General features: G+C 39.6%; 7 protein-coding genes, 2 long non-coding RNA genes, 1 other non-coding gene and 2 pseudogenes across 11 annotated transcripts; 4 read left to right on the top strand and 8 right to left on the bottom strand.

The window, feature by feature from the left end:
* The first annotated feature begins 56,375 nt into the window (after positions 1-56,375).
* FAM9C (family with sequence similarity 9 member C) lies at positions 56,376-64,129 on the top strand. Its single transcript, XM_077988484.1, has 6 exons — positions 56,376-56,604; positions 57,031-57,151; positions 57,329-57,360; positions 59,370-59,484; positions 60,600-60,708; positions 62,016-64,129. The coding sequence occupies exons 1-6, from the start codon at positions 56,514-56,516 to the stop codon at positions 62,076-62,078; spliced, it is 531 nt and encodes a 176-aa protein (XP_077844610.1). The 5' UTR covers positions 56,376-56,513; the 3' UTR covers positions 62,079-64,129.
* Positions 64,130-73,424: 9,295 nt separating this feature from the next.
* LOC144338559 (uncharacterized) lies at positions 73,425-116,848 on the bottom strand. The gene is made up of 5 exons (XR_013412752.1): positions 115,587-116,848; positions 105,181-105,382; positions 99,949-100,041; positions 78,613-78,736; positions 73,425-76,012 (listed from the first exon to the last, which is right to left on the bottom strand). It is a non-coding gene; the product is annotated as an uncharacterized LOC144338559 (long non-coding RNA).
* A 7,849-nt stretch (positions 116,849-124,697) lies between these two features.
* On the bottom strand, positions 124,698-126,826 carry TMSB4X (thymosin beta 4 X-linked). Its single transcript, NM_001260557.2, has 3 exons — positions 126,768-126,826; positions 125,562-125,677; positions 124,698-125,144 (listed from the first exon to the last, which is right to left on the bottom strand). The coding sequence occupies exons 2-3, from the start codon at positions 125,659-125,661 to the stop codon at positions 125,110-125,112; spliced, it is 135 nt and encodes a 44-aa protein (NP_001247486.1). The 5' UTR covers positions 125,662-125,677; positions 126,768-126,826; the 3' UTR covers positions 124,698-125,109.
* A 43,417-nt stretch (positions 126,827-170,243) lies between these two features.
* On the bottom strand, positions 170,244-173,364 carry TLR8 (toll like receptor 8; the record flags this gene model as incomplete). Its single annotated transcript, NM_001130427.1, is given in 1 exon segment — positions 170,244-173,364. A coding segment is annotated over 1 exon segment (3,121 nt), but the record flags the coding sequence as incomplete, so codon positions are not given.
* A 15,370-nt stretch (positions 173,365-188,734) lies between these two features.
* On the top strand, positions 188,735-221,928 carry LOC144338558 (uncharacterized). Its single transcript, XR_013412751.1, has 6 exons — positions 188,735-189,587; positions 191,323-191,449; positions 192,030-192,152; positions 212,553-212,720; positions 212,825-212,955; positions 218,374-221,928. It is a non-coding gene; the product is annotated as an uncharacterized LOC144338558 (long non-coding RNA).
* TLR7 (toll like receptor 7) lies at positions 202,457-225,595 on the bottom strand. Its single transcript, NM_001130426.2, is given in 3 exon segments — positions 202,457-207,323; positions 225,099-225,199; positions 225,556-225,595. Coding segments are annotated over 2 exon segments (3,150 nt in total). The 5' UTR covers positions 225,102-225,199; positions 225,556-225,595; the 3' UTR covers positions 202,457-204,176.
* Positions 225,596-239,619: 14,024 nt separating this feature from the next.
* Positions 239,620-240,125, top strand: LOC100423960 (large ribosomal subunit protein bL35m pseudogene; annotated as a pseudogene).
* Positions 240,126-256,089: 15,964 nt separating this feature from the next.
* LOC144338820 (proteasome subunit alpha type-6 pseudogene) lies at positions 256,090-256,844 on the bottom strand (annotated as a pseudogene).
* Positions 256,845-258,452: 1,608 nt separating this feature from the next.
* Positions 258,453-292,388, bottom strand: PRPS2 (phosphoribosyl pyrophosphate synthetase 2). 2 transcript variants are annotated; one of them, XM_015126939.3, is made up of 7 exons: positions 292,135-292,388; positions 284,356-284,548; positions 273,973-274,071; positions 273,142-273,266; positions 263,286-263,459; positions 262,167-262,326; positions 258,453-259,959 (listed from the first exon to the last, which is right to left on the bottom strand). In XM_015126939.3, the coding sequence occupies exons 1-7, from the start codon at positions 292,254-292,256 to the stop codon at positions 259,867-259,869; spliced, it is 966 nt and encodes a 321-aa protein (XP_014982425.1). In that variant the 5' UTR covers positions 292,257-292,388; the 3' UTR covers positions 258,453-259,866. The 2 variants fall into 2 exon arrangements, with proteins under 2 accessions (XP_014982425.1, XP_014982427.1); XM_015126941.3 differs by having other exon boundaries at positions 284,365-284,548.
* A 20,441-nt stretch (positions 292,389-312,829) lies between these two features.
* LOC100423866 (cytochrome c oxidase subunit 7C, mitochondrial-like) lies at positions 312,830-313,102 on the bottom strand. The gene has a single exon (XM_002806140.4). The coding sequence runs from the start codon at positions 313,019-313,021 to the stop codon at positions 312,830-312,832; it is 192 nt and encodes a 63-aa protein (XP_002806186.3). The 5' UTR covers positions 313,022-313,102.
* A 48,263-nt stretch (positions 313,103-361,365) lies between these two features.
* On the bottom strand, positions 361,366-951,277 carry FRMPD4 (FERM and PDZ domain containing 4). The gene is made up of 17 exons (XM_015126938.3): positions 950,734-951,277; positions 574,403-574,519; positions 471,652-471,812; positions 466,668-466,770; positions 408,599-408,644; positions 399,972-400,076; positions 397,426-397,533; positions 393,308-393,439; positions 389,222-389,341; positions 381,600-381,736; positions 379,111-379,237; positions 376,653-376,742; positions 375,906-376,088; positions 372,917-373,055; positions 366,383-367,447; positions 364,714-366,003; positions 361,366-363,085 (listed from the first exon to the last, which is right to left on the bottom strand). The coding sequence occupies exons 1-17, from the start codon at positions 950,772-950,774 to the stop codon at positions 361,761-361,763; spliced, it is 5,289 nt and encodes a 1,762-aa protein (XP_014982424.3). The 5' UTR covers positions 950,775-951,277; the 3' UTR covers positions 361,366-361,760.
* A 122,620-nt stretch (positions 951,278-1,073,897) lies between these two features.
* LOC114675304 (U6 spliceosomal RNA) lies at positions 1,073,898-1,074,004 on the top strand. Its single transcript, XR_003726368.1, has one exon. It is a non-coding gene; the product is annotated as a U6 spliceosomal RNA (small nuclear RNA).
* Positions 1,074,005-1,149,900: the final 75,896 nt, after the last annotated feature.

Genomic DNA, 1,149,900 nt, shown 5'->3' with positions numbered 1-1,149,900 from the left:
GAAAATCATTTACTACACCTCAAAATTGCCTACATTCCTCTATTTCTCTCCCTTCTATGAAGAATGTACTATTTAAGCTTTACCCATCTGGCCCTTCTCTTAGTATCATATTTTGTATGACTCCCATATACACTTACACATTAATAAACTTGTATGCCCTTTCTCCTCTTTGTCAGTTTATTTCAGCAGACTCAAACCTTCAGAGGGGAAGGGAAAAATTCCCTTTGCCCCTACATAGAAGTTGGGTGTTTTGTTGCTACTGTTTGTGTTTCCTTTTCTCTGAAAAACAATAATGATGCATACTCCAACATCCTTCATGAATTTGTTTGAAAATAAGCAGGACAAGTTCTACTTTTGTCTAGAAAAGTATTATTGTAAGACCAAAGACCTTCCACACATCCCTGTTGAAAAAGGTCATGATGACTTCCTGTAAGAACAGTGGACCTAAAAATATGAACCAGAATCCATCACAGCACCATAGCTGGCAGCCCAGTAATGTATGACATAAAGAGACAATCTTCTTATTCAGGATCAAGGTTAAGAATTAATTTTTTTTTTAATAGAGATGAGGTCTTGCTATGTTACCCAGGCTGGTCTTGAACTTTTGGCCTCAAGCGATCCTCCCACCTTGGCCTCCCAAAGTTCTTGGATTATAGGCATGAGCCTCCACACCAGCCTGATTGATATTTTTTAATGTGCCATAATTTATTTATTTGTCAACAACCTTTCCCCTCCAGTTTATATTCAAATAAAATATCACACACGAAAGCTATGATAGCAAAGTGATGGATAAGGGAATAGGCTGAATGTTGAGTAAAAATGTCCTAAAATTCCTGCATTCTTGGTGATTCTTCTCTTTTTGTCTAATTGTGTGGCAACATCCCCTGCGCTGACTTATACCTCACCATCTTGTTTAGGCCTGGACATAGACTTTGCATCTTTACCACACCACACATGAAGCATTATGAGTGGCTTTAGATATTCAGGATTTCTCAAAGTCTCATCCCAGAGTCACCTGTATCAGGATAATCTGGCTGCTTATTAAATATTGCAACAATCTAGGTCTCACTTCACAGGTACTGAATAAACATCTCTGGAAGTGGAGCTTGGAAATCTGCATACTAACCAAACTTTCCCAATTATTCTGTGTACTCTACAGTTACAGAAGTGAAGAATCCAGTGTTTAGGTCAATATTCTTCTCTCAGGAGATTGACCTTGTCTTAGTCAGTATGAGCTGCTATAACAAAGTACCATAGGCTTGAACAGTAAACATTTATTTCTCATGGTTCTGGAGGCTGGGAAGTCCAAGATCAAGGTGCTGGCAAATCCAGTGTCTGGTGAGGGCCTACCTCTTGGTTTACAGATGTCTAGATTCTCATTGTGTCCTCACATAATGGAGAGCAGAGAGCAAGAACAAGCTCTCATGACCTAATTATGTCCTGAAGGCCCCATCTCTTAATACCATCTCATTGGGGATTAGATTTCATCATGTAAATTTGGGGTAAACACAAAACATTCAACCTATAATAGACCTTAAGCTACAGCCAGAGTGTTATGCATTGGATGAGAAGCCAATGGCACCACCTATCTCCTTACCCTGCTGTCCAAGATGACAGGGGTGAAGGCAAGAAACAACCCCAATTCACTACAAATGACAGTGTATAATAGGACACTGGTAAGAGAATAAAAATGCTAGTCAAGAGTTTGGAGAAAATATTTGCAAATCATGTATCTGATTTTAAAAATTAATATCGAGAAGTATCTAAATAACTGTCACATTCCAATAATGAAACAAAACTAACAACTCAATTAAAAAATGATCAAAAGATTTGATTACACACTTTACTAAGGAAGAGAAACAGACGGCAAATGCGCTCATGAAGCTCATGAATGTTCAATATCATTAGTCAATGTTCAATATCATTAGTCATTAGGGCAATACAAACTAAAAGCACAATGCAATACCACTGAAAACCCAAGAGAATGTCTACAGTTTTTACTTAATTATTTTAAAATATTTTCTAGATATGGAGTTTCACTCTGCTGCCCATGCTGGAGTACAGTGGTGTGATCTAGCTCACTGCAACCTCAAACTCCTGGGTTCAAGTGAGCCTCCTACCTCAGCGTCCCAAGTAACTGCGGCTATGCCTGGCTTATAATAAAAAACAAACAAACAACAACAACAACAAAAACTGACAATACTGCCAAGGATGCAAAGCAATTGGAAATCTTATAAATTACTAGTGGAAATACAAAATGATACTGCCACTTTGGAAAACTGTGTGTGGGAGTTTCTTTTAACATAGCATACAACTCAGCATTTCTACTTCTAGGTAATTTACTCATAGAATGGAAATGCTTGTCTACTGAAGTACTTCTAAGAGAAAGTTCATAGCAGCACTGTTCATAATTGCCCCAAACTAGAAACAATCCAAATGCTCTATTAATAGGTAAATGTATAAACAAACTTTGGTATATCCATGTAATGGAATACTGCTCAGATATAAAAAGAAACAAGTACTGATATGCACAACATAAATGAATCTCAAAAGCGTCATGCTGTGAAAACAGTGAGAGACAAAAGGCCATGTTTTATATGATTCCATTAATACAACATTCTGGAAAAAACAAAACTATAGGTACACAAAACAGATCAGTAGTTTCCAGGAACTGGGGATTGGTGGGAGGAGACTGACTTCAAAGAAGCAAAGTGGAACTTTATGGGGTGATATAAATACTCAATATCTTGTTGTGGTGGTAGTTACATCTCTACATTTGTTTCACAAAACTCATAGAATCGTATTCATAAAAGGGTTAAATTACACCATAGGTAAATTTTATATCATTAAATCGGACATTAACAAAAACAACAACAACAAAAAGTCTATGATAGAGTCTGTGGGCCCACAAAAACATTTGTGGTAATATATTCACCATTTCCCAAATTGAAACTTACTTGTGCTAGTGGAACTAAAATAAGAAATAAGTGATTCCATAAAAAATATGTGGAGGAGGACGGGCGTGGTGGCTCACGCCTGTAATCCCAACACTTTGGGAGGCTGAGGCAGGTGGATCACAAGGTCAGGAGTTCAAGATCAGCCTGGCCAAGATGGTGAAACCCCGTCTCTACTAAACACACACACACACACACACACACACACACACACACACACACACACAAAAAAGCCGGGCGTGGTAGTGGATTCCTGTAATCCCAGCTACTCGGAAGGCGGAGGCAGAGAATTGCTTATATCTGGGAGGCGGAGGATGCAGTGAGCCGAGATTGCACCACTGCACTCCAGCCTGGGAGACAGAGTGAAACTCCATCTCAAAAAAAAAAATATGCGGAGGAGAGAACTAAATCCTCCACTATGATGGAGGCTTCTGAGGTTCATGATACGGGGTTTCAGTGGCAGATACATTGACTTCCTAATAAGGAAGCCTCTGCCAGTCCTTGGTCATTTCTCCCTAAGCAATCCAGTGTGCTCTTTAGAATAAGAGAGAAATTAACTCCAAATCATGACAGATCTAGTAAGTTACATATTAAAACAACTCATATGGAAGTTGAACTGCAGGAAAGCAATGTGGAAAATGTAGGGCTAATTCCCATTGCATTGTTTACCAGCCCCACTGAGAAAGCCAAATTCTGCTCTGAAAACAGTTTCAGGACAAGTACATGTGATAGTCTCTCAAAAAATGGCAAAGAAGATCAAGTAGAAAGTGTTTTGTTTTTGTTCAGAAAATGACTATCAACACAACAGGAGAGCAGTGGAAAAAATATAAATGTTTAAAAACAAACCAAAAAAAAAAAGAAAAGAAAGGGAAAGATATTGAATCACCCCATTGTTTTGATTTCCTTGTGCCAACGACAAAACCTGAGTGATTGACATTTCTTATTTGCTGACTTGATCAGACTATTTGATATCACACAGACATGGCAATTTTTCCCATGGCAATCCCAGGGTGTCATCTCAGATTCTGTAAGAAAGGACCAAGGAATGTATAATTGTACCAAGCTGCCATTTAATTAGACTCTAGATGCACCTCACAGACAGTGGTCAAAGTTTGAGATAGCAGAAGGGTTGGGACTTTAGGTAACCTGAAAATAAGCACTGTGTATCATTAGAAAAATTGTATGAAATGCCTATTTTGGTGAAAGGAATTTTATTTGTGATGAGTAATGGCTGTTGTAAAATATACCTTGTAGAGAAACAAGCTTGGACATTTCTGTTCTTCCCTTTAGCATACCAGCCTTCAGTGTTGTGACACCATAGGGTCTTAAAATACTTGTCCCGGTTTATTCGCTTTTGCAATGCTGGTCAGGATTTTGTAGAATTCAGTGGCACTCCAGTGGGGAGCAGCTGGGACTCGGGAATTCATTCTGGAAGGGAGCTGGCAGCTGGGAAGACCGGGCAGTTCTCTTTGTGCCCAGGCCTTAGGAGAGCTGTGCATTTGGCAGGGGAATGAGACTTCCTTGGATACTCAGAAAGGACACCACAGAAAGATCTGATTTTGCTCATTCTACATATTCCACACGCTTTTCACTGCTTGCAATTGTCATTTCAATCAGGATTTCATTATAGGGGAAATTTTCCTCTTAAAATATTTGCTTTCATAGGAATTCTGTCTGTGTCAGCACTGTGGTCAACCCCCATGTCAGGAAAGTCCAGTTTTAAAGATACAGGTTGGTGTGAATGCATATAAAATGATATGAGAGTGTATTTATGCAGATGTGAGTTTGCTGGATTCTTCGTACCTCGTGACCCTCTAACTTTCTGTACTGCTGATTCAATTAACCATGCCTGTGGCACAGGAAAGAGACACTCTACTCTTTAAAAAGTTAATACAATGAACGGATTTGGGAAAATAAGTGAAGAAACATTGTAACTGCTTCATTTCTTTCTTTAAAAAAACCTTTTTTTTCTCATATCCAAATCAAAAATAGTGATACTAACTTCTATTAAGTTAAACAGATGCCTTCTCCACGGCCCAGCAATTTTACAAAAGTACATAGCCAGGAGGAGTGAAAGTGCAGGTCCATAAAATACACCAGTATTCATAGCAGCTTTATTCACAGTATGCCTAATCTGGAAATGATCCAAATGTCCATCAATAGAAGAAAGGATAAACAAATTATGGCATATTCTTACAATGGAATAATACACAGCAAATTTAAAAAAGAAAGAATAAACTGATACTCACAATTACCTGGATAAATCTCAGAAACATTATGTTAAGAGAAAGAAGCCAGACGCAAGAGTACATTCTGTACAATTTTGTTTATATGAAGTTCACAAACAAGCAAACCTAGTTTATGGGAGTAGAAGCAGAATAGTGGTTCACTGGAGTGTGAGGGGCATGGGGGTTAATTGACTGGGAAAAGGGAACAAGGGAGCTTTCTGGAGTGATGGAAAGAGATAGATGTTTGTGTGGTCAGTGGTTTCCAGGAGGTATATTTAGGTAAAAATTCATTAAGCTATACACTTAAGATGTGTGCATGTTACTGTATGTAAATTATACCTCCATTGAAAAACAAAACACGGATAATGATAGTTGTTGCAGGGCTTACAGCATGCATGCGATTACTGTTAATAAGCATCAGATTTGGCTTTGTGCTTTTTGGCCACCCGTCAATAAAGAGACCTAAGTAATATTTCTCATAGTCAGGATGGAGGAAGCACACATTAATCATTGATTGTTTCCTGTGTGCCTGATACTGTGTGCTGGAGGCCTTGGGAGACTTCATAATAAATCAGATCAGGCTCCTGCTCCCCTGCTCTAATGTACATGCAGTACCTTCTATACTAGGCTGTGACAAACACTAGACTGTGTTTGAGTGTGATTGTGAATGTTTGAGTCATAGTTTAGTACAGAAGTTACTGCATGTACATTGGTGACAAAAATTCAAGGTAGAAAGTGACAGGTGACTCAAACAGGTTTGAACCAAGCACTAGTGATGTCATATGCTTTGCCCGACATTCAGTTGAAATTGTTGACTGATAGAGGCCGATGAGGGGGCAGGTGCCATGTTTTCACAGGAAAGGGTGCTTAAAGGGTGGGGTGGGAAAGGTAAGTGTATCAAGGAAAGTGCAAAGGAAATTTCCATTCCCCTTTTTCTGGCTTTGCCTGCATGGAAGAGTTTGCCCCTCAGCCTCAGAAGATCCATCTGGGGGCACCAGGAGTATCAGGGTAGATTAGTCTCCTATGGTTGCAGTAACAAATGACCACCAACTTGGTGGCTTAAGACAACAGTTTATTCTCTCACAGTTCTGGAGGCCAAATTTTGAAATCGGTCTCGCTAGGCCCAAATAAAGGTGTGGGCAGGGCCATGTTCCCCCAGGAAGCTCTAGGGGAGCATCTGATTCTTCCCTTTTCCAGCTTCTAGTGGCCATCCATATTCCTTGGCTTATGGCCTCATCACCCCAATTTCTGCTGTTGTTACATCGCCTTTTCCATGTGCATGTAGATCTCCCTCTGCCTCCTTCTCTCAAGAATACGTGTGATTACATTTAGGACCCACTCAGATGATATGGGATAATCTCCCCATCTCAAGATTCTTCACTTAATCACATCTGCAAAGACCACCTTTTTTCATAGAAGGCTACCAGGATCAGGATCTGCTATCTTTAGAAGCCATTATTCAGCCTGCTACACAGAGCCAGTGCCGCCCCCACCGCCCTGCCACTGCCCACCGCCCACCTTGGTCCTGATACCTGCAAATTGAGGCAAACACTGACCTCTCTCTGTCAGAAAGAAACATGCAGTAATTAAAACCCGTGCTCATAGTCCCGCCTTCTCTCTTTCACCTTCTGCATAGTTGTATGGGTTGCCAGCTTCCTGGTTGCAGAATGACTCTTTGAAGAAGCCCCAGATGGAGCTTCCTCAGAGCTGTGGGTGGAATGTGCCCAACCAAGACTTGAGGGCAGGGTTTCTCACCGCAGCACTTTGTGGCAGGAGCTGTGCTGTATGTTGTAGGATATTTAACAGCATCCCTGGCCTCTACCCACTAGATGCCAGTAGCACCCTCGCCTCCCCAACCCAGCTGTGGCAACTTAAAATTTCTCCACACATTGCCAAACACCTCCTGGAGGGCCAAATGGCCCCCAGATGAATCCCACTGCTCTACAGAGTGAAGTGGGGCCTCTCTGGCCCCTGGCAGTGGGGGGTGGCGGGGGGGGGCAGGTGCTGGGCTGCCTTGTCACCCTTCTCTTTCCTAGGTCTCTTGAGTTTTGAGAACATGGGAGGACCATGTTGCTGGGTCTCTAGTCTAGCCCCTTTGTCCTCAGTCTTGCTCGGGAGGGGCTTCTAGAGCTGGGTTTCCCAAGACTAGGAATAACTGGGGCCCTGAATGAAGGGCTCAACTGGTGGATCCCAGGATCCCCTCTGACCAGACAGTTCTGGACCTGAGACAAGCTGAATGACCTCTCAGTTTTCTTTCCTTAGGGTCCTGAGAGGCAGTGGAAGTTGGTGTCTTGGACTCTGGGGTCCCTGGGGGCATTCTACACTACTTACAGCCTCTGTTCTTGGTAGTAAACCTAAGAAAACATTTCAGTGAAGTAGAGCAAAGAGGCTAAGAGTGAGGGGCTTTGGCAGCTGACTGTTCAGAATGGATTCTTAGTTCTACTCCTTATAAGCTCGGGCATCTGGGGAAGTTACATGATCTGCCTCAGTTTCTTCACTGTAAAATGTGGATGGAATTGAATCTCCTTCATAGGATTGTGGTGAGAATGAAATGGATGATACATATCAAGTGGTCAATAGTCACTTAAAATGAGAATAAGTTCTATCATATTTGTGTCTTATCTCTCTGTAAGACTTGATCATCCTCTTCAAGCAACCCCTAAGAAAATACTTTAAAGGGTGCATTTAGTTCTTGGCATCTCTGAGAAATGGATCTCTCCTACACATACATTACAGATAAAATACAATCATCCATATGACATTCTGTGTTCTTCAATATCCCCGTAATCTCATAAGCCTCTCCTGGTCAGTACTGCACAGGCCGAAACTAGACTTGGTTTTCTACATACTTTCCTGTAAGTGGTATAAAGCCAGAAGCTACAATTAAAGCTTGTTTTAAAAAAATAAAAGTAAAAACGAAGTTTTCTACACTGGCTCCTTTCTTTGCTTTGAAGCTAGACTGTAAGTTCACAGGTAGCCTCAAACGCTTAAAGATAAGGCTTCCTTTATAACAAGGAAAGAGAGAGACAAATCCCAAAGGCTTGCTTTTCACACACATATATTATAAATTTAGTTGGATGAAGCAAGATTACAGCCAAATATGGGCAGAACATGCAGAGAAACCTTAACTGTTATTGGCTCTTAACTTTGCCCCAAAAGAAGAACATTGTGGTTTAAACATCGCCGTCCCAGGAAGTCTTGAAATCAACTGAAGGGTTTTTCAAATTTGCTCTTCATCATTTAAACCAGACCCAAGCCCACTCTCATTGGTTGCTGGAGGAGCCGAGCCTGAAGTCTGTGCTGACATTTTCAACCCTCGTTTGACAGGATAATTAGAGGAGAAGCCGCACCCTGGTGTCGGTGACATTTGAGTCTCAAGAGCTTCCAATCCCAGTGTTGGATTGAATTTCAGTTTTCTTTCTTGCCACGCTGCCAATTTGTACTGCTGTAAACTGACCAGCTTACACACTGAAAAGCAAACCACAGTTCAGCTGGTTTTAAAAGACCCATTGAAAGCCCAGTGCTTGTAAAATGATGTGTACGGGTAGCTTCAGCTGGCCCCTCTGAGAGATGGCCTGAGATGATAAAATGCTTTGCAACTTAAATTTCCACCAAGTGTTTTAAAACATTGGGGTTTGTTTCAGGCCTTGTGTAATTCTTTGTTATCTGCAACACAGGCGTTCTTTTTGCTCTTGTGATCAGATCATGAATCTCTTGCACAATCAGCCCAGGAGCTCTGTAAAGATGGAGACTATTAACTCTAGCTTCCTTACATTAGAGGCAACCCAAGGCCTCATTTGATAGCCATCTGAGAGAGACAATATGGGCTTCCAAGGCCACAGCTGTACTTTTCTATCAATCATTTGCACAGGCTATCAGAGGGCCTCTCTTCCAACCCTTTGATAAACAGGAATTCAACCCCAACTACCCTTTGGAAGCCAACGGATATTATTATCATCAGTGGAAAAACAGACAATGACAGAGTCAGCTCTGGCCAGAAGCAGAAAAGAATCAAGGTTGGTTCACCTCTCGTTGCCTACTGCACGTTGTGCACAAAATGACCTCAAAGATCAACTTCTATGCTTTCCTTTTTGCAAGAACTAACCTCATGCATATGAGCCCTCTCCTTATGGAAACCTCAAACCCTGTTAGGCTACCCTGTCACAAACCCTGACTTGAATAGAGAAGTGTGGGTCTGGGGGATAGAAGGGAAATTCTGGATGAAGTATATGTTTTTTTCATGCTCAAGCAGAATAAGCATTCAACTCATTCTGGTATCTTTGTTAAAAAGGTCAGTGGCTCTGCCAAAATGGCCATTTCCTTCTAGAACAACCCTGGGAAGCACCCTTAGTTCCACATCTGATCAGTTTTTCTCTTGGATCTTTAAATTCCATATATGAAGCTGGTCTATGCTCTTCATTGTCACTTAAGACACTGCACTGTCACTATTAGTCCTTGGTACCAAGGATCATCTGATAATACAAATTTTAAAGACCTGATGTGAGTATAAATTGATGTAGTCATTTTCAAGGTCAGGCTGACAATATGCATCAACAACCATAAAAATATTTAGCTCTGTTGACGTTGAAAAATTTAATTCAAGGATCACATGTTTGGTCAGTATTCAGAGATATAGTCTAAAAATCTATGGACAGATATATTCATTGTGATGTTGTTTACCATGGAGAAAAATTCTACACCTCATATCCCTCAACAACAATTAGAAAAAAATATGGCATATTCTTAAAATGAACATAGCCATTAATAATCATGTTATAAGAGAATGGGGAAATGAGGCTAAAATGCTACATAACATGAAAAAAGATAGGGTATGCAGTTGAATATCCAGAATGATCTAGGTTTGTAAAAAGAGGGACACGTGTTTACCAACATATGTAGAAGCAGAGAAAAAAAATACTGGAGGGGAATACATCAAAATATTAACAGCAATTTTGGCTGAGAATGAAGTCCATAAGGGTTTTGCGGGGTTTGTTTTTTATCATTGTGCTTTCCTATATTGTTCAAATTTTTTACAGTTGTTAAATATTGTTTTTGAAAATTAAATATTATTTTATGAAAAAATATTGTTTTACGAAAAATTCAATAAATTTTTCATAATGAAAAATTCACTTATGAAAATAATATTTCATCTAAGCTTGCTGATCCTTTTTTGTGTGTTTTGAGAAGGAGTGTTGCTCTGTTGCCCAGGCTGGAGTATAGTGGTGCGATCACAGCTCACTGCAACCTTGACCTCCCAGGCTCAAGCAATCCTCCCACCTCAGCCTCCCAAGTAGCTGGGACCACAAGCACATACCACCACGCCTAATTTATTTTTTATTTTTTATGGAAACACTGGCATCTAGCTATGTTGCCCTGGCTGTCTTGAACTCCTGCGCTCAAGTGATCCTCCTGCCTTGGTCTCTCAAAATGTTGGGATTACAGATGTGAGCCACCCCGCCCAGCCTGATCCCTAATTAAATAATTAATAACATGAAATGGAGACACAGCAACATGCTGATAGTCTAGTCCACATGATGGAAGCGAGAATGTCAGTTCTAAGTTCCTCCTGTATTTTGTCCACTCTTCTGCTTATAAAAAGGTCATCATGATTACATATAACATATGCCATACAAAAAGCTACTACTGTTACTCTCAGGTATGATGAATAAAAAGCTTGCCCAGGCAAGTTGAGCAGGAGATGGCTGCTCTTGCTGTCTAATTAAGGGACAATGTGCCACCCCTATTCTCCTAACCCACTGAGAGAACATAGGAAACCTCAGCTGCCGGAGCAGAGTCAGAGAAGAGATGAGGTGGCAGCGGCTGGTGTCTAGCTGAGACGTCCTTCTGTTTTCTTGGGTTAACAAAGAGGAAGAGAAAAACCTTTACAAATGCATCCAGCTCAGAGCACATTTAAGCAAACTCTGTGGAGTGTGAGGAGGGTGTCTGGTGGCTCCAGAGAGTGGCTATGTTGGGACCCATGTCTGTGGCCATAGTGCTCTTCTATTTTCAGGAAACTGCTCACCTTGTGATCAGAACTTTGACGTTATTGGCCACTGGATGACCAGATGCTGTCTTAATGGCATTGGATATGTGTCTATTGTCATTTACAACAAAAGAAGCTTCAGCCATTCCTTAGGCGATATACAGAGTTAACTTGTGAGGTATGATGTGAAATTCACATGAGTTCATGTTGTCCTCCATGCTCTCTAATTATTCTTTGGTTGGTATTGGTCTCAGCAGGAGAGATTGCAAGTCTTCTGGTCTCACAAACTACCCCACCCACGCCAATCCCATCTGTTCCATTGTGGGGCATCATCTCGCCATTGGTCAGCCATGTTCTATCTCATACTGATGCTTCCTTGGAAGTCCCCGTACCAAACCACATTACTTTAGCCCTGGAGATGCCCCAACTCCTCCCCAAGGCCTAGGCGGAACGGCTCAACCATATGTACACAGTATCCTCAGATGTACACAGTATCCTCTCCATGGTAGTGAATCTGCATACTAATTTATATATAATCGATTTATGGGTGTAAAGACTTCTAAATACCTGAACATACAAAATATGAATTATCCTTCTTTCTCCTAGCTTGAGATTAGCTCAAAGACAATGAGAGCTGTACTGTGCTGTGCAATCTTCTCACGACTCACACGAAACAGGAAGCTCCTGGGGGTTTCTCACAAGCATGTGATAGATAGTTGTGGTTTCAGCGCAACAGTCAGGTAGATTTTGCAGCCGGAAACATTCACACAAAACATCCTTTATGGCTTCTGTCCAACTCCAGTGTTAGTCAGACGCAGTCCCTTTTACACTTTGACAAAAACCATTTGATTTCTCACACTGTATTTATTTTTTCTTATTGCAATGTCTGAAGATACCAGACAAAGAATGACAAACTGGAGCCAGCTGAAGTGCAGGGCCCCTTTCTCAGCTGCTCTTAAGAATCCCTCCCAACACTTTGGGAGGCTGAGGAGGGCAGATCACCTGAGGTCAGGAGTTCGAGACCAGCCTAACAACATGGAGAAACCTCATCTCTACTAAAAATACAAAAGTAGCTGGGTGTGTTGTTGCACACCTGTAATCCCAGCTACTCGGGAGACTGAGACAGGAGAATCGCTTGAACCCGGGAGGCAAAGGTTGCGGTGAGCCAAAATTGCACCACTGCACACCAGCCTGAGCAACAAGAGCAAAACTCCGTCTCAATAAAAAAGAATCCCTCAGATTGAGCCATTTTCCCCTGAGCAATAATCCCTCAAGCTTCTAAAGACACCACTTAGAGAAGGAAGAGCCTCACCCCGCTAAGGTAGCTGAGTGATGCCCTTTGGGAAATTAGGCTAAGAGGGAATATCTTTTAGCTGCCTTCTGTTATTAATCTGGTCTCAATACCAATCGATGTTATTTATCACTACTGAACAAGCATTAATGCAGAGTCTGAAAGGGGCCTTAAATCTCGTCTAGTATGCTCAGAATCCTAGGGACCACACTTTTAGATTCCAATGGTATTGGGTCAAGGTTTTCCCTTCCACGGCAGATGAAGTTCACAATTTAGGATGCATGCTCACAAGCTTTGCAAGGAGATTACACTTCCGTTATGAAGAAAAAAGCAAACAAAAAAGAAAACCTCTTGCACCATTAATTTCAACTGCAATCAAATTGCAAGACTTTAAGATGATGTATCTTGCACAAAGGTATTGTAGATAGAAGGGAAGCCTTGGTAAATATTTATATATTTCTCCATTGAGGGTTTTTAAGTTTTTGTTTTGTTTTGTTTTTTGTTTTTGTTTTTGTTTTTTAACTTCAGACAGAGAGCAAAGGAAACAGAGCTGGGTCACAAGATCTCAAATGGAGGATGGTTTCTCTTACTCGTCTTCCATTTCCTCTATTCCTCATTCTCAAAGTTACGCACCTTAATAAACAACCCAAGAAACATTTCTAAGTAGACAACACACAATTTTTAGTAATTGACTTATACAGCAAATGCTTATGTAGCTACAGCTGCCATGGTGGCCTGTCTTCTTAAAACTCACGAAGGGTCTTCCAGACCCGTATTTTTGTCATCATATTAACCTTCTTTCTCACTAAACTATTGCTGAGATAAAAATAAATCAACAAATGAGGCCGGGCGCGGTGGCTCAAGCCTGTAATCCCAGCACTTTGGGAGGCCGAGACGGGCGGATCACGAGGTCAGGAGATCGAGACCATCCTGGCTAACACGGTGAAACCCTGTCTCTACTAAAAAAAATACAAAAAACTAGCCAGGCGAGGTGGCGGCGCCTGTAGTCCCAGCTACTCGGGGAGGCTGAGGCAGGAGAATGGCGTAAACCCGGGAGGCGGAGCTTGCAGTGAGCTGAGATCTGGCCACTGCACTCCAGCCTGGGCGACAGAGCCAGACTCCGTCTCAAAAAAAAAAAAAAAAAAAACAAATGAATGAAAAAATAAACTGGGTTTGGGATTCGTTGCTCTTTCCTGTTATGGCCCATCTAAACTCAAGCCCAAGAAGAGGAGAAAAGGCAAGACAAAGTCTTGGGAAAAACAAAGACTAAAACCCTTCCTGAAAAAATTGCACACAGCTGCAGAAGGAATAACTTTTCTGGGTGGGAGGGTGTGGGCAGGGCAGTAAAACAACCTGAGAAACAATCAAACCCTGCCTTCCCCAGAGCCCGCTTCGGACATAGTGTGGGTTGCATCCTTCTCCGCAAACTGCCTGTGTGCTCTGTGGCACGGCTTCCGGCAAGAGACTTCCTGTAAAGGAGGAAACATGTAGTGATGCTGTTTGCCCATGTTCTGTGCTCCTGCCCTGTGTTTTCTCCTGTTTTCAGCTTACAAGAGCCTCTCAGAGAGAGTACACTAGATGTTGATATACCATGCTGCCAGGTAATTTCTGTTGCACACAGATATGCCTGGAAAATTCTAAATTAACATTAACATTCTTGGGAGGCTGAGGTGGGTGGATCACCTGAGGTTGGGAGTTCAAGACCAGCCTGACCAACATGGAGAAACCCCCATCTCTACTAAAAATACAAAATTAGCCAAGTGTGGTGGTGCATGCCTGTAATTCCAGCTACTCGGGAGGCTGAGGCAGGAGAATCGCTTGAACCCAGGAGGTGGAGGTTGCAGTGAGCTGAGGTTGCGACATTGCACTCCAGCCTAGGCAACAAGAGTGAAACTCCATCTCAGGGAAAAAAAAAAAATTAATATTCGCACTAATATTAAGATAGAAGTACTATTGTCTTAGGGGGTTCCGCAAGGCTAAATTGACATAGAATGGCCTAAAAGGATCTAAATACTCAACTCCAGATATCCCAGAAAAATAAATAGATTTGTATGTGGGAGAAAAAATCATTTCTCTATCACAGAGGACCTGGATTCATTTATTCTGATGAAGGAAAGAGGGTTGGTCTTAACTATTTGCAATCCTTCTAAAGCAGATACTAATAAATATTCTTTTCTCTACTGGTTAAAGAACACATTCACGGCTTCGTGAGCTATCATTTTACTTCCAAACCAGTAAAAATTACTAGAGACATTTGATGGCTTGGTAGAAATCTCAAGGTCTGCCTGTATTTGACTATTTTTGAACCATTGTTTCTTTAGTTGAAAGTGACTTTGGAAGTCATAGCTTTTGTTTTGCGGGTAAGGAAACTGAAGGCCAAGGCCACACAGATAAGTGGTGACACCAATTGTCCTAAAATCCCAAACCTCCTGAGTACCCCAATTAATGCTATTAGCACAAAAATTTTCAAGCTATGGGCAGGACTCTCTGTATTAACATTCTCTAAGGATCTTGGGCTTCATATTAGGTTTTCATGTTAAGTTTCCCAACTAGGAAGAGTAACTGAAGCTGTTTCCTTTCTGGCCAATAAATTAAAAGAGATACAAGCTCAGGAGTATTGAAACAGGCATTGTTTTCTTGGGCTTGAATTTTTATGTAAGTCACTTATTGTCCTGCATCTAAAGATCTAAACTGTGTCCAGGTTTTTCTGTTTGTTTTTTGTTTTTTTTTTTTGAGACAAAGTCTTGTGGTAGGAGTTACTAAAAAATTATTTTAGGCAGATAGAGAGGAAAAGGGGTCCTTGGAAAGTTTTCATTTTTTTTAAAGCAGCTCCAGAAACGTTTCTTGTCTAGCAGAAAAGCCCTGGCTCTTAGACCCAGGCCGGCAACCTTTGATATGCAAATGCAGGCCATTAGAAACTGGGTCCACCCAACATGGCGATTCCCACCATTGTCCTCTTGCCCTTACCCCCCGACATGTGCCTGGCAACATGGCCACCCCCACATATCCCCACATGTGTAGAATGTCATGGTGCCCTGCAATTGCATATTAAAAGCTAGGGTGAGGGGGCAATTTTTTCGCAGGCTACATGAATGATATGCCTGGTCAAACCAATCCCCTAAGCCCTGTGCAAATCAGACACTGTCTCCTCCAGCCTCCTCATAAAACTGGCTGGTATCCTTGGCACATGGGGCCTCCTCTCTTGGATTTGGAGATCCCCTCCCTCTGTCTCTGTACAGGGGAACTTCTTCCTTCTTTCTTCTCCCTTCTTTCTTGCCTATTAAACTCTGTGCTCCTTAAAACCACTCCATGTGTGTCCATGTTGTTTTATCTAAACCAACATGAGGACCAAGAACCCTGGTGTTTCTCCACTCATCAGAGCCATATCAGTCTCACTGTTGTCCGGGCTGGAGAGCAATGGGGTGATCTCGGCCCACTGCAACCTCCACCTCTAGAATTCAAGCAATTCTCCCACCTCAGCCTCCCAAGTAGCTGGGACTACAGGTGTCTGCCACCATGCCTGGCTAATATTTTTTGTATTTTTAGTAGAGACTGGGTTTCACCATGTTGTCCAGGCTGGTCTGGAACTCCTGATCTCAAGTCATCCACCTGCCTTGGCCTCCCAAAGTGCTGGGATTACAGGCGTGAGCCACCGTGCCGGAAATTCTAGCCTTTTTTCTCAAACTGGTGCAGCAATCAAATAAGCTATGTTTTTTTAAAGGATTTTTGTGTTTTACCCTCATCTGCTATTTCAACTTAGCCAAAAGACACTAATATGGCTATAAATTTTTACTGTTACAGTGATTTCAATAATTGTACTGGGCATATAATAACCTCTAGAGAATGGCAGAAATTGAAGTGAAACATATTTAAGGAGATTGCTTACAGAATTGTTTTCTTAAAAATATCCTGCTTGCATTTATTCAACGATTTTCTGTGAAATGGGAAAGAAGAAGGAGGAAATATTACTTACCATGTTGCTTGTTTTTTGTTTTATCAGACTATCGTTCTGGTTAATTTCACCAACTGGGGAATGTTTCAAATGGGTTTATTGTTTAGGGGGTGTGTTAGGATGAGGATGTCTCAGCCTCGGCACTAGTGACATTTTTGGTTGGACAACTCTGTATTAGGGGAGTTGTCCTGTGCATGGTGGCATGGTTAGCAGCCGCCCTGGCATCTACCCACTCCACGACAAGAGCAGCCTTTCCACTGCCCCTTTCCCGCCTCCAATCATGATAACCAAAAATGTACCCCCCGCCAATTTGTGTTCTGATTCAGAACCACTGGAGTCTCCTAGGCAGGTTTCACACTACATCATGAGAGCTCTAAGAGGAATTGGCTTTTTTGGATATCTTTAGCTTGGTTTATGTCCCAAGGACACGTGAAAAATCCTAAACGACAATGATGCCTGTCTCACCTCACCACCGATCCACCTTCCAACTCTTCACAAAAACACAAATGCACCTATCATTTGAGGGAGCTTAAGTTAATCAAGGGAAACATTCACATGCACTTGCTTTACACCAGATTAAGAAAAGGAATTTTTCTTCCAACATCAGGCAAAATTTTGCTATTACAAGACAAGGGGAGGCATGTGGGTTTTAACTCTAGTGTCTTTGCTGGTTCCTGAACTAGCCAGTTCTGCCTCAGAATCGCAGCGGTTTCCCCTGTGGCTATGAACAGGACATTCTACAGCACAACAGTCACCATTAGTGGGTCACGCTAGTTTTGCATTCTGTGAAATTGCAGCAGTCAGAAAAAAATCCCACCACCCCTCTGCTTCTTGAGCTTTGCTTTCCTCAAATGGAATCCACATGAGTCCAAGTCCATGCCAGAAAAATGAAATGTGTATTATTCGGGAAACAGTTCCCTAAGCAAAATGACACAGAGAAATTCTTCCTTGTCCAAAGCTGAAACTCTGTGCTCAAGAGCTCTCTTATCAGAATTCTGCACTCAATCTTAGATAGCTGATACATTCTGCTACTATGATATACAACTTCCTTATGCTTCGGATAAACAGAGGCACATTTTCAGCTTTAATGCCAATATTAAGAGAAGGGTTACAGCATTTTTTTTTTTTTTTTTGGCTTTTACATTCTTTGCTTTTCCGTCAGACAGCAGGATCTCTAGCCACAGTATAGATCCAAATTAATAGAGGCACCCATCTGCAAAATGTAATCACTTTCAGCTCATGATGCTATTTTCTAATCCTAGAGCTCCTTGTGCAATGTCTGTGTGCAACAGTCTGTGGCCTGGCTTTCTGAAAGCAACTTCCTGTTCGTGTACAAAAATATTTCAGGCGGCTATCTATTTCTAAATTCTTGCCCTTTCTTTTCTCTCTGTTCCCCCTTTCTTTTTTTTTTTTTTTTAGACTTTCACTCCCCTTGTGATAGATTCCGTTGCCTCACTTTACACATGAATATAGTATCTGGGTTCTTTATGCTTCCCGTGATCAACAAGGCCTTGCACAAATTTGATAAACAAATGCAGCAGCAGAAAAAGACTTTTATATTCTTCCCTGCCCCACCCTCAATAAAGTTGTAGCAACCCAAATAAGCCGACCTTCTCCCAGTAGAAGACATTTTATAGTTCAACCATTTTCTATAATGAATAACTTTCAACCCAGAGTGCCTCCTCCGGGTTCAAAACTCAAGCTACTTGTGATAAAAGAAAGATGTTTTAACTTCAGCCTGAATGATTTTATGCATCCAGGAAATATAAACATTGGCAGAGAATAAAAAGCCATGAAGATGCTTTACTATGGGATTTGAGACTTCGTTTTCTACAGATATTTCTTTCAGAATCCACTTAATTGAATCTGTTTGAATGTGTAATTCTTTGTTATTTGATTTTGTAGACATTTTAAAAAAATCAATACAAATTGAGCCTAGAATGCAGAACATATTAAAATTTTTTTTGGTGGTGGAGCTACATTCCAATGGTTAGAGGGAGGAGAAGGAGAAAGAGAATAAACAGAATAAATAAGTAAAAAGCCATAGTTCGTTAGAAGGAAATAAGTCAAGTAGAGCAGAATAAAGGGAATGATACTTGGGGACTGGTGTGATTGGAAATAGAGTGGTGAGGACAGGCCTCCTTGGGCATTGCCATAAAAGACTAAAGGAGCCATGTGGGCACTGGAGAGAAGTGTCTTTCAGGCAGACAGGATAGCCAGTGCAAAGGGGGTTTGGGAGTGGGAGCATGCCTGGCATTAGGAGGAACTGATGGAGGTCAAGGTACTCAGTGAGACAGTTGTGGGAGGAGGAGAGGACGAGGCCAGGAGGTAACAGGGCCATCTCCTGTAGGACTTGGCAGGCCTCTGTAAGGATTTGGCTTATATTCTTGGAGAAATAGGGAACCATTCCAGATCTTACTTAATTATTATTATTTTTTACTGAGGTGAAATTCACACATCATAAAATTAACCATTTTAAAGTGAACAATTCAGTGGCATTTTTAGTGTATTCACAGTGTTGTGCAGCCGACACCTCTATTTAGTTCCAGAACATTTTCATCACCTCAAAGGGATATTCCCATACCCATTGGTAGTGATTCCCCATCATCCCCTCCCCATGGCCCCTGCCAACCACAGTCTGCTTTCTGTCTCTATGGGTTTGTCTCTTCTGGACACTTCATATAAATGGAATCATATCATATGTGACTTTTGTGACTGACTACTTTCACTTAGTATCATATTTTGGAGGTTCATTCAAATATGCATTTGTACCTTACTTCTTTTGATGGCTGAGCAATATTCTGTTGAATGCATATGTCATAATTTGTTTATTCATTCACCATTTAATGGTCATTTGGGTTGTTTTCACTTTTAGCTATTGTGAATAGGGCTACTTTCATCATCGCAGGCTTTTAAATAGAAAAGGGACATTATCTCACTTCTATTTTATACAACACATACAGGGCTATTTTATGAGTCATCTACTAACCCAAATTAGTAAATTCATTTTAAAACGGCAAAAATCAGTAAATAAATAAATGCTTCTCCCATCAGTGCCACCCCTTTGCCACATGCTACCACTTGCTTTGACTGCTTAAAAGATCTTCTTCCAACACAACCATTTTTAAAAATTCTATAATTTTCCCCCTTCCATTGGTAATTAAAGGCCAAGCAACTGTTAAATATAAGGATGTCCCCATTATCCAAAGAATTAGTGTTTTCCAAAATTGACACAGGAATTTTTGAGAAAGATAGGCAGTAACGATTAAGAATGAAAATTCTCCAACTGAAAGGGGAAATTGTTTTTGCTTAAAAATACAGATGCAGGCACAGCGTGGTGGCTCACTCCTGTAATGCCAATACTTTGGGAGGCCAAGGTGGGTGGATCATGAGGTCAGGAGTTCAAGACAAGCCTGGCCAAGATGGTGAAACCCCGTCTCAACTAAAAATACAAAAAAAAAAAAAAAAATTAGCCGGGCGTGGCGTGGTGGCAGGCACCCGTAATCCCAGCCACCTGGGAGGCTGAGGTAGAGAATTGCTTGAACCCAGGAGGTGGAGATTGCGGTGAGCCGAGATCGTGCCACTGCACTCCAGCCTGGGTGACAGAGCAAGACTCCATCTCAAAAAAAAAAAAAAAAAAAAAAATACAGATGCATTAAATGCACCGTGGTATACTGGACTAAATCCTGAAAGAGGATAACGAGAGCACCCAGGCCCTGAGCTTCTTTGACCACATTTTCCCTTTTCTACCAAATCATCCAGGGGTCTCAACCTGCCAGGCAGTGCTTGCTGGCAGGGAGCAAGTAATCATGGTATTAATACATTCTCCCCTCCACCAGAAGGCAGCTATGAAAACAAAATAGGGCCCCAGAGACGAGCACTTGGTGCCCAGGAAAGTCAGTTCCCATGCATAGAAAGTCTTTCCACCAGTTCGAAAGGAGCTCCCAGCTCCCTGGCTTTGCATCAGCCAATGAGTTCTGAGTCACATAAATCATTCGGATAAGGAAAATTAGAAGTGTTCTGGGTGACGCCATCTCCCCACTCTGCATGTGCCTGGTCTGTTTGGAAAGGCTGCGGGAGGCCCTGCTGAACTCCAGATGAAAACGCCGAAACTGAAAGCACTTCCCTTCTTTAGCAGAAAGCCTCCCTCAGAGTTCCTCCCAGGCAATTGCTCTTAAAAAAACCAGAGGCTGGAGCAAAAGTAATCTGTGAGATTTCTGGCCTCAGCAGCCTCTGCATGAGCTCCGGAGAAGCAAGGCATGTCTTTAAGACTCCTGAAACAGGTCAGGCCCAGGGTAGGATCAGGAGGGGGCAGTGGGAGGCTGAGAGGAGAAAGGTAAGAAAGAGAAGCACCTCCCAGAATCTTAACCCAGGAGCAGTTGGATTAAAGTCAGCCAGCCTCAAAGAGGAAAGTATACCCCCAAACATGGCCTCAGTCTCCAGCCTCCGTCTCCAGCCTCCATGCCCTCTTGGCTGGAAGAAGGAAAGTGGAGAAAGAGGTGCAAGGTGAGGAATGAAGCCACAGGCCGATGTGGAGTTTAGGACATCCTGGGCTGATGACTATATACGTAACCTCTGACGAAAAGTAATTCTCAGAGGGATTCAAAAGAAGCCAGGACTTGCTCCAGGGATCTCTCCCCCAATTCCCCCAATTTGGAGGAAGAAAAGCTGCTTAAGAAAGGATCCTTTTCTAAGCATAGGTTGAAAGTTTGCAAACTACAGCTGTTTGCACCATCCCATAATTGGAGCCGTCTACACTACCCCTACACTCGCTGCGTGAAACGTGGCTCTGAGAAGTCCAAATGCATCGACCACACTGACTACAAATAATTCAGCTTCCTTATGCCTCTCAGCCTGGGCCTATCCTTGGCCCATGTTGTGTCCTGTGTTCCCTTCCCACGCTCTATCTCCACTCCCACCAGTCTGGTCAACATTGTCCCGCAAGTCTCAACTTTTATATTAACTCCTTGGGGAATTTTCCCTGCTTTCTCCTCCCCCTCCTCGCCACACAAAACACACCCAACTTGATTAGGTGCCCATTTTGAGCACCCTGTACTTGCCCTTCTCAGAGCCTCTATCACACTGCATTCTAATCTTATACCTCCACTATTCACATAGTACTTGACAAGAAGTGGGCAGGCATTCAATAAATGCTTTATGAATGAATGAATAGATGGATGGATGGATGGATGGATAGATAAATGGATGAATGAGGTTATAAACAACAAATAACATACCTGTGTGTATAATACATATCACCTTATAAAACATAAAGATAGATAGATGATACATAGATAGATAGATAACTTGTTTGAAGTTTTATGATTCCCCACAGAACAAATATTATTTATTTTCATTTTGCCAGGGTGAAAACAGCTTCACATCTATTAAATGACTTGCCCAAGTCACAGATAATAAAATCAGGTTCCAGTCCACAGAAATATTTCTATGGGTTTTTTTTCAAATTTCCAGGATCATTTTACTCAGAAAAAAATATTCTGGTGCTAGTCTTGGAATCGATAGTGCTAATTCTGTGGAGAATATATATTGGATATAAAAGTACAGAACTTTAAAGTCAGAAGAAGCTTGCATGCTCATCTGGTCCACCTCTGTTATTTTATAAATGAGGAAACTGAAGCCCAAAGAGGTTAAGTCTTGTCCAAGGTCACACAGCTACTAAATGCAAGTCAGTATTGGAGTCTAGATTTTTCAGATGATGTATCCAATACCTTTTCTATGATATAAGAAAGATGATTGGTTTATAAACAAATTCTTGGAACACAGCATATTTATATTTGAGGCCTGCCTGTGATTGTAAAACCACTCACGCTCAGACTTCCTGAGATTATGCCTGTTGCAAATATTCTGTGCCAGTGTCAGAGCATGGGGCCCAGTGTGTGACAGAATTAACAGTTAGCGCTGAGGAAGGCCGGGCATGGTGACTCATGCCTGTAATCACAGCATTTTGGGAGGCCAAGGCAGGCAGATCACTTGAACTCAGGAGTTTGAGACCAGCCTGGCCAATGTGGTGAAACCCTGTCTCTAATAAAAATACAAAAATAAGTTAGCCAGGTATGGCGGCAGGTGCCTGTAGTCCCAGCTACTCGGGAGGCTAAGGCAAGAGAATCGCTTGAACCCGGGAGGTGGAGGTTGCAGTGAGCCAAGATTGCACCACTGCATTCCAGTCTGGGCGACAAGAGCAAAACTCCATCTCCAAACTAAACTAAACTAAACTAAACTAAAATAAAATAAAATAAAATAAAATAAAATAAAGCTCTGAGGTCAAATTACCTGGGTTCAAATTCTAGATTTGTGACCTGTGGCAAGTCACTTAGTTTCTCCTGTGCTTCAATTTATCACCTGCAAGATGAGTGTAATAATTCCTACCTCAGACAGTTGCTGTGAGAATTAAAATATTTACTACACATAAAGTCATTAGGAGGGTTGCCTGACTCATACTAGGTACTGAACAATGTCAGCTTCAATGATCTCAGTTTAGAAAACAGCTCATTACATACATATGAGGTCATTGTTAGTCCACATGAGTTGGGGAGAGTAGTGACTGCAAAGGGTCGTGAAGAGGCCTTCTGGGCACTAGCAATTTTATCTTTCTTGAACTGATCACCTATTACACAGTTATATGCAGTTTGCAAAGATCCATCAAATCAATCCTATATAATTATCAAGAACTGTGAAGGTTCTCAGATTTGACCCTACTTGTAAGCTGACAAGTTATCCTGCCCTAGTTTCATGGATGTTGGCAGAAGACATGAGACTCCTGGGTCAGAGGCAAAGGACTTTCTTATTCAGAGAACAGCATACAACATGAGCTTCATATTTGTATCAGTTTCTCTTGCCCTCTAAGTCCCATGGGGGCAATGTAGAGGAGCCCAGTTGAATACTGCACATGCAGTGGGTTTATGCCATAGTTTAAGAACACAAAGTGAAGGGAATCCAAATATTTTTAAAGAGGCAGTAAGCCTGCCTGACCTTTGACCTGGAGAGAACCACTATTGTGTTGGAATGGCTTTATTATACTGGACTGATTTTTGTTCTGGAGGTAAACCCTATCTCTGTCTTCCAAGGCTGTTCACTATACAAACATCCTTGAGAAGAGAGTTCAGAACAAATGGAGTGAGAGCCTCTGGTTACAAGGCATGCAGAAAGGTGAGAGACCCATGGAGAATGGTTACCCAACAATATATGCACTATTCTGATATATGTCATGCTCCAATAAAAGGCTTTTTAAAAGTGCTACCCTAAAAAAAATGTTGCCCTATGTTCAAATACATTTGAGATTATCTGGGATAAACCATTTTCTTTACCATTGTACTTAATAGAAGCTTTCATATGCTAATGTGTATAATGCATCTGCAGGAAAAGGAACAAAATTTGCAGTTATTTCTCAACATTCAATGCTTCTTAAACCCTTCCTACACAAACATAAAAATCACCTGGGAGTCTAGTTAAATGAAGATCCAGATTCAATAGGTCTTCAGTGGGACCAGAGATTTTGTGTTTCTACCAAGCTCTCAGGAGACGCCAATGTTCTGGTTCATACATCCCCACATGTTGAGTACTAAGGAGTTAGAAAACTCTCTTTTCAAGGAACTTCTCACAAGACTGGGATTCTAACAAACATGCTGTGAGATTACAGTTTCCACCAACCCTAGATCTACTATTATGTCCAATCTGACATAGGAAGATAAAACAATATAAAATTCTTAAATGCAAAATATCAATGATTTGTGATGCAGGTCAAAGCTGGTTAAATGTAAAATGTAAGTTAAATGTAAAAATGCTAAAATGCTTAGGAAAGTTCTAATACTTAGGACGTATCTCCTATGGTATAAGCAAAAACCACAAATGGGGGCTGAGTAACAATGAAATTCTAATTTTGCCATAAATGATAACTTAAAACACTAAAATCAATGGAATGATATTTTGCAAAGTAGTTGAAACCTAAGCTAATGAAGGTCTGAAATGACAGAGGCTGGAGACTATTAAAGTGGCTGGTGAATGTTTTCCTGAGCTTCATATAACATGGAGGTACTTGAGCCACCCTAATCCCAATAGGGCATTCCCCATCAGTGAGTGCCGTGGGCAGAAGGCTGTTCTCCTGTGGCTTTCACACCACCCCTGGGCAAGAGGACATCCAGTAGAAATGACTCAGCTGTACCTAGTTCCATGCTTATCTTTCTTAAAACTTCAGTTCTCAACCCTGGCTACACATTAGAATCACCCAAGCAGCTTTGGAAACAATTCTGATTCCCAGGCCTCTTTCAGACCAGTAAGCTATGAATCTCTTGGGACAGATCTTATGCATCAGTAGTTACAAAAATCCCCCCAGTGATTGTGATGGAAACTGTTACCCTCAAGCCTCTGACAAACTTCAGTGAAGGAAGTAAAATCCATAACCCAGTGTAAATGGAGCATAAATCACCAAGGTACACCTGCTTTCCTCTCTTCCGCATCTCTGATTCTGCCACTATACTAAGAACCACCATGCTCTGAGAAGAGACATCAACAACAGCACGGTTCATTTCCTTCTAGACCTCACCACATGCCTCATCTCTCTCTAGTTCATGTTTGGTATAAGTGATGGGTCTCAATTCTAGGGAACAAAAGCACAGAAATCTCCTTATGTAGGACTTTGTGGAAATTTTGACCAGGGTGAAATTAATTTCATCCCATACTTACCATAGTTTGAGCATTGTATTATCTCAAATATTACCATGGATAAAGGGATTCTGCAGTGTCATGCTATGTAGTTAAGATTTCTGGGTTTGGGTCACAACCTCCCTTACTTACTAGCTGTGTGACCGAGTTGGGTAAGTTACTTCATCCCATTAATCATAGTTTGTTCATACATAAAATAGGAGAATTCATAAAGTTCAGAGTTGGGATGATCATCACTAGAAGGTAATTCATGTGAATGACTGGACACTGTCCTGGGCATAATAAAACCTCCATAAATACCAGCTATTTTTATAAGTTGATTTGGTATCATTTAAATAGATGATCTGTAGATGGCCACTCTTCAGTGAACTGTTTATTATCCAGCCTCAGGGAGACGTGTAAATTGAGAATAAATATTTAAATACTTTTACACTAATTTGACAGAGTAACTCTCTATCAAATCTAATAAAACTCTTAGGCTTGCATTTTGTATGTCTTTATTAAATTTTTGTAAGAACTCATTTTTTTAAATGTTATGAGTATTGGTTCATGGACTTGTATTTTGTATACCTTTTAAATTTAGTTTTTTCTAATAATTCATTTTATGGAAGTATTTTTCCATGATAGATTGGAGATTAAAATATTGATTTTTCATAGAGAGAGTTTGAGAATAACTAGTTTAAAGATAAATTTATGAATACTGTGTCATAGACATGAATGAATAACCCAATGTATCTGTTTTCTGTGCTATATAACAAACTACCGCAAGTTTAGTGGCTCAAAATAACAGCCATTTATTTTTTTTAATTTTTATTTATTTATTTTTTTGAAACAAAGTTTCATTCCCATTGCCCAGGTTGGAGTGCAATGGCGCAATCTTGGCTTACTGCAACCACCACCTCCTGGGTTCAAGAGATTCTCGTGCCTTAGCCTCCCAAGTAACTGGAACTACAGGTGCACACCACTGTACCCAGCTAATTTTTGTATTTTTTTGTAGAGACAGGGTTTTGCCATGTTAGCCAGGCTGGTCTCAAACTCCTGAGCTCAAGTGATACTCCTGCCTTGGCCTCCCAAATTGCTGGGATTACAGGTGTCAGCTGTGCCTGGCCACACCCATTTATTATCTCACAGTTTCCATGGGCCAGGAGTCTAGGTATGGCATGGCTGGATTCTCAGCTCTGGCCTCAAGAGGCTGAAATCAAGTGGTCAGCTGGGCTGCATAAGTTTCAAATAATACACAAAAAGGAAATGTTGCTTTTGAGTTCCACCTTTTGTGTTGCTGATGCCTCTGAAAAAATGGTGTGTATGGCACATTTTTCTGCAATTATTTTCTGATAAATGTGAAATCCAACATAATTGCCCTTGAAATGAGATATTTAATGATGTGAAAGCTAATGACCATGTTAATGGTGATTCTCAATAAAGATCTGCTTATCCTTATAAACTCCTTGAAATCTAATGCAGTGGCTGTGGAAATCGCTTAATAAACCTCTTTTAGACATGGCTAATTTTTATATACTATGGATTGATTTACAGGACTTTTTTAAGAAGCCCAGTTCTCCACCTGGGTCTGAGTGTAAAATTCCCAAAGGGCTTGGCCTGGTGTCTGTTTGAACAGGATTGGTGTGCTTGTGGAATTATTTTCCTTCTTCACTAGAGGCCCCCAGTTTGACAGCACAACAGTGGAAGCACAGGTTTGCATGCGTATGAAGGGTACCGAAGAGCTTCAAGAACTTTTAGAAAGTGCATGGTATATAAATATTAAATGAATGAATGAATGAACAAGTGAGTGACTGAGTGAATAAAAAACATGTTAGTTACTTCAAAGGAGAGAAAGTAATGTATAATGGAGGACAGCTAGAAACATCTCAGCCGATAGTTTTACAACAGAAGTGATTTGGTCGATAATGGAACCTTCTGATTTATAGACTTTTAATTAGGGAGGAGGATATGAGGACAGGGGCAAAAGGGGCTTCTATGGAAGCTGGTAGAGATTATTTTAGGGAAAATTAATAAGATCACATGGTTTTGATCATATGACCCATAACTATGCCTTTAGAGGGAAAAGGTTAATATATTTACAGAATAGGTGTGTGCTAACAATGTTTGGTTTAAACACATTACCCCAAAATACTGCCCTCTCAACTGCTGGAAATGCATCTTTCTACTGGAACACCTGGCCAGAAATTGTCCCATTGGAGAGCCTTTCAACCTTACCTTTAACAGGCTAATACAAAGGCTTATCTTTCATACCCTTGTGAGAAATTTTTTCAAGTCCATATTTCATATAACAGCTATGTGAGATTCCTACACTGAGAGGTTTGTTAGTTTTGGGGGAGATGAAAAAGAAAAAGAATACAATGCTCACTCTGGAGCTCAGGAAGATGTTTCAGGAAGCGCTTGCTGGGTAGGTTTTCTTGGTGGGCCACTTAGGGAGCACTAGGTGGTAGAGAGGACACTAAGAGTCAAGAAGGAGACAAAAAAAAAAAAAAAGGAAGCATCCAGGGCAGACACATCCTGATTCTTCTATTTGCTTTCCCTGGTTTTTGGGAATACTGAGAAGTAATAAGCTAGCACTTTAAGGCCACTTGTCCCTGTTGGTTGGGGGCCCAGAGAAACTCACAAAAAGTTGGATTCAGCTCCATAGAGTACTGCTGTCAACTGGAAACATAATGCAAGCCATAAAAGTGAGCCATATATGTAATTTAAAATCTTCCAGTAACCACATTTTTTAAACTATTATTTCAACATGTAGTCAATGTAGAAATTATTAGATATTTTCTTTTCCTTTTTTTTTTTTTTTTTGTACTAAGTCATCAAAATTAAGTGTGTATGTTACACTTACAGAACACCTGAATTTGGATTTAATCCACTATAGCTGCTCAGTAGCCACATGTGGCTAGTGGCTCTTGTATGGAAAAGGGCAGCTATAGAGAATGGTAATCCAACAGATCCTTAGCCATGTGCAGAACGTTCAAGGCCACATGTTGGCAAGGTTGCTATACATTCAAAACACTGGAGAGCAAATCTGGAAATCTGGAATATTCTTCATGATGGTTCATGAAAAAATACAACCATCGGCCGGGCGCGGTGGCTCAAGCCTGTAATCCCAGCACTTTGGGAGGCCGAGACGGGCAGATCACGAGGTCAGGAGATCGAGACCATCCTGGGTAACACAGTGAAACCCCGTCTCTACTAAAAATACAAAAACTTAGCCGGGCGAGGTGGCAGGCGCCTGTAGTCCCAGCTACTCGGGAGGCTGAGGCAGGAGAATGGCGTGAACCCGGGAGGCGGAGCTTGCAGTGAGCTGAGATCCGGCCACTGCACTCCAGCCTGGGTGACAGAGCGAGACTCCGTCTCAAAAAAAAAAAAAAAAAAAAAAAAAAGAAAAAATACAACCATCAAGTAATTTATTCAAGAAGAAAATTGCCTACATGGAAATGAAATATTATCAAACTGTAAAGGTACATTTGTGCATACTTATATACAATAGTTTCTGGGCTCTTAGCCCAGAAATACAGCATTAATTATACTGTATATACACACACAACATTCAGATGTCCTTAATTTCAAAAGCTGTGATTAAATTTGAAAAACTGAAGAAATGATTTTAATCATAGACTGAGTGGAATGAGGTGGCAATTATTAATGTCCCATTTTGCAAGTGGAGAATTTGGCACTGTTATCTGAGGAGCACACATGGTTTTTGGCCTCCATTCCTTTTTGAATGAGAATTCAGCATCCAAAGTGGACTATAATGGTGGGAAGCTATAGAAAAAATGCACATCTATCACCAGAATTACTTGGCACAAGCAGCCTGTTAACTGCTCATTTTCAAGTTGTAGAGCTGAGTCACTATCAGGAAACTGAAGACCACAGAGGCAACTTCATGCTGCAAAAAAGAAGGTTTTCCTGCCTCTCCAACATGACATTCCTTCCTGCTCTTCTTTTGAAACTATTGGCCTTATTCAGTAAGTATTTGATTGCAGGGAACAAAAGTCTCTCAAAGTGGTTTGAAAGGAAATGAAGAATTTATTGGAAAAAAATACTCAAGTATTTCATGGAATACAGGAGGCCTTATCTAGTGGCCTCTCCACATCACAGCTTGGGCTTCCTCACACCATGGTGTCTCTGCATAGTCAGACTTCTTACATCTCAGTTATCACTTCTTACATGGCAGCTGGGAAAAAAGCTATTCAAGTATTTCATACAACACAAGGGCTAGAACTAGAAAATCAGTAGAACTCAAGGACACACTGTGGGCCGTATTGTCTCTATTTTTCATTTTCTCTCTTCCTTCTAAGCCCAGTTCTTTTTTCTTTTCACTTCTTTATTTTATTTTATATTTTTTGAGACAGGGTCTTACTCAGTCACCCAGGCTGGACTACAGTGGCACAATGTTGGCTCACTGCAACCTCCACCTCTTAGGCTCCAGCAATCCTCCCACCTCAGCTTCCTCAGTAGCTGGGATGACAGGTGCACACCACCATGCCAGGCTAATTTTTTTATTTTTTGTAGAGATGGGGTTTTGCCATGTTGCCCAGGCTGGTCTCAAACTCCTGAGCTCAAGTGATCTGCCCACCTCGGCCTCCCAAACTGCTGGAATTACAGGCGTGAGCCACCACGCCCAGCCTCTATGCCCACATCTTTCTTCTTTCTGTCTATGACTGATTTTCTAGTTCTGATTTTCTAGTTCTGCTTGCACAATGTCCAAATGTGGCCACCTCAGTCACAAAGGTTGACCAGAATCACTTTGTCCCAATTCTACCTTCCTGGCAGACAGAATTTGATTGGCCCAGATGATAATATATCCCTACAATTGAACAGTGTGTAGTCACTAAAAATATTCCTTCCACTTTTGATAAAATGAGAAGAGACAAGTCCTGAAATGTATTGTGAAAAGTGCTAAAAACCAATTGTATTTATTGTATAAGTGTGACTGCTAAAAAAGCTGTGAAAAAAGATACTAAGAAAATATTCTAAAATAGAACAAGGCGTCTCAGTTATTACTTGCTGCTGAATAACAAACTTGGTAAAACTTAGTGTCATCAGACAATAACTATCATTTCTCATGATTCTTTGGGTAGACTAGTCTGAGCTGGTGGTTTTCTGTTCCAGGTGGCATCGGCTGAGTTCACTAATTCTACTGTACTGAACTGGGGGCTGGGCTAGGCTGGAAGGACTGAGAAGGCTTTCTTCACATGTCAGACACCTTGGTTCTCTTCTGGTGGCCTCTCCACATCACAGCTTGGGCTTCCTCACAGCATGGTGTCTTTGACAATGCAGAGACTTCTTATGTGGCAGTAGGTTTTCAGAGGGAAAGTGAAAGTTGCCAGACGTCTTAAAGTCCAGGCCTAGAATTGGCACAGCATCATTTATGCAGACTTCTAGTAGTGGCCAATCCAATTCAGGATGTCAGGCCAGATTCCAGGGGAGGTAGAATGACTTCTTGCTGGGTGGAACAGCATGTGCATACAAAGGAAAAAAAAATTGATGGCAGCCATCTGGGGAGACTACCACACAGGGATGGGAATCTTAGTGTTTGGAATTAGAAGAGAAGGGAGATTTTTCCTGCTAGTTTTTGTTGTTGTTGTTGTTTGTTTTTTTGTTTTTGAGACAGGGTCTTACTCTGTCACCCAGGCTGGAATGCAGTGGTGCACTCTCAGCTCTCTGCAGCCTCTGCCTCCCAAGCTCAAGTAATCCTCCCACCTCAGCCTCCCAAGTAGCTAGGACCACAGGCATGCACCACCACAGCCAGCTAATCTTTGTAATTTTTTTGTAGAGACGAGGTTTCACCATGTTGGCCAGGCTGGTCTCAAACTCCTGAGCTCAAGCAATCTGTCTGCCTCAGCCTCTCAAAGTGCTGGGATTACAGGTGTGAGCCACCACACCTGGCCTGCTACTTTTTGTTTGTTTTTCTGTACTTTCAAATTCTTCAATGAGCACCATTTTAATAGTCATACTTTTTAAGTGGCGCTGTTTGTAATCATAATTTATTAAATGCTGCCAAGTTGAATGTCTGGAATAAATCAATTAAGGGGAAGATGTCAGTATGCATTCTAAAATGCGACATTTGCTGGGAAATAATGTCTACAAGAAATTCTTGGCTTTGCCTCTCCTGAGAGTAATAAAAACTAGCCAGAATGCTAGCTGAAGAATAAGAGGAAAATATATATTTCTTGCTGTTAACTAAAAACAAATCTCTGCCTCCTTAAGTACTCTAATTCCTAGTCACGTAGCTTGGTGTGTGATTGCTTTCTGTCATATTTGTATGAAGGCTAGAGCCTTCATCCTTGAGAATAAATAGACTTACCAGCCTAGTGGCTGTGAGCATTTTTCTGCTTAAGACCTTGCTCCTGGCCAGGCACGGTGGCTCACAATTGTAATCTCAGCACTTTGGGAGGCCGAGGCAGGAGGATCACTTGAGGTCAGGGAGTTCGTGACCAGCCTGGCCAACATGGTGAAATCTCATCTTTACTAAAAATACAAAAATTAGCCAGGTGTGGTGGCGAGCACCTGTAATCTCAGCTACTCAGGAGGTTGAAGCAGGAGAAGTGCTTGAACCTGGAAGGCAGAGGTTGCAGTGAGCTGAGATTGTGCCACTGCGCTCCAGCCTTGGCGACAGAGCAAGACTCTGTCTCAAAAATAAAAAATAAAAAAAGGCCAGGCATGGTGGCTCACGCCTGTAATCCCAGCACTTTGGGAGGCCGGGGCGGGTGGATCACGAGGTCAGGAGATCGAGACTATCCTGGTTAACATGGTGAAACCCCATCTCTACTAAAAATACAAAATATTAGCCAGGTGTGGTGGCGGGCGCCTGTAGTCCCAGCTATTCGGGCGGCTGAAGCCGGAGAATGGCGTGAACCCGGGAGGCGGAGCTTGCAATGAGCCAAGATCGAGCCACTGCACTCCAGCCTGGGCGACAGAGTGAGACTCCACCTCAAAAAAAAAAAAACAACAAAAACCCATGCTTGTTCAGAATTCAATCCAGCTAATAGTCATTCTGGGGACCAGGAGTCTCCTAAAATGTGAGGTCTGTTGACTGCTGCTCAGTAAAAGTACTTTAATCTCAGCGGAAAGGGCCTGAATATTCATTTCCTGCACTGAGCCAGGCATCAACGTCACCTACAGTCCAATTGCTCTGAAACGCACACAGATTGAGATCAGAAGAGCTCCTTTCATCCAAGTGACTTCTGTATGCAGTGACTATGTGTCTTTTCTGATCTTCCCAGCTTTGTCTCCCACTGACTTCTCTGCCTTGGACCCTCCAACCACTTCTACCAACTCTGTCTTCCCCTGGAAGATGCCCCTGCCCCAGGGTCAAACTGTTCCGAATGACAGGATTGCCCTTTCCTTCCCTCTGCCCCTGGCGAGGCCCAATCCCCTTCCTCCAGGAAGTTTCCCTTGATCTACAGGTCAAATTTGTCTCCTCCACCCCCATGTTCGCCAGCACTTTGCTCTGCCATTCTGCCCTCAACACTGGAAATGCAAAGAGGGCTAAATCCTAAATCCCAGACCTCAGGGAGCACTCAGCCTGGGGTAGAGAGACTCATGTAGTGTGGTGATGGCTGCCATGGAGGTCTATTTGGGGTACTATGAGAGCCTAGAGGAGGGGGATATTCAGTACAGCCTGGGCCTCCAGGAAACCACCTGAAGGAGGACAGCATGCCAGACAGAGGGTTCAGCAAAAGCAGAGGCACAGAGGCAGGAAACCACATGCAGTTTGAGGGCATAGGACACACGTTGGTTTCATAAGTCCACAGCCACATCACAGGACGCCCTAGGTTAGAGTAGGCTGCATCACTCACCTCTGTAGCATTAAGGTCCCTTGAAAGGCCAACTCTCTTGCTTTGTGATACCATTCCACTCTGGGGAGCATGCAGAGAGGGAGTTATATATTGTCCAAGCTATACCCTGGGGGCACCCTTGGGGAGTGCCAAAACCCAAGATGTTATTTGCCCTTTTCTCTCTCACACACAAGTGTACAGTGGAGTTTCCCAGAAGCTACAGGACATATGTCAAGAGACTGAATACACAGCAGATAAGGGAATCCAGCTGTCTTCCATTCAGTCAGACATTAAAGAAATGTGCAACAATGTAAAACATTGCCACTCAGGACTGAGGCAGTGGCTCACGCTTCTAATCCCAGCACTTTGGGAGGCTGAGGCAGGAGAATTGCTTGAGCCCAGAGGTTTGAGACCAGCCTGGGCAACATAGCAAGACCCTGTCTCTACAAAAAATTTTAAAATTAGCAGGGCATGATAATACACAGCTGTGATCCCAGCTACTTGGGAGGCTAAGGCAGCAGGAACACTTGAGCCCAAGAGGTGGAGGCTGCAGTGAGTCACGATCATGCCACTGGACTCTAGCCTGGGCAACAGGGTGAAACCATCTCAAAACAAAACAAAACAAACGACAACAACAAAAAACATTGCCACTCTTTTCACTACATTTTTAAAGAAAAGTATAGTTTTTTCAAATAAAACTATGTCACATTAACATTCAATGGACTTATTATTGTTATATTTAAATTAATTCATCAACAAACATTTGTCAATTTCCTCAGTTTAATTTCTACTATTATAAGTTTTGAGAGATTTAGCGCCTTGAGGTGCTAAATAAAGACAGGCTCTTTGAGACACTCAGTTAATTCTAAGAGCGCAAAGGATGGCCAAGAACAAAGTGTTGAGAATCACTGGTATGGTCGGCTCTGAAGCCAAATTCCCTTGGTTCAAATCCCAGCTCCTCTAATTACTAGCTGTGTGGTTTTGTATTCGGTTCCAAGCTTCTCTGTGCCTGTTTCCTCTTCCATAAAACTGGAATAATGATAAGAATGTAGGGGGCCGGGCACGGTGGCTCACGCTTGTAATCCCAACACTTTGGGAGGCTGAGGCGGGCAGATCACTTGAGGTCAGGAGTTCAAGACCAGCCTGGCCAACACGATGAAACTCTGTCTCTACTAAAAATACAAAAAATCAGTCAGATGTGGTGGTTCATGCCTGTAGTCCCAGCTACTCAGGAGGGTGAGGAATGAGAATTGCTTCAACCCAGGAGGCAGAGGTTGCAGTGAGCCAAGATTGCGCCACTGCACTCCAGCCTGGGTGACAGAGTGAGACTCTGTCTCAAATAAATAAATAAATATTTTTAAAAATAATGATGAGAATGCTGTCGTGAGAATCAAAGGAGTTCCTTGGGTACAGTCCTCTGAAAAGGTGGCTGGCACAGGGGTTAGCATTCAACAACTGTTAATTAACATTAATTTCTTCAACAAACTCTCACAGAACCACGATTGTGCAGCAGACACTGTGCTTGTCTGCAGTGATGTAAAGATGACTAATTCGCTTTCACGATCCTCAAGGGACCCACAGCAGGGAGAAAGAGACCCAGATAAATAGACCACGTCTGTGCAGACTTGGCCAAGACCTGGGGGACCACACAACCAGGACCCTTGGCAAAGGAATTGAAACATCTCCAGTGAGATGCTGCTGAGAAAAATCCCTCAGTGAGTCCAGAATGTTCTGAACTAACATATTTGTCAAGAATGTTTACAGAGCTGAGACTTAATGAAAAGAGGGCTGGCTAGGAGTCCAGTTACCAGAGAGACTCCTTTTCTGACTGCCTTTAGCAACTTATTTAACAAATAGCAAACATCTGCTGTGTTCCTGGCACTCCGCTAGGATTGAGTGACATCAAGATGATTAAGATATGTCTCCTGCCTTGAAGGAGCTCCCAGAGCTGAGGAGACACACTGAGGTTGTGTACCACAAAAATGCATAAAAAGAGATGCTGAAGCCACTTAACCTCTCTGATTCCATTCTGTCCCCTACCAGATGAGTATAATGCCATACAACTAGACAAATTTCTCCCAGATCCTAGTACTCCATTCAAATGTTAGAGGTCCTCTCAGAAATCCTGTTTGGAATTTGAGTGTCATCCTGGCCACCATTAACCTTGGGGTAGTTGTGCCATGGTAAGCAATACTGTTCCCACTTTATAAATGGAGAAACTAAGACCCAAGAAGGTTAGAGATTTGCCTCTAGTGATTCCTGGATCAAGAAATAGAAGAACTCAAGAGCAGAAAGGGCTTTAGGCCTCTTCAGAGTTCATAAGAAAGATGTTTTTCAGCATGAGATGAATGTTGCAAATTCCCATTTGAGATTTAAAATTTAAGCATGGTAGCTCACACCTGTAATCCCAGAATTTAGGAGGCCTAGGCCAGTGGATCATTTGAGCCTAGAAGTTGGAGACCAGCGTGGGCAACATGGCGAAACCTTGCATCTACAAAAAATGCAAAAATTAGCCAGGCATGGTGGCACATACCTGTAGTCCCAGCTACTCGGGAGGCTGAGGCGGGAGGATTGCTTGAGCCCAGGAGGCAGATGTTGCAGTGAGTCAAAATTGTGCTACCACATTCCAGCCTGGGCAACAGAGCAAGACTCTGTCTTAAATAAATAAGTAAATAAATAAAATTTAAGCTTGTGCCAGGTGTGGTGTCTCACACCTGTAAACTCAGCACTTTGAGAGGCCAAGGCAGAAGGATTGCTTGAGGCCAGGAATTCGAGACTATCCCAGGCAACATAGCAAGACCCTGTCTCTACAATTTAAAAGAGAAAAAAAATTAGCTAAGTATGGTGGTACACACCTGTAGTCCCAGCTACTTGGTAAGCTGAGGCAGGAGGATTGCTTGAGCCTAGAAGTTTGAGACCAGTCTGGGCAACACAGTTAGACCCTGTATCTATTTAAAAAAAAAAAATGGAAAAGAAATAAAAATAAAAATAAAATTGAAGGTCACCCAGATGGTTGTTGCTAACAATTTCCCTAGCCCTTATTCCCACATTTTCTCCCTTGTATATTGATATGGTTTAGCTGTGTCCCCTCCCAAATCTCATCTTGAATTTCCACATGTTGTGGGAGGGATCCAGTGGGAAGTCATTGAATCAGGGGGCAAGTCTTTCCTGAGCTGTTCTCATGATAGTGAATAAGTCTCACAAGAGCTGATGGTTTTATAAAGAGGAGTTCCCCTGCAAAAGTTATCTCTCTCTTTGCCTGCTGCCATCCATGTAAGATGTGACTTGCTCCTGCTTACTTTCTGCCATGATTGTGAGGCCATGTAGAACTGTAAGTCCATTAAACCTCTTTCTTTTGCAAATTTCCCAGTCTTGGGTATGTCTTTATCAGCATCGTGAAAACAGACTAATACAGTAAATTGGTACCAGTAGAGTGGGGTGCTGCTGAAAAGATACCTGAAATGTGGAAGGGATTTTGGAACTGGGTTACAGGCAGAGATTGGAACGGTTTGGAGGGCTCAGAAGAAGACAAGAAAATGTGGGAAAGTTTGGAACTCCCTAGAGACTTGTTGAATGGCTTTGACCAAAATGGTGATAATATTATGGAAAATGAAATCCAGGCTGAGGTGGTCTCAGATGGAGATGAGGAACTTGTTGGGAACTGGAGCAAAGGTGACTCTTGTTATGTTTTAGCAAAGAGACTGGCAGCATTTTGCCCCTGCCCTAGAGATTTGTGGAACTTCGAACTTGAAAGAGATACGATTTAGGGTATCTGGTGGAAGAAATTTCTAAGCAGCAAAGCATTCAAGATGTGACTTGGGTGCTGTTAAAGGCATTCAGTTTTTTAAAGGAAGCAGAGCATAAAAGTTCAGAAAATTTGCAGCCTGACAATTTGATAGAAAAGAAAATACCATTTTCTGAGGAGAAATTTAAGCTGACTGCATAAATTTGCATAAGTAACAAGGAGTCAAATATTAATCCCCAAGACAATGGGAAAATGTCTGCAGGGCATGTCAGAGGTCTTCATGGCAGCCCCTACCATCACAAGTCCAGAGGCCTAGGAGGAAAAAATGGTTTTGTGGGCTGTGCCCAGGGTTCCCATGCTGTGCACAGCCTAGGGACTTTGTGCCCTGCATGCCAACTGCTTCAGCCATGACTGAAAGGGGCCAATGTAGAGGTTGGGCCATGGCTTCAGAGGGTGCAAGCCCCAAGCCTTGGCAGCTTCCATGTGGTATTGAGCCTGCCAGTGCACAGAAGTCAAGAATTGGGGTTTGGGAACCTCCACCTAAATTTTTGAATATGTATGAAAATGCCTGGATGACAAGGCAGAAGTTTGCTGCAGGGGCTGGGCCCTCATGGAGAACCTCTGCTAGGGCAGTTTGGAAGGGAAATGTGGAGTCAGAGCTCCCACACAGAGTCCCTCTTGGGGCACTGCCTTGTGGAGCTGTGAGAAGAAGGCCACCGTCCTCCAGACCCCAGAATGGTAGATCCACCAACAACCTGCACTGTGTGCCCAGAAAAGCCACAGACACTCAATGCCAGGTTATGAAAGTAGCCAGGAGGGAGGGGCTGTACCCTGCAAAGCCACAGGGGTGGAGTTGCCCAATACCATGGGAACCTACCTCTTGCATCAGCATGAACTGGATGTGAGACATGGAGTCAAAGGAGATCGTTTTGGAGCTTTAAGATTTGACTGCCTCGCTGGATTTCAGACTTGGATGAGGCCTGTAGCCCCTTTGCTTTGGCCAATTTCTCCCATTTGGAATGGCTGTATTTACCCAATGCCTGTACCCCCATTGTCTCTAGGAAGTAACTAACTTGCTTTTGATTTTACAGGCTCATAGGCGGAAGGGACTTGCCTTGTCTCAGATGAGACTTTGGACTGTGGACTTTTGAGTTAATGCTGAAATGAGTTAAGACTTTGGGGGACTGTTGGGACATATTTCACTGTTTTGAAATGTAAGGACATGAGATTTGGGAGGGGCCAGGGTGGAATGATATGGTTTGGCTGTGTTCCCACCCAAATCTCATCTTGCATTCCCATGTGTTGTGGGAGGGAACTGGTGGGAGGTAATTGAATCATGGTATTAGGTCTTTCCCATGCTATTCTCATAATAGTGAATAAGTCTCACGAGATCTGATGGTTTTATAAAGAGGAGTTCCCCTGCACAAGTTCTCTCTCTTTGCCTGCTGCCATCCATGTAAGATGTGACTTGCTCCTCCTTGCCTTCCACCATGATTGTGAGGCCTCCCAGCCACATGGAACTGTAAGTCCATTAAATCTCTTTCTTTTGTAAATTTCCCAGTCTTGGGTATGTCTTTATCAGCAGCATGAAAGCAGACTAATGCATATATTTTCCCTCTTAACAGAAAATCACATAGGCACACTGTACTATCAAACACAAGTTATTGCCTTAATTATTTAGTTAATATCCTCAGATAACAATAAACACTAAGTTTATTCTCTTAGCATAACCTTAAGGGTCACACAATTAGGCATAATATTATTCAATTTTATTTTAGAATTTGGACTTCAACACCCTGTACATTATAATGGTATTGTTGGAATTGTCTGAAATTAGCTGATGTTTACAGAATTCTGCCAGAACTTGATTTTATTTCTCCCCTATATGCAGAGAAACATCTGAGCTATCACTTATACTTGTATAGGAAACATTGATTCTAATTACTTGAGTATTGTATTTCCAGCTTAAATGTCCATATAGTAGTGGCAAACATTTTGCTAGTGTAATGCTTTGGTAATCAGCCAAAAGAAATTTAGGTCAATCAAATGGAAGAGAAGCTCAACAGAGGTTTCTAGGCTGTCATTTCCTTTTATGAAACCAAATGTATAAATTCGGAGAGACCTATTTGGGATTTAGTTCCAGCCCCCTAGATCATTACTGACTCAATTCCATGACTTGTGTAAAGCCTTTTTCACCCTTCATCATCTCTACTTCTCCATCCCAAAGTAGTCAATGTTATATTTGATCAACAATGGCCTACTTTTTTTTAAGTACTAGAGGATTCTTAAGGTCAAGTCTTGAAGTTGGAAGTGCTCGATTTTTACAGCTATCTTTACGTTCTCACCTATCCATTTTTCATCATCAAGGAATGATAAGTTCCACATAAGCAAATTTTCCAGAAATTTCTGTCAATTTTTGCCTCTTTCACTGTGCCTGTATTTGCATATTTCTCTTGCTCTTGCAAATTGCTTCTAATCAGGTGCTTCCCGTTTGCAGTGGCCTGAGTAATCAGATAATCAATCTTTTTGGAATTATTCATAGAATAAGAGCAATCAAGGTCAGAGTCAAGGCCAAGTCCCAGTCAGATTGTAGGGTGCCCAAGTTATTTTATACACACACACACACACACACGTATAAATTTACAGACTGAATCTTGCTATGTTGCTCAGGCTGGTCTCAAACTCCTGGGCTCAAGCAATCCTCCCACTTCAACGTCCCAAAGTGCTGAAATTACAGGTGTGAGCCACTATGCCTGGCCACTATTTTACTATAATGTATAAAGTCTCAAAGTTAGACATTGTACTTGGGGAGATCATCCAAGTGGCCTGGCCATTTCAATATCAGTAAATCATCTGTTTCATTCTGCAAGTATTTATTGACCCAAGATCATGGTTTAACTTAGTCAGACTCACAAGACTGTCTCGCTCTATCAGCTCAGGCTAGCCGACCTCTTGACCCTTTCCTTGGGTGACTCATCCTAAGTTTTCTGTCTGAGGCTCAAGATGTAACTTTTCAGCCTCAGATAAAAACTGCTTTCTCCCCTCACCACAAAGCACATGTCAAGATTTTATCTTCATCCCTCCCTAGGAAAGCAAATGCAATGACACCATGCAGGATGCGTATTTGGGAAGGGAGTCTCCTGGGTGGGTAAGACAGAAGGTAAGGATGCTGAAGGATTTGCAATGGAGAACGTGGGTTTAGGGTACGAGGTCACAGTTCCATACTTCAGTGTGCATCAGATCCCTTGGGATAGTTAATAAAAATTCAGTTTCCTGGGCCCCACTCTTAGAAATTCAGATTCAGAAGGTCTAGGGTTGAAACAGAAAACTGCCATTTTAATTCATAGTCTGGGGAATGCTGATACAAGAGTTCCAAGGACTGCTCTGGGAATCGGGTTTCAAGTGGCAGTGCTGCTCACAGAAGGCACAGAGTACACAAATCAAAAGCAGACAGTGATTGGGCCACCCTTGCAAGGGGGTAAGAAGCCCTTGCTCTGATTCTGAGCAGTATTTGTAAGAAAGCCAGAATAATATGCTTGCTAAAAAGAAAAACATCAAAGATGAAATTAAGGAGCCTGTAAATATGAAGTATTGTAACCTCATTTAATGAGAAAATTCTGACAACAAAGAGAGCTATCAGATTCAGTTCCAGATTTGAAATGACACTAGAGAGGGTTTGTGTGTCATCTGGGAGATGGGGTTGAAAACAAAGTACCCAACAAGGGCAAAGGGTTTGGGAGTCTTTAACACATTAATAGTAAAAAAGACAAATTTGAACGGAGAATGGGAACCCTTTGATACGGGGCACATTCAGTTTAACACGGTTACTTTATGTCAAGAGATTCTTAGCTCAGAAATAATTCTCAAATGGCATATCTTTTTTGGGGATCCCTCACCCATCTCCCAGCATCAGTGGCCACTGTCTTCTGAGGGTTTAAAGTCCCTCCAGGACCCACACAGCCACCATTTCAAAGGCAGAGACCCCATAATCCAGATGTCCCCTGCTCCTCCCACCTTCACCCCATTCAAATTCCTGTCTTTTAAGAATGGCTCTATCAGAGAAACAGCACTTGATAAATGTCCCCATGCTACATGCCAACTCCCAAAAATATGAAAAGCAAGTAACTTACTAATCCAAAGAAATGGCCTTTGATGATCATTTTAAATTTTATGGAAGCGGCTTCTTCTCCCCGACCCTCAAATTGTCCTGCCTACATAATGTTTACACTGTCTTGCAAGATAAAGAAGGTTAGTTCTAGCTAACAATCACCAACATCCATTGTTTACTCTGCACTAGGCCCTATTCTAAACCCATTAGTATACTAACTCATTTAATCCTCATATAACCCTAGGAGAGGCATATGATTATTGTCCTGGATTTACAGATAGGAAACTGAGGTGAGGAAAGTTTCCATAACTTGCCTTACAAAGGTTAGCGTGGGATGCGCATAAGGAGTGGAATTGGAATCTAAGTCCAGGTGGTGTGGCTGGAGTTCCAGCTCTTAGTCACACCATCTACTATCTTTAAGATTGAAAGTAGCTGTGGATTTTTCTAAATCAATTGTATCTACATTTTTTCTATGCCGAAGAGAATTATGATTTGCCAATTTTTCTAGACAGCTTTGATTACTCCTCTTAAACTTAGAAAAGAATCACTTTGATGTTCTACTGCCAGTTTGCACAACCTCTTTGCTACCACCAGCCCAACATCATCTCCAAAGTGATCCTTACATATTCCTGCTCCATTCTGGATGGTCCAACCCAATACTCAGCCTCAAAATAAAGGTTCTACGAGTTACTCTGCCCAGTCTCAAGCTAAGTTCCAGTTATGTTTCTCAGGCTAAAGAAAGGTCAGGCCCACTGGTAATTATGTATTGTTAATTGGATCCCTGCTGGTGTTCCTCTAGTTCCAGCCAGGCTCAGCCTTCCCCTAGGCCCTTTCTCACTGTGTACATTGGTGACCATGAGACTGTAATAAGGGAAACCTGCCCTTAAGCATCAGCCCTGAAAGCAGCAAGGCTGGGATATAGTTGCACTCAAGCAAATGGCCTAAACAAGGGGCTGTTGGCCATGGGGAGGATGGAAGGCTTCCTCAGATAATGCAGCCTCAACCTTCAATTTGGCTAATGCTCATCCAGATGACCAGGAAGAAAAAAATAATGGTGGCATGTGCAGAATGGCTTGACACTAGTAAGGCTGATTAAGAGTTCAGTTTAACCACTCAAAACTTAGTATGTCCCCAGAATGGTCAAAAACAGTTAGTCAAGAGCATGAATAATATTCTACTTCCCCTATCCTCAGCTCCTAATCTTTCCAGGGTAAGATGCTCTACAGGCTCAACCTTGAGAACAGATTTAAAATCAATACCACTGATGTGTTAAAACAATGTTTTTTGCACTTTTAATTTTAGATACTTGAATATACACAAAAGTGGTCAAGATAATATGAGGCCCCAGTACTTATCACCCAATCCAACAGCTGTCAGTCCTTGGCCAATCCTGCCTTATCCACACCCATATCCTCAACCACTCCCTACCAGATATCTTATTATTTCGTTGGAAAATATGTTAGTATGTATCTCTAAAACAGTGGTTCTTAACTGGTGGTGAAGTTGCTCCTCTGGGGACATTTGGCAATGTCTGGGGACATGTTTGATTGTCACGACTGTGGAAGGGGTGCTTTGGCATCTAGTGGGTAGAAGTCAGGGATGCTGCTCCATATTTTATAATGCACAGACACCCTCAGCCCCAACAAAGAACTGTCTCCAAATGTCAGTAGCACTGAGATTGAGAAATCCTGCTCTAAATGATAGACACTTTCTAAAAACACAACCACAATGCCATTATCACACATGAAAATAACAAATACTATTATATTTTAATAAAGCATGAAGTGCCCAGGACAGGAATTAGGCATTTCATGCTTATGGTTTTTATTTGAAAGCTAAAAAGATCTCCATGGGCATGTATATTAAGACCTCAAAGGAGCATTCAACAGTTAACTCACATGGTGTCAATGAACTCGAGTCCTCAAGCTACTTTGAGAATATCAGTTATGATTCTCATTTTCAGATAAAGCCAGTGAAAGAAGGAGTTCCCCCCTTTAATGTTGCTTTGAGTACCCTCCTCTATCAATCCCACTTCTGTTCATGGAATTTTTTAAATATATAGAAGGTTACAGTGGAGGAAGAAATCAGAAATCACCCGGCTCCACATTCAGCTTTCAGGTAAGTAATCTAGGTCCAGAAGGCTTCCCTACTTTTCCAAAGAACATACAGCTGGTTTTAAAAATAAAAATAATACTAATAAAGGCATTTTTTTTTTCATTCAAAATACAGGATCTTATTTCCATTGAGGCCAATGGGTAATGCATGTGGTAAGACCCAGGACTGAGCAGGAGGGACCCGGCTGGCTGGATGAATGATTTGTGGTGGTAAGCAGTGGTTTGATGGACAGGACAATATGGGAGAAGGAGGGTCCTGAAATCCAAGAACAGTTAAGTCTTCATTCCGATGATTAATATGGTGCTCTCCAATGTTGCTGAGAAAGCAGTGGGAATGGCCAGGTTAGGGTTTGGAGAGAGAAGGGTTAGAAAAAAAAAGTCACGTCCAAAAACGAACAAGACACGGAGGAATTATCCCCACTACACAGTGGGCGATTGAGCACATGCTGTCCTACGTGGAAAAGCATCTAGCAACCTGCAAACGCTAGGTGATCACGAAGCATTCTTGTTATTGCTGAGAATCTTTTTTTTTTTTTTTTTTTTTTTTTTTTTTTGAGACGGAGTCTCGCTCTGTCGCCCAGGCTGGAGTGCAGTGGCGCGATCTCGGCTCACTGCAAGCTCCGCCTCCCGGGTTCACGCCATTCTCCTGCCTCAGCCTCCCGAGTAGCTGGGACTACAGGCGCCCACAACCGCGCCCGGCTAATTTTTTGTATTTTTAGTAGAGACGGGGTTTCACCGTGGTCTCGATCTCCTGACCTTGTGATCCGCCCGCCTCGGCCTCCCAAAGTGCTGGGATTACAGGCGTGAGCCACCGCGCCCGGCGCTGAGAATCTTTAAAAACAATAATGCTGGGAGCCAACGCAGAGAGGTTAGATCAGGTTACAAACAGCTAATCTGCTGCTTTTAAGGAGGTGCCAATAAAGAAAGTCAGAAATAAATTATAACATCATTCCAGAAACAGAAGTGGAGACCTCAGAGTGGTGATCAGTTCTCGTTTCTCCTCTTTATTGTTTTTGACTTGTTTTGGCTATGAGGCATTGAACTCTCTATTTGGAGACAATTCACCATTGTGCAGGTGTTGTTAGATTTTCCAAAGGGGAAGTTAAAGGACCTCAGACAATTCCCTCTCCCAAAGTTTTCTGTGGCTGGGGCTTGAGCACATGACCTAGGCTCATCCAATGAGAAAGTTGCACCTAGGACTTTGTGTGTTGAGGGAGACAGGTGTGAGACTCTTCTAGGTGGCAGTAGTGGGGTCAGGAGCCCAGAGGTGTGGGGAGGCCCAGGAGTGGTGGTGTCAGCAGTGTGGCCTTAACCAAAGCACAGTGTGAATTGTTTACCCTTGGTCATCAGGCCTGCCCCTGGTTCCTGTTTGTTTTCTGTGTCTGACCTTTCACTTTTCTAATGATTATATGAACTACCTATGTCCTTTCAATCAACTCCTTTTTTTGATTGGGTTATCCAGAGTTGGACTCTATGTTCTATAAATTATTCTGACAGCCGGTGTCATTGCAGAAAGATGATCCTATGGACATGTAAAATGGCTTGAGTTCTGAAAAACAATAATATAGGGCAAAGACTTGCATGGTATCTGTAATACCAGTAACAAGGTTTATTATTCTACATCCACATGCCAAATCAGCAAATTCACAACAGTTTTCTAAATAGCGATCTTAAGAATTTATCTTGTCTTCTCTGTTTTCCTGAAATCATCAAGCCCATCTTCACAAATTAAAGTTCAGTGTCTATGTGAACAACGTCACACAATCAAGGATAAGGATGAAATCTGGTATAATCATCACATGCAGTTTGCCACTGAGTGCTATAAATACAAAATGTCTGCTAATCTGCTCACAGAGTCTATAAAAGAAAAAGGGAGAGAGAAAGAGAGAGAGAGAGTGCATGCACGTAAAGGCTCTATTCTAGACTATAAGAGTAACACCTCTGTTAACACAAGTGCCTTCCCTTATAAACACTAGAATTGGCTTTCATGCCCTATGAGTGAAAATATATACTGGGACAATTTTGGAGAGGGCAATAATTGAGAAACAGATCACAAGATTTTTAAATAACTGGATCTAGTTGATTCAATTATTTTATTTCTAGGCATTTTCACAACTGCACAATGATATAAAAATACAATGTTTATACCAGCCAAGGGGAAAAAAAGCTAGAATCAACATAAATAGCCATCAAGAAGGAACTGGTTAAAATATATCTCCATACAGTGGAATACTGTGTAACCATGAAATGAAGAAGATGTATGTCTAATAATACACAGGGATGTCCAAAGTACATCATTAGGTTAGGAAAGAAGGCAAGTGCAGATGTATATTATGATCCTATTTTTTGAAAACAGATTTATTAGTTAAAATGCTTCCACTCACAGGGTTGCTGAGGAGCAAATCAACCGATTTCAGTTATATTTTTATAAGTACAGTATAGTAAACAATGTTCTGAAAGCTTACATAAGGTAATGTTAACATCCTTCTGAAGAATGAAACTGAGAAGGGGTAAACTGTCATTTATTTATCCTAAGCCCATATAATTTTTAGAATTATAAAAAAAAATTTTTAATGCTGTGATTGTACTAAGTAGAAAACATTGATTTGAGCCTGCAGGCTACTCAGGAAGCTCTTTCAAATGGGTAATTGTTACTTATAGTGTGATGAACGGATTATACTGATTTAGAGTGATATTTATTTGAAATACATTATGATTCTGATTTTATGGGACTAAACTATAACTTCTTGATTTTTATGATGTTTTAAGATTATCTTGGTAATTTCCATGGTGAATACTAATGGCCAAAGATTATCTCTGTGTCTCTGTTCCTTTTGTGTTGAGGAACCAATATGGATTCGAAGTTCGAATGTGTATGTGAATCCCGACCCACTTGAAATCTGAACAGAATAAACTGGTGATTCAGAGATGGTTCAATATTAAACACTGATAGTGTCTAACTAGTAATCAATTATTTTAAACTATAAAGAGGACAGCAAACTTCTATGAATAAAGCACCTTTAAAGAAAACATTTCTGGCATGGCCTTACGTAAATACAGAAAATCTCCTTAACTAAAATATTATTAGGGGCCGGGCACAGTGGGTGACTCATGCCTATAATCTCAGCACTTTGGTAGGCTGAGGTGGGCAGATCTCTTGAGATCAGGAGTTCAAGAACAGCCTGGCCAATATGGCAAACCTCATCTATACTAAAAATACAAAAAATTAGCCGGGTGTGGTGGCATGCGCCTGTTGTCCTAGCTACTCAGGAGGTTGAGGCACGAGAATCGCTGAACTCGGGAGGCAGAGGTTGCAGTAAGCTGAGACGGTGCCGCTACACTCGAGCCTGGACCACAGAGTGAGATTCCGTCTCAAAAATGAAATACAATTCAATAAAATAAAATCTCATTAGGGACCTGTTAATGACTACCTATATCACTAAACTGTTGAGGGATATTTAGCAAGACATGAAGGGTGTGATCACCATAATGACTGCAGGTGCTCCATTTCAACTCAAGGACTTTCAGGTGATATCACCAGGTTTCAGAGTGAGCTGACCCTGTCATTGTAGTACCGGGGTTACACACCTTTTACCTTAAGTTACAACAACTAGAGAGCTCTGTCTTCCCCTTCAGGCCACCTGTGTGACATCACACCTCAGATCTGTTCTTAGAGGTGTACAGCTCTTGATAGTCAACCTAGACAGGAATGACCAGGTCTAAGAAAATGCTTCTCTTACAGGAGATTCAGGAGTGACAGATTACAGAAATGCCATTACCCTAAATAACGCATCTTGGCTCGAAGGCAGTAGCACTTCAGATACTCTATGGATGCCTTCTGAATTTAAAATCAGACAATGTGGTCACTACATCCAAACGTTTTTTAAAGAAAACCTTTAAGGTACTCCAGGTCTAAAGCCCTCACATTCTAAGGAGGCTTCAGAGACTCCTGCCTTCTTCAAGGGTCTAATTTTCAATTGTTGTGACTGAAGGCCAAAACCATTCATGTCTAGAATGGCTGCATGGGTCTTGACCCAAAGTTCAGATCAGTGAGCTAATTTCATAGTTTCTATAGCAGTCGAATTCACACAAAGTGATCTTGGCAGCCCCTCTAGTCAGCGAGTTTTCTAATCCTTCCATAGATGCACCCGCCCCCACCCCACCCCCGACATTCTGCACTGAAAGATGTAATCACAATCTACTGTAATCCTCTGAGTTGGCTTAGCAAGCTCACCCCAGAAAAAAGCTATCCCTCTTGGGCATTACTTGGAAGAATTTTCAACCATGCCAGAACCAAAGTTGTGAGCAGGTGACACTGACATGCTGAGTATTCTGGGAGTTGGCTTTGGCCTTGAAGGAAGATTACAGGGGCCACGTGGGTCCTATGCCACAATTTAAAAAGGAGTGTGGGGGATGTGTCAGGATGAACAGGGAAGAGTAAGGTGGGGAAAGTCAATTATAGCACCAGTAAGAGGGACCTTTTTATGTTCAAACAAGGTTAATGGGAGGAAGTTTGATGCCAAGGTATTTTTAAATATTCATTGAAAAATCAGTACGAATCTCTTTTTTTCCCCAAAAACTATTGTTCCACCAACTTTGTGGGTAGCCAATTACAATCTTAAAAAAATGCCCAAGTATTGAGAATTTTTTCTGGTTTCTCTACAATTAGTTGCTAGGATCAACAAAGAAGAACTTAGGAAGCTTAATTTAATTTTCAGCAGGAATCTTAATAGAATAACAACCAAAAAAAAAAAAAATAACAGAGGTGGGGAGCAGAGACAACACAATAGAGAGAGTGCTTTGACCCCACAGCATCAAACAATAAAGCAAACAAAGGCGCTTGGAGCTGGTCTGGCCCTGGCAGACAGCCATTTTTGTCTTTGAAGCTCTCAGTGATCTTGTTGAAATACATCTTCAAAAACAGGAAATTGTGTGATTTTGATTTTCTGGCAACCTCGCCCTTTCTTGTGAACTGCCAACCAGACCATGAGCTATTAACTTTGATTTACACTAAAATAGGTTGGAGGCAGAAACAAAAGTATTTCCTTCTCACTTAAATCTCAAGATTTTCAGAAGCAGTTATAAAGCTAAGTCATTTCTGCTCATTAATGTGCCCAACAAACATTCCTGAAATGAGGCCTGTATAAAGGATGGAAGTGCATTTAGCTTTAGTTTTGGTTTGCAGCTAGAATGGGGAGGAAAATTCACCTTGATGAGAGTAGAAAGTGGTGACGCTTTGCATGAAAGTTGTATACATAGCTCTTAAAATTCAGTGGGTGATGACGCATATACTACGTAATTAATAATTCTGGTAGACACTTCTGCTTTGTCAGAACACGAAAGCAAATGAACATAGAAATGGAATGGAATGTCTGTTTCTCCATCTTTATATCAGGGGAGTTGACCTAGAACAGTGGTTGACAAACCTTCTCAAAAGGACTGGATAGTAAATATTTTTTACTTTGCTGGGCAGGTGGTTTCTGCTGCAACTACTCAACACTGCCACTATAGTGTAAAAGCAGCCATAGACAATAGAGAAAAAAATGGGCATGGCTGTGTTTCAATAAAACTTTATTTACAAGCATAGGCAGCAATGTAGATTTGGCCCAGGGGTCGTAGTTTGTTGATCCTGGTCTAGATTATTACACTTCATTCTCTCTGTGAAAGTATAATTTTGAGAGACAGAAGAGAAGAAAAAACACCAGCTTGTTCTTTCTCTCTCTGTGACCACTGATTCCTTTTCCTCAACTTACATTCTAAAATGTCCTGGCCCTGGAGGGAGGAACCCTCTTTCTCCCTGTCTGCCTTTATATCGTTTGTTTGTTTGTTTGTTTTTGTTTTTTGAGACAGAGTTTTGTTCTTGTTGCCCAGTCTGGAGTGCAATGGAGCGATCTTGGCTCACTGCAACCTCTGCCTCCTAGGTTCATGCCATTCTCCTGCCTCAGCCTCCTGAGTAGCTGGGATTACAGGTGCATGCCACCATGACCGGCTAATTTTGTATTTTTAGTAGAGATGGGGTTTCTCCATGTCGATCTCCTGACCTCGTGATCCACCCGCCTCGGCCTCCCAAAGTGCTGGGATTACAGGCATGAGCCACCGAGCCCGGCCTCTGCCTTCATATCTTTTATCCACTGCAATCTGGTTTCTCCCTACATCATACTTGAGAAACTACCAAAGACCTTGGGTACCCTCGCGATGGTCAAAGCTTGTGGTGGCCATCCAAGCCTCAACCTTCTTCATCCCTCTGAGGTCTTTGAATTTACTGAACTCTCCACAACTCTAAAATCTCTGTCCTCTTCTGTCCCTGGACTCAGCTCTCCAGCATGTCCTCCTATCTATTCAGTCTGTTGTGCTGGCTCCTTTTCCTTTATCTCTGCCAGGTTTAGCCCTTTCCAGTCCCAATCTCCGTGAGACCCATTGACCATCTCCTCTCTCATGGTATTTACTTGAGATTGCTAGCCTAACTGCACCTTCATCTGCCCATGTCCCTGAGGTGAGAGTCTTGGAGTTATCTTTAACCCCTCATTTTTGACCTGCAAACTGGTATGTTCCCACATCACCAATTTCCTCTCCCCTCTTCCACACCTTGAGTCAGTCCCTTGTCATCAGTTGGTTGTAAAATGTCCTCAGTTGCCAGTCTCCCTCCACTGAAGGACCCAGATAGTCACTTAGATGATGAAACAAAGTTCTCTTAAAAAATTGAAATCGGGCCGGGCGCAGTGGCTCACGCCTGTAATCCCAGCACTTTGGGAGGCCAAGGCAGGCAGATCACGAGGTCAGGAGATCGCGACCACCCTGGCTAACACAGTGAAATCCCATCTCTACTAAAAACACAAAAAATTAGCCAGGCATGGTGGCGGGCGCCTGTAGTCCCAGCTACTCAGGAGGCTGAGGCAGTAGAATTGCTTGAACCCAGGAGGTGGAGGTTGCAGTGAGCTGAGATCGCGCCACTGCACTCCAGCCTGGGGACAGAGTGAGACTCCATCTCAAAAAAAAAAAAAAAAATTAGAATTGGAAGCTAATTAATGGCCATGTGTGGTGGCTCATGCCTGTAACCCCAATACTTTGGGAGGCTGAGGTGGGGAGATCACTTGAGGTTAGGAGTTCGAGACCAGCCTGGCCAATGTGGTGAAACCCTGTTTCTAATAAAAATACAAAAATTAGCCGGGTGTGGTGGCACATGCCTGTAATCCCAGCTACTCGGGAGAGTGAGATATGAGAATTGCTTCAACCCAGGAGGCAGAGATTGCAGTGAGCTAAGATCGTGCCACTGCACTACAGCCTGGGCGACAGAATGACATTCTGCCTCAAAAAAGAAAAAGAAAAAAAACCCCAAAAAACTAATAAATAAAAAAGCTATTTGAAAAGAGTAGGGCAGTGGAATATAGAGAGGTGACATCCAGGGCCACTGCATGACATTGATAAGCTATAGACACATTTTCCTTCGTGAAGCCCTTTCTCCATCAAAAAAAAAAAATTATATATATAAAATAATACATGAAATAAAAATTATATTTTATGACTCTGGTAGTATAAAGATAATATAATCCATACTGAATTATATTAATATTTTCCCTTGCTATTTTTAAGAGAAATTGAAGTAATTTTGTGGTCCCTCAACTCTGTGCCTAAAGGAGAAGTCAGTCCTGTAGATATTGGTCAGAGGCTGATAAAAGCACAAAAATTCTTTTTAAGAAATCTAATAATGTCAAATATTTCCCATGTTAAGCTGTTTATCCTTCTTTTAAAGAAAAATATAATGTCTACCAACAAGATTAGAAATGTTGATGTATCGGAACTATAGTTATCCATATAATATAATATTTGGTGACACTATTAGATACCAAAATAAGAATGAGAAAATAAAAATTGATATGCTCTATTTTTGCTTTAATAATAAAGTGAAAGTCAGCTATTACTCTTTTGGTTACCACTAGAGAACATATCAATCTGAAATAAAAGCACTCTAGATCTTCCATTCTATAAATCTCTTGAATATGTTACCTCTTATTCCGACTCATTTGATTACTTCATTGGTTCATCCAGCAAGCATTTATTAAGCACAAACCTTATGCCAGAAATTGTGCTAGGTCTGGCAATACTCTGTGTAAGCATGGTACCTTCTATTATAACTGTGACATTTACTGCTATATTAATAGGCCTATTGTTAGATCATTCATAAGTTGCCATTCCCACACAGTTGTCTCAATTATCCATGACAACAAAGATAAGCCATAAGCCATGGTTACAATAATGTGAAAGTGATTAGAACTTCACCTTAAAAGGTATTTTGTGGATCCTTAGTGGGGTTGAGGAAGTTAGGATTACAAGGAAAGGGTACTGGTATGTCTTGTTAATGATTAGGCTTGAATGGCACATCAATTCCATTCAATAAGAGCAGGAAAGATGAACAATGTATTAGGCTTGAGTTTCTCAAACAAGGGGTTTTGAGAAACATAGGGCATTATTAATTTTATATATATATATATATTTTTTTTTTTTTTTTGAGATGGAGTCTCGCTCTGGCACCCAGGCTGGAGTGCAGTGGCTGGATCTCAGCTCACTGCAAGCTCCGCCTCCCGGGTTCACGCCATTCTCCTGCCTCAGCCTCCGGAGTAGCTGGGACTACAGGCGCCCGCCACCTCGCCCGGCTAGTTTTTTGTATTTTTTTAGTAGAGACGGGGTTTCACCATGTTAGCTAGGATGGTCTTGATCTTGTGACCTCGTGATCCGCCCGTCTCGGCCTCCCAAAGTGCTGGGATTACAGGCTTGAGCCACCGCGCCCGGCCTATTAATTTTATATTAAGGCAACCTATTAAGGATCTGAGGCAACTTCTTGTCTTGAGCTTGTTGTTAAAGGTTCAAACTCTTAATTCAATGTATGACCTTGTATAATGAGTTTAGTTTTCAAATTTAGAATCTCTCCCTCTCTTTCTCAAGATTGCTGGGAGGAACATATGGCCATGTATATAATGTGCCTGGCACAAAGGGAACACTCATTGAATGTCAGCTCTTCATTTGCTGGAGCCAATCCAACATGTAACATCAACAGTTGACTCAGATGTACTCTGGGATAAATTGTTGTGCAATTGTCTGTCTTATACAGGCCATGGGCACACAGTGCACAAAGGAGATTACTTTGGTTAAGAAAGCCCTAGCTAATCAAACAGTTACAATAGACCACGGTGTGTCAATCTCAACACTGTTGGCATTGGGAGCCAGATAATACTTTGTGGTGGGGCTGTCCTGTGCATTGCAGGATGTTTAGCAGCATCCCTGGCTTCTACCCACAAGATGCCAGTAGCACCTCCATCCCTAGCTATAAAAACCAAAAATACCTCCAGACATTGCCAACTGTCTCCTGGTAGGGGGTGGGGGGGTGGAATTACCTCCAGTTGAGAACATCAACTTAGATGATAACCTTCAGTCCTGGAGACCTGGTAGCTTGTCCTGAGAATCAAAGGAAAGAAGGTGAGTGAAAATGAAATTACCTGGTGGCTTGTAAAGTCCAAACCCTGGAATTCTCAGTGCTGCATGCACTTTTCTATCATCTGGGGAGATTTCACCATCCTGAGACCCAGGCCAAACTCCAACACAGTTAATCAGAAACTCAGTGGGTAGGATGGAGGCAGCAGTGTGTTTTGAAATTTCCTGAGTGATTCCAGGAGACGCCAGGGTGAGGCCCCTCTGCTCTAAGCTGAGATGTAATTCTCAGGACTGGGTGGTAGACTTTGCCATTTGATGAGAGGGTCTGAGCCTATGTCTCTACATGTATGCACAGCATTAATTCACATATAGCAAACACAGCATTTGCTGACGGCACACCATGTGCCAGTCATGGTGCTGAGTGCTGGAGAAGCAAAGTTGACAAAGAACTGCCCTTGAAGGAATTATAATCTGATTGGAGAGAGTCTTGAAAAGCCCATTGAGAACGGCCCTGATAGAGTCTGCACAGAGAAGATCATAGGTGAGCGTATTTGTGCAGAGTACATCAGATAAGCCTTTCTGAAAGACATGAATGTTTCATTTATTCTTAAACAGCTGGAGCCTAGAATTTGCTGCTTCATTTGAGTATAAACTTTTGCTAACAGTCTAAGAATTGGAGAAAAGACTGAAATGTAAATGAACATGAAGCCCTCAAACATCTGGAGGATTATCAGTAGAGAAACTTCCATCTCCTGTGCTACCAGCCCTGTCTGATAAATGAGCAATTTGATTGGCTATTAGAGCGTAAATCACTAATTCAGGCTACAGAGTATGGATGTATATAGTCTTTAACCCAGTGATCACATCTTAGATTTCTAGATGTTTTCAAAATGAACAATTGTTTTCCAACATTTTATTATTAGAAATTTCAAATACACAGAAAAGTTGAAAGAATTTCATGGAAAACATTCATGTTCCCACCACCTAGATTCCATCATTGACATTTGGCCATACTGTTGTTGCTTATCACATATCCAGCCATCTGTTTGTCCCTCTGTCTGTCTATGAATCCAAGGGGTGCATTTCTTTCAGTTAGTTCTCAATGACAGCAATAAAAGAGCAAGGGCTGCTTTGAAAATTGGTGTTATTTCTACATTTGTTATGAAGCATTATCCTTACTTGTCATTCGATTCACATAGGGTGGAGTAGGGTGTTGGGGGTAAGAGGGGGTTATGCCTCCAGTTATTAGAAACCAATTCTCTAAATTACTGTACTTATTCTAATAACTCTTGAGAAATCGCCTTTAAATTTGCTTAAACATTTCCTGTGGTCTTTGTAGATAACCTCCAGTGGGGGAAAAAAAAAAAAATTGAAGTGACCATGTTTGCCCTAAAGGCTTTGGTTAGTTCACAAAACCTGTTTCCTCAGCGGAGAGTTGCTTCAAATAGACTTCCTCCCTTTACAAAGGCTTAATGATTTGTGTATTGAGTTGTTTCTTTCTGAGAGACACCTCACAAATACTCCAGCTGGGAAAAAGAGATAAATTGCTCCATCCGAAAGTTTAAAAGAAGAATTTTTTCAGGGTTTTGTAACTTGGACACTTGGTGTTCTGAAAAGAATGTCTTTGTGCCTATTTAAAATTGCAGAATCCTTTTCAGTTTGTTTCTAGGCAGTTATGCCAAAGAAGTAGCTCTGTAATCCCCATTTGTCTTCACCTGACATCAACTTCCGCTTTGCGATGGAGAATTGTTCCTTGATTTGACATTCTTTTAAAGAAAAATGAGCCGGCATTGAATTCTTAGCTGAATACCAGTAGTTGGTGTATGTGTGTATGTGTTTCCAATTATAGACAGAACCTGGTATAGTACTTTCAGCTGAAATCTTTGATGAAGCATATGAAAATTACATTGATCCAGATGGGATAGAAAGCTGTAAGACTGGTTGCACAAAGCCCTCTGCAAGATTTGTCTTCTTTCTTAATGTTACACATCTTAAGCTCGAAAGAGAGGGAAACCTGAGGCAATCATGGCTTAAAATTGCCCAAGATGTCTCATTGGCTAATTTGGGTACCAAGTAGATTGTGGGGAAATGGGGACAGCTGGTAGTATTTAGTTTCAGTAATTAGGGATTCTCTTTAGGTTATAGAGAACTCTTAGAAATAAAGGTGAGCTGCCTTGTCAGGGGAAGATGGCTTCCAACCCAGCCGTGGAAATAATCGGGCTGGGCACGATGGCTCACGCCTGTAACCCCAGCACTTTGGGAGGCTGAGGCGGGTGGATCGCTTAGCCCAGGAGTTCCAGACCAGCCTGGGCAACATAGTGAGACCTCATCTCTGCAAAAAATAAACAAAATTGGCTGGGAGCAGTGGCTCATGCCTGTAATGCTAGCACTTTGGGAGGCCGAGGCGGGCAGACTGCCTGAGCTCAGGAGTTTGAGACCAGCCTGGGCAACATGGTGAAACCCTGTCTCTACTAAAATACAAAAAAAAAAAAAAAAAAAAAAAATCAGCCAGGCATGGTGGCGTGTGCCTGTAGTCCCAGCTACTCGGGAGGCTGAGGCAGGAGAATTGCTTGAACCCAGGAGGCAGAGATTGCAGTAAGCCGAGATCGCGCCACTGCACTCCAGCCTGGGCGACAGAGTGAGACTCTGTCTGTAAAAATAAATAAATAAAATAAAATAAAATAAAATTAGCCGGGCATGATGGGACACGCCTGTAGTCCCAGCTACTTGGGAGGCTGAGGTGGGAGGATCATTTGAGCGTGGGAATTTGAGGCTACAGTGAGCAGTGATTGCACCATTGCAGCCCAGCCTGGGTGACAGAGCAAGACCCCATCTCAAAAAAAAAAAAAAAAAGAAAGAAAGAAAGAAAGAAAGAAAGAAAGAAAGAAAAGAAATGATCACATCATGAGAAATCTAGACAAAGTCTTTAACTTTGTATATCCACTACAGAATCATGCAATACCCAGTGTGAGAGAATGAAGTAGGATAGGAGAAAATTACCTGCCGCTGCTGGGAGTCAACAATTTTCTTAGATAAAACATAAAAGCACAATGCATTGATAAAAAGGATGCAGCTGGGCGTGTTGGAAGCACACAGGGCATGGGAGGGAGCCTGGGCCCCACCCGCAGGGGTGATGGCCATTCCACCCGAAGGGGCAGGAGTGGCTGGAACGAGCCTGGGGGAAGGTCCTAAGCCCCGTTCACTTGGCCTCCATTCCTTAGGGCAGGGTCCTCTGGCACTCCCCACTCCCGGGTCCTTGCTTCCTTCACCAGGATGAGGAGCTGGAAAATCGTGGGGACAGAGGCCTCAGAGAGCCACCCAATCAGTCCACAGCAGCCATGGACAGTCCCTGAGCGGGAGGGTGTGCCGGCAGGGGGCGTGGCCCCATGCCGCACGCCACCTGCATGCGCACTGAGCTGACCAATCAGCGAGGAGCGCGGGCAGCCAGGCCGGCTGCTCTCGCGAGAACCCAGGAACCAGGCAGTGAGCTTTCGTGGTGCCAGCCTCTTCAGGTCCTCTGAGGGAGCAAGATCAGGGATCCCTCAGGCGAGGTGCCTTCGGTGGATATGCGGGGAAGGCGGGCATGAGGCTCTTTGGGGAAGAGGGTGTGAAGGGCGGGGCAGCCAGGTTGACCTGCGAGGAAATGGGCAGGGCAGGGAGCTGGAGCTGCCTGAGTGGTCCCCAGGGCCCAGGAGGGTCCCGGAGGCCTGTACATGTGTGCAGCGTTTGTGGGAGGGAGGCTGGGGGGGTCGACATGGGTCTGTCTTGTCTGGCCGCCCATCAAGACGGGATACTTGGGGTGACCAGGGGTTCCCTGGGCGTTCAGGCTGGCTAGTGGGCAGTCCCTGTCCCTGACTGTCAGAAACAGGTGCACACCGGCTCAATCCATGGAGATGGTTGGGGAGATCCTGTGTCACCCCGCGGCCCTCCTGACTACATGGGGTCGCTGGGGAACCCAGGGGCAGGGCCAAGCTCTGTCCCAAGGGTACTGCAGGAATCCCGCAGAGGCCGCGGAATTCTGCGAGCTCTGCAGCCAGCCCCAGGGAAGCGCTGGACGGGCCAGGACAGGAAAGGATGATGGCATCTTCTCCGCGTCCCCTCCTGCTCCCACAGGGGACTCGGGGCGCCCTTGAACCCGCGATCCTGATGGCTTTCATTTAACACGCCTCGTTTCCTTAGTTTCCTTAGTGTGTCTTTGTACTCACCAGGTTCAGAGGCTGCCTCTAGCTTCCCAGGACAGCCAGCCATGCAGCCCGTGGGCAGGAAGCGCAGCAGGATGGCTGCCAAGGACCAGTTGGAGGCTCAAGTTACGGTCGCCCAGGAAATGGAGCTTGCGGGTAAACACAGTCCAAGGGGATATGGAAGAAGGTGCACGCCTGACAGTCTGCCTGCTTTCTGCGCTGGGGGCACACGGGCAGCCCGAGGCCCCCGACCCCTTCGTGGCTTTGGAGTCCACCGTGCGTGTGCTAAGATGCCCCAGGTTTTCAACGCAGGCTCAAGGGCCTTAGGCTTCCCGTGGGAGGCTCCCCCTCATAGCAGGGTTACAAATGCTCTCAAAGCAGCTCTTCTCCATGGGTGCTGTCCTGACATCCAAGGGGTCTGACCTGTGAACGTTGTTTACTAGGACTTGAGCCCGAAGGGCTTCCAAATCTACAAAGTCTACAAATAGTACGTTTCTCTACAAAAAAAAAAAAAAAAAAAAAAAAAAATGTCCACAACAGCGTCTTCCTCTAAAAAAGTTTGTCTTTTTTATTTTAATGCAGGAAAGGCTCCAGTAAGTTATGAGCATGAGGAAAGAAAACCTGTTACAGAGACAAAGAAGGGAGATGTGACTGATGAGCATCAGGAAAGAGAACCTTTTGCTGAAACAGATGAACACGTGGGGTAAAGTGTTTAAGTCACTTTTGCCTGTCGGATAAGGTCTTTAGGAAAAGTCAGCTTTGGATCATGTCATCACTGTTCTGTTCTATGCAGAACATTTCACATAAAACATTTCTTCCCAACAAACATGGCATTTTGTGTAGCATTATGTTAAAATTTTGTTGCAACTTTTTTTTACAGGGTTGATACCAAGGAGCTAGAAGATATTGCAGGTATATTTTACGAGCTATTTGTGGTTTATGAAAATTGTTTTTAACCATACAACTGTTACAGTAGGTTATATGAATTAGTGGATGACAAGATGGTCTTAAATGCCTTCTTCTCATATATAGCATTTAATGTAATCTGATAATTTTTCTTACTTACCTTTTTAATTGTTCATGCAGAATGTGAGGATGCTTCTAATAATGGCAAGAGGGATGGCTTTTCTTTCATACACGTGGAAATTTAATTGTTTGGGGGATATTAGAGGACATTGGAGGAGAAACAGCTCTATTCATTCCTTTCAGTGTACACACATTAAGTCATATATCAGGTTTTTTTTAGCTTTTACCTTAGGTTTGGTGGTACATATGCAGGTTTGTTACATAGATAAATTGCGTGTCACAGGGGTTTGGTATACAGATTATTTTGTCACCCAGATTATAAGCATAGTACCTGATGGGTGGTTTTCAATCCTCACCCTCCTCCTACCCTCCACCCTCAAGTAGGCCCAGGTGTGTGTTGTTCCCCTCTTCCTGTCTGTATGTACTCAAAGTTTTTAACATGAGCTTTTCATGTTCATAATTTAGCTATTGTCACAACTTTCTGATTTTGTTTTCTTTAAAGTACCAGGGAAAATTGAATTATCTAAAATGATGATTTTCTATTATTATTCCAGTAATAAATTGTGTAGTAGAAAAGGAAAGACAACCTTTCTACCCAGTGAGAAACATGTAATTGGATCCAAAAACTCATAAACTTTATATTGCCATGTGAAATATTAGTTGCACTGTTATAGGACCATATCTTCAAAAAAGTTTGAGAAAATTTCTGTAGAGACGATGGAGACAATACTCTTATTTTTAAAAAGCTTACTTTAATTTTCAGCTCTTCTATAGTGATAATTCATACAAGCAGTATATTTGGAAAACTTTGCTCTGCTTGGTGGTGACAAAGTGCTGGTTTTGTGAGCTTCCTAATACATTGAGCATTATAGATGGATACCATATGTAAAAAATATTTGTATTATGGTGCAGCTCTTCTATGATTGCCGAAAACTATTCTTAGCAATTGATGGTAGATCTCTGATGTGAAACCATGTTTGGGAAAGCATTCCTTGCAGTATTACAGTTTTCTGAAACACCACACTATGGGTAAAAATGTCAGATAAAAAGCTCTCAGAAAATATTTCAAACGTGTTTTTGAATGTATTTCTTTATCTGTTTAAACCTAAATGTTTATACCCATGGACATTGCTTCTTTTATTAAAATACAGTTAATAGCATCAACCACGAGATTGATTAAAAATACTTTGCTTATTGTGTATTATTTCTACCCTTTTGATGGTCTTATTAAATAAGATACTTTTTTGTGCTTTACGTAATGAGTTGTGACAGTATTTCACAAAAATATGTCCTTTGAATTGTAGGACATTTTATAAATGTAGAAATTAAAGTCTGTGGCTGGGCGCGGTGGCTCACGCCTGTAATCCCAGCACTTTGGGAGGCCGAGGCGGGCGGATCACGAGGTCAGGAGATGGAGACCATCCTGGCTAACACGGTGAAACCATCTCTACTAAAAATACAAAAAAATTAGCCGGGCGTGGTGGCGGACGCCTGTAGTCCCAGCTACTAGGAAGACTGAGGCAGGAGAATGGCATGAACCCGGGAGGTGGAGCTTGCAGTGAGCCAAGATCGCGCCACTGCACTCCAGCCTGGGCGACAGAGGGATACTCCGTCCCAGAAAAAAGAAAAGGAACTGTTTTAATTATTTGCTTTTTATCATCATCCGTCAATTAAGTGATTTGCTGTTATACCAATTGAAATTGGAATACTAATATTAATACCTGAAAGGTTTTACATAAAGTGAGTAAATCTTGCTTTGTAAAATGATCTTTGCATTTTACATTTTAAATGTCCTTCTGATATTGCTGAACCATCAAGTCACATATTGATTTCAATATATGCAAAGAAACTAGTTTTCAACATGAACTTTTAATGCATATTCATTTACTATCTAGCTGACATTAAAGAGGATCTTGCTGCAAAGAGAAAAAGGAGTGAAAAGATTGCAAAAGCTTGCAGTGAAATAAAGAATAGAGTTAAAAACGTTTTGAGAACAATGCAACTAAAAAGGTATGATTGTTGGCTTTTTTGCATCATGATATTTATATCATTGGCATCTACATATTGGCATCTCTAGTGAAGAACATATTTTACTTGATTGTTCCCTAAGCAGGTAAGTTTCTTTAGTTTTATAACCTCAGTTTAACAGAATTGAGAGATATTACCTAGAAGCCAATGAAGATGACCTCTTTTTGCCTTCCAGATAAAAATAGCCTTCCTGGGGCCGGGCGCGGTGGCTCAAGCCTGTAATCCTAGCACTTTGGGAGGCCGAAACGGGTGGATCACGAGGTCAGGAGATCGAGACCATCCTGGCTAACACGGTGAAACCCCGTCTCTACTAAAAAATACAAAAAACTAGCCAGGCGAGGTGGCGGGCGCCTGTAGTCCCAGCTACTCGGGAGGCTGAGGCAGGAGAATGGCGTGAACCCGGGAGGCGGAGCTTGCAGTGAGCTGAGATCCGGCCACTGCACTCCAGCCTGGGCCACAGAGCGAGACTCTGTCTCAAAAAAAATAAATAAATAAAATAGTCTTCCTGTAAATTAATGTTTAGCCATTTCTAGAAATATGGTGGCTGAATATAAGATAAATGTCTTCAATGTTTAGTCTGTAGATTCTTAACAATATTCAATTATGTAGAAAGGGATAACCTTATGTTGTAAATAAGTTATTAGTTAAACTGTTTTCACTATTCCTTTTACGAAATCATTGTTGTGCCAAAGTGGAGAAATAGTTAAGTGAAGTATTTCTTTTGGGAAATCTTACGGGATGAATGGCTACAATATTCTCGAACCTACTTATGAGAACCCATATGTTATTTAGTAAGAAGAAATGAAAAGTAAACTGCTCTTGGAGAAAATGATTGTTTCTGGGAAATTTATAGTGCAGTAAACCCTCCTTAGTCTTCAACACGTAAAGAATATAAGATAGCTGCTCTAGTAGTCAGTTAGGAAAGGATCCTTTCAGAATGAGAGTAACTCATTTCACCTTTTCCCAAAAAGATTTCAGCTGCTATTACTCCCTTGCTACTTTATAGTATAAACTATGTCAAGTCAGTTTTGGTTTGAATAGGATTAGTTTTTCATCTCTCTATGATGTATGATCTTGTTACTTATTATGTGTTATAGGCAGAAACGTGACTACAGAATTTCTCTGAAGTTGCCGAATGTCCTTGAAGAGTTCACCACAGATGAGCAGAAAGATGAGGAAGGAGAAGGAGAAAAGGAAGAACAAATTGTTGGTATCAGGCTTAGCTTTATGATCTACCTATTGTATCAATGTCTCAGGGAGTAATAGTTCATGCAGAAATCCAGCGAAGAAGGAAGAGAGCATGAGCCCAAAGAGGGGGCCCGTTAGTGGACTCATGTACCAGGGGAATATAATTGCCATGCAGCTTTAGGGGTCCAACTGAGGTCAGCATCATAGCGATTAAGAAGTTAAAGTGAGCCCAGTTGGCATATTTGTACAAGAACAGCTGTAGGGTTGGAATTTCCTGGGTTGGGGTGTAGCCGAGCATGTTGATAGAGGGAGAGTTGGGCAGGGCATAGACACAGGGATGGGGTTATGATGACTAGCTGTGGAATTTCAGCTGGGACTGAGTTACCTGAGCACATGGGGGTGGGACATTGGGCAGTGAAAAGTGCTCCATTCAATAGGCATCAGGTCCTGACAGACTCCTGAGCTGTAGTACTGAAGTGAGTGACCTACAGTGGCAGGAAGGTAGTGGCTGTATGTTGGGAAGATGGAGAAACAGCTGATTGCAGTGGTCAAGGGCTGGGACTCTGGAGCCCCACTGCTTTTGATCCAATTCCAGTTTGACCATTGCTAGCTCAGGAACCATGGGCATATTATTTATCTCTGTGCTAAAGTTTCTTTATATACGAAAGGAGACATGGTAAGAGTGCCTACTTCAGAGTTGTTTGGAGGATTAAAGGGTTCCTATGTAACGGGTTTATTTAAATTTTTCAGGATGCGATCTGGCTCATGGTTGCTGTTTATCAATGCTATTATTAGTATTATGTAGGTATTATGGTCATTGGGAGCGACAAAATTTAGGGGATGACTGTGTGTGCCACGTAGTGGAGACAAGAACACTGTTGTTGGAGATTAGGTCAAGGTGCAGAAAAACAGTCATTAATGGAAGGTTCATCTATGTACATATTGAAATGACCAAGATTTAATACGTGTTTAAAATCTTAATAAGAAAGAATGTTTCTTAGTTAATTTCTGTATAGATCTTACCTATCTGTGGTCAACAAATTATAGGGAAGGTCATCAAATACTCTTCATTTGAAATCAAGAATTGGGACGTGCATGTTGAATATGTACAAGAAAGAAAATTCTTTACTCCATTACTGATTAAAAAGGTTATCGTTTTAGCACATGAGTGGTGAACACAATTGTTTCAAATTTGGTCATAAACGTTGTCTAAAATAAAGTGTTCACAGGTATTGATTTAAAGAGTATTTCTTTAATGCAGAATTATGTTTTGTAAGTATTAAAATTTACCCAATTTTAATCACTTTTTTGTTTTGTGCTTCTAGAAGATATTTCAAGAGCAACAAAAGAGGTGGCAACAAGATAAGAAAGGAACTGAAAGAGATTGAGCCATCACACGAGCAATTCACAAAGGTCTGTTCTATTTGGTAACACAATATATTCTTATAAAATACAACACATGCATAAAAATAGAAGACAGTCTGCTTGTTTCTGAATGTATGGAAAGATATTTTGGTTATACATTTTGAATTACCATTTTCACTTTGAATGTATTGTTCCAGATTTAACATAATTGGTAAATGCAGTAACATAAAACAGTATTTTTAGGATTCGTGAATAGTTTTGTGGGAGTTATTTAGAACAGGAAAAGGTAAATTGGAAATTTTATCTAGAAATATACCTCTTGTGTATAAAAATTGATACTTTATGAACACATTAATGAAGACTTTATTTTCAGTTTTTAGGAGATCAGCGACAAATCTTTGGAAGGCAGAAAGTCCATAAGTCCTTTCTAGATGTCTTTTTCACTTGTGTTGTTTCAAGAGTTTTAGTTAAATAGGAAGTAGGCAAATGTAACTACTGAGTATCTCTTTTATTTTCTGCTGTAATGTAGGAGTGTTTTATGGCATATTCACTTTCAAAATTATTAGTGACTAGTAATGGTTTTACATGACAATTTGTAATAATAAGGGATGGTTCAGATGTACAACAGAATGGGAAAGCCAGCAGATTATTAACATGTTGTGAATTGTGAATTATCTGCTGTCGTACAGCACATTAGCAAATTGTCATCGGACAATGACCTCTTCTTCATGTAGATGTATATTATTTAGGAAACAATGGAATTCCTTTCTGTGAGGTAAGGTATTCTTTTTAACAATCTTGTGAAAAGACATGTTCATATGTCACTCCTCTACACTAACTGAGATGTGTTAAATAAACTGGGAAAGAGTTTGAAAATAAAATTTTTGAGCAACTTGAGGATTATCTATACACAACACAGTTATTTATATAGAAGTCACAAGTGGAGAACATGTTACTATAATGTTCCCCAGAAACCATTTATTAATTGGTATGAACTTGAGACTAGAAAAGTTTTCCTATCAATGTTAATGCTACATGTTACCACTTAGGGTAGGAACTTCGGTATCATCTTGGACTCTTCTGAGTCCATTATCTTTCCCATGCGGTTATCATGAGGCAAGTTTTACCTCTGCAATGGTCCTTAAATTTCTTTTTTTAAATTGCCACTGAGGCTACCCTAGTTCAAGACCTCATTCTTCCTTGCTTATACTATTAAACTCTTTTCTGAGTTCTCTCTTCTCTTCTGAGCCACCTTTCATTGATCAGAAATACTATCTTCCTAAAACCCTTCCCTTCCAAAAATGCTTCTAGCCCTTCCCTCTTCCCAGCCTGTCAGTGGCACCCACATGTCAGTTCTTAGATATTCAGAGACTCTCCCCTTTACATGACCCCCTCTTAAGCTTGTTTTGCCGCCTTCTGTCTTTCTTCTTGCCTCTCCGGGTTGACAGCCTTCTCTGAACGTCCTCTCCATTAATCTCATGCTTTGTTCATGCTCTTCCCTCACAATGCTTTTAAATCTCTTTTTTTCTTGTTTTTGACCGATTGAAATCTTTTGCCAACTAAGTTGACATCAGTCTCCATTTTTGGCTACATGTCCGAGTGAGTTGCCCTTCCATAGCAGTTACATAAGTTTTGTTATCAATTTTTTTTTATTCGTGCATTTCCTCATGTCACAGGAATATGAAAGAGATTGTGTGTTCATTTTTTACATCTTCCTCAGCATTAACATACCACATTTTAGGGAGTAGGAACTGTTGAACTGTTTGCTGAGGGAATAGTATATATTTCAAACATAGTTATATTTTCTCTAACTTGATGAGGTCATATCACAGACCATTCTATCCCTTCAGTGGAAACCATGTTATATGGACTATTAGTGATAACAAATGGGTCACTACCTGGTGAAAAAATACGGTATTTCATGATGTAAGACTACCAGTCTTTTTCTGTTTTTGCTCCATCTTGACCATAACATGTTTATCAAACCATTTTCTTCAAGCAAAGTACATGACTGTTGGACGTGCTATAATAATATTTCACTGAAATCTGGTATTAAAATATTTAAGTATTTGGAGCTCCATGTATTGATTACAGTTTTTAAATTTGAAATAAGGGGAAGGGGCACAGAGGCTCACACCTGTAATTCCAGCACTTTAGGAGGCCGAGGCGGGCAGATCACGAGGTCAGATCGAGACCATCCTGGCTAACACGGTGAAACCCCATCTCTACTAAAAACACAAAAAATTAGCCAGGCATGGTGGTGGGCGCCTGTAGTCCCAGTTACTCGGGAGGCTGAGGCAGAAGAATGGCGTGAACCCGGGAGGCGGAGCTTGCAGTGAGCCGAGATCGTGCCACTGCACTCCATCCAGCTTGGGCAACAGAGCGAGACTCTGTCTCAAAAAAAAAATAATAATAATAAGTAACCAGCATCCTTTGAATACTAAAAGCTGTTTCCTTTTGACATTTAATTTACTCTGTTTAAAACGTGAGATGTAAAGTGATAGTTTGTCAGTGAACTAGACTTTTTGTTTTAAGAGTATCAAGGACTTGGAAGAATATGATGAAAGCCCTCTTTTTGGTGAAGAGAGTCAACTTAAAAAATAAATCACCCTGGCTGGGTGCAGTGGCTCACGCCTGTATTCCCAGCACTTTGGGAGGCCAATGCGGGTGGATCACGAGGTCAGGCGATGGAGACCATCCTGGCTAACGTGGTGAAACCCCGTCTCTACTAAAAATACAAAAAAAAAAAAAAAAAAAAAAAAAAAAAAAGCCGGGCATGGTGGTGGGCGCCTGTAGTCCCAGCTACTCGGGAGGCTGAGGCAGGAGAATGGCGTGAACCTGGGAGGCGGAGCTTGCAGTGAGCCGAGATCGCGCCACTGCACTCCGCGCTGGGCGACAGAGAGAGACTCTGTCTCAAAAAATAAAAATAAATAATAAATAATAAATAAATCGCCCTGTTCCAAAATAATATTGTGGTAATTGTAAGTAGTGCATATTTAATCTTAAAAACTCAGGATTGATGTAAGCACTGGAATATTTTATTTGTAGAAATGTGTATCACAATTACTTAAATTTATTTTTTTGAAACAGCTGCAGCAATAATTGCCACTTATTCATATGTATCTTCAACCTCTGTTATTCTGATGACTGACAAAAGAACTTGAACCTATGTTATATGATACAAGCATAACTTGAGCTACACTAAACCACATGACAGTGTTTACTTAATTCTTGTATAAATTAGTATATCTCCTCTATCATTAGCCTGTTTGTTAAATGCTGGACCACGTTTCTATGATCTGTTGAAAGAACCCTAGACAGTTCTGTGAGAAAGCAGCAATTGCACAGTTACATACACAGTCAATTAAATTTTAACGTTAAAGATAATTTAGTTTTAGGTTTGGCCTCTGTGGTTCTGTATCAGTTCCAAAAATGTGGAAAGCATGGGCATGGAAAAGCACATTTTTCTCTAATAAAAGAAGACAAAACCTTATTTTATCTGTGTATTCTTTATATTTAATCATTAGGTTAAAGAAGCAATTCCAATGAAAGCTTGACTTCAAAAAATAGATATACTCTATGGCCTTTCAAAATTATTAAAAGTACCTTAACGTCTGTGTTCTTGAAAAAATTAAACTACTATAAATGATTGAGACAACTGAGCAAGATATATTAATATCAGTGCTGAGCCACTGGTTTGTGGGTATGTCATTTCCAAAGACATCAAATTGCCATGTAGTTTGTTTTGGTCCACCATTCAATGATACCTCCCCTTAGCATTGAATGAAAGTATTTTGTTAACATTTATGTATGCTTACAATTATTTCACATCTGTGGCAAGGTAAATTATGTAGGGTGCTTTGTTTTTCAAGTTTAGTATTTGTGGAGTATGCGGAAGTTTAAGTATATATGCATGTAAAAGCTTAAGTGATGAATTCTCCTACCTTTCGTTTTGTAATATGCGGTTTTTACATGTAACAACATACAAAATGTTCATTTGAAACACTTTATTTAGTAAATATGAAATTCAGAATATATTTGGAGTAAGTCAGTTAAATGTATTCTTTTGCTGAGTTTCTGAAATTCCATTCATGAATCCTTCAGAACACAATACTCCCATTGGGAGGAGAGGAGCGACTTCCTCTCATTTTCCCTTGTGCTTTTTATTTTAATTGGCCCCTATATACCACTCTTGTCTTTTCTAGGTTTTCCAAGTTTAAGGAAAAAAAAAAGTTCATTCAGATTCTGGTTTTCTGCCTGCAATCACTTATACAGGAATAAGTGAGTCCCTATGGGGAGCATTTAATTCCTAAAGCTTGCATTTTCATAAAGGATTTTCCTTTTACCCAAAGCGTGTGTTGGTGTATAAGTCTAAGTACTACTTCAGGTTTCTAAGAAAATCCTTATTTGAGATCTGCAGAGGTCCATATGAGAGTTCTATTATACATACTGGGCTATGTAACCATTTATTCTATAGTGGAAGGATGAGAATTAGGACGAAATGTACTTAGTGATGAAACAGTTGATATTTATGCCACCCCTTACTACCTCAAATGAGTAATGGTGTACTTTAAGTCACTTTGGCAGATATTCTGAAGGGAAGAAAGTTTTTGTCCTTAAAAGTTATTAGGGGTGTGTGTTTGTGTGTGCGTATAAATGTGTGTGTGTGTGTATATATATATATGTGTGTGTGTGTGTGTGTGTTTATATGTATATATGCATATACATGTATCTATACATAAATAATATGCATATAAGTATATGTGAATATGTGTACACACACACACATATATATGACTTTATTTTTTAGAATTGTTTTTAGTTCACAACAAATTGATCTGAAGGTCTAGAGATTTCTCATTTACCCCCTGCTCTCCCACCATAGCATTCCCCACTATCCATATCCCCCACCAGAGTGGTGCCTTTCTTATAACCCATGAACTTACATTGACACATCATTATCACCCCAAGTCCATAGATTACTTCAGAGTTCACTCTTGGTTCCTTTTTTTTAGTGACTATTTTTTTCACATCACCTGTGCTATAGTCCCTGTTTTATTTCTCATAAAGAGAACATTTAATTTGTACTTTTTTGTGACCATGAAATTTTAGGTTAGAATATCAGGAACAAGTTACACTAAAACAAATGTAAAGATTCACTTTTCTCCCGAAAATGGTAAGACAGATAACATTTATTTATATATGCTTGAAACGTTGCAGTTAGTGCTTTCAAATTCTAGATTGAAGCACATATTTTCTTTTGTTCCATAATAAACACCCTGTTTGAAGAATGGCTGATATCTAGAGCATCATGTCTTGTAATATTGTCTCACTCAATAGCTGAATGTTGAAATGTACAGTCACAAAGCACTAAATATATCCTTAGAACAATGATGTACTGAACAAAATTCAGAGTTCAAATGCAAAGACAGCTCCCAAGAAAGTTTTCCCACAGACCAGAGGCAAGTCCTTTCCTTCAGCAACTGAAACCCAGGAGAAACAGAGTCTCTTGCCTCTGCCTCTTGGAGAGGGGTTCTCCTGATACCAGAGGGAAAGGGCCATCTCATCTCCCTGACGTTAGTTAAAATTTCATCTTGGATTGATAAGTTAATATCTTTGTAAAGATATCTAAATTAAGGTGATTCAGTCAAATCAAAAATACTTGACTCACTCCTTAGGAGGAGCTTAACTCTGCCCTGAATTTCTGTGCACACACCTGATTTTATTGCACTCACAGTACAAAAGCTCTGAGATGTAAAATTGAACCAGAACTGGACAGCGCATTGCATTCTTATTCAGGTGAATCAGGGCTCTCTCAGCGCTGCTCACCCAAAACACATTGAAATCAATTCTTTTTATTCTTATTTATTTGTAAAACTGACAGTGATGTATCTATGTCAGAGGGTTGCTATGAGTGTCAGAGGAAACGATGGTGAGAAGGTTAGACACATGGTACATGTTGAATAAACGTTAGCTATTAGTTACCAATATCTTCATGATTTTTATTGATATGTAATAGTTGTAAATATATATGGGGTAAATGTGATATTTTGATTCATGAATATGTAAAGATCAAATCAGGGTAGTTGGAATTTTCATCATCTCAAACTTTGATCACTTTTTGTGTCAAGAACTTTGCAAATTTTGTCTAGGTATTTTGAAATACAGGATAACTGTAGTTACTCGAGTGTGCCATTGAACACTAGAACTTATTTCTTCTCTCTAACCGTATGTTTATACCCATTGTCCAGCATTTCTTTTTCCCTGACATCCCTCCTACCATTTCCAGCCTCTGGTAACCACCATGCTACTCACTACCTCCCTGAGATCAATTGTGTCCAGGAATGAATAGCAAGTAAGTGGTAAAGATGGACTAGTTGATAGTTAATAACCATGACTGGTCTATTCTTTGTCTGCTACACTTTCTTTCATCTATGTGTGGCAAGTGCCTACTTACTCTTTTAAGATCTGTGTCAAAGACCACCTAATTCTTCACCTTTTCTGGAATCCGTTAGTTCTTAAACAAAATTGTGCCCCTTTTCCTCTCTTTTAGTGGTTTTGTACCTCTCAAATCCCGTATTGTGGCTGTTATTTACTTCACTGTTACCCTTCAGAGTAAAAATTTTATCATAGTCCCAGTTTTATTTTTGGAACCTGGTGTGTTCCCAGCCATACAAGAGGGGCACAATAGACATGTACTAAATAAATGAATGACTGGTTATTTGAAAGAACACTGAATACATAGCAATTCTCCAATCTCTGTGTCTATGTAAACACAAGAATTAATTTTATTTGCCTAATTCAAACATTATCTTTAAATTTATTCAAACTTCCCATTTTCCATGAATTAACCAGACATCCTTTGTTGCTAGATTTTCACTAATTAACCAGTTAAATATATTTTGCCTTATATCATCTAAAAGAGCACGTCAAACAAAATCAGACAGCTGGCCGGGCGTGGTGGCTCACACCTGTAAACCCAGCACTTTGGGAGGCCGAGGCGGGCGGATCACGAGGTCAGGAGATCGAGACCATCCTGGCTAACATGGTGAAACCCTGTCTCTACTAAAAATACGAAAAAAAAGTTAGCCGGGCGTGGTGGCGGGCGCCTGTAGTCCCAGCTACTCGGGAGGCTGAGGCAGGAGAATGGCGTGAACCTGGGAGGCGGAGCTTGCAGTGAGCCGAGATCGCGCCACTGCACTCCAGCCTGGGCAACAGAGCGAGACTCCGTCTCAAAAAAAAAAAAAAAAAAGTCAGACAGCTTCGGTAGTTCATGTCTCTTGAGCTCACGATTTTAAGGAGTGAAGTTCACCCCGCCACTTGCCTACCTGTCTCAGTACTCACACACTTTCATTGATGTCCTGCTAATGTACATGAAATCAAATATCCATACCTGCTTTTAAGTGTGCCCTAGTCAACAAACAGGTCACTTGGTTATCATTGTCTTCCATCCAGGATCAAGACAAAATAAGTGCCAGAGAAAGATGTCCTATAGAGAGTCTCACAATGTACTAGTCACACATAAACAAATTAATTACTGGAGCACACATTCCTATCTTTTAGAAAGAGAAGACCTGTTAATAGGAGTTGAGAGTGAAGAAAATCAATTCTCATTGAACCGATAAATGTCCCTTCTGGATAGTTTACATTGCCATTAAAGCAAAAAGTTGCCATTTTATCTGTCAGCTACTTATTTCTTGCATGAGCTCTTCTGGCTTTTTAAAGCGTATCTTTTGGCTGGGCATAGTGGTTTATGCCTCTAATCCCAGTACTTTGGGAGGCTGAGGCGGGCGAATCACTTGAGGTCAGGAGTTTGAGACTAGCCTGGCCAACACGGTGAAACCCTGTCTCTACCCAAAATATAAAAAATTAGCTGGGTGTGGTGTCACACGCCTATAATCCCTGGGGTGGCTGAGGCAGAAGAATCGCTTGAACCCAGGAGGCGGAGGTCACAGTGAGCCGAGATCGTGCCACTGCACTCCAGCCTGGGCGACAGAGTGACACTCCGTCTCAAAAAAATAAATAAAAATAAATAAATCATATTTTTGGTCATTTGCCAAGTGCTTGGCTGTTGGGTACACACGGAATAAATTATCCAGTAAAAAACATCTCGAATCTTTCCAGCTATTTTTGATCAGGTACACCTGTAAATCTTAAAAAGCCTGTAAAGAAATACCTAACTAGTACATTGGATACAAGACATAAGACAATAGTAACTGAAGTTCTGAAAGTTAACTTAGGAAATTGCAATCGTTAGGGGGTAAAATCCTTAAAGCCTTAAAATTCTACTAGGTGGCAACCGCTGTTTATACACACATGCATTTCCCTCTTCATATTTGGGAAACTGATGGTCGTGTTTCCTTTTTAGGGTGGAGGAAAAAATTCTCCATTGAGAGAAGGGAAGGAAAATACAGGAAAAAGAACCATTCTTTGAAGGCACCTATTGTCCAATTCATGAGGAAGAGCTTGTAGTTCTGAGTTGCACAAGCATGCTTTAGTTGTTTTTCTGTAGGATACTAGAGGACGTTAAATGTTTCACGATAGCTGTGTCCTCAGACCCAGTGTAGGAGATGGGTATAAAAATGTTGATTGGATAAATGTGTTACTTTGCTAGTTCATACCTCTCTGAACCTATCTTGAAGCTGCTGTGGGGAAAATTTCTCCATCTTTTCTTTGTTCTGTCACCATTCAATCTATTCATCTATTGCTTGAGAATGTTTTTGCAATAACAAATCTTTGAGGTTTGGAAACCAGCTGTGATTAGTTTAAGAACTCTTGGTCCTACCCAATTTCAGCCTGTGCTGGGGTGTCTATTTCCTTTGTAAATTAAGGCTGCCTCCCCCTCTGCTGATTACTGGGGCTGATTGGTTGTGCCCTGCATTTCACTGGAGCCCCTGTCTGTTCTTTGGCTCACCTTCCCCCGCCCTTCCTTATTTGTAAAGCCCTGAAGGAGGCAAGTTTCCTTTGAATGTCATTAACACTTTGTAATTAGCTAGGAAGCCAAGGAGAATACCAAATGTCCCTTTCCCACCACGGGGCAGACTGTTTTGTTTTCTCTTCTGAACCCCAAGCAGGAACTGGCTAAGATATGATGGCCCCTCCACACGAAGAGTGACTGATTTCATTGGGAAGTGAAATTTGCATGACACCATCAGAAGCTCTTGACCCGTCAGACTCAGAACTCAGCAAGCTTTTCTTTCCCATTAATCCATGGTTAATGCCTTTGTGCTGCATAGTTTATTCAGTCCACAGCTCCCTCCTCAAACGTAAACCACTAAAGGACCATGGATTCACAGGAATTACAATAAGACTACTGAGAGGCAGAGAGTGGAAAGCCCTGGGCTTTGGTGTCAAGCAGACGCAGGTTCAGGAGGAAGCAGGGATAACATATACTTTTTTTTTTAAGTCAGGTTGTGAGGTATAATTTACATATAGTAAATTTCCCCCTAAGGCGTGGCATTTGGAATTGCACTTTTCTATAATCTGTGAAGGAAATTGCACTGAGTTCAGAGCCAGGAAACATGGGTCTTGCTCCCATCCCCCCAGCCATTGTCAATGAATAGCTCTGAACTCTGCATCATCTGTAAAATGTGTGAGTTGAACTAGGTGACAGTGAGGTCCCCTCTGCATTGTAAGAAGTCTGTTGTTTTATATTTTAAATGAATGAAACAAACAAAATAACTTGTCTTCCCAAAATATATTCAAGAATCTCATGATTGAAGTTCACTGTTGAAATAACTAAGCTTCTTCTACAGTTCAAACTTATTTTTACAGTTGCTGCTGGAAGAATTTCTAAGCATATTGGGATAAACAGTTCCCACTTGCTGATCCTAAACTAACCAGTGTCCCTTGCTCCCCCCACCCCAGGTCACCCTAGTCCTCCAGTCGGCTGAGGCAGTGGGAACAGGAAATCAAGTCTCTCAGAAAGTTCAGGCTGCCTTGAATGGCTGCCAGATTACCCTGGAGGAGAAGCTCCGGAGGCAGGCGGGAAAGGCTCCCCTCCTCTAGTTACAGAAACTCTCTCCTTACACTCCTCTCTTAAAACTACCTAAACTTAAATGCAAAAACATTTCTGCAGGGAGGAAAGTGCCCAACATTCTCTGGTTATGGATTGGGGGCCCTGTTTCATCAGTTTTTGATCAAGGCATTTTGGCTTGATTGAACTTTCAGATTGCTCTAGCCTTGTCTCTCCTCCCCCAAACCAAACAAATGAGTGCTTGGAATGAGTGAAGCACACACATTCCTGGATCCAGATTGATATCTGGAACTGGAATGTGACATTTACCAGTGTAATGTGCTGAGATTTAAGTTTGTGGAGAGTATTCTTCCCAGGTAAACCTCTGTGGCCTCACTCCTGCAGTTGGGGGAGAAAAATGTGGCAGCCACTTTCTGGCCTTTCTCCTGCAGGTGAGCACAAAAGCTTAAGACATACATACCTGCAGGGGATGTAGGAGAGTGTCCAGTGGAAGGATGACCTCATTCCCTAATACCTGACCATTCATGGCAGCCTCTGTTTCTCTGAAGTCCTGTTGGAAGTTGATTTCCATGGGGCCTTTGTAAGTGTGACTGAGAAAACCATGCTAAAGTCTACATTCAGTCCAGTTTTCAGGAGCTGTTTGGAATCCGGGCTGCATTGTTAGGATGATGCCTGTTGGCTCTTTAGCCTGTTCTATTATTTCTAAATCACACGTGTTGACTTCTAACATACTAATAATTTTTGTTTTTATTGTGTTTGCCACCTGTCTCCTCTCATTAGAATGTAAGAGATGCATGTCTCTTTTCTTCATTATTGTATCCCCAGTGCCTAGCACTGTGCCTGGGACCTAGTAAGAGCTTAATTAATATTTGCTGAATGACTTAATGAACAAGTGAATGAATGATCCGTAGTAGAATCCCCTCGAAGAGATTTTCATTTTTGAACCAAATCCTTGAATAAATTCATATAAATATTTACTGAGTCTATGATGTGAGTTAAACAAAAAGTACAGAATAAAGAAATAGTATAAGAATGTGTCAACTGGCTAATGTCTCCAGGGAAGTAATAACTGAGCACCAAAAAATAAGCTACATGAAGCACTACTCAGGAATAAAAATAAATGAAATATTGACGCTTAAGACAACATGATGACTCTTAAAATTATTATGTTGCATGAAAGAGGCTAGACTCAAAAGATCTACTGGGTTATTTCGTTTATATAAAATTGAGTCTATAAAATATAATCTATAGTCACAGAAAGTAGATCAGTAGTTGCCCGGGTACTGGGAGTGGAGAGAGAGGGATTACCAACAGGCATGAGGAAAGTTTTAGGGATGATAGATAAGTTGATCATCTTGATTGTGGCGACAGTTTTACAGATGTGTGTGTACATCAAAACTCACCGCATTGCACATTTTAAACAGATGCAGTTTATTGTATGTCAATAATGCCTCAATAAAGCTGAAGACTGCAAAAAGAGTACATTTTAATGCATCAATCAAGAACTACCCTTTGAGTGCCCAACAGACAGTCAAACTATTTATTTTGATTCTTGCTTTCCTTTCTGTACCTCATCAGTATCTCAGCAGAATTAATTAAGTAGGCACTCAATGAACTGGTGTTATGAAGTACATTTATGCTTGTTGTGATACATCTTAGGGTTTTATTTCAGAAGCAAAAGTACCATCACCATGATCCATAGACCTTTTACTTTGTAACGAGCTTCTCCATCTCTATTTTCCCCAGGATAATTGTTTTTGCATTGTTTTATTATTTATTCAACAAGCATTTATTGTACTTTTTGTTTATGAATTCTTTTTCAATTTCCTCTGATCTCTTTAAAATTCTGATCCTGTCTTGCGAGATGCTAAGTGCTCAACTCCCACCCTTCCAACTCCAATCCTCTTCTCTTAATAAGCTTATCTTAATATCTAGCAAGCAGGTTTTCTCTCCCAACATTAAGTCACTGGTAAAATGACGAAGAACACCAGACCCATGAAGGAAGATGAGGGGGAACTTCCCAGGCTGTTTACTAAGAAAGCAAACCTCTGTCATTGAGATCCTGTAGGTTTGCCCCAAGTAGGGGTTACAATCTAAAAAGAGTGTCAGTTTTCACTGGCTTTCCTCTTGTTTTCCACCTAGCTAATGAACTTGCTTCAGCTCAGGGTGAAGGGATATGCCAGAAGCAGGAAGAAGTGCTTAAAGTGAGAAGATACATGAAATGTTGATCTTTGCTTCACATAAACCCATGTCATTTTTCTGTTTGGCATTCTTTCTGTGTAGGCTTCACCTTTTCTCCAGATGGTGCAGTCAGTTGTGTTTGGGCCATTCTCACATGCATTGTGGTTTCCTAGTTCACGCTCATGGTTGTTTCATGACCTGATATGCCAGTGAACTATCTTCCTTTTTAGATATACTTGGGCCACATTTTCATCACCCCTACATCCTTACTTTTTCAATATTATATGTGAAATCATCTCTCTCCAGTGAGCCTAGCGAAGTCATCAGTATTTAAGGAGACAGCGTAAGCTCTACACTCTAGAGTCCCAGGTTGTAGGTTTGAGTCCTGGCCTTGAAATCTTCTAGACATCAGGATTGCTGATGACTCTCAGAGCCACAGTTTTTCTATCTGCAAAACAGGGCTGATAATACCAACCTGCATTTCTTAAAACATAGAATTTTATTGATGCCAACTCATATTTTTTATTTTATTTTAAAATGAATGTATTTCCTGCAGACCAACCCATATTTTATCCAAACCTCAAGAATAACCTGTGTCCAATGCTGAGGAATGGCTGAGCAGAGGTTTCCACTCAGTCTCACTGGTAGAATGAGTTCAGTTGCTTGGCTTTGGGAAGATCCTAACTTCTTAATTTCAGCAGTAGTTTTATTTGTGCTTTTGGTTTTGGGGTTTTCTTTCTTTCTTTCCTCTTCCACTTGGATGTGTTACCAAACCTAAATGGTCTTGTTGGAGAGAGAGATAAATCTCAGGTGTTGTACTGCTGTTGATCTAATTACACAGAAGACCTCCGGGGCCTGTTAGGCAGTTTGTTAATTGTCTTTAATCTAAGACAATGGGGAAGTCTGGTGGTTTCCTTGGAAATACCCAAGTTCAGATATTTAGGTCATTGATTTTCTGCAGCTTTCTTACAGGAAATTAAACCTGTATCCAAGTGATTGAAGTCATGTATTCAAGTCAGCTTTTGCATCCCTCCAATCACTAACTAATAACCGAACTAGTACTTTATGGTTGTCAACCACTAACTAATAACCTAACTAGTACTTTATGATTGTGAGTACTGCAGTCCAGGTTGAATTGGCTTTGTAGATAAAATGGCTTTCTATGTTTATTCCTACAAAGATCTCTCTCTCTCTCTCTCTCTCTCATATTTTTATAGAATGGTATACAACTATGATCCACTGAAGATAGCAAGAGTGACTCTTATGATCTCCTGTACTATGATCTGTGCATCTTTTCATTGTTGAAAAGAAAATTCTTAAGCCACATTGAGAGGATGGAGCAAGCTCCATTTCCTGACAATCCAGACTCTCTCCTAATTGTGGCCAGACAAGGGACAGAGAAGACTACTCTTTATCCTGGTTACCAGACCCGCTCCCAGCACCCATGATGTCATGCCAATCAACTTTTATTTTTACACATACATACATACACATATGAACACACAGAGTTCTAAATTATTTTCAAACACCAATCAACCTTCATAAATGACCACCCACATAGGAGTTCAGAAAGTCCTCTTTTGCAACAGAAAGATCACCCACTAGTGGACGTGACAGCAGATTGAGATCAGAAGGAATGGAAAACTCATTAGCTGCCTATTGAATTCAAAGGAAAACAGGTACTTCCCTCTGATGTACAGGCGTAGGAGATCAGTTAGTTCCCTTTCATGTGTAAACACCAACTGGTCTTGTGCTCATGGTAAGACTGGAAACAGGCACAGGGCATCCTCCTGTTCTCCCCTAGGGGCGAGGAAGAGAGAACAATTTGGATGAAATGTGGAAAGAGTGAAGGGAGGAGAAAAAAGGAAAGACTGACAATGAGTGTACTGGAAGGGACATGATGGGTCACTTAAGAGAATGCCCTATATTGAGGATATGGAATGTGAAACAGGAAAACTGCTAGCATGGTAAACAGCTGGCTAAGCCCCCTGAACTGGGTGGATATGACATTTGCTTTTGTCTAGTTGTCCAGCACTGCTCAGTGAATCATAGGGACCTCCAAGGCATTGTAAATTGCTTCCAGTCATGCAGGGTGTTCACACCTTCCCTTCATATGGAACCCGTAGGCCCATTCTTTTTTTTTTTTTTGAGACGGAGTCTCCCACTGTCGCCCATGCTGGAGTGCAGTGGCCGGATCTCAGCTCACTGCAAGCTCCGCCTTCCGGGTTCACACCATTCTCCTGCCTCAGCCTCCCGAGTAGCTGGGACTACAGGTGCCCACCACCACGCCCGGCTAGTTTTTTGTATTTTTAGTAGAGACGGGGTTTCACCGTGTTAGCCAGGATGGTCTCAATCTCCTGACCTCGTGATCCGCCCGTCTCGGCCTCCCAAAGTGCTGGGATTACAGGTGTGAGCCACTGCGCCCGGCCATGTAGGCCCATTCTTTATCAGCTATGGGGAAAGGAAGTTGTTTGTCATGACTTCAGATATACTCCAGACTTCTCTTTCCTCTGAAATTCTGTAATTCCAAGATTCCAGATAGGTTGTGGCATGGAAATCAGCATGAAGAAGCCCACAGAGCTACCAGGAAGGAGAATAGGGAGGAGTCGTTGGGAAGAGACAAATGGTACCAGGGCTACTTGAGGCTGTGTTTACACAACAAAACAATTGGCTAAAAAGGGAAAGACTCATTCAGTTAAAAGCCTATTACTGTGTTTACTTGACATCAGATCCCTGCTTTGATTGACTTCCCTTCCCTTCTGCTGAGCAGTTGTTGGACTGAATTGATCCACTGTGGCTTCAGCATAGAGAAAGCTTCAAAGCAGAATTTGTGTAGGGAGTCAAGTCATGGAAATGTGATGCCCAAAATACTATGAAATCAGGAGATGAGTGAGAATTGGAACAGTTTGTGGAAGGTCGAAAGCAAAACTGAAAATAGGAGTCTTAACTCCAGGGCTGGTTCTCCCGTCTCATTTTAGTACATCCTGATCATGTCCAGGTTAAAGTGCAGATTGGCCTCATAATTTTTTTTTTTTTTTTTTTTTTTTTGAGACTGAGTCTGGCTCTGTCGCCCAGGCTGGAGTGCAGTGGCCGGATCTCAGCTCACTGCAAGCTCCGCCTCCCGGGTTTACGCCATTCTCCTGCCTCAGCCTCCGGAGTAGCTGGGACCACAGGCGCCCGCCACCTCGCCCGGCTAGTTTTTTGTATTTTTTAGTAGAGACGGGGTTTCACCGTGTTAGCCAGGATGGTCTCGATCTCCTGACCTTGTGATCCGCCCGTCTCAGCCTCCCAAAGTGCTGGGATTACAGGCTTGAGCCACCGTGCCCGGCTTGGCCTCATAATTTTAGAATCCTTGAAAGCTGGCAAATCCTGTTCCAGGGAATTATCCATTTCAGGTAAACAAGCTGTTATTCTCCCAGGGGTATTTCCTTTCAAATTACTCTTATCTTTTCCCTTGGCCAAAGGGCAGAACAGCAGTAACACTAAAGCAAAGTGACACAGGAGCATGGAATCAGCAGCCCAGGCCTTCTCTCAGTGCCCTTGGTGCACTCAGTACCCAAGGTTCTTCAGTCCCTGCCCTCCCTTGCTAATCCATCTTCTCCACCTGTTCCTGGACTGGGTCTCCCTGTCTATGTTTCTGGTCTAGGGCTTCTTTCCTAATCCTGCTAGAAGAGTGATAGTTCAAAAATGACCATAATAGTCACACTATGCTATTATTATTATGAATCATCAGAGCCCTTCATTCCCTTGCTCTAAACCTTCCATTAGCTGCACATTGCATGAGAAAAAGATCCCAGTGATATAAGGCCAATGGGTGGGGCCTCACCAGCCTTCTTTATTGCTCACATGCCATGACCGCCCATCAGTCAATGTAGGTCTCCTCTCCTTCCCTGCGACACAGTGAGCAGTCTCCCACTCCACCAGGGCCTTTGCACTTTGCCTCTCAGCCTGAGACTTTTTGTCTTGGGCATGGTGGTGCACGCCTGTGGTCCCAGCTACTCGGAGGGTGAGGCGGGAAGATCCTTTGAGCCCAAGAGTTTGAGGCTGCAGTGAGCCATGATCACACCACTGCACTCCAGCCTGGGTAACAGAGGGAGACCCTGTCTCTAAAAAGAAAATAAATACATAAAGAAAATTAAGATCAACAAGAAAGAAAGTTTAAAATGCAAGATCAAACATTTTTCTTTGCTATTAGGAGATGTGGAACATCCAACTGATTTGAAAGAAAGAAAAAAACTTTCCAACATACCACAGATTTGAAGAGCATCTCTTGCCTGGCACAAAGTATGAAAATGTCCTGAGCTGCCTGTGTCTGAAAGTCTGGGGTGGGGAGGTGGGGCATTGAGGGAAAGGTGGCTGCCAAGATCTGTTGAGAGCCTACCCTGCACACTTAGTCTCACCTGGTTTGAAAAATTCCCCTTCAGTCTCCTCGGTGAGCACCCTTCATTAGCAAGAAAAGGGAACTAGCCCAGATTTCTCCATGGGCCACAAGAATCTGTCTGGTGAGAGCGTATTCATCTTCATCTGCAAGAGACCGTAACTCAATTTGACCTTAAAGAGACTTCCCTCCCACTCACCCCCCCACCCCAGGATTCTTTTTTGCCTTTGTTTCAGTACTATCAAGCACATATCCTAGAAAAATTTAAAAACATAAAAATCAAAACAAATCATAAACAGACTCTAAAAGCATAAGGCGTAAAGAAGCTAACCGCATTTGGATGTGTACATTCAATTGAACATAATTTTAGAATCTTCTCCCTTGGATCACGGAAATAAACATTGTCTATCTAAGCTATGGGATGCGATGTCAAAATTTTTGTAGGATTCACCTTGAGATTTGCTTCCATCTGTTAACAATAGGGAAGAAAGGGAGGAAAACAGAAAGAATGTGGCTCTGTTGTCCCAGCCCCCGGGGTTGCAGTTTTGCTCCTCTGCCACCCCTGCCTTGCTCTGTGGTCTCAGAAAAGTTACTGACCTTTCCGTGCCTTAGTTTCCTCTCTGTAAGATGGGCACAATGATACTGAGACCTCAGAGTGCTTTTGTGAGGACTAAACACAACCTATGACAAAAGATGTCATTCTGGCTGGGTGCAGTGCTCACACCTGTAATCCCAGCACTTTGGGAGGCCGAGGTGGGAGGGTCACTTGAGTCCAGGAATTCAAGACCAGCCTGGGCAACATACTGGGATCCTGTGTCTACAAAAAGTAAAAAATTAGCCAGGCGTAGCGGCGCACCCAGGGTCCCAGCTACTCGGGAGGCTGAGACAGGAGAATCACTTAAGCCCAGGAGGTCGAGTCTGCAGTGAATTAGGATCTTATAATTGCTCTCCAACCTGGGTGACAGAGTGAGACCCTGTCTCTAATTTTTTTTTTTTTAAAGTCATTCTTAGGAGAGAGAAGGAAGTTCTCTTGATTACTACAATCAATTGATAAGAGGGATTGTAAAATCATGGAGTCATTACATCTGAAATGGACCTTAGATTCCAACTCCTCATTTTAAGAATAAGGAAACAGAGGCTGGAACATATGAGTGACACATAGCATTTAGACACAAAGTTGGGTTGTTTCTATACAGACTGAAGCTTTTAGGATGTTGAGAAAACATGTTTTCAACAGTATATTTTTATAACACGTGTCCTTTCTACTGATTAATTTAGTAACATAAAAGAAATGCTTTATAGAATGATTTTTATATATAGTTCACTACACATTTTTTCAGAAAAAGATACATATTTGAGTGAAAAGACAAATTGGTGTTTTAGAGTTTCTTTTAGAGCATTCCAGCTTGTTGCCAGACTAAACTGGATGGATTAAAAATGGTCTTTAAAAAAAAAAAAACTCATCCAATCAGTTACTGCTTTGTGATTATAAGTTTGTACAATCTTTTTGAAGTTTTTCTCACCAATATATTTAAAATGAAAAATAGTTAAACTTTCTGAGTGAGTAATTCCATTCCTGGAAATATATCCTACAGAATTTCTTGCATCGGTGTACGTGATTCAGAACAAGGATGTTCACTGTAGCATTACAAATGTTCCATAACGTAAAATACCCTTCAAACATCTCTCTTTTCTTTTTTTTCTTTTTCTTTTTTTTTTTTGAGACAGAGTCTCGCTGTGTTGCCCAGGCTGGAGTGTAAGTGCTGCGGTCTCAGCTCACTGCAACCTCTACCTCCTGGGTCAAGTGATTCTTGTGCCTCAGCTTCCCGAGTAGCTGGAATTACAGTCATGTGCCACCATGCCCAGCTAATTTTTTTTTTTTTTTTGTATTTTTAGTAGATATGTAGAGATGGGGTTTTGTCATGTTGGCCAGGCTGGTCTCAAACTCCTGGCCTCAAGTGATCTGCCCACCTTGACCTCCCAAAGTGCTAGGATTATAGGCATGAGCCACTGCACCCAGTCAAACATCTCATTTTAAAAATCTTTTTGTGAGTACGTAGTAGCAAACATCTCATTTTAATCGATGTTTAGCATTCCATTTTGTTTACCATAACTTATCTGACCAATGTCCTTTCATATTTCAAACTTTCTCTTACTACAGTTGAATACTATGAAAATTCTTACAGGGAGCCCTCGTGCAGAACAGATTATCTGAACAGGGAAAAATAATGAAGAGTTGTATATCTTATATTAGAACACATACAGTGTCACCCCAAGAGTGAAAGAAATGGCACAATTAGTGAGTTAATAAAAAATCGCTGCACACTGCATGGTATCCTCAAATAACAGAGAGAGTAGCCCCAAGGCATTGAAAACCACTAATGAATAAAGGAATCATCCTAGGATTGGCCAAGAGTCATTCTAGCTGCAGATCTGTCAGAAGCTGATTCTGTGGTGATTTGTGGAGAGAAACGTGTACCCTACAGCACTGGTTTTTAAACTACCCCAGTGACAAGCACATATAGAGAATTTACTGTGTATGAAAATTCTGATGTTCTTTGCCCAGGATACAGAAAAAGGAAATATAATGTCAGGTGGGGGGGGCATTGTTGGATTCTATTTTCTTTCTTCCTTTCTTTCTTTCTTCCTTTCTTCCTTCCTTCCTTCCTTCTTCTTTCCTTCTTTTCTTTCTTTCTTTCTTTCTTTCTCTTTCTTTCTTTTTCTTTCTCTTTTTCTTTCTCTTTCTCTTTCTTTCTCCCTTCCTTCCTTCCTTCCTTCCTTCCTTCCTTCCTTCCTTCCTTCCTTCCTTCCTTTCTTTCTTTCTTTCTCTCTCTCTCTCTCTTTCTTTCTTTCCTCCTTCTTTCTTTTCTTTCTTTCTTTGTCTTGCTCTATTGCCTAGGCTGGAATGTAGTGGTGTGATCATAGCTCACTGCAATCTCAAACTCCTGGGTTAAAGTGATCCTCTCTCTTCAGCCTCCAGAGTTGTTGGGAGAACAGGCCACCATGCCACCATGCCTAGCTAATTATTATTATTATTATTACTGTTATTATTATTTGTAGAGACAGAGTCTCACTATGTTGTCCAGGCTGGTCTCAAACTCCAGGCCTCAGGCAATCCTGCCACCTTGGCCTTACAAAGTGCTGGGATTAGAGGTTTGAGCCACTGTGCCCAGCAAGGTTCTAATAAGACAAATGGAACTGAGGATGACAAGTAATAGTAAACCTTTCTTTTCATCATAGACCTTTGTTTATGTCCCCAGAATTGAATCCATAGTATACCCTGGTGATAGTGTTTCTAGGTCCTGAACCTGAGTAGCAAAATAAGTGTAAAGCTGTATTTTAGAATGGAATTCTTGGGTATAATCAGTGATATTGTAAATTAAGGGAGAAAACAGAAATAGATGGGTCATTTGGCCTATACTGTGTCAACTGCTCCCTCACTGTGCCGTAGAAAAACATGCCAGCATAGAGAATCTCAATGGGGGGAAAGGATGCAGATCGTTGGAAGCCCAAAGTGTGTGGAAATACTCAAAATGATTTTTGACATATACACGCTAAGTCAAACTTATCAAGTCAATTAATCAATTCATCCATTGGAGAGATATTTTATACCAATATCTCTGTACCAGTTTAGATATAACATAGAGTAGTAGAAAGTACTTTTAAACAAAGGATCATTTTTTACATCAGTCATAAAAATAAAAATTTAAGCAGAATCTATACTGTCCTACAGTTTTTAGAAGAAAGGATTTACAGCTGATGGCTTTAAGAGAGTGTTTCTCCTTCCTTGTCTCTCTTTGTTTGGTTGTCATGGGAGTCTGTGTTTATGGGGAAATTCTGAATGTATTTGCTATAAGGAGCTATTTCTGATTTCTCTCTCTCTCTCTCTTTTATTTTTATTTTTATGGTTTTTTTTTTTTTTAGAGAGATAGCTCTGTGGCCCAGGCTGGAGTGCAATCGTGTGATTGTGGCTCACTGCAGCCTCGAACTCCTGGGCTCAATTCATCCTCCCACCTCAGCCTCCCAAGTAGCTGGGACTATAAGCATGTGTCACCACAAGCAGATGGGGGTCTCACTATGTGGCTCAGGCTGGTCTCAAACTCCTGGCCTCAAGCGATCCCTCTGCCTTGGCTTCCCAAAATGCTGGGATTACACGGGTAAGCCACTGAGCCCGGCCCCAGTGATTTTCAGAAGTAAAAATGTCTGAGACGGGGTGGGCTTACTGAATGTAAGTTAAGCAAAAGCACATTTTAAGAAATTAGATGCAGTCAGATACTTTTTAGAGATGTATTCAAAGCACTGTCTGTATAAGGCTTCGGGTGGAACATTTTAATTCTGTTCAAATGACTCTTACAATTTGAAAGTCTACCTGAAGCCCTTACCATTTTGGAAAACACGCAAAGAATAACTTCCTAACCTACTCAGGGAGGCTAGGGAAAGGTGAAAGTGTGTGAAAATAGTTGTCTGATGGTCCAAGAAGTGGGTTATTCAGAGAACTAAGCCTACTTCCTAAGTACAGGTAAAGACAAAGGAAGCAATTCTTAAATCCCACTTTGCTAAATCCAGACAATACTGCAGAGAAGCACATGGCTGTGAAGTTGAAAGTCCTTACTCCACTCTGAGAAACTTACTTAATCTCTCTGGCTGTCAGTTTCCTCATTTGTAAAACGGAAGACAAAAATCTCTATTTCAGAGATGACTGAAAGGATTATGAGATGCAGTGTGTGGCCAGTGTTAGTCTGAAGTAGCTGGTCAATAAGAGGGACCAAGGCTGGGCGCAGTGGCTCACGCCTGTGGTCCCAGCACTTTGGGAGGTCAAGGCCGGTGGATCACTTGAGCTCAGGAGTTCGAGACCAGCCTAGTCAAATGGTGAAACCCCGTCTCTACCAAGAATGCAAAAATTAGCCGGGTGTGGTGGCACATGCTTGTAATCCCAGCTACTTGGGAGGCTGAGGCATGAGAGTCGCTTGAACCCTGGAGGTGGAGGTTGCAGTGAGCTGAGATCACGCCACTGCACTCCAGCCTGAGTGACAGAGTGAAGGACCTATTTATTTATGCCCAACTTCTGTGCATCATCCGGGTCCAATTCCCACCAGCCCCTAAATAGCTTTGCTCCTTAGCATGGCCAATGAAAAACTTGGATGTCGCTGAATGTGTGGTTGTACACAATTCCAGTCCATCTCTGCTTTATCAAATCACTCTGAGCACTGGTCAGAATGGTGGAAATTCATGATTATTTGCCATGATAGACTGGCCAGTTAGGAAACAGATGACCAATTCAATATCTTAGATGTTTTGTAATATACTACCATGCATACTGCACTTTGTCAGATGCTCTGGAATACATGCAAAAGTTAAATATAGTAGAAAGCAGACCAAAAAGAAAATAGTCATACAACAACAATAAGATGTGATTTGGGCCCTGAAATGAAGGAGAAAGACTGGCATTTATTATTTCCTAGTGTTTTGTTTTTTGTCTGTTTATTTTATTTTGAGACAAGGTCTCACTCTGTCACCCAGGTTGAGTGCAGTAGCATGATCACGACTCACTGCAGCCTTGGCCCCCTTAGGCTTGAGCAGTCCTCCCACCTCAGCCTCCCAAGTAGCTGGCACCGCAGGTGTACATCACCACACCAGGCATATATTTTTTTTTTTTTTAGTGGAGATGAGGCTTTGCTATGTTGACCAGGCTGGTCTTGAACTCTTGGGCTGAAAAGATCCTCCCACCTCGGCTCCCAAAGTGCTGGGATTACAGGCATGTGCCACCACATCTGGCCTGGTCCCTAGAGTTTTAACATAACATGTGAGGATTCACCTGACCAGTTCTTTTTTTGTTTTGTTTTTTAGTCCCATCAAAGATACTAATGTTATTTACACAGTTCTATTAATAATAATAATAGCTAAATGCATTCAGTGCTTACTGTGGGCCAGGCATTGTACTAGATGCTTTGCAAGCAGGACCTCAGTAGTGCTCCCAACAGCACTTTGAGACTAGTATCATTATTCCCATTTTAGAGATGAGAAAATTGAGCCTTGAAGAAGTGGACTCACATAACTCTATACAGCCAGGAAGCAGGAATACTGCCATTGGAATCCAGATTTGACTCCAACTCCCACTTTCTTTTCCCTATATCACTTCACACCAAGAGAAAGGAAATGCTTAGGATGTTGGGACTGGAAGGTACTTGCCATCTCATCTAGCCTCCTCTCTCTAAGGTTGGGGAGGAAATACTTTTTCTAGGCTGAGACAGAAAGTGGTACCTGACTTAGTCCATGAAAGGCAATGAATGGTAGGAGATAGGTGTTCCAAGGAGGCCTGCCAATGGTGATAAAAGAAAAACTTTAGCCAAATTAAATGTAAAGGAGTTTAATTGAGCAATGAACAATTCCCGAATCCGGTGGCCCCCAGAATCATAGCAGATTCACAGAGACTCCAGTACAGCCACATGATGGAAGAAGATTTATAGACCAAAAAAAGGGGGAAATTACATACAGAAATGGGAAATGAGGTACAGAATGGCTGGGCTGGTTACAGCTCGGTGTATGCCTTACTTGGACATGGTTTGAACACTCAGCGGTGTATGAATAGTTGAAGTATGGCCACTGGGATTGGCCAAGACTTAGCTATTGTTACAGGTGCATACTACTAAGTTAGGTTTTCAATTTTGTCTACCTATTAAGCTAGGCTATAGTTCGTCCACAAGGACTCAAATATAGAAGTATAGAGTTCTTCTCAGGCCATATTTAGTTTGTTTTAACCATGGTTTTCCCCCTTTAAAATGCTGAGAACTGCAGAGCAGTATTTCCAGAGTATCCGGAGTATGTCAAAGACTAGTCAATATGAATGGCCTGACGAGAGTGATATTCTATCCTACCATGAGCTTGCATTAGAGAGAAGGCCTCAGAGTTTAATCGAGGCTGTGAAAGGCCAGGATAATATACAACTAAGTGAGGCAATGGAATACCTTCCCCTTAATGAATGGATTTCCTAAGAAGTCTTCAGCATGAACTTCATCCAGAAGAAATGAAGACGCAAGAAGATAATGTGCTAGTTGCCACCACAAGTCCCTGCAGTGTCCCCTGCCTGGGCCGTGTACTCCATCATAACAGGTAAAGATCCTGCCTTTCTTACATTTCCCAGGTAAGATGATCAAAGTTTAAACTTTGAAACTGTCTTCCATCCCCCTGCAAAAGGAACTCAGTAGCCACAAAGGAGGAAATGTCATGTCATTTACCAGCCTCTAAAGCCTGCCCCAAATCAGTAATTCACCAAACCTGAGATTAAGGGGAACAAAGTAGGTCTGTTCTCTTTTTCCTTTTTTTTTTTTTTTTTTTTTTTTACTTCCTTGTACACTGTGTCCCACCATGAGAAATAAGTGTGTAGTTTCACTTCCAGTGTGGTCCACGAGCAGAATGCTAAGATCATGGCATTGAGAGAGAACCCATGCCTGGGGGAAGAGCCCAGAATGCCACCTACTGTGATGAAAACAGCCAGCACTCACAATAGTGAGGGGCCATTCGATATGGGTGCACCTATCCACAGTGCCTTCAGTAGGAGGGAAGCAATCTGCCTTTTATAGCCATTTAATCACTGAAGCAATGCAAAAGTCAATAGATATTTACTGAAGATTCTCACCAGTGTCAAAGACTTGAGATTTGAACTTGAGATACCTTTGAGAATACAAAGCTTACATTTGATCCCTGCCCTGGAATGCTTAGAATCTAACAGAGAGATAAGAAACCAAACCTGGAAGCTTAAGCAATGACAGGGAATGAATGGAGTAGCACAGATTTGCACTGCTAGAAGAGTAGAATCCCCAATATTTAGTATGGCACAGTGGTAAGGAAATTGAAAACATGGGATTTAGTCTATATTTCCCAAGTGCAAAATGGAATAAGTTTGTAAAACTATGCAACGTTTCTGGTCCAGATTTTTTAAAGTTATAACACAAGCAAGATATCTAAAGTCGCTTCCAATAATTTTTTTTTTAAAAAAACAAAAACCTTGTGAATGTGTGAGACTGAGGGGAAGAAGATAGGAAAGCCCTGGAGCCCTGTGTGGCTGGTGCAGACACTACCAGCAGGATTGTCATGGGGAACTAGGCAAGGAGAGAAGAAGGCAGGAAGAGAAGCTTCTTCATTCAGGAGAACCCTGAATGCCGGGTGCAAATGATAGCATACATGCGGGTGGGCAGTGTTTCCTGGGCTTTCAAGCATTCCTTCCCTTTGATGAGTCACCTGTTTCTGTACCTTCTATTCCTCGATCACGAATTTACATCCATTCTGTCTAATCAAAATAGTTAACATTGATGGAGTATTTTATAGTATCAGGCACTGTTCTGTGGGCTTCATATGTTGCCTTACTTAATTCTCACACCAAGAATATGGCATATGTAGTACTACTCTCTCTGTTAAAGTTGAGAACACTGAGGCACAGAGACGTTAATTAACTTAGTCAAAGCCACACAGTTTGTAAATAGCCCAATCTGAATTTGAACTCTCACGGTGTGATAAGGAAACCCAACCTCTGTCTGCTAACCTGAAAGACCTTTTTGCCAAAAAAATCTAGATTTTTGAGTATTTATCCATTGAGACATCCAAGAAGTCTCTTCAATTTTTCACTGTATCTCACATGTGTGACCCTAGCCACAGTATGATTTATCTGTAGAAGGATAAGGGCAAGTTAGCGTGCCTCCTGTCAAGGTAAAAATGTTGTTTCCCAATTCCCTGGCCAACCTTCCAGGCAAATTTGCTGCAAAAAGTTTTCGTGGTGTTTGTAGAAAAGTTGTATGATAAGAAAGACACGAACGGAATTCCTTTTTTAAAGGACTATGCTGGCTTTTGTAGCCCCTGGCTGTGTAGTGACAACAAATGCATGCTAAGGGGCAGTCCCTGGTGAGTACTTATCTCTTTAAGCTGTTTTAATCTCCAGACAAGTCAAGAACCTACAGAGGGGTAAAGGACATGTGACATATTCAATCACATTATCTATGAAAAGATATTCCTGCAATTTTTTTTAAAAAAGCTTTATCGTGTTTACAGGGGCAAGCGTCCCATTCTTCTCCCTATACCAATTTCACTGTGCAGTAGAGGTCACTCATTTGTGTAATATGGAGGAACCAAGAACGCTGCTTCCTCATTACAGCACAAGAGACAGCAGCCCCCAGTTGTTATGAAACGGTGCTGAGCTTCACAACAGGAAGTACGATCCGTGGCCAGTAAATAACGCTGCCTTCCTTTCCCTTTCAGTAAGCCTCGAAACTTCCTTATCCTCAGTTCCAAATCCTTTTACAGATGTTTTCCTGGGAATTTGGATTTTTCTCCCCTTCTCTTAGCTCTTTTAAGGAGCCAGACAGTGTCATTGACCTCTCGCTTCATGTTAATAGTAAGCTAAAGGGAAAGTCACGATATGTCTGTTGTTCTCAGGAAAACCTTGAAAACACAGGGAAGAAAGCCCACTGTCTGACTATACCCATCTTTTTCTCTAAATATTTTGAGTTGGACTCTATCAACATCACTTTGCCCTTGAGTCGGAATTTCCCTTTGAATGTACCTTGACACACCCTGTTCAAAACCAAACCAGGCAGCCTGAATCAGGCAACAGTATTTTGTATGTAAGTTTCTGCAAACATAGTCAGAGGTGTAAGAAGAGCACTGTAAATATCTGCTTTAGTTCAGAAACTACAATCCATGCCAGATAAATGGGGGGAAAAATACTAATTCATCTGTGACTATACATTCATGAGAAGAGGAGTAAAGGAGTTTCTGAAAAACTATGCAGCTAATAACATTTCATTCCTACATCCAAGAATGTGCCATTACTCCAGAATTTCTGTTGACAGGTATGTCTGTTTTCTATTGCTGCTGTAACCAATTATCACAAACGAAGTGGCTTAAAACAACACACACATTTTTTAAACTTTTATTTTAGGTTCAGGGATACACGTGCAGGTTTGTCCTATAGATAAACCACATGTTGCAGGGGTTTGGTATGCAGATTATTTTGTCACTCACGTAATCACCTTAGTAGCCATAGGTAGTTTTTCAATCCTCACTCCCCGCTACCCTCCACTCTCAAGTAGGCCCCACTGTCTATTGTTCCCTTGTTTGTGTCCATGACCACACATGTTTTTTTTGTTGTTGTTTTTTGTTGTTGTTGTTGTTTTGTTTTCTTTTGAGATGGAGTTTCGCTCTTGTTGCCCAGGCTGGAGTACAGTGGCGTGATCTCGGCTCACTGCAACCTCTGCCTTCCAGGTTCAAGCAATTCTCCTGCCTCAGCCTCCCAAGAAGCTGGGATTACAAGCATGCGCCACCATGCCTGGCTAATTTGCATTTTTAGTAGAGACAGGGTTTCACCCTGTTGGTCAGGCTGGTCTTGAACTCCCGACCTCTGGTGATACGCCCACCTTGGCCTCCCAAAGTGCTGAGATTACAGGCATGAGCCACCACGCCCGGCCCACACATGTTTTTTATCTTACAGTTTTGTAGATCACAAGTCTGACATGAATCTCACTGGACTAAGAACAAGGTGTCGGTGGGACTGCATTCCTGTCTGCGGGCTGTTGGTGAGAATCCATTTCCTCACCTTCTCCAGCTTCTAGAGGTTTCTACGTTCCTTGGCTTAGGACTCCCTCCCTTTATCTTCAAAGCCAGCAGTGCCCGGCCAAGTCCTTCTCAGGCTGCCATCCCGCTGGTCCTCCCTTGCATAGTCCCATCTTCCTTTTTCACTTTTAACGACTCTTGTGATTACATTAGGTCCACCCTAAAACTTCAGGACAGTCACCCTATTTTAAAGTAATCTGCTTAGCAACCTTAATTCCATCTGCCACCTAAATTCCCCTTTCCCATGTGATGTACAGGACATGGACCCCATCCTGAATTGGAGAGTGATAATTCTCACCACCACAGTAGGCAAATAGCCACATATTTTTTCTAGTAGCATAAAGTTTGTTCTCTTCTTTACTGCAAGGAGACTCTCATATTTACTAGGAATTCAATTGCAAGAAAGAACTTTTTTAGGATACATGAAGTAATATGAACGATAGCTGTCCTTTATTAAGTATTATTATACCAGGCAATTTATTCTGCATTCATTTGTTTTTCGAATTCTTACTAGAACCTTGCAAGATAGGCAGGGCAGGTGATAAGATTCTCATCTATAGATGGAAAATCTGAGGCTCAGAAAGATGAAGGCTCACTTGAGTTATTATTATTATCATCATTATTTTTTGTAAAGACGAAGTCTCACTACATTGCCCAGGCTGGTTTTGAATTCCTGGGCTCAAATGATCCTCATGCCTTGGCCTCCCAAAGGGTTGGGGTTACAGGCGTGAGCCACCGCACCCGGCCTCATTCAGCTATTGAAGTCACACTGGATCCCCATCAGTCATGAAAGTGACACTTTCTCCTGCCTTCTCAACTGCCAGCCCTCACCTGTGGGGCGCTACCCCCAGGACTCTTGTCCTCTTCTTTTGTCTTTAAGTGAAACCCACCTGCCTTGTGAGCCCTTGAGCTAAACAGCTGGAATATGGAATCATAAGTCTGGGATTGCTGGGGAGTGTGGGCCCATTGAGAATTTTGTAGAAGACCACATTAGAAAAGCATGGATCCTACATTTTGGCCTTCTTTGTGTTGAGAAAGCAAATCCTTGTGGGGGGACTGAAGTTAAGCTTTGAGTATGGAAGATGGACCCTGAGAGTACATTTTTGGAACCCTACCTGGAAGCCTATAGGTCAACATTGTCATTTCTTCAGACATCAAGGGACACCCTGCTTTTAGAGAGCACTGCTTTGAGCTTTGTGTTCAGTCTCCGTCCCCAGGCCACATCACGATCTTCTCCTAGGACAGAGCTGTGACTGGTGTCAAACTGCTCCATTTCCCTGCAGCTGTTTGGCTTGGGTGGGGGAAATGGGTCCTCGCTCTACAAGTCAAGCCTCTCCTACAATGAGGGTCATTACCCCTAGGGTGAGGAAAGAGCATAGATGATCGCCACCAACAAAATTAATAACCGGCAAATGATATGAATGATTTTCTACCTGGATACTGGCATGATTCAAGTTTTGGGTATTTTCTTGTGTTTTCAATCTGGGAACAAAGGCACTCTTTTTGTGAGTTCTTTGCTGTAAAATCGAATAGTTCAACTAGCTGCCACATAGTGAAAGAAAGATCGGTGGGGTTTCTTCCTAATGAGCCCCAGTTGAAAAGCCCCCCAACTAACACGCTCACACAATTTCTCCAGTATTAGAGTACTTCTCTTCATTGTTTTTAGAAACCAGGACATTTCCTAATTCTAAGCATCCACATCTTAAATAGTCAGCTCACTACCCTGCAGTACTTTCCCTTTCCTATCAAAGTCAAATTGGGTGGAACTCTGTATCACTTTCCCAGATTTCCCTCTCCAGCCCACTTCCCTACCTAGAAATGCACTTCTGATTCTCCTGGACTCATAGTAACTGTGGCCCCAGTGAGGCCCCAGGTGGAGAGAACTATGCCTGTCCTCCACAATCTTGGGGCACTGTTTGTAAACCACTCTGATTATATGCATCTCACAGTGGTATTTATGCATCAGCCTTTCCAAGTAGATAACGTACTATGTCAGGACTTATTTATCCCTCCCGCTTGGTTTAGCCAGGGCCCTGTATAGAATGGGTGCTCAATAAGGTTGGTTAAAAGATCAGCGAGATTAGCTCAAGCAGAGATTTGTTAGAAAAGAGCATGTTATTCAATGCAATATGGTCCCCTGGATTGTCTCTTGGAATAGAAAAAGCACATTAAATAGAAAACTGGCAAAACTGAAATTAAGTCTGGAGTTTAGGTAATAGTATTGCACCCGTGTCAGTTTCTTAGTTTTGACAAATGTACGGTGGAAATGTAAGATGTTACCATTGGCAGAAGCTGGGTGTATGGCAATTCTTTGTACTATCTTTACAACTTTTCTGCGAATTTAAAATTATCCCAAAGTAAAATGTTTACTCAAACAAAAAAGGCTTGCTATTTTGCTTCAAAGAAATTGCAGTGTTTTAAGATGAGTCGTACAATAAGAAAAATGAACTAAGCTTTTCTCTGCCCCTCCCTGCTCCTCCTATATCCTGGGGTTGGCTCACTCCGGAGAGCTACAGAGTGGCCCCATCAGTGGGCATCCACTTATATACTCCACATCTGGAAGTGGAGGCCACTAAAAAGTACAAATGTCGCCGGCTGGGCTCGGTGGCTCACGCCCGTAATCTCAACACTTTGGGAGACTGAGGCAGGTGGGTCACGAGGTCAGGAGATCGAGACCATCCTGGCTAACATGGTAAAACCCCATCTCTACAAAAAATACAAAAAAATTAGCCGGGCGTGGTGGCAGGCACCTGTAGTCTCAGCTGCTGGGGAGCCTGAGGCAGGAGAATGACATGAACGGAGTTTGCAGTGAGCTGAGTTTGCAGTGAGCCAAGAACGCACCACTGCACTCCAGCCTGGGCGACAGAGTGAGACACCGTCTCAAGAAAAAAAAAAAAGGTACAAATGTCTTAGCCATTCAAAGTGGCAGCAATAAGGGCCATTTGAATTAAAAGTGAAAAGGATTTTTTTTTCTTTGTTTTCCTGGAATCTCCCTTGGTGTTTGCCAAGCCAAGATCACCACCGCATACAGAAACCCTGGGCCAGCCGGTGACAGCTGGGTTGCCCCAGGCAGTCCCCAAAACCCTCGACTCTGCTGAGACACACACAGGTTGCCCAGCAGCTCTTGGGTCATAGGAGCCTTATCCTTGAGACACTACAGTAAGCTCTGAGACTTGTTGAAGAAGAGGGCGTTTGCCTTCCCTATTCCCATCTCCAAGACCAGGAGGTTATTATCTGGCTAGAGCTGATATTGGCTGATCTTTCTTTCCCTTAGATGGTTGATGGCTTATCTGGGTGGTGGGAAATCTTTCTAGTAACTGATGAGAGTGTTCCACCTCTGAACAAAAGAGACCAGCAACAATTCCCAGTGTGATATACAACCTTCTGGGCCATTGGTTGGTAATCCAGAACATTCCATTTGCCTTTGCTGAGCGCATTTAGGAAGATCACAACTGTTAGAAGGTGACTGACCATTTTTCCCGATGGCAACAAGTCTTGACTGGAGAAGGAATATTTTGGCAAATGCCTAGAAATCTAAAATCAGATATCTACCTCCCATTCACCATCCCGTCCTCACATCTTCCACCTGGTGCTACTGAATACAAACCAAATGGTCTAAAGTCTTCAGTTGTAAAGAAGCCCTGCATAGCTGCAGAGCCCTAGGCCCACTGGAACTGGTTTTGCCTCCAGAAGAGTAATGGTAACTGTTATAGCCTTTGTCCACTTTAGAGATACGGTTTTATTTTTTTCTTATTATCACTGTTACCATTTTCCTCTGAGAAGAAACTGAGTTTGCAAAAAGATCTGGGGAGCCCAGTTCTCCTAAGCTCAGTCAGATCACAGTGTGAGGTCTTTGCCTTTTCCTCCTGAGCTATCTTCTGAGTCCCCAGGAGATACATTCACATGACGCAGTGTCAGTCAAGGTTGTTGACACCAAGAAGTTCTGGCAAGCTGGTAAGTATGTGCAAATGTAAACAGCAAGCGAAGGGAGGTTTTCCCTGGAGTATCTCTGCTGTCTCTGAACTGGCTCTGCAATCTGCCCCCACAAATTCACAGCCCTCCTTCCTTGAAGACGGCTGGAGCAGAGGCTTTAAACAGTGGACAGTGACAGCTCCTTATAGAGGAAAAGCCCCTGCATGCCACATGCTATTTGCTATTTTTATTTCACAGCCAAGGATGAAAGCTTTCATTTGCAGACACAGACCGAGTCACCCCTGTGGCCAAGATTAACAAGCAGACATCTCAGTTTGCAATCTGGTGGGGAAGGAGAAGCTTCCTCAGTTATTTATGCGGCAGTAACCCTTGTCCACTTCTCACCTCCCAGAGTTTCAGGCACAGGTACACCTTTTCTCTTGCATATGTCAGGTAGTCTCGACTGTCTCTTCAATCTAGGAACTTTACCCAGCCCTGGCACAAGCTGTACTAACCCCTAGTCTGAGACATCTGGCTTTTGCCCAGATAATTACATGCCTAACGTTGTAATTCAGGTTTGGCACTACTATTTCATAATGTTTTCTTTTTCTAAGCTGGAGCCTTCCAAGGGAGGGGAGTAGGACAATGGAGAAATGAAGAAAGAAAAATGCAAGCGTTAACCCTGAGGTTTCTTTCTCAGTTGCATTCAGCAAACTAGCAGAGGTACATAGACTTTCGATACCCAAAATGTGGTCTGTGAACTGGCAACCTCAGCATCACCTGGGAGCTTATTAGAGCCTCAGTTCCCACCTAGACCTCTTGAATCAGAATCCGCACTTTAACGAGATTTCCAAGTGACTCAGGTACATATTAAAGTCGGAGATGCATCCTGAATTTGTCACATCAGTGTGAAAAGTGCTGAGCATAGGGCAGATGCTCATGAACTGACCACACAGCGGGGAGTCAACTCTAGGCGACTTCCATGCCACCCCTTTCTAAATGTTAGTGACTATTACTGCTGCCACAAGCTGATATGTGAATGGTGTTGGACAATTCATTTTGTACTCATAAGAAAATCAGTATCAATTGATTGCAAAGGGAAAAAATGCTAGACTTCAAATTCCTACTGCAGCAACCCATTTCCAAGTGTGAGTGTCGAGATGGGAGAAAAGAGGGCTTGTCTTGGGTCAGGAGAGCTGGGTTTCATTCCCAGTGGTCCCCTAGCCAGCTGGGGGACCCTGAGCAGTCATCTCCTTCTTTAGTGCCTCAGTTTCTTCATCTGCACAGAGGGAGAATGGAGACTAGACTTAATGATCTTTACAATCATGACCTACAACATAGCATGGACCCTCCACCCTCCTATTTCTTCTCTACTCCTTTTATCCTATTTCACTTTTCTCTAAAATGCTTACCAATACACTTGCCATATTATATATTTGTTTTTTGTTTTTTTTTTTTTTTGCACTAAAATGCAAGCTTCATGAGCCACTGCATCCAGCCTGAAAATATTTTTAAATGTGCTGTATGCATCACATCCCCTTTCCTTGTTTATCATTCTCTGAGAAATAAATGTTCTCCAGGGGTTCCATATTTTAAAAGGAAACTAATTTTTCCTCATCCCCCCAAAAATTTGAGGAAAGCTGGGTGAAGGCATTCATAGGCAGATAAGTAACAACTTATTTCCAAAAGCTAGATACAAAGGCTGCAGGCCTACAAAATGTTGTCTTTTATAGACTCCTCACTTTTATAAGATGCAAAAAAAAGAAAAAAAAATCAGAGGAATAGCTTGAAACAAGTGGTTACAACTGTGGAAACACAGGAATGGCCAAAAAAGGCAAAATTCCACTGTAATAGTGTCATATGCTTTTCCTCATTGGTTCCTCCTACTTAAACCCTTAGCATGTCTCTCCATCTTCTCTTACCTTCTCAAGCTACATTTCAGATGGCCGCAACTCCCTGATTTGTTTTCACGTATCATTTAGGGGCTAGCAGCACAAAACCTTCTGAAAAGTCATTCAGATGATCATTTGCCTGGCACGCTTTTTTTTAGTCAGGACTCAAATGAATTGAAAAGTTGCAAACATATTATTTGCAGGCAATGTGCTCAGACCCCCTTGCCTCGATAGTGGGCTGTATGAAACAGTGGTGGTGCGCCATCATCCACCATTTCTGGCGCCAAGTTGTCTCATGTCCAGCTGAAATGTTAGTCATCTTATAGAGCTGCTTCCAAGATGCTATTACATGTAAGTCCCAGCAGGTTTTTCCTCTCAGTACTAGCTTTTTGTGAACGTCTTGAGACCAGGAGAAAATCTCTGTGCCAACAAGGGCTCAGTAAAAACCTCCATCCCAGAAATTACCCTGATATATGCAAATGTGGCAGCATGAGAGGCAAGTGGGTTGGCAAAGGGCCACGTGGATTCACATGCCCCTACCTTCTATTTCCCTTTGTTCAACTGTGCTGCTCGCACAGGGTGGTGGGTTCTCTCTCTTTTTCTTTTTTCTTTTCTCCTTACCCTTAGTCTGTCTGTCTTTTCTTTCTTTCTTTCTTTCTTTCTTTCTTTCTTTCTTTCTTTCTTTCTTTCTTTCTTTCTTTCTTTCTTTCTTTCGGCAGTTGAACTTAGAGCGGTGAGACATTTTGTTTCAAAAGAGAGTTGCCAACAGAAAGGGATTGCTCATTGCTCATCTAACTTCAGGGCTCTCTTTTTGTAGAATGCTTCTGCCCACTCACTGTTTCATATGAGAAAGCATTTAAATTCAAAACTCACAAAGTCAGAACTGAAAGTATGTGGCTTTCAGTTCTCCTTAACCATTTTCCCTTCTTTAAAAACTAAGGAACCCTATTTGGAGATGTGCGTGCCTGCCAGGAATGAGGACTGGGGCTCTAGGGTGCTGTGCTGGAACCCATGATGACATGGCTGGCCTATTCATCATAGACCTTTAGAAATGGAAAGAACCAGAAAAGGGCCTGGAAAGAACCTAATTCAATTATTAGGAAGAACCGAATTCATTACTTTTAATGGCAAAAACTGCAATTACTTTTGCCTGAATTTAATACATCATTTTACAAATAAGAAAATCAAAGCCAGAGAGAATGACCTGTCCAAAGTCACATGGCTAACTAGACCCTGTATCACATGTAGACCCTTGTATCTTGACTGCATTTGGGTGTAGTTACCAATGCATGTTTGAACTTGGATCTACAACTCCTAGCAAAGTCAGAGAATCATGCAATGAAAGAAAAAGAAAGAAAGAAAGAAAGAAAGAAAGAAAGAAAGAAAGAAAGAAAGAAAGAAAGAAAGAAAGAAAGAAAGAAAGGAAAGAAAGAAAGAGAAAGAGAGAAAGAGAAAGAGAGAAAGAGAGAGGAGCTAACAGTAAGTCCCTGCATCTTCACTTAGTTTTCAAGAAGGCAGCATAAACCAGGATCTAGACCCAAAGCAGAGTTCTTGATCGTTTTTACATGAAGAAACTCATGTGATTCCCCACCAATTCTATGCAACCACAGTTAAAGTGATTTATCTTCAACATCTGACAACCTAAAGAACTGAAGTAGAGATGAGGTAGGGAAGCTGAGTTACCAGGAAAATTTTTGTCATGGGGGTAAGGTTCCTGGGTCATCATGAATTAGATGAAAAAGCTCCTTGTAACTGGCCATGAAGAAGGCATCAGTGACTTTACTAGGTGAAAATGTGGACTAGTGTTAGGATTTTCAAAACAAGCTGATATCAGCCACATGTAAGACCAAAGCAATAGTCACAAAGAAATCCAAAGGACAGCCTCTGTGCTGAGAATTAATAGATCCTTTTCAGCAATTTTTATGATAAATTGTTGACAAGATAAAGACTATGATGAAAAGACATGAGAAAAAAACAATTTGTAAGTAAGACTGAAGTACAGGTGGAAAAGGTGATTAATGGGGTCATCTTTTTGCCCCTGGCCTTTCTAGCAGCCAATGGGTCAGGGCTGGACCCTTTATCCATCCAGTCAAGAGGCCATAATGTTCCTTTCTGGAGCAGCAGAGAACTCAAGGATGCTACAAAGGAGTGAAAAGAGAAAGCAAAGCAAGCTTCAAAGGACAAAGTCGGCAAAGTCTGCAAAGATTGAAACGGTCTACGAATATGTGGCCAGATTCTTACTAGATGGACATCAGAGGCCCTTCAATTTATACTAAAATATATTTAAAATATTGCCACATCCTGCGGCCGGGCGCAGTGGCTCATGCCTGTAATCCCAGCATTTTGGGAGGCCAAGGCAGGTGGATCACAAGGTCAGGAGTTCAAGACCAGCCTGGCCAGCATGGTGAAACCCCGACTCTACTAATAATACAAAAAATTAGTCGGGCATAGTGGCGTACGCCTGTAGTCCCAGCTACTCGGGAGGCCGAGGCAGGAGAATTGCTTGAACCCGGCAGGCGGAGATTGTGGTGAGCCGAGATCGCGCCACTGCACTCCAGCCTGGGCAATAGAGCGAGACTCTGTCTCAAAAAAAAAAAAAAATTCCAACACCCAAATATTTGGTTGAAAGGTCAATGCAGTGTCTCCTCCCAGGCAAAAGAAAATCAAGAGAATGGACCAAGCAATAAATGAGCAACTAGTTTCTGAAGCACTACTGTGTGGCCAGTCCTATAAGAGATGAAAAAAATGGCCTAATTTCTATCCTCTCAAACTAAATGTTGAGAAGCATTTAGAAAACAAAGCAAATAAGCCCCCAAATGGCTGACTGAAATCAGCCAGAGATTTTTGCTTGTGCATCTCAGACTCCCCGGGGCTTACAGAGTTATAACAGGGACTAAGATATTCAGTATCAAAAATGTATTTTTCCCAGCCAGGCATGATGGCTCATGCCTGTAATCCCAGCACTTTGGGAGGCCGAGGCGGGTGGATCACTTAAGATCAAGAGTTTGAGGCTATCCTGGCCAACATGGTGAAACCCTGTATCTAATAAAAATACAAAAATCAGTTGGGCGTGGTGGCAGGTGCCTATAATCCCAGATACTCAGGAGGCTGAGGCAGGAGAACCACTTGAATTCGGGGGACAGAGATTGCAGTGAGCTGAGATCGCAACACTGTACTCCAGCCTGGGCAACAGAGCAAGACTCTGCCTCAAAAGAAAAGGAAAAAAAAAATTACATGAATGCCGTTCCTTAGCTTTCCTATTCAATACATTTTTAATTTATAAAAAGTAATTATGATACCTTTTTGGAGGACATAAAAATTCAGAGTGTAAGAAGAGGGGTCACGTTTTAAAAATTAAGAACCATTGATATAAGCAATATAAATGGAAAATTCAGAGGAGGAGAGATTAAGGGATTTTCATAGAGGAGAAAGATCACAAAAGGCTTAATCCCTGACCAGGAGGATTTTCAATTCTTTAGCTAATTTATTTATGGCATCCTCTGATCACAGTTTCAGTTGGTTTCATAATGGTGGCTTAGTTTGCAGAACATATGAATAAAGCTAAGGTTTGGAGGAAGTAAGAATCATCAAAATCTGTACAAAGGGTTTTTGTTTCCAGTTCAAAGGGGAAAAAGATATGATTTTTCCCAACTCTATTGAATTATTTATTCATATTATATATATATATAGATATACAGAATTTGGAATGAGAAATACCTTTACAACTTCTGGGCCTTAATTTTCCAGTTCTGAGATGAGCAAAACATTGTCATATTCATCCCAGAGACCAGAAGTATAGTTTAATTGAATCAATCCTCACGTTTATGAGGTTCTTTGAAATGTTTTGTTATAATAGGCCATAGAAATGCAAATGATTAACAGGAAGTAAGAGAGAACTACCGCCACCTCACCACTATAGCAGCTGAAGGCAGATTTTTTCAATACATCTTCCAACTCATAAAAAAAGAGAAAGGAAGACCTTAGTGAGGTACAATCTTCTAAACTTCTCCCAAATGTAATCCCAATAGTATAAGTATAGTCACACATCACTTAACAACGGGGCTATGTTCTGAGCAATGCATCGTTAGGTGATTTCATCATTGTTCGATTATAGAGGTACTTACACACACCTAGTTGGTATAGCCTCCTGCACTCCTAGGCTAGATAGTATAACCTATTGCTCCTAGGCTACAAACCTGTACAGCATGTTCCTGTACTGAATACTGTAGGCAATTGTAATACAATGGTGAGTATTTGTATATCTAAACATAGAAAAAGTGTAGTAAATATATGGTATAAAAGATAAAAAAATGGTTCACCTCTACAGGGCACTTACCACAAATGGAGCTTGCAAAACTGGAAGTTGCTTTGGGTGAGTCAGTGAGTGGTGAGTGAATGTGAAGGCACAGGGCATGACTGTGTACTACAGTAGCATTTATAAACACTGTACACTTAGGCTACATTAAATTTATATTAAAATATTTTTCTTTCTTCAATAATAAGTTAACCTTAGCTTACTGTAATGCTTTTACTTTACACACCTTTGAATTTTTTTTGGCTTTTTGACTCTTGTAATAACAGCTTAAAATACACATTGTACAGCAGTACAGAAATGTTTTGTTTCTTTATATCCTTATTCTGTAAACATTTTTCTATTTTCAAACTTTTTATTTTATTTTTGTGTGTGTTTTTAGACAAACACAGACATTAGCCTAGGCCTACACAGGGTCAGGATTGTCAGTTTCACTGTCTTCCACCTCCACAGCTTGTCCTACTGAAAGCTTTTCAGGGGAAGTAACAGGCATGGAGCTGTCATCTCCTATGATAACAATGCCTTCTTCTGGGTACCTCCTGAAGGACCTGCGTGAGGTTGTTTTACACTTAGCTATATATATATATATGTAGGAGTATACTCTAAAATAACTATAATGGTGGGGTGCAGTGGCTCATACCTGTAATCCCAGGGCTTTGGGAGGCTGAGGTGAGAGGGTCACTTGAAGCCAGGAGTTCCAGATCAGTCTGAGCAACGTAGTGAGACCTCTTCTCTACAAAAAATGTGAAAATTAGCCGAGCATGATGGTGCACATGTGTAGTCCCAGCTACCTGGGAGGCTGAGGTAGGAGGATCACTTGAGCCTGGGATGTCAAGGCTGCAGTGAGCCATGATTGTACCACTGCACTGCAGCCTGGGCGACAGACTTAGGATCTTGTAAAATTCAAATCTAACATTATCCTAAGTAGAAGATGCATCCCTTCAGGATAAGTCAGGAGAAGACTCATTCCACAAATACTACCGCTACCATTCCTGGTTGTCTGAGATACAAAGGTAAATAAAATGCAGCTTCGATCTCTCTCAGAGCCCACACCTGGCTTAAATTTAAACATCTTTAAAGTAGGGAAGTAAAGGAAAAAGGAAAAAAAAAACCCTTCAAAATCAGGGAAAGGAAAGCCAAAAGCACTTTATGTTTTCTCATTCTAGATGAGATTTTAAAAAATCATTGTATTTTATTTTTCTTTTAAAAAGAATCACATTTGGGAATTAGTACAGGGAGAACTCTAATAACAAGTTTGTGGATTTAACCTCACATTCTATAAAAGAGCTGGAACAAATGCACTTAAATCAGTGATATTTGAGTTGATGTCTTGAAATTTATTATCAGTCTTTCTGGAAATGATTTTCTTACTCTTTAGGGTTCTCGATTTTTATTTGCATGTTTCTGTTCAGCTTGTAACTGCTACAAAGATCAGGAAGAGGAAACAGGACTGCATGGCCCAGCCCTCTTCATATTTGAGAAATGGCTGAGTCTGCTCCTGAGACGCGCACATGCTTCTAGAATATTATGGGCTTGTTAAGCCAGTCCCAAAGCAACAATGGCACTGCAGTTTCAAATGCCAAATTCAATGTCATTTTTGGGTTTTACTTCATAGCCAAACCAAAGAACAGACACTCAAACAGATAACATTTCTTGCCTGCTATTTTCCACCCTTTCTTAGCCAGTCCTTAGAGGGATATACAGGCAGGCATTTCTGCTCTGTCTGGAAAAAATCAACAGTGCAGAATATGACAAAAAGTTTCACTTCCTTTTTAGCCTTTATTGAGCAGAAAAGAGCAATTTGAAAATGCTGTCGCTGGGGAGTAGAGAGTCACTTCCTGGCCGCTTTTGTCAAGAGGGCCCCTGCTGCTTGGCACATCTTCAAATAGAATCAAGAGGCACACTTGATTATACCTTTCATGAAAACATTTAAATAATGTGAGGGTTTTGATTTAACATCCTTTCCCGCACATCCCAGGGACTTTCATAGCCGAAATGATGATGCAGCCTTACTTAAAATGTACCTCTCTAAGGTATTCAGAGCTGTTTTAAGGATTCCCCCCATGGGCAAACTACTTAAATGGCTCCAACAACTCAGAAATATAAGACTAAAATTGCACCAGAACATGCATATAGTGTCTTCTTAGCAATAATATTGTACCTGGCACAAATAATATATATTAGGTTGGCTGTTGCTTAAAAAAAAAATGCCACAAATGTTTAGAAGGAAAATAAAAGGCACTTATGAAATAGTGGTAATCAAATATGAGAAGTTGATATCACAAGACATTTGCTCTCAGATCTTCTTAATGTAATTCACAATATCCACTGGCAGTATGAGCCCCCAGTGGCATCCACTACTCCTTTCCTTTTGATAAATGCAATGGTCTCTTGGCTTTTAAAAAGATAAATCTTGGGTATAACGCTGAGCATAAGATAGTAATAAAGGTATTTTATACTGTTTTGCCACTGATGACCAAAAAGAAAGTGAGATTAATTGAATTGGGAAAGATACAGCTGTTGAACGTTGAATGAGCAAAGCACCCGGCAGGAAGTGTGTAGGTGAAACCAAACAGTTGGTTCAGAGGTGAAATCTGCATCTGACTGACGGGTTGCAGTTTTCCTTCCTAAGAGCAGTTGGGCTGGTTGTTTTTTCCTCCAATAGGCACAGAAAAGATCAGAGTCGGTCAGAGAGCTGACTTACTCCTTTTCGAAGCCTTTGGTTTGGCTGTTGGTAAACTGGAAATTGAGTTAACGAAATCTATTGAATTACCAACGAATTCTATCTCACTCTTGTTCTCTTCGAGAATTGGGTAACTCATTGAGTATTTCTGACCCACTTTTCCAGAAGCTGAGTGATGCTGATGGATGTCAATATGGCTTTGAACGATGCTTCTTCCAACCTTTATAGTCTCTGGGATAGGATTGCAAATAAAGCCAGAGGCCCTCTGTGTTTCATTTTTGTGACATTCACAGTATCCTACACACAATAGATGCTTCATAAATGAGTGTTGAATGAATTAAGTCGGTTCATGGTCCACCTATCCCACCCTCTCAATGTAAATACATATAAATAAACAAATAAATAAAAATTAGGATAGATAACAAGCCCATGTAAAACCCAGAAAGTCTGTATCTATATTATTTCCATAATGTCAAATACCTGGATGTTTGGAAACTTCTGGATGGTTGCCTCTACAATTCTATTTTCTATTATTATTTAATGATAAAAATAGATTATATACAGGGATCCTAAGGCAAGGCCAGATATGATCTACCCACCCTGTAGTCTCTTGGTTCCTACTGCCCTCTAAAAAAATTTCTATGAGAAATTGAGCCACATCTGGATCTGTCACTTAGGATAGTTTGCCAATACTTGACAATGAGACTCAGAATGTTGCTGTATGTTGATGCAGTTCTCTCTCTCACCCTTTCTCCCCCCTCTTTATCTTGCCTTTTCCATAAAGCTTTAGAATAACTAGCTCTTTTATTCACTCTGACAGAAATAGAAGAGAGCCCAAAGCCCCAGCCTTTTCAGGAATTCCAGGGCAACTGAGTTACTGCAGCTACTGTACAGCCCCTGTTCCCAGGAATTTTCCTTTCCCAGTGTCCCCAAACGCCACCCACAGCCACACACCAGTCCCTCTGAAGAGAGTTTCTCAGCAATCAGGCCCTCTGCCCATCACCAGGCAAGAAGCCATTCTGGGGAATAAGATGACAATAACCAAGAGGACAAAAGCCTGCTCTGTGTGCATTCTGTCTGCCCCATTGTTGTGAGCACGAGGCAACTTGGGGTTGTACATTCTCTGCATATCAGGAAATCTGTAATCAGGGGAAATTGTTTCTTTTTACTTCCAAGGACATGAGCAAATTTAGAGTGGTGTTTTGGGGAGGGATTCTTGTTTGGGGGGTTTGTGTTTGTTGTTTCCTCCTCCCTTTCATAGAAAAACAGCTTACTGCAGGCTTTTAACTTGAAACTAGGAGGTGGATCAGAACTCCTTTTTAGTACAGAAACTGCAGGTCCTGGATATGTTATTCATATTTGTCCATTTGCTACACAGCACTTTATCAAGATCTTTGGCAAGTGTCCTTCCACGTTGACTTTATTGGTTTCATATTAACAGACTTTATCTTAGAGTGGGGAAGAAGGGAGGGGCCACCTGGCCAAACTAATGTTTGTTGTGTGAAAATACTTCTGTGGGTAACACTAAAGGGAAAGGAATAATTTGGTTAAGCAAATGAATTGAGCCTAGGAAAATAATCAAGTCAATGAATCCACTAACAATTTAGAAGCAAGTACTTCTGTCCAGATTTAAATTCAACTGAGAGTTATTGAATACACATGCTTTTACAGTATCTCACTTTGTGTTAAAGTTTCATTTATTGAACTAGCTTGTTCTCACCACAAAAGTAATGTGAAATCAGACAATTTGCATTCTAATTTCGCCTTTTTTGTCTTGCTTTCTTGGAGACACAGTGACATGTATTCCTGTTCATACTATTTTTCTGTTTTATGAGTAAAATATATGTATGCATGAAAATGAATATCTAATGAAATATCTAATGCCTATTGACCACTTGCTATTTGTCTGTCACAGTGTTGACCTCTTGTAAGTATAATCTTAATTTCAAAGCCAGCCCAATCTGGTAGGTGTTAGAATGCTAGCATGTCGCTAGAATGATCTCTAGTTTACAGTTGAAAGTACTGAGGCATGGAGAGGTTAAGTCACTTATGCAATCACATGGCTAGAAAGTGGGAGAGCTAAGATCTAAAGTTGGATTTCTCTGACTCTTGTCTGGCTAAGCAGGTGCCTATAATCTCAGCCCTGTGGTGTTACACCATGATTCTTAGGTTATGTTATTTGACAAAGGTGATCGATGTCACTCCCTGATTATGTTACATTTTATGGAAAAATTGAAGGAGTTTTGCAAATGTGATTAAGGTCCCAAATCAGTCAACTTTAAGGAATCAAATGGAAAATTATCCAGGGTGGGCCTGACTTAATCAGTTGGACATTCTTTGAAAGAGGGCTTAGGCCTTCTCTGAATCGTAGAGACTCTCTCCTGCTGACCATGAAGATTCAAGTCATCATGAGTTGTACAACTTCAAGAAAAATAATTCTGCCAACAACCACTTGAGCTTGGAAGATGACCCCAAGCTTCCAGATAAGAATCCAGCCCAGGCTGACACCTTGATTTCAGCCATGTGCGACCCTGAGCTAAGGATCCAGCTAAGCCATTTCCAGACTTCTAATGAAAGAAACAATGAAATAACAAATGTGTTTTTTGAATCCCCTAAATGTGTGATAATTTGTTATGCAGGAATAGAAAATTAAGCCAAGACACATGTAAACTGTTTGATAACACAAATAGAAGTATCCATAAAAAGTGTGAATACACAAATATATACCAACATGTATTATGTATTTATAAATTATACACATGAACTACCATACCAAGAGAATATCCCAAAATAAAACATGAGACACACACAACATACACACACACTCTGGAAATGATAAATGATGACCGTTGTTCTTAGCCACATCCCTCCTCTGCTACTGACAATCTCTTCCCTGATGGAGGCGTCACAACAAGTATTGAAACTTAAATCTTAGTTATCCCCTTCCAAATGGACGAAAGTATCTATAAAATAAAAGGTGGATGTAGGCTTTTTGAAAGCCTGACCGTAGTATTTCTAAGGGGTCATTGATGTAGGAATACATACTCAGCCTTCTCACGGGACCCCTAATGTATGTTTGCTTTCAGATACTAGACATTCAAAGGCCATTCTCATCACTTCCTACTCAGACCAGAATCACAGTTATATGTCCATCATACATCAGTCAATCAGCACAGGCTTAGTCTTTACCTCCGGACTGCCCAGCTCCACTTTAAGAAGGAAAGTGTGCTATGGCAGAAAGGGCGCATCTTGGCAATATGTACAATATGCCTTCGGTCTTCATGCTCTACTCTCCAAACGTTCACAAAGTTCAGGTTTTCCATCTTTGTTTTTTTTCCTCCAGATTTTTGTTTTTTCTGCTCATGTAAGGTGTTCCACTAGGAATTACATCCTGTGAGAAGTTAGGTTCGTAAATCCATGTCAGTCCATTGTGGTAATTTTTACGTATCTACACATTCCATGCTATGCCTCAGGGTTCCTTCCGAAAACCACTTTGTTGATACCAGGCAGGCAGCAAACTTTCTGAAGTGGGCTATATAGTAAATCTTTTCTGTTTAGAGGCAGCTACTCAACTCTGCCATTTTAAGAGGGAAGCAGCCGTAGATAAACTGTAAATGAATGAGTACAGCTGTGGGCCAAGAAAGCTTTACTTATGGATGCTAAAATGAGAACTTCATATGCTTTTTAGTTTTTAACTTTTAAGTTCAGGGCTACATGGGCAGGATATAGATGAACTTGTGTCTCGGGGGTTTGTCTTAGAGATTATTTTGTCACCCAGGTATTAATCTAGTACCCAATAATGATTTTTCCAGATCCTCTCCCTCCTCCCATTCTCCACCCTTCCATAGGCCCCAGTGTGTGTTGCTCCCCTCTATGTGTCCATGTGTTCTCATCATTTAGCTCCCACTTATAAGTGAGAACACATGGTACTTGGTTTTTTGTTACTGCATTAGTTTGCTAAGGATAATGGCTTCCAGCTCCATCTATGTCCCTACAAAGGCCATGATCTCATTCTTTTCTATGGCTGCATAGTATTCCATGGTGTATATGTACCAAGTTTTCTTTATCCAGTCTACCATTGACGGACATTTAGGTTATTCCACATTTTTGCTATTGTGAATAGTGCTGCAGTGAACATATGCATGAATGTGTCTTTATAATAGAATGATTTATATTCCTTTGGGCATATACCAAATAATGGGATTGCTGGGTCAAATGGTAGGAGAATGTTATATAATTTCTACATGCCAAGAAATAGTATTCTTCTTTTCATTTGTTTTCCAGTCATTTAAAAATGTAAATACTATTCTCAGCTCTCAGGTTGTAGAAAAACAGGTAGCTAACCGTTTTGTGCTCTTGTGCCAGAGACTGCTGACTACTGGTTTATAATGAGATGCTATCAGAGTTAATCACTTAATCATTGTAGAAGGTATTTCTCTTTATAGAATAAAAAATGTTATGGATACAAAAGTAGCAGTAGGTATATAGATATGTATTAAATTAGTAAAAGATGCCCTTATAATGATCAAGTCCACAAACCATGCTACATCTTCAAAGAGGAGACTGATTTGACTTTTGCTAATGGAACTGGTTTTACATGTGCATTTCTCTTTTTTTTTTTTTTGAGAGGGAGTCTCGCTCTGTCACCCAGGCTGGAGTGCAGTGGCGTGATCTTGGCTCACTGCAAGCTCCGCCTCCCGGGTTCACCCCATTCTCCTGCCTCAGCCTCCTGAATAGCTGGGACTACAGGCGCCCGCCACCGTGCCCGGCTAATTTTTTGTACTTTTAGTAGAGACGGGGTTTCACCTTGGTCTCCATCTGCTGACCTCGCGATCCGCCCGCATCGGCCTCCCAAAGTGCTGGGATTACAGGCGTGAGCCACCGCTCCCAGCCTATGTGCATTTCATTCTGCACAATAAACTCAAGAAACTGAAATATGCCTTGTGGTTCTTACAACTGAAGATCCGGGTAGTCTATTGAAATTACCAGAGTCCTTTATACTATTTTTTAATAATTTAATTAATTAATTTTGTTTTAGAGACAGGGCTTCAATATGTTACCTAGGCTGGTCTCAATCTCCTGGACTCAAGCAATCCTCCTACCTCAGCCTCCCAAGCAGCTAAGACTACAGGCATGCACTATCAGGCCTGGCTCCTTTATACTCTTTAATATACACAAGTCAGTATTACGAAAAATGACCCATGTGATGGCAGAATCCTTAAATATGTTTGGTGGCAATCAACCAAGATAATCAAGTGACCCAGCCATATTCAGATCACTGCCAACTTAAGATAATCATGGACAAACTCATATGTCTGGTTTTTCCATGTCCTCATCTATTGCTTTGAGTGCAAATGTACAATTTAATCTCTGATATGGCTGACCTTAACATCCTGCTGGCATTATGTTGTAAAACAAACAAGCGTAGCTTTAAAAGACTTAAAGGATTGGATTACTAGTGTTTGCATATTCTTAGAAAAGGTATTTCCTTAGCCAATGGGAAACATGGCAGGTGTCAGTCCCATTTCTCAGAGTCCAAATTCTTAGTTGTTAAATTACTATATGTATAATATTGCCTTTTACAAACATCAAAAGGAAGAGAAAGGAAAGAAAGAGAGAAAGATGTGGACCATTTTTCTAGAACTAAACAGAAAAATGTTCTCATAATTTTGTGTTGTCCTAGTGGACTGTCAAGGCTTTGCTTGGTGCTTGGCTACACAATTTATATGCCATTGTATCCATTATGGTGTAATATGTTGATGGATAATGAAAAATCAGGAGTATCCACTTGGGTGGTCTGGCAAGAATTCAGTTTAAAGTAAATATAAGCTCTCTGGAGATATCTACCAAGAGAAGTGTTCTTTTTAAAGCTCATTGTTTGTTTTAATCCAATGGAGAAAAAAAAGAGCGATAAAAACTAAGGAGTAAGATCTATAAAGAGAAAGTACAAATATTAAGACTGTCAAATGGAAAAAGACAGGGAATGCACTCAAGGCCAAGTCAGAGTTTCAGATTGTCCTGGCAAAATTCTCATTAAAGTGAAGGATAAGGCCCATCAGACCACAATACCCTAGTTTAACTTAGTAAGACTTAATAAGAAATCTATTGGTATATGTCCTTATTGTAGTTTCAAATACAATTTTTTATTTTATTTTTCATCATATTAAAGTGAAATGACTATATATGTGTGTATGTGTTCACATGTATGTGTATGTGTATATATATATATACACACACACATACACACACACACGCACATTTATATTTAGATATACACACATGCATTTGGAAAGGTAAAGTGCAGGGAAGAATATACAAACTATTACTAACCAAATCCACTGCCCAAGGTTAACTAATGCCTTCTGTTTTTAAGGAGAAGTGGTGTTAGGAAGTATTATTTTCATTATTACAATAAAAACTTCAACTCTTTTGAACTGGAAGAGCCAAAGAAGGTTAATAGTCCAACATCTAACTAGACAAATTTGGAAACTCTAATCTACAGGGGTCATGACATAACCTAGGCCACCCAGATCCTCACATATTCAATCAGGATAAGAAATCAGTCTTCTAATTCATAGCCCAGTTCATAAAGGGCAAAAAATTTCAGGCAACAGCTATAAGCAAGAATCAAAATTTGTCCTCAGCCCTAGAAGAGCTGCAATTTACAAAATACCAGCTTCCTGGCAAAATGAGACCTTGACGCCGAAAAGAATTAGTGTTCCTTAAGTTTTGTAGTTCTCTAATTACAGAGAGGCTTTTTAGACTTACCCCCAGAGGTTTTAATATTGCTACCTTAATTTATAGCTGTTCCTTACTTTTAATAGTCAAATGAAAGTTTTAATTATAATCAAGCAGTCTTCATACAAAAAGATAGCACTGTTGGCTCTCCTTCAAGAGAACATGTGCTTTCAGTTATTTTCTGGGAGGCTGGGGAGGAGAGGACAGAGAGCATTTACCCACTCTGATTCAAACAGTATACATTTGTACAAGGTCTCTCTAGACAAAGCTAGGACTGAGACTATGAATATGGAATCAAACAGAATTAACAAGCCCTTGTCAAACCTGTAGTCTTGATTTTAGCTGCATTATACACTAAACAGCCTGTCATGTCCTGTTACAAATAGAAAACAGGTCTTTACCACGTTAATGGTTGGTCTGCACAAGAACAGTACATGAGGAGTATTGAATTATAAAAATCAAATTTATGTTGAATACTTGATATCCAATAAAAAGATGTTATCTTTTTGTTGTTTAGCTTTATTAAATAAACTTTATTTTGGAATAATATTATATTTACAGAAAATTTGTAAATAGAACAGAGTTGCCATTTATTCCTCATTCATTTTCTCCATTGTTAAACTCTTACAGCATGATATACTTGTCACAACTAAGAAATTAACAATGGTACAAAATTGTTGGCTGGGCTCATTGGCTCATGCCTGTAATCCCAACACTTTGGGAGGTCGAGGAAGGTGGATCGTTTCAGGTCAGGAGTTCAAGACCAGCCTGGCCAACATGGTGAAACCCTGTCTCTACTAAAAGTACAAACATTAGCTGCGCATGGTGGTGCATGCCTGCAGTCCCAGTTACTCGGGAGGCTGAGGCAGGAGAATCGCTTAAGCCTGGGAGGCGGAGGTTATGGCAAGCCAAGATTGTGCCACTGTACTACAGTCTGGGCAACAGAGTAAGACCCTGTCTCAAAAAAAAAAAAAAAAAAAAAGTACGAAATTGTTAACAAAACTGAAGACTTCATTCCAATTTCATCAGTTTTTCTGTTAAATATCATCTTTAAATACTTCTTTCTTCTCTCTGTTCTGTTCTTGCTGTTCATAGAATAGCACATTGCATTTAGTTGTCATGTCTCCTTGGTCTTCTCTCCTCTGTGAGATTCTTTTTGTCTTTTCATGACCTTGACAATTTTCAGTAGTACCAGTAAGCTATATTGTAGAATGTCCCTCAATTTGGGTTCGCCTGATGTTTTCCCCATTAGACTGATGCCAGAGCTCAGAACACAATACCCCAAAATATGGTGCCTTGTCACGATGAATACTTTGAACTGAAGGAGATTGACAGGGCCTCAGAAACAAGATCTCTGTCTGACCTTCTCCCACCCTTCTTTCTCCTGTTCCTCTTTCTACCCAAAGGAAGCCGTAGAAACTAGAACTCCTGTTCCTCAAATCAAGCCATAGAGCCTAGAAGTATTCAATATCTTCCCCTTTCTGTGTAGGAGCTGACCATAAAGAAATTCTCTGACCTACCTTGTCTGACTGTAGGTCATAAGACCCTCACTCCAGAGGGGTCCTGCTCTATACTCAGGAGGAAGGAAAGCTTCACAGAGAGACCAAGAATAATTGGAATAGACAGGCCTTGCTGGGTTTCCCACCTTAGTCTGTTACCATTAGATCATACCCTTTTGTCCAATCACATTGCTACGTGGCTGTCCATTCTTCGTTGAACCTAAGCATGAAATGGAAAATTTTCCCTGGGTCTTTGGCTCTTCATTTCTGAAGGCTCTTGTGTCACGTAAAACTTTGATTAAGTAAATGCGTATGCTTTTTCCTGTTAATCTGTCTTTATCAGTTTTATTTCAGACCTAGCCATGAACCCTAGGAGCATTGAGGAAACTTTTCCTCTTGTACACTGCGGATATGGGTTTTTGGAGTCGGTGAAGTGCCCTTCTCATCATAACATATTGGAGGGTACATGATGTCCACATGATATCACTTGTGATACTAGTCTTCATCAGTTAGTTAAAGGGGTGTTTGCCAAGTTTCTTTACTATAATATTACTGTTTTTCCCTTCTGGTTCCATACAAAGATTTTTGTCAGTAAGTCACTAAATCTAGCCCGCCCTCAAGTGTGAATGTTGGGGAGATTAATCTCTCCCTACTAGAGGAGAGAGCATCTACATAGAATATTTGTCAAATGAAAGAGGAGGTTTTCCAGGATGAGGGAAGACAGGTCTTATCTACTTGGGTATTTGAATAAAAAAGGAAAAGGGCATTTGTACATCCATGAGAGTTAGCCAGGCTTTTTCCTGACTAAGCAATGCCATTTACTGTAATGCTAATTTTCTTTAAATTTAAAAGTATTGTGTTGGCATTTTAGTTGCACCTTTACATTTATTATTTTTGAGTCATTTTGGGGGGTTATATTTTATATTTTATGGCAATTGTCTTAGCCCATTTTCTGTGACTTATGACAGAATACTTGAAACTGGATAATTTATAGAGAAAAGGATTTTTTTTTCTATTTATTTGCTATTATTATTCCTTAGATACAGGGTCCCTCTCTGTCACTCAGGCTGGAATGCAGTGGTGCATGATAGCTCACTGCATCCTCAAACTCCTAGGCTCAGCCTCCTGAGTAGCTAGGACCACTGGTGCATGCCACCATGCCCAGCTAATTAAAAAAATTATTTTATTTTATTTTATTTTTTTTAGAAATGGGATCTTGCTGTATTGCTTACACTGCTCTCCAACTCCTAGCCTCAAGTAATCCTCCCACCTTTTCCTCCCAAAGCACTGGGATTACAGGCATGAGCCACCATGCCCAGCCAGAATTTATTTCTTACAGTTATGGAGGCTGGTCCTTGGTCAAAGGGCTACATCTGGGGTGAGGGCCTTCTTGTCAGTGGGGACTCTGCAGAGTCCCAAGGTGGTACAGGGCATCACATGGCAAGGGGGCTTAGCAAGCTAGCTGAGGTCTCTCTTCCTCTTCTTATAAAGCCACCAGTCCGCTCCCATCACAAGCCATTAATGAATTAGTCCATTCTTGAGGGTAGGGCCCTCATGACTCAATTAATTCTTAATGGCCCCTCCTCTCAATTCTGCCACACTGGGGATTAAGTTTCAACATGAATTTTAGAGGGGACAAACATTCAAACCATAGCATCAGTAGAGGTGTAAAGTCCTTAAGAGGAGTTGGGAAGAGATGCCTGCAGCCAGCATTTTATAGTATTTCCACCATACAGATATAGCAGATGTAAATAACCCTAAGAGCACAGTAATAGTAAAATGTGTAAAATAATTAGGCAGTGATGCATTTTAAGCATTTATTACCTTTACTTTTCATATAATTTATTTTATTGTAAGTTTATATCATTTAATAGTGACTTCGTTTAACAACCGGCTCTCAATTTTCCAAAAACTTTCACAAGCAGCTCTTACCACTAACACTATTATTAGAAAACATCTGGAATGATTCACATAAAACTGTTCACAGTGGCTATCTCTGGAAAATGAGTTGAAAGTTAGAGGAACTTTCCCTTTCTCTTTCAGTCCATTCTATACTGTTTGATTTATTTGAAATAAATAAATATGCATTATTCATAATAATGTTAAGTTTAAGAATATTATATTAGGAAGATTATTTATAATACCAACCGTGTAAGAGGAGGGGACATTAAAACTATACTATATATTTGTTTTTCCATATATATCGGAGGTTAAACAAGAAACTAATAAAAAGCATTATCCCAAGACAGTGGGGGCGATCAGTCGAATGGGAATGTATTTTTCATATTCTTTTGATATTTGAACCACATAACTGGATGTGTTCCAAAAAGTTTAATAATTAAAAACACTTTTAAAAGATCATCTGCTACTCCACCCTAAAAAAACACAAGAGAAAGTTTCTATTAATTGTTATTACATATTGAGGACTCTGCCTCTTTGGAGGACAAGTCTCACTAAAATCATAAACTTTTTCTTTATTTCCATAACAAACTCATGGTCAGGGTGTCTTGAAAATGACTTTAGGGGTGAGTCATTGTTCAGGTATGCAGCTGTGTTAGCACTGGCCTTGAGACTCAGATAATACAGGGCACAATTGTTATAAGCAAACAGCAGTACGTGGATGAAGATATTTTTTCCAGGTAGAAAATGGAAGAGGGCCAGACACCCTTGAAGTGCTCTACCTTTTCACTCCTCTCACGCTAGTGTTAGGAAGGTGTGTTTGACCAGTAGAATGGGCGATATTTGTTTAAGGTGATGTTTGTTTAAGGCTTACGGAAACGTAGGCACCTGACCAAAGTCAATCCCGCAATTTTTTTTTTTGAGACGGAGTTTCACTCTTTTTGCCTAGGCTGGAGTGCAATGCTGCAGCCTCAGCTCACTGTAACCTCTGCCTCCCGGGTTCAAGCAATTCTCCTGCCTCAGCCTCCCGAGTAGTTGGGATTACAGGTATGCGCCACCATGCCCGGCTAATTTTGTATTTTTAGTAGAGACAAGGTTTCTCCATGTTGGTCAGGCGGTCTCGAACTCCTGACCTCAGGTGATCTGTCCACCTCAGCCTCCTAAAGCGCTGGGATTACAAGTGTGAGCCACCACGCTTGGCCAAGCTCGCAATTCTGAGGCCACCTCTTGATTCTCAGAGAAAGAGCAGAGGCCTTCTTCCTATGGTGCAGTTGCAGAAATGACAGTTCTGAATGCTGTGCCCAATTATTCCAGTTGTGTTTAGTTTTCCTTTATAATGCAAACATCTGTTATCTAGCAGGAACCTGAAAAGGATCTGCCTCTACCTGATTCCTCGACACCTTAAGCCTTTGTTGTAGCTCCACAGAACTAATGACAGAAATTTCTCTGCCAGATTATGAGAACTGAATAATATTTGTGGTCAATCAAAATTAATGTTAAAGATTTAGTATGAACTGAACATGAATGTGGTTTACATACATGCATCTCTATTCTCTTTTAAAATCACAGTCGTAACACATGAGAATGTCAGTTGCAAACAAGCCCTAAGCTGACTCTTAAAGACTGAAATGACAGCACAAGCTTGCATCAGCCACATTTTCAAAGTCTTTGAAAATATTCCTTGCAACATTGCACCTCTATAATGTTGTGTCTAGTCAGGCAGGATAAGCCCATAGGCCTACATATAGAAGCTACTGTTATTTTTATTATTGTTAGCATATAAATTTTGAAATGACATTTTTGTTGGTTTATACATACAGGTTAGAACATAAGAAAATGGTAAGTCACATTAGGAGAAATGATAGGGGCCAGGCACAGTAGTTCATGCCTATAATCCCAGCATTTTGGGAAGCCAATGCAGGCGGATCACCTGAGGCCAGGAGTTCAAGACCAGCCTGGCCAACATGGTGAAACCCCATCTCTACTAAAACTACAAAAATTAGCAGGGTGTGGTGGCATACAACTGTAGTCCCAGCTATCCGGGAGGCTGAGGCAGGAGAATTGCTTGAACCTGAGGGGCGGAGGTTGCAGTGAGCCAAGATCACGCCATTGCACTCCAGCGTGGGTGACAAAGTGAAACTCTGTCTCGAAAAAAAAGAAAGAAATGATAGTGTCATAAATTCACCGTTTTTGCTGACATCATAGAAATAATCAATTCAGGCAGGAATCATCAATAAGTGCCAAAACTACTTGGTGGAAGTCTGAGGAAGAACAGGAGACTTGAGCCTGAGCCTCCAACTATCTTCCCCCAGGTTACTTACTAATTACGAAGGGAAAAATGATAGCCTTACAATGCAGAAACCTGGTGGCAACCATCTAGACAAGTGATCCATGTTATCAATGAATGGGACAAGTCAGCAGCACGTGCATCCTGATGTGAGGCACCAAGAAGGACACAACATCCTTTAAAAGTTTTCCTACCCCAAATTATCTGACTCTAATCACGAAAAAAACAACAGGCAAACCCAAAATGATAGAAATTCTACAAACCACTTGGTTCATATTCTTCAAAAATGTGACTGTCTTGAAAGACAAAGAGCAGCTGAGGAATTGTTCCAGGTTAAAGAGACATGACAGCTCAATGTGATGCATGATCCTGGATTGGATCCCAGATGAGGAGGAAGAAAAGGGCTGTAAAGGACAATGGAACAACTGGCAACATTTAAATATGGACTTTATATTAGATAACAATATCACAGCACTGATGTTAAAATTCCTGAATTTGATCATTGCACTGTGGTTATATAAGACAATATTCTTGTTCTTAGGAAATATAAGCTGAGGTACCTTCAAAGGGTTCAGAAAATGGTTCAGAAAAAAAAGAGGTGAGAGATAAAGTAAATATGGTAAAATGCTAACAATTAGTGAATCTAAGTAAAGGGTATAGAGAATTCTTTTAACTATTCTTGCAACTCTTCTGTAAATTTGAAATTACGATTTTTTTTTAAAGTTAACACAGTGAGTCACATGACTTCTTGGGAGAGGAAGAAAGTAGCACCATGTTCTAAGTCTATGCTGAGACATTGGGCCCTGAAACAGAAGCAAGAGTTGGAGCAGGAATGAGCAGCTATCTAGGGTTTCTGTGTTGCAGAGACAAGACGAGGTGAAGCTCAGAACTCCAAAAAAATCTAGAAACTAAAGACCTAACCTCTAGTCTGAAGGGTGAAATCAGACACCAAAAGAGGTAAGCAAAAGATCCAAACCAGTGAGCAGCAACACTTATGGGGTAAGAGAGAAAAGGCAATCAGAGACATTGGTGGAATAGAGAAGTCAGAGACTAAAAATGGTGAGAGAGGAGAGGGTTTCAGAAAGTAGACTGTGGTCAACACTGTCAAAAGCTACTGTATTAGTCAGGGTTCTCTAGAGGGACAGAAATGAGTTTATTAAGTATTAACTCACACAATCACAATGTCCCACAGTAGGCCATCTGCAAGCTGAGGAGCAAGGAAAGCCAGTCCAAGTCCCAAAACTGAAGAACTTGGAGTCTGATGTTCGAGGGCAGGAAGCATCCAGCATGGGAGAAAGATGCAGGCTGAGAGGCCAGGCCAGTCTAGTCTTTTCATTTTTTTCTACCTGCTTTATATTCTAGCCATGCTGGTAGCTGATTAAAGGTGCCCACCCAGATTAAGGGTGGGTCTGCCTTTCCCAGTCCACTGACTCAAATGTTAATCTTTTTTGACAACACCCTCACAGACACACCCAGGATCAATACTTTGCATCCTTCAATCCAATCAAGTTGACACTCAGTAATAACCATCACAGCTACCCAGAGAAAAAATTAGCTAGGCATTGTGGCATGCGCCTGTAGTCCCAGCTACTCGGGAGTCTGAGGCAGGAGGATCACCTGAGCCCGGGAGTTGGAGAGGCTGCAATGAACCAAAATTGCACCACTGTACTCCAGCCTGAGTGACAGAGTGAGACCCTGTCACACACACACACACAGGCTACAAAGAGGTCAAGTAAGAAGTATTTCATGTAATAATAGTGCATTGATTTGTGAACTAAGGCTGTTGCAATAATAAAGGAGACCATATATTGAGCACCTACAATATACATATTTCCTTCAACTCTCACAGCAACCCCATATGTCATGGCCATCCCCTTCTGCATTGGGCAGGTGAGAAGAGTGAAGCTCATAGAAGTTATGAAGTTTCTGCAGGGTGGCACAGCTAATAGGAAGCTGACCAGGAACAAGTGACAAATTTTGAGGTGACAGCATGGCAAAGTGTATCATTTTATCTGTTAGTACTAGCCTGGGTGAAAAGATGGCAAACAGGTTCTTGGAGTGGATTCAGGACTGGGACATGAAGGAAGATTTCAGCCGGACATGGGGAGGAGAGGGCTTAAAATCAATCTGAAGTGAGTGATTAGGAGTCAAACCTAGACAGAGAAGAAAGGAATTGAGGCCATAAGCAGGCAGGTTGGGGGATGGAAGTCTTGACAAGTGTGAGTCTGACTCACACTGAGAGAAACATTGTACATCACAGATCAGTCATTTCTCTCGCTCATAAATAACTCAAACAGAAGTTTGATAAACAATAGTTACCCTTACCATGCTGAGGAGTTCTGGTAATTCTTGCTTGATTTATTTTTAGTGATTTATTTTGTCTTGTTGTTGTTGTTGTTGTTGTTTTTAATTTTTGTTTCCAATGCTGGCAAGAATCAATAAATTGATTCCCTACGACACAGCCTGTGGTTTGAAAACCACACTCTGGATAGGGTGTGGCCTGAAGTGTGGTAGCGCTGGGGTGGGGATAGAGGTTAGAATGGTAGCCATCTGTCTGGTTTGGATCTTTCTCAGCCTTCTTTTCTTGGCTAAGCCTGGCCCCTTACAGTTTTCCCTCAGCTGCTCCTGTGGTCTAAAGCCCTAACTCACCCTCCCAACTCGAATGAGATCCTACTTGGAAACACCTGTGGTACAAAGAATGGTGGCAGGGGGCCAAGTCACAACCAGCCTTGGCCAAACCAAATGCCTTAGGCATTCTAGACATACATAAATGTCAACATCATACATAGGTATCTGTCAGCTTCCAGGAGAGGAGAGAGAACATGAATCCTCCCTGTTTCAAAGGAATATGGTCAAAAGTGTGGAGTAGCTTCTTTGGGGCAGATAGTTCTTAATGTCTATGTTAGATTTAATTGACCTCACCTCCTTCTAATCTGAAGGATTTATTATTTGAATGGGTTGAGGACCTAAATGGATTGCCTTTTTGGTATCCATCTCTCCTGTTGGGAAATTTCATAATTTATTTCAGAAAAGAAGCCCTGATAGGCGGACGGTTCCAAACATCAGAAGCCAATATGTTTGTTCTCGATGCATGTTGCGTGTATATTTATACATCTGTTATAACACGGAGCTTATACAGAGAAAGTCAGTGGAACCTTAGAGGAATGCCTTAGGAATGCACGTATGGCTTTGAGAATTTACGTTTGCATATATGAACTCACGGTGCTCTCACCTTCCTAGCTCAAGTTACCAATAATGTTTGAAATGACAAGTTCAGGGTTATATAATTACTATCCTTTCTTCAAAAAAACCCATTCAGATTATATTCTTTTTTACTCTCTTTTCTTTTAAATTTTGCGACTGGCCTCTCTAATTACTTAGGGTAGTATATATACTTCTTTTCCCACATGGTATTTTTCACTGCTCTTGAGGAAGCACCAACTGTTTTCTGCTATGACCACCTGTGTTATTCATCCCTGTAATCACAGGAAACATATAACCAATTACAAACCTTTCATTTTCCTTCCTTCCATACCCCTTTCTCTTCACCCACTTACGGGTCCTATAAGTTTTTCCATATTGGTCCTTAAATCACTGGATAATGTTCTGATTAATGTCGAAAAACTTCAGTTGTCCTCTCTCCTTCCACAAACCCACTCATTCGGTAAAATGTCCCTGCCCACAGTGCTGACCGCCTGATCACTTCAACCTTCGCACTACAGTGCCTCTACTAGACAACCCACTAATGACAATTTATAGTGGGTTAAATAGCAGCCCTCCCCCCACCAAAGATCTGTCCATATCAAATCCCTGGAACCTGTGAACGCTAACTTACTTGGGAAAGAGTTTTTTGCAGCTGTAATTAAGGATCTTGAGATTAGATCATCCTGGATGACACAGATGGGCCCTAAATCCAATGAGAAGTGCTCGTATAAGAGAAAGACGAGGAGAAGACACAGACGCAGAAAAGGCCACATGAAAATGGAAGTGGACATTGAAGTGACGCAGTCAAAAACCAAGGAATACCTGGAGCCACTAGAAGCTGAAAGTTGCAAGGAAGGAGCCTCTCCCAGAGTCTTTGGAGGGAATCTGGCTCTGCTGACACCTTGATATCAGGCTGCTGGCTTCCAAAACATGAGAGCATACATTTCTGTTGTTTTCAGCCCCCAAGTTTGTAGGAATTGGTTACAGCTGCCCCAGGAACCTAATACATGATTGAAGACCAGCTTTTAATGTATAAACCTTAGAGGCACTGCAAACCTCAGAGATCTCCACACAAAAATGTAATTTTAACCATTTCAAATTGATTAAACTTCTTTCCACTCCAGTATAAAAGTTGGTACCAAATGACCATGAAGTGTTCATAATATAGAGGTGTTACAAGCCCATCTTTTCGAAATGTGGACCAAGAAATACCAATAAAAGTAAGATTTAGCACCTTCTTGTATGAGGTTGCTGCAACACTGATGATGTCAATATGCTTTTTCAGTGACAAGTATGGACAGTCTCTTCTGCACCCTCCTTCCCTATAGCTACATTTCTAAACAACAAGGGTCTACAGACTGCCTCATGTGGATGAAATGATTTTACTTCTAATATCTCCCAATTACCTAAGGGTAATTTTCCAACTCCTTAGCCTGGCTCAGGGGCCCTTCACAATCTGGTTCCAGTTTATCTCCTGGCTCAGTGTCTTACCTGGCAAAAATGGAAGCTGGGTGAATCATAGTTGAATAAATGAATGGATATCTGGCTCAGGTCGGATACAGCTGTTCATTTGCACAGGTTTGCCTCTCCCATAGACCAAGAGTAGGCCCGGGCCTTATTCAACTTCCTATTCCAGCAACTTGGAAAGAGCCAGGCAAACACTAGGTGCTCAGTAAATGTTTGTTGAGTAAAGAATGACTCTTTCTAATTAGCCAGGCATGGTGGTACACACCTGTGGTCCCAGCTACTCAGGAGGCTGAGGTGGGAAGATTGCTTGAGCCTGGGGGGTCGAGGCTGCAATGAGCCATGATCGTGCCACTGCACTTGCACTACAGCCTGGGTGACAGAGTGAGACCCTGCCTCAAAAAAAAAAAAAAAAAAAAGAATGACTCTACCCTCCAAGCAAGCCATCATCATTTTAAGTAGAAATAACCATGTGGCATTCCATATATATTTTTTAATCTTATGAAATATTTTTGTTTCTAGATTAAAAAAACGCTATCACAAAGTCTCTGTGTGGCCAAAGGTATCAGCCACTTACAGCACTCAATGTGGTAATGAGGAAAGGCATAATTCCTGTGGTTTGACAATAACGTGACAGGAATAGCTCCAACTGCTTTGAATAGATTATTGTCCCCCTCCATTGAAGTTCCAGACTGTGGAATCCTACTAAACAAATGCGACCAGCCCTCAGCCAGCCAGGTGCTGTGCTTATGGATACAAGTGGTCATCATTTTGCTTGGTTCTCTGAGGGATTTCAAAATTTGAGCAACCATTTCAGCCCCCAACAATCATACGGTTGAATGGAAAGAGAAGGCAAACAGAGGAAGGGGAAGGATTTAGCAATAAGAAGTATTTCTTTGGAGATTCAACTTCTAAGCCACAAAATCCTAGCAAAAGATAGATTTTAAAATGCTATCTATCCAGGTTGGGTGTGGTGGCTCACACCTGTAATCCCAGCAGTTTGGGAGGTGGAGGCAGGGGGATCACTTGAGGCCATGAACTTGAGATCAGCCTGAACAACATAACAAAACTCTGTCTCTACTAAAAAAAAAAAAAAAAAACTTAAATTAGCCAAGCCTGGTGGCACATGCCTGTAGTCCTAGCTACTCAGGAGGCTGAGGTGGGAGGATCACTTGAGCCCAGGAGTTTGAGGCTATAGTGTAGCTATCATAGAGCCACTGCACTCCAGCCTGGGCAAGACCCTGCCTAGAAAAAACAACAACAACAACAACAAAATGCTATTCATGCAGTCCATTTTTAGATCTTTGGGCATTCCTCAGAAAGTATTCTCAAAAAATAACAGGCAAGAGTTATCATGCCCAATCTTTCTATGCTAATAGAATATTTGATTGCAAGGTGAAGAATCAGTCAGTTTCCTTCAAACTTCACTCACCATTGAACTTTTGGAGGGATTTGAATTAATCATTCTAGATGTATTTGGAAACATGGTCACTGTAAAGCAAAGAATAGGTATTAAACCTCATTTAGAAATCCAAAGCCCTTAGACTCATCATGTACCCTAAAAATGGAAAAGAATAATTTTAGTATTTTCCACTTGGAGTCAGATGAAAAATGCATCTCGTAACTAATGGAGGGCACAGAAGGGCAGGGACTACATCTTCTTATTCACAACCATGTCTCTGTGGCAAATGAAATACCTGGCATGAACTGGTGGAGTGAACTAATGATCCAGTGCTCTGGCTTCATAATATGGAGTTGGCTATAAGTATTGATTCAAATCAGCACAACTGGCCGGGCGCGGTGGCTCAAGCCTGTAATCCTAGCACTTTGGGAGGCCGAGGTGAGTGGATTGCCTGAGCTCAGGAGTTTGAGACCAGCCTGGGCAACATGGTGAAACCCTGTCTCTACTAAAAAAAAAAAAAAAAAAAAAAAAAAAATTAGCCCTGCATGGCAGCGTGCGCCTGTAGTCCCAGCTACTCGGGAGGCTGAGGCAGGAGAATTGCTTGAACCTGGGAGGCAGAGGCAGGAGAATTGCTTGAACCTGGGAGGCGGAGGTTGCAATGAGCCGAGATCGTGCCACTGTACTCCAGCCTGGCAACAGAGCGAGACTCCATCTCAGGAAAAAAAAAAAAAAATTCAGCACAACCAAGGTCAGTGGCAAATTACTGTTCAAAGCTCTTTAAATATATTTTTAAAAACATATTTAAAATTGTGATGTCTAACATGACATTCACATGTTCAAAGGGACCCCAAAACCAGCATGTTAAATGAAGTCTTGACTGGGCGTGGTGGCTCGCACCTGTAATCCCAGCTCTTTGGGAGGCCGAGGCAGGTGGATTGCTTGAGCTCGGGAGTTTGAGACAAGCCTGGGCAACATGGCAGAAAAAAAAAAAAGAAAATTGGCTGGGCATGCTGGCGCATGCCTGTGGTCTCAGATACTCGGAAGGTTGAGGTAGGAAGATCTTGAGCCTGAGAGATGGAGGTTGCAGTGAGCTGAGATTGCGCCACTGCCCTCCTGCCTGGGTGACAGAGTGAGACCCCATCTCAAAAATAAAATAAAATAAAATAAATAAATAAAGTGAAGTCTCCATCAAGTAAGGGGAGAAGTGTATATTAAAGCCCTAATATGTGTCTAATACTATACAAGGCGCTTTGGGGCACAGAAGGAAGAGTACATGGTGTATGCACACAATGAATGTAGCATGCACCAGACCTGCCTACAAAAGTTTCAGAAGCCAGGAGCAAAGATGGTACTAGAACGACAATGTGATTAGAGAAATAAAATGCTATGCAAGTGTCCAAGGAAAATATAAACTAGGTAAATACAGGTCTTAGAAACATATTTTCTTCCTAGCTTGCTTTGTTGTACATCTCTGCCTTACATTTGTAATTTCACCCCTTCTCATTACATACAGAGAAAACCTAGTTGAGTCCCAAATTGGTGTGTTTGATTCTCTTAGATTGCAGTGTAAGCCACTCTTGAAAGCGTAATCTAAAAGAAAGAATTTGGGGAGTGTGGAGTGGGGAGGGTATTTTTTCTTATTTTCTTGCTAGGCTAGTGAAGGCTACTAGGGTAAATGAAGCATTGAGTGCTTTCAACGTTCTTAAACAATGTTTTAAGTTTACATTCTTGAACAAAGAAAGACTCAAGATTTTTTATTTTGACTTTTTGTCTGTAATGTTGTCTCTAAAATGCACTGTTCTTTCTAGTAAGCACAAAATTGACCCCATATGTTTAGAAAAAAATGCAAAAATATTTTCTTTTTGTCTCTTGAGGAATTAGATGCTTCTTTAGGGGGAAAATAAACAGACCTTCCTTGTGCATTTAAAAGAGACAATACCTGATTCTGACTATAATGGGTCTCTTACACAGCCGAGAGACTCAAGGTTTGTTAAGATTTTGAATCCCCCCTCCCCCCCATACACACTCAATCTTTGCATACACAGCCCAAAAGCTGTGTTGTTCTCCCAAAAGAATAAAAATAGCTTTAAAATTCCAACCACTGGAAGGCTGTAAATGTGGCTGTGAAGGTTGACAAATTTGCGAGATTTCAAAATGAAGCCAGCTCAATCTCAAAGGTCCTTTAGTTAGTCTCTTTTTATTTCCTTTATTTTTGCTTTGTCTTGATCAATTCAAAATTTGCAGAAATCCCAGACTAAACTGCGTGACCTTCAGGGCTTACTTAAGCTACCTTGGCCTGTTTTCTCCTGTGGGGAAGAGAAACAGTCATAGGGTCTCCTTCAATCCCAACATTCTCTCATTCTAAGGGTAAACCTAATGTCCCCTTTGTATCTGTGAAAAATACTGTCGACTCCCAAGTCCTACATAGCAGGAACATATATCCCCACACTGATTCATAAATACCCCCAGCCCTTCTGGGAAGAATCTCTCTTGGGAAAAACAAAGAATCCCCCGTGAAAATTTAGAAAATAAATAAATGGAGTCTCTCCCATCCCCAGGTGCAGCAGTTAAGTGTATAGAGTGTGATATGGGCAGAAGAAGCTTCTGAATTTCCCCATTCCACACGTCAAGCAGCCTGAATTCAACCTTTACCAGATTTTTTATCTTATTTTTATTTTTTGCTATGTTTTAGCTTTGTCCCTTTAGGAGAGAAAGGCCTTCTATTCCATGAATCATCCCTTTTCGTAAATGTTCCTTCTTCAACAGGAACTCTGGAGCTGTGTTAATTTCTTAAAATCTTCTTTCGTCTTTGCATTGTTTGAAAAAGGCACACAGCAAAAACCTACGTGGGAATGGTTTCTCTTTGTGCCTTGGGCATTTGCACTGTGCCCACACCCTTCCTTATAGGCAAGAAAAGAAAACTGCAGGGCTCCAGGCCCATCTCCATCTTGAGATGGCTCCAGAGCCTTTGTGCTTACTCCTCTCTTCACCCAGCTGAGCGGGCTGTGGCGCTTCAGGTTTTGCAGCAGCCTCTGCAGCAGCGGGTACGCACCCCTTCCCTTGCAACGCAGAGCAAGGCTTCTAGCCTGATGGTCTACTTGATTGTCTAAACCACAGGTAAATGGTTTCCTGTGCATTTCTCAAAATAAGTGTTGAGCAAAGGAAATGAAAGCAACCAGTTTAATAGTGATCAACAATTTTCCCTACCCCTCCGCTTCAAAGAGGGTATTTTCATAAGTCGGTTTTGAGAGAAAAATGTTTAACTTCTTGGACATTTGCATTGTAAAATTTAGCTTTGCAGAGCATTCAGTCAACTAAAAGCCTTCTTAAATGCTGTTTCGGCTTAATAAAATTGGTGCTTATTTAAAAAAAAATTCTCCACCCTTCCCTACAGAACCGAGGAATCCATTAAGGACCTTATAGAATGACAAATCTTTTTTAACTCTTAAAAAATTGATGTTGTTCCCGTCTTTCCGCACCAAGGACTTTGCTTTTACCCATCAGCGAAAATAACTTCCGATGATTGAGAAGTTATCAAGGACTTAAAGACCTAAATGTGAGTCAATTAATTCCTGCTGGATTTAAACTTAGTACAAATCTCACCTGTGTCCTGCTAGTGTCCTTTAAACCCAAAAGATCGAATAAGTATCTTTTAAATCCAAAGATTATTCAAACTAAGAGGACTCAATAAATTTAAAATCATGTTCACTAATGGTTAACTGTATTCATTAAAGCAATTGTAAATATTGAACTGTAATATAGAAACCGGCCATTAGAAAATGAGTAAGCAAAAGTCCTAAATTCCTTAACGCAGCTGCTAAAAATGTAATTTTTACTCGTCTGTTAATACTAGCACTTGGTTAAATAACCAAGTTCAATTTGATGCCTGAAATAAGATACTGTGCTGTAAATTATCACCTTCATTTTCTTGAGCACGTGCAATAAATGCAATGTCAGCTTATCAAAACCCGTAAGAACTGCAAATATATTTTTATTAAAGTTCTCATACAACTCATACTAGGAATTCAATCAGCCTGAGAAAATGATCACCTAGTATAGACAAGGTATTTTGCATACCTGGGTGAAACCCATTTCTACACCATAAGGGAATTTATCCAGTCACCAGATGCTTGTCCCTCCCCAGTGGACCAAGAGGTTAGGCCTCTTTGCAAAGGTTTCATCCGCGATCCTTCCAGAGACCAGACACACCAGCTAAGTTTTTAAACTTTTTATTTGCATATTAAAAAAATTGTGCATTCCGATAATTAAAATCATTTGAACAAAAAAAAAATGGCACTCTGATTAAACTGCATTACAGCCTGCAGGACACCTTGGGCCAGCTTGGTTTTACTCTAGATTTCACTGTCGTCCCACCCCCACTTCTTCCACCCCACTTCTTCCTTCACCAACATGCAAGTTCTTTCCTTCCCTGCCAGCCAGATAGACAGATGGGAAAGGCAGGCGCGGCCTTCGTTGTCAGTAGTTCTTTGATGTGAAAGGGGCAGCACAGTCATTTAAACTTGATCCAACCTCTTTGCATCTTACAAAGTTAAACAGCTAAAAGAAGTAAAATAAGAAGGCAATGCTTGTGGAATGTACAGTGCATATTGGCGGCGCACGCCTCATTACGATTCGCCTGCTTGCTTCTCCTGTTCAATCGCTGTGACCAGAAAAAGAAAAAAAAAGATGGAGGGAGATGATTAAAGGATTCAGTACAGACTACTATAAAGGGCTTTCATTTAAAGCATCTTTTCAAATCAAACATTCTGCAAGGTATTCCATAATGGAATAAAATATGTATATTGAATATACTAAATAGAAGTATATTTTAACGGACAAATGTGTTTTTATATTAATATGGCATATTAAATATTCCATAACTAAATTACTAAAGCCCTGTGTTTGTTGGCTGCAAAACCATTTTTAATTAACCTTTGCAAGCCACATTCATCAGCTGTCGGCTCTTCCCCCGCACTCCCCCCTCCCGAATTCTTCCCGCGGCCCCTCCCAGCCTCCCGCCCTCCCACCGGCCGCTCCCACCCAGCCTTTCTAAAGATGGGGGTGGGTCGGAGCTTACTTTCTTTGGAAGGCAGTGGATTTTTCTCTTGCGTCTCTGTCTTCTTCAGTTTCGACTTATCGAATTTCTCGATCTCAGCCATATCGGGTTTGTCAGACATGGTTGCGGAGGAAAAGCTGCAGGGAGCAAGCCAAGAGCGAGCGTGAGGAAGAGCCACCCACCCCCAGTGTCTCTGGGCTGGGAACTGCGCTTCTGCCCTGCGACCCGCAGCCTGAAAACCCTTCTCGCCCTCCTTCCGCTGCCGTTCCACACTCACGAGCTTCCTCTTTCTACAGAAAAAGGGGCGACACTCCCCGCGCCCCTCCTCCCCATATTTCAAAACGCTGGGGACCAAAGAGGGCGGATGCCTCTCAAAGCCGAATCTTGCAGAATAAAGGAAATTGACCAATGCGAATTGTTCATTACAGCGTTTAAAATTAAAGGCTGGCTAGGACAAGGAAATAGGAAACCCACTTCCGAATTCAAGTGGGAAAAATCGGCAAGAATTCTTAAAATGGAACCCAGGCAGCAAAAGCGTTTCCTTTTTCTAGCCGCGGCCTCTCCGCAAAGGATGCGGGCCGGATCTGGCTTTCTCGTCCTCTCACAAAGGCGGCGGCCGCGGCTGGAGCTTCCGACCACCGCCCTACCCGCTTCCTCGCCCGCGCCACAATGCAGCCCCGCACACAAAGCGACTGCCGCGCGCCCCGAAGCCGGTCTTGCCTGCTTTCCCGGCAATTCGGCATCCCTGGCACACATGTCTCTGCAAGAAGGGCTGTGAAAATGTCATGGCACAGCCCCACCGCCGCCAGGCTGCACAGATGCAGCCCGCGCAGCCGTCCGAGACTGGGAGGAGGCTCGGGGCTCGGGAGATGAACCTCAGAACAAAGGACCTGTCTGTTCTCCCCCATCTCAGCCTCCCAGGCAACGCACAATACCTTTGCGGGCAAACACTAAGAAATTTTTTAAGGTCCCCTCCGAGCAGCACGGCAAAACGCCAGTTTTTCGGTTTTGTTCTTAAATCATCGATTTTCCCACCCCATTACCCAGCATCTAGGGTGTTTCGCACCCCCCCAGCTCCCCAAAGCAGCCTGCCCCGGGAGAACCACTCAGGCTCGGCTTTAGGAAATGCCTTCACAGGGAAGCGGATGATGAAAGGGCGAGCACCGTGGGAAGGGGACTGAGGCAGGAAGGCAGGAGGAGGAAGGAGGAAGGGGCCCTGGGGCTCACCGGAGCGAGGCGCACGAAAACGAGCGAAGTCTGGTCTGAGCAGTGGCCACCACCGAGTTGTCGGGCGGGGTGCGGCGGGCGCCGCTTTATGGGCGCTCCTATGTAAATGAGGTGATGTCACCCGCCGGCCCGCTTAACTCCTTCGCGCCGCGTCTCGGAACGGCATCCGGAGGCCTGCCAGGCTTTTGGGGAGCCCCACCCCCACCCGGGGTCCACTAGTGCACCCTAACCACAACATGGCGAAAAAAATAAATGAGCAAAGCACGCTCCAACACTTCCTTCATAACACATTTTCCCCTTTTACGTTTATTTCATTACGATGAATTTTTGCAACAGCAGCGCAAAAATTGCTCTTGGGGACCAGTGCATAATAACTAAGGGTCGGGGTGGCACCTAGGGTGACAGGCATTCTTTTATTGCGAAACTGCCTTTGTCTACTGTGGACATCTCCACACAAGGGCGCGGTGTCTCTCGCTGGAGAGCCTGGCCGGCTGCAGGGGTACGATTCCTGTGACTCAGCTTTCAGACCAGTGGAGGGCATGCGCCCCACCCCGGGCCTCTTTGTCTTCCTCGCTGGCGTTCCTCTTGCCTTGGGTGGGACGTAAAGCACCCTTAAGTGATTTTAAAAGAGAAAGTTTCATCACTGTAACATCCATATTGTTTCAGCAGCATAATTTTTGTGACCACTCAACAGTAATATTTGCTGGGTGTAGGGTAATTTGTCTGGAGTTTATAGGGTAAAACACCTCCCTCTTAGCAAAATAAGTCAAGCTCAAGCTCTGCCATTGACTTTACTGCCTGGCAATGAGGAAGTTCTTTACCTTCCTCTTCCTTATTTTCATAAATTATAAAAGTGATGGCTAAGGAGGCCTGCGTTGAATTCCGAAGACGACAGTTACATGATCTCTAACATCTTAAGGTGAAATTCAAAAATCAAATTATATTTTCAAGGGAGCGTTTCCAGCACTAGAACATCTCTGAAGTGCATCTGCATCTGGAAATATAAGAAATTCGGGTAGAGGGAAGCAGTTTTCAAAATGGCACCTGACTCTGTGAATACCAGTGACCCACTTGCTACTGAAAATTAGTTACAAATACCATGGCACGCGCCTGCAAATGGCGTGTGAAAGGAAAAAGACTCCCCGGTTATAAAGAGGCCTAGCTGTGATTATTTCTAAGAAACAAGGCAGTGTGCAAAATATTCCTTCTCCTTTTCCGTGGCCTGGGGAAATGTTTCTAGAAACCCCTTGCTAATCATTTTTATGGCACAGGCTTTTGTCTCGCTGGGGATTAGAGTCAACCTTATATATAGACCCTTGAATGCCACTGCCAGCAGCTCGGACTTCCCCGTTTCTTCATCTACTTCGACTTCCTTTTTCCTGGGGAGGAAAGAGGTGGGGGTGAGCAGGGGCAGGTGACCGTCTGGTTCCCTAGTTAATGCTCTGCTGGGTGGCTGCCTTCCTGGCCTCCAAATGGGGCACTGGACCTGTTCGTGCATGCACCGAATGTCACCTGTCTGGTATCAGTCGCCCGCCTCTGTTCCATGTTGGGAGTCCACTTCATCGTTGAAACACAGAAAAGATCTTGCAGGGTGCCTTTAGAGCTGGCAGCTGCTGTTGTACCGACACCGTTTCCGCAGGTTCTGTGATTCCATTTCCCCTCGCCCAGCTGCTGTCGAAAATCATTTCTTTCCTCCCAATGTCTCCTGATGACAAAGGAGTGCCACTACCTTCTCCTGGCTTCTTCTCCCAAGGGCCTTTCCTCAGAAAGAGTTAGGCCTCACTGAAGCAATTCTCCAAAGGAGATGGACGAATGCAAACTTGGAAATGTCTGGAGAAGTTTTCCAGTGCAGTAGCAAGCAGCCTTCCACTGTGCTGGAACACTGATAGAGGCCAGGTGGGAACAGAGAGGAAGAGAAAGAGATGACTGCTTAAAGGAAAAGAGTTCCCATGATTGGGATTGACCTGCAAACGGGTCAGGAGACAGAGAGAGACACGAAAGGGAAGGGTGGTGCAGATACAAGGACATGCAAACCAAAGGAATATTCTTAAAAGTTGCATGAGTGGCCATGTGAATGAATCTTTCTGTGCTGGAGTTTTCTCATCTGTAAAATGGGTTCATTGCAACACGGACCTCACAGGGTTGTTGGGAGGATTAAATGCTTCAGACAGTGCATGACAATTAGTAAGCTCTTTCTATTGTTATTATTCATATTATTTAGGATGGAAGGTTGAGGAAAAATAATAAAATAATTGTCTGTGTTTAGAATTAAAATTTTTAGGTGTCTTGATATTATTTCTCCTATACATTTATATATTATTATATATTATTTCTATATAATTAATATATATGAATATATATTATTATTTTCGCTTACAAAATGTTGATAGAAGATCTTTTGGTAGTTCTACAGCAAATACAAAATGATGACTCCTGTCAGTTGATACTTTCTAAGAGTCAGGCATTGTAACAGAAGTTTTATATTTGTTTTTTCCTTTCTTCCCCACCGCCTTTCCATAAGAAGTTTCCAGATGGGGAAACTGAGGCTTAGAAAGCCATCATTGGGTTACATCAGCTGGTAGCCACTCTGTTGTATATGCCAAGAGCATACAAAAGTCCTCCCCGCATCCTCTTAGTCTGTGCCCGAGAATCACCAGGAAGAGTGTGAGGAGCTAAGCTGTTGTGCTTTCCACAGTGTCTGGTGGATAGTAGTTGCTCAATAACAGTTCTCCCACTGCACTGAATTGATTTTCTTTTCTTTTCTTTTTTTGAGACAGAGTCTCCCTCTGTCACCCAGGCTGGAGTGCAGTGGTGCGATCTCGGCTCACTGCAACCTCCACCTCCCGGATTCAAGCCATTCTCTGCCTCAGCCTTCCATGAATTGATTTTCTTACATGAGGGAGGTACTTGAACTCAGGTGTTGAACCTGTGACTCCAATTGCCTCGCTTTCTTCTCCTCAGATAATTAAATCCATTTAGTCTTAATGTTCTAGATGTCAGAATGTTCCAGGATCATTCCTGCCCCAGGCAGTTACATTTATAAGTCTGTTAGTCTGTGCCGGGCACAACTACCATTGAGGTAGGAGTTTTCGATACCAATTAAAAAGACAGAGGCATACAGGGGCAAAGGAACTGCCTACAACAGGTGCAGATGTTGTTCCCAGTGAGACCCACCCGTTCCCCCCCCCCAAAAAAAGGCCTTGGGTGACTCTGGGTTGTATGGTGCACTCTGGCCCTGGGGCTCTCTGGTGAAAGATAAGTAGAGTCCACTTTGCCCCTGTCCTGTCTTCCTCATCTCACGGGCCACAGCGCCCCATGAAAAATGTGCCAACATTGCCTACATTGAAAGGCGGTTGCCCTCCAACCCTGTGCCTGGTGGAACCCAGAAAAGGTGTCAGGGGATGCAGTTTTATTTTGCTTTCCAAGGCGGTCCTACGATAGAGTCGTAGCTATTTCTAACCGTGGAGAAGTTGGCTAGAAGTCTGAATTCATGAAAATGAGTTATATTAGTTTGAACCTATTTAATTTTGTGCCAAGAACTTACCAGAAGAAGAGAAGAAGGAAGAGGAGGGAGGAACAGAAGAACACGAACAAAGCTGAGCTCCCAACTCTTGCTTTCTCAAGCCCAGATCCCTTTGTCTGAGTTTCAGGGCCTCCTATCATTTGCCCCACCTGCCTGCACCCCACGTTCCCCTGTGGCCCCTGCAGTCTCCATCTCGTCTCCCTCACAGCGGAGCCCTCCTTCCACTGATTGGAATCTAAATCCCCTTAAAGACACAGCCTAAGTACCCCCGTGAATAACAGGAAAAGGAAAAGAGAAAGGATATTTAGTAGAGTAGCTATATCTTGTACCCTCAGTTATAAGCCCTTTTAAACAATATCTGATTTCATTCTCACCCTATGGAGTGAGTAGTAATATCCCCATTTTACTACTAAAGAAATTGAGGCTCCGAGAATTTAAGCAATTTGCTCTTAATCAAAAGCCCAGGTCTGTCTACCAAGTCTTTCCACTGAGGCCTATCTCTGCCTTATCTTTAGTTGAAGTATATTTCTCCAGGACTCCCACCCAGAACGGCCCCACATGGTGCAAAGAGAAGGGCGAGCAGGGGGTAGCAGGAAAGCAAAGAGGAGTGAAAGAACACCCTCGCCTGTGCTCAGTGCAGAGTGCCGTGCTGCTAATTGTCCTTTTTGCTTTATTGATCCAATGGAAACTTTACAGCCAAAAGAAATGTAAAAGGGGATCTCATTCAACCCAGTTTCCCTTCTGTGGCTTGAATTTTCCTCTACAACATCCCCTCCAAGTGGTTACTCAGCCTCCACACAGCCAGGGAACAATACAGAAGCAAAGAATTTTCAAGTTAACGCAGGGGGCAATGAGTAGCTTAGCTTGGCAGGCACTTGCGTAAAATGAGAGAAAGTGACAGGAAATAACGCTGGGAGCCAGGCAGGGGCCAGGTTGTAGAATAATGATAGTAACAATCATGGCTGTAACCATAGCAGTAATAACAGCAAGTGCTTTCTGAGTGCTTTCCATATACTGGGGAGCTTTCCATGTAGTATTTCTTGAATCCTCACACAATCCTATGACAGTGGCACCGTTATTTTCCTCATTTTGCAGATGAGGGAATCCTAGAGGGATTAAATAACTTCCCCAAGAAAACACAACGCAAGCCAAAGATAGGATTTGAACTCAGACTGGCTGGCTCAGAAGCCGCCTCATTTAAACACTACTCTTCTCTAGAATCCTAAGGCCTTTTAAAGACTTTTTTCCATATGCCAGATAAGGGTAAAGTTATATTCTGTCTTAATCAACTGTCTAGCTTTTTCATCATGTAGACGTTTTTTCTCTTTTTCTTTTTCTTTTTTTTTTTAAGAAACAGGTTCTCTCTATGTTGCCTAGGCTGGTCTCAAGTTCCTGGGCTCAAGCAATCCTTCCACCTTGGCCTCCCAAAGTGCTGGGATTACAGGCGCGAGCCACTGCACCCAGCCTACATCATGAAGACATTTAAACACAGATATCGTAATAATGTTATATACGGTGAAATTTTCCCTGCCCCAATTTTCAAATTATTTCATTACAGAAATTCAATCTGCTCTTTTTCCTCCTCCTGCATGGCCAAGGCACTGGCAATAAAGATAATTTGTATCCTGAACCGTTGGTAGTTCTCCTCAGCTTTTCACTACTTCAATGTTTTTCTTTCTTTCTTTCTTTCTTTTTTTTTTTTTTTTTTGAGACGGAGTCTTGCTCTGTCACCAGGCTGGAGTGCAGTGGCGCAATCTCGGCTTACTGCAACCTCCGCTTCCCGGGTTCAAGCGATTCCCTTGCCTCAGCCTCCTGAGTAGCTGGGATTACAGGTGCGCACCACCACTCCTGGGTAATTTTTTTGTATTTTAGTAGAGACAGGGTTTCACCATGTTGGCCAGGATGGTCTTGATCTCCTGACCTCGTGATCCACCCGCCTCAGACTCCCAAAGTGCTGGGATTACAGGCGTGAGCTACCACGCCCAGCCTTACTTCAATATTTTTCTAAGAAGTCATTCATATTACAATGGCTAAAAAAAATTAGTAGGTTCAATAGCATGTTGAAAGGGGAGGCATTACACACTCCCAATGGCTTTCTGTGTTAAAAATTACAAACCTTTGATTCCATTGTGAAGCAGAATTAGCCTTAGCAAATAACAAGTGTTTGTATATTTTAATGTGTTTTTTTCTGTGGGTGTCAAAGTTTTATATAAAATATAGTTCCCAGATCATCAGCAGAAGGTGGTTAATAGCTTTATGGTGAGGAAAATGGAGTGTAGGTAATGGAGCACTGGCTCAGATCTGAGGGGAAAACTCACTTAGGCCAAGATCCACTTACTTGGCTGACCCTGACGATTTGGCCTCTCCAGGACTGGCTTCACAGGTGCACAGCTGTGCAGCTGCACTGGGCGTCACGCTCAGAAGTCCCTGGTGCTTGGCTTAATGTACTGCTGCTGCCATTTTGAAATTCTTACCCCACATTTCCATTTTGTACTGTGTCCCCCAAGTCCTGAGGCCAGTCCTGCCCTTTTTAGATTCTCATTCTCTGAGTGCCTCTAGTGCCACTGTCTTTTCCTAGACCCTTACACACGTGGCTCTTTCTGTGCCTATAATGCCCTCTCAGGTCATGCCCACTAATAATACTTCTCAGGTGTGGAAACTCCCTGTTCTTCTTGAGTTGAGAAAGTGGTGGCAATTTAGAAAAAAAAAATAACTTTTTATTAGGAAACTAGAGGAAAACAAATTTTAAACAGCAAAACAATGGGCTTCTTAACAATACTATAAAGCTTAATCATAGGTTGATTTGACTGGCAGAGCTTAAGGGCCACAGCATCTTAGTTCCCTTATCCATTCCCAGCGCACCTGGGAGGAGGTGTGGATACCAGACCAAGGTTCTCGGACTGCTGGCACCAGTAGGGCTGGGGGCACCAATGCCAGAATTGGAATTCTTCATCCCTCCCTCAATTTTCTCTCCAGTCGAGGGACATTCTTGTTGACCCAGGGCCGGGCCACACTTGTGCACAGCAGACAATCCCAAGAAATCTTTGACCTTTATGAGAGAGAGGAAGTCTCCAACATCACCTCCAGCAGTTTCTTGTTGGGGTTCCTGGACTGTTTTATCCTGACTTTGCAGCTAAGTTTGTCGGCTGTCCTGGAAGTTTTCCATGCTCCTCCTCTTTAACCCCTTCCTTTCGCTGGTGGATCAGTCTGAGTGTGTACACAGGATGCTCTGCCCTCTTTGCCACCTGCAATGCTTCGATCTGAGCCTTGGTGCCCTTGGAGCTGGTGTTTTGGAGCAGCCACCACCGTTATCTAGGCCTCTGTGAGGTGCACACACCAGTTCTGTTCTCTTCCTTTCTGCCGGGTTATTTTTTCCTGTCTGAGGGATGGCTGCAACTTTCAGCTTACTTGTGCCTCAGAATTGACTTGCACGTACCAAGGTCAATGAAGGAGAATTGAAACTGACCCAGAAGTCCCATAGATCAGTGGTCCCTAACCTTTTTGGCACCAGAGACCGGTTTCGTGGAAGACAATCTTTCCATGGACAGGGTCGGGAGGGTGCTGGTTTCAGGATGAAACTGTTCCACCTGAGATCATTAGGCATTAGCTTCTCATAAGGAGCGCACATCCTGGATCCCTCATATGTGCAGTTTGAAATAGGGTTGGCGATCCTATGAAAATCTAATGCCACCCTGATCTCACAGGAGGCATACCTCAGGCGGTCATGCGGTAATGCTCGATCGCTGGCTTCTCACTTCCTGCTGTGTGGCCTGGTTCCTAACTGCACAGCAGGGTGTTGGGGACCACCCCACCCCCTCATAGATCCTTTCTCAGAATTATGTCAATGCTTAAAATAAAAAACCTGGGATCACAAATGACAATTATATTTACATACAGTTACCAAAAGTTTTTAATAATTGTGATGTGGTAATATATGTGCTTCTTTATATATTAAAGAACACAGTCTAGCAGTATAAATTCAGAATAGTGATCAGTGTTTGATATCTACACAACGTTAACAGATATAAAAAATCTGTAATTTCTTTTGTTGATACAAGCACAGGAACTGCTAAGATTTCAGAGGTTTCTTGACTACATGCGTATTTGAAGAAACTGCTAACATTCAGTTAGAGGTTAAAGAAAATAAAGATGGGTTTTTTCCTTCTAAGTTCCCTAAATTCTCTCCAAAAATCTCTTGGGTGTCCGTGGACCCCAAACTAAAGGAACAGTTTCTTAAACTAGAGAAAGTCACCAACAGCGTTTTTGAGAAAAAAATGGAAGTGATGGCTTGGCTACCAATGAATGTGATAAACCACTAACTAACTCTGCTTTTGAAATTTAATTTACCATTTACCTCTCCTGCTTGATCCAAATCTCACCATCTATACCAGCAGCTTACCCGAAAGGGTTTGGGCACCAGCTCAGAGAAAGCAACAAATTGGACAACAGCTAGGGGGAAAAAAAAAAAGACCAGCTTATAGGTGTCACCTTACATTTTGGTGTTTAGTAATTCCTTATGTAATGCAACTCATTTATCTAGTGTTTGTGAACTTCATCAAAATATTCTCTCACCTTTTGTGTCATTTTATCCCTAAAGTACTTGTATGCAGATAAAGGGACTAGATATTGGTATCAATATAGAGGATGGAATTCAGCACAGAGAAGTTAAGCCACCTGTTCAAGGGTATTCAGTTGGTTTGCAGAGTCAAGACCATAAACCAAAACTCCTTGTGTTCAACTGTGGGCTCATAATCCTTTAGGCATAATATTAGGTGCTAGATTTCATAGAATCCATACTTTAGGAGGAAGATTGTATATCTAAGATGAGAAGGAGCCAAATTCAGATTCAGTCATATATGAAACTCAGTCATCTCAGAGTGTGTATTTCACCTAAATATAGGATGGTTCACCAATACTGGAATTGTTCCCAGTGCTAACCAAATAATAATAGACCTGATTTTGTTTTGGTAGTGGCAGTGGTGGTGATGGTGGTGTATATTGTTAGTTTTTGTCATACAAGCATCCATTTCTCAGATTTGAAATTATACATGTGGCTTCCAAAGACCTAAATTTACTCATTCATGAAAATGGCTTCCTAATCTTTTTTTTTGTTTGTTTTTGTTTTTACTACTTAAGGTCCTTGGCACAAAGAGTGAGCATACATTTGCACTTAAATTTTTCTATTTTTTCTATGTATACAAAGACAGGGACACAATTTTAGTTTGTGTCCAGGAGGAGGTATTTTAATGTCTGAATTTTATATTTTGTACTCTATGGTTATGTTTGCAAACATGCCTTACTTTTTAGCTAGACCACTGTGTTTGGTTTTGTGTAATGAAGAATTTGGCTGGCCATTATCTCTAGTTCCCGAGATGTAGCTTCTAAACCCTAAGAATTTCCTGAGTGATTGGAGTGTCTTTGTTATTCATGGTGGACCCCTTGGACCAGGCCTGATTGTTTATGATAATGAGGTAGCTCACACTGGACAGTTTATGCTAATGAGATGATTCAGAATGGGGCTGGCCAGGCCAGAAAGATCAAATATGTGATTAGAGGGTTGGGGCTTTGAGCCATGAGATATAAGCCCAACCTTTGGAGGGGAAAAGGGGAGCTGGAGAATGAACCATGTGACCAGTGATTCCATCAATCATGTCTGTATGAGGCCTCATTAGACCTCAATAAAAATCTCAGTATACCAAAGCTCAAGTGAGCCTCCTTGACTGACATTACTCCTTGAGTATTGTCACACTTTCAGGCTGGGAGGATAACAGATCCTTAAGGATGACAGAAGCATTGCACTTGGAACCCTGACAGACGTTGCCCTGTGCATTTCTCCTTTGGGCTGGTTCTGCTCTGTATCCTTTCACCATAATAAAACTGTAAGTATAGCACTTCCCTGAGTTCTGTGAATTGTTCTAGCAAATTATTGAGCCTGAGGGTGGTCACGGGAATCCCTAAATTTTTAGCCAGTTGGTTGGAAGAGTGAGTGACCCTGGGGACCTTTTAACTGCAGACTAGTGGAGAATTTAACTATGAAGTTTGGCTTAACTCTGGGTAGATTTACAGAAGGACAAAATGAGAAAAAGCTTGTACTCTCATTTATTAAACCAGTGCCAGGTGTATCATCTAATTTAATCCTCAGTTAAAACGCTTCAAGCCAAGTCCTTCTATTTTTGGTTTTGCTGGAAGGAAACTGAAGCTCAGGAATCACAAAACTAAATTGAGATTTGAATGCAAACTCCAAAACCCAGAATAAACACCTTTGTTGAAAGACACAATTTAAAAATTTTGTTAAAAGATCTCGACTGGGCCGGGTGCAGTGGCTCACACCTGTAATCCCAGCACTTTGGGAGGCCAAGGCAGTGGATCACCTCAGGTCAGGAGTTCAAGACCAGCCTGGCCAATATGGCGAAACCCTGTCTCTACTAAAAATACAAAAAGTAGCTGGGCGTGGTGGCAGGCGCCTGTAATCCCAGCTACTGGGAGGCTGAGGGAGGAGAGAATCGCTTGAACCTGGGAGGCAGAGGTTGCAGTGAGCCGAGATTGTACCATTGCACTCTAGCCTGGGAGACAAGAGTGAAGCTCCATCTCAAAAAAAACAAAAAAAGATCTTGACTGATCATGCTTATTTTTATAGAAATCATTTTAATATGCAACTACATTGATCTCCCATGCTTAATTTTTGCAATAGTCTTTATTTGTTCAACCAATTTTTATTGCATTACTACTGTGTGGCAGGCATTGTTGTAGGAGCCAAGGATATCTCAATAAACAAAACTTCTGCCCTTAAGGAGTTTACTTTCTAGCGGGCCAGAAAGAGAGAATACATATTTTTTAAAATAAGTAGTGTGCATAGTATACTAGAAGATGACCATGGAAAGTGAGAGTAGGGTAAGGGAAATGAACAGGGAGTGTGTAGGAGGGGTGGGTCCAGGTAAGCCATCAGAGGCAAGACTTCAAGGGAAAGAGGAAGTGAGCCATGCAGATGCCTGGGGGAGGTGCTCCAGGGAGAGGTCACAGCCAACTCCAAGGCCCTGAACAGGGACCATGACCACACACAAAAGCCAGCATGGCTGAAGCAGGAGAGCAGCAGTGTTCCCTGGAGTTGTATAACATGAGGCCAAATAAGTCAAATCACCTTATGGGAGTGTGGGATGGGTGGTGCCAAACATGAGGAACTTCCCAGGCCATTTTAAGAATTTTGACCTTCCTTTTTTGCATGAGTTAGGAAGCCACTGGCAGTTTGCCGTCAGAAGTCCCATGACCTGATTCAGATTTGAAAGGGACCATGGCCACTCTGGCTGCTGGGTTGAGACTAGACTAGGAGCAGGGAGGCTGCTTTACAGGCCATTGCAACAATTCAGGTGGAGGACAGACCAGGATGGGACAGTGGAGTGGTGATGAGTGGACAGATGCTGGATGTGTTTTGAAGGTAGAGCCAATAGGATTTGCTGATCAACAGGGTGTGGAGGGGGAGAGAAAGCGAGGAGTCCAGGCTGATGCAAAGATTTTGGTCTGAGCAACTGGAAGGATGGAGTGGCCATCCACTGAAGTGGAGAGACCTAACTGGGCAGGGGATGGGGAGGCGTGGTGTGCTCAGGTTTTAGGATAGATGATCAGGAGCTGGGATGGGATGTAGGACATTTTATTTGCCTAGTAGAGTCCAAGTGGACATGTCAGGAGGCATTTTAAGAAATATGTTTTTACTTTCTTCCTTCCTCCCAGTATTCCTGCCTTCTCTACTGAAGGCAGAGAGGATACATACATATAGATTATGGCCTTCACTTCCAATGAGAACAAGAGCCACTGGGAATTGGCTTTGCTGTGAGTCATTGCTTGGCACCTACTGGGTACTTTGTGCAAGCATGTTAAATGAAAGAGATTTAAGTTTTGTACTAAGAGAAACTTGAAAAACAAAACAAAACAAAATAAATGATCATTCTGTGTACAAGAATGCTAAAACTGCCAGCAGAGGGAGAGGGTTTTGTCATTTGTTTTTGGTTTTACATTTCTGCAACGTTAATGTTTCGCTTCCTTTATTAATTAGGACTTATTTACTATTTAGTTTGTAACATGCACCATGGTTGCAGTTACTAGAATGTTTAAAATTTTTCATTTTAGAATAATTTCAAACTTACAAAAAAGCTGCAAAAAGACAGTAAAGAACTCTGGTATACCCTTAACCCAGATTCACCAGTTGTTAATAATTGGCCATACTTGCTTTATCAATATTCACCTATCTATCTATCTATCTATCTATCTATCTATCTATCTATCTATCTTTCTATCTACCTATCTTTCTTTCTATCTACCTACTTATTTTTTTCTAGACCATGTGAGAATAAGTTGTGAATATGACACCTTTTTACCCACAAATACTAGGTATGCATTTTCTAAGAATAAGGTCATTCTCCAACATAGCCACAGTACAATTGTCAGTACCAGGAAATGTCACATTGCTGTAAGACTATTATCTGATCTGCAGACCTTATTCAAATTTTGTCTTTTAGCCCAATAACATTCTTATAACAGTTTTTTCCAGTCCATGTTCCAATCCAGGATCATGCATGGCATGTAATTGACATGCCCCACTAGTGTCTTTTAATTTAGAACTTTCTCAGCCTGTCTGTATTCCATGACACTATTTTTGGAGAAGACTGGCCGTTCATTTTGTGGAATTTCCCTTGATTTAGGTTTGACTGATGTTTCCTCAGGAGTAGATTTGGGCTTGCCTTTTTGGCAGGAATGCTACTTGAGGGACACTGTGAGCTTCTCGGTGTCTCACAGCAGGGGGCCCATGAAGTTAGTATGTTCTGTTATTGGGATGTTAACTTGGATCAATTGATTAATGTTACCACCCAGTTACCACCCAGGTTTCTCCACTGCAAAACTAGTATTTTTTGAGATGTGTTGCTTAATGTGTCTCGGTTCCCTGCATGGTGTGGATATTTCAGCTGTCTTCACAAAAGCCTTAACTCAGTTATGGCGGGATGAATCATAGCCTTGATGAGGGTGAATTACTCTCCTCACCATGCACAACCCCAAGGGAGATTCTGTGTGATATTGAAGGACCCAGAAACAATGTCAGCACTTATGCCTACTCACAGGTAACTTACCTGTCATCTGAGCAACATGACAGTATACACAGTGCACCCTGCTTCCAAAGGAGAAAATTTTTAAAAAATAAAACATGGCAAAAATCATTCAGAAAATGGCATTTGTTTCTCACAAAGGAGATTCACAATAACTTCCCGCTCCCCAAGAGGATCTTTTCTTGTTGAACACTAGTGAATGGGGTTGTTGATGACCTCTACAAAGGAGATTAAAAAACAGTGGGGGAGGGGGTTGGGCAAGGTTGTTCACACCTGTAATCCCAGCACTTTGGGAGGCTGAGGCAGGAGGATCACTTGAGCTCAGGAGTTCAAGACCAGCCTGGGCAACATGGAAAAACCCTGTCTCTACAAAAAATACAAAAATTAGCTGGGCATTTTAGTACATGCCTGTAGTCCCAGCTACTTGGGAGGCTGAGATGGAAGGATGGCTTGAGCACGTGAGGTCAAGGCTGCAGTGAGCTGTAGCCTTGGCACCACTGCACTCCAGCCTGGGTGACAGAGCAGGACCCTGTTGAAAGAAAGAAAGAAAGAAAGAAAGAAAGAAAGAAAGAAAGAAAGAAAGAAAGAAAGAAAGAAAGAAAGAGAGAGAAAGAGAGAAAGAAAGAGAGAAAGAGAGAAAGAGAGAGAAAGAGAGAGAAAGAGAAAGAAAGAAGAAAGAAAAAAGCAAGCAAGCAAGCAAGCAAGCAAACAGGGTCTGATGGCTCAACCTGCTTGCCGAGCATGGCAGGATCTAATTGTGTCTCAGAGAGTTGGAGATGCCCTTCCACCACACCCTACAGCAGTGTTTATAGGCCCAAAGGGTCTTCAACTAGCCTGGCACCCAGTAGGTGTTTGATAGATTACCCTCTGTTAGTTGAGGTGACTACTTTCCTCCTATCCCACTGGGGAAAGTGGCCTGAGCACTTTAGGGGATCCCTGGACAAGTAGAACAACCACAAGGATCATTTATCTAGTGCTTGCCAGAGCCAGGCACTGCCCTAAGCGCCTCTTCATTCTCCCAGTGACATTGTGGGGTAGGTAGAGTGAACACCCCATTTTACAGAGAAAGAAACTGGAGCTCAGAGAAGTACCATGGCCAAGGTTGCTCAGCTAGTAAGACCAATCATTGAATATGACAGTTTTAAGTTTTATTTTTCAGCATTTTATTTACATTTTCTACCCTCAAGCAGGAGGCAGCAGTGAGGAGATGGTGAGATCTCAGATGCTGCAGAAACGGTTAAATTGGCCGTTGACTAGGTCAATCAAAAAGTATATATATATCCGTGTGTATGTATATATACATATATATGTACACACAAACACACATATATATACACAATATACATATACAGTATAAGACTATATATATATACACACATCTATATACATACACAGTATAAGACTATGTGTGTATGTGCATATATATGTGTGTATACACACACACACACACATACACATAGTCATGTACTGCATAATGACATATCAGTGATCCCATAAAACAATACTGTATTTTTTGCTGTACCTTTTCTAATTTTAGATACACAAATACTTAGCATTGTGTTACAGTTGCCTACAGTATTTAGTGCAGTCACATGCTGTACAGGTTTGGCACCTAGGAACAATGGGCTGTACCATATAACCTAGGTATGTAGTAGGCTGTACCATCTAGGTTTGTGTAAGTACACTCTGTGACCTTTGCACAATGAGGAAATCGCCTAGAACATATCCCCATTGTTAAGCGATGCATGACTATATATATATATTTATTTATTTTGTTTGTTTGTTTGGATGAGAAACACACTAACATTTGTAGTGATAAACATTTTTTATTGCTTTATTGCACCCTCTCAGTAAACCCCATGAATTTAGTCTAAGGATGCTCATTTTACAGATGGATAAACTGAGGCTCCAGAGATCACAGTTGGCAAGTGGCTGAGCTGGGACGGTATCCAGCTCTATCTAGTTCCAAAGTCTGGTCTCTAAGGCCCTCCTCACTGAGCCAAGAACAACATGAGAAGATGCCCCTGTATGGTAGGCTTTCAAATGCAAATCAAACAATGAGGACCTCTCTGCTCCTTTCAGACTGACAAAAATGAAAAGGTTGAGTAATGGCTCCGGTTGGCCAGAATGCAGGGAAAGGAAAGTGAAAGCTGTTATATGCTCTTGTTGGAAGGGTCAATTCGTAGGGACTTTTCAGAGGCACCGGTGGCTGTCACAATTAAAACAGTATTTCCAATTGAACCCAGCATTTCTAGTTTAAGTCCAGTGACAGGACTCTTATTCTACAGCCATACTAACACACTTAACATATACATATACATACACATGCACAAACATCTAGATCTTTCCCCCATAGCACTGTAGATAAGAGCAAAAGCTACAATCAATCTAAGCGTATATTAATTGGGAGATTAATTAAATACATGATAGAGTACCCAAACAATGGAAAACTATGCAGCTGTTAGAAAAAGATTGAGGCAGATTTGTTCATGATATGCTGTGGAAGGATGTCCAAACAATGCTCTTATTTTTTCCTTGCTCTGTCACCCAGGCTGCAGTGCAGTGGCGTGATCTCGGCTCACTACAACCTCCGCCTCCCGGGTTCAAACAATTCTCCTGCCTCAGCCTCCCGAGTAGCTGGGATTACAGGCACCCACCACCACATCAGGCTACCTTTTGTATTTAGTAGAGGTGGGGTTTCACCATGTTGGCCAGGCTGGTCTCCAACTCCTGACCTCGTGATCCACCCACCTCGGCCTCCCAAAGTGCTGGGATTACAGGCGTGAGCCACGGCGCCCAGCCAGAATACTCTTAAGTGGAAAATAAAGAGCCTCATAAATAGTGTCTGATCCCTTCTGTGTAAAAAAAAAAAGTGAGGTGTAGAGAGACCATTTCCAGAAGGGAATTTTAAGAGCTTACCTCTGGGGAAAGGAAATGGAGAATCCTTTACCATTTACATTTTTACCAGAAGCATGCATTACTTTTATATTTTAAATATTTAAAATATTATTGATGTTTTACTTTCATCTTTTATACATTTAACATTTTTGTGTGTGTATTTTCTTGTTCAAGAAACTTGTCACAGAATCAACAACAGGCAGTTGAGTATGCCTTTGAAAGAAACAGAATGTGACCCTGGGCTTGGGGTTTCTTTAGTAAGAAAACACCTTTGAAAGGAAGTGAAACGCACCACCAAGCACCAAGACAGAGGGAGGGGGACTTCCTGCTTATCTGCAAGGGAAGGAACTCATGTTCTTAAAGGGGCAGGAGGAAAGTTATTTTCAAGTCGACTGCTGTCATAACCCTAGATCAAGCTAACTGCAGACCAATCTGCAGTAGGCCCCGTTCTAGAATGCAAGTGTAGTCAGCCAGCCCACCATAGGCCCAGTTGAGAATTATCCTCACTTACAGTGGCTGTGCTTTGGATGTTTTCCTTGTAGAATGTGACCACAACATTACATTTTGGTGAAGTGAATCATATTTTCAGTGAGGTAGGGAAGTTGCTCGTAGGATCATATAATGATATGTATGTGCACTGAAAATTCAGGTATGGTGTTTCTCTAAGTAGAAGCACGTGTGGCCAGATTGAACCACTATAAAAATGTACATTTGTACAGGTACTTGGTTTCTTAATTTTGCCATTATTTTGCATCTACTAGCTCACCCTTGCCTCCCAAAAGCCGTGTGAGGGTATGAGAGAGCAGCTGGCATCCCATCCATAAGTGAAGACATGAAACACACAGTAAGGGACTTCCCCAGGGTCTCTGAGCCCCTAGCAAGACCAGAAAGGGTCCTCAAGCCTAGCAGGTTGGCTTCTGGCCTGGTGCCCCGGCAGGGGAGGAGCTGTGGTTTCCTGTGGTTTCATCATCCGTCTGTCTGACCGTTTATGTGGAAGTAACTTTCCACTAGCTTCTCCTAGGCCTCCCTCAAGAGTGAAGTGCCAATGGGGCCCTGAAAGGGGGCTCTGCGAGGGAGGATCCACATGGGTAGTGGTTGGGGGATGCTTGGGAAAATAGGCGACACTGGTGAGGGCAGGGGTGACATCCTACCTCCCCTCTCAGCCTCTCATCTGTGCCCACACTCACCTGCCTTATAGCATGGGAGGCGTCTGCCAACTGCCCAATTCCTACTAGTTATTGGATAATCACTTCCACAGAAGCAGAGCAGAAAAGCCTCACATACCTGCTCTACTTTCACCGAGGTGACTGCCACTAGTGGCATGGCTTCTGCTGCCCCTGGTGCAGGAGGATTGGATGGGCTTGGCCCTGGCTTGTGGTTCCCTGAGAGGGCCACGCGGGGCTCAGGGAGATAACAGGGGACATCTGTGTTCTCTCCCGCTTCCTGCCATCACACCCTGAGGGAGGGTTGCCAGATTTAGCCAATAAAAATGGAAGATGCCCTCAAATTTAAATGGGAATTTCAGATAAATAACAAATAGCTTTTTACTATGAATATGTGCCATGCAATATTTGAGACCATATAAATTATTTTATTTCTGTGAAATTCCAATTTAACTGGGCATCCTGTATTTTATCTGACAAGACTACCCTGAGGGGTCAAACTTAGGCCCTCTCACAGGCACATTACTACTTTAGCTGTCTCTCTCTCTCTCTTTTTTTTTTTTTTTTTTGAGACGGAGTCTCACTCTGTTGCCCAGGCTGGAGTACAGTGGCGTGATCTCAGCACACTGCAACTGCCGTCTCCCAGGTTCAAGCAATTCTCGTGCCTCACCCTCCCGAGTAGCTGGGATTACAGGTGCACGCCACCACGCCCAGCCAATTTTTGTATTTTTAGTAGAGATGGAGTTTCACCATTTGGCATGGTTGATTTCGAACTCCTGACCTCAAGTCATCAGCCCACCTCAGCTTCCCAAAGTGCTGGGATTACAGGCGGGAGCCACTGCGACCGGCCTCTTTATCCAAATTCTCCCAAACAGAGACACACACACACACACACACACACCCTCAGCAGGTCTCAGGCCTCTAAGTTCTCCTCTTAGGGGCTCCTGTCAGCCCTGCCCCAGCTGGGTCCTCCGCCCTAGGGGAGAGAGAATGGGAGGGGTGAGGAGGGGGTGAGAGGAAGTAGGGGAGACAGAGGAAGAAGAAAGTTTCAGAAGAGAGTAGCCTAGGCAGAGGTGGCTGAGAGCTCAACCCAGTGGAGATGTGGACTCTAAGAACAGATGGGAGCCACCAACATGATAAAGTGGCCTGCAAGGCTCGGAGCTGGCCCGCCCAGCAAGAAGCCCATGTTTAGTCAAGGTGGGGCCTGTGTTCACTCAAGGTGGGCGTGTGTTCAGACAAGCAAGCAAAAGCAAGCCTCCGTCTGAACTCCCTGAGGCCCCGCGGGGCCTTGCTAGGGCACCCTCCCCTGTGGAGGCTGGCTTCAGCCCTGTCTTCTCCCCATGGCCACCCAAAAGCAGGATTCAGAGCCAGGAGCAATGTGGAGCCAGCTCCTGGGGATGCAGAAAGTGCCAGTACTCCCACCCTCCGTACTCCTCGAGGTCTCATTCTGCAGAGAATTCCCGAGAGCTCACTAAGTGCTAACACGACATTTCGGACTCTTTATGATCAACCTGACTGAGGTTTAATTGACATAAAATTCATCTTGAATGTACCTCTATGAGTGTTAGACAACCATGTGCACGCGCATAACCACCCTCCCCATCATGATTCAGATCACCAACACCCTGGAAAGTTTCCTGTCATTGTAGAGACTTCAATGGTGGCCCACTGTGTGAAGCTTCTTTGCCACCCTGAGGCAAAATGCAGTCCTCACCCCGCCAACCCTGCCTTGGAAGGTCTTCTGCAGTGACATTTGTCCCACTTGCTGCCACTTGTGTGTTCTCTTTTTATTTTTATTTATTTAGAGATGGAGTCTCTCTCTGTTGCCCAGCCTGGAGTGCAGTGGCACAATCCCAGCTCACTGCAACCCCTCCCTCCTAGGTTCAAGTGATTCTCTACCTCAGCCTCCCGAGTAGCTGGGACTACAGGACCACACCCAGCTAATTTTTGTAGTTTTAGTGGTGACAGGGTTTCACCATGTTGGCCATGCTGGTCTCGAACTCCTGATCTCTGGTGATCCACCCGCCTCGGCCTCCCAAAGTGCTGGGATTACAGGTGTGAGCCACTGTGTCTAGCCCCACTTGTGTGTTCTCTGTCTTCTCTCCCCATCAGGCTGGATCTCCTCAGTGGTTGGCCCGTGTCCTACTTCTCTCTCTATCTCCAGAACATAGCAACGACGGCCCTCCGTAAATGATACTTGTTCAGTGGTGAGAACCATATGGGGCAGCAGGATTCAATGCCTGAATCATGAAAATTGGGGAGATTGTTATTAATCTGGAGAGTTCCTCTTCATTTTTTTTTTTAAAAGACAGGGTCTTGCTCTGTTGCCCAGGCTGGAGCACAGTGGTGTGATCATAGCTCACTGTAGCCTCGACCTCCTAGGCTCAAGCAATCTTCCCACCTCAGCCTCCTGAGTAGCTGGGATCACAGGCACACACCATCATGCCTGGCTAATTTTTTAAGTTTTTCTAGGGACAAGGTCTCACTATGTTGCCCAGGCTAGACCTGAACTCTTGGGCTCAAGCAGTTCTCCCACTTCAGTCTCCCAAAATACTGGGATTACAGGCGTGAGCCACGGCTCCGGGCCAAGACAGCTCCTCTTCAAAAACAAGTGCTGATGTGGGCGTCAGCTTCCCCTCCCTCATGAACTTGTTCAACTCAGGTTTCCGCTATTCTGTTAGAGACCCTGTTTATTACTAGCCCATAGGAGAGGAAGGGCCTTTGAACCCTTCTGTCTAGGCCTCTAGGGTGGTCATAAGGCTTGACCCAACCTCGTGACTGTGGTGTCAGTGGATGGTACCTTCATTCTTCATTGGGAAAGAAAGAATACATAACAATGATAGTAATATGAGAATTACATAGATGTTTCTGATCTTAAATGTCATTCAAGAATCATTGTAGAAAATCTGGAGATTATGATAATATCTGACATTTATGGCCTGCTTTGCTGCATGCCGAAGACTACTCTAAGCATTTCTCATTTAAACTTCAGAACAAGGTAATGCAGTATGATTGAGGTAAGTGCTAGAATAGTTCCCTCACGTTACAGAAGAGAATCAGGTTACCTGACTTGCCGAAAGTCACATTGTTGGGAAGTGGGAGCTAGGATTTGAATCCAGTGTAGGGGCCAAGGGAAAACCTCCCCTTCGCCCTCTGAAGGTTTACTGAAAAATCAACTCAAAAAAGGCAGATTAATAGACTGGGCACACTGGGTATAATCTGAGCACTTTGGGAGGCTGAGGCTGGAGGATCACTTGAGGCCAGAGGATCACATGGGTCCAGGAGTTCGAGACCAGCCTGGGCAACATAATGAGACCACCGTCTCTAGGAAAACAGTTTTTTAAAAATACTAGGTGTGATGGCACACGCCTAATTTTTAGTTGTGGTGGTATACGCCTAAAAGATTTTTTTAAAAATTCAGGTGTGATGGTACATGCCTGTCATCTCAGCTACTCAGGAGGCTGAGGTGGGAGGGTTGCTTGAGCCCAGGAGTTCAAGGTTACAGTGAGCTATGATCGTGCCACTGCACTCCAGCCTAAACAACAGTTAAGACCCTGTCAAAAAAAAAAACCCTGCCACTGAATTCCAGTCTAAGTGATAGAGTGAGACTTTGGCTCTAAAACAAAATAAAATAAAGAACCACATATGCAACAGCCTAGTAGTCATTTCTTCTTAGATATCGCACAGGCCCCATATATTCAGTATGTCCAACACACTGATAGCTAACCTCTTGACTCTGCTGAGAGAGAACATTAAAAAATATATAATAGGCCAGGCATGGTGGCTCATGCCTGCAATCCCAGTACTTTGGGAGGCTGAGGCAGGCAGATCACAAGGTCAGGAGTTCGAGACCAGCCTGGCCAACATGGTGAAACCCTGTCTCTACTAAAAATACAAAAATTAGTGGGGCGTGGTGGCATGCACCTGTAATCCCAGCTTCTCGGGAGGCTGAGGCAGGAGAATTGCTTGAATCCGGGAGGCAGAGGTTGCAGTGAGCCGAGATCACACCACTGCACTCCAGCCTGGGCAACACAGCAAGACTCTGCCTCGAAAAAATTAATAATAATAATAAATTAAAAGGCATATTAATTGGAGAAAAGGCATACAAATTTATTGTGCACATGGAGGAGAACCATACAGTGATTACCAGTTCCCACAGTGGGGTACAGAGGCCTTGAGGTTACAGAAAGACTGAGGACTTGGATCTTGGCAAAAAGATTATGGCACGGGGAGAAGAGGACGCCTGGCTGGCAAAGGCGTTCATGTTACATAGGAGAAATCTCAGAGGTAGCAGCTTTCAGACAGAATAGATGGTAAATGTTTCTTTCAGACCTTTAAATGTATCGGACTCTCAGTCAGTTTTTCCTAGATATGGACAAGAGAGAGCCTCAGAGAAAGCCTGGCTGCATCAATGTAGTTTTTCTCTGCAGATGCAAATCTTCGCCACATGAGACAGCTTTGCAGGGCTGCTTCTGTTTGCAGGCCCTCTGAACAGCCATCTCAAAATATGTCAAAGAAATATATTTTGGGGTAAAATATGTTGATTCCTTCACTGGGCTTGAGGTGCCCCACTCCCAAGTTTGAGAGAAGAATCTGGGAGAGGTTTGGGAGACTTTTCTTTCTGGTTTTAATTGCACTGTTTCCTCCAGAGTTTATAGTTATTATTATTACTGTGTGATCTAATTATGTGCAAGCAACATAATCACAGAACTGATTATGCCTCTGAAAATTGGAAGGGAATATTTTGGGGGGAAAACCCAAATTGAGAAAATGACTGAGTTTATAGCCAGTAACAGCTGTTGTTTTTAGGAAGTTAAATCGATTTCTTTTGCTTAAAGAGTTTCTACTTCCTGAAGAGATGTACCCTGTTTTCTATGTGTGCAAAGGCAGTCTGTGTACGTGATGACACCCCATATGGGCCTGATGGCGCCCAAACAAAAGGCCAGGTCAGCAGGCATCAGAAGCTTTTCCTTTTCCCCAGTTTCCTGTTTCCAGATCGTATTCCAAAGTTATAATTTCTACTTACCTTGAAGTCCTTCACTTTTTCCTGTTTCCTTTCTCTAATTCCTGAGCCTCTCACTATGAGATCCCTCGAGTATGATCGTAATGGCCTCCTCTAGCGGGTGCTGAGGCCCCGGTCTGCTCTGCTCCACACTTCCCTCTAGGGGCAGTTCTCTGCCTGTGTCCATGCCACCCCCTGCTTCTAAACCTTCCAGCGCTCCTCAACACCAGCTGCCTATAAAGTACAAGGGCCTTGCACTTTATAGTTGACCTTCAGGGAGGGCACAGTTTGCAACCAGTACTGCCTACCAGCACACTTCTGTTTCCTTCAGCTCACCAAAACTTTAGCCATGAGAGTTTATCATTCCTTCCTCATCTTCCTGTCCACGCCTGTATTTCCAGATGGTCATTCGCACTGTGCCCTCTGCCAGGAATGCCTTAGTCTCACTTCCAACCTCACGGCCACCTTAGGAGACAGCCCTTGTGGCATAGATGTTAAGAGGGAATGTTCTGGAGTCAGGCTGCAGGACTTGTATACTAATTCTGCCCAGGGTGTGCAGCCTATGCAGTCACATAGGAGCCACACTAAGGAGGGCTCGGGGTTTGGTTTATTGCTCTGCTGCCACCATCTTGAAGTTCTTCATCATTTTTGAACCAGGGCACTGGACTTGCAAACTATGTAGCCAGTTCTGCTTCTGACACTGACAAGCTGTCTAACTATAAAATCAGGATGACAATGAAGGCTTAGAACAGGGTCAGGCACTTTGGAAGTGGTCAGTGAATAGAAGCTATCATCATCCCCATCTTACACACCAGGAAATAGGCTCAGTGAGTTGCTCCACAGCCCACAGCTGTCACATGACAGAAATGGTGACGTGGCTCACTTTCACTTCCCACGCCGATGTGAACTTTCTTACGTAGCCCTGACTCTTTGTAGCACGTGGTCATGTCTGCTCTCAGTGTATTATGTGGCAGTATTTAAAGGCTGCTCATACTGCCTTTGTTCCTTTAGAAGTAAACAAAGCACAGTTAGTATTTCTCACACTTGAAAAATGAGAACAGTAAATCAGTGACTGCCTTAAACACCCAAATCCAATTATGACCTTTGCTGAGACAAAGATGCTGGCATCAGAGTCTGGAGTCTGGTGCTCTGTGAACCCACACACCATGCCTGTCCCTCTTCAGTCTGGAGCCAGAATCCTCCCTTTCCCGCAAAAGACAAAAGATGCTGACAGACGCACGCTGGTTTCCGGAGGAAAAGGCCACTTCTGTGAGCCAGTGGGAAGACAGGAAGTCTTGGTCTTTCCTGCAGGAAGCGGGTAGGGAGCTCAAGATACTACCAGGAGATGCTTTTAATTGTTCTGCAACAGTGACAGCTCAGCATCATGATTCCTGGTGGTGCTGCGGTGCAGTACTATTGCTAATGTCAGCTCCCATTCATTCATCCATCTATTTTCACACTCACACATTCTGAATGCAGTTATGATGCTGTGGTCTTGGGGAAGGAACTGAGGTAGTGGAAAGTGATGCAAATTGAAAAGAATATTCTTGCCACTTGGGGATTACGGAGAAGACCAGCAGGTATGCAAAGATTCACAACCATCTGGTGAGTGCCTAAAGCCAGGTATTATGAGAACTCAGGCAAAACCAGAGGCCTAGAAAGGGCAGGAAAAACATGGCTCCCTCAGGAGGTGAAATATGAGCTAAGATTTGAGGGATGAGGAGACCTGATTGCCAATCCCATTGGATTCGTTTCCTATCTCTGTGGTAGCAAAGGACCACAGATCTAGCAGCTTAAACAACACAAATTCATCATCTTAAAGTTCTGGAGGTCAGAAGTCTCACTGGGCCAAAATCAAGGTACCTGGCAGGCTACGTCTTTTCCTGGAGGTTCTGCGGGAGAAGCTGCTTCCCTGCCTTTCCAGCTTCTAGAGGCCGTCTAGACTCCTTGCTTCCTCCATCTTCAAAGCCGACAATGTCACATCTCTCTGACCAGTCCTGCATAGTCACATTTCCCCCGACTCTCCTCTTGAGCTGCCCTCTTTCACTTTAAGGGCCCTTGTCATTACACTAGGCCCACCCGGATAATTCAGGATGATCTCCCTACTTGGAGGGCAGCTGACTCGCAGTATTAATTCCATCTGCAGTCAAAATTCCCTTTTGCCATGTAACCAAATATTCATAGGTTCCAGGGATTAGGATGCAGACATGTTTTGGGGGCTGCTACTCTGCCTACCATGCCCATTTTGTAGATTACTTGCTGTGTGCCCCTGAGCAATTTTGTCCAATCTCTGTGAGCCTGAGGCTTCTCGTCTGTAAAACACAGAAATAAGACCCACCCTGCCCATCTCACCTGAGAATGTAATGAGATAGTGTTTGTAAAAATTCTTTACTAATGGCAACAGTCTCTGTCAGCATAGATGTTCCTTTAAGGGGGAAGGGCAGGGGATAACATCCTAAGTGTCTGCTGCATTCTAGGTAGGTACTAGGAGATGGTTTGTCCCAGATGGCGCATACCTCTTCCCAATTCCACATTCAGAGCTGTCACATTGGTGTCTTGAGATCCACCATGGTGAGAGTATTTACACTATGGAAATACTCCAAATCAGGGCTGCCCCCACCACCTTGAGAACCAGTTGTTAAACATTTGCCAGCACATGACAGGTTTATTCCATTTATTTAAGAAAAGCCACCCGAAGTGGCTTTTATTCCTTTATAGCATAGATAGGCAAGTCAAGCTCACAGCCAGTGATAAACCCACCTAAGATCTCACAGCTAGTAAGAGTGACTGAGTGTTGAGGCTGGCTTGTCATACTCCGAAGCTGATTTTTCCACTGTACCCTCAAAACCATTCTGCACTCCTCCGATTCTGCCTACCCTTGACAGGTTCAATTACTCTAACTAACCAAGAGAATTGCGGGACTTAATAGCAGGTTCAAAACTGTAACTGTCATGCCTAAGGTGGTGGATGGTCACCTTTTGGCTGTGGAAGTGCAGTTTCCTGGGGGCTCACCTAGGTCACTGCCAACTTGACCTAAATCAAGTTTAAAGCCTTCCACCCTAGAGCTTAGGCAGCATATGAAAACACTGAATTCTCCACTGTCAACTGCAGAGGGTTAAAAGGGATTTGATGTAAACAAATTGCCAGGTCACACAAAAGTCAAAGTGCCACATGGCTTCCTCTTAGACAACCTGGAAGTGTTTGAAGGTCAGCAAACAAGTACTTCATTCAAAAGTGAACAAAGCAAATAGCAGGCTAGCACTATGGCAGTTGGAGATTTAAAACAAAACCAAACTGACTTGACTCTATGTTCCATTTTCATCAGGTTCCTATTTCTCTGTGTACTAACTTTGTTTTATTAAGTTTTGGGTTTTGTTTTAAATGTGCTCAAAACATAAGAAATCTGTAGTTAGTGGGCGTGAGGAATTAATTGACCCGGGAGCAAAGACTGCACATCTGACAATGGTGCTCAGTCTTGGCTGTACATGGGAACCACCTGGGGGCCTTTCAGAACTCCAGCTGCCCTGGTTGCATGCAGACCAGTTAATCCAAATCTTGGGGGCAGGGGAGGGGGGCGTCCCTGGCATTGGTCCTTGAGGATTGAAACTCCCAGGTGATTTCCATGTGCAGCCAAGGTCAAGAACCACTGACCTGTAGTTTATTTCCCTTATTCCCACTTAGCGTTTCTAGTTTTTGAGTTTTCTGTTGTGTATAGTCTGTTTGGGAAAAGCATTGTATCCAGTTACATGAGAGGTCCTGGCACCACAGAAGGTGAAAAGGCCTCAGGGCGTTTCCTAGTGGGTGTTTCAGAGAATAAAGAATCCCCACACCTAGAAAACCAGTTCTCCCACACTCACCAGGAGTGACATCACCAGGAGCCAATAAAAAATTTCCACTTGAGTTTATAGGTTAAGGCCTCAATTGATTGAACCTAGAAATTGCTAGACAAACTGTGAAGGATTAGTTTCCTCCAAACTGCTCCTTTTATGAGAGCCTATTATCTGATTTACAGTAGATCTAGCCTCTCACCAGTTCTCTTAGTTTCAATGCATTTGTTCTGTGGCTGTTGTAGTATTGGCAGGAGGTGGATTTGAGTCTGCAGGCAGATGAGAAGCCAGGTTTCAGAGAAAAAACAATGGAGATTCCACACCGTGAGCTCCTTGAGTCTAAAACCAAAGCCTAAAAACTGTAGGCAAATTGTTGCTGCCCCCTATTGGCAGTGATTGGTGTTGACGCATGAGAAAGAATCCAAGCCCCCTGGTGGTAAATCCAAGCTGGGCCCATCACTTGCTGTGGCTCCACATTCCACTAACAATGTAGGCACAAAAGAATTCCCCCTTACATATATCAGATGGGCGTTGTGATAGGACAATAAATCTTGGGACCCCAAAATCACTAAGCTAAAGGGAAGTCAAGCTGGGAACTGCGTCAAGCAAACCTGCCTCCCATTTTATTCCTAAATAAGACAGCTACAAAGATTAAAAAGAAAAGAAAAGAAAAAAAAAAGGACGTACCTCCCCCACAATTTGCCCACAAGGAAATTTCTTGTGGACAAAGGACAGACAGAGCTCAAAGTCATCCCTCTGAGGCTCATGTGAGAGAAATGCATATCTGATTGCTTTCTCTGCCCTGTCGTTTCACCAAGCCAGCCCAGGCATAACTGACTATTCCTCTACCCTCCTCTCCCATGTGAATTGTATATTCAATGAAAGGCTGATCAGAGACCCGAAAGAATGCAACAAATGTTTCTTATCTACCTGTGACCTGGAAGCCCCCTTCCCTGCTTCGAGTTGTTCTGCCTCTCTGGACGGAACCAATGTACACCTTACGCATATTGATTGATGTCTCACGTTTCCCTAAAATGTATAGAACCAAGCTGTGCCCAGACCACCTTGGGCCCATGTAGCCACGACCTCTTGAGGCTGTGTCATGGGTGCATCCTTAACCTTGGCAAAATAAACTTTCTAAATTGACTGAGGCCTATCTCAGATATTTTGGATTCACAAATTGGTAACCATGAAGGGATTCTGAGTGGAGGCAGCCCTGACCTTTGACAAATCTCCTATTGGTGCTTGGTACCAGCTTGAGCTATCTTTATGGCTCAAGCCAGTAGGACAATTGGCTGAGGCCTGGGAGACAACCCCACCCCAACCAAGAGGATCCCTCATCTCCCCAAATTTGGTTGAGATCTGAAGTTTACTTTGCTGTATAACTCCTTTTCTGGAGTTTCACTTGCTTCCAACAAGGAAGGCAAGTTTTCCTGCTTCCAGGATGAAGAGTGCAGGTAAATCCTTTCTGGAATTTCAGCTCACTTCCAACAGGGAAGGTGAGTTTGAGTTTTTTCCTGCTTCAAAGATGGTAGAGAGCAGTCTTCAGCCTGAGCCCCATTCCTAGGTAAGTAGCTGAATTGGGATTTTGTCTTGGCTAAAGTTAAGATTAACAATCAGCTGGTTTTAATTTATCCTTACCATTAGAGCGCTTGGTAATCATATATTAGATTGGTGCAAAAGTAATTGCGGTTTTGCATTACTTTTAATGGCAAAAAGCACAATTACTTTTGCACTAACCTAAAAATTGTGGGATTGTTTGCTTTGCTTAGCTGTTTTTTCTTGTTCTTTATTTGTTTGTTTCTGTTTGGGTTGTTGTTTTGGCCTTTTTTTCATTGGGTTTGACCAAGTCTATCCAACTTGATCAAATCCGAAGGAAAGTTCCAAATTATGGGGAACAAGACCTCTGAATTGGCTAAATTCCACAACTGAAAAAAAAAAAAAAAAGCAGGGAGAAAGAAAAACAGTCCAGCAGAAGGGGAAATAAGAGAAAGGTTCTTGATTTCGACTACCCTGAGGGCTTTATTTACATAATAAGACCAGTTTTTGTTAGCCAAGGCAAACTGAAAGAGCAATGGCTGTCGCCCCATGTAGCAGTTCCATAGCTGAGATTCTGCCCCCACTTTTTTTTTCAGCAAGACAGTCTGGGTTTGGTTTCTAAAGCCCTTTCTGGTTTGATATTTGTGTTGCTTTTGAAATATCAGCAATTTATCCTAGTTAAAATATGGTAATGAGATTTAAAAGGTTTTTGTTTTTTTATTAATGGAGTTCAGTGGTTAAAAGTCAGCTTAATTAAAAGCTAATATCCAAGATGATGATGATGATGATGATGATGTGTGTGTGTGTGTGTGTGTGTGTGTGTGTGTGTGTATTTAAAAAGGTTGTTATGGGTTTTTTTTTTCTCTCCTAGGACCTTGTGTTTTTTGAGAAAAAGTTTTTTTCTCTTCTCAGTAGACTGAATTCTGTTTTCGCTATTTACTTCTGCTGTCTCTACTTTCTTTTGCCACCCTCTGATGCACGAGGGAACTAATATAGTTTCTAATAGCATGGGATTCCTTAAAGAAAACAGACAGCGCCAGACTCCGTTTTGGAGAGAAATCTCTGTTTATCCTTATGGAACACCAAGAGCGTAAAGAAACAAGTTCATCTCAGATCTTAAACTGCTTGTTTTTTTATTGTATTACCTGATTTCTCTCTCTCTTTCTTTTTTTTTTTTTGCTAAAATAGTTATTATAACAGAGGTTTCTCTTGGGTGTTTAAAGTAAGGAAGAGTATAGTTTAGACACTTAGAGAAATGTCTTTGTTTTTTTTTTTTTTTTTTTTAAAAGTGTGCTGTAAAAGCATCATGTGGTCTAGCCCCATAATAATTCTCTCATTTTGGAGACCCAGGATTCAATGTACGCTCTGCCCAGAGCTCAGAGATCCAGTTAAAAGATAGATACTAAATTTATTTAATAGAACTACCTATCTAAATAAAATTTGTTTCCTTATACAATCCTGATAGATTTCTATAAATTTATGTTTGATTTGGCATTTGTTTTTAATCTCCTAGCACCACCAGATCCTCTCTCTGTACCTTGAGATATAAATTTCAATATCTGATTTTTCACCTAAGAGCTGTTCCTTTGATATGCAAATTTAGGGCTATCTAGCTGACAACTACCTACGATAATAAAATGGGTCATCAAGAAATTGGAAGTCTAAAATAGGAGGAAAAGGAAGAGGTCTTATGAATCTATAAGGTCTATCTGCGTGTCTAATATATCTGTGTATTTATGTGTCGTATATATAATGTTTCACTACTAAAAATACATAAACAAGCTCTAATTAATTGGCTTAAAGGGAAAAAAAAGCACTTAAATCAAATAATTTTTTTTTTCTTTGAGACAGAGTCTTGCTCTGTTGCCCAGCCTGGAGTGCAATGGCATAATCTCAGCTCACTGCAACCTCTACCTCCTAGGTTCAAGTGATTCTCATGCCTCAGCCTCCCAAGTAGCTGGGATTACAGGAGTGTGCCACCATGGCTAATTTTTGTATTCTTAGTAGAGATGGGGTTTCACCATGTTGGCCAGGCTGGTCTCGAACTCCTGACCTCAAGTGATCTGCCCACCTTGGCCTCCCAAAGTGCTGGGATTACAGATGTGAGCCACTGCACCCAGCCAAAATCAAATTATCAGAAAAAAATACTTTAAGCCAAATGCTTTTTCAAGTGCATGTGACTTAAGTAAATTTTTAATAAATAAGCTGGTTTTGAAAGTATTCATGAAATAGAATTAGAAATGGCTTCAGAATTGTCAACATACATTATTGTTTAGATTTATTGGTAAAGTGGTTTTATATTTTATCTCTGCTACATGTCAAAATTTGGTCTGAGGGTTATAAAGCTATGAATGCAGCCCAAAGGAAAATTATATTTATGTAAAATTTGATAAATAAAGCACTTAATATTGTTCAATTAATGAAAACAGCTAAATCCTGAGTTATTGGCAACAAAACAAAACACCAAAAAAACTATTTATCTAACCTTAAGGTTCTTACTTAGGAAAACCTGAAATTCACAGGTTACAAAATGGTTAACAGGGAAATAACTTTAAATAATAACTATTACAGTTTTTATAAGTAATCTGGGTAAACTATTTTAAAAATTAATTAGGTAAATGTAATGAGATAAATGCTTATAAATAAACTTATAAAATTTAAAATCTAAAGTTAAATTAAATAATAGATATTCATTGAATGTCTGGGTCATTTCCAATTTTTTTAAATGATAAGAAAACATTTTTTCTAAAAAAAGAAATGTGTTCTTATTTAAAGGAAAATAATTTTTGTCTAATTTGAAGTTTATTTAAAAGTTGTTTATAAAACAAAGTAATGGTAACCAGTAAATAAAAGCAATGTAACAAAAGTTATAAATATAAAGAGGTATTTTTGGCAAGAAAGGTTAAAAACAAAATAATTTTATATGAGAAAAAATATCATATGGTAAATTTTTGTCCTAGAATAAAATGACTGGTTGTTTAAGAAAGAGATATTCAGGACGATCCAAAAAGTCCAAGCATGTCATGAATATCATGAATGGCCTGTGTAAGTTGTAATAAGGTTTGCAAAAAGAGAATTTATGGAAAAAAAGGGTCTTTATGATCAAGTTGCTGAAAATTAAAGGGAAATTATTTATGATGGACTTTCTAGAGATTGGGCTTTAATATTTAAAGAGCACTTATACACTAAAGAATTGAGTAGAACAATGGAATTTTCTTTTTTTGTTGTTTTTGTTTGTTTGTTTGTTTTTGTTTTTGTTTTTTTGAAATGGAGTTTCACTCTTGTTGCCCAGGCTGGAGTGCAGTGGCACTATCTTGACTCACTGCAATCTCCGCCTCCCAGGTTCAAGTGATTCTCCTGCCTCAGCCTCCCAAGTAGCTGGGATTACAGGCATGTGCCACCATGCCTGGTTAATTTTGCATTTTTAGTAGAGACAGGGTTTCACCATATTGGCCAGGCTAGTCTCGAAATCCTGACCTCAGGTGATCCACCCACCTGGGCTTCCCAAAGTGCTAGGATTACAGGCGTGAACCACCACGCCCGGCCTGGGATTTTCTTAAGGTATTAGTTTAGTCTTTTTTTTTTTTTGAAACGGAGTCTCGCTCTGTCGCCCAGGCTGAAGTGCAGTGGCCGGATCTCAGCTCACTGCAAGCTCCGCCTCCCGGGTTTATGCCATTCTCCTGCCTCAGCCTCCCGAGTAGCTGGGACTACAGGCGCCCGCCACCTCGCCCGGCTAGTTTTTTGTATTTTTTAGTAGAGACAGGGTTTCACCGTGTTAGGCAGGATGGTCTCGATCTCCTGACCTCGTGATCCACCCATCTCGGCCTCCCAAAGTGCTGGGATTACAGGCTTGAGCCACTGCGCCCGGCCTAGTTTAGTCTTAATAAAATTACCAGATATTTTAATTTTTTTGAACCCAAAGTTCAACTTTTTTGTGTCTTGCTATTTTCAGCTTTCTCTCCCTTTTCAAAAGGTCTGAAATAATAACTCTATCCTTCAACTCATTTTCAGCTCCTGTAAGATTTTTTTCCCTTAGGTTCTAACTGTTGAAGTCTGATGCTAAAATTTTTTATCTTAAAGGTCTAAAGGAAATATTTTATTCCAACATAACATTCTGTGCTCTTGGCTTTAAATTGTTCTATGAATACAAAAATTTTCACTTATTACCCAAGAAACACTCCTCCTATGTCTAATTAATCAACATACCCTTTTCATTAGTTTGACTTGCAGGTTATCTAAATGGACACCCATAGGGAACAACAATTGCACTGCAGAAGGCCTTTTCTTTTGCCTTTTGGTGATTGGTCTAACAAACAAATTTTACATTTTATCGAAATAATTCCTATGTCATTGTTACTAACTTTTGATTTGCTTAGAAAAAACTGAGATTTTTAAAATGGTTTTAAATTAAGGTTATCACATCCATGTAACTTTCTGTATTTTGCTCTTAAAGTCCTTGTGCCATTAAGGTACAAGGCTTTGACTCCTGGGTCTTAAAAGGACACCAAGTCCTGCTAAATCTTAAACACTGACACCAGTTAAAGCCTCATCTTCAGACCTGGTAGAAGATGCCAATCAAAATAAGCTGTGTTTGTGAGGCACTGGGCCAGAAATTAAAACTGTTCAACTCCTCAAGGCCCAGGGATTACCATGGAAGAGGATGGTGTAAGAGATTGTAAGGGCCAATTTTGAGAGATAAAATTAGTTCAGTTTCTCTATAAATTAACCATTAATATCAAAGGTACACTGATGCAAGACCAGCACATTGCCCCCGTGTCAGATTAACAAGTTTTCTTGGAATGTTAACCCACTCCTTAATAAAAGGTTATAAAAGGGTTTATGGAAATTATATTTTACAGTCAAAATGATTGCTACATATATATATATATATTTTTCGAGATAGAGTCTTGCTGTGTTGCCCAGGCTAGAGTGTAGTGGCACGATCCCAGCTCACTGCAACCTCTGCCTCCCAGGTTCAAGCAATTCTACTGCCTCAGCCTTCCGAGTAGCTGGTATTACAGGCACCCACCACTACACCCTAATTTTTGTATTTCAGTGGAGATGGAGTTTTGCTGTGTTCGCCAGGCTGATCTCGAACTCCTCTCCTGTGTGAATTGTATATTCAGTTAAAGGCTGATCAGAGACCCAAAATAATGCAACCTTTTGTGTCTTACCTACCTATGACCTGGAAGCCCCCTCCCCTGCTTCAAGTTGTCCAGCCTTTCTGGACTGAACCAACGTACATCTTACACACATTGATTGATGTCTCACGTCTCCCTAAAATGTATAGAACCAAGCTGTACCCAAACCACCTTGGGCACATGTTGTCAGGCCCTCTTGAGGCTGTGTCATAGGTGTATCCTTAACCTCGGCAAAATAAACTTTCTAAATTGACTGAGACCTGTCTCAGATATTTTGGGTTCACAGAATAATGCAGATAGGGAGCCACTCCCATCTGGTGTGGCTCCCTATGTGCATTTGGGTTCACAGAGTAATGCGAATAAGGAGCCACACCTTATCTTTGGACTGTGTACATGTGAAAATTAAATGAGCCTTCCTTTTGTAATGTTTCGTGTTTTGTGATCAGAACATGATGATCGTGTGTTCAGATTAGTGGCTAACTTGAAACCTCTGGCTGTTGGAGGCTCGGGAGGTATGCAAAGCTCTCCTGATAAGTCAGAGGAGCAGGAAAGCCAGAAAAAAACAGCCTTTGTGGCTTAAGAACCAGTCAACACGTCTTTGCCAAAACTATATCCCCTCAACAGATCTGGTGCATTGCTTAAATGGACATTATTAGAAATTCATTTGTTTGGTTTTAAGATATTGCCATTAGTGAACAAACCATGTAAATCTCTGGAGAGTTAATGTATGCATCAGTTACATAATACACATATTTATTAGATCACTTTCTAGAATTTTATTCCACAAACATTGATTAAACAACTGCTAACGAATACGTACTGTACTTTGTGCTCTGAAGGATACAGGCATGAGTAAACTGTGGTCTCTGCCTTCCAGGAATTTACAGTCTTCAGTCCCCTACGTCCCCTACGTCCCCTACAGAATTTACAGAGGAGGGAGATCAAGCTACTAACTATGACCAAGATAAAACAAAGAAGTGCCATGATACAGGAGCAAAGTGCTGTCTAAGGTGGAGGTGGAAATTGTTGATTTTGAGCGGCGCACTTGGGGGATGCTTAGACCAGTGGTTCTCAAAGTGTGTTCCCCAGTCAGCAGCATCAGCACCACCTGGTAACTCACTTGAGATGCACACTTGTCAGGCATGCCCCAGACTGTGTTTTAATAAGCCCTTTAGGTGATATAGGCCGAATTTGAAAATCACTGCCTCAAAGAAAAGCTGATGTGAGATAGACGCCTCAAAAGATAAATCCCTTCCCTTGACTGACTCCTACCTGCATCTTTCCCCACTCACAAGGCCTTGTTTCTTCTCTCTCCTTCCCAATTCTTTCTTCTCTTCTCTTTCCCACCACCAGACATTGAACCACAGCTCACAGATCTGCTCACTCTTGGCCTCTTTTAAGCCTATGTGCTGAGCCAGGAAAAGAAATGCCTCTCAGGGAATGATGCAGGTTTTGTCTTTCTTGTTTTCAAGGGGAATGCTTCCAGATTTTGCCCATTCGATATGGTGTTGGCTATGGGTTTGTCATATATGGCTCATTATTTCGAGGTATGTTCCTTCAATACCTAGTTTATTGAGAGTTTTTAACATGAAGGAATGTTGAATTTTATCAAAGGCTTTTTCTGTACCTATTGAGACAATCATGTAGTTTTTGTCTTTAGATCTATTTGTGTGATGAATTACATCTATTGATTTGAGTATGTTGAACCAACCTTGCAACCCAGGGATGAGGCCTACTTGATTGTGGTGGATTAGCTTTTTTTTTTTTTTTTTTTTTTTTGAGACGGAGTCTCGCTCTGTCGCCCAGGCTGGAGTGTAGTGGCCAGATCTCAGCTCACTGCAAGCTCGGCCTCCCGGGTTTACGCCATTCTCCTGCCTCAGCCTCCTGAGTAGCTGGGACTACAGGCGCCCGCCACCTCGCCCGGCTAGTTTTTTGTATTTTTAGTAGAGACGGAGTTTCACTGGATTAGCCAGGATGGTCTCGATCTCCTGACCTCGTGATCCGCCCATCTCGGCCTCCCAAAGTGCTGGGATTACAGGCTTGAGCCACCGTGCCCGGCCGTGGATTAGCTTTTTGATGTGCTGCTGGATTCAGTTTGCCAGTATTTTGTTGAGGCCTTTTTTTTTTTTTTTTTTTTTTTGAGACAAAGTCTTGCTCTGTCGCCCAGGCTGGAGTGCAATGGTGCAATCATGGCTCACTGCAGGCTCCATCTCCTGGGTTTAAGTGATTCTCATGCCTCAGTCATCCAAGTAGCTGAGATTACAAGGCATGCGTCACCACACCCGACTGATTTCTGTATTTTTAGTAGAGGGGGGGTTTTGCCATGTTGGCCATGCTGGTCCCAAACTGCTGCTCTTAAGTGATCCGCCCACCTCGGCCTCCCAAAGTGCTGGGATTACAGGCATGAGCCACCACACCCAGCCTGTTGAGGATTTTTGCATCAATGTTCATCAAGGATATTGGCCTGAAGTTTTCTTTTTTTGTTGTATCTCTGCCAGGTTTTGGTATCAGGATGATGCTGGCCTCATAGAATGAGTTAGGGAGGAGTCCCTCCTTTTCAATTTTTTGTAATAGTTTCAGTAGAAGGAGTCCCAGCTCTTTTCTTCTTTGCACCTCTGATAGAATTCAGCTGTGAATCCGTCTGGTCCTAGGCTTTTTTTTGCTGGTAGGTTATATCTTTTGTGTGTGTATGTGTGTGTGTGTGTGTGTGTGTGTTTTGATGAGGTGATGTTTTTAGTGACTCCACAACAAACTGGATGTTAGGAAAAAACATTTAAATAGAAATAGAAAAATTACTACATCATGCTCTCATTTTCCTTATTTCCTTATTTTAAATTTTATTCTCTTAGCTTCTTTATATCTACTAAGCAGTCAATAATGAACATCTCTATCTATATATGAATACTCCTCTACATGTGTCTATATGCATACATTATACATACATGCACACATTTCATATTGGTTTCCAGTATAAACAATATCATCTCTAGAGTACTCAACCTCGGTTGGATAGGGTTTGCTGATTCAAAGGTGGAAATTCTCTCAAGATCAGAGACTAATTGCTTCAGTCATTTCCACTGGATTTAACATCTTTGAAAGTACTATATTCCCTAATAAGTCCCTAGAGAGCCCATTCAGCCACAGCCAAGGTTAACCCACTCAATGGGAGGATTATGTGTGTTTTCAGTTTATGTCAAGTGCTAAAATTATCCTTTATATGGCTAATGATGCTTTAGAAATGAGTATTAACCTCTCCACCCTATACCAAAGAAGAATCTATCATTTTTACAGTTTTATTATTCACTGCTTCTGAATCATATTCTGCCTTGTTGTCACATCTCTGTTCAGAAGCAATAATGTCCTCTCTGGAGACCTAATAGGACCAGTTCAAGAAGCTAATCATCTTGATATAAAGGCCTCAAGGGACATGGCCTAGATTATTGTGTTATTTTGTTTGTTTGTTTGTTTTTCTGTTTTTAAAACAGAACAATTCATGTCAATATGGTGACTATCATCATATACCTGGGAACATTTTCAGGGGCTCGTTAGGCTGGGTAAATCTCTCTCAGGCCTTCAAATCTGCATTTCCAGAGAGAGAGAGAGTGAGAGAAAGAGAGAGACAGAGAGAGAACATTAGCTCTAGGAGATGCCCTGCCAAAATAAAAAAAAGGAATTGTGGTCAAATAAGTTTGGGACACAGTGTAGTATAGTTCTCTTTTGGAGATCACAAGGCATATGAGAAATACTGTAGTAACTAAGATGTTTCCAAACCTGTTTGAACTCAGGAGCATTTTTAATGGAGTACTTACATGTGGAATTGACTTGGGGAAATTCTGCTTTGAATGGTGCCGTAGAACTAGTGAACTACACATGCTGACAGAGCCACACCAGCCTTCCATGAGCCTGAATTCAGATTCGTTGTTATGCCCATATTTGTTTATGGACCATCACATGACTTCTACATAGTTGCACTCAATTTACACACTTCTTCCATTTCATGATAATGTCCTTTGCCTTCTTCTTGGTCTATGCTGTGCTTGCTCTGAAAAATAGCCCAACACTCAATAAGAATGTAAATGATTCTTGCCTAGGCTCAGAGCCTCATGGAATCAGCATCATGGCATCCGAGATTGTTGATGCTGTGTAGTACTCAAGAGACAATCAGCATGCTTGCCACCATGAGTGGGCAAAGGAAATATGGAAGGTGCAGAAGGCCTGCCCTTATGCATGACTGCTACAGTGGGACATTTGACAATGTGACCTGCCCTTACTGTATCTGTCCTAGGGTATAGCTGGAGAAGCCAATCTGAACCTTTGTTCATTCATTCACTTGAAAAGTATTTATTGAAAGTCTTTGTTGTATATCAGGCATGCTGATGAATACTGGGGACAGAGTGATGGACTAAAATTCACCTTCCCTGATCTTTGGAGCCTACAGTCTAATGGAAGACACATATTGCAGCCACACTATTCATTTCTCTATCATTTACCCAACAAAACTTGTGGTAAATGCTAAGAAGATAGTATAAGGGGGGTGTTTGAGTGGGATTTGGAGGTTAGAAGAAAGTTGCTCTCAGTGACATTTAACTCTCCCTATAGAGTGAGCAGGAATTAGCTAAGTGAAGTCTGGAGTCAGAGGTGACTTGGGGCAGTCGTATGTGTGTAGGTGCTGAGACGGGAGTTTGGTGTGTTCTTAGCACGAACCAAAGACAAGTGGTGGGGGTGCTTAGAGTGGAGACTGGAGGCGTGCACAAATGGAAGGTCACAAAGGGATTGTGGGTCTTGTCCAGGAGTTGAGATTGTCAACCTAATTCAGAAGAAGCCACACTTTTGACAAGAATCACTCTAGCTTCTGGAACTGAATTGGAGGGAACAGAGTGGATACCAGGAAGCTAGTGAGCAATGCAGGTATCTTGGACAAGGGATGTTGATGATGGACACTGAGATGGAGGATGGATGGGAGAAGAATTTAGGAGGTCAAATGGAGAGTCCTTGATGAGTGGTTGGATGTCGGGGTGAGAGGGAAGAGTCAACAGCGAGGCTCTGGTTTCTGGCTTGAACAACTGCATTTGGGCTTTTCTCACGAACCCAGACATGGCTCTTAATTTTCTCTGAACTTCTGGGGTCATCATTACTGAGATAGCCAGGGAGCTATCCCTAAAATAGTTTAGGGGTAATCTCAAAGGAGGGAAAGACTGAGTACATAAAACAGGGGAGCCTTTTCTCTCTACTCCTGGAAATATGTTTCTCACACACAAAAAAAAGAAATTTTAAAAAGGCTCAAATAATAAACAACTTCCCAATGGCAATGTTCTATGATCATAAGTAGATTTTTTGTTTGCATTGGTTTTTCTTATTAATATCTGATGAATTTTAAATTCTAGTCTCTACCCTTTGCACACTGGAGGGACATTCATAAAGACCATTTTCCATTTTGAGTCATTGGCACAGGAAGCCCTGAATTATGTCCTTCAGGTTCAAAACACTGCTACATCTTGCCCCGATTGCTGAGTAAGGCCTGGGACTTTATCTATTCCCCCTTTCCCTGAAAGCATTTAAGGGCAGAAATGAAGAGAACACAGTTATGTGACCTTCCCTTGTACTCATTGGAAATAATGGATACTATTATGACTTTAAGTTCAAGGATAATGACAGTAGAAACCTGGCCATATTGCTATAATAGCTTTATTAATAGCCAACAGGAAAATTGCCTTTTTCTTCCAATAGTCGTAAATGACTCTCCCATTCACAAGGGCATTTTCAACTTTCATGGAGTTCTCAGTAATTTCTAAGGAAGAAAAGCCATGGTTGTTGTTATGAGTTGAACTGCATCCCCACAAAATTACATGTGGAAGTCTTAACCCCCAGGACCTCGGAAGCTGACCTCATTTGGAAATTAGGTTGTTGCAGACGTGATTAGTCAAGATGAGGTCATAGTAGGAGTAGGGTGGGTCCTTAATCGAGTATGACTTCTGTTCTTAAGAAGAGGAGAGAGACATAGAGGGAAGATGGCCATGTGACAACAGAGGCAGAGACTGGAGTCCTGCATCTTCAAGGTAAGGAATACTGTGGATTGCTGGCAAACACCAGACGCCAAAAGAGACAAGAAGGATCTTTCTCTGTAGGTTTCAGAGGAAGCGTGGCCCTGCAGACACCTTTATTTCAGACTTTTAACTTCCAGAACTATGAGACAATAAACGTTTGTTTTTTAAGCCATGCAGTTTGTGGCAGCCCAAGGAAACTAGAGTAGTTGTCAAATTTGAAAGTAACTTGGAGATCATTTAATCCACTCCATAGATGAAGAATCGTGCTCAGCGAGGTGGAGTGATTTGTCCAGAATCAACCGGATCCTCTCCTTTGACCAGACCAGGCATTCCAGTTCCTGTAGTTTGGGGTTCTTTACAGAAACCAACAATCAGAGGTCAGTGCCAAACAAGATCTGGCAAATCTTGATCAATTCCAAGAAAAAAGCAGAGGGTCTGGGAAAGCTGGTAGAGAAGACTTCAATAGTGTAAGTGCCAGGAGCTTCAGACATGGTGGAGCAAATGCTAGAAAAACCACCCACAAAAAGGGCCAGGAATAGAAATATTGCTGTCAGTATATTCACAGAGTTGTGCAATCATCACTCCAATCAAGTTTAGAACATTTACATAACTTCAATAAGAAACCCCAAACTCCTGAATAGCCATGCCCATCTTCTCCCAATCCCTCAACCCTCTACTACCTCAGGCAACTACTTACCTATTCTCTGTCTCTATGCATTTGCCTATTCTGAACATTTCATATCAGTGGAATCATACAACATATGGTCTTTTTTGTCTGGCTTCTTTCACTTAGCATGACATTTTCAAGGTTCATCCATGTTGCATCATAGTATCAGTGATTCATTACATTTTATGGCTGAATAATATTCCATTGTATGGATAGATCACATTTTATTTATCCATTGATTAGTTGATGGATCCTGGCGATTTCTGAACCCACCTTAAGACTTAGCACATATTAGTTGTTCAAAAAGTCTTTGTCCACTAAGTATACATTTTGGATCAAAGAAGATAGTTGAGGTAACCCAGGCCTGATGGTTTTATATTCTTACCTAAATCAGTAATAGGAGAGGCTAGAACCTTGAGAAAGGTAAAAGAGATTTGCAACGTTTGCGACCTATTCTTTCTCAACAGAAGGGGTCTGAGGATCTAATTTTAACCAAATCACAGGTTCAGTTGTTCACCCCTTGCAGAGTCCAATTAACAAGGGTGAGATGTGGTATAAAGAAAGTGACTTTTTAAACAAAATTTTATTTTTAGTTTTTGTGGGCACATAGTAGGTTTATATATTTAGGGGATACACGCGATGTTTTCATACATGCAAGGGGTAATCACATCATGGAGAATGGGATATCCATCCCCTCAAACATTTATCCTTTGAGTTACAAACAGTTCAATTACACTATTTTAGTTATTTTTTAAAAGTACAATTACTATTGACTATAGTCACTCTGTTGTGCTATCAAATAGTAGATCTAATTCATTCTTTCTATTTTTTTGTATCCATTAACCATCCCCACCTCCCCTAGCTTCCACTTCCCCTCCCAGCCTCTGGTAACCATCCTTCTACTCTCTATGTCCATGAGTTGAATTGTTTTGATTTTTAGATCCCGCAAATAAATGAGAACATTTGATACTTGTCTTTCTGTGCCTGCCTTATTTCACTTAACATAATGACCTCCAGTTCCATCTATGTTGTTGCAAATGACAGGATATCATTCTTTTTATGGCTGACTAGTACTCCATTTTGTATGTGTACCACATTTCCTCTATCCATTCATCTGTTGATGGACACTTAGGTTGCTCCAAATCTCAGCTATTGTAAACAGTGCTGCAACAAACATGGAAGTGCAGATATCTCTTCAATATAATTACTTCCTTTCTTTTGGATATATACCCAGCAGTGGGATTGCTAGGTCACATGGTAATTTGATTTTTAGTTTTTTGAGGAACCTCCAAACTGTTCTCCATCATGGTTTACTAATTTACATTCCCACCAACAATGTATGGAGATTCTCAATAAAATGACTTTTATTCCAAAAGTTAGCTTAGGGGGAAGTATAGGCTCTTGACTTTAAGGGTACCACTTTGCTTTTGGGGCAGAAAGCAGGGGCTTTTAAAGGGGGAGTTGGCATGAATGGCATGCAGGGAAGGGAGTGAGCAGGTGAGGTCTATGCAACTTGCTTTTGTGTCTTATGTACCAGGTGGTTGAGCTGGTGCCATCTCGGGCAGAACTAAGTTGTAAAGTGACCATTGTCTCAAGATATCCTCCAGGTGGGAGAGAGTTTTGTTGTGGGCATGCTTTAGGTTGTAAATTGACTCCTCTCTCTTGAGGCAGTCCCCTAGTGGGAGAGATTTCTGGCTCTGGAGCTTTTAAGTAAGCACATAGATAAGCTTGCCCTGTAGGGAGTGTATGGTGAAGGGAAGATAAAGGTTATAATTGCATTTTTAAAGAGCTAACTAGGGAGTGGGGAAAAGGGGAAAAGGAGGAAAGAGAAAAGAAGAAAATAATAATTTAAAAAATAACTCATTCTCTTTCTCTTAGAAAAATAGGGATACTCAGCTATATAGTGATAACTAAAGTGTTGATGACTTAATTATCAGCTCCATTAGCACATAGAAATGAAGAATGTATGGATGGTTTCAAGAACTGTGGCAATCCCAGGAGGAGCATGGAGGCTTGGGGGACCTCTGGAAAGTCCTTCGCATACACAGAGGCTGACTGCTATGACAGAGCTGCCACTTTCCAAAGCCCACTCTTCCTTCCCTTCTTTCACTCCATGAAAACATGTTACCCTGAGGCCTGGTCTTGAGAAAAATGCAGAGGAGAAGACCTGTCACCAATGATCCAAGGACTCCCCACAAGTACATTTTGACACAGTGCCAACTGGTGCACATAATAGGTGCTCATTCAATTTTTATTGCTTGAACAGTGCAGAATATCTGAGTATGAATGACCTGCATCAAAAGAATGGAGATATCCTCTGAGTGAGCATCTCCACTTGGCAGGAAAAGGTCCAGGGAGTGTGGAGGAGAATCTATCGGGGTCTGACTCCCAGGTAGCTCATAAAACTCAATCCTCACAGATTCCTCCTCCAAAGAAAGACTCTATCTTTCCTCTAACTAAGGTGCCCTTTGCTGAGGACAGTGGGAAGCATGTGGTTCAACTGGTAGTCCTACAATTGAGGTAGATTTTAATGCAAGGATTATAGGTGTGAGATACCACACCATTCTGATCTTGCTTTTAGATATTTGTCCCTATACCTCAACAACCACAAGCATAAACATCTTTGTATAAACTCATCATGGTCACAAAACAGGATGCAATGTGACAAAATTAAATTGTCCTTGGCAAATTTGCACTGTTTTCCATTTTGTCCATATTAAATAACACTATGACACATTATTTTGGTCAGTTTATTAGAAGCATGTATTAAAAGGTAACTCATGCTGTAAGATTTAACTAAAAAGGTAAGATGGTACCTTGGAGGTTTCTCTTCTTTTCATTCTGAAGGGACTTCCTTTTCTTTCTTTTCTTTTCTTTTTTTTGAGACGGAGTCTCGCTCTGTCGCCCAGGCTGGAGTGTAGTGGTGCAATCTCGGCTCGCTGCAAGCTCCGCCTCCCGGTTCACCCCATTCTCCTGCCTCAGCCTCCCGAGTAGCTGGGACTACAGGCACCCACCACCATGCCCGGCTAAGTTTTTGTATTTTTGGTAGAGATGGGGTTTCACCGTGTTAGCCAGAATTGTCTCGATCTCCTGACCTCATGATCCACCCGCCTCAGCCTCCCAAAGTGCTGGGATTACAGGCGCGAGCCACCACACCCAGCCAAGGGACTTCCTTTTCTTATGCTCGGATAATTTCTAGTTATTCTTGGGTAAATTTCATTAGATATCTCAAGATTCATACTGGATAGAGGATGCTATGGACTGATGCAGAGGAACCAAGGGATCAGTAGAAGTGGAAAGGGTTGCCAAAGTTGTTTCATTTGGGGGAATTGCACAAAGGCTACCAACAGCCAGGCATTCTGACTTTATGTCTTCTGAGTAGGGAATCAAGATAGAATTTATGTCTTCTGAGTAGGGAATCAAGATAGAATTTCTCTATTAATAAGTATCTTAATGTAAAAGCTTCATGAAAACTTCTTCCCCTTTGATTTCTACCAAATAGTTTTTTAAAAAGAGTTCTCAAAAAATTCAGTGTATACGGCAATTTCTTTTAATATTAAAGACCAATTTCTCTATCATATATTTATTATACACTCCTCTTATAAAATGAAACATTTTTATTCATTCATTTTAAGATTTACAGCAATGGCAATTAACAATATAGACCAAAAGCTTCGAATTTAGCTGCATACTTTTAAAAAATGGTTAAGAAGTAAAAGATGCTTTAAAAGCTATCCATCTCAGTTCTTAAATGGCATCTAAACCTTAGAAGTCAAATGTTATAGCAAATATTTTTAAAAGCAACTGTAAATAAAACCGAATGCAACCGCAGCATAATATAACCATGTAGCCATAGATATACGATAAATCTAAACAGCAGCTTAATATTAGGACCATTAGTCACAGTGGCAAAAGTTCTTAGATATTGAAAAGAAGGTGTATTAGGTCAACTGCTAAGATGGTTCACAGTGATCCCTGCCTCCTGATATTCACAATCTATGATCAAGATAGCAGGCCATCCCAGGACAGCAGTCAAGGGAAAATAGTTGATGACCAACTGAGGCAATCAGAGCTCACCGTCTTGGTCTTCAGTTGTTTTCCCTGGACTGAGGTGGTCACTCCCATGGAGCTGGCAGGACCTGTGGTTTACTTCTAACAAATAGAATATGGCCGAAGTGATGGGATATCGCTTTTTTGATTCAATTACAAGATTGTTACTTCATCTTGCTAGCAACCTCTCTTTTTTGCTAGCTCTGATGAAGTAAGCTGCCTTGTGGGAGAGGTTCACATGGCTCACATGAGTATAGCCTTTGGCCAATAGCCCAGGAGGAATTGAATCCAGAAAGCAACCACATGAGATGCCTATGTCTCTGGTAAACACCTACATTGCAACCTCTGAGACACCCTGAGCAGAGGACCCAGTTACACTGTGCCTGGACTCCTGACCCTCAAAAACTGTGGGCTAGCAAATGTGTTGTTTTAAACCACTAAGTTTTGGGGTAATTTGGTACATAGCCATATAGACAGAAATGTCATTCCTTTGCATCTTTATTATGGCGCAAAACCATGACTTAATGTCATTATTGCTTAATGGAATCAACATACATATTGTTATACCGTGAATCATTTTCAGTTAAGACCACATTTCTCAGAGTTTGCCAAAACAAGCCTTCTGCCTTCGGATTGTCAGGCCACTGGAGGATGGAGCTCTTACAGATCCGCTGTCGTAGCCTCAAATACTGAGAATGCTGTAACACAGGCTCCAGCAGGATAAATATAATCACATCCATGTTCTCATCCATTAGCCTCTGCAAAGCCAAGTAAAAAGCTGTTTTAAAGTTCCAGCTTTTTGCATATTTTTTGGTTAAAACAAATACTGTTTTCTTGCTTTGGTTGATGCTCTGCATGAGGTTGTCGATGATGGCCAATCCCGGGTCCCAATCCCTCTCCTCTAGACAAAGGAGAACGTTTTTGTCTTGGCTCTCTTCAAGGTGGTAGCGCAGCTCATTTATCACCCAGTCAGTAACAGAGGCATCTTTGGTGTCATAAGAAATGTAAGCATCATAGAAAGTTTGGGATGTGGAAAGAGACCTGTAGCCTTTTACCTTAGCTAAACACACATTATATATAAACCAAACATCCCAGTAAAACAAATGGTGAGCCAGGGCAGTCAACATAACCATGGTGGTGATAAAGAAGGTGAAGAAAAATAATATCACTGCAGTGACATCTGAAACACAAGTTGTTAGCTCCAGACTCACAATACTCTTCCCTCTTTGATCCCCAGGACTGGCACAAATGACATCTACCAGTCTGGGAATTGTGACGTTCAGATGTTCATCCATCCATCTTCGGAAATCTCCAATGTCACAGGTGCATTCGAAGGGGTTTCCGTGTAGTTCCAAAATACATAAATTGGTGGTGGTCTTAGTTTCAAGTGCGGATTTGTTGATCGTTTTTAGCAGGTTGGAACTTAAATCGAGGTGCTTCAGACTACTGACTTCAGAAAGAAAGCCAGAGGGTAGGTGGGAAATCCTGTTATGACTCAGCAGCAGTGTCTGAAGGGAAGATGTAAAGTCAGATAGGCTATCAGTTAAAAAGAATAGTTTGTTTCCACGTAAGTCAAGCAACTGGAGATGAGGAAACTGCTGGAGTAATGTCCAGTTAAAAAACTTTAACATATTATCATTTATATGTAGTTCAGTGAGACTCGCTGGCAAATTAAGGAATGCTTCATTTGGGATATGCTTGAGCTTATTAAGGGATAAATCCAGCTTTGTCAGATTCGTGAGACCTTTGAAAATGGAGATATACCTGTTATCATCATCATTCCACAAAATGTCAAGGCGATTGCCACTGAAAACTAATTCTACCAGGGACTTGCTTTCCAGATTATACTTATCTGTTAAAGTATAAATGTTGTTGTGGCTCAAGTTTAAAACTTTTAGATTTGTAAAATTTTGAATAAATTCTAGATGATGTGTTACCCCTGCTATTCTGAAATAGTGTGAATTATAGCTGAGATCTAGAACTTCCAAGTCGGACAATTCAGTAAGAGCACTAGCATTATCGAAATCTAGTCTATTGTTTGTCAAATCCAAATATTTGACATGAGGAATGGCTGAAAATTCAGTTCCACTTAACACTTGAGCATTGCTATTTGCAGACAGATTTAAACAGGCAATGTCAGGAAGATTTTCAAATTGGTTTGGCCCAATGAAGAAAATATTGTTGAGGCTTAAATCTAAGGCTTTTCCATAAGCAGCACATTGTGGCTTTATTAAAGGACGGGTGAAATGATAAAAGTTCGAATGTGGGTCAAACTCAAAATCTGTTGAGCGACGTTTCAGGATATGACGTTGAAAAGAGGAACTATTTGCATAACTCTGCCTGGTATCTTTTACCAACGGTGATATTCTGTTTTCTGACAAGTAAATGATTTCCAGGTTGGGGAAATTTTGGAAAAGGTTGAAATCGATTTGCTTAATAAAATTAATACCCAAGTTGATAGTTGATAAGTTTGGAAGCTGCATCAGGGGCTGGAAATCGTCTTTTCTGAGTTCCTGGAACACATAACCTCTTAAATGCAATGCCCGTAGAGACAAAAGTTTAGAGAAGTTTTTGGAAATATTAATATGCTGTGGATAACTCCCCTTTATATAGTTAAAAGACAAGTCAAGTATTTCTAAGCGGGGCAGCATCGTTAAAAATTCCCCAGAGGCGATTTCTCCCACTAAATAGTTGAATTCAAGATCCAGCACCTTCAGATGAGGCATATTTTTAAACCAGGCAGCATTAATCTTCCTGAGGGAAGTGCTAGAGAGGTTTAGGTATTGAAGTTGGGTCAAGTTTTGAAAAGCAAAACGATCTATATTAATTGAAGCACCCCCATCACAAGGCACGCATGGAAATGGGGCATTGAAGCACCTCGGACAATTCCCGCTTAAATCTAGTAATGTTAAATTTATCAAACCCTTGAAATCTTCTTCACCAATGTATTTGATCTGGGTGTTGCTCAGAAAAAGTTTGCGTAGGGAACTTGGCAGTTTGGGTGGCACATGTGAAAGAGAATTGAAAGATAGTGATAGCAACTCCAAATTTGTCAGTGTTTCAAATACCCCATCTTCTATGTTAGTTTTCTCACAAACTTTGTTAAAATAGCAGTTCCAGGCCAAATAGAGATATTTCAAGTTTATAAGTCTTGAAATGCCCTCTTTAGTTATGTTGTATATATTGTTTTGAATTAGACTCAGTTCTGTCAAAGACTCTGGCAAACCAGAGGGTATTTGGGGTAACTGGTTGTCTTCAAGCAGTAACTCCCTTAGGTTTTTTAGGTTGAGGAATGCTCCGTCTGTGATATTCAAGCCATTTGATTGCATGCCAGGATTTCCGTTCTGGCGCTGTACATTGGGGTTGTGGTTTAGATTTATTTTAGTGAGATTTTGCAGCCCTTGAAATGATTCATTCGTTATGTGTGTGATGAAATTATCAGACAAGTCTAGTTCTGTCACATATTTGCCCACCGTTTGGGGAACTTCCCGTAGTCGACGATTGCTGCACTCTGCAATAACACAGTGATTTTGCCTTTTCTCTTCACAAGGATAGCTTCTAGAAAAATTTTCTTCAGGGCATAACTCACAGGAACCAGGTATTAGCAGGAAAAGGCAGGTCAGCATTGACGACTGAAGGAACATGTTTTCCTAAGGAAAATCAAAAGCAGAAGCACAGTATTAGAGTAACGGTATTTGCCAGATGTTTTGTAAATAAATTAGCAGTGCTACACCATACTTATATGAGTTTTGATGTGTGCATTCACTTAACAATTAAATAAATTGCATCAGATTAGGTCGAGAATGATTTTACTTTTTACTATGTTCAGCTTCATGGTGCTAAAAGAAGTTGAAGATGGGCTGGGTGTGGTGGCTCACACCTGTAATCCCAACATTTTGGGAGGCCGAGGTGGAAAGATGATTTGAGCCCAGGAGTTTGAGACCAGACTGGGCAACATAGGGAGACCCTGTCTCTACAAAAATTTTAAAAATTAGCCGGGCATAGTGGTGCATGCCTGTAGTCCCAACTACTCAGGAGGCTGAAGTGGGAGGATGGCTTGAGTCCCTGAGGTTGAGGCTGCAGTGAGTCATGATTATGCCACTGCACTCCATCCTGGATGACAGAGTGAGACCCTGTCTCAAAAACAACAAAAAAAGGAAGTTGAAGATGAAGCTCTCTGAGATTATGATGATAAGAAGACCTGGGAAGCTTCTGCAGAGGCCATTAATCAAGATACTCCACCACCATAATGTGTCTAAGCTGGACCACAGCTATGGTTTATAGTAAGTCTATAGCTTAGCAAGCTATATATTGATAGCATCAACCTACTGACATGACACTTGATGAAACTTTGGCCAGCCCCCATGGAGAGTTCAGATGCACTTCTAATACGGTATCATCCTAGATTTTCAAGGCAGTCATCTTTACCTTATTTATACAACTGTATCTCTCTTACTGGTATTTCCCACAATTATTCTATACTTCTATGGTGACATATATTATGTTTTCTTCTTGCATGACTGGAAAGTGGGCACCTTATGTTGATAATAATAACAAGCAAAATGTCAGGTATTGTGCTAAGTGCTTCATAAACATTTGATCACCCGCATTAATGCTCACAGGAACACAGTGCAGTAGGTCCTATTATTATTTATATTTTGCAGATGAAAAAACAAACAGACTTAAGTACCTTTCTGAAGGATGGTATGTTGTAGCACGGGGACTTGAGCCAATCTGATTCCAAAATCATAGTTTTAACAACTAAGCCATCATGCTACACAATCTCCTTTTGAAATCCTTGTGCCTGAACAGTGCCTCAAATGTAAACAGCACTCAAAAAATTGTTTGTGGAATAACTACTACTCATATGTTCCTTATCACACAAACATTAGCATTAATAGCTATTTGCTTGCTAATTTGGAAACTTCTCTAGGGAAGACACATGGTGCTTTATATTTTTATGCACCCTCAGTAACACAGGAGAGTGCCTCACTTTCTGTTACTGTTTCTTAATAAACAGAGGGCTGAATATGTCACTTTTGGTAACCATACAATGCAATAAACAGATTAATGTGATTGGTTTGATTAAGGGTAGTAATTAACAGAACTCTCAAAAATCTTATTTCACTGAACACAGAAACCAGCCTAGATTTTTTGCTAAAGCCCAACTCATGTCTTTATTACGGGTTAAACCAGATAAGTGCCTTTTTTTTTTTTTTTTTTTTTTTTGCGACGGAGTCTCGCTCTGTCACCCAGGCTGGAGTACAGTGGCACGATCTCGGCTCACTGCAACCTCCGTCCCTCCAGGTTTAAGCAATTCTCTGCCTCAGCCTCCGGAGTAGCTGGAATTACAGGTGCATGCCACCACACCTGGCTAATTTTTTGTATTTTTTTTTTTAGTAGAGATGGGGTTTCACCATCTTGGCCAGGCTGGTCTTGAACTCCTGACCTCGTGATCCACCCACCTCAGCTTCCCAAAGTACTGGGATTACAGGCTTGAGCCACTGCACCCAGCCATAAGTGCCTTTTTAAAAATACTCCTAAAATTTAGGGCCGGTGAGCTAACACCTTTATATGTCACACCTTCATTATGTTATAAAAGATTTTTATGTGGACACTGATTATTCTGAGGGTCAATAATTATTTCCCTTTGTAACAGCCAAGGAAAAGCCAGCTCCTTTTGAGATGGAAATTAAAGTGGAGCAGAACTCCCAGACATGTTCAGTTGCTAGTAGTTATTTTCAAATGCAACACTATTGTGTTGTTGCTGCTTAATGTTTAACTTGCTCTAAAACAAGGCTCTACTATACCTGGTGTGGTAGGCAGAATTTTAAGATGGCCCCCATGAATTTTGTCCTGGGTGTTACTGCTGTGATGACATTATATTATATGGCACATGGGAATTTATCTGGATGGGCTTAATCTAATCATACGAGCGTTTGAAGATGGAACGTTTTTTCTGGTTAGCGGCAGAAGGAAAAGTCAGAGGGGTAAGACGCATGAGAAGAATTGGATGCAGTATTTCTGGCTTGAGGATGCAGGAGCCCCACAACAAGGAATGCCGGCAGCCTGCGGAAGCTGAGAGTGGCTCTCTGCAGGCAGCTAGCAAGGAAATGAGGTTTTCGGGGTGGTGGTGGGGTGGTGAGTCGAACAACAACTGCAAGGAACTGAAATCACCTGACAATCTGGATGAACCTGGAAACAATTTTTTACTCAGAGCCTCCAGATGAGAGCCCAGCTTGGCTTTGTGAGGCTTGGAGTGGAGAACTCAGGCAAACCTGCCCAGATTCTAACTCACAGAAATTTAGGCCAATGAATGGGTATTCTTTGAAGCCTCTACATTTGGGAGCGATTTGTTCTGCAATAATAGAAAACTAATATATCTAGATGCTATGGATTCTAAGATGATTTATGGCTTGAAAACATGGAGCTCCTGCAGAGGCAGCCATGGGTCTCCAGGCTTCACATCTGTACTGGAAGACACAGGCACATCAAAAGGAGGGCAACGGGGCTCAGACATGCGAGGCACTTTGTGGGAGACACCGCAGGCAATGCTATATTTGCTCAGGCACCTGAGCAGATCTCAGCCTGTGTGATTTCCAAGTCCCAACATTGCTAGATTTCAAAGTCACTTCCGGACTCATCCCTGCCTTGATTAGCTAGTGGGTGACCTGGGGAGTCTATTTGATTACACTCACAATATATGAATTGGCTCCTAGTCTCATGGGTACAACAGATATGACTTAAACACATTACAAGGTTTCCACTGTGATAAAAAAGAAGTGCATGACACTGTAAGAGCCTAACAAGAGGGGACTTTGGCCTAGTCATGGCAACTGGGGAAGATTTCCATAAAGAAGTGAAACCTAGGCCGAGGTGGGCTGATCACCTGAGGTCGGGAGTTCGAGACCAGCCTGGCCAACATGGAGAAACACTGTCTCTACTAAAAATACAAAATTAGCTGGGCGTGGTGGCGCATGCCTGTAATCCCAGCTACTCAGGAGGCTGAGGCAGGAGAATCGCTTGAACCCAGGAGGCAGAGGTTGTGGTGAGCCAAGATCGCACCATTGCACTCCAGCCTGGGCAACAAGAGTGAAACTCCGTCTCAAAAAAAAAAAAAGAAAAAGAAAAAAAAGAAGTGAAACCTGAACTGCAATCCTAAGGTTGAGTAGGCATGTGTAAGGCACAACGAAGGTGTCAATGGAATTTTTCAGGAAAAGGGAGCAGCATGTGCAAAGGCCCTGTGTCTATTCCCGTGAGTTTCCCAGGCTGTACCTCCAGAGAAGCCCTGGGACAGGAATCCAGAGAGACGTGGTGTGGGTCTGAGACAAGGCATATCAGCTTTCATGTTTGCCATGGTACGACTGCTTGCCACAGTAGGGCCCAGAGGACTGGAATGGCACAGAGGAAGTGGCTAATGGAGATGTCGTTGAGATTCTCAGTATCTCCATGTCACCAAGTTCAGTGGACATTTTTCAGTCCTCATCTTACTGAGAACATAAGTTTAAGAGACTGAGAGAAAGCCAGGGACTTGTGTAAAAACCAGAGTGGGCCAGGCACAGTGGCTCACGCCTGTAATCCCAGCAGTTTGGAAAGCTGAGGCGGGTGGATCACTGGAGCTCAGGAGTTAGAGACCAGACTGGGTCATGTGGCAAGGTCCCATCTCTACAAAAAATACAAAAACAAATAGTGGGGCATGGTGGTGCATGCTTGTGGTCCCAGCTACTTGGGAGGCTGAGGCTGGAGGATCGCCTGAGCCTGGGAGGTGGAGGCTGCAGTGAGCCATGATCGTGCACTGCACTCTAGCATGGGGGACAGAGACCACCCATCTCCAAAAAAGGAAAAAAAAGACCAGAGTGGGTTTTAAAAATATTAATTAAATTGACAACTAAAAAGTGTATGCATTTATGATGTACAACATGATGTTTTGAAATATGTATACATGTGGAATGGCTCAGTCAAGCTAATTCACATATGCATTACCTCATATATTTATCATTTTTTGGTGGTGAAAACACTTAAAATGGACTCTCTTAGTGATTTTCAAGTGTATAATATGTTGTTATTAACTATAGTCACCATATTGCACAATAGAGCTCTTCAATAGAACTTTTTCCTCCTGCCTAACTGAAATTTTGTGTCCTATGACCAACATCTCTCCAATTCCCCTATCCCCAAGAATGGATTTTGATCTTCATCTGAGAAGTGATGCGAGCCTTTGAAGGTTTTTAAGCAGGATGGCACCATGCTTATATTGATTCCGTAGTGGTCACTGGCAAGAGGGCACAGAACTTCAGTCATAAGATGATGGGAGTTTGAACTAGGGTAGTGGCAATAGAGATAGAAAAAAATGCATTCAAGAGATATTTAGGAGGTACATTTGAGAGACATAGCAATGGATGAATTAAGGGAGGTAGAGGTTGTGAGGGAGAGGGTGACTTCAGAGTGACTTCTAGGTTCCTGGTCTGTGCACCTGGATGGATGAGTGTCATTCACTGAGAAGGAACATTGTTTGGGGGAGGGCTACTATTAATTAAGTTTAACAGGTTGCTTTTGAGTTGAGTTTGTAATATTCAAGTAGAGATGTCCAGTAGGCAGCTGAGCATGTGGGTCTGAAGCTCAGAGGAGAGTTCTGACAGAGGAATGAATTTGGAAGTCATGACAATTGAAGCCATGGGTGTGAATGAGATCACTCAGGGCAGTGTAAGGCATAAAGGATCTTCCACACTTCAGTTTTAGGAACAATTTTCTCATCTTTTTCCTAGTAATTTTTTATGATTTCATTTTCTTATCCCACTGGAATTGTTTAGGTATGAAATGTGAGGTGAAGACCCACATTATTTTTTTCTAAATGGAGACCCATTTACCCTAACGTTATTAATTGGATGATCTTTTGCTCACTGATTTGATAAGCTTCCTGTATCACATACTAACTCTTCTGCTATTTGGATCTATTTCTAGGCTTTCTGCTCTGTTTCATCAATGTGTTAGTATTTAATACATACTTGGTATAAATATGTAATAGGTATATGCATTAATGAAAAGACAAATAACCCAATAGAAAAATTGAAAAAATATATTAACAGACAGTTCACATAAAAAGGAAACATAAATTGCTCTTAAAGCATACGAAAAGACACTCAACCTCACTCAAAAATTACACCGTCATACCATTTTTCACTTATTCTGTTATGCAGTTGAGGATATGGGGAAACAAATACTCTTAAATTTTGCTGGTAGGAGTCTAAATTAACACCACCTCTAAGATGTAGGGTAATGTGTAATATCTATCACAATTGGAAACATATACTTGGAGTCAGCAATTTCAATTCTAAAAGTAGATCCTAAAGACACACCCTCATATATGCAAATGTTTATATACAACGATGTTCACTGCAAGGGCTGTTAGCAATAGCAAAAGACTGGAAATAATCTAAATGCCTATGAGTAGTAGTCTGGGTAAATAAATGATGTTATGTTCACACAATGGAATACCATGTGGCAATTAAATGGATAAGGCAGTTCTATATTCATTCATTCATTAAATATTTATTAGGCAGGTATTTTATTTCAAGAACTGTATTTGAGTTGCAGATAAAACGATGAACAAACCAGATTAAAATACTTGCCCATTTTGAAAGATAGAGTATTAGACAGTGGAAAGTACTGTGGAGAAAAATATAACTGGGAAGGGAAATGGTTACGTAGAATGTTTCTCAACGGGGACTTGTCTGATGCTTTTGTCATGATGATACCGAGCCGATGGGTCTAGGGGAGGAAGATCACGGAAGTCCAGGGCCATTCTAGCCATATCATATGAAGGGTGCATGCTATCAACATGACTTTCACTGTTTATGTGTACCTTGATCATCTGACTGAGGTAGTGTTTGTCAGGTCCTTATTACAATTTTTAACTACAGATTAACACAAATTATTTTTTTAAAAAGGTCCAAGGAGAATACGTCAGGGCAAGGCCAGATTCCAGACCATTCCCTTTACGTGCTAAACAAAACATTGTTGTTAGGTAACTCATGTTTAGGTGGACACTTGGGCGGGTCCAGAGGGCAGGATCCATCTTGTGTGGCCTCACTAGCCTGGAGGTAAGGCCTCAACATCCTGTTTCAAATCCAACTCTATTTCATACGGGGCAGAGAGCAATTGAGGGGAAAATCCTCTAGAGGCTGCTAGAGACCAAAAACTGGAGTCTTTTGAGCTCTGCTCTGTTCTTTCTGGATGAAAATAGCCTCCGGGAGTCTAAAGCAGCTTAAAAGCAAATTATGGGCCATGGAAATGGCCAGAAGATTCCAAAAGACATTTTTTAGTTAAGAGCTTGAAGTTTCTAATGCTGTCCTCCCAAAAAAGTACTAAAGTAAGAAACATGAGTTGACAAATTCCAAATAATCTGATTTTGAAAAGTACATCAATGGGAAGGGCAAGAAATGGTGAACAGGTTGCTTGCAGAGAAGTTGGGGAGAACTTCATTGCTCCACCTTCTATATTCCGTGTGGGACTGCACAGAGTTTGAATGGAATACTAATGCTCACCTTACAGGGTGCTCTGCTCAAGTCCATAGGAGTGCTGTGTAACCATACCTGGCATGGGGGAACCCCAGGTCCTAGCAGCCACTGATCTCAGAAGACAGAGCAGAGACCAAAGGCCCAGCAAGAGCTGTACCTTCTGAGCCAAGTTCTTCCTTTCAGCCACACCCATGCCTGTGACTACCAAAAGTTGTGGCTCCAAAAAGATATCAAAGGGCATCTGGTCCCAGATGAAGTGAGAAAGGTACTAAGGAGAAGTCACCCTCATTACAGCAGAACCAATCAATAGAAACAATCCAGCTTGGTAGAAGAGAAATATGCAAATAGAATAGAGAAACAGCAACTCTACAATAACTTAGAGAAATGGCAACTCTGCAAATAAAATAGAGAAAAAAAAATACCACTATGCAAATAGAGAGAAAGAGAGAGACAGAAAGAAAGAGAGAGCGAGAGAGCACAACCAACTTCTGTGGGTTGAACCTAACAGTTGGGTGCTCCCATGAAAGCAATAGTAAAATAATAGAATCCTATAAGATCAAAGAAAGTGTAGGAGAAGACAACAGTTGACAAGAATTGTCTACAAAGTTTAGGAAAATGGAAAGCAGGTGGATGAACAGTAGATGGGGCAGAGAAAAGCAGAGAAGGCTGAAGCCTACAGCCCTGTGCCTTCTGTGCTGAAAGAGAAGTCCACCCTTGATGTCAACAGCTGATGGTATAATGGGGCTCAGGCCAGGCCCCAGGGACCAGTTAAGATAAGGAAGAGGGTGCTTACTAGAAATAAGATAAGTATTAGATTGGGAGCTGATAAAGTGAAGAACCTGGATTGAGCAGAAGTGGAAGAATAGAGAATCAAAAAAGGGGAGTGTTTAGGTTGAATTGTGCCCGTAATAGATAATTTGAAGTTCTAACCCCTGGTACCTGTGAATACAACCTTATTTGAACTTTGCCGATGTCATCAAGGTAAAATGGAATCCTACTGAATTAAGGTGGGCCCTGATCCAATAACTGGTCTCTTTATAAGAAAAGGGGAATTTGGAAATAGACACACGGGAAAGAAGGCCACCCGCATGAGGAGAGAGGTGAAGGCTAGAGAGATGCAGCAGCAAGCCAGAGAACATCATGGGTTGCTGGCTACCACCAGAAGTTGGGAGAGGGGCATGAAACAGATTTTCCCTCTAACCCCTTAAGAAGGAACCAACTCTGCCAACAACACATTGGTTTCTGACTTGTGGTTTCCAGAACTGTGAGAGAATATATTTCTGCTGTTTTGATCCACCAAGTTTGTGGTACTTTGTTTCAGCAGTCCTGGGAAACGAATCAAGTAAGAGCAGAAAACAGGTAAATGACAGTCGTTCTGTGAAACCCTCTGCTGAGACAAGTTCATGCTGCCAGAAAAAAGCCCTTTGCCTGGCATGCCCTTGAGCTTGCTGCAATGAACACCCTGATGATGAGGATGGCTGGGTCTTTGTGGTCCAGATCTTTCACTGGGGTTGTCTTGGAGCACCCAGAGAAAAGCAAAACCCACTTCTTTAAAGAAAACATATGAATCATGAAAAAGAAAAAAAGAAAAAAAAGTCTGCCCAACTTCTCCTCTCCCTGCCAAATACAGCTATTGCTACTGAGGAAGCAATTTCACAACAGTTTTTCTGCTTTCTGTACATCATCTGTTCTTTGGTTAGGTCCACAGTACATGACCTGCCAATTTTCTTCTGCAGATTCTGAAGGAAACAGACAGCACAACAACAACTCTCTCAGTCCTCACCCAAATCTTTCTTCTGAAATTGGATGCTGATGGCCACCAAACACATTTTTAAAAGACCAGCGCAGTTTGAAGAACAGCTCAGAAAGTCTGCCTTCACGGAAAACTCATTCCCTGGGAATTGCAATGAGCAGACAGGCCACACCCAGAATTTGCCTGAAGGGGAGGGCTGCAGCCAGGGCGGAGACCAGATGTATGGGCACAAAGGTAGGGACGCTGCCATGTGAGGCTAGAATAAATCCCACGTAGTGTGCAGTGCAGGTGGTCTGGGAGGGGCCTAAAGCTGCCTTCCTGGAATTAACAGCTTTTTACCTTTTTAGACTCCTTTCCCAGGCTGCAGGAGCTATTTTGCAAAGATGACTCCTTCATTCTCCCTTTCAAAGGCTTCCTTCAAGGTCTCCTGGGATGGGTCCTGCTGATGTTCCCTAACACTGAAGTGTCAAGAGAACCTATTGATTATAACGTGTAATTAATCTCCTCAACTGAATTACTTAGCTGCTTCAGCACAGTGTTTGGATTCAACCAGAGTTGAATTTTTGCCAGATTGGAAATAATTCTAATTTTTAATGGATTCTGATTCATTTGCAGTTAACAATGTTGACCACTGATACATGATGAAAGGAAATTAAGAAATGGTTATGCAGGTAGGATTTGTCACTTTAGATGAAATTTACAATTAATAATAGATACTTTATTTTACCCATGCCAAATTCAATGGATTCACTAACAACTTTGGAAGACAAAAGAAAACATGACCACATTAAGTACACTTATCAGTAATGAGATGGGTCCTGACTTAACATACACAAAAATATGAAAAATCGTGTTATTGGATGCTGGGAAATAGCGTAGGGAACATTTGTTTAATCCTCAAAAATAAATAAATAAATAAATGAAGTCCATGAGGCCCCTGCTTTACAGACATGGGACCTGAGGCTCAGAGAGATGAATGTCTTCAAGGTCACTCAGATGGTAGGTGGTAGAGTTGAAAGTGACCCTAGATTTACCTGAGTAGTTAATGAATTAGGAGGGCTGAAGCCAAGGGGCTAGTTGGCCATGATCTGGTTTCAATGATCAGCAGAGACCTGACAGCCCTATGTGGAACCTCCAAGACTCAAATGCTAGTGGCAGATTTTCCATGTTCCCTTTCTGCACTGAGCAGGCTACCACAGAGAACTTCCAGATTCTCTGTCATTCCTTAGAACCACAGGAAATCTACTGATTTTAGACATACACACCAACTAGCAGCTCTTTGTAACTGTCTGCAAAATCAACACAGCCTGTATCTGCTAATGCCAATCCAGAACCACAGGTTATGCATTTAAATTACTATGTCTTTTTTTTTTTTTTTTTTTTTTTTTTTTTTGAGACGGAGTCTCACGCTGTTGCCCAGGCTGGAGTGCAGTGGCGCGATCTCGGCTCACTGCAAGCTCCGCCTCCTGGGTTCCCGCCATTCTCCTGCCTCAGCCTCCTGAGTAGCTGGGACTACAGGCGCCCGCCACCGCGCCCGGCTAATTTTTTGTATTTTTAGTAGAGACGGGGTTTCACTGTGGTCTCGATCTCCTGACCTTGTGATCCGCCCGCCTCGGCCTCCCAAAGTGCTGGGATTACAGGCTTGAGCCACCGCACCCGGCCTAAATTACTATGTCTTATAGCAGGGTGTCCAATCTTTCGGCTTCCCTGGGCCACACTGGAAGAAGAAGAATTGTCTTGGGCCACACATAAAACACACTAACACTAACAATAGCTGATGGGCTAAAAAACAATCGCATAATATTTTAAGAAAGTTTATGAATTTGTCTTGGGCTGCATTCAAAGCTGTCCTTGGCCATATGCAGCCTGTGGGCTGAGGGTTGGGCAGGCTTGTCCTATGGTCTTGAATAGTCATAAATTGGGGCTACTAATTTAAAAATAACAAATCCTTCAACTCTATTTAATAACCCAGTTGAACTCAGAGATGTTCCATTGGAATGACGTTCCCCTCAATGGATCCTGGAGGTGACACTAAGATGCACTTACAAATGATGTCCAACATTAATGTTCAACAATGTCCATGGTTAGTTTCAAAGACTAAGCTTGGGAAATGACATCCTTCCCTGTGAAACACGCCCTAATATTCTGTAAGTCTGGGGTCTTCCATAAGACTGCTCTCTCTTTCATAAACTCTGAGGTTCTTAGGTTATTATAATGAAAAGATGAGAAGCAGTGACTGAAAGAGGAGAATGAACTCCATCAACTGCCTTCACCCTTATCTAAAGTCTCAGTTTCTCAGAGAAAGCATACTTAGAACTTCTATTTTGCTTTCTAAAATCAAACCAAATCAAAATACATTTCAGCTTTTACTGGAGCATTTCTAGCCACCTAAAAAAAGGGACTGTGCTTTTTAAGAAAGACCAAACAACTGTTGATGCTCTAAGGCACTGATTCTTAACTTTGGCTGCACAGTAGAGATACTTAGGAATTCTAAAAGCTACAGATGCCAAGCCCCATATCCAGAGATTTGGGTTTCATTGATCTGGGGTTCAGTCTGGGCAGCAGGAGTTTTGAAAGCTCCCCCTCTGATTTGAGTCCATTGCCAAGGCTAACAACCTCTGCCTTTAGGCAGGTCAGCCAGGTCCTTGACCTCCATTGGCCAACAGTGGGAGCAAAGTGGCCATTTTTGCAAGTTTAATTTGATTTTATTATTACTCTATTTACCAGGTTTGTGTTTTTGTTTTTTTGGTTTTGTTGTTGTTGTTGTTGTTGTTTTGAAACAGAGTCTCACTCTGTTGCCCAGGCTGGAGTGCAGTGGCACAATCTTTGCTCACTGCAACCTCCACCTCCTGGGTTCAAGCAATTCTCCTGCCTCAGCCTCCTGAGTCCCTGAGACTACAGGTGCGCACCACCACACATGGCTAATTTTTGTATTTTTTAGTAGAGACAAGGTTTTGCCATGTTGACCGGGCTGGTCTCTACCTAAGTGATCCGCCCACCTCGGTCTCCCAAAGTGCTGGGATTATAGCAGTGAGCCACCGGGCCCTGACTATTTACCACTTTCTTATAATACAATTATACTGGCTATCGCAGTAGCTTACAAATATCAAGTAGAAATTGGATAATTTCAACTGCAATCCCATATGTGTCATTGGCCCAGTTGACCCAATTGCATATGGGCCACCTACAGTCATTTTGTAAAGCATCATAAAATTTTAGTGCAGAATTAATTTACCTTCAAGATCCATAATGAACATTAGGTGGGTATAAAAATTAACTTCAGGCTGGGCACGGTGGCTCATGCCTGTAATCCCAACACTTTGGGAGGCCGAGGCAGGTGGATCACCTGAGGTCAAGAGTTCGAGACCATCCTGGCCTACATGGCGAAACCTGGTCTCTACTAAAAATACAAAAATTAGCTGGACTTGGTGACACACACCTGTAATCCCAGCTACTTGGGAGACTGAGGCATGAGAATCACCTGAACCTGGGAGGTGGAGATTGCAGTGAGCCGAGATCGCGCCACTGCACTCCAGTCTGGGTGACAGAGCGAGACTCCATCTCAAAACAAAACAAAACAAAACATTAACGTCAAAAGACTTAAGTGTACATTAAATTGTCAAAATTAACTCCAAGGACTTTGGGGGAAAATATATGGTAATTTTGGATGAGACTCTTGAAATCAGACTTTTCAATTACTCTTAAACCTCATTGAATTTTCTAGAAAACGTATCATTTAAAAACAAGTGTAAAGTTTGTTTTTAGTCTGACAGTTCTTGACAATAACAAAAACGGACCACCTGCTATATCTAGACAGTGTAAAATAATAACTACAGAAATTGTAGCATGTTATTAAGTTGGTGCAAAAGTAATCACGGTTTTTTGCACCAACCTAATTCTTTAAAACTCTGACCAAGAAAAGTAGCAATTAATGTTGAATTGTAAGCCTTCAACAGTAGATTAAGCTCAGGCTTCACTAGGCTTTAGCAATTGACCTATGTATGTGAAGGAAGAGAGTTTGTCCTTTCCTACAGAAATAGCAAAGGAAAAATATTTCCCTCACCTTCTCCTCCAACCTGTTGTTCTGGAAGAGGATATTGTCTCTGGTGGGGCGGGTAAGTAATATTTCCAGTTCAATTTCTAACTTGGAATTTTCTTATTTTCCTGTTCACATTAGTAAGATCATCACTGCATTTGATTTTCAAAATTTACTCTCTAGTTCTTTTATACTAACATATGCACAAATTAAAGATCACAGCAAAAGCCGCTTTACCTGCATTTACAGTTGTTTTGATCTTTAATTTTTATCCTTATTTGCCCATTTATTACTTTCTTGGCTCACACTATTTGCCACCAACCCAGATTTCTGGGTCAGAAATCCCATGTTCTATTGGAAAGCTTTGCTAAAGAAATAGAAGTGGCTTACCGTGTTTCTGTTGTTCTAATTTTTCATTCCGTAACTTGCAGCAGTGCAGGATGGTACCCTCTATGCAGGAGGTGGCCGAGAAGAGAAAATGGCTAACTTCCTGATGTGGGTCTATTTACCATCAGCAGAACCTAGCGCATGTGTTTTACAGAAGTTTACATGAAAAGAAGGGAACTTGTGATTGCTTAGCTGTTGCCAAATCATTAATTGACTGTGCTTTAAAACTTTGAAGCTGAAGTTGCAGGAAAAAGTTGTTTATAAAATGATGTAAATACAACCCAAATGAGACACATACAGTGTATTTTTTTAGTTTTTGTGTATTTGTGTGTACAGGGGAGAAAAAGGGAACATTATTCCATTCACTAAGAAAACTTCAGTGTATTCTTTTTTTAAAAAAGTTACCATAAATTTGTACTGAACTTAGGATTTCTCAAGCTCATCTTCCTTGTATAATTCACAGATGTAGGCGAATAACATGAACACTGCTTCATCTTTGTTCCACATGTTTCTGAGATAGCACCAGTAGGTGTGGGTCTCCCTCCCACCAGGCTGTGGCCGCAAAGCGAGCATCTTTCTCCTGGGTGCCCCATGCCTCCCCCAGCACCTGGTGTATAGTATAAGCTAAATGAGTGTTCATTGTATGAACGAGTGAGTCAATGGCTGAGCATTCATGAGGCTGGAAAATTTAATCTTCCCGATTTAGTCTGATAAATGGATTCAATTTTATGCTCACAGAGCAAGGGCCTCAAAAGGTTTAACCTAGAGCAGAGGTCAGCAAACTGCAGCCTTTGAACCAAATCCGGCCCAGAAGTGAAAATATTTTTAGATGAACATTGGCAATGGATTTGATGATAAAGAACACTAACTTTAAATTCCAACTAAGCAGAATGTTATCACCTCCAAAAATGATTCCATTCTTCTCATTATTAAACCTATGCTACAAAAAAACCTGCCTTCGATTATTATTATTACATTTTGAGTTTCATCAATTAAATAATTGTGGAAATTTTTATTTTACTCTATAAGTACCTACATAATATTCCAAATTTGCTTCTTGGCCTGTAAAGCCTAAGATATTTGTGATATGGCCCTTTACTGAAAAAGTTTGCTGACCCCTGGCCACAAGAATAAAGTTTAGAATGGGATGTGATATGTTTCATCTTGCCTTACACCCCAGGAGTGGGAGAAAACCAAATTGGCAGCAGAGTGGGCAGAGATGACATCCATATATAAATGGACTGTGGAACACCTTGTTATGAAGGAAGGCCTGTCAGCAGTCAAAGAATGGCTTGGGTGGGTATGCCTAGATGGAACTCTAAAGATCACACCCTAAGGGAATTCAAGACCTGGTGCACGGTTTGAGAAGTGATTCCTATGACATCAGAGTGTGCAGCCTGGGCCTTTGTGGGCAAACCAAAAACGTTTGTGATTGTGAACCCAAAGACCTCGGCTGGCCGCATCCCAGTCTTTTGGTTTCCCTCCAAACATTTGCTCGGAAATAAAGTAAAGAAAGTAAGTAAGAATGGACCGAGTGCAGTGGCTCACACCTGTAATTCCAGCACTTTGTGGAGGCCGAGGCAGGAGGATGACTTGTGCTCAGGGGTTTGAGACCAACCTGGGCAACATGGCAAAACCTTGTCTCTAAAAAAATACAAAAATTAGTCAAGCATGGTGGTGTGCACCTGTAGTCCCAGTTACTCAGGTGGCTGAGGGAGGAGGATCGCCTGAGCCTGGGAGGCAGAGATTGCAGTGGGCCATGATAGTGCCACTGCACTCTAGCCTGGGTGACAGAATGAGACTTTGTCTCAAAAAAAAAAAAAAAAAAAAAGAATTAAAAATGACTTCCAGCGGTTGACTGAGCAAGGATCCTCAGAACTGGAGAGTTTGTCAGCTTTCTAGAAAAGGGGGACTCACATACTCTGGCTTCTAGGCCACCAAGTGTCAGCCAATTGTAGACCAGTCAATTGACCTTATAAAGCATGCATATATATATATATATATGTGTGTGTGTGTGTATATAAAATGTATATATGACATATTTTTTATGTACATATGCATGTTTATATGTATATATACACACATACAGTCTAGTATCTACATCAAGCAAACTCATAAAAATGAGTAACTTACTTATACCAAATAAGCCTTCAGTTTTCTCCATACAGCCAGTACCTTAAAAGATGAAAATGAAAATGGAATTGACACCAGGGCAGGAAGGTTACTGAGAAGCAGAAGTTCCATCTGCTTGTAAAGTAGCCAGATGATTGGCTTCTGCCGAAGCCCAGAAACTGGTCCTTGGTGGCCAGGTCTGCTCTCCCCACCTTACACTGTGCGGCTGAAAGCTCCTGGGCATCTCCTAGACCAGTCTTTCCTTGTTCTTCCCCTTGCCATCCATGCTGACACAGATCTTGATTCCAAAATGGAGAAGACCTGTCATGAACCGCTTCTGCCAGGCAAGCCTGTCAGACAACGTGCACTTCCCAGACACACAAATCACCAGCAGATAAGCCTCTCTGAGCCTTAGTTTTCTCGTCTGTCAAATTGGGATAAGAATACTAGTATCTTTTTCAGATGCTGGCTTCGAGGATTAAATTGCTCATATTGTGGAACTCTTAGAAAAGTAGCTGGCACAAAGTCAGTGTTCAACTAGTAGAGCTAGAATTATTATTACTACGCTTGTTGTTACAGACTTCACACATTCCTGGACTGTTGGCAACAGCAGGCCTGAAGAACCACTCTTGGGGCCTTCCCCAGCCCTGGACACAGCCCTTTCCTCTCAAGTCAGTGATGACCAGACAATTCATAAGGCGGCAAATGGCTTTCCCACACTGGGGCCGCTTCGAAGTACCACATATGAAAATAACGTGCAACCCGGGAAAAAGCTCAAGGTCTGGGAAAACACCAAGTGCCTGGAATCAGTTGTTTGTTGTGAAATCGATGCTAAATATATAAAAAGCTAAAGTGAAAGGACTTATGTGGAAGAAACTTTTAAGTCAACGATTTGGATGAAGAAATGCACAAGAGGCTTCCTTTACACAAATCTCATGTGATCCTGGTTTTAAATGGGGGTGCAGAGTTCCTGAGAGGACAGCTACTGTGCGTCCGCGTTTGGGAGCCACACTGTGGCTTCCTTTGGCCCCTTTAAGCGGCTGCCATTCCCTGGCCAGGGAAGACACAGGTGAGATAGGCCACAGGTGCTTCCTGAAACTGTCTGCTCCTGCTTCCGCTTGACCTTAGCTTTGCAAATCCTGAGCGCTTTGTGGGCACCTCTGGGATGCAACTTGTTGGTGTCATGCCCACTTTGCCAGGTCCTGCTGGCGGATATGGGCTGCTTGTCTTCTTTGTCCTCAGGTCCCCATGTCCCTCCTGATGGTGTGTGGCCCAGATGGGATGGAGTCCTCTGCACCAGCACTTACTTAAGGCTCTACCCACCCACCACTCCCATTCTCTCTGCTTGTTACTATAATCCCCATTTTCAGAGGAGGAAACAGGCTCATGAAGGCTCAGTCATTTACCCAAATTCAGCAGCAAAGCTTGGATCTGAACGGAAAGCTCTGTCGTACTTGCCACTTCCTCTGCTGGATGACATTTTGGTGGCTCCGTGTTACATTCTCTACCAGGCTGTACACCTTTTGAGCCCAAGGGCTGTTCTATCCATCCAGCCTGGTCTCACACATGGATGTTGGTGAAAATGGATGGGGATGGATGGATGGATGGATGTTGGGAAAATTAAAGGGAAACACAGAGGACGAATGGATAGAATTAAGGGAAGTTTCTTTTGTATATAAATTTTTTCTGATTATAATATTATTACATGGTCCTAAACATCCAAATAAAGGAACGTAGAACACATCAGATGAACGCTCTCCAAATTCCACTCCTCAGAGTTAACCATTATTAATGGTTTGGTATATGTTCTTCAAAATTTTTCCTACGTATATACTGATATATAATGGCATACAGAATTCTTTTTGAAAACTTAGTTCACACGATACATGCTATTCTGCATCTTTTTTTTCCAGCTAGCATTCTGGTTTGAATATGCAGATCTGTCTTGTTCTTTTTTTTTTAAATGGCTATGCTCTATAGATGGTTATGCATGTAGCATTTTACTTAACGAATCCCCTATTGATTGGCATTTATGCTTGTCCTAATGTTTTGAAATAACAAACAATGCTGCAACAAACATCTTTGGAGGGAAGATAATTTTAAAAGGAGTGTGTTCAGGTGAGGAGGAAAAACCAGCAGGATGGAGAAGAGTGGTCACGTGTGCAACGGACAGAGTCAACCTCCTGGAGCCACTTTCCCAAGTAGGGAAAGTGAATGAACCAGGGACAGTAGTGAGTGGGCTTGCAATTTAGGAAGGGAAGGGTCACCTCTCCTTGGAATGAGAACGAATGCAGATAGGCTCTGTGAGGAAAGAATCTGGGTTTTGTGAGATGATGATGAGGTCGGTGACATAAAACATGTTTGATGTAGAGAGGACAGAATTTGAGGACACATCCATTGGTGGACAGATATAGGAGGCAAGGCTGTTTGCTGGGGACAGAGCATCTGGTAGAGGGATCAATACCAAATGCTGAAAATATGTGGGAAGGTTTTGGGGACACTTGATTCAAATATATGAGGGCTGTTTGAAAAGCACAAGAACAACCTGCTAGATTTGAGGCCCAAGGCTTGGCGTGGAGAAGATTTGAGAAGGGCCATTCCTGTTATATAGGCTACTTCTCCACGGGATCGTCATTTGATTCCTCACAGTCTCAGGACCCCTCTGCCCTTCCCCCCCAATATGTTTTATTTCCTCTTTTTTTCTAGTTCTCTTTTGCAAGTCTTCGTATCACCAGAATCAGTGCTTTTAGCACTCGAGAAAGGCATTTTCGTTTCTTCCTTTCTGCACCTGCACCTTTTTTCAGGGACTTCAGAAACGCCTTCACGAGTCAGCAATGACTTGAAGATCCGGCCAATGGCTAAGATGTTAATAACCATGCTGCCACAAGATGGCGCCCACCACCCAATATCTCGGACTTCCTGATCAAACAGGTAGGTACTAATTTTTGTGTGGCAACGTACAGTATAAAATTGTATTATTTTATTTTATTTTGTCATTTTATTTTATTTTATTTTATATTTTAAACAGGGTGTCGCTCTTTCACCCGGGCTGGAGTGCAGTGGTGCAGTCACGACTCACTGCAGCCTCAAACTTCTTAGCTCAAGTGACCTTCCTGCCTCAGCTTCCCAAATAGCTGAGACTACTGGCACACGCCACCATGCCCAGCTAAGTTTTTATTTTTTGTAGAGACGGGGTCTTGCTATGTTGCCCAGGCTGATCTCAAACTCCTGGGCTCAAGCGATTCTCCTGCCTCAGCCTCCCAAAGTGCTGGGATTAAGTTTATGAAATGTGCATATGTCTAAAAGGTTTGCTTCAGGTTTTTTGTTTGTTTTTTGGTTTTTTTTTTTGAGACAGAGTGTGCAGTGGCGCAATCTCGGCTCACCGCAAGCTCCGCCTCCCGGGTTTACGCCATTCTCCTGCCCCAGCCTCCCGAGTAGCTGGGGACTACAGGCGCCTGCCACCGTGGCCGGCTAATTTTCTTTTTTTTTTTTTTTTTTTTTGTATTTTTAGTAGGGACGGGTTTCACCGTGCTCTGGATTTCCTGACCTCGTGATCCGCCCGCCTTGGCCCCCTCAAAGTGCTGGGATTACAGGCGTGTGCCACGGCGCCCGGCAGGCTTTTGAGCATCTTCAGGTAAGGAAATCCAAGTTTCTAAATAAAAACAACTTTGATGCATAGTTTGCCCTATAGGCACCAAAGTGCTTAAGATGTAAGAAAAGGAAACACCATGAAACGATCTTTTGCTCGTCCCATTTTGGGACAGAGGATTTTAACTATGTTCTATGCTAGGGAGGGATCAATTTTATAATTGATGAATCGTATAAAATCAAGCTCAGGATTCCCAATGTATCTTCTAAATCTACTTACTGAGTTAAATTTTGAAAACAAAACAAATACAATTATGCAAGAAATATACCCAGGTGAAAAATGTTCAAATAGTTAAACATATGTCTGATGTATCTGCTGTGACTTAGTCCACCCACTGAAATGTGCAGAGATGTTTGTTTTTTATGACTCCATGCTGTGTCTGTCTCTGAGCTTTCATCCTGCCTGACTCTCCAGAAGATCAACTCAGACCCTCAGAGGAGTGGGGAGTGTGAACCCCGAAAATTTGAGACAGGTCTCAGTTAACTTAGAAAGTTTAATTTGACAAAGTTAAGGATGCGTGCTTGTGACACAGCTCAAGAAGTTCTGACAACTTGTGCCCAGGGTGATTGGGGCACAGCGTGGTTTTACACATTTTTGGGAGACATGAGACATCAGTCAATATATGTAAGAAGTACATTGGTTCTTCCAGAAAGGGGGGGGACGACTCGAAGCAGGGAGGGGGCTTCCAGGTCACAGGTAGGTGAAAAACAAACGGTTGCATTCTTTGAGTTTCTGATTAGCCTTTCCAAAGGAGGCAATCAGAATATGCATCTATCTCAGTGAGCAGAGGGATAACTTTGAATAGAATGAGAGCTAGGTTTGGCCTGAGCAGTTTCCAGCTTGACTTTTTAGCTTAGTGATGTTGGGGGCCCAAGATATTTTCCTTTCACAGGAATCCTTGACTCCCAGGATTGGGTACAGCTTCTGAGTCTGATGTAGTGGCAAACCAGAGTGGGGTGTGTGGAAGCAGAGTACACAATTGATTTTTTTAATTCAATTCCTTCATCCCAACTCTGTGGAAGATTGATCATTTCTCACATAGAGTTGGCAGGGTCCCACTTTTCTCAGGTCTGACAGACCTCCCCTGATCTATTAATATTACCTTCCTCCCCTTCCCTTTTCACGTCTTTCTCCAGAAGGGGCAGAGAAGCAGCCCTGTTCCTTCCCTTCCTGGACACCTGGTTGATGCCTTAGAGTTGCTTTGTTCCATGGGCTCTTCTGTGATCCCCTAAGGCCTTTAGGCCTTCCTGTAGAAGACAAAAGCCAACTAGCTTGCTTCCCCTGCACATGCCCCCCTGAGGCAATGCGTACAGCGTTTAGGATCAGCTTGAATGGGGATGAAGGAAAAGAGAAGAGATGGCATTCCCAGTGTCATCTCAGTGCTTAAGGTTATAAATATAAATTGTGTCTAGAGCAGGGTTTTGCAAAAGTTCATCTTTAGGTCATCTACATCAGGATCATCTGGGTGGGTTTTTATTTAATACATAGATCTCAGGACTTTGCCTTCAGATCTGTTAATCCAGGGGCTCTAGCATAAGGCCCAGGCACCCATATGTGACTCTATTAGTCAGTCAAGTTTGACAACCGCTCAGTAGAGCAAGACCAGCATCACTTGGGCCCAGCTTGTAAGAGATGCAAAATCTCGCGTTCCAGCTCCATACCTACTGAATCAGAAGCTCAGAAGTAGGGCCCAGCAATCTGGTTTAACAAGCCCCTCAGGTGATTTTGATGCCTGCTAATGCTTGAGGATCTGTTGCAATCAAGCAATGATTCTGAAGCAATGGTTCTTAACTTTGCCAGTATGTTGGAATCGCCCTCCAGCTTTAAAATCCCAAAGCTCAGTCTGTAGCCCAAACCAATTAAATCACAATCTTTATGGTAGAACCCAGACATAGTCTTTTTTAAAAGCCGCCCAGGTAATTGGAAGGTGCAGGCAAAGTTAAGGGCCACTGTAACAGGTGGAGGAGTTGATACCTAAATGACTAGGACTGGCCAGGTGTGGAGGCTCACACCTGTAATCCTAACACTTTGGGAAGCCAAGATGAAAAAGGATTGCTTGAGCCCAGGAGTTTGAGGCCAGCCTGGACCTTGTCTCTACGAAAAAAGTAAAACAACTAGCCAAGTGTAGGGGCACACGGCTGTAGTTCCAGCTACTCAAGAGGCTGAGGTGGAGGATTGCTTGTCCTCAGGAGGCAAAGGCTGCAGTGAGCCGAGACCTCACAACTGCAGTCCAACCTAGGCGACAGAGTGAGACACCGTCTTCAAAAAATAAATAAATAAATCACTGAGACTGTCTCAGAATAAATATATACTCACTGCTGGGATAACGTGGTGTTATCCTCACCCTGAAAATCTCTGTGGTTGTAAACCTTGTCATTGATGGGACAGGGTCATCTTCTGCCTGAGTGCCTGATTTAGCAGGTCTGAGGTGGAGCCTGAGAGTCTGCATGTCTAATGAACTCCCAGGGGATGTCCATGTTGCTGGTCCAGGGACCATGGTTTGAGTAGCAAGACCCTGCCCAAGGTGTCCATTTGTCCCATTGCCACAAGAGCGTTCAACTGCATCTTTCCAGCTCAGCTCTATTATTTGAGCTCCGTAGACTATGGACACCTACTGACTCAGCATCTCTATCCACTTGGTGATTCGAAGGCTCCCAAATGCCATATGACTAAGACACACTCTTTGTCTCCTGCCCCCAAATATGGTCATCTTTCAGTGTTGCCTGGTTCAATTAACTCATTTTTCACATCTCACCTTGGGTGGCCTTCCTCAGGGCAGCCTGCCCCTCCTGCTCCCTGGTTTCGCTCCCTTTTCCAAGTCATCACATGAGAATTATACACTCTTATAGAAACCTCTTCCTTTCCTTCATCACACTTGAATCTCCTTCAGCGCAATAATCTGATTAATGGATTTCTGAATAAGCTCCAGGAGAACAGGGACTATTTCTATTTTGGCTCACCAGTATCTTCTCACCCTAAGCATCATGCCAGGCCCATGGTGGGCACACCATAAATATTTATTGACTGACTGAATTAATGGATGGATGGATGGATGGATGAATGCAATCAACAGTTTCTGAATATTACATCTATGTGATGCAGAATACAAATTTCATAGCTATATTCTATACCATTTCAGAAATGCCTAGGGGAAATTGTAGAACCCAATCAATAATAATGAGTCTTGGAAATTCTTTTTTTTTTTTTTTGAGATGAAGTCTTGCTCTGTCGCCCAGGCTGGAGTGCAGTGGCACAATCTCGGCTCACTGCAACCTCCATCTCCCGGGTTCAAGTGATTCTCGTGCCTCAGCCTCCCGAGTAGCTGGGACTACAGGCATGAGCCACCATGTCTGGCTAATGTTTTGTATTTTTGGGGGGGGGTTTCACCATATTGGCCAGGCTGGCCTCGAACTCGTGACCTTAGGTGATCCACCTGCCTCAGCCTCCCAAAGTGCTGGGATTACAGGCGTGAGCCACCGCACCCAGCCAAGTCTTGGAAATTTTATCTTTAGCCCCATGAAGGTAGGGACTTTGTCTATCTTCTGTACAGTAGATTCATAATGAGGGGAAACCTGTAAGCTTTGGTCTCTGTCCTGCAGGAAAGAGTCTTTTTCATGTCATGAGTCCAAGCACAGCACCATGTTTTACAGACTTGGCATCTCAGTGTAGACAACCTGGTTGAGAATTTATTCATTTATTGTTGCTTCAGGATGGTACTTTAGAGGAACTTTTCTCTTCTCCCTACATTTTGAAATCAACCCCTGAAATACGGAAGGGTGGGGACTTGTCCCTCTTCCTCTTTACTCCTTGCTATGCTTCTCACGAGAGACAGAGTGACTTGTGGGATTGGTGACAGTGGGGAAACTGTCCCTGCTGCTGCTGCCTCAAGTCTCCTGGCTCTTGTTCTGTCAGGACAGCCTGCCTATAGGCGGAGTGCACCCTCTCTTTGTTTCTGCTGCCCTAAGGTGAGCTCTCTGTGACAGGAATCCTTTGTTCTGGATTGATGGCTTGCTTCTCCTTTGCTACCTGTGATTGAGTGTAGGCACTGGAGAGTTGCAAGATTGCAAGTCCAAGCTATGGCCTATGGAATTCATGCACCTGCTCACTCTCAGCCACACTGTCTGCAGTGTGAATTGCTCAGCTGGAGAGGGTGTGAGTAACTAGCTACCTCAAGCCTCAACAATTCTGAACACTTAGGTTTATAACTAATCTATACAAAACATGGCTATGAGCTTATCAGTAATTCTAACACACACACACAAATATATACACACTTGCATGTATATGCATGCATATACACACAAACATATATGGACAGGTATATATGTGGGTATACAGAATATATATGTGGATGTGTACGTGCGTATATATATCTCAGCAAGTAAGCACCCCAATGTCTTTGACTTAACTAACAGGCGTGAAACACCCAAGCATCAAGCATTCCAAGTGGAATTCTAAATTCCCAGGTGAATTTCACAAAGGTTAGACTTGGCACAACTTTGGAGACCAGTGCCGCTTATAGGCAGGTAAGCCCTGCCGGGCCCATTCTCAGAAGAAACCACTTCATACCTTTGTGTACAAACTCTGCTATTGTCTCCTTCAACATGGCTTTTAAAATGAAGTTTTATGAAAACATCTGGAAGAATTTAAACTCACATGTGACCATGGAGAACACCAGTTATACCCAGAGTCGGGGGAAATCAGGAGTAGGGGGTGGGTAGGAAGAGGAAGAACTCAATGCTGATGCTTGCAAGTACATTCGCAGGGTTTTATGTAAGTTAACATTTGGCGCTACTTCATACTTGTGGAGCTTCTTGTGGGATCACAGGAAAAAGCAGAATTGGGGAAATCTGGGAACTTGGATCAACTAAAAGGGACTTTCCTCGGATAAGCTACAAGCAGGAAGTGGTCAGCGTTCTTATGGTAGAGAGAAGGTTATGGAAAATGAAAACTTGTATTTAAAAAAGCCTACAGAGATGACCTCTGGGAATCTGGGACATTTCTGGAAACTTTGATGAATTTAAATCTAGAGAAAACAGGAGTTTTGATTGAGAATATGTAACAAATGGAAGAGCAATAACTTGAGTGTCACCCTTTAAATTAAAAAATTGTTAAATAATGTATGAATGTAGTACATGAAATGTTGAACATAAACTTTATGTACAGGATAAGTGATAAGTAGCAACAAATTTCACAGATACTGTATACTAAAAGAAAAATGTTAAAGATTTTCACTGTATTAGCCTCTTGAGATTATGTAATTGATTAGCCAGGCGCGGTGGCTCACGCCTGTAATCCCAGCACTTTGGGAGGCTGAGGCAGGCGGATCACCTGAGGTCGGGAGTTCGAGAACAGCCTGGCCAATGTGGCAAAACCCCATCTCTACTAAAAATACAAAAATTAGCCAGGTGTGGTGGTGCATGCCTGTAGTCCCAGCTACTGGGGAGGCTGAGGCAGGAGAATCTCTTGGACTCGGAGGTGGAGGCTGTAGTGAGCTGAGATTGTGCCACTGCACTCAAAAAAAAAAAAAAAAAAAAAAAAAAAGAGAGAGAGAGAGAGAGAGATTATATGATTGATTAGATATCCAAAGTAATAAAAAGAATTTAAAAAGTTATTGTTTATGGAGTGTTTGATAGATGTCAGACCCTGTGCTGAGTACTTTCTATGGCTTATCTTAGGTTTACAATTAATCTATGCAAAACATGGCCATCAGTAATTCAGTAATTCTAATTATCAGTAATTCTAATACACACAAATGTATACATGTTTGCATATATATATGGACAGCTATATATGTGTGTATACAGAATATATTGGTAGGTATGTACGTGTATATATATCTTAGCAAGTAAGCACTCCATCATCTTTGACTTAATTAATGGGCATGAAACACCCAACCATCATGCCCGTTCAGCAACTGTCTTCATGAACTGACAGTCAAGTAGGCAAATAGGATGAAAATGACCTAAACCCTCAAACTGTCAAGTTACTGCAGGCTTCAAAATGCCGTTTATAGGGTGGGGGGTGGTGACAGAAGGGAATGGTTAGCGTTTGGATTGCTTGGAAATATGAGAGAGAGAGAATGTTCAGCTAGAATGTGCAAGAAAGATACTGATACTCAAATACAGTTTTAAAATGGGGGCCATAGTCTATAAAAAATGGAAATGTAGCAAAAGGGGATCGGTCACCCAGTTAACTCAAGGCTATACATCTACATGTGCACCGGCAAAAGGAAATTCATGACTGGCCCCATTTTGAGACTTAAAGCAAAAGCAATGGAAATAAATGACAGAAACAAATATTCACTAGTCTGTGGCCTTCAACTTATTTTTCATTTTCATTTTTATTTTTTATTTTTGGCCTTCAACTTATTTTTAAACTGCCCTCACATCAGTAAACATTTAACACACAGTCCTACATATTTCTATATTAATACACTGGGTATATGATAAAAATAGCCACAGACATACTTTTAAAAACATGACTATATCTGTTCTTACATTTTCTTCCTACATCCCCCTTTGGAAGCCCATGTAAGGGTCTCAGAAGCAGAATATCAGCATCCAGGAGGGATTTCCTACCCCACTAGGTGGCGCTTGGCACCATATAAGTAAAACCACAGCGTCTATCTGTAAGATGTTAGGGAAATTACGGTAAAGACATCCTTTTACCCACAAATGTAATCAGCAACTCTATCAGGACTTACGGGACTTCAATTCCTTTAACCACTTGCTCCTGTCTATCTAATTCTGCCCTAGTGTTCTTGTTCAAATTGTCTTCACCTTTGGGCCCTAAACAGAACTGCCAGTCCTATATAGTTAAATTACATCTGTCCAAAAACAGTGCCCAGTGGGAAGCAATTTGAGTTTAAGTGCAGCTCCACTCCCGGGAAGTAGGCTGAGAGCACCAAAGTTTATACACAAAAGGAGGGAAACTGAGCACAGCTGGGGGCTCTGGGCTTTCCTTGCTAAAGTGATCCCTGTAATAACAGTCCCTGGTGTCCCAAAGGAAGATGTGGTGCTTCCCAAACTGCTCTGCAAGCCAGTTGCTTCAAAAGTATTGCAGGGATGCGGACTTCTGGGTCCCAGAGATTGAGCAGTTGACTTTACCTCTCTGATCTTACCTTTATCTCTGAGTTAACCCATCATCTTTAAGACGGAGCTGCTAATACTAGCCTCACAGAGGTGATATGAACATTCAAGGGAATAAATGAAGCATTTAATTTGCATTTTCTGCTTAATAGATGTGACCTCCCTTCCTCCTTCCCTTCCACCCCTTACTCAATGACATTGTCGGGATACCAGTGACTTCATCTTGAACCCTTCTTCCTAAGATCCTCCTCACTCCCTCCTTGCCTGTCATTCCCTTTGTGGGCCTGCCCTCATGAGTAGGAGCCAAAGTTGTGATTACTTTAAAATGCATCTTCTCCATTCAGAACATGCTTCTTGTGTTCTGTTTTCTTCGGTGGCCTGTTCTGGAGAGTTGATCATCTCACAGATTAATCCATCACGATGTGTTAATGGACAGGAGTGATGTGTTAAAGGGCAGGAATAATGTGTTAAAACAACCCTTGAAAGTTTGTAAATTAACTGGGAATTTTAGTTATGATGCCTCAATCCAAAGGCAAAGAAATCAATCATGAGAAATGTAGGCCCAGAAGAGAGATGGGAGTTATAAACTGTTTTATTTAATGCATGTCACCTGTTACTAAGTTCTGTTTGGTGGGCCTCCATCTGGACCTGGTGCAGGGATGTTACCACCATCCCGGGGTGATAGCAGGACAACAACCTAGTTCTGGCTCCCAAAACAGCCCAAACAATCTTCTCAGCAGTGTGGTCCACCTGGACAATGGGCCTCAGATATGGGTTCATGGATATGTTACTACAAACTTCTTCTGCTCAAGTCAACTCATGCAATTCACTGTTATGAAATCCCCTGGAATCTATGCCTCACGGTGTTGTCTTGGCCAGTGAGAAGTAAAGCAGCCATGTGTCATACAAGAGCAATATGGCTTCCTAGTTAGCCGTCTCTGTCTAGTCTTAGCCTCAGTAGTTGCCACTGGCCAGAAGAATATTGAGAGCCATTTTCTGTCTGTGGGAGCCGCTGTCTGGCTCATCTTTGCTCTAGGGATGTCTGAAAACTATCATGAGGTCCCCAGGACTTCCCATTTCCTTCTGGATTTTACCAGACTATTTTTAGTGAGTGTTCAGTGTGAGACACTGTAACGAGAACCCTCTCAGTCATTTTAAGTCTGAGCTTTTCCAAAACGTTTAATTAATATAAATCCCCAAGAGGGGGCAGTGATAAACATATGAAGACATGCAACCACTGACGTCATGACAAACATGTTAGAAATGAATTACAACCTGAGATTAGGGGAATCTTAAAGACTGAATTAGTGCTTGAAAGTTGAGATAAGTAGAAAGAGTGAATTTGAATGTGGCAGAGAGTCCAGCCAGTGTCACCTAGGGAAGATTCCACGGAGCCAATTTTAGAAGATCATGCTCACTGAAGCAGGTGGGGGACATGTGTGTGAGAGAGACATAGGTTTCCAACCAAAAGTGCACACAAAACCACACCTTCCAAACAGAAGCATCCACCTGCAACAACGGCTGTCTTCTTTTCATTCTTGTACATTGCTTGACACTTGCCGTGGGTGTCTAGAGCCAAAAAGGAAACTGAGAGGGAGGGGGAGGCAAAAGAAGAAAGGAGGGAAAGAAGAAGAAGAAAAAGAAAAACCTGAAACAGTGTGAAACTGCCCTATTGTGATTTCATTCTCACTGGCGTGGGTGGCCCCTATGTTACCAGGGCCCTTTCCACACCATCTTATGAGTCTGGGACTTATTTTCTTTTTAACCCTCCTTCTTCATAGCGTTGGTTGGCAGGTGGGTTGTTCTCTTGTTTGCCTTCAGTATATTGTTAACTTGGTGAAATGGATTAATCTTTGTCTTGGTGTTGTCTGAAGCACATCTCTGTTTGAGTCCCCTCAATCACGTTCTTTGATCGTTTCCCTCCCACATAGCTATTGGACTTTGGAGGGTACAAATCATTCCCAGTGTTTCTTAGGGTCAAGGGCTTCACCTTCCAGTAGATGCCAGGAGCAGCATGTGCTATAACTAACTGCTTCTAGAGCACAGCGACCGGAAGCTCCAAGGAGGGATGTGCTCCCACTATCTGTGACTAAGCCTTTCCCATGAATAGTGTTCCTGCTTACTGAGCATGTGCAGCAGAGGCGGAGGAACAATTCCAACCTCAACTCCACCCCCATGTTAAAATTGGGCCATAAATAACTAGCAGGATGTACAACCTGGTCCTCTTGTTCACCCGAGTTAGGATGAGAAGCAGGAAGTAAATAAAAAGCATATCTTATGGGAGGTGGAAAGGCATTATAAATAAGAAGAGTGTGTGTCCTTGCTATCCCCATCACAGCTTCCTTGGAGATGGGCACAAGTTACCCACACTCTCAGGTCGCCACATCCCCTTGCATACTCTATATTCCTTGGTCACATGTAAGAGATGATCTGGACCTAAAAGAGTGTCCAGACAGATGGAGCTGGAAGTAGACCTGCAAATGGGGCCGAGAGATCCTGACTCAGGGTCGGGGCTACAATCAGACTCATCCTCTCTCTCCTCTACAAACTGCAGATACATGTTTTGCCTTTTTCTCATCCATAACATTTGCCCTGCCAAGTGCCTCTCTTGGCTTGGATTCTAAAAATACCAAGTCTTGCTAAGGTGTAGTATCTATCTGAAGAGAAAGGACACTCCCTGGCCAAGTCAAGGTTGAAAGGGGCTTGAACCAACACTTGATGGTGGAAGCAGAATTCATGGAAAATCTGAGAGTCCCTTCTGGGGTGGAGCCAACCAGAGGCCAGTCAGCAGAGAAGCCCCACATTCAGAGCTTTGTGGGGACCATCTATGAACAGCTCCAGTCCTACAAAGCTGCACTGAGGGCCCTCAGAAAGTTAAAAGTATGACATGTCAAGATTACCAAAGAATTCCGATAAAAACCATCTGTTAGTGTGCTGTTATTTTCCTATAACAAACCACCGTACTTAACCTCATGTCAAAATACTCTGTGGTTTCTGAGTTGCATTATTTTCATTTTCCCTTCCTCTTGATCCATTTCAGAAAGTGTTTAAGTTGTCTTCAAGTGATTTTATGTATTTATGTGTTTCAATAGAAGACAATTTATAATGGCGAAAAGCTGATTTTTTAATGCCATTATCCTTGTTCTCACGGAAGAAGAACAGAAACTATGAAACACAATAAAGCTTACAGAAGTTGTGAAACAGTTGACTCCAGCAATTCAATTACCTCTCCATTTATTCCAGAGATTAATTTGGGAATTTGTGACCCTTACTGATTAAATGTCCTTTGGAAATAATTCATTTAGTGTGTACTCACAGGTAAAGTAAAGCCTTTGGCACTGCCACATATGAGGAAAATATGTCTTCAATCACAGGCTTGAACACATGCACGCTGTTTTCCAAATGGCACAAACACCATTGTAGATCACTTCTTCCATGAAATAAAGCAAATTGGTCAGGTTTCAATCTTTGAACTCATGAATTTATACCCAGTTGAAAGTACATGTGTCTTAAGAATGTCTTGGTTCTTTCTGTTGTTTTCTGTTGTTTTTGAATCTGATAGTTGAAGTTCAAAACTGAAGCTTTCTCAATGTGAAGGTCTATAAACTTTGGTTTCTTCTCCCATCCCCCAGCAAAAAATGAAAGGAATCCATATAATTGGCATTCAAATAATTGTCATCTCTGATAAAAGTATAGATAAATACACACTCTCGGAGTCCTCCTTTAGGGCTTACCGTCAAAACCATCTAACATTGCTGTATCAAGCGTGCAGGTATTTACAAATATATGGCATTAGTTAACAAAACAGTTTGAAAGATATTGGATGAGGAAATTTTACTTTGGATACAGTACTTTGCAGTACAGATAAAAACATTTAAGCAGGTAAATTATCAAAGGTAGAGAATATCACTTTGTATAAAGGCAGATCATTTAAATATTTTTCCATTTGTAGGTGGACCATATCCGTTTATGGTAAGGATGTGTCTTTCTTTCTCGCTGTTTCCCTATGGAAGGAGCAGGCCCAAGGGAAAAGAGCAGGAAGCACTGAAGCGGCAACCACCTGTGTGGTGCCCACACTCGATCTGCACAGAACGGGGCCCTGGATGTCACAGAAGCAATTGGTTAAGAAGTTGACTGGGTTTTGTTTGTTTGTTTGTTTTTTGAGACAGAGTCTAGCTCTGTTGCCCAGGCTGGAGTGCAGTGGCACAATCTTGGCTCACTGCCACCTCCGCCTCCCAGGTTCAAGCAATTCTCCTGCCTCAGCCTCCCAAGTAGCTGGGATTATAGGCACCTGCCACCACGCGCAGCTAATTTTTGTATTTTTAGCAGAGACAGGGTTTCACCGTGTTGGCCAGACTGGTCTTGAACTCCTGATCTCGTGATCCACCCGCCTCGGCCTCCCAAAGTGCTGGGATTACAAGCATGAGCCACCGTGCCCAGCCAGTTGACTGGGTTTTTATTTCACTAAACTAACTCTAGTACATTTTGGTCTCATATAGACAGAGCTTGAGCTTTTTTTAAACCCTATTTCTGTATATACCAGTACTTTTTAAGGGTAGAAATGCAGTTCTCCTCAATGTCATGATTGTGTGTATATTTAATCATCACAATTACAGGAGCATCAGAGCCCTGTGTTTTTTACTTGGCACTCCTTTCCCAACAGTATTTTATACAAGAGCTGAGGGGAGAGACTCAAGTGCAAATAGAGACACAGAGACATAGGAAAGAAGACTCAATGCATTATATAAATTCCATCTTTCCAACTCCTGTGACAGATGTTGGTGACTCCCCCGAAATATGGGCAATCTCATTTCTTGAAGAATTTCAAAACACGCTTTTGGTGTGACATACATGAAAACAATTTAAACCACCAGGCATCTCCTTGGTAAGCTAGGCAGTCGTGTTTTGCAAAGAAGGGCTAGACCGTTTCCTTGAACACCTGACTATAGGCCACGTGATTGTCTGTGGCCAGGGCGTTCTTTAGACACTGCCAGAAGTATGGGTGAGCCTGCGGGTTTGTTGGCCACTCAAGGACAGAACTCCCACAGAGTCTTTTCCGGAGCTGGAGGAACTTGGACTTCTGAAAGGGCTTCTCAAGAAATATCAAGATAATCACATCAACTTTTTCATCCATGAGCCTCTGATGGGACAAGTAAAATGCTATCTTAAAATTTTCGGTCTTTGCATACTTGTCTGTCATCACAAACACTGTCTTTTTGCTAAGCTGTATGCTCTGGGAAAGGTTTTCCAGAACTGGCTGCCCTGGTAACCAGTCCCTTTCCTCGAGACATAAATTAAAATGTTTCTCTCTTGGGTCTTCCAGTTTGGCCACCAGCTCAGCCAAAACCCACTCTGTCACAGCTGGGTCTTTAGTGTCATACACAATGAAAGCATCATAGCAACAGTCTGGTGATATTAGACGCTGATACCCCTTTATCTTGGCCTTACAGAAATGGTAAATATACCACACATCCCAGAAATAGAGGTGACTTGCTGTCATCATCACCATGAGAAAGAGAGATACAGATATGGAAAGTGAGAACAGAATCAGGTTAGTCAGATCTAACTCACAGGTATACAGATCCAGGGAGATCACACTCTGGCCCTTGTGTGCTCCTGGCCCCACGCAAGTCACGTCTGTGGCCAAGTAAGGAATAGTCACCTCCGTATGGTTAACCCACCAGACAAACCACACAGCATCACAGGTGCACAAAAACCGATTATGATGCAAAAGCAACATCTTCAGATTGTTGAGGACATTTTCTGGGAAGCTGGTCTTTTGGATCATCTGGATTTTATTTGAGCTGAGATCCAGATATCGCAACTGGAAGGCATCTTGTAGAAAATACTTCGTCAGACTCCTGATTTGATTATTCTTAAGAATCAGATTCTTGAGGCTTCTGGAACAGTTGGATAATCTCTCAGGGACAGTCGTCAGTTGGTTGTGGCTGAGGTCCAAAGTTTCCAGGTTCTTTAGATAACGGAGTTTTTCCCAAATGAAAGATTTGAGCCCATTTTTGGCCAAAGAGAGATTCTTTAGATTTGGAGGCATACCATCAAAAACTCCAGAAGGCAAGAAACTTAGGGAATTTTTAGAGATGTCTAATTCCTCTAATTTTAGCAGATTCTTGAATAATTGTAAGTATCTGTTATCACCATCTCTCCATAAAACATCTAAGTGATTTCCTCTGAATTCCAGAGTTCTAAGAGACTCACTCTCCATGGTCCTGCTGGTGGAGGAAGAGATGTCATTGTCGTTCATCATCAGTTTCTGCAGAACCTTTAGGTTCTTGGTAAAGTTTAGCATATGAGTAATTCCTTCTGATTGAAAATAATGGCTATTACTGCTTATATCCAGAACTTCCAATTTGCGAAGCTCTTCAAATGCTGTTGAATGGAGTAAATCAAGCCGGTTGTTGGAGAAGTCCAAATATCTCAGCTCTGCTAAAGGTTGGAATTCACTGCCATTAAGAGTTTGGCTAATGAGATTTCCTGACAAATTCAGGCATTTGAGGAAAGAAAGATGCTGAAAATCAGAGGACTTGATAAAAAATATACTATTTTTACTTAGATCCAAGGTCTGCCCATACTTGTAGCAGCTTTCATTAACAGACGTGAAAGAAGCCTCTTTGTTTTTGAACCTGCAACTCCTTGCATACTTATCATATCTGAAATAATATAATTGTTCCAGGACCTGGGGTTCATAACTTTCTACAGAAGTTCTGGCATTTGAGCAGAAGCCAACTTCACTTGAATCTCCTGAAGGTGATATTTTATTCACTGAAAGATCTATGACTTTCAATCTTTTAAATTGTTTAAACATGCTGAGGTTAGCAATTTTTATAAAGTTAGTACCAAGATCAAGAACTTCAAGATTTTGAAGATTATGTAATGGAGAGAGGTTAAAGCTTTTCAGCTCTTTGAAGACATATCCTCTGATCCGCAGAATTTTCAGGCTTTTCAGTGAAGAAAATGCTTGTGATAGATTCATAGATGCACGATAGACCTGAAGTTCAAAATTGAAAGACAGATCCAATTGGATGAGGTTGGGGAGAAAATGCAGAAATTTGGCATCCCCAATTTCTTTGGCCAAGAAGTTTTGGGACAGATCTAGTTCCTGGAGATTGTTGATGTTCTTAAACCATCTTGGGGGCACATGCTGAAGAGAGTTACTGTGTAGACGTAAAACTTTTAATTCTGTCAGCGCATCAAAAGCATTTACAGGGATCTGTAGGGGAGAATTATTTTTACATGGCGTACAAGGAAATGGGGCATTATAACAACGAGGGCAATTTCCACTTAGGTCAAGAATTTGTAATTGGTTGAGGTTATTAAAATCATCTTCTTGGATTTCTGCAATCATGTTGTTGTAGAGATATAGTTCTGTTAAAGTAGATGGCAAAACAGTAGGGACGGTTGTGACATTGTTATCTTTCAGGGAGAGCACTTTTAACTTTGTCAAGTTTAGGAAGGCATCTTTTTCTATTGAATATGAAACATAACAAGGATTTCGATAATAACAGTTTTGGCCCAGGTAGAGTATTTCTATGTTGGCCAGTTCTGTTAGATTCTCTTTTCTGATGGAAAAGATGTTGTTGGCCTCAAGGCTGAGAAGCTGTAAGCTGGGTGGAAGGCCCTGCGGTATCTCTAGAAGCTGGTTTCCATCCAGGTAAAGGGATTTTAAATAAGTGAGTCCACTAAAGCTTCTGGGTTTAATCTGCAGCCTCCTGGGGCACATGTTGCTTTTTGACCCCAATCGAATAGGTACACAGTTGCATCTGAAATCGATCTCTACCAGATGGACCAGTCTGTGAAAGGACGCTGGGGAGATGTCTGGTATGTGGTTAATGGTGAGGGTGAGGTTTGTAGTGTTGGTGGGAATACCTCCAGGAATTTCTGTCAAATGCTTGTCTGTGCAGTCCACGATCACATGGTTCTTTGAAACATCCAGAGTGACATCACAGGGCAGAGTTTTAGGAAACCATCTAGCCCCAAGGAGTTTGGAAATTAGGATTATGTTAAAAAGGATAAGAATTTGTCTCTTCAGTGTCCACATTGGAAACATCTGAAAGTATAAGAAAGAACAAATCATTGCTCTAAAACATACGAAGAATCAGAATTAAAATTTCCCATTTGCTGCCTCTCTTTTGCAACATTTTAAAAACAAATAATTCAGGCCTTGTTTCCAACTGTCTAAACAGTAGCCCCAACCCCATGACTGTATTTGTCAATTACTGAGATTTGCAATTATTTAGTTACATAGTTAGCTTTTAGCATCTTAGCTTTTTAGCAAAATAGCTTTCAAGATGGTAGAAGCAGCATTTTCCTATTCGTTGTTACATGGAACACTAAAATGACAGAGCCATCGATTCACTGCCAAAGTCTGAAATTTGGAAGGTGAAGAAATGTTAGAATATGGATACACCCAGGAAAAATAACACATGAAGACTTCAGTGCAATTGATGTTGACCCGCTAAACCTGCCCGGGTACACATTACTTGAGTCTTTCAAAATATTTGAGTCTCAGAATATTCTAAGATTCCCATTTTACAAATGAAGACATCACTCAGCAATATTAACTGATTGGCCCAAGGTTACCCAACTAGTAAGTGGCATTTGATTATAAAACATAGATTCATGCCATTCTGGCACTGACATTCTATAATCTGGCTCTCATCTTGGATTGTTTTTGGAAATAATCTTGCAAATTATCCCCTCCAAGGGGATTTTAGGATGAGCATTTTCCCTACACATTGAGTTTACATTACATAAATTTGGAGAGGAGACAGTAATAGAGTCAGGGCACTGACTGGGTGATGCATAATCAGAGGAACCATATAATTGATCCATTAGTATACTTACAAGAGTGAAGTGGGGCTGTTAATAATTACACCAAGACTATAGGCATAAACCAAGTCTGTCAGGCAAACTGCGACATATGGGAACCTACCCATAAAGGTGGTTCTTGTGCATCCAGGTTTAGCATGACAGACACTGGGACCCTAGGGAGAAAGGCCCTAAAAGGGAATATGGGAAGTGCAGAAGAACTTTAATAATCACCTTATTACCTTCAACTGACTCTGCCTTACAGAATACTTTAACCGTGGACTTGCTCTCAAGTTTCAGGATTTCTAGCAACGTCTACTCCAGAACACTGGTTTTAGTTTAGTACTTACACATGGAGTGGTCCAGCCTGTGTCTCTACCATAGGGATCTAGCTCAGTTAATGCTTTTATCTTCCCAAGTGACTGAATCAACCAATCATGTTGATATCTAAGAAACCAAATGCCTACTTCCACCAGATGTGGTGGCTCATGCCTCTAATACCAACGCTTTGGGAGGACAAAGCAGGTGGATCGCTTGAAGCCAGAGTTCAAGACTAGCCTGGGCAACAAAGCGTGAGACCCTCTCTCTACAGAAAAAAAAAAAATTAGCTGGGCATGGTGGCACACACCTGTAGTTCAGCTACTCAGGAGGCTGAGTTGGGAGGACCTCTTAAGCCCAAGAGTTTGAGGTTGCAGTGAGCCGTGATCACACCACTGTACCCCAGCCAGGGTGACAGAGCAAGACTCTGTCTCAAAAGAAAAACAAAAAAAGCCTACTTCCCTTAATTCCTCTAATTGGAGGTAAATAAGCAACTTTTTTCCTCCAGTGCAAGATGGCTCAGAAGGGCTTTTTCATGTCTAAAGTTTGTTGGAGTTAGATGTACAAAATTGTCTCTTCTTCTTCTCACCACCCTATCTTTTCCTCCCCATCATTAAAACCATTGAGAGTCCAGTTGACCTCCTTCATTGTTCTTAACATCCTCCTTGGTGTGTGGTTTTAGCTGACATAATATCAACTGAGATCCCTCTACCCTTGGTCTACTCCAAAGCCTCCTCTCTCACTTTCCCAGTCCACCCTATCTATCAAGCTTCCCAAACCTTAATCAATCAGTTTCTTGCTCTGAACTCCTTGAAGTTGTTTCCCAGGCTCAAGTGATCCTCCCACCTCAGCCTCCCAAAGTGCTGAAATTACAGTCATGAGGCACTGCACCCGAACTTCTTATTTTATTTTACTTTTTACAGTATGAGCTGAAGCTTTTTATCATGGCATCCAAAGTCTTCCATAATTTGTCCCCTGTCTACTTGTCTGGCTTACCTGATTGAACTCCTCTACTAGCCTCACTAGTCGATACACCCAAGTTCCCTGACTTGCAAGTCCCTCTGTTTGAAGTCCTCTTCCTTACCATTTTCACCCACCAGAATTCTAATTATCCTTTAAGGCTATGTTTCTCAAAAGGAGCACTCAGATACCTCAGAATATATGGCAATATGCCAGTGGGTACAGGAAGCCCTTAAATAAATATGGTACATCTTTCTAGAGCACCAGTCTTTCTCAGAGATTTAGGAAAAATGTTCACTACTCAGGGAGGAGGGGTTGAGTCAAGATAGGGGGATGGCTATCGTCCCTCATAATAGGATTTTATAGTCCCTGATAATAATATTTGTATAGTTATAGGATCCCAGGCCCTGGACCCAACCCCTGCTATGCTTTTGTCCAAAGACATAATGGGTTCATAGATCCCACTATTAGGAGGCAATTGGTAATGCTGCCCAGAGTGATACTGTAAAGCAGAGAGGGGAGTTGTACTTCAGAGGGGGCCAACATGGATAAGTGACAATCATGAACCAGGTCCCTCTTCCCATCCCATTCTCATGTACCTAAATGAGACCCTGGGAAGAAGTGGGAGGATCGCTGAGTTGAGTTGAAAACATGAAGTGATTGAGACAACAGTCCTCATACCACATTTCCCAGGATGTGCCTAGTTTGAGTGTTTTTGTGATCAGGGAAAATGGAGGCTGTAAAATGAAGGAAGTTTAGTTGTAGAAAAATAAAGTCACCTTCACCAGTGGTGTGATGATAAATGTTTAACAATCAGCTTTCCCTGATTTGTTGTCTTGATTTGTAGCATTTGTCAGTTTCTATAGTGGTAAATATTCCCTCCATGGCCAATTTCAAGTAGGGTCCAGCACACCACTGGCCTTAACACACCTGAGATAATGACTGTGAAATTTTTAGTCTCTACACACTGACATATTATAAATTAGAATGCAAATTAATCAGAAAACCTTCCCCCCCCACCACCACTTATTTCTAAACTTTTTTCTCGCACCTGTCCACTTTTCTCTTTGACTATTACCACCTCCCAACTCCAATTAGTCATTAGGTCTCATCTGGACCACTATGCTAGACTCCAAATTGTTCTCTCTGCTCCCCCTTCTCCTCTACAATTCATTCATCAAACAGCATCAGAGTGTTCTTTATAAACCTGAATCAGATCTACTACAATGTCTTCCTATTACACTTTAAATGAAATCCAAAGTCTTTACCACTGCTTATATCAAGGGTGTTCTGACTTCAGCCTACCTCTCTGACCTTGAGTCATCCTTCCCCTCCTTTACCACATATCAGCCATCTGGTCTGTTTTCTGTTCTGCATTCAAGCCAGCCTTGTAACCACCACAGTCTTGGCACTTGCTGTTTCCTCTTCCTGAAATCATCTTTCTCCTCCTTTTCCCACAGCCCGGTCATTACCACCCCTTAGTTGCCTATTCAAGTGACACATCCTCAGAGAGGCTTTCCCTGACCAACTTATCTAAATACCTTCCCATGTAAGAATAGTGATAATAATAGTAATAGTAGTTAACTTAGGTAGCACTTACCATATGCCAGGCATCATTTTAAGTGTTTTCCATATATTAATTCATTTAATCCTCACAGTAATGGATACCACAGGTCTTCAATCCCTTATCCAAAAACTTTGGTGCTACATGTGTTTTGGAATTCAGAATTTTTCAAATTTTAGAAGGTAATATGCTACATGTACCCTAGATTATGTAATACCTATTGAGTCCTGGGGCAGCATTCCATAATGAAACACACAAAATTTCCACAGTGACACATAAGATTGTCCACTCTAAGTGGAATTATTTAAAAAAAAAACTCAGTTATTTATTCTTTGTTAAAAAGAATAAAGAAAAAATTCAGTTCAGGTCAAGATCTACCCTCAAATGCATTCAGATCATATTATGTTTGCAATCAACTGAGTTAGGACAAAGCTTTTGGTTTAGAGTTTTGGAATTATAGACTATTATCATTATTATTATTATTATTATTATTATTATTAGAGACTGAGTTTCACTCTTATTGCCCAGGCTGGAGTGCAATGGCATGATCATGGTTCATTGCAACCTCCACCTCCCGAGTTCAAGCGATTCTCCTGTCTCAGCCTCCCAAGTAGCTGGGATTGCAGGTACGTGCCACCACGTCTGGCTAATTTTTGTATTTTTAGTAGAGACGGGGTTTCACCATGTTGGTTAGGCTGGTCTGGAACACCTGACCTCAAGTGAACCACCCACCTCGGCCTCCAAAGTGCTGGGATTACAGGCATGAGCCACCGCACCTAGCCTAGACCTCTATTATTATCTCCATTTTACAGATGAGTCAACTGAGGCACAGAGAGGTATATGCACTCTGTAATTGACTACCCTGTTTGATTTCAGTCATAGCCCTTACGGCAGTCAGAAATTATCTTGATGATTTATGTTGCTTATTCGTATGATGTATATTCTGTACAAGAATGTAAGCTGCAAGAGGGTAGAGCCTTTTGTGGTCTCATGTAAAACAATGCCTGGCACTTAATTAGGACTTTGTTATGTTTGTTAGATACATGAATGAAAGAATGAATGCCTGCATAAATGAATCGTGAAGTAAAGAAAAATGAAAAAAAAATTCTCCTTGGAGTAGTTTCCTTCAGTCTATACCCCCAGACCAAGCACAGGTCAGATTTCTGTCTCTTCTATCTGCCCAGGGATTTCTTGGGGGAAAAGGTTTAAGAAGCTCTGTTTTTATAATGTCTCATTCAAAAACACTTTCTTCAAAAAACCTTCTGGGATCAAACCAGACAGAAGTAATCACTCCCTCCTCTCACCCCTACTGCACTTATTACATGTGAGGTTGTGAAAAGCACTCTGGATGGAGGGTTGGAAGAACTGGGTTCTAGTCCTCTCTTGGTAGTTCATTACCCATATGCCCCTCTGAGGCAGGTTCTGTGCCCAGTAGAAGATTCCCTGCAAAAGAATGATGGACACAGAAACAACAATATGGGACACACTTAGGACCTAGCCAGTGGATCTGGACCAGACAGTGCCCCAACAATTCCTTAGCTAGTAATTGTTCCAACTATCTTGTGAAAAAAGTTTATAATACATGTTAGAATTCTACTGACTCATATTCATTCTTTCATTTGACAGATACATATTGGATACCTACTAGGAACAGGAGATGCAAAGTCTCTGCCCTTAAGGAGCTCAAAATCCTGTGGAAGGGAGAAAAAAAAATACACGTCTAAAATACAATGCAGAAAGACCATTAGTTCCTTCCAGACAAGATGCTGCCACTTGTATATGTGTAGCTGAACTGTATGTTGTTCTTATTCCAGGTGATAGTTATTGATATTTTTTGGTCCTTAATTTTGGTTTTGAGCCTGAATTCTGATACTCTCAATTCTTTTTTCTCTCCATAGAGTCCAAAGATTGCTACACATATCTCAACATGTTTTCTGCCTTTCTCTCATCTCATAATGACAGAACCTCCATTTGTAGTTGGGCATATATCACTCTGAAAAATAATTATATCTCCCAGACACACTTGCAGGTAAGTGTGGCTATATGACTAAGTGACACCCAATGAAATTTGGGTGGAAGTGAGGTGTACAATTTCTGGGACATGTCCTTAAATGGTGGGGCTGTTCCCCTTTCTCCTGTCTACTTCGACCTGGCTTCTTGTAATATGGATGTTGTAGCCAGCCATCTTGGGCAATGCACATGAGAAAAATGAGCTAGGGATGGTACAGCAACCAGGTAGATGACCCAGAGCATCCAGATCCTTCCTTATATGACCTCAGAGAGCAGAGCAGAAATAATGGCTTGGAACTGCTGACTGCCAAGAGTTTATGAGAAATAAAAATATTGTTATGCTAAGCCAATGTCAATTGGATTTTCTATTGCACAAATGCAAACCTAATTTTAACCAGTATAGAATTTGGAAATAAGTTACTGTCCATGAGTGAACCTAAAATATGGGATGCGGATGTCATCAGGCTATTAGCAAGACTCAGATATCAGAGGCTGGAAAGCTGGGTGGCCCATGTTATGCCATCGCAAGGTATCTGATAAAACTGTCACCTATGCTATCTTGGAGGGCAGAACACATGCCAACTGTGACTTTACTCTTAGGGGAAATGATTTGGCAATATGCATAATGATGATGTGTGTTGGTGGCTTCTTACTGTTTTTAGCAGTCTTACAAAAGAAATGAAATAGGACTGAAGTTAGCCAGTCCGCAAGCACGGCTAGAAGGAAATACAGTTTTGCCCTGGCTGCAACTCTACACTTTAAGTTGAGTAAGATATCCTGAATTTTAAGGCTTTGCAGGGTGGAAAAAGCCAACTTCTACTGTAGTTTACCCCAAAATAAAGCAGATTTAATGGATACAGACAAAGTAGCAACTTAGATGAATTAAGTGTGTGCCCATGGGCATTTTCTAAGCACTTCCCATTAAGCATTTTCTAGTAGACAGTGAAAGCCAGTCCAGGGCAAAAAATTTGATTGAAGAGTGTGGCCTTCCCCTTGACTCATGCAGCCTCAGGGTAGTTGATTCAATTGAGAGAGGGGAGCACTGACAAAGCATAGAGTCTTTAGACTTCAGACTGTCTAGAACTACTCTAATGTCATAGTCACATGTGGATCCTTAAATTTAAATGAATTAAAATTCAATCTCTTAGTCACATAACTATATTTCAAAGGCTCAAAAAGCCACATTAGGCTAGTGGCTGCTGTATTCAAGGGTACAGATAGAGAACATTTTCATCATTGCAAGAAGTTTTATTAGATAGCATTGGTCCAGACCAATAAGTCAGCAAACTTATTCTGTAAAGGGCCAGATGGTAAATATTTTAGGCAAAATTGAGGATATTATAGAGGTACTTAAATAACCATTTAGAATGTAACTAATTAGAATAGTAAAACCTGTTCTTAGCTCACAGGTCATTAAACAACAACAACAACAACAACAACAACAACAACAGGTAGTGGAACAGATTTAGCCCATGGGTCATACTTGGCAGACCCCTGGTCTAGACCAAACCTTAGGCTGTGATAAACTTGTGCATGGAATTAATTCTAAGCAAATTCATTCCAAGTCTATATTATTTAATGCTTATCCCAATTCTAAGAGATATGCTCATTTACAATGAGGAAAGTGAAATGAATGCTGAGGTGAGACCTAGGTGATTGAGACAGAGCTGGCACTCTTAGCCACTCTGCTATTCTACTTCTCAAGATGTCAACTCAGTCATTGTCCCTATAGATGGAGAACACTTTGAGGTCCAGAAGCCTTGTTTGTCTTTACATATACTCCATCATTAGGATGCCCGCCACATAGTGAGTGCAAGCTAAATATTTGCTGAGTAAACCAAGGCTTTGAACTTTCTTAAAATCCCATAGAAGACTCACATTATACTAGTATAAATAGTAAGGCTTTTTCCCTGAAGATCAGATTTTCACTAGGTGACAAGGAGAGACCAGGAGGGTTTGGGGCCTCTGAAGGAAGGATTGAAGTGGGGAGCATCCCACAGAAGAAACGAGGATGGTATCATTGGAAGGGCACGGAAAGTGGAGCTGCAGATGGACTCTTTCATAATCCTTTTTCTCAGACGCTCTGTCCCTTTGAACCTGAAACCCCAGTGAAAGCACAGAGCTCATTTGTCTCTCGTAGGAAGAGACACAGTCAGGATGGGGCTGCCCTTGTCCTATGCTCAATAGTTGAGCCCAAGCTCACTGACCCTTGGAATGCTTTATGCCAAACAAAACATCTTTTGGCTCTCCACACCGGCTGCACAGGAAATCTGGAACTCGGAGATACCAGCAAGTTTGCATTCCAAGATCCATGCCAGAAGGAAGATTAACTGCAATGAGAAAGTTGGGCTCTGATTAAGCAGGTGAGGGAAAAAAATGAACTCACTATTTATTAGAGTAGTAAAACCCATTCTTAGATCACAGGTTGAAAAAAAAAAAACAGGTGATGGGACAGATTTAGCCCACAGGTCATAGCTGGCAAACCTCTGGTCTAGACCAACCCTTAGGCTGTGTTAAACTTGTGAACGGAGTTAATTCTAAACAAATGAACAAAGCATTTCTAGATTTATTTAAAGAGAAAGTATACCTAAAAGATCATCTAGAGAAGATGACTTAAAAGTGTGAAATATTCCTTTATTCCAATGGAAATTTCCTTCAGTGTAGAAATTTCTCCTTTCAAGCCATTGGAAAGGACCTGCTTCAGACTTAAGCTGGAACCTTAGCTTCAACTATCGTTATTTTGAGATTTAAGGGTTCAGCAACAAGCCAAGTCTGTTTTTCCATCTGATACAAGTAATCTATCTTATTTTATTTTGCTTTGGGGTTTTTTTTTTCTTTGTAATGATTGCCTAAAGACACACATCTTTTAGTAATTTGATTTGTAAAATAGCATAGTGTACCATGATATAGGCCTGACTTTGGTAATGAATCATAGCTAATTACACATGCAAATACACTGGGTAAATTTGGATGCTCAATTAGCAAGCTAATTATTATAAAAATGGGAATGGGTGATTTTATACACACAGGTGTTTCTATTTTCTCAATATATCATCTCTTTAGTTAAAATGGAAAATATAGAATTTATATTGAACAGCCATCAGACCATGATTTGTGTGTTTTTTAAAATAATGGCTGCCTTTTATTACTTATGGTGTGCCAGGTTCTAAGGCAGACTTGTTTATATTACATCATTGATCCCTCATACTGAAGTTGAAAGGCCATACAAATATTCTCATTTTATTGATGTGGAAGCAGAGATCAGACAGGCAATTTCAAACCAAGATTCAGACTCATTGTTGACCAATTCTATTCAAGTTGCCTCACACAGTTACAGCAAATGCACTTGGTATAATGTGTGTCTGCATTTTGATTAATTTCCTTTTCAGTTCAAGGATTCTTGGTACTCTAATGCTTCTATTTTGTGCCACTTAGGGGTTTTGGGAGATAGATAAATTGGTTTGTTTTTATAAGAAAAATTTGCAAGTATTAAAAAATGGTGGCTGGGCACACTGGCTCACACGTGAAATCCCAGCACTTTGGGAGGCCAAGGCAGGAGGATCACCTGAGGTCAGGAGTTTGAGACCAGCATGGCCAACATTGTGAAACCCCATTTCTACTAAAAATACAAAATTAGCCGGGCATGGTGGCGTGCACCTGTAATCCCAGCTACCCGGGAGGCTGACGCAGGAGAATTGCTTGAACTCGGGAGGCAGAGGTTGCAGTGAGCTGAGATCACACCACTGCACTCCAGCCTGGGTGACAGAGCAAGACTCTGTCTCCCCCGCCCAAAAAAGGCGTATTTATGTTTTGAGTGGGACCAACTTGAGGGAGAAAAAAGAAAGATATTTTTAAGATTTTTCTTAATGAATTGCATCCAATGTCCATTGTATTAGTTTGTTCTCATGCTACTAATAAAGACATATCCGAGTTTGGGTAATTTATAAAGAAAAAGAGATGTAATGGACTCACAGTTCCACATGACTGAGGAGGCCTCACAATCATGGTGGAAGGTAAAGGAGGAGCAAAGGTACGTCTTACATGGCGTCAGGCAAGAGAGCGTGGGCAGGGGAACTGCCCTTTATTAAACCATCAGATCTCATGAGATTTATCCACTATCATGAGAACAGCATGGGAAAAACCTGCCCCCATGATTCAATTACCTCCCACCAGGTCCCTCCCATGACATGTGGGGATTATGGGAGCTACAATTCAAGGTGAGATTTGGGTGGGGACACAGCCAAACCATATTATCCAGCAATGTTACGTTAGGGCAGTTTGTAAATTTAGAAATTTAAAGGCACATTGAGCTTTACCTCCATAATGAATTATATGCTCACACAGTCATTCAACAAACATTATTGAGAATCTACTCTGTGCAAGGTACTGTGCTAGATAAAGTAGGGAAATCATGATGAGTCAAACACCATTGCTGCTCAATTAGGAACCAAATACATCTGCTGCTCTATCATCAGAAGTTGTGTGTATCTCTTGAGCACAGAACTCTCTCTCTGCTGTCAGGGAAATCTATGGTGAGAAAAAACAATATATTGTGGGGCAAGGGCTAAATCAAGCCTAAAGGTGACACTGCTTTCCCACTCTTCAAACAAAAGTTTGAATAAACAACTCTTCAAGGTGGCAAAACCTATCCACCTGGATGCACTATTTTGATGGCAAGACTGAAGACCATATTCAAGATTGAATTTTACTGATTTTAGATCTGTATTAGATTCCTACCATAATGTTTACAGTTGTAGAGATCTGATTACTAACAGGAAAAAAATTTATCAAGCTGTTTTTAACTTCACGCTTTCCAAATAGCATTTTTATCTTCAAAACTTTGTAAACTTGCAAGAGATGTCTGGTTGCAATCAGAGGAGTGAGAAGGACATGTGTATAACTGGGAACTATTAGATAGCAAAAATGAGGAAGTGAAGGTAAGCGGTTTGTGTCTTGCGACAAGTTAGAAGACTGGGATTAGTCTGATTTCTCCTCGTGTTTATTTATTTTCGGGGTTAGTACCATATGAACTGAAAGTCAGATTTGTTTTCAGTCTCTCTGTCTGCTACAGGGCTACCAACTGAATTATCCTGAACCTTGACTTTCTCATCTACAAACACTGGAATTTAGCTAACTGACCTTAATGGTCCTTTTCTATTGTGCTTATTCTATGGCTCTAATGGTTGGTGTAGAGCCCCCTGAAACTTATCTGCCAGGGTCTGTCCTCAGCTGGGAGTCTTCATAACCCCCGGAACCTCAGGCTGCTACTGTTTCAAAATGGTCCATGCAAAACTTCAAACCACCATAAACCTTCTAAGAATTCCACAGAGGGAGGAAAAAAACAACTAGTACATGTTTTGTTTTTCTTTAAAGTAAGCATTATATGTCTTATTTATTTATTTATTTATTTATTTATTTATTTATTTATTTTGGACAGAGTCTCACTCTGTTGCCCAGACTGGAGTACACTGGCCGGATCTTGGATCACTGCAATCTCTGCCTACCTGGTTCAAGTGATTCTCCTGCCTCAGCCTTCTGAATATCTGGGATTACAGACACCCGCCACCACTCCCAGCTAATTTTTGTATTTTTAGCAGAGACGGGGTTTCACCATGTTGGCCAGGCTGGTCTCGAACTCCTGACTTCAGGTGGTCTGCTTGCCTCGGCCTCCCAAAGTGCTGGGATTACAGGCAAGAGCCACTATGCCTGGCCTTATATGTCTTTATATAAAACTATTGTATTAGTTTGATTCAGCTCTCTGAAATAGTAAGAATGGGAAGAATTACATGACAATCCATTGATTTGAGAGAATGGTTAAAAATGGGACGTTACCAATAGTAAAATATCAAATGTCCCTTAAAAAGAATGTGGTAGAGCTGTGGGTATTGACATAAAAAGCTATGCATGATCTACTATTAAGTTACAAAAACTAAAGGGGATTTTAAAAGCAGCATTGAAATAACATATAGCATATAATGCCTTTATTATAAATATATATGCATATATTTGTATTTGGAGAGAAAAGTAGGAAAGAATACACAAGAAACCTTTAACAGCAATTTCTTCTGGGCAGTGGTATGAAGGGACCTTCCCTGGGGACACAGGGACTTCTATTTTTATGTTATACCCTTCTCTACTCTTTGACTTTTTAACATAAAGAATATATTTTTTAATTAAAACTTTTAAAATCAAATTACAGAGGAAATAAAACCTCATCATAACAATGTAGAAGGAAATTGTGAAAAAGGAAAAATTCAACAAGTACTTATTGATGTCTGCAACATGCCAGGTACTCTTCTAGGTGTTTGGGACATCAGCAGACAAAATAGAAAAGATTTCCACTCATCTGTAGCTTATGTTCTCTAAATAATAAGCACAACAATATATAACTGTCAGAAGTGATATTGCATGTCAAGTGATAAGTGTTACTGAAAAAGAAAACAGGGCAGAGTGAAAAGGATCAGGAATGTGGAGTAGGAATGTGATGATAAATAGGGCGGCTTGGATAGGCATCATTAAGAAGTTGATATCTAAACAAAGACCTCAAGGAAAGGAGAAAGTCATCCATATAGACATCTAGGGGAAATGCATTCCAGACAGATGAATTAGCCTAGAGCAAAGGCCCCAAGGTGAAAACATGCTGGAATATTCACAAAAATGGCAACGAGGCCAATATTGCTGAAGCTGGGGGAGTAGGAGAACAATAGGAGATGAAGTCAGAGAGGGAGTGTCCCCAAGCATGTTGGGCTTTCTCTACCATTCCATGGAAGGTGGTCTCTGCTCTGGGTAGAATGCAGATGCATTGCAAATTTTTGAGCTGATAGTTGGTCTGACTTACATTTGAGAAGCATGCTGCTGGCTGCTGTGTTGAGAATAGACAGTGAGGGGCAAGGGTGAAAGCAGGGAGACTAGTCGAGAGGCTATTACAGTCATTCAAGCAGAAGTCCCAGGTGGCAGTGCTGGAGGGGCAAGAACCGGCCGAACACCAGATATGTTTTGAAGGAGTAGCTAAATAAAATATGACTTCAAAGTTCTTGGAAGAATGTAAAGAGAGGGATTAGAGACAGCAAACATTTCTAGGAGGTTTCCTGTCAAGAGGACCAAAGACATGGTGGGTAGTTCACAGGCAATACAGATTTCACCTTGCGCGTACTGGCACACACACACTCTCTCTCTCTCTCTCTGTTTCTCCCTCTCTCCCTTCCTCTCCCCCACTTGCTTTGGAGTCCTGAGTCATCACCCTTGTAAGACGCCTGGCTATACAACAACCACCATATCAGGGAGACCACATGGAGACAGAGACACCTGAGGAGCTGCAGCTGCTCCGGCACCTAGCTGTTGCGTCTCCCAGCCCAGGCATCAGATCTGGAGAGTGAGTCTTCAGGTGACTCCAGTCGCAGTCACCGCCTGACTGCCACCTCAAGAGAGACCCTGTGGGAGAGCTGCCTAGTGAGTCCAGTCAACTCCTGGACCCATGACAGAAAGCAGTATATGATTGTTGTTGTTTGAAACCATTGCATTTTGAGGTGATCTCTTATGCAGTGATAGGTAACTGGAGCAGGAGTCAGGCAGGACATATGGGAGCAGATGGTCTAGGTAGGTACATAAGGGGGAGAAAGAGTAGAAAATAGAGAGTCCCCCAAGAGGGTTGGAGAGTTTTCTGGATGGAGAAGTAGAGTATGATTGCAATAAGGAATTCCCCCACCCACCACACCCCAGCAAAAGAAACCCTCAGCTTTCTGTATGAATCGGCATACATGCCCCTAACAGTCTATTATATATTCTTTGCATAGCTGTTATCTGGCTACGATGGATTATTTTCAGCAGAATTCTTGGCAAAAGGAAATTTATCTTCATATGAGACTATTTGAGGCCTGGGGAACACTTGCATTTTTATAGTAAGTTAAGAAGGATTTGCTGCTCTCCTGACTTCACTCTTTTACCCAACTAACCAACCAGTCAGAAAGGTCCCTGGGCACCCCCTGGGCTACAACATGCCAGCCCTGAGAGGACCACAGCCCCATACACTCAGCTGTTCCTCCAAGCAACTTTCAAGATCACAGGGCAGGAAAAAGCCAAGTTGCCTGAGTTTAAAAGGAAATGTTGGGATCTGCATTTCTAAGAGAAAGAGTTGCTTGAGCCAAAATGTGTGAGCGAGGGGCTTTCTGTGATGGCTGGGAGCCTGCAGCCGGGGTCTGGGAGAAACCAGAGGGGATGGCTGCCTGGCTGAAGAAAACTGAGAAAGGGCATGGAAGAAGTAAGCAGTGGGGGGGCGATTGCTGGAAACCCTTGCCCTCAAATTCATTGACTTTTTGCCATGTTTATATCACACTGAACTGTTTGGTAACTAGAGATGTGTTGTGTATGTCTCCCTAGAGAATAACCAAGCACTGTGAATAAGAGAAGCTGCTGAAACGCTATTCATTTTATAGACAGAGCCTCTGCTAGGAATTTCCCAAATAGATTTATTAACAAATATCCCCTATTTGTGAATTTTGAAATATTGTTAATTTTAGTTTAATCTCTGTAAAGTACAAATGCCATGAATATCAGTTTCATTATGTCACCAAAACATTTAAGTACTAAGATGTAAACCACTTGCTTTTTTTTAAAAAAGGAGAGAATTATCATTTGCTTCCTATCATTTTAGCCCAACAGACTTAGTTTTCAAATTAAAAGAATAAAAGGATATAAAGTTGTCTTACATAAATTAGGAACTCAACAGCTATTATGCATCACAACAGTCACCAAAGACCATAGGACCCTCCAACTTATTTGACCTTATACCTTATCCTCTTGTTTTCTGTAAGCCACAGACTGACATACTTTTTCTGTAAAGGGCCAGTTAGCAAATGGTTTAAGCTTTGCAGGCCATCGGGGTCTCTGTCACACTACTCAACTCCTTGAATAGTTTCCCATCGTAGTGCAAAAGCACTTATCAACAATACGTAAACAAATATTCAAACAATAAAGCTATTTGTAAACACTGAAACTTGAATTGAATATAACTTTTACATGTCACAAAATAGTAACTTTGCTTTGATATTTTTCAGTCTTTTAAAAACAATTTAAAAAAAAAAACAATCTTAGCTCATGAGCTGTACAGCAGGTAGGATATAGCCCATGGGCTATAGTTTGCCAACCCCAGCCCTAAACTTTGGTGAGTTTCGGGGATATACATTATTTATTCTTGGAGTGCAAAGGTACTGGCTGGTTAATCTGTAATTATGATTTTTAATTTTAGTACAGCATTCCAAATTTTTAAATAATCAGATTGTATTAATTTAATAAATAGATTACTTAATAACTGTTTTTTTAGCCATAAAGAAATTTCCTATAGGTTAAGAGCAGAATAATGTTTTTACTTTTAAATTTGCTGAACTACTATTGACATTTTGGGAGATGTTCCCTTCTGATAGTAATTTCCCATCCCTGCATCTATTTCATATGGTGAGAAGCATTGTAGTAATATCCAAGGCTTTGTCAATACAAAAATTTGGTTTTAAATCCTTGTTCTGTCATGTAAGAGCTCTCTGACTTTCATAAATCACTTGGCCTCATGAACCTCTGATTTGCTAACTGTAAAATGGTTATAAAGTAGGGATGTTGAGTGAAATTAGAATATGCAACACATGTGTTTATGTAAACCATCATCACAGATTATCCAACATTTAGTAAGCATCTAGTATTTGTCTAGCAGGTAAGTAAAAACATCAGGAATACATGGCACTTATCAATTTGTAGTTTGCTTTTTTCATTTAACATTATACCATGAGTGCTTTCTTAGGTCATTCAGTATTATTTTTAAAAACATGATTTGATGATTACATAATATTCCATTTAATGAGTGTACTACAATTAATTCACCCCTTCCCAACATGGGACATGAGATTTTTTTTTTTTTTTTTTGCCTGGTTGCACAGACTATCTTCGTAAATAGTTTCCCATGTACATGATCACTTCTTTTTTTTTTTTTTTAATTATTTTATTGTTTGTTTGTTTTAAGTTCTGGGGTACATGTGTAGGATGTGCTGGTTTGTTACATAGGTAAACGTGTGTCATGGTGGTTTGCTGCACAGATCAACCCATCACCTAGGTATTAAGCCCAGCATGCATTAGCTTTTTTCCCTAATGCTCTCTCCTGCCCCACCCTCCCCCAACAGGCCTCAGTGAGTGTTACTCCCCTCCCTGTGTCCATGTATTCTCATTGTTTGGCTACCACTTATAAGTGAGAACATGCAATGTTTGGTTTTCTGTTTCTGTGTTAGTTTGCTGAGGATAATGGTTTCCAGCTTCATCAATGTCCCTGCAAAGGACAGGATCTCATTCCTTTTTATGGCTGCATAGTATTCCATGGTATATGTGTACCACATTTTCTTTATCCAGTCTCATGGTCGCTTCTTTAAGAAGAGTTCCTAAAAGTGTACTCTTTAGATCAAAGGATCTGACATATGACTCAATACAGTTGAATATTTTTCCTGTGCTTTTTTGCCTTTTGAATTTCTTATATTGAAAATTATTTTCATGTCTTTTCTTAGAAGAGATATACTATTTCCCCTTTGTACTTGAGTAGGAAGCCATCATATCCAGCCTCACCTTTATTGTGTGTGTGCTGGGCTTGGTCTAGGAAGAACAGAAGAGTCTTCAGCACAGCTTTCAGAGCCACCCAAGCTCCTTAACCTCTCAAAGCCCCAGTTTCTTTATTTCTACCTCATAGGGCTACTTTGAGACCAAAATAGAATCATGTGTATCTAGCCCTCAGCATGATACTTGAGTGATCAAGAAATGTGGGCTCTCTGTATTACTATCATTCCCATTATGCCACCCCTCAAGGGGCAAAGACAGATGTGGGCATAGGTTTACATTAAAATAGACATCTGGGTTTCTAGGAAATGAAACCATAAGCAGTTGTTTCCTTTGTAACAGTAGCCCCATGGTTAATGCTTCATTAGAACTTTGACACAAAATGAGCCTAGGAGCCAACATTCAGATCTACAATGTGTCTGATTTAAGTGACAAAATAATTTCAGAAAAAGGCCATTGACATCTTTTTCCGAGTAAGTTTTGGCATACCTAATAACTCACACTTGCATCATACCACTTGCAAATGACTTGAAAAATAGTCTATTATTTGAGCCTCACAGTGGCCCTGGAAGGCAACTGGGGAGGGATTCTAATGCCTATTTTGTAGTCAGAGAAATTGAGTTTCAGAGGACTTTGATGACAGGCACAAGACCCCTCAACTAGTGACTGGAAGAGCCAGCGCTGACAGACTCTCCTTAGTTCAACTTAATCAGGCTCCACTACACCCCTAAGCTTCAGCCTTTGGGCTTCATGTCCATCTTTGCATTGCCCAGTTTAAGCAGAAATCCTGCTAAGTCATTTTATTGATAATCCACTCCTCTTGGTATGTGATCACCCTCAATATCTGATCAAATTCCTCATCCCCCACCATCCCCAGGTGAGGTCTGATCACCCTGGCCTGTCTTCAGCAAGAATCCTGTCAGGTCAGTTTAGCCAGAATCCCTTTTACCCTTGATGTTTCCTCTTAGTAATTTTCCATCCACTGACCCACACTCTACTCCTTGGCCAGAAATCTTTACTGGTCTTTGGCTGTATTCAGAATTGAGCCCCTTTCTATACTGAGGTCTCTTTCCACCGATTGCAATAGTCCTGAGAGTATCTTTATCTACTGTCCAAATTTAGTTTTCTTTGACAGCACTCAAGCCCGGGGATTTCCCGTATTTTATTGCTATGAGCCTGCCTACACACTTTCATCCACACAGTCATTCAGACAACACCATATGCTGGAAAAAGCACAAAGTAACTTCAGTAATTCAGTGATTTGTTATGGCTTTAAAGCCAAAAATGTAAGCTGAAGAAATGAGATCCATAGAAACCATGCCCCCAATTCAAACATCTGCTGCTCCTCCCCACAGCACATATTTAATTCTTGTAGGAAGTTGGACAGAGCAAGCATTGATTAATCTGAAATTGTGAAATGCCCCCTTCATTAATGCCAATTATGAAATATCAGGAAGCACTTTCCCCCAGCAAATAACCTAAGTACAGATTCTTCAACATTGCTCTTGCCAGCTGGTTTCAGTTGTTTCCACAAAGATTACAGATAACACTTTTTAAGGTTCTCTGAGCTGTTCTTACCATTTTTAGTCTTCTTCCAAAATGGAATGTAGAGGTCTGGTTGAAGAGAGCAGAGCATGAGAGGTGCCAAGATCAGCTTGAGATGGACCCAATAGCATCAACTAAGAGAAAGAGAAGATATCAAACTTTACATTTCAAAGACAGCAAAATACTGTAGCTTAAAGACATGCTGCGATCATTGCTTTAAAATGCACTTGAAACATCTATTTACAGTATTTACTTCCTCGAAGTTAGGTAGACTGGAGACATATTCCAGAAAACCATTTCTAACGTTACTGAAAGTCTAACTTTATCTTTGAAGAATTGACATTTTAGACTACCACATTTTTTATTTATATTCTAAAAAAAATTTTGTGCATATGATTTCAGTTCCCTCTCCTCTCCTCCCCACTTCCTTATAACAGCACATACATCTACCTACTTAAATTATCTATATGTGTTCCAATGTTTAAAATACCTTTCTTGATGGTATGGAGTGATCCTAATCTCGAGTCTTCTGAGATGAAGTGATGGGTGGCAGGAAGTGTAGAGTCACAAAGACTCCAGGCAGCCAGCCCTGGAGTTTCCAACTACAAAGATCAGGTCGGGGGGCGGGGAGAGGAGAGATTATTTAAGCCACCCCAGATATGGGCTTTGCAAAAGCACCGGGTTCCTCTTATTTCTACCACCACTACTGGGGCAATGTCTTGTCTAAATCCAAACAACCCTATAGACCAAACTTCTTTCATTTTTATAGCAGGGTTTCTCGCCCTCAGCACTATTTACATTTTTGACCAGATAATTCTCTGTTGCACCGTAGGATGTTTGGTAGCATCCTTGCTCTATACCCACTAGATGCCAATAGCACTGCCCCCTTCCAGTTGTGAGAATCACAGATGTCTCTAGACATTGCAAACTATCCCCTAAGGGGCAAAAACACCTCAGATTGAGAACCACTGTTCTATAGATATATTGCAGACATATCTAAATTTACCTTATCCTGTCTTAGACCCAGCTGGAGACGATGCTGGTTTTTAAGCACTGGCAAAGCTACCAGTTGGTTCATTCATTTTCCTTTAAAAAAGTTCAGCTGCATTCGCTTCTCACAGTGTGGGCCCCAAGAGAATTGTTCCCTTCTTAACTGATTATTGGACATTTTGTAGGTAGAGCCAAAATACGGTAGTTATGTTTAAAGTTCTTTAATCTACATAGTCCACATGGAGAGAATTTGGATGATGTAGAGTGTGGCATGGGGACATCTGAGGATAATGATCAGGGTTAACATATACTGGGCTGAAAAGTCAATGGTGCGATAGAGCAGCTCAAAAACCAGATACAGTAATAAATGACATTTATTGAGGGTTTGTTATGAGCCAGACACTGTTATGACTTTATATGTATTATCTCATTAAATACTAAAACTATATAAAATAGAGATCTTATTACCCATTTTTTACAAATACTGGAATTCATAACAGAAGAAATATTGGATTTGCCTCAAGTCACATAGCAAGTTATACCCACGCAGGCAGTAAAAACCAAATGTCTCCTTATTAAACCACTCTGCTATGCAAATGATCTGTAAAAATCAATAGTTTTCTCATACATAAATAATTACTGATCCAAATTGGTAATAGAAGAAGAGATTCCATTCAAATCAGTGAAATCTGAAATGCTTTGGAAGAAAACTGATGGGAAATGCACAAGAACTAAGGTGGTGGGGGGAGGATGGGGACTATAATGCTTCACCTGGCAGATGCAAGCTTTCTCTTTGCCCCACCAGACCCACTGTCCCAGCCTTTTATCCTGTTCTGTGTCCCTGGAGGCTGAGCTATATGTGCTTCATCAGTAGCCCCTTGCTCACTGACTTCTGGTTGGGTTTGGCCAATGGGAGGCGGTGGTTGGAAACTGAAGGGCAGGAGGAGGGAGAGCAGAGCTGCCTCCCTCTGGCTCCCTCCGCCTGGCCCTGTGTTGGCTGCAATCCTCTAATGAAGCTCTTGTTCGGTGATGCTCTCCTCCCTGAATTCCAGTAATTGTTCCTTCTCCTTCAGCTTGAGGTCGGAAAGACTCCCCTCTGAAGTGCTGCATCATCCGTTCTTACTTCCTTAAATCCTGTCCAAATATATAAATAGTCACTTTGCTGAACTCATCAATTTCTCACTTTAACACACCGTCTGTTTCCTGGCAGGACCCTGCCCAGACACAAAGACATAAATAAATGAAGACAAATAATTGTTGTTGGGGCTACAGGCCACAACATTGTAAAAATAGAAATGTTGCTTAAATTGATTTGCAAATGATGTGTGATCCCAATCAAATACCAATAGGATTTCATGCGATACTTGCCAGACTGATTCTAAACTGGGGTGCATTTTGGAAATCAGCTGGGCCTTTTTGTTTATCACAAAGATTGGGGTTACATTATCAACAAATATCATCTCCTTTCATATAACAAAGGGCACATTACCAAATATTTGTTATAAAAGTGAGGTGTTGGGTCTGACTGGGGTAAGACCACATGTGAGGATAGCCAGATAATTTCTGAATGAAAATAAAAGGGGAGGATTTCTCTTCCATATCTGTAAATGCATTATAATGCTGTATTGCCTCCAATGGCATAATACCAGTGCATCAATGAAACAGAGAAGAGAGCAGAAATAAGTAAAAGCACATATGGGTGTTTATAAAGTCACATCAATGGCAAAACGGATTATTGGGCAACTGGCTTGGAGTTTTAAAAAAATCAAGCTATTGTCCAACCTCATTTGTCTGTTTATTTATTTATTTATTTATTTATTTATTTACTGAGACACAGTCTCACTCTGTCACCCAGGCTGGAGTGCAGTGGCGCAGTCTCTGCTCACTGCAACTTCCGCCTGCCAGGTTCAAGCGATTCTCCTGCCTCAGCCTCCTGATTAGCTGGGATTACAGGCACCTGCCACCAAGCCCAGCTAATTTTTTTGTGTTTTCAGTAGAGACGGGATTTCACTACATTGGCCAGGCTGGTTTTGAACTCCTGACCTCGTGATCCACCCATCTCAGCCTCCCAAAGTGCTGGAATTACAGGCATGAGCCACCGCGCTGGCCAAACCTCATTTCTTGTATCAAAATAAATTTCGTGTAGTTCAAAAATTTAAATGTAAGACATTGAACTTAAAAGTATTGAAAGAAACTATAGGTCAATATTTTCTCTAATCTTGAAGTAGAAAAGTAGTGCTAAGTATGACGATAACAGCAAACAAGCAAGGAACCAACAGCAACAACCCCAGAGTCTTAAAGAAAACGTTGAAAATTTGACTACATAAAAATATACCATTTATCTTTAAAGTGAGGGATGAGGCTGTATGATCAATAAAGACACATCCAGGTTTTATATGGTAAGATCCCAAGAGATTATGATATTATGAATTTAGCATATATAGTTTGCTTTCTTGCATGGTTATTTATGGTTGTTTGTTTGTTTGTTTGGGGACGGAGTCTCGCTCTGTCCCCAGGCTGGAGTGTAGTGGTGTAATCTCAGCTCATTGCAGCCTCCACCTCCCGGGTTCAAGCAATTCTCATGCCTCAGCCTCCTGAGTAACTGGGACTACAGGTGCACACCACCACACTTAGCTGAGTTTTGTATTTTTAGTAGAGATGGGGTTTCACCATGTTGGCTAGGCTGTTCTCGAACTCCTGACCCCAGGTTATCCACCCACCTAGGCCTCCCAAAGTGCTGGGATTACAGACACAAGCCCCACCACACCCGGCCTGATTATTTATGTTTCGTTCATATCTCCTAGTTCCCCCAATAATATCACAGACTCCTTAAGAATGTGTTGTCCTCAGCATCCATTCTAGGTACTTAAGAGATCACTCTTTATGATGATGAAAATGAAAGTGATCATGAAAATAAGAACAATTCAATTAATTAGGCCAATTTTCAGAGGTAGATCATTAGGCAGATTAATTGATTGAAGCGACCAGTCATCTAATTATAGTCACTAGCTGGTTGAATTTACTAGGAGTTTAATCAAGTACAACTTGTCTAGTAGTCAAGCATCAATAAAGCCTATGTTTTCTTATTCAAAAGATACCAAGTTCTTCTTAACTCAGTATGGTGGATTCAATAGCTGAGTGGTAATTGGTTTTCTAATAACTGATATTATATCATTCTACTTGAATTCATTTACATTAATATACTAGTTTTTAAAAGAAAATCTTTTTTCTTCCCAACTTTTTTACTTAAAAAAATTTCAGATATATCGAAAAGTTGAAAGAATTGCACAATGCAGCCTGTATAGCTGCCTGAATTCAACAATTGTTGATAGTGAGCTACATTGGTTTTACTTTTTTGTATGTGTATATAATGTATTTATTTCCTTAATCATTAAAATGTTGCAGACAACATGACATTTTAGCCTAAACACTTAAGCCTGTATCTCCTGAGATAAAGATGACACCTAAGAGGATTAATAATTTGTAATATTGGCCAATCTGGCAAGGTGGCTGAATAGGAACAGCTCCGGTCTCTGGTTCCCAGTGAGACCAACAGAGAAAGCAGGTGATTTCTGCATTTCCAACTGAGGTACCAAGTTCATCTCATTGGGACTGGTTAGGCAGTGGGTACAGCCCACGGAGGGTGAGCAGAAGCAAGGTGGAGCATCACCTCACCTGGAAAGTACAAGGAGCCAAGAGATCTCCCTCCCCTAGCCAAGGGAAGCCATGAGGGACTGCGCGACCCAGCCTGGCTACTACGTTTTCCCCATGGTTTTTGCAATCACAGATCAGGGCCCTGGGTTTCAAGCACAAAACTGGGTGGCTGTTCGGGCAGACACCGAGCTAGCTGCAGGAGTTACTTTTTGTACCCGAGTGGCACCTGGAACTCCAGCAAGACAGAACCTTTCACTCTCCTGGAAGCCAGGGAGCCAAGCAGTTTGGCTCAGTGGGTCCCACTCCTACAGAGCCCAGCAGGCAAAGAGCCACTGGCTTGAAATTCTCACTGCCCACACAGCACTCTGAAGTGAACCTGGGACAATCGAGCTTGGTTGGGGGAGGGGCATCTGCCATTACTGAGGCTTTGATAGGTGGTTTTCCCCTGACAGCGCTAAGGAGGACGGGAGGTTCAGACTGGTCAGAATTCACCACAGCACAGCAAAGCGGCTGTGGTCAGACTGCTTCTCTAGATTCCTCCTCACTGGGCAGAACATCTCTGAAAGAAAGGCAGCAGCCCCAGTCAGGGGCTTACAGATAAAATTCCCATCTCCCTGGGACAGGGCACCTGGGGGAAAAGGCAGCTGTGGGTGCAGCTTCAGCAGACTTAAACTTTCCTGCCTGCCTGCTCTGAAAAGAGAGCTGATCCTGACATGGAGGATTCTCCCCCAGCACAGCACTTGAGCTCTGCTAAGGGACAGACTGCCTCCTCAAGTGGGTCTCTGACTCCCGTGACTCCTGATTGGGAGAGATCTCCCAACAGAGGTCAACAGACACCTCATACAGGAGAGCCTCCAGTTGGCATCAGGCCAGTGCCCCTCTGGGACAAAGCTTCCAGAGGAAGGAGCAGGCATCAATCTTTGCTGTTCTGCAGCCTCCACTGGTGATACCCAGGCAAACAGGGTCTGGAGTAGACCTCCAGCAAACTGCAGCAGACCTGCAGAAGAGGGACCTATTAGAAGAAAAACTAACAGAAAGCAGTAACATCAACATCAACATAAAGTACCCCCACACAAAAACCCCATCCAAAGGTCATCAGTCACAAAAATCAAAGGTAGATAAACCACAAAGATGAGAAAAAAACAAGTGCAAAAATGCTGAAATTCCAAAAACCAGAATGCTTTTTCTCCTCCAAATGATCACAACTCCTCTCCAGCAAGGACACAAAACTGGACGGAGAATGAGTTTGACAAATTGACAGAAGTAGGTTTCAAAAGGTGGGTGATAACAAACTCCTCTGAGCTAAAGGAGCATGTTCTAACCCAATGAAAAGAAGCTAAGAAACTTGATAAAAGGTTACAGGAACTGCTGACTAGAATAACTAGTTTAGAGAGGAACATAAATGACCTGATGGAGCTGAAAAACACAGCACGAGAATGTCGTGAAGCATACACAAGTATCAATAGCTAAATCAATCAAGAAGAGGAAAGGATATCAGAGATTGAAGATCAACTTACAAATATAAGGCATGGAGACAAGATTGTAGAAAAAAGGATGAAAAAGAAGGATCAAAGCCTCCAAGAAATACGGGACTATGTGAAAAGACCAAATCTACGATTGATTGTTGTAGCTGAAAGTGACAGGGATAATGGAAACAAGTTGGAAAACACTCTTCAGGATATTATCCAGCAGAACTTCCCCAACCTAGCAAGACAGGCCAACTTTCAAATTAAGGAAAAACAGAGAACATCACTAAGATACTCCTCGAGAAGAGCAACCCCAAGACACATGATCATCATATTCTCCAAGGTTGAAAAGAAAGAAAAAATGTTAAGGGCAGCCAGAGAGAAAGGTCAGGTTACCTACAAAGGGAAGCCCATCAGACTAACAGTGGATCTCTCTGCAGAAACCCTACAAGCCAGAAGAGAGTGGGGGCCAATATTCAACATTCATAAAGAAAAGAATTTCCAACCCAGAATTTCATATCCAGCCAAACTAAGCTTCATAAGCAAAAGAGAAATAAAATCCTTTCCAGAAAAGCAAATGCTGAGGTGTTTTGCCACCACCAGACCTGCCTTACAAGAGCTCCTGAAGGAAGCACTAAATATGGTAAGGAAAAACCAGTACCAGCCACTGCAAAACACACCAAAATATGAAGACCAATGACACTATGAAGAAACTGAATCAACTAACGTGCAAAATAACTAGTTAGCATCATGATGACAGGATCAGATTCACACATAATATTAACCTTAAATGTAAATGGGCTAAATGCCCCAATTAAAAGACATGGACAGGCAAATTGAATAGAGTCAAGACCCATCAGTATGCTGTATTCAGGAGACCCATCTCATGTGCAAAAACACACATAGGCTCAAAAGAAAGGGATGGAGGAATATTTACCAAGTATGGAAAGAAAAAAAAGGGGGTTGCAATCCTAGCCTCTGATAAAACAGACTTTAAACCAACAAAGATCAAAAAAGACAAAGAAGGGCATTACATAATGGTAAAGGGATCAATACAACAAGAAGAGCTAACTGCCCTAAACATATATGCACCCAATACAGGAGCACACATATTCATAAAATAAGTTCTTAGAGACCTACGAAGAGACTTAGACTCCCCACACAATAACAGTGAGAGACTTTAACATCCCACTGTCAATATTAGACAGATCAACAAGAAAGAAAATTAACAAGGATATTCAGGACTTGAATTCAGCTCTGGACCAAGCAAACCTAATAGACCTCTACAGAACTCTCCACCCCAAATCAACAGAATATGCATTCTTCTCAGGAACACATTGCAGTTATTCTAAAATTGACCACATAATTGGACGTAAAACACTCCTCAGCAAATGCAAAAGAATGGAAATCATAACAAACAGTCTCTCAGACCACAGTGCAATCAAATTAGAACTCAGGATTAAGGAACTCACTAAACACCACACAACTACATGGAAACTGAACAACCTGCTCCTGAATGACTACTGGGTAAATAAAGAAATTAAGGCAGAAATAAATAAGTTCTTTGAAAGCAAGGAGAACAAAGATACAACGTACCAGAATCCCTGGGACACAGTTAAAGCAGTATTAAGAGGGAAATTTATAGCACTAAATTCCCATATCAGAAAGCTAAAAAGTTCTGATATCGACACCCTAACATCACAGTTAAAAGAACTAGAGAAGCAAGAGCAAACAAATTCAAAAACTAGCAGAAGACAAGAAATAAGATCAGAGCAGAACTGAAGGAGATAGAGACACAAAAAACCCTTCAAAAAATCAGTGAATCCAGGAGCTGGATTTTTGAAAAGATTAACAAAATAGGCCACTACTTAGACTAATAAAGAAGAAAAGAGAGAAGAATCTAATAGACACAATAAAAAATGATAAAAGGGATATCACCACTGATCCCTCAGAAATACAAACTACCATCAGAGACTACAATCAACACCTCTAAGAAATAAACTGGAAAATCTAGAAAAAATGGAAAAATGCATGGACAGACAAACTCTCCCAAGACAAACCAGGAAGAAGTTGAATCCTTGAATAGACGAATAACAAGTTCTGAAATTGAGGCAGTAATTAATAGCCTACCAACCAGAAAAAGCACAGGACCAGATGGATTCGCAGCCGAATTCTACCACAGGCACAAAGAGGAGCTGGTACCATTCCTTCTGAAACTATTCCAAATAATAGGAAAAGAGGGACTCCTCCCTAACCCATTTTATGAGGCCACCATCGTCCTGATACGAAAACCTGGCAGAGACACAACAAAAAAAGAAAATTTCAGGCCAATATCCCCGATGAACATCGATGCAAAAATCCTCAATAAAATACTGGCAAACTGAATCCAGCAGCACATCAAAAAGCTTATCCACCACGATCAAGTCAGCTTCATCCTTGGGCTGCAAGTCTGGTTCAACAAATGCAAATCAATAAACGTAATTCATCACCTAAACAAAACCAATGACAAAAACTACATGATTATCTCAATACATGCAGAAAAGGCCTTCAATAAAATTCAACATCCCTTCATGCTAAAAACTCTCAATAAACTAGGTAATGATGGAACATGTCTCAAAATAATAAGAGCTATTTATGACAAACCCATAGCCAATATCATATTGAATGGGCAAAAGCTGGAAGCATTCCCTTTGAAAACCGGAACAAGACAAGGATGCCCTCTCTCACCACTCCTATTCAACATAGTATTGGAAGTTCTGGCCAGGGCAATCAGGCAAGAGGAAGAAATAGAGGGTATTCAAATAGGAAGAGAGGAAGTCAAATTGTATGCAGATGACATGACTGTATATTTAGAAAACCCTATCATCTCAACCCAAAAACTCCTTAAGCTGATAAGCAACTTCAGCAAAGTCTCAGGATACAAAATCAATGTGCAAAAATCACAAGCATTCCTATACACCAATAACAGACAAACAGAGAGCCAAATCATGAGTGAACTCCCATTCACAATTGCTTCAAAGAGAATAAAATACCTAGGAATCCAACTTACAAGGGATGTGAAGGACCTCTTCAAGGAGAACTACAAACCACTGCTCAAGGAAATGAGAGAGGACACAAACAAATGGAAAAACATTCCATGCTCATGGATAGGAAGAATCAATGTCATGAAAATGGCCATACTGTCAAAAGCAATTTATAGATTCAGTGCTATCCCCATCAAGCTACCATTAACTTTCCTCTCAGAATTAGTAAAAAACTACTTTAAATTTCATATGGAACCAAAAATGAGCCCGTATAGCCAAGTCAATCCTAAACAAAAAGAACAAAGCTGGAGGCACCACACTACCCGACTTCAAACAATACTACCAGGCTGCAGTAACCAAAACAGCATGATACTGGTACCAAAACAGAGATATAGACCAAGGGAACAGAACAGAAGCCTCAGAAATAACATCACACATCTACAACCATCTGATCTTTAACAAACCTGACAAAAACAAGCAATGGGGAAAGGATTCCCTATTTAATAAGTGGTGCTGGGAAAACTGGCTAGCCATATGCAGAAAACTGAAACTGGACCCCTTCCTTACACCTTATATAAAAATTAACTGAAGATAGATTAAAAACTTAAATATAAAACCTAAAACCATAAAAACCCTAGAAGAAAACTTAAGCAATACCATTCCGGACATAGGCGTGGGCAAAGACTTCATGACTAAAACACCAAAGCAATGGCAACAAAGGCCAAAATTGACAAACGGGATCTAATTAAACTAAAGAGCTCCTGCACAACAAAAGAAACTATCATCAGAGTGAACAGGAAACCTATAGAATAGGAGAAAATTCTTGCAATCTATCCATCTGACAAAGGTCTAATATCCAGAATCTACAAGGAACTTAAACAAATTTACAAGAAAAAAACTAACAACCCCATCAAAAAGTGAGTGAAAGATATGAACAGGCACTTCTCAAAAGAAGACATTTATGCAACCAAGAAACATATGAAAAAAAAGCTCATCGTCACTGGTCATTAGAGAAATGCAAATCAAAACCACAACGAGATACCATTTCACGCCATTTAGAATGGCAAACATTAAAAAGTCAGGAAACAACAGATGCTGGAAAGGATGTGGAGAAATAGGAAAGCTTTTACACTATTGGTGGACGTGTAAATTAGTTCAACCATTGAGGAAAACAGCGTGGCAATTCCTCAAGGATCTAGAACCGAAATACCATTTGATCCAGCAATCCCATTACTGGACATATACCCAAAGGATTATAAATCATTCTACTATAGAGACACATGCACACGTATGTTTATTGCAGCACTATTCACAATAGCAAAGACTTGGAACCAACCCAAATGCCCATCAATAATAGACTGGATAAAGAAAACGTGGCACATATACACCATGGAATACTATGCAGCCATAAAAAAGAATGAGTTCATGTCCTTTGCAGGGACTTGGATTAAGCTGGAAACCATCATTCTCAGCAAACTAACACAGGAACAGAAAACCAAACACTGCATGTTCTCACTCATAAGTAGGAGTTTAACAATCGGAACACATGGACACAGGGAGGGGAAAAGCACACACTGGGGCCTATCAGGGGGTGGAGGGCAAGGGGAGGGAGAGCATCAGGACAAATACCTAATTCATGTGGAGCTTAAAATCTAGATTTCTGGTTGACGAGTGCAGCAAATCACCATGGCACATGTATACCTATGTAACAAACCTGCACATTCTGCACATGTACCCCAGAACTTAAAGTAGAATTAAAAAACTAATAATTTGTAATATCTCATATAGTTCTGTATTCACATTTTTTCAATTTGTCCCCAAAATATCTTTTACAGCTTTATTTTCTTTCTGATTCAAGAACTACTCAGTGTTTACATAGTGAGTTCGGTTGTGTCTCTGTAATTTCTCTACAATCTTTGCATATATAATAACTTCTTAAAAATGTATATCACCGCCAAAGATAACTTTAAGTTTTGTCACAAAAGTGTTACCATGACTGGCAGACCTGTATTTCTAGTTATATGCTGGATTGTTTTATATGTTCAAACAGGAACATTTTCTTCTAGGACAAAGCCTTAAGATTTTGAAACACTACTGTGTTAAAGCTGAACAACAGAAAAACACACCAAACCTGACACTGTTGTTTAAGATCTATGAGAATTTTCTGTCTCCTCAAAAGAGAATGAGACAGTGACGTTTGTTATATTCTTTGTTTCTTTTGCTTTTCTTTTCTTTCCCCTCGAGACATTTTGAATGGGGCTGTTAGTTGGCAAATATAAGACAATAGCTTTTTAACTTTTTCTTCAATTTTGCTGGAAAATACATAGTCATATGGTAAGAACTTCTATGTAGTAAATGGAAAAATAGAGACAGAGAAAACAAGGAAGAAAGGGAGAGAGCGAAGGAAAGAAAGAGAAAGAAAGAGAGTTGGGGGGAGGGAGGGAGAGAAGGCAGGCAGGCAGGAAGGAAGAAAAGGAAAGAATGAAGGACAGGAGAAAAGAAAGAAGGAAGGAAAGAAAAGCAGATTGAATGGAGCTTTTGGTTAGGCAAATATTAAACAAAGGCCTTTTTTATTTTTTATTTCATTTTAATACATATTTGTGTGGTACAGAATAATTATACAGAGATGGAGTGTGTGTGGAAGGGAGGGGGAGAGAGAGAGAGAGAGAGAGAGAGAGAGAGAGAGAAAGGGACTGTGTAGCGTGTCGGAGGTCCCCAAGACTCTCCCGCCCCGGGCTTGGTGATCCACTAGGAGTCGCAGGACTCAATAGAGTATGGTCACAGCTATGATTTATTGCAGTGAAAAGACACAAACCAAAAGCAGCAAAGGACAATGGTGCATGAGGCGATGCCCAGAAGAAACCAGGCCCAACCTTCCAAGCATCCCCTCCCACTTTAGTCACACGAATGTACTTGATTCCTTCCGCAACAAATTGAGAAAACACATGCCAACTGCTCTCTACCAGGGAGGCTCGTTAGAGATTCAGTGCCCATGGTGTTTACTGGGGGCTGGTCATGTAGGCACACTCTGCCCAGCACGTACCAAAATTCCAGCCTCCCAATAGGAAAGCAGGTGTGCAGCAAAAACCATATTGTTTGTACAAATGGTGTAAGAGCAGTGAGCCACTCTTCTCAGTTCTGGGAATGGTGGGAACCACCCTGAAATTCAAGTTCCCAGACATGAGCCAAGGGCCAACCTTACAAGCAGGGCTTTCTAAGGAGAGCAGTCTCAGGCCTGCCATGTGTGTTGGTTTTTTGTTTTTGAGATCGAGTTTCGTTCTTGTTGCCCAGGCTGGAGTGCAATGGCGCGATCTTGGCTCATTGTAACCTCTGCTTCCGGGGTTCAAGCGATTCTCCTGCCTCAGCCTCCCGAGTAGCTGGGATTACAAGTGTCCACCACCACTCCTGGCTAATTTTTTGTATTTTTAGTAGAGACAGGGTTTCACAATGTTGTCCAGGCTGGTCTCGAACTCCTGACCTCAGGAGATCCACCCGCCTTGGCCTCTCAAAGTGCTGGGATTACAGGCATGAGCCATGGCACCCGGCCACCATGTTAACTCTTTTCTGTACAGATAAATGTGTCTATACATACATCCATGCATATACATACATACATAAATACATAGATACAGAGTAAAAACTTTTCTGCTCTTCTTATAGACCATCCACCCAATCCCACACTCATCCCCACAAGAAACCATTCTTATTGGTTCCTTGCTTATCTTTCCAGAGTTTCTTTAGGCATACTAGCAAGTAAAAACATATTCTTCTGGCCCTGCCTTTGTCATAATTTGTTAGCATATACTCTCTTCCTCTCTCCTTTTTTTTTTTTTTTCATTTGCATTTCCTTCTGTACCTTTATCTCAGGGGCATCTGTATTTTTTCTTCTCATAGCTGGAAAACATCCCATTTTCTGGATGTTTCACAATTTACTTAACCATTTCCCTAACGGACATTTGGGTTGTTTCTGATCTTTGGTATGGCAAGCACTAGTGCAATAAATACCCTTGGGCCTCCGAAAGACCTTCTTCTGAAGAGTTAGCTGTGGCTCCAGTGAACTACCCCAGTCTGAGTGATGACGTAGAAGATCCTACCTTATTGATCTAGTCCCCCATCTGTAAGTTAGCTCAAGAGAGATCACTGGATGGAGAGGATACAGTTCTTCTCTTTATCTTGTGAGGATGGCCTCTCACTGGCTGGGGCACCTCATACTTTGTTTTCTAGGTCTCGTTGTATTTCTTCTTTCCTTTTAGGTGGAAATGAGGAGGAGTGGGAACAGCCCTTGGTGGGTAGGTAAGGTTTAGTGTAGGGTTGCCAAATTTAGCAAATCGGGACATGCTTCTACTAAAAAATTATTTTTTATCTGAAATTCAAATTTAATTGGGTGTCCTGTATTTTATCTGGCCACCCAGTTTAGTGCCATATTTTATTCTATTTTATTTATTTATTTTTAGAAACAGGGTCTCACTATGTTTTCCACATTGGCCTTGATCTCCTGGTCTCAAGCAATCCTCCCACTTCAGCCTCCCAATATTTTTAGATTATAGGCATGAGCCACCATACCCAGCAGTACCATATTTTAATCTAGAGATTTAAACATTGAAGGACTCCTGGGGTGAATGCTCTGAAATGAAAAGGAAGATCAGACTTGATCAGCATCCAGAGTGGCGATTAAACAAAGATATGGTCATGGACAGAAGCCCTAGGTTTGAGTCCCAGCTCTGCCAATTGACTCAGGCATAGACATCAAAGTGGTTCAATAGAAACTTGGCGGGCCGGGCGCGGTGGCTCAAGCCTGTAATCCCAGCACTTTGGGAGGCCGAGACGGGCGGATCACGAGGTCAGCAGATCGAGACCATCCTGGCTAACACGGTGAAACCCCGTCTCTACTAAAAAATACAAAAAACTAGCCGGGCGCAGTGGCGGGCGCCTGTAGTCCCAACTACTCGGGAGGCTGAGGCAGGAGAATGGCGTGAACCCGGGAGGCGGAGTTTGCAGTGAGCTGAGATCCGGCCACTGCACTCCAGCCTGGGCGGCAGAGCGAGACTCCGTCTCAAAAAAAAAAAAAAAAAAAAAAGAAACTTGGCATTGGCCAGGCATGGTGGCTCATGCCTGTAATCCCAGCACTTTGGGAGGTCAAGGCGGGTGGATCACCTAAGGTCAGGAGTTTGAGACCATCCTGGCTAACACGGTGAAACCCCATCTCTACTAAAAATACAAAAATTAGCTGGGCATGGTGGCAGGCACCTGTAATCACAGCTACTCGGGAGGCTGAGGCAGGAGAATTACTTGAACAAGGGAGGCGGAGGTTGCAGTGAGCCGAGATTGTGCCATTGCACTCCAGCCTGGGGACAAGAGTGAGACTTCAGCTCAAAGAAAAAAAAAAAAAAAAGAAACTTGGCAACATAGCAGGATGGCAAGATGGCTGCCTCTGCTTTTGCTGGTGCGATGAGAGCAGCTTCAGGAATCTATGGCTCCTGAATATTTTTGCATCTCCAGCCCACCGAAACTGTGCCAGGAATGCCTCTCTTATTTCTGCATTGTCTACTGGACGTTTTAGTCATATTCAGACACCATTCATTTCCTCCACTCCCAGGCTTATCACATCTGTCAGAAACTTGACATGTGGGCATACTTCAGTGATCCCCAACAGAGTGGCCCCCTTGCTTCCAAGTGTCCTGAAGCTGCCGGTCAGAACTGTAATATACATCAGTACACAAAAAGACAAGAGAAAGACTGTGAAAACTGTCATCTATAGGTTTCTTCAACTTCATTCTGGCCTTTGGGTGAGGAGAAAAGCTGGTTATAAGAAAAAATTCTGGAAAAAGATCCCTGCAAGAAAAAAGTGATTGAGGGAATTTGTGTTCTGCAATAAATCCCAGAGTAAACTCTTAGATAAAATGACAACGTCCTTCTGGAAGAGGTGAAACTGGTATGCTGAGGATCCTTATCAGAACTATCATATCAGAAACAAACCTGAAAGTATAGATCAGAAGTTTCACTTGTTTCTCAGTTATTGAATATGTATCTTTGTGTACATGACATCTTTGCAAACATAGGTAAATATAAAACTGATGTAAATTGTACCAGTTACTATGTAAACAGCCAATGCCAACATGAAACTTATAAAAGTTTTTGAACTTAAAAAAACAAACAAACTTGGCATCATACATCTTCTCCCAAAACTGGAAAAACACCTCTTTACTGATAGGAACTTAAATAAACCCCTTAAACAAGTTGCCCAAGTCTAGTTAATGCTGTGTTGCCAGCATGTGGAAGTACAAAGTCTCAGGTTTCTTTATGCAAGTTGCTTGGTTTGGATGAGCGTGTGAGTGAGAGGTAGGTATGAATCCCACTTCCTTACAGTTCATGCTAGTTTTTTCCACTCTCAGATGTTGTAAGTCAGGGTCTGCTTGATGCAAAGGAGGGAGGACTTTCATGACAAATATCGTGGTATTTGTATAACAAGTCTAAAAGTTTTAACCCCTTCAGCTAGATACAACCATGGACATTTTTCAAGTAATAATATTTTTATTAGAAATTTGCAGATACCTTGAGCCTGTTCTTTGTAATGACATGGAAAAAGAACACAGCCTACATATCCCTTTGTATATAGGATAATTTTAGCATTGTAAAGCCCCGGTGTCATAATTAACCTTGTCTTTTGTTTCTCATTCCCCTTTTAAACTAAAGTATGAAGCACTTCACTGCTTAGTTCTTCTGTAAGTTTCATTTTACTATGAAATGAAAGTGTTCTGAAGATATCCTTAACAGGATATGCAAACGAATGTAACAAAAACCTTCCTTTGTGTTGAAGGCTGGTCCTCAGTACATACTAGATTTTTCCAGATGAGTCCAAAAGGTCAGATGCCTTGAAAAAAGGCCCCCGATGCAAATAATCAAGTAGTTGACCTGGTAAAAAAGAGGAAAGACTATTCCTGCATGCATTGGTCTTTGAGCGGTTCCACCTGCTGTCTTGTAAACCCAGAAGCAGTTTTCCTGAGGTGGGTGTTACTGACAATCTAGCTCACCATCTGAGACCCATAAGTAGATTCATGAGTGGTGAGGTATAGTGAAGACCTTCACTTGTTTGGGATTCAACATACATGGCCAGCCAATGAAAATGTTAACTCACACCTGCATATGCCTTCATCTTGTTATGGAACTCGAGGCACCATCATTCATAATGCTTGAAAATAAAACACCTGCAAGGCAGCTATTGTTAAAACCTAACTTGCCCACAAGAAAGCTGATGCTCAACGAAGTCAAATCTCTAGTAATAAAACCGGGTTACTATTCATATCTTGACTCTACTGCCCAAGTTCTTTCCGTAAGTCATCTAAACAGCCAGGACCTCAGCAATCTGACTAGATAAAAACAAAAAATTCTTCTTGAGTTTATGATCCTAAGGGTTTCTTTTTCATATTTAAAGCAGGTATTCCTATTAGATGCTGTCACATTTTGCTTATCTCTTGCTGTGTAACAAACCATCCCAAAACGTACCTGCTTAAAACAGCAACCATTTTATTTGTTCATGATTCTGTGGTTGACTGGGGCTCTGCTGGGCTGTTCTTTGGTTGGTTTCAGTTGGGGTCTCCTGTGAGGTTGCAATCAGATGGCTTTGTTCACATGTCTAGTTCCCCAGTGGGGAAGGTTGAGAGGGCGTGGTCTTTTCCTCTTTTCTTCCCCATGTGGCTAGCTTGGGTTTCTTTTCACAGTGGTTTGATCCTGAGAGTAAGCATTTCAAGAGAGATAAGCTCCAATGTGCCAGCACTTATCAAGTGTTTGCTTACATCATTCTTGCTAATGTCCTATTTATTGGCCGAGCCCGAAGTTCATATGGAAGGATACTCCACAGGAGTGTGAATACCGGGAGTTATGGTTCATCGGGAACCACCAAAGTAGCAATCCACCACTTGTAGTATATACAACAGAAATGTTAAAAATTTCATATTCAAGCCAAGATCTGTTGTTTCAGATTTTTTTGAAGAATATTGGATTTAAAATATATTACTTTAGAATACTATGCAGCCTCCAAAAGTCACATATTAGAATATTACATGACATGGAAAAAGGTACTATGCTAAGAGTAAACCAAAAAAAGTTTTAAAACAAGTATTTGTTTGTATGTATACTCCACTTTTAGCCATTGTTATTGCTGATTATTTTCATTACTTGTCTTTGCATTTATCAAAATTTTGTCAGTGCATATATACTATTTTTAATCAGTAATAAAGTATTTTTGCTATTGAAGAAAAAATCTGAAAATAGTATTGCAATAATAGGTGATAGGTTAACGAGGTTTGAGTATGTTTATACAATATTATTTATATTGCTATATTGCTTTATAGATCCTGGAAAGTAAAATATTTGTAGTCAATAAAATAAAGTTCTTACAGAAATGCAAATAAAACAATACCCCAGTACTGTTAAATTATCAGATTGGAAAAAAGGAAAAAGATGATCAATTCACAGTGTTTGCCAGGATTTAGGGACTTTGGGTGAGAGTGCAAATGGACACAACCTTTCTGGCAAGCAATTGAAATAGATCAGGATTTTAAATGGGCATTACTTTGTAGGAATTCTTACTAAAGAGGAAAACGTTTTAAATTCTCCAAACTGTAGCTACTAACTTGTACTGATTTGTAGAATTAATGGTGGTGCTTTGTTCCTTTATATACTTTCTGCCATTCTTCATACCATCTACACATAGTTGCCCAAAGCTGATACACATAAATGTTGAGAACAGGCGGCAGAACTTGAAAGCTTCATGGTCCATGACCTTACACTGGAGCTTCTCAGTCTCAGCTGCACATTGGAATGGGATCATTACAAAGTTCCTGACTACTGTATTGACACCAAAGGTTCTGATTTAACTACTCTTGGGTGTTGCCTGAGTATTTGGAATTTTCAAGGATGCCCATGTGATTCCAATTGATAACCAACTTTGAGACCAACAGGCGTAGTCCAAACTCTCTTGACTAACTGACCTGAAATTCTGACTGGTTAACCTGCATTCTCCTTACCTTCTGTTGAAAAAAAAAAGTTGGTCGATTTCTTATTAATGTCTCAAGTTGATAGGCTATCAGTACATATGTCTTATTGCTCTCAACAGTTGAGTTGTTTTCCTAGAGTCGGTTGTGTCTGTTTCTAAACTTTTTATTCTCTATTTGTTTTGTTTGTTTGTTTGCGACAAGGTCTCACTCTGTCACCCAGGCTGAAGTGCAGTGGTGTGATCATGGCTCACTGCAGCCTTGATCTTCCAGGCTCAAGCAATCCTCCAATCTCAGCCTCCCGAGGAGCTAAGACCACAGGCATGCACCACCATGCCCAGCTAATTTTTAAATTTTTTGTAGAGACAGGGTCTCGCCACGTTGCCTAGGCAGGTCTTGAACTCTTAGACTCAAGCGATCCTCCTGCCTCTGACTCCCAAAGTGCTGGAATTACAGGTGTGAGTCACTGCACTTGGCCCTAAAACATTACTTTTTAAAGGCAATTCTCATATTACTGAAATCATTGGAAATTGCTTAGATATTGGGTGTTTGTTGAATCCCTTATTACAAATGACTTAAGTACTTTTAATTTCAATGTTTTTTGATAATAACTGCATTTTTGCCAATGGAATATGAATAATATAGGAACATTACCTTATGCTTTGTGCTGCTAGAAGACCAGCATTGTCTTTGTCTTTCCACAAAACCAAAGCGTTAGTAACAACTGAAATATCCCAAGCAACCACAACAGTGCCCGGCAATTATAGTTGTTGGTTAAGTGAGTACAAATATCAGAAACTTTTGTTCTAGGTACATTCAAACCTTGAGGTAAGTCAGAAGCTTGTATTCTCTGCCAATGTCCACCAAGTTGGCATAACTTTTCAGCTGATTTACAAGATTTGCCATGAAATATAATTAAATTCGAGTATAACTTACCAGAACCAGAGCCATTTTTATCAGAGAAGGAAGTGATCTTTCCTTACGCAACAGACAGGGACCATTACATTAGCACCTAGCGTGGACTTACCTATTAGGGTGGTTTTCAATTTTCTCCTAAGGTTTTTGGTGATGCAGATGCTGCTAGTCCAGGGCCTCACTTTGAGAACCACTGCCTTATAGATCACCATTATTTAAAAAATCTCCAGTATACAGTGTTGTTATTTTGGTTCTCATGTTAGCATAATGACCTGAAAAAGGACTAGGCAAATGCAGTGAGTGAAATGAAGACCTTGTTTTTGGAGAAAGGCAAAGGACAACCAAATCAGTGGAAGCAAGTATTCAGGTTCTGATAGAAGTTACCATACCGTATTTTTGGCTTTTCCTCACTACCCTGAGGTTTAATGATAAGCTTCTTCACTGTTATGCACTAGTGATTAGAATCATTGAAGTTGCCTGGGTTAATGCAAACATCTCTGCTTAAAGAACAGAAAAGCTCCATTTTCTTTTTGTTGTTGTTGTTGATTTGTTTGTTTGTTTTGAGACAGGGTCTCTCTCTCTGTCTCTCACCCAGGCTAGAGTGCAGTGGCTCAATCTCAGCACACTGCAATCTCTACCTCTCCGGTTCAAGTGATTCTCCTTCCTCAGCCTCCCGAGTAGCTGGAATTACAGGTGTTTGCCACTGTGCCCAGCTAATTTTTGTATTTTTAGTAGAAACAGCGTTTTACCATGTTGACCAGGCTGGTCTCGAACTCCTGACCTCAAGTGATCTACCCACCTCAACTTCCCAAAGTGCCGGGATTACAGTCGGGAGCCACCATGCCTGGCTGAAAAGCCCCATTTTCTAACCCCAGCTTTTCCTCTAGGGAACTGTGTAACCTTACTAAGCCGGTTACTTAGTCTCTTTGAGCCTTAGTTTCCTCATCTATAAAATAAGATGGGAATCATTCAGTCATGAATGTTCCATCTAACTCCAAAATCTTATCAATTCCATGACCTTTGACAGATGTAATGGGCTCTGATTTGACCACAGATGACTTTTGCCGTTTTGGCCCATAAGAGTTAAATTACCAGGTGACTGGGAAGATGGCCAAATAGGAACAGCTCTGGTCTGCAGCTCCCAGAAAGATCAACACAGAAGGCGGGGGATTTCTGCATTTCCAACTGAGGTACCCGTCTCATTTCATTGGGACTGGTTAGACAGTAGATGCAGCCCACGGAGGGTGAGCAGAAGCAGGGTGGGGTGTCATCTCACCTGGGAAGTGCAAGGGGTCGGAGAACCCCCTCTCCTAGCCAAGGGAAGCCGTGAGGGACTGTGCCATGAGGAACAGTGCATTCCAGCCCAGGTACTATGCTTTTCCCACAGTCTTTGCAACCCACAGACCAGGAGATTCTCTCGTCGGGTGCCTACATGACCAGGGCCCTGGGTTTCAAGCACAAAACTGGTCGGCCATTTGGGCAGACACCGAGCTAACTGCAGTTTTTTTTTTTTTCATACCCCAGTGGCACCTAGAACACCAGCGAGACGGAACCATTCACTCCCCCGGAAAGGGGGCTGAAGCCAGGGAGTCAAGTGGTCTAGCTCAGTAGATCCCAACCCCACAGAGCCCAGCAAGCTAAGATCCACTGGCTTGAAATTCTTGCTGCCAGCACAGCAGTCTGAAGTCAACCTGGGATGCTCAGGCTTGGTAGGGGGAGAGGTGTCTGTCATTACTGAGGCTCGAGTAGGTGGTTTTCCCCTCACAGTGTAAACAAACCTGCCGGGAGGTTTGAACTGGGCAGAGCCCACTGCAGCTTGGCAAAGCCACTGTAGCCAGAATGCCTCTCCAGATTCCTCCTCTGTGGGAAGGGCACATCTAAAAGAAAAGCAGCAGCCCCAGTCAGGAGCTTACTGATCAAACTTCCATCTCCCTGGGATAGAGCACCTGGGGGAAGCGGTGGCTGTGGGCACAGCTTCAGCAGACTTTAATGTTCCTGCCTGCCAACTCTGAAGAGAGCAGTGTATCTCCCAGCACAGTGCTTGAGCTTTGCTAAGGGACAGACTGCCAACTCAACTGGGTCCCTGACCCTCGTGCCTCCTGACTAGGAGACACCTCCCAGCAGGGGTCAACAGACACCTCATACAGGAGAGCTCCAACTGGCATCTAGTGGGTGCCCCTCTGGGATGAAGCTTCCAGAGGAAGGAAAAGGCAGTAATCTTTGCTATTCTGCAGCCTTCGCTGGTAATACCCAGGCAAACAGGGTCTAGAGTCACCTCCAGCAAACTCCAGCAACCTGCTCCTCAATGACTAGTGGATAAATAACAAAATTAAGGCAGAAATAAATAAGTTATTTGAAACCAATGAGAACAAAGACAGCATACCAGAATCTCTGGGATACAGCTAAACTAGTGTTTAGAGGGAAAGTTATAGCACTAAATGTCTTTGTTCTCAAAAGAAAGCAGGGAAATACCTGAAATCGACACCCTAACATCACAATTAAAAGAACTAGAGAAGCAAGAGCAAACAAATTCAAAAGCTAGCAGAAGACAAGAAATAACTAAAAACAGAGCCGAACTAAAGAAGATAGAGGCACAAAAAACCCTTCAAAAAATCGGTGAATCCAGGAGGTGGTTTTTTGAAAAGATTAACAAAATAGATAGACCACTAGCCAGACTAACAAAGAAGAAAAGAGAGAAGAATCAAATAGACACAATACAAAATGATAAAGGGGATATTACCACTGATCCCACAGAAATACAAAGTACTATCAGAGAATACTAAAAACAGCTCTGCGCAAATAAACTAGAAAATCTACAAGAAATGGATAAATTCCTGGACACATACACCCTCCCAAGACTAAACCAGGAAAAAGTCAAATCCTTGAGTAGATCAATAACAAGTTCTGAAATTGAGGCAGTAATTAATAGCCTACCAACCAAAAAAAGCACAGGACCAGACGTGTTCACAGCTGAATTCTACCAGAGGTACAAAGAGGAGCTGGTACCATTCCTTCTGAAAGTATTCCAAACAATAAAAAAAGAGGAACTTCTTCCTAACTCATTTTATGAGACCAGCATCGTCCTGATACCAAAACCTGGCAGAAACACAACAAAGAAAGAAAATTTGGGGCCAATATCCCTGATGAACATCAATGAGAAAATCCTTAATAAAATATTGGCAAACCAAATCCAGCAGCACATCAAAAAGCTTATCCACCACAATCAAGTCAGCTTCATCTCTGGGCTGCAAGGCTGGCTCAACAAATGCAAATCAATAAACGTAATCCATCACATAAACAGAACCAAAATGACAAATACCACATGATTATCTAAAAACTCTCAATAAACTAGGTACTGATGGAACGTATCTCAAAATAATAAGAGCTATTTATGACAAACCCATAGCCAATATCATACTGAATGGGCAAAAGCTGGAAGCACTCCCTTTGAAAACCGGCATAAGACAAGGATGCCCTCTCTCACCACTCCTGTTCAACATAGTATTGGAAGTTCTGGCCAGGGCAATCAGGCAAGAGAAAGAAATACAGGGTATTCAAATAGGAAGAGAGGAAGTCAAATTGTCTGTTTGCAGATGACGTGATTGTATATTTAGAAAACCCCATTGTCTCAGTCCACAATCTCCTTAAGCTGATAAGCAACTTCAGCAAAATCTCAGGATACAAAATCAATGTGCAAAAATCACAAGCATTCCTATACACCAATAATAGACAAACAGAGAGCCAAATCATGAGTGAACTCCCATTCACAATTGCTACAAAGAGAATAAAATACCTAGGAATCCAACTTACAAGGGATGTGAAGGACCTCTTCAAGGAGAACTATGAACCACTGCTCAAGGAAATAGGACACAAACAAATGGAAAAAGATTCCATGCTCATGGATGGGAAAAAATGATATCCTGAAAATCGTCATATTTCCCAAAGTAATTTATAGATTCAATACATCCCCATCAAGCTACCATTTACTTTCTTCTCAGAATTAGAAAAAAACTACTTAAATTTCATATGGAACCAAAAAATATACCATATAGCCAAGTAAATCCTAAGCAAAAAGAACAAAGCTGGAGGCATCACGCTACCTGACTTCAAACTATATTACAAGGCTACAGTAACCAAAACAGCATGGTACTGGTACCAAAACAGATATATAGACCAATGGAACAGAACAGAGGTCTCAGAAATAATGCCACACATCTACAACCATCCGATCTTTGACGAACCTGACAAAAACAAGCAATGCAGAAAGGATTCTCTATGTAATAAATGGTGTTGGGAAAACTGGCTAGCTGCATGCAGAAAACTGAAACTGGAACCCTTCCTTACAACTTACACAAAAATGAACTCGAGATGGATTAAAGACTTAACTGTAAGACCTAAAACCACAAAAATCTTAGAAGAAAACCTAGGCAATACCATTCAGTGCCAAGACCAGCTTGGTTGGGGAGACCCTAACCCAGCGGTGCTAGAGGAATTAAAGACACACACACAGAAATACAGAGGTGTGAAGTGGGGAATCAGGGGTCTCACAGCCTTCAGAGCTTAGAGCCCCAAACAGAGATTTACCCACATATTTACTAATAGCAAACCAGTCATTAGCATTGTTTCTATAGATATTAAATTAACTAAAAGTATCCCTTATGGGAAACGAAGAGATGGGCCAAATTAATTGCAGCAAGAACACACCCTTAAGACACAGATCGCTCATGCTTTTGTTTGTGGCTTAAAAATGCCTTTAAGTGGTTTTCTGCCCTGAGCAGGCCAGATGTTCCTTGCCCTCATTCCCATAAACCCACAACCTTCCAGCTTGGGCATTAGGGCCATTATGGACATGTTACAGTGCTGCAGAGATTTTATTTATGGCAAGTTTGGGGGCCAGTATATGGCCAGATTTTGGGGGGCTTGCTCCCAACAATTCAGGACACAGGCATGGGCAAAGACTTCATGACCACATCACCAAAAGCAATGGCAACAAAAGCCAAAATTGACAAATACCATTCGGGACATAGGCATGGGCAAAGACTTCATGACTAAAACACCAAAAGCAATGGCAACAAAAGCCAAAATTGACAAATGATCTAATTAAACTAAAGAGATTCTGCACAACAAAAGAAACTATCATCAGAGTGAAAAGGCAACCTACAGAATGGGAGAAAATTTTTGCAATCTATCCGTCTGACAAAGGGCTATTATCCAGAATCTACAACAAACTTAAACAAATTTACAAGAAAAAAAAAAAACCCATCAAAAAGTGGGCAAAGTATATGAACAGAGACTTCTCAAAAGAAGATATTTATGCGGCCAACAAACATGTGAAAAAAAGCCTATCATCACTGGACATTAGAGAAATGCAAATCAAAACCACAATGAGATACCATTTCACACCAGTTAGAATGGCAATCATTAAAAAATCAGGAAACAACCGATGCTGGAGAGGATGTGGAGAAATAGGAATGCTTTTACACTGTTGGTGGGAGTGTAAATTAGTTCAACCATTGAGGAAGACAGCGTGGCAATTCCTCAAGGATCTAGAACCAGAAATACCATTTGATCCAGCAATCCCATTACTGGGTTTATACCCAAAGGATTATAAATCAGTCTACTATACATACACATGCACACATATGTTTATTGCAGCACTATTCACAATAGCAAAGACTTGGAACCAACCCAAATGACCATCAATGATAGACTGGATAAAGAAAATGTGGCATATATATACCATAGAATACTATGCAGCCATAAAAAAGGATGAGTTCATGTCCTTTGCAGGGACATGGATGAAGCTGGAAACCATCATTCTCAGCGAACTAACACAGGAACAGAAAGCCGAACACCACATGTTCTCACTCATAAGTGGGAGCTGAACAATGAGAACACATGGACACAGGGAGAGGAACATCACACACTGGGGCCTGTCGGGGTGTGAGGGGCTAGGGGAGGGATAGCATTAGGAGAAATACCTAATGTAGGTGACAGGGTGATGGGTGCAGCAAACCACCATGGCAGGTGTATACCTATGTAACAAACTTGCATGTTCTGCACATGTGTCCCAGAACTTAAAGTATATATATATATATATATGAGTTAAATGTTAAATTACCTTGGATATATTGATTCCTCTTCATTCTGGCTTCTCACAGCAGGATGAAAAATAACTGAAGGGCCAGGTAACCCAAAAACCTGAATGGCTCATCAAAAGATCTGCTCTCTTGACTGGGCGAGGTGGCTCACATCCGTAATCCCAGCACTTTGGGAGGCCAAGACAGCAGATTATCTGTGGTCAGGAGTTCGACACCAACCTGGACAATATGGTGAAACCCCATCTCTACAAAAGTACAAAAAAAAAAATTAGCTGAGCGTGGTGGTGGGCACCTGTAATCCCAGCTACTCTGGAGGCTGAGACAGGAGAATCACTTGAACCCGGGAAACAGAGGTTGCAGTGAGCCAGATTGTGCTACTGCACTCCTGCCTGGGTGACAAGAGTGAGACTGCATCTCAAAAAAAAAAAAAAAGGTGCTCTCTTGAGGTCACTGTTAAAATTAGGCTAAACTTCAATCATCTCCTTCAAGGTTACTGTTAGTATATTAATTTCTTCCTTTTTTTTTTTTTTTTAATTAGAGACAGGGTCTTACTCTGTCATCCAGGCTGGAGCACGGTGGCGCGATCTTGGCTCACTGCAACATCCACCTCCTGGGCTCAAGCGATGCTACCCCCAAACCCCCCAAGTAGCTGGGACCAGAGGCCTGCGCCACCATGCCTGGCTAATTTTTGTATTTTTTGTAGAGACAGGGTTTCACCATGTTAGTCAGGCTGGTCTCAAACTCCCGAGTTCAAGCAATCCTCCTGCCTCGGCCTCGCAAAGTGCTGGGATTACAGGTATGAGCCTTCATACCAGGCCTAGTATATTAATCTCTTGATTTAAAAAAACCAAAATCCTTGTGACTTATTCTAAGGCTGAATTGTTCTTAGAGGAACTTGAGGGAATAATTTAGTGACGGATTCAAAATCTTGTGCCCAGGTCATGGCAGATGTAGAAATCAGTGCTTGTAGCCCTGCATCAAAAGGATAATGTGGCTGGGTGCCATGCCTCACACTTGTAATCCCAAGTGCTTTGGGAGACTAAGGCAGGAGGATCACTTGAGGCCAGGAGTTCAAGACCAACCTAGTCAACATAGCGAGACTCTGTCTTTACAAAAATATTTAAAAATTAGCCAAGCATGGTGCCGCACACACCACTGCACTCAAGCCTGGGCAACAGAGCGAGACCTTGTCTCTGGAAAAAAAAAAAAAAAAAGAAATGAAACAAAACAAACGACAACAAAAAAACCAAAAAACAAAAAAGCAAGGATAATGGGATTATTTTGGTGTAAACCTCATTTTGTACCAAAACGCTAGCATTGAATTTTTAAAAGTGAGGTATGATTGCCGTTGTCTTATCCACTTTGTGCTAAAATGCTTTTTTAGTTGTGATTGGGCCAGGGGCCAGGATGAATCTCCTCTGTAACTCTGACCTGAGTCTTCAGGAAAGAAGATAGAGGAAGAAAGTCTTGGTTAAAATAAATCAGGTTGTCAAGCAGGGGGGATTCTGCCCCCAAGGAACATTGGCAAGGTCTGGACACATCTTTTGGTTGTCACAAATGTGGGATGGGGGCTGCTATTGGCATTTAGTGGGTGGAGGTCAGAGATGTTGCTCACCATCCTACGATGCACAGGACAGCTCCCCCAGGAAAGAATGAGCCAGCCCCAAATGGCAAGAGGGCTGAGGCTGAACAACCTTGAAACATGCTGGGAGGTGAAAGCAGGGAATCTCTCCCTGGGGAGTGTCTGGCCCCTGGGAAAGGCTGGTGCTTGGGCTAGTTTGTCCAACCTCCCTCCCATCTCTCCACCCCCAACACCCTCCTCCAGTTCTTCACATCTCTCTTACCTTCCCCCTCCCCTGTCCCCATTCTGAAATGCCTCCATCAAGGACTTCGGGAAGTTTATTGTGGATAAAATTGGCTCTCGGGAAAATACAAGAGAAACATGAGAAACTAATAAATGTAGGAAAAAATCCTCAACAGTAGAAGTATACCAGAATTGGCTTTGCAGACAATGGAGTATCTAGCAGGAAGTTTTTAATCTGGAAGAGATGGGGTCACATACTTTTTAAACAAGTGCACCTTTGTTCTTTTTGCATTTTAATGCTGAATATAGCTGTCTTTGTAGGCTTAAAATATAAATGATTCCGATTTCCAATTTTTTTAAATACCAAAAGAGTAGGAACACACCAACACAAATACTAAAAGAACAAAGCCTGATATACCAGAAAATCTGGGGAGGGGGAAAAAGTGTTGGAATCACTGCTGAGAACTGAACCCAGCAGGCCACATTCCTAGCCTTTTCCTGGTCACCCCACTGTTTCACACACTCCAAATAAATTATCCTGCCTACAGCATGGTGCCATCATACTTCTGTGTTGTTGACATCAAATGATTGTGCATAAAGCTACCTGTGTCACCTGGCGTGGTGGCTCATGCCTGTAATCCCAGCACTTTGGGAGGCTGAGGCATGTGGATCACCTGAGGTTGGGAGTTCCAGACCAGCCTGACCAACATGGAGAAACCCCATCTCTACTAAAAATACAAAATTAGCCTGGCGTGGTGGCACATGCCTGTAATCCCAGCTACTCGGGAGGCTGAGGCAGGAGACTTGCTTGAACCCGGGAGGCAGAGGTTGCCGTGAGCCAAGATTGTGCCGTTGCACTCCAGCCTGGGCAACAAGAGCAAAACTCCGTCTCAAAAACAAACAAAAAAAACAAACAAAAAAACGACCTGTGTCAACTCTGAAGGCTAGATTCACGTAAGCCTTATTCATGTCTTTTATTTATCTAGTACTTATATGACAGCCACATCCTAACACTATGGTATACTAATAGAGGCTTCATAAGGAACTGTTGAGTGAATGAATGAATGAATGAATGAAAGAAACAAGATCAACTCCTTCATTTTGTCTGTGGAAGGACTAAAAATATGAATTTTCCGTTTGACATATGTCTAAGCCAAGATGTTCACATGAGTCAAAATACAGAGAAGCAAGTGGTATTTCTCCAATGTATTAAAATTCCTAATTTATGTACATGTAATGAAACTTCTCCAAAATGCAAGGGTTGAAAGTGTGTTTATGGCTGCACCAGTGCACATCAGTGGAGGATTATTGACTGTTCCAAAATCACTCTTGTGCCAACTGGTTTTCCCCAGAGTGCTTTTTAATTCAAGGACTTTTTCTATGAATTTTGTATTGTTAAAAAAAAAAGTTATTCATCACATTCATTGAAGACACTAAGGAAGACTTCATTCAAGGGGGTCTTTGTGATAGGTTTAGGGACCACGGACTGCAATGGGGTCTTACAGTGGGGGAGAGAGATTAATCTCAGCTCTGACTCCTACAAGGACAAGTGGAGATTTGTAAGCAATGAACAGGGTTGGGGGCAGTGGATGGAAAATCACTAAGGAAACATCAGGGGTAGGAGGGATTCTTGCTAGATCAACTCAAACAGAATTCTTGCTAAAGGCAAGCCTGGGTGATAAGATATTGACGGTGGTCAGATACAAAGGGCAGGAGTTTGTTCGATAAACTGACTTCACAGGATTCTTGCTCAAACTAAATTCCACAATGACAGAGAGGGAAGCCCAAGATAGGCCTGGTCAAGGAGAGGATTCAGAGGAGCCTGACTATTGTAGGACAAAGAATGAGCCTTGGTCAGTGTTCAAGAAAGAATTGCCCTTTGAATGCTATGAATGCATTCAGGTGCAGAAATTAATGCAAGGTCAGACCACCATTGCTGTGGAGAGGGATCTCTGCCTATCTTTCTTTTGATTCTTGAGAAGATTGTTCCATAGCCTTGGTCCTAAATACAGAGTTTTCTGAGGCTTAAAGGAATTTAGGGTTGCACCAGACATGGTCGTGCACACCTGTAGTTCCAGCTATTTGGAGGCTGAGGCAGGAGGATTGCTTGATGCTATGAGTTCAAAACCAGCCTGAGCAATATAGTGAGACCCTCTGTCTCAAAAAAAAAAAAAAAAAAGGAAAGAGAGAGAAAGAGAGAGAGAGAGAGGAAGGAAGGAAGGAAAGAAAAGAAGGGAAGAAAGGAAGAAAAAGAAAAGAAATTTAGGGTCGCTCCTTGGTTCCTTTGGTGAGTAAAGGTCAATGGCACATACTGAGCTCATCCTATGGTAAATATACATTAAAATATGCCCAGAAATAATCATTAGGATGACTTTAAAGAGTGACGTGTTCAGTTTTAGTTCTTAAAATGTGTCCATAATTCATGGTCAGTCTTAGTTTCCATGCAAGAAAATACTAGATTTAGCACTCCTTATAGAGGGAAAATCAGAGAATCACAGGTCCTCAGACACAGATGGCCATGCCCTCACAAATGTTAAGAATCTCTTAATGTGCGGAAGGACAACGTACATCAGGTACCCTTCAGAGCACTCTGCCTTCTGTCTGGACTGTTCCCTGGGGTCTCTGAAGACCACTTAAGGTGTTAAAGGTAGCTGTGCCAAAGGACTGGTAATCAAGCCAGACTTGAAGGTATTTTCTAAAGGTGCCCCTGCTTTTTCTCTCTGATTTTGTGACTACAGCTCTTGAGCTTCTATGGTTAATTGAACAGATTTTAAAAGACCTGTAATGCCACAGGTCCCCTGTACATTGTTGGGCTCATCATATAGCCTGCTTTTTTGTTTTTGCAACCAGCACAAGATCAAAGCCATGCTCGTTGGATTCCTTACCACGGTGGTGCTGGGGATGCAGAACTATCCACCTTAGAAGAGGGAACAGGAGACCAAATGTCCTGGTTTGCCCAGGACTGAGGGGTTTCCTAAGATATAGGTCTTTCAGGGCTAAATTGAGAAAAGTCCCAGGCAAACCAAAACAAGTTGGTTACCCGATGGAGAGCAACCGTCTGTGCCTTCAGTTAGCACTATTCCAACTACATCTAGAATAAATGGCATCGCCTATTAAAACTGCTGGGGACTTCTGCAACCATCTTTCCTCTAATTTTTGCAGAAAGATGCTCATACTCAGAGTGGCGTACACATTTTTCCCAAGGTCACCCAGCTTGCTAGCAGCATATCAGGAACCAGAATCTAGATCGCCACACTCCCAATTTAGGGCATTTTCTACTGCATTATGTTTTTCACTTTCTTATTCTCTTTTTTTATCACTCTCTTAAAATGTAAAATTCATTTAGCCGGCTTTTCTTTTGGCCACAGAACTCATCTGTTAGGATACTGAAGACTGTTCTTCCCATTTATATTGGGCACCACTTTTGGTTGTATTTATGATGGGATGGATGGTGAATGAGGGCTACAACGAAATCAGGTTGTTGTAAATGACCTCAATTGATTACTATCTCTATAATCACATGGCATTCATTCCTATCTATTGTTGCTACTGCCCACTGGAAGTATTGCTGTTGTTTTTAAGAGATGGGGTTTCTCTATGTTGCCCAGGCCAGTCTCAAATTCCTGGGCTCAAGCAATTCTACTGCCTCAGCCTTCTGTGTAGCTGGGATTACAAGAATGCGCCACAGCATCCAGCTGAAAGTTGTTGTTGTTGTTGTTGTTTGAGACAGTCTCACTCTGTTGCCCAGACTGGAGTGCAGTGGCACAATCATGGCTCACCGCAACCTCTGCCTCCCGAGTTGAAGTGATTCTCGTGCCTTAGCCTCCCAAGTGGCTGGGATTACAGGCATGCGCCATTATGCCTGGCTAATTTTTGGATTTTTAGTAGACTGGGGTTTCACTATGTTGGCCAGGCTGGTCTCAAACTCCTGACCTCAGCTGATGCACCTGCCTTGGCCTCCCAAAATGCTGAGATTCCAAAAGCATTGTTTTTATTTATAGAGTCCTAACCACTTCAGTAGTAGGAGGAGTGGGAGAGGCTCCTTTTTCAGTCCAGGGACGTCCATAATGGTTTGATGTTACCAAACACACAGGTAAGTGGCATCATGGATTTGGTAAACTAACAACAATGTGAGCGCATCAATCTCTGCTTCTGTATGAATCCCGAATTTAGGATTTTCAACCGTCACTACTCCAACTTCTATTTCTGAAGGTTTGAAATCAATTGATAAAACAGTAGACAGGCATGTAATTGCAGTTTCCACTGTCTGTTCAAATGTCCAATCAAATTTCTTTTTCACTTTTTTTTTTCAAGGAAGCTGGTTAACTCAGTTTGTTTAACTCCTGCTGCAGTGGCTTTAAATCACAGCCGTAACCTGGAGGATCACACTTTCACACTGAGGGCCTTGTTCTTCATCTATACCAGTGAAAATCATACAACAACCAGGAGACCTCACTGTAGCATTCTGAGTAGTATCAGCAATTCTTCTACACAGAATGTCCACAGGAATCTCAGCCATACTTGTATTTCCAGTTAGCTGCCCCATAGCGTGCCCTCTGTACCTGGGATCTGCTGTTAGCTGTCATTCCGGTCATCACAGTGACAGCCAGTGTTTTCAGTTAGAGTAAGTGAGTCACTGTGCTGGAATCCGATAATTTGTCAGGTATTTCTTCTGTATGATAATTACAGCAGTCTTTTCCTCTGGCAGTTACTGATATAAGGCCACCCTGGTTAACAGCTTTAAAAGCATATGCATATTCTACTTGGTAGTGCTGGCCCTGGGGCAAAAAAAATTTTAATGTGGTGGGCAAAACCAGCGCTGCCACGGGACATGCTGGTAGAACCACTACTTTAAGCATAATCAAGTTTTTTTGTTTTTAACATGCAACTATTTGTCACCTAAATGCTACCCTTCACTGAGGCAGTCACATGCCAAGACAATGTAGCCCTTCTAAAATGGCAGGAGGGCATTCTGTTCCCTTCTAGGCTTAACACCTAGAAAACGCATGAAAATCTTGCCTCTTCATACCTTACATTCTTTCTAGGGGTAGTTCAGGAGATGCTCTCTAAAAACTGAAGTTAATGTACAAACCGAGCAATTCTAAACACTTCACACTCATTTATTATCCCCATCTCACATGTAAGGACGCTGAGGCATAGGGGTTAAGTAACCAACCCAAGGTCCTTGTTGCTGTTGGTTTTAAAACTCTGGTAAGTGGTGAAGTCTGTGTTCCTGGGCATTATGCTTTCAGAATAGGAAATAGAGCTCAAAGACTGCAATAAAGGAAACCACCCAGGATGTGATCTTGGAAAGCAGGGTCAGAAAAAAGGTGGAGGGATGTGTTCCTGGGGCATAGGGAGATAAATCAGGAAGATAAATATTGGTAGTGAGAAGGAGGAACCTTGTTGATTTCACACAATTTAGATACAGGATAGCTGAGTATGTTTCAGCCTCTAACTCCCTTCTTCCCTGGGACATCCTTGCTGAAACACATCATGTACCAAACACCCTCTGCTGTCCTGCGTCAGTCCACATTGGAACACACCATAGGGCTCTGGAAAATTCTGACATGAACCATCTAATGGTGATCACTGAGCCCTTCCTGGTCTCCCCAGCGTGATTCCAACCTCTGCATGCCTTAGTACTCCATCTTTCCCTTTACCACTTCCCTGTCCCCTGTAGTTCAGCCAGCGGATTAGACAGGACTTGCCATAGGAAATGAAACATCTCTGAAGAGGTGTGACATCATTATTAAGTGCAATTGTAAAGCTGATGAAGTGTCTTTGGCTTTCACTTCTCCTTCACTTCCTTCCTCCTTTCTAATACATTCTATCTTGTTCTCTCATACACACTGTGATCACCCTTTTTCTCAGATGGACCTAGCTGTAATTCTTCACATTTCACTGTGACTTTAAGACAACATGTTGCCATTCTTAGTGTTACACATACTTTACAGCTGAGCCTCACCAGGAGCACGTAATTATGACTTTACTTTGCACTCACGAGAGTAGTTTGAAGTACCACTGAACAGGCTGTTCTATGGAGACAGGAATCCTTCTCGGTGCTTCTGAAATCAATGAATAAGAACAAGTTTTATGCAGCCTACATTTAAGCTTGGTTTGCTCCAATAGATGGATATTGAACATCACTACTCTGATGTGTGAACACACTGTACCATCTTTAATTTTATAGGAAACATGTGGAATTAACAACTTGGACACCTTATGTGGCACAGCTGTTATGCTTTGGGGGAAAGGAGATTGCTAGTAAGTTCTTCAGGAAGAAACACCTTCAAAATGGAAAACAGCTGACATCAATTAACTTCTGGCTCTTCTGTAATTTTGTATGCTGGACTATAATCGTAAAGTAGCAAACATTTTCAGGTACTGCAACACATCACTCCATCAAAAAATATTACTCCACAATGATAATACAAACTATGAAAGCAGTCAGAATGATTTTATTGAAGTTTTTTAGTACAATGTTAGAGGAGCTTAAAATCTTATATTTTAAACCAATACAAGCACTGCAAATGATATATTCCTGAATCTAGTTGATGTAGTATCTAAAAAGAAAAGTGATCATATGAATATATATAAGTTGACTAACGTAATTTAAGATGGAGGCTAAACAACTTTGGTATATTCATATTTCTCTGGCTCCTGTTTTTGGCCAGGTAAGTGCCAAGTCCACCCCCATTCAGTAGAATTGGACAGGACCAATGTATTTGGTGGTCTCACTTAAGTTTCCACGCCAGGAGCTGCAAGAAATGTACAACTTCTGGGATTAAGTTGCTCCCAAGACAGTCTTCATCACCTTTGTGAACTGGAAAAACCAAATAGTCAAGGTCTGAATTTCCATTGTGTGTGGCTAAGTCCAGTCTCATTGGTTCATAAAAGTATTCTGAAGGACACTAAAATACAAAGGTGGGGCTAAATAATGATAGAAACCATCAGTTCTGAATTCAGAGAATGACAATGCAGGTTCCTATATCCTTTTTAAAAATCTGAGATCATTATTTTAAAACTAGCTCTATACATTCTTAGGCTTTAAATTTAATGTTAGCTGAAATGATTACCTTTAAAGGTCAATTGGCTTTAGGCCTTGGCGATTGCTCAATATAATTTTGGAATTTTAGGATGCAGCATTTCAGGTAAGTGACAGTTATGTTTTAGAAGAGGTAATTTAAAAAATGATCCAGAACTACACTGTTCTGATATGTCTGATGTATACCCCCCAAAATGTGTCAGTGTCCATATTAAGCTAAATAAAATTTGGTCCAAATTAAGCACAATAACCAAGATGGTTTATATGAAACTGAGTTATCAAAAAAAAAAAACATTCAAAATCCATGGTATGATAATTATAAATTTTCCAAGGTTCACTCCAAAGTAAAAGGCTAATTAATTCTATACAGGGTTTTACCCAAATGTCCATAGGCATTATCATATATATTTACACAGAAGGTTTTAATCTGAAGTCACCTTTGGCAACCTCGAAATATATAAACTATGACTTCCACAATGAAATTATATACTTGAAAGTTGTCGCCTCAAAGTATTGAAAGAACAAAGGAAGAGATCACCTGTACCCGTTAAAAGTCAAAATGACAAAAACGTTTCTCATTTAAGACAGTTCACTTAAAGACCAAATAACCACCACCATTTCCCCAAAAACTGGAAAGAAATGATCTTGCGCTTTAGAAGGGGAAACAATAAATCTTAGCATATACAAAGATCGGATGCTTTTGCCAGTGATTAACCTATCATTGCTGAGTACCTACAGCTAAACATCCAGAAAACAAAAACAAGTCAGAAGTCAGAGTAGGCTTGCTGGGCACTTCCCATTCTGGATTTATAGCGGAACATGGCTGAACAGGTAGGACACGGATTCCCCATTGTGTGTCCTTCGGATTGCTTCGGCCAAGATCATAGAAATGTCAATGACCTAAATGCCAACGAGAAAAACAAAGGGAGAAGGGAAGCAGGACATCTTAGTTAGAGTTCTTTAAAAACTGAACAGCTGGAAAGCTGAGAAACAATTTCTGTAGCATACGTGATGTGTTGCTATCGAAACCTCCCACACTTTTGAGAGGACAGACAGCTTTGGGGTATGTCTTCAAATTACAACCCATTGAACCAGACCCGTATGGGATCCTGGAAGGGAGATTTTCAGTGCAGAGACAGAAGGCTTTTCAGGGATACTGTTAACCAGAGACACCCTTTTCCAGGGGCATTTGTTATTTTAAATTAACTTTAATCGTCATCTGGAAGGTTTTTCTTTCTGTTTCTGAAAAGGCGCTGACTGCGTCATTTAAAAGCACAACTGTGATCTTCTAACTCAGGGATTAGCAAACTATAGAGGACCAAATAGTTAACATTTTTGGCTTTGGAAGCCAGAGGGTCTCTGTCACAAATATTCAACTTCCCCATTGTAGCGTGAAAGCAGCCACGGGCAATACATATATGAATGGGCATGGTTGTGCTCTGACAAAAATTTGCAGAAACAGATGACAGGCTGGATTTCACTTGTGAGCCATAGTGTGCCAACTCCCATCCTAAACTACTACTAATCAGGCATGAAAATATATGACATCGCTATTCTGACCATTTTCAGACTTACTGCTTTGTGTCAAGCAAACTGCTTTTCTCTCTGAGGAATCAGAAATCATGAAGCAGATCACTGTGATGCACTTTCACGCTCTGCTGATGGGAGATGAGGCTTTGGAGCAATGAAATGACTTGCCATGGCCGGGCTCGGTGGCTCAAGCCTGTAATCCCAGCACTTTGGGAGGCCGAGATGGGCGGATCACGAGGTCAGGAGATCGAGACCATCCTGGCTAACACGGTGAAACCCCATCTCTACTAAAAAATACAAAAAACTAGCCGGGCGAGGTGGTGGGCGCCTGTAGTCCCAGCTACTCGGGAGGCTGAGGCAGGAGAATGGCGTAAACCCTGGAGGCGGAGCTTGCAGTGAGCTGAGATTCAGCCACTGCACTCCAGCCTGGGCGACAGAGCGAGACTCCGTCTCAAAAAAAAAAAAAAAAAAAAAAATGACTTGCCAAGGTTCACAGAGACATAGAGGCAAAATGGAGCTCAAACCCTTTGACTTATTTCAGGCCAATTGCTATCTATATGATTATCAGCTCTCTGTTGGCCCATGGGCATCCAATCAGCAGGGAAAGGAAGGAGCAAAGCTCTGAAGATCCTCCGCTCAGCCTGCTGCTCCCACCCCCATTTTTTTTATTGTGTGAATGTCTATCTATCTATCTATCTATCTATCTATCTATCTATCTATCTCACTAAGATCAAGTATAGTGTCTGTTCTTATCAGTTTAAAATTTACATATATAACATCAAATTTGCCATTTAAGTATATAATTTATTGGCATTAATTACATTCCTAATGTGTGTAACTATCACCATTATTTATTTCCAAACTGTTTTTATCGTCCCAAACAAAAACTATATAGTCATTAAACAATAGATAACTCCCCACCGCTCCCCTTATCCCCAGACCCTGGTAGCCACCATTCTACTTTGTCTCTATGTATTTTCCAATCTCAGGTACCTCCTAGAAGCAGAAACACAATATTCCTCCTTTTGCATCCGGCTTTTTTCACTTAGCATGATGTTTTCAAGGTTCATCCATGCTGTAGCATGCGTCAGGATTTCTTTCCCTTTAAAGGCTGAATAATATTCCATCGTAGCGATAGACCACACTTTGGCCGTCTGTTTGTCTGTTGATGGCCATTGGGTGGTTCTACCTTTTGGTTATTGTGAATAGTGCTGCTATGAACATGTCTGTACAAGTTTCTGTTTGAATATGTTTCCAAATTTGGGGGGCATATATCTAGGGGTGGAATTATTGGGTCATATGATAATTCTAAGTTTAGCTTTAGCACAGCCTGTTTCTGACCATTTTTCTATTGTGATTTTATTCACTCTCTATTTCTAAATAGCGAACGTTGACCTCTGTTGGTCCCGGCCTTTTTCAGGGATCTAATATGATTTATATCCTGCCATCATGAGAAGCTGCTGCCTCTGCCAAGCATGTGCCTTAGCAAGGAGCCACACACACAGAAGACATGATGCTATTTTTAGGGATCTAAAGTAGGTGCCTGGCTGCTTGGCTGCCTGCGGCGTAGACACTACCTGAATCTTGGTGCAGTGTTTCATTTTGTCCTCTTGCGGAATTGTGTTTGTGACGACAACAGCCTCAAAGGCGGCATTATTTATTCTGGAAATAGCTGGTCCAGAGAAGATCCCATGGGTAAGGATAGCATACACTTTGGTGGCTCCAGCTGACAGCAGCCTGTAGAACAGCAGAAGATAAAAATTAAGGGTATGCAAATATTCTTGGCATACTCTCCCCTAGTATGAATGGTAAAAGCAAAGAGTGTGCTCCGTAAAAGAAAAATGCAACACATTTTACTCACATTTATTAACCTAAGATAGGATCATTCAAGCATGAGCAAAACACTTTGTATTCCATTAAATCGGGGACTATCAACCTTGGCACTTGAGCCAGGATAATTCTTTGTCATGGGGGCTGTCCTATGCATTATGGGAAAATTCAACAGCACCCCTGGCCTCTACCCACTAACAACACCCTACCCCTCAGCCATGACAACAAAAAGTGTCTCTAGACATTGCCATATGTCTCCGAGGGGGCAAAATCACTCCTGCTTGAGAGCCACCCGTTTAAACCAATATAGCCAAAACGTCATTGTTTTGATGTGTAATCAATATAAAAACATATATGTAAATGAGATATTTATATTCATTGATTCATATTAAGTCTCCAAACCTAGTGGCCTTTTTACACTCTCAGCACATCTCATCAGACTGGCCATATTCCAAGAGCTCCACAGCCATGTGTGGCTGGGGGTTTCCATAGTGGACAGCAGGTCTACAAATCCTTCAGACACCCATGTGGCTGAGAAGGCTGGCACGAAAGCCAAATGGAAGGAAGCAAGGGACTGAAGAAGCCCGAAAAACCATCTTTCTTTTTGTGCTCAGGGCAAAGGGAAGCACCTTCTTTGACCCTTTTTCAAGTACACTACAAGGTCACCCTGGAAAACGAAAAGGCCCATGCTTTCTTTTCTACCCGAGAAAGAGGTATAAAGATGAAAGGGCCTAGAATCTCCTTTGGTCTAAAACTCCACTGCCAAGACCAGCAATAATCAGGAGAATAGAGCCCAGTTTCTAAAAGCTGATGTGCTTCCCTTTCCTAGTGAGAAGTCCTAACGCTTTCCCCACCGCCCTGCGTACTTGTCCGCAGCATGGCAGATGGTGCCGCATGTGTCAGCCATGTCATCCACGAGGATGGCCACGCGGTCCTTCACGTCACCCACCAGGACCATCCGGTCCACTTCATTCGCCTTCTTCCTCTCTTTGTGGATCAAAGCAAATTCCACATTCAACCTGTCTGCAATTGACGTGACCCTGGCAAAGGCACAAATGAACATGTTCATACAGAGTCAACTAGAGCTCTCTTCTTTAAAGTAGTATTTTAGGAACGTAGCAGGCAACTACACTCGAGACGATGCAAGAATCAGGCCTCTCTTGATCAGCCCAGGCATGGTCTGGGGCAGGCACTTACCAATCCACAGGGAGAAATGTGCTAACGGCAGACCTTGCAATTGGGGTGGCTGGGAATGACTGTCCGGGCACCCTGGCCACTGGATCAAACTACTGGATAAGAATTTGATATTCAATTTGTTAGTATTTGTGGGTAGCATTTTAACCATGACAGGCACAACTTAAAGCAAGTTATTTAGGAACTATTTGCCCAGTTTGTGGCACAGATAGTGGGGACAAAAGTCCTGGTTAATGCAGCCATCTAATATGTAAGCTAGTCAGGATGGGCTTCATTGCATTCAAGGTTTAAGGAGACTCTAAACTGTGAGTCCAGCTCCTCTGCTCATCTAAGGCAAATGCTCAGACATCAGTGGTGCCAGGCATGGCATTGTGCCTGTAGGCCCAGCTACTCAGGAATCTCAGGTGGAAGGATGGCTTGAGCCTGAGTTCAAATCCAGCCTGGACAACATAGCAAGATCCCATATCTTTAAAAAAAAAATCACTGGCTCAGGAGGAGTTGAGCTGCCAACAGGAAGAGAAAGTGGGCAGGCCTCGCTTGTTGGTGAGCCTGAGGCATTTCAGATTTTCCTGTAAAGAGTGGACTTAAATGGTAAAACTGATTTTAAGACAATGCCACAGGCATAATGTAACATTAAGATTTTTCCTATTCCAGTTTTTAAAATAACAGTCATTATGCAATTTAGCTGAAAAAATGCTCTGGGGACCAATACACACATAGCCCAACTTAAGACGCAGTACATGGAGGATAAAACCTCTATACACTAGTTTTAAAGTCCTAGTCCTACTCATTGTGTCATCCTCAGATGGCGACCAGGAATGGAGCTCCTGGCGTGCTCTGATGAAGGACAGAAGGGGCAGTCTCTGGGGCTGAGAGGGCAGTGGGAGGGAGGGGAGGTGCTCCAGGCTCCCCTCCCCATTTCTGAGGACTTTCGCAACACAACCAGTGTTTCTTTTCTTTCTTCTTCTTCTTCTTTTTTTTTTTTTTTTTGAGATGGAGTTTCACTCTTGTTGCCCAGGCTGGAGTGCAATGGCACAATCTCAGGTCACCGCAACCTCTGCCTCCTGGGTTCAAGCAATTCTCCTGCCTCAGCCTCCCGAGTAGCTGGGATTGCAGGCATACACCACCACACCCGGCTAATTTTGTATTTTTAGTAGAGATGGGGTTTCTCCACGTTGGTCAGGCTGGTCTTGAACTCCCGACCTCAGGTGATCCGCCCACCTCAGCTTCCCAAAGTGCTGGGATTACAGGTGTGAGCCACTGCACCCAGCCAGTGTTTCTTTTCAACTGTGGTAAAATATACATAACACGGAATTTATCCTTGGAACCATTTTAAAGTGTATTAATTCAATGGCATCAAGCACATTCACAATATTGCACAACTATTACCTCTATCTAGTTTCAGAACATTTCATGACACCAAAAGGAAACCCCACATCCCTTAAGCAGGCACTCCCTATCCTCCCCTCCCCCCAGGCCCTGCCAAGCAGGAATCTATTTTTTGTCTCTATGGATTTACCTATTCTGAGCTTTTTGTATAAATGGAATCATAAAATACGTGCACTTTTGTGTCTGGCCTCTTTCAATTAGCATAAACTGTTCACAGTTCACCCACATTGCTGCATAGATCAGTACTTCATCCCTCTTTAAGTCTGAATAACATTCCACTGGGTGGATACAGCGCATTGTGTTCATCCATTCATCTGTTGGTGGCCACTCAGGTTGGTTCCACCTTTTGGCTATACTGAATACTGCCACTATGAACACTGCTGTATAAATATCTGTTTGAGTCCCTGTCTTCAAGTCTTTGGGGAATATACCTCAGAGTGGAATTGCTGGGTCATATGGTAACTCTGTATAACTTATTCGGCTAATATTTCCTCTTTTTTTTTTTTTTTCTTTTTTGAGTCAGAGTCTCACTCAGTCGCCCAGGCTGGAGTGCAGTGGCGCGATCTCGGCTCACTGCAAGTTCCGCCTTCCGGGTTCACGCCATTCTCCTGCCTCAGCCTCCCAAGTAGCTGGGACTATGGGTGCCCGCTGCCACGCCCGGCTAATTTTTTGCATTTTTAGTAGAGACGGGGTTTCACCGTGTTAGCCAGGATGGTCTGGATCTCCTGACCTCGTGATCCGCCCATCTCGGCCTCCCAAAGTGCTGGGATTACAGGCGTGAGCCACCGCGCCTGGCCTTCCTTTTTTTTTTTTTAATGAGAAATATCTTTCATTTCGTCTAAAGAGGTGAAAATAAGATGTTTTTATATTTCTCACTCAAAAGATTTTTAAACTCTTAAAAATGCAATATCCTCTTTTCAAAGCACATGCCATCTTAAAAAAAATCTTAGCAATGTACATTTGCACTCAAAGAAAAACATGCAGCACCACTGTCTTCTGACAAAATTCTGCATAAAAAAACCCTATGCAACTTTTTGCAAATATGTTCCTTCTTTATCATTCAGGGACTTCAAACCACAAATATTCAGTGCAATATTTATTGTTTCTTATTTCTGTAGGAAACACAGGACCAATGATGTCTTCTGACAACTGTTTCCTGATGATTTGTTGGGTTTATAGGATCTGAGGATCCTCAGATCCTATAAACCCAACAAATAAATTCCCAAACAATCTTAACAAAACTATAGAAGACCAAGAAAGCTTAAAAGAGACAAAGAATAAAGACGAGTCACCTAGAAAGGATGGCCAAGTCCTCAACTTCCCCAATGGAAGCCAGAAGTTATGGAGTCATATCTTCAATGTGATATGAGAAAATAGCTGTCAGGCTAGGACTCTACACTCAGCAAAACTGCCTTTCCAGAAGGAGGGCAAAATAAAGATAGTTCCAGCCAAACTATACAACCTGAGAATTTATTTCTAACATATAACCACCTAAAGAATGCAACTTAAGCAAAAGGAAAATGACCACAGATACATTGAGATGTGGTGGGGGGCAGGGGCGGAGAAAGGTGAGCAAAGATATTGATCAATCTGTGGACAAATCTAAACAAACGTTGATTGTACAAAACCAAAATAATAATAATGTCTACTTTGTGAAGAAGGAAAAACTAAAGCATATAATAGCTAAGCATGGTGGCTCACACCTATAATCCCAGCACTTTGGGAGGCTGAGGCAGGCAGATCGCTTGAGCCCAGGAGTTGGAGACCAGTCTGGGCAACATAGTAAAACCCCGCCTCTACAAAAAATACAAAAATTAGCCAGGCATGGTGGCATGTGCCTTTAGTTCCAGTTGTTTGGGAGGCTAAGGTGAGAGGATTACTTGAGCCTGGGAGATTGGGGCTGCAGCGAGCTGTGATGGCGCCACTGCACTCCAGCCTGGGTGACAGAGCAAGACTCTGTCTCCAAAACAAAAAAAGCACATAGTAAGGTGGTGGTCATAAATCCAAATATGTCAATTATCATAAAAGAAAAGGGACCAAACTTTCCAGTTAAACACAGAGACTGTGAGATAAGAGAATAAGACATCAACGTCCTTGAAGCAAAGGGAAGCATTACTACGTTGAGGTCCATGCTTCTCCTACCCTTAAAACACTCATCCTACCCTTAAAACACTCATCCTTCAGGATGCAACCCAAACCATAGTAGCCCTAGCAGATACCCTTTGTTTGTAAACTTGTCTAGCTGCCAACAGTTTCCTTACTTAAATATTTAATTTAAAAAAATTAATTTAAAGGCTAACAAAAATTTTGCTCCATAATCACCTTAAAACACATACAGTTCAGCCGGGCACGGTTGCTCACGGCTGTAATCCCAGCACTTTGGGAGGCCGAGGTGGGCAGATCATCTGAGGTTAGGAGTTTAAGATGAGCCTGGCCAACATGGTGAAACTTCATCTCTACAAAAATACAAAAAGTAGCCAGGCATGATGGTGGGTGCCTGTAACCCCAGCTACTCGGGAGGCTGAGGCGGGAGAATCGCTTGATCCCCGGAGGTGGAGGATGCAGTGAGCCAAGATCGCGCCACTGCACTCCAGCTTGGGCGACTGAGCGAGACTCCATCTCAAAAAACAAACAAACAAAAAAGCACGCACAGTTCTACTATCTACATGCCAATGTCATAAAAGTCACTTAAACTTCAGGTAAGGAAAGCTACTTTCTGGGAACATGAGACAGGTTTTCCCAAGACACATGAACACCTTGCACAAAATGTCCACATATATTACCGCCTGCTTATTTGGTAAAGACTAGGCAGATTTGGGCATGACAGGACACCAATCCACAGCCCAGCACTGGGAAGCACTGCCCTTTGTGGCAGAAGTTCTATACCGGAGAAGTTGAAGCAGAACCTGTTTTCATCCCTCTGCCAGGTGATGCCTGTTCTCATGAGCCTGCTTAGAAGCAAACAGCAGGGTAGGCATGGAAGTCGGACTGGGAAGGAAGGTGAGCTCTGTGGTTCTTGGCAGTGGGGGACACAGACATCTTACTTGAGTGGGGAGGCCTAGCCACTTAAAGGTATCCAATGGTAATGTCAGAAGAAGATGATAAGGGAAAATACATACCCCTGCAGATAGCTTCCTGGGTTGTTAGAACACTATGATTTCCTGAAAAAGCTATAGATAACTCTTCTTTTCCTTGTATATCTTGGAGACCTAATACATACTCCTAACAAATGATGTTGACACAACGTACCACACTGAAATCTTAGGCAGAAAAAGGCAGAATGAAAATTATATTCATACAGTTTTGGATTTCTTCTGGGCACATATTTACAATCTTTTCTCTGTGGGTGCGTGGGCCATATCAGCTCCCCCAGGAGAGACAGATACATAGTACACCAAATTATTCATAGTGGTACTACTGGTCGAGATATAAAGTCGTTAAGATTTTCTTCTTTCTACTTTCCAAATTTCCTATAGAGCATCTCCAAAAATTATATAATCAGAAAAAAAAGTTAAACCTGAGTTATCCAGTTTTACCCTCTTCCCATACCACTTTTAGGTTGACACTTGCTATCTCAGCAGTGGTAGGTAGGTTTCTTAGGTTTAATTTGTTTTCCATGGGTAACCCAACCAAGCTACAAAGCCTACCCAAGAGTGACCTCCTGTGGCAACATTCAGTTTTATCTGTAACGAGTCAACCTTCAAAGCTTTTTCTAAAGCAACAAACTGCAATTGGTCAGACAGAAATGTACAGTATTTTCCTTTGCTAAATGTGACTTTTTGCAACAAGAAAAGAAGCCACAGATAATGTCAACCGCATGTGTCATGTATTACCTGCAAGGCTGTTCTGAGGAGACTGTCAGTTGGGGGCTAGAACATGAGGATGACAATGATGTGTTGTGGAAACACTTGGAAAAGAGAAAGGAGGTGACAAAAAATCTGAAACGTATGTCCCTAAAAAGCTTGATTTTCCTGACAGAGGGAGCAGGGGTGGTTGAGTGCATATTGCTTGAAAGGAGGTCTGAACAAAACAAAACAGCATCTGAACCCCAGCCATTTACTCTGTTTACTTTATTCTGCATTTTTTAAAAGTAGGAGTTGGCAAATAGCTATCTATTTGAAATGGGGAAGTCTGTATATGATGAAAGATGCCATTTCAAATCAACAGAGGTGGATTATTTAATAAATAGTTTTGGAAAAACTAGACAGTAGGGTGGGGGGGGGCTGGATTCTTATTTCATTCTTTATTCCAAAATAAATTTCAGATGGAAGTAAACTTGGGACATTAAAAAAGAAAAAAATATACAAAATCATGGGAGAACACAAATTTTAAGAGAAGGATGACTCCTACATAAACTCAGAAGCCATAATGCGAAGAAAAAATAAACATGACTACATAAGAAGGTTTTTAAAGTCCTGCAGAGAATAAAAGTACAAAAAAGGAGAAGAAATGAAAAAACTTGGAGAAATATTTGCAACACACATGAGAAACAGCTGTGATCTCTTGTCTATGCAGAACTATAGACAATCCACAAGAAAGGTCCCAGCCAAGAGAACAATAGGCAAAAGATCTGAATAGAGACCCCTTTCATGGCAAATCAACATGCCCTGGTAAGGGCACTACCCTCACCCACAGCAACCTGAGCTCACAGGAAGAGGAGGCCATAGATCACCTACCTGATCTGGAAGTAAACTGCCTGATAACCCACTGTGTGAGCAAGGTTGTGTAGAAAGTCACCGGCATCCATTCCTGATGGAACGTCGACTGGTATATCTCTTGGAAAAGACCATATTTTGGCACTGCCCATCAAACCTAAAATGGCTCATGCCTTTTGACTCGGCAATTCCACTTCTAGGAATGTATCCTACTTGCACATGTGTACAACATGTCAAAGCAACGATATTGCTTCAGAACTGCATTTAAGAGTGCAAACAACGGCACCTACAAATGGGTAAGAGGGGGCCTGACTCATAGGAGCTGTGGTACAAGCACACAAGGGAATATTGCACAGCTGTACAACACAGCTATGGAATCATTGTTAAGATACAGCAAGTGAGTTTTTTAGAAAAGCACAATGAAGAACTGTGTACATCACATTGCCATTTGTGTGAAATAAATAGGCAGATATATGCTTAAATAACACAATTCTGACACTGGAAATAACAGTGGCATTTAAAGAACGGGGATGGGACTGTACTGTCTGAATTTCTGCTAAGAGCATGTATTATATTCTTACACTATGTATATAAAAACAAGGTTGGGGGAGGAAAGAAAGATGGTCAAACAAATTTGTGGAATCTACTATTCTTTGGGCTGAGTAGCTGCCAAAATAATATTTTCTGGTTTACAAAGATATCTGCCAGACAGAAAGGCCATGTCCTATACTACCAATTGATATACAAAGCCTCCAAAAGATAACCCCAGAAAGATAGAAAGTAGATTCCTGGCTGCCAGGAATAAGGTTGGGGGAAGTAAATGAAGAGTGACTGCTAATGGGTATAGGGTTTCTTTTTGGGGTGATAAAAATGTTCTGGAATTAGACAGTGACTGTTGCACAGATCTTTGAATATGCAAAACACTGCTGAACTGGACACTTTAAATGGGCAAATTGTACATATTTGGAGTTTTTTGTTTTTTTCTTTTTCTTTTTTGAAATGAACTCTCGCCCTGTCACCCAGGCTGGAGTGCAGTGGCATGATCTCAGCTCACTGCAACCTCCACCTCCCAGGTTCAAGTGATTCTCCTGCCTCAGCCTCCTGAATAGCTGGAATTACAGGCGTGCACCACCAAGCCCAGCTAAGTTTTGCATTTTCAGCAGAGACGGGGTTTCACCCTGTTGGCCAGGATGGTCTTGAACTCCTGACCTCAAGTGATCCACCTGCCTTGGCCTCCCAAAGTGCTGGGGTTACAGGTGTGAGTCACCACGTCCGGCCAATTGTACGTATTTGAATTACACTGTAACAAAGCTGTTATTATAACCCAGTTACATCTGAGGCTAGCTCCTGTACCCCTTTGGCTGGCTTCTTTGCCTCTAACCTTCTATCAGGCCAGTGCATTTGCCTCATTGAACGCAGATTCCATGTGACTTGCAGAACTTTCCAAGTCAACTGCAAGTAGATACGACTCCAAAATGTTGCTCACAATCTTTTGCAGAGGACACTCAGCGTAATTCAACCTTGATTCTTGGCCAAGGGCAATTTTGTGAACATTACACACCGTACAGTAATAGGCTAAGTGACACAGCGCTGCTCTCCACCCCATGACTGCCCATCTAGGGTCTTTGCAAGTTAACTTTCTGCTCCCGTTTCTTATATATTTGTGTCTCCTCCCTGGCCACAGCCACTTCCTGCTGCTGACAGAGGCTGATCTCCAGCTGTATGGTCTGTTCCTTCTCTTCTGTGCTGGGAACCCAAGCAGCCGTTGGAAGGCAGCTTTGAGCAGAATGAACAAGGCTCTTCTAAGAATCAGGGCCTGGGTTTCCCTGCAAGAGTGTTAAGACAACTTTCTGGGCTACTTCTAAGCTTTTGCGTTTGATCCTAGGTCCTCAGCTGGGTTGCAGGCAGATGAGGGTGCCGAATGAGGGACAGGCTTTTGATGTCAGACATGCCGAAGGCTGATCACTTGTCACTTTCATCACACCTCTATTAGTGCACATCTAGAGCTTCCTTGCTTCCTCACTGGACTGGGGGGTGGGTAGAAGTCTCTCCTACCTCTCCCTTATAGAGGTCTCTACCTACACAATAAAACTCCCCTCCCAGCCTTTTTTCTTCCCAGACAGCATCTGCAAAGCTCTACAAGGCCATTGGGTCACCAAGCCTCAGTTTGCAGCATTCTCTTATTGTGCTCATCCTTGATTGTGAACACCCTGTACCCTGATTGCTTGTTAACACCTGGAGTATCTCTGCCAAGCCCTTGAGATGTGCTACTCAGTACCACGTTCTCACACCACTAGGTGCGTCATCACTGCCATACTCTTACTACCAGGTTGTTAACTCTCCTTCACCTCAGTTTCCTTTTAAACTTACTTATTTGATAGTCCAGTAATTGTTCTCTTATCCCCAAGTATTGGCTGCCTGCTGCCCTGTTGTCTGCACGTGCTGGGTGTGCGTGGACTGTGTTCTCTTGGTTTTCTAACTTTGGATCAAGCATCGGGTCAGGTTGAGCAGGGAGCACTCACCGAGCAGCTAGGCTTGTGAAATTCTCCCTCTGCAGGGGCTCTGCAGCCTGGAGCACATTTCCGTGTGTATTCCACTCCACATCTGAATGTGGCACAGGCTCACAGGCTCGTGGTTTGACTTCTCATAGGTGACTATTTCCTCCCCTAATCCAAAGGCCGAGGTAAAGACGGGCTTTCCCCTGGCTTTTGGCTAGAAATCTGGCTTTCAGCCCTCTTCTCTTCTTCTTCTTCTTCTTTTTTTTTTTTTTTTTTTAGAGTCAGGGTCTCACTCTGTTACCCAGGCTGGAGTGCAGTGGTGTGATCATAGCTCACTGCAGCCTGGAGCACCTGGGCTCGAGTGATTCTCCCGCCTCGGCCTTTCAAGGTGCTAGGATTACAGGCATACATCACCGTGCCTGGCTTTAGCTCCCTTCTTTATGGGGGTTTCCACGTGAGCATTAAAACCCAAGCCACCAGACTCTTCCTGGATCTGATGCCCATCCCCCAAGCCACCTGGCCATGGCTTTCAGCCTCTGCTTTATTTCTTGGTCTCAGATATTTCCCTTTCTTGGTATTCTATGTACAGAGATTTCTTTTAAAAAAATTTGTTCTATTTTGGCTACCATGTCCAAGTGCTGTTAATTAAAAGACTTATTTTCCAATTAGGCTCATTACTTTTATAATCAGAAAACAATAACTTAAAAAAACCTCAAACGCATCTACCCTTTGCTGAAAACAAAGAAACCAACATATACCTATTGTGTATGTGTGTCTCTGTGTATATTTTCTTCTTTCCTGAATGATGAAATATTAACAAAGATGATGGGTTTCTGCTCTGAAAGTGAAGCCTGTGGTCTACCTACTTGCTCATTAGCAAAATAAAGTTTTAAGTAATTTACAGCATGCTTCCTTATCTAATACATGGCAAAAGGAAAAACCAATCAGCAGATGGAGAAATCTGCAAGGTGTAGCCTGCATGATACCTTTTGGCTCCCCCTGCGTCAGGTGAAACAATGATACAGTTCTTCCACTCGGCAATGTTTTCCCGAATCCACTGCAGGACTGCGGGCTCCGCATACAAATTATCCACAGGAATATCAAAGAATCCCTAAAGGGAGAAGTGAGTGTCATGTTGCAGGGTTTTGTTTTGTTTTGTTTTTTCCTTTTTTTTTTAAAACAATAATTGCTTTCATTAAATAACATTTGCATTTTTTGTTCAAAAGAAGCTTTTGTAACAGACGCCCTTTTGTTAATTTTAAACAGAATTAAATCAAAAGACGGATATGTTATAGGGGCATATTTCAGTCCAATCTGTCTTTTGGGACATATTCTATTGTCTTATGATGGCCTATATTCTGAGGAATAGAATGGCTATGCAGGACAGTGAGGGAAAAGGTTTGTTGTCTCTTAGGTATTTATTATAAATCAAATACTTCACGTTCATTATATAACACAAAGTGGCACAGTATAATTTGGCCTGTTTTAGAGACAAAGAACATAAGTTATGAAGAAGTTAAAAAATGTATATTATGATATTATGACTCCGCCATTCTAATTATTTTCCATAAGCTGAGATGGAACTACATAGAGTTTACTACCAAAAAGCCATCCCCACTCCCCCAAAAGTGATTGGGGGGCAAGGTGCTGATAGAGACTGGAAGTATTAATATCAAATTATATTTCCAAGTTTAGTAAAGACAAAAATCCAAGAGAGTAGCCATATATAAACTCAAACACAAGTAATGTTACCTCTTCTAAGATTATTTAATTTAACAGACTTGATTTAACCATTTGCAAAAGGAAAACACGGATACCTGTATCTGAGAGGCATGCAGGTCCATGGTGATGATGTGATCCGCCCCGGCCACCGACAGCATATTGGCCACAAGTTTTGCAGAAATTGGGGCACGACTCTAAAAATAAGAACATTAATTTTATAACAGGAAAAGATGGATACTGTTAGATTCCTCCCATTAGGACGTACATGAGAAAGATAAATCATAGATGCAATCAACGAAGCATCAAAAAGAAAATTATACATGTTGTAACAGCAAAAGATATATTCGTTCCATCTTATTCAGCAAACATTTACTATTTACATATACCACTGCAAAACTAAGTGCTTGACGCTGGGTATAGAGAACAAGTATAAAAGAAGCAAACAGTTCAACACATGTACATGTAATGTCACAATATGTATAACTGAAATCATGATAAGTGTGTAGAAATAAAAGGTACCGAGAGAGTGAGATGATAGTAGTAGGAAGGACATAAAGTTTAAACAAGATCATTATTAGCGGTCCCTCTGAGGAAATCGTTTCTAAGGCAAGTTTAGCAAAGGTTAGGAGAATAGTGTTCTAGAAGGACCGAGTGGCACATGTGAGATCACTGAGGCCAAGAGACCCTCACACAGCCAGAGGCTAAAGAAGTCCAGCTATTAAAGAGGAATTCATGTGCCAACAGTTGGATGCTAACACTATTACAATGGAAAAAAACAAGGTCAAAGAATGAATACTGTAAGGGGATTGATAATAGTTACTATTTAATTTCATACTTAGTGTCATTTACTGACATTACATTCTTTGTAAAATTACCTAACTTCTCTATAGCTTTGGTTTCCACATCACAAATTATGGACAATACAACTGCCCACATCGAAGAAATTCAAGCGATTATACAGACACATGATTAGACCTAGGTGGCGTTCAGCATTTTGTTGTAAACAACAGTATTTCTATATATCAGCCACAAAAAAGAAAAGCTTAAAAAAAGATTTCATTCAAATGATCTTTGTTACACACACACACACACACACACACACACACACACACACAATACATTCATGTAAAAACACATGCAGGAAGGAATTACATAAAAAATGTTAACAGATTATTTGTGTTTTCCCGAATATAGCACTTTTTAAAAAGAAATATATATTTTATCATTAAAAATAGGTATATATGGGGTACGGTGGCTCACGCCTGTAATCCCAGCACTTTGGGAGGCCGAGGCAGGTGGGTCACAAGGTCAGAAGATCCAGACCATCCTGGCCAACACGGTGAAACCCCGTCTCCACTAAAAACACAAAAAATTAGCCAGGTGTGGTGATGCATGCCTGTAGTCCCAGCTACTTGGGAGGCTGAGGCAGGAGAATCACTTGAACCTGGGAGGCAGAGGTTGCAGTGACCGAGATTGCGCCACTGCACTCCAGGCTGGGCGACAAAGTGAGACTCCGTCTCAAAAAAAAAAAAAAAAAAGTATATAAGTATGTTCAAAACACAAAGAAAAGAATAAGAGGAAAACACTCTAAAAAGTTAACAGATGTTTCTAGAACGTGAGATTATAGGAAAATATATTTTTCTTGTTTTTTATTTTTTCAATCTTCTCCACTAATTAGAGATCATAACTCACGTTTTCATCATTTAACTCCCCTGTACTACATTCCACGTTGCCTTTGGGATAAAATCGAATTTTCTCAGCTTTATTCTCTCAGGTTCTCCGGCTAGTCTGGCTGCAGCCTCCTAGGAACAGCTCCTTTCCTACACCTCTGCTTCAGGAAGCCTCCCTGAAGTCGGCCTTGGGATTGCTCTTCCTCCTCTAGAAAACACTTGAAGTCTGGCCATTATATCCACATGCCTGCCTTGTCCCTATTCCACTGCCTCTGCCGAGCCAATGTGTTTGATCCTCCAGGTCTGGTTCAAATCTCCCAATTTTAAGGCAGAACTCCAGGAATCATCTCTCCTTTCTAAGGGGGCACAGAATTGGTAAGCATTTGGCCCTACCATTTGGGACTGCCTTGTGATACCTGCTGAAAGATAGACGTTCCGATATATTATATGTACAAATGTCATAGTTCACAATTAGAATACATCCCTCAAGGGCAAACAATTGGTTTTGGAGATTTTCACATCATCCGCAGAACACAGTTCCACACTCTGCATTTGATAGTTCTTCAATAAATATTTACTAACAGATTAACACTAAATGTCCAAGGCTTACTCATTAGCCTCACTAATTATGAGAATTATTTAGTGTAACAAAGTTCCAGGACAATAAAAAAAGCAAATCAGTTGCTACAACTGCTTTGTAATAGAGCCTGATTTGCAACGCTAATCAATTTTGTGCTTTTCCTACAATTGTCGAATCAGTTACTACGGGTTGAATGGTCCCCTCTAAAATTCAGGTGTTGCCAATGTGATAGGATTAAGAGGTGGGGCCTTTAAAAGGTGATTCGGCCCTGAGGGCTGCTCCCTTGAGAGCGGGATTAAGGTCCTTCTAAGGGAGGCTTCAGGCAGCGTTTTGCAAACTTGCCCTTCCGTCTTCTGTCATGTAAGGACACAGCATTCTTCCCTCTGGAGGATGCAGCCCGTAACAGACACCAAATGCCGGTGCTTGGTCTTGGTCTTCCAGTCTCCAGGACTATGAGAAAATACATTTTTGTCCTTTTTCCCCCCATCCCACGACACACGTTCGAAGAATATTTCTTTCTTTTTTTTTTTTTTTTTTGAGACGGAGTTTCACTCTTCTCGCCCAGGCTGGAGTGCAATGGCATGATCTCAGCTCACTGCAACCTCCACCTCCCAGGTTCAAGCAATTCTCCTGCCTCAGCCTCCCGAGTGGCTGGGATTACAGGCATGCGCCACCACGCCCGGCTAATTTTGTACTTTTAGTACAGATGGGGTTTCTCCACATTGGTCAGGCTGGTCTCCAACTCCCGACCTCAGGTGATCCGCCCGCCTCGGCCTCCCAAAGTGCTGAGATTACAGGCGTGAGCCACCACGCCCGGCACCAAAGAATATTTCTGTTCTTTATAAATTACCCAGTGTGTGGTATTTTGTTACAGCAGCACAGACTAAGGCGCCAGCAAAAAGAATCCTCCCTTCTCATCTCTCCTCAGTGGCATCCAGTGTTTCTTAACTTCTGGGATCCAAACCACAGGGTAATTTCTAAATTCACACTTTCTGATTTTCTTCTTCACACCTTGTTTACAAGTTTGGTTTTTGTTCTGTGTCTCAGAGTTCGGCTCATACCCAACTGAATCTTGCAGGAAAAATGATTTACTAGTTAACTGACTTGCTAGCCTAAACAAAGAAAAGTACAGCATTGAAACAAAGGTAGAGTCAAGGTACAGTAGCCAAAAGTAAAACACTCAGCTCCCCTAGTGAAAAATGCATAAAAGTCAAATGTTTTGCAAGTCAGCCCAATCATGACAGAGTCCCAGGCTATTCCAGATGTTATTCAATGCATCAAATATCGCCTTTCGAAAAGTGTAAATTTGACGGGCTTTTAAAAAAATTACAAGACTGTAGAAATTCACATCAGGAAAAACTGTTCTCAATTTCTCTGGTACAAAAAAGGAAACAAAAGAAAATTTTATTGAAAAGAGAACATGATCTTGAAAATGATTTTGAAAAAAGAAATCCCCAAACTACAAGTCCTTTACCCGCCTCAGAAGTCATTATTCCCAGCCTTGCCCACAATCTACTATTTTTTTTTTCCTTTTGAGATGGAGTCTTGCTCTGTCACCCAGGCTGGAGTGCAGTGGTGAGATCTCAGCTCACTGCACTACAACCTCTGCCTCCTGGGTTCAAGCAATTCTCCTGCCCCAGCCTCCTGAGTAGCTGGGATTACAGGTACATGCCACCATGCCTGGCTAATTTTTGCATTTTTAGTAGAAATGGGGTTTCACCATGTTGACCAGGCTGTTCTCGAACTCCTGACCTCAGGTGATCTGCCCACCTCGGCCTCCCAAAGTGCTCGGATTACAGGTGTGAGCCACCATGCCCAGCCCAACCTCCTGTTTTTACCAGGGAAGGGAACCAGCAGTTATTGAGTGTGTTCTATAGCAGGGACCGGCAAATTAGAATCCATGGGCCAAACTTAGCCCACAGCCTGTTTTTGCATAACCAGTGAGTTAAGAATGGTTTTTACGTCTTTAAATGGTTGAAAAACAATCAAAAGCAGAACAATATTTTGTGACATCTGAAGATTATATGAGGTTCAGATTTCAGTGCACATAAAGTTTTACTGGAACACAGCCATACCCATTCATGTACACATTGACTAACGGCTGCTTTCACACTAAAATGGCAGAGTGGAGCTGCTGCAATAGACCCAGTGGCCCACTGACATTGACATCCAAAATGGCATCCAAAATGACATTCAGCTCTTTTCAGAAAAAGCCTGCTCACTCATGTATTATGATATGGTAGGTACTTCATAAATAGTAGCTAGTGCTGTACTTAATTTACAGATAAGGAAACTAAAGACACAGACAGTTTAAGTAGCTTTTACAAAGGACAAACTGAGTAAATAATGGTGCTGGAATTCAAATCTGAGCCTACTTGATTCTCAATGCCAGAGCTCAGACCACTTGGCACCATGTCTTTTACAATTAATATTACATCATCATCATTTTTCTATGTTAATATTATATTGTATGGATGTGTCCTAATTTATGAAACCATTCCTTCGCCATCAGAATCTGTCCCTGGTGTCTTGTACATACAAAGAAAACCCCAAATAAAATGTTACGTATGTGCAGGGCTTGCTTAAAAAGCAGCAACAAGGTTTACAGAAAAAAACAAAACCAGCTTTGAATCTGGTTAAGAGCTTCTAGATTTTTTTTTTCTGGGCTTCTTTGCAAGGAATTCCAAGTAGAGCAATTACACAGAATTTCATTGTCATTAGACGTCATAGGTAATACAGTCCTAAGGGAAGGAAAAAGCACAACAGAAAGTCTCGGAGGGCTGCCCAGAGCTCCTCCTGTGGCTGCGCAGGAGAATTTTCTTTCTGGGATGAGAGATCAAGTGTAGCCACAGCTTCTCATCACAATCTAACACCACATGGCTTTATGCCTTCCTAAATGAAGCAAAAAGGTAGAAGTGCATTTCCCCTACCCCTCACCCCCACCCCAATCATGCTTGGTCTCCTCATCATTAACCTGTACCGGTAAACAGTAGCACTTGTCTAAGAGATTCTAAGAGATGAAGTATGCTAACAGGCTGCGGCCATCTCTCTTAGGTGCTTACTAAATACCTGTTCCCCTCACCGAAGTACAGTTTCTCAGTACAAAGCCAAGCCATGTGATCCAAGGTAAGGAAGGAATAGTTGGGAAAAGTATTATCAGTCATTTAAAAAATGCAAAGGTGGGCCAGGCGCGGTGGCTCACACCTGTAATACCAGCACTTTGGGAGGCCGAGGTGTGCAGATCATTTGAAGTCAGGAGTTTGAGACCAGCCTGGCCAACATAGCGAAACCCCATTTCTACTAAAAATACTAAAATTAGCCAGGTGTGGTGGCGCATGCCTATAATCCTAGTTACTTGGGAGGCTGAGGCAGGAGAATTGCTTGAACCCTGGAGGCAGAGGTTGCAGTGAGCCAAGACTGTGCCACTGTACTCCAGCATGAGTGACAGAGCGAGATTCCATTTCAAAAAAATAAAGCAAAGGCATACCTCAAATAATAGATAAAATTAAGAATTAAGAATTCCTCTTTCAGAAGTTTGGGGAGAGAACAAAATTGTCTCCTCACTACAATATGAGTCACACTGACTACACAGACACGTAAGAAATAATGGTGTCAGGACAGCTTATGTGTCTTGGCCACCTCCAAGGTCAGTCCAGAGGCTATAGAGAGGGTGGCCCTATGTCACTTGCCCAGGACAGTCTAGGCAGACACCTGTTTCCCAGCACAGTTATCCATAGAGCTCCCTTTCAATCTTGAAAGCATCCTGGCCTAGATGATAAATGATATGTACTAGCTCAAAGCCCAAAGTGTCCTTAAACTATTTGTCTCTTAACACATCAGTGACTTCCTTTAAGACCTCCTGGAGTGAGCCGAATGGTGGCCCCCAAAATATCAGAGCCCAATCCCTGGAACCTGTAAATGTTACCTTTATTTGGAAAGAGGGTTTTTGCAGATGTGATGACATTGAGGATCCTGAGATGGCGAGATTATCCTGGATTATTCAGGTGAGCCCTAGATGCTACCTCATGTATCCTTTAAAGAGAGATGCCAGGTGTGGTGGTCATGCTTTTAATCCTAACACTTTGGAAGGTCAAGGCAGGAGGATCTCTTGAGCCCAGGAATTCGAGACCAGCCTGGGCAACATAGTGAGACACGCCTTTACAAAAAGCAAAAAATATTAGCCAGGTGTGGTGGTGTGCACCTGTAGTCCCAGCTACTTGGGAGGCTGCGGTGGGAGGATCACTTGAGCCCAGAAGTTTGAGGCTGCAGTGAGCTAAGATTGTGCCACCGCACTTCAGCCTGGGTGACGAAGTGAGACTCTGTCTCTAAAAAGAAAATTGAAAATGAGAGAGTGAGCGAGAGATCTGATGGAGACAAAAGACGAGGCCATGCGCAGATTCCAGCAGAGATTAGAGTGATGTGGCCTCAAGGCTGGCAGTCACCAGGAGCTGAAACAGGCAAGGAAGGAGGAGCCTCCCCTGAAGCCTCCAAAAGGAATATTCCTCTGCCAACACCTTGATGTTGGACTTCTGGCCTCTAGCACTTAAGAGAACATATTTCTGTTGTTTTAAGTCACCCAGTTTGTGGTAATTTGTTATAACAGTGCTAGGAAACTAATACACCCCACTGTGATTACTTCTTTCCTAGCTGTGTTCTCTAACGAGAAACCACACGACTTCCTAAGCCACTACACGCACTGTCTCTCAAATGTTACCAGTGGCCCTGCTTATGTGTGGTTGATGATGAAAGCCCTCTCTTCCATCAGCAGTTAAGCTCAGAAAGTCATGGAATTGTCTGACTGGGATAAAAAATTAAAAGCAGCTACAATGTTATTACCAAGAAACACACTTACAGCAAAGTGATTAAAGAAAGGGTAGAAGAAAGAAAAGAAACATGTTTTCACAACGGGGCAAAATGGAAAACACATTTAACTGTCTAACATCGGGAAAACTGCTACTAGCTAGTTAGACAACACAGTTCCACAAAACGGTTAAAGCCGGCTAGGTGCGGGGCCTCATGCCTGTAATCCCAGCACTTTGGGAGGCTGAGGTGGGCAGATCACTTGAGGCCAGGAGTTCGAGACCAGCCTGGCCCACATGGTGAAACCCGTCTCTACTAAAAATACAAAAAATTAGCCAGGCGTCATGGTGCATGCTTCCCAGCTACTTGAGAGGCTGAGGCAGGAGAATCCTTAAACCTGGGAGGCAGAAGTTGCAGTGAGCCAAGACGGCGCCACTGCACTCCAGCCTGGGCAACAAGAGCGAAACTCCATCTCAAACAAAACAAAAAAACAACAGTTATAGCCACTGCAGTTCCAGAAATCCATAGGACTCTTCTTGTTAGCGGTGGCTGGGAGCACTACGCGCAACTAGGGGATGGAGGCTGGACTGCATCACACCTCCTACAATAGAAGGAGTGGTGAAAAAACAGTGCTAGTTTTTCCAACTCAAATAAGAAAACATTTTGAAAATACAACTTTGTAAGAAGAGGTCACCACAAATCAGATATGTGCTAACAAAATTGTAGAGCTTCCAATATTTTATCACTTAAAGAGGAACATGGGGTTACAAATCACCTAACAGTGGAGGAGGGCATGTATAATGATAAAAGGAGTAATTTTCTAAAGAAGTTACAATATATTCAATATCTTAGGGCCAAATACAAAATATGAAATCATTGAGAGTGAAAGAGCTTGATTAAAAATACAGCTACAGGCTAGGTGGTGGCTCACGCCTGTAATCCCAGCACTTTGGGAGGCCAAGGCGGGCAGATCACTTGAGGTCAGGAGTTCAAGATTAGCCTGGCCAGCATGGTGAAACCCTGTCTCTACCAAAAATACAAAAATTAGTCAGGCGTGGTGGTGCACACCTGTAGTCCCAGCTACTCAGGAGGCTGAGGCAGGAGGATCGCTTGAGCCTGGGAGGCGGAGGTTGCAGTGAGCTGAGATTGTGCTACTGCACTTCAGCCTGGGCAACAGAGTGAGATTCCGTCTCAAAAACAAACAAACAAACAAACAACAAAAAACCAGCTACAATGTGAGAATTTACTAAACCACAAGGAAGGAAGAAATAATGGCAGAAGAAATAATGGCAGAAAACTAGCTCTTCTATGACATGGACAAGGAGAAAGATGCTAAACAATCCTGTGGAAACATACAGATGGGAAGAATAGCTAGGACAACAGATTATACCAATGGGACAAAATTAGAAAATTGAAACTTAACAGCTAAAAATACACACAAAACTCTAGAATCAAGTTTAAAATAAAAGGAGCTATATGAATAGCTAGTGGGAGGATACAGCTTCATAGCAGTGCATGTGACCTAAGGTTTTGGCTGCCCAAGGTCAAGTTTAGATCATAAACACACACACACACACACACACGCACACACACGCACACACACACACACAAAATCTATCAGTGGTCTAATACAGTGGTTGGCAAACTGTGGCCTATAAGCCAAATCCAGCTAGCCACCAGCCACCAGTCACTTGTTTTGGTACTGCTTGTGAGTTAATAATGGCTTTCACATGTTTAAATGGTTGAAAAAAATTCAAAATAATATTTCAAGGCACGTGAAAATAATATGAAATTCACATTTCAGTGTCCATAAATAAAGTTTTATTGGAACACAACCATACCCATTCATTTACATATTGTCTATTGCTCTTTTTGAAGTACAACCAGAGTTGAGTAGTTGCAACAGAGACCATATAGCCATTTACAGATAAAAGATGTGGACCCTTCTAATTAGATTTTAGGTGAGAAATTAACTCATTGGCCATCTTCAAGACAGGGAATGGAAACCATGACTTGAGGAGGGCTGGGATTAAAATTCAGGGGGACTTTGGTATATGAATTCAAATTTATAAAGGGATTTTTTTCAAATATGAGGGGATCTTGTGTGCTACTTCAGAAATCTGTGTTGTTTCAGAAGTGAATTATGGAGATAAAAAGCAGCATATTGGGGAAAACTTCTCTTGCACTGAGTTACCAAATCAGAGAACAGCCGTGTGTCTTGCAAACTGGCAGGATTCTCTGAGCCCAGCTGAACATCTATCTATCCATAAATTATGGAACGTACAACAGCTGGGAATTGACCACTGTAGTAGGTCAAACAATATCCCCCTAAAACTCATGTCCACCCGCAACTTCAGCATGTGCCCTCATTTTGGAAATAGGGTCTCTGCAAATATAACCAATGTAAAGATGAAGTTGAGTTCATTCTGGATTAGGTTAGGCCTGAAATCCAATGACAGTGTCCTTATAAGAAACAGAGAAGAGACACAGGGAAGAGGCCAGGTGAAGAGAGAGGCAGAGACCAGAGTGATGTAGCCACAGCCAAGGAATGCAAGGAGACACCAGAAGTTAGAAGAAGTGAGGAAGCATCCTCCCTTACAGACTTCAGAGGGAGCGTGCCCCTGTCCATTCCTTGATTTCACACTTCTGGGCCTCTGAAACTGTGAGGGAAAAATGTCTGCTCTTTTAAGCCATGCAGTTTGTGTAATTTCTTATGACAGCCCTAGAAAACTAATACAATCTCCTTCAAAGTTCTTCTCAACCTCCGATTTCTCTGTTGCTCTCAAAGGCAAAGGCCAATCAAATTTTCTTCAATTTTTTTCTAAAGACTCACAGAGCCTCCTCTGACGCTAATGTTGTGGAAAACATAATTCAATGATACTATTTCTACTCTTTTTAAAAGGTTAAAAAGAGATCATGGTTTTTTTTTTTTAATTAAACTTTTTATTTTGGGGGAATTGTAGATTGACATGCAGTTGTATAAAACAACGCAGAGATCCTGTGAACCTTTTACCCAGTTCCCTGTGGTAACCTCTTGTAAAACTATAACACAGTATCACAGCCAGGACCCTGAAATTGATACAATCCAGTGATCTGATTCAGATATGCTCCAGTTTGACTTGTACTCTTATGCATGTGTGTGTGTGTATTTAGTTCTATCCACCACCACAAAGACATACAACAATTTCATTATAACAAGGACAATAATGGTATTTTAATACCTGCAAAAATATGCATTATCTGTTTATTTGAATATTAACGTCAGGGTAGGTTCAAAGCCAAACCTTCAACAAACGAAATGAGGAAGCATATTTACTTGATCATCAAAGGAAAAAGCCAACATTTTCCAGATAATTCTAATCAAATGGATAAATGAGGAAAAACAACATTGACAGTGGCCCAGAGCAGGTTTCTAGGGCAGGACACACCTCTCCTACCTTGTCCTTTTTATCTTGTCGGGCATATGGGAAACACGGGATCACAGCAGTCACCCTGGATGATGACGCGATCTTGCAGGCATTGATCATGATAAGGAGCTCCATCAGGTTATCGTTAATTTCCCCGCAGCCACTCTGGATGATGTAGACATCTTCCCCTCTCACACTTTCACCAATCTCCACGCTAGGAAAAGAAAACTGCCATCGGTTAATATTGAAGCATATTTGCATCTTGGGCATCCCTGAGACCACCCCCAGGTTTGGTGATCACCAGGATGACTCATAGGACTCAGCCTAATAGTTGCACTCATGGCTGTGATTTATTGCAGGGAAAGGACACAGAGCAAACTCAGCAAAGGGAAAAGGTGCATGGGGTGAAGATGGGGGAAAGAGGGTGCAAGCTTCCAAGACTCCTCCCCAAGGGGAGTCAGAGGTAGAGCTTAATGCCCCAGTAGTGAGCTGTGACAACACGTGTGAAGGGCTCTCCACCAGGGAAGCTGCTTAGAGACTCAAGTCCCAGGGTTTGTATTGTGGGCTGGTCATATAAGCACCCTCTGCCTAGCACATACCAAAATGTCAGACTCACAGGCATTCAGCATGAACCACATTGTTTATCAATTGTTTCAGAGTTTATGCAGTGAGCCATTCTTACTGGGAAACGGTGGGTACCCTTGCAAAATCTAAGCTCCCAGAGGCCAGCCAAGGGCCAACCTTGCAAACAGGCCTAAGTCTCAGGCCTGCTATGTTAACTCTTTTCTGCAAAATACTATATTTAGTTTTAGTTTTTTATTAAAGTTATACAGTCATATTGCTTAAAAAATTCAAACCATTCTGTAAGACTTATAACAGAGAAAGTGCCCAGAGGCCACCAATTTCAACTCTTGATAGGGTTTTTAGATATTTTCCTTCAAGTCTAGCTAATATGTGTGTATTGCTGTGTCTTGATTTTTCATTTTAGGCAAAGTGTATTGACTTCTCACTATGGAAGATGAGGATTGAACTCTATTTCCATTCAGTTCCATCACTTGCAATGCAAACTTCCCATCTCGCCATCGTCCCAATATAGATCAATATACACATTAAAGATTGACTCTACGTTTTTAACTGCACAAATGCTGCTCAGAGCTCTGCCATGCAATAAACTTAAACGAATGTTTATATTTTCTTTTCATGCACATCTTTTCTTTCTATTTTCCCTGGAGGTCATTCTCTTACCTTTTTATCTGCTAAGTTTTCTGAATCCTGAATCCAGATTCCACCCTAAACCCTTCACTAACAATCAAAATCTCCCAAGGTCAGAGGCCTCAAGTCCCATTTGCATTTCATCATCTTGCAGGCATCCCTCCCAGGGGTGGCAGGCCTGGGTTATCTCTCTGCCTGTGCACAGCTGCCATCCGGGGATCCCCTGCCCCCTCTCCTGCACTCCATTTGCCATTTTCTGTATCCTCTTTCTTGGTATACTTCCTTGTTTTGCTGGTTGGCATCCTCACATAGCTTCTGGAGAAAGAGTAAATAGCAGCTAAGTTTTTGAAAATTGCATGTCTGGAAGTTTCTGTATTTCCAGGTACAGAATTCTGGATGTCCAACATGAGAGGGAGAGCCAGCTCATCCCTGGTATATTCCTTTGATGGGAAGAAACAGAAAATAGTGCTGTGTGCTCAGGCACGTCCTTCGCAGAGCTCTGCATCCAAACCAAGACGATGGTCAGCTCTGCTATGTTTTGAAAGGGGAAATTTCTTTCAATGATTGATATTATTTGGAACAACTTGAGCATAGCATGAATTTCGTGTCTTCTTATGCACAACCTCTTATCCCGAGACTGCAGAAAACTGCACTGCACCCAGCTGAATGAAGCCACTTAGAAATACACAAACATACCCGTGTACACACCTCAAGGACAACGAGCCACACTCATTCACATTTGGTGTCACAACTTTTCACGTCATTTCAGAGAACCCTAAACCTCAGGCATTTTTCAATGGAAAATCCCATCTCTGTCGTAGTATTTATGTAATTTTTTTTTTCTCACTTTGTTGCCCAGGCTGGAGTGCAGTGGTGACATCTCAGCTCACTGTAACCTCTGCCTCCCGGATTTAAGTGATTCTCCTGCCTCAGCCTCCCGAGTAGCTGGGATTACAGGTACACACCACCACACCTGGCTAATTTTTGTATTTTTAGTAGAGACAGGTTTTGCCATGTTGGCCAGACTGGTTTCGAACTCCTGACCTCAAGTAATCCGCCCACGTCAGCCTCCCAAAGTGCTGGGATTACAGACGTGAGCCAATGCACCCAACCAATATTTTTTGAACATGTAATACATGTCAGTGTTTTATCATTTTGATAGGATCCCTAATCCGAAATTCTGAAATCTGAAACTTTGAGTGTCGACATCATGCTCAAAGGAAATGGTCATTGGAGCATTTTGTATTTTGGATTTTTGGAGATTTGGAATGCCCAACCAGTGAGTACAATAGAAATATTCCAAAATGCAAAAAATAAAAAATAAAAATTTAAAAATCTGAAATACTTGTTGTCCCAGGCATTTCTGATAAGGGATACTCAACCTGTATAACATTCCTATGATTTTTTAATGGGTCACTGAGGAAGTTTTTAAACGTTATGTCCCTAACCCCATTTTTCTCATAAGCCCTGTGGTTTTGGATTGCCTGATTTTGCATAGCGTGGTAATTTTTAGGAATACATATGTCACGTTACAGCAGAATTGTCTGTAAATGTATTCATCCCAAAATGAAATATTTTAAAATTACAAATGAGGAACATGAATAATTATCCTTTTCCCTTCTCCTGCTATCAGATACTCAATACAATTGTTTTCTTAAAAGAGTCAAATAAGGTCGGGTGCAGTGGTTCACATCTGTAATCCCAGCACTTTGAGAGGCTGAGGTGGGCGGATTACCTGAGGTCTGGAGTTCTAGACCAGCCTGACTAACATGGAGAAACCCCATCTCTACTAAAAAATACAAAATTAGCCAGTGTGGTGGTGCATGCCTGTAATCCCACCTACTCAGGAGGCTGAGGCAGGAGAATCACTTGAACTCAGGAGGCGGAGGTTGCAGTGAGCCGGGATGGCACCATTGCACTCCAGCCTGGGCAACAAAAGTGAAACTCCGTCTGGAAAAAAAAAAAAAAAAGAGCCAATTATACCTAATGAAAATTTAAAAACAGGCTGGGCATGGTGGCTCATGCCCATAGTCTCAGCTACTTGAGAGACTGAGGCAAAGGGGATTGTTTGAGCCCAGGAGTTCTAGTCCAGCCTGGGCAATGTAAGCAAGACCCCGTCTCTAAAAAAAATTTTAAAGGAAAATAAAAATAAAGTTTTTCAAGTTGACATGTTGTGAAAATTGTTTTGATAACATTCACACATCTTCTTGCATGCCTTCTACTATGGATGAAAATATGCCAACCTCACAGGATGAGAGGGACAGAAAGAGTTCTATGTGCTTCCTCCTATTTCAAGATCTAAGGAGCTAAATCTAACTGCTTTGTGAACATTACATAAACTATGAGATGAACTTAATTTGGAAATTGCTGTGGTTTAAATGTGTTCCCTAAAGTTCATGTATTGAAAGCTTAATCCCCAGTATAGGAATATTGACAGGTGAGACCTTTAAGAGGTGATCAGGTCATGAGGGCTCTGTCCTCACAAATGGATTAACGTCATCATTGCTATAGTGTGCTCACTATCTTGAGAATGGGTTTATTATATTAGCAAGTTTGGCCCTCTTGCTGTCTCTCAAATGTGCTCTCTTGCCCTTCCACCCTTCTGCCATGGGATGATGCAGCAAGAATGCCCTTGCCAGATGCCAGCCCCTCAATATTGGACTTCCCAGCCTCCAGACCTATGAGAAATAAATTTCTTTTGTTTATAAATTAGCCAGTCTCCGGTATTCTGTTATAGCAGCACAAAATGAACTACAGCAGAAATCAAGTACAGTATTATATAGCTGAGAGGTCGACAAAACACAGCACATAGGCCGTTTTTCTATGGCCTGTGAGTTAAGAATGGCGTGGTGGGCAGAATAATGGCCCCCTAAAGATGTCTACATCCTAATCCTTTGAATATGTGAGTTTATATGGCAAAGGGGAAATAAGTTTGCAGATGGCATTCAGGTTGCTCACCAGCTGACCTTAACATGGGGAAATTATCCTGGATTATTTAAATTGGCCCATTGTAATCACAGGGCCCTTAAAAATGCAAGAGGGAAACAGCAGAAGCAGGGTCAGAGCAACATTTTGTTGCTGAAATTGAAGGTGGAAGAGGCCAATAGTGAAGGAATGTGGGCTGCCTCTACAAACTGGAAAAGGCACGGGAACAGATTCTCCCCTAGAGCTTCAGAAGAGAATGCAGCCCTGCTAACCTGTGACAGACATTACTGAGGCAAGGGGATTTACAGAACTGTAAGACACAGCAGCAACAGAGACTACGCGTGCTAGCACTGCCTAAAATATTTACGATTTGGCCCTTTACAGAAAAACTTTGCCAACTCCTGGTCTTATGACGTTTATCCCACAAGATTAGATTCTTTGGCCTGTTTTTCCTCAGGAACCTCAATTCTCATATGACTAGCAGTCCAGGGGAGGACAGAGAATATCATCACCATGGCAACTTTTCCCCTAAAGCTAGTCCTGCTTCTACTCAAAAAGATGATCATGACTACCTTTATTCTAGGTCTTTAAAAAATTGTGGCCAGAAGGCAGCATCCATTTGCCGTTCCGCCAGAGGATCTTTATTGACCCCCAAATAAAAAGGCTGAAAAGCATCACTGACTCAACAATAAACTGGCATGGTAACTAAAAGATAGCCACAGACTCTTAACACTTTTCCCATCAAGGAGCAGGGTCTAGTCTCCCGCCCTTGAATCTGGGAGGGCTCTGTACTTGCCCAACAGCTTATGACAGAAATTATGATACACCAACTTTCAAGTCCAGTCCTTAATGGACTGGTGGCTTCAATGTCCTGTCTTTTGGAACATGTGCTCTTAGAACCCAGCTTCCATGCTATAAGGAAGCTCAAGCAGCCCCATGGAGAGGTCTACAGGAAGAGGAGCTGAGGTTCCTAACCAAGCTCCTGGGCAAAAGCTAGTAACAACTTTTGCTACCAGTTTTTACCAGGCATGTGAGCCATCTTCAAGAACCCTCCAGCCCCAGTTAGCCACCTCAGCTGTGACCATATGGGACAAAAACAAGTTTTCTTTCCTGAGCCCTTCCCAAATTGCAGATTTGTAAGCCAAATCAACAATTACTGTTTTAAGCCATTAAGCTCTTTACTTATTACATGGTAACCGATAACCTCGTATAACTTTGTATAACCTTGTCTCACAGTATAGCTTAAGATTCTGCCAGCAGGTTAACTGACCAGGGTAAAATGTTACAACAGAGACATCTAGACACCTGCTGTCCTAAGATGTCACCATGGAATTTCCATGGTCTATAGTGAAGCTGGAGCGGACCTCTCCCTGCATATCTGAAATGATTTAGGGATGAGAAGGTAAAATTAGAAGGCTCTATGTTCAGTTAAGTAGCGTATAAAAAATGTAAAATGGGAGGATTGATGGCCAGGAGACAGCAAACCAGATTTCTGATTCTAGTTCAGTGACAGATTCAAGAAGGGGCCCTTACATGAACTGAATGAATTTTGTCTTCCTTTTGCCCTTCAGTTTCTCCTCTCTACAATCACACAGTTAAAAGCTGGATTCCCAGCACAGTACCCAGTCCAGAGAGGGCTGTTTATAAAAATTAAGCTCTGTACTTGTACAGTTCATGGAAAAGAGAAAAATCAGGCAGTGAACCTTTTATATTCTATATATGAAAAACATAAAATGTAGCTATATAGGCAATTCCCAAACTTCATGCTGAGTGGTTTTTGAGGCCCCACAATTTCTAATTATCAAGTGATGGTTATAAAACACCAAAAACGAAATAAAAGTGAGTCTGCTTTATATTTGAACCAAATGTATAAACAATCATACCTCAATGTCTGAGTGAGTTTTGCCCAACGGCACATGCGGTATTTTTAGGAGAAACTCAACACTGACTTAGCAGTGAACTGATCTAGATTAACCATGCTCCTTAGCAAAAGATCATGCAGCACTGAGTACATGGAAGGGCAACATACTTGCTTTCAAAATTTACTTCACCACGAAATTTCTCCTTTACTCATATGACAACACCTTCTGAACAAAAACTATTCTTCTCATGTTCCTAAAGCGACTGAAAGTTGAACAGGACTGGCAAAATATTGCAACACTCAAACCTAGCTCTATCCTTCTCCAGAGCCCTAGACCATCCTCTCAGACTTCTGCATTAAACACCGCAGAGCGGAATTCTTTAGCCAAAGTCCACCTGCCACTCATTCACAATGTTTCTTCACTTATATTATCATCGGAGCCATAACTGGAATTTGCCACCTGGAGGAAGTCACATAAGATTCACATATCCTAAAAAGCCGACTTGCCAAAAAATAGTACCTTTCCCATCAGTATTAACATAACTCCTCATTAAGAAATTTTTGCCTGACCCCAAGTCATCAAGATTTTCTCCTAGAAATTTTATAGTTCTAGATTTTACACTTAGGTCTATGATCCACTTCAAAGTTAATTTTTACAAATGGTGAAAAGTATGGATGGAATTTCATATTTTTGGGGCATATGGGTGTCCAACTGTTCTGGCACCATTTCTAGAAAATGCTGGTTAAATTGGATCTTTGCCAAAGATAGAAAAATTATCAGTAACTGTGGACAGTTAACGGTACTAGATATTGGAGGAAGAAGGGGGAAAAATGAGACCAATTTGAAATGAGTCAAGGAGCTGTGTGGACTCAGGCAGGTGGACAAAGGAGCCCCCCAGGTCAGCTTCCGAGGATGGCCACCACCTGACCCACAGGCAGAGGCGACCACTTCTCCTGGGCTTGAGAAATGGGTGTAAGTTACAGTCGAATCACGGCATTGTTGCTGTACACAGCAGAGTCCCAGAACAAGAAGGAAGCTGAAAGTCCATCATCTTTGAAGCAGCAAGAGTAGTGGGAGCAGAGGGGAGCCCAGCACGTGCGCTCTGGGGTTCTCAACAGTCTTTCAAACCTTGGCACAACTCCACGCTCTGGATAACGCAGTGGTCTGCGCCCTGGCTGCTCAGGAGAATCAACTGGGAAGCTGTAAAATCGCTGATCCTCCGCCCGTTGGATCAAACCCTTGGGGGCAGGTGGGGGAAGCAGCGTTCAGACCGTCCCCAGGTAAACCCACTGTGCAACCGGAGTTGGGGACGGGAGAAACCTTTAGTCGCACGCACTGGTCTGAGGTTCAGCTTTGCAGGGACGCGGAAACTGGGACCAGCCAACCCTGGACGTCCCTCCACCGCGCGCTGACCCGATGCGGTTCCCGCCCGCTTCGCCCACTCTCTCCCCGACGGTCTGTGACCGCCCAGACGTCTCCCTTCCGGGATGGGGACGCCAGGCCCGGCAGCGCCGCTGGGAGGCCGGGAGCGGCTTGGGACCGCGGAGTCGCCGCGGTCCCAGGACCGAAGGCCCTGCCGCCGGGGGTACAGCCGGGGCGCGCACCGGGACGCGCGGCGCCCGGCCTCGGCTTCTTCGCAGGCGATGGCGCGGGGGCGCGGAGGCCGCATTGCCACCGTCCCGCCCCGGAAGGGGGAGCGCGGCGGCCGCGGAGGTGGCCCGGGCAGGCGCCGGCCCCCAACCCGGCCCCGCAGCCGCGTGCCCAGCGCTCTCCCTAGCCCGGCCGCCGGCGTGGCCCCCACCTGGTCTCCTGGTTGCTGAACTTCTTGGTGACCACCTTGCCCAGCTCCAGGCCCAGACGGTCGGCCACGCGCTGGGACAGGTCCTGATGCGAGCTGCCGCTGAACAGCACGATGTTGGGCATGGTGGGGCGCGGGACTCCGAGGGGCGCGCGGCGGAGGAGGTGGCGGAGGCGACAGCGACAGCGACGCGGGGGGCTGCTGCTGCGGGAGCGGGAAAGCGCGGCGGCTAGATGTAGGGAAGGGGAGGAGCGGAGGGGGAGGAGCCAGAGGAGGAGCTGGAGGGGGCCGAGAGGGAGGAAGACCGGCAGTGGAGGGGGAGCTGGAAAGTGCCAGGGGCGGGGGCACAGCCCTGGCAGCAGTTTTAGACGCCCTGGGTGGTCCTGAAGCCCGAAGGTGTCCTTGCTCCGCGAGAGAGCTCCGAGCCTCATTCTTGACCTTCCAGACCTGCCTCGCGGGTAGAGCCAATGAACCGCGGTTAGCTGGGCTCAGAGGGAGAGTTCGGGACGGGGCGGGGGGCTGGGGGGATCCCTCGAGGTGCTTCGCAGCCCGGAGCGACTTCCCACCCCGGAACATCGCAAATCCAGTGTGGGCGACTGGTGTTCAACTATGGCAAGGGTCTGCAAACTACAGTCTATGGGCCAGATCGCGAGAGCTCCCTGTGTTTGTACCAGAGAGCTAAGCATCGTTTTCATACATGAACATTTGCACTTTATGTGATGATAGCAGACACCGCCTTTGAACTCCAATGAAGAGAAATATCCCCCCGACAAAAGAATTCCTTTTCTCTTATTAATAGATGTGGGTTGCAAATAATTGTACTCAAATATTATTGTATGTTGGATTATATCAATAAAAACATTGTGACAATTTTTTTTTCTCTTGTTATGTAAGTTCCTACGTAATATCTTCCCTTTTGTTGCTTGGTCTGCAAAACGTAAATATTGGCCATGTGGTCCTTCATAGTTCAAACTTGATGACCCCTGAACTACAGTTGCCCCCGCGCCATGTGTCCTTAAAAAAATCCAGCCACTATGTGAGTCCTCATCACAGGCTGAGGGGAAGTGTTGCTCTTGATGGCTCACTGGATCAGACCAAGTCCCCCAGATTCACCATTTTTCGGTAGATGTGATGGTCCTTGGGCCACTTCACAACCTTCCGCCTGTCGGATGCTCAAGGGCCTGATCCCAGGAACACAGATCTCCCTAGACAGTCCAGCTCAGTCCCTCCACATCCCTGGAGTCAGGGCCTCCTTCCCCTCTTTCCTGCTAGAAACCAGCAAAAAGGTTTTCTCAAGATGCCAAATGCAGTACCAGAGCCAACTTCAGGGCGCAAACCAAGTGTAAGAGAAAGGAAACCAGTCCCTGTCTATAGAGGGCTGGTTGGTGATGCTGGTCACAGTTTCACACTCCTCAACAAAGGCTGATTCAACCGGGTAGATAAATGGCTTGGTTTTACTAATGTTTGCCAAGAACTGGCTCTCCATCAACAGCAAAGCCCACTTGCAATTGGGTTGTAGCCTACACTAATCAGACTTCATAATGGGATTTGGGAGATTGCTGGGGTGATTCGTATCATTGGGATTTTTCATCTGGGTCCTTGTACTTTGCAAGGAAATTACTTTGCATATCGAGTGTTTCTTGTAAACTTTTGTATCTGCCAACCTATCAAAAAGTTATCTAAACTAACAATTTTAGCAACATTTCTGGCCCTTTTTCATTCCGTCTAGAGATGTGTATGTGCCCTATTATATGAGAAAACAAACAAAAACCCCTGTCTGCAATGGTTTATTATCTATGTATTTCACAGTTAATTACCATAGCAATGAGATTTATACTTGACCACTATGTTTAAAATTTTTATTGAGTGAGTCTGCTAATGTAGTTATATTTAAACTCTTCTAATAAAATTTACTATCAGCAAATTACTATAATTTTTATATACTTAAAATTTCTCTCATAGATAAAATTGACTAATAATGGATTCCTCTAAATATATACATGCTCTTCTCAAAGGGAAAGTGGCATCCTCTTAGCATGATGGGGCTGTGGTTCTTTGGTAACACAGAACCAAAGCTGATGGACTATAAAACAGTAAAAGTTAAAGCCCCTGGCCTTTGGGTGGGTAAATGGCTGCAGATTTGGAAGCTTGGATTGAATTGTGACAAACCATGGCCTTGATAGTACCAAGGAGAAACAATATCTCAGTTGGGGCATCTAATACAATGATTGTTGGTTCAATAGTTTGATGAGTTACTCTGCTTAAATGCTGAATGTAAACAAGGTGAAATGTGCCATTGGGGTTGATGAGAATACTAATGGGAATCATTGAAAAATCATCATGAGTCACAGACTGTTCAGAAAGCTGTCACTTGTAAATGAGTAGCTACAGATGATTTTATTTAAGTGTGAACACTTTCTCTCCCAAGTGCCTTTATACTTGGTCAATAGGAGCCAGGTTGTGGGAAACGTTGGTCTAGAGCAGGTTTCTGAACCTCAGCACAACTGATATTTAGGCTGGGTAATTCTTTGTTGTGGGACTGTCCTGTGCATTGCAGGATGTTTAGCAACCTCCCTCGCCTCTACCCACTAGATGCCAGTAGCACCTATCCACCACTGTGACAACCAAAAGTGTCCCCAGACATTGTCAAATGTCCTACAAGGGGCAAAATCACCACAGGTTGAGAATCACTAGTCTGAATGAACCCCTGGCACTTCTCTCCTCCATGTGGGCCTTTCCTCGTGGTTGCTTGGGCTTCCTTACAGCATGGCTGCAAGGTTCCAAGGAGTGTTCTAAGAAGGTAAGTCTCAATGAGCAAGTGCTTATCAAGCCTCTGCTTTTATCTTGCTTGCTAATGTCTCATTGACCAAAGCAAGTTACATGGCCAAGACCAGCCGTCAACATGGTATGGGACAACAAAAGGACAAGAGTACTGTCCACCAACTGTCTACCACAGTGCACTTCTTGAACAACATTTGAAGTTGGGGAGCCTCTGGAAAAGAGGAACACTTGTTCAAAGACCCAAGACTTAGAAGAGAAAAAGAACATATACTCTGTGCATATGTGATCCAGGTCTCAGACTGTTTATAAAATATACATTATCTTAAGATGAAATGTTAGTTTAAAAAATAAAAATGATGAGATATTTTCCATTGTTGATTTCTATCTTCATTGACTCATGGATAGAGATTAATGGTAAAACAATGATTTGAATTTATGAACAGTTTCACGTCTTCTATTTCCTACATCATCTGGCCAAGTTCTTTGTATGTAGTAAGAAGTCTAAGTATTTGCTGAGTGAATTTATCCCTGACTATTTTAGGGCTAAGAAATGGAAGAAATGGCCCAAAGACACATGGCTAGTTGAAAGCAGCAAAGAAATTAGAATGTGGATCTTCTAGCCCAGTCCTTTTCTCTCTAGAATGGTACTGTCCAAAAGAAATGTAATGATTGTTTCCTATATGATGCTATGAAAAAATTTTAAACTTTTTTTAAAGAAATATAATGCAAGCCACATATGTAATTTATATTTTAGTAGCTGTATTTTAAAAGAATATAAAAAACAAGTGAAGGTAATTTTAATAATACCTTTAACCCAATATCCAAAATATTATCATTCCAACATGTAATCAACATAAAACATATTAATGAGCTATTTTGCATTTTTTGTATCAAGTCTTCAAAATCCAATGTAGATTTTACACTTAGAGCACATCTTAATTTGGACTTGCCATATCTGAAGTGCTCATCAGTCACATGTGGCTGATAGTTGCTGTATTAGAACAAGAAGTTCTAGAACACTAGTTCCTAAGAGCAATGCCAAGACACTCTGACATAACCTTTTTCTTGTATGTTTTTATTAGGGGTGTGGCAAATAATTTATAACTTATTATGAAACACTAACATTTACAAACAATTTATTTTAAAAATAAGTCAAAATAGATTCAACTTTAATTCAGTATTAATAACATTTTCACTCATAATCAAGTATTTTTTCTAATTTTTATTTCTAAAACTTTACCTTTTACTTCTATTGTTTAAAGAAAAATTCAAAAACAGAGATGAAAATATAATGAACACCCATGTACCCACCACCTAGATTTTGTAGCTGTCAAAAATTTCCCATGTTTGCTTTATCTATTTTTATCTAAAGTATTTTAAAGTAAATTACAGATGTTATATATTCACATCTAAATTATTTAGCCTGCATATATCTGTAAAAAGATAAAGACATATCACCATATGCAAACATTAATTTAAAATTGATCAAAGACCTAAATGCAAGAGCTAAAACTATAAAACTCTTTTTCTTTTTCTTTCTTTTTTTTTCTTTCTTTTTTTTTTTTTTTAGCAGAATCTCACTCGATTGCCCAGGCTGGAGTGCAGTGGTGTGATCACGGCTCACTGCAGTCTCGACCTCCTGGGCTCAAGTGATCCTCTTGCCTCAGCCTCCCGAGTAGCTGGGACTACAGGTGCACTCCATCATACCAAGCTAATTTTTGTATTTTTTGTAGAAATGGGATCTTTATAAAAAATACAAAAATGTTGCCCAGGCTGGTCTCAAACTCTCATGCTCAAGTAATCCACCCTCCTTGGCCTCCCAAAGTGCTGGGATTATAGGCGTGAGCCACCGCACCCAGCCTAAAACTATGGAATCCTTAAAAGAAAACATAGGTATGAATTTTCATGACTTTGGATTAGGCAAATATTTCTTTAATATGACATCAAAAGCACAAGCACCACCAACAAAAATATATAAACTGGACATCAAAATGAAAAACTTATGCTTCAAAGGATACCATCAAGAAAGTGAAAGAAGTCCAGGCATGGTGGCTCACGCCTGTAATCCCAGCACTTTGGGAAGCTGAGGTGGGCAGATCACGAGATCAGGAGTTCGAGACCAGCCTGACCAACATGGTGAAACCCCGTCTCTATTAAAAATACAAAAGAAATTAGCCGGGCGTGGTAGCACGCACCTGTAATCCCAGCTACTCAGGAGGCTGAAGCAGGGGAATCACTTGAACCCAGGAGGCGGAGGTTGCAATGAGCCGAGATTGCACCACTGCACTCCAGCCTGGGCGACAGAGCAAGACTCCTTCTCAAACAAAACAAAACAAAACAAAACAAAACAAAAAAAAAAAAAAAAAAAAAGAAAGAAAGAAAGAAAGAGAAAAACAACCCAAAGAATGGGAGAAAATGTTTGCAAATCATGTATCTGATGAGGGTCTTGTATCTAGGATATATAAAAAATGACCACAACTCAATAATAAAAAGACAACCAAATTTTAAAATGATCAAAGGAGACTGCACATGAATGTTTATAGCAGCTTTATTCATAATTGTTAAAACTTCAGAGCAACCAAGATGTCCTTCAGTAGGTGAATAGACAAACTGTGACACATCCAGACAATGGAAAGCTATTCAGCACTATAAATAAATGAGCTATTATGTCGTAAGAAGACATGGAGGAAACCTAAATGCATATTATTAAGTGAAATAAACCAATCTGAAAAAGCTACAGACTGTAGTATTCCACCTGTATGACATTCTGGTAAAAGCAAAACTGCAGAGATGGTGAAAAGATCAGTGGTTGTCATTGGCAAGAGGGGAAGGACGGATGAATTGGTGGGGCACAGAGAATTTTTAGGGCAGTGAAACTACTCTATGATACTACTATGGTGGATGCATGTCATTACATATCTGTTGAAACTCATAGAGTGTACAATATCAAGAGTGGACCTTGATGTAAATTATGGACTTTAGATGATAATGACGTGTCAATGTACGTACATTGATTTTAGTTAGTAGGAGAGGCTGTGCGTGTGTGTGGGCCGAGAATATATGGGAGGTCTCTGTACTTTTCACTTAATTTACTGTGAACCTAAAACTGCTCTAAAAATTTAATCTCTTAAAAAATGAAAAATATGTGGGCAAAAGATCCGGTAGACATTTCTCCAAAAAAGATATCCAGATGGCTAATAGACACTTGAAAAGAGGCCAGCGCCATGGCTCACGCCTGTAAATCCCAACACTTTGGGAGGCCAAGGTGAGTGGATCACCCGAGGTCAGTAGTTTGAGACAAGCCTGGTCAACATGGAGAAACCCTGTCTCTACTAAAAATACAAAAATTAGCCGGGTGTGGTGGCAGGCATCTGTAATCTCAGCTACTTGGGAGGCTGAGGCAGGACAATTGCTTGAACCCATGAGGCGGAGTTTGCAGTGAGCCAGGATTGTGCCACTGCACTCCAGCCTAGAAGACAGAGTGAGACTCTGCCTCCAGAAAAAGAAGAAGAAGAAAAAAAGATAGTCATCATAATTAGCCATCAGAGAAATGCCAGTGAAAACCACGAGGAGATGCCACTTCATACCCACTATGTTGGCTGTGATACAAAAGAGATAATGATGACAAATGTTGGTGAAAATGTGGAGAAATTGGAATCCTCAGACACTGTTGATGGGAATTCCAAATGTTGCAGCTGCTTTGGAAAAGTCTGGCAGTTCCTCAAATGGTCAGAGTGACCATATGAGCTGGGAATTCCACTCTTAGGTATATACTCAAGAGAGTTGGAAACAGGCATTCAAATGAATAGTTTACATGAATGTTATCAGCAGCGCTATTTGCAATAGCCGAAAGATGAAATCAACCCAGATGTCCATCAGCTGATGAGTGGATAAACAAAATGTGGTCATCTGTACAATGAAATATTATTTAGCTTTTAAAAAGAATGAAATTCTGATATGTACTACAGAAGCTTTGAAAACATTATGCTAAGTGAAGAATACAGACACAAAAGACCACTTAGTGCATGATTCCATTTACATGAAATGTTCAGAATAGGAAAGTCTATATACAGAAAGTAAATCAGGGTTTGCCTAGGGTTAGTTAGAGGGATGGGAAGATGGAGGGATGGCAGGGCTAAAAGCAAAAGGGTATGGGATTTCTTTGGGGTGGTAATAAAAATGTTTTAAAATTGTTATGATGAATGCACAACTCTGTGAACATACTAAAAGTCATTGAATTTTACACTTTAAGTGGGTGAATTGTATGATATATAAATTGAATCTCAATAAAGCTCTTAAAAGGAGAGATAAAGACATTTTTCTTTATGATTCCAAGACCATGATCACATCTAACATACTAACATGTCAGGTTGTCTTGATATAATATTGAGATAGATCACTGGTTTAAGGTGCTGACAGCCTTGTAAGCCTCCATTATAAGCCTGCATTTTAGCCTTGTAAAATGCAAACTTTCTAATTCTATTAATCTTTGCTGTGTACAATATTAGCCGGAATTCTTCAGTACAAAAGAGCTTCCCTTCGTCTTCTGGGCTACTTGATTACCCTAAAATAAGGTTTGTACTAGAGAAACAAGAGAAAAGTTAAATTTTCTTCCCTTTCATTACCACTTTCCAGAATCAGAAGTTTGGTTTTTGAACACTGTTTTCCATGGAAAGGAATCAAGTATTCTTGCGATTTGACCAATTCAAGGTCTGGATCAGGAACGGACGAAGTGAACCAGAACATCTTGTCTCAGATATAGCAAAGATGATGGGGAATACGTCAGAAGGATAAAGGTGCCAGTTTAAAATGATTACTATTGCCAGACATGGTAGCATATCTATAAACATGGTGACTCGGAGGCTAACACAGAAGGATCACTTGAGCCCAGGAGTTTGAGGTCAGCCTGGGCAACATAGTGAGACCCCCATCTCTCAAAAGCAAAATTAATTAATTAAAAAGTGGCTACTATTGATTAAAGGTAGGACAGTGTGAACATCAAAAATTAATGCAACTTTAGTTGCTTGAAATGTACCAAATATGTAAAAATCAGTGAGTCCATAGTGATACTCAACAGAATGAAAACCTGAACAAAAACAAAACTCGCTTGAATTCAGTGAAGATGAATATTAAACTAGCTTCTTTCTGTGAAAATTGGTCATTAAAGCTTTCTTCAGAGGCAAGGTGAAGATGTAATTACACTGATTTCTCTTGGTAATTCCATGTAATCTGATGCTGCCAAGGGGAATGTCCTTTTCATGCAGGTTGTATCAGTCACTTCTAGAAATAAGATCAAAGATCTGGTGCCTTCAGTCAGCTTAAGATAGCTGGATACTGCATATGTAATTCAAGCAGAAGAGGGGTCAAGGCCAGATAAGGAGCACAGGAATCCACACCCAGGATGCAGATGGAAGAGGAAGGAAATTTTGTAATAGTGGACACGGAAGATTCTTAAAGGGGGTAAAGGATTTGCATTGCGGGGGAGGAGGCGGGATAATATTCTGATGTACATGAAGTAATTGAAATTAGGCTGAGCTTAACTTTGGTGTGAGTGTCTAAATTAAGCAAGGGTCAATAAAAGCGAGTTGTCTCAAATCCTTTCTGGAATAAGGTAGCAATTAAGAGAAGAAATAACAATATTGTGTATATATATAGCACTTACTATGGCAGGGCTTTGCAACAACCCTATGAGTTCAGTTTTATTACTCTCATCCCCATTTCACAGGTAGAGAAACTGAGAAACAGAGAAGTTAGATAACTTGCCCAAGGCCACACAGCTACATAGTGGAGCCAAGCAGCTCTTTACCACTACTCTCTCCTGCTCCCCACTTCACTCTCCCATGTAAGTGTGAGCAGTTGAAGAAGGCTTTCAATTAGAGATAAACGTAGTGTATAAAGAGTCCTTCTCCTTCCTTGTGATAATGTTTTCTACTTCTAAACAATCCCGGTAACACAGTCTTGATAAGGATTATCCCACCTCGCCAAGAAATGTTGGGATGCCTCCAAGCGTGACCCTGGGCTTTCTTGTCTTTATTCTTTCTACAAACTCTCCTTGATGTCATCCAGGCCCATGACTTAATCTTGATGACTTTCATGTTTGTATCTTCAGCTCAGACCTCACACTTGAGGTCCAACTTGAACATACCACTCTACAACAGGGGTTGGCAAGTTATGGCCCATGGGCCAAATCCTGTCTATAACCCATTCTTGTAAATCAAGTTTTACATATTTACACATTCATTCATCTACATATTGTCTGTGGCTGCTCTTGTGCGACTAGGACAGAGTTGAGGGGTTGTGGTAGAGACTCCATGGCCTTCAAAGCCTAAATATTGACTATTTGAACCTTTAGAGAAAACACTGGTCTTCTCCAATGGGAAGTCTTCATGCTCTTGGTCCAGCCTGCTCTTCCCTGAGTACGTGGCACCTCCAACCACTCAGTTAATCAGAGGCAAAATGTGTGAATCACCCTCGATTCTGTCTTTCCTGTCACCCTCCCATCCTAAGACTGTTGATTCTGTTTGCCAAATCTGGACTTCTCTCCATCGCCATGGCCACCAGGCAGCCCCTGCATCAGCCTCCTTGAACCCTCAAGGAGGGCTCTCTTCTAAAGATCTTTGTCTCCCTCTAATCCCTTTCTATACCACAATCAGAATGATTTTTTACATTTTTTATTATTTTATTTTATTTATTTATTTTCTTGGAGATGGAGTCTCACTCTGTCACCCAGGCTGGAGTGCAGTGGTGCGATCTCGGCTCACTGCAACCTCTGCCTCCTGGAATGAAGCCATTCTCCTGCCTCAGCCTCCCAAGTAGCTGGAATTACAGGTGCCTGCCACCATGTCCAGCTAATTTTTGTATCTTTAGTAGACACGGGGTTTTGCCATGTTATCCAGGCTTGTCTCAAACTCCTGACCTCAGGTGATCCACCCACCTCAGCCTCCCAAAGTGCTGGGATTACAAGCATGAGCCACCGTGCCCAGTGTGACTTTTTTTTTTTTTTTTAATCAAAGCTAATGAATTACTCTTCTCCTTAAAACCTGTAGATGGCCTCCCATAATACTCGTTAATTGGCCCTGCTTAACCCTCCGAGTTCATATCACCTTCCCCCACTGACCTTCAGCTTCTCTCCTCTCTTTTCTAAGATGCACAGAACCTGTCTGGCCATGGGAACTTTGCACATGCACCTTGCTCTCTCAGAAAACTCAAGATGGCTCCTCTATCACAGGCTTGGTTCATTTAATCTTTTAGTCTCAGTTTACAAAGATCACTTCTTTAACTTCCCTCTACACAACAATTCTCTGTCCTCCCCCAACCCCCAGCTCAGTTTTCTTGATCTCATTACTCTGTCTGTTGATTGCCCTCATAGTATTTATCTTCATCTGTAATGATCAATTTGCTGCCTTTAGTTGCATGTTGAATATCTTTGCCATTGGTGACTAGAACATAAATAACGTTAGGTCAGGGATTGGATCAGTCCTGGTCATAGCTTTATCCTCAGAGTCTAGCACAGAGCTAGCCAGACAACAAATACATGCAGCTTTGTGGGTCAGCTATAGGGTCTTTGTTACAACTACACAAGTCTTCAATGGTAGCACAAGTAAATGATTGGGTGCGGTGTGTTCCAATAAAACTTTGTTTATAGACATGAAATTTAAATTTCATTTAATCTTAATGTGCCATGAAATATTCTTTTGGTTTTTTTCCCCCAGCCATTCAAAAATGTAAAAACCATTATTCGCTTGAAAGTTGTATAGAAACAAAGCTTCTGTGATTTGGCCTTAAGTAGTTTGTCAATCCCTCATCTAGCATATTGCTTGGCAGAGTCTCATAATTTTTTCAAATAAAGAAGGCATGCAAGCAAGAACTTCAAAATTAGAAATATTCTCCAACCGATTCTCCTTATATTAGAAATCAACGTGATCCATGCAGATAGCAACCAAGAGTTCATTAATATCTGGCATCTTCCTAAACACCCACTTCTCTTTACGTTGTGCAGACAAAGTCACTCTCATAAATAACCCAGATATGGAAAGGAATTAGTATTCAGTGACTCTCAGAAACTTTTTAGAGTAATAAGGAATAACTCTAACAAAGCATGCCTTTCTGTTCATTGTATAATAAGGTACACACACACACACACACACACACACACACAGAGCTAACTTTTTCAATTCTACCATTGGTTTTTTTGTTCTCTGGATTCTGAATTATCTCAACCTTTTTCTTCTCTTCCCTGAGAATACTGAGGCACTTTTCCTTCAAGAAACTGGTAGTAAACCAGAGAATAGTGTTTGCATGTATGTGTTCTTAGTTTTCTTATTCTTGACTTAGATCTTTACCACCATTTTCTGTTCCCACCATCATCAAGTCTTTAGGACTGTGATGGTAACACTGTTTCTCTTTATTCTCCTACCTTCAGTATCTTTTGCTCCCCACGGATCAGAGGTGTCAGCTAAAAAAATACAAATTGCTTATTCTACCTAATTAATTTAGCCAAGGTAGTAGAGAAACGTTGAAATCAATATTTTATTGGTGTTTATTTTTTTTAAAAAACTGTTTATTTCAAAAGCTAGTGTTTTTTTTTTTTTTTTAAAAAGAGAAAACAAATAATTTTTGAAAACATTTTTTTTTTTCTTTGAAAACAGACCTCTAAAGGAGGTGAAAGAGTTTGGCATGTACTTTCTGATGGCTTATCATATATAAGAATCTGATTGATGACCATAGATTTTTAACCAAAAAAAGTTCTTTTCCATGAATGCCAACTTACCATAACAACTATCTACATATCAGTTCTCAAAAGCATGACGTAATTTTCTCGATCTTTTAAAAGAAGAATTATGTGACCTTATTCAGGCTTGAAAAAGCCTCAGCTCAAGTGTCTTTGGGGAAAAAGCCACACTTAGTAAATGATTAACTTGCTTGGCATTCCTTCAAGGTCACTCCGTCATAGATAAGAGGACTGTGCCAGCCACCATCAGGAATTTAAGATCAAGCACATTTCTCTCTACTATTTAGACCCTCATTTCCAGATACCTTAAAGGAAGCCAATGAGATACATTTAATAAACATTCATATTGTGTGAAATACAAATAAATATAAATTGTATCAGTTTAATATAGAAAAAGGTTGCTTGTTTATTCAATAATTGATGGGATCCCAAGAAGGGAACATGAGTTCCTACTGTGTGCCAAGCTCCTTGTCATAGATTCACCTTTCATTCCCACAATAACCCTGTCGGATAGTATTTCACTAGTACAGATAAGGAAACTGAGGCTCCTGGATAGTGATGCATCCAAGGTTACCTAGCAAGTAAGAAGTGTGCAAGGATCCAAACTCTCTGTTTTCTGTTTATAAGTTTGATTTTTCATATTGAAACACAGAAGATAATTGCTCACTCTTCTCTATTGGATAGGGCGAACTGTCCCTAGGGAACCAGTGGGTTTCTAGACATCTGATGATAGACCACGGGTGACAATAAATATACTTACAACTGGAATGGGAGTAAAATTAACATAAAAATCAATACACATATAAAATTATAAACATCCTCCCTCTTATTCTCTAAACTGAGCTATACCAATCCAAAACTGCTTACCAAGTAATCTAAGTTGTAACATATTGCTCATTGAATATTCTAATAATTTCTAAATCATTTCTTGATTTTTAGAAATTGTTGCTGCTCTGTTTTGTTTGACACAGCTATGACCAGATGAATGATGCCTCTGTCTGAGCTATGATTTGATGCAAGGTGCCAAATCCAACTCATCCAATGATGTCCCCCTTAAATGGAGTGTCATTAGGGCCCCAATGCCAGCTCTTGGATTTGTTGCTGCTCAGGGGCCACCAGGATGAGTACCGAGGTCTCAGCTGGCTAAGCCTTTGTATATGAGAACTTTCTACATGGCATGGACTCCAGAACTATGGCTCTGCAAACCGTGGGGCCACCAATGTCCCCTGATCCAGCCTGCTCTGTTCCCCCCTTCCGAACACCAGCGCTAGGCTCCCTACATTGGCACCACCCCCATGTCCCATGACCCACCTTTGAAGCTGTTAGAGGGTCATGTCCCATGACCTGTGCCATGTCCCACGGCCCGCCTTTGAAGCAGTCAGAGGTAACATCTTATCTAATCAGCAGAGAATATATGTTAAGAGTAACAATACTATTTTTCAGTGCTGAATTTACTTTCAGTTTCTGATGAACCAACAGCAAATTAATAAAAAACATTTTCCTGCCAATTTTCCTAGCTGGTATGTTAATATATTTAATATTTTTATAATTTTCTGAGTCACACAGCTACCAGAAGATCATATATCATCATTGGTCATCATGACATTCAGTGACATGGCAATTACCTTAAACTAACAAGTTCATATTATAATGCAAATTATAAGGTGTTTTTACCACTAGTAACAATTGCTATTTTACTATTTACTGATTCATATAGAAATACATACTTTTCAGGTTGAAACTTATAAAATCACTGATGTTCAATCATTTTTAACCTACAAAAACAGTAGTTTCATATGGTCCCACCAGATAGTTCTAACAACTTGAGTGGCAGTACTGGGTTATACCTGTGGAATATACTCTGATTTAGACAATTATACTTTTCTCTTCTTGGCCAGTGGTTCCCAGCCAAGGGGCAATTTTGCCTGCCAAGGGACATGTGACAATGTCTGGAGACATTTCTGTTTTTCACAGCTTGGGAATGTTACTGGCATCTAGTGGGAAGAGGTCAGGGTGCTGCTAAGACATCCTACAATGGATAGAACAGTTCCCACAACAAAGGATGATTCAGCCCCAAATGCCAATAGCACCAAGGTTGGGAAGCCCTGCTATAGGCAAATTGTACAGACTAAATGGCCACATGTGTATATGTGTCATTGTGGTTTAGAGTTCTCTCCCTTTCATTTTCATCTAGACCTTTATTTGTGCTTAACTTTTGCTTGTAAATACCTTGTATTTTGTTAACTGTGATCCTCAGCTGACGGGAGGCTAATTTAAAATTAGCAGCTGGGAAAATAGTACACCATAGATGAGTAAAGAAACCTTACTGTGATTGATTTTACAACAACATTTAAGTAAAGAGAAAATAAATGAGCAATGTCATAGTCTACTCTCTCTACATGAAATTCAGGTTTGTAACAGTTTGCTCTCCTTTTCTTTCAGATTTTCACCTAAATCCTCCCCTCCCATACCCTCTGACTTGCTCACATTGGTTTACCGATTGCCTTAAGGTATCTCATTCTTTCTGGCATTTTTACTCCCCGCTCCTCTGTCCCCAATTCCATGCCTGGACCTAGTTGTGCATTCTTCTTTAGTTACTGTAAACTTACTATACTTACTATGGTGATGTTCACAGAGAACTTGCTTAATGTGTGTTTTATGATTTAATTGATGGGCCATATTTCACACATATAGTTCTATATAGTTTATTTTAACCTTAACTTTTTATTTTGGAATCCTTTTAGATCTGTAGAAAGGCTGCATAGATGGTGTAGTTTCTACATGTCTTTCACTTAGTCTCTCCCAATGTTAACCTCTTACACAACCACAACACATTTGTTGAAAGTATGAAACGAACATTGGTTCAATACTATTAATGGAACTCTAGACTTTGTTTAGATTTTACTACTTAACCACTGTAGTCTTTTTTTCTGTTCCAGGATCCAATCCAGGATCCTACATTGCATGTAGCATAGAGGTTTATTTCTTTGATATTTCCTTTAAAGAAGAGTGTTTGAAAGAATGACATTGGTCTCAATTTCTATTTTGGGGAGAAATGCAACCCTGAAGAAAACATCATACTCTATGCCACACCCCAGCCTGTAGTGCGTCCCCCAGGCTGGAGTGCAGTGGCGCAATCTCGACTCACTGCAACCTCTGCCTCCCAGGTTCAAGCAATTCTCCTGCCTCAGCCTCCTGAGTAGCTAGGATTACAGGCATACACCACCACACGCGACCAATTTTTTTTTTTTTTTTTTTTTTTTGTATTTTTAGGAGAGACAGGATTTAACCACGTTGGCCAGGCTAGTTTCAAACTCTTGACCTCAAGTGATCCGCCCATCTTGGCCTTCCAAAGTGCAGGGATTACAGGCATGAGCCACTGTGCCTGGCCAGGTTATTAACTTTTAAAATATAGAAAACTCCATATAAACACCAAATCTTTGACATCTCTTGAAAAACCAGAAGATCTGGGAACATAGATCCTGCCTGCACATGTAGCCATAGTTGTCTGCCTCTGGGTAGAGGCTGCCCCCTTTTCCCGGGGCAACATTCTCCTCTCTGCCATCTGCCCCAGTGGTCTCTATTTTATGCCCATGGAAACCAAATGTCGATTGTCCTATCCTCAAGACGGTGCTTGGGTTTGCTGTTAGACCATGCCCTAAGCACACCTTTCCATTTGTTCTGTTGGCTCTTCTAGGTGTCTGATTTTGCTTGTATGCCTCTCAGCCTTAGGACTCATTTAAATTAGAGGGCATATAGCTGCCTGTCTCCAATTAACCTGGGCCTACAATGCAGATCAGGGCGTGCATGGGGCTGGAGAAATTTAATTATCCTCCTGGAGAGGGAGTGTGCTTTTACTGTTGAAGAGAAAAAACCAAAGAGCATATCAAGTAGGTCTGTACAAATGTTGCCTTAAGATGGAGGCTATTCTGAAGCTCTTGATCCTGAACTAGGCTCAACAGAGCATGGCCGGCAGCATTGAGATCAGGGATAGAGACCCACGTAGTCAAAGGACTTGCACTCTTCCACATGGCAAAGTATCTGCTTCTTGCCTTGTATTTTAGAGAATTAAAGAAATTTACAATTTTAAAATGAATAATGCAGCCCTAAGAAAACAAGTAACAGTGGAATTGTCTAACTCTAGATTTATGTTTCAGATGCTGTTGGTTGGAAATTTTCTTTTTCATATAAATTGTAACCACATGTGGCTTGAGATTTGCTGGTTTAGCTTAACCTCCCAAATAATACTTATTTTAGAAATATGTTTATATTTCCATTTTCTTCTGGAGAAAGGTTTTTATTGTATCATCATTGTTTTGGTATTATTCTAATTTTTATTGTGCATTAAAAAAAACACATCTTATTTTATTTTTGAGACAGGGTCTCACTCTGTTACCCAGGCTAGAGTATGGTGGTACGACCTCAGCTCACTGCAGCCTCTGTCTTCCAGGTTCAAGTGATTCTCCAGCCTTAGACTCCCGAGTAGCTGGAATCACAGGCACACATCACCACACCTGGCTAATTTTAGTATTTTTTTTGTAGAGATGGGATTTCACCATGTTGCCCAGGCTGGTCTCAAACTCATGAGCTCAAAGCCATTCACCCACCTTGGCCTTCCGAAGTGCTGGGATTACAGGTGTGTGCCACAGCGTCCAACCTATTGTGCATTTTTCCTATATTTTGGAAAAATTAAAGTATGGGAAGTGTATCAGTCTCATGGCAAAGCATCTGGAATGGAAAGAACTAGAACTTACTATTTTAACCTTTGGAAATAGAGCAACTTCCAGAGAACTTGTCTTTCTAAAAATGAAGGAAATTTAAGAATATATCTCTTCTTGATCAGTTTATTGAGTGTGTGCTGAGAATCTGTATTGGTAATTTTTATTTTTGGAAAAAAAAACTTCCAAAACAATTTGGCAGTTTTGAATGAAAGATGACTGTATGCAAATCAAATGTTCAACTATTAATAAGTTAGTGTTTGAGGGCAATTACATTTCAAAGATGTAAAAATCAAAAGAAAAAATTGGGAAAAAGTTTGAAGAGAGAAATAAGGTGTTTTCTACAATATTTTCTTTCCATAACCCCAAACCTTTTAATAAAAGAGAGCAATTTGAATTGTGCCTGTTATTTAGAAAGATGATAAAATAGCCATTCTCATATATATGTGTGTATATATATATATTATTTTATTTTATTTTATGTTCCGAGATACATGTGCAGAATGTGCAGGTTTGTTATATAAGTAAACGTGTGCCAAGGTGGTTTGCTGCACCTATCAACCCATCACCTAGGTATTAAGCCCTGTATGCATTAGCTATCAATCCTGATGCTCTCTCTCCCACTGGCCAGTCATATATTATGATCCAGCTTTCTTCTGGGAAAAAAATTATAAAACTATACTTATCATATTTGGCTCTAATATGTTTTGCACCCATATTGTTCATTCCCCAAGCACTGTGCTAAGTATTCACATTTATTAATTCAATTAATCCTTATAAAAGCTGAAAAAGTATGAATTACTATCCCCATGTTACAGATGAATAAACTGAAGGGCAGAGAGAATAAGCAAGTTGATCGATAGCTGCTAAGTGGCAGAGCTGGGATTTAAACTTAGGTGTGTATGATCTTTCAAGCCTGTCAACTGAACTACTGCACACACTGCCCCTGCTGATTGCTATGGCGTTATGTCCTGTGATTCCTATGTGATAAGAAATAGGAGAGCAAAACTGTCTCTCTGGCTTCAGCCACCCCTGTTGTTGCCGTGAGCAGGAAGCAGGATTCAGGGGTCTCCTGGCCTCTGGTTTCTCTAGCACCCATGTCCTGACCAGATTTCAAAGGCTTGGAGTTGCAACTACATATTTTCCAATTTGTGTGTTTTTTATTTCCCTTCCTAAAGGGATTTGGACCAGCTTGAAGATAAAAAACACAGAAACAAGCAAACTGGACATACTAACACAAGATTAAAAAGACCAGGTGGATTTAAAATAATTACATTAGAAAATCAAGTTAGGGCCAGGCACAGTGGCTCACGCCTGTAATCTCAGCACTTTAGGAGGCTGAAGCGGGTGGATCACTTGAGGTCAGGAGTTTACGATCAGCCAGACCAACACGGAGAAACCCCATGTCTACTAAAAATACAAAATTAGCCGGGCGTGGTGGTGCACACCTGTAATCCCAGCTACTTGGGAGGTTGAGGCAGGAGAATCGCTTGAACCCAGGAGGCGGATGTTGCAGTGAATTGAGATCACGCCATTGCACTCCAGCCTGGGTAACAAGAGCGAAACTCTGTCTCAAAAAAGAAACAAACGCCAAGTTAGAAGTGAACATTTGAAACCCCAAAGAGTGCCGATGTTCTAGGCGGCCAAGAGAAGCAGAGAAGGAAAAAGTAATCTATGTGATACCCGGTGGTGGTGGTGGTGTTGGGGGATACTGACAGACTCAGGATTTTTTTTGTTAGTTTTATTTTTGTTATTATTATTTGGTATTTTTAGCAGAGACAGAGTTTCACCATATTGGTCAGGTTGGTTTTGAACTGCTGGTCTCAGCCTCCCAAAGTGCTGGGGTTACAGGTATGAGCCACTGCACCTGGCCAGACTCGGGATTTTGAAAGATGGCTTTTAGCATTTGCTGAAGAGCTAGTTGCAGTAGGAAATGTAAGGACTACCCGCCATGATGAGTTTAGCACCTCTCTTCCTCACGGATCCATTTTTATGAGTTCTCTATTCTGTATGAAGGTAAGCAATCCAATTGGACCAAGACCCCCTTCTCTCCCAAGGAGCTGCGTGTGATCCCCAGCTGAGGAGAGGCTTGCACTCACAAGTAAATACACTTCGAAGGTGATTTGAAACACAATACTGATCAGATATTTCAGAAGAGGTCAAACATGAATGTGAATACAAGCGGAATCAGCATTTGCTCAGAAGAATAAAGGCAAGTATGATACTGAAGGTTCATAAAGGGTCAGGGAGTAAACACAAACATTACGTTCTTTCTGTTAGCTGAGTTTTTCAAGTTTAGGGTACAAGACATGAAGGTCTCTTGAGTACGGATGAGTTTTTAAAAAAACAAATCTTTTTAAAAAGTGTTCTCAGAGAAAGTATTTTTAAAAACAAAAGAAAGATATGAATTTTATATGACTTGAAAAATGACCTAGAACCAGCACAAAGCTATCCCAGGAGAAACAGCACTGGCTTTGAAGTGATAAATGTTAGGTTTGGCTGTGGGGTGTTTCACGACAGAGCTGATGGGTCACCAGCACTCATGTTAGAAACACAAGTGAAGGCAGACATCTCTATTTCTTCTGCCACACCTAGCACCAGAGCAGTCCCACCTTGTTGCATAAATGAAGGGCTATGATTCACATTACTGTCCACATGGTGTGTGTCTCCTGAAGTTGTACAGTGCACAACCTGTGTACCCGTACACAGCAACCCTGAGAGAGGGGCATCTCTTTGGGTTTTGAAAAGTTTCTCTTTCTGTTTTATTGTCTGCTGGATGGGCAAGTATAAAAATGTAAAACCAATGGCTTGGATAAGTATTTCAGTGTGCTTAGCTTCGACCCAAAAACGATTGCTGAAGAAGATGAATATAGAATTGAATTTTTAAATGGAATAATGTAAAATATAGAAAATGGGTTGGTTATCTTCAGAAATTCTGTGGTGATTCTTTTCTTAGAGAAAGGAAGCTTTGCTGGACGCAGTGGCTAACGCCTGTAATCCCCACACTTTGGGAGGCCAAGGCAAGTGGATCGCTTGAGCCCAGGAGCTCGAGACCAGCCTGGGTAACATGGGACCTAAGAAAATAGTAGATATGGGGTCTCTACAAAAAATCAATAAATGAAGCGGGAGGATCTCTTGAGCCTACGGAAAGAGGCTGCAATGAGCCGTAATTGCGCGACTGCACTTTCACCTGGGTGACAGAGTGAGCCCTTGCCTCAAAAAAAAAAAAAGGCTTCTACGAAGTAAATAATCGTTTTATATAGAAATATATTAGAAAAATTCGGATATGTCTACATTCAATTTGCATGAAGGGCATTGCAGTGCATGGATCCCAGGTCTGTGAGTGGAAAGCACACGCGGAGGGCGCTGCTGTTGCCACTGCGTACCCAAGAGCCCACTCAGACCCTCCAGCAGAGGGCGCAGTGCGGCCTCTGTTGTGGACAGCTGTGCCGCTTTAAGGAAATGAGAGCCTCTGTCTCTGTCTTTAGAAAGCAGAGGTAATTAATCAGTGGGGGCACTGTGTGGGGAATGGGGCTTTAGTCCCCCATACTCTTGGTCAGCTTCCCCACCCCAGTCACCTCAAGCAACCATATAATATAGGGAAGAGGGCAGGCTTGCTATGCCAATGTAGCTCCCAGATGACTTCCCAACCTTTCTGGAAATTTAGGAGCCACCAGGGAAATTATTTTATTTATCGCACAGGGATTATTCTTACTTATAATCCTAATGCACAAGGATTAGATGAGTTAATCTAGGCCAAAATGCTCTTGTAAACTGCTCATGTAAGATACCATTGCACGGATGTAAATGCTAGATACTCATAGTCCCATGATCCCCATACATGACTGTGTATTTGAATCTGGGAGCTTCAAAAATACTGATGCCTGGGCCACTCCCAGGGATTGTGATTTAACTGGCATGCAATGTGGTCTGGGCTTTGGAATCTAAATGATCTCCAGGTGATTATAAATATGCAGACAAATTTGGGAAACTCTGCAGTAGTCCATTTCTCCCCTTCTCTCAAGGTAAGCCTATTGTTGGCCCCTTTTGTCTGTGTAATGATAATGATGATGACCACGATGATGACGATCATGAGTGTACATAGAATAATTTACCATACTTGGCCCTTCTGAGATTTCTCTTTGAAGAGATCCCTACTGGATTATAACACACTGACAATAGAGCTTAGCCATAAATATCATAGGATGTCTGCTTTCTTTCATTTCTTTGTATGTCATATACCATATCTTGAAACTGTTGGTTGAACTACATTTCACTTTTGCATTAAATATTTCTGAGTATTGGCTCTACATTAGGCATTGTTCACTTTTTAATTTTTTTCTTCATGTCATAAGTTTATTGACAAACATATCTAGTATGCCATATGAGTTCGAGTTTGATCCATTTCCAGAGGCTGCACCTCTTAAAATGCTCTTCATATCTGTTAAATGGATGAACTGAAACATCCTTATGTTTTAAGCAGTTGGTGTCTTGCTATAAGGAAGGGTGTAGCAAATGCAGATACAAAGTACAAACACATCTTAGCTAGTAACCACCGCTTGTTTTCCACTGAAAATGGCAAATTCTTCCCAGGGCCCTCCTCATAGTGGCTCCTATGGACCAGAGAGGTGGTGAACCTCCAGATGCTCAGGCCCAACATAGTGCTGCTGGAAGCTCTGCGAAGGCGCAGAGACCGAGGACGGATGAAATGGCAGCACCTCACCAAGACCTTGTTTTCACCTACATTAGGCATTGTTAAAAAAACATTTCAAGGATCCGATATTTGAGTCCTGGGCAAATATTGGCGTGTTCAGAGATGTGTTATTAATTTGGCCACTAGATGGCAGGACTTTGTAAATCATAATGAATACAAAACAAAGCCCATAATAAAATTCTTAATATAAAAACAAATAAATGGCTCCTAGGTGAAGATGGAGCAGGCTTAGGTAGTATTCTAAGGGAAGTGCAGTTTATCTTTGATGGCCTCGAAAGTCCCCTTTATCCAGTCTGTTTGGGTAGCTCCAGGGCTATCAGGACCACCTGCCCCCACATTGGTACATGTGCTCTCTGCTTCACTCCTGAGCTCTCGGTCTCTCCTGGTGATCAGGAAGGGCTGGACAGCAAACCAAATGGTAGACCATATGGATTATGCTAATTTCAGGCCAACTGATGCAAGACTGGGGAGAGTGAATTTTTGCTTTTCCCCATCCATAGTTTCTTCCAGGCAATAGTGCAAATAGAAGAACCAGGAAGGAAAGGTGGGTATGCTGCTGCAGGATTTATAACTCATGCTGACCCCATCAGGGGAGGAAGCCACAGGCCTGTGGGACTCTAGATGATCAGGTGCACTGGCTTGGGTGTACAAACCGCACCAGCTGGGATTCAGGTTGTCTTCAGATTTAAACTATTACAGGTATGCAAGATAAAGGTATTTAGAGTCATCCCAGACTATTACCTGTTAGTGCTTGCAGGTGACTATGTATTTTTCTACAACTATTTGTTAAAAAATGTTTAGCTTCAGGTCAGGTAAGCCCTCTTCCTAAGCCTGAGTCCTTGGGGACACTATGCCCAGTTTATGCCACAACTAAAATACCCACACCCTAATTTTCAGCCCACTGTTATAGATCAAAACTGCTCTTCAATAGTAATGACTGCAAGTGTTTTTGATATAGTTAGGTGGATAAAAGACCTCTGTAGGACACCTGTCTGTCTCATTCCCACTTTCCAATGGAGAAAAGATGTCAGTGATAACAATGGAATGTTGCTTTGCAAGCGTTTTTGGCTGTAAACCTCAGTCTTTAGCAATAAAGATGGTGAAGATCACGAACATTCATCTACCCCTTCCCCAGGCCCATGGCCACACATGTGAAAATGTGTTTGGAAGCTGAAGAAAATATACTGAGCTTGTTACTTGAAGATGTACAGAAAATATTGTTTTAAAATAGTTCATCAAGCCAGGCATGGTGGTTTGTGCCTGTAATCCCAGCTACACGGGAGGCTGGGGCAGGAGGATCACTTGAGCCCAGGAGTTCAAATCTAGCCTGGCCAATATAGTGAGACTTCCATTTCTAAAAAATAAAAATAAACAAATATAAAGTTCATTATATGTTTCCTGATTTTTCAAATCGCTGTAAATTTCCCAGTTGCCTTCACAGTTAGGTGCCAGTGTGTGGCTGAGTTCTAGCCAGTAGAATTCGAACAGATGTGGCATTAAACCTCACATACTCCTCCATAACTTTCCCCTCTTCCTGGTGGCTGGTAGGATAATGACTAGAGTATTCTGGGAAGCCCAATTTTGAAGATGGCAGAGCCACCATCAGCCTGGGCCTCTGAATGACCATGTGAAACAGAGCCCTTCTCTTCCCTCCCCCTTACTTTATACACCAACTCCCTTCCCCAACTTCTATCCCTTCGAAGTGTTATGTGAATCAGAAACTTCTCTGTGTGTGAGCCATTACATTTTTGGTTCTACTTGTCACAGTGCTTTAGGTTGTAACAAAGGACGTGCATGATTCACATTGGAACTCTCCATCTTAGGCACCTTAAACCCTGCTTTAGGAAGATGATAGACCCCCCTGATTGGCAAATACATACTTGGTTTGATGAAATAACTGACAACAAGCTAGCGTAACACTTTACAATTGAAAGCAATTGAAAATCACATTCAAGGCAACGTTGACTGTGTACTCCAGTGTTCTTGAAAAGTTTAGGAATTTCAGCTGCATGCAGGTTTTATGGTTCACAGATTTCATTGTAGAATGCTGAATTAGAACTCTCGGTGAACCCTAGTCACATGCCCGTTTTAAGTCATGAATACCTTACTTTACTAAACTAAGTAATGTTTTATAACCTGCCTGGATGGAAAGCCATTTAAATACAGTGATAGATTAATAAGAGATAACCGTGTGGAAATGGGGGAAATCAGTGACCTGGGTCATACTCCTAGATTTCCCACTACCTTCAGGCCATGGACAAGTTATTAGATTGGTATAAAAGTAACTGCGGTTTTTGCCATTACTTTCAATTCATACTTCACCTCCCTGAACTTGAGTCTTCTCTCCTAAAACAATGCAGTTGGAGGTGATTTCTTTCAGCTCTAACATTTTATCATTCTATAGTCATTATTTTTTTCCTTTTTGCTCTTTTAGAATTTAGTTTTTATTTCTAACAGTTAAACACGGATGGTTTAAAACAGGGATTAGCAAACCTTTTCTGTAAAAGGCCAGATAGTAAATATTGTAGGCTTTGCGGGTCACAGAGACTCTGTGGCAACTATCCAACTCTGCCATTCTCATGGGAAAGCAGTCATAGACAACACCTAAATAAATGGACGTGGCTGTGTTCCAGTAAAAGTTGATTTGCAAAGATAGGCAGCTGGCTCCCTGGCCATAATTTGCTGACCCCTGTTATACAGGGCCAGGTGTCTTCCTGCTAGGACCTACTGCAGCCATTAGCAATAATTTCCTGCACTGTACCTCCCCACCCCCACCCTCTGTGGCTCCAGTTTTTCCTCCCTGGATATAACCACTTTTTTTTCTAATTAACCTCCATATCTCTCAATAACATGTATACAGAACAATTTCTGCCCAGAAAGCTTGCTCAGGTTTAGCAAGCCCTCCAAACGATTCACATTAAAATTTTAAAGACATGCTCCAGAGAATTTTTTCACATTATTGTAAATATATATATATATTTAAGTTTGCTTTTTTCTTAAGCCCAGTACTTCTGTTACTAGCCCTACCTTTATCACCAGTTCCAAAGTTTGGCTGGCACCATATCTTCCTCTTTATTTTGGACTCCTTAATTTGGAGGCAGGGGTTGGGGGGAAGCCTGTCATCCAGTAGCCTCCTGAGGAATGGTAGTTGGGAAATACATTTTTGAGGTTCTGCAAGTCTGAAAATGTTTCAAGCATAGTTTCACACTTAACTCAAAACTTGGCTGACGGTAGAGTTCTTGATTGGAGACAGTTTTGCTTCACAATGTTAAAGTCTTTATTCTATATACTTGTAGTTTCCATTGTTTCTGTTGAGAGATTCAAAGCATTTCAAATCCTGTAATAAGATTGTTTCTTCCTCAGTTTTCCTCTCAGGAAGCTTCTCTGAGCTTCTCTTTGACCCTAGCATGTGTCTCAGTGTGGTTCGATTTTCATCCATTGTATTAGTCACTCGGGGACCCTTCCAATTATGCCTTCAATTCTGGGATAGTTTCTTGATTTATTTCTGCGACAGTTTCCTTCCCTGCATTTTTTCCTGCCTTCTTTTTCTGGGACTTCTCCCACTTAGTCGTTGGCCCGCCCGCCTGGAGTGATACTTTTTTTTTCTATTTTTCATTTCTTTATCTTTGTGCTCTAGTCTCTGAGAGAATCCTCAACTTTTTGTTCTATTGAGTTTTTCATTTCTGTGTTCATTAATGTGAAACCGTATGAAATTGCCAATATTTGATGATTTTTAATCTTACAAAATGGCAATCTCGTAATTTCCAAAAGCATGCTCTTAATTCCTGATTTTTCTTTTACAATATTTTGATAGCATCCAGTTCTCATTTTATGGATGTAATATCTTCTCTTATCTCTCTGAGAATAAATTAATGGTAGATTTTTTGAATGGTTTCATCTTCCTGTGTAGCCTTTTTTCCCAGTTCCTTTTTTCTGTCTAATTGTTTTGTTCTGTGCCTTTCGCATTAGAAATTTTTCTCAGATGATGATAATATCAAATTGTAAAAGCAAACGTTTCAATAGCACTTACTCTCTGGCAGAAACACTTTTAAATGTTTCATGCATGTGGACTCATTTCATCTTAGCTACAATCCCAAGTGGGCTTTTAGAGATGAGAAAACTGAGCCTCAGATGTTGAAGCTGTCTGCCAATATTTTAAGATGTGGCACCAAAGAGGACCGAAAGCTCTGTGCCAGTGAATGGAGCTTGTCAACTGTGGGTTTCACTGAGAGCAATGGAGCCCCCTGTGGTGGGCAGAATAATGGCTCCAAAAGTATCCACACCCTAATCTCTGGGACCGGTGAATATGTTACCTTACATGGCAAAAGGGGACTTTGCACATGTGATGAAGCTAAGGACTTTGAGATAGGGAGCATAGCCTGGATTACCCAGGTGGGCCTTAAGTAATCACAAGGGTCCTTATAAATGAAAGAGATGGGCAGAAGAGTCCAAATCAGAGAAGGGGATGTGAGGATGAAAGCAGAGGTTAGGATGGGCCAAGAAATGCAGGCCACTTCTGGAAACCAGAAAAGGTGAGAAAATGTATTCTTCCCTGGAGCCTCCAGAATGAATATAGCCCTACTGACATCTTGATTTTATCCTTTTAAAAATTCCATTTTTAAAATTTTTTTTAAAAATTATTATTATTATTATACTTTAAGTTCTGGGGTACATATGCAGAGGGTGCAGATTTGTTACATACGTATACACATGCCATGGTGGTTTGCTGCACCCATCAACCCATCGCCTACATTAGGTATTCCTCCTAATGCTATCCCTCCCCTAGCCTGCCATCCCCGACAGGCCCTGGTGTGTAATGTTCCTCTCCCTGTGTCCATGTGTTCTTATTGATCGACTCCCACTTATGAGTGAGAACATGTGGTGTTTGGTTTTCTGTTTCTGTGTTAGTTTGCTGAGAATGATGGTTTCCAGCATCATCCATGTCCCTGCAAAGGACATTAACTTATCCTTTTTTATGGCTGCATAGTATTCCATAATGTGTATGTGCCACATTTTCTTTACCCAGTCTATCATTGATGGGCATTTCAGTTGGTTCCAAGTCTTTGCTATTGTGAACAGTGCCACAATAAACATATGTGTGCATGTGTCTTTATAGTAGAATGATTTATAATCCTCTGGGTATATACCCAGTAATGGGATTGCTGGGTCAAATGGTATTTCTAGTTCTAGATCCTTGAGGAATCACCACACTGTCTTCCACAATGGTTGAACTAATTTACACTCCCATCAACGGTGTAAAAGTGTTCCTTTTTCTCCACATCCTCTCCAGCATGTGTTGTTTCCTGACTTTTTAATGATCACCATTCTAACTGGCATGAGATGGTATCTCATTGTGGTTTTGATTTGCATTTCTCTAATGACCAGTGATGATTAGCTTTTTTTCATATGTTTGTTGGCTACATAAATGTCTTCTTTTGAGAAGCGTTTGTTCATATCCTTTGCCCACTTTTTGATGGGGTTGTTTTTGTCTTGTAAATTTGTTTAAGGTCTTTGTAGATTCTGGGTATTAGCCCTTTGTCAGATGGATAGATTGCAAAAATTTTCTCCCATTCTGTAAACTGCCTGTTCACTCTGATGATAGTTTCTTTTGCTGTGCAGAAGCTCTTTAATTTAATCAGATCCCATTTATCAAATGTGGCTTTTGTTGCCATTGCTTTTGGTGTTTTAGTCATGAAGTCTTTGCCCATGCCTATGTCCTGAATGGTATTGCCTAGGTTTTCTTCTAGGGTTTTTATGGTTTTAGGTCTTACATTTAAGTCTTTAATCCATCTTGAGTTCATTTTTGTATAAGGTGTAAGGAAGGGATCCAGTCTGAGCTTTCCACATATGGCTAGCAAGTTTTCCCAACACCATTTATTAAATAGGGATTCCTTTCCCTATTGCTTGTTTTCATCAGGTTTGTCAAAGATCAGATGGTTGTAGATGTGTGGTGTTATTTCTGAGGCCTCTGTTCTGTTCCATTGGTCTATGTATCTGTTTTGGTAACAGTAGCATGCTGTTTTTGTTACTGTAGCCTTTAGTATAGTTTGAAGTCAGGTAGCCTGATGCCTCCAGCTTTGTTCTTTTTGCTTAGCATTGTCTTGGCTCTGCAGGCTCTTTTTTGGTTCCATATGAACTCTAAAGGAGTTTTTTCCAATTCTGTGAATAAAGTCAATGGTAGCTTGATGGGGATAGCATTGAATATATAAATTACTTTGGGCAATATGACCACTTTCACGATATTGATTCTTCCCACCCTTGAGCATGGAATGTTTTTCCATTTGTGTCTTCTGTTATTTCCTTGAGCAGTGGTTTGTAGTTCTCCTTGAGGAGGTCCTTCACATCCCTTATAAGTTGTATTCCCAGGTATTTTATTCTCTTTGTAGCAATTGTGAATGGGAGTTCATTCATGATTTGGCTCTCTGTTTGTCTGTTATTGGTGTATAGGACTGCTTGTGATTTTTGCACATTGATTTTGTATCCTGGGACTTTGTTGAAGTTGCTTATCAGCTTAAAGAGATTGTGGACTGAAACGATGGGGTTTTCTAAATATACAGTCATGTCATCTGCAAACAGAGATAATTTGACTTCTTCTTTTCCTGACTGAATACCATTTATTTCTTTTTCTTGCCTGATTGCCCTGGCCAGAACTTCTAATACTATGTTGAACAGGAGTGGTGAGAGAGGGCATCCTTGTCTTGTGCCAGTTTTCAAGGGGAATGCTTCCAGCTTTTGCCCATTCAGTATGATATTGGCTGTGGGTTTGTCATAAATGGCTCTTATTATTTTGAGATACGATCCATCAGTGCCTGGTTTATTGAGAGTTTTTAGCACAAATGGCTGTTGAATTTTGTCGAAGGCCTTTTCTGCATCTATTGAGATAGTCATATGGTTTTTGTCACTGGTTCTGTTTATGTGATGGATTACGTTTATTGATTTGCCTATGTTGAACCAGCCTTGCATCCCAGAAATGAAGCAAATTTGATCGTGGTGGATAAGCTTTTTGATGTGCTGCTGGATTCGGTTTGCCAGTATTTTATTGAGGATTTTCGCATTGATGTTCATCAGAGATATTGGCCTGAAATTTTTGTTTTGTTTTTTCAGAGACAAGGTCTCCCTCGGTTACCTAGGCTGTAGTGCAGTGGTGCTATCATAGCTCACTACAGCCTTGAACTCCTGGGCTCAAGTCATCCTCCCACCTCAAGTCTCTCGAGTAGCTGGACTACAGGCATGCATCGTCATGCCTGGCTAATCTTTTTCTTTTTTCTTTTGTAGAGATGGGCTCTCACTATGTTGCCCAGGAGGCTGGTCTCAAACTCCTGACCTCAAGTAATCTTCCCATCTTGGCCTCCAAAGTGTTGGGATTACAGGCATGAACCACTGTGCCTGGCCGACATCTTGATTTTATTCCAGTGAGACCTGTTTTGAACCTTTGACCTCCTAAGCTGTAAGACAATAAATGTTTGTCATTTTGAACCACTCAGGTTGTGGTAATTTGTTACAGAAATAATCGGAAATGAACACACCACCTATTCTGTTGCAAAAACCTCAATGTCATTTCACTCAGGCAGGTGGAATTTGCTAGGAATTTTCTTATCTCCTGCCTGGAGGGTATGTGTGCATGTACTTGTAGATTTAACCTAATTCTCCTGTTGTCATTACAGTACCTGCTATGGTTTGAATGTGTCCTCCAAAGTTTATGTGTTGAAAAATCAATCCTCAGTGCAACACTGTTGAGAAGTGGGACCTTTAAGAGGTGATTAGGTCAAGAGGGCTCTGTGCTCATGAATGGATTAATGTCCTTATTGCGCGGCCAGGCAGGGTGGCTTACACCTGCAATCCTAACACTTTGGGAGGACGAGATGGGTGGATCACCTGAGGTCAGGAGTTCAAGACCAGCCTGGGCAACATGGTGAAACCCCATCTCTACTAAAAATACAAAAATTAGCTGGGCACAGTGGCGCGTGCCTGTAGTCCCTGCTACTCAGGAGGCTGAAGTAGTAGAATCACTTGAACCTGGGAGGCAGAGGTTGCAGTGAACCAAGATTGCACCACTGCACTCCAGCCTGGGTGACAGAGTGAGTCTCCATCTCTGAGTTCATTGTAGAACGAATGGGTTTTTTATAAAAGTGAGCTTGGCGCTCTCTCTCACTCACTTTACCTCTGTTTCACCATATGACTCCTTCCACCATGTTATGATACAACGAGAAGGCCCTCATCAGATTCGCCCCCTGAGGGCTCAACTGCTTCAACCAATTCTCCTATTTTTAAATCCCATCTTATATTAATTTGCTAGGGCTACTGTAATAAAGTACTATTACTTTATTTATAAAGTACTGTAATAAAGACTTGGTGGCATACACAACATAAATTTATTGTGTCACAGTTCTGGAGGCTAGAAGTTTGAGTTCAAGGTGTTGGCAGAGTTGAATCCTTCTGAAGGCCATGAGGGAAGACTCTGTTCCAGGCTTCTCTCTGTTCAGTTTGTAGATGGATATTTTCTCTCTGTATCTTTACATCATCTTCCCTCTGTCCACATGTGTCCAAATTTTCTCTTTGTGTAAGGACACCAGTTATACAGAATTAGGGCCCACCCTAATGTCCTCATCTTAAGTCAATTATCTCTTGAAAGACCCTGTCTCTAAATATGGTCACATTTTGAGATACTGGGAATGAGGTCTTCAACATATGAATTTTTTTTTTGCTGGGAGGGGTTGCAATTCAGCTGCAACGCATTTTATCTCCACTTCTAGTGGTAAATGGGGCCACCCATTCCTGAGCCTTCTGGGGGACCTACAGGATAATTCCCATTGCTTCTTGGTTTCTTCCCCTACAGGGTTAGGCTTTGGCTGTCTCCAGCTACCAAGTCAGTTACCACATGTCTTTCTGTTTTCTCACTTCCAAAATTGTGTTATTACTCTATATTCTCTTCTCTTAATTCCTTTTGCTAAATTTATGCCTTAAAAATGCATCCCAATGCTTTGCTTGAGGGTGATTTTACATGGAACAGAAATAAGTGCTTAATTTTAATGGACAATTTTAACTGGAAGTCCTGGTAAAGTAAATTGCATAGTTTGACAGAGACCAAAATAAATTGAACATTTGAAAATCTGATTTTTCATAATTTACATGGAGTCAGTTGAATATGAGTCAAATTAGCTATAGTATTCTGTTTTTAAAAAATGTTTTAATAAATATACTAGAAGGTTTTTGAATTATCGCCAAATCTCTGTATTTGACTGACTTTGGTTGAAATCTACACAGCAAATGATGAAAGAAATTAGTGATAATTATCTAGGGAATATGTGGCAAGAAAGCATTGAGATGTTTTAACCTTCATTGAAACAACAATCATTTAGTCTATGAGAAGCATAGTTTGCACTTAATTCTTTTTTTTTTTTTGAGACAGAGTCTTGCTCTGTCACCCAGGCTGGAGTGCAGTGGCATGATCTCAGCTCACTGCAGCCTTCATCGCAAGGGTTCAAGTGATTCTCCTGCCTCAGCCTCCCCAGTAGCTGCGATTATAGGCACGCACCCAGCTACTTTTTTTGTATTTTTAGTAGAGATGGGGTTTTGCTATGTTGGCCAGGCTGGTCTCAAATTCCTGACCTCAAGTGATCCACCCACCTCGGCCTCCAAAAGTGCTGAGATTACAGGCGTGAGCCACTGCACCTGGCCTTAATTCTTTCTTACAAGTCCACCGAGATAATGATCTTCATAAAGCTGGAATATTCTTAGAGGTAACACTAGGGTTCTTTTATGGGTTAAGCTATGAGAAGAAAACAGGTGTTTCACAATTCTCAGCCAAAATATCATCTCTTCTATGCCGATTGGCAATAACCTTGGGCCTTAAACATTCTTCAAAAAAATCCAAAGTTGTTGGCTGAGAAAAAAAAATACTACTCTTTCTATAATGGGCCCCATTACCCCATTATTTCTCACACTTTTCATGAAGTGAATTGGTATTCCCTCTAGCTGGAAATAGACCGAATTATTATTATTACTATTTTTTTGGTCTTGCTCTGATGTCCAGACTGGAATGCAGTGCCATGATCATAGCTTCCTGCAGCCTTGAACTCCTGGGCTCAAGTGATCCCCTCACCTCAGTCTCCTGAGTAGCTGGGACTACAAGCATGCACCACCATGCCTGGCTAATTAAAAAAAAAATTTTTTTTTTAGAGATGGGGTCTCACTGTGTTGCCCAGTCTGGTCATGAACTCCTGGGCTCAAGCAATCCTCCTGCCTCAGCCCCTGCAGGTGACTTTTAGAGCAGTGGTTCTCAAAGTGTAGTGCCTGGACCAGCAGCATCAGCATCACTTGAGAACTTGTTAGAAATACAAATTCTCAAACTCTACCTCTAGTGAATCAGAAACTCCAGGGATGGGGCCCAGAGTTTTAACAAGCCCTCCAGGGGTTTGTATTGCACACTCAAGTCTGAGAGGTACTGTCTTAGAGGACTCAGGGATAAATTGACTGCTATTTTAGCACCTGGCATAGTGTCTGACATATTGAAGATAGTCAATAAATTTTTCACAGAAAGTACCTAAGAAAGACTCACTTAAGACACGCGATATTGGAAGAGACAGCCTAATGGGCATAGTATATCTTTCATCTTTATAAAAGATCAATAGAAGAATCCATCATGCAGACAGCTGATGACTCTTGCATAACTGTAGTTAAAGGTGTTGTGTAGACTTTGTGACCAAGTGTCCTTTATTCAGTGCCCTGTTGTAATAAATGAGCTTACTTTGAGAGAAAGTTTCCCTCTGAAGAGAAATGAAAAAAATGTAAAACCCAAGATTTGCCTTTTGGCTTCACTCTCAGGAAATTTAGACCTGCACAATAATTCTCTGCTCCCTTTGTCCTCTTCACATGGGTCTCTTCGTTCTCTAATTACCCCACTGTGCCTTTTGCTTGATCATGAGTAGTCTCGATGCCTTTGGAAATAGACAAGGTAAGGGTTTTAGATAACGAGGTGCGTGAAAGACCACGGGCAGCCTGGATGCCACGGACAGCTAGCAGAAGCTATGGCTGGAAATGTGACCTTTGATCATTCAGGTTTGCTGCATACACAGAGGAAGATGCAATGCGCAGGGGTTATCAGTGGCTTGCTCCTGAGAGCAGATCTGCTTGGGCAGGACTCCAGAATATTTGGTGAGATAGGGATACTCCCTAGAGGGTAGAAAAAACCCTAAGGGCATGGCAAACATGAGCTTCTGGAAAGATCTGATGAGTTACTGTCTTTGATCAGCTGGGAAACCTGGGGGGCTATAAAGCTTAGTGAAGCTTGTCTCTCCAGTTGGGGGTGCGACTGGGTGCTTTCTGTGAGTAGATCACACATGGATCATTTATACCCGATAGCTACATTAAAGAAATGTCTGTCCTTAACCTGGGGCTGTTAGCACCTTTCTAGCAATTATATCCCTGTCCTGTTGTGACAACCAAGCAGTAGGTTAAAATGAAAATTACCAAGATGTAGTGATTTCAAAAAATGTCTGGAAACTTTTTGTCTTGGCTCCCATCAAGAGCCATTGAATATAGATGGGCTTTCATCACTCACTTTTAATGAGAATGTGGCAGGAGGTGATGATTGGGGGCTTCGAAGCTAGGTCATCAAAAGCAACACATCTGCCCTGGTTCTCTCCTTGGATCACACACCTATGGAAAGATAAGAGGTGGCTACCCTGAAGCAGTCACAGGGAAGAGATCATGTAGACAGACCACAGAGAGATAGAGAGTGATGCTTAAGGATGCTCAGCTGATCCAGGCTCCAGCCGTTTGACGCTTCCCAGCCCAAGCACCAGATGTGGAAATGAGGAAGCCTTTGAGCAGCCATCATCTGACTGCAGTCACATGAGGAACCCTGAGCAAGAACCAGCCAGCTGAGCCAGTCAGTCTTCCAAACCTTGAGAGCATAACAATCAATGGATGTTGTTTTAAGGCACAATGTTGGGATTGGTTTGTTACGCAGCAATAGGTAACTGCCACAGGAACTGAACATTTTTTGTCCCTTGGCTTCTGCGATATCACTCCCTGGGCTTTTTTTCTGATTGGTGGCTCCTTTTCCAGGCTCCTTCATGGGCTAGTCCCTCCAATAGCTTATTTCCTCAAGTTCCCATCCTCTTCTCTTTCCATTCTTTTCTCTTTCCTTGGATCACATAATTCCCATTATTTCCATGATCTCAATCAGGGCAAAGGATGGTGGCATGTACTGATGAAAGCCAACCCACAAGCCATCACCACTGCTGACAGAACACTGACTTGTTCCAGTGGCAACCCTTGATGCCAAGGAGGGTGGGCTCTTGCCCTGACTCCAGGAACTGAATTGTGATGAGTTGAAATCACAGTCAACCAACCCTTTGGTCATTCATTGGTTTGGGGGTGGGCATTTCCTCCAGGTCTGGCTAACAAGATAAAAGGGGAAATTTGCTTGGGAGTTTCCCTTCCCTATAAAGAGTTTTTAAGAATGTAAAAGTCTTGGCAGGTAAGACCTCTTGGCTGTCGCCCTTTTTCATTTGCTCCTTTTGAAACATGGATGTTCTTCCTGGAGGTTGAGCAGCATGTAAACCCCTAGACAAAAAGCCAACATGCTAAGGATGGAGGAGCTGCATCCATCTTTTGCTTCTTGATAGCATTATCATCCCTCTGATCCAACTCTTCCAACTGTTTCCCTCTGGTTTTTGTTATGGGAGAAAAGTGAACCCCATATGGACACTGCAGTGTCTTGCCCAAATTTTCTCAAATGTGCTTTATGGATTGTAAGGGCTATTTCTCTAGTTTTGGTGCACATTGTTTCTAACTGTTTATAGCTGTGATGTCATCTTGTGGTCTGCTGAAAGGCTACTGGAGCCACAACAGCCAGACAAGATACATCAAAGTATCCACCTTCCCTGGGTGGCTGCAGCTACTGACTAATGGGGCCAGGAGCAGGAAATCCCAGCTCTTTTCCCTCAAAGTGGACCACACTCTATGGTGAAATTAACACCCCAGAACTCCCCAAGATTACACAGCTACTGAACAACTAGAATGAGAACTGGAACCCAGGCAGTCTATCTGCAAGTCAGAACTATTCTTTTTGAACCCTTGATAACAGACATTATCTTGAAATAACAGAAATCCGAGAATAAAATCTGAGAATAAAATTGCTTGCAAATTTACCAAGATTAAATCCATGTTTTTGTATGTCCTATCACTTTCGAGTTCTTCAATTTTTACATATTTTCAATGAAATACAGCATTTTATGTTTGATATGTACTACAGACATTACACCATGCATTTTCTTCCATCTGCTGGGCTTCTTCCCCCAGCTCCCCTCCCCCTACCTCTGTAAACCATACATTTCCTGACCTATCTTCACTTCTCACCAAGACAACTAATTTTAGGAATGGTAGAATGGTGTGAGAATGTGAACACCAGAATTTGAAGTTTGGCTCTGCCACTTCTGAGCCATGTAATTACTTAATTTGTTAAGCAACTTAATTTCTCTGTGTCTCACTTTCCTCATCTATAATACTGGGATCATAATAAAAGTATTCACCTCATGGGATTGTTGTGAGACTGAAATGAATATTACTTATACTGCCTATGGCAGAGTATCTGAAACAAGTGAGTGCTCAATAGGCTTACCGTGGGGATTATATTTTACCCTGAAAGGTCATTGCCATCTTGGCTGAATACTGGGTTCTTCATCTGTAATTCTTTTATCTTAGTGGTTTATGGATGTTATCTCACTTCCGTCTACCCTTTAGTACCCTTTAGTGTGGTTTATGAGATGTCTGATGCTTGTCTGATTTTTCTGCCTTTGTAATTTATGTATTATTTCGATCTGCATAATGTTTGTAAGATGTTCTCTGCACTTCTGGAGTTCAGGAATATTATCAAGGTACTACTAGGCAAGTGCCTTTGATTTTTGTTAGTCCCATCTGGACCCCAGTGAGCCCCTTGAATCTGCGGACTTGTGTTTCTTCAGACCAGGAAAATCAGCCTTCTATTAGTTCTTTAATTGTTCACTTTTTTTTAGTGCTTTTCCTCCTTTCTCTAGAACTCATGTTACTGACATGTTAGGTCTTCACAATCTCTTGTCTTTGTGTATCTTATCTTGTTCCTCATAAATTCTGTTTTGGCCTCTTTTCTCCAGAACTTTTTCATCTTCCCAAACTGAAACTCTGCACCCCTTCCCTCAACCTCTGGAAACCACCATTCTACTTTCTGTTTCTGTGAATTTTACTGCTCTAGGTACCTCATATAAGTGGACTCATACAATTTTTGTCTTTTTGTGTCTGGCTTATTTCACTTTGAATAATGTCTTCCATGTTCATTCAGATAGAAGCACATGTGAAATATTTATCTGTTGATGGATATTGTTTCTACTTTTTGATTATTATTTAAAAAAAAAATGGTGCTGTGAACATTGGTATACATGTATCTGTTCAACTCCCTGCCTTCAATTCTTTTGGGGATATACATAGCAGTGGAATTGCTGGATCATATGGTAGTCTATGTTTACTCTTTTTTTTTTTTTTTTGAGATGGGGTTTCGCTCTTGTCGCCCAGGCTGGAGTGCAATGGTGCGATCTTGGCTCACCGCAACCTCTGTCCCCCGGGTTCAAGCAATTCTCCTGCCTCAGTCTCCTGAGTAGCTGGGATTACAGGCACCGGCCACCATGCCCAGCTAATTTTTGTATTTGTAGTAGAGATGGGGTTTCACCACGTTGAGCAGGCTGGTCTGGAACTCCTGACCTCAGGTGATACACCCGCCTCTGCCTCCCAAAGTGCTGGGATTACAGGTGTGAGCCAGCGTGCCCCGTCTCTATATTTAACTTTTTGAGGAGCTGGCATTATGTTTTCCACAGTGGTTGTACCATTTTACATTCCCACCAACAAAGCACAAGGATTACAATTTCTCCACATCCTCACCAACACTTGTTCTTTTCTGGGATTTTTGTTGTTGTTGTTGTTTGTCTCCCCCCCTTTTTTTTTTTTTTGGATAACAGCTATCCTAGTGGGTGTGAGGCGGTATCTCATTGTGGTTTTGATATGCACTTCCTTAATTGTTTGGCATCTTTAGTCCACTTACTTTGAGGCCACTAATTCTGTTCTCATTGGTTCCTTTTGCCTCTTCTATTTTGTCTACTAAATTTTATTAATTTAGTCATTCAGTATTTGTGTACTTCCTATGTTTAATGAACAGATATACAGAGCAGCGAACAAAACCCACAGATCCCCTCTTAAAACATAGAAATCAGCTGGACACAGTGGCTCACGCCTGTAATCCCAGTACTTTGGGAGGCCGAGGCAGGTGGATCATGAGGTCAGGAGTTCAAGACCAGCCTGGCCAAGATGGCAAAACCCCATCTCTATTAAAAAGACAAAAATTAGTTGGGTGCGGTGGCAGATGCCTATAATCCCAGCTACTTGGGAGGCTGAGGCAGGAGAATTGCTTGAACCTGGGAGGCGGAGGTTGCAGTGAGCTGAGATTATGTCACTGCACTCCAACCTGGGCGACAGAGAGAAGTCTCAAAAAAAAAAGGAGAAATCATTTGTTTTGTTTCTAGTCCCATAAAGTCTTCTTGTAATGCTAAAATGGAATTTCTTTAAGTCTTCCCTTTCATTTTCTGTTCTGGCTGTTGGTGGTATGTCTCCTCTATTTATTACTGTTCTGTTTGGTCTCCCTCTCCCAGGTTACTGGGCTTCATTTGCTGAGAGTTCACCTTCCACAGTCAGGTGAGCTATTGCAGTCCCTCTAGGGGTGGCAAAACTCAGTCTCCCTTCCTACGGGGTAAGGTTGACCCTCAGGTAGGATGTTGGGAGAGAAAGCCTTTCTGCTCTCGGCTCTTCCTAGTTGCAGCTTTTAAGGTATTTTTGCATATTGTTTCTTTAGTTCTTTCATCTCAGGAATAGAAATAACAAGTCTCACCTGAGCAGGTAGGACTCACTAGTTCTTTGGGAGAAGAAAGAGCCAGTGGCCTTTCTAGGTTAAGACACATAGCTGGGCACGGAGGCTCATGCCTGAAATCCCAGCACTTCGGGAATCCGAGGTGAGTAGATCACCAGAGATCAGGAGTTTGAGACCTGGCCAACATGGCGAAACCCCGTCTCTACTAAAAATACAACAAATTAGCCAGGATTGTTGGCAGTTGCCTGTAATCCCAGCTACTCGGGAGGCTGAGGCAGAATTGCTTGAACCTGGGAGGCAGAGGTGGCAGTGAGCTGAGATCACACCACTACATTCCAGCCTGGGCAACAGGAGCAAAACTCCGTCTCATAAAAAGACACACAGAGGTAGATAACACACTTCCCAGGGGCGATTCGTTTATCAGGAACTCTAGATTTAGTTCCTTTTATTGCTTCTATGGGTCTCTATTTGAATGTATTGTGTGCACTCTGCTCCTGATAAAGAAAATTTGTGTGAAATGTTTGCAAAGCTTGCTGTAAAATGGAAATCTTTGGTGATTTGAAAACTTAAGCCATTGTTTATGTATCGTTCTCCCTAGTCTCACTTTTCAGGGAAAGGGGTAGGACTTAGACCATGACCATGTGTGGGAAAATTTAGTCATTAAAAGGAGGAGAACTAACAATGGCAGGGGAAGTGTTAATTGGTGCCTGGAATGGATGTGGTGTCACCATAAATGGCGCAGTTGAAAGAGACTCCACTGGAAGGGCTCAGTCCATACCTGCAACACCCTAGGATAGTTCATTTTATGTGTCAACTTGACTGGGCCACACAATGCCCAGAAATTTAGTCGAACATTACTTTGGGTGTGTCTGTGAGGGGATTTTTGATGAGATTAACTTTTAAATTGGTAGACTGAGTAAAGCAGATTACCATCCATAGGACCTCAGCCAATCAATTGAAGGCCTGAAGAGAACAAAAAGGCTGACTCCCAATAGAGAATTCTACTGTCTGTCAGCCTTTAAACTGCAACATCAGTTCTTCCTTGTTCTGCAGCACCCTGCTGGCCTTCAGACTCAAACTGGCGTATCGATTCTGCAGATTTTTGACTTGCCAGCCTCCATAATCATGTAAGCCACTTCCTTATAATAAACCTCTCTCTCCCTCTCTCTCTCTCTCTATATATATATACACACACACATATATGTATATATGTGTGTGTGTATATATGTATATCTTTCTACATATGTATGTATGTGTGTGTGTATATATGCATGTATATATGATGTATGTATGTATACACACACATACACACACACACATCCTGTTGGTTCTGTTTTTCTGGAAAACTCTGACAAATACATACCCTCTCCAGAGATACCTAAGTCTGGTCTTCAGCCAGGTGGCTCCATCTTTGGTCTCTTGGTTCACTGGAGAAGAAAGTCCTATGTCCATTATTTTCTCTAGGATATCAGACTCCACCTCCCTTTGTAAAAAAAGGTTGAACATCACCCCGAAATAAATAGATAAATGCATTTACTTATAAATTGTATACATGTACCACTCCATTACTAAATCAAATGTACTACATATATTTACCTATAAATTAAATAGGTACCACTTCATTAATACAGCAAATGCATTATAAAAAGATGAAAAAAATATAACTACAGTTTTCTTCTCCACTCCAGTGAATCATCTTGTATGACCCCTTGGATGCTTGCACTCCACTTTGCTGGCCACTAGCTTAGAGTTCCCTGCCCACTCTGAGGCTTTGGATGCTCTCCAGGCTCCGTCAGCATGCCAGCTGGCTTGAGAGAGGAAATTAAATAGGAATTGGGAGAGAAAGGAATTCAGGGTCTCTGGTTGATACTGCCATCTTATCTCTTCGTATTTGATTGACTAGATTAAACCAGTGGGTCCCAAACCTAGCTGAAGTGAAAAGCTTAGGCCTGTGGATTTTTTTTTTTTTGGTTTTGTTTTTAGAAATAATTTTCCAGGTGTTTATGATCTTAGCCACTTTGGAAAACAGCTGGCTGTTTTCTAGACTAGGCTGTTTTCTGTTGACTTTTTTGAACAGTGCCGGCTTAATAGGAAGAAAAATTAAAACTTTTTTTTTTCCCAGGGAGATTAAAAATAAAGCCAGGAACAAATGCTAGTCTGTGTCCAAAAAAGGTCTGAGAAGAAATACTTTTATGACAGGTACAGGGTATGTTTCTCCTTTATTGATTTTGTTTTTTTTTTTCTTCTGATTCAATGCTACAAATTACTTAAATTTTACTGAATTGCACTTTTTATACTTTTCCAGCTGTTCAGGCAAGAGATGAACATGGATTAAATTTCACTGTCACACTTGAGCATAACAGTGTATGAGTGTGTATATGTATCTTTCAACTTTAAACATCCAAGCATTACCACAAAAAAGTAAGCAACATTACTATCTATGATTTACAAGGTAGATGGAATTAATTTGTATATTTATTATGATAATTACTTAGCAGACAATAATGAATCATCTTGGTCTAAAAAATAATTCAGTATACTTCACCAATTTTCCAACACAGGAAGTAAAGTGTCTTTAGGCAGAGGCACCTTTTTCTAACTTGCCTAAAGACGTCATCTATCTGGACTAATGGCAACCTTAGTGGCGACAGGGTTAATGAAGTGGTTGTATTCTAGCTACTTCTGCTATCAACTTCCATGCTTTTGCTTCTGAAACATTCCCCAGATACAATATTTCCTCAAATGAGTGTGGCAAGTCCCATCCATTTATTTGACAGCTATTATATTGAGGCTCTCCCATGGGGAAGGCCCACTGTTCTATTGGGTTGGTCTTGTGGTGATCTGGAAGGCAAAGCTGCATAGCTCCTGCAGGGCGCTATAGAATAGAAAGTGCACTGAGACCCACCTTGGGCTGAGCTGAGAATCCCACTGGATGTCATCCTTTTCTTTCTTCTCTGCAGTCATTTGATTTCAAGGAAATAACCATGAGGCCAAATAACAGTGACACCAGGCATGATGAATGGCCCTCACCTATGATTCCTGCATTTTTGTTATGAAGATCCAGTCACATAGTCATTTTAATTTCCATTTTAATTTCCATTTTAAACAGAAGGAAGTTGAGACTCAGAGTGGTTAAGTGGCTTCTTGAAGATGGTGTAACTAGGATTTGATCCCAGGTCTCTCTGGCTCCCAAGACCACAGTTCCAAAGTTCACTGGTCTCTGACAAAGAATGACTCTCTCTCTCTCTAATGCCTCTGCCAGCTGAGGTGTTTGGCTTCTTCTCAGAGCTGATTAAAGGGCAGAACTGGTTTTAGGCCACTGAAGGGTTGTTTTATCTGTTAATCACTATTCATATACAGCCTATGAAAACATTTCAGAACTGGGAGAAAATTACTGGCTCCTAAATGCAAAATAAAACTTCCAAGTCAAACTTAATGTGTTCAATTAAATGGCTGCCAGATGTAGCATTCTAGCTCTATGCATTGTTAAATTTGGTAAACATAAATTTAGTGTTCAAAAATTCATAAATGTTATAGACATTTCTGTATATTTGAATACAATTTATAAATTGGATTTTGTTCTTCATGAAATTCCTGAGTGTCCATGAGAAGAACCAAGAAATTATAGCCAAAGGCTAATTGAATGATTACTCATAACTTAATAGTTTCAAAAGCAAATTACAAAAAAAATTTTATTTTAAAATATAAATGTATGTTTAACGTGGGATATGGGTGTTTTAAAAACATTTTTACTTTCCAATTTTTGCTATGAAAATTTTCAAACTTGTAGAATAGCTAAAAAATAGTGCAGTGATTACCCATATACCCATCAACTAGATTCAACAATTGACAGCATTTTGCCATATTTGCTTTACCTATTTATCAAGCTACCTATATTTATTTCTTGCTGAATCTCTTGAAAGTTGCAGACATTATGACATATCACCCCTATATCTCCTAAAAAGGACATATTTTTACATAATGATGGTAACATCACACTTAAGGAAATTAATTATAGCTTGGTATAATATAATATTGAATCTATATTTGAATTACCATCATTGATCCCTGAATCAGCTACTTATTGTGGTATAACAAACACTCAAAATGATAGTACCTTAATACAACAATCATTTACTTAGCTTGAGATTCTCTGGGTCTTCAATATAGGCTGAGCATGGCTGGGCAGGTCTGGTTCTCACCGGCTTCCATCATGCAGCTATGGCCAGCTGCAGGTCAGCTGGGCCATTCTGTTTCCGGGGATTGTCTGGCTATGAGCTGGGATATCAGGAACAACTGGGCCATAAGTATCTCCTCACCTAACAGGCTTGTCTGAGATTTCCCACGTCCTAGCTGTTTTACCTGTGGGCCAGCCTTCTTGATGGTCACAGTTCCCTGCTGGGCCTCCACTGCTGTTTTTCCGTTAACTCCATTGTTTTTTTCTCCGTTGCCTCAATTACCCACATGGCAACCCCCTGAATCTAGACAACAGACCTGACTTGCTGGATAAAGCATCTTCAGGTAATCTATGCTTCTAGCTGGTTTTTCTTCCTTTGTCTGCCTTTGTACTTTTTGGCAACTGCTCCTGGCTTTAAGCCATGCAAACAGAAAGAGGCTGTGTCCATGCAATACAAGCCATGTATGCATACAAGTGCATAGATATGTAGATTTTCATCTATGTATACAAGTGTAGCCAAAGCCCCAACCTGCTGGCTATCAAGGATACCTGTTCCCCCTTAATTCGGGGGTGGGGGGGCGGTGCTCAGATTGACTAGGAGGTAATGGAAATCACCCCTGTTAGTCTTCATTCTGATCTGCCCAGATGCCAAACCAGGCCTATTCTGTCCCCATGCAGTGAACCAATCAATGGGACAATGGGTTTTGCAAAAGAGGAAGGGTTTTTTCACGATGTAGCCAAGTGATGAAGTGGGAGAATAGGTCTCAAATCAGCATCCCTGAAGATAGGGTTTAGGGATATTTATGGGGTAAAAAAGCAGGGTGGTCTAAGGCATGGGGAAGGGTGATTGGTAAGTGGGGAAAAATGATGGATTGATGGTCTGCGCAAGTGTAGTCAGGGTTCATGGCTCTTCATAGGATGCATGCTCAGAAAATGGCAGTGTTAGCATGATCTGAGGAAGATGTTTTTGGCCCTGTGACATCAGAAGGTCACCTCTTGAGCATTTGCACAGGCCCAGTTGAAGGGTCGGTGGTCTCAACTGGTTCAAACGGCATAAAAGCTGCCCCCTAGTTCCTGAAAAACAACTTCAAACAACCATTACCACAGTGCCATATATATCAGAGGTGTTCTTTATAAGTAAGCTAGTGAAAGTTTAGTTGTATATTGTTTGGCTATGTGACTTTTAGTTATTTAGAATCTTTTTTTTTTTTAAACGGAGTCTTGCTCTGTCACCCAGGATGGAGCACAGTGGCACAATCAGAGTTTACTGCAGCCTCAACCTCCTTTGCTCAATTAATCCTCCTGCTTCAGCCTCCCTAGTAGCTGGGACTACAGGCACACTACTATGCATGGCTAATTTTATTTTTTCTAGAGATGAGGTCTTGCTATGTTGTCCAGGTTGGTCTTGAACTCCTGGACTCAAGCAATCCTCCTGCCTCATCTTCCCAAAGTCTTGGGATTACAGGCATGAGCCGTTGCCCCGGTCTATATAGTGTTTAAAATCAATGGGAAGTAAGTGATTAAAAGCAAGCAAGTCAGGGTAAGTTTGGCAAGCTTAAACAGGTTAGCCCTCAGTTTAACCTTCTCTACCTTGGAGATAGTCCCTGTGGCTGGTGGCCTCTACTGTGGAGTGAACAAAGAGGAACACAGGAATTTTTGGTGGATTCAAATAAGAGACATTAGTGAATAGTTGAGTTTTTCAGTTCCGTTCTTCTCACGTTCATATGTTATGACTTGCAACATGATATGGGATGGTTTCAGGGTGAGAGCCCTGGGCTTCTAGTCAAAGACCAGAGCCACATTTCTGCCTCCAACATTTCTTTTTCAGAGGCCCCTGAGCAGGTCTGCCAACCTCTTTGATGCTTTAGAGGTCATTTCCTCAGATGTGAAGTGGGGATAGCCACAGAATTGTTTGGAGGATTTAAGGAGGATAATTGTGAATGCCTTTTGTAAGTGAAAACGCTGTATAAGCCTTATGAATCATTATTAAGACAGGTAGAGTTAGGAGAAAAAACAAGACCTGGAGAAGCACTTTGTCCTCTCTTAAGCCATGAACAAAATGAGTGACCCACCCCGTGAATTAGGCAGGGGGTGCCCGTCTTTGTATGTGCTGGTGAGAACTACCCAAAGGCGGCCCTTGCCTGTCTCAGGCTCTGCCTGGGTACAAACGTCGCCTCTGGTTGTGGTAAAAAAGCCTGTACCTTCCTACAAATGTATTCATTTATACTCGAGCTAAAAATAATAATTTACTTTTGTTTGTTAGGGCTTATTATAGGTCAAACACCCTTCTGAAGACATCTATTAACTCATGTAGGTCATACAAAATCTGTAAGGGAGAAACTGTTCTATCCCTATCTTACAGATAAAGAAATTGAGGCATTTAAGCACTAGGCATCTCATCCGAAGTCACAGCTGGGATGTTGTAGAGCTGGGGAAAACAGAAATATGGATTTATTATTCTATTAACCAGTAAAGTGATTCTAACTAAAAAAGAGCTCTTAAAATCTAAAAAACAAACACCTAAGTACAAAAAAGTTTCTTTTATTAATGAAAACTTTTACAATAATAAAAAACCCCATTCATTTACAAAAGCAAAGCCCTATAGGATCTCTTTCCTTCATAAAGCTGTGATAAAGAGCAGCAGTAAAAATCCTTACTTGCAAAAATAATTCCATGTATCATTAAATCTGAAAATTAAAAAAAATCATCTATAGCTCAGCAGTCTAACCATGTATTCTTCTCTTGAGAGTCATATTAAGCATTGAATTATGTATCCTTCATTCCCAGCACTACTTGGTGGGACGTTGTATTCTAATGATACTTCAAAGCAGCTAAAATTAGCAAATTAGCATAAAGCCAGGTCCTGGAGGGCTATTTGGAGTCCTGGGTTTATTACTTTTATTCATTCAACAGTAAACATTTAATGAGTACCTGCTATTTGCCAGGCATATCACTGCTTGTTTGAGAACTGATATAATTAAAACTCATCTCTGCCCTCAGGGAATGCAGTGCCTAGTTGCCAAGCTACAATGAGTTGCTCATGGGGTCCAGTGAGGTGCGAGGTGAGAATTGCGGGGGTTGGAGACCTGCTCTGGTGGGTCAGCCGAGCAAGGTCTGCTTCAGCTAAGTCTTGAAGTACAGATATATTGTAGATGGAGAAATTGAGGCTTGGGAGGTTCAGTGATTGCCCAAGGGATGTAAATCACAGGTTCAAGATCCAGGATTGGAAGCCGGCTCTGTGCTTCTGATTCAGTGCTCTTTTCTGTATACCAATGTGGAGAGGCATCTCTTAATATAATGGGCCACCAACTCACTCTCATGAGGCAGATGGTTCCCAGGTGCACCAATCTGTTTGTCTAATATCACCTGTGCACATTGTTGGAGTCTGACAATCATGGATAAATTGTTCATTGATTACAGTGGTTTCAGGGTGACTATCAGAGAATTGGTTCCCAAGGTGTGGTCCCTGGGTCAGCAGCATCAGTCAGCTTGGAGCTTGCTAGAAATGCAGATTCTCTGGTCCCACCTCAGGAATGCGGAGTCAGGAACACCTGGCATGGATCCCATGAACTGTGCTTCCACAAGTCCTCCAGGCAATTCTGATGGAGCTAAAGTTTGAGAACCACTGTCTTAGAGAAGTTCCGAAAAGCTCACTTTCACATTTGTTTGCTTGTTGACCAGTTGTCCAAATATTGTAACTAGAATTCATGTTTTTGATTGGCAGGGGGAACAAGGCTCTTGCTACTCCATGTATATGGTTAGTCAACCAAAAGCACCACATTACCTGGGAGCTTATTAGAAGTGCAGAATCTCAGGCTTGTCTCAGACTTCCTGGATCAGAACTTGCATTTAACAAATGCCCAGATGATTTATATGCACGCTAAAGTTGGAGAGACGATGGGCTAATAGCATTCAATTCTAAAGTCCAGGTTGTATAATTCTGTGAGTTTTAATGTGGTCACATGTCAGAGTTTTTTGTTTTTTGTTTTTGTTTTTTTTTTGAGAGAGAGAGAGAGTCTCACTCTGTCACTCAGGCTGGAGTGCAGTGGCATGAGCTCAGCTCACTGCAACCTCCGCCTCCTGGGTTCAAGCAATTCTCCTGCATCAGCCTCCCGAGTAGCTGGTATTACAGGTGCATGCCACCATGCCCAGCTAATTTTTTGAATTTTTAGTAGAGATAGGGTTTCGCCACGTTGACCAGGCTAGTCTTGAACTCCTGGCCTCAAGTGTTCTGCCCACCTTGGCCTCCCAAAATACTGGGATTACAGGTGTGAGCCACTGTGCCCAACCTCAAGGTGTTTTAAGTTTTAAAAAATATAACCCCACCCTCAATGGGTGTTTCATCACTATGTGAATACATAAAGAAAGCCCTCGGTATTTCAGTACAATTTTTTAAAAGACATTATTTTGGCATTTGCTCTGTGCCGGGTACTGTTCGAAGCACCAAGAATATAAATGTGAATAAAATGGAGGTACTCTACTAAGTAGAACAGATTTTAAAAAGAAAAGAAAACAAACAAAAACTAATACCGTAACAGAAATATTCAGTCGGGGTAGGAGTAGGTATTGCTCTTGAGTGGGGTTGGAGGGACAATCATGAAGGACTACCTGGAGAAGTGACCTCTGAGATACGATTTGAAAAATGAACAGGACTTCATTAGCAGAAAGTGAAAGACATTCCAGACAGAGGGAGTCTTTTGACCAAAGGTACAGAGACATGAAACAGTTTGGGGTGTTCAGGGAAGCTGGATAAGAGTTTTAAGCAGGGGAAATTTGCATTTCTGAAAGATCACTTTGATGCAGTGGCATCACCAGCAAAATCTGGGGCCCCTTGCAAAGGATAATTGAGTCCTTGCTGCCAACAGAAGGGGCACCTATCTTTTCTCTGCAGGTAGGAGTTTTAGGCCTGGCAGGAGGTATGGACCCTGAATATCTGAGACGCTCTCAGTTAATTTAGAAAGTTTATTTTGCCAATGTTGAGGACGCATGCGCCTGTGACACAGCCTCAGGAGATCCTGACAACATGTGCCCAAGGTGGTCAGAGCACAGTTTGGTTTTACACATTTTAGGGAGACATGAGACATCAATCAATATATGTAAGATGTACATTGGTATTTTCCTTTCACAGAAGGAAGAAGGAAGAGAGGAGGGGATTGTTTTTGTCTTTGTATATTTGAAAACTTATGTTTCCACAAAAACCTGTAAGTGGATTTTTTTTTTAAAAAAAAAAACAGCTTTATTGAGATATAATTCACATGCCATATAATTCACCCAATTAAAGTGTATAGTTCAATGGTATATTTGTAGGAGTTGTGCAGCCACCACCTCAATCCATTTAAAAATATTTCATTACTCCAGAAAGAAGCCCCAAACTACTCAGCTCTCATTCACCACTTCCCCCATTACCCCCAGCGCCAGGCAAGCACTAATCTATTAATACTTTCTGTCTCCATGGATTTCCCTGTTCTGAACATTTCATATAAATGGAATCACACAATATGTGGCCTTTTGTGTCTGGCTTCTTTCACTTAGCATATTTTCTAGGTTCGTCCATGTTGTAGCACGTATCAGAATTTCACCTTGTTTTATGGTTGAATAATTGTCCATTGGATGACTAGACCACATTTTGCTTATCTATTCATCAGATGATAGACATTTGGGTTGTTTTCTTCTTCTTCTTCTTCTTCTTATTTTTTTGGCTACTGTGAATAATGCCTCTATGAACACTTGTGTACAAGTTTTTGTATTGATGTGTATTTTTATGTCATATGGTAACTGTATGTTTAATCATTTGAGGAACTGCTAATTGAATATGATCTCTGTGTTTAAAGGTACATGAAACTATTGAGCGGATAAAATGTCAAATTCGGCCGGGCGTGGTGGCTCAAGCCTGTAATCCCAGCACTTTGGGAGGCCGAGACGGGCGGATCACGAGGTCAGGAGTTCGAGACCATCCTGGCTAACACGGTGAAACCCCGTCTCTACTAAAAAATACAAAAAACTAGCCGGGCGAGGTGGCGGGCGCCTGTAGTCCCGGCTACTCGGGAGGCTGAGGCAGGAGAATGGCGTAAAAACCCGGGAGGCAGAGCTTGCAGTGAGCTGAGATCCGGCCACTGCACTCCAGCCTGGGCGACACAGCGAGACTCCGTCTCAAAAAAAAAAAAAAAAAAAAAAAAAAAAAAAAAAAAATGTCAAATTCATTCCTGGCTTTTATAGCTGGTTTAGCCAAAGCATTCTTCTACCACCTCTTTGCCTATCCATTCTGCCATTTTCAACACTGGTTTCAGCCTTCTTAAACATCTGAGTATTGCTGACTCTGCCTGAATTTCTTCTTTCTTGAGGTGTGAGGACCAAGAGAGAACTTCCTCTTCACCCTCTAAAGGTTCATTGAAAAAGTGATTGAGAAAAAGCAGATTAATAGGGAAAAAAAGCATGTAAATTTATTAACGTGCACAGAGTCTTACAAACTACAAGATCACAAAGAAAAAGAAGATGGTTGACACTGACACCCTCTTGAGGTTACAGAAAGAATAGGGACTTGGATCCTGGTAAAACAGGTTAGGGTACGGAGAGAAGGGGCCTGGCTAGTAAAGGTGTTCTTGTTATGCAGATAAAACCTCACAGGTAGCAGCCCTCAGAAAGACTAGATGGTGAGTATTTCTTTCAGACCTTTAGGTGCCAGACTCCCAGTTAATCTTTCCTAAATTTGGACAAGAGAAGGCTTTAGAGAAAGCTTGGCTGTATCAATGCATATTTTCTCTAAAGATGCAAATCTCCCCCACAGAAGACAGCTTTTTAGCTATTCTTGTATTTCCAGCCCTTCTGAATAGCCATCTTGAAATATGTCAAAGAAGTATATTTTGGGGAGAAACATTTTGGTTTCCTTCAGAGGGATGACAAGAAAGATCTGTCCATAAGCTATAGGCAAGGTCATTGGACACAGTAAGGCAACTGGTTTTATTATCTTGCCCAGGTAAAAAATGATCAGCAATGGATATCCAGCCATAACTGTTACCTCACTTATAGCACATTCATGGGGGAAGTCTCCATCGAATTCTGAATTGCAGCATTAAAACAGTATGCAAGTGCAATTTCTAGAGAGATTTCTCACAGAATATGTGATACTTGCAAAACATGTATGAATCAATTACAAAATATCTGTAATATGTATACATTGTCTTCTAGAAAAGATGTCTACAGATCTTGGCATGACTTAAGTTCATTAGAGAGTTTCAGTTTGCTAATCTCATTTGTTTGCATAAAAAAAGGAAATTAATTATATGTTGAGTGTTAAGTGGAGGGGGGTTCAGGCCTATAAAGAAATTTGGCTAAGGGGCTTCTCAACCTGAGCATTACTGACATTTTGGGCTAGATAATTTTTTATTGCAGGGGATCGGGGGGGGTGTCCTATATGTTGGAAGATTTTTAGCAGCATCCCTAGCCTCTACCCACTAGATGACTTTTTGTTTGTTTGTTTGAGATGGAGTTTCGCTCTTGTCACCCAGGGTGGAGTGCAATGGCACAGTCTTGGCTCACTGCAGCCTCTACCTCCTGGGTTCAAGCGATTCTCCTGCCTCAGCCTCCCAAGTAGCTGGGATTACAGGCACCCACCACCATGCCAGGCTAATTTTTTTTTTGTATTTTTAGTAGAGACGGGATTTTGCCATGTCAGCCAGGCTGATCTTGAACTCCTGACCTCAGGTGATCCGCCTGCCTCGGCCTCCCAAAGTGCTGGGATTACAGGCGTGAGCCACCATGCCCGGCCTAGATGACATTTTTTATTGTCACTGGCCCACTAGATGCCACTGACAATAAAAAAATGTCTCCAGATATTGCCAATGTTTTGGAACTGTCTTCACAGAATTGACCAGAATTGCATGCCGGGTTCTGGGCAGAAATACAGTTAAAATTAACCATTAATCAAGCTGCACTTTGGCCCACTTATTGCTAAAAGTCATGTAGCACTAGATACTGACCATTTGCATCCCCATTGTTCCTATAGGTAGGATTTCTGATATTAGGACCATAAGACTGTTTAAGAATTGATTTGTATCCCCACTATTCCTATAGACAGAATCTCTGACATGAGAATCATTAGGCATTTAAGGATTGCTTAATATGTTTTTCGGATCCCCAATTTTAGTGAAACAGCTGATGCCAACCAGTTTGAAGACCTCCACAGGAAAGGAATTGGCATGAGAACACAGCTTCATCTCCCTGTTCCATGACTTTCCCCTGCACTATTTATTTTTATTTTTTTTTGAGATGGAGTCTTGCTCTGTTGCCCAGGCCAGAGTGTAGTGGTGCAATCTTGGCTCACTGCAACCTGTGCCCCCCGGGTTCAAGTGATTCTGTTGCCTCAGCCTCCCAAGTACCTGGGATTACAGGCGCCTGCCACCGCGCCCAGCTAATTCTTGTATTTTTAGTAGAGACGGAATTTCGCCAAGTTGGCCAGGCTGGTGCACTCTTTGAGCAATCAATAGTCTCCATACTTTGGTCCACTACAAAACCCTAAAATTCCAAGCCCTGCAAACTCCTTGAGGAGATGGATTTGAGGTTTCCTCCTGTCTCCTTTATCAGTAGCCCTATGATTAAACCTCTTGCTCTGCTGCAACCTGGTGTCCGAGCATATTGACTTGCTGTGTGCACCAGGCAATGGACCTATTATGGTTATAGTTTCTCCTGGTGGGCAAAGTGGTTTCCAGTTGAGAACCACTGGGCTAAGGGTTTCCTAATCTGAAGTGACAATTTTTACAGTGTTTTTCTACCTAAGCCAGAGGGGAAGACTGCCTCTGGGATGACCAGAGTCTGAACGGGAATAATCTACAGCAGTGGATTGATGACAAGGGGAGAGAAGTAGACAGGCCCAGTGGGTTTGATAGAACCAAGTGAATCAGGGGGCCAAGTCAGTTTTCCTATTTGTCTAACTCTCTCAGCTTAATGTCAAATATAAGTCATATGCCAGAGGATTCAAGGATGACATAGTAAATAACACTGACATGTCCCATCTTTATTCTCCTTTCTCTTGGCGGGTTAATCATGTGTGTCTAAATCCGAGCCTTTTGTGGCTGAATCCTTGAGCAGAGTTCTTGGGCAGAATCTTTCCTTAAGGCTGAAGTGGCTGGCTGTGTGCACTGTCACGTGAGAAAGTACATGTAAGAGTGGGCGTGCAGGTGTGGGTGTGGAACGAAGCTTGTCTGGAAGCCTCTGGGACCAGAGGAACTTTTAGTTGACTCACTGAAGTGAGCTGCAGAGAGGTTGTGACACCCAAAGTTGCACAGCTGGCATGCCTCAGAAACAGGATGCAAAACCGGGTAGGCTGTTTTTAGAGTACAAGCTCTTCACTGCCAGACTGTACTGCTTACCTGGATGCTCCCTCACTGGTCTTCATGGAAATATACTAATAGGGTTATCATTTTGTGAAACAATGCAATCCTCTTTTCCCAGACTGCACCACTGGCACATTCTGGCTGTCATTCCTAAGCGTGGCTCTGTCAGGCTGGTGACCTCCCATTGTGTGATTTTACCACTCTCTTCTTATTGATATACTCAGGTTGCCCAAAAGGAACCCTTAGCAGCCATTATGAAACATTTCAAAAGCTACTCTCCTTCATCTGTCAGCTGTAGAAGATTCTTTCAGGGATCGAGAGCAGGAAGGTTCAACTTGGGAACTGCCTCATTCCCAATCCAGTTCTCCTATTGGCTAGCCCTTTCCCAACATACGTATTTTTAACTTTCAGATTTTAAATTGTGACATATAACACACATACATAAAGGTCCCTAAAACATAAATGTACAATTTGATGACTCTTTAAAAAGCAAACCCTGTATAATCACCAATCAGGTTAAGAAATAAGATGTTGTCATAGCCACAGAACCCCTTCCATCTACTTTCCAATCACATGACCTCCTTTCCTTTTAAAAGTAACCACTCACCTGGCCTTTATGGCTACCATGTCTTTGCTTTGCTTTATAGTTTTACCATAAATACATGCATCACTACCCAACATTGTTTAGTTTTGCCTGTTTTTGAATTTTATTTTAAAAAGGATCTATTGTATGGTCTTTTTTTTTTTTTTTTTTTTTTTTTTTTTTCTTCTTGAGATGGAGTTTCACTCTTGCTGCCCAGGCTGGAGTGCAATGGTGCAATCTTGGCTCACTGCAACCTCCGCCTCTTGGGTTCAAGCGATTCTCCTGCCTCAGCCTCCTGAGTAGCTGGGATTGCAGGCATGTGCCACCACTCCCGGCTAATTTTGTATTTTTAGTAGAGACGGGGTTTCACCATGTTGGTCAGGATGGTCTCGAATTCCTGACCTCAGGTGACCTGCCCGCCTCGGCCTCCCAAGGTACTGGGATTACAGGCATGAGTCACAGTGCCTGGCCTTATTGTATGGTCTTTTGTGTTTTGCTTCTTGTTTATTAGACAATCCACCCTTAAGATAATTGGCTTCAGGAAAATTAATTTTGCATATGTCAATCTATGATAACAATAGCAAACAAAATAGCACTCAAAATTCCATGATGCACAGAGGTGAGGAAGCTAGTTCAAGATCAACCTGTGTAGTACACAGCTTCCAAGATGGACCCTGATGATCCTTGCCTCCTAAAATTCATGTATCTGTATAGGTCCCTTTCACACTATATCAGAGTTGGTTCTTGTAACCCATAGAATTTGGTGGGAGTGATGGCGTGTGCTTCCAAGATTAGATCATGGATGTCACTGACTTTTCCTCTGTGAAGCTAAGGAGGCTTAAGCTTCAGAGGCCCTCACTTGCATGAATCTCTTCCAAATCCTGCAGTAATGCATTCAAATGGTCATCAATTTTGTAAGAAAATCGCAGCAGGAAGATATTTTAACTGGAGTTGGTTAACGTGATGGCTATTTCTTTTCACTCTAACTTCCCCTCTGTTACTTTTCCTCTCATTTTAGGTAGTGTTGTGGCAACTGTGGGCATTTTCGGGCAATGGTTAAGTGGAAGTTAAATCATGAATACATTTAGCCTGGGCATAGTGGGGTATATTTATGTGATTTAGAGTCACTTTTGTGTGCAGCTAAGTGATTGCTTGTCATTCTGGTGTAGGACTAGCTTCTCAGAATATTCCTATCACCTATTGAGTCAACCTACCTGGTGGTGTGACAAGAAATTGTCATGGTAAAAGTTCTATCTCAATACAAACTTGTGTACTGCACCCGAAATCAAAAGTATGTGAGTAGCAAAGAGAAAATAAAGCATGGAATGTATGAAGCCCAAAGCTAGTGTGTAGCAAAATCCTTCCAATTACTTAAATGTGTCAGACTGTAAGCAGGAGGTTTGCTTTACATTTTCAACTACTCAAAACGGAAATTCTCTCCCATCAGAAACAAATTATACACTTTACAATTTTATTTCTCAGTGATTTCATACCAATTATTGAATAAGAAACCATAAAATTCATAATATGCTACTACAATGAAGACATTGACAACTAACTGGTTAATGAGAGCTGTCAATTCAAGAACATTTGTGATTAGTCATTGCACAAGAACCCTTGAAATGCCCCCAAATATTATAGCATACATATCAAGAAACTTGATAGAAGTCTTCCCAAATTTGAAAATTGTAAAAAGCTTATATGACCCTACTGGTAATGAATTGCACAACTGAGATTTTTCTAAGTCATGGAGAGGCAATTAAAGAGTATAAAGCCAAAGGACTGTGGGCAAAAAAAAAAAAAGGTGTTAGAGCAATTCGTCAGGCAGTTAATTCATAAAAGCCATCTGTTATTTTATAGATTTTTGTGATGCTTGCACTACATACGAACTTCTTAACTGAGTTTCATTGCCATTTATTTCCTGTTCTACATAAATATACATGTTGGCCGGGTGTGGTGGCTCACGCCTGTAATCCCTGCACTTTGGGAGGCTATGGCGGGCAGGTCACTTGAGGTCAGGAGTTCGAGACCAGCCTGGCCAATATGGTGAAACCCTGTCTCTACTAAAAATACAAAAATTAGCCAGGCATGGTGGTGGCTGCTTGTAGTCCCAGCTACTCGGGAGGCTGAGGCAGGAGAATCTCCTGAACCCAGGAGGCAGAGGTTGCAGTGAGCTGAGATAGCACCACTGCACTCCAGCCTGGGTGACCAAGCAAGACTCCATCTAAAAAAAATAAAACAAACAAACAAACAAACAAACAAACATGTTTGCACTTACTTTTGTATTTTCAATTTGTTATTATTCTTTTTCATGATGAGGATCAATCACTTGTATAAGCTTCAGGCCCTGCCAAACTGGATCTGCCACTGACCAGACCCCTGCAGTTTTTGCCAGCCCTGCCACTGAGGAAGAATATCAGACAATGAGTTTCCTTAGCTCTAGCCTGGTGAAGAGCACAGACCCAAACCTTTTGCAGCGTTACTATAGATGGAAGCTGCAGCTCTTCCATTATCCCTTGCTGCCCTTACCCTACCTCCTCTCTGTCCCAGCTCATCTGACCTTCCTGTACTGTCAACTTTAAAGAAAATGGCTGAAACAGTTTATCAGTCTGATGGGGATGCCCCACTGGAAGTAGCAAGAAAGATATCTAGAAAGGTCACTTGGGCCATGTGCTGGAAAACATTGCAGACTTTGGCCTGCATCCTGAAATTAATAAGGAGCCACTGCAAGGTTTCAAGTAGAAATGATCCAAAAGAGATATGAAATATTTCAGAAGTGTTTTGTTCATGCTAAATTGTTAATAGCATTTACTACCTAGGGTAGTGGGATTATACATTAATTTCCCCGACAGTATAACTTTTTGAACTTTCTGGATCATTTATCATATATCTGTATTTAGTTCTATAAGATTAAAAAAAATTAAAAGATGTTTACTCCCTGAATCTCCTGTAGATTTATAAGATTTTAAATTAAGTAATTTTGACCCAGGGTAGTAGGGGAAATAGTTTTATTAACTGTACTGCTGATCTCTAATAGTTTTCATATTCAGTTGATCAGATTAATAAAATGACCCAAAGGATTGTGAAATCATCTGAAATGTACACCTACATCAAATTAAATCTGAAAAATTAAGTTTCGTGAGACTGAACTCTGATGTATTTTGAGGGAAATGTGTGCTACACACAATGAGTGATGTAAAAATCTTTCTAAGGAATTTAGCAGTCTTACTAGAAAATGGTCACTTAAAACTGTAATTAGATTTTCCAGAAGTATTAAACATGAATTATTATGATACCTTTCATCCTTACTGATTCCTATGTTGCCTCAGGCACTTGTGAACTCCACTGTACCTTCTGCTCTGTACTCTCAAAGACAGACTAAAAATATCCTCTGGGATTTAGTTATTTTTTCCACCATGGTATTTTATTTAAGATACTTTCAAGTGTGGTTTAGTCATATTTTTACATGATTAAATGTTATAATTATAATGTCTTATTTCATATCCATTTGCCTTTAGCAATATAAATACTATATAATAGAAAAATAATTCTAAAATATAGAGCAATCCTTTATAACAACATGAATGGGTGACATATTCCAAAAATAAAAATTTTTTGTTTTCAAACTGCGATTTAGTCACAGAAATGTAATTCTTATTTAATGAATCTGAAAATAAAATGGTATTTTCACTCTGTCACACATTACAGAATGCAATTGACATATATTGTTCTATTTCCCTTGATCCTGTCGGCTTTGTGGTTATCAAAGGAATCAACTTAATGGTAATTAACTATAGCTTAGCTGCCCTTGTGCCCAGCTAGTAATGTAGGAGTTTTTTTTTTTCTTTTCTCATTAATGTTTCCCTTAGTTTTCCCTGGGAGTTCCTTTTTTATTTTTATTTTTTAAATGTTTTTATCAGGGCCTTGCTCTGTTTCCCAGGCTGGTCTTGAACTCCTGGCTTCAAGCAATCCTCTCGGCTTGGCCTCCCAGAGTGCTGAGATTACAGGTGTCAACCACTGCACCCAGCCCTTCTCTGCGAGTTCTTGCTAGTGTCTCACATGAATTCGTCAACAGTTTTGTGCAGAACATGTGACATCCTCCATGTTCTGCCTCAGTTCATCCTTGTGACCTGCTCCCTATAATAAGTTGGTGGAGAGCACCTCAGCCTTTCCCCAATAGCATCTGTGTCATGACCAAGAGCACTCGTTCCAGAGAGTTCTGAGTGGACCAGAGACAAAATGTGTAGAACTTAGAAATCACCATCTCCAGTATGTGCCACCATTTGTCATTGAAACCTCAATGTGTACTGCTTGTCCTGCAGGATCTGACCAGAGTTGTGATGTGAAGAATTGTCTACAACTATGAAGAAAAATAAAAGTGAATTCTTAACTAACTTCATATAAAAAAGTATATTTCAGATAGATTAAAGACCTAAATATGAATGGTCAAACTATAAAGTAAATAGAAAAGAATATGAGGGAATCCATTTGTCATAAAGAACTGAGGAAGGATTTTTTTTTTTTTTTTGCGACAGAGTCTTGCTCTGTCGCCAGGCTGGAGTGCAGTGGCACAATCTCGGCTCACTGCAACCTCTAACTCCCTGGTTCAAGTGATTCTCCTGCCTCCTGAATAGCTGGGATTACAGGCACGTGCCACTGCGCCCAGCTAATTTTTGTATTTTTAGTAGAGACAGGGTTTCACCGTGTTGTCCAGGATGGTCTCCATCTCTTGACCTGGTGATCCGCCCACTTCGGCCTCCCAAAAGGTTGGGGTTACAGGTGTGAGCCACTGTGCCCGGCCTGAGGAAGGACTTTTAAATAAAACCTTAGTATGAAAATAATCAGGCCAGGCATGGTGGCACATGCCTGTAATCCCAGCACTTTGGGAGGCTGAGGTAGGTGGATCACTTAAGGTCAGGAGTTCAAGACCAGCCTGACCAATATGGTGAAACCCCATCTGTACTAAAAATACAAAAATTAGCCGGGTGTGGTGGTAAATGCCTGTAATCCCAGCTACTTGGGAGGCTGAGGCATGAGAATCACTTGAACCCAGGAGGTGGAGGTTGCAGTGAATCAAGATCCTGCCACTGCACTCCAGCCTGGGAGACAGTAAGACTGTCTCAAAAAAAAAAAAAAAAAACCTACCAATCATTAACCTCATGGTTTATTATTGCTATTGTTTCCATACTAAGGCTTTGTGTTTTACGAGGGAAACGGTGGACAAAGTTTACCGATGATGCACTGGGACACTTAGATCATGAGCAGAGCACTTGCACGTATTCCATCGGCCCCATAATAAATCATAAAAATGTCAAACCAGTGCTCCCTGTGCACTAAAGAGGATTTTATGAAAACAATGTAGCTAATATCTCTGAACAAATACCTGTGAATACCTGTGAAAATGTGACTAGTGGTTTGCTCCATTCAGTGCACACTAGATAATGGGTACAGAGAAAACGGAGAGGAAAAAAACAATAGAAGGAAAACATTCTAGATTGAAGAAAGACATAAGCTCTCAGAAGAAAAAGATCCACTAAATTCCAAGCAGAATGAATGAAAGAAAATTCCAGACTTAGATACAACCTTGTGAAATTGAGACTGCAAGTAAGTGAAAGAAATATGTCTCCTAGGTAAAAAGAAATAGCCCTTTAAAGGAACAAGAAAAACAGCAAATCAGCCGGGCGAGGTTGCTCATGCCTGTAATCCCAGCACTTTGGGAGGCCAAGGCAGGTGGATCATTTGAGGTCAGGAGTTCGAGACCAGCCAAGCCAACATGGTGAAACCCCCCTCTCTACTAAAAAATAAAAAAAATTAGCCAGGTGTGGTGGCAGGCGCCTGTAATCCCAGCTACTCAGGAGGCTGAGGCAGGAGAATTGCTTGAATCCAGAAGGCAGGGGTTGCAGTGAGCCAAGAACACGCCATTGCACTCCAGCCTGGGTGACAGAGAGAGATTCTGTCTCAAACAAACAAACAAACAAACTTAGCAAATTAATGCAAAAAGGTAAGGGAGCAATGACATCTTGGTTTTCAAGGCATACAGTTTTGAACCTGGAATCCCATATGCAGCCAAATTATCAATTAAGCATATGAGCAAAGTAAAGGTATTTTCAGACATGCAAGAGTTTAACAAAGTTACATTCTACATAATCTTTTTGAGAAAATTTCCCTAGGCGATATTGGATACAGGAAACTATGGGGTCTGTCCTAAGAAAGCTGGAGAGGGAAGTCCTAGGATGGACTTCTCATGCAGATAGAAACAGGTTCATGATGAAAAAGGAAGTCAAAAGACTCTGGCAGGGAGGGACTCCTCTAAGAAGAGCTGATTTCGTGAAATAGATAATACAATTGAGATGCTGGATCAAGTTGAGGCTTTCGTGGAAGCACCTGTGACCAGTTAAAGATGGTTGCAGCTTTTTTAAATCAGTCTTCCAATCGGGAGGTGAAATCAAGTTCTCCTGTTCTTGAGTCTGGTCTGGTGACTCAGCTGACTAATAGAAAGTCACTGGGTGACTTTCTAGTCTACGTCATGAGAAGCCTTGCAGCTTCTGCCTGGTTTTCTTTCTGTCTTAGAAGCCGGTCACCATATAAGAAGTGCTGCTTTTTTGAGAACACGGTGCAATGGAGAAGCCCAGGCCTCATCTTTAGGGTAAGAGCATCCTTTTTTTTTTTTTCTTTTTCTTTTTCTTCTTCTTTTTTTTTTTTTTTTTTTTTTTTGAGATGGAGTTTTGCTCTTGTTGCTTAGGCTGGAGTGCAGTGGAGCGATCTCGGCTCACTGCAATCTCTGCCTCCCGGGTTCAAGGAATTCTCCTGCCTCAGCCTCCCGAGTAGCTGAAACTACAAGCATAAGCCACCACGCCCGGCTAATTTTTTTGTATTTTTAGTAGAGACAGGGTTTCTCTGTGTTGGTCAGGCTGGTCTTGAACTTCTGACCTCAGGTGATCCACCCGCCTCGGCCTCCCAAAGTGCTGGGATTACAGGAGTGAGCCACTGTGCCCTGCCAGAGATCAATTTTATTTTGCTTTTGTGAACACTTTTAAGTGACATGGCGGCCATGACATAAGGTGTATAGAAAAGGAATAATCTTAGCACAATAATAATTATAATACAAACGATGATTATTGAATTGACAATTGTAGATCCAATTAGCCGGGCGCGGTGGCGGGCGCCTGTAGGCCCAGCTACTGGGGAGGCTGAGGCAGGAGAATGGCGTGAACCCGGGAGGCGGAGCTTGCAGTGAACCGAAATCGCGCCACTGCACTCCAGCCTGGGCGACAAAGCGAGACTCCGTCTCAAAAAAAAAAAAAAAAATTGATTGTAGATCCAACCTAAATCAACGCCTAAAAGACTTTATTTTGGCTAGAGAAATGAAAATGTACCTAACTTGACAAGGAAGAAACAGTAAAACAAACCTGCCCTTTAAGGAGGAATCATCATTAAAGGGTCTCTGTGAGGCAATCACATTGAACTTTTGTTAGGCAAATATGGGGTAGAAAATTGCCTTGCTCTGGCATATAAAGAACTTCTCCAGGTTAAATGCAATTCAAATTGCGCTCAGTCTACTTTCTTTTGTCTTATGAAACCTCTTTCCTTTATGTTTCATGATACGGAAAGTTCAGTCTGGTGAGATCTCTCTTAAAAATGAATGCAACCTATAGTCATCTCTTTTGGAAATATCAATCACCATCTCAGTGCAGATTTCAATTTTTACAAGGTTTTAAATGCATGTGCATGTTTTAAGTAGTTTCCTTTACAAGATAAGATTTAGTGCAGCAAAGAGTCATTGTTAAATTGTACCTTACATTTGTTAACAATAATTAACAAACAGTTGTTAATTATTTAACACAGTGATGCTCAAACTTGAGTGTGCATTAGAATCACCTGGAAGACTTGTTAAATCACAGGTTGCTGTACTGTACCCCCAGAGTGTCTGATTCAGTAGGTCGGGTGGAGCCCAGGAATTTGCATTTCTAGTAAGTTTCTAGGTGATGCTGATGCGGTTGGTTCAGGAGCTACACTTTATGGACCACTGACTTAAGATAGAATGAATTCCCAGTAAACCCTATCTTTCTTCTTTCCTTCCATGCATAGGGTTTTTTGTTTCATGCTCTAGAAGAGCTCTGAATAACTTTATGGTTTTGAGAAACCAGTTCACCATGCTGTTTCTCCAGTCTGCAGTGCTTTACAAAGGTTTAATCTCTAAACACCATGGAGAACATTATTTTAAATAACAATGTAAATGATGTAAATGCAAAGGTACTGAAGGCCTAAGATTGAAGGTGGAAATGAAGAAGTTGGGGAGGTGTAGAGAGGAATCAAGACTGGGGGTGCAAAGAGCTTCATTTCACATAGTTGGGGAGTCAAGGAGACTGTCTAAGGATTATTGAACAAGAAGCAGAAATGTAATTATAACATTTAAAGCTAAATAAGTAACCATGAATAGAACTTAATAATACCCCTGTCAAACATAGGTTAGGGGAGGAGAAGGTAAGGTGAGGGTGACATAAGTAAGTAAATTCTTTATCTTTCAAGGGGATAGTCCATAATATCATCCAAATTTGGTAAGTCAAGAATTTAGATTATCTAGAACTAACGAGAAAACCAGTAGAAAATCTAAACCCAGAAACTGATGAAACAGGTTGTCCCTCGGAACTGGAACTGAGGGTGGAAGTTTGGGATAGAAGATGGTTACTTTTTGTTGTAAGTTCTTTGGTGGAAATTAATTAAAAAATATGCTAGCATTTCTCTGACTAGAAACAGTCATACTAGCTACGTGGCTAAGAACTATTGAATAAAATTGCAATTCATGTGTTTGAATCTTGATTCTGACTAGCATCCATGATTTTGGGCAAGTTCTTTGGAGTCTTTAACCTCGGTTTCCTTTCTTAAAAATTGGGAAGATAGTAGTAATTTCACATCAGTTGTTCTAAGAAATAGATGCAATAATTGTGCATGAAGATGATTTAGCACAATACCTGGCACATTATGCCTAAATAAACATTAGCTATTATTATTATTAATGTCATTATAATCATACTGACAACAAACTGGAGACTGGATTCGTAGGAGTTGTAGGCAAAGGTAGCCTGGAGGCAGGAAAGCCACATCTGGTCCCTGTATGTATTTCTGGGTGATGTGATATGCTACATTTATTTACGTTATATGCACCTGTATGTGTGTGTTTGCCTTGTTGCACCTTTCTCAGAAATCCAGGGAGTACTAAAGAAGGAGTATTTCAGTAAGTCTGATTCAACAATATAGCTTTTAAAAATGTTTTTATTTTTTAATTTCTATGGGTACATAGTAGGTGTATATATTCATGGGGTACATGAGATGTTATGATACAGGCATGCAATGCAGAATAATCACATCATGGAGAATGGGGTATCCAGCCCCTCAAGCATTTATCCTTTGAGTTACAAACAATCCAATTATCTCTTTTAGTTATTTTTAAAAGTACAATAAAATTGTTATTGACTATAGTCGTCCTGTTGTGCTATCAAATAGTAGGTCTTGTTCATTCTTTCTATTCTTTTGTACCCATTTACCACTCCCACATCCCTCTCAGGCCCCCCCACTACCCTTCCCAGCCTCTGGTAATCATCCTTCTACTCTCTATCTCCATGAGTTAAATCGTTTTGATTTTTAGATTCCACAAAAAAGTGAGAATATGTGATGTTTGTCTTTCTGTGCCTGACTTATTTCACTTAACATAACGATCTTCAGTTCTGTTCGTGTTGTTGCAAATGACAGGATCTCATTCTTTTTTATGGCTGAATAGTACACCATTGTGTATAAGCATCACATTTTTTTTTTATCCTTTCATCTGTTGATGAACACTTGCGTTACTTCCAAATCTTGGCTAATGTGAACAGAGCTGCAACAAACATGAGAGTGCGGATCTCTTGGGTATATAACCAGCAATGGGATTGCTGGATTATATGGTAGCTCTATTTTTAGTTTTTTGGAGAACCTCCAAACTGTTCTCCATAGTGATTGTACTGATTTACATTCCCACCAACAATGTACAAGGGTTTGCTTTTCTCCACATCTTTGCCAGCACTTGTTCAACAATATAACTTTATACAGCTTTGGAAAATAAAGAGAATAAAGGGTCATGGAATCTAGAAAGAAATGAGTCCTGTTCCATATTTATCTTTGCTGGAGCCCACATGGAGGGAATAGCATCCTTTCAGGGTACTCTGGCGAGGAGTTCCAAATGGGGCATGCTGGGGAGTTGAACTTGAATGCATGGGCTCTGCTTCCAGATGAATAACTTAGGAGCAAGTGACTTGAGCCGACCTCATTTTCCTGCCCCATAAATACTTGAGAAAGGTGTGGTTATGCTGGTTAAAGTTCAGCATATTTAATAATTCATCTGCTAGTTGAATTATTCTATATAACCTGATCCTGAAGTCATAACTTGACTAAAATGAGTGCAATGAAAAAAAGTCTCATTGTCACAAGAAGCTCACCTATGGACTTAGCACTAATAAAATCCTGACCTGCACAGGTCAGTACATCATAATTATTGGAGTTTCCATCCCCGGAGCAACTTGGCATGTTAATACAGAAATATATCTAGAGAAGGGACCTGGGCCAGGGCAGAGAAGGCTGAAGATTTCCCATATGGCCTTTAATGACTCACATTAGGGCTGTGGGTCCTGAAAACCTTTCAAGTCGGTATTTCAAATTATACTGTTTCATCTATCCAGAGGAATATGTGATATGTGATCTGTTGGGTCTGTAGCTCAGGGAAGAGCCTTGGTGGGCATGGGGACAGACCCTAAGGTGGCTCCCATGATTCCTGCCCCTTGGTGTTCATGCCCTGTACAATCCTCTCCCCTGGTGTGTGGGCAGGAAGCTATTGCTTCTAGCCAATAGCATATGGCAAAGGTGAAGCAATTTTGGAAATGGCATTTAAGGTCCCAATAGGTTAATTTTTAGGTAATCAAGAGGGAGATTATTCTAAGCACACCTGACTTGATCAGGTGACAATCCTTAAAGGAGGGATTGAGCCCTCCCTGAGGTCATGGATTTTCCTCATAGGCTTGATAAAATAAGCAGCCATGTTAAAGGTGCCCCTGTGGCAAGGAATTGTCAGCATCTTCCATGACCTGAGGGTAGCCTCTAGTCTCCAGCTGGTAAAACACTAGGACTTCAGTCATACACCCTTAAGAAAATGGGTTACTCCAACAATCTGAATGAGCTTGGAAGCAGACTTGCACCCAGTGAAGCCTTCAGATGAGAATGCAGGCCAGCTGAAACCTTGACTGCACCCTTTCTAAGCCAGTTAGGCTGTGCCCAGACTTCTGACCCATGGAAACTATGAGATAATAAATGCTTGTTGTTGTAAGTCACTACATTTGTGTTAATTTGTCATGAAGCAATAGGAAACTAATACAGAGAGGTGGCGTCGGGGGAGTGTCAGGGAAGACAAAGAGGGAAAGAAGACAGAGGGAAGAAATAATGAATAGTGCGTACTAAATTTAAATTGGCTTTCCTAAAACTGTGAGCCTCACCTCTTCTTTTATTCCTTTCTACCCTATACAGTATTTATATTTTAGGCTGCAGAACATGTTGGGCCACATCTGAAAGGACTTGGGAATAGCCTTGAAACCCAACCAAGAAGGAAATTGGGACCAAGAATAGGTAGAAAGATGGGAGAAAAAGCAGAGGAAAGCTTAGGCTCTGAGCTGAGGGCTGGTGTGAGCTCAGACTGTTGGAAAGGACATGTTTTAGGGAACAACCGCTATGTTGGCTGTTAGGTCAGTATTTGCCACCACACTTCACACTCTCCAATGTCTTTGTCAACAATTCACAAACTAATGTGTAGCCAACATTTTACAGCAGATTTTCAAATCGTAGGGAAGAAATAATTATCCATGCAAATCACATATCATCATGTAAGACATCCAAAGGCTAAGAACAAGTGAGTGTATTTGAGTCTATATATGTGTGTGTATGTTTTAATTTTTAAAGAGGTGCTCAGTTGTCTTTCCACCTAGGACTTGGGGCCAAAAAAATGGATTTGGCTAAGTCAAGCTTACGGTCTAATGAAGGAAGGTCTTTATCTGCAACTGTCTCTATTGCACATATCATTTAAATTTCTTCAGCAGCGTCTATATGAAATGAGTGTCATGTGTACTAACTGATCAGAGTTGGTTCCTTTCTCCAAATTCTAGGCAAATGCCTGACTTATATGTGATTTCTTCCTCAGAAGCCTATAATGTTCCCTCCCAGAACTTACTGCAATCTGTCATTATTCTGTTTATTTTTCACTCTTTTTTGTCTGCTTGCCCACTAGAACTGCACTGTACAATGTAGTAGGCAATAGCCACATGTGAATGTTTAAATTCAATTAATTAAATTACATAAAGTTTAAAATTTGATTCCTTAGTCATACTGGCCACATTGGGAATACTCAGCAGCCACATATGACTATTTGCTATCATACTGAGTATCACAGATTTAGACACTTTCCGTTATTGCAGAGAGTTCTATTGAACAGTGCTGAATGCTATACATTTAGTCCTCATTATTCATGGTCCTGATATGGATACATTTCAGTTACCATGATTTTGCTAATCTACCAGGCCCCAACAACATTGTTTAAATTTCAGTTACCATGATATGTTAACTGAATTGTATAAAGCACAAATTTTGCCATTAACTGTTCAATCCAAAAATCACTACACAAATAAAAGGTGTGCATGATGATCAGCAATCAATTGCATTAGTTCTTTCCAAGTCTGCCACTGATTGGTCTGTTATTCAGCTCATGCACACACAGCAAAGCAAGTAGCTGTGCTGCCTCCTTTTGCTTTCCCTCATGTGATAAGGCCATGTAACGTTTAATAAAATTGGAGCATTGATAGAGAGAACTGGTCAACAAGGATGAAAGTGCAGCAAAGAAACAAAAGTGATAACACTGGAAGTGAAATTAAAATAAGACATCAATGGAGTCATCAAAGAAGTAGCTGACAGCGGGAATGACGTTGCCCTCATTTGAGACTGTAGATGTGCCACCAGAGAGATGCAGTGAAGGTACATGTATCAACATAAATAAGGGGAGAAGTTTTGAGGAAAAGGATGAAGGTGTCTCAGGGAAAGTGACACTGGAAAAAAAAGCACTTTGCATGAAAAGAACTCTTGGAGATATTTCACAATAATAAAAACACAAATGATAAAATATTGGAAGCTTTGACAATTTGCCAAAGGCATAGAAGAAGATGCTTACCTATATCATTAAGCTATACGATGAATAAAAGAAGGCAAGCACTGTTCAAACTCCTCTTGATGCATTTTTACAAAAAAGATCCAGTTTAATTCTCAAGGTTTCTAATAGTTTAAATTACTGTATACTAAATAAATATCAATTGTACTGCACTTTTTCATGTCCCTATACATTAATAACTGACAATAAGAGAGTATTTAAGTTTTGACAAAAATAGTTGTAGGTCAAGGAGCAGGTATAATTTTTCTCATTGATTATTGATTGCTTTGCAGAGTTTCAGCTTGCATGGTCACTTTCCCAGTCCTGTACTACCATGCAAAGGAAGGCTGCTTGTAATGCTAACTCACTCTGAATCTCTACTTTCTTGAGGAATGAAAAAGGTTTGCCAATTCTAAACGGGCGCTCCATCTTTGGCAGGGACAATGTCAGTCATATTCACCATCGTACCTACCTGTAGCACTTAGGACGATGTCTGCCTAGATTAGGAAGTTAATAATAGCTGGTGAATGATGAGTGAAAAAATGGATCCATCTTCCTTTAAGTGGCAGGTGGGAAGAAATTATGAATCATTAATGAAAAAGCAAGATAGGAAATGGGAATTAATCAAAATGAAAACAGCAGAAATATTACATGGCTGGAGGTTACCAAGAAAGCTAAATTCCACCAATCCCACATATATCCACTACCAAAGTGAATTCTGCCTATAGTGATGAATGATGATGCCACAAATGGCACAGAATTTTGGTCCAGACTTTAGAGTAGAAAATGTGAATTAACGCGAAGAATGAAAAAATTGAAAACCCCAAACAAACAACCCCAAAACCCAGTGCTCTGAAATTAATGTGTAACAGAAAATTAAGATGCAATGATAAATATAGACAGTTTCAGGGAAGGTAGCTGGTTAATTTGAGGTTGAATGGTGCAGTAAGTTACTTTGGATATTTGATTATCTATCTCTTTCAGTGATGCAGGATTTAAGCCATTCCATTATTTTGTGTAGCAACAAACATTTGATAGAGATACAGATTGTTCTTCTGTGGATTTTCTGTATATAGGCTTTGGAATTAAAAAGTGAGATGGGTAGGCCAAGGTATAGGTGGAATAAATAAAAAATATCTAATTTAATGATATTCAAATTGTTATGAATAAAAATTCAGTTCAAAAGGCAAGATTCTTAATCTTTGATCTGTCAAAGCTGAAAAGCTATTGCTGCAACCTGACTTTAAAAGAAGATTTGAGATGTTACAATAAATTTATTTTTCATAGTTTTTGCATTGGTAGAGGGGGAGCTAATATGAAAATCTATAAAACCAAACTGATAGCTAGTTTTACAGACCCATAGTCGCGCGCACGCGCACACACACACACACACCCCCCACTATCTACACAAATCAAAATTGACCACTTTCAAAGCAAAGACAAAATTAGGTTAGAGACAATGTAATATTGATGCAACTTTTTCCTTCCTTTTTTAGTCTTTTTTTTTTGAAACGAGGTCTCTCTATGTTGCCTCACAAGTAGCTGGGATTACAGGCAAACACTACTGTTCCTGGCAATATTAATGTATTTTGATCCCCATGAAGGTTTCTAAATGTTTGGAAGAGATAAGGAATTACCTGAACATAGGTGATTTGTTTTCCATTTCAAAAATCGCACAATTTTGCAGGGTGATAACCAGTCAAAAGGAAAAAACAGCCCGGCCCCCACTGCCAAATCAAGGATAATCCAGGCAGGATAAATTAGAGTACTGTCCTGGGTCACTCAGAAGTAACATTCAGAGAATTAATAACTGGCATTTAGAACTATACGAAAGCAGAACATAAACAAATGAGGATTGTCTTTCCTAAGAGAAATCATAATGAAAGATAAAATTTATAGCAAAAGGAATTGAGCCATTGTGGTATTGCTATAGCTAGTGATTTCAGGCTTTCTTTTCTGGAAAATAATTTTGTTTGTGATTAGACTAATTTCTGCTGAGTTTAAGGTTAGTGAGATCTGTGTTAATTTTAATGTCTGAGCAATTGCATTCATTTTTTGATTTTTTTTTTTTCTTGAAGCTAATGCTGTGTGGTTGTTGATCTGAGCACTCTGTCTTTCCACATCAATCACATCCCTTCTGATGAACCCACTTATGTGAAATATGCTGGGACGGACACTCAAGTACAAGGGCAACTCTGGTCAGAACAACTCTCTGAGCCAAAAGCAAAGCTCATAAACAAATAAAATACAAATAACTTTACTATGTAATACAGTAAAAGATGGAATGAAGAGGCCCTAAATTGTGGGCAATGGTTATCTTTGGAGGTTGGGTTTATAGGGGACTTTTACTTTCTCCATCATTTATTTCTGTAATGTTTGTTTGATACTATTAAGGAATTTCCAATTTTTAAAATGCAAAAATGTCATTGTGGTTATGTTTAAAAGTTCTCACAGGATATTCTTACTGAAATATTCATGGGCTAAGCACTATGATGTCTGGGACTTGCTTCTAAATCATACAGTGGGAGAGGAGGTGGGTAAAAATACGGAAAATAAGATTAGACATGAATTGGTACGTAATGAGTCCACATGAATTCATATGATTGTGTCTACTTTTGTTTGAAAGATTTGTGATCAAAGATTAATAAAAATGGTAGGAGATAAACTTGGCAAAGTAGACTGGGGACTAAATGTAAAGAACTGTGAGTATAAGGAAGGTTTATTCTCTAGTTCAGTGCTCTCCAGATTTCAGTGAATGCAACCCTACCTGCGACAATATTGTTACATGCATGCACCAGTCATATGCTTATTTATTCATTCATTCATTTATTTATTTAAAATTATATACATGTACCATTGTACTATTATGCCATTATAAAACATACACAAACATAAAAAAGCTAGATAAAAATAAGCACAATTATTGTTCTAATATGTTCTTCCTACACTCTATGGACCTGGACCCCAGTTAGGAGCCCCATGCTTTGTGAATGTGGGGGCCCCTTGAAGTTTTCTGAATAGCAAAGAGTTTATTTATAAGAAACAGAAACTTACTGGCGCAGTAATGGGAGGTTGATTAGAAGGACCCAGAGCTACTTCCCTGAGGCTTCTCAAAGAACTCGAATGGACTGGGAAGTTGTTCTAACTAGATATGTGACTTGAACAAGGATGGTCACTTCCTTGTACCCTTCTTTTACATATATGCAATACACATAATGTGTTCTGCACACAGTCAGGATACAATATGCATATAAAACAAACAAACATTCCCCCACATATTATCTTGGGCAGTAGTATATTTAACACAATGATTATGATGATAATAATAGCTAACATTAATTGAATACTTACTCTCTGCCAGGTATTGTGGTAAGAACTTTACATACACATTTTTACTCAAAAATCATGACAACCCTATGGAAATCAATCTTATAATTGACTTTATTTTATTATGAGGAAATTGAGACTAGAAAAAGTAGCTTTCCCAACACGAAAGGGCTAGAAAATGGCAGAGTCAAAATTTAAATAAGATGTTTCTGACCCCAAACCCCATATCCGTAACAACTCATCCATATTGCCTCCAGAGAGAATAGTGTCCAAACCAGCAGATTGTTGTGATGATTAAATGAGATAATATAGTTAATATGCTTAGCACACTGTCTGACATAGGGCACACATCCTATTAATAAGTTAGGATTTTAGTACACAGAATGATATTTACTAAGATTTTCCACAGTAAACACCACTAATATCTCTCAATATCAAAACACCAATATTTATAATTATAATTGTAATGAAATAATGTTTTATTATTTAGTTAAACATTATTTATAATAACACACGCCTAAACTCCTTTCCTTCGCTGCCATCCATAACCACGCGTGGCTTTTGTTGTTGAGTCCCTGTGGAATGGCTGACTAGAGAGAGATTGCAATTGTGGACTGTGTTATGCCTCCTTCTCAGTAGGCTACAAAAGTAGAAATATTTGCACCTGGTGTACTCCTGTCGTATTCTTAAGGAGCCACCTGTCTAAGTAGGAGTGCATGTAACTTGAGCACTGAATGACCCAGGAAATATATATATATAATATCGATTTTATTTTATGACTGCAGGGTACTTTTAGAGATGTGACAGTCCTGGAAAGTTCTTTGCATTCCATTGGTTTCACTTGAACTGGTCAAATATACCACTTCCATTTCTTTCTTTTTTTTTTTTTTTTTTCAGATTTCATATTTTTATCAGCCAATCCAGATTAAGTATTTATTTAATAAATACTTAACTATTTACTCATGGTTCCCATGGTTACAGTAGCCATTTCTCCCTGATTTTCTGGAACACCCAAGATTTGAGATTTTGTCCCAGTACTACGCTGTAATTCCAAATTTGATTGGCAGCCTTAGCCTCTGTAGAGGCGGTGATGCATGAAGCCCTATGTTGAGAGCTGTGATCTGAGATGAGACTCACAGGTGCTGGTGTGTGGTCTGGTCTACATCACTGAATCAATACTTAATTTTGATGATCATTAAATGTTCCCTTTTGTAAGTTTGCAAATACTTTACTAAATGTCCCATCATTCTAAAGGGAATTTTAAGTTTCATAGTTGAGTTGCGGTGAGGGGAAGATAATGTCTTTGGTTTGTAGATTTTTGACATTTAGTCAAAGCAGATCTTTCCATCAAATAATTAATTTTGGCATTATTAATTCCATACATTTTATGTAATGAGATATTCTATAACTCTAGGTATTACCTAGGAAACTGCCCATCATCCCCTCTGTTCTTCTCCCTGGGAAGTTTTTTAAATGCTAGAAACACTGTGAAGAGCATTTGTGCTGACACAGTAGAATCCACCCCCACCAATTTGTAGCCCAAATAGCAAAAACCCAAATTAAATATGTGGGATTCTTGGAAGAAAGCATCCAGTAACCAAATACTATGAGCAAAAAATTAATTTATTACAGATATAGTCTCTAGTAATTCATAATAGCTTCTTGAATTTTAAATGTCTTTTTGCTATTTCCAATGCTTAAAAATCATAATTTTAAAACATTAGTACTGTTTTATATACATTGTGATTTCTTTTCTTTTCTCTCTCTTTTTTTGTTTTTTTTGTTTTACTTCTAAATATGAATGATGTGATCTCCAAGTATCTACTTGGAAAGAAAGGGGATAGGATTCATTGTTTTGCTCTAACATGGTAGAATTTAAAATTTCACATCATATACCTGGAGTTTTAACTATATGAAAAATAGCCAAATGTCATCACTTTCTTGGATATTTCTTTTACGTGTATATATATGTATAATATAAACAGAATACACCTGATTAGTACATTTCAACATTTCATCAATGTGACTTTTATCTCCTATTTTATATAAAATAACAAAATATACAGAGAGAAGAAAGGAGACATCTGTTCATCATACACACAAAGTAAATAAAAGTTCATGTATGGCTTCGTAAAGGTAGATTATGACGTGACTTCCATATTTATTTGTTTAAAAGCCTCTTGAGAGAACGTGTCAGTGTGCTTACGAGAGCGGCCATGGTGGTTGAGTGTCGCACCGAGAATCCAACATTAGGGTCCCCAGGGTTCTTTCCAGTGGCTGCTTCGGCAGCTTTCAGTAGACAAATGTAATTTATGACCACTTCATCGATCTTCCCTACAATTTCCTGCCGCTGTGTTTCTGAGTTCACGACTTTAACTAATCGCATGCAAGCTTCTGTTAGGCAACAGAGCACTTGAAAGCTGGAAGTCATAGCTAGGAGCATCTCCTCCGGGCTTTTCTCAGCCATCGCCATTTTCCTACAGGCACTTCCCAACTGTCTGGACTCAATGGACAACAGTTGCTTGTACTGAGAAAGTGTAAGGTCGTATGCTTCAGGGCGTGACTCCTCTTTCTTCTCCTTTGTTGCCCTGACGAGACAGAGCAGCTCATTGGCATCATTTTGGGCTGCAAGGAACCCATCAGGCATTGCATATGTGCTCTCCTTTAGGGCATTTATTCTTGCAATCCGGGCATCAAAAGCCAGGTTGCTGAAGTCCAAGTCATCTGGGCCTCGCAGGTCTTCTGCCCAGACCTTCAGCACTGACCCTCTGGATAGCTCCCCTCCTTGCTTCTGAATTGCCACAGCCAGACATGGGCTGCTTGGTTCTGGCGTGGCTTGAGTCATCTGTGGTCTATAGAGGCAAGCGACCTGGACGGTGGCCTCTCCCCTCTCCTCCTCTTCCTCACCATCTTCATCCTGCCCTCGGTTCAGGAAGCAATAGCTGAAGGGTCCCCGGCATCTCCAATTGCTGCCCTCCAGCTTCCGCAAGGGTAATGTCCTATACAGCTTTGAGTCTTTATGAGCCACTGGGGACCTTTTGTGAAACCTCCCCTCGGAGCTCAAGTGCATCGAGCTTTGGGAAAAACTTTTGGTGAGCTTCCTCCCCAGGGGGAGTTCTGCTCGCCTTTCAGAACTGGCCTCCTGTGCTTCTGTGATGCCTGGACACTTTAAGCTGACTGCACCCTTGGTTCTCTCTCGGAAGGTCTCCAAATCGACAGATCCGGAGAGGACACTGCTGCTATGTCTCAGAGCCTTCTGGCTGGGGGGTGTCCTGAGGCTTCCCCCTCTCAGATCCGGTGGCCGCCAGCTCACAGCCTCTCCGTATGCCTGATTTGCTTGGGAGAAATCATTAGGGTCTTGATTTGGAATTGGCACCTTTGATTCCGAGTGAATGTTTGATGGTAGCAGGATGGGATCAGCTTCAGGATGTTGAGACCAAGCTGAAGGCATGCCTCCTCGTCTCTCCTTCCCAGGCTCTGTCAAAGCTACACTAGGGGTAGTAGAAAAACAGAGAGAATCATTAAGCATCTCCTGGGAGGCCATTTTTACTACATCGCTACATGATGTCTGTCATTTCTCAAGGATGTAGTCTGGAAGGGCTGCCGTATGCTAAGGTCACCCTGCTTTCCAAAGGCTGCATCTTGATATCTCATAACAAATTTCCATTTTAATGAATATCAAGAAAATACTGGAATCTGTTATTTCTGGAACTGCTGATTCATTTGAAATTGTCTAGAAATCCCAAACATTTTCAGGGATTTCATGAATTGCCTTGCTACCAATATCTATCTATCAAGCTTAGACACAGAAAATAACTATGTATAGATTATTCAAATATATTGAAGATACTAAGTTTCATTTCAAGGGAATTAAGTTAAACCTGGCATCAGTTTCTTTCTTTCTTTTCTTTTCCTTACTTTCTTTCTTTTTCTTTCTTTCCTTTCTTTCTTTTAAAGAAGTGGCCTAATTTAATTAATGCAAATTAAATAAGTGAATCTGTTTAAGAGGACAGCATGAGGTTTGCCTGGTACAAAGTCTGAAGTTGAGACCTTGGGCCAGTTGCTCAACATTTTTTTTTTGTTTGTTTAAGAAAAGCTGTCATGTGAAGCAAATAATCCCCATCTCACAGAATATTTGTGAGAAGCAAGAGGTAACTCAGGTGAAAGTTCTTTATAAATCATGAAAGATTAAACAGTGTGACTTAGTTAGTTTAGAGGTAAATATGCAGTTGGGTGATGAGTTAGGTAATATTCACAGATAACTTTTCCAAGGCAGGTAAAGCCAGTGGTGGGTTTTGAGAAAGTAGAAAATCTTAAAAGAACAGGAATAGAAAATGACCAATATAAGATCTCACTAACTTCTATTGACCTGTATGAAAAAGACACTATTGATGACATAATTTGAAATATGAAAATATGAGAGAGTATCTGCTTTTGCCATATAATGACCAGCCAAGTGGATCAGTGAGGGGAATGCATACCATTGAGTGGTGGAGTAGTGAAGGTGGGATACAGAAGGTGGATGTGTTCTTGTTTCTATGTGTGTTTACACTTTATTATTTTGGGGAAAATAAAGCAGCTCATCAGACATAACCTCAAAATCTTCCTGACACTGGGGTATGTCAGAGTAGGGAGGAGTCAGTAAGATTGCTGAAAGGCAAATAATCTCTCCAAACCCCTCCAATCTCCCTGATACCCTGCTCTCTTATTCTTCTTTGTCCCTCAATAATGAAATGGCAGAATTAGAAATCAGATGTCTTGGGAAGAAAATCAAACTGTTATGTGACTCTAAGCAATACTATCATATAACTTAAAGTCACACTGGGCATTGCTAAACATCTGCATTTAGAATTTAGGAAAAAAACATATTGCTCCATCAAATTCTGAAAGCAAACACAGAGCAAGATTATAAAGCGCAAATGCCATTTTCACCTTTGTAATCTTTAGTATTTATTAAATACTAGGGGATCAATGATTGGTACTTTACTGTTCTGTGGCCTTTTAAATTCTACCTTTTACTTTTCTTCCAGACTTTACGTTTGTAAGTTTGTTGTAAATATGGTTTACATGCTCCTGGCATGTCATACAAAGTGCTAAATCCATCATTGCTGTACCTGTGGTTTCCTTAATCTTGGGGAGCCGATGGCATCCATCTCTCAATGTGCCAAACAGGGGTTCGGTGTTAATGGCTGTGTGCAGAGCAGGCACTGTCATTCGTGGACACATCCCTTCTGTCTGTGGGTGCAGTTCCTTAAAGGTGGCTCCGTGGTTGGGAAGCCCAGGGGCTCTCTCCTCTGAAGGAATGTAATTCACGCCTTTCCCAGAAGCGTCAGGAATCAAGTGCTTCCCTAGGGAGGGGCAGAGCGGCGACTCCACGGGTGTGGCGCAGGCACTGCCACTGCTGCCCGTGCCACAGCCTGCATCCACTGAAGAGCCTTGGGAGCTCTGCAGAGAAAAATGGCCCTCGCTTTGCAGCGATGACATCCGCTTGGCCAAGTGGTAGTCACAAAGGTGGGCCACACTCTCATCAGCCTCAGGAAGCTTGGAAGGATGGTCGCAGGTGGACGAGTCAGCGTCCTCTGGGTTATCTAAGTCTTTGGCTGAAGATGCACAGGTCACGTCAGTTAAGAAGTGGTCCCCTTGACCAAGTCCTGAGCCATCACTGGTTTCTCCATCAGGAGCTCCTTCTTCCTTCCCTTCAGCCTCCCTTGCCCCAAGACCAGAAGCTCTTGGAAAGGTTTTCCCCGTTGCTGCTTCTAATCCACTTTTTTCAGCCATCCCGCTTTCAGTGGCCACATACCATCTTTGGCTGTCCTTGCGAAAGGCAGTTCTCTCCAGGTTAAAAGTGCTCAGGTGTTGACTGTCCCGTGAAGACACAGTACCAAATTTACCACTGGCGTCCTCCTCCATCTCTGCCGTTTTGGTCCCCTGCTGTTTTTTTCCTATTGTGTTCCCATTAGAGGGTGCCTTCCCCTCACCATCGGCCAGCTTGCTTTTCCTTTTGCTAGTGCAGGAGTATGCCACCGACCCCATGTGCAGTTTGCTGAAATAGTCAGTGACTGACTTAGTCTCCATGGTTTCAGGCTCCATCTCCATGTGGTCTGAGTGAAGTAACTGCTTGGAAGGCACAACTTTGGGCGGGAGGTCAGTTGCTGGCCTAGCAGCCAGGGTGTGCGAGGACTTTGGATGCAAGCCCCCAGTGGGGGTCTTGGAGGCCGGGAACTCAGTCTGCTCTTCTGCAAGGGGGTGGTAGCCTTCGTGAGTGGCCAAGAACATGCGGGAGAGGTTTTCTGACTGTTTTTGTGCTGTGGCCAGTTCAGAACTCTCAGTCATTTCAGAAGAGTTAGTTTCATTGCCCGAGTCTGACGAAGACTCAGGACTATAAGCCCGCAAGATGGCTACACCTGCATGCCGTAAAAAACAAGAACTGATTAATGGATGCATCAGAGGCACTTGGAGACATGTAAGAATATGGGACCCGTTATTACTAAAACAAAATACCAAGTTTTTCCCTTTTCAGTAAGGACTCTGAGTTTATTGCAGTTTTTCCAGAAATGGGGGTGGGGGTGGGGGTGGGGGAGATGTGCCTTATGTCTTTAAAAAAGTAACAACAAAAGAAATCACATACACACAAAAAAACCTATGATGGCAGTTTCAGCACGTTTATGAAATGGGACATTTGTGAAATGGAGAACACCATGTAACAGAACTCCAAGGGCAAATGGCTTGGAAGGATGGAATGATATGGTTATCAGTGAATGAATGTAACAATTGTGAAAGAACCTGAATTGTCACTGGTCTGCTGTTCTTCTGACACGGATAGAGTCTCTAGAGCTCCCAGCGTGGAGACAACGGCATTATCCAGTCCCTTCTCACACTTGCCTTCGGCGCTGGTGGGCACAGCGTCAATGAGGGACACGGGGATCTCATCATTTTGCAGGCTGCCGCCTTTCTCCTTGTCCTCGGGGAAGGAAGCTGCCTGGCTCTGAGAGTCCTCTTCATCTGAACTGTCTCTAAAGCCAGGTGGGGGTGCGGCAATGGCCATGTTCAAGGAACGCAACAGGAAGTCATCCTCATTGTCATCACCTTCTGGAGGGGGCAGGGATGTGAGGTCAATGATGTCATCGCTTGACCCAGACAGGTTGAGGATGGCCGGCTGGTTCATCTCCCCCACCACGAGGTCCTCCTCACAGCTCACCTCGTCCTCATCCTCTGCGTCATCAGTGTTTTCTGCATAACAGATGTCATGCAAGAGGGGCTCCTCGATCCCCTCTGCAGCCTGGAAGCTCTTCACATCGCCTATGTTTGCATAAACAGAATTTTCCACAAACTGGATGCCCTCTGCCTCTGGAGTGAGATCCAGGCCCTTCATGTCACTGGCACTGCCGATGTAGAGATTTCTCTGCTTCTCCAGCATTTCAGGACTCTCATCTAGTAGTGTTTCATAGCCGAGGGTTGGGGGACTAATACCATCATCCAAGGCAAAGTCTCCAAAAATAAAGGACACTTTAGCTCCTCTCGGAGATTCCTGTGCTTTCTTCAGAGTTTCTGGTCCTGAGAGGGTCAATAGGGACTGCTGAGCGAGACTTCTATAGTCTGCCTCACAGGGGGCCTCCCCGGGCTGGCTCAGCTGCTGGTTAAGTGCATCTGAACTATAGGTGTTGTCTATGTACAAGTGCCGGTGCTCTTTTGGACATATGGTGCTGTCTGTGATCTCCACCGTCTTCTGCTTTGAATCTATGTATGTTATCTGGGCTTCTTGTTCCCCTTCGCCAATAAAGGTGGTCATTTGGGGTATACAGTTCCAATCTGGGCCAAGGAGGTTATGCTTCCCCTTGTTTTCAGTTCCTAAAGAGAAAGAATCATGCAAAGACACATTACTGTACTGTCTGGTTTTGGGTGGGGCAGGGGTGGGGGGGGGCTCGTCTCTGTTTTTTAACTTAATGGCTTGTAGCATCACTTGTGTAAATACAGTTTTTCAACTACCCAAATATAGTACTTGTTGATTTAGGCTTCAGGTGTAAGAATTCCTTGGGTTAGGAGAACCAACCTTAACAAAATTGATACTGCATAAATTGTAATTGCTATGTGATAAAATGTAATACCATCCGGGAGTAGGGAAGTATAGCTTAATTCCATCTGACCCTTGGTTCTATTATTAAAAGGCTTCATTCATATCTACGAATGTAAATATACAACATGCCTTTTACCCTTAAAGGTGAGATTTCAATAGGCCATTATTCCAGAACATTAATTGTTCTTTTTTTGTAAGGTGAGATCTAATATTCCCTACTTCATGAAGGAAGATATTGAATGTTTTCCTCATTGAGTTCAGAGATAGTCAAGGATTGTCAGAGTTTTGCCATATGGGAAATTAAAATAAATATTGTAATGATAGTACAAAACTTCTATCTTCAGTCTTTTGATATCCTAGTAGATGTTAAAATATTCATGTATAAATGTCAGCATGCATGCCTGTGTGTGTGTGTGTGTGTGTGTGTGTATAAAATGCATAAGGTGGAGTGGTCACAGGTAAGGTACTTTTCTCTGTAATTTCTAAGCATAATTAATATTTAGATTAATTTCAATTTTTGTTTGTATCACGGGAACTCCTGAAAATTTGTTTCATGTTCCTCATGGATTAAAATTACAAAACCCCAATTTAAATACTATTAGTTTGTTTGCTCTTCAAGCATCTTTCAATCTGGAATTTTGATGTGGAGATTTGTTCTGATATTTAACAAGACAGAGAACTGGGTCATTCTGTTGATATTGCCTTATAGATTCCAGAGGCAACATTTTGAGAAAATTTTAGGGCCATACTATTCTCCCATCCATTCCCTCAAATTGTCCCCAGCACAAGTTTGGATAACTGACATCAGATGTGCAAGACATATGGGAAAAAAGTACAGTTTTACCAAAGAGGTTTTTGCTCCCGGCAAATCATGCAATGGACTTAATGCTGAACAGTGTTCATGGTCATTTTTAATAAATTCATGTATTTTCATGAACAATAAGAGATATAATTTTGAAGACATTGAATTATACACTAGCCATATTTGCATCTTACCTTACAATAAATAAACCTCGTGGGGGGTCAGCATTATTTTATTAACAACAACAATTTAGATTATGACTGGGTGTGCACGTTGGGGGAAGTGTGTGTGTGAGTGTGGATTGTTGCAGGAGGAAGAGTAGTTCAGCAAAGTTGCATTGTAATGCAGGTTTAGGGCTTGGCAAATATTTTCTGTAAAGGGAGGCCCAGATAGTAAATATTTTGGTTTTGTGGGCCAACCATTCATTTGAGCAACTACTCAATTTAGCTGTTTTAATATGAAAGGAGCCATAGATGCTACATAAACAAATGGGTATATGAGTTGAATGGTGGCCCCCAAAAGATATGTCCACTCTGTGAACGTGACCTTATTTGGAAAAAAGTGTCTTGCAATGTCAAGGATCTTCAGATGCGATTATCCTTAATTATCTGCATGGGCCCTAAATTCAATGGCAGAGAGAGATTTGGGCCACACAGAGAAGAGGGGAAGGCCACGTGAAGACAGCGGCAGAGACTGGAGTTAAGCAGCTACAAGGAATGCTGGCCACCAGAAGCAGGAGGAGGTAAAGAGAAATCCTCCCCTAAAGCCTGTGAAGGGAGCATGGCCCTGTCAACATCCTGGTTTTGAACTTGTGGCCTCCAGAACTGTGGGAGAATAAATTTATGTTGTTTAAAGCTCCCAAGTTTGTAAGAATTTGTTCTAGCAGCCTTAGGAAAGTAAAACAATGTGTGTGGTTGAGTTCCAATAAAACTTTATTTGCAAGAACATGATTTGGCCCATTGACCATAGTTTTGCCAACTCTGGTTTAGATGAACAAGAAAATTGAATAGGTCAGCAGGCTCAAAGCAAGTTGATGGATACTTACTAAGACCCTCCTAAAGCCCAGAGATGCATACATATCTGGGGCCAGGGATTTTGAAAGTGCTTGAAGCCTAATTTTCAAGATAGAGAAGAAGAAATGGGGGCTGTTTCTTATTAGAGATCTTGACTAAGATCTGGGATCAATTTGAGGTGAGAATAAAATATGTGCTCAATCTGGCTTCCTTCCAGAAGGGTCTACTGATTTGGCTTCCTGGAATAATTTTGGAGACATGGAAGAATGTGGGTTGGGAGCTGGGGTCTATTCTGTGGCCCAGTCTCCTACAGTGGAAGGAGAGAATGGACTAGAGAAGAACTGGCCTGATGGAACTTCCACTCTGTATTTCTTGGCTGTCAGATCTTTTGATCTTTTGGGAGTTTCTGAAGAGAAGAGAGTACTTTCAGCACTCGCTGGCGCTCTCTCTCTCTCTCTCTCTCTCTCTCTCTCTCCCGCCCTCTATCGTTGAGAGTGGGGATAGGTATTTGAAACTGGGAGAAATGATGGTGAGGCTGAAGTTCCATTCTTTCCCCACAGTAAGAATACTTTTTGTAACTATATTTTTGCCTCTTTAAGTTCTGTTAAAACTTACGTTGTGGGTCACTATGAATTGGACAGAGTGGAGACCCTTATTACTGTAATCATGTTTAGAATAGTAGGTTTGGTTTTCTTCATACACCTCTACAATCTTTACAGTCTATGAGGAAAGGATTTATTTTCCAGATAAACTTTAACATTTGAAAATAAAATTTGAAAAAACAAAACAAAACTGGTTTTCCAATGGGAAACAATTGTGTCAAATTGCTGAACAGCTCTTTGGAATTTCTTTTCTTTTCTCTTTTTTATTTTTTTTTGTTTCTTAGACACAGGATCTTGCTTTGTCATCCAGGCTGGAGGCTGGAGTGCAATAGTGTGCTTGGCTCACTAAAGCCTTGACCTCTCGGGCTTGCGTGATCCTCCCTCCTCAATGTCCCAAGTAGCTGGGACCACAGGTGTATGCCACCACACCTGGCTAATTTTTAAATTTTTTTCATAGACACAGTGTCTCACTTTGTTGCTCAGGCTGGTCTCAAGCTCCTGGGTTCAAGTGATCCATCCGCCTTCAACTCCCCAAGTGCTGAGACTATAGGCATGAGCCACCGAGCCCAGCCTTCTGTGGAATTTCGAAGGTCAGCATTAAATTGCTCTAAATCTCCTAGCTCAATGAAAACATGTGGTCATAAAAATGTTTACTGCCAAACCCAGTGCACGTCTATCACCTCCTTTTTGTTTTTTCTTTTTCTGTATTTATTTTTAAACATTTGTGTCTCTCAGGAGCTTTCTTTGCCACATGTTCTGTCTTTCTCTCCTTTCTGTGTTTCTATTACTTTCTAATTTATTTATTTATTTATTTATTTATTTATTTATTTTTGAGACAGGGTTTTGCTCTGTCACCTAGGCCAGAGTGTAGTGGCGAGTCATAGCTCACAGCAGCATTGACCTCCTAGGCTCAAGGTATCCTCCCACCTCAGCCTCCCATGTAGCTAGGACTACAGGCACATGCCACCACGCCTGGCTCATTTTTATATTTTTTGTAGAGATGAGGTCTCCCTTTGTTGCCCAGTCTGGTCTCAAACTCCTGTGCTCAAGTGATCCTCCTGCCTCAGCCTCCCAAAGTACTGGGATTACAGGTGTGAACCATTGCACCCGGCCTCTATCTCTGTCATTCTCGGTTCTTTCTGCCTCTGGCTTTTTTTCTTTTTTTTCCCACTGCAAATTATTAATAGAAATGCTGAGCATCATTTTAGATGATGTACCTAGATTATTTTTCTAACCCTTGCAAGCTAGTTTTTTAACCCCATTTTACAAATGAAGAAACTCAAGCTTAGAGAAATTAAAAAAATCAGACACCTCAAGATGTGACTGGATTAAATTTCAGATTTATTTGACTTGAAAGTCCAAGTGTTGCCTTCTATCATACTTTATCCATCGCTTCCTGTTTCTAGCTTCCCTTTTTCTATGACTGAGCTGCTTCCACTCACCTGGCCATCATAGTAAACTGTGTGTGAGTCTGTATGTGTGTGTAAATGTGTCCACATATTGCAATATATTTATGGAATAAAGTTTGATGTTTCTGCTCAATTTAACAGTGAGAGAACTTCCTTCCCTTTTTTTCTCCCCTCATCTTCTCTGAGAAATGCCGGGGACCGGGGCCGGGGGGAGGGAGAAAAAAAGAGAAACAACAGTAAAATTTGTTTGTAAGAATTCCCCTTTCTTTTAAAAGAAACCCCAATTATGGAACCTCTGATTATAATTTTTTTTAACGGGTCAGTGACTGTGCCTAGAATGGTGGCATCTGTCCATCAGTGCCATTTACTAAGCATCCACTGTAGATGGAGTAAAATGCTTAAGTAACTGAAGAAAAAATGTCCTAAAACCAATGAAAACCACCTACTGTCAAAGGATAATCAATTTAACATTTGCAGCCTTCCCTGTCCTCACTGTGGGGATCTTTTTTGCTGTCAAGTAGGTGAACTGAATTATTTGATGTCTTTGCCATCTTGGTGCTCCTATTATGGATCCAAGGTGGCTGCCATGGTGGAAAAATTTTCTTCTAGTGTCCCCAGGTCCAAGTGCTAGGCAATAACCACGTTTTCCTGTTTGTAAAATTCCCAGAATCCTGGGCATAACTCTGACTACAGGGAGGAGTCCTCCCAGACCCTTGGGCCTAGGACACCTTCAGGAGAGACCAGCCCTAAAGCAGAGGCTCACAACTCATGTTCGGGCATTCCATCATTAGTCCTCTGGCCCTGACCTCTGTAAAAGTAAGGCCATGAAAACCCAACCATAGAGACTTTCATGATAATAAAATCAAGGTTGGAGCAAGCACCCTGACACTTCTGAGTGATGTGTCAAATGTGGTGAGAAATCAGCATTTTTCTTTTTAACAATTAGCCCACATCAGAGGTATCTGAAGGCTTTTTGCATTGAATTTGGACATTAGATTTTTTTGTGGGTACAATTTTAACTTTAATTTTAATTTTTATTTATTTGTTTATTTTGAGACGGAGTCTGGCTCTGTCGCCCAGACTGGAGTGCAGTGGTGCAATCTCAGCTCACTGCAACCTCCGCCTCCCGGGTTCAACCGATTCTCCTGCCTCAGCCTCCCGAGTAGCTGGAATTACAGGCACATGCCACTATGCCCAGCTAATTTTTGTATTTTTAGTAGAGATGGTGTTTCACCATTTTGGTCAGGCTGGTCTTGAAAGCCTGACCTCGTGATCCGCCTTGGCCTCCCAAAGTGCCGGGATTACAGGCGTGAGCCACCGCGTCCGGTCTTAACTTTTCAGAAAACATCCTTTTTATTGTTGTTAGGTGGGGTGTTTGCAGGGAGGTCAGTGCTTCATGAGTTCAGGAAGAGAATACCTGTTTCCTGGGTCGCTGTGTTTTTCTTGTTGGCCATGTTAAATATCGACCTCCTGGAATCAACAAGCAGTCGGTAGTATCCAGCTGTTAAGCAGGCCAGGTTCATGGCATCTGAGGATTCCATCAGAAGTGTGATGGGCTACACAAAAGAACACTTTGGTTAAAGCCATCCATTCTTAATAACATCCCTGGAGTGTCAACGGCTGCATTTATGCTTATGGAAAAAGGAGTTATTGAACAAACATTTCATGGGAGAAACCCAAGGCAGGAGAAAAAGCCAAGGATAACACAAAGTGCCTTACTGAAAAACATTCAGGACACACCCTCTAAAAAGCCTGGACATTTTGAATCTCTTCCAAGTCATATATATGTCTGTCTATCTATCTATCTATCTGTCTGTCTGTCTGTCTGTCTGCCTGCCTGCCTATTGCCTGCCTATCTATCTATCTATCTATCTATCTATCTATCTATCTATCTATCTATCTATCATCTATATTTGAGACAGGATCTCACTCTGTCGCTGAGGCTGGAGTGCAGTGGTGCAAACTCGGCTCACTGCAACCTCCACTGCCTGGGTTTAAGCAATTCTTAATGCCTCAGCCTCCTGAATAGCTGGGATCACAGGCATACGCCACCGCGCCAGGTTAATTTTTGTATTTTTAGTAGAGACGGGGCTTCACCATGTTGGCCAGGCTGGTCTCCAACTCCTGATCTTAAATGATCTGCCCACCTCAACCTCCCAAACTGCTGGGATTGCTGGTGTGAGCCACCGCAACTGGCCCCCAAGTCATATTGAAATGAAAGAAAAATGAGATTGTTTTCTTCCCAAATAGTTAACATTTTTAACATTTAAAAACAATTAAACATGTTAAACTGGTAAATTAACATTAACTAGTTAAGTTACCGTTACCTCAGTTACCAGCAGTGAACTCACAATCTGAAAATTACAGGAAGATTAAGTTTTGGGTTCACGGTGTAAATTAGTGTTAAAGAGAGGTAAAATTTAAGTGGAAATTACTGCTAAGATTGAATGAAAAGTGCCAGAGATCCAGTAAAAAGTTGCTTCTAGAAGAAATAGTAAATTTACAGGAGCATAAAACAGATGGGAGTTGAGAAAAGGCCTTACTAAAACTCTCTTGAAACAATGAGGTTATTATACAATTGGACATGGATTTGGGGCTTATAGGGAAAAAAAAAGTGTTGGATGAAGCAATTTTTCTCATTGAGTTAGGAAGGGTGTGTTCTTGTTGAAAAAGAAAAGGTGAGAGAGAGAGAAATAAGGAAACAAGAAAAAGCAGATACGAAGAGAGGCACAAAGACAGCAAGACAGCAGATCTCTTGCTTTCACTCCTAGGTTTAGGACACTGGGAGGATTTAGTGCCCCCAGCTGGTAGAATTTAACTTCCCTGACAAAGTGCCTGTACTACTTGTTGAACTGCTTTTCCTTCCACTTCAGTTGAGGTCTCCCCTCGGCCTCCAAGCCACCGCATCATTATTTTATATAGGCAGGACACCATTGGCCGGACACAGCACTCATTTCTGTTTAGGACAGATTATCTCTGTCATCGAATTTGTAATAATTGCATCCAGTTCAACCTTTCGTCCACCTTTCTCCGTGATGGGGCTATTTCTCTCAGCCTCTTTGCTCATGGAGTAGGATGGGCATTCCAAGTCTATCCTCCCTCTTTCAGCTAGCCATGAAGTCATCTGGAACCCTCTGGATGCAGCCCATGAAATCCCACAGGCCACAGCCAGCATGTTTGAGTTCTACATTCTGTCTTTCGTGATCATCTATTCCCACTGCAGAGCTCTCTGGGGTATTCTGATGTGCTTTGTAGAAACACTTTGCCACATTCTCAATGGCTGTCAATCCATTCCTCCCACACCAGCACCCTAGTGGGGATGCAGGTAGGGCTGGGTCCTCCATGGCTATTCTCAGAGCACCTTCCAGGCTGGTGTTGTCTCCTTTGTGGAGTCACTATCTCCCTTTGTTCCAGTGCCTTTTCTTCATAGAAACAGTAGAAATATTGCCATTGCCAAAATCCAATAACTCATCTCTACTGGAAAAAGAAGGTGGAGACCAGGAACCTGGACTATTTCCTATTCTCTTTTGGGAGTAGAGTTTTGCCCTTTGTGGACCATCTCAGATTTTTTTTTTTCTTTTTTTTTTGAGATGGAGTCTCACTCTGTTACCCAGGTTGGAGTGCAATGGCACAATCTCGGCTCACTGGAACCTCCATCTCTGGGTTCAAGTGATTCTCCTGCCTCAGCCTCCTGAGTAGCTGGGATTACAAGTGTGTGCCACCACGCCCGACTAATTTTGTATTTTTAGTAGAGATGGGGTTTCACCATGTTGGTCAGCCTGGTCTCGAACTCTTGACCTTGTGATCCGCCCGCCTTGGCCTCCCAAAGTGCTGGGATTACAAGCATGAACCACTGTGCCTGGCCAGATTTTTGTTTTAAATGGAATGGCTATGACATTCATAGGAGCCAGATGTTCAGTCAGTACCAGTTGTTACCATATGAGAAGACAGATGAACTAAAATATCAAGCTTTTCCAAATGAATACACACATATGGACCCAACCTAAGCAAAGGGAGTGAGAATTCTAAAGAAAGTTGGGGAAAATCTCCCTCTTGATTTGAGTCATATATTCTAGAAAGTTAGTTCAGAAAAGTTTCCCCTACTCTATAACTAGAAATCACATTTTCTAAAGTCAGAAGGGACCTAGAAATTATGTAGCTTGCTTTCTCATGTAGGAATAAAAAAATTGAGCCCAGAGAAGTATAGCGACCTGTTCCCAATCACACAGCAATTTAGTGAGGACTGGAGCCCTCAGGCCTGAGTTGGGTGGATTATTTTCTGCACCACATTGCATCTGTGATGCTCTGCACACATTGACTTTTGCCTGCCTTGTAAACATCTGCAGTGTTATCAGAAATTAGCTGTTTACAGCAAGGTCATGTGTATCAACATCTGAAACACTTGCCTTCACATCTAGCACGTGGAGTTCCACCCGCACCAAGCTCTCCTCCTCGGAAAACATTTCAATCCTGTTGACGTGGCTAAAGTCGGCTAAAAGAGCCACCAGGTTGGTTTTGGTGTTGATGACATGGCTTATGCCATACCGGGGCCCAACCAGGAGAGTCACTTCCGAGCGCTTTTCCGCCTGCTGAGAAAGAGAAGTTGACAACATAAAAATACTGAACCTCTGAAATGCCATGCCAACTTGAACCAACGATCCTATTTTTATAAGATTACATTTTCTTTAGAAAGTGTTTCTGGGTCATACTGTACTAAATCATCCAATTAGAAGAACCAGATACATGACTGATTTGAGGCTCTGATAAATTATGAGTAATTAGAAAGTAAATGTTAAAGCACAGTATGTTCATAATCATAAGATGCTTTTAGAAATGAGGTTTGTTTTTTCTTTTTGGTTTTCCTTTTTTCACTGTGAAAGCAACTTCTGGCTCAGTGATTTAAAAGAAGGCCATTGTTAGAATCCTTTGATTCTCTTGGTTCTTCACATTTCTTTTTCTAGGGCATTCTGCAGTGGTGTTATCTAGTTTAACAGTTCTTCTGATATTTTCAGACTGTTGTGAAGTTGGTTAGAAATGAAGGCTGGAGAAGATTCACAGCTGATTTGCTTTTGTCATCAGAGGTGGAATGAGCTGCTGTGGCTTCCAAGAGAAAGCAAAAACAAAACAAAACAAAACAAAAAGAAACAAATTACCACTAATGTTGCCTTGAACACACGGCCCCCATACAATCGCAGGTCACTGAGGAACTTGAGATAATGGACCTTGGCTTGTAGTGCAGAGAGCTGAGGAGAGAAAAGAAACCTCAGGTGTTAACTCTATTGGGTATGACTCCATTTCAGCTGGAGACCAGCAGAAAACAAGGCTAAGATAGAAGGATGATTTTACTGCTGAAAAGTTGAGATGTGACAAAGACTCTTCATTAGGAATAGAATTGCTACATATTTGGTTTCCTGATGAAGGACTGGAACATAAAATCAAGATTCACATCTTATTCATTAGAGGGTCAATGTATGGGGCACTCAAGGGTATAGATATGCTGGGCCGGGCACTCAACAAGTGAGAACAAGACCATAAAATGTTCCATTGAACATCTGCTCACTGGGAGATTTCAAGAAGTGAGAGGAGCCTTCTACTTGCAATTAGGGACAAAGGTGAGGTGTCTACATATATTCCCATTGCACAAGAGACTCACCTGAATGTAGACTTTGTGGGAATCATTTTGAATACGCACCTGCAATCTAGGCAAAGCCTTCTAAACAGGCCCTTTACACTTCCCCTCTCAAGTTTCTTCCAGTCCTTGCAAGTTTTCGGGGGAAATGAACTTTCTGAGATCCAATCATTGTGGACATGTTTGAACTTGCTATATAAGGCTCAGTTTTATTAATTCAACTTGGAAAATCTGTTGAGTTTCACGAATGATTTATAAATGAAATTTTATCCAGATGAAAGTTATCTTTACAAAGACTTAAAAATGTAGGTTCCCATATCACTAAAAAGAGTATTTGATTTAAAAAAAAAAAAAAAAGGTCAATGTTTCATACTGAATGTGCCAGGGATTTTTTATTAAGGTTGAAATTTTCCAACAAGGTGTAGATCACCATTAAGTGGCAATGACCATAAAATTCTATTTTCAATTGCAGATGACTTGCCAGCTTATTTGTTAACTATACCTGAAGGAACTGCTCTTTATATAATTGTTACTTAGCACCATTCATCCATCCTACTTCTTTAAAAAATGCAAAGCATTTGCAAATTGTTTTGAAAGCAAACTATTCACTCTTGGCTAGAAAAACAACCTTTAAAGGACAGTGATGGATAAATGGATAGATTGATTGATCTTATAGCAGTTATCCAAATTATTATGAGTGGGCCAGGCTTGGAAGAAAAATCACAAGTCAATTAGAGAAATCAGCTTCCAGCAAATCAGAACTGAAGTTAAGAACTTGACCCGCATTGTCTTGCTACATCTCTGTAAGCTGAATGCTCAACTGTGATCAAAGACACCCTTCCCATGAAATTGAGAAGTGAGTTAAAGGTGGCTGATAGTGTGGTGAACCTGATTATACTTAAAAAACAAACAAACAAACAAAACAAACAAAAAAAACCGTCATGGGGTGTGGAGGGGATAGAAATAAATGTGCCTTACCCAGTAAAAACGACTTAAAAAAATCAGACACTAAGACAAAATAATTCTCCATGTAAACAGTGATTTGTATTAGAGTCACACAAATTTCTCCAGCTAATATCAATTGGAAAGTGTTCTTCAGTTAGAAGACTGCGTCCAATTTTATAGATCCAGTATTTTAAGGCTCCTTCTCTTTCTGGTTCCTAGAATCTTTTGCTTTTTATTACCTATAAACTATACCTCTCTTTTCTGACCAACAGTATATTTTAAAATTTCCTTTGTGTTTCTTTTACTTAATGAAAACAAAACAAAAGCATAAAAAGATTTTAACACTAATGATGGTGAATGACAGCAATAATTTTATCTTCCCTCTAAAGGTAGGTTTGAATCCAATGTTTGTCAATAGGGGTGATTTTGTTCCCTGGAGCACATTTGGCAATGTCTGGAGACATTTTTGTTTGTCACGATCATGGGAGGGTGCTACCAGCATCTTGTGGGTAGAGACCAGGGATGCTGCTAAATATCCCACAATACACAGGATGTTCCCCGTAACTCCCTAACAAAGGATGATCTGTTCTCAAATGTCAATTATGCCACAGTTGAGGATCCCTGGTTTAATGAATGTGATCTCTGGCCTGCAGGGCCTCTTGCTGGCTGTTGTGCATTTAAGCTGGTCTGAGCAGTAAGCAATTGCATGATTGAAACATAGAATTATTTCACAATTCTATCTTCTATTCACAAGTTCTCAGAGGCTATGCAAACTTTTCCTGGATGGGCACATGAACACACACCTCCCCCCTACAGTACGGAGTCCATAACTTGTGAGAAATAAATAGGTTTCTGTATGAATACTTATTTTTCATTAGTGTTAGAAATATGTTAATAGTTAGAAAAAAGTTACACAGTGTTACTGCTTCTGAAAATATGGTACTAAGTATTTTATTCATGAGCTAATTTTAAACATTTAAAAAAATGCATTCAAGTCTCTTTCTTTATAATTTTCTATTAAGATGCAAATGTGATACCTTTTTACCCGGTGGTACCAAGTTTTGATTTGCTTTGACAAGGTGTGAAAGTGCTTTCTTTATGTTCTTCTCTTTCATGCTTTGCAGCACAGCAGAGGGAAGAAAAGTCTCTAATCCCCATTCTTTTCTGCAATAAAGAGCATATCTTTAATTTCACATTCTTGTGATGATGAGTTATCTAAGACAAAATGGTGCTCTGATGTTTGTTGGAACAAATGAACCCTTGGTAAGGCAGAGAATGGAGACAAGTCCCCAATTAAGGAAGTAACTTTTAGTTTGCACTCAGGACACACACTACTTGATCATTAATACGTATGTTTGCATTTAAAAAGAAATCTATTCCTCACTCTATAGAGACAATGCTAAGGAGGCATTTGGAGCCAATGTAAAGTGAAGAGACATTTTGTCCAACCAACTTCTGAATCTCTTCAAAGTCACTGACGTATCCGAGTTTGTATTTCCAACACCAATTTCTCTCCATCCCTTTGTTGATTTCTATTCTCCAGTCTCCCTGTCTGCTCACATTCTTTCTCTCTTCTCTTAGAAGAATGGATGCAAGTCCTTCATGTCCCCAAACCATTCTTCCCTGTCCCTCCCCTCCTCCATGGCTATTTCTCTAGGCACACACAATTCTTTTGTCCTAGCCAGTTCATGTCTAACTCCTTCCATCAACATTTCTTGCTGGTGGTGTGGAATTGGGTGTGATTCATGACTCTTAAGTGTGCCCGGTATTGATCTGGAGATGCTGGCATCATTCATGGGTATGGATGTACAACAAAATGACAACAAATGGGGCTGAGTTAATACATTTTTACAAAGAGCCAATTTCCCCAGAAATGACTACAACTCCTTTCTTAGAAGGTCCCATATTTTGAATTCTAGGAAATCTATCCTGGAATAGAAATCCTACCCTAGGTTATGTGTCTAACCAGTGTCTTCTAAATTATGTGAAGACCTTCAAGAGGATTCCAGTTACTTCTCCTGTTCCAGGTCCTCTCCAAAGAAGGGTAGGCAGACAACCTACCTCCACCACTTGACCATTCATATTCTTCACTAGTTAAGAATGGTATATTTCATGATTATGTTTTCTTCCTTCTCAACTTGTACTTATTGTCTTTAGCCATCATTTGGCACTACTTATGGGCTATCTTGTAATCCTACTTGTATCATTGTTTTAAATAATTACTTTTCTTGTCTTTTTATCTTGTTTTTACAATCAGAGCACAAGTTCCTCAATGGCCAGGAATAGAATTCATACATATTAGTATTTTCTACTGTCCTAATGTGAGTGCTATATAAAATGCTCAATGAATATTTGTTGGTCAAAGGAATTTATGAATGAGAACATTATTATAGACTTTTCAGGATTTTTACTCAAGCCGGATATCTCTGAGACGTTTTTGACTGTACAATGTTCAACCTGGTAAAATGTGGGTACAGAAAGTAGGAAAATAAATGCATTTTAATTGTCTGAAAATCATCTCAGGTTGTGCAGGCCACCTTTTCAAATGGCAGCCAGTTTCACCTGTCCCCAAGAACTTTAGAAAGGAGAGTGGAGGAGGGTGTGAATGTGTCCAGCTGAGCACAAGATCTCTTTGTGAGCCGAGTCTTTCTCAGGATACAGTCATGCTTATGTGTGGGGAGAGAGAGAAAGCATTTGGAAGGAGTGAACTGAAGGCCTGAGGTTCTCAAATTGCACATGAGGATTTTTCCCTACATGTCAACAGGTGACTGAGAGTTGTCAGAACAGTGGTGTTAAAGTCAGCAAGTTAGAGATTTAATCCTTCCCAACACAGGCTCATGAATTTATTGAGAAAAGCCATTTTGCCCCCTGGTGGGTCAACCTGGCATTGTGGAATTTAGAAAGGCTTTCTAGGCAGCCCATGAGAAGCTTCTTTGGAAAGTGGGATTTTAATTAGTTTATACATCTTTTGGAGGTGAGATTGCAAGCAGGGTGTGGGTGAGGTCCAAAGCTTTAGCATTACATGTGTTTCCAAACACAGGTGCCTCAACCCATCACACAATCTATAGGACAATGGGGAGTCCCACTGCCTGGGTTTGAATCCTGTATCCCCCCTGCCCCCCCGTTAATAGCCATTTGACTTGGGCAAGTTATTCTGTGCCCGGTTTGCTCATCTGTAAAATGAAGCTAAAATCCTACTAATCTCGTAGGGATGTTGTGAGAATTAAACAAGTTAATGTGTGAAAAGTGCTGAGACCAAAGCTTGGCTTGGAATCAAGCCCCTTTAGGAATTCAAAAATTTATGCTTCGTTTTAAATATGTCCCTCGTCTTAACTACAATGCTCCAAAGGTGGATTAGAAATGGATCTCTTCTGCCAAAAATGAGCATGATATTCATACATTTTGCCACTGGCGAATAAATGCTTTGCCACAAACAAGATCAATTTTGGACAAATAACAAAAATACACCCAGGCTAAGGGAGGCGGCATGTCTGTCTCCGAAATGGCGCTGAGAGTCAACACTTACTCGATGTATTTGAGGGAGATTTTCTGCGTTTGCTTGGTGGTAACGGTTGCAATGTACATTTGTAATGCGGCCAGCCGCAGGGCTATGTCATATTTCAGCTCCGGCCCAAATCGCTCCTGAACCACATCGTTACAACTCTGCGAAGAGACCAGCAGGGGGCACAGTTTGTCAAAGAATGGGCCGCAGCGCGTGGACTTAGAGAACAGGTGACATACATTTCCCCAGAGTGTTTCAACCTTCACTTCCCAGGCAGGGAGGCTAAATGTGGAAACATCTCCATCGTGCTGCTTGGAAACGAGTCAGTATTTAATTGCACACGCAAACACAGAGACCACACAAAACATTTAGCATTCATCGACGAGCTGCTATTTAAATATTTAGCTTTTTGTAAAAACAATTAGGAATTTAGGTATGAAATTTCCAAACACAGGTGCCGCAGCTGAATGCATAAAGCATTGATAGCATAATGTGGCTTCTGGAGTTAGGCTGCCTGAATTGGAATCTTAGGCTTGAAACTTGTTTCTCCACTTCACTGGGGGCACAAACTTGGGCACCTTCTTAATTGTCTGTGCCTCAGTTTTCTCTTCTGTCAATTGGGGATAATACTGCTCCCTGTTCACTGGGTTGTGGGGACGATTAAATGAGTGAACCACGGAAAGTCCTTAGAATCCCAGCACTTTAGGAGGCTCAGGCGGGTGGATTACGTGAGCCCTGGAGTTTAAGACCAGCCTGGGCAACATGGCGAAATCCTGTCTCTACAAAAAGTACAAAAATTAGCTGGGCATGGTGGTGTGTGCCTGTAGTCCCAGCTACTTGGGAGGCTGAAGCAGGAGGATCGCTTGAGTCCGAGAGTTTGTGGCTGCAGTGAGCCTTGATCACACCACTGCATTCCAACCTTGGTGAAAGAGCAAGACCTTGTCAAAAAAAAAAAAAAAAAAAAAAATCCAAAACAAAACCCCTAAAGCTCTTAGAACTGTACTTGGTAGGGTGTAAGCCCTCTTACATGTTTACTACTGTCACCACCAACATCATTCTCCTCCTCGTTATCAGCCACAGCAGCCGCAGGGAGGCAGAATTAGCAAGGCGATTGAGCACAGTGGCTTGGGACTGATACCCACCTGCTCTGGCGTTCTGGCTTTCCCAATGGCTACCTGTGTAGGTGGTTTTAGACCATTCACTTTAACTCTTGCAGCCTCAATGTACTCATCTGTGCAAAGGGGATTCATATTAACTATCTCACTGGAGTGGCTGGAGGATTAGATGAGATACACATCAAGTGCCTTATCACAGCACATTGGTACACTGGATAAGGGGAGCTATTGAACTCCTCCGTTCACTTCAGGGGCGACTGCCCTGCTTTTTCAAGTGCCTGCCTTTCTGGGAGTCATTCCTCCTCTTTCAGTCTTAGTTTATTCATCTGTAGAATAAGGCCACCTATCTCATAGTGTTTGTTGTGGGGATCAAGCTGAAGAGTGGCTGAGAGTGTGTCATCAAGTGTAAAGTGCCGCTTGGGAACAGAGGTTGGCTTTGGAGTAGTATCCTCACTTACTGTTTAGACACAAGGCGGTGAGCTAAGTGCTGCTGGGAAGTGCTGCATTGCTTAGGCATATTCTACACTTGTGTTCACTTACTTTTGTTATGGGAAACTGGATTCCTGGGCTAGAAAATATGGTATTTAGCTCCTTTCTTATTTCCTTCTTTCTTTATTCTTTGGCTTGCCTCAAGAAGATTTTGTTGGAGCTCAAAAAACAATACCCCAAAATGAAGGCCTCAGAAACAAAAGTTTTTCGTTGACCTTCTCCTGCCCTCCTGTTTTTTATTTCTATTCTCCCTAGAGGCTAGCCATAGAAACTAGAATCCCTCTTCTCCAAGGTGGGTCATAGAAACTAGAACTCCCTTTCCCCAAAGCCAGCCATAAAACCTAAAAATATGACTCTAATTTTCCCTCTGCCCTATCTGTGTAAAAACTGGCCATAAAGAAATTATCTGACCAACATGGTTTGATTGTAGGTCATAAGACTCCCATTCCAGAAAGGGTCCTGCCCCACACCCAGAAGGAAGGAACGCTGCTCAGAGGCCAAGAAGAATCTAGGCCTTGCTAGGTTTCTTCATTCAGTCCATTAGCATTAGCTCAGGCCCTTTTTGTCCAATCCTATTTCTACACAGCTGTCCATACTTTGTGGAACATTAGCATAAAAGTGGACAATTTCCCTTGTATCTTTGGGACTTCATTCTAAAGGCTCCCTTTTCTCTAATTCATTTGTCTTTTTCAACTTGATTTTTTAGTGAAACTTCAGGGGGCCCTTGGCCTCAAATGAAAAACAATATCAAGATTTACTTGCCTCCTTTTCAAGAGAAGCACGTTTATAAGTGCTTCCTATATTGATTTTACTAAAATAGGAACATGTACCCCCAGATGGCTTCTGCATACAATATTTACACTGTGCACACTCACCCATGCTGCACCGGTGCTATGCTGTGCATACATGCTCTGTATCCACATGCCATGGGTGCATGTCTCTCAACCCATCACTTCACTGCTAAGAGTGAAGTCACATTCTCTCCCCTGTTCATCCCTAATATGACCTTCCACCTTTGCTTCTCCTTAAAATCTTAAACCTGTTTGGATTGCACAGTACCCCTTGTCAGAAGTGGGTTTGTCCAGAGACAGGAGATAGGGTGGTCTGATTTAAGGCAGCCTCTGAGAGCAATTACAGGCTGCCATTTTGTTTTGCTAGTCTTGGGTTTACCAGTTATTTCCAAGTGCTCAGGGTTGTCCACATGGGCTCCAAGGGGTTGAGAGCGCAGATAGGGTCATTTTATAGAGTCCCATAAAGGATGGGGTGAGAAAACCATTGGCACAGTGAGGAATCAATTTTTTGAGAAATCATTTTCTTCAATGACTGCTACGCCATGATGGATTGAAAGAGGATTTGGGCATATAATTTAGAGACAAAAGCCCCAGGTTTGATTCTAGGTTCTGTCAACTTCTAATAAAATGACCTTGAACATGGCATTTCGTCTCTCTTGAGCCTCAGTTTCCTTATTGGAAAAGTGGGTTAAATCTCAAAACAACTAACTTGAAAGTTAGCAATGAACTTGCAAGGTTTCCATGATACCTGTAAATATGTTTCATGAAGTGGAAGATACTTGATAAAGATAAGCCATCACTATTACTTCTCCTAAGAGACATAGCTGGGACCGTATTTCTCATCACTGCTTTACCCTGTATTTAACTAGACTTCTAGATGAATTTTTTGACAAGGTGATTAGTCACTTCATTATATTATATAATTAGTTCAGACTGATTCTGGAGAATGAGTGTGAAATTTGGAATATATATATATATATATAATATATATTATATTGTACTAATCTTGCTTTTATTACTCTCAACTATATTACTTAAAATACAGTTATACAAGCAAATGGGTAGTATCTGTTTTGCTAAATAGAGATCCCAAAAGGTTCCACTTGAGGCTTCCAAAATGTTCATTTATAACTAACATGTTAGATCTTAAAAAGGAAACCAATAATACTATAGTATTTGAAAACATTTTGGAGCCTCTTAGGTCTTACTCATTTGCTAATTGACATAACCGTCTTTTTCTTAACAGATAGTGGACAGGTAAATGTCAGTATAGCCCATTGTAATGATAAATTTGAACAATCTGGACTATTAGCATTTATTGTTAATATATATGCTAAAATCTGTAAAATATGTCATGGACCATTAAGAAGTAGGAGATTCATAGGTACTAGTATTGCAACTTCTGTTTTCATCGTCATGATTCATCTAGTCAATGGCTGCTGTCCTCATTAGGAGCCCACTAAGTTAAATTGATTTTATTTTTGTAAAGTGATACATGTTGCTCCTGCTTACTCTTTTGTTCTCTAGGCTTGTTTTATTGCATCTTTTTAGTATCTTGAAATCAACATGGGCACCCAGACACCATTTGCAGATCTGTTGACTTATATTAGATGTTATTTTAGACTTACGGTAGCACGCATTCTGTGATACAAGGCATTTCAAAGAAGAAGGTCTGAGGCAAAGACATTCTCATTTCCTGTTTCAGCGGAGGATATATGACAGTTGCTTTATTTTGGTCTTTATTGTCTACGATACCTGTTTTTCCATTTCTCCCCCTCTGGCTACACCTTGAAGAGGTGGCTAATTCACTGCCTATTCTATACTCAAGGCAAGAAAGCAGAAACATCCTCAGTCTTTTTCTTTCAGTTCCTGGGCAAGATTTCCAGACACATTTTCCTGTTCTGAGGACAGTCTCACATGTATAAAAAACATGTGTCTGTTGAATGAGAAGGATCTCCCTAAACTGCATTAGATTTGTGCAAACACACCTTAAACAGAACTGGGTTTGGCTGTACTCCTTGTCTACTTAAGAGGTGTCCTCTCCCCAAGACAAATGCAACCATATTGTTTTTTTTATAAATGCAATGGACTTGTGATGTTTAAATGGAAGCAGAGTAAAATAGTTTTAAAGCACCCTCTTGTGAATGGGGTGAGTATGTAATTATAGAGAACAACCACTGAATGCACTCACTGTCTACAGCAACTACTGACCAGCACCTGTAACTATTTATTTGCAACTAACAATGTAGCACATGATCTGAGCTGCAGTGGCAAAGCCCTGGGTTGGTTCTCAGCAGGGACATGGGGAAGACACAGTAACAGATCAGCTGAGAATCAGGCTCTGTTTCATGCGGTCATGTCTGCTGGAGACAAGGAGATATTGTTGACAAGTGAGGGGTCCAGGTGATCAAAGCTTAACATTTAAAAAACCCAAAACGTGGCAGTTTTGTTGTTCGGGGTGGTAAACATTTTAAAGCACACTACACATTTCTTTACTTGGTCAACAGGTTTCACTGAACAGGACTTGACTTTTCCCAATGATGTAGGATTATCTTCATGAACATTAATCGTCCCACTGAGCTGTAATACCACAGTCTTCCAAAGGCCACTGAGGTGGGGAAGGTTTGACTGGCCTCAACCTGAGTGCCCCCATCTGCTAGAACATTCTTGTATGTTCTGTGTCTTTCCTGTCTGACTTAACCTATGATCTTCAGGGCTTATTGCCACTTTAATTTATGTCACCATTCTTAACCTCTGGTACCTACCTTGTCTAGTCTCTCTTCCATCTTCCACCCACGTTTTTTTCTACCCATATTTTGAAGATTACAAATGTTTTGAAATATACAAGAAAGTATTAAAAATAGTAAAGCAAACAGCAGTGTTATTAACTACCTAGAGTTAACAAATATTTCTTTTTATTATATTTTTCTCACTTTTTTGCTTTATATATTTTATATATGGCTCCAGCAGTCTTTGCCTTATACAGATATTCTCAAAGACAGAATGTCGTCGTCGTCGTCTTCTTCTTCTTCTTCTTCTTCTTCTTCTTCTTCTTCTTCTTCTTCTTCTTCTTCTTCTTCTTCTTCTTTTTGCTTTGCTTTTGTTTTTTCTCTTTCTGGCAGTCAGGAGGGGGAGGTTATGTTTAGGTTTGCAACCTCTTCAAGTAGTTAGTTCTACTGCTAGATGTCTAAGCTGTCTAAGGATTAGGTAAGTTGGTTTAATGTGATTATATTGGAAATTTAAGTGAGAGTAATAGGAAGCAGTTATAGTAAAATATAGGAACACCTCATAAATATCAACTTGGATAAATTCCCTTTGGGACAAACTACACCAGATACTCATTCCTGGAAACTTTCATTTTTGGGGAATTATAGCCCAGAATCAGATATTAGTCTGGAAAAGACTGTTCTCTTCAGGTTTTACCACCTTGAAATTAACAGTTCAGTAAAACGAATATCACAATTTTCAGAAAAATCTAAGCATCAAATGAATGAATAAGTAAGTAAATAAAGGAGAAGGGAAAACTCTCACACCAATTAATAAGTGCAGAAGCAATAATGAAATTAGAAAAATCATCATTTTCAACTACAATAATAATGGATTCAGATAAGAATAATCAATTAGGGCCAGGCGTGGTGGCTCACGCCTGTAATCCTAGCACTTTGGGAGACCATGGTGGACAGATCACCTGAGGTTGGGAGTTCGAGACCAACTCGACCAGCATGGGGAAACCCCGTATCTACTAAAAATACAAAATTAGCCTGGTGTAGTGACGCATGCTTGTAATCCCAGCTACTCGGGAGGCTAAGGCAGTAGAATCTCTTGAATCCAGAAGACAGAGGTTGCAGTGAGCCAAGATCGTGCCATTGCACTCCAGCCTGGGCAACAAGAGCGATACTCTGTCTCAAAAAAAAAAAAAAAAAAAAAAAAAAAAAAAAAATCATCAATTAGTACTAAAACTAGTGGGTGAAAGTTTGATGAAGAAGATAATAAGAGTTACAGGCCAGGCACGGTGGCTTATGCCTGTAATCCCAGCACTTTGGGAGGCCAAGGTGAGCGGATCATGAAGTCAGGAGTTTGAGACCAGCCTGGTCAACATGACAAAACCCCGTCTCTACTAAAAATACAAAAATTAGCTGGGCATGGTGGCAGGCGCCTATAATCCCAACTACTTGGGAGGCTGAGGCAGGAGAATCACTTGAACCTGGGAGGCAGAGGTTGCAGTGAGCCAAGATCGTGCCATTGCACTCCAGCCTGGGTGACAAGAGCAAGATTCCATCTCAAAATGAATAAATAAATAAATAAAAAGAGCTACAAAGTGACTCTCCACAAATTACTTTTTAATTATGAAAGGAATAGTAGTAGCTTTTGGGTGAATTCAGAGAATATCACCTTAACCAAGAGTCGAAGTTCATTTTGCCATTAAAGAGATAAACTGACATCATGTGCCTCTTGATGTGTTACACTGAGGACACAAAGTCAATCGTGTTGTTCTTCCCAAAATGTATGACATCAGTCTAATCATAAGAAAACATCAGAGAAACCCAAATTGAGAGATTTCTATAAAATAGCTGACTAGTACTCCTCAAAACTATCAAGGTCGTGAAAGGCAAAAAAGGGCTGAGGAATGTTCCAGATTTAAGGAGACTAAAGAGACATGACAACTAAATGCAAAATGGGATCCTGCAGTGCATCTTGTTCTAGAAAAAAATGTATATATAAAAGACATTTTGAGGATAATAGGCGTAATATGGATATAAACTGTAGGTGAGATAATGGAAATGTATCAATGTTTACTTTCCTGGTTTTGTTACTTGTATAATAATTGTATAACAAAATGTCTTTGTTATTAGAAAACACACACTGAAGCATTTAGGAGTAAACCAGAATTATTTTGGTAATTGACCTTCATATAGTTTAGAAAAAAATTATATACATTTGTATGTGGATTTGTGTGGGGAGAGAGAACATGTGCATATACTAAAGAGAAAGTAAATGTGGTAAAATGTTAACAACTGGTGAATCTGGGTGAAGGGTATAGATGACTACTCTTGCAACTTTTTTGGAAGTATGACATTATTTCAAAATCGAACGTAAAAATAAAAAGAGCATCATACAATTATTGTCCGATTCACTGAGCTTGAGGTGGGGGACAAAAAAGAAACGTTTCAAGTTAAAGAATTCTGGGCAAAGTCCCAAAGTTAGTTTATGTCACAACATTGATATAAAACATGCCAAAATTTTAACATACCTGAACATAGAGATACTCGAAAGCAACTGGATCTCTCCTTAAAAGGTCAATTGGATCTTTTGGGACGAAGCTAATTCGGAAAAGACATCTCATCTTATGGGAGCTGGGCCTCTGTGTCACCTGGAAGAGTAGAAAAATCACACAAGAACCGTTCAGTGCTGACTGAGAAATGGCTGAGGGACACTGAAGCAGTCAACTTTTTTTGGACACTAAGGAAAGAATCAGCGGATATTCTTTTAGTATTTATAGATACTCATTCCCTGAAAACTACACATAACCTTGCCACTTAGGTTGGGTTCCCCAGAAGCAGACCCCGAGATGAGGGGTTGTGTGCAAAGGACTTATTAAGAAAGTGCTCCCAGGAGAGGCTAGTAAGGGAGTGGGGAAAGCAGGTCAGGATAGAAGAGGAAGCCAAGCAAGGGTGCCTCCTCAGGGAACCCCAGCAGAGAGTAGCTATAGCCTGATCCTGCAGGAGACTCTGGAGTGGTAGCTATACCACAGAGCTGCTGAGACCTCAGCCAAAGGAGCATTGATGAGTCATTCATTTAGAGCTGTCCCAGGGGATGTGAGTTTCCAGGTTTGGACATGATGGTCTCCGGTAGTCTGAGGGCAGTCCTTGAAAGAAGATCTGCAGATGCTGGCTGTTAGTGATAGCACCCCAGATCTATGTTGGGGAGTACAAAAAGGGGATCCAAAGGGACAGCAGAGAGATTGTCCAGTATGGTTTATTATTGCATAACATTGCTGTGTTTTGTTTTTCTAAATTAGACTCCAGACTGACTCTTGCAATGAAAACATGATAGTGTCAACCTTGGATGACATCACATTGGAAAGTAGGAAGACAGAGGTTTTGGCCCATGCAGTATATCAGATTCTACAAGTTTCCAAACTACTCCAAACTTCTGATATCATGATGATATTGTTCCACTTGCTCAAAGGAGCTTAAAATATACCACAGTTTCTTCAGGGTTAAGGACCATGGCTCATTTCAGTTTGTTTTCCTTTTATAGAGCGTATGTGTCACATACTAGAAGTTCATTTCTTAATTCCTTTTGCAACAAAAGGAAATCAATTAATAAATAATAATAGGTGTTTAATAAACACTTGAATGAATGAAAGACATTGGACTTTAAGAAAGAAGGCAAGAGCTTATCGATTTCCCTTCAAGGAGTCAACAAAACAAAATGAAAACCATGCAGCATGAACCAACACAGTCGTGTGTAATACTCTTATGCAGGGGACAAATCTGGCAATATAAAAATGTTGGTGAGCTGCAATTAAAAATTTTAAAATAAAATAGCTTTATTGAGTCCCGTGGTATGTGTATGCATGCATGTGTATGTATTTACAGTTCGCTAACTTTGTTGAACAGAAGAATTCCAATGGAAAAAGACACCCTATTTGTACATATGTGGGCATCCTGAGTAGTCACACCAGCTTTCTGGCTGTGCGCAGGCCTGCAAAGCTGAATGGATTCATGAGACTCAAGGACTATCGGCTACTCAGCACTGGCTGATGGTAAAGCAAACAAGGAATAAAGAAATTGGGGACCCTAAGAGGCCACTAGTGCTGATCAGCCTTGCTGTAGTGTTTCACAGTGACTTCATGGGCTATTTTGCCAGAAAGTTTGTTCTGGTGTGTTAGAAAGTCAGGAATTACCATATCTCTGACTCCTTTAATTACTGGTTCAACTTTTTTTTCTTGAATTTTCCATAAGCCATCTTATCTTGAGTTTACTTTTAGTATCAAAATGTTACACTAGTTTTGGGAAATGAATTAATGTAATGAAAAAAGGTTGCTTCAAGTCATTAGAAATGGCAGTCCATAACACTTTCTAAAATAAACAAACAATTTCTTGGAAACTTTAAGTAGTATATAAATAATATTTTCTAGCAGAAGTTTAGTATCAAACCACCAGAAATTCAGGCAGAGTTGCTTAAAAATTCCATTGGGAGGTTTTCATAGAAATTAAATGTTTTAAAATGATTTTGTTATCGGAAAAAATATAATTTCTTACTCTCTACTTTTATCATGCCTATAAATATTTTAGCAATCAATTTTCCATATGCATTGATTTCAAAGGCATATAGCTGGTTTGTTTCAGGATATTTAAATCCGTTTTCTAGAGATAGTACTTGATTTTTAGCACTTCACTTTTAGTTCTGATTCTATAATGAAAAATAAAGTTAAAGAAAGAATGATTATTAGGAGTTTGTTTCCTTCCAACATTTTAAAAGAAATGTAGTATTTGGAGCAAGAAGTTTTGTTTACCTAGCATCAGAAGAGACTTTTAGAGAATCTTTGTCCAACTAAATCAGCATGAAGCTTTCCTATAAAGGCTATGTAGTAGATAAAAGTTTAGAGAGAAAGTATAACCAGAAAGTTCAGAATGTTGTGGGGGGTTTCATTAGACTCATAGTAACTAGATGTCTGCCCATATCCCCTTGGCATTTATTGCTATAAGCTGAAGGGTATTTACGGCAAACACCTGTGACCATTCGACAGCACAAGGCAAACCCGAATAACAAGAGAGCAGCCCACTATCAATAACAGACAGCATGTCGGTAGGCACACGTCCCAGTTCCCTCGCCTCTCAGTGGGATACCTCTGAGGTGTGTCCTACACTGTCTTTCAATGCTCTCCAGTAGGACTGAGCTCCAGTTACCCACAGTGGAAACTGGTTTGATAGTACATTCTTTACTGGCCTCTCAATATTTCTCATCTCTCTTCCCCATTCCTCTGTGGGTATTTCCAGATATCTCTTCCCAAACAAACGACATGCATTCAAATCCTTAAGTTCTGCTTCCAGGGGAACTCAGATCCAGACACTGACCTTTCACATGACAGATTCTGTATATCAGGGGTTGTGCCCCTGTAATGAAGCATAAAATAAGTCCTTTATTTCCAAGAGTGTTTGGCACAGGTTAAATAATAACCATTATAAGTGATTTAAAATATCTATAGGTAGATTTAGACTCGATAGAGGCCAGGTATGGGGGCTCATTCCTGTAATCCCAGCACTTTGGGAGGCTAAGGTGGGAGGATTGTTTGAGCCCAGGAGTTCAAGCCTGCAATAAGCTATGATTGCACCACTGCACTCCACCCTGGGCAGCAGAGTGAGATTCTGTCTCAAAAAAACAAAACAAAACAAAACAAAAAACTTGATGGAAATAATAGGCCAAGTTTAGGTAGAGGAATATAAATCAACACAGATGGCAACTTTTGAACTAATCTATTACAAAAAGTTGGACTGAATCAAGAGAATCAGGGATATTTGCAGGACTCAATGTGTGGGACACCAGCTTTTATACACAACAACCAAAAAGCACTTTAGTGTGACAACAGTTTTTGCCACTCCATCCAGCTGGCAGCATCTGATGCTTCTCCTCCTGGTGTCCTCTCCTACACCTCTCCATAAAGTTCTGTTATCATTGATCTCTCCTATGGAAGAGGAATTTGTTGAAATCTTTTATACATTTAACAAAGACTTTGCTTCTGTCACAAGAAAAGTCAGGGTGCTGCGCTGAATTCAGCAGCCAAGCAGCCTGCTTTTCTCCCCAGGGAACAGATGGGGGTGGCATCTTGGTAATCAGGAACTGGGACACATTGGTAGATCATATATTTATAGCGGGCAGGACTGGGGCAGAGATTTCAGGCTTCCAAAAATAGTCTTAAGTGTGCACTCAGAATTTCAAACAATTAAATATGATTTTGGATTAATTTAAATAATCCCAGAAACCATTTCTTTTTAATGGTTTCAAGAGATTGTTGACCAAAACAGGTGAACAGGTCACTGTAATCACATAAAATATAATTTTACAGAGTTGTATTCTCAATGTGCTGCTGGTGAGACTTTGAATGACAAATCTAGTTGGGAGACTAACTGACAGTCTGCAAAAGATGGGCAGAAAGGGAAACATGACCTTGAGGTGTAAAATGCATTAAGAATGCCAGCACTTCCTTTACAGAGGATACCCAGGGATACAATTAATACATTTACAGGATTAGAGTGGGGGAGAAATCTTGGACTGGGCAACCTCTGCTCTAACCAGCAGCCTCATCACTTGAGGGTGAGATTTCACAGACCTGAGTTAGAGTCTCCTGTTCATGAAGCAAGAGCAGCTTCGTTCCAGCCCCTTCTGTCCTCTGCTCCAGCATGAGAGAGAAGTGTTCAATGCCTTTGATGGAGAGCTTCTCTTGAAGGGTTAAGATGACATCCTTACAGAGGAAACATGAACATGATGAGACCAAAATCAAGGCCGCCATCTTGTGGAGTCTACCATGACTGAAAAGTGTTACACATGTAGGCTGCCAATCTTGAAATTTTACACCTTTGGTTGATTCTGAAATTTAATGCTCCAAAAAGATACAGAAATGAAGTCTTCCTTCTCTTGCCCTTTTCCTGGCCTCCTCTATCATTCAAAATCTTTATGGAGTTCAAAACAGAGACTTAACAAGGTAAATAGCTGGAGGAGGAGCTTAATATCATGTAAGCTCTTGATATAGAAAGGTTGTCAATAGATTGTGCAGTATAGCCAGTTCAATTCTCCTTTCTTCTAAATGGGGTAGCAATTAAACCAGTTCTGAAAGTGGTCTGCTCCAAGTGTTGGAAAACATGGCCTGCATGCCAAAACTAGCTCACCATCAGCTTTTGTAAATAAAGTTTTATTGGGACATGGTCATACCCATTTGTTTATCTAAAATCTATGGCTGCTCTTGTGTGCTGCATCAGCAGAGTTGAGTAGTTGCAACAGAGACTGTGAAGACTGAAATATCTGCTTGCTGACCCTGGCTTCCCTTCTGAAAGAGCAGTGTAGTGGTTGTAAGGAATGCAGGCTAAGAAAACAGCTGGGCTTCTAATCCAGGCTCTACTACTTACTAGCTGTGCAGCTTTGGGGAAGTTATTTAGTCGCTAAGTATCTTAGTTTCCCTGTGTGTAAACTGAGGATAATAATAATGCTTATCTCAGAACGGATATAAGGATTAAATGAGTTCACACATACAAAGCATTTATTATAACATTGTTTGACACAGAGTGAGGGCACCATAGTAATATACATATATTTATTTTACATCTCTGGGGAAGGTGGAATGAGCAAGCTTTGTCAGCAATCTTTTATAGGATTAAGCATTTATGATCAGAAAGGTGTTCCACATACAAACACACACATTTACTACAATGTAAAACTAATTTCTTCAACCTATACTTTTTTCATGTACTTGAAAACTGGTAAATGATCCCTCAAAGATAATTTATACTCAGATGCTCAAAATTCTATAGAGAAGTTTTGCCCCACTGCAACATTTGGAAATTTCTGGAGACATTTTTGGTTGTCACAATAGTGGGAATACTACTGCCGTGGTGTGTGTAGAGGCCAGAAATGTTGCTCAACATCTTGCAATGCAGAGACAGCCCCACAGTAAAGAATGATTTGGCCTAATATCTCAACAGTGCCAAGATCAAGAAACCTTAGAGTGAAAACTTAGAGTTTCTTTTACTGACTTTTCTGATGTTTTGATCCTTCTCTGTGGTCCTTTTTCAATTTCTTCAGGCCCCGTTAAATCAAAGATCCCCATATCCACCCACTCCTGAAAAAAATCATTCAAGAGAAATACCTTGACTATGTTGAATTTCAAAAAAAAAAAAAAAAAAAAAAGATTTCCCTGCTTTATAATTTTCTCTTAAAGCCCAGGAAAGAGAAAACAAAACCAGCCTTTGTGTGACAACACATACTTTATAAAGCATTTTCCTGAACCACCAGGGAGGACACTGGAAAATCAATAGCAATAGTTTTTCCCTATTGTAATTCTGCCGCAAGAATTTTGGCAATTTTTGTTACACAATGTCATATTCCTTTCATAACTATACTATTTCTACTTTACACCTACCAGCCAGTGTCTATTGTAATAATGAGGCTGTTAGGTATAAGATAAGATAACTTGAATTTGATGTGAACTCTTTGCATTTCTTCCTGTCTTCTCATTGTCATCTGCAATCCTCAGGGAAATCAAACTTAGTCTTACATATGTTCCGTAATAAAGAGGCTGGAGGGAATGAACAACGGGCTTTCTTAAATTTAGATTTATTTCTGTTAAGAAATGCATTCAAGTCTTTACCTAGGTCCTCAGGTGGGGTAGGGAGTCCAGTGGTAGGGAGTTGACCAGTTGGCAACACAAAACAAGGCCATGGTGTCAGAGAGAGCTGTAATAATGTAGCTCTGTGGGTTATTTCAGAGGTCTGCCAACTATGACCCGTGGGTTACATCTGGCCATGCCCATTTGTTCACATATTGACTGTGAAGTAACAGATTAACCTTGCCTTGCCTAAAGAAAAATTTGCTCTTTTGCTCCCACTCTTAGAAAGTAACCTGTAAGCCTTTGGACTGTCCTGTCTGATAGAAGTGTTTTTGTTTACTGAGTGGTCTTGGGCCATACCAGATAGTCTATGCTAACAGTTGATTTATAGTGAGAACATTGGGCCATATAATATCAGCTCTAACTCTGGAGAGACTGAATACTAAGGTCAACCATGCAGGTGGTTAGCTGTGTCTATGTGGCAAACCCCCAATAAAAACTCTGGATGCCAAGGCTTGGGTGAACGTCTGTGGTTGGCAGTACTTCATGCATACTGTCACGCATCATTTCTGGGAGAATTAAGCATTATCTCTACAAATCCACTGGAAGAGGACATCTGGAGCCTTTCCACTCTATCTCTCCTGTGCCCTGACTATGAACCTTTCCCATTGCTAATCCTGTTCTGTATTCTTTTGCTATAATATACTGTAATTGTGAGTATAACAAATTACTGAGTTCTGTGAGTCCTTTGAGTGAATTATCAAAACCAAGCATTGTCTTAAGGACTAACCAAACCCACCTGTTCATGGCTACTTTTCTGATACAATGACAGAGTTCAGTAGTTGAAACAGAGATCAAATGGCCCACAAAGCCTAACATATTTACTATCTAGCCCTTTCCAGAAAAAGTTTGCCTACTCTTGGGTTAGTTGATCGATAATTACATTAATATCTCACCACAAATTGATAATGAATGAGGAAAAAGGGAAGAAGTCCTTTCCAGACATCACCATTTAAAATTAGAAGTCTTGTATGAAGGAAGTTAATATTTCATCTGGAATGATTTAAGGATGATTTAATGCTCCAACATCAATCTAATATTTTCCACTGCATGACCTATTAAGCTACTACATACTTAGAGCAATTCAAAACAAGCTGCTTGCTGGTATAATGACAATAAGAATACACAGTGAGTGGGTCTTTGCAGAAATGCTTCTACGTGTGAGGTCTATGCTGATTAATTAAAAAAACCAACAAGAATTAGAGGTCGGATATTGACAGACATTTTTTAACAGAGGGTTGATATTCTCTTGATAGATTATTGTACAGATCATCACAAGGTACTCTTTTACCTTCATAAAATCTTTTTTACTGTGCCATGTGAAGAAAGCCTATTTTAGGCTGATGAAGCATTAGGGCGCAATCAATTTCTGAATACACTTTTGTCCAATAAAAGGAAGAGGCTCTGTACTTTTCTTCTCCAGGAAGAAAGCATGTGGGGAAAAAAAACCGTATGCTTTGCTATAATACCTATTATCTAAAACTCACCTGTGGCTCTGAAAGAATAGGATTGCTTTGTGAGTCTTCCTTTCTAGCCCTTCTTCTAAGAAGTAGGCCTCATTTCTCCCTCTTTATGCATCATTACCATGAAATTGGTTACAGAAATTAAAAGTAAATGTTACTTTTACATTATTTTACCCCTTGTTTTTTGCTGGACACCAAAGTAGCAGATATTCAATTAATAGCTAACATCTTAATCTTCTGAGCAGCTGATATTGCTGAGAAATCATACTGGCCTTGGGCAGGGTGCCAAGCCGCCTTGGTGATAGTCACACTATTTTAATTAATCTGTAGTTGCATTAAAATGACTAGCTCTAGTGTTTCTTCACTGACAGTATATTATATTGTTTTGCAACACCAAGAGAAATAAAAGAGCAGAACCTTCTTAGTTTAAGCTTTTGGTTTTGGTTTGGTTTGAAGTATTCACAGACTACATTATATGGAGGCAATCAACAAAATTGCAGAAATAAAGGGATAGTTCTGAAAGAAGATACAGCTACAAATGGCTCACAGTGTCCTGCATGTTGTACCTGAAAGAGTCTAGGTACAGAGTTTACCAGGTCATCTTACCTTAATGGAAGTGCTGCAGTCAAAGCGAAATGATTTGGTCTGCCCATTTTCCAGATAGACTTTCAAAACATTTGGCATAAAAAGAAGTGAGTTGTCCTTAACAGTTTCCTGTTAAAAAAGTGGGGGGTATAAGTTGATCAAATTATGACTCTTCTCTTTGCAGTAGCAGCACATCTATAGTTTATTCTAAGCACGGCATTAAAAAACAATCAAACTCTCTAAGGCCAACCAAGGCATTCCTTTGGTGATATGTGAGTTAAGTTGCTCATAGCAAAATACATTTGCTCATCAGAAAGTCAATCAGATGAGGTTTTTTTTTTTTTTTTTTTTTTAACTCAAGATTCCCCACTGGCACACATGATTGCAGACATGATTCTTTTGTAATTAGGCTTTGACATTTGGAACTACAAGCCCAGACCTAAGCAGGGCAGGAAGTCTTGAGCAGAACAAAGACCAGCAATGATGCTGTTTGATGAGGTACTGTGGGTGCCTGGCAGTGTCATGACAGTGAGTCACCAGCATAAATAAGCTTCAGGTATAAAGTTATTTTGTGAAACTATTTTCACCCAGTTAGGAATGGTTCTTAAACTCCAAGGGAAAAGATAAGGAATGGCTTAGTGTGTTAAGAGAGTAAAACATTGTCTATAATGAACAAGATCATAATCTAGAAATAACTCAGAAAAAGATGCCAGCTTGAAACATGACAAAAAGCAAACAATAGAAATGTTATTTCTTTGCATTTTTTCTTTCATTGGAAGTAGTGAGAGATGAGAGAGAAGAAAGAGGGAGGAAGAGGGCACACTTAATGAGTTCTATAAGTCCCAGGAGTGAGCTGAGTTATTCACATGTAGTTGGTCATAAAGTCCCAGGAGTTGAGGAGAACTCAGCGTCATGAGTGCACACATCCCTTGTTTTGCACGTGAGGGAACTGAAGGCAAGATGTTCAGGGATTTGCCAGTGTCAGGGAGAATTCAGTCCCTAAGTATTTCCATAATGGGCCTCCTGCCTTTCACTTCCTATTTCTTTTCCTGAATTTCCTCCCCCTCCTTTCTGCTTCTGTGGACTTCCCGCATAGTCTTGCTCCCAAGTCACTGAATAAATCTTGATCCCAGTCCAGAAGAAATGGCACTCAGTGACTCAGAAGAGCAAGAGTAAACTGGAAATGAAGACAGTCATGAAGTCTGAGGAGCATCCACATGACTGAACATCCCTGCCATCCACAAACCTGTGGCAGGCCATGGAGGCTTCAGGAGATGATTATCCTCAGAGGTGTCCTCACACATCAGCTGACTTGCAGGAGTCTTGCTATATCCAGGGATGAACTGACACTGCTGTAGCAGCTTCTAGAATCATATTCTTTCTAAAGATGTGTAAACTACCTGGTTGCGCAATTACATGCTCGAAAGCTCTGGGCAGAAAAGTTTCAGATGACTTTCTGCTATATATTGATTCCTCTGTACCTTCCACCCTTCAGCTGGGACACTCTTGTTGCAAATTAATAATGTACAGTGACCGTGCATCCAGAGTGATGGGATGCATTGAGGAGCACAGAACAGACCATGCTCACAGGGCAGTACAGCCACAGCCTCCAGCCTTCCCCACAAGCATCACAATAGCTGGACCCCAAGTGGGGCAGCCCTAGATCAGTACGTTTTGATTCGAAGACACTTGGAGCATGAGTGCCTTGCCCAGGATGTACAGGCCTACATTTTCAGATTCAGATCCAGAACCAACCTCGGAGAAGAGTTTGTGACCAATAATGAATATATTGTAGGTGAGATTTTATCCTCATGGATTTATTTAAACAATACCAACAGAACAGCAATGCTCTGGCATTTCAAAGGTCCAAAAAATATTAGTGCCTTGGATGATAGTTTTCTAAAAACTGAAAACACTTCAGTAAATTTTTGGGAGAAAAAGTAAAAAAGAAAACATCCTGTTGATATTTGCATTATTCATTTTGAAGATCAATTAAGTGCCTGAGTAATAATGATTTCTATCAGGATCTATTTATGGAGGTGTGGGCAGTATTTCTTCAGTTCTTGTTGCCTACATAAAATTTTTCCATCATTTTAACTTCTTTGCCTGATTAATTGAAAGATTAAGCTTTTCTGGGGAAGTAAAAAGGAGAAACACAATACCTTTCTCAAAAATACATAAAGTACTATCATATGGAAGAATGCTTAGTTAGCAGAATGGGAAGAAATAGGTGGAAGTTTCAAAGAGGCATATTTTACTGAGTATGAATGAGGCAGTGTCACTGATCCCAAATCATATGAACTCCTTTGCAAAGCAGTGAGGTCTCTGACACTGGAAGCATTCTAGGAAATCCTGGACTACCACATATTCTGACCATGTTAGAGGAGATTCAGGCCCAACCTGATGATCTCTCAAGCCCTTTACAACCTTGAGATTTGACACCTCTGTAAAAACCAACGACCAATTTCAGATCAATCATTCCAGTGGGACTACTGACTTTGTTTGAGTACAAAGCTTCTGCCTCATTGACTTTCCCTGAGTCACAAAGCAGGCAACTGTAAACTCACCGACACTTGGCCGTTGATGATGACTTCCTCAGAGAAGCGTACTTTGACTGGATTGGACTTTAATCTTGCCTTTTTTGCAGCACTAATAAATGCTGATTTGGGAGACTAGAAGAAAAGAAAACATTTTATCTGATTACTGGTAACATAATGCAAACCTTGTAACAGTTGTTTTCCATCTTTATCCTCCCAGTTATGCAATAATTTTGCTAAAAAATAAAATGCTTGGTACATGTCCGATTCAAGGACAAAATGCAAATTATAGACTCAGTCAAAACTCTGTCATGTCTATAAGTTAGTAAGTTTGATTTAGTCACCAGATCAGAACTACCACTACCATGTTCCAGTTTTAACTGAGCACATTTCCAGGGATATTTTAAAACAATGGCTGCAAAAGCACACAAACCCTGCTTTTAATAGAGAGCTTTCAGCACAGTGTTCAAGGTGAGGTGGTAGTCAGATCTAATGTTGGGTTTATGATGAATTGATCATTAATCATCTATTTTAATGAGGTGGAGAAGAGTCATTGATAGTCCTAAAATGATTCATAATCCCATTGTTATTCACATTAAGGGCATATGGGCATGTGAGCAGACAAGTACTCTCTCTCTTTCTCAAGCACTCATGCTTTATGTACCTGCAACCTGAGTTTTAGCCTCTTCTTGGTAACTTGTGATCTTGTGATCTTACTGAGGAGGGTAGAAACGAGACCTTTCCTTACAATTGAACGTTGACTTCATATTCTTCCTCATCTTATGGGCTCTTTGTGCCTTATGATCCTCTCCTTTCTTTTATTGGGAAGAGGGGCCATGTAGCACAATTCTTCCTCAGAAATTGGAAGTACAATGGGAGAACCTGCCTAGAAGGGTGCTGTGATACTGGGGCATCCCTTGCTGCATGATCTTGGTAAAGTCACTTTATCTAAGAATCACTATTGTTGCATAATTTTAAAGAAGCCTAAGGGGAAGGGAACTCACACCTAGTAGATATCTACTATGTTGAAGGCATTGTTTGTTTATTTTTAAAAAGAATTACATTCTCTATGAAACCTAATACAGAGGTAAATAGTTTGAATCATACAATTGTTATTTTATAAACGAAAATGGTCAAATATTGGCAATTGCCTATGGTTCAAACTAATGTTTTCCATGCTATATAGTCTTAATACATTGAGGCTGTTGTTCAGAGAATTCTAATAATTGACTCTAGAAACAACACAGAGGCTTAACCCTCTATTTATTGTACTAATCTAGAGGCACGAAAGCCAACTAGGGTGACCTATACTTTGGTTTTCAAAGTAAAATGAATTTAAAAAAGGACTCTCATTCTTGTCAAATACAAGTATACTTAAGATCAATTAAATTCAAAAAGCAATATGATGAAATAGATAAATCAAATGTGGTCCATCTGTACAATGAAATATTATTCAGCCATAAAAAGGAATGAAGTTCTGATACATGCTACAACGTGGATGAACCTGGTAAATATTATGCTAAGTGAAAGACACCAGGCACAAAAGGCCACATATCATATGATTCCACTTACAGAAAATGTCCAGAATAGGCTAATCTATAGGGACAGAAAGTAGATTAGTAGTTGCCACAGGCTGGGAGTGGAGGAGAATGAGGGAATGAGGAGTGATACTTAATGAATATGGGGTTTCCTTTTGGGGTGATGAAAAAATTGTGGAACTAGGTAGTGGCAATGGTTGTAAAACATTTTGAATGTACTTAATGCCACTAAATTGTCCACTTTAAAATGTTTAAGATAGTATATTTTATGTTATGTGTATTTTACTGTAATAAAAAAGCTGTTGAAAAAAGTATAATAAAAAGTGTGTGTGGGGTGCCTGTGTGTGCATGTGTGTATGCCTGTGTATGTGTGTGTGTGTGTGTGTGTGTGTATTCCTGGATGGAGTTTTTGCTTTAATACCAGGAGAATCCTGTTATTTCTAAAGTTCCCCTCCACACCTATCCCATCCTTTGCTATGAGTAGTGTCTTAGAAGACTGGATAAATGGATGATTTGTCTCCCAGAGCTTGAATTCATCCATTTATGCAAGATGTTTTAAGAGAATGGCTGCCCTCTTTAAAAAACAAACAAACAAACAAACAAACAATAGCAATAAACCAAAATAATAGCTTTAAACATGCTCAACATGACTTTTAAAAGTCCTGCTGCAGAGCTGAAGTGATGTGACAGGGTGTTCTCATCAGTATCTTTGTAATTATAGGCCAACTTTAGTAATGATTAATGAGCAAATCATACAGTGGTGAGTTCATTTGCTTTTGATATGTCATTTTTTAGCTGAAGGGAAAACATTATTCTCCTGTAATGATTTTAAGCAGGTGGTATTTACATTGGCACAATGAGTTGAGCACAAGTGAAGCAGCTGTAATAAAGCTACCCAGAACAGACACTACTAATTAGATGAGATGTTTTAATGCAGTTGCACCCCACTTCTCCAGCATTGTTTGGGAGCGAAATATTTCACATGTGTTCAGTGTGCCAGATACCGAGGTTTATTCCTCTGTGCATCTCAATTTTTAAATGTTATATTTTGCCATATTTTTCTAAAGTGTTCTACCCAATTCCTTGATTCAATAAAAAGTATAGAGTTTTCGGATGCATATCATTTGATATAACCTTAGAGTGCCATGGTGTTCCCAGGGATCATGAAAATACCTAAGGTTATTTGCCCCTAAAGTAAATAGCCCCGTATTTACTAGCCATGCTGAGGCCAATAAATATGGGGCTATTTACTTTAGGGGCAAATAACCTTATGTACTATCTCCTCTCTCTAACTATATGTAGCATGCCCATCTTATGTAACTTCATTCCTGTATTTATTTACCATGCCATAAAGAGAAACATGCTAATTTAGGAAGACCAGAAAGGAAACTAAATAGCCACGGTTGTTAAGTAAATATTATTTTATACACAATTTGAAGTCAACAGACTCGGGATAAACTTCTAACTAAGAATTCATAACAAGTACTATTTTTGTTCTGGGTTTGTGACTATTTCATAAAATTGACAAACGTTTTGAAAATTACTTTTTGATAACAACTACATAGGCTCTCCAAGTCTGAAGGCTACTTAATGAGAATCAACGAAGTACTGGCTTATTCCACTGGCTAGAGTTACTTGTGGTATATTGGGTAATGTAAACTAGTCATGACTATAGTTTTAACACAGATTTATCTTTGTTTCTCAAAAAATATACAATGTATACCACTTGAAAGCCTACTGAATTAATTCTGAGCAACCTGTAGGTGTTGATCACAAGCACTTCATATCCTGTGGTGGAAATAACAAGTAATTACCATTTTGAATAATCAGATTCTCCTACTGTTAATTAATTTTAAGATTATCAGGCCCCTAATCAACCCCTGTACTTTTTCCAAATTTGCTGTTGCTAAGATGGCCACAATAGTGTGTGGAATGCTCCTGATGCTTTTGAATGCTCTTAGAAGTTACTAGAACATAGTTTGAAAAAATTACACAAATAAGATTAATTTCTGAAATTGAAGGGCAAGGTCTTGAACTTGCAATTCCTAGAGCTCTACAGTACTACTTATATATCAGGTATTGAGAGAACATTTGGTGAGGACTAGCCTACATTACTGGTTGGCTTAGTTTGGAGTCTCCAAAATGCAGACCTAAGACAAGGATTCACAAGCAGGTAGCTGATTTGGGAGGTGCTCACAGGAATCCCAGGTAGGTGAGTGGGAAAGACAGGCAGGAAGGGAGAATAAACCAGTAAAGCATTTGCTGTTACTAAGGCACCACTATAGGCAACTGGAGCTTACTCCTGCTGGGAACCCCTGGGAAACAAGGCAGACCACATGCCTCAGTGTTATACTGTCTGAGGAGAGAGGGAGCTGGGGTATTTATCCACCAGTTCCTGTCAATCATTGATGGAGCGTCTCCTTGTATTGTAAGTTTTCAAAATTCATATTTTCCTGCTGCCTCAACATCCCCACAAACAGGTTGTGAGCACCCTGCCCAGGCAACCAGGTGCACCAGTGTGATAAAGTTGGCTCCTGCCACAAGTACCCTTTCCCACCCTCCCCTGACTGTGACTTAGTAACATTTAAACAGATCAAAGAAATTCCCTTGCACTTTTCTTGTGTGTTCCACCCTGACCCCCTGATAAAGGCACTTGCCCACAGGCTCTACCCCACCTGGTTGGTTGAGTTGGCTCCCTTAGTGCTCCCTCTCATGTGACCCCTCCTCTTGGCATGCAGTTTCTCTAGGACCTGTGAGTATAAAAAAACTTCTTTTTCCTGCACCTCTCCTGTGTCCCCTCTTGTGGCTACACCTGACTGACCACCATGTAAGAGAACACAAAAAACAGCCTTTCTGGGAGTGATAATTCCTCAGCACTTGTGGCCTGCTCCATGAGCATGCTCCTAGGCCCAGGAAGAGCCTGCAGGCAAAGACTCACAGGTGTTCTCCATTGGAAATTAGGCTGGCATGCTCAGCATGACATATGGTCTGGGCTCTGATAGAATGTGCTACACTGGGGTTTCCATGAGGAGGTGTGTAGCCTCTCTCAGCTGTGTGGAACACAATAAAATGTAGTTAGGAAGTTGGAGGCAGGAAAGCAGGTCCCTCAGCTCTTTGGAAACCTAAAGCAATGTGAATTATGCCAGCTCACGGTACACCAGAACTGAGAGAATGTCTTAGCTCAAGTCCCATTGAGTTGGGGTTGCATGAGGGGAAGTTGTAGAAACTCTTTTTTGTTTTTTGAGCAGAGTTTCGCTCTTGTTGCCCAGGCTGGAGTACAATGGTGCAATCTTGGCTCACTGCAACCTCTGCCTCCCAGGTTCAAGTGATTCTCCTGCCTCAGCCTCCCGAGTAGCTAAGATTACAGACATGCACCACCACGCCCGGCTAATTTTGTATTTTTATTAGAGACAGGGTTTCTCCATGTTGATCAGGCTGGTCTCGAACTCCTGACCTCAGGTGATCTGCCCGCCTCGGCCTCCCAAAGTGCTGGGATTACAGGCGTGAGCCACCGTGTCCAGCCATAGAAACTCTAAATACTCTCTGTCTCAGGTAAGATTGGCTTTGGAATTCTAGACTTGGAAACTGTAGAAAGCAGAGTCAAAGGAAAAAAGGAAGGAGCTGGCCAGTGAAAGATCTATAATAAAAAAGGATAACAGTACAAGGAAAGAAGATGGCGTATCAGAGCCAAACAAATAAAACCCATGAGTAACCCAGAAATTCCCCTTCTAAAATTCCATCCTGGGGAAATACTAACTACAGATTAAGACTTATACACAAAGACTTTCTTTTCAGAATTATTTATAATAGCAAAACATTAAAGACGATGCAAAAGGCCCAATGATGTGGGTTGGTTAAGGAAATCTTGGTTCAGCGTAATGTTTTGCAGCCATTTAAATGATGCTTATGAAGAGTTTTTGATGACATAGGAAATGTTTATGATATATTTAGTAAAAGAGGCATAGTAAAATTACATGTACAATATGATCTCAACTAAAGCATAGAAAAAAAGACTGGAAGGAAATAGGTCGAAATATTTACACTGGTTGTCTCTGCGGGAAAAGTTTGCCAACACGTTTTTCTGCATCTATATTTCTTTCTGTACTTCCACTTAGTACTTTTGTTTCCCAAGAAAAACAGTAAAAATCATGGTGGCGGGGAAAGCCTACCATAATACTTTTTAAAAAAAATGCAGCAACCTATTAAGAATTACTTCTTATCAAAGAATTTCAGGGATCCTAAAACTCTCACCCCATTCCTCCTTGACCTGGGTCTCATTGGAGATCAATTTCTGTGGTTGGGTCATGTTGGGGTACCTTGGGCACATGTGGAATATGACTGGAAGGTATAAACATTAGCTGTCTATCTTTACTGGACCTTATGCAGAAGAAATACAACATAAAAAATGCTGTCCAGCAAGTTGCAAAAGAAATTAAAATGCTAATTTTTATTGTCTGTAATAAAAGTAGAACTTACGGACTTTCTTTTGGTCTGCTGGCTCATCTGTTTCTGTTTGTCAATCCTGATTGCTGAGAAGATGTTTAACAAATATGTGAAACTCAATAAGTTTTTTTTTTTTTTTGCAAATAAAAGATTGCAGTCTTGTCTTTTCCCATCTGCTGTCCAATCCATGTCTGATATCTATTTAAGAAACTTTGTGGTTTTAATTCTTTTATTTCAACTTCTACAACTCGGAGGAGAGAAGAGCCACTTGGGATTTGAACAGTTAAGGGAAGACTTTAGGTGGGACAGTGGTTCTCAGCTGGGAGTAATTTTGCTCCCAAGGGACATTTGGTAATGTTTGGAGACATTTTGGTTTGCCACAACTTGGGGAGAGGGTGCTACTGGCATCTACTAGGTGCAGGCCAGGGATGCTGCTAAACATCCTACGATGCACAGGATAGGTCCCCATAACAGAGAACTCTCCAGTTCAAATGTCAACAATACCAAGGTTGAAAAACCTTGAGGTAGTGTTTAGAATTTGGCCTGAGACTTGAAAGCTGAGAAGGATTTATTTAGCAAGGCCGAGGAGGTGGTTGTGCTGGAGTCATTTTTCGAAGGAGAGTGGTCAAAGGAAAGTCAAAGATGAGAATTTGTCTGCAGTGATTGGGCAAGGGGAAAGTAACTCTGGAGCAGAGGTACAGCTGTTGGCTATAAGAATACGAGACGCTTCCTCCTAAATATTGTGGCTAAGTGTTGCCTTTCAATGTAGCACAATGGCAAGAGCCACTGGAACTCCTAGAAAATTCCAGATTATCTTTTAAAAGGAAGTGCCATGATTCACTGCTAGTAATCAACATTCAAATGAATAACAAGTCACATGGACTCCAATGGCAAACAGCAAGTAAAGCCACAAGACACAACCATAAACTTACATGTAAAACTCTTCTTTCTTTTTCTAAGTTTACTGCATGAGGTAAAACAGTATCCCACATTGCAAAACAAACAAACAAAAAACAAAAAACAAAGGTCCTGCCTGATCTTGCATTTCTAGTAGATTATAAAATATAGAAAGAGAATTTGGGAACGACAGTGCAAATGTGAAGTTCCATCAGGAATTTAAAGTGGTTCAATCTCAATTTATACTTGTTCAATCTCAATTTATAGTTGTTTAATGCTTATTATAGACATTTACATTGACTTTACCCAAATTGAATTTGTCCACTGCAAACAAATCAAGAAGTGTGGATAGATTTGAAGTAAGTGAAAACGACAATTTGGTTAACCAAGCAATCTAAAAACAGCCCAGCTGTACTTTATATAGAAGCATATGGAAGGAATCTCAGAATCAGACAGATGAGGAGACCAAGGTTCTGAGCAGTGTAGGTAGTCACTGCTGACTCTTTTGTTATACTGCTGGGAGCTAGAAGCTAGATCTCAAGTCATGGTTCTCTAACATCCTGGGGCCTCCTTAGTTTTCAAATCCCAATATGTGTGTATGTGTGTAAGTTCTGTCAAAGAGATGGAGTTAACAGTAGCAGTCAATATTAAACTGAGCTTTTAATATAAATATGCATAGTTACATCCTAGATGGCATAATTTGTTGTTTTGGTTAGTTCTATTTGTGGTCTTATCAGAATTTTGATCCTTATTATTTCCCGTCTAAAATGCCTAGCCCACAGAGCTTAGGGGAAAATTTTTGGGACAGGGGAAATGAAGAGTTTGGTCAGAAGATGGAGATCAGCAAATACCAGAGCCCTTTAATTGATGTAGAAATTAAATGCTCCAACTCTATGGGGAAGAAAACAGGAGCTTAAGCAGGCTGGAATCACTGCCACTCCATATGAAGGTCAGACTGACAGGAACCATTTTGGGAAAAATCTGAAGGAATTTGCCTTGGTAAGTTTTAGTTCAGCTGACAACGTATGAAATTTGCAAGCAGTGGCAAGTCTATACAAATAGAAAGGAAATTAGTGGTTGCCTAGGACTGAGTGTGGGAACAGGGATCTTATTGGGGGGATGGAAATGTTCTCAAACTGGATGGGGTGATCGTTGCATACCTCAGTAGATTTTATGAAGACCATAGAACTGTACACTGAAAATGGATGAATTTTATGGTACGCAGATTATACCATGATAAAGTTTTTTTTTTTTTTTTTAATCACAAGAACTGTCCAGTTTGTAAATCACTTTCCACCCTCCAAACCATGATGGCTGAAACCAAATTCTGACAGCATATATCATATAATATCTACTCTTAAAGCAAGCTTTGCTAAAATATCCAGTTCTCTACAGAATTATTTAGCTGGGGATAAGAATAACAATTGTGCATTGACCTCCTACAATTAGATAGTCTCATGAGATTTGTGTTTCTTAAGCTGGAAACCGTAAGAAGGTCTTGAGTTTAGTGTCATTTACAAATGTGACCATTGCATAGGACTGGAACAGCTGGTTGTCTTTCAAGAACTTTAGAAAATATATTACTCCCTTTCCTCTTCAATGAATGACTTTGCTAACATGGAGTATAAAGTACAAAAATAGTCAAGATTTTTGAACCCATATTGTGAGTGCATGTTATTTTTCTCTGCTGTTATTCATCATCATGGTTTTACTGGAGTGGGCAGAAGAAACAAGAAGCCTGAGAACATTAAGTGGCACTTTTGTTCACAGAACACTTACAGGGTAAGGCTGAATGACAGTGAGGAGTATCGATTCTTTGCAGCTTCTGTAAGAGAGAAAAACAAACATATTTATGATATGCACTGAGCCCGGACTCTAACCAGTAAGAGTTTTCTTTCAAAACATTAGTGAATGTTCCCTGGACTCCCAGGGTAGAGTAAATCAAATAGCTCAGATGTAGGCTTTCAGACCACACAAAAAGCCAAAATGAAGTGTTTCCTGAGTTTAACAAACTGCCCAATTGAAAGCTTCCTAGCAAGTTTACATTGGGCAATATTATCTGTGCTGCCAAACAGCAGGACCTTAAAATAAAACCCAGGAAGGGAAGAACAGTTTTAGAAGCATCAACTAACTCTCTATATTTTTTGCTGCTCTCAGAATTGATTCTCCCCTTCTGATTTTCCTTTAGCCTATTTTTTCTTTGCTGCTTAAAAATTTCTCTGTAGTTTTCTGCCAGGGGAAGAGATTTTTAAAAATTCTATCAATTCATGGAGCATCATTACCTCTCAGTATCAGCATCCTAAAAGAGAAATGTTATTGTTAGTATCTTATGAAAAAAATAGCATCCCAGCAAACATCGGTTCCCATACTGTGTGGCTTAGTAAGTCCCTGGTCACAATGCTAGGACCCTGGGCTGATAAATATTTCAGACAGGCACCGGTTGGGAAATATTACTCACAATAGGCTGCACTTCATGGCTAAAAGCAGAACAATGTAATATAATGGTTTATCTAATTCCCTCCAAGTAACTCAAACCCTTGAGGAAAATTCATGTTATGGATTATAATAGTTTTTCTTTCTTCCCTTCTTTGTTCCTTTTTAAATCACGACTAGGAGAAAGGTCAGTTGCCATTTTGTTGAAGAAGAGCTGACTTTTTCTACTTTAGGTTGTAATTAATTACCTGCTTTTCTGATTTATTGCCCACATGAGTAAGGGGAAGGACATCTTTTGCAAGGTTGTTCCCTGGAAGAAGTCACTGCAAATCGCACTTCTAGCACTAACTGATTTGTGGCTCGGCCCACTCACTCTGACTGGGCTGGACCACGTAGTAGGGAGTGGGGTAGGGGAAGAGAGGAATCCAGAGGGCAGGGAAAGGAGTAATAGAACTAAAACTCCAGGAAGACTCAGAACACTTAGGATGATGGTGCTGGTGGGGGCAGGAAGGTAGCACAGTGCTGATGGTGGCCTGTCTGCTCCCACAAGTTCCCAATCACCAAGGCTGGCAGGGAGCCCAATGATTGCAGTAGACAGAGCAACAGCGCAATCAAATGAGAATTCAGTGGATAAGATGAAGGATCTGCATTGCTGGTGGGAATATACACATGTGTAGCAGTTTGCAGAGGCAATCTAGCTTCAATAGGTCAACTCTAGTGTCACAAACACCGTGACCCAGCCAGTCCACTCTGGTTTTATATCCCCCCAAAAATTCTGCTGCTAGTCTTTAAGGGGAGATGGATGAGGATGTTCCTTGCAGCAGAATGCATGGGGGTGAAGTGTCAGAGGCAAACTGGGTGTCCATTTCCAGGATAATAGATATGAGACAAATATGTGGAAAGCAACACAAACAGAAGCAAAGCACTGTTTCTTAGTTTTTGTTCAAATTTTCCTCATTCACAGGCAACAAGAAATGTTTATCAGATAAGAAATGCTCTATAACCCCATTGACCAAAGAATGTGTGAGTGTGGCAGCCACGTTAGTGGAACAACCTGCCCTGCCTGGCTTGTCCTGTCTGAGTCTGCTCCCAGAGTCCTCAGGAGCAAGCAATGGGTCCTGGGAACTCATTCTCTGCACCCAGCTCATTGGACCTGAATGTTGGAATGAGCCAATCAGATTTCCTATCTCCAGAATCAGAACTAAGAGACACAGAGACTAAGAGAGTTGGGAGCCAAGTCACATTTATGACTGAGCACCAGAGTAAAGATTACAGATGCCAGTAATCCCCTGAACAGTCCTGGTTTCCACCATTTCTGAGGGCTGGTTGTTCACCATTTTGCTAGAAATAAAATCATTCACATAAATGATCTCAGTAGGATAACGATCATTCTGAGAAAGAGCTTTTACTTTTGTTTTCTCTCATCTTAAGTACATAATCATCATCTGCCAGACAAGAAGAATTAACTCCATAGCACTACAGATCCCTTAGGACTCCTAATCCAAACCGAGGTGGAAAAAAAGACAGAAGCCATATGTGTTCATATGTTACAGGATGCTAAGATGAACTGAGACAGATTCCGCTGAGGCCCCATGCCAATACATGCCAATCATTCCCACATGCCAAAGAAGGGTGCTGCAAGATTTTCAAAGGTGTTGAAAACCAGAGTTTGTAACCCTTACCCCTTACTCATCTTGGGATTTGACTCATGTCTTCATTACAAACTGAAAAGAAGGCAACAGGAAGAGGCTGTCAGAAGCAGCACATGCTCAAAGAGCAGAGGCTACATTTGTGCAGTTACCACCCTTACACTGAGGCAGGCCCAAAGTATGGGACTCTTGGAAGATGCAGTAGAAACATTGGCCTGGGACCTCCTGATCAACTGAGCTACTTTGAGGGATGAGAGGGCCTTCGCAGAAATATACAGAATGCAAGGAGCATTGAGCATAGTCAGCCGTTGGTTTCTGCCTGACACAAGGGGGCTACAATTGGAATAACTCAACAAAGAAATCTTCCAGGAATCCATGAAAGCAACCACAAGGAAAGAGTCCACCAACATCACCTTCCATGGATAGAAGAAAGTAATGCTGGATTACACTGGTGCCAATCAAGTGAGAACTTTCTTGCCTTTTACCTCACCATCTTGGCCTCATTTCAATCTGGAAGGAGCTGAATGCTGGGGCAGTAGAGAAAACATTGACAGTGCCCCTTAACCCACTGCAGGCTTCCTAGGCCTGAACTAGGCACAGGAGAGGAATTTTGTGGAGTTGGAAGTTTTGACTATTACATGACAATCAAATGTTGCAATTACAGATTACAAATTGTGATTACAAGTGCACAAGTGACTGGATCACTTTTTGAACCTGTTCAATATGTTTATGGGAACCACCTGAGATTTGGTTGAGGGCTTGGAGGAACTGGCCCTGGGGAGCTGTTATAAGTGGGCAATGGGGGAAAGAACATAGTTGCCTTATGATTGCACCCTCCAAGACCTGCGTGCTCTACTTATTCCCAGTGTCTCTTTACTTATTTATTTTTGGATTATACTTTAAGTTCTGGGAAACATGTGCAGAACATGCATGTTTGTTAAATAGGTATACATGTGCCATGGTGGTTTGCTGCACCCATCAACCCATCACCTATATTAGGTATTTCTCCTAATGCTCTCCCTCCCCTAGTGCCCCACCACCCAACAGGTCCCGGTGTATGATGTTCCCCTCCCTGTGTCCATGTGTTCTCATTTTTCAATTCCCACTTATGAATGATAACATGCAGTGTTTGGTTTTCTGTTCTTGTGTTAATTTGCTGAGAATGATAGTTTCCAGCTTCATCCATGTCCCTGCAAAGGATACGAACTCATCCTTTTCTGTGGCTGCATAATATTCCATAGTGTATATTTGCCACATTTTCTTTGTCCAGTCTATCACTGATGGGCATTTGGGTTGGTTCCAAGTCTTTGCTATTGTGAACAGTGCCACAATAAACATATGTGTTTATGTGTCTTTATAGTAGAATGATTTATAATCCTTTGAGTATATACCCAGTAATGGGATTGCTGGGTCAAATGGTATTTCTAGTTCTGATCCTTGAGGAATCACCACACTGTCTTCCACAATGGTTGAACTAATTTATGCTCCCACCAGCAGTGTAAAAGCATTCCTATTTCTCCACATCCTCTCCAGCATTTGTTGTTTACTGACTTTTTAATGATCACCATTCTAACTGGTGTGAGATGGTATCTCATTGTGGTTTTGATTTGCATTTCTCTAATGACCAGTGATGAGGAGCTTTTTTCAAGTTTGTTGGATGCATAAATATTTTCTTTTGAGAAGTGTTTGTTCATATCCTTTGCCCACTTTTTGATGGGGTTGTTTGTTTTTTTCTTGTAAATCTGTTTAAGTTCCTTGTATATTCTGGATATTAGCCCTTTGTCAGATGGAGAGAATACAAGAATTTTCTCCCATTCTGTAGGTTGCCTGTTCATTCTGATGATAGTTTCTTTGGCCATGCAGAAGCTCTTTAGTTTAATCAGATCCCATTTATCAAATGTGGCTTTTGTTGCCATTGCTTTTGGTGTTTTAGTCACGAAGTCTTTCCCCATGCCTATGTCCTGAATGGTATCACCTAGGTTTTCTTCTAGGGTTTTTATGGTTTTAGGTCTTTAATCCATCTTGAGTTAATTTTTGTATAAGGTATAAGGAAGGGATCCAGTTTCAGCTTTCTGCATATGGCTAGCCAGTTTTCCCAACACCATTTATTAAATAGGAAATCCTTTCCCCATTGCTTGTTTTTGTCAGGTTTGTTAAAGATCAGATGGTTGTAGATGTGTGGCGCTATTTCTGAGGCGTCTGTTCTGTTCCATTGGTCTATATATCTGTTTTGGTACCAGTACCATGCTGTTTTTATTACTCTAGCCTTGTAGTATAGTTTAAAGTCAGTTAGCATGATGAACTGGTTTGATTAGATCATATTCTTTGAGTCCAAACACACTTTGACTAAGACAGAGAGGCTTAGAATCTTGAGACCAAACAATAAAACAGTAAACAAGAGAATAAGGGATAATTGTCAGACAAAAAACTGTAAGGTGGTAGGTTGCGTGGGAGAATGAATAGGCCCATAAAGCTGTGGGACAAATGCTAATTTTCTCTACAGCAATGCTCAGTGGCACTGAATTTATTTGTTCAATTCTGGAAAGGGAAGCTGATATGCACATCTTCAGTGCAGTAGCTGTTAGGAGCAGGCAAGGCCCTGGAGAAGGACTCTTTTTAGTCATCCTTGATGCTAATAAGCATAGACCCTGTATTAGCTTCCGATTGCTGCTATAACAAATTACCACAAACTTAGTGGCTTAAACATGATGCAAATGCACTATCTTATATTTCTGGAAGTCAGAAGTCTCTAATGAGTTTTGCTGGGCTAAAATCAAGGTGTCAGCTGGGCTGCACTCATTCTGGAGCCTTTTCAACTTCTAGAGGCTGCCTGTATTCCTTGGCTCATGGTCGCTTCCTTCATCTTCAAAACCAGCAGTAGCATCTTCAAATCTTTCCCTGAGTTTCACTTCCTCTTTAACTTAAAAGGACCTAGTGATTATATTGGGTCCGGCTGGATAGTCAAAGATAATCAACTCATCTCTGACTTAATTACATCTGCAAAGAAAGTCACAGACTCTGGAAATTAGGATGAGGACATCTTTCAGGGGATCATTATTCTGCCGACTATAGACATTAGCTTTATCAGTTACCTAGTGTTGCATAACAAATTCCCACAAAGTTAGTTGCTTAAAACAATACTCACTTATTATCTCACAGTTCATGTGAGTTAGAAATATGAGCATGGCTTAGCTTGGTCATCTTTTTCATGTTCTCTCTTGAGGCTGCAATGTTTTGGCCAGGGCTGGGTCCCATATGGGAGCTTGATTGGGAAGGATTCACTTCCAAGTTCACTTCAGTGGTTTTTGGCATGACGAAAATCCTCTTTAGGCTGTTGGACCAAGGGCCTCAGTTCCTTGTGGGTAGTTGGCTTGAGGCCACTCTCAGTTCCTTGCCATGTGGATCTCCCCATCTCACCGACGTGGCAACTTGCTTCATCAGAGCCAGCAAGGGAGGGAGTCTGCTGGCATGATGAAAGCTACAATCTCATGTAACATAATCATGGATGGGACATCCCATCACCTGTACCATACTTTATTGGTTAGAAGCAAGTCACAGGCCCCACCCAAACTAAAAGAGAGGGAAATACACAAATCTATGAATACAAGTGGCAGAGATCACTGGGGTCCATCTTATATTTTGCCTGCCACATGAATAAAGAGACTTCTAGCCTAGTAATCCCTATGTATCTTAAAAGTAGTTTCAGGCTGGGCGTGGTCATTCATGCCTGTAATCCCAGCACTTTGGGAGGCAGAGGCGGGTGGATCACCTGAGGTCAGGAGTTTGAGACCAGCCTGGCCAACATAGTGAAACCCCGTCTCTACTAATAATACAAAAATTAGCTGGGTGTGGTGGTGCATGCTTGTAATCACAGCTACTCTGGAGGCTGAAGCAAGAGAATTGCTTGAACCCAGGAGGTGGAGGTTGCAGTGAGCCGAGATCGTACCATTGCATTCCAGTCCTGGAGATAAGAGTGAAACTCCAGCTCAAAAAAAAAAAAAAAAAAAAAAGTAGTTTCCATTCATGACTTAACCTTATGCAGAATTTCTTTCAAGAAATTCTGGAAGAAGGACTGCTCAGTATACTTTATTAATTTGAAAATGGAAACTATTTTTCAAAGTGTGTTGATTATATTTAAAGTCTTTACAGCTATAGTAATGCTTTGTAAATTACTTGAAACATAATCTAGATTGACTTCAATTTTACTATTTAATGAATAAATGAAGTTGTCTGAATTGAAATAAAATATTCCAATATGTTATTTATCACCAGGACTAGGGACATGCTTTTCTTCTCTTTTTTTCTTGTCTATAATTATGTAATTATAACCTGCCAAACAAGAAAAATTAACTCTATAATGTTTCGGATCCCTTAAAATTCCTAACCCAAAGATCCTAGGAGGAAAAAACAAAACAAAACAATGACCTACACCATTTAAAAATAGCCTCGACAGAATGATTAGAATCAGGAATAGAAGACGACAGTTTTAAGCCATCAAATTAACTTCTTTCTGGGATGGCCTAAAAACAGCTAGAGACCATTAAGAATCCAGTTATAACTACATTTAGATAATTATTATTTCATATTAAATTCCACATAAATTTTCTGCTTTTGAAGATTAATTTCAAATTGTTGTGACAATATTTTTTAAATGGTTGAGTTTGTTAAAAATGTCATTTTCATCCCTGAATCACAGTGCTGATCTCTGCAGGGGAATATAGTCTATCCTACCCTAAACCACTCTTGTCAAACTTGCCTTCAACTCCTCTCTCTTCATTTCTTGGTCAAAGGTCTATTCTTATCCTTTTTTCATGGAGAGTCCCTTGAAACATGTTTGGGACAACCAGCATCAATGGTTTTAGACCATGCTTTGGCATTATATACCATTTTATGATTTCATTGGATGTCATTTGATGCAGAAAGCAAAGCTATGTGAGGAAGAAGCCCAGCTTCCAATGAGGTAGAGTTTCCAGTATTACAATCTCTCTAAACAATGAAGCTAAGGCTGGTGTTCTCTGTTTTTTAGAGCAGCATACTTTGACATCTTTCTTTAAATGCCTTTCTCATTTTATATTTATGCCATTAAAAATTATATATAATCATATTGGCATGTGCTAGTGTATATATTTTTTCTAGACCAACTTAAATAGATCTCTTGATGAACCCAGACACTGATACTAATTTAACAGTCATCATGGGAATTGAGATTTCCTCAGATATTGGGAAAACCAAACAAAATAAAAATCAAATAACATGGCCAGGCGTGGTGGCTCACACCTGTAATCCCAACACTTAGGGAGGCTGCGGTGGGCGGATCACAAGGTCAGGAGATTGAGACCACGGTGAAACCCTGTCTCTACTAAAAATACAAAAAATCAGCCAGGCGTGGTGGCGGGTGCCTGTAGTCCCAGCTACACAGGAGGCTGAGGCAGGAGAATGGTGTGAACCCAGGAGGCGGAGCTTGCAGTGAGCCGAGATTGTGCCACTGCACTCCAGCCTGGGTGACAGAGCGAGACTCTGTCTCAAAATAAATAAATAAATAAAAATAAATAAAAATCAAATAACAAAGATATATAGGAAGATATTTCATGTCAGAATTCGAGAATCTTGCTTTAGAAACATTAAGTCCAAACAAGTTAACTGTACAATTTTAAAACTTCAAAACTGGAAGTAAATAATCAATCTGTGAAGGGTGAAATGATAGGCTTTTAAAAGGCACACAAAGAGGTAATTTAGGATTATATATGAAAGCATTTTATAAGCAGTGAAATAGCATTCTAAAGTAACTTCTTGAAAGATGGATGTGCAGTATTTTTATTTAGAGAGAAAGGCAATAAGGTGCAGTGAAACGGTGTTGAACTCTCACTTTGTAGGTATATACATGCACACACGGAATTCTTTATTCTTCCTGTACTTCAGGGTTCTTCAAAGAAATTAGAAAGCAATTCTTAGCTATTTCTTGTCTTCTGCTAGCTTTTGAATTTGTTTGCTCTTGCTTCTCTAGTTCTTTTAATCGTGATGTTAGGATGTCGATTTTAGATCTTTCCTGCTTTCTCCTGTGGGCATTTAGTGCTATAAATTTCCCTCTAAACACTGCTTTAGCTGTGTCTCAGAGATTCTGGTAAGTTGTGTCTGTGTTCTCACTGGTTTTAAATAGCTTGTTTCTGCCTTAATTTTGTTGGTTATCCATTAGTCATTCAGGAGCAGGTTGTTCAGTTTCCACGTAGTTGTGTGGTTTTGAGTGAGTTTCTTAATCCTGAGTTCTAATTTGATTGCCCTGTGGTCTGAGAGACTGTAATGATTTCTGTTCTTCTGCATTTGCTGAGGAGTATTTTACTTCCAATTATGTGGTCAATTTTAGAATAAGTGCTATGTGGTGCTGAGAATGTATATTCTGTTGATTTGGGGTTGAGAGTTCTGTAGATGTCTATTAGGTCCACTTGGTCCAGAGCTGAATTCAAGTCCTCAATATCCTTGTTAATTTTCTGTCTCATTGATCTGTCTAATATCAGCAGTGGGGTGTTAAAGTCTCCCACTATTATTGTGTGGGAGTCTAAATCTCTTTGTAGGTCTCTAAGAACCTGCTTCATGAATCTGGGTGCTCCTGTATTGAGTGCATATATATTTAGGATAGTTAGCTCTTCTTGTTGAATTGATCCCTTTACCATTATGTAATACTCTTCTTTGTCTTTTTTGATCTCTGTTGGTTTAAAGTTTATTTTTATCAGAGACTAGGATTGCAACCCCTGCTTTTTTTTCTTTCCATTTGCTTGGTAAATATTCCTCCATCTCTTTATTTTGAGCCTATGTCTGTCTTTGCACATGAGATGGGTCTCCTGAATACAGCACACCAATGGGTCTTGACTCTTTATCCAATTTGCCAGTCTGTGTCTTTTAATTGGGGCATTTAGCCCATTTACATTTAAAGTTAATATTGTTGTGTGTGAATTTGATCCTGTCATTATGATGCTAGCTGGTTATTTTGCCCGTTAGTTGATGCAGTTTCTTCATGGTGTCAATGGCCTTTACAATTTGGTATGTTTTTGCAGTGGCTGGTATTGGTTTTTCCTTTCCATATTTAATGCTTCTTTCAGGAGCTCTTGTAAGGCAGGCCTGGTGGTGACAAAATCTCTCAGCATTTGCTTTTCTGTAAAGGATTTTATTTCTCCTTTGCTTAGAAGCTTAGTGTGGCTGGATATGAAATTCTGGGTTGAAAAATCTTTTGTTTAAGAATGTTGAATGTTGGCCCCCACTCTCTTCTGGCTTGTAGGGTTTCAGAGTAGAACTGAAGGAGATAGAAACATGACAAACCCTTTAAAAAAACCAATGAATCCAGGAGCTGGCTTTTTTTTTTTTTTTTTTTTTTTACAGAGTCTTGCTCTGTTGCCCAGGCTGGAGTGCAGTGGCGCAATCTTGGCTCACTTTTTTTTTTTTTTTTAAGATTAACAAAATAGATAGACTGCTGACAAGACTAACAAAGAAGAAAAGAGATAAGACTCAAATAACACAATAAAAAATGATAAAGGGGATATCACCACTGATTCCACAGAAATACAAACTACCATCAGAGAATACTATAAACACCTCTGTGCAAATAAACTAGAAAATCTAGAAGAAATGGATAAATTCCTGGACACATACACCCTCCCAAGACTAAACCAGGAAGATGTTGAATCTCTGAATAGACCAATAACAAGTTCTGAAATTGAGGCAGTAATTAGTAGCCTACCAACCAAAAAAGCCCAGGACCAGACGTATTCACAGCCAAATTCTACCAGAGTTACAAAGAAGAGCTGGTACCATTCCTTCTGAAACTATTCCAAACAATAGAAAAAGAGAGATTCCTCTGTAACTCATTTTATGAGGAGGCCAGCATCGTCCTGATACCAAAACCTGGAAGAGACACAACAAAAGAAGAAAATTTCAAGCCAATATCCCTGATGAACATCAATGCGAAAATCCTGAATAAAATACTGGCAAACCGAATTCAGTAGCACATCAAGAAGCTTATCCACCATGATCAAGTTGGCTTCATCCCTGGGATGCAAGGCTGGTTAAACATCTGCAAATCAATAAATGCAATCCATCACATAAACAGAACCAATGACAAAAACTACATGATTATCTCAATACATGCAGAAAAGGCCTTCGATAAAATTCAACACCCCTTCATGCTAAAAACTCTCAATAAACTAAGTATTGATGGAACATATTTCAAAATAATAAGAGCTATTTATGAAAAAAACCACAGCCAGTATCATACTGAATGGGCAAAAGCTGAAGCATTCCCTTTGAAAACCGGCACAAGACAAGGATGCCTTTTCTCACCACTCCTATTCAACATAGTGTTGGAAGTTCTGGCAATCAGGCAAGAGAAAGAAATAGAGGGTATTCAAATGGGAAGAGAGGAAGTCAAATTGTCTCTGTTTGCAGATGACATGATTGTATATTTAGGAAACCCCATTGGCTCAGCCCAAAAGCTTCTTAAGCTGATAAGCCACTTCAGCAAAGTCTCAGGAAACAAAATCAGTGTGCAAAAATCACAAGCATTCCTATACACCAATAATAGACAAACAGAGAGCCAAATCATGAGTGAACTCCCATTTGCAATTGCTACAAAGAGAATAAAATACCTAGGAATAAAACTTACAAGGAATGTGAAGGACCTCTTCAAGGAGAACTACAAACCACTGCTCAAGGAAATAAGAGAGGACACAAACAAATGGAAAAACATTCCATGCTCATAAATAGGAAGAGTCAATGTTGTGAAAATGGCCATACTGTCAAAAGTAATTTATATATTCAATGCTATCCCCATCAAGCTACCATTGACTTTCTTCACAGAATTAGAACAAACTGCTTTAAATTTCATGTGGAACCAAAAAAGAGCCCATATAGCCAAGACAATCCTAAGCAAAAAGAACAAAGCTGGAGGCATCAAGCTACCTGACTTCAAACTATACTAAAAGGCTACAGTAACAAAAACAGCATGGTACTGGCACCAAAACAGATATATAGACCAATGGAACAGAACAGACACTTCAGAAATAGTGCCACACATCTACAACCATTTGACCTCTGACAAACTGGACAAAAATAAGCAATGGGGAAAGGATTCCCTATTTAATGCACGGTGTTGGGAAAATTGGGTAGCCATATGCAGAAAACTGAAACTGCACCCCTTCCTTACACCTTATACAAAAATTAACTCAAGATGCATTAAAGACCTAAATGTAAGACCTAAAACTGTAAAAACTCTAGAGGCAAACCTAGGCACCATTCAGGACATAGGCATGGGGAAAGAGTTCATGACTAAAACACCAAAAGCAATGGCAACAAAAGCCAAAATTGACAAATATGGTCTAATTAGACTAAGGAGCTTCTGCACAGCAAAAGAAACTATCATCAGAGTGAACAGGCAACCTACAGAATGGGAGAAAATTCTTGCAATCTATCCATCTGACAAAGGGCTAGTATCCAGAATCTACAAGGAACTTAAACAGATTTACAAGCCAAAACCAAACAACCACATCAAAAAGTGTGCAAAGGATATGAACAGACACTTCACAAAAGAAGACATTTATGCCACCAACAAACATATGAAAAAAAGTTTATCATAACTGGTCATTAGAGAAATGCAAATCAAAACCACAATGAGATACCATCTCACACCAGTTAAAATGGTGATCATTAAAAAGTCAGTAAACAACAGATGCTGGAGAGGACGTAGAGGAATAGGAATACTTTTACACTGTTGGTGGGAGTGTAAATTAGTTCAACCATCGTGGAAGACAGTATGGTGATTCCTCAAGGATCAGAACTAGAAATACCATTTGACCCAGCAATCCCATTACTGGGTATATACCCAAAGGATTATAAATCATTCTACTATAAAGACATATGCACACATATGTTTATTGCAGCACTATTCACAATAGCAAAGACTTGGAACCAACCCAAATGCCCATCAGTGATAGAATGGATAAAGAAAATGTGGCACACATACACCATGGAATACTATGCAGCCATAGAAAAGGGTGAGTTCATGTCCTTTGCAGGGACATGGATGAAACTGGAAACCATCATTCTCAGCAAACTAACACAGGAACAGAAAACCAAACACCTCATGTTCTCATTCATAAGTGGGAGTTGAACAATGAGAGCACATGGACACAGGGAGGGGAACATCACACACTGGGACCTGTCGGGGGTGGGGGACTAGGGGAGGAATAGCATTAGGAGAAATACCTAATGTAGGTGATGGGTTGATGGGTGCAGCAAACCATCATGGCACGTGTACACATATGTAAGAAATCTGCACATTCTGCACATGTACCCCAGAACTTAAAGTATAATAATAATATAAAAAAAAAACTAAAAAAAAAAAAAAAAAAAAGAAACAATTCTTTTCTGCAAGCTAGCGCATCTCAGCCCTTAAACTCGCTGCTGGTGGACAGCCTCTGTTCATGAAAATAAGAACTGATTAACAGTGTTTCTCCAGTGATCTTTGCTCAGAAGGGCTTTTCCTCAATCCTAGGGTATTTTGTGATGAAGCTACTTGCTTGCTTTTTATTTTCTCTTGCCACCTAAACCTGGAGATGTGAGAAGAACACGGAGATTTTTCAGATTTGTAACAAGCCATAATGTAGCATCAGCCTAGTCAATTGCTGGCAAAGATGAAGGAAGAAGTGTTGCCCTTCATTTTCAGAAAAGTCGCCACAGGACTGCACTTGAAATGGGGGTTTATTGCTTTATCTCGTTGACCTTTGCAACACGCTGAAGTGAGATTATAATTATCCACTGAATCAATTCCTAACAGGCACTGAAGCCATTAGCTGGAGAGAATGGAAATGTCCAGCAAATGACCAAGCATTTAGAAAAGGTCAACATATTACAGTTAAGTGTAATCTGTCATGGACTATATGAAGCATTTACACTGCTCATTGCTGCTGAAGCTTGCTTCTACCCTGATACTTGCAAAGAAGAGGAATGGGACTATTTGTCATTTCTAAGTCATGTTCAGGGAATGCTATGGAAGAAAATGGGCATAATGAAGCCACCATAGTCATTAGGGCAACAGAAACATAGAGGAGATGAATTAAAGAGTCCACTTGTTTAGTAGCATTGGACTTGGTTTCTACCAATTCTATAGACATTGTTTCTCCTATTACCATTTTCACCCTTCAGTGAGACCTTAAACTGCTGATCAAAAAGACCACCAGTTTGGTAGCCAAAGGGAAAGTAAAGAGAATTTAAGAAAATATCCTTATTAAGCAATGTATTAAAGACTTCATCCTCAAAAACTGGATAATTGTATTGCTTATCTTTTTTTTGTCTGCGATACTAGGGATCTAAAGATGACCTTCAACTAACCACGCCTTCTAATATTCACATTCTGTCTAGTCTCCTCCCCTTGAATCTGGACTAATCTTGTGACTCACTTTTAACAGAATATTATAGAGATAGCTTTGCATGATTTCTGGGCCTTGGTCAGAAGAATCCTAGGAGCCTAATAATGTCCACACGGATATCTTGGAATGCTCACTTTGAGGAAAGCCAGCTACCATGTTAGAAGTCCAACAACCCTGTGACTACCATGTCGTATAGAAGCCATCCATGTGGAGAAGTAGTGTGGAGAGAGGGAGAGATGCCTGGCCAGCCTTCACCATGTCAGCTGCCCAAGTCCAGGCAACAACATATGACAAAAGAAGCCATCTAGGATGTCTCCTCAATCAAGCCTTCAGATGGCTCCAGCTGCAGCTGCCATTTAACTGCAGCCACATGACAGACCCCAGTGAGAACCATCTGCATGAGTTCAGTTAACCCACAGAACCATGAGAGATAACCAATTATTATATTAATTATTACATTAGCCCATTACATTTGTTAGGCTGCAATAGATAACTAGAACATCATCTTCCCAAAAAGAATTTGAAAACTATGTTTTTAAAGAAACAGGTATTTAAAACAAACGGTTTTGAAATTGAACATGTCTCCCTTATCAAGGAAGACAAAATGTCCAAGCCAATGACTCCCTTAGTATACTGTATTTGTGACCTCCATTAAAACAAACCAAAAAAACTGTCTTATACAAACATATGTTGAAGTGTGGAAAAAGATTTTCTTACTGCTGAGAGTGGGATTTGCCAATTGTAACATTAATTATGGACTTGTGAAGAATGGAGTAGAGGGGAAAAAAACAAACTTAGAGGAGAAGAAGACCCAATCAAGTGTCTTGGACTAAAAGTGCTTCACTACAAGGAATAATTTGGAGGGCACAATTGGTATTGCATTGTCAAGTAAATATTTGAATTACAGAGAAAGGATTAAAGTACACTGTAATTTTAGGCTTAGAATTAAATCGCTTACATATAACCAATGACTTGAATTTTAAACCTAGGGAGAAATCAGAATTCTTTGCAAAGTCTAATTCACATTTTACTGAATGCATTTAAGGCTTGGGCTGTGATTTTCTTTGTAAGAATATTAATATTAGACTATTATGGTTAAAATCTATATCATTGATACAGTGATGATCAGAATTAACATTTTGATGAAATTGCATCATTTCAAGCTCTTTATTGTATTTTGTAAACCTTTGCAATAAAATTTCAGGTTTGGCACTTTGAATTTGGAAACTACTGCTAAGAGAGCTAATTTGCATATGTATCTGGTTTTGATTTGACCTAATTTTTTGTCCATTTAATTCATTTTTTTGCTGAATGAACATTGTCTCTGGCCTTTGAAATGCTTATTTGACTAATGGATGAAAATAGTGCTTCTATTTAAAATTTATAAAAGGCAGCAGCTTTTCATGAGGTAATAGTTAAATTATTTTACGCACTTCTGTGATGCTATATAGCTCTCCCTGCATTCATTCCTTCAACAAATATTTATTGAGTATCTACCTGGGGCCAGGCATTTGGGATACATCAGTGATCTTCAGTGGAGAGCGATTTTACCCCATAGGGGACATTTGGCAATGTCTGAGGACATTTATGGGTGTCACAGGAGAAGTGCTAATGGGTAGAACCCATAGTTGCTGCAAAACATCCTACAACACACAGGACAGCCCCCACAACAAGGACTTACTCAGCACAAAATGTCAATAGTGCTGAGATTGAGGAATCCTGAGCTACATCAATAAATAAAACAGGCAATAAAACACCTAACCTGGCAGAGCTTACCATCTAAAGAGGGAAGACATTCAATAAAAAATAAATAACAAATACCACCATATGTATAATGCAGCATGCTGAAGATGATATGGACATTTGTGAGTGTTGGGAGGTAGGCCACCATGCCATTTTGAATAGGGTAGACAAGTTAAATGTCATTAAGAGGTGACAAGTTAGCAACAATGAGTAGGAAGTAAGGTAGTTGGCTATGCAGCTGTCAAGGGGAAGAACCTCCTGGGCACAGGGGGCTACAGGCAAAGGACCTAAGGTGGAACCTGCCAGGGAAGTTTGAGTTAGAGCCAGGAGCCCAGTGACCCTGCAACAGAGTAAGGAGGGATTCTAGGGAGAAAGATCAGAGAGAGGGCAAGGGCCCAGATCATTTGGGGCCTGATGGGCCATTGCAAAAGTCTGACTTTACCTGTGAGTTTGGAGCAGAGGAATGACAAAATACATGTTTTAAAAAGGTCACTCTGGCCACTAAGCTGAGAATGGATTGCAGGAGGGCAAAGTGGAAGTGTGGGCCCAGTTAAGGGCTAAGGCAGCAATGCAGGCAATAGGTGGCTGTTATCAATAATCACGAACTCATTGAGTAGCAGACTCTTTAATGGCTCTCTAAATGAACTTTGGTTCTTAAGAGTGCTTCTTATAAATATTGTTGGAAAAAACTGACATAGTAAACTGAAAGCACAAAAAGTACTAAAAAAAAAAATTGGGGTGGACGTTTTTCTTAAATACTTTGCCATGGATGAACAAAACAGACATTGAGCAAAAGCAGGCCACCACGTTGTATGGTCTGTTGATGGGCGATCCAACCATGGTTTAGAACAAATGACAGGGTGGTTATTGAGAAGAAGCCAAAGGCTTATTTTATAGTGAGAAATAATAGAGTGTGTTTTAACTGGCAGCTCCTTTACTAACATTTCTCAAGTCTTTTCAGGATCGCTATTTTATTCTCATCACCTAGGATAAGACTTTCTTCATTTATTCCCTTCTTTCCTGCCTCTATGCATGCCCACAGTCCTGGGGACATTTCCCTAAGAGTAAAAATAAGCAGTGACTAGAAACAGGCCAACCCTAAAATCAGAGACAGTGTACAGCATATTTATGAATTTTGGCCCACAGCAATTGTTCTGATGCTTGCCCAAAGAATCTTCATGATTTTTTCCTTTTTAAATGTGTGTCAGTACTAGAGGCTGACTTTAAATAACACAATTTCCATTCTTCACCACCTCAGAGGTTTTCCTGCACTGGCTGAATTTGACTGTGGGGTTTGCCACAGGAAGCCCAGGTCTTGACCTCATCATGACAGAACCACTTTCCCTTTCTATGACACAAGAAGCACCAGGCCCCATGCTTGTCCAACTGGAAAGAACTCCTCTGTCTTTCAGGGTTCATGGGTTTTCAGAGGCAGTGGTGACCACAGTTATGTGTACTGTGATAATGTACAGGATAGAGGAGCAAAGACCTAGTGATGTTGTTGTAAGTCCAGTTTGGCAGAAGTGGGTTGGAAATAAGGCTTCTGTTTCTGGAGGCTAGACTTAAATTTAAGAACCTTCACTTTAGTAAAGTCTATCTGAAGGCCACAGGCCTCTTTTGTGAGATCCAGAGATTCTGTTAATTAATTATTCAATCACACTTTTTAAGTATAATGAATATACAGAAAGGTACATGCCTTGAGTGTACAGCTCAATGAAATTTACACACTGAAGACCCAAGTAGTAGGCAGCCACTAAGATGATCCCCAGGGATCTGTACCTTCTGATGCTCAGACTGTGTATAATTCCCTTCCCTTGTGTGTGGGCTGGATTTACTGATTCATTTCTGATAAATGAAATATGGCAGAAGTGAGAGAATGTCATGTCCAAGATTAGGTTACAGAAAACCCCAAAACCATGGCTTCCATATTGTGGGCTCACTCTTTCTCACACTCTTGCTCGCTTGCTCCGAAGGGAACCAAATACCACATAAGCTGCCCTTTGGAGAGGCCCACACAGCAAAGAACCGAGGGAGGTCCTGGCCAAAAGTCATTAAGAAACTGAGGCCCTCAGTCCAACAGCCTGTGAGAAACTGAATCTGTCAAGAAACACATGAGTGACCTTGGAAGCAGATTCCTTTTCAGTTGAGCCTCAGATGAGACCACAGCCCCACACAACAACTTGATTGCACCCCTGTGGGACACCTTGAGCCAGAGGTACCCAGCTAAGCTGTCCACAGTTTCCTGATCCACAGGAAAGGTGAGATAATAAATGTTGTTGATTTAAGCTCCTAAGTTTTGAGATTTTTTTTTTTTTTGAGAAGGAGTTTCGCTTTTGTTGCCTAGGATGGAGTGCAAAGGCACAATCTTGGCTCACTGCAACATCCGCCTCCTGAGTTCAAGTGATTCTCCTGCCTCAGCCTCCCGAGTAGCTGGGATTACAGGCACATGCCACCATGCCCAGTTAATTTTGTATTTTTAGTAGAGATAGGGTTTCTCCATGTTGGTCAGGCTGGTCTCGCTCCCGACCTCAGGTGATCCGCCTGCCTCAGCCTCCCAAAGTGCTGGGATTACAGGTGTGAACCACCACACCTGGCCGAGGTAATTTGTTATGTACCAATAGATAGTTGTAATCAGGGTCCAAATAAGAAATCAAAACATTACCAATATCCCAGAACCCCCCTATGCTCCTTTCCAAATATACTTTCCGAGGATAACCACAGTTCTGATTTTTAACACCATAGAACAGTATGACCTCATTTGCAACATTATATGAATATAATTGTAAAGTAACAATGATTTGTTTCTTTCTTCTTTCACTCAGAATTGTTTTTGAGATTTATCCCAGTTGTGATGTGCAGTTGTAGATCATTTATTCTCGTTGATGTGTAGTAGCCATTGTGTAGATGTACTACTATTCATTTATCAATTTTACCATTGATAGCCACTTGAGTAGTCCAATTTGGGGCTGTTAAATAATAGTGCTTCTATTTATTAACAGTCTTGCATATGTCTTTTGGTAAATATATTAAATGTGTATCTCTTTCTGTTTGGTGTATACTTAGGAGTGGAATTGGTAGGTCAAAGGGTATACATGTGTTCAACCAATGACTCTGTTTTATTTGCCTTTATCATTCATTGACAATCCTATTACATGTGCATCTCTAATTATATGAACTCAATTAGTCTTTACCTTAATCTTTTACTCTTCTTAGTGTCTGACTGAGTTCCTTCTACTCTGTCAGCTACTGGAATAATTTGCAGTCCATCAATACATGCTGTCATCTAAACACATATTCTTGAGTGGATGTGGAGATAAATGCTATTATGACTGAAAGACACCATGTTGAATAAGCAATCAATTTATGTTTCACAAAGAAGGAGTTGGAGAAGAATGTCTTAAAGTAATGTAAAAAGTACTTAAAGCTTTGCCAGTTGAGTGAGGGGTGCTAAGAAAGTGTAAGCATGCCACATTCAACTCACTCAAACTAAGTAGCACAAACTGTATGAAAATTATTGGGAGTCCCAAAGTCCTGGTGAGCAGTTAGTAATAGTCCTTAATCATCATGAAGATTTGGGAAAGGAAAGGGGTAATTCATTTCATCTCATCCATTTTGGGCTGCTTTGACATGCTTCCAGTATGAAAGCTTTCTTTCCGTTCTCTTTTTGTTTGTCTTTATCTTCAAGGACATGTTCTTTGATGAGTTAAATATCAAAATTTCAAACAGCATTCTCATTGGCCCAGAACATGCAGAGAAGTCTCCAGGCCTGTGGCTATTTGAATTTAAATTCACTAAACATGATAAAATTAAATCCAGTCCCTCAGTTGCACTAGTCACATTTTAAGTGCTTAATAGCCATGTGTAGCTAGAGGCTACCATAATCTATCACGGCAGCACGATGTGTTGGACAATGCTGCCCATCTAGAGATGCTCATCTGGAGGTACTTTTCCAAAAACCAACAAGATGATCCTCATCTAAAATGTTAGCATAATCTCTACCTTATTCTAAAGGGGGACAGTTCTGCCAGCTGAATTAAATTGTTGGAACACGCACAGGGATAGAGATGGTGTTCAGGGACATGACATCACACTGAGCAATCCTCACAGCAGCCATTCTCTAGGGGAAAAAAGATTTTAATAGTTTCCCCCTAAAATAAAGAAAATATTATAGTTTTTGAAAATAATCTGATTTCTAAAGATTCAAAGTGCTGCTATTCCAATATTTCCCCAAATGTATTTCCCTGTGCCTGAGTGGGTAGAAAACTAGGGGAAACTTTGAAGAACAGTAACAACCACAGTATAAGAACAAGATTAAGAGTTAATGTGTTCTGAATGCTTACCATGTGCCATACAGTATACTACACAAATTACTCGTGTGATTCAAGCTTCCTGATATTCCAGTAAAGAAGGTAATATCATTCTTATTTGGAAATGAGAAAACCAAGTTCAGATAGATTAATTCAATGTTCTCAGTTCACATTTCAGTAACTGGCAGAATTCAGCACATGGATCTGTGCTTTTCTGACTCCAAAGCCTGTATCTTTAATCAGTAAGTTGTTCTGTAGAATTCAGAAATGGGTCTAGAAGCACAGAACTTAGAAAGTACCAGGGTGGCATTTTGGCAGTCCTGGTAACACTCCCAAGGTGGTAAACTTCTGTTTCTCATACATATTCATGTTTGTAACATCCCTGGGAAGCAGTGATTCTTAGCCTCATTTTACCTAGAGGATGCTGAACTCAGGGATGCTGAATAATTTGTCTAAAGCCCTACAGCTATTACATGGTAGAGCTTTGACTTCCATCTCATGACTCTATTATATGTCAGATTCACAAAATGGTGTGTATATATGTGTATGTATGAGTGTATGTGTGTGTATATATATATATATATAAATATATATGAGTACATTTATAGGAGAATGAATATACATATTCACGTATTTCTTGTATCTACTCACATGTCTACTGTATATACTTTTTCATTTCCTTCTTCCCCTTTTTTGCTGATGGAGAAGGGCATTTCTTTCACCAGTAACACATTTGCATTCTTCAAATGGGCAGAATCATGGCTAATATATGAGTGCTACCTACCTAGAAGTATGATATATCTGAACAAAGGACAAATTGAAAAAGAAGAGAGGAGATAAAATTAGGCTGAAGAGGTTGCTGTTACCAACAAGGCCATTGAAAGTTCACAGAAGCCAGCATGGTATGGGCAAGGGAGTTAGAAAGAGAGGTTTTACTCTCCTTTTACCTCTGGCATCAATCAGCTATGTGATTCTGGGGGCAAATCAAATTACACAAGTGGGCTTCATTTTTTTTTTTCATCTGGAAGAAGAGGAAACTTGGATTAAATTAGTGGTTTTTGGCTGGGCACGGTGGCTCACGCCTGTAATCCCAGCACTTTGGGAGGCCGAGGTGGGTGGATCACCTGAGGTTGGGAGTTTGAGACCAGCCTGACCAACATGGAGAAACCTCGTCTCTATAAAAATACAAAATTAGCCGGGCGTGGTGGCACATGCCTGTAATCCCAGCTACTTGGGAGGCTGAGGCAGGGGAATCGCTTGAACCCAGGAGGCGGAGGTTGCGGTGAGCCGAGATCATGCCATTGCACTCCAGCCTGGGCAAAAAGAGCGAAACTCTGTCTCAAAAAAAAAAAAAAAAAAAAAAACTTAGTGGTTTTCAAATTGTGTTCCATGCAACCCTTCTGAGACAGGGACTCTTGCCAGTGGGCAGAGCCCTGAATACCCCTGTGTCTTTTCAACCAGAACCCTTCTACTGCTTTATGCACTGAGATCATGGGCTAGGTTTATGTAAAAAAAAGTGATATTACTAAAAGAAAATATAAAAACAAATAGACAAAATGATTGCTACTGGTTCTTCAAGTACCAGTAGGTCTTAGTTTGTAATTCTAATTCCCTTTCTGAACTTCCATGGCTTTCAGCATCCTCTTCTAACCTAAAACCTCCTTTCCTCAGTGAAAAGCAAAGATAAAAAAGTTTTATTGGCTTTGATTGCTTTTTCTATTCTTTATGTTTTAAGAATGACAATAATATTGCTTGCAATGTTTTTTTTACTGCAAATTTAGAGCATTTCAATAATAATCACAGCAGCCTGTGAGATAGGTAATATTATTATCCCCATTTTACTGATAAGGAAACAAGGCTCAGAAAGATTAAGTCCCTTTTCATAAAACTGCATGGCTGAAAAGTGGTAGAGTAGGGTCCATTCAACTCCAGAACTTACATTTTAACCATGTAGGATATGGCCCCAGCTCTCTAACCTTCCCTGTATCCATGCACTTTTATGTAGCTTTGCATTCTCCCACTAGAGCTGAAGTTAACTTGCCTGACTTTAGACTTTGGGCTTGGCCAATTACTTGCTTTGGCCAACGGAAGAGCTGTGGAAGTGACAGTGTACCAGTTCAGAGCCTAATCTTATAGAGGCCTTGCCACCTGTTCCTGCTTGCTCTCTCCTGCTCTGTATTGCCTTGTGCAGCCCTCTGGTCCAAGGAGGAGGAGAGACATACCAAATAGATTTGAAACGAATCTGTAGTTTCCAGGCAAGCCCAGTCAAGATCACCAGAGCTACCCCATCCAGTTTGCAGATGAATGAGAAAGAAACCCTTATTTCCAGACACAGAAGAAGAAATATCAAAATATTAAATCAATTTGTATGAAATATCTAGGACTGGCAGATTCACAGAGTCAGAAAGTAGATTAGGTTACTGGGGGCTTGGAGAAGGGGAAATGGGGAGTTACTGCTTAATGGGCACAGAGTTTCTGTTTGGAGGACTGAAAAAGTTTTGAAAATAGATAACGGGGCCGGGCGCGGTGGCTCAAGCCTGTAATCCCAGCACTTTGGGAGGCCGAGACGGGCGGATCACGAGGTCAGGAGATCGAGACCATCCTGGCTAACACGGTGAAACCCCGTCTCTATTAAGAAATACAAAAAACTAGCCGGGCGAGGTGGCGGGCGCCTGTAGTCCCAGCTACTCGGGAGGCTGAGGCCGGAGAATGGCGTAAACCCAGGAGGCAGAGCTTGCAGTGAGCTGAGATCCGGCCACTGCACTCCAGCCTGGGTGACAGAGCGAGACTCCGTCTCAAAAAAAAAAAAAAGAAAATAGATAACGGTGATGGTTACACAATATTGTGAATATAATTAGTGGCACTGAATTACACACTTAAAATCGTTAAAACTGAAAATTGTATGTTGTATATATTTTACCACAATGCAAAAAAGAAAGTATTCAGTAAGCTACTGAGATCTTGATTATTTGTTATGAAGCAACAACTGACTGATACAGCCCTATCTCATAGCAGGGCAGCTATTATATATAGAGAATAATGGAACTTACATGTAACACTGTAAATGAGTAAGAGAAGACGACGGGGAAGATTCAACATCTGGTCTGCTGAATGAAACCTGTTTATATTAAAAATAAATTAGGTAGTGGGCCATGGAAGAAAATTATTGCTGGGGCAATTAAAAGAGACCATCGGCAAATGGCTCATGCCTTTTCAGGGTCATTTCCATGGGAGACCCTGTTGATATGGGAAATATGAGATAACTAAAGGAATTCAGTGAGCTGGAAACATTTTTGAGATGTCAAAAATTTTGAACCCAATACAAATTTGGAATTTGAAAGACTGCAAGAGATTAGGAAGAGACAGGTAGTGTCATCTGCCAAGTTGAAGCTGTTAGAAAGAATAGTTCATATTCTGAGTCAATTTAAAAAAAAATCACATTCTTATGCAATTCAAATCAATTTGCCTTGACAGTTACTTTCCATTTCCCTTTTAGTTTGGAAGATATTTATGTTTGATTCTGTTCTCTTTCAACGTTCACTTCACCTTCTGTTCAGCAGTCCTGCAGTGCTCTCACAATAAAGGAATTTAATGTATTTTTAAACGAAAATTAAACAGAGGGTCAGAGACTGTAATGGAATACATGGCACAATCACAAATGGGAGGTGGCACTTGAAGTCTTTTTTATAGATATGCTGAGGGGCTAAAATTGTTCAAGAAATGAGGTGTTAGCTAAAATTCTCAGCAGCAAGCAATGTGACTGCAAAATTGAAATAATAATAATGTTAATAATAATAATAATAATAATAACAGGCCTGTTCAGAGGATTGTTGTAAGGACAAATTATAGATGGGTGAACTGCTTTTAGTATCTTGGAAGGAAGGTATTATGTAAATTCCAGTTCTTTTTATTATTTTTCCTTGAAGATTGCCAAAAAAAAAAATCCTAGTGGGTGGATGAGAGCAGGGATTGAGGGAGGAAAGGGAGAGAAAATAACTCAAGGATGCAAGAAATAGCTCATTTAAAGTACTTCTTGGCCATTACATTTGCTTCAATAAAATTCTGCCTAGACATGCAGTTACGTAGGATGTGGAGCATTTGCGAGGATGTTTTCTGCTTGCGCCCTTGTCCGTGAAGTATCTAGATTTTATAAGCATTTTGCTAAGAGAATCATGTCCATCTTGTTGGCATACTTATTGGTATCATTTCCATCATTGTGTTCTGTGTTTTTAGCACACACAGAGATTACTTTCCCCAGGCAACTGTAAATGTCTGGTTCCAAGGGCAAGCACTGATGTTGCATGCTCTAAGGGAGTTAGCCTGCAAAGGCTGATACCGGCAACTGTTATTTTAAACTGAGCATTTCAGAAGGCCAGGCTGAATGTCAACTTGTTGCAATTTATAGTGAGAAAAGTTAAATTCCTATCTTCCACTCCATGGATATGTTCGACTTTGTCAGGTGAGATGAGATAAGAAGCTTATGGCTTTCAACAGATATATAAATTGTTTTTCAAATTTATTCATTCAATAACCATATTTGGGGAAAATAACTTTTTAGCAAGAAGTGGAGTGCCTCCTGTCTCCTTTCTTCTGGTCTATTTGGAAGAAAGTTGACCCACCTTACTGAGGTATTAATGTTCATCACATCGCTTCCCTTCTCCAAATACTATGATGATTTCCAAATGCAGCTCAGATTCAAGTAAGATTTCCTAATCATTTTCCCCTAGTAGGAAACACCTCCAGTAGCTCTCCATTCACCTCCTCTTATCTTCACCTACACTTCAACTTTAAAGACCACTGGAATTCATTAAACAGATATTTGACAAGTGCCTACTATGCATTGAAAACTGTTCTAGACTCTGTGGATAGACTGGTGAATAAAACAGAAAATAATCCCTGCCTGTCTGGAGCCACCATTCTATGGAATGATCTGAGACTCGGGTAGCAGAGCAGAAGATGTCTCAGGTGGCTAGAAGTAAGTGTGGGGAGCCCCTCACACTCTCCTGCTGTCTGTTTGCATCCAGAAGATGTAGAAACCAAACTGGACCTAAAATTACATGGGTTTCCTCTAGAGACGCAAGGCGCTTACCCTTCAAGTTGATGAGTCCCGTATATCACCTCCTGTGTTTTGTGCAATGTCATTCATTTAGAACTTCCTGCTACCTTTTCTTCAACAAATGGCACCTCAACCTCTTTCCTCAGAATACTGTCCAGAGACCACCCCTTGGAAGTCTTCCCAGATTCACCCATGTGCCTCCAGGCCTACTGGTGTCCATGGCAACCCTTCAACATACACAAATAGCTCTGCAGGGGCAGATGGGTGAAAAGATGGCTTCTCTTTAAAGAAGAGAAAGAACAAATTGGGCGAAGAGATAAACAGGTTGCTTGGGTACCTGGGGTCACATGGCTTGGGACATTTTCATCAGAAGAGTGCTCTGCACAAGGTTTCAATACAGAGAGGAACAAGGGATGGTCAGGATCCATGGGGGCCAACTCGGACATTATCAGAGGAATCACCAGTATAAGCAATCATTTACTTCACGTCTACTGTATGCTAAGCACTGTGTAGAGTACTTCACATCCAATATTTCTCAAGAACTCTTCTGAGTATGTTAGGACTTAGGTATTATTATTCCCACTCAGAGATGAAGATACAGAGGCTCCAGAAATTAAAATACTTTGAATCCAGGTCCCAGAAGAATCCTCATATCTTCTCATTTACCAAATTTATCCACTCCTAGGAGAGCCCTTGCTGCAGACCAAGTTGTAGGTTCAACCCTGGCGTAGAATGTGGGTCAGGAGGGGAAGGATAAAGTAGGCAGATAGCATATGAGAGATGTGACATACACAGCCCTGAATCATGTCTTCATAAATGGTGATGTCTGCTGTTGTTATTAAATCATTAAAAATTATTAGTAATCAGTAATCATTATTACTAATTCTTGTCCCCAGAGCCATGAGGGAGAGCATTCTAGAAGACACAGAGGAGAGGCTAGCCCAGACATGGAGTTGGCTCACTTCAAGAGCGCATAAAGAACTGCTCCTCTCTCTGTCCCCACACATGCTGCATGTACTCATAGCTTCTGTCTGAGCCTATCATTCCTAAAGCAAGATCTTCACACTTGTCCAAGTCAGCAGTGCAGCCTCCCAGGATGGAATCCCGTCTTATGGGGCTGACGGTCACTCTCTCTCTCAGACCTTGTTAGGTCACATAATACTGCTTCTTGCCTGAGATGTGTGCCCCAACCTTACTGGCCTGGGTGAGAGATGATAAGGGAATATTGGGAGCCATTTCAGTTCAAGTTATCAGAGCTATGTCCACTTCCATTCATTAGTCATCAATAACTCTTCAAGGTAGGTTTCATTATTTCCACTTTTTACATGAGGAAATGGGCTTTCTTCAATGTGAGCAAGCATCTTGTTCAAGGCCATGCAGCTAATTTGAAGTGGAGCCAGGAATACAACCCAGGCTATAGGCACCAATGTCTTTCCTTCTATCCATGGTAAAGTCATTATCAGTATTCAGAGTTCCCATAAAAAGGTTTTGCTTTTCTCTATTGGTTCCTTACAGCTGCCCAATAAAGATACATGTTGTGTTCATCTTTGGGTTTGGAAGCACGTCACATATTGTTTCTTTTAATCTCCACAATAACATTGACAGGTAACTATCACTTTCTCTATTTGGTAGTTGATTACACTGAGGCATAGAAAGGCTAAGTAATTTACCCACTTCACTCGGCAGGGCAGAATTTGACAATTACAAAGCAGAGCTACCACAGATAGATATCTTGGAAATACAGAACAAGAGGAGAGTGACTTCAACGTGTGAGATATAGGAGGGAAAGTGGTGGAGAACCACTGAAAAAGCTGTATTTGAGCTGGATCTTGATGAACGGGTAAGCACTTGAAAGGAATGCCATTTCCTTTCATTTGTAAATGTAATGGCCTTAACAATTAACAAGGGGCAGTGTAGGTGAAAAGAGGACTACAGGCAGGGATGCATGGGGTCTGCTTAAAGAAAAGCATACCAGCAAGTATAATTAGGACACAAGACGAGTGGTGAGTGGCTTTTGGGAGAGAGAAGGCCATGAGGGAAGACTGGAAAGAGTTGGGAAAGACAGCATTGATGAGAATAATTCTAGTGAGAACCACTCTTTAGTAATAGAATAATTAGAAAGTTGGAATATTGGGAATTTATGGTGTCAGAAGAGGTTCAGTTATGGGTGTCAAAAGGTTGGGGATGTGGAGATTGGGAGTGCTTGGCTGAAAGGGAATGGTCCAGAAGGCACTTGGAGTTGAGGAGATAGAAAAACTAAGAAGGTAAGTTCATCCATGTGGATATTTGAATGATGATTTTTATCTAGAGTGTGGTAGGATTCTTGGAAGGTGTCAAAGTCTTCAATACATGTAAGGAATGGCATGAAATTCAGAGAAAGTCTGAAGTCATATTGTTGGAGGGCATAAGAAAAAAGGAGCAAGTTTTGCACTAGGGTGAGAGAATAATGACCTATAAATTAATCATGAGAAGCCAGGGGAATGCCAATACTACCTCTTTACCCTGTGACTTAAGTGGCACGAGAAGGACTGAGCCTCCTTTCAATGTGGTCACAAGAGAAGGGCAAGGGCTCAGAAAATAGTAGAGGTTAATTGTTAAGGCCATTACATTTGCAATAGAGTGTTCAAGGGGGTGCAGTAGAAATGGTTAGTTAGGAGTTACAGCAGACAATTGAGGAGTCTTCCTCATTTCCACCTGCCTGGCGCCTCTCTCTGGCTGCTAAAGTCCACCCTGACCACACACAGTCAGCTGGAAGTTCTGGGGAATGACCCCACAGAGGAGCTCTCATTCAATACCTGACAAGAATTAGAGTATAAATACCTCAACTCCCTCACCACTCAACTGAATAACTCCAAGGCATGTTTTCTACACTGATCCTGGAGCTCGCAAAGAGGATGAAGCTCCAGTTGCCCACAGTGGCAATTGGTTTGATAACTTACATTTTATTGGTTGTCTTCCTTTTTGGTCTCATATCTCTATCTGGCTGGTGTTTCCTGGGATCATCCCCTAGATTATCTATACACACACAAATCCTTGTCTCAGAGTTGGCTTGTGAAGGAACCAAAACTAAGATCAATTAGTCATAGGGAACGTGTTAAGTCATGGAGAAGGAAGAACCAGGTATCACAGAGAAGCAGGTACCAGAGGAAACCTGTGTCCTGAGGCCTCACAGTTTGAGCCGTTCAAGAATAAAAAGGTGAGAGATTCAGGTGAAATTAACTAAGATGAGCCTACGTATAATGTTATCCTGGAGCCAGAAGAAGCTGGGGCTCCCAGGTGTTCCTAGGGGTTAATGGTCATAGCCACTAGCTCCCAATTTACATGTATTAGAATTGGAACAATGTGGAGCTCTACCAGGATTGAACATGTATTTGAATATTAACAATCAGGCAATGGTAAAGACCATAAACTATTTTTCCAGTTGGTAACTTTCATATACATAGAAGGGAAGAGGAGACAAATGTAAACAGAGAAATACTATTTTTAATGTTGGCAAGGGATAGAGATAATGTCCCTGAAGAAGCTTCAATTCAAAGATGATGTTTGCAGAGACTGTTTATAAACAGTTACAGGATCGAATATACCTTCTTACCGCAGGTAAAAATTAGGTTAAGGAAGGATAGGTACATAGTTCAAACATAGCTATTTTGAAATGGCCCCTCAAATCTCAGAAAACCTAGCAATGTTCCAATCCTCTCTGAAAGTTGACAGATTTTCAGTGAACCATGATAAAATTTTCACTGAGGGAAAGAGGTTAGGGGATTTATACTAGATTTCTGAAATAAGCCTCCCATGTTTGAATTTAGCCTCAACCTAGAGAAATTATTTATAAATTGATCAATGGTGATACTTTATCCATACCAAAGCAGAGAGAAATCTCATTTTCCTGTCTATTGGGAAATACTGCTTTGAAGATGAACTTGGGGCACACTAACCCTGCAACTGAATTTTGAGACCTTTCTGTTTTATGTTAATAGGACTTACAGTCTGCATTTGGGCTGGCTGTATAGAAAAGAAAAATGTTTCACTCACAAAAGCTACTCAATTACTACATGAAAGATTATATAAAGATTACTTTTCAAAAGTATATATTCATTGGGGTTAAAAACAAAGGAAAAGCAAGAAAAACAGAAGTAGTGGAAAAGCTTCCTTCCTACAGAAGCCGAGAGCATAGCTTAGACTAATTCCTTATCTATCCTCTAAAATAATAACAGATTGGAGTTTAACACTACCTTTGCCTTTTACTCTTTCTACTTTCAAGGATGTGAAGAACAGGGATGGTGGAGATCGTGATTTCCATTTTTAATGTTCCTGTATTTTTCACTCCTGCCATCAAATGGAAGCTTAATCTCATGTCCAAAACTAGAGTTCAGAGTTTCAGAATTAAAAAGGGTGCAAACCAAAATGCACGTGAAAATCGATTTAAAAATATGAGCAAATTTTTGTTTCTTAAACTAAGTATTTTTTTTTTCTTGAGTTTCTTTAATGTCCAAGGAATATTAATCTTCAACTAGGTAAGACAGGAAAAATGTCCTATAGGGAGGTAAGGGGATAAGAAAAGTCAAATAAAAATTGAATTAAAGAGTGAGAGTTTTGGCCGGGCGCGGTGGCTCACGCCTGTAATCCCAGCACTTTGGGAGGCTGAGGTGGGCGGATCACCTGAGGTCGGGAGTTCGAGACCAGCCTGACCAACATGGAGAAACCCCGTCTCTACTAAAAATACAAAATTAGCCGGGCGTGGTGGCGCATGCCTGTAATCCCAGCTACTCGGGAGGCTGAGGCAGGAGAATCGCTTGAACCCGGGAGGTGGAGGTTGCAGTGAGCTGAAATTGTGCCATTGCACTCCAGCCCAGGCAACAAGAGTGAGACTCTGTCTCAAAAAAAAAAAAAAAAAAAGAATGAGAGTTTTAAAAACTACCTGATGCATAGTATGAGATACTATGCATGAAAAACAGTACAAAATAAAATATAACGAGATCTGAATGAATCATAATATGTTAGGAACAATGGTAAGTGATTAGCAGATAATATCTAATGGGTATGAGACTACTACTGTATGAATATTATTTTGATAATATTGTAAAGTCTTATTTTTCATATTTGATAAATGGTAGCAATATTAAAAATACCGTAAGACACAATTATAAAAACACACATTCATGATTCCTTTAAAAATTCATTTTTATCTGCCCAAATGAGACCTTAATGGTCTCTTTGAAACTCATGCAATGTATCATCTAAATATGTTTTTAAGAATATCCTCAATAAAACTGTTAGGGAAAGTCTGAAAAGAACAGGTTAAGTAGTCAGTTTGCATAGTTAAAAACTCACTCTCGACAGGCTTTGCTGTTATTCACATGCAGTTTCTCCATGTAAATGAATTGCTGTTCATTTAAAGAAGGGGAAATAAAAGCCTTCCAATATAGATCTCCAGAAACTGATTAAATGTGAGTGGTACTTTCAGCTTGAATTTGAAATGTGGCTAGTTGGGTCATCTTTCAGCTTCCAAGTTATGCCAGATTCCAACCTGGGCTGGGTCTGCTGCTTAAGGAGACTTGTGTTGGAGGGTCCTAGAGCTTGACATTACATTCAGCCTGGCCAGAGTAGTGGGGCCATTCAGACAAGCCTTTTTCTGCCCTCTTAGTTACCTAGATGGGAAGGTGAACCACAGACATGTGAGGTCTTGCTTCAGAGACACTCCCTTCCAAGTCTAGGGTTAAGCACAGTTCTAGAATCTCCTCATTTTCAATTAGGACCTCAGAAATGTTGGTGAGTTGGTGTCTCACAGCTGCCAGAGACAAAATGAATACTATGGTGACAAAAGCCCAACTATTTTAAGCCCTATATTGTATGTCCCTAAAGATGCTCTCTGCATAGCCAACGCAGATACATATTTAATTTACATGTGAAAGATTTAAATAAATGGTCTGAAATATTTTTTATTTTAAAGATGAGCTCCCAGCCTGGGCAATATGGTGAAACCCTGTCTCCATTAAAAGTAAAAAAATTAGCCAGGTGTGGTGGCACATGCCTATAGTCCCAGCTACTCGGGAGGCTGAGGTGGGAGGATCGCTTCAGCCCAGGAGTTGGAGGTTGCAGTGAGCTGAGATCATGCCACTGCACTCCAGCCTGGGTGTCAGAGCGAGACCCTGTCTCAAAGGAAAAAAAAAAAAAAAAGATGAACTCAAAATTAGCTCATGCTTATGCATATTACAAATTATATATAAAGTCTGTAAAACTTAAAGACAAGGCTACAAAATTACAAGCACATTTACCTAAAACAGATCACTTTGACCATTTCTTTGTGGCCTTATTACAGAACTGCTCCAAGTATTGGCAGTGAAAAAATTTAGTGTTGGTGGTTTTGTGTCAATTAACTGTAAACTGATGTGATGATTCCAATGGGAGACTATGCTGTTTACTGGAAGAGCATGAAGACTTGGTCTCCAATGCAGGACCTAAGATTTAATAATGGAGAACTCTGAGGAACTTAAACTTATTTATTCACCTACGTTATTTCCGCTACTTCTAGTTGACTCATCTCATTGACTGGCACTGTCATCCACCCAGGGCTCAAGCTACAAATTTGGGAGTTATACTTCATTTCTCCCTGTTTCAATCTCTACATCAAATACAATGCTAAATCCTACTGATCCTTCCTTTACACATAGCTTTTCTCTAACACCAGAACCACTGCTCTGTCCAGTCCTCTAGCTATTATTTCCTATCTGGACTCTTTCAAAAACTTCTAATGGCTTCTTACTGCCACTCTTGTCTCCTAGATTCCATTTTCCATGCAGCGCAGCCAGGGTGATATTTTTAAAATATAAATTGAATTATTTTCCAGGCACGGTGCCTCATGCCTGTATTCGCAGCACTTTGGGAGGGAGAGGCAGGTGGCTCACTTGAGGTCAGGAGTTCGAGACCAGCCTGGCCAATATAGTGAAACCCAGTTTCCACCAAAAATACAAAAAAAAATTAGCCAGATATGATCTCAACTACTCAGGAGGCTGAGGCAGGAGGATCGCTGGAACCCAGGAGGCAGAGATTACAGTGAGCCGAGATCATGCCACTGCACTCCAGCCTGGGCAACAGAGCAAGATTCCATCTCAAAAAAAAAATTGAATTATTTGAATCTACTTCCTAAAGCCCTCCAATGGCTCCTTCTCTTTCTTAGAGTAAAATCCAAACTTCTTTTCGTGGTGGAGACTGGGGTCAGCACACTTTTTCTGTAAAAAGCTAGATAGTAAATAGGCTTTGTGGACCAGACAGTTGGCTGCAACTGCTCTACTCTATTGTCATAGAGCAAAAGTAGCCACAGATAATGTGTGTTTCTTTTTTTTGCTTTTTCCCTTTTTTTTTTTTTTTTTGAGACAGGGTCTCACTCTGTTGCTCAGGCCAGAGTTAAATGGCGCCACCACAGCCCACTGCAGCCTAGACTTCTGGAGCTCAGGTGAATCTCCTACTTCTGCCTACCAAGTAGCTGGGACTAAAGGCACATACCACCACACCTGGCTAATTTTTTGTGTTTTTTGTAGAGATGTGGTTTCCCCATCTTGCCCAGACTGGTCTCAAACTCCTGGGCTCAAGTAATCCACCCATGTTGGCCTTCCAAAGTTTTGGGATTACAGGTATGATCCACCATGCCCAGTGGTGGCTATGTTTCAATAGAACTTGATTTACACAAACAGGTAGTAGGCCAGATTTGGCCTGTGGGTCAAAATTTGCCAACTGCTACTCTAGAAGACCCTCAATCACCTCGCTCCTGCTTCTTTCTTGAGTCTTTTCACACCTGTTTCCCCTTGGCTGGCCAGGAACTGCAATATCACTCTTGTTTCACTCCCCAAAGCACTCTAAGCTCTTTCTCTCCTCCCACTCTTTGCCTGGTTAGCTTTTCCCATCGTACGGGTCTCAATTTAAATGTCACTTTCTCATTGAGGATTTCCCTGAATCTTCTACTCCTATGCCATCATTATGCTTTACGGTGTCCTGTTCTTTTCCTTTCCTTTCTTATCACCATTTATAATCTATGTATTTGCTTGTTTTGCCTCTTGCTCACTAGGCTGTGTACTCAAGGAGGGAAGGGACCAGGTCCATTTTGTTTGCCATCCCATAACCAGCGCCTTGCATCATGCCTAACACACAGTGGATGCCTACTAAATAGTTATTCAATGTACACATTTTTTTTCTCCATGAGCTTTAGTTTCTTCACCTCTAAAACAGGAAAAATAATACTTACTTGCCTTAGAGGATTCATGTAATGATTAAATATGCCAAGCACTCAACGAAGTGCCTGGGACTCAAACATTTCCATTGTACTTGGTTCTCCTCTGCATAGATACAGTCTTAATGAATAGGATAATTTCTTTAAAACACCATCCATTCTTTCAAATGGCATTTCAGTGGCTGGTGATCCATCACTCCAGTCAGAACATTCTGGCTACTTTGGTTGCATATTTATAATCCGAGTTAAATATTAGAAAAGCATAGTTTTCTTTTACAGCAATGATCTTTTTCTAGTTAAATTAATTCATTGCCTAGTCCTTTCTCTAGAGATAATCATTAATAAATGTGGGATGTTGGGCTAGCAAAAACACTGGACTTAGGTATAGGTGGTCTCCAATTTTGGATTTGGAAAGTTTCTAGAAAACACAACAGAACTTGAACTTCTTACACACCTTTGTCTGCTTAAGATGTCCTTGGGAACTCTAGGATGTGCTGATGGAAGCAGGAGAAATAAAGCACCAGAGGCAGTCAGCGGTTGATGCTGGGTGCTTTCATTCTCAGCATCCAGCACGTGAACTTGGCTCTTTGAAATACCCTCAGCCTACTGAGTCTAAACTGCCTGAGAGCATAGAGGGGAGGGGGCACATGAGCCCAGGAGGCAGTTCTTAACTAGTGACTATAAACACTCTATCCCTCTGCCTCTGATAGGACAACTTAAGGTGTGGTCTTAAAAAGTATCTGGAACTTTCCTGTACACTGAGCCAAAGTCACCCTCCTGGGACTTTCTTTGCCTGATACCGCATCTATGTTTGCCCTCCTTTTCTTCCAGGTCCCACTTCCCACCCCTCTATTTATCTTTCCTGAGAACTCTCCTTATTAAGTCACTTACACATGGATCCTTACTTCAGGGTCAGTTTCTGGGAGCCCAACCTAAGACAATGAACAAGTGCCTAATCATGAAAAATTGGTTTTCTTTCTACAAATTGTCATTTCAATCCCACCTCTTAAAAAAAAAAAATAGAGATAGGGTCTCGCTATGTTGCCCAACCTGGCCTTGAATTGCTGGGCTCAAGTGATCCTCCCACCTCAGCCTCCCCAAGCAGCTAGGATTACAGGTGCATGCCACCATGCCTGGCTCAATCCCACCTTTTAATGGTCGTACTTTGGGTAAACTTTTCGTGGAATGTATACATAGACTTATTGGTAAACAAACCCGGCTTACTTGAAAAGCTTAAATAAAAGCCATTCAACAATTTCTGAACTAGAAAGGGTATGGGAAGAAGACTCTAAGAAGTACTGGAGCTTGTAAGTAAATAAGAAACAGACCAGATTAAAAGTGTAATCTCTATGTCAAGGCCATACTGGGAACATTTTCCCCCTACCAAAACATATTGAAATAACCATCATAATAAGGATCATTCTATTAAAAGAATGACTGGAAATGTTCTTTTAAACTGAAAAAATGCCAATCTACATTAGTCTTACATAAAGGTTTCTCTGAGCAAAGAGGTAATTACAGCTTGACAGATGCCTAAAATAGCCTTGATTCCTCGTTTCTTTTTCAATCTAGAGGTGGGCAGATACCACCCTGGTGCCTCTCTGAATTATAGCTTATAAAACTTGGAAGAAAAAATTTAAAATATATTAAATTGCAATGCTTAGAGTGTATTAGCCTTTCGACTACCTTCTCCTTCCCCCTTCTCTCCTTACTACCTTTTTTATTTTTTATTTTTTGAGACAGAGTCTCACTCTGTCGTCCAGGCTGGAGTGCAGTGCTGTGATCTCGACTCACTGCAACCTCCACCTCCTGGGTTCAAGCAATTCTCGTGCCTCAGCCTCCTGAGTAGCTGGGATTACAGGCATGAGCCACAATGCCTGGCTAATTTTTCTATTTTTAGTAGAGATGGGGTTTTGCCACATTGCCCAGGCTGGTCTTGAACTCCTGAGTTCAGGATATCCGCCCACCTCGGCCTCCCAAAGTGCTAGGATTACAGGTGTGAGCCACAGTGCCCGGCCACCTTACTACCTTTTAAACAAATGAAAAGTCTAAGTGTTCCTCTCCAATGGTAATGGTTAGAATCCCTTCTTCTGTTGAAAATATTGTGTTATGGTTTTCATGTAGTCTAGTACAATGGTTCCCAGTCCATTGTCCCACTTGGCTTCCATATTTGACTCTGGGCTCTGCTATTTACTGGCTGTGTAACTCTGGGAAAATATTACACCTCTTTGAGCCTTTCACCCTAGAAAGAAGACCTTTTCTGTGAGTCTACTATTTCTGAAGTATTTGTGAGTCTATTATTTGTGAAGTATTATATACTCACATATATTAATCATGGAAGAACACATAGTGTGAAAATTATACTGGCAAAACAACACCTTCAATAGATCAAATATATCCAGACTACTTTATAAATAGGTACCTTCTAAAAATTAGGCTTTCTTTGATGTCCGTAAGTATAAAATTTTCAACGTTTACAATGTACGTAGCAAATTACATACGTATCATAAAAAGTGACCTGCTATTCACTTTCAAGGGGAAAAAAGTTTTGCTTTCAGCAGGACAACAAAGTTTTATATTTCCATAATAGATGATTGATTCTTCTTTATTAAAAAATAAAATTTTACCTAAGCTTGTGAAAATTACCATTTGTTTGTATTTGTCTGCCAGGACTTCAGGATTCATTCAGGTTTAATTAGTCAAATTAAAGTGCTGCATGACCACAAGAGATATTGAATATTTATAAATAATTCTTCAGTCAAAACTTTTTGATAAATTCTGCAGCCACTGGAGGATTATGGAAAGTTGGCAATATCATTTTTTAATCTCCTTGAGTTCTCCCATAAAAAAGAGAGAGAGCAACTCAGATATTAAAGCCAAAACCCCACGGACAACATCACCAGCAAAAATAAGTGGTGAGCTAGTCCCATGAATGCCAGAATATGATTCATACCAACAGTATCCATGTGGAAGGAAATGGAGGCAAGGAAAAGGGACTTCTGATGACCTGGAGACCAGAAGAACCCTGGAATTGCCTACAGGTCCTCACAAGAAGTGGGAGATTCCTCATCCTGGAATCTACAAGAAAACAAGCTGCAGACAGCCATAATGGCCAGCGTGGGGGCCACTGAAGTAGAGTGGTGAGGATCAGGCACATTTTTACCTGTATTAACTATGACTGATGCTATCTGGGAGACAGGTAGCACCTGTACTGGTTCTAGGAAGAACAGAGTTAGGTAGCTGCTTGCCTTATAGGTATTAATACTAACTGGCAGTAGAAAGAAACTAGTTCAAGTCAAGTGTTCAAGGAGAGAACAAAGAGAGCTAAGAAGAGGTTATTACTTAGCTAATTTCAACAATGTTCATAGAAGGAGACCAATAGACAATAGCCAGAGAACAAAAGGTAGGCAGGTGTGGTGGGTGGGTGGGTGGACTAAGCTATTATATAAGCCCAGTACTTTGGGAGGCTGAGGTGGGGGGATTGCCTGAGTCCAGGAGTTTGAGGCCAGCCTGGGCAACATGGCAAGACCCCATCTCTAAAAAAGAAAAAAAATTGGCTCGGCATGATGGGTCATGCCTATAGTACCAGCTACTCAGGAGGCTGAGGTGGGAGGATCTGTTGAGCCCAGGTGCAGCGCTGCACTCTAGCCTGGGTGACAGAGTGGAGACCTTGTCTCAAAAAATAAAAACAAAAACAAACCAAAAATATACATCTAATTTCTAAATGTTACACACATATACCTACTCACCTTTTTTTCACTTGTGTGTTTGAAAAAACATGTTGCAATGAATGCTAAGATATACGGCTATGTGAAAAAAGCAAAATGAATAAAAGTGTGTCTAGTATAATACTGTTTCTAAGAATGGAGAGGGATCAGAGTATGTGCTCACATTAAACAATAGAAGAATGGACCATAAAATAAAATATAAAAATAAGTGTTATCTATGGGGGAGGAAATAGCAGAGAGAAAACAAAGCATGTATACTTCTTTGAATATACATTTTATAGATTTGACTTAGGTATCATGTAAATAGTATTCATAATTATAAAACTCTAAATTCTAAAAAGCAATTTCTACCTTATTGCATGTAAAACGAAATGCAGAACCTGTGTATCCAGTTGATGGCATGGTACAGTTGAACTTAATTTTAAAACATAATTAAATCAAAAAGCCATCTCTAAGAATTATACATAAAATGAAATAATTGCATCTGATCATCCAGTTAGTGGCAGAGTGTCACATAGGGGAACTATGTCAAGTGATTTTTTTTTTTAAGAGATAGAGTCTCACTCTGTTACCCAGGCTGGAGTGTAGTGGTGCAATCAGAACTCACTGTGACCTCTAACTCCTGGGCTTAAGCAATCCTCCTGCCTCAGCCTCTCAAGTAGCTAGGACTACAGGTGTAGTCCTAATTTAAAAAAAAAATTAAGAAATGTTTTGTGGAGGCAGGATCTCATTTTGTTGTCCAGGCTGGTCTTGAACTCCTGGCCTCAAGTGATCATTCCACCTCAGCCTCCCAAAGTGTTGAGATTATAGGCATGAGCCACCACACCCGGCCTCAAGTGATTTTAACACAGTCATTTGAATATATTGGTTGGATATTCCATAAAGACAAATTGAACTGCCATAAAAATATCTCCAAATGTTATTTGTGGTAGTGTTGTTATTCTGAGGCTGTTGCGTGTGCAGTGTCGGATAAAGTTGAGGGATTATGGTGATGTCACCGAGCATTGGGATTTACAGCTTGAGAAAGAAGAGATAAAAATTTAAGATAGATGAGGTTATATAGAAACCTTTTGTCCTGCATTTGAATTGGACATATCAGTATGAGCTCATGATGTATTTTATCATTTAAAAATGTACACATATTTCTTAGCTCTGTCCTTATCAATGAGCACACTAGCATCCAGATTACTACATATCATTTCCCACTAAAAGGAATCATGGCTCCTTGGAGAAATTACTCATCCCAGATTTGGAGCAACCAACATACAAGTTAAGCCTTGAGCATCTTGTCATATCAGAAAGCCAAGAAACTAACAAAGACTATTAGGTTTATGTTGAGAGGACTTGATATCTCACTTGAATAGGCTCCCATTACCAAAGATAGGATGAGTTGAGCTTCAATGAGAATAATAACATCAATGGATATAAATATACCCAATATACTTAAATCCATGAGTTTATGATAGTGATACTTAAAAAAAATACTATTTGTTTCCCCAGTGGGAATGCCAGTGAAACAACTCATTAGTTTGAAAACTGGTAAATAAAGAGACAGGATCAAGTTATTTGTTGTCTTTCATATAAACTGTTTCTTCAGGTACCCAAATGATTTTTCTTTATAATGTTATTCAGCTAATAATTGAAGAGGAAATTATGGAATTAGAGCATCACCCTTTTGCAATCATTAATGAATTAATAAATCTTGGCAAAGATTATCAATAGCTGCTTACATCAGAGAAAGAAAAACAACCAGATACTGTACACCTCTAGAGGATGCAAGTGCACAGCTTCCTCCACTCTGGGAGTGAAACAAACTCTCATAGGAAATACAGAAGGACAGAAGATCATGTTAAATGACACCCAGAGATGCAATCAGCAAAATCCAGGCTGCGGAAATCTCTACAGGACAAAAAACTTAAAAAAAACTCTAAATAATTTTTTTTCAAAGATAATAAAAAAGAGATGAAAGGAAAAATATATATTAAAAGAGTCTTTTAATATCCACATATCCACAAATCACGTATCCACAAATCACAATACATGGACTCCATTTGGATCTTGATTCAAATATGCTATAATGAGAAATTATTTTATGAGACCATGGAAGAGATTTGACTACTGACTGGATATTTGATACTATTAAGAAAATATTGTTAATTTGTAAGGTATAATGGCATTGTGGGTTTTTATTTTTTGTAAAGAATGCTTATCCTTTAGAGATACATACTGAATTATGGATGAAATAATATGATGTCTGGGATGTGCTTCAGTGTCATCTAAGGGTGAGTGGTGGGTGCCTGTAATCCCAGCTACTCGGGAGGCCGAGGCAGAAGAATCGCTTGAGTCCTGGAGGTGGAGGTTGCAGTGAGCCGAGATCATGCCACTGTACTCCAGCCTGGGCGACAGAGCAAGACTCTGTCACCAAAAAAAAAAAAAAAAAAAAAAAGATGAACTTCATAGAGAAAAGAAAACAAATTATAGGGGAAGGCTACCCTTAAGGGCCTCTCACATACTGTATTACTTTGTCAAATAATGGAAAACAGTAGCTCACTGTGCTTAAGAAAAATAATACATGTGGGTTCAAGGGGCAAGAAATGTGTGGTTTTTAAAACTTTTGTCACACTTTTAGAAGCTTTCTCCAAATTTGGTACTTTTTATTATAAATCCCAAGAGTGGTTTCCTTTGTTATTGTGTTTGGTTATTCAGTTTTGAAATTATCAAGCTCCATGTTACCCAGATACCCTGAAGTGCTCTACCAAAAAGAACATTCCAAATGGCATTTACGGAATTCAAAGTGAGCTGATACTGCTGATTGCATTCAATGACAAACAGTCTGTTCCACCTCTAATATCCTTGATTTAACATTAAATATAAATGAAAACACCCTGGGGGAGAGTTTCAGAGTATGTGCTCAATTCAGCTCTGACATGCTTCTTATAAAAATCCAAGAATGCTCAGTCCACAAAGCTATCCTATTTATTAGACACAGACATATAGACTATTTTATTCATAAAAATATGAATAGAACAACAGCAAGGAGCTAAAAGAGAAAGAAGAACGTTTAACAGTGATAATTTCTTACATGGGGGGAAAATAACAAATCTTTTGTTTTCCAGGTCCTCTTTATTATTTGACCCAGAATTGGTAAGACATTTTGCCTTAGTTGTTTAAGTATGAAATACTCAGAATTTTTTTAAAGAGCAAAGATGTTGATACAAAAGTGAAATCTTATTTGGAATAATAATATATTACAATCGTTTCTGTCTAATGACAAGATTTATAAATTTTTTGTACCTTTCTGTCTAACATATGTACCACATAGAAGAAATGAATCTATATTTTATCTTTTAAGTTGTTATCAAGTGGTTTTTTAACTGCTTTTTAATGTCTACTACATGGTGGTAAATAACTTGGTGCACATAATAAAGACTGATTTAAACTACACCAAATGTGAAGAAGCAAAGATGTTGAAATAAAAATGAAGTCTTATTGGAATAAGCCCGATCTAACAGACATGAACTCCTATGTTTGTATGTGGAATCAAAACAAATTTCAGAGTGAAAAAGGGCACTACTTTCCAGGCTTCTGTATTTTGTCTAACATTAAAAAGCAAAACAAAACTATATCGTGTGTACAAAATGTTTATCCATAACACTAGTTGTAAGAAATCTCATTTCTTAATTTTTCTAAATAATGTATCTCTACTCTGAGCCCCTGCCCAACAGGCTGATGGGAAACATATTCTTAGTTATGTCTTGGGACATTTTCCCCCTCGCCCAGGTCATACAAGGTTTTAGGGGATGCTACTCAGCTCTCACCATTCAGAAGGGTCCTGTGGTGGTTAATCCACACCAGCTACTGCAGACTGGCCCACACATTGTCTAAGGATTCCTGGAAAGGGGTTTAAGGGTCCCTGAAAGTCAGCTTGGACCTTTAACATCATAGCTAGGGCCTTTCTTTCCCTGAGCTGCATCTGGGAAAAGAGATGAGACTAGTTTCTTTCCTAAAACTCACCTTGTTATCCCTCTATTCACTTCCTCTCACCCAGAGTGGCAGCATGGTGTAAGAGAAAGTACATATACAGATAGACACTGGGTTTACCTCCTGGCTTCATCAAGTATTGCTCAACTGACCTTCAGCAAATTACAGAGCTCACTAGTATAGAATCCTGTACACAGTCAGCACTTGTCTAATCCTGTTTCCTCAACTACAAATCAGTCCAATTACGCCCCTTACAGAGATGTGTGAGGATTTGGTGTATGCTGCCCAGAGGAGGGCTTAATAAATGGTGGCTGCTTCCTTTTTGCTTTTTAGAAAAAAATCCGTTCAAGTGTCTCTTTCAGCAGCTTCTGACTGCATGAAAAAACACACTAGCAAAAGGGTGGCAAGGGAGTACAAAATCCTTTTTTTGTATCTTTCTTGTTCAAGGAATCCTTTTCTGCCTCATCCTGCCAAGACCCTTTTGAAGATCCCATTTATAACTAAACTCTACTGCCTTAGTGTTTCATTTATGAACATGGTGGTCTCTGCTAGTACATTATCTGGATTCCTGGTAGGGAGAGAGTAGATCTTGATCATTGCTACTTCCCTGCTCCCTGTTCCGTTGCTTGGGAACAGGGATAAGGACTTGCCTCATTACCACCTCCTCTCGTCTCAACAATCACGTAAATGCGCTACCATTTTGGAACATTCCTACCATTGGGGAACCATTCATCTATAGGAATTTGAAAATTGTATCCTCTTGAGAAAACAGTGAGGTGCATCTTCTACTGTTCATAGTATATTTAAGCTGTAAAGCTTTTATAATGATCATCTCTGATGGTTCTCAATGGAGTGGAGACATCCCTCAATGATTGGGGATCACTACTAGGATTAGCGGATGGGGTCACAGATGTTAAATGTCCTTACATTGAAGGACAGACCTGTACAATGAAGAATGGTCTCTCACAGAATGCCTATAGTCTTCCCTCCCAACCTTTTGGGGGATGAGGACCCTGAAGGTGTCACAGGTTCAGGTTGGGAAATCCCTGATCTTGTCTCTCCCAGATGCATGTCTCTTTCAAGCTACTACATCTCTGCATCTTAAGGACAGGAAGGGGATGCAGGGAGACTACATAGCTTGGATGCTGATTCAGTCAGGAGACAGGAGGCTGTTAATCTACAAGTTTACATGTAAATCATGCACATAATGCATAAATACGACTCCACACAAAAGGGCAATAAACACTGCATTTTCCAAGGGAAAATACAGGTTATTGAGTTTAATGTGAAATTATAGGTTAGTGGGCATAAATGTGGCTCTGATTATGCTGGGTATATGATCTGACACTGGATTAGGCAGCATGGGGGAAGGTTAAATGCAGGTTAATTCCAGAATAGTAATTTGAACAATTTAGCAAATACTTCATTTCATGAATGAAGCCTAAGGTGACATGAAGAGGTTGAGAACCCAGAGGTTAGTATGGAGTGAGGCAGATGGAGATAATATAGTTAACAACACTGATGAAGTGATGGAGATGTTTGAAAAATATGAGGTCAAGGCTAAAATCAATGCATATGGAAAAGCATGAAATGAGCAATGAACCTGCTTCAGGTACAGTGCTGAACAGAAAACCAAACACCACATGTTCTCACTCATAAGTGGGAGTTGAACAATGAGAACACATGGACACAGGGAGGGGAACATCACACACTGGGGCCTGTTGTGGGGTGAGGGGCTAGGGGAGGGATAGCATTAGGAGAAATACCTAATGTAGGTGATGGGTTGATGGGTGCAGCAAGCCACCATGGCACTTGTATACCTATGTAACAAAGCTGCACGTTCTGCACATGTATCCCGGAAGTTAAAGTATAAAGAAGTCTATCAAGTAATTTAGATTTGATTACAAGAATAATAAATTATAGTAATCTTTTTAAAGGTGGGTAGAGTTAAATTCACTTTTATGGCTCTTTCAGCAAACACTTCTTTCTTTCCAATTCCATTATGAGTACAGTGGTAGGCCTGAAGGCTAACATAATTAATAAAACAGAATCTGTGCAGAGACTGGTGATATGCTCAGCCAAACTGCTCCCTGTACTGCCTGGGTGCACAACTACACCATGCTTAGCTTCCTGGGCAGGTAGATCCATCCATATGGCTGGCTTCTTGCCAAAGGAAGGGGAGGAAAAGTGCTGTACACCTCTTTTGTAAAACCCTTTCATGCACCCTTGTATCATCTTCCCCTTCTGCCAGTTTGACAAGGACAAACTAGGAGCTCTGTGTTGAAGATTTAGGAGCCACAAAATAAAGGAAGTCTGGGCTGTTTCTCCGGATTACCCTCTGAAGGAGAGCTGTCTACCAATCAGGAGGACCCATTATGGACTTTTGTGATTGACAAACTCCTATTGTGACGGAAACTCTGTATAGTTTTGGGTTTGTTACAAGATAGTTAGAGCTACCCTAATATTGGCCATTATCATTAGGAAACACACAGAATTGTGACAAAGAAAGGCAAGTTTGCAAATAGTGATAACATTGTGTTGTATAGATTATTATGAAGGTGTAAATCCCTTTCAGTGGGTAAAAATATGAGTGCAAGCCACCCTGGTGGGTGGATTACAAAGGGTCATGGGAGCCATCATGAAAGTCTGTAATGTTTATCATTTGTTTGTTTGCTTATTATTTTTCCTATGTGTCCACTTTCCGAAAAGGATTTTAGGTGGCTAAAGAGTTCATAATATTTGCTTTATTGTCATTATTATTTCTAGCTAAAAGCCTCTGCTTCATTTCTCTGCCTCTATACACTCTTATCTTCAGGTTGGTCTCTTTAAGCTTCGTTAGTTCAGGTCAAAGGGCAACAAACAAGGCCTGTGGGCTAAATTTGCCCTCTCCCTATCCCCATTTCTGTAAATAACATTTTATTGGAATAGAACCACAATCATTTGTTTATGTATTAATATCATCAATGGCTGCTTTTGCACTACAATGGAAGAATTAAGTTGTGACAGAGACCTTATGGCCTGCAAAGCATAAAATATTTACCTTTTGGGCCTTTTTAGAGAAAAGTTGGTTCATCCCTGATTTGGGTCATTCCTAACCTAATCTCAACCCAAGCAGGGCACATGCCAATGGTCCCTGAATTTCTACACATCCCCTTCATTCATATATGACAGAACATTGAAGTCACTCTGGTTCCTGTCACCATGTTGTCACATTGCTGCACACCTATGTGTCCCCAAAGTCAAGTTCACTGCCAAACTCTCAGTTTCAGTGCCCCAAGGCTGAGTCTAGGTACGTTTACAAACCCTGAGTCTTAGCGCTTTTTAACCACTTTTCAAGTTATCTTCATCCTTGAAAGTCTTGAATTTCTACCCAGATTCCTCTCTTTGGTTTTGATTGGCTTGTGCTCCAATCCCCTACCCTGCAATTTCCAGAGCAGTAATGACAGCATCTGACACAATGACCTAACTTACTACGGGCCACAAAGTGCTTCATGTACATAATCTCATTCAATCCTGAGACAAAGGCTTAGAAGTACAAATTCTTAGCCACATTTATAGACTAGGAGACTAAGACCCTGAGACTTAAGCAATTTGCTCATGATCATTCAGCTATAGTGATGCCGCTGGTAATAACCTTGAGGGCAATGATAATTCAAATTTATTAAGAGCTGACTATGTGCTCTGCTCTTAATATCTGCTAAGAGCTTTACTTACTGTGTTTTATCTAATTCTTCCAACAATTGTATAAGATAGGTCTTCATGTTACAAGTGAGGAAACTGAGGATTATATAAATTAAGTTCCTTGTGCAGGTCACAAACAGCTAATACATTACAGAGGTAGAACTTGAACTCAGATTTTTCTGACTTCTATCCCCCGTGTCTTTTCATTGGGTAGCAGGACAACATTTTGAAATGGTCACCAAAGTTTCCCTCCCACCCCCATACCCTTCGTTCCTTTACTCTGCTCCAGCAACTCTATTTCTTTGCTCATTTGGTCAGCCAGATCATATAACACTCATTACTTCAGGAAAGGATTATTATAGAAGAAAGTAAAGAAATATCTATGTTTAAGAAACTAAGGGTAAAAGCTGTAAGCTAGGATGCTGACATGGCTTGGCTATGTCCCCACCCAAATCTCATCTTGAATTGTAGCTCCCATAATTCCCATGTGTTGTGGGAGGGACCTGCTGGAAAATAATTGAATCATGAGGGCAGTTTCCCCCATACTGTTCTTGTGGTACTAAATAAGTCTCATGAGATCTAGTGGTTTTATAAGAGGTTTCCCCTTTTGCTTTGCTCTCATTGTCCCTTGTGCTGCTATGTAAGATGTACCTTTCGCCTTCCACCTTCTGCCATGATTGTGAGGCCTCCCCAGCCACGTGGAACTGTGAGTCCATTAAACCTCTTTTCCTTTATAAACTGCCCAGTCTCAGGTATGTCTTTATTAGCAGCATGAAGACAGACTAATACAGATGGGTATTACATAAACCAGAGTAAAGCTTACTCCTCCCCAGAATGGGGATTAGTCTGAGGATGGGGAAAATGGGGTGAACCACAGCACAAGCAAAGGTCCCAGACTTATAGTTGTCTGTAAGGGCAGGCATGCTCCCTGTCTTTTCAGAAGCCGATTCTCCAGGAAGAACCAACCGGGAACCCCCAGACAGTCTTGAAGAATTAAAGAGTACAGCAACCCGTGCCTTCTTTTCTAGTCAGAATCCTGGGAAGGTGACAAGATTCTGGAGGAAATTAGCCCCAGAGACTATTCTATGTCCCATAATGGCTCAGGAGTGGCAAGTGCATGCAAGATGACAGAGAAGTGGCTAAGGGAGGGTTGACAATGGTGAACAATGGGTGACATGTCTGCTTCCTTTCTAGGTGAGTAGTCAAAGACAGACCAGATGGGTACAAATATATCTCAGCAAGTTCTGGTAAGATGGATGATATGACTGAGGAGTGGATAAACTTCACATCTCCCAATGCCTCCTCTCATTAAAACAACCCTCTACAGGTTGACTCAGCTCTACGGAAAACAGGATGAACTGATCATACACTGGAATACGGATTTGAAATAAATATTAGATTATTATAGATAATATATAGATAATGTTACACTTCTCTCACATCTGAGTGTGTGGCCTGAGATTCTTGCCCACCACACCCACCCATTGTGTTACCTGTAAAAATAGATTTCGCTGTAAGCTCCTACAGCTCTCCATTCTCTCTAGGGGATAAGGTTTATACTTTGATACTGGGCATGTTCTCACCACAGGGAAAATACACAGCCTCACCAAGATGATTTTTTTGGTCTTTTCATCTACTTATAGAAAAGGCAGTCACTTGCAAATTTGTAGTTCCAAAGGATGAACAGAACATGGCACTGGTTCAATAATTATCTCCTTCCATTTTTTTTAATAGAAGTAAGATGTTAAGACATTCAGTAGTGTCAACCATATGAGATCATTGAAAACATGCCCTAATTTAAAATTTATTCTGATTCTTCAATCTTTAACATTCATTTTCCATACATGAGTTGCATAAAAGCATCTAGAGTAGTGAAGAGACTTAATAAGTGAGTGGGACATGGTCATTAACAAAATCTAAGGACATTAAGATAATCTGGGTGAAGTCATTTTTCTTATTAATTTCCATCATTATATACCATTATAGCTTTTATGAACTATGCTCCCAAATCCCTTTTTCTACTTTAGCCTTGTTATAATGTTTTCCCACACTTTCCATTGTCTAGAATCACCGACCTCTTTCTCCTCAGGCTCTGTAATTTGCAATTATCAGAAAACGTGTACGCTGCAAGTATGTATGAGGTGAGATTACAATTTGTAGTGTCAGCATACCATAGGGCTGTTTCTTTTGTGTTTTCACTGGAGTTGCTTGCTGGTCTTAATATAATAAGGGCCTTATTATACATCATTGTGCATATTTTATGTGTCAGATGCTTGGTAGATATTCTTTGCTTTGTTGTTATTATTATTTTTATTATTTTTTGAGATGAAGTCTTACTCTGTCACCTAAGCTGGAGTGCAATGGCTTGATCTCGGCTCACTAAAACCTCCACGTCTTGGGTTCAAGCGATTCTCCTGCCTCAGCCTCCCAAGTAGCTGGGACTACAGACATGCGCCACCATGCCCGGCTAATTTTTGTATTTTTAGTACAGACGAGGTTTCACTATGTTGGCCAGGCTGGTCTGGAACTCCTGACCTCAGATGATCCACCCACCTTGGCCTCCCAAAGTGCTGGGATTACAGGCATGAGCCACTGTGCCCGGCTCTGCTTTGCTATTTTACTAAGCAGCATCATGGTGCACCTAAGCCCAGCTAACATTAGGCAGGAAGATTACCTTTCTAATGTACTCTTCTGCAGACAGAATGCCCCTGGAACATGATCTGTTTTGACTTTCCATTTTAATTCTGATGAGGAGGGACTGATGAAAAGACAGGTGTGCTAGGATCTAATTTTTGGATGGATCCCTTCTAAATAGCCTATTTTGCTCTGAATAGGCTTTTTTTGCTCTGAATCATCTTGCCAATCTCCCATCGACTGCAATAAGCAGGTACTCCTGAGAACTCCCTACTAAAATCAAGGCAACTGCTTAGCAGTCCTGGGATAGGAGACAGACTACTTGTGTATAATCCAAAAATGGAGTGTGTCTGTGGGGCATACAAGATAAGACTCAGGTTCTAAAGCCCAGTTACAGCTCTGTCATTTGCTGGGCCCACCAAATAAGAAAAACTTAATGTGCCACATGGTTAGACTTGGCCTGCTTTGGACCACTAGGTCCTGGTTTGTAGGGTTTCTGCTGAGAAATCTGCTGATAGTTGCATTGGCTCTCCTTTTAATATGACGTGTTTCTAGTTTCTTGCTGCTTTCAGAATTTTTTCTTTGTCTTTGATTTTTGGTAGTTTGATTAATATATGTCTTGGTGTACTCCTCTTTGGATTGATTTTTTTTTTTTTTTTTTTTTTTTTTTTGAGACAGGATCTCACTCTGTCACCCAGGCTATGCAGTAGTGCTACCATAGCTCACTGCAGCCTCAACTCCTGGGCTCAAGTGATTCTCCTGCCTCAGCTTCTCGAGTAGCTGGAACTACAGGCATGTACCACCATGCCTAGCTAAGTTTTAAATTCTTTTTGTAGAGACCAGGTCTCACTACATTGACCAGGCTGATCTTAAATTCTTGGCCTCAAGTGATCCTCCTACTTTGGCCTCCCAAAATGCTGGGATTACAGGTGTGAGTCACCATGACCAGCCTTTGGATTAAATTTGATCTGGAAATCCATATGCTCCCTGTATCTAAGTGTTGCTATCTATCCCCAGATTAGAAAAGTTTTCCACTATTATTATTTTTTAATAAACTTTTTTGTTGATACATAAGAGATGTATGTATTTTGGGGGTACATGTAATATTTTGATATATTCATATAATGTACAATGATCAAATCAGGGTAATTGGGATATCTATCATCTTAAACATTTAACTTTTCTTTATACTAGGAGCACTTGAATAATTCTCTTTTAGCTATTTTGAAATACACAATAGATTACTGTTAACTGTAGTCATTCTACTGATCTATAAAACACTAGGTCTTATTTATTCTTCTAACTGTATTTTTGTATCCATTCATCAACTTCTCTTTATCCCTCCCTCCCCTGCACCCTTCTCACCCACTGGTAACTATCAATGTACTCTCTGTCTTCCTGAGATCCAGTTTTTTAGCTCCCACATATGAATAAAAACATGCAATATTTGTTTTTCTGTGTCTGGCTTATTTCACTTAACATAATGACCTGGAGTTTTATCCATGTTGCTGCAAATAAAGGATTTATTTTTTATTGCTGAATAATATTCCACTGTGTATATATACTACATTCATTTCCTTTATCCATTCATCCATTGATGAACACTTAGGTTGATTCCATATTTTGGCTACTGTGAATAGTGCTGCAATAAACATGAGAGTGCAGATATCTCTTTGATATATTGATTTCCTTTATTTTGAATATATATCTAGTAGTGATATTGCTGGATAATATGGTAGTTCTATTTTTAGTTTTTTGAGGAACCTCCATATTGTGTTCCCTAGTAGCTGTACTAATTTACATTCCCACCAACAGTGATGGTATGAGGGTTCCTCTTTCTCAACATCCTCTCCAGCATTTGTTATTGCCTATCTTTTAATAAAAGTCATTTTAACTGCGGTGAGATGATATCTCATTGTAGTTCTGATTTGTATTTCTCTGGCGATTAGTGATGTTGAACATTTTTTATATACCTGTTGGTCATTTCTATGTCTTCTTTTGATAAATGTCTATTCAGATCTTTTGCCCACTTTTAATTGGATTATTCTTTTTTTTCCTATTTAGCTGTTTGTGTTCCTTATATATTATTATTATTATTAATCCCTTGTCAGATGAATAGTTTGCAAATATTTTCTCCCATCTTATGAGTTGTCTTTTTACCTTGTTGATTGTTTCCTTTGCTGTGCAGAAGCTGTTAGCTTGATGTAGTCTCATTTGTCAGCCATTATTTTTAAAGATATTCTATCTGGCCCCTTTTCCCTTTCTTCTCCTTCTGCAATTCCTATTATACAAAGGTTTGAGTATTGTCAAACTAACTATTGAACAAACTAACTATTGTTTGACTATTATTATTTTGTTAATTGTTTTCAGGGTGTTTTGTAGTGCCTTTGTCACTTCCTTCCTCTCTTGCTGTATTCTCCTATGATTTGTTAATATTTTGTAATGATATATTTTGATTCCTTTCTCTTTATCTTTTGTGTATCTACTAATAGTTTTTTTATTCCTTTCTCTTTATCTTTTGTGTATCTACTAATAGTTTTTCCTTTGTGGTTACCACGAGGCTTACATAAAACACCTTATAGTTATAATAGTTAATTTTAAGCTGATAACAACCTAAATTCAATTGTATACAAAATTCTACACTTTTAATTTTCCCTCCCTCCAAATTATATGTTATTGATGTAACACTTTACATATTGCATTTTCATTAACAAGTTGTAGCTGTAGTTATTTTTTAATACTTTTGTCTTTTAACTTTCATACTATAGTTAAAAGTGATTTATACACTACCATTACAGTATTAGAGTACTCTGAATTTAACTATGTAGTTTCTTTACCAGTGAGATTTATACTTTCATGTTTTCAGGTAGTTACTTAGCATCCTTTCATGTCAACTCGAAGAACTCCCTGTAGCATTTCTTCTAAGGTAGATATACTGGTAATGAACTCCCTCAGCTTTTGTTTGTCTAGGAGTATCTTTCCCTCTCTTTCATTTCTGAAGGACAGCTTTGCTGGGTATAGTATTCTTTTTTTGAGATGAGATCTCATTGTATTGCCCAGGCTGGTCTTAAACTCCTGGGTTCAAGTGATCCTGTAGCCGCAGCCTCCCAAATAGTTGAGACTACAGATGGGTGCCACTGCCCCTGGCTAACTATTCTTGGTTGGCAGTTCTTCCTAGCATTTTGAATATATCATCCACTCCTGGCCTGCAAGGTTTCTGATGAGCAATCCACTGATAGTTTTATAAGGCTTTTCTTGTATGTGACAAGTTGCTTTTCTCTTGCTGCTTTCAATATTTTATGTCTGTGTTTGGTTTTTGACAATTTGGTTATAATATATCTTAGAGTAGTCTTTGGATTGATTCTGCTTGAGATTCTTTGATTTGTATAAATCCGGATGTTCATATCCCTTCCACGATTTAGGACATTTCAGCCATTATTTCTTTAAATAAGCTTTTTTCCCTTTTTTCCTTTTCTCCTTCTAATATTCCCATAATGCATATATTCATTCAATTGATGGTATCTCATAGGTCCTGTATGCTTCCTTTACTCTTTTTTATTCTTTTTACTCTGTGTTCCTCTAACTGGGTAATTTCAAATAGCCTATCTTTGCATTCATTGATTCTTCTGCATAATTGAGTCTGCTGCTGAAGTTATTAAAATGTTCAGTTTTGTCATTGTATTCTTTAGCTCTAGGATTTCTGTTTGGTTCTTTTAATGGTTCTCCTCTCTTTTCCTTTCCTTTCCTTTCCTTTCCTTTCCTTTCCTTTCCTTTCCTCTCCTCTCCTCTCCTCTCCTCTCCTCTCCTCTCCTCTCCTTCCCTCCCCTCTCCTCTCCTCTCCTCTTCTCTCCTCTCCTTTCCTTTCCTCTCTCTCTCTTTCTTTCTTTCCTTCCTTCCTTCCTTCCTTCCTTCCTCCTTCCTTCCTTCCTTTCTTTTCTTTTCTTTTCTTTTCTTTCTTTTCTTTCTTCTTTTTCCCTTCCCTTCCCTTCCCTTCCCTTTTCCTTTCTTTTCTCTTTTCTTTTTTTGAAACAGGGTCTGGCTATGTTGCCCAGGCTACAGTGCAGTGGTGTGATCTTGGCTCACTGTAACCTCTGCCTCCTGGGCTCAAGTCATCCTCCCACTTCAGCCTCCCAAGTTGCTGGGACTATGGGTGCAGGCCACCACATCTGGCTAATTTTTGTAGAGACAGGGTTTTGCCATGTTGGCCAGGCTGGTCTTGAACTCTTGGGCTCAAGCCATCTGCCCGCCTTGGCCTCCTAAAGTGCTGGAATTACAAGCGTAAATCACCGCACCTGACCTTTATTTCTTTATTAAACTGTTTATTTTGTTTATGTATTGCTTTTTGTTTTTGCTTAGTGGTCTGTGTTCTCTTGTATCCCACTGAGCTTCATTAAGGTGATTATTTTGTATTATTTTTCATGTAATTTATATATCTCAAATGATATATCTTAGGGGCTGCTTATTGAAGCCTCAATAGTTTCCTTTTGTGGTATCATGTTTGCTTGATTCTTCATGATTCATGTAGCCTTGAGTTGGTATCTGTGCATTTAAGGGGGCAAACATCTCTTTCAGTCGTTTTTTTGTTGTTGTTGTTTTGCTTTGTTTTCTTTTCTTTTTTTGAGACGGAGTCTTGCTCTGTTGCCTAGGCTGGAGTCCAGTGGTATGATCTCGGCTCATTACAACCTCTGCCTCCTGGGTTCAAGCGATTCTACCACCTCAGCCTCCGGCGTAGCTGGGACTACAGGCACACAACACCACAGCAGGCTATTTTCTTTTTTCTTTTTTTAAATTTTTTTTTGTATTTTTAGTAGAGACTGGGTGTCACCATGTTGACCAGCTAATCTCAAACTCCTAACCTCAAGTCATCCACCTGCCTTGGCCTCCCAAAGTACTGGGATTATAAACGTGAGTCACTGCACCAGGCCCTCTTCCAGTCTTTGTAGGCTGGTCTTTATAGACTGGTTTCAGCAGGTAAAGACCTTCTCTTGTTGATTGATGAGATTGCCTCTGCAATTGCAGTGGAGCTAGATCATGTGACTACTGCTATATTTGCAATGGGGTCTGCTAGATTTCCAGTTTTTACAGACTGGTCTTTATAGACTGGTTTCAGCAGGTAAAAGCCTTCTCTTGTTGACTGATGAGATTGCCTCTGCAATTATAGTAGGGCTAGATCATGTGACTACTGCTAAATCTGCAATGGGGTCTTACAATGGGGGGTAGGCCTGTTTCCAGAGCCTTGGGAGAGCATGGATCCTATCTCATCTCTGAGCAGACTGGAATGCTTCTAGGATCTTCATTAATTGGGCTGATGCTGGGACAAGGTTCTACAGATCATGGGCCTGTTACTAGGTACACAGATCATTGTGGCTTCCACCAGATCCCTGGGAGGGTTATTGCTGGACCATTGGGTGGGTTTCTGAGTAAGCATAACTGGTCCTGGACTGTGATTGCGAGAGGCTGGAAATGAGTCACAGGGCTACTTCAGGGTCCACAGTCAAGATCAAGATCCACAGGCCTGCTTCTGAGAACACAGATGGACATGCCTCCTCATGGTTTCCTGGGTGGGAAGGACTGTGGCTGTGCAGGGCTGGAGCTGGATCACAGTGTTGCTTTAAGATCTGTAGTTGGATCAAGGCTGGCAGGCCTGCCTGTGGTGGCACAAATGGGCATGCCACTCTGCAGGTCCCTAGGTGGAGTCGGGGAGGCAGGACTGCTCCTGAATACCAGATGAGAGTGGCTGGAATTGAGTTTCAGGGCTGTTTCAGGATCTGCAGTTGGATCAAGGTTGGTAAGTCTGCCTCTAGGGCACAGAGGAGCCTGTCTCCTGGGTCCCTGGGCAGGCAGGACCACTCCCTGACCATGGCTGAGAGGAGCTAGAGCCAGGTTATGGGGCCACTTCAGGATCCACATTCAGATGGAGGTCAGTAGGCCTGCCTGAGGAGACACAAATGAATATATATCCCAGAGGGTCCCTGCATGGGCATGACTGCTCCTGGATTATGGCTGAGAGAGGCTGGAGCTGAATTATGGGGCTGTTTCAAAATCTGTGGAACTAAGTTCATTAGGCCTACCTCTGGGGGTATGAACTGGCCTGTTTCCCAGCAGGTCCCAGGACAGGTGGGACTGCTCACAGACAATGGCTGAGAGAGGCTGGAGCTTGATCACAAGCCACTTCAGGGTCCACAACTGGGGCCAAGGTCAGCAGATCTGTTACCCAAGGCCTAGGTAGGTATGACTCTTCCCGGGTCCCTTAATGGATAATGCCAGTAGTAGGACCAAGGCCAAACCGGGCTGTAGCCAACTCCATGGGGGGATGTGGTTGTTTCTGGGTCTGTATTTGGGATCATAGTCAGTGAGTCTGCCACCAAGGCCTGGGTGTGTCTGCCTTCTCAAAATGGCCTTCCTCAGTCTTAGGCTCCACCAGGGTTTAGTGACCTATTTGGATTCCAAAGCTCCCACAAAGCCACTTTTGTCCATAGGTGGCTGCCAAATTATAGTTGCTGTGGGGGATACCAGTAGGGGACCTCATTTTGCTACCTTGTTAATGCCACTCCCCTATCATTTATTCTTATTTCTTATTACAGTTACTTTCTTATTGAAAGAACACTACTGCTACCCAGGAAAGCTCTCCAATTCCCAGGGTATTAGTATAGAAGGGGTGACATGTCTGACAGATGTGAGCAACCCTCTGTAGATAAATAGCCATAGCTATAACACTGCTCATCAATTAGATCAGCATGAATAATCAACATAAGTAGTGGGAGAAGGCAGATGGAGGAATAGTTAGCTGCCCTATTACAGATGTTGGGAGAAAGGGGAATTAGTCTCCAGTTTGACCATTGTACCTTCTTATTATAGGATGGGCAATTTTCCACTTCAACTGCTTTGATAGAAAAGGATAAGATCAAGTTGTTTATATGCTTGACTCTTCAATGTTAGCATCTGGTACTGAGGAAGTGGGAGAAGGGGAGGAAGGGACTCAGCATTCTCAGAGTCTGCTGCCCTGGCGCTAAAACTGGGACTAACTTTAGGGAGTCAAAAACCATTCTAATATTGTACGCAGAACTTTGTATACACGTGGGTTTTTCTGGATGGGGGAAAAGTCTATGGCATTTATCAGGTTCCCAATTGCATCTCTAATCCAAAAAGTCTAGTGCACCCATTCTAACAGGAGCCAGTAGATTTATATTGCTGCCTTGAAGGACCAAATTTTGAGGTGGTGATTCAGGACAGCCATGTAGGCAATGGATTTTTTTAATATCTGCAGGTTGGAAAGTGAGTGTCCATCAAGAAGGTCTGGGGTTTCTAGAGTCAAAGGAAAGATCTATTTTACAACTCCCTCCTCATGCATAAACCTGCCCTTCCACTTCGCATTGATGGCTACTCTTTACCACCATCAATAATACCCCTTAACACACCATCCATCTCCACCAAACATTCCTACCAAATACTAACCTCGCCAACAGCCTTGTCCAGTCATAAATATAGGGAAATCAATTAGAATTCTTCTCCTTGAGGGCAAGAATCATGCCTATGTATCTATACATGCTCATTGCCTTATATGATGTCTGTTAATCCTCAATAATTCCTTGTTGAAGTCAAACGAATTTAATTGTGCTGGCTAGCCATGGGAGTGGGAAGGCAAAGCACAATTCATAATGTTTCTATGGGCAATAATACTCCTTACTTTTTAAAAATAAAATTTTGGAGACTGCTTTCAGTTAATTAGTCTAATTGTGAAAAGAAAATTATCCTTAGATACTTTTAAAGAAGAAAGATGGTAATTTGTAAAGGGCCTGGATTCTTCAAAGATTTTCATCCTCAAACACCATTATACAGTCTGAGTTAGAGTTAACAACTTAGAAGACCATGAAGTGAACAGAACTCATCTAATTTCGGTGCAGGAATTATAGCTTTTTTGAGACTACATGAAAAAACCAAAATGTTGTTAGTATATCAGTAAATTGGTCTCTGCGAAACTCTTTCATTTTCTCAAGAAAAAATAATTTTCTATAATAGAGTAACCAAATGATAAGAAAAATAATCCACCAAGAAACACAAATGGATCGGGGAACAAAAAATGATCCATGAACACATGCTGCAATGGGGGAAAAGGAACAAAACAAGACTACACCACTAAAGCAAGCAAATGGATGCCGATTTTTAAAGAGAGAATTTTATAGTGTTATCAAAATGATGAGTGTTTTTCCAAATTTCCTTAGTGGCTAAGAAAATGGGATTTTTTTTATTATACAGAAAGGGAATTTGTCTTGTGTAAGATATAGACCTTAAAACATATATCAGCTGAGGAGCCCAGTAAAAAGGGGATTTTCTACAAGAGTTAAATGTTTAGGTTAGTACACACTATGGCAGACAGATGACTAAACTTATGGGAAGGCACAGGAATATTTTGTAATGTGTGATCATTTTCATTAGAAAGACATACATTATTTTAACATTGTGGTTTAGTGAGAGTGAAAAGGTTGTGAGCCAGATAGTTTCTGTTGCAACTACTCAACTCTGTTGTAGCAGGAAAGCAGACATAGATAAAACACAAATGAGCAAACATGGCTAAACCCACTAAGATACTTATGGATACTAAAATCTGAATTTTATATGATTTCCATGTGTCACAAAATACATTTTTCAACTTTTAAAAAATGGTTTAAAAAACCTACCTTTCTTAGCTGATGGACTTTGCAAAGACACATGGCAGGCTGGATTTGAACTTGGAGCTGTTTGCCATCCTCTCTTTTAACTGGCTTATTTTATTACATGTAAAGTTCTATAGAGAGTGCTTTGTTTACAGATATGCCATTTTCTTCTATAAGCATTAAACCAGAAAGAAAATATCTTTCTTGGAAATAATCTTTCTAAATATCCCTGGAACAATTGCTAGGAAATGATCACACTTTCAGATAGGTTTTTCTCTGTCACTGTCCTGCAGCAGGCAATTAAGTCACAGCCAACCTAAACACAGATATTTTATTTCTTCTATCATCCTCCAGGCACAAAAATCAATAGGACTAATCGCAGAGGTGCGCACCTAGGGGAAAACAAAATGTCTATGCAACTTCTGCCATCAAGCCCAAACATGGCATTCCAGAAGGCTCAGAGCCTATCTAGATGAGGTATGCCCCTGCTGACACCCACACGCATCTCAAGAGAGAAGTTATTCCAAATGAACACTGCAGCTCCTTACCAAGGGCTCTTACATACAGATTCTTTCCGTATTCTGGCTCCCCTTGTCCATAGAAAGATTGGAGACGTTCCCAGGTCTTGTTCCTGATGCATAGTGAATATGTCACAAGTCTCAGTGTCTGCTCCTGTGTAAGACCATTCTTTGGAGATCTGGATGCCCCAGGAGTACAAGTATGACTTTTCTAGCCATCTGGGAAGACTCCATTAAGCCCAGACTGAAGAAGAGTGACTGTCTTAGTCTGTTTGAGCTGCTACAACAAAATACCTTAGACTGAATAATTTATAAATAATTGAAATGTATTTCTCACAGTTCTGGAGGCAGTGAAGTCCAAGATCTTCCAGAAGATTTGGTGTTTGGTAAAGGCCTCATTCCTCAAAGACAGTACTTTGTCACTGTGTCTTTACATGGGAGAAGGAGCAAGGAAATTCTCTTCAAATTTTTATAAGGATACTAATCCCATTCATGATGCAGAGACCTCGTGACTTAATCACTTTCCTAAAGGCCTCACCTATTAATACAATCACATTAGGTATTAGGTTGCAACATATAAATTTTGAGGGGACACTAACATTCAGACCATAGCAGTGACCAACCATTCCAGAGTTTCCCTGGGACATGGGCCTTTTAAATGCTAAAACTGAGATGGTTGCTTACACTAAATGTAAGTGCCTTCTCTTTCTATTTCTCTTTTTGCTTCTCTCCCAGTTCTTCCAAGACTGCTTGACCCTCCAGAACCTCTTTGTGAAGCAAAAGCTGAACTAGGCTTGAGAAAGAGACTTTCTCTGAAAGACCCCAGAAATACTCCACTTAATGCCTTTTCCAAAGTACAGATTTATTAGGTTGGTGCGAAAATAATTGAAATTTTTGCCATTACTTTCAATGGCAAAAACAGCAATTACTTTCGCACCAACCTAACACTTTCTGTAATGAGTAAGCATAAATGTTAGGAAATCCCCTCTTGAGTGAAAAGAGTTCTGGTAACCTTAGCTTTGGCTTCAATCTTGGTTGAAAATACGAGTTTATAAAAGACAAATGTCATGTCTCCTTATTCGTCAACACTCCTATAGCATGAATGGATACATTCACACGATAGGTCCAGCTTCTTCATTTGAAAAACTTCTAAAGATCTCTTTTCCCCTAAATTCACTAAGGAATTATAACTCCAGTGGGCTTCTAAGGGGATTCTTGACCAATAGTTTTAACATAACACAAAATACATTTTCTGGTGCCCCATTAAGAATATCACATAACAAACTACTTACATCTACAATAAAACTAAACCAATAAACCACGTGTATTTTGTAAACTTTTAGCTTTGACCTAATTATCCTATTGCCATAGTAGATAATCTCAAAATTCAGTAATGAAGAACTTAGTCAAATATGAAGTATCAGTGAACTGTGTTTGTATATCCATGGGATTATGTATATAAAATTACTCATCACTTACGCTGAATTCAGGTATTGTGTTTTGATCTCCCTGATTACGAAAAATCAATGTGTTAGTAATTCTGGAAGGAAAAAATGAACCTTTGGATATAGGAGTCATAAAAATGTTAAACTGAGGCATTTGTGCCTTCAATGTTAACAGAGAGTGGACAATTAGGAGTTTTGTGTTTATGGAGCATGTGTTTTGATATTACAGGTCAGTGTCAGCAGCATTTTCAATCGTGTGGATGTGTTGGCTTGTGTTTCTGTCCTAAATTGTCCCACAGGAGGCTCTTCCTCTGCTAGTTGAGACCTCAGAGCTATGTAGCAGCCTTCAAGGCAGAACAGGACACAGGTGAATGAGTCACCCACCTGACCAGATCAATGACCCGCTCTCTGGGTGCAGCGCTGACCGGTTCATCATTAATCATTACAATCTGATCTCCCGGGATCAGCTTGCCTTCAGAGGGGCCACCTGGAGATAAATGAGAATGAAGCACAGGTGAGAAGACCATTGGCAACCTATCCCAAGCCCCCTCTCCTGATCATGATTCACTGTGAGCAAATGGTGCTATCAGCAGAACCGAAACCCAACCACACTTGGGTATTCTTTGGACAATTCTGAGGCCCAGGCTGTACCCTGACCAATTAAATCAGAATCTTTCAGGATGGGACCCAGGCATCCACATTTTTCTAAAACTTTACAAGCAAGGTCGAGACTCAGCCTAGCAGCACTTCTCACACTTTATGGTGGATCACCTGGGGATCTTGTTACCATGCAGGGGTGCAGGGTGAGATAATGCATTTCTCACAAGCTCCCAGGTGCTGCTGATGCTGCTGGTCAACAGGCCATTTTGTGTGTGTATGTGTGGTGAGGCCCCTAGAAGGAGCTATTCTCTCAACAGGTAGCCAATCAGTTGTGTTGATACCCTGTGGCCAAAGCTGCAACAATTGCGCACAGCTGGATTCAAACAAACGTGCATTTATGTACTTATTACAAGTAGGGAGACAGCATACTGTGGAGAATGGTAAGATATCGCAGTAAGAGGGTGTTCAGATGTGAGGATGATCTGGCTGTGACATCTGTCACCCCACTGATTGCCAGGGTTGATTCAGCTGATCTGGTTGGCTAGGCGGGTGTCCCCTTCCTCCCTCACAGCTCCATGTGCATCCCTCCAGCAACCCTCTCACCTCATCCTGCTGAGCAGCTGGGACTGTGGGCACACACCACCACACCCGGCTAATTTTGTTTGTCTGTTTATTTATTTATTTAGAGATGGAGTCTCGCTCTGTCGCCCAGGCTGGAGTGCAGTGGCGCGATTTTGGCTCACTGCAACCTCCGCCTCCCGGATTCACGCCATTCTCCTGCCTCAGCCTCCCGAGTAGCTGGGACTACGGGCTCCTGCCACTACACCCGGCTAATTTTTTGCATTTTTAGTAGAGATGGGGTTTCACCGTGTTAGCCAGGATGTTCTCGATCTCCTGACCTCGTGATCTGCCCGCCTCGGCCTCCCAAAGTGCTGGGATTACAGGCGACAGCCACGGCGCCCGGCCTTGTTTATTTGTTGTAGAGACAAGATCTCACTGTATTGCCCAGGCTGGTCTCAAACTCCTGGGCTCAAGCAATCCTCCCACCTCAGCCTCTCAAAGTGCTGGGGTTACAGGGATGAGCCACTGTGCCTGGCCCTTTTCTCTTTCCGTTGTTTCCAAGAAGGGAGAAGGAAACTAATATTTGTTGAGCATTTATTATGCACCAGGCAATGGGTTAAATTCTTGGCCTAGTAACTTCACTGAATACTATCATCCTTTCCATATTATGAGATAATTGAGGCTCACACAGGTTAAATAATTGACGTGAAGGAAGGACTAGATCTTAGCTTGGACTCTTCCAAATTCAGAATGGCGAATGTCCCTTTTGAACGTTTTTCTATAATTCAGAACCTAGTCACTGCCAGGTTTCTTAACACATAAACTTAAAACCACATCTGTGTAAAGCATACATTTGTATTTAAGTAAGACCTAAAATCAATTACCTGAATTATGCTCTAGACACATGCAATTACCTCCCAAATATTGATATGGTAGCATATGGTACTATAATTTTAACTATATTTCCACAGGTCTGACGCTGGGTGATAGCTGCAGCTGAAATGCTATCTTTCAAATATTATTGCTATTACTTCATTTAGTAATTGAAATGAACACTTCATACCCAGAACATGGAACTGAAAGTAATTCAGTGTTTCTCTCCCCACCCAGACACTAGGCATATGTGTCATTCAAGCTGTAGCATAAATTTGTCTTCCTTCTGGGAAGTAAGAGAGTAGGGGAACCTTAACATGTCCTCATATTACTGATAGAAAATATTCATTTTACAGATGTGGGATTCAGTGTTTGCACGCATAAGGAATTCAGAAAAACCACTTGGGAAACATAATAAGTATTAAATTATGTGCAATAATCACTCAAATTCAGTCAAACAAATGGTTAGCAATCAAATGCTGATCAAATACAGAAAAATTTTGAAAGTAACTGAAGGACGAATGTTAACTATTCTAATAAGAAAATCACTCTCAGATTAACATACTCTTACATTTGACCTATGCTTTCTGATTAAAGGAAACTACTCTTGTCTAATCAAGCAACTTTAATCAAGAATGCTGGAGAAGCAACACACTGTCCCATCCAAAATATGAAACAGTGGCACACTTCAAGAGAACTGTCTCATAGCCTTTACTTTGAAGTCTGGATCGCCTATTATAGAAAATCTAGTCACACACTGAAATCACCTGGGACTTCTGTAGAGTCATTTTTATGACTGACACAGCTTGTTTGACCAGCATTTTCACTCATAAAAATAACTGGAAATAGTACTCTTTGACCTTTGTTTTTACTTTTTTTCTACTCATCTCAAAATTGTGTAACAGTAGGTATTAGTGTCTTTGAAGCTAAGGAGAATTGAGGGCAAGGAAGGAGAGAGGTTGTAGAAACAGTGAGATGATACCAAAAAACAAAAAATAAGACTTGAATCTTCATTCAGCTCCTGGGAAGACACATACTTTGGAGAATCTCATAATCAGAGATGTTAGATTATCCCAGTGTTATAAAACAGCATGCCGAATACTATTCCATTTAGGAAAAAATGTGTGTACACATACCTCTATATATGTATTATGTATGTATAAAATACATTATCTGATAGGTAATATATATGTGTGTTTGTGTATGCATGGAATTATATCTACTACACATATTATCTCCGTCTACATCAATAATGGCTATCTCTTGGTACTAGGAATTCAGGTGATTTTTTTTACTTTCTCCTCTATACTATCTACATTGTTTCTATTTTTTTTTTTTACAAAGCATGTTATCATACGAAGCAACAAATCTGTTTTGAGAATTCTCAGTTGTATCAAGCTCAACAATCCTATACAGAGAACTAAAATATGATCTATATTTAGTGAAATAAAAAAGTTTAGCAGATAGCACAAGTCTAAAGTGGTTATTTGTGATGTTTGCCCTGGGGCATATTATGTCAAAATAATGAAAAGTGAAACATTAAACCAAATTTTAAAATCTATACCAGGACACTACTTGACTTTTGTTTCCCTTAATTGAGACACTTAACTGGCCAAACATTTTAGAGTTAAATAACAATAACAATAAAAATAAACATCTACAGAATGACCAGGATGTGCCTGGCACTCTTCTAATTTATTGCATTCTCTCCATAGCCCTACAACATAGATACTACACTGATCCCCATTATACAGAAGACGTAGAGAAGTTACATCAAACTGAAATGCAGGGAATTTAACATGGAAACTAAAAAGTCTAAAAAGGGGCAGAGGTAGGAGTCAGATTCAGGCAGTCTGATGCCAGAGTCTGTGCTCCTAAGTGTAGTACTTTACTGCTGAATCCTGTTACTGATTTGCAAAATCCTGAGAAGAAAGGGCATGGAAGATAATTTCCTTTTTTACTGAAAATAAATCCAATATGAGTCCACTACAGTAAGCATATAAATACATATATAATAAATAATAAAAGCACATTGTTTCTGGAAAGGCAAAGGCAGCCCACTTCAGGCGATTGCATCATAGTCCATTGTATTCAGCTGTGTTGACAGTGGAACATCTGTATACTCTAATATGAATGATTGCGGGAAAGTACGTTAATTATCTAATCATATTGTAGAATTTTAAAGATTTGACACATACTGTATTAGTCAGCATTTGCTGGATAACAAATCACCCCCAAGCTCAATAGGTGTCCAATGATCATTTCTTCTCATGCTTATGGGTCTTTAGGATAACCACAGGCTGGCTGATTTCAGCCAGGCTTAGCTGCACAGTTCTGTACCAAACTGCAGATGAGGCTGTACTTGGCTCCCCCACTGCAGGCTTGCTGCCTCATGTGTTCATTATGGGGCTCAGATGGAAGAGGTCACAGCTACCTGGGGAAAACTCTCTGTCTTTTGTTTTTGTTTTTGTTTTGAGACAGGGTTTCACTCTGTTGCTCAGGCTGGAGTGCAGTAGCGCAATCTCAGCTCACTGCAACCTCCCCTTCCTGGGTTCAAGCGATTCTCATGCCTCAGCCTCCCGAGTAGCTGGGACTGCAGGCATGCACCACCACACCTGGCTAATTTTTTGTCTTTTTAGTAGAGATGGGATTTTGCCATGTTGGTCAGGCTGGTCTCGAACTCCTGGCTTCAAGTGACCCACCAGCCTTGGCCTCTCAAAGTGCTGGGATTACAGGTGAGCCACTGCACCCAGCCAAAAACTGTCTTCTTATAGCCATGGCAGAAGCTCAGGAAACAGGCTCAATTGCACAAGCATGTCTCAAGCTTATGTCATCTTTGTTAATATGCCATTGGCCAATGTCAATCACCTGGTCCAGCCCAACAGCAATGGAGTATGGATTTCCCTTTATTCTGCCTCTAATGAGAAGGGAGGGAAGTGCATACTTGTGAGATAATCCAACTACCCCAGTGACTAAATCCTACTGTAACCACTTCCTCCTTTTTTTCCACTAAGGAATTCATCATGGGCTTACCGTAATACAGTACAGTGCCTGCCTCTTATTGTCTGCATTCATAAGTTAAGAAGTGGGTCATTTCCATGGTTATAGATGATGGCTCAGTATTTTCCTGAGTCAGGTGATAATGATGGATTTGGCAGTTTAAAACCTAGTTTAAGGAGGCATTTCTGTTCCTCTGGTGAAGTGACTCTATCCAGGTTTTGGAAAAACATATCCAGCTTTCACAGTCTGGACACTTATGAAACTGAACAGTAGTTATTCTGGCAGGGTGTGGCAGACAGTCTCAGGAAACCAAGAACCGGGATTGGGTGCTTACCTGGTGTTACTGAGCGAACGACCACTGGCTTTTCACTCCCTGCCACAAAACCAAATCCCAGCACTGGGTCCCTTCTCATCTCCACCTTCCGAGGAGCCGGAGGGATGATTTGGCAGCTCTCTAACCGAGGGTCGTCAAAAGGGATTGCCTGTGTCATGTGACTGTGGAGAAAGCACATACGAGAGAAACAAGGCATCAATGTATGTCTTAGGCATTGGCCTGGCAATCATATTCTCTTTAATTTCAAAACCTATTTTTTGTTAGAGAGTGAGAAAGATCTGGGGAGACCCATAGTCATGCTTCTTTCATGGCTCACTTGGGCCACTTTTGCTTCAGGCTTTTGCATTGGCTGTTCCTCCAACCCGGAAAGCCTGTCCTGCAGATATGCATATGGCCCAGCCTCACCTCACTCAAGCTTGTGCTCACATATGACCTTGAAGAGGACTGTCCTGGCCATACATTTTAAAAATGCAACCCCGCTCCCCAACATGCCTGATCCCCTTTACGCCCTTCTACTTCTTTTTTCCCCACAGCACTAATAACGTGCTAACGTGCCGTAGAATGCAGTTGGCTCTTGAACAATACAGGTTTGAGCTGCACAGGTCCACTTATACATAGATGTTCTTCCTCCTCTGCCACCCCTGAGACAGCAAGACCATCCCCTGTTCTTCCTTCCCCTTCTTAACTTACTCAATGTGAAGACGATGAGGATGGAGACCTTTATGATGATCTACTTCTACTTAATGATTAATACATGTATTTTCTCTTCCTTATGGCTTTCTTAATAACATTTTGTTTTCTCTAACTTTATTGTAAGAATACAGTATATGAGTATAATGCATATAACATAAAAAATATGTGTTAATCAACTGTTATGTTATCGGTAAGACTTCTGGTCAACAGTATGCTATCAGTAATTGAGTTTTGAGGGCATCCAAAGTGATATGTGGATTTTTGACTGCATGTGGGGTTGGTGCCCCAAGCCCCATGTTGTTCAAGGGTCAACTGTATACTTAATTTTATGGTTATTTTTGTTGTTTTGCTCTATACACTAGAACAAACACTCTATGAGGGCAAGGAACTTGGTTTTATTCACTGATTTATCTCAGGTTCCTAGAAGAGTATCTGGCACATAGTATATTCTCATTAATACTTGGATTAATAAGTAGAGAAAAAGATTTCTTTGTGAAAAGCTATTTAGTTATAACTGATATGCTGAGAAATAACCTCAGAGGGTTTTAGACATTTAGAAGGTAATACCTATGGCTTCTGGCCCCAGCAAAATTGAAGTGGATTATTTTGGTGGTGACACACCATCCTGTTTCCAAATACATCTCCATTTCCAAAGAAGCTGAGAACTTAGCACTTGGCATTTGTTCTCCGGGAAGATTTTCAAGTGGTTCAAATGAATCTTTTCATTAACACCTAAACTTCAGAAGTCTTATCAATAATCCCAACTTGAAATTTGTATAGCATTCAAAAATTTTCAAAATACTTCCACAAATATCTAATTTGATACACAAATTGAGAATGAGAGGGCAGAACTGGTATTATTTTGTGGATTTTACCAATAAGAAAACTGAGATCAAAATACTAGTTTATTGTCACTAAGAGCCCATGGCTGGTATGCCAGAGGGTTGGGTCAAAGATTCACTCCCATGACTCTTAATGAAGTCTTCACTCATGCACATTGTTCAAGGCAGCCTTCTTTTGGGGAAAAGTTATTAGTCTGAATAATAGAAATCTCCTTAATGTAATGTAAGCTAAGATTATTTCAATGACACGGGTTTAATTCAAATTTCTCTCTATATAATCTTCTTCAATAAGTAAAAGAAGATCATTTAAAAATATCTTGGAAGATGCTACTCTATATGCCATCTGGACAACATATTGTTCAATGTAATAAAGATAGCAAAGAAGGAATCCTGTTGTCTTTCTGTGTAATTAATAAGAATGAGGTAAGATCAATGAAAACCTCCTAAGATCTGTCCTTTAGGTATATATCACTATCTAGGAAAACAAACATTTAAAATCCATTTTAAATAGAAAGGAAGTGTCTTTTCGACTTAGCTTCTCGGGAGGTGGAACGGTAGGAAAAAGAGAAGTGTTAGTTGAGAACTAACATGTTGTGCACCATGTGCTAACACTCATCTGTTACCTTATTTCATTCTTAAAATTCCTCTATGATGGAGGCAGTTTTACCCTACTCATTCCTTCTTTGCAAATGCCAAGATAGGAAAAATAACTTGGCCAAGGTCACGCTCTTCTCAGGTGTAAGCCAGGTGCAATCCATACCAGGTCTTCTGATTTGAAGTGTGGGGCACATTAGATAATTTGCAGAAACAGTGCAAAATGAAAATGAAAAATGAAAATGTGGAGCCTTTCATTCAAACATGACTAATTTCAAGACAGCAGAACATTAAACCCAGTCCAGGGTCCTGTGTCACTGCTTGGGTCACACATCCATGATGCTGGCCCCGGTAGTGTGCTATCCCCAGTGTCCTACCACCATTCTATTAATAGAAAAGTCCAGGCTGAGATTGGTGGCATTATAGGGTAGGTTCAGGTGTTTTTCTGGACCCATAGATTAGACACGGCTACCATGATATGGTATATGCTTGAGATGATGAAGAGAGGTGGGCAGAACTCAGGTGGGCAGGAGATCAGATGGAGAGGCCTGGATGTCAGAGGACAGAATTCTAGACCCTGAGTGAGCCAGCAAAACCAATGCAGAGTGAGCCCCAGTGACCAGGGTAGGAGCCTCAGACAAGGCCCCAGGCTGGGAGGCACTAAGACACAGGGAAGAAGTGAGGAGGCCAGGGCTAGAACCCAGGACACTAGTAGGACCTCTGATACTCCCACAGTGGGCCCCAAAGGGTGGGAACTTGACCTTCAGACACTGATCCCTCCTGGACCTGAAACAGGCATGGCTGGGTATGCCTGTGGGAGAATGGGGCCACCTAGGCATGGTGGACACTTTGGTTCTCTGGTCTCCTCTGTAAGAAAGCACCATCTTAGAGTAAGACATTTTTGAGCCACATCTGAAAACAATTCTGTCCTTTTATCTCCAGATGAAAGAAGGGACGGAAAGAGAAAGGAAGGGAGGGAGGAAGGAAGAATGAAAGGGAGAGAGGGAAGAAGGAAAATTCACATTTTTGGAAACTGGCCCTGAATTCTGTGTCTTCACCATTTTCCACAGCAGACATAAAATTGAGGAAGGTAAAGCTTGCTGAAGCTGGGTGACTTGCTAATGGTCACGTGTGTTTTAGAAACGAGGTTGGCGCAACTCTTGATTCCAAGCATAGAGAGGCACTGAGGAAGGTTTTTCCTTCTGCTATTGCTAGCTCTGTGAAAAGCTTAAGGCAGTGATTCCCAAACTTTGCTGCACATTAGAATCACTCAGGGAGCATTTCAAAACTCCTAATGCCCGGGTTACACTCCAGACCAACGGTATCAGAATATCTGGGATGCAAACCAGTATCAATTTTAAAAACATCTGCAGGTGATTCCCAAGTCCAGCAAAGTTTGAGAACCACTCTCCTGCCTAGAGAAGGGTGGGTTTTAGTACGCCCTCCAGACAATAGGAAACGAGGACACAAATGATGTCCCTGATTATCTCCTCTAGCAACCATTGTGAATGTATATTAAAATATTTAAAACTTCTGGAGCTTGATTACCCTCTTCCCACCACAGGAACAAGTAATAGTATCTAATGCATCATTCATTCAATAACCATCATGTTATTCTTTTATTGATACCTGACATTTATTAAACATTAATTTCATGCTAAGCATTGTTTGTTCTAAATGCTTTCCATATGTTAGTTCATTTAATTCTCCAAAACAACTCCACAATGCACTCATTTGTTCATTTAGTCAATTTGTAAAACGCCCACTGGATTCTCAGTTCTGGGATTGCACTGGGAAAGAAAGCAGACAAAAAAGAAAGTGTTCACGCTAGTGTTCAGAGACAAAGAAGAAACTAATACATTAGTAAAATAGATGGAAGAGCAAGTCATTATAAACACTAGGGAGAAAAATAAGGCAGGGAGGAAGGATAGAGAGCTGAGTGGGTGGAGTGGGTGGGTGAAGGTGCTGCAATGATCAGCAGGGGTCAGGAAACATTTCAGGGGGAGCACTTCCAACAGAGGGACCATGAAGCATAAAGGTTCTGAGGCATAACGTGCCTGATGTGAGCCTGCCCAGGAACAATCCGAAGGCTAGTGGCGCAGATAAGGATGTGGGGTTGGAGGCAGGGTGGTGAGGAGTAAAGAAGTGGTGGGAAGGAGGGGCACAGATCACACAGGCTCTTGGAAAGACTTTGTCTTTTGTTCTGAGTGGAAAAAGTAGACATGTGATCCAGCTGCCCTGCTGATGACAGGAGAGGGTACTGGTAGAAGCATTTCAGGGGCCGTTACATCAACCCCTGATGGTGGTGCCTTGGACCAGGGTGAGAGCGGCAGAAGCCGCAAAAATTGTTGTGCTTTTAATATATTTGGAGGCCACCCTGATAGACCAGGGGTGGGACTTCTACTCTGGAACCATTTTCCTGCACAAGCCAGACGTTCCCAGTGAGGATGGACCTATGAGCATGTTGCCTAATGCAAATCTCGTGTCCTGATGTATCCACATTATGGGAGACATTTTTCTCTTCAAGTAGGTGACACTTTCTAGTTTGTACAAGAAACAAATACATGCCCAGGTGCAGTGTGAACATGAGAACTGATATGATCGTTTAGTGAGAGACTTTGGAGCCAGACTGCCTGAATTCAAGTCCTGGCTCCCCTACTTCCTACTGATGTGACCTGCACGAATTACTCCATCACTCTATATTTCAGTTTTCTCATCTGTAAAATGGTGACAATGATAGTAACAAGTTCATAAGATAGTTGTGAAAACTGAATGAATAAACATAAAGCACTCAGCAAAATGTAAGCACATAGTAAGCACTCAAAAAGCATTGGCTGGAATGTTCTCACTTATAAGTGGGAGTTAAATGATGAGAACACATGGACACATAGAGGGGAACAACACATACTGGGGCCTACTTGAGGGTGGCAGGTGGGAGGAGGGAGAGGATCAGGAAAAATAACTAACGGGTACTAGGCTTAATACCTGGGTGATGAAATAGTCTGTGCAACAAACCCTCATGACATAAGTTTTCCTATGTAACAAACCTACACATGTGCCCTTGAACTTAAAATAAAAGTTAAACACAAAGTATTGATTGTTATTTTCATCTCTGGAGATCAATGAATAGAAAGCAGTCCGTTTCAGACATTATGAACACAGTCAGTCTTAAAATATGGAAATAAACTCAGTAACATTTAAAATACTTGCAGCCCAACTTTCTTAGTAAAATGCCTCACAAATCCTACATAAGCTTGGAGGCTTTCAATGTGAAAAATCCTATCAAATGCAATGACACAATAAATACAAATATACATTGATATACACAAGGCAATACTGTACCAGAACACAAAAGAATAAAAGAAGGTAGAAGAAAATCCAGGTGCTCTAGTGACTGGATCACTGTTAATATGTTTTTCTCAACCATGTTTCTAAACCATTAAGTGACCATTGAACATAGTGCCGAGGGCAAGCCTGAGTCTTGAGGGAAATAAGAAGCACTGATGATGTTCTATAATTAGGGGCAATACAGGCATACACCCTTTCAACCTCAGATGCTGCCATTCTCTGTGTCAGCAGAGTCTTACACTGGCCTGTATTTCTTCATTGCTTTTTCCCCCTACCCAAATAAGGCTGGAAACACAACCAAATGTGTGCTCTGTGGTCACTGCTTGGTCTAGTGTTGTCATCTTTGCTAATGATATTTTGATTATTTTTGTTTTGCTTGCATGTTGAGGATAACCTTCCATTGGCATTCTCATTTTCTTTCGCAACGGGTTGTGTTTTCAGAATAAATTACCTAAAAATAATCAACCCCTGTCTCTTTTCCAGTAAGAATGAATCCCTACTAGCATGTTCCCCATGAAACATCATTTGACCCTCTGTAACAAGGCAAGCAGTTTTTGGCCCTGTACTTGCAACATTCTTTTTTTGAATAAAGATGTTTGAGTCCTTGTTTAATGAGCTGAAAAAGCAACATTTTTTTTTTTTTTTTTTTTTTTTTTTTTTTTTTTTTTTTTTACCTGCTAAACATGTGTCAGTGAATTCTGATGCTGAGACTAGAAGTATACAATTGATGAGCTATTCAAACCTCCATTCTCCGTCCCCAACCTTCTCTAAAAACACACACAGATAGGCCAGGAGTCTATGACCCGAAAAATACAGAGTATATTAATTGAAATGGAAAATGTGTCCATCAAGATAAAGTGAGCAATCTTCCTACTTCTGACAGATTTCATTTCAAAAGGAATGACAGAAATCCTGCTGCCTAACTCCCCATAACAAAAGGAAAGGGCTTTCCTTGAACTCTTGGAGCCCTTCTTTCTCAGCAGAAATAAAACAGTGATACACCCAATGTGTCACAAATAATTGCTTTGACTAGTAGAAAGCACCCTGTGTGAAAACCTAAAGTCATTCCAGTTTTTGATGCACTCATTAAAGACTGCAAAGTCGTTTTCAAAATATGTGCTGAGTGGAAGGATTCCGGAAGGAAAATCCAAATTCAGAAGCCATTACCTTTGGTGTGGAGGTTAAAGAATCTGGGAAGATAATGGCAGGTAGGCTATCTGGGTAGTTAAGACTGGATCACAAATAGGTGTAACTACTTATGGAGTATAAACATTTTTGTGCCCAAGTTATGCTTGAGGTCATTGTTGGCGTTAGCTTTCAGGGGTGACCAACTATGATTACAGGAGAGGACCAAGCATAAATATATGCTCTTATCTTGGTAGCACTGGTCTATGTCGTAAACTGACTTAGTCTTGATTTGCTTCCTAGGTCATGATTTGCCACTAGATGCCACATTCCTTTCCAGTACCTACCCACTATATACAGTACATGTTTCTCTGCCCCTTGACTCTGCTAACATCCTATCGCCCTAAGCATGTCCCATGATGGAGCCCAGATGTGACGAGTAAAAAATGTTAGTTTGTTTGGGCATCTGTTCTTACTGCCCACCATCATCACAAGAAGGCCTTCTCAAGGTAATGGCTGCCCTTTCAGCCTGTTCTCTATAATGACCAGAGCCTACACCTCAGTGAGAAGCTAAGTGTAGCAGAGCTGCCCAGCCCCCAAGCCTAGATCAGCTACCTGAATAAGGGATAAGACATGATGATGGTTTTATGACACTGAATTTGGGGGATGTTTGTTATGTACCAAAAGCTCATGCATCTAGTCTGTAAATAGTGCTTAAAATAATATTTATTAATAAATGCCCTGAAGTCCCACATGTCAAAAGTATTTTCTCCAACAACTTCATTCCCCATGTGATTCATGACTAAGTATGTTACATTGGACAAACACCACAGACACTTCCAAAGGAAACTTCTCCCCTTATTATCCTTGGTGACATGGCAGCCACAGGAACCCCATAGTCTATTCTTCACCATCTTCCCACATCCCTGACTGGATTTGGGCTTGGGCACAGTAGGGCTGCAAAATTCATAAGCCCTGCTGTGGCCTTGGAGGGGGCCTAACATGGAAAACTTTGACCAAAAGTGCTCATCTATGTAAACCAGAGTTCCTCAGAGCAAGAATTTAAGTAGGAAGAATAAAAGAAAGCAAAGTATGGATTGTTAAAGTTCATAGGTTACAACTGAGAGAGGTCACGAGGCATTTTAGAACCCCATGATAGGTTTCGAGTGAGTCAAAATGATGATAATGTGTGTGGTAAAATAATATATTGAAAATATATTTTTTGCTTTGTTCTCATTGGGTTTTTTCCACTCCCAGGTCTAATAAAGTAGACAGGTCTTTTGCAGACTCTTGCCTTAGGGGTGATGCATTTGTCAGGGCTCAAAGCAAAAGTTGACTGCTTATAACTCTTTCCTACTTTTGTTTCCTGAAAGTCTGAGCAGCTTGGTTCAGGAAGCAAGGGTAGAAGACCCCTGAGAGGCGGCAGCAACTTCAGGAGAAACAGCTTGGTGGGATGCCTGGCAAGGCACCACGACTTAGGTCTGAGCCTAAGAAACGGCAGTCAGTGAACTTCAGGGAATCACACAGATTTGAATCAGGGTATCTTAGGAGCACGTAATGTGGGTTGAAACCATAAAGTCCTGGTCAAATTTCTTCTCTGTGTAAGATTCCCAGAATTCCCAGAAATTGTGAATATTCAACATGATTACATTTGAATTGCTAACCAGCAGGAATGTAATACGATCACACAAGTGAGTTTAGGAATAAGATTTATATGTGCTACACAAGAAAAAAGAAACCATCTTTGTCAGAACGAAGACGGGAGTTGGAAGAGAAGTTACTAAACTTGGAGAGAGATCACTCTGTGGAGCAATGTCAGGATAGAAGATCCAGGAACCCTCTCTAATCAGGACCCTAAACCTTCTCTGCATCTGGAACTACTGCCTCCTGCTGCCGCTTCCTCTAAGGCTAGGCAGCTCAGCCACTCTACATTTTCATTCTCATATGTCCATGGGATTCCATCTCTCTTATGATATACATATTTTTGCACTCAACTCCCATTTTTGAGCAAGCCTCTGTCCTTTGGGATCAAAAGAGCCAAACCAAATCCCTTCACTAGAAATAAGTTAAATTTTCTATGAACACACATAACTGCACATCATATATTTTCAGCTCACATAACATGGTGAATTGCACGCTTTTTGCCTTCATGAATATGCATACTGGGGTTCAGAAGAATTTAACCTTCACTAATCAATTCCACAGGCCACTGTCAGTCAATTCCCACAACATTGTCAGGAGCATTTAAAGATTTAGAACTGTTTAGTCAAGCTTGGAAACTTACATAGTACTTGAAAAGCCAAGAGAATCCGAACAATTAAATTTAAAATCACAAAATGTTTAGAAGAATCTTGTTGGATAATTTTAGGAGGCTTTGAAATAAATGAGGCTTCTTTTTAATGGGTAGACTAAATGCGATAATTTTAGTTTTCTCCAAATTAATTTACAAATTTAATGCCATCCAATAAAGATATTTCAATAGTCCTTTTTAAAAAAATTCAACAATGAGAATTCTAAATTTTACATAATGCTATAAAAGAACACTCTAAACAAGAAAAATGCTATGGTTGTCTAGCCCTACAAGATACCAGAACTTACTATGAAATGACAATTCTTAGAATCCTATGATACTGGCACCAAATATAGCAAAATGTACAACAATGGAGTAGCAGCTTTGACTAGAACAAAACGAGGCTTCCAGGGTAATTGAAGTACTTTAGCATATCAACAGTGTGGTTGTTTTTGAAGCAAAATGATTAAAATAAAGTAGAGCGGCTATGAAAATCTTTTGTCTGACAAAGGGGTTGTTGGTTAGCTGGTGACAATGAACTAAAAGATTTGTCTTTTCAGGGTAAAGAAGACACAGCAAAGAGTGAAAGCAACTTAGTTTGTCAAAATAAACTTGGATTGTGGTCTGAATGTAGGGAAACAGATGTTTAGACATAACAACAGTTATGCAATTGTTTTATTGAAAATTATGCAAATATGCATAGATAAAAACTGCAGTCTTTGAAAACTTGAAAATGGATTTGTCTAACCTGTTTAAAAATCTTCCAAATGAAGCATTTCAGTGGATTGTGAACTCACTTGTTAAGTGTGATAAAAAGGCAGTATCTTCCATTTGGTTTGTAAGAACAGCTGACAGACATCAAAGAAGATGGAAACTTTCCAGACGAATGTCAACAAAATCTCTTGCATAGATGGGATTGAAAAATGGTATTTCATGATCTAGTAAGCAAGTTGGTGCCCTACTTTGTCCATTTGCCTCTTCATATGTTTCTGCAGTTCTTTTTTTCCTCCAATAACAATGATTAAAACCAAATAAAGAAATAAGCTGAACATGCAACCAGACCTTCACATTTTTACTCAATGAAATGTTAAACCAAGATGTTCAAAAATAAATCAGCATCCTTGATCACTTTATCATTTAAAATACTGATTTTCAATGCAGCAGTGATAGCAAAATATTTAAGAGTGATTAAAATATATATTTTACCTTCAACACCTCATTTTAACATCTTCTTAACGTATATTTTATATTCTCTATAATATGTTATTTATAGTGTAGCAGGACGAGCGGCAGACAAAACTCCTCAGACACCGAATTAAAGAAGGAAGGGGTTTATTTGGCTGCGGGGCATCGGCAAGACTCTTGTCTCAAGAGCGGAGCTCTCCGAGTAAGGAATTCCTGTCCCTTTTAAAGGCTCACAACTCTAAGGTGGCGCGAGTGAGAGGGTTGTGATTGATTGAGCAAGCAAGGGGTACGTGACTGGGGGCTGCATGCACTGGTAATTAGATGGGAACAAAACAAGATAGGGATTTTCACAGTGCATTTCTATACAATGTCTGTAATCTATAGATAACATAACCGATTAGGTCAGGGGTCGATCTTTAACTACCAGGCCCAGGGTGCAGCACCCGGCTGTCTACCTGTGGATTTCATTTCTGCCTTTTGGTTTTTACTTCTTTCTTTGGAGGCAGAAATTGGGCATAAGATGATATGAGGGGTGGTCTCCTCCCTTAATAGTAGTACATATATATAAACTATGAATACATTAATACACATTTTGGGCAGTACATGTTCAAAACTTATTTTAGTGACAGGACTACAAAAGTAAAAAAATGTAAGGATTTCTGTTCTGTATGATCCAGAGAGTTTCTAACTTCCGGTGTGAGCCCAAAAGGTGTTTTACATATTCAAACGTGATGGACAGAATCATTGATATCACAAAGCTCACCACAGCCCTTGAAAAGTCCCACTCTCACATTCAGAAATATTCAGTGGCATTTTTAGAAACCTAAAAATGAAGTTAGATTGGAAATGTAACCACCCCAAACCTTTCTAAGGTGTCAATATCCATTGCTTACAGAGAACATAATTATTGCATGGCTGGGCAGACTTTTTCTTCTTAACTGATTACTTATATGTTTTCTTACCTGGAGAAAAACGCATTTTTGAACAAAAGGCTTGATAACAATGAGCAAAGTCTTTATCGATCATGTTAAAATCATCATTTTAGGTATGAGAGTTTGTCTCTATCAAATTGAATTCTATCCATATTTTAGGGCAGTAGTTGAGGAGGAGGATTGAAGACACAGCAGGTCTCCTCCCCATCCTAAGGGGCTGTTGTATGTCCTCCCAGTCCGTGTGTATTCTTTGAAAATTTACATTATAGTTTTATACTTGGAAAGTGAAAAGAACCCCATGGTTTTGGTAAGTACAAACTACAAGAATATGTGTTACAGAAATTGTGATCTAAGACACATGTCAAACACGAATTAATTTTGACAAAAGAGATATTTTTGGAGAGTTGATTGGCCACACTTTGTAAATTTCACAATTCTATAATCTTTACATAAAGAATTTTTAAGAAGTGATTACATAATAAAGGCTCACTTTGATAACTAAAAACTTCTGATGGAAGTTAAAAGGGGCTGGTAAGGAAATCACAGAATCAAAGGTTTGAGTTAACAGTTGTTTTAATTAAGAACTCGCGATCTCTTGATCTTTTCTGCATTGAAATTGTTATTTCTAGCCCTTACCTAAATAATTCAGGTTCCTTAGACTGTCCAACTTTACACATCTTTTCTGTTTTGGGTTTTGCTTGTGTTTCTCTTGTTCTGAGCCTTGTACATGTGAACTGAATCTCACCTCCCTGCCCTCAACCCCACCAGCAGCATTGCTGCCCTGAGAGCTTCATCCTTATGATTGCATCACATGGGACTTTGGCAAATGCCTGAGGGTTACAGTTCAAAGGACCATGAGGTTTATATGTCTAGACTAATACATTTTTCCAGTCATGCTTTCCACTTCAGAAAACGAGATGCAATAAATCAAAGATCTATTAGGGCTTGTACAAATTGATGTCCAAGATAGGTTCCATTAATTCATGGTCAAATTTATCCTTCAAGGACTCAGTTCTATTTGTCAATACCACTACTGAAAACCATTTCCACAATTAGTCTTTTATCAACAGCCAGTTCATCCACCCAGAGAGATTTTTGTCATCATTAAAGACGATAAATTTAGAGCTGGCAAAATGTTTATTGACTGTGCTTTGTTAATGTAATTGTAGTATCTGAAAGGGCAAGATGTTTGTCAGTTTCCCTAAAGCTCCAAAATCCCTACAGTTAGGCTGGTAATCAATTCTGTTAATTGAGTTCAGTTTAATGTGTTTAAGAGATGACTTTTATGTTAATGATGCTCTAATGTGTCAGAGGCAATAATAATCAAGTCACACCCATGGGTTGATAGAGATGCTGAACAGAGCTGGTAGCTCTCAACCTTCCCTCCTACCACCAACCCCAGATAGGCATTGCTCCCAAGGAACACTGAAGCTTAGATTGAGACTTACCAGTGATTATAAATTAAAAAGACAAGTAATAGAGACAATAAATACCCTGAATTATATGCTCTGTTTGGTATTATAATAATCAGTGTAAACAGTATGCTATCCACATGAGTGTAAGTTACTGTGAATTCAATTCTAGAGATGCTACAGGACACTTTGAATACCCTTATCAAAATCTGTTCCTGGAGAATAAATGGTATAACCACATTGGAAAACTATGTAGCAGTAAGCTAAAGTTTGTATTCTCAACCCCGACTTCTGAGCTACTGGGTAGGATCCAGGGGTAGGGATCTTCAGATCATGTCAATGGTCTTTCCTGGACACTTGGAGGTAGTCTTGTGATTTCAAGAGTGCACTCCTGCTAGAAGCTAAAGGTGTTTATAAGCAAGGTCAACCTCAAGAGAAAGTGGGCTGGGAGGAAACCAGAGGACTTAGTTGTTCAGACCCATTCAAGCAGGGAAGGTTTTCCATTTCAGCAGGGAGAAGAGAATAGTCACTGAGAGTAAAATGATCACTATCTTCCAAGATTATGAATTTCCCATTACCTGTATTCATTTCAAAATAAAAATATGAAAATAATTAAAGAAACACAATGATTTTGATGCTATTTGCTTAATGGCATCCCTGATATCAATTTTGATGCTGTTTGCTTAAAAGTATTTCATTTTCCAGGCTCAATTTATCTAAATTGAGTTTGCCTTTTGTCATACTAAGAGAACTCAAAGAAAATTTTTACTTCATTTTATGTTGTTAGATTCATTTGGATAAGCTCACAATAGCTCAAATTTTCAGAGGCCATACATGCTTAATAGCATAGTAAAATTTTTAAAGAGCTCAATTATTTTCCAGAATAATTAACATGTGTCAGCAGTATCCATTTGACTAGATGCAGATTTCTTATGATCATAATTGATGTTTAACAAAATTTGGAGCATGGGCATTTTTAATGACATATGCTTAGCAATTTTATGGGTATCTAATTAACTTGTCATAGTAGTATTCATTTAATTCCATTTAAAGGCTGAAAACTACTTTCAACCTTTATTAGTCTGACTTATTCTCTGGGCCACACAAGCCATGGGGGAAACAAATCAATGACCCAGGATGAAACTCTGGGAGATTTTGCCCCATCCATCTTCACTTTTGAAAAAAGGGCATTATAGCTCTTTATGCCTTTCTGTCTTCCTCACAAGGAAGACATTCACTTCTCTTCAATAATTGACGTTCATGTTATCTAGCCTTTCAGTTGGATTTGTTTAATCAGGCACTGTGCTAGGCCCTGGAGAAAAGAACCATTACCTTAACAGTAGCAGCTGCTGCTAACATTTCCTGAGTTTGCCAAGAGCTACTCTCAATTATTTATATGTATTACCACATTCATTTTCACAACGAACCTATGAGATGGGTGTTATTCTTACAGTCATTTACAGTTGAGGAACAGATTAGTAAAGTAACTGGACTTTGGACAGTTAGTCAGAATCAGTGAAGGGAGTCCCCACTGAACCATTACATTATGGAACACACATTCTCTAAAATAAACTAATAAATAGTGCAATGGAGTAGAAATAGTCACAAACTAAAGCATGAGGGCAATTCAAATCCCAGGGAAAGAATAAACTATTGTTTAAAATGGGGTTAACTAAATACAGTATCTATATAGAAAGTCAATAAGCTAGATTTGCACACATACCATACACAAGGTTTCCTATATGTATTAGGTGTAAAACATTTAACCTATGAAAGCACTAGAAGAAAATACTACTAAAGAATACCTTTAGAGTCTAGGAGTAGGAAGGACATTTCTAAGCATGATGTGAAACCCAGAAGCTACAAAGGAAAAGACGAACAGGTTCAATCACATAGTAATTTAAAATATCAAAAGCATAAGCAAAGTTACAAGGCAAATGACACATTGGAAGGGAATATTTGCAACATATGAAACAGACAAATACATAATATACACAATAAAGAACTTGTAGAATTCAAAAAGAAAAGGCAACTCAATTAAAAAAAATGAAGTGCATGACCAGGCACATAGATAAAAATAATACAAATGGCCAATAAAGTTCTGAATGACACTCATTCTCATTAATAAATGCAAAGTAAAAATTCTGATATATCATTTCCCTTCCCTAGAATTTGAAGTATAAGTTTGTGCAACCTGTTTCTGAAGGGCTATCATAAGTTTTTGAAATTAAAATGCATATATTATGTGTCTTAGCAAACTCATTTCTAGGCCTAAATTGTGTAAGATAACTGGATAGAGCCATGTGCCTTAGGTTGTGTACTGCAGCACTTCACTGGAAAAAAATAGAAACATGAGACTGAGGGAATATTCTTAGAAATTAAACAATTTCATACTCAATTCAGTAAAAAGCCTGAATGATAAAATTTTTAAAAATCTTCCAGAAAGTTGAATAAAAAGACAAAGTCTCAGAAATATGAGAGAAAAGAAAACATTTATAGGTGATCAATTCAAAAGATCCAATACACAATTGATAGGAATTTCTAAAATAGAAAACAGAGAACAATAAGGAGAAAGGAATTATTTTTTAAAAAGAATCTGAAAAGTCCCTGATCTGAATGGTCTGAAAACAGCCTGAGAGCTTGACAATAAAAATGTCTTCACACCTGGAAGCATCACAATGGAAGTTTAATATACCAAAGATAAATAAATTATCCTTAAAACAGTAGAGAGAAAAGGTACATTCAGGATAAATGAATGAGAATAGATCATTATTTGACTGTGGGACCTGGAGACCCAAAGGCAATGTAGCTTACCCTGAAGCTACTGTGGAAAAATCATTTTCAATCTAGATTTCTAGGTTAAGTGAGGGGTCAGAATAAAGACATTTCCAGACACACAAAAATTTAGAACGCTTACTTCCCACACATCTTTTTAAAGCAAGTGATCTGAAGATGTGCTCTAACAAAATCAAGAGATAGAAAGGCATGGGATTAAGGAAACAATGGATCCAACACGGGAGGAGAAGGAAGCAAAGTCAAGGATGCCAGTCTTGAACGAGGCCTAGGAAGTCATCAACCCAGGTTAGAGTGGGAGGAAGAATTGAGGAGAAAGGTGCTTGGGAAAGAAGGTGGTTCCAGAGATTTGACTCTATTTTTGAGAAGGGCAAAGCATTTTTAACACAGGACATGCAAGGGAGAAAATGAAAAACTGTCAGAGACTGCTAGAAAAATAACAAAAAACCCTTTTCAATAGTGGCAATATAACCAGCAATAATTAGCTATATGGTGAATAATATTTCCTTAGTACTAAAAATAAAAACCCTCCAGTGAGTTTAAAAATTTTAAATAAACCTATAAATAAGGCACAAAAGACACCGTAATGGTTATGGAACAATTGTGAATGTTTTCAACCATTGTATTATTAAAGACAAACTATGGAAGACAAAAGGTGGAAAAAGAAAGGATAAGGAGAAGTAAGCAAGAAGGGTGCGAGAATTATATTTTCAACTCACTAAGTGGAATTACTAATATCAGGACATGCTGTTTATAGTAGAAAGAAAAAGAAAGAAATGTATAATTTATCATTTAAAATTACGAAGTTAACTGGCAGTTACAGAATTACACTGGAGAAAGAGAAGTGTGTAGGGGCAGAAAGGTAATGATACCTTTCCTCACCCATCATAAGGGTCATGGCTGACATTCCTATAACCAAAGATAGGTTAATAAGAGAAAAACATAAATGTATTTAGTCAACATTTTACATTACATGGGAACCTTCATTAATGAAGACCCAAAGACCCAGGGAATACTGTCTATTTTTATGCTTAGGTTCGACGAAGAATAGAGAGTCATGTAGCAATGTGATTAGACAAAAGGGCATGATCTAATGGTAATAGACTAAGGGAAAAACCCAGCAAGGCCTTTCTGTCCAGATACTTCTTGACCTCTCTCTGTAGCTTTCCTTCCTTTGGGGTATGGGGCAGGAATCCTCCAAAATGAAGGTGTTCAAGGGAGAAGAGAGACAGTGACCTTTCTAGGTTTTATGGCTTGCATTGTGGGAGATGGGTTCTGGTTCCTATGACCTGTCTTGGAGAAGAGGAAATCTGGTTTATATGACTCTCTTTGGGACAGAAAGAGAGGCAGGACACAGAAGGGCAGGAGAAAGTCAGAAAGACCTTGCTTCTGAGGTCCTTCCAATCTTCTTTAGTTCAGGGAACTTAGCACGTCAAGGCACCATACTTTGGAGTATCAAGTCCTGAGCCTCAACAAGTGCAAGAAAGAGGTAGGGTACGGTGCAGCTGAGCTAGCCCTTATTTTGCAGAGTAAGTAATCAGTAGATAAGGCCTAAAGTTGGTAAGCCTAGAAATACAAAATTAAGCACGTTATTTAGATCAAGGGTTGGCAAACTTCTTCTGTAAAGGGCCCAGATAGACTTTGCAGTTCATCTGGTCTTGATCACAATGACTTAACTCTGCCATTGTAGCACAAAAGCAGACACAGATAATGTATAAATAATGAGCATGGTGGATGTTCTCATAAAACTTTATTTATAAAAACAGGCAGAGGGCCAGATTTGGCCTGTGAGCCATAGTTTGCTTACCCCAGATGTAGATATACAATTGACTCTTGAACAGCATGAGTTTGAACTGCATAGGTCCACATATACATGGATTTTCTTCCACCTCTGCCACTCCTGAAAAGCAAAGCCAACCCCTCCTCTTCTTCCTCCTCCTCAGCCTGCTCAGCATGAAGATGATGAGGATGAAGAACTCTATGGTGACTCATTTCCATTTAATTAAGAGTAAATATATTTTCTCTTCCTTACAATGTTCTTAATAACATTTTCTCTTCTCTAGCTAACTTTATTGTAAGAACACAGTATATAATATATATCATAAACAAAATTTGTGCTAATCAACTGTTTCTGTTATTGCTAAGGCTTCTGGTCAACAGTAGGTTATTAGTATTTAAGTTTTGGAGGAAGTCAAAAGTTATATACAAATATTTGGCTGTTTTGGGGGTCAGCCCTCCAAACCCCTGCACTGTTCAAGGGTCAACTGTATATGCGAAATCATCACATTTATAAAAATGATAGAGCATGATTTTCCAAAGTATCATTAGGGAAATATTAAAGGTTAATACTTAAACTTCCTTCTTCATTTGACTTTTAGGAGGAATCTTCTCTCTTTTCAGAGTCATGTCAAGAGCACAAGTGCTTCATGTTGGTGGTCTTTTCCCAACATTTAGGGTGGGAAAGGCCAGTGGATGAAATGCACCTAAATTGGAGCTTTACTCCAGTATTTGTCCTGGTGAATCACTGATAGAGGCAGCCTTGGCACTTTTAGAATGGAATACTCGTAGATTCTGAACTCCTTGAAGGTTGTTTAATATTCATCTCTTTATTTTCAGTCTCTGACAGTGTATGACATATAATTGTGCAAAGAATACTTAGTAAATAAGGATATAATTTAGACAAGCTTACTTATTTAATTTTTAAGGTTCAATTCAACAATACTTCATAGGGTGTCACAAAGAATCTCAGAGATGCTATTCCCCACCTTGAATAAATTTTAGAATCATTGTTTTCATATTAAACTTGGTATAGTCAACTTTACTTTGTCTAGTTAGAAGAAATGGAAAGGCAATCAATCAAGACTATGAATGAAGGTGAGAAACTTTTGAAAGGCTTTTTTTCAAGCGTTAAATTTGCATGATGAATAAGAAGGGTTTTTGTACAGGTATTTAAAAAGCTATCCTAAAATCTTTTGAAAATGTTTTAAGGCAAAACTCAAAATGCAATGTTGATAATTAGCATTTTTTAAAGCTTGTGAGCAATATTTATTGACACTGAGGAGGAATCATATTAAAGTCTCCAGTTATTCTTCAATTCAAGAAATCACCTTCTCTCTTGAAATTTTAAAAAAGAAGGTGTCCACTGGGGACCTAAACTCCTTTGGAAATAAATCGCTTGTTTTTGTTTTTCTTCCACAAACACCAGATGAAAGTTAAAGCAGAGAAATAAACCTTTGCAGTTTCAGTTCATATAAAGCCTCGTCTACACACTGGAGCATAACCACATTTCATCATTTAATTATAGATAGTCTCATATGATAATTATGCAAAGTAGACTTTCATTATGTCTCAAATTGAGACCTGAAAATGTGGATTTGGTAGGTGGAAGGAATCAGTTGATGAATTTCTGCTATGGAGCTTTGCACTGTTAATCACAACAATGAAGTGGGAATGGAGGGTGAGGGAAAGAAAAAAGAAAATGTTCAGTAGAAACATCTGGAAATAAATCAAACTCTCCTTTTCTGAAAAAGGCTGACTTGGAGTGTTATGCCTATAAGTATTATTTTATGGGCATTATAAAATCATGCACAATTAAGGAGCAAATTAAGCATGGAAAGGCCACAATTCACTTTTCATAGGCATGTCTCAGAATGTGTTTAATATGTTGAAAGTGGATGAAAATGGAGGTTGGATAGACAGAGTTTAAGCACTTGTCCTCTGTAGATATCAAATTTAGGTGTTTATAGATAATAATATAATTGCTAATATTTTTAATCTTACCTATGCCACATGAAAAGATAAACCTTTTCTGTTTGTGACTATTATTGCTAAATAGAATGCAACGCTTTCTGTATTCAGTTTTGGATATATAAAAATCTGAGATTGTTCCCACTTGTGAGTAGTTTCTCTCTCCATAGCATTTTCCTTGAATTCTGAGAATTTATTAGTAAGTGATTGAATGAACACTAGCTTGATCCTCAGATAATGGTATTTCCACTTTCTTGAATATTATCATTAGACAATAGAAGCCACAAGTGAGCCACCTGGATTTGGCCTAAGGGAAAAAAATCAAGCTCAGTATTAGCCTAATTTAAAACAAATTGAATAAAATTGTTTTCAAAGGTTCTAAGACTCAAACCTATCAAATATTAGTGACACTAAAATGCCTGTGTTTATATTATTAAAGTAATCTGACAATATTCAGAAAGTCATCTGAATTATTTCAATGTGTCTTCAGCCAAATATTTGCATAATATCGACTTAGGAAACCCTTTATTCTATAGAAACTGAAGATAAATAGTGATTCCCAAATATTCTTACAGAATTCATAAGAGAATTGGTGTCAGGATGTTTTAAAAGTGTCATATGATTCTCCTTTAAAATGTATGTATGTGTTCGGTTTTCTATTTATTTCACTGGAAAAAAAAGAAGATGTATGTGTGTGCATGTGTCTATATACATACACATTTGAAACAGGCAGAAAAAGAATTTTAAATTAAGAGGCATTTGGAATACACTGATAAGCAACTGATGTTTTAAGCAAATTGACATTCCTTGTGGGGTGGGAGATTTCATCACAAAAGGGATACAGTGAATTGGAAATATATTGGCTTGTCTATATCATGCAAAATCATTTGGATTATTTCTAGGTTGAAAAGAAAGCAAATTGAAATGTGAAATATAGTTGGAAAGGCTCATTGTTTCTGTTGCTATGCTCAAACCTATGATACAGTTGTAAAATACTCCAAAACATTTTATATATCCCACTCTTAAGATTCTTGTCATAGTGTCACCTTTATCGATTTACATAGTGAACATAAAAAACTTTCATTTTCAATTCAGATCTTCACAGACATGGACCAGCCATCCTGATCAGTAACAGCATCATGATGTGTATTATGTGGTATTTGCTAGATTCTTACCTTATACCCAAAGGGAGGAAATCCTGGACCCTGCCATTTTGCACTTCATGAAGATTCCTTCATTATTTAATAATTCTCAGGCCGGGCGTGGTGGCTCACGCCTGTAATCCCAGCACTTTGGGAGGCCAAGGCGGGTAGATCACTGGAGGTCAGGGTTCGAAACCAGCCTGGCCAACATGGTGAAACCCCATCTCTACTAAAAGCACAAAAAACATTAGCCGGGCATGGTGACACACCCCTGTAGTCCCAGCTACTCGGGAGGCTGAGGCAGGAGAATCGTTTGAACCCAGGAGTGGAAGTTGCAGTGAGCTAAGATCGTGTCACTGCATTCCAGCCTGGGAGACAGAGCAAGACTCCGTCTCAAAAACAAATAAACAAACATACAAAAAACCAATTATCTTAATTACTATCTTTTATGCACCATTGAACTCAAATTGTAGACATAAGAATTCTACACACCAGGCCAGAATGGTTTTTAAAAATGTGTTAAATTTGGCAATTCCTCAATAAGTTAAACATAGAGAGATACTATATGACCCAGCAATTCCACTCCTAGGTACTGTATGTACCCAAAATAATTTAAAACAGGTGTTTAAACAAAAAATTGTACATGAATGTTTACAGCAACACTATTCATGAGAACTAAGAGGTAGAAACAACCCAAGTATCTATTAATGGATAAATGGATGAACAAACAGTGAGACACACACACACATACACACACACACACTCTCATAATGGAATATTATTCAGCCATAAAAAGGAATGAAGTACTGATAACATACTACAACATGAATGACCCTTGAAAATATGTTATTAAGTGAAAGAAGCCAGATACAAAAGGCCACATCTTATAGGATTCCATTTATATGAAACACCCAGAAGAGGCAAATCCATGGAGACAGCAGATTAGTGGTTGGCAGGGGTGGGAAGAGGGGGGGATGGGAAATAAATGCTTAATGATTATAAAGTTTCATTTTGGGGTAATGAAAATGTTCTGGAACTAGATAGTGATGATGGCTGCAAAACATTATGAATGTATTAAATGTAACTAGCAGTAAATTTTAGGTTATGTATATTTTACCACAATAAAAAATGCATTAAAGGCTAGGTGCGGTGGCTCATGCCTGTAATCCCAGCACTTTGGGAGGCCTAGGTGGGCGGATTATGAGGTCAGGAGTTCGAGACCAGCCTGGCCAATATGGTGAAACCCCGTCTCTATTAAAAATACAAAAATTAGAGAGGCGTGGTGGTGCACACTTGTAGTCCCAACCTCTTGGGAGGCTGAGGCAGGATAATCGCTTGAACCCACGAGGCAGAGGTTGCAGTGAGCCGAGATTGTGCTACTGCACTCCAACCTGGGTGACAGAGCGAGATTCCGTATCAAAAAAAAAAAAAAAAAAAAAAAGCATTAAAATATTTCCCTTTGAGGGGCTAATTTTCTCCCTGAATCTCCCTCATTTTCTTCTATGCCTCTTGGGAGCATTGCCTGGGAGTAAGGATGATCCTTAAAAGAAACGAAAGCTCCCTTGCAAAGTACAATTATCAAATTTCCTGTACCATTATTCACATGATCTTTTCCAAGGATAGGAGTGGGAAAAGGAAGGAGAAGGAAGAGTATAAAGGAAGAGTCTGAGAGAAAGGAAGATCTAATTAATCCCACCTGCTTGAGGAAGCTTTTATAATAACGTTTTGGGCAGGTTCTGGGTATAATAAATTCTGTTTGTGATTCTGAGCAGGAGAATCATTGCTGTAGAATTAACTTCTGGTCTCCACACTTTTGTGTATCAATGAGCAAACAAGTGACAGCTAAAGCTTATGTCTGCATGGTCCGCTTAATAATTTCAATAGCTAAATTACGAATGATCAGTCACTGATCCAGATCAAACCTTGCAGTGGGCAACCAACCATGATGAATGTTAAACTCTGCAATAAATAATAACAGCAAGATGCAAACATCAGATATTAAAGCTGCCACTTTTTTTGAGAACCACTGGGTACTATCTTCTTGGCATTAGATCCATACTTCATGTATTTAAGGACAGCAAAGAACAAGCTTTAGGAGTGGCTGAGACTAAAAGTTGACTGTCTTGGAACCAGGTAGTTGGTGGAGGTCCTAAGTGATTGGACATAACTTCCATGTGCATTTTAGCTCTTTTAGTATTTGGCCAAATCCAGCAGTCCACTATTTAATCAACTCTTGGTTTTGGCAACATGGAGGAGTAGAAAGGTCACAGCATGCAGTGTGAAGAGGCTTGGCTTTGCTACTAACTAGCATCTGGCCTTTAGTTTCTATTTCCACAATGCATATTCCTTGAACACTTCTAATGTACAAGGCCGAATAAGCTCTGAATAGGCTCTTCCTGAAGTACAAAGATATGCCAATATTTCAATCTATTTCGAGAGTCTTCTATGTATCAGACACTATACATATATTATTCCTTATTTCATGAAATAGATTTAGAGATATTATTCCCAATTTTCAGCAGACATAGCTGTAGTTCAGAGAACAAAATACTATTCTTTTTTGAAAACATATAATCAATCTAAAATTGTTAATAATATTTAATTTTGTGGTACTAATATCATCAAAATCTTACATGTAGTTTACACTTACAGCACATCTCAAATCAGAATAGACACATTTCCAGTCCTCATGTGACTAGTGACTTCTGTATTGGACAGAGCAATCCACAGTGACTTTTGTTGAAATGCAAAGGAAGGTACCATGGAATGATGTGTTTAGGAATAAGTAAGGTATACAGAAGTAGAAGCGAGGGTTATTTTTCCTAAGAGTCTGGGTGACAGGAAAAATGGAGCTTGGGCTGCAGGTGGAATGGGAGATGGGAAATTGAAAATTGATTATGGTCAGGCACGGTGGCTCATGCCTGTAATCCCAGCACTTTGGGAGGCAGGCAGATCAGGAGGTCAGGAGTTCAAGATCAGCCTGGCCAACATGGCGAAACACCATCTCTACTAAAAATACAAAAATTAGCCGGGTGTGGTGGCAGGGGCCTGTAATCCCAGCTACTCATGAGGCTGAGGCAGGAGAATTGCTTGAACCTGGGAGGCGGAGATTGCAGTGAGCTGAGATCATGCCCTGCACTCCAGCCTGGATGACAAAGCAAGACTCCGCCTCAAAAAAAAAAAAAAAAAAAAAAAATAATTGATTATTTGGCCAGGCGCGGTGCTGACTCCTGTAATCCCAGCACTTTGGGAGGCCGAGATGGGCAGATCACTTGAGGTCAGGAGTTCAAGATCAGCCTGGTCAATATGGTGAAACCCCGTGCCTACTAAAATTAGCTGGATATGATGGCTGGCACCGTAATCCCAGCTACTGGGGAAGCTGAAGCAGAACCACTTAACTTGGCAGGCAGAAGTTGCAGTGAACAGAGACAGTGCCACTGCACTCCAACCTGAGCAACAGAGCGAGACTCTGTCTCAAAAAGAATTAAATTAAAAATAAAAATGAAAACAAAGAAACCCAATTCACTCTACATACTTTAGAATGTTTCTCCTGAGAATAATGACCTTATCTTACATAATAGTAGTACACTTATCCCACTCTAGAAGTTTCTAATACTACTTTGCAGTATAGGGCATACTAAAATTTCCTTCATTTTCCTGAAATGAAACCCCTCACCTTTGATTCAGAATTATTTGAACCATGCACACAGCATTTAGTGTCTCTTTAGTCAATTAATTAAACAGTCCTCTGACTTTTTGTTTTCAGATATTGACAAAACAGAAGTCCATTTGTCCCATTGTTGGTGGGACCTAACTTGGGTTAAGGTGGCTTCTTCCAAGTCTCTACTGTAAAGGGACTTTTTTTTTCTCCTTTGTAAGTCATAATCTGTGGCCTAGAGCTTCTAAACCTTGTGACTATCTAGTTCCTCAACAGTCTTCATCTGATAGTTTTAGCTATTGATGGTCGTTTTCTAAATTAACTACACTGGTGATTGCAATAGAACCCATAGTTGTTTTGTATGTGTGAAGAAGTCTGCCTTAAGAAGCCGTCAATAATGGACAGCTGAGGAGATATTAGATGTTACCAGGACTGAAAATGCCAGCTTCATCACCATTTGTAAAGCCATAAAACAGTGAAATCACACTCTCATCTAGTGAATCCAGTGCATCGCTCTAAACACTATGTTTAAAAAACGAGTAAACCAAATTTATTTAGAGACGAGCCAGAAGGCTGGACCGGTTTTGGCCCGAGTGCCCAAGCAGGGCACAGGTGAGCTTTAAAATCCGGGTAGGTTCAAGGGGCTTCGAGGAACGCTAATCCCTTCATGTAAGATAATCAATTTCCGAACTTCGGTTTCCTCTTTGTTCAATGGCAGGAATTCCTCCAGAGTTCCCAGGACGTTGCCCGGGTCGCCAGCAAAGTGGAGCCGCGGGTCCTGCTCCTTAGGGCCGAGGGGATACAGACCCTCCTTTGGAACGTGTGAGGCAGGAACTCGATTTGGCAGCTTCTGGGTGGTCCTCGCACCCTCAAGCCTGGACGCCCACTTTCTGAGGTTCAGGCCCCACCGGTTGTTCGCTAGGGGAAGAGTCAACAGCGCCCTGCCCCCAGCCATTCCCAAGCCCAGGGGATTCTGGTGCGAAAGACACAGGTAAATGCAGGTGGAAACCCTAGTTAACTTGGAGACAGCTGGGCCCGGGTGAGGCTCTCACGAGGTCGCGGGAAGCGGAAGAGATGGCAACCTGCCGGACCGCCGCCAGGGCGTCGGGGAGCGGCTCAGGGTCCCGGACAGGGCTGGGGGCGGAGCCTGGCCGGGGGCGGGGCCGCCAGGTGCGAGGCTTTACCAGCGCTGAGGCTCGGCCGGCGCGGTTAGGCCTGGTTTGCGCTGGAGCGTGGTTTTGATTATGAGGGTCATAAGATGGCAACGCTCCCGGCACGTAGAAATATCCCGCTGTGGGTGAAAGTTCCGGAAGACCTGAAAGATCCAGAAGTGTTCCAGGTCCAGACGCGGCTGCTGGAAGCCATGTTCGGTGAGTGTGCCCAGTACTGGCGAGGCTGCCCCGGCCCGGGCGTCTCAGCCGGCCCGGGGCTCTCATCCCTTTCCCCCCACAGGCAAAATATTCTTATCCTTGAGAAGTTTACAATTTGGTGAGGGTTGATAAATGTATTCATGATTTTAATACACTTTAGAATATTGTAAGTCATGGAATTGGAGAATTCTTGCCCTGGAAGGGATTTGAGTAGTCAGAATGTAAACTCTTCACAGATGAGCATATAGAACATAGTGACAAATAGCAGATTAGTAATAGAGGTGGTGGCAGATCCCAGGGTCAAAGACATAATGAAGATTCAGAGAAATGAGGGTGCCACAGGGTTCTGGAATCCAAGAAAAGCTTGATTGAGGAGGGAGCATAGGAAATCAATCTTAAAGGATTAGTTGGATGGTGGGAGAGGGAAGGCAGGCGAGTTGCAAGCAAAGGCATAGAAGGAAGAGCACGGAGTTACTTTTGCAACCGGAAGGTAGTAAGAATCCAGTTAAAAAGGCAGCAGATGCTGTCAGTGTTTTGTGCACGCCCGTATTCCCAGAATCCCTTTATTGTTTCACTACATGCTGCCTTCTGGGGCTTTCACTCCCAACAGCCAGCACCTGTATCTTTTGGTTGGCTGACAGCACTGGGCTGCTTTGCCTGTGTGCACAGAGAGCTGGAAAAAATTTACAATGAAAAGAAAGGAGCCTGTAGGAGTATAAGGGGGTGGAATGACTCCAGTTTCTTGTCCTTAGAGATGGAGAACTTCATTGTGAAGTGTGACCTTCATTGTCCATAGTGCTTCCCTTCAGGGCTGAGCAGAAGTCTTCTTCATGGGATTTTCTGGATGTTGCACCCTTGCTCAGTCTCCTTCCTTTCCCTGTCCTACCTCCCTCCTCCAATAGGGGAGTTTGCCTGCGAAATTTCCTAATAAATCACTCTGCCAGAAATCCTCATCTCAGGTTCTGCCTCTGGAGATGCAACCTGAGACAAGGGTGATATCATGGAGCTTTGGAAGATAGGATGTGAAGCACATTCTGAATTTAATAGGGGAAGCCATGAAAGTTTTTAAGCCTTGGAAAATGAATTTGCTGGTGACATGGATGGACTGAAGAAAACTGGAAGACTATTTTCATCAGGCAGTTGTTGTTATTTACATTTTCTGTCTCAGAAAGGAACCAATGCAAGGAGAAAGCAACCATCTTCAGGGATCAACTTTAATATCTGCATGTCTGAGTGAAGGGCATATAGTGAAATCATTGCAATTCATGATTATAGCATTGTATAATTAGATGTAAGAAGATAATTCATTAATTATTGCATGCATGCATTTAATATTTTTGATAACCTATTATGTGCCAGGCATTGTTCTAAGCACGGCAGAGACAGCAGACAAGCATACACACATCTCTGCGCTTATGGGAACTTACATTCTAGTGAGACATAAAATATGGAGATCAAATATACACCAAGTCGGAGGCTAATAAGTATGGAGGAAAATAACATAGGAAATTAATAAAGAAGTGTCAGATGGCAGGGTGGGAGGTGGAGGCAGGAAAGGCCTCATGAGAAAATGGCATTTGAACAAGAATCTGAAGGAGGAGAGGGAGTGAATCATGGATACCTGAGAGAAGGGCATTCTTGGCAGAGGGAACTGCAAATGCAAAGGACTCAGGCTGCAGGGTGCCTGGCATGTTCAAGGAATCACAAGCAGGCAGTGGGCGGGAGGAGGACGAGCCAAGGGAGAGTAGCAGGATATGAGGACAGAGAGACAGGCTTCACGGGGCCTGGTAAGACATTTTATTTATTCAAACACTCTTCAAGTACCTACTGGATACCACTCAGGTAGAATTTATTTGCTTAAAATTAATAAACAGATTATAAATGATTCTTGGTCATTAGTTTAAGCAAAGTTTCTTCTTGACTGTTTTTCAAGCACTAGTATATATTGTTATATGAATCTTAAAGTAATTATGTTATACTTTTCAGATATATTTTTCAGTTCTAAAATCTCAATTTGAAAAATAATTTCTAGCTCTCTACTGAGATTGCTTATCTTTTCATTTATTACACATATATTTTCTTTTAGGTCATTGAGGATGGTTATGCTCATCTGCACCTGGTCTCTATTGATTATCTTCTCTTGAGAATGGTTAGTGTCATTTTTCTGTTTCTTTATATGCCAAGTGATTTTGGATTATATCCTGGACGTTGTGCTGTTATATTGTGGAGTTTCAGAGAAACCTAACAGAATTTTAATCATCTAACTCGGTTGGACTCAAACTGCATACTGTCTTTTAGGCATTAGCTAAAATTTCAGTTTGGTTTTCTTACCTTTAGCTAGACTGCCTCTAGCTTGCTTGCACATGTGTAGTTCAGGAGTTAGCTGGAGATTTGAGCAGAGTTTATACAGTAGTCCACGCTTACTTGCAGTTTTGCTTTCCACAGTTTCAGTTATCTGTGGTGAACTGCAGCCCCAAAATATTAAATGTAAAATTCCAGAAATGAACTATGCATAGGTTTTAACCTGTACACCATTCTAAGTAGCCTAATGAAATCCTGTGTCATCCCGCTCTGTCCCTCCCAATAAGTGAATCATCCCTTTTTCCAGTGTATTCACACTATATATACTACACCCCCATTAGTCATTGACATTGTCTGCTCCTGACATCCTATGGTCAATGGTGTTATGGCTCAATAATCCAGGAGCATCAGAGGCAGGTGATCCTACTTTTGATGTAGCATAAGGAGATCAATAGTAGCCTAAAGCTATGTCACAATGTCTATATCACTCACCTCAATTCACCTCACCACGTAGGCATTTTATCATCTCACATCATCACAAGAAGGGTGAGTCATTTTGAGAGCGAGAAAGACACCACATTCACATAATTTTATTATAGTATGTGGTTATAAATGGTCTATTCATTATTAGTTATTGTTAATCTTCCTGTGCCTAATTTTTAAATTAAACTTTATCATGGGTACAGGAAAAACATTGAATATATAGGGTTTCAGTACTATCTGTGGTTTCAGGCATCAACTGGGGGATGTTAGCGTGTTGCAGATAAGGGGAGACTACTGTACAGAAAATGAAAGGTACATCTTCTTTGGCTTTCTCGTTACTGGGATTTCTCTATTTTCCAGCAGGACTGGTTGCCCCAAACTCTGCCCCCTTGTTCTTCGGGCCAGAAAAACTATAGGTTTTCTATTAGAGTTTTAGCCACTGGACATGGGGCCAACTGTGACATGCCTTAGACTAAAAGCCATAAAAACTTACCTCTTGTCACTGCTTTCTTCCAAGTGTCAACTCCCCTCTTGAATCTAACTGCTTTTGTTCATTTTTCAATGCCTTGTGGTATTTAAATATTTTTTATTTTGTCCAGAGTTTATAGTTGCTTTATGCAAGATCAGTCTGGTAGGAGCTTCTTTGGCCATACTCGAAGTGGAAATTCATTTTTATTTTTAAACAAATCTGTAATCTGAACTTTTAACCTATTCCAATAGCTTTCCTTCTAATAGTTTTATTTTCCAAAGACATTTTATCCCTTAGTTTTAACATCTTCTTTCCTTTCAACCTCATCATTTTCTGAAGCTGTGACAAAGTCTTTTCAGTTTTCTTTTGTTTATTGGCAATATCTTTGGACTGTAATAAAGCAGTCATGAAGCAAACTGGATTCAACTTTCTGTCCAGGAAGAATTCAGAAAAGGTAGTAACTCAATAATCAGCTTCTGATGAATCAAGAAATTGATTTTTGTCTAAAAAAACTAAGGATTAAAAAACGAAAAGTATTATTACATTACAATGGAGATAGAAAGCTAAACATCTGCTAGCAAGCTGAACAGAGCATGCCCAGTCTAGTCCCTGACTCATGATCCCTGCACATGGGCTCCACTGGGGGACCACAAGGATTTAGAGACAAGGTCAGAAAGAGATTGTCCCGGAAGCTGAAATTACTCAAAACAATACATAATGGATCTACTGAAGTAACTCTCCTTAGTAGATGGCTTTGAAATGTGTCCCTGATGATGAGGCTAGAGTCTGCAGTCTAATCCAATTAAGAAAACTAAGATATTCTCAAGGGCTATAAGCTACTCAGTTGAATTGTAAGAAGTCTTAGACAATAGTTGTATTATAAAATTGAGAGAGTAGTCTGAAGGGTGTCTAGAAAAAGTAGAACAGAAAAAACAGATTTTGATAATTCATTTAATGCTATCAAACAGCAACATTTTATCTATTACAGAGCTAGATATATTTTTTTCACTGAAGTCAGGTTTTAGTGTTAGGGTGGTAGTTATTCCAGGCATTTCTATACCTTGGATGAAATGTTCTCCATGACTATCCAATTTATTTTCTTTTGACTCAATGTTCTTTAAGCAGTTTCTTTTTTTTTCCCCCGTCTACTACTTCAACTTTCCTGATACCTGGATAGAAGACAGGAATAGTCATTCCTTCGGAAAGTTACATTTTCCATTGTGAATGCATAAAATCTAATTTGGCATCCTAAACTCTTTTGTGCAGTAAGGTGACACACACATGCATACATAGACCCAGATATACATATATATCATGCATTCTCAATAGGGACAGTATTGCTTCAATAAGGATGAAAATTGTTTTTTGTAGGGGCAAAAATTTTATTTCTATATGTAAAGCACAGACATACCTACAGTATGCAGTATATTTGTGATATTAAAATGTTAGGGAGTGCAGTTAGTAGAAAATACTTAAAAAGGCTTCTTTTGTTGGTGGTATAGATAATAAAAAAAGGTTCAAAAACTAACAAACACAAACACACTATACAGTATGTATGTATATCTCAGAATACAAGTTAGGTGTGGACATTTATAATTATACAATAGACACAGATTTTCTATATATTTACATCCATTTAGGGTTTTATGTGAGTCTGTCAGTTCAATATCATGATCACCTCAAAAAGCTGTGCCCTAACTTAGAGCTGATAATCACCCACTGTAGACAGTGGATAAAAAACATAAAACTAGTCACCAAGGCACATCCTGGAAAGATCTCACTGCAATCTGATCTTACTGGCAACACCAAACAGTGAGCAGTCCTACTCTCTGCTGCCACTGCAGCTAGATTGGGACCTCCCAGGCATAATCCTCTGACCCAGTGCTGTGGACTGAATTGTGACCCCTACAATTCCTATGTTGAAGCCCTAACTCCAAATATGATATTTGGAGATGGGGCCTTTGGGCCATAATAAGGTTTAGATGAGGTCAAGAGGGTAAGGCCCTCATGATGAGATTAGTGCCCTTATAAGAGGAGACACCAGAGAGCTTGCTGTCTCGTCTACCAAGAGGACAGAGCAAGAAGGCAGCTATCTGCAAGCCCAAAAGCGGGCCTTCACCTAGAACTGACCGTGCTGGCACACTAATCACGGACTGCTAGCCTCCAGAACTGTGAGAAAATGTCTATTGTTTAAGCCACCCAATCGATGGTATTTTGTTATGGCAGCCCAAGTTGACTAAGACCCCAATAATACCCCAACAAGTAGGCATGTGAGTGTTGCATGCAGCCTCTAAAGTGGACAGATGTAGAACTTTCTTTTCAATGACCCTGAAACTCTTGCATCTACTCCAGCTTGCCAGCCATCCCAGGACTAACTTATGTTCAGGCACATTTCTTTTGGTTCCCCAGCTTTCAAGCCCTGCCTTCTTGGGTGCCTTCCTCCATTGCTTATCAGTTATGGCCTCTTGTCCTAAGCCCTTGCTCCCCTCCTAGTTACTCTCTTAGGTTGCACTGGGTTTACATGACTAATAACCCACTCTTCCTCGCCCTTCCCATCACCTTAGATTTAGCCAAGCTTGCTGGCTTCAGCCTCCCCACACACACTCATCTCTTTGCCCACACTGCCCTCTTCTTGAGGCATATCTCTTCCATCATCTTTATCTCAAAAAATCCTACAGACTACCCACACCCAATTCAAATGAAGCCTCTGCCCAAAAGCCTTCCTAAGCCTCACTCTAGAAATAGCATCTCCCCACTCCATAATCCCCCCTCACTTTCTTCCTACTTCTTCCATTGCATGTATCATATTTTGATCAATTATCATTGCCTGCATAAGGATCTTCTCTTGTCTACTGGACTGTAGCCTTCTCCAGGAGGGAAGGTTCTTTTGGTGATTTATTTTAGAAATCCAGAGCACCTAACGCAATGGTTGGAATTAATAAACAGCTGTAGATTAAAACTAAAGTATCATCTCTCCTCAGTAACTAATAAACATTTACTGAGCCCCCACTATATATGAGGCTTTTGCTTCTGTGGGATGATGAAAAAGACATAATTCTTTTTCTCAAGGGCCTTAGAATTCAGGTCCATGAATTTGCAGTGTAACAGCAATCAGAGCCTTAATTTGACAACTATCATGGAATTCTGGCATTCCTGATCGCTCCAAGACCTCTGGCCAGTCCAGGTGACCAGTGCAGTTCATTAAACTGTCCTCAGAGTGAATATCTACTCCTACACCTTTCCCTATTGCAGACAGAAAATGGATAAAAAAAGGTGACTACTCTACCCTCAATGATCTCTGTTTCCTTTTTTGTTTATAAACAATGTGCTAAAGATAATTTCTAAGCCTTTAATGACACTCATAGCAGTGGATTACCATGGGGTATGGAAAGAGCCCCATCCAAGTACCCCAGGATCCCATCAGGAAGGTGCCCTCTGAGCAATAACATCTACTTTATCTTACCATTACTATTAGCCTGCCTTCTGCAACCCTGAGAAAAGATTTGTTTTTCTTGCTTGAATTGTCACAGAAGAGTGCCTGAGGGTACTGTCTTGAAAGAAAAGACTGGCAGATTTCTTGTTTCACAAATGGAGCCTGCAAGCCTTAAGCAGCTGAGGATGTGGTATGGTATAAACATAAATTTCCCTGGATAGATGACTGCCTCCTGTGTCCTCACAGACCCAGACATATCTCAGAGATCTGCATTAATGTGGGCTCTGTTCAGAATTTTTTAAGTGTTTCCTCTCCAACTTCAGCATGATCAATTAGAAGTCTGGATTAAACCTCTCTTTCTTATTTTAGTTTCATTAAAAATGTTTTGGGTCCAACTTGAAGTCAAAGTCTTTATTTTTATTAGAGAAGAGCATCTAACGATAGCCCATTTTAACTCTGAACTTGGCTGTAAGAAGGTGAATATTTTTTCTTTTATATACAAAGAGCTTTGGTGATCAGAAGTCAAGGGGTTTGGGTTCTACTGACATCCATCAGATGAGATTTTGGAACACATCATGAAGCCCTTACCCTGGGGTCAATCCTCCCTGGAATTGTATACAAAGTTGGATATGTAGACATGGTTATGCATTGTGTTAGTTTCCCATTGCTGCTATGACAAATTACCATGAGCTTAGTGACTTAACACAGATTTATCAGAAGTCTGAAATGGGTCTTACTAGGCTAAAATCAGGGTGTTGGCAAGGGCTGGTTCCTTTCTGAAGGCCCTAGGGGGAGTCTGTTTCCTTGTGTTCTCCAGCTTCTAGAGGCTGCCCACATTCCTTGGCTCATGGGCCCCTTTCATCTTCAAAGCCAGCAATGGCCCATCAAGTCTTTCTCACCTCATATCACTCTGACTCTTCTGCTTCCCTCTTGCACATTTAAGGACCCTTGTGATTACATTGAATCTATGTAGATGATTCAAGATGATCTCCCTATTTTAAGGTCAGTTGATAAGAAACCTCAATTTTGTCTGCAATCTGAACTACCCTTTGCTATGTAATATAACATTTCACAGATTTGGGGCATTAGGGTGTAGACATCTTTGGAGGGCTATCATTCTGCCTACAATATGCATCTTCCTGGGGGAATGGGCAACTAACTGTCAACAGATTCTCAAAGGGAAATTGAAGAACCACTGAATTCAATGCTAAAATGTTCCTTGAAGCTCTAACATGGCTTGATTCTAAGAATGTTAGTGACCTGCTATGTACTCCAAGGCAAAGGATTTGGGCTCACCCACCTGGGCCTCAATTTTATTAGGACGGAGCAACAGCAAAGGTCATAGGAGAAATAAGATGTGGTTCTGAAAAACAAAAAGTAGGTCTTTACTTATCAATGTGAATTTACTACTTTTTTTTTTATGATCTACTTAACAGATGAGGAAAACAAGAGGATAGTTGACTTCATAGATTCATGAAAAGACTGATAACTGTGATGTTCAGGATAAAGTACACTTTTTATTTCTTTTATTAATAACATTCAAATAATCATGTACATCAGGGAGGTTCTCTATGAATGGCATCACTTAAGGGACCTCCTTGATCTGTCATTTCCAGCAGATGGCCAAGGGACTGGCAGTCCCTCTCCTGAAATAAGGGCTTCTTTTAACGAGTTAATGGAAGGGGAAGACTGATACAAAAGCTGTCAGGAAGGGAGACTAGTCTTCATAGATGTTCTTATTTAATGAGCAACGTCAGGAGATAGAGTATCAGAGGAGAAGCCTGATTTTCAATATGGTACTTTATTGGGTTGAAGATGTTTATAAATCGAGCCCTGAAATTTACATCTACCTTTAAATGTGTATTTAAAATACTCCGGGCTGGGCACAGTGCTCATGCCTATGATCCCAACACTTTGGGAGGCTGAGGTGGGATGATCACTTGAGCCTAGAAATTCAAGACCAGCCTGGGCAGCATGGAGAAATTCTGTCTCTACAAAAAATACAAAAATTAATCAGGCGTGGTGACATGTGTCTGTGGTCCCAGCTGCTGGGGAGGCTGAAGTGGGAGGATCGCTTGAGTCTGGGAGGTGGAGGTTGCAGTGTGCCGAGATCATGCCACTACACTCCACCCTGGGCGACAAAGTGAGACCTTGTTTCAAAAAATAGAAAATTAAAAAAAAAAGGCCCCACCATGCTAAAGATTCCATTGAGTTTAGTCTGATCCTTCCCTCTCCACACATGTCTAACAGAATATTCTCATTCTCTAACATAGCACTTATAAATGGGTTATATCCATTGATATTTACCATGTTGGGAATTAAAACTGAGAAAAAGTTTTAAATACTTACTAATTCATTAAAATAACAAGAATAGGTCGGGTGTGGTGGCTCACGCCTGTAATTCCAGCACTTTAGGAGGCTGAGGTGGGTGAATCACTTGAGGTCAGGAGTTCAAGACCAGCCTGGCCAACATGGTGAAACCCATCTCTACTAAAAATACAAAAATTAGGTGGGTATGGCGGCACATGCCTGTAATCCCAACACTTTGAGAATTGCTTGAAGCTGGGAGGCAGAAGTTGAAGTGAGCTGAGACCATGCCACTGCACTCCAGCCTGGGTGACAGCATGAGACTGTCTCAAAAAAATAAAAAAAAAAACTCATTATATTTTAACACAAACAACATATTTATAAAATATATGTTCCAAAACAAACAATTTAGAAGAGTGGCACTGCTTTACATTAAAAAAAAGTCTTCAATGTCTGGCTCAATAGAAGATGGCTGGATTTTCATATCTGCTTCTGCATTCAGTCTTTTGTGAGATCACACAGCCAGAAAACCCTGTTGTGTACTTGTGACAGAATGTGAGTGAAAAGGACAACTAACATCTTTGTATTGTGAAAATAGTTTTGACGTTCTGGATCTCCTGAATGGATCTTCAGTATTCCCAGAGGTCCCTGGATCACACTTTGAGAATCACTGCTCTAGTATGTTTCTCAACCAGGGAGTTAGTACTATATGGACCCCTGTTAAATGACAAACTTATAAACTCCAGAGAATATGTATTGGGACTGGAGTCAGGGAAAAAGTGTCTTGAAAAGTGAAATTTTCCTCCATGGCTCCATATCACCACTGTAAATGAATTTAGTCTTTAAGAAGCAATCACAGTTTTGGGGACTTGGTCTCTGAGGCAGTCTCTGGCATGCTGGTCTACCCTCTTCGCTCTAAGATTCCTTCTACATAGGTCTGGTCTACTTTTTTATCCTTCATTTTATTCTGAGAGTTTTCAAACTAGAAGAGTTTTTGAGCAGCTATTAACCAGTGAACTAAGAATAAAAGTCAAATTTCCTTTTTAAGTCCTTTTTAATAAGTAAGACAGGCAGAGCTCTGTTATGCTTTAAAGGTACAAAGCCAAAGCACTTGATCAGTGTTCCCTTTGAAAATTTCTTGGACTTGCCCCTCAATTACATTAAGAACTATTGGGGCTCAGGATACATCAACTCAAAAAATGACTATAGGAGATCAGAATACGTCACACTTAAATATACTTCTTTAGCATATTTAGAGCTGGCTATTCTGAAAAACTGCAGACATAGGAGTTGCTATGATGAAACTGTCCTTTAGTAAAAAGAAATTTACATCTATAAAGGAAATCTACATTAGTCAAAGTATCTGTATCAGAAAGAGGGCTGCTCAGAGACAAGTTTTATTACCTGAGAGACTTTTTATTTGTATAACAAGACAACCTTCATTCACCACACATTTCTTCCTCTCACCTGCCCATGACTTGATGCCACCTCCCCAGAGAAGCCCCAAGCCACTATTCCTTTCTGTAGCTCAGGATGCTATATAAGCTTCAATTACTGGGCTCTTCTTAGACTCTCATATTTTATGGGACTCCTGTGCATATGTACATAATTACCTTTTTTTTTCTCCTATTAATCTGTCTTATGTCAATTTAGTTCATAGTATAGTCAAAGAATGTAGAAGGGTGGAGGGAAGCCATTTTTCCCTCCCCTACTGCATGTAATGGGTAGAAGCCAGAAATGCTGCTTAGCATCCTACAGTGCATAAGCTAGACACCCCCATAACAAAAAGCATCTGGCTTCAAATGTCAGTAGAGCCATGGTTGAGAAACTCTGCTATTAAAAAATGATTTTATTTTTAATTTTAATCTTACAACTTTAGCATGTCTTTTTCTAAAGGCAGCATTTATTTTGCTTTCTTAAAAAGATACTTAATCATTTCCCCTTTAATTATGCATTTTCAGGAATTTTTAGAACCCTAACATGATTACCTTAATACATTTATACAGCATAAGCTCTGGACTTAAAAATGGTTGAGTGAATTATAAGCATAGTTCAGTGTAAGTCACAGGAAAGCAGCGTCTTACAGTTATCTGGGAAGCAATGGGTTAATTTAAGCTTTGAAAAGTTAAAAGTAAACCAAATAGAGTTTGTTATTGCAGGCATAATCAGAGGCCTTAAATGTCTAGAACATACTGCAAACCTCCAAAAGGGGTATATAATGCAGGGCATTTTAAAAACAGGGACTCCTTTCTTTAGGAAACCTTTGGGTAGGAGTATTTTGAATAATAACACACTTGGAGAAACTGTCTTTTTAAGGGAAGGCAAATCGCTTGAGAAATATGCTAAGTGAAAACCCAATTAATCTTATGCTTTCCTTTTCTGTTTAATTTAGGAAAAAATCTTTGTTTAAAAGAAATAGAAATAAAATTACTATTATTTTATACTGATGTTCACTGCTGACCACATAAAATGACCTTTTTTGAAGCAAATGAAAGCTTCAGTGACCCCATGTTTAACAGAATGTAGCTTTAGAGCTGGGAAATTTTCAGTCAAGTGAACAATAGTAATTAGGATACTCCTTTTCAAAGTCTTCCAAATCCAAGAATATTTATCATATCATTTAACTGTAGACACAATCATTCAGAGGGGGATGAGTCAAGAATAGATGCTTTGCTGGAAGGGGAAGAAAGAGGAGGCCACAGGCCTCTAATTGAGCACTCCAGAAAAGCCAGAACATGGCCTGATTATTGCCAATTACAGAGTAGAATTAAAATTTATCATCTACAATTATGGGACAGAATTACTGTTCTGAGCTGTAAGCTCCAATTACTAAGACACAGTTAATCAAGATAGAAAGCCTGAAATGGCTCCTAGGAGAAAGGGGAAACAGGCAGGAAGAGGGAGGGGAAACTGCACCCTTTGTTTAGCTCCCATTAAGCCATTGTTGTGTTGCAGGTCTTGTAAATTCACAGTTAACAAAAAAGTACTCACAGTCCATACTTCATTTAGTGTGACAAATGTTTAAAAAAATTTTTTTTAAACTGCTGCCATAGCAACACCTAACTGCAAATACCATAATATGTTTTATATGTGAGTTAATAATAATTTTATTGTTGTGATCATTTGTGTAGCTTTCATTTAATTATTTCACAGGCATGCCTGACTGAAGAGTAAATTATTCATTGTGGGAGAAAAGAGCTCAGTAGTTTAATAAATTCCATTCAGGCTTAAAGATTAGATAGAGAATCTTACCTCAAAGTTTAGGTTTCAATGCAGATTACTTAGAGACATTTAAAAATGAAAATAACATTTATTTTTATTTATGGTAATCCCCTTTTATGCACTGTTTCGCTTTCTGAGGTTTCAGTTACCTGAGGTTAACTAAGTTCTGAAAATATTAAGTGGGAAATTCCAGAAAATAGACAATTCCTAAATTTTAAATTACTTGCTATTCTGAGTAGCATGATGATCTCTTACAATGTTTCTGCTCTATCCCGCTCTGGAGAACTATCCTTTTGTCCTGCAAATCCACCCTGTATACACTCCCTGCCCCTTAATCACTTAGTTGCCTTCTCAGTTATCAAACTGAAAAAATATAGTATCCATAGGGTTCAGTAGTATCCTCGGTTCCAGGCATCCACTAGGGGTCTTGCAACACAACCCTTGCGAATAAAGGGGGACTACTGTACTGAGATAACAGTACTTCTCTGTTTGGTATTGTGGTGTTAAAAAATAAATACATGTGGCCTGGCATGGTGGCTCATGCCTTTAGTCCCAGCACTTTGGAAGGCTCAGGTGGGTGGATCACGAGGTCAGGAGTTTGAGACCAGCCTGGCCAACATGGTGAAACCCCATCTCTACTAAAAATACAAAAATTAGCCATGTGTGGTGGTGGGTGCTTGTAGTCCCAGCTGCTCAGGAGGCGGAGGCAGGAAAATTGCTTCAGCCCAGGAGGCAGAGGTTGCAGTGAGCCGAGATCGCGCCATTGCACTCCAGCCTGGGCAACAGAGCAAGACTCTGTCTCAGAAAAAATAAAATAAAATAAAATAAAATAAATACATGTAAAGTTTAGAGAGTGGAGTTCTATCTTTTCAGGGAGATTAGGAACTGGATGCTGCCCTGAGGCACTGGCAATGCAGGGGAAAGGGCAAAGGAATTACAGGAGATGCCTTGGGCTACAATTCTAGCCTTGCTTCAGGCAAGTGGCTTCACTTCCCAGCAACTGTTGGGTAATTGACATGTACTAAAATACAATATCAACATAAAAGTGCTTGACCAACTACAAAGTTATTCAATTAATGAAGAATATAAGGCTAACACTCAAACAGAGGGTAATGAAAGCCATTTAAATTTACTTGGTGCATAGTGTGTTCCACATTCGAGCTCTTTTAAGACACCTTCTGATTTGAACCCAAGGCAGCTGGAAGGGGGAACAAAACCACAGAACTACATAGGAGGTGCTAGATTTAGGAAACTGGCAGTCCTGTCACACTAATGCTATAGCAGGTACTGCTGTAGATACACTAAAATGCTAGTTCCTGAACCGAAGACATTTACCTCCAGATTGAACCACTTAAAGCAATCTCTAAAATTTCTCAGGTTTAAGCACTTTTACTAGTGCTCAGCTCTTTCCACTGACACCTCTTTTGTTTTTAAACTAAATTTCTGTGTAACTAGAATGAAAGAAAACATATTTGAATTAAATTATGTGTTATTCTATAAGCACAAACTCTTAGTAAAAGTTAACAGTAACAGAAAACAGAAACAGAGTGTGGTTTTTAAAACTATTTTTTCTAAATTTCCAGATGAATTTTTTACAGACCTTGAATAGTGGGTAAAAAATATTGATCTCCTATTGATATAGGTAAATAAAATAATTCCCATTTTGCTGATTGATAACCTGAGCCATAGAGAAGAGAAGAAATTAAAGCCTAAGAAGAGAAAAAAATCTGAACTCTGGGTTTCCTGACTTTCAGCTTAAAAGCATTTTAATACTAATTACAACTTTGTATTAGCATAATTTCTAATACTGAAATTTTATTTATCAAAATTTTTATTTGAAGTTTTCTGAAATTTCACTCTCTAGTAGCTTAGAAATTTGAAAATTAGATGTTGTCTTCATCTGCTTTATGTTGCTATAACAGAATACCACAGACTGGGTAACTTATAATGAACAGAAATTTATTCGACTCATGGTTCTAGAGGCTGAGAAGTCCAAAGCATGGTATCAGCATCTGAAAGGGGCCATCATGCTGAGTCATCCATGGTAAAAGGCCCAAGAGTGAGCTAGGAGGAGAAGGCAGAACTCACTTTTATAGCAATCTACTCTAGTAATTAAAAACCCACTCCCAAATGACATTAATCTACTCATGAGGGCAGAGTTCTCATGGCCTAATCACCTCTTAACAGTCCTACCTCTTAATACCATCACAATGGCAGTTAAATTTCAACATGTTTTGGAAGGAACATTCAAACCATAGCTGATGTGATTTTATAGACAGTGTAACTCTAAAATGTGTATCTTCCTTGTAGATGAACTGTATTCAATAGTCTGAGTCAGACTAGAAATCAAGTAATTCCACTTTTCACTGCTAATTTATAATCCCAGAACAGCTTTCTATAATTATGGAAGTAAAAGATGCTTTAGAAGAAAATTTCAAATGTTGTAGAAGACAATAAAATGGAAAATAAGGGTCTTGTCCCAGTACCCCAAACCCCAGGCCCATTACCCAGAAGATATCAATGCTTACCATTTCTGGTAGATCCTTAAATATTTTAATGACATACAAAGTTTATATTTATGTATCATTTAAAAATCATATACAATGGAATTCTATGAAACATTTAGAAAGAATGAGGAAGAGCTCTTTGTTGATATGGAAAGCTCTTTGAGATTTATTAATAGAATGAAGCAAAAATAAAACATTTGTTAGTCATATGTAATGAAAATATTTTATCAATTGGTCTTTTCAATTTGTTATTTGTACCTCAATCTGTTTAAATTGTGTAACAATTATTAATCACAATAATTATTGTCAACTTAAGGTTTATACAGCATTATGAGCCTTAGATAAATATACTGGAAAATTATTTGAACTATAGAACTCCAAGTTAAAAGACTTTGAAATGCAAGGGATCACCAATAGCACACAGTACCTTTCTGTATTTATTTGTCATTCTACTTGCTATACATTAATTTGGTTATTTTAAACTTTTCCTACCATTAACATTTTCTTGCCAAACAAAATGAGATGTATGTTTGCCCATTCAAGGCTGATTTTTTTCAAAGCACTGAGCCCTGGAAGCCTGTAGAGGGCAGCAAAGAAACCTTTCCATTTTGTGATTGTCATTAGATAATTTTTAGACAGTAGATCTTTCTAGAAATGTTGATATTATTAAAAAATACACATAATTAGGCTATCCTTGAAACAGTCAAGGGAATGCAGATGTTACCAAAACCTGAGACTATCCATGTAACATTCTTGGTTAAACATCTCTGTTGGCTCAAAATGCATATAGGAAAAAAGTTCAGGGTTTTCTGGTAGCATACAGGGCCTTTCAGAACCTGCCTCAAACTGTCCTCTCTACCATCATTCTGCATAGCCCCTCACTAGGATCCAGGGTCATCAATCCTAGTGCAGGAAACATCTAAGGCCAGTAAGAAGCCTGGTCTTCCCTGCCGTTCCCTCTTTTCCCAAAGTCCTTGGCTTATCTACAGAAAGTGAACTCCTGCTCACCACGTAAGCATCACCCCATCTACCCAACTATTTCAATTCCTGCTCGTTTCTCTGGTTCAGCATTGGCCACATTTATTGTGATTATCTTCTTATCTATCAGCCTCTTTAGTGTGGGGCTCATTGGTTATTTATTTTTTAATCCTAATCACCTAACACAAAGTAGCCCCTAAGTGTTTAAGAAATAAATAAATGCATGAATGAATGAATGAATGAATGCTTGCAGAGAGTTAAGATTTTTAGATTTTCTTGGAAAATTAATGCCATGTCACAGAAACATCACAAAGGGACACAGATATTTTACTTTAAATAAAACTCTTATCTTAAATCAAAGTGGCTCTGGGACACCCAGCAGTGGAGGGGTTCTTAGAAAATAAGTATTGTGCAAATCTGTTGCTCCCGAAGCCTTAGGTACAGAATGGTAGGAATACAGCGGGTATTTATTACAATAATTTAGACAATGAAAATCACCAGTGGTTCAGAATTTGGCTGTGTATGGCAGAAAGGGAGGAGAATTTAGTGTGGAAAAAAAAAAACACCATTATACAGGAAAATGTATAATGACTTACCTATCTTTGTGGGAAGATTATATTGAAATGGAATGAAGGAAAACAACATTAATTTCTGTTTTCTATCACTGAACTTTGAGTTATATCCAATATTAGAATAAAGTATCCTTATAGTACAAACGAGAAAAGAAAGGTAGTTTTCTCATCACTGAGAGCTGAGTTGTGATGGCCAGTTTGGTGTGTGATCTTGGGGAAATAATATTTTTTGCTACTTTCTAAATGACCCACAAAAACTCCTTAAAAAATGTTCCCCAAAGAGTCATGGTTTTAAAACCAAAAAGCGGTGGGCAGTTATTAATATAATCTGTTATGCAAAAAATTTACCCTTGCACTCTTAAGAGAAAAGCAAAATAAAGACTTTTGATAAATAGCTATTTTAATTTTCAAATTTTAGAAATTTAAGACAGTTCATTTCAGTGATCTTTTTGTTTTCTTTAAATTACATGGGGAAAATGTTTCTTCTGCCTTCATTTCATTTCTGTTGGCCTGATGAAAATAATCACACAGTAGAAAATCCTATTTATATTGTGATATTGTGATGCTATGAAGTGAATCCTTTTTTTTTGTAAGAGAAATGTAAGCATATTAACGTTGAGTACTTAGGAGGCAGTCATGGTGGTAACATTAGAAATTATATACAGAAAACAAAATGCATGGTGACAAGAATTTAAAAACTGACTGGAAGACTTGAGTCTTCCCTAGGGTTTGCTAGAGTCTAGGGGTGGTCTAGGACAAGCAAACTTGAACCTGAGCAAGATCATGGAGGAGGTAGACTGTCACAGTTCTTTTTCTGCTTTTGCTGCACTCCATTTCCTTCAGTTCTCAAGGGCCCATTGTATTCACATTATCTCTTAGTTAATCATAATTCGGTTCTGTAGCCGGACATTCTGTATAAGACACTGGGCCTTACTATAGGACACACAATTTTCAGTTTCTACTTTCCAGGTGTTCAGAAGATTTTGTTCTTTTCATGTTCCCTATATTCAAAACTGTTTCGTAGAAATCCTCTCTGCCACCAATTCATCATCATTACCACTAATTGTTCAGTGCCCTGCCCTAAAATAACTAATATGATGAAGAAAATTGTGCTTTAGAACAAATGAGTTAAAGCTTCACCTCATCATTTTAATAAACTTTTTATTTTGGAAAATTTAGATTTGTACAAAAGTTGCAAAGGTAGCACAGAGAGTTCCAGTTTACTCCTCACCCCGTTTCCCCCATTGTTAATGTCTTATGTTGCCATGGTACATTTGTCACAACTAAGAAACCAACATTGTTATGTTACTATTAACTAAATTCCAGACTTAGATGTCACCAGTTTTTCCATTAATGTGCCTTTTCTGTTCCAGGATGCAATTCAGGTGCCACATTGCATTTAGTAGTCATGTCTCCTTAGTCTCTTCTGGTCTGTGACAATTTCTTAGTCTTTCCCTATTTATTGTGACCTTGACAGTTTTCAGGAGTACTGGTCAGATATTTGATAGAGTATCTCTCAAATTGGGTTGGGCTGACATTTTCCTCATGATTAGACTAGGTTATGGATTTTTGTGAAGAATATCATAGAGGTGATGTGCCCTTGTTGTATGATGTCAGTGGTGTCTGCTATCAACATGACTTATCACTGGCGATGTTGACTTTGATCCCTGGCTAAGGTAGTGCTTGCCAGCTTTCTCCATTGTAAAGCTATATATATATTTTACCCCTTTCTATACTCTACTGTTTGGAATCAAGTAACAAAGTGCAGCTTACACTCAAGAGTGGGCCTAATTAAGCGCCACTTCCTAGAGGGGAGGAGTATCCACATAAATTATTTGGAATTTTTCTGCAAGATTTGTTTCTCCCTTTGTCTCATTAATTTTTATATCAAATCATTTGTTTATATCAGTATGGAGCCATGTATATTTAATTTTTACATTTGGTTATAATCCAATACTATACTACTTTTTTTTTTTTTTTGAGACTGAGTCTCTCTCTGTCACCCAGGCTGGAGTGCAGTGGCACGATCTCCACTCACTGCAACCTCTGCCGCCGCCCCCCACCTGGCTCCCCGCCCCAAGTGGTTCTTGTGCCTCAGCCTCCTGAGTAGCTGGGATTACAGGCACTTGCCACCATGCCCGGCCATGCTACTATTTTGTTACTCAAAATTTCCAGGTTTGGCCACTGAGAACTTTTCAGGTTGGCTTCTGTGTCCCTCTGATACATTCTCTCTCGCTCTCAAGCATTTCCTTACTGTGTAGTACTATGAGATGTTGTAGGCTCATCTTGTATTTTTCCTGTTCCAGCCCCAGAATAAACCATTTCTCCAGGGATCTCTGCTTCCTTTTATTGGAGAATGACTCCTACAATTAGGGCTTTAATAGGAATCATGAGCCTTAACCTGGAAGTTGATCCTACTTATTGATTACAATTCCAATGACTTATTGAGTATAAAGTTCACTTATTATACTAAGTACCTTCTTGTTGAAATTAACTATTAAATTGTGAAATTTCAGGTTCTGAGATCAGAGTCATTTTGGGGAAAAATGTTGCACTTATGTGTAGAACTCAATAGTGTCTTTATACAATAACATGTGGCTGAAGAATTCCTCATTGCCAAATGGAAAATTCTACTGGCTTATGTGTCATCATTTGTCATTTGTAAAATAAAAATCTGAGTCATTTAGATTTTAAAAACTATCAATTAATCTCTGGTTACAGAAATGTTTAAAGCGGCATACCTATTCCAGTCTGGAAAGTAAATCTCATGTAGAGAGCTATGGATTGAATGTCTGTGTTCCACCGAAATTGGTATGTTGGAGCCTAATCCCCAATGTGATGGAATTTGGAGGTAGAGCCTTAGGGAGATGACTAGGTCATGAGTATGGAGCCCTCACAAATAGGATTAGTGCCCACATAAGAAGAGACTTGGGAGAGCTTGCTTCTTCTCTCTCTACTTTCTGCTATGAGGATACAATGAGAAGATGGCCAACTACAAACCAGGAGGCAGGCCCTCACCAGACATTGGATCTACTGGCACTTTGATCTTGGGCTTCCTAGCCCCCAGAATTGGCAGAAGTGAATGTTCATTGTTTAAGTCACCCTAGTTTAGTGTGTATTTCTTATAACAGTCTGAACTAAGACATAAAGCAAATATCCTCCAACAATCATCTTAAAGATGTGCCGTTATTACCAACTCAGTCGCTAATGATATCTAACATTACTTTGAAATTTAGAGCAGTGTTTCTCGACTCAATTATAAGGACATGTTAGAGTTAAAAATACTCTGGAAGCATTCCAGACCAGTCAGCATTGAGGGGAAAGCCATATTCCAAGGGTTTCCAATGGGCAGCTAAAGTTGTCTGTCGAGAAATAGTGCACCATGAATATTTTCATGTTTCTGTGAGGTCAAGGCTTTCTAAGAAAACAGTACTGGCACCTGGTTAAAAGGCGATGGAATAGCAACCCTAAAGACTGAGGCCTTGGCAGTGATACAAAGTCCTACCTTTCCCTGGAACCTTGTGTTTATCTTTCAGGGTGGTGAGTAGAGATCTTTCCTTCTACTTCCCAGAGATAATTTGTGTTTATGATTCAGACCAGCGGTCACCCTCTTTCTCCACAAAGGGTGATGGACAGATGGGCCAGCAGTTCCTATATAAGCTCTGGGTTTCATAATTGCAGAGATCCTCTCCTGTACATCTCACTGAGTTGCTCTGGGAGGAACTAGGGCTTTGGGAAAAGCTCTGTGAGCAGTCTGTCTCTGATTCAGAGGTCTGGTATATATATATGTGTGTGTGTGTATACACACTTACATGCATCTAATTGTCACAGGCTGATTTGTTAGCTCAAAACTAGGGTAACATTTCAGACCCTTCACAGTTTCAGATTCAACATTGAGAGCCCATGCTCCAAGGAAACCAGGCCTGTGCTTCCATGAGCAACCACTGGTTTACTTTGTTTTTGCTAGGTATCTCCCTTGATTTGGCTGTGCCCATATTGTAACTGTTGTTAAAATATTTTTAACATCACCCCTAATGAGAAACATCAAACATACTGAGCTCCAAGTTTTCACTGAGAAAAAATGTCTTTACCAGCTGGGCACAGTAGCTCATGCCTGTAATCCCAGCACTTTGGGAGGCTGAGGCGGGAGGATCACTTGAGCCCAAGAGTTTGAGACCAGCCTAGGCAACATGGCAAGACAATGCCATCTCTATTATTAAAACAAAAAATGTTTTTAAATGTCTTTATCTTATTGGATGCAAATAGAAAGCAGACTAAGATTTGTCTCTGCCTAGACAAGCCTCATGACAGATTTTAGCCAAATCTGTGTTTTCAGTAGAAAGCGCTCTGGCTCTCAGCATGGAAGGGCAGTTCACAGAGTGTGCATTTATGTGAATTTTCAAGTCAATTTCCTGTGTTTTATTCCTTTTCCTCTTTCAACTAACACCATTTGAAAAGAATGAAGAATTAATCATAGCACTTTGTACTTCTTTTGCACATTTTTTCCTCTCAAGAAGCTAAAATTACTTCACACTGAGTTCCTCAGAGATCATGAAAAGGAAGTCTCTCAGGTAGGTAGACTGCCAATATTTTCATAATTGTCTGAATGAAGGAAATAGGCCATAAATGACAGGTTCACTATGGTCAGTACCAGAAAGCTACAATATAGGTAAATTTACTGAATACCACAGTGGAGAATATTCACAAAGGCTGACTATATCATGTGAATTAGGACCTACCCTTGTTTGTTAAATAGAGGAAATCCTCATAAGAAGATATAACTTTAAGAAAAGAGTATTTTTACGTTACAGAAAGAATATGATTTATTTTCAAACCTCTCTGGGGAATAACCAACCCAGCCCAGGCTCCGACTTACATACACAGGTTCATCTAAGCGAGATGTAGGTTTTTAAGCCTAAATCATACATATTAAACTGTAGCGGAAAATAAAATTAGAATCCCTTGAATAAATTTGTTGGGCTTACTTCTAGAGACTGAACTGGTCCCAAGTAACATTTGATAAATGAATGCAGGATTGACATCTATAGACTTGGGTAGGCTGATGTCTAGCAGAAAAGAATCTCCCCAGTTTCCACACACCTACTATAAATAGGGATGTCTGCTCGCCCTTGGGCTTAATTGCTGCCTAACATCTAATTGTCATAGTCAGTGAGAGCTATTAGATCTAGCGCTACCCCTGAATATGAGCCAACAAAACCCTCTCTGTGCTTAAGCCAGTTTGAGTCAGAGTTTCTGTCACTTGCAACCAGGAGACTCCTATACTAATACAACTATGGCACAAGATTGCTGACAGGATGGAAAAAACGTGGTGCCTGCACCAGATAAATATTAACTGTTGTAATGATATCTTATTCAAACACATACAACACTTTGCCAATCTTCTGCATTTGGTACACATCACAAACTACTTTATACTGTTAGTTTATGGTTATGATAACTGTTTTAAGCTTTTTGAGAATGAAAGTTAGTTTTAAAAGTCTTTTATAAGACCTAGAATAGTGCCTTTCATAGAATATGTGTCCATAAATATGTCAAAGTGATTGTGTTAAAAATCATGTGACTTGATTATTCATTTAGCACCTTGTAGGAAAATTAAATATAAATAAATATCACTTGATAGAGACAGACAATTCCTTAAGGTGAAATATAAGATTTTGAAGTTTGTAATTTATTATGACTTATAGCTAAGGAATTTTTCTAAGGAATACACATCCAAGACGAACATGGGATTCAATGGGAAAACATGTTTTAACCTATTTACATATTTTTATTGTTTTTATTGTGAATATATTTTGTCAGTCCTCAATTGATTGAAAAAGTGGAAATATCTGGAGAGATGTTTAGACGTTTGGACTTACTAATTTCCACAGTGTTGGTGAAAAGTAAAAATAGATAAATAACATTCACAATTTCCATTGGACCTAGAAATCATTGGTAGAGCTGTCAAAAACGATGAGAGAAGGTGCATACACTAGGGAGAACCCTTACTCTGAGATGCTAGGAAGTGATGAAAAAATATATACATGCCAATTATTGTTCAGACACATGTCATGCCAAATTTATAAAGATTCAGCAATAATTTATTAAGGACTGTTGGAAATAAACATTTGAAGCTAATAAAACTTCTTTAAGCTCCAAAATTTTATTTTCTTGTTTGGCTAGCAGGCTTTTTCAAAAGTTACACCATTGCTGGTTGCTGTTTTTTTTTTTTGTTTTCATTTTTAAAGAAAGCATGTATTACTTGAATTTTTCTTAAAATTAAGTGTCATCATTATGAAGTCAAATGGCTATAAAGTCTAGCCAATACCTATAAAGGCCCTCAGGCAACTAATTTGTTTTTGGTCCCTTCTAAATTCTTTCTTGCTGATTCCTTTCCCCTCCATCAGTCCTGTCTGTTCATTTTTGCATGTTTCTGGGGTCTTAACTCTGTTGCATGTAGTTTGGGCAACTCTAAGATTAAAGAAAAAAGCTTCAGATGAGAAAGCGGAAGTATTTGAATATAGGTTTGAATAAAGGAAAAATATTATGGAATCACAAACCTTTATATTTAAATGAGAACACTTTCCAACTGTATATATAATGTCTGATATTTTATTGTGAGAGCTAAACCAATATTTTTTCAGTAGGTTTTGAAAAAAGTGTCACGAATTACCATTAAATAGATTCTGTCACTTCCCAAACTCAATAAATCATCTATCTGAATGTACTCTGTAATTGTAAAGCATTTGTAAAAGAAAACTCTTTTATTTCCTCTCTAAATAAAACATTGAGTTTTCTGGACTGAAAACGGAGGGCATATTGAAAATACAGTAGACATTTTTATTCTTCACAGAATAAAATCTAATTTGAAGACATCAACTTTCTTCTCTTCCCTAAATTGACAATCTAAAATAATTGTTCAACCAGGCAGAAGTAACAAGTTACCCTTGCCATACAATTTTCATTTTATTTTTATTAAATACAAATATTTTATTATGTTAATATTTAAGGAAGGTTGATTCTTTCTCCAATAAGAGGTTTTTTTTTGTTTGTTTGTTTTTGTTTTTGTTTTTTTTCCTTGAGACAGAGTCTTGCTCTGTCACCTCAGCTGGAGTGTAATGGCGCGATCTTGGCTCACTGCAACTCTGCCTCCTGGGTTCAAGCGATTCTCCTGCCTCAGCCTCCCAAGTAGCTGGGACTACAGGCACCTGCCACCATGTCCGGCTGATTTTTGTATTTTTACAAAAATTTCACCATGTTGGCCAGGCTTGCCTCAAACTCCTGACCTCAAATGATCTGCCCACCTTGGCCTCCCAAAGTGCTGGAATCACAGGTGTGAGCCACCACGCCTGGCCCCAATAAGAGTTATATGAAGACTTCTACGTAGTGTATGATCACACCCTAACTAGAAAAATCTTTTGTCACTTCCCCACACCTCCCATATTCTTGTTAACTCTTTCCATTTAGCCTAATCCTTTCTATAAGTAATTCTTTTTACTCCTCCAATATTTCTCTTGTGCTTTTGTTTTTCTCAAATGCACTCCTGATTTGCTAGAAGGCATATTTATTTCTAAATCAGCAATGAATGAAACAATTATTAACCTAAATCTGACACAGTATATGGCCCAAATCAATTTTCTGTGCTCAAGAATTATCTTGGGTAATGGGTAGGCAAATTTTGGCAGTTTCAAAATAGAAAGGTCTGACACTTAACTGATTCCTCCTAGTTAAAATGTGGACACCAATATCAAATTCAAGCGTGACACAAGTAAATCAGTACCATGTCTGGAACTTAGAAGTTATTTATTCTTATTTTAAGGGACAGCATCTCACTATATTGCCCAGGCTGGAGTGCAGTGGCTGTTCACAGACATGATCATGGTGTACTATAGCCTCGAACTCCTGGCCTCACACAATCCTTCTGCCTCAGCCTCCCAAGTGGCTGGAAATATAGGTCTGCCCAGCTGGAGGTTATTTTAATGTTTTCCTTGTTTGAATAAGCCCATTTAGTAACTCTCACTGATGTCTCCTGAAAGATACTACTTTTGCTTAGCCTTCTCATGTGGAGGGAAAAAAAAATTCATGCATTTCCCCTGCTGTCTCCTACTGAATGCAAAATGACTTCTGAAAAGAGTTAACATCTATGATGCTGTAACAGACATCATTTAGCAAATATAGTTTATGTTTTAAAGTCAGATCACTTCCTGGGGATATGTCGTGAATTAAAAAGCACAAAATGTCTGGTTTTCATTGTATCCTTACAGTTGCAGAGACAGATAATACATGCATTATTTTCTTTTGCATGCATTTGTTTTGTTTACAAAAAGAACATTGGTCATCTAAATGTCTGTAGGCCATTTTCTTTTCTTTTTCTTTTTATCAATGACTTGTTAGGCATGACCTATACTTTTTCACTTCCGGATAATGTACCCTCATTGTTTTTTAAGGGAAAAGCATATGACAGTTTTGCATGAGCAATCAACCTTGTGAGGATCAAATGAAATATGTACAGGTTCACTGCAGCCCATGAAGGGATGTACAAATGGTAGCCTTACTATCACATGTGAATGATTTACTTGGAGATTTTGGGGCAAAATGTGTGAAGTTTGACATGCTGTACACTTGTAATTGCACAAGATGTGGTGGCAAGAGACTCACTTTTTGGAATCCTTCAGACCTACTGCATATCTTGTTTTTACCATATACTAACGATATGCTTTGGTTTACTTCATCATCTTTCTGAATCTGTTGTCTCATTCCCAAAATGGGCAAAAGATGTCTAACTCAGAAGATGCTGTTAAAATGAAACAAATTCACTGTATATCACAGAATCAGATTTCTAGAAGGCTTCCAATTTGTTGCTTTCTCCTTCTAAGTCCAGCCCCCTTCTGAACAGGTAAAATCCCTGGTTCATGAGATCCACCAAGGGATTGTGCACAGTAGCCAGGTAAAGGTCAGTGCCCACCTGGGGAGGGGGGCTCCAGCAGTCATGTAACACTTAGAATAAATCACATGCTTAGAGAGCTGGGGTGCTATGGAGATAGGACTGGAGAATTCCCTGGAAATGTTCAGTTGATTGTAAACTTTGGGAGAGATTTTCTAAGTGCTACATTTTCAACATATTCCAATGGGTATAGTTGAGTATTTTGGGAAATCCAAGAGGGAGAAGGAAACCAAAATGTTTCACCCCAAAATATACTCCTTTGACATATTTCAAGATGGCTATTCAGAAAAGCGGGAAATATAAGAATAGCTGAAAAACTGTCTTTTGTGGGGGAGATTTGCATCTGTAGAGAAAAATCTTCATTGATGCAGCCAGGCTTTCTTTGAAGCCTTTCCTTGTCTGGATCTAGGGAAGATTAACTGAGAGTCTGACACTTTTAAAGGTCTAAAAGAAACATTCACCATCTCTTCTCTCTGAAGGCTACTACCTGTGAGGTTTCATCTACACAACAAGACCACCTTTGCTAGATGGGCCTTTTCTCTCCCTCCCATAACCTGTTTCACCAAGATCCAAGCCCTTATTCCTTCTGTAACCTCAAGATGGTATATAAACTTCTGAACCCCATTGGAGGGTTGGGGTAATCCCTCTGTGGTTCTCCCCATGCATATTAATAAACTTATATGCCCTGGCTAAATGCAGTGGCTCACACCTGTAATCCCAGCACTTTGGGAGGCCCAGGTGGGTGGATCACTTGAGCCCAGGAGTTCAAGACCAGCCTGGATAAAATATGGTACAATCTCATACCTACAGAAAATACAAAAATTAGCCAGGAATGGTGGTGTGTGCCTGTAGTCCCAGCAGGTCGAGGCTGCAGGGAGCCATGATCATGCCACATAGGGCTTTAAAACTGCATATCTGTTATCTCAGTTTCTGTGGGTCAGTAGTCTAGGCATGGCTTAACTGGGTTCTCTGGTCAGAGTCTCATGAAGTTGAAATCAAGTTTTTGGCCAGGCTGTGGTTCTTATCTGGAGCTTGGGTTCTCTTCTAAGCTCAGTGCTTTTTGGAAGGATTCAGTTCCTTGTGACTGTATGAGTGAAGCCCTCAGCTCTTAGAGTCCACCCATTTCGTAGGCAGTGCATAACATTACTTTTTGTTTCTTTGAGGTCAGCAAGAAGGTCTCTGCTCCTTGGAGTCTCTTTAAAGGGGCACATCTGATTAGGTCAGACCCACCCAAGATAATCTCCATTTTGATTACATTAATGTCAGTTTATCAGGAGCTTTGATTACATCTCACAATTTCTCCACCTTTGCCATGCTAACTAACATAATCATAGAAGTGACATCCTATCATGTTCAAGGTCCTGCCCATCTTCAACAGGAGGTGATTATACAAGGTATTTATACCAGGAGCAAGAATCCTGGGGGCCTTCTCAGAATTCTACCCCCCACACTAATCAAATTAGAATGTTTAATTCAAGCCAGGCACAGTGCCTGTAGATCCAGCTTCTCGGGAGGCTGAGGCAAGAGGATTGCTTGGGCCCAAGAGTTCAAAGCTGCAGTTAGCTATGATCGCATATTTGAATAACCACTGCACTCCAACCTGGGCAACATAGTGAAACCCCATCACTAAAAAAATAAAAAGAAAGAAAAAAATGGCATGTTTAATTTGATATAAAAGTGGGTAAACCTTTGCATGGCACATTTTATGTGAATTTTGTTATTTCTAATTGTAGTATAGTTAAAATGATACATTAGTCTAGGCTTAATTTCAAGCTATGCACAGAGTACTCTAGGTATTTTAATAGGATGCCAGAATCTTATTGCTTTCTGGAAATTCCTCTGTAAATCCAACAGCTTTTGAATATTTTGTAGAAGACTGCACTTGATTTGACCTGAGGGACTACTTAGTTAAGATATGGCCATATCTGCCTCTAAGTACCTACTTTTTTCTCCATCTCTCTTGTTGGATTTTGGTGGTAAAAGGTCAGTTATCTACTGCAAAGTTTTAGACAAGAGGAGTGCTTCTGAATCCATCAGTTTATCTTAAGCTATCCACAATATATTTTTGCGATGTATCTTAATTTGATTTTTAATAATAGTAAAAGAAGGAGTGATAGCTATTTTATTGAATTTATCCAATCTCAAAAAATATATAAAAGAATAATGAAGTCTCTTGACATTCATAAGAGCAGAAAACCCAATTTAAACAAAAAAGCAGGAGAAAAAAGAACCTTTGGACTGTGTGGACAGATAATCACAGTAGAAACGACGCAGGGGCCAGAAATCCACCCTGACACTCTACGACTCACCAGTTATATGGCAGCTGAAGGTGAGGTGGAGGTCCATTGACAAGAGGGGAGACTATTTTAGAACTCTTTTGCTTGCCCCAAACTAAGGGGACAAGCAGAGTCATCACACATAATTTTAAAAAGAAAGAGGAAAAGTAACAGAAAAGGGAAGAAGAAGGTGGCTATTCTGAATGTAGTTTTGGTGCCAAAAAGAATGAAAGGAGCCCACAGGGACACGAAGCAGAGTGGAGTGGTTGGGGGGTGACATGGGTTGGAACCTAAAGCTCCCCAGAGCAGGACGCTTCCAACATTCTTAACTGCCATCTACAAGAAGACATACATGACCAGGCATAGTGGCTCACGCCTGTAATCCCTACACTTTGGCCAATCAAGATTGGTGGATCACTTGAGCCTCAGGAGTTGGAGACCAGCCTGGGCAACATGGTGAAACCCCATCTTTACAAAAAGTACAAAAAGTAGCTGGGCATGGTGACACATGCCTGTAATTCCAGCTACTCTGGAGGCTGAGGTGGGACGATCACCTGAGCCCTGGGAGGTTGAGGCTGCAGTGAGTTGTGATCATGCCACTGTACTCCAGCCTGGGCAACAGTGAGATCCTGTCTCAAAAAACAAAGATACAAATTTTCCTTTCTGATCCAGTGTACATATATACATCTATATTTGTTAAGAGTGAAACAAAAGTTTTCCAAAAGAATACTTATACTATATACAATGTACTGTATTTTCTATTTTAATCTAGATGGTATTTTAAAGCTGGTTGTGACTTATTGAATTGACTTCATGAGTTAATAATAGGTCATGCTACAGTTTCCCACACAAAGACCCAGACAGCCTCGGAAGGCACAATCTTTGGAAATCTCCTCTCTGCATATGAACCACCATCATCTGCATTTCAGTAGCTCCTGAATGCATTAGTGGACTGTGTTTTGGGTATTAGTTCCAGGCACCCAGAAAAACTCCCTTCCATAGCATACATAATTTGGTAGTGATGCTAGATAATGAAATTATGTTTATAGATAAACAATAGTCTATATAAAACACTATATTATACACAGGCAGATTTTCCTAGGTTGTATTTTTTATTGAGACAGAAACATTTTTTGAGGGCAATGATGTTTGTAAATATCCTCTTTAATGGAATAACATAGAATGTTTGTATATGTTCTTCTAGAATGCTGACATAGCCTGGATACAGAATGGGTATATTGCAGCAAGACTTGAGCTTTGTAGAACTAGGATGATTTAACAGTTAAAAACAAAAACAAAACCTATGTCCACCAAAATGTTGATTGTCTAAGAAAACAAGAAAAAATACAACCATAAAATTTTATATACTTGCTATGAGTGGGTCATAAATTAGGCACCAAACTTTCTTGAAGTCAGTGCAGAAAATTCAAGCTATTTACATAATTCACCTTGTATATAAAATAAACTCACAGCATTTATGAGAAGCACAGCTATTTTTGATACTGAAATGACATAGTTTCTTCTGAAGTACCTGCTTCAGGAGAAGATTTCACTTCATGAGAATCAGGGCAAAACCATAGACCCCACAAAGACTCCAGCTTTCACAGAGCTGGTCTTTTATGCCATCTAGCAGGACCTCACCCTGTGTGGATGGTGCCACCTACAGCTTTGGCTGGGATAGGGAACTGGTATAAGGACATGGGGACCTGAGTAAGTAGCAGGGGAGTTGAAGGTTGTTATAGGGAGGGGGCCAGAGGAGAGGCAAATGCTACATAAAGTATGTTGTTGCAAATAAAAGTAGTGGACTAGATATATATATTGGCATATGGATAGATCTCACAAAACTAGTGGCGTATGGCACTATATGTAGTTGCATAAGACTAGAAACAACCCAACTGTACATTGCTATTCTCTGCAGTTGCAAAACAGAATGAGGACTACTTCTATATACCGTTGGCAAGCTATCTCCAGAATATACTGTGAAGTGCAAGGCTAGGTAGAGCAAAGAATATTTTGTATACTTTTGTTTCTTTTGTCTGTCTTTCTCTCTCTCTCTCTCTCTCTCTTTCTCTCTCTCTTTTTTTTTTTTTTTTTTGAGACAGAGTCTCGCTCTGTAGCCCAGGCTGGAGTGCAGTGGCCGGATCTCAGCTCACTGCAAGCTCCGCCTCCCGGGTTCACGCCATTCTCCGGCCTCAGCCTCCCGAGTAGCTGGGACTACAGGCGCCCGCCACCTCGCCCGGCTAGTTTTTTGTATTTCTTAATAGAGACGGGGTTTCACCGTGTTAGCCAGGATGGTTTCGATCTCCTGACCTCGTGATCCGCCCGTCTCGGCCTCCCAAAGTGCTGGGATTACAGGCTTGAGCCACCGCGCCCGGCCTCTCTTTCTCTCTTTCTGTCTTTCTCTCTCCCTTTCTTTCTTTCAAGGTCTATACTCTGTTGCCCAGGCTGGAGTGCAGTGGCACAATAATGGCTCACTGCAGCCTCAGCCTCCCTGGGTTCAAATGATCCTCCCACCTCTCAGCCTGCCAAGTAGCTGGGATTCCAGGCGCATGCCACGATGCCCAGCTAACTTTCATATTTTTTGTAGAGATGGGGTTTCTCCATGTTGTCCAGGCTGGTCTCAGACTCCTGGGCTCAGGCGATCCTCCCACCTCCTCCTCCCAAAGTGCTAGGATTACAGGCATGAGGCACTGCACTCAGCTTATTTTCAAAACAGGATATATACACAGACATATTCATAGATGTTTAAAAATAATGGGATGATGGAATAAAAATTAAAAATAAAATAAAATATTACCTATGGGGAAGAGAGAGGGATAAAAGTTAGTCTTCTCTGAATAAATATCATTTTATAGATTTCACTTTGGAACCAGGTAAATACTTTACATAGTTATAGGGCAAGATTAAACTTAAGAAGAACATTTTAAGAAATCAAAAGCAAGTGGAAAGAATCTGTGAATTGAGCTGGTAACATAAGTATAATAAGTATAAAGAAAGGAAACATTTCAAGTGAATTTGAAGCATGGCAATTTGAGTAAACATCCATAGTGGAATATACCCTAAGGACAAAAGAACTGCAAAATACATTTAACCATTTTCAATATATATATAGTTGTTGTTGGTGTTGATATGTTGAGACTGGATGATTTATGGGATGGAAGCAAAAGAATACTTACATTGGTGCTGAGAGATATTGGAAAAATAGATACAGATGTAAGATCAATGAGGTTATATAAAAATCTTACAATCCTGAACTTGAATTGGAAGTATGAAATCATGATGTATTTTGTCTTAAAAAAATACGTATTTCCTATCACTGCTTACTAAGAAGGCCTTAAAGAACAGTGAACAGCCCAGTAGTAGTAACAAATACTGCTAGCTCCCAGATTTTGGATTTAAATACCATTTGCTACTAAAAGCAGCTTGGGTTTCTTGGAGAAATAACTGATCCTGGTCTGGAATAGGAAATGCACAAATGATCCTGGAATATCTTATTATACCAGAAAGCAAATTTACAATAACATAGGAAAACATCATTGGCCACCTTTGGGGGATGCTAGGGAAACAACTCATTATTTTGAAAACTGCTGAATAAAGGGAAAGACTCAACCATTTATTCTACCTTTCATACAAACTGTAATCAATGTAACAAAGAGTTGATGAGGGGGAGTTTTTCAGTTACTAAGTGAAAATGGAATGATAGAATTAGCATATCACTATTTCCCATCACCTGGTAACTTAATGTTTAAGCACTGAGCATCAATTGCTGCTAACATTACACACCACAGACACCCTCTGTGCTTCCAAATGGAAGTACTCAATACCACCAATGAAATATTCTTCCCTCACAAAGAAAAATTAACAGAAGACTAATCAAATCTCTCTGTATAACCACAAATTCCCAGAAAATACAGGATGAGAGGAACATGCTAAACAACACCATGGTATGAGATAAAATCCAGAAGATAGGCAAACCTACAGAACAAACCAAATAGATTTTCAACAAATATATGGAAGGAAAATTCTAGAAATCAAAAGAGATTCAAGAGACATATCAATCAGTTGCTATGTATCACTCTTATTTGGATGCTGATTTACCCAAACAAAAACAACAAATCCATGAGACCACTGGGAGAAAATTGAACATGGACTGGAAATTTGGTAGTATTAAGAAATTGCTGTCTTTTTGGGGTATGATAATTTCAATGTCATATGTTTTGGATATATATATTTAAAGACTTGATAAAATGATATATCTAAGCTTTGTGTCAAGTAATATAGGTAGGAGAGAAGTGTGTGGGGACATAGATGAAATAAGATTAGTCATGAGTTAATAATTGTCGAAACTGCATGATGGGCATATGGGAGTTCAGTGTACTCTTCTCTCATTGCATACTTGGTTTATATTTGCAGTTTTTCAAAGTCAAAAGTTATTTCTAAAACTACAGTATTGAATGAAAAAAATAATTATATATGTAAATATGTTATTTACATGATAAAGTAAGGCAACATGTTCACAAACTATACATATTTATCAAGGACACATAAAAATAAAAGAATATATATGAAACAATGTTTCTCCAGGAGACAGAAAAATAAAATATGCATATATATTCACATAAATGCATATGTATGATACATATACATATGCATATTTTATGAATTCATATATATTTACAATATAAAGGAGAATATATTAATATGTGTGCATATATGAATATGTTTATTATATACTTATATACACTCTAAAAGAGAAAGTAAATATACATAGATGTACATAAATGTATATATGAGTGTGTGTATCAGAGAGCCTTATGAGGATCAAATATGATTATATGAATTGAGGAGTATTATTAAATCAATCTTTTGTACCCAAGGTCCAAAAGAAAAGTGCTGTGTATATACAGAGAACAATTTTTTTTGCTACATCATTTGGCTCAGAAAATGGATACTCTTTAATAAATGGGTTGGAAAAGTGCTTTCAAAATCGAAGCTGCAAACAGTACTACAGTTTTTGCACTTGGCATGCTATTCTGAAATATTCAATAGCAGTATACCTCAGTGAATCCAAAATAAATCATTACACTCTTTCCTGGGAAAAATAATAGATATCATGCTCTTTTTAAAATATTCATAAGAGTTTTATTCTTTAAAGACCATTCTAACATCTTTAAGGTCATTATGATGTCAGTCCCAAGGATTTTTTTTTTTTTTTTTTTTTTTTTTTTTACATTTTGGCTTGGTTATTTTCCATATTCAACACAGAACTTTATAATATTAATAAAATTTATTGTCTATCAATTTTATATACTTTAATTATGGTTAAAAGGATCTATGTGTTTGAGGCCTCTACATACCTGCCACTTTCCAATGTGTAATTACACCTAATTACTTGCTTCTGTTAGAAAAGTATTTCTACAAGTCCCAAAGTGTCTATTTAAGAAAGACATAAATATGATTTCTTTTGATTCTAAGATTGACCCTGTCACATATGTAAATAGTTAAGCTAGGATAACAAAGAATCATAGATTCTCAGGTTAGGAGACATAAATCTCACTAACTTTGTATATTAGATATGTTGGTTGCGTCAATGACATTCTGACAATTGATTACATCTGGAAATATTTTATGGTAAATAGATCAGAGTACTACTAGTTTTAAAAAGTGTTCTGGTGCCCAATGTATTTGGAAAATGCTGAACTGGGAGCATGAAAAAGCTTTCTTTACTTAGACACAAAATGCTAATGAGCACTGTGATTCTCCAAAAAGGTAGAAAGTAAGGCAGAGTTTTCCAAACTTCTCTTCCTTGGAACAATTTCCTTTCACAGAGCTTTTGTTAGACTAGTGTTCAGCAAAACACAGTTTGGGAAATACTGGTCTATTGGTGCGTGGATACTGCCAACAACAGCAGCATGAAGTCCATTAAATCTTTTTGTAGTTCTGATTCAGAACTTCCATTTTCTGAACCAGATGCAGAGGTTGGCAAATTTACAGAAAAAACATATGTCTATCTATAAAGATACACTATGAGCTTTCATATTAAAGAGATCTTATACAAAATATAAACTTGTTTTGAGAATTAATCAAGAAAAGGTACATTAACTTAAGCTATAGAATGTAAATGAAGATGATCTATGATTTGAATAATCTAACTTTATGGGAAAGTGAGAAGAGTCGATATCAACATAAGAAATAGAGAATATTTGAGTGTGCACATTTTAGGAATCCACTCTGTGAATTAAATGACAAATTTTCCTGTGAATAACTTGCAAAGAGTCTCGGTTGTTAGTACTTATAAGCTGACCTAGGAAAGAAGGGTTCTGGGGAGACAATAACTAGATATTTCCCTTAGTGACACAAGCCAATCTGATGAAACTAGGCACACTTCTGGGTAGAAGCGATGACTTTTCTGTCTAATAATCAGGGAAATCTTATGTGTGTGGACATCCTCAGAAGACAGCTCATTTTGCTAGTTGTATCACTATTCTCCCAATTCTGCACATGAGAACCCTGAAAAAAGAGGGGAGAACAGGAAGTTTTTCAAAGAAGTAGAAGTTGTGCCAAAAAAATCGACCTGGGCCTGGGAGGCAATCAGGTTCCTTCAGAAACTTTTACTCTCCTGGTAACTGTCCAAGGTGCTGACCCACCTCTGGGAGAAACTCATTATGAAAGATCAAGTCCCATTAGCTATCTGGGCCCTATTGGCTTCCTTCACCAGCCTAGATTTTGCTTCCCAACACAGGCTTAGCTAGAGTTAGCTACTTCCCCAACCCATGTGTGGCCCGACTTGATTAAAACCTACATCTGCTGCCTGGCCCAACTAGACAAGACCTAACCTTGTTTATGGCCCCTTCAGTTATTGACTGCCATACTGCCAATTAGCTGCCCAGTTCTCTATCAGTTCCAAGAAGATTCTCATTCAATCATTCCACAGAAAGATGGAGAAAACATTGGAAATGAATGCTGTTCCTTAGTGACACCTTTTAGTGAGAACCAAGGGACAGTAGAGGGTGGAATTCTAAACTGGATGCCATCATGTTGGCATGTTGCCAGGCAATTGAGAAGCCAGAGAGTTGAGAAGTACAGTTTCAGTAGAACCAGATATAATGCCAGACTAGAATTTTGCAGCTGTTTAACTTTGAGCAAGCAAACTTTTCTGAACCTCAGAGCTCAGAAAGCAGTAAGTTACCATGCTGCAGTGAATGGCATAGGGTGTGAAAGCACAATGTAGAGGTCTGGATTTGTACACTAATAAAAGAAGGCCCTCCTTATAACCATTTTAAGGATTTTAAAATCCCTCAGAAAATCATTTCATTTAAACTAACTTTTTTTCCCCTTTCCTATAATGCCCAGATATCAATGAGATTCCTTCATCTTTAGTTAAGATACTTTTCAGACATCTCACACTTCAATAATAGCACAGAAGGGGAGTACAGCCTATGGGGCAAAATTTCATGTCAGGATATCTACATTAAGACACTAATGATGTCACAAATAAAAGTTAAGGTTTACATTTTCCCCTATTTTAGAATTAACAAAGATATATGTGGGAAATAAAGATGCATAGAAATATATTAAGTCCATACTTACACGTGAGCCTTCCAAAATGTCTGCAATGTATCTTTGATATTTTTAAGTACCCAAGAATGATTTACAACAAAAAGTCATAAAAATGGACATGATGCAATTAGAACTCCTGATCTTAGAGTCTTTCACCAAATGTCTGTTTACTTTTGTTATTTAGAATCCCTTCTATTCTTTGACAAATTAACCTATCCTTTGCCAACTTACTTAATTTTAAGGTTGATGTTTGTTAATGCAAAAGGCATACCTGATCATCACAGAGAAGGTGGAAAATGCAGATTAAAAAAATTACTCATGTTTCTACAATCCATTGTTAATAGTTAAAGTATTTTTTGTTTAAACATTTTTGTAAACTAGTGGAATCATACTTTCTATATTCTTTTTTATCCCTTGCCATTATGTCATAAACATTTTGTCATGATATTTCTGGTATGAAAGTAGCTATAGACAGTACGTACGTGAATAAGAGTAGCTGTGTTCCGTGAATAGGAGTAGTTATGTTCCAATGAGACTATTTATGAACACCGAAATTTAATATCTTTGTTCACATGCCATGAAATATTTCTCTCTCTCTACATCCCAACCCTTTAAAATTGGTAAAAACCATTCTTAGATTTTTGGGCCAGACCGTAACAGGTGATGGGCTGTGGTTTGCTGACCCCTGCACTATAGTGACCAAAGCATGGCTTCTGGAGCCAGACTACTTGGGTTTGAATTGGCTCTGCTGTTTGCTAGCTGTGTGTCCTTGGGCTGATTACTTGACATTTCTGTGCTTTGGTTTCTCATCTGTGACATGGGGAAGCACTATTCTGTGGCATTGTTGCAGGAGCGACTTAATTAGTGAAGGATACCTCATAAGTATTTAATAAATATTAACTGTTTTTATTATAGGTCTTGTCATATTTACATGTAACCCCCACCACAGCCATAACAGCCATATATGTCAGGTATCAGTGTTTTAATAAGCTTTTTTTTTTTTTTTTTTTTTTTTAAAGAGAGAGTCTTGCTCTGTCACCCAGGCTGGAGCACAGTGGCACAATCATAGCTCACTGAAGCCTCCTGGGATCAAGTGATCCTCCAGTCTCAGCCTCCCAAAGTGCTGGGATTACAAACATGAGTCACTCACCCAGCCTGGTACCAGTGTTTTAATGGAGGAGGACATGGTCCAGTGCCAGGTAAAGCCTCAGCTGGACCCACCTCTATGGTGTTTGCCGGGTGGACTCATCTGCCACTTCTGCTTTTGAGGTAGCAAGATTGAGATGAATGGATCAAAATATACTGCCACATGGAAACACTATGGGGGGGAAAAAGTAACCCTTTGTATTCCCAACAACAGCTATATTATATATTAACCAGGTACCTCTTATAGGTTGGCCTGGAATTTTGCCACCATTTTTAACATTATAGAAGAGTATATTCAGTGTTCCAATTTCTGGCTAATAAATAATTGGAAAACACTGGTCATAAGGACAAACTACAATAGTTTCCCATGGGCTACTAAGAGAACAGGAATAAAGACAGTTGGCAAGGCCAGGCATGGTGGCTCATACCTGTAATCCCAGCACTTTGGGAGGCCAAGGCAGGTGGATCATTTGAAGTGAGGAGTTCAAGACCAGCCTGGCCAACATGGTGAAACCCGGTCTCTACTAAAAATACAAAGATTAGCCGGGTGTGGTGGCACATGCCTGTAAATCTCAGCTACTCGGGAGGCTGAGGCAGGAGAATCACTTGAATCCTGGAGGTGGAGGTTGCAGTGAACAGAGATCACGCCACTGCACTCCACCCCTTGGCAACAGAGTGAGACTCCATCTCAAAAAAAAAAAAAAAAAAGACAGTTGGTAAGAAAGTTAGTTCTCACGATTTGGGATATATTTCACTAAATGATGGTTATCTCATAAAACTAAAATTCATTAGAAAGTGATATGCCAAAATTTGGACAAATGTTTCATTGACATTGAAACTGTAGCTCAAAATAACGGTTTTAAATGACACTGTTCTCCAGTCACTTTCTTTTCCAGCTGTTATTAGCAGTGGTTTTAAGTGAAACAACTAACTGTTGCACAATAAAATCCACTGACTAACTGATAATTAGAGTTTTCATTTTTACTTTCTAGATGAGCTGCTGATTGGGACATGAGCTTGGTTTTCCCAAATTTCCCTTAAGCCATGGGCCTCCAAACTGGAAAGAATATTTTAACAAAGAGTTGGCCCATGCCTTGAAATGCAGAAAGATTACTTCATGCCATCTGCCCCTCCTCCCTGCCTGTCTTCTTGCAGTTCACTGTTAAACAACATTTTCTGGCTCTTTCTAAAATAAGCCAAAATATGGGATGCTGTAGATGAAACCAGTCTGCAGGCTCATTAAAATAGCACACAGAGCCCATCCCCCCAGCCTGGCAACATGTGCTACACAATTTCCAAAAGAATTATGCCTATTTGCATTAATTTTGGAAATCTCTGTTTTTCTTTTTGTACTTGGTTCATGGCAACTGCCCTAGGGCACCAACCATCCAGGGAATCTTTGATGCATCTTACACTTTGGTCCTGATGACAGGGAAGCATAAATGAGAAAAGCTCTTATTCTGCAGTTAATACAGAGCAAGTGGCTGAGTTTGAAGCAGCCATGGAGAACATTCTAGAACAGGGTTGTCTAATCTTTTGGCATCCTTGGGTCACATTGGAAGAAGAAGAATTGTCTTGGGCCACACATAAAATACGCTAACACTAACAATAGCTGATGAGCTTTAAAAAAAAAAATCTCATTATGTTTAAAGAATGTTTACAAATTTGTGTTGGGCCGGATTCAAAGCCATCCTGGGCTGCATGTGGCCCACGGGTGGTGAGTTGGACAAGTTTCCTCTAGAATAAACAAAATTCTGCAATTCAGTGTGCTAACAGAAGAGCCTTACCAGTTGTGGTGACAGGCTAGACAGCCAGGTAGATAATTCAATAGGAGCAGAAATAAGTCTCCATGAATAGGGTGGGGCCTGAGAATCTGAAAGAAGCAATATTCTACCTAGTTCAAATATCTTAAACTTACACAGAAAGGGCATTTACACTGATACAGAAACAAAACTATGCATAATCCAATCAAATGATTAACTTAGGTGGGGTTTGCAGTCTTTTTGTAGAAGAAGAAAGGATTGGGTATTGTATATAATTCACCTCCAAAGACCTGGGCAGCATGATTGCACCCCTGTAAAGCTATGGGTTTACAGGTAGCAGCTAGGTACACAGGGTTAGAGTAACCTATTCAGGTTCCTGAGAAGGACCTGATGAGTTCTTGACTGAAATCACTGATTGTTCAAAACCTACAGCATACTGAGAAGGCAAACCCCAGATTTCATGGGATCAAATGACAGTTGGTATGAGAAGAATCACTTTAGATGTCTACCATTCCAAGTATCAGAACCTAGTTAAAATCTCTAATTAAAAGTCATCTCAGTAACTGAGATTGCCTTTCACTTCCTGAATGCCCAAACATCTTTCAACTCTGGGAAGCTTTAAAAATGATAACAGAAGTAACCAAGACACTTAAAAACATTGTATCAGTGTTTCCTGGTTAAGGCATCTGCACAAACTTGGGGTTGTATATGCTTGAATAGTTAAGAGAAATATAGCCTATTAAGACAATAGCTTGTGACTCCCAGATAAAGTATATAATTGAGTGATTGATCTTTTCAAGTTGAAATCTAAATAATTTATGTGGACATTTAGAAATTTAATAAAACAAAACTAGTTTTGTTTCACCATATTTAAAAGTTTGGTTTACAAGCATTGTAAAATGTATTTACAACCTGGAAAAGTTTTGTTAGTTCAGACAATAGGTGTGCTTAAATAATAAATATTAATAGAAAAAATATATAGGCCAGTCGTTTTGGGAGGCTGAGGCGGGGGGTGGAGAATGGGCGGATGCAGCGGGGAATTGCTTGAGCCCAGGAGTTCAAGATGAGCCTGGGCAACGTAGTGATACCCAGTCTCTACAACAAATACAAAAATTAGCCGGGTGGGTGGCATGCATCTGTAGTCCCAGCTACTCCAGAGGCTGAAGTGGGAGGATCACTTGAGCCCAGGAGGTCAAGGCTGTAGTGAACCATGATTTTGCCACTGCGTTCCAGTGTGGGCAACAAGGGGAGACCCTGTCTCAAAAAAAAAAAAAAAAAAAAAGAAAAAGAAAAAAGAAAAACATATTGTCAGAATATACATACACTTCATAAAAATGTTTTTAATTTTTGAAGGTATTTAATGATGTGTGTAAATTGGACCAATATTACTTAAAGGCCCCTCAAAACAGGTTGCTAAAATAGGCTGGACTCTTCTTAGAAACTGAAATTAAAAGCCAGAGAGCAATGAATTTGGAGTTTTTAACTTTAATGCATCAAATGATAAATATTTTAACAAAACAACCCCGTAGAGTCTTTTCTGTGAATAAAGCTGCCTTTTGGCACACAAAGACTTTGTATCAACATGGGAGAGATGACAGGGATCCTATAAGGTGGCTCAGCCTGGGGAGAGTCCTTCCTAAACATTTTTATTAAAATTATTTTTTAGTAGCATGAATATATGGGCCAGGAATAGGGGGAGAGAAGTGAGGCCATTGCCTTGGACATAAAATTTAAGGGGGTATAAAAAGCTCAGTAATCTAGAGAAATAATATATTTATGCAATATTTTTAAAAATCAAAACCAATGCATAGAATCCACCATGAAGGAAATATGACAATTTTAAATGAAGATCAAATCTGACTCTGAACTTACACGACCCCCTTCACTTGCCTCATGCTAATTCTGGCTCTGGTGTGCAATGTTTTTTGTTTTTAACTTGTGTTCCTAGCATCTGTTTACAGAGGAATGAGGGCACAATGATTTTTTAGTTATAACTGTCAAATTCACAAACATTTTGCCTTTTTCTCAGACATCAAATTCTCTCCCAAACAATCCTTCTTTCTGAAACACACAGAACTGTTCTGCTGTGTTAAAATGTATTCACTCATCCGAACACTGGCCCTTTACTTTCCAGAGCTATTTTACCATATTATTAATATTTGGAGCAATTTTTGTTTGTTGGTCAAGGAGGTTTAAGAGGTTGTGGGTAGACAAGGAGAATTTTGATATTCTTAAAAGTCATTTCTTCTGTTAAGTTTCAATTATTGCTTTAAACTCTAAACTGTGTCTATATACATCTCTGTAAGTAATGACTAAAATTTGTGTCAGGATAAAAACCTTTTGTCCCCTGAGAATCAAGTAGACTTCTTTTTTTTCCTTATAACAGGTGTTACACAATTTTTTGTGGTTTCCTTTTTACCATGGCTGCCTGGAAGCTCAGTGCTGAATACCGAGTTCACTTAGAGGCACTATGCTAACCTACCGTATTTACCTTCTGGAGCAATTAGATTTTATTCAATCCATTGTTATTTATTGGGTTGGAAATCATCTTAAGTCCTTCTTAGATAAATGCAGGATATAATCATATTTAAGTATACTACTGGCTCATTTTAACTTCTTTAGAACTTACTTATAAACCAGTTGTGTTACATATATGATATATATATTTTAATATATATATTTTGTGTATATATATATATATATATATATTTATGTTAGGCTCCTCTCTAGTTCAAGGAAATCATACATTGTGTACCCAGAACAATGTTCTCTCTTCCCACAAAAGTCTCTCTGTCTTGAAGAGGGGAGAATGGACTACATTTATTTAATGTTTACTAGGTACCAGGCAATGAGCTAAATCTTTACATACCTTGTATTCCTTTATCCTCACAGCTATACTCCAAGTCAGGGGTCTGCAAATTTTTTCCATAAAGGGCAAGATAATATTTTGGGCTTTGTGGGCTGTATGGTCTATGTTTTAACCCAACTGCCATTGTAATGCAAAAGCAGACATAGACAACATGTAAACAAATGGGTGTGGTTGTGTTCCAATGAAACTTTATTGACAAAAATAGGCTGCAAACTGTATTTGGCCTGTGGGCTATAGTTGCTGACTCCTGCTCTCAGTGAAAGACAGTTTTACCCTTATTTGCAGTTGAAAAAACTAATTCCAAGGAAACTTAAGTTGGGGGAAAGTCCTATAAGCAGTAAGTATGGAGCTCACATTTGAACTTTGATATTTGAACCTTATCTGATTCCAACAACCTTGTTCTTTCTATTGTGTCGTGCTGACTTCAGGGGTCAAGTAGTTGAGATTCAGTTTCCTGGTCTACAAACAAAAAGATTCAAATTTGAATGGCCTTTATTATCTCCTCACTCAGGGGTTTTTAACATGTTTTGTGCCAGAGGCCCTATATTAGTCCATTTTCATGCTGCTGATAAAGACATACCTGAGAATAGGCAATTTACAAAAGATATAGGTTTATTGGACTTACAATCCCACGTGGCTGGGGAGGGCTCACAATAATGATGGAAGGTGAAAGGCACATCTCACATGGCAGACAAGAAAAGAGAGCTTGTGCTGGGAAACTCCCCTTTTTGCAACCATCAGATCTTGTGAGACTTATTCACTATCACAAGAACAGCACGGGAAAGACCTCCCCCCACGATTCAATTACCTCCCACCAGGTCTCTCCTATAACACATAGGAATTCAAGATGAGATTTGGGTGGGGACACAGCCAAACCATATCATTCTGCCCTTGGCCCCTCCAAATCTCATATCCTCACATTTCAAAACCAATCATGCCTTCCTAACAGTCCCCCAAAGTCTTAACTCATTTCATTATTAACTCAAAAGTCCACAGTCCAAAGTCTCATCTGAGACAAGGCAAGTCCCTTCTGCCTATGAGCCTGTAAAATCAAAAGGAAATTAGTTACTTCCTAGATACAATGGGGGTCCAGGCATTGGGTAAATACATCTGTTCCAAATGGGAGAAATTGGCCCAAACAAAGGGGCTACAGGCCCCATGCAAGTCTGAAATCCAGTGGGGCAGTCAAATTTTAAAGCTCCAAAATTATCTCTTTGACTCCATGTCTCACATCCAGGTCATGCTGATGCAAGAGGTGGGTTCCCATGGTCTTGGGCAGTTCTGCCCCTGTGGATTTGCAGGGTACAGCCTCTCTCCCAGCTGCCTTCACAGGATAGTGTTGAGTGTCTGTGGCTTTTCCAGGTGCATGGTGCAAGCTGTCAGTGGATCTACCATTCTGGGATCTGAAGGACGGTGGCCCTCTTCTTACAGCTCACTAGGAGGTGCACCCGTAGGGACTCTTGGGGGCAGGCTCCAATCCCACATTTCCCTTCTGAACTGCCCTAGCAGAGGTTCTCCATAAGGGTCCCACTCCTGCAGCAAACTTCTGCCTGGGCATCCAGGTGTTTCCGTATATCTTCTGAAATCTAGGCAGAGGTTCCCAAACACCAATTCTTGACTTCTGTGCACTTGCAGGCTCAACACCACATGGAAGCCAAGGCTTGAAGCATGCACCCTTTGAAGCCACAGCCCAAGCTCTACATTGGCCCCTTTCAGCCACCGCTGGGGCAGTTGGGATGCAGGGCATCGAGTCCCTAGGCTGCACACAGCACAGGAATCCTGGGCCCAGCCCATGAAACCACCTTTTCCTCTTAGGCCTCCGGGCCTGTGATGGGAGGGGCTTCTGTGAAGACTCTGACATGCCCTGGAGACATTTTCCCCATTGTCTCAGGGATTAACATTCAGCTCCTTGTTACTTATGCAAATTTCTGCAGTGGGCTTGAATTTCTCCTCAGAAAATGGGATTTTCTTTTCTATTGCATTGTCAGGCTGCAAATTTTCAAACTTTTATGCTCTGCTTCCCTTATAAAACTGAATACCTTTAACAGCACCTACATCACCTCTTAAATACTTTGCTGCTTAGAAATTTCTTCTGTCAGATACCCTAAACCATCTCTCTCAAGTTCAAAGTTCCACAAATCTCTAGAGCAGGGGCAAAATGCCAGCAGTCTCTTTGCTAAAACATAACAAGAGTCACCTTTGCTCCAGTTCCCATCAAGTTCCTCATCTCAATCTGAGACGACTTCAGCCTGGATTTCACTGTCCACATCATTATCAGCATTTTGGTCAGAGCCATTCAACAAGTCTCTAGGGAGTTCCAAACTTTCCCACATTTTCCTGTCTTTTTCTGAGCCCTCCAAACTGTTCAAACTTCTGCCTGTTACCCAGTTCCAAAGTCACTTCTACATTTTCAGGTATCTTTTCAGCAGTACCCCACTACTGGTACCAATTTACTGTATTAGTCCGTTTTCACACTGCTGATAAAGACATACCTGAGACTGGGCAATTTACAAAAGAAATTGTAAGGTTTATTGGACTTACAGCTCCACGTGGCTGGGGAGGCCTCATGATCATGCTGGAAGCTGAAAGGCATGTCTCACGTGGTGGCAGACAAGAGAGCTTGTGCAGGGAAACTTCCCTTATAAAACCATCAGATCTCATGAAACTTATTCACTATCATGAGAACAGCACAGGAAAGACCTGCCCCCATGATTCAATTACCTCCCACTGGGTCTCTCCTACAACACGTGGGAATTCAAGATGAGATTTGGGTGTGGACACTGCCAAACCGTATCAGTTTCCTTTGATAGTCTAGCAAGGCCATGGGAACAACTTTTAAGAACAAAGTTTGTAAATGCATAAAATAAAATACACAGGATTACAAAGAAAATTTATTATATGAAAACATAGTTATCAAAATAATATTTTAAAAATGCTATCACAGGTTTCTCAACCTTAGCACACTTGACATTTTGGACTGGGTAATTATTTCTGCTGAAAAGCTCTCCTATGTACTGTAGGATATTTAGCAGCATCCTTTGCCTTTACCCACTAGATGCCAACAGAATTCCCTTCTCTAATTGTAACAATCCCAAATGTCTCCAGATGTTGTTAGGTGTGTGCTGTGGTACAAAATGTCCCCTTATTGACAGCCACTGGGCTATAATAAATAGATGTACTCCTTCACTAACATGTTCAATGAGAAGGTGTAGTGGAGAGTCTAATAAGCACCAAATTTTCGAAGTAGTGGTGAGCATGAATGTTATATCTACACAAACTTTAATGTGATATAATATTTATTTGTTGGTTCTCTTGGTAATCAAGTCACAGATACTGCTAATGCTACTCTAGTCTATAGTTTATATTCCTTACTGAAGAAATTGCTCACTTACAGTCAGAGGTCAGTGAAAGTAATGTGAAATTCACCTCCCATCCAACTTCATGGACTCTCTGAAGTCTATCCACAGAGTCCTTGGAGATCCACGAACCTCATGTTAGGAACTTCTCTTCTAGTTTAAACATGTAATGAAGATATGAGGCTAAATTGGCCTCTACATAATTAATTTTAACAGACCATAGAGATCATCTAAATTTAATGTACTATTTTACAGCTGCTAAAATGTTGGCTCAGGTAGGGTAAGCAATTTCTTCAAGGTCATGCAATTGTTCAGCAGGAGAGTTGATACTTGAGCTGCCTTGTTTCCAGCAAAAACATCATTCCCCAGTGATCCATGCCTACTGCTTTTGTCATTTGTTTTTCTCACATACATTGTTGACCTTCCAAACACTGCAAGTTATTAGATACCAAATTCTTACTCAAAAAATGGGACTTGATCCTTTACCTCTGAACCTTAATTGATTGTATTTGAAGACTTTAAGGAACAAGAGACCAAGAACTAAATACAAGAACTATAAAGAAAGCATTAAGCTAAGAAATAGTGAGGAAAAGCAGGAGGGAGTGGTAAGGAGGTCCTATTTGACAGCTTCATTAGGGATCTGGAGGAGGGGAAGACAGCATGTTGGAGCTACCTGTGCATATTATTATTAAGTTGGAACAAATGGAAGCATTAGAGAAGGGACAGATAATATAAAATCACCCAGGGAGATTATGAGCAGGGGTAGGAGGTAAATGAAATTTTGAATTGAAAGCTAGCTGACAGCCTAACTGTGTCAACAATAGTGATGTCAGCTAAGTCACCAATATTGAATGATACCTTAAGAACCTCGCCACCCATAATGTGGTGGTTCGTGGATCAACAATATCAGTACTGCCTGGAAGTTTATTAGAAATATGGAATCTCAAGCCCCACCCAGGCCTCAAAAATCAGAATTCACATTTTTAACTAAATCTCCAGATGATGCACTTTAAAGTTTGAGAAGCACTGCCTCAGAAAATCTGATGTCCAAGAAACTTGAGGATTGCCAAGAGTTATGGTTGTGCCACTGGTAGAAAGTTAAAGGTAAGGTTAGTTGAGATATGAAAGGAGGGAACTTCTTGATTTGAGTTTCTGGGAAAATAAATCAATATTCCCATGTCCCTTACTAAAACTGAAGGGATGCTAAATGGCTTTGATGGCCAGACTTTGCATAACATTTTAAGACAAAGTGCTGAGAAATTGAATAAATTTCCACAGTGTTAATATGATTTGCACAAAGAATTAGTTTTGTTCTCCAAAGAAACTATTCTTTCTTGAAATTTGTTGAATCTGATGAAACAATAAATTGCCAATGAGAAATATCAACACCATGGATTACCATAAAAAACTAGGTTAATTTTCTAATTGCTCTCCTTGTTCTTTCCACTGTTATCTTAGCCCTCTGAGATTCTTATTACTTCCTTCTATCAGTTCTGTCCTCTATCCCCAAAACTAACTTCCCTCTTGTATTTCCTTGGATGACTGCCAACATTATCCATACATCCATCCACACATCTACCCACCCACTGACTCGCCTACCTACCCATCCATGCACCATACATCCACCATTCATCTATTCATCCATCTATCCACCCACCTGTCAATCCAGTGAATACCAAACAAGTCCTAAGCACAATTAAAATGTTGATATTCTGAAGTCAACTAAGCTATGGTCCCTCTTTTAAAAGACTTCTGGTCTCCCAAGATAGAAATTTCATGGAAATTCTTGGCTATTTGATATCACCCCCTCATTTCTCACAACTCTTCCCTGGATCTGATAATCCTGTCAATTCCAGCCCTACACCATCTCCTGATTTTGAAATTTTCATCTCCATGGCCTTTAAAAAATATGTATCCTCTTTTTCATTCTTGTCAATTCTCCTCGAAATATTATCTCTCCCTTCTTATCTAGTAACTCCAGTAGATTCTCAACCCTGCTTCTGCAGTTCCTTTGTAAGGCATGCATTTCACCATATTATTCCACTAATTAGAGATCTTCAGTGGCTCTCACTTCCTAAATGATAAAGCCCAAGCATCTTGGCATAGCATTCACTTTCCTTTTCTCTAGTGACTCCAATTCATGTTTCTAGATTTATTGCCTGCCATGATAATTTTCCATCCCTGACCACATCCAAGCATTCTAGTCATATTGTAATTCCATCATTCCTAGCATGTGTCACATTGCATCATATCCCTACATCTTTCATTTTGTTTTACACTTGGAAGGCTGTTTCTATTTACTTGATTTCTTAAGAACCATCTCTAGTGTTACCTCTTTTAAAAATGTAGTTAAGAAAACAAGAGTGTCAAAGGAGGGGTCCAACAGAAGAAGTTCTATTGTCTGAGTGTTTGTGTGCCCCTAAAATTCATGTTGAAATCCTAAATTCCAAGGTGATATATTAAGATGTGGGGCCTTTGGGAGGTAGCTAGGTCAAAAGGGCTCGACTCTCATAGGATTAGGGTCCTTATAAAAGAAATCTCTGAGAACTGGTATGCTCCCCTCAACCATATGAGGACCCATCTATAAGGTGTCATCTCTGAATCAGGAAATGGGCCCTCAACTGACACTGAATTTGCTGGTGCTCTGATCTTGAACTTCCCAGCCTCCTGAATAGACTAGAATACATACAGTTTGTTTTAAACTGTGAAATGGCATTCTGGTCAGGGGAACCTTCATGAAAAAAGGCATCTCTCTTTTCTATGCTCTCACTGGGTTTTAAATCTGCCTCTACTATAAGATTTTCCATGTTAAAGATTGGTTGGTCCATGTTCCCAAGCAGACTGTGAGTACCTTGAGAATAAGAGCCACTTATTAATCCTAGTTTACCTCAATGACTAACATGTTGGATAATGGATAAATGTTTGTTGAACAAAATAATTATGCATCTGCTAGGCAGCTTCTGAGTTGGCCCCCAATGATGCCTGTCTCTTAATAGTAACTACCTCGTGTATTCTCCTTCCCTTGAATAACTTGCTTCTAACTAATAGAGTATGGCAACATTGAGGAGATATCACTTCTATGATTAGATTGCAAAAATTATGATTTTCATCTTGCTACTTGCTAGCAAACTCTTTTTAGCCTTCTCAGCTTGTATGTTTTGATGAAGTAAGCAGTTATGCTGGGGAGGCCCACATGGCAAGAAACTGAAGGCCGCCTCAGGCCAGCTGCCAATGAGGAACTGAGACCCTTAGGCCAACGACCCTGGAGAAACCTAATCCTGCCAATAACCACTGAGTGAGCTTGGAAGCAGATCCTTCCCCAATCTTCAAATGAGATTCCAGGTCTGAGTCAGTCCTTTGGTTGCAGCCTTGTGAGAGACCCTGGGGTGGAGGACCCACTTAGCCATGCCCAAATTTCTGACATGGGAGATAATAACTGTAAGTTTTTTTAGGCCACTAAGTTTTGAAGAAATTTGTTATGCAGCAATAGATAACTAACAGAATGAGAGAACCAGTCTGGGTAGGTTGATAAATAAGTGACTCAAGGATATATCTGGATAATCTTGAATACCAGGTTAAATGTCAATACAAAGAAGGCTTTTTCAGGTGAGATTTATTTAATGACTCCTAACCCTGGATTTTTACACAGAGTACATCTGTGCTACAAACAATACTCCCTTGGAACAAAGGTCAAGATGATTCAAAGAGGAGTCTTCCACTTAGCCATGCTGTTATCTTTCTTTTCACTCTGGCAAGTGTTTTTAATATGAGGAGCCCAGTGCAGGCTGGGTTAGGTCATGGAGGCTTTGCAACTGCATCAGAAGTGAAAGAAATTACCAGACTGGGCAGGGCGCAGTGGCTCACGCCTGTAATCCCAGCACTTTGGGAGGCCAAGGTGGGTGGATCACAAGGTCAGGAGTTCAAGACCAGCCTGGCCAACATGGTGAAACCCTGTCTGTACTAAAAACACAAAAGTTAGCTGGGCATGGTGGTGGGCACCTGTAGTCCCAGTCACTTGGGAGGCTGAGGCAGGAGAATCGCTTGAACCCAGAAGGTGGAGGTTGCAGTCAGCTGAGATCCTACCACTGCACTCCAGCCTGGGTGACACAGCAAGACTGTCTCAAAAAATAAATAAATAAATAAATACATACATACATACATACATACCAGACTGGCTACTGTGAGGAAGATAAGATATGTTAGCTCTGGCAGCTAGTACCTCCTAGGAGTTTTGTCTTATCTCTGATATCCTACTACACAGTTCTTACATATTTTTGCTATGCTTATTTTGCCTTAACTAGATTATGTGCCTGGCACACATTGAATATTTAGTTAATATTAGTTGAATGAATGGATGAATAAATGAATAGATGAACAAATTTTTGCTCCTTAAAATCAGGGTCACATTTTGGCTTCCTACTTCTCATGGTACTTAATACATCATTTGGCATATGGTAATTAATAAATTTCTGTTAATTGGTTGATGGGTAATAATAGAGAAATTTTTAAATGCCAGAAGTTATTGCATGAGAGAACATTTTAATTTCCCCATTAAGCCAAAAAGACTTCCTATGCTTTAAAATTTCCTTGAAATGAAAATTCGAGAAGCCCTGTCTAACACCTTAGGAAAAATTCCAACAATGGCATCCCATCTCTGTAAGAAAGTTTCACTAGTAGGACTTAACACATGAAAGTAGCATAGGCATTGTCATCATTGAGCTCCAGATAGGAACTAATGTTTACAAGGGAATTTTGAGGTATACTGACCCAGTGTAGATTACACTTTTGTCTACATCTGGTTGCCATGCAGATGTCTAAAATGGGAGAAGGATATTTAGCCTGAGTGAAGGAGTTCTGAGAAATGCAGAGCGAAATCAACCAACCAACCAACAAAAAACACCCAGATTCTAAAAGTGTGGTGATTTGCTTATGTTTCACAAAGAAGGAAGACAAAACAAAACAAAACAAAAAAACTGTGACTCAGATCTCTGCTGTTGGGTAAGGGCCAATTAATATTGCAAGTCTTAAACCCAAAGGATTAACAAGGATCATATATATTAACAGAAGCAGTGCCAATAAAATAAACAGAAATGTAAATTAACGAAGGGAAAAATGAGGCTAAATACCAAGCAACATGAGTGGAAACACCTCTAGTGAGTTCTCTAGGCGAGAACTCAGCCAAAAAGATGCCACTAACATTGTATTCTCCAGCAATTGAAAAATCAGTAACAGCTTTAATTAAGCACCATAAGGAATGTGGGGCCTCCACAGTTCCTCAAACATTTATCCCTCAAGAGGCATACCAATTATGAGTTTACAATCTCAAAGACAAAATGATAAACTAAAGCCATTATTTTCTTTAGGAATTGCTTGACTATTTTTTTCCAGCTTTCCATAATTTGGTTATATGATAACCCATGAAACTGGGTTGGATACAGCAGATTAAGACAGACTGTAGATAAGAAAAAACACTTTTTAAAAAAAAACTTGTAATTCTAGAGTTTAGACTCCTGGGAATTTTAAGACCAGCAGTTAAAACTAAATGTGTTGTGAAAGACTGAGAATTTAACAAGCACCACCTGTGAATAATTTCTCCTGTTGATATGTACACTGATGTATAAGACAATATTATTTTAAAGCACAAGAAATCTTTTTAGCTTAGTAAAATATCTGACTATTTTCTCATGTGATAACTTCTGGAAGTTGAAAACCTTCGTTGTCACCTGTTAGCTATCTCTCTTGAAAACACACGAATTACAATTTCCACGATGCTGTCAAAGGCACTTTTAATGCCCATTTGACCACCAGATGGCTACAGCTCATGCAAGAGGAAGATTTAGAGAATGTGTTATAAAGGTTGGCATGGGAGGGAAAAGGGAAAAGGATCCAGAGGGAGGTGTGATGAGTGGAACTGACAGTAGGATTACTCTAAAGTCCTTTAGAAATGGAAATCTCTGGAGTCAGCAGTTTCTGCACTCCATCAACTGCTAACAACACGATTTGCCCCAAGGGGCTCTTTGTGACCGGAGAGACAAACCTATGCATGTATTAAGAATAATATCCTGGGAAAAGTTCTCATTATAGGCTCCTGTCACTTACTCTGGCTGCTCTAGATTTCGGGAGTGAACATCAGTACCGAAGGTGCTTAAAATTAAAATTCAGGGCAGATGATGGCTGATGTTAGACTGCACCCAGCTCTTGCTGTCGAGTGACACAGACAGACTATACTTTGATGAATTGGTCATACCAAGGGAACAAACCCACCAGGGGAGCCTGCAGAGGGCTATATGCTTGTGGGAACTGCTAATCAGTGCTGCTCCTGTGAGGAGGCACTTCGAAGGCCCTCAACTTTAAATTACCTCCCCTGTGGCGCTCTCAGACTTGAGAAAAAAATTATAACAAAATGTTTCAGGAAATAAAAAGAAATATTTTATCCAGAATATGAAGAACACTTTCAACTTATTAATTGGAAGATGAATGATCCAATTTAAAAGTAGGCAAAAGATTTGAAATTAGCTATTTGTCCAGAAAAAGATACACAAATCGTCAATAGGCATATGAAAAGATTCTCAACATCATTAATCACAGGGAAAATACAAATCAAAACCACAATCAGATGCCACTTCACTCTCAGTAGAATGGCTATAATCAGAAAGACAGATAACCTCAAATATTGGCAAGGATATGGAGAAATCGGGTTCACATATTGCTGGTAAGAATGTCAAATGGAAAACAATTGGCAGTTTCTTTTAAAAGAGTGACCATATGATCCAGCAATTTTACTCCTAGGTATCTACTTAAGAAAAATAAAACATAATATGTTCACATGCAGAGACTTGTACGTGAATGTTTAAGCAGTAGAAACAGTCACAAAAGACAGCTTTGCATGACCATTTCAAAATATGTCAAAGAAATATATTTTGGGGTGAAATAATTTCCTTCAGGATCTGCTATCTGTCATGAGATGCTATGCCAGAGTCAGGTTGGAACATAAGCCATATTTTACCTGGTGAATAAAAAATCTGTTTAATGAGATGTTATGGTTTGTAGGGTGTGACTTTACGTTGCCTTGCATGGCCATAAGCCGTGTTTATAATTTGGTATCTTATTGCCACAAAGAGCCTGCTTTTTCAATCTTATGATCTCTATTTTAATCTTAATGCTGGTCAGTTGTGCCTAAACTTCAAAACAGAGTGTTTGTATGTTTATAGGAATGCAGGTTGGCAGGTGGGCAGAAAAGTGACGAGTGGGGGTGGGGTAGTCTTTGGTACCAGAACTTTTACTATTAGAATCAGTTTTCTGGTTAAAGGCATTTTACCTTTAAGAAAATGCAAATACCCCCAGGAGGAGTAGTACACAGCCTCCTCTGTCAGACTGTAGCACAGGGGTGTCAAATCTTTTGGTTTCCTTGGGTCACATTGAAAGAAGGAGAATTGTCTTGGGCCACATATTAAATACACTAACACTAATGATACCTGATGAGCTAAAAACAAAAATAAATCACAAAACATTTCCCACAACGTTTTAAGAAAGTTTACGAATTTGTGTTAGGCCACATTCAAAGCCATCCTGGGGTGCATATGTCCCATGGATTGCGGGTTGGACAAGCTTGCTCTAATGTGGCTTACTCTATCAGATCCACTTCTCAATGAAGGTTCTAATTGGAGAAGAATCAGTGCATCAAGGATATGATGTTGTAGGAAACAGGGGCTAAAAGAGGAGGTAGAATATCAAGGTCAAACATGATAAGCCTAAATTTTGCCATATCTAGAACTTTATATATTTCAGAGCGACAGGTAGCAAAAAAGGAGACTACACATCTTTTCCAAGACACGAGGCACACTGATGATATTTAACTTGAAGTCTGTTTGGAGAGCCTATTTCCTTGCTTGTTCTCTTCCTTCTCTCCATCATCATCATCATCATATTAATGGTGACTAAAAACTAAGACTTGAGTGCTTCCTATTCTTAGCACTTCATATGAATAAGTCATTTAACCCTCGTTAAACAAAAATTATAGGAGGCCATTGTTTTGGACTGAGCTCCTGCAGTAGGCCTCAACAGACCAGACTAAACCAAAATGAAGTCACTCATGCTAAATGTCACATAATCAAACTGAAGTTTTAAGGAAGGAGATAGATTCCAAAATAGACCAGTTTTTCCTGAAAACAGGAGATTCCAGTCCATCTGAGTCAGCCTAATAAGGAAGTCCCCTTTGCTTTAACCTTCCCATAAAAGTAACCTGAAGGTAACCAATCAGTTTTTAGAATTTTTTTTTCTTTTATTATTGAGACAGGGTCTCACTCTGTCACCCAGGCTGGGGTGCAGGGACACAATCATAGCTTACTACAGTCTCCAACTCTGGGGCTCAAGTAATCCTCTTGCCTCAGCCTCCTGAGTAGCTGGGACTACAGATGCATGCCACCAAGCCCGCCTAATTTTTAAACTTTTTGAGAGATGGTAGTCTCACTATGTTGCCCAGGCTGGTCTTGAACTCCTGGCCTCAAGAGATCCTCCAACCTTGACTTCCCAAAGTGCTGAGATTACAGGCATGAGCTACCATGCCCAGCAGGTTTTTGTTTTTCCGCCCAGTTGTTCTGTTTCCTTGTCACCACCTTACAAAATGCACTGTTCTGTCATTGCCCAATGGAGCTCTCATTCCATTTTGTAGAATGGAGGCTGCCCAGTTTCATGAATTGCAAATAAAAGTCAATTAGATCTATAACTAACTTTGTTTTAATTTTGTCTTTTGACACCCTCTTACGATTCAGTGGAGTAAGTACAATTATGCTCATTTTACAGATGAATAAAGCAAAGTACAGAAAGGCAGCATGCCCACCCTCACATGGCTGGAACGTGATATAGAAGATCCAACCCCAGGGAGCCTCACTCTAAACTTCATACCTCTAAACACCAGGCTTTCCTGCAGCTTAGCTTTTATTTCAAAAATAATAAAAACCCTCCACCTTAACATTATTTAGACATCACTTTCCTATAAATGCAACTATCTGAAATACAACAATCAAGCACTGGAAAAGACATGGGGAATTCAAACCAAAAGAATGTTTGAGTGTCAAGGAGACAGCATACAAGCTGAGCACCAAACCTTAGGCTAATGTTTCATGAGAGCCCATGAGGCCCTCACTTACAGCCTATTAACTTTTATCTTATAAATAATTCTAACAACCTCAGTTTGTTGTTACCTGGTTGGTAGGAGGTTATAAACTACAAATTAAAAGGAAATCAGGCAGTAGGGTATCTTATGAAGGGGCTGCTATTAGAAGGCACATTTAAAGCTAAAAGCTATGTCAAAGGGACAGTTTAACGTATGGCAGTCCTAAATTTTAGAAAATTGAAAGAAAAATAAAACAAAATCCCTGGAGAAAACAGGTAAAGTAAACAGCAAAAGCATTATGGACCCACTCAGAGAAAGAGTCAGAGCTTCCTCCTTAACCTTGAGTGGGCCTCACAATGATGGCTTAAGAGAGCATAGAAGGAAGCAATTGTGAAATAGGCATTAGAAAATCAATTGCTGGCCGGGTGCGGTGGCTCATGCCTGGAATCCCAGCACTTTGGGAGGCCGAGGTGGGCAGATCACCTGAGGTCAGGAGTTACAGACGATTCTGGTCAACATGGTGAAACCCTGTCTCTACTAAAAATACAAAAATTAGCCAGGCATGGTGGTGCATGCCTGTAGTCTCAGTTACCTGGGAGGCTGATGTGGGAGAATCGCTTGAATCAGGGAGGCATAGGTTGCAGTGAGCTGAGATTGTACCACTGCACTCCAGCCTGGGTGATAGAGTGAGACTGTCTCAAAAAAGAAAAAAAGGAAAAGGAGAAGAAAATCAATTGCCATTAAAGCAATTGCTATAATAAAGTTCTAGAGTTTATAAATTGTAATCTTCCAGAATTAGGACAATTTAGTTTTGTAAAGAGCTAGACAAGTAAGTCCTCTATTCAATACATGCATTAGTGTCAACAGAGGTGAATTCTATGTGGTCCTTCAAAGCCCTGTCCCTTAAATGGCTTTTTGACCTTGTTTGGAAAGTCCACCTGGTGAACAGCAACTCAAGTGCACTGCCACCCAATCAGATGTGTCATTTATCATGAACCACCTCAGACCCCGGCCAGTGCAAATGGCTATGCAGGGATCTTGTCCAAGGAGCCAAATGGGGGTTGAAATCTAGTCTTCTCACAGAACCTTGAAACTTAGCACAAAGATGCCACTGACTGGGACAAAATGGCCCAAAAGGGATGCCTTTTGTAAGTGTACCACAGGCTAGTTTGAGGCTCAGAATTTTTTTTTTTTTTTGGAAGAAGTAACCAGGTAGGTCATAAAGAACAAACAAATAAAGTCATTATATGTGCTAAAGATATTCGAACTAAAATCCAAAGGCTGCCAAAATACATTTAACCAAATAATTCGACAGTTTTCCATTTTCATTTTAAAACATGTCATTGCCCTCCTATAGCCCCATGTATATTCCAATAAATTCTACTTTTTCCCAAGCCAGTTTTTTTTTTTCATCTTCCTTCAGAAATCCAACCCAACCTGCTCCTTATAGGAATTTAAAAGCTTCCTTGACTTTATTCTCCCTGTTCTCTTTATTGTTCAGCTCTACCTCCTATCTCTCTCTCCCCAGGGTCACCCTCTGATTCTGAAGATCTTTAAACCCACATTTTGAAAACTTGCTTTAATCATTTACATAATAGAACTCTGTCCAATGACTGGAAAATAAAGCCTTTAAGAAATATATCATTCTGAAGACAGTTCCAGTCTACTAAATATTTAAGCTAGGAAAAAAGTCACTGCTAAAGGTGAACAAAAATAGAAGAACAGTTGCTTAGCCACATGACAGAGTTTTAACCTAACTATAAATTGTACCTATGGAGTTGAAGTCATGTCTTTGATTTCCAATAATGGTGGAGGAGAATACTTAATATTTAACAGTATATTATATATCCCAAGTGTTCTATGATAACAAACATATTGTGACAATCCAGTGCAAATGGGGAAAGGAGAAGAGATTGCATGACCTTCCAAATGCCTTGTTACTAGTCAGGTTGAGGATTCTGAGCAAACACACCAGCTGAGGGTGGTCTCATTATAGGTATTACAGGAGGATTGAAGGTAACCCAGGTAAAATTATGAAGAAAAATAATCACCAAGCTAAAAAGGCATTTGGATGTATTCTGTAGAACAGGAGTCTGCAAACTATAGCCTGTGGACCAAATCCTCTCAGCCACCTATGAGCTAAGAATGATTTTTACATATTTTAGTGGTTAAATAATATTTCATGATACCTGAAAATTATATAAAATTCAAATTTCAGTGTCTGTAAAGTTTTATTGGAGCACAGCCATGTTCATTCATTTAGCATCTCTGGTTGCTTTCATTACACAATGGCAGAGTTCAGTAGTTGCAATAGAGACAATATGACCCACAAAGCCTGAAATATTTACTATGTGGTCTTTCACAGGGAAAGTTTGCTGATTCCTGGTCCCATTAGAAAACCATCTCTTCCCCAAGTGGTCTGGTGGGATCGATTCCATTTCCATTTTAGAGGCAGGCCCTACTTGGCTTAAGCCAACTGACACCTCCCATTTCCCCTGCCCAGAGTAATTGGTTCAGTTTTGGGTGTGTGGCTTCCACCAGTCCAATCAGTGAGTAGTACAGCTGATTCTGAGAATGCTGGGACACAGGTTCTCTTTCTCTTCTGAATGGCCAATGTGAAGATGGAAAGGGATGCAGATATCAGGATTGAAACTCAAGGAGTAAGGCAAAGTGAAGAGATCTCAGAGAGATGAAACAGAGTCCTGATGCCTCTGGGACCTTCTTTAAACTACTTCTTCTGAAAATGGCCCTGGCATGCACTTTGTATATTATTATTATTATTATTTTTACTATGGGGAAAAAACACTTGTAATTTTAGCCATTTTAAAGTGTAAAGTTCAGGAGTGTTAAGTGTATTCACGTTGTTGCACAACAGATCTCCAGAACTTTCACTTTGCAAAAGTGAAAATTTATACCCATTAAACAATTGTCCTTCATCTGCTTCCCTCAGCTCCTGGTAACCACCATTCTGTTTTCACATCTATGAATGATACTTTAGATACCTAAGATGAGTGGAATCTACAGTATTTGTCCTTTGGAACTGGCTTATTTTACTTAGCATAATGTCATCAAGGTTCATCCTTGTTGTAGCATATAACAGTATTTCCATAGTTTTCCACTATATGTAAAGACCACATTTTGTTTATTCATCTGTCGATGGACATCTGGGTTGCTTCTACCTCTTGGCTATTGTGAATAACACTCCTATGAACAAGAGTATGCAAATACCTCTTTGAAACCTTGCTTTCAATTGTTTTGGATATATACACACTAGCGGGATTGTTGGATTGTATAGTAGTTATATTTTTAAGTTTTTGAGGACTTGCCATACTGTTTTCCACATTAGTTATACCACTTTACCTTCCCACCAACAGTGCATAAGGGTTCCAATTTCTCCACATTCTTGCCAACACTAGTTATTTCCTCTTTTTGTGAGAGTAGCTATCTTAATGTATGTGATATCTTTATGTAGTTTTGGTTTGCATTTCCCTGATGAATAGTGATGTTGACCATCCTTTCACATGCTTGTTGGTCATTTGTTTATCATCTTTGGAGAAATGTTTATTCAAGTTCCTTGCCCATTTTTAAATTGAGTTGTTTGACATTTTGCTGTTGAGTTGTAGATGTTCTTTATATATTCTGAATATTAACCTCATATCAGATATGATTTGCAAATATTTCCTCCCATTCCATAGGTTGCCTGATTTTCTTTCTGTTGATCATGTTTTATGATGCACGAAAGTTTTGAAATTTAATGTAGTCCCATTTGTCTATTTTTACCTCTGTTGCCTTATATTAGGCTTTTGGTGTCATATCCAAGAAATCATTGTCAAATCCAATATCATAAAGCTTTTCACCATGGTATCTTTTAAGACTTTTTCAGTTTGGCAGCCTTGTCAAAGATCATTTAATCATGTATGTGAAGGTATATTTCTGGTCTCTCTATTTTATTCTATTGGACTATATGTCTGTCTTTATGCCACTATCACATTGTTTCCATTATCAAAGCTTTTATAATATTTTTTGAAATCAGAAAATGTGAATCCTCCAACTTTGCTCTTCTTTTAAAAAATTAATTTGATTATTCAGGGTTCCTTGAGCTGCCATACAAAAATTAGGATAATGTTTTCCTCTTACTGGAAAAAAATTTCATTGTCTTTTTTACAGGAATTGTGTTGAATTTGTAGACTGCTTTGGGTAATATTGACATTTAACAATGTTAAGTCTTCCAATCCATTAGTATGGGATGTCTTTCCATTTATTTTTGTTGTCTTTACTTTCTTTCAGCAATGTTTTATAGTTTTCAGTGTATAAATCTTTCATCTCCTTGGTTAGGTTTATTCTGAAGTATTTTATTTTAGTGCTATTGTAAATGGAATTATTTTCTTAATTTCCTTTTTGATTATTCCTTTTTAGATGCAACTGATTTTTCTGTGTCCTATAACTTTGCTGAATTTGTTTTAGCAGTTTGTGTGTGTGTGTGTGTGTGTGTGCATGTGTAATTTTTAGTGTTTTCTACATATAAACTCATGTCATCTGTGAATAGAGATAATTTTAGCTCTTCCTTTCCAATTTGGATGTTTTTTTTTCCCCTTGCCTAATTGCTCTGGCTAGGACTTCCAATGCTATGTTTAATAGAAGTGGTGAAAGTGGGTGTCCTTGCCGCCTTCCTAATCCTAGAGGAAAAACTCAGTTTTTCAGCATTGAGTATAATGTTAACTTTGGGCTTTTTATAGATAGCTTTTATTATTTTGAGGTAGTTTCCTTCTATTAGTTTGCTGAGTGTTTTTTCTTTTATTATGAAAGGTTGTTGAATCTTAACAAATGCTTTTTCTGCATTAATGTGCTGTTGAATTCAGTATTATTAGTATTTTTTTGAGGATTTTTGCATCAATGTTCATCAGTGTTATTGGGCTCCAGTTTTATTTTCTTATAATGTCTGTCTGACTTTGGTATCAACCAAAGGTTTTTTCCACGAATCTGTGTAACCTGGGGATCAGGAGATTCCCCTCTTGAGCCCATGCCACCAGGACCTTGGGTCCCAAGCACAGAGCTGTGCAGATTCTTGGCAGCCACTTGGCTGGAGACTGCCTAAGACTACCAATTTACCAGGGGTGGGGGGAGGTGGTGGCTATCATGTCTGTGGTTGCCTACTGCCTAAGACTATTGTGCTCCCACAGAGATGGGCAGCGGCCATCATTGTGGCTGCCTGCTGCCTAAGATGACTGACCTCCCAGGGGGAGGGGTGGCCACCATCACCGCAGCTCCAGTCTGCTGGTGCTGGGGAGACTGGATGGTTTGGACGAAGGAGGAATACCCCATAGCCCACACAGCAGCTGTGGCAGATCGTGGCCAGACTGCCTCTTTAGGCCAGACTCTGACCCATCTCTCCTCACTGGACGGGGCCTCCCTACAGGAATTTTAGCAACCCCAGCTAGGGGTTTAAGGATAGAACTCAAATCTCCCTGGAAAAGAGCCCCTGGGGGGAGGGGAGGCCACAGTCTCCAGGGATCAGCAGACTTAGTCTTTCCCCCTGCTGGCTCTGAGGAATCCAGGCACTCCAGATTAGTGGGAATCCCCCCATTGCAGCACACCTGCTCCACCAAAGGGCAGCCAGAGTGCTTCGTTAAGCGGGTCCTGGATCTTGTGCCTCCTGACTGGTTGAGAACCCCCAACAGGGGTCACCAGACACCTTATTCAGGGGCATTCCTATTGGCATCATGTTGGTGCCCCTCTGAGACAGAGATCCCAGAGGAAGGAGCAGGCAGCCATCTTTGCTGTTCTGCAGCTTCCACTGGTGATACCTCCAGGTGTGGGAGGGACCCAGGCAAATAGGGTCTGGAGTGGATTCCCAGGGCAACCCTACAGAAGAGGGGCCTGACAGTTAAAAGAAAAACAAACAGAAAGCAACAACAACAGCATCAACAAAAAAGTCCCCACAAAAACCCCATGCAAAGGTCAGCAGCCTCAAAGATTGAAGCTAGATAAACTCATGAAGATAAGAATGAATCAACAAAAAAAACACTGAAAGCTCAAAAAGCCAGAGTGCCTCTTCTCCTCCAAATGATCGGAATACCTCTTCAGCAAGGGGACAGAACTGGGCGGGGGCTGAGATGGATGAATTCACAGAAGTAGGCTTCAGAAGGTGTGTAAAAATGAACTTTGCTGAGCTAAAGGAACATGTTCTAACCCAATACAAAGAAGCTAAGAATCATGATAAAACATTACAGGAGCCAGTAACCAGAATAACCAATTTAGAGAGGAACATGAATGACCTGATGGAGCTGAAAAACATAACACAAGAACTTCACAATGCAACCACAAGTATCAATAGCCAAATAGACCAAGCAGAGGAAAGAATTTCAGAGCATGAAGACTATCTTGCTGAAATAAGACAAGTCGACAAGATTAGGAAAAAAAAAAATGAAAAGGAATGAATAAAACCTCTGAGCACTATGGGATTATGTAAACAGACTGAACCTATGACTGATTGAGTATCTGAAAAAGACGGGGGGAACGGAACCAAGCTGGAAAACATACTTCAGGATATCATCCAGGAGAACTTCCCCAACCTAGCAAGACAGGCCAACATTCAAATTCAGTAAATCTAGAGAACTCCAGTAAGATACTCCATGAGAAGATAAACCCCAAGACACATAATCATCAGATTCTCCAAGATCAAAATGAAGGAAAAATTGTTAAGGACAGTCAGAGAGAAAGGCCAGGTCACTTACATAGGGAAGCTCATCAGAATAACAACAGATCTCTCAGCAGGAACCCTGCAAGCCAGAAGAGATTGGGGGCCAATATTCAAGATTCTTAAAGAAAAGAATTTCCAACCCAGAATTTCATATCTGGCCAAACTAAGCTTCATAAGTGAAGGAGAAATGAAATCCTTTTCAGATAAGCAAATGCTGAGGGAATTCATCACCACCAGGCCTGCCTTGCAAGAGTTCCTGAAAGAAGCACTAAATATGGAAAGGAAAAATCATCACAAGCCACTACAAAAACACACTGAAATACAAAGACCAATGACACTATGAAGCAACTACATCAACAAGTCTGCAAAATAACCAGCTAGCATCATGATGACAGTATTAAATTCACACATAACAATATTAACCTTAAATGTAAATGGCCTAACTGCTCCAATTAAAAGACACAGAATGTGAAGTTGGATAAAGAGTCAAGACCCATCAGTTTGCAATATTCAAGAGACCCATCTCACATGCAAAGACACACATAGGCTCAAAATAAAGGAATGGAAAAAAATTTACCAAGCAAATAGCAGAAAAAAGCAGGGGTTGCAATTCTAATTTCTGACAAAACAGACTTTAAACTAACAAAGATAAAAAAAGACAAAGGAGGGCATTATATAATGGTAAAAGGGTCAATTCAACAATGGGAGAAGTCTCCCACTATTGACTTCACCGTCAATATTAGACAGATCATCGAGACAGAAAATTAACAAGGATATTCAGGACTTGAACTCAGCTCTGGATCAAGTGGACCTAATAGATATCTACAGAACTCTCTACTCAAAAATAACAGAATATACATTCTTTTCAGTGCCACATGGCACTTACTCTAGAACAGATCACATAAAGGGAAGTAAAACACTCTTCAGGAAATGCAAAACAACTGAAATCATAGCACACTCTCAGATCACAGTGCCATCAAACTGGGACTCAAGATTAAGAAACTCACTCAAAACCACATAATTACATGAAAATCGAACAACCTGCTCCTGAATGACTCCTGAAAAAATAATGAAATTAAGGCAGAAATCAAGAAATTCTTTGAAACCAGTGAGAAAAAAGAAACAACATACCAGAATCTCTGGGATGCAGCTAAAGCAGTGCTAAGTGGGAAATTTCTAGCACTAAATGGCCACATCGAAAAGCTAGAAAGATCTCAAATTGACTCCCTAACATCACAAATAAAATAACTAGAGAACCAAGAGCAAACAAACCCCAAAGTTAGTAGAAGACAAGAAATAACCAAGATCAGAGCAGAACTGAAGGAGATAGAGACATGAAAGCACATTTAAAAAAATCAATGATTTCAGGAGTTGGTTTTTTGAAAAAATTAATAAAATAGACTGCTAGCTAGACTAATAATAAAAGAGAAGAATCAGATAAACACAATAAAAATAATAAAGGGGATATCACCACTGACCCCCAAAAATACAACCATCAGAGCATACTATAAATGCCTCTGTGCAAATAAACTAGAAAATCTAGACGAAATGGAAAAATTCCTGGACATATACACCCTCCCAAGACTGAAATAGGAAGAAGCTGAATCCCTGAATAGACCAATAACAAGTTCTGAAATTGAGGCAGTAATAAACAGCCTACCAACCAAAAAAGATAAAAATAAAAAAGCCCAGGGCCAGATGGATTTACAGCTGAATTCTACCCGAGGTACAAAGGGGAGCTAGTGTTATTTCTTTTGAAACTTGCAAACAGTTGAAAAGGAGGGACTCCTCCCTAACTCGTTTTATGAGACCAGTGTCCTCCTGATACCAAAACCTGGCAGAGATACAACAGAAAAGAAAAACTTCAGGCCAATATCCCTGATGAACATTGATGTAAAAATCCTCAATAATATACTGGCAAACCAAATCCCAGCAGCACATCAAAAAGCTTATCCACCACAATTAAGTTGGCTTAATCCCCAGGATGCAAGGCTAGTTCAACATATGCAAATCAATGAACATAATTCATCACATAAACTGAACTAAAGACAAAAATCACTCGATTATCTCAATAGACATGGAAAAGGCCTTCGATAAAATTCAACATCTCTTCATGTTAAAACCTCTCAATAAACTAGATATTGATGGAACATATCTCAAAATAATAAGAGCCATTTATGACAAACCTACAGCCAATATCACACTGAATGGGCCAAAGCTGGACGCATTCCCCTTGAAAACTGGCACAAGACAAGGATGCCCTCTCTCACCACTCCTATTCAACATAATATTGGAAGTTCTGGCCAGGGCAATCAGGCAAGAGAAAGAAATAAAGGGTATTCAAATAGGAAGAGAGGAAGTCAAACTGTCTCTGTAGATGACATGATCCCATATCTAGAAAACCCCATCATCTCAGCCTCAAAGCTTCTTAAGCTGATAAGCAACTTCATCAAAATCTCAGGATACAAAATCAATGTGGAAAAATAACAAGCATTCCTATACACCAACAATAGACAAGCAGAGAGCCAAATCATGAGTGAACTCCCATTCACGATTGCTACAAAGAGAATAAAACACCTAGGAATACAGCTAACAAGGGAAGTGAAGGACCTCTTCAAGGAGAACTAGAAATCACTGCTCAAAGAAATCAGAGAGGACACACACAAATGGAGAAACATTCCATGCTCATGGATAGGAAGAATCAATACCATGAAAATGGCCATACTGCCCAAAGTAATTTATATATTCAGTGCTATTCTCATTGAACTACCATTGACATTCTTCACAGAATTAGCAAAAACCACCTTAAAATTCATATGGAACCGAAAAGGAGCTCGTATAGCCATGACAATCCTAAGCAAAAAGAACAAAGCTCGAGGTATCACTCTACCAGACTTCAAACTATATTGTAAGGCTATAGTAACCAAAACAGCATGGTACTGTATAAAAACAGACATATAGACCAATGGGACAGAATAGATATCTCAGAAATATGACTGCACATTTACAATTATCTGATCTTTGACAAATCTGACAAAAACAAGCAATGGGGAAGGAATTCCCTATTTAATAAACGGTGCTGGGAGAACTGGCTAGCCATATATAGAAAATTGAAACTGGACCCCTTCCTTATATCTTATACAAAAATTAACTCCAGATGGATTAGAGACTTAGATGTAAAACACAAAACTATAAAATCCCTGGAAGAAAATCTAGGCAATACCATTCAGGATGTAGGCACAGGCAAAAATTTCATGATGAAAACATCAAAAGCAATTGCAACAGAAACAAAAATTGATAAATAGGATCTAATTAAACTAAAGAGCTTCTGCACAGCAAAAGAAACTATCATCAGAGTGAACATACAACATATAGAATGGGAGAAAATTTTTGCAATCTATCCATCTGACAAAGGTCTCATATCCAGAATCTATAAGGAATTTAAACAAATTTACAAGAAAAAACAACCCTATTAAAAAGTGGGCAAAGGATATGAACAGACACTTTTCAACAGAAGACATTTATGTGGCCAAGAAATATATGAGAAAAAGTGAACATCACTGATCATCAGAGAAATGCAAATCAAAACCACAATAAGATATCATCTCATGCCAGTCAGAATGGTATATTAAAAAATCAAGAAACAACAGCTGCTGGCAAGGCTGTGGAGAAATAGGAATGCTTTCACACTTTTGGTGTTAATGTAAATTAGTTTCAACCATTGTGGAAGACAGTGGGGCAATTCCTCAAAAACTTAAAACCAGAAATACCGTTTGACTCAGCCATCCCATTACTGGGTATATACCCAAAGGAATATAGATCATTCTATTATAAAGTTACATTCATGCATATGTTCATTGCAGCAATATTTACAATAGAAAAGACATGGAATCAACCTAAATGCCCATCAGTGATAGACTGGATAAAGAAAATGTGGTACATATATACCACAGAATACTATGAAGCCATAAAAAGGAATGAGATCATGTCCTTTGCAGGGACATGGATGGAGCTCAAAGCCATTATCCTCAGCAAACTAATGCAAGAACAGAAAACTAAACACCACATGTTCTCACTTATCAGCAGGAGCTGAAAAATGAGAACACATGGACACAGGGAGAGGAACAACACACACTGGGGCCTGTAGTTGGGGGTTGTGGGGGGAGGGAGAGCATCAGGATAAATAGCTAATGCATGTGGGGCTTAATACCTAGGTGATGGGTTGATAGGTGCAGTAAACGACCATGGCAGATGTTTACCTGTGTAATAAACCTACAAGTCCTACACATGTATCCCAGAACTTAAAAAATATGTTCATACCATACTATAGTCTATTGAATGTGTAATAACATTGTGCCTCAAAAAACAATGTACACACCTTAATTAAAAATACTTCATTGCTAAAAAGTGGCAACAATTGTCTGAGCCTTCAGCATATCATAATCTTTTTGCTAATGGAAGGTTTTGCCTCAGTGTTGATGGCTGCTGACTGTTCAGGGTGGTGGCTGCTGAAGGTGAGGTGGCTGTGGCAATTTCTGGATACAGTATTCTTTGTCACTTCCTTCTGGCCTATAAGTTATCTATTGGTAATTCCACTGATAACCTTATGGAAGCTGTTTTGTGTGTGATGAGCTATTTTTCTCTTGCTGCTTTCAAGACTCTTTGTCTTTAACTTTTGACAATTTGATAACAATGCATTTTCGTGTGGGTCTTTTTGAATTTATCCTGGTTGAAATTCTTTGAGCTTCTTGAATTTGTATGCCCATTTTTTTTTTTCCCTCAAGTTTGAAAGGTTTTTGGCCATTGTTGGTTCAAATAAGCACTTACTCCCTCTCTTTTCCTTCTGGGAGTCCCATCATGCATATAATGGTCTGCCTGATAATGTCCATAAGTCCCTTAGGCTCTCTTCACTTTTATTTTTTTCTTTTTAATCCTCTGACTTTGTTACCTCTAATAATGACTTCTAATAATCTGTCTTCAAGTTTGTTGGTTTTTTTTTTCTGTCAAATCCAGTCTTCTGTTGAAACCTCTTGAATTTTTTTCTGTTCTGTTTTTATATTTTTCAATTCCAGAATTTGTTTGGTTCTTCTTTATAGTTTGTGTCTCTTTGTTGATATGCTTATTTTGTTCATGCATCATTTTCCCGAATTTATTTAGTTATTTATCTGTGTTCCATTTTAGTTCATTGAGCATGTTTAGTACAGTTACTTTAAATTATTTGTGAGGGAGAATTGATCTGTGTTTCTTTAGGGTCAGTTTCTGGAGTTTTATTTTGGCACTTTGATTGGGCCAGGTTTCCCTCTCTTCTTGTATGCCTTGGGATTCATTGCTGCTGCTGTTGAGACTTGGGCATTTGAGAAACAACCACCTCTCCTAGTCTTTATAGACTGATTTTGTGCAGGGAAAAATTTTTACTGATTAGCTCCACTATAGATTCTAGGACCTCTCCAAACTTTTTCTAAGGATGTGCTGTCTTCTCTGCATGTGCGTCTATGCTTTTAAACATCTCCAATTTCCTAAGCAGCTTGTTGTTCCTATTTCTTCTCAGAAGCCTGTGAACCTTGCTTCTGCTGGTGTCTGCCTTTGGAACTGCAGCTATAACATGCCATGAAGATCATGTCTTGTTTTCAGCAGCTTCCAAACAAGGCCACCAGTGCTTCACCAAGTCCCGTCAGTGCTCTGAGTAATGTAACTCAGGAACCAGTGCCTTAGGCAGCCTCCAGACTAGACCACATGCTGGATGCATGGTCCGCTCTTTTGTTTTCATCCTAAAAGAGGATTCCTAAGGTGGGAGGTTTCCTGTTAGTTGCACTGTGCTAAATCAGATAGGGAGAGAAGCATGGATAACAGGTACGCAAAACTTTTTAAAACTTTCCTTTCCTTTTTGCTGGAATTCCTTCTTGGTTTTACATTGGTCTAGATGCTGTAACTTTTCAACTGGTCTTTAGAATTCTCACAAAGTTATTCTGGTCAATAACTTGTTAATTTTGTGGCTCTGTGGGAGAATGAGGAACTGAAGCTTCCTAGTCTGCCTTCTTGCTGACATTACCCCATTTTATGTATTTCTTATGTCTGGCATTATTTTATAACACTTTTAGATTTGCAGAAAAATCACAGAGCATTCCTGTAAATTTGGCACTCAGTTTCCCCTGTTGGTAACATCTTACATTAGTGTGGTACATTTGTCACAATTAATGAACCAATATTGATACATTATTATTAACTAAAGTCCATATTTTACTCAGATTTCTTTAGGTTTTACCTAATGTCCTTTATTTGTTCCAAAATTCCAACCAGTATACCATATTATATTGAGTTGTCATGTATCCTTAGGCTCCTTTTGGCTGTAACAGTTTTATCACTTATTTTTTAGGTACATAAACCAACAAATTATTTTCATCATTGAAGCCAAATTGATTTAGAATTTTTTGTTGCTTGTACCTCACAGGATTCCCAGATGATACAGATTTCTAGTCCAAACACATTGTTGTATAATGAGAAAAGTGAGGCCCACAGTGTCCTAGTGATAATCCACCATCACAGAGCTAACACTGAAAGAGCTGGGATTTTAGCCCAAGTGTTTTTACTCTAATATCTGTGCTTTGTTATTCTATGCCACTTGTTGCTAAAATACACTGCAACCACACTACTTCCAGAAAGATAATTTTATTGCATCTTGAATTTCTGATAAACAGCCACACTAACATATGAATTGGTGACAAGGTTTTGATAAACGTTTAGTGTCTTATTATAAAATATAGGCTTTACCTGAATGCCTAAATTCTTATAATTTTTTTTATTTCCATAGGTTATTGGGGAACAGGTGGTGTTTAGTTACATGAGTAAGTTCTTTAGTGGTGTACCCTTCACCCAAGCAGTATACATTGTACCCTATTTGTAGTCTTTTATTCATCACCTGCTTCCCACCCTTTCCCCTGAGTCCCCAAAGTCCATTATGTCATTTTTATGCCTTGACATTCTCATAGCTTAGCTCCTACTTATGAGTGAGAATATATGATGTCTGGTTTTCCATTCCTGAGTTACTTCACTTAGAATAATAGTCTCCAGTCTCATCCAGGTCGCTGTGAATGCCATTAATTCATTCCTTTTTATGGCTGAGTAGTATTCCATCGTATGTATATATACCACAGTTTCTTTATCCACTTATTGATTGATGGGCATTTGGGTTGGTTCCACGTTTTTCCAATTGTGAATTGTGCTGCTATAAACATGACTTCTTTTCCTCTGGGTAGATACCCAGTAGTGGGACTGCTGGATCAAATGGTAGTTCTATTTTTAATTCCTTAAGGAATCTCCATACTGTTTTCCATAGTGGTTGCACTAGCTTATATTCCCACCAGCAGTGTAGAAATGTTCCCTGTTCACTGCATCCATGTCAATATCTACTATGTTTTGGTTTTTTGATTATGGTCATTCTTGCAGGAGAAAGGTGGTATCACACTAAATGCCTAAATTCTTTTTTTTTTTTTTTGGAGACAGAGTCTTACTCTGTCACCCAGGCTGAAATGCAGTGGCATGAACTCGGCTCACTGCAATCTCCGTCTCCCGGGTTCAAGCGATTCTTCTGCCTCAGCCTCCTGAGTAGCAGGGATTATAGGCATGCACTGCCACGCCTGGCTAATTTTTGTATTTTCAGTAGAGACGAGTTTTCACCATGTTGGTCAGGCTGGTCTCAAACCCCTGACCTCATGATCTGCCCGCCTCCACCTCCTAAAGTGCTGGGATTACAAGCGTGAGCCACCGTGCTGGGCTAATGCCTAAATTCTTCTAATGACATTTCTACATCAGTAGTTTAAGAAGAGATACTCACTGATTTGTGTATCAGCATTTTCCCTCATGGCTCACTGGATATAAGGCTTCAGAAACAGGTTTATTCATCCATCCATCCATTCATCCATCCATCTACTGATACAAACATACATCTAAACATCTATTCAACAAATACTTATTAACTGCATACTATTTCCCAGACAATATTCTAGGCAGTACAAACTAATTTTTGTTGATCTCCTTTATCTCCTGTAGAAGAATAGTCATGAGTCTCCAGTAATTTCTGGGGCAAAACCAAATGGTACCAACATATTGAACTCATTAATCCTTTACCCTTTTGGGGGTTTTATGTAGGAATGTGGGCTTGATAATGTGGGAAACTGAAGTTTAAATGTTGAGCTAAAAAACAAAACAAAACAAAAAACCAGCTGAGCAACTTCCCATGAGCTTGGAGCAAAAGAGGAGAATGGTGTTATAGAAGCTGAGAGAACAATCTAGAACAGAATATCACCAAAAATGAGTTGAGGACATTTACACAGCAGCCTTATAAAATTCCACAATGATAATAAGCAAAATTTTTCCAAAACACTATGGATAATTAACTTTTTGAAAGTACAATGGGGTTGTTTTTCTGTCGACCATTAGTAAGAGCAACTTGCTATGTAATTTTCACCTTCCTAATAATTATTTGCACTTGCATTAAGCATTCCATTGTGACTGGGCTGCCCCCTGCTATCACTTCCTGTCCTCTGTACCCCTCCCACAAAGTGCTGGTTAGAGGGGGAGAGCAGCTGCAAACTCTGTGATTGATAAGCAGACCTCCTCCCTGTGAACACCCACCAAAAGGAAGGGAGGAGTCATGGCATTTTCATATTAAAAGTTGTACTTCTCTGGTGAATTTTGACATTGTTCCTAGAATGACCTTTAAGGTAGGTCATAGGTGTCAGAGCTAGGCAAGAAATGCATGCTGATAGAAGACACATCATAGAGCTTTCTGGCAACAAGTAGGACAAACTGGGGTTCTCTGAGGTCCATTTTTAGCTCCCTGCAACCTCAGAAAAGTCATTTTACTGATCTCTGCTCTAGTTTCTTTCAAACATAAAACACATGTCAGCTCCTCATTTCATGGGAGGGTTTTGAAAATTTATCAGTTTGTGAATTAAAAATATAAGTATGGGCTCAAATGGATGATGTTTTAGAGTAGGGATTGGCAAAGTACTATATAGCCCATGGGTCACATCCAGCCCCCAGTCTGTTTTTGTAAATAAAGTTTTATTGGAACACAACCGTGTCCATTTATTTGCATGTTTCCTATGACTGCTTTAACACTACCATGGCAGACTTGTACTGTTGAGTCATAACAGAGACCACATGGCCTCCAAAGCCTAAAATATTTACTATGTGGCCATTTACAGAAAAGGTTTGCTGACCTGGCTTAGAGGATTACCTTGGGGGTGGGGGAAGAAAAGTATGTATCTTTTTGTGAGAAAACCTATCCTTGACAGGGCATGGAGATTGCTTTCTGAGGGAGTCAACAGCTAAAAGCAATCATTCCTCCTTGCTAAGCCTTTATTGAGAAGGTCATGTGAGAAATGATTTTTAAAAAAGAGTCAAGAGGTGAGGTTGGGAGGTAATGGCTAAAGGCTAATGAGTTTTTAACAGACATGACCTTCTAAGAAACATGAATGACCAAGGAACCCTGCCATATCCTTTCTTACTTGTGTTACTTCCCTGTATTAGCCAACCACTTACACTGAAAACAGTGACATAGAAAAAGATAGGGCTGCCCACTGTTCTTTTCCTTTCAGTTTTCCCTTATTCACAGCGAGTCAAAGGGAGGGAGTGTTAGTAGGATGTGCTCATATTAAGAAGTACAGTCAAAACAATTGAGTTAGTTGTGTGCAGCATTTCTACTGTTCTGATTAGAATGAAAGACATATGCATGTATAAGCTATGAAATACAAATTGTATAATTTCAGTGATTCTTCAGACAAGTTAATGCTCTTATATTTTCATCTGCAACTTTCATCATACAAAGATGATCAGTAAAATTCCTGCTAATAATTTAAAATTTTCATTTGTCTTATTATGAAATGTCATTAAATAGGCTGGGTGCAGTGGTTCACGCCTATAATCCCAGCACTTTGGGAGGCTGAGGAGAGTAGATCACAAGGTCAAGATTCACCATCCTTGCCAACATGGTGAAACCCCATCTCTACTAAAAATACAAAAATTAGCTGGGCGTGGTGGCGCGCACCTGTAATCCCAGCTACTCAGGAGTCTGAGGCAGAAGAATCTCTTGAACCCAGGAGGCAGAGGTTGCAGTGAGCTGAGATTGTGCCATTGTACTCCAGCCTGGCGACAGAGAGAGACTCCGTCTTAAAAGTCATTAAACAGGAAATAAAAAACTCTATGACATGTTGACAGAGAGACCACAGATGAAGGGGAAAAGCTTTACATTTTCATACCTTTTCCAGCACTTTTATCCTGCTTTTTGAACAAGGGACCTGCATTTTCATTTTGCAACAGGTCCTAAACATTATGGAGCCAGCCCCATGTGCTCAGCAGCACCCTTTAAGATCAGAAAGCATTTTTGAGTTTCTCCCAGCCTTCCCAACCTGAATACCTAATACCAAACCTGTGTTTCTGGAGCGGCCGGATGGCATGCTCCGTGCAGCAAATATGTGACATGGCTACTCTTGACTCAGATTGATTTGAGTGTTCACTGGCATCAAGAGTAGTGTGATCTCTCATCATCCTTGCAATTGAAGGGGCTCTTCACCAGAAACTGGCCATTGATAACAAGGCTTTATTCAAGCTTTGAGAGGAGCTACAGAATAAGGGCTTGGCAGGAACTGCAGTTTCCCACCTTTTGGTGGACCACAATATGGCACTTCTGTCACCAGCCCTCCTGTCTCAGTTGCTCTCCTTTTTTTCTTTTTCTTTTTCTTTTTTTTTTTCCTTTCTTTTTTTTTTTTTTTTTTTGAGATGGAGTTTTACTCTTGTTGCCCAGGCTGGAGTGCAATGGCACATTCTTGGTTCACTGCAACCTCTGCCTTCCAGGTTCAAGCAATTCTCCTGCCTCAGCCTCCCAAGTAGTTGGGATTACAGGCATGCGCCACCATGCCTGGCTAATTTTGTATTTTTGGTAGAGACAGGGTTTCTCCATGTTGATCAGGCTGGTCTCGAACCCCTGACCTCAGGTGATCCGCCCACCTTGGCCTCCCAAAGTGCTGAGATTACAGGTGTGAGACACCGTGCCCGGCCCTGCTCTCCTTTTATGCTGGAGTACAGACAATACTGAAAAGACACCTGCCACCAAGGTGATTCCATGCCCTCTTAAGTTCAGCCAATTTACTTGGCAGCAACACCCATACCCCCACGTGGCATTTGGCACAGGCCAGAATTTCTGCCTGTGCCCCAGCCTTAGGCAATACCATCAAAATTGCTCTCTGCAAGGGTTGGCTCAATCTAGAAAGAAGAGGTCCAGAGGCCACTCAAAAAAATCAAGGGTGGCAGGCAGCCCCAAGCTAGTATTTCAATTACAGGCTGTGATGGAAACCTGGTCCTCCAGGTGTTTCTCCTTTGCACAGGTTGGCCATCCCTGTGATACCGAATGGACTTTGTGACCCACCTCCTGTACATCCCTAGGGGCTATATACAGCACAGGAGAAGAAAGAGGCGACCCAGTGCACTAGCTAACCTGCTGTCCACAGCTTGGCCTGAATATGCATGTCCCAACTCTGTTGTAGTCAAGAGGCCCAAGGAACTTCAGATAATTACAATCCCTCCAGATACTTTGGCTTGCTGGACAAATAAGGAGAGAAACTCAGGGATTTGTCCTAGAGTGAAGGCCAGATTAAGTGAGCCAGCAAAGTTTCAAGAAGAAATGCACAGGGAAAATGAAACAGCCTCTGATACAGGAGAAGTTTGCCTAGCACAGCTCTTTGTGCCATATGCCAAATTAGATCTGGAATGATAGAGTCATTTCAGAGCTTTCCTGTTAAAATCCCTTCCATCAACTCTGCAAACTTACCTTCCAGCTGGGAGCAGTGATTATTAACTCAGCAGATAGGTGCTTTGTCAGATTCAAAAGAAAACAAATCTGCTCCAATGAAGAGAATAAACAGCCCCTAATGTTCAGCCTGGGAAGCTTTTGTATTGACAGGGCATAATTAACTTTCATTTCATGTAATGATACTATTATATTGACTTTGTTCCCCCCATTCCAGAATTATAATATACTTTCCTCTCCTTGACTGGATGCTTGGGATCTAGGAACTCATTGAACCAAATGACATTTGCTCTTGCCATGAGGCAAGTATTTGATTTTTATGCAGAACCCATCATGTGTACTCAAAAGCAACATATTTTATTTAAGAATTGTTCATCAAAAACACACACAAAAAATGAGGCAAACTGCCTGTCTTCTAACATATTGCTAGTTCTTAACTCTTTGGATACTTATTAACCTCACAGAATAACAGAGTAACCTATCACCAAGAGATTTATCTTATTTCCTTCATGGGCACAACTGTTAATTTCCACAGAGACCTGCAGCATTTTATTAGCAGAGACAAAAGATAACAACTTGTGTAATCTCGCAGATCAATTTGTCCTTTGTTGGGTGTGTATTAAAATGTAGTCTTGATAAAGTAGGAAATTGGTGTCTGCTTCAAATATAAAAATATCACAGGAGATGATGGGCACAACCACAATATCCACATCCCAACTTTACACCTTAACTCTTCTTGACATTTAAAAAAATTTTTAGAGAAGAAAAAGTTTAAGGGAATTCACCACAGAATAACAGATAAAGGGACTCCACAGAATAACAGTAAAAGTCTCATGAAATCTTGTAGTAAAAATCAAGAAATAAAATATCCAAAGAATAGCCCTAGAACTACCAAATAATATTTGAAGATAACCTATTAGACTGGGTAAATACTTTGAGGCTCACACAAAAGAACAAGGTAAGCCTTTTCTGTTTCTAATTTCCATGATGACAGAATCCTATCATGTTGACTTGACTGTCTTCTGCTGTGGTTGATAAGAAAGGGCACACAAATTATTTGTATTTATTCAGATTATTATTTTCTGGAGACAGATAAGCCAAAAATACCTTTCACATTGACCATGGAATAGATTGACGGATGAGAATGACTAAACTACTCCCAAGTTGAGCCAAGCCCATACTGGAGAACAAAGTGGAAGTTTCCACATCTCATTACTAATTTCCACTCTTCAGGATTCAGAGTTGAATTATTCTGCATTAAGGAGATAGTACTCAGTTTAATTGCCCACCATGGGAATTGCTGGTAGAATAATAGAATAGCATGTCTTGTCCAATCCTCATGCAGGGCTACTTTTTGTGCACACAGAATGAAGGTGGCCAGGAAGCCAGCAGGCCAACAACAACAAAAAGCCTCTCAAATTTAGAACTTGAAAAATCAGGCCATGTGCTTCGGAACTGACCCTCCAGTCTCCTCTCCAACCCTCATCTCTATCCTCAGACTCTAACTTGGCTCATCATAATAATCTATTTTGCCAGCTAGTATTGTAATATTCATTTTGCTCGTGTTTTAATTTTTTCCTGTAATTTACAAAACCAAAGTTCCAGATTTATTGAATCATGGTACTTTTGCATTAACTCTCCCTACCTTCACAATCAAACAAGCATATTTTCACCCAATTTAACTAAAAAATGGTGTTCCTCATTCTCTGACTTTTAAACATATAAAGTATTTTTAAAATACCTTATCTTGTATTGTCCAAACCAGAACACTTTGAGAGCAAAAGGAGGTGCTGTCTGTAATTACTTCAGAATGACACCCATAAACCAGGACTCTCCTGGGTGAATGTGATTGTATAAGTCACTCATCTATAGTCTATATCTGTATCTAATCATCTATACCCGTATCCATATCTATAGCTCTATCATCTATATCTATAGTCTATATCATCTGTATATCTATACCCATCTATATCTGTATTAATACATCAATATCTATATTCTATATCTATGTATATCCACATCTATGTCTGTATCTGTATCTATGATTGGCTCTATAATATATCTACATCCCTTTCCATCTATACCTACCTCTAAAGTTATTATTAATTGATGCTGTTATTATAACAATCACCTTAGAGTATCTCACTTTCTCTGTTTCTCTTCATCTCTCCATCTTTCATCCATTTCTCATTGGGACACTCTTTCCCATGACTCTTTCCTTTTCCTTGTAGTTTCTTTCTATCTGTCTTCCTCCCTTCCCCTGCTCTGCTGTCTCTTAACTGGTAATAATAAGGAACTGAGAAATTTTAAATTTGCATCTATCATATTTCTTAAACAATGTTTTCTGTTCCTTAAAACTGCATTTCATATTTCTCCAAGAATATCAACAAAAGTTTTTCTTTCTCACAGGCTGAGTCTCAGTTTTACCATCCAGAAAAATGGAGTTAATCATTTCTGTGTTGAAGTCAAACAAATGAGATCATGTGCTGACAAGTGCTTTACAGCAGCAACCATAGCTGTTCATTAGAATTACCTGGGGAGCTCCTGAAACTCACTATTCCCAGGCTCGACCCCAGACCCAGGCATCAGGATTTTTTACTGATCCTCAGTCTATTCCAATGTGTGGCCAAGGTTGAGAACCATTAGTTTGTAGCCTATACAGTATTATAAAACATATATTAGCATGTGTGTATTGCATCCTTCATTTAACCTCGTGAATCAGTAACTCTATAGAAAACAGGTTACCCAGCCCTACCCTAAAAAATTGGGTATGGAAGAGGGAAGATGAAACTTGAGCACATTTTGAACTCTCCTGGGCCATGTCCTGAAAGACTCATTATGTTAAAATTATCTCATTATTTAGTTGTTAGACTCTAACTTTGAACACATAAAAGCCAACTTCCTCCCATAGCTTTGTCTGTCACTCGGAATACTTGTACTTCCATCAAAAACAATTGTTTGATGTGGGTTATTGTTTACATACTAAGATGAGATAAAAAAAAACATCTAAATTTCTCTTTCAAAAATATGCAAGAGAGTGAAAAATTAAATGCAAAGGTGCTAATTACTAACCATAGATTAATTTTCAAATTGTCCCTTTAACTTCTAAAACTAATGAGTACAGAAATATTCCACACTGCAAACCTGGGCTCCCGAGAACTCTGATAATTAGAGTACTTCTTTGTAATAAACATTACCCAGTAAGTTAAAAAAAAAAAAAAAAAAGGAAAGAAAAATAATGATTGTCATTATTTATAAAACTCATTAGTGATAAAGAACAAACACTTTCAGAAGAAATACTGTTCTTGACATCTTAAAACTTTCTCTGAGAAGACTGTAGAAACTTACTTTTCAAGTAAAATGAAATCGCATGGATTTGGAAAAATGACACTGGTGACTTTGGTTTTAAAACTTGCCATTTAGTAATCAGTGCAGGTTTCTCTATTAAGCTGCTGATTTGCTCTTATGTTTTAACAGTGGGCATTAGGCCAGTGTAAATGTTACACTGACACCCAGTCTGGCTCTTAAAAATGTCAGTGATGGTAATGGTAATGCATGAAGGCAGAGCTAGCTGACGTTCACAGAACCTCTAACCAGTTGGCCTCAGTTTGGGTTTCCACCTATTGATCGAATGACCTGGAATGTATGGGAACCCAAATCCAACCAGAGGAAAATAAACATCTGTTTTAATCAGAGAAGTCTGATGCATACCTTCATAAACCCATAAATCCATGTCTTTTAAAAACTATATTTCTTCAGCCACAAATTTTTATTGTTTTGAGTCAAAGCATCTAGGTCACCTTAACTAAGCCAATTGCACACAGTCATAGCCCTGTTACAAAATAGATGGTACAATATAATATTAAAAATTACCATCTTCCTAGCAGCCTAAGGGACTTGGACAAATGGTATGAAATTATGAATTCAAAATCTGGGGTTTGAGCCAAACTATTGGCCTTTCTTCTAATCTTTGAGGTTTCTGGGAGGCTCTGCTCCCACTGCCATTTCTATGATAATATCTCTGTGAGCTCATCCTTAGGAAAGCCTTGGAGAGCCAGGCGGCCACTTTCCAGTCATGTTCAAGGGCATCCTGGATCTTCCTGGGATGGACCCAGGAGTCAAGTACCTCAGAAACAAACTGTGCTCTGAAGGGATGGGAGTCCTGTCCCCTGTGCAGCAGTTCTAGGGAAGGAGAGAGATTTGGGCTTCAGAGACTGAGAAACTGTCCACAACATTCACATGTGTTGTCCCTGTTGCTATTTTTCAATAATCCTCACTTGTATGTGGTGGTGGTGGTGGGCAGGGGTTGGTACAAAAGACCAAATCCCCTAGAAACAACCTTGGCAGATAGTTTTTATAAAAATGACCCCTCACCTCACAGTGATCCTGTGTTTGACTAATCAGTCCATAATCAACTTGGCTGGAACAAAGGACATAGCATGTGGTTGTGAAATAATTTTTTTCTGGCCTCCAATCTCTGCTCTATTATGATCAGGCTAGAACCAACCATGCTTCCTGATTTCAAATCTGTTTCATGAATGTCTTATAATTAAGGATATTTTGCTCAGGTTGGAGAAAAAGGACAGTATGGACCCTTGCCATTTTGAGAAATATAAATGCTCTTTTCACACACACACACACACACAAAACCAAAAAACAAAAAACAAGACCACTCTGCAGCCACTCCAAAAATCAGTTTGGTGGTTCCTCAAAAAGTTAAACACAGACTTTAATTTTGACCCGGCAATTCCATATGTTCCAGCAACTCCACGCCTAGGTATGTGTGCCCAGAAGAAGTGAAAGCAGAGACTCAAATAGATGCTTGTACACAAATGTTCATAAAAATACCAGTAACAATAGGCAAAAGGTGGAAACAACCCAAATGCCCATTAACAGATGAATGAATGAACAAAATGTCCACACAAGGGAACATTAAAAAGGAAAAATAAAAAAGGACAGAATTCTGACATGCCTGAAAATGTTATGCTAAGTGAACGAAGTTGAAGACAAAAAGATATATAATTTCACTTATATGAGGTCCCTAGAGCAGATAAACTTATAGAGACAGAAAGTAGAATAGATGTCACCGTGGGGTAAGTGGAGGGAGGAACTGGCAGTTATTGTTTAATGGGTACAAAGTTTCTTTTGGGTATCATGAAAAAGTTCTGGAAATGGATAGTAGTGAATGGTTGCACAACATTGTGGATGTAGTTAATGCCACTGAATTGTACACCTAAAAATGGTTAAAATGGTAAATTTCATGTTATCTTTCTATACCACAATTAACAAAAAACCAGAGCACCACAAAAATCCAAAACTTAAGCCAATGTTAGTGTGAGAAATTTACGATAAAACAGATAATGTATATTATCCTTTTAGCTGATTTTTAAAAAATTACAGATGAGAAAGTAACATTCCTGTCTTGACCACTCCTAAAAAGCCTTGTAAATGAAATTCTTGCATGTCCGACTTTGGTTGTTAGTCTCAGACAATGAATACAACTTGGCCTAATATTGAACAGTGGTAACTTTTGCTCTGAGTCAGGCTTACCATGCTACACAGTGAATTGTCACTCGAAGATGGTGCCTGTCCAAGAATGAAGCAACCCAACATCACAATATATAGAAATACAAGTGTATAGAAATAAATATAGAAATATATAGAAATATAAGCAGTTGGTTTAGGAGATCCAGCTGCTTTAGTCATGGCCTCCAAATGCCTATGAGTGCCTAATTTAAGTATATTCATTGTCATAAAGATAAAGAAGTCCATTGGCCAAGGATCCTATTGTTCATGCCATCTGTTGAACCTACTTGATGAAGTAGTCTCGCCCATCTCGGTTTGCCGTCATCTCCCATCCATAGGGGGGCACCTGGTTCAAGCCCCAGGGTCCTGAGGGAGGTGGCCAGCCTGAAGACTTCGTCCTGTGGCTGGAAAAGAAGAAAAAAGCATCATTACACCTGACTCCTGAACATTCCTTCTGAGACAAACTCTGAAAGGAGAATGTGACTTGCTCCTCTTAAATTGGGCAAACCCCCAATTTAAGTTGCAACAAAAATCGACAAATTATCTTTTACAATTTCTAGTTTACAACTTAAATTCAATTCAGGAGCAAAATGAAAGGGTAGGTTCTGGAGAATTTTCTAGGTGCCTGCCTTTCCAACATCAAGAAGAAAGAGGAAGTAACTCCACGTGACAAGCAATAGCAATGGGTAGCCTTGTAGTCACAGTCTAACCAGAGGCCTGAGCCCAGTTTCTGAAGCATTACTGAATCCTGGCTAAGCCTCCTCAGTCCAGGACCTGCAGAAATTCCTCCTTGCCCTCATGAATGCCCAAGACTTCCTCAGACCTTAACCATACTTTGGAAGGAAGTAAACGATGCCATTTTAGGATGGCTCAACATCCCTCATCACTTGGTCCTTTCACTCCAGATGAAGTTACTCACTGCATAACCTGTAAAAGCCTTTGGGTGGTTCCAAATCCCAGGCTGGCACCACCGAAGCTGGTGGCAGGGAGCAGTGATGATGCTTTCAGGAACTCACAGTCTCAGCTACCCGTGAGCCCTTTGCAAAGAGGAAACAGCGCCCCCTGCGGTCAGATGACCACAGAGCAGGCACCCTTCCCCCAGCCTGGTGCCCGCTCAGGCTAGTGAGTGTGGCAGGGGCTAACACAGCTGGGAACTCTCACACTAGGTGCACCCTAAACAACCTCATGTGGTGGCTCTCCCGCAGCAAACATCCAAAGCAGGGGTCTCGGCCTTTCAGACTTTCAATTCCCCAGGATACTGGGCAACTCATCCCTCTCCAGCCCAGCCCAGCCCTTCCAGCACCTCTCAAGTGAAACAAGCCTATTTCCTGCATGTTTTCCGCAGATGAACTATTTTGTATAATTTTAACCATCTCCATTACTTTTCCTTAACTTCCTTTCCGTTTTCCTACAGCCTTTATAAAGGATGTAGGAACAGTTTGTTTTTGTTGGAAAAAGTGTTCACAAATTTAATACTGGTCTGGTAAATGTAGAATGCCACCATAGGATTATTTGTGGCCCATTGACTACTAAAAGACATGGGAAGCATTTTGTTCCTCTTCTTTGTGCAAAAGTCAGCAGTGGCAATTTCCTCTGGTGGTTTTTGTTTTTGTTTTTGTTTTTTAAATGTGCTGCTTCCCTGCAGTGAGAGAACACATGAATTTGCTACCCTGAGGTACTATTAAAAACACACACACACACACACACACACACAAAAACCCCAAGAAAACCCCACCAATTTCTCTACACTAGTAGAGAAAGCATTTGGAATGCTTTGTAAGGTGATCTCAAGAAAACAAGTTCTTACAGGTATGAACACAGTCTATTCTATTATTAAAAACGTTTCCAAAAGCAATAGTACAGTTAGAGATGGCACAAAGAATATCCTTGTGAGTGAAAAGAGGCCTATGTAGAGAATGCAACAATTTATTCTGGCTTACTCAATTATGTACGGTATCAGAAGGTTTATCTTCCCCAGAGGAGGCTTATTAAAAACAAACTGTCTTTCCTTTCCTTTCCCTTTTCCTTTTCTTTCCATTCTTCTTCCCCTCCATGAAATCTTAATCACTAAAGGAAAGACACAGGCTTCCTAATATAATTTACATGTAAAATACAGCATTATAATAATGAGTTGGAGGAAGCCTGAATTTTATTATAAACTACGTTGTCCTGTACAGTATGTTCAGGAAGCAGCTAACAACCATTTAGCAAGATATTTTCAAATAAAGCCTCTTGTCATAAAATACCAAATGAAGTGCCAATACTGGAAAACTCTACAAATGCGAATCAAGTGACTCTAGCTCAAGGAGCATCCCCTGATACAAAACAAATAATTGAATAATTAAGATCAAATATGGCTACATGTCTGTTAATGTGTTGACAAAAAAATACATGGATCTGAAAGGCCTTAGTATGATTTAGCAAATTAAAAGTGCAAGTGGAAGGAAAAAAACACCCTTTGTAAGTATTTATCCATAAAAACCTTGAGAAAAGTTAACGACACAGGTCGTAATTGCAGAGGGATTTGGCTCTGGCTCCTATGCAGTGTGATGACTACAAGTCCAGCCCTGACAACGGCCAGTATGAGGATTTCAGGCAGTCATAATCCAGGGTTTTATGTACTTCCCAAATTGAGCTGAAAAGAAGCACCTGGCAGCACTTGTTAAATATACAGATTACCAGGTCCCAGAAATGATGATTATGATTCAGCAGGTCTGGAATAGAACAAGAAATCCATGAATAGGCGTAAATGCATTGAAACAAGTAATTCAGATGATTCTTGTCTTCAGGTAAGGTTGCCAGATTTAGCAAAAAAGCAAAGTCAAAAATACCCACTTAAATTGAATTTCAAATAAACAATGAATAATCTTTAGTATAAATGTTAGTATAATTTTATTGAAATATATAGGATATACTTATACCAAAAAGTAATGTTATTATTTATTGAAAATTTACATTGAAGGAGGCATTCTGTATTTTTTAACTGGCAATCTTGGGTTTGGGAAATACTAGTGTTTGCTACCCCAAGCTTAGGCTGAGATCTGGTAGCATGGGTACTACCTCATGGTTTGTTAGAAATGCAGAATCTGCATTTTCTTGAGATCCCCATGTAATTTACAAACCTTGGAAAGTTTGTGAGGCATCACCCAAATCAGTGGTTTCCAATGTGATGCTTTACTGCACATTGGAATCCCCCGTGGAGGAACTTGTAAACTACAGATGCTTGGAACCAAAGCCAAGCCAAGCCATTGAAGTCGGAATATCTGGGGATAGGGCCTAGGCATTGGTATTTTATACTACCCAGGTCAGCCAAAGTGGCGACCCACTGCTCCAAGTAACTCTTCTTCTTCTTTTTTTTTTTTTTTAAATTAGCTGATAAGGTAGGAGAGAAAGGGTGTGGTTATCAAGAGGAGATATGCTGGAGCAGAGAGTTTGAGAAGTATAGTCCCAGGACCAGCAATAGCGGCTTCACCTGGGAATTTGAGATGTAAATTTTGGGGCACCACCCAAGACCTACTGAATCCAAAACTCTGGGGTGATGGGGGTGACCCAGCAATCTGTGTTTAACAAGCTTCCACACAATGCTGATGCCCACTCAAGTTTGAGAAACACTGGGTTAGAACCAGACTCTTCAATCCAGGCTCTGCCGTTTATTTTCCACGACCTTGAACAAGTTACTTCATCTCTCTAACCCCCTCAATTCCAGTTACTCCTTGGTAAAATGATGACAATAGGACCCATTGGGAGAATATTAAGTAGGTTTTGTAAAGCACTCAGTATGTGCTATAAAGTGTTTGCTAAATAACTATAATATAGGACTTTGGGTGGTTGTGCAAGTATAAATGGCTTTAATCCATCCTCAGAACAGAAAAACAGTGAAAGGCTCAGTCATCTATTCTTCTCCATTCTGGCAAGAGCAGGGCAAGAAGGGGCTTAACCAAGCAGTCACACCTTCCCAGAATATCAGAAGGTGATGAGTTCAGACATTCTCAAGGCAGAAGGAAACATCAAAGTTTTTTTTTCTTTGTTTTTTGTTTTTGTTTTGTTTTGTTTTGTTTTTATCAGAAATCCCAGCTGTGTGATCCTGGGTGCACAGTGTCCATTTCCACCGGTCTCAGGCAAGGCCTTGGGAGTTCTTGCAATTCTGATGTCCTGTGACTTCTATCTGAGAGCATGGCTGTGTGAACCACTTTCAAACACTTAGCTCAGCCTTAAAAATAGCGACCTACATTGGCAGGGCTATTTAAGTCACTTCAGAAACTCCCAGCGACTGACTGAACTGGTTTGCAACTTTCTGCTTTACCCATCTATTGTTTGCAACAGATTGAAACCTTCCTGGACAAAAAATATATTCATACTTGATAGGAAATGAGAGCAGCTATGAATGGTACAGACAAAGTTGTGGAACTATTTGTATTGCAACCATTAGTGGAAGCAACCCATGGTTTCCTCCTGTGTGCATGCCTCTAAGTCCTGGACAAAATCTTGATGGCCAGCTCACCCTAGGAGAAGTCAGGCTTTCAGGAGACACCTGAAGGCCTCTTTGGTATTTGAGTTTCCTTAGAAACATGGCAGTGTCCGATAAAGGGATGCCACAGGGGAAAAGGAATGTGAGGTCAGGTTCCAAGGTCCTGAGCCAGATTCAAATTCTGCCACTTACTGGATTTGTGACCCTGTGCAATTTACTCTAAACTCTCTGTACCTTATTTTCATCACCTGTAAAGTAGGATTATTTTAACTCACTGTTTTTCATTCGGGGTGATTTTGCCCCCAAGGGATATTTAGCAATATCTGGAGATTTTGGGTGGTCACAACTGAGGGGAAGAGGAGACGAGGTATATTGCTAAACATCCTGCAATACACAGGACAGCCCCTCAAAAGATAGAACTATCTGGCCAAAACGGCAATAGAGCCAAGATGAAAAACCCTGCTTAGCTCATAGGACTGTTATAAGAAGATAATGTAATTAATGCACAATTCTTAGCATAGTACCTTGTATATAGTAGGTTTTCAATGTACTTTAGTTGAATAAAACATAAAACCAAGCATTCTCAAGGTTTCTGCTTACAGTCTAATAGTGATAAATACAACATATCTTTATATCAGAGGGAAAGAGTTCAAATCCCAGGTTTGCCACTTAATGGGCTGGCTTTTCTGGGTTTTAGTTTTATGTGTAAAATGGAAACAATAACAACTAGCTCACAGCAATGTTATGCAGATAAATGAGATACATAAAGCCCTAAAGTACAATGCTTGACCCATTTATAATAGTCTCATCAAATGGTACATTGTGTTGTAAGCAGTAATGGTCATAGTAATAAGAGTAGCATGGAGCATTTCTAAGGATACACCTGCTTAGGATACTCACAGGCCTGCCTCAGCATGCAACAGGTGCCTGCATTATTATTTCCCTTTCAAAGATGAAGAAACTGAGACACAGAAAGAGTGTATAACTAGCCTAATAGGGACAGCAATCTACTTTAAAGAGAGGCTGCATCCTTCAGCAGGCACTGTGTCTTACATCAATGGTATTAGGCATGGAAATGGGGGAGGAGACTAGAGCCCACCCCAACCTTACCCTAGGCCAAACTCCTGCTAGGGTTACACAACCTGTTAGAAGAATACCCAGGACTGAGACCTGAGACTTCCTGCTCCAAACTCTATGTTACTTACAACATGCTACAAATAAGTGTGATAACAACTTATCAGCTTTCTTATGTATCTGGTCATATTTTGGACAGGTAACCAGGATTAAGCTGCATCTTTTGAGACTCGGTGTTGAGGAATGCATTATCTTCATTTCAGATATGGGAAAACCAAAGCTAAAGCTCTATGCATTCGGTCATCCATCAGTGACATTGCATGATAGTATACAGGTCTAACAAAATAAAACGTGATCCAGAATTTTATCATTCTTATCTCTTTGGACTCACAAAGATGATTTTCAGACTAACCCAAGGTTGTATAGCATTCTCGTTTAGCTTGCTGTAAATGGTGGTTGGATTATAGAACCCCAAACCGTACAGATACCTCAAGGTATCCTAAGATAGTATTTTACATTTGCAAGCAGATGGTATTCAAGGTATGTTTCGGGTTTACATGCAATGTGGGTTAAGGTAAGGAAGTGGAGAGGTGTGAGGAAAATCAATGATAATAGATGGTTCTAGATTAATTTAACAAGCTCCAAGTTTTGAAGACAGCCATGTTTCTTTTGTGCCCAGCTTGATATGTCCCATTGGGGTTAGTAGAGGGTCCCTGGCATGACTCTCAGGGAGAAACTGTCCTGTACAGTTTCTTGCCCCCATGAATCAGTAAGGAACTGGCTAACCAGGTCTTTTCTTTCCATTTATTTGTGCTGTAGACACACAGATATGTCCTGAATTAGGCTGCTTTCTCTTCTCCCTCAGAACATAACTTTCTCCATTAAATCAAGCTTCAGTACAGTAGTCAAAGTATTTTGATCTCATACAACAGGTAACAGCTTTTCATTCTACTGTTCCTTATTAGCAGGTTTTGGCACAGGTACATGTGAGGAAAGCTACATTAATAGTCTGAAAATAACTTCAAAGCCCCATAGATAGAAGTAAAAATCATCCCACCAACTATTTTTAAGATGTCACTTTTGTTATGACAAGGAGGACAGGAAAATATAGTAAAGGGGGAAAAGCAGGCAGTTAAAAACTACTTTAAATATTAATGCCAAGCCTCATGAAAGCAGATACTCAAAAATATATTCATTACAAAATCATTTTAATCAAGAAGAAATGTATTATTAATCAAGAGTTTCACTATGGTAAAAGACATTTGACTGTGTATTTTAACAACAAAATTTAAATGCTTTTCTGACTATTTTCATCTGATTCATTACATGATTTACCAACCCACACAATAAAATTAATTATGTAGTTATACATCTATGAGTTTCAGCACAAGCCTCTCACAGCTTGCTGAGTTAGTTATGTTTCCTAATTAGGTATCAGGGAGAATTACTAGGATAATTAAATCTGGGTTAACTGGTCTTTTTCCAAAAGTTTCTACATACAAAGTTCAGCCTCACTTTGTGAACAATCCAGTGACAGAATCCAGATGTCTTCAAGGTCTGAGGCCATGTATCTATAGAGTCACCAAACATCACATGCTGGGGTTGCCATTAAAGTTAGATGCAGCCCTGCCTCCAATTGGACATTTGAATTTTGTACTGTGCATTTGCATCTCTTAGTTCACTGAATTCTCCAACTCTGTAAATGTGGAAGGACAGTTATAAGGACAATATAATAGCATGATATTGTTGAGGAGATAGCATGTAGAATGGCTAAGATTCATTGCTCAGAGAGGCACTACAGAGCTAAATGTGGGAACCGTCGACAGGTCAAGTCTTGAGCTCCTTCTGCTAGAATGCTGTTGTATCTGTTCAGGAGTTTGTAGCTGTTATTATACTTTCCAAGCATATGATGCCAGGTGGTAGGCTGGGCACTCCCCCTTGAGGGGATGGACAATGTCCTTACCTTTCTATCAGTATTACTCAGACTAGTGCCAGGCACATGATAGGTGTTCAAATGGGAATTGAATTAATAAATGAATCCAAGCTACATGATGATACTGGCACAGCATGTTAGGATTAAAATTGTAGTTCTCTGCCTTTGAGTGGGCAAGAGTTCATGTGTGTTGAAATGCCATTTGTTTAATAACTGCTGTCAGATAGGTACTATTCTGGGCACTTTCACAGATTCTTTCTTTTTAATCCTTAGAACAGCTCAACAAGAGGGGTTGTTTGCTACTATGTCAGCTCATCCATAATGGAATACCATTCAGACATTAAACCAAAGTTGTAGATGAAGACTGACTGCCATAGGATGTAGTTAAATGAACAAAGCTGGTTACAAAAAGGGTGTGCACCATGTGGTCCACCTTGTAAAAAAATCTGTGTGCATAGGCAGAGAAAAACAGTCTGGAAGAATGGGTACACTGTGGTTATCTCTGGGTTGTGAGATTGAGGTGGTTTTTTAAATTCTTGCATATTTAAATTTTGTGTATTTTATACTGTGTATTTAAATTTTGTGTATTTTTATTTTCTATAGTGAACATATATTACTTTCATACTTAAGATTTTATTTTAAACAAATGAAACTAGAAAACGGTTATGATTCCACGTGGATTCTTGGTGGAATCACTGGAGAAACTGTAGAAAGGAAGTACTGAAGGTGTGAAAACATACAGTGCTGGTGTGGCTGTAGGGAAACGCTTTGCCATATATTGCCCAGAGTGCATTTTGACAATCCCTGATAGAGGGCAATTAGCAACCTCTATTCAAACTGAAAGTGAGCATACACTTTGACCTAAGTGTCCATCAGTATAGGATAGATTAAATAAAACATGGCACAAAGACACAAAGGAATACTATGCAGCTGTAAAAAGAAGAAATGAGGAAATTCTTTATGTACTGATTTGGGAAGACTCTGAAGATACATTAAAATAAAAAAATCAATATGCAGAAAGATGTACAACCTGCTACTATTTGTGTAAAATCAGGGAAGAATAAAGCACAAAAAAAGGCCAAATCACAGAGTCTAGGTTCAGACTAAGCTGCATTTGAACACTAATGCCACCTCATAGCATCTGTGTGAGCTTAACCAGGTTCCTTATCCCTGTCCAAACATCAACTTTCTCTTCTGAAAACTAGGACTAATACCAACCATCCTGTTGAATTGCTGTAAGGACTGTATGACATAGGTGATCAAAAGCTGCTATCATTATTACTTGCACACATTCTTTAATGCATATAACAAATATTGATTGAATGCTTAGTTTGTACCACACACCGTTCTAGGTGCTTGGAATGCATCAGTGAAGAGAATAGACAAAATCAGAGTTATTGACATGTAAAATAAACACCAATGATCACCTAACTTAGACTTTTTTCTTCTAGCCTAGCATCTACAATGGTTTGAGTGTGCCCCCTAAAGTTCACATGTTGGAAACTTGATCCCCAATCCCGTGGTATTGGGAGGTGGTGGTACCTTTAAGACATGATTAGGTCATGAGGGCTCCACCCTCATGCATGAATTCATGCTGTTATTGTGGGAGTGGTTTGTTATAAAAGGGTGAGTTTGGCCCCAGAACTATGAGAGGTAAATTTTGCAAGGTTCTGTGGTCAGTCTCGTACTGGATATAGCAACCCTATACTACACAGTTCCTGCTGTGTGGGATAGAATGTAGTCTGAGAGCTCTATTTCTCTGTTTCAAGCATCCAGTGCACTCATGACATTACATTTGCTCATTCACTCACTCAAAACGTTTCATTGAGGACTCTTGTGTCAGTCCTTTTGTAGGACTAGAGCTGTGACAAGCAGATAGGGTGCTTGCTTTCCTGGACACTTATGGGACTTATAACATTGTTGAGGAAGGCAGGCATCATGGCTCACCCAATCTGGACGTTGTCCTGGCTCTGGGTTGTCCCCTGAATCCTGAGTTTTAATTGAAACTTCTCAGGAGTTTCATGCTGAGAAATTCAGGAGAGAAGGAAATCTTCCTTACATTCCTCAAATTATCCCACACAGACAACTATTTAACCCATACCAATCATTAAATGCTTTTTCCTGCTTCATTTAGGACCCAGTCTATTGCCTTTAGCTGTAATATGGAACCTGTATATTGCTCTCAGGACCCACCAAATGCATCATGTCATAGAACTTGACAGTGATTACAGAGTTAATGAAACACAGCATTGTTGAATCTGCCAAATGGCCTAATCTAATTTTCAAATGTGTTGTTAAAACACTTTTGCAAACACTCATCATTTTAAGAGATAACATTCATCTTCACATTTCACTTATTTATGGATGACTCATAACCTAATACTGCTACTCACTAAGCTTAGCCAAATCCAACTGGCTTCCCTTGAACATGTATATGAAATATTCAAACATTTTCCGATTTAGCTATTCATTGTGAAGACTATATTCTCACTGTTTTTGGGGGACATGCACATGTATTTTAATTATTTTTGAATTTTTATGGGTTAACATATAAACTATTTGTCTAGACTGTAGTTTACTTAATCTTCTTGACTTTGCCTAAAAACTTTTAGAATCCTAAAAGTATATCTATTTAATAGTTATCTCCCATTCCATTAAGTTCTTAATTTTTTTCTGAGTAAGAAAACCTAAATATTTCCTAAAAACTATTCTGAGGAGGCTAAGTTCTAAGTCTACCATTGATAGCAGGGATCAGCAAATTTCTGTCAACAGCCAGATAGTAAATATTTTCAGATTCATGAGTCATAGGCTCTTTGTACCAACTATTCAACTCCACCCTTGTATCAAAAGTAGCCATAGACAATATGGAAACTAATGGACGTGGCTGTGTTCCAACAAAACTTCGTTTACAAAAACAAGTCCATATGTGGCCTTCGAGCCATGGTTTGCTGACCTCTGATTTATAGTGTCACCTTGAGAAAGTCATTTATTTTTCTGCCCTTCTATTTTCTTATTTTTAGAATGAAGGGGCTAGACTACATGATGTCAGAAGTCCCTTCAAGCTCCAAAATGTTCACCTTTATTGACTAACCAGGTTTCTTTCTCACAGACCATAATCTTCAACAGGACTGGAAGAGACTCTGATACACAAATTGTGCAAAACTTTTTTTTCACCGAAGTAACAGTTCACCACTCAGGGAAAATGAAAAAAAAATTTCTGTTTTCCATAGCATTTGACCCAAAGATAGAACATTATAGTTCAACACATTACATACCTGAATATTTATGGGGAGTTTTAAATCTCTAAACCATTGATCTTGTCTTGTAAATAGGGCCACTGTTTGGATGAATGGTATTTCAAATATGCAATATGCTGGCAGTCCAAAACAATAATGGAAAAACTCACTCTAGTGGCTGCTTTCCAAAATTCAAATCAAGATTCTTTGGGGCTTGTGGAAACAGTATCACAAGCTGATATTTAAAAGGTTTGCAAATGTGATGTTGTAAGACAGCTTTACTATCAAGCGGTATGATGTCTAATAATGTCCACCATTGTTTTAGCCTTACTCACATTTTTTAAACTACCAAATGCTGGTAGTTTTCCAAGCTAAATTGCCTATTTTCTATCAAAAACATGTTTGAGTTTGGCTTGCTATCTCGGTGTCTGCTGGAGACCCTTTTTTTACTGCTGAATTAGAAACCCTAAAGAACAGGTGTTTGTAGTAAACCTGCTGATATAATTAAGAAGGTAAGATGGAAAGTTACAGCCCACTTAGGCACACCTAAATGCACTGGTGCTAAAATGTGTTGTCTGGCTTCCTTCCCCAGAGTTAGAGTGCATTTGCAATATTTTTAATGGGTTATTTATAATATAAACAAAACACATAAACCTAGTGTACTTTATTTTTATCTAATTCTAGGAAGATTTCTGGTGGCTTTTCATTTAGAGCTGTTTAATGAAGAGATCCACAGCTTTATTCCTGCATTTATTTACATGACTGTTGTCTCTCCCCATCCCAACCCTGAATTCATCATGCAGTTCCATGGTGTCCCATAATTTTCTGAAACTATTAATATAGAAGGAACAAATGTGTGCTTGAAGTTAAGTGTAGAAATTGATTCTTTTTAATACTCCCAGCTTAGATGTTAAAGGAAAATATATCATTTTACTAGATTTCTCAATATCTGTACATCTCCAAGGTCATCAAAAATGTGTAAGAATAGAAAGTACACCAAGCTTCATAGGGGATACAAACGTATACACTTGAAAATAGACTTTTGTCACTCAGGACCTCCCTACTCTTTCTCTTTCTCTTTTTCCTTCTCTTCTTTTCTTTCTTTTGTCTGTAAACAACTGCAAACATTGTAGGGAGAAAAGATATAAATAAGGATAATGTGGGGACTTTCCAGTAGTGATGGAAGCCAATTTGCAGATACTTCCCGTCCAATATCACTCTGCACTTATTTATTTATTTTTTTCATACAGAAGCCCTTTTATTGAGCACAATTTTATGAGTAGAACTGTGACAGACACAGATGACAAGTCCCCGCCATGAAAGGAATGAACAACCTAATACAAAGTAGAGAGAGAGGAAGAGGTAGTGTTGAGTATGAGCTGAAAATATGACCATCATGCCTCCTTGCTGCATATAGGGAAAACAGATTTATAGTTTATGTCTTTAGAAAATCTCTAAGAGCTGGTGCTTACCTCAAACTCTGGAGGTGAAAGAGAAGGCCCACATTCTTTTGTAACTTTCATACTTTCCCATTCTGGTCTCATATTTCCATAACAATTTTGAGAACAATTATATTTATTATGACATTTCTAATAAAAAAAACTATAGCAAGGTAAGTGATGCTGTTAGTAACCATATTAGGGTTTCTTAGTTTTCATCCATCTTTCTCAGCTTCCATTTGGAGTTCATTGATAGTTTTTCAATCCATCTGCTCCAATGATAGGCATGTTATGACTGAACACAGAGAAAGATCCAGAAATTCCTTGCCCTAACCCACATAATAGGCTCAAGTGAGCCTTGCTACCTTTTTATGTCCAAACATAATCATTTTATGAATCAGGACAAACACCATCATATATTTTCCTAAGATGTGTTATAGAGAGGAAATGAGCTGAAAACACTAGGAAGACAATAAGCTCTCAATATTTCTATATCATGGAATAATGATTTCCACAGTAAAGAAGACATTTATTTACAAAGAGCACGGAGTTACAAGTTGTGGGAAAGAGCTATATTGTAACCATGTATGACTTGCTAAGTTTTTATTGGACAAGTTCTCAAAATCTCCTCCTTCAGCTGACAATGATAATGTGTCTGCAAGTGTGAATGTTTCCAGGAAGGAGATTTTAGCAGCTAGCAGTTACATTTATTAGAAAAGTGCAGAAAAGCCTTTCATAATGAAAAGTGCCCCTTATAGCAAGGCCTCTCCAACTTTAGCATGTGTAAGAATCACCCGAGCATGTTGTTAAAATGCAGGTTCTGTTTCTGTAGGCCTATAGTGGGGCTCAGGAGTCAGCATTTTTAATGGGCTCCCAGGTGGTATTGAAGCTGCTGGCTCAGGGAGCACAGTCTGAGCATAGTCTCCCAAGGTCAGTGTCAGGTAAGGAGTGGATGCTGACTTCCATCCTGGCAAATCTCTGCCAGCCCCTTACACATTCCTGAAACAGGATGTTAACTATCCCTGCTGGAGATTTCAACCTGGGGCTCCCTGTCCTGGCAGGGATTTGCCAAGATGGAAGTTGGCACCCATTCATTACCTGATACTGATCTTGGGAGATCCAGGTCAAGGCAAAAGAGTTAATGAGCACTGGTTTGACAATAGATAGTAACACAAAACAAAATATGTAAATATATCTCCTGAACAAAACCTGCACTTCACATCAATAGTCATCTCAGATTTTTTTTTTTTTATTTTGAGAGAGAATCTCCCTCTGTTACCCAGGTTGGAGTGCAGTGGTGCCATCTTGGTTCACTGCAACCTCCACCTCCTGGGTTCAAGCGATTCTCATGCCTCAGTCTCCTAAGTAGCTGGGATTACAGGTGCATGCCACCATGCCTGGCTAATTTTTGTATTTTTAGTAGAGATGGGGTTTTGCAATGTTGGCCAGGCTGGTCTCAAACTCCTGGTCTTGATCTCAGATTTTTATACACGAGCATGGTGACCACCAATTAAATGAAGCTCTAATTTATTTCCTTCTAACATTAACAGAGAGCCTCCCTTGTGGTCTAGGATTCCCTTCTCTGTGCAAACTCCTGGGTTAAGCATTTATTTAAGGTCTATCAGCATCCACAACTCCACATACAATACAGAAGACATGGCTTGTCCTTAATCTTTGGTTATGACTTTGGTTCTTTAGCAAATCAGATAGAAACCTCTGGGAAACTTCCATTGAAGCCCCTACCTTATTCTTCTCCAAAAAGATTCATTGAGCTTATGTCATATCTTGGAACTCATCTAAACTCAGTAGGAATGCAAAATGATCACTTCCCCCCACTATTTGAAGAACATGTACAAAAGTTGATGACAGAAAACTATTATATACACAATAATTTGAGAACAACCAAGAATAAGCTAGATTGAAAATAGCTATTCCTACAGAAATACTACACATCCTGTTAGAACCATTTCTTGTACCACTTCCCTCACAAAGGCTTGACTCTCACATCCAATAATGGCATCTCCTCCCTCCACTCTCCACATCAGTGCCCAGCAAACTACATCTGGCGGCCTTGGCCCAGTGTCCACTTGTTTAAGTATCATCTATGGCTGCTTTTACACAAAAACAGCAGAATTGAGCAGTGTGACAGAGATTGTATGGCTTGCAAAGCCTAAAATATTTACCATCTGGACCTTTACAGAAGTTTGCCAACCTCTGCTGTCGAGTAGTAAGTACCTGCCTCACAGCACTTCAATTGCATCTTATATTACAGTCAACTATAGATACATACATAGGTAGGTAGAGAAATTAATTGACTGACTGATTGATCTCCAGGGTCACCATTTGCACAACTCCATGTGGCTTCATTTACTGTGTTATAAGTTATACTAGTTATCTTATGAGGTTCTGAGCCTCCTTACTCATTTGAGTTAAGTCATGTGCCACCAGTATAGGGATTTGTCTAAACTTGGAGCTCAATAAACAGGGTTGAATCAAACTGAACTCTAGAGGTTTTTCTAGGGCATAACTGAAGCCATCATATTGAGGACGGTGAAATTACTGAGAGCAATAAGCAAACATCTGATTATACCTGTAACTAAATGAGCGGAAACCAAATGGTCCTTTTGGCAGCAAAACAAAAGTGGCTGTGACAGCCATTTTGTTTGACAGGGTTTTGCAAGAGGCTCCATAATGAATTGCAGCCATAAAATACTTGATATTAGCACAACCAATCCTTGGTGAATCTTTACTTCCAAGCTGCAGCAGACATAAAGAGCACAGTCTCTGCCCTTTCCAATGTATACAACCCAATGGCACAGCCATTGGCATGCTGGTTTATGGGCTGTGTATTTCTCCTTCTGCTCCAGCAAACCCATTCATCTGGTATTTTACAGTCTTAGCTGGGCTCTAAAGACCCAGCAGGAAAAAGAGGCAGTAATTGCATTTTGTAAGCAATTAATTTTGTTCTTTCTTTAAAAATATCCTCCTTTATATTTGTAACTTTTAAAGAATGGAATAAAAAGATATATCTTCTGTCATTACCTCTAGAAGGGAGACTAAATCAAATCCTTTCCTTTACAATGGATGATCATATTCATCCATTGTGTATTCTAATGCTCAGCATTTCATTCACTTACTATCATTATACCAGCCCTACAAATTCCATTCTTTTGCAATCATGAGTCCCGTAAGCCCGTACATGTTCTACTAGTTGTTAACTTCACAGAAGAAATGTTAAATTTATTTAAAGTTAATACTTAAGGATATAGCATTGTCTTTCATTTGATTTCCCCCAGTAAAAAAAAATCTAAAATTTTTAATTTTTTCCATACCTAGATTCTATATCAGAAGTTTGTACATAAATTTAGAGGGTGTTTTAAAAACTTAGAAACAACTTGGATAAAAATCACTAATAAGTGTGATGGTGAAAATTAATTTACTTGACTTCACCATGGGTTCACAAAATTATACAGTAAAACTTCTGCATTTGATGAATGATCTTTCCTAATAACAGCCTAAAATTTATAAAATTCCCCTAAAGCACACAAAATGAACCTTGATTTCATGAAGGATTAGAATATAATAAACTAATAAAAGGTCTGCATTCTATATCCAAATGCCATTCTAGCATAACAAGAATCTATAACAAGAACTCCTACTTTGTTTATAGAAGATGATGAGGTATGAATGATAGATACAGGCTAAATTGGGATCCATAAACTTTTGATGATTTTAATACTTAACTTTGTTGTCTCTGTTTCTCCATGTTGAATGGCAAAAACTGAGAACTCCAACCCAATATAACCTTCAGCCCCTCTAGAGTAAATGACATTGGCTACCCATCCTTTAAAATGCTGACCTCCCTTATGAAGCTTCTGTGCTATAGCCCAATTCACAGTGGGACCTCTGACTTCCTATAGTTTTTACCATCTTACACCTCCACTTGGTTGTCTGTAGACATCTTAAATTCAACGCATCCAAAACGGAACTCATGTTCATTCCCCCAAATCTACTCCTCTGCCTAACTTCCTCATCTTTATAAATGGCCACCCTGTTCTTCAAGAGAGGCCACAATGAATTCCATGCATTTTCTCCAAGATACTGCCTTCTTTAACCTTAGAGTGTTTCAGTTTGCTGGTCTCTCAGGCCTAGAAGACTTCTCCAACTCTCCCTTCTCCATTAATTCTGCCAACTAACAACTTATTATTCTGGTTTAATTGTTCATCCTCCAAGAAACTTTCTATCAATTTGCTCTGCTCAATATGGTACCCACTCATCACAGGTAGTTACTGAACACTGGAAATGTGGCAAGTATGAATTGAGATGTGCTGTAAATCTGAAACATACAACAGATTTCCAAGGCTTAGTAGGAAGAAAAAGTATAAAAAGTCTCAATATTTTTAATAAATTGATTACATATTGAAATAATATTTTAGACACACTGGGTTAAGCCAAACATATTAAAAGAAAAATTTAGTTTGTTTTTGTTTTTAAAATATGGCTACCAGAAAATTTAAAATAACATATGGGGTTCATGTTATAGTTTTATTGGACTGTGCTCTTCTATACCCTTGGGGCAAAGTTAGGTGCTCTTCCCACAGATTTCTTTACAATCCCCATTCCTTTTGTTAATTTGCCCGGTGACTTGTCTATCAGTTCTAGGCTCTGTTAGCTGACTTAAGCAGGGAACTTGTGATCTTATTTAGGATCACATCCATATCTGATGCACAGTAGGCACTCACATATATTTGTTAAATGAACACAAGAACTACATTAAAAATCAGGAAGTCAGCTCATCTCCCTAAGCCACAGTTAATATGGAGGTTAAACTAGGCCGTCTCTACCAGCCCTTCCAGTTTCATTGACTGTAAATATCTAACTTGGATGCTTAAATGAGTCTCTTCTTCCTCATCAGGTTTACAGTTCTTTCAAGGTGAAACAATTGTTTTATATATTCCTTGTTAGTTTCCTCAGCGCTCTGTGAACACAGCTGGCTCTTAGCAACATAGGGTTAAACTGTGCATGTCCACTTATATACAGATTTTGTTCTGCCTCTGCCACCCCTGAGACAGCAAGACCAACCCCTCCTCTTCCTCCTCCTGCTTAACCTATTCAACATGAAGATGATAAGGATGCAGAATTTTATCATGATTCACTTCTACTTAATGAATAGTAAATAAATTTTCTGTTCCTTATGATTATCCAATAACACTTTCTTTTCTCTAGCTTACCTTATTGTAAGAATCTGGTATATAATACATGAAACAGACAAAATATGTGTTAACCCCCTGTTTACAGTTATCAGTAAGGCTTCTGGTCAACAGTAGGCCATTCATAGTTGAGTTTTGGTGAGTCATGAAAGTCAGCACCCCTAACCCCTGAGTTATTCAAGGGTCAATTGTACTTAAAAGTCATCATCTAGTCAGCAAATGGTAAGCTAAAAGTATTTGCTTACATGTTTTACAGGGTGGGTCTGATGTGGGAGAATAAGTATTTGACTTAGTTGGACACTTCTTAAAATAGGTACAAATGTGGAAATTCTTTCCTAGGAGGGGAAAAGCTAAGGGCAGGCGTGGGGGCCTAGGTGGGAGAGTGGGGAAGTAGAGGGAGTGATGACTGTGAATCTTGACAGTAGAAAAGCTGGCCACAGCAGGGCTGGCAAGCTCCCTAAAGCAGTTGGGTAAATGCCTCACATGCCACATCACTGGGAAGCTTCCAATGAACCAGTATCCAGGAATGACTTTTCCAGAAACACATCCTCCCTTTCTTCCTCCAGTCAACAATGAGGAAGCAAGAAGGGCTGGCCCAAAGGTACTGGGTATTACTACCTGAGTTGACTCTCTACCTCCTTAACAGTGTGTCAAGACCCCAAGTTACCTGTTCTGTGGATCTCAAGATGCTTCTGGTAGAAAAAACACAATCCTAATTTAAATCCACAACAAACAAGTGCAAAACTGATCAACTGCTAAGTTTATTAGGGAAAATATCCACACCAAAGCTTATGTTTGTTCTTAGGCTACTTTTTGTTTTAACTCAAAAATACTCTTAAACAGTATGAAATTATTTCTATCTATCTTGAGCAAATAGAAACGCGATTGTCCAATCCATCAACATTTGCAGGCAAACGGTCTATGTTAGCTCCACTGCTGTGATAAACATTTCCGATGTGGACTCTTGAAATAATTAAGACCATTTGCCTTATTCACAGAAAAGCATGCAATTCATCAGCTATGATGCACAAGACAACCTTGTCCAGGCCAATCTCATTTTAGTGAAAAGAGGGAGTACTCTGAAAGTAGCTTCGTCTAGAGCACAGGTGAACACGTTGAAAAGGAAGGGCATTGTGTACAAGAAATGTAAACATTTTTAATAGGCTCAGAAATTCATAATTACTATTTATATTCCACAAGCATCTCTCCCAGTGATATCCAATAGTTTAGGATAGAAAAATCTCTCCTAAGAGAGAAAAGAGGCAAAAATGCAAAGACCTATTGGAAATTTGGTTTTTTTTTTTTTTTTTCCCCATTTCTTTTCATTTCTGTAGTCCCTGCCTGCAGCTTCTATTCTGGAACTTCTCTGATCACCCCTGGAGAATTCAACATTTTAACTCTCAAAGGTTTTGTTGTGTTTTTCTTCTTAACCACCACCAGCCTTCCTCTGATTCTGGGATTTTGGCCATGTGTCCTTGGATCCAATCTCTGTTTATATAATTGTTCTCATTTTCTTCTTGCAATTACTTTTCTTTCTTTTCCTATTTTTTAAAATCTCACCTTTCGTTCCATTTCTTTTTCATCTCTCACCCTAGGAAAATTTCTCTTTCTGGCAGGCTCTTCTTGTTCTCTTTGGCAGTATTTCACAGAGGCACAAATAGTCATAATGATCAAAATGTACACTTGCAGAGGGAGCCTTAATCTCCCAAGGAGATTAGGCTACTCTGCAGACATTATCTCATCAATCTCCCCTAACCTCTGCAAAGGAGGGACCCATTTCCTAGTAGAGATACCACCCCAGAGGGTAAAGATAGCTGCATCCTGAGACTTAAAAAGAACTAGGAACAGGCCTGGTGTAGTGGCTCATGCCTATAATCCCAATATTTTGGGAGGCCAAGGTGAGAGGATTGCCCAGGAGTTTGAGACCAGCCTGGGCAACACAGTGGGACCTTATCTCTACAAAAAATAAAAAAATTAGCCAGTCATGGCACAACTGTAGTACTAGCTACTTTGGAGGCCAAGGTGGGAAGATCACTTGAGCTTAGGAGATCAAGGCTACAGTGAGCCATGATTGTGCCACTGCACTCCAGCCTGGGCAACATAGTGAGACCCTGTCTCAAAAAATATATATGTGTGTATATATATGTGTATATGTGTATACATATATGTATATTTGTGTATATACACATACACACACACACACACAGACTGTTGCTCATTTACATCACAATAGGTCCAGGCTCTTATATTTTACTTCTCCTATTCCTTTCTTCTGGACCTCATCCTTAATTTTTACCAAACACAAAAGGATGGCTCTTATCTCTTGAGAGTAATTCCTTCATAGAAATATACTTTTAAATCTGCCACTGTCCCATGTTGAAGGGGCATAAAGGGGAAAAATCATACATTTGGCTTATGCTTTATTTTCAAGTTTACTCTCTGTTTCATATGCTTTATTGGGTTCCTTGGAGAATTCTGCAACTCTTTCCCTTTTTCCACTTCTGTATTATTAACAATCTTACTTAGATTTCATTTACGGCATTTGGTAACGTTATGACTCTCTTCCCCCACTCCATTGTAATAGATGAGGCAATTGATTCTCAAAACTTTCAATATGTGACCAAGCTAGTTGAGTGTCCAAATTACCCTTATAAGCTAAGTCTTCTGACTTTTCAGTCTACACTTTTTAAACATAATTTTATATAAATTATCACATTTAATTATCTAAACAAGTAGACAAGGTCATTATTCCTATCTCCATTTCAAAGATGAGAAAACTTCTAGACCACTTGCCCAAAGTCATCTACCTATTAAGCCAATGTAGCCAGCAGTTCAACCTAGGTTTGTCTAATTCAAATCCTATGTCTGTGCTTTTTTAAAAAACTGCTTCTCTCTTGACACATTAAAGACAAAAAGAATTTTCCCCTACCCCCACTATACATACTTTACTCAGGTTTCTTTTTTCTTGAGATGGGGTCTCGCTCTGTCACCAAGGCTGGAGAGCAGTGGTGTGATCATGACTCACTGCAGCCTCCACCTCCTGGACGCAAGTGATCCTCCCAGGCAACCTCCCGAGTAGTTGGGGCCACAGGCATAGCATGCACCACCATGCCTAGCTATTTTTATTTTTTGTGGAGAGGAGGGTCTTGCTATGTTTTCCAGGCTGGTCCTGGACTCCTGGTCTCACATGATCTGCCTGCCTCAGCCTCCCAAAGGGCTGGGGTTACAGGAGCGAGCCACCATACCTGGCCTACTCCGGTTTCTTAGGGCCTGTCCTTCCCTGTCATTTCCTGTCTTTGGAATGCTCTCCCCATGGAAACCAACATTCTGGCCTACTCCAGAGACCTCCTTCTTCCTGGGAGCAGAAAGTGCCAATTGAGGGACATGCCATACACATCACTTTGTTTTAAAATTAAAATACATGTCCCCAAGGGGCATGATGGTGTTGCCAGCATGTTTCCACTGGGCCAGGTGTTGCAAGGGCACAGTGGAAGCTGACAGCCTGGAGACACTTTCCCATGCCACCTGTCCCTACCTTGCCACAGGCGGTTGAGTGCTCCATCTTTTCATGGGGCTCCCTAGGGCAAGAACCCTAAAATATTTTAGAATTCTGGGAATCCAAATGTGTAGTTCTTAACATTTCTTTTTTTTTTAAATTTATTTATTATTATTATACTTTAAGTTGTAGGGTACATGTGCATAACGTGCAGGTTTGTTGCATATGTATACTTGTGCCTTGTTTGTGTGCTGCACCCATCAACTCGTCATTTACATCAGGTATAACTCCCAATGCAATCCCTCCCCCCTCCCCCCTTCCCCCTCCCCATGATAGGCCCCGGTGTGTGATGTTCCCCTTCCTGAGTCCAAGTGATCTCATTGTTCAGTTCCCACCTATGAGTGAGAACATGTGGTGTTTGGTTTTCTGTTCTTGTGATAGTTTGCTAAGAATGATGGTTTCCAGCTGCATCCATGTCCCTACAAAGGACACGAACTCATCCTTTTTTATGGCTGCATAGTATTCCATGGTGTATATGTGCCACATTTTCTTAATCCAATCTGTCACTGATGGACATTTGGGTTGATTCCAAGTCTTTGCTATTGTGAATAGTGCTGCAATAAACATACGTGTGCATGTGTCTTTATAGCAGCATAATTTATAATCCTTTGGGTATATACCCAGTAATGGGATGGCTGGGTCATATGGTACATCTAGTTCTAGATCCTTGAGGAATCGCCATACTGTTTTCCATAATGGCTGAACTAGTTTACAATCCCACCAACAGTGTAAAAGTGTTCCTATTTCTCCACATCCTCTCCAGCACCTGTTGTTTCCTGACTTTTTAATGATTGCCATTCTAACTGGTGTGAGATGGTATCTCATTGTGGTTTTGATTTGCATTTCTCTGATGGCCAGTGATGATGAGCATTTTTTCATGTGTCTGTTGGCTGTATGAATGTCTTCTTTTGAGAAATGTCTGTTCATATCCTTTGCCCACTTTTTGATGGGGTTGTTTGTTTTTTTCTTGTAAATTTGTTTGAGTTCTTTGTAGGTTCTGGATATTAGCCCTTTGTCAGATGAGTAGATTGCAAAAATTTTCTCCCATTCTGTAGGTTGCCTGTTCACTCTGATGGTAGTTTCTTTTGCTGTGCAGAAGCTCTTTAGTTTAATTAGATCCCATTTGTCAATTTTGGCTTTTGCTGCTGTTGCTTTTGGTGTTTTAGACATGAAGTCTTTGCCCATGCCTATGTCCTGAATGGTACTACCTAGGTTTTCCTCTAGAATTTTTATGGTATTAGGTCTAACATTTAAGTCTCTAATCCATCTTGAATTAATTTTCGTATAAGGAGTAAGGAAAGGATCCAGTTTCAGCTTTCTACTTATGGCTATCCAATTTTCCCAGCACCATTTATTAAATAGGGAATCCTTTCCCCATTTCTTGTTTCTCTCAGGTTTGTCAAAGATCAGATGGCTGTAGATGTGTGGTATTATTTCTGAGGACTCTGTTCTGTTCCATTGGTCTATATCTCTGTTTTAGTACCAGTACCATGCTGTTTTGGTTACTGTAGCCTTGTAGTATAGTTTGAAGTCAGGTAGCGTGATGCCTCCAGCTTTGTTCTTTTGACTTAGGATTGTCTTGGAGATGCGGGCTCTTTTTTGGTTCCATATGAACTTTAAAGCAGTTTTTCCAGGGGGCGGAGCAAGATGGCCGAATAGGAACAGCTCCAGTCTCCAACTCCCAGCGCGAGCGACACAGAAGACCGGTGATTTCTGCATTTTCAACTGAGGTACTGGGTTCATCTCACTGGGGAGTGCCGGACGATCGGTGCTGGTCAGCTGCTGCAGCCCGACCAGCGAGAGCTGAAGCAGGGCGAGGTATCGCCTCACCTGGGAAGCGCAAGGGGGAAGGGAATCCCTTTTCCTAGCCAGGGGAACTGAGACACACAACACTTGGAAAATCGGGTAACTCCCACCCCAATACTGCGCTTTAAGCAAACAGGCACACCAGGAGATCATATCCCACACCTGGCCGGGAGGGTCCCACACCCACGGAGCCTCCCTCATTGCTAGCACAGCAGTCTGTGATCTACCGGCAAGGCAGCAGCGAGGCTGGGGGAGGGGCGCCCGCCATTGCTGAGGCTTAAGTAGGTAAACAAAGCTGCTGGGAAGCTCGAACTGGGTGGAGCTCACAGCAGCTCAAGGAAACCTGCCTGTCTCTGTAGACTCCACCTCTGGGGACAGGGCACAGTAAACAATAACAAACGCAGCAGAAAACTCTGCAGATGCAAACGACTCTGTCTGACAGCTTTGAAGAGAGCAGTGGATCTCCTAACACGGAGGCTGAGATCTGAGAAGGGACAGACTCCCTGCTCAAGTGGGTCCCTGACCCCTGAGTAGCCTAACTGGGAGACATCCCCCACTAGGGGCAGTCTGACACCCCGCACCTCACAGGGTGGAGTACACCCCTGAGAGGAAGCTTCCAAAGCAAGAATCAGACAGGTACACTCGCTGTTCAGAAATATTCTATCTTCTGCAGCCTCTGCTGCTGATACCCAGGCAAACAGGGTCTGGAGTGGACCTCAAGCAATCTCCAACAGACCTACAGCTGAGGGTCCTGACTGTTAGAAGGAAAACTATCAAACAGGAAGGACACCTACACCAAAACCCCATCAGTACATCACCATCATCAAAGACCAGAGGCAGATAAAACCACAAAGATGGGGAAAAAGCAGGGCAGAAAAGCTGGAAATTCCAAAAATAAGAGCGCATCTCCCCCGGCAAAGGAGCGCAGCTCATCGCCAGCAACGGATCAAAGCTGGACGGAGAATGACTTTGACGAGATGAGAGAAGAAGGCTTCAGTCCATCAAATTTCTCAGAGCTAAAGGAGGAATTACATACCCAGCGCAAAGAAACTAAAAATCTTGAAAAAAAAGTGGAAGAATTGATGGCTAGAGTAATTAATGCAGAGAAGGTCATAAATGAAATGAAAGAGATGAAAACCATGACACGAGAAATACGTGACAAATGCACAAGCTTCAGTAACCGACTCGATCAACTGGAAGAAAGAGTATCAGCGATTGAGGATCAAATGAATGAAATGAAGCGAGAAGAGAAACCAAAAGAAAAAAGAAGAAAAAGAAATGAACAAAGCCTGCAAGAAGTATGGGATTATGTAAAAAGACCAAATCTACGTCTGATTGGGGTGCCTGAAAGTGAGGGGGAAAATGGAACCAAGTTGGAAAACACTCTTCAGGATATCATCCAGGAGAACTTCCCCAACCTAGTAGGGCAGGCCAACATTCAAATCCAGGAAATACAGAGAACGCCACAAAGATACTCCTCGAGAAGAGCAACTCCAAGACACATAATTGCCAGATTCACCAAAGTTGAAATGAAGGAAAAAATCTTAAGGGCAGCCAGAGAGAAAGGTCGGGTTACCCACAAAGGGAAGCCCATCAGACTAACAGCAGATCTCTCAGCAGAAACTCTCCAAGCCAGAAGAGAGTGGGGGCCAATATTCAACATTCTTCAAGAAAAGAATTTTCAACCCAGAATTTCATATCCAGCCAAACTAAGTTTCATAAGTGAAGGAGAAATAAAATCCTTTACAGTTCTTAACATTTCTACTTGGAAATAGGAAAAAGAAAACAAAACTGTAAGTTCCTCCAGATCATTTTTGGCCTTTTAAATCTACAAACAAATGTAGTACCAAAAACATTTTGTAGATAGCTCATCAAAACAGTCATAATGTAGAATAGGTATGTACAAAATTATACTTGCATGTAACAAATATTTGTCAACAAATGATTGCAATACAAACTCATTTGTTGCTAAATATGAATTATTCTTAAAATTCCACTGTCTAACACATTGTTCCTAATCTCAAGGCACTTTCAATATTCATAACTTGCCTTTGTATTCAATGAGGCAGCTGGAAACAACCCAGCTGAAAAGACTGATGTCTGCCCAGCAGTTCTCAGATGCCCAGCATAGAGAGGCTTTCACATAATTGATGACTAAAGCTGTACTTCTTAAATTCTATGAGAGAAAACCCCAGGATGAGGCTATGCGTAGCTCTGCTCCATGACCAGAGTTCTTGGGCTCCATGCTGAACCCACAAGATATTTTTACTTGGAACAAGTCTTTGTTTAAGAGCACTTCCAAGTTTTAATCATTAGGTTTAGGGAAAACAAGATGATTGCCTTAAGAATTTTGAGTTACACAAACTTAGCTTTTATACTGGGTTCTCTTGTGTAGTTTTAACTGCAGCTAAAACTGGACTTGTCACAAACCTAGCTTCTCACCATTAGTGATGGCAAATAGATTTGACCAGACACCACTGACCCTCAGGATTCATCATGGCAAACACAGGGTTTGTGGGCAACTTATCTTTGCAGCTTACCAATGGCCAGTAATAGCAATATTTTTTAATGTTGATGTATACAATATAGGTGTCTTAATTTTTCATTACATAATTTCTTGTCTCTGTTTTGAAGCTCAAATTGTGCCTGGCACAGCTTTAAGTGACAGTGCAATTCTGGGCTAATTTGTGCACTAGGGGTCAGCAGTAGGTTGAGTTATTATTCTCAATTTTTAACTCCCTGGGAGTTGCATTATATATCCACATTTTTGTCATCACCTCATGGTGAACAGAGTGAACTTTCTGACCCCTTCACTTGGTCACATGACTTGCTTGGCCTGTGAAGCATTGGCAGACATGATGTGAGACACTTGTCAAGAGTGCCAAGGTTGGGAAACCGTGCTATAAAGAGAGAGCATGGAAAAGTAGACAGAATGGGAAGTTACAAGTTGCAGAGTTCTCCTCCATGCAAGTACAACAGTGAGCTTCTAAAACTCATTGTCCTCAAATCTCCTTGTTCCATTGCCAAAATACCAGCAAGGCAAATTTGGGGCTTTTGTGCACTTCTGACTTTGCTAAAATTCTCATCCCTGCTTTAGGAATTGCCAAATCAAGTCATCCTGTTGCCTGACAATTCCAAACCCTGCTCGCACTACCCTCCTTGTGAAGTCTTTTTTGATTTGTCCCAAGTATCCAGTCACCTAACTTCTTGATAGAATCCTCCTGACCCCTACTCCTTATGCTTTAGTGAAGTTATTTAAAACTATCAGTTTCACTTCAGGTATTTTCTGTGAGTGCATTTTTCATGCTTTTTATGGTATTTATTTTTGCTCCATTACTTATAAGTGCTTGAAAAACAGGCTTTGTGTTTCTTAATTTTTGAGCCTCTTTCTTTGGAGTGGAATGTGGTTTGTTAACAGAAAATGGCTCCCACTCAAGCACTGACATGTCTGTTTCTGTAAGGCATTTCATCTCATAGTGAGAAATGGCAGACTCAGCTTGGGTCCTCAAATACAGAAACTGGTAAAGATAAGTTGAGGAGAATGTTGTGAAGGTCTAGGTGCTGATTTGAATGCTGTCCATTGGGAGAACAGCAGCTTATTTAATGAAAAGTGCAGGAGAAAAGTTTTCATGAACAAAACATCAACAGGAGAAGGAAGCCTTGAATTTGTGTTTTTTGAAGCATCTAGCAAAACACATTAGATAATAAATATTTGTTGCTTGGATAGATGGATGGATGACTAGATAAACACACATATGAGAGAGGTAACCAATGAGGGCTTAGAAGCCTAAAGCTAGGTTTCTGAATTTGTTTTCAGTAGTAACAGGGAGCTACAGAAAGATATTGCTGAGGAAGAAGACTTCTAATGTGATAAATGTAGAAGATACATTTAACAGCTTCAGGGAGGGATGTGTGAGCTTGATCTTCTCATACAGGGTCTCAGGAAAATATAAACATATTTTCCCAAGGGAATTTTGGAGATAATTTTCTATCTTATTGGTTATAATTATATCTGAAATGAACACAAATGATTATAAAATAGCACTAGAATTAAAGCATGTTTATGTTCATCCACAAACACAACTAATTCATGTTTAATATGTGTGAGCCTAGCCACAAAGATATCAGTCCATTTACCCTTTTGCTGAAAGAAAAACATCATAGCTATCTAGTTAATCAGCAGTGTTTGTTAGTGAATAATTCATGTTTTCCCAATGCAAGGGCAATTCAATGAAGGCGGGTGATACGGAGGTAAAATCTGGGTCTTAAATACTCCTGAACATGGGCTCATCAGTGGCTGTAACTGTATTTATTAATTATGGAAAAAATGATATTTTGGTCATTATATAGATGGTTATTACATTGGGGGGAAGCAAGTACAGAATATAGAGATGTTAAGCAAAAAGACAGACCGACAGTCCTACCTTCTCAGAAAGAATGATTTTTACTGGTCATTCAGAAACGCTGAAGAGGGCTTTATTCTCACCAATACATTGATTTTAATTGTGGCTCCCTTCTGACTGGCTCATTATTGGATTTTGTAATACCTGTATCTTATAATACTGCAACTGGGGTCACAGCTTTCCCTTTACAAAGTGTTTTCACACAAGTCATTTCATCTGATCTTAATCACTGGACTAAGGAGGGGAAATCAGTATTTCCATTTCAGAGATAATAAACTCGTCCCAGGTAAAATGACTGATAGTTTTTGTCTCTAGGGGCAGCAGTGTCCTCATTGCTCTATGTCAACTATCTGAGAGAATAGTCTTCCAATAACAGGTGAGATACCTTTGGATGTTTTTACCTAATAGATGCCTTCATATTTCTTTACATAGGGTATCCAATTATAAAACAACTATGGATAATTCATTTGAAATAACTTCAAAGATTTTATTCTTCTTTTCATTAGCCTTATTTTAAGGTTGCCTTTGAAATACTCATCATCTTGCTTCATCTTGAGTATTTGCCAGTGCTTAACTTCAAGAAGGTAATTATAAAAGCCATTCTACCTCAACCTGAAAAATCACAACCTTCTGGGAATAACATTTTTTCTGTAGAAGTATAGTTTGCCAAGGTAATTTAAAAAGAAAGAAAGGAGGCCTGGCACAGTGACTCATGCCTGTAATCCTTGCACTTTGGGAGGCCGAGGCGGGTGGATTGCCTGAGCTCAGGAGTTCAAGACCAGCCTGGACAAACAGTGAAACCTTGTCTCTACTAAAACATACAAAAAATTAGCTGGGCAAGGCAGTGTGCGCCAGTAATCCCAGCTACTTGGGAGGCTGAGACAGGAGAATCGCTTGAACCTGGAAGGCAGAGGCAGCCTGGGTGACAGAACAAGACTCCATCTCAAAAACAAACAAACAAACAACAACAACAACATAAAGAAGGAAAGGGGAAAGGGAGGACCCCTGTCAGTTTCATATGTCCAAACCACTAAACTCTACTTTCTGATTTCCCAGAGATGACCAAAATTTCATATTTCAACTCTGTACCCACGGTCCAAGTTATTCTAAGCAAATGAAATAACTCAATTTCCTTTTAAGGTGGAAAAGAACCACCATGCTTTTAAAAACAATCACTTTCCAAATTGACTTTTTTTAAGGTATCGGAGAACTCTTAATTGTTTCCAAATTTGGGTTGCAGTTGTTCATTAGAATGTATCAAATGTTAAAGGACTTAAATTTGATCATGCTCACATCCAACGTGTCCTGTACAATGTGAAACTGGCACAAAACAACACGTCTTTATAATGTTCCTTTCTTTGTAAGATCAACATGTGTTTGTGGGACATTTCACTCTCTATGAGCATCTTTCCAAAAATTTCTGTGTGCTTTCAAGGGAATAAAAGAGCAGACACCTGTCTGATCCAGGGTATCATGGTGACTTACGCTTGGGATCCCATAGTAAGGGGGTGATGATGTAGCTAGAATATTCTCTCTACTTGGGTCCCCTTTTGGGTATATCTGTTGCTTGTAAGCCTCAAATTATGCATGTACCACAACAGACAAGGTGTTTCTGAAAATTAAATAACTTCATCCAAATGAAGTTTGCTTTCTGTAAGAACTTCCATCACCCTAATTCTGCATAGGGCTTGAATACACACACAATATGCTTGGAGTGTCGGGTGCTTAATACTCCCATCAGCACAGCCATAATCATTGTAACATCAAATTAGGATATGACACCTCCTCACATGTTCCTTTGTTAAATTTTCATTTTATGCAGTCTTGCTGATAGTTTTTGCTGCCTTTGCATGGTGTCTCTTTTGTGTTCTGTTCAAAAATATTTCCCTTATAAAACCATAACTTGTTCTAACTCTTTGATACTATTTCAAGTAGATGCAGCTGGATGTAAACCACTTATTTATCCCTGACAAAAAATTTACACACAGTTGCTAAAAATAAAGTAAGGCAAATCCTCCTTTAATTCATTCAATATGCTGAGATAAAATTCATACACATCCCATGATGTGTGGGGTAATTCTAATAAATAAGATTTCGTACCAATTCACAAAACTTAGTAATTCTTGCAAATTCATTGATTCACTTCTTCACTTATTTTGGTCATTGAATTTTTATATTTGATTGTCATTTGTTACTCTATGCCCTGCACAAAATGGACCTTTTCATGAAGAAATGGGAAAAGTATCAGTAAGTTAGAAATCAGTATCGTTATACCTGGATGAAAACAGGGGCTACTCTGTTCCATTAATACTTTTGATCTTTTTTTTTTTTAATGTACCTCTGATTTAGTGTCAGTTTAAACCCTTAATTCACATAAAATCAAATCCCTCCATGAAATATTACTCATAGAAAGGATCTTATGTAGAACAGCATGCAAGCATGCATGTTTTCCTTTCCCCATATTTGCATTAAATTGGAACAGATTAACTTAATGTTGCATGAAAATAAGTGAAGTGTCATTTTAATTAAAAGATAGTAGTGCTATATCCCTTGGCTGAGCCTCAGAAAGCACTTTCCATTTCTTAGAAGTAAAATGGATAATTATTCCTGATGGTTCATAAGCTAGAATTTTCTCTTAATCTATTTTGATACATCGGATTGGGCACTTTTGTACTGTGGACCATCATATTGAGAATGAAGCCACAACATTTTGACAACTTCCCAGCACTGAGGCTTGCCCAATAGGGATAGGCAGTTAAAATGTCAATCAGAGTGGTCTTCTACTAAAATGCAAAGAAACAATTGCCAGAAATGAACACTTTCTTAGTAGACACAACCCAAATCTGTGCTTTGAGCCTTTCTTCTTGAGGAGAAATCCAGTCTTCAGCTGTAAAAAGAAACCGTGTTGGAAATTTGATTAACAAGCTCTACTGCATAGTACAAGTTGACCTGATACAATGGAGCATGTGTCAGAGGTAAAGCTATCTTAGCTACTTGAACCAGCCAAGTTCTATGATCATAAACTGCCTTTTTTTTTTTTTTTTTTTTTTTGGGAATACATCAATGGTAAGCCTTGGAAGTCATGATGAAAAACAATTGCCTGTTCACTGGTATTTCCAACAACTGCCTTAGGGCTGCATAATTAGTATTTCTGAGCAAGCAAGCAAGCATGCACTCATATAGCAGGCACACATGACAGTTTCTGTAGCAACACACATACACACACTTCTCCTAATTGTTGGAGACCATTGTAAATTCAGGAACAGAGAGAAGGTGGAGCTAACTAGAAGTCTCCAAAAATGAGATGGTTCAAACATATCAACACTGGTTAAAAAACAAAATTTCAACGTTGCTTCCATTGATTCTACCTTTCTCAATATGTCAACCTAGTTACCTCTTGCTCAACTCTAGCCATTTTTTCCCTTGTTATTCTTTTAGGAAACAGGAGCTAGTTTTGCAAATGGATTTAGCACTCATTGTGTATTCTATTAAGCATGGTCTTCAGGCAGTGCAGAAGACTGTCTTTTCTGTGTCCCTCACTAACAGAGTTTCCTTCCTTCCTTCCTTCCTTCCTTCCTTCCTTCCTTCCTCCCTCCCTCCCTCCCTCCCTCCCTCTGTGATTTGAAGACTGCAAGCATTCAAAAATGAATGTTCTTTTGACTCTTGTTAAGTTCTAAAGAAACCAGTATATTTTCAGAGATCACAGAAGAGAACAGTAAGAACAGATCATAGGAAAAAAGTTCTGGGCAAGACGGAAATCAAAAGGAAACATAGGAAAATCTGTTAGGCCTCCTGAGTGAAGACCATGGATGCATTTGGGGAGGCAAAAGAGTCTCTTAATCACACAGTGTAAAAGTATGATCCTTGTTATTTTTGTTTTTCATTGCAGGCATTTCTAACAGGAACAAAAGCAGCACTGGAAAATGTATCAGCTCTGTTTTTTCTTGGCATAATATTTTGTGTGCCTGTTTATTCTCACAGGCATTTCTGAGAACATAAACTGAAAAAGCTTATTCTCAGAAAAAAGGGTTATATTCTCAGTTCTAATGCTCCATCTGCATTAATAAGATTATACTGATAAATCCAAAATTACTCAGACTGGAAATACATTTTTACCATTCTTGCTCCCCTCCCTTTCTACCTCTTCCAACTAGGGCCGTCATCTCTTTTGGGAATAAAAAGTCAAAAAACAGTCCCATGGAGAATCTAACTTCAAAGTATTTTATAGATACCCAAAGCCTGGTAGGAAGAAAACTCAGCAGTGTACTGGTCATTCTCCAGAGAAGAAATGAGAATACAGGGCAGGGAAATTGATGGCTCTACCCAGGCATGGAACCCAGGGTTCCAGTCTAACAGCAAAAGTTATCCACAGTCTCTACCCTTTCTATACTTCCAAATAGATGTGGCAGATTACATTGAGAAGAATAATTTTGTTGCCAGAAGTTGTTTTTTACATTAAATATAATTTTCCTTATTTTGGCTTGTTCTCAATAATGACAACAACCTGCAATAATCATGCATTCTAGGCACTGCATTTATTGCTCAATATATCTCTTCATTCAACATTAAAGCTCACAATTCTCCCAAGCAAATGCTTATTAAAACCCAGATCTTCAAATATTAAAAGTATAGCATCAAAGACAATTCCACTGAGTTTATGAAACCTAATTTGAAATCCAACAAAGCATTTGTTTTGAGGCACATAGGGCAGTGGTGAAATGTTGAGAGTTTTCTAACCAATGGAATAACACATTTATCTTAGGGCTTGGAAAGGCTTCTGTTTTAGACTGTTGTATAACAAAATCTGGCCTCACTTACATTGTGCCACCAAGACATTTGGCCCTAGTGCTGATGAGCTGGGAGCCAAGTGGCCACTAGGATACTAACACATGAAGCAAAATACAATCAATCAGGAACCATCTTACCAGATACTTCTCTTCAATCAGCAACTCTAAGAGTGGAAACTTCCTGGCTTGGGATTATGTAAATTTTCCAAATCAATGACATTTTATCATGGAGCTTCTGACAAAGAAATGAGCACCTTATCCAACCTGGGCCATGCTCATCAACCAGAAATAGTGTAGACAGGGCTCCTGCCTTAGAAGGAAAGTTTGAGTACATGACAGTGTTGTTCTAACTCCAGATTCCTCATGTTCTAACTTCTGTTTTCAGAGGCAATCACTTGAAAAAAAAAATGCTGTCCATAATGATTCAAAATACTCTCTAACTACTGGGAATATATAGTACAGTTAGAGAAATAAGTGGTTATTACCTGTGATGGAGGATATGGTAAACAAATCATTGGTCTTAAAGTCTCACTTTGGGTAATTGTAAAGGAGGGGGCTCTAAATTTCCTAAATTGGAATGGAAAAATAGAATTTCCTTAATTCCATTTTGTCTTTTCATTTTGGCTCCACTGCTTTGCCTACTCTAACTGACCACCTCTATTTCTAGTCCCAGTACAGCATTGTAGCACCTAACCTACCTGTCATTCTTATATAATCCAATTTCAAAGTACCTCTTAATTTGATACGAAATCATTACAGTTGTGCACATAATTACTGATAATGATCATCTAAAGCAACATCAAATGGAAAATTGTTCTTCAAGGAAACGTTAAGTTCCATATAGCTTGCCCTTGCTGTCATGTATATATCATCATTTAGGAGACCTAAATGGTTAGAATAGATCCCCTATTAGCCCTGTCTCTTAGTCAGTGGCTATGAATAGATGTTCCTATTTGGGAAAATTGTCAAATTCATTTTGTAAAATTAACTTCAAAGAAAATCTCCTGTTTCATGCATGCATACACACACACCAAACTTTCAAAACTCCTAATAATGTCTATGATAACCAGAACTTTCTGGACAATGGTAAAAGGACAACAGTAGAGATTTCTTGTTGACCAAAGAAAAACAAATATTGGTGGATGAGAAGAGGCTAACACAGTACTTGGAGGATAACTGTATTGTAGCAGCTGCTTTAATGCTTCCTTATTGGCCAACCTGTGCTAGTCATGTAGCTATGGTGGACAGTTCTAGGTCCACTGGTAGTCTCACATCAAGAGGCCTGGCTGTGAGGTCTCCCTACTTTTCTGTCTCAGAGCATTCTTTTAAGTTGCTTAGATGCAGTGCAGGTGGGCTCCTGGGAAACAATGGGAAGGGGTCAGTGAATAAATACTTCAGCTTCATCCTTCAGAAGTACAAGTCTCAGGCAAGTTCTATACTAGGGGTCAGCAAACTCTTTTGGTAATGGGCCAGATATTTATTTAGATATTTTAGGCCATGTGGTCTCTGTCACAGCTATTTAACTCTGTCATTGTAGCACAAAAGCAGCTATAGACAACATGTAAACAAATCAGTGCAGCCCTGTGCCAATAAAACTTTATTCATGAAAAACAGGCCAGGTTTGGCCCACAGGATATAGTTTGGGGACATTTGTTCTACATAATTTCTTAGAAATTCTCTAGGGGTGTTGAGGTCCCTACTGCTAACCTACACAATCTTTTGTTTTATTTTTCTTTCTTTTCTCATTTTTCCTACTTTCTTACCCCTTCTTCCTGGAATCATCTCCTAAATAAACTACCTGCCCTCAATCCTTATTTCATGCTCTGTTAAAAAAAAAAAAAAAAGAAAAAAAAAAAAAGACACATAGGAGGCAGAGGCACCCACTTAATGTCTATTGACAGAAGTAATGAAGGAAGCATGTGTGATAACATATGATCCATTGTAGACTGGCTTTGGTGCCCTGGTCAAAATGAATGCTTACTAGAAGATGATAATTAAGATGAAGCAGCGACTTCAGGACTTGGGCTCATTCTGGCATTAGAATAAATTGCATAACCTTTATATTCTGTATTCCATAATCATTTATTTTAGGAAGGAAGTATTGCAAAGGAACATATCTGGCTCATGAAGGGCTACAGACTAGGGAGGAGAGTGCTGGCTAGCAAATTGGTGTTGATAAAGTAGTCCGGAGCTGACTCCAAGCCATTTATTTTTCAAGTAGTCCCTCTAGAAAACTCTACAAAAAGCCAGTCTACACCCACCCTAAGATTTAGTGAACAGTGACAACGGGGGGCAGCCCTGCTCAAAACAAGGGAACCATGAGATGGCAGTCTCAGAGGAGGCCTCTTAGTGGTTTCTCCAATCTTTTTCCTCAGTTGATTTAATTTGCAGAAAGAATTCCTTTTTGTCTGTTCTTCATAGACGGTGCTTTGGGGTTTGACCCTACCCATCCTCCCTCAGCTTACTACAATAGCAACATGATAGGAAAAATATATACTGCTTTTCCATTGATGATTGTTAGATATGACCTTAACAGCAATTTGATTTTTTAAAACAGGGGCTTCCTGTGTTGCCCAGGCTGGAGTGCAATGGTATGATCATGGCTCACTGCAGCCTCAGCTTCCTGGGCTCAAGCCATCCTCCCAGCTCAGCCTCCAAGTAGTTGGGACTACAGGTGCATACCATCATGCCTGGCTAATTTTTAAAACTTTTTTGTATAGATGGGGTTTCACTATGTTGCCCAGGCTGGTCTCCAATGTCTGGGCTCAAGTGATCCTCCCACCTTAGCCTCCCAAAGTGCTGGGAATACAGGTGTGAACCACCACTCCTGGCCTGCAATTTGATTTTCTAATAGATGTATACTTAAATGTTTCACTTACTGGAACATAGATTTGACAGTGTACTGGGAAAACTCCATTTTAAAATCATACCTTTGTCTAGTTAGGTTTATTGAATGATGGGAATATGGAAAGTGGGCAAATATTTGACCGTTTTCTCTAAGGGCATTAAAGGATCTGTAACTGTATAAAGTTGGTAATGATGAGTTACTAATCCTGTGGTCAAATATAAGGAACAACCAGGGCAGAGTCCATAAATTCCCTAAAGGTTCAATATTTAAGTTTCCATATGAAAAAAACACAAAAAGTTATCCATTCTGTTCTTCCTAGGAAAAATAATGTCCTGGTTCAAATTTGATGGTCAATGGAGTTATATTGTTTTGTACTTCCTTCTACTTCATCTTATGCTTTTTCCTTGCATTCTATCCATTCTTTCATTTGTAAAATAAATAGAGTATCTATTATCTATAAAACACAGGAGGTGGTTTGGAACATTGTATTCATTATCCTTCCCTATGGGCAAATTTAGCTCCTCACTCTATTGGAGTCAGGCTTGGACAAGTGACTTGCATTGGCGAATGCAATATGAGTGCAAGTGACAAAATACTTCCTAGTAAAAATTTTTAAGCAGACTCAGTGTTTCTACTTACCTTTTATTTTATTTTAAGTGATACCTAAAGTGAAGGCAGCAAGGTAGAAAGCCACAGGTAGTCCACAATGGCTTTCATGAGAAAGAGAAACAAACCTCTGTTGCTGGAAGTCACTGAGATACTTGGGGTTGTTTATTTACCATGGTATTATTTCACCAAAACTCACAAGGGTTCAAGGATGAAACAGACATGGCTCCTGTGCTAAAAAGGTTTAGTAAAAGTTATACAATAAGAAGACTTCTTGTATATGGTGTGGGCTAGTAGTATGAATAGTGGTTAAGGGCATATAGTTTGCAGTCATGAAGCCTGGGTTTGAAACCCCCACTCCCATTTAAGTTTGGCTAATTTGCAAAGGTTATTTATCCTCTCTCAGCCTTACAAATATAGTTCTCAACTTGCTGGGCTGGCAGGAGAAATAGCTGAGATAATATTACCATATGTGCAGCACAGGACAAAATAATTTGCTCAGAGGAAGTGCTCCATGCAAATTATGAACAATTTAAAGCTATTTAAGGGAATTCACTATGACATTGATAGCATCATGTACTTCCACAAGATAAGTTTTATCTCTTTTATCCTACTACTTGGACCAACAGGTAGCAAAGACTGAGAAACTTTTAGGCAGAAAATCAGTATCTTGAATTGTAACTCCCTAGATTGCCACAAGGAATTTATCTTGTAAACAAATAATCCTAAAGTTCTTTCTCTCCTCTTGAAGTTTTTTACACTTCACAAAACCTCATTTCCTCTACATGCAAAATGAGAACTATTCTAGTTACACACATGTATCACACATCTCATTTTGAGAAAAAAACCTAGTGAGGAACTGAAGGATCTGAGTTTGGAGTCTGCACATCATGGTGACTAGCCATGTGACATTGTACCAGTCACTTAATCCAGTAGATTTCTTGAGTCAGCAAAATTTAAAAACAAACTATATAGGTCATGCTTTAAGCTTTCACTTTTAACTTTGCTAAAGAAGAATTTTGAAAGAAAAGAACTTGCTATTAATTACTATTATTTTGTATAAAGGAAAGAGTATTTTCATACACAAACAATATGAAGGACCCAATGGAAATAAAGGACAATCTCTTCCAAGAAAGTAAATGACAAACTTATATAAACATATAGCACAAAAGAGGACTTATTTGAAAAATTGGAATGTAGAAAAATTAGAATATAAAATCTTACTGTATTTCATTTTAGTAATTGTTTTCTAAACACAAATTATTTTGGAAATCCTCATTTTTGAGGATCTACATTCAGCAGTAAACACCAGAGAATTATGAGGCCCAATAAGCTCCTTTACTTAAAAAAAATCCCCAGCATATTATTTGTATACAAAATAAATTTTTACATTTAGATATACTGACAAGAATAACAACAGCTCTTTCAATCAATTTGGGATATTGAGTAGTTTGGGGGAAACCCAAATACAACAGCAGTTCTTCAGCTGCTTCAAATGCCATTAAAATTACATGGCCAATTGATTTTAAACAAAGGTGTCATGGTAATTCAATGGGTAAAAGACATATGAAACTGGAACAACTACATATCTGCACGTGGAAAAAATGAATCTTACCCTTGACTCATTATGGACAAAAATTAACCTAAAATGGATCATATCTCCAAACATAAGAACTAAGAACATTAAACTTCTACAAAAAAGTGTTGGACAAAATCTTTGTGACCCTGAGTTAGGTAAATATTTCTTAAACAGGATGTAGAAAACAGCCATAAAAGAAATATATTGATAAACTGGACCTTATTAAGATTAGAAGCTTTTGGTTTTCAGAAGACACATTTAAGAAAAAAAGGCAAGCCACAGACTGAGAGAAAATGCATGTGAAGCATATATCCAACATAGGGCTTATATCCAGAATATGTAAAGATTAGATACAATTCAATATGAAGACAACCCAATTTTATTTATTTATTTATTTATTTAGTGCTTTTGTGTTTGTTATTTATTTTTTTTTCTTTTTTTATTATTATACTTTAAGTTCTAGGGTACATGTGTATAACGTGTAGGTTTGTTACATATGTATACTTTTGCCATGTTGGTGTGCTGCACCCATCAACTCGTCATTTACATCAGGTATAACTACCAATGCAATCCCTCCTCCCTCCCCCCTCCCCATAATAGGCCCCAGTGTGTGATGTTCCCCTTCCCGAGTCCAAGTGATCTCATTGTTCAGTTCCCACCTATGAGTGAGAACATGCAGTGTTTGGTTTTCTGTTCTGCAGAATCTTCTGGAGAAATCCCTGTACAAACTTCCTATCCTTTCTCTATCTCATGAAAAGTCACACAGTGCATTCTCTTCTTAGCAATAAAAATGAAGGAACATGTGTGTCTGAGGATTTTGGCCAAGGAAACCCATTGAAGACTCAACATCCAAAGTTTTTATTGGGTGCTGATCATGTAGGCACCCTCTGCCTGGCAACTTCTAAAATTCCAGACTCCCAGAGGAAATCAGGTGTTCACCATAAATTACATTGTACAAATTGTCTAGGCACAGGGAATAAACCTTATCATTAAGTGATGGAGGGAACATTTTGACAGTCAAGTTCCTATGTGTTAGCCAAGAGGCAACCTTGATAAGGAGCCCTTCTACAGGTAGCAGTTTCAGGCTTGCTATCTTAACTCCTTGCTAAACATTCAGTTTCTTTGAAGAGCTATCTTCACCGTCTTACAGGTTTGCTCTGAAGATTGAGAGAGATGGTGATGGTAAAGCATTGTGTAGCGCTAGCTATAAAATGTATAGAATCACTGTTTTCTGAAATCACTGTCATCATTACTGCATTTTGCTGGGTTCTCTAACGTAATAGTTCACAAGAATCAACACTTACGTGATGCCTTATCATTTGCAGGAAGGAAATATAGTGAAGTGGTTTAATATATTCCCCAGGAAGTTGAATCCTGGCTCCACCACTTAACCATCACATTGTCAAGTTATTTAAGCTCTCTGTGTCTAAATTACTCACCTCTAGTATTGAGATAATAATAGTATCTATACCGTATGCAGTATTCATGAGGATTAAATGAGAGGTGATTCAACAAAGTACTAGCACAGTGCCTGGTAGATAATAAATGCAACATACGATTTCTGAACAGAGCACTTTTCTCATCGACAAACATTTCTATTTTGGATATTTTTCTTCATGGCCCAGTGGAGTGAGAAACATGAGGACCACTGCACTGACAATCATTATGAGAGGGTCAGTAGTCTAATGAACTAGATTATTCTTCTCTGTAGTATGTCAACTGTCTACTCTCTCTCCAGTTCCCCTGTAGATTCCCACCAGAAAATGTTCTTCAAGATTGTATTAGCATTTCCTGTTGACGAAGGGAACAAACAGAACACGCTTGTTTTGTCCAAAACCAACTGCAAAACCAACTCAGCTGTGATTGCAAACAGTGCAAGAGTTTACTGACTGACAGTCTACAGGATTTAGATAGAGTCCTCTCTCAGAGTGGCTATGAGTTTTATTTCTGAGCCTCTTAAAAATTAAAATCATTCAGTTATTCCTTCAGAGAAGCCGAACATGTGGAAAATCACACATGGGGTCAAAATCAGCATCAGCAAAACTGACCTGAAGGGAATCTGTTGAATGACAACTTCTCATCCTCACATATGAGGTAGAGATGGAACTGTGGAACTGACCAAATCCATTTCGTTTTAAGCACAATCTAAATAGTAGGAAGCTTTTGTTCAAACTCTGAAGCATAAATTAAACATACTGTGGAGGAAGATACTATCTATTTTTTTATTATCTATTGCAGTTTAAACCTGTTTGCAGAATGCAAATATTACAGCAGCAAATGTCCAAAGTTAAGAATCTTACAATAAGTTATTTTCATCTGTCATTTATCCTCTGGTCATTTTATACATAAAGAATAATTCTTATTTAAGACAAATCCCCTCTTTGAATTCAAGATCAAGAAGGAATCTGTGGTGATTTGTTTTTTTTTTTTTTTTTTTTTTTTTTTGGTGATTTCTTTCTGTGTTTATTTCCCTTTGAGAGAGAGGGAGGAAGAAGGAAGATTGGAGGAGGGAGTAGAGTTGGGGCAACCAGTGATATGCTGATAAACTGGCTAAAATAAAAGCAATCTAATTTGTAGTTTTTGTTGTTTTCTGTAATGTAAATATTCCCAGCATGGCCAATTTCATGCTATTAATAATTTATTGACTCCCCCAAGCTGGTAGGAGCTGGTTCTAGTACCACTAAATGAAGGTATAAAGAGAAAGGAAGAAAGGGAGACAGAAAGGGAGAGAAAATGAAAAGGAAAGGAAGAAAGAAGAGAGAAAGAGATGGAGAAAGAAGACTCGAATAGTCACATCAGCCAGTAATTTTTGAGTTCATATTATGTAGTTGGCATTTATATAGATTATTTTAATTTATTCTCCCTATAGCTCTATAATGTAGGTCTATTATCTTTATGTCCATTGGAAATTGAGGAAACCAGCTGGGCACGGTGGCTCATGCCTGTAATCCCAGCACTTTGGGAGGCCTAGGCGGGTTGGATCGCCTGAGGTTAGGAGTTCGAGACCAGCTTGATCAACATGGAGAAACGCCGTCACTACTAAAAATACAAAATCAGCCAGGCGTGGTAGTGCATGCCTGTAATCCCAGCTACTCGGGAGGCTGAGGCAGGAGAATCGCTTGAACCTGGCGGAACTCACTTGTAAAAAAAAAAAAAAAAAAAAGAAAAAGAAAAAAAAAGAGAAAAGAAAAGGAGGAAACCTAGGCATGTGTAAGTTCACCAAAAATGCTCGAAAGCTACATGACCAGTTTGTGGTAGAACAAAAATGAGGCAGCACTCCAGTCCTTTCCTCCCAAATGAGACATTTACCCTCAGTGCATTAAGATTGAATCCAGACACTTTGATGGAAGCTCTCATCCCTCACCTACCTAACTTGACTTGGTCCAATGATGTCCTAGGCCACTGGTCATTTTTCTTGAATCTCTGTAACTGCAATTACTATATACCTGGACTCTCAACAATTGCTCCTATATTCCAAGAAGAAGCTATTCACAAATCTTATGTAAGAACCCTAGGGTCTTTCATGAAATGTAGGAGATGTTTTATCCTAGACAGGCAACACAGATGCAATGAAATGAATGATCAGGACTTAACATGCTGGACAATAGCATTCTATCACCAGAGTCTCCCATTTTATACTCTACACAAGAGTACCATTATTTTAACTAAACAATAACTAATTGGTTCTGCAAAACCTTGTATTTCCAGTCCTAACCTTTTGTCAGAACTGTAGGATAAAGTTACTTTGAACATATATGGTGGTGATGGAAGGATCCTGGAAATGTGTCTAACCCTGTCAGGTGACATTCTGTTAGTGGAAGAAGTGCAGGGTGCTTTTATTTTTGTTTTAAATAAACTTTTTATTTTGGTATAATTTTAGGTTGCAGAGAAGTTGCAAGGATAATATAAATAGTTCCTGCATGCCCTTCACCCAGCATCACATATATTTGTCAAAACTGAGCAATTATTTTTGGTATATTACTGTTAACTCCAGATTTTAATTTTATAATGACTTTATGGTAATTGTTAATCAAATAATAGGATAATGTGTATAATGTTACAGATTTATAAGTTGTTTTCACTTAATAAACTTCCATTTATGGCCCTGTATCAACCCTAGAGAGATAGGTAGGCTTAGTGATACCTCACTGAAAAGATGATGAGATTATAGTTTCTCGAAGTTTAGTCTAATAGGTAGAACTAAAAAAAAAAAGTGCTGTGGCTTTCTAACTCCAAACCTCATGCTTTCCTGTATCCCACTGAATTCATTGTATCTGAAAAAATGAGGTTTCCCACTGTGCTGGAGGGATCAACTCACAGTGATGGATAAGAATCTTCAGCAAAGTTTAACGTCTGAGTTCTTCTTTTAGAATGCATCACCAATATCTCTAAAAATTAACTCCTCACGTGGGCTTGCTTCTCTCTTTTTGTTGTAAACCTACATTGGGAAATCTGGTCTTGATCATCAAAACGTCATTTTCCTTTGCCAAAAAAAAAAAAAAAAAAAAAAAAAAAACCCTACAGCAATTCTTTGACATTCAATATTCTCAGCAGTCCATGATCACATGGTTATTTTTAATTGCATTGTGGAATCTTGCAGTTTTGTAGTTCTTCCAGAAATTTCATTGTTTCAACACTCACATGACTTTTAGAAAAGATTATAGAGCAAAGAATGTCTTGTTAGCTTAGAAAATAGGAATTTATCATACAAGTGTTTTCCAAGTACCTTCTCTTAAAAATATTTTGTATTCCCAAATCTCTAAGATATCACTGGTTTCTGAAAAATCAAAGCTTACAGATCCATCATTGAAAGTTTAGGAAAAAGCCGGGCGCGGTCGCTCAAGCCTGTAATCCCAGCACTTTGGGAGGCCGAGACGGGCGGATCACGAGGTCAGGAGATCGAGACCATCCTGGCTAACCCGGTGAAACCCCGTCTCTACTTAAAAAAATACAAAAAACTAGCCGGGTGAGGTGGCGGGCGCCTGTAGTCCCAGCTACTCGGGAGGCTGAGGCAGGAGAATGGTGTAAACCTGGGAGGCAGAGCTTGCAGTGAGCTGAGATCTGGCCACTGCACTCCAGCCTGGGCGACAGAGCGAGACTCCGTCTCAAAAAAGAAAAAAAAAAAAAAAAAGAAATTTTAGGAAAAAGATAAGCTCATTGATTGATTTATGTCTGGAAGCACAACTCATTTAAAATGTTAATATTCGCATAGAAACTTATGAATCTAAAGACCAACTTTTAGCTAAGACAATGTTATTTTTGAATATTCTAAGAAGGCATGATAAAGATTAGTTTTCTTCTGCCTTTTTAAAAAAACTTCCCTGGACAAGTAGCAAATCTGCTTACAAAAAAAGCTTTCCTGCACCATATTTATTTCATCTGCATTTACAAAATAGAACATGTGGGAATAACAACTAAGCCTTCATGATAAAACAGAAGAATAAAATTTGAATATCAACCTTTTGGTTTAGTATGTTAATATGTTAGCTTGAGGAGCCGTAGAACATTGAAATAAAAGTCAGAGGTTCACTGTTGTATAAACTCATAATCCATGCAAATCATCAAAGTGCTCATTCTATATCAGAAATCAAAACTTGGCTGACTTTTTCAGATGCTGTTATCCCTAACTCAAAGTCATGTTCTGTTTTTACTTTATTCTGTCACATAAAAGTGCTTAATACGTGATGGTTATAAATGATAGAATATAGTGTGCAATGTTGCCTACTGGGAAACCTAAACTTCCTGTAACTGGCTTTATGGTCCTTGATATCAAAATAACTCAGAATTGATACGGAGGGATGATACTCTAATGAAAAAATGACCACCTTATTGCCACCATTTTACTCCCACCAATGAAATCCAGAAATACTTCCTCATAATTACCAGGAAAGATTGTGCTGGTTTTAAGAAGACATACTTTTTTTCCTATTAAATACCTTATATAAATTATTCACTTCAAAAGTAAACAAATATAAACAACAAAAAATCTAAAACTGAAGGAGCAACCTCGCCATTCCCTCATTTTTTTCTCTAACCATTCCAGTATTAAGACTGACGTCCTGTAGCTACTTTGCTTTAAAAATATATCTACTTTTCAAGAATCAGAACATCTTATATCTTACTCTTTGGACAGTTGCTGAGGCATAATTCTCTCTTTATTTGCTTAATTTGCTCTGCCTACTGTAGGAAATTTTGAAAAATCACATGAGATAAACACAAGACCTTAAAATGGGCAACAAAACTTAACATAACCACTGACCAACAGTGCTTCTACACTACTTGCCTCTAAGTAACAATGCCAAATAGATGGTTTTTAATTTTATTTTTGAGTAATGAGAGTCACCTTATATAATTACACTTTTTGGACATTCTACTCTACCTTCTATAGTCAAAATCAAAAGCAGAGATAATTACATCCATGCCAGTCTGGAATCCTGGGCTTGCCATTCGGAGCTCCAGGACAGCGGCCATCAAGCATTCATCATGTCTGACCAGACAGGAAAATGTGTAAGGCAGTTTTGAGGTGGTAATTCAAGCTACAGGAAGCCCTCACAGCAGTGCGTTTTTAGAAGTAGCAATTTTAGTCTCATCAGTGGTAATTTACAAGTGATTTAATGGTACTGAATCATGGACCTGTTTCAACATTTATGAGAGGACATAAAAAGTTATGACAATTTCACAGTACAAAATGAATATTAATATTAAAAATAGGCTTGCTTTTAACTGATATTCATTTTGGGAGATGTGCAATCTTTTTTGAGGGGCATACTTTTCCTTAAAACATAGGCCCTGCAGGAGAGAGATGATAATGCTGACAGAGAACAGAGGAACTGACAATGCAGATTACTGCCACGTTGGGAAATTGGCATTGGCCAGTTATACCAGCTGTTTTCTGCTGATTATGGCAAACTCTTAATCACTTTTCCTTGCTCTCCTCATCTAGTTGTTGGGAAAAAAAGATGTCAAGATAATACTCATGGCAGTGAACATGATGCAGATATTAAAAGTTATTCCATGATGTAATGTATGACAAAGTAGATGGATATCCATCTGTAAATCCCATTTTAATTATGAGTGATCTAAAATTACTTTTCAAAAATGTAAAATCATTACTATTTGAGAATGACAATTTAAATGGGAGACTTAAAGTAAAAAATAAGCAATTTGTATTTATCCTGAAAAGATAAAGCTTTTTTAGTCAGAGTCATCCTTTCAGATATAGCAGCCCTTGTTGGTCTCAGTTTTGCAATTTGGGTGCTGGTTGTGGTTGACATTATTATCCCTGTAAACAGAGGAGAAATGAGTCAGCAAGGGAGATAATATTCTGAGATAATTATACAGTATCTCTTCTGATACAGTCCATATAATGGCTCATGGTGTAAGTATTAGAGAATAGTAGAAGGGTAGTGGAAAAAGATTAGACAAGTGAAAGAACAGAGCTGCTAGAGATAAAAGTTCAAGGAGAAGATGAGAAGTGAACTCAGAAAAAATAAGAAAGTAGCTATTGAGGCTGGAATAAAAAGGAAAATGTATTCAATATGTAAACACTTGGGACCCAGATAGGAATGGAAAAGAGGAAAGTAAGAATTCTCACACACACACACACACACACAGGCATACACACATATCACTGAGGGTATCAATAGTGGGAAGCTACAAGCAATATAAAATTTGAAAACAAGGTTTTACAATGTAAACTAAGAACTGACTGTGCTAACAGCCTGAAAACTTTAGAGACAAACACAAGCAAAGATATTACATATTTAAAGACCTTTTCCTGGTTCTTGACCTGTGAGCATATTTTTATACACATCTTTGTCCCTTTCCTTCAAGACCACACCTTCTGAAAATGTCCCTCCACTCTCTTCCCAATTAGACAGATGGAAAATGTAGCTCATGGAAGGAGAAAATTAGAAAACCCATGAAAGACCAAAAGAGATTCTTCAAAACCATTTTCCAAACACAATTGGGTGTTGTCTGTCATTATTTATCTGTTTGTTCATTGGAGGGGGTCAAGGGGAAGCTGAGGGTTCTATAGTTCTAAACACTATGAATAAAAGAAGGCAAAACATCTGGTCTCTCTGGATCAGGCAGGTTTCAATGAGAAGAGGGAATTTGAGCAAAGACTTGAAGGAGGAGAAGAAATGAACCATGCAAATACCAGGGGAAGTGATTCAGATCTAGTGGAAGAGCCAGTGTGCAGATCCTAAAGCAGATATCTGCTTGCCACGTTTAAGGCTGGTGGGTCTGAAGTGGAATGAGCAGTAGGAAATGTCATGGAGGTAACAGGCCAGGTCCTAAAGCGCCTTGTCGACCATTCACTATAATGACTTTGCTTTTTTTTTTTTTCCTGAATAAGATGGGGAGTCACTGGCTTAATGTACTCTAGTTTGTGCCTCTCTCTCTCTCTCTCTCTCTTTGGATAAATAGAACAACATTGGGTCCGAACCAAAGAGATACTTCCATCAATTTAGTGGCAATTATTCTGGGCATAGAAGGCCCCCATCAAACATTCTATCTTAATTTAGTAGATTGTTACATGTTTGTTTGAGGAAAAGTATGGCAGTTTTTGCTGGCTGCTATCCAATAGTCAGCTTCCCTTCTTCCTTGGAAAAATAATCTCTCTTTTAAAGTATGAGTATGAGCAGTTAAAAGGCTACGTTTCCAGCCTTGGAGCTCATTGAAGCCATGTGATTAAGCTGTGGGCAATGATATTGCAGTGAAAATATTGAATGGGACTTCTATGAAATTTGCTTTATGCTGAGAAATCATATGTCTTTCCTTATTTCTCTCTCAATCCTTTTCCGATTCTCTGGAATGTAGAGGTCAATGTCATGGATTCATAGGCTACCTTACAACATGAGATGAACTTGAAATTAAAAGCAATTCACTACAATGGTAGAACAGAAAGGTCCCTTGGTGACTGTGCAGTGTCCATCCAAGCCTTGTCCTACCCAACTTCACATTTTTTTTTATAGGACAGATAAACTTAACACCACTGTTTATTATCATTATTATATACAACTATTACTATTAATTTTCTATTACAGGTCATAGAACCTAACCCAAACAGAGAGAGTTAGGATGTTTTATCCCTATGACTATTTTTTTAATTTTGTAGCTTTTGTTTCTATTTTTTAAAATCATTCCTTTGGCTTTTAAATAATACATCCCTCTCCCCAAATATTAGCACCATGGATTTAGAAAATCTCTTCACAGGAATAAAAGGAGAGCCAGTTCAAAGAATTTCTGCCCATAATTTCTTTTTTTTTCTTTTCTTTTGAGACAAGGTCTCATTCTCCCAGACTGGAATGCAGTGGCACAAACATGGCTCACTGCAGCCTCTACCTCCCAGGCTCAAGCAATCCTCCCATCTCAGCCTCCTGAGTAGCTGGGACTATGGGAATGTACCATGTGTCCAGCTAATTTTTAAATTTTTAATAGAGATGGGGGTCTCCCTATGTTGCCAAAGCTGATCTTGAACTCCTGGGCTCAAGTTATCCTCCCTCCTTGGTCTCCCAAAGTGCTGGAATTAAAGGTGTGAGCCACCGTGCCTGGCCTGAACTGCCTATAAATAATGATATCATGAGTAGTGAAACATAAAATCAGAATCCAAGATGAAGGCAAGAGACAAACTGGCTAAAGTGATCATAAATAGAATGACAATCTTTATCCTGTACTAAATAAGTGAAAAGCATCATTAGTAGTAGTGGCATGATTTGTGTCAGTATTATATTTTGTTGCATTATTCCATTATTTTAAGAAAAATATTTCTGGCTAATTCTCCAAGTCCAGTCATTCTGATAATCCAATTTCAATTACTGAAAAAACGACAACAGTATCTTACATTTTCAGTGCACTCAGCTTCCAAAGCAATTTGAGATATATTACTGTCACAACAATATTGAGATATAGGGTAGTTAAAATGGTAACTCTTACTTAACACTCAAGGACAGTGAAGATCAAAAAGTTTGAGCAACTTGTCCACAGTTGCCCAGTTGGGAAGTTAGAAAAAAAGTTTCAGGAATAATTTTTCTGATTGCTAAATCCAGTATTTGTTTATCCTATCGTTTTTCTCTCTAAAGAGTTTCTCAGAGAGCAGATGGTTGACCACAATCAGTTTGGCCTAAATAAGTATTGTGAAAATTCTTTCATTTAGAATTTCAAATAGCGTGGGCCACTCGTGGATTTCTGCATGTATGAAGAGATCAACCAGGTATGAAATAGAGAATTAATTCCTTTAAGTCTTGTATCCAGGGTGCTTGGCTATCAGATAGCTAGTTTTCTGAGCAGAGGTGGGCTGTTCAAGCAGGATCTTAAGCACCCTTAAGCATCAACCAGAGGGAACATTAAGTCCATGCCTGCTCAACATGGAGAGTGTGGTTGTGTGTATATTGGGTTGGTAGCACTACTCAGTAGGAAAAGACTGACATGAGATCAGATGTGTCTTTCCACACTCATTTTATCCAAAGATGTTTAATCTTCAACATATCACTTAACTTGAAATCAAATATATAAATGTTAAGAGCATGAAACAGAAGCACCTTCATTTCAGTACAAGCGACCTATGATCCCTGTATTTCCATGAAGATGGCAATAATTCCTATTAGTCTTCCTTGCACAAAAAGCAAACAAACCCATTTGCCTGGATAATTTAATATTTCCTAGGCATATGCCAGGAATGTTATTTTCTTTCCAGCCAAAGATTGCTTAACTCAATCAATGGCAGAAATAATAAAATTCACAAGGACCAAAACTGTACTTATTGGTCTTGAATTTGCCTAGTCTACACTGCACATTTTAGCAATTTTTATTTACAGGAAAGGAGCTCATTTTATTTATTAAAGTGTTTCAGGGCCAAGAATTAGGTAGTTGTTTTTTGTTTGTTTTTGTTTTTTGTTTTTTACTCAAATCCTGTGATCCTCTTATTGTCCAATAACACGAATTTTAAAGAATAAATTTTTATTCTTTTCAGCGCTAAATGTAGTTAATGTTAAAAGGACAAAATTCTAACAAATGCATAGATCATTTCATTTATCAGAAACTGTAATTCAATAAATTTTAAGAGAGGCTTGTTTTGTCTGGAAACAACAAAATGTTTTCACTTTGATTGAGTACACAAACACTCCATCATTCCCTGAACATGCACAGTCAGAAGATTCTAAAAAGATTCAAGCAATACCTGCTGCATGTGATTAATTACCATTCTACAAATATCACCTTTGTTTACCACGACAGTCCTCTATAAGGACAGTTACCACCCGTGACACCTAAATCCAAAGCATGTTTCCTAAGGAAGTTGAAAATAAGATTTATGTTGAAAAGACAGCTTTATATTGTGAAAGCAAATGTTTGAAGGCAACACTACCTTTAGCTTGATGTGATAAAATAGAAAGGAAACACAGTGAAAATTAAGGAACCTTAATAGAGGGGTGATGCTTATTTTTGTACGTTGTTTTGATAATAACTGCAGTGGCCCCATGTGTCATACATTGTCTTAACCGGATTTTACCAGGAATCTGTGCAGACTTCAATTTATATATTTCACATGTAAACAAACAGAACAAGGCCCTGGATCCATGATGTAGGTAGGCTGTAAAATGATTATCTAACCACTTGCAACCTAGGGAAATATAAAAGACCATAAACCACTGATGTGTTGCATTGATTCCATCTGACTCAGAAAAGTTGCAGGAGGCGGCAGGCTTGTTCCAGGTATGCTGCTTGTGAAGCGCCTGTTCTTACATGAAATTCATTTAAAAAGTTGTCTGGGTTTCTCTTCATTACTTTAGACTGGTGATTCTTAATGAGGGGGACTTGCCCTTTTGGGACACTTGGAAATATCTGGAAATACTTTTGGTTGTCACAACTGGGGGGTGAAAAGCAGTGCTTATGATATCTAGCATTAAGGCCAGGGGTGCTGCTAAATATATTTCAAAGTACAAGGTAGCTCTCAAGGACAAAAAATGATCTGGCCCCAAATATCAACAGTGCTGAGGTTGAGAAATTCTGCCTTGGTCATTCATGCTGCTTCCCTGATAGCTTTCTTTCCATCACTGATTTAGGACTGGGGTATTAATTTAGTCATTTGGAACCACAGGATCCTAGCCTAAAGAGTCCCTGGGATCTAGCCTTTGGCTGCTAGGGATCCAAGGGACCAGACTGGCTTGGTGGCAAAAAGGTCCACATTGCATTCTTCCATTGGAGAGCTACGGGCATGCTGGGCAGGACAAACTTCGCTGTGCAAGATTGCCCACGCTCCTCACCACAGTCAGCATTCCATCCTCCAATCACCAAATGCCAGTAGTGTTCACTCTCATTGTGACAGCTACATCATGCTCACAGCCATTTCCAAATGCCCCAAAAGGGGTGGAGCCACCCCTGGTGTATTAGTCAGTCTTCATGCTCCCAATAAAGACATACCCGAGACTGGGTAATTTGTAGACAAAAAGAGGTTTAATGGACTCAGTTCCACATGGCTGGGGAGGCCTCACAATCATGGTGGAAGGAAAAAGCCACATCTTACATGGTGGCAGACGAGAGAAAATGAGAGCCTAGCAAAAGGGGTTCCCCTTATAAAACCATCACATCTCATGAGACTTATTCACTACCATAAGAACAGTGTAGGAGAACCACCCCCATGATTCCATTATCTCCCACCAGGTCCCACCCACAACACGTGGGAATAATGGGTGCTACAATTCAAGATGAGAGCCTCTTTGATTATCTTCTTCCCATTAGAAGAATACTAATTCCTTATTCCAGGACCTAAAAGCATCTCAATTGCCCCAAAATGTGTGCTGTATATAATGTTTTTCAATATTCTAATATTTTCAGTATTGCAAGTTGCTAATTAGTGGAATGCAAAATCTCTACAGTGGGTGGTGGTTAGTATGAAAAGTTAAATAGACTAAAATAGCAAGTATCAGTGTTTGTCATGCATACTAACTACAAATATTCTGTTCATTATTGATTGTTTTATAAATATGTACATATGTATGTCCTGAAATGTATTATAAAATGTATTTCTAACTGTGGGTTTTGATCAAACAAGATTAAAAGTCAGTGGTCTAGATAGTCTTTCCCTTTTCTACCCAGTCCCTGAGAATAAGAGAATTTACAGTTTCTGTCTCTCTTGCTCTCACTCTCATCCTTGAGTTCACAGTCCCAAGTCATATTAGCAGTAAGAAGCCCAATCCATTGAACAATCCTTGTGATAAAGCATCTCTCATTTTCATTTTGTAAACAATAGATGTTATCAAACATAAGAACATGTGAGATCTGCACAGGCTTGGTCTTTGTGCTACCGTTTGAAAATCCTTTAAACAAATCTGACATATATTGTTGAACTGGCTCATGGCTGTTGCCAAAATATGTTTTAAAACAGAGTAGAAATGCCATGCCAGCCATGAAACATTTTTCATAATAAAAAAGTGGATAATAACACTACCCCACTTACCAACAGCTCAAAATTCATACATTTATTCCTGTCTAGTTTCTGTAAGTGAACAGACTTTGCTTCAACTTCCATTTCACTGCTGCCTCTTATCAGCTGTTGACCCTGAATGTATTACTTAACCTCTTTTGAATAAGTTTCATCTGCTATAAAATAGGGATATAAATGGATATATAACTACTGACCTTTTACATTTGTTGTCAGGAATAGAGAGAATGTAAGCAAAAGGTGCTAGAAGAGTGTCTTACACATGACAGGCATTCAACAAATGATCTGATTATTATTCCCAAATCTGTTTTTGCACATCTTTTCTCTAATTCTACTATTTGAACCTTTGTCAGATGGAGTTCTTCCACAATTTCCATTTTTATGTATTTGTAAAGCCCCTCAAGTGAAGCAGGAGACACTATCAATGTAGTACAGAATGCTCTATATCAGCATTCTCAAACATTAGCACACATTACAATCACCTGGAGGGCTTGTTAAAACATATTTTCTGATTCAGTAAATCTGTAGAGGGACCTACAGTTTTTCATTTCTATCAAATTCCCAGGTGATGCTGTTGATGCCCAACCATGGACATCAACAGTGATTTCTCAATCACTCTTTGAGAAACACTGCTTACATGAAATTTTATGATAACTAACGCAGTGGCCATTGCAAGAGGAACTAACCAATCTACACCCTCATCCATCATGAAAGCCCTGGAGCCAGCTAAACCAAGTTCTAAGACACAGATAATGAGAGAGCTCCCAAAGGATCAAGAACAGGAACTTTGTTGTAATAACTTTCCCAAGTCAAACTCAGGTCAGGATGGTTGCTTGTAGAATGAGTGAAATATGTACTGTAGTGCTAAGGTTTAAATGTGTTCCCCAAAGTTCATGTATTGGAAACTTAATCCCCAGTGCAACAGTGTTGGAAGGTGGTGCCTAATAAGAGGTGATTTGGTCATGAATAGATTAATGTCCTTATCACGGGAGTGGGTTAGTTATCTTGAGAGTAGGATTGTTAGAAAAGCAAGTTTGGCCCCTTCTTGCTCTCTCGCACTCTATTGCTCTTCTGTCTCCCATAATGCAATGATACAGCAAGAGGACCCTCACCAGATGTCGGTGTCATGCTCTTGGACTCCCCACCTCCAGAACTGTGAACCAATATATTTCTCTTGTTTATAAATTACCCAGTATTCTAGGCAATTCTGGTATTTTGTTATAGCAACACAAAATGGACTAAGATGTGGAGAAAGAGAGGAACAAGATAAAACCCTGCTCTCGGGTCCCAAGAACTTCACTGTCTAGTAGAAAAACAAAAAGTACAAATACCATGTCTCCATTTTTGAAGTTGCAAAGGTAGTTCTCTTCTCATTCTCATAAGAAAATGTCTTTACAGCTGTTCTTTACAGCCCTCTTTGCATAGAGCTTACCACCCTCTTTATTCTCTGTTGTCAACATAAACAAACATCCACCTAAATTAATGAGAGAAATAATTATGCTTTTGGTCAGGCAAGAAATTTCCTTTAGGAACCTCTTATTTTCCATATTCCTTAGAAAACCTCGGCTTTAGGAAAGAGGTCTGCTTATTTCTCCATATTCTATTTTTTTTTTCTGTCTCTGCTTCATGAATAACCCCTACATCTCCCCACAGGAGAATGAAAACCTTACATCTCTTTGAAATCAGGGGATGGGCAGAACAACATAGAGTCAGTTAGGATGTATTCTATACTATGCTGTCAAGACCTGAAGGAACTGAAACCATCAGGTGGACAGAAAATTAGAACATGAAAAAACAGGGATTTTCAAGATAAGTTAAAGTGTCAAAATGAGTATTAGGCTGATTTTCAGAAAGTAGAGAAATGATGCAAATGATATGCAAGTTGAAGTTTTTCAAAGAAGGCTAACTCACCATGTGGCTGGGACACACTTATCTGGGAGGTCAAAATATGAATGGTAAATGGGTTCAATTAGTATCTTTGTGTTTTTTTCCACAAAAAGCAAAAACATCTGCGTCCCACATTTACTTTGGCAGCATAACCAATAACGCTAGAAGGTACAAACAAGCTGGCCCTAAGAATAATCACAACCTAATGAAACATGTTTTCATTTGTTTCCACTTCTACTAAACTCACTCAAGAGCTTAGGCTATTTTAGTCTTCAGATGTAGCCTTATCACACACACAAAACCCATAAGCTAGCAGCTATTAATAACCATTAGTTAGACCCATGTTCTCTACTATGGTGGCTACCAGTACCATGTGATATTTGAGTTTTAAAAATGTGGCTAGTCTCAGTTGAGATGTACTGTGAGTGTAAAACTGAATTTTTAACACTGAGTACAATAAAAAGAATGTACAGTATTTTACCAATTTAAAAAATTGCTTATACGTTAAAATGATATTTTGAATATATTAGGTTAAAAATAAAGGGCATGATTAAAATCATATGCACGTTTTCACCTATCTTAATGTGTCTAATAGGAAATTTATAATTATACATGTGGCTTGCATTTTATATACTTATTAAGCTATGAATTTATTGAGATATGATTTACATATCATATAATTCACTCTCTTGAAGTGTACAACTCGGTGATTTTTAGTATATTCACAGAGTTTGCAACCATCACCACTTTCTATTTTTAGAAAACTTTCATGTAACCCAAAAATAAACCTTTGCCTGTTAGCAGTCACTCCCTATTCTCCCCTCCCTGCAGCCCATTGGAAACTATTAATCTAATCCTTGTCTCTGTGGATTTGCCTATTCTGGATATTTCGAACAAATAAAATCATACAATATGTGGTCTTTTGCAATGGGCTTATTTTGCTTCTCATAATGCTTTTTAGGTCCATCTAAGTTGCATCATGTACCAATACTTCACTCTTTTTATGGTTGAATAATATTCCATTGTATGGGTACATCAAATTTTATTCATCACTTTATGAATACCTGTGTTGTTTTCACATTTTGTCTATTAGGAATAATGTTGCTATAAACATTCATGTACCAGGTTTTGTGTGGACATTGTTTACATCTCACTTGGGTATAAACCTAGGAGTAGAACTACCAGGTTATATAATAACTCTGTGTAACATTTTGAGGAACAACCAGTCAGACTGTTCTCCAAGATGGTTTCACCATTATTTATTCCCACCAGAAGTGTACAAAGTTTCTAATTTCTCCATGCCCTCATCAACATTTGTTATTTTCTGACTTTTTAACGTTAGGAATCCTAAAGAATGTGAAGTGGTATATTACGGTTTTGATTGCATTTTGTTTTTATTGGACAATTTTGAATTAAATGGTCTTTACAGGAGAACTACAAGTACTTCTATTTGTCAAATTCACAAGGAAAGGTTGGCTGTATTACTTGCATCCTAGATGTTAATTTTCTCTGTACTTATTTCTTCTTTCACCTAAGACCCCCTTGTCTCCATGGCAGTGTTCATAGTTATCCTGTGCCCACTGTTAATATTTATATAGAAGATTGGAACAAAATAGACAAGATTGCTCACAGCCTGAGGCAAACAGCCCTGTGACTCTAGCCACCCTGAAGACTAAGGAGATAAAAATCTTGGCACACATATAACCATACATTTTATCATTCATATTTGTCATCCAAACTAGGACAATGGTTCTAGTGATAGGAGGCACTATTAATAATTTTGCTGGGACTACAGATATAAACCAAGACTGCCTCAGCAAACGGTGACATATGGTTACCCTGCCTCTATCCATTTGTGGCACAGTGATTGGGAAGTTCTGCTGTAGAAAACTGTGCCTCTCTGAAAGGAGCTCATTACACTGTGCTTGGAAACATCCCAACTTCCCAAATTCTTGTGGCTAAAGTCACTAAAGACCTATGTGTTGCTAAACTATTTCGATGAGAAATACTCCCTGGTGGTCAGTTTCAAGAACCATGGTTCCATTAAAATAATCTCCTTAGGTGGGACTTCTTGGAGGGAGGGACTCAACAGTTAAAAGGCATGTCATTATCATTGTGACAGCCTTAGTACCTGGAAGCTAACAGAATTGAGAGACCTTGTTCTATACTTTACTACTACTCCATTCATTTATTCCAAAACACTCACTTCTCAAAAAGAAATACTCCAATGTGTCTTGCCAAAGACTCTTTTCTTCTTTCCCCAGCTTCTCAGTTTGCTCCTTTTCACCTCTAAATAATGCACAAGGCAGTGGCAAAATGCCCTGCCCCAGCTGCCTATCATTTTGCATCCTGGGAGTCTCCCGCATGAATGAGGGGGAGTGAGTGTGATACTAGAGGATCCTTTTGTCGTGGAGGTATTATTTGAAGGAGAGAGAAGGGGAATAAAAACCAAACAAATGAATAAATTATGATTTCAATAGATGTTATTTTCTAGTTGTGTATTTCGCTAGTTTTAATTTTAATATTTAGAGTTTTATAGGCCAAGCAGCATAGAAAGCCTCCTGGGGAGACTTCCTCCAAACTAGAAGGTTTCTTAAATATGCAATTTGGGCATCAGTTTAAGGCCATTCAATTTCTCTCCATGAGTTTTTAGACAAGCCATGTAGCACTTCATGGACTTCGAAATTATGCCCTGTAGTTTCCCTAAGAGATGTCCTGCAAGGGCTGGCGGTTGTAAGTTTATAGTTGCCTCCAGCTGGGCTTTCAACAGCACAGTGAAGAGGAGGTTGTTCTGTAGGGGCTGCTGTCTTTCTGAATTCAAGGAAAGCTCATTTTATTCACAGATACATGCAAATGAAACTGGAGAGGAGATGCTACCCAACCTCCTCAATGAGCGTCAAAATCTAGTTAGAACTACTAAAACAACTATTAGAAGAATTAGGACATTTACCGTTTGGCAATTCTAATAGTTAGAACTATTAGAAGAATTATGACATTTACCATTTGGGAGAGTAGGGTTCACTATCTCTTTGGTTTCTTCACTGAGAATCCTGTTTCTCATTGCCTTTTAATCTGTTACCAACCATACATGGTACTCTATGAGTTTATAGGGCACTACAGTGCATGCTGTTGGTGTCCTTTCCAAGTTTCCTCAGATGCTTTTTCATTTCTGTTGCTGCCCCACCAGTCCCCACATAACCCTATGTGTTTTCCTTTTCAATGACTTGCATTTGCAGATCTTCTTTAGAGGGCTTCCCTAGGGTCCTTGGACCTGCATTGCCAATTACTAGAGAGAGCTGAAAGTACCCCTTAATCACTAACTGAGAGGTGCAAATAATATCAAGCACCAGCTTCCCCACCTCTGGTTGAGACATATCTGCCAGGTCACTCACATCCCAGAGCTCCCTGCTGGATCAGGCTGAAGCTCTGCTCTGCAGGATTTCCCTGAAGTTTTGCATTTGCTTGGCTTTCTCCTCCCCTCCCTGTTCTGCTCTTCCTACTCCCTTAAAGGTCACAGTCAGCCCTGGGAGCAGTTTCTTAGTAAATTATTTAAATACAAATCCTCAAATCAAGGTTGCTTTACAGTATATTATTTATCTGGAGTGTTGCAAATAAAATATAGAATACCCAGTTAAACTTGAATTTCAGATGCAAAACAGATTATTTAGTAGGTTGTACGCAATATTTGGGATGTACTTATACTACATCATTATCTGTTGCATATTTGAAGTTCAACTATAACTAGGCATCCTGTATTTTTATTTTCTAAATTTGATAACCTTATCTATAAGACCCTCAAAGCAATCCATTGAGATAATTACTTCAATTTTACAGATTTTCAAAAAACTAAAGCTTGGAGAAATCTAGTGACTTTTTAAAACGTCATACAGGAGCTGGCAGTTTCCTAACTCACATTTGAGACCTTTTAACTGTTTGCTTTGTTGTTTTGTTTTGGCTCATTTTATAGAACTCTACTTTTCAACCCCCCATTTTTGGAAAGGTCAAGTCATCAAACTAATTCAAACTAAGGTTCCAAGCTAACAGCCATTTGGTATGTTGAACCAAGTCAAAATACGGCATTTTGGCAAACAATGCCTCAATAGGAAAATGTGAATTGCTCACAATGGAAACATCACATCTGCTGGCAGGTGACCTTCTCCTGCCCCTCATACAATCTAAGTCACCCATTTCCCTTGCCTTTGAATAAGTCTCGATATAATTTCAAGGTTTATAAAAGAAAACAAAATGAAATGAGCTCTGGACTTTGTCAGTTCAGAATGTAATAATAAAACAGTTTCGGTTACACCATGACAGCATGACACCATGGGCTCTTGCTGAGATGATTCATGCCTGTTTCCATGGGAAATAATAAAGAGTGGAGGTCAGGAGCTCTGGTTCTGAGATCCATCACACCTAGGTTCAAATTCCAGTATTTATGAGCTAAATGCTTTTGAGTCTTGCTAAACATCAAGAACAATGAAAAGTGAGATTTGACCCTATTTGCAAGCTAACATGTTAGTCTGCCATCATTTCATGGATGTTTTCAGAAGACACAAGCCCCTAGGTCAGAGAGAAAGGGATTTATTACTCAGAGCAATAGCCGTAGCCAGAGTATTAGCATTTGTGCCACTTCCAGAACCCCATTTCCCATTGAAAGACATAAAGAGAGTCAGGCAACAACTGCATACACTGGGTTACTAGACAGGAATCCTGAACGTAGAAAACCTGAATCTTTCATAATGGATTTCATAAGCCCACCTGAACTTTGTCCTGGAGGGAAACATTATCTTTATTATACTGGCCAATAAACAACTCTGCCTTTGCTCTGGATGGAGTCACTACCTCTGTCATCTAAACTTGTTCACTATACAAACATATCCTTATAAAGATAGTTTGGAAGAAAGGCAGTTAGTACCTCTGCTCTGAAGACATGTGGAAAGGTGAGTGACGCACAGAGAACTGTCCCTGGTGCTAAGTTTTGGTTTCCTCATCCGTAAAATGGAAATCGTAGTTTCTACCTCACAGTGTTCCTCTTCACTTTCAGTTTAGAAAAATTCCTTTATTCTTACTACTTCTGTTTCTTACTGCCTCCACAGCAGTTGCATAATTCCATGTGACTTAAAGGCAGCTGTGAAAGTAGAAAGTGCCTTGGGTATGGCATCAGAATCGTGGTTTTTGTCACCCCTTCATTAAGCAAATATGTATTGAGCACCTACCACCTACAAGGTGACATGTGATGCACTGAATTAATCCCAGACTGTCTGACTTAATCTAAGTTATACTTGCTTGGGAGACATCCTGAATATCTCTGAAGCTTCCTTCTCTCTAAAATAAGAATGGTAATACTTTCTCCATATCATTACTAGGAATGATGAGATAATGAATGAGAAACCACTTTTGGAATGATAAAGTAATATATACATTCAATTTTTCCCCCAACACTGTCTTTTCAGTAAGAGTCTGGAATATAATACTATGAATCTAGTATTGCCCAAATTGCATTAATGGACTAGCACATTTAATGACCAAGGAGGTAGAACAATTTTATATCCAATCCCAAATTGTATAAAGGACGATAGGTAAATTAAGGTCACTTCATTGATATGCTGTTCTTGGATTTCTAATTTCATAAAGCCTTTGTGTGCTGTGTCTGCTTAAACTGACTTTTTAGAACGTTACTAAAATCGTGGAAATAGTTTCCCTTATAATGTCACCTGAAAACCTTTTGTGAGTTGGTTTGCTGATATACTCAGTTGTTAAATAATATAGTTGGATTTAATCCAAACAGCTTCTAATTCTTTTTAGGGCTGGAAAACCACAAAGTAATAAATTTCTAAAGGCCAGAAACAGTATTGATTTATCCATTTCTCTGCCTTATTTTCTAGGTTTAGGGAAAAAACAGATGGAGGTATCCACATATTTTTTAGCAGTAAATTTTGATCCTTTATCCTATGCAGAACTGACAAAACAAAATTTTATCCTATTTGAAATTACAACTAACCAAGAAACTGAATGAATAATATGATTAGTTTCTCAGTAAAGCCTTGGAATAGACTAAAGCTTATAAACTCATAGGAAAGGTTCCCTGGAATCTCAGCTACTTCATAGCAGAACCTCAGAGATGAAGTGTAATGGGAGCATCCTGAAAGGAAAAGAGACAAAGGCAGATCACATATGAGACACAGATGGAGAGAGACTAATATCAGGTTTCTTATCACAGCAGTAAATTCCAGAAGACAATGGAGTAACACCTTTAAAGGGCTGAGTAAAACTGAAAAAGTTCTGAGGGGAAAACACCTAGAATCCAAAACCATCATTCAAGAGTAAGAACGAAATGAAGCTTAGAACTCAGATGGTTTGCCACTGAAAGACCACAGTAAGAGTTAGGATGATCCCAGCCTAACTGAAAGGAAAAAAATGGGCAAGACAGGCAGGTAGAAGAAAGAAAAAAAAAAAAAAAGAAAATATATTGCTAGATCTAAAATACTACCTGGAAAAAGTGTGTGTGTGTTTGTGTGTGCACACACATGCACGTGTGCGTATTATAAATTGGAATTAAAATTCCAGATTCCTAGTAATACCACCTTGGGAGTTCGGGATAGATAGGTTCCTTGCTGGGACTATTGTAGGGAAGCTAAAGTGTCTTGTTTGGGAGGGCAAGTACTAATTAAATTTAGATTTTGCCAGAAAAATATTATAGCATGCTTGTTAATAAGAAAGGGAAGCAAAAATAATACAAATGAAACACATAACTTCCAAGCAATTTTAAAAAGGCACAAAATTCAACCCACTCAACAGAAATTAGAAAATAAAAAACCTAAAAATTAAAAAGAGAATATATAAGAAATTACTACAAATATTTATTTTATTATACTTTGTTCTAGGGTACATGTGCACAATGTGCAGGTTTATTACATATGTATACATATGCCATGTTGGTGTGCTGCACCCATTAACTCGTCAATTACATTAGGTATATCTCCTATTGCTTTCCCTCCCCACTCCCCCTACTCCATAACAGGCCCCGGTGTGTAATGTTCCCCTTTTTGTGTCCAAGTGTTCTCATTGTTCAATTCCCACCTATGAGTGAGAACATGTGGTGTTTGGTTTTCTGTTCTTGCCATAGTTTGCTGAGAATGATGGTTTCCAGCTGCATCCATGTCCCTACAAAGGACACGAACTCATCCTTTTTTATGGCTGCATAGTATTCCATGGTGAATACGTGCCACATTTTCTTAATCCAGTCTGTCACTGATGGGCATTTGGGTTGATTCCAAGTCTTTGCTATTGTGAATAGTGCCGCAGTAAACATACGTGTGCATGTGTCTTTATAGCAGCATGACTTATAATCCTTTGGGTATACCCCCAGTAATGGGATGGCTGGGTCAAATGGTATTTCTAGTTCTAGATCCTTGAGGAATCACCACACTGTTTTCCACAATGGTTGAACTAGTTTACAGTCCCACCAACAGTGTAAAAGTGTTCCTATTTCTCCACATCCTCTCCAGCACCTGTTGTTTCCTGACTTTTTAATGATTGCCATTCTAACTGGGTTGAGATGGTATCTCATTGTGGTTTTGATTTGCATTTCTCTGATTGCCAGTGATGATGAGCATTTTTTCATGTGTCTGTTGGCTATATGAATGTCTTCTTTTGAGAAGTATCTGTTCATATCCTTTGCCCACTTTTTGATGGGGTTGTTTGTTTTTTTCTTGTAAATTTAATTGAGTTCTTTATAGGTTCTGGATATTAGCCCTTTGTCAGATGAGTAGATTGCAAAAATGTTCTCCCATTCTGTAGCTTGCCTATTCACTCTGATGGTAATTTCTTTTGCTGTGCAGAAGCTCTGCTCTTTAGTTTAATTAGATCCCATTTGTCAATTTTGGCTTTTGTTGCCGTTGCTTTTGATGTTTTAGACATGAAGTCCTTGCCATGCCTATGTCCTGAATGGTATTACCTAGGTTTTCTTCTAGGGTTTTTATGGTTTTAGGTCTAACATTTAAGTCTCTAATCCATGTTGAATTAATTTTCATATAAGGAGTAAGGAAAGGATCCAGTTTCAGCTTTCTACTTATGGCTATCCAATTTTCCCAGCACCATTTATTAAATAGGGAATCCTTTCCCCATTTCTTGTCTTTTGTCAGGTTTGTCAAAGATCAGATGGTTGTAGATGTGTGGTATTATTTCTGAGGGCTCTGTTCTGTTCCATTGGTCTATTTCTCTGTTTTGGTACCAGTACCATGCTGTGGAAGATCTACCAAGCAAATGGAAAACAAAAAAAAGGCAGGGGTTGCAATCCTAGTCTTTGATAAACAGACTTTAAACCAACAAAGATCAAAAGAGAAAAAGAAGGCCATTACATAATGGTAAAGGGATCAATTCAACGGGAAGAGCTGACTATCCTAAATATATATGCAACCAATACAGGAGCACCCAGATTCATAAAGCAAGTCCTTAGAGACCTACAAAGAGACTTAGACTCCCACACAATAATAATGGGAGACTTTAACACCCCACTGTCAACATTAGACAGATCAATGAGACAGAAAGTTAAGGATATCCAGGAATTGAACTCAACTCTGCACCAAGTGGACCTAATAGACATCTATAGAACTCTCCACCCCAATCAACAGAATATACATTCTTCTCAGCACCACATCACACTTATGCCAAAATTGACCACATAGTTGGAATAAAGCACTCCTCAGCATATGTAAAAGAACAAACTGTCTCTCAGACCACAGTGCAATCAAACTAGAACTCAGGATTAAGAAACTCAAGCAAAACCACTTAACTACATGGAAACTGAATAACGTGCTCCTGAATGACTACTGGGTACATAATGAAATGAAGGCAGAAATAAAGATGTTCTTTGAAACCAATGAGAACAAAGACACAACATACCAGAATCTCTGGGACACATTTAAAGCAGTATGTAGAGGGAAATTTATAGCACTAAATGCCCACAAGAGAAAGCAGGAAAGATCTAAAATGGACACCCTAACATCACAATCAAAAGGTCTAGAAACACATTCAAAAGCTAGCAGAAGGCAAGAAATAACTAAGATCAGAGCAAAACTGAAGGAGATAGAGATACAACAAAACCTTCAAAAAATCAATGAATCCAGGAGCTGATTTTTTGAAAGATCAACAAAATTGATAGACCACTAGCAAGACTAATAAAGAAGAAAAGAGAGAAGAATCAAATCGACGCAATAAAAAATGATAAAGGGGATATCACCACCGACCCCACAGAAATACAAACTACCATCAGAGAATACTATAAACACCTCTATGCAATCAAACTGGAAAACCTAGAAGAAGTAGATAAATTCTTGGACACATAAACTCTCCCAAGACTAAACCAGGAAGAAATAGACCAATAACAGGCTCTGAAATTGAGGCAATAATTAATAGGCTACCAACCAAAAAAAGTCCAGGACCAGACGGATTCACAGCCGAAATCTACCAGAGGTACAAGGAGGAGCTGGTAGCATTCCTTCTGAAACTATTCCAATCAATAGAAAAAGAGGGAATCCTCCCTAACTCATTTAATGAGGCCAACATCATCCTGATACCAAAGCCTGGCAGACAAAAAAAGAGAAATTTAGACCAATATCCCGGATGAACATCGATGCAAAAATCCTCAATAAAATACTGGCAAACCAAATCCAGCAGTACATCAAAAAGCTTATCCACCATGATCAAGTGGGCTTCATCCCTGGGATGCAAGGCTGGTTCTACATACGCAAATCAATAAACATAATCCAGCATATAAACAGAACCAAAGGCAAAAACCACATGATTATCTCAATAGATGCAGAAAAGGCCTTTGTCAAAATTCAACAGCCCTTCATGCTAAAAACTCTCAATAAATTCGGTATTGATAGAACGTATCTCAAAATATTAAGAGCTATTTGTGACAAAACCACAGCCAATATCATCCTGAATGGGCAAAAACTGGAAGCATTCCCCTTGAAAACTGGCACAAGATAGAGATGCCCTCTCTCACCACTCCTATTCAACATAGTGTTGGAAGTTCTGGCCAGGGCAATCAGGCAAGGGAAAGAAATAAAGGGTATTCAGTTAGGAAAAGAGGAAGTCAAATTGTCCCTGTTTGCAGATGACATGATTGTATATTTAGAAAACCCCATCGTCTCAGCCCAAAATCTCCTTAAGCTGATAAGCAACTTCAGCAAAATCTCAGGATACAAAATCATGTGCAAAAATCACAAGCATTCTTATACACTAATAACAGACAAACAGAGCCAAATCATGAGTGAACTCCCATTACAATTGCTTCAAAGAGAATAAAATACCTAGGAATCCAACTTACAAGGGATGTGAAGGACCTCTTCAAGGAGAACTACAAACCACTGCTCAATGAAATAAAAGAGGACATAAACAAATGGAAGAACATTCCATGCTCATGGATAGGAAGAATCAATATTGTGAAAATGACCATACTGCCCAAGGTAATTTATAGATTCAATGCCATCCCCATTAAGCTACCAATGACTTTCTTCACAGAATTGGAAAAATCTCCTTTAAAGTTCATATGGAACCAAAAAAGAGCTCACATTGCCAAGACAATCCTAAGCAAAAAGAACAAAGCTGTAGGCATCACACTACCTGACTTCAAACTATACTACAAGGCTACAGTAACCAATACAAATATTTCAATAGCCCTAACAAATATAAATCAATTAAACTCATGTACTAAAAGATTTTCAGCTTTTTAGAAATTATCTAGGTATTAGGACAAAATAATTCCCTCTTAATTTTAAAGATCTAATTTCATACCCACTATAATCAAACATCACAAGGTAATAATAGCAAAGATAAGCAAACCGATGAAGAAATGACAAATATTTAAGGTGATGAATATGCCAGTTACACTGATGTGTTCTTTATATTAATATATTATTATCTGTACTCCCAAAATATATGCATCTATTATGTATCAGTAAAGAAAAAAGTGAAAGGAATTCAAATATCAAACATTTGAAAATAAAATTATGTGTAAATAATTCTTGGTTATAAGAAAAGAGAAAAATACTATAAAATAATATTTTTATTAAAGCCAGTCCATATCAAAGTTAGTGGGATGAATTTACTGAAATATTTTTTATTTCAGAAAAGAAAAATGAGCTAAAGATAAATTCATTGATTAGCTTTAAAAGCTGGAAAATGCCAAATGAAGCAAGAAGAAGAAAATGAAATATAAAAGAAGTTAAAATGAGAAAACCAAGCAAACAACCCTCCCCACCAGAGTTAATAAAGCTAATGTCAGCTCTATTAAAGTCTAATGAAATAAACCTCTAGAAAGAGGAAAAGAGAGAAGGCAAAAATAATACTAAAAATGAAGGACACACCAGGTGTGGCAGCTCACGCCTGTAATCCCAGAATTTTGGGAGGCTGAGGTGGGTGGATCACTTGAGGCCAGGAGTTTGAGACCACTTAGGTCAACATGGGGAAACCCCATCTCTGCTAAAAATACAAAAATTAGCTGGATGTGGTGGCGGGCTCCTGTAATCCCAGCTACTCTGGAGGCTGAGGCACGAGAATTGCTTGAACCCAGGAGGCGGAGGTTGCAGTGAGCCAAGATTGTACCACTGTACTCCAGCTTGGGTGACAGAGCAAGACTCTGTCTCAAAAAAAGAAAAAAAAAGAGGGACATAACCATAGATGCTGTAGTGATTTCAGAATTAAGAGAAGACTAGACATAATTTTAAGGTAATACATTTAAAATCTGGGAAATTTTACAAAGAAATAACCGAAAATCTGAATAGACCAATAAACCTGAAGAGATCAAAAGCAATTGGGCCAGTAATCCCAGTTCCTACAAAAACTCCCACTAGGTCTAGTGATTTTACTGGAGATTTCAAGTAAACTTCTAGTAAAATGATTCCTATCTTACAATAACTATTTTATACTCACAAAAGAAGTCCAGCCTGTAAACTTGTTTCTAGAGACTAGCATAACCAGAAAACAAAATCAAAGACAAATAGGAAAATAAGGCCAAACTTATTTATGAATTCAGATGTACAAATAATCATAATCAGAGCAAAGAAAGCATTTACTACCATTAAACCTCTATTCATGATTAAAACAAAGTTATAGTAAGCTAGAAAAGAAGAAAACCTCTTAAGTCACTAAAAGGCTACCTACTAAAAATGTATAGAAAACAACCTACTTAGATGTGTTTAAGATGCATTCCAGTGAAAATCCAGAAATAACTAAAAATATCTGCTGTCAGCATATATTCAACAGATATTCAACATTGTGCTAGAGATTCCAGTTAACAGAGTGATTTAAAAAATGTTTTAGGATTGTAAAGGAAGGAATAATATTTTTAATATTTGCAGGTGATGTACTAGTTAAAATAATGCATATTGGAATTTATATGAGAATTCAGCAAGTGGCTGGTGACAAGATTAACATATAACAATCATCAAGACTCTAAATGCCACATTTTAACCAGTTACAGTACGTAATAGAAAACTGGATTCCATTTATAATAGTAAGAAAAACTATAAAGTCAGCATGAATCTAATAAAAAATGTTATGAAGAAAACATACATGAAGAAACATGCATAAAGAAAAGTATAAAATATTAATGGAAATAAAAGACCTGTATAACTAGTAATATACTATGTTCAAGGATGAAAAGGTTCAACTCTGTGAAGGGGTCACTTCTCAAAGTTATTTTCGCTAAAATTCCATTCAAAATCTGAAACAAGATTTTTGCAGGCATTGGCTAAAAGATCCTAAAATTAACATGGCTGAGTAAATGCAAGAATAGCAACAGTAGTTTTTAAAAAAGCAAACTGTATATAAAGTTCTGTATTTGCACCCAAACTAAAGCAGGAATGCCTGAACTTTGTGGCTTTCCTGTGCCACCTGCACTGTGCTTTTGGCTTTGGGTATTCACCCCAGCACCAGGAGTGGGCCCTGATTGGTCTAAACCAGCTAAGTCCCTCTCATCATTCCTGCCTGCAAGTGGTTTTAGAAGCCAGGTCTGAGCTAAACAGGGGCATGGCATTCAGAGCGTTCAGAGGCTAGTTGAAGAAAGGGCATGTGATGTAATGGAGGCCAAGGAGCCTTGAGGGGAAGTTTCCTGGGAGTTTCTAGAAGATTCTCACTTCCTGGAGCATTTAAGGCAGAGATGCATTTCCTTCCTTTGATGTTTTCTGGCACAGACAGGAGGACCTCCATCTTGAAAACAGAGTGAGGATAATGCCTACACTGAGAGGAGAGCAGAGCCAAGACCATCACAGGGAAACAGTTGAACCACTCAACCCGTGAGTTAAGCCTCCACAACCCTTTACATTAACTTAGGAAATTTGTAATTTGACAAAGTTATCCTCGTTGGTACACTGAGAGTTAAATATTCGTCACAGGTGTTCCCTAAACAGCAACTTCTCACAGGATCTTTAAAACATGATTTGATTTATGCAAATTAAAGCACAAACATTGAAGGAACACAACCATGTGTGAAAAAAGCCACATCATGTAGAGCAACAGAGCTGAGATCTACCATCAGCTTCGAGACTTTTCCACTAGTCATGTCCTTCTACTAGTCTCCTACAGACTCTCTCTTCTCCACACTTGAAGCTTCTACTCCCAAACACAATATGTATTTTCTCACCTCCAAGCTTTTAAATGAACTTACACAGTATTACTTACCAGGAAGACCCCTACCCCTTCATCTCTCCACCTATAAAGGCATACTCATATTGAAAACTCAGCTGAGATTTCACCCTGCTTACAAATATTTCCCTGATTTTTTTCAGGCTACCAATTTCCTTTCTCTGAACTCCTGTTTAAGGCTGATATCACTTAGTTGGCAATTGAAAATGTAATGCCAGCTGGTTGCTCTTCTGCTTTTGCTGAAATCTTTCATTGCTGCTTAACTTCTCAAATATTTATCTTCTTTCCAAATAGATTGTAAGTTATCTGAGGGCAGGAAGTAAGTTATACCTGTATGGGCCCCTCATACTTTGAACATAAGTTATCAGAAAATAATGTTGACTGAGTTGGATTTCTGGATCGTGCTTTTTAAATCATCTGCATTCTGAGTAGATTTTTCTTGCTATTAGTATCTTCACCCCTGATTCTACTCCTGGATGCCTTTAACTTGTTTTCAAGTTGTACCATTTGCTTACTCCCCTTTGATCAGTTAACTCAGAAGATGGAATTGTGAATTTTGGCCAACCTCCGGAGAGTAATATCTCCTTACCAGCAAGAGGCCAATTCAATCTCCACGTTTTTAGGTCCTTGGAAATCATTTGTAATGTGGGGCACTGTGCATCCATGGAGGAAAAGAGATGACAATCTCCAGGCTGTATTTATAGCTTAATCCTATTCATCTCCTTTCTATGTCAGCAGAAATAGATTGCCTTTCGCTCCGCACTTTTCCGGTCTGCCCATGACTTTGTTTACAAAAACAGGCTCCAAGATAATAAACTACTTCTCTGCTTCTGAAAGCTTAGCTAGATGTTCAACCGTGGTTTTCAAACTGACAACTAAGGTAGCTCAAAATTAACTCATAAAATGTTAAAGGGCTATTTAGGATACTGAAGTATATTCATAACTCAGTTGCTTACTTTGAAATTCCCCTTTTTGGAATATTGTCTTCACTAACCTCTATGGCTACTTTTTGCATTCCATAGCAGAGAAATACAGTTCATTTTCTATATAAAAAAACTGTAGTTAAAAGGTTGGTTATGGTGGTTCATGCCTGTAATCCCAGCACTTTGGGAGGCCAAGGCTGGAGGATTGCTTGAGCCTAGGAATTTGAGACCAGTCTGGGCAACATAGTAACACCTCCTCTCTACTAATGATAGAACGCAACAAGAATGATGGGCTTTCACTTCTGAGATTATGTTTGAAAAATCATAGCTTCCATCTTGCTGGCATTCTCTCCCTGTATCTTGCTTCCTCACCTTGATGAAGTCAGCTGCCATGTTCTAGGTGCCCCTACTGAGAGACTGATGTAGCAAGGAACCAAAGACAGCCTCTGGCCCACAGCCAGAGAGGAAGTGAGCCCCTCAGTCCAACAACCTTCAAGGAATTCAATCCTGCCAGCAGCCATTTGGGTGATTTTGGAAGCAGATCCTGCTCCAGTTTAACCCTGAGATGATTGTGGCTCTTTATTGTGACGTTGTGTGAGATCCTAAGCCACAGAACCAAGATAAGCTGTGCTCAGATTTCTGACCTGCAGAAACTGCAGTGATAAATGTTGTTTTAGGTTGCTAGTTTTTCAGGTAATTTGTTACGTGACAATGGATAACTAAGACATACTATTTTGGATGTTAAGTACTATGCAGAAAAAGTTCAGGAGGATAAGGAGTTTAGCAGGTGCTGGAGGGGAAGTGGGGGCTTCTAGTTTGTACAGTGGTCAGTGAAGGCCTCTCTAAGATGATACTTGAGGATAAGGAATGTGGGCATAGGTTGTGCTAATATCTGGAGGAAGTGTGTTCCAAGAAAGATGAACAGCAAGTGCAAAGGCCCAAGGCAGACATGGGCTCATAATGTTCAATTCTACCCAAAAGTTGTCTGAAACAAATGTAGAGCCCTGAGTTAAGGCAGGCAGGGAGGGGCTCTGGTTCTCTCTGTAAGTAGACCTTAGGCCTGTTTTCTCTTTGTTTAGTTTGAAATAAATAGTTTCTCCTTGGCAGAATTTGAGTCCTCAATAAAGAGAATGTGGTAGTCCAGATAAGGCAAAAATGACACATTCTTAAAGGTATTGCTTTTTGTGTGTTTAAAATGAACTGATGTGAACCAAAGCAAGTAAAAATTGCTTCTTAACAGAAAACACATTTAGTATATAAGGCAAAAGTATTGCGTAAACAAAATTATCAACCATGAATTTTATTATAGATGATTTTGTGGGTGATAATCTTATATAGTAATTCTTAAACACCCTAAAACACAAGAAGCACTGAGTGAGAAGAAAGGGGCATGAATACTCCAATGACTAGGCAGGCCTTTGAGAGAACCCCCAAATCTCATGGGAATGGACATGGATGGAAAAATTCTCAACTGTTTCTATTTACCTACTGGGTTTATTCTGTTCTGCTTTAATTAAATATTAATGCAACCTTAGTGTATCTTACTACTTCTATGAGATAAGTGTTGGGCACCTCACCTGGCATACAGTAGGTAGTTAAATGCTTCATGGGTTAGAATCTAAATCTTGCTTGAACAGATTATATTCCTACTGTTGTTCAAAAATGTGGTGAGAAGAACATAACCACCTATTTCCTTTATTTATAGAAACTCTGCCATCAGATGTCATGCTGATGCCCTTTGACACTGGTCTCATGATCCATAGATATTCATAGGGGATGCATTGCATTTTGATGATGATGATTTCTCTATGTTTTCCTCTCCTTGATTCCTTGAGAGCAGAAAACATATCTTATTCATATATGCATTCCTTAAGACCCCCAAATTGCTTGACGCATAGTGGGTTTTCACTTAATTTTTGCATAAATGAATGAGTAAATTGTTGAAGATACGTTCCTAAAAGCCAAAATAGAAAGCTACAGCTCTCTGAAATATAACGTTTAACATGCAATTTGGTTTGTAACTAAAGGAGAAGACTGAATTTCTCTGTGTAATTTTGAATACAAATACTCCTCTGAACCCTGAATGTTATTGGAATTTTGGTCTGGAAAACAAACAGCCAGAGTCAAATGCTTCAGAGAATATTTTTCACCCCAAAAATACTTCAATAATGTCATTTTACCTAAAGACAAAATTACATATCTGTGAAATATGTTAGAAAATAATGTTTAACAAATTTTAAAATGAATCAGAAAGACTGAGTATAAATGCAGTGGCCATAAAATAAAGATGTGAAACTCAAAAGGTTAATTCGTTAATCAGAACGAGTGGTCAGCAACAACTTATCCTTCACCTTGTCATTGAGGGCCATCACTGTCCAGCTGCTAGTGAAACTGGCCTTGGCACCAGAAAGAGAGGCAAAACCAGGCATTAAGATAAAGCCTGTCTTTGTCTCTTTGAGAACTATCATCCAAAATAAGTATCATTCATCCATTTATTGATCATATTAATCGAGCACCTACTATAAGTAAGGAACTCTGCTCTCAAAGATTCATAAATAAGATGATGTCTTCCCCTCAAAGTTTTCCTATCTGGTTTGGGAGACTGGTGGGTAAAGAAATCAACAATGGCATTGAAGAGAAGGCAGGGCTACCTGCCAAGAGGAAACTCCACCCAGGACAGGAAACTTGGCAGATGTGTGTCTTTTCCTGAAAGTCACATTCAGTAAGGGTTTTCATGGAGTTATGAAAGTGCATGTCAAGCTTGGGGAATGGCAAATGATTTCATGTGGAAAGACTACCAAATTAATTAGGATGGAATTATGGTAAACGAGATCGTAAGAACAACCCTTAGCTTTGTTGCACTTCGGTCTACTCCAGTAATTTGTACCTGTGAGGCAGGTAAAAGAAAACTATTACCAACTATCTTAGTCTGTTTTTTATTGCTGTAACAGAATAACTGAGATTGGGTAATTTATAAAAGAAATTATTTTCTCACAGTTCCAGAGGCCAGAAAGCCCAAGATAAAGGCACTGGCAAGTTGGGGCCTGGTGTCTCTGCTTCTAAGACAGCATCTTGAATCCTGTGTCCTCCAGAAGGGAGAAATGCTATGTCCACACATGGCAGAAGAGCAAGCTGGCAAGTTAGACAAGCACTCCCTTAAGCCTCTTTTATAAGGGCCTTAATCTCATTCATGAGGGAGGAACCCTCATGGCCTAATCACCTCTTAAAGGCCCCACTTCTTAATCCTATCGCATTGGCAACACCTGAATTTTGGAAGGGACATATTCAAACCATAACATCAATTTAGAGTTGCAGGACACAAAAAGGGCATCAGAGTTATGCTTTCAAAATGGCAGGGGAAAGACATTACATCCTCTACTTTTGAAAACTATGTAAAAACAATAATAAGAAATGGGACAATCTCCATCAACTTTGTCACAACCATACCCCCAAACTACAGAAATGAATGGAAGGAAAGCCAAATAAACTTAGCACGGAGGAGAAAGGTGGAAGCTAGGTGCTTTGGTGGAAGAGGTGGGGTGCTAATGGGAGAAGCAAGCATTCTACCTCTCCAGAACTCCAGAAGGTTTTAGCAGTCAGAGGCACAGTTACAGTGAGAGAAGGGGTGAGGCAGGAGGCTGAAAAGAGGACCTTGATTGATAATAAGGAGAAAGAGCTTTATTAAGGTGGGCCTGCACCCCCCACTGAGTGCAGTCAAACAACCATCCTCCCACAATCAATGGAGATGCCCTGGAAAAAATTGAAATGTAAGCAGAGAGGCTGCAGTCACCTCAGATAGAGAAGTCACAGAGCATTGAAAATGGGAGGCTCATGTGGAAGTCAGCATACTGAATGGTGAGTTGCCAGTGTCTTCCCCTTCTCCAGCTGGAGAAGACTGTCACCCAGGCTTGTTATCAGCTCCCTTCCCCTGACACAGGCAGCAGATTGGGGGACATACCCCAGAAAAATAGAAATTCTTCCAAGAAAAGAGCTGCTAGTGGTAATATTTGGGGTCTCCAATGAAATGATTGGCTGTCTGCCCAGTTACCCCACAGTGAAGTCTATCAATCCACAAGCCCTAATCTTATACATGGAGCATGCAACTAGTTTTTTTCTTATATCATTTTCAATATGAGAAGACAGTCAAGGACCACATGACATTTGGGGAAGAACTATAAATTGAAATATGGAAATCAACCAAACACACACAGAGAAAACAAATAATGAAAATTAAGAAAAAAATGAAAGGAATCAGAGGAAATCAGATGAAACAGGGACAAAGGAACAGAAGATAACCTCAAAGATACTATAATTAAATCTGCAGAGAAAGAAGTGAAGATATTATAGCCATGCACTCCTTCTTAATAAAGTACTGGAAGATATGTTCCAGCAAACAGAAGGAGTAAACCTAAGCAGAAGATGACACGGAATTTAGGAGAAACAGATTCCAGCACCAGTGAAAGAAACAAAGGAAATTTGTTGGATGATGGCTGTCTCCACTTGAGAGCTTCCAAGTGAGCCTAAAGAAAAAAATACCCAAGATTGAAGTAAGAGGTTTGAGAAATCCAGGAAAAAAACTATAAACTGATCAATTTTCTGGCATGTTAGACCCTGGTGAAAATTGTGTTGAGAGGTATTTTAAGGAATTGTTATCATGAAAATTGTGTTGAGAGGTATTTTAAGGAATTGTTAGGGCTTTATATAGACTTTTCCAGATAGTTAAGAAACAAACAAACACAAAAAGCAACTATGAAACCAAAACAGTTCTTTAAGAAAGAAAATATAATCATACCATGATACGTGGCTAGGCAGAGAATAACATTTACATCATCAAAACAATAAAGCACTCTGTGGATTTTTTTAAAGTTAAAATGTGATTAAAATGGGAAAATGGGGAGGCCAAGGCGGGCAGATCATGAGGTCAGGAGATCGAGACCATCCTGGCTAACATGGTGAAACCCTGTCTCTACTAAAAATACAAAAAAATTAGCTGGGTGTGGTGGCACGCACCTGTAGTCCCAGCTACTTGGGAGGCTGAGGCAGGAGAATTGCTTGAACCCGGGAGGCGGAGCTTGCAGTGATCCGAGATTGCACCACTGTACTCCAGCCTGGGCGACAGAGTGAGACTCTGTCTCAAAAAAAAAAAAAAAAAAAAAAAGGAAAAAGAGGAAATGCGTTAACATCCTTATCTGTCATAATAAAAGGTCAATGGATAATGTCTAAAATTGGATGAATACAAAAGATAGTGACTTATGCATTATTTTCAAGAATATACTTCTAGAATAAATAAGCTTTGAGAGTTAGATATACTTGTGTCTGGGGAGCAGGGCAAGGCAGGGGAAAGGAGGAGGTAACAGATTTTTGGTTTGAGGTCATAAACCCTTTAGTACCATCAGTCTTTTAAAACTATTTGCAATTAAATTTTTGATTAAAAGTAAAAACAAAATTAAATAGCATTTTGTTCCAGACAAAGGCTCACATCATCCCAGGAGACTAGTGCCTTGTCCATGTCTCCCCGCTCAGAGCCCCAAAGACACCAACCTTTATTTTCATTCCTTTTATTCTTGCATTGTCCTGTTCTCCTAGTTTGTCTCCAACCCTTTCTTTTCATCATCACTTGCCTACTCATCTAGTACCCTTAGCTTGAGGTGTTTGCATAGTACTGGTCTACCCAAGGAGAACATATGTATGCATTGGCCTGTGTGTTGATTTCAGCTAGCCCAATTCTGATTGGTTGACTGTTTTTTCCCTGAGAGAGCGAGATGAGGATAGAACTGGGGGAGAAAAGGAATTCATTATGAATGTAAAATTTTGTACTAAGGAGACAGAACATTCTTAAATATGCAGTGATAAAGTACTAGAGGAGGGATTTCAGCAACCAATTAATTATCCTTTGCATTGAAACAAAATTAAGTTCTAAGGTGTTCAAATATAAATGAGTGTATATACACATCATAATGATAACTAATGTTTTACATTATACTTAAAATGTACCAAACCTTGTCCTAAGAACTTCACATATATTAATTTAGCTAATTATCACCATCCTATCTACAGTGTAAGGACTCCTATGATACTTATTTTCAGAGATTAGGTACAGAGAATTTACGTAATTTCCCTGAGGTCACACAGCTAGTAATAGAGCCAGGATTCTAATCCAGTAACAAAAACAAAAACAAAAACAAACAAAAAACACTACAGCTAGAAGCCTCAAAAAATAGAGATCGGATGAAGGGGCATTTTATTTCCAAGTCAAGATTTGAGTGTATGCTAGAAGAGTAGAAGCTAAGAGATGGCTTTTGGAGGAGGTGAAATTAACCATCAGACTGATAGGAGTGTTCTTCATGAGCAAGCATCCTTCTATGATTATGGAAGGGCAGATCAGGCTACTTTATCACTCCTTCTATTTTCCCTGTTCTGTGGTGTTTTTGTTTGTTTGTTTTGTTTGGGGGTAGCTTAAGGTCTATTAAGGGTAGAGAAAGGTGGGGTGGCATGCAGACTTCCTTTCTCAGGTTAGCAGCTCTGATGAGAAAGAATAACAAGGCCTTATGCAAAACAAGATTGTCTATATTAGCTCAAACTAGGTCACTGATTTCAGGACCCAGTCTTTGTATAATCTCTTTCCCATTCCATGGATAATCAGTTTCCAACTGCCAATACTCATCTCTAAGGTTAGGGGACTGCTCTCAACCATCCCTCAGGCCGCTCTTAGCCCTGAAAGTAGAAGATTTGGGGGCCACTGATCTCTGCACTAAGATGGTGCAGAGATCAACCATTTTCTTCACAGGCAATCAGGATCGGTGCAATTCAAGAGGGGTTATTATCTTGTTTCTATAATGTGTCTCTCCTGAAGCCACATTGAAATACTCTGACCAAAAATTACTCCATATTTCTTCCAGAAAGAGGGACCAATCCCTCTAGTCTGGGAACCCCAGTCTTCCTCAAGAGACAGTTATTGTCAAAATGTATTTTAAAATAAATGTGCTCAAGTGACAGTCATAAGATATCGTGATTTGAAAAAATAACTCGCTAAAATTTTTAATGGTTTAGTATATATGGAAAATCACCTGCTGTTGAAAGCATAAAAAATTACCTATACAAAAGATATTAAATCCTCATTAGAATCCAATTGCATTGCTGAAGAGTATTTACATACACAATTCTCATCACTCTAATGGGAATTACATGGCTAACACCCTCACGCATCAAAACAAAATAAAGTTCAGTGGAATTTAAGAATAGTAAAGATAGAGTAAAACAACCACACTAAGCAGGCAAGACTGTATTGAGTAACAGCAGATCCTCAACCTTCTCACTCTAGAAATTTAGGACTGCATCATTCTTTCTTGCAGGGAGTTGCCCCATGCATTGTAGGATGTTTAGCAACATCTCTGGCCTCAACCCACAGGATGTCAGTAGCCCCTACCCACCCTCAGCTGTGACAACCAAAATGTCTCCAGACATTGCCAAGTGTCTCAAAATACCCCCAGTTGAGAACCAATGCATGAGACATAAGGAATATACCAGCTGTTGTCTTATCAGGGAATTCTCTTAGATTCCAATGTTAATCTCTCTAAAACAGGTTTACTTTGTATCTATAATGTAATGCTTTCAGATTCCCTCAACAGTGACAGGGAACAAGGTTTAGTAGGCCGAGAGTTCTAGGAAAAACAAGAGACAGCACCCTTTTATATGTAATTTTTGTTTGTTTTGTTTCCACTGACAATGAAGAGAAGGGAACAAGAAATACAGCTTTGGTTGACTGGCAATTTCTTATAACTTTCAAAATTGCTCTGACAAGTAGATAGAAGAACATGAGGGAACACAAAGCAAAAAGACTAAACAGGAGGAAGGTGGCACTTCTTTGAGAAATGTGGTCTAACAAAATAAAGGCATAGAAAAAAATTAAGCACAAGTATAAGCTCAGTAGGTATGTCTGTCTTGTGAAGAAGGCAAGGCTCTACTTATTTATTTTGTCTTCCTGAATCATGTCAGGAAAAGTGACTAATTAGGTACAAATCATTAAAGCTGTTTAGGAATATTTTTTAAAGAAGGGTTTTACATATTCAACCTATAGAAAATATCCCTTGGGGGGGGAAAAACTGAATTACTGAGGGATTTGGAGTAAGGCTCGTCTTTGACAAAGCAAATGCATTATAGAAGTAGCACTGCCTTTGCCCCAGTACACAGGAATCTGAAATTATAATCTTTATTTGTAATTCATGTGCCACTTGTGAACAGGGATGCTCAGAAAACATTCAGATAATTAAAAAATGTTGAAAGCTTTCATATATTTTCATGATGTGGTAAATAGCATAATTTCCCAAATGGAGAGACTGGCGCATTTGGGAGATACACAATCAGTGGTTGCATAGGTAGTAAGTCTAAGTTGAAGTTTGAACTTCAGATAGGCCTTGAACCTCGCTACTCAGAATATGGTCCCTTGACCAGCAGAAAGCAGAAGCCCGGGTCCCACCCTTGATCTATCTGATCAGAGTCTGTGTTTTAACAAGATCCCTAGGTCACAATTATGCTCATTAAAGTTTGATAAGCACTGCTCTAGAGATTTCAGTTTTACCATTTAAGATCATATTTTATAGACTCTTTTGTGCCAAAAGAAATATTTTTTGAAAAAGTTCTTTCTAGAGCTTCTTGAAAAATATGAAAAAAAGTCTTAAAATGAAGTCCTACTATTCAAGGAAGAGCATATTATATACAAAAAGTGACAACAGAATGAAATCAATAGAACTGGAATAACAGTGACTAAGTAAAGCCTTCATTGTAGATGTTCTTCAAAGGAAGCGTGTTTTTAGCTGGATAGTTAACATGGGGCAGGAAAAATCAATCTGAAAAGAAATGACAAAGGTCATATGGCAAGCTCAAAGTAGAACTACTCTATGACCAGTAACCATACCCAAGATAGATACTGCCCATCATTTCTTCACAATGACAAGTTTCAGTCCTTTTGTGCAAATCTACAAAATGCCATGCTAGTAGTAACAAGTAATTAAAAACCTAAGATGGCCCCTTAAACTCAGAAGGGCATGATATATTTTATTTTGAAAGTTTCTTGTTCTTTTCTCTTTTTTTGTTCCTTTTTTCTTTTCTTTTTTTATACTTAAGAGCATAAGACAACATGGTAGTATTTGTTAGTATCTGCTGACAAGCCTAAGCCATCCAGTAGTGTGTGATTTGAGATTATTGGGCACAAAAAGCTTTACTGGGCTTTGTCAGCAGTCCCCATATGCTAACATCATTGCATGAAATTTATCTTATTTCAAAATGAGTAAAAGTTCAATGCATAAGGTTAAAGAGCATCACTAACTAGCAGGCAATTAGCTCCATAAACGAAAAACAATGTTATGTAATTAAAAGACAGCTGTACAAATCTTTCAAAAATACAATAAAAATAAAGCCAGCCACTGAATTGCAGAGAAAGGAGTTTCAGTTACATTGATGAGGTTATTTTTCCCTTGCAGCCTTTCTGCACCCCCACCCTCACTTGGGCAACAATAATACAGTAACAGGAAATATATCAAAAGGTGGAAGCTTAGAAGCTTAAAGCTCATAATCCCCGTAGTGGCAGCCAAAAGCATAATTAAGGAGAAGCACTCATTTGTTTCCCTTCCCTTTAAAACGTAATCTCATATTTTTTCAAGACCTTTGGGAGGAACTACAATTTAGGGTCAAGTTTTGAACAATGTTAGATTACTGCCAACTGGACCCCATGACCTTATTCAGAATGAAATCATGTACTAACAGATTTCGGGAGTGGGATTTTATTTTATTTATTTTATTTTATTTTTTTGACGGAGTCTCACTCTCTCGCCCAGGCTGGAGTGCAATGGCACGATCTCGGCTCGGTTCACTGCAACCTTTGGGAGTAGGAATTTTTAAAAGGTGTTTTGCTCTTCCAAAGCCAGAAAATAATCCTTTCGCACAAGGACGTCAGGAACACAAGGTTATAGCCTCTAGACTTTGCTCTTGGAAACCTACTGAGTTTCCACAGGCAGGATATGAAATACCCAGCTGTCAAGAAAACCCTTTCCCCTCGAATTCTCAGCTCAGTTTGAACAAACATGACATATGCGGTCTACTGCCCTTCTCTCCCTCTAGTAAACATCAGCCTCCACAAAAAAGTCACATCTTTCCCATTTTTGGACCTCTTCTGCCTTTTAACAGGTGCAAGCATGAAGAACCAAAAAAACCTGTCTGTTGTTCAAGTCTCTTGGCAGTTAATCCCCTTCATCTATAATAGATTAAACCAAAAAGCAAGAGGGTTTCTTTCCGAGTGGAATTGGCATAACTATTTTCCACTTTTATAAAAATGTATTTTCACATTTGTTTCTCAGTTATCTATATGTTTCACTTACAAAAATGAAGACTGCTTTCTAGCTCTCTTTGGAATCCTGGAGAGCTTTCCTCATCCTCTGTAATCATTCTGAAAGCCATTATTTACCCAGTTTCTCCCAGGCACCAGGCACTGAGCTGGGTACCTTATTTGCATTATCTCATTGAATTCTTCAAACAGCCTTTTTGATGAATAAACTAGGATTGTTTGAAGGGCTATTTAAAATAATACATATTTTCCCCATTTTTCAGATGAATAAGCTAGGATTGAAGAAAGTGAATGTAATAAGAGGAAGACGCTCCCTATTCAGGTTTTAAACCCCAAATATCAAAGCCTACAGTGTGTCTCTAGCATCCTACAAAATGTCTGTTTCTAGAAGATGGCTAATAAGCATTTGTTGAACCCAACTGACTTGTAGACCATGGTCATCGTTGCCAGATAATGAGCTGAGTCCTTTGAGGGAAATGTACCAGATAAGAGACACAGGAAGTGGTGGTCATGCGCCCTTTTCTTTTCAAAAGAAGCATGTCCCAAAGCCATACTCACTTATAATTCATGATTAAACACATTAAATGATAATACTGGAAAGGAAATGTTTTACATACCAAAAATGTTTTACATACCAAAATGTTTTACACCCTATTTTCAAGGATTCAAACATGTTAGACTTTTACTTCCTAAGTGTTTGTGGAAATGAAGGTCTGGTGAGAGAAGGGTAAGAGGGAAGAATATAAAGGGAGTAAGAATGGACAGCAAGAAGATATCCAAGGCAAGAACCGAACAGCTTTGTGACACTGCCTAGGTTTACATCCCATTCGTCTCCTTATGTGATCAACTAGAAATTCAGCCCCTGCCCCTGCTGGCTTCTTTTTTGAGATAGGGTCTCTGTCTGTCACCCAGGCTGAAGTACAGTGGCCCAGGCATAGCTCACTGCAGCTTGGAACTCCCAGGATCAAGCAATCCTCCCACCTCAGCCTCCTGGAGTAGCTGGGACCACAGGCACACATCACCATGCTCAGCTAATTTTTTATACTTTTTGTAGAGATGGGGTCTTGCTTTGTTGTCCAGTCTGGTCTCAAACTCCTGGGCTCGAGCGATCCTCCTGCCTTGACCTCCCAAAGAGCTGGGGTTATAGGCTTAAACCCCCACATCAGGCCTTAAATTAAGCCTTTTTATGAAAAAGATAGCAAAAGCCTTTTACTTCCATTGCAAATATTTTAGTTTTTGAGAAATGTTAGCATGGAAGCCTAACCTACTAATATTATTTGATTAGAACATATGTGTTGTGGTAACTTCTGTAGTTACATTGTCTCACAGGTGTGATGAAACAGTTTTTTTAAAAGGATTATTTTGTCATTAGGGTTTTTATAAGTAAAGGTCACTTTTGACATGAAAAAAATAATGGAATTACTTTTGGAGACATACTTCTTAGGACAATAACTTTTGATCAGATGTCAGTTCCTCACACCCCACCCTCCTCATGTATAGATAGAAGATTTAACCTGGTCAATGTGTTGCCAACTCCCATTGCCAATCAGGACGTAGATAGTCTTTCATGCAGGCAGTAGGTGAAATTATATCCATGTCTTAGAACAACTATAAACACTATATTTTTGTAAGCACCGAAATCACTGCCTTTCTGTGCTCAAGCCACCCTGTGATTGTTTGACAAAGGAAAATCAGTAAATCTGCTCACCTTTAAAGTAAAAGATAAATTGAAAAGAAATATGAACTTCCTCATTCGACAAGTAGGTACGGAGAGATTCTGGTTAAGTGATGGAGCTGGAAAAGGATGCTGTGAGGGTTCTATGACATATAAGAGAGACAAGGTTGCTGCCCTTCTGAAGTTCACATCAAACATGCAATTACATGTGTGGATTGACAAATGCCATCACAGAGCACACAGAGGGTGTTATAGAAGGCTAGATGCGTGTCAGAAGTCTAAACTTGAATATCAACAACCAGTGTTGAGTTAGCCAGCACTGCCTGTGTTCAGGGTGAGAAGGTGTAAATGGGGATAGGGCAGGGATGGTGGCCCAGGATGAAGAATGAATGATCAGCATGCGTGAGGGGCTGAAGGGGAGAGCACATGACAGCATGGAAGCCCTTGGAGCCAGCACAGAATGCCGAGGGAGAGCAGGTGATGAGAGATGTAGCAGGTGAGGTGAGAGGTGGAGGGGACAAGTGTTTCAGGGCCTTGAAGAAACAATGAATTGATGAGCTTTGTGCCTTAGAAGGATGACCCTGGTGGCACTGTGGAAAACAGACTAGAAAAGAGCCAGTTAGGAGACTACTGCCATTAGTAGAGACAATAGAGGCCCGGGTGGGACAGTGTTAGAAGTTAAGAGCAGATTGTTTTGAGGATTCAGGACACTGATGACACAAGGCTTGGAGATTGCTTGGATACTGTGAAAGACAGTGATGGTTTAAGCCAAAGGAAAGAGTCAAGAATGGTTTCCAAACTTCTGGTATGGGCAACGAGACAGAGTATGGTCCATGAGAATAGAGATGAAGGGGCAGGCATGATGGTGACATGATAAGTTCAGGGCGTGTTAAATTATAGGTGTTGATGGAATAGACAGGTAGAGGTGTCCCAGCAAGCTGCTCAATATTTAGGTATGAAGATTGGCAGAAAGATCTGGGCTGAATACAGCTGTCACCAACCTAAAGACCGTAATGGAAAACAAAGAAGCAGACCACCCAGAGAGTGCGGGAGGAGGTGAGGGCCCCACAGGTCGCTAACCTTTAAGGTTAGGCAGAGGAAGAAAAGCCCATGAAGGAGATAAAGAAGGAGGAGCCAGGGAGGTAGGAAGAACACCAGGAGTGTACATGGTGTTCCTCTCTGGACTTGTGTAAGTCAGAGGAAAAGCATTTCTAGAAGAACAGTCAAGAACACTGTGAATGATTCCCAGAAGTCTAGTAAGGACTTGCCCTTGAATTTGGTGTCCTTGGAGCAAATAGGTTCAGTGAACTGATATGGACAGAAGCCAGATTTGACTGGGTTGGGGAGTTTTAGACCAGCACTTCTCAACCATTTCAGCCTCAGGGCTCCTTTCCACTCTGAAACATTTTTGAGGACCCCCAAAGAGTTTTTGTGCATGTTGCATATATCTACCAATATCTAATATACTAGAAATTAAAACTGATACATTATTGAAATATTTTAATGTATTTAAAAACAATTCTATTGCATAAGTCATATCTTTTTATAAAACATAACCATATTTTCCAAAACAAAAACATTTGGTGAGAAGAACAGCATCTTTTTACAATTTTGCAGATAGATCTCTTTAATATATTGCTCAATAGATGACAGTGGGTTTTTTCTATCTGCTTCTGGATTCAATCTGTTGCAGTATTAGGAGACAGGATGCTTTGTCCGAGACAGGAAAAACAACTTATCTTCCACTGTCACAAGGGGGAGGAGGCGATGTAGTGTGTGGATATGAGTAAATCAATAGGTTTGGGGCAGGAGGTTGAGGGACTTTTCATCCAGTAGATTCTACTTTCCCTGCAAGATAGTATCATGATACAGGAGGAGGGAGAGGTCAGAAATTTTAAAAGCATAGGGAATATTAGAGCATAAATAATCAAGTCATTCCTTCTTATTAAGAAATACAATGAAGACTCCTTGGGTAAACATAACTCATGACATGAAATATCAAGAAAGGTATCTGTGGTGTTAGAAAATTGTGAGGCCTTCTGGGAAACTGAAATTCATGAAGAATTATTTAAGAAGAAGAAACAAAAACAAATGTTACATCTTTGGCCCTTCTGGAGAAAAGTTGAAGAAATGGTGGCTATTTTCAGCTATTTATAAGCTAGCAACAAAGGTATTATAGGATGCAGCAAGAAAGTTCAGTTACATGATTATGTCTGGGTTCTGCGTTCAGCAGTAGTTTTCTTCTATGCTTATCTCAACCTTGTCACATAGAAACAAATTTTATTTTTACACGTAGAAATACTGACGGATATGGCCAGGTGCAGTGGCTTACGCCTATAATCCCAGTACTTTGGGAGGCTGAGGCAGGCGGATCATGAGGTCAGGAGTTTGAGACCAGCCTGAGCAACATGGTAAAACCCCATCTCTACTAAAAATACAAAAATTAGCCAGGTGTGGTGGCACGTGCCTGTAATCCCAGCTACTCGGGAGGCTGAGACAGGAGAATTGCTTGAACGTGGGAGGTGGAGGTTGCAGTGAGCTGAGATTGTGCCACTGCACTCTAGCCTGGGCGACAGAGTGAGACTCCATCTAAAAAAAAAAAAAAAGAAAGAAAGAAGGAAGGAAGGAAGGAAGGAAAAGAAAGAAGAGAAGAGAAGAGAAGAAAAGAAAAGAAAAGAAAGAAACACTGATGGATGCTCAAATCCCAGAGTCATCAGCTGGGCCTAGAATACAACTCAGTGTCACCCAAATTCTGCTCTTTCCTGCACTAGCCAGTCCACAAGCTTTCTCTACAGTGATGGCAAGGGAATGTTAAGTGGACAGCCATACAGCCATACTGAGGGGCTGTAAAACCATCCTCTCAAACTTTTTTGAAGTGTTTCTGAATTTTAGAACATGTTATTCCAGCAAGGGTTCTGAATGTTTTTGGTGTCATGAGCCCCATGAGTCTGGTGAAGTCTGTAGACCCCTTCTCAGAACAATGTTTTTAAATGAATAAAAGCACATAGAATTACAAAGGAAATGAATTACACTGATAATAGATCATCAAGATAATTTTAAAAAACTGATAATAAAGTTATCAAATTTTTAAACTAATTTTTTTTTTTTTTGAAATGAAGTCTCGCTCTTGTCCCCCAGGTTGGAGTGCGATGGCATGATCTCGGCTCACTGCAACCTCCGCCTCCTGGGTTCAAGCGATTCTCCTGCCTTGGCCCCCCGAGTAGCTGGGATTACAGGTGCCTGCCACCACACCGGGCTAATTTTTGTATTTTTAGTAGAGACGGGGTTTCACCATGTTGGCCAGGCTAGTCTATAACTCCTGACCTCAGGTGATCCACTTGCCTCAGCCTCCCAAAGTGCTGGAATTATAGGCGTGAGCTACCGCACCGGGCCAAAACTAAATTTATTATATAGAAATATGTGTGCTTCCTTGGATAATATATTAAATAAAAATATCTAGCAACATTTTGAAGTGATACTAGTGTAATTGTGTCCAGTATGGTGGTATCTGATGGCGATGCAAAAGGTAGCTTATAGGCTGATGGGATGGCAGATGTATAAAGAGATAAATGAATACACTGAAGAAATATTAGAGTATGCACTCATGCTATAGAACACAGAAGATTCAGAAACGCCCTCCCCGAAGAGATCTGAGCTGAGCCTTCAAATCCCGAAGGTGTTATCCTTATCTATAAATTAAATTGAATTTTTTCAATTAAGTAGGAATATTCTCTGGATAACTAAGGAATGAGATTAAGCAAAGATGAGAGAATACCTTCTAAATTTTTTCTGGTGTTCCCAAAATAAAGGATTTTAAAGAAAGACAAAATGTATGGTGTGACTTCCTTTGTAAAGTGGCTAAAGGAAAGGTACAACCAGACAAAAACACAGAGGAAGTATTTTTTGATTTTTAACATGCTAGATACCTTTAAAAATGTTTTTCCTTGCCCACAAGGGAAACAAATTGGCTTTCATCATATGTCTCATCTCCAAAGAGGAAAAAGGCTAAATAAAGGACAGTAATAAGACACAAGTTGAAATATCCTTTGACCACACAACTCCTGTTTTTGAAAATCACAACTTAGAATTGAGTCTCATGAAAATTTATCTCGGAGAAAATGCCAAGACTATTAAGAGGAAAGGATCTTACATAAATCTAAAACGTACTGATTATTAATGCCACAAATTAGAGAATAACAGAACTGTGTTTAAGAAGTAGCTCCCTGCCTTCAAAGGCTACATCATTCAAGTTGTTAATTAACAAAGTAACAATGGCTTCTCACAACTGCTGTGGAAGTAAAAACTGATGGCCAGGAAGCCCAGGTGAGGGCATGCTCATTAGGAAATCTGCCATGCCCTTCTAAGAACAAACTTTCCTTTAAGGAATTTAAGGAGGAGAGAAAGTTGTTTTGTGGTGCCTGCTCAATCACTGCTTATATCCAAAAAAGAAAGAAAAAAGAAGGAAGGAGAGAGAAAGGGAAGAAAGGAGGAGGAAGGGGGTAAGAGGTAGAAAGGGAGGAGAAAAAGAAACATAAAAGCGAGAAAGAGAAGGAAGGAAAGAGGGAGGGAGAGAAGGAAGGAAAGAGGGAGGGAGAGAAGGAAAGGAAACATTCAGACCAAAATAGATGCTCAGTAAATGTTAGCATTTCCTTAATAGCCTGCTTTTGGCATTGCATCATTTTGCAGGAGATGGATTAGTTCTTTCACTTTAAAATTATATATGCTGCCCAAAGGTCTCATATTGTCATGAAGAATTCTTGATAATTAGCAAATTTCCTGAAGGTTCAGCATCAGCTGATAATTGCAAATAATACAAATATACCATGGCCTTGAAATAATCAGAATTACCATAAACAGCAGTGTTAGAAACATATTTCAAAGTGAAAGAATACACTATTCTCAGGAGATAATGACCAACATTCTTATAAATCCTGATCAATGGAGGCAGCATTTTGCTACATGAGCAATAAACCACGAAGACTCTGGATATATCATGTATAATGCTGGGCATTATAATCAAACACAACACAGGAAATAATCTCGTCTTTAATATTAATAATCATATTTAAATAGCAATTGGGTGTTAGTCATACAATTTTAGTATTGGTGAGAGCCTTGTGAATCAATGTCATCCCCCCATTATTGTTGTCAAAACGAAAACGGTACAGGAGATAGAAAAACCTAAGGGGGTGTTGGAAGATGAATTCTGGTGTAAAATCCTTTAATCATATTTTTTCAAATATATTAATTTAATCAGATTGCTTTCCTCACACTAAGAACTAAATAAATGAGATTTTTTTTCCAACTGGGGAGGAGAGGATGGATGGAGGAGGTAAGGGTTGCAGGGCTCAGGACTGTCTTTTTTAAAACAACATATATTGCCCAGCAGTATTGCTTTTCTGATACAACTTTGACCACCTCCAGAGATGCTCAGTAGGACTGTACTTATAATGAAGACCCTCTTAGTCTCAGGATTTATGTGTGTCCATGATAATTCCAAAGGGAGATAAATCAACTAAGAATCAGTAGTGTTAAATTAATCTTGGGTAAGCCAAGAGTTACATGTCATCTAGAATGGCTTACATGACACACCAGGACCCAAATGAAATTCCCTCAACATCCTCCTTATCTTAGTAGTGCTCATCACCTAAATAAAGTGTCAGCAGCAGCCTGAACTCTAGACAATTTCCTTCATGGTGTTATCTAAAGGACCACCAAAAAGATGATCAGCTCCCATCCTTCCACAAAGAAAAACTCTACCACTTAGTATTGAAGCTTTCAATGCAATGTAGTACTCACGTGTAAAAGTAGAACTATGGAGTCAGACAAAATTGTGTTTGAAAAAGTCTCTCTTGTAACCAACTTCGGAAAAATGACTTAATCTCTCTCTGTAGTTTGGGGAAAGATGTAGTGATATGTAAAGTACCACCATACTTTGGTTGTACGGTTCAGAACAATGAGTTCTCAATAAATGTCAGGTCTTCTCTCTTCTATTGAAGTTGTTCTTTCATTATTTTTGGACTCACTGTTCTCTAAAATCCCAACCCATGATGAAGGTTTTCAAGGCCTGTATATACTGATGGCTCTCTGAAACCTGAGATAAGCAGAACCTTGGGTTCCAGAATTCCTTAGTCCTTTCTGTAATAGAAGAATATAAAAATATGTCTCAAGTATCTGCATAGTGACACAAAGCATTTTCAGGATGATATCATTGTTGAATTGAGACTTAATTAGTTTTGTGTGAACTTTGGGATCAAATAACATAAATCAACTGAGGCTAAGAAACAACTTTTTGACTTCATAAAAAGCTTTTAAAGTCACTCAAATGACTCTTCGATTCAAATATAATGAAATTTCATGTTGAATCAATGATAGACCTTTTGAACTGTAATCTGCCAGAAAGTAGACAACCCAAAAATTGAAAATGGCAGATCAAAGCTACATTGATAGGAATCTGTTAATGAATCATAGTGTGTTGTGTGGATAGGATTATGAGGACCTATCTGATTTACCGCATGAGGATATTAATGTGGAAGGTAGAAGCAATGCATATTAAATGATCACTAAGTGCTTCTGAAAGAATGCTTTGTAGCAATAGCATTTAAATTCCTTTCATTTTGCCAAGATATACTTATAAAACTGTGGAAATCCCTATTTATAGTCACACAGACCAACACTGGTTTAACAGGGAAAGCCACCATCTCATAAACAGTAAATCCATAGCCCTATGGGCTTTAATTGAAAAACATTTATCACCTAGACACTAAATGAATTTGAAGGAAACAGAAGACTGAAATACTGCCTTTTAGATTGCTGACAATTCTGGAGGGTTGTTGGCTGGGAGGGCTGAACATCCCCAAAATAGCACCAGATTTTAAAACAACCTTCCAAGTGGTTTAATTGGTAGGCACACCAGGGCCTCAAACACAAGAATTTGCACATTTAAAGGCTGCCCCACAATGTTCCAGGAACCTAGTCATGAATGCAATAGTCAGTATAACACATTCTCTTTGTACATTTGACCTGACATTCTTGTTTCAGAAAAGTAACTAAATCTATAGACCATTAGGCCAGCTGTTCTCTATCAGAGTGCACTCCTTCACTTAGTTCCTATAGTATTTATTTGGTGTAGCTAGAATGCGGGCTCTCAAACCAGACTCACAGTGTGGGTTCGAATGCCACTTCTGCCGTTTCCTTTGCATCTGCATGTTTCAATTTCCTTGTCTGCAAAGATAAATGTAATGATCATATCTAACTCACAGGGTTGATGTTAATAGTTGTCTTAGTTTGGATTTCCCTAGAAGGAGACCCCAAGACAAAGATTCCTGTGCAAGGGTAAGGAAACTATACTGGAAAGAGAAAACAGTAAAGAATGGATTATCCAGCCAGCTACCATAGTGGATGATTGGAGCGTAATCCTGCCAGGAAACTCTGGGAATAGTATAAAACTCACATCTCTGAAATATCCCATCTGAAGAGCAAAGAAACTGGGATATTTATATACCAACTCATGTCAATCATTTTTAAAGTGCTCCCAGACAAAGCATAGCAGCTTTAAACAGTTTCAGAAAAATCCCTCCGAGACACAGACTGGCTGCTGGAAGTCATCTAGCATACAATGATGTGGTATAATCCCAGAATTAATGTCCATAAAGTGCATAGAGCAGTGCATGGCACATAGAGTACCATAAATGTGTGTTCTTTTTTACTATGACTATCAGTATTATTATTTTTACTACCCATGGAGGCATTGGCCAATGCTATTAGATATTTATGTCTGTGTCCTGCTACCAGGACCCTTGTTGATGTTCTCGATACAAGAGCTGTTCTATAACATTTGATGTTCATACTCAAGATGATTCAGATTCAACCAGAAAGGCTTAGACTGAGAAATCAGCAGTTATTTGCTTTTGTACACTATGTGCCTATGAGATGAAGTGCAGACCACCACCAACCACAAACAAAGTCCTCTCCCAGGAACCACTGAGTCTTTACTCTCAGAAAAATCCATGCCTCTACCTTTGCTGCCATTATCAGGCATGGCCCTAAGAATCTCACAACAGGCTGTAGCTGAGTTTATTTAATCTGTATGCTATAGAAGTGTTTTACCCCGAAGTGATTATCTTAGGAAGTCACTTAAGAAGTACTAGACATCTCTCCTAAAAGTATCCTGATGCTTGCTGGAACATGGATTAAGAGTTTCCCAAAGGAGGTAAGCAGACTCTAAAAACGTCCTCTTCTCAAGCTGCTGCATTTATGCAATTCCTTCTTGGCTCCCAAGGGGGAACCTCAGATACCGATCATCTGGAAGCAGCAATCACTTATTGAGGCCACAGAAGCAAGATGACATCAAATCCATGTATGGAGCATTTGTTTTGTGTAAAACAATTCAGACAATGGGCAATGGGGTAGGTGGTTGTGTGGGAGAAGTAACTAAGGTTTAGAAGACAGATCTGCTCAAGGAATCTGTAGACTCATTAGGGAAAAGTGAATTAGTCACATTAAATACCAATTATTATAGATTTGTGCTTACTTTTGAATCACACATAATGATAAGAGCAAAATGTTAAAATTTGTCACAAACCATTATGCATTGAATCATCACATGATTAGGCTGAAGTGGCCTGTGAATCAGGCTGCACAGGAATTGAGCCTTTCAAAAGGATATGATGAAGAGACTCCTAGTCGATTATGCAGCATTCTCTCCTTCTTCCAGGATTTTTCCTAGGGGACAAACTTGCCCAAGTAAAAGATTGTAGTTACCAGGCAGCCTCCCTTCAAGTCAGTGGTATCCAGTGAGTTGTAGACCCTTGGCTTTTTGCCCTTTTTGACTTCCTTCATTTCTGCTTAGATATGATGTCGGGAGCTTACTAGGTCATCTTGGACCATGCAGTGACATTGACAATGGAAGCCATGTGCTAAGGATGCAATAACAGAGGGCAGAAGTAGCTCAGTTCTCGCATGGACTATGGAGCCACCATATTGCATCCTGAGTACCTACCTCTGCATTTGTCTTTTGCAAGATGCACATTTCCCACACTTTAGCATCTTTAAAATTAGGATGTCTTATAATCAATGATGTTTTAAATTGCTCTGCACAAAGCAACAGTTTGTCCTGCACAAGTGTGAACAATGTACTCATTGCTATGTATATGGTCTTCACCTCAACTGAATTATGTCTAGTGCTGATACTACACATGCTTAGCTTAAATCCCATTTAAAATGTCTTCCAAAAGATTACTCCATGATTCAATATTGAAATGGGAAGTTATTGGTACATAGAAAAGCATGGAACAGAGCAGTGGGGTGTGAATTTCATATCAGCAAAGCAAATATTCATTGCTGAAGAAGTGAACACATTTTCATATTTTCTAGCAAAGGGACAAATGCTTTCGGGACCTAAGACAGGAAAATAGTAGCCATGTGCTACTAAGATACTTATAAAAGCATGGCTTATCTCAGGCTAAGCAAGAAAAGTCCTAGAGTCAAAATTTGAAAAATGGGTGCTGGGAGTCTGGAAGAAAATCTGAGAGAAAATAGTGGGAACTCCTAGAACTCTTAAGAATGCTGCATCACCAATGCTTTTGATGGCACAGTTGTATGAACAGTTGTATGAACAACTGCTGTATGAACAAACGTGGGCATCAATGATTCTGAGTCAAAAAGGCATTCAGAAGGGGTTCTGAATGTGATGAAGTTTTAGGAATACCTTAACAATTCTATTTTGCTTACATATTCATTTTTACATATGGTCACGAGTAATACATGATTTTAAAATATCTCTAAGTCTAAAAGAACTCTAAGTCTAGAAGAGACAATGAGGACAGAGAGGACAATTCAAAAACCATTTCTTTAAGCCCATAATAAGATGAGGAGGGTCTGATAAAGGTAATAAGGAAGGAAAGGCAACTACTTATACTTTAATATTTAAGTGGTACTTGGTGGAAGTAACTGCGTCAGCAAAATTATAAGCTAAATAGCCTTAGGAAGAGTTGGGGGTTAAGAAAAGAGATTTTTCTTTCAGCAGGGTTAAAAGTGAGAGCATTTTAGAGGATTGTGGGCAGGAAAAACACACAATTTTGAAGGACCTGAAATTGGCATTTTAGCTGCTACTCACAGCTAGGAGCTCTTTCTTTCATTACACTTTTATGACTCCATAATAAAAGGAGCAAAAGCAGAACTGCAAGTTACTGGTGCAAAGTGGTTATCTCTCAGAAACCAAGTTTGCAGCACACCATGGAGCATGAGGTGGCAGTTGAAAAAAAAACAGATTAGAAATACACAGAGCAACACAGACGGATCTTAACATCCCTGGGCTCAGAAAAAACACACAATGAAACATATAGCACAAAAAGATTTATGCAAATTGAAATGAATGTGTGTAAAACAATAATACGCCTTTGCAAAAACAAATGCACACAGAAATATTCACACTAAACTCAGTAGAAAAATTACCTGGGCATGTAAATGGGAGTGGCATAGGGGGATAAAAGGGAATGAATGAGTTACTCAGCCACATCAGGAAGTCTTCAATAATCAGTGATGATAAAGTGTCAGAAATTGATAAAACAATTAATCTGATTGATGCTCTCCCCACCCACAAAAAAAAGTTGCAGTTTAAATTGGAAGTTCAAATCGGCACTGACATAAAGGTTCACTAAGATACTTTAAAACCCTGTTTTTCTAAAATTCAGGAAAGAAAAAAGAGGGGTGATATTCATATATTGTAGAACTATTACATAGTTGAAAAAAAAGGAAGAAAAATGTTTAATGAGCACCTTTCAGAATTAAAATTGAGAATAAAAACCAGAGTTCAAAGGTGATACTACTTGGTACCTTTTTGCCCCTACCCCCATAAATAGTAACTGAAATATCATTATACCAAATGATTTTTGCTAATGATGGTTTTCATTTTATGGACTAATTCCTTCAGTAAAACTGAAAAACATAAAACTCATTAGTTTTAACTGGATTTATTTTGAAATCATTTCTATTTGACCATTAAACTACTCTTCTGCATTTCATTAACAAGAATGTTCTCAAATTTCATTTCTTCTGCTAATCTATTTTTAGCAAGTTAAATTCTGAAGTAATCTCATAGGGGTAAATTTCAGAAATGTGTCCTTAGGTTCTTACATCTTTGCATCATTCTCTTCTAATTTCAACTCCAGAATCTCCCCAAAGTTCTACTGTCTTCAATAAAGGAACACAGTCAAATGTGCCTCCTTTCCATCAAACTTGATCTCTAAAGTAAGAGTGCGGGGCACAAAGATAAACAGATTAGCAGCTGGAGAAAGCATAACCCTTTTAGCTAGAATAAATGAAAATTGCAGCAACATAACAAATGCTCATATACTTTACTATATGGTGTTTAGCAGCATCTTTGGCATCTAGTCACTAGATGCCAGTAGTGACCTGCCCCCAACAAGGTCTCCACAAAAGATGGTAAAATCACCTGATTGAGAACCACTGCTGTATTTTTTAAAAAGGTGCTATATTGAAATCCACCAGAGAGCAATGGCTTGAGCATCCATTACACGCCTTCCGTTGGGAAGTACTTTTTTATGTTATCGCATTACATGCTGTCTTAACAAAAACAACAACTAGTTACAAATGACTGAGGGCACTGCCTCTACCCCCTTCTTCTATGACCTCTCAGTTTTTTGCCTTGGATACAAACTCTTCCATGTTAGTCACATGAAGGTGAGGTTTGCCAGTCAGGGTGTTCCACTCTCTACTAGTCAAGGGGTGGATATTCTCTCTCTAATGGAAGAAAAGAAAGATAGAAAAAGATTGATGTCATTATCCTCCTGAAGAATCCTTGCAAGGCCTTCCTGAGTTGCTGAACAAGGTCAGCCCTCTCAAGCTGCCCTCGTTCTTGTCCTTCCTGATACATCTGTTCCTTGAATTGTTTGAATGCCTGCATATCTTTCTAATAATTTCCTATTTTGGCCAAATTAGACAGTTTGGGTTTTTGTTCTTTGCGATCAAAGGACCCCAAATGATTGAGCACCATTTACTGAGCTTCAGTATGGGCTGGGTGCTGTGCTGATGGCGTGCTGCGCATTTCCTTACTCATACTCAGTAGATACTGATCAAGTGCCCAGTATGTGGCAGCCCCTCTTCTTGCTCTGAGAAGCAAACGAACACAAATGACTAGCTAGGCCTTGCCCCCAGGAATTTTGATTCACTGGGGCTGAGGTGAAGCCAGGTATTGTTTTATTTTTCAATAAAGTGCAATTGAAAACAGTATGTACAAAGCAGTGTCTTTTGGCATTTAATCTGAAATCAGAAATGAAAAACTAAGAGTAATTATATTTTTAATTAAAAGAAAACTGAGAATTAGATGTGATATTGTAGAGGCTAAAGCAGCTCCATCTTGGATGCTAATCTGACATGTTGGCTTCTGATAAACCCCCGTTCCAGGAAGGCCTCTAAGATTTCCAGTTTATCTATCATTCTTTGTGTAATAGCAGGTACTTACCCTAAGTCCTACCCTCAGGTCAAACAACCTTGATGTTGTTATACTTCGATTGTCCTACATATCCCTTCCAAATCACCCTTTCCCTATGGTATATAAGCCCTGGGTCTGGAGATAATGGCATAGGGATCCACCATCTTGTCTAGCTGCCACTCGAGACACAGACATGGCTTCTGTTTGTGAGTGCCTATTAAATGTCTCTTTCTAAGAAACTGGATATGTCAGCCTCTTTCTTTTGTCTCTCTGCTACCTCAAACTTTGGGGGTAGGTTTGCATAGATCTGCCTACCAAGGAAGATATACCATTATCATTTTTTAAAAGTTTTGCTGTCAACAACAATATATAGTCAGGTCCGAATCACAATATTCTAGAGTAAGGATTGGCAAACTATGGTCTGTGCACACAAAATCTGTCCTGCTGCTCATATTTACAAATAAAGTTTTATTGGAATGCAGCCACACTCATTCATTGACATATTGTCTATGGCTACTTTTGTTCTATAACAGCAAGTTAAGTAGCTGTGACAGCTTACATGATTTGCAAAGCTAAAAATATGTATTATATGGCTCTTTACAGAAAAAGTCTACTGACCTATGAATTGCCTTGTTTAATTCTTATAACAGCTCCATGAGTGACAATATCAATAGCTAGTGTATCTTAAACCATTATTATATGTCAGGTGTTAGGTTTACTGCCTTAAGTACCTTATTTCATTTATAGCCCTCAACAATCACCGTACTAGGGAGATGTTATTGGAATGCCTATTTTGCAGAGAGAGAAACTGAGGCAAGGCGAAATGACTTTCCCAGATCCACACAGCTTGTAGTTGGTGGAGCCAGAACTGAAACTCATGTCCTTTGACTCTGGTGTGCAAGCTCTGTGGCATGTTCCACAGCTAGTAACAGAATAAAGTATGTGACCAATTCCAGCATCAAGCACAACTGATGTCATATTTGGTCACTTTCAAGCTGTGAGAGGCAGAATAATAGCCCCCAAAGATGTCTACATTTTAACCTTTAAACTTGTAAATATGGTACATTGCAAGGCAAAAGGGACTTTGCCTATGTAACTAAGAATCTTGAGATGGGGAAATGATCCCAGAGTATACAGGCGGGCTCAGTGCCATCACCAGATCCTGATAAGTAAGGAAGGAGGCAAGATAGAGTTAGAGAAGGAGATGTGATGATTGAAGCAGAGGTCTGAGTGATTTGGAGCTATGAGGCAAAGAACATTGGTAGCCTCTAGGCACTGGAAAAGGTGAGAAAATGTATTCTCCCCTAGAGCCTCCAGAAGGAACTGGCCCTCCTGACACCTTGCTTTTAGCCCATTGAAATCCACTTTGGGCTTCTGACCTCCAGAAATGTAAGACAATAAATTCATGTCATTTTAAGCCAGTACATTTGTGGTAATTTGTTACAGCAGCCATAGGAAACTAATACATAAGCCATATTTTACTTACTTTCGCCACACTTTCACCACACTTGAGTACACATAGAATTGCAGCAACAAAGGGGTTTATTCCAATCCAAGTTCATGGTTGGTTGAAGCTTCGCTGAGTGCTACAACGCAGAGTTAGGTGGGACTGAAGTTGAGAAATAGCCTCTGAGCTAAGTAACTACTTGGAAACCTGAGAAGAGGAATTCTGATGTGGATTGCCCATATCAATTGCACTGGGTTCAGCATATCTTCCATGAAGGCAAATACTAACCTACCCAGAGTGGTTGGAGGGAGAGAGGGCTGCATTGCCCCAAGGGCAAGAGACTGTGGTGAGGATATTTTTTAATAATCATAGGGCTTCTTCTAATTTGATTTTTTCCCTCTAACATTGAAAAGCCAATTTTTAGATTTCCAGATACATAATGCCACCACCCTCTACTTAGTTAAAAGATATCTTTGTGACTTCAGAGATTATTAAAAACTTGACGTATGGGGATACGTATAAGTACTCCTTGAAATACAAGACAGAAAATTTCCTGAAAATCTGTGTGTGTTTGAATGTATCAGCATAATCCAGGGTTTCTCAACCTCAGTGCTATTGACATTTGGGGCCAGATAAGCCTTTTGCGTGGTGGAGCTGTCCTGTGCGTTATAGGATGTTCAGCACGTCTCTGGCCTCTACCTACTAGATGCCTGTAGCACTCCCTTGCCTAAGTTGTGACAGCTAAAAATGTCTGTAGACACTGCCAGATGTCCTCTAGAAGAGTCTGGAGTGGGGGCAAGAGCATCCTGGTTGAGGACCTCTAGCATAATCGGAGATAAACCTTATTTTTTAGTTTACTTCCATCATGATGCTATGTTTTTGTTTTTGTTTTTTTTTTTTTTGAGACAGAGTCTCGCTCTGTCGCCCAGGCTGGAGTACAGTGGCGCGATCTTGGCTCACTGCAAGCCCCGCCTCCCGGGTTTACGCCATTCTCCTGCCTCAGCCTCCTGAGTAGCTGGGACTACAGGCGCCCGCCACCTCGCCCGGCTAGTTTTTTTGTATTTTTTTAGTAGAGACGGGGTTTCACCGTGTTTGCCAGGATGGTCTCGATTTCCTGACCTCGTGATCCGCCCGTCTCGGCCTCCCAAAGTGCGGGGATTACAGGCTTGAGCCACCGCGCCCGGCCGATGCTATGTATTTCTAATCTCCTCATCACCTCCCAGAATCCCACCCCCAACCATCTAAAATAAATAAAAGAACCAGTGGTGCTGGGGAAATAATATCAAGAGAGTAGATTCTAGGCAAGTGTATAGAACCTGCCCCATTGTCTCTGAATTGTTACTTAGTTCTCAGGTTTTTATATTCAGTTCCTTTAAAAAGCTGAAATTTAAGTAAATAAAACTTAATGATTCATTTGCCTTTAGTCACTAATATATTAATTCCAGAAAAGTAAGATAATGACAAGGTGCAAATAAACAAAGGCTCCTGGGTACAGGTTCGAAGTCTTCATTATGTTCCTGATTTCACATTAATGAGGGAGACAGAACTTGGCAGAAATTTGGCCGGAGAAGGATTGTGCCTGCTGGTTCCACACCCTCTGTACCAATCAAAAAATGTTCAGAATTCACAAAGGATAAATGCTTGAGGGGATGGATACCACATTACCCATGATGTGATTGTTATGCATTGAATGCCTGTATCAAAACATCTTATGTACTCCATGAATATATACACCTACTATGTACTCATAAAAATTAAAAATTAAAAAAAATGTTCAGAATTTAAGGAATGGCTCCAATATTGGTCTCTGGGGAAACTTTTCTGACTGTGCCCCAACCCCCATCCTTCTTTCTATGGGTTCCTCTTTGTTTTTCTACAATTATTTCCCCTTCTCTTTTATTATATTTAATTGTTCCCATGCCTATCTACCTTACCTTATGAACTCTTTGCCTCCAGAGGAGGTAACTCCCTTCAAACCAGTGATTCTCAACAGTAGCCATGTTAGAATCACTTGGAGAGCTTTTAAAAATACCAGTGCCAGGGTCTCATCTCCAGACATTATGATTTAATTGGTTTAGGGTGGGGCCTGGGCATCAGTATTTTTTTTTTAATTCCCAAGGGATGCTAATTTAAACCAGGTCTCAGCATTCTGCAGTTTGCAAGCCAAATCCAGTAACCACCTGTGTATCTTCATAAAGTTTTATTGGAACACAGGTACACTCATTTGTTTACATATAATCTATGGCTGCATTCAAGGTACAATGGCAGCATCAAGTAGTTATAAGAGAGACTGTCTGGCTGGCAAAGGTGAAGTTATTTACTATTTGGTTCCATACAGAAAGTTTGCTGACTCCTACTTTAAAACCACTGAGGCTGACAGAAAAAACAGCTTTTAAAAAAAGTATATTTACCCCACAGATTATTTGCTAGTTGTAAGAAGAAACACATAGAGTACAACAGAAGGATCAAGCTTTCATCACCTGAACCCAATGACGGAACAAAGAGAAATTATGTTCATCCAGATGTGATATAAGATGTGATACCCAACATCATGCCTGAGAAAAACTTTCCCAAAAGGGTTATTTGAACTTCACCCAGACTTTTAATTCTAACTTCCAGTGACAGAAATTAGAGGTGATGAAAGAAAATATTTAAGCAAGACTACAACAAAGCAATTAGACAAATCTAGAAGTTGAGATATTCTACAATACATGACTTCTTCAACATGTCATTGGTATTAAATAAAAGGCAGGCAGGTATTCTTGATTCTAAAAGACCTCCAAAAACATATTAATCAATGGAAATGTGGACCATTTTGGGATCCTAGATTTTTAAAGATATTTTGGGGACAATTGGGAAAGTTTGTATATGGACTGGGTATTATGTGATTTGAAGGCATTGTTAATTTAGGTAGGTGTGAGAATGATACTGTGTATATGTAAAAAGAAAGTCATTATTTTTTGAAGGTGCAGGCTAAAATATTTAGGATATATACTCAACATTCTTGTAATTTAAGATACTTCCTTTTTTTTTTTTTTTTTTTTTTCTTTTTTTGAGACGGAGTCATGCTCTGTCGCCCAGGCTGGAGTGCAGTGGCCGGATCTCAGCTCACTGCAAGCTCCGCCTCCCGGGTACACGCCATTCTCCTGCCTCAGCCTCCCAAGTAGCTGGGACTACAGGCGCCCGCCACTATACTTCCTCAAAATATAGTACAGATATGGTGAAACCTTAATGATTGTTAAATCTAGACTGAGGTACATAGAATGGGTATATAGGTATGTATCATTATATGATTTTCCTTGGCTTTTTGTATGTTTGAAAATATTCATAATGAAAGCTCTAAAAATGTTTACACTTGGCCACACAAGTAGCACAAACAGTATTAGGCTGAGGTCAGAGGCTGGTGCACACTATCTGAGTCACTAATGTAGAACTCAGCAGAGAAACACAGCCAAGAATGGGCTAAAGTCATGAACCAACTGAGGTGGGGGTCATACATCAAGACAGAAACAGGAGGAGCTTGAAGCTCTCAGAAGATTAAGGCAGAAGAACAGCCAGGGGAGAGCAGAAAGCATCTATTCAGCAGAGCAGCAGTGTGATCATGGTGCTGCTGGTCAATTCTGAAGGAACCTGTGTTACTCCTATATTCAACAGGTATTTACTGAGCATCAGGTCCTGTATTAGGTGCTGGGCAGACAGTGATCAAAAGGATATACAGGTTTTCAGGGATATTACATCCTTAGGAGCAGTGGGTTGGTGGTCAGAGGCAGGCAGGGAGAGGAGTGGGTGATAAGCCAATAAATGAGAATGTCTACGGTGCTAAAGGCCATCAGAAAACCAAATCAGGGTGATGGGATGGAGTTAGTGGAGGAGGAAAAGGGGGACTACTTTAGATGGAGTGGCCAGGACACTGGAATTTTCCAAGACCTGAGTAATGAGATTTAAGGAAAAAAAAGTATTCTAGGAAGAGGGGACAGAAGCTCAAAGACCCTGAGGTAGGAATAAGCTTAATGGGTTGCAAAATAAAGACCATGTGCCAAAAGTGGAGCAGGGGGTGATCCCCAAGGAGGCAGGAAAGGCAGGCAGAGTCCAGATTAGTTCAGCCATGTAGACTATGTTGAGGATTTGAGAGCAGATTCTTAGTGCAGTGGGGAGACACTGGTGTACTTTATAAGTAGTGACATGACATGATTTGAGTTGCCTTTGTAAAATATCTTTCTGACTGGTGCTTAATAAATAATTCTAAGGGGGAAGCATTGAAGCCCAAAGAGCAGTAAAGAGGCATCTACAGTAATCCAGAAGAAACATGGTGGTCATCTTAGTCTATTTGTGCTGCTGTAACAAAATATCTGTGACTGGATAATTCATAAAAACAAACATTTATTTCTCACAGTTCTGGGGGCTAGGAAGTCCAAGACCAAGGTGCTAGCAGATTCACTTGCTTGGTAAGAGCTGATCTCTGCTGCCAAGATGGTGCCTTGTTACTTCATCCTCTGGAGTGGACCAATGCTGTGTACTCAAACGGCATAAGGCCGAGAAGGGCAATAAAGGAAGGCCTAAACTGGTTCCCTCCAGTCCTTTCATAAGGCACTAGTTTATTCCTGAGGGCCGGAGCCCTCATGACTTAATCACTTTTCTAAAGGCTCCACTTCTTAATACTACCATAATGGGGATTAAGTTTCAACATTTGAATTTTAGGAAACATTCAGACAATAACAGTGGTGGACCTTGATTGCCGATGGTATTGATCAAATAAAACGGGCCAATTCCAGAATTTTATTAAATGGATGAGATTTTAGGAAGTGATGAGGGAGAGAAAGGAAGCAAGAATGAATCCTTGGGGTTTGACTTGAGTAACTGAGATGGTGCAACTTACTGAGATAGGGAGTCCTCTTGGTCTTAGAAGCAGGGTATTTTGTTCTGAAACTCATGGAGCTTCTTCCCACCTCAGGGGCTTTGGACCTCTTCTGGAACGTTTCTTCCCTCAAATCTTATTAGTCAGGTCTAGTCTGAAATGTCACTTGCACACAGACTTCTTCCCTGATCACTCTGTCTGCTTTTGGGGGGTAGCGCAGAAGGTTATAACTAGTTTTGATAGAGAAAGCCAGGGTTACAAAAGACTTCAGAGGTGGCAATGAGGCCATTCTTGCCAAAGCTGCTAGCTGTACTTAGTCCAGCCAGTGTCTTCCTCCTTCTCAACCTCTTATCCTCCTTGTAGGCCACCTTGGAAGTCTGAACTCTCACTTCCCTAGCACAGGCCAGGAAACCATGGGATTTAACTCCAAGCACACAGCTGGCTACTTTCAGAGTGGTCAGGGCCTCCACCCCATTATCCCAAAAAAACCTCATCCTCCAAGGCTGTGTCTTTTCAAAGCATGACTTGACCTTCTGGCACAAACTATAACTCCGTAGTCAACTCTGGACATGCTCTTGAGCAACTTGAGAACAATAGCTCCTACAGTATCTAGTGCACTACTTTGTAAATACATAAACAAATACATAAACAAATATGTAAATATATAAACAAATGGACTATTTGTGGACTGGATGAATCTGTGAATATTGGAGCCATTAGAGCTCAGATTTATTATGGTATCATGTAAATTATTATTATGTCTCTGAAATATTCATAGGATAACGTATCTAAGGCCAACTGACTCTCTCTATAAAACCAATATCTTTAATCATCATCTGTCCCAATTTAACAGATTCAACTTATGTTAGATATTTATTCCTCTTTTCTTGTTTCCACATTTATCTCTGGCACATTTGGTCCTCCCAAAGACAGGGAGAGTGTTGGGAGATAAGAATAACAAGGAAAATCTGGAACATGACGAAGACCAGAAATGGGGAGCAACACAAGCCAAAAACTATTAGAAGCAACTGTCCTCAGACTGTCCTCACTCAACCTTCCAAGAGCTGCCAAAATAAACCAGCATCTGCATGGAGACTGATATTCTCCAACTATGAGAGAGGGGAGGAGACAGGGAAGGAAGGAGGGGGGAATAGAAAGATAGGGAGGGAAAGAAGGAAGGAGAAAGGAGGGAAGGAGAGAGAGAGGGAGAGAGTGTACTTAACTCACTTCTTAAGTCTCATCAAGATTGAAGGACATAATAACATAACTGATGAATTATTCACCCAGAGTTAGGAATAATTCAGGGTCTTTGAGCTTCTGTCCCCTCTTCCTAGAACACTTTTTCCCACAATAATAACATAACTGATGAATTAATTTCAACTACATTTAAGTTGGCCATTTTCTCCTAAAAAGGTTAAATGAATATGTGACTTGAACATTAGACTTGCTTCTAATCACAGATTTTCTTCAGCTAAGATCTGGCTTAACTTAAGGGGCATGCAATTTAGTTATTATGTTCTTATTACATTCTCAAGCAAAACATGAGAATTAACCCTTTTTATGAGACTTGCTAAAAATGGAGTTTTGAGATCCAAGTGTTGTCTTCAAATCAGTGTCGTCACAAATTCTTTCATGACCTTAAACTATCAAAACAGAAACAGTAATAAAACAAACTCTAATTAAATGAAATGAAACTCTTTTGTGAACTTGATATTTGGCCTGAACTTGTTTGAAAGCCAAGCTAGACATCAAATTGAATGAGCATAAATGTCATATAAATTAAAGTGGCAGCTTGGCATCCATCCTAGGTCAAAAAGGGCAGTAAAAATCTCAAGAGTACGAGTAAAAAGTACAAGAAAGTAATATTTTCAAAATCACACTTTATAGTTGTGAAATGATGGTTGTTAATGTGATTTTCCTATAAACCAAGTGACCTTGATTCACATATGACATGGTGCTTGCTACATTCAAACATGTAGTGACATCCAAGGGGGGAGCCATTGAAATGAATACTCCTCCCGTAATTGTAGGCTTAGCACTCTGCCAGTTGGTGTTTTCTCTCTGCTTTAGGCAGACTGCCCAAAAGAAGACAGTGGTTGCCCATTTTCTAATCAAAAAGCCATCCCAGTAAATTAAATATGACAATTATGAAGAAGCAGATGGTTCAACTTACTTTCTAAAAATCTCATTGAAGGTTAATATTACTAATTATTTTATATGAACTTCATCTAACCTCAGTATGGGGGGAAGGGGAAGGCTATGTAGTCCTCTTAAGAAAATGGGTTTATTAACCAATGGGATATGAGTAGTATGCCTGTTTCACTCCCCTGTCTGGGGAGTCAGAAGCAAGTGCAAATATTTGCATTGAGTTTTTTTTAAGGCTATTTTGTCAAATACCTTTTAAGTAGAAACTTGAGAAACTGATGTGGGACAAGATTACTGTATCTAAGGAATACCCAGAAGAACCACGTGGTCAGGCACAAATAAAGAGCAAATGCCCTCTGGCCTAACATCACTTCTTTCTATTAAAGTGTAATGTTATAGCATAAATATTTGGAATAAAGTTGACCCTTGAACAATATGGGGTTGAACTGTGAGGGTCCACTTATATATGAATTTTCTTCTGCCTCTGGCACCCCTGAGACAGCCAAACCAACCCCTTCTCTTCTTCCTCCTCCTCAGCCACTCAATGTGAAGATGATGAGGATGAAGACCTTTATGATAATCTACTTCCACTTAATGAATAGTAAATATATTTTTCCTTCCTTATGATTTTAATAACATTTTCTTTTTTTCTAGCTTTTTTGTAAGAATACAATATATAATACATATAACATGCAAAATATGTGTTAATTGACTCTTTATGTTACTGGTAAGGCTTTCAGTCAACAGTAGGCAATTAGTATTTAAGTTTTGAGGGCGTCAAAAGGTATAACAAACTTTCTACTGCATGAGGGTCAGCGCCTCTAACTTCCGCATTGTTCAAGGGTCAATTGTATATCGAATATCTACAACTGTATCTACATCTCTATCTCTATATCCACACCCACATGTACATCTATTTCTACACTAATATCTATAGCTACATATATCTACATCCACATCGAACTACTCTGTGCCTGGAACTGCCTAAAGTACAAATATACCCCAGTAAACAAGGTAGACATGAACCTGTCTTCCTTCACAGAGCTTACTGCTTGGATGGTGACACAACAAGCACACAACACAATCAGCACTAAAGTCAAGACATGAACAATCCTCAGTGCTGTGTGCACTGAGACATGGAGGCTGCAAACCAGTTAGCCAGGTGAAGGGAGTTTGAGGAAAAGATCCTCTGAGAGGCTGAGCCTTGCTCCCAGTAAGACTACTAGTTTAGTGCTCATTTTACTGCCCTGGATATAGAACAGGAAACATGAATTTTTAAAAAAGGGACTGATACAACTTTGAAGATGGTCCACACATATGTCTAAACTAGCCGTCACAGAGAAGACTGAAAAACACAGAACATTCATGCCATGAATGATGAAAACAAATTGTAGTCATCCCATACAAAACAATTATAGCCTAAAACGTAACTGCAGATTTCCTTGCAAAGTAGTTGTTACAACTAGGCAACATTAATTTTTTTGGATGGATTTCATTTTACCCCTTGCTTGGAAATAATCCCCCTTCTTGATAATTTTTTATAAGCCAAAAGGACAGTAACAAAAATGGAGAAGCTGGCGTTTTAGGACCATCTGACATAACTATATGGCCCCATAATTTTGATGCTTATCTTCCAAATGAACCTTAGCACTTCTCTAAGTCCAGGAAGCACAAAAATAATAACTTTAGTATGTGAAACTCCTCACCCAGAACCTAGAACCATGCAGTATCTGAAAGCTAATAATGATTCTTGCCACACCCTCCCACACTTACATACACTTGCTTCCTCTCTTCCCTGGAACTCATGGGAAGGAGCAAGCATTGAATTTCTTAGATGGCATGGAATCCTTCTAAATGGCCTTTTACTTTATACAACATTGGTTATCTCAAAGGCTCTCCATAGGGATTGCCAGTATTTCGATAATTATGTTTTTAGTTAATTTTGGCACACAAAATTAAATCACATTTTAAAAATCAGAAAAAAAAAAACCCTCAAACTCACTCCATCTTGGTTACTAAACCATGACAAAGGTAAATGTACAATATAACTTCCCTCAGGTTTTAATTTTGAGAAAGTTCAGTTCCAGAACTGGTGCCCACTCAGTACATTAATTAAAAGTAGGTTAGTTTCCAAAGTGGTCAAATCAAAGGTGTGTTCCCCAAGGTTACCTAACTTATAAGGAGAAAGAACCCCCAGTTATAGGAGAATCATCAACAAATGATGGTTCTGGGGGCTCTCATCTCCTGCTAAGAAGTAAACAGTTCTGTTAAACATCTTTAACAAATTTTTATTGATCTTGGTGTTGCTCTAGTTCCTGGGGATGTAGCAGAGAATAAAACAGACAAAATCCCTTGCCCTCGTGTGGTTTACATCTTATTACATTATGTTATGATTGTGAATAGCAACCACGCTGCCAGCCATTTAGACAGGGCTTGCGGCTTTTCTGGAAAAATTCACATTATCCAGTCCACATTAAAGGGACACTGCAAAATGACCATGGAGTCAATCAGAGACAGAAAAGAAGAGGAAGGAGAGAGGCTGAGGCCCCTGATGTCTCTCCTATTTGCCTATGGCCACTTAAGTCTGCCTGCCAAGACATAACCGGAGCACTTAAGTACTTAAGACATTCAAAGAAACCAACAAAAGCATCCATCATTCTGAGACAAGGTTTTCTTCATATCCTTGCTACAATAAAAACCTGACCTCTCTATCCATTTTCCAAAATTGTCTAAAGAACTGAAATCTACTCTTGCTTCATAATTTCAAATCAATTTAGCATGCTCATCACTTGATAGCTGCAGTTGATTTTCTTCCTTTACTCACATTGCTTTAACAACACAAACGCTTTAGTTGATTGTTGTTACACAGAGTACATTTCTCAGAATGCATTCCATAGAAGGCTAGTTCTGAGGGATGTGAATGTGTTTATAAATGTGTATTTTTAAAAAATAATGTTCTGTAAACATTGCTCATCCTTCATTCTTGGTATTCTAGGTTTAGAGGCCTGTTATGCAAGTCTGGGGGTCATGGTATACTCACTCAGATCCTACCCCTTCTTTAGGATGATGAGTTTGGTTGTGTCAGGGTAAAGAACCAAGCAACAGTCCATCTCTTAAAACCAAGGGGTTCAGAGGAATGCTTACTAGGGCTGTCTCACTTGAGCTCTTTGATGCATATGTGAACTCCTGAGAGCCAGCATTGGGCCGGCCTCCTCAGTCCCTGGGAAATAAGTCTTGATCAGTTTATGAACATCATCACAAGTCCCACTGAGGATGATTTAAGTAGAATGAAAATAAATCATCAAATTTAAGGATTATGTTTATATTGGTAATAAAAGGAATGTGCATTGCAATGAGCTAATCAATTTTCTTTTTAAATTAGCAAAGATAGAAAAAATGCAGTGCTGGCAAGGAGGTATTAAAAATTGCTTGCAAATCAATGTTAGGAGTGAAAGTATGGCAACCCGTTGCAAAATAACTTGACACCGACACACAAACATGTAGATATTATGTGTATGTGCCTATGTATGTATGTATAGATGTATTTAAATCCTAAAAATGTTTATACATTTTTGATCCAGTACTATTTCACGAGTTTATCTCTCACCCTCCAAAACATTTAATTGTACACATAGATATACCTCATTCAAGTATTTTATATAAGAGCAAAGATTTGGAAGAAACCTAAATATTCACCTATAAGTTAATGATTAAACAAAACGTGGAACATTCATTAATGGGATAACAATCATTATAAAATGTGCTTTTAAAGAGAATACAGTGACATAAAATGCTTACAATCAAATGTTAACTTAAAATGCAGAAAACAAAATTGTATTTATGGTTTGAGGATGATTAAAATTTTTTTAAAATCTCCTAACCTACATAGAAAAAGAAAGTCAGGAAATGTACCAAAACACTAATAGTGAAGTAGAATTGAAAACAACTTCAAGGAACTCTCAAATTCTACACCTCAGTCAAATCTCTCACGTTTTATTCTTGCTCTTCCCCTAAGCAGCCTGATCTATAAAAAATGGTTCACTATTCACTTGACCCAGAAAATACCATAAAGCCATGCAAATCAAGAGGTTCAAATCTTTGTGTTCACTCTAAGAACATCTGTGAAATTGCCCAGGCCATCAAGGGGATGCATATATGGAAAGCTACCAAGCTGGCCTAAAAAAGGTGCTGAATTTTTGCTGCACTTGCTTAAAAATGCAGAGAATAGTGTTGAACTTGAGGGTTTAGATGTAAATTATCTGGTCATTGAGCACATTCAGGTGAACAAAGAACCCAAGATGTGCCACTGGATTTATGGAGCTCACAGTCAGATTAACCATACATGAGCTCTTCCTGCCACATCCAGATTACCTTTACTGATTCCACAGAAAAAAAAAAAGCACCCTAGAAGAAATTCAAGAAACAAAAATTTACAGCATGGGAATATATTTAGCATAAAATAAATGCTAAATATATTTAGCATAAAATAAATGCTAAATTTTTTTAACTTAAAAGTTAAAAAATTTATATTAAAAAAAATTATATTCTTATAAGTTAAAAAAATTATATTCTTCCAAAGCACAGTCATCATTGCTCCAGGTTTAAACCAATATTAAGTTTAGTGTAGATATTTAGTAAAATATGTAGCCAAATAATAGGCAAGTCAAAGAAAGGGCTCAAGAGCCCCAAATAACTCTCAAGAGAAATTATGTCAATAAAAGAGTGAATAGTTGAAAATTTTATATTTTCCAGGTATTGTTAATGAAACTGCTATTAATAACATCCATATGACATTGTAAAAATTATAAAATTCATCCTTAATTAGATGAGTAACTGGAAATAAATTGCCCATTAATTTTGTGAAAACTTTGCTAGTTGTAATAGTTCATATCACCATCTTTGCAGTTAAAAAACAAAAACCATGTAAGGTACCAACTTAATGGCTTTCATATCTTCAACAAAATTTCTTTTCATTCTCAAAGCTAAGGAAGCCCTATTGGAAGGGTTTTATTAGAGGCCTAGCTGCCTTACAGTTCACAATTCCCCAGTGCCCCAGAGAAGCCTCCTAGGACTGTAATCTGCCCATGTGCTTGTGAACAGAGCTTAACCAATTCTACATTATGCCTCATACAAGCAGTTGGAGGCTATAATTGTTATTGGTCAGTGCCCAACACCTACACCAACAGATGTCCGGTAGTTAAATTTGTCAACACAGCCAGATAAGTCGGAAATTTCATGCTTCAGATGTGGCAAGCTGGATTCAGGCTTTTCTGAGTCCTGGAAATGCCAACCAACTACACACTGGGAGCACGTGGCCTACCTGAAAGTCTCAGTCATCTTTATGTCAGCACTTGTGACACAAATGCAAGTCCTGTGTGCAACATTATCTATCCTGTCCCCTGAATCTTTACAAACAGGTACTCTATACTCCATATCTGCTGAAGATCAGCATTTTCTGTCAGAACACAAATCCAAATATGGGGATAAAAACAACAAATGCATTGCAACTCTTCTAGGCTGTTTTATGTTATATTTTATAGATAAATGACTTTTTTCACTGCCATGCCAGAGGAAGTAAGAAGGAAGGAAGAAAAAAAAAGAAAAAAAAGAGAAGGGAGGGAGGTGGGTGAAGGAAGGGAGAAAAGGAGGAAAGAACGAATGAATATATAAATAAATGAGAAAGACAGGGAGAGAATTATCATCACTAACACCCAGTGTTTGTCTGCAGTATAATTCTTCAATTGTCAAAAAGGCCGGGAAACAGCAGATAAGACCTTTTAAAAAATGTATTAGGAACTATATTTTAAAATTTTGTCTGAAAATGCAATTACAAGATTACCTGAATAAGAAGTGAAAACTTCATGAGAGGGGAAAAAGAGATTACAGGGTGAAAGTCAAAACAAATTTCATTTGGCTTTCAAGAGGAGCCACTATTCCATTTCATCATCTTAAATACTAACTTAAATTCCTTCATTTCACCATCTCTCAGCTTCAGCACAGAGATATATGGTCCCTTCTAACCCTGAAATTTTAGGATTCTACTGTGATTATTTCCTCTTTAAAATGTTGTTACTTTTAATTGTGACAGCTATCACTCAGTGATGGCAAAATAAGTCATGACATTTGCACATTGATGTCAACACTATTGCCTATTCTTATTATCACACATATATGGTGATTTAACTTCAAGTTTTACAGAATGCCTGCAGGTTTCCATCTTTCATAAGTAGTTAAGTGGCTAAGATTTTCTCTAAAAGCTCTTATTTTTAAAAATGCATCTGAGTAGATCTGAAGAGAAATATTTTATTACCTTGTACTCCTTCACAGGTGAAAATGCTATCTTGACAAATGGATTACTTGAGAAAAAAAAATATGTACAAATTCCCAATTTTTTTTGAGACAGACATTGGTCAAAAGACAATGTCTTCTGTCATTTTCTTGAAAATCCAAGTATATTTGTTCTAAAAGCAGCAGCAACAACAAAACTGCTCTTGCTTTAAAAACAGATCAATGATTTGGTTATTTAAAAATGGGGCCTCTGTACAAATAACCCATTTAGAAAGAACATTAGTGGAATATAATGACTCTTTAGAAATTTACAGTTCTTTACACTTCAGTTCAATACCAACTTAATTGTTTTCCAACCCAGAGGGCAAGATAAGCCAAGCCTATCTTAATTTAGATTAATAATGTATCATCTTTTTAAAAATTACCTCTGTGGTCACAAAACTTCTATTAGGGAAATAGAAATAAAAGATGATGAAAATATGTCTAAGAATTTTTTTTCTGTTCTTTCTCCCTGAAGTAACAGAATTAAAAAGGGGTAGAATGGGTATCTTAAGAATAGATTAATAGGGTTGCCAGATAAAATACAGAACACCCAGTTAAATTTGAATTTCATACAAACATGCAAGTCATCCTGTATTTTTATTTGCTGAATCTGGTAATTCTACTAGTAGTACTTTATTTCTTCTTAAGAAGTGGAGAAATCAAAGCACAGAAGGATAGAGGTAGAAGATACAAAGAAGATAGTTCCAACATTCTAAACTGGATTTGCAGTCCCTGCCCTTCAAATCCATTGATGCAACTTGTTCCCTTCTTATGCATGAACTCTTAAGTTTGTTACTTTCTTTTCTTTCTCTTTTTTTTCTTTTTCTTGGGACGGAGTTTCACTCTTGTCGCCCAGGCTGGAGTGCAGTGGTGTGATCATGGCTCACTAAGTTTGTTATTTTCAAAAATGAAGCAAGTGTACACTGAAGTGGAATCAAAAATAATTTAAAATATTTTTACTGTATCTAGACTTAGTTTTGATTAAATAGGGATGGTCTTATCTCTAGGATATGGGAAGCAGAAAGAAAAGAATGTAGACACTTAGACCTGAGTTGAAAATTCACAGACATAGGAAGGAAGGAAGGAAGAAGGTCTGTCAAAGATGGTAGCCATTAGTCACGTGTGGCTCCTTTTTTTTTTTTTTTCTGAGACGAAGTCTCACTCTGTCACCCAAGGTGGGGTGCAGTGGCGTGATCTCGGCTCATGGCAACCTCTGCCTCCTGAGTTCAAGCAATTCTCCTGCCTTAGCCTCCCACGTAGTTGGGACTACAGGCAAGCACCACCATGCCTGGCTAATTTTTTTATAGAGATGGGGTTTCACCATGTTGGCCAGGCTGGTCTCGAACTCCTGACCTTAGGTGATCTGCCTACCTCAGCCTCCCAAAGTGCTGGGATTACAGGCGTGAGTCACTGCACCCAGCCTAAATTTAAATTAATTAAGATTAAATAAAATTGGCTGGGTGTGGTGGCTCACGCTTGTAATCCCAACACTTTGGGAGGTCGAGGCAGGCAGATTGCTTGAGGTCAGGAATTCGAGACCAACCTGGCCAACATGGTGAAACCCCGTCTCTACCAAAAATACAAAAATTAGCCAGGCATGGTGGCGCTCGCCTGTAGTCCTAGCTACTCAGGAGGCTGAGGCAGGAGAATCTCTTGAACCTGGGGGAGTGGGGCCAGAGGTTGCAGTGAGCCAAGATTGCGCCACTGCACTGCAGCCTGGGTGACAGAAAGAGACTCCGTCTCAAAAAAAAAAAAAAAAAAAAAAAAAATTAGAACTTTAGTTCATCAGTTGCACAGCTCTATTGATTTCAAGCACTCAACAGCTACGTGTAGCTATTAGCATGGGATTCCATCACAGCACAAAGTTTTGTTTGACAAAGCTGGCCTAAAGTCTACTAAGACCTTACTTGGGACATTCATGCAGCTGGAACACTAGGATAAGAAGCAGTGGTCAGGACTCACCAAGCCTAAAGTTAATACTCCTTGTAGCCAGAAATGTTAGTTTTGCATCTTGACAGTGGGTGAGGCCACTGTGTTCCTGCTCTATCCAGATGCTCCTCAACCCTGAGGAGCTCACCTAGGTAGCTCCAGATATTTTCAGCACATGGCAAAGTGACATCAGGGAGGACAGAGCCCTGGTGCAGAAGTCACATAGCTTCCCAGTGAGCTCTGCACCAGCTAGTCAGTTACTTCACCTCTTTGTAGCTCAGTTTCCTCATTTTTAAAATGAGGACCAGATACCAAATGAATTCTAAAGGCTCTCCTGCCTCTCAAATGCTACGATTCTACAAGGAGCAGTATTGAGAGACTAATGTCCCAGCGAGGGTGAGCAAATCTAGATAATCACCAGAAAGGCTCCTTTTCTAATTTACTTACAGTCATCACTGAAAGCTGATGAGTTCTGAAAGTGCAGTGCATCATGCTGTGGTCTCATTTTTCATAGATGTCTGTAGGTAGCATTAACTTCTGCCTGGGACATTGCCCCTGGAGAAGCTATTTCTTTCTTGACAACAAAAGCATCTTAAATGTCAGGAGTCTGATTTGTGTTATTCTCCTCTCCCCTTCCCCATTTCAATCACATGAATAAGGAGATGGGGGTGGGTGGGAAGCAATGACTCTTTAGTAAGCATATTATTCTCTTGAGTATTTTCCTTATGAAAAGAATTCTAAATGTTTCTCTTAACAAGTGTTCTGCAAGAAGTTTATGATCCCATGTTTAAAAGGGCCTTAGCTTTAAGATAAAGGGTTTGGATTGTACATCTTTTAAAGGTCTTCTATTCCAAAGGACTGACTCTGTGAAGTACTAATACTGCTTCCCATGTTGATCTGAAAACCTCTGAGATTATTGAACGACAATGAAGTCGTTGAGACATAAGGGGGAATGAATTTAATAGATGATTTACATCAACACTCTCCTGATTACATTTTAAAGTACCTCTTGAGCCACTACATTGATATCAGAATTCTGTGAGCAGAAAGAAAATTAGGAGAGGATTTCGGAAAGATATATAAGACTTAGCTACTGGACCCTAAAAATTGGCCATATCGATGGAGTGACTCATCACAGTACAGAAAAAAAGTGATAAACAGCATAAGGTAATGTCAGATTTTGTGTCATTACTATTGAGCAATGTAGCCATAAACAAAGTACTGTGTCTTTGGGGGCATCAATTTCTACCCTTCTCTGCAATAAGAAGGTCCCAAATGTGATTGCTAAGAACTCAGTCTCATTCCACTATTTTGCCATTCAAGGGTGATGGAGAAAATGACTCATAATGAAGTTAACATATTTTGTTGCACCATCTAAGTACATCAGGCATTCTGGAAAGCACAAGTAATGCAGATTATTACACACTGAGCAAAAATCTTATATTTTGTTAAAGGCAAAGAACTGACAACAAAAATGATCATCTCACAAATAAGTATTTGGTATAAACTGGAGCTGGTTAAAAGGGATCATGACCAAGTAAAGAGAAAAACTTCATATCTGCAATACTTACAAATTATTTAACTTATATTTCATAGATTTTTTTCTTTTCTTTTTGAAATTCATATTCTCTCTTTTATGCCATTGACAAGTTCTCTCCTCAGACTGAAAATAAATAAAACCACAATGGCCACAAGTTTTGGTAACCTAATTTTGATTCCCTTCATGACTTTATTCTTCCATCACAAAGCTGAAGTTCAACATTGCAGCCTGGTATTCATGTTAACTGCATTAGAACTATTCTAGAAAGACTAGAAACTACAACAAGCAAAATTAGTGATTCATCAGACTCTATTTTCAATTTGCCTTCTACTGCAGTCACAATTTCATTAGATCTCCTAATGGAAGTGGAGTCAGATGAAGCTAGGGTTAAATCTCAGCACAGTCACACTTACTAGCTACATAACATCAAAAGACAAACTATTCTTGGTGGAAATCTAGAAGATGGGAATGCTATTGTTTATCTTGCAAGGCTTCCAGAGAAATAAATGAGGAAACATATGGGATAGTACCCAGCACATGTTAAGTATTTAGCAAGGGTCTCTGCTACCATTGTTAATTACACAAAATAATAGTATTTACAATTCAGTGATGCTTTCTTGTTTGAAAAGTAAACTCTTCTATACGTTCACTACAATGCATCTTTTTAATTTTTAATCATAAATTGACCATTTTTAATTGTATATATTTATGGGATATAACATGTTATATTTATGAATACAATGTGGAATAATTAAATCAAGCTAATTAACATATCCATTACCTTAAATACTTATCATTTTTGCTGTGAGAATATTTGAAATTTCTCTCAGCAATTATTTTTTGTTGTTGTTTTTGTTTTGTTTTGTTTTGAGATGGATCTCGTTCTGTCACCCAGGCTAGAGTGCAGTGGTGAGATCTCGGCTCACTGCAATTTCCGCCTCCCAGGTTCAAGTGATTTTCCTGCCTCGGTCTCCCAAGTAGCTGTGATCACAGGCATGCACCACCATGTGTGGCTAATTTTTTGTATTTTTAGTAGAGACAGGGTTTCACCATGTTGGTCAGGCTGGTCTCGAACTCCTGACCTGAGGTGATCTTCCCACCTCAGCCTCCCAAAGTGCTGGGATTACAGGCATGATCCACTGCGCCCAGCCACTCTCAGCAATTTTGAAATGTACGATACACTATTATTAACTATATTCACCGCACGGTGCAATAGATCTCACAAAATAACTTATTCCTTGTGTCTGAGATTTTGTACCCTTTGACTAACATCTCCCTGTTCCTCCCACCTCTCAGCCCCTGTAATCACCATTCTATTCTGCTTCTATGAATTCAGTTGTTTTAGATTCCACATGTAAGTGAAGATGTGGTATTTGTCTTGCTGTACCTGGCTTATTTCTCTTAGCATAATGTTCTCCAATTCATCCATGTTGTCAAAAATGACAGGATTTTCTTCTTTTTTAAACGCTGAATAGTATTCCATTGTGTATATATATCACATTTTCTTTATCCATTCATCCATTGATAGATACATAGGTTGATTCCATAACTTGTCTATTGTGAATAGTGCTGCAATGAACATGGGAGTGCAGGCATCTCTTCAACAAAGTGATTTAAGATCTTTTGGGCAAATACCCAAAAGAAGTGGGAGTGGGACTGCTAGATCATATAGATATTTTATTTTTAGTTTTTTTTTTATTCTTTTATTTTTTGAGATGGAGTCTCACTCTGTTGCCCAGGCCGGAATGCAATGGCACGATCTTGGCTCACTGCAACCTCCGCCTCCTGGGTTCAAGCAATTCTTCTGCCTCAGCCTCCTGAGTAGCTGGGACTACAGGTGCACGCCACCACGCCCAGCTAATTTTTGTATTTTTAGTAGGGACGGAGTTTCACCATATTGGTCAGGCTGGTCTTGAACTCCTGACCTCGTGATCTGTCCACCTTGGCCTCCCAAAGTGCTGGGATTACAGGTGTGAGCCACTGCACCCGGCCTATTTTTAGTTTTGTTAAGAATATATCTTGCATCTAAAAATGTGAATTTATATTTTAAAACTTTTGAATTAAAATCTAGTATATACAATGACATACATAAATCGTAAGTGTATAGTTCAGTGAGTTTTTACATATGTATAGACCCTTGTAACTAACACTCTTGCCAAGATATAGAACATATTCAGCACCCAGAAGTTTCCCTCATATGCCTTCCCAGTGAATGCCCAGTTCTCCCCAGAAGTTTTCATTATTCTGACTTCTGTCACCATAGATAAATTATACCTCTTATTGATCTTCATATAAATTGAATCATGCAGTGTGTGTGTGTGTGTATGTATATGTGTGTGTGTGTGTGTGTATATATATATATACACACAGTAGTTCATTCTTGGCATCACTGTATAGTATTTTACTATATAACTCTACTACTAGTATTTTTTAAAGATTTCCATATCCTGGAGGTAAGGCTAGCAAAGGAAGAGCTGCCACAGTGGTAACTGAGGTGGTCAATGGCCAATTACACCACTCACAGATATGGATACTGGCTCTCAGATGTGCTAAGACTACAACCAAGACAAATCTATTGTATGCCTGAGAAAGAATGGAAGGGAGAGAAGGGGTAAAAAGTACTTTAGGATTTCAGAATTTGTCTTATATCCCATCCTGCTCATCTAGTCCTCAGAGACTTACCAGAAAAAAAAAAAAAAAGTCCCTAACATGATACCCATATGTCAATTTAAGAAATTGCATTATTAATATAATTTTTATTAAATCTCGTCTACAAGAGGGATTACCAGCAAGATGTTGATCCATGATTAATTCATTTTAATTATGCATTTCTTATTGACCTGATTTCAACTTCTCTCTTCAATCGTGACACCTTATTAAAAAGCCTTCTTCATCGACATAAGTTTTCTTCTGCCTCTGAGTGAGATTCATTTCACTCTATAATCAATAAGACTAGTGTTCCATTGAGCATCTTTCAGGCAGTTGCTTTGACATTATTTAATCTGTCTTAGAATTTCTTAGAGGCTTAGATTTAATGCCGTAAAATAGAAATAAACAGCCTTTAATTACCAGGTTTGCCTGAAATGGTGTTAACACAACTTTAACATATCTGTGCCCCTGAGAATGTTTGTGGGATCCAAAACAGTGAAAAATATTTATGAAGGTTTCATTTGCAAATTTTGTTACAAAGCTTCCTAATATCGTTAAACATTAGACATTCATCTCAGAGACAAAGAAAGGATGGCTTCCCTATTGTTTTAAGATTTCTTAACTCAGTAATTGAAAGAATAGAGCAACCCATGAACACAAAGTTAAAACTAAATACAGTGAAGAAAAATAGCCTTCAATAACATTTTAAAAAGCTTTCCTTTATGTTTTGTTTGCCAATAATTGCATACTTTGATTTCTTTATAGTATAACTACTAACTGTTCAGCAAATGTTTTTCTTCTGATATGGATGAGAATAAAAAACAAATTCTTTAGGGTCAGCCTCTCTGCCTAGCCCCCACCCTGCCCCATAAGACTAGCTAGATCTCTTTATTACAATCTCCTTTTCTGATGACAAATTCTTGCCATTTTATATATTTATCATCATCTCCACTTGTTACTCTTGATGAAAAGCCTTTGTCCTTCAAGCTGCACCTCTTTTTTCTATCATCCACTGCCAACCTCTTTGTAGCCAGTGACATATTAGGTAAACACACAAGAACTGCTTAGGCATTTTCATGCAAAGATGATGATGAATCGGCTACTGTAAAACAACCAGAAGAGCAGATAATTCATTCTGGTTCTTTTATTTCCTGGAAGCAAACTGAATAGGTAAAGAGTGTGGCGATTGAACAAGCAGTCAGTCATGACGTACAAACTCTGAAAGGGTTAGATAGACCCTAGAATACTTTGAGGATCTCATCTATCAAATTCAAGGCTGAACCACAAAAATTAGAAAAAGTCCCTCCTAATCAATCCATCCACATACTTTCATCCTTGGCTGCTCATAAATTTTCCTCTGTTCACCCACTGCATAAACCATTTAGTCTATATTTGGGTGCCAACTCTCCCAAGCTTTTCTTTATCATGTAATTTTCCACAGAAATAGGTTGTTGCTTTGTACCTCATCATTTGAGAGTCATTTCACTTGGTGGAAATTTCAGCTGCACTGAGCTCCTTCCAGATGTTATGAGATTTAACTCTGAACACCTGGTTTCACTCTGAAGGGCTGGGATTTGTTTCCAATTATGAGGCAGACAGGGGTGTTCTTTATGTGATTTCCTAAGTAAGGTTTTAATCCTGGGAAACTTGAAAATCTTCAAGTTCAATGAAGAGAAGCAAGAGATGGGTAATCTCAAAGCTCACCTGAAAGCAGAGTTCTACTTATTTGTGCACATTCCCAATGTCTGAGAGGACTGTCAAAGGAATGGTTTTAAAGGCCTTGCACTGCAATTAGTAGGAAACTTACTGTGAGGAAAACAAAGCACTATCTTAAAATCCTCCAAACAGCTTTTTCAGACAAGATTCCCTCTTTCTCTTTGGACTGCTTTATTTGTGGGTTAAGGTGCAGGTTCTTATCTACCATTTTGCTCAGTGACAATCTAAATTATTCTTAGAAACTCTTTGATTCTCCTTCTTTTTCATTGTTTTTAATTACATGTTAATATACTTTCCTTAAAATCCACCAAAGGCTCTTGTTTTAAACATATTTGTGAAATATGCAATTTTTGGTGTAGTTCAGTTCCCCTTTAAGACTCAATGTGTAAAGGGCAACCTTTTGTTGATTGGCGTTTCCACTCGGGAATGATTTTATTATAAATTCAAGTCCACTTAATTACTGACCTTGTGACAATTATACAGAGTAACTGAAGGACTGACCTTGTCCCTTGGTATTACTGAATAAGATCTATATTCTCAGCAGGGTGGGATCATAGGCAGCAGGTCAGAAAGGGACTTGGCCTCTCTACACCAATCTGCTCTAAGGTTCCATCGCATAAACATGATGAGAAACACAGAATTTCTTAGTGTGCTCTTTAAACTGCCTAGCCCCACAATCTCATGTGATTACACTGAAATTCTGCACTTAAGGCCATTCAGGTCATGTCCAATTTCACTGATAACCAATGGATATTAGCTAATTGGCCAAGGCACCACCCTCCGACTTCTAGCCCAGTGTCTTTCCACCTTACTGTGCTTCCATACCTGTTTCTGCAAGACTTGTCACAGGAATAACTCTGAAACCTTGATTTACAATTGGGAAACATACCATGAGAAACAGAACATAAAGAATCAAACTCCTCTGGATAGCTTTCTCAAAAGATATGGGCAAAAATAAAGACATCAGCCATCCAAAGTCTACCTAAAAGTCCCTCTGAAATCTGAGCAGGCCTGCTGCTTAATTTCTATCAATTAAATAGGTTGGAAGAAGTGGCACAGCCTCTTTTCAAATTATATTCTGTGGAACACTAGTGCATATAATAAATTATTTCCTAATTAATAACTTTTAGAGGAGCCATGCATTACATCTCCTTCTTAGAGAGGTATTCAATATATGTAAAACTCTGGGATGTCCTTTGGCAAACATACCTACTTATTTTTGTTTACCCTTGCATTTTCTAAATTTATCTGAAGGTATAACCTTGTTTTCCTGTAATACTCTTTGCAACTAATTTTAGAAAAACATCCCATTGTGAAAAAGGGCACAGAGTAGAGAGATCCAGTGACCTCTTTCTATGACTCTGGATAAAGCTCCTGATCTCTTTCCTCCTTGTCAAGGGATACAGCAGTCTGCCAGACAGTTAACAAGGCTTCATCCAGGACTAACATTCCATTATTTTAAATTCTTTTTTTTCTTTTGAGACAGGGTCTTCCTCTGTCGCTCAGGTTGGAGTACAGTGGTGCAATCACAGTTCACTGCAGCCTCAATCTCCTGGGCTCAAGTGATCTTCCCAATTCAACCTCCCAGGGAGCTGGGACTACAAGTGCAGGCTATCACACCTGGCTAATTCTTGAATTTTTTTGTTGAGATATGGTTTCTCCATGTTGGCCAGGCTGGTCTTGAACTCCTGGGCTCAAGTGATCCACCCACCTTGGCCGCCCAAAATGCTGGGATTATAGGCATGAGCCACCACACCCGGCCTTAAATTTTATATTAATGGGCCGGGCACGGTGGCTCACGCCTGTAATTGCAGCACTTTGGGAGGCCGAGGCGGGTGGATCATGAGGTCAGGAGATCAAGACCATCCTGGCTAACACAGTGAAACCCTGTCTCTACTAAAAATACAAAAAAAAAAAAAAAAAAAAAAAATTAGCCGGGCATGGTGGCAGGCACCTGTAGTCCCAGCTACTTGGGAGGCTGAGGCAGGAGAATGGCGTGAACTGAGATCGCGCCACTGCACCCCAGCCTGGGCGACAAAGCAAGACTCTGTCTCAAAAAAAAAAAAAAAATTAATGATAGTAATGCCTAGCATATTAGTTCAAGGTCAAATTCTACAATACAATAAAGATATAATTTATATGTGTTACATTCAATGCTACATTAAGGGTGGTACCTAATGTAATCACAACAATCTGTTGTGCCAATTTTTGTGGGGCTGATATAATGGAGGCAGCTTAGCACCATGAAAGCATGCCAAAATGATGAGTTAGAAACAATTTTACTTCCAGTTCTGGCATCAAACTGTGAGACCTTAGGCCAGTCCTTTCATCTCTCTGGGTTCTAGTGGTCTCTAGTGGTCTCACCTGTAACTTAAGAGGGTTGAACTAAATGACCCTCTTGGGTCCCCTTCAGTGCTAGTATTTCATGACAGGAGGATCGGTGGACTTCTTCAATAAAGACAGGAATGTGTGGCTGCTGTGTCTCTGCTTCTGCAACTTGTCATTGAACCTATTGATTATTTCATGTCAAGGCTTTGATTAGAAATGCAGTTTCTAAATATACTGTTGTTTCAAAGAGGATTGTGGAGCACCTTTACTGGCATCATTAACACTCATTCATTCATCAATTTGCCCTCATTTATTAAAAACCTAATATATGCTAGGTGTTGTGGTGAACTCAGGCAGCACAGGCATGAGTAAGACAAACCACTGCCACCAAGAAGCACAGAATTCAATGGAAAATAGAGACGAATAATAAAAATCATCATAAAATAATGTGATCAGGGTTTTATTTTAAATCAGGATTTCTCAACATTGGCATTATTGAGATTTGGAGCCAGTTGTTTCTCTGGTGGGAGCTGTCCTGTGCACTGTAGGAGGTTTAGCAGCATCCCTCGCTTTTAGCCACTAGAGGCCAGTAGCACTGCCTGCCCCCACCACCAGATGTGACAATGTCTCCAGATGTTTCCAAAGTATCCCCAGGGGAGAGGGAAGGTGGCAAAATCTCCCTTGTTTGAGAACAATTAGTTTAAATATATTCACTTAGTATTAGGGAATTTTCTGTCTATGTGCTATACTCTAAGTGAGTCTGACTCTAACATTTTAAGTTTTAAGGATGGAAATCATGCCCTATATATTTTTTTGGAATAATCTCAGTTTTGTAAATATGTATTAAGTACCTCCACAGATGTAAGGAGCCATCCTACTCACTGAGCATTTTAAAAAACTAGCATGACATAATTTGCTGCCCCTCTTTGGGGCAGGGGGTAGAATACAGAATATAAGTAATACTAGCCCTATGGGAAAAGTTCCAGAGAAGGGCTATAAACAAGATGAATTAGGAGAAAGTCATTCATCCAACAAACGTTTTCTGAGTCCCTATTATGTTTACAATCCTGTTTTGGGCTCTAGGGAGAAAGCAGTGTACAAGATAGACAATTGCTACCAGGAGGGAACCTCCATTCTAATGTTTAACAAACAGTTAACACATATAGTATGTCAACTGTTGGTGAGTGCTTCTGATTAAGACAAGGCTGAGAGATAGGGGATGCTGGGGCTGGGCAGTAGGCACAATTTTAAAATTGGGGATGCTGTGGCAGGTCATTCCCCACATTCCTCAATAGTCCTGAGGACTGCCCTAGAAAGGAGGATGGGCCATCATATGTAAGCAGCACCAAGCACAGAGTTTTGCTTTTGTTCAGCAAACAATTATTGCTTGCTATGCTATGCTAGGAGAGTCACCAAGTGTAGGTCAGAAAAGCTCCCAACTCCTCTGGGTCACAGCATCCCCAAGTTTGCAATCTACAGTGGGCACTCACAGCATTTCCTCTCAGCCCTCTCCACTTCCCTGCCCTGCCAGTAACATACTCCTCTGCCCAGCAATCCTTTGGATCTCTGTCCTCTATTTCTGAGTCACCCCATTTTTCCTATCCTCTATGTTTCTCAGCACTCATGTTCACAGGAAAAGAGGGTCCTTTCTCTCTTATCCATTTCTCCTAAGTACCTCTTGTTGCTTTCCTTGCAGTCTTAAAAACTGACTAATTAGGGAGTTTTATGTTCTGCTCACTGAAATTCTCTTGTCTCACATCATCCTTTCTACTTGGGTGCAAAGAGCTGCCTTCACCACTTGACCCTGTGTTTCTGTCCCTGAGCCTCAGCACCTGTGTCTGTAGGGGTTCTTTGGGCTCCTTCATTCTCCACCAGGTCTTCTTGCTCTTCCCCAGTCCTTTGGTCTTTCCTCCTTCTCTGAAAGTCTCAAGCCTGGTCCACTCTCCCCTGTGGCTCTGTTTCTATGTTGCCTTCCTCTGAGCATGCTTCCCCACCTGTTCAGATTCAGAGGCAGCACATGAGCACACTACTGGGTTCCAGGCCATGGGTGAAGACCTTCTTATGGATTATTTATTCTCATCCCCTGGTATAGTTACTCCATTTTGCAGATCTTCCTTCTAGGATCCATCTGCTGAGAGTCTATCTCTGGATTATCATGTCAGCAGTCCATTTATAATTTGACCATAGCCAGAACAGTGTCAATTTGTAATGGTCTTCTGGAAAGTCCTGCTTGCCATCCAACTGCATGTGAATCTAAATAAGATGCTAAGATGCAACTACTTTGGTATATATTTGCTAACTGTATGTGAAATCATATTCTTGTAACTAGGACACAATTTCTTCCAAAAAAAAAAAAAAAACCACTTAATAAAGTAGAGGAAAGAGAATAACACTTGATGAGTTATAAGAACACTTTTGCCTAATTTCTTAATAATTTTAATCAACTTTGAGCAAACTTGGCCTGCCTTAATACATAAAAGTTGAAACACTGAAGGAAGCATGTTTCCTTACAGTCAGTTTCATAGTTCCTATATCAAGGGTGAGAAACCATCCTGATTTTCTCCTCTACAGTTCACAGGCCTCTGGATAGGGTTGAAATATTTTTCAAGTCTAAACATGAGGAAATCATATGGCCTGTTGCTTTCTGTATAGGCTGTAAAGACCTCCAGTGACATTCACTAATTCTGTGACCCCAGTTTTGCAGCCCACAGGCATGTCTTTCATTGCTTTCACACCAGTTGATCATCACAGATGTCAGACAGATCACTGGAATCCTATAACCACAAATTGTTGGGATGGGGTCCTTAAAGTTTGTATAGAATATATTCCTCTTTGGCTGAGGACTCTGGAGGTCACCCTGAGAGCCAACTGGGCTTTAGAGTCAGAAGCCCCCAGACTCATCCATATAACTCACCTTGGCTCATTTTCTAGCTGTATGTGAGCATTTTTCTGAATCATCTCAGATAAATTGCTTTACCTCTCTGTCTGTCTGTCATCTCAACCGTACAGTGGAGAGACTGAGTTCTCTATTTCCCTGTGCTTTTCTGATAATTAGATAATGTCCAAAAATCACTCCGGGCTCTTCACAAAAGGCTGCTCTGTAAATATAAGATATCACAATTGCTTTGATCAATCACGTTAGGAAATAAATCAAGCACAGGCGTTTCTGACTTCCAGTATCACAGAACTCTTCCCAGGTGTTTTAACAGGCAAGGCAAGGTCGGGTCCTCAAAGAAATGATTATTGCAGCAACTTGCAGTCCCAGTGGGGCTCTGGACACCTTTCACGGGTGGAACAGATACTTGATTTAGTTCAAGCAAAATAGTTCACATGACAGAAACTAAATGGCTCATCCAAGTTAGCTGAAATATTCTGGAACTAAGGCCCAGCTTATTTTCTCTCTTTTCTACTGTCATGCAGCTGTACATACTCTAAAGGTAAGAAGATAATAACACTTCAATTTCAATTGAAAATGAAGAAAAACTGGTACGAGTCCTCTTCTGCTTTGCCCTTTGAGCTTGTCCTTTTCTAAACTCAGTACTCATTCGGCAAAGCTGTATTTCTGAAAATTTAGTAACATATTTTATGAAGCATTTGCTTTTTACTTTGACATTTTGCCATAAACTGTGTATTCATACCTTGAAAAACTCACACAAAATTATTTCTTGGGAGAACCTAACTGGTACCTTAAACAAAACATTAAATAATCAAAACAGAGTGGAAAAGATATGCTTTTATGGGCTCAGAACAATTGAAGAATGTGTTATCAATCAAAATCATTTTTCCTACCAAGTTACCATTACAGTTGAGCCCTAGTACCAGAGTGGAATCCATTAGAAGCTAAAACTTCCAATACTGATTCCCCCCAGAGACTTTGCGTTCTCTCCTCAAAATTTTTGTCCCTATTCCCAGCTTCTCATTGTCAGATCAGAAGCACAGGTTTTGGTGCTGAAACATCAATCTATGTGTCAATCTACACTCATGACATAATGAATCCTTGAGTAATCACCAGCATTGTTTCTCAAGTGAAATACCATTGAATGATGCATACTTGAACATCTCTCTTCTTTTTGAGAGCCAATATTTATATGCCAAGAATGCTTTATTCTGTTTTGTTAACTCTGCTGCTGACAAATTGCCTTGCTCTCAATCTAATGTTTGAAAAAGCCCTCTGAAAGATGTGCGCGTGTGTGCGCGCGCACAAACACACACACACACACACACGGGAACATATCAATAAAATGGATATATATATATAATATATTTTATAACATATTATAAATTATCATGTATCTATTCAATTGGGTGGTCATTGAAACAGATATTCAGTAGATTCTGTTGTACAGGGTGATAAAAGAAAATACCTCGAAGATCTAAAGAGCAGCAGACTTATTTTTAAATTGCAATTTATATGATAAGTGTATTGGAAACCATGGACTCACATGTCCACATAACTGCACTTCAGCTCCCTGAGGGCAAATCCAATACCTAGTTTAATTAAAACCTATCCTTCTATTTTTAATGCAGCATGTAAAAGAGCTCAAAGAGGTGGACAAGAGATTTAGCAGACACAAGTTAAGTTTATAGTCACAAAATTCATCAATTACTTGCACAGAATTTATATTGCCAAAGATATTGCTTGCTTCAGAGAGTCTTGATTTAAACCTAACACATGTAAAAATCATTTACAAAAGATAGTACTAAATTTCATTAAGTGGTTGACATGTTTTAACTTAGAGCTTCACCCTCTCCTCAAGATTGCCCCCTAAGGAATGTGGTAAACTATATATCTTTAGAAAGGAGTCTAAGGCAAAAGTCACATTTTGCAGGGCTTTTGTGTCTCTGAAAGCAATTTCTTACTAGATTTTGGGAAAGTAAACAATTAGAACCACTACTTCAAAACACCAAATGCATTCTTAAGATGAGATTTCCCCTAAAAGAACATACAGGCAGCAAAGAATGTACTAATTCATTTCTGTGGTCAAAACTTTGCTTTTTACCACAGGGTGTTGTTTCAGGGACAGAAGCACAATAAGTACAACAAGACCTTTGTTACAGTACAATAAAAAGTTCTGAGTACTTGGGGACAAGAAAAGATACCATGTGGAAAAGTAACTTCTGGCCTATGTGGAAAAGTAACTTCTGGCCTATAAGTCAGCAGCAGCAAGACAAAATCTCTCCCTTTCTCTACTGATCCATTGACCAAGAAAATCTAAGACATACATCATCCTCCCAAAAGTGAAATATAACTCCCTCTTTCTCCATGCAGTCTCCCCTCAGCTTACATGTTCCTACACACAGCACACACTTCATGGTTTACCTTTGAAATACTGGATTCTGTCAAGGGTCCTTCCTAATATATCCAGCAGGAATGCAAGATGATGAGTGCTCTTCACCCCCAAGTGGCATTTGACTTCACTCCATGCAATCACGCAATGCAGTAGGATGAATAGGCCAAGTTCGGGTTCACTGCCCTACAGAGTCTTTATTCCCCATAGCACATGACTAGAGAGCAAGCAAGCACTGCTGCTAGTGATGCTTCACTCCTGTTAAAACTAATTGAAAAAGCACATTGCAAAAAGCTCTCTACAGGCTCACTCTCCTCACCCTTGCTGTGACAAAGTTAAAGCTGTAGCCTTGAAAAAGAAGAACAACAAAAAAAATACAATACCAACTGCCTCTCCAGAGGAGTTTTCTCTTCCAGCAAAACATTATCCCTGGCAGGCTTGAAGACAACAGGTGAAACCACAAATGAAGCCTTGAACTTTATTGACCAAAAGAGCCCAGGCAAAATTACATGGGTGCCATGCAAGCATCAGTCGCCCCCATCGGTGCCTCTTTGCAACGTACCTTGGGTGCACACTGAGGCCAGCAAATAACATCTAATAAACAGCAGAGAACGCGACCGATAGCTTAACCTTGCTCCTGCCTTCAAAGATGCCAGACTGTTCTGTTTGCTCAGGACTCTCCTTTTACCAACATTCAATTTGAATGAGCCAGTGCAAATGCACTGCTCATCGGCTCCTGAGAACAGGATGCATTTATGTGAAACACGAGGAGAATGCCTAATGCCAAGGCATCCTCTGCATTCCCAGGAGCTTTTATTACAGGGCTAGCTTACATTTCACTGCCAGCACCCGCTGCACTTCTGCGAGCATTGTGACTTCTAGCCAACATCTCATCCACACAGTCACACACACATGAAACGTTGTGATTGTCTGGTGTTAAAAGAAGCACCTTTTGTGAGCTCTCATCTGCAACCAGGGAGATACTCTGAGTGATCATGATGTTGGGTGAGCAGAATGTCATGCTGCTCTTTTCTCTTTCAATCAGCAACTTTCAAGACTGGGAAAAATGACCACCAGATGCATTGTGGTGTGTCAGCTTTATGCTGAGAAGTAATGGCTCTGCAGTCCTTCATTCGAAAGAATCCAAGAAAACAGGCACTGGGGCTTTAATTCATCTCTGTTCCATGACGCTAAACACAACCTTCATGAAACCCACTGTCCAAAGTATGTGATAGCATAATAACATGTAGCTACCAGGCCACGGCCAACATCCCATCTGATTACCTGTTACCGGCAGTGCAGGAAAACATTTTTCCTGGTACATTTAATTTTACATTTCTCCCCTCACGTACGGTTCACATTTGACTGAGTTGCAAAGACAACGTTGTTGTGGTGGTTTTTCTTCCCCCCTTAAAATTGCCCCAACTTTCTAGCCTGGTTTGGGGGTTAAATTTGCATGGCTGTGTTACCCTATGTGCTTTTGTGTTTAGATATGCAGGGCAGAATCTCAGTGTGGTCTGTGAGGGCTTTTTCTTAACCTTATTTCACAACCTGTGAGTTTGGAAAACATGCATCTGTATACAGCAGGAGCATTTTCCTGAGACCTTTGTTACAGGGAGTGAGATGACTGAGGTTGACTGAGACCCTGGGGGAGCAGCAAGCACCCCATTGGGAGGAAGTACTTAGGAACTTTGGCAGAATATTTCTTTGGGAAATGCAGACTGTCATCACTCAGGTCCAAGGAGTTCTACTCAGTCCTGCAGATCAAGAAACTCTATTTGGTCACTTTAACCAGGGCTTATGCAGATCTCTGGAAAGTTACACTAACCAAACTCATAGGAGACTAAGTTATAAGCAAAATAATAATTGGTAAATTCTAATTCACCCAATAAATAACATATGGCAAAGGGAATATCTTTCAAATGGTCAGAATTTTCACATCTGCCAACCAAGCTTGACACAAGTCTCCAGATTTTTTCTGGATTCAGTTACTTGGGGTTGCTTATTCTTATTCTTCTTCTTATTTTATTTCAGGTGCACACATTGACATTAAAAAACAAAGAAAAAATCTAGTATAAAACCAAGCATAAAATTGCTGGGCAATATTACCCTCTATGAGTTACTCTGAAACTGTAGCCAATTTTCCTTCCATGGATAAAGAAACTGTGTGCGGGTGAATGAGTGTGTGTGTGTATGTGTGTGTGTGTGTGTGTGTGTATGTGCTCATGCCCACACACGTGCACACATTGATAGTATGGAAATAAATATCAAGTTATGTAAATCTCATGCTAGGAGTCAATGGGAAATTTAAAATATGGTTAACAGATTTCACAAATAGTAAATCGACAGGTTAAAAAATAACATCTAGTAGATTCTGGGACTCAACACCAGACCTAAGTATACAAATTCACTTTCTAATCATAGCACAGACATGTGAAGCCATTAGTATAAGCCTGTGGACCATGAGTGGTGATAGGGAAGGAGAAACAGATGCATATGTTAGCACCAATGATTAGGAGGGAAAATTTTCAGGCAAATGTTCCATCCAGCTTTCTCAGAAGGGAAGCAAGGTTTTTATGACTATGATTGCTTACAGGGAGCCCGGACAATTGAATGAGGCCTCCCAGCATTTAGGGGTATATGGAAACAGCTGGTAGGAAATGGTGACTATAAATATCAGTTCAAAAACTCCTAATAGAAGATGCTCAGGATGGATCAATTCATGTATCCATTCGTTTATTCCAGTCAACATTTCCAGAGTGCCTCCCATGGGCCATGCTCGGCCCTACCATCGAGGAACACAGGAATGAATGATAGATCACACCTCCTGAGCAGATGGGGCTCACGGTCTTAGAATTCAGGATGCCTTTCCCCATTTCCCAAAGAAATATTTCTGCCAAAGTCCCAGAAAACGACAAGAATTCCACAAGAGGGATTTCAGACCCATCAGAAATAGCTCTGTGATTCTAATCAGCTGACTCCCTCCCATCTTCCCAAATAGGTTGGGGAGAAAAGCTGAGAAGCAGCTACGGATGGCTGGGCCTTGAAATTCCAACAGGAACATCAAATGATCTGCTTTCTTTATGTGAATGCCTTCAGAATTGCCAGCTGTGGTGGGGACAACTTAGGCCCCCAATGACCTTGACCTTCTAGTGTCATGTCTGTGGTATTGTTGGATAGCAAGAGACTTTTAGGCATAATGAAGGTTATTGATCAGCTGACCTTAAAACGGGGAGATTATCCCAGATTATATGGGTATTATACAATGTATTAATAATCACACAAGCCCTTAAAGGCAGAAAACTAATGCAGAAGAAGTAGTCAGAGGGACTGGAAGCATGAGAAGGATTCAATGTACCACTGTGGGCTTGCAGATGAAGGGGACACATGTCAAGAGTATCAGGACCTCAGTCCTGCAACTGCAAGGAACTGAATTCTGCCGACAAACTGAGTCTGGAAGAGCACCCAGGCTCTAGACATGAGCCTGGCTTGATACCTTGATTTTAGCTTGGTAAAACCCTTAGAGAATCCAGCCCTGTCACGACATACACTTCTGACTTAGAAAAACTGTGTGATTATAAATTGAGTTGTTTAAGTCACTAAATTAGTATAATTTGTTGTACAGCAATAGGTAACTAATAATCCAACTATGTCTGTGGTCAGGGTAGATAATCTGCAAGCCAACCATCCTGCTTTGCAGACTGTTTCCATTCATTTGGCTCACTCGTGAAGATGGTAATTCCTACCAGTCCTACAGATGTCACTGCAAATGGACAAGCCAAGTCTAGAAGACAATAGGTCGGGATTGGACAGCCAGAGGCTGGAAGATGATTCTAAGACCAATGAAACAGAAAGGGAAGTATATCACAAACCAGAGCCAGACACTCTGCTAGGTTCTGAGGATTCAGAGGTAAGTATGGCAAGATCCTTGTGTTTTAGGGGCTTAGAGTAGAATGGGGGAGAATGGGTAACTAATGGGAAACAAAGCAGAACTAAGTGATATGCTAGGAATGGAGGATAGAGATATTTGTTCTATTTGGAGGCACAGGTGATGTGACTACCCAAACTGCCAGCTGGATGCATACTGTCCCCCAAGAAACAGCACCACCCATCAACTGTCAAAATGCCAAGGTTTTATATAAAGATGGGATCTGACCCTGCACTTGCATGGCCCTGCCTTCCTACCCTCACCCTCATCTTAGCCCTCTTGGATCCTGCCTTTCTTTAAATGGCAAGTAAGGTTTTGTTCATCTTGGACTTTTTTGCATACATTTTGATTTTTTAAAGGATTGCCTTCCAATATCATTTATCTTGATTACAGCGTATTTAGTATCCCTTAAGTTTTGCTCCCCAGATGAGCAGCTGACTTGCCTCACCCTAGTGAGAAACAAGCAGAGCTGGCCAGGAAGTGAGGGACCTGGCGCGGCTAGGGAGTTAGTCCAAGCTCAACATCGATAATTCTGGCATGGATCATATAGGCTTTGGGGAAATGATTTGCCATTTTAAGTTATGCTTTCTAATTTGGGGCTCAAAGAAAGTCTTGTTTCTTTCTAGTCTCAAAATTTAGGGTCTAAAATTCTGTAACATAATATCTTTTCGAATGGGAAGCCTGACTCCTAAACTTATCAACAGCTCCTAGTTGGATAAAGATTTATAAATGCTCACCTTTGTTTTCCTTAAATCTGTCCAAAAATATGAATCTACTTAGGCACAGCAACTTTATTGTTAAATTAGAATAATTTCGCTGCAGAAAACCTACAGAGCTCTCATTTGGGAAATCCAGGAGACCTAAAGAAAGGCAAACTGAATTTAAGGCTTTGGGGAAATTCAGGGAGAGCTAAGTCAGAGTTAGGATGGAAGTTTTCTGTAATCTTAGTATGATGAGGTCAAGCTACTTCTGCAACTTCATGCAACTGGTGATGCAGCCTGCCAGAACTGCCAACTGACATTTGCAATGCAGGTAACCAAGCGAATCCAGAACCCTCTGTTCCCCCTTTAAAAGGCGGACAGCTTTGCGGGCTTCATTTTCTGCTTTAATAAAAGGAATGCTGGTCTTCCAAAATGGTGTGCAGAGAAAACGCTGTGTTTCCCAGTGACTAACTTCGTACTTAATTGGATCATTTTTACAATAAAGAGGATTCTTTTCCCCTCAAGTTCTAAAAATAGCAGGAGACCACACAGTTTGGGCTTTGGATTATTGGCTTCTTTCTTTGTTTAGTTGGGAGATAATATTATTCTATTGTCAGATTGATGCTGGTTCCTTCTAGCAGTGAGTGGGCTTAACACAAAAGGTGTTCTCTGGGCCAATTTAAACCAGCAGGTAGAAATTGTTACACATCTGAATCAAAACACAGGAAAAGTATATGCCACTTGCCTTGATAAACTCCCACTATTTATTATCTGGGATTGAGGTTTTTAAAAGCAACCACTCTGTAGAGTTTAGGCATTCAGCATCTGATTATTACTTAATGCCTGAACTCTCTTTACAGCTCCAGAATAATTAAAATGCAAAAAAGGGAGTGCAGTGTCATAGGAGAATTTGAATTTTTAAACACCCAGGTTAAAGCATGTGAAATGTAATATTCTCTCTGCAAAATGAATTATTTCCTTTCCACTAAGCAGTCGGTTAGAACTTCAATCAAGAGAACACACAGTGCAAACCGGGTGATCAACCTTCCTTGCGAAAACATTAGGTTGTGCATATTGTGATTATACACTTGACTTCACAAATCAAGGGCTAAGTTAAACAAGGTTTTTAAACTTCATACCTGATGAAGACCAAAACACAAGGAAACTATCCTGTAACTGGTGAGGTGGCAAGAAGAAAGAAGTCAGTGGTGCTGTTCCCCAAAGTTCTAAAGGACTTCTTAGCTCCATTGTGTCACTAGAAACCAGGGTTTGGTCCTTACTTGTCCTGAGGACCCAGTCCCAGAAAGATGGTGTTAGGCCCTGCAGTACCTCAGGATTGTTGCTTGGATTGAATCATACCCAGATACTTCTACAACTCAGAGCTCACTCTCCTCTGAGGAAATGCCTCAAACCCAGTTGAAAAGGAGGCCAGCTCTGTCAGTACGTGACAAAAAGGAAAAAGACATGTCATCTTCCTAGGATCCTTCTAGAAACCTAATTAACCTGGAGGCCCAATATACAGAAACTGTATAGCAAAAGGCAATAGCCTCGACACACTCTGCTCAGAGAACCCAGCACGCCTGGTCTCAGCAGCATTATCAGGAATCAAACCCTGCTACTTTGGAAGATGAGGAAATACTGCTAGTAGGGATGGTGACAGGTGGCATAGAACACAAGGAGGAACATTCCAGCAGGTCCTGGGAGGAGCTGGCATCCCTGCTTCAGCCAAGGCTTCAGAGGGCCTGTAAGGTTAGGCTACAGCTCTCATCACAGGCATTCACTGGAATTAACATGGAAAGCATTAAAAATACCCATACCTGGCCTCATTGCTGAGATTCTGATGTAATTGGTCTGGAATGTGACCTGGGTATCAGGATTTTTATTTTTTTTATTTTTTATTATTATTATTTTTTTAAATTTATTTATTATTATTATACTTTAAGTTGTAGGGTACATGTGCATAACGTGCAGGTTTGTTACATATGTATACTTGTGCCATGTTGGTGTGCTGCACCCATCAACTCGTCATTTACATCAGGTATAACTCCCAATGCAATCCCTTCCCCCTCCCCCCTCCCCATGATAGGCCCCGGTGTAAAAGATTCTCAGGTAATGCTTTTGTTCAGCCAAGGTTGGGAAAGACCAGAGTAAGGCTGACAGGTTTCCAGCAGCTTCTGAAAGTTAGCGAATGTCCAACACCGGGAAGCTGCCCATGGCTGACATTAAATTGACTATAGAGAAGGAAATCTGAATCAAATCGAGAAACACTGATGGAGCCCAGACTTCTGGATAAGCACAGGAGATGATGATTGGGTGAGTCCTCTCTGCAGAGGAGCAGGGCTGGTTTCCTGGAAGTATCTCAGTGCTTATCAGAAGCTATCATTCTACATGTATTCACATTTAGAGTTGTTTGATAAAGGACAGAATGCCCAGTTAAATACGAATTTCAGATAAACAATTTTTTTGATATAGTTATATCTTAACCATTGCATGGGATAATAATTTTTAGAATAAGTATGTCCCAAATGCTGCATGGGATAATAGTTTTTCGTGTAAGTTATGTCCCCAGAATTGCAGGGTCCATACTTACACTAAACATTGTTTGTTGTTTATCTGAAATTCAAATCGAACTGTGCATCCTGTATTTTTATTTGCTACATGTGGCTACTCTATTCATATTTATTCTTTACCATCTTCATAGGCATATTTATTAATCTCACGTGTCAGCCACTGTTCTAAGTATTTAGCATACTGTAGCACATTTAATCTCCCCAGAAACTACCATTGTGCAGATTTGGAGGTTGCCTATAGCATAATAAAGACTTTTTAAATGATTGCAATCATTATTGTCATGACATTCTAACAAGTTGAAGGCAAAGAAATCTTTGAAATACTCATATTAAAATGAAACCAAAAGAAACTCTTCATGTAGGAATTTCGTGCTCAGTTTTTTAAGCCACAAGTGAATCAGTTTAGAAAATAAGGGTTGATGAGGGACATTCCACCTCTACTCCCCACACTTTTTCTTCTCTTCTTGTCATTCTACCCACCTCTTGGGCCACCATAATTCTCAGACTTAATGGTGACCAGATAAACTGGATGGGCTATGGTCAGGTCAGGAGATACACATCAGGTTATGCCATATGGGTAGCCAATTCCTATTGTGATTTTTTTGGGAAATATAAATGTCATTTGGATGATTTATACTCAAAAATACGGATACTACAAAAACCATTAAAACAAACAAGTATGCAAAGTTCAAATAGAGAAGGCGGTGACATAATTTCATAAGAAAACCTAGGCTGAAGATAGCTAGTATATGGCAATTTAATGTTAAATAAAACTACAGGTTTCCTGGTAGTCACGGCAAAAAGAGAAGCAATCTATTTCTGCATTCCCTATCCAATAATAGGAAGCACACTTAATCAGGAGAGAGAAATATACTACTATATCACTTGCTTGTTAATAAGATTCCCTGGACGGCATAGTAGACTGGGTCTATTTTTATGTCTCACTGAAGATACAGATGCTTTCTGGGTTCCAAATATTCTTAATGATAAAGTCCATGAAGATAAGCAATTGAGAAGCAAATATTAAAATATGTTTAAGGAAGAAAGTTTGGGTTCTAGCAATTTTTACAAAGGCCAGCTGTCCCACTGACCAAAACTTTGAGAATTACAACTACAGGCCAGGGTTCACCAGAATCCTTCCTTTCTTCTCATGTAATACTTTTATCTTTGGAACAGTTATAACATTTTGTAAGCATCTGCCAAACCGCTGCCTTTTGCACATGAGCAGATTTTTGCAGCAGGAAGGCTGAATCTTGGAGAGAGATACTGCCCTGGGGCTACAGGCAGCTCTAGGAAGCACTGCCTTTGGGTTTGTTTTGTTGCCCCCAGCAAGCTTTTCTCCTCCATCTGGTCAAGGCCAAGCACAGAGGGACAGTGCATTTCCCTGAGAGTAATGACATGAGCCTTCTGGGTGAAATAGCTAGAATAACTCCAAATTGATGGGGCTTTTGCTTTTTGTTACATTTCTTCATCTGCTTTCCCAGTTCAAAAATTTTATTTATTTGTTATTTATTTATTTATTTTTGCAGAAATGGGGTCTCACTGGGTTGCCCAGGCTGGTCTTAAACTCCTGGGTTGAAGTGATCCTCCTGCCTCGGTCTCCCAAAGTGCTGGGGTTACAGGTATGAGCCACTACACCTGGCCCCAGTTCAAAAACTTTAAATGAAGTGACCAATTGGAAGCAAATTCCCTGTAGACATTCTCTTTGTGAATTGTGTTTGTTACTGAGCAGAATAGATTTTTCTTAAAAAATTGGAAAATTATGATGAATGAAAGAGCTTTTGCTCAATACTAGAAAGCTCACATGCAAAAGTTCAGTCTAATAAAAAAAAGAGCCATTAAGTATTGGCGAGGAGGCAAAAAGCATATATACATATGACACATAAAATACATATATATTATACATATTTCTACATAATAGAGGAGGAAAGTCACTACTCAGAATTGATGATTTAGATTACTACTAGTGACTAAGTCCAAACTCTTTGGCCTAGGAACTAGGCCTGTTTGAACTTGGCCTCAGTCTTCCTTACTGATCTCTAGTCATACCCACATCAAACTATGTTCCTTGACCCATCATGTATCTTGTACTTCAGGGCACTTCTTTATAATGGCAATTTCCACTGACTATGAGACTCTCACTATTTCTCTCCAACTGTTGAATCCCTACTTACCTTTCAAGAACCAGATTAAACACCACCTCCTCCATGAAGTCTTCCCAGAATGCTACAGGCATGGTTATTGGCCACCTTGGTATTTTATATAGACCTATAACACTTCTTACATGTGCATTTGTATTGTATAATTATGCATTTGAATTATTTCCCATTCTAAACTACACATCTTCTATTCAGAAGTTTTGATTTTTGTGTCTCCAGTGTTGAAACAGTATCTAGCTCAAGTCTCAAATATACATGTATTGCATTTAATTTGAAATCAATTCAGACAAAAAGGAGGCCTGAGTTAGTTAAATGATATAACCCATGCTCTAAAACAGGATTCTTAAACCTTGTTTGGAGACAGACCAGCATGATTCCAATTACTTGCATGGTGTCATAAACTGTTAAAGAATTATCAAAATGAAAAAAAATGGGTTTATTTTAATTTTAAAACATTAAAGTTTAAGATTATTTAATTTAAAAAATGCCCTTACATAGAGCAGACTGCCCCTTGAAAGGGAAAAGAGTCCCCAAATCAGAGAATGCAAATGATACAATTTTACAAAGTTCTGTTTTCTGGGGGCTATTGATGAAGAGAGAGAGTAGCTAGATGAAGTGGGGTAAAGATGAAGGGCAGGGCAGAGGAAAGGGGAAGGAAAGAGGGAGGACAGGCAGAAACTGTTTAAATTAGTTCTGAATTTATTATATACTTTTTGTAAGTTTGGTGTTAATTTATAGCTTTTATTACATATCATGGGTTTTGGTTTGTGTTGAGGAGACAGAGTCTCACTCTGTTTCCCAGGCTGGAGTGCAGTGGTGCAATCTCGGCTCACTGCAACATCCACCTCCCAGGTTCAAGTGATTCTCGTGCCTCAGCCTCTGGAGTAGCTGGGACTACAGGCACCCGCCACCAGGCCTGGCTAATTTTTGTATTTTTAATAGAGATGGGGTTTCACCATGTTGGGCAGGCTGGTCTCGAACTCCTGAACTCAAGTGATCTGCCCACCTCAGCCTCCCAAAGTGCTGGGATAACAGGTGTGAGCCACCACACCCAGCCATGTTGTTTTTAGATAATAGGTCATGTTTAAATGTTTTGAATCTATTAACTTGAAAAAAAAAATAGCACAGAGCAGAAAATGTAAAACATGTTGCCTCGCCAGGTAGTAATCTGCCAACCATTCTTTTTATTTTTGTATTCCCTTCTTAATTTAGCACTGGGCCTCACTTTACTGGAAACAATACAGCACAAATAATTGATACTAGTTGTTTTCTCTAACTTTGGTGGTATATTATATTCAGTCTCTTTCTTCCTCCTGGTAATGTCAGCTGTTGTACATACTCATCTCCAACTACCTGAAATGGTACAGGCCAAAGCTTTGGGTTGCAGTGTCACTGTTTTATATATTTCATCTCCTTTAGCACTTGCCTCTGAGTGTTGTGGAGAGGAAACTGAGGCACAGAGATGTAGCCACTTGCTCAAGCCCAGGCAGTCTACTCCAGGGAGCCAGCTCTTCACCACCACGCTCTCCTGTCTCCCATGGGAAAAGCCAAGCTCTGGGATGTGCCAGAAAGAGAGGGCTTCTGCAATGGATTGGTAATGTATGGTCATTGCATTAGAGGTGTCATCTCCACAGATGCTAAGGTCATGCAGGAGGATGGGTGAGAAAGAGAACAGGGGCCTAAACTCAGATAGAGATCTGATTAGTGGGTGTCAGTGATGAGGCTAAACAGGTATAGTCAGGTATGCAAGCCTCCTAAGAAGAGTTTTTATTTTGTTTTGCATGAAGATGAAAGTACATTCAGCCTATTTATTCTCTTAGTTCCTTTTTAAGTAACATGATAAATCCCTTCCACAAAGCTCTTCACTAGCTCCTAACATCATCTGACTTAAGGTTCTACCTTGACATCATCTCCTTCACCTTCCATGTCTAATCCCTGACCAAGTCCATCAGTTTTACATCCTGAAAGGACCTTGAAGCATCCCCTTTCCCTTATGGTTATTGCCACCATCCAACACTTCTGCTGCCCCAAGCACCATCAACTCCTCTCCAACGAGTGCAGAAGCCCTGTAACTGGACTCCTTACACCTCCACCCCATCCCACGCCTCCAATCTCCTCTCTGCACACTGCCATCCACAAATCCTTATCAAAGTGGAAATCGGGAATTAGGGAAGCCACTAAGGATGGTTCATTCCACAACTCAAGAAGGTATTATATGCAATGCAGCCATGGTTCCAGGAGGCAACCTTCATTAGCATGAAATGTGAAGGGTGCTCCTGGGGTAGGCAATGTGCAAGCCGGAATGGGGTCGGGAAGGGGCAGTACTACCCACCCAGAGGTGGTCCAACTGAATAGAAACCTCATTTGCATTCAAAAAGGGCAAAAAGGCAGGGGAGAGGCAGTTTGGAGTTTACAGAAAACCAAGCATTCATGTTTGAGAACTTCTAGTCATTCTGTTCTTCTCCCACTAATTCTAGGCAGGTATGTGAATCAGAAAACAAGGTTGTATATGTCCCTGTTGTTTCACCTGCTCCCGGGCAAGTACAAGCCATGGACTAGGAAAAGCAGAGGCTTGGTCTCCTGATGCCCCCAGGGAGCTGGCCTGAAGTACAGAGTCTGTGTGTCTGCCTGGTCTTTGATTATGCTCCCTGCCCTGGCCATCACCCCAGACAGCAGCCCACCCAGAGAGAGAAGAAGAACAGGGTGGACCCTGCTGGGGTGGTACCCCTCTACCCTGGTCCTCTGTGCTTCAGCCACCTCAAGACTTAGCTACTATACACTCAGCCCCATTCAGCTTTTGGCTCAAGTGGCACTGGTTCAAAGCCCCTGCTCAATGCCCTACAGCCCCTGCAGATTTATTTCAATGCACATGCCACTTGGCCGTGTGTCATTGGATACAATGCCCCTCTCCTAAGAGACTGTATGTCCATCAGAGCAAGGACTGGATTGCTCTTGTGAGATATCAAATTTCCTGAGCTGGCATAGTCTGGACCATGGGGCCACTGGGTGGGTATGCTCATACACAGTGTCTGCATCATTTCTGATGAATGAATAAATGCATGAAAATTGCTAATGCCTTGGTTTATTTATGTAATTTTCATCTCTATTCTGGACAACTGCTGCAAACTCCTACCTAGACTCTGAAACTAGTCTCTGTGCCTCCAATCCACCCTCTGCACAGCCATCAGAGTTATGTTTTGCTAATATGATCCTGTCTAATTTTCTCACTCCCCTGTTCAATCCCACTGGTTGCCTACAGCCTGCAGGATGCATTTCAATTTCCTGATAGCAAGGAGGTTCATCATCATTCAGCCTCACCTTTCTTAACAGCTTCCCATGGCCCCGAGGTCCCATCCTCTGTGTCCACCAACAGTAAACTCCTGATCCATCCCTTTGTAAGACTGACCATATTCTTTGCCTTCATTGAAATGACTTCATACTTTCTTGGCCTGGCAAACCCTTCCTTGTACTGCAGACTGAAATCTTACGATCCAACTGAAATCTTACTTCTGCTGATGTTCCCTGAACCCCGAGGCCAGCTCAGCAGCTTCCTACCTCGAATTTCTACAACTCTATCCCAACCCCTACCATAAGGCAAAACACATTTTTAGGACATTAATTATTCAGTTGTTTGTTGCCAATCTGAAACCTTGAGGGCAACGCTTATTCATCTCTCTCCAGTGCTGAGTAGAGAGCCCAAATGAATGGAATTACTGAATGAATAAAAGAACACAGGAATGACTTACAGGCGGCAGAAAACACAGTAGAAAATCAAGAAGATGAAGATGGCCGAATAGGAACAGCTCCAGCCTCCAGCTCCCAGTGTGAGCGACACAGAAGAGGGGTGATTTCTGCATTTTCAACTGAGGTACCAGGTTCATCTCACTGGGTCATGTCAGACAGTTGGCGCTGGTCTGTGGGTACAGCCCGACCAGCAAAAGCTGAAGCAGGGCGAGGCATTGCCTCACCTGGGAAGCACAAGGGGGAAGGGAATTCCTTTTCCTAGCCAAAGGAAATTGAGTCACACAACACCTGGAAAATCGGGTAACTCCCACCCTAAGACTGTGCTTTACCAAGGGTCTTAGCAAACGGCCCACCGGGAAATTATATCCCACACCTGGCCCAGAGGGTCCCACGCCCACGGAGCCTCCCTCATTGCTAGCACAGCAGTCTGAGATCTAACTGCAAGATGGCAGCGAGGCTGGAGGAGGTGTGCCCACCATTGCTGAGGCTTAAGGGGGTAAACAAAGCTGCTAGGAAGCTCGAATTGGGTGGAGCCCACCACAGCTCAAGGAGGCTGGCCTGCCTCTGTAGACTCCTCCTCTGGGGACAGGTCATAGCTAAACAAAAAGCAGCAGAAACCTCGGCAGAGGTACATGCCCCCATCTGACAGCTTTGAAGAGAGCAGTGGATCTCCGAGCATGGATGTTGAGATCTGAGAACGGACAGACTGCCTGCTCAAGTGGGTCCCTGACCCCCGAGTAGCCTAACTGGGAGACATCCCCCACTGGGGGCAGACCGACACCTCACACCTCACACGGCAGGGTACACCCCTGAGACGAAGCTTCCAGAGCAAGAATCAGACAGCAACACTCGCTGTTCAGCAATATTCTATCTTCTGCAGTCTCCGCTGCTGATACCCAGGCAAACAGGGTCTGGAGTGGACCTCAAGCAAACTCCAACAGACCTACAGCTGAGAGTCCTGATTGTCAGAAGGAAAACTAACAAACAAAAAGGACATCCACATCAAAACCCCATCAGTACATCACCAGCATCAAAGACCAAAGGCAGATAAAACCACAAAGATGGGGAAAAAACAGTGCAGAAAAGCTGGAAATTCAAAAAATAAGAGCACATCTCCCCCTCCAAAGGAATGCAGTTCATTGCCAGCAACGGAACAAAGCTGGACGGAGAATGACGAGTTGAGAGAAGAAGGCTTCAGTTAATCAAACTTCTCAGAGCTAAAGGAGGAACTACGTAACCAGCGCAAAGAAAGTAAAAACCTTGAAAAAAGGTTTGACGAATGGCTAACTAGAATAACCAATGCAGAGAAGCCCTTAAAAGGACTGATACAGATGAAAACCATAACACGAAAACCATAAGCTTGTGACAAATGCACAAGCTTCAGTAACCGACTCAATCATCGGGAAGAAAGGGTATCAGCGATTGAAGATCAAATAAATGAAGTGAGAAGAGAAGTGTAGAGAAAAAGGAGTAAAAAGAAATGAACAAAGCCTCCAAGAAATATGGGATTATGTGAAAAGACCAAATCTACGTCTGATTGGTGTGCCTGAAAATGACAGGGAAAATGGAACCAAGTTGGAAAACACTCTGCAGGATATCATCCAGGAGAACTTCCCCAACCTAGTAAGGCAGGCCAACATTCAAATTCAGCAAAGACAGAGAACACCACAAAGGTACTCCTCGAGAAGAGCAACTCCAAGACACATAATTGTCAGATTCACCAAAGTTGAAATGAAGGAAAAAATGTTAAGGGCAGCCAGAGAGAAAGGTCGGGTTACACACAAAGGGAAGCCCATCAGAATAACAGCAGATCTCTCGGCAGAAACTCTCCAAGCCAGAAGAGAGTGGGGGCCAATATTCAACATTCTTAAAGGAAAGAATTTTAAACCCAGAATTTCATATCCAGCCAAACTAAGTTTCAGAAGTGAAGAAGAAATAAAATCCTTTACAGACAAGCAAATGCTTAGAGATTTTGTCACCACCAGGCCTGCCCTACAAGAGATCCTGAAGGAAGCACTAAACATGGAAAGGAACAACAGGTACCAGCCATTGCAAAAACATGTCAAAAAGTAAAGTCCATTGATGCTAGGAAGAAACTGCATCAACTAGCAAGCAAAATAACCAGCTAATATCATAATGACAGGAACAAGTTCACACATAACAATATTAACGTTAAATGTAAATGGACTAAATGGTCCAATTAAAAGACATAGACTGGCAAATTGGATAAAGAGTCAAGACCCATCAGTTTGCTGTATTCAGGAGACCCATCTCACATGCAGAGACACACATAGGCTCAAAATAAAGGGATGGAGGAAGATCTACCAAGCAAATGGAAAACAAGAAAAAACAGGGGTTGCAATCCTAGTCTCTGATAAAACAGACTTTAAGCCATCAAAGATCAAAAGAGACAAAGAAGGCCATTACATAATGGTAAAGGGATCAATTCAACAAGAAGAGCTAACTATCCTAAATATATATGCACCCAATACAGGAGCACCCAGATTCATAAAGCAAGTCCTTAGAGACTTACAAAGAGACTTAGACTCCCATACAATAACAATGGGAGACTTTAACACCCCACTGTCAACATTAGATCAACGAGACAGAAAGTCAACAAGGATATCCAGGAATTGATATCTCCACCCCAAATCAACAGAATATACATTCTTCTCAGCACCACATCACACTTATTCCAACATTGACCACATAGTTGGAAGTAAAGCACTCCTCAGCAAATGTAAAAGAACAGAAATTATAACAAACTGTCTCTCAGACCACAGTGCAATCAAACTAGAACTCAGGACTAAGAAACTCAGTAAAACCGCTCAACTACATGGAAACTGAACAACCTGCTCCTGAATGACTACTGGGTACATAATGAAATGAAGGCAGAAATAAAGATGTTCTTTGAAACCAATGAGAACAAAGATACAACATACCAGAATCTCTGGGACACATTTAAAGCAGTGTGTAGAAGGAAATTTATAGCACTAAATGCCCACAAGAGAAAGCAGGAAAGATCTAAAATTGACACCCTAGCATCACAATTAAAAGAACTAGAGAAGCAAGAGCAAACACATTCAAAAGCTAGCAGAAGGCAAGAAATAACTAAGATCAGAGCAGAACTGAATGAGATAGAGACACAAAAAACCCTCCAAAAAATCAATGAATCCAGGAGCTGGTTTTTTGAAAAGATCAACAAAATTGATAGACTACTAGCAAGACTAATAAAGAAGAAAAGAGAGAAGAATCAAACAGACCAATAAAAAATGATAAAGGGGATATCACCACCGACCCCACAGAAATACAAACTACCATCAGAGAATACTATAAACACCTCTACGCAAATAAACTAGAAAACCTAGAAGAAATGGATAATTTTCTGGACAATTACACTCTCCCAAGACTAAACCAGGAAGAAGTTAAATCCCTGAATAGACCAATAGCAGGCTCTGAAATTGAGGCAATAATTAATAGCCTACCAACCAAAAAAAGTCGAGGACCAGACGGATTCATAGCCGAATTCTACCAGAGGTACAAGGAGGAGCTGGTAGCATTCCTTCTGAAACTATTCCAATCAATAGAAAAGGAGGGAATCCTCCCTAACTCATTTTACGGGGCCAACATCATCCTAATACCAAAGCCTGACAGAGATACAACAAAAAAAGAGAATTTTAGACCAATATCCCTGATGAACATCCATGCAAAAATCCTCAATAAAATACTGGCAAACGAAATCCAGCAGCACATCAAAAAGCTTATCCACCATGATCAAGTGGGCTTCATCCCTGGGATGCAAGGCTGGTTCAACATACGCAAATCAATAAATGTAATCCAGCATATAAACAGAATCAAAGACAAAAACCACATGATTATCTCAATAGATGCAGAAAAGGCCTTTGACAAAATTTAACAGCCCTTCATGCTAAAAACTCTCAATAAATTCGGCATTGATCGGACGTATCTCAAAATAATAAGAGCTATTTATGACAAACCCACAGCCAATATCATACTGAATGGGCAAAAACTGGAAGCATTCCCTTTGAAAACTGGCACAAGACAGGGATGCCCTCTCTCACCACTCCTATTCAACATAGTGTTGGAAGTTCTGGCTAGGGCAATCAGGCAAGAGAAAGAAATCAAGGGTATTCAGTTAGGAAAAGAAGAAGTCAAATTGTTCCTGTTTGCAGATGACATGATTGTATATTTAGAAACCCCATCGTCTCAGCCCAAAATCTCCTTAAGCTGATAAGCAACTTCAGCAACGTCTCAGGATACAAAATCAATGTGCAAAAATCACAAACATTCTTACACACCAGTAACAGACAAACAGAGAGCTAAATCATAAATGAACTCCCATTCACAATAGCTTCAAAGAGAATCAAATACCTAGGAATCCAACTTACAAGGGATGTAAAGGACCTCTTCAAGGAGAACTACAAACCACTGCTCAGTGAACTAAAAGAGGACACAAACAAATGGAAGAATATACCATGCTCATGGATAGGAAGAATCAATGTTGTGAAAATGGCCATACTGCCCAAGGTAATTTATAGATTCAATGCCATCCCCATTAAGGAACCAATGACTTTCTTCACAGAATTGGAAAAAACTACTTTAAAGTTCATATGGAACCAAAAAGACCCCGCATTGCCACGACAATCCTAAGGCAAAAGAACAAAGCTGGAGGCATCACGCTACCTGACTTCAAACTATACTACAAGGCTACAGTAACTAAAACAGCATGGTACTGGTACCAAAACAGAGATATAGACCAATGGAACAGAACAGAGCCCTCAGAAACAATACCACACATCTACAGCCATCTGATCTTTGACTAACCTGACAAAAACAAGAAATGGGGAAAGGATTCCCTATTTAATAAATGGTGCTGGGAAAATTGGCTAGCCATAAGTAGAAAGCTGAAACTGGATCCTTTCCTTACTCCTTATACGAAAATTAATTCAAGATGGATTAGAGACTTAAATATTAGACCTAAAACCATTAAAACCCTAGAAGAAAACCTAGGTAATACCATTCAGGACAGAGGCATGGGCAAGGACTTCATGTCTAAAACACCAAAAGCAACGGCAACAAAAGCCAAAATTGACAAATGGGATCTAATTAAACTAAAGAGCTTCTGCACAGCAAAAGAAATTACCATCAGAGTGAACAGGCAACCTACAGAATGGGAGAACATTTTTGCAATCTACTCATCTGACAAAGGGCTAATATCCAGAACCTATAAAGAACTCAATTAAATTTACAAGGAAAAAACAACCCCATCAAAAAGTGGGCAAAGGATATGAACAGATACTTCTCAAAAGAAGACATTCATACAGCCAACAGACACATGAAAAAATGCTCATCATCACTGGCCATCAGAGAAATGCAAATCAAAACCACAATGAGATACCATCTCACCCCAGTTAGAATGGCAATCATTAAAAAGTCAAGAAATAACAGGTGCTGGAGAGGATGTGGAGAAATAGGAACACTTTTACACTGTTGGTGGGAGTATAAACTAGTTCAACCATTGTGGAAAACAGTGTGGCGATTCCTCAAGGATCTAGAACTAGAAATACCATTTGACCCAGCCATCCCATTACTGGGGGTATACCCAAAGGATTATAAGTCATGCTGCTATAAAGACACATGCACACGTATGTTTATTGTAGCAGTATTCACAATAGCAAAGACTTGGAATCAACGCAAATGTCCATCAGTGACAGACTGGATTAAGAAAATGTGGCACATATTCACCATGGAATACTATGCAGCCATAAAAAAGGATGAGTTCATGTCCTTTGTAGGGAAATGGATGCAGCTGGAAACCATCATTCTCAGCAAACTATGGCAAGAACAGAAAACCAAATACCGCATGTTCTCACTCATAGTTGGGAACTGAATAATGAGATCACTTGGACACAGGAAGGGGAACGTCACACACTGGGTCCTATTGTGGGGAGTGTGGAGGCGGGAGGGAGAGCATTAGGAGATATACCTAATGTAAATGATGAGTTAATGGGTGCAGCACACCAACATGGCACATGTATTCATATGTAACAAACCTGCACATTGTGCACATGTACCCTAGAACTTTAAGTATAATAATAAAAAAAAAGAAAATAAAGAGATGGCAGGAGAGAAGGCAGGAATAAGTTGGAAAACTTGAGACAAGACACAGAAAACAAAAACTTTCAGCCCTCTCCACCCTTGGTTGCCCCCTGCGCCTGCCCCTGCCCTGGTGGCAGGACAGGTGCCTTCTACCTGAAATGGCCTAATGGAATGGGTGGAGTCAAGTGAATCCAAAGGGATGGAGGAGAAGGAGGACATATATAGGCCAGGAAATCATGGGAGTATAGAAAGAGGTCTGACCCCAAAAAGACAGGCTCAGACAACAGAGGGACAGTGGGAAGGCCCCAGCACTGGGTTAACAGAACAGTGTGAGGTAGGAAGAGGAGCCACAAAACTGAAGCCAAGGGTGCTGAAGACAAGTTCACTACTTCACAACTGCCTGTCCCTACACCCATGTGGCCAGGAACCACAATCAAGAAAGGCACTGATAGAGCTCTATCTTATCTGCAAAGCCTTTTCTGAAACCATCTAATCTACCCCTCCAGCAGGAACCACCCATGTTTTAGAGCTGTAAGGCCTGGGCTGAGATGCATATCTGGCCCAAGGTCCCATAGAAGGGAGGTGCAAGTCTCTGATTAGAACCCAGATCTTCTGCTTCAAATTTTAGGTCCCCTTCTCCCACCCTCTCCAAACATCTCAGCATCAAGAAGTGGAAAAGAAAGGCAAAGGATCCTTCATACTGCAAAGTAGGTTAATGTTCACCATCATTTTCAGGTTTCTGCTTCCCATCTACCCCCTTGAGCTTGGTTTCCAGGAAGGAAGCCCCAGATGTGTTCTCAAATGGGCTGTTTACAAAGATATGGAATCAAATTAAGGGCCATGTCTCAGTAGAACACTAGCTGGATGCAATGGGCCTCCAGGCCAGGACACATAGGGGTGAGGTCAGGAGTTGGAAGCCTGCCCCTAGGTATAACTTTCCTGGCTGATGTGTATTAGACTTTGAGGAATAAGTAAAGAAAGAAAGGAATCAACCAACCAATGAGAATTTCAAGACTTCAAGTAGTCTCCAACCAAGGGAAGCTATTTGAACCTCAATAAATCAGTCTCTATGGCGTTGTTGCTGGTAGGCGGAGGGCGCACGTGGGTGTGTGCATATTTACCATGTTTCTAGCTTCTATAATCTTGGTGCTTTAACATCTACCTGACACACCTCGCTTTAGATAATAGGATGATATGCTTGTGTCACCTTGCCTGGACTCCTGCCTCCCTCATCATCTCCATCTCTCCTCAGGAGTCTTCTTCCTCCAGAGGGCACAGTTTTCAAATACAAACCAACCAATACACAGCCCACACCCCAACCACCTCCTTTATGGAGCTTTCATACTCCAGGCCACCATCCATCCACCTGTCCTAATCACCCCAGGGCCAGGAGCCAGAAAACCAAGGACACCCCCTACGTCCCAGAGCAGGCCAAAATGACTGAAACTGACCACTCTTAAGCCTGATTACTCTGCCTTACCTGTTCATTCCCATGAAAACCACAAGTAAAGACTCTTGTACACAGTTGTACCCTCTCATTCTGCCTCTTGACCTATGCTGGTGCTTTCCCACATGCCCCACCATGGTGTAATATATCCTCTCCTCTTGGGAACTGTAACAAACTGTCTCTTCAGCGGCAATCATCTCCTGATCTGTTGGCCTTACTATTCCTCACACTTTTTATGAATACACTATATTTTAGAAGTGTATGTGTGTGGCAGTGGGGTAGGGCTTTGCGGTGGAGGATCTGATTCCTCATCTATCTTGAGAAAAAATGGAGATTTCATTTTTTCCCTGCTATGGAAACATAAGTTTCTGACACCTAATAGATTCTAAACATAAGCAAATGAAGTTTCTTATGGGTTGTAATGAACTTGCAATAGAGGTTGTTTGAATGGAACTTAGAAGAGCTGACCTCATTCCGAAGTGCTCTCCATCACCTAATGTACTCTCCTGTTTCTAACCACATGGTGCTGACACCAGGGCCGTCACCTGCTTCTTTATTTGCAAGATGCCACTTCCTGGCTGTCATGTTGGCAACTTGTCACTGCACTCCCTAAAGAGGCTGTCAAGTTCTTCTTTACAATGCACACACACCACAACAATGGAATAAACAGTGACTCAAAGGTAGGGTGTCTGAGCTGTTTAAAGTGCTAAATAACATTAATGATAGGTACTGCAACTGTATTTGGTTGGCACTGTAACTTGTGGAATACTATATACTCATCAAAGCCCTGGCAGTATGGGCCATGGGAATGAAGATTTGCTGACCTGGTCGCTGATGGTGGCTTAGGGGCATTTTATTCACTCTTCATCTGGGTACCACGCCTCTTCCCCTTTCCTCCACTGCTGCTGAGAATTTTCTGGCATCCCTCTCCTTAACACGTCAGCTAGTAGCTGATCTCTTGGGACATACACGGTCTTGAGATGTAGCCACTGCTAAATTCCATGCCCTGTGAGCCCTGCCTATCTGTCCCAGGACTCAAAGAGAAATGCAAACATTTAGCTAATGCTTGACATATGGGCCTTGGAAGAGTATCACCCATGAGGCAAGTATTTTCAAAGAGTAAAATATCCTGTTAGTAATGTAATTTAGAATCGCCAGTTACTCAATGGCAACAAAAGCCAAAACTGACAAAGGGGATCTAATTAAACTAAAGAGCTTCTGCACAGCAAAAGAAACTACCACAGAGTGAACAGGCAACCTACAGAATGGGAGAACATTTTTGCAATCTACTCATCTGACAAAGGGCTAATATCCAGAATCTACAAAGAACTCAAACAAATTTACAAGAAAAAATCAACCCCATCAAAAAGTGGGCGAAGGATACAAACAGACACTTCTCAAAAGAAGACATTTATGCAGCCAACAGACACAGGAAAAAATGCTCATCATTACTGGCCATCAGAGAAATGCAAATCAAAACCATCTCACACCAGTTAGAATGGCGATCACTAAAAAGTCAGGAAACAACAGGTGCTGGAGAGGATGTGGAGAAATAGGAACACTTTTACACTGTTGGTGGGACTGTAAACTAGTTCAACCATTGTGGAAGACAGTGTGGCGATTCCTCGAGGATCTAGAACTAGAAATACCATTTGACCCAGCCATCCCATTACTGGGGATATACCCAAAGGATTATAAATCATGCTGCTATAAAGACACATGCACACATATGTTTACTGTGGCACTATTCACAATAGCAAAGACTTGGAACCAACCCAAAAGTCCATCAATGATAGACTGGATTAAGAAAATGTGGCACATATATACCATGGAATACTATGCAGCCATAAAAAGGATGAGTTCATGTCCTTTGTAGGGACATGGATGAAGTTGGAAACCATCATTCTCAGCAAACTATCGCAAGGACAGAAAACCAAACACTGCATGTTCTCACTCATAGGTGGGAATTGAACAATGAGAACACTTCGACACATGGTGGGGAACACCACACACCAGGGCCTGTGGTGGGGTGCGGGGTGGGGGAAGGGATAGCATTACGAGAAATACCTAATGCAAATGATGAGTTGATGGATGCAGCAAACCAACATGACACATGTATACATATGTAACAAACCTGAATGTTATGCACATGTACCCTAGAACTTAAAGTATAATAAAAAAATTTTTTTTAAAGAATCACCAGTTACTGTTGGGTAGGATAAAGAAAGTTTCTAGATGACAGACTTTCCTTCCTAATATTTTCAAAGACCCAGAGAAGATTAAGATTGCCTATATAAGCTAGAAGAAAAAAAATGGACATACTTCTACTACCTACTGATTTAATGGAGTCCCCTTTGCTGTCTGTAATGAGTTGAATCTTAGATTATCTGGCTGGGCCCTAAATCCAATGAGAGAAAGAGGAGAAGGTATAGTAGACACAAAGAAACACACAGGAGACCATGTGAAGACAGAGGCAGAGATTGGAGTGATGCTGCCATAAGCCAAGAAATGCCTGGAGCTACCAGAAGCTAGATAGAGGCAAGGAAAGATGCTTCCCTAGAGCCTTCAGAAGGAGCATAATCCTGCAAACAACTTGGTTTGGGACTTCTGACCTCCATAACTGTGAGAGGATCTTTCTGTTAAGCCTCCCAGTTTGTTACAGAAGCCCTAATATACTCTGAAATATATATTCAAATATATATATCCAAAGACCAAAATACACAAATAATAATGCAAAAACGTGTCATTTTCTCAAAATATTTGAAAATCACTGGGTTTAAACTGCATCTAGCAAGTTGCATCTAACTTGTTCCCTGTGAGTAGAAAAAGCTAACCGATCAAATCTTAGGGAATGAGAAGATAGGATTGGCATTCCCAGCAAAGCCCAGTGGCTCATCCACCTGCTCTTCTGCATTAAAGCAAGCCTGCTCCTGTGGTTTCTAAATTATCACAGAGAGGTGATGTCAAGTTGAGCCTGGAACCTTTCCAGAGTTGGCAAACCCATTATTCCACTTGACAGTTTTATTGCTTATGCAGTCCTACAGAGGTTTCCTTAATATTCCAACTGAAATTTCATTGTTCTGGCTATTTGTAAAAGCCATCTCTTAACCAATACAGAAGTATTCTTCGAAATATACCTTACATGCTAGATTCAGAAAAGTGCAACGTCAGGATTGCGCAGTCTGACATAGTTCAAGAAATAACCAGTTTGCATTATTTTGTAAGATAAGGCCATGAAACTCAACAATTACACTGCATTGACTCATTTTTTTTTTCAGAGAAATTTCATCTTCTGTAATGACTGTGAGACAAAATGAGAACAAAATTGGGTGACTTCTGTGATCATTTTCCAAAGTCTCTGAGCTTTCTTTAGTTCTGCAGGGTTCGAAACACTTACTGGTTTGTTTTTTTTTTTTTTTTTCTTTCTTTCTTTTCATGGCTTGAGATTTTAGCAAAAAAAAAAAAAAAAAAGCCATAGAATACAAGAAGCTACAGATGTCTCTGAGTTTCTCCGAAGTGACTAGAAAATAAATAAACCATAAAGCAGAAGCATAACTCTCAGAAAACTACATTGTTTGAACACCAAATAATTCTCAAATACACTCATTTCTTGAAATAGTTTCGCAAAGATTTGGTTGCTGTCTCTATGTAGGAACATGTAGCACAGACTGAAAGTTTGGCAATCAAGTACTTTTTAACTAGTAAGGAAATGTCAGGAATTACCCAGAGCAAGATAAAAAGGAATTTGTATCAGTTGGCCTGCATGACTACTCTTAACATCTCAGAAGATTGTTAACCAATAGTGACTCAGACTTGTTCATAATTGGAATTTGAGTAAAAGGGAGATGACACAGCAATCTTTTTTTCATCTTTTTCCCCCTACATGTTTAGTTTTGATATAAAAAACGAAGCTGAAAACATCAGGCTTGCCAATGTACATATATGGATGGTTGCCCTCAACTAAGGCATCCCCATATGTTCCCAGTGAACCATATATTTTCAAGCTCAACTCACTAAGTGGGCCAATCTTTTGCAAAATTTTATAATTACCAGAGTTTGGTCTTAATGACTCCTAATCCCAACCAGATTCAGGACAGAATCAAAATGAACTTATTCACACTGAGACATACATGGCTGCTATCATTTAATTGGGTCCATACCTAAAATATCAAATTCCTTTAATGATGAAGGTACAGTACAGTATGTACAGTATGTACCTGAACCACTATGTTTGCAACATTCAACTTGATAAGCCTGCCAGGGAAACAAACATAAAAACAAAAGCAAACTTTGAACAATCAAAGAATCTTATTAAAAATAGAAAAGAAGCATTAACTCAAAACTTAAAATCTCAGAAGGGGCAGCTCCATCAAGCGTGATTCACAGGCTCAGTCAAGTCCCAGGGATGGCCTTAACTGTCTATTGTGGTCATCACCAAATAAGGCAGAGATTTTGATGTCACATATGAGACACCAAGGGTCCCCAACCTTGTCCTCCAATAGATGAACTATAACCAACTGTGTAAGTATGAGAAAGGAAAGAGGAAAGCTGATCCCTCCCCGGATGCCCTGCTTTCCAAAAGAATGATGGCACTTTGTGGCCCAGCGCGGTGCCTCACGCCTGTAATCCTAGCACTTTGGGAGGCCAAGGCAGGCGGATCATGACATCAGGAGTTCGAGACCAGCCTGACCAACATAGTGAAACTCCATCTCTACTAAAAATACAAAAATTATCTGGGCATGGTGGCACATGCCTGTAATCCCAGCTACTCAGGAGGCTGAGGCAGGAGAATCTCTTGAACCCGGGAGGTGGAGGTTGCAGTGAGCCGAGATCATGCCGCTACACTCCAGCCTGGGCAACAGAGCAAGACTCCATCTCAAAAAAAAAAAAAAAAAAAAAAAAGAAAAAAGAAAACAAAACAAAACAAAAAAAGAACGATGACACTTTGTTAAGAACACAGCAATGGTTCCTTGAAAACAAACAACAGGGCAGAAAATGAGAGTACGTGAACTTGACAAGATTTCTTATTTTCAATCAGATTAAGTTGAGAGTAATATTTACATTCTGAAAGGAGTTATACAGAAAACATTAATTTTATGTATATTTCTGTACCCCCAACCCACATAATATGCTAAATATCCATAAGGGAAAATAGTTAAATGGGGACTATGCCCTGGATTTCCATCAGTTAGTTCATTCTATCCATCTCTATTTTTATAGTTTCTTTAATTTAATAAATCCAAGGTCAAAAATCACTCTGGGCTATTAATAGACCTACCAGCAATGACATTTGCAGCATCATGGAAACAGATATTGCATTCTCTCCATCTAGCATTGATGATAGCTTCCAGCATTCTGTATCCTTGTTTAAATATATATAAAAAAAGACAATGCTTCCCTTCAGGGCAAACTTTGCAGCATATTTTACACTGTTGTTGTGGTTATAGAAGTAATGTTTATTTGGAAAGCCAGTGAAAAATCGTTAGGACTGACACACTGAGTGAGGCATAAATCAAATGATAAGGAACTGAGCAAGGGATAGCTCCATTCTGAATACTTGTAGTAGAGGTTCCCCCACTTGTTCTTACAGACACCCAGCACTGAATTTTTGAAGCCATCCCTTTTCGGCTTAGAGAACTAGAGTTGAATTCTCTTTCCCTGGGTTTCACAATTTTTTTCTCTTTAAATTTAATTAATGGTAAGTAATGACTTTTCTCAGAGGCTTCCAGGGACCAAACTGTAAAATTACTTACTGAAGGAAGGGATTTGAAACGGAAGGGTAAAAAACACCTTAAGAACTGAGATTTTGTGGGGTCTTTATGCAGAATTGTAAAGTCCAAGTAAATGGCAAGTCATAAAGCTGGCAATATAGGAGGCTTTACTGTGCAATCCTGCAGTTTGGAGACATGAAGCCACCAACATGGAAACAACCATATTTCCTCTGTCACCAAATAGCACAGAACAATATACAACATAAGATAGTCACTGCTCTAAATACATAACTTAAGCATCCAAGAGCCCTGGATAAGGACTTACAAATCATTTGCCCCAAATAGGAGACATATCTGCTAGCCTTGGGGTCTCAACTTATTCCTTATCTACACCTAGGAGGGGTGGGGGCAGAGACAGAAATGAAAAGTTGTGTGTATATTGCATAATCTGGGAAAGCAGTAGAAAGTTAAAAAAGAATCATAGCAGCATTATTCCTAATAGCCAAAAAGTGATAACCCACCACATGCTCATAAACTGGAGAACTGATAAACAAATTGTGGGATATCCATTCAAAGAAATACAATTCAGCAGTAAAAAGGAATGAGGTGCTGATACATGTTATGGCATGGATGAACCTTGAAAACATTATGCTAAATGAGAGAAGGCAATCACGAAAGAGCATATCTTGTATGATTTCATCTAGATGAAATGTTCAGAGAGGCACATCTATAGAGGCAGAAAGTAGAGTAGTGGTTGCCAGGGAATAGAGATGGGAACAGGAATGAACTGAAAATGAGCAAAAGGGATCTTAATCTGATCATGGTGATGCTTGCACAACTTGGTAATTTTACTAAAAATCATTGACATATTTAAAATGAGTGCATGGTACATAAATTATACCTTAATAACGTTGTTTAAAATAATCAAGGAGCAAAGCCTTCCAAAGGCATAAAGCAGGCTTAAATGTGCCTCACAGGTGGCCTGTGGGGTTCAGGTTGCTCACATCTTGTTTTCATTCTATGCTCCCAATTCAGAGAAACAGAAAGACTTGAGTAAATTGCCAGGACATGTAGTCACCCAGGAAGCTGTATGATCTACAGTTTCATTAGGTTTGCTGTGGCCAATGATGGATTCTATTCAATGCTAGGTCTTGTTGTTGTGGATGTGGGTAAATTGAATTCCCATCTGATTTGCACACAGTTGGGGCTCAGATTACAGAGGCTAAAGATTATGTTCCGGTTATACATTTATCTGCAAGATGAGGACAGTAGTACCTACCTTATAGAGTTCTGAGGATTAAATGAGTTACTAAATGTAGAATTCTTAGCAAGGCCTGGCACACAGACCATATCCAATATATGTTAGTTGTCACTTATTTTGCCCTTTGAGTATAGTTAAGGAATTTAAAATCTTTAGTAGCTAATTCTCCCAATGAAAATATTAATAATTTGTGCCAATGATATACAGTGTTCTATTACTAGAAAAAGTATCTACTTATTTACTTGATAACACTGGAATTCCTTACTATTATTCAAATAACTTTTTTAGTTAGAGGAAAAGCAAAATATAAAATTCAATAACTGTTTTGTATATGGTACACTATTAAATTGAATAGTAATGAATAATTGCATATTAATTCAGTTATGATGTGTTAGAACTTTTTAGTTGAATGAGTGAGGGTTTTAAACTAATAGTCTAAGTTTTAGAGCAGTTTTAGGTTATCACCAAATTTGATCCAAAACTACCCCAACACGTGTACACACACACATACTGGTACAGCCTCTCCTATCATCAACATCAGGCATCAGAGTAATACATTTGTTACAATTGATGAATGAACACTGACGCATTATTATCAACCAACATTCAAGTATTACATTAGGGGTCATTCTTTGTGATGAACATTCAATGGGTTTTGACAAATGTATGATGACATATATCCTCCTTCATAATATTGTACAAAATAGTTTCAGTGCCCTAAAATTTTTTTGTGCTTTTCCTCTTCATCCCTCCCTGTCCCCAAACCACTGGCAGCCACTAATCTTTTTGCTTTTTCTATAGTGTTGCCTTTTCCAGAATGTCACATAATTGGAACCATACAGTATGCAGCTTTTTCAGATTGGCTTCTTTCACCTTAGTTACATGCATTTACACTTCCTCCATGTGTTTTCATGGCTAAGAATGAGTTTTTAAATGTATTTAATAATGTTTCCTTGTAATGAGGTTATTTATGAAATTAAGTCTTCAAAGATACTAAAATTTTGTATATATTCAAAAATAAATCACAATGAAGAATTCAATATTAACTTACAGATATGTTTAATTCTATGAAGTATTGAGACCTATAGAGACAGTTTTACTCAGTGTTTTCTTTATCTCACTAGAGCTGGCTGTGGAGACCATCGCAACTTCATTTGAACATAAATGACTGCCTGGCCATGGTGTGAAAGAAACAGAATGTGGCTATAGCCTAAGAAGCAGTCACGTAAACCTACCTTTGAACAACAGGTGGAAGGCACTTAAATCATTAGAATGGTAATTTGTCAAAGTTAAATACAATGCACGCATCCTTTATTGGGATGAGATTAGATGCCTCCAACATCAATACCTCAAGTATGAAATATCCAATGCTTCCAAGGAAAAATTTTAAAATAAGAATAGCCAGAATTGGAGAAATGGATGTTAGGTAAAAGAAATATCTTTCCCCTACAGCTTTCTGGAAGAATTTTATTAGAGTTGAAACAAGTCTTATAGATGATTTCAAAACAATCATTTCAACAAATGGACATGCTTGGAAGTAAGGTTAAAAGGGAACAGTAGTGAGAAGCAGAGAAGAATATTCTGAGAATCTACTATCTACAGAGTATCTTCTTTCTCGGGCAGCCTTGTCAGATAGAACCTACTGAGATAATGGAAATGTTCTAAATTGGTGCTGTTCAATACAGTAGCCACCAGCAAACTGTGGCTATGCTTTTTCTAATAGCACAATGGCATTTATGTATTAAAGGAACATGTGCCCATAAAATGCATAGATTTTACAAGGTTACATGTATTTTTTAAAAACAGCTTTATTGAGATGTAATTCAAAAAGCAAGAAGTTTACCTTTTTAAAGCGTACAACTGAGTGGTTTTTGTTATAGTCACGTGTGTCCTCACATGACAAAAAGAGATTTCTCCCTGGGGTCCCTTTTAATAAGGGCACTTATCCCATCACAGGGGCTCCACCCTTGTGACCTAGTTACCTCCTAATGCCCCCACCTCCTAATACCATCACTTCAGGATGAGGATTCAACATAGGAATTTTAGAGACACAAACATTCAGTCCATTCCAAGTATGTAGCTCATACTCAAATGTAAAATGACACTGATGCCAAGAATCTTTCCCTAATGCCACCTTTTTAAAATACTGGCTTTGAGTTTGCTACTGAGGAAAATAAAAGTATTTCACCCCAAAATATATTTCTTTGACATATTTGGAGATGGTTGTTCAGAGAGCCAGCAGACAGAAGCAGCCCTGCAAAGCTGGCTTTTGTAGGAGAGATTTGCTCTGTAGAAGAAATCTGCACTGATGCAGCCAGGCTTTCTCTGAGGCCCTTCGTTTTCCAAATCTAGGGAAAATTAACAGTCTGACTCCTTAAAGGTCTGAAAGAAGCATTCACCATCTATTCTCTCTGAGGGCTGCTACCTATAAGGTTTCATCTACACAATAAGATGCTCTTTGCTAGCCAGGCCTCTTCTCCCTCCCATAACCTGTTTTTCCAAAATCCATGTCCCCAGTCTTTCTGTAACCTCAAGATGGTATATATGCTTCTGCACCTCAGGGCAGAGTCGGGCAATCACTTTGAGGTTCCTTCTCATGTGGGCATTAATCCATCTGTATATTCTTTCTCCTTTTGTGAGTCGATGTCCAGTGAATCTTCGTAGGGTGAAGGAGTTTTCTCCTTGGCCCCTACACTACCTGATACATTAGGAGCAAAGAACTAATATGAAAGTTGCAAATTCCTCCCTCATAGACAGAAACTAAAACCTCGTTCCAAAAGAAAACTGGAGAGGAAGAGCCATATAATTCACCTACTCACACTCATCCTGAAAATCTCTCATTCTGGAGGAAGAAAATTCACTCATTTATCCCACTTTCCTCAGGCACCTAATATAATAACATTTGTCATTTACTACACTTTCATTAAAACTTTGCAGCCACTTTGAGAACTACAGAACATGGAAGTGCTTCAGGCATATTTAAAGTCATATCTTGGCCAGGCACAGTGGTTCATACCTGAAATTCCAGCATTTTGAGAGGCCAAGGCAAGAGGATTGCTTGGGCCAAGGAGTTTAAGACCAGCCTGGGCAACATGGTGAAACCCTGTCTCTAAAAAAATATATAAAAAATTAGCCAGGCTTAGTGGTGTGTGCCTGTAGTCCCAGCTATTCAGGAGACTGAGGTGGGAAGATCACTTGAGCCCAGGAGGTCGAGCCTGCAGTGAGCTGTGATCATGTCACTGCACTACAGCATGGGCAACAGAGTAAGACCTACCTCAAAAAAAAAAAAAAAAAAAAAAAGGTAGTATCTCACTAGTACTACAAGTATAGATATAAACCTCAATGCAGAAAGCATACCTATAATGTGCTAAGTAGATACTGAAATACCAGGAAGGAAAAACCATCCCATTACCTCTCCCTTAGAGGAAAAATGCCATGCTATTCATACTGTAAGTTTTCCAAATGGCTTTTTCATTTATGTAGATTAAATCAAGGGAAAACCAAACTTAGAAGCCCACAATATGTAGACATTTCACACAGTAAAGTGAGACTTGCTAATATTCTCCCCAAACATCTTTAATTGCACTACATTTAAATCCCTGTTCCTTCAGTGGGGAGAAGAAAGGCAATGACATCTTATTCTGTCACTTGACATTAGTGGATAGATTTTATAGTTCTATACAGCATTATTTCACCTCCTTTAATGTGCTCTTCAACATAATGATTTATGTTAATGATTATACAGCTACTTGAAAAAAAAATCACAGTGAACTAAATTTTCAAAAGACCTATACTGTCAGGAGCAGTGTCTTACTTGAGTCTAAAAAGTTAGGAAAGTTTTTCATTAAGTAGCAAAGGAATGACATCTTGGCCTGAATCCAAAGCTCAAGATTAACTCTATATTGTCCGATGCTGGAAAATGTTTGCCAGACCGAATAAAGTGGGGAAAAAAGTGAAACCATGAAAATGAACTCAGCTTTGTTCAGACTTTTGTGTAGCCAGTTCTTTAATAAGTGTCAAGATTTGTAGGTTGCCCCTGAAGTTGGCTGAGTTGGGGGCAGAGTATGGCACCGATGCTGCATCAAGCTGCAAGCCAATCTCCCACTCCTGAGCATGAGTAGCCATTCCCATACCCTCTGAAACAATGGCAGGCAGGTATTCCAGCTCAGGTATTCTTAATATTTGTCCTTCACTGAAAATGACTGATATTCACATGGGAATATATTGTCTTTTTTGGAAGCCTTATCACATGTCATGAATGAGATGAACCTGGGTTAGACAAATTATTTCCCAACAGAGAACATACTTACTAGGCAGGTGAAAATTTAATATGGGGGATACTAGTAAATTTGTACTAGGTTATGTTTTAAGTAGGTTTGAGATAGAAAATCATTTAAACATTTTCATAGGTCATTATTAGCAAAAGCAAAGTGTCCTGGCTTTATTACTTTCTAGAAATATGATCCTGGCAAGTTTCTTTAACTCCTCTGAGGCTCACTTCCCTCTTGTGAAAAGTAAGGATAATACAGTAGTCGTGTCTTTCTCCTACGAGTGTCATGAATGTTTAAGGAAATCCTGTTGAAACCTGTACCTAGGGCAAAATGAGCACTCAATGAATAGTGGCCACTATTCTCATTAATCAAAACACACTTCACAACTAATCATAGTGTTCTGTCACAAAGAATTGTTACTCTACTCAATTTCTAAATTCTCTTTCAAAGACAAATAAACAAATGAATAAAATCAGTCAAATAAGATGTTAGACATCAGAAGCCAGGTGCTTATCCAGGTTTGCTGGGACCTGAAGTTTATACAATTTTAAGTGAGACCTCTTTAAGAGCATGAACACAAAATTATGAATGCAAAATTACATTAGATACAGGGTATTACAAAAGGTCTCTGCAACTGAAAAGCCCTGAAGCTTAAGAGTTGATAATTCATGGTAAATTTGTCCCTGCACAACTTTCTGATGAGCAACTCAAATATTTTGAGCTTCAGCTAGTGAGTTCAGTGAGATGAGTTTCTAGCCTTCCACAAGGCAGAAGTCACTCTTTTGGGTAGAATGTTTAGTAGGTGAGTAATAATGAATTGCCAAAGGGTTTGTTCAGCGTGAGCTTAGATGGGCCAATCCATGCAGAGAAAGTGTTTGACTGATAGAGCACAGCCTCTAGAATCAGCTTGAGCTGTTCTTTCCAAAAACTGCTCTGTGGACTTGTGCTGGTCAATGACAGATACTACCAGTGAGAATATTCCTCTGAGATACATTTCTCTCTATGCTGGTGGGTCCAGGTAGGCTCAGAATCTTTCCTGTGAGTCCACGCAGAGAGGCACATGCCCAGGAAAGGTCCCTGTCTCTGGTCCTGAAAGCCAGGCAACCCATGATCTCTTCCTGGCCCTGCAGGGAGCCTCAGGCGTATGAGCTGTTATCGACTGGCTTTTCTCAGTCTGGTCAGAATATTCCATTCTAGGTTTACAGAATCAGTATATACCTATTCATTCCAATTTCAATTATGAATGTAATAACAATGGAAATACCAGAACAAAAGGAATACCCAGGTTCCATTTCCTGAGTTTATGTTGAACTAGATAACAACAGCAAAGACAAATTAACACAGGCATGTCAAAAAGTAATGAAGATCCATGTAATATGGTAAAAGGAAAGTTTTATGTTGTCATTTTCCAGCATTCATATTTTTGATATGTATGTGTGTATAAAAATTTGTAGGTCAACAAAAGTTGCCAAACTATTCTCTTTGGGAAAGGATTATTTCTTTTTCTTCATTTATACTCTACTTTTGCTGTTAAAATGTTCCCTTTTTGGAAATGCAACTGAAAACCACAATAGGAGACCCCTGTGTACTCATCAGAATGGCTACAATGAAAAAGATACATTAACTAAAAGTGAATCATTCCCATCAATAGTTTCTGATGAAATAGATTAAAAAGATATGTGCAAAGTAAGTTAATCTTTAATAATCTGTAGAGTTTCTAAAAGCATTCTTCAACATTAATTTTTAAGTTCATAATCCCATGTATCTTTGATATCCACATTGGATTGAATTGAATTCAGTGAAATATCAAGCAAAACATGTGAGTCCAAATATTTTGACTGGTCATACATAGAAAGAACAGTTAATATTTAGAAACAAAACTCAGTAGGTTTACAAATTTTGTGATTTTTTAAAAATGATTTTCCTTTAAAGTCAAGCAATTTGTTAAAAAATGTTTACTGATGTTTACAATAGAGCCTCCTATTAAAATTTCAAAGACATTAAATTTTTTAAAGAAAAAGATACAGAATGGCAAGTGTTGAGCAGAGATGGAAACGCAGTTGGAATTCTCACACACTGCTGTAAGAGAATGAATCGGTGCTAACACTTGGGAAAACTGGAAGTCAATACTAAAGTTGAGCCTAAGAAAAATACCTTTTGGCCCAACAGTTACACTCTTAGATATGTACCCAACACATATACACAGACATATTTACCAAATGGCATGTAGTAGGATGTTCACGTCAGCACAATTTGTAATAGGTCATCATTGAAAATGACTCAAATGTCCATCGACAATTTAATGACTAAGTAATTTGTTGTATATTCATTCAATAGAATTCTATAACATTGAGAACAAATGAACTACACCTACATACCACTACACTGATGAAACTCACAAACACAGTGTTGGGTGAAAGAAACTAAATACAAAGTAATACATGCTATATGATTCCATTAAAGTTTGAAAAAGGTAACACTAATCTGTGATGTTTGAAGTTAGGATAGACATCAGCCCTGGCTGGGTAGTGGTGCCAAGGAGGCGTGACAGGCTTCAAGTGAGCTAGTAATGCTACGTGTCTTGTTCTAGGATGTAACTGCAAGCAAGTGTGTGCTTACTTTATGAAAATTCCTTGAGTTGTCCACTTATGACTTGCCCGTTTTTCTGTATGTTACACCTTAATAAAAAGTTTACTTTAAAATATTCCCTATTGGGATCTAATTAAACTAAAGAGCTTCTGCACAGCAAAAGAAACTACCATCAGAGTGAACAGGCAACCTACAGAATGGGAGAACATTTTTGCAATCTACTCATCTGACAAAGGGCTAACATCCAGAACCTAAAAAGAACTCAATCAAATTTACAAGAAAAAAACAAACAACCCCATCAAAAAGCGGGCAAAGGATATGAATAGACACTTCTCAAAAGAAGACATTCATACAGCCAACAGACACATGAAAACATGCTCATCATCACTCGCCATCAGAGAAATGCAAATCAAAACCACAACGAGATACCATCTCACACCAGTTAGAATGGTAATCATTAAAAAATCAGGAAACAACAGGTGCTGGAGAGGATGTGGAGAAATAGGAACACTTTTACACTGTTGGTGGGACTGTAAACTAGTTCAACCATTGTGGAAAACAGTGTGGGAATTCCTCAAGGATCTGGAACTAGAAATACCATTTGACCCAGCCATCCCATTACTGGGGGTATACCCAAAGGATTATAAGTCATGCTGCTATAAAGACACATGCACATGTACATTTCTTGTGGCACTATTCACAATAGCAAAGACTTGGAATCAACCCAAATGTCCATCAGTGACAGACTGGATTAAGAAAATGTGGCACATATACACCATGGAATTCTATGCAGCCATCAAAAAGGATGAGTTTGTGTCCTTTGTAGGGACATGGATGCAGCTGGAAACCATCATTCTCAGCAAACTTTTGCAAGAACAGAAAACCAAATACTGCATGTTCTCACTCATAGGTGGGAACTGAACAATGAGAATACTTGGACACAGAAAGGGGAGCATCACACACCGGGTCCTATTGTGGGGAGGGGTGGGGGAGAGGGATAGCATTAGGAGATATACCTAATGTAAATGATGAGTTAATGGGTTGCAGCACACCAACATGGCACATGTATGCATATGTAACAAACCTGCACATTGTGCACGTGTACCCTAGAACTTAAAGTATAAAAAAAAAGAAAGAAAGATGACTGTAAAAAAAAAATTCCCTATTTTTTTGAAATGATGGAGATCATCACTAGGTTGTCCCCCAGTTGAAACAAAAATGTCCAAGACTGAAATCACCAAGTCTGCGAACTGTTTATCTACAGGCTGCTGAGAAATTCAAGCATAAAGAACCAAGTCATATGCTCCTCTATTTTTAATTGGCGGGGGAGGGGCTGTGCCAACGGTGCAATAAAGTAAGTCATCAGAAATGGTGGCTTTCCAAATAGCAGCAAGATCTACAAATTTCGTAGAACTCTCCATTATGCAATGCTTTCTAGAAAGAACTGTAGCACAGTCACACTTTTTTTTTTTTTTTTGAGACCGAGTCTCACTCTGTCACCACGCTGGAGTACAGTTGCACGAACTTGGCTCACTGCAACCTCCGACTTCCCAGTTCAAGCTATTCTCCCACCTCAGCCTCCCGAGTAGCTGATTACAGGCACATACTACCACACCCAGCTACTTTTTGTATTTTTAGTAGAGACATGGTTTCACCATGTTGGCCAGGACGGTCTCCATCTCCTGACCTTGTGATCTGCCCACCTTGGCCTCCCAAAGTGCTGGGATTATGGGCGTGAGCCACCGTGCCCGGCCGATAATCACACATTATAGGCAAGCACATCTTCTCCAAATATTTTCTTATTTCTTGCCATTCTCTCCTTTGCACACATCTTGCTTTGTCATTATGTACCTTTTTTCAAGGGTTTAATCAATAGATTTAAAAACGCTCATTCTAAAACAACTTTCCATGAACCTTTTTCTACTCTGAGATTTTCCTTGCTCACCTCCAGTTTTCATTTCCTGTCTCTTGACCTGTTTTTACCTTATTACAAAGTTAATTTGAAATGTCTAACCTGCTTCAACATTCAGTTCATATCAGGGTAGTTTTAATCAAAAACATTTTGAAAATTTAATTAAATATGAGACAGTTTATCTCAGCCCACTATTGTAGTTCCAAAACAACTTTCCTTTTCAATAAAGATGAGGTCACAATGACTGAAGCAGATGTTAGACCCCTATGAACAATTCTCACAAATGAATCTGGTGCTTTATCTTCTGAAATCTGGCCAAGAAAACAGGCCAGAAGTTTTGCACTTAAGACCAATACAACCATAAAGGAAATCTAAAATTTGAAAATTAGAAAAAAAATGCTCTCTCGTGTTTAAATTATGAAAATTAAAAGGCCCATAATATTAAAAAAAATGAAAAATCAAATCCTATAGGATAAAGGGAATAAGAAACAAAAGGAAAATGTTTCTCCCTCCTTCTTGTTCCATAAATTATACAGCTATATGATCTGTTTTCTTTGTGTTTTGCTGCTGATAATTATATACATTTTTTGAACTTCTAGTAGTTACCTTTATTAGTGTATTATATGTTTAAACATCTGTTTCATGTGTTACTAATTTTAGACAGGGTCTATTAACAATCAACTCTAAGAGAAATCAATGCACATCGCTTCCTCTTAACTCCCCTTCCTGCTCCATTGTCAATTTCGATTTGCTATATTATGTTTTATGTTACTCACTGGTTATCTCTGGGATTTTCATCATTGCATTTATAATATAATTTAAGCCTCTATTGCTTCATATATTCATTTTAGGCAGTATCTTTTTACTCCTGACTATGAAATATGAGGAAATCCACATCCCTGAATGTTTCCCACATCCTCTCCTGCCATGAAATTTTGTTAATGCTACATAAATTATTGAATTATTAATGACCCATTAGGAAGAAATACAATATTTGCATTCTCTTCTGTAATCCTGCTTCACACAATTGGTTAGACCTTTGATTGAACTGGACATAATACTCATTTAATCTTCTATATTAATTTCTTGTTGAAGAGATCTCAGAATCAAGGTTTTTGTTTCAAGAGACCTCATAAATGTCATATTCAGTTACATGCTCAAAAATGTCTCTTTTTTGCCTTTCTACTGAATGGCAATTTGGCTGAGCGAAAGAGTCTTGGCTTTCGCTGCTGTTTTCCCACGACATCATAGCTGTTAGGCTACTCAAGACTAGGCTTAGAATCCTATGGAGGACTCCAGAGGGAGCCTTGCTAATCAACTCCCTCGCTCCCCAGGTGACTTGCTTTTGATCACATCGGGACTTACAGGATTCTTTATCCTCCTCACCATCTTCAGTGCAAATAGAAGGTCTGCATATGGTTTGTGGGGGAGATTTGTGCATGTTTGTGAAGATTTCATGTTTTAAAACTTCTTTCCCTTTGGCTGAGATAAACTTCTGCATACTTGACTGCCACCCACTGCTCCCCTCCACACAGCACCTCTACCAGCTGGCCTGGCCTGCTGCACACACTGCATGTCTGAGTGACTCCTCCTTCAACCTTACCTCACCATGGCTCTCTAGGGGGGACAGAGATACCCACACCCAAAGCCTACTCTTTCAGGCCCACTTGCTGGGCCTTTCCCATCTGCCTCCCCAATTTATGGAGCTCTCCCTTTTATTCTAGTCCCCTGTGTTTAGGCTAAACATCATTGTGACAATTCCATATTGACGTTGGTAGCTTTGGATGTTAGTTTGACAAACTTTTATAGCTTGCTTCCTTGGTTTCATTAAACATGGTGTTTTTGCTTTGCATTTTTTTTTGTTGTTGCTGTTTCCCATTACTTTATGAGGGGAATATTATAACTCTGACATCTTTAAGCAAATTTCTCCATTATTCGATTTACAGAAGTTTTGGGTTCCATAAAGTAAGACCAGCCTTAGCCTATAGACAGATGAATTATTTACTTTCATTTGGTTTTAATTAGTTTATGGTCAAAGTGTGTTTTTTAAATGACCCCTTTTTTCCCCAGGTCTTCTGGACAGTGAAGGCTTATTCAAGGTCCACTTTTTTTCTTTTTCTTTCTTTTCTTTCTTTTCTTTTTTTTTTTTTTTTTCTGGAAGCATTTCCTTCAGTCTTTGCTTATTGGAAAGTGGGGAACCCAGGACAAGTGTCTTCAGTTCTCACTGCAGGTGACAAGAAATTACCTGGGCCCTCCTGTGTATTTTACCTTTGGGCACGGTTGGAATTCCCAGGGAGTCCCCATTTCTTCTCTCTCTTCTAGCATGAGAAATGAAATCACAAAGCAGCCTCATTCTCTGCCTCCCTCTCACTCATAGAAATATGACAGACAGTGAATGCTTCTCTGAGAGTTTCCTTTACTTATGGCCTAAGTAAGCTCAGAGGTTGACTTCAGTGGATGGAGAATGCTGAACATCTAAATAGGGTCATCAGCTGATTGCAACAAAAGCTTCATCAATGTAAAATCTACAATTTCATTTCCAACCATGGTTCGTTGTTAAAATAAGTTGCTGACCGCTCAGTGTAAGGGTTTGTAACTGTTTTTAAGTGATGATATAGAAATAACTTATGTTATCAGCCCTCATGAATTTAATCTAGTGAAATCTATCCTTAATACTTTGAGTTTTCCTGCTAAACAACTGTTCATAAATTAGATTTCCCCAGCAGGAAAAAATAAGTTCAATATATGGATATCAAATATATATTTACACATGAAATACTGCTTCAAATGAAAATTGATGGTATTATTTTAAATTACATAATTCTGCTTGCAAAAATTTGCAATAATAATGAAATATATTATAAAATATCTGTATATATATATAATAATACAACATTTATAAAAACTGAAAATTAAAAAATAAAACTAAGCACATTTCACTGTAATATTTAAAAATAATGGCTTCCACTGTGATGAACAATTTAAATAATAATTTAAATGAACTGATACTACCTTAGATGACAGACCAAAATTCAATATTGTGACACTTCTATGAAATAATTAGAATGACTAAAAATTTTACTTATTATTATTTACTATTTGTTAATATTTCCTCTCAAAAATTATCACCTATGTTTTCACATGTATAATTCAACTAATTCTGGGCCGAATTTTTATGTCAATATTATAAGGTACTTTTAAAAATTCAAGATTAGGCATTGTGGTTCATGCCTGTAATCCCAGACCTTCGGGAGGCCAAGGCGGGAAAAACATTTGAAGCCAGGAGTTCAATACCTGTCTGGGCAACAGAATGAGACCTTGTCGCTACTAAAAAAATAATAATAAAAAAAAATTAGCCCAGCATGGTGGTGTGTACCTGTTGAACTAGCTACTTGGGAGGCTGAGGCAGAAGGATCACTTGAGCACAGGAGTTTAAGGCTGCAGTGAGCTATGGTCACGCCACTGCACTCCAGCCTGGGTGACAGAGCAAGATCCTATCTCAAAAAAAAAAAAAGCATAAAAAATAAAAATTCTAGATATTATAAGATGATAAACAGTGCCAGAATTCTTATAACAAATGGCCATGGAAAAGATTAAATATATAAAATATTAAAGACATATTCTAGAAAGAATATCAAATTTATCTAGCCTGCATTCCTGTACTCAAATCTGAAGAAAGGAGCTTTTCTTCAATCAGATTATATAATTAAACACAATATTCCCAACCAGGGTGAATCACTATATTATTACAGCCACCCCCAATTAAGCGCACGAAAAGAGAATTATACAACCACTTTTGTGGCAATGAAAAATATTACTCATGTTAACTACTTGTCTCAGAAGAGTGGATAATAGATTCCACATAATTTCATATCCTATTTGTAAATGCCAATTCTACTGGTATGAATTAGTAAAAATGTCGTTTAAGATTTAAGGTGACTTTTTAAGAGAAGGGGATATTATTATAATATTATTTTGGGAAATAATGAAAGCATCCATTTGAATCGCTAAAAATTGTAATTGGTACCCTCCCTCAACAAATGAAGGGGCAAATCAAGAAGGTAACTGGCCGGGCGCAGTGGCTCACGCCTGTAATCCCATCACTTTGGGAGGCCGAGGTGGGCAGATCACGAGGTCAGGAGATCGAGACCATACTGACGAATGTGGTGAAACCCCGTCTCTACTAAAAATCCAAAAAAAATAGCCAGGCGTGGTGGCGGGCGCCTGTAGTCCCAGCTACTTGGGAGGCTGAGGCAGGAGAATGGCGTGAACCCGGGAGGTGGAGCTTGCAGTGAGCCGAGATGCTGCCACTGCACTCCAGCCTGTGCAACAGAGTGAGACTCCGTCTCAAAAAAAAAAAAAAAAAAAAAAAAAAAGGGACTGAAGAATAAAAAAGTATGCTCCATTTTTGGCAAATCTAGGAGGCCGACTCCAAATTATTTGTAATGGGTGCTAAAAGCAGTGGCATATGTACAGAAGGTATGCTGGGCAAAAAGGGAGGGAATATACTTAAATCATTATTAATAATCTACACAGCGGTTCTCTGGAGTAGGTATTATTTTGCCAGTTTTACATATATGGCAATCTAAGCAAATAAATTATATAAGTTTGCCAAGGTTTCAGCAGGAATGATTGAGAAAGTTTGAACTTTAACCCAGGACTCTTTCTAAGCCTACTATGCTCAGAGCCTTATCTATAATACATTCCCAATCCCCCAATATAACAATTTCAGATTGGGCTCTGCCTTCCTCTCCCTTATTTACATAATCCCAATGCAACCTATTTTTTTTTTTTTCCTGCAAACACTATCATCCCAAGAAACACTTTACACTTATTCCCTGGTGAATCATAATGCTATTTCATTCATGATAATTTTCTATTAACCATCAGCTTGCCATCCCAACAACATACCATATCTTTGCTTACTAGTTTGTTTTTCTACAACTGGCTTCAAACTTTTGCATAGTTTAAGACAATTACACTAATCTTTACTTAGCATTTACCCTTCCAATATACTTTAAAAAAAACACTAGAGATTTTAAAATTCTCATACAAAAGGTATTTCAAAGGCAAAATTACATCTCAAATCTTAAGAGTATTTCTCTTAAGCTTTACTGTTTGTAAAGAAGATTTCTTTTCTTTTTCCTTATAGATTTCTTGTTCAAAAAGTAGCTTAATCAATGCTTTTCATGAATTCAGAGAAAAAGTTATTCTTCGGCTCTTTGTCAAATTCCTAAGCCTTAAGCATGCCATATATTGTTGTATTTTAAAGAGCTAGAGAGATTAATAATGTTTTATGAGATGTGAATAGATTTAGAGTTCAATAAAGTACAGAATTAACAGGATTGAACTACATTGGCTCAATTAGTGACAAATTAGATTTGCTACCATCCCTCCCAGTCTCCCAATATCCACAAATCATGTGTTCATATCACAAAATGTAGACTGATCCAATGGGGAATTGGCAGTGGGTAATAAAAATCAGCAACATGAGGAATTGCAAACGTTCCCCAGTTCTCCAAGCATTCACCATCATTAGCCCTGGTTGACAGTTCTATCCATGTTTCTCCGGGTAGAAGCCCAGTACCACCTGGGCTATTGGGAAAGTTACTCAGCCTTTCTGAATTTGCTAGAAAAAGGGTTACAGGTGCAATTTCTAGAAGAAAAGGAAGCATCTTCTTAAACTGATGCTAAAATAGATCTGAAAGGCAAGGTCACACACATCCATAACCAGGCTGTGAGCACTCACCCACCTCTCTCACCATCACACATTACAGGAGGTGGGGGACTGCTTCCTTTTACACAGTCTACTCACCCACCCACCCATCTACTAATTCATCCATCCGTCCATCCATCCATCCGTCCGTCCGTCCATCCAGCCATCCATCCATCCTTTCATCTGTATGTTCATCCATCCATTCATTCATTAATTCATTCATCCATCAATCCAGCCATCTTTCCATCCATTATTCATGTACCCACTGAATGCCTGACTGGGATGAGGCCTGGAATTTCTTGTACTCATTTTTAACCAGATTTAACTTTTATCTTTGAACAAATAAACAAACCAACAGACACATGAAAAAGTGCTCATCATCACTGGCCATCAGAGAAATGCAAATCAAAACCACAATGAGATAGCATCTCACACCAGTTAGAATGGCAATCATTAAAAAGTCAGGAAACAACAGGTGCTGGAGAAGATGTGGAGAAATAGGAACACTTTTACACTGTTGGTGGGACTGTAAACTAGTTCAACCATTATGGAAAACAGTATGGCGATTCCTCAAGGATCTAGAACTAGAAGTACCATATGACCCAGCCATCCCATTACTGGGTATATACCAAAAGGATTATAAATCATGCTGCTATAAAGACACATGCACACGTATGTTTATTGCGGCACTATTCACAATAGCAAAGACTTGGAATCAACCCAAATGTCCATCAGTGACAGACTGGATTAAGAAAATGTGGTACATATACACCATGGAATACTATGCAGCCATAAAAAAGGATGAGTTCGTGTCCTTTGTAGGGACATGGATGCAGCTGGAAACCATCATTCTCAGCAAACTTTTGCAAGAACAGAAAACCAAATACTGCATGTTCTCACTCATAGGTGGGAACTGAACAATGAGATCACTTGGACTCAGGAAGGGGAACATCATACACCGGGGCCTATCATGGGGAGGGGGGAGGGGGGAGGGGTTGCATTGGGAGTTATACCTGATGTAAATGATAAGTTGATGGGTGCTGATGAGTTGATGGGTACAGCATGCCAACATGGCACAAGTATACATATGTAACAAACCTGCACGTTATGCACATGTACCCTAGAACTTAAAGTATAATAATAATAATAATTTTTTAAAAAACCTTGAAGGAGTTTGATTACTATTTTTTTTTCCTGCTTTGTGTGTGCTTAGAGGGGGGTGCAAGGATGGGTAAAGGAGATTTTCAGAGTTAGATTTATTCTCCCTCCCCACTATGGTGGATCAGGGGAGATCTCCATACACTTGGAATTTAGCACTTGCCATCTACTGAAGGCTGCAAAAACAACAACAAAAAGCCAGAAACAGCCTCCAAAGAAAGTCAACACAACTTGTCTGCAAAGGTCAGTGAAATCTCACTAAAGTACAAAAAGATAAATGCTCTTTGGTTAGGAATCTGCTGTATATGATTTATTGAATGGGGCTCAGTACTATTTCAATACTTAGTATTATAAAATCAGCATTTTCCTGACAGGGTCAAAGCATTAAAACTCATCCTCTCTGACTTCCTAATGATGGTGAATAATAAAGAATATGGGTTGGTTTTGACAAAGACTGCAAATGGGGATGCGAGTGAGGTCTAACGTAATATCAAAAGATTTTTAAAAGTGGGGGAGAGTCTGCTGGCTGAGAGAAAGAAGAGGAGAGAAGACATGGAATTTGAGCAGTACTGGAGGGAGTAGGATTTGGAAAACAGAGAAAGTTGAATGATAATTAGGGGAAAGTTTTGCAGTGAAATGTGATGACCCCCACATCTCACACACATACTTTCACACTGAATGACCTCAAGACCTTCAGCAAAGACCTACATTGATTTTGCAAGGCTTCCTGGTGTTGTGTTTGTGTGCTTTATTTTTATTTTTTGAATAGTGCAGCCTGCTGAGGTGAGCCTTAGGCAAAAGCAGGCAGTCTAGATAGACACCAGTGATGTGTACTAAGGGACTTGAGAGTGAAAAACAAAAGAGGCACTAACAGAAGCCAATTCAAAGCCCACTTGGGGCAACTGCTCTTCCAAACAACTTTAGTCACATAGTACTTTTACCAATTCCAAATTAAATTAAGGGAATGCATACATTAATAAAACACCAAATAACAGCTTCATAATTTCTCTGGCAACATACGATGCTGCTTATAAAGGAAAATGACTTTGGGACATAAATACGGAAGGGGAAACCTACTTTCAGGTTTTGTTCATGAACTTAGTAATATGAGGCTGCCGTTGAGGTCATGCTGCTGTAGTGATTTTCTCCAAAGCAATGGCAAACATGGAGACCAATAAATAAGCGTCATCAGCACTCACAACCTCAAGCTCATGATAAATCATGTGCAGGTAAAAAACGCTGATGTGAGAAAAGAGGTCAGCGACAGTTTCACATATTAAAAATTACATTAACTATCAAATAACGAATATAGACAAATGGAATATGCTCCTAGTAATCTCCTGATCAATCCTGACCTGTTCTCAGGAAGAGGTGAGTGGTTTTTCATCAGCCGCCTTCTCTTCATTTCTCTTCCCCTCCAGACATCCCTCTTAGCAATTTCAACTCTCACATCCCTAGAGGTGACTCCTAAGTACATTTATAGGCCTGACCTCTTTCTTGAGCTCCAGACCCAGATTTCTAACTGACCTGCTGGGCCCAGCCAGATGGATGGCCTGCTGATGCCTCTCAATCAGCAGGGCCAAAATAGAATTCATTCACCCAGGCTCTGCTGCATTTCCCCTCTTTGTGAATTAGAAAATCAAAGTACAGAGGCTAATCCACCAGTCCAAGGTCACTCAGTAACCAGTAACGGACAGGGTCAGAATTTGAATTCTGAGGTCCTACTTCCAAATCCCATCCCTACCTCATTCATCTTTCTCCTTTTCACTGCTACCATCCTGCCGTCAATTGACTGTCTCTCCAGTGGAGTGACACAGTGACCTCACCTGGTCTCTTCTCCCCAAGTCACTTGTCTTTCTTTTCCTTCCTTTCCCGTTTATGGGTCCTCACTCATGGGTTTTGAACTCTGATCACATCATTCCACTTCTAAGTAGTAAGGCATCATCGCAGTTATATTTATGGCCTTGGAAACCAGGCTTCCTCATTTGAACCCCAGCTCTATCTCTTACTGGCTATGTGATGTTGGGCAAGTTCATCTCTCTGTATACTTGGTTTCCCAATCTGTGAAATGGGAATGGTTATATGACACACCACCTTATCATGAGGAATAAATGAATTGATATGTATAAAATGGACACATGGCTAGTGAGACATCAAGATCTGCTAAATGAATTATGAATTAATTTTCTCAGTTTGGTCTTTGCAGCTCTCTATAAAGTGACCCTTAACTCCTTTAACCACATTATATCATACACATGGCATTCCTATCAGGTTGATCTGACACTGCTCAACAAACATTTGCTTTCTACTTTCCTGCCTCTGTTATTTTTCCAAATATTTCCTTAGCTTTGGATGGCCTTCCCAGTGTGAGCTTGTCATTCATAACCAAGCTTCAATGTCCTCTTCTCAGCTAGAATAGACCGCACCCACCTGTGACCCTATCAAGGGTGCCAGTTCCAGGTCATGCTGTATTTGAATTTCCTGCTCTTTCACTGATAGTTGTTACCCTGGGAAAGTCACTTAATCTCTTGATGCCTCAATTTCTTAATGGGGATTAAAATAGCACTTTTTTTATAGGGTCTTGATTGCCAAACTATGTACACTATGTGTACAGAGCACTGAATATCACCTGGCTCAGAGAAACATTCAATAAGTACGAGCAATTGCGAGGGTGGCGCCAAGATGGCTAAATAGGAACAGCTCCAGCCTCCAGCTCCCAGTGTCAGCAACACAGAAGATGGGTGATTTCTGCATTTCCAACTGAGATACCGGGTTCATCTCACTGGAGTGTGTCAGACAGTGGGGTGCAGGACAGTGGGTACAGCCCAACGAGTGAGAGCTGAAGCAGGGCGAGGCATTACCTCACCTGGGAAGCACAAGGGGGAAGGGAATTCCCTTTCCTAACCAAGGGAAACCATGACACACAACACCTGGGAAATCCAGTCATGCCCACCCTAATACTGCGCTTTACCAAGGGTCTTAGCAAATGGCACAGCAGGAGATTATATCCTGCACCTGGCTTGGAGGGTCCCACGCCCACGGAGCCTCCCTCATTGCTGGCACAGCAGTCTGAGATCTAACTGTAAGGTGGCAGCGAGGCTTGGGGAGGGGCACCCGCCATTGCTGAGGCTTGAGTAGGTAAACAAAGCAGCTGGGAAGCTCAAACTGGGTGGAGCCCACCACAGCTCAAGGAGGCCTGCTTGCCTCTGTAGACTGCACCACTGGGGACAGGGCATAGCCAAACAAAAGGCAGCAGAAACCTCTGCAGATGTAAATGTCCCTGTCGGACAGCTTTAAAGAGAGTAGTGGTTTTCCCAGCACGGAGTTTGAGAACTGAGAACAGACATATCACCTGCTCAAGTGGGTCCCTGATTCCCAAGTAGCCTAACTGAGAGACATCCCCCACTAGGGGCAGACTGACACCTCATACTTCACACGGCCAGGTACACCTCTGAGACGAAGCTTCCAGAGGAATGATCAGGCAGCAACATTTGCTGTTCAGCAATATTTACTCTTCTGCAGCCTCCGCTGCTGATACCCAGGCAAACAGTCTGGAGTGGACCTCAAGCAAAGTCCAACAAACCTGCAGCTGAGGGTCCTGACTGTTAGAAGGAAAACTAACAAACAGAAAGGACATCCACACCAAAACCCATCTGTACGTCACCATCATCAAAGACCAAAGGTAGATAAAACCACAAAGATGGGGAAAAAGCAGTGCAGAAAAGCTGAAAATTCTAAACATCAGAGCGACTCTCCCCATCTAAAGGAATGCAGCTCCTCACCAGCAATGGAACAAAGCTGGATGGAGAATGACTTTGATGAGTTGAGAGAAGAAGGCTTCAGACGATCAAACTTCTCTGAGCTAAAGGAGGAAGTACGAACCCAGTGCAAAGAAACTAAAAACCCTGAGAAAAGATTTGACGAATGGCTAACTGGAATAACCAATGTAGAGAAGTCCCTAAATGACCTGATAGAGATGAAAACCATGACACGAGAACTACGTGACAAATGCACAAGCTTCGGTAACCGACTCGATCAACTGGAAGAAAGAGTATCAGTGATTGAAGATCAAATGAATGAAATGAAGGGAGAAGAGAAGTTTAGAGAAAAAAGAGTAAAAAGAAATGAGCAAAGCCTCCAAGAAATATGGGATTATGTGAAAAGACCAAATCTACATCTGATTGGTGTACCTGAAAGTGGCGGGGAGAATGGAACCAAGTTGGAAAACATTCTGCAGGATATTATCCAGGAGAACTTCCCCAACCTAGCAAGACAGGCCAACATTCAAATTCAGCAAATACAGAGAATGCCACAAAGATACTCCTCGAGAAGAGCAACTCCAAGACACATAATTGGCAGATTCACCAAAGTTGAAATGAAGGAAAAAACATTAAGGGCAGCCAGAGAGAAAGGTCGGGTTACACACAAAGGGAAGCCCATCAGACTAACAGCAGATCTCTTGGCAGAAACTCTCCAAGCCAGAAGAGAGTGGGGGCCAATATTCAACATTCTTAAAGAAAAGAATTTTAAACCCAGAATTTCATATCCAGCCAAACTAAGTTTCATAAGTGAAGGAGAAATAAAATCCTTTACAGACAAGCAAATGCTGAGAGATTATGTCACCACCAGGCCTGCCCTACAAGAGCTCCTAAAGGAAGCACTAAACACGGAAAGGAACAACCAGTACCAGCCACTGCAAAAACATGCCAAATTGTAAAGACCATCGATGCTAGGAAGAAACTGCATCAACTAACAAGCAAAATAAACAGTTAACAACATAAAGACAGGATCAAGTTCACACATAACAATATTAACCTTAAATGTAAATGGGCTAAATGCTCCAATTAAAAGACAGAGACTGGCAAATTGGATAAAGAGTCAAGACCCATCAGTTTGCTGTATTCTAGAGACCCATCTCATGTGCAGAGACACACATAGGCTCAAAATAAAGGAACAGAGGAAGATCTACCAAGCACATGGAAAACAAAAAAAGGCAAGGGTTGCAATCCTAGTCTCTGATAAAACAGACTTTAAACCATGAAAGATCAAAAGAGACAAAGAAGGCCATTACATAATGGTAAAGGGATCAATTCAACAAGAAGAGCTAACTATCCTAAATATATATGCACCCAATACAGGAGCACCCAGATTCATAAAGCAAGTCCTTAGAGACTTACAAAGAGACTTAGACTCCCACACAATAATAACGAGAGACTTTAACACCCCACTGTCAACATTAGACAGATCAACGAGACAGAAAGTTAACAAGGATATCCAGGAATTGAACCCAACTCTGCAGCAAGCAGACCTAATAGACATCTACAGAACTCTTCACCCCAAATCAACAGAATATACATTCTTCTCAGCACCACATCGCACTTATTCCAACATTGACCACATAGTTGGAAGTAAAGCACTCCTCAGCAAATGTAAAAGAACAGAAATTATAACAAACTGTCTCTCAGACCACAGGGCAATCAAAGTAGAACTCAGGATTAAGAAACTCAGTCAAAACCGCTCAACTACATGGAAACTGAACAACCTGCTCCTGAATGACTACTGGGTACATAATGAAATGAAGGCAGAAATAAAGATGTTCTTTGAAACCAATGAGAACAAAGGTACAACATACCAGAATCTCTGGGACATATTTAAAGCAGTGTGTAGAGGGAAATTTATAGCACTAAATGCCCACAAGAGAAAGCAGGAAAGATCTAAAATGGACACCCTAATATCACAATCAAAAGAACTAGGGAAGCATGAGCAAACACATTCAAAAGCTAGCAGAAGGCAAGAAATAACTAAGATCAGAGCCAGAACTGAAGGAGGTAGAGACACAAAAAACCCTCCAAAAAATCAATGAATCCAGGAGCTGGTTTTTTGAAAAGATCAACAAAATTGATAGACTACTAGCAAGACTAATAAAGAAGAAAAGAGAGAAGAAATCAAATAGACAAAACAAAAAATGATAAAGGGATATCACCGCCAACCCCACAGAAATACAAAGTACCATCAGAGAATACTATAAACACCTCTACACAAATAAAATAGAAAACCTAGAGGAAATGGATAATTTCCTAGACAATTACACTCTCCCAAGACTAAACCAGGAAGAAGTTAAATCCCTGAATGGACCAATAGCAGGCTCTGAAATTGAGGCAATAATTAATAGCCTACCAACCAAAAAAAGTCCAGGACCAGACGGATTCACAGCCGTATTCTATCAGAGGTACAAGGAGGAGTTGGTACCATTCCTTCTGAAACTATTCCAATCAATAGAAAAAGAGGTAATCCTCCCTAGCTCATTTTATGAGGCCAACATCATTCTGATACCAAAGCCTGGCAGAGACACACACACACACACAAAGAGAATTTTAGACCAATAACCCTGATGAACATCCATGCAAAAATCCTCAATAAAACACTGGCAAACGAAATCCAGCAGCACATCTAAAAGCTTATCCACCATGATCAAGTGGGCTTCATCCCTGGGATGCAAGGCTGGTTCAACATTCGCAAATCAATAAATGTAATCCAGCATATAAACCGAACCAAAGACAAAAACCACATGATTATCTTAATAGATGCAGAAAAGGCCTTTGACAAAATTTAACAGCCCTTCATGCTAAAAACTCTCAATGAATTCGGTATTGATGGAACGTATCTCAAAATAATAAGAGCTATTTATGACAAACCCACAACCAATATCATACTGAATGGGCAAAAACTGGAAGCATTCCCTTTGAAAACTGGCACAAGACAGGGATGCCCTCTCTCACCACTCCTATTCAACATAGTGTTGGAAGTTCTGGCTAGGGCAATCAGGCAAGAGAAAGAAATCAAGGGTATTCAGTTAGGAAAAGAAGAAGTCAAATTGTCCCTGTTTGCAGATGACATGATTGTATATATTGAAAACCCCATCATCTCAGCCCAAAATCTCCTTAAGCTGATAGCAACTTCAGCAAAGTCTCAGGATACAAAATCAATGTGCAAAAATCACAAACATTCTTACACACCAGTAACAGACAAACAGAGAGCTAAATCATGAATGAACTCCCATTCACAATAGCTTCAAAGAGAATAAAATACCTAGGAATCCAACTTACAAGGGGTGTAAAGGACCTCTTCAAGGAGAACTACAAACCACTGCTCAGTGAAATAAAAGAGGACACAAACAAATGGAAGAATATACCATGCTCATGGATAGGAAGAATCAATATTGTGAAAATGGCCATATTGCCCAAGGTAATTTATAGATTCAATGCCATCCCCATTAAGGAACCAATGACTTTCTTCACAGAATTAGAAAAAACTGCTTTAAACTTCATATGGAACCAAAAAAGACCCCGCATTGCCACGACAATCCTAAGGCAAAAGAACAAAGCTGGAGGCATCACGCTACCTGACTTCAAACTATATTACAAGGCTACAGTAGCCAAAACAGTAGGGTACTGGTACCAAAACAGAGATATAGACCAATGGAACAGAACAGAGCCCTCAGAAACAATACCACACATCTACAGCCATCTGATCTTTGACTAACCTGACAAAAACAAGAAATGGGAAAAGGATTCCCTATTTAATAAATGGTGCTGGGAAAATTGGCTAGCCATAAGTAGAAAGCTGAAACTGGATCCTTTCCTTACTCCTTATACGAAAATTAATTCAAGATGGATTAGAGACTTAAATATTAGACCTGAAACCATAAAAACCCTAGAAGAAAACCTAGGTAATACCATTCAGGACACAGGCATGGGCAAGGACTTCATGTCTAAAACACCAAAAGCAACGGCAACAAAAGCCAAAATTGACAAATGGGATCTAATTAAACTAAAGAGCTTCTGCACAGCAAAAGAAACTACCATCAGAGCGAACAGGCAACCTACAGAATGGGAGAACATTTTTGCAATCTACTCATCTGACAAAGGGCTAATATCCAGAACCTATAAAGAACTCAATCAAATTTACAAGAAAAAAACAACCCCATCAAAAAGTGGGCAAAGGATATGAACAGACACTTCTCAAAAGAAGACACTCATACAGCCAACAGACACATGAAAAAATGCTCATCATCACTGGCCATCAGAGAAATGCAAATCAAAACCATAACGAGATACCATCTCATCCCAGTTAGAATGGCAATCATTAAAAAGTCAGGAAATAACAGGTGCTGGAGAGGATGTGGAGAAATAGGAACACTTTTACACTGTTGGTGGGAGTGTAAACTAGTTCAACCATTGTGGAAAACAGTGTGGCGATTCCTCAAGGATCTAGAGCTAGAAATGCAATTTGACCCAGCCATCCCATTACTGGGGATATATCCAAAGGATTATAAGTCATGCTGCTACAAAGACACATGCACTTGTATGTTTATTGCAGCAGTATTTACAATAGCAAAGACTTGGAATCAACCCAAATGCCCATCAGTGACAGACTGGATTAAGAAAATGTGGCACATATACACCATGGAATTCTATGAAGCCATAAAAAAGGATGAGTTGATGTCCTTTATAGGGACATGGATGCAGCTGGAAATCATCATCCTCAGCAAACTCTCGCAAGAAGAGAAAACCAAATACCGCATGTTCTCACTCATAGGTGGGAATTGAACAATGAGATCACTTGGACACAGGAAGGGGAACATCACACACCGGGTCCTATTGTGGGGAGGGGGATGGGGGGAGGGAGAGCATTAGGAGATATACCTAATGTAAATGATGAGTTAATGGGTGCAGCACACCAACATGGCACATGTATACATATGTAACAAACCTGCACGTTGTGCACATGTACCCTAGAACATAAAGTATCATAAAAATATAAATAAATAAAATTGCAGCAAAAAAAGCACTAGCAATTGCTTATAGAAATATACCTATTTGCTTTCAGTTACGCCTTCCTCTTTTAGATTATGGAACCCTAGAGACAACCGTTATTTTATTCCTTTTACAGTGTCTTGTATTGTAGCTAGCTCCAAGGTAGAATCACCAAAAACTAAATGTTTGTTGAATGAATAAACATCAGTCAACCCATCTGCCTTAGTAGTTAGAGCATAGCAAACGTATGACTGAGGTTCACAAATCTCATTTCTTCTATTGAATATCAATTCTAAAAGATATAGGAGATTTGCCAAAATTCAGAGGCTGAAATCAGTATTTTTCAATAAATTACTTTCTTTCCATTCAGCTTTTTTCCCCTACAGAATTAAGCAGAAAGCAATTCTATATGAGCTTCTAGTTCTGATTAACTATGGTGATCCTGAGGTTTTGGAGTTTTAATTTCAAGAGCCATTAAAATATCTGAAAAGGGACAATTTTTAAAGTTCCTTGAATCATACGTTGTTCATACACTTTGTTGGGAGACATAAAATAATATAGAAGTTTGTGGAAGAGTCAAAACAATAGTCAACCAGCAAAAATCAAATGTAATAGAATATTAAGAGCTCAAGGTTTAGAGTCAGAGTTCAAATCTTGGATCTGTCACTTACCAGCTGTGTGACCTCATGCCACTGAACTGCTCTGTGCCTCAGTTTCCTTAACTGTAAGTGGGGACACTAATGCCTGTCTCATAAAACAGCAGAGTGCCTGAAAAATAACAAACACTCAGTAAATGGTGTATGTTAATAACAATAACAATGGCAACAATAACAATAATTTGGGAAAACAAATTTGATCTTTCCTTTAGTGTCAGTAATCAAGATGTAAAAGTCCTCATGAATTACAAAGCAATCACAATTTGAGTTCTAATAGAATCAGTAACTTACCCATGAAGAAAATAAACAAATGGTTCAAGATAGGGTGATATTTCATTAAGCTTTCTTCCTATGCATCATTGCTTTCTGATAAATTTTTTCGATACATTTCCTAAAATGACACTATTCTGAAGTATTATCACATGCCTTGAAGGTAAAGGGGAATGCTTTGGGATAAAAGTTTTTATGAATAATGGTCCTAGCTCCAGAATTGAAGGCTAAAATAACTTGAAACATCATGGTCTCAAACTCAGTCATTTTAGAGATTTTTAAAACTGACTTGAAAACAAAAAGAAAACAAAAACTCACTAAAGTAAACTAAGCTGAGAACTGGAGGCCTGAAGTTTATAATAAAGTGAAGTTTGTAATTTTCCTGAAATTAAGAGTGAGTCAAGTAAAGAGACTCCCAGTCCTCACTCCAGGATGCTGTCAGCAGAATGTGCTGAATAGTTCAATTGACATGACTGGGATGCCATTTACCTTGAGTGCAGTCAAGGGGAGGCAAAGAACCAAAAAGTCACCTCATTGAAACAGATCAGTTAGGTAGACCATTAGTTACATAGATGAGCATTTGTAAAACGTGGAGCAACTAACAAAGGTAAGGAAAGTTTGGAGCCCATTGAAAATCAATGTTGGTGTCAAAATCAAAACCCTAACAAATGAAATAACCTAAAGTGAAGGTCCACAGACTACATAAAAATAATTTTTTTTTTAACTTTAAAATGTGAGCATTCTGAGGAGAGAAATTGTGCAGACCTTGCCTTACTAAGGTAGGGGACAGTGGCTGACCTCACACAGAGACAACTTGTCACATGTACTTCTCAACTAAGATCTCAAGGTTTTCAGAGATCCTTCAGAACTGCGATGGTTCTCTTTGATAACCCTAGTTGGCCTACTAAAGTACAAGCTGCCTACTTTGACCTCTTTCCCAACTAACTAATCAGTTTTCCCCAAAATGTGAACCAACATTCATTGTTCCTAAGCTGGTTTTTCTCTCTCTCTTCTCTCATATAAAGCCACTTTTTGTCTTCTTTATTCTTTGACAATACTCCATAGATCATTTTACGCATAACTAAATGTGCATGCAAATGATTAAACATGCTTGATAAATGCTGAGTATTGAAATGTTGTATCCACTTCCACTGGAAAAACTGACATTTATGCAGTGGTTATTAACTTTTATGATACCATCAACACTGTATTGGTGTGACATGGTTGTAATGAGCCTAAGCAATACTTGGCAATCTGAGAACCCAGTCCTTGAATGCCAGTAATGGGAAGCCTGTTGCAGATAGCACAGAAGTACTATGAAACTGCAGTCTATCAAGAAGAACAATTCTCAGGAGAGGTTCGAATCAACTTTTAGAATGTGTAGAGGGAAAATCCCATTTACCATTGAGTGGCTTGATTGCTGCCCAAATTTGTTTATTAAGAAATACCATTGGCCGGGCGTGGTGGCTCACGCCTGTAATCCCAGCACTTCGGGAGGCCGAGGTGGGCAGATCATGAGGTCAGGAGTTTGAGACCAGCCTGGCCAATAATGGTGAAACCCTGTCTCTACTAAAAATGTAAAAATTAGCCGGGCATGGTGGTGGCATGTGCCTGTAGTCCCAGCTACTTGGGAAGCTGAGGCAGGAGAATATCTTGAACTCAGGAGGCAGAGGTTGCAGTGAGCCGAGATTGCGCCACCACTACACTCCAGCCTGGGCAATAGAGGGAGATTCTATCTCAGAAAAAAAAAAAATCATTAAACTTTGCAATGATGCTGCGGTATATAAGCAAGAATTTGGTCAGGCTATGCCTGATCTCTTACTTCATACTTTCCCAGGAATGTTGAAAGAATGAAATATGCCTGAAATTAATGACCTTGCAAATTGTGTACCTGAACATGGTCAGTGGTTTGACATAGGTTAGTCAGGACTAATGAGAATGTCATCAGTGGGGTTAAAGATGTAAAAAGCAAAGAATACACAATGATGTAAAACATCAAGGCATAAAGGCAAGAACAAAGAAACAAACAAAAACAAATTTCATGTAGTCAAACTATGGTCCATATACAGAAGCCTGGTATCTATAAATGATCATATGCATCCTGTCCTAATATGAGAAAAATGCCTTGGAACATTCAAAAAAACATGATTTGGGGTTCAATACATTAAATTTGTCTATATTTTAACCATGTTGAATTTTAAAAATCCTTAGAAGTGAGCCTCTCTAAAATAAGACTAAACTAAAATACTCTGCTCCCAGATGGATGTTCGGTCTGGATTGTAGCCCTTAATTGTTTACTGACAATCTCCCCACCCCCAAGCTCCTTCCCTCCTGCTCCCCTTCTCTTGAAATGCTTTAACCCAAACTCAAAAACTTTTCGACATTTAAGGACCTTTCTACATGCTCTGTTCTCAGGCAAAATTTCCTATCCTCTATGCACTAACTTGTGAATTCCCACTTACCCTTTAAGATCAACATAGAACACAGGCAAGGTGGGCCCTGGAGTGAAGTGGACTGAGATAGAAATCCTGGCTCTACCCATGTAGACATTTGCCCTGGTGCAAGTTGCTTTACCTCTGGAAACCTCTGTTTCCTTATTTATAAAAAGGCAATAATGATGCTACTTGATGGTTGTTGTAAAACTTATATACTGCACCAACTCTTTGGCCAAAGCTCCTCCAGGTAGTACATATTCCACAGCTGTGTCTTTCCTTCTAATGGCTTAATTTGAGCAACATTAGGCAACCATCCCTAAATTTCTAAAATATTTTATATCCACTTAAGCATCTATCAACTTGTACTTTTAAAATCTTGTCTGTATCCCCAAATAGTGTGTAAATTCTTTCAGACAAGAGACTCTTTCACCCATATTTGTATTTGCATTACACCGAACACACTGACTGGCACATAGGTGCTCAATCAATGTCTACAATGGCTGCTCCATCAGTGTTTACTGAATGAATAATGGATGGTTGAATGATTATTTCCAGTTTATAAATCATAGGGGGAAAAAGCAGATGATGTTATAAGTCTCCTTTCAAGCTGCTTTTCATCTGGCTTTTCCACAGGACTATATACTGTCTAGGACACAGATCTACAACTAGGCACACTTCTGCACATGGGCACTGCTATGGCCTGAGTATGTCCCTCCAAAACTCCTTCTGAAACCTAATCCCCCTTGGTGATATTAAGATGTGGGACCTTTGGAAAGTGATTAAGTCATGAGGGTCCACCCTCATAAATGGGATGAGCACCCTAATAAAAGAGGTTGAAGGAAGCTCCCCTTCACACTCCACCATGTGAAGACACAGTGCTCCCCGCTTTCCACCATGCGAGGGTGCAACAAGAAGGCACTATGTTTGAAGCAGAGTGATCCCTCACCAGACACCCAGTCTGTTGGCACTTTAATCTTGGATTTCCCAGTCTTCAGAACTGTAAGCAACACATTTCTATTGTTTACAAGGTAAGGTAATTTGTTATAACAGCTGAAATGGACTGAGACAAGAATACATGCCCTTTTTTCTTTGTTACTAAGTCAAATCAAACTAAATGCCGAATGAAATAATATTATTTTATAAAGCTAGAATGTAACATCAAAAACTAACAGTAAAACACTCTAACCATATAAAACACTATTTTCACCAATTGCATTTTTTTGAATGGTCAATCTTCCTCAAGGTTCATTCTGCAAAGCCACATTGACCTCACAACCCATCCTAAGTGGAGGGTTCCAAAGCATCCTGTTGCAAAGCACCTCGACAGTCATTAAGCTCAAAGACATATTTGGTTATTAGAATACCTAATTAGGAAAATAACAGCCCCTGACCATTTCCTTATCTTACTTTATCTAGATAGTTCATAAAAGTATACTTCATTACCTCAGTCCTATATTCCAAATAAATTTCATAAACCAGACACTTAAAATATTACACAGTATAGTCCTGGAACATGTGTGCATTCTTTATAAATCCTAATCATAGTTTTCCTAATCAGGTACATGTGATTTCTCTCTGGATCCTCAATTAACAGTTCTATATAGCCCAATATTCCTGAACAATGACAGTAATGATTTTTTTTTACTTAATTTTTTTTTTTTTTTTTTTTTTTTTTTGAGACGGAGTCTCGCTCTGCCGCCCAGGCTGGAGTGCAGTGGCCGGATCTCAGCTCACTGCAAGCTCCGCCTCCCGGGTTTACGCCATTCTCCTGCCTCAGCCTCCCGAGTAGCTGGGACTACAGGCGCCCGCCACCTCGCCCGGCTAGTTTTTTGTATTTTTTTTTTTAGTAGAGATGGGGTTTCACCGTGTTAGCCAGGATGGTCTCGATCTCCTGACCTCGTGATCCGCCCGTCTCGGCCTCCCAAAGTGCTGGGATTACAGGCTTGAGCCACCGCGCCCGGCCTTTTACTTAATTTTTGCAATTAAAAAATATTGAGCTAATAAATAAACAGAAAAGTCTCTTAATGAATACTTGCCTACGAAAAGATCATCTTTAATTTTAGCATTAATCATGAGGCCAGGAGTGTATACTGCATGGATTTAATGATAATTTGGGGTTGTGTTTGAATTACTATAATTGCTTCCTTGTGGGTCAAAGTGTCTACAGATTTTCATTCCTTTATTCTATACATCCTGACCTCTCAAAACTCAACTTTTTTTACATTGCCCACTTGCTTCCTCCTAACACACACAGAAATATACCATTTTCCAGCGTTCAGTCCCACTCAAGCCCTGCCAGCATACTCCCCTAATATTATCCAATTCAAACCTGCTACTCTGCCACACCACTTTTCTTGGTTCACTCCATTGCTCTTCTTCATTAAAAGCTTTGAGCCGCCACACACACTGCTTGCCTTTTCAAATCCCCTTTTCCCGTCCTTGCAGCTAAACAGAAAAGCTTCGCTTTGAAATTGGACATTTTTCCTGAACCAGCAGTGTGACCTTTCAGGCTCAGCATGGGATTAGTTTGTTTGGCTAAATCCAAAACATAGTAAGTTTTTAAAAGTCCATAATAGATGTTATGGAGAAAGATCCTTTGGCCTTTCTCCCAAGATAAGCCTGCCAGTGTGAGATGTTATGTTTCCCTGCACAGTGTCTGTGAGCTTAATGATGTGGCTCCATACATGAATCAGCAGTGTACCAGGTACTACTCTAGGCCTCTATTTAAGAAAAGATGTATCTCTCCCACTCTACTCAGAAAATGCATCTTCTTCTTGGAAGGGGTTGTCTAGAACAGTAAAGGCAACATTCAGCTCTCTGAATCCCATACCTCATTATAACTTGAGGAGTGACCCAAAGAGAAATAAGCCTCCCAGCCCAGGGCTACCAAGGTGCGGTTTGGCAAGGCCATTGCTAATGCTGACACTTAGGTCTCCACAAGTAGCTATGCCAACTGCCAGATACAAAGAACTTACAGAGCTCCAACAATTGTCCAGTTGAAATTGGACAGAGATACATATTCTGCATCCTACTGGCTACCTCAGAGGGAGCTAAAACAAGATCTAAAGAAAGCAAGTCCTTATGGTATCAATCTTTGAACTTAGAGAAAACCATTTCAGATGGCCCTCATTTGGTCTCTGCCATGTTTTCTGCCTTTTTGACCCCCCCCAAAAAAATCTTGGAAATTAGAAAATTTATTTTCTAACAGTGAATCACACACAGGGAAATAAAGGTTTTGCATTTAGAACTTCAACCAAGCAAAGACTCAGTCACCAAGGATGGGCATTAAAGCAACCCCCTTGGTTCCTTTGAAAAGGTGCAGTCAATGCTTTTGTGCAAATTAGAGTCATAAGTAAGGTGATTGAGGCAAAATAAATGATATTGTCAAAGCTGGCTGCAAAGGAAGCTAATTACTCTAAGCAGATAGCAGTTCCTCCTTTCAAGAGGACCATACCTTTGCTTGGGGAAAGGCATAAATGAAATTTGTGATTATGCAAAACCAGGCTTCAGGACTAATGCAATAGAGAGGCTGAGAAAAAGAGAAGACAAAATGTGCCCTGCAGGAGCAGATAACCAGTATACTCAGTCTCCTGGTGGAAACAGAGGTTTAAGTGCCCCAGAATTTGTAAAAGAGAGTTGATAGTGAAAGCGTCTCAGTGGGGAGAGAAATGGCCCTGGAAAATGAGAGTAGGCGAGACTCAGAGTCCAAAGGGAAGGAGGCTTATAATACATTCCTTGTGTTGGGTAGGAGGCAATGTGTTATTTTCAAAGAAATGATTATATAAAACTAAGAAAGCTTTTTTAAAATATCAAGTTAAGAAGGATGCGCATCTTAGGTCGGGCACAGTGGCTCACGCCTGTAATCCCAGCACTCTGGGAGGCCGAGGCGGGAGGATGGCTTGAGCGCAGGAGTTCGAGACCAGTTGAGGTAAAATAGTGAGACCTCGTCTCAACAAAAAAGTTAAAAAATTAGCTGGGTATGGTAGTGCATGCCTGTAGTCCCAGCTACTCCAGTGGCTGAGGTGAGAGGATCACTTGAGCCTGGGTGGTCGAGGCTGCAGTGAGCTGTGATTGCACCACTGCACTCTAGCCTAGGTGACAAAGTGAGACCTTGCAAGAAAAAGAAAGAAAGAAAGAGAGATAGAAAGAGAAAGAAAGAAAAGAGAAGAGAGAAGAGAAAAAAAGAAGGCTGTATATACTAACACAGAGCTCTGAATGAAATGCAGTGCTTTCCCCAGGAAAATGTGAAACCAACAACTCCTTGAGTTAGGTACCAATGAAGTAGGCATGGAACTCTGACTTTCGAAAAGTTAGTTAACTTCAATTGTATCTCTGTACAATAGGATAACAATCCGCATAGTGATATTGAGAGGATGCAATGAGGTAACACATATCAAGAGATCAGAACAATACCTGGCATTTATTAAAAGATGCATTTTCACAGGAAAGTAATAGTAATTGTCTGATATGTACTAGAGCTGTCTTCATGTCTTTTTCTCTTTGCAGCCTGTGAGCTCCTTCGGGCAGGTGCTATGTCTCATCCATTCTCACAGTACAGTGGTCACATACAGGTGCACAATAAAGATTTGTCAAATTTAATGGAAAGAATTAGAACTCAAAGTTAATAACCACAAGGGCCAGAACACCTCTTCTAGCTACCTGCCTATATATAAATCGGCGTTTTTATTGTTTTTTTTTTTTTTTTTTTAACCAATGAAGAGGGTTCTGCAAATACCACATCTATTTATGCAGAGGAACAGAGAGAGGCTTAGTAACATAGAGGATGCAGAAACTTGCCTTATCTCCCAAGAATGTGCACCTTTACATAAAGTATACACTTAGAATAAATTTGCATAACATAAGTTTTGTCATTGCACTTGACTTGACAGTGCCCATATTAGGGAACACTGCACAACGATTGAGGAAGGTTATTGAGGAAGAGATTATTTCCAGCACCAGATAGATGGCCTGGCCCTGACACGAATCCGAGAAAGAAAGAAAAGGAAGGCTGGGGGCAATTCCATTTGCATGCAAATTAAATAACTAGGTTGACTCCCCTTACGTCATACATTTAAACAATTTTAATGCAGAACTGGTTCCTTCCCTGAAAGAAGAAAATATGACCAAAAGTGAGGATAAAGCTTACTGTCAAACTTACTTTCCACTATAAGGCAGATAGTGATACTATAGTAATATTTTGTGTTTTACAGGGTACAAGAGGTGAAGGCCCTTTCCATAATCTCCCAATAAAAGTATATGATTGCACAGTATAGAAAAAGGATCTTTTAATGGGAAAGGATAATGCAGAACCACGGATTTCCATTACACCTTACACACATCAGAAAAACCTACCTGTTATCTAAAGACCTAGGGAAACCTGTTTCTAATCTCTACCAGATGCACCTATATTCTTGAAAGTGGACGTTAGTATAGTCTTCTGGCAAAAATTAAAACAATTTGGAAATAGCCACCAAACAAAAAGTTACATACCTGAATATGTTTCTTCCAGCCAGGTGCATATATGCCTTTTATGTAAATTGTGTGAATGTCAGAAAGATGCCCCAATCATAATGTAATTTCACCTCTAAACAAACTGGTTGGTTGGCTTGTTAAACCATAGCAAGGGAAGATCATGATTCTAATCTTTTGTCAAAAAACTTATGTTTACAAGTTTTTTTCTGTTCCATGTCATAGACCACACAGAGTCATTAAAGGTAAAGTCAAATTTTGCAGAAATTATAAAGTAAAACTTTTCCCATTTGTAGCTCAGATTTTAATTTTCAGAACCTGAGTTGTATCCTCTGAAACATTTCTTTTCCTGGCTAACTTTAAGGAATGAAGATTCATTTTGTCAGCATCCTTATGTCTAAAGCTACCTTTTCTGAGGATCATAATTTCTGCTTCATAAACATAGGCCAATTTCAGTTGCCTTTCATCCTGGCCACACCTCTAGTAACTGAGTTCAAAAAATAAATATGCCCAAGTGACTGCCTTCTTAAAAAAACATTTTAAATGCAAAAATCCTCAATGTGGCTTAGGTAATGAATCATATAGGCTTGCAAAATTTCAAGCACATAATTACCTGTCCATAATAAATTTTGAAAATTAGCCTATTTCTAGAGTTTGTGCATATGGCCTATAAAATGTGTCACTTATTCTATGATTCATAGACTTTATTCCAATTTTAAAGCAAACAGATGTTTATCTTTAAATGAGGTAGATAATATAATGCTTTAAAAACTTTTGGTACATTTATTATGGTTAAAAATGGCAAACATCTGTAGTTAGGAAAAATATACTATAGTGCCTTAGTCCTATGGGAAACCACAAATTAGGAGCTGACAAGTTGCAGGTATTCAAAATGTCTGGCTCTACTGCCATTCCATATAAAACAGGGAGCTTAATCGGGATTATATTTACTCTGTCCATATGTTGCTTTCAGACTACAAGGGCACCTTGCTTAATGATGCAGTATTTTAAGAGTGAAGTCTTTAAGAAGAAAGAATAAACAATATAGAGGGGTTATTAGTGGCTTTTATTTTTACTTTATAAATGTTAAATTACATTGCTAAGTGATTTAAAAATTCTATTTTTAAAAATTGCCAGAAAAAACTCCTTTCAGGATTCTCAACCCATGAACCAAAGATCATAAGTTTTAATATTAGTTCCAATTCAAGTTTGGGTGAAAAGCAGTAAATTACAATTTATCTACCTGATTCCTAAAATAAAATTAATTTGGACATAAACATTAAAATGACTTGGAAAACACTATGCATTTAATCATATTTTCCAGTAAGTATTTGCATTTCATCTATCTATTATGTACCCAATGAGCACACTTGATCAACTCTCTTATTTCTTTAGATTTAATGAGGCTACAGTTTCTGTATCTTGGCTGCTTTGAAAACCAGGAAAATAAAATTGTAGCATAAAGCATTAAACTTTTTCCCCAATAAAAGTTTTAAATACCAAAATGTCAACTCTTCCAGGTTTTTTCAGGCCTTTTCTGCATTTTCAATGTTGAAACATTACATTTGTTAAATGGTATTTATTACCTTCAGTCCATGGCCAAATTCTCTCTCTCTCTCTCTCTCTCTCTATATATATATATATATATATATATATGTATAATATATAATTATATACAATATATATTTTGTGTTTTACAGGGTACAAGAGGTGAAGGCCCTTTCCATAATCTCCCAATAAAAGTATATGATTGCATAGTATAGAAAAAGGATGTTTTAATGCGAAAGGATAATGCAGAACCACAGATTTTCATTGCACCTTACACACATCAGAAAAGTGTTCTACCTGTTATCTAAAGACCTGTTATCTAAAGACCAGGTATTTCTCTGGTTTGTATGACATGCCTATATTATATTATATTAATATAACATAAATATATATTATATATAATGTATATAAATTATATATAATGTATATAAGTTATATATATGATTCTTTTCATATAACTAAGTGAGATGAGTTTCATTGTTGCTTCTAACTCAAATAGCCTTGCACTTGAGGGGGCTTCTATAGGCATTCAAGTTTGAAAATGCCTTTTGTTCTCTGTGTCAGAGATCTAATTCAGATGTGAACTTTTATTTGTTACCAACATTCTCATTTTGAGAAGCTTACCAGCTTTCCACCTAGAACAAATATAATCTTCAGTAGGAGGAGTTATTCACTGGACTACTATTGTTATTTTCTGAAATATGTCTACACGATGCCACTCTGAGGATTACCCTTAATGACTTTATAATGTTATATCATTTTCAAAATGGACAAGACTTTCCTTCCATGTTAAAAAAAAAAAAAACCTGAAATCCTGAAAACACTCTGTTGCACAGCCCTTAACAATACATGTATTTTATTTCTGCCAAACCAAGAGTCAGCAAACTGTAGCTTGAGGGCCAAAACCAGCTGCCCCCACTTTCTAAATAAAATTCTACTGGAATGCAGACATGCCCATTAATTGACATGTGGTCTATGGCTGCTATGGTGCTATAACCAATGGCAGAGTTGAGTAGCTGGAATAGAAACTGTATGGCTCGTAAAGTCTAAAATAGTTACTATCTGGCCCTTTACAAAAAACATTTGCTAATCCCTGCTGTAAATCATTAGTTCTGCTCCTAGCCATGAGCTCCTTCTGTAGGGAATAGCTACACTTTCACTCAGTGTCTAGCCCTAGCAAGTGTTAATGCACAGAGGGTGAATACAGGTAGCAAGAGGGTATACCTTGGGCAGAATAAGGGGGATTAGGGCATCAGGGAGCATCACGAGGGTGTCAAGATTGTTTCAGAGGTGAAACCAAGCATCAGTTAAGAAGGGCACTGTGGCAAACCAAGTTTCTCACTCACTCCTTCCTTGGGTGTCTAGCAAGTGAAATCCCAACCTAAGGTCTCTAGCAGTACACCAACCACTAGGGAAAACTCCATGGCTACCAATGGTTCATGAATCCAGTGCGTTCCCACCACCAAAGTGGTACTAAAAGAATTATTCTCTGTAATGCCCAGACTTTCAATGCCAAAGTTTCTCAAACCTCTTCTTGATGGCTTTTTATAAACCTAGAGCCTTCAGGCAACCTACTTTGGAAAATTGCTTACTAGATTGTCCACAGAATTTATACACTACCCTCCTGGAATTAGGAATAAAGAAAAGTAATTTTTACTAGTATTTTCACCTACTAGATGCTAACTTGCATGAACTAACTATAAAAGGGTGCTCTTACTTGGCTCTTGGGGCATTAAAGATGAGCATGACATTATCACAGGATAGGGTAACCTAATCATTGCTTCCCTAATTTAATATGAGAAAACTGAGGCCCAGATAGCTGAAGTGCTGTGTCCAAAGTCACATGGTTCAAAGCTGGTTGCTGACTCCTTGTTGAGTACTCTTTATTTAATTAGTAGCAGAAGATTTTTTGAGTATTTACTAAGTTCCAGGTACTTGTGGTAAGTATTCTGCATGAATCACCTCATATAAACCCCATAAAATCCTGTAAAAAGGTGTATAATTATCCTCACTTTACAAATAAGGAAAATGAGGCTGTGTAGATACAACTGAATCACAGCTGGGGTGGAAAAAGCTTTCTTTATCTCTGAAAGTGCCAGAGGTCTGCTTTTAGACTCTTGGTCAAGATAGGGGCAGCGAGATTTAAGTTTTTTTTGTTTTGTTTTGTGGTTTTTTTTTTTTTTTTTTTTTTTTTTTCTGGTTAGAAACTGTCCTGACAACCCACCTAATAAGTTACTTTACTGCAGGTTTGCAACTGCCTTAACTGGTTTGCCTAGCTTGTTTATGACCAAAGAGATTCAGGAGCACCCTTGCATTGAAAGCTTCTCTGAACTCTCCCCAAGCCAAGATTGGGCACACAGATCCTGATGTTCAAGCCAATGACTCAGCCTGGCCCTATGTGCTGAAAGGAAGAAAGGGCTCTGGGTTGTTGGAATGTCTCTCTGACTCCTGATGTTGCCCACATTTACTTTATCTTACTGCACCATATCCTTTTTCTCTTTAAACAAAAGCTTCACATGTGTATTGTTGGGGGCTCAGAAAGCAATACCCCAAACTGAGGGCCTCAGAAGAAAAGGTTTTTCTCTGACCTTCTGCTGCCCTCTTGTCTCTCAGTCCCATTTTACCCTGAGGCTAGTCATACAAACTAGCATCCCTCTTCCCCAAGGCATGTCATACAAACCAGAATCCCTTTGCCACAAAGCCAGCCATAAAACCTGAAAATACTATTATAACTTTTCCTCTGCTTTGTTTTGTGTAGAAACCGGCCATAGAGAAACTCTCTGACCTACCTTGTTTGACTGTAGGTCCTAAGACCCCCCATTCCAGAGAGGGTTCTGCCCCATACCCAGAAGGAAGGAAGGCTACTTAGAGATGCCAAGAAGAATCTAGACAGAAAGGCCTTCCTGGATTTACCCACTCAGTCTATTAGCACTAGATCAAACTCTATTTGTCCAACCATGTTTCTACATTCCTGTCCATCCTTTGTTGAACCTAAGCATAAAAATGGACAATTTCCTCAGTATCTTTGGGTCTTTGTTCTGAAGGCTTCCATGTGTACACATTGAGTAAATTAGTAAGGCTTTTCTCCAATTAATCTGCCTTTTGCAAGTTGATTTTTCAGCAAACCTTCAGAGGACAAAATGGAAAGCTCTCCCTTGGCACCTACAGTACACTCTGTGGTATCTAGTGAGTCCTTTCTAATACTTGAACTGTATAAGCCCTATACTGTCTTTCAGGGGTGAAGTTCCCTCCCGAAGATCACACAGCTTCTAAATCGCTGTGCCTAGGGTGGAGGGCAGCAACCTGACTCTAGATTTCATGGCTATTGTTTCTGATTGTGAATTCTGTAGCCCATTAGGATACCTGAGGGAGACAGTAACAATGTGTACTCTAGAAAAGTCTGCATCAGAATAAGAGGTGCCATTATATAATTCATCCACCCAAAGCAGTGCCTTTTTCCAATTCTCACTGTTTTAGTTACCTTTTGTCATATGACAAATTTAGTGGCTTAAAACATCAACAATTATCTGTCTTTACTAAGCTCACAACTCTGCAGGTTGGCAATTGGACAGGGCTCAGCTGGGCAGTTCTTCTAGTCTCAGCTGAGCTCACTCACACAACTGCAGTCAAATGCTTGGTTAGCTAGGACTTGGTGGTCTAGTGTGGCCTCAGCTGGGATGGCTTCTCTGTCCCATGTGATCTGTCATCTGTCATCTTCCAGCAATCTAGCCCTGGCTTAATCTCAGCAATCTAGCCCTGGCTTAATCTCATGAGGGCTGCACAATATTCCAAGACAAAGACAACAGAAGTATGCAGGGCCTCTTAAGGACTAGGCTTAGAGCAGGCACATCATCAATGTTCCTGCATTCCACTGGCCAAAGCAAGGCAAATGGCTACCCCAGATTCAAGGGGAAGAGAAGTAGACTCCAACTATTGAAAGGAGGAGCCAAAAAGTCACAGTGCAAGAAACATGGACAAAGCCAAAGATGAAGAAATGGGGCCACTTTTGTAAATAATCTATAATCCTCACAAAGGCACAGTGTGTACTAGCAGGAGCACTGAGCTAGATGTAATCTTTTTTTTCTCTTTGAAAAATGATGAACTATCTGAATGAAACTGTATATCAGATCTGCTATGCAGTACTTTCATCTCAGGAGGTAGATTACAGAGCCAATTCCCTGACTGACCCAGACTTACTCCCTTTGGCAACTGTGATTATAGTCAATTGAATAAACTACAAATTTGCATACCACAAATTCAGTAAATAACCAAATGGAAAATAAAGTTCAATATTTGAAAAATTAATATTTTAATCGCTGTATAATATAAAGTGATTCTTTTTACAAAAGGAAATGAATTAGGTTTGATCAGATTGGAAAGATTTTTGAGGGCCATCATTACTCAAACAAACTCAGCAAACGCCAGCTCTTTTCCTCACAAAGAACAGTCATATTACCAACTCTGACTTGGGATGAGCCAGTTATAGGATCAGCTACAGAAATTAAGTCCCTTGGTAATAATTTTCTAAAATGTTACATGTACCAAACAATTAAAACTAGGCAATAACACAATTCTAATGTGAAAGATTTCTAAACTATAAAATTCAATTTGTTTCCCAATCTCTAGCATTTTACTTTAGAGGACATTATGGTGAAGATTTCAGTTCAAAATGCCAGACAGACAATACATATTCATTTTTTTCTCCCATGAGATATTATTTTAAATGACAATAAAGAAGAAAATGGAATCAGAACTGATACGGACAGAGAGAACAGAAAGAGGATGTGTCAGCAGCTCAGAAAGGGAGTAATGGGATGATGAAAAGCTGATGGAGCTGCAGGTCCTGGAGAAGCTGTGACTTTGACTTTGTTTCCTAAATTTCTCATTTCGTGACTCACATAGAAATTAACTTTTTTTGATGCAGGGTCTCACTCTGTCTTTCAGGCTAGAGTGCAGTGGTACGATCGTAATTCACTGTAGCCTCAAACTCCTGGGCTCAAGGGATCCTCCCGCCTCAGCCTCCTGAGTAGCTACTACAGGCGCACACTACCAAACCTGGCTAATTTTTAATTTGTTGTAGAGATGAGGTCTCACTATGTTGCCCAGGCTGATCTCAAACTCCTGGGCTCAAGAAAACCTTGGCCTCCCAAAGCACTGAGATTAAAGGTGTGAGCCACTGCATCCAGCAAAAATTAGTATTATTATGCCTCACTGAAAGAACAGAGGGAATGCTTGAGGCTGGTCGCCCATGTCCTGGGCCTGTAGCTGCCCTGACAACACCTGAGAGGCACTGATTTCTCAGCACCTCTAGGACTTGGTGGCTCTCAGCCAGGGGCAATTTTGTCCCCCTGTGTACATTTGGCAATATGTGGAGACATGTGTGGTCATCATAACTGGGGGTGGGGGATTCTATTGGCATCGAATGAGAAGCCAGAAATCCTGTTACATACCTTACAATGCACAGGACTGCACCTAACAACACCAGAATTATCTGGCCCCAAATGCCAATAATGCTAAGGCCAAGAAACTCTGTTGTGGTCCAACTCCTCAGTGGCCCATCATTGAGTCTCTCCGCACAGTCCAGGAAGCTCAAATATCACCAGAGGGATCTACAATAGATGGGGTAGTTGGTCTAATTTGAAGAATGTCTACAAGCTTGAGACTTAAAAATGCCAAATACAAAATTGAGTAGCATTTGCATGCATAAAAAATAGAAGGAATACTTACACACCTGTGTATTAAATAACTTATCCGACCCATTCCCTCATGCAGAAGTGCCCACAGTCAGTAATTTCCAGGGCAAGAAATTAGGACATTCTCCTCTAAAGAAATGGAACAGATCATCTGAGAAGACCTACAGTAGGAAGGGAAAATTATTGGTGGGCCAGATAAAGTTCTCCATATTCTCGCATTTAGAAGTCCACGGTGAAACAGCGTGCTCTTCACCTGCTAAACCTAGTCTTAAGCCGCAGTCAACATACTTATTCATTTCACAGATCCTCCCAGGAGTAACCTGTTACTTCACTTTGAAGAGTAGTTTAGGGCAATAATCTTTTAACTTTAAGGCTCATATGAATCTCCTGGGAACCTTGTTAAAATGTAGATTCTACTTCAGTAGGTCTGAGGTGGGGCCTGAGAGTCTGCATTTTAGAGCTTCAGGGAATGCTGTTATTCCCAGCACATAGATTATTCTTTGAATAACAAAGGTTTGAAGGGGTTGGCAAATTACTGGTGAGCCAAATCCAGCCTGATCCTGTTTTTATAAATAAAGTTTTATTGGCACACAGTCACACTCATTTGTTTCCATATTGTCCATGGCTGCTTTTATGCTATAAGGCAGAGTTCAGTCATTGTGACAGAGACAGTATATCCTTAAAATACAATAATTTCAAGTGCCCAATTCCAGTGCAGTAATGCCAAACTTTCAATCTTAAGGACTACTTTCCATGAATACAACAATTACCCAAATAATTTGAATAATGCAGTTGGATTACATTTTCTGTGAAAGGCCAGATGACAAATTATTTTTGGCTTTCTGTGCCACAGGCTTGTCAGCATTCCCTTCAATGTTACAACTGCCTGAAAGTGAAATTGAGTTATTCAGCTTAGATACATTCCAATCCCAAAGAGTTTGAAAATTTAGATTCTATGTTTTCAGCATTCATTCAAAATTATTTTTTAAAAGATATATTACATATGAGTCTAATACAAAAAAATTAAACATAGTATAGGAAAGTTTTATATATTATTGTACAACAAATAATATTTTTCAAGAATAGATAAAAGAAAACAGGTTGGATTCATTTAAAATACTTTCCTCTTTGGCACATTTTAATTTGTATTTTGGGTGAGGGAAACATGATAGAAATAAAAATAAACCCAATGGAGATTACATTAAGAGTTTATAGCTTTGACAAAGCATCAAACAAAATTGTTTTTTGTCCTCACAGAATTTTATTGAATTGGTAGAACTTTTCTTGTCACACAGATATTAAAAGACCATGAAATACCAGCTTTTGCTCAGAAGTCTATTATACATTTTTAAAAATCCACACCCATTATCTTACTTAATTAGAAAATATATTAGTAACAGCAATAACTTCCTAAATATATTGACTAAAGAAAAGGTAATTCATTTGGATGCATCAACATATATATTTATGAATCTAGTTTCATATCAATTAAAATCTAAGTGAAAGAATCTAGGCGCTTGATATTTGAGAACATAAGACATGAAATTTGTTATAGATAAGACAAAATAACAAGAAAATCAGAAAAAATTCTCTGTAGTATGTTTATTTTCAAATTGCATTTTAGTTAACTGGCAGAAACTGTCCATAATGTATTAAAATAATGTTAAAAATTTTAAGTTATATACCCAGTAATGGGATGGCTGGGTCATATGGTACATCTAGTTCTAGATCCTTGAGGAATCGCCATACTGTTTTCCATAATGGTTGAACTAGTTTACAATCCCACCAACAGTGTAAAAGTGTTCCTATTTCTCCACATCCTCTCCAGCACCTGTTGTTTCCTGACTTTTTAATGATTGCCATTCTAACTGGTGTGAGATGGTATCTCATTGTGGTTTTGATTTGCATTTCTCTGATGGCCAGTGATGATGAGCATTTTTTCATGTGTCTGTTGGCTGTATGAATGTCTTCTTTTGAGAAATGTCTGTTCATATCCTTTGCCCACTTTTTGATGGGGTTGTTTGTTTTTTTCTTGTAAATTTGTTTGAGTTCTTTGTAGGTTCAAAGGATTATAAATCATGCTGCTATAAAAACACATGCACACGTATGTTTATTGCGGCACTATACACAATAGCAAAGACTTGGAATCAACCCAAATGTCCATCAGTGACAGACTGGATTAAGAACATGTGGCACATATACACCATGGAATACTATGCAGCCATAAAAAAGGATGAGTTTGTGTCCTTTGTAGGGACATGGATGCAGCTGGAAACCATCATTCTTAGCAAACTATCACAAGAACAGAAAACCAAACACCGCATGTTCTCACTCATAGGTGGGAACTGAACAATGAGATCACTTGGACTCGGGAAGGGGAACATCACACACCGGGACCTATCATGGTGAGGGGGGATGGGGGAGGGATTGCATTGGGAGTTATACCTGATGTAAATGACGAGTTGATGGGTGCTGACGAGTTGATGGGTACAGCACACCAACATGGCACAAGTATGCATATGTAACAAACCTGCACGTTATGCACATGTACCCTAGAACTTAAAGTATAATAATAATAACTAAAAAAAAAAATTTTAAGTTATCCTTGAAAACAATTAATAAACAAGTCAAATGTGTCAATTCGTCAAGCTCAAGAAATGCCTTTTGATATTGTAAAGCCCACAAAGAAGGGCAGAAGCTATGGTTTGAACGAAGAATTAGGTAAAGAACTAATTATTACATGATAATTTACTGGTAATGGGCAGCCTTCAGTGATTTGATTAATTTTAGTCGTAATCTACTGACAATAAGAGCATATTTTAGAGTGCATGTTGGCAAATGATGTTATGACTAAATTAAGTTCCTTGGAAAAAGGTTACATAACTTGAACTACACATCATTATCAAGCTAAAAAGATGAAGTTAGCTAGACTGGAGTTGCAGCCTAGGCTCAATACTTAAAAGATAGGTGTTTGTTACCTCTTTCTGTCTACAATGGAGTAAAGAAGATAGGGTTTCACCAGAGAGACCTGGGAGAGGGAAAGAAGTACAGTGCTTTATTTCAAAGCCATGGCGCACAGATTCTTAAGTCTTCCTTATATTTGTTGACACAGCCTACTCATGGTGGTTTATACACGCATGCGTCATTTCATCCTCTCAAGAGGTGAGATGGTGTAAGCTACACCAGGATTCAAACACAGTATCCTCCTCTTATGGCAACTGATCCTGCTCTAACCCAAAGGCTCATCCCCGCTCTAAGAGGGATTATACTCAGATTCATACACATAGGATTCATGTAAACCCAACCCAACACTCAGGGATTCCAGTTGCCCTCTTTGCTAGAAAGGCCTTGGCTTGACTTCCATTTAGTCCCAGAGACCCAGTCCCCTCACCTTAGACACCCAAAGCAGAGTCAGGTGGGCTCTCTCCCTGAGCATATCTTTAAAAAATGAATCCTCTATAGAGGTAACTAAGAGTTCAACAAAAAGAGGAAGCAGTAAGCAAACAAAATGTTGGGCCTGGTTGAGAAGTGGTTAAGGAGGTGACCCCAGTAAAGAGCAGTTTCTTCATCCTGAGGCTGGCTCCCTAGTGCCACAGCCTGGCTGTTCCATCCTTTGTGAGGGGACTTGAGCCTGGTTCTTTATACCAAAGACTTCCTCTTAGTAACCATCCTGGCACCATATGCCACTAAAGGCTGAGGTTTCACTCCTGCTGGTTTAACCGATCAGGCATGCTGCTATGAAGAGCCCCAAAGCCTTGTCAGATCCTGGATTCCCTCTGTTCACAGGGAATTCTTACAGTCCTATTACATCTGATTGTCAATGCCTGACTCTGGTGGCTTGATCACACTTGTCTGATATAGTTGGCCAGTGAAACAACTCTATTTGCTTCCAGAGCCCAAGGATACTTATATCTTCTCTCAATTTCCCCACCCAGAATGGAGGCATCCAATTCTAGGTGGTATTCCAATTTCCCCAGGCTGCCCCAACCTTGCTACCATAAATAAGCCTTTGAAGGTAAAATAGTGACTGTGACCCATACTCAGAAATAAATATCACATAGCAATACACTTCACACATGCACATATATAAAACATTCATAGCATAGTTCATCAAACTTTAGATACTATTGCTTGTGAGACCCATCTTGACTTTAGAGGAGATGTCAACATGGGGAAAATGCCAATATTAATTAACATCAATTATTCTAATAATATAATATATAACTACTGTTAATTAATAAAAGTTAATATTAATGAAATATGATAAATGAAAGTTTCATGAAACAATATTTATATAAGGCATTCCACTACATAAAAGGTACTGATATCTTCTGTCCTATTCTATCTCATTATTTAAAAATGAAATGCTACGTATGACCAGCAAAATTGATTGACTTACCCACTACATGGTTTGAAGCTGTAAGTTGAAAATACAGGTCACTTATGCCTTACAGAGCCACACAGGTTTCCCATCACTCTTCTGATGAACTCCCAACTCAAACTATGACCTACATGGCCCTGAATGATCTGGCTCCTGTACCCTCCCAAATTTGCCCCAGCTACCTTTCTGCTCACCTGTGCAGCTCCTGCCATACTGCTCTTCTTAACATCCCTTGAACACACCAAGCACATCATCCACCTCATGTTGTTGCCTCTGGAAACACCCTTTCCCAGTTCTTCTTAGGACCAGTTGCCCCTCTCCATCTATCCACTCTGGGGTCAGCTTCTCATTCCCCTGACATCCTTCAATTACCTTGTATCACATCACTTACTTCCTTATTGGGAGATAATTTAGATGTTTGTGCATGATTTCTGAGTCAAGAGCACTGATAGCTTTGAACAAGGATGTTTGAATAGCAAATGGCCTTGGAAGCTAGAGATAGTATAGTCCTGGGTCACAGATTTGTTTCCTGACCAGGATAGAGAAGGCGGAGATTCCTCCCTTTACATTCTCCCTCCAATCCCCAGAGAAGATCTGCTTATATTCCAAGTTAATAAAGAGATCTCTCTCTGGAGGGGAAGATGGGCAAGTTTGCTAGCAGACCCCATATACAACTGGGAGTTTCCTAAGCTCAGTGTTTCTCAGCTCTGACACAAACCCACTATGTGCACGGCATCTACCCAGGCCCCCATCCACATCGCCCTGTGGAACTTAGGGGGCAAAAGGAACTGATGTGAACATGCTGTGCCTTGAGTAACAGATGGTGTCAATCCATCTGGGTTCACAGTTTTCTCACTGATTGAATTTATACAAGTGTGAAGAGTGAGCCTAGCAGATATGCTGCTTCTTAGGGTCTGTCTGATGCTTCTTTATAGCATTAACCACACCTGGATTTACTTAGTCGGTTCCTGCTTGTCACTAAACTCCCCCAACTTGTAAGCCTCATGAGGACAGAGATCAGGTAATGATAAAATCTTAATTAACATAAATGTGCAGACACTCTTAGACTTACAATGAGGTTAGATCCCAATAAATGCATTGTAAGTTGTAAATATCTTAAGTCAAAAATGCCTTCAGTACATCTAACCTACTGAACATCATAGCTTAGCTTAGCCTACTTTAAATGTGCTCACAACACTTACATTAGCCTACAGTTAGGCAACATCATCTAACATAAAGCTTATTTTATTGTAAGGTGTTGAATATATCATGTAATTTATGGAATATTGTACTGAAAGTAAAAATAAAATGATTGTGTGGGTAATTGAATGCACATCACTTTCCCACCACAGTAAAGTCAAAAAGTCCTAAGTCAAAATATCATAAGTTGGGGACCATCTGTATACTTCTACTCACTAGGTTTATAATTTATAAATGAGACAATTCACTTCTTTATCAGGTATGACTCTGCTATGAAAACTCCTAGCCATCTAATAAGTGAGCAAAAGGTATACTTTTACAAAAATTTGTTCTCCAGGACATACATTGCTGGATACATTTGTTATCTCAAGCCAAGTCTCCTTATATTTAAAGTGTCAAAACAATAAACTCAATTAGCTGACATTTTTGATGAGTAGATCTAGCTTAGCCATGATTATGGAATAGTTTCTAAATTTAAAAAATGTATTCTGCTGCCTTAGAAAGTATACAGAGAAAAGTGAATCTTGTTTGATAACTGAATCTACCTTTGCCTCGGGGTCACTGTCATGAATATTAAATCTGATTACTTTGTACCGAAGTTCTCTGTTGGTACTTAGGCTGCAAATTAAAAATTTTAATAAACTCCTAACAAGGATTTTTTTCAAAGTTTTAGTTATTCTTTCCAGGTACAGTTTATTAAGTTGGGAACATTTCTGTTTTCCTTGTCTTCTGGCTGGTCACATTTTACAGTATCGCTTTTAAAAGCCTTCTGAATTAAATAAACAACATAACCACATGCTAAACCATGGCATTAAGAAAGCATATGCGGATTATCACCTGCCCCTTTAGAACACTGGTGAAATGAATTCCTAACTGTTCTATGGATGATGCTACCTACCTGGAGTCCCAGTTTAATTTTAAAAAGCAAAATGTCTGTTTCTCAATGGATCTATTTGTGTTTACACGATTTCAAGCAAAATATAATAATAAAGTTTGCAGAAGTTTTCCTCAAGCAAGGAGCAGCGATTCGGTCATGTGTTTTACTACAAGCATCTGCTGGGGGTGCTTTGCATTCAGGATGTAGACCGCCGGGGTTTAGAGACTCGCGTTTTTACTCTCCTGCACCAGAGGGAAATATTAGATAGGAGAGCTCAGCCTGGGGAGTTCCAGTTTTCAATTGCCCTTACCTTGCTGCGTGGCCTTGAAGAAGTCCCCTGTCCTCTTTTTGCCTCATTTCCCTCATTTGTAAAATGAGAAGAACAGTACCTGGCAGTGTGAATTAAGTAATCAATCATTTTAAATGGCTGAGATAAAAGTGCTTTAGACTCAAAAGTCATTTTATAGGATGTAAACTGCTATCTTCCAAATACTCCATATGTGCTGACTTTATTAAGCTAGAAAAACACCAGTGGTTCCACAGCAAATTATACTAAATGCTTTATAAATTCCAGAGGCAAATGCTGATAAAGGTTCTATAAACAGTGTTTACAATGACAGCCACGCACAGAGCTGCAAAGTAACATGATGTGGCAGGTTTTCAGAAATAGGATTATTACTGAAATAATCCTTAGTTCCTAAACCATGTAGAAAAAGAAATCAACCACAGCCATACTTCCAGAACTTCGGATCATCTTCCATGACATTTGAATGGAAGATAACTACCAGGAACATTGCCAATAGATTTTCATTGTTCAGTGATAAAAATAGTCACCAGAGAGCCAAGGAAAGCACTGAAACCATAGACAATAAAAGCCCTTGGGTTTTACATTCATTTAAGTCTGGAGAATCAATGCATTTTACAGTGGTAGTCTCATTTCTTGCCACATTCCTGAGGAAGTTTAAAGAAACTTAAGGTTTGGAGATGGGCTGCTATTCCCAAGTCTGTCCTCTTGCCACTAAGTTTGGGGACAGCCTGCCTCAAGCATTATGTCACTGGAACTTGCAGGCAAGAATGATACTTGCGATGCTACTTGGGGGCAGATCCAGCCTGTGGAGAGAAACTATCTTCCCATATGGGAGCGTGTAGCAACATAAGGCAATGGTTCTCAAAGTTGGCTACACACGGGAACCACCTGGGTAGTTTTTAAACATCCTGGTGTCCAGGGCCTCCTCTATACTAATTACATCAGAATCCCTGGGGGTGGGTCCAGGCATTAGAACTTTCTAAAACTTTCCAGATAATTACAACATGCAGCTGCATATGAGAACGAGTACTATAATGCATTCTGAAAAATATTGCCTGCATGCAAGACACCTCTTTTCCACAGTGGCATTACTAATCTAGACCAAGGGTTGGCAGCCTTTATCTGTAAAGGGACAGACAGTAAATACTTTTGGCTTTTCAGGCCAGCCGGTCTCTGTGGCAACTATTCAACTCTGTCTTTGCAGCATGAAAGTAGTCACAGACAATGTGTCAATGAAGGGACAAGGGACACAGTTTGGGCTTTGGGGAAACATATCAATATTTGGAAAGCTAACTGAACAGAATTGTGTTCTCATCCCAAGCAACTCTGATTTTTCCAAAAAAGATAATCAAAAGAGACGAAAAACTTATACCTTTCAAGTTGTCTGTCATTTCATCTAAAAATTCTTCATGTTTTCCCCTATGTTCTTTTTTTTTATTTTTTTCAATTTTTATGGATACATAAAGCTGTGCATTTATAATGATCAAATCTGGGTAATTAAAATATTTTTCACCTGCAACATTTATCATTTCTCTGTGTTGGGAACGTTCCAAATCTTTTCTTTTAGCTATTTGCAAATATGCAATAAATTGTTGTTAACTATAGACACCCTATTGCGCTATCAAACACTGGAACTTATTCATTCTACCTTAACTGTATTTTTGTATCCACTAACTAACTTGTCTTCATCTCCATCTCCTACCCTTCCCAGCCTCTGGTAACCACCATTCTACTCTCTACCTCCATGAGGTCAATTTTCTTAGCTTCCACATATGTTTTGCTTGTTTGCTTGTTTGTTTGTTTTGAGACAGAGTCTTGCTCTGTCACCTAGGCTGGAGTGTAGTAGCAGGATCATGGCTCATTGTAGCCTTGACTTCCTGAGTCAAGCAATCCTCCAATCTCAGCCTCCCAAGTAGCTGGGACTACAGGCATGCGTCACCACACTTGGCTAATTTTTCGTTTTTTGTATAGACAGCGTCTCACTGTGTTGCCTAGCCTGGTCTTGAGCTTCTGAATTCAAGCAATCCTCCCATCTTAGCCCCCCAAAGTGCTGGGATTATAGGTGTGAGCTGCCTCAGCTGGTCAGCTCCCACATGCGAATGAGAAAATGTATTATTTGTCTTTCTGTATCTAGCTTATTTCACTTAACATAATGTCCTACAATTCCATTTGCATTGCTGCAAATGACAAGATTTCATTCTTTTTATATGGCTGAATAATACTCCATTGAGTATATAGATTACATTTACTTTATCCATTCATCCATTGATGGGCACTTAGGTTGATCCATATCTTGACTATTGTGAGTAGTGCTGCAATAAACATGGGAGTGCAGATATCTCCTTGATATACTGATTTCCTTTCCTTTAAATAAATACCCAGCAGTGGGATTGTTGGATCATATGGTAGTTCTATTTTTATCTTATTGAGGAAACTCCATCCTGTTTTCCACAGTGACTGTACATTCCCACCAACAGCATTTTAGTGTTCCCTTTTCTCCACATTCTCTCTAGCATTTGTTATTTTCCATCTTTTGATAATAGCCATTCTAACTGGGGTGAGATGATATCTCATTGTGTTTTTGATTTGCATTTCCTTGATAATAAGTGATGCTGAGCATTTTTTCATATACTCGTTGGCCACTTGTATGTCTTCTTTTGAGAAATGTCTATTCAGATCTTTTATTCAGTTTTTAATCAGATTATTTGGAATGTTTTTGCTATTTAGTTGTTTGTCTTCCTTGTATATTCCAGTTATTAATCCCTTGCTAGGTGAATAATTTGCAAATATTTTCTCCCATTCCGTGGGCTGTCTCTTTGTTGATTGCTTCCTTTGCTGTGCAGAAGCTTTTTAGCTTGATGTAATCCCATTTGTCAATTTTTACATTGGCTGCCTGCACTTTTGAGGCCTTATTCAAAAAATCTTTGCCCAGACCAATGTTTGGAGGCATTTCCTGAATGTTTTCTTCTAGTAGTTTTATAGTTTTAGGTCTTAAATTTAAGTCTTTAATTCATTTTGATTTTTGTATATGGTGAGAGATAGAGGGTCTAGTTTCACTCTTCTGCATATGAATATCCAGTTTCCCCATGACCATTTATTGAAGAGACTATCCTTTATTCTGTTTTTATCAGAGCAAAACAGAATAAAGAAAATCTGTTTCTTAATACTGATAAGACTGCATACATGTCTTTGCCATTTACTTGAAATCCAATTTATGCAGCCGTCAGAGACCTTAAAATTCAAATGGCTTCAGCATTCAGATCTTAAAATGGCAATAGGAAGTTCATTAATTCTGAACTAAACATTTTTCACTGGATATAAATTTTAACGATTTTACTAACACTAAAAATGCTAAATTGTACATGCCATTTTCAATAATGATCACCATAATTGTAAAAGATTTTTGCTTCTAAACCAGAAAGTGTGATCAGTGCATCCTAACTGCTATGTGCCTGGCTTTAAACCAACCTTTGTAATGTAAAAGACAAGAACGCCATAGAACTCTGAGCTTTAAAAAAAAAAAAAAACAAACAAACTATATTTTTTTCTTTTTTTTAATGGTACTCTTTGTAATGCTAAAAGCAAGCACACCTAGTAGTGGATTTACCTGGATACCCTTGTGATGTAATACATTTCAGAAGTGAATGTAAAATAATAAGAAAAGGGAAATGTGAAAAGTATCAACAAAACTGGTCATGTTTGATACAAAATAAATAATATCAGCAAGTTTTCAGCTGAATTTAATAAAAGCTATGATGGTTATATCTTCATACACACATGGTTGAGAATATTTTTAATTTTACATTTCCTTTGAGAATTTAGATCATACAGTTACCATCTAAGCTGTTGCTTTTTAAAAAATCTGGAAATGGACTGGGCGCGGCAGCTCACGCCTATAATCCCAGTACTTTGGGAGGCAAAGGCGGGTGGAACACCTGAGATCAGGAGTTCAAGACCAGTCTGCTCAACATGGTGAAACCTAGTCTCTACTAAAAAAAATATGAAACTTAGCTGGGCATGGTGGCGTGCGCCTGTAATCCCAGCTACTCGGGAGGCTGAGGCAGGAGAATAGCTTGAACCCAGGAGGTTGAGGTTGCGATGAGCTGAGATTGTGCCACTGAACTCCAACCTGGGCAACAGAGCGAGACTCTGTCTCAAAAAAAAAAAAAAAAATCTGGAAATGGACATACATTATAACAATTCACCCAGTTTATTAAATAATACCTAAGAGGTGTCATTTGAGGTCTATGCTTACATTCAATAATATCTTTATCTCAGGTTAGCCTCTTGGCTAAAGAGAGGGGTTTCTCACCATCAGCATAACTGATATTTTAGGCCAGATAATTCTTTATTATGGGACTGTGCAGTGCAATGTAAGACATTTAGTAGCATGCTTGGCCTTTGCCCACTAGATGCCGGTTGCATAACCCCTACCCCCAGTTGAGAACCACAACCAAAAATGTCTGCAGACATTGCCAAATATTTCCTGAGGGACAGAAATCAACCCCAGTTGAGAACCACTCCTTTAGATTTAGGTCCTCCACAGGCACAAATCTTTGGCTGAATCTTGCATAAGTATTAAGCTCCCATGACAACATTTTGTTTGCTGCTGCATAATTCTCATGCTCATCTGTTCATTTTGCAGTCTGCTCTGTGCCTTGCTCTAGCCTCTGGTAATGAGGTCATTGATGTGTCTTGCCTACTTTATCCTTGAAAATCTGCAGATATTTTTTCATCCACGTTTCTCTTTCTTATTCTCAGGCACCTACACACCCACTAACGTCACCAGGGGGCTTTCCCAGGCTGCCTCTGCTCTTTGCTATGTCTCTTCCTGCAAACCCACCAAATTCAATATGTGAGATTATATGAGACTGACACAGAAATGTATCCTTTAATTCACATTTGGACACATACTGCAGTACAAGTAGTTAATGAATAATTATTACTACACTAATCTCAAGAGAACAAAATGGAAGATTAATGCAATACTATTTTTACAGAAAAAAAATTTGGAATTTTGAAATGGGGTTTCCAGATTTCTGTTTGAAAGGAAAATGAAATTCATTTTAATAGTCTTTAGCCAAATTTTCTGGCAAGCAAACTCAAAACTTAATCACACAAGACATTAAATAGTATATTAGTCACTTGGCACAAGTTAAATTTATAACTGTTAAATCTAGAAAGCCATAATCAGAAAAACTACTGAATTTCTAAAGTATAAGTAGTAACACCATCTAATAAATATGACATGCAAAATGGTAGCTATAGAAATTGCTGATCCATGGTGTTTACTCAAATGCCTGCACATTAAAGATAAAGCATTTTTTTTCTTTCTTTAAGAATGCATTAATTGTGGCACATTTATGTTTCTTTAGGCAACCCAGCAGCTGTGGTTCCAAACATGAGCCTTTGAGAAATACATTTAAATGAATATTTATAAACTTTTCTCTAGCAATTATATTTAGCAACTGTAGCAGATGCCTCCACTTTCACAGTGTTAGCTGTGTCACTAATGAGAGTCCCTCTTTCATCATGCTGTCCTCTAGTCACTTGTCTCTTAAGTGGACTACTGACACATTCAGGAGGGAGAAAGAGACACACAGGTCTAACTGGTCTATTACCAAGTTAAAAAAAAAGTCATAAAAACATACATAAACCATAAGCACTCAATGTTCATAACCTCAGATTTTCAGAAAGCAACTACAGGCTCATTTGAAATTGAGATTTTTATGTTCTGAGCATCTCAATGGGATATTATTTCAATTACCACTGAATAATTTTTATGCATCCTTTAAAGCACAATTGCTCAGTATAGGGTCCATGACCACCAGACCACCTGCACAGAATCCTCAGTCTGACTCCTAAAATCGATTTTGTAAATAAGTTTCAGCTCTGGATCTCCAGGTGATTCTCAGGAACCCTAAAGTTTGCAAGCCACAGCTTTCAGACAATTTAGGCCCACTTCCTTCAGGAAGCCCGCTTCGTAACTCCAAACTGGCTTGAATGCCCATCTTTGTGTTTCTGAGTTACCCTGAGTTCTCTTATATCACTGCCCTTATTACCTATAGTGAAACTGACTCAGTTGTTTCCTCTCTCTTCACTCTGAACTACTTTTAAAAAGTGTCTTAGATTTACACATTTCTCCATGCCTAATTGATAGAAGTAATCAGCAATTAGTTGATTGAACAAACACTTTCAGTTTTCTCATAATGAGCACTATATAAGCTTTAATGTCTTGTGTTTTGCCCTAAATTCCAGAAATATTTGCCAAATTTGAAACCTGGAACAGTATTAACATCACTTACCGATAAAAATGTTTATAGACAACTTTTATTCCTTGGTCACAATGTCCATTTTCTAGCTTAATAAATTTACATTACATTATACACATAACATTAAATTTTAGAGAAGTTACATTTTAACTCTTGAAGACTGGGAAATTTTAGAAAAATTCATGGGGGGTAGGGCAGTCAGCTCCATTGAGAGGAAAAAAGAGAAATTAAAAATAGTGGAAAGCACAAGTCAGGTACTAGATTTATACAATAAAAATGAAACTATTCACTCCCAAAGAAATTTAAAGAAGCTGGTCATTAAGATGAATGAAATGGGGAAAAGAACTCACAAAGGCTTACCCTTTCAAAGGGTTAGAGTTTTCCAACTTTCTGGATATTTACATTACAAAAAGAAAATGATCTCTAAAACTTTGATCTTGAGCTCCCTCTCAAAATTTCTTCTTCTCAATTCAAAGTTTTGGTAGATTTATCCATTCGCTTGTCCCTCCTATCTGTTGATTCAGAGCAAGTCCCAACCCCTTGAAAGTTGATTCTTCCACCAGTTTTCCAGATCTCATCTCCTTGAGAGCGAGCCTCATCAATTATCCACTTTTCCACTGTGACCATCAGCCTTTTCCTTTCCATTCCCCACTTTGCAAAACAGGTAGTAGGCTAGATCTGGCTTGCAGGCCATAGTTTGCCAACACCTACTGCAATCTCCTCAAGGTGCTATCCCATGGTTCCATCCCTAAATCTACAAACTCAACATTTTGTCACTACTCCTGACTCCAGAGTCCTGACTTGTACCTAGTAATACTAATGACACAAAGATCACTAATGACCACCAAACTTCCTGTGCAGTCTTCATCTTCTCAAGTTTGAAACTTGACCCTCAGTGGTTCCCAGGATGAACTCTAGTGTCTTTCTGATTGTTAATTATTACTTCTCAGTCACTTTTTTGTCCCTTTTTTCTCCACTTCCCTAATGAAATATAAGCACTTTCAGGACCTTGTTTTTCCTTTTTCTTTTGAGACATGGTCTACTGGGTGATCTCCCTCATTCTCCATCCATCACTCCCCCATAGTCTTCCCTGACATCCTCTGCCAAGGCACTGGGCTCCCTCCTTTTGTTCTCCCATTGAGGCATGGATGCATACTCAGTTATCACTGATGGTTTCTTGACCCCAATATTCTACTCTGTAGTGAGGGCAGGGATGGTGTCAATTTGCAGAGGAATCCCACCATAAGAAAACACTTGGTCTCTTAAAAGAAGTCATTTATAATTGTAAGTGGTCTGTAATTAAGCTGATAAAATCAAGGACCTCAGGATGCTGTCTTCCAAAAAGAAAAAAGGAATGCATAAACAAGGGCATTCAGTTTCCAGTAATAAGAAGTTTATTTGTGACAGCCTTCTGTGTGAAAACAACTGAACAAGTGGAAACAAATAAACAAATCATCACCTTAAATCTACAAAGAACAGGAAAGTACAAAAACTAATGGAGCATAGTTGAAAAGGAAGCAAATAGGAATTATATAAATAAAAATATAAAAACTAATTTAAAAACCCAATGGACACGTTTAACAGAAAATCAAGCGGAACTGAAGAAAGAAAGACTTATTGAACTGGAAAATGAAGCAGAAGAAATTATCCAGAGTGTAGCACAGAGATATAACATGTTGGTAAATACAGAAGAGAGGGTAAAAGATATAGAGGCTCCAGTGAGAGTATCTAACCTACATTTACTAAAGAGTATTGAAGAGAGGCAATACTTGAAGACATAAGATCTGATAATATTTTACTCTGATAAAATATATTATTATACAGCTTCAAGAAGTCATAATTACCAAAGAACAAAGAGTATAAATGAAAACACAAAAATTAGAAATGAAACACAAACCTAGAAATGTATATATTTTTAAAGTGTCCAGAGTAAAAAAAAGATATTATCTTGAAAAGAATTATAATGAGACTTAAAACAGACTTCTCAGCAACAACAGAAGTTACAAGACAGTGGAATTATACCCTTAATGAGCTAAGAGAAAATAACTGCCAACCTAGAATAATATAATCAACAAAAATACCTTTTAAGAATAAAAAGCAAAATAAATACATTTTTAAGGCAAATTAAAATAGAAATAGTTGACCACCAACAGAGGCACTTGAAATGAAATTCTAAAGCATATATATAAACCAGGTTAAAAAAAAAGAAGAAAGATGCCAGAAGAAATTCATAAGATGCATGAAGAAAAGAAGTTCAAAGAAAATAGAAAATATATTTGGGTAACTCCAAACCAACACTGACTGTATCAAGCAAAATTCATCTTATCTTGTGAGACAAATTAAAATACACAAAAACAATAACAGCATGTATAGTAATTTTATGGAGTTTAAATATTTTTCTTATTCCATGGGAGGATGAAAATATTAACTTTAGATTTTGATAACTAACAATTCATGTTTGATTTTTTTATGGTAACCACTAAAGGGAGAGAAACCTGCCAAGTCAGATAGCCCTGGAAGTGGATGGCACTTGAGTGTCACACCCATACCCAGTCATCATTCGCAGTAGATGCACAACATAGATGGAAACGTAAAAAGTCCCTGCCTTGGCAGGCCCAGCTTTCCCCTGTGCCCTGCCCCTCGCCACCCCCCCCCCAAAATAAGACAACAATCAAAAAAATAGACAAGGAACATGGAATCATTGAAAGAAACACAAAGCACAAAATAAGATGGTAGATTTAAATCTATGCATGTGAATATCCATAATTACAAAATAGTAAAATAAAAGGTGAAGTTATAAGATAAAGTCAGATTAAAATTTTTAAAATTCCAACTTTATGCTGTTTGTATGAAACATATAAAATTCAAGGCAATAGAAAGAAAGTTCAAGCATACATAAAGCATAAAGAAATCTAAAGAGGAACATCCACCTACCAGCAGAAATAGTGTGGAAAATTTAATCATTGATTTTCTTGCCTGCTGAGCAGATAAAGACTTCTGATAATATTAGGGTACTGCCCTAATTGAAAATAGTTACCCATTATGATCAGCTTCTTAAATTAAGTTAACCTGGCTGCATTGGATTGGTGATAACAAAGCTTCATAAAGCAGTTGCTCCTTTTTTGCTCCATATGAATATATTCTCTATGAATATGAATGCTGTCTTATGCTGGATATACCTCAAGAAAAACTACTGATTTATGACAATGATATTTATTTACTGAAGGGAAGGTGAGAAACTGGGTTGCTGATGGTTTCTGAATTTTATTTTAATGGTTTCCTTTCATTTTCACTGAGAATAGGCTAGAAGGGCAGTGCTCAGAACACAAATGAGTAGAATCCAATCTGTGGGGACCTGTTAGCTTTGCTCCTGCACAAGCACAGATGTCCTCTGTGATACAATCAGCAACTCTCACACCAAGGGGATCACGAAGACTGTGTCAACAGAGCAGAGCAAATCTGTAACACCAGGACACAATGCAACGATGCCCTACCTGAATGCTGATCCAAGGTATCATATAAGAGGACACCATGCTTTGTGCACTGCAAGTGCACCACAGTAATTTGTTTCCAAAATAGATACTCTCAGATATCAGGCTATAGTATCTGCGTGTTCCATTCCTTAATTCATTGAACAAATATTTACTGTGCACCTATGACTAGGAGTTAGGTATACAATGGTTAGCCAAGAAGATGGCCTCTACCATCACTGTGTATGCAGCTTAGTAAATGACCAAATGATCAAATCAGCTTATTTTTATATACCAATTTCTCACTTCATAAACAACATGAATTACTATTAAGTACTGAAAACACAAGTTCAAAGATTTTTAAGTAATTTTGTCACTTACCTAAGAGGCAAGAAACAGTCCATAAGACTTTCAGGTCTTTATTTTTTTAAATCACTATCAGTGGTTTAAATTTTAACCTCTGCACAGTGAAAATGACTTTCTAAGTGTCTCTCAGAGATAATTACATGTAGACAAATTCCACAAAGACAAACAGAACTTGGCTGTGAGCATACAAGGACCTCTGGAGCAAGGGTTGGCAAACTATAGCCCCTGGGCAAAATTCCACAGCGACCTGTTTTGGTAAATAAAGGTGTATTGGAACCCAGCCATGTTCATTTGTTTATATATTGTCAATGGCATATGTCACGCAACAACAACAGAGTTGAGTAGCTGCAACAAGGATTATGTAGCCCGCAAAGCTTGACATATTTACTCCGTAGTCCTTTCTAGAAAAAGTTTACTCTAGAAGAAATCCAGGGAGGGAATATCTCAGCCATAAGTAAAATGTTTCTAGCTTCTACACACAAATGTTGAAATGCCAGGGGAAGAAAAGCCCTTTCAACATTTGGCGCATGCCATGCTGGCTCCCTGGAGTTGGTTGGGCAGTTATTTGGTCAAGATTTTTATTAAAACAAAACATTTATGCTCACATAATTAAGCCATCCCCGTTTTTTTTTTCCTTAGCAAATGCCAATATGGCTCCTGGGCCACCTTCCCTGCCTTGGTAAGCCAGGAACAGGGCACTGCTCTGAAGAGTGCACATTGTTCCCAGTTGTCTCTGGGACAGCCTGTTGCCTTTCTGTGAAAGCCTGGTCTCTGTCATCCACTTCCCTACAGTGTCTGTTGTGGCACGCTTCATCAGGAAGCTCCAAACTGCTGCCAGCACACCCGCTCCTTCAAGAGCTTATTATACTATTCAATTCAAATGCACAAGCCCGGAGCACAGCAGGGAAGAGAAGTCCAAAGTCCACTTCTCCAGAGCCCAGATATACACACAGAAATGAAAAGATAGGCAAGGGGAAGTACATCCTCCTGATCTCTTTGTGTGGTCGCAGTAACAGAATCCAAGTAACCTTTGAAAATTAGCTAATAAGCATCAAAATTCTTTGGTCATAAGGACCCTGAAAAGACAAAAACAAGCTTTCTAAAACTGCATACTGCAGGATCTTCAGGATATAGGATGGTTTCTATGTAAGCTCTGCAATGACCTTGGTGAGAACGTATTTATTTAACTGTCTCAGAGTGAAGAGTGGATCTGTATAGAATACAAGGTGGATGTTAATGAGATGCCAGAGAATTGTGAAATGGGAAGTAAAGCCAGTGAGTTCTTGTATTTCTGTAGCTGCGAACAAAGGGAGCAGGAGCATGCTGGAATATGCTAGGACCTCACAGCTGAGATAATTCTGTCAAGGTTGTGATGTCCCTGAAAATCAAATGGTCATTCCAAATATATGGTGCCCAACATACTGTGATCATCCCAGCCCTTTAGTTACTATAGCTACATGCAAACACATACCCACACATCCCTACACTTACCTGCACTTGTCATCTCAGAGCCCTCTCTTACTCCTCTCCTTCCACTGACTCCTCATCCAAACGTTTGCCAAGTTCTCATAACCCTCGGTCTGCCTCATGTGTGCTGTGACATTTGTCTCCTGCTTATGCTCATTGGTCCTTAGTGCAGGCCCCCTCTCTTCCACAAGATGATTGCAATAGCTTTCTTTGCTTTTATTATTTTTACTCCTATTTTTTTATTGCAGGACAACAGACACGCAGCAAAGTGTATTGATCTGAAGTATGCAGTTTGATGAATTTTTACATATGGATACACTCATGTATACAGACCATTTCCAGCACCTCAGAAGGCCCCTTAGACTTCTTCTCAGTCAATACTCTCCCAAAGGCAACCACTACTATGATGACGAACACTATAGACTAGTTTTGCCTGTTTTTGAACTTCATATAAATTGAATTATTTGTGTCAGATTTCTTTTGCTCAACATTGGTCTCTGAGATTCATCCAAGTTGTTACATGGAGCAATGATGCATTCTTTTTCATTGTGCTATATTCATATGATGAAATGCTATGCAACAATGTATTTATTTATTTTACTGCTGATGAATGTTTAAGTTGTTTACAGTTTGGGGCTATGGTGGATAAAGCCTGCAGTGGCCTTTTGTTAGTCTCTGACTTCTAGTCTCTTCCTCATCATTGCTTCTTGCACAAGCCACCAAATTAGTATCTCCACAGCAAAACTCCTGTTATGTGCCTCCGCAGCATATATAGTTCCAATGGCTTCTTGCTGGCTTTCTGAGTAAAACTACTCTCCTTGTTCCAACATTCAAGTTTCCACTACTGAGTTTGAGTCATCATCCAGCCTTTATCACCCAACCCTGTCCTCCATGTTTGTATTCATTCAGTCAAATTAGATATCTCACCACCAGTCCAGCACACCCCACACTTGCTTTCCCACTTGGTGACCTTTGTTTTTGCCATGGCTTGGGCCCTGAATGCATCCTTCTGAATACATTCCCATTTAGGCCTATGGAAAACATTCACCACCTATGCTCATCTAAAAATGCCAGATCCTCCAGGAAGTCTTGAGAAAGCATCATATTTCCCATCTTTGAAGTCCATTGCATTGGAAGATTCTGCCACTATTTCCAGTGGCACAGTAGTGCTAATCCCATGGACTTCATAATAATTACCTGGAAAACTGAATGGAACAAAGGGTCAACTGCTATTCTCATTCAAACTTCCAATGCTACTTGTGCCATGTTCTTAAGGACATGCCTTTTTTAGGTTACTGGAATTCCATTTGGAAAGTAAACACTCACTTTCCAAATTGCTTAATCACTTAAGCGGTGGGAGAATCTGGCAAATCACAAGGAAGTAAATTAGTTGGATGAAGTTCAGTTTTTGGTTAATTTTAATAAAACAGTGCTTTAAAAGACATTGAATTTTGTGAGTTTAATAAGAGAAAGAAAATAATTAATAGGAAAGGATCACTGGTTACATTTGGCCTGTGTTCCCATAATGAATATTCACTCTTTGTTCCTTTCCTAAATGCTCGTCACTGCAAGGTCCTGTACTAGGAGCTGCATAGGGTGTAGGTATCAGAGACATGTAAACCTGGCCCTCAAAGATCTCACAGTCTATTGGAGAAAACTGAAAGAAAGATAAGAATTGAATAATTAGTGTAAATACTGCTTTGAGAAACATAAGGAAAACTTTTTGAGACAAAGAAATGCAATCAGTATAGTACTTCTGATTGTGGAAAGAATTTCTGTAAAAATAGCCTCTGTCAATTTAGAAACCATAGTGACACATTATTAGCTAATGCCTACTGAGTCAGTCTTTTGGGTTTTTTTTTTTTTTGAAGCACAGAATAAGTTTTAAAAATGAATGACCAAAATCTCCTGTGAAAGTATAAAGTGGAGATGCAGCCAAGGTGGTGGTTAGGGTCTTAAGTTTGCATGGATTCTTAAGTTCTCTTGGATTCTCTTGAAATTATCCATGAGATACAGTTGTGAAAATTTTTTAGAGTAGCCAACCCTGTGCAGGAATTTATATACATTAATCTAAAAACAATTATGGAAGCTGGGCATGGTGGCTCATACCTATAATCCCATCACTTTGGGAAGCCAAGGTGGGAAGATTGCTTGAGACCAAGAATTTGAGACCAGACTAGGCAACATAGTGAGACCCTGTCTCTGCAAAAAACAGACAAACCAAAAAAACTTAGCCAGCTGCGGTGGTACATGCCTGTAGTCCCAGCTACTTAGGAGGCTGAAGAAAGAGGATTGCTTCAGCCCAGTAGTTAGAGGCTGCAGAGAGCTCTGATTGTGCCACTGCACTCCAGCCTGGATGACAAAGTGAGACTCCGTCTCAAAAAAAAAAAAAAAAAAAAAGATTATGGAAAGAATTCAATCATCAAGTCATTTAAGTGCTTTGCTGCCTAGGACACTTCAGCACATTTACGAAGATTTCCACATCTGACTTTTGGCTGTCATCACCTTTGCCGTCTAGGGACAATTTTAGGGTTCTACTAATGCTTCCCTGGTCAGTATGTCTCTGGAGCCACTTGCCTGTCACCTGAGAATGTGCTTCTCTTCTCTCTGTCAGTGGTGGGGGAAGCTTGAGGGTCATTCATCTTTTCTTACCAGAGCTTTAGCAGCTTGTCGAAATGTTTCCAATTTGCCTTCCTCCCTGCCTGTGGGCACAGGCTAATTCTGTGGAAACCTGGGCAGCAGGATTTCTGGGACTATGTAAACCCTCACCTCTCCCCTGTCCGCTATCTACCTGACCCTTCACTAAAGAGAATTGAATTTAGGCAAGTCAAATGTGCATCTGAGGCTACTTCTCTGCATAAAGTCAAAGAAAAATCCTCATAAGAACTGTTTCCCTATTGAGGAGTTCTATTTAAGTCAGAATGCACAAGGAATTTTTTCTATCAATCATGCTTCCAAATTTCCAATCTTCCCTACCCCTAATCTTGCAGTGGGCTGCAACTAACTGGTAAAATGGCAGAGTAAGATCTGATCTGCAACGTTCATATTTTACAATAGCCACCCTATTAATGAGGTTCTCTATGGCATATTGTTCTACAACAGATTGTATCATGTCTTCATCATGAATGATTCATTTCATAAGACATGCATCAAGTCAAAATTCAAAATCAGGCATCAGGCTATATTTTATATGTGATTGTAAAATAAAAATCTTCCCAGGGAGGATTTTGCCTCAAATGAGTGATTGAGTGATGGGAAGGGCTACCTTAAATGGCTCCACTGGGCAGAAGCAGGCAAGGAGGCTGCTCTTTCTCTATCGATAAGGAACAGTGTCAGGAAATCTACACCTCCTTGTCCCTGGCTTATTTTCTTACTTATACTATCTTGGAACCAAAAGGAGGATGTGGGTTATATATTACAGGCTTACTATAAAGCAGTGGTTCTCAACCATGAGTGATTTTGCTCCCAGGGGACATTAGGTAATGTCTGTAGACATTTTTGATTGTCACAACTATGGAAGGGAGAGGATACTAGCATCTAGTGTGTAGAGGCCAGGGATGCTGCTAAACATCCTACAATGTACAGGACACACAGTCCCCAGCAAAAAAAGAATTATCAAGCCCCTAATGTCAATAGTGCTGATATTGAGATACCCTATTTTACTCTGATGTTGCCACTTTAATTGTATAAGGCTTTTCGGTAATAGAACACAAATTCCTTCTTGTTTTCTCATTATTATAAATAGCCACTTGGGACTTAGTATATTAGAGATAATATTTAGTACTGACACCTTGGTAAGTTGGCATCATTACTTTCATTGTTTACAATAAAAATAAATATATAAATAAATAAGTTACATATATAAAAAATAAGTCATGTCATATTCTGAGTAAAACCTCCTAGTTGGAGGTGAAGTGAGTTTTCTCTGTAATTGCCTAGATGACAGTGATCAAGTTCAGTCTTGAATGCTGTGTAGCAGCTCCTCAGCTCAGGACCGTACAGTCTACCTTGAAGAGTTCTCAACTTGGACACGTCCATCTTATGTTGAAAATGATGCAGATTTAGCTTGTAACATTTTCCACTGCTTGTGTAAAATAAAGTTTTACTTTGACTTGAGTCTTTTCTCTTTCGAAATACCTGTTTTCCTCTATAGTTAGCACAGCATTTTGGCCTATCCAAGGATCGATCTTTATGGTTTCCTCCCATATTGCCACTATCAGCCTCACTTACCAATTTACAAATTTCTTCTTTTTTTGTTTTCCCTTTTTAAACTCTTCTTCTTATTTTGGGTTATTTCTATTAACCCAAGTAATAAAGAGGAATGAAATACCAATTAAAGGCCTAAATAATGTTTTTCTAGTGATAATTTAATATACCCATGGAATACTAGTTAAAATGAGATATCAGTTTAGTATATATAGATATACACTTTCATAGTCATCAAATATACTACAAACTTACAATTTATCAATTGCTCTGTATTCTGAATTTACTATTACAATAAGCACATTTATCTCCTAATTAAGAAGACTAATGAAAAAGAATAAACCAAACCTATCATTTTTATTTCCAATTAAATCTCAATTAAGGTCACCATTATTATAACTGATTAATTTTACTCTCCATCTATGTTATCTGATGTGGCTAAAATCAAAATTTCATCTTTTTTTTTATTTAAGTCTTGTGGGAAAAGATCTTACCTCAATTTTTAATATATAAAGTACATTCAGATTTCATTCCCTTTAAAGATTCTTTCTGAATAAACATTTTACTGTTAGCATTGAGTAACAATGCTGAAATTCTTTACAAAGAGTTGACATGTTTGTGGTACCTTAGTCCTTGGCAGTGGGCTGATTCCAACAAATACTGTTTGTGGAGAAAGTTGCACCTCTCCCACAGAGAGGTCCTGTAACCTCTCCCCTTCCCTAACATCCTCCAGTTTATTATATTTGGGCTATTTGAAGACCTTTAACCAAAATGCACATTCATTGCCAGTATCACTGTACATTCCATTGACCATCTTGCAACTATACCAAATGCTTGGTCTTTGCACATAAGTGTCCAATGGCTGTATGTGATAATATTAAATTACAAGTTGTGATGGAAAATTTGAGTTTGTGCAACTTTATTGCATTATATATATTGCATTATTCCAAAAAGTTTACCTGGAAAATAAGAATCACTGGTAAATATTTAAATATTCTTAATAATATGAGAGTTGGGGTCTTCTTAAACACATTTTTCAAGCTAAGATTTTATAATGAGTAAGCTCTTTGAGTAATAGCCACATTTATTAAGCTTATCAGAAGGTAGGCAACACATGACCCAAGTATAAGGAATAGACTTGCTATCTAAGAGCTGTCATGATAACCTCAGCGAAGTGTTAGTAGCATCTGGGCACAGAACTGTTCATCATGGCCTCATCCAAATGAGCTCAGGATTAGCCTTGCACATTTCACTTAGTATTTCATTACCTCTAATAAGATGCTAATAGTAATTCTTCTATGATTGTGTGAGTATTGAGATATTGTATGCTATATGCTTAAGTAGTACTTGACACATAGTAAGCAGTCAATAAATACTAACTATAATAATAATAAAACAAATTACCCAACATCTAATAATTATCTAACCAATTGTTTAGCTTGAAAAAAAATAAAGCAAATGTTGGTGAGGAGTAGACTTCACAGGCAAAACAGTCAAGCGAAAATTCCCAATCTGCATATAAACTATCATGACAGAGCAAAATTTGCAAAAGATACGGATACATGTAAAGAAACCAGCCCAGGGCAGGGTGACCCCCCACAAACAGCAGACTCCTATTATTCTGCCACAGGTAACCTGCTCCTGCCAGAAGCCAAAAACTGCAGCCTACTTTTCTGAAGTGGTAATCTTGGGACTGAGGCATGGGCTACCTTGGGTTGTTCCCTATTTCCTTTTTTCCAGCTGCTTCCATTTTGGTTTCTTCCATAAGGTTAGGGAGCTTATCCATAAAGCAAGAAGTACTCTGCTGTGTGGAAAGGGTAAAAGCCTGGGGATACAAGCTACATACAGTGAGTACTGGACAGGCTTCTCCTTATTTAAACTGCCATGATGAAGGTAACTCATTGTATCCTTAAGCATCTACTACTTTAGGTTTTACTCCAAGGCTACAGAGTTGACATTGAGCCTCCATTATTCTCCAACACGGTATCTGGCACTTACTAGGGATATTTCATAAGTTAGCTGAATTTGAACTTAAACAAATAGCCATTGAGTGTTTACTATATGGTCAGCATCATTTCTAGCCAGGGCACAAGTGTCCTTGAGAAGTAGGATGTATTTTTTTATTTAAGTAAGTATAAAACTATGCTGTATTTGTAAAAATCTGTGAAATGTCAAAGGAACATAGAAAATGCAATGACTAAATTGATTTTTGGAGGACTGGTGAGAATTTCTGGAGGAAGTGATGTTTAAACTGGGTCTTGCAAGACAGACCAACATGGGAGAGGAGGAAAAAGAGAATTGAAAGAAGAACCTGTGTGAGACACGGAGCAGAGCATCTGTATATTGTTTGGGGGTGGCCACTGGCTGCAATCGGAGTGGACAGATTGGGAGAAGTTGCAGAAGTATCATCTGGTAGAGCCAGATGATAAAGACTTTTACAAGCTCTGCTAAAGATACTAGACTTCATCCATACACCGATGACAAGCCAGTTCAGGTTTTTAAGTAAAGAAAGACACGATCTGATTTGCTTGTTGGACCAGGACAGTGCAAGGGTATGGGAGAGACTGGTGCTATGATGCCAGCTGTAACCAGCTGTAGTGAGTCAGGGAGGAGACAGTGATGCCTCTGTAATGGCGGTGGCACGTGGAGAAGTGAGGACAGACTTGAGATACCTCTAGAAGGCAGAACCCACAGGGCTCCCCAGCCCTTGACTGTGGAGAGTGAGAAAGAGAAAGCAGTTATAGACCATGGAGGTTTCCAGCTCAGGGCAACTGAGTAGAGGAAATACTCCTGCTCTTTGTTGAAACACAGAAGAAGGGGCAGGAGAGAAGGGAGTGCGCTGAGGTCAGCTGGAGATGTGTTAAGGTTTAGAGACCTGCAGGATGGCAAGGTGGAAGGAGGTTACTGAACTGCTCTCACCTTTTCCTCATGGTCCTTGGATCTGATCATCTATTCCAAGTCAAAGCTTCTTCCAGAGTCTCCTGGATTAAGACCCTGTGGATCTAACATTGGGCCACTTTCACCACCTGGTTCTAATCACATCCCAAGGCAGTTTTCCTTCTCAGAGCTTTTTAAGTCATCTCTTTCTTGAGGTTTTCTTTTTTTCTTGCAGCTCTCTGGCTTCTGTTAGTTCAGGAACTACTTTTCAGATTACCTCGCACCTATCTCAAACCACTTGCATTCTTTTCTCACATTTGTTCACAATATGGAACACCACAGAGTAGTGCATGATTAGAAATCCTGAAAGAAATCTAACATGTCCTTTACTCCAGCATGTCACTTTACAAGTGGAAACATCTGAAGGCCAGAAAGAGTGGCATGAAGTGCACGTCACCTGACTTTTATTCAGACCCCATTCTCCTGCTTCCCCCTTTCATTCATTCCTCTTTCAAATTGCCTGTCCCCTTTCCAACCTACCTCCAGAGCTTACTGGCCCTCCCCTGGTTGTTCATGGGCCATATGAACTACCCACCCAACAGCCCTTGATCAGTAAGGACTGGGACACTGAAAACTCAGTCAGAGAATGCTCTTCCCACCTTCCATTGTCCTCCTTGTCATTTACACTGAAGTCATTCCCACATTGAAATCTTCATTAACCCCTCCGAGCCAGTGTCAGAGAATCCAAACTCTCTGTCCTCTAAGGTCTGACCCCACTTTGGCTTTTCAGATGCATCTACACTGAAGCTCCCTCCCTCCCTGATCCTCCTCTGAGCCGCTCTACCAACAGCAAGTCCCTGCAAGTCGGAATCACTGTATCCCACTTCTGCCCTTTGTATTTGTTTTCATGTGATTTCCTTAACTCAAATTTTGTAAGCTTTTATGTTTCACCTTTAAACATTTTGGCCATTGTTCCAGGTCTATCTTGATTATCCCCTCCTTTGAGAAACCTTTCCCATTTTCTGCTTTTGTTGGAGAGTTTTAGAATTGACTTGAGGAATCCACTAACTTTCTATCCTCTTCTTCTCCTGTGTTCCCATGGTATTTTATTCACATTCTTCCACGCATCTATTGCTAGCATGACTTACTTTTGTGTCCTACAAAACTAAAAGTTTCCATAGGGCAGAGACTGTTTGGTTCATTAGTGCATTTCTCATAACCTATGGATACTTGATTGTTGAATGTTACTGAAATGACTAATCGTAATCATAAACTAGAGTACTAGGAAGTTCCACAACCCTGTTGAGATAGAGAAGTGTCTTGGGGTGCTTTACATTTTTTTTGTCATTCCTAAGGAAAAATAACTTCCAGAATTTATCAGAAACAAGGAACTCTGGGTTTGGGAGTATTTTTATCTTGGCCCTTATTCCTTATGTCCTTTTCAAGATGAGAAAATCTTATGAAACTAGGGTATTTGAAAGGCCCATCAAATTTTATAAGTTAATAGCCATAAACATAAGAAATTTGACTTATTTATTCACAGGATAACTTTTCACCTTTTTTTTTCTTCTTCTACTTTCTTTCTTCTTCCTCTTCCTCCTCCTCCTCCTCCTCTTCCTCTTCTTCACTTCAGAGAAAGTTAATCACTACTGCTTGCAAATAAAAACTAACTTAGATAAACTTGGCAATTTTGCCAAACTTATATTTCTAAAGTACAAATTTGAAGACAGTTTCTTAAACTGAATGCATGTGCTCTGGGTGTCTCATGCTGTGAATGAAGACAAATATGTCATGAGTCCCATATAGTGAAAGCAAGACTGTACTGAGTCTTCTGACATTTATTCCTAGATATTTATTTCCACTGTTGCTTGGGTGTTGTTCTGAGTTTTCTCATGGTCCTGGAAAGTCATGCTTATTTTTCTAGGCTAAAATTCTTGCAGCCATGCTCTATGGACAGATTTTCAGTCCTCTATCGCCCATCTGGCTTTGAGTTGATGGTCACCCAGATATGCTTAGCTTTCTCTATATGTAAGTACTTCTAACTATACACAGAGAGAGGTGGAGGGGCCATTGGGCCATGTACCTTTTAGGTTGGATGCTCTTGTTTTTATAACAGAATCTTACACTACCCACCCCCAGTTGATATTCAAATCAGATAAATTAATAAACATCTCAGAGCTTCTCCCCTTAGGTTTTGGCCAACAGCAATGACCTTGACCCCTCTGCTGTCTAATATTTATCAAAAGCCCTGCAACGAGAATGGTTTTTGGAGGACTGCCTAGAAATCTACATATAAGACCTCCATTTCTCTAAACCCTTCCTGCACCCATGATAGACACTGCTACTCAATAACAGAGCATTTCCTTCTGAGTCTGAACTTAGCTATGAAACTTTCCAACATAGTTATTAGAACAGCTACTATAAGTGAATCAGAGCTGATATGCCAGTTGAAATTGCTTGACATACTAGGAACAATGATCTAAATGGATTAAGGTAGAACATTGAGAGTTTGTGTATTCAGTTGAACAGAAGTCTTGATGATTCATAAAACTGGTTTAATGAATTGTGCTTTTTAACTGTGACAACAGTTTACATTGAGGGGATCTGTGTGTAGCTCCATACCACACTTATCAGCATCCTTAGCTCACAACATCATCTTTATGAACAATTAGGGATTTCTCTCAGGACTAAAAATCAAGAAAACCTGTGGTTCTTAAAAACAAACAAACATAAACAACAGCCAACAGACACATGAAAAAATGCTCGTCATCACTGGCCATCAGAGAAATGCAAATCAAAACCACAATGAGATACCATCTCACACCAGTTAGAACGGCAATCATTGAAAAGTCAGGAAACAACAGGTGCTGGAGAGGATGTGGAGAAATAGGAACACTTTTACACTGTTGGTGGGACTGTAAACTAGTTCAACCATTGTGGAAAACAGTGTGGCGATTCCTCAAGGATCTAGAACTAGAAATACCATATGACCCAGCCATCCCATTACTGGGGATATACCCAAAGGATTATAAATCATGCTGCTATAAAGACACATGCACACGTATGTTTATTGCAGCACTATTCACAATAGCAAAGACTTGGAATCAACCCAAATGTCCATCAGTGACAGATTGGATTAAGAAAATGTGGCACATATACACCATGGAATACTATGCAGCCGTAAAAAAGGATGAGTTCGTGTCATTTGTAGGGACATGGATGCAGCTGGAAACCATCATTCTCAGCAAACTTTTGCAAGAACAGAAAACCAAACACCACATGTTCTCACTCATAGGTGGGAATTGAACAATGAGATCACTTGGACATGGGAAGGGGAACATCACACACTGGGGCCTATTATGGGGAGGGGGGAGGGGGGAGGGATGGCATCGGGAGTTATAACTGATGTAAATGACGAGTTGATGGGTGCTGACGAGTTGATGGGTGCAGCACACCAACATGGCACATGTATACATATGTAACAAACCTGCACGTTGTGCACATGTACCCTAGAACTTAAAGTATAATAAAATAAATAAATAAATAAATAAACAACAGAAAACCTGGTTACTTTTAATCTTATCAACATGGGAAAATCTTACAGTCAAATCTCTGGCCTACCTTTAACAGAGGCACTTTCTTCTGTTCTCAAAAGGAGAAAGTTCAGGATCCTATGGCCTGCATACTTAATTATTAATATGACTATTAGCTGCATCATTTTCCTTTCATTAAGCTACCCTTTCCCCAGTTTCTTTGACTATTTCTTTTACCCAGTATTGCCTGTATTTTGATAGGCTGCCAGAAATCATTCATGGAGGGAGGTAAGATATGTGGCATGATCAAAAGTGAGGGATGTATCCCTGTCAAGAAATAGACTCCAGGGGGCTAATTCTTTTTCTTCCCAACAGTATTTAATCACTCCAGTCATTCTTTGTTTCTATTTACAATCATCCATATCCTACAATGCTTCATTCTCTCTCACAGTTCTCAGTTCTTTCCCATGATTCCCTGTCACCCACAATTCTGTTCTCTTCTACAAATCCCTGTCTCTCCCACAATTCTGCCTTCTCTCCTATAGTTCTCTCATCTCCCACAATTTCTTATCTTTCCCACAATTCCCTGTCTCTCCCACAATTCCATATCACTCCCCACAATTCTGTTCTTTCCCACAATTCCCTGTCATACTCACAATTCTATTTTTTTACCATAATTCTGGTTCTCTCACAATTCTATCCTTTCCATAGTTCTGTTATGATACAGCAAGAAGGCCCTAACCAGAGGCAGCCCCTCAACCTTAGGCCTTCCCAACCTCCAGAACTATGAAAAATATATCTCTTCTTTATAAATTACATAGTCTGTGATATTCTATTACAGCAATAGAAAATGGACCAAGACAGTTTTGCCATTTTTAAAAAGCCATATCAAACATTGTGCTTAGTGCTGCAGTAGTTTTACATTACAGTAGGAGCTTCTTAGCTCAGGTTAAACTGGTAGCATTTGTATAGTGCTATCCGTTATCACTTAGCTTAGTTCCTGATGTGTAAATGGACAGTCAATGAAGCAGTCAATAAGCAGACACTGAAGGGATAAATGATTCAATGCATTTCCCAGGAGTGAGCAGTGAGCTTCACAATCTGGGAGAAACACTCAGATAAGTGTGAGCACTTGTTGAAGCACACAGCCAACATGGGGAGAGACAGGAACTACCCCATGCCCACCTGTCCTTCCAAGGGGCAGCTGTTTCTTCCATGAGCATGGCCAGGTCCTGGTGGGATGCCCCAGAGGGCTGGAGTGTGCCCAGCTAAAGATGTCCCTTTCCCCATCCCAGCCTTCTTCCACCAGCATGGAGGTCACCAGGTGACTATACCTCATTAGGATTTTGTGCAGTTGAAGGGAAAACATCTATCCCAGGGACATTGGGGGATCAGGGGCCAAAGGCAAGTTCCTTGGGAGAAGTTATGGCCAGGGTTAGTTGAATCTAAATAACTCAGGCAAGTCCAACCTGCTGTGAAGTAGAGATGAAGGCAAAGGGCTACGAATCTGAGGTTGCAGTTCCTGAAGCCAAGGCTCAGCAAGTTGGAAGTGACTCAGGTCTGTCTTGCTTATCTACCCCACCCCCACTCCCATCTCCAGTATACCAGGGACTGTAGACAAAGTCACAGCCAACCCTGGGGCATGGGATCAATATCACAGTTGTGTTACATGGACATAGCTACCTTCACTCCTCAATTCCTTCTTCTGGCCTTTTTCATTTATGTCCTGCCCCACAGCTGTAAGAGAAGAACCTGAATAACAGAAACATTGCTGGTGGCTGTGATTCTTGTGGCATTCAGCATTAAATACTACTGCCCTTAGGTTAGTGGAAATTTATTAATATTAATGACAATGTCCTTGCCTACTGTGATTTTTTTCTGGGAAATTTTGAGAAATCCAAGGAGATAATGCAGATGTAAACACCACTTATGAGCAATGTTTTGCTCTAAAGCAGTGGTTCACAATCAGGAATGGTCATGTTCCCCAGGGGACATTTGACAATGTCTGGAAATATTTATGATTGTCACAACTGGAAGGGGGCACACTACAGGCATCTAGTGGATAGAGATAAGGGATGTCACTAACACCCTACATCACCCCCCATCCCAACAAAAAAGAATTATCCAACCTGAAAAGTAAATAGGGCTTGCTCTAAAGGAAAGGGTTTTTAACTGCTACAATTAATTCAAACTATATTTATTGAGTGTCTATTATGTACCAGATACACATCAGCCATTGTGTACTGCCAGACCTTTCCACTAAATAACAAAGTTGCTGTCCATCCAGCTCCTAAAGCAAGGTTCCCCACAATCCCCAAAAACTTGGAAATAAGGAATGTCGATATTTGATAACTAAACTTTAAAATATATAAATAATGAATTAGAATAGAAAAATGCAAACTCTCCTTAAAGAGGCAAAAAGTCTCCTAGACTGAATAGAAACAGTTAAGCAATGTCAACACCTACAGAGCAAGTGGGTGTCTTTTAGAAGAGGAGTTAGTCATCCAGTGTGTGTATGCAAGTAAAATGGTAAACTAAGAAAAAACTAAAAGGAGGAAGGTAAAGAGAAGGAATAAAAAATACACAATATTTAAACAATAAATATGTATTAAATTCTAAGTACCTTACAGAGGTTATATCGTTTGGTCTTCACAAAAATTCTATGAAGTTGTTACTATTATAATAAACAGCTATTTCTAGAAGGCACACCACAGCAGAGTCCATGCATACACTTGCAAGAAGACATGGGCTCCCTCCAGACAAATCAAATATCCCTATTCTGATGGGTATATCCAGAACTATAAAAACCTGATGCAATTCAACAGTCAGCTTATATTACTAACACCCCTCATTCTGATTCTAGTCTCATCAAAGCAGCATTTTGATAATTTGGTTTCTCCTATAGATTCTCTGCAGGGATACAGTGAGCAGGTCAAGCTAACATGAACCTCCAGAAGACTTGAGAGGTCTCATGATACCTTTATAAGCTGGAAGTATGATTATTATTTGGCTTATCCCATAGATTGCCTATAGAGAAAGAAGGTATTGATGTAAGAAAGTGAACATTCCAGTCTGTTTGAGGACTGCATTTCTCATGGTGGATTCACACATAGACATTTCAATAGAAACCTATGTAAATAATCTCTGTGTGTTTACATAAATAAATGAGATACACATTTTTTTTAACTTGAATTATATGAACTTGAGAAATAGGATTCCATCCCTGGGAGGCCAATTTATGCTCAGTCTAAGAATGAAATCTCATTCTCACAGCATTCCTTGATCAGGGCTATCACCCAGCCTTCTGTATTCATTTATTCATTAAAAAGATATTTACCAGGACTACACTGGGCAGTGGGGATATAGCAATGACTAGGATGACATGATCCTTTCACTGGTGGAGGTACACTCTCTAGTGTGGGAGCTATCAGTCTTACCACTGACCCTTTGCAAGTTAGATCAAAGACATGTCCAGAAGGAGAATTCACCATCTAGTGAAATCTCTGTGACAAACATCCATCATATGTGGGGTAACATCTTGGTCAAATACAATCTCTTTAACTGCTACATACCAATCATAAGAAAAACCCATTATAAAATTCTCTCTCTCTCTCTGTCTCTGTGTGTGTGTGTGTGTGTGTGTGTGTATACAGTTATGGGTTTATAGCCAAGTTTTTCTCAAGTGTTTGATATTCATACAGTGTTTCAAACACCTTCTCTGAGGAACAGATTTAATTACTTAGATCTCATAGTTTATTTTCTAAGTCTTTTTGGGCTCAATATCAATGTCCCTGTTTGGTGTGTATCTTTTGTTGCCATAAACTGTCATTAGCTTTTCAAAAGGGCATTTTATTTCATCATATGGAGCAATAGTCTTTACACGTTCCTTATTCTAAGGAACACTGGAGTTATAGGGACACCCTCCAGGGACACCTGGCAAGTTGAGTGCCTCCCACAACCCCCAAATGACGCCTCCTTGCAGCAGAGCAGTTGGGTAATAGCTAGCTTTTTTGAATAATAGACACCGGGGCCTGAAGGGAAGAAGAAAGTGAGGGAGCAGATTTATAAAACACTGATGTAGAGCATAAGTTTATATGGTTCAAAAGACTATGTCTGATGCTGTGTTTTAGCACTTAATCACCACTTTAGATCAGTGAACACCTAATAAATATTTCCTGATTTATTAGTCTATTCTTTCCATAAGTAGAATGCATTGCTTTAAGGGCTATGCTATTATTCTTAGTCAAAGATAGCTTTAATGAAAATGATGTTTATTGACAAATACATAATAATCAACTTTACATATAGAACAAAAAACTAGGCTTGTAAAACAATTCCCATGTTTTGTAATTATGATACAACATAATGCAACTAAAAGACAATAAAGTAGAAATCTTTAATTCATACCATAATTAATACTAAAATGGTACATAAAATTTAAAAAGCATTGCTATATGAGTTCTGAAAGTGAAAATACTTAAAAAGCACAGGTTGACTTGCACTAAATTCAAGGAAAATTACCTAATATTAATTCCAGAGTCAACAGCCTTGGCTTTTTCAATACAAGTCAATTTTAATTTATTAGTCTTTCTTGTTGTACAACAGTAGCTACCCATTACCACAAGAATAATTTAAAGAAAAGCAAAGAATAAATTAAATGTAGAAAGAATCCGGTGTTTCTGTGAGTATTAAAATGGACAGTGACACTACAAGTGAATTAAGGTACAATTCTTTCTTGCTATTTCAAAGAATAGAACAATTTGCATATTTGTTCTCCACTGTATAAGACAAGTTGGATTTCAAATTGTTCCCCTTCTCCAGGCAATAATTTACATTGGATACCAATTGCATCACAGCAAGCGGACTCCCTGAAGTAAATCTACTTGCCAGAAGTATTTCTGCCACATAATTCTTAGCATTCTTTCCCCCAGCCTTGCTTTCCACATTCCTGTATTCTTATTACTGCGAGCTGCGTGTTTTGCCTTCTAGCTGCAAAGTTGTGGAAGCACATACTTGAAACAGTCAAAAATATAGTTGAAATGTTTGTAACAACAGACCACAGTCAGTCAGCATTAACAACCTGATAGGTGATGAACAGAAAAAAAAAAATACAGTCACAGTTACTATCCAGCTTTCATTAAAAAAATCCATATTCTATATTCCCTGGAAGAATATTAAGATGTATATGTACATGCCTTTGTGTAGGTACATGCACACCAAAACCCTTTATCTTTGGATTGGATTCACTGAGAGATTCAACATTTGGCCCAGTTATCTCAGTTATACTCCTATATACTCAAATGACAGATCATTCAACATTTTACCTAATGCGTGTCAAGAGACTTCACAACCAAGGAAGCATGGTTTGTTTATAATAATGCATATGAAAAAGTTGTCATTTAAATTGGCATAACCAGTTTGAAAAATACTGGATGAGGATCCTGAAGTATCTGACCTCAATTCATTCTTTATGTGACCCCGAGCAGGCCAGCTAGTGACTCCACACTTGTTTCCTCAATTACAAGCTAAAGATGAAAAGAATTACCTCATATCATTGTCCTAAATCTAAGTTAAATAATGAATACATAAATACATCTCGATTGACATGAAATCCACAAGCGCAAAACATTTATTCTACCACCATTAAAAAATGGTGGTAGAATAAGGGTGAGGCACTGAATTCATTGTTGATACTTTAGAAATAAAGCAACAATAATAACAGGTAACACCACCAAAAACAATAATAGATAATACTTATTTGCTATTTACTGTGTCTCAGGAAATGTTCTAAGTACTTAGTGTACATTAACACCCACAACAACACTTTTCAGTTGGTACTATTATTGTATACTATATACTATACTGTCTATAATCAGAATTGCCGCTACTTCCTAAAGTATCCAATCCAAAGCAAAGTCCTGCTTCCTTTCCCCTGAATCACTTAACACTATCTCAAATTCTATAAGAAGTGTTTTCTAATAATCTTTTAACTGAGACTTCCCACGGTTCCCCAGGATGTGTGTTCTCTCTCACTGCAATGGGCAGTAAATCCAACTTGTTCAGCTTCAGGTGTGTTCCAAGTCACTGTCTGGAAAGCATTGAAAAACATATGTTTGCCAAGCACAGGCCTATGAATTTTTATTCCCTAGGCCACAGACAGCAGGGTTTTCAAGCAGAGAAGTGAAATTACAAGTGCTGTTTTTTTGTAGGAAAATAACTCTTACAGTAATGTGGTAACAAACTGAATTATGAAGAAGCTGGCAGGATGAAGCCTGAGTAGGATACAACAACCCCCAGCAGAAGGGATGAGGGTAAGACTAAGACCACGAGTGCCATCAAAAGGAAAGGAGACCAGATTTGGGATACACGCCCAAGGTAGAACTAAGAAGTGATCAGAAACTGAGGGAGAGGGGAGAGGCTTTGCAATGTGATGCCTAGTGAGGAAACTGGGTGAACTTTGCTACCACTGACTGATTTCAGGAATAGGAGAAACAAGAAGAGGTTTGGGAGAAAAGATCATTCATAAAATTTGGCAATGATGAAGTTGATATTGCTGTAGGATATCCATGTAGAAAATGTCCTGTATTTGGAAGTATAGATAAGGAGATGGGGAGAGAATCCAGTGCCAATGATTTAAGAGTAATTAGCATATAAATGACATTTGAAGCCACGAGGACAGATAAGATCATCCTGGGATAGAATGTACTATGAGGCCTTAAAGGGAGCCAAGGACAATCCTCTGGGAACCATAACATTTGATGGAAATGGAACATCCAGCAAAGAATAAGAAGAGTCAAAGAAGTATAGGAGAATTAAGATAAAGTGAAGAACTAGAAACCAAAAGGAGAGAAAAGTTCAGGTAGTAAAGTGGTACTGACAAATGTTACCATGCAGTTCAAGGAAGATGAAGATCAAAAACTGGCCTTTGGACTTGACAGGGAAGCCTCCTAGGGAAACCATTAAGGAGAGAGGCAGCAAGGGAAGTGGGCTAGAGGAAAAGCCTTTTTACTTATTTTTTTACCCAACCAGGGATTTGAGCATGCTAATTAACCATGCAGATGTAGCCAGGGAGCTAGGAAGATCGAAGATTTGGGAAGAGAAGTGATCATTAAAGTCACAAGATGAAGGGGAGGGAATCCAAGGCCTTGGGATGATTAGCGTTGTAACAAAGAAACCCCATCTTCTTCCAAAACAAGCCATAACGATGTAAGCAGTCCATCTTAATGTATTTAAGGGAAATTTTTTTCCAATTACCTCCATGTTTCTGTAAAATATAAGGTCATCTATATGTATGCACATGTGTAGGTGGTGGTAGAAACTAGAATGGGGAGTGTTAAGAACAGATTACATTAATAAAGTGATATACGATACACATACATGTTGCTACTTCTGTCACTTAAATATGTTTTCAAATAATCTTTTATCAATAGAAATAATAGAAATATAAATATGGGTACTACACAACATTAAAGAAAATACATGTCTGCCTCTCATTATTGCATTTTCCAAAAGTACCAGATATGTGAAATGTTTTGCTGCTCCTAAAAAGAAAACTCATCAATATGTGGAAGTGGCTTTCCTGTTCATTTGAAAAGCAATGGCAAAGTAACACACCAGCATCACTGCATTAAGCACTTTATATAGTTAGCCATTTTAAAAACAGTTTTAAGTTTCAATCCCAAGTGACAGAGGAGAAAACTGAGGCTCAGTAAGTTTAATCAATGGTAAGGCTTGTGAAGTATCAAAGCCAGGAATTGAGCACATGGTTTTTTAATCTGACCTATTTATTTTACCTTTGGGCACTATAAAGAAAATTAAGTCTTGAATCATTACCTGAATCGTTTTTGGAATGAGGCTCAGACTAAATCAGTCAGTAGTAAATTCTTCATCACCTCTGCTCCATACAGCATGAAGCTAGTATTTGATAGCACTGTCTTGCTAATGTTAACACAGAAATCCACTTGTTTTCCCTGGGGGAGGAAGTGCTGTTTGTTGACTATCACAGTCAACCTCCATGTCTCCATACTTCCCTGGCTACTATGAGGGAGCAGAGCCCTGAAATTGCAGGACAATGGCTATGCAAGATGGTTGGCTCTGGGGAAAATTCCTTCTCTATTTCAAAATAGAATTTCCCAAAATTGTGTCCTAGCATTTACTCTGGCCTCCTCATTCTGCACTACCCAAGCTAATGACATTACTTCCTTACCAAGGTCTGGATGTGCAGATTGCTTTTAAACCCCTCTCAGGAAATACTGTATTTATCTGGATGCCATGGCTGGGTCTTGGCCTAAGGCTCCCACACCTGCAAGAAGGCACTGACCTTTCTCAATGTTAACTTGGGCCTTCTCATGTGCTCAGGGTTTTCTTCTCTTCTGCACCAATATTCAATCCCATGAACTGTAACCTTGGAAACTATGGTGGGCCAGGTCAGAAACAGCCCCTTACCTCTTCAATTCCTCATCTAAAGAGACATAGACTCATCTCACTGCCTTGTACTCTGTACACCCTCAACATTCCATAAGAATTTAAAAAGGCAAGACTGGCAAGCATCTAGTGTAGCACTTTTCAATAGAACTTTCAGCAATGAGGGAAATGTTCTATCTGCATTGTCCAATATGATGACCACTAGCTATCTGTGCATCTTGAACACTGAGATGCCCCTAGTGCAACAAAGCAACTGGATTTTTAAATCTCACTTCGTGTTGTTAATTACAATTTCATTTCAATAGCTATATATGGGCTAGTGTCTACTGAATTGGACAACACAGGTCTAGAGATTAGAATACAAGTAAACTTTAAAAGATTCAGTTCCAATGATAGATAGAAGAAATGCAAGGTGAATGAGAAAAAGTCAGAAACCACAGGGAAAATAACAACACTATCATATTTTAAACCTTTCCTGGCAAGGCTGGCATTTAAAAACCAGACTGAAAGTAGAGGAAATGAGGTGAGGTGAAGGGAAGACAAATCTCCCCAAGCAATAGAAACCACATGACATGAGGCACAGAAGGGAAGAAAGTTACAGAAAAAAAGGAAGAAGACACTGAAGTATAAACTGCTGACTCACCCACTGAGCTAATTTACTCAGAAAACAAGAGAAATAAATGGCTAACAATGTAAAAATATCCATCATTTCCTAAGCTCCTCCTAGCAGTGTGCTCAATCAGCTCATCTCCTAACACACCTGTGAGGCACTATAGAGCGAGCTGTTCTCTTGACATTAAAGTCAGAAATCGTATGCTGTATTGGTTCATGTGCCCATGCCTTCCCCAAGATTCAGAGTTAGCCAAATTCTAATAAATTGGCTGAATGAAATTATTGAATAAATCATACAACAAATTATCAAAGCACTCTTTTTAAAAGGAGGGACAAATAGTGTCCATTACTCAATCCTGTTAGAAACTAACACTTTTCCAAGTCAAATGATAAAGCATAACATATTTTACCTAGGATTGTATCTCATTTATCACCAAGAGAAGACTGGTCTGCAAAAAACTGGAGATGTTACATCTTGGCAGAGAAAAATTATAAAGAAAAAAGGCAGGGAAATTCTGTACACAATTGAAATGATAAGATGAATTTGGAAAATAGGAAGTATAATCTTTTTCAGGAGGGTGAAGCTTTCTAATTTCTTCCTTTGGGTGCCAGGGAAATTGAATTGCACTTCTCTATAACATCACAGTCATATAAGATAGACACGCCAAACTAAGGCATAGCACCCAAGCATTACTGTTATAATTAAGGATGCTTGAGTGGGGGATATTTGTTGCTTTAGAAAGGAAAAGACAAAATATTATCTCCCTTAGTTTTTAGTAGCAACCCCATTTTAAGCCACTCCCACTTCTCTGGTTGAGAGTCATGAATAGTTATAGAATCATTTAACAGTAGGATTGCCTAGTCATAGCCTGGTTCCCTTTTTTCTCTGTTAACTGGATTTGGATTTTGTTCAGGATTTGAACGGTATTATACCCAAGGCGTATATCACAATTGGTCTAAAGCAGTCACAGTAATATCATCCCTTCTGCCATGAATATGTGACTTCATGGTAGCCAATCAGATGCCAGAAAATGTCTTAAGAGAAGTGAAGGGAAGATTAAACTCTCAGAAGAGCTAAGTGAGGAGAAACACACCCCTTCTGTCTGACTTTGGATGTTGCCAGAGGAGGGCATGTTTGTCAGATGGGTGGCAGTCACCTTATACCCTGAGACAGAAATAAAACTGACTACTGAGAAACAGAGCCATGACATCACTGAGCAGCACTGCTACCAACACCCAAATATCTCAATATGTGACATAATAAAGCCCTTTAACATTTAGCCACTGTTAATTGGGTATTGTACTTCATTAGTGTTCAAACTATCCTAAATAATGCAATATTTATCATTACTGAGTAGTAAAATGTTACCTTTAAGTCTTCGTTCAAATCTACGTCTTTAGAAGTTCTTGATCCTACCTTTCTGATCCGATCTCCAACAAAACTTAGATAATTGATTCATCTCTCCTGGATGACTACAACAACTTGACACTTGGTCTCAACTCAACACTTGTTCTTGGTCTCAACTCAACAACTCAGCACTTAGTCTGCTGCTTACAAGCCTAGATTCTAAACCTAATTATAATATTTTCTTTCTTAAAGCCCACTCCATCCCCACTATTTCCCCACTGCTATCCAGGTAATAGCCAAACTCCTTTATATGCATACAAAGTCCTCTGTGGGCTGCCCCTAATGGCCTCCAACCATGCCTTCTGCTGCTGTCAATCTGCAAATTCTGACAAGGCTCCCAATTGCTCTATGATCACCATTGTCTCAAATTCTTGGCATCTTTTGGCAAGTCTTTTCTTTACCTGGGAGGCTGACCCTATCAGGGAGGGAGATCAACCTTTCCTTGGGCTTTGAGACTCACCAGGACCTGGTTAGCTATCTCGCTTAAGGGCTCCCATATCACACTGTTCTTCCTTGAACTTTAAAATTGCCTGTTTACTTGTCTTCTCCTAAACCGTCCACCTCCAACACAATCATCTCCCTAAGTAAACATTTAGTCTTGCTTTGTTCATCAGTGCATTCCTAACATCTAGATAGTGCACAGAACATATCAGACATTCAGTGAATGAACAATGTTGAATGAAAAGATGGACCTTCTCTTGCATCCTGCCCCAGCTATGACTCAATAGAGATAGCACTTGGAACTAACCATTCTCCCAAGAGTTCTTGACTTAGGCCAAGTCAGGATTGATGCCTCCAGAGAGAGTGCTTGCTGTGCAGGCTCAAGGTTCCTGAAGGTCAGGTATACTCAAGCTGTGTAATGTGCCAAAGAGTGTTATCACTTTCATTTCTGCATTTACTATAATTAAAAAAATCAATGGACCATTTTTTTTTCATTCTTTGGAGAACACCAAAATGCCATGCACTTGACTTTCTTAAATTCCCACATTCTTTAGCTTTTGATCAACTCATTTGAGGCAACATCTACACAGTGACACAAGAATTTCCAAAAAGTCTATCATAAGATATAATTCCCACTCAGTCTATGACCAGTTTTATCAAAGCTATAACAACATGAAATCCTTCATAAGGCACGAAAAAAGCAGAGGGGTTCTTGTGCATATCCCAACATTCTGCTAATCACAAAATGGCAGTACATGGGGCTTACTCAAAAGCATAAGTGTGTTTCATGAATTTCATTATAGCATCACAGAAATCATAGAATTCAAAGCGATCTTATTCATATCATTTAATTCAGTGCTTCCTTTCTGAGGCAAACTGTACACTGGCCAAAACCATTCACATCATAAATGGGGTTCTCCTCATATTACAGATGAGAAAATTGGGCTGCATTTACAACGAGTATTTTTATATATAACAGGATGACCATGATTAAGAAGAAAATGATAGCAAGATTTTCTCACAAAAAAACAGGATTCTTCTAAAATGCAAATAATCACCTCAAAATACATCTGTCAAGGACAGTTGGATGTCTGAATGTACAGATGTTTGTGTGTGTGTGTGCATGTGTGTATGTCTTTATTTTTACATTTTGATAGTCTTCTTTTGTAAACATCTAAATGTATATAAAATGCATTCTGCTCATTTGAAGAAAAGAACCATCATGGAAGAAGTGGGGTTATTGTTCCCTGAGAAGGTCAGCTGAGTAGAAGTGGGATGCATCACAACGTGCTTGACTAACAGAGAAATTCCCTATGTGCTTATCTATTTACACCACTATTAAGCATAAAGGTCAAACCGGGAAATCAGTGTCAGAATTGTTTGTCCACAGAATTGTCCTAAATGCAAGTACATATGAGGGTTTGTGTGAGGATTACCATTTGATATATGCAACCGATGTACATTTAATCCTCAGATACAGCATTGGGGCTGCTGAATGCTGGACTCCTGTAAGAAGCATGTCAGAGGAAAATGCTTCAGAAAAGAGAAATAAAAAGCAAGCAAGTATTCAAATGCTTTCCCATAATCTTTCTTCAGAGTTTGATTAGAGGATTCCTTGCTTAAAAGATTTGGGTCAGCAACAGCCTAAAAAGCCTGGTTATATCCTCTAGACCTGACCTTTATGTCTGGGCTTAGCTTGCTCGATTCTCTCCAATGTGCCCACCCCTTCTCTCCTATCCCTGCCTACAAGAAACACCTAAGTTACATGAACACATGCATGTCAAATTACCTGCCTGAGTTTCCCCAGTATATCACGAATATTTCTACGTGTTTGCTCATCTCATTCTTTCTGACTCTTAATCACTTCCACAACATCTCATAACACAAAATGAAAAAAAAAAATCAAGTAACAGTCCCAGAATCTCCCCAGATTATTCTGATACCCAACTCTGCCCCACCATTAAGTAACACTGGTCAGAAATTTGTAGAGTTGATGTTGGTCTTTGTTAGCAAATATTACATTTAAAAAATCCTTTTTGGGAACAGGATGGAACCGTAGGTGTTTGAAGGAGTATGGTGACATGATTTCTAACTTCATGAATGGCCCTGCTCAAAAAAGTGTTGTACAATGAACAGGTCTCTTGTACAATGAATAGGTCTCCATCACCTAGGAAGGACTCACCAGTGGCACACCAAATGGTTCTCTCCCCTTCAATATTTCTATTGATTTGAATGGTGATGGAGGTAGAAACCTGATCAAATTTCTAGAGGGTCCAAAGCTGGAAGAGTTGAATAATACATTCATGAAAGGTCAAGCTTGAAATAATAATAGTGGGTGCCCTTACTGTTCACTTATTCTATGCCAAGTATGTTCCTCAATGCTTTACATAAATTAGCTCATGCAGTCCTCCCAATACTCGTATGATACAGATTGTCTTATTTTCCCCATTTCGCAGATGAGAAAACTGAGGCATAGAGAAATGTTAAATGCAGATTATGAGAGGCAGAGCCAGAATTAGAAAACAGGCTGTCTAGTGAGGTCCTTCCCTGAGCTGCATTTAAGGATTCTGGAAGCTAGGAAGGATAGGTGAAATTCAGCAAGACAAAATGTAACACTGATAGATGCATGCAACATCTTGCACTCAAATGCAGGACAACATTTTTACATGCTTTTGCGAGGGGGTTGGTGTGGAAATGGGAAGATGGGAGATGTGCTTTCACTACCAAGGTGACATTAATTGATAGGGTCATATCGCTGTAAATTTCAGCTCTGCCCTGGAAGCTTCACTATCTAAGGAACAGAGTGCATGGCTATTTCAGCTTTCCTAACCCCTGCCTATGACACTTTGGGAAGGCATGTTCTTGTCTACAATCCAGGTCTTACACTTCCACAAACACATCTCTCCCCTGCTCTAGTCAAGTGACAGAATGAATCCCTTTTGTCACAAGGAACAACTCAACCAGTCACTACTCAGGGAAGTTGGGAAGCTTGAGAGGGCAGAAGTTGGGGGAGGAGGCACAGGAAGGTGGGACGGTATGTCAATCTGTCCATCATCTAGAGTATATTGCAGAAGGAATGCTTTTACAAAACAAACATTCCAAATTACAGGAGTCAATAAACAGAGGAGGGGAGTTTATTAGTTTCTACTTGAGGCCTATATTATGCTTTCCTAAAGTTTCCAGAAATAATACCAACATACTGTTCAATGATAATAGCTGTTCACCAAAACAAACAAAAAACTTTAAAGAGGGGTGATCTGAAACAAAAATAAATGAGAGAAGTGCTAAATAAAACTATATTCCACAGATTAATTTACTGAAATATGTATCAGAACCTTTATAAGGTTCACGTGTAGTTTTTACTACACTAGTTGGCCACGGAATTTTTTTTCTCTTAATACCTATTATCATAGTTCATGGAGCCCTACGGAGGGTAGCTCAGAATACAATTTGGAAAAATCTATGCTGCTGTAATGAACTTCAAGAGATACTTCCTGATATATCTATGCAATAAAGATTACTAATAATTTGTCTTCATTCAAATGGAGATTTTTCAGAGTTTCTTAAATTTATGTTAAGAAAATATCAAGAACAAAAGCATAAAAATACACAAATGCTCTATGTGAGCTTTTGGGCCTGGCTAGGGTGCTATTCATCATTTCTTTACACCAGTCTGATAAATTAGTGAGATAACAAATACTAGCAAAGAAAAAAAAAAGGAAGATGGTTCACATAGTTACGGAGAAATCCAATATGTCTTATATTTTAATTAGTCACTTAGGCAATTCAAACTCTGAAAACACAGCTAAAACAAAATGTTTGTTAGAGAAAATGATAGTTAGACTAAAACATCATTAATTAAGAGTGCACCAATTTAGCATGTGTCACCATTTGACCTTGTCTAAGCTAAAATTTATCTCTGCACTATGAAGAGTATACTCATCAGTTTATTGGCACAAATAAGATTTCTGAAGACATAATTTGCTTACTAGAACAACTTGATCTCAAGAACTTGAAAAACACTCAGTTAAAAATAACAATGTAATTAATTGCAAATAATTCTTATATTTCCATTAAAGCATGTACGCCTACTTTGTTCTTCACTTGGCCTTCACCCTAAACATTTGGTCCTCACAGTACCAGATGGAACTCTGCAAGGGCAGCTTTGACACTACCAAAAACATGATCTGGAAGCCCAAGGATTCTTCTCCAAGGGGTCTGTAACTTAAGATTTTTCTTCTGGGAAATCACAAAGCCAATGATCTGAAACAAACTTTTAATACAGTCTAGATCAGCACTGTCCAATGGAAATTTCTGCAGTGATAGCTACTGAGCACTTGAAATGTGGCTAGTATGGGTGAGGAAATGGGTTTTTAATTGCATTCCATTTAAATTAAGTTAGATGTAAATGCAATAGCTACCTATACCTTATGGTTATGAATTGAACAGTGCAGGTATAGACATTGACCTTTCTGGAAATTTCTGGACCTCCTCATTGCAGACTTATCTTGACATGGGACATCCATTTGCCCTGAGGTAATTAAGCATTAAGTTTGTGTGGCTGACTGGCCAAGGGCAAGCCGATGGAAACCTTGCAAGAAACTCTAACATGAGTGCACCTGTGCCCCCAGAGATGAGTCTAATTTCCTTTGGGTTTGTAGATAGCAACTTGGTGCTATTTTCCTATCACTACATGGTGTTCTCTTGAACTTCTCCAGGCCTAGCCCCTGAATAGTTTAAATGCCCATAAGCATTCAAATAAAACTAGATTTGTTTGAAGTTAGTTTTTACTTCAGCCCTTGGTTCCAGCTGCCACGTGCCACAGGATACCTTCTGTAGGCCCAAGGCACTTTTGCCTTTGTGTGTCCTTCATCCATAAAAGAATTAAAATTATATTTTACAATTACTTGGTATAAAGATGAGAAATATATTAATATTATATACTAAAACTTTCACCAAAAGTTCCATTTTTTCTTCTGTATTTAAAAGAATTAAAAGTATTTTGGGCCTTCAGCCCTGTGCCTGATGGAGAAGCTAGGGCTGGCTCCCTGCCCTGACCCACCCACCAACCTGGGCCCAGGCCTGCAGTTTACTAAGATCCGTGACTGCCTGTGGGCCCTTTAGCAGGCAGCATGGAGGATCCATGGGTCAAGGAAAAGGTGAGGGGCTTCACAATGACAGAAAAATTCAGTAAAGATATACTTAGCTTGGAGAATACATTTTAAATTGGTTTACCCATCCTGGCTAACACAGTGAAACCCCGTCTCTACTAAAAATACAAAAAAATTAGCCTAGCATAGTGGCGGGCGCCTGTAGTCCCAGCTACTTGGGATGCTGAGGCAGGAGAATGGCGTGAATCCAGGAGGCGGAGCTTGCAGTGAGCCGAGATCGCGCCACTGCACTCCAGCCTGGGCGACAGAGTAAGACTCCGTCTCAAAAAAAAAAAAAAAATTGGTTTACAAGACTCAGAATCACTATGACAGGATAGTGTAGAGTAGATCCTTCAGACCTCTTAATTTATGATTAAATTTATATCAATAGTCTATTAATACCTGCTTCCTAGGTAACAAGATGCATATTAATCAAACTTCAGAATTTGCTTGCAGATACATACAAGACAGGTTATAGAGATCATGGGCTTTGGGATCTCATTAACTTAGCTTCAAATCTTAGTTCTGCCACTAACAAACTCTGTGATCCTAGGAATGTTACTGATCATCTCTTAACCCCAATTTTCAAATAAATAACTAAAATACATTAATATCTACCTTACCCAATAGGAATGATAATTAAATAAGATGTCTACAGAGCACAGTGTCTTTCACAGAGTAAATCCCATACTAATATTAAAACTGACAACAACAAAGTTTGCTAGACTGGAAATTTTTTTTTTTTTTTCAAGGCACAGTGTGGCTCACACCTGGAATCTCAGCACTTTGGGAGGCCAAGGTAGGCAGATCACTTGAGACCTGAGTAACATAGCAAAACTCTGCATTTACTAAAAATGCAAAAATTAGCCAGGCATGGTGGCACACACCTGTAAACCCAGCTACTCAGGAGGCTGAGGCACAAGAATCGCTTGAATCTGGGAGGTGGAGGTTGCAGTGAACAGAGATCATACCAGTATACTGCAGCCTGGGTAACAGAGTGAGTCTCTGTCTCAACAAAGAAAAAAAAAAGACTTTTTTTAAAAAATGAAGACTTAACTGGCTTGGAATTATTCACTTAAAAAATATAACTTATGGTGATTATGGTAGATTCTCTATTCTTTCGTATAGTTCCTTGGTTTCGGGAGTGAAATCCCAAAAGAAAGAAGGTTGTATGTCACCCTAATTTTATGTGGAGCTTTCTGTAGAGAATGGAAAGCCAGTCTCCCATCACCCAAACTTCCCTGCCACCAGGAATGGGTGATGAACACTCACGACTGAAAGTAAGGACGAGCTTGGTGCTGGTTTTATTGTTTTGCTTTGTTTTGTTTACTTTTCCCACAGTAATGCTTGGGGTTTTTTGTTTCCATTTTTATATGTAATGGAAGAGAGAAGGTTAGGAAAATAGAAAATATTGGTACAATCTGAGAGAGAAGATACCCAGGGAGCAGTATCAGGACCTTGTATGACTCTGGGAAGGAGCCAGCATAAAGGAAGCAGATGGATTCACCAACAGAGTTACAGTGGGCCAACAAGAATGAGAGGACAATAGCACTGACAGTGACTATGGTGATGGTGGTATCAGCAGCGCTATAAGTGTGGTACTGGCATCTCCATCTTGCAGGTAGCTAGGCTGAAACAGAGAGATGTGTAGCTTGTCTGAAGTCATGGAGTAGTAAGTGGGAAAGGGAAGACCTGGGCAAGGGAAGACCCCCATTGAGGGTGTCAAAATCCATAGATCTGAGGATGAGCAGAATTTTTCCTCTCAGGGGCCAATGGTACTCCTTCCCCTAAGACAGTGGGGACTTCATGGGCTGTGGGCAGAGATCCCATCCTCATGCCTATCATAGTTTCAATAAAGTAAGTTGAGTTTTTCTGTGGATTAACTCTGTTCATTAAATAGTAGGCCATGAGTGTTTACCAGGAAGAGGAGGCCTGGGCTGCCTAGGAATGTCAGATGGGTTTTTTCAGGTTCTAGAGGGGGTTCCAGGCCAAGGAACCTGAACCCCAAATCTCCCCATTTCCTGAACACTCCCACTAATAAAGAACCTGGGTCTCCACCCAGGAGCCACCTCTGATTCAACATTTACATTAGAGATGTGTTCCCTAGGATGGCCTTGCTCTTTGATCATAAACTTGGTATTATTATTATTATTATTATTATTATTATTATTATTATTTTAAAGCAGCCTTACTAAATATGACCAGTTAAGGCTATTTTTGACGACTAGGTTGTGTGGTAGTGTGTCTGAGATTGGAGAGTGGATGTGTGTGTGGGGTGTGTGTGCATGTATACACGTGTGTGCACGTGCGCTAAATAATAAACAGTGTGCCCAATGTACTGCATATTTTCCATTTGTACAGCCATTTAATTTTGCCAGCAACCTTATGAAGTAAGTCATATTATTAGTCCTATATTGTAAAGAGAGGAACTGAGGCACAGAGATGTCCTGGATCATCTGCTGGTAGGAGTCAGAGTTGGAGTCGAGCCCAGGCCATCTGGTTCTTTCCAGAGTCAGTGCTCATGGCCACTGCACTCCTCTCCAGACTCTGCAAGACTTCCCAGAGTAGCATGACACTTCTGTACCTGGGAACCTTTTGGAGCAATGGGTAATGAGGATGTGTGGCTCGCCAGCACATTGAGACTGGAACAATGAAATCCCCTGGCATGGTGGACCAGGCCTGGGCTGACCTAGGACCTCATATGAAAGAAAAGAGACATATAGAACACAGTCTGAATTTCAGGAGGGATTCCAGGCAAAGTGTCCCCTGTCTCAGTCCCAAGAGAACCTGCCTTAATTGACTTGAAAGGAACTTGTTAGCCATGGCTAACAAGAGGCCAATACTAGCTGGTCTCTAAGAAACAGAGACCAGGGTCACCTTCATTGAAAGCCTAAAAATCACCGTACTACCTGAAAGCAGACAGGCTTCTATCCATAAAAGAGGGCAGCATGAGCAGGCGAGAGCATCTAGTTCAGTGGCAAGGTCACAAATGTTGTGATGGCACAAGCCAGAGGTGGCAGAGATGGCAGCAGAGTGGAGGCTGCATGAATGATGATAGAGAAGAGAGTTGGGTCCACCAAGAAGAACACTAGGCTCATCCCCGGGTACTGTTGGGAACAGAAGGAATTTGGAGAGAAAAGCCTGTGGACTCTGAATGTTACACTGGGTGCACTACAGCCCAAGACTACATCATTACGGTTACAAGGGTCATAAACACAACTGGCTTCTAAGCAATGTTGGAAAGGGCAAAGATCTTAGGATGGGTTCCCCAAAAGCAGGCCCTAAGGCAAAGATTTGAGTGAAAGCAGTTTATTTAAGAGATCAAACAGGGAGCTTTGATAGGCAGAGTGGAAGAATGAGACAGGAGAAGGAAGGTAATAGAAGAAAGGTTTATAAAGAAGTGACTGCTTAGCAACATATATACAGGGCAGTTGGAATCTATGCTCCCAGATTGCAAAAGAAAATTTTAAAAAAAAGTATATGACTGCTGTAGGCAACTTGAACTTAGTCCAGCTGGGGACCTCTGGGAGGCTATAGAACATTCCACAGAGTTGTTCCACCTGAGGGGTGAGGGAGCTGGGGTATTTACTCTCCAACTCCCTGGGTCATGAGCTGAGGGCTGCTACCAGGGACACCAACTCCCCACCACTTCTGCCCAGCCCTGTGGGAAAGCAGAATTGAAGAAGCTGTGTTCGCTGAGAGTCTCAGGTCCTTGCAATGAAGGGTCCTCAAAAGTATTTGCTACAACAAGTCATCTGAGTAATATAAAACCCAAGACATCTTAAAGTCCTCCCCTATCTTGCCTTCCCTCTCACTTGCTGGCTAGACCCACCGAGGATTTTTTTTAGGTATTAGAATTTGATTTGGAAAAGATGCCTGTGACTTTGTTTGGGGGGCTGAATGAGAAAAAAGCTTTCAGACTGAATGGGCTTAATAAATGAGTGCACAGAATGAGTGATAGCTGGAATCTGCTTTGCCCAATATCAAAACAAATGGAGAAGCCAGTTGGGAAAAGAATATATTCAGAGAACAGGTGGCTGGGAGCATCTGTGACAAAAAGCAGCAGCTGAAATGGGTAGAAATCAAACAGGGGCTGGGGAAAAAAATCATTCCCCAGCACTTCCTGTCAAGAAACAGGCTTGGTACTTCTTCTGACTTTTTTTTTGTTGATATTAAACACTGACTTTTACATGGAAAAAATTTATTGAGAAAAGGTATGAACTTCTGGAAGAATGGAGATTTCTGAGACTAGCGAGCCAAGGAAAAGAATGGCCGTGTACTTGAAATCTATGCAGAGCCCTCACTTAGATGTCTAACTAGAGAATAAAAAATGAGGATCTGTTTCACACAGAGGTCTGAATTTGGGAATAGCTATTTAGTTTTTCTTACAATTCCTAATACCTGCTAGATGGGACATAGGTGAGAGCAACTAAAACATGAAATGTCATACGAGATATTCAGAAATCACCCACTTTTAAACCTTAGTCAAAAGTTTTATACCTGTGCTGTCCAATACAATAGCCACCTCCTGCACATGGCTATTGAGCTCTTGTAGTGAGACCAGTCTGAATAGAGATGTGCCATAATTACAAAATAATGAAGACTCAGTAAAACAAAAAGTAAAATATCTTAATGATACCTCTATTGACATTGTGCAGCGTGACAAAATATGCTACCCAAAATATATCACTTTGGCATAAATATTATTTTGAGGTAAAGGCACTTAAAACAGTAGGTCCTAGAGGGGTACTCTGGTGACCCCTTTTTCTTCCTAAAAGGAGATAAAACCCCCTTATGAGAGATGTCTTCCCTGTGTCAGGAGGAAAGTAACAGTCTTATCACCAGAGACTGGAAGTGAAGGCTGAGACAAATCTGTACAAACAAACCTTGTTAAACTAACCCTTATCTTCCTAATTACTTTTCCACCATGGGCTGCCTAGCCCAAGCCTGTTTGTCTTGTCACATTTTTATAACTTACTATTCTTTGTGCATTCAACTCCAACTGCTTCTTTGGGTCTTCATTTCCTATGAGGGCTCCCATATCAAGTAAAACCTGTATTAAATAAACGTGTATTTTTTTTTCTTGTTAATCTGTCTTTTGTTACAAAGGCCCCAGCTGAGAACTTTTAAGGGTAAAATGAAAAGTATTTTTTCTTACCCTATAATTACATGTTGAATGATAATGCTTTGTGTCTACTGAGTTAAATAAAAATGTTATTAAAATTAATTTAACATTTTTGAAACTTTTTAAATGTAGCTATGTAAACCAAAATTAAAATTCTAAGGTCCCCCCACAACCATCTGAATGGACCCCTCCTCTCAGCCAAGGGCATTCCAAACTTAACCTGAAAAACTACTTCAGGCCATGATGGGAATGGGAAACTGGACGTGCCTCATCATGCCCTCCTCCCTTTTGGAATTACTGATAGAGCAGACTTTTAAGTTTGATAAGAAAACTTCTAATCTATTTTCTCTGAAGCAGGATACCTGGAGGCTCCATCTGCATGATCAAACCTTGGTCTCTACAACCCCTTATTGTAACCCAGACATTCCTTTCTATTGATAATAACTATTTCAACTAACTGCCAATTGGAAAATCTTTGAATCTACATATGACCTGGAAGCCCCCACTTCCAATTGTCCTGCCTTTCCAAACTGAACCAATGTACATCTTACATGTATTGATTGATGTCTTATGTTTCCCCAAAATGTATAAAACCAAATTATGGCCTGACTACCTTGGGCACATGTTCTCAGGATCTCCTGAGGACTGTGTCATCATCCTTTGGTCACTCATATTTGGCTCAGAATAAATCTCTTCAAATATTTTACTGAATTTGACTCTTTTCATTGACAGCTACAAGAAAAGTTTGTTTAAAGTAGGTCTCACACATTTCTATTGGACAGTTCTGCTTTATATAAAAAAGGACTTGAAAAATTATGTTTGTAGTCAAATAAATATCCAATATTTTAGTTAACCATCAAATAGTCTTTATCTTGCCCCTTTCCACCTCCTTGTTATAGGAAGGAACAAGGTTTTTGTGAACTAAGTTACAGGACAAGACATGGATCCTGAACTTTGATTGTTTTGGTGGCAAGAAAGGAAAACTGCCTATCTAGAGATCCGAACTATGATTGTTTTGGTGGCAAGAAAGGAAAACTGCCAATCTAGAGACCTAAGTTGACTCCCTAACCTGCACTGTGGTCTTGACAAGCTGCTGCGTCTTCTGGGCCAAAGCTTATTCAACTGTAAAGTGACAGGTTAAGCGGATCTGATCTCCAGATCACCCTGACATTGTCCATTGATCTTCCTCAAAGGTCCGGTCACTCCCAACTCAAAATTCTTCATGGAATCTCCATTGCCCACTCAACAAAAGGGCAAAATCCACCTCACCTGCCAACTCTCCATGGAGGATCCTCCCTTCTCACTTCCCCCCTCTGTCCTGCATCTGACACACAGAGCTGTCCTGATGCCTATCCCCCTTTCACAGTTTGCATCAAGTCCTCTGCTTGAAATCCATCTCACTGCATCCACACACCTTCGAATGTCACCCATCAATGAAAGTCACATGGAAATGTTCTCTTTCCCATGAAAGCTCCTATTTCCTCAGCTGGCAGTCTCACTGCCCCCTAAAAAGGAAATGCATTCTGGATTAAGTTGTTCTTGTGTTGCTATAAATAAATATCTGAGACTCGGTAATTTTTCTTTTAAAAAAAGGTTTAATTGGTTCATGGTTCTGTAGGCTGTACAAACATGGCACTAGCATCTGCTCAGTTTCTGGGGAGGCCTTCAGGGAGCTTTTACTCATGGCAGAAGGCAAAGCAGGAGCAGGTATGTCATGTGGCAGAAGCAGGTGGAAAAGAGAGGGGAGGGGCCTGCCACACACTTCTAAATGACTAGATTTCATGAGAATTCACTCACTATCTCAAAGACAGCACCAAGCCATGAGGGATCCACCCCCATGATCCAAACACCTTCCACCAGGCCCCACCTCCAGTACTAGGGATTACAATTCAACATGAAATTTGGGTGAGGACAAATAGCTAAACAATATCACATTCTATCTGGGGCTATAGTTATTTCTGTACATGTTTTATCTCCCGAACATGCTCCTAAAAATCCCAACCCATCTTTACTTCCCAAATGGAATGAGTACATTGCTCCATACTGAAAATAGAAGGATCAAGGACTGGGCCCCTTTCCCTCCTTGCTCCCTCCTAACATCTCTTTAGAAACAAATCCTAGTGCAGGAAAATATGAAACAAAAGCGCATTCAATGGATTATTTGGCTGCTTATAGAAACTATGAAAGTCAACATGTTGTTTCTTTGCTTTATTGTTCCATAAGCACTATCTCTTTTTCACAGAAGAATGAACATGCATTTGTTCAGAGTAAAATGGCCTATTTTTATTCCACAGTGAATTGACTGTGATACTAATGACGTTTCAGTGTAAGGACCCTAATTGCAAAGCTACTTCAGAAACTCTGGGTGGAGTTCTGGTAATTTGTAGCCATGATTTTTTATTCTTCCCTAAGAGGGTTTCTTGCAATGCAAAAGTTTCTAGCTTCATAAAACCTGGATTTGTGCCTGATTTTATTTCTCTTTCAATTTTTAATTAGAAAGAGTAGATACGTAAGTCGATTTTTTCAATCTTAAAAAAAAAAAAAAATCCTAGAGGCCATTTAGGGGTCCCCCGAACTCATGGGAATGTGTTGACTCCACATTTTACATGCTTCATAGGTGCCGTCTTCTGCACATGAAAGACCCATGAAATGTATTGAATGAACGAATCTATGAATGACTACATGAATGAAATTTTATGATATCATGGTATTCCATACTGACAAAACTGGTACTTTCACAAAAATCACGTAATAGCATGGAAACAATGTCATCCCTGTGGAGGAAAACAAAGTGAAAGTGACCACACAGTAAAAAAACATTTCAGTCAAAAAGGCAAAATAAATCACATGCAGTTTTGCTACCCAGAGACGAAAACTCAGTACAATGAGAAAAATCTTTCCAAAGTAACTCTGTGCATGAAGCATAAAAGAGCCACATACAGATTTTCATGCTCTCAGCAGGGGATAGACACTTAAAGGCAAAACATGAAAAATATCCTTAATAACTGGCAGTATATATTCTAGTGTGCTTCTACTAAAGTATCACCCCCACTAATGAGATTGACACTGCAAGGAACCAGAAGCTTCTATAAACTAAGAGGGCACTATCATCTTAGCATATCATATGATTATATACTGCATTTATGTAAAATACTATTTATGCCATTTTCATTCTTTTATTCCTGAAACAATCTGTATTTGGAAAATAATCTGTGTCAACTTTTATGCTGCAAAATTTCTGGTGTCTTTGAATGTGTCTGATTTGAAAGCCAAATTACCATAAGTGCTTAAAAATGTCATACTGTATTTGGCAGAAAATATAACACACAAGCAAATTGACTAAAATGGACAGCAGCCTTCTTATTTAACAATTTTAGACATCTACTTGTTAACACTTTCAAAATTCCATGTTTATGGGCACTTTCCTAATGCTTTTAAGGAGTTCATCTTGTAAAACAAAAACAAACCAAAAAGTACTTACTATCCTATAAAGTCCTCTTTGTCTAGAATAGCAAAACTAAAATTGGTAAGGGGTAGGAGTTGGAGTTCCTTTAGCACTGGCAACTAAAGTGATAGTTCAGTTTTCTTTTCTTTTCTTTTCTTCTTTTCTTTTCTTTTCTTTCTTTTACCAAGTCTTGTTCTGTCACCCAGGCTAGAGTACAGTGGTGCAACGTTGGCTCACTGTAGCCTCTGCCTCCTGGGTTCAAGCGATTCTTGTGCCTCAGTCTCTCAAGTAGCTGTGATTATAGGCATGCACCACCATGCCTGGCTAATTTAATTATTGTATCTTTTTTAGTAGAGACAGGGTTTCACAATGTTGACCAGGCTGGTCTCGAACTCCTTACCTCAAGTGATCTGCCCACCTCACCCCCCAAAGTGTTAGGATTACAGGTGTGAGCTACCACACACAGCCTTTTCTTTCATTAAGCTTTTGTTTCATATAAGAATTATATACATTTTTTAATAACTTGGGTATGGTTTTATTTTCCACTTTGACTTATTTCCCTACAAACTAGCTAATGATTACTAGTTAAGAATTGTTACAGATTTCAAATAGGCCAATGTTCATACTTCATACTTTTGAGATCACTTTATAAGTAAAGAAAAGTTGAATTAGTAAAAGGTCATAGAAACTGCCCCTTCTACAATTCATCCTAGGCCCAACCACCATAGTCATTTCATCAGATGCTGCTCAGGTATCAACAACCCCTACTCTTTCATCATTTAAATGATTCCAATCTTCACTCTCAGCCTCCCATCCTCTCCCTGGTCACCCTCCACTTTGTTGACTTGACACCAGGTTCTGCAGCAGCTAGCCTCCACTGTCAATGACTTAAGGATTCCCATACAAATGCGAATAGCAACACTTTATCCTCAATACTTCTCCCAGAATTAAATACATTCCTATCTAGAAAGCCATGTGGTTGCAAATTCAATGTCAATGATTAATAGAGCTATTCCCAAATGCCCAATCATTGAATAATGATGTGGAGGACATTTATAGAGTGTTTATTATGTGCCAGGCTCTGTTCAAAGGACTTTACATGCACTACATCATTCAATCCCCATAAAACTCTACTATTATTTTCCCCATTTTATAGATGAGAAAGTTTAGGAAACTTATTCAAAGTCCACATCTACATAGCAGAGCCAGGATTTGAATCTGGGCAATCTGACTCCATAATCCCTGTTGTTAAAGACCATACAGTGCTGACTCTGATAAGAAAATGTGTGCATCAGTGCCACTCAAAATGTGGTCCTTGAACCAATAACATCAGTATCAGTGGGAGATTGGGAGAAATGCACAATCTGTGACTCAACTGCAGACCTAATGCATGAGAATCTGTATTTTAAATGGATTCTCAGGGGAGTCTGATGCTCACAAAGTTTGGGATGCAATTGTCTAAGGAACTTATTAATGACAAAAGGCATAATACTGACTTTTTGATCACCAGGCAAAAAAGCTCTCACTGTACTCTAAATAAAAGCTTTACTTTTATCTTGTAATGAGAAGCCAAAGTCACAAATTTCAGTTATAAAATTAAAGAAAATCTGCTCTGCTTTAGTTTAGCTCACATGGCACAAATGAGCAGCAAAGAGAAGAGCTTAAAGGCAACTTTTTGGCACACCACGTGAGAATGGAAACCTCTCAAATGGTACAGCACACAATCTTCGTGGACAGTAGGTGCTGATCCCACACCTACGCAGAAAATGTGAGACATCTGCAATTTCACTATGCCAAAGTTAGAAACAGTCAAAGCTAATCTCTGGTACCAGAAGCCATGATATTGTTACCCTTAGTAGAGGTAGGGCCCATTTAAGGATTGGAAAGGGCACCACTGTGGGGTGGGGAAGATGTCTCTGTGTGTTAGTTATATTCTGTTCCTGATCTGGGTGTTGGTTACATGAGTATGTTTAATTTGTGAACATCCACTAGCTGTAGACTTGTGAAATTATTCTGCATACATGTTACAGGTGATAAAAGTTTACATAAAAGAAATTACAATTTCTAGAACAATTTCTCACTGATTAACAGATATGCAAGAGAATATTAGTAGTTTACATAGCTGAGTGGTGGGAATTACCTAGTGTACATGGGAATATTACTAACGTGTTCCAACCAAAACGTAGAGTATGCTCTCCTATGGGAGGACTATTTACACAGATACTACTATTTGAAGCAGGAAAAGCATCCTAGTTGTTTTGATTTTTTAAAACATTTTATTTTAGACATACAAGAAATTGCAAAAATAATACAGAAAATTCCCATGTACTCTACACTCAGCTTCTCTGAATAACTCAGTCTTCTATGATCATAGTATAGTGTCAAAACCAGGAAATTGACATTGCTGCAATACTATTAACTAAACTATAGACTCTACTGAGATCTCACCAGTAAGAATATTCTATCTTAGCTCCAATTTCATACCTTGTGGCCTTCTTCATAGATTTGCGAAAGAAACAATGGGTAAGTGAATACAATAGAAATGTGTTGACTAGTTTTTAACTGTTACACATTATTTTTTCTATATATATTACATATAAGTATATACGTGGATATATACACATATGCATATGTAGATACACACATATATGTATATATCTATCTCAAAATAGATATATATACATATATATGTATATTTCTGAAATTGAAGAGTAAAACAATCATTATGTAAACTTCTATTCTTGACACAGTCACGTAACTTGATCATGATATTTAGTCCTACCAGTTACTTAATTGCAATATCAAGACTGCTCTGTATTTTCTCCCCTCTCGCAATTCCCTAAGGAAGATTAACAAACTTATTTCAGTTTTCAAGAGATATGAATCAACCAGATGGCCAGACAGTTTTAAGAGAATAGAAAATGATCTGACACATGGCTCAATTACACAGTTCATCCAAGATAAATTAAAGAAAACATTTTTAAAAGCATTTCTTTTTTCAAAAAAGACAATGACATTTGGCATGCTAATATTCCTTATTAGATTAGCATTATAGAGAATTGATCAGGAAAAGAAAAACAACTAATAAAATTAAAGCCAAAAAAGAAATTCTATGTGTGACCACAGCCAGTAGATGACATTACATACAGTGAGCACATGAATATTTTTGCAACTGGAAATTCTTTCTGAAGGATCCAGGAATCAGTAATTTCAGAGAGAATTTTCTACCAGTGCATTAGAATTTTGGAAATTAAGTAGCACCAGATTCAAGTATATGATTTTTAGGGCCGCTTTCTCATTATTCTCCATATTTCTCACTCCCCTCACCTATGCCAAACTCTGAGTTAAACATGGTTCAAATACCTATTTCTTCCTGAAATGAATTCCCTCATGCCAATGGTACAAAGTTGGAGAATCTGAGACTCCACCTCTGTCTCTAATGCAGAGTTTCTCAGCTTCAGCAGCATTAGGTATTGACATTTGGAGCCAGATAACTCCTGGCTGAGTGTGTGTGGAGTGGAGGAGGATGCCCTGGGCACCGTGGGATGTGTCATCAGCATCCCTCATCTCCACCCACTAGATGCCAGTAGTGTTCCTCCCACTTCAGTTGTGATGCCCAAAATTGTCTCTAGACATTGCAAAATGTCCACTGGGGACAAGGATGCAAAATCACCACCACTATAATAGCATTACTTAGACATAGTTCCAAACAAAAACTTGGTCCTTTTAACAATAAACCATGGCCAGAAATAGTATTTATCAATGAAGTGAGTGGATCCTAAATATGTCATAAGTTTAAAATTCCAGTTTCAAAAAACTGATTCCCAGACTTGCCAGTGGATCAATGTATAGAACAGAGCCTATCATTGGAAGGCTTCTAAAAGAGCTTCCAGGAAGATTATTACTAATTCTTATTTTATTAATGAAGAATCTGAGGTCCTCTGAGGAGGTAAGTATTGTTCCAAGATCACCCAGTGAGCCAAGCGGTGTGGTTTCTAGTGCAATATTCCACCTATTATGTTGGGTTGCCTCCTGGGCTTCTCCCCAAACTCTTTTTCACATAATTCAATATGTTAGCATTTTATTGATAGACTGTTGATTACCTAGTGATGTGATATAAAGCTACAACCTCAGCCTTTTCACACTGGTAAACAACAGAAGAATGAAAAATATGGAAATGGCAACAGAACCAAAAAGAAGAGTCAAATTTTACCTCTCACTCTCCATTTTCTAGAAATAAATGTATCGAAATGAGACAATCCAACCAGATATTTCAAATATTTGCAGTTGAGGACATTTAGAATCTTTTCATAATGTTATTTAATTCATTTTCAATGATCATTTTATGACTTGTGGAAAGCATGTGATTGAAATACAGGATATGGCCAAACTTCCAGTGTTGGGAAACAACTGCATATATTTTATTTTTAAAAGAAACATAGGAATCTTTAAGACTATTTTCACTAAGAGGGTAAAGCTTGAAGTGACATTTATATCAAAACTGTCTTAGCATTACAGTTAAAGCCTCCAAAATTAGAAACATAACTCCTTGCAGAAGGCTGTGCACCCTATGGAACTAATGATGTCCTGCTCTTGTCAATGAGATGGAATACTTTTATTTGGGAAAAGAATCTCAGAGAGGCCATTATAGGCTATGCCTAGCACTGTATAAGAGATGGTAGAATACAAAAGATGACCCCTCCAAAGTAATTTCCCAACCATTAGCCCAGTTGATCCTCAAAATCATCCTAAGGGGTTAATACCCTCATTTCGGTAGGATGACCCTGAACCATTCGTGAGTACAGAGTTGACACTGGAACCAACGCTTGTTGCCATGAAGTCCATTGTACTTTGCTCTATATCTCAGCTGCCTCTCAAGGTAAAGTACAAGGCTCCTATTCATTGGATGTTTACAATATTTGTACTCCGTATATTTTTCTGCCTCTGATTATGGAGCAGACTGCTGCCACTCATGAGTATCTATGTTCTCCTCCTCTTGCTGGGCAAACAGGAAGGTAGGCTGTGTTTTTTAGCCTTCCTTAGAGTTGGCCATGGGTGTGTGATGAACTCTTGCCAATACAATGTGAGAAGTGAGTATGCTGCTTCCAAGCCTGATCAATTAAAAATCTCCCACTTGAGGTCCTCACTCTTTTCCCCAAACTTCTAGCTAAAGGGAGATCACTCTACAGATGTAGAGGCGGGTGGATCTATCAGATGAAATGAGCTTGCATCCCTGAATGACTGTGCAGAGTTAGACCACCCTATCCAAATTGCATAAGTAAGGGATGTGAGTGAAAATTAAACTTTTATTGTATTAAACCACTGAGTTTTCGGGTATAATTACCTTAACAACCACCACTGCTTTTGTCAAAAATGACTAAGACAGCAACACATTTAAGGAAGGGAAAGACTAGTAGTTTGTCAGGGAACTTCTGGGGACTCAGTCTATAGAAGGGAGTTACAGATATTCCTCATAGATTCCTAAGGAGAGCCTTCAGCTTGTGTGAGGAAACCCAGTAGGCTGGTCTGCATTAACCTTTCCACCTCTGCTCAGTGTTCACTTTTCAGACAACTTCTATCCCTGCCTACAGCAAAATGCCTAGCAATAGCTGCTTAAAGGAAATGAACACCAGATTCTTCTCAAAAAACTATGGTAGACCCCAAAATATTCAAGCGAACCATTCCTCCAAAATATTTTCCATGTAGAAGAATATGTATAAACCAACAAGACAAAGAACAGCTTAACATCATTCTGCCAACAGTCAGTAACTCAAAAGTGAACTAGTAATTTGTTACCAAATTTATCAAGACTAATACTAACAACCATGCTTCAAGATTTCATTTTCAAGGATCCCATCTGTCTTAGAAAAAAGAAGGCGCTATTTGGAGCACAGTATATTTTTTATATTATAAAAAGGGGGAAATTGGCTGTCAATCAAGTTTAATCAAACAACCATTATTTAGCATTCTAGAAGAAATTTGGGAAAATGACAAGGTGCTTTTGAAGTCATGCTTAAAAATATATTTTTCCCTCTAAATACATATACCTACAATGTGGAGAAAAAGGGCATTTCTTTCTCCCTCTTGATTATAAGATGGTCCTTGACTTACAATGGTTTGACTTACAATTTTCCAACTTGATGATGATGCAAGAGTGATATACGTTCAGCAGAAACCTTGCATTTTGAATTCTGATATTTTCCCAGGCTAGCAATATGTAATATGATTAGCTCTCACAATTCTGGGCAGTGGTAGCAAGCCACAGCTGCCAGTCAGCCACACGAGCACATGAGTAAACAATTAATACTGTAAAATATGCTGTGTTGCCAGCATTTTTGGATATGATTTTGCCCAACTGTAGGCTAATGGAAGTGTTCTGAGCATATTTAAGGTAAGCCAGGCTAAGCTATAATGTTCAGCAAGTTAGTTGTATTAAATAGATTTTCTACTTATGATATTTTCAACTTCAGATAGGTTTATTGGGATGTAATCCCATCGTAATTTGAGGAGCATCCCATCTGTAACCACATCTAATTCAGTCTCCCAAATCCACTATAGGCTACTCTGAATATACAATCGTAAGAGGTACATCTCTCATATTATTTCCAGGGGAAAGAATGCAAATACAAAAGCATGCATGTATCATACCTCCTCTGTTTCAAAGTTTTTAATACATAAATTAAATACAAGGAAGGGCAGTGATCAACTTGTATGGTAGATTCCAATAATGGTCCGAGTAAGGTAACTTCGCTGTGCTGTCCCACTGTGAAGGTAGGACTCAACCCACCCCTTGATTCTGGACTTGGTTCAGTTACTGCTTTCACCAATAGGAGGCAGAAATGCTACTATGTCACTTCCAAGCTCAGACTTCAAGGGGCCTTGTGTATTTTCATTTGCTCTCTTGCATTTCTGCCATCTGAAGAGGAAGGGCGTGTCTACACTGACCCACTGGTCCCAGCAGAAGGATAAGAATCATAAGGAAAAGAGCCAGCTTACAGGGAATTCAGAAAAGTAAACCCAACAGATGGTAGCCTAGATCAGTGACCCTTACAGACTCATGGGAAATGTTTACTATTGTATGCCATTGAGATTGGGGTGGTTTAATTATACAACCAATGCTAACTGATACAACTAGTCAGTCACATATTTTGCCATCTATAATAATATTGTTTTCTCCTACTATGGCCTGTTCATTTCTTGTTTGTTTGTTTTAAATGAATTCTCTATTTCAGAATTCAATTATCCTCCTGGATAGACTATTAACATCTTAATTCATGTGCACTTTTGGAGGGGTTCTTAACTGACAGCTAATCACCCAAGTTTAAAACTGTATTGTAATCATAAAGGATCACTGTATTATTGGAACATCTATCCACATGACATATTTGTTTATATTGCTGATATGAGTCAGAAAAAAAAAAAAAGAAAAATAATGTGGCAGAAACTAATGAAATAAAGGGAATTCAGAAAAGTAAAGCTGAGAAAATTTCCCCAAGGGGTAGTGTCTACAAATCAAAATGCCCTTTAAACACATATATGGCTGATGACAAGCCTAGAAAAGGCTCACTGTCATCATCTAGCACAGCCCGAGTGTAGGTGACAGTCAGCACTTTCCCCACAAAAATCCCTCTAAGGAATCAGAACACATATGACACAGAAGACTCTTATTACGCTTACTGGGCTTCTTTTTCAGTTTTAGAAGTCGATTAATTTACCATAAAAATCTTCACTGTTGAGTGAACCAGCAAACCACAGTATCAAAATCTGTTCTATACCAGGGCTTCTCAGATTTATCTGCACATTAAAATCACCTCAAGAGATTTTTAAAATCCTGGTGCTCAGGTCACACTGCAGACCAGTTACATCAGAATCTTTCAGGGTGGGACCTAGGTATTTTTAGAGGTTCCCAGATGACTCCAAGGTGCAGCCAAGATTGCGAATTACTTTGTCTTTGATTGCAGGCTGAAACCAAAACACAGGTAACTCTTGTTTTTACATTAAGGCAAAGTGAAGACAACTTTTTCTTCTACTGCTATATATTAGCAATGGTAATGTATAGCATTAGGCCTTAATTTTCCTCTGCTGAAAACTGGCCTACTTTACATTACAGCTCTTAACCCTGAACCTGCTTAGGAGATGGAAGGAGAAGAACATCCAATTTCACTAGCATTTTTCTAAGTACATTTCACTAGGCTTAATACAACCCAACCCCAAATAGTCCCATCTTGAAAGGCAAAAAACAATTCAGAATATCTTAAAATAACTTTGTCATTTGAAAATCAGTAAAGGAACTCTTTTAAATCAACCAAACAGTAGCTTTAGGCATTCTTCAAGAACATACTATGGCATAATCAAACAACTCCCAGTATTCAAAAGTTTGTTATGTTAAACTAATAGACAAACTCATTAAAGTCTTGTGGGAAACAAACATACGGTAGCCTACACTTACATCTCACTTAATTCCAATCAACACCTGTTATGAAAAAATTGAATTATTATCATACAGTATTTTTAGACATATCAATATAGGGCAAAATTATAATAAAATGTTTGCAGAAAGCAGCTGTAATGTGAAATACTGACCTCACAATGAACTGAAAAAAGTAAAGAGGTTCTTGAGCCCCTAAGACAAAATCCAACTGTCTCCTGCCTCTGAACCCCAAACTTCTAAATCTAACTACCTATGGAACTTTCCCACTTGCATATCTAATAGGTATCTCCCAGTCAATTCCTGTTCTCCTTCCTCAACTCCTGATTTCCTGAGACTGAGAAGAAATTGTTTTTCTACTGCTCTACGTTAGCAATGGTAATGCACATCATCAGGCCTTAGTTTTCCTCTACCGAAAACTGGCTTACTTTACTGCAAAGTTGTTCTTCTCAGTCTTAGGAAATGGCAGTATTTTCCTATCAGTGACTCAGAACAAAGGCTCAAGAGTCACCACTGACTCTTTTCATTCTTTCACTCTGCTTACTATGGCTTGAATGTGTCCCCCTCAAAAGCACGTGTTGGGAACTTAATCCCCAATGCAACAGTGTTGAGCAATGGGGCCTAATGGGAGGTATTAATGCTCTACCCTCATTAATGGATTAATGTTTATTATAAAAGGGCTTGCGGCTGTAGGTTCTATCTCTTTCTCTCTCACCCTCTCTTCGCCCTTCTGCCATGGGACGACACAGCAAGAAGCCCTCAGCAGATGTCTGCATCTCGCTATTGGACTTCCCGGCCTTCAGAATTGTGAAAAATATATTTTTTCTTTATAAGTTATGCAGTCTGTGGTATTCTGTTATAGCAACACAAAACAGACTAAGACACACTCCAAACTCTCAGGGAGTCGTTGGTTCCACCCTCAACATACATCCAGCATCCCTCCACATACATCCAGCATCCCTCCACTTCTCACCTCTATAGCTACCCGGGCTTTGGCCCAAGCCACTATTATCTGGTACCTGAGTCATTGTGGTAACTTCCAAGTAGTTTCCCTGCTGCTTCTCTTCTCTATTCTTAAAACAGAAGCCAGCATAAGCCTTTAGTAAGAGACATTAGCTCATGTCACACCAATGCCAACTTTCTACTGGCTTTCATTCCAAGTCAAAGCTAGTCCTCAAGATGCCTGACAAGGTCCTGTATATCTGATGTCCCTACTTCACTGCTGACTTTATCATTTGTCACTTCCTCTAACACTCACTCCAGTCCAGCCACATTTGTCTGCTTGCAAATGCTCTTGCATGCCAGGCATACTCTCACCTCTCCTAAGGTGAACCAACCATCCTGGTTTACCAGGGAGACTAAGGGGTTTCCTGGGATGCAGGATCTTCCAAGTAAAAACACAGTATGCCAGGCAAGGTAGCGGGCGCCTGTAGTCCCAGCTACTCGGGAAGCTGAGGCAGGAGAATGGCGTAAACCCAGGAGGCAGAGCTTGCAGTGAGCTGAGATCCGGCCACTGCACTCCAGCCTGGGTGACAGAGCGAGACTCTGTCTCAAACAAAACAAAACAAAACAAAACAAAACAAAAAAACAGTATGGGATAGGCAAACCATGGCAAGTTGGTCATTCTATTTCTCCCTGTGCCAGGAACACTCATCCCCCCAAGTACCTTCACTGACATCCTTTCTCCCTTAGGTTGTTTGCTCATTACTGTTCTAGTTTAACAGTAAATGTGTGCATGTCAGTCTTATGACTTGAAGTTTGTTTAAGAGAGAGAAACTCACTCTTGTAGAAATAACAAAATAAGCCTCCTAGGTCTTCAAAGCTGAAGCCTAGACTACGAACTGCAGCAAATTAACCCCATGAGGCCCCTTCAGTACTGTTAGCCAGATATCTACAAGGACCCACATGCCCAGTGACTTCCAAGTGTAGAATACCTGCAAAACCATACTAACAATAGCAATCCCCATTTCATGAAATGTTTCCATGTCCCAAGGCTTTGTCACCTTTATTCCTTATACAATCTCACAAGGAAGAGACAACTATCTCCTTTTTAGAGATACACAAATGGGCCTGGCCAGACTAACTTACTTCCTCAAGACCCTAAGTGACATAGCTGCAATTTGAAGCCCACTGGTTTCTATCAGTACCATCAACGATAATATTGAGAATGATAATTATGATGATAAAGGTAACATGAGTGCTTACTATGGTCCAAATACTGTTCTACATGTTATTCATATATTAACTCTTTTGAGCTTCAAAACAACCCTGTGAGTTAGATTTGACTTTCATTCCTATTTACAGATGATTAAATAATCTCAGAGAAATTAAGTGTCTCACCTAAGGCCACATGGATGACAAAGGGAACCTTCATGTGCTAAACCAGGGGTTGGCAAACTTTATCTGTACAGGGCCAGATACATGGTGGTTCATGCCCATAATCCCAGCACATTGGGAGGCTGAGGCAAGAGGATCACTTTAGGCCAGGAGTTCAAGATCAACCTGGGCAACATAGTGAGACTCTGTCTCTAAAAACATAGAAGTAAATAATAAAATAATTTTTTAAAATAAAAAAATACGTTTTATGCTATGCAGGCCAAACAGGCTGTTGCAGCTACTCAACTCTGCCATTGTAGCCCAAGAGCAGTCACAGACATTATACAAATGAATAGCTATGGCTGTGTTCCAATAAAACTTTACTTTCATAAGCAGGCAGGGGACCAGATTTGGTCAGTGGGCTAGAATGTGCTAGCTTCTGCCCCAAACTGCTACATTAAAATGCTTCTGGAAACAATTCAGAAGTGGAAATAATGTCATTCATATGAGTAACAACTGATTATTTTTGTTGATTTTTTTGCCACATTTTATTAAGTAAACTAGGTTTAAAAAGTTATTTTACATTTCAAGCAATGCAAAGCAAATAATAAAAATCTAATATTTTTTATTTATGATAGGATTTTTTTTTTTTTTTGATACAGAGTCTCGCTCTGTCACCCAGGCTGGAGTGCAGTGGCATGATCTCGGCTCACTGCAAGCTCCACCTCCCAGGTTCACGCTATTCTCCTGCCTCAGCCTCCAGAGTAGCTGGGACTACAGGCGCCCGCCACCACGCTCAGCTAATTTTTTTGTATTTTTAGTAGAGACGGGGTTTCACCGCGTTAGCCAGGATGGTCTCGATCTCCTGACCTCATGATCTGCCCACCTCGGCCTCCCAAAGTGCTGGGATTACAGGCATGAGCCACCGCACCCAGCCTATGATAGGAATATTTTTAACATAGGTATATTGACATTTGTGCTTTTGAACACGCGAAATGAAAACTTAGACAGAAAAAATAATGGGAAATGTCTAGGTATATAGGTGACTCAGTGGCAGCATATTGATAATTGTTGAAGCTGGATGATGTATAGGGTGGTTTTACTATTCAATTTACTTTCAGTTATTATATTTTAAATTTTTATAACAAAGTTTAAAACATGAATGCCTCACTTATTGTTGAATAAATGCACATTATGCTATAAGTTCTTTGGTGGGCTCTAATTCTGTTTTTCTTCTGAACTCTTGCTGGACTAAGTTGTTCAGTCTTTTATCACCAAAATAATGTTTGGCAGTCCTTTATCTTCCAGTAGTCTCCTCTTATGTGTCAAGGCCTAGTGGTATGTATTTGGGTAGGTTAGATACACTGAACATTTTAAGAGGATAAATGCAAATCACCAGCTTTTGAAGTTAGAGGTTCCAGAAAGCATCAAAACATTGTTGCTTCTTTTTTTCTGAAGTCAATATAGCCCAGAGAATCAGGTAAAATTTAGGGCTTTGTATATTTTACATTCTATTTTTATCAGCTTTAATGATTCATAAATATAATTTTCACAGATTTTTATAAACTAGGATATCTATTTTCCTTTTCGGATTTAAAGGTGTTGAGCTATCATCTATGATTACATCCAGACTCAAAATCTCTATCTAGGTGATAATATCCTCTGCAAGAAGCTTAGTTTCTTTTAGCAAATGTTTACTTAGCATCTACTATGCTTCAGAAACTGCTATGTTAGGTCGGTACTGGGACAAGCTTCTCTGCCCTCAGGGAACCCACTCTTGGGAGAAGACACAGAAATAAGGATTTCTGCATTCATTATAAGTGTAAAGATAAAGAAAACCACAGGGTGTGAGTACAGCCCAGGGGAGGGCTGTTTGGGCATCTTAAGAAGAGATACTTAGGTCACCTTAAAAAATAAGAGGAGTTAGCTACATGCAGAAAAAAGAGAAGTTCATGTAGGAAGAGGCATCAGATTAAGCAAATGCGTGGAGGATTGAAACAGCATGCTGCATTGGGAGAACTAAATTTGTTATTACTAGAACATAAATTACAGTACAGAGTGGAAAAGAAGATGAGGCTGAAGAAGAGGCATGAAGAGAAAGGTTATTTATGCCCTTATATGCCATGCTGAAGAACTTGGATCAGTACATAACAGGAAGTCACTGATAAGTGAACAGGGAACTGCACACAGCTAGCATTTCAGATAGAAAATTCTGGGATCAGTGTAGATAATTGATGTGAAGGATGCAAAATTAACAAATGAGGCCATCAGAAGAAACTGGCATAAAATCCAGTGAGGAATAATGAGACAGAACTAGGCAATTTATGGTTAGAAGCTGGGGGAGCCGGTTCAAAGTTATACCTAGAAGGTAACATTGCTAAAGAGCCAGAAGAATTGATAGTTATTACTAGTTTTCTGGTTTGGGTGACCTGACCAGGTAGTGTCACTTACTGTGAGAATAAAAAAGGAAGAACGTAGGATAAATTTGAGACATATCTTTTAGGGGAAGTTGAGTTTTAGGTATCTGCAGGCTATATGCAATAGGTATTTGGACATATTCTGAAGTTCAGGTAAGAGATTAGGTATGGACACTTAAATTTTGGAGTCATCAACATATAGGTACAGGTAAAACCACAAAAGGATGAGGTCACTAAGGGAATGCATGTTGACTAAGAAGGAAGAAAAGGCCAAGGTGACAACCAAGGAATACCTAAGTCCAAGATTTGCCTATGAGAAGAACCTACAAGAGTGACAAAAAAGCAATAATCAAAGATATGAAAACCTAAGAAAGTTATGTGGGGGAAATAAAATGAACTGAGCTGCCAGAAAAGTGTCAACTGAGAAATGAAATAACAATCCTTACTTTGCAGGGTTGTTGTGAAGGTTTAAGATAATAGGCATCAAGTACCTTGTCTAGTGCCTCTATTTTGTCAACAACATCAAGAATTGTATAGCCCACAGGGTCAAATTCAACAGAAGATGACTAAAAATGTTCATAGTATGTGGTCATGTGGAGGGATGGAAGAAACTGCCGGATGATCTCTAAGACCCATATTCTTCTCTTCTTCCTAGACGTAGGGATAGACTATATTTCCCTGGTTTCTTTGGTGTTCAGCATGCCCATAGGTCTGAGTTCTGACCAATGGAGGATGAGCAGGAGTAATGTATCCCCTTTTAGGCTTAACTGTGTATTTGTTTCCTAGAACTGTGTAACAAAGTGCCCACTAACGGATAGCCCAAAACAACAGAAATTTATTGTCTCACAGTCCTGGAGGTGAGAAGTCCAAAACCTAAATATCAGCAGGACCATGTTCTTTGAAGGCTCCTGGGGAAGATCTTTCCTTACATCTTCCTAGCTTCTAGTGCTTGCTGGTAATCCTTGGCATTCCTTGGCTTGCAGCTGCGTCACTCCATCCTCTACCTTTGTTGCCACATGATGTTTTCCCTGTGTGTGTGTTTCTCTTTGTCCAAATTTCCCTCTTCTCATAAAGACATCAGTCATATTGGGTTTAGGGCCCACCCTAAAAACCATATAAACTTCCTACACATGATCTTCCCTGTTCTTTTCCACTTCTGGATGACTAGGATGGACGCATCCCCCCTTGGGAGCCAGGTAAGGCAGAACTCCAAGATGGAAAGAGTTTGGGTCCCTATATCATTTACTGAAGAAGAACCTCCTGACCAGGATCAAACACTTCCATTTGATAAGTAAAAAATGCACTTGTATTTGGTTAAGCCATTGAACTTGAAGGTTGTATCTCTTTCAACATTTACTTTTAAAGAACATGGAAGATCTAATGGAGGTAGAGAGTAAAATGGTGATTACCAAAGGATAGGAAAGAGGGAGAAATGAAGAGAGGTTGGTTAATAGGTATAAAAATACACTTAGATAGAAGGAATGAGTTCTAGTATTTGATAGTACAGTAGGGAGACTAGAGTTAATAATTTATTGTATAGTTAAAAATAGCTAGAAGAGAAGAATTGGAATGTTTCCTGCAAAAAGAAAAGATACATGTTTGAGGTGATGGATATCCCAATTACCCTGATTTGATCATTACACATTGTATACGTGTATCAAAATATCACATGTATCCCCAAAATATGTACAACTATTACATATCAATAAAAAGTAATACTAATAAAATAAATTAGAAAAAAATACAGGAGATCGCTGGTGACATTTACACTAGCATTTCCCATTTGAGTAAAGTCCAAATAGTGGCGTTGTCTTAGTTCACCTTGATCTGCTCTAACAGAATACCCGAGACTGGGTAACTTACAAAGAATAGAGATTAATTTCTTACAGTTCTGGAGGTTGGGAAATCTAAGATTGAGGGAGCCATATGTGGTGGGGGACTTCTTGCTGTGTCATAACATGGTGGAAGGCATCACATGGTAAGAGAAAGTGAGCACGCAAGACAGGGAAGTGCGGGTGCCGAACTCATATTTTTTATCAAGGACCCATTCCTGCAATAACTAACCCACTTCCACAATAATGGCAGTAATCCATTCATGAAGGCAGAGCCCTCATGACCTAATCACCTCTTAAAGGTCCTACCTCTCAACACTGTTGCACTCGGAGTTAAATTTCCAAAACAAGAGCATTGGGTGACACATTCAAACCATAGCAGGTAGATTGAGAATAGAGTGAAAGTTTAAAATGATAAAGCAAATTTGGAATATATACATATTTGATTAAAAGTATTTGACCTTTAAGGGTCAAAGATAGGGAGGATTTTTTTTTTTTTTTTTTTTTTTTTGCGGGGAGGAGTGGAAGGTAGAACAAGGAATAAAAGATGAAAGGAGGAGTACCTTCAGGATGAGAGGGAATCTAGACAAGTATTAAAGGTTGAGGGCAGTTGATCAGGAAGGAGAAGGTAAAGCTGCAAAAGAGGATTAAGAGTAGGCACAACACCCTGAAGAAGGTAAGAGGCAATGGGATCAGGAATACAGATGGAAGGGTAACTTCAAAAAAAGAAGGGACACTTCATCCTCTGAAACTGGAGAAAAGCATGTATAGATGTTTTTCTAAGTAGAAAGCTTTCTTATGTACTACTTAAAATAGCTCTTCAGGGTACCTAAAACAAGCATTGGAATTTTCATTTTTTCAGGTGAGGAAAAGACTCAGAACATAAATTATTTTCCAAACCCCATATAATTAATAAAGTCAAAACTGAAACCCAGGTTTATTTAACAAAAAAATAATCCCATGTTCTTTCCAATATGCCCAGCAGATTACAGGAGTTTCTTGTCTAATCTTGTTTACCACAATACTCTCATGGTTCAATGGGGAAAATCAGAAGAGGAAAAAAAAGTCAAAACAAGTTAAAGATTTATTCTGAATTCTGTGAAACTGGAAATGACAAGATAATCAAATAACACTGTCCTCAAGCATCAATATATGGAAAATAAGTCGAGAATCAAAGCACACCTGTGTGTTTGTGCATGTGTATGCTAGAAGGCAGAGCAACGAGTAAAGCACATATTACAATTTGTAAGGTGTTAGAAAAGGGAAAAAAAAAAACCCTGCAGAAACCATAAGTGTGATGAAACCTAAATTAATGTTTTCAATCAAGAGACTGTCCTCACCCAGGCATACTGGACTTTCGGCTTTGCAAGGAAAGATCATAAAGCCAAATATTGGTGAAACATAATGACTTGTAGGTATGAAATATTTATAGCACAAAGAAAGTGAAAATGTTGGCAAGAGACACTATACCAGTAAAGCCAAATAAGAAACATTAAATCTGAAGTGTCATTTCAACTAGTATGATAATTAAAATTTAAATGAGAAACTGGATGGTATTTCTAATGTTTGGCAGTGAACATCTTTTCTGGAAAATATTTTTACAGAGTAACCACACCTTGGTCATTAAATAAATTAGAACACTGAGATAGTAAGTTGATTTTTATCAACAGTAATAGAACAAACCTTTAAGGGATTAGGAAGAATTGTGGAATAACGTACAATGCCTAAGTACACTGGTATGCTATGAATGAATTATAAGTGTGTAGAGATATTTATCCAGAGATATTTAACTAAAGACTCTTAGCCAGATATTTAATCAGAGGGGGTGACCTGGAACAGTTGGGTCCTCTGGATTTTTACCTTCTTCCACAAATAACCTCACCCATTTACTGGATTTTGCATTTGTCATGACTTGAAAAGGCTGGGAAGCACTGAGGTATACACAAACAGAGATGCTGCAACTGTAAATCAAGAACACTTTATGAACAGGCCTGCCTATTACTGTTTCTCAGTCATAGTCATTTCAGATCATCCCAACTTCAAGGTTAATTAAGAACGCCCTGCAATGAGGCTCCAAGGCTTACAGTCACTCACTCACATTTGACCAATTTCAACAGGTGGTTAAGCCTCCCAAAAGGATGGTTAACATACGTCTTGATTATTGGTTCATAGACCTAACTAGTTTTTAAGAAGTCCTGGCTAGATTCTTGGGGCATAGGTTCCAGCTGCATCTGCCTGGTGACATATAGTCCTAGTCTATCATTTTTTATTCTACCGTCTTCTCCTGTTTGTGAGGAAGGTCACTGAATAGGGCAAGGGCATCTCTGGATGAAACATGAAAGCATCTGAAATTCGTGCTGCCAACACCTCAGTGGAGCTTGTCAGGGTCACACTATGGGTTTGGGTTAGAAATCCATAGAGGTCAACCACCTCAGAAATCTCACACTTATTGCATGCCTACATTCTACCCTATACGGGCCTCCCAATAGGGGATGGTCAAGCACATATATGTGTAACTGGCCACTTGCCCTTGCTGTTGACATCCAACCTCTAGATCTAGCCTGTGCACCTGATAATGTTAGGTTGCTGATATGGCATGCAGAAGATTGCGCTTGGCTTTCAACTTCAAGAATAAAGTTCTAAAACACAGAGAATGATCAGACCATTACTACTGTACATGGTCAGTTCATGTGTTTGCCCTGTTTCCAGCCCTCTGTATCTATCTTCACAAAATGAAGAAACTAGAAACTGTACAACACCCATTTATAGTATGGCCACTTTGATGAATCCCAAAGTAAGAGAGAGGTTTCCTTCATCTATAAACCTATTGCCTTGATGAACAGACATTGGATTACGTGGCCAAATTATTCCTTTAATTACACTGGAGAATACTTCATTTTGAATGCCCAAAATATTTAAATTTGTTTTTTGAAACATATAAAGTACTTAAAAACAAACAGAAGTAGAATAATGTTGTATTTGTTGAATATTTGAATCATTTTAAGGAAGGCATGATAACAGAATTGAATTGAATTCATATTCAGAAACACAATTCTTCATAAAATATTTTTCTACTCTAACAAGACAGCAATAAAGCAGTTGATAATTCACTACCTTTAAACTGCCAACATTTCTTCCCTGAAATGCTGACTACGGAAATGCCCTTCAACCCTTCTATCACCCTCCACTCTGTATGCTCCAGGATTCTCTTGGGAAGTGTGGTTTGGGACCAAAAAAGCTTAATTATTCCCCTCTTGCAAGTTGAGCAGAAAACACTGACCATTCCCCTTTCTCTCTCTACCTTGTGTGTGGAGCACTATCACCCATTCCAGCTACTCCCTCTTTTATGATCTGCATTCTGATAACTCAAAATTGTTCCCCAAACTGGATCTCTTTTCTGAGCTTAAGACCCAACGTTGGATGGAGTAAAAGTTCCTTGAGAGTAAAATCGTTGCTACTTCCATCATATTTTATTTACATGGGAAAATTAAGTGCTTTCTGCTCCAGTGCAGGAAGGAAGAGGCTGACATGTCACTGCCTCTGAAAGTTCTGGGTTGCAGAAGGGCAAATTCTGGATCTCAGTGCAGGGCAGGATCTTAATGAAACTGGGGAAAGGTAAGAGTGAGCATGAAGTGAAGTGGGGACTATGAAAATGTCAAATTATGTGCTGTATGGAGTGAGGGGTACAGAGTTTCCCAGAAGATCCTCCATGAGGGATCCAAAAAAAACAGTAAGAAAAGGATCTTGAAGAAGAAGACGGCTGATCAATATGTTGGAAAGGCTGAAAAGCAAGGATGTTGGAAAACTACTGCTATAATGTTAACCCTGCCAGTCCCCCAGAACTTCAGATTGGCTAAATAAAGGCTTTGTGTAAATAACTGTTGGTGATATTATTAATAAAATGAGGTTCTTTTCTAAACTTGTAACAATGTAGAAGAACAGAAAGACAGCACATGAGGACAAGGAGACAGTCTATGGAACAAATTCAATGAAAGCAGAAATTTTGACTGAGATGAGCAGAAAACTGTTAATACATACTTGCCTTTCTACCACCAGCCCGTCCATCAAGAATCCCTAGAGACTAGGAGGGCTGTAGGCTCTCTTCTTGTTGATTAGGGTTGATCAGGGTTCAACATAATTCCTTTGAATCTCAAAGCAAGCTGTTTCAGCTGCCTATCAGGTTATACCAATATATTCAGTTGTCCACTTGACATCTTCACCTGGATCTCTCACATACATTTTGTAATCACCAGCCTCAGGACTAAACTAATAGTCTTATTCCCAAGTCTGTCTGTTGCTTATCTTGCTAAAAGGAAGCAACATCCACTCAGGTGCTCTTCCTGCATCCTGGCTAGCCTTAACGCCTCACATGTCATTAATCATCAAATCCTATAAATTCTAACACTTAATTGTTTCTCTACATATTTCCCTCCCTCCCTCCAATGTCAAAATCACTGCAGTAGCCTACAAAATGGTGATCTATAGCCACTTGTGCTCTTGTCCAATCTATTTTGTTTTTCAAGAAATACTACAACACATTTTCTATTAAAAAATTATATTCTGACTCTGGGCTCTATATCACTGAACTGATGGGGAATCTGGACTTATTTCTTCCTGGTTATCCTTCCCTTCTAGAGAGAGGAAAAAGAAGAAAAACCCAACAAGCATTATTTACATCTCAAGTTCTCCTGATAATATTCCCTTGTTCATGGAGTACACTCTTTACTGCTCCTCTTAGTAGAAAATCTCTTGCAGTTAATTAGAGAATATTTATTTCAACCCATTATTTGCAATTATTTTTCTGGATATATAATTATTGGTGTGGAGTTCCTCCATCATTCACTCCTTCCTGCTACCTGTACCTCCCTTCTCTCTCTCTCCTCCAGCACTCTGAAGATATTATTACACTACACACACATTATCCAACTATTTTAACTAAAAATACACTTGGTATAATTATATCCATTTGAAAAAATGCAATCTTCATTTTTATATGAGAACTTGCATCAATAAATAATACCCATTACTTTAAGTAGAGGGTAATGACATTATCTGTGGTATATTTGACTTTAAGACAGACAGAGCTTCTTAACTAGATTCACAAAACCACAAGAGTATAAAACTCATGACATGTTAAAAATATCCTATTAAGGACCTAGATTATGTTTAAATGATAAGTACCACAAATTATTATGAAAATTAAAATGAAATATTCATAATGCTGGGGGAGAGTCAGATATCTGAAGCTTTCTGTAACATCTTTGATAAGTGGAAAACACCTCCAGTGATGGACAACTCACTCGCTGTTTCCAACTGAGCCGGAAGAGGTGCATCCTCTGATTTGCTTCATAACTTTCCTCCTCCAATTTTGGTTCTACCTTTAAGAAGGACTGACAATAAGTCTATGCCTTCATCTAGAGCACAACCTGCCCAGTATTCAAAAAACATTTCTACACTTCTGCATGTCTTGCTTGTATTTGCTCTTTGCCTCAAACAAAATGTTAAAGACTCCTCACCTATATGACATTATTTTGTGTCTTTTCCACTGCATCTGTTCTGTCCTCTGGATGTTCGCATACATAGCTGAAATCTCTAAGACCTGGTGGTCCCAAGCCCTCCAGGTAACTCAAATATAATTTGAATTCCTTTATATATTAATCGAAGTCCTATTTCTAAGTGTATTTCATACCCTCAACCTTGCTGTCTAAAATAGTGAAATAGAGTCACTTTCATTCTGTTACAAATTAAAGACTTGACTCACACATGCCCTCCAACAACAGTCAGACCAGGTTAGACTTCCTGCACTTTGATATATTGAACACACCTGAGTTTTTTTCCTCCCAGTACATATGATTTTCCATATGTCTGATCTTAATTTATTTGGAAGTAATTAACACATACATGAATGTTATCATATGTAGATTTATGCACATGACCTTCATGTTTTTCATTGTGATATTTTCAGATTCACAGATCCAAGAGTTTGTGAGAACATCATCATCTAAAACCTCTTTCATTTCCTCTAGATAAGGTAGAAGAATCAATACTAGCAATTGGAATCATTTGAAATGAAGGAAAAATTGCACTTCATGAACTATTATTGTTTGTAGCATTCAAAGAATGGTTGAGGACATACTCTGTGTTCTTCTTCTTTTCTTTATGTTACACCTTTCTTTAGTAATATACTATTAATATTTCTGATCTTTAGAAATCTCAGGTCTATTTTTATACTTGGAGTTCAATGTGCTCACTGGTTCAGGCAAATATAATCCCCAAATGTCAGATTGCTAGATGCTGAGAAGCTGCGCATACCCTAGATAATACAGTACCCTGCTATTCCAGAGCCTGGGGTCCTCATCACAGACCACAACAAGCCATATGACTTAACACAAAGTCGTTTAACCTTTCTGAGCCTATTTTCTTCACTATCAAATGGGGACACCTATAGCTGCTCCATCTCACAAGGACTTTTTGAGTTGTGCTACGGAGAATTATCTAAACATAAGGCTCCTTTAAAACTTAAGAGAAAGATTTTCTATAAAGCTAACATTTATTGAGGATTTACTATGTGCCATGAACAGCTCCTTTTGTGCAATATTTCTTTTAAGGTGCACAAACAATCTTACGAGTTTGGTTCCGTTTTTCCTCTACTTCGCAAGGAAAACGAAGCTCAGAGTGGTTGGTCACTTTGCCTAATGTTCCACAGCTACCAAAGGATGAGGTGAGAGTGGAACTGAGGTTTCTCTGAGTCTAGACCTTCTGCTTTTAACCAGTAGGCAACACAGCCACATTCAACTTGCTGTGTTGGTGTTTGTTCCAGCACTAGACAGTCATGAGCCAAAATCTATGTGTTTATGTGTACGGGCTGGGGGCATAGCCTGCCAACTACTTCCAGCTTTCTATTCGTTAAACAAAGTGGATTCAAAGTAGGTTCTAGCAGTCAAGGGGAAGCACCAAGAAAAGGACAGAAAAGCAAAATAAAATCGAATGGAGAGGGAAGGTAAAGAAACAGTAAAAAGCATATGAAGGGATCCAGGCCAGACCCTGACATTGTCCACCCTACCTGGAAAGCACAGACCTTTTGCCTGGCTTCCCTGTGGAAGACACCTGCTCCTTGCTCTTTGATCAATTGGGTCCCCTCGGTCTTCAAGGCAACTGGCTGAGACTGTAACTCAGAAAAGCACATTTCTGAACATCAGGCAAGTTTACCACATTTTTACATTCCATTTGTAATGTCTGGAATTATTTTTCCTTTCCTGGTGGATAAGTGCTCATAGTAAAGTTAGTTTTAAATAGCGAAACAACAAAACTCAGCTGGGTGGTGTGGTGCCCTGGTCACAGGATGATGGAAAGATAGGCCCTGAGCCTGGCTGGAATGTTTACAAGCAAAGGCCTCTCCCAGCAACAGTCAACTGCAGCAAGGGAACAAACGGTTGGAGGTCAAGGGGCTCTTGGCCAAGGGAGCTCTAAGTGGGGATATTTGACCTGAAGCATCTACTAGAGACAGCATGCACTTCCTGGGTTCCTGATCTACAATTCCACAATCGCTGTATAAGGGGCACTGCTTGCATCCAATCTCAGTCTGTACTTTAGTGAAATCTTTTTTTTATTTCCCTAGGGTAGCCAATTTGACTGAGATAAAGAAATTGTCCACTTAAGAAATTTCTATATTATTCTTCATTCTATAAAACTAATTATGTAATATGCACCAATCTCCCCAAAGGTATATTCCTTTTATAATGTGCATCAGCAGTGAATTTTGCCAAAGAAATATCTAGTCACATCTGAAAACTATGGTTTTATAGTAGAGTATTTGCATATGGTATTCTCAAGAAAAGTAACTTAAGAATTCATAAGATGTTATAACCTACTGAACAGAAGTGTAGATACGTTTGATGATTACATCTGCCTATTTTGCCATGAAAATAATCATTGTCAAATTAAAAAGTTTAAAAAACAACTCTCAAACGACATTTAGATATGGCAGAGGACATCATTAAGTGCCCAGTTATAACTTGCTCCACAAACAAATAGTTTCCAGTTGAAACTGCAGTGTGTTTCTGGAAATTAAGTCACTAAGTAAACCTCCATTGCAGACTAATACCACAAAGAACCTTCAGCACACCAAAAAATCCCCTTCATGCCTTTTGTGCCTAACATAATTCAAGATTTTAAGCAGGACACACACACACACACACACACACACACACAGAGAGAGAGAGAGAGAGAGAGAGAGAGAATATCATAATTAATAATTAAACCCAATACAAAATAAGCTTAAATATGTATACTCTGTCCAATAAAAATTATATTCTAAAGTAAGTCCTACAGAGTACACAGATTCTGTGAGGAGCTTTGAATATTGCTACCCACTACACACATGACTGCAAAATACAACTAGACTAGGTTGGGATTTTTTTGGTCCTAGAAATAACATATCAGCTATAACCAATATTCAATAGCTCATTAATATTTTTCCTTTCTGATAATTTAGAATCATTTTTGAGGGAATGATTTTGATGGCTTAAGTCTCTGAAAACTGCCCAAATGGTCTTCTTTCTCTCTCAGTATACTTCTGGTTATTAAGCACACGCTTTCAAAGGCATCCTGCTTTTCTTAGAGGTCCTCTGAATAGAGGAAATAGTTAACAAATGTGTTAGGGATGATAATGATGGTGTTTCTAGCCCCCAGAAAGCATGATTAAGTAGGAAGCAAACCTCTCTCCTCTTTATCCTTCATCTCAGGTACCTCCATCCAGCTGCCCCAGAGCAACAATTCCCAGCCATGACCCCAGGAAACAGAAGCTCATCTGGCTTGCGTTCCTTTAATGTTAGCTAGTTTTGTCCACACTCTTCCCAGTCTGTCTATGCTGCCCTATTAAATATGGTTGGTGATATTACCACCACCTTTTCTCTATGGAATCTGCTCAGACCTGTGGCTTTCACAAAAACCAAAGGTCAGGCATCCATCCTTCCCTCTCCCTCCACAATTTAATATCACAAGCGACCTATAGCACACTGAAAAATGCCTTGTATGCCTATTATATTCAAAACTTTGAATAGAAGAATACATTCGAATACACACAGCATCATATGATACAATATAAAACAGAGCATATGCGGTCATCAAAATCAAATACATAATGATACCAGAAAATGCCCATAATCTTGAATGCTTAAAAATCCTGACTACTATAATTCCAGTGTATTTGTTTTCTTTGTTTGTTTGTTTTTTGAGACAGTCTCACTCTATCGCCCAGGCTGGAGTGCAGTGGCATGATCTCGGTTCACTGCAATCTCCACCTCCCGGGTTCAAGTGATTCTCCTGCCTCCGTCTCCGGAGTAGCTGGGATTACAGGCATGTACCACCACACTCAGCTAATTTTTGTATTTTTAGTAGAGACGGGGTTTCGCCATGTTGGCCAGCTGGTCTGGAACTCCTGACCTCAGGTGATCCACCTGCCTCGTCCTCCCAAAGTGCTGGGATTACAGCCGTAAGCCACTGCACTCAGCCTTGTTTTCTTAACCTATGTATATGACTAGGAAAAAAAGGCTAAAAGAACAGACATCAAAATGTCATCGGGGTTATGACCGAGCATTTGAATTATGGATAATTTGCTTTATTCTTTATGGGTTTTACATTGTTTCCAAATTAGTTACAGTATAATTATAAAAAGAGCAAGTAAAAAAAAATTCTTACTTATTAAACATAGAATATACATGATCCTTAACAACTTCTCCTAGTATTTGGAAGTTTGCTAACATGTAACAGAATCCCTTAACATTTCCCTAAGAAACTAAGAAATCAATTACCATGTTAGTTGCTTGGACTCTACAAGGACTATCAGAATTATCTCTTGTTTGCTAAGGCAAGAGCATATCTTGCCTTAAATGTCAATAGTACTGATGTTGAGAATCCTTGCTCTAGAAAGAAACACTTTCTTCAAAGTGGCCTAAGAAAGAGTGAGACAAGAGAATGAATGTGTTGTCATCTCCTATAAGTCGAGTGTGAAGAACAGTCTTGTTTTTGTTTTTGTTCACAATAAGTGAGGCTTGAGAGTGGAAAGGGATGCCTATATAGAAAATTACTGTCAGCAGCTGGAATTATTATACTTTGTGTAAAAGCTCCCATAAACTGTGGTAACTCTCAATAGACACATTTCAGTTACTTGGAATTTCACCTCTGGAACACTCTTTCTGTGAGTTACAAGGAACAATACATGGTATAAAAGAAGATAGCAATCCATAACAGGTAGGAGATAAAGAAAGAGGAATATGAGTGATTGCTTGGGACAATTAGAACACCTAGAAAGACTCTCTTGACATTTCAAAATACCTTGGTCACCAGGTTAAGATTCAAGTGACCTGAATGGTAGTCCTGCTTTTTGTACCAAACTGCCTGACCTTGTTCAAATTATTGAATCTCCCTGAGTCTCAATATCCACTTTTATAACCTTACCTATCTGATAAAATTGCCATAAGTCTCAAAAAACACCAAGTGACTATTAGTAAACCTATAGACAGTCTCTTATTTTTTACTGATTAGACATCAATTTTGTTTAACAGATTTCTTTTAAAATGCACATATTGCTAGGTCTAGTGGCTCATGCCTGTAATCCCAGCACTTTTGGAGGCCAAGGTGGGTGGTTCACTTGAGCCCAGGAGTTCAAGACCAGCCTGAGCAACATAATGAGACTCCATTTCTAATTTAAAAAATAAAAATATAAAATGCGCATAATGCTGGTCTGAGTTCATCCCCTGAGACATACATGCACAAGTGTGAACCACTTTAAACAAGTAATATATCATATCCATCCTTGGTGAGGGCCATGACTTAGTGGAGAGAGCAATGATTTTGGAGCTTGGGCACTCCTGAGGATGGAACTTGGGGATGGGTTACTGGTGTGATTAGTTCAGAACTCTAGACAATAATGTGGAGCACCCAGCAACTGGCAGAAGGGAGCAGAGGTTCTCAACGAGGAGTGATTTTGCTCCTCTCTTCCAGGGGACATTTGACAAGATCTGGAGATATTTTTGATAATCACAACTAGGGGAGGGGATGCTATGGATATCCAGTGGGTAGAAACCAGGGATGCTGCTGGACACCCTACAATGCACAGGATAGCCCTGCACAACAAAAATTTATTCAGCCCAAAATGTCAATAGTACTGATGTTGAGAATCCTTGCTCTAGAAATAAGGAAGTGACAAAAGAAAGAGCGAGACAAGAAAATCCAAGACAAATCTCACCTACTCTGTGAATCCCCTTAAGAGTCCAACTGGCACCAATTGCTGGTTTATTAGACCAAAATATCTTATCCTAGGCTTATTAGTTGGCAACATTTCTGGGTTTAAATCGCAAACTTAGGTGACCAGAAATCTGGTTTCTGAATTTTTCATCATCTTCTTTTCAAATTATAAGAACCTTATCTTGGCAGGTGTAATGATATTCTATGACCATCACGTTAATGGAAAGTGAGTCCTTAATTTTAAGGTGTCCAGGAAAGATTATACTAAAATGTGCTAAAAAGTGCTAAACTGGTTCAGGAATCTCATGCAATATGTATCTCCTTTTGTCTGTACTATTTCTCATCAGTAGAAAAAAAAAAGAACAGAAATTGCCATAAGAATTATGCAAAGAAAAAAATACATATTTTTCCTATGACTCTAAGTGGTTCAACAGCATTATTAGATAACATGAAAATATATCCTTAAAAATAATCTCAGTCTTATTCCAATTTCAAGGAATGAACACCAAAAAGCTCAAGAAAATTAATGGGCTCATCCTGGAATTCACAGTGGTTTCATAGCAGGCCACTGTACCCTGGACTATTGATGAAGCAATGATGCTAAGGGCTGAATAATCCTGTAAGTATTTTTCTACCACTCTAGCATTTTTGTCTGCTAAGAGCACACAAAGGTAACCTTTACATATCAGAATATGGTGGAAAATCGAAACTCTTCATTTCAGTGAAGTGAATGAAGAGTCAGCTCTTAGAAATGGAAGGACAGATCTCATTTTGATGCAATGTGAGCCAAAACTGCTTTGATTTTTAACACAGCAGCAATCCAACTGAGAAGCAGTCTTTTCCAGAAATCCCATGGGGTTTGGGGTTCAGTAATTCCAAGGAAACGAATCACAAGAAGCAGTGGTTAGCTGTCAAAACATCCATTTGCAAAACCCTAAAGGGGAAGAATACCACTGGCATCCCTCGTTGAAGCAGAAGGTACTGGAACCATAATTTAAGTACAGGCAACTCTGAGTCAGTCCATCCATGGTGATTATATTTGGACATTGTCTTAGTCCATTTTGTGTTGCTGTAACAGAATACCACAGATTGGGTAACTTATATTGAAAAGGAATTTATTTTTTACAGTTTTAGAGGCTAGGAAGTCCAAAGTCGAGGGGCCCATATCTGGCAATGGGCTTCCTGCTGCCTCACTCCATGGTGGAAGACAGAGGGCAGAAGGGCAAGGGAGCACAAGAGAGAGTGAAAGAGAAGAATAGGCTGAACTCATCCTTCTTATCAGGATCCCACTCCTAAGATAACCCACTCCCATGATAACTAGCCCACACCCATTATAACAGCCTTAATCCATTCATGAAGGCAGAGCACTCATAGCCTAATCATCTCTTGATGGTCTTATCTCTTAATACCATCACAATAGCAATTGAATTTCAATATGAGCTTTGGAGGTGGCATTCAAACCAGAGCAGACATCCTCTATGAGACAAAGGCAAGAACTCCTTGAAAAAAAAAAAAAAAATGAGGACATAAGAGAGGAGAAGAGATTGAAAAAAAGAGACCAAGTGGGTGATGTCAATTATTATTACTGCTCTGGCAGAAAATATTTAGTGTCTGACAAAGGAGTTGCTGGCACTTCTCAACACTTGGGTTCTCTTTGTCTTGCTAAGAAGCTTATGAGCCTCAGAGCTGGCCGCAAATATAGTTCCTTTGTGAGGAAAAAATCCCAACCCACTGTTTTCCCCTTTTTCTTATCATTTCTGGGCAAGAGTGCTTTAAAAGGAAAGCCCAGATTAAGGGCGATTCAGTCAGGCAACTACCTCTCTCTGCATACAGAGTGCCTTTGTGTAAATGAGTTACCCCTCTTCCTGCAGGTCCACCCTCAACATATGCAGGTTTGGGAAAGAATGCAAATAGAGGGCCACACACTATACATCCAATTATGTAAAAGTTCCAAATCAAGCTACTAATCTGTTAAATCAAATATGTGTTCTACCCTCCTAATCTGATAAATGTTCTTTCATAAGGACTTGCAAGGTAGTTTCAAATTTAAAAACATTAAGCCCCTCATAGTGTCACCATGGTGTGGCAGAAGGAGATGGCCTCAGGACCCTGCCTATGCCACCCCCTCCTCTTCCCAACTCACACTCAGGGCCACTCCAGAGCTCCATGTGGATGTGCAGTCCAGGCATCTCAGCTCTGTCCACCTTGCCTCTGCAAACAGACCCACTGGAACATTCTTCAGTGTGGCCTATCCTTAGGAGCCCTGGAAGCAGAATTTCAGGATCCCAGGTTTACAGCACATGGACTAGAACAGGAGTTGGTAAACTTTTTCTCCAAAGAGCTAATTTTTTAGTAAATATTTTAGACTTTACAGGATATACTATGTCTGGGTTTCAACCACCACTCATACCTCACTCCCTCCCTGGCCTGGCAACAAAATGCATAGCAACACAAAAGGGGCTCTGAGTGAAATTCCTCCAATAAATCAGAACTAGGGCACCAGTCAACTTAGCAGTCCACAGTGAACCTCTTCCTTAACTGGAAAAAATAACATTTCTTCTACTGCCTCAAGAGAAGGGAGATCCCAGTGGAGAAAAGAAAAACCATCTCCCCATCCACTAAGTGTTTAGAGTGACCAAGTCTGAAGGGGCATATGTTTGTCTCTTCCAGTCCTGAGGGGAGGTGGAAGTAACTTCATCCCAACTAGAGGGGACTAAACAAGAGAAATTTAGCCGAGCCCAAGGCAGAATCCTCTGGGCTGGGCTGGACTCCAACTGATAGCCAGCCCACCCAATTTCATGCAGTTTCTGGGCATACTTCCTCTTTGGAAGAAGAAATGCAGCTTCATTAAAAAAAAAATGCCAGGTGCAGTGGCTCACACTTGTAATCCCAGCACTTTGGGAGGGTAACTTAACAGGATCATTTGAGCCTGGGAGTTCAAGACCAGACTGGGCAATATAGCAAGATACCATCTCTACAAAAAATTTAAAAATTAGCTGGGCATCATGGTGTATGCCTATAGTCCCAGCTACTCTGGAAACTGAGATGGGAGAATCACTTGAGCCCTGGAGGTCAAGGCTGCAGTAAGCCATGATCGCACTACTGTACTCTAGTCCAGCTTGGGTGACAGAACTAGGCTTTGCTTCCAAAAAAAAAAGAAAAAGAAAAAGAAAAAAAAAAGCCCTTTAGATGGACAACTGTTTCTGCTCCAGTGTGAGGAATGTGGGTCCAGGATGCTGCACAGTGCCTGGAATAAATGCTTATCATGCTTCTCCTTCCCACATGTCATAGACAAAAACTTCCATCAAAAAAAAATAAACCAGGTTTCCTCCACCTAGAACCTTTAGTATGCTATATAATGACAAGAATATCTTCAGCTTTGTGAATAAAGGCAATCTTATAGAGATGCCCCGATACTTTACTCTCACCTTCCAAATATCTGCTATAACAACATATAAGACATTTGTACACTCAATTCGCTAACTAAACTGAAAACCTGCCATGATTAATTTGCACATGTATGCCAGAGAAAATGTTCAATGTGCTCAGCAGGCTAGAAGAGAGGATGTAGATTACACTGCAGTTATTGGATTGGAACACATCCTGTGCTTGAGTTGCTTAAATATCTTGTGTATAAGCATGATAGTCTTTTCCATATTATCAATTGAAAATGCCTTTAAAGAAGATGGAAAATTCTATGAACAAAGCAGGAAAGATAGGAAAGCTATAAAATCTCATGTTAAAACATGAGGTGGGAATGAAGAAGCATATAGAAACAGGTGAACAGACCAGGTCCAGTGGCTCACACCTGCAATCCCAACACTCTGAGAGACCAAGGCTGGAGGATTACTAGAGCCCTGAAGTTTGAAATCATCCTGTGTAACATAGAGAGATCCCATTTCTACAACAGATTTTTTTTAATTAGCTGGGGCCAGGTGTGGTGGCTCATGCCTATAATTCTAACACTTTGGGAGGCCAAGGAAGGAGGACTGCTTGAGCCCAGGAGTCTGAAAATAACCTGGGAAACATAGCAAGACCCTGTGCCTACAAAAATTTTTTTAAAATTAGCTGGGCATGGTGGCATGGGCCTGTATTCCTAGCTATTCAGGAGGCTGAGGAAGGAGGATGGCTTGAGCCCAGGAGATCAAGGCTATAGTGAGCTATGACTGTGGTACTGCATTACAGCCTGGGTGACAGAGCAACATTCTGTCTCAAAAAAGAAAAGGAGAAACAGGTGAACACAAGGAAGAGATAACTGAGTCATTTTCATGTCTCCATATACTTTACATACAGGTCAATCCAATGTTTATTGGCAGTAGTGTGTTTGTTGCAGTAGAGGAGGAAGAGGTAATTTGCATTTAACATTGCACAGTAGCATTATATACTGCACCCAAGCTCACAAATGCATTTGTTAAATGTTAAATAGTTTGGCAATTTTTGTTCTACATGGTTTGTGTTATGCAGAAATCCATTATAGAATGTTATAGATTAGTTTATTGATATTTGGGGGAAACTGTTGAGAGTTTGAGATGGGTTGGAAGTACATTACTATTCTTCCTTTTTAAAATAAAGTAATAGAGACTTCTTGCATGTAAACTCACCATTCAACACATTTTTTTTTTTTTTTTTTTAAGAACAGGTCAGTTTGGAAAGGATGCTGTGAATGAGACTACAAGTTTGGTGACCAAAGATGACCATTAATTTTATTTGAAATGAGATGATCATCTAATAGAAATGCATAGTCATTTGCAGAACGGTGGATTGGCTGAAAATCATTCTTAAAATATATATATATATTCACATTTAACCTCAGTCACAATTCCAAAGTCAGGCAACAACCTTAAAGTATATGTATGACCTACTGGAAAGTTTAGAGGAAAGGAAGTAATGTGTGAGGATGCCATGGAGTGCCAGAAAAGTCCTGGCAATGTCTTACTTTTCTTCTTCTTTCTTCTTCTTCCTCTTCTTATTTTTTTTAGAGACAGGGTCTCACCCTGTTGCCCAGGCTGGAGTGTAGTTGTGCGATCAGAGCTCACTGCAGCCTTGACCTTCTGGGCTCAAGAGATCCTTCCACTTCAGCCTCCTGAGTAGCTGGGACCACAGGCACATGCCACCATGCCAGGCAAAATTTTTTTACATTTTATAGAAATAGTTTCTCACTATGTTGCCCAGGCTGGTCTCAAACTCCTTAGCTCAACTGATCCTCCTACCTCAGCCTCCCAAAGTGCTGGGATTACAGGCGTGAGCCAGTGTGCCAGGCCTTATTTTCCTTTCTCTATATCTGCTAGCCCCTGATGAGCAATTTTAAGTCAACCCCAAGATGTCTGACACTCACAAGAGAGCCACCCCAGTCAGGGGTCAGGCTGCCTTGATGGCAGTAGAGAGATAATAACCCTACATGAAAGTTGGAAGTGTGCTTTTACCACGAAATCTCAAATATTGGGGTTTGGCAGTAGTATTTTGATACATGTAAGTGAAAAAGCTGGAAATTACAAAGAATTTACACTTTGCCACTTCTCCACCTTCCATTTTCCATGCAATTGTGACTTTTCCAAAGTCCTCGAAGAACTCTCATACACCCAAAGTTGATGGCATGAAAGTGACCCACTTGGACAAGGTCTGAGTCAGTCCTGTCCTGATTTTAAGCCAAAACACATAAATCTTTGGAATGTAATGAGTCAAACATCAGTTTTATACACTGCTTTTGGTGGGCTGATAAATATTTGTAATTTCTATTGTTGCCAGTTTTTTAAAAGTTATTACTGATGTTGAGAAATTCCCAGGAACACAAGAAAAATCAACGATCCTATTGGTTTTTATTACGAAGGGCCTCCCTTTAGTAAGATAAAAATCTCTTATTGCCATATTCCTGTTATTTGTCTCTTTCTTCTGTCCTGAAGGAAAAATCTGGCTGATCACAACCTTTGAATTTATAGGAGCGTCTACTCTCACATGAAATTTATACTCCAATGAAACACTACCCTTTGGGAAGGTGCCCATTTGACAATAACTCACAAACACTGGCAGGTGCAATCAGACCAAAAAGGACAACAGGATCCAGAAAAATAAAACATTGCCTTGATCAATATTTCTAACACCTATTGCATGACTAGTTCAGTAAATACACAAATGAGCCTGGCAAACCCAACTCAATTATTGGACACCCCTGCTGTTTTAATCACATTGCTTATCTTGATCTATAAAAAGCCCCCTAAAAACCAAAAAGCAAACCAGTTGTCTTTCATTTTGTGACTATGCACATTGAGGAAATAAAGTGTGATGAGGTGAAACAATGACAGCTTGGGGAGAGGGAATAAAAGAGCTCCTGCATTTACTGAACTTAAAATAACACGAAGTCATAGTTGAAGGCAGGACTCAAAGGTGAGTCCACACAATAAATTCCTCCTATAAAATGTCTGACACTGACTCTTGTTCACTGTATCTGTGGTCTCTCATCTGCATCACTTTACTAGACTGCATTTACCGGCCTCCCTTATAGGCACTGGGGATACATGCTTGAGTGCCAGCCAACTGTGTAGGCAGAGCCACATATTATTAGGTTGCCCTTAAAACCTCCTGAGAGTTCCACGAAGTTCAAGCCTCTAGAATAGGGGTTGCCAAACTTTTTCTGGAAAGGGTGAGATAGAAAAAATTTAGACTTCGTAGGTCATATTGTCTCTGTCACAACCACTCAACTCTACCACTGTAGCACAAATGCAGCCATAGACAATAAGTACACAAATAAGCATGACTGTATTCCAGCACAACTTTCAATGGTAAACTCAGCAATTAGAACTGCATATAATTTTCATGGTCAAAAATGTTTGTTGGTTATTGTAAACATTATAAAAGTCAAAACCACGTGTTATGTATGAACTGAAGGTTGATCTCTCCACCCACATTGAATCCTAATCCCAAATGTGATGGTGTTAGGAGGTAAGGCCTTTGAAAGGCAATGAGGTCATGAGGGTTCAGCTTTCATGAATGGGATTTGTTTCCTTATGAAAGAGACTTCGGAGAGCTCTATCACCCTCATTTCTTCCTGTGAGGACACAGGGAGAAGACACCTGTCTATGAGCCAGGAATTCAGCTCTCACCAGAATCCAACCATGCTGGCACCCTGATTTCAGACTTCTAGCCTCCAAAACTGTGAGAAATAACTGTTGCTTATAAGCCACTCAATCTGTGGGATTCTGTTATAGCAGCTGGAACTAACTAAAACACCATACTTAACCCACAGGCCATACTTAGCTGCTACCTAGACTGAAAGATCCTGAGTTGCCGCATGACTGTATGGAGAAGAAACTCTTTCCCCCTCCCTTCACTGGATAATGACATGAGTAAGAAATAATTTTTACTGTGTTAAGTCTCAACATTTGTTACATAAGTTGAATACTCTCACTAATACAAAAGCAATTGCATAATCTTGACCATCATGAAAAGAACAGATACCATACAAACTGCTTCAGAAATGAAGTTTCCTTGGAGAAACACTAATGCTCTCATCTGAATTTTTGTGACAAGCTTCAGCATCCAGATTTCCCTGAAGTTAATGATTTATTTACAGTTTTTAAGCAAGCAGAGTTTCTTTATTCTTCCCTTGTTTTCCCCCAACCCTTTTAAACATTTGCCAAGGATAATCTGATGGGATAACTCCCTAAGTGTTTCTGAGACTAATCTTGCCAATGACCAATTTCTAAATGATGGATACCTGAGAACAGAAGTGATACTTGTCTTAAAGAAAGAAGGTACAATTTCATTCTGGGAAATGGCCTTGATTCTGACTTAATGTGATGACTTGATAGCATAAACAAATAATTCATATATGATGACATGTACAAATAAGTCATTTTCCATCTGCAGATGGAACCACAAAAGAGACTATTTCATGTAATTGAGCAAATATTTTTCTAAAGCATGATTATTCCACTATCTAAAGAACTCTTCAAACAGACACTGTAATTAAGCCCTTCAACATTCCTGATTTTATAGATTTTATAACTGCATTGCTAATTTTAAAGGGAGTATTTAAGGAAAGTAGAACTGTGTAAAAAGGATTAACTAATACAAATATTTATAGTGAATTTGAAGTTTATTAGACTATATTATCTGAGAGAAGGCACAGTTTTTACAAGAGTAATTTTAAAAAATTTTAATGACTTTGTATTATATAGAATTATCAATTTGTAAACATTTTATAGTTTAGATATAAAGAGATATGAAACTAACTTTAGGATGTTCAAGTACAAATATGCAAATGATTAAATAATGAGTATACATTTTAATTATACATTATGACAGATAATACACAACGTTTAAAGAAAAGTTTTATCAACACCATAGATTATAGATCACATTTTTAAAGATCTACTCTTATACTGCTGGTGATAGCAAAATTTTTTTAAAGGGCCAGACAGGGCTGGGCATGGTGGCTCATGTCTGTAATCCCAGTGCTTTGGGAGGCCAAGGGAGGGGGGGCAGATCACCTGAGGTCAGGAGTTCGAGACCAGCCTGACCAACATGAAGAAACCCTATCTCTACTAAAAATACAAAATTAGCCACGTGTGGTGGTACATGCCTGTAATCCCAGCTACTCTGGAGGCTGAGGCAGGAGAATCACTTGAACCCGGGAAGCAGAGGTTGAGGTGAGCTGAGATGGCACCATTGCCCTCCAGCCTGGGCAACAAGACCGAAACTGCATCTCAGAAATAAATAAATAAATAAATAAATAAATAAATAAATAAAAATAAAGGGCCAGAGAGTAAACATTTTTGGCTTTGGAGGGCAAGCAGTCTCTGTTGCAACCACTCAACCCTGTTGTGGTAGCACAAAAGCAGCCATAGGCAATGCATACATGAGTGCCTATGACTGTGAACCAATAAAATTTTATTTACAAAAACAGGTCACTGCTCTGACTCAAATTTGTCAATTCCTGTTGAACTGCTTCTGAATTGCAACATAAAATAGTTTATTTAAAACAAAGTTGCTTCACTTCTTAAACCATTTTTAAAAATGTATTTAGGAAAACAATTCCAAGGATTATACTTATAGAAAACACATAATGATACATTTTAGTTTTCAGATCAGCTTCTGGAAATGTTGTATCAACTCCTTACCCCTCCTCAAAAATGGATTTTCAAAAAGATAAAAAACATAAAGCTTCTTGAAAATGAACTAGCTCTGGGTGGATAAAAATCTTTGGATCAAATATCAAAGAGAAAGGAGTAGTAGAAAATATTTTAATGACAAATTTTCCAGAAATCCTCAGGATTAATATCTAATCATAGCCTCTCTTTCTGAATGCATAGTCAAGTATGAAAGTCACATAATAGAAGAGTAAATAGAATATGTTGGCACCAAGAATTGAAATGAGTTTAATTGGAAATATTTTAATAAATCTTCTTCCCTGTGAATATGGAAGATATTTGTTCAAAATGCTAAGAACACTACTAAAACAGACCAAGTCTGATTTCCAACATGAAATATGGCAGGAAATGATCCTTCTCTGGCAGACATTTCATTCATGTTCAGGATGAATGGAGCATGTCTGAACATGTTAACTCATCTATTTCTGATGCAGCTACAAAACAAATACCAAAAAAAAAAAAATATTTCTATACTTAGATGTATACAATATGAAAAGAATGCAAAAATATATTTCTTAAGTGTAAAGTCACATTTTCAAATTTTTTTATTCAATTAAATCCAGTCTATTATTATCAACTATGCATAAAAATGTCCTAATATATATTAATGTTAGAAAATAAATATAGACTCTTTTTCTTCTATTGTATAGATCAGGGCTTTTCAACTTCAGCAGTATTGACATTTGGACAGGCTAATACTTTGCTATGGGGACTGTCCTGTGCATTATAGGATGTTTAGCTGCATCCTTATCCTTTACCCTTTAGACGTCACTAGCAACTCCCTTGTCAGTTGTGACAATCCAAAAGTATCTCCAGAACTGGCCAAATTTCTCCTGGGAGCAAAATCACCCCTGATTAAATAAAATGGCTGATGTAGAGTAATTCATGTTCTAATATCCAAAAGAAATTAACATCCATCAACACTGCAATATGCTAGGAACTGCAGGCTTACAGGACCCAGTATTTCCTAAGTCATGAACAAGACAAGAAATTGGCCTTCAGCTTTCTAATTTATACCTATCTTGTTTTATCAGGTATTTTTTTTTTCTAATCAGATTCTTTGTACAGATTGAATTTAGAGGTTATTATTGTCATATGAATCTCCCATAATATTTGACAACATAATCATTAAAATTGTATAAATTTCTTTATTTTTCCTTTATATAAATTATCTTCCCATTTCATTAAACATTTATGAAACCCTATATGTCAATTTACTGTGAAAGTAGTAATAATTCAAAGATAAATAGGACTGAATCCCTACTTTTAAAGAGCTTTTAATTTGATCCCGATCTCTCCCAATTAGAATGTCAATTCCATGAGCGCATGAGACCTGATATATAGTAGGTGCTCAATAAAACTGTTGAGCAAACTTGGCCTTTTATAATGCTTGAGAGTTTTCAAAGTTTTTCCACATACAATGTCATCTGAGTCTCAGATAACACTGTATGGTTTGATAATGCTGATGTTACAGATAAGGAAATGGAAATTCAGAGTGGCCAAGTGACTTATTTAAGATTAAATAGTTTGTAAATGTTAAGTTGTTTTAAACACAAGATGTCTCAGTCCTAGTTAAGCTCTCTTTCTATTACAAACAACATCAATAATTCAAAAACCACAGAGAGAATCTGATGGCATGGTTTAGTGTCTGTGTACTTCTTGAAAAGCACCTGAACGCTTGGCACAGGAACAGGTGGAGGGAGGTAGGCCAGAGGGGCAGGTGGTTGGGAAGTGGCTGACATTTTTAAACTCTTGCCATGTGCCAAGAGCTACATGTACATCACTGAACTTCACAGCATCCCTATGATGTTGACACTATTATCCTCATTTACAGGCGAAAATACTGAGGCTCAGAGAGGAAAGTAACTTGTCCAAGTGAATTAGCAGCAGTGATAAAATTGGCATTTGGGTGTCTTTCTGACAAAAAGCCATGTTCTTTCTAAGACTCTAATTGGACTTTCAAAGATATGCATTGAGCAATGGCTCTGGATAAATGTACAATACTGCATAAAAAGTCTAATACTGAATAGTGGATATAAAATGCTGTACTGAAATCTAAGTACTGTCCTTTAATTTTCAGTTATTTTTATAATTACCAATGGTTAACCTTCTAAAGCAGCTTAATAGTACTGATTACACTATCAGCTATGCATGTAAACAAACTGATTTTTTCATGTTCTTCTGCTGTTGGAAAAGCATGAATTTTCATGCCTAAAAAAAAATCTTAAAACTCAAGTTGTATTATACAAATGAATAAAATTACACCAAATTTTCAGTAACTGCCCGCTTATGCAGCTTGCAAGACCTGTCTCCTCACAAGAAAGGCATGAACTACTATTAGCTACAATTAAATTTAGGTTTGTAAAAGGAGAGACTATTTCATCCTCTCACTTCTCCTTGCTTTGCCCTAATTTGTCCTTGAGGTCAGCACATATTATTTCATCCTCAAAGCTGTTACCAGCCACATCTACCCCAGAAGGGACGTGCAGCTCTCAATGGCTGCCATTTGATGAGCTCACTCAATTCCACCTGCTGACACTGCACCCTCTTTCCAGCTCCCAGGGCAGGCCAGGATAGCATATGCTGATACGATGGCAGTACGAACACATTAAAATAATCCATTGAAAGCCCATCCTGTGTGTTAATCAGCCTGGTGCTTAGCACAGAGTTAGCACACAAAATAAACACTGAGTAAATGAATGAATGAATCCTAAGCAAACAAATAAACAAATGCTCAAAATGAGATACCACAAGGGCAGATCATTCTGCTGCTGACAGTACAAGAAAAAAAAAATGAATCCCCAAAAGTTTTAAAGCTAAATTTAGAGGCTGTTTTCACTCCTGGTCTCTATCTTCTCCCCTGCAGTGTCCAATCCTTCATAAGTTTTTGGCATGTTTTCTTCTTTTTCAATTTTGCAATTTGTAACATTGCTGCCCCATTGCTTTCCCTGATTTTCTAACACCCAGTCCCACTGCTCCTAAAAGTGTTATATAGAATATAATTGCATTTTAAATGAAAGTGAATTTATTTTAATTTTGTTTTAGATATTTCTTAACACCCCTGGAGGTGGTTGGCATCATTCCTGGAGGCTGCAAACCAAAGTTGTCACAAAGTGCAGTAGGAGAAACCCAAGAGTGCTGCTCAGTATAATCATCTTTATGTGGTATTTGTGCACCTCTCTGCTCAAGCCATGGCAAATGTTCAACGACCTGCTGCATCACTGGTCTTGGCTCATTTCTCACCTCCAGGGTTGACTTTGGCTCATTTTAAATTAATCTGTACTTTGGAGGTTCTAATAAAAGATTTGTGTTGTAAAGTGCCAACACAACAATCTATCCTTAGCACAGTGCTCACACTCCCTTCTTTATCACTCTCACAACACACACACACACACACACACACACATACACACACTCTCTCTCTCTCTCTCTGCCATAACATTAGACCATTAACATTACATTAAAATATAACATTGAAAGAATGTCCTCTGTAGAGCTTGACTGGTTGTGTGCATGCACACACACACACACCTCCCCTCACACTCTGCCCTAAAGTGAAAAGGAAGCCCTCTGCCTAGCTTGGCTGGCCACACAGTTTACCAGTCCATTATTGTTCATGCTGTTTCTCTTGCCAAACCCCATGGGCCACTTGCAAGCTAGAGAAGGAAAGCACTTCATGTGCAGCAGTCAGAGAGGAAATAAATTAGAAATAAATAAGTAAATAAATAAATAAATAAATAAATAATTATCTGGCAGATGATGCAGAAGGAAATGGCAGAAGATATCCCCTTAGAGGAAGCTATTTAATTCGCCAAATATTTGAACAGCTCCCATATACAAAGACTATTGTAAGATCTCTGGGAACACAAAAGGAAGAAAGCCAAGTCCTGCCTTCACCAAGCTTCCCTGCCATGTTTACATGGCCCATGGTTGTCTGCCTCCATTTCCAAATCTCCCTCTGATCCCCAGCTCACTCCATCCAACTCTCCAGCCACTGACTGTCTTCCACCAAAGCTTCAGTGAAACCACACAGCTTATGGTGACTTCCCACCCACCGCACACACTTGGGCCTGCAATGACCACTCAGCAACTTTACTATGCACTCTAGTCATAGAGTAGGACTTCTACTTAAATATTTAAATTTCAGATAAACAATGAATAATTTTCACTATAAGTATGTCCCCAATATTGCATGGGACATACTTTTACTAAGAGCAAAATATTCATTGTTTAACTGAAGTTCAAATTTAACTTGGCATTCTATATTTTTATTTGATAAATCTGACCTTACAATTATATCATTTTGACATTCTTTGGAGTAAGGTACCTCATATTTGAATTTAAAATACACCCTAGGAGGGTCACATCCTCATGTCAATTGTTTAAAACGATCTTCACCCAGCATTAATGGCTTTGGAAAATTGGATTTGTGAGCAGGGAACAAGAGCATAGAGTGGGAGGGTTTAGAATTTGGAGATTAAAGCATTTATGTCTTTAGAATTCAGTAAGGCAACAAAGAATTTAGGACTATAAACTATATTTTAAAAGTAAAAATGGGCCACCAAAAGTTGTGCAACATGGGTTTTTGGATTACTTCTTCCTGAAGGAATCCTGTACTTACTTCTCCTCACTCAGTGTTTGAATGGCCTGTGCACTTGCCTATAACTCCTACTATACTGTTAGCTCCCTGAAGGCAAGGAATCTCTTATTTATCCTTGTGTCTCAGAGCCCAGCTCATCGCTGATTATATGGTGTGTAAGTATAAATACCTGCTACCTCTGGTCATTTAATAAATTGGTGTGTCCAGATTTAATTGAAAGGCTGCACATACAGCACAATTTAGTTCTCAGATCATTGCAAAATTGATCCCTTCCTACTCCAACTCCACCCAATACTGGTTTTGCCAATCTAATCTCTCTAGGTGAGACTGGTATGTTCTACTGAGGACTGATATGGTTTGTCTGTGTCCCCACCCAAATCTCATCTTGAATTGTAGTTCCCATAATTTTCACGTGTTGTGGGAGGGACCCGGTGGAGGTAATTGAATCATGGGGGCAGTTTCCCCCATGCTGTCCTCATGATAGTAAGTTCTCATGAGATCTAATGGTTTTACAAGGGCTTCCCCCTTCGCTCAGCTCTCATTCTTCTCTCTCCTGCCACCTTGTGAAGAAGGACGTGTTTGCTTCCCCTTCTGCCATGATTGTAAGTTTCCAGAGGCCTCCCCAGCTCTGTGGAACTGTGAGTCAATGAAACCTCTTTCCTATATAAATTACCCAGTCTTGGGTATGTCCTTATAGCAGCATGAGAACAGACTAATACAAGTACTAAATAAAGCATCAGGGAGAAGGAGGAGAGAGAAACAGAAGACAAAACGTGGCAAACCTTCTACTCCCATGTGACCTCTCCCACTTTTCTCTCTCTCCTTCTTTGATTTAGGCCAGGGTCTTACGGATGACCATACAGTCCGTTTTACTTGGGACGGCCCTCGGTTATGTCTTCTCTTCCAGAGTAATTAGTAATAGCCTCCTCTTCACTCTCAACAGTGCCCTGATTTGTATGGTCAGTCCACTCATAGAGTGCTTAAGAATTAATTTTAAATAGGGAGCTGGTATGGAAATACCCAACAGAATACACAAATGTCTGCACTCAGAATGGCCATTTACTCCAGTTAAACAGTGCCTCTCTTCTCTATTCAAGAACTAGAAACTAGAATAGGACTCATGAAGTGGGAAGTAATGGAGTTTTAAAATCTCATCTATTGGTTCATATTCGTGGTGAAAATATCAGCTGCACAAAAGAATCACCTAGGCCATTGGAGGCTCCGATAACACACAGAATCACAGTACTCTCTCCATGCCCCCTTCTCCTAGAAAGTTCTTATCTGGCAAATCTGGGTAGGGCCAGGAAATCTGTATTTTTTGTAAAGTGAGTCTTCTGTCTTCTGTGCAAGTGAGTGTCTGGCAACTACTAATCACTTAACTTTTGGTTTAAGGGCTTAGATGTTTAGAATTGGGCCACATGGGGGCCTTATGTGTAAGCCTGATCCTGGCAGGCTATTCACCAATGCTTTGTTGGAATAAAGGAACTACTAAGCTAAGAGGAAACCTACTACTGGGGCACTAGCCAAGCCATGTGTTAACTGCTTTATAAGCATTGCTTCATTTAATCCTTTTACAATGAGGAGGCTGACATTAAATTAATCAACTTGCTCAAAGCTCTACATTGAGTAAAGGTGCTCAAATTGAGACTCAAGTTGACTTCAGGGCCTGAATTTACCAACTATACTCTCTATATACAAAATATTTATTTGAGGCCTGGGTGTGGTGGCTCATGTCCATAGTCCTAGCATTTTCGGAGGCTGAGGCAGGAGGACTGCTTGAGCCCGGCATGTCGAGTCTGCAGTGAGCCATGACCATACCACTGCACTCCAGCCTGGGCACTCCAGCCTGGGCAACAGAAGGAGATTCTCTCTCTGTATATATAAATATATATTGATATATACGTATATAATATATATATTTATTAATTATATATATTATATACGTATATATCAATATATATTTATATATACATATTATATATTACATATATCATATATTATACACATTATATGTAATATATGTATGTATAATTTATATATGTATGTAATATATATTGTATATACATATATCACATATACATATATGTATATATAATATATACACATGTATTATATGTATATATAAAATATATACACATGTATTATATGTATATATAAAATATATACACATGTATTATATGTATATATAAAATATATACACATGTATTATATGTATATATAAAATATATACATATATTTACATATATTATATATATGTATTTTTAATAGTGTTTTATAGTTAGGTCTAGAAAAAAATAGACGGGAGGGTGATGGGTTGGTAAAGTTCTTTGAATCAATAGCTCTATGCAGACTAGAAGTAACTAGAAATTTCATTTCAATAACAAATGCAAAAAAAAATAAAAGAAAAACTCTTTGGTTTATGTCCTGAGTTCAATCATTCACCATGCAGGCCTCTCCCTGGGGCCAACTAGCCCCTTTGGAACCATACCTCCTACCACCTGGTATCACTATACATGCTAGTCCTCTTTATCAGACATTGAGGCCCTCCACACCTTGATTGAAAAAGATTCAATTTGCTATGTGTGACATACAATGGGTGGGCGATGGGATGGCTACATCTGACTTCCAAGAGTCGTTGTTTTTGATTTGGCTCAAAAACATGATGGAGACACTGTGACAATATTGTCATGCCTCCTGCTTATGTGCCCAAAGGCAGTCTCTATCAATTTGGTCTCAGTTTGCCAGTATCCAGCTCCTTATACACTTATGTACATGATTGCTGGCATGGTCATGTTTGAAAACTTGAATGTCAGGAGGGCAATAGCAGCGCCAAAACTTGACTCACAGCCAATCTGGTTAGAAAGGATCACTTCCCTATGGGCCACTCCTTAAGTGATAATAATGTGAATGTGGAGGAAAACAGCTGGTCAGATTCATCTGCAGACATAATTTAATTCCACTGAATTGCAGTGCATGGGTGAGAGCCAACAGGCCAGGGACAACCTGTGGGTAAAACAGGCAGTGCAAGAGGAAGAAGGCATGGAACAGCCTACAGAACAACAGTAGTCATAAAGTGAACAAAAGGACTTAGATGATGAATTGCCAGTGGATGATAGAGGACATATCCAAGGTGGGGTCAAAAGATTCAAATGCAGCAGAAAGGTCTAGAAAAATGACAGGGAGGTCAATATATACTGCAAAATGGTTTCTTGGTAACCTTCAGGAGACATGCTATGGTGAAACAGCAGGCTGTAGGGCAGATGCTGAGGATTAAGCAAGGATTAACAAACAAAGAAATGGAAGCAGCTGGCATAGACGTGTTCCAGGATTTTAGTGAAGAAGTGAAGGAGAGACCAAGGTCCATAGCTCAAGGGAGAAAGATAATGGAACCAAGAGAAAGGCCAATGGAGATGGAGAGAGCAAAGATGAACCCGAGGAAAAGAGTGATGGAAAAGACAGAAACCATTCAATTAAGGATAAGGGGAATAAAGAAATATGCAGGAGTATGGAATTGGGGGAGACTTACATGGAGCTCAAAGGGTAACATGGTAAGGATTTTAAATGTGCAGAAGGGAAGACATGCAAGGGTAAGAAGGGTAAGAAGTGAACATGTCAAGAGCATGCATTATATACCAGGAACTGTACTGGGTCCTTCATAGTTGGCATTTCATTTAACACATCTAACATCCTATGACATAAGTATATTCCTCTCTGCAAAAGAAGAAACTCTGGCTCACAATAAATTCCCATAGTGGATCCAGAATTGAAACACAAATGTTCCTGATCTCCCTGACTTGAATGCATAATGAAACAGAAAGAGACGACATGACTTGGGAAAAAAAAAGCAAACAACCTTTGCCCACATCACAATTTTAGCCACTGTGAAATTTATGACAAAATCAGTGTGAATATGTGAAAATTCCTACCAGAATACCTCCAACCAACACCAACAACTTGGTCTTATCACACTTCTTGTTTTTCTAAAGAGATAACTGCAAAAGGAGAAGCTTTCACGTATAAATTTTGATATATGATTTGTGAAAACAAGAGATAAAAAACTAATTTATCTTCCACTTAACATAATGAGAAACACCAATAAATCTTCCTATCAACCGACACAGGCTTCTAAAGCTGGAAACCAAGGTTGTTATCCAATTCTTAACCACATTCTTAATATTTTACCTGGCAACAATGACAAAGTAATAAAAACTCCACATGGACCCAAGAAAAAGACATTCTTATCCAATGGTCACCTACCTTGTGTCCTGAATGCTCAGCAAATTCACAAATGGCTGTTTTGTAAGCAAGTTTTAATATTCCATAAACATGTTGAAAATTGGAAATTTATTCTCAATAAGGGCTGTTCAAGAACTAAGAAATGCCAAGTGAGTGTGCCTTTCACCAGAATCATATCTACTCAATATGATAACTGTGGCTTATTAAAATATTGCATTGACTACCAGTGTCAATATCAGAAATTCTAAAGCATGTCTGGTGGACTAGACTCTTTTACTAGTGATGAATACAATGCAGTGCCAGGGTTAAAAAATGCTGAGTTTCTAATTGACCTTTAATACAAGCAAGAAGTAAAGCAATGGGTATCACTGAAAAGCTCTTAAAGAGTCTGAAATTTTCCTTTATTATTTATTAGCACTTGAATTGTGGCAGTCATATTATAAAATTTCCATAAAACATTTTCCACAATGTGCTCTCTAAAACATTAGTGTTTTTTAGATTTTTATGACTGTTATACAAAAATAGGGTTCTATATTCAGGTGCATTTAAGAAAGACAAGTTTAAACCAAGTTCAAGAGCATCCTAAAGGAAAGGAAACCATAAGAGTATTTAATAGGCTATTGTGAAGTATAAATCCCCAAAGGGACGATGTAATAAGCAGCATTTTCAAAATGTGTTTGGCCAAAGGTTTCCTCTTTGGTAGAGTATCTGAAGTACATCCTGGGGGCTACCCAAAACACACTTTGGGAGCACTGCAATGGGTAACTGATAAGTACAGATCACTGACAAAATCTGAATCAGAAACACAAAATTTATAGACATAAATGAATCCATTTTTTTGGGGTTGGGTCTCACCACTTCATTTATTTTTTCTTACCAAATTTCCATTTATACACACATACACATACACACCCCTACACTCCACAGAAATAGTCTTTTAAATCAGGAGTAGCAAAAGTCATTCTCTCTCTCTCTGTTTTCGAGACAGGGTCTCACTCTGTCATCCAGGCTGGAGTGCAGTAGTGCAATCATAGCTCACTATAGCCTCGACCCTCTGGGCTCAAGCAATCCTTCCACCTCAGCCTTTGGAGTAGCTGGGACCACAGGCACATGCCATCACACTTGGCTAATATTTTTACTTTTTGTAGAGACAGGGTCTCACTATGTTGCCCAGGCTGGCCTCCAATTCCTAGGCTTGAGCAATCCTTCTGCCTTGGCCTTCCAAAGTGCTGGAATTACTGGAGTGAGCCACCACACCTGGCCACAAAAGCCATTCTCAACCTAACCTGTATTCTGTTGGATCTCAATTCCTCCAATTATTAGAGACCCACAGTTTTTATAGAGCGGTTACTGGTTACTTCTAGGAGCCTTCAGAAGTGTCTCCAAAAGCTCTCAACTAGTTACTGTTAGTCTCTTCACAGTATCTGTCATTTATCCCTCTCAGGTCTGCACATATGCATGGAAGCACTTCTTCAGTGCCCCCAGCAGCCATGCAAGAGCTGTTTCCACTAAGTTCTGGTGATACATTACCAGGCATCCTGATGTTGTCACCAGTGTCATAACCTCCAGAATCACCACCAGACCCGTTCCGTCAACATCCTTGTAATGCCACATATGCTCTGGAGTCTTCAGTGTGCCATAGCCACTCGCTTTCCCTTTTGTGTTATATTTTGTCACATCAAAAATAAAAAATAAAAGAATTTAAAATATCAAAGCAATGTTTATTTGCATACTTTTGTATCTTCTAACGTAAACATAGTTTTCAAATGTTATGTTGGGAGGTAATTCTCCATGGGTCTCTTGTATTTCAATACATCCTCTGAGCAGAGGCCCTCACTGACTTTGTTCTGGACTAATTTTTAAAAAATATTGATACACGGAATAAAATTCTAAAATATAGTGCCTCCCAAGCAGAGGGCTGGTTTGCTTTACAGCCTGGGAAGACAGAGATAGTGCCTCCCTTTGGAGCAAAGGGTAGATGTGATTATTGCCCATTATAGAAGTTTTGAGTTCTTTCAGCTCAGAGTTCCTTTCCTGTAGTGGGAACCACTGCATGTCTGGCATCTATCTGGGCCTCTTCATGTTGCCCTGTGGAAACGGGGGCTCAAGAAATTGACACAAATTCTGATACTCTGAATGCTGTTTTGCTATGGATAATAAACTGTCCTTTGTCTCTAACACAGGTATGGTGTCTTCTGCCAATATCCATGAAACTGTGGCAAGCTACCTTGTTAGCTTACAAGTAAAGGGAAAAAAAACCTCGGACCCGTCACAGATCTTGATTTTTATATTTAGGGACTGGCAATCTGGAATTAAGAACTAAATGCAGATTATGAAGTTAAACTAGAAAAAAATTCAAGTGATAGTCACCACTTTTCTCTTCAGTGCCCCTCCTCAGCATGACTGAGATTTTGATACTGTGCCAAGTTTGTCTTTAGAACGATTCTCCCCCCATTCTATCCTCCTAGAAGTCCTAAGCTTTCTATGATTTAAAACAAAACATTAGCTGGGCATGGTGGCAGTCGACTGTGGTCCCAGCTACTCGGGAGGCTGAGGTAGGAGGACTGCTTGAGCCCAGGAGGTCAAGGCTGCAGTGAGCCATGTTTGTGCCACTGCACTCCAGCCTAGACGACAGAATGAGACCATATCTTCAAAAAATAAAATAAACAAAACAAAATACAACAAAAACAGAAACAAAGAAAACACTATCACAACAAAGATAAATGGCTAAAACTTCCTGGGTTCTTGTGCCAAGCACTGTTTTCATTTTATGTGCATGCCAGTCCCAGGAGATAGCTACTATCATCTGACCCCAGGCACGCTGATGTCATATACCTCCACTCCACATGTTCTGAACTCCAGCAGTGTACAACACTTGGGCTCAAGCATGTTTAATTCTTCATTTGTTATTCCTTTCACTTATTTATTTATATTATCCCTCATTATTAACACCTGTAAAAGGGAACACATTTGTGAAGTTCTATAAATTGCTAGAAAACTCATTTCAAGGGAAAGTGAGATACTTCCTTGGCCAATTGCCTTCAGGTCACACTACTCCAGAAAATTCTACCCATTGCAATGTTACTAGCTCTGTATAAAAGATGTAGAGTTGTAATCACAAAATCCAATTCCTGGCTAGCTCCATCTAATCTGTGTATTTTTTTCTTTGTTCCATTTTCGGTTAAGCTAGGGAAATAAAAAAAGGAGGAGGGCAGGAAACACTTTCTATTCATGTCTGAATTACATTAGATTTTTAAGGCACACAGAACCCTTGGAGAAAGTTGTTATTGATTAAGTATTAGCTTCACTCAGTTATGTAAACCCCCATCCAGATGGCCATCTATCTTTCTTTAGGTTTGGTTAAACAACTTTGGACCAATTTGTGATAAATGGTGAAACAGTTCTGCCCTCATCTTATTTGCTATAATCTCTACTTCTATTTCCTCTTCCCTTGGGGACATTAGTGTTCACTTATACACACAACCTTGCTGTTAATAAAAAAGATTTATGTGCAAGTAACATTTTATTCCTTCCATCAGATGTTTACTTAAGGAGGTTTTATTGCATAAAGTACCATCCTTACTTGACACACAAGTGGATTTATGTTTTTAAACTAATTTCCTGTCATTCCATACTTCCAATCTTAGTCTATCATAGGGATTTTATATTGTGGAGGAATTTTGACTTAGCATATTGTTTATTTCATATATAGGATCTTTAAGAAATAAGAAATGTTAGACTATTACTGGTAGAGGCTTAGAATCTGGTGCACCTGCTTCTCAATACATAGAGAAAAATGGTTTATTCAAAGACTATCTTTGGTACAACAGGGCCTGTAGAAATTGGAAATGGACATTTCCTAACTGACACAAGTATGGAAAACTAAGGGGTGATACATATTAAAAATGCATTTTAAAAAGTTAATCCTTTATCCCAGTAATATTATTCATATATATTCAGTATAGGAAAATAATTCAAAGAAAAATAAATACTGTACCAACAGGAGCACACTGAAAGATTGAGAGCACAAAATCAGAGCCTATTTTCATGTCTCACAAAAGGCATGTGCCATTCTTCTGCTTACTGAGAGAGACTTGTGGATAAAGACAAGAAAGGAAAATAGTGCTGTTAGGATGGTAGACAAACAGCATCTAATTCTCATCTCAAGTTTCTAGCACTGGAAAACTGTTTTAGCAGCAAAACTTACTATAAAAAGAAAATGCTTTATCTGAAATTCCCCCTCTAAATTCTTCATAATGTGAATTCCCCCTTTCTAAATTTTGTTCATTTAAAATATCCAAGTTATCCAGCCTGGGCAACATGGCAAAACCCCATCTCTACAAAAAATACAAAAATTAGCTGGGTGTGGTGGCATGCGACTATAGTCCCAGCTATTTGGGAGGCTCAGATGGGAGGATTACCTGAGCCTGGGGAGGTTGAGGCTGCAGTGAGCCATTATCACGCCACTGCCCTCCAGCCTGGGCAACAGAGTGAGACCTTGTCTCAAAAAATAAAATAAATAAAATAAAATAAAATATCCAAGTTAAATTCTACTCTTACTACACATCTTTGCTCTTAAAGTCTTTCGAATCTATATCAATTTGTTACATCATTGGTTCTCAACTAGGGGCAATTTTGTCCCCTACGTGACACCTGGAAATATCTAGAGGCATCTTTGGTTGTCATGACAGGAGCTGTGCTACTGGCATCTACTAGATAGAGGCCAGGGATAGTGCTAAATATTCTACAATACGCAGGGTAGCCCTTACAACCAAGAATGTTCAAAATGTCAATAGTGCTGAGGCTGATAAACTCGACACTAAACCATACAATTATGTAATGCTTTAAAGTATTCTGCAAAACAAATAAATAGAAATCAGCAAAAGATTTCAAAAGACACTTAACCAAAGAAGATACCTGAATGTTAAGTAAGCACATGAAAAGATGCTCATCATTGTTAGTCATCGGGAAATGCAAATTAAACCACGATGAAATGCCACTTAATACCCACTAGAATGGCTATAATCAAGACAGATAATAACAAGTGTTCTCAAGAATATGGAGAAACTAGAACTCTCATACATGCCAGTGAATATGTAAAATGTTATAGCCACTGCGGAAAACAGTTTGCCAGTTCCTTTTTTTCCCTTCCAACTTTTATTCTAGGTTCAGGTGGTACATGTATAGGTTTGTTACATGGATAAATTGCGTGTTGCAGGGATTTGGTGTATAAATTATTTCATCACCTATGTAGTTAGTACAGTATGTGATAGTTTCTCAATCCTCTCTCTCTTCCCACCCTTTACCCTCAAAGAGGCCCCGGTGTCTACTGTTCCCTTATTTGTGTCCATGTGTACTCAGTGTCTAGCTCCTGCTCATAAGCAAGAACATGAGATATTTGGTTTTCTGTTCCTGCATTAATTTGCTTAGGATAACAGCCTCCAGCTGCACCCATGTTGCTGCAAATGACATGATTTCATTCATTTTTATGGCTGCATGGTATTCCATGGTTCATATGTACCACGTTTTCTTTATCCAGTCTGTTTATGGGCATCCAGATTGATTCCATGTCTTTGCTATTGTGAATAATGCTGCGATGAATATATGTGTACATGTGTCTTTATGGTAGAACAATTTATATTCCTTTGGTTATATACCCCCTGATGGAATTGCTGGGTTGAATGGTATTTCTGTCAGTTTCTTAAAACATTAAACATATAATTCCTATATGATTCAGCAATTCCATTTCTAGTTATTTACCCAAGAGATATAAAAATGTATGCCCACACAAAGATTTCTATACACATGTACATAATAACTTTATTCATAATATTCATAATCCTTGGAAACAATCCAAATGTCTAATATCTGGTGAATGGATAAACAAAACATGGTATATCTCTACAACAGAATACCACTAAGCAATAAAAAGGAATAAACTACTGAGAGTTGAAACAACATAACTGAACATCAATAACAATACACTAAGAAGCCAAACAGAAAGGACTACATTTATCTTATTCCATTTATAAGAAATTTCTAGACAAAACAAAATTACAAAGACAGAAAGCAGATCAATAGTTGGTTGGACCTGGGTGTGGGAGTGGATACTGACTGCAAGCAAGCACATTAGAACTTTTTGACATGATTAAACTTATTCTAAAACTAGATGGTCGTGACAATTGTACAGCCATACAAATTGACTAAAATTCATCAAACTCTGCACTTAAAGTGGTAAACTTTATGGCATGGAACAATATATCTCAAAAAAGATGTCAAAATATTTTGGAGAGCTATAATTCAATTACTATATTGTTATTTAACTGTTCATGGGATGCCTGGTTTTCTTCCCACTAGCATATAAATAGCCTGAATTGTATTTGCTTGTTTTTCTGTCCATGCAGTTCCTTGTACACAATAAACAAATACTTTTATTATTATTTTTTTTTAAATTTATTTATTATTATTATACTTTAAGTTGTAGGGTACATGTGCATAACGTGCAGGTTTGTTACATATGTATACTTGTGCCATGTTGGTGTGCTGCCCCCATCAACTCATCATTTACATCAGGTATAACTCCCAATGCAATCCCTCCCCCTCCCCCCTCCCCATGATAGGCCCCTGTGTGTGATGTTCCCCTTCCTGAGTCCAAGTGATCTCATTGTTCAGTTCCCACCTATGAGTGAGAACATGCGGTGTTTGGTTTTCTGTTCTTGTGATAGTTTGCTAAGAATGGTGGTTTCCAGCTGCATCCATGTCCCTACAAAGGACTCAAACTCATCCTTTTTGATGGCTGCATAGTATTCCATGGCGTATATGTACCACATTTTCTTAATCCAATCTGTCACTGATGGACATTTGGGTTGATTCCAAGTCTTTGCTATTGTGAATAGTGCTGCAATAAACATACGTGTGCCTGTGTCTTTATAGCAGCATAATTTATAATCCTTTGGGTATATACCCAGTAATGGGATGGCTGGGTCATATGGTACATCTAGTTGTAGATCCTTGAGGAATCGCCATACTGTTTTCCATAATGGTTGAACTAGTTTACAATCCCACCAACAGTGTAAAAGTGTTCCTATTTCTCCACATCCTCTCCAGCACCTGTTGTTTCCTGACTTTTTAATGATCGCCATTCTAACTGGTGTGAGATGGTATCTCATTGTGGTTTTGATTTGCATTTCTCTGATGGCCAGTGATGATGAGCATTTTTTCATGTGTCTGTTGGCTGTATGAATGTCTTCTTTTGAGAAATGTCTGTTCATATAATTTGCCCACTTTTTGATGGGGTTGTTTGTTTTTTTCTTGTAAATTTGTTTGAGTTCTTTGTAGGTTCTGGATATTAGCCCTTTGTCAGATGAGTAGATTGCAAAAATTTTCTCCCATTCTGTAGGTTGCCTGTTCACTCTGATGGTAGTTTCTTTTGCTGTGCAGAAGCTCTTTAGTTTAATGAGATCCCATTTGTCAATTTTGGCTTTTGCTGCCGTTGCTTTTGGTGTTTTAGACATGAAGTCTTTGCCCATGCCTAGGTCCTGAATGGTACTACCTAGGTTTTCCTCTAGGGTTTTTATGGTATTAGGTCTAACATTTAAGTCTCTAATCCATCTTGAATTAATTTTCGTATAAGGAGTAAGGAAAGGATCCAGTTTCAGCTTTCTACTTATGGCTAGCCAATTTTCCCAGCACCATTTATTAAATAGGGAATCCTTTCCCCATTTCTTGTTTCTCTCAGGTTTGTCAAAGATCAGATGGCTGTAGATGTGTGGTATTATTTCTGAGGACTCTGTTCTGTTCCATTGGTCTATATCTCTGTTTTGGTACCAGTACCATGCTGTTTTGGTTACTGTAGCCTTGTAGTATAGTTTGAAGTCAGGTAGCGTGATGCCTCCAGCTTTGTTCTTTTGACTTAGGATTGTCTTGGAGATGCGGGCTCTTTTTTGGTTCCATATGAACTTTAAAGCAGTTTTTTCCAATTCTGTAAGAAACTCATTGGTAGCTTGATGGGGATGGCATTGAATCTATAAATTACCTTGGGCAGGATGGCCATTTTCACGATATTGATTCTTCCTATCCATGAGCATGGTATGTTCTTCCATTTGTTTGTGTCCTCTTTGATTTCACTGAGTAGTGGTTTGTAGTTCTCCTTGAAGAGGTCCTTTACATCCCTTGTAAGTTGGATTCCTAGGTATTTTATTCTCTTTGAAGCAATTGTGAATGGAAGTTCATTCCTGATTTGGCTCTCTGTTTGTCTGTTACTGGTGTATAAGAATGCTTGTGATTTTTGCACATTAATTTTGTATCCTGAGACTTTGCTGAAGTTGCTTATCAGCTTAAGGAGATTTTGGGCTGAGAGAATGGGGTTTTCTAAATATACAATCATGTCATCTGCAAACAGGGACAATTTGACTTCTTCTTTTCCTAACTGAATACCCTTGATTTCTTTCTCTTGCCTAATTGCCCTAGCCAGAACTTCCAACACTATGTTGAATAGGAGTGGTGAGAGAGGGCATCCCTGTCTTGTGCCAGTTTTCAAAGGGAATTTTTCCAGTTTTTGCCCATTCAGTATGATATTGGCTGTGGGTTTGTCATAAATAGCTCTTATTATTTTGAGATACGTTCCATCAATACCGAATTTATTGAGCGTTTTTAGCATGAAGGGCTGTTGAATTTTGTCAAAAGCCTTTTCTGCATCTATTGAGATAATCATGTGGTTCTTGTCTTTGGTTCTGTTTATATGCTGGATTATGTTTATTGATTTGCGAATGTTGAACCAGCCTTGCATCCCAGGGATGAAGCCCACTTGATCATGGTGGATAAGCTTTTTGATGTGCTGTTGAATCCGGTTTGCCAGTATTTTATTGAGGATTTTTGCATCGATGTTCATCAGAGATATTGGTCTAAAATTCTCTTTTTTTGTTGTGTCTCTGCCAGGCTTTGGTATCAGGATGATGTTGGCCTCATAAAATGAGTTAGGGAGGATTCCCTCTTTTTCTATTGATTGGAATAGTTTCAGAAGGAATGGTACCAACTCCTCCTTGTACCTCTGGTAGAATTCAGCTGTGAATCCATCTGGTCCTGGACTTTTTTTGGTTGGTAGGCTCTGAATTATTGCCTCAATTTCAGAGCCTGCTATTGGTCTATTCAGGGATTCAACTTCTTCCTGGTTTAGTCTTGGAAGAGTGTAAGTGTCCAGGAAATTATCCATTTCTTCTAGATTTTCCAGTTTATTTGCGTAGAGGTGTTTATAGTATTCTCTGATGGTAGTTTGTATTTCTGTGGGGTCGGTGGTAATATCCCCTTTATCATTTTTAATTGCGTCGATTTGATTCTTCTCTCTTTTCTTCTTTATTAGTCTTGCTAGTGGTCTGTCAATTTTGTTGATCTTTTCAAAAAACCAACTCCTGGATTCATTGATTTTTTGGAGGATTTTTTGTGTCTCTATCTCCTTCAGTTCTGCTCTGATCTTAGTTATTTCTTGCCTTCTGCTAGCTTTCGAATGTGTTTGCTCTTGCTTCTCTAGTTCTTTTAATTGCGATGTTAGAGTGTCAATTTTAGATCTTTCCTGCTTTCTCTTGTGGGCATTTAGCGCTATAAATTTCCCTCTACACACTGCTTTAAATGTGTCCCAGAGATTCTGGTATGTTGTGTCTTTGTTCTCATTGGTTTCAAAGAACATCTTTATTTCTGCCTTCATTTCGTTATGTACCCAGTAGTCATTCAGGAGCAGGTTGTTCAGTTTCCATGTAGTTGAGCGGTTTTGATTGAGTTTCTTAGTCCTGAGTTCTAGTTTGATTGCACTGTGGTCTGAGAGACAGTTTGTTATAATTTCTGTTCTTGTACATTTGCTGAGGAGTGCTTTACTTCCAATTACGTGGTCAATTTTGGAGTAAGTACGATGTGGTGCTGAGAAGAATGTATATTCTGTTGATTTGGGGTGGAGAGTTCTATAGATGTCTATTAGGTCTGCTTACTGCAGAGATGAGTTCAATTCCTGGATATCCTTGTTAACTTTCTGTCTCGTTGATCTGTCTAATGTTGACAGTGGAGTGTTAAAGTCTCCCATTATTATTGTATGGGAGTCTAAGTCTCTTTGTAAGTCTCTAAGGACTTGCTTTATGAATCTGGGTGCTCCTGTATTGGGTGCATATATATTTAGGATAGTTAGCTCTTCCTGTTGAATTGATCCCTTTACCATTATGTAATGGCCTTCTTTGTCTCTTTTGATCTTTGATGGTTTAAAGTCTGTTTTATCAGAGACTAGTATTGCAACCCCTACTTTTTTTTGTTCTCCATTTGCTTGGTAGACCTTCCTCCATCCCTTTATTTTGAGCCTATGTATGTCTCTGCGTGTGAGATGGGTCTCCTGAATACAGCAGACTGATGGGTCTTGACTCTATCCAGTTTGCCAGTCTGTGTCTTTTAATTGGAGCATTTAGTCCATTTACATTTAAGGTTAAGATTGTTATGTGTGAACTTGATCCTGCCATTATGATATTAACTGGTTATTTTGCTCGTTAGTTGATGCAGTTTCTTCCTAGCCTCGATGGTCTTTACATTTTGGCATGTTTTTGCAATGGCTGGTACCGGTTGTTCCTTTCCATGTTTAGTGCTTCCTTCAGGGTCTCTTGTAAGGCAGGCCTAGTGGTGACAAAATCTCTAAGCATTTGCTTATCTGTAAAGGAATATATTTCTCCTTCACTTATGAAACTTAGTTTGGCTGGATATGAAATTCTGGGTTTAAAATTCTTTTCTTTAAGAATGTTGAATATTGGCCCCCACTCTCTTCTGGCTTGGAGAGTTTCTGCCAAGAGATCTGCTGTTAGTCTGATGGGCTTCCCTTTGTGGGTAACCCGACCTTTCTCTCTGGCTGCCCTTAAGATTTTTTCCTTCATTTCAACTTTGGTGAATCTGGCAATTATGTGTCTTGGAGTTGCTCTTCTCGAGGAGTATCTTTGTGGTGTTCTCTGTATTTCCTGGATTTGAATGTTGGCCTGCCCTACTAGGTTGGGGAAGTTCTCCTGGATGATATCCTGAAGAGTGTTTTCCAACTTGGTTCCATTTTCCCCCTCACTTTCAGGCACCCCAATCAGACGTAGATTTGGTCATTTTACATAATCCCATACTTCTTGCAGGCTTTGTTCATTTCTTTTTCTTCTTTTTTCTTTTGGTTTCTCTTCTCGCTTCATTTCATTCATTTGATCCTCAATCGCTGATACTCTTTCTTCCAGTTGATCGAGTCGGTTACTGAAGCTTGTGCATTTGTCACGTATTTCTCGTGTCATGGTTTTCATCTCTTTCATTTCATTTAGGACCTTCTCTGCATTAATTACTCTAGCCATCAATTCTTCCACTTTTTTTCAAGATTTTTAGTTTCTTTGCACTGGGTACGTAATTCCTCCTTTAGCTCTGAGAAATTTGATGGACTGAAGCCTTCTTCTCTCATCTCGTCAAAGTCATTCTCCGTCCAGCTTTGATCCGTTGCTGGCGATGAGCTGCGCTCCTTTGCCGGGGGAGATGCACTCTTATTTTTTGAATTTCCAGCTTTTCTGCCCTGCTTTTTCCCCATCTTTGTGGTTTTATCTGCCTCTGGTCTTTGATGATGGTGATGTACTGATGGGGTTTTGGTGTAGGTGTCCTTCCTGTTTGATAGTTTTCCTTCTAACAGTCAGGACCCTCAGCTGTAGGTCTGCTGGAGATTGCTTGAGGTCCACTCCAGACCCTGTTTGCCTGGGTATCAGCAGCAGAGGCTGCAGAAGATAGAATGTTTCTGAACAGCGAGTGTCCCTGTCTGATTCTTGCTTTGGAAGCTTCCTCTCAGGGGTGTACTCCACCCTGTGAGGTGTGGGGTGTCAGACTGCCCCTAGTGGGGAATGTCTCCCAGTTAGGCTACTCAGGGGTCAGGGACCCACTTGAGCAGGGAGTCTGTCCCTTCTCAGATCTCAACCTCCGTGTTGGGAGATCCACTGCTCTCTTCAAAGCTGTCAGACAGAGTCGTTTGCGTCTGCTGAGGTTTCTGCCAAGTTTGTTATTGTTTACTCTGCCCTGTCCCCAGAGGTGGAGTCTACAGAGACAGGCAGGTTTCCTTGAGCTGCTGTGAGCTCCACCCAGTTCGAGCTTCCCAGCAGCTTTGTTTACCTACTTAAGCCTCAGCAATGGCGGGCGCCCCTCCCCCAGCCTCGCTGCTGCCTTGCCGGTAGATCACAGACTGCTGTGCTAGCAATGAGGGAGGCTCCGTGGGTGTGGGACCCTCCCGGCCAGGTGTGGGATATGATCTCCTGGTGTGCCTGTTTGCTTAAAACGCAGTATTGGGGTGGGAGTTACCCGATTTTCCAGGTGTTGTGTGTCTCAGTTCCCCTGGCTAGGAAAAGGGATTCCCTTCCCCCTTGCGCTTCCCAGGTGAGGCAATGCCTCGCCCTGCTTCAGCTCTCGCTGGTCGGGCTGCAGCAGCTGACCAGCACCGATCGTCCAGCACTCCCCAGTGAGATGAACCCAGTACCTCAGTTGAAAATGCAGAAATCACCGGTCTTCTGTGTCGCTCGCGCTGGGAGTTGGAGACTGGAGCTGTTCCTATTCGGCCATCTTGCTCCGCCCCCCCCCCAAATCATTTTTAAAAGCTCTTGATTGAGACATAGGAGACTTAGATTCTGATTATAGCTCTACTGTAATTCAATGTATGACCCAAGTTAAGTCTTCCAAATTATGGTAGCTTCAGTTTCCTCATCTGCAAAATTTGAAGAGTTGGCCTAGAACCTATGGTTTCAAAACATTTTACTAAAAACCCATCATAAACCAAATATTACATGGAAGGCAGTCATAGAACACAAAAGCATAGCTGTTACATTTGGAAGTAGGGAGGGATCATACACTGAACTATTTCACAGGCCTCCAACTGCAATGGCCCCTGAGGGTGCCCTGTAGAACTTTCAGAACCTGGAGTAGAGTTGAAAACTCTGGTCTAGTTGATCTCTTAGGTTCCTTATACTTTCTTTAAATTTTGACAGTCATGATTATCACCCTTGAAAGCCTTTAATTAAAGTCAACTCTACTATTTTGCTATTTTTAGAGTGAATCTATTTCCTCTCATCCCATTTAGGGGAGAGAGTGGGTTATGCTAGAAGTAGAGAAAAAATAAATTCAATAGAGATCTATAAATCTTGATTATGGATGATATAAACTACAATAACTAAATTCTCAGGCAACTTTGTATTCCTTCTACCTTTCTTTGAATAACATTCACCCCTACTTTGCACAGTAGGTCGTAAGTAATGATTGCTCACTCCTACCACCCCCAAGCCCATGCTGAGACTCCTATTGTCACAGCCTGCAGATCTCAACAATCCCTAATATTTTGTTATTATAGCCAAGGAGATTCACTACTGTAACCATTTTTTAAAGTCATTGGAAATCTTTTCATAAATTTCTTTTAAATCAATTATCAGTATACGTTAATAGGATATTAACCTTGATTTTTCTTCCAAAGCGTTCATCTCATAGATTCATAAATTCTTGTCTTGATCTCTTATTTTTTTTCATTAATTCTTTTGAAATGTTAAAAAGATAAGGATGTTAATGAACACTAATGACCAAAATTCTTTTCTAGAAAGTTTATTTCTCAAGTCCAATCATACAGGTACCTAAATTAAGAGGTAGCTTGGTTTCTCCTGACACCTTTATATTGACTAGCTATATAATTCAGTGTAAAGTTGAATATATCCCTACTAAAATTCACCATGTGATTCACTGTATTATGTGACATTTAAATGGAAAAAAATCTAAAAATTAGTTTAAATGGCAACATACACTTTAGGTCAGCAAACTTTTCTGTAAAATTCCAGATAGTCAATGTTTCCCTTGCAGACCATGTGATCTCTCTTACAACTACTCAGTCTTATGATAGTGCTAAAGTAATCATGCACAACATGTAAATGAATGGGCTTGACTGCATTCCAATAAAGCTTTATTTACAAAAACAGATGAAGGGCTGGATTTAGCCAGCAGGGCATGGTTTACTGACCTCTGACCTGGGTGGAAAATTTTACAAATTTTTGGGAAAGACATAACCAAAATATTATTTTCTGAGATGAACTGTAATGAAAATCCAGTTTGCCAATTAAGAGTATCAAGCTTATCAAGTACCTATGTGGTGAATCATCAAAAATGTGTTTTACTTTTTTACTGTTCTTTACAGAAATGAATGCATTTAAATTTCTAAGGAAGGATTCTTTTTCTTTTACCCACTATTATTGGCAGGCTTGGATTGAAGACAAATCATGTTTATTATGATCTACTTCCCTTCTTTTCAACCTTCTCTTTCCTTTGATAAATCCTAAAGCTACCCTGAAGCAGCTTATTTCCCTAAGACAACAAAAATTATACCAGGTGAAGAGGAGAGTCCAAAACCAAGAAAGACGGTGGCAGAACCAGGGGATAACATAAAGGCATCAACCCCACTGCTTGCAATTCTCAAATAATGTCTACTGACTTTTTTAGTTGTGTGTGAAATATTATAATAAATCTAGCTTTAAGACAAGTACCCTGGTTCCCTCTTTTCACAAACACTTTTCACATTGACCCAGGTGCCACCTATATCTCCTTCACACAGAATTTCTGCAGACTGCAGAAAGCAGTAATTAAGATTTTTAAACCTAGGGCAGAGCAGAAACCTTGCTTAGACACAGGGAGGAAAGAAAGCCACTTGCAGATTTTAAGGTTTGACTCTGGCTCAGAAGAACAAACAAGCAAACAAACACATTTACAATAAGACACACAAAAGGAACAGAGCTTGAGGCTGGGAGTAATCCTCAGGGCTTAGATTGAAAGTTTGAAGTTTTCTACTAACAGAATATGAAGATAAGCAACGGTTTCAGAGATGAGGTGGAACATGGCAGAAAATTTTTTTAGCCCAGGACAGTGAGTTCCTGGTTATGGTCTGGGGAGATAGGAAGATGTCTAGAGTTAAAGACAGGTGGGTGGATATGGATGGTGGGTTTTATATTCCAAAGATAGTTCCACCAATAGATATTCCATTCCACATACTCTTCTTATAATGTGACATTGACACCCTTCCATTGATAGGTATGGCCTGTGTTCCTTCAGCTTGAACCTGGGAAGATCTTTGTGACTGCCTTGATCAAGAGAATATAGAAGTAGTTGGTGCATGATTTCTGGGGCTAGTCAAACAAGATGCAACAGCTTCTGCTTCACTCTCTTTCTTGGGACATGTACACTGGGAACCCAGACCCTATGTTAGAAGTCTGGATGCTGCTAGGCTAAAAAGAGCATGTGGGGAGTCCATCCAGAGCTAGGGAGTGAAGCGATGCCTGAGGAGCCCTGGCTACTCCAATCCTGAGCTGGCTGAGTCTTCTCAGTCCAGGTACCAGATGTCATGGAGAAGAAATGCCATGTCCACTTGGAATTCCTGACCCATAAATTCCCTGAGCATGATAAATGGTTGTTTGTACTACTAAGATTTGGGGTAATTGATTACATAGCTATAGTAACTGGAATGGTTGGACACAGAAACTGTATTCTAGGCAAGGAGTTGGCAAACTTCTTCTTTAAAGGGCTGGATAATAAATATCTGAGGCCTTGCAAGCCATATGGTCTTGGTCACAACTACTCAACTCTGTTGTTATACCAAGAAAGTAGCCACAGATGATATGAAAATGAATGGCTGTGTTCCAATAAAACTATTACAGGAACAGGTGGGAGTAGGGGGAGGATAGGTTTGGCCCACAGGATGTAGTTTGGTGGCCCCTATTCTAGGCAAAGGAAGAACCATGATGTTAGGCCTTGAGGCAGAAATGTGGCTGCTCATTTTAGAAATGATAGAAACCACTCAAGAGGCAAACTAAGGTACCTAGAGAGAAATATGGCTTGCTACTTAAGCATATGATCTGTGGATATGTATTAGGTAAGTCACTTGACCTGTCTGTCCCCCAGTTTCCTCACCCATCTTAAAATGAAGGATAATAATATTATCTACTTCTTAGGTCACTATGAGGATTAAATAACATGTATAAGGCTTAGAACAATGGCTGGCACATAGTAATCACTATTAAAATGATTGCTGCTTTTTTATTGTGTTTAACTAGAGGAGTAACAACAGAAAGAGAAGACAGTTATGATGGAAGAAGAGAGTCTGCAACCAGCTGGACACAAGGGGCAGGAGGTAAAGAAGAAGAAGTCAGCATGTGTTTGGGGAGAACATTAGCACTGTTACCTGGAAAGAGGCTACTGCAGACAACCAGGATGGAAAGGTGGCAAGATCAGAGTGAGAGAGAGGAGGAGAGGCTGCCTTTGAGACATAATTGAACAACTTTCTTGGAGGTTTCTTCCTGATAATAAAGGTTATAAATAAATGCCTCTCACAAAAACCTTGGATCATAAAGTAAAGGAAACATAGCTACTTTGAGAAAAATCTCACACAGACTCACTACCCAGAAAATGACCATTTTTGTGAATTAATAAAAGGTTGAATGTCAACACAATTTTATATCGTTCAACTCAACAGAGTGCTACAGTGTTTCCCTTCTGATATAATATACACACATATATACATGCATACATACATGCATATATATCAGAAGAGAAAATATTTACCTATAAAATATTAATTTATGTATAGTTATCAATTGTTTCATATTTTATATTTATATAATTACTATATAAAAAGAAGGCTGAAAATATAAAATGTAACACAATTATATGTCACAGATTTATATATTTATCCATTTTTTTAATCAAAACATGACCTATTAAGCATTTTCTCATATAATTGTTTTTATAAGGACTTTTTGAGGATAATTAATATTCTATCACCTCATTATTATAGGAGATGTTTGTTGCTGTATACAGCCCAATGGCATCCATATAAACATGCAGCTATCAGTTCATGGAAACATCAAGAGTTTAAGAGAGATATCTACCATGACACAATATTAAAAGGTGGAGAAAGAATTCTGTCATTTGTGTTATAGAGTTCTATTTTTTCAAAAATTTCTCTTTGCCTTGAGGTCTCTTTTCGCTCTTTACATGGGTTTCTTACAAACAAACAATAAATTTGATATTGTGCTTTTAGCAATGACTCATTGGTAAGTGTTAAGATGATCTACAACAGGGTATAAATCACACCGGGTTTTAAAAAATGTATAAATGGAGTTTCTATGACAAAAGAAGTACCAACTCTCCATAGTCTGGAAACTTGGGTTCTGGTAAAGCTAAGTGAGAAAATTTTAAGAGGAGAATATTATGCTTATTCAATGGCAAGAGAATATCTTATGTCATTATGCTTGCAATTTGTAAGCAAGTTTAGTTGGTATTTATAAAGGCCAGTAATCAAGAATGAACTACTTCAACAACACCAGTCACCAAGAAAAAAAATTCAGAGAAAAAGCTTCAATGATTCATGTTGCTAAAGAACTTTGATTTTTAATTAACTTCTAACTTGATGACAAACTAATAAATTATTAAGTTCATATAACATGACATCATTGGAAAATTTAAATGTGTTATAATATTCCCTTAAATTTCAATATTCCTAAATAAAATAGATGCAGATACTTAAGAAATACTTCAAACTCCACTTTCGACTAAATTTAGAAAAGATGTGACCCAAAGTTAAGTCAAATAAATGTGCCAAGAGAAATGCAGTCTTCAATATATACCTAATAGTAAGACAGAGTTTTAAGAATAGATGAAACACTTAAACATTTCCAGCTTCACAAATAATCAAGAAGTCACCTCACCAGAATTTGGTTAAACCATATATTTTTATCCTTTCTCATTTACATAGATCAAAGTAAAGAAAGCATCCAAAGATTCCATGTAAAAGACAGTATATGAAAGCTTCTCAAAATATGTAAAGTCCACACTCTTAACATTGAGATGCAAGATATTTTTCAAGAAATTCAGTAGGTTACTTCTCATCCAGAAAGAACCTCACCTGAAAAACATACATCAGGCAAAAATTGTTAAATGTCCATCAGTCATTAGGGACCTACAAACAAAAATTGAGCCACTCAAGTAAAGCGCTCTCAGGATATCAATGCTGCTTTTGGGGAAAGTATGTCTCAGCTTCTTCATAACAAAATATTTTCCATACATTTTAGATGTTTTCCACCCATACTTCAACTTTTATGTGCAAAGAGACCAATTTAATCTGGCAGAATACATTTATATTGTATAATTTAAATTTTAAGGCCAGTAAGAAGTGTCACCTAAAATTATGGCTTTATTCTAGTTTTCAAAAGCATTAACGACAAGCTAATTTGCTTTTATTAAATCTCTACTATGTGTCAAGCACTTCATCTTTAAGGGGACCTTATCATGAAACAGAGATTTGGGGGTATATTCCATTCTGGAAGAAGACTGGCAAACATAAGCTAGAGCTCTAGAACCCGAGAAGTCAGAGCATGCTATCAAAACAGGCTCAGAAACACAGGGCCAAAGAAATGCAGCTATAGCAATGCATGGCTGTCCCAGGACCAGATGGGAAATGGGTCTCAAAAAGAAGTTAATGAGGGAGACTTGATCCAGAGCCTTAGGAGTGGAGTCTCAGAGTTCTTTATGCTTTGAGGGTACAATTCACATAAAAGAAATCAAGGGTCCTTTGTTCTTACCCACAAACAGCCCACACTTCTCAGGAGAAACCAACCAAAGAACTGACATGCAAAACAAGGCACCAAAAACAATGTCATTGGGCTTTCTACCAAATTATGAAGAGAATTTTAAAATTCAGTGGAATAGCATTAGAACTTCTTTAGGCCTGGGTGAAAGGTGTAGGATTTCATCACAAAAATAAAGAGAAGCTGAAAGCAATTATCAAAGCATTGACAGCCATATGGTGGGCACGAATTTTTGACTCATTAACTTGAGTTCCCCTGAGGTTTGAAATCTGTCCCGTAAGAAAGTAGATTAGTTATACAGATTTGGCTGCAGGTTACAGGAATTTGAACAAGTTAGAAATGTATTCTTGTCTCACCTAGAAGTCTAAGCTGGTTGTCAACACTGCTCAGTTCTCAGAGAGGCATGAAGTCCTGCAGTGCCCTGGAGCCCAGTCTCCTTCTAGCTTGTTGCTCTGCCATCCCCATGGTGCTGTTCCTAACTACAAAGCCAAGATGCTGCACCATTAGGTCTGCATTGCATTTGGAGGCAAAGAGGACAGAAATTAGTCATATGGCCACCTACCTACAAGAGAGTCTGGGAAATGTGCCCAGCTAAAATTTAAAAAAAATTCAAATGATTTTAAAATTCTAGAACAGGGGTCAAAAAATTACAATTGACAGGCCAAAATCAGCCCACTGATCCTTTTTGTAAGGCTAGAGGGTTACATTTTTTTTTTTTTACATTTTTAATTTTTTTTTTAAAGGACAAATATGCAACAGAGAGTATATGTGACTCGCAAAGCCTAAAATATTTACTGTTTGGCCTTTTACAGTAAAAGTCTGCCAGTGCCTATTATACAGGAAGGGAAGGATGGCTTTGGGGAGGAACTGGAAGTTTCTGCCACAGTAATAAACATCTTAACACCCAGAATGTTTAGAATTAAGCCTACAATTGAAATAACGTCAACTTACAGAATTAGTACTTTTGAGTTAATTTTATGAACAATATATGTTATACAAGTGATTTAAGAAACTATATATTAGTTTTGCCATTTTAAGCTGAAAGGAATAAGAAAATTGTATTTTTAAATATAACTGGAACATTTTTAAAAGCTTATTTGCTTTGTAAGTTTATTGTATTTATAAGAGTACTTTTAAATGCTTGGAAAGCTTTGATTGTTTGCATATTGAGTTGCCCTATCAGGTCACTGGAAGCACTTCAAAGGAAAATATACTATATTAAATGCATAATTGTGGTATAAAATATTTAAGGGTGTTTAACTACCTTTGAAAACGGGTATGATTATTTAAGTAGAATTTGTTTGACTTGAATTAATTAAATATTAGTCAAAGAAAACATGAAGGTAATTGTACTTATTTTACTAGACTTAAAAATAGAATAATAATATTTCCATACTGAACTTCAAAACACATGAAAAACTAGGATTTTGGCAAAGATAACTCTACTAATCTAAACATGCAGATAGAAGCCAACTTTATTCTAAAGAATGCTTTCCATCTGCAGAGGTTTCCCTCAGACATCAAACAGCTGATTGGCTAGTAAACAGATCTATAAGCCAAAAGGAGTAAAATGGAGGGGAGAATTTGGCAACTAAATCCGGGGAATCAGGAGACACATCCAAGTCTGGAGAAGATGCAAGCTGCTTTGCCCAACCTCACATACCACCATTTCTTGCCAGAGCTCCACATGGAGTTGCTTATCAAGGAAAATTCAGGTATTGAGAGGTTCAGGCAACCACCACTATCCAAGTCTTGATGGATTCAATCCCATTAGTGAGAAGTGCAAAAACGCCAGTCAGTCCAACTCTGTCATATTACATGGAGTTGTTGTCTCCTGAATTTTTACTGAGAACGTAAAATAAATGCCAGAGCAATGAACAATCACCCACTGAATTCAAACAGTGTTTCATTTTAACAAAAGTACCTTTCAGAGAGACATTCTATTTAATTTTGTCACTTTGAAATTAGATCTGCAGGATTTTTAAAAAAATGCCTAGTTTTGACATTTTAAAACCTTCATATTTCTGAAAGTTTAACATTTCGGTGTTTGATATTTTAAAATATAACTTACCATTCAATGTTGCCTCTTTAAATTTGGCGAATGTTAAGGCTGTCACTTTGTCTCATACATCTAAATTCAAACTGCAGGTTGTCTGGTTTTCTTTTCCCCTTTTTTAGCATGTGTTGTCGGTGGGGAAGGCAGGTCAGTTTCCAGTATTAACACATGATGACTGCCTGTGGAGTCTCTGGAACATCAGACTCACTCACTGGGAGCACTGCCAAGCTACTTTCAAATGTAAGTTAAGAAGCTACTCCCCCTTTGTCTTTTGTACAAGATGATGACACCCCTGTTCATCTGTTCTGTCTGGCCAGCCCCTCTAAGTCCACATCTCATCCTCCTCATCAGGGGAGATGCTGCTGAAAGCAGGTTCCCAGGAAAAGGAAGGCAGAACCACACCACCATCTGAGGGAAGATGTGTGACTCAGGTGGCTTCTAATTGGTTCATATTGGCTTGTGCTGGGCCACATGGGCCTGTGCTTATTCAAGCTGGCTTCTGCTGGCTCTAACTAGTTTGCCAGACCTGTGTTCTTTCCCACTCTAATTCAACTAATTTTTCCCTTTGTACTGACTACTAGGAAGATTGGTTCCAATTCTGAACTGTGTATCATGCAGAAGTAGCTTGAGACACATGTTTGATGTATTAACACTTGGCTTCAGATCACCTTTCTTTTTGGTCTGCAATTCTTGTTGACTTACTTTTATTACTTACTTTACATATTGTCAACGTTTTGTGCATGGATTTAGGAACAATTTTCAATCTTTTTCTTGAGTGAAGTAGGGTATACACAAAGTCACAGGGCAAATACTTATTCACAAACGTACTTCCACAGAAAGAAAACCAAGCAACTGTCACTTCATTGGAACCTATGAAAAACGGCAATGGCTTTCATATTTTACAATAGAAATATCTGATACTGAGAAGGCTCACTTCATTTCTTGTAAGTGAAATGATTCTAAGAAATGACCAAATGAATATTGCTTTAAACTGGGTTCTCTTGTCAATTATTAAAAGTTGGGATCAGTGAGAAAATGGAACAGATACACCATTGCCGTAACGAAAAGGGCTATTAGCAAAGATTCTCATCCTTGGAATTAAGAACACAATTGATAACTATGTGAAAGTTAGGAACCTTCTTCCCAGAAAAGTACTAATGTGTACTGATAGATAAATGTATCCCAATACTTTAAAGAGACACACAGGACCCAACCACTCCCATGAACCAAGCCCATCTGTTGCACTGAAGCCCTTCACATACTACTACAGGGCTTTTAAACGATAATCTGTAGATTTCAGTGAGGAGGTGTCCAACACTTTGCAATGAAAAAAGAGAAGTCTATGTAATGTATATATAAATAGATGTGGCTTTAAATATCTACAGTGCTTGCTCATAGAGGATTCCAGTTTCTCTTGATATTGTGGTTACCTAAATTAATTTTTGATTCTGTAAAGTCATTTCTTTTTTGAAGTAAAGATAGTACATATACTGGTTTTTGGTTCTGTTCTTTCAAATATGCAACATAAAATTGACAAACAAATTAGTGTTAATCTCAAAAACATACTTTAAATATATTACTATTCTATAAAATACAAAAATGTAGGAATATCTGCTTTTAGTTTTATAAGACCCAAATTAAAACCACTTATACTATATTGTAGCTATTTAACAAATATTTTATGATTAACAATACTTAATTTACCTATTGATTCAAGACAGGACTAATTTATAAGAGGACTGAAAAAAAATGATGCTTTAGCAATTTAAGAAGACAAAATTCCATTACAGGTTAATTATGTTGGGTAATGTGATCGTTAATCTCACAAACAGTTTTTATGTTCAATAATTAAAATAAAACAAATTAATCACCTTATTGAAAGCTAGCTTACTTCAGTTAGCTGATTCTAAATAGGGAAAACCACCCTACCAGAATAATTTATAATTGTTGTTGTAGTTTCTTCCAATTGATTCATAATTTTGCCAAATATGCCTCAAATTGAATTATTCCATAATTTTACTCTTTACACTTTAGATATAGATAGTAAATGTAATGCATGATTGTATTTAATTGGAGGGTAACTGAAATAACTGAAATAATTTGTTCAAATATATTCAAAAATTACTAAGGTTCATTACTACTTTAATTTACTGTAAACATTTTATTATAATATAGTAAAGTATTATATGCCTATTTTTATATGATTTAAAGGAGGAAGTCCAAGTTTATGGATTTAAATAAATTTACCTTTTAACAGTAATTAACAATCAGCTATGCAAAAGCAATTCTAATTGGCATAAAGGCATTGGAAAGGATACAAAAGTGAATAGGATACCAAAGATATAATCTTTATTTTTCTGTTGTAGGATTTCTAGTTGGGATTTTTTTCAGGATGCAGTGGTTTCTTCTCTTTCTCCTTATTCCCCATATTTTCACCCACTATATCCATTTTTTTCCTAGAAACTTTCAAACACATTATAGTAGTCTTTGTCTGCTAATACCAAAATCTGGATGACATGTGGTCTTCAGCCATTGACTTTTTTTTTTTTTTTACTTTTTTTTTGGAGACAAGATCTTGATTTTCTTCTTGATCATAGGTTATATTTGCCTGCCTGTTGCATATCTAGCAATTTATGATTATATGCTGGACATTATTGATAATATGTTGTATAGAATCCGAATTCTGCTCTGTTCCTCTGAAGAGTGTTGAATTTTGTCATGTCAGACCATTATATTACAAGTGGGTCACCTTAATTTTGTGGAGGCTTGTTTTTCAGGTTTTCTTACAGTGGGTCAATTTTAGTTTTGCCATTATTTCAAGGATATAGTTATCATTCCTGGGACATGGTCCCTGCTTCTAATGCATAGCTACTTTGGGCTCCAGAGAAAATATTGAATTGTTTGCCAAATCTTTATAACTTGGTAGGATTTGAACTCCAATCTCTGTCTTCCTAGAACCAGGAAGCTGGTATCACCTCTGCTCAGATTGTTAACTTTCCAACTACTGCTTCCTTTTGTGTTCCTTGAAATCATACCTGTACATGCATAGTTTAGGAGTCAACTAGGGATTTTTATGTAGATTTTAGGATTCTCCATTTCCAGGATTTCCCCTCTTGATTTCCAGGAGTTTTTGGCAGCCCTGAACTCTAACCTCTGACTTCTTCACTTAATAAGAATGCCACCTTCTGCTTGAGCTCTATCTTAGTGTGCCACAACAAACTGGGAAGCACCCTCAGCAGAAAAACCAGTTAAGTGTGGATCTTGCCTAATGCGCTCTTCTTTCAAGAACCATATCCCCTGTAGTTCTGGCTTGCTTTTACTACTTTCCAAGTAGCTTTCAAACAACTATTTTTACAGTTTATAATTTTTAATTTACAGTTATTATCAGCAAAATAGTCCAATAGTTAGCACAATGGAAGCTATGCTGCCAATATTGGAATGAGAACCTTAGAGATTTGTTTTTGATTGAATGTTTCTTTTTAAAAAATTAAAAGAGTTCTCCCTTTTTCTATTTCACAGCTTTTAGTTAAAATATTGAGAAATTTCTATCTAAAGAAAAGAGCTTTGGGGCTTAACAGGTTTTAAAATAGAATATTAATAAAAAATTGTGAGGCATTTTTTTCTTGCCAAAAACAGAAAGTCTGAATTGTTTTCTCTCTGCATATGGCATTATAGGTTTTGGCAATCCTACAAGGTATAGCTCTCTCCCTGTCATGTAGACATAGCATCAAGAAAAAGGAAACTCTGGTATGCTGTAATTTTTCTAATAAGAAATGACATGTGACAGTAAAGGAAGATGTAGAAAGGTTTTAAAAAACAACAAAAAAAATGCAAAACAATTGAAAAGGGATCATTATAAGAGTCTGTTTCATATGGAAGGAAACAACAGTCTTTCCTTCTTTGATAGCATATAAAACATTACTGTATAACAAAGCAAGATTATGATATTTATAACAATATTTTTATCAGTCAAAAGTTCTAGTTGTGAGCAAAACAAACAGAATGTGAATAATACAAGCTCAAAAGGGATTAAATCAGGATAGTTGGTTGTTCATAAACATCATAAGAATCAGGGTTGTAGTCAATGCACCCAGAGTCAACATTTAAAATCACATCACAGATCAGGATAGTAAGGATATCACAGGTGCTACCACTGAGGACAGACACTGAAACTTGTACCACAGATACCACCAGTGCTGAACTTGAACTGCCTCTGTTAGAACTGCTGCATCTGAGACCTCTAAGACTAGGCGTGGTGACTGCTACCAATGTGGCTCATCATCAAAATGGATTCTGGGTAGCCCCTGCTTCTCCATACCATGAGCTACTAATTCAAGGACAGGTGTTAGTATGTCTGATTGCTGATATGCCCCATTGCTAGCTGCAAGGAAGTTTGGAAAGGTGGGTCTGTGTAATCTTCAGATTCTACAGTAGGGTTGGCTCTGCCTCATGACTTGAAAGAGTCTCCAAATGTAAGAAGGTTATTTTGAAGTTAGAAGCCCCCTTCTCCCCCCAAAACAATAAATACAGGTCTCTTACAATATCTTTGAATCATCAAAGAGATAAGACAAAAACAACATTTATTAAGTACCTACCCAATACTAGGCCTTTTGCTTAGTGTTTTTAAACCATATTATTGAATTTAATTCAATTTAGTTTAATAACCATAATAATCTTGAAGGCAGATGTGATTTCTTTCTATTTGCAAGGTTAGATTCTGAGACTCAGAAAGATCACACAGTGATAAAGAGCAGATTTGTCACTAGGTTTATCTTGGTTCAAAGTTGTGTGTTCTTGAAGAAGGCAGAAAAACACACTTATTAGAAAGTTATGTACCAAATGTTTCCCATTGTATCTTCCACAGGCTGCTATCACAGAGCCTATAGCCCTTTCTGGGACTTCCTTATTTACATGTCTAAATTCCCTTCTCAACTCAAGCCCCTTGCAGGTTCAAGACAGAGTCTTCTTCTTTGAATCTATAATTAGCCCACATGGTGCCTGCGCACACCAAAGAGGTTCAATCCTTATTTGCTGAATACGTTACACAAATCTTGAAAATTCATTCCTGCAACGAAAGGGGTAATGCTGAGGTAGACAGAACTGTCCTGTAAAGTTGCATAATTTAACAGCTTCCCTGTAGGAAGTTATAAAGGAAACAATACAATGCACCATTTTAATATAGAGGGAGACGTGATTCCCTTAAAGAAATGAACACCCCAATATATAAGTCATCTTAAAAGAGCTTTTGGCATTCTAAGTAAGCTGTGCAGTAACACTCCAAGAGTATACAGAAAGAATTAAACTATTTTTCTTACTTCATACAATCTATCGTGTTTTCAAGCTACTCATTTGTCCTCAATTCCAATCCCCTTGCCAAAAGTCCTGGCTTAGCAGTTTCTTCAGATAAAAATAAGAATCCTCTTACCTTGAAGGGAAATGATACTATATAAATTTACTGTATATAAAGAAAATCTTAACTCATATTTCAAAATTTATTAGTATATATTTTTATACAATGTTGAGTCCTTAAGAGACAGTCGATTTAGGTTAGAGAAAGCATTTCATAACAGGGTAGTTAATAGCTGAAACAGGTTGTGAAATTTCTCTCTCTGGAAATCATTGAAAATTGGATAAATCCTCATCTATCTTGGATGATTTAGTCTGCCTAGGTGCACTGGGAACAGGCTTCATGGGCTTCAAAAGTCCCTTCCAGCTTGGGTTATCATCCCCTTCATCATTAAAAAGCCTTTTTTTAGCATTTGATTAGCTCTGATTTTGTGTCCAGGTTGGTTGAAGAGCACTACTGGGACCTTGCTTTTTGCCCTCTAAAATTTACAGCCTGTGGGAACCCAGAGAGGTGACTCCTTTGGCATGAAGCAATTGAACAAAGGAAGACAATCATTAGCCTAATTCGTGAATGGGGCAATTTACAACAGGTGTAAATTCAAGATAAGCATTCTGGGAATGGGGGATGGCAAGTGTCTATAAACGATCAGGGGAGGGATCTGGGGAGAATAGCAGATTTCTTATGCCATCAGCTTTTCTCCAGTGAATCTAGGCAGGTGATGTAGAGAAAGATAAGAATGCTTAAAATGTCAAGATACAGAGCAATTTGGCAAGGGGCAGGGGTGAAGAAGACAGTGATGAAAGGAAGAGAAGGGAAAAGGCTTTCTAGGCAGGAGATGAGACTCTGGAAAAGGAGCTACAGAGAAGAAGCTGACAGGCTGCTCTCAGGATGTGGGAAGGAGGCTTCAAAAATCAAAGGGATCTCAGAATGGAACAAACTCAAAGAGTTGTTAAAAGGGAGGGCATGCAGTGCTCGTACCTTGGTTCTGAATTGGGAAGCCAGGGGAGAGTTCTGGCCTCACTTTTCGGCAGGGTACCTCAGAGGACCGCGAAGAAGTTAAGGCAGCAGCATCAAAGGGCGGAAACAGTATCCAAGGGTACCTGAGGGCAGGCAGACCCACCACAGCCTAGAATCAAGACAGAGACTCTATCTACCTCACCTTTTCTCTCCAACCACATATAGCAAAAGAGCAGAATTTCTTAACTGTGGCACTATTGACATTTTGGGCTGGGTAATTCTTTGTTGTGGGGGCTGCCCTGTGCATTGCACGATGTAGAGAAGCATCCCTGACCTCAACACGCACTAAGCCAGTAGTACTCCCCCACCCTCAGTTGTGACAACCAAGTATGTCTCCAGACATTACAAAATGTCCCCTGAGAGCACAATGTGGGAATCCAAATTGCTCCACTGAAAACCACTAGTGACAGAGAATTGAGAAGAATATGCCTCATTTAACCAGAATGAAATCTCTCATTTATGTTTTTGTATAAAAACAAAAGATCAACAAAACCAAATATCTTTGCACATACAAAGCAAAGGCCAAATAGATTAAAATCCTGGAGAGTATATTTTGGTCTAAAATGTCTTTGTATCTCTGAGGACCCCTCAGGAAACTGTTGTCAGTGAGTCCCTGTTCCAACCAATTGTCAATTAGATGGATTCACTTCTTTAAATTAAATCTTTGTTCTTGTGAAAGTACAAATTGTCCTGGGGGGAAAAATGCATTTAAAGATATTGTTGGTCCATAATACCTTGGTGTAAATAAATAGATTAACAGAATCCTTCTGAGAAGCAAGTGCTTTTGTTTTTGTTTTGAGGGAAAGGAATTAAGCTGAGTAAGCAGGATAGCATCTCTTATATTCAGCTCTGTCCTTGCCCTTCAAAACTCTCCCCAGTATCACTAGGGTTGAAAGTCTGGAAACATTTCCTAGCTCTCTATAGTAGTAGGGTTTGTATTCATATTCTGTCAATGACCGTCATTGACAGAAACCTGGTAGGGGAAGAGAAAGAGAAGACATTATTCACCGGCAGCAGCTGGAGTCGGATGTGTGGGCATTAACATATATGTGGTTCTTTTTGTTGATGTCTTCCAAGCATCTTCCTGATGACCCCATAAAGTGTTCTAGGTTGCTAAGATATTAGGTAGTCATTTCTTGCCTTCACTGCACTTTCTGAGTTCTTGATACCAAAAAATGTATCCTTGACTTTGGCTCTCAAATTTCCCAAACAGTGTGTAAGCAGGTAATTCCCTATATTTGATCCTTTTCTGTTCAATTTATCTAGAGTGTTTTCTTCTTACTTCACTCAATCTTGACTAGCACATGAATAAAGCTATAAGATAAGGGCACAGGATACCAGGAGAATGAGAAACACTAAGGAAGAAAGGGGAACATCAAGTGGGAGACATTGCATTAGTTTCCCATGGATTCCATAACAAATTACCCCAAACTAAGTGACTTAAAATGACAGAAATTTATTCTCTCGCAGTCTGGAAGCCAGAAGTCTGAAACCAAGGTGTCAGCAGGGTCATGCTTCCTCTGAACGTTCTAGAGAAGAATCCTAGATCAATAATCCTTCCTTGCCTCTTCCTATTAATAGCTTCTGGTGGTTGCCAGCAATCCTTGGCATTCCTTTTCTTGGAGTTATATCACTTGTATCTCAGTCTCTGTTGTTACATAGCATCCTTCTCTCTGTGTCTCTGTGCCTGTGTCTTCACTTAGCCTTCTTATTAGAACATCAGACATTGATTTAGGGTCTATCTTAATCCAGTACGACCTCATCTTAACTTGATTACATCCACAAAACCCTATTTCCTAGTAAGGTTACATTCACAGGTACTAGGTGAACATGGAGTTTGGGATGACACAAATTAATTTAGTATAGGCATCAAAACCAAAATTTGCCTCCTACTTCCTTTCTCCCATGGCCAGTCTTCCCCTAAAGATCAGTGCCCTGGGCATAGTAGGGAGGATACCCAGCATTGTTGGAGATGAATATTCTTAGAACTAAACCTTCAAATAAAATGTGGATATGAGCACCCCGAATGTTTTTTATAGGTGATGTTATTCCTTCTAAGGGCAGAATGCTTACATAACCACTCACACCAGTACTCCATAAAAATGACACATAGTTTCCTGCAAATAAACATAGTTCAGTTCATTCATTCAACAAGAACATTTTGACATCAACATGCACAACAGCTCTGAGCTAAAGAAGAGCAAGAGACTGTTGTTTAATTATTGATGCTATCTTAATCATTTTGATACAACAAGCTATAAATATAAGCCTCTAGGATTATCCAAAATAGTCCATGTACATTGTCAGTAAGATTCATAGCTATATTGCATGTGTGTACCAACTGCTCTGTAAGTCTCTCAGCAGTCAGGATGAAGATTACAAGAAAAATCTGGCATCCAAAAGGAACTGCAGTTTGGCAAGATGTGAGGAAATGAGGATTATATCAGAAATACAATGCCATGAGAAGTTAAAAAAAAAAAAAAGAAGAAGAAAAAACACTCAGAGGAGAGAAAGACAACAAATCTCTAGGCAATAACTGATACCTAGGCAAACAATTCTGGAATAATACAAGCCATCAGTATGTTTATTATCTCTTTACAACTATAAAATTGAAGAAAGAAACAGCTCTGTTTAATTTTCAAATCAGTTCTATAAATAAGAACATCAACTAGAGGAGGGTAGCATGAACTCTGAAACATCTATTCATTAGTAACTGTCATCACACACAGTTATGGGAAGCATCTTCCCTTCTGACAGACCATGCACAGACACTGTCCTTCTCCCTTCTCCCACCCAGGAACTGCTCATTAGTAAACAGGCTTTTTCCAGACTCATCTTAAGAAGGTACAGAAAATATTAGCAACTTTCTGGCACTTCATTTATTGAGTGTTAAAGCCAAAAGCACCTCTGACGTCCTAATGCACTTCAGTTTCATCGTATCTCTTATAAGTGGGAATAATTTAGGCCTGAACACCAAGCAATCAATTGGAGGACCCACCAGAAATAGCAGGTTAGCACAGCTGATGTTGACCGCCCACATTCTCTGGCCCCTATTCTCATCCTATTAGTCACAATACCCTACAGGCAGCAGATACATAGCAATTTCCTTTATTGTTGTTGTTGTTGAAGGATTTACTAAAAACATGAGAAGGTGATTTGTAAATGTATTTCAATATAGAAGTGTATTTTTCCCCCGATTATAAAAAATTATATGTTCTTTTAGAAATGCTGTGAAAGTACAGAAAAATAGGAAAGATAGAAATAATAACACAAAATCTTACCATCTGTAGAAAACAACTTGTCATTTTTTTCTGTTCATTCCACACTTTTAAACATATATGAAGGGAAAATATGTGATTTAAGAGAAAACTATGCATTGTTTAGGCTCTCCACTTGAGAACCCATCTTTCCAAGTGATCTGATTCTGACTGTAGGGGGGATCTGGACCTTGAATTGCCTTTGAACTATGTTGCAACTCTGTAAATAACTGACAACAATGCAAAATAATACTTGTCTATGGACAAGCAAATAAATTCTATAAGGTGGAGGTACAATTGAGTCCCTTTCCCACTGTGGAAGAAGCCGTTTTTGCAATTGTTTGTAAATTCATTTAAATATTCCTGATCCCTAAGTGTGTTTGTTCATTCTTTGGATTCTCCTTTGAACTGTTTTAACATCTTACCAGTTCCCTCATTAATAATGAGTTAAATAAAAATCTTTAACATGTGTTCATTTTATATCTGTATGAATCATGAGTCTACGTTGTTTGATAATTTTTAAAACATTAATTTTATTTGCAATAACAGAGTTTCACCATAACTAATTCTTTGTAGCCTGCTTTATTCTTTTAAAAATACATCAAGGCAAGGCGTGGTGGCTCACACCTGTAATCCTAACACTTTGGGAGACTAAGGTGGGAGGATGGCTTGAACTCAGGGGTTGGAGACCAGCCTGGGCAATATAGTGAGACACCCACCTCTACAAAAATATTAAAAATCTAAAAATTAAAAAAAATAAAAATACATGACATAGCTCTTTACCATGATGATCAATACAGATTTGTAATGACTGCAAAGTATTCCAACTGTATGAATGATCCATACCTGAAACCACCTTTGCAAAAATTATAACTGAGACAATTATTACAGTGAAAGAGGTCTGACCTAACTGACTCCACCTTGCTTCCAACCTCCAAACTGTTCTTGTTCATTGCTGGGCATAGGCTGAACTAACTTTGGGAGGGAATAAGTTTGTAGTTTAACTTTGAAACAAAGATGATAATAGCCCTTTCCCGAAACAAACTCCCTTTCTGCCTGAGGACTAGACTGTCTTTGCAGGACTCACAAATTAGCCATAAGATTAGAAATTATGGTTTAGGAATCATGGAGCTGGAGATTACAAGATTACTCAACCTCCCCAAATTGCTCCTGGTGACAACATCACTATTGTGAAACCTAAGATCACTGCTTGAGATATTTTGCAGATCCTGTACTAGAGGGATCAACTGGCACCACCCAGATCAATAAGCTGGCTCATTTGGTCTTGTGGCCTCCACTCAGGAACTGACTCAGTGCAAGAGGACAGCTTCAGCAACTTATGATTTCATCTCTGACTGGACCAATCAGCACTCCCCACTTTCCAACCTTCTACCCACCAAATTAACCTTAAAATCCCCAGTCCCTGAGTTTTCAGGGAGACTGATTTGAGTAATAATAAAACTCTGGCCCTTGCACAGCTGGCTCTGAATAAATTAAACTCTTTCTCTATTGCAATTCCCTTGTCTTGATAAATTGGCTCTGCTAGGCAGCAGACATGGAGAAGCCATTGGGTGGTTACATGTGGATGGATATTTAGTTGGTTTCTAATATCTTGCAGTTATGAACAATGCCACAAAGAACATTCTTGAACAAAATTGCATACCTGTCCAATTAACTATTTGGACAGATTTCTAGAACTGCTTGGTCAAAATACCTGCACAGGCTGTACACAGGTAGATTCCTATGAACACTGTATGACAGGACACATTTCTAGTAAGGTAGTGAACTTAACTGCCTATAGGGCCAGGCAAGTAAATGAGATGTTTTATTCACGCCTTTTGTAAGATCGTAGGGTGACGAAGGGCTTCAGAATGGAAAGGAGCAGAGGCTCAATGCTCACTGCTTGCTTCCAGGCCGTCAACATCAAAAACATTCAAAGAAGGGAAAAAATACACACACACACACACACACACACACACACACACACACACACACACACATGTTTTCCTAACATTTAAATTGTCTACTTTTATTGAATAAAGAAATGTTAGTGAGAAACTTGGCTTGGAATAAGCTAGTTCAACCAAAAGGCACACATATTCTATGAGGTCCCTTGCTTCTCAGATATTTGATGGAAAAAATCATCCAGCAAGCTGTATTTTCTGACAATAAGGATTGACAGGGAGGGAGGCACAGCATTATGTTAAAAAAACAAACAAACAAACAAAAAACTTGCGTCTGTATTGGTATGTTTGATCAATACAAAGTATCTAGAGGACAATCTAAAAATTCATTTAGATACAGGAACCAACTTTTTAAAATGTTGTATCTTACATTTATAAAACCTCATGTTCATTCAACAGAGTTCAAACTGTTAGTCTGGTAAACTTGTCCTTTCTACTTTTTTTTCTAGCAAAATATTTCTATGCATTTATTTCAAAACAATCTATTCTTTCACTATAAATGAGTAATTTTAATCTTCATTAAAGTGGTCAGTTGTCTGACCACAGTGACACAAAGCCTGGAAAAGTCTGCAGACTCTAATGGAAATGACATTTGAATGCCTTAAGAGAGTCAAAGAAATGCAAAACCAATCAAACTGTGAAGGAAGTGAACTACCTCAATGGGGGACAAAGTCATCTATGAGTAGATGGAAGAACGAAGTAAAATGGCACTTGAATCTAAGGCGTCACTACTCACTCAAGTGTGGTTGCTGCCCCAGCAACACAGGTATTACCTGGGAGCTGGGTACAATCATTAATGTGCACACAAATGTGCACAAGACTCACCCGGGAGTCTTGTTAAAATTATGGTTTGGATCTGGTAAGTCTGGGTGGGGTTGTGAGAACTCACAACCAAATTCAAACCTTTATTTTAACAAGACACCAAGGCGAGACTTGTGCTCATTCGTGTGCACACTAAAGATTAAGAAGCACTGGTCAAGCAATCATCAGGATATTAACAGCAACTGGTATTTCTCATCAGGGTCACAAGTATGAATAAAGATCAGACTTACGTCTCTCTGCCTGAATTAAAAACAGTGAATCAGGATGGAAACCCGAACTTTACTGAGTGAGAATGATTTTCTTATTGGATGTGTTTTCATCCTGGAAAGGTTTAGAATTAAGCATAGAAATGATTGAGTAAATCAATCCCATAGTATTAATATCTAATTCAAAATGTGTGCTGAGTAATTGATTTACATTTGGGCTTATATGTGAAAAGACAGTTTATAAATGGGACTGAGACATTTAAGAGAACAAAACATATCTATATGTTTAAAACAGCTTTATAAAAGTTATTCAATACTTGGAAGGGGTTGTCAGACAATTGAAGGACTTTAAAAGAAATACAGAAATACCATTTAAATGTTGAAGGGCATTTAATTATGTTTTCAAAAGTCCTCATAAAAGTGACTATAAAATTTTGCTAGATTTACAAATTGTTAAAAAATAAGGAAGAAATATGATTTTGAATGTGTAACTTGAATACATTGGATATCAAGTTTGTCCACAAAACTGCCCTTAAATAATCTTTTCTGTGTACAAAAGTCACCTTCAGCACACACACAAGAAAGTCACCTTTATAGCCAGATACTACAAGGTCTTTGAGAGAAACTAGAAGTGCCATCATCCAAGTTCAAACTTATCAGGGCCTTATTTCATCTTCCAGTCACGGCATGTGCCCACTTCTCTTCTCCCCCTTTTCCCAACTTTCCAGATTCTAGTAAGATATCAATCAGTGGAAACCCAGCAGAAGACCAAGAGCAGGCATATTTCTGGAGGCTTCCAAATATCTAAGTGCTAATGCTATGACAATAGCAGTAATCTCTCACACTGTATTAATATTTTATAGGTGGTAAATGGGTCACTGTCTCATAGGGTCTGTATAGCCCCATTTCACAGTTAAGGAAGCAAGATTTAAAGTGTGTCATGGCTTGGCTCACGCTGGGGTCACTCCTGGAATTCCAAAGTCCACACATGCTCATTTTGCTGTTTCCCAAGGCCTGTCTCAGCAAAGTTGTAGAGATGTGTTCCCTAGATTCAGAGAAAACCTCCTCAATACTAATTTTAACTTAAAAAAATACATAAATACATATATCTATATTTGAAAAGAGATGATACATATGATATGGACATGCTAATTTTTGTTAAACTGTACTATGTGATAAAACTAGAATATCCCATTTTCTGATGGGGCTTAATAATAGTATTTCCTACACATATGTAAAGAGTTCATTGAAAATTAAAGAGGCTCCTAACATTCATAATTATTCAATTTAATTGTGTGTTTCTTATATATTCACATTCTAGGTAATCAAATTTAAAAAGTGAAAGAAACACACTGTCAAATGTCTGCTGATTTTCTGTTCGAGGCTCTGTTTCATAAACATTTTATCCTCTATCCTTACCTGGCTACATGTACTTCCATGCTTCCTATTAGAAGTCTATACAAATATATGCATATTTGAAATATATATTTCAACTTTATATACATACATGTGTGTATATGTATATAAACTTTCTTTTTACAACAACAAATGCTCTCTACTTTAGGTATGTTCAACAGTATCAATCACCACTTAACTGGCTCTTTTAAGATGTATACTGAGGTTAACTAGATAGGAAGTCTCTATTAAACCTGATTCAGGCTCCCACAAATAGTTCCAAACTTCAACTGGTCCAGATGTGGTGGGTAAACAGTCATATTCTCTCATTTCATTTTATATCCATAATGTGATTACTGTGATATTTTGACCTAAACATAAGCTCTTTCTCATGATACTCACTGGCTCCATCCTAAGCCCAAAGGAGAATGCAATGGCAATATGGACTGAAGCAAGTCTGGGCTCTGCCAATGACCAATAAGGATACAGGGTGGTTATGTCAGCACTGCCAAACCACCTCAGCCATTGCTATCCTTGGAGATGTTTATGATCATTGCCCCACAACTGGCTTGGAAGTTGGAAATTATACAAGATAGTATTTAGCAGCTAGCTTGGACAGTCTAGAAATGAGGTCATTTCAAGATTATTGTGGACAGGATGCCAAAATTCTTGTTCAGATGATGGGAATTTTACCATCTACAAATTATACCCACAGATAAATTACAATCTAACAAATATACAACTTCTAATTTACACACAAGACTAAAATCCACATCCCATTGACACATCTATTCAGTCATTCCACAAACATTCATTGGGTTTCCCTTTAGGTCCACCTGTCATTCCAGGTGCCAGAAAAACATGTATGAACAGCCTATGACTTCTGCCCTCATGGAGCCAGAAGCAAATATACATTTACAGATTATGATGTGAAAGATACTGAGTAGTACTAAAAAAGTCTACATCTCTGCAGGACAGTGTTAACGTAGCAGGACTGAGCTATTATCTTCAGAAGGATCAGCTTGAAGGGTTGGTCCTTGGCTGGCTCCTGGGAAGTCAGCTTCTGAAAAGTTGCCTACACAATCGGTTGTTTTTCCCACCTGGGACACTAAATACCTGCTTTCCTTCTGGGAGTCTGGAATTTCAGTAATTGTGGCTGGTCACTGTAACTTCATGACCAGACAAGAGTAACAACTCTGGGCTCTGAGTCTAACTAAGATGGGCTTCCTCAGGCAGAAAAACTGTATACATGTTGCTTCCTTTTCCCTGTTGGGGGCAAGAGTGCTTATGTGGTCTCATCCAGGGACAAACATGGCAAGCCTGTGCATGGATTCCTCCAGACTTGGCCTGTGTCTTTTTCCCTTATTGATACAACTGTGTATCCTTGCTGTGTAGCTGTAATAAATAAATAGAACTGTATGCACCATTGTATGCTGAGTCCCATGGGTCTTTCTAAAAAATCACCAAACATGTGGGTGGTCTTTGTGATCCCCAAACAGTCCCATTGTCTCAATAGTCCACCATTTGGATTGGTACTTAAACATTAGTGATGTTCCAGTGAGTGAATTTGACAGTCGGGGGTTGGGGAGAGGTGCAGTTAAACATTTCAAAGTCAGTGAAATAAACTGTCAAGTTCATTTTAATTTCGAGGTATCTGTCTGTACAGTCGGTATTTTTAAAAACCAGAAATTCTATACAGTATTTAACATGTAACACACACATGCATACACACTCGTGTCATGTCTTTGAATTTTAAAGTTTGAGGTAAACAGCAAATGACATAAAAAGAAAGGACAGAATTAAGCCAAGGGCAACATGGCTTCTATTAACCTTTCAGCCTCAATCCTTCACTCAAGTTATTTGGCAAATTAAATGATCTTAGATTAAAGGGGAAAGCCAGCACTGAGAAGTTCCATTTCATGTGGTCATTGTTTTCAATAATTAAATGCAGGGCTTGCTATCAGCTAGGAATAGAGAAGTGTGAAAAGAAACAGTATTCCCCCCTGAAAAAGATCTATCCAGCCTTTTCAGCATGCCTTTGTTGTTGTTAGCATTTTTTGCTTTACAGATTCTAAAATCCTGGGTCTTCAAGATGGAATCAGAAAAATGCTACAACAATTTGTATTACATTTTCTTAAATGCTAACCTAAATCATACACAAAACACCCAAATTTTCTATAACAGTAGTTCAGTAAACAATAATAGCTCTCAAACTTCCTCCTTTATCCCCAATGCCTATAACACACTTCATAATGGGGCAGCATCCCAAATTTTTTTAAGTGCCACTGTGATTAACATGAACGATTTTATACTTCACCTCTGATACCTTTTTTTAAAAAAAAAATAACTAGAACAAAACAGTGATGTGTATATGGGTACAAAAGCGAATTTTCACCCATATCCTAGAGACAATTAGGCCATATTTAAACCCCCTAATCAGGAATCCACACTTCAGGTGCAGCCAAGGAAGTACTTCAAATGTGTTATCTAAATCTGCACCAGAGGGTTGTTAATTAGCATAAGGGTATCAGAAATTATTTTTCATTGATGAAAAGGGTAGTGTTCCAGAAATGTCGTAGCTAGAAAGACTACACAGGCGGTCCTGCACTTGCATAAGAAAAATATAAGAACTGGGCAAAACCAGCAGCCAAATACCCAAGAGTAATACTCTAAATTCTAGCATTCCATTTGGTTTTGTGCATAACCCCCTCACCCCTACCCATTTAACAGAGGACTCAATGCCTGATCCAAATAGATGCCTAAGACCATGTCTGTTTCAAAGAGAACTCTTCAAGCAGGTACTGTACAAGTAATTCATGACCTCAAAAGACTAAGTAGTAGGCCGGGCGCGGTGGCTCAAGCCTGTAATCCCAGCACTTTGGGAGGCCGAGACGGGCGGATCACTAGGTCAGGAGATCGAGACCATCCTGGCTAACACCGTGAAACCCCGTCTCTACTAAAAATACAAAAAATTAGCCGGGCGAGGTGGCGGGCGCCTGTAGTCCCAGCTACTCCGGAGGCTGAGGCAGGAGAATGGCGTAAACCCGGGAGGCGGAGCTTGCAGTGAGCTGAGATCCGGCCACTGCACTCCAGCCCGGGCTACAGAGCAAGACTCCGTCTCAAAAAAAAAAAAAAAAAGACTAAGTAGTAGATCTAGTTTTTTAATCTCTTGCCTTGCTTGCTTTCTCGCTTTCTCTCGCTTTCTCTCCCTCCCTCCCTCCCTCCCTTCCTTCTTTCCTTTTTTCCTTCTTTCTTGTAATTCACAGACCTCATAAGACTAAGTAGTAGATCTGTTCTTGCATCTGTTTCTTTCTCTTTCTTTCTTTTTTTGGCCAGCTCACTAATTATTTATACAAACTTTGATCTGAGGCTTGCTTTCATTATAACACTTGCCAACTTATGGAGAAGAAGATATGGATCTCACCCACATTTACTTGTCAGTTATTTGCCAAAGAAGCATTCAATCTCGAAAGTATCCAATTACCATACATTCCTTTGTGACCGCTCTTCTATTCTCCTGTCACTTCACACCGACCTGGGGCCCTATGTTCTCTAAAAGGCATAAATGTCTGTTTAAATAATTGAATATTTAGCACCTAGATGCTTTGACATAAAATGAATATTTTATAATATTTTGGAGGAATAAGACATAATTACCAACAATTTAAGATGCCCATCAAGCTGTGTACAAAAAAATAACAAACATTCCAAAGTCAACAGATTTATTTTAGCAGCTAATGATGTGTTGCATATATGCCTGGAATATAGCACAATTTAGAAAGCCATCTAGAAAACTCTGAGATGGACAAATAGGTGTACAAACAGAAGAACTGATTTGGAACCAGGCAGAAAAACTTCCCATTTTTCTGATTTGACCTTGCCTTCCACCCCTGCCTGCTCTTTGCTCTCATTTTATACAATTTTTGCCAATGCCTTAAAAGGAAGTTGCGCACTCTATTTTTTTTCATCTGGAACACTCACTATATTTTTTTTCAAACAAAATTTTTAAAGCAATCTATCCATTAAAACAGCAGCAACGACAACAGTTGGATAAGTACGTGATATTTTCTGGTTGTATAACACCTTCCACTAATTCTTCCTGTTGTCTATATGGACTTTCTCCTACAGCAGGGATCCTCAAAGTGTGGTCCCTGGATCAGCAGCATCAGCATCATGTGAAAACTTATTATAAACACAAATCTCAGGCACCATCCTGGACCTAAGAAATCAGAGGCTCTGGGGTGGGGCCCACTAATTTGATTATAACAAGCCTTCCAAGTGATTCTGATGGACACTATCATTTAGGAATCACTGTTCTTCAACATTTGGCACAGACTTAGTTAAATTTGGAAACACTGACTACAGATGTACCCAAGCTGTCATCTGTAAAGGTAGGGAAGCAGATGGCAAGGAGGTTAATCCTTCTGTCATGCTTGACTGGCAAGGTGAAAGAGAAGTGAGCATGCAAAGCTCACAAAACCCTTCCCACCACCCCATCAGAGCTCACTCCAATGTCAATGCAGCTGCCATCTTAACACATGCTTTCAAGTTATCAGCTGCCATTCTATAGATTTCTCCAGGCAAAGTGTCAAAATACCTCTTTGTAACTAAAGAATGCCACATCTCCTAAATACCACTACAGGAATAGCATAGGTGAGTTAATTAAATCATCAAGGATGGCCGTACCATATAGTATCCAGTGGCTTAGAGGCTTGTCACAGCAGTGCCACTACAGGGCTCTGAGTCCCAGTTTGAGGAATATGCCCAGAAATGTTGGTTATATTTGGAAATGTGACACAGTTGCTTCAATAAGCAGAGAAGAGACACAGCTCATTCAAATGGAAACCAAACCCAAAGCAAGCTAGTGCTTCAGGGGAAAGATCCCTAGTAAGGAAAGAGTTAATACATACTCATTTAATTTTTTTTTAGCTTAATTTTTTAATGGACTTTGTTTTTCAGAGAAGTTTTAGCTTCACAGCAAAATTAGGCATAAAGTATAGAGATTTCCCATATATTCCCTGCTACAGTGTATCCACAGACTCCCCAACTATCAAAATCCCATACCACAGTGGCACATTTGTTACAATCAATATACCTACAGTGACACATCATTATCACCCAAAGGGTTCACTTGGTGTTGTACATCCTATGGGTTTGGACAAATGTAGGATAACAAGTATCCACCACTGTAGCATAATACAGAGTAGTTTCACTGCCTTAAAATCCCTCTGAGTTCCACCTATTCATTTCTCCCTCTCTCCCTCTCCACAACCCCTGACAACCACTGATCCTTTTACTCTCCCAATAATTTTGCCTTTTCCAGAATGGCATATAGTTGAAATCACACAGTATTATAGTCTTCTCAGATTGGCTTATTTCATTTAGTAATACATTGTAAGATTCTTCCATGTCTATTCATGGCTTGACAGCTCATTTCCTTTTAGCTCTGAATAATATTCCACAGTCTGGATATAACAGAATTTATTCATTCACCTAATGAAGAAAAACTTGGTTACTTCCAAGTTTTGGCAATTATAAATAATGTTACTATAGACATTCATGTGCGGGCTTTTGTTTGGACATATGTTTTCAACTCTTTTGGGTAAATACCAAGGTGTGCAATTGCTGGATCATATGGTAATATAATGTTTAGCTTTGTAAGAAAATGCCAAACTATCTTCTAAAGTGGCTGTATCATTCTGCATTCCCACAAGCAGTGAATTAAACATCCTTATCCTCCACACCTCATCAATACTTGGTGTTGTCAGTGTTCTGGATCTTGGCCATTCTAATAGATGTATAGTAGTATCTCATTGTTGTTTTAATTTGCATTTTCCTGATGACATATGCTAAGAGCATTTTTCCATAAGCTTATTTGCCATCTCTCTTCTTTGATGAGGTGTCTGTTAAGGTCTTTGGCTCATTTTTAAATTTGGGTTGTTTTCTTGTTGAATTCTAAGAGTTCTTTGTATGTTTTAGGTAACAGTTCTTTATCAAATATGTCAATTGCAAATATTTCTTTTAGTCTGTGGCTTGTCTTCTCATTCTCTGAACAGTGTCTTTTGCAGAAGAGAAGTTTTTAATTTAATGAAATCAGTTTATCAATGTTTTCCTTCATGGATTGTGCCTTTAGTGTTCAATCTAAAAAGTCTTCACTATACCCGAGGTCATGTAGGTATTCTCCAAAGTTATTTTCTAAGAGTTTTATAACTTTTTTGCATTTTACTTCTAGGTCTGTGATCCATTTTGAGTTATTTTTGTGACAGGCATCAAGTTTGTGTGTAGATTCTTTTTTTTTTTTTTTTTTTTTTTAATGTGGATGTCCAGTTAGTTGTTCAATCAACATTTGTTGAAAAGACTATTTTTGTTCCACTGTATTGTCTTTGCTCCTTTGTCAAAGACCAGATGACTAATAATATTAATGTGAGTCTACTTCTGGACTCTATTTTGATCCACCGATCTCTGATTTGTCTATTCTTTTGCCAACACCACAATGTCTTGATTATTGTAGTTTTATAGTAAGTCTTAAAGTTGGGTAGTGTCAATCATCTGGCTTTGTTCTTTACAGTAAGTCTTGAAGTTAAGTAGTGTCAGTCCTCTGGCTTTGTTCTTTGTATGGGTCTTCTGCCTCTCCATATAAACGTTAGAATCAAAATGTCAATATCCACAAAATAACTTCCTGGGATTTTGACTGAGATTGTATTGAATCCATAGATCAAATCTGGAAGAAATGATATCTTGACAATATTAAATCTTCCTATCCAAGAACATGGGATATCTCTTCATTTATTCAATTCTTTGATTTCTTTCATCAGAGTTCTGTAGTTTCCTCATACAGATCTTGTACAATTTTACTAGATTTATATATAAGCGTTTCTTTCTTTGGTGCTGATGTAAATGGTGTTGTGCTTTTCATCTCAAATGCCACTTATTTGTTGCTGGTATATAGGAAAGCAATTAACTTTTGTATATTAACTTTGTAACCATGCAATAGTCATTTATTAAATCCAGGAATTTTTTGTTGATTATTTCAGATTTTCTATATAGATGATTATGTCATCTGTGAATAAAAGACAATTTTATTTCTTCCTTCTCAATCTGTATACCTTCTTTTTCTTATTGCCATATCTAGGACTTTCCTGTACAATGTTAAAAAGCAGTGGTGAGAGGACACATCCTTGCATCACTCCTGATCCTAGTAAGAAAGTTTGGAGTTTTTCTCCATTAAGTATGTTAGCTGTACATTTTTTATGCACATTCTTTACTCAGTTGAGGACGTCTCCCTCTATTTCTAATTGGATTTTGCCAAATGCTTTTCATGTATCTATTGATATGATCATGTGATTTTTCCTCTGTACCCTTTTAATGTAATGGATTTCATTAATTAATTTTCAAATGTTGAACCAGACTTGCATATCTTGGATAAATCCTACTTGGTTGTGGTGTAAAATTCTTTTAATACATTTTTTTATTCAATTTGCTAATATTTCATTGAGGATTTTTGCATCTATGTTCACAACAGATAATGGTCTGTAGTTTTTTTCTAATGTCTGTGTGCTTTTGGTACTAGAGTACTGCTGGCCTCATAAGATGAGTTAAGTATTCCTTTTGTCTCTATCTTATGGAAGAGGTTGTAGAGGATTGGTATAATTTCTTCCTTAAATGTTTGGTAGAATTCACCAGTGAACCCATCTGGACCTGGTGCTTTATGTTTGGGGAGGTTATTAATTACTGATTCAATATCTATAATAGACATAGGTATATTCAGTTTGTCTATTTTTTCTTGTGTGAGTTTTGGCAGATTGTGTTTCAAGGAATTGTTCCATTTCATCTAGGTTTCCAAATTTGTGAGCAAATAATTGTTCATAATGCTCCTTTAATATCCTTTTAATCTTTATGGGAGCTGTAGGAAGGTCACCTCTTTCATTTCTGATACTAGTAATTCATGTCTTCTCTCTTTTGTTCTTAGTCTGGCTAGAGACTTATCAATTTTATTGATCTTTTCAAAGGAAAAGCTTCTGGGCTTTTAAAAGAAATTTCTTTATTGATTTCCTGTTTTCAATTTCACTGGTATCTGCTCTAACAGTGATTATTTCTTTTCATTTAATCATTTCATTTCAGCTAAAGAAGAACAAAGGTGAAAATGCTGGACTCTTTATATAAGACTGTGTGTAAGAAAATTATTTTCTTGAATGCTATAATTTGATGTACCACCTACCAATGTTACTTGCTCATGATGCTTTTGCTATTGTTTGTTAGGGTTATGTCTACACACCAGGAGACAGACATCTGGTAAAACATAAGCTGAACAAAAAGGGATGGCAGTGTTTTCATTTGGTGAGTGTCTAGCAAGGATTTTGCTGAAACAAATAGTGGTTTATATGCTCATTTATATTTTAAATCTAGGTTTCACGTCAAAATTCTTGCCATTCTGTACTCAGAATGCTAGCTCAATGCCATATTCCTTGTAAATATCTTGGAACATAGACCAGAATCCCTGAAATCCTTATAGGATACTGACAAGATGTTCTTTAGAGCCAAACATATACAATAACAACAATAGCAATGACATATACAGTGCTGTGTGCCAAGTACATCTCTAAATACTTCTGCTGATTCTTTTAATCCACTTTAAACAATACTATGCATTAGGTGCTATTACTGTCCTCATTTTACAGATGAAAAAGTTACAGTGCAAGAGGCAAAATACACCATCCAAGGTGTAGAGATACACAATAACTGACATGTACTGTGTGATAATGCTAGGTGCTACATATACACTCATTTAATCTCTGTGGAGAAGTAGAAGACATGCTGCTTTTAGAAACAAAGAAACAAGACTCAGATTTATTAACTTGCCAAAACCCATGGTGCTGATAGGTTGTGGGACTGGGCTTCCAGTCTAGGTCAGCTGACTCCAGTGCCACTGTGCCACAGTGCTATGTGACCATGGCTTGGATGATACCGACTGAATACAGGAAGGTAACCTGAACCATTTCTCACAACTGATTGGCACTCCTTGATATGCCGGAATGCTGGTTTGGGGTGTTTGCACTAGGGGATATCAATAATCATTGTATGTTTGAAAGCATTTGCCTGTCTGCAGTCTCAAGATGCTTGGGTCCTTATGATCTAGAACAGTGTCATTCTTTGGCTATGACCGACAAAAAGGAATAAATTTTAAATTTGTACCTAGTGTATACACACGAATATATGTATATCTATACAAAGACACACAGAAACATCCCAGTATACATACATGTATATTTATGTAGGTGCATAGACATATATAAATAGAAATGAGAGTTTCGCCAAATACTTTCTTATACAAAATAATACTTACACAATATTCCTACTATGTGTAATAGATTCTGACATATTCTAATATTTTTCTATTCTATTTCATTGTAAAATACTGGTTGCAACCCACTTAAGTTGACCTCATAACTCACTAACAAACCAGGACCTGCATTTTGAAAAAACAGCTGAATATTTTCAAGGATATTTTAGTTCTAAAAACAAATTCATTCTTAAAATTGGATAGCCATTCAACAAACACTGCTTACCAGTGCTATCAAGTCACTGTGGCAACAAAGTAAATTTGATACAGTTCCAATGGAAAGAAACTCACACTCATGTAGAAAAGATAGTCTTGGAGACAACTAAAGTATAATGCATTATGGTTGATAATGTAAAGCAGCATTTATGAAAGGCTATTGGAAAATACATGTGAGTAGGCGAGAGTTGGAGAAGGCACCATCAAAAACAGGTAACACTGGAATCCCACTGAGAAGTACCCACAGGAATAGGGGTGGATGAGCAAGTGCATTCAAGGAATAAGGACCTGGGTATATTTCTCGTTTATTATTGCATGGTTAGTATCTTCTAAAATAGTCTCTCAAAAATCATATTTATTTGCATTACTGCCACCTTTTCCACTCTAATGTATTTTCTTTCAATGATCAGAGGAGAAAAAATTATGCCACATTTTCTCTACAGGTAAGATAAATTCAGATTTTCCAGATGTCCTCAAAATATGCCTCAGTGTAACTCCCTGTAATCCCTACTGTACATGGCTTTTGGTGAGATATAAGAGAAAGGTTCTAGGAAATACACAAAGATGAGACACATTTGCAGATATGCTTTTCTTCCAAAAGTCGGAAAAAGAAATGTGCAATGGTGCAAGTGGAGAGAAAGGGGAACCCACAGAAAGACAGTCATCACATAGTCCTATTTCCTTTCCAGGATTCACAACCCAGTTCTCACCATATGAATGGGAGCATTATTAGTTATTTTCCTTTTAATGAAATATTTCCTTTTAATGAAATATTCTGTATTAATCGTCATGCCACATGCCAAAGACACATTTGAACCTTGGCATTATTTAATATTTTCTTGTCAGGAAGTCACTGTTGCCAATCTTCAACAGGCAAGGTGTCGAAATATATTGATGTTGTCATCATAAAAATTATTTAAATCCTCTCTTTGGGATATTATTGTATGATCACACAACATATGATAAGTAAAATAGAAACAACACCAATGAGTATTTTGGAAGAGTCCATTAAAAACAATTAAATAATTATGCTTAAAAAGCAATTAAATAATTATGTATTTAATAATTATTATTTAAACATTACCTAAAACAAAAGATTTCAGCAACTCCCATATACTACAAAGGCAAGACAGTAGAAAGAAAGAATTAACCTTCACTGTTTCTTTGTTTGATAAGTATGCTGCACTTCATGACAGGTGAGCATTCTAGTTTATTAGCAGGGAGGCATCTGACACATGAGTTTTATGGTCACAGTGTTGTGTATAGCCAGTGAGATTTTTTTTTAAAGTTATTTTGCATAAAATAGAGTTGAAATGCCTTGGAGTGGAGGCAATTCAAGGAACTGCATGCAAACAATAAAAGACATGAGAACAGATTACCCATCTTTAAAATTATTTATGATGTGTAACTGTACCTATGGATTTCCTTTTATAATCACTTAATTGTCTTTCATATGTAAGTAATTGGCAGCCAAAAACATCATCTCCAAGACTAGATCATCTGTCATTCACTTTAATCAGACTGGACTTGACAGCAGTGATTTCTTATAACAGAGGGAATTTTATAACCCCAAGTAATGGAATTCACAAACTACCAAAATGTAATGATTTCTGGTGAATATGCAATAAAGTTACAATGATATTTGATGAATGGAGCCCCTGGGAATAAATTGGATTCCTTAAACCATCACCACTATTAGCACTCCAGTTTTTCCTTTGTTACTTATGTGAGGCCAAAACTGCTTACATTTGCAATGACATTTTAAAAATGACTCCATGAAAAGTTTGTCCCTTTGAGGTGTTTCTCATTCCAGCAATTGTGGGAGTAAGGCAATGGAAAGAGAAAGATAGGAGTGGGGGAAAATGAGTGATTTGGGGTGTAGAGGGACCCTTGGAAGAGTTAGCCCTGACATTAAGTCTAATAGTGGAAGAGAAGTTTCTAGGTCTCATTTTGCTCCAGTAATTCTTAATGATATTTGCTTGGGAGGTGTTATCTTTGTACCCATGCTATAACACCCTCCCCAGGATTCTGATTCTGTGGGTGTGGGGTGGGGCATCTATACTCTATATAATCTCCCCAAATGAGTTATTTGTTCACCCGTGGTCAATAACCACTTCCATGGTGAACGTGCACACTATTTATTTTAAGACTTGAATGAATGCTTTTAAAGTAGGAGCTGAGTAGTTGTGCTTTTCCTCATGTATATTTGGCCATGAACTAGTCTTATATAATGGAGACTTTATTAGTTTATTAGCTAAATAAACTTTATTTTTTTCTTTTTATTTTTTGTGGTACACAGTAGGTATCTATACTTACGGTGTACATGAAATGTTTTGATACAGGCATACTGTGCATAATAATCACATCATAGAAAATGGGGTAACCCTCCCTTTAAGCTTTTATCCTTTGTGTTACAAACAGTCCAATTATACTCTTCTAGTTATTTTTAAATGTACAATTAAATTATTATTGACTATAGCCATCCTGTCATGCTATAAAATACTAGGTCTTATTCATTCCTTCTAACTATTTTTTTGTACCTATTAACCATCCCTACCAACACCACCCCCCACTACCCTTCCCAGCCTCTGCAGCCTCTGGTAACCATCCTTCTACTCTCTATCTCCACGAATTCAATGTTTTGATTTTTAGATCCCACAAATAAATGAGAACATGCAATGTTTATGTTTCTGTGTCTAGTTTATTTCACGTAGCATAGTGACCTCCAATTCCATCCATGTTTTTGCAAATGACAGGATCTCATTCTTTTTTATGGCTGTATAGTGCTCCATTGTATATATGTACCACTTTTTCTTTTTAATGAACTTAGTTTTTACATGAACACTTACTGGAGTAAATGTGTAATACTGGTGCACTCTTCGGCTCATATAGAAAAGAATGCATTGGCAGAAATCTCATTGTCATTTTTTATCGTTCTTAGTAATAGCTTAGATTGGAATTTGTCTTAAGGCTGAGCATGTAGTGGGGGTATTTATCCCTTTCAGCATGTGTGTGACTGACCAACAGAGACTGAACTTTGAAATCAAACTCAATGGTTGTCTACCATGTATTGTAGGTATGTCCAGGAATTCTCAGGTGGCTCAATGCCATCTCTGTAATATCTAGGCAGCCAAATATTTCTCAAAAGGTTTCCTCCATGCATGCATTTGTTTGGTGTTCAGGATTTTTAAATTTCTATTCCCTAAAGCAGTAGTAAATTTTAAATCGGTGTATTTCTGTTAGTAATGATAGGAAATTAACTTGGGACTTTAAAAAAATCAGTGTTGCAGACTACTGGTGAATATAATCATAAATATGTTTTTTTTCTTTCATCCATTTCCTTTATCTACCCATATGATATGCTCTACTTTCAATATGCAGTCCCAGTAAAGAATAATTAAAAATCATTGGAAAATTGTGCCCTTCTGATTTTCAGGGAATTTAAAGAGAACATGTCTTTGATTTGTCCCAGGAGACCTGCCATTTCAGGGAAAACACTGCAAGACTTAACAAGCAAAAGACAGGCACCTCAGTTCAACTTTAATTTCTAAGTTGGTTCAGGAAAGTCAATTTAGAAAGCTCCAAGAGTATGTTCAATGCTTCTATTTATATATTCTAAAGAACACGAGACTGGTGTGTATGTCTTAAAAAGCCATGAATTGTGAGTGCCTATCAGTGGGAAGACATGTTAAAGCTGTTTCCATAGAAGATAGCAAGGGAGATCAAGCCATTACACACTCTATATAAAAAATCTTCAAAACTAATCAAAGCAAGGCGCAAATCTGTAAACTGACAAAATCCACATGTTTGTGGGGTAGGGAAATTCTTTGGTGTAATCATTAGACCAGACTTCAATCTCTGGGTGAAAGATCAGAAAATAAAGATTCTTCCTTCCTTGAAATAGTTATTTTTCCAAAAGCTTCAAAACTTCTTTATTCTAGTGAGGACCGTTATTTAATATAGGAAAAAGGAGGCAAAAAGACTACTATCTTGCATGTTCAGTGAATGTAAATGTATGCTTTGTGGATTTGTGAAGGATGAGCCGTGCTTGTGAAGGACAGATCTGGGGTGGAAGTCAACCAATATAAACGTATGCCAATGGCTGCTTAACCAAGCATATTATGCATTGATAACTTGTTTATGTTAAGAGGAAGTCAAGACATGCCCATCCCATTTTCTATTCTAGTGTCTTGGTTGAACGACCCAGAAAAAGTACCCTGTGAATCTCGGCAGGTGTGGTGGACCTAGGAAGGCAAGCACTTTGTATTGTTTCAGTTGTGCTGACATATATATATAGACAGATAGCAACAATGACATTTTATAGATGAATAAAAGGAAATCTCAGAGAGGCAAACTGGCCCAAGGAAACATAGGTCAGGAGCGGCAGGATGAGACTTCAAATCCCAAAAGTCTAGCTCCAGAGACCTTGTGTTTAACTCCTGCCTTGGTATAGCAGACTTCAGGACAAGGTTCTCCATGGGCTGCATGAACCATGGCAGACACTGACTGTAATCAATTGTCCCCACCTCTCCTGATAAACTATCCAGAATAAAATTGTTAGTTAATTCAGTTTCACAAAAGTGTCAGATTTGTCGGTAAAAACAAGGTTATATCTCACTGGATTTGAATGAAAATCTTGGCTGAACTGATTTGTGTGGGTGACAAGCCCATTACAAATTCTACATGGTCCTTGGGCTACCTAGTTCTCTTCACCTTTCCAGGCATTTGACCCATAATCTGAAAAAAAGTCAACTTTTGAGCAGAGCTTATTAAACAATGTGCTGGTTCCAAAACAGGGCCAACTAAGAGAGAAAGTGATAACATATATATTATATTAATAAGCTCTGCTCAAAAGTTGACATTTTTTTCAGATTGTGGGTCAAATATATATATATATGTGTATATGTGTGTGTGTGTATGTATGTGTATATATATATAATATATATATACACACACACATATACACATACATACATACATATATTTTCCCCTTCCTAAGAAACTGAACAAAGTTTTGGATAGAAGGTGGGTCTGAGAAATGTAACTAGGTTCCAGGCAACATTCCTCAGTGCATTAAAATAATTTCCAGGCAGGGCAGTAAATGTTATATCTGAGAATCTTGACAGATCATTTTAAATGTGCTCAAGTTAAGAATATAAATATGACAGTAAATAAACACGACACAGCAAAAATCTTGCTGGCACACCTGAAAAAATAGAGTTAAAAAATTTAGCAAACTCTTTAGGGTGAAAGGAACCCTTATTGATTGCCAAGATCTCTGAATGAAGACTTTTTCTTACCTTTAGTTACTTCTTTATTACTGTTCAATTGTTGTTTGCTAAAAAGAGTAGACATTGGACTACATTGCATCCACTTTCTCTTCTTCAGGTAACTCCACTCTGTTTTTATTTTGGAACTACCTCCTCATCTCTTGACCTTTTGGTCCTTATGGTTTGAGTAGAGCTGACTACTTTCAGCTCCAGGGTGAACACATCACCCAGACCTGGTCAAAGGGAATGCCACCATGTAATTGGGTTCAGAGGTGAGAAAAGTCTATCAGAAATGATCTGGTATCATTTGCTGGTGTCACCAGGGGAGAGGAATATCCTTTTGCAGATTTAAAAATAAAAGCCTTAAAGCTGCTAATGGGGGAGAAAAAAAAGGCTGCCTGAAAATGAAACCAACCTAGAGGAAAAGGAGGCTGAGAGGCAGAGATAAAGACCAGGACCTGAAGACAGAGCTGGCTTCATCAGAATGCAGCCTCTGAAGTTTCTTGGGGCCCTGTACTTGGAAGGACCCACAATTGATTTAATACTGTGCTGCCACTGTCTGGAAACTCTTGATAATTTTTGAACAAGGGACCTCACATTTTCATTTTGCACTAGAGCCCACAAGTTATGTAGCCAGTCCTGCCTAAAGACTTTTGTAAGACATCTGGATCCAGCCATGCCTAAAATTAGACCTATCCTGGAACCTTTCAGTAGTGGGACCCAACAGATTCCCTTTTTTGTTTAAGCTAGTTTGGGTTGAGATTTCGCTACATGCAACCAGTTCTAATCTCAAAGTATAACAACAACCTAGATGACTATGCTTGCAAACTCTCACCCAGTTCTAGAACAAATTCTTCAACCAGCTCATAGATGATTATCCATCTTTTTGCTAAAAACCTTCAGTTGTAGAAAACTTACTACTTTATAAGGGAGACCATTTTGAAACAACTGTATTTTTGAAAATTCTCCTTTTATAAACTTGTACCTCTTAGTTCTATTTCTAATACGTAGAATTATTCAGATAAATTATACCTCCTGCCACATGACAGGTCTTCAAATACTTGAAGACAGCTATATTAACATCCTTCAACAGTTCTCCACTGTTAAGTTAGACCCCAGTTCCTTCCATTCTCCTTTTATTCAGTTTCTAAATCTTTGAACATGCCATGCAGGATCCAGCTTGTCAATATCCAGATTGAATGCAAACCCCCACTGTGAACTACAATGAAATTGTTTCTTCTCTGACTTTGGAAGGAATATGTCTATTAAAGCAGATTAAAATGGCATTACCCTAAGTCAACTGGCTCAACCTTGAGGCAGCTGGCTCAACCCAACCAGCCAACAAAAGACTCCCAGGACAGCATCAGGCCCCAGTCAAGTTTCCTCAGTTTAAACTTGAATAACTGACTCTTTAAACCAGGGATTACCAAATTATAGCCAGTGAACCAAATCCAGACCACCATCTTTTATTCTGGTAAATAAAGTTTTATTGGAACATACACACACCCATTTTTATTCCATACTGTCTATGGCCGCTTTCATGCTACGATGTCAGGGTTGGGTAATTACAACAGAAACTATCTTGCCTGCAAAGTCAAAAATATTTGTTATATGGATCTTCCAGAAAAGTTTATCAACCCCTGATTTAAACCAACAATATAAGCATTACATTTATCTTGTTAGATTTAACTTTGTTAGTCAGGCTCTTTAATCCAGCTTGGTACAATCTTCTTTAATTTTATCAATATGTAACCTACATCTAATTCACAAAAGATCTCTTAAACGTAATCATATTCCTTATCCCCAGTCTCTTACTAAAATTTGTTTAAATTGATCCATGATGTACTGCGATATTTTGGATCACAGAGGAAATTACCCCTCACTCTTAATTCAATCCTCAGCATGAGGATCTAAAACTAGCATTACCTGTTGTATTCTCAATTAGACAAGAAACGTCCAAACAGTTGTCCCTGATATAACTTTTTATGTTAACGGAAATGTTCCACATCTGCACTGTCTAAGATGATAACTACTGGCATGTGTAGCCATTGAGCACTAGTTCAACTGAGGAACTGCATTTTTAATTTTAAGTCACTACAGTTTAAATTAAATATAATTATGTACATGTGGCTAGTGGCTACTGTATTGGACAGTACAGTATTAGAGGATTCAGACCACTAACCAATGGTAAAGTCTCCATTCTCTCTAAGCAATATTTTCTTGTTCAAGACTCTTTCAAGGCTCTGCTATAACTGCCTCAAGAGAATTATTTTCTCTTTTTCTCCCATATCCAATACCAACAGATAACTGGTAGGCTGAAGTCCATATTATCCATGACAGTTAATGGCAAATGAGGGCTTTGAACCCAGTTCATATTTGAAAGAATTCTGGGAAAGAAACAAATATACCTTAACAATAAAAAGGCTAGGTTAGCAAGACAGCATGCAAACTAGAACACAGCAGAGACTATGTGGGAATTCATTAAGTTTTAATTTTATTACAAAATCCTTATTAAACATAATAAAATCCCTCCATGGGGCACTAAACTTTGTGGTTAAGACTAGGGGTGAAAGCTGATTTGTTAACCTAGTTTATTTTACTTCACTTCAAAACTTGAGATTGCATTCTGCACTCCTTGGTGTCAAGCCTCAGTTTGACATGAAACCCAGTTCTCCCACCCAACATTTTGGGGCATATATTTCTTGCATACTTAATTGTCATTTTCATATGTAGAACATATGGAAAACCTCCCATTTTTCATATCCTGATATGCAGCCAAGATTTATAAGTTTAATCTATACATTGATAACTTCCAAATCTCTATCATCCAAATTACTCTCTTGTGATTCAGATGCATCTACGCAACTATGATAGATTATAAAATATGGCTGTGGATTCTTCCCATTCTGTGTATGAAGACCCTTTGCAAGGTGATTTTGTTTCTCCTCCCATTAAGAGGGTAAGTCCATTTCCCTACCCCTGAGACCTGGGCTGGTTGTCTGAGTTGATTGGTCAATAGAATGTGGCTGGGATGACATTATATACCTTCCAAAGCTAGGTCTTAAGAGACTAAGCCACTTCTGTCTCCACTACCTTGGTATGCTGTCCAGAGACCACCAATGTAAGGAAGGAAGTAAATCTATCATCCTGGAGGATCAGAGATGATATGGAAAAGAACTAATAGTTAGAGCCATTGCCAAACAAGTCTATGAGACTTCCTTGGACCTTCCAACCCAGCCATGCCCTAGATGAATGCAGACAGATGAGTGAGTCCAAGCAAAACCAGCATTAAAATAGTCTAGAAAACCCACTGAATCATGAGAAATAATAAGTTGCTATTATTCTAAGCCATTAAGTTTTAGGGTGGTTTGATGTGCAACAGTAGACAATGGAAAATCCACCTGTCTCCAGGTTATCTCCACTGGCACATCTCAGAAGCATGTCAAACTTTACTCCACAATTAAATGCATTCACATCCCCTTCAGGATTCCACAGGCTTTCCTTGATCCCTACCTCCATCCCCAGCCTGCATGAGTTGCCCTTTCAAATGCTTCTCCAACCAGCACACAATATTACAAACTCTTATGCCTTCTCCTAGCTCTCACGACATACACCATATTTGTGTTTTATACCCTGCATCCACAACTCCTAGAACAGTACTTGGCACACAGCAGGGGCTTAATAACAGTTTGTTAAATGCTGAATGAATGAATCATTCATCTAGAGCCTTAAGCTATTGAGAAACACAAAAACACAAAAGTAATTAGGGGGAGAAAAAAGCAAAGCAAGAGCCACCCAATCAACAACTCAAGAATTTACTCAAAGCCTAGTGTATCTTATTTTAGATACATTTATGACAAACTTTGTGATCATATCATGCAGACTAGAGTAGCAATGACCTGAATGCTGGACAAGAACACCTAAATCAATTAATTTTTTAACAAATCACTCATGGTAGGTGTAGGTGTCTTAGTTTATATAGGCTGCTATAACAAAAACTTTAAACTGGGTAATTTATAAACAACAGAAATGTATTGCTCACGGTTATGAAGGTTGGGAAGTCCAAGAATCAAGGTGCCGGCTAATATGATGTCTGGTGAGGGCTTGCTTTCTGCTTCAAAGATGGTGCCTTCTTGCTGTATCCTCACATGGTCTCATGAATGGAATTAATAAAAGTATTAATGGTGGTATTTTTATTAGTAAAAGTATTACTTTATTAATAAAAGTATTAATTCCATTCATGAGACCAGAGCCCTCATGACCGAATCACCTCCCAAAGGCCCCACCTCTTAATACTATCTCCTTGGAGGTTAGGTTTCAACAAATGAATTTGTGAAGGACACAAACACTGAGATCACAGCAGTAGGCAAGCCAAGAGGTAACAAAAGTGACAGTGCAGAAACAGAAAGAAGATGAATGAAATTAACTACAAAGAACAGATAGGAGGGACAGAAAAAGTATAGATCCCCTAATTATCATTTTTTAAATTTTTTTTTTATTATACTTTAAGTACTGGGGTACATGTGCACAATGTGCAGGTTTGTTACATATGTATTCATGTGCCATGTTGGTGTGCTGCACCCGTTAACTCGTCATTTACATTAGGTATATCTCCTACTGTTATCCCTCCCCCCCTCCCCCACCCCATGACAGGCCCCAGTGTGTGATGTTCCCCTTCCTGTGTCCATGTGTTCTCATTGTTCAATTCCCACCTATGTCTCAAGGACAAAAAGACCCCTGAATTATTTGGTGTCTCTTCTCACTCAAAGTCCTCATCTAAGCCACTCTAAGCATCTCAACAGCCAGTAGAATATAAGTGTTACAAGGGCCAGGATTCTTATCTCTTTTGTTCACTGCTATACCTCCAGTGACTGGTCCATCATCAGCACTCAATAAGTTCAGTAAACATTTGTTGATTGGATGAACAACTTTGAAGGCTGTCACCATAGGCAGCACAGATGAGACTGATGCCTAAGTTGAGAAAGAACTTGACTATCAGGAAAAGGTTAAATACGTTCATTACACCAACAACACAGGGCAGGAGATAACATTTTTAAAAGACTTCTACTAAAATTGCTTTTCAAAGTTTGTACATATATAAGCAGTAACCTTCATTCATCTGAAAAATTTATGAATATGAACTGAATATGAAAACCACAGATAAGTCATTTAGAAATGTCTTTGTTTCCTTGCATCTTAAAAACTAGAATTATCTCTTGCATTTTTCTATATTTTCCACTCTGCCTAGCATACCATACCTGTAAACAATAAAACTGTAATGAATATTTTTAAGCTTTTTAATGGAAATTTTCAAACATACATAAAAATAGAATAACTGAATGAATCTCCATGTGGCTACCACCCTGCTTCAGTGATCATCCACTCTTGGTCAACCTTGTTCCATAAAAAGCACATCCACTTTCTTTCATCCCACACAAAATGAGTATTTTAGAATGAATAATTGGTTTTAAGTTCCACATAATCACTATCACCTATAATCCAGTGGGTGACATTTCCAGATATATTTGTATTTAATGAACACTAATTAATAGCATCTTTTCATTAAGTGATAATTTCAGGTAAGTATATGAAAAATAACCCACTCATAATGGCTTTTTATTTTTATTCCACAGAAAACGAAATGTCGCACTAGAATAAATTATTCATTTTTATTTTAATCAATTTTATATTTGTTGTTCTTACTAAGCCATTTTTCTCCCCAAGGATCTGAGAAATTATATTTTCCAGACATGACTATGGCAGGCCAGGCAAAAGAAACTCATCGAATGGTGAACCTTTTCCCCTAATACTAGACTTTTCAAAGTGCCACATTTCTTTATATTATCTTTGCCTTTGGCCAAACTATACATCCCAATTGTAGTTTGTTCTCATGTTCAGATTACAAAATACTGTTGTTTTGCTCAAGTGTAGATAACACATTAATTAAATGTTTAGAATATTTGAAACCAATTTTAAAACATGCACAACATTAATCATTGTCCTAAAATAAACTTGTACAGTGAGAGAAAATTATTGCAAACATATTTTATGATCTAAAAATTTGACTTAATTACTGAATGTATACTAGATTTGATTTTAATTATGCAGATTTTAACATCACATTTAGTCTTATATTAACACAAACATTTTTTTGAAAATAAAATTTGGGGAAATATAGCCACCATAAAATTCTTACGTGGCTTTTTTTTCTTGATTGGAAGGTCAGTGACTTCCCTACAGAACATGTTCTGTGATTGCCAGAGTACAGAGAGGATTAAATAAAAGGAAGACGAAGTATTTTGCCTATGGCTGAGTGAGAGAAATTATATTTATTAGTACTAACAAATTTATTTCACCTTTGCTCCACATTGGAATCACCTAAGGGATTTCTTTTAAAAATCCTGATGCCCAGTTTGCAACCTGGACCAATTAATCTGGATCTCTGGGGATGGAACTAATATGCGCTGAAGCTAGCTTGGCTCCTACCAGTTTACAAGAGCTGACAGTCCACGTCTTCCCAACTCTGTTCAGTGACATCAATGCTAGTAGCTTGAAATTGGTGATGGAGTATTTACATAACAGGAATGGGTGAATACTGTAAGTCAGGGCTCTTTATTTTCTAGGGAGTCAACTATTAACCATTACCAGCACATCACCAGGTGGGATAAAGGCATCTGTATTTTTAAATACTCCTCAGATGGTTTCAATATGAAACTAAGTTTGAGAACCAGTCGTCTAGACACAGTGGTTCTTAAACTTGAGGGCTCATCAGAATTACTTGAAGGACTTGTTAAAACACATATTGAGGCTGGGCGCAGTGGCTCATACCTGTAATCCTAGCACTTCGGGTGGCCGAGGCGGGTGGATCACCCAAGGTCAAGAGTTTGAGACCAGCCTGGTCAATGTGGCAAAACCACATCTTTACTAAAAATACAAAAATTAGCCGGGCGTGATGGCAGGCACCTATAATCCCAGCTACTCGGGAGGCTAAGGCAGCAGAATCGCTTGAACCTGGGAGGCTGAGGTTGCAGTGAGCCGAGATCACACCACTTCACTCCAGCCTGGGCAAAAGAGCGAAACTCCGTCCCCACAACAACAACAAAAATACATATTGAATTTCTGATTCAGTGCATTTGGGGTGGAGCTCAAGAACTTGCATCTCTAACAGGTGATGCAGGTGAAAGAGGTCTGGGGACCACATTTTGAGAAACGCCAATTAAGGGTGTTTAATGAATGTTAACTAACAAATGGACCACTTAGAACTAGAAATTGAGAGAAGGCAAAATAAGTCCAGAGAGATCACTGTTCACAATACTAGAAATTTAGCTTCCAAGACCTAAATACTAGAGATTTTTATTTATTGATGTCTCTCATCTCCTGCCCATTCTTTATTCCTTGCCCTCCATTCTCTGGGTGTATTTGTTATTCACTTCTACCACCATCTTGTTTTTTCATCAGAAAACTTTAAACAAACCCTACCAGAGCTGTAACACATACCACCATCTTTTATTGAGTCTATGTTATATATCTGTTAAAGATACTGTGTTAGAAATGAAAGTTCAAAGCAGACAAAGTCCAGTCTAGAAGTTTAAATCCTGGTTGGGAAGACATGCAACTATCAAAATCAAGGCAAAGTCGTGTAACTGCCATCATAAAGGTACATGCAGCTTGCTTTAAGAACTCAAAATAAAACAGGGATCAGTGACTCTGCCCAAAAGTATTATCAGTTTACTTACATTTTTAAAAGACAAGTGGCAGGTTAAGTGAACCAGAGGAAGGAGCTAAACCATTTCAGGCAAAGAGAATAGCTTGTTTAAGGGTAGGAAGGCATGAAACAAGGTATTGATAACAATGGGTCTCAAATTCTGGTGGACATCAGAATCGCTTGTAAAAGTATAAAGTTTCAGGCCCTCTCTGGGGTCTCTGTGTTTATTATTGGCTCTCCAGTTGATTCTGATATATATCAAAGTTCGAGAACCACTGACTCACAGATTCTTGACCAGATGTGGTTTGCTAGAGTAGCACAAAGGGTCCCAGAGTGGAAGGAGGGGACGGAGTAGAGAGGAAGCCAGGGCCAGACCGCAAGAAATGATTTGAAAATATGTTTAAAAACAATAGACAAACAAAACAAACAATTAAGGAATGGTTTATGTCTTCTCCCGGCCATCTAGGCCTCCACTGCCCCTGAGGAGTGTTAAGCAGCAGCAGCTTTGGTTTTCTAGAGGAGAGGTCAGCAAACTGTAGTCTATGAGCCAAATCTGGCCTACCACCTGTTTTTATACCATTCACAAGCTAAGGATGATTTTTACACTTTTAATTGGTTGAAAAAAAATAATATTTCATGACACATGAAAGTAATTCAAATTTCAGTGTCTGTAAAAAAAGTTTTACTGGAACACAGCCCCATACTCATTCATTTACAAATTGTGGCTGCTTTCACACTACATGGGCAGAGTTGAATAGCTGTGAAAGAGACCATATGGCCCAAAACGCTGAAAATGTGTACTATGTGGCCCTTGGCAGAAGATGTTGGCTGACCCCCATTCTAAAGCCTAAGCCTATGAAGGTCTAAAGCTGGAGAAGTCTCTAAAGGTTGAGGGAGAAGGGAGGGATGCAGCCCCAGGAAGAGTGACAGTCATCAGCCTGGGACAGTAAGCTGGTGGGCTTCATGTACAGTGGAGCCCTGGATGCCTGCTGTCAGCCTCAGAGGTAGCAGCTATCTTCTGGGGCCTTCCTAGTGACAGCTCAGAGAAGGGCTACCAAGATCTGTGGACTTGTGTGCTGCAGAGGACATCGAGAGGCCAAGCTTATCAGGAAGAAGAGCAGGCCATCAGCAAGGCCACCTACCTTCCAAAGCCACCTTGGGCCATGAGCATCTCAGCAGCAGTCATGACAAAATCAAGACCAGAGGCCCCACTTTAATGTTCCTGCCCTATTTAATCCCCAGAATTCCTAAATGATCCTAAATATAGGAGCAGGAGCCCCCTCCCCTGCATATTCTAACTGTCAGACAGGTGGTAGCAAAGCCAGGTTGAATGTGGTTTAATAAGAGAGAGAGATGTGACATTTTCTTATACACCTTCATTTCCCAACACTCTGTTCATACTTCAGATGACCTTGTCTGCAGTTGGCTCTCCTTGAATCTGAACATTAAAGCTATTTTTCTTTTTGGCCTCACTGACATACAGCCACAGGGAAAAGCTGGTGATCCCTGGAGCAAGATGTACAAGCACACCTGTGGGCTCCACCTCAGTGCCACACTCCACTGAGGCTGGTTACAAGGAGGCTGTGATGCCATGCCCCAAACATATCTGCTGGAGAACAGCCTGGATTTAATTTACTACTACAATCTGGGTGCAAGATCTGTTAATATCTTCCAATTACCTGCCTCATACAGCCATAGCTATTTTAAGCAGAAGTCACTTAAGGCTTCCTCACCATAGAAAACCTTCCCATTTCCAGAGACTTCTCTGGTCAAAGAAATAAGACATAGAGACCTTGAGCTTGGGCTCCTCCTGAAGCATTAATTTTATATCTTTGAAACCAAGAGCTGCAGCAATTTAGGGTTCTTCTGGCTAGAAACTGAATACACATTTTGGACAGAGAATTACTTTATTTGGCAAAAGCTGCTTGAATGGACTATTTAGTTATGCAAATGTAAAGCAGAGACTATAATTAGTAAAGGGGATGTTTGAAATGCTAAAACTGCTATAGTGGCGAATGAGAAAGTAGTTATAGGCAGAATCGCATCCCTGCAGATAACATTTGCTTTAAAGAAAGGTTTCTTTTCTATGATGGATTTGTCTGTCCTTTGTTTACAGCTTAGATCTAGCTTCTAGAGAGGCCATTGTATTCCTGGCTCATGGCCTCTTTCAAAACCAGCCATAGTGGGTCTCTCTCACCTTCAAATCTCTGACTTTTCTCCTTTCTACTCCTCCTGCTGTTTTGTTCTTTCTTCTTTGTTTTCAAAGTGTGGTCCTTGGAACAGCAGCAGCAGCATTTCATGAGAACCTCTTAAAAATGCAAATTCTCAGGACCCAACCCAGACCTGTTGAATCAGAAACCCTAGGAGTGGGCCAGCAGTCATTGTTTTAACAAGTCCTCCAAGGTGATTCTGATATGAACACAGGAAAAGGTCTTGTTTAAGCAGTTTACAACAAGAGAGCAAGAGATAAGGTACTTAGGTAAGGACTTGAGATCTGAACTTCATTTCTTGCTGCAGAAAAGACTTCAACAAAGAAACTGGAGCCTGCTAGGTCAGCATCAACCAGGGGTGTCCAAGGGAGAGAATACAGTCATGAGTTCTTAGTTTCTTTTACTGGTTGAGCCAGTAAAGCCCCTTCCTTATCCTTTTTTTTTTTTCTTATCACTGGAGACAGAAACTTAAAAACCATGGCTTCAGGCTGCTAAAATCCTAAAACAAAACAAAACAGAACAACAAAAACAGCAAAATAAGGCAGGTTGGACAAGCTTGATAGACTATTCTAAGACATAACTAACCCTAAAGCATCAACAATGTACCACTATCAGGCATTGGTGACCTGATATGGTAGCTCTCTGTGCCAGCAGAAATTCAAGGGAAGAGAGCTTCACTAAAGGGCATAACCAGTGTAAGTCTGTGTTAAGAGCTGATGGGAGGAGGGTAACTGGCATCAGGATTTGTGGTATGACCAGGAGCCAAGCAGAGAGGGACCTCTGGGGCCCAGCCTCTTAATCTCTGAGAATGACTGTACCTGATAGCCAGATTGTGTTTAGCTATTGTCAGTCTCTTTTTTCATCCCCAAGTCTCTGGTAACCGTTGACATGACTTTCCTTGTTTCTATAAGTTAATGAATCCAAGAAACCTCTGGGTTTCCTTTAAGTCATGGTGACCAGATATGAAGTCCCATGCTCATCGGCTTGCATCAAAGAACCGCTCAACCAGGTTTTGGCTTCTGGGTCAACAACAGGTTTTGCTTTGTTTGATTTTGACTCTGAAAAATTGACTCTGTAACCACTACAACTCTGGCTTTTATCTCCAGTAGCTTGCCAAGTTGTAAGGTAGTTCTCCAACTTGAACAAGTTAGAAGCACATACCCCAAGCTCTACTCTAAAGTGCAACTGATTGATTTCTCTGTTTTTTTTTTTTTTTTTTGCTGTGTCAAACAGCCTCAGCTCTTTAAAAAAGGCCTCCAGGATCTCAGAAAAGCAAAGGATGAGAAAATCAAAAGTTTTATGCCTCATTTTGAAAGCTGCTTATATAACCATATCTGTCATACAGCAAAAAAAATAAAAATAAATAGAACTTGCATGCCAAACAGGGATGCACAAACAGTAGAAGGCCCTATCATCAAGCCCTGATCCTTGCCTGATGCATTTCAAAGCTGGCTGTTCTTGCTAGGCTCCTCCACTTGCTTGAGTCCTTTGCCTTTTCACTGTGTAGGGTCCCATCCAGAAAGAGAGTACTGGAAATTAGCAGCCTCTCGTCAACTGTATTTAAGGTTACAGAATCTTATGACCCTAAACTGCCAGGGAAATAAAAAGTGGTTTCAGAGTACCCTGAGACAGGAAAGAACATCTTCACTTAACAGACCCTCAGATGCTTTCTAACAACCATTCCCTGCAGGAAACTTCTCTGAAGTGCAGTGCGCTATCATCTAGGAATCCGAGAACAAGTGGAAACACCTGCTCATTAGGCATACCTCTTTTGAATCACACCAGTGAATGGAAAGCCACTCAAAGAATGATCTCACCATATTAACCCAACAAGGGGTTTCTAGATGTTCACAGACCATTTATATTATGTACAGGAAAGAGGAGAGAGATGAGTTAAGCTCCAGAGTTCACATTAGATCCCGTGGCTGCTGGAGTGGGAGCTTTACTCAGGCCCCAGGGCCAAGCTGCTGGAGCCGCGGGAGTGGAGCTCCTCTGTCGCCACCAAGCAGCACTGCAATCAGTCTGAATTACTGGGGCTCCCAGAAGAATGGAGCAGTTTAAAATCTAGAGACTTATGAAGAATGTTTCCATGAAGTTTTATTTTGAGCCATTGTAAAAAGTAATCTATTCAGCTTGATAAAGTAAAGCAAAGAGAAAACATAAAATTTCAAGTATACAAGTAAGACCTGCCGGAACATAACATGTGACAGGAGTCTTTCTTTCTTCTCTCCCTTCAATTAACCGGAATCCAAACTATTCCTCATCTGCAGGGCAACAAACAAGCTACAGTATTTCATGGATGCTAACATGCACATATCTATTGCATTTTAAAGATTCCAGGTTCATCTTATAATAAATGGCAATTTCAAATGTCTGTCTACGTGGAGGTAGCAAAATTGGTTGGTTATTTCTCAGGTTATGATTGACAACCATAATTCCTCCCCATTTCAAGCAACCAACTATTTCAAGACCATTTGAAGAAATAATAGGAGACCTTGTTGTCACTGAAAAAAAAAAAACTGTGGAAAATTTCTGGAAAGATAAGAAAGTGTCTAAATCAAAGCATGAAGAATGGGCTTCAGTAGCTTGGAAGCAAATCTTGGAGGCTTGAAGAAAATAATGGAATACTCATTCAAGCAATGCTGTATCTATACTTTTCATGGCACAGAGGAAAATATTTTGTGGAAAATTATGGTTCTGATTTCAGATTTAAATCTGAAATGGTTTATCACTTAGATCACAGGTTGACAAACTGGCTTGCAGGACAAATTTGGCCCACTGCCTGTTTTTTGTAAGTAAGCTTTTATTAGAACACAACAACTCTCATCCATTTGTGTTTGCATCCACTGAAAAGTGATTCGTATGGGTCAAGTTCTAATGTCATATGTTTTAAAATCTTACAAACAGCTTAACTAACTTGTTTGCTTATATGTCACTCTTTTTGTATGCACAAAAGCATTATATGATTAAAATGTATGCCTTAGTCAAAAAGTTAACTCAAGAAGTATAAAAGTCTATGAGTTTGGTAAACTTTTTCTATAATGAGACATATGGTACATATTAATAGTTTAGACCTAATAGACCATACAATCTCTTTTACAACTATTCAGCTTCACTATTGTGGTAGGAAAGCAGCCATAGAAATACACAAATGGATGGATGTGGCTGTGTTCCAATCAAACTTTATTTATAAAAACAGGCGGTGGGCCAGATTTGACCTGTGGGCCAATTTGTCAACCTATGATCTAAGTGATAAAAACATATGTCTTAATTTATTAGCAATATACACAAAAAGGTGTATTGCATTTAGATGCCTTGCAACTGATGGTCTCTTCAAATTAATGCAATTTGGTAGATATCCCAATGACACTGATTATTGGTCAGCCCAGAAAACTAAACCAACACCTTTCTTGCTAGGCTCCTCTTTAGTTTTCCTCCAGTCCAGAAAACTAAACAAACACCTTTATTTCCCACTACCCCTTTCCTTTCTATTTAGGGGGATCATGCATATATATATGTATATGTGTGTGTGTGTGTGTGTATATATATATATATATATATATATATATATATATATATATATATGGTTTCCTGTTTCTTCTAGATTCCACTAATCACTGTTTACTTAAATCTATCTTGAACAATCTTCTTCTCTTCTCACATATACATATGTCTAGTCTATTTATTATTTATTAGGAGAGAATAATAAATGGCATTAGAACACCACATTTACATATGAGTCAAAATACAAGCCTCATCATGAATTATAAATTTAACAGTTGTATTAGGGATGTGCTATGTTGAAGAAGATGAAAGAAACTCTGTGAAGTGAAATAAGACCTAATAAAGAGTCAGTGTCTTCCCAGGCGCAGTGGCTCACGCCTGTAATCCCAGCACTTTGGGAGGCCGAGGCAGGCGGATCATGAGGTCAGGAGATGGAGACCATCCTGGCTAACAAGGTGAAACTCCATCTCTACTAAAAATACAAAAAGTTAGCCAGGCATGGTGGCAGGCGCCTGTAGTCCCAGCTACTCAGGGGACTGAGGCAGAAGAATGGTGTGAACCCAGGAGGCGGAGCTTGCAGTGAGCCGAGATCATGCCACCGCACTCCAGCCTAGATGACAGAGTGAGACTCTGTCTCCAAAAAAAAAAGAAGTCAGTGCCTTTAAGACCCTCTAAAAATCTCAAAAATCTCAAAAGCATACAAAAATAATTTTCAGAAACTTGAACTAACTTATTATCTAATAAAATCTGTTTCCCCTGCTTCAAACAGGAGCATCTAAAAACCTTCCCAAATTATATTTTCTTGCTGTTTTGTGTTTGATTGCATCACAACAAAGTTTGTGCCATTCATTTAAGTTGCATGCAGATGGCATTCTGATCACACTGCAAATTGGAGAGGTTTTTTTTCTTTTCCCCCCCAATCTGGCTTTGAATCTCTATTAGCAGGATAAGCCATCTGACATAACAAAATGACTCCAAAGTATTAGTGACTTAACTCAATTGAAATTTATTTTTCATTATCCAAGTCCAGTGAAATTATGGGCAAAGGAAGGAGAGTGTGTTTTGTTCTGCACAGTTGTTCCGAGTCCTAGACACCTTTCATCTATGGGCTCTGCCTCCTCTAAACCTTTAGACCAGGTTTTTCAATATTGGCAGTGCTGACTTTTTGAGTCAGATCATTTTTTTGTCATATGGGGGCTGCCCTGCACATTGTAAGGTACATAACAGCATCCCTGACCTCTAGCCACTAGATACCAGTAGCTCCCCCGCTCCCAGTTGTGACAACCAAAGATGATGTCACCAGACATGTTCAAATGGCCCCTGGGGGCACAATTGTCCTTACCCCAACCCCTACTCCTTCATTGAGAACAACTGACTTACTGAAAAACAGTATTATCACCCATCCCAGATGATGTGATCTATTTATTCCTAGAAGACAAATAATTTGTTTACTTTAAAGGTTTTCTTAATATATATGAAATAAAGTTATCTTTGTTCATGTCGAACACATGACACATGATCCCAAAAGCTGTTGGAAACAAAATGCTGTAGCCGGAAAGTCCATTAAATCACCTTCCCATAAAATACAAGTGCCCTGTCCCTGTGCCTTGGATTATTTCCCAAGCATTTCAGAACTATTCCATTGGCCATAGGCACAACTTCCACGCTTGAATTGCATAAGAAGTCATTAAAAGCCTGAGGAAAATGGATTCCCTTGAGAGGTTTTCCAGATCTAAGTGGCTACCACTTGATACTCGTTTTCCTGAATTAAAATCCCACCATCCTACCAACTTCTCTTAAAGGGAAACAATAGTGTATGCACAAAACTGCTTCTGCAAGTGAGACCAAATCCCATGAGATGGTAAAAAATGGTTCTTATCAGCCAAATGTTGGAACCCTTGATAATTACTTCTATGATCTTAATTCCCTTGAAACATGACTACCTCTCATTCTTGCTGATGTGAAGCTGCTAAAAAGTAATCAAAGGTAGGCCTGTGCCTTTTGTATGTTTTGATCAACATTTAGTGGTTGCTTAGGAAAGAGTAGTATAGTTAATATTGATTGTATTTTTCCAACAATCAGCACATGCTGAGGCCCATGAAGTCATTTGTTGGATAGTACTATCCTTAATGGCAAAAGGAATAGCACGTTGGCAAGTGTAAACACTGCCTGGCTTTGAATGAAAACCCTAATGGCTACAGTTCAACTAGGTGAGGGGACTTAGAACGAAAACTGCTATAAAAATCAAACTTCAAAACCTCAAGGTCTCAAGAGTCATGCTATTTTTTTTTTTTTTTTGTAAAGGGTCACTGGAATAAAAAAAAATTCAATTGTGAAAAATTATGACTATCAAGAATAAAAAAAAGTGGGCTTAAGCAAAAAAATAAAAACAAACAAAGAAACAAAACCCTAAAAACACGCCCAAAGAATAGGAAACATGAGGAGAAACACAGCTCCAGAAAAGGAGACGAAATAATTGGAATGGTTTATCTTGCTCAACCTCCTGGAAAAATCTCACCAACAAATATCATTAGACCCTGGATATCTCTGTTGCAGGCTACCCACGTACTGGGGAGGTTTCAAGTCCCTAATTGGAACCTAATGGCTCCATTTATCATTTGGAAACCATCTTCTGGCAACGATCTATTTCATTTTCACCTGTACATAAAAATTGTGCCCTCTTTTCCCTCCTTCCTCCTTTCTTTTTATGATGTGACATAAGGAGGACTCAAGAGATGTTACTAGTGAGATATTTACAAGATGAAGGAAAATTCTTACTTAATACAGTCAATCTGGTCATGTTAGTAGTGAAGAAATTCACAAAGGTAAAGACTATAACAGCTGGATGAGTTATATGGCCCATAAGATTTGAAATTAGAGGGAAAAGAAAGACGTGAAATTTCACCATTTTATAACATAAGCAGAGTGTATGTTGGGTCATAGAAGAATCTCCCTGACCTGAAAATGCCATGTTCACCACAGGAAACGGGACATGCCACTGTCCAGGGGTAGAAACAGAAGAGTCTTCCCAGATTTTCTTCCTTGAGTTGCCTGGGACTAAACCCCAGATGCTGCCGTCAGGGTGTCTATGGTGGGCAGTAAATCTGAAAGCATATGTTATCACCACTGTGACTCACCACTACATAAACTAACACTCCCTGGCACTTGTGGTCCCCAGTTTCAAGGGCACTAATTGTAAATGTCACTGAAAATGATAAACAGGAAGCGAATCACCAATAAAAACATGCATCTGCTTATAGAACAATCTGGATCCAATTTACTGTTGCATTCTGAGTGGGGAATCTGGTCTCCCAACTAATACACCTTATGCAACCACAGCTGTTCCAAGAAGAAGGTGCTGCAGTAATATTAAAGCCTCTATTCTTATAAGGCTCTTTACTTTATTCTTAGAAACCATCACCAACTTTCTTAAGCTTACTATTGTGTGGTCCAAAGTGGAACACACACCCCATCTCAATTGAGTGGTACATTGTTACTAACTGGAAAACACTGTTAAATATGAGAAACCTGTTCCCACCCTAGAGTTAATTATACATGCCACTGAAAATTATTAATCAGACCCTCCAACAATTATTCCAGAAGGAAAATAACTAGTTTTACCTGCAATTTAATATTAACTTCCACAATGCAGACTTTTTTACATTCTCTGACATCTCATGACAGCCATTGTTTTTTCTTTTCTTTTTTATTTTTTACTAGATCACATTCATTTAATGCAGAAACAAAATGTACAAAGGCAGTATGGGTCAAAATGAAGGAAAGGGATAAGTAATAGGATGGTAATGTAGAAAAACAGGGCTACTTGGGACTTTTGAAATGCCTATTGATTTATTTCCTTTGGTAGGAGTGATAAAAATCTCTGTTTCAAGAGAGGAAAGAAACCACTTTCATTAATACTAACATTACTGGAAATGAGACTATTTGAATTTAATTCTATAGCTCTAGAAACATATAAAATACAAAACAAATTCTTCTTGTCGTAAGAGAAATGGCATTATTATTTTAAAATGCAGATCCCAGTGATCATAGGAGGCAGATAATGACAGCATATCCTAGTGGCATTAATTTCTACAGTATAGAAAGTGGTTACAAGTAGGGACTTCGGAGCAATGGTCAAGTCCTAACTCTGCTTCTTCCTTGGATAAGTTAGTTACTTATCTTTTCCGACCCTCAGTGTCCTCTACCTCTATCAAACAGGAATAACAATAGAACCTATCTCACTGGGTTGTTATGATGATTAAATACCCGAGTTATTGTTTATAAAATGCTCATCAACTTCTTGGGACAGGCTGGGTGCAGTGGCTCATGCCTGTAATCCCAGCACGTTTGGAGACCAAGGCAGGCAGATCACTGAAGGCCAGGCATTGGAGACTAGCATGGCCAACATGGTGAAACCCCATCTCTACTAAAAATACAAGTTAGCCCAGTGTGGTGGTGCTCACCTGTGGTCCTAGGTACTTGGGAGGCTGAGGCAGGAGAATGGCTTGAGCCTGGGAGGTGGAGGTTGCAGTGAGCCAAGATCGTGCCACTGCACTCCAGCCTTGGTAACAGAGCAAGACATTCTCTCAAAAAAAAAAAAAAAAAAAAAAAGTTCTTGGGACACAATAAGCCCTCAGTACAGTTGAGGTACTCATGGTAGTGGAAACAGCAGCAGCAGCAGCAGCAGTAGGAGGTAGAGGCTTGGGGTAATATTACAGGTTCTGGAAGTGGCAAAGTAATAACTAACATAAATAGTATGAAGTAGTGGTAGTAACAATAAAATTGTAGAATTAAGTAACAATATTAATGCTAATATTAATATTAGTAACCATATTAGTAATACCCTTATTATACTAACATTTCTAATATCATTGGTGATTACTAATACAAAGAGCATTGCTATTACCAGTACTCATAATAACACTAATATTCTAAGCCCTGAACATCATTGCACAGTCAAGCCAAATAATGAAATATAAAACTGATCTATTTTGTACCAGAAATTATGACTTATTTTGACACAGGGATATTCTAAAGAATGTGATACCCTTCTGCCTTCCTCTGAAAGATAATTATATCTTGAGGCAGTATTAGGAAAACAGAGTAATCTTCCTGTATATTAAAGGAATAAAAACCACAGAGGAACCACCGAATTAAGGGTTAGTTATGAGTTGTGTTGATTACCAATGAAGAGCAAACATTACACGGAAAATACAAAGGAACTCCCCTGAAACAGAACAAAATCAACACATTACTCCAGCAACAGTAGATTCCAAACTACAGTCAGTTCTTAATTACCTAGAAGTAGATTGCCTGGTTTGAGAATAATGGTGGTCAAAAACATGGTGCTAACCATATCCACATATAAGCAGGTATGTACTAATCAGAACTTTATTGCAACAAATAGATGCCATAGTGTGTCTACCTGTAACCATTTGCACTATCCAGGTATGGGTAGTTCTGCTATAACACTTGCTTTATAAATGTGAATTTATTTCAATTGAATTAATACATTAGGGAACAATTTGATTACAATGCAAAGTTTGTGTTTGCTTATGGACAATTTCATCTGGGAGAAGCACTATGAACTCAGAAAACTACACTCACCAGAACACAACTGCATAGGAACACGTGCACACAGACACATACAGGCACATACACACACACACCCTTCAACATCTACAGATACCTCAGTTCAAAGCATGTGTTAGGAGCCACGCCTATTCCCATCTGGTGTTACAACTTCCCCTCAGAGGTTTAGATAACCCTCTTTCCAGCCCTTCCCAGTCACAAGCTGCAACTCTTTCCACACCCACCTCCACAAGCAAACCTCAGGGCTTTTCAAGGGAAAGCGCCATAGGTATTGTAGTACTTAACATATTTCTTAACCATTCAATTTGTGAAGAGGTGTGCTGTCATTTTTATTAGCTTCTTATCTTTTAAACATGTGTCACTGACAAAGTTTTTGAGTAATTTAAGTGTTGTGTCTCTCACCCATTGTCCCTGTAAGCCTGGTGTTTTTCATTGCATGATTTTGCATAATGCCATAATTTTAAGAATGCATATGTCACATTCTATCAGAACTCACTATATCTATCTTCCAAATCTTCTCCAACATGAAATACATATATTCTACTGCCAGACTTCTATAAAAGAATATAGAACATGGAGACATATTGCAGAAGCCTAGAGCAACTGTGAGAGTAAAACAGCAATAGTCCTTAAGATCCAGACTTTACCCATGCCCAGGGGAGCTCACAACACTGAGAAGGTACAAGCTCTCAAAGGAGCATTAAAATAAAGCTCTTGGAACTCCAAGGAGATCTCTGTGGCAGAGATTGGTCAGCTAGTCACCAGACCAGTTTCTCGTATTCACGGCACCCATAATTACAATTCCTAGCCTCTTGTGGTCAGATCTAGCCTCAGAACAGGTTCTCACTAAGGGATGTGAGCCTTCTCATCCACTCCACACTCCCTTTCAAACTCAGCCTGCTGTATGCATGTCTTTGAAGCTGCATGCTGAAGATGATGGATACACAAGACAGAATGAATTTAGGTCCCTGTGTCACTCCTTGGAGGAAACCTTACAAGAGCAGGGCTTAAGGGATTTTGGTATTGCAGACATTAGACATTTTGGAGTGGTTTGGGTACAGTGGCTTTACCTTGTTAAATCAAATGGGCTGGCCAATAGCCTGCCTGAGCACTTTCATCCTGCTCCAGCTTAAATATTATAGGTCTAGCACAAAAACCTTTTCAGACTGTTCAAGAAGGCATGTACTTCGTATGCAACAGTTTCTCTGCCAAATGTAGGGGTTAGATAACAGTGAATTTACAAAAAAAAAGTGAGGGGAGAGAAGAATAGGAGTGACTATCAAAGACAGTTACAGAGCCAACAGTTCTACTCCTAGGAATATGCTCAGTAGAAACACATACGATCACCAAAAGACAGGCATGAGAATAATCAGACCAACTCTGTTTAACATAAACAGTAGAATGGATAAATAGATTGGGGATATTCATACAATAGAATACTGTACAGCAATGAGAATAAATGAAATACAACTACACACAAAGATGTGTCTAATAAACATGACTTAAGTGAAAAAAAGACAGACACATCTATATGATTCCATTGATATTATGTTCAAAGACAGAGGATAGAAATCAGGAGGATAGTGATTAACTTCAGGAAGAGCTCCAAGAAAGACCACTGGAGTTCAAGTTGTACTCTAGTTCTTGAACTTGGTAGTTGTGTCACAGATATATTCAGTTTGTGGAAATCCATTGAGTCTACACCTATGATTTTTTACATGAGTATTATGCATCACAAAACAGTCTTAAAAAATAACAAGTGTTACTGATGTAAGGACAGAAGTTTAGACAAGGCACTTTAGAGACTCAAAGATCCAATGTGTCTACAGTGTCAACTGTACTCATTTAGGTAAGTGAGAGACAAAGATTCTTTTCTGGTAGGATGTTTACAACTACTGGGAACCTCTACCTACATCCTCATCTTGCAGCCCAATCTGATAACCTCTAATTCAAAAAATAAATTGTTTATTTAAAATTGGAATACACTCTCAAGTCTTAGGAGTCACATCTCTGCAGACACTAAAAAGAATACAGGCAGAATTTGGGAGGAAATGGAATTTTTGGCTAATGATAACATCAGTTTTTGTCAACAAATCTCTCCCTGTCTACTTTTCCTTTTTTCCCCTCCTTTCTCCTGATTTTTATTTCCCCATTCTCTTTCTACACACACATGAGCATGTGTATACACACAAACACACATATACATACACAGTAAGTTTATCTTCTATAAGTTTGTAATACACTCACACCTCTTGACTCACTAAAGTAAGCAATGGCTCTGTCATTCAAAAAGCTTAGCCCACTCCAGATGCAAGAGAAGATTCTTTGCCAATCAAATCCTACCATGGAATCAATATATGGCCATCGCCAGGGCTAACCATTTGTGTACTGGTTAACGTATATGACTTAGAGCCCTTTCAGGACAGAGACCATCTTAGAATAAATTAAGAAAAAATAAAACAACTTGTACAAGTAAACCCACCAAGGTATACTGGCTTCTGACAGGGCTGGATCCAAAGCCGCAAATGTCCTTTCACCCAGCCTCTCAGTAGATGCTAGCTCTCGGGCAGAGGTCCCTGGAACTGACACCTATGGTTACAGGGAGCTCTGGACTTACATTCCTAAAGGCTTGTCACCATAGAGGAACAAAGCCTTTCTTTGTCAACTCAAGTTCATAAAACTCTGGGGTCAAGCTCTCACTGGCTCAGCCTGGGTCCTGAAGTCTGATGATCAGTAGCCATGGGGGTATATGAGGTATGGTTGACCTAGAGAACGAGAAGACCCCAAAAGGAAAAAAGTGATGTTCCAGAAAGAAGAGGGAAGAGTTCCCAGAAGGGGAACAAATCACACATCCACAATCCTTGTGTTTTTCAAACATGGGCAGCAAATTACTGGGGGAAGTGGGTCATGAAGCCACTTTAATAGGCTATAATAAGCAGAATATAAAAAAGGATAAAATGAAACAATCAGGTTTTATCAAACTCAATATTATTTTGCAGAACTTCTGTTTTAATTGTGCATGTGTATGCATGCACATACACACATGGTATATATGTGGACTAGGTAACAATGGAAGACAAATTTCTTACTGTGGGTTTTGGTCAAATAAATCAGAGTACTACAATCATCAAACATCTGATTCATTTAACATGTGAGCATCTATACCTGCCCATTTGTGGGAATATTCAGTATATATTTCATACCTCTTCTCATGCCTTCATTTATTGTGGTTATGGCTGTAGATATGGTAAAAACTGTAGCTGAGACATTTTTATTATGAACTATTATGCCTTATTCAATCAGTGAGAAAATGCTTAGGAAGAAGAAATGCACGATTGTAAATTTATTTTCAACATGATACCCAAACAACAAAGTTGTCTAAGAATTTAATTGGTTTCCTCATAAACACTAAGAAAATTATTTTCAATTACCTAATTGTGTATTATCTTTATAAAGTTACTTTCAATCATATGATTAGTACATGCTTGTTGAAGATAATTTGTTCATTACAGAAAAGCATGAAAAGACCTTTTCAGTTATTTGTGAACTCAAATTCTGCAGTATATGGAACACAGAGAAGTACATTTCCCACTTGTGTATAACTCCAGCATTTTGAGCTATTCCCCATTAGGGCAACCACTGTCGCCAGCCGATGAGTGAGTTCATAATTATTAGGTATCCATGTAACCACCCCTTTTTAGATATCAATTCAGCAAATCCTCTCTGCTCTCTAGAGCCAGAGCTCTTCGTTGCCTAACCAGCAGTCATTTCCCCTCCTTCTTTCCTCCCAGAGTCTCAATTTTGCAGAGGTATCAGATGGCCATTTGCTGGGCTGGCAGTGGAACAGAGGTAGGGAGAGCTGCGGCCCTCTCTCACACTAGAAATAGACCCTAATTGATATCATCCAGTGTTTGTCAATGAAGGACCACTGCTATTTTGAGAAGGACAACTTTTCATAATGTAAAACTGTTTTACTCATGTTAGGATGTTTAGAATCTCTGGTCCCTTCCCATTATATGCCAATAGGACCTCCACCTCATCATTATAAACAATTAAAACACCCCAGGGGCATTTCACAACATCTGTCCTCCAGTTGAGAATCACTGGGACTCTTAAACAGAGGTTGGCAAACTTTTTCTGTAAAGGGCCAGACAGTAAATACTTTAAGCTTTATGTGCCATATTGTCTCACTTGCAACTACTCAACTCAGTAATTTTATTGCAAAAGCAGCCAAAAATTTATATGTAGGTGAATAGGAATGGCTGTGTTCTAATAAAACTTTATTTAAAAAACAGGTGGTGGACTGCATTTGCTTGCAGAACACAGTTTGCTGATGTCTGCAAGTCTAAACTAGCCATGTCAATTCCTCTCACTGGGTAGGTTTAGGAAACACACGGGGGGCATGGTGCAATTCTAGACAATGAAAGGTTGGGGAACTCTGCTATGAAGTTTCTGAGAAAATTCTCCACTCTCTCAAAAAAAGAGGCATGGACAAAACATGCCCTGCTTCCCTCTCCTCACCTGTGGTCTTTTTTTTTTTTTTTTTTTTTTTTGTGAGGATATGCTACCGGAGCTATTGCAGCCATTCTTTTTTTTTTTTTTTTTTTTTTTTTTTTTTTTTTTTAAATTATACTTTAAGTTCTAGGGTACATGTGCACAACGTGCAGGTTTATTACATATGTATACATATGCCCTGTTGGTGTGCTGCACCTATCAATTCGTCATTTACATTAGGTATATCTCCTAATGCTATCCCTCCCTCCTTCCCCCTCCCCACAATAGGACCCTGTGTGTGATGTTCCCCTTCCTGTGTCCAAGTGATCTCATTGTTCAATTCCCACCTATGAGTGAGAACATGCAGTGTTTGGTTTTCTGTTCTTGCAATAGTTTGCTAAGAATGATGGTTTCCAGCTGCATCCATGAGGTTCAGCCAACACGCTGACATGGCACATCAAAAACGATGTCAAAACCCAGACACCTTGAATCAAGTTTACCAACCCTAAAGTGGCCCTCTGGATTTCTTATGTGAGATAAAAAAAAAAAAAACCCAGACACTTTGAATCAAGTTTACCAACCCTAAAATGGCCCTCTGGATTATGTGAGATAAAAAAAATTGTCCTCCTCTTTAATCTATTTTTGTTGTGTTTTCTATTACTTGCTGCTGACAGCATCTTAATGAATATACTTTCAATTTGGTCATAAGGCAATAAGGATAATATATTTCTACCAGAATATGGGGATGATGTTCAGATGGATGTTTTTCTTCTGCAATCAATAGCCTTGTTATTGTTTTCCAAGTGTATCTCTGAATAAAAATGAAATTATTAAAGAAGAACAGCATGTTGATTGCTTTCTCAACTCCTCTTCCTTTCTTCCCCCATGCTGCTAGAACCCTGATTCTGAATGTTTGGGCCTCTGTGAAGGTAAGCCACAGAAGACCATCTCATTGCCCTTTGCTAGGTGTGACCATGTGACCCATTTTGGACAATGAGACTCTCTAAGGGAAAATTCTAGCTTCTAGAAAAGATGTCCCTCCATGATTAAAAGAAATAGCCTCACAAAGAGAATGCTCACAGTGCTCTGGCCACTCCTGCTTCATGCCTCTGAACCACAGCCTGGAGCTGTGGCAACCACATTACACCCACGAGGTGACAAAGCCTGAGGCCGATGGAGCAGGAAGAGGGAAAACACCTGGATCATTGTTGACTTCACTGAGTCCATGAACCCCAATCCAGGAATCACATGCATCTAGGAATATTTTGTTTAAGCCCCTTTAATCAAGCATTGATTTACTGGCAGCTAAAATGTCCTGATAAACTCAAAACAAGAAAGTATACTGAGGATGACATTTTTCACTTAAAACATAGTAGCTATTTAGGGTATACATGTCTTACTAAGTATAGGTGTCTCTAAATAAATGACCCATGTTGTAGTAGAGTGTTGACATCCACTCCCATGGAAGCAGGTGCAGCTGGATAACCTGGAAGGGCAGGGCTGGGAGGCCACATCCCCTTCTATTTCATCTCTCCTCTGAAGCAAGCCAACTTTTCCAGTGTGGTTTCCACACCTCCCTTCAAAGGATCTACTTGTCTCAGCAGAGCAACCAGTGGACAAAGGGGAACCCAATTTATTATCTGTTTGCTTTTAATCATTTCCTGCATAGCAAGTGTGGGCTATTACATCTCCTTTGTGGGAAAGAAAGTGAGCATGGCAGGAGAATATAAATATTTAAAACACAATTCCTATTCAAATTGTTTAATGACTATTTGAGAAGAGAAAGAACTCTTTACAGTGGGAACATTTATACAGAGAAACATCTGTAAGTGCAAAGTTGTATTATCTAAAGGTAAAAATATGTATATATCTAAATCTGTATCTACATATTCATTTGTAATTCCCTCTGTTTCCAACAAGAATCACGTGATGATATTTGATGACATAGGACCAGGGCCAGAAAATTTTCTGTAAAGGGCAGATATTTCAGACTTTGTAGGCCATATGGTCTCTGTAGCAACCACTCAGTTCTACTGTTTTAACTGTAGACAATACATAAATGAATGGGGATGGTTATGTTCCAAAGAAAACTTTATTTATGGACAGTGACATTTTAATTTCATATAATTTTCACGTGTCATGAAATATTATTCTCCTCTTGATTTTTGGGAACCATTTAAAAATGTAAAAACCATTCTTAGCTTAACACAAACACAGGAAACTGAATGAATTAGGCCCACAGGCTATGGTTTGCCAACTCTAGGACACAGCAAAAAATCTAAAATGACTTGTAGGCCAGCAATAAAACTATGAATTATGTACAGTATAGTGTTATACATATATGTTCTTGCATTCAGATGATCTTTAAAAAATGTTAGCACATATACCTATAATAGCTAGCCTTTTTAACACATCACTATATTCTAGATACATGAAATTTATGGAGTTTACATGACCACATCGGCATGAAAGGGAGAAAAAGTAAAGCACTAACCAGTAGAGAAGGATTAGATGCTTTATTGCCTCCTATGTGTGTTTCATCAACTTACTTAAATAACACTCTATTCTTCAGCCTGTTAACGTGATCTCAACCGGAAAGCCAAATTATGAACTAATGGCATCATAATCAAATTATCCCCGGAATGTGGTTCTCTAGAAAACATCAAGTTGTCCCCTTTAGTGAACAGAAGATCATCAGAGGATAAGATTTTGAAGACTGCTGTCAACAATTAATAAAATTTAAGTTGAAAAAACTTATAAGCTTTCCTGGTTGAAAGGTGGGGAACATAAAAATATTTTTCTGTTTATATCTCCATCAGAGAAAACCTTATCTTGATATTAAAAATGAAAAAAAAATTGCTTCAGAATACTAAATTCTATGCAAAAAGTAACAGATCATTTTTATAATGATATGATCTTCCAGCTTTATCTTAATTTGCTAGTAAAAGTTATTAAAATTTTATAGATCTGAAATTTCTATTGTACTTGTACAATATATATCCTTAATATATTAAACTATCTCTTATGTTTCATTCATTCACAATAGAGAAAACTAAGAAATTCAGGTTAGAACTGTCTGAGTTAGCAATTTATATTTTCTCTGGGGTTGATTTTTCAACATTTTATCACATTTTGGGAAATCATATTTACCCAATCTTCTTTCTGTTGTCTAAATAGATTTTCTTCTCCCTTATCCCCCATTCTGATACCATTTTTATTAGTTTCTTATATATCCTTTTGGTATTTTTATGTAAATATAAGCACATTTACTTTTGTGAGTCTTACTATTTTCACTTAACAAATATGTCCTGGAGATCATTATATATCACTGCATAAAGTGTTTCCTTGTTCTTTATTCTTACAGCTGCATAGTGTTGCAAGCTATTTTAATCTAGGTTCTCATAGATGAATTTTTTTGAATTTGCCCATTATATGGTAAAACAATGGAATTGTTGAAATATAATTAACCTTAGAGGGAATATGGCATAATTTTCCTATTTTACAAATAAGGAGACAAAGGCCCAACTTGCTCAAATCCACCTGAAGTTCCAAATACCATTACTCAAGCTTTCCCCATCACTAAGTACTTCAAGTCTTGTCACTAGGTTAACTCCTGTGACAAATGCTGCTTGTCAACTTCAATACCTTTGAGGAAGTAGAATGCCCACAACTTTAGCATAAAATTTGAATATCATTTTAATGGCACCTCAGATTACCTCCTGTCTTTTATGGGTTTTGAAATACTCAGTATACTATTTTTAATGTCATAAGAAAAAACTCTGCCCATGAAATTCAAAGACTTAGCTGTAAACATATTCATCACATTGTTATCTAAAGCAAAACACTGGAAACAATCTAAGTGTTAATAAATAGGAAACCATTAAGTAAACTGTGGTACATGTAGCTGTTAATTTTATATTTATAAAGAAGGTTTAATGATATGGGAACAAAATATTTTATAAAAACTTAAGGATAGAATAGTGCATTTGTGTTAACTGTAAAATGGTTACAAAATTTAAAGAAAATAGAAGGCTAACTGACTATATCATTACCGATAGAATTTTAAACATTTATATATCTTTTTAAATACATTCTATATATTCGAAACTTTTTACAATAAAAGTGTCCACCTTTACAATCAGAAAAATATTTGAAGAATTTGTGGGTATTGTTGTTTGGATCCTTGAATTTATATGGGTATTCTTTTAGCATTTTTGAAATTCAAGTTTATTTTTTACTTAGTAATACATACCTAGCATTTCAAATAAAAATAAAATAAAAATATAAAGTGTGGATGGTACATGGAGAACCACTCATGTCCTTGTGTACCCCACCCCCTCATGTATAACCCTCTGAACTACCACTTTACAGAGTTAAGTAATGTTATTATTTTTTTGTGTATCCTTCCAGCCATTTTTACGCAAACACAAGAAAAAATATATGTTCCATCTCCCTCATCTTTTTAAAGCGTTTTTTTTTACCTTACATTTTCACTTAACAATAAATGTATTCAGAGATCTTTCTATATCACCGCATAGAGCATTTCCTTCTGCTTTTTCACAGGTAGTGCTATATTTTAATTTTTAAGCAAAGTTGTCATAGACCCTTTTCTTAAAATGTGTTCATTCAGTGTGATATTTCAAAAGAGTGATATAAAAACTAACTCTAGGTCAAATATATATATTTTAGCAAGACAATGCCTTTCACTTAGTATAATATTTCACTTTGGGGTTTTTTAAAACTTCACTTTCCCTATATAATGTATGCAAAATACCTGATCATAGGTTCTTTAATATCACATTTAAGTACAAAAAAAAAAAAGCCCTCCCATGATCAAATCTTTAAGTATTTTACAATACTTAAAGATTTTTTTTCTGATTGTAAAAGTAGGATGCTTTTATTGTAAAAAGTTTTAAAGCTATTGAACATATAAAGAAAAGATATATAAATACTTGAAATTCTATCAGCAATGATATCACTTAGCCTTCTATTTTCTTTAGACTTTATATCTATTTTACAATATTATCTATAATTCTCTCCTGGCACTAAAGACAAAATGTATATAATTAGAGAAGACTAGGACTTTTAGGACTAGAAGGAAAGGAAAGAAAAGAAATATGAGAATGAGAGGATATGGGCCCAGATATAGGGCTGGGTCCCAAGCTGTAGAGGTAGGGAACAGTTCACTGCCAAGGATAAAATGGCTACAATAAATAAGTAGTAATAGCAGGTCCTAAAAATCAGAAGGAGCAGTGCAATCTGATAAATGACATACGGAAGCAGGCATACCTGTGATAATCAGTATTTGACATCATGTGGAATACAGTATGGTTTCACTCTGATTTATTCACAATTCACCAAATACTTACTCAGTACAGACATACCTCAGAGATATTGCAGGTGTGGTTCCAGACTACTGCAATAAAGCTAATATTGCAATAAAATGGGTCACATAAATTTTTTGGTTTCCCAGTGCATATAAAAGTTATATTTATACTATATTGTAGTTTATTAAGTGTGAAATAGCATTATGTCTAAAAGAACAATGTGCATACCTTAGTTTATAAATACTTTATTGTTAAAAATATGCTAATGATCATCTAAGCCTTTAGTGGATCGTCATATTTCTGCTGATGGAGGGTCTTGCCTCCATGTTGGTGGGTGCTGAGTCATCAAGGTGGTGGTTGCTGAAGGCTGGGGTGGCTGTGGCAATGTTTTAAAACAAGACAACAATGAAGTTTGCTGCATCGACTGACTTTTTCTTTCGTGAAAGATTTCTCTGTAGCATGTGATGCTGTTTGATAGCATGTTACTCACAGAACTTCTTTCAAAATTGGAGTCAATCCTCTCACACCCTGCTGCTTCTTTATCAACTAAGTTTATGTCATATTCTAAGTTGTTTTTATTTCAACAATGCTCACAGCACCTTCACCAGGAGTAGAATCTATCTCAATAAACCACTTTATTTGCTCATCCATAAGAAGCAACCCTTAATCCATTCAAGTTTGATGATGAGATTGCAGCAGTTCAGTCCCATCTTAAGGCTCCACTAAGTCTAGCTCTCTTGCTATTTTCACCACATCTGCAGTTACTTCCTGCACTGAAGTCTTGAACCCGTCAAAGTCATCTATGAGGGTTGGAATCAACTTCTTCTAAACTCCTGTTAATGATATTTTGACATCCTCCCATAAATCATGAATGTTCTTAATGGCATCTAGAATGGCGAATCCTTTCCAGAAGGTTTGCCATTTACTTTGCCCAAATTCATCAGAAGAATCACTCTCTATAGCAGCTATAAATGTACAAAATATATTTCTTTTTTTAAAACTAGTCAAGTGTAGTAGTGAGAATGTGGAAAAGAGTAGAACAAGAAGTTCAACCTATAACTGACTGTGAACAATCAACTGAGATAACTCACTACCTTCAGACCAGCCAAATTCCTTAAATAATGAGACTTGGAAGTCAAAATTACTCATTGATGATTGGGCTGCAGAACAGATGTTGTGTTAATAGGCATGAAAACAATATTAGTCTCCTTGTACATCTCCCTCAGAGCACTTGGGTGGCCAGGTACATTGTCAATGGGCAGTAATATTTTGAAAGGAATCTATTTTTCCTGAACATAAGTCTCAAGAGTGGGCTTAAAATATTCAGTAAACCATGCTGTAAACAGATGCACTGACATCCAGGCTTTGTTGTTCCATTTCTAGAGCACAAGCAGAGTAGATTTAGCATAATTCTTAAGGGTGCTAGAAGTTTTGGAATGGCAAATGAGCATTAGCTTTAACTTAAAGTCACCAGCTGCATTCGCCCCAAAAAAGAGAGTCAGCCTGTCCTTTCAAGCTTTGAAGCCAGACATTGACTTTTCTTCTCTAGCTATGAAAGTCCTAGATGGCATCTTCTTCCAATTAAAGGTTAGTCTACACTGAAAATCTGTGGTTTAGTGTAGTCATCTTTATCAGTGATCTTAGCTAGGTCTTTTGGATAATTTGCTGCAGCTTCTCCGTTAGCACTTGCTGCTTTACCTTGTACTTTCATGTCATGGAGACAGCTTCTTTCCTTAAGCCTCACAAACCAATCCCTGCTAGCTTCAAATGTTTTATCTGCAGCTTCCTCACTTTTCTCAGCCTTCACAGAATTTAAGAGTTAGAGTCTTGCTCTGGATTAGGCTTTGGCTTAACAGAATGTTGTGGCTGGTTTGATCTTCTATCCAGACCACTCAAACTTTCTCCATATCAGTAATAAGGCTATTTCACTGTCTTATCAATTGTGTGTTTCCTGGAGTAGCACTTTTAATTTCCTTCAAGAGCTTTTCCTTTGTATTCACAGCTTGGTGAACTGTTTGGCACAAGAGGGCTAGTTTTTGGCCTATCTCAGCTTTCAACATGCCTTCCATACCAAACTTAATTATTTCTGGCTTTCGATTTGAAGTGAGAGATGTGCAACTCTTCCTTTCACTTGAATACTTGCAGGCTACTGTAAGGTTATTAATTGGCCTGATTTCAATATTGTTATGTCTCAAAGAATAGGGGAGCCTGAGGAAAGGGAGAGACATAGGGGAATGGCTAGTGGTACAGCAGTCAGAACACACACAACATTTATCAATTAAGTTTGCCATCTTATATGTGTGGTTCATGACACCCTAAAACAATTCCAATAGTAACATCAAAGATTACCGATCACACATCACCATAACAGATATAATAATAATAATGAAAATATGAGCACATGCTGTTGAAAAAACGGTACTGATAGACTTGCTTGATGTGGAGTTGGCACAAGCCTTCAATTTGTAAAAAGTGCAGTATCTGTAAAGCACCAACAAACCAAAGTGCAATGGAACAAGGTATCCCTGTATCTACTACAGACCAAGAAGGTTTAATACAAGGGTACTTGCCCTTGAAGAGTTCATAAATGAGACACAGATCAAAACCGGATTCAATTATAATACAATCTATACCAGTCAGCTGTTGCCACAACAATGCTGCATAACACAGTGTCATACAAGAATAAGCATCTGTTTTCATGCTCACAGGTTTGCCTGATGGTGCCGGTCCATGTGAATCAAGCTTCTAGGACCAACAGGTTAAACTAGGCAGTTCTTCATATAGCAATGTTAAGAGCTTTTTGCTTTTTTACATTCTTTTTTTTAGCAATGTACAATACCTCAAAGGCATTCTCCTACCAAAAACTTGTACCAAAACAGATACCCTGTGACTTCTGTCCCTATTCCACTGGTCAAAACAAGTCACTTGGCCAAGTCCAACAGCAATGGGGCAAAGAAGTACCTCCACCTCTAGGAGGTAGAACTATAATGTCACATGGAAAAGGCTTGGATTCAGGGAAGATTTAAGAATTGGGAACAAAATTGCAATCTATCACATAATGAAGAAATGTTATGAAAAGAGCAGGGCACAAGATGTCCAGCACAGATAGGGTACACAGTTGCACTAAACTTCCCAGCTTGCCTCACAGTGACATAGGGTCAGAGTTCTGCCTAATGGAATTAGGGTAGAGTGGTATACTTCAATTCTGGGCGTGGCCCTTAAAAACCTCTCACCCAATCTTCTACCATTCTCTCCCCTCATCTGTCAGCTGAACACTGATGTGCAGGAAATCTTGGATAGCATACTGAAGATGAGAGAGTCCTATCTTACAGGTTCTCAGAATGACTGAGCATAGCAGAGCTCCCCCACACCATCAGGTATACCTGTTTTGTGCATCAAGCAAACAAGAGATCGGCCACAAAAATTGAGGGGTTAATCTGTTAAAGCAGTGAAATTATCTTCACCAATAAAAGATGTCAGTCGAGCTATTTCACCCAGGATTGGGAGGTTGGAGAAGGTGACATGGAACAACCTTAGATTAAAAGCTGAAACATAAAAGACAGACGGGAATTTTCCAGGTGTAAAAGAGGCAACATAAAGATTGTTCCAGACAAAATGAAGAGTTTATACAAAGGCTCAGAGTGTGGCACTTTTTAGGACTTCTAAAAAATTCAACATGGTTAGGGGTAGACGTGTGTGTGTGTCTGTGTGTGTGTGAGTGTGTGTGTATACACATGTGTGTTTGGTGTTGAGTAGGAAATTAAGGCTGGAAAGGAGGAATAATAAGTACAAAGAAATATGGTTCTCAAAGGAACCAAGTGAATTGGGCCAAACCCAAAAGGGTAAAGATAAAGAATATGGATTTTGTCCTCAAAAGTATATAGACGGAGGGGACAGGGAGGATCCAATTTGCACGTTACAAAGCTTCTAAGTTAACCTACAAATGGTATTGTAAGTGCTGACAGTTTAAGTACCCCAGAGTGGGGCTGGCAAGTGTGACTGTGTTCAGGGTAAACTTCCAACCATATCTATCCTTCCCCCGGCTAGCAAAGAAGGCTGACACCCAGACTGCCCCAAAGGGAAATTTGAGTACTGGGCAGAGAGATCAAAGAACAGTAAAATACCCATGTAAAGGGCAGAGAATAAATATTTTAGGCTTTGCAAGCCATGTGGTTTCTGTCACAGCTATCCAACTCTCTCAAGAGCAGCCATAGTATACAAACAAAAGGGCATGGCTTTGTTTAAATAAAACTTTATTTATAAAAATGGTCATAAAGCTTTCTAAAATAAGTAAACACATCAGATAGGTTATAGTTTGCCAGCCCAGGCCCTAGGCCATGAAGTAGGACATTACCCTGAGCCACAGTTCAGTTGGGCATGTCTGGGATTTACACCAAAACTAATTCCAGACTCCACCACTGTATAGCTGAGACTGCTAACCACTCCTGTACTAGGGAAAAGACTGGTAACTTGGATCATGAATTTCAGAAGAGACAAATATCCAGGACTCCAGTTACAGGAATCATTGTAAAATCACCACAGTCAGTATGTGATCCAATGTTGAATTAGCCAGATGGCATGTGTTCTCCCCCACACCAGTCTCTGACCAGATAAATAGCTGTGCCAGTTCAATAGAAAAATACACTAATTCCTACATTCACTGGGAAAATTTTACCATTAATTTTATGAACTTTTGCCTACTGATTTCTTTGAACCTAATTTTTGTCAGGTAATCATGCATTATTTTCAATTAAGCAAATCTCGTAAAACTTGTGAAGCCTATAAAAAATTACCAAAATAAAAATTAAAACCCTATAGTAAATTGTAATTGCAGGGAAATTACTTTTCATTTTCAAACTTTGGAAACATTTCTTTCACAGAAATGATTGTGTTTTCCTAGCATTCAAAAGAGGCTTTCTAAAATAAAAACTTACTGACATCTGTAAAAACCCATTTCAATATCATCATAACTTTGCTTGTTGAGCTTAAAGCAGTAAAACAGAGACTCCTTAGACACACAAGTTGATGACTTTTTAACCATCAATCATATATATATATATATACACACACACACACATATATATATACACATATATATATAATTTCAAATGTAAAAACAGAAATAAAAGTTTATTCTCTGAGACCAAGTCCAAGAGCAGGCTATTTACTTTTAACATGTGCATTGTATTCCTTTATATTCAATAAAGAAGTACTGACACAGTAATTGTTCAGCTAAATAAATATGACAATTTGTTTGCAACAAATGTTGAATGAATTGTATATGACTTCGCTCACTAATTATTTAGTATAGACTATTTATCTTATGCCAAATTCTGTAAACCATACTTGAAAATATACTTCTGAAAGAACAGTTCTGGCAGAAAACCCTTCTCATCTCTTTGCCAGGAAAAAAAAAATGGGAATGTTAACTTTGTTATCTAAAACTAAGGCTTAGATTTCTTCAAGATAATTTTCAGAGCTTAAGTACATAATGACCTAAATTACTCAGAAGCAAGGCAGCATACTTTTGATATATGCTTTTGCTGTAAAGAACTAGAGGTAGTCTATGGTTTTTCATTACAATGCTCTCAGTCAAATTATAGGAAAGTTAGATTAAACTCAACTCCAAATTGATACAGCCTACCTCCATTCCTCTGACTACAACTAAATCCACTTATCTAGTTTTATTTCCATTTGGAAACAGATTAGTGAAGGTCATTAGCCATTAGGACCAGATGGCTCAAGTGTACTGTAAGGAAATACTAGGCATTCTCCCGTTGACTTGATTATCAGTTCATCAGCACACATTGGTTGAGGCTATACAAGTAGTATCACCCATTCTTTTTCCATCCATTTTGAACTGGATGTTTATGGAAGGCAAACATCACCCTAACAAGCAACTCTCCAGCTCCCCAAAAATATCATGTCAACTTAGTGACCAAAGAATAAGCATGCATACTTTTTCCAAGTGCAACAAATTAGTAGAACAATTATGTCCACTTCTAACGGTCAGTTTCCAATAGTTCAAGAAGTAATTTGAGATCAGAAGTTTCAATAAAGATAAGGTCTATATTAATTGGTAATGTGCATTAGTGAATTCAAGTATTTATTATAATATACTCAATTTGACATGCGTGTGCCCACATGTGTGCTGATAACGATAAAGAAGAGAAAACAGGAAAAGGCATTGTTTAACCCAGGCAGGGGTCAGTTAACTTTTTCTGTAAAGAGCCAGAGAGTAAACATTTTAGGCTTTGTGGGCCATAAGGTCTCTGTGGCATCTATTCAACTTTGCTGTTGTCAGGCAAATGCAGCCATAGATAATACCTACATGAATGGACACGTGTTCCAATAAAACTTTATTTATGGACACTGAAATTTTAATTTCATATTATTCTTTTTTTGATATTTTTGAACCATTTGAAAATAAAGAAACTATATTTTGCTCACAGGCTATGCCATAACAGTCAGCAAGCCAGATTTGGCTCATAGGCCACAATGTGCCAACCTCTGTTTTAGCCTATTCATGATGTTCTTTTCCTGCTATGATTAGCTTTCAAGATTCAAGATCATTTGATGGTAATGGTGGTAGATTTCAGGATGGTATGCTTCAACAAAGGTTTTAAACGGTCTTGAGTTTTCTTACTGAGCCAAGTGTGAAACCAGTGGTTTCAAGTTCATTCCTTAAAGATACATTTCTAGTTCACCAATAATGTACATTCTCTTACAGCTAAACTTCCATGGTTAACCTCAAATGAAATAAAAAAGACTAAAGTTGAACAGTGTATGTGTATGTAAAGGGAGAGAATGAACAGCTGGAAGGACCATAAGCAGAAAGTGAGACTTTCCAGGTCATGCATTTAAAGTACAAGTAAGTTTCACTGCAGCTGTCAGTCTGTACCAAGTTCTGATAGCAAGAAGGTAAAACTTGCTTGCCCCAGACAATGAGAGAGAGAGAGAGAGAGAGAGAGAGAGAGAGAGAGAGAGAGAGAGAGAGAGATATGCTTGGAATGGAACAAAGCCTGACCTAGACGCCTTCTTCCCAGAACTGTGAGCGACTAGACTTTCACAGCTTCAAACTAGCAACCCTTGGGAAACTAGAGTTAAATATTCCTAAAACAGGAATCTAGTTCTGTTACGAAACTGTTCATTGTTTCACCTCCTGACAGCCACAAAAATCAGCAGAACTTAGAAAGGACTCAGAAGATGAGCAAGTAGCATTTTTAATAAAATTCAAATCCAGAGTCTTTGGGGGTTTTTCATTGCTAGCCTCCAGAGCTCACTATTATCAGCAATATTAATACAATTACTCAGTAAAAATAGCAGATACGGGAAAACCCTGACCTTTTGCACTACTTCTTTAACTTCCCCTTTTCCCTAGAAAATATTTAATTCTGAATAAGATAAAGGTAAAAGACAGAAGTTTAGTAGTATCTAAATGGATTTGACATAAAAATCTAAGGAAACTATACATATGTATTTTATATGTTTCCTCAAATATAAGATACTTGTAAGAAAATTAGTATTCTTTACTATGACAGATATTAGTCACTGCTATATACCACAAAATAACCCATGCAACTACAAGAAAATGCAAAATAAAGCATCCCCCAAATTTACCTACTACTGTAAGAAATCATCATATCAACAGTGGGGACTCAACCATTATCATCAAGTCTACCATTTTGCTTAAAGAAAAGAAGTCAAATCAGGGACTCTATCTATGAACATATCACTCAATTTAATAACATCCCTATGAGTTTTGGATCTCAAATCATCTCCCTCAGGCAAAAGGGGCATAATCATATGTTTTTCTACTGGGCTGCATTCTTCTATAAACATTTGAAAGAGTGCATCTGCTTTACAAATAAAATAGTCAATGCAAAGAGCAGTAACAATAAAAATATATGCCTGTTTTTATACTATTACTGGTTTATAAAGCAATCATCTGTAATGCTCTCATCTACAAGGATGGAAAATGATATAGAACTGTTACCAAGGAAACAGTGAAGTAAAACTGCATGTAAACTATCAAGCAGTTTAAGAACCAGAAAATTAGAAGAACGGAAAAAACCATCTTCAGATAGAACCATGACACACTGTGCCACCCACGAAGGATGCAATCAAGGGTCATAACTCTTACTGATGATGTAAAGGGTCCCAACTACTTGCCAGGAATTCTAACACTTGGCAGCAATTTGTTTTAATGGTAATGGGTTATTGAGGGGCAATGTGAATTCTGATTTTTCCCACGATTAAAAGGGCATAGAGTCTGGAAACAAATAGTTAAATGTAGACACTCTAAAAAGTCAAAATATGCAATTTATTTATTCCAGTGTCGATTAATATTCTCTTGGAATTCTCTGTAATTACACTGTCTGTACTCACAGATAGGACACTAAGCAAATATCACTTCCAAGATATGCCTTCTGAATTAACATTTAGAAACTCGAGTTTGTAGGAACCAAAGGCAAGGCCAGGACCCAGGGTAACTACATGTGTTTGCCTCTAAACCAAGAGAATTTTAAGCACTCAAGTAACCATGCTGATCAAAGCTAAATCCTTTAGGAAGATTATCCATTCTGAAATCAGGAAAATCCTGCAGTATAAGCACTTTTATACTTCACCTTTGAGAAAAGAACTTGATTTCTGTAACAGTGTTTAAAACGCATACAAGACTTTCTTCCTCCCAAGGCAGAAACAAGCAACTGCAAACATGTGTTTTTACGTGCTGATGACCCTCTAAAGGTATTTCTATCTCAGCTTGGGGACCATCCTTGAGCTCACACTAAGGAAAAAGAAGAATTATATGGATGGAAGATTTCTTAATCGGCACATCAGCTCAGAACATTTGCACCTTCTGTCTTTAGAATAAACACTCTACTGGATCACATTAAGGATAGAAAGTGAAACTCACATTCATTTACTAAATTTTAAACTCTTTTAAATAAGATACCACTCTCCCCACAACCTTGCTTGAGTTTTGCAAAAACTCAGATTTGTGAATATCATGTAGGCATCCTAGAATTTAGTAAAAAGAATATGAAACATCTTTTCACTGACACATGACACTGTGCTCTCCGAAGTTCCTAAGTTTAAGGACTAAACCAAGGCTCTAGATGTTTTGTTAAACTGTTTTTAGCATCTGAGGCCACAAAAAAGTATCCTGGTTACTTTGAACTATACTATTGGTTGAACTTCCCTTTCCCTTTAGCAGTAGCTCTGTCCATCACACAGAGGGTTCCACTCAGTCTCTAAACTTGCCCACAGCTGCTTCCCAACCATGGTTCATTATTTGACAGCTGTTTAGAAACTAGCCCTAGGCAGAAGCATGCAGGAAGTTAATAGAATAGTGGTGTGAAGCAATGGCCCTCTATGAGATCAGCTTGAAAGCAAATAATTTGCCACACCACAATCATCCACTGCTTAACACATCAGTCTTCCAATCTGTAGGACAACACCTCTTCCTGAGCTGCTCTAAGACCTATCAACGGTGTATCTCCAGTCTACTTAGAGTAAGTTGCACTGGGCCTTTCTCCCTGGGGAAATCTGCTAGTGGCATGAAGACCGGCCCATATTAGTAGAAAGGGAAGGTGGAGATGGGCAGGCAGAACAAAGACTGTAGATGTCAGAGAGAATGGCAACATCCAAACATAACCTTTCTGAAGTGGTCTAAATGTAATTTAACAAAGCAAAGTCAACATACGTTTCTACCTCGGACGATTGGAAGCTGCTCATCCCTGCCTGATGCAATCAACACATCTCACTCTGACACTCAGGACTGAAGGAAAACCTGGGATTGTTCTGTCCATATTGCAAGTAAGTTTTTAAGCTACATCCTGGAAAAACCCAACTGTCTACCTCCTACGTCCTGGTGGTAGCTGCTATAAAGAGCTCCAGGGGCAGAGAAGGTTGGGCATGGTTTTCTAAGACTGCTCCTATCGGGCTCTTCCCAGTTAATGTCACATAGCAAGAAGCACAGACCTTACTCTGTGGCTCAAATGAACACTTTGGAAGCATAAGCAGGCAGAAGACCTCGAGGAGTGCTCTGGCCAGGCAACACCTAGGCGGCCCAAGCGTGGAAATGTTCCTCCTTTATCAGTACTACGCAAAAATATCCGAATCGATGATTTAGTTTTAGCTACTGTTTTAACAACATGGCCACTTAGAAGAAAATTTCTAAATCTTTCGAGGCTTAAGAATATAGTCACACACACACACAAAGAAAAAGGCTGAAAGTCTTTCTCTTCTATCTCCATGACCTCATCATTTAGGTTACCATTGGGAGCACCTGGTCAACCTAGGCGCTAACTCTGTGGAGGTGTGGAGGTGTAATTTAGGAGTGGGGGGAAGGCGGCACTTTTGGTCTCTGCAGCTTGGAAGGCAGGCACCTAAGCTCCAAGCACTTCTGGGTTTCCCTAGCAGTAGCAATTACAACCACCTTCTCTTAGCCCTGAATGATACATGGGACCCCAAGCACCAGTGGGGCTTTTCCTTAGGGAAAACAAATGGTTGTGAATATCGGTGTGTTGGTGAGGGCATGTATGTACCTCTCTGTGTGTGGTCTACACCCGTGGCTACACAAGCCTCAGCAGCCAGTGAGAAATAAGTTGAATGTGTCAGCCCCCGGCCACTTCGTTTCAGTCTTAAGCCCCGTCGCGCTTTCCGGCTTTTGCCTCTACCCAGCCTCCCGAAAAATAAGGCACCAAGTTGCCCGCAGCAGCGGCCCTAGGTGCAAACGGAACCCGCGCAGCCCCTACCTCGAAAGCTTTGCAATCTTCACAAAGCTGAAGACATCCATGCAGGCAGCTGGGGACCCCCGAGCGCGACAACTCCGTCGCCCCTTCTCACGCCAGCAACAACAGCAGCCTCCGCAGCCCCATGGCCAAGACCTCAGTGCGCCCAGGGCTCCAGTCGCGGCGACAGCGGGTGGCGGCGGGGGCCGGAGAGAACCTGCACCTGGAGGCGGCGGCTGCTACCACCCTCCGGCCGCGAGCTGCGTGTGCATCCCCGAGCAGGACCATTGATGAGCACCCGCGGCAGGAAAACTCAATGGAGAGGGAGCCAGGCAGGGCGCAAGAGGCGGGGGCTGGGAGCGCGGCCCGGGTCTCGCGCCCCGCCCCGTGCGCTCTGGCCCCGGGTACTGCCGGGCGTCTAGAGAAAGCGAGGCCCGGGCGAGAGGCGCTGCTCTGGCTTCCCGGCCCTCGGACCCCAGTGCCCCGCGCACCAAGGAGCGCAGACGGAGCCGGGAAACGGGAGACAGCAGGCGAGCTGGGCACACGCGCACGCACCCCTCGCAGCACTGCAGCTGCCTCCCTGCCTCCTTCTCCAAGCCGAGTCCCTGCTCCTCTCCCCACCCCCACCAGCCCAGGGGGAGGGGGCACTCTCCTGTCACCCACTGCGTGTGCCTCCAGATCTGAAGGATCTGGTCTAACAGTCTATGGCACACTGGAGAACTGTGAACGCTAACCCTCCCTCCCCAAGCCGAAGGAGAACCGTGCAACCGCAGGTTGCCCAAAGCCTCGGTTTGCTCCGTAAACAAAACTAGCGATCGGAAGGAGCAGGGATGATAGAGGCTGGGTCGTTTGTCAAGGGGAAGGGAAGGGAGATGCCCGGCGCAGCGGGCTCGATTGGGGGAGCGCAGAGTTCCCACTGCTTCTCCCGAACCGCTGGGGCGAGACGTGACCACTGGGCTGGCTGGGAAGGTGTGTCTTTGGACAGCAGCACCGCGGGAGTGTCGGCCAAATAAGAACCGGAGGCATTTGCGGGTAGGGGGATGAACACAGCTGCTCCCTCCTCCAGGAGCATAGAGCAGAAGGTCCCAGGAGCCTGTGATGCAGAGGCTAATTCTAACCGGGCTCGGAATCTAAGGGAAGAGAAGGATTAGAATGGGGTCTGGCACGCAGAGCGAGCTGCTTTTGCAAACTGAGCGGTGGGAGAAGGGAACAAGGAAGAAAAAAAAAAAACAAAACAAAACCTAACAAAACCTTGCCTGAGAAGCAAAAACACAGAAACATAAACACTCACCTTAGGCAGAGTAAACTCCAAGTTGCAGCCATCTAGAACTCCTCCTAGCCTTCTCTTTTACATGATTACCTTGGATAATCAGCCCTGTTCATTAACTCAGTTCTACCTCCTGGGAAGCTCAGGCTTCATTGGGCCCCTTTTTCTTCTTCCTCTTGGAGTCTCAAGGCCTCTTGTCCACAATCCTTTAAAATTTCCCCCCAGACTGTGAAGGTCAGCTGGCCGCACTAAGTGTGTGCTCTCCCACCAGCAGCGTTCACCTGGCGGCAGGGCCACTGCAAAGAACAGAGAGCACCCCCAGAAATGTTGGAAGATCCAGCCAGTGTTCCAGTCTAGCTCTCCGAGGGGATTAAGTAAGAAATGGGTTTAAAGTTCCCACACTTCTGCTCCTCTCCTGGTCTGTTGTTATATTTAAAGTCTTCAGTATTCAAGCCTAGTACTAACGCGTTTTTTTTTAAGCATTTATTTCAAAAACTGAACATAAAATAAATAGCAATCTGCAAAATCTAACTGACTTAAAACTCAGGCATAAAATTATATTTTTTTGAATACATACTTATCAATTTTCCTGCAGCTTCTTTTAAATAGGCTAGTTTAATTGCATGAACGCAGTTACTACTCAAGGATCAGAAGAGGTGGGAGGGACCTTGGCTTTTGAACTCTGTTGTTTGTAAAATAATTATAGTTTGGATCTGCACTATGCTTTATAATTTTTAAAGCATTTTTTTTGCATTAGAGTCTCATAGCAACCCTGTCATATAAGTAAGGCAATACGTTTAGAAGAGAAATCTTTTATTTTTATGCCATAATCTATTCTCAACATACCAGACAAAAATGTGTGTGTGTGTCTGTGTGTTTTTTAACGTAGATCACATAATGTTACTTGTCTGATGTAAACTATGCAAAAGCTCTGCATTCTCGTCAAGCTGAAGTTGCACTCCTGCTAGGACCAATAAGACCCTACATCCCTTATCCTTTGATCTTTCTTACCTCAACTATTACTGCCCACTTCCCTCTCCCCTTTTTCCCCCGTCCCTCCTCATCCCCCACCCCAAGGCCCCCCTCCCTCACACACACACATACACTCACTGGGCTCCAGAAATTTTGGCCTCCTTGCTGTTCTTCAAACTCTACAGGTAATCTTCCCACTTTAGGATCTTTGCAATGGTTGTTCCCTCGGCCTGTAATGCTCTTTCCAGGAATATCTGCATGGCTGACTTCTCCACCCTGTCAAATCTATGCACCAATACCACTTCCAAAAATCCCCCTCTAAAAAGCCTATTTAAAATTGCAAAAGGCTCTCACATCCTGGACTCCAAGTGCCTATTAACTGTTTTATTCTTTTTTCTTGTTTCCATAGCACTTATCACCCACTAGCACACTATATAATTTATTTTTATCTTTAGGATTTCTTTCCTTTTTTTTTTTTTTTTTTTTTGTTTTTTTTGTTTTTGGTCTGAATCTCCCACTGGAGCTCCACAAGGGCTGGGATTTTTGTTTTGTTTTTGTTTTTCACTGATGGATCCCAAATGCCTAGACCACTTCCCCAGATGTAGAAGGAACTTAAGAAATATTTGTCGAATGAACAAATCGTATGCCCATTGGATTCACAGCCCAACCAAAGCTGGCCAAGCATCCCCAGTGAGTACTGATCTCTGTATGACTTCATGGCTTACGTCTGTCTCTCTCCCCACCCATCTACTTCCCCAGCATCCTTCAACCTCCTTTGGACTGACTGTTAATGATGGCAACAAAGGCCTTCTTAGATTCTCCAGTTATTTTCCCCCTTCACCTTTTCTACCTTTCCCCCAAGAGAGTGGCAACTGACACGTTCCCTCATCTCCGAGTCAACATCTGGCAGCACAAAACCAGCTCATGATTGGGAAAAGGAGATAAAAACAGTGCCTTTGGAGAATGTGTTTTGAAAAAGTTCTTCCTTCTGAGAACAGAACAGTTGGGATGCTCTTTTTAAAAGGATTACCCTATTTATCAATAATTATTCCAGATACCAAATAGCTAATTATTCAACAGTGAAAGTGACAGGAAATAGACATTGTGTTTACTTCTAGAGAGACAGCCTCCCTTCGAGACATCTGGTCTACCTGGAACAGCTTGCTGTTGGCCTTCTCCCTGTGCCAATTTGTACACTACAGTTATGAATGGTGCAGATGCCATCTCTCCACAGCATAATAGCTACCAAGGGAAATGACTGACTTCTCCAGGTCTTTACACATCTCTCATATAGTAATTATCTAGTATGTTTTCTAATGGATTGATATTGTTTTCTAAAACAAAGAGATTCCACCCCTCCTCCTTTGTTTCTCATTAATATAGCAATGGAAAAAGCTGCTCCCTTGAAACATGCTAACACAGAGTGTTTATATCTTTAAGCCATCTTGGCAGAAGGACGGAGATTGGAGTAGTTGGTCTCTCAGCTCTGTCCCCTCTCTGTGCCAGGTGTGTGCTGCAGAGGTTAGGATAGGTTTGCCTAGCATGAACTAGATCTGCCTAAAACAAATAAAAGCCAAAAAAGTGGGATCCTGAGTACATATGTGGTTTTCTGAAGTTTTCATATTAACCTGGATAATCTCTAAGGCCCCTTCTAGATCTTGTAGGGGTTTACTAGTTGGAAACTTAATCTACTTAATTTGCTTCACTTAGGTTCAAGTGACCTTTGGTCATTTCTGAAAACCAGACACTTTCAAACACTGTTGAAAGTACTCATGAACAAAAGATTCAGGCTCACCAGATCCAGAGCAAGTCCTATAACTTCTCTGAGACTCAGTTTCCTCAGCTGTAAAATGGAAATAATACATCTTTACCTTACACAAAATGAGCACTTGAAGTTGGCACCAGTTTACAGTTGGCTACATATGAGTTGAGGCACATGAATGTTAGCTCTAGAAGGATTTCTACAGCTGTCTGCAGCCTTGGCAGTACTGGTAGGAAAAGTTTCAGCCTATAAAATGACTATTTAGGAGGCCCAACATTTGCTTGGATTAATCAGAGGTGGGCGCTTTTGCCTAAAAATCAAACACTTTGTTGCCTGGGCAGTTACTAAAGCCCTAAGCTGTAATATCTTTTATGCCCCAGGGGATTATCAGGGGGAAGTGTGAGGAACTTCTTCATCATTGTTAAGGCCTTATCTAAAGCTGGTGTTAGGAATCTGCTATTGGGCCAGATGTTCCATATAGGTTGGCAGCTGAGGGTTCTTTTGCTGCAAATTACAGTAGAGAGAGCCCCAAGCATGTCTCAGCTGGACTGTAGCATCTCGACCATCTGGTCTCAGTCCTGAAAACAGAAGTAAATAAATAACAGCAAGGTATTCATTCAATCAGCAAATATTTATGGAGTGTTTCCCATGTACCAGGCACCATTGTAGGCACTGGGAAGTAGACTAGGCAACGAGGCAAGTTTCTGCTCTCATAGAACTTATAAAGAGGAGGTAGATGATAAACAACAAAATCAGAAATTGCAGTCAACAAGAAAATAGCAGATAGCAATGTGCAGAGAATTAAAATTCTTCTGATAGAAAGGGAGTGGCTAGGTGGCTATTTGTTATTCAGTGGTTCAGGAAGACTTCTATAAGGAGGTAACATTTAAACAGATATGAAGAATCTCATGGAGGCTATAGAGGCTGCCACACAAAATTCATATGGGAGAGTATTCCATGCAAAAGGAACGGCAAGGATAAAACAAGGATGTAGTCCTTGAGGCAGGAACAATGATTGTATGTTTGAAGAATCAGAAGGCAGCCAGTGTGACTGAAGAGTAATGCATTAAATGAAGTGAGAGTGAGTGAATTTGCAGGGGCAAGAAAGGTGAGATCACATGGGGCACAGTAGGCCAGTGTCAGCTGTCTGGCTGGTATAATGAGATGGGAGGCCATGTGAGGATTTTTAGCATGGAAGTGGCCAAATCTGACTTACGTTTTGAATGACCACTCTTGAGGAAGTGAGTGTGAGGGCAGGGAAATTACTGATTTAGGAGCCTGTTGCAAGAATCCAGACAAGAGCTGGCAGCAGCTCAGAGAGGACATGACAAGGAGGTGGTGAAAAGTAGCCAGGCTTAAGATATGTTTTGAACAGGAACAGTTGATGGGTTAGATGTAAGAGGTGGGGAAAGAGAGGAATAAGGGAAAAACTCATTTATTTTTATTATTTACGAAATACCCTGGTTTGGTCAGGCATGGTGGCTCATGCCTGTAATCCCAGCAGTTTGGGAGGCTGAGGTGGGAGGATCACTTGAGCCCAGGACTTTGAGGCTGCATTGAGCTCTGATTATGCTACTGTACTCCAGCCTGGGGAACAGAGTGAGACCCTATATGAAAAAAATAAAGAGAAGAAAAGAAGTGCCCTGCTTCCCTTCCCTAGATATAGAACATAAAAAAACCAGAAGGGTTTGGCTGGGTGCAGTGGCTCAGGCCTGAAATCCCAGCACTTTGGAAGGCTGACGTGGGAAAATTGCTTGTTACCAGGAGTTTGAGACCAGCCTGGGTAACATAGTGAGATCTCATCTCTAAAAAATAAAACCAAATAAAATAAAATAAAATAAAATAATTTTTAGAAACCAGAAGGGTTTTACCTCCATCTGGCTAAAGTATTCTGCCTTTCCTCCTGTTCCTTTTTTTTTTTTTTTTTTTTTTTTTTTTTTTTTTTTTTTGAGACGGAGTCTCACACTCTCGCCCAGGCTGGAGTACAGTGGCACCATCTCGGCTCACTGCAAGCTCCGCCTCCCGGGTTCACACCATTCTCCTGCCTCAGCCTCCCAAGGAGCTGGGATTACAGGCACCCGCCACCACGCCTGGCTAATTTTTTGTGTTTTTAGTAGAGATGGGGGTTTCACTGTGTTAGCCAGGATGGTCTCGATCTCCTGACCTCGTGATCTGCCCGCCTCGGCCTCCCAAAGTGCTGGGATTACAGGCATGAGCCACTGCGCCCGGCTCTTCCTGTTCCTTTTAATGAACTCCAGTGCTCTGAAAGCTGACCCTCCTGTGATTCTCCTCTTTCTTGCCTGCTCAAGGCCCTTAATCTAGCACTTACTGTGTCTTTTTTCTGTATCAGTGTTTTTTTTTGGTTTGTTTGTTTTTATCAAACTGTTGGACCATTCCTATGTGCATTCAAACATGATGCTTTTCTTTTTACCCTTACAATCACCCTACATTAAAACTGTTCTTGTCATTGTAACTAGGGACTCCACGTAGCTGAATACAACAGCCATTGCTCAGTCCTTATCAACACAGCTGACCATTCCCTCTTCCTTGAAACATTTTTTTCACATGTCTTTGGGGACTCCACACTCTCCTGGTTTTCTTACTTCCTTGCTGTTTGCTTCTTCTCAATATCTTTTTTGTTACTCTTCTGTCACTGTATCTCAACTTGCCAACCTTGAAACATTGGGATGTCCCAGGGTTTGGCTACAGTTTCTTCTCTTTGAGTATCTATGCTTACTTCCTAGGTGACAACATTGAGTTTTATGATGCTTAATGTTATCTATATGCTGACAAATTCCACATTTCTATCTCTGGCCTAGATTCATCAACTCCAGACCACCCACTCAACATCTCCATCTAGTGTTTAACAGGCACCTTGAAGTTAACATAGCCTAAAACTAATTCTCATAGAGAAGACTCCTGCCTACAGTCTTTTCCATCTCTGGTAATGCCAATTTCATCCTTTTAGTTGCTTAGCTTCAAAATCCAGGGGCCACTTTTAACTTTTTTTTCCTCCTAAATCTCACCTAAAACCGATTATCAAATCATTCAGATTTACCTCCAAAATAGATCCACATTATTTATATATCCTCCCAACTCCACCACAACCACTTACATCCAAGCCTCCATTGTCTCTTTCCTGGATAATTGCAATGGCCTACTAGCTGCTCTCCCTGCTTCCCCTATTGTCCCTTCCTTTGTTACCTTTCACCTTGTGTGCATGTCTTAATATTCTATAGTCTGGGAGAGGGACTAGGAGTTGGAAAGCCAGAGAAGTTGGTTTTAAATATTATTGTTTTCATCAGTATTCAATAAAGAGATGAATCATTATTGTACATTTGTAAGTTTTGCATTTTCTAAATGTTTTTGTTCCTTTATACCTTGAAATAACCCTGTAAGTTAGAGAAAAAAGTTATTATCATCCCATTTCAGAGATGACAAAAAGTGAGACCAGAAAAGCTAAGTGATGACAATAATTCTTACTAAATATGAGGATTATTACAAGAAGCATTGTTTCCTGGGGATTCATCTAGTATCATGAGGGGAAATTTTGAATATAGACTTGTGGAATAAAAATGTCTCAAATTCTACCAATATAATTCAGTTTTTTTTTTCCTCTCATATTTGATTGTCCTAAAGGAGATTCAAAAATTTAAAATGCCATATGGAGCATAAGAAAGAACAGGAAATGTCCTGTTCTCATTTCCTTCCCCTTCTGATGCAATGCACATACACAAGTGAATCTTCCTAAGGGCCAAGAGATGTATAATATTTTGAGATTCCATCTACATTGGTAATTCTGTAATCAAGAAGACTAGGTTCTACAGGAACAAATTCAATATCAGAAACTTTTACCAGTCAACTGTATATCTATAAAATACACAATGATTAGCTCAGCCCCTCAGAAGCTGACCTTTATTCAAGGTTAAGAACCACGTTTGCTATATGGGCCTTCCTCTGGGCCTTATTAGGTCACTTAACTTCCTTTCTTTCTTTATCCCCACCCTCTCTCACCCGTTTTGCTCAGGCAAAAAGTCTGCCAATGTAGGATTATAATTACGGCTTTCCCACTGAATCTCCTCTTGTCTGATGAGGTATGGAAAGGCACGAGGAGGAGGTCATTTAAAAGATTCTGCCAGTGTATAATTTTCAGACTATGAATTCTTAATGTGACATACCCTGTAACAATATTTTGAATTCTTATGCAACATTCAAAAAACCTACAAAGCCTCATATTTGTCTGAGACATATTTTAATATTTCAAACTCATTTTAAACCTCTCAGATCCAGAATCACTTTTATGCTGTCTTTCTGACATAATGTTCCTTCACCTTGGCCCCCCGACTAGACAAAAACTAATCAAATCACGTTGAATAACAGCACTTCTGCTTAATGGATAAATTGCTCTAGTCCTGAAGACTATTATGAGGGTGAACTTTAAGGAAGATGTATGTACAAAAACGGCAGACTTGAGACCAGTTATTCCAGGTTTTTGAAGTCTCATTCATAAATTAATTTATTATTTTACTTATTAATTCATTCAATTAATATTTATTGAACATCTACCATATGCCATCTACTATATACTAGGCATTGTGGAGAGGGAATCAAGATGAAGACTTGACTCCTGTCCTCAAGGGCTGTAGCAGACATTGGTGCCTACTCTTTTCATGTGGAAATGAAGTTCCTTCTCAAGACCACCTGAGAACCCACCTCCCATCCAGCATCCAGTAGTTCCCTCCTCACTGCTTCCTGTCTCTAAATGAGGTCATCAAGCCTTAAGCTATATCTATCATCTTGCAACCGTGAGGCAACAGGCATGAAAATCAAAAGTCAAGATGTTGAGAACAGTGGGGTAGAGGCCAGAGGGGCTTGGTCCTGGAAGATATTGTCAAGTCATAGAACCAACTTAGAATGTTGGCCTTCAAATTTTCATGTTATGAGATAATTAAATCTCTGTCCCCACCTCCTTACACCTCTACCTTCTCTCTCTCTCTCTTTCTCTCTCTCTCTCTCTCTCTCTCTCTCTCCTTCCCTCCCTCCCTCTCTCCCTTTTTCCATTTAAGCCAAATATAATCAAGTATTTTGTTACTTGCAGCTGAATGCATGCCTAATTGATGCAGGGGGTTAACAATTAGTTGTGGGAGGATGGCATAAAATTATTTCTTAAAGACCTATAAAGAGATTTAATAAGGCAACTATGTAAACAGAGTATAAGATAGATAATCATTATGATGCCCCACATTGGTATAATGCTTTGAAGTTTAGAAAGGTTTCTGCACATGTCATCTCAGGCTTTACAACAATCCTATGGGGCAGGAATTATTGTCTCCAATTTACAAATAATAATCCTGAGGTCCTAGGGAGTTAAATGATTTGTTAGAGACCACACAGCCAGAAAACTGGAAGTAGAAGTCCTCAAACACATGTATCCTAATTTCCAATTTACTGAGTTTTCAACTATAGCAGAGCTACCTCACTCAGCCCAATGTCCATCGGCCTCAGCAAACTGTGAGAGGTGGAGATAAGAGGATGGGTAGCCATGAAGGTTGTTCAAAGGAGGGAGCTATATGGGGCTGGGACACAGGAGAAGTCTCCCGAAGAAGGAGAGCTGATATAGTTTGGATGTGTTCCCACCCAAATCTAATCTTGAATTGTAGTTCTCATAATCCTGTGTCATGGGAGGGACCTGGTGGGAGGTGATTGAATCATGGGGGCAGTTAACCCCATGCTGTTCTCATGATAGTGAATTCTCATGAGATCTGATGGTCTTATAAGGGGCTTTACCCCCTTTGCTTGGTACTTCTCTCTCCTTCTGCCTTGTGAAGAGGGATTGTTTGCTTCCCCCTCTGCCATGATTGTAAGATTCCTGAGGCCTCCCCAACCATGAAGAATTGTGAGTCAATTAAATCTCTTTTCTTTATAAATTACCCAGTCTTGGGTATTTCTTCATAGCTGCATGAGAATGGACTAATACAGTAAATTGTTACCACAGATAGGAGGGTGCTGCTATAAAGATACCCAAAAATGTGGAAGCGATTTTGGAACTGGGTAACAGGCAGAGATTGGAACAGTTTGGAGGGCTCAGAAGAAGACAGGAAGATGTAGGAAAGTTTGGAACTTCCTAGAAACTTGTTGAATGGCTTTGACCAAAATGCTGATAGTGATATGGACAATGAAGTTCAGGCTGAGGTAGTCTCCGATGGAGATGAGGAACTTGTTGGGAGCTGGAATAAAGGTGACTCTTGCTATGCTATAGCAAATAAACTGGCAGCATTTTGCCCCTGTCCTAGGGATCTGTGGAACTTTGACACTGAGAGAGATGATTTAGGGTATCTGGCAGAAGAAATTTCTAAGCGGCAAGGAATTCAAGAGGTGACTTGGGTGCTCTCAAAAGCTTTCAGTTTCACGCATTCACAAACACATAATTTGGAATTAGAATTTATGTTTAAAAGGGAAGCAGAGCATTTGTAGCCTGACAATGTGATAGAAAATTTGCAGCCTGACAACGTGATATAAAAAGCAAAACCTATTTTCTGCAGAGAAATTCAAGCCCACTGCAGAAATTTACATAAGTAATGAGGAGCCAAATGTTAATCACCAAAACAATGGGGAAACTGTCTCCAGGGCATGTTAGAGACCTTCATGGTAGCTTCTTCCATGACAGGTCCAAAGGCCTAGGAGGGAAAAATGGTTTCGTGGGTAGGGTCCCAGGCCCCTCTGCTCTGTGCAGCCTCAGGACATGGCACCCTGCATCCCAGCTGTTTCAGCTCCAGCCATGGCTAAAAGGGGTCAAGGTATAGCTCAGGCCATTACTTCAGAGGTTGCAAGCTCCAAGCCTTGGCAGCTTACACATGGTGCTGAGCCTGTGGGTGCACAGAAGTCAAAAACTGAGGTTTGGGAGCTTCTACCCAGATTTCAGAGTATGTATGGAAATGCCAGAATGTCCAGGCAGAAGCTTGCTTCATGGGCAGAGCCATCACGGGGAACCTCTGCTATAGCTGTGCGGAAGGGAAATGTGGGGTTGGAGCTGTGAGAAGAGGGCCACCGTCCTCCAGAACCCAGAATGGTAGATCCACCGACAGTTTGCACTGTGCACCTGGAAATGCCACAGACACTCAATGCCAACCTGTGGAAACAGCTGGGAGGGGGCTGTGCCCTGCAAAGCCACAGGGGTGGAGCTGCCCAAGGCCTTGTGAGCCCACATCTTGCATTGGCATGACCTGGATATGAGACATGGCATCAAAGGAGATCATTTTGGAACTTTAAGGTTTAATGACTGACTGCTCTATTGGATTTCAGACTTGCATAGTGCCTGTAACCCCTTTGTTTTGGTCAATTTATCCCATTTAGAATGACTGTATATATCCAATGCCTGTACCTACATTGTATCTAGGAAGTAACTAACTTGTTTTTTATTTTACAGGCTTATAGGTAGAAGGGACTTGCCTTGTCTCAGATGAAATTTTGGACTTGGATTCTTGGGTTAATGCTGGAGTGAGCTAAGACTTTGGAGGACTGTTGGAAAGGCATGATTGTGTTTTGAAACGTGAGGACATGAGATTTGGGAGGGGCTAGGGGCAGAATGATATGGTTTGACTGTGTCCCCATACAAATCTCATCTTGAATTGTAATTCTCATATTCCCCACATGTGATGGGAGGGACCCAGTGGGAGGTAATTGAATCATGGCAGCAGTTACCCCATGCTGTTCTTGTAATAGTGAGTTCTCATGAGATCTGATGGTCTTTTAAGGGTTTTTCCCCCTTTACTTGGCACTTCTCTCTCCTGCTGTCTTGTGAAGAAGGATGTGTTTGCTTCCCCCTTCTGCCATGATTATAAGTTTTCTGAGGCCTCCTCAGTCATGTGGAACTGTGAGTCAATTAAACCTCTTTTTTAATATATATAAATTACCCAGTCTCAGGTATTTTTTCATAGCAGCATGAGAACGAACTAATACAGGAGACCTAATGGATGGGTGGGAATTCAGAAAGAAAGACCATTCCAGACAAAGCGAATGTTGTGAAGATGAAAACAGGAAGATAAAAACAGGAATGAACACGTATTTCAACTGGAGTACATTCCCTGAGTTGGAGAGAAACTAAGGATATAAGGGACAAATGAAATCTGACATCAGGCATTCAATTTCACACCATGGACCTATCATTTTAGTAGGCAATGGAGTTCAATTAGCAACTCCAGAACAAAGACTTGTAGGGGCAGTTACAATAGGAAATTGAGCTTTATCAATAGAGCAATGGGTGGATAAAGGAGAGGAAGAGAACCTGGAGCCAGAAACCAGTAAGGGGATATTTTCAGTGGTCAACCAGGTGAGAGAATGTATGTCGATGATGCAAACTAGGGCTGGGGCATCTAAAACAGAAAAGCCATGATGGAATTAGGGTGGTTGGCTAGGCTTGTCTATTGAGTATGAGAGATAGTAATGGAAGGGAGAAACCAAATTAGACTTCAAGGAATTCAGTAAAACAGCAGGTTTAGGGGAATGACAAGGATGACTGGTCTACTTGTTCCTTAGTACCCTAGGAAGAATGCTGATTTAATTAAATCAAACTCCCTCCCCTGCTCAGAACCACTCAGGGGGGCTCTTTTGTGAGGCATCAGTCCAGTCTGCCTATGATGTGAGACCTCTCTCTCACCCTTCCTGCAGTCACTACCAAAACTTCAGATCCATCCTTAGCTGTGTGCCTGGCTTTGTAAGACACTAAAATCTACCTCTCATAAGTTATCTCTCAGAGCAGGAAGATGGAGGGAGATTCATGATCCCTTTCTTCCCAAGGAACCAGCTTTGTCTCCAACCAAGAAATGTAGTATTCTCTTCTCCATGGCTTTTTGCTATTACTATTATCTATTCATTCTGGCTTTCCTTGGGATTCTTGCCATCGATCGGCAGACAGATGTCCTTCTCTATGGTTCTTCCTGTTTCTTGCTGTGTCACTGGCTAGTGACAAGCTGTGGCTAAGTTGTCAGCTCCCTAATTACAGGACAGTCTAATTACAGACATGTTATACTTGCAAGGTATTATTACTGAGGCTCTGTCTGCCATAGCCTAGAAGTAATCAAGCAAAATGTTATCTCAATTGTTATGGGACTGATATATGGAGTGATGTAAATTCTCTCATGCATTCTTGGTCTTGGGGATGCCCTTGGACTCTCGGGATGGGTTAACTGGGTGGATCTTGTTGAATGGGCTAGAATAAAACAGAAGGTAAGATGAGAGAAAGCTGAGGGAATAGGAGCATGGGGAATACAGAAGAGTCACTAAACTAGATTCTTCAGGGCCATTCAGTGAGCAGGGCAGAGCTTTCTGTCCCCCTAATCTCATTCAATCCTTACCCTCTTCAACGTAGGAGAAGGGAATTTTTGCATTTGCCAAAGCTAACATTTGAACTCTTGTTACAAGGGACTGTCAATGTTAGCAAGTCCAAAGTTGATCTTATAGTTGTTCTATTCTGAAGAAACAAAAGGATGTAAATCTATTCCTGTGGAGGACCTTACCCTGTCTGGAGGGATGTATTGGATCCCTTCCAGAACATAGCTGGGAAAGACAGCCTCTACCCACCTGACCCCAGTGTGCTTGCCAAAAAGGCTCCAGATAAGGACCAGGGATAAAAAAAAAAAATTCAGAGGAAAGAGGAAAGAGGAAAAAGGAGAGGAAAACTCCCAATTGCCCATCAGAGGCTGACTGTCAGGATGGAAAGATTGCTTGGTGAGAAAAGTAATGTTGGGCATCATTTTCTGGGTTTCTTGTATATTTGAGAACAGCCAATAATGAGATTCTTTCTTTCTTGTAATACCTCCAGAAACCCTTCCAGATGTGGTTTCATTTCAGTTTTTTAAAACATAAGGGGTGTCCTTCTAATTCCAGGGGACTTATATCTCAGGATGTCCAGGTTCCAGGAGACTATTCCAGAAAATTACCACAACCTACATTGGCTCATGAACGAAAGCTACATCAGAGCTTTATCAGAGTGTGTTGACACAGCAGAGGAGAATTTTGGACTCTCAGTATGGAATTATTGGAAGAGCTGAAAGCTTTTAGAAAGCTTATGGGGCCCCAAGCATTTTCTCAAGATTGCCATGGCATCACTTGCACAGTGAATTAAGAACCCAGTCAGTGGGACTGCTCTCAAAGGGCACTGTATCTCAACGGAAATGAGGATGAAAAGGTTCCCAGCTGATCTGCATGCTAGGAAACGTACTATGCAACGAAGACATTAAATGAGCAGTGGGACTGGCAGTAGAGCACATTCCTGGATTTACTCATTCTTTCATTCAATAAATATATATTGAGCATTTATTAAATGGAAGGCATTGTACAAGTTGCTGTGGCTACCATGGTGAGCCACACAGGTGTAACTTCTAGCAATTTTACACTCCAGGGGCACTCTACTTTGGAGCTCTGCCACCCTCCCCTCATTATATCAAGCATATTAAAATGCATACTCATCACACATTAAATATACTTTGTTGCTATTAATATTTGAAAGATTTTTAATAAAATCCATAATTTTGAATTTTGTTATGAATCAAATATTTAGTTTGCTCTTGTGATTTGATTCATATACATCTACTTAAGAATAGAGTTTCATTCACTTGATTGCCATATTGTAATATCATTAAGTTTTGTAAACATTTAATTACACATTAATTACTTTTAATTTTACAGCTTATTTTCGTATTTTGGAGGCCAATATCTGTTTTCCTCAGGTCTCAGATTATGAAATAGGCCCTTCAAAATCTCAAAGGCCCTTGATATTTGGTCTGCCACATGTTAGGGAATAAAGAAACCCCAATGGGTCCTCCCATTGTAGAACCTACCTTCTACTGTGCGAGAAAAAAAATACTTATTTAGTTATCTAATAGTGTACATATTTTTAACTTTTATAAGAGCTAATAAAAGAATGTACAGAATGTTCTGTTAGCAATTAACTGAGGACCAAACCTTGTCTTACAAGGAACATGGTGTTAGGGGAAGTTTTGCTAAGTAAGTGATAAACTGTGAGCACTGAAAGATAAGTGGAAATTAAGGGAAGAGGAATTGGGTCAGGAAGATCATTCCAGAAAGGGAGATTAGTATGTGTAAAGTCCCTAGGAAAGAAAGGGTCATGGGATGTACCAGGAACTGGATTGCAAGCAATATAGGGGAGAGTGGTAGCTGATGAGGTCAAAGAGGAGGTTAGAGGGCCCACAGGCCACTGGAAAGATATCGTGTATATCTTAAGTGCAATGGGAAGTCATTGGAGTTTCCTTTCAGAATAGCAGTGACACGTCTGCTCCTGTGATTCCCAGGGGTGGGAGACCAAGGTGGGAGCGTAGAGAATGAAGAAAAGCACAAACCAAGAATTGATTCCACTGCTTTAACCGAAGTAGCACTGACACAACCCCCCATCAGAGGAGTGTTTTTACCCAAGAAGTTTAGAAGGTTGTCACAACAAGTAAGAAGGGTTGCTACTGGACTCTAATAGGTAGAGACCAGGGATGCTATGAAACACCCAACAATATACAAGATAGCCCCACAACAAAGAATGATCTACTCAATTGTCAATAGTGTTGATGTTGAGAAACCTTGCTATAGAACAGTGCTATAGACTCAACAACAATGTGTGTTGAGAAACCTCATCAGACCTAGAAGTCGAAAATGTAGTTCTTTCTTTTCTACTAAGGTCAAGCAATGGAGAGAGATGCTAGAGTGCAAGGAACAAATGGAAGGAACCCAGAAGAAAATCAAGGCCAGGTGCAGTGGCTCATGCCTGTAATCTCAGAATTTTGGGAGGCCAAGGTGGGTGGATCACTTGAGCCCAGGAGTTCAAGACCAGCTTGCCAACATGGTGAAACCCCGTCTCTACTAAAAATATAAAAATTAGCCAGGCATACTGGCACACGCCTGTAATCCCAGCTATTTGGGAGGCTGAGGCAGGAAGATGGCTTGAACCCGGGAGGCAGAGGTTGGAGCTGAGATCACACCACTGTAATCCAGCCTGGGTGACAGAGCAAGTGAGACTCCATCTAAAAAACAATACAAAAAAAAAGAGAGATAAGAAAATCAAGCTATGACTCAATTATGCTCTCTGGGTACATTACAGAAAGAGTTGGAAACCTGGGCTAAACTGTAAGAACTAAGGTGGTTGGGTCCTCAGCCAGCATAAAGGGAGGCCCTTCTTATACAGTTGTGCAGAATGTACATTGCACAATTTTGTAGGGCACCATTCACATGTTAATTATACATATGTATATTTGCTCAGAAAATTTTCTCAAACATAGCAATGAAGTGCTTTAGGAAAGTAAATCTTTTTCTATTTTTTATTAAAATGTTATATGAGCTACTTAGCATTAACATGATATTAAAATTTTTGATAGTTAACTATAGGCCCATATATACTTGTATTTGAACACCTGGCCCCTGGTGGCCTTGTTCCATGTCAGAGATATAGAATTACTGGTAAACCTTCTAAAGTATCAGTTGATCTGTGAGCTCAGCCCTTGGCAATATTCCTGGAATCTCCACATTATTAACAGAAAACTCTTCAGAGTACTCATCGAAAAAAAAAAAAAAGGAAGATACTGTTAATTGTTCAATTCTTCCACTTCTGGGCAGGTGGATTACATTTCCCAGCATCCCTCACAGTTGGATGTGGCCACAAGAGTGATTTGAGACTGTGAAATATAGACAGAAGTGCTGGCTTGGCCCACAAAACACTCCTGTTGTACAGTTTTCTGCTCTCTGTTTCCCCATCTATACAGAGATCACTCCAAGGACCTATAGAAGGATGAAGCCGTAAGATGGAAGAACTCTGGGTTTTCAAGTGACCATATGAAGCCCTCACCAACCCACTTTGCAGTGGAACACAAAGGAACAACATTTATGTTCGTCTTTTGTAAATTTTAGGTTGTTTGGTACAGTGGTTGCCTGCCCTTCCTAGTACATTGCTGAGGGGGAAATTACAGTCATCAAGTCTATAAGGAAGGTGATACAATATAGTGGGTAATGCCACAGAACTTGGAGCCAGAGTACATATGTTTGTATCCTACTCCTGCCACTTTCTAGCTGTGAGAACTTGGGCAAATTTGCTTAAATGTCTGCATTAGTTTCCTTATATATAAAATTGGAGCAATAATTATATCAAACTCATAAATGTGTGGTGAGATTCAATACACGAAAATTGCCCCCACCAATGTCTCACACATCATGAGCTTCAGTAACAGTTCACTATTCTGAGGCTGACACTTGAGCACTCTGACTATGCATATGCTGAGAGACTTACAAAGGAAGACTGCTAATGATGTGGGACCAGGCCTTGTCACCAGATCCAGATCTTTCCTAGGACCCTTCCTGCAGCCTAAGATACCATGGATCTCATGACCCAGAGATGAGTAACCTTGGAGATTCCCTGCAGCACAGGAATGAGACATGTTGTGAGGCTTGGATGTGATAGCATTGCCTGGGGAACCAAGTACACAGTTCAGCTTTATCTTGTGTCAGTTTGAGAGTGATCCCAAAGATTTGCACTCTCAGAGAGATTCTCACTGAGGATACCACCACCCACCATAAGACCATGGAAGGATCAGGGAAAGTTAGAATATGCTCAGATCACCTTATGCAAAGTTACCTTGCCAAGGTGAAGTAATGGATCACTTCCAGATCCCCATTATACTCTTAAAAATGGAAGACTCTCCAGAATCTTTTGTTTGTGTGAGTTATATCTATCAATATTTACTATGTTAGAAATTAAAACCGAAAAATGTTTAAACATTTATCAATTCTTTTAAAATAAGAACAATAAATCCATTACACATATATAACATTTTTAATGAAATATATTTCAAAAAAATCGTGAGAAAAGTGGCACTGTTTTACATTTTTGCAAATCTAAGATCTGGCCTTAAAAAGCTGGATTCTTATATCTGCTTCTGCATTCAATTTGTTGAGATATCACACATCATGTAGCCTCCAAAAAACTCCACCAAGCATTAATGAGATAATGAGATTGAAAATAGCAAATAAAGTCTTACTATTATTATAAAAGTAGTTTTGACCTTACAGTCTCCCTGAATGAGTTTAAAGGACACCCAGGATTCCCAGCCTACATTTGAAGAATCACAGAAAGTGGTCAATCATGCCACAGTGCCAAGTACTCACTCAGTTCTCAGTAGTTCTCACTATTTGGTGGTAGAACTTTTGATAGCAAATGTCTGTGTTTTCTTTTAAGTGATCATACATTATTGTACCCCAACATAGATGAATATATACATTACCCATATATGAAAGAGAAAGGCATAAAAGATTTGTTGGCTTCACCTAAGGTGACAATCCTAGTCACTCTGGAATCCTAGTCTTGGATTTTCTTCTACCCAATCAACATTTTTACTTAGTCCTGATAACACATTGAAATGTCTACTTAGTCTACTGTTAATATATTTAGTCGGATACAGGTCACCTGAGCATAGCACACCTTCTACAGGTGACCTCAGCTCTTATCCAATCCCATTCTGAGGCTATATTTAGTGTTTTTGGACTCCTGGCCTCAAGCAATCCTCCCCCCTCAGCCTCCCAAAGAGCTGGGATTACAGGTGTGAGCCACCCTGTCCAGCATATAGTTAGTATTTTCTATGCATCCTAGCAGAGATTCAATTTTGTGACGCAATAACCAGAAATGGGTATTTTGCGATGCTCTTATGGAGAAATTTTTTGGGAGAGGAGAAAAATGACTCATACCACACACTACTTACAAGCAAATCTGTTAATTTCTCTAACTGAAAATTCCAACATTCTTTCCTCATTCCCATAATCCCATCTCTTCTTCCTCTCTTATCTTACACAGTTCTCTTTTCTTACACAGTAACTCAGAATCTCACTTTATTGTGGAGCAAAACTTAGCTTTTACCCTTAATTCATAATTTCCATTTTGCAAAAGAAAATTCAGTGATTGGTGACTACTGCTGCTTCTTTGAATGTCCCTTGGAGAGCACAATTCATTCAGCCATACCTAGAATAGTTCATCAAGAAAAAATATTACAAAATTTCTTTACTTGTCTTTCATTTCTACTAAGTGTCGTAGAACTGACTTCAGTCCCACAGAGCTCAAGGCCATCTCAACGAAGTTCTCTAATGTATACTCCTGTGACTATAGTATCACATTCTGCTTCTACAGATACATGTATACTTCTACTTAAGCAAATTCAAGAATATCTCCACACATAGCTTTGCGGTCTGAATGAAAGGTTGAGTTTATGTTATTCAAACCCATGTTCTGCTGGATATTATTTCAAGACAATAAAGATGAATTCAATATATCCCTGCTTCACCTTCATATGTTTGAGGAAATTCTCACATCATTACTGTCTTCTCTTCTCCAGGCTAAATAAGCTTACCATCTTCCTTAAATTGAAACTCATACTTTATTTTCTTTCCCTCTTATCATTTGCTTAGCTTTCCATAGACTCCCTCCAATCCTTTCATGTGTTTTTAAAATTTGCAGTCTCAAGTTACACCTAGCCTCTATAAAGGTAGATTTTAAACCATGTAACATATTATATATGTAATTGTAAGAAATAATTCATAATTTTTCTTCATTTCATATTGATGACATATCAGTCACATGTTCATTTTGAGATTAAATTAACAATTTCTTTTCTAAATCATGGTGAACTGGGCCACTGAAATTGGCAGGAAGCAAAGAAACAGTCCTAGGGTGTTAAATTTTTCTTCTTTCATGTTACTCAGTGATGCTTCCCAGATACATACAGTATGCTGAACTTTTCATGGTAGAAGCTTTTGGATCTATGTATGACTCTACTCTAAAACCCCTCTAAAGGACAGGACCAAGTGTTTATTTTTATAATATGTGACCCCAATCCTGGACATAGTGCTGTGGACCAAGAATGAACACTTGGCCTAAGGTCAAGCACCACTCTCAAACCAAAGATTAGCCAAATCCTCTCACTTGAGAATTTGAGCTTAGAGTCACAGACAGTCAGTCTGTGGTGGGGGATGGAACTCTAAGGTCATGTATCTGGGAGTCCTTGAGAGCCCTTTACAAGTGATCAAAATTGTTAGGAAAGAGACCAGGAGACACAGAAATGGGATATATCCTGTGGTTATGAACAGACAAAGAGACGAAGAGAAAAAGAAAAGAACTTTCAGCCCCAGTGTCCTCCCTTCTGTCATTCTCATGAAGCTTGGCTGCGTTTGATTCCTGTGTCTGAGTGACTGCATAGTATAAATGTGCTATATCTCTCTTCTTTACATCAGCTAGTTTGAGCAGATTTCTAACTCTTGCAACCAAATGCTTCCCAGGCAAAGCCATCTTCACCACCGGATGGCACAGGTGTGGGAGGCAGGATGAGCCAAGTCTGACAGCCCTGGACATTGGAGATAAGCCTGTCCCTGCCCCCACTCCTCTGTGGCAGAAGGTGTTCTCATTGAGTTCCCACAGACACACACACAGGAGGCCTTTCTGCTTCCATTGACAATGACAATGCCCCAACCGTGACTTGGAAATGGTTTTCCTTATTCCTAGGTTTGTTAACAGCCATCAGTCACCTGCTGTGGACTTTCATTTTTTTAAACAAAAGTATTTAGCAATTTGGTGTAACAAAAGACAAGAAAGTGAGGTAAGAATACTTCTAGGCACTTTTAAAAATGTCTGGCTTCTTTGTCATCCACTTAAGTGCATACTTAACAGATTAATCAATGGCTCTTGAAGAAGAGAGTTTTAGTGGATAATTCCACTTACTAGTAAGTAGACAAGGCAATAATGGAGCATAAGAATTAAAATTAGGAAGAATATTTAGGTCAAAAGGAGTCAAGTAGGCTTTGGGGAAAAGGTGGATTTTGATATAGTACTAAGGGGTTTTAGAAGTCAGTAATAATTTTAAAAAACTTCTTTGAACATTCCATAACTCACCCTTTGCTTATTTTTCCTAACTATTGTATGCATGTTACATTAAAAGTATTTTAAATATAAAAAAGAATTTGCCCAGATGAAATATAAGGTAGGAAACAGGGAAAGGGTGTATCAAGCAGAAAAAGGAGCAACAGATACTGTTTAACATGATCAGGAAGCAAAATGATTGGAACTTGGATACTGGGAAGAACAATTGATAAATGTTGATAAACCTGATTTGATAAAATGTAATAAATAAGTCTGGCAAATAAATGTAAAAAAGAAGTCAGTAGTACAGGTTGCATGGAGGGAGGGTGGTCTGTCCAGCTCAAACTAAAGAGCAGACACAGAAGAGTGACAGTCCCTGTCTGAGTGGAGTGAGGGAACACGCTGGACCATGAAAATGGGGCCAAAGCATGGGAGCCTTGTGTGCCAAGCTTGTGAGTTGTAACTTAATCTAAAAGCCAGTTGGTATCATATTTGGAATTGAAATGGCAATGTGTCCTTTTATTTGGGGAAATAATTGGTGTGAGTTCAGTATCCTTGAAGGGGAGAGAGTGAAAGAGTAAATGGCAACATTAGAAGATGAGTGTAGGAATATGGGCTGAGATGATAGACATCTACACAGTGGTGGCAGCAGAGAAGAAAAGGAAGGATAGACTCTAAGGGCAACATTATAAATAAAGATTAATAGGCACAGCTAAATTTTCAGAAATCATTCCTAAAGAACATATCCATGGAACCAAAAACCACCTGTATCCCCAAAACTATTGAAATTTTAAAGATTTTTTAAAATAATGAGAAAAGGAATACATTACATGCATTTTCCTCTTCCCGTTTTGCAGATGAAGAAGTTGACATGCAGCAGGACAAAAGTGTTTGCCCAAGATCATATGATATAAGTGCTCTTACCTTCTAATTTTGTACCATAGTTGACTTTGGCAACTTTTAATCCTGCAACTTCAGATTTGGGAAGATACCTCAGGAAAGCTTCAACAATGGTAACTTAGCATGAAAAAGCAAAGATATTGAGTAATGGGAGAACTTAAACTAAGATTAACCAGTTCTCTGACACAGCAAGAAAAGATGATTCTTGAATGCTTGATGCTACTTAAACTTAATGAGTAAATAAATAAATGAAGATAAATTTTTTAAAAAGATTAATGGGCCTAGTAACTAACTTGGCACAGGGAAAAAAGAATGGAGGATTTTCAAAGGTTATTCATCCCATAAATTATTTAACAAGCACATATAGCAATATATATATATATATTATCTGATGCTACCATGTCAGAGAAGGGTCTTAAGAATATCAGGTGCTCATGGCATCAGTGAGAGCTTGGAGAGTCAGGCATAGAAAGATGACAGATCCAAAAATGCCTTTCTAACTTGAGTCCCATGAGAAAATTAAGTTCCATCACCCTATAGCATGCATTCCATGTAATGACGTAACTCTTCTCCTGTGCATCTAAAATGGTACTAGTTATGTGCCATCTCAGGCAGAATTGAAAAAATTGTCACTCAAATCATTTTCAGTTCCCGTAGTTCAAATGAGGTTCCCCAACTTAGAAAGGCTATCTGGGGGCAAAGGCAAAAGCACCATGTGGTCTCAGCCACACACTACTCATTGCCTTTGTTCCCATATCACTGCTTCACCTGCTCAAGATTAAAAGTCTCAGGAGCATGGGGAGAGTTCAAGTATCTGGAAAATCTTTAAAAGAAAATGTTTTAAAATGGATCTTGAAAAATATCAGTGAGGGCTGGCAAGTCCAGCCAAAAGAGAGAGAGAGAGAGAGAGAGAGAGAGAGGGTTGAAAGGGTTTGGCATGTTAAGTGTGATAGAGCTGGGAATAATGAGACTGGGGGTTGATGGCAGAGGATGAAGTTGGAAATGGGAACAGGCTGGGAAAGGTCTGGAATGTTCTAATAAATAGATTAGATAATTCCATCTAGTCCCTGGAAAGTCACTGAGGCTAGTAAAGTTTGAGAGTGACCAGATCTATTTGTCACAATGGTAAGACTGATGGAGAACAAATTATAAGAAGGAAAGACTAGAGGAGTAAGGGAAGCACTGAATATACGAGATGTCAGTGGCAACAGGCCATTCATCCATGAGCCTCAGTACATAAATCAAGACTAAAAAATGTTTCTGTGACTACATGGAGAGGCACAGCTTGCAAGGGAAGAGTGAGGATTCAAACCACTGGGAAGCAAGGAAGCCATCGAGAGATGAATTTAAGTCATCCAGGTGATAAATTATAAGGTCTTGCGAAAAAGGGAGTGATCGTAATCATGGGGAGGAGAAGACACTGCAGGAATGAAAATTAGGCTAAAGGAAAGGATGTGAATTAATTTTACACCTACAAAATTCTCCAGATATGTGTGACATGAAGCCACAGTCTGAAGTAAGTGAGGAAGAAAAAAAAAAAAAAAAAAAAGGAGGCCAGCACTGGGGGATACTCAGAGTTAGGGCATGAAGTGTGGACAAGAGTCAACAGAGTGGGCAGGGGAGCAAGGAGAGAATGTCAGGGGAACAACACCATGAGGGCCAGGCAATACTGAAGGAATGGGACAGTTAAGAAAGAATAGGTAAGGCCAGGAGCGGTGGCTCACACCTGTAATCCCAACACTTTGGGAGGCCAAGGCAGGAGGATCACTTTGGCTCACGAGTTAGAGACCAGTCTAGGCAACGTGAAGAAACCCTGTCTCTACAAAAATTAAAAAACTTAGCCAAGCATGTTGGTGTGTGCCTGTAGTCCCAGCTACTTTGGAGGCTGAGGCATGAGGATTGCTCAAGGCTGCAATCAGCCTTGATTTCTAGTCTCATTAAAAAACAAAACCGAAAAGTTCTCCTTCAAATCTTGTTCATATGAAATAGAATAACTTCATATCCTTGCTTCCTTCCATCAAAATCTTATTTACTCTCAAGGTATTTTATTCTGATACCACCAAAACATAATAGAAATTAGTAGTTATGACCATATTGCTTGACCTGGTCTACCACTGTTAGGAATCTACCTATCCCAAAGAATTACTTAAAAATGTATTCAAGACTGACTTTAGTTGTATTGCTGATAGTATAAACAAATGCAGTAGAACAAAAACAGAAAAGATATCTGGCAAGTGAGCAAAGCTAGGATAGGTTACTTGTACTATGCTATAGCAATATTCTACACTGTAGATCAAATAGATACATGGAAACATTTATATGAATTAAGGAAAAAGAAGTAATTAGCTAATTAAGATTACATTTAAAAAGTCATTTTGTAAAACTATCAAACAGGAAGGACACCTACACCAAAACCCCATCAGTACATCACCATCATCAAAGACCAGAGGCAGATAAAACCACAAAGATGGGGAAAAAGCAGGGCAGAAAAGCTGGAAATTCAAAAAATAAGAGCGCATCTCCCCCGGCAAAGGAGCGCAGCTCATCGCCAGCAACGGATCAAAGCTGGACGGAGAATGACTTTGACGAGATGAGAGAAGAAGGCTTCAGTCCATCAAATCTCTCAGAGCTAAAGGAGGAATTACGTACCCAGCGCAAAGAAACTAAAAATCATGAAAAAAAAGTGGAAGAATTGATGGCTAGAGTAATTAATGCAGAGAAGGTCCTAAACGAAATGAAAGAGATGAAAACCATGACACAAGAAATACGTGACAAATGCACAAGCTTCAGTAACCGACTCGATCAACTGGAAGAAAGAGTATCAGCGATTGAGGATCAAATGAATGAAATGAAGCGAGAAGAGAAAACAAAAGAAAAAAGAAGAAAAAGAAATGAACAAAGCCTGCAAGAAGTATGGGATTATGTAAAATGACCAAATCTACGTCTGATTGGGGTGCCTGAAAGTGAGGGGGAAAATGGAACCAAGTTGGAAAACACTCTTCAGGATATCATCCAGGAGAACTTCCCCAACCTAGTAGGGCAGGCCAACATTCAAATCCAGGAAATACAGAGAACGCCACAAAGATACTCCTCGAGAAGAGCAACTCCAAGACACATAATTGCCAGATTCACCAAAGTTGAAATGAAGGAAAAAATCTTAAGGGCAGCCAGAGAGAAAGGTCGGGTTATCCACAAAGGGAAGCCCATCAGACTAACAGCAGATCTCTCAGCAGAAACTCTCCAAGCCAGAAGAGAGTGGGGGCCAATATTCAACATTCTTAAAGAAAAGAATTTTAAACCCAGAATTTCATATCCAGCCAAACTAAGTTTCATAAGTGAAGGAGAAATAAAATCCTTTACAGATAAGCAAATGCTTAGAGATTTTGTCACCACTAGGCCTGCCTTACAAGAGACCCTGAAGGAAGCACTAAACATGGAAAGGAATAACCGGTACCAGCCATTGCAAAAACATGCCAAAATGTAAAGACCATTGAGGCTAGGAAGAAACTGCATCAACTAACGAGCAAAATAACCAGTTAATATCATAATGGCAGGATCAAGTTCACACATAACAATATTAACCTTAAATGTAAATGGACTAAATGCTCCAATTAAAAGACACAGACTGGCAAACTGGATAAAGAGTCAAGACCCATCAGTCTGCTGTATACAGGAGACCCATCTCACACGCAGAGACATACATAGGCTCAAAATAAAGGGATGGAGGAAGATTTACCAAGCAAATGGAGAACAAAAAAAAGTAGGGGTTGCAATACTAGTCTCTGATAAAACAGACTTTAAACCATCAAAGATCAAAAGAGACAAAGGAGGCCATTACATAATGGTAAAGGGATCAATTCAACAGGAAGAGCTAACTATCCTAAATATATATGCACCCAATACAGGAGCACCCAGATTCATAAAGCAAGTCCTTAGAGACTTACAAAGAGACTTAGACTCCCATACAATAATAATGGGAGACTTCAACACTCCACTGTCAACATTAGACAGATCAACGAGACAGAAAGTTAACAAGGATATCCAGGAATTGAACTCATCTCTGCAGCAAGCAGACCTAATAGACATCTATAGAACTCTCCACCCCAAATCAACAGAATATACATTCTTCTCAGCACCACATCGTACTTACTCCAAAATTGACCACGTAATTGGAAGTAAAGCACTCCTCAGCAAATGTACAAGAACAGAAATTATAACAAACTGTCTCTCAGACCACAGTGCAATCAAACTAGAACTCAGGACTAAGAAACTCAATCAAAACCGCTCAACTACATGGAAAATGAACAACCTGCTCCTGAATGACTACTGGGTACATAACGAAATAAAGGCAGAAATAAAGATGTTCTTTGAAACCAATGAGAACAAAGATACAACATACCAGAATCTCTGGGACACATTTAAAGCAGTGTGTAGAGGGAAATTTATAGCACTAAATGCCCACAAGAGAAAGCAGGAAAGATCTAAAATTGACACTCTAACATCGCAATTAAAAGAACTAGAGAAGCAAGAGCAAACACATTCGAAAGCTAGCAGAGGGCAAGAAATAACTAAGATCAGAGCAGAACTGAAGGAGATAGAGACACAAAAAACCCTCCAGAAAATCAATGAATCCAGGAGTTGGTTTTTTGAAAAGATCAACAAAATTGACAGCCCACTAGCCAGACTAATAAAGAAGAAAAGAGAGAAGAATCAAATCGACGCAATTAAAAAAGATAAAGGGGATATCACCACCGACCCCACAGAAATACAAACTACCATCAGAGAATACTATAAACACCTCTACACAAATAAACTGGAAAATCTAGAAGAAATGGATAATTTCCTGGACACTTACACTCTTCCAAGACTAAACCAGGAAGAAGTTGAATCCCTGAATAGACCAATAGCAGGCTCTGAAATTGAGGCAACAATTAATAGCCTACCAACCAAAAAAAGTCCAGGACCAGATGGATTCACAGCTGAATTCTACCAGAGGTACAAGGAGGAGTTGGTACCATTCCTTCTGAAACTATTCCAATCAATAGAAAAAGAGGGAATCCTCCCTAACTCATTTTATGAGGCCAACATCATCCTGATACCAAAGCCTGGCAGAGACACAACAAAAAAAGAGAATTTTAGACCAATATCCCTGATGAACATCGATGCAAAAATCCTCAATAAAATACTGGCAAACCGGATTCAGCAACACATCAAAAAGCTTATCCACCATGATCAAGTGGGCTTCATCCCTGGGATGCAAGGCTGGTTCAACATTCGCAAATCAATAAACATAATCCAGCATATAAACAGAACCAAAGACAAGAACCACATGATTATCTCAATAGATGCAGAAAAGGCTTTTGACAAAATTCAACAGCCCTTCATGCTAAAAACGCTCAATAAATTCGGTATTGATGGAACGTACCTCAAAATAATAAGAGCTATTTATGACAAACCCACAGCCAATATCATACTGAATGGGCAAAAACTGGAAAAATTCCCTTTGAAAACTGGCACAAGACAGGGATGCCCTCTCTCACCACTCCTATTCAACATAGTGTTGGAAGTTCTGGCTAGGGCAATCAGGCAAGAGAAAGAAATCAAGGGTATTCAGTTAGGAAAAGAAGAAGTCAAATTGTCCCTGTTTGCAGATGACATGATTGTATATTTAGAAAACCCCATTGTCTCAGCCCAAAATCTCCTTAAGCTGATAAGCAACTTCAGCAAAGTCTCAGGATACAAAATTAATGTGCAAAAATCACAAGCATTCTTATACACCAGTAACAGACAAACAGAGAGCCAAATCAGGAATGAACTTCCATTCACAATTGCTTCAAAGAGGATCAAATACCTAGGAATCCAACTTACAAGGACCTCTTCAAGGAGAACTACAAACCACTGCTCAGTGAAATCAAAGAGGACACAAACAAATGGAAGAACATACCATGCTCATGGATAGGAAGAATCAATATCGTGAAAATGGCCATACTGCCCAAGGTAATTTATAGATTCAATGCCATCCCCATCAAGCTACCAATGAGTTTCTTCACAGAATTGGAAAAAACTGCTTTAAAGTTCATATGGAACCAAAAAAGAGCCCGCATCTCCAAGACAATCCTAAGTCAAAAGAACAAAGCTGGAGGCATCACGCTACCTGACTTCAAACTATACTACAAGGCTACAGTAACCAAAACAGCATGGTACTGGTACCAAAACAGAGATATAGACCAATGGAACAGAACAGAGTCCTCAGAAATAATACCACACATCTACAGCCATCTGATCTTTGACAAACCTGAGAGAAACAAGAAATGGGGAAAGGATTCCCTATTTAATAAATGGTGCTGGGAAAATTGGCTAGCCATAAGTAGAAAGCTGAAACTGGATCCTTTCCTTACTCCTTATACGAAAATTAATTCAAGATGGATTAGAGACTTAAATGTTAGACCTAATACCATAAAAATCCTAGAGGAAAACCTAGGTAGTACCATTCAGGACATAGGCATGGGCAAAGACTTCATGTCTAAAACACCAAAAGCAACGGCAGCAAAAGCCAAAATTGACAAATGGGATCTCATTAAACTAAAGAGCTTCTGCACAGCAAAAGAAACTACCATCAGAGTGAACAGGCAACCTACAGAATGGGAGAAAATTTTTGTAATCTACTCATCTGACAAAGGGCTAATATCCAGAACCTACAAAGAACTCAAACAAATTTACAAGAAAAAAACAAACAACCCCATCAAAAAGTGGGCAAAGGATATGAACAGACATTTCTCAAAAGAAGACATTCATACAGCCAACAGACACATGAAAAAATGCTCATCATCACTGGCCATCAGAGAAATGCAAATCAAAACCACAATGAGATACCATCTCACACCAGTTAGAATGGCAATCATTAAAAAGTCAGGAAACAACAGGTGCTGGAGAGGATGTGGAGAAATAGGAACACTTTTACACTGTTGGTGGGATTGTAAACTAGTTCAACCATTATGGAAAACAGTATGGCGATTCCTCAAGGATCTAGAACTAGATGTACCATATGACCCAGCCATCCCATTACTGGGTATATACCCAAAGGATTATAAATTATGCTGCTATAAAGTCACATGCACACGTATGTTCATTGCGGCACTATTCACAATAGCAAAGACTTGGAATCAACCCAAATGTCCATCAGTGACAGACTGGATTAAGAAAATGTGGCACATATACACCATGGAATACTATGCAGCCATAAAAAAGGATGAGTTTGAGTCCTTTGTAGGGACTTGGATGCAGCTGGAATCCATCATTCTCAGCAAACTATCACAAGAACAGAAAACCAAACACCGCATGTTCTCACTCATAGGTGGGAACTGAACAATGAGATCACTCGGACTCAGGAAGGGGAACATCACACACCGGGGCCTATCATGGGGAGGGGGGAGGGGGGAGGGATTGCACTGGGAGTTATACCTGATGTAAATGACGAGTTGATGGGTGCAGCACAGCAACATGGCACAAGTATACATATGTAACAAACCTGCACGTTATGCACATGTACCCTACAACTTAAAGTATAATAATAATAAATAAATTTAAAAAAAAAAGTCATTTTGTATTTTTGTCTGTTACACGGTTATTTATATGTTTATTTTAAAGATGGTTAAAAAGGAAATAAAAATTAAATATAAGAGTTATTTCTGGCATACTAGAAGAATTAGAAAAGATTTTTCATTTGTTAGGTTACATTGCCATAGATAAAACTTTATAGTTAAATGCTATTGAGTAATTAAGGACCTTATGCCATATATTCTTATGAGCAAAAAGTCAAAATGGCCTGATAAAATCATATTTCAATTTAAAAATATGAGATTGAAATATGAATGAGTACTTAAAATGACTAAAAATATGATTTTATAAGTTTTTTGGTTAAGTAATATAGGGCTATATTATTTACATGTAAATAGCAAAGTATAGGGAACAACTCTGGAAGAGACAGATTAATTTACTCATTTATTGTGAAATAGGAATTTATGCCCATTTGATGCCAGTCATGAGACTTATTACAAAACATATGCTAAAACAACAGAAGCACACTTTTAAAAATATAGCTTTGAACCTATTTCCCATCCCTAAAGACAGATAGAAAAAAAATATTCATAGAAACAGTGAAAAAAGAAAATAGTTCAAATTTAAGAAAGAAACAGATGAATATTCTGGAAAATGAGAAGAGTGACAGTTGAGAAGAAAGAAGAAAAATGGAAAACAGGAGGAAAAGATATTGCAGAAAGGCTCTGTAGCATATAATAGGCTATAGGAAGCAAGATATTTTAAAGGTGAACTTGACTGAGAACAAGAATATGTGAAAGAAAATTCCCAGTTGGTAGTATAAAAGAAGAGAAAAATATATTTTAAAAAGATACAAACAGATTAAAGGATAGGAAAATATTGGAGTCATTTAAAGTCATATTCATAATTTAATGTTCCCTGTACAATTCTTTCATCTTTCCGAAAAATGGTTCATAACTCCAAATATCTATACAAAAGGTCCTCTTTTCATCAAAATTTTTAAATTGCCCCAGTATCTCATTGTCTTTAATACAGTGTTTCCTAAGACTCTTGGTTGCAAATGATAGTATTCCAACTCAGACTAGCTTATACCAAAGAGGAATGCATTGTGGTAGGCAGAATAATGCCCCTTCTGCAAAGATGTCCATGTCCTAATCCCCAGAACCTGAGAATATGCTTCCTTACATAGCAAAAGGGCTTTCACTGATGTGATTAAGTCAAACATTTTGAGATGGGTTGATTATCTTGGATTACGCAGATGGACTCAATTTAATCACAGAGGCTTTATAAGGGAAAAAGAGAGAGGCAGGCAGGAAGGCAGGCAGTCAGGTGAATCACAGTCAGAGGAAGAGATATGATTACAGAAGCAGAGGTTGGAGTGATGCAGAGCCATGAACCAAGAGCCAAGGAATGTAGGTAGCCCCTAGAAGCTGAAAAAAGCAAGTAAATGGATCTTCCTGAGAGCCTCCAGCAGGAATGCAGCCCTGCAGACCAGTTTAGCCATCTGATCTCCAAACTATAAGATAATGCATATATATTTTTTAGGCCACTAAGTTTGTGGTAATTTGTTACAGCAGCAGTAGGAAACGAATACATTCATGTAATCAAGAAGTTTAAGTGGCTATAGCTAACTTCCAACTAGTTTAATCAAAAAGTTCAGATGATGCCAACCTGTCTATTACAATAATTGCTAAGCAATGTGTTCTGCTGTGCTGGTCTCACTTTCAGGGAGGTCCTCCCCACGCCATAAAAAGATGACCTGACCATAGTAGTTCAAGGCTTTCCTTGTCCTTAATTGGTGGAGATTTCCTTGTGTGGTGGCCTTGCTTAATAATAATAACCCCAGAAGAAAAGCATGAGTATATTTCCCCCAAAACTCCAGAAAAGCTCAAGGGGGAATCTGGTTGGCATTCAATAATCACACCCTTTCCTTGAACCAACCATTTAGCTAGGGGGAATGCAGTACTTTAATTGGCCAGGTCTTGGTCACCCCACCCTTGTGGTTGGAGTCGGATAGAAGAGAGTCAACCCATATAAACCACGCAGACTTAGGTTCCCACAAGAAAGGTGGGTGTTACTACTAGAAGAGAGGAAGGAAAGGATATTGAATAAATAATAATCATAACTGCCACTGGATCAAAACATACATTTAAAAAGTATATATTTTATATTTAATCAAAAAATTCAAAATTAAAGTCACAATTTCCTTTGACTATTGATCATATAATTTTAAAAACATTATTATAAAATGAAAATAATACTCCAGATCTTGGTTACGTTTCCAGGTATCATTAATACCTTTAATTTCCCCTGCCCCAGTTACAGATATGGCTCCTAAAAATTGGCCTATTGTATATTAACTCATGAATCTGGCAGTTAAGCAGTTAGAAGGACAATTACTTAATAACAGGCAAAACAATTACAAAATGCAATGTCCAAGTGGCATCGTTTTCAACCCAAAGCTGTCTCTACAAGGACGTTCTCACTGTTCAAAAGGGGCTTGAGACACTATGGTACCAAAATTCCAAAGAGCTGATATTGGTAGAATATAATGGCAAGCATCAGGACTCTGCTTATAGAGTGGATCTCCTCCTTCATTTATGGATCTGTTATCGCAGATCCTCCTTTTCTTCTTTGAAGAGCCTGGACATGCCCAGGGAAAAGTAGCAGTGGTGGTGAAGGTTTCATTGAAGGTGGTGGAGCCCAAGAAGCCAAAGTGACCTTCAGGGTGTAGCTCTCAGAGAAGTGTCTTACAAAATAATTAAAATATGTTCACTCTCTTCAAGGCATCTTCTAACAGCTCAGGTGAACCAGACCAACTCTGATGCAAATAATGGAGTGGGAAGGGATTTTAATTTACTTATAAGACTTACTGGGCATCATGAAAGTTGATCTATCTTCTACAGTACCATCATCACCTGGCTCATCCTACCACAAATCCTAGCACTTAGAAGGAGCTCAATAAATAACTACTAAATGAAAGAACTGGCTTCACATTGTTGTCCTTCCCCATTCGTTGAATATAAATTTAACTTTAAGGCTATACAAAACAGACAAAGCTATTCTTTTTCATTTGAGCCTGTATTTTTATCATCATCAACATGCATTTGATGTTTACTGCTTTCAGATATTACATTCATGTTAAGGGTTTGAAATGAGGGTTAAGTAACAGATTAAGGGAGTTACAAGCAGCAATAATTCTGATGTTACTACAACTAAAAATAAACACAGACATGAGTGTACACATGTGTGCACACACACTGAAGATATTCAAGTTAATGCTAAGTGTCTGTGATAATGCAGATTGGAATGCAGCCAATAAAAATGTCATTCTCTGGCTTAATGGAAAGATTAATAAATCAAAACCATGAATTATATATGAAGTCTCACCCAGGATCTGTTATTTTTAGCACAAGAGAGTAACATGATGCTGCAGGTATGGTTTGTGCCAATGCCATAACCTGAGGAGTAAGTGCCAAGAAAAGCAGGGCTGGGATGTCTCAATCAACAAAAGTGGAGACAAAAACTCAGCATCTTCCAGAAGACAGAGACAGCTTTGCTCATGTGCAAAATTGAATGGCAAATGGGATGGAAGGAGTCGCAAGTGTGAGGAAAGGACTTCTTCAGCATGCTGATAACTATGCAAATAACTGAACTCGGTCTTCAGTGCATCTCTGCTTGTCAAGTGATGAAAGGTAATGTGCAGCTAGGATTTTAACTTCTCCTGCACTAAAGAAGGCCACCATTTGAAACAAAAATAAAGGGAGATAATTAGCACTTGACAAAGCTATCGCATGTATGCAGACTCAAGAAACATCCACAGACTTGAGTTAAAGTCCCGAGGTCTGCCACTTACTTGGCGTTGTCTTCAACACATAATTTAACCTTTAGAAGCCCTGTTTACTCCTCTGTAAAATGAGAACAGTTACGGCTGTTTCATAAGGTTTTCAGAAGGACTCAGTGAAATTACACATGTAAAGTGTTTACCATGGTGTCTAGTATATAGCAAGTGCTCATAAATAGTTAATTAATGATTCTCAGAGATAAATATGACAAAGAGAAGGGTATGTGTGTGCCCCCACATTAACTTTTAAAATTAAGCATTTTAATGATTTTTATGTGTGTATATATAAAATTTATGGAATAAAACTTATAGGATATGGATTAAAAGGTTTTAGCACATATATTATTATAATGATAGAAATCCAGGCCCCATAGATATTAAATAGTTTTGAAACAGCTAGCATAACAATCACATAAGGAAGTTTCCTATTCAATGAAGAGTGAAGACAATTCTGAAATGAGTAAATCTACAAGGTATTATCTCATCACCTCTCCCCTGGCCTTTAGTGCCATAGGTACTAGACCCAGCTAGTAGCTCTGCCCACTAATTACCATAATTTAAACCTTAATGTTAAGAAGCTGCTATAGTTTGAATGTCTCTTCCAAAACTCATGTTGAAATTTAATTACCATTGTAACAGTATTGAGAAGTGACACCTTTAAGAGGTGTGATTAGGTCATGAGGGCTCTGCCCTTACAAATGAGTTAATATTATCACAGGAGCAGGTTAGTTATGATGGCAGTGGGCTCCTGATAAAAGGATGAAGTTTGGCCTCCATTTTTTCTCTGTCTTGCTTGCCCTAATGACTTCTGCCATGGGATAATGCAGCACAGAGGCCCTCACCAGAGGCTAGCACCACGCTCTTGGACTTCCCAGCTCCAAAAACATGAGAAATAAATGTCTTTTCTTTTTAAGTTACCCAGTCTATGGTAGTCTGTTACAGCAGCACAAAACAGACTAAGACAGAGCCAATTACAAACCAAGTTTCCAGAGACCTACAAAGGGAATAAATTATCAACATCTTTCTACTGGAAGAATACTTATTGAATATTCACCAAGATGTAAACTCTAATTATCTCTGGTGGTAGAATACAGGCAATTTTTATTTTTCAACTTTGTTGAGTTTGTTTATCTATAATTTCTAAATTTTCCATTATATATATATATATATATTTACTTTTGCATTAATAAATAAGAAATTAAGTAGTATCTGAAGGAAAGGGAGAAGCAGGAGCCTACAAACTAGAGTTTGACTGCCCTTTTTTTGTAAATAAAGTTTTATTGGAATACAGCCACACCCCTTTGTTTACATATCATCTATGGCTGTTTTGGTATCACAATGGCAGAGTTGAGTAGTAGCAATAGAGAACCTATGCTCACTAAGTTGGCAATATTTACTATTCAGCTTTTTACAAAGTTTGTTGACCTGAGTTAGTCAGTCCAAAGAAAATTCTCAAATATGGCCTGCCCATTATGAAATATTTATCATATGTCAGTTACTCTCTAACTGTGATGCCTGGAACAAGTCATCTAACTATTAAACTATCTTATTTGTAAAAATAAATAGATCATAAAAACAATAACAATCTTTATGGAGTGTAAAAGTACACCAGGCACTTTTCAATGTGCTTTACATATATTAACTAATTTAGTCCTCATAATAGCCTTGAAACACAGATTCTATTATTGTTGCAATATTATACATGAGGAAACTGAGGCAGTGTGACTCTTACCATTGGAGCCAGGAATAGAACCCAGGAAATCTGGGTAGAGGATATCTCAAGACACTTCCTGGAGGAATCTCAGAAATAACTGGGGAAGAAGAGTTTGCTGGATGCTGTAAGCCCATTCTCATATATAAATCAATACGTGATATGACAAAAGACAAGTCATATAAGAAAAAAGGCCATCCACCTGGAAAGTTTAATACATTCTCAAATTATTGCCTTCTATTAGCTTTTTTTTTTTCACCATGATGATGGCATCTCTCTGAGCAATCCCACTAATAATTTTCGAGAATATTTTATGAAGTTACCCTTTAGAGCGATCATCATAGGCCATTAGAAAATCTAGCAAGGACCCTATCTCCAGGAAAAAGAAAATGCTTTAAAAATTTGCGTTCAATTTCCAGGAATTCATAACCACCTTCTCCTAAAATATCCATTGATTCTGAGATGTCCATGAACCTAGACTGAAAATTATTGTTTTAGATAACTAAAACACATGTGCAAATGATATTTCCTACTTACATGGAACACACAGTATGACTGGGAATCTAAAACACATTGCACTGCAGCAGATAAACCTTGCTATTAAAATTTCCAAAAAGTTCACATTTATATACACAAAACAGAAAAAGTCAACATTTAAATGTACAGTTTATCACCTTAAAAGGGATACTGAGGAGGAACAGAGCAGAAAATGATTGCAAATGAGACAGTAAGATATATTTGAATGACTTCTTACTGTTTGTACAAAGATACATATGTGCACACACATGCACACAAATCACAAGACAACTTAGCCAAACATGGTGACAGCTTTCCTTTTGTATGATTGTATTCTGGTATGTCTTAAAATGACATACATAAGCTTACACATTTGCAAAAGGGCCGTTTCCCTGTAGATTGATACGTTAAAGGTGTTCACATGCTAAGGAAAAAGCTGATTTGCAAACTAAGAAAATTAAGTTAATTTCAAGGCCCACATTTACATGAAGAAGAAGAGAAGTAGAGATGTAGGACAAAGCTAAAGTGAGCCCCACTGCACTCTGCCATGCTCAGTTCATTTTGGAACATTGTGGTGGTTTCTGTCAGTCACACTTTTAAAAGGGCGCAGACCAGTTCTCATGTAACAGCATGATAGAGTGAAATGTAGGTATTAAGAATATTTGTGAACACTATTTGCTGTGAGAGAAAGTGTGCATGCTATGAATATACAAAATCAAGATACGAAGCTTCATGTAGTTGGATCTCTACACCAGTATATAAAAATGCAGCTATAAATGGAGATATAGATAAGTAGTTGTGTAAACATATATTTATTCATTCATACACACAGAGACTAGAAAATAAGGACCCAAATTTTAAAAATATTATCTGGGTAATGGAATAATGAGTGATTTTTTCCTTTCTTCATTCCTCCCTTCCTTCATTCCTTCCTTTCTTCCTTTCTTTTCATTCTTTTGAAGTTATATACAGTCCAAGGTTTTTATTTTATATAATAAACATTCATTACTTCTGGAATCAGAAAAGAAGTTAAACCTGGAAAATAAAGACATTGACATACTAGAATGGATCAATATAAGCATCCCCAGGATAATGAAGGGTCAGAATCTTGTCTTATAAAAAATGTGAGACTGTACAGCTTTCATTTTAGAGAAATAAGGGCTTTGGAGAATGAGCTAAGACTCATCATATGCTCTGTAGAGCAACCATATGGAAGAGGGATTAAACATTATTCCAGGTAGCTTCAGAGAGTAGGACTAGGATGAATTGATAGAAAAGTAAAGGGAGCTTCATTAACCCTCAATAGAGGGGAAAATACTTTCCCAAGATGAAGATGTGCTAGACAGCAGGATAAGGCTCCCTCTCTATGGAGGCACAGAGTCAGATACCCCTTGACAGAAACACTCCCAGGTACTGGAAGTCCATCAATGGAAACACACGTCTCAATGCTAGATGACCATCGATGGATATATATACCCAAGAACTGAATGGCAACCTATGGAAACACACCCCAGATGCCAGATAAGCATCTATAGAAACACACCCACTAGATGCCAGACACTCACACATGGAAGTATACATTCACATGCCAACGACCATACAAAGAGTCACACATCTCGATGCTGGATGTCTTTCCTTCCTACAACCCATCACATGAAGTGACTATAAAGTTTGTTTTTTTGTTCTTAAATATATTTGTAAGAGCTGTGAGATATGTCCTGAAATAATAAGCCACAAAGACAGTAGCCTGTCTTTAGGGACCACAGTGTTTCGTGAACGTGAAAAGTTCCTTGGAATCAACAGCACTGGTGACAATTAGCTTCAGAAGAGTTGCACAGGAATGTGCAGCTTGTTTCTTTCAATGCCTTGCTTTTTAGCTTCACAGATGCAGAGGATACTTATTATCCTCCCTTACAACTGTTCTCCATTAAGAAAGGGGAGAGCTTGAGAGTGGAAGGAGGGAAGCACAATGAGCGAAAAGAGAATTGAAGTATGATAAAATCTAGAGAAGAAGACAGCAACAAATTAATATAAACATAAAAGCTTTTAGAAAACAATAAGCAGCAAATATTCTAAATCTATCTGCGCTCTGGCCTTTGAGGTTTATTCATCTGTTTAAACAGTCAGCTACTATTTTTTTTTATTTAGTTGTTTCAAAAACTGTCCTGTAAAAGGTCAGGATTGTTAAATAGGAGGAAAGAGAAAAACCAAAACAGCTGTGGTATTTATATTTTATCATCAACTCTCCTAATTAACTGTGTGACACTGAGGAAGTTAATCTCTCTTAAACTCCACTTTTTCATATATGAAATGAAAATTATGCCTATCCAGGCTGTTGTGAGATTTAAAATCTTCTTATATGTAGGTACTTACTCATTAAATGTTGAAGTAATCATAGCTTTAGTATTCTTGCTGTTAAGAGCAATTTGTTGGGTCTAGAAATGAATAGGTACTGATATTTTCAGAGATTCTATCTAAGATTAGGTTTATGTATACTAACTCTAAGTTCCACCAAATAGTTGAGTTAGAGCTGCCATTGACAAACGTTTTCTGTCAAGGGCCAGAAAGTAAATATTTTAGGCTTTGAAGACACACAGTCTCTTGTCACAACTACTCAACTCTGCTGCAGTAGCACAAAAGCAATTCTAGGCAATATGAAAATGAGTGGGCATGGCTGTGTCCCAATAAAACTTTATTTACAAAAACAAGCCACAGGCCAGATTTGGCTATGGGCAGTAGTTTGTTGGACCTCGAGTTAGATTGTATTCCCAAATCGTAAATGAAGAAACTATTGCTCCAAATCCTTAAGCAACTTGCCTTAGGCCACACAGCTTATAAGCGGTAGGCCTGGGATTTGAGCCATCTGTTTCAGAGCTCATGTTCTTTCCCCTATGTTGAGTTGTGTTAATTGGGATAGTAACTTTTTCGATAATTTAAAAACAGGATTTATGGTTCAGAAGAGAAATTCTGCTCAACTAAACACACAGTTGTTCTGTAATACAGTGTCCAAATAACTCAAGTAGAACATAGCAAGATTCCAGGGCCCATGCTCATTATAAAATTTATAGTCTCAAAAAATTTGCTGGTATTATTTCAGTGAGTAGCTAGTCTTGCTAAGATCAAGTGAAGAATTATTACATCAATATAAAAAATTATCTTGTATTTCCTGGAAAACAGTAGCAGACATTTTCTAATTTGGGCTTTGATAACCTAGAGATTTGCCCCAAACATCCAATGTATTGTCATAGAGGAAAGAACTGAATGATTCTTTACAGAATAAAAAATGGGAATAGGACAATATCCATTCTTCCAATTTATTTATGCTAAGTGTTAATTTCCTTTACGATGGAGCACAGGTATTGTGAAATATTTAGAGCAATAGTTTTTGATTGGGTGGGAAAGAGAAAATGGAGAAAGAGTAACAGTCAACTAGGCCAGGTGTGGTGGCTCACGCCTGTACTCCCAGCACTGTGGGAGGCTGAGGTGGGTGGATCATGAGGTCAGGAGGTCAGGAGATCGAGACCATCCTGGCTAACATGGTGAAACCCCGTCTCTACTAAAAATACAAAAAATTAGCTGGGCGTGGTGGCAGGCACCTGTAGTCCCAGTTGCTCAGGAGGCTGAGGCAGGAGAATGGCGTGAACCCGGGAGGTGGAGGTTGCAGTGAGCCGAGATCATGCCACTGCACTCCAGCCTGGGTGACAGAGCAAGACTCCGTCTCAAAAACACAAACAAACAAACAAAAAAAACAGTCAACTGGAGATTTTTTTATCACAAATATACAGCCCAACCTTCATCTTTACATCCCCAAGATGCAAAACCCCCTGAGTAAGGAGAATGACTCAGCATATGTAATTAGGAAGCAAAATAAGGGGAAACAAACATTTCAAGTGATTCTAATCATTCCACCTTCAGATGCATCAGTTAAAGTAGGGTTTCTCCACTTTGGCACCAGTCACACTTAGATTGGGTAAATCTTTGTTGTGGGTGATGTCCTATGCATTGTAAGATGCAGCATCCTTTGCCTCTACGCCCAGATGCCAGTAGCATCCCACCCCAAATCATGGCAATTAAAAATGTCTCCAGCCATAGCTAACTATTTCTTTGGGGGCAAAACTGCCCTGGTTGAGAATCAGTGGCAAACATAAACCATCTGATCCTGGCTTTATCCTGCTAGTTTTGGATTATTCAGTCCCCAAACAAAACAAAATAGAGAAGGTAAGTCCACATGAGACTTAGTTAGAACATACTTCTTCTGCTTTATTTGACCACAAGGCCACTCATAACCTCACCTTTTGGTTAATGTGTAGTCATTATTTTGTAGCTTTGAACTCATTGCAGATCTTAAGCACTAACATGCTTTCTTGACATGGATTTTTTTCTTACTAAATATATTTTGTCATTCACTGTAATAGGTTTTATGTCAACATTAATGCTCTACGGATCAACATTTTTTCCACTTTTTTTTCTTTTTCATTCTGTTTTTTACACATTTTAAATGATCCTAGATTTTGCAATAAAAATCTTTCAAAACATATCACCTTTTGGCTTCCCTAACTAAAATTCAATTACCTGAAATATATAACGAAAAGTAACCAGTCCTCAAGCAAATGCCATTCTAGTGTCAATTAAAATATTACCTAGGTCTGGACAACAAGTGTTGGCTAAGATGTGCAGATGTTGGAACTGTCATAAATTGCTGGTGGGATAGTAAAATGGTGCAGCCACTTTGGAAAATAGGTTGGCAGTTTCTTAAAAAGTTAAACACAATTGATCATAAGACCCAGCAATTATACCCTTAGGTATCTAACCAAGAGAAATGGAAACATATATCCACACAAAGACTGTGGCCAAATGTTCATAAGAGCATTATTCAAAATAGCCAAAAGTGGACATGACCCACATGTCCATTAACTAGTGAATAGATGTACAAAGTTGTATATTCATACAATGGAATATCATTCAGCAGTACAAAAGGAACAAAATACTGAAACAAGCTACAGCATGGATAAACCTTGAAAATATTATGCTCAGTGAAAGAAGCCAGACACAAAAGACCACGGCATTATTCCAGTTGCATTGTTCTATTTATATAAAATGTCCAGAATCGCAAATCTATAGAGACAGAAAGTAGATTAGCTAGACCTGGATGTGTAAGCAGGGGATAAGGATGGAGAATAACTGCTAACATGTATTTGGTTTCTTTTGGGGGTCAGAAAATATTCTAAAATTAGATCATGGTGATGGCTGAACAAGTTTGTAAATAAACGGAAAACTATTGAATTGTTCACTTTAAATGAGTGAATTTGTTGATATATCATTTATACCCCATTAAAACTATTGAAAATATTTGCACAGGTTTAGATGCAATCTTTCCTGAATGAAAATTAAGGTTCACCTACCAGGCTTTAAACTTAGTCTGTGAACTTCCACTGGCCTTCCATTCAGCAGGCCTGAATGCAGACCTGAACAATGAGACATCTGCTGTAACTCTACATCTCCTTCCAGTTCTAACATTCTCTGCATTCTACAAATTACTAAGACTGAGACATAATATCAAGTTTACAGGTTCTGATTCTATTGCTGCTATGATATGTAATGGAATCACAAATCAATTTAGTTATCTGTATATGGGTATATCAATTACAGGATACTCCTCCATTTCAGTAGAGTGAGTGGTAGCTACTTTCTGGAATATTCAGGTGCATTTAATGTGTTCATACTCCAAAGAGTTTTCATTTCTATTTTGTCCCCAATTCCTTTCACTATTTTTTGGCTTAGGCATTGAGTCTAATAGTCCCTGGCTAACGTATACATGTATACTAAACAAAATGTGTTTTTGTTTGTTTTAGAGATGGGGTCTTGCTCTGTCACCCAGGCTGGTGTACAGTGGCATGATCATAGTTCACTGCAGCCTTGAATTCCTGGGCTCAAGCAATACTCCTGCCTCAGCCTCCTGAGCAGCTAGGACTATAGGTGCACACAACCATGTCCAGCTAATTGTTAAAAAAAAATTGTGAGAGATGGGGTCTTGCTATGTTGCCCAGGCTTGCTTCAAACTCCTGAGCTCAAGCAATCCTACTGCCTCAGCCTCCTAAAAGCTCTGAGATTATAGGCATGAGCCACTGTACAAAAGTGTTATGATTAATGGATTTTGATCAAGCTGGAGGGAAAATTCCAGCCGCTTCCTACAGGACTATGCTGTTATCAACATCCCTGAAGACACAGACTCCTCATGCAATTTCTTTGTTTCTCAAGGATAAGTGGGGAGTAGAAAATATATTGGGTAATAAAGTTAAAATTAAAAAATATTTCAATAAGCTGGAACTAAGTACTGAAACAAACAAAATTAATTAGGAATATATTTAAGTGTTCAATAAGTACATTCTACATGAATGCAATGGAGGCAACCCAACTCCACAATCACTGATTTAAAAGAAGTCTGTGGCTTTTACTTTCAAATAATTTCCATATGAATTGGATATACAGTGGACTTTTAAAAGAATGTTATGGTCATGGGCAGCAGTAACAAAATAAAGAGTTCAGATGATATTTGGAATATTATACCTGTTTCCGATATAATGTTTTAAGAAGTATATTACAGATCAGTCATTCGGTAACCTTCAATAAATATTTGAGCCATCAGGATGAAAACCATGCTGGGAATATAGAGAAACACAAGAAAATAAGGTCCTTACCCTCGTGAAGCTTATTAGCTACCCAGAGAAGGCAGGTCTTGAGTTAGTCATTACTAGCATGGTATGAATCTTACAGAGGGAAAGGCAGAGATCCTGAGATCAGATTAGGGTGGACCAAGCCTACACATGCTTTCACAGGAAGCAGGATGGAGAGGGGTCTGGAAACAGTAAGGCACAACGGAGAGGTCTGAGAATGGATAATCCAGACAAGAGAGAATTAATGGAATGTGGTTGAAGTGTTGTCATGTGCATGAAGAATTAGCCTTCTATTTGTTGTTCTAGAGGAAGAAATCAGGACCCATAGGGAGACATTACCAGGAGGCAGACTTTCTGTGTGGATACTTAGAACTTTCTTGGACAATAGGGGAGGTGGCTTAATAAAGTAGTGAGCTCACCAATGCAAAAAGTATTTAAACTGATGACCTTTTTGTTGGACTAGAGCAGAGGTCAGCAAACTTTGTCTGTAAAGGGCCAGGGAGTAAACATTTTAGGCTTTGTGGGAAACATAGTCTCTGTCACAGCTCCTCAACTGCCATTGTATCAATAAAACAGCAACAGACATTATGTAAATAAATGAACATGGTTATGTTCCAATGGAAATTTATATAATGGATGCTGAGATTTGAGTTTCACTTAATTTTCACATGTCATGAAATAGTATTTTTTTTTTTTTTTGAGAGAGAGAGAGAGAGAGAGAGTTTACTCTCACCCAGGCTGGAGTGCAGGGGCATAATCATAGCTCACCACAGCCTCAACCACCCCTGATCCAGTGATCCTCCCACCTCAGCCTCTCGAGTAGCTGGGACCATAAACATGCACCACCATGCCCAGCTAATTTTTTAATGTTTTTGTAGAGACCGGGTCTCACTACATTACCCAGGATGGTTTCAAACTCCTGGCTCAAGCAATCTTCCTGCCTTGGCCTCCCAAAGTGTTAGGATTACAAGGGTGAGCCACTATACCAGCCTTTATTTTTATTTTCTTTTCTCAACAATTTTTAGAGCATGGACTATGAAAATATGACAGTGAGCTGAATTTAGGTCATGAGCCCATGATGCCAATCCCTGGACTAGATGATGGAATTTGCTTCCAGTTCTGTGACTCCGAGTGAGTAAAACCTGAGTTTGAGTAAAATATATATGACTTGTCCTTTAAGACTCATCACTCCTTTACCGATAGTTATACCCACAGGTAACATGGATTGAGACTGAGGCATAAAGAATGCTTCACAGTAACTAAGTGGTAAACTGGGATTTGAACTCAGAATCACTTTTCCATGTATTCTTTCAGTTAATTTATGCAACAATACTAGTAGGTGGGCACGTTGGTCATGTTTGTGTTATCAATGAGAAAACTCAGACACAGAATTGTTAAGTAACTTACCCACACTCACAAGAGTGTAAGTGCTGGGATCAAAGTTCAAACGCAGGCAGTCTGACCTAGAAACCATACATTTAACCACACCCTACTGCCTGCTATGAAGCTGGTTTAACAGATGAGCTGGGTGTGGCCATAGTTGAAGGTAAAAAGTTGGCAGCCCATGGACTGCAAGTCTGGGAAATAGTGTGGGCACAGCATTGAGCCTCTGGAACTACTGATACAGGATAAATGAGGAAATGCAAGAAGACAGAATAAAAAGGCATCTAGAAAAGCAAGAAAAATCAACTCTGCCTGTTCCAGAATTCGGTCAAGGAGAGGGCCTAGCTTCAATTTCTCTTCTGTAAGATGAAGGATAATATTCATATCCACCAGTCTCACCCAAGGGTGTTGAGTTAGTTAATTAATGTCAATAAACTGCTTGAGGTCTGAAGATGGGAACAAAAAAGTCAAGAACAAGTATAACAGGGCAGCTGATTTGTATTTATTGTTATGTTTATTAAATTGTCACCCTCCTGGTCTTTGAGAGGCTTTATGAATAAGCAGCAGTATATTAATTATTCTCAGGACGATTGCTATCACCTAGAGAAAACCAAGCCTAAATCCCAGGAGACAATGACCACTGCAAATGAGAAGATTTGGAAAGTCAAAGAATTATAGTCTTTAATATATCATTTCTATTTTTGTCTACCTAAAATTCTGTCACAGAAATTACGAAACCAGTTTTAGCTGCTGTATTGCCTTTATTCTTTCTAAATAATTGGAGGGTTCTTTTTTTTTTTTTTTTTTTTTTTCATGCAGGTAGTCTTCTGGCTCCTAGAAGGTGCCATGTTGTAGAAAGAAGAGAACCAGACAGATGAGGCAGGAGAGCTGGTCAGACTGAAGCCCCAGCCCAGAACTCAAGTAGGACACTGATTTTTGGTTGCCTCATCCACGAGGCCTTCCCTGATCTCCAGGCTGAGTTGGATATCTCTCCTCTGTACTTCAATAGTACCAAGCATACTTCTGTCATACGACATATGCCTTTTTGAAATTGCTGATTTGCTCATCTGGCAGGCTGGTAATGTCCTCAACAAGACTTTTTTTTTGTCTGCAACTACTAGAAAGCTAGGCAGACTTTGGACTCCTAGCATCCTTAACATCAAATAATAATAAACAGTAAACTGTTCTTGGTTTTCTTTTCAGTAAAATGAGAGAACAGGATGAGATGGTCATCAATGTCTCTTCTAGCCTTGAGATTTGGATAAAGACAACTCTCCTAACTCCCAGGTAGACTCTCATATATGTGATTATTCTCTGGCTTGGGGGAAAAGAAGGGAAGGGAATCTCAATGGAGAAAGAAATTTATATGACTAGACCCTTCTTCCTGTAGAATGGACAATCTCTTCTCAACTCTGCCTCCAGAGGAATCCATTTTCAAACAATGCAGCTCTTCTAATTCATTTGCTCATAACCCTCTAAATGATTCCCTATCTTGCCCAGAGGAAAAGCCACAATCCTCCCCACATTCTATGGACACTGTACTGTCTGGACATTTTCCCACTTACCTCTTTAATTTCCATCCTTATCTGACTCCAGTCCAGCCACACAAGTCTCCCTACCACTCCTACAATTAAGCATGTATCTTCCAACTTCAAGGTCTATGCCCTTGTGGTTCCCTCCTTCTAGAACTTTTCCCCCTAGATATCTTGATGACTTGCTCTCTCACCTCTTTCAAATCTGCCAGTAACCTTCACAGGCAGACCTATTCTAACCAAGTCATTGACAATCTGGAGTCTCCCTTCCAGCACTTCCCATTCCATTTGCTGATTTCTTTTTCTCCATAGTGCATATTACTTTCCATCATACTGTAGAAGTCACTTTTACTTTACAGGGTCTTTGAGTTGAGGCTTTTGTCTGTCCTGATCACTACTGTGTCCCAATACTTAGATGATTGACAAGCATGCAGTATGGGGCTCAGGAATGTTTGTTGGATGAATGAACACAACTAAGGCATCATGATGAGAATGGGAATGAGGTTTGGCACATGAGCCTCAAGCTCCACTGCTTTTCCTGATGGGCCTTTGGGCTACTACTCTAATCTCATGTTCATAGCCGCCTCCAGAGTCCACATTTGTTGCGCTCTTCCAGTTCTCTTTCCCTTTTCAACCTCTGTCCACTGGTTACTTCCTTTCAGGATGGTGGGAGCTCCATCTCAAGGCAGACTAGGCAGGAGGTAAAGGAATGGAAAGGGAAAATATCTGCGTGCAAAAACTATCATCAACAGGGAAGGCATGGGGTTGACCATTGACCTTATTTCCTGATGTGGAAAAGGAGGCAAACATCAAAGTTTCAGTCCAAGATCCTTACAAAAACTATTTTTGAGCTAATGATGGTTAGAGAAGCAATTTTACAAATAAAACTTAAATATATAAGTCTATCAATCTCTCCTAGCATAACTAGTGTTTATGGAGGCTGTCTAGGCTGTGAAGTCCTATGTCTATGTTTGTGTCCAATGATAGAATTCATTGTAAGAAGAAAGAGGCAGCAGGGTAGAATGGAAAGATCCAGGTTTTGGATGTAGGCACTTACATTTCTTCATATGAAGAGGCAAAATCATAATGCCTACTTTATGAATTTATTTTTGAATAAAATTGGATAAGATTATTATATGTACAATTACCCAGCCCATAACGGGTGCTCAGTAGATGCCAGCCGCCACCACTAACACCATAATCGTCGTTGTTGTTATTTGGAAGTGTTGAGCTACCTAGGAAGCAGTAAGAGAGGAGTACCATCATTCTGAGAGAAAGAGAGAAGAGGGGGCACTCTACAGGTTGGAAAATGAATCTGATTCAACTGGTTCAAGGTTTCTCACTCTTGGCATAATTAACATTGAGACCATATAATCCTTTACTGTGGGGCCACCCTGCACATTGTAGGATGTTTAACATCATCCATGGCCTTTACACAACAGATGCTGAAGCAACCTTCCCAATTGTGATAAATAAAAAAATGTCTCTAGACATTACCAAAGGACCCTGGGAGATACAATCACCCTAGATTGAGAACCACTGATGTCTGACCAGGAAACAGGAAATAGAATATAGTAAAAAGAAGACCTTACTTAAATCCTCTGCATGCATAAGGGGAAATATATCATTCTGTTTTAGATCAGGGATAGGCAAACCACAGCCAATAGGTCAAATCTAGCCCATTGTTTATGTAAAATAAGATTTTATCAAAACATAGACATGCTCATTTATTCACATATTGTTTATGGCTGCTTTCTTATTTCGTATTACAGTGGCAGAGTTGAGAAGTTGTTACGGAGATTGTATAGTCCACCAAGCCTGAAATATTTGTTATCTGGCCCTTCTCAGACAAAGTTTGTTGCTCCTTGGTTTACGGCATAGACAGAATCTGGAGGCAGACTGCTTGTTTTTTAAATCCTAGTTCAACTGCTTATCACTGATACAATTTGCAGCAATGTCCTTGAACCTCCTGGTGCCTCAGCTTCGCAATCTGCCTATAAGGCTGATAATAATAGTGCCAATTCATAGTCATTATGAGAATTAAACGAATAAAGACATGTGATATGATGTGCTCAGAACAGTCGCTGGAATGTTGTAGGCACATTCGTCGGTACTTGTTTAGCAAAATAAAAGTGTTTGCCATTCTAATACTCTTCAAGGGGAAACAAAGGAAAAATGGTGAACTTACCTCTTAGAAGACTGAATTTTATATATATATATATATATATATATTTCCCAAAGAAGAAAAAACTCTTTCATGCTTAATAAACTAATTAGTCTCTCTCCTCCAATCATTTCTCACTAATATTTGATGTGTTAGTTTCAAAGAAAGAAGATGAGAATAAAAATCCTTTGAAAAATATGAGTTTAAAGTATCTGATCAAAAACCCAAGAGAAGAAAAAGAAATTTGAAGTAAAACTGATATGGGCTTTATGTACTTTCTGGTCATTTCAGATCAAGCTTTCTTTTTTCATTGTCTCTTTCCTTATCTCATTTTTAAACTCTTATAAAGGAAGGGCTTCCAGGTAATAATGTACATTTATATGTGCTTGGCTGTGTACACATCCCCATCACAAATCCCCCATTCTGACTAGCCAGGAGCCTCACTGTACAGGAAAAAAATGAAGTTTTACCTGTCCCTCAGCATTTGCTCAGGCTGTTTCTGCTTGTATTAGTTTGTTTTCACATTGCTATAAACAAATACCTGAGATTGGGCAATTTAAAAATAAAAGAGGCTTAATTGGCTCACAGTTCTGCAGATTGTGCAGGAAGCATGATGCTGGCATCTGTTTGGCTTCTGGGGAGGCCTCAAGAAACTTACAATCATGGCAGAAGGCAAAGGGGGAGCAGGCACTTTACATGGCCAGAGCAGGAGCAAGAGAGAGAGGTGGGGAGATGCCACACACCTCTAAAAGACCAGATATCATGAGAATTGACTATTATGACAACAGTACCAAGGGACTGGTACTAAACCATTCATGAGAAATCCACCCCCAAGATCCAATCACCTCCCACCAGGCCTTACCTCCAATTTTGGTGATTACAATTCAACATGAGATTTGTTCAGAGACACAGGTCCAAACCATATCACTGCTTCCCCAATTCCTATCTATTCTCCAGGTATCAGCTTAGATACTTCTTTCCCTGTGGCCCTTGTCATGTTCTCCAGACTACTTCTTCAAATTTCTATAGTACTCAGAGGACTTCACCTCTCAACAAGGCACTTCATCCCACACTCACTTGCAGCTGTTACTCAAATGCCACTCAGGTGGTTGCCTGGTTTCCCAACCAAACTGTAAATGACTTGTCATAAGGACCTTAACTTAGGCTTCTCACATGTATCTCCTGTTGCACTATGCTCAGACAGGAAGCTCTTAGTAGATACCAAACACATTCATTAATGAAAAATTTCATTGCTTGACACTATCTATTTAATAAAAAACTCATTATATCTATATGTAATATGTGTGTGTGTATATATATATATATATATACACACACACATAGATATATAGAGATATATAATTGTACAAATCAATGAAAAAGTAAACAACCACATAGTTAAATGGATGAAAGACTTGAACAGACACTCCACAAATGTTTATCCAAATGGCCAACGAGCATATGAAAAGATAGTCAACTACACTAGCTATCAGGGCAATGTAGATTAAAACCTAGTGCTGATATCAGTACACACCCACCAGCATGGTTAAATTGAAAAAGATGTAGAGCAAAGAGTAGAGCAACTGGAATTCTGACACACAATTGATGGGACTACAGATCAATAGAATCATTTTGGAAAACTGATTTGAAAAGTGATTAGCAGTATCTACAAATTCCCAACATAAGCACATTCTGTGACTCAGCAATTCCACTCCTTGGTTTACTCTCCATAGAAATGCATACATATGTCCATTAAAAGGCAGACACTAACACTAGAATCTTCCTGGCAACACCATTCATAGTAGCCCAAATCTGGAAACCACCTAAATGCTGATTGACAGTACAAGAAATAAAGAAACATCTATATTCTTTTAATGAAATGTGACACCAAAATGAAAATGATTACAATTATCTGATCAATATGGATGAATTTCACAAACATAATATTGAGTCCAGGAAGCCAGACAGAAAAGGGCACATAGCATTTATATATAGCATATGTAGTACAAAACCTGGTGAAACAAACCTATGCTATGAGACATTAAGACAGTGGTTATTCTTATGGAGAGGAGTATGAGAGACTCCTCGGGAAAGACTGCTAATGTTCTACATTTTTTAATCTGAATATTGGTTATATGGGTGTGTTCAATCTGTGAAAAGTCATTGAGTTGTACAATCAAAATATGTGTCCTTTTCTATATGTAGACTATTCTTCAATATAAAGTTAAAATTATTTTGGTTGATTTAACTGACAGGAAAAAGGAGCAAATTAGCAACATTCTCCCTTATTTCCAGGTAGTGCTTTCTGTTTTGTATATAGTATGTAAGTAACAAAAGTTACCATTCCCTGGAGACAGAAATCCATAATGAAAGAACAGCTGTTCTGCTCAGACTGTCACAAAAACCCTTCAATTCTCCAGCATCAGTTCACCACCTCTAGTCTTTTGCTAAACACACTGGAACATGCCATTCTTTACACAGAGCTTGAAGGAGTTGAAAACTGCAAAGGATTTCATTTTACAGGCAAGAAAATAGACCCTAAAAGTCAAGTTGCTGGTCAGAGACCACACCACCAATTCAGAGTTGAGGTGTGCAACGGACTGAATGTTTACACTCCTGCTGTTCATATGTTGAAATCCTAACTCCTAAGAATTGGGAGGTGATTAGGTCATGAAGGCAGAGCTCTCTTGAATGGGATTAGTGTTCTTATAAATGAGGTCTCAGAGATCTTGTTCACCTCTTTCACGATGTGAAGACATGGGGATAAGTTTCCATTTATGAACCAGGAAGTGAGCCCTCACCAGCCACAGAATCTCCTGGTGACTTGATCTTGGACTTCCCAGCCTCCAGAACTGTGAGAAATAAGGGTGTTGTTCATAAGCTGCCAGTTTATTTTGTATGGTATTTTGTGACAGTAGTCTAAACAGAATAAGATGAGATGGGAACATGTGCCCAGGAGCCATGACTCTCACCTGCACTTCTGCCTCCTCTGTCTGCAAGGAATTAACAAAGCTCCACAGGACAGGTCCAGAGTTTACACCCTTCAGGGGCTGCTAATCATCTTTGCAGCACAAAAAAAGTATAAGCCTGCAGCAAAGGCACCAAGAATTCTCCACCAACACACTTGTCTATGAAATCTTAACAGGAATCTAATAGGAGAAGACACACTTATTAATTTTCTTTGGGGCCAATTGTTCCCTTCAAACTATATGTATGTGGTAATTTCTGCAGCTGAACAGCAGAATCATAACCTAGTGCTTGGTTAGTAATTATACAGAACATTGTATTATACAGTTGTTACATGCTTTAGGGGGAAGAAAGAGAAAAACCTTAAACTTATCAATTCTTTGCCTTGTCATTTTGAAGGCAAATAATATAACCATATTTGTATTCAAGGAAAACATGTTTAATGATATGAATATTTTTTGTTTCTCCTTGAAAAAGACTTTTGTACCTCTTTCTGCTTAGTGCATACTGATGCCAGAAAGAGAGGAAGCTACAAAAGAGGCCAAAGTATTACATAACCCAGCTTGGGTAAACAGACCTGTCTACCTAGGAGGCTTCCTGAATCTTGATGCTGACCCTGGGTGATATTAACAAAGAGCAAGGAATTCTAAGAGGAGAGGAGAGCACTCAGTGCATAAACCTGTATGTCAAGTACAGGCTGGCGAGCAGGAAGGAATTGAGCCTGATTAGGAATGTAGGAAATAGGCTTGAAAAGTCTGTCGCCACCACATTTTAAACTTCTCTCTTTGATTTTCCCCTAGAACTCTTAGCCCCCATGCCTCCCCCATCCCCAACCTTAGGCCTTTGGTATTCTTGGTAGACACACCGTAAGGTGACCCCAGTGAGTTACAGCCTGCTATAATCCCCTCCCCTTGAGTACAAGTGAGACCTGGGACTTGTTTCTAATCCACAGAAGATGGTGAAGGTGGTGGGGTGTCATGTTAGACTCTATCTCAGCAGGTTGGAGTGAGAGACTCTCCCTTGGAGGCTGGAAGCGAGCTACCCTCTTGTGAGAGGGCCTCTGTCAGAGAGGCCTGTGAAAGGGGAACATGGCAAGGAATGCAAGTGGCCTCTGGGAGTAGCCCAAGCTGACAGCCAGCAAGAGAGTGGGGACCTCAGTCCTATAGTACCAAGAAACAGTACTGCCTACAACCAGGTGAACTTGGGTGATGGCCCCAGGAAAGGAACACAGCTCAGACACCACCTTCATTGCAGCCATGTGAGGTGCTGAGTAGATCCAGCTCAGCCCTGCCTGGACTTCTGACCCATGGAAACTGGAGGATCATAAATGTGTGTTGTTTTAAGCAACTATGGTTTTGGTAACTTGTGAGGCAGCAACAGAAAATGAATAGAGTGTTCTCAGGACCAGCCTAGCTTTGCAGGGCCCTCCATGTCACATCCCACCTGGACTTCCTCACCTTGCCCCATCTTTGAAAGAGAAGCACTCTTGTCACCCTATTCCTTAAGCATCCAAATTCTCTCATTTCTCTAGCGTCTTAAAGAGAATTGCTTATTACTCTCTGATAGATTAAACATTAATGACCCAGTCACATATCCATTCCAGGAATATAAACATTTTTTGGAATTATAAACTTTTAAATAGAAAGCCTCAATTTTTTTTAGATGTGTTCTTTCAGTTATTAGTTGCTATAGAGAAAACAACAAGAACAACAAAACAGTTACAGAGTCAAGTATGTTTGGGAAATGGTGAGTAACGCAAAATTAATCAAGTTCCTTTATTACAGAAATTTTAGAGCCTTCAACACTCTAAAGAAATTTGTATACCCACAAGAAGAAGATAAGTACACAGCATTTCTATAACATGTAACTACAGAACCATTTCCTCCCCCTCCCTACATTTTAGTGTGTTTGCTTTTGTGTGCATGTAAAATCTCACAGGATATATCCCCAAAAGCATGAAAACACACACACACACACAAACACACACACAGACACACGCAGATATGAAAATGACTAGAAAATACTCAAATATAATGCTGTCTATAAATGGTTGTAGTTATATCGATCATTATTACATAATAGGTTTAAGAGTGTTTTTCTTCTATAATTTTTAGTTTGAAAATAATTTTTAAAAGATAAAAAATAGGCAGAACAGCCAGCATGTATCTGTCCAATCTCAGATTTTTTTGTTTTTGTTTTTGAGACAGAATCTTGCTCTGTTGCCCATGCTGGAGTACAGTGGTGCAATCACAGCTCACCACAGCCTCAACCCCTTGGGCTTCAGCAATCCTCCCACCTCAGCCTCCCAAGTAGCTGGGACTACAGGTGCACACCACCCCCGGCTAATTTTTATATTTTTTGTAGAGATGGGATCTCACTATGTTGCCCAGGCTGGTCTTGAGCTCCTGGGCTCAAACAAGCCTCCTGCCTCGGTCTCCCAAAATGCTAGGAATACAGGCATGAGCAACCATGCCCACATGCCCAGCATCCAGAATTTTTTTAATTTTAATTCAATAATTTTTTAAGAGACAGGGTCTTGCTCTGTTGCCCAGGCTGGAGTGCAATGGTACAATCATAGTTCATTGCAGCCTCAAACTTCTGAGCTCAAGGGATCCTCCCACCTCAGTGTCCTGAGTAGCTGGGACTATAGGTATGAGACACTACCTCTGGCTATTTAAAAAAAAAAATTCATTAAGGGGTGTTATTCATAATACAATCAGATCAATTAATGGTTTTCAATATTCAAAAGATACTTACAGGTTTCTATAAAACATAAGCTCCCTCAGACATTTAAATTATATTTTAATTTTACAAAATTGAAATACACATGTTTAGTGCAGTAATTGCCGTATGGTAGATCCACATGAAGACTTTAATTGAACTCTTTGAAGTCACATTTACTGCATAAAATTGCCATCTGGTGGTATATCTGCTATTATGGGGCATTAGTAAATACCACTATGAGATTTAATTGTTTAATTGAGACTATTATCTATCTTGAGATTTCTTTTATCCCCAGCACTGAGTTTTAAATATACTGGGTTGAGACTATAGGCATTTTATCCATACTGTTTTTCATTTTCTATTCTTCCATTATTTTTGATCCCCTGATGATATCCAAACAACTGTCTTTTCCCCAACACTTTTCTGGCTCTACCAAAATTTAAAATGTCACATTAGAGTTTGTCTGAAGGCTTTTATGTCGTCAATGTGCATATTCTCCTGTCCAAATCCATGTGCCATCAAATCTTCCACACACAAGGGGATCTCACTCTTAATTGGTCTTTCCAAAGCTTCCAACCAATGTGGCTTCTTTCTTCTGGAATTTTCCTATGTAAGAAGATGCTTTTAATTATTATACCACTCTGCTTTTATTCACAGAGAAGAGGCAAGAAATTTCAAAATCCATTGCTTATTTGTTGTCCTAATATGTTGGAAATTGTTCATTATTTTAAATAATGAACCACCAAAGTGTTTGGCTTTCTTTTGATAATCAGAAATAAGATTCTTAATACTAACATCATAAATTTTCCATCACTCCTACAGAGCACCCAAATTATCTGAATATTCCATCTGTTTACTCATTCTGAAATATAAGTATATTCGTTTGTTTTCTCGCTGCTGACAAACACATACTCGAAACTGGGAACAAAAAGAGGTTGAATTGGACTTACAGTTTCACATGGCTGGGGAGGCCTCAGAATCATGACAGGAAGCAAAAGGCACTTCTTACATGGTGGCAGCAAGAGAAAAGTTAGGAAGAAGCAAAAATGGAAACCCCTGATAATCCCATCAGATCTCGTGAGAGTTATTCACTATCATGAGAATAGCACAGGAAAGACCGGCCCCCATGATTCAATTACCTCTGCCTGGGTCCCTCCCACAACACATGAGAATTTTGGGAGATACAATTCAAGTTGAGATTTGGGTGGGGACACAGCCAAACCATATCATTCTGCCCCCTGACCCCTCCAAATCTCATGTCCTCACATTTCAAAAGCAATCACGCCTTCCCAACAGTCCCCCAAAGTCTTAACTCATTTCAGCATTAACTAAAAGTTGACAGTCCAAAGTCTCATCTGAGACAAGGCAAGTCCCTTCCACCTATGAGCCTGTAAAATCAAAAGCAAGCAAGTTACTTCTTAGATACAATGGGGGTACAGGCATTGGATATATACAGCTGTTCCAAATGGGAGAAATTCACCAAAACAAAGGGGTTACAGGGCCCATACAAGTCTGAAATCCAGTGGGGCAGTCAGATTTTAAAGCTCCAAAATTATCTCCTTTGACTCCAGGTCTCACATCCAGGTCATTTTGATGCAAGAGGTGGGTTCCCATGGTCTTGGGCAGCCACGCCTGTGGCTTTGCAGGGTACAGCCTCTCTCCTGGCTGCTTTCACAGGCTGGCATTGAGTGTCTACAGCTTTTCCAGGCACACAGTGCAAACTGCCAATGGATCTACCATTCTGCAGTCTGGAGGATGATGGCCTTCCTCTTATAGCTCCACTAGGCAGTACCCCAGTAGGGACTCTGGGGGCTCTGACCCCATATTTCCCTTCCACACTGCCCTAGCAGATGTTCTCCATGAGGGCCCCCACCTCTGCAGCAAACTTTTGCTTGGGCATCCAGGCGTTTCCACACATCTTCTGAAATCTAGGCAGTGGTTCCCAAACCTCAATTCTTGACTTCTGTGTATCTGCAGGCTCAAAACCACATGGAAGCTGCCAAGGTTTGGGGCTTTCACCCTCTGAAGCCATAGCCCAAGCTCTACATTAGCCCCTTTCAGCCATGGCTGGAGTTGCTGGGACGCAGGGCACTAAGTCCCTAGGCTGCACACAGCATGGGAACCCTGGGCCTGGCCCATGAAACCACTTTTTCCTCCTGGGCCTCCGGGCCTGTGATGGGAGGGGATGCCATGAAGGTCTCTGACATGGCCTGGAGACATTTTCCCCATGGTCTTGGGGATTAACATTAGGCTCCTTGGTACTTATGCAAATTTCTGTAGCCAGCTTGAATTTCTCCTCAAAAAGTGGGTTTTTCATTTCTACTGCATCATCAGGCTGCAAATTTTCTGAATTTTTATGCTCAATTTTCCTTTTAAAATGGAATGCTTTTAACAGCACCCAAGTTACCTTTGAATGCTTTGCTGCATAGAAATTTCTTCTGCCAGATACCCTAAATCATCTCTCTCAATTTCAAAGTTCCAGAAATCTCTAGGGCAGGGGGGAAATGCTGCTAGTCTCTTTGCTAAAACATAACAAGAGTCATCTTTGCTCTAGTTCCATGTTCCTCATCTTCATCTCAGACCACCTCATCCTGGACCTTATTGTTCATATAACTACCAGTACTTTTGTCAAAGCCATTCAATAAGTGTCTAGGAGGTTCCAAACTTTCCCACATTTTCTGTCTTCTTCTGAGCCCTCCAAATTGTTCCAACCTCTGCCTGTTACCCAGTTCCAAAGTCGCCTCCACATTTTCGGGTGTCTTTTCAGCAATACCCCACTTCTGGTACCAATTTACTGTATTAGCTCATTTTCATTCTGCTGATAAAGACATACCCGAAACTGGGAACAAAAGCAGATTTAATTGGACTTACAGTTCCACATGGCTGGGGAGGCCTCAGAATCATGGCAGGAGGCAAAAGGCACTTCTTACATGGTAGCAGCAAGAGAAAAATGAGATGAGGAAGAAGCAAAAGTGGAAACCCCTGATAAACCCATCAGATCTCATGAGACTTATTCACTATCGTGAGAATAGCACAGGAAAGACCAGCCCCCATGATTCAATTACATCCCCCTGGTGTTTCCCACAGCGTGTGGAAATTCTGGGAGATACAATTCAAGTTGAGATTTGGGTCGTGACACAGCCAAACCATATCAATAAGCCTTTTGCAAAAAGAAAGGTGCTTCAGAATGCACATACACACACAACCACAGAGAAACACAATTAGATATTTTCAAAGACACAATAAACAAGGAATTAGTTGCATCTCATATTATAATTTTATTTGGTTAATATCTCATTTTGCTTTACCAGTTTATCAGTCGCCTATAGAAAATGACTTGTGTTTGATACTTGAAAGGAAAGAAAACTAAAATTATTGTCAATTGGGCTACATCAGATAATTTCAAAAGTATAACTCACTGACTGTCTGAATAATGTCACAGCGAGGGGGAAAATATTTATGGTGGCTCACTCCTTGCATCATAAATTTCATAGGAATGAGGAAATTCATTTCATACACAGCAGAGAATACTGATGAAATTTTCTAAGGTAGGAGCTGTCAATTTTGGTGCCATTAGGGAATTTCAAAGGTAATAAAAACATGAAAAGCACAACTCCTGAAAGGGTGGATGGCCATATATTTCTCCCTCCCCATTAGAATCTAAAATTATACCAAAAGAATTAAATAGAAGAAACTAGTATTCTAACAGCAGTGATCTAAATGTCATTAAGGGTGGGAAAGGTTTCAGTCAGCCTTGTTGTTCCTTATCAGCCTGTTACTAGATCTACAAGCCTCCTTCCTCTCTATTAAGCACTTAGAGTATGTAAGACTCTATGGTCAAAGTCATGGCTGAGAAAGAAGCCATAGAAAAGAGAAATATCAAGTCATGACAAGTTCACCACTGATAAAACTATGACCTGAAGATCACCTGATGAAGACTGTTTTACTCATATCAAACTGTAAGTAAGTAAATATATTGGCAGTCCTCCCACAGTGTAGCTTATGGGAAAATGTGAGTTGAAAAAAGAAAGATACTATTAGCCTAGAGGGAAGGAAAATATTGTCAGCATTAACCTTAACCCAATTATAACACACAGGTTATGTCTACAATCAAGATAAAAATAAATGCAACAAAGGAATGCTTATTCTCATTCTCTGTGGTCTTAGCATATGAGGGGCCAGGGTTTCCTGCTGGGCAGCAGGCTGTAGTAAACAAGAATAACCTAGTCTTTGGGTCATGTGCTCTGTACTAGGTGATTTAGCTCATGAAAAGAACCAATGTGCAAAAGCAAGGAAAGATTTGCCATGATAAAGTTTCCTGTAGGTAGCTTTAAATAAGAAGCCACTTAAATGGGAGGAAAGGCAAACAAATAGGTAAATAATTCACACTAGTTAAGTCTGGCACATTTTGGGGGAAGGTAATAAAATACAATATTGATGCCTTTATAAAGAAATAATTCAGCTTTTACATGGTTTAGCAGAGTTGCTGAAGAAACCTATGACAGTATTGCATTGACCTTCTTCAGTTACCTAAAAAAGCAGCTGGAATCACTACTGAAAAAGACATGCTCATAAATTCTCTCTGAATTATAATTCCCAACCACATAATACATAATTTCTGGAATTCTAGATGCTTCCTCTTATTTTTCTCTTAGGAATGACTGTCTTCTGTTCCTTCTACAGGTGCTGATATTTTCTTATGGTTTCAAGGTAGACTATGTTTTTATTTTTTGCTTCCAAGTTTTAGAAGTTCTACTGAGAGCTTTGTGTCTAATTAAATGTCTTCTCACAGAAATCCACAGGCTTTTCCTCCTCGCTTAAAATTTGCCAGGAGAAAAACCACCTCTAGCTGAGGGATGTAAGCCAAAAACAAGAGCACTCCCTGGTGGACATATGTGGTGATACCACCTAAATAGAAACATGGATCACTTTTTCACCTGGCTGTCAAGAAGAGGTGATTAGAAGGAGGACCACATAGGTTATCGTCCAAACCAGAAAGCTTTTGAGAGTGAATGAAGATTTTGAAAATAATGACGCCAGGAAAACAAGTGTAAACCAAGACTGTCTGAAATGTAAAACCATTTTAGGTAGGAAACTTAGAAATAGTGAATCTATCCCTGGATAACCAAAGTAAAGCAAGAAACAGAATCTGCTAACTTACGTAGGGAAAAGTAGAGAGCCACAGAGTTGGCAAATAATACTATCATCCTCTCCTCTCTTCATTCTATCTGCACTCAGAGAAAGAAGCGTGTTACTGATTAGAAGGATCTGATCTCTAAGAGTTTCCAAAAGAAACTGGCTCAGCAACAATTTTCAAAATGTAAAAACTTAATTTTTACACAAATGTGTTAATGATCCAAATGGCACATTAAGATGTATCCTTAATTTTACTTTTTATTTAAAGCCTAGAACGTAAAGAGACATTCATGTTTTTAGCCAGTTTATATTGTAGCAATAGATTATTAATCGTCTCTATTTTAAGACCTTGATTGCAGAATATATTTCAATTAACGCTGCCAAAAGCAGAATGACCTAAATAGGTGAGTCTAAGACTGCAGGTGTTTACAAAATAAATGAAATCATCAGGTTATGAGTATAGCACTGGCAGGACCTAATACTACGTTGGCTTAGAGAAAAATATTACATAATAAAACAAAATAAATGGAAATAATCTTTCATAAGTGCCAGTACTTTCAATTTATGGGGTCAACTATACAAATCGCAATTTCTAATAGATTGCCAAACATGTGTCTGAGGACTTTCATTTCCAGTTGTGTACATTTTATTATTAGAAGGGCTAGAAAATAAAGTCTTAAAGTGTAAAATTGGGGACATAAACCTTTGGAAAATGGATCTCCTGTACAGATTCATTAAAATAACTGTATCTTTCAACTGAGTTTTTATTAATGTTTAATTATATAAGTTGCAAAACTTCATTTTTTTTTTTTAGTTAAATGTCCTGAGACTGTCAATGGTAAATATAGATATTTCTACTACCAGGTACATTGTTGGGGTGGGGGGCAGGGGGCGCGGTGGAGAATTTCAATAAATATAGAGAACTTTTCAAGTCAAATAAAAGTATGGCTTCTTGTGCTACAATACAATTATTATACCATTATTTTCTAGAAATGTGTAAAATATACATATTTTACAGATGAGGTGACCTGGGCATACAGAAATTATGATCCAAATTAGGACTGGAACCTTTTAGACCCTAGTAGGCTGCCTGAAACCAGCTCTAAATTTACAATTGCCTTAGATCATCAGTTCTAATGCAGTGGGATAGACTCACAGCTGTGTTCATATCAATTTCACCCTAATTATGTTTCCATGAAATTACACTGCATGGATTTTATTGCAATCAAGAGACACCCACTGTCTTCTTAATGGAAACCTGGGGAAAGACCCTAGCTTAGTGGGTCTCAATTGAGGTTGATTATGCACCCCTTCTTCCCAAGGGACACTTTCCAGTGTCTGAAGACATTTTTAGTTGATACAACCAGAAAGGTGAGGAGTGCTACTGGTATCTGGTGTGTAGAGGCCAGTGGTGTTACTAAACATCCTACAATGCTCCACCACAAAGGATTAATACAGATTCAAATGTCAATAATGTTGAGGTTGAGAAATGCTGTCCTAGACATTAGCACTGTGTTTCTAAGTGATTTCTTAGGATGGAATCTGCCACTTGATAATTAAACCAACCAAATTGATGTTAATGCCTATGGGTTGTAAAATCAGATACCTTTACAATTGTTTTCTTGATTGTGGAAATGTACTGCATCTACAACTTGGTGTTCCCTATTCAGAAGGTTGCAGGGTATTTAGAAGGTGTTTGTGGTACAAGAAGAGAGGGAATAAATTCTGAGAGGCTCTGCTAAGAAGAAATGGCCAGTTTCATTCTTCATACCCCAAGGTGACCTGCAATGAATCCATTCTCGTAGAATCCCTTCTCCTTGAGTGTGGATGCTTCTAACCAATAGACAATGGAAAAGTTGCTGGGATGCTATTCTCATTATTATATTATGTAATATAAAACTTTGTCTTAAAAGATCAGAATGAGAAATTATCCTGCTGGCCTTCAAGAAGTGAGCTACCATGTTGTGAACTGCCTATGGAATAAGCCACATTTCTTGAAACCATGGGAAGCATCTAGGACCTGAAGACCATCTCCATCTGACAGTTAGTGAGAAACCAAGGACCTTGGTTCTACAACCTCAAGGAGATGACTTCTCCCAACAGCCTGAGGGAGCTTAGAGGAAGAGCTTTCTCCAGTCTGACTCCAGGTGAACTGTAGCCCTGGCTGACACCAGCATCACAGGCTTGTGAGGTCTTGAGCAGAGGACCTAGCTAAGCTGTGCTCAAACATGATCCACAGAAACTGTGAGACAAAGGGTGTTGCTTTAAGCCACTAAAATTGCAGTAATTTGTTATACAGCAACAGTGAATGAACACCCCATGGAGGAGCAGTGATTATAGCACTAAAGGAAAAGCGTGGAGCCATGTAATACTCTTCTTTATTGGCTGGACTTCCTGAGAGAGAGACAGAAGTCTGCGGGTGATGCTTAGGGTGAGGAATAGCATAAAATGGTATCTAGAGACCAACTGGCAGCAGTGCATCAAAGAGAACTATGTATAGAAAATTCCACATGGTATCATCAAACTGAAGTCCAGAAAGCCTCTAGATTTCACCCTTACCCATTTTCTTTGCAAACTGGACAGATCAGCCCTATGTGGGTGAAAATATGAAACGTTTTTCCATGAGAAATGGCATGCCTTGGCCTGACATATGATACCCCTGGTGCACAAGTTTCATCAGTTGGGGAAGGAAATGTCAAGAATGTGGATTTCTCTGTTTCCAGCTGTAAAGCTCCACACTCCTTCCTTATGCCATTAGGAACTGAGGGACTGAATATAGTCTAATAGCAGTAATGTCCAGCCCTCCATCTAGGGTTCCAAGAGCAAGATTCAAATAGAGGTAAGATAAAATAAAAAGACTCTGTCATTGCTACTTACTGGGAAGACAAGCAGAACAGTCCCAATTCAGAGTACACAAAACAGAACACAAATGTGGGGTCTAAACAAAAATGCTTGTAACTGGAAACAATAAATTTGCGATGGAGGAGGCAGATGATGTATATAACCAGTGGAAGATTTATTCAAGTACACAACAGAACATTTGACTCAAACTCTGATGGAAATATAAAGAAACATAAGCTCTGTAAAATCATGAGAAAAATGAATTAATAAAAAAAAACAGAATGACAGGAAAAGGGTGCTGACAGAGCTGAGGAAATAATTTGAGAAGAAAAATGCAACATTGTGCCACTACGAAAGAACTGGAGGCAGGGATAGTGTTTGGAAATTGTGTTAAAATAATACAAACTTGAGGTGATATGTGCTTATCCAGCCTAGAAGCATTCATGATGAACAAGGTTGAGTGCAAATTTAGGACAGAGAGAATAGAATGCAGAAAAAGGTCTGTTTGGAGGAGGGAGAGAATAAAAATAGAATCGTTTTGTGGAATTTGAGCAAGGAATTCCTAGAAGCAAAAGCAGTTACCATCAAGGGCTAAGGAAAGGTCATCAACGCATAGATAAAGTGGGAGAAAATCTGCTCTCTGTGGAGGAAGGGAAATCAGAAGGCCTTCAATTGTGGACTTTTAAGGGTCCTTGATCTCTATGGGCTACCAAGGGGGAAATCAGAACTTTCCAGATCAAAGTGGGAATAGCAGGTATTTATTTGATCATCTGTAGTTTTCAACTAGGACTCTTAAGCTGCCAGGCGGTATTCTTTCCCATCCACTCTTGCTTCTAACAAACAGACTTTGATTTAAAGCTAACTTTTAGAGTCTTTAGGTAAGATTTCTGTCTCAAGACACTAGGCTGTCCTGTAAACCCTGGCAACATGTCAGGATACGTGCTCTCTCTCTCTCTCTCTCTCTCTCTCTCTCTCTCTCTCCATCCTCCCCTGCAACGTTTTGCTAGGGTTTAAGCTGCAGTTGATGCTTTCACCAGCATTATCCTATCTAAGGATTACAAACTTGCCATTTAGAAACACCAGTCAGTGCTACTCTATAGAGGGTAAAGGAGTCAGTGAAGATATAACTCTACCTTAAGAACCAAATGCTTTATTCATGCATTTGATATGCTGCAGTCAACTTCCAGTAGAACTGAGAAATGTTCTTCGTTCTCTACCCCAAGTGTCTGTTGCTCATTCAGGGCAGGAAAGAAAGCAAGGAAAAACATTCCTTATGACTACGTTTCAAAACAAACAAGCAAACAAACAACAACAACAACAAAAAGGCAGAAACTTCCAGACTGGGGCAGGTATGGTAGCTCACGCCCGGAATCCCAGCACTTTTGGAGGCCAAGGTGGGAGGATTGCTTGAGCTCAGAAGTTTGAGACCAGCCTGGTTAACATAGTGAAACACTGTCTTTAATAAACAGAAACTAAAACTAAAAAAGAGCTACCAGGTATTTTCCCAAAGGAACTATACAATTTTGTGTTCCCACTTGCAGTGTATGAGAGATCTAGTTGGTCAACACCCTTACCAGAGTTTGGTATTGTCAGTCTTCTAGAATGATTTATAGTTATTCTAATATGTATGTAGTGATAGTTCTCTGTGATTTTAATTTATATATTCTTAATGACTAATGACACAACATTTTTTCCATGTGCTTATTTACCATTGGTATATCTTATATGTTTTATTTGGTGTAGTGTCTATTTAAATTATTTGTCCATTGTTTTTAGTGAATATTTTTGTTCCTTATAGAGTTCTAAAAGGTCATTAAATATTCCATATTGAAATTCCTGATCGCATATAAGTTTTGCAGATATTTTTTCCAATGTGTAGCTTGTCTTTTCATTTTCTCAACAGTGTATTTCACAGAGTGGAAGTTTTTAACTTCAATAAAGTCAACTTTACAAATGAAAAAAAAAAAAACAACAAAAAGGCAGAAACAGTCTCAAAAAGAATTCATAGAATAATTTTCTGAGATATTTATTATGAAGCAAAGGCCAGAATTGGGGGTTAAAACATTCCTAAGAAAAGGGTAGGGAGAGGAGAGGACTTGTGAGGTGAGAAATGTCTTGTTTTGTAATTCCACATTCAACTTCCCAGTGCTCTTTGCAATCAAGACCCATGGGAAGCCCAGTTCAGTCCAGGCAAACTAATTTGGCAACCACTGTGGTCATTGGCTGTCTTGCTGCTAATTTGCTATTATAAATAAAGTCTGGAAAGTGACTTGCTGCTCCATGATTATCATTTAGTTCTGGCCAAGAAAGCTAACTTTCCCACAATGCTAGTTGGCTGGCAATGAGGAGACATAGGGCACCTGCTGCAGCTGTCATGCTGACCGCAGTACTGCAGACAAGGTTGTGAGGACCCAACCACAATTTACACCTGGTCATAAGGCCTGCAGAATTATTTATTCATTTATTTTATCTTTGCTCAAATGCATGTGTTAAATGAATATACTTTTATTATTCTTAATGCAGTCTTTTCTTCTGATCGTCTTTTTTTCATAAGAACTATTTTAGGTTTACAGCAAAAATTGAGAAGAAGATACAGAAGTTTTCTATATACCACCCCCCAAAACACATAACCTCCCCCACTACCAACAGCCTTCACCAGAGTGGTACATTTGTTACAACTGATGAACCTGTGTTGATACAACATTATCACACAGAGCCCATAGTTTACTTAAGGGTTCACCCCATGTACATTAGATTGGTTTAGACAAGTGTATAATGGCAAGTATCCTCCATTATAATATATAGAGTAGTTTCACTGTCCTAAAAATCCTCTGTGCTCCACCTTTTCACTTCTCCCTCCTTCTAAAATTATTTGTAATACTCCAAATAAACATGACAGGCATTATAGCATTTTAGTACAATTAGATAAGAGTTCAACTATTGGAGACATGATCTAGCCAAGTAAATTGCCCTTTGCTGCCTGCAAGATCGTGGTTTTTCAGCTTCTTTATCATTGATTACAACCCTCTTCCCACATAAGCTACAAAATCCTTGTTCCCTTTACAAATACTGTACTTGTCTTTTGAAAGACCATAATTTAAAGCATTTGGGAAAGAATATCTCTGAACGTTGTTATAAGAATAATAGGATGAAAGAGATTATCTTAATTATGTCACTTGACATGGTGCAAGATCCATGCAGAGCAAATGTATTTTCCATCTCTGGTCACTGGAGAAAAGATAGCAAAACATGTAATACATTTTTGGAACACTTACACATTCTTATTATCTCAAATTTCACCAATAGAATATAAAAACCATATGTTGAATCAATAATATGTTGTGTTGAAGGAATAATCTCATTTATATTGAAATGGTAAAGCAGGTCTATCTGGCTTGATTTCAGGGAGTCAAGAAAATTACCTTTTCTTGCTGACTGATGCCTCAAATTTTATATCAGCCAATTATCTCTTTAGATTAAGACACTGATCTCTTTGTCTGGAAAAATCTCTAAGCAGGTATCAGGCATTTGTATCTAAGTGGGGACCTAGGAGCAGGATTTAGTAAGACACACAAGAGAAATACGTGGAAGAATGAAAGGAAGGAGCAATGCCAGGTGATGGGGGCTGGAGGGAAAACACCTGGGAAAAGTCAGAAGATGGGCTTGCCAGAGATGAGTGTCAGCTCCTTCTCAATTTTGGAGTTGGAGTTATAGCAGTAGTGGTGATCTTTTAAATAGGTATCAGTGTTTTTATAGCAAGTAATCTAATCTGTAAATTCCTTTTACAAAAAGCACAATCCATTAATAAAATGTTGATGAATTTTGACATAAATTATTCCTGTATAACAAACACATCACAAACCTAAAACATATACATTATTTGTATTTGTCAAAAGATTAGTATCCAGATTATATAAAGAACCCTACAAATTAGTAAGAAAATTTAGCAAACAACCCAGTAGAAAACCTGAAAAAACAGATAGGTAAATCAATAGAAGAGTGAAAGCAAGTGGATAATGAACATATGGAATATTCTCCACTAAGTCTGAATGAATGGAAAGATGAAAGTGCTAGTTTGTAGAAAAATACCTATTAAAACAAAAATGAGAGCTGGACGTGGAGGTACACACCTGTAATCTTGGATATAGGAAGGTCAAGACAGGAGGATCGCTTGGGCCCAGGAGTTCGAGGCTAGCCTGGACAACATAGCAAGATCCCCTTTCTAAAATAAAACAAAATGCAAAACAAAAAATGTGACATGTTTCCACACACATCAGACTGGTCAGGAAGAGAAAGATACATTATTACATTCATTTTGGAGAGTAATCTGGCTCTATCTAGTTTAAGATAGAGTTTCACATTCCATTTGGTATGGTAATGCCACTGCTAGGCGTATGCCATAAAACGAGGGTCAGCAAATTATGGGCCATGGGACAAATTAAGCCCATTGACTGGATTTGTATGGCTTATGAGGTAGGAATTTTTTTACAAAAATATTTTAAGCAGCTGAGAAAAATAATCAAAAGAATAATAATGATGCAAAAATGATATGAAATTCAAATGTCAGCATCCAGTTTCATGGACACACAGCTATGGCCACTAGTTTATGTATTTTCTATGGTTCTTTTCATGTTATAACAGCAGGGTTCAATAGTTGTGGCAGAGGCCATTCCAGCCTGAAAAGCTGAGTGTATTTACTCTTTGGCCCTTTACAGAAAATGTTTGGGAACCCTGGCCCTAGGGAAACTCTCATATGTGCATACGAGGAGGATGTGCAAGAGTGTTCACTGGAATTTTGTTTATATTAAAAGAAACTGGAAGCAATGTGAATGTCCATTAAGAAATGACTGAATAAATAAACTGCAGTATATTTATACAATGAACTAGAATAGTTAAAAAAAAAAAACAAACCTATATGTATCGCTTAGATAAACCTTTAAAACTAAATGTTGAATGAGGAAGAAAAAGAATGTTGCAAAAGGATACAGTAGGAAACTACTTATATACATTCTGATAAATACCCCAAGTGATACAGTACATGTTGCATGAATATATATGTATGTATGTGTGTGTGTGTGTGTGTGTGTGTGTGTATGTGAGTGGGTATGTGTGTGTGTGTGTGTATGTATATATATAAAATAGAAGGTAGATAATTTAAAAATACATACCCTCAGGATGCCAGTTATTTTTGCAGAAGAGTGGAACAGGATGGGGACCTTCATCTGCATCTATAACATTATATTGCTTTAGAAAGCAATACTTGTAACAAATAAAAAACTCAGTATGTTTAACCGGGGTATAGATGTGTTTATTGTGACATTCTCTGTATCTTTGAAATGTATGAAATATTTTCATAATAAAATATTATTTCAGAATTGCAAAAACCACTCCAATAAGCTATTAATTCTATTGTCCACATTTCCAGCTGACTGCCACCTTTTCTGCAAATGCCCTTTGAATTATGTAATACTTGGGGAAAGAAATCAGACAGGAAGTTTGGGTGGTGTCAACTCTGAAATGTTGGATGCTAAGAAATGCACACAACTGGGCATGATTAATTACATAGTCCATAAAGCCATGTTATTTGTCTATACACCTAATTACAGTGAGCAACATAGGGTATGGGTGACAAAATAATTGCTGTAACCCAAGACAAACACTTTATGAATTTTGGAATGGAGATGTAAATGGGAACAAATTCAGTAGCAATATATTGCATGAGGAGTAAAGTATCTCCCAATCATTCCTCTCTTAATAAACAGTGTGTATTTCCCAGACACGATGAATTAAAAACAGCTTCACTTTCAACAGCAGCATCTGAAAAAGAAATAGAAATGTGCTGTTCCCAGCTATAAGTCGACAGTGATATTGCTATGAGGCATGATTAAACACCAATGAAGGGCCAGGTGTGGTGGCACGTGCCTGTAGTCCCAGCTACTGAGGGGGCTGATATGAGAAGATCCCTTGAACCCAGGAGTTCAAGGCTGCAAGGAGCTATGATTGCACCCACCACTATATGCAAGCCTGAGGAACAGAGCAAGACCCTGGCTCTAAATAAATTAATAAAATACAATAAAAATAGATACCAATGAGAATGATGTCAGACATGGTAAACTTTAGACCATCTATCTAAACGTAGGGAAGTTTGAGGTTTCCTGGGGACAGAAAGCATTTATGGAAGTGCAATTTCCTTGTATAATCATTCATTACTGGGTCACATGCCTGCCTGGCCAGTTCTGGTCCTTCCTTGGGCTGGTAAGAGTGGAAGTGGAGCACAGGGAGTTTTCACCACCCTGTAAAAGTAGAGAAAGGGCAAGTAGCAGACATGGGTGGCTTGTCAGGCTATGTCAGCCTCACAATTGTGCCTGTTTGCCTTCAATAACAAGGAGGCAAGCAGGAGCAGAGATTATACAGCATTAGTGTAAGAGTCCTGGAGTCATGCAACCTGGATTTCATTATCAGCATTACAACTTGCTTTCTGTGCATGCAACTCTGAGTAAGCTCCTTGTTTCCTTGTCCTCTCTAAGGCTGAATTAATGAAATTGTAAGCTAATAAGAGTAAACATCTATCTCACAGGATTGTTGAACATTTTAAAGAAGAATTTCTGCAAAAAAAAAAAAAAAAGCCTTATGAAGAGTTAAGTTCTGCAAAGGTATTAGGTGTTCTACCAGATGCTTTGGTTTGTGTAACATGCAACTTAGTGAGACCATTTCCGCTGGTATGTGTGTTATATGTCATGGTTCCTGTCATTTACAAAGGGGTTATAGGCAAGGAGGGAGGGAGGTAGGAAAGGTACAAGAGGGGCATATAGGAGGAAGAAGGAAGGAGGAGAAAGAGCTGGGTGGGGAGGGTGGCAAGCTAGGAATGCTGAAACCAGGAGGAAGAAGGGAAAAGGGAAGCCTGTCCCAAAGGAACGTCTTGACCAAGTCTGATCAATACTCAGAGACCCATTCTATCAGCGCTATTTATGGGCTCTGGGCAAGTAACTCAACCATCTTATTATTGTCATCTTCAATGTGTGGATGACTTAACCAGTCTCTCACAAATCCTGTGAAATAATTTTCTAAGACAAAAAGTTGACTCTTCAAGATAAGTTCAAAGGGCACACTCCCCTGAAAGATCTTAATGACAAAACCAGCCACCAAATCGCTGTGATGAAACCAAGTGGTTTGCAATGCGAATGTCCAGGAAGCTTGAAAGCTTGCACTTTAAATGATTTAGTTCAATTGGAGCTCATCTTTGAAAAGGCTTGTTCATGATATGGACAATATCAGTTCCATAATATATATAGACTTTTGTCCCAAAGGGTCATCTTTTATATGAGATGATGCTGACACACAGTCATTGGAACTATTTTTTTTCCCCCAGGAGTGAGGAGGGCTCTGCAATAAATTAGCACCATGTAGCTCATGCACCCTGGCCTTTATTTATATGGCTCACTTTAGTGGTGTGGTCCACAGCTATAGATCAACTATTTATCTGTTTAGAGTCGACAGAACTACATTAGGCTAGAGATTTGAACAATGGTCTCAGCATAACATTCTAATAAATGAGTTAAACAAACCAGATATAATAACTACCATTCAATTGGATAGTTGCCTTTATTTATGGGTTTTCTATGAAAGCCCAGATTTTAAAAAATGTTCTGTCCTCTTGTTCCTGCTAAACCATGAACTTACCCAGAAATTTCTATTTTTTAAAATTTTTGGATCAAAATCACATTTCTTGAAACACCTCTCACATCAAGAAGTGGCAAAAAAAAAATCTCTATTAAAACATATATATCCCTGTAAATTGTTGTGAATGCATGTGAGCTGTCCATTCACTACTTATAAGATTCAGCTTTCCACCTGCCTGCTGGACCCACCCCTCCTCTTGGCCACTCAAGCTCATGACTTTAGCAACTGTTTCTCATCTATGCATCATCAATTTCCCCCTCTCTATGTGATCATTGCTAGCTGCATTCAATACTCTGTAATATCACAGATATAAAAAATTCAAAAGCCTTCCTTTGGTCCCACATTCCCTACTAGCTCCTGCTCAATTTCTTCGTTTGTCTTTAGAAAAGTTTACCTATACTCACTGACTCCTCTTCCTGTCTACTAGCTCTCATTGGACCTACTGCCATCGGGTCTTTTTTTCTCCATCATTCCACCAGACTACTCATTCAAGGTCACCAGTGACTCCCATGAAGTCAATTCCCATGATCCATCCCATCTTTGTCATCTTATTTGCATATTTGATATGCTAATCTCTCCCTGCTCCTCAAAACACTTTCTTCATAAACTTGGGGAACTCCTCTCTTGCTTCTCTTCCCCCTCATGGGTGCATCCATCTCAGTCTCATTTCCTCTACCTCAAAACATTGGGGTGCCCTGGGCCCAGCCCTCTTCCTTAGGTGAGCTCATCAAGCTTCCTGGATTGAGTTACCTTCCATTCACTGACCTTTCCAAAATTTCTATCTTCAGCCTGGACCCCTTGTCAGAACTTCAGATTCATATCCTATGTTTCACATCCAACCCATGAGAAAATCCTATTGGCACTTCTAAAGATGCATGTCCACAGTTTGGTGACTTCTCAGCACCTCTGCTGTGGCAACTGACATTTAAGATGCCATCACAAGTTGCCTGGACTCCTATTCTCTCTGCTTCCACCCTTGCTGCCTATAGTCTAATCTCCATGTAGCAAACAGGGTGATACTTTTGAACTATCAGATACACTGCCTCCCGAAGCTATCTCAGGATAAAAGACAAATCCCTATCCATGGCCCTAATGATCAGCCCAACGTACTTCTCTGACCTTGCTACCAGCAGTCTTCCCCTCACTTGCAAGGCTTACCTCCACAAGCATCTCTTTATATGTCATTGAACCTGCAAAGCATCCTCCTGGCTCAAGGACCTTGCTCTTAGCTGAGAAAATGGTATTTCTCAGTACCTCATTTTCTTCCAGTTCCACTCAAATGTTACGTTATCGGAGGGGCCTTCCCAACCTCCCTATATAAAAAACCTCAACCCAACACTCTTCATTCTACATGCTCTTGATTTTTCTTCAAAACACAGATTACTGCTGGAGAGACCGTGTATTGATTAATATTTGCCTATTTGTTTATTGTCAGTGTATACCCTCCAGATGTAAGCACTTCAGGAGCAGAAAGTTTATCTTTTCTTATAAAGTACCTAGAATTTAGTCTGACATATGGTAGATACTCAGCAAATATTCACTAAACATTACATTTGATACTTAATGGATATTTATATAGAGTGCTCTGTTTTAATAGCATTCAATCCATTAATCAACTAATCAACAAGTTAACCAATTATTGATCTACTGTGTGTTAAGAATTTTGATAAAAGTCAGGAATAAAACCAAAGAAAACCAAGCTCTAAGAGTTCACAGTTAAGGAAGAAAGTTAGAAAAATAAACAGCCTAGTTCCATAGTTTCATTTAAACATACTCTGTCATAATGCATACATAGACTTCAGCAGCGGGAAAGCAGAGAAGGGGAGGAGCTTGAGGGTCAAAAGGTAACAACACAGATTAGTTGTCAATAGGTCTGTTATGTTCCCCAAGTGATGGTTTCCTTCCTCCCTTTATAGTTTTTCTGAAGAGTAAATAGTTTTAAAAATCTGAACTTGTTATTATAATCAGAGAAAAGTAGCTTTCATTTGAAAAAAAAACAAAATTGTTATTGCATTAGTTTCTTCTTACTGCTATAGCAGATTATCACAAATGTAGTGGCTTAAAGCAGTGTTAATTTATTTTCTTACACTTCTGAAGGCCAGAAGTCAAAAATGGGTTTCACTGGGCCAAGGTCAAGGTGTCAGTGGCACTGTGTTTTGTCCAGAGTCTCTAGGAGAGAATCTATTTCATTGCCTTTTTCAGCTTCTAGAGGCCACCCACATTCCTCAGGTTATGGTCCCTTCCTTCATTAGCAAAGCCAGCAGCATAGCATCTTCAAATCACTCCCCTCTCCCTCTCTCACTTCTGCTTCCATCTTTCTCTGACACTGACCCTCCTGCCTCCCTCTTATAAGGACCCTCAGGATGACGTGGAGTCCATCCAGATGATCCAGGATAATCTATCTCCCCATCTCAAGATCCTTAGCTTAATCGTGTCTGCAGATTCCCTTTGACATATGAGGTAACATATTTACTGGTTCGGGGATTAGGACATGAACATCTCTGCAGGGCCATTACTCTCCCTATACAACACTCAAGTACTATGAAAATAGGGGGAAAGATGTACAATATTGAGTAATCAGATCAGAAACTTGGGCATGCCAAAACTATAACAGAACTTGAGAACATACAATTTTTTTTACATTGAAAGTATCTCCACTGGCCAGGCACAGTGGCTCATGCCTGTAATCGCAGAACTTTGGGAGGCTGAGGCAGGCAGATCACAAGGTCAGGGGTTTGAGACCAGCCTGGCCAACATGATGAAGCCCCGACTCTACTAAAAATACAAAAATTAGCCAGGCATGGTGATGCACACCTGTAATCTCAGCTACTTGGGAGGCTGAGGCAGGAGAATCACGTGAACCTGGGAGGCGAAGGTTGCAGTGAGCCGAGATTGTGCCATTGCATTCCAGCCTGGGAAATAGAGTGAGACCCTGTCTCAAAAAAAAAAAAAAACAAAAACAAAAAAAAACAAAAAAAAAAAAACCAACTTTGTTCTTGGCTTTCAGTGGCCAAAAACAGATGGGTGAGCATCCCTGCTGGCCACGGGAATTTCTGGGAACTGGATATTGTCTGCAAGGCCACTGGAGAACAGGGGATCAAAGGTGTGGTGGCTATCTTCTGATCTTCTCGTGTGAAAGATGTTCACTGTGCACTAAACCTGTCATGGAGTTCAGTGCTTCCTTAAAACTTTGGTACTGCTGGCCAGGCATGGTGGCTCCTGCCTGTAATCCCAGCACTTTGGGAGGCTGAGGCAGGTGGATCACGAGGTCAAGATTGAGACCATCCTGGCCAACATGGTGAAACCCCATCTCACTAAAAACACACACAAAAAATTAGCTGGGCATGGTGGTATGCTCCTGTAGTCCCAGCTACTTGGGAGGCTGAGGCAGAAGAATCGCTTGAACCCAGAAGGCGGAGGTTTCAGTGAGCTATCGCACCACTGCACTCCAGCCTGGGTGACGGAGAGAGACTATGTGTCAAAAAAAAAAAACAAAACAAAACAAAACAAAAAAAAACACTTGTTGGGGACTGCTGCTGCTCTGTTTGCGTTTTATTTTGTTTTGCTCTGTTTTTTAGGTATTTGGAATAGAAACTATAGTTTGAGTTTTACAATAGGGTTTCCTCCCAAATGATGCCTAAAATATAGTATTCTTATTAAAAAACCATCCAGATTTTTTTTTAGAAAACCTATAATAAAACATTATTTGGGGAACTTAGGTGGTCTATAATATATGAATTCCCTACATTTTGTTCACTTTCAAATACCCAAAACATTTAAAAACCTAAATATTGTGTAATTAAATTCTTCCTACCCCCATGAACATGCCCAAAGTAGTTATATTTGTTAAAATGCAAAGAGAACTCAAGTTGTTTAAAGGGCAAAAAGCAGAAAAGAAATAATGAACATCCCAACAAATATATTTGTTTAATTGATCCCTTCCATTTTTCCTGTGCACATCATGCTCACAAAAAGACGTATTCTTGGGAAGTTAAATTTCAAGGGTTTATCTCCAATCACGAAAGATTACAGAAAAAGTCTTAGAATCTGATTTGTTTCCTAGGTAACACCCCTTCAAATCTGATATTAGTGCCACATCACTTTACTCCTACACATGGATAAAGATCCTAAAACCACATAGTGTATATTTTGGGAACAGAAGATGACTTGAATAGACATCCTAAAAGAAGGATCTGGGGTGGGTATTATTTTTTTGGAAGAAAATTTAATTTATTTGAGTTAATAAAAATAGCAGGAGAAGGAAACAAAATTGGAAACTTGCTGAAACTTAATTCACTGCAGGATATTTTTATCTAACAAGTTAATCTTGGACCCCAACCAAATGATTTCAGTTTCTGAAACACATGAAATATCTCACATTTAACCCAATAGCTGTGACATGATATAGTTCCCAGAGGAGGAATAGAGTTAGATTTAAATTTTTAAACAATAGTGGCTGATTTGTGAAACTTAATAATGAGTAAGACTAGAACTACAACATAAATGAGACTTATATAGACTGAAAAAAAATGAGTAATTTCTCACATAATTCCAAAGTACAAATTTGGATTACTAAACATATAAACATTAAAATTACTTTGATAAAAAGAGAGCCTTCCTTCAAGGTATAAAAACCAAGGACAAATCATAAGGTGTGTCTATGTCCCCATCTACTGCTGGAATATTAGTATTTAGGGAATGCTTTGTTCAAAATAATCATCAAAGGTAGCCTTGAACCACCAAACCAAAAGCAGAAACAAGAACAGCCACAGTAGGCAGACTGCTGCAGTAACACACAAAGCCAGAAGAGCTACTCACATTCAATATGCAGCCTCAAGGGTTGAGATAGAAGTGGAGAGGGAAGAAGGAGGAATATAGCCATCAGGCAGCCAGGCCTGATCCATCTAGTCAGCCAGCCCGCCCGCCGGCGCCTTTTCAATGGAACTGTCCTAGGTTCTGAAATAGGCATCTGAATAAGCCTTGGTTCCCCTGATGACAATATGAAATTGTCAACAGTCACTGTTTGGCGTTGGCTGGAAACACTCTCCCTTTCTTGCTTTCTTCTACCATGAGTCACTGTGCATTTTCAGCCACCTGCTTCTCGCAGTGGCTCAGCACCTAAGCCTGGCCAGGAAAGGCCTGTTTGAAAGGGATAAACCAGAACACCTGGAGCTCATACAGAAATCTGTTTAAAGGTTTAGTGATTTATTTCCTTCTAGTATTCACCGGCTTCTTAAAAGTTATAAGACCCACTCAATTTGCCAGCTGAGAATGATATCAATAGTATTCAATAGGATTTGCAAGTAGGAATCTTTACATCCTTTAACAAACTACACAAGCTTAATTACTCCATTTTTATGTTAATTGCCTTCTCTTCCTTTAGTAAATGGATATTATTAATATGCACACTGACATTTAAAAATCATATGGATTCTGTGTGCTTATTACTAACCTGAAGGGTTCAAACCATATTCCTTCCTTCACAAATGAGCCCATTATTGTTACACGAGACAGAAAATATTTAGTAATCTTCATTAAAAACTGTTACATGAATCCACGAAATGAACACTTTCAATTGTTTTGGAGCTCAACTAATTACTACATAAAGCTCCAGAATAAATTTTCTCCCAGGATATATTGTCAGGGATTCCTATAACCTGTTTCCTTTGTGAGCACTGGAGGAATCACATAATAATGTGGATGATGAATTTCTTATTCCTGCACAGATTACCCTCAGTGTACCTCACTTTTCACTTATCTGCACCTCACTTTGATTATCAACAATTTAAAGCTCTACATTCAAGTATTTTCAGTAACAGATTTAAAACATGCCTTCATTCACCTCTAGAAAAAGACACCTGACTAGTAAGTCACACATCAGACACATTTCCTGGCCAAATGTCTGCCAGGCTTAAAATAGGCCCAAGAGGCATATTCTCGGAGTATACAGATATATCTAGATCCCTAAAAAGCTCTAGTTCTATAACAATTCAAATCTGTGCCAGGGATATGGTACTCTCTTATGAAATTTCTCTTGCTGCCACAAAATTTGGTTCAAATCCCAACTCTGACACAAACTTGTCCTGGAATGTTGAAGAAATACAATATTGCCTTGAGTACGTATTATATCATTTGTGCAATGTCAGTGATTATATATGTAAAGTACCTAGAACAATGCCTGGAATAATTAGTGGTCCAAAAATAATATGGTTTGCCACAAACAATTCTGTGATGCACAAATACAGTTGACTTTCAAAGAGGCAACTTCCTGGCTTACAGCTAAGTACAGAACAGCTAAGAATGCCAATGTGTCAATTGCTTTTGAACTGACAGGCACATATAGATGTATGGAAGGTTCACTGGAAATTCAGCTCACAAACTTAAAGTATTTTAAGCAGAATGAAGTGCGATATTATAGTCTGGGTGGAATTTAGATGTCTTTATCAAAACAAAAGTGAATCCATTTGTTTTTCACTACACATGACACTAATAAATTTGAAAACCTAGATGAAATAAACAGTTTTCTATGAAAACATAAATTTGCAAAATAAGGAGATATAAATAGCATGAATTGCGAAATAACCAAAGAAGAATTGGGGTTAGTCAAAATTAACCCCACAAAGGCATAGATGGGTTTTGTTGTTTGCTTAGAGTTAGGATCTTGCTCTGTCACCCAGGTTGGAGTCCAGTGCTGCAAGCCTGGCTCACTGCAGCCCCAAACTCCTAGGCTCAACTGATCCTGCCACCTCAGCCTCATGAGTGGCTAGGACTACAGGCATGTGCCTCTGCACCTGGATAATTATTATTATTTTTTTTTGTACAGATGGGGTCTCTCTATGTTGAATAACAATGCAATCATTATTTTTCAATGTATATATGGATTTAACTGCATTACTCTGTTAAAGCAGAAAAGCTTATCTTTTCAGTAAATAATAAAAAGCATCTGATAAATTTCAATATCTGTTCTTTAAGAAAAAGAAATATAAGAATGGTGAAAAACGTTCTTTTTTTTTTTTTTTTTTTGAAATGGAGTCTCACTTTGTTGCTAAGGCTGTGCAGTGGTGCAATCATGGCTTGTTGCAGACTCGACCTCCCAGGTCCAAGTGATCTTCCCACCTCTGCCTCCCAAGTAGTAGGGACCACAGGCATACACCACCACACCCAGCTAATTTTTGTATTTTTGTAGAGACCGGGGTCTGCCTATGTTGTCCAGGCTGGTCTCAAACTCCTGGGCTCAAGCTATCTTCCCACCTTGGCCTCTCAAAGTGCTGGAATTACAGGCATGAGCCACCATGCCCAGCAGCATTCTTAATTTGAATAAAGATGTCTGCCAGAAATCTATGATAAACATCACTCTTGGTGATAGAATATTAGAAGCATTGCCATAAAGCCATTAATAAGGCAAAGATACCCATTCTCATCTTGACTAATCAACATTGGACTGGAAGTCCTATACGATTTAATATATAAATAATATAAGCATAAACATTGGGAAATGGCCATAACTGTTTTTGTCATAATATTCTTACACAAATTTTCTACCTAGAAAATTCTAGCAGCTCAATAGAAAAATCAGTAAAACTAACAAAACTCAGTAACATGTGAGACAGAAAATCTTATAAAACCAAAGCTGCCTTATAACCACCAATAACCAATTAGAAAATACAATTAGAAAAAAAAATACAGAGCTTTTTGACAACAGCACAAAAAACCTCTGCTCCACACATTTATCTATCCACCCACCCACCAAACATGAAGAAAAGAAACAAATACTAAAACACTGCTGAGGAGGGAGAATGACGAGTCTGGGAGGCAGAGGTTGCAGTGAGCCAAGATTGCGCCACTGCACTCCAGCCTGGGTGACAGAGTGAGACCCTGTCTCAAAAAACAAAAATAAAGTATTAGGAATAGCTTAACAAGAAATGTGGCGGCCCTGTATGAATAAAATTAAAAACCGTTAAAGTGTATTTTAAAAGATTGAATTAAAAGAGAGACTGGAAGGGAAGACTCAACACTGAGAAAATTGGGTATTTTCACCCAAATAATCTATATTGATGTCTAAATTTGTTACATATTTAGAAATACCATAAAGCTACAAAACAGCAAAATGCATTTGTATGTACCGAAAAAAGATAACCGCAATACATTGTCTAGTGAAATGTTTCCCAGAATGGTTCCAGTAATGAAAAAAAATTAGTGCATGAGCATTTATGCATACACACAGAGGTTGTATGGAAACAGTAGAATCACAGTGGAGCTCAGGGCAGGAGGAGGCCAGTAAAGTGTAATTATATTTTATTCCTATGACTACACTCTGGTATTTTACATCAAGTTTTAGTTTATTAATTAAAAATTGCAAGGCTACTAGACTTAATAGAGACTTATTTATTTGTGTCTTCTAAATGCATTCAGATACAAATTGTGTTTCATATCTTTCTGAGCATAAGAACATTAGTCTCCTCAAATTAGGTCAAAATATATTTTAGCGAAATCTTCCTAATATCAGCTCAACACACCTTAACTTATAATAAATATATGTTTGACCTTGAGTTTTTGGGGTAACAATAATGTTCTTCAATATAATGAAACAGAAAAATGCATGAAAATAAGTAAATTATTTTAAAATGGATTTTAAAAAGCAAATACCCCTATAATCATATTTATTCTTACTATAAAATGTAAGATTTCATTTTTGAGTTTCCAAATAAATATCACCTGCCTTTAGCATGTGGCAATCATAAATTAAACATGACTTACTTTTTTTCTGTTTTATTTGTCTACTTCTTTGTGATTTTTCTCCAAATTTTTGGACTCCATTTCGCCACTCATTTCTGTATCTTCCTAATTGGTGAACTTCATCTCTCTCTTTACCACTTATCTAATCTCTCCAATGGGTACTGTAGGAGACCAGATTATGCCACCTCAAAATACATCTCTTTTGCATAAGAATTATTTTGAGCTGATTATTTTGAGAAACTGCAGATAAAGAGAAGCCCGAAAACAGAGTAGAAGTCACCCTGTTGTAAGGGAAATTTACACTGATAAAGGAAATCTTCCATTTGTAAGGGTGCCTTCCTCTCTATACCAGAAACAGAAGGACAACTAAATCACTAGAGACTCACTCACCTAAGTCTGCATAATAAATCTTATTCTTGTGTTTTTCCTGGACACCTTCCCATAACTTGACTGCCACACCCTTCTTTCTTTCTTTTTTTTTTTTAATATTATACTTTAAGTTCTAGGGTACATGTGCACAACGTGCAAGTTTGTTACATATGTATACATGTGCCATGTTGGTGTGCTGTACCCATTAACTTTTACATTAGGTATATCTCCTAATGCTATCCCTCCCCCCGTCCCCTCCCCACAATAGGCCCTGGTATGTGATGTTCCACTTCCTGTGTCCAAGTGATCTCATTGTTCAATTCCCACCTATGAGTGAGAACATGCGGTGCTTGCTTTTCTGTTCTTGTGATAGTTTGCTGAGAATGATGGTTTCCAGCTGCATCCATGTCCCTACAAAGGACACAAACTCATCCTTTTTTGTGGCTGCATAGTATTCCATGGTGTATATGTGCCACATTTTCTTAATCCACTCTGTCACTGATGGACATTTGGGTTGATTCCAAGTCTTTGCTATTGTGAATAGTGCTGCAATAAACATACGTGTGCATGTGTCTTTATAGCAGCATGATTTATAATGCTTTGGGTATATCCCCAGTATTGGGATGATTGGGTCAAATGCTATTTCCAGTTCTAGATCCTTGAGGAATCGCCACACTGTTTTCCACAATGGTTGAACTAGTTTACAGTCCCATCAACAGTGTAAAAGTGTTCCTATTTCTCCACATCCTCTCCAGCACCTGTTGTTTCCTGATTTTTTAATGACTGCCATTCTAACTGGTGTGAGATGGTATCTCATTGTGGTTTTGATTTGCATTTCTCTGATGGTGAGTGATGATGAGCTTTTTTTCACGTGTCTGTTGGCTGTATGAATGTCTTCTTTTGAGAAGTGTCTGTTCATATCCTTTGCCCACTTTTTGATGGAGTTGTTTTAGTTCTTTATAGGTTCTGGATATTAGCCCTTTGTCAGATGAGTAGATTGCAAAAATGTTCTCCCATTGTGTAGGTTGCCTGTTCACTCTGATGGTAGTTTCTTTTGCTGTGCAGAAGCTCTTTAGTTTAATTATATCCCACTTGTTCATTTTGGCTTTTGTTGCCGTTGCTTTTGGTGTTTTAGACACGAGTCCTTGCCCATGCCTATGTCCTGAATGGCATTACCTAGGTTTTCTTCTAGGGTTTTTATGGTATTAGGTCTAATATTTAAGTCTCTAATCCATCTTGAATTAATTTTCGTATAAGGAGTAAGGAAAGGATCCAGTTTCAGCTTTCTACTTATGGCTAGCCAGTTTTACCAGCACCATTTATGAAATAGGGAATCCTTTCCCCATTTCTTGTTTTTGTCAGGTTTGTCAAAGATCAGATGGCTGTAGATGTGTGGTATTATTTCTGAGGACTCTGTTCTGTTCCATTGGTCTATATCTCTGTTTTGGTACCAGTACCATGCTGTTTTGGTTACTGTAGCCTTGTAGTATAGTTTGAAGTCAGGTAGCGTGATGCCTCCAGCTTTGTTCTTTTGGCTTAGGATTGTCTTGGCAATGTGGGGTCTTTTTTGGTTCCATATGAACTTTAAAGCAGTTTTTTCCAATTCTGTGAAGAAAGTCATTGGTAGCTTAATGGGGATGGCATTGAATCTATAAATTACCTTGGGCAGGATGGCCATTTTCACAATATTGATTCTTCTTATCCATGAGCAGGGTATGTTCTTCCATTTGTTTGTGTCCTCTTTTACTTAACTGGGCAGTGGTTTGTAGTTCTCCTTGAAGAGGTCCTTTACATCCCTTGTAAGTTGGATTCCTAGGTATTTGATTCTCTTTGAAGCTATTGTGAATGGGAGTTCATTCATGATTTGGCTCTCTGTTTGTCTGTTACTGGTGTATAAGAATGCTTGTGATTTTTGCACATTGATTTTGTATCCTGAGACTTTGCTGAAGTTGCTTATCAGCTTAAGGAGATTTTGGGCTGAGACAATGGGGTTTTCTAAATATACAATCATGTCATCTGCAAACAGGGACAATTTGACTTCTTCTTTTCCTAACTGAATACCCTTGATTTCTTTCTCTTGCCTGATTGCCCTAGCCAGAACTTCCAACACTATGTTGAATAGGAGTGGTGAGAGAGGGCATCCCTGTCTTGTGCCAGTTTTCAAAGGGAATGCTTCCAGTTTTTGCCCATGCAGTATGATATTGGCTGTGGGTCTGCCATAAATAGCTCTTATTATTTTGAGATACGTTCCATCAATAGCAAATTTATTGAGCGTTTTTAGCATGAAGGGCTGTTGAATTTTGTCAAAGGCCTTTTCTGCATCTATTGAGATAATCATGTGGCTTTTGTCTTTGGTTCTGTTTATATGCTGGATTACACTTATTGATTTGTGTATGCTGAACCAGCCTTGCATCCCAGGGATGAAGCCCACTTGATCATGGTGGATAAGCTTTTGGATGTGCTGCTGGATTTGGTTTGCTGGTATTTTATTGAGGATTTTTGCATTGATGTTCATCAGGGATATCAGTCTAAAATTCTTTTTTTGTTGTGTCTCTGCCAGGCTTTGGTATCAGGATGATGTTGGCCTCATAAAATGAGTTAGGGAGGATTCCCTCTTTTTCTATTGATTGGAATAGTTTCAGAAGGAATGGTACCAGCTCCTCCTTGTACCTCTGGTAGTATTCAGCTGTGAATCCATCTGGTCCTGGACTTTTTTTGGTTGGTAGGCTATTAATTATTGCCTCAATTTCAGAGCCTGCTATTGGTCTATTCAGGGATTCAACTTCTTCCTGGTTTAGTCTTGGGAGAGTGTAAGTGTCCAGGAAATTATCCATTTCTTCTAGGTTTTCTAGTTTATTTGCGTAGAGGTGTTTATAGTATTCTCTGATGGTAGTTTGTATTTCTGTGGGGTCAGTGGTTATATCTCTTTTATGATTTTTTATTGCATCTATTTGATTCTTCTCTCTTTTCTTCATTAGTCTTGCTAGCAGTCTATCAATTTTGTTGATCTTTCCAAAAAACCAGCTCCTGGACCCATTGATTTTTTGGAGGGTTTTTTGTGTGTCTATCTCCTTCAGTTCTGTTATAATCTTAGTTATTTCTTGCCTTCTGCTAGCTTTTGAATGTATTTGCTCTTGCTTCTCTAATTCTTTTAACTGTGATGTTAGGGTGTCAATTTTAGATCTTTCCTGCTTTCTCTTATGGGCATTTAGTGCTATAAATTTCCCTCTACACACTGCTTTAAATGTGTCCCAGAGATTCTGGTATGTTGTATCTTTGTTCTCATTGGTTTCAAAGAACATCTTTATTTCTGCCTTCATTTTGTTATGTACCCAGTAGTCATTCAGGAGCAGGTTGTTCAGTTTCCATGTAGTTGAGTGGTTTTGATTGAGTTTCTTAGTCCTGAGTTCTAGTTTGATTGCACTGTGGTCTGAGAGACAGTTTGTTATAATTTCTGTTCTTTTACATCTGCTGAGGAGTGCTTTACTTCCAACTATGTGGTCAATGTTGGAATAAGTGCGATGTGGTGCTGAGAAGAATGTATATTCTGTTGATTTGGGATAGAGAGTTCTGTAGATGTCTATTAGGTCTGCTTGGTGCAGAGTTGAGTTCAATTCCTGGATATCCTTGTTAACTTTCTGTCTCGTTGATCTGTCTAATGTTGACAGTGGGGTGTTAAAGTCTCCCATTGTTATTGTATGGGAGTCTAAGTCTCTTTGTAAGTCTCTAAGGACTTGCTTTATGAATCTGGGTGCTCCTGTATTGGGTGCATATATATTTAGGATAATTAACTCTTCCTGATGAATTGATCCCTTTACCATTATGTAATGGCCTTCTTTGTCTCTTTTGATCTTTGATGGTTAAAGTCTGTTTTATCAGAGACTAGGATTGCAATCCCTGCTTTTTTTTGTTTTCCATTTGCTTGGTAGATCTTCCTCCATCCCTTTATTTTGAGCCTATGCATGTCTCTGCATGTGAGATGAGTCTCCTGAACACAGCAAACTGATGGGTCTTGACTCTTTATCCAATTTGCCAGTCTGTGTCTTTTAATGGGGCCATTTAGTCCATTTACATTTAAGGTTAATATTGTTATGTGTGAACTTGATCCTGTCATTATGATATTAGCTGGTTATTTTGCTCACGAGTTGGAGAAGTTTCTTCCTAGCATCGATGGACTTTACATTTTGATATGTTTTTGCAATGGCTGGTACCTGTTGTTCCTTTCCACGTTTAGTGCTTCCTTCAGGATCTCTTGTAGGGCAGGCCTGGTGGTGACAAAATCTCTAAGCATTTGCTTGTCTGTAAAGGATTTTATTTCTCCTTCACTTATGAAACTTAGTTTGGCTGGATATGAAATTCCGGGTTGAAAATTCTTCTCTTTAAGAATGTTGAACATTGTCCCCCACTCTCTTCTGGCTTGGAGAGTTTCTACTGAGAGATCTGCTGTTAGTCTGATGGGCTTCCCTTTGTGGGTAATCCGACCTTTCTCTCTGGCTGCCCTTAACATTTTTTCCTTCATTTCAACTTTAGTGAATCTGATAATTATGTGTCTTGGAGTTGCTCTTCTTAAGGAGTATCTTTGTGGAGTTCTCTGTATTTCCTGTATTTAAATGTTGGCCTGCCTTACTAGGTTGGGGAAGTTCTCCTGGATGATATCCTGCAGAGTGTTTTCCAACTTGGTTCCATTTTCCCTTCACTTTCAGGCACACCAATCAGACATAGATTTGGTCTTTTCACATAATCCCATATTTCATGGAGGCTTTGTTCATTTCTTTTTACTCTTTTTTCTCTACACTTCTTTCTCTTCTCACTTTATTTCATTCATTTGATCTCCAATCACTGATACTCTTTCTTCCAGTTGATCGAGTCAGTTACTGAAGCTTGTGCATTTGTCACATAGTTCTCGTGTTATGGTTTTCACCTCTATCAGTTCTTTTAAGGTCTTCTATGCATTGATTATTCTAGTTATCCATTCATCTATTCTTTTTTCAAGGTTTTTAGTTTCTTTGCGCTAAAAGAAACATAGTGTTTCTTTAAAAAAGAAAAGTGTTACGTAGTTCCTCCTTTAGCTCTGAGAAGTTTGATTGACTGAAGCCTTCTTCTCTCAACTCGTCAAAGTCATTCTCCACCCAGCTTTGTTCCATTGCTGGCAATGAGCTGCGTTCCTTTAGAGGGGGAGATGCACTCTGATTTTTTGAATTTCCAGCTTTTCTGCACTGCTTTTTCCCCATCTTTGTGGTTTTATCTGCCTCTGGTCTTTGATGATGGTGACGTACTGATGGGGTTTTGGTGTGGATGTCCTTTCTGTTTGTTAGTTTTCCTTCTAACAGTCAGGACCCTCAGCTGCAGGTCTGTTGGAGTTTGCTTGAGGTCCACTCTAGACCCTGTTTGCCTGGGTATCAGCAGCGGAGGCTGCAGAAGATAGAATATTGCTGAACAGTGAGTGCTGCTGTCTGATTCTTCCTCTGGAAGCTTCGCCTCAGGGTGTACCCAGCCATGTGAGGTGTGAGGTGTCGGTCTGCCCCTAGTGGGGGATGTCTCCCAGTTAGGCTACTCAGGGGTCAAGGACCCACTTGAGCAGGCAGTCTGTCCATTCTCAGATCTCAACCTCTGTGCTGGGAGAACCACTGCTCTCTTCAAAGCTGTCAGACAGGGACTTTTACATCTGCAGAGGTTTCTGCTGCTTTTTGTTTAGCTATGCCCTGTCCCCAGAGGTGGAGTCTACAGAGGCAGGCTGGCCTCCTTGAGCTGTGGTGGGCTCCACCCAATTCGAGCTTCCTGGAGGCTTTATCTACTTAAGCCTCAGCAATGGCGGGTGCCCCTCCCCCAGTCTTGCTGCTGCCTTGCAGTTAGATCTCCGACTGCTGTGCTAGCAATGAGGGAGGCTCTGTAGGCGTGGGACCCTCTGGGCCAGGTGTGGGATATAATCTCCTGGTGTGCCGTTTGCTAAGACCCTTGGTAAAGTGCAGTATTAAGGTGGGAGTTACCCGATTTTCCAGGTGTTGTGTGTCTCAATTTCCCTTGGCTAGGAAAAGGAATTCCCTTCCCCCTTGCACTTCCCAGGTGAGGCGATGCCTCGCCCTGCTTCAGCTCTCGCTGGTTAGGCTGCACCTGTGGACCAGCATCAACTGTCTGACATGCCCCAGTGAGATGAACTCGGTACCTCAGTTGAAAATGCACAAATCACCCATCTTCTGTGTTGCTCACGCTGGGAGCTGGAGGCTGGAGCTGTTCCTATTCAGCCATCTTGATGAGTCCTCTTTCTTTCTTTTAGCTGAAGATGCTATATAACCCAAGCTCTAAGCCACTTCTTTGACATTTACTCATTTTCCTGGGCATCTCCCACACATACATGAGATAAACAGATAAACACATTAATAAACTTGTCTTTCTTTTGTTAGTCTGTCTTTTAGCTAGAGCCCCCAACCAAGAACTTGGAAGGGTAGAGGGAAAATTATTTTTTCCTCCACTGTAATAGCCTAATCTTATCTACCACACAGGACGATTTAGTTAGGCACATAGTAAATATTATGCAGGAAAATAAATTGTTACTATTCCTAAACAGCACAGGATCAGAGAAAAAATTGCAGCAGCAGATTCAGATACACAGCACATTAAATTACATATAGAATCTTGACTCATTACATGTAAACACAAAGAATACATATAATAACTATGTAGGAGAGTAGCGACTACAAAGTATACAATTTTAAAACAGATGTTAGATGAAGAAGGAGACAGGAAGACCAGATACACACAACAGGTAAACAGATACACACAACAGGTAAAGACAAGTGAGCAAGGAGAAGTGAGGTGACTTCATGGATTGACTCTTTCATTCCAGGACAATGATCTATTCAGCACTAACTTTTATGTAAAATAATGTTCTTATCTTATAGATAGTGGGGGGAAGTCTCATCCTTTATAGATACATTATATAAATAGCTAGGAAAATATATAGTTGGGGCTTTTTTCACAGTATTGGAATCATTATTTAAAATAGCTTTGCCCATTAAAAAACATGCAAAAGATGTGGACACCTCAATTAAAAAAAGAGACATATAAGCAGCCAACAGCATATGAAAAAATGCTCAACATTATTAATCATCACAGAAATGCAAATCAAAACCACAATGAGATACCATCTCCTGCCAGTCAGAATAGCTATTATTAAAATAAAAAAAGAAAAACACAACAACAACAAACAAAACAGTTCCTAGTGAGGCTGTGGAGAAAGAGAACGTTTATACACAGCTGTGAGAATATAACTTAGTTCAGCCACTATGGAAAGCAGTCAAGAGATTTCTTAAAGAACTTAAAACAGAACTACCATTCGACCCAGCAATCCCACTACTGGGTATCTACCAAAGGATAGATATTAATGATATATGTTAAGAAATGATACTGTCTCTCACTCCCATTCTCTCCAAGGTGTCAAAGAAACTAGAATCCGTCTTCCACAAGGTGGGTCATAGAAACCAGAATCCCTTTCCCAAAAGCCAGCCAAAGGATAGATACCCAGTAGTGTCATTCTACCAAAAAGACACATACACTCACATGTTCATTGCTATGCTATTCACAATAGCAGACATGGAATCGACTTAAGTGCCCATTAATGGTGAATTGGATTTTTAAAAATATGGTGTATATACACTATGCAATACCACCCCGCTATAAAAAAGAACAAAATCATGTTCTTTGCAGCAACATGGATGCAGCTAGAGGCCATTATCCTACATTATTTAATGCAGGAACAGAAAACCAAATATTGCATATTCTCACTATAAGTGTGAGTTAAACATTGGGTATGCATGGACATAAATGTGGCAAAAATCGACACTGGAGACTACTATGGGGGGCAGGAGGAAGGGGGACAAGGATTGAAAAACTGTTGTGTACTACACTCAGTACCTGGGTGACAGGATCATTCATACCCCAAACCTCATCATCACACAATATAACCAGTTGACAAACCTACACATGTACCACCTGAATCGAAAATAAAAGTTGAAAAAAAAATCATAGCAATAGTACTATCAGGCAAAAAGACATTAGATGAAGTATTATGAGTAGGGATAAAAAAGTACACCAAATTATGATGAAGGGAACAACACTTCAACAAGATAGGATAATCATGAATTTGTATGTACCTAACAAAATAGTTCCAAAAGTTTTAGTGATAGAACTGCAAATAAAACTTGAACAAAACAATAAGAGAGATTTCAACACACCATTATTAGATCAGGCACATACAAGTTAGTAAGGATTTAGATCTAATATTAGATACACTTTTTATTTAGTATATTTAGACTCCTGAACAGAGAATGTACATTCTTCTTAAACACATGTGGGGCATTTATAAAAGGTGTCCATACACTAAGTCAGGTGAAATGTCTCAATAAAAATAATACAATTGTTTAAAATGAACAATAAAGATAGCTTATTAAAAGTATAAAAAATTACATAAAATAAAATAGGTTTAGAGACTGCTTTTTTCACTTAGTACAGTTTCTAAACCCCAGCACTATTGACTATTGGCCTAGATAATTCTTTGATATGGGGGCTGTTGTGTGGATTGCAGGATGTTTAGCAGCATCCCTTGCCTCTACTCACTAGCTGCCAGAAGCAACCCGTCCCCCAGTTACGACAAGGAAAAATGTCTCCAGACATTGCCAAATATCTCGGGGCAGGGAGGGGGGGGGTTGCAAAATGACCCCTGGATGAAAAATCACTCACTTAGTGAAATGAAATAGTCTCTAAATGCATCTTTTAATCATTTTTAATATAATTACATATAATAATTTAATGATTATATTTAATCATATATTTTAGTTTCATCACCTTTTGTTTCATCATAAATAAGAAACACTTGCACATGTGTGTATATACTTGTACACCACATCATGGTATAAAATTCTTATTTATTGGCATTTATTTTCCTACTTACCTTGCAATGAGCTTAAAGCCATTTTATTTGATGATTGACTCTTGTTGGGGCCCAGAAACCAATATCCCAAAATATGGCACTTTGACATGCTGGACTGAAGAAGCCGATTCAAGGTCTCTCTAACATCCCCTCATTCCCCCATATCTCAATCTTTTGTCTCTCCCAAAATAAAGACTGAAGTTGTTCTCTAAAGTTCCCCTATCTGCCTCATGTCCAGACTTGCCAAAGAGGAAAACAATTGCCTCTGGTTCCTTCCCGGAGTTTTCGTTAACTTAACTCATATTGCAAGAAAAGATACTGAGCACAGGTTAAGTGGGAAAAGAGACTGAAGTTTGTCAAGGCACATGGACAGATTTTTGTCACAAATCATTGTCTGGTCTGTGGGTCTAAGAGACTTTGTCCTGGGCCACTACATGTTCTACAAGACCATTAGTTTTCCCCTAAAAATTATTTACTACAACCCCAAATTGCCACATTTCCTTAATCTCCCTTCCCCTCTGAAACAAAAAAATTAGTTTGCATAACATGCAGATGCTTACATAAGCACTTCCCACTAATTTTTTACCTAGTGATAAACTATCTAGTAAACTCAGGCCTCTGGAAACCAATCCTAAAGCAAAGATTAAAAGGCAAAGGTAGAAGTGATTGTTTCTGTAACTCAAGAGCTGATAGAGAATTGTGCTCTATGTAATAGCAAAGTATGGGAATGGATATTGGTAATATTGCTCTGCATTTTCAAAATTCATTAAATAAAGTATAACACAGGCTGAGAAGATAATCATGGAAAGACAGAATTCTAAGGTGATCCCCAGGCTCGTCACCCTCTTGGTGGCAACCTGATGAGATCCTGAGCAGAGGACTCACTTAACCTGTGCTCAACTTCCTGACCCATGGAAATTCAGAGAATAAATGTGCTGTTTTAAGCCACTGTTTGTGGTTACTAGGAATAGAAAACAAACTCTCTAAGAGGCGACTAATATTGATTTAGGCTCACTTCCATTAAAATGGTTAAAATATTTGAGCCTTTCAGAAAGTAAACTACAATTTATTATATCTGAAAATACATTCTTTTAGAATATCTCAGGCCCCAACAAGACTTGATGAAAAGGGGGCAATTTGTTGTTTTTCACCATTTCTTAACATATATCATTAATATATAACATAATTCCAAATTTACAACACACAGAACAGCAGACACAAATCCAAATTCATGATCTAAATATTTAAATAGATTCCATTTATGCTAAAAGTAAGAAATGACACAAGAGAAATAACTAAAAATAGTAATTGTGATTTCGATTCTTCTCAGTGATGCTGATGAGACGAAATTAGGCTCTGTTCAAAAACACCATCATCAGTAATGTAACTAATTGACAGAGGAAAGCAGAAGGGACATCTGCCAAAATGTGGGTAATTAAAATAAATGCCTGTCTTTATTATGTAAACATTAAATTCATCATACAATTACTGTATAGTGTTTTTATTCTTTGTTTCAAAGCATTTTATAATACTAAGATTTTTAAATAAGCACCAGAAATTGGACTTAGTGGCAAAAAAGAAAACATAATTTATTCTCAAAGAGACTTCTATTTTAAAGCAGACTATATTTTGTAAGTCATTTGAATAGACATAATTCCTAACAAATAAAGATAATCATTACAGCATTGTTTGTTATAATAAAACATAGAAACACCCCATATACCCATCAATACAGGAATTGGTAAATAAATTTTGGTATGTTCACATCATGAAATGTTATATAGCCATTACAAAGAATAAGTTTGCCAGCATGTACTGATGTGGATACATCTATATTTTATTAAATGAAATAGTTGTAACAGTTACAGTACAGTTTGATGATATTGGGACTCAGAAAACAATACCCCAAAAATGAAAGCCTCAAAAGCATTCTGAAAAGCAAAAGTTTCTCTTTGACCTTCTCCTGCCCTCCTGTTTCTCACTCCAATTCTCCCCAAGGTGTCATAGAAACTAGAATCCATCTTCCCCAAGGCAGGTCAAAGAAACCAGAACCTCTTTTCCAAAAACCAGCCATAACACCTAAATATATTACTCTAACTTCTTCCCCCAACCTTTCTGTGTAGAAACTGGCCATTAAGAAATTATCTGACCTACCTTGTTTGACTGTAGGTCCTAATACCCCCATTCCAAAGAGGGTCACTGTAGCATTAGATTAGCCCTTTTTGTCCAATCCTATTTCTGTATGACTGTCCATATTTTGTTGAACCTAAGCATAAAAATAGAAAATTCTCCATGTACCTTTGGGCTCCCATGTATACACGTTAAATAAATGTGTATGCCTTTACTCCTATTCTGATTTTTGTGAGTTGAATTTTCAGCAAACCTTCAGTGGGCAAAGGGGAACTTTCCCCTTAGCCCTGACAATGATATTTATTTTTTAAATATTATGTACAAATTTTTAGCTTGTACACATAAAATGGTTTGAAAAATACAAACTTTGTAAAAATTCTAAAAATAAAGTATAAAAAATCAATCTGCTAACAGAAGATAATACTTGGGGAGAAAAAATGAGGAGGAGGAGGAACTTGGGAAATTTTACCTTTATTTTATTCACTATAACTCTGATGAATTCTGTATCCACAAGGCCCAAACAGAATACCGATTGTTTTAAGTGTCTCATTTCTAATCTAATTTCTAAAATGTCTAATTATTCATATTGCAAACATGAAATCAGATTTAAGTCCTATCACCCAGAAACATCATATTCCCCTCCATCCTATCTAGTTGGCCATGCTTCTTCCTGACTTGTGGCCTTTTATGAACTAAAAGATAGATGTGGCCTATTATATGCAGTCTCCCCCATGCCTCAAACCCTTAGGCTGCATTTTCCTCTAGCCACATGTTAGGCTGTTCTTGCATTGTTATAAAGAAATACCTGAGGCTAGGTAATGTGTAAAGAAAATAGGTTTAATTGGCATGTGGCTCTGCAGGTTGTACAAGAAACATGGCACCAGCATCTGCTTGGCTTCTGGTGAGGCCTCAGGAAGCTTCCGATCATGGCAGAAGGCAAAGGGGGAGCAGGTGTCTCAAATGACAAGAGTAGGTACAAGAGAGGGGTGCAGGGAGGTACCACACACTTTTAAACAACCAGATCTTGTGAGAACTCACTCACTATCACAAGGAAAGTACCAGGCCATGAGGCTTCCACCTCCACGATCAAACGCCTCCCATTAGGCCCCACCTCCACGATCAAACACCTCCCATTAAGCCCCACCTCCAACGTTGTGGATTATATGTCAACATGAGATTTGGATGAGACAAACATCCAAACCATATCAACCCATTCTCTGGTTCACTCCAAAAGCCTTCAGAAACCGACCCAAAGCAGGCAAACTCTTATCTTCATTGAGTTAGGTCAGGCAAAGAGATTTTTAAAAATAATTTATCCCCCAGTTTTATTAGGATATAATTAACAAAACTGTATTTATTTACAGTGTACAATGTGATGTTTTGATATACATATATGTTGTGAAATAATTAAATCAAGCTAATTAACAGATTCCTCACCTCACATACTTATCATTGGAAAATCTACATATTAATAAACTGACTTGTCACATCACACTTCTATAATAATTTTGTTATATCAGACATGTTTTGGCTGGCCCAAAGGTAGTGAGTTATCTCAATTGATTGTTCACAGATTAAACTCCTTGTTCTACTCTTTCTCCCCTTCTCACCACTGAACTTGACTAGTCTTAAAATTTTTTTTAACATTTTATTTTAGATTACTTAAAATTGATATGTACTTCTTTCCATTTGCTTTTCAGTAGTAATATTTGTTTCAAATAAAATAACCATTTTACATTCATCTTGTCAGAGTTAATTAAACTTAATTCAGCAAATATTTCCTGACCAGTTTTTGGCCAAAATGAAAGGAGTGACCAAAGATTAATGCCCTACGGGAAATTACATTCTAGAGAGAAGAGACAAAGGCTTTAATAATAAACATAATAAATTAGTAAATTATATGAGGGAAAATGGGAAGAGACGATGGGGGTAATGAGAACGGGGGGTCAGGGGTGTTCATATCAATTGAATGTTTAAGAAACTAAGCAAAGTTGTGAGGTGCCAGGATGACTCAAACACCAGTCATAACACTGAAGACCAGTCTAAGGAGCAGCAGGAGGTGCTGGCCTATAGGAGGTATCTGTCTGCCACCTTTCCCCACCTGCTTGTCCTTTAAACCATTATCCGTGGATCTGCAAATGCTGACGGGCCCCTCATCCTGAAGCCCATAATTGGAATCGATTGGCTGATGGGGTTTCAACACACTACTCCCAAAATACTTTAGGTTGAAAGAATTTAAGAAAACTGCAGAAGTAGAAAGGCCACTCTCACCTCCCCTCTCCCCAAACACTATTCATCTCCTCTGGAGCAGGTCATAAAACCTAGGAAGGGTTTTGACCTTCCCCTAAAGCAGACTGTAAAACCGTCATGAGACCCTCATATGAGAGGCACCCTCCCTATTCCCAGTGGAACATCCTTATCTCTGAAGACATAGGTGTAAAGAGAAGAATCAGAACCAACAGGCCTTGCTAAATTTCCCCAGTTTATTACCATTAGATCATACACTCTTTGTCCAGTTATATTTCTCCATAACCGTACACTCTTCATGAAACCCAGCACAAAAATATACAAGTTTAATCATTTCTTTAGGTGTTTATTTTCTTATAATGGCTCCCATGTCACATAAAAGTTATATTAAAGGCCGGGCGCAGTAGCTCAAGCTTGTAATCCCAGCACTTTGGGAGGCTGAGATGGGCGGATCACGAGGTCAGGAGTTCGAGACCATCCTGGCTAACACAGTGAAACCCCATCTCTACTAAAAAATACAAAAAAACTAGCCAGGCGTGGTGGTGGGCGCCTGTAGTCCCAGCTACTCAGGAGGCTGAGGCAGGAGAATGGCATAAACCTGGGAGGCAGAGCTTGCAGTGAGCCGAGATCCAGCCTCTGCACTCCAGCCTGGGCGACAGAGTGAGACTGTCTCAAAAAAAAAAAAAAAAAAAAAAAAGTTACATTAAATAGATTTGTATGCTTTTCTCTTGTTAATCTGTCTTTTGTCATAAAGATGAGAAAAATATATTTTTCTTCCCCTACAGTGGCTATTCACCTTTGTTTCCCGGGTGTCATCACTGAGAGATTTTGAAGAGGCTTAAGAACTGGCCACAATTCAGTTGTTCACCTAAAAGTTTTCTTTTCCCTTTTTTTCATATGTGATGTGTAGGCCTCGATTGAGCTTGGTCCAACATGAAACTGTTTCCTACTTGAATCTGTAGCTTAAGTTCAATTTTTCTTCTTTCTTTTCTTCTCTTTTCTCTTTTCTTTTCTTTCTGTCTTGCTCTGTCACCCAGACTGGAGTACACTGATATGATCTCAGCTCACTGCAACCTCTGCCTCCCAGTTTCAAGTAGTTCTCCTGCCTCAGCCTCCCAAATAGCTGCGATTACAGGCATGTACCACCACACCCACCTAATTTTTTGTATTTTTAGTAGAGATGGGGTTTCACCATGTTGACCAGGCTGGTCTCGAACCCCTGACCTCAAGTGACCAGCCCGCCTCAGCCTCCCACAGTGCTGGGATTACAGGCATGAGTCATTGCATCTGACCTTAAGTTCAATTTTTAACAGTGTTTTACAAGAATCCCAAATCTTGCAATATGTCATAATTTAGCTAGAGAGAGCACGATCCAAGTTTAGAATACACTGTATGTTGGCTACTCTCAGACTAATCATTTGATTTCCTTTAAACACTCCCCAACCTTCCTTGATACCTTGGTTCTTGGCCTTAAATACTGCCATATTTATGTTGGTAATATTAGGAAATTGTTGTTAATTTATTACAGGTCCCTTTTGGTTGGTGGTGATTGCTTAAAATAAAGTAATTGAGAGAATGCTGACTAAATAAGAGACTTAGAAAAAGCTCAATTGTAAGTCAATAATCAAACTTTTTTTGGAGACACAAAATATTAGGAAAAGCCCTGCCTGTATGGTAATTGAATGGCCATGGAGATAAAGCAGATAAAGAGACCTACATACTTAACGATTGCTTTGGAATGGCGATTGATTTGCCCAATGTCACAGAGTGAGAGAACTAACAACATGACAGAGTTTATGTCTTTTTGGTTTTCAGCTCAGGGCTTTAAGTATATATTCCTTTGCCCACTCATACAAACACCAAGCATTTTATTTGTGGGAATACCGTAAAGACATTGAGTAGTCAAACTCTCTTCCCTACTCCCTTCTGACTCTCTCACTGAGTGAGATCAAAACTACAACCCCATAAATTTCTTTGATATGTTGGTTAGACCATCAATATAGCAAGCTCTAGGCAGAAGACAAAGGGCATTTAATGACCACAAGAAACACTTTTACAAGCTTCCTTTCTCTATAAATCTGACACAGTGATTTACAAAGAACTCATTTGACTCTACTTCTGACTAGCAGAAATAACCTCAAGAATAAGGAGCCTGGTAAAATCTTGGTGTCTTTATTTGGCACAATACATGTAAAAGGCCAAATGCCATTGGATTTTATTGCCATGTTTATTCAACATATCTCACATGGTTAAAAAATTAAAAATATCTTTGAGGTATACTTTAAAATATGTCTAAATGAGTAATAAAATTGCTGGCTCCATTTAATAAAAATGAATGTTTTATAATCTCTACAGTAAACACAGCTGAAAAGTACCTCCACTGACCAAGTTATTACTTCCCTCTTCTGTGCTGCTGAAGCATTTGTAATATAGCTCTACCCATACAGTTATGTGACTGTTTTCTTCCCTAAAGTTCTTTCTTCTAGACTTGTAGGAAAGGGACCATGGTTTCTTTGTCATCACTTCAACCACCCTAATGATTGACACAATATTGGGCATTTATTGGTTGAATGAACAGATGGATGGAGGGTGAATGGATGGATGATTGTATCACTGTGACATTTATAAAAGGAGGGGGTGGGAGAATTGGACGAAGTCATCTATAAGATCATTACAATTTTAAACAACTCTATTTTTCAAGCTTCAAATGCAATGCAAAGAAAAGGACACAATGTTTTAGCTTTCTCAATGTTATCTTATTTTGTACTCCTGAGTAAAAAGCTTCAAGGAAGTTCAAGCTAAAACAGATAAAACTGAAGCTTATGAATTTGGAATATAAAGTATTCTAATTTATTATATTTTTTATACTTTGTGCCTGATCAAACAATTAAAAATTATCTTACTACCTTTGAAATGCCAACATTTCCCCAGTACCATCATCATAAAAGGTTTTATCTAAGACTTTTCCTTCTCAATTAGTATATACCTCATGTAGTAATGTTTCCGTTGCTACCTTGGATACCCAAAAAAGTAAAACATTTATGATTAAAAATACTCATGTACTCATCACTCATCTAAATAAAATATTACATATTTCTCTGTATGTACTTCTCTCTATACTCTCTAAAGTTGCATTATTCTGAATTTGTTGTTTATTATTCCCATGAACACCTTTATACTTTTTACTACATAGACATGTATCCTATAAATATAGATAGTGCTGTTTTGCATGATTTTAAACTTAATATACATGGTACTAGCCTGTATGTATCTTTATGCAATGTGCTTTATGTCATTCAACATGGAAGTTACCTATATTAATACATGGAGCTATGGCTCATTCATTCTCCTTGCTGTGTGTGTTTCATTGTAGTAATGTACCACAATTTATCTATCCATTCTCCTCTTACTGGCTACTTATGTTGTTTGTAATATTTGGTTCTTATGATGTTAATATAAACATCTTGTACAACTCTTTTTGTACTTGTCCACAAGTATGAAGTGAGTTTAAGTACGATTGGAACTATTTTTTGGTACTAGGATATAAGCATCTTTGGCTTTACTAGATACTGCCACATTACTCTCTAAGGTAACTGTATCACTTTATGTGCCCACTTAAAAGTTAAAAAGCTAAGCATTCCAGTTCAGCTGTTAGAATAAACACCTCAAAATTAGAAACAACTAATAGAGTAAAAAAGAAATAGAAAACAAAAAATGATAGAAAAAAATCAATAAAACCAAATTTTGTTCTTTGAAAAGACTACTTTATATACACATATACAGTCATGTGTTGCTTAACAACAGGGAAACATTCTGAGAAATGTGTAATTAGGAGATTTCATTATTGTGCAAACATCATAGATGTTTGTACTTACACAAATCTACATGCTATAGCCTACTGCACACCTCGGTTATATGATATAGCCTACTGTTCCTAGGCAACAAAACTGTACAGCATGCTACTATACTAAACACGTAGGCAATTGCAGCACAATGCTAAGTATTTGTGTATCTAAACATATTTAACCATAGAAAATGTACAGTAAAATATGGAATAAAATAATAAAAATTGGTATATCTATATAGAGCACTTACTATGAATGGAGCTTGCCAGAATAGAAGTTGTTCTGGGTCAGTCAGTGAGTGAGTGGTGACTAAATGTGAAGTCCTGGGACATTACTGTACACTACTGTAAACTTTATAAACACTATACACTTAGGCTACACTGAATTTATTTAAAGAATAGTTTTCTTTCTTCAATAAATTAACCTTAGAACCTTAGCTTACTGTATATTTTACTTTATAAATTTTAAATATTTTAATGTTTTCACTCTTAGCTTTAAACTTTAACTGTTTGACACTTAACATAGAAACACATTGTATAGCTGTAAAAAATATTTTCTTGTTATATTCTTATTCTATAAACTTTTTTTCTATTTTAATCTTGTTTTCTTTTTAAACTTTTTTAAATTAAAAATGAAGACACAAATATACACATTAGCCTAAGCCTTCAATGGGTCAGAATCATCACTATCATTGTCTTTCACCTTCCCAACTTGTCCCACTGGCAGGGTTTCAGGGGAAACAACATCATGGGGCTGTCATCTTCTATGATAACAATGCCTTCTTCTGCAATACCTCCTGAAGGAGCTGCCTAAGGCTCTTTTTACCATTAGCTTTCTTTTTTATAAGCAGAAGGAGTACATTCTAAAATAGTACAGTAAATACTAGGAAACAGGGATTTTTCAGCTCCATTATAATCTTATAGGACCACCGTCATATAGGCAGTCCATCACTGACTTAAACATCAGTATGTGTGAAGTCCTAGCCAGAGCAATCAGGCAAGACACAGAAATAAAAGGTATCCAAATAGGAAGAGAAAAAAAACTATTTCTCTTTGCTGATAATATGACTCTATACGTAGGAAACCCCAAAGACTCTGCCAAAAGGTTTGGAGAACTGATAAATGACTTCAGTAAAGTTTCAGGATTCAAAATCAATGCACAAAAATCAGTAGCATTTTTCTACACCAATAACATTCAAACTGAGAGCCAAATCAAGAATGCAATCTATTTACAACAGCCACACACAAAAAATAAAATACATAGGAAGACATCTAACCAAGGAGGTAAAATATCTCTACCAGGAGAATTACAAAACACTGCTGAAAGAAATCATAGATTACACAAACAAATGGAAAAACATTCCACACTCATGGTTTGAAAAACTAAATATTGTTAAAATGGCCATACTGCCCAAAGAAATCTACAGATTCAATGATATTCCTATTAAACTACCAATATCATTTTTTTACAGAATTAGAAAAAAATTCTAAAATTCATATGTAACCAAAAAAGAGCCTGAATAGACAAAGCAATCCTAAGCAAAAACAATAAAGTGGGAAGCATCACATTACCCAACTTTAAACTATACTATAAGGCTGCAGTAACCAAAACAGCATGGTACTGGTATAAAAATAGACCAATGGAACAAAATAGAGAACCCAGAAATAATGTCACACACCTACAGCCATCTGATCTTCAACAAAGTCGACAAAAATAAGCAGTGTAGAAAGGACTCCCTATTCAGTAAATAGTGCTGGGATAACTGGCTAGCCATATGCAGATGAATGAAACTGGACCCCTACTTTTTACTATATACAAAAATTAACTCAATATGGATTAAAGACTTAGATATAAGACCTCAAACTATAAGAACCTAGAAGAAAACCTTGGAAACACCATTCTGGCTATTTTCAGCCTTGGAAAAAATTTATGACTAAGTCCTCAAAAGCAATTGTAACAAAAACAAAAAAGTGGGGCCTAATTAAACTAAAGACTTTTTGCACAGCAAAAGAAACTATCAGCAGAGTAAATAGATAATCTACAGAATGGGAGCAAATATTTGCAAACTATGCATCTGACAATGGTCTAATATCCAGAATCTATAAGGAAGTTAAACAGTGCAACAAGCAAAAAACAAAAAGCAAAAAACAAAAACGTGGACAAAAGACATGACAGACACTTCTCAAAAAAGACATACAAGTGACCAACATATATATGAAAAAATGATCTACATCACTAATAACCAGAGAAATGCAAACCAAAACCACAATGAGATACTATATCATACCAACCAGAATAGCTATTATTAAAAAGTCAAAAAACAACAGATGCTGGTGAGGCTGTGAAGCAAAGGGAAAGTTTATACACCACTGGTGGGAAGGTAAATTAGTGCAGCCATTGTGAGAAGAAGTTTGGAGATTTCTCAAAGAACTTAAAACAGAACTACCATTCAACCCAGCAATCCCATTACTGGGTGTATATCCAAAAGAAAACAAACTGTTCTACTCAAAAGACACATGCATTCACATGTTCATTGCTGCACTATTCACAATAGCAAAGACATAGAATCAACCGAGGTGCCTGTCAACAGTGGATTGGATAAAGAAAATGTGGTACATATACATCATGGAATACTATGCAGCTATAAAAAAGAATAAAAACATGTCCTTTGCGGCAATATGGACAGCTGGAGGCCATTATCCTAAGTGAACTAACACAGGCACAGAAAACCAAATACTGTATCATCTCACTTATAAGTGGGAGCTAAACACTGGGTACACATGAACATAAAGATGGCAAAAATAGACACTGGAGACCATTAGAAGCAGGGAGAGAGGGAGGTAAGAGTTGAAAAACTGTTGGTACTATGCTCACTATCCGGGTGATGGGATCATTGACATCCCAAACCTCAGCATCACATATACTCAGGTAACAAACCTGCACATGTACTCCCTGAATCTGAATCTAAAATAAAAGTTGAAATTATTTTTAAAAATTGGTATGTACATATATATTTACATATATACTATTTAATTTTTTTAGATTTCTTCTGTTAATTAATCTAAGAATTTTGGGTTACAAATTTTTCTCTGAGAACAACTTTAGCTACATCTCATAAGTTCTGAAATACAGTGCTGTTTTATCATTAATTACAAATATTTTATAATTCTACTATAATTTCTTCTTTAATTTTCAAGTTCACAGGTACTTTTTGTTATGTTTGTGGTGTTATATGTACTTTATATATATGTGGTATTATGATATATACAACCATATATAAACCATATATATAATCATACATATATGTAGCCACATATATATAGCCACATATATAATTGCATATCTATAATTACATATATAAAACACATAAATAACCATATATATAACCACATATATAACCACATATACACAACTATATATATATAAAATCATGTATAAATAGTTATATATAACCATATATATGGTTATATATTGGTTTTCACTCATGGTTCCTGGCTTATAACTCCTAAAACCCTTGGGATATCCAAAGGTCTGTCTTTTGTGGGTCTTTTGTTTGATAGGTTCAGAGTGGGGCTGGTCACAGGAAAGATCAAGGCAGGATTAGAGGGTTGGGACTTTCAGACTTTCCAAGGAGGGAACAGAGGCTGAAGGTCAAGTTGATCACAAATAGCCAATGGTTTCATCAATCATGCCTACGTAATGAAGCCTCTATAGAAACCCAAGAGGACAGGGTTCAAAGAACTTCCAGATAGCTGAACACTTGAGGGTTCCTGGAGGGTGATATGCCCAGGGAATGCGTTGACATTCCCAGGTCCCTTCCCCCATCCCTCACCCTTCACGTCTTCATCTGTATCCTTTGTAATATCTTTCATAATAAACCTGTAAATGTGTTTCCCTGATTTCTGTGAGCCACTTCAGCAAATTAATCAAACCCAAAGAGGGGGCTGAGGGAACCCCAACTTGAAGCAGGTTGGTCAGATGTTCTGGAGGCCCAGACTTACGACTGGTGTCTGGGGGTCAGGGGCAGTCTTGGGGACTGAGCCCTCAACCGGTGGGGATCTGACACTACCTCCAGGTAGATAGTGCCAGAATTTAATTAGAGGACACCCAGCTGCTTGGCATGTGGGGAAAAACATGCACATGTTTGGTCACAGAAGTCTTCTGTGTTGATTACTGCTGCAGTGGTATCAGAACAGAGAAAAAACATGGTGAGAGTTTTTCCTTACACAATGTTTGTTACTGATTTTGAACTTTATTGCATCATGGTTGAAGAATGTGGTCCAGATGATACTAATATTTGAAAATTTGCTGAGGCTTATTTCTTGGTCAATTTTGGTAAATGGAACATTTACCAAGAGTAGTGTATTAATACCTCTCACTATGAATTTGTTGGTTTCTCCTTGTGACTCTAAATAGTCCTTTTTATATTCAAGATTATATTCTTACTTTATCATAAAGGTTTAGAATGTGTGTATCTTTGTAGCTTTTTTCATTGTGTAGTGGTCCTCTTTATCCCTAATAATAATTTTTGACATAAAGCTTATTTGTCCCAAACTAATGGACATGTCTACTTCTTCCAGAGAATACAGGAACCTTAGAGCAATTTAACTCTGAAAATACCCCCATCTGTTTTATGTGTCACTGAAGCTCATTAATTTATTTTACTCTTGCTTTTTTTGCCTCTAAAATTTGGGCATTTACATTGTCTCATGTAGTCAAAATATTTAGATTTATCTACCTGTTCAGTGATTTTTTTCATCTTCTGTTCCATTCTTAAATCTCAATTCTGAGTTCATTTTTTCTCTTGCTAAGGATCCCTGAAGAACTATACACACTTCAGCAAAAGGACAGACTTGGGTGAAACAATCTCCATACTAGCCAGGAAAATCAGGGTAATGCGTCCATCTCAACATGGGCTCTTGCAGGGGAAAATGGAAGACTTCCTCTGCAATTTAAAATCACAGACCAGCTCTCATATGGGTTTGGGGTTCAGATTTCAATACAGATGTTATCTAGGAGCCTCAAAGCCAAGGAATGAGTGAATAATCTAAAATGGTTACCTATTGCTAATGCCCCAGGATGCAAAGGAAAAACAACCTTGAAAAGCCCACCCCAAGAAATAAGTAATAAAAGGTGACTTCCCATTAGTAGTAATCCCGGAAGTAAATATCAAACATATTTGGAGAGAAATACCTTCAACTTAGGCCTCAAAATGATTCATTATCATGTGGGGCTTGCAAATCTTTTCTATAAAGAAACAGATATTAAAATTTCAGGCTTTGTAGGCCATGTGGTCTCTGTTGAAACTACTCAGTTCTGCCATTTTAGCACGAAAGCAGCCCACGGACAATATGTAAATGAATGAACATGGTTGTGTTCCAATAAACATTTATTTATGGACACAAATTTGAATTTTATATAATTTCCAAATGTCAATAAATATTCTTATTCCTTTTTCAAGATTTAAAAATGTTAAAAGACATCATTAGCTTGTGGGCCATCCAAAAACAAGCAATGAGTCAGATTTGGCCCACAGGCAAAAGTTTGTCAATCCCTGGTTTAGTACATTTTCTAATATATAGTAAATGACGTCTGTGTTTGCATTATTATTATTACCAACCAGATTAATAATCACTAATTAAAAGGAATACGTTCATTTCCATAGCATTTTCTCAGCAAACTGGCAAAGAGAAGCCCTTATTGTGCCTCTTAAGGCAAATTCAAAGAGCTTATGATACATGAGATCATAACTTTCTATGTATTATTGATCTAATAAAATAGTCGGACCTGCACTGATCTGAAAGAGCAGAACTTTAGACCTAACACTTAGATAGTTGGGACCTGAAATGTTTAAGTGACTTGATTAGTGTCGGACACTAGAAGAGTGGCATAGAAAACCACACTCATTATTCAAAATCCAGCTCAAACTGGTCACCTCCTCATGGACGCCTCCTTTGAACTGTCCAATGTTAATGTTTCTGTCATCCAGAACTTACTTGACACTTTGCACATCCTCCCTGGTAGCACTTATCAGTACACTGGAAATTTTTGCTTTATCTCTTGCTTGAGTGTTCCATATTCACCTTCCTATCTCTCATATCTGGACCAATGAAGCTGACACCAACAAATCACTCATTTAAAGATTATTAATGAACAAATGTGGCTCCAACAGAGCAGAGCTCATGTATTTCCAGGACACAGGATGAACTGACAGAGTAAGAACGAGCTGGTTGCTTATCATACAATATAAGAAAAATGACATGATATATAAATTCCTTGCGTAGGCATACAAAGTTGTGGATCTTTAGAATACAAGTGTTGTGATAAGATCATAAAAAATATTGAACATTATTCTAGATTGCTCATTATAAAAATTATTGTTAAATTGATTTAAGACAGAAAGATTTAAGAGTTATGGATGAATTTTTCCCAACCCAAATAAGGTTTTATCATTCAGAAAATTGGTAAAAAATTAACTCAAATAGCCAAATTACACAAAAGGGAAAGCAGTAATTCATTTTTCCTGTCAGTTATATAAAAAGCCTTTCTCATGACGAATAAAGTATATTTTATTATCATAAAATGATATTTTTTGCACTTAAACAGTAAAATTGAGAAAAGCATTTAATTTCTCAGTAGCTGCAGTAAATTTTCAAAATGCTAGATAATAACATGCAGTGGAAAACAATTTTGCCATATAAGAGTATGATATGTATATTCTTCCATTACCAGCATTTCACAGAATAGAAGGAATATTTTAATACCAAGATGTAGGAAGAAAATGTTAAGTTGGCTAAAATGTAGTCCTTTAAATTAAACAGATTTAGCTTTATGAAAAGCATGTTAAATTGTTACTGTTTTTTTGTTTAATTGTGCTACAGATTAGAAAAAAATTTTCACAGGTCCCAAAGGCCCCAGTAATCTACATCCCAGTATTTGGGGACCACTGGATGAGAGAACACCTGAGGTCTCTTCTAGCTCTGATTTTTAAAACATAATTAAATTCTGATTATGCACAGTCATATACTGTATGATGCCTGTACCCTTTAGAGCAAACCTCATAAGAGATCTCCTGAGATAGTTTTTCTCAGAAGCTTCTTAAACTTTTCTTCTCCTGAAACTTGATATTGAATTTACTTTCTAATTTAAATCTTTATCAATTTCAATTATCTTACTGTTTGATTTATAGGTTTTCATCATTAGGTCACTAAATTAGCTGGATATCATTTCATTTACCACAAAAAAGTCATACATATTTATTTTAAAATCCTTACGGTCCATAGGGCTTTCATCTATGACAGAGTGAAGATTCTGGCAAATTCTGCCACCAACAAACATATATAAAGCTAGGAAAAAATGGTCACAAACAACCATTCCAGAGCTCCAAAAAGTGACCAAAGGCAAACAATAAACAGAAAAGCACTTATTCAAGAAAAGCTCCCAGAACTTCAGGCAAGAACTATGAGAGTTTGTGACCTTCTTGCCTGGGGCTGCTCTCATCCCCACTGTCTGGTTCTGTAGATGAGAATGGTAATTGTAAGGGTGTAGGTCTAGACTAAAAACCAGCAGCTTCACTGCCAAAGAGGGCTAACTTGATTTGAAGCAGAGGGGGAAACTCATGCTCAGCAAAGTTGTCAGTAAAAGTAGCAAACTCAGTATAAAATGAAAGGGAGAAACCCACAGTCTTGCTAGCCTTAGGTTTTAGGGCAAGTGAGAAGCCAACCAGAAATTTAACAAGGACATGGTTTTGGAAATGATATCACCCTAGAAGTACAAGAAAAGCTCTCCACACATCTTTCACTGACTAGGAAAATGTGTGTATTGGCAGGATGAAATGAAAGGGCCCAGTGGAGAGTAAAAGCCAAGGTAGACGTAAAACTGCTTGAATTTTAAGTGTGCTCCCAGCCCACACACAAATTCACTGGCAGAGTGTGAGAGTCAGACAGCTTGAAGTGCCTAAGCAAAACCTCTACCAAATTATTGCCTGAGTGCTAAGCTATACAGATTGAGCACAGGCAGGATATAAATAATGCAGGATAAAAATAAAAATTAGGAAAAAAATTGAACAAAGAGAACAACGACCACATACCACACCACACATTACAGGAGAGCCAGATTCATAGATTAGTCTAAGCACGTTAACAAAAAATATATATAAACAAACAAAAATAAAACCTCAAGAATCCGAAATTGCTACAACGTAAATACCTAAAATGTCCAGCCTTCAACAAAGACTTATGAGACATGCAAAAGAATAGGAAAATGTTTCCCACACTCTGTGGAAATAAAAGCTGTCAGAAGAAAATGACTCTAAATGAGTGTAGATGTTGGAGTTAGCAGACAAAGACTTCAAAGTAGCTATTACAAATATGATCAAAAGCTAAAGGAAACCATATTTAAAAGATTAAAAGGAAAATTTATGACAATGATTCAACAAATAAGGAATATGAATGAAGAAATAGATACTAAAGAACCAAATTGAAATTCTAGAGAAGTCCAGTAAAATAAAAAATTCACAAGATTAATTCAACAGAAGATTTGAGAATACAGACGAATCAAAGAACTTAAGATATATCAATGGAAATTATCCAATTTAAAAAATAGAAAGAAAAAAGAAAAATAATCATAGTTTCCAAGATGCATGGGACACCATCAAGAATACCAACATATTTCCATGGGAATTTGAGAAGGGAGGAGAGGATAAAGGAAGAGAAAAAAAGGAAGAAACTGTGATGTTAAACTTTCCAAGTTAGACGAAAAACCTTAATTTATAGATCCAAGAAGCTCAATCAGCCCCAAGTAAGATGAACACAGAGATCTACATGTATATAGATGATAGTCAAATTGCTAAAAGCCAAAGACAAAGAGAAAATCTTGAAAGCAGAAAGAAAAACGACTCATCATATACAGGAGAACAACAACACAACTAACAGCTGACTTCAAATTAGAAATCTGGAGGGCAAAAGGAAGTATATGACATATTCAAGGTGCTCTAAGAAAAAAGTTAACCAAGAATTCTGTCTAGCAAAACTATCCTTTATAAGTGAAGATAAAATAACATTACTGTGAGATAAAGAGAGACTTACAGAATATGTTGCTAGATCTACCTTAAAAGAAATACTGAATGAATCGTTCAGGCTGAAAGGAGTGATACCAGACAGTAAGTCAAATTCATAGGCAGAAAGGAGGAACACGGAACCATATATGTGTAAATATAAAAGACTCAAAGATATTTGTATATTTTCTTCTCAATTTCTTTAAAAATATATTGTATAAAGCAACAATTAAAACACTACATTGCGGGCCGGGCGCGGTGGCTCAAGCCTGTAATCCCAGCACTTTGGGAGGCCGAGACGGGCGGATCACGAGGTCAGAAGATCGAGACCATCCTGGCTAACACGGTGAAACCCCGTCTCTACTAAAAAAAAATACAAAAAACTAGCCGGGCGAGGTGGCCGGCGCCTGTGGTCCCAGCTACTCGGGAGGCTGAGGCAGGAGAATGACGTGAACCCGGGAGGCGGAGCTTGCAGTGAGCTGAGATCCGCCGGCCACTGCACTCCAGCCCCGGCGACAGAGCGAGACTCTGTCTCAAAAAAAAAAAAAAACAACAAAACAAAACAAAACAAAAAAACAAAAAAAAACCCACTACATTGCTAAGTTTACAACACATATATGTAATTTATAAGACAACAGTAACACAAAAGGAAAGGGGGAAAAGTAAAGCTGTATTGAAGGAAAGTGGCTATATTTTGCTGGAATTAAGTCAGTATTAATTTGAAGTAGAATGTGATCATTTAAGATGCATATAGTAACCCCTAGAGTAACCACTAAGAAAACAATAGGGAAAATTTTTTTTAATAACAGAAGAATTGAAACAAAGCACCAAAACACTTTTAATACAAAAGAAAGCAGTAAAGGAGCAATAGAGGAACAACAACAACAACAAAAAGAGACGTAGAAAGCAAATAAAATAGCAGACATAGGCTGGGCGCAGTGGCTCACGCCTGTAATCCCAGCACTTTGGGAGGCCGAGGTGGGTGGATCATGAGGTCAGGAGATAGAGACCATCCTGGCGAACACTGTGAAACCCTGTCTCTACTAAAAATACAGAAAAATTAGCCGGGTGTGGTGGCGGGCGCCTGTAGTCCCAGCTACTCGGGAGGCTGAGGCAGGAGAATGACGTGAACCCGGGAGGCGGAGCTTGCAGTGAGCGGAGATCACGCCACTGCACTCCAGCCTGGGCAACAGAGCAAGACTCTGACTCAAAACAAAAGAAAACAAAATAGCAGACATAAATCCAACTATATCAATAATGACATTAAAATAAAAGGAATAAAATCTATAATCAAAGGCTAGAGATTGCCAGATTGGCTGAAAATCAGTAGACTTCTATATGATGTCTACAAGAGAAATATATACATTGAAAGTAATATGATAGAAAAAGATAAACCATTCAAACAGTAACCATAGAAGCTGGAGTGGCTATATTACCCCTAGAAAAAAAGACAGATTTTAAGACAAAAAAAAAAAAAAAAATCACTAGATACAAGAGGAACTTTCCTAATGAAAAGATCAATATGTCAGGGAGACATAATAGTTATAAACATGTATGTACCTAGACACAGATCATCAAATTATATAAAGACAAAAATGACAGAACTAAAGAAGAAATATACAATTCAATATTTCAAGTTAGAGATTTCAGTACTCTAAAGTATTTATAAAACTACTATACAGGAAATCAATAAAGATGTAGAAGACTTAGACAACACTATCTACCAACCTGACCTAATTAACATTTATGGAATACTGCACCTAATAGCAGCATAATACATATTTTGTTTTTTGTTTTTGTTTGTTTGTTTGTTTTTTTGATGAAGTTTCACTCTTGTTGCCCAGGCTAGAGTGCAATGGTGTGATCTCGGCTCACCTCAACCTCTGCCTCCCGGGTTAAAGCGATTCTCCTACCTCAGCCTCCCAAGTAGCTGGAATTACAGGCATGCACCACCATGCCCGGCTAATTTTGTATTTTTAGTAGAGACAGGGCTTCTCCACGTTGGTCAGCTGGTCTCCAACTCCCTACCTCAGGTGATCCGCCCACCTTGGCCTCCCAAAGTGCTGGGATTACAGGCACGAGCCACCGTACCCAGCCTTACATGGTTTTTTTCCTAAGCATACACAAACGTTCCTCAGAATAGATCATATTCTGTTCCACAAAGCAATATTATTGAGTATTTTAATGTATGTTCTCCAACAACAATGGAATTAAATTAGCAAAACAACAAAAAAATAGAAAATTAAACAATAATTTTCTACATGCCATATGGGTAAAGAATAAAAAGGAAAATTAGAAAGTATCTGAGCTGAATTAAGACAAAATCACATATATTAAAATTCCTTTGATGTAGCCAAAGTAGTACTTAAAGGATAATTTATAGCTCTAAAGATCTATATTTAAAAAAGAAAAATCTCAAACCATTAAGTTTTCACCTTAAGAATTTAGAAAATAGGGGCTGTGCACAGTGGTTTACACCTATAATCCCAGGACTTTTGGAAGCTGCACTGAACTGATCATATCACTGCACTGCAGCCTAGGAGACAGAGTGAGACCCTGTCTCAAAAAAAGAGAAAGAAATTAGAAAAAAAATGGAACAAACTAGATACAAAGCAAACAGGAAGGAAACCATAAAGATCAAAGGGGAAATCAATCAAATGGAAAACAGAAAAACAATAGAAAAAATAAATCACTAAAAACGGATACATTTCTAGACCATATGACAAAAAAAAATAGAAGAAACAAATTACCAAAATTAGGAATGAAAAAGTGTACATCACTATCAATCCTAGGGAAGTCAAATGGATTATAAGAAAACATTATGAAAAAATTTATGCCAAACAATTCTGCACATTAGTTGACACAGACAAATTCCTAGGAAGACATTTTGATCAGAGACCTAAATGTCAGAGCTGAAACTAAACCTTCTAGGGGAGAACACAGAAGAATATTTTTGAGAAGTTAAGTTAGCTACTGATTTATTAGATATAGATGTAAAAAGCACACACTATAACAAAAATTAGTAATTTAGACTTCATCAAATTTTTTTCTTCAATAGACACTGTTAAGAAAACGCATTCACTCTACAGAACTGGGAGAAAATATTTCCAAAAAAACATTCTAAAGAAGGGTTTGGCTTTCTGTTCTTGTGAAAGTTTGCTGAGAATGATGGTTTCCAGTTGCACCCATGTCCCTACAAAGGACACAAACTCATCCTTTTTTATAGCTGCATAGTATTCCATGGTGTATATGTGCCACATTTTCTTAATCCAATCTGTCACTGATGGACATTTGGGTTGATTCCAAATCTTTGCTATTGTGAATAGTGCCGCAATAAACATACGTGTGCATGTGTCTTTATAGCAGCATGATTTATAATCCTTTGGGTATATACCCAGTAATGCGATGGCTGGGTCATATGGTATTTCTAGGTCTAGATCCTTGAGGAATCACCACACTGTTTTCCACAATGGTTGAACTAGTTTACAGTCCCACCAACAGTGTAAAAGTGTTCCTATTTCTCCACATCCTCTCCAGCACCTGTTATTTCCTGATTTTTTAATGATTGCCATTCTAACTGGTGTGAGATGGTATCTCATTGTGGTTTTGATTTGCATTTCTCTGAAGGCCAGTGATGACAAGCATTTTTTCATGTGTCTGTTGGCTGTATGAATGTCTTCTTTTGAGAAATGTCTGTTCATATCCTTTGCCCACTTTTTGATGGGGTTGTTTGTTTTTTTCTTGTAAATTTGTTTGAGTTTTTGCAGGTTCTGGATATTAGCCCTTTGTCAGATGAGTAGATTGCAAAAATGTTCTCCCATTCTGTAGGTTGCCTGTTCACTCTGATGATCGTTTCTTTTGCTGTGCAGAAGCTCTTTAGTTTAATTAGATCCCATTTGTCCATTTTGGCTTTTGTTGCGATTGCTTTTGCTGTTTTAGACATGAAGTCCTTACCCATGCCTATGCCCTGAATGGTATTACCCAGGTTTTCTTCTAGGATTTTTATGGTATTAGGTCTAATATTTAAGTCTCTAATCCATCTTGAATTAATTTTTGTATAAGGAGTAAGGAAAGGATCCAGTTTCAGCTTTCTACTTGTGACTATCCAATTTTCCCAGCACCATTTATTAAATAGGGAATCCTTTCCCCATTTCTTGTTTTTGTCAGGTTTGTCAAAGATCAGATGGCTGTAGATGTGTGGTATTATTTCTGAGGCCTCTGTTCTGTTCCAGTGGTCTCTATCTCTGTTTTGGTACCAGTACCATGCTGTTTTGGTTACTGTAGCCTTGTAGTATAGTTTGAAGTCAGGTAGCGTGATGCCTTCAGCTTTGTTCTTTTGGCTTAGGATTGTCTTGGCAATGTGGGCTCTTTTTTGATTCCATACGAACTTTAAAGCAGTTTTTTCCAATTCTGTGAAGAAAGTCAGTGGTAGCTTGATGGGGATGGCATTGAATCTGTAAATTACCTTGGGCAGTATGGCCATTTTCATGATATTGATTCTTCCTATCCATGAGCATGGTATGTTCTTCCATTCGTTTGTGTCCTCTTTCATTTCACTGAGCAGTGGTTTGTAGTTCTCCTTGAAGAGGTCCTTTACATCTCTTGTAAGTTGGATTCCTAGGTATTTTATTCTCTTTGAAGCAATTGTGAGATCAGTTGGACATGGGAAGGGGAACATCACACACCTGGGCCTATTATGGGGAGGGGCGAGGGGGGAGGGGCGAGGGATGGCATTGGGAGTTATAACTGATGTAAATGACGAGTTGATGTGTGCTGACGAGTTGATGGGTGCAGTACACCAACATGGCACATATATACATATGTAACAAACCTGCACATTGTGCACATGTACTCTAGAACTTAAAGTATAATAATAAAAAATAAATAAATAAAAAGAAGGGTTTATCCCTAGAATATATAAAGAACTATTACAATTCAAATAAGCTGTTAAAAGCACATTTGGATGAAAAATTAAAATTACAATGTTACATTACTCTACATCTCTTAGAATGGCTAAAATGAAGAAGACTGAAAATATCAAGTGCTAGTTTGGATATGGAGCAACTGGAAATCTCATACATTGTTAGTGGGAATACAAGGTGATGCAGCCACTTAGGAACTAAGTGCTAAGACTTTAGCACGTCTTAAAAACTTAAGCATACCACTTAATATCCATCCCAGATAGTCTACTTTTGCTAATTACTCAAAAGAAATGAAATTATATATCAAAAGACTAGTTTGTTAACACTAATAATGCATTTATTCACTCTTAGTCAAAAACTGGAAAATAAATACCAAATCTATTGGTGAATGAATAAACAAATTGTAGTACATCCATACAATGAGATACTATTCCATACTCAAAAGGAACAAACTACTGATACACACAAAAAATGATTGAAACTCATCATAGAAAAGAATACGATCATGTCCTTTGCAGGGACGTGGATGGAGCTGGAGGCCATTACCCTTAGCAAAATAATGCAGGAACAGAAAATCAAATACCACATGTTCTCACTTATAAGTGGGAGTTAAATGATGAGAACACATGAACACAAGAGGGGAACAGCAGACACTGGGGCCTACTTGAGGGTGGAGGGTGGGAGGAGGGAGAGGATCAAAGTATCTATTGGGTACTAGGCCTAGTACCTGTATGATAAAAGAATCTGTACACCAAACCCACGTGATACAAGTTCACCTGTATAACAAATGTGCACATGTAGCCAGGCGTGGTGGTGGGTGCCAGTAGTCCCAGCTACTTGGGAGGCTGAGGCAGGAGAATGGCCTGAACCCAAGAGGCAGAGCTTGCAGTGAGCCAAGATCACGACACTGCACTCCAGCCTGGGCGACAGAGTGAGAGTCCATCTCAAAAAACAAACAAACAAACAAAACCAAAAAACAAAAAATAAATGTGCACATGTACCCCTTAACCTAAAATAACAGATTAAAAATAAAATAAGTAAATAAAATGGTTGAAACTCAAAAGCATTATGCTAAGTGAAACAAGCCAGACCCCAAAGGTCACACACTATGTGATTCCATTTATATAATTCCCTGGAAAATGCAAACTCACAAGAACAAAAATCAGATCAAGGGCCAAGGGTGATGGGAAGTAAAGATAAGTATAAAGAAGCAGGAGAAACGTGTTGGTATGATCAAAACGTTCTATATCTAAACTGTGGTGGCAGCTGTATAACTATATACATTTGTCATAATGCATTATGAATAAATAAGTACAAATGGAGGGAAGAGATTATTGACAAATATAATCCTCACGAGAAAACACAGGTATAGAAGTAGGTCTCCTCATCTTCTCATTCTAAAAACTCTAAATATTTACCTATCATCCAGCTGAGAACATTGGAGAACTACCTGGAAGCTTCATGAGTCAACACATTGCCTGTATGAGGAGAAAGACACGGTATAGTTTTTCTGTAAAGTTCTAGTACCCAGCAAAGGTACTAGACAATCTCATAGCTACTCGATAAATATTTATATTAACAAATGGACAGATAAATGTATTCTCACAAAGATACTTAGCCAAGATCAGATACTCTTCCAGGTGTGGAGGTGGAATAGTAAATGGTGAAATATGAAAACAGAGAAATCGTATAAATTAATGAAATTCCCCACATTACCGTGTCAATGGCATCTGGATGACTGTTTTAGAATCTTTGTACATAATAATACTCCTAAATCAGTAAACAAATAAACACTTCTTAAAAGGGATCATGCATAAATAACAAAATGACTCTCTTAAATATTAAAATAAACAAATTGAAATAAAGTCTACCGAAATCTCAAAATTTTATGCAAGTGAAATTAATCTGCGTAGATTAGAAATTGCCTGAGCTGAAATAAGGTTCTATAATAAACTATTTCACTTAAAATAGGAATAATTTCTTATTTTATTGAATTTTTAAATAATAAAGCAAACTCAAAGGGTTCTCTGCAAGCCATTACTTTCTTAGCTCTAGATTATTTCCAAAATAATTTTCAAATCAATTCATATTATTTCTAAAGAAATGTCAAAATGTTCTCACTTGTTCTCAAAGATACTACTTTTTTCTTGTTCAATTTTTATCTTGCAAATTTTCCTAATATTTTTTATAACAATTTTGTTTTTCTGATCCAGATGTAAGTTATTGCATGTATTTCTCATGCCTCTGCCTTTGTCTTTTATGACATTGCCATTTTGAAGAGTATCATCAGTGTTGTTGTAGAATGTCCCTCAATCTTGGTTGTTCTGATGTTTCTCATGACTAGATAGTGATTAAGCATTTTAGGCTGGTATATCACAGATTTGATATTGTGTCCTTCAAGCTACATCACACCAGGAGGCACTTGATATTCATTTGTTCTATTATTGGAGATGTTAACTTGGGTAATTTGGTTTACGCGGTATTTGTCAGATCTTTCCATGGTAAAGGAATCTATTATCCTTTGTGATTAATAAATGATCTATGTAAAGTACTTTGATAGTGTATAATTTACTTCTATTACATATATTTTAATATTCAAATATTATGACACTGTAAAGTATAATATCTTTGAAAATAAACACATTTAATCATTAGTGACTTCAGTATAGTTTGGAATAGAATGATACATTTAATTACTATGCATACTTCCAGAAGCTATCATATGTGCCTATCATTTCAAGACATAGATTTAAGTAGAAGTTGATAGAAAGGCTCTTCAGAAATTACCTATGTTTTTTTCCTGTACCAACGTGAGGCTTGTGGTTTATGCTTTGGGCCCATGATCTCTGTTGGACAGTCATTTCCTCTCTTTAAAATTCAAGAGCGTGCTCTTCATTCTAGAGGAAATAAAATGCCTTTCCAATGTACCGAGAAATGTACCATTTCACCAAATATCAAGAAACCCAAGAGGCCAGACTAGATCAATAAATAAACTTCCAGCCCCTGGCCTAAGCTCCAATGATTTAGTTCCATTTATAAAGTGTTAACCTTGAAATACAGCTTGAGATAAAGTTGAACACACTTTATTACAATACAAACTGTTAATACAATAGAAACAACACTTGCTCAAAGTTATCATGTTATAATAGAAAGATCCCTAGAGTCCAAGACAACCAGTGTTTTTAGCTTGACTCCATCACCGAAACCAGCACTTTTCCCTTCTGAAAATCCGTTTACTGATCTTTGAATTAGGGCTCATGGTACCAACTTTGTGGTGTTGTATAAGCAATAAATCATTATACATGAAAGAGGTTTGGAAACCATAGAACACTTACAAATGTTAGCCAAAGAGGGGGAAAGACCCTCCAAAATATAATTATACTGTTATTTCCTACATTGAGAGTCACTCAACTTGGACTTGATGCCAATGAAAATCTATTTATTAAAAAATTTTCAACACTTTGAATGTCTGAAAACGGAGCATCCTGATTGTGCAAAGGAAGCAACACTGAATAGAACAGAATTTTAATGATGCCAAGAACCAAGCATAAACTGTTCAAGAGACTGACTGCTTTCTCTGCTGACTTCATGGAGCGAAGTAGTTTTAAGAGGAACAGCTGCCAACTTGAGTCGTCAGCCCACCGCATACCTTTTACAGTGATGCTAGAGCTGCCTACACACAACGCTGTAGGAAACACTCAAACACTGGTTGCTTTTATCAGTTGTGTGTATACACACATACATACGCATGGCCATGCATACACACAATGGTTCTGACAAAGGAATAAATCAGTTAACCAAAGTATAACTCCCTTCAAGGACTGCCTACATGCTGTTTTATGCATTCATCTAATCCAATTCTTGAATGGTTAGACTACAGGGACAGTGGCTGAACGTACCTTCCCAGTGAAAGAACCAAAAAGACTGGAAACAAATGGTCTAGCTGTATCATAGTTTCTGCTCCACTCCCAAGTGCTGAAATAAGCAATGGTAAAGCTAGTGACTGGAGTAGAAGTCTTATATAAAACAACTATGTACCAGATGAAAAGCTTTTTAGGTAATTCAACTCCCAGATGAAGGAAGTAGCAGATGACAATAGCTGGTTATATTGGGGCTCATAATGAAGGATAAGCAAAAGGAGCACTGAAAAAACTTGCAGGCCTTATAATACAGATAATGTTCAGGAATTGACATTTGAGAGTAGGAAAATGAACTATCTGAATGCTGATCTTGCTTACAGTCATCTCTCTCTCTATCCCGACCACTGCAGCCCTACAACAAAGACTTCATTACCTTTTTGTCTCAGTTGTCTTCCCACTCTGACCAATTCTTACCCCATCTCCGGGACAATCTTCTTAAATGTGTTGACAGTGATTGCTCAGGATGACGAAATTATGGCTGACTTTTTTCTTCTCTCCCATATGTTTCCTCAAAGATGTCTCAAGTGAAATCTGCATAGTCTCCTCATCTTATAAATATTATGGTTGGTAAATAAATCTATGGCCTCTTCACCCCACAGGACTACTTCTGTAGATCATCAATCCAAAATGCTTGGTTTAAAATACCTCCTCTGACCAGGCGCGGTGGCTCATGCCTGTAATCCCAGCACTTTGGGAGGCCAAGGCGGGCGGATCACCTGAGGTCAGGAGTTTGAGACCAGCCTGACCAATATGAAGAAACCCCATCTCTACTAAAAATACAAAATTAGCTGGGCATGGTGGCACATGCCTGTAATCCCAGCTACTTGGGAGGCTGAGGTAGGAGAATTGCTTGAATCTGGGAGGCGAAGTTTGCAGTGAGCTGAGATCGTGCCATTGAACTCCAGCCTGGGCAACAAGAGTGAAACTCCATCTCAAAATAAAATAAAATAAAATAAAATAAAATAAAATAAAATAAAATAAAATACCTCCTCTGTGTATGACACCAAGTACCACCCTCCTCTTCCCACCTGCTTGCCATTACATTTAAATCTATTCCCTTATTCCATGAAGATGTTTATCCCTTAATAGTCCACATTAATTGCCTCTCTAGTACATATTAATTTGGATATTGCATTCAACATCCTTGTCTCTCAATCCCCTGACTTCATCTGCAATTACTTTCACCTTCGCTTCACTTCTGCCTTCTCCCATGGCCACATTTTTATATTGCCTTCACCTAGAAAATCTCTGTGTCTGAAATCTTAAACTCAAATAATTCCCCTTGGACCGCAACTTCTTCTGCCTCCAGTTCTTTCAGTTAACTATTCTTTGGCCTCAGAGGGACTCCCTGTTTCCTTGGTCACTCTACTATTTTCTCCCTATCCATCACCCCTACCTCCTGTCATTCCTTCCTTCCCCATTTAATTTAGTTTTACGGACATTTATTTCCGTAATACACTTTCTTCAATCTCCTCTCAAACTCACTTAGCCAAATCTTAACCCTAACAAACTCAACTCTCTAAATTGACACCACTTTCACCAAGATGCTGACAACCACTGTAGAGAATCCAAAACAGAATGGAGTGATTACACCATAATGAAGGTAGTCAGCCTTAATTGGTCTTTGGTATTCCTTTGACTAGTAATTTTTGTGTATTTCTGGTAATACCTCTTTCCCAATTTCAGCAACTATTTCAACCTTTCTTTGAGCTTCTCAAAATTCCTACCTACACATTTCTGAGCCTCACATTTATCAACTGTCAAATAAGAATTATCTTAGATGACTTTATCTTAGACTTCCCAGAGAAGCAAGAAGTTCTCAGGCAAGTACTTATTTTCAGATGACTTTATCTTAGACTTCTTAGAGAAAAAATAAGTTCTCAGGTAAGTACTTATTCATTTACCACTGACAGATTCATAAATTTACCAACAACTTCCATCATTGTTTTGCTTATGCCAGAAGGTGTTCTTTCTTCCTTCTAAGGCTAGTCTCTCCATTTGTGCTGTAGAAGCCATTTCAGTACAATTTTCCACTCTCATTTGTCACCAACATTCAGCATTCAAACATGTTCCAGTTCCTGACATTAATTTAAAATTTCCTCTCTTGGACCCATAGTCCTCTCTAGTATTTTTCCTATTGTTCTCCTCTCCTTTAAGGGCAAATGATTTCAGTGAAACTATTCTCACTGTTACAATCAATGATTACTGTATTGCTAAATCAAAGGATATTTCCAGCTAACTTCTTTATACATTAAATACTGCCAAGGACTCACTTCTTTCAAACATTCACTCTAGGAAACACATCTTGCAATGTTCTGTACAAGCGTAGGAGTTTTTTCTCCATTCCCTTGGCAAACTCCTCTTCTCTGCCTATCTTTGAAAAGCTGGAGCTCTTCCACCTCCCTCTTGGTTAGTTATCTTTTCAGTTTCAACTTCTATGGCTTCAAATACTGTATGATGATGATTCTTAAGTTCATATCTCCACCCCAGTACTTGCTTGTATTTTCAGATTCTCCCCTGCCTGTTGGATCACACTACTTGAATGTCCAAGCATGCATGTCAAATTTAGCATGTTTATTTTGTATATATTTTTTCATTCTCATCAAAATCTTCCTGTTTTCCTGTCTTAGTGATTGATGCCACCAAATCAAAACCTGGGGTTAACTCCAGAATTCTCCCATGCCTTCATCTTCCACATCCAAAGAAACATCAAATTCTGCTGATTCCACTCCTCAAGCTTTCTCAACTGTGTCCATATCTTGTCACCTCCCACTGCCATAGTTTTGGTCCAGACCACAGGTATCCCTTGCCCTTACGGAAGACAACTTATCTCTTAAGAAGTCCCTCTGATTCCATTCTGGCCCTTCTTCAGTCCACTCTCTACTTCAAAAGCAGAGGGAGCTTTCTAAAATACACACCTGATTATGTAAGTCTCCTGTACACAAGCATTCAACAAAATCCAGTTGCTCCTACAGTTCAAATTCCAGACCAGTCCCTTGTTGTGGAAGCTATCCTGGACACTGTAGGACGTTTAAGAAGTATCACTGGCCTCCGCCCACTAGATGCCAGTAGCACCACCTCTCCTTCCCTAAGCTGTGACAACCAGAAAACATCTCCAAACACTTCTAAATGCCTCCTGAGTGACAAATTCGTCCCTGGTTGAGAATCACTGACCTAGAGTAATAGAAAAAAACCTTGACTCCTCAGCTCTTACCCTCCCAGTTCATCATCTATACTGATCATTTCCACCTTGCAATGGGAAATTCACAGCCATGAACATTGTCTCCAATGTTTTGAGCTTTTGTTCTGGACATTCTTTTATTCCTCCAAGTTTCTTTTTAACCTGCCAAATATGTCTTGTAGAATTTATTTTGGAAGATTCTTATAAATAACACTTTTTTTCTGAATAGCATTCATCACATTGACAAAGATGATGCATGCTTCTATTCACTACAGTTTCTACCAAAAGACTGACCTCCTGGGGAAAACATGACTGTTCCTGTTACTGAAAATTGACCAAGCACGTTGAAACATGCTGTTCTGTATTTATTCCTCCTCTACCCAATCCTCCCGTAAATTACTGTGAACATTGGTATTGTTACTTTATAGCTTTTCCCTCCAGAGAAATTGCACTGTATGCTACTCATACTACTCCTTCTAAGAAAACTGCAGTTAGCATTTGTTACATGTGTTCATTACCTGAAAGACATTATGGTAGATATTTTATAAACATTATCAATCATCCTCACCCAAACCCATCCGTGGAGGCATTATTGGAATCTGTTAGAGTACCTTAGGAAAGGAGATGCTCAGTTGGGTTTGGGGTGAGGGGTATTAGATACTCAGCTCAAGAGGGAAATGTCTACCACAAAAACATAGCCTTTATTCCTCATCCTATTGCTTTGTTTTAGCTAATATTCTGTCTTTATCTCTAGTAAGTAGATGGCTACCTCCAACTTGCTTTTAGGCTTCATTTACTTTTTCTCCCTGCTAGTGCTTGCTAATGGACAGTGTCTTCTCTAACAATGTTAATGTCCATTTGTTTTAGCATGGTTCAGGTTCCTCTTATAACAAACAAATTGTTAGATGCCTGTGGTTTGTTGCCATTCCCAGATTGCCCATAGAGAATACATTCTGTTTTTGCTGTCTGCTGTATCACTTAATGCTGTATTTTCAGAAATTTCAATTGCCAAGAAATAAAGTTCTCTCTGACTAGCTCAAGATGAGGTTTTCCAAGTTGATGACCAGCATTGAGACCTCCCCCACAAAAAAAAAAGCAATTAGAAGAGGACCCCAAGTACCAACAGGTCTACCTAGGGATGTCTCATTTGCAAGTTGACTCCATCATCTTGACTGTGAGTGTCCTTTCTCTTTACTGTGGGGTGTTATGCTAATGGAGTGGTACTGAACTGAAAGGGAAAAACAAAAGATGTTGCAATGTAGATGCTAACTTTTCTAGAAAGCCTTTTGCTTTGAGATGATCTAGAAGACATAGCATTCTCCTACCAGGATGCCAGTGTGCCTCATGAGGTCTGGAAAGTTTCTAATGATTCTATGAGCTAGACTGGTTTTAGCCTTACCACAATAGCATAAAGGTAAAAACACAGTGGTGCTATTAGGGGTGGGGGTCCTAATATATGTAACAATTCTCAATTGATCTACAATAATTCTTTTTTTTTTTTTTCTTTGAGACGGAGTTTTGCTCTTGTTGCCCAGGCTGAAGTGCAATGGCGCGATCTCGGCTCCCTGCAACCTGTGCCTCCCGGGTTCAAGCGATTCTCCTGCCTCAGCCTCCTGAGTATCTGGGATTACAGGTATGTGCCACCACGCCCAGATAATTTTGTATTTTTTTTAGTAGAGACGGGGTTTCTCCATTTTGGTTAGGCTGATCTCAAACTCCTAACCTCAGGTGATCCGCCCACCTCGGCCTCCCAAAGTGCTGGGATTACAAGCATGAGCCACCGTGCCCGGCCTGATCTGCAATAATTCTTATTTGACAGATGATAAATGTGAGGCTCAGAAATGTCAGGACCAGAAATAAGTATATAGAATGTGTTATGTTGAATTGGAAGGTCTCCAAGATTCTTACCTCCTTGGTATATATGCCCTATATAATCCCCTTCCTTATGTGTAAACATGGCCTGCTTTTTTTGATGGTGGAGTCATTCTCATGATTAGGTTATATTAAATGGCGGGGATGAAGGCATTTTTGTAGATATAATCAAAGTCCCTAATTAGTTGAGATTAATTTAATCAAAAGGGATATTGGCTGAGTGAGCCTGACCTAAAGAGGTGATCCCTTTAAAAGCGGGTTTATGCAAAAAGAAAAAAAGTAATGGAGACACAGACTTTACACCCTTCAAGAAAATTAACTCAAAATGGATCACAGACCTAAATGTAAAATATAAAACTATAAAACCCCTAGAAGATAACATAGGAGAAAAACTAGATAACTTTGGGCTTAACAACGACTTCTTAGATACAACACTAAAGGCATGATCCATGAAAGAAAGAACTGATAAGCTGGACTTCATTAAAATTAAAAATATCTGCTCTGCAAAAGACACTGTCAAGAGAATCAAAAGACATGCCACTGACTGGTAGAAAATATTTTCAAGAGACATATCTGATAAAGGACTGCTATCCAAAATATACCAAAAATTCAACAATAAATAACCCAATTTTTAAAATGGGCCAAAGAAATTCACAGACACTTCAACAAAGAAGATATACAGATGGCAAATAAGCATATGAAAAGATGTTCCACATCATGTCATCAGGGAAATGCAAATCAAAACAACTACATACCACTACACACCTATTAGATTGACCAAAATCCAGAACATTGTCAACAACAAATGTTAGCAAGGTTGTGTAGCAACAAGAATGCCTATTCATTGCTAGTGGGAATGCAAAATGGTACAACCACTTTGGAAGACAGTTTATCAGTCTTTTACAAAACTAAACATACTCTTACCATACAATCAAACAATTACACTCTTTGGTACTTTCCCAAAGGAGTTGAGAACCTGTGTCCACACAAAAACTTGCACATGGATGTTTACAGCAGCTTTATTCATAATCGCCAAAACTTGGATGCAACCAAGATGTCCTTTAGTAGATAAATGTATAAACTGTGGTACATTCAGTCAATGGAATATTATTCATCACTAAAAAGCAGTGGGCTATCAAGCCATGAAAAGACATGGAGAAAACTTATCTACATATTACTAAGTGAAAGAAGTCAATCTGAAAAGGCTATATACCAAATGATTCCAACTATATGACATTGTGGAAGTCAAAACTATGCAGATAGTAAAAAGATCAGTGGTTGTCAGGAGTTGGGGGGAAATAAGAGATGAATAGGTAGAACACAGAGGATTTTTAGGGCAGTGAAACTTCTCTTTATGATACTATATTGGTAGATACATGTTATTACACACTTGTCTTAACCCATAAAATGTACAACACCAAGAATGAACCCTAATATAAAACATAGTCTTTAGGTGATAATGATGTAGCAATGTAGGTTCATGAATTGTAACAAATGTACCACTCTAGTGTGAGATGCTGATAATGGGGAAGGCTACGCATGTGTGGGGCTAGGGAGTATATGGGGAAATTTCTATACCTTCCTGCCAATCTTGCTGTGAACCTAAGAATGCTCAAAAAAATAAAGTCTAGTCAAACAAACAAACAAACAATCCCCATGCATTAACAACAACAAAAGAATGCCTAGAGATTAGAGAGATTCTCCTGCTGGTTTTGAAGAAGCAGCTGGCCACCAAGAACAGTGGGGACTTCAGTCCCACATGTGCAAAAGACTCAATTCTGCCCAAAACATCATGAGCTTGGTAGTGGACTCAGACTGGCTGACATCTTGCTTTCAAGCTTGTGACATGCTGAGCAGATAATGTAGTTAAGCCACACATGGACTCCTGGCCCATAGAAACTGCATGCTTTTTAAGCCACTAATTCTGTGGCAATTTGTTATGCAGCAATTGAAAACTAATACATCCTTTATGTTGGGTTATAAAATTCAATGGTTGGCAACAGAAGAAGACTAGTGACTTATTTAATAAACTTGCTTCTTCCATGTTACAGGAACTTCAAAGATATGAGCACTATTTAAACACCAGGCAATAGAAAATGGTTCATTTTCAGTGGTTTATAAGCAAATTATTTGTTTATATTTAAGATTATGCTGGCCATTTCTCAGAATTAATTTCATCTATACAAGTAACATATCCCAGATATTAGTTTTACTATTCTTTTTGGCTAGGAAGACAATTTAGTTTAAAACATTTCATTCGATGTCAATAACTGCATTATGAAGTCCAATTTAAAAGAATCAGGGACTGAAATATTTTTGATTTTTTTTGCATCAGGACTATTATTGCTTATTTTATTTATACCTCAGCAAATTTGTTTTCAGGAAGCAAGGGCTGAAGAATGAGTATTGACTTCCATGAACAGTTATTGCTGATCACTGTCACACTTGATGTAACAGGAAGAAATTGTTTCAGGCTGATTCTAGTTTTCCTCACACAGATTGCTCAGTCACATCACATGATGGCATCAAATATTTATGTGGTTGAGGAAATCATAGTTTCTCACAATTCAAGATTTGAAGATTGTCTCTTACTGTAGATAAAGAATACATTGGACTGATGAGAGAACAAACTGAGTTAACTTTGAAGACCTAAAAGTAATAAGCCATCTAAAAAGCCTTAGTCATAAGGAGTTTAAGCTTTTTGATAAGAATTTTCAGAGTAACAATGAGCCCTAGATTAGATTACTCAGTTTTGCAAGTAAATAGGTTGAACAGATATAAGTCAAAAGGAAGCAGAATTCTAATTGATATAAGAAGTTACAACAATTTCATCTTTTTAACAATCAAATAAGCTGCCTTGTGAGATAATAAGTTGACAATCACTAGAAGTGATTATGCAGAAGTTGGAAAATCACCAGTTATGAAGGCTATAGAGCAAATTCTTATACTACATGAGAGAGTGAACACAATAACCAGTAAAAGTCACGATTTCAATCTAAGAGATTTTATGGTTCCAAAAACATGACATGATCAGTTAAAGAGAAATCCTATACCATTACATACTTGTATTAAGCCATGATTTATGACATGATATATATATATCACCCATTATATATTACAAGAAAAATACGAATTAATGGGTTTTTCCCTCCTTAGGTATAATGCAATCTTGACAATTTGCCCAAACTCATTGACGGCAAAGGGCAGAATGCCCAGACACAGTTGCTGGTATTTAAGACTTCACTCCTAGTGATTCGTACATGGGGAGGGTAATTAAGGAAGGAAAGATAACAATTAAAGGATAGAATACAATGGCACACACATAGCTTTATCCACCACCACTTTCTGCACAGTGCTTGAAAATTCTGCCTTAAACAAGTTGGGATCAGGAAAGATCCTCAATATGATTTCCTTGAGAAATCATTAGTATATTGGGCAGCAATATGAAATAATATGATCTTCTTCTCATAGAACCAATTATCTCCTTTTCAGAGAATTTTCACATTTCTAGGTTAAATTAAATCTCCCTTATTTTATTGCAAAATCCATGATTCAGGAACAATGTTAAGTTTTTATCTCCATCCCGAGTACTTAAAAAAGGACCTCAGTGATACATAAAAATGTATTAAATAAGTTAATAAACTGATAAGAAAAAAAAGACAGGAGGATAAAACAACCTTAACATTCCCTAAGGATTCTGCCTAAAGACCTCTTATTTTTCTCTCAAGGCAAAAGATGATGGTGGCTTGGCTTAGTGTATGCCAATGGAGATAGAAGCTACAGGACTAGCAAATGGGTTGCTGTGGAGGATAAGAAAGAGGCATGAGTCAAGGAAGACTTTATAACCTGAATAGCCAAGTTAATTATTTATTGATATGGAGACCACTGAGAGATGAATAGGACTTCTATTAGTTATCTAATACTATGTAACAAATTACCCCCAAGCTTAGCAGCTTAAAATAACAAACATTTATTATGTCATTATTTCTGTGGGTCAGGTGCCCCAATGTGGTTTAGCTGCACCCTCTCTGGCTCAGGGTTTCTCACAAGAGTGCAATTGAGGTGTCAGCAGTGGTTGCAGTCATCAGGCTTAACTGTGGTAGGAACCACTTCCAAGTTCACACTCCTGTAGTCATTGGCAGAGTCCAGTCCTTTAGCAATCAAATGGTTGTTGGCCCAAGGCTGTTCTTAGTTCCTTGGTATGTGGATCTCTCCAACAGGCAGTTCAGAACATGAAAAATGGCTTCCTCAGAGTGAACAACTAAGGAAAGCCACAGAGAATGCAAACAAGATGGAAGTCAGTCTTTTGTAACCTAATCTTGGAAGTGGCATCCCATGGCTTTTGCCATAGATTCATTAGAAGCAAAATAGGTCCGGTCCGTACACAAGGGAGGAGATTATACAAATATGTGACAAAATGTGAATACTAGGAGGCAAGCTTGTTGAGGGTCATTTTAAAAGTTCTTATTACAGGTTTACACAGAAAAATCAGGAGTTCCTTTTTTTTCTTTCTTAGATGTCCCAAGTTTGACCTTGAATGGCCTCTGAGACACCTAAGAGGAGAAGTCAAGTAGGCAATTGTCATGATTCATGAGTCTGGTGCTCAGAGGGGAGGTATGGACAGGAGACACCACTTTGAAGAGTATCAACCTATATTTAAAGTCACATAAATAAGTGAGATCTTCCAGAAAAAATAAATGGAAACAGAGATAAGAGAAAAGGATTCAAGACCAAGAGTGGGGAATTTCAACATTTTTAGGTTACATAGAAGAAAGAAGGAAATGAAAACCAAAAAGTGGCCAGAGGAGAAGGGGAAAAACCAAGATTCTTGAGGTTATAAAGTCAAGAGAAAAAAAAATTGTAGAATAAAAGATGGTCAATTAATGCAAATGTTGCAGAGAGGCAGAATAAGATGCAGACAGTGACATTATTATTTTTTAAATAAAAATGTGGAAAAAGACTAATTATATATTGGTAAGAGACCAGGAAAATAAATTGTGTTATATTCATACAATGAGATACTGTGAGCAATTAAAATGAATGCAAAAGGGAGTCACTCCCATCAACATGGAAAAAACCCAAAAATATAATGTTAACAAAAAGCAACTGCTGCAAAACAGATATTATTTAAAAGCTTAAAAGCTAAAACTAAGTATATATTTGTATAAATCCATGTGTATATAGAAATAATGTAAAAGCAAGCATATGAATTATTTTTTAAAATCATGAAAATATTACCTCTGGTGAGGGTGTAGGGAAAATGTGATCAGGAAGAAGTATACAACAGTTACTTCTCTGTAAGGCATCATTCTTTTCTGAAATATAAAAACAAGTATACAATAACACATGGATTTTCTTGATGATATTCTCGCTGTCTATATGCTTAAAATGTGTCATAGTGAAAGTTTTAACTTAACAAAATTTGACAAGATTTGGCAACTCTTTCAAGAATGGCTTTCAGTGTGTGCTCGCTTCGGCAGCACATATACTAAAATTGGAACGATACAGAGAAGATTAGCATGGCCCCTGCGCAAGGATGACACGCAAATTCGTGAAGCGTTCCATATTTAAAAAAAAAAAAAAAAAAAAAAAAAGAATGGCTTTCAGTGGAGTAAGCTAAAATGGACTAAAAAGAAACTTAACTTCACTCTCTGAGTGACCTTGGAGAAATTATTTTACTTCTCTAAACTTCAGTTTTCTCATCTGTAAAATGGTGTATAAGTGCCTGAATATGTGGGTGTGCACATGCATCAGTATGTATGTGTACATAAAAATGCATGACACATTCATAAATGCACACACACATATGCACGTATCATAAATGTATTGCAGGCAATAAACAAAAGCTATAATTCAACCTTCATGGTGAAAATTAAAAGACAATCTTTCAGAGCTTAGCTAGAGTACAGATTATAGATAAAAGAAATGGAAATGGAAGGGGAAAGAAAATGGTAGGGAATACTGCCAAATGGTTTCCAGATCCATCTGAATTAGTACAAAGAAAGGAGAAGTAAAAAGAACTTCAGAAGCTTTGTGGCTCGATCGTAGTTACCTGACTTTAGAAAAAATGTAGCCTCCAGCCCCACCTTCTTCACCACTGCCACTCTTCCAGAAAAGATTCAAGGAACAAAGCCAATGGGCATCTCTTTAGCAACTACTTAACTAAGAAATGACGGGCTGAGGCAGGAACCTAAAGAAGATGACCATTGTAGTTATGACTAGGATGGGAAAGCCAAACTAAGCTTAAAGACCCTGAGGAGAAACTTAAAGGGAGTTATTGCTTTAAAAAAATGGAGCAGAGTTCCTGGAGGTGGATGAGAGAGCATAAAGACCTGAGAACCTTTCTCCAAGTGCCCTGTGTCCATTACTGGCAAAGAGTCATCCAACCATTGTCTTTCAAGTTCCTACTAAGTGCCAGGCACTGTTCTTTGCATGAAGAAACCATCAGTAAATAGGAAAAAGCCCATGGCTTCATGAAGGTTATATTCTAGTGGTAGGAAATGGTAAATAATAAAAGAAATTACAAGCAGTGGTAATTTAGATAAACAAAGCAGATGAGCACTATGGGGAAGGGTTGGAAATTAAAAATCCAGTGAGCAGGAACAAACTCATTGATAAGATGCCATGTGCCATGTGTGGGAATTTGAGTCCAGGAGATGAGGGATCACTGAGGAGTCTGAACTTCTTGGGTCTCCTGGTGTGTCTTAGTCTGTTCAGGCTGCTATAAGAGAACACCATAGACTGGGTGGCCTATAAACAAGAGAAATTTATTTCTCAAATTTCTGGAGGCTGAGAAGTGTACGATCAAGGCATTCGCAGATGGGAGTCTGGTGAGTGTCTGCTTTTTGCTTCATAGTTAGCCATCTTTTCACTGTAACCTCATATGGTGGAAGGGATGAGGGAGCTTTCTGGGTTCTCTTTTGTAAGGGCACTAATCCCATTCAAGAGGGCTCCAACTTTATGACAGAGTCACCTCACAAAGGACACAATTCTTAATTCCATAACCTTGAGAGTTAGGAATTCAACATCTGAATTTCAGGACAACACAAACATTCAGTCCGTAGCATAGTGCATACTGGGATAAAAGACAAGATGAGATTTGTCCTGACAGTTTCAAGTCACATCAATAGTGGCAGCAAGACTGTGAGTGTGGTGGGGGGAAAGAGGGAAGACTGGGGGACTTGAGACAACATGATCTAGCCAGCTGCATACAAATACCCAGGGCTCCTTCTTGACTCTTATTTGTTCTTATAAGAAGTTTGAGATGAATACCCTACTGAAAGCCAAGACTAAATTGGTGGTAGAAGAAATACATTGTTGGTTCCCAACTCTGCTTCATTTGGGAGACACTGTGAAGGATTCTGTGATTAGAGGCATCAGCACAGAGGAGAGTCTGCATCTGAAGAGAGATGAGCATGGAGATACATAGATCTGGGCTTTCACAGACATAATGATGCTGGTTATGTCTTCAGCATAACTGAGAAGGCTAGGTGCATCATGTCGCAGCCCAGTTTCATGCTGATTTAACATGGAATGACCTAGGAGTGAGCTGCTCCTGACAAGGGAGAAGAGAAGTGCAGAAGTATTTAATCTTCATGTCCATTTCTGAGAGAAACTCTAGTACTGAAAATCTCTGATGTGAGTCTTTTAGCAGGGAAAAAGTGGGCCTAACTCTCAAGGAAGAGTGAACTCAGCAAATTTCCTGTGCTAGCACATGGGCTGAAGGTGTGCGTGTTGTCAGCAGTTCTCAAAAATGCAGATGTCCTTTTAGTTGAAATACTAGCAAAAAATTTCCCAGTGCTTATACTGTACAAGACACTTTCTAAAGTGCCTTATATGTATTAGGTCATTGAATTTTTTTCATTTAAACATATACTGTACCAACTATTGATTACGCATCATACCAAGTTCTGGGGACACAAAGGAATGACACATTTCTGGCTCTCTGAGAACTCATGATCTATGGGAGGGGATCCTGGGGATTTTCTAACCCAACCTTTTGATATGCAAGGAGGAAGAAACTGAGGCCCAGAGAAAGTCTTACTTGCCCATGGTGACACAGCAGAGCACAGCTTAGCACCAGAGCAGAGGCTGTCACCCAAGCCTTCCAGCTCTCACTCTGTGCTTTTTCAGCTATGCTGAAGGTCTCACCCAATAACATGGTGTTGTTCTGGGACACAGTCCAACATGTCACCAGCAAGTTGATAAGCTCAAAAGACTTGAGGCTCCAAAATATTCCAAGGAAAATATCTGCCTATATGCTTGATGTGAAAACAGGACTTCTTCTGACTAGTGATCTAGTAATATCCCAGGAACTAGCTATGCATAAATTTCCAGGGTCAAAATTTAACACTAGATGAGTAATTTTAAGTGTTGAGAAAATAATCTTCCCAAGGGCCAATGGATTTTTAAGAAACACATTTGGGAGCAGATAGAAGCAGGCAGGGGAGGCTTTTCCTAATAGAATCTATACTTGCATAGGTTATGAAGAACTGAATAGAACTGGAATAATAATTTTAAAATTACTGCTATGTTTATTTCACATTTGAACCTTGTTCCCTTAAATGATATTGAGTTATTTAAGCCCCAAATGAATATTTTGTTAATATTTTATGAATATAATTATCAATTTATTTGTCAGCCATGTAAACCAATAATAGATATATTTTTTAAAGTAAGAGAACTATTCAGTCCCCTTAAATTCGCAGCCTTACAAGATGTAGAGAGAAGAAAGCACAGAAGTGTTTTTACAAATCACTTGAACACTGCTCTAACACTTCTCATTTGGGAAAGAAAAAAGAAGCATGTTAAAAAGGTAAATATGTTATTATTTTCAGTTATTTTTTTGCATAGGTTTGAGGCTAGAAAACACAGACTCAGGAAAATACCTCTCCACTCCAGGGCAATTTGATTTTAAATAAACTGATGCACTGACTCCTGGGTATATCTATCTGCATGCAATTTTTAAATTAATGGACAAATAATCTCTTATAGTCAACTATGAGAAAACAGATGAATCACAGGATTCTTGAATAGCACAGCTCACTAGGACAGACCTCTGTAAAACCATTTTATTTCAATACAGATTTGAAAGCTGATTAACATACATGTTTGTGGGGGAAATAATAGAAATACATTATTATAACCAGATTTTGCCAAGACTTTAGACAAAAATTTTCCGAATACCCTGAGGACAAGGTGGAGAATCATGGTCTGCATGATTATTTGGTTTGGGGAATTTTTTTGAATGGTAGACTCTACTCAAAGGGGGTTGATTAATTAATTGAAACCCTAAAATGGATGCATACTGCAGGGCTCCCTATAGCATGCATTCACTCAACATTTATTTGTTCTCATGTTATTTTCTTTTCCTCCTGGACACATACATATGTAACTCAATTATATATCTCAGCCTCCCTTGCAGTTCCATGTGGCCAGGTGACTGAGCTCTGGCCAGTGGAGTAATGTGCACCATTTCCAGGCCTGGTTCATGAAAACTTCCCATTCGCAGTTCTTCATACACTATCCACTCTCCAGCTGGCTGGAAGAAAGACAACCCTGGGGCGGTCCTGGAAGCCAGGTGATGAAAACAACAGAGTCATGAGGTAAAAGAAAACCAGGCCCTTACATTTTCCCTGGGAGAAGAGCCACCTAACCAGAAACACCTACAATGACTGGTTGTGTGAACAAGAAATAAACTTCACTATGTTAAGCCATTAAGATTGCAGGGTTAATCCATATATTACTGTAGGTTGCATCACCTTAAACAGTAAATAAATTCTTGCTATGTGCAAAGTACTATGCTGAAGGTTATGGGGGATACAGATATAAAAATCCAGATAACTTTTTAAATTAAAGAGCTAGCACCTACATAGGGAGATGGATGTTGATATTCATAACCCAAGAGAAAGTGATAAATGATACAATAAGAGTACAATAAAGGGTACGGTGGTTAAACTAATAAACTCTGGAGCTAGATGTCACATGTTCAAATTCCAGATCTGCCACTGACAACTCTGTGACTTTGGGAAAGTTACTTATTTTCTCTGAACCTCAGTTTCTACATAGATAAAACAAGGCTGCAAACAGGACTTACCTCGCAGATTGTTGTGAGGATTAAACTAATTAATACATGCAAAGCACTGTGAACATTCCTGACACATAATGAGTGCTTAAAAATGTTATCGTCATCATTATTATGGGGCAAGGGGAGGAAATGAGGTTGTATCCAACTGAAAGGACCAAAGGCAGCTTCCTGCAGTTATCATTTGAACTTGGCCTTGATAGACAGGTAGAACCTGGATATTTAGAAGTCATGGCTTAGGGTTAATATCTTCAAAGCAGAGAGGAAAGAAAGGCACACATATAGGGAGGACATTATGGGGCAAGTAACTAAAAAAAAAAAAAAAGTGAGCAGTCCAGTTGAATTCCCACCCAGGGAACCTGCAGCGAAGAAGAGGGCCCACATTGTAGAAGCACAAAAGCTCTATTGAGGAGTTTGGCATTTCTTTATGCCAAACTCTTTTATACTGGGAGTGACAGAAGGTGCTAACCAGGGGAATGGCTTAGTCAGAGCTGTGTAAGAGAAAGATTAATCTAGCAACAAAGTGTAAACAGGATTGAAGAGAGGAGAGAGAGAGAGAGACACTGGTTAGAAAGTTATGAATACGTGAAAGCAGGAGACAATTAGGAACCTGGTATGGTGGTTTAGTTGTGAATTAATGAGGACCAGAACTAGGATAATGACAATGGGAATAAGGAAGAAAGATATTATGAGACAAAGATTATCAGAGGAATGGTATCCAAGTCAGTATTTGATATTGGCCCCAAACCCATTATCTGCTATTCTGATGTCCAAAACAATATCTCTAAACAAAAAGTTGAAACTCATTTGGCAGTAAAGTGGGTTCTGAATGGATGAGATCATATCGGAGTTCTTTATTAATCTCACTTAGTGTTAATATAATTGTATTTTCTGTGAAAATAATAGTGTTTGAACACATGGTGCTGCTCTACAACGTGGTGGTAGTATACCTAATAGATGGTACATGCACTGTACTGCCTTTCTACTATCTGAAAACATGTGAATTCCAAAATACCTCTGGCCAAAGGACTCTGTGTAAGAGATTTGTGTGTGTTATGAGTTGAATTGCATCTCCCAAAAAGATATGGTGAAATCCTAACCTATGGTACCTGTGATTGTGACATTATTTGGAAATAGGGGTCTTTGTAGATGTAATCAAGTTAATATGAGTCATCAGGGTGGGCTCTAATCCAAAATGACTGGTCTCTTTATAACAAGGGGAAATGTGGGCCAGGAACAGTGACTCACACCTGTAATCCTAGCACTTTGGGAGGCCAAGGCGGGCATATCACCTGAGGTCAGGAGTTTGAGACCAGCTCTGCTAACATGGTGAAACCCCATCTCTATTAAAAATATAAAAATTAGCTGGGTGTGGCTGGGCACAGTGGCTCAAGTCTGTAATCCCAGCACTTTGGGAGGCTGAGACAGGCGGATCACAAGGTCAGTAGATCGAGCCCATCCTGGCTAACACGGTGAAACCCTGTCTCTACTAAAAAATACAAAAAATTAGCCGAGTGAGGTAGCGGGCGCCTGTAGTCCCAGCTACTCGGGAGGCTGAGGCAGGAGAATCTCTTGAACCCTGGGGGTGGAGGTTGCAGTGAGCCGAGATCGCACCACTGCACTCCAACCTGGGCGAAAGAGCGAAAGTATGTCTCAAAAAAAAAAAAAAAAAAAAAAAAAAAGAAGGGGAAATCTGTACACAGAGACAGACACACACAGAGGGAAGAACACCCTGTGAACATGGAGGCAGAGTTTGGAGTTAATGTGACTGCAAGCCAAGGAACACCAAGGATAGCTGGTAAACACAGAAGCTAAGAGAAAGGCATGATACAGATTTTTCCCTCGATTCTTCAGAGAAAGCATGACCTTGCCAACACCTTTATCTTAGACTTCTAGACTCCAGAGCTATGAGAGATTAGGTTCCTGGTTTTGGGGGGTTTTTTTCCACCATAGTTTGTGGTTCTTTGTTACAGCAACCCTAAAAAACTAATGCAAAGTGGTATAGTTTGTATGGTGCTCTTTTCAATTCATAAAAAACACTCTCATTATCTTAGTTTACAAAACTCGTTGTGGAGGAGGTGATATTGAGCTTCATATTTCTCATCTATTAAATGGAAATGAAAAGACTAGGACAATGTCACTCAGCTACCTATCCATATAGCCAGGACTCAACTCAGTAATTACTCCTCAAATATATACCATGTTCCAGTTACCAAGCTAGAACCTGGGTTAAATGTAATAACCCTCAAGCTCCTTTCAGTCTGAGAATCAAGGTGCTGTGAATGTATACTGCTAATCCTCCCATATACAGCCTCATAGAGTTCATCTTTTGAGAGAGATTAAGGACCCCAAGATTTGAATTTGAACTATCAACAGAAAACCATATAGTCCTTAGTTTCTATTCCCTAGGGACAATAAAAGCATTGACAATAGGAAACAAATTGCAAAAAAAATAGGAGAAATTAATAGTTTTGTATCATAAGCCTCTCCCTTATTTTTGGACAATATGCTCTTGACCCTTCACTGACCATTTATTGTGCTGAACAAGCTCTTTCATGAAGGGCTGTGTTTGATGTCCCTTTGAGATAAAAATATTTTTAAAAAAGAATTGATAGGTAAGTACTTAAAATGCGAACATCTGAAATTGAGCTTACTCATAAAATCAGATTCCAGGGAATAACCAGTTCCTGACTTGCAGAGAGAGGATGCTATAAACACTGTCATGGGCAGAAAGTCTAGCTTCTATTTTGTGACTGGAATATGTGCATGTTACATACTCATATAAATTTCCTGAACAGTCCCATCCTCTTCTGCTTCTCTGCATTCAACCCTGCAAAAGAATTGAATGAGTTGCAAGGGCCCAACCAAAGAACCAAGGAAGCAGAGGCAGAGTGTTAGTAGTCATTGCTTGAGAAGGTACTAGAAGTGAGAGCAGGAAACGGATCAGAATCCACCAGAGAAGCCGGTAAGGAAGCGTACACAAACTATCCAAGATCAGGGCAAGTAAAGAGCCGAAAGCTAGGTCAATCAGCACGAAGCAGGAGGATATAAATAGTAGCGGTATACGGGGCAAGTCTATTCTAAGGCACACAACAGCCTAGTCAATGGGGAAAGAGAGGAACAGTGTAAAGCTCAGGTCAGATGCAAGCTCTGGAGAAGGAAGGCCAGGGTTTGCTTCCAATAGAGGCTTTGGCTTGCTTCATGGGAAAGGTGAGCTTTTCCCCAGTGTGGACAGGCTGAGGTCCATAGCTGGAGTCATTTGGGAAAATCTCTCCCGAGGAAGAAATGGGGTCGGGGAGAGGAGAGAGAGAGGCGTTCCCTAACTTTAGCTATAGTTTGGCCTATATACCTCACCTTCCAAAAGCAGAGATTTCCATTTGTTGGCAATGTACTTTGTATATTTAAGTATGGAAAAATTATTTTAACCTAAAGAATTGATTTTATAAGGATAGTGCTCAATGTAATTTTTTTTCTTCAGCTAACCTTCCTTTGCCTAATGACCAGAGGTATAACTCTCAAGGTCAAATAAGCACACTAAATATTCTATAACATAGATGAAAAGGGATTAGGTAAAATAATCTCCCTTCCCCAAAAGCTTTTCCGGAGAAACACATTTGCAGGGATGCATTAGTCATTATTATTTTTAAAAAAAGACAGCTGAGGATAGTTGTATAAAATCAATTCACTCCACATTTAATGCACTCTAGTCTGCTTAATGCACATAATAAGTACACTAACTGCATTGAGCCTCTCTCCTCCAACTCAACCACACTTCATAAAAGGAGCATTAGATAGCCCACAGACCTCATATTTTTCCTTTCATTTCCTTTGACTTAACTCATTCAATGAGCAACTCTCTCGTTTCTCTCTAGTGGTGTCTTGGCCTAACTCTCAGATTTCTTCTCTTCTACTAACTTCTCCAATCATGAGCTCCCAGGAAGGTGTATAATTTTCTCTGCATTACTGTCCAAAGCCAAGTTATAGAATCCAATGGAATGGAACCCTCTTCTCTAGGTAAAATAGTTTTCCTATCATTCCTTCTTTGCTTATCTTTCTGTGTCACTGCAAGTAAGAGAAACTCTGAAAAGAAAATAGCAATGAAAATCAGCAGAGTGATTATTTTTCTTGTGTGAAAATAAAGCCCCAATGAGTACGGTGCCTCTGTCATGTCACTGGGGAGTCTATTTCACATCTCTTTTTCTACTCAGCCTCAGCATAGTGTGTGGCTGTCATCTCACGCCTGCTGCCTCATGGTTACAAAGCAGCTGCTTCTCCTCTTCCAATATTGTGAATATGCCCAAAGTAGGAACAGAAACAGAATGATAGGCAAAAACCACCCAAGTCAGTTGTATTTCCTGCTATTTTAAAGAACATTCCTTGAAGCCTAACTATGTATTTTAGCTACATCTTAATGGTCAGTCAGAATTATGTCACATGGCCAGCTATAAATGCACAGGAGCCTAGGAAATGTAGATTTTACATGGAAAAATTTCCACCCCAAACACAATAGGATTATTTTAGATAGAATAAAAGGAGCAAAATATGTAAGCTATCTGGTGACAGACATAAAAGAAATAATTACAAAAATATACAATAACAAGCTTTGGTAAGTGGAAAAATGAAAAAAGTACAGGTTAGTATGAAAGCACCCAATGAGGCAATGTGATCTAATGAGGGGAAGATGAAATGATCACAAAAGAATTATTAATAAGTGAAACCTGAGAAATACATAGGAATTAGCTAGGATGAGGGGCAGTGTGTTCTCTTCTTGCTACCTTCAGACTGGGGAGATGGCCAAACAGACCTGGAAACTAAGCTTTTAAAATTTACTATGAAATGAACTATAACATAGGATGGGGTAAGGGATTGTAGCGTGTATTCTTAAAATTCCTGAACTTGGAAATGACAATCTTGCCAAAGTTAGTCTACATAAAGATCAATCCCTTTGTCTGACCACACTTTTAGAATTAAAAAAAAAGTCAAGAATTTTGCGTTTTTCAAAATCCAAGCATAGTGTTGCCAGTTACAGAAATGCAGCAAAGAAAATTCGCCCACTCTTCTTCTTTATATATCTGTGGGTCCAACCACAGAGTCCTCATCAAACTAATTTATTTGTCCTTTACTGTCGAGAATGGTGTTTTACACTGTTATTTATTGGGAAATGGAGGAAGATTTGTACTTTAATCATCACAACTCCACCTTTAGATCCTTATATCCCACTTCTCTGTCATGGGCTGTGGTACTTAGGCAGTTATTGTCTCCACTGAAGCTTATACTCAATAAAAATCACAGAGTACTTGATGCTGTATATTGTCAGCAGCTGTCCAGACATAGCTCTCTCTCTCAAATTCCCTAAACACACACACACACACACACACACACACACACAATCCAGTATGTATATAATTCTGTTTTCTGCATCCATAGACTTTTCTCTTTTGCTCCTTCCTCTTTGAAGCACAAAAATCTCTAAGGGAAAAATACTATCTTTTGCTTTCTTGCTTCCTTACTTCCCACAATACCTGGTTTAACTCTCTGTAAAACGGGCACCCAGTAGACAGGGATGCCTATATCCTCTCTCTCAAGTCAGACCTAGTCAAATGTTTCAGCTTGCAGAAGTGAGCTTCTAGACCCATAAAACAACTGGAATGTAGCATTAAAAATAAGAACTTGTAAATACTAGGGCAGATAGGATTCACTTGTCATTGTGAATTCTAAATGCCATAAAAATAGTTAATTTAGAGCAGAATGATGAATGTCATGAGTTATAGGAACAGCAGATCGGCCCTTCATGGATAGCAGTTGTCTTCTCTCTTGTTTGAGCAGAGAGACCAGAGGATAGACTTTAAGTAGCTCCTGCTCCCTGTCACTTGTTGCTGTCTATTATCAGCAATACACTGAGGCACGGTTGAAAACCAGTGACTGTGCTGCCAAATCTGGGGCTGGTGCCTTCTGAATGAAGGTGTAGAGGAAATCTGAGTAGATGACTCCTCTCCATTCATGGCATGGGGGAAAAATGAGACTTGGCTCTAGTAAGATTTTTAATAAGCACATTATATGCTTGTCAAGAAAACTAAAAATTAAAAAAAGTTATATAATATGTCTGATTTGAGGATCATTTTCTAAGGACTGCTAATAAATGGTTTGCATTAAATCAGTTCCATAAGGGTTAGTTCTCAGTACAGCGTGATGCTTTGTGATTTATGTAATGGGCTTAAAGCATATACTCATGTAATATTTTCCTAATAATGCCAAGTTGGCGGATGTGACTGACAGCTGAAGAGAAACATTTGAAATAATTCTGACAAGCTGGAGAATTGTGTGGATACAAACATGGCACAGCCTGGGTCAAATGATAAAGGAAGAAAAAACTAATAACCTAAGAAATTGGCCTATGCCAGGTTCATGTACTAATGGTAATTGTAGCCGGATACCCAGGAGGCAGAGGGAGCTGTAAAATGGTAAATGTCTCCGGAAGGGGAAATGGACGATAAAGAAGCTGATCCTAGCACTACACTGATACAGGAGTTAAGATAGGAATGACATTAGTGGAGCTTGAGAAAATAGCCTGTGGTCAAGTAAACTAAACATGAGTCAGCAGACTGGCACTGTAGCCAAAACAAGGTAACCTTGAAAATGAGCTGGTAGAGAGGATTATAATACATAAGGGCCCTGGAGATGATGCTTACCATGTACCCCACAGTGGTGAGATCTTTGGGAGGTCATAAATCTGTTCTTGACGTGAATACAAAGGGCTTGATTGATTACTCCTCAGATTAGCATACAGAACATAATGGAAAGTTGGGGATATAATGGAGGGAAGGTACAATAAAACCTGTTTACCTTTCCTGGAGAAGGAAAGGCCTCTGAAACAATGTAATACATTGCTAAACTTGTGATTGTAAAGAAGTAGAGAGCTAATTTTTTTGTTCTGCTGAGAGACATTTCCTTAGAATCCAAGACACGCTTAATGACTCCCTCTGAACCAGAGACCACTATAAACAATGGGATTCCAGAACTGGATTTGGTAGATCTGTCCAGAGATTGAAACATGGGGAGACCTCTAGGATTCACATACTACCTACTTATGCTGCCAAAACAACTGAACTCAAATACATCAGTTTAGTCTCATTACTCACTAGTTCTTGAATTTCCCATCATCATTTCCACTTCTGTGTCTTGTTCATGAAGTTTTCCCAACTTAGTGTCCCTTCCTTTCCCATCCTTCATTGTCTCTTCTTTTATCCCCTTCTTCTGTCCTTTTCTCCCCCATCAAAGGCTACTATATCAATCAATAAACTACATTTTTTCTTGACAAAACAATGTTATAAACACTAATGTTATATAGTTCTTCTCCCAACAGATAGCATGTTTCCTACTACAGTAAGACACATTGATTCTTTAGCAATAGCCTTAACATAGATGCCTGGATTTGCCTAATACATCCATTTACTATTGTCTGGTCTTCCTGGTTTCCAGAGAAAGAAGATTCTTTAGGGAATAGTAGGTATAACCAGTCACATAGCTGGTTTCTAGTACCATAAGGAGCTAAGAGAACAAAAAGTAAATGAAGAGCTAAGAAAAAATGTTAAACAAATGGAATGAACAGAAGGGATCAAGGACCAATATACCTTCATGATTAAAAAAAAAATAACCCAACAGACTTAGAAAAAAAGGGAACTTCCTCAACCTGGTAAAGGATGTCTACAAATAACCCACAGCTAACATCATACTTAATGGTGAAAGACTGAAAGTTTTCCACCTAAGATCAGAAAAAAGACATGGATAGACGCTCCATCAAACAAACAAACAAAACTCAGATCATAAAGAAAGAAATAAAACTATCTCTATTTGCAAATGATATAGAAACAAGCAAAGAAATAATGGGAATTGCCAAAAAATTACCTCCACCACTTCTATTCAACATTGTACTGTAGGTTCTAGTCAGGGCAATTAGGCAAGAAAATGAAATAAAAAGCATTCAGGGCCGGGCGTAGTGGCTCATGCCTGTAATCCCAGCACTTTGAGGGCCATGGCAGGTGGATCATGAGGTCAAGAGATAGAGACCATCCTGGCCAACATGGTGAAACCCCATCTCTACTAAAAATACAAAAATTAGCTGGGCACGGTGATGCGCACCTGTAGTCCCAGCTACTCAGGAGGCTGAGGCAGAATTGCTTGAACCTGGGAGGCGGAGGTTGCAGTGAGTTGAGATCGCACCACTGCACTCCAGCCTGGTGACAGAGTGAGACTCCATCAAACAAAAAAACAAACAAACAAAACTCAGATCATAAGGAAAGAAATAAAACTATCTCTATTTGCAAATGATATACGAACAAGCAAAGAAATAATGGGAATTGCCAGAAAGCACAGAGATGGTATCACTGAAATGACAACAATGTCTTATATTTAGGTAGCATTTTACAGCTTCTAAAGAGCAATCCACTATTTTGTTTTCAAAACCACCTACAAAATAAGTACAATTATTCCTCCGTATCACAGATGACAAAACCAATACTTAGAAAGTAAAGCATTTGCTAATGAACTGACAGTTACTAAATGTCTTAGCTGTCATCCAAACATCCAGCCCTGGGAGTCTAAGCCAGTACTTCAAGGTTGCTTGGTTTCTCATCTCCTAAGAGCCGCATGGTCCAATAAAAATTTCTGTAATGATGAAAATGTTCTATTATGTGCATTGTTCAGTACTGTGGCCACTAGACACAAGTGGCTATTGAATACTTGAAATGTGACTAGTGTGACTGAATCACTGAAATTTTGATTTAATTTAAATTTAAATAGTCACATGAGGCTAGTGGCTGGCCATGTTGGACAGTGTAGCTCTAGAAAGTTAGTTCCTGCTCTGAATCAGACACACCTCCTCATGGTTCTATCCTCGGAGTGGCCAACCTACATGCAATTCTTCATGGATTGATGAGTAATGTGTGAAGCAGCATGAAGGTAAACAAACCAGCCCTGGGGATGATTACAAGTTGCAGAACATCCTTAGAAATACCTAAAATGATTCTGCAACATAGAAACATGTAAGAGTTTTCTAACCAACCAAAAATAAAAGTAATGCTTTTCTAACAACTACAGCTTAGTATTCATTAAGGGGGTGGGTTGAAGTCAGAAATAGTATAGCTTATGTTTAACTGACTATATATGGTTTTCCTGTCTTACACCCACTCCAGTGCATTCTTGCTTCTAACTCTACCCCTACACATCTGCCAAATGCATTGCTTGCTCTTTCTCAAATATCTTCTCCATGTTTCCACTTTTGTACCTTTTCTTGGGCTATCTTTTCTTCTGGTGATGTCTTTCTTCACCTCTACAAGTCCAAACATGATCACATCCTTGAAGGGCTATCTCAAATCTACAATCTCCTAGAAGACTTTCTTGCCTTAGCTGGATGCCATTCATTCTTCATCTATTTTGTTTGTAATATTGAGTACTCTGATCTCATACTATAGCTTTAATTGCATGTCATCTATCCGATTAGAGGCAGGATGGGCAAGCTGCAGCACGTGGACTAAATCTAGTCCTTTGCATGTTTTTGTAAATAAAGTTTTATTGAAAACAGATGTGCTCATTATTTTACATTTTGACTATGGCTGCTTTTGTGCTTCAATAGCAGAGTTATGTAGTAGTAGAAACAGAGACGATCTGGCCCACAAAGCCTAATACATTGTCTAACTGGCTCATTACAGAAAACATTTGCTGACCCTGTATTACTAAAAGCTCTGGATTGGACTATAGAAACTACATATTATTTTTTTTAACCTTTATAAAAACCTAGAATATTGCCCTACATACAGCAGTTACATCATAAATATTTTAAGAGAATTTTTTGTTTATAAGAATTTAATAGTAATATCTGCTTATGTATATCAATCTTCTATTTGCACATATTTATCCCATCTAATTTCTCATTTATGCATCAAGACAACTTCCTGACACAGAGAAAGTAAGTGTCATTATCCACATCTTACACTGTCAGAAATTAAGGCACAGAGACTTGCCTATGGTCACACAACTACTCAGGAGGTAAAAATCTGGGACAGAAACCCAGATCTTCTGGTTTCTACTCAGTACTACCTCATTCGATCTCTCTCTGCTTACTTGCTTTCCCTTAAGTTGAACTAAGATGCCAATGGAACCCAAAATAAACATGTATATACATCTAGTTAGTAAATTAATAATCATGGCCCAGATAAGCCATGTTTACTTATGATTTTTATGAGAATCACTCATTTAAAACTATTTTGTTTCTAAATTCAAAAAATAATGTAAACATTAAACATAGAAACTTAATTAAGATTTTAAAAGGTTTACAAAAGAGCTCCCCTACATTGACCAAAGTGGAGGGAATTCTTTTTTCCAACAATTTAGAAGATACAAGAAATGTATGTTTCCTGTGCTGGTTACACTGATTCTCCCTTCTCTGTTTGTCCTCCTTACAAAGAGTAGCTTTCTCTTTTTCATACGACATTTTAAAGCTATCAGCTTCAAGTTGGTAGCTATCAGATTAAACCGTAAGTGAGAATAATGTGCCCCATTGGTGTATTCAGTCTACCCAGACCAACTTTATCTAATTCAAGTCCATTATCGGCTCAGCAACACTTCTTTACTATTTGGTATTGATTGTTTACTCAGCTGTTATGAAACACCGGAAAAAGCAGAATAGCAATAATAACAGGACATTTGTTTTTGTCTTCTGTAAAAATTTTCTGGCTTTGTTCTAAATATATTAAACCCTAGACTCAATAATTTTTAAACAATATTTGTAAGGACTTTGCATTTCCATTGGATAGCTACATTATTTTGACATATAAGTAGGAATTTAAAAAAAATAACCACTTTTCTAAAATGGGTCATATCTTTTTAGCTTTAAGTATAACTGACAAATAAAAATTATATATTTAAGGTGTACAACTTGACATTTTGACATATTATGCATTGTGAAATAATCAACAGAATTAAGCTAATTAAAATATTCATCACCTCACATAGTTACTAGTTTCCTTTCTGTGTGTGGTGAGAACACAAGATCTACTGAAATGGCTCACATTCTTTGCAGTTTCAGAGAGTCTACTTATTTCTGCCCAGTGAGAGGAAATTGATTCATTTTTAAGCCTCTAGGAGGTGTTACAGTCAGCTTAAATTATGTATTCAATTTAAAGCAAATGAAAGATTTCAATATAAGCAGGTGGTTCTCTGAACTGGAGGCTACCCTATTGGTGAAATACATATCATGAAATATTCATGTAACTCTCTGTGGGCACCCAATAAATGTTTGTAAGCTAAAAAAAAATCTCCATTTTTTTTTTAAAAAGCAAAACTTAATATTTTCTCAAGTCACAATGACAGGGGATATTAGAATGTCCATAAATGCAGGAACACTTGCCTAATGTAGATGTGACCTAGTTTCCTGGTTTATCATAGCAAACCAGTCATCCAGTCCAACCAGGCCTTCCTTCTTGGTATTCAGGGGTCAGCATTTCTGCTGAGCTAAAACCACTGGGCTAGCTGCATGATGAGCTACACCCCAAAATCTTAATTCTTATTTCATGGAGCTACTATGGGTCTTCCATTTTCTTTCATAACTTATCTGTGTATTTGTTTATTTATAGTCTGCCTTCTGCTGAGGATGCCTTTGAGCAGCCTGCAAAAGCACATATATTTGAGATTATAATGTGTTTAAAATAAGAAAAATGAAGTATCCTTTAGCCCCATTTCTCTGGTGCTTGACATAAGTCAAAGACAAAAGTGTATTGTGAACTCAAACTGAGCTTCCCTCAGCTTCTGTGCCTAAAGTCCTGATGTCAGCCAAAGTCAATGATAAATAATACAGCCAGAACCACTGGGGTTGAATACTGGTTCTGAATTCTGGTTATACACTGCCATGCTCATGTGATTCTGGCCAAGTATCCTCTCTGCTCTATGCCTCAGTTTCCTTGGGCATAGTCAAGGGTACCAACAGCACCTACCTTAATTCATACAGGGTGTTGGAGCAGTACTTGGCACAAAGCCTCACTATGTCAGCAAGTAGAAGGAGCAGTAGTACTAGTCACAGTAATGATTTAGCATTGGCCCAGCAGGTAGTGACTCACAAGCAGCCTCCATTAGTGATAAACCACGTAAGTATATATCTGATGCCCTGCCTATTTCCTGTTTCCTCTTCATTGTCTTTCTCCTTTCCCCTCTTAATGGTGAGTGTCCTTACCCTCCTAGCATTCATGGGGGATTGGGATCTATCCTGTGTCCACTGACAGGCCAATCCTTACTCTTAGTTGATTGTCACCAATCCCTGCCCAGAATGTAACAATATCAAAGATTTTAGCTATTCCTGTAAGGGCATACTTATGTCATCTAAGTGGGGATATAGAGGACTGAGAAGCCTTTAATCTTGATTAAAAAGTTTTCTGTTGGTATGGTGACCAGTAGCAGGTAGGATATCTCAGGCTATTTCTTGCTCTTGACCCCAAACACATTACTTAGCTAATCACTGGGCTCTGAAGGAAGGCAGGCAACAGTGTGTGGATGATGGAGTGAGGCTAAGGAACACAGAGTATTTTAGATGACACCTTTTGTCAGAGAAAAGGATTGAGAGGACACATTCAAGGTAATTCTGGGTTTCAGAAGTTCCTGCAGGACCCTGTCTGAAAGGCTCTGGCCTTAGAGCTCTTGCCTAGTCTCAGTTGCGGCTTTTAGGGAAGCCATGGGAAAGAGTAGTAAAAAGAGATGCTATTATCCTGGATATCTGTTACTGCAAGAAGAATGACTTCGAAACTTAGCAGTTTGAAATAACAGCTATCATCTATGTTTCTGCTGAATCTCCAAAGTGAACAGGGCCACCTTCAGCTGGGGTCAGTTCTGCTGAAGCTAAAAACGATCCAGTTCCAACATGGCTTATTCATGTGGCTGGCAAGGTGGCACTAACTAGTCTTAGTTCCTCTCAATGTGGTCCTTTCCACAGAGCTGCTCTGGCTCCCTCGCAGCATGGAGATTGGGTTCCAAAAATGGGTGTTCCCAGAGACAGATTGTAGAAGCTTCCTGTCTCTTAAGGTCTGGCCCCAGAAACTGACACAGCAGCATCGCAATGAATTCTATTGTTTAGGCAATCACAAAGCCCACTCAGATTCAAGTGAAGGAGACATAGAGATCTTCCTTTAGTGAGAGAAAAGTCAAAGAGTTTGGGCCATCTTCATTTGCCACACTAAACTGTTTTAAGTAGAAGAGGAGAAGACTGACCTGGACTCATATACCCTCACTCTCCGCCTCCATCATCTCACCAAAGCAGACAAGCTACAATTGGCTGCTTTACAATGATGGGCCCTTCCTCTAGTCTCGGACCACAGACTTGGACTTTAGGTTGTCATATTTTAGAATTCCTTCCCTTTGAGTTCCTTATATCCTTTTATAAAATCTACCTCCTGCTCTCCTAAAATTGATGGTCTTAGTCTCATTGAGTAAGATTAAATTGTAAAAGTAAGATGTGGCAGCTGCGGAGAAGGAGAGAGTCTATAATGCAAAGTGTTATATCCCTCCTAGGGAATGGCTGGGCCTTATCAGCCACCAGGTGATTATGAATTTTTGATGAGCTTCTAAATGATGACATTTCCAACTATATATACACAGATAGAGTTTAAGAGCAAAAATTGGCAAATGTGGTGGCTTTTCTGGTGGTGAGACCATTAATACCACATTTATTTAGCCTGAAGCAATGGAAACATGTTAAAAGTTCTTTTAACACCAAATTTAAAGATATCCAGTAAAGCTTGTTTTCAGTTATCTCTTCTTCAATATAAGATGATAGCTATCAAATCCTTCTGTTCTTATGTGAAAATTTGTACATACCTAAGCCAGAGGGCTATTTTGCTAAGAATCAACTTCCATCATAAGATTTTATAATAAGCTTAAAGGGTAAATGTTCAGTGTATGATAAAATTAGTTTTTGAAATCCTAGGTTTGAGGGGACCAGAAAATCAAAAGAGGGAGGGGCTTTTCTAATAAGATGTGAAAGATCAAGCTGATTTGGATGTTGGATGTAGGGACCAGGAACTTCAGGCAGTGACTGCTGTGAGAAGTCTGCCTTCATCTAGAAAGGAGGCAAATGGGTTCATTGTACTAAGGCTACAATCATTACCACTTTTTCTGAAAGCCTGAAAATTTTCTCATAAAGATCAGGTTCTTAAAATTTACTCAACGGAAAAAAAGAATCTTGGGAGAGACTAATGACTAATGATTTCATCTCTAAAAATAAATCCCACTTTTGAACGTGGCAGCCTGGGAGGAGACAGATCTGCTCACACATGCATGAAGTTGGGTGGCTTGAGAAACAGAATCACAAGCCCGCCCCTTCCCCACTTGGCACCAGCCACAGGGTTTTCTGTCACAATTCTGGGAACTCTCCCAAGTCAGAGTCGCAGCATGGTGGGCACACTGAAGCCATCATTTCACATCAGACCCAAAGGCGTATCAGTTCTCTCTGCGGCGCTCAGAAGGATGACATAATGCATTTGCTGAGGGCTCACATGTCTGTTGAAAGATGATTCATTGGGGTAAAAACTAGGACAATAAAATTCTGCAGAATGGTTCTGCATTTCCAGGTACTTAGGGATTAAAGGAAACATTGGAAATAAAATGGAGTCAGTCTAGGCTGGAAAAAATAATAGTCAAAGAGAAGCAAGTAAATGATTATCTTTTTCTGCCATGGGCCCTTCATGCTGGGGATTCTCAATAATGGTCAAGCTGAATTTCAAATATAAACTGTCAAGCCAACATGGGGTATCTGTGACTTAGGCCAGTGCTATATTCAAAGCATGGCCTATAGACCAGCAGGATCAACATCATGTGGAAGCATATTAGAGATGCAGATTCTTGGGTCCCATCCCAGACCTACTGAATCAGAATCTGTGGGAATAGGGTCCAGCAGTCTGTGTCTTACCAGCTCTCCAGATGATTCTTAAGCACTGGTTTGAGAAGCCCCACTTTAAATTGTGGATAAAAGAAAAATAATAACATAGAAAGACATTTGGTTTACTAAGGCTTAACTCTAATAAATACATATGGAAATGAGACATGTTTCATGTGTCACTTAGGTATTTAAAACATTCCCTAAAGTTAGATATGAGTCGAATAAATGCTAATCACATGAAACTTGACAAGTTCATAGATCTTGCTACTAAAATAATTTGTCTCCAAATCACTGATGGTCTATTCTAGATTCCAGGGGATGGTGATGAAGATTATATGTGGGGTGTTAAAGATCTACATAATGCAAGGAAGGAGTAAAGCAGAGTGCCAGGCCAGCAGGCTGCGGTTCCTGCTCCAAGGATGGGGGATTACTTGGCCCCATCACAGAGGCCTAGCAGCCAGGTTGGGCTGGACAGAACATTTACCCCTGGCAGTGAGAGGCAGCAGAGACAGATGGTCAACATCAACTGAGGATGGAAAAAAAGGGTCAGCGGACAGAAAACAATACCAAACATTCAGATATAAGGAGACAATTATAGATCATGAACAGAAAGCACAACCACAAAGTCAGAGGCTGAAAATCTAATCTGTTCCAATTTGTTCCTATTTTTAAGTGGGTCAGCCAACACCAAGGCAACAAATAATATAAGAATTTGAGGGCCTAACTTCCTTAGGTGTTGGTTCTTAGTTTGAGTTGAGCCAGGCCAGGTTTGGTGGTGAACAGAGCCTGGCAAACACTATGTGGGCTGCATGGAGATTAGATGTGGTGATGCAGATCAAAGGCCATGTTCAAAATTGTTAAGCATGCTGTTGGTCTGTCCAAACCAGGAAAATTGCCATTCATGTATCCCACGACAGTGACTGAGCAAGCACCAAGTGCCAGCTGAATCAGAATTCCATAGCTTTGGTTTGGCAGTAGTATTTACCCGAATTAGAATGGCAGACCTTGGCCTCAAGCAGAGGTCCGCCTTCCTACCAAGACATACATGGAGCTCTGCTTTAGAGCAGGGGTTTTCAACCTCTGAAACTTTTAATACATAATGATGTTCAGGCTCAAATCAACTGTATAGCTGAAGGTAAGACCCAAAGGTATTTCTAGAGCACCCACCATGAGATTCTATGCTACAGTCAGCACTGGGAATCAAGGCAGCAGGAAGAAGGCGGAGAAAAAGCCAGTCCTGGCCCAGCCTGCCTTTGTGGAAGTAGAGGGAAGGAGAAATGAGGCAGATTCATGGCCAGAACCTCAGCTGAGCTCATTATGTTAGGAACCCATGTGTCTGAAATGTCCACATGCAATCAGTTGTCTGCAGCCTGAGATAAAGTACAATGAAAACAATTATGCGTTTTATATTAATGATGTATATTTGGGTGGATGAGTTTATTTTTTTAAGGGGAAAGTGAAAGGAACCAGGTGACAAATGAGAAAGGAAACTAATAGATCCCCAGCAGAATCTCAATATATACTTGCCTGGGCCAGGCGCAGTGGCTCACGCCTGTAATCCCAGCACTTTGGGAGGCCAAAGCAGGCAATCACGTGAGGCCAGGCATTCAAGACTGGCCTGGTTAACATGGTGAAACACTGTCTCTATGAAAAATACAAAAATTAGCCAGGTGTGGTAGTGCATGCCTGTAATCCCAGCTACTCTGGAGGCTGAGGTGGAAGGATCACTTGAGGTGAAGATTACAGTGAACCAAGATTGTGCTACCACACTCCAGCCTGGGTGACAGAACAAGACTTTGTCTTAAAACATGCGTGCACACAAACACGCGTGCGCACACACACACACACACACACTTGCCAAACTGAATTAAGTTAATGGGTGTATATGTACCAAGCCCTAAATAAGGTGTAATACATTACTTCCCTTAGTCCTGTAACTGGCTCTATTAATCCTATTATATCCCTATTTTACAGATAAAGAAATCAAGGTTTAGAAAACATAAAGCAACTTGCAGTGCTAACATTTCAAATCATTCCTCTCAGATCTCAGACTCTCTTCCCCTACCTGGGGTAGAACAGGTACGAATTACTGGAGGTGACCTAGCTCAATATTGCTGCTGCTTCTGAGTCATTGTAGCTTGTGATTTTAAATTTGAATTCCTGGAATGAATGGGGGTGTGCTATGAGTAGCTTAATGCCAGAGCAGCTTCTGGAGTAGTTGGTGGACACCCATTCAGTCCCTGCTTATTTTACTAAAACTCCACCTAAGAGTATCTCAGGGTCTGGGTCTTTGGGGGAGAGGTTGCCATTCCCTCCTCTGTTAGTGGGATTACTGAAGTTTGTGTCTACAGCAGCAAGTGTTAGTAAATATATATTGATGTGTCTGCTTGTGCCAAACCCTATCTCCCTAGGTTTGAGAAACTCACGCATGCAATATTCAGCCTTGCACCTCCAATGCTTAATATTATGAGATACATAATAACTGCTTAATAATGGTCTGATGAATGAAAATGAATGTATAAACACAGGGCTGACAACTCAGGGGATTCCTTCTTTAGTTTCCAAGGGTTTTTTTTCAGGCATTCAACAAATGTTTATTGAGCACCTACTATGTGTCATACACCATTCCAGGAAGTGGAGATATAGCAATGAACACAAACAAAGGCTCTCAGTTGCCAACACTATCATGCTAAGATTCAGGGCTTAAAAATTGGGCATAAGGTAGACAAAAATAGGAATGCTGTTTGGCCACCTTTGACTTCTAACAGTACTTAATTTTACTTGGCTTTTTTGTTACATACTTGTTTTAAATGAGTCCATAGCATCATCCTGTAATTAGAAATGCAATTCTAGGAATGATGCTACCACATTTCTGCAATTGCTGACCTGAAACACAATCAAAGCTGCCTGCCTATGAAAAAGCCTGGAAAATAACTGATTCCCATACCTACATGAACAGAAGCAGGCAGGCTATTGCTCCTGTATATCATTTGAGCTGTGTAAAGGGGAGTGAGGGGCCAAGAACTCACTAGAGAGATGAAAAGTTAATTAAAATGCATCCTTAATTGTCCAGAATTTAGGTAATAAATGCTCTACAGAATGCATGAGAAGGAAGTCCAACACCCTGTGGTCACATTTTTGCATCTTCCCTTCTGGCATTATGAGAATTGGCCTCCAAGGAACTGCTTAAACCTGTGCTTGAGGCAAAGCTTTGTGTGTCAATGAATGCTCTTCTGGTCCCCAGGAAGAGTAACAGCCACAAATATTATTTACTTCTTAGATTCTGGTTATACACGGACATCATTACATTCATGGTTCCACTCTAGTTCATCATTTCTGAAAGCCCATTGGTTCCAATCTGTTAATGATGGCAAGTCAATCTTTATTCAAAACCAATAATCTTTGGAAAAATATGATGGAGAGATTATTAATGCAATGGCTATTCTAAATAATTCATTTATAGGGGAGAATTCCAAGTCTCATTTAATTACAAAGATAAAAATATGTCAATTTTGCAGGTCAAGTCATTCTAGCAAGCCTCTAGTTGGGAAGAAATATTCAAAATTGAAAATTGATATTCTGAGTGTACTAGATAGGATGACTGTCTCCCCTCCTCTTTAATTGTTTGATTGGTTTTGTTTTCTAACAATGTCTGTTTCTTTGTTTCAGGCACTCTGTGTTGGAGGAGATGGCATGGACATCATTGTTTTCCTGAATCAATATTTGTCCATACTCATAAAACATCTGAGAAACATACGGTCATTTATATAGTCCCTTCTTTCTCTAGGTTGACTGCCTTCTTAATTTAAACTATCTATCACCGATCACCTTCTTATATTTTCAATTAAGCTTCTGAGTGATTGTCAAGTAAATCATCAGAAAAGGTAACTGAAGCTCCTTCACTTCCAATTCAGTTCAATTTCACATGATCCACCTTGAAGGGGTGTTAGGAATCATATAATAGATATGGCTGTCTTTCAGTCTTTGTTATAACGGCTAACGTAACCAACCTTCATTAATGCAAATGCCTACTCATTAAGTGTTATGCCAGGGAGTGGGGTGTATGCAGAGAGATACACTAGCCTCCATCTGAAACTCTTAAGGTTATGTGCATACCTGACTTCATCCTCTTTCTTCTGATTTTAGAAAGGCAAACAGTACAGATACCTTTATTACATAACCCATCAATAGAGACCAGAACAGCACCTTCAATGGAAGTACTTTAACACTTCTGTAGCTGAATACATGAATATTCACACTGGACAAGATAAATAAAGACTATAAATAGATTCATATTAGTTGTTTAAATGTACCTAATGAGTTACAAATTGTATCAAGTAGAAAACCCAGATTTACAGATAAAAGACCCATTCATTCAAAAGAAATCTTATGGCACTGGGGCCTCAAGAAATGAAAGATGCAATTTTATAAGGAAAAAACTCACAAATGAGTAAAGTAATTCAGTGTGATAAAGAAGGTAGCCAGAGGATGTTATAGTTGCAGAGAGAAAAGACACCAAATCTAGTTTGAGGGATTGGAAAGACCTTCTGGGGAGGGTGATGCCTGAGTTCAGTATGGAAAAATATGAATGTAAACTGAAGAAGGGAAGGGAGAGGGAAGTACGTTCTGGGCAAGGAAATTATATTCCAAGGCAGCTACTCTAAACAGGAAAGAATGAGTAGAGGATGGCTCTGACCAACCTGAACTCAGCCTCATGTTTGACAATTTCTCTATAAGCCAATCATCTATCTTTGAACTATTATAATAGTACTATAATTGAACTTTTTCTGTTAAATACTGCTGCATATTTATATCAAAATTGCCTCGTATTGGACTCACTGCACCTTTGTTTCTCCTGCATAATTCCAAACACTGTTGTAGGGATATTTTAAAATAAGAGTTGAAATACAGATATGCTTCTTTGGCTTATGTACCACTTTACCTCCATGTAACAAAATCTTCACAGATTTTTTCACATCTCTACTCTATGCCAAAATTAATTGGGGCAAATTAATTCAAGCTTTATGAAAATCTACAGAAAATATTTCATGTGGTAGGAGCTGAGGAGGGTAGAACAGAGATGGTAAAACAGTTCAAGTGGGTAAAATACAATAAAGTGGGTTTTTAAAAATATCATTAAGATGTGTGATTTGGTATAATTAAAAAAGTAATAAATCTGAGAAGGCATATCATTTTATTGCCTCAAGCTTAATTCTGAAGCATGGGCTTTTTAAATGTCAAGTTAAAAAGCCTTTTCATCAAAGAGTAGGAGAGAATGCAAAGCACAGAAAATCTTTTCATGGTGTGCTTGATGTGGTGACAAGGAAAGGCTCATCTATACTACATTTTGAATATCGCTGATGGGCTCCCAAAGACAGAGCAGTCAGCAGCATGCACAGATGTTCATAATCATTCTATGAAGAGGTTTTTAGTTGAGGGAGCTGGTGTGTTCTATTTGCTAATTGCTTCCTCTGCCTGTTTCCCTGTAATCTCCCATTCTGATTTGCTTTCTACCTTTTAAGAGTCTGCAGTGTTATCAGCAGCAGGAGATGCAGACCCAGTCCCCATGTGATTGTCACAAGTATTATTGTCACGTTGCTTTGCATGTGCTAACTTATCTTGCCATGGTAAATTTGTCAACTGCTCTAACTTCCCCCATTATGTTTCAAACATGCTTTAATGACAAATTGAGGGAATAGCTGCAGTATACCTAATGTTGTTTATCTTAATGCATTTGCTTTTATCAGAATTGCTAAAGAACATTCACTTAACTTGAAGGTTTCCTGATTCAGTGGTTACTGTTTCATTATTAATACTGTATGTTAATTTATGAGACTGTACTGTTTCTAGATCTCATTCCTTCTTGAGTTTCTTTGGAATGCTTATCATAGAGATGGTGCAGGCTGAACTATTCAGTTTGGGTGTTCTATAGCTAGCAACGTCTTTATTGCTTTTGGATTGAGTGGCACATCATGGACAAATATGGCAACTCTCAGGGGTGTCAGCCCTGTGGACATGGATAGAAACAGGATATCGGCTCCCAGGATAAAGTTATGTGGTAGGTGAGGCAGTTCCACAGGTGACCATCTTCCAAGCCCCCTCCAGGAGGCAGAACGTGCAAGGGCTTTCTAGATGAGATCCTTATACACTAGCAGTCAGATGATCAACAATTATTTACTGTGCATCCCATAGACACATAAAATTACCCAGAGATTACATAGCTTATATAGATAGGGATCCTGAACTGTCCCTGCTTTAAGAAAGTAAAGCATATTTCTCTTTTATTATTATTAAGCAAAGGAAAAATATCTTCCCATACAAATTGAAAAGCACTTAGTCAACTGGTTTAAGTGACTGTGCAGCTGCTCCTGATGCAAGCTGTTTGGAAAGACAAGTTGTTTCCTAAAGAAACATTCAAAGTTTTCATAACTTTTCATCAATACTAAGAAATAAAAGTTTTGGAGATAGGTTACATAAAGCTAATGAAAACAATAATTTATCCTCTGAGTATGAACAATCACACATTTCCTATGGTTTGGATATGATTTATGGATTGACTACAAAGAGACTTTTTAAACAATCCCCTTTTTTGGCAGAACTTTCAAAAACGGGATTTTAGACTGCAGTTAGGCAGAAAAGACAGTAAGGCCATGGTCTAGATTTCAATCCAAGTTTAATGCGATGGTAGCCAAATTGGATTTTCTCACCTAGATCTCTCACCTTTTTTCCAGACCCTACTTTCAGCTAATGGATGTCCTGCCCTCACCTCACACCTAAACATGCCAAAACAGAAGAATCTTCATTTTCCCATCTCATCCCCCTACACAATAACAACCACAAAAACAAAACAAAGAAAACCTTTGGTTCTCCTTTCCAAGTTCCCAATTCTTTCTAAGGGCACCATCATTATCTGTCTCACTCAGTCCACACATGAAAGGGATATATAGATCAATGAGCCACATGTCCAACCCTCAGGGCACAGTATCAAAATGTAGTAGGTGTTATGACAGAGCTACACATAAACTATCTGGGAATAAAGATAAGTAACATTGATTGCAGCCTTGCAGGGGGTGGGAATCAGAAAATCCTTCAACACTTAGGTTTAGACTTGAGGGACTGAAAGGACAGAAGGAGTGTTTAGGCACAAAGAACAATGTGTCATAAAAAGGCATGAAACTTCATGATGAATTGGAAATACGTCATTGTGATCAGAATAAAAGATAGGTGCGGGAACACAGCAGAACAAGGATAGAAATGTGAGATTGTGAAGAACCCTATTTAGTAAAAAGTTTAACAACATGTGCAGATGCATTTCAGAAAAATCATACCAATTGTGAAAGTTTGGATTATTACCCAGAAAATACTCACTTAGCCTCCCTTCTCCTTGAGGTACATTAAGTATTTCCCTGCCCCATTGATTTGGGCTTTGCCATATGACTTACTTTGACCAAAGAAACATAACTTGAAGAGAAGTCTTAAATATGTTTGTGCAAATTGGCTTGGCCTTTTGCCCTCCTATGATGACCATGAGAAGAGAATGTCCTAGGTAGCCTCTGTTCCTTCAGTCTGGGCCCCATGAGACCCATGTTGTAGAAGTGAAGCCTGAAATTCAAAGTACGGTGCACAGATTCCAAAACCTGAAACCAAGCCCCACCAAGTTGGAGCCAAGAAACAAAGCCACCCTGGCCAGCTCAAAGACTTACAAGCAAGATAAGTAAATGCATATTATTGCAAGCCACTAAGTTTGGGAGGGATTTGTTACACAGCATTTCTACAGCAGTAAGTGACTAATACATGTATGTTAGGAAATGTAACAATTTGTACCTTCCTTTTAACCTTGAATTCCTTCTTCTTCCAAACCCAAACTACAAGATATTTTTTCCAGTCCTTCATTAGAATTGAATTACTGGAGCAGCCTCCTAATCAACATCTTTGAGCCTAGTTTTGCTTGGTTCCCATTTATTCTGACGTCTACGTCTAGACTATTTTTCTTAAATGCCCCTTCATGTCATACCCTATCTCATAATCTTCAGGGCTTGCTATTACATATCAGTTCAGGTTCAAATTCTACCTTGTTTCCTAACACCACCAAATAGTTAAATCCCCTTTTGCATCCCAGGCTAATTCTCAATGCCATGCCTTTGTTTAGACAGAAGAACCTCCCTCACACTGAACCCCATTTAGAACATTCACTTCCTCTTTTCACTCTGTCTATGCTTCATTTTAAGTCACCTTTCATGTAGTAATCACCCTCTCCAGACTTCTTAGAGCTGCAAGGACTATACATTCCAATGGCATTTTCAGTCTATATTCCAGAAACATTTAATTAAGCACTGATTTTGTATATATGCATATATATCTATCTTGTCTTCCCAGCTACCTTGAAATCTCCTTGAAAGGCAGAACATCAAATTTTCTATATTCTCTTGCCTCCCTTCCCCCACCAAAGTTCTTTGCAGAATGACTAAACATAATAGGTAATAGATATTTGCTTGATAACCTATGATTAAGCACCTACTATGAGCCAGGCTCTGTGATTCATATTGACTGAAAAAAGACAAACCAATGTCTACAGCCTCAAGGGCTGTACAATTAATAGCAACAGCAAATGATTACACAAAGGAAACATTATTGTTTTCCTCTGAAAGAATTTTGTTTTATTTGCAGCTTATATTTTAAAAGTTTATACCTATTGTGGGACTTACAAGATGAAAAATGAGCACAATAGATGCATTTCCTAAAGTCACAATCATATCTTACCCAGAGAATCTTCTCAACATAATTGCCACCACTCTGGGAACATGATTGTTAATCCTTAATTATTTTCTTTGCAAAAGCAGTGAGGGAGGTTCAAAAGGGCATCTGGAGAGGGAACCTTCTGCTAAAGCACACTATTTATAGTTTTCCAGAATTTTCCAGAAGCAAATATTTCAATGTTTTCTTAATTTTCCCCCTTGTCATCTGACAGAAATGTAGCAACTTCCATAATTTGGAAGAGGCAGCATATTGGGTTACAAAAATCAATGTACTACCTAATTGAATTATATTTTCTAGGTATACTGTCTGCTTTATTTTAATTTTCTCTTTTTATAAAAGGAGAGCCTATCTAGACAACCAAATCTTTATGCCTGGCAAATCTGGGGGACAATTTTAAGTTCCATTGTTGATTATGAAACAGAACTCATTTATTTTTAAAGTAACATTGCCAAAAGACTCTGAAAAAATGGCCTTGATGCACTTATAAAAAGTGAAATTTGCTTGAAGACCACTTCCTGTCTCCAATATTTCAGTCACGTCCTAATGCACATAAAGGTTGAAGCACTCTTATGCTATTTCAAATATAACTCGACATTAATTATGGAAATGGACATTCAACCACATAAGTAAGTGAATCATTTTATCCACACTTCTAGTTCAACTACAGTATGGTCCCCAGGAATGACAGATGCCAAATGAGAAGAGAAGTTGATACACTCATTTTGGCCAAAGGCTTTGAATGACCAAGAAGGATTATATTAACAATTATGGTGACAAACACAGTGAGATTTGGACAATTTAAATAAGTTTTTATTAATACTTTATATAAATGCGTATTTAAATACCTAAGTGGTGAAAGATATCAAAAACTCTATTATCTTCAATTTTAAGGAGTATTTTCCAAGTAGAATCTTCCCTTGTGCCTGTTGGTAAAGGAAAGAAGTCTGAAATATTGAAGATTAAACTCTATTTACAGCTTACTGGCAGCTAAAATGGGAAACTTCAGAAAATAAAGATAGAAGGACCCAAGCAAGAGTGGGAACGATTGGAATGACAAAATTAAATTTCTCTGGGACCTCTTCCAGGCTGATCTGTGCCTGAAAAAAAATAATAAGATGCTACAGTATGTCACTGTGAAGAAACAGATGTCAGGAAAGCCCAATTTTAGGGGCTGCTGTGCCTCAAAGAACTGTAGTGTGACATTCTTAGTGATCAACTTTGTTCTTCAGATCTCTTTGGAAAGTTTCTTTTAAACTCTTAATTAAACCCACTTTTATTGTAAAGAACTATAATTCGGCAATGAGAAACATTTCAGCACACAGAGAAAGTACTTATTCTAGAAAACATAAAGGTCCAAAGACCACATATTCAAGCTGTTTTGATAGAAAAAAAAAGAGAAGTGTTGCAAGTATTTTAGAGCTTTAAGTGGAAACGTAACCAGGAAAAAAGAGGATTTTTAAAGTGATACTAGTATTTAAAATTATTCTAGGCCTACTTCAGAGCAGACATAACACATCAAATATGCAACAATGAGAAGGAAAAACATAGAAGCAGAGCTGGAATGAAAGACTAAGCATCAATTCCTACAGAACTGATGTATTCTAGAAGTCTATGGGCTAAATGTAAACTCTGGGCTGTTCAAGTTACTGAGATGAATAGGCCCCCTATCACTCACAAAGTGAAGAACTAGAAAGCATGGGAAGTTCATCTGATGGAGATAGTCTTTTAGATCTAAGGTAAAATACAACTTTTATGCATGCACATACACACCTGAACATACAGTTTGCCATCATGTGTGTGTGAACCAAAGAAACAACCAACCATAGGAACTGATACAAGAAATTGAGGACAAACTTAACAGACTCAATTGCCTCTTTCAACAGCTTCCCCCTTAAGTCAAATACTCTTCTTCGACTCTCAAATGCGCTCCTCAAAGGTACTCTATCCTGCAATCTTCTTATCACAAGAGCAAATCATTTATAGGGTCCTGACTATATTGTAGTAACTCAGTATTTTACCTCTCCCAAGATTATCTGCCTTTTAAAAGAAGAGAATGAGAGGTCTGTACTAGAGCCAAAGGAATGAAATTCCACAGGCCATTAAGGGAGTAATTTTGGGAAAAAATAAGGTCCCTCTGACTTTCAAGTCACCTTATGTGATGAAATCCATCGTTATATATCCGTGCTAGGGTTTTTCAACTTTGGCACTATGGACTTTTGGGGCTGCAGAATTCTTTCTCGGTGGGTAGGGGCTGTCCTGTGCGTTGCAGGATGTTTAATAGCATCCATAACCTCTACCCGCTAGATGCCAATTGCACCCCTTCACGCAATCGTGAAAACAAAAAATCCCTAGAAACTGCCAAATGTCTCCTGAGGGGCAAAATCACTCAACTGAGAAGCGCTGGTCTATATGAACACAGGTCTTACTTGCAAACACCAGTAACCTTAAAGTTATCACTTCATATTCTGTTTTTATTCCTTTGCAGTTGCTATTAGTACATAAATCACTCTTTGGAAAAAAATCAGGAAACCTGTTCATCACAAAATAATTACCAGAATTGGACTCTAGTCAAGAGCTTATGTTCTTGCTTCACTGAATATTCTCTGCCCTCGGACATATTTACAAATACCTACTTGAAAATGTATTAAAGAGAAAAAACTGACTGTATTCCTTTAAACTCATTGTAGCTCTTGAAATTAATGCAGCACAAAAACTCTTGAAAAATAATTTTAAAGAGCATGAAGATGCGAAGCTTTGTTTTCACAAAAATGCTAGTGTCAGATCCCTGACTTGTACAACATATCTCTGGCTCAGGATAGACATAATAATCTATAGAACATGTTGATTTAAAATGAATGTTTTTGTTTTTGTTTGTGTACTCTCCATTTCCATTCCCTATGGTTTCCCAAGACCAGTGGTTATCAACTGGGAGCAATTTTGCCCACAACCAACCAGGGTGCATTTGTCAATGTTTGGAGACATTTGTGGTTGTCACAACTGGCAGGGGGATAACGGACATCTAGTGAGTAGAGGCCAGGGTCACTGTTAGGCATCACACAATGTGTAGGATAGCCCTCTACCACAAGGAATTATCCAGCTCCAAATGTCCATTGTGCTAAGGCTGAAAAATTCAGGACGGGACACACAATTAGAATTCCCATTCATGGCCCCTGATTTGTTTACAACCTATGGGGAGGGAGGGTACCCATATCTTCTCTATACATTTAATCACCCATGATGATTAATATAGGGATGTAGCCACAGCAGGTACCCCATAGACATTGTTATCTGAAAAGCCTAATTTTTTAGAAGAAGAAGATATAAAAATAACTTTATTCTCCCCAGTTAAAAGGTGTTTGGTAAACATAAAAAAACTGTAATTGGAATAAAATCTTATTTTTAAATGGAGGAATTGTATCATTTGCAAAAAAAAAAAAAAAAAAAAAAAAAAAAAAAGACCAGAAAAGTCATGCATTATTACATCATTGATTGTGTTGGAATGCAGTATTTGTTGGTTGTGCATTTGAGCCTCCACAGGGGATCTCGAGGGTCTTTTCACCACCCTGAATCCCACCTCTACTCCCTTACCTTCCATCAAGAAGAGGCAGCAAACTGAGGAGGAATAATGCCAACGTGGCTTGTGAGGTCACAAAGAGGCCACCATGCTAGAAGTTGGGGGCAAACAGCGGGTGATAAATAGAACTCCAGTGGGGCTTGAATTGTCTTCCCCCTTTAAGTAAATTTCTTCACCACCTATTTATTTTCTCCTTTGCATTTCTTTTCTGGAATTCCTGACACAATTTTTGAATGAAAGCTCTGACTTATTTTTTTTAAAGATTGATATAATCATATCCCTTTGCTCCAAGTTCTCTAAAGGCAGTGGAATTCAAATAACAACAAAAAAGGGCAATCAAAATATTAAAGTGCAAAATATCCAGGGAATGCAGGCATCTCACCCTGGGGACTCTGGGTAAGCCACACTAGGTTCCTATACTGAAAGACTAAAAACATGGCCACAGCAATAGCATGTTGGTTTTGTAATAAACCTTGAATATGTATAAATAAACCAAGCCTCTGTAAATAGAAATCCTGTGAGCTCTTCTTGTGATTAAGAATTTAAAGTACTAATCTTCTCCTGGGCTTGCAGACTTTTAGAACAAAAAGTTTTAAGTGAAACTGGAAAACAGTTAAATATTACTGATGCTCCCACATTGCTCATGTAATATTTATGAGCCATGGAATGATCATTCTGATTATTCCCAGCTGATTTTAACAAGGGATTTTTTTTTTCTCTTTTAATTAGGTGCCTGCATGCAAACAAAAGCCTATTATAGCACTCAGAAAGAACACACTGAATAAAATTAGAGCAGATCTTCTAAATCATTGGATAGTAGTCTAGATATAAAAAATACAATGGTTCCCTGTGATCTGGATGTGAGTGCACTTGCAATAAAACTTCAACACAATTACAATTGGCCAGTCTTTGCAAGTAGGGCAAGCAAACCTAAAATCAGCTCAACTCTTCTGAGTCATTGTAATGCATATCAACTAAGATACATGCTTTATCAACGTCAAAGGTATTGTTATCTCCTATTCTGTTTAGAGGAGCAGTACCTTTGACAATGATAAAGTATGTATCTTAGTTTACATGTTTTTAGTTTATAAAAGTTTTTTTTTATTTATTTTTATTTTTTTATTTTCTTTTATTTTTTTATTTTTTTATTATTTTTTTAAATTTATTTATTATTATTATACTTTAAGTTGTAGGGTACATGTGCATAACGTGCAGGTTTGTTACATATGTATACTTGTGCCATGTTGGTGTGCTGCACCCATCAACTCGTCATTTACATCAGGTATAACCCCAATGCAATCCCTCCCCCTTCCCCCCTCCTCATGATAGGCCCCGGTGTGTGATGTTCCCCTTCCCGGGTCCAAGTGATCTCGTTGTTCAGTTCCCACCTATGAGTGAGAACATGTGGTGTTTGGTTTTCTGTTCTTGTGATAGTTTGCTAAGAATGATGGTTTCCAGCTGCATCCATGTCCCTACAAAGGACACAAACTCATCCTTTTTTATGGCTGCATAGTATTCCATGGTGTATATGTGCCACATTTTCTTAATCCAGTCTGTCACTGATGGACATTTGGGTTGATTCCAAGTCTTTGCTATTGTGAATAGTGCTGCAATAAACATATGTGTGCATGTGTCTTTATAGCAGCATAATTTATAATCCTTTGGGTATATACCCAGTAATGGGATGGCTGGGTCATATGGTACATCAAGTTCTAGATCCTTGAGGAATCGCCATACTGTTTTCCATAATGGTTGAACTAGTTTACAATCCCACCAACAGTGTAAAAGTGTTCCTATTTCTCCACATCCTCTCCAGCACCTGTTGTTTCCTGACTTTTTAATGATCGCCATTCTAACTGGTGTGAGATGGTATCTCATTGTGGTTTTGATTTGCATTTCTCTGATGGCCAGTGATGATGAGCATTTTTTCATGTGTCTGTTGGCTGTATGAATGTCTTCTTTTGAGAAATGTCTGTTCATATCCTTTGCCCACTTTTTGATGGGGTTGTTTGTTTTTTTCTTGTAAATTTGTTTGAGTTCTTTGTAGGTTCTGGATATTAGCCCTTTGTCAGATGAGTAGATTACAAAAATTTTCTCCCATTCTGTAGGTTGCCTGTTCACTCTGATGGTAGTTTCTTTTGCTGTGCAGAAGCTCTTTAGTTTAATTAGATCCCATTTGTCCATTTTGGCTTTTGCTGCCGTTGCTTTTGGTGTTTTAGACATGAAGTCTTTGCCCATGCCTATGTCCTGAATGGTACTACCTAGGTTTTCCTCTAGGATTTTTATGGTATTAGGTCTAACATTTAAGTCTCTAATCCATCTTGAATTAATTTTCGTATAAGGAGTGAGGAAAGGATCCAGTTTCAGCTTTCTACTTATGGCTAGCCAATTTTCCCAGCACCATTTATTAAATAGGGAATCCTTTCCCCATTTCTTGTTTCTCTCAGGTTTGTCAAAGATCAGATGGCTGCAGATGTGTGGTATTATTTCTGAGGACTCTGTTCTGTTCCATTGGTCTATATCTCTGTTTTGGTACCAGTACCATGCTGTTTTGGTTACTGTAGCCTTGTAGTATAGTTTGAAGTCAGGTAGTGTGATGCCTCCAGCTTTGTTCTTTTGACTTAGGATTGCCTTGGAGATGTGGGCTCTTTTTTGATTCCATATGAACTTTAAAGCAGTTTTTTCCAATTCTGTGAAGAAACTCATTGGTAGCTTGATGGGGATGGCATTGAATCTATAAATTACCTTGGGCAGTATGGCCATTTTCACGATATTGATTCTTCCTATCCATGAGCATGGTATGTTCTTCCATTTGTTTGTGTCCTCTTTTATTTCACTGAGCAGTGGTTTGTAGTTCTCCTTGAAGAGGTCCTTTACATCCCTTGTAAGTTGGATTCCTAGGTATTTGATTCTCTTTGAAGCAATTGTGAATGGAAGTTCATTCCTGATTTGGCTCTCTGTTTGTCTGTTACTGGTGTATAAGAATGCTTGTGATTTTTGCACAATAATTTTGTATCCTGAGACTTTGCTGAAGTTGCTTATCAGCTTAAGGAGATTTTGGGCTGAGACAATGGGGTTTTCTAAATATACAATCATGTCATCTGCAAACAGGGACAATTTGACTTCTTCTTTTCCTAACTGAATACCCTTGATTTCTTTCTCTTGCCTAATTGCCCTAGCCAGAACTTCCTTAGTTTATTAAATGTTTCCAGGTAACGAAAAGGCAAACGACTTAAATTGAAAGAAAATCAGTTTTCCTACTGCTCAAAGCAAAGAAGAAATATTTCGGGTTCCAAAGGATGTGAGAAGGGTGGGGCTTTCACAAGTAATCAATATCCTTAAGCTTAACTTGAAAAGTCTATTCAATTACAATTAGCATCTAAATTTAAAACCCTACCTGTTGATGGAATAGAGGTTAGAAATTCTAGTATAGTGTACACCTCTATGGTCTATTGAAATCTTATCATTTATTTCTGTCTTTCCAGAAAAAAAGACGAAGTAAGTTCAAAGGTGTAGAATCTTTATAGGCAATGGTAAAAGCTTGACTCCTTGTTTTACATGATAGTTTATGGAATCATTACTTCCATAGACTAATTACAGAAGTGTTTATGCCTGAAACACTGGATCTCATTTTGAAATGCTGCTAAGGATGAGACCCTGTAGCAGACACAACCTAAAGTGACACCCAATGAGTCCCACCTCCTGGTGTTCACACAAGCACATGATCTCTGTCATTGAGTATAAGCAGAACCTATGACTTGCCAACAAAATATGGCAGAAGTCATGAGGTTTCACTTTTAAGATTATGTCACTTTATATAAGACTGCACCTTGGCAAACTGGAATGAGATTCTCCTCATAAGAATGATTTAGTAAATGACCATTATGGAGAAGGTCCCATGGCAAGGAACTACAGATAACCCCTAGAACATGAGGATGTCCTCTAGGATCTGAGCATGGCCTCTATTCACTGGCCAGAAAAATACCAGAATACATAGTCCTACAGTTTCAAGAAAATGAATTCTCCCAACAAACTGAAAGAACTAAGAAGTTGATTCTTCCGCAGTCAAGCTTCTATATGAGCATGCAGTCCAGTCAATAGCTTGCAGCTCTGTAAAGCCCTGTGCAGAGGACCTAGCTCCACACCAGATTACAGATGCAGGGAAAATGTGAGTAATAAACATATGTTGTTTAAAGCCACTAAGATTGTGGTAGTTTGTTGCTCAGCAATAGGAAACTAATATAGACACCAAGAATTCCACGAAATAAAGTAGAAAAGAAACATGGTGGAGGATATTATGAATTATGTTTAATGGTCCCCAAACATGTGAATGCAGAAAAAATGTATCATAGAAAGGAACTAGGAAAACAAGCCCAGTTCTCTGTTTTGACACAGATATTTAGTAAGCTTTTGGGTTTTTGATGTCTATACTTTCAGTTTTCCTTAGGTTTGTTTTTTAATTTTTAAATTTTATTTAGGTGAAATTTACATAACATAAAATCAACCATTTTAAAGTAAACAAGTCAGTGAGGTTTAGTACATGAACAATGTTATGCAACCACCATCTTTATCTAGTTCTGAAATATTTTCATCCCCCAAGTGGGGGATGTACCCATTGAGCAGTCACTCCCCATCCCTGTTCCCTTAGCCCCTGGAAACCACTAATCTGCTTTCTGTCTGCATGGATTTGCCTATTATGGATATTTAATAGAAATGGAATCATACAGTATAACCATTTGTGCCTGGCTTGTTTAACTTAGCATCAAGTTTTAAAGGTTCATCCACACTGTAGTATGTATCAGGAATTCATTCTTTTTTACAGCTGAATAAAATTTCATTTGTATGTATATACCATGATTTGCTTATTTATTTATTCATTGATGGACATTTCAGCAGTTTTTATCTTTTGGCTATTATGAATAGTGCTATTATGAACATGTATGTACACATATTTATTTGAATACAAATTTAGTTTTTTGGGGTACACACCTAGGAGTGGAATCACTGGGTATTTTGGTAATTTTACATTTAACTTTTTGAGGAATCACTAAACTCCTTTCCATACTGGCTGAACCATTTTATATTCCCACCAGCAATGTACAAGGGTTTTAATTTCTCTACATCCTCATCAACATTCATTATTTTTATATATTTTTTAATTTTTAATTTTTGTGGGTACATAGTAGGTATATATATTTATGGGGTACATGAGATACTTTGATATAGGCATGCAATGCATAATAATCACATCATGGAGAATGAAGTATCCATCCCCTCAAGCATTTATCCTCTGTGTTACAAACAATCCAATTAACCTCTTTTAGTTATTTTAAAATGCACAATTAAATTATTACTGACTAGTCACCTCATTGTGCTTTAGAATACTAGGCCTTATTCATTCTTTCTATTTTTTGTGCCCATTAACCCTCCTCACTTCCCCCTCACTTCCCCACTTCCCCCCACTACACTTCTCAGCCTCTGGTAACCATCCTTCTACTCTCTATCTCCATGAATTCAATTGTTTTAATTTTAAGTTCCCCAAAATAAGTGAGAATAGGCAAAGTTTGATTTTCTGTGCTTGGCTTATTTCAATTAACATAATAACCTCCAGTTCCATCCATGTTGTTGCAAATGACAGAATCCCATTCTCTCTTATGGCTGAATAGTACTCCATTGTGTATGTATACCACATTTTCTTTATCCATTCATCTGTTGATGGACATTTAGGTTGCTTTCAAATCTTGGCTATTGTGAACAGTGCTGCAACAAACACGGAACTGCAGATATCTCTTTGATATACTGACTTCCTATCTCTTTGATATACTTACTTCCTTTCTTTTGGGTATATACCCAGTAGTGGGATTGCTAGATCGTATGGTAGGTCTATTTTTAGTATATTAAGGAACATCCAAACTATCCTGCATAATGGTTGTATTAATTTATATTACCACCAACAGTGTATGGGGGTTTCGTTTTGACTACATCCTCAACAGTATTTGTGATTGCCTGTCTTTTCAATAAAAGCCATTTTAACTGGGGTGATATGATATCTCATTGTAGTTTTAATTTGCATTATTCTGATGATCAATGATGTTGAGCACTTTTTCATGTGCCTGTTTGCCATTTGTATGTCTTCTTTTGAGAAATGTCTATTCAGATCTTTTGCCCATTTTTAAAATTGGATTATTCGATTTTTTTCCCTATAGAGTTGTTTGAGCTTCTTATGTATTCTGGTTATTAATTCCTTGTCAGATGGGTAGTTTGCAAATATTTTCTCCCATTCTGTGAGTTGTCTCTTCACTTTGTTGTTTATTTTCTTTGTTGTGCTAAAGTTTTTTAACTTGATGTGATCTCATTTGTCCATTTTTGCTTCAGTTGTTGCCTGTGATTGTTGGTATTGTGCAAGGAATTACTTAAGAAATTTTTGCCCAGACCAACGTCCTAGAGAGTTTCTCCAAAGTTTTCTTGTAGTAGTTTCATAGTTTGAGGTCTTAGATTTAAGTCTTTAATTCATTTTGATTCGATATTTGTATTTAATGAGAGATAGGAGTCTAGTTTCATTCTTCTGCATGTGGATATCCAGTTTTCCCAGTGCTATTTATTGAAGAGACTGTCTTTTCCCCTAATGTATGTTCTTGGCACCTTTGTAGAAAATGAGTTCACTGTAGGTACATGGATTTATTTCTGGGTTCTCTATTCTGTTCCATTGCTCTATGTGTCTGTTTTTATGCCAGTACCATGCTGTTTTGGTTACTATAGCTTGGTAGTATAATTTGAAGTCAGGTAATGTGATTCCTTTATTTTTGTTCTTTTTGCTCAGCATAGCTTTGGCTATTCTGGGTCTTTTGTGGTTTCATGTAAATGTTAGGGTTGTTTTTTCTATTTCTGTGAAGAAGGTCATTGGTATTTTGATAAGAATTGCCTTGAATCTGTAGATTACTTTGGGTAGTATGGACATTTTAACAATATTGATCTTCCAATCCTTGAACATGGAATATCTTTCCATTTTTTGTGTCTTCTTAAATTTTTCAAATCAGTGTCTTATAGTTTTGATTATAGAGATCTTTGACTCCGTTGGTTAAGTTAATGCCTAAGTATTTAATTTTATTTGTGGCTATTACAAATAGTATCACTTTTTTATTTCTTTTTCAGATTGTTCACTGTTGGCATATAGAAATGCTACTGATGTTTGAATGTTGATTTTGTATCTTTTAACTTTACTGAATTGGTTTATCAGTTTTAATAGGTTTTTATGGTGGAGTATTTAGGGTTTTCCAAATATAAGATCATATTATCTGCAAACAAGGATAATTTGACTTCTTCCTTTCCAATTTGGATACCATTTATTTCTTTCCCTGGCCTTATTGTTCTAGCTAGGACTTCTAGTACTATGTTGAATAACAGTGGTAAAAGTGAGTACCTTTGTCATGTTCCAGATCTTAGAGAAAAGGGTCTTAGGTTTTCCCCATTCCGTATGATACTAGCTGTGAGTCTGCCATACATGGCTTTTATTATGTTGAGGTATGCTCCTTCTACACCCAGTTTTTTGAGGGCTTTTATTGTGAAACAATGTTGAATTTTCTCCAATGCTCTTTCAGCATCAATTGAAATAATCATATGCTTTTTGTCCTTTATTCTATTGATATAATGTATCACATAGATTTATTTGTCTATGGTAAACCATCCTTGAATCTCTGCAATATATCCCACCTGATGATGATGAATGATTTTTTAATGTATTGTTGAATTTGATTTGCTAGTATTTTGTTGAGGTTTTTGTATCAATATTCATCAGAGTTATCGGCCTGTAGTTTTTTTGTTTTTTGTTTTTTTTATGTGTCTTTGTCTGGTCTTGGCATCAGAATTATACTAGCCTCATAGAATGGGTTTGGAAGTTTGCCCTCCTCTCTTTTTCAGACTAGTTTCAGTAAATTGATATTAGTTCTTCTTTAACCGTTTGGTAGAATTCAGCAGTAAAGCCATTGGTTCCCAGGCTTTTCTTTGCTTGGAGACTTTTTATTATGGCTTTGATCACATCACTTGTTATTGGCTGTTTGGGTTTTAGGTTTCTTGATGGTTCAATATCGATATGTTGCATGTGCCTAGAAATTTATCCATTTCCTCTAGATTTGGCGTATAGTTGCTCATAGTAGCCACTAATGATCTTTTAAATTTCTGTAGTATCAGTTGTAATGTCTCCTTTTTCATCTCTGATTTATTTATTTGGGTCTTCTCTCTTTTTCTTAATGTGGGTAAATTTTGTCAATTTTATTTATCTTTTAAACAACCAATTTTTCATTTTGTTGCTCTTTTGTATTGTTTTCCTCATTTCATTTATTTCTGTTGTGAACTTTATTTCTTTTCTTCTACTAATTTTAGGTTTGGTTTTGTCTTTTCTAGTTGCTTAAGATGCATCACTAGGTTATTGATTTGAAGTCTTTCTTCTTTTATGATGTAGGCACTTATAGCTATAAATTTCCCTCTTAGTACTGCTTTTGCTGTATCCCACAGATTTTGGTATGCTGTGTTTTCATTATCATTTGTTTCAAGAAATTTTTCAATTTCCTTCTTAATTTCATCATTGACCCACTAGTCATTCAGGAGCATATTGGTTAATTTCCACGTGTTTTGGATAAAATCCGGAAGAATTCTTTGGATTACCCAGCAGAGATTCTTGTTCTCTCCCCTTACTTTCTCCCAAACAAATGGAGTTTCTCTCTCTGTGCTGAGTCTCCTGGAGCTGGGGGTGGCATGACACAAGCATCCCTGTGGCCATCAACACTGGGACTGCACTGCATCAGGCCAGAAGCCAGCACAGTACTGAGTGTTGCCCAAGGCCCACTGTAACCACTACTTGGCTATTGCCTATGTTTGCTCAAGGCCCTAGGGCTCTGCAATGAGCAGATGGCAAACCAAGCCAGGTTCATGTCCCTCCCTTAAGGGTGATGAGTTTCCCCAGGTCCCAGGCAAGTCCAGAGATGCTGTCTGGGTATGAGGGATTAGAGTCAAAAACCTTAAAAAACTACCTGGTATTCTATTTTACTGCACCTAAACTGACATTCAAACCACAAGACACAGTCCTTCCTGCTTTTCCCTCCCCTTTCCATGGGCAGAGGAGCTTTCCCCATAACCATCACCACCACTCATCCCCAGAGAGTTCTACCAGGCCACTGCCAATGTTCACTTAAAGCCTAAGAGCTCTTCAGTCAGCTTGTAGTTAATACTGTCAGGCCTATGGCTCACGCTTCAGGGCAGTGGGATCCTTCAGACCAGAGCAGGACAGGAATAATGTCTAAGAGTCTACACCTATACTCAGGGACCACAAGAGCCCATTCGGTGCTCTTCCTCACCGTGGCTGGTACCTATGGTACAAAACAAAGTCCCCTTTACTTTTTCCTCTGCTTTTCCCAAGGAAGAGTCTTTCATCATAGCCACCACAGCCTGGAATGTGCTAGGTCTCATATGAAGCCAGCAGGTCTCAGCATCTCACCCAAGGCCCACTGTGTACTACTTGAGTATCACTCTTGGTTATTCAAGGCCCAAGGTCTCTTTAGTCATCAGGTGATAAATCCTGCCAGGACTCCATCCTTTCCTTCAGGACAGTGGGTTCCCTTCTGGCCCAGAGTGTATCTAGAAACATTGTCCAGGAACTAGGGCCTGGAATGAGGGCCTCATAACTCTGCCCTAGTGCCTTATCCTACTATGGCTGAGCTGGTATCGAAGAGGCAAGACAAAGTCCTCTTTGCTGTTGACTCTCCTCTCCTGATTTTTGGTTCTAATGACAGTGCTTTTTTTGTGTGTAATTAGTTGTTAATATTTGGTGTTCTTTCAGGGAAGACAATTGGTGGAGGCTACTATTTGTCCATCTTGCTCCACCTCTCTCTATTTTTTGTATTCTTAATAGGAGCCTCCTAGTGGGTGTGAAGTAGTACCTCACTTTTATTTTGGTTTGTTTCCCTAAATGATTAATGATAATGAGCATCTTTTCTTGTGTTTGTTGGTCATTTGTACATCTTCTTTGAAGAAATGTCTATTCAAGACCTTTGCCCATGTTTTCATCAGGTTATATTTTTGTTGTGGAGTTGTAAGAGTATTTTTTTATATTCTGGGTACTAGACCATTGCCAGATATATGACTTGCAAATATTTTCTCATGTTCTGTAGGTTGTCCTTTCACTTTCTTGAGATGATATTGAAGATGAAGTCTACAGTGGCAGACCATCCACATCAATTTGTGAGGAAAAAATTCATCTTATTCATGCCCTAATTGAAGAGGACCAATGATTAACAGCAGAAACAATAGCCAACACCATAGCCATCTCAAATGGTTCAACTTATACAATTCTGACTGAAAAATTAAAGTCAAGCAAACTTTCCACTCTGTGGGCACCAAAACCATTTCACCCAGATCAGCTACAGACAAGAGAAGAGCTTTCAATGAAAATTTTAAACAAGTAGAATCAAGATCCTGAAGTGTTTCCTTGAAGAATTATAACAGGAGAATGAAACATGGCTTTACCAGTATCATCTTGAAGACACAGTACAATCAAAGCAATGGCTACCAATAGGTTGAAGTGGTCCAGTCAAAGCAGGTGTGGACCAGTCAAGAGCAAAGGTCATGGCATTGGGAATGCTCAAGACATTTTGCCAGTTGATTTTTTGGAGGGCCAAAGAACAATAACATCTGCTTATTATAAGAGTGCTTTGAGAAAGTTAGCCAAAGCTTTAGCAGAAAAACTCCCAGAAAAACTTCATTGGAGAGTCCTTCTGCAACATGACAATGCTTCTACTCACTCCTCTCATCAAACAAAGGCAATTTTGGGAGAGTTTTGATGGGAAATCATTAGACGTCCACCTTACAGTCCTGATTTGGATCCTTCTAACTTCTTTTTGTTTCCTAATCTTAAAAAAATCTTTAAAGTGCATTCATTTTTCTCCAGTTAATGTGAAAAAGATTACATTGGCATGGTTACATTCGAGGACCCTCAGTTCTTTAGGGATGCGCTAAATGGCTGGTATTATCAATTACAAAACTGTCTTGAACTGTTATTAGTATAGGTGCTGCTGAAGTGAGCGCATGTCTTGAACTCTATATTGGTTATATTGAGAAATAAAGTTAATATTTTTTATTTTTATCTTTTAATTCCACGAACTTTTTGAAGTCCTCTTGTATTTTGTGCCAGGAATTTTACTGTAAAACAGCAATGAACAGCAGGAGTCACAGTGGATGTGACACCTGTTTCCATGGAACTTACAATCCAGAGTAGGAGGGGAAGAAAATATTTATTACATTCTCTGTATGACCTTCAATATAATAAACATACTGAACACTCCTTCTGATGAAAATGACTAAAATGCTGAGTTAAATTATGAAAAAGAAAATATGCTTCATAATGTTTCACTGAGCTAGCATGAAAGTAAAAAAATCCAGAGGGCAAAATTGAGTAAAAGCAGGAATCCCAAGCAGTAAGTAAGCAGCAAAGTCAACTTTATCCTCTGAGGATTCTGCTTAAAGCAAAAGATCCTGAAATTCTGTGGCAGTACAGTAAAGAGGAGATAAAGACAAGGATCCATCTAACGCAGACAATATAATGGAAGTATACTAGGCCACCCTTTCACTAAGAACCTATACCCCTTAGTGTAAATGTGAATAAAAAATGAATCCACAATGAAAGTGGAGTCAACAAATAAATATATATCTTGACTTTAGTGTTAGAGGATAAAACAATTCTCTTAAGTATGTTCCCTAAAGCTGGTCCACACATGGGTGAGCTTTCTCAATTCATGTTACCTGTGTGACATGAAGAGCTTTAAGCTGAAACTTGAATTAAGAATAACCCTGGGTTGGAGGTACTCTTAGGTGACTGATAGGAACAAACATCAATATTTTCTGCAGAAACTAAATCTTAATCCAGACCTTAAAGAACGACGGTACATAAGGCTCCAAGGTACAAGAGAGCTAGTGAAAAATAACAAAATAGACAAAAGAACATAAGTAAGAGTCAGCAGAAATAAGACAGCAGAATCAGACCCACAAATACTTCAGATATTAAAATCAGCAGATCCAAAATATAAAATAACTATTAAACATTTTTAACAATATAGAAGAGTAGCTTGAAAGTATTAGTAGGAGAAAGACAGCAAAATAATCATGAAACAGATTTGAAAAACAATCTTTAAATTAAAATGTAATAATTACAATTTTAATAGATTTTTTAAAAACCTTAGTAGACAGATTAAACAGTGGATTTGATATCATTTAACTGTTGAGCTGAAAGACATCCAATAAAGTTATTCCAGATACAGTCCACCAGACAAAGAGTTGAAAATATGAAAATGACAAGAGACATGGTGGATAATGCAAGATGGTTTTATTCATCTAATCAGATTTAATGAGAAGAAACTAGAAAGAATGGATAGAAGCAATATTTGAAGTGCTAAATCATTGAGACTTTTACAGAATTGTTGAAAGACATCTCAATCATACAATGTAGGAGTTTTAATGAATTCCAGGCAGAATAAATAAGAAGAAATCCATTACAAGATACATCATAGTGGATATGTATAGCAACAAAAGAAAGAGAAGATCTCAAAAGACAGGAGAAAAAAAAAGAATAGATCGTTCACCTACAAAGAACTGCAATTTGATTGATGACTGTTTTCTCAACTACAACAGCAGAAACCAGAAGACAGTGCTGAGAGAAAAGAACAATTCCACCTAGAGCACTATACCTAGAAAAATATCTTTCCAAAATATAGTGAAATAAATGTATTTGCAGACAAACAAAAATAGAATATACTCACAACAAATTCTCACTAAAGGAAATTCTAAAGCACAGATATTAGGCAAAAGGAAAGTGATGGAAGGTCTGAGACACAGAAAAAAGTAGTAAGAAATTTATAAAGAAGTGTAATAGACCATTGAGCACATAAAAATACTATCTAATTTGTAGAGTTACAAAGACATACCTAAAATCCTATACAGTGATATATAAGCTGAAAGGAATGAGTGGAGTGAAAGACTTCTAAGTTTCTGTCATTTGGCAGTAGTATAGCAAGAAGTTGATTAACTTTGTAACATTTACATAGTAAAATATCTGGAATTAGCAATCAAAATGGATATAATTTATAGCTTCAAATCTAATGGAAAGCAAAAATGCATTGAGAAAAAAAGGGGACAAAATATATCATTCCAAACAGAAAGAATAACACATAAATGCATAATAAAATGATAAACAATCAAAGTATATCATTAATAAAAATAAATATGATGATGCACCATACTTGCTTGTTAAAAAGTGAAGTATGTCAGAGAGAATTGAAATCAAGTCTTGTACATCTAGGCACAGCTAAAACATAAGAACATAGAAACTGAAGTCAAAGAATTAGAAATTGAAAGAGTATAGCTACATTAATATCAGACAAGATAGACTTTAAGGAAAAAACAGGCAATCCTGGTAATAAAAAAGCTTCACTACATAAAGATAAAAAGATCAACACATGATTCAGATAAAACAATTCTAGCCTAATAATAATATAATGGCTAAAATTGAGCATCAAAAGATATTAAGCAAAATTGACAGAGCCTTAAAGAGAAATTGACAATTCTATTACATTGAGAGATATTAATATTACCTCTCTTAATTATTGATCAGTCAAATAGACAAAACAATTCAGGAATAAAGATAACCTGAATATCATAATTATCAAGCAAATATAGAATATCATACTCAACAACTGGAAAATACACTTTGAACATTTATAAAAATGTAGCCATGCTAGGATCATACACACTGTTTTCCTAGACTAGAGGTTGGCAATTTTTTTCTATAAAGGGCCAGATATTAGATGCTTTAGGCTTTGTAGGTCAGATGGTCTCTCTCATAACTACTTGGTGCTACTGGTGGTGTAGCCTGAAAGTTGCCGTAGATAATAAGGAAGCAAACTAGTGTGGCTGATTTCTAATCAAACTCTACAAAAACTACAGTGGCTCAGGGGCAGTAGTTTGCTGACCCATATCTTAGCTTTTGGACAATTATTTTAAAAATCAGTAACAAGGATAACCAGAAAAAAAAACCATGTCTGGAAGTTGCAAATTACATGTAAGCAATGTGTCAAGGAAACCACAATAAAAATAAGAAAATATTTAGAATGGAATGAACATGGCAATCCTACAAAACAAAACTTTTGAGATCAGTTTAGGGTGATAGTTAAATGAGCATGTTCAATTTGTGAAAACTCATCTAGTTGTAAAGGTATGACATGCTCATCATCCTATATGTATATTATGCTTCATTAAAAAGTGTAGAAAAGGTAAAAATCTAAGGGATAGAAATATAGTAGTATTTAGAGGGAAATTCACCTTCTAAAATGCTTACCTTAGAAAAGAACAACCTAATTTATTCAGCTAATTAACAAAATTGAGAAGTTAGGGGGGAAATATCAGAAACCCACATGATGAAATTGGGAAGGAATAAAAAACCCGATTAATGAAATAGAAAACAAACCAAAAATCGAATCAAAGCTATAAACTAGCCCTTTGGAGAAATGATAAAATAGACTAATCTCTGGCAATATAAATAGAGAGAGGAAACAAGTAAGAAAGTACAAATTTTAAAATATTAGGAAAAAAAGAAGGTCTTAAACGTGCTACAGAGATAAAAGAAATAAGAGCATTTCATGAACAGTATTATGCAAACGTTTGAAACAGATTAGATGAAATTGACAAATTATTGCATAAATACAACCCAACAAATTACTCAAATACAAGCTTTTTTATGTTTAAAAAATTTTAAATAGTACCATAAATATAAACGAAATTGAAGCAGTGGTTAATCTTCCACAGTGACAAAATGAGGACGAGACAGCATAAATCTACCACGTATACATGTGCATACACACACACGCATGAGTGTACATGCACACACACACACATATTAAGTATTAAAGACTTAAATTTGAAAGGACCAGAAACCTTCAGCAAATAGAGAAAAGCTTTATGACTTTGGGTATGGAGAATTTCTTAAATAAGATATAAAACATAAAGGAATATTTGGATGAATTCACTTATCGTAAAATAAAGAACTTCTATTATTGCAAGTCACCCAAAAGAGAGTAAATATATAGACCACAAAACAGAAGGAGACATGAGCAACATATAGAGGAGACAAGGACTTATTATCCAGAATATATGCAGAAATCCTCTAAATCAATAAAATGACAACTAGATAGAAAAACACATAAGACATGAATAGACATTTCAGAGGGGAATAAATCCTACTGACCAATAAACATATGAAAAGCTGCTCACTCTCATTAGTAACCAGGAAATAAAAATTAAAACCACAATGAAAAATCATTTCATGCCACCAAATTGGCAAAAATTAAAAATTTGGATAATGCCAAGCATCAATGAGGTATAGAATGATGAAAGTTTCATCCAACGGTGATGTAAGCCGAAATAAACACCACTACTTTGGAATAGAGTTTGGCATTAATTAACTTGCACATGTTCCCAGTCTATGATCCAGCAATTCCAGTCTTAGGTATAAGATAAGCAGGAATGCTCAGAGAACCATTACTCATGAGAAGAGAAAAAACAGGGAACAAACATCTATTAACTGTAGAATGACTAAATATATTAATTTGATACATCATCCTGGATGAATCAAAAAACATAACCTTGACCAAAGAGACAGAACTAAATGGCATATTTTCTAGTGATATATACCTATGTATTAAGACCATAAAAAACAGCAAGACAATTTTAACATGAAATTCAGGGAAATGGCCACTGCTGGGTAGACAGGAAACAGTACTTGGGGAGTGGCATGAAGGAGACTTCAAAAGTACTGGTGTTAGTCTATTTCTTTATCTGGGTGGTGGGTACATGGGTTTTTACTTTACTTTTCCTTCTTTAAACTGTACTACCCTATACATTCTTTTACATATATATTTTACAATAATTAATTTTTAAAGGTAGTAATAATTACAAAAGTGCTTAGTGCTACAAAATACAAGGTATTATGGGCAGAAACAGGGACCTATCCTAGTATGAGTTGTTGGGGGCAGGGTATGGAAAGGGGAAAAAGACAGGGAGCATTCCAGTTCTATATACACCGAATTTCTGAAAATGCTGAAAAAGCAGTGACCCTAATTTGAATTAAGATCTTAAAAGATGTTCTTTTCTTTGGTCCCCTAATTTTCTAATTGCTTCACAATAAAGTTTTGTATTGTCGGGCATGATTTGTTCTCTACAAACACTCTACTCATTGAGATTCCATTTTCCTAACAGCCCTGACTTATAGTGCTCATAATAACCATTTCATTACTTTGGTGATTCAGTTTAGAGTCCTCCTACAGTAATTACCAGAAGGATTTCTTTTTCTTCCCCTCTAAGACAAGTAGCATATATTCTTTGAATTGGTTTTCAATGCCAAATGTATTTTGTTTTTTTAAGCAGGCAAAATGCCCTAGATATTTCAATCTTGCTAAAGCAGATATGCTGCAGTATTCTTGGATATAGTTCTTGTAAACCAAAAATAAAATTCTAAGGCCCCCCAACCATCTGAATGGACTTCCTCCTCAGCCAGGGAATTTTTTTTTTTTTTTTTTTTTTTTTTTTTTTTTTTTTTTTTTGAGACAGGGTCTTGCCCTGTCGCCCAGGCTGGAGTGCAGTGGCGCAATCCTGGCTCACTGCAAGCTCTGCCTCCTGGGTTCACACCGTTCTCCTGCCTCAGCCTCCCAAGTAGATGGGATTATAGGTACCCGCCACCACACCTGGCTAATTTTTTGTATTTTTAGTAGAGACAGGGTTTCACTGTGACCAGGATGGTCTCCATCTCCTGACCTCGTGATCCACTGGCTTTGGCTTCCCAAAGTGCTGGGATTACAGGTGTGAGCCACCGCGCCCAGCAGGAACTTTTAAAATTTAACCCGAGAGACTGGTTCAGGCCACGATGGGAAGTGGCGGTCGGACATGCATCATTATACCTCTCCAGCATTAACATCAACACAGACTTTAAGTCTGATAAGAAACATTTTACAGCCTGTTCTCTCTGAAGTCTGCTACCTGAAGACTTCCTCTGAAAATAAGAACTTTCTTTTCCAAGATCCTTTATCTTAACCCAGACATTTCCTTTCTACTGATCCCAGGTTTTTAGGTTAAACTCAATCAATTATTAACCAAAGAAGTTTTAAATCTACCTATAGCCTGGAAGCTGCCCCTCCCCCAAACCCCCAACCCCAGCTTCCAGTTGTTCTGACTTTCTGAACTGAATCAATGTATTTCTTAAATGTATTTGATTGAAGTCTCATGTCTCCCTAAAATGTATAAAACCAAACTACACCCCGACCACCGTGGGCACATGTTCTTAGGACTGCCTAAGGGCTGTATCATGGGCCATGGTCACTCATATTTAGTTCAAAATAAATCTCTTCAAATATTTTACAGAGTTAGACTCTTTTCATCAACATTCTCTTCTCAAATTCCCATTTAATATGATTTCACATATCCTATCCTTTTAAAAAAGGATAGCGAACCCCTTTTAAATCACAGGGAAGGACTTCAGCCTTGGAGTTTTCCAGGAGGAATAAGCAACACAAATTCCCAACGACATCAGATTGTTCTCAGTATGCTTCAGAGAATAAAAATATGTGCACTGATAGATCCTTGATACCACCATCATATAGACTCCATTTTTAAGACCAATGACTACATCAGAATAATTTTTAAAAGCAAATTTACACAAATGCAGCCATTTGATCAGAGTTTGTTTTCCACAGCTCCACTTTTTAATAAGCAGCAACATGTATCAATCTAAATGCCTTTTTAACTTTTATTAAAAAACTCATTGTACATGAGAGAAAATACTATTTGCTTGGTACTTGGGTGTAATTTACCCAACTGTTTCCATAAAGCAGAAATTATACTTTAAAAAAAAGCAAACAAGCAGAAGCCCTTCTTCAATAAATATGATCCCATGCAATGTAAAATTAAAATAAAAATAAGATGCTCTTTTTAAAGAAAAGTACAAAACAAAATGAAAATGATCACAGAGTTGGTTCCATCAAAACTGATGAGTCATGGCAAATAAGGAGGAAAGAACTAGATCTAATAAAGGCTGCTGAATCACAGCCATTTGGGGGCTCTTTTTGAGCAATGTTAATCTCTTAAATTGGCTAGCCATTGGTAATTTGTTTGATGTTAATTCTCATAAAGAGACAACTTGAATGGCAATGGGCTTGTTTGAAACAAAACAGAAGTGTGTGATCTGAAGAATTGCATTATAATTGATCAATTGATTTAATATTTAAAACTATGGCTTCCAATTCTTTGAACAATTGTAATTAGCACATTCAAAGGGTCAACCAGATTGATGCCCTTGCCAGAAAAGTAGGTTTTCCTTCTTATTTAAATAAAAATCAATTTATTGATCAAGACAACAGCTTACCTGAAAATGTATGTGTAATCAAGAGTGCCATGTTTTAAAGGGACTTTTGTTGAAAAGGAAGACCATGCCAGAACATCAAAGCTGCATGATTTTTTAAAAGAAAAACAATAGCTTTTAGAGGAAATACTTTTAGCTACCATACTCATCACTATCAAGAGGTCAGTAAGCCCAATTTTTTTATTTCCTTACTTTTTCATAGGGAATTTGTCTTTAATTTTTTTGTGTGTGATAAGCTACAGGTTATTCAGATACTTCTATTGCAGAACCTATAATCTCAGGCCAGAAAATAGCTTGAGAAGAATCTACTCCCCCATTTCAATGTCAGGGAAATCCAGGATTAACGGGAGAAAAGAGGCTCAGTCAGAGACAGAGTGTTCAAGAGCACCAAGGATAGGAAAATCTAAAAGCCTTCCTGTCCCCAAACTGCTCTCCCATGTACCTGCCACAACATTAAAAATTCCTAGTGTAAAAGAATCTCTGTTTTGAATGGTAGCTTTTTTTCTGGAGACCCCTGTTAAAATGCAAATGTCTTGTCTCGAACAGGTAGGATACTAATCTATACCCATCCATTAACTTCAATAGCAGCTGGTATTACACATAATTCAGCAAATAAATAGCAGCTCTTTGATTTAAGCCTCACTTTATAGACATGGGTTTTTCAGGGATAGCACTTAAGAGGCTGTAACTTTCTTTGAAGCTCTATGCCCTCCAACAGGTAAGTGGGCAGTAAATGACAGCAGTTCCTGGGGCTGTGCTGTGTGCAGTCTCTAGGTAGAGTTCAATTTTCCCCTCTATCATTTATATTTTTAACTAAGAATTACACCTGTCCTCATTCTCATTACTCACCAGAAATAGAATTATTATTTTCATGCATTAATGCAAAAAATAGTTATCTTCAAATGAAAAAAGAATAAAATTTTCATAATGAGGTAATAGTAGGTAGACTGTTCAGAAAGCAAGTATGAATAATTTCTACTCCCCATATTTTGTTGCAATTTATCAGACCCCTCCTATGTGTTTGTTGTTCTTGTGCTAGATGTTCTACATGTTTTAAACTTTTTCAACAATCCTGCAAAGAAAGGTAGAATTTTACCAGTTTTATGGATACGGAAACTAAAGCTCAAAGATAATTTTCCAAAGCCCCAGTGTGTCTCATTGCAGTGCCTGCAAATTTTCCTGATAGCATGCTTTATTCCATATTCAAAATGATATCATCTTCTTTGGGTTAAGACTTAAACAACAGAAAATACTAAACCTAGATCCAAGCCTCACTGATTTGCAGATTCTTGCTCTTGTTCTCTGTAAGTCTCTGCCCTCCTTTGTGATATGATTTATGCTCAGAGTCATTCATGCCTATCAGGCTTTATGAAAGAGCACAGAGAACAAATGATAAAATCCCAGTATCCCAGGCCAACAGCCTTGTTTGTCTGACTCCTGCTCACCCTTTTGACTTAAGCTGACCTCCTTCTGTTGCTTTCCTGTCCCCCAACAATCCTCAGGAACTCTTTGCTCCTCAGCCCTAGCATATCAGGAAAACCAGGGCTCCTCCATTAACCCTTCTCACTCTAGCTTCTTTCTTGACGCAGTGGACTTCATCATTCCTGCCCAGCCTTGCCCTGCTTCCACCTACACCACAGAAGTCTACCTGGGTCAACAGCTTCTGGGTTTGCAGCTGACTCTCTCAATGACCCTCTCTTTCTACTCCAGCTACAAGCTCTCCTTTCTTAATAACTTCAGATTTCCAAGGAACCACACACAAGGCTCAATGTCCTACGCTCATAAAGAGCACATCGCTGGCTAAGAAAAAAAGATATTCTCATTAGCAAAGCTGTTTATATGGCTGATGCCCCGTATCTCCTGCTTTACTTTTTTCATACCTCTTAAACTCCTGGGAATCATCTGGTTTCTGATTATTGCTTTGGGCTTTTGTCTTAGTTGCCATAGTGTTACTATAAAGGAATAGCTAAGGCTGGGTAATTTATAAAGAAAAGAGGTTTACATGGCTCATGGTTCTGCAGGTTGTACAAGAAGCATGGTGTCAGCATCTGCATCTGGTGAGGGCCTCAGGCTGCTTCCACTCATGGCAGAAGGTGAAAGGAAACAGACATGTGCAAAAATCACATGGCAAGAGAGGAAGCAAGTGAAAGAGGGAGAGGTGCCAGGCTCTGTTTAACAACCAGCTCTCACGGGAACTAACAGAGCAAGAATGCATTACTGTGAGAACAGCACCAAGCTCTTTCTCATGGGAGAGTTCTTCTTCCATGACCCAAACACCTCCCATCAGGCCCCATTTCCAACATTGGGGATCAGATTTCAACATGAGGCTGGGAGGACAAACATCCAAACTATAGCCATATTGAACCTCTTTCTTAGCTGTTTCCTATCTCCTGACTTTGATTCTTTTCTCTGCAAATTCTTTAACTCCATGCTAAGTAGAGTTCCACTCCAAAGCACTCACTCCAGATCGCTAGGTCAAGCCTTACTCCCAGATTTAGCCCCTCCTGGGACCTAACTCTATGCTTACCTCTTTGAACTGTGCCCTGGGTCTGTTAACCCCACTCCCTCTCATCCCTGGGTGCACAACCTTCAATCATTGCCAACAGCTGCTGAATCTAATCCTGGTTCTCTTCAAAACTTGAATAGAATTAAGTAGCTGCCACCCTTACATTTTGCAAGATTTCTGTGGCAGAAGACATATTTTCCTGCCTATTCCTTAGTGTTATATAGCACTCCTTATCACCAGTGGATCTCTATTGTTCTCATTGCCCTCTTAATAAGTGGTAGCTTTCTCTCAGTGACAAAGGAGAATACAAAAGACAAAAAATGAAGAACGAACACTTATCAGCATAGAATCATATGGAGGCCTTCTTCCAATCAGAAGATAAGCTTTATAGTCAATTAGCTGCCTTTATCCAGATATGCTCCTCAGAGAGCAGTGATTCTCAAACTTTTGCAGCTATTTAAAGCACCTGTAAAAAATTTAGATTCTGGTTCAGTAGGGGAGGCATGCTAAGATTTTGCATTTCTGATATGCCCCCAGGTGATGCCCTAGCTACATCAAGGTCCACACTTTGAGCAGCAAAGCCCCAGATCTACAGATACCTGGAGATGGATTTATACCTCGTTTCCTTTTCAGGCAGTACACACAAAATTAGCCCTGATCTCTGATTCAGACTATAGCATCTTTCTTTGAAACACAGCATTTTATAATACGTTTGAGCAAAACCAAGTGTTTTCAAACATAAAAAAATGATTTCTTTATTCATAGCTATAGATGGAAGCCTGAATTAATAGACACAAAACTTGTTTCTTTCAACAAAGAGATGAAAAAGAAGAGAAGAAGCGTGAGTTAGAAAGAGGCACTGAAGTGGCAGTTACTGGGCAACCAGGCAAAAATAAAGTTACTGAATTCCATTGCTGAAAGAATAGAAGGGCCCATGGGAGAGGGAGGCAAAGTCAAGCCTTCTATTTCAAAATGTTTTACTAGACCAACTCAATAGAGGACTTTACATAATGTAGACAAATAAGAATCTTGTCTATTATCTTGTGGTCTAGCAGCTTCTATGGGCCAAAATGTCTTCCTTTTTATCAACCCAAATCTTTGAGCTTTCACATAAACTAATTTATTCTTGTATACTCACAAGACTAGGCACCTGATTATGAATTATTCTGGGTATGGAATATAACTGAAAATGATTTCTAAATTTCTCCAATATTAATGACTAGCATTTATAAGGCACTCATTATGTGTTTTACATGTATCAAATCTCATTTGATTCTCTTGACACTGCAAAGAATAGGTACTCTACAAGACCCATTTGTCAGATAAGGAAAGAAGAGTTAAAGTAAGCAATGTGCCTGATGTCCTAGGAGTGATAAACAATAGAGCCAGGATTTGAACTCAGGCATCTGACTCTAGCCCCTGTGCTTCCAAATACTACACTATCCTGTCTCTCTATTATTTCTTTTGTTCTCTTCCCCAAAACTGGACAATTTCAATTTATTTTCTTATAAAGTTTCCCTGGAAAACTCCTCTGCAATTCTAATGAAAAGCCCTCCAAGTGGGCTCAAGAGCAGAAACTAGTTACTGAGAATCTAGCTAGAGGGAGTACATGGAAGGGATGTACTCCTCTTGCATATCATTCTTTCATTCATATTTCATCCTGGATTATGGCTTGGATTTTTCTTCCCCAACAATTCTTACTCCTGTTCAGTTTATTGGATGTCCATTCTGAGTTAAGTGTCCTTTATTAAAAATCATACCTGAATCAGGATGTTTTAGGTTACAAATTTTAAAAAATAAAACTAGAACTGGCTTAAGTGACAATGTGCTAACTCATATAACTGAAGAAATCTTGAGCATGACTGTGTCAAGAATCTGGCTTCTTTTCAGCATCCTACATCACTTTGAAATTTTTGGCCACATTTGAAGCCAGTTCCCCTCAGAATTGTAGGATATTGATGACCAGGGACTCCCAGGGCCACAGCTCCTCTTGAGATGCCCCTTGAGAATAGGGGCATCTGTTCGCCAAACCATCAAACAAAAGTCCTAAGCTCCACTCTGATTAAACCAACTCACAATATCACTTGCATTGTAAGATGCATATTTTTCATATTGCAATATACCTGAAGTAAAACACATCTTACAGTTGATGTATAGTTATAATTGTTGGGGTTTTTTTCTCGTTCTTTCTTAGGGGTACCTAAAATAGTGCCCCCTTCTTGGTATCTAACAATAGGACAATAGGCCCAGACCAGTCAAAAATTATCCCTAGAGCTGGGGTGACTCCAATCCTGGTAACAAATGCATTACTGCTATTTCCCATGGGGAAAGGTGGAATGCATGTTGGGAAGACAATAGAAATGTTCTTTAAACAACTGAGCACATACTAATGGGGGAAAATCTAATAGTGCAAAGTCATTCGTCTATTTATTCAAAAAATGGAAGCATTTATTGAATGCCAACTATGAGCTGATACTCTTCAAGGTGATAGGATATAAATGATTAATGAAACACAGACTCTGCCATTGAACAGCTCACACTCTACTGATACTTACATTTTAAATTTATATAAATGTGTTTCCACATAAATAATAAAATTACAATATTGCAATAATTTCTGGGTAATGTTCTATGAATAATAATCAAATAATAATCAAATACAGGAAATGGTAAGGGAATAGATAACGTTAGGCAGAATGCTATACCCAAAAAGCACTGCTACAAGTGAAAGAAAACATGTTTCCCTGGCCCTAACAAAATCTGGTGAATGTAAGGCAGCAATTCAGACTCCAATTTTAGAGTAAGGATGGCATGCCAGCTCACAGCTAAGACACATTCAGTGACTCACATATTTCAGAAAGACAGAAAATAAAGAAGCCCTGGAGATCAGATCATGACCTGCAGAAATGTAGGACGCCCAGTAGAAAAAAAACCCTGACAAATTCAGTCATGGTAACTATGTGAAACACACAAATGATCTGGAAGAGGGGGAAGAACAATTGCCAATTTCATATACTAACCACCAGATCAATACTATATTTATTTGTTGGGGAGGCTTAAACTGGGGGACACCCAAATGGAATTGGATTGAGCCACAGGGTAATTATCTAACTTCTATGAGATTCTTGGCTGGGAATAAATTTCTCTGCCTCAGCTGTGTGTAGTATGAGATAAATGACAGGCATTTGTGATCAGAGCCCCAGTGAGGTCAAATCACATTAGCAAAACTAGCAAATGCTTTAAGCAATCACCAAAACTTTTCGGGGGAAAAAAATCATTTCACACAGCTGAAGGGGCAGAGATTTGCAATCAGCAGAAATTTTACTCCCAACTTGGCTTAAACATCTACTCTCTCTGTTTCTCTGGTGGTTCTTGTATAGTTCATATCTATGAAGAACATTCACATGCTGCAACTCACTTGGTCTTAGAGCATTATTAATTAATTTATGTGTTTCCAACATAGTCAGTTCTGGAACCAAGTTCTTCTTCACTATTTTCTAGGTAGAGTCAATGTGATTGTGTATTTGCTCCAATGATGGTGCATGGATGCTGGACAATGGAGAAGCAAAAAAGAGTGATCAAAAAGCTTGCACACATGTGGTGAGCATCTGATCTCATCCAGGAATGCAGGTCTAATGGTTGTGATCAACTATTATAAAGTATAAAGAGCCTATAAGAAGAGAAGATCACAAGATGGACCCCAGGAAGAGACAAATGTACTACCAAAAGCTTTCCCCTTTAGCCTATGTTGATAATCATTGCTTATTATGGGATGAAGGTACTGAATTGAAAGGGAAATGCAGAACCTTAATAATATGCGTCTTTGGAAAAGTACATACCTTTGACCTGGACAGAAGACCCAAATTGCCTACACTCTTGGTGCCAATAGGCATCACAAAATTAGTAGTTTCCAAAAATACAGCAAGCTGCTGTTTTTGCTACAGTATCCTAGAAACCCCCCAAATGCCACAGCTACTGGAACTGAGGCAGGAGCGGAATCTACTCACAATGGCTTATAACTGTAACTCAATAATAAGACTACTTATATTTTCTATAGTCCAATGAGAGCTGGTGGGAGTGGAGAGAAACAAGATGAGGGGGTAGGGAGAGAAAGGATAAAGCAACTCATTAATAGTCTATGAAATGAATTATTTTGAGAGATATAAGAATGAATGCAAATGTGTCTTACATATTGTTAAATTACAAAGAAAATAATGTTTTATAGAATCATACAGATTACAGGCTTCCTGCACCTTCCTAATCCCAAATTTAGCCAGCCTTTCACCAACATGATTTGACACTTAAATTCATCAGTGGGTCTATAGCAAGATGGCCTTAGGCTCCTAACAATTTGAACCTGATGATCACCGCAATTTATTTAGGCAACTTTCAACTTAAACCCAATTTCCAAGCTGCAAGACAAACCCTACAATTGCTTTAAGGCACTTGGAAATCTTTATATATATATATATATATGATTCTTTTATTCCATTATCCACGTCACTGATGAAAGCCTTTCTATTTTTAGAACCAAGGCCTAAGCCCATGGAAATCCATTGTTGCTTTCACCCTTAGGATGGTACTGCCCCATCTGTAATGTTCTCAGAGTACACTCCTCCACAGCAGAATTCGTGACTAGTAAGTTCAGCAACTTGACCTAGTTTCAGTAAATGGGCTAGGGGCTATACTAGATATCACCCAAGAAGATTTTCAAGGCATTCTGCCATACTAAGACAGCTGAGAAGCAGCTCCTCCTAGCAGTCCTGTCACAGAAAGGAAATGTTGATTGAGAAATAGCCTCAGTATTTGGTCAAGTTGCCACTGACACAATACAGCTGGAGATAAGATCCAATTATCCAGAATATTGAAGCCAAAGCTTACTGCCTTCATACCCAATCATGGCCTGCCCGGAATTTGGCTTGGTTTGTTTTCAGTCCTCATCTGGAAGTGACAGAAATAAATAGTTTCACTGCCTCAGATAAGTGGGAAGGATGGAGTGGAGATGGTATGTAAAATAACTGCATGACAGTGTAGCTTGTTGGTTGAGAACGTGGGTGCTAGAGCCAGGTTGCCTGGATTTAAATCTCTCTGCCAGCCATTACCCATGTGTAACTTTGGCTAAGTTATTTAATCTCTGTGTCTCAGTGTATAGCAGATGCACCTGACAGCAATAACAATGTAAACATACCCTGAGAATGACCCTGTATGGCAGACGCACCTGTCAGCAATGAAAACATACCCTGACAATGACTCTATGGTGTAAGAAGAATGCATGTTTGGAGTTCCAAGCTAAGGAATTCAGGAGTGGCCACCCAGAGATTCATTCCTTATCTGTGAGGAACATCTGAAGTCCTGGCTCATTTCATGGAATGTAGGCCATAGGGGGGATTGAGGCCCTTTGCACGGGTTGAATGAAAGTTGCCAGCAGATGGTTGCTAGGGGGAGAGTGCTAAGTGAAAACGCTATGTAAACTGCATGCTTTTTACAAACAGTAGCACTTCATGAATCCAGGCTGCCACTACTGAACCACCCTGTATATAAGTCCCCTCAATAAACCCTGTGTCTCATTTGCTGGCTTTAAGACTCCTCTTTGGCCTTTCGAACATGGTACCATCCCTACTGAAGTCAATAGGGGTCTGGCATGACACTTAGTTGTCTGATCTTGGACAAAAGAGAGGAGAAAATACTAGCATCTTTCAACTGGGCTGTTGCCAATATTAGCACAGTGCATGACACATAACAGTAGCTTTTATCATGAACTAGATCCAAGGCTCAAACAATGGGCTAGCAGGATCTGTGGTGAAGGGAGGTGACCTCTATCCCTTGACTTTACTGTTCTCTCTCTTTTGACCGCATTTTCCCCTCCTGCAGAAAGACTTTGGGGCTACTGGGAAAATAGCCCACTGCCCCCGCCTCCAAATCACAGATGCTGTTACTTTATGCTGCTAGAGGTGAAAGGTTCCCGAGCTGATCACACGAAAAGGGAATGCAAGACCAAGAGAAGATGAAATGAAAAGAACCAGTGGACCTATGTGGTCAAATAGACATAAAAGGCAACACAAAATTGTAGATATTGGTCATCTCCCCCTAGTGGAGCTTCCTGCCAATCTTCCATTTCTTCACAGAGAAAACTACAAAGACAGTGCCAATAACATCTGTAATGAACAAAGCTACTCCAGCTGCCACTGGTCAGCTTCCTTAAAAAAAAAAAAAATCACATCTGCCTATAAATCATCCACTTCTCCCTGTATTCCCGGTTCCTGTAAGTACAGCTCTTCAAGCTGAAGGAAGCTGATGAGCTTTCCCTCCATTCACGAGTAAGACCAGGATCTGGTTCTGAGGGACAGCAAGAGCAGGTGCTCATTGTAAAAATGCAAATAATCAGATCCTACTGTAAGGGCTCAAGGCACCAGAAATTTACAAATGCAAAAGCATATTGCTGTGAATACATTGTGCAAATAAAAGTCACTCAGTGATATGAAAAGCACAGTTCTCACTGAGGAAGTAAATTGTGACTCTAAAGCTAAACTTAAACAAAAAACAGAATCCATCAGGGTCTCACAACACCTCATCTTATAACAGTGCTGTCCATGCAAAACAGTTCATTACACTGTACACTTTCGGTAGTAATGGCTAGGGGAGGTCATTAGGGGAAGGAATCACAACATGGATAAGATATGTTTACGTGGAAAGTCTTTGTACAGCCGGAAATAGTCACAAATGTAGTCCCAGCTACTTAGGAGGCTGAGGGGAAAGGATTGCTTGAGCCCAGGAATTTGAGAACAGCCTGGGCAATACAGAAAGATCCCATCTCCAAAAAATAAGTATATATAAAAATAGTCTTTGCACAGTTCAAACTCCAGGAAGGGAGGAAGATTTTCTTTTCTTTTTCTTTTGCTGTTACCTCAGTCATGGTGAAAGAAAGAAACCTAGATAAAGGATTAAAACTCACACCCATGTCACTTACTTGCTGATGGGGTGGGTGCTAAAATCAGCATAATTCAAAGAGAATCCTCCAACGTAATCCAAATAAGTGTGGCCACCCAGAAATGTTTAATCTATATTACTTGAAAAAGTCAGTTGCATTCATTTAAGTTAGCCTCTTAAAAATAAATGAAACTGGAGATTTAAGGGACGAAGCTTTCAAGAGGATTTTAGATCAAAGCAAGAATCTGTGAATTAAAGAAATTGTCATTTGGGATTACTGGAAAGGTTAAATGAGGGGAAGAAAGTGATATTCAACTTAGTTTGGTTGACTTATTGATTCTACTTAAAAATACGAGATTGGGGAGGAAATTTAAATCCTTGGATAAAACCACATTTTGGGATCAATGATTTTTTACATAGCCATGTTATCTTTTTAACCCATTGCCATGGCAAATTGAGACTTGAGCCTCTGATGATGATGATGATAAATCTGTTTGGGCTGCTATGATAAAATACTTTAGACTGGGTCATTCAGAATCAATAGAAATTTATTGCTTACAGTTTTGGCAGCTAGAAAGTCCAAGATCAAGTCACCAACAGATTAAGTGTTTGGTGAGAGCTCACTCTTTGCTCCAAAGATGGCATTTTCTTGCTGCATTCTCACATGGAAGAAGGGGCAAACAAGCTCCTTTATTTCTCTTTTACAAGGACACTAATCCCATTCATGAGGGTGGAGCCCTCATGACCTAATCACCTCCCCAAAAGCCCCATCCCTTAATATAACCACAATAGAGATTAGGGTTCAACATATGAATTTGGGGGGCACAAACATCCAGACCATAGCATATTATTTGATGCAAATATGTTTCCATGGCATCAAAAAGTTTCAATTAATTCTAGCCTTTGTACAGAAGCTCTTTCCCTCCAACTTGGTATATATTTTCACTCTATTTTAAGCCTCTTTTAGGTGATGTTTATGTCTTAGATGTCTTTTATCAAGCATAGTGCTTAACAAATACTCCCTGATTGAGTCACTAAATATTAAAATATGGAGTTCAGGAAGTGTTACTCTATTGTGATAAATGTAGGAATACTATTTTTCCCCTTTGTAGGAAAGAACTTCTTGCCTCACAAGACTATGGAACATAAGGTCATTGCTTCTAAATAACAATCAAATCAAGACACCATTCAAACTCCATACTGGGGTGGAAATAGCTAATACCGCTTTCTTTTGCATTCAGGCATTGTTTGATTTTGATTTTTTTCTTAATTTAAGATGCTGAGAGAGTGGAAAGCAGCAGACAGGAACCATGTCCTATTGACAAAAGAATGGTGATTTCTATTCTCAACAACCATGATTAAACAGGAAGATGATTTTGCTGAACTCTCATTCTGCCAGAAATTTCAGGAACTCTTGGGGCAGTGAAACATTTACAGAATCAGACTGTGAGAAGACCATGTTCCTGGAGAACTAACAGCTTTGGAAGGATGTAAATTGATCTAAATAGGCAGAAATCATGTTTTTAGACTCTGATATGAGTTATAGTAAATTGAGGTGTCATATTTCTGATTAAAATCCACTTAATAAAATTATTCTGGAGTGCAGACTAAGTCATATGAAGGAATCTTTTTTAGGGGAATAAAACTAGGAAATGAAGACACTTACATTCAGCATTTATCCCAAATTCAACCTTAATTATTGAATGATTGCTTCAGCAAACACCCTTCTAATTAAAAGAATAACATGTAGACCTGTCCTCTTGGAAGCCTAATTTGGAAAACATGACATATGGTAGGCAGAATAATGCCTCCCCCATCCACCAAGATGTCTATGCTCTAATTCCTGAGAACCTGTGAATATGTTACGTTACATGGCAAAGGAGAATTAAGATTGCAGATGGATCAAATTTCCTAATCAGGTGACCTCACAATAGTGATATTAGCCTTAGTTATCCAAGTGAGCCTAATGTAATCACAACAGTCCATAAAACTGGAAGAGGGAGGCAAAAAAGAACCAAAGAAATGGTAGTGTGAGAAAGCCTGCTGTCACTGGCTTTGAAGATGGAGGAAGGATGCCCAAGCCAAGGAATGTGGGTTGCCCACTAAACACTGGAAAGGGCAAGGAAATGGATTCTCTTCTAGAGCCCCCAGAAAGAGATGATGCCATGCTGACATCTCAGTTTTGGTCCAGTGAGAATCATTTCAGACTTCTGACCTCCAGAACTGTAAGATAGTAAATTAGTGTTGTTTAAACCACCAAATTTGTGGTAATTTGTCCTAGCAGTAATAGACAACTGACACAGGACATAATCTTAAATAAATAGAAATCTACAGTAATAATTGTCTATTACCCAATGATACAGATCATACATTTCATAATAGTACTCTGAGACAATGCCTCAGTCTCCTTAAGGGTCTAGAGATTTGTAAGACTGTTGGCAGTTCTAAGACAGGACATTGTGAGAAGTCCTACTATATTTGATCTGTAGTGCAAGTAACTGGTGTGAAAGCCATGAAGAACAGTAGTAGAACGTTATAGTGGAGTGTCTTAAAAACACTGAATCCCAGCTGGGTGCGGTGGCTCACACCTATAATCCCAGCATTTTGGGAGGCCAAGGTCAGGCGATCGAGACCATCCTGGCTAATACGGTGAAACCCTGTCTTTACTAAAAATACAAAAAAATTAGCCAGGTGTGGTGGTGGGCACCTGTAGTCCCAGCTACTCAGGAGGCTGAGGCAGGAGAATGGCATGAACCCGGAAGGCAGAACTTGCAGTGAGCCGAGATCACACCACCACACTCCAGCCTGAGTGACAGGGCGTGACTCTGTCTCAAAAACAAAAACTCTGAATCCCAATCCCAGACTCAGATTCTGATCCAAGTAGTTCTGAGGTGGGAGCCCAGCATTTTGCATTTCTGAAAAGCTTGTCCCCACCTCTCTGTGTAGGCAGCTAAGTTTGAGAAACATGTACTAGGAAACCTTTCGTGGCACATCTAACCAACTTAGAGCAACTCAGGAGCAAATCAATGAAGAGTCTGTTCCTCTTTAAAAACAAATGGTTGGACTACATTATCCCTAGGGATTTTTTTCAACTATATAGTCTGTGAGTCCCTGAGTTTGACCTGCATTCTGCTTCCTATCAGTCCCCTACCCCCAAATTTCCCTTATAATCTGTCAACTTACTCCTGTTGTGATTCCCCAGATTTGCTCTTGCCCTTTGCCTTAGGCTTGCCAATTTTAACCTAGGCTTTCCCCACTTTTGTAAAGAAAATATCTGTCAGATCCAGCACAAACTAGCTTGGCCATGCATCTCTGCCCTCAGCTTTCTGTTCCGCTTGTCTTCAATTAATATATTCAAGCATTAATTCTTGTCAGTTTCATCTCACTTGCAGGGTAGGAAATAGTTGGCCAGTAGACCAGCAATTGTTGTCTTTCTTTAAAAGATTAGATGAATACATTTCTTTGAAAAGATACTAATGACAAACCTCTTGGCAAACAAACTAATGGCTGGTGGGAGATTCCTTATCTGTAGATTATTTTAGTAGGATGTGCCTGGTCTGTTTAGGAGTGCTTATAGCATACAGGACTGAAATCTACTAATTTATAGGACATGGAAATGTCATCTATGCCATATAAGATAAAAATGTTTTATGTCCAAAACATTTCCCTAGTGTGTAACTACTGTAGCAGCAGACATCAGTTGGAGCCTCATATGTTAAATCTGAAACAGAGTATACCCTACACAAAAATATGCATGAGGACATGAGTGAGTGGCTCCAGCCCTCTGCATATATCACCTGTGCTTCACAATTATTTGTGTTTTTGAAGTTATTAAGATCTCTGATTCATGTGAGTCTGATTTGACATTTCTTTCCTTTGTGTTATTTCAGTTGCCCACCCTAGTATACATATTGAAAGAAATTTGATCAATGAAAATAAGAAAGGTATTGCAAGAATGAGCAATGGTACAAATTCTCATTATTCGTGGTGGTGATAAGAGGGGTTAGTAGGAGGGAGATAATGAAACCAAGTCAGTTGGATGTTTTTTATGTGTATAACAGGGTAACAAAAGACAATAGATCACATTTAAAATAGAAGAGATTGTGCTGAGAATCCAACCCCTCCCCAAAAGGAGCTATGCCAGGTAAGTTATTGTTATTTAGCTAAAAACCAACCCTTCCAGATTCTGCTCTGTGGTGCTGGGGCTGGGACTCTGTGTACTACATGTCTGCTTTGCCAGCTGTTCCCTGATAGCCTCTTTCAATAGAAGGCACTAGAGGGAAACTGAATGTCAGGAGGAGGAAGACAACAGAACTTGCTCCTTCCAGTTTTGCTTTTCCAAAGGCAGGCTGTCAGCATGCAGTTCCTGCGCATGCCACCTCAGTAATGCTTCATCACTGCAGCAGCAGGAGTTTGTTCCTGTGGCTGAGCAGTGCCCCTCCTCAAAGGTGTGGGTCCCAGAGACACCAGCTGCTATTGGTTTGAATGCATATGTTTCTCTAAAATTCATATGTTGGAACATAATACCCAATGTGATAGTGTTAAGAGGTAGGAACTTTTGGGAAATGATTAAGTCATGAGCACTCTACCCTCATGCATGGGATTAGTGCTCTCATAAAAGACATTGAGGGGAGCATCCTAGTGTCCCTTTTCCCTTCTACTCTTCCTGCTCTGTGAGGACACAACATTTGCCCCTTCTACCATGTGAGGATGTGGCAAGAAGCACCATCTATAAGCACAGAGTAAGCCCCCACCAGACACCAAATACTTTAGACTGGGTAATTTATAAATAATGGAAATTTACTTCTCACAGTTCTAGAAGCAGGGAAGCCCAAGATCAAGGCAAATCTGCAATCTAAAGTATTTTGTTATAGCAGCAGGAATGGACTAAGACAGTAGCTTTATGAGAGGTCTCCTTTTAGTGTCTAAGCTTTAATAATTCCAACTTCTTCCCTTTTGTCCTTCAGCCTTAGAGGTTGTTGTAACTTTTAGCAATGGCTACCTCTGCTACTTCCTAGAATTCTCCTTTTATCTTTTCAGTGGTTAAGAACTTTTTATTTAACTAAAAATTCTTTAAGTTTTTTTTTTTTTTTTTTAACATTAAAGCTCTGTTCAAATTTCTGGTGTAGAATGTGGAAGAAAGCCTGGGAAATAGATCATGAAAAGGAGTGCTCTAATCCTCTACAGTTTTGGTGTTTGACTCACACTCAAAATCTGAAAGGTGACAGTTGAGCTGGCTAATTTATTTGAAGGTACCACATAGTAAAGGGGCTTATTGAGATGGATCTGAACTCTCAGTGTCTGTCACAAAGAATAATGCAGAAGTGTTTCCCAGGGACCAGATGTCAGCTCTGTATGAGGGTGAGCTGATATGGCTTTGCTTTAATCCAATCCAAGAGGACTACTAAAAGGGGCAAACAGATCTTAGCAAAGAAAAGCTCGAGATATTTCCAGATTCCTTGGGGCTGACAAGAACAGATGAAAATTCCCATGATATGAAGAATCAACTTTCCATCCCTGCCAAGTGAGGACACCAAGGCTAGAGCACTCTGGCAGTACAGTCAAGTAAGAATTTTCTTGCCTCCTTTCCTCTTCTTTCTTTTCACTCTAAAGGAATCAGAAACCATGGTTAGCAATCTGAGAGAGGAGGAGAAGGTCCAGAAGAGGAGAGAGAGTAAAAGCCAATCATGTACCATTCTCTGGTTGTAGACATCCTGCTTCCAGGAGGCCCAACTTCAGGGTTTCATAGTATGGCACCAAACATTTTAATTACTGAATTAAACTAGTACTGTGCAACCTGAAGTGACTATAGAAATTTGTACTATCAAAGAGCAGTTAAAAAATTCCAAGGACAAGAGAAAAAAATACCTCCACAGAACAGATGTACAGAATGAAGGAAGGAAAACTAAAATTGCTTTATGATTCCATCCCCTAGGTCCTTCTTGTTTCCAATACTGGTTATAAGTAGTCTTGTTTCCAATACTGGTTATAAGCAGATAATCAAAGGAAAGTAAGAAGTTAAATAGGGTTTTGATTACCAAGCTAAGAAGTTTGGACTTATCCCTTAAGTCAATAGGAAATAAATTCAATATAATTCAAATATGTATAGAACATTGTGCCAGGTTGTGAGGATATAAAAATGAATAGAACCAGGTTGCTTCCATGGAGGTAGCAGATATATACATACAGTTGAATTCAATATACCGACGAATGTTATGATCAAGATATGCATCAGGTGTCGAGTGGATGGCGCACACAAGGCAGAATTTTATGAACTGCAGGATTAAAATAGAGAATGAAGACAAAATAAATCCATAAGGAGATATGGCACATATATCTTTGTATTATAGGATATTTAAATCTTCAAATATCCATGTGGAAGTCAAAATTCTTAACCATACTTTAAGCCAAAAGAATCCTTAAAAAATTGTGTCAGGAAACTGAGATAACTGACAATGATTTCAACGTATCAGTCCCTGATATGAATCTCTGATGCATCTGAGTTTCAAGCTGCTTCTCAAGTCCTCTTTGGCAGCAATGCATGGCCTTCTCAATGACAGAGTGAATATGATGACAACCGAAGGATGAAGCAGCTGGCAACCAATCAACCCCAGGTGAGAAAGAATTTGACTTATTTTTCAGCCTTTAAAATCCAAATGGTTCTTGGCAACACACATACACACAAGCTGGAAAGGAAATCTGGAGAGAGGAGCAGGGAGGGGAAGCATAGGAAATCCTAACCGCTCCACAAGGAAGTAGTTTGGTATTGACAAATTATTCCCTAACATTGTAATAATTAGTGCTGTGATATGCTGGGCTTGTTCTGGGATACACACCCCAGCTGCTGGAAAGGCTAACACATCTGCTGCTTGCTGTGTATGCTGTTCCTTCTTAACACTGACAGATTAGGGTTTCTTGGATCCATCTTGTGATGCCCCATCATTTGAAACACTTGAGCCACCAACAGAGCTGTTTTTAGCATCACTGACCACTGTTTGCTGAGGTAGTTCCCCTCACCCCTTAAAAAAATAGGAGATGGAGCATATGTCAACTAAGGGCATTTATATCATAAGAAATAAAAATAAAATTCTAAGTCCCCAAACAGATTGAATGGACTCCCTCTCGGCCAAGTGGACCCCAGAGAAACCTGAGAAGCTGACAGGTTGGGAGGTCAGACATGCCTAGTTATAACCACCCCTCACTAACCGCCATTAGGCTTCCTTCCCTAAGGGTTAAACAGAAACCAGCCCTTTCAAAAGACTCCACCACTGATATCAACCATATCAACCAACCACCTGACTGCTGCCCTTCTGTAGTTTCAACACAAAAACCCACCAGCATTCCTTCCTGATAAAGGCCTCCCATTATGGAATGGTTCTGGCCAATCTATTGAGGACATGCAGTGAGGAGTTTCATGTCCTCTGCTTCACCTTTTGATGTCAGATGGCCAAAAACTCCACCCTTGGATGTTGCTAATGCTGCCATTCTTTGTACATGGGACCCCTGAAGGGGCATGACACTCCACTGCACATGACACACACGTTTCTCTTTTCATAAATAACCATGGCTTCTCCTAAATATGTATACTTTGCTACCCTGCTCAGCATAAATTCCTGTTCTCTTTTCCCCCTGCCTTGAAGTGTCTGTTTCTGGCTTCTGGCTGGAGGCTACACTTCCCAGTCTGCCAGAATGGCCATCCTGCAGGCTGCAACCCTTTATAAGAAATAAAGCTCTCCCTTCCAAATTTATGAATCTTGTCATTCTTCAGTTGACATCTTTTCCAGAAAGCACCTGTGGTGGGAACAAGATGTGCCTGCTTCACTTATGGAAATAACTTTTAAAAATACAACCTGCAATAATAAATAGTTTGGGCTTTAAGATTTCAGGATACACCCTCATTGTGATTTTTGGTTTTGGTAGGGTTCTTTTTTTGGCATCATGATTTAATAAAACTCAGTGGAGCCCAACATAACTACCAAACACATACTATGTTGGCTTTTTGTAGAAAATAAAATGTGACCCTCTCTGTTGTACTGTTCATATACTATCACAAAATGCATCTTTCTAAGGTGATTCTAACGTTAGAATTAGTTCCAGATTTGCGGTGGAGAGAAAAGCTATATTAAAGTATATTAGTGTGATGTGAGTATCTTAGGGATCTAAATATTATAAAGAAGATAATGGGTCCTATCACCATCCAACAAGTCACTTGTTAAATAAAATTTAGAGGTGGTCGCTGGTTTGGACTGAGCTTCTGTACGTGGCTCAACAGACCAAAACAAAATGGAGTTATTCATGCTGAAGTTCCATGTCTGTAACATGAAACTAAGTTGTTTACCTGACCTTCCATGAAATCAGGAGAGAGATAATAGCCAAATCCCCAAACAGGTCAGTTTTTAGCCAGCCTGATAAGGACGTGTCCTCTGCTTTAACCTCTATAAAAAAAGTAACTTGGAAGTGACCTGTTTTTCGTTCTGTTTTTCCTTTCCTCAACTCTTTTCTGTCTATAAAGCCAACCTCCTCTGATTAGCTCATCAGAACTGATTCTAGAATCACAAATAAAAGTTCATTAAGATCTTTAAACTAAATTTGTTGTAATTCTGTCTTTGGACACACTCAATGACCAGAAGTCATCTGCAACTCATGAAAACTTCTCCACCCCTATCATCCGCTAGAATATTCAATTTGTCAACTAGGTCTCTTATCCAGAGTATATCCACAGACTCCTCAAATCACTCTTGTTAAAGACATATGTCCTTGAGAGTCTGGATCAGAAAATCCAGAGATGGGTCTGGTAGTCTGTATTTCTAAAAATCTACCTGATTCTGATCAACCAGGTTTGAAAATCAATGTATTAAGTGCTCAAAAAAATTGTAACTGAACAAAAGACTAATTGGGGGTTCTTTTAAATCATAAAAGATACTTCCTTAGGGTATACTGTTAAGGAAACTTAGTTGTAGACCAGTGAAAGAAAAAGGAGGGAAGAAAAGTGTCCCAAGGCCAGAAGAAATCAGTTCTACAATTGACCTCCAAAATAACCACTTTCAGTCAAAAGAAGATGTCAGTTTGTAGGAAAATTTGGAATTAGTGAAAAAGATTACTATCTCCAAAGGGAAAACTATGCATTATGTACAGCACAATTTTCTGAGTTATCCAATTCTAGTTTTTTATTTTCTTTGACCTATTTTACAAATAGTAGAGTTGTAAAATAGGTCAAAGAAAATATAGGCATGCAAATAAAATCTGTCTGGCAGCAGTTCAATTGACTCCTTCAATCATAGCTCTTGGGAAAAAGCCAGGTTTGTGTCCACTTATAAGTTCATTTCAATATGTTTTACTCCATATAAATCAGTGGTTCATTAATTCTACTTTTATTTTATTTTATTTTATTCTATTCTATTTTGTTGAGACAGGGTCTCACTCACTGCAGCTTCAAACTCCAGGGCTCTAAGGATCCTCCTGGCTGAGCCTCTTGAGTAGTTGGGACTACAAGCATACGCCACCACACCTGGCTAATTCTGTTTTTTAAACTTTTTTTTGTAGAGACAGGGTCTGGCTATGTTGCCAGACTGGTCTCGAACTCTTGGGCTCAAGTGATCCTCCTGCCTCAGCCTCCTAAAATACTGGGATTACAGGTGTGAGCCACAGCACTTGGTTCTCATTACTTCCACTTTAAAATGGTTGTGACATTTTGTTGGCTCCATCATTATATGACTCAAAGATTGAGTCATATAAAATATTTTACTTTACATGTTCATTTTATATTTGTATGAGAGTCATGATTTTACCTTTTGTTAGTTATCTTTAAGTAAAAGATAACTTTTAACTTGTTAAAAGACATTTTTTAACAAGTTCTGCCTAGGAAATTGTTAATCTTGAAGGGGGATGACACCAGCCAGTGAGCTTTCTTGTCCTATTTCCCATGACTCATCAAAACCTACAGCTTTCCTATAAGGGAGAAAATGTGCTACACAGATAAAACAAGTATTCTAGTCTTCTTGAAAATTGGATTTCTCAGTGTAAACAAGTGTTACTGTAATTGTAAGCCAGCCTCTTGTGAGTATAGTTAGGCTACGTATGGTTAAGGCTGACTGACTCTGAGCACCACACAATTCTAATTTCTGAAACCAAAAACCTGCGGACCAGATCCTGGAACATGTGTTAGTAGTCAGTCTCCTACCCTCAGTGCAATTCTACCTCAGTTCTCTCTAACTTTAGTGTGGAAAAAATATTTTAATATCTTAAAACATTATAAGTTTATTTTCTGAAAGGCCAAAGATGAAAAAGAAAAAAAAAAAGATGCCATTTACAACTGGTACAGAAGAATGTTTCAAAGAGTTTGCTATGTAAGAAAATATATTGATAAAAGAGGAATTTCCACAAGCAATGAAGTGTTAGGTTACACTAGAGGCTAATTTAAAAAGTGCATACATTTATCGTGGGACAATAGCATCCTGAATCCACTAAGGGTTAACCTAACTCCATACTTATAATAAAGTGAGCTCCTCTTGTTATTATCTTCAGTGTCTTCTAGGTCTGGCTTTCTTACATTTGAATAGAAAATATTCTCTAAAGAAATCTCCCCCTCCTCCCCAAACTTCACATACATCTTTAATTGAATTTATTATAATACAATCCTTTGGAAAACAAGAAATAAGAGTACAGAATCAGGGTCGCCTCCGGTCTCAGTAGGGAAAATGGAGCGCTAATAAGAAGAATGGGGAGAACAGAGCACCTAGTTCTAGCTATGTGGAGAGCTGGGCGGGCTGAGGAAGGCTTTATTTTGGTGGATACACCAGTGATCAAGCATATGGCAGACAGTAAGAATTCCAAAGTTCATCTTCCAAAGGTTGTTTTGACTGCCTGCTTGTGTCAAAACTGATGTGACAACTTGGCAAAGATGAGTCTAAAATACGGTCATTACGGTTCAAAGATGAGAGAAGCTGGAAAGACCAGCCTTACTTCTGCCTCCTTCACGGCCCCTACTGGTCCTTCAGAAATCTGGGCTCAAAGAGGGATAGCTTTTTCTGCCTTGCATATTAGAAACTTCCTGTAGTGTAGTGAAATGACTTGAGTCTAACCTTTAGGAAATTTAATTTTGTCATCTGTGGAGTGAAATGATACCCACTTAGTAGGGATAAAATTTGCAACCCACTTAGCAGGTTGCAAGGTTTAAACAAAATTAGGTTGATAAACTGCCTAAGATAGTGCCTGGCTGAGGCCGGGCGCGGTGGCTCACGCCTGTAATCCCTGCACTTTGGGAGGCCGAGGCGGGCGGATCACGAGGTCAGTAGATCGAGACCATCCTGGCTAACACGGTGAAACCCCGTCTCTACTAAAATACAAAAAATTAGCCGGGCGCGGTGGCGGGCGCCTGTAGTCCCAGCTACTCCGGAGGCTGAGGCAGGAGAATGGCGCGAACCCGGGAGGCGGAGCTTGCAGTGAGCCGAGATGGTGCCACTGCACTCCAGCCTGGGCGACAGAGTGAAGACTCCGCCTCAAAAAAAAAAAAAAAAAAAAAAAAAAGATAGTGCCTGGCTGATTCTTTTTCTTTTAAAATAAATACCTTTTTAACATACATACATTTATTTATTTAACTTTTGAGATGGGGTCTCACTGTGTTGCCCAAGCTGGACTCTAACTCCTGGGCTCAAGCGATCCTCCCATCTCAGGCTCCCCATTAGCTAGGCCTACAAGCATGTACCACTGTGCCCAGCAAGCCTGGCTGATTCTTAATAGCTTCCTGTTGCTATGGCCTGAATGTTTGTGTCACCCCAGCCACCCACCCACCAACCAAATTCATATGTTGAAATCCTAACCCCTAAGGTGATGATATTAGGAGGTGAGGCTTTTAGGAGGTGGTTAGGTCATGAGAGTGCAGCCCTCGTGAATGGGATTAGCTTTCATGATTGGGCCTTTATCAAACAGGTGCAAAGAAGCCCCTTTGCTCCTATCATGTGAGGACACAGTGAGAATGCACCATCTATAAGAAGTGGGCCTTCACCAGACATCAAATCTGCCTGAACATGGAATTTTCAGTCTCCAGTACTGTGAGAAATAAATGTTTGTTGTTTATAAGTTACCCAGTTTATGATATTTTACTATAGCAGCCTGAATGGACTAAGACACCTATTCTTGTTATTGCTGTCGTTGGTTTTTTTTTTTAAGGGGTTTTAGACTCATCCCTGATAATAAGACTTTCCTATTCTGCTAAATAGCCCCCAAGGACACCAACAAGGTCAGGAACAAATCTCCCATAAGGAATTTGCAGTTTCTACAATCAATTTATGATATTATATTGGCAGATATAATGATAGAGAACAATAGTGCAAAACTGTAGAACATTCTGTCAAGACCCCAAGATGATATTAGAAAGGATTTCCATTATTTTATAAAGGTTGTAGTCAGCTGATGGTCACAGTGTACCACAGCACTAAAAAAAATGTGGTATTTGAAAAATTAACCTTTTCCCTCTTTACTTCCTACCTAAAGATCCCCCTGCTCTTAGTTGCTTTGCTTTAATTAAGCTTTCCACATGAAAAAAAACACTTCAGCCATGATGATTATTTTTAAGTGGTGCTAACAGGACAACCTGTGAACACCCCCTTAGCCACATTATTCTCTAATTACTGTGTAATTCATGACTCTTCAGCACTTCTTTGTTCACCAGCATGACATATTGTACATACCAGATTTACTGGCATGGAAAAAATACGTAATATCTCTTTCAGTTCCAACTCTCGCATCCAGCTTTAAATAGTTCATCCAATTCTATCCTCAAAGTATTTTTTTAAATCTGTGTTATGTATTTGCATGTATTTAATGCTAAGTTTGGTTACTACTTCCTCTCCTAAAAAAGGCATTTAGCAATTTATCTAATAAAGCAACTTCCATTTAATTACAAAACACATAGGTTGGCCAAACTGAAGTCAATAAATGTGTTTTGTAATTAAAGATAATTGTGTTATTAGATAAACGCTAAGAGGTTTTTATTTTTAAATGTTTCAGTGATGTATACTGACAATGATATATACTGCCTGGAAGACAGCACAGGTTAAGAAATTCCTCCATCCTTTGGTGTCCAGAGGAAGGGCTTACTACACAGAACCACCCTTCTTAACTATATGACTTTAAGAAGACTTGTGAATAACCCCTGTGTTTACCTAGGACAGGCCAGACACAGACACTACAAATTTCCATTCATTGCCACAAATGATTAACTGAACTGTTTGTAAACCCCTGACTAATCTGGACAAAATGCCTGCCAATAGCATCAAAATGCTGAACAACCAATACCCCTTGAATGTCCCCTCAAGAGAATTGGCTGACTCTCAAGGAAAGGCATTTCCTGCTCCTCTCTCTCCCCATGTCTGGTTCTTTCTAGCCTTGTTTATTCCTTCTTATAAAAGAAAATTCCTTTCTATCTGACCTTTGTGGTGCTTTCAGATCTTCTGGTGGGACCATTCGTCCTATTGCAAAGTTCTCCTCCCATATGCAACAATCCCCCACCCCTCATTGAAATAGTCATTTTGAATAATGTTTCTCCTTAGCTAAACCTGGATTTGCTTTTTATTTGATAATGGAAATCTAGGCAAAAGTTTTAAATAGTACCATGGTTAGGAATCTTAGACTCCTAAATTCCACTGTCAGAAAATCCCACTCCTGAAAAGGGACATCTTTAATGAGACTTATCTTTAAATTAGAGTTTTAATGCTAGGTCAACAGGCACAGGATACAGCAGGGTTAAAAAAAAGTTTCCCTTCTTTTTACTCCCTTTCCACTGTTTTTTCTTTTCTTAATTTAATCTATTTGCAATGACATTGACAATATAGAGCTGCTTGAAGGAAGAAGGATATTACCAAGTGAGAAACCAACAGATGTAGGTAGGAGAGGGTAAGTCAAATTCATTTTTAGCCTACATGAAATGATACAGTATGTGAGTATTTATGGCCATGTATAGATAAGCTTCAGAGGTTTGAGTTGGTCTACTTATTTATTGATTTTGTACTAGCTTTCACAGCCATGTCATTAAGTTTAGCACCCCGAGCCCTATCTGATCAAGATTCTTCTCAGTGCACTTCCAATTTCAACGTGCAAACAGATCTCCTGGAGGACTTATTAAAACACAGTTTGCTGGGCATAGCCCTCAGTGTTCTTGATTTTGGAGGTGTTTGAAATGTTGCATTTCTAACAAGCTTAAGGTGATGCTGATGTTGCTGATGGTCTCCACCTTGAGTGGCACTGGTCTATTCATTATCCAGCCATCCTTGGCCCAAAAGTTCCAAACCATACTGCCCAAGGCAGCCATTGCCAAGGAAGGTGTTGGTAAAGAGGGGTGTTCCCAGGGCAAGATGGCATCGAATGTGGGTGGGTGAGGACTGCAAATATATCCCTAGGGTTAGCTTTCTCCCTGTTAGAGTCTTTAAGATAGGAGGAAATGTAAAAAATCAGGGCAAAAAACTGAGTTAACTGCTTCAGCCTCAAGCTTTCACATCTGGAGAAGGGAGGCATGGGCTGGATGGCTGCCAGTTCCCACTGCCTTTCATAGATTACAACTGGGTGCTGGGGAAAGCAGAATTAGTTTGTCTCCCCTGGGATGCAAACTGCAGCATCTGAGATAAACTTAAGGAGGAGGTTCCTCTGATAAACATGACTTTCCTCATACAGCTCCAGCTGTGATCTAACACTCCTATTCTGCTGTCCCAAGGAATGTTGATTTTGTGGCTTCAAGAAATAAAAGCACCAAACTTAGCCTGCCTGGGAAGGAGCCTGTTTCTTGTTATTCCTCTAGAAGTCTCCTTAGGGAGATAAAGGGCCCTAGTCCACCCATAATAGCCAGTGACCACTGGCTATTATATTCATGAAAGAAGGGCTTATTCATTTATAATATGCAGGAGGGATACTACCTAAGGCCTGACCTTGTAAACACACTAAACACCACTGAATTGGGCGCTTACTTAAAAGGGGTGAATTTTTAAAATTATGTATGTATGTATGTATTTAATTTATTTATTTTTGAGACAGTGTCTCGCTCTGTTACTCAGGCTGGAGTATAGTGGTGCCATTACGACTCACTGCAGCCTTGACCTCCCAGGCTCAAGTGATTCTCCCATCTCAGTCCCCTGAGTAGTTGGAACCACAGGCATGTGCCACCACACCAGGCTATTTTATTTATTTATTTATTATTATTTTTTTTTTTTTTGGTAGAGACAGGATTTTGCCATGTTGCCCAGGCTGGTCTTAAACTCCTGGGCTCAAGCAATCTACCAGCCTTAGCCTCCCAAAGTGCTGGAATTACAGGTGTGAGCCACTGCGCTTTTCTAACTTTTAATTTAAGTTCATGGGTACATGTGCAGGTTTGTTACATAAGTAAACTTGTGTCATGGGGGTTTGTTGTACAGATTATTTCATCACCCAGGTTTTAAGCCTAGTACCCATTAGTTATTTTTCCTGATCCTCTCCCTCTTTCCACCCCTCACCCTCAGGTAGGCCCCAGTGTCTGTTGTTCCCCTCTATGTGTCCATGTGCTCTCATCATTTAGCTTCCACTTACAAGTGAGAATATGTTTTCCGTTCCCACGTTAGTTTGCTAGGGTTAATGGCCTCTGGCTTCATCCATGTTCCTGCAAAGGACATAATCTCATTCTTTTTTATGGCTAAATAGTATTCCATGGTATGTAGATACCACTTTTTCTTTATCCAGTCTATCACTGACAGGCTTTTAGGTTGATTCCATGTCTTTGCTATTGTGAATAGTGCTGTGATGAACATACATGTGCATGTGTCTTTATGGTGGAATGACATATTTTTGGAGGGTATGTAACCAGTAATGGGATTGCTGGGTCGAATGGTATTTCTGTTTTTAGGTCTTCGAGGAATCGCCACACTGTTTTCCACCATGGCTGAACTAATTTACATTCCCACCAATAGTGTATAAGCATTTCCTTTTCTCTGAAATCTTGCCAGCATCTGTTGTTTTTTCACTTTTTTTTTTTTTTTTTTTTTTTTTGAGATGGAATTTCACTCTTGTTGCCAAGGTTGGAGTGCAGTGGCACAATCTAGGCTCACTGCAACCTCTGCCTTCCAGGTTCAAGCAATTCTTCTGCCTCAGCCTCCTGAGTGGCTGGGATTTAGGTGTGCGCCACCACATCTGGCTAATTTTTTGTATTTTTAATAGAGACAGGGTTTCACCATGTTGGCCAGGCTGGTCGAGAACTCCTAACTTCAGGTAATCCACCCACTTCGGCCTCCCAAA

The sequence above is a fragment of the Macaca mulatta genome, chromosome X, assembly GCF_049350105.2.
Source record: "Macaca mulatta isolate MMU2019108-1 chromosome X, T2T-MMU8v2.0, whole genome shotgun sequence".
Lineage (NCBI taxonomy): Eukaryota > Metazoa > Chordata > Mammalia > Primates > Cercopithecidae > Macaca > Macaca mulatta.
Note: the sequence above shows the minus strand (reverse complement) of the source record. Positions and strands in the feature narration are given on the sequence as shown.

What these genes read in the sequence shown, in the direction of transcription:
- FAM9C (XM_077988484.1), top strand. Translation starts at nt 56,514, where the DNA reads ATGCAGCCCGTGGGCAGGAAGCGCAGCAGGATGGCTGCCAAGGACCAG. An exon ending in AGAACAATGCAACTAAAAAG is followed by an intron (nt 59,485 to 60,599) that starts GTATGATTGTTG and finishes TATGTGTTATAG; the next exon opens with GCAGAAACGTGACTACAGAA. An exon ending in GAGAAAAGGAAGAACAAATT is followed by an intron (nt 60,709 to 62,015) that starts GTTGGTATCAGG and finishes TTGTGCTTCTAG; the next exon opens with AAGATATTTCAAGAGCAACA.
- TMSB4X (NM_001260557.2), bottom strand. Translation starts at nt 125,661, where the DNA reads ATGTCTGACAAACCCGATATGGCTGAGATCGAGAAATTCGATAAGTCG. An exon ending in TCCACTGCCTTCCAAAGAAA is followed by an intron (nt 125,145 to 125,561) that starts GTAAGCTCCGAC and finishes TTCTGGTCACAG; the next exon opens with CGATTGAACAGGAGAAGCAA.
- FRMPD4 (XM_015126938.3), bottom strand. Translation starts at nt 950,774, where the DNA reads ATGGATGTCTTCAGCTTTGTGAAGATTGCAAAGCTTTCGAG. An exon ending in ACTGCAGCACTTCCATTAAG is followed by an intron (nt 393,440 to 397,425) that starts GTAAGATGACCT and finishes TTCCTCTGTAAG; the next exon opens with GATGTCATCTTAACCCTTCA. An exon ending in TCGAGTATCTCTATGTTCAG is followed by an intron (nt 381,737 to 389,221) that starts GTATGTTAAAAT and finishes GTCTCTTCGCAG; the next exon opens with AGTTGTAACGATGTGGTTCA.
- PRPS2 (XM_015126939.3), bottom strand. Translation starts at nt 292,256, where the DNA reads ATGCCCAACATCGTGCTGTTCAGCGGCAGCTCGCATCAGGACCTGTCC. An exon ending in TTCAGCAACCAGGAGACCAG is followed by an intron (nt 284,549 to 292,134) that starts GTGGGGGCCACG and finishes TTCTTTTCCTAG; the next exon opens with CGTGGAGATTGGTGAAAGTG. An exon ending in GACGCAGGGGGAGCCAAAAG is followed by an intron (nt 263,460 to 273,141) that starts GTATCATGCAGG and finishes TGCCTTTGCCAG; the next exon opens with GGTCACGTCAATTGCAGACA.
- LOC100423866 (XM_002806140.4), bottom strand. Translation starts at nt 313,021, where the DNA reads ATGTTGGGCCTGAGCATCTGGAGGTTCACCACCTCTCTGGTCCATAGG.